The sequence below is a fragment of the Columba livia genome, chromosome Z (genome assembly GCF_036013475.1).
Source record: "Columba livia isolate bColLiv1 breed racing homer chromosome Z, bColLiv1.pat.W.v2, whole genome shotgun sequence".
In the NCBI taxonomy this organism is placed as follows: domain Eukaryota; kingdom Metazoa; phylum Chordata; class Aves; order Columbiformes; family Columbidae; genus Columba; species Columba livia.
Window position 1 is genome coordinate 69,704,827 of NC_088642.1, and position 1,153,433 is coordinate 70,858,259.

At 38.7% G+C, this 1,153,433-nt stretch overlaps 10 protein-coding genes and 2 long non-coding RNA genes across 32 annotated transcripts; 9 read left to right on the forward strand and 3 right to left on the reverse strand.

Moving 5' to 3' along the window:
* Window positions 1-65,767: 65,767 nt before the first annotated feature.
* On the reverse strand, window positions 65,768-67,968 carry LOC135577314 (uncharacterized). Its single transcript, XR_010469020.1, has 2 exons — window positions 67,831-67,968; window positions 65,768-67,059 (listed from the first exon to the last, which is right to left on the reverse strand). It is a non-coding gene; the product is annotated as an uncharacterized LOC135577314 (long non-coding RNA).
* A 138-nt stretch (window positions 67,969-68,106) lies between these two features.
* On the forward strand, window positions 68,107-599,390 carry LINGO2 (leucine rich repeat and Ig domain containing 2). 2 transcript variants are annotated; one of them, XM_065046296.1, is made up of 6 exons: window positions 68,107-68,365; window positions 264,496-264,573; window positions 356,903-356,985; window positions 416,675-416,717; window positions 425,039-425,196; window positions 590,578-599,390. In XM_065046296.1, exons 5-6 carry the CDS (start codon window positions 425,155-425,157, stop codon window positions 592,432-592,434), a joined length of 1,899 nt encoding a protein of 632 aa, XP_064902368.1. In that variant the 5' UTR covers window positions 68,107-68,365; window positions 264,496-264,573; window positions 356,903-356,985; window positions 416,675-416,717; window positions 425,039-425,154; the 3' UTR covers window positions 592,435-599,390. The 2 variants fall into 2 exon arrangements, with proteins under 2 accessions (XP_064902368.1, XP_064902369.1); XM_065046297.1 differs by lacking the exon at window positions 425,039-425,196.
* Window positions 599,391-623,868: 24,478 nt separating this feature from the next.
* On the forward strand, window positions 623,869-639,826 carry LOC135577459 (uncharacterized). The gene is made up of 3 exons (XR_010469264.1): window positions 623,869-624,599; window positions 625,483-625,593; window positions 636,979-639,826. It is a non-coding gene; the product is annotated as an uncharacterized LOC135577459 (long non-coding RNA).
* A 79,437-nt stretch (window positions 639,827-719,263) lies between these two features.
* Window positions 719,264-734,141, forward strand: C9orf72 (C9orf72-SMCR8 complex subunit). 7 transcript variants are annotated; one of them, XM_065046298.1, is made up of 11 exons: window positions 719,264-719,400; window positions 720,768-721,254; window positions 723,822-723,881; window positions 724,781-724,876; window positions 725,536-725,600; window positions 727,676-727,748; window positions 730,157-730,273; window positions 730,590-730,825; window positions 731,345-731,402; window positions 731,926-732,035; window positions 732,118-734,141. In XM_065046298.1, the coding sequence occupies exons 2-11, from the start codon at window positions 720,793-720,795 to the stop codon at window positions 732,302-732,304; spliced, it is 1,464 nt and encodes a 487-aa protein (XP_064902370.1). In that variant the 5' UTR covers window positions 719,264-719,400; window positions 720,768-720,792; the 3' UTR covers window positions 732,305-734,141. The 7 variants fall into 7 exon arrangements, 5 of the variants coding, with proteins under 5 accessions (XP_064902370.1, XP_064902375.1, XP_064902373.1 ...); XM_065046300.1 differs by having other exon boundaries at window positions 719,395-719,531; XR_010469021.1 differs by lacking the exon at window positions 719,264-719,400 and adding an exon at window positions 719,415-719,531 and having other exon boundaries at window positions 730,660-730,825.
* A 17,617-nt stretch (window positions 734,142-751,758) lies between these two features.
* Window positions 751,759-844,054, forward strand: MOB3B (MOB kinase activator 3B). Of its 8 annotated transcripts, none has more exons than XM_065046310.1 (5): window positions 752,188-752,340; window positions 770,903-771,003; window positions 781,866-782,470; window positions 823,829-824,031; window positions 839,002-844,054. In XM_065046310.1, the coding sequence occupies exons 3-4, from the start codon at window positions 782,057-782,059 to the stop codon at window positions 823,988-823,990; spliced, it is 576 nt and encodes a 191-aa protein (XP_064902382.1). In that variant the 5' UTR covers window positions 752,188-752,340; window positions 770,903-771,003; window positions 781,866-782,056; the 3' UTR covers window positions 823,991-824,031; window positions 839,002-844,054. The 8 variants fall into 8 exon arrangements, with proteins under 8 accessions (XP_005499270.1, XP_064902382.1, XP_005499269.1 ...); XM_005499212.3 differs by having other exon boundaries at window positions 752,192-752,340; window positions 781,866-782,474; XM_065046309.1 differs by lacking the exon at window positions 752,188-752,340 and adding an exon at window positions 752,570-752,732.
* A 136-nt stretch (window positions 844,055-844,190) lies between these two features.
* Window positions 844,191-859,815, forward strand: LOC102088598 (histone H3.v1). 3 transcript variants are annotated; one of them, XM_021298908.2, is made up of 8 exons: window positions 844,191-853,423; window positions 853,652-853,729; window positions 854,439-854,519; window positions 855,469-855,552; window positions 856,478-856,585; window positions 857,018-857,086; window positions 858,857-859,013; window positions 859,385-859,815. In XM_021298908.2, the coding sequence occupies exons 1-8, from the start codon at window positions 853,348-853,350 to the stop codon at window positions 859,665-859,667; spliced, it is 936 nt and encodes a 311-aa protein (XP_021154583.1). In that variant the 5' UTR covers window positions 844,191-853,347; the 3' UTR covers window positions 859,668-859,815. The 3 variants fall into 3 exon arrangements, with proteins under 3 accessions (XP_021154583.1, XP_021154588.1, XP_064902376.1); XM_021298913.2 differs by lacking the exon at window positions 853,652-853,729; XM_065046304.1 differs by lacking the exon at window positions 858,857-859,013 and having other exon boundaries at window positions 859,385-859,655.
* Window positions 859,816-863,804: 3,989 nt separating this feature from the next.
* On the forward strand, window positions 863,805-882,135 carry LOC110364989 (RNA exonuclease 1 homolog). Its single transcript, XM_065046312.1, has 15 exons — window positions 863,805-864,024; window positions 866,353-867,338; window positions 868,506-868,704; window positions 870,001-870,143; window positions 871,628-871,762; window positions 873,202-873,298; window positions 873,515-873,589; window positions 874,062-874,208; window positions 874,610-874,723; window positions 875,336-875,409; window positions 875,683-875,793; window positions 876,106-876,221; window positions 877,086-877,224; window positions 878,474-878,594; window positions 881,628-882,135. Exons 1-15 carry the CDS (start codon window positions 863,865-863,867, stop codon window positions 881,717-881,719), a joined length of 2,709 nt encoding a protein of 902 aa, XP_064902384.1. The 5' UTR covers window positions 863,805-863,864; the 3' UTR covers window positions 881,720-882,135.
* A 5,163-nt stretch (window positions 882,136-887,298) lies between these two features.
* On the reverse strand, window positions 887,299-933,428 carry TEK (TEK receptor tyrosine kinase). The gene is made up of 23 exons (XM_065046311.1): window positions 933,024-933,428; window positions 917,819-918,130; window positions 912,487-912,597; window positions 908,668-908,820; window positions 906,297-906,428; window positions 904,347-904,487; window positions 903,485-903,613; window positions 902,291-902,445; window positions 901,869-902,010; window positions 901,294-901,455; window positions 900,333-900,467; window positions 899,275-899,568; window positions 897,879-898,178; window positions 897,235-897,392; window positions 895,771-895,981; window positions 894,667-894,777; window positions 894,128-894,318; window positions 892,884-892,997; window positions 891,996-892,066; window positions 891,352-891,392; window positions 890,168-890,264; window positions 889,592-889,691; window positions 887,299-889,484 (listed from the first exon to the last, which is right to left on the reverse strand). Exons 1-23 carry the CDS (start codon window positions 933,073-933,075, stop codon window positions 889,410-889,412), a joined length of 3,387 nt encoding a protein of 1,128 aa, XP_064902383.1. The 5' UTR covers window positions 933,076-933,428; the 3' UTR covers window positions 887,299-889,409.
* A 10,074-nt stretch (window positions 933,429-943,502) lies between these two features.
* On the reverse strand, window positions 943,503-982,635 carry IFT74 (intraflagellar transport 74). 3 transcript variants are annotated; one of them, XM_065046314.1, is made up of 20 exons: window positions 982,513-982,635; window positions 981,637-981,777; window positions 981,056-981,191; window positions 980,597-980,645; window positions 979,676-979,774; window positions 979,453-979,513; window positions 978,919-978,978; window positions 977,806-977,867; window positions 965,049-965,187; window positions 964,011-964,073; window positions 962,219-962,362; window positions 961,536-961,576; window positions 960,422-960,501; window positions 957,299-957,352; window positions 952,588-952,685; window positions 951,508-951,634; window positions 948,964-949,127; window positions 948,166-948,291; window positions 946,160-946,220; window positions 943,503-944,347 (listed from the first exon to the last, which is right to left on the reverse strand). In XM_065046314.1, the coding sequence occupies exons 2-20, from the start codon at window positions 981,751-981,753 to the stop codon at window positions 944,232-944,234; spliced, it is 1,797 nt and encodes a 598-aa protein (XP_064902386.1). In that variant the 5' UTR covers window positions 981,754-981,777; window positions 982,513-982,635; the 3' UTR covers window positions 943,503-944,231. The 3 variants fall into 3 exon arrangements, with proteins under 3 accessions (XP_064902386.1, XP_064902387.1, XP_064902388.1); XM_065046315.1 differs by having other exon boundaries at window positions 982,436-982,565; XM_065046316.1 differs by lacking the exon at window positions 982,513-982,635 and adding an exon at window positions 982,373-982,441.
* LRRC19 (leucine rich repeat containing 19) lies at window positions 969,616-976,581 on the forward strand. Its single transcript, XM_021298894.2, has 5 exons — window positions 969,616-969,705; window positions 972,237-972,329; window positions 973,899-974,409; window positions 974,610-974,819; window positions 976,106-976,581. Exons 1-5 carry the CDS (start codon window positions 969,679-969,681, stop codon window positions 976,435-976,437), a joined length of 1,173 nt encoding a protein of 390 aa, XP_021154569.2. The 5' UTR covers window positions 969,616-969,678; the 3' UTR covers window positions 976,438-976,581.
* Window positions 982,636-982,704: 69 nt separating the features above from the next.
* PLAA (phospholipase A2 activating protein) lies at window positions 982,705-1,006,203 on the forward strand. Its single transcript, XM_005499209.4, has 14 exons — window positions 982,705-983,000; window positions 989,337-989,530; window positions 991,269-991,369; window positions 991,453-991,573; window positions 991,896-992,063; window positions 993,120-993,255; window positions 993,758-993,927; window positions 994,967-995,124; window positions 996,044-996,263; window positions 997,303-997,371; window positions 998,941-999,012; window positions 999,865-999,966; window positions 1,002,224-1,002,388; window positions 1,003,899-1,006,203. The coding sequence occupies exons 1-14, from the start codon at window positions 982,720-982,722 to the stop codon at window positions 1,004,462-1,004,464; spliced, it is 2,523 nt and encodes an 840-aa protein (XP_005499266.2). The 5' UTR covers window positions 982,705-982,719; the 3' UTR covers window positions 1,004,465-1,006,203.
* Window positions 1,006,204-1,008,896: 2,693 nt separating this feature from the next.
* On the forward strand, window positions 1,008,897-1,027,744 carry CAAP1 (caspase activity and apoptosis inhibitor 1). Of its 3 annotated transcripts, none has more exons than XM_065046317.1 (6): window positions 1,008,897-1,009,223; window positions 1,010,216-1,010,416; window positions 1,011,956-1,012,040; window positions 1,013,014-1,013,089; window positions 1,022,893-1,022,966; window positions 1,025,958-1,027,744. In XM_065046317.1, the coding sequence occupies exons 1-6, from the start codon at window positions 1,008,912-1,008,914 to the stop codon at window positions 1,026,299-1,026,301; spliced, it is 1,092 nt and encodes a 363-aa protein (XP_064902389.1). In that variant the 5' UTR covers window positions 1,008,897-1,008,911; the 3' UTR covers window positions 1,026,302-1,027,744. The 3 variants fall into 3 exon arrangements, with proteins under 3 accessions (XP_064902389.1, XP_064902390.1, XP_064902391.1); XM_065046318.1 differs by having other exon boundaries at window positions 1,009,169-1,009,365; XM_065046319.1 differs by lacking the exon at window positions 1,008,897-1,009,223 and adding an exon at window positions 1,009,387-1,009,561.
* Window positions 1,027,745-1,153,433: the final 125,689 nt, after the last annotated feature.

Genomic DNA, 1,153,433 nt, shown 5'->3' on the forward strand with positions numbered 1-1,153,433 from the left:
GCAAGTCCCTCTCTCTTCTCCTTCTATCACCTTTTCCTTGGTGGGAAGGGCTGCTGGGGGAGAGAGGAAGGGTTGACAGAGAGTATCTGCCACGGTTTATTGTTGCCCTGCATTAAACCTTGACAGATACCATACTTGCTAGAGTTCTATCACTTTTTGCAATTATGTGCCATTTTGCAGGATTACTTGGATAAACAGCAAATAGCAGCAAACAGCCAAGGAGATTTCTAGGTCAGCAGAAGAAAAATTCAGTCTTTTATTCAGCTCTTAAGATCTGACAATTGCAGTCATGGTTTTTTTTGCTGTCATGGAAATGAATCACAAAGTGTGCTTCTTTAAGAAGCTATCCTGTGATGTAGCATCTGCTATGGTAAACGTTTTTTCTTTTCTATAGAAACTAATACAGTTGGTACATAAAATACACATTAAATTACTATGTCTGTACTCCAAATGATGTCAATCGGCTGTAATACCACCTCATACCCTCCTTTTGTGTGGGACTAGATGATCTCCTGAGGTCACTTCCAACCCTTACCATTCTATGATTTTCCAAAGCATTGCCAGGTATTTCTTATTACCAGATGTTTCCTATTTGCACTTTTATATTTAAAGATGTACATATTTACAAACTGGTTTATGCAACATAATATTGATAACTCACAAGCTGATCAGCTCTGAAATTCTACATATCACTTTTCCCAGTGTCTCACAAACTTTAACAGTATCATTCCGGGATGCTCTGAGAGGATATTGTTCTCTTGCCAGGTTTCATTTTAGCCTGTCAACTGAAGACTTACTCCCAAATATTAAAGTACCTTTAGGACTCAAGAAAACTAAATATCTCTGTTTTGTGGAAAAAACAGTAATCTGGAGTTGTGAGTTAGGCCAAAAGTAAAAGTCACACACAAAGAACTGGGAAAACATGTGACACTGTCAAATTTGAAATTACCTAGTAAGAGACTTCCAGAAGAATTGAATATGTGGATTTTCCTCATACCAGATGTGACAGAAGAACTGACTGGTTTAGATTCAGAGGACTTTTTTTTTGTTTCCTTTATGTCTTTTTGCTTTGTTTACTTACCTGCAATAGCTTTACACTAAAAGATTTTTAACCTCTGCGTGTGAAGTAGTTTATTACTTCATCTTCAGCTAGAAAAGATGAGGAGTATAGAAGGTGTAAACAGTATGGGCACGTCAGCTCTTTCCCTCCCTAGGATGATCTTTAGTAATTCATGAATTGCTACAATGAACAGTTGCACTGTTGAAAAAAAAAAAAAAAAAAGAAGGGAAGACTAGACATCAACTAATAGTTTCAATGGAAGTTTCAGACTGAGTTACCTTTTTATGTACTGTGATAATCCGTGTGGAAGTATGACGAGTTGGTGTTCACTAAAAACAACATGAAAAATTAGACAAAAATATAGTGTTACTGTATAACTAGAAGGATATATCAAGGCACAAAACAAGCACCACAAAGTACAATGCAAAAATATTACAACTGGGCACAAAATCAATATTTTAATAAATAACTAGAAAAATGAAGAAGATAATAAGATACAGCTAGAAGACTGGAAAAGAAGAGCTACCAAGAAAGACTGAAAGAATTTGGGCTTCCTTGTTTCCTTGTTTCAACCTATAGAAGAAAAAATTTGCAGGAGTTAAGATGATTTGTTGACCGCGTAAAAAAATCCTTGCAATCAAGAAGCAACTGTACTGTTCCTTATCCACTATATCAGTCTTGAGGACCTACGGGCTCAAGCAGAAACAAAGGTAGCTTAAGAAAAGTACAAGAAAAATGTCATAGGTAAGGATTCTTAGAGGCAATTGTAGATTTTACACAAGCAAGGCCAAAAATCTAAGGAAAATTTCATTCCATCTTTTTTGAGATAGCAAGGTTGACTTACAATGATCTTTCAAACACACCTTTTTTTTTAAGTACTTTTAACTGCTGAACTACAAATTATATTGTTTTAAAAATTTCAGTACACTGTCATTAAATTTAACCTGGACAAGCAACATTTGGTTTTGCTAAGCCTAAAATAAACGAACACTGTAAATCTTTCTAGTACACTTCAGTAGCTCAGGGAAATACATTCTAGATTATGTCTGGTTTAAAAACAAATGTTAACTTTCTGTTCAAGTTGCATCAGGATCACAGTATCTCTGCCGTTTATTTGAGAGATCAAACTGAGATTAACACTCATATTCTTTAAATGACATACTTTATATGATGCACATTGTCATGGAATTTCTCTAAAATGAAAGCTTTTACAATGGAATGCAATCTGGTATTTTGACAGTGTGGATGTAGGGGCTTCTGATAGTCTTACAGCATGTATATAAGGTAATATATATAAAGCATGTATATAAAGGTAAGACAAAAGCATTTATCCTCCGACTCTAACACAGAGCAAACCAAAGACAACAAGCAAGCAAGCTGCTTTGTAGAGCATAGAGGCTATAGGAAAGCTAGGAAGAGTTGGACAGGTTCCAGAAGTAATGCCAAACCATTCTTAGCCAGATGAGGAAAACAAATCTATTGTTTCTTTTCAAAAATATTTGACAGAACTTGATTTTGAAAATTCATTTCGGTATCATCTACTGGACATTTATACACATCCTTGTTTTTATAGAAACAGGATGGAGCTATCCAGAAAGAGTTTGTTTACTGTAAGCATTAGTCATGTTCATTGTTTCAATTATGCAGTATGAGTAGATACAAGAGAAAAAAAAAAAAAGACTGCTAAGATACAGCCCCTTCAGGGATCTGCTTGGTAGACTATCATGGGCTAAAGTCCTGGAGGGAAGAGAAGCCCAAGAAAGCTGGTTAATATCCAAGGATCACCTCCTCCAAGCTCAGGAGTGATTAGCCCCCTAACAAAGAGGAATTCAGTAAAAAATGCCAGGAGGCCTGCATGGATGAACAAGGAGTTCCTGGACAAATTCACACACAACAAGGAAGCCTATAGAGGGTGGAATCAAGGACAGGAGGCTCGGGGTGAACACAGAGAAATTGTCCAAGCAGCCTGGGATCAGGTTAGGGAAGCTAAAGCCTGGACAGAATAAAATCTGGCCATCAAGAGTGACAAGAAAAGCTTCTATAGGTATGTGAGTGATAAGAGGACGACTAAGGAAAATGCGGGCCTTCTCCAAAAGGAAAATGGGGAACCTGGCTACCTAGGATATGGAGAAGGCTGAGGTACTCAATGACTTCTTTTCCTCAGTCTTCACTGGCAAGTGCTCTGGCCACACCACCCAAGTCACAGAAGGCAAAGGCATGGACTTGGAGAATGAAGAACCAGGCACTGTATGAGAAGATCAGGTTTAAGACTATCTAAGGAAGCAGAAGATGCATAAGTCCATGGGACCTGATGAAATGCATCCATGGGTCCTGAGGGAACCGGCACATAAAGCTGCTAAGACACTCTCCATCATATTTGAGAAGTTTTGGCAGTCTGCTGAAGTTCCCACTGATGGGAAAATGGGAAACATAGTCCTTATATCTAAAAAGAGAAAAGAGGAAGGCCCAGGGAACTACAGGCCAGTCAGTGTCACCTCTGTGCCCAGTAAGATCATGGAACAGATCCTCTTGAAAACTGTGCGAAGGTACATGGTAAATAAGGGCATGACTGGTGACAGGCAACATGGCTTCACTATGGGCAAATCATGTCAGACAAATTTGGTGGCCTTCTACAATGGGGTTACAGCATTAGTAGATAAGAGCAACTGACTTCATCTACCTGGACTTGCACAAAGTATTTGACACTGCTCAAGGCAGGATGGCCTTCTCTCTAAGTTGAAGACACCTGGATCTGACAGATGGACCACTCAGTGGATGAGGAATTGGCTGGATATTCTCACTCAAAGAGTTGTGGTCAACAGCTTAATGTCCAAGTGGAAAACAGTGACGAGTGGCATTTCCAAGGGGTTGGTAGTTGTACTGGCACTGTTTAACATCTTTGACAGCAATACCAACACTGGGACTGAGTGCACTCCCAGCAAGTTTACTGATGACACCAAGCAGTGTGGTGTCGTTGAAAAACTGGAAGGAAGGGATACCATCTAGAGGACCCCTGAAAAGCTTGAGAATTGGACCCATATGAAGCTCATGAAGTACAGGAAGGCTAAGTGCGAGGTCCTGCATGCAGGTCAGGGCAATCCCAAGCACAATGAAGTTGATCTGAAGCTCAACATGACACATGAATATGTGCTTGCAGTGTTGAAAGCCAACCATACCAGGGGTTATGTTAAAAGACGTGTGACTAGATGGTCAGAGGAAGTAATTCTGCTCCTGTACTCTGCTCTCGTGAGACCCCACCTGTAGTAATGCATCCAGCTTTGGGGCCTCCAGCATGAAAAAGACATGGACCTATTGGAGTGTGTCCAAAGGAGGTGGCAAAAATTATCAGAGGGCTGGAGAACCTCTCCTGTGAAGACAAGCTGAAAGAGATGGCACTGTTCACCCTGAAGACCAGAAGGTTCCAGGGATACTGTATAGCAGCCTCACAGTAACTAAAGGGGGCCTACAAGAAAGCTGGAGAGGGACTTTTCACAAGGGCATGTCACCACAGGTCAAGGGGTAATGGCTTTAAACTGAAAGAGGGGAGATTCCGATATGATATGAGGAAGAAATTCTTTACCATGAGGCTGGTGAGGCACCGGAACAGGCTGCTCAGAGAAGCTGCGGATGTTCTAACCCTGGAAGTGTTCAATGGCAAGTTGGACAGGGCTTTGAGCCACCTAGTCTAGCGGAAGGTGTCTCTGCCCATGGCAGGGGGATTGGAACTAGCTGATCTTTAAGATCCCTTCTAACCCAAACCATTCTATGATTCTTAGATTCTATGATAAATGCATAATTCATGGAATGTTTAATATGACATAAACATCATAATTGGAGAATCTGGGTGTTGAACTCATTTTAGCTGCCTGAATGAGAATTAAAGTCTTTGGAGGAAAAAAAAAAGCTGATTACATCATACACACAGGTATGTACCCATACCCATAAACACTCACACACACATATACATATAGTTAGATACATACATATGAGTACAGATTATTTTCACAACAAATTTATCATTTACAAGGGAAGATCTTTACTGTTTGCAGTAGATTTATGCAACATCATCTATAGACTGGAGAAGCAACAGAACTGTTTTACATTCTTTCTTTTTTATTTTTTTTTTCTGGAACTGAATCCTGTATTAACTGCTGAATTCTAGAGTTTATATTACTAGAGTTAATTCTCTCAGATTAGTACCTTATTAGCCTAAAAGTTGGCCAAACTTTTTTTTTTTTTTAATTCAGGTTGTTTTTTTCTTGTGAGATTTGTGGTGCCTCTTGATTGTCATATATTTATTTTATGTAAAAAAGAAAAGAAGAATAAATGTTCTTATTCAGCAAAATGAAACCAAATAAAATTTCATTCTGGAATGAGAATTTGTCCCAATAAAACGATGTCAAGATAAGTGTTCTGTTCCTGGTTTTATTAAGGTTTTTAAAAATATATTCTTCTCTGTAAGCTTTTCAAACTAGTTTCTGTAAAATAACTTATCTTTTATCTCCATGTTGTTTGTACCACAGTTAACTTCTCTTTCACTCTGCTGTTTAGGTTACATATTCATGGCAATCCCTGTAATTGCTCTTCTTTTTGCCAAATCACTGACAATAAACACAGAAACTTGAGATTTAGTTGAAGAAAGTTATAGTCAAGTATAGCTGAGAGAGATATTCATGCATTCTTCTTCCTCTGCTAACATGAAGCTCTGGGTAGTCCTAGAGTGCCATATATTGAGAAAAAGGAAGATTTAATTACTTGAAGGCTAGACAGCACTGATATAAACTACTGTAACTTCACCTTTCCAGGTGTCTCTTGACCTGTCCACCCAATCATCAAGGACTGGTATAAGCATGATTACATGTATGCTGAATCTCAGTACATTTTCTCCATGAGTTCTGCACATTTCTCTCTTCCTGCTGCAATTCTTAAAAGGTGAACTGAATGTGAATTGTACCTGAATAGTTGCTCTCTTGGGGACTAGTTTAATTTGAAAAAAATGTACTTCTCCTTTGAGAGTCTCACAGCACAGGAAGCACACTGAAACTTTTTTTTAAAAAGATGTCTACATGAATATAAACTTTAAGTCAAGATTCAGGTATACATATGCCCTTCCCTCCCTTTTTTAATCTTGAAAAGGCCTACATATCTCCATTAAAATTCTGGTGTATGTTGGGTCTTTCTATGTTTTGGTTCCTTTTTTGAAGTTTATAATCTGTTCACTTCTAGAATCCCACGTGTATATTTCGAATATGCCACTGCATTTGTGTGTGCCCTTGAAAAATTTTGGCCTGTCCTCAGTGCCACCAGAAAGAGACAAACCCCTGAATCTGTTGGTTTCAATCAGATTAATGAGTCCTTCAAAAGGCATCATGTTCTGTTAGTTCTGGAGTTCATGGATTTTATTCCTTTCTTGAAATGTAAATATGTTGCTTGTGGAGTGCATGCTTTGTGCCCTTTTTATGTGGATTAAGTCCCATTGATGAGTAGGTAGAAATGTACGTAAAAACTATAGTGATCGAATTGTGATGTAAATGACAAAGGAATGACAATTTTAAATGGAGCAATCTTGCATTTTGACTTCTTAAAATCAGATACAGCAGGTCATCTGAAAATATTACTTTTTTTCCTTTTTGGGTCATGCAAAAACTCTTTTTACTGCCTCAATTGGAATAATATATTTTAACATTTTATGTGGAGAAATTTTGCTTTCTCAGAAGACTAAAAACATTTGGCTTTTGGAGTGTCCAGAGAATATGATAATTTATGTTTTATAAGAAATAGTTTAAAGAATTAGATATTTGTTTATGTCTGGAAGTTCCCAAAACTACATTGTTTCTAGATAATTATTTCCTACTGACTATTCTTATTTTAAGACCCTTCTATTTTAAAGCTATGATTTCATCAAATTGAATTGCTTCCCAAGTGTAAAATGTACTTGCATTACTGTTTGAAGTGCTAGGTACCTAGATCAAAAAAGAATGTTTCATGTGTTTCTCTTAATTTATAACATGTGTACTTTATCATCTTCTCAGGAAAGCCAGGTAATATTTCATTGACACCATATTTGTTCTGCCAGTAAGCTTGCCATCAAACATTCATAAAGAGACACTTGCAAGTAATGAGATTTCATTATTAAAGCTTTATTTTTTGTGCTGAGAGGTATTGTCTCTGATGTGCGGAAACCTGAAAATGCTTATGTATGTATGAGGTAATTATATTCATGTCAGCAGTCCCATTGAGTTAATGAGATTATTAACAAGACAAAAGTTGCTTCTATTTAGATGTTTTCAGAATTAGACCATATTCTCTGTTACTGTGTTTTCACAATCTTAGAAGCTGTTTAAGCAGCTCTTTCCCCATGGATTTGCCCATTCTTTACTGTTAGACCTATATGTTACTGGGAATGGTATCCAAGTCCTTTAAGCAGCTTTAAAGATCTAAGCCTTACATAGTCAGTATATGCCTATGCTAATGTCATAATTTTCCCTGCCTCTGTGATGATTTTCGTAAGCATTGCTAATCAGTACAACAGAACAATGTGATATTTCTTTTTAAATCTCAGTAGTGCTTAGCCTGCCTTATATGTGGTCCTACTTTGTAAAATACATAAAAAGACCCCACCACAATTATGTCCCTTCTTTCACAAAGTATGCTCTTATATATGTATACTATTTTTTGTTAGGCTTTTACTGCTGTCGAAAGTGGGATTGTGCTGCTCCTGCTGTGATCCAATATAGGGTTTTTTCTACCCTTATTATTTAAGGATGTCTCCAATTTCCAAATCATTCTGAATTCTGTGTTCCTTGTGGTGGCTGGATATCCATTGAGCATAGTATACCTTAATTATGAATTCAAGGTGAAATTACTTTTTGGCCAATTTGCAAATTGGAAATAATATCCAGTACACTGCATTTACTGCATTGTGGAAGATCTATGCTTCAAATACTCACAGATATCCTGAAAGTCATACTTTTATTATTGGTGATACAACAGGATTTTTTCCCCATGCAGAAATTGTGTACATTATTGTACCTTGCACAACAGATAAGAGATGATGTCTCACTATGTTACATTAGCTTGCATCCCTCAATGCTCCAAAGGTCAATACTGGCTACTCTCTTATTCACTGCTTAGACATAGACCCCTGAGTACAATTTTATTTTCTTCAGCCTGCAGATAGCACACAACTCCTTCCACCATTTTCCCTTATTCGGCAAGGTCTCCCAGGCCTTTTTTCTAGAGCCAAGGTTCAAGCAGAAGAATTACTGGTAATGGAGAAGATCCTGGTTAGGAATCAGTTGAAAAAACTCAACCGATGCAGTTTCCTGTGATGTGATGGGCTGTATCTGAGGTTGCACTGAGAACTGGCCAATGTCCATGCAAGGGCAAACTCTCATCTATGAAAGGTCATGGAGACCAAGGGCAATCTGCAGCAACTGGAGAAAGGGAAATGTCACAGCCATGTTCAGAAATGTCCAAAACGATGATGTGTGGAAGTGCAGACCAAGTCAGCCTCACTTGGATGCCTGGAAAAATCATGGAGCAAGTCCTTTTAGAGCATATTTTTGGCCACATGAAGTACAAGAAGGTGACGAGAAACAGTCAGTGTGAATTCACCATGGGTGTATCATGCTTGAATCTGTGAAAAAATGGCTAGATTTGTGAATTAAATCAGTGGATATAATCTACTAGTTTGGGATGTTATGTTGTAGGTGTGTGAACAGACAGAAGACTCAAAATTAGCTGGATCATTGTGGCAGTTACTGGTTCATATTCTGCCTGGAGGGTACTTATAGGCAAGCTTGCTCAGGTATCTGTCCTGGAATATATGCTGTTTAAAAACCTTAATCAATGTGAATGAGCTGACAGAGTACACACTCACCAAGTTCATGTATGATCCTAACCTGGGGAAAACAGTCAATAAACTGGAGGACAGGGCTGCCATCCAGAGGGACCTGACAGGCAAGCTAGCAACTAGCCAACAGGAAGGCAATGTAATCCATCAAGGACAAATGTAAAATCATGCACATTACATGGATTAGCCTCCTGTAATAATAACACTTAGGCCTCACCAGCCAGGAACCAGCTTTGCAGCTCCAGTGATGAGAAAATATAAGCCACTAGTGTTCCTGGACAGAAATTTAGACTGTTGTTGTGTTGGACTGTATGAACAGGAGCACAAGGAGGAGACTGAGGTAAGCACACCATTGCTCCGCACTTCCTAGACCTTACCTGGTTACCAATTTTCATTCTCCCAGCATGGGAGAAATGTTTACAGCCTAGAGGAGCTCAGGGACAAGCACTGTGGGTCTGGGGCCCTCACCCTTTGAAGAGAGACTGTGGGGCCAGGACTGTTTCAGCCTGAAGCAGAGACAGCTCCAGAGCACCTAGCAGCAATCCGGTGCCTATGGGGAGGAGATCAAGGCAGCAGGGATGGGTTCTTCACAGAGGTGCCTACTGGGGGAAAGAAAGACAGTGAAAATAAATAAAAAGGGGAAAAATTCCAAGTGGACAAATGGAAAAAATCCACTTTAAATATAATTAAGTTTAAGCAGGTTTCCAAGAGGGGTGGCAGACTCTGTTCTTGAATACTTTCAGGAATGGATGTACATCAGTAAGCTGAATATTTTGGTTTGAATTTTCAGTGCTGCTTTCTTTAAGCAAGAGAGTCTCTTGCTTAAAGAGACACACTGATTCTCAGATTAAATATACTTGTGGGTTGAAGAGAGGAGTGAGTCAGCTGTTCTTAGCAAAAAAAAGTATGACAGAGGATGATGTTCTAGGTTAGTGTTGGCTGATTCATTGAAGTATAATGAGAATATCATAAAATGGAATATTGTGAGTTGTGAGGGACTTCTGGAGTTCACACAGTTCAATCCTCAGCTCAAACCAGCTCCAGCTAGATCAAGTTGTTCAGGACATTTTTGAGTCATAAAATTGATAGAGACAAGACACCAAATATGTAGTTGAAGCTACTAACACTATATGGATATCTGTTTTGAGAATTTGTACCTCTGGTCATAAAGAGTCCGCATGGGACCCCACTGAAATCAGTTAATTAATCAAATCTTTGCAGCAGGTTGGAAATACACATATTAGGAAAGGGCCTTTAGTCACAGATGAAGAAGTCAAATAAACACTAACCCATCTGTGAAACACAAGTGCTCTGTAAGCAAAATGCAGCAGCAATCCTGATGCTTTATAGCTCTCATCTAACTTTGCTTTCAAAATGTATCCTGTTCAAATTCTGGTTATGCTTTCCTTATGTTTTGCTTTCTAAAAGGACGTGGACTAAATTTTTCTTGAGTGAAGAGGTGGCTGGCACAATTTATTCTACAAATAGTAGTAAATATATTCTATACTTCTCTGGGAGGTTTTAGAGTGAACAAAAAAAGGTACAGAAAATATGTTTATTGGCCTTTGCATTATATCAGACATGCCCATTAAAACACTCAAAGAGATACAGGGACTAGAAATCAACTTTGAAGGATACCTTTCCTTTCTGCTCTGGAATGAAATGTGCTTTAGTAGACCACAGGGAAAGATCCAGTCTAGGCCTCCTGGAAGAGTTAGGCAAAGGATTTCCCTCAAACAATTACAGTAAGAAAACAATTAGGTCCAAGAGAAGTGAGAAGAAGTCATGTTGTCAAGGTCATGCAAGAAAATATTTACAAAGAGCGATATTTCTTCTTTAGAGTTCAAGGCACGTTTTCACTTTGTAGTAAGAAATCTGCACTTCTTGGATACAAACTATTATGTTTAGTATGCATTCTGAGCTATCTTGGATACCTTTATCACAGTACTGCATTGCACGTTTTAACCTTAACCTCTGTTATTTAGAGCTGATCTACTGAGATCAGACTAGATTGTCTGACTATCTTTCATCTCTGCCTTTTTGTTTATGCAATTATCTTGAAATATCTGTAAGGAGTTAATCGAGACAACACTGTGCAGCACTACAGGAACTGATTGCTTGGGCTGCTTTAGAAACAATATATGAAAAGATTTTCCAAAAGGTTGTGGTTTTCAGTTTGGAGCCTGGAAGAGTGGAACTGCTGGTGTGAAGTAATGAGGACTGTGTGAAAAGACACTAGAAGTGCCGGTCCCTCTTGAAACAGCTTCTTATTCCTGCTCAACAAAAACTTTTTTCAGCCTGCATATTTCTGGAAATTGCAGCACCATGATACTGATTTGCCAAGTACTTGGGAAACAGAGAAATTAGGACCATTATAAAAATTCTGGGGTTTTTTTTAAGTTGAAGGTCTGAATCTCACTAAATAGCATTTATATCTACCTCTGCCACTATGTTACCATTGCTTTTGGGGAAAACAAAGGAAAAGAAAAAACAACAGAAACAACAGATAAAATACCCAGAAATTACTATTTTGATAATTTACCCTACGCAGTAAAATTACTAAGTACTCTATGCTATTCACTAGCCAAAAATCAAACATTCATCCCATTTATTTCTTTATGTTCATGCCCACTTCAATTCATGGTCTTGTCTAGACATTGCAGACCTCGTATGCATGCCAAGCAGACTTTTCCACATAGTAGTATCTATTCCTAAATGGCTGTTAACATCTGTGTCACAGATTAGTAATTATGTGGTGAAAATAGGTCAGATTTCTTATATCTGGAATTTCCTAGTGAAAGTATTTTTTTATCCTCACCTCTCAGGAAAAAAAAAAAAAATCTGAATTATCTGATCCTAAAGCTGTTCCTGAAACCCAGGTACAATTTGAATCCGTTACCTTGCCTTTCCCCAAACATCTCTCCAAGCTCAGTTCAACAATACAAAAGGTTAAGAAGAACAAACACACCACAGTAAAGGTAAGAAACTTCACCACTTTCATGCATTCAGTAGATGGAACTTGGAAAGAAAAATGTCCTATCTAGAAGAATTTAGAACTGGAATGAAAATAAGTCTGCCATCATTGTATCATCCATCATCTATGTGCCCTTGGCAATTTTGTTTAGTCATATGTCAAAACTAAGTGAACCAGAAGCAAACTGAGCTGAACGAATAATAAACTGGAATGAGAACAACAAAACAAAAGGAAGAAAAAAAAAAAAAAACACACATAAAAAGCTCAGAAATACTTGCATGGGACTTCTTTTTCCAAAGTAAATTGTTCCAGTGTCACTCTACTGTTTCTAATCTGATCTTAAGGATGTCCAAGTTCCTTTAAAGATCATTTACTCCTCCTTGGGCAGTTTCATGCACTCTTCTTACTACCAACTCTTTGCTACTGCCTCCAGCAGCCAATATCAATTCTGTTTTGTGGGAGCAATCCTGGTACTACTCACCACAGTCTCTTCTGGTGCTCAGGTCAGACTCTCACTATTGTGTCCTACACCAGAATGGTTCTTGGTTAAAGAGTGAGAGTCTCCAGACCTTCATAAACTGCAATAGTGACCCCTTCTTGGGAGAAAAAGACACCTGCCTATCCTTTTCTGGAAGTGAATGACATATTTTCCAGAGTATAGCCTAGTCCCCAGCCACTGACCAGCCAGAGCAGGTAAGGCTGCCATCCTGCCTTGTGCTGACCTGAAATGAAGAGCAGCCTTCCTATTCTGGTGTCATCATCACTTTTGGCAAGAGCTGTATGTGGTTTCTGAGCTGACCTCTCCCTGCAGTCCCTTAATAGTAAGGGGGGTATCTTGACAATTAGAGCTTTTCTGAGGTGGTTTAGGTTTGGAAAATGCAGTCATTTCACTCTGGCTTTTCTGTGACAAAGTTGGTGGGTGTTTGTTGCTTCAAGGATGGATTTAATGTGGGGATGCAGATCACTTATACCAAGAGAAGATGGGAAACTGGTAAACAGGCTGAAAGGCAGTCTTATTGAAATCTATCACTAAGTCCTTTAAACTTTCCTTTAAAAATCTTCAGCAAACACATCTAATTTCATGTAACCCTGTATAAGTGTGTGTGCATTGCAGAGATATGTTGCTGGACTGAGGATGTTCAGATGTTTAACTGAAGGTCTTTTTTGTGGGACTGTTGGTGCATCACTGAACCTGATGTAACCTTTCATTAGTGAGCCAATAAAATAAATATCTGGGTAAAGAACAGTGCTTAAAAGCAGTGCTAGCAGTGCAAAATGTGTGAAATGTCTTCCAGTCAAGGCAGTAGAGGACTGGGAATCTAGTTTTAGCCCCTAACTCTGACAAAGAACCCACAGCAAACTGCATACACAATGGATTATGCTAGGTCCAACCTTTGTTATTTCTAACAGGAAAAATAGGTTCTGTATTTTTCCACCCGTATTATTCTCTTCTATATAATTTCAAATTCTTTTGGACAAAGGCTTGCGTTTACCATATGTCTGTACACTGCCTGAAACAATAGGATCCTGGTCTAGATTTACCCTGTAGACATTCCCATCATTTGAACAATTCAAGTATTGTTATTCTTATATGGTCCCTTTAGGGAATATATTCTGTTCTTGTATTTTTCCTTTCTATTGTGGTTCATTCTTAATTCACTTGAGTTTCACTCCCATCAACAGTATCTTCAAAGGCACAAATAATTACACCTAACAACAATGTCCTCTTCCTCCTACTGTTTTCCGCGGGGTTTTTTTTGTTATTTTTTTGAGACCATGTGGTCATGTCACAAAGAAACTAATAGTAGTCCGTGGCTGTAGCAGCAAATATGTACCTCTGCAACAGACGAAAACAATATATGTGTGTTAACTGTTGCTTAGTGACTTTTATGCTTGTAGCAGAGAAAAACACAGCATTCTGGAGCCTGCAGGTAAATAGATTTACATATTGTAGAGTCAGGTTACAGCATTTTCAGTTTTTCTCTCTCTGTAGTTGAATGCAGTTACTAAATAGCAAATAATTATTTGTCCAAGAAGGCCTAAAACATATGTGGTCCTTGCATAGCAAATACCATTTCCTCTGAAGACAGAAAACAGTGTTCTCCATAATGAGTACACATTCTAAACAAAATGCTACATGGTTTGCATGGAGACCTTTAAGAAATAGCAATCTTGCTTTTCTTCTGAAGCACATGAAAAGGTTGAACTCAGTATCAGTATCTGACTTGATGGTCTCTGGTATGGTGCTTTCACCTACTGGGTTAACACAAATCTAGAGGAAACGCATAGTCATTTACTGAGATTAGCACCTTGCAACAGGTCATAGAAAGAAAGTAATCCACACCTGGTCTGGTATGTCTTTAAGGGTCACAGATTTTCCTTGTATTACCCAAAATAGTAAATTCTCAGCACTACTCAGAGAGTGAGTGTGTAGACTTCAGTGCAGAGTAGCAAAAAACTAATAATAATACTTCAAACCCAACAGCATTCCTTAGCTGAAATCACTTTCTGAGGTGTTAGGTGCACTTGTGGCTCCTGTGAACAGATGTTGTTGTTTCAGATGGATTAGCACAAATGGTATCAAGTGGGCCTTAGGGATGGTGCTTACATTTCCAGCTGGTCTGGTTTTAACCAAGTGTCTGACACAATCCAACCTGGTCCATGCAGACAACACAGTATATCATATGGGTCAGATTGCACTGGCAAGGGCTACTTGTTGGTTCCAATGGGATGTACAAGTGGGGTCAGGATCACTATTTCAGACCCTTCCTCAGCTGCCAAACTAAGTCTCAAAGTTCACAAGCAGGACACATTCTGCAAGGTTACCTTCCTTGAACAAATGTAGGAATTTTCTCAAGATTTTGCTAAGGAAGTAGTTGTGATGAAATTGACAGTTCCCTGAATTTCTCTTGTGAAAACAGAAGTTGGCAATGATGATGGGAATCACTTTCCATCATGTTTGATTTTCTTGCTATATTATAGGTTGTAGATGTGTTTGAATTCCTGTGAAAGGAATAAAGCTAGACACTACATAGGTTCCAAATGCAAAAGCAGGCACTAGAAATAACAAAAAGAAAACATTTGTTTTTAGCATATGATGCAATATTTCACCTGATGATTATTCCTGTTATCTTTCTTAGCAATAAAATATGATCCACGTCTCTCTGCTCTATAAAAAAATTATATTGTTTTATTTTTTTCCCCATTTCATAAACTTTTATTTTTCAGTGGTTCAGAACAATCCCTGCATACAATTTTACCTGGTTGCCGCATACAGATAGAAGCTATTGTTTAAAACTATAACGAGAAACAGGTGGTGATTATTTCCCACATTTCTTATCTATAGCTTTCATAGGCTATCGCAAGCCAGCAGATAATTCAAACTCCATGGTACTTATGAGAAGACAAATATCCCACTTTCATGACACACACGCAATTACTGCTTTAGCAGGCTTGTTTATTTTTTTTTCCCGATACTTGCTATTAACATGCTTACTCCAAATGAGAAGCAGTCAGTTACCACAATAATAATGTTGATATTGAAGTATAATTTGTAATACATTGATGACTACTTTGTTTGAGGAGGTAGAACAAATTAGCCAAAGGAGTGAAGGCAATATGCATGTTACAGACTATTAAGGCTCCATAAGGAATCTCTCATTCAGAAGGAAAGCAACCATTACTATAGTGTAATCCCTAAGAGATTTCAGCTCTACTGAACTAAAGCCATGTGACTTCCAAATTAAAGCATCTACACAGGAATGCAATAAATGCCTTACAGTGGGATTAACCTCAGGTGAAATAAAGCATTAATTTCACTCTTTTCTGGAGGATCTCCATGTAGAAAAGCCTTATTCTAATGGCAGACAAAACCAAACACGGCAGCAGAATTAAGCTGCTGACATAAATGTGGTTAGACCCTGTCAGTCAGCAAATTGACAATGAACCCCATTCCTCCATTTCTAATTTCTCTAAATTTAAACTGTCCACAGAAAATAAAATTCAGTAAAGAGGACTTTGCATTACTTAAAAAGATTTAGTTAAAGTAGACTGAAACCAGTCATTTTGAAAATGTTTTTGGCAATTTTGTTTATCCGTATGGAACCAGGCTATGAGCGATGGCAGGGGCCTAGTCTGTTGAACACGCAAGAGGAATAAAATAAAAGTTACAAAGTTAGAGGGATAGGAAAAAAAAGGTACAAACTCTGTAACTGTAAAATCTGTAGAGAACAAGTGTAATATTGTAAGACTTTGCCATAACAATTTAAAATATAAACTAGATAAATGCACGTAGCAAAATCTACTGGATATTATTACTTCCTGACCGAGGTTTGAAGGTACTGAATTTTGTGTCAAGTTGCTATAGCTTCCAATTAATGACAAATCTGCACATTCCAAAGTAATTTTTACTAGAAAAAGTTAAGAGCTGTGAAACCATCGCCAGGAGTTGCTTTTAAAAGTCAAATATCTACATTCCAGGCTACATAAAAAATAAGTACATTTTCTAACAAAATAGATTGTAATTTCTACTCAGACCTATTGCTAATGTGTGGTCCTTTGGCATTTGTTTATAGAAGGTGATTTTTGTGTCATTATGAGTGCAAATGAAAATGTGCCTATGCATATAAATAAATAATTTATCTAAAATTAAATGTATAACTCTTTAAAGCAACAGAAGCTTTCTTATTGCATCCATGTGCATGTTACAGGAAAAATAAAAATACATTTAAAAACCTGTGCAAAGTAACATACTTTATATGTATCTTTTATATCTTCCTCATAACACAGAAAATGAAGTTACAGCGTTCTGAATTTTGACCTAACAAAACAGACTTACTTTTACCTATTGCCTAGCAATATATAGTATCAGGATATCCCAGAGTGAATTCTTTTTCACTGTAAAAACATTGGCAAAAGTTTTGTATGGTTTAGTGCTAATCAAGCTATTAAATGCCACCAGTACAAGTGCCAGCAAGAATAATTTTAGCAACAGTTGGATTTATTGTAGTTGCTAACATGCGATATAAGCAGTACAGTGCCTCAACAGTGTTTAGATAAACTGGGAATATGTTTTGGACAGATCGCCTCCTAAACATGGGAGATAAATGTGTTTTCTCAAGTCATGTGTATTAGAATTGGAGCTGGACTCTCTTGTACAGCTGCAAATTTACTAGTCTTTCTCACACCACTCAGAGTAGCTGAAGCTCAACACGTGGAATTTGTGAGTATTCCAGCAAAAATACTGTTTATTTGTCAACAGTCCTTTACAATGCCACATCAGAAATTACTAATTGTATGTGTCCAAGCAGGGATCTGCAACTATTTGCATACAGCTCTGCTATCCCAGCCAATTGAGAAAGCCAGGGGAAATAATTGTCTCTTGGCAGGCCACAGGACCTGGTGGTCTGTTGCAGAGATGCCAGTCCATCCGTTTCACACACCTGTGTGTTGAAACTGCAGCATGCCAGGAGCAGAGACAGCAACTCCAGATATGAAATCACTCACCATGCATTGCATGTCTTCCTAGAGATGTTACAAGAAGACTGCAGCTCATTTTGTCAGAAAAAAATTTGCACCACCAGCTGACTGTATCAAACTTTGGCACAGTCAGCTAAAGGGATTTTTGAGCTGCCCAGTGCTGCTCTGCAGAGAGATGTTCTGCCCAGCTAGGGCCAAGCTGGTGGCAGGAGCAAGAGGCTATCACCTTGAAGGACCATTCCCATGATAACCAGTGCTCTGGTGTCATATGTGTTTCCTTGTGGCACCTATCAGACACTTGCAGCACCTGTCTTGCTTAGAGTGAGCTGGAGGATTTGTGCATCTCCCAGGTGCCATCTGAGGGTGCTTCTCAGGGACTTATAGCTCATGCAGACATGGATGGCATCAGCCAAGCTGATAGCCAAAGGTCTGCCTCCACCTCTTGCTGAAGTAAGGCTCAGCTAAGGAGCTTATAGCACCAGCAGTACTTTTGACTGACCTGTGCATTGTTGAGAAGTGTATAATGTTCTTCTTGGCACCTCTGTGATGCTCTTTGTCAGATTTTAAGTCTTGAAATAATGTGGTTTAGTAACATTTATTCTGTCACAAAGCAGATTCAATCTAACCTCTCACAGTGACTTTCTCTGGCATTGTTTCCTGCCTGGTTAATAGGAAAAAGTAACATGAATTGGTGAACCACATGCTAAAAATATGCAAAAATTCGAATTGCTATAGTCAAGAGGGAGAGATGAATGTGGTGTGATTCAAATGCATATGTAGGCTTATTCAGCCAAATTACTGGGATGTACAAAAATCAACAAATAGGACATTTGGATGTAACTCGAGATCTTTCATCATATGGCTGGAATTGTTGAGTCTATATTACCAATACTTAAATGCTTACTTTAATCATAAAAATATTTAAATCTCAGAAATACTGAGAATTTTACTGAGTGTTCTGCTGACTGAAGTCTGCATCATGTTTATAATTTATATATCTGAAAGGTGGCTGACTGAAGTACGAAATAATGCACATTCCGGCTAATCTTTCAGGAAAAAGTCTTTGAACTTTAAAAGTACATTGACAGGCCCTATTTATTTTATTTATCCAATGAGAGTACCAAGTAGATAATGTGTGCCCACATAACAAAATAATACCTAGCTACTTTCTGCAAAGTCCCTCTAATGCTGTAAACCTCATAACACTGTAATATTGTTAGAAGTTAGTAATGAAATGTACAGCAGAACATGTTTCCCTAAAAGTTAACAAACAGAGATGTAAGAAAAATGTACATTCTAGCTGATTTTTGCTACTATTGTTGTAACTTCAAAAAGATTATTTAATTTTTCATTGCCTATTTTGGGGATAACTTGTTGAGTCCCTTGAAATTAGGGCATTTATGCTATTGATCCTATTTCTTTTAGTAAGGTTTGGGGTTTCTTTTATGTAAAATACGGTAAATATCTATTCTAAAGCAAAGCTGTAAATTTCTCTCTTTATGTAAAACATTTTAAATTTTTTGTTGCTGTGTGAAAATTATAGATGAAATGACACTAAGTAAGTTATATTTTTTATTTGTATCTCAGTCAGGATCAAGAATCTCCTCACTCCCTTGGAAAATCTTAAAATTGGTAAAAACAAATAAAAAGGTTTTGTGTTTTTTAAACAAATGTCAGAACTAACAGAAGCAAGCTATATGTGTGATTGTATTGCTATGTGTTCATTATTAAAATAAGCTTAAGGATAAGCTGTAATTTCAACAAGGAAATTATGTTCTTCAGAAACTAGGGAATTTGTACTAGCAGATACTGGCATTTTGGCCATTAGCAACTTAAAAGTCACTCTAGTGAAACAGAATCTAAGAAATATAATCTTTTTATGTTCAAAGAGGATCAGACCCAAAACTGACTGAAGTTTGTCTCCTGTACATCCAGTTACCCTCAACAATTGAAGATCTCACCAGGGAGAGTCTTATAATGCAAAAGTGTATTTAACAGCTTCTTCAAAGCCTAGTATCAAAAAATTCACATCAGCACAGTTGATAGTCTGTCCACTTGAGCACAGAATCATGTGGCTTGATATTGCACGGAATAAATATAATGAAATTTTAAATTTGAGGATGGTACCAGAAATAAGCTGCTTTCGACACAGTTTCAGTGATAAATAAAGGCTGAACTGGGTCTGTTGGAGTAGTAACCAAGATAGAAAGAGATTAGTTACCTATTAACACTCTCACAAGAAAAAATTGATCGGGGCAGATGATTAAATACATTGTAATAGATGACATAACAACAATTCATAACACAAACTGAAAGGCTGATAAGTATTGTTGCATTGACAGTTAGGACTTTCCATTAGATAAATACTACTAACTGTTTTGGATATTTTATCATCATTAGTATGTAGACTAATTCTGCTTTTACATCCTTATTCATCAGGATTAAATCTAGTCAAGTCAGCAGCAGTACACCAAATTTCCAGGCCCTCAAATGTCAAATTACAAAAAGCAATTTAAAATGGAAAAGAAAATCACTAATTTTTACTACTGGAGCCTCTACCCTGAAGAACATAAAATGTGTGAAGAACCTCTGGTATACGGGTTCACCAAGAAAAGGGTTAGACATTTGCCATTTAAAATTAAAGAAGTGAAACCTTTTACAAAGTCTGCCATGGACTGGATCTTAGTTCTGCAGCCAAGATTGTGATTCTTCTAGCATATGACTCATGTCACCAGACACTACTGATGGAGAAGTGCAAGAAATTAAGATTATGTGGGTTTAGTGGAAGTTTTCATCAAATTACTACAAAATTATCTTCAAGTTTTTCTCTTTTGGAATGACTCTAATTTTGGTTTTGAAAATAGATAACTGTTTCCCAAAGCTAGAACAGTGGGGAACACATGTGCAAGTGTGACATTTTATTTCCTTGTGAGTAGTGAAGTTGGCAGCTATTGTAAGAAGAAATCAGTTATCCTGATATTAGAGGGGGAAAAAAGGGAAATTAACATAAATATTAGAAATCACTATAATTATGTTTCAAAGTTAACAAATCATTTGAATGGATAAAACAGATTAATTTCTCAAGTCTTGAGGCGTGTACAGGTTCTGGAAGTCTGGTTATATTGGTGTTTATTTCATGAGTTGTGAAGAAACACTTGTAAAACTAGAAACCAGATTTTACTGGAAGATTTTACTACAAATTTTGCCTCCCAAGAAGGGACTGATAGGTGGGTCACTAGAAGTACAGATGTCTGTTTCCCATTGTTTTGGAATAGCTGGTCATTCTGCAGTGTGCTTGCCAAAACATAGATCTGCTGGTAATGACGTAGTTTTTGCCAGAACCTGCCACCACAATTCACCTTGTAGGGCTTTACATGAGGAACACTTCTTCTCATGATCCTCATTTTTGCTGAGGATCGGTAGCAGAACCCGGATGTAATTAACACAAGTCAAAATGCTGGCAAAGGTGGGAAAAGTCAGTAAATCAATGCATAAAGCGTATCAATTTAAACACACATACAATCAGAGGACTATGAGAAATCTTTATTTCACCAGCATGTTTTGTACTAATGAATAGTCCAAATTCACCTGATAAAAAGTGAATAAGTACAAAATAAAAAGAAGTCAAGCTCATTCAATGCAAAGAGACAGTGCAGATTGTTTCATAATCCCAGTTCTCATGTGCTTTCTGTGATAGCCAGAAATAAATATCCCAGAAGACTTTATTAATAATAACGCAAAAGTAAGTTCCTCAAGATAATCTAATGCAACTGTTTTCAAATTTCCACTCCTCTTTTTTTCTTGCACTAAGTTCCAGCCTTTTCAGCACACACAATGAGACATATGTCCACAACGAGACATGTGATTTCAGTGTATTTGTGTTTTCTATACACTGTAATTTCAAAACAAAATATAGCAGTATTTAGAGAAGATGCCTCTGGGCTTTTTTTTCCCTATTTTGTGTCTTCTTCCAAAGAGCTTTTACTGGAGTTGCCGTACTGGGCCAAACAGCATTTTTGTTTTCCTCTCCTAACAGACTAGCTGCTCTCTTTCTCACTTCTAAAAATAATACTTATATTTCAATGGCTGCCTAATAGGAGGGCAGTCAGAGGGATATTTTGGCTCTAGTCCTATAAGAGCCTTTTACTACCTTTCTGTGGACAAGAGTGGATATTTGTAAATTTCCCATGGGGCAGCTTGTTTGTGTAGTCTGAAATTGCATTAACACTCAGCTTGGAGTGGTTGTGAAATGCAGTTTCATGACAACCCACACTACCTTTCTCCTTTACATCTAAAGACACTGTGAAAGTCTCAGCAAGAGACTGGGGAATAGGCAGATACCTATGCTTCAGCTAGTGCTTCCAAGACCCTCCAGTACCTGTGTATGAGTACCCCTGAGCTCCTTACATGGGACAGTGGGACTTTTCCAACACAGTTGCTTTCACACAGAGCCTCCTGTAAGTAGCACTTCTGCCTTGTACTGTTTAGCCCAGCCACCTTTCCCAGGCCTCAGGGGTTAGCGAGTTAACCGGACTCCTGCAGTGGCACAAGGGCAGTTACCAAACAGAAGGGCTCCAATGCTGCAGAGGAATCTTGTGCAGAGGACAATTACGTAGAAGTCCATAATTCATTCTGAGACTGTGCCATCCGTTTAGTCTTTAGCTTGAATGAGCACCTGTTTCCTGGTTTTCTCTCCTACTGGACCCAAACAGCCCACCCCTCCTGCATTGCTACTGACTAGTAAGAATAAATCTGGAAGTGATGAATGGAGGAGCTAGTGATGTATTACAAGTGCCTGGCCAGCCATGGCTCTTCAGGGTGCTGAGATGTCCTAGGTCATATGCAAACATGCTTAATCTTCCCCCTCAGCTGCGGATGGCATCTGATTGTGTGTACTCTGCTTTTCTGCAGCCAGAAGCCTGTCGCCTGTGCAGCCACTGTTTTTCCTAACAAGGAACAGAACCTACAGCCAGAATGTGCAGATACACAGGAGTATGTAGAGAGGAGGAAAGTTAAACAGTATGATTTTTATTTGTGTGCATTTCATAGCCTGCAGTGCAGGGTGGCGTGTGGCCATATACAGTCCATATCTGTCTCTTCAAGCAGTGTGTTTTCGCTGGGACTCAGCAGTGTCTGAATAGTTACAGGGTGACTTGGTTGATTCCAAAAAACAGCCAAAAACACTGGTCAGGTTTTGTTCCATGACAGCAGATGGCCCTTATATTCTTCACCTCTTTCACCGTTTTTTTACCAGTAAAGTGTCATGTTGCCCATATTTGACCCCATTGATGTCTAGTTTGTTTTTTTTATTTTTCAGTACAAAGACAGCTTCTCAGGACAGGGAAGCTGTTCAGGCTGACATTTCAGCGTCCAGCGTGTTTGCACACTCAGCTTTGAAGAGTCTTCTGCAAAGGTGAACTAAAGAAAACTTAGAAAAGAAGACAGGCTTGGTCCTCATGGCACAACTCTAAATGACTTCGCAACTGTCTCCCATGAAGACCAGTGTCAACACCTGGACTGGTAATGCCCTTACTGTTGGATTTTCATAGTATGGTTCTACTGTAAAAGATGTTTTCTTCCATCATGACAGTTTCCTGTTTGAGTCTCAGAGTAACGACAACCTCCTCAGCCCAGCCTTGCCACTCTGGAGGAGCAGCAAGTGTCACAGAGGTACTGCTGCAACAGAGCATTTGCCTGCAATAAATCACCTGCCACCTTGCCACTTGGTTTCTTGGAGACTTTCAAAACATGTGTCTGAAGGGAAGAACAACAGATCTGATCCACTGCTGGCTTTCCGAGCCTTTCTGTCTCAATTAAATGCATTTTTCCAATAAAATAAAAAGCTTTGGTTTGGAGGTTGAAGTGGCAGAACATTGTGGTTATGTGTCTTATCCTCTGTGAGAATGTGATATTAATGACCAAATACAATTGGTATAGACCATTAAGGAGTACCTGTCAAAGATCCTGGGCAGACACTCTTGGCCTTGCTTGTCTTTCAAAGAACCTGTATCTCAGGTTTGGCACATCTGGCTGTTCTCAGGTTCATGGTTTCAGAATGGAGCAGAAGACAACATCCCTTTATCCCAGGGTTTGAATGGCTTTCAGAAAAATTGTGGTTGAGGGAACTGAATTGTCGCTGATGGCATGTGCCAGCATTATTGCTTGGGTAACAATCAGCTCTTACTATGGGTATAATAGTTTTCTTCTCATGATCTACTTTACTTCCTAGACTCGTGTTTGAAGGAAAACCCTCCACTGGCTAGTTTATTCTTTGTCTTTCCATTACATAAATATGTGCTAATATTTGTACAGAACATGCAAGAAAAATCTAGAAACATAGACAGATCACTTGTGTAAGTACCAGAAGAGGATAAACTTACAAACAGTACAAGTTGAATGGAGTATTCTATTACACAATTCTATTTGAAATTGACACAAATTACTTGAAGCTACTGCCATCATACTCTGCTTAAGGAATTTTTACTTGAGAATTCTAAAAAAATATCTAGAGAGTGTTATCTTTTCAATGTTCAGCTCTTTAGATTCCTGGTTGGATTACACAATGCAGTTTGAACTCCATTGAAACTGTTTTGATGCATGAAATTGGAAAATGTAAAAAGAGCTTTATCTTTTGTTTGTCCCTCTGAATAAAGGCAACATGTAATCCTGTATTTGTGCAACTGCGGAGCAAACAATTTGGCATCTGCTAATGCACAAGAGGAGACAAGCCCAGTGTTTCTATTTTATGCTGGCCAGAAACAATCTTGAATTGATAACAGCTACGCTGCCTTTTGAATTGATTAAATGGAAATTGATCTAGGAAATGCTTTTGTGATTATGTCTTCCACAATACCTAAGTAAACTCATAATTTATCACTGCACCTTCTTGCACAGCTTTTACATGTTCTCCTTCTAAAACTTCATCTTTAAATGTAAGAGTACAAGGGTTTAACCAGGTGAAAAGGACCACAGAACTTCTTCTTCCAAGGAACTAGTGCTTATTGCTCCAGACAAGAAAAACATTTCAGAAAAAAAAAAATATGTGCTTTAAAAACAAAATAAACGTCTGTCCTCACAAACAAATAAAGGCTGCTCTCAAGTAAGTGCTGAACGGTTTTGTTGGACTGGGACTCTAAATGTTACTTTCTCTGGATGACACGTTTGAGTTTCAACATGTCGCAAATGTTCTATTTAATTTGTGACTGGATGTGGTGCAATTGACCAACTCAACAATGACAGGCATTTCTGTTAGATTCTATTAGATGTCCCAAGAGAAAATCCGTTTTGGCAAGTGACTAATTGGGTGAGCTTTTTTTTTTTTTTTTAAATCAGAGGCTTTCAAGAGGGTATTGGTCCCATGCAAGCCCTACTGAACAGGCAGGTAGGTATCTTTCTCTTAACTAGAACATCGGACAGAAGATCATGGAAGTAAGTATACAATTTTACCAAAAGCTGTAACTAGTTCTCAGACAGATAGTCAGAAATTAAGACTTTGAAACCTCCTGGGGAAATAATTCCAGTCCTTTAGGCTGATAAAGTTGATACAGGATTCTTTAACTGTATTCACTTATAAATTATTTTTCTTTAATGATCTTACCTTCCCACTTTTTTAAAATGTTGTTTAGAAAAGTATGTAAGGATACTTTCTAATCTTTGTTTGAAAAGAAACACATTGTAATCCATTTTAATGATAAAGATACTTGACTAGCAAAAATACTATTAATCTTATGGATTTATGTTTGTGCAAAAAAATCTAAATTGTTTTACCATGTGCCTATTAAATATTTTATCTTTTGTTACAAATAATTCCTAAGATTTGCTGGAATATTAAAATGGTGTGTCATTCTTGTAAGGCTTCTGCACAGAGCATTCAAGGACTTTCATCCTTCTACAGGATGAAGTAAATTCATCATAACTTAAACTTCTAAATTAATATATACTTATTCAGCTAATTTGAGAGGGGAAATGCAATGTACATTTCTATTAATCATTTAATCTGCCTTCTAAATGAAATGATGAAAAAACATAGTGTGGAACTTTTTTCTTTAATATTCGGACATTAGGGTGAAATATGTGAGTGGAATAAAAAAAACACTGTGCTGCTTCTGAAACTGGTTAACATACAATGCTCATAAAACTGTGAATAACACAAACCATAGCTCTTGCCATTCTCAGAGTTATATATTTGACAGGGAGGAGACTGATGAAAACAGTTTTATTTCAGTAGGTTTCTGATGGCAAATCTATATGCATGATTCTATTTCCATTTAAGGGAAACCACTGACAATCAGTGAGAATATTTCTGGCTGACACCTGGACCTTAGGACCTGATGCAATTTAGAAAAATGAATCCTTGCACATAAAATACCTAAACTTTCTCTGATGAGTGAGGGACTGAGGAACGGTAGAACAAGAATGCAGAAGGATTCCCCTGAGCACAGGCCCCTGTCAGTACTCAGATATTCCAAGAGGACACACTTTCCAGTTATCTCCCTGTCAATCGCTTGGCAGGCAGTGGGAAAAACTGGGTTTGCTGTAAGTAGTGTAGGTAACAGACTAACTTGCATTTATCAGCATAATCAATAAATATAAGCAGTGCCTCACTACCCTCACGGTGAAGAATTTCTTCCTCCTATGTAATCTATACCTACCTTCTTTCAGCTTAAAGCCATTACCCCTTGTCCTATAACTGCATGCCCTTGTAAAATATCCTTCTCCAGCTTTCTTGTAGGGCCGTTTTAAGTACTGAAAGGCTGCTATAAGGTGCCCCCGAGTCTTGTCAACTCCACACTGTACAACCCCAACTCTCTCAGCCTGTCCTCACAGGAGAGGTGCTCCAGCCCTCTGATCATCTTCTCATACCCTGAGCAAGTTTCTTGACTATGAACTACAGGAATAATTTGTCTGTAGATGAATTATTTTTATCCACAGTAATAAGAATAACAATGGAAAAGGAATAGAAGTGTTAAGGTTTGCAGCAGAGTCAAGAGAGTGGCTCACTGAGGTTTTGAAGACATGCCTAACCTAAAATTTCAGGGAAAAAGAAAACAAACAAAGAACAGAGCATCATTCAGTTGCTTCAAGTAAGAGGTTTCCTACAGTAAACAGGGTAAACGTTTGTGACTTAAAAATAAAAATATTTAATTTTACAGATTATTCCTTTCTTAACCAGATGAAGGTAGATAGTTGATCCTCATGAAATAAAATTACTTTTTTGAAACAGGGAGTGAAGCAGTTACATAATCTGTCATTTCCTTGAATTTGTCCTTTTAAACAAAAGTTTCTGCTCTTCATAATGTAGGAAACAGCTTTCTAAAACACAGAAGTACATGTATAGATTTGAATGTCTAAGATGTATGCATTTCAATAATGACGAATCTTGAGTTTGAGCAGCTGTCATGAATTCAAAATGGATGGATGAATCTAGAACTGTTTAACACTGCTGTGCTAATCCATAATTGAGTGTCTAGTACTGCTGTCTACAAACATGCATTTATGAACTGCAAACTGCAAACGTTCCTACAAAATACCGAAAAGTATGCATAGCTAGGTACAGACTGGATAATAGAAGAGCTAAAAAAAAAATCTCTTAGAAAAATGTAAAAGTGTTCTAAACCACAATTTAAATATGCCTACACTAGCTTTCAGGTCTGTATGCATACAAAGGCATTGTGACAGGTGTCTCATCTGTTAAAGCATTGTCTTCAATGCAATGCCATTGATAAGCAATTGTATCTGAGCATTGCTTAGTGATGTCCTTCTTTGCTACTCTTGTACAAACTGAAAATATTTTTCATAGAGTGTTCGCTACAGGACTAACAACTGCGTCCACTTTTAAGATTACCCAGAATTGCACCTGGCAGTTGTGTTGATCTATATATTTGTCTCAAGTGGTAATCAGTAATAAATCTCTGTTAGTCCTAGTAACTAGGGTGAGTCTCAGCAGGAGCAACAGGGCACAACTAATTCTTCTGCCTTAAGTCCCATATCAAGTCACATTCCGCAAGCAGTTCTACCACAACTGCAACCTTCTTCTACATTGCTAAATGGCATTCTGATCTATCATTCTCAATGCTGTTCTGCAGTAACTGGAGACTTGAAAGCATCTGTTTAAAATCTTGTTGTAGTTACAAAATACCTGGTAATGATAAGAGTAGCATGTGTTCAGTGTTGTGCTTGTTTAGGGCTTTTGCCTTGAGAAAACTATAAAAGCTCAGTATCTCTGAAAGTTCTAATTTAATTACGCTTTGCATTAAAAATTATATCTGAAATGTTTATATGCTAATCTCTTCCTCAATGTCAATAGCACTATTATATTTCTAATTAACTACTGTATGTAAAGTTGCTTATTTGCAAGTCTATTTCTTTGTTTTCAGGTTCCTCTGTATTTGATAAGCAGATCATGTTTTGTCACTTGTGGTTTGGTTTTCATTTGTCTTTTTGTTTTGGTTTGTTTTTTTAATGTTTTGTTTTGTTTTGTTTTTCTGTTTGGCTTGGTCTTGGTTTTGTTTGCATTTAAAAAAAAAAAAAAAGGAAAATATGTTCCTTATTGAAAATATACCTCATTTCTTTATATTACCAGCTCAAACCCAGACAATACCTTTAATCAGGCAGCTGAATGCCTGTTATAGTTTAACTGGAGCTGGCAACTAGAACCTCATTCTGCTCACTTACCCCTCCCTGGCCTTTGGTGGGATGGGGAGAACAAATAGGGAAACAAAAGGCAAACTTGCGGGTTGAGATAAAAACATTTTAACAGAACAGTAAAATGAAAAATCTAAACAATAACAATAAAAGTAATGAAGCAATGTATACAAGGGGAGGAATACACAATGCAATTGCTCACCAACGAGGAAAAGATGATGTCCATACTGTTCCTGACTAGCAATCCCCCGAGCCGCAATCCAGAAACTGCGAATGTTGGACTGCAGCTCATGTTCTGATATGCTCATGCTGAACCCCTGTCCTAGAGCAATGGAGGCTTGGATCGCACTTCACACCTGAACACAACTGTGCCACCCTGCAGATCCTGGGGAACAAAGATCATACTATCCCCAAACAGTGAAAGTTCTTCCCCTGGCTAGCTTGACAGCTTTATACTGAGCATGACGGTCATATGGTATTAAATACCCTCTTGGCTAGCTTGGGTCAGTGGTCCTGGCTGTGTCCCCTTCCAGCTTCCTGCAAAACCTAACTCTAGCCAAGCCCCAAGACATCATCAGTTTCATGTGAAAATTAACCCTACCCCACCTCACCTAGCACAACCTCTAGGTGAAGAAACTCACAAAACAAAATCTTGTATGGGTATCCCTGTTAACAGTTGTGAAGCTGTCATCCTTTATCTAAAAATAGCAATCTGATCTGGCTGATAAGAATGTGTGTGAACATAATTATCATTTCACTGAGCCTTTGAATTGAAGGAAAACTGTCAATGGGAAAGCAAAGCAACTCAACAGCTTCACAATTATGCACGTAGTGGAAGGAAAGCTGTATCTACTGGAGCGATCATATGGGAAAACATAATATATTGGATAAGTTTAGATATTTACATAGTTAATTTCATTTTTTTAGACACTTCCTCTCTCAGGTTCTTTTGTTATAGACAAATATTTTTGTTCTTTAAGAGGATTTTGCATTTGTTTATTGCACCATTTGTTCCTGGAAGAAAAGATGTGCAGCTGATGAAGGTAGGTCAGGCCACACAAGTTAACTGGTATTGATCTCGAAATATCCCTCAGGCAATCAGAATGGATCAAAAGTACAATTAGCCCATGGACTCTGATATATGCACTACCATAATTTGCAGCTTGAGGAGAAAAGCAGAAATGAACATCTCCACCTTCTCATCTGCAAAAGAAAGATAGCACTTTTATATGCCTACTCTCTAGGGATATTGCTGAGGGATTATGGTAGTATAATTAATTTGCAGTAGTGTATGTTGAGTGGTATAATTTTTTGCAGGGGTTTCTATAAAATATGCCTACCTCTTCTCCACACAAAAAGATGTATCTAATAAGACAGCATTATGTGACTCTTCATATGAACAGTCAACTGAAGCCGCAGGCTTGAACAAAAACTTATATTGCAAGATTCAGGGCTAGTTCTCATAGTCTTGAGAGTCATGAGTCTTTTCTATGCTTTAAAGTGAAAGAGAGGGGAAAATACTTTTAAACATAATTGAGTATATTCAGTATCACATGATCACCTTAGAAAGTGGCACACAAATGTTCTTCCATTAGAGGATGTTTTTTTCTCTAGAGAATGTCTTGTATTACACTTAATCATTAATTAATTATTCATCGGTGACAAAGCAGAAGTGTCATTTAGTGTATTCAAAAACCTATTAGAGTAAACATTTTCTAGAGGTGTTCTATGCCTATAGTTCTTAATCCATGTTTTACATTAACAGGTGTACTGAAGTGTTAAAACTGGAATCTCTAAAATGAACCACAGTTTTAAGATGTGCTACTGTATTAAGAAATTCTTGTCAGGAGGCAGAAGTAAGAATTAATTATCTGTGCTTGGCAGAGATCCAAAATCACAAATTGCTGCAGCAAGAGCAGGGATTTTAGCACCCTTACATACAGACATTGGTCTTTGAAAATCCATGCTTCAAAAATGAAGACTAATGTGTCTTCATGCATTAAAAGAGATGCACACTGAACCAGTAAGAGTTATGTAGATCCATGGCCTTGATGTCATTGGGGTTGTGGAGTTAATGATGACTGCATTTTTTTCCTAGCATTTTTCAGTAATTTTATGTAGGGTTTCTATCCTTGCTTTGGTTAAGTCTATTATTTCTGGGAAGCTGAAAATGTTTATGGTGATCAGATCCTTTAAGACAGTTTTAATGGGATATAAACATCTGAGAGTGGCAAAACGCCTGGCTCAGACTGCTCTCCTGAGGCTGCTATGAAATGCTTAGAGTCTGAATTAATTTCTACCATACTGTTATTCAGCTGGACCACTACTTAACCTACATCTGACAGTAAAAACTCAACATCTACATAATGTTGATATATCTGTACCATAGGTGCTTCCAAAATAAGAATACTTGATAGTAATTCAACCTTTAATTATTTTAGATAGAGAAGAAGACAAGGAATGTTAGGCAAAGACTGCTAAAAGTTCACCTAAGCAGGTGACAAAAGACGGAGTGAAATAACATGATATACTCATTTTGAAAAAGTGCTTTCATAAACAGTAAGTTGTCTACATTTCCAAGTAAAACCTTAGAGGCGAGCTGCCCTTGTATGAGTTCTTAGTGAAGTCAAAAGTGCTGAACTGCATACATCTACTTTTTACTTTCTTATCTTGATTTCTGCTTTTTCATGTATTTAGGCTCTGGGCTCAAAACTCTACTGAAGTCAGGACTGTGGCGTTGTGCATGTGCATATATGTTACCTATGTTTCAGAAAGTCTTCTTGTATTGACTTGAATATGTCTGTCTGGTTTTATTTGGATATTGATGTCTTGTGAAAACTTAATGTTGTTATCAGTTTGTGGCTATTTATCTGCAGAATACGTAAATGGAGCACTCAGCTGGAAAACTGAACAGTATCAGGGTTCCAAGTCTGAATGTGAGAAAATTTATATAACACTGAAACTCAGTGCACCAATACACAGCTCAGAGACAAGTTGTTTCCTAATTTTGAAACTACTGTGTGTGACTTATCATATATTGCTCTCTGTATTCTACAAATCAGTCTTTCATTCACAAGCATGTTTGTACTGTCAGAGCACAGAAGGAAGTAATGAACTTGTAAATTCAAGTCCTACTTTATGATACTGAAGAGGGGAGAATTTTTTTTAACTAATCCAGGCCTCATGTGCTACCTTGACTGTCATGATTAATTCCTTTGTGTCACAGTACGTACGTGTAAAACAATCCTCCCCCTCTTCAGAGGGATGTTAGACTGAATTCATTACATTACACCTGTGAACATGACCTTTAATGAAATGAAATCAAAACTGGACAATATCTGCTTAAAGTTCTGCAGAGGGTCAGAAAACTCCCTCTGCCACTTAGGCTCCTTATATCAAGCCAAAAGTAGAATGATGTAAAAAATCTTGAGATTCTATCCAAACTCCATCCGTAAGTACCGCAATTTAATTTTTTATCCTCAACTATTAATTAGCATTTTTTCATCATAGTGCTATATGTACTGGATGAAAGCTTTTCTTTTAGAACAATACTGTGCAAAAGTGAGCTTTTCACAGTCAGAGGTTTGAGATTTGAGGTACTGCCCTTTTGAAAACAGAGGTATAGTATTTTACACTGGCATAAGTAGAAATAAAAGATGTAAAGAAATTAAATACCCCTTATGTATTAAATAGCAAGTAAGAGCATTTCTGAAAACGACACGCAAGAGCAGGTATGACTTGGGGTTTGATGGACTCAAAAGCTGTTGTGTCATATAACAATTGCCTATTGTATAACAGCTGAAATTCAGGCTTAGCCAGAGTTCCTCCTCTTTACACGTATATGAAGACAGCTTTTGCACCTTCCTCTAGAAAGGATTAACTCCATCTCTGTTGTGGCCAGTTTTGCAGGTGGAGATGGAGCCATGACCTCACTTTTTCCCTTGATATCCTCAGACTCAGACTAGACCTCAGCACTGTACCACAGTAAAGATACCAATGTCCATTCATATCCTGAAACATTCATGCAGAACCACAAGAAACAGTGAAACTCTATGATTTCTACCTTTTGGGCAGCTTCTTACTGTATTTGCATTTATTCAAGGGATAAGTAAGTGATCTTTTAAGATTGTTAAAACATAGCCTGTAAAATATGATTTACTGAAGACTGTCATGCTGATTCACATCCATTGTGCTTTGGAATACAACAAGCAGACGCATAGAATTTTCAGACTAGTGGTAAAATTATGATTTCTTTAGCAACCAGCATTGCAAAATTGAGAGGATTAATTCTGGTTCAAACATCACCATCTGCAGCAAGCATTTTTGTGGCTGTAACTAACATAATAACATTGATGATGTGTAGACACAACAGAGTCCAATATGTTTCCCAAGCCTCTGCTCTTAAAATCTTGCACAGAAGAATTTTGAATTTGCTTGTGTCAGGGAAATAAGCATGACTAAATGCAAAGTATTGCTGTGTTGCTTTGCTTCTTAACCATCTAGGGCCTCCTGTGTATAATATTGCATATAAAAATTCAAAAGGAAGGTCACATGGAAAACTTTAACAACTTCCAGATTTGCCCCTTTTGCAGGTACCTTCTTTTATAATATGCCATTTCACTCCGACATTCTGACATTCTGCTGACTTATGGCAACGTCACAGTACATAAAGGGGGCCTATAGGAAAGCTGGAGAGGCACTTTTCACAAGGGTATGTAGTGATAGGACAGGGGGCAATGGCTTTAAACTGAAAGAGGGGAGATTTAGATTGGACATATGGAAGAAATTCTTTACCATGAGGGTGGTGAGGCACTGGAACAGGCTGCCCAGAGAAGCTGTGGATGCCCTGTCCCTGGAATTGTTCAAGGCTAGACTGGACAGTGCTCAGAGCAGGCTGGTGTAGAAGAAGGTGTACCTGCCCAGAGTGTGAGGCTTGGAACTATATGATCTTTAAGGTTCCTTCCAACCAAAACCATTCTATGTTTCTATGATTCTTTGACAAAATTTCCATTGCTTTTACTGATTTGACTATTATTAATTCTTATTTCTCTCAGCTTCTACTCTCTTATAATGAAAAGCCATCCTGAAAAAGTTTACAAGAAACTTTTATATTATTTAAAAATGAAGGCAATCGTCCTTTCTATCCTTAGACAGTATTTTTAACATAGTCCTTCTTTTAAAATTATTTTTATAATGCTACAGATTTTTTTATATATTTCATCAACCTGAAAAAAGTAGCAAAGCAAGACAGCAAAATGTACAGGGTTCTCTCCCATGTTGTAAGATAAAAGCTGTACGTGTTCTCTCCTGTATTGTAAGATAAAAGCTGTACAACCTTAGGACTCTTGGAGTCAATATAAACGATTGTTGCTGAGTAATTCCTGTGAACCTTTTGCCAAAGTCACAGAACTGAAGTAAAAGAAGTGTCTGACTGATTTATACATTTTTGCTGTGATAGATCCCTTTTCAAATAGTGGTCAGTCCTGCTAGATATTAGCTTCTCCAGTGCTCATCAGTATAACTTTCTTATATGCCAGAACTTGTGATTTGGGGGTTTTGGGTTGATGGCTTGGGAATTTTTTTTTTTGAATGGATGACATCACAGATACAATCTCATTTTTCAAAACATTTTCAGATGGAGGATTTGGCCCCCCAACGTTTCCTTCTTATCTTGTGCAGTCTCCATCAGCCAGTACAGACTGATATTACTTCATTCAGTTTATCTGTCAGGCACAAAGAACAGAGATTTCTGTCAAAAGCTTTGTTAGAGGTTGGTTTGTCAAGTAGTATTGCTTGCCTTCTTAATTACAATTTCATTGGTATTTTCTTCATGGAAATTCCTCATTCTCGTATTTTAAAAGAAATCCTGTACTCAGATGAGCTCCTGTGAGGCAGGCAGAGGACCCATGGTTTGCAAACTTGTTGGTCAAGTGTTCATCCACGTACCCATGACCTGGTTGTGCTCAGTGTTTCCATTAATGCTATAACTGTGTGTATGTGTGTGTCAGAGTTAAAAGTATATTGCTGTCTGTTTTGAAGGGAAAGCAAACTATAAGGTAGCATGCTAATTCAAACTCATGGTTATAAATTACTGGTTTCTTGGCAAGCAAGCAAGAAGACAAAGGAACTCTGTGATGACAAGTATGCATTAAAAAAATGAATGTGCAGCAATTGAAATTGCTTGGTTATCCCTTGACTGAGCAGAGTCTTTTCAGTTAAAACAAAAAAAAATCAACCAGTAGATGTTTTGTTTTGATCATTACAGAAAAAGCAAAGAGAAATTGTTGAAATTAGATCTAGTGCCATCCAAAACCAGTATCAGTGAACATAAATATCCTTTTCTAAACTTAACAAAAAAATTCTCATATGTGGGGGCAAAAATAGTTTGAATATTTCAGTTTCAAAGTGCAAGTTTTCTCATTTTTAAGGTATGACTTGATCAGAAAATAGCACCAGTTAATCAAAAAGATTTCAGAATTAGAACACTTGGAGAACAGAGATATTTTTTTCCAGGAGAAAAAAATAGCTACTAAGATGTCCCAGAAGTGCTGCATCCTTTCAAATAAAACACAGTAACTTCTTATAGTAACCATTTTTTGCATGTCTCAAGTTAGTGACTTGGGAGTTTTATATTGGCATATGAGTTTGGGTTTACCTTTTCATGATCATTGCAGCAAGCCCCATATTTCCTTGAATACATTTTAAATTCCTAAGGTAACAGTATTGCTGTAATGTAGGTATTTTTCTCAAAAACTCAATGTCCACTTCTACACTAATATCATAACTTTACATAGGTGTTCTCCAAATTAACAAAGAAGCACTTTCTACAATATCAAAATCTCATCCAGCCAGAGAGTATATTGTCTAGCTCCTACATTTTTAGCTCTATTATTTTCTTATTGCTGTGATGAAAATTATGAAAAGTGATGTTTCATCCTGTATTTAAGAATATTACAAGCCTGCAGTTAAATCACTTTTCCCACAGCAAAAGGCTCTAGTATCACTGTCAGTATATCTCTGTGCAGACAGAGGACTGCAAACATCTGGTGGGTATATTTGTCAACGCAGACCTGTTCAGCTATACTGTTTCCAGAATGTCCTGTAGATGTGGTATTGAAGAACAGATGACATTCTGAACTAATGCTGCTTCTTCATTAAACTACATGCAGCTACTAAGAAACAAAGCTCTTGTTCTTTCAACTGCTCAACAAAATAAGAGTACTGGTAAAGTACTGAAGTATGGCACTTGACATGAACCCATCTTAGTTTTCCAAGAACTGAGCATCTACTATGCAATCTCATTAGCATAGTATGAAATAGAATGGGATTTTACCATAAGTATCATATCAAAAGATACACAGTCAGCAGAATGACCTTGTTGCAGATTCTTGTTCTATTTGTACTTATTGAAAGAGGCTAGTACAAGTCCAGTGCACAGACCTTCAATCCAAAAAAGACAGGGCACACACAATTCTTGCTGGCTTCTACGTTGGAAGAAAACAGGAATCAAATAACAAGTGCCATTCAAGTAGAGGACCTTTTTCTAGTGGTCAAACGGATTTACAAGACAGCTATATACTTGCATGCCCGCAACCTCTGACATTGACAGATAAAAATATTTATTAAAAAAAAGTCCTTTTATAATACTTAAAATTATTGTCACATCTCAGAAAAGTTAAAAATAAATTTCTGCTCTCTTCTCTTTGAAGTATTTTTTTCTAATTTTTTTTTTTTTTTAAGCTTTTAAATCCTACTTAAAATATCTGGTGTGATAGACAATTATTTTTACAGAAATCTAAGGGCTTGTCAACATGAAGTCATTGTGTGGTAGTTTGCACTCTGAATTTACAGTCTTGAAACACATGAAAGCACTAAAGACAACCTCACTTTGCAGGAAGAATGTGACTAAGAAAAAGGCACAGGGGATGTGAAGCCTGGAGCCAATAATCTTTTGGAGTACAACATGGAGGAGCTCCTGGAGCTCACTGTAGAACACTGTAAATTCATGTGTAATCAGTCTCACTGGCGAGTAACACTGTGTAGCACAGTTGCTATGTCACATGGTGGCTGCTGATTCTTGGACTCTATACAGCTTACATTCTTCTTTCTTCTCTTTCCAAATGCCGGTGTCTTCTTAAAATTATCCCTTTCTTCCTTTTCATCTACCCAAATTTCAGCGAGTTTAATTTAACAGTGTAAATGATCTTCTGCCTTTTTTTGAGAATGTGAGTAGCTCAGCACGTATTTCCACTTTTGCCTTGGTCCCCTTCTCAATCAATTCTTAAAATTCAAGTCTGTATATGCTGTTTTGAAAAGATCCTCCAGGTGTTTCTACATGGACCAAGAGCAGAGCAGCACTGAGGCAGTATTCTCTGCAAATTAATCAGTTTGGTTAAAAAGTGGATGACTTTTACTCTGCCTGAGCTATTGTGACTGTACTGCTTCTGAGACCTATGGTGATGTTCTCTGCCACAGACGTTCATTGGCTCATTAGGAGCTTGCTCTGAAGCCTCAGCATGTGCTGTGCCACATAGCATAGGCATCTTTTGAGTGTCTGCCACAGAACAGAACAGCTAAAATGCAGTAAGAATATACTGGGGAACCCCACATATTTTTTTTCCTTAGTTTTCCCTTTGATGAATTTATGTTTAACTGTAGCATTTCTTTGTTTTCAAGTTCTTTAGAAAATGCAGTCTTGCTACAGGAACTGTCACCCTGGTTTTACAATTCAACTCAGTAGAGATACAACAAAATCTGCTTTTGTACTAGACTCTCTCTAATGCCACCACTTTCAAGCACTGTCTTTATGCAATGACCTGTTTCCCAGTGAACTGAAGGAAATGTTGAGCTCCCAATGCCTTCTAACAAGGGCCTGCTTGCAAAACTGACAAATATTTGTGAGTATTGCTCCACCACATCTTTGGTCCCTTACAATTTAGCAATTCTTCTACCACATGTAATTAAAAATAATTTTGGTAATATCTACGGAGAAGTCAAGCAAGTAATGGCAAATAAAAATGAACACCATTATCTGATATAAGATACCAGACCATATTTTTCTTTTAGAATGTCTTTACTTGAAGAAATTAATTTCCCCCCTCCCCTCACAGAAAATTTAAGAGAACAGAAAAATAAATGTACAATTAGCAGACGATGCAGCAGACAGAGTTTTCGTGGTTCTTCAGAGACTAAGATAGCAACTGATTTTCTGAAGGCCTCATGCCTTTCAATGTTAAACTTTAAAAAAAGAAAAAAAAAAAATCCTGATTTTTAAAGTCTAACGTCTGTTAAGACACAGAAGCTCACACTCAGGACCAGAAACAGAGTCCCTAACTTCCGCCTGGCTTATAGCTTTAGGTAAAGTATTCAGTGGTTAATACTATCTACAGTTACAAACATCCATATTATGTTTTTCCCTAAATTCTAGATTTTGGTTCCAGCTTCTAAATAATTTATGTCTTTCTTTCCTTTCTATATCTGTATTCTCAAAATCTTTCAGAAATGAGATCTCCAACCACAGAACTAGGAGAAAAGATTCTACCATTCATACTTTTCCAACTCTAACTCCTATCACCACCACCTAAATTCTTCCCAGCAATTCAGGTATTGCTTTTGACAAGAATGTGAAAGTCCAAAAGGTACTAAGAAGAGTCTTGGGTTTCAATAGTCACTATTAGCCCTCAATTTGTATCAGTAAAATACAACTAGAAACTGAATTTAGCTTATTTAAAAATGCTGGGATTTTTTTCAGTCTTCTGTATGATGCTGCTGTAAAACTCCAATATTTCATACAACATATTGGTGTTAGGATACTGATGTGGGAGTTACTGATATTAGAATAAACTCTCTTCAGGAGAAAATATACTGGCAGATATACAGATTTCAAAATATAGAAAAATAATGCTTGTTGATCATATTGAGATAAATAACCTGAAAGGTAAAACATGTTGGACACTGTGTTCTTGAAGGATTATGCCATTTGGAAACCAAAGACCTTATTCAAAATCTCATAAGGCTTCAATCATTCAACTACTACAGTACAGATCAGAAATTTAATTTGCCCAACCAAGGAAAAAAACAGGTTTAACTTTTGCCTAGAACTTCATTCTTTTTGTAGAAGCTTGCCTACCTTTCACAGAAACCGTGAGTCCAACTTCTGCTAGGAGAGCATGCAATTCATAGTGGAGAATTTTTGTTATACTTTGCAAAGAGAATTAAGATAACTACTCTTTTTTATATTAATTGGTCATAAACAGATGTTCCTGCTTTGTATTTTTTAAGATCTAGCCCTTTAGTTGTTTTGGGCTAAATGCACATGAAAACTTAGTTCAAGACCAAGTACAAGTTCTGTAACTTTGAATTTAGAGAATCTTCTTGCTTACAACCACTTACTTCAGTTTTCTGGGTCAGTATATCCACTAGTGTTTGACTTGTCTTGCTGTATATCTCACTGTAAGACAAACATACAAACAAAACAGCAGGAGTGGTAACCTTACATGCAGCACATACAGACACTCCTTACAAAAAAGATGATTTAATATCGCTAGGCCTGAAACTGGGATATGACTAAAATAAGCCCCAAACCAGCAGATTTTCATACCCTTCCATAAATTTGTCTGGTCTCTTGTTCAAACATGTTCTCAGTGGCTCTGTTGAGTGACAATGTAGGTATGTAAGCAACAAAAAAGGCTACAGCCTCATGTCACCATTCACTGCAGGGTGTCAATAAACCATGGCACACCCTCCATTAGCACCCTGTCCTCCCCACTAAGGCAATAGGAGGAAAAGGAAGAAACACTTATTCAAATTGGAAAGTTAAAAATGCTTTACTCATGCTACTAATAAATAGAGAAAATAATACAAAATATACAAAACAAATCTTCAATTTCCTGGTGTAGCACAGTGGCATTGCCCATGGTGGAGCTGGCATCACTCCAGCGGCTACAGGGCAGGTACCCAGAAGTGCCAGGCTGGACTCCACAGCAAACCAGAACTGGATTCAGGGATACAGGGCCTGGAACTCAGCCTAGGGTCACAAGCAGAACTGGCATGGTCCTCTTCAGATGCTGGCCATGGTCAAAGGGAGCAAGACCCTCATGATCTCTCACTTTCATATGGCGTATGACGCATATGGGATAGAATACTTGGTTGGTCAATTTTGGTCACCTGTTCTATTCACCCCTCCTTGCAAATACACCCTTCTCACCTACACAATGTGAAAAATTTGTTAGTAACCTTGGCTTCCATAGCAATAAATCTAAACGTGGGCTTCTTCTGCATACCATTGCTACTGTTATCTGTTCCAGAACAAATAGTGTCTGAAAAAACAAGCAGCCAACTTCAGAAAAGTGCAGTTACTTAGAAGAACTTAGTTTAAAGGAAAATTCACTAAAAGAGAACTGGTCTTGTTTTAAACAAAACCAGGACACTTCATATGATTGGAATGTCTGCATTTTCATTTGTTAGCAAAGCATAATGAATAAACATTTCTTATAAATTAAGGTATTATCATTGAATTCAGTAAAGCTCCAGCACTCTTCTTCAGTTGAAAGTCTTGTCCTTAATCGTAAGAGCAAGAAGACACTGTTCTTCAGGTATTCTTGGAGCAATTTTCTTTGGAAAATCCTGCAAAATTCAATCTTTAACACCAGACGTTGTCTAAATAATAGAAGGTTGTTAAATTTACATTGCTTTGCTTCTTCATTGCTTCTCCATATAAAAAGAGTTTACAGTCATTCCCCAGAATGTAACATACTGGTTTTATCTCCTGCTAAGTACACTGTCTAGAGAATTCCCATTCCAAACGACTATTTGGAATATTCCTACCCTTAATGGCTAGCGAACATACAAAGAAGCTGTATCTCCTTTTCTTGTAATTTTCTAATCTGAAAGCTTATTCTGACATACACTTCTTTTTCTTAGATAGTACAAATACCTTTAAGCCTTTCTTAGGGCAATACCACTTCTGAAATTTTAGTCAAGAAATTGTTATTGAGTTGACCTTACCAAAAGAATAAATATAATAAATATAATCATATAGCTATATTGCACTATTACTTACATAAAACTTCTAATATAAATTAAAAATAATTATTAACATCATCACAATTATTTCCATTATTTCACCAATGCAATTGCTATTTTAATCTAAAGCCCTACTTCAGTGTGTTCTTACCATGAAGTAGAAACGTCTGTAAATCAAGATGGAATCTATTTACTTTTTTATGAAAAGGTGTAGCCATCATGTGTGGTGTTTTAATGGCTAAATATTTCATTTCAGTATTAGAATATTAGAAATGCACTAAAATTATTACTACTTGTTTATTTTACACACTTTTCCAGTGAAATGGAGGCACTTGCATTCATGCTCAGTATGGTCTCATTAATGAGCAGAGAGCACAGGTTGAAGTGGTAACATTTGCAGTTGTCAGTAGCAAATCATGGGATCAGTTTAAGCTATATTGTGTAAGCCATCATACTCCATTCACCTTTAAGTTGCTGTCTGCTCCCTCAGTGATGGAGATGTGAGACCCAGAATGTTCCCAGTGCCAGATGCCCAACATGCAGTCCCACAGGGTGCTGAAATGGAGCACCTGGGCTTTGGACAAGGTCAGTGGGATGTCCCATGAGAAGCTGTTGAGATCCATTAAGGTTTCTGAGTGCTCTCAGGGCTCTGACAATTATGTCTCAAGGATGAATTTGTTCTGATGCCCTTGAAATAATGGGATTATCCTCTCAATGAGGTAATTTTGCTCTTTCTCCTCCAAAGAAATTTTTATGTTAAGCTAACAACAGCAAGATTTTGCCATGCTCATTCTTCTTGTCATGTTGATGGTGAAATAGTTTGGACATGTGTACACACAGTGAAGGGAAAACCGTAGAAAAAAGACAATTGTAGCTGGAAGTAAATTATTTTTTCCCTTCCTGTTGAATTTCTGTTCAGATGGAGATGGCCTGGATTTAGGATGGTGGATTTAGGTTTTGGAGGTATTTCATGGCATTGTTACCAAAAGAAAACTAAATGAAGTCTTTCACCAAGCTAAGAAAGATACACACTTCCAGACAGCTGCTGAGCACTAGTGTGTATGACAAAAGAGGACAGAGGACTTTCAAGAACCTGGGTCCACAAGGCTGGTAACCAGTAATCTGGCAGATCACTGAAAACTTGAGAAAATGGGGCCAGAACACATGGTTCTGCTAATAATTCTAATATTGGATCTTCTGCATATAAAGCTCCTTGACTGAGTCTGAACTAGTTCTAGCTTTTGAATTTCCTGTGATGCTGCCATTGCAGAAAAGATAGTACCCAATTTTGCAGCAACAAAAGTAAAGATGTCCCAGGGCTACTGTGGCACAGAAATAGATTTGTCTGAGTATTTAGGCAGAGCAGTGCATCTGGTGTTTAGCTACTGCACACTCTCTTGAAAAACTTAGTGTCTGGTTTTAAAATAAAATAAATCCCAGCTACCTGTGACACTATTTTCTTCATCTTCTGTCATTTTTTCCTCTACAAGTAGGATACAATATAGTCTTTTTATCCGGAAGATTATTTGCCTCAAACTCTAGGTTGAGTTGTGTACATTTTGTTTAGATTTTGACATTTTTGAGAGAGACTCATCTCCAAAGGCTGCATTCAGGAGACTGCAGAGTCAAGCACTAATAATGGATATGACACAGAAATTATTTAAGATGAAAGGTTCATTTCAATTTGTAGGAAAGTAGCATAACCAAAGAATGAAGATTTTGTTCATGCTCTACTGTTAGACAAGCTCATGGTTCCCACTGAAGACAAGATTTTCCAGAAACTGAAGACTTTTCTTTTTTCACGTGCTCAGTTATATTGTTTTCACTTCTTCATTTCCCCTCCCCCCCAAAAAAAACCCAAACCCAAAACAAAACAAAAGCAAACAAAAGCACTCCACAGACACACACAAATGAACCAACCTTCAATCTCAGTGTATCACTTCAATAAAACACATACAGCTTCATCTTCAAAAGACCTAGACTCTAGCATACTGTACAATTTCACAAATGGGGACATCTTTATTTTGATGTCTAAAATGGGAATTGAACTGCTTTGGAAGTCAGTCTGCCATTGTGGCTGCTGGTCTCTTCAGCAATTCTGACTCTCTAGGAGTTCCAGCTCAAAAGGAGAAAGTATACTTATAGAAAACATTCACAGAATGGTTCTTAATAGCTTTTTTTCTTTTTTTTTTTTTTTTTTTTTTTTTTTTTTAATATGTTCCTGTAGATCTGGGATTTTTTCAAATTCCAGCAAGTAAAATGTTTCCAAGCAGTTACGTTAGCACACTTCAGGGGAAGAAAAGGAACTCTTAATATTTCCTACAGCAAATACACAAATTAATCCAAGGCCAACAGAGGAAAAGCTGAGGTGCAAGGCATCCATTAAAGCCTAGACTGCTTAAGGCATGACAGTACACTCTTGTTGGATCAATTAACTGGACTAGCCATGTGAAAATAGTTTGTAGGATGTACACAGATGAATAAGTTCTGTAATCTTTCATACAGCTACAAGCAGGAAAACAGTCATAAGAGACAGAGCATACAGCCAAGCTTGGCTACATAGCAGGCTTTAAGAACAAAGGTTTCTGCTAACCCAAACAGAGATGCTATGGGAATGAGAGGATCTGGGGAAACTACTCCAGGTTTTGTTCCACTTCACAAGAGAACAATTCATCATCACAATCGCCCATTATTTATTTTTTCTTCTTTCTTTGCACAAACTCCCATAATCAGAAATGAATGGGCTCACCAATCTTGGGCAGGTAAACACTGATTTTCTTCAAATATGGCTGAGGTCCTTTCCCTCATAGTCCGCACTGGCAGACAAACTGGCAGGAGGTATGCTTATTTCATCAGAATTTTACCCAAACAGATAAGGTGGAACAGTAGTTTTGATAAGTTTCTGCTTGTATAGAATGCCATGCATTGTTTATGGTTGTTTATTTTTGCTTGGCAGTGTAAGGAACAATAAACTGTTGTCACCATCTCACATATCGGACCTTTCAAGAGTGGCTACAGATCTGTGGTGCTTTAGATGCTTGCTAAATGATCCACAGAGACCAAGAGCTTGGTTTTAAAGATTTTTTCCTGAAGCATTTTTTTTTTTTTTTGGTAAACTTACCTCAGATTTTGAATGTCTCCATAAAAGCATCTCCATAAGTCAGGCCACAGGTAATTCAATGTAATAACTGAAGTGCCAAGCATTAATTGAAATTCTTAAACTTTATATGTGAGGGCTATGTACAAAAATGTATAGCAAGTTAGGGTCACCAGCTGCTCGAGAAATCAAGAGATCCTGGGTTTTGTTCTTGGTGCCTGACTAAGTACCACACAGTTTTAAGAGTTTTCTGTGGATGAGTTAAGTGATCCTACTGCTCCTCAACCCAAAGGAGAACACATGGATGAAAAGGCATGCTTAATGTCACACACTATAAGTATCTAAGGCCTAAAGCAACAATAGCTTTTCCCCTGCCATTACAGAATAGAAGTTAAAAAAAACCGTATTACTAGTTTTCAATGATTTGCAACACTCATATTTGAAAGACCATGTAACCCACACTTGCCACTCTCATACACCTTCTGAACATGAGGATACGTTAATTAACACTAATCAGCCTAAAGATAAGCTCTGAGCAACAACTGGCTACACAGCTAATGTATGTAAAAACATCATGACAGAGCTATTTTGAGGGCAACTTTTCAGCAGTGTATTAGGAGACTATGCAATTGCATTATCATGAATGATATTTAATTCCGTGATTCTGTGTTGGGCAGTTACAAGAGCACTTTTACACAGAGAAATTCAGAATTTCAAGTGTAGTGTGGCACTGGCATTTGTTCGGTCTGGTATAGTACCACAGTTCTCAAGAAAAGCAAGAGGTTATAGGGTGCTGGATAAATAAAGAAATGGAGCCCTCTCTCCTTTCTGGGCCTTGAAAGAGGTAGAAAGCAATAACAAAGGCAGCTTCACGGGAGTTCGGGGAATTTTGCATTGTTTGATATTGGACTTCAACCACTAATGGCATAGCCAATGAAAAGGCATAAGGCGGCCTTATTTATTTATTTATTTATTTATTTATTTATTTATTTATTTATACATATATTCTTCTATATATTCTACTGCAACAGTCCAAGTGTTAGATTGTGGCTAGACATTTAAGCCATTGTTTGACTGGCTGATGTGGAGCAGTTCTAAGCTTGTGTTACTTGGTTGTAAAGGTGACCTGTTATTAATATTGACCTGTCCCAGGCTGAGTAAAGGCATTTGCAGTTCAGCCACAATCCTGTATCTTGACCTACTTGTTTGGATTTTTATTAAAGCCAATATAAACCTAATATAAGTTCATTGGTTGTCTGAAGAGGTGAACAGAGTAGCCTTAAGATTTTTAGTTTTTAACCTGGATGTTGAATTTTATACAGTTAATCAGCTTTGTTCCACTGCAGTTTAGTTGTATCAATAGGGAAGCACGAAATTTATGTAGCAATTTTGCTGCACATTTGAATACACAACATCTTTATTTGTAAGTTATACGTGTAGATATAAATATTTGAAGAGTAAAAAGATTTTAGCTATTAAACTAAAACCAATACATAAGCTGAATTTAGGTCAAAGAAAAATGAGTCTTAAGTTCAACATGAGTATACGGACTACCTGAAGGCTTACTGTTGTGCAAAAAGAATTATCAGTTTTGCCTATTAAACATTTGGTGGTATACTTGCAGCTGCAATTTCTCAATAAAATGTATCATGCACTCTGCTATTAATAGCAGTGTGACAATCTTGAAGTGCATCCCCCATCCTTAGCAGAACAAAGGGCTATGTTATGCCTTAAACATCTGGTTTTTGTTACTTTGGGAGGAAAAGACAGAGGACACCTCATCTTATCTTTACCCAAGTTTTATGGCCATTGAGGCAGATACTTTGTAAGATAAGGGCAATTAACTGTGTTGCTGCGAAAGGCTTCATGGCCTAATTGGGATGATGGAGATGAACCATCCGTCAGACAACCAACTACCAGAAGAAACCATAAACCAACAGCTACCCCTGACGGGCAAAACAACTCACTTCTGGTCAGTACTGTGAAATTTCCCCCAGCTTGAATACCCCAGACCCATTTCCAGAAGAGTCTTCCTAATTAGCATGAAGAGCGAGCAGAGGGCGGAGAGTGGTCTCTCTCCTATCTTGCATGTAAATGAACTGGGTTATAAAACGACCTTTAAAAAAATCTTCAACGTGCCCCCTCTGCTCCAGAGGTCATTGTGGAACCGATGTACCTGTGTAGGTGTGATATCTTTCTCTCTCTCTCTCTCTCTCTCGTTTGGTATCTCCGTTGATATCTTCATTTTCCTTCTTTCTTTCTCTCTTCCTTTTTATTGAACATATAAAAGTAATATCATTGTAAGTTCTGCTGCTAAAGTCTTGTTCAGTTTTACATTACAGTTACTAATTACTGCCAATTCACCATTTTTAGAGGGACTTCTGCTGTCAATGTATCGATAAGTTTTGTGTTATTACAACATACTTTTGCCAAGTCACTAATTGCTGTAATTTGTATACCACCATGTGCTTTTAATAAATTCATAATTGGACCCCCGGAGTGATTGTCTGTCATTCACTTCGCATTGCTGCGCAGAATTACCCGGAGTTAACTCACACCTGATCTCATCTGTTGAGTCAGGGCACGTATCGCATTCAGAGTTAACTCATCCCTCATCCCATCTGTTAGGACACGACAAGCAGCTTGGAAGGTTGCACTTTCTGCTTGAATGCAGCTTTATGTTATGCCTACGAGAATTTCTGCAAATTACAGTCCTCATTAGGAGAGATCCTTACCTGCTACGAAGAAAAAAAGATTATCTATTTTTATTTATGACAAGCATGAATCAGGCCCCAATCACAGGGCAGTGAAATGAGATGTTTTTTCACCCTCCTGTGTCACCTACTCCAAACTAAAAATGAAGAGGGCACTTTGGTGGGTCCTGATAAAGAAGGAAACAAAGCAGTGAGTCTGTAAGTCCTCCTAGGGAGGACTGTACTGATTTCTGAAAATTAGGCATTTGCCTGGAGACACGTGGCTCAGATGAAAGCCTGACTTGAATGAATGAAAAGGACCTACAGCCTAATGTTGATCTGAAGAAAGAGATAGAGGGGAATGCCACCACAGGCCCAGGATCACTGATGGGACCTGGAGAGATGGTGGGGATAGGATGATCCTGTTGCTGTAAATTTGTTGTAGTAGTGCCAGCTCATGAAGCTATGAGGTCTCATAAGCAGTTGCAAACCAAGACAATGAAAAAGAAAAGGTACTAAGCTTCTTTGAAAGAAGGACATATTCCAGCACCAGCAGAAACACAGGGCTTGAGACAGGGCTCACCACTTGGACCACTATGGTTTTGTCACCTATACTCAGGGACCACCAGAGCTTCTTCTGGTGGCATGATCCAGAAAGGCAAACTGCTCGAGCCTGCAGAGAGATGAGACATGATAGTCCAAGAGTAAGGGCAACACCGTCCTGTTTGCTGTGCTAAGAAAAATTAGTATCTGTTGCAAACAACAGAGAGAACAGGAAGCTCCATTCTTATTCCACTGGCCCTGTAGAAGGAACAGTGAAACTGAAAAGCTCTAAACTAATGCCTACAGTGGTGGAGATACCACCTCTTCACAATGAGTGTTCAGTTGCCATTTCAAGTGCTTTCCAGTGATGTCAGGCATGAACTACATTGCCCTGAGCATTGTAATAAATCAGTAAGATTGTACACAAGTTCTACAGTATTTTTTGTCAGAAATCCTGAAATGTCTATCCATAAAAAAGGTACAAGTATTGTGCTGAGAATTTTTCATTCACTCAGTAATACTATGGCATCAGTATTTGCAGACTCATCATACTTTTGTGAAGACTCTATTATGACAGGTAAGTGGAGGAAGATACTTTGGATTATTAGCCTTTTTAACAGGTATGTGCCCAACCTATACTCCTGAAAACCAGTTGAACTGAGACAAATATTAATTAAGATGTCATATTAATCATTTATTAATCTCCCCGTTAACTTTACACTACTGTGTTATTCCACAAGTGGTATTTACACAAGATATTTGAGGATTTTAAGCCAAGTCTAGATAAGCTTTACTGAATATGACACCCAAAATGAAACAGATTCTCCATTTAGAGTCAGTAAGTAGTTTGGATACATTTGACCAGATGGGGTCTGTTGGAGTGTGGGGTCTGTTGGTTTGGGTAATGGCAGCGCCTCACTTAGCTACCAATTGTTGATTACAAACCACACATGTTCCCTCAGTAGTGATCATACTCAGAATAGCGGTCAGATTGTGTTTCAGATCTTGAAACACAAGATTCTGTACATTACTTTGCTAGTTTTACATTTGATTTTGGTTCTTTTAAAATAAATTTTCAGTTTTATAAAGACTACTTCACATAAAAATCTCTTTCAGTTCTAGAGAAAGAAGTTCTTTACGTTCTTTAATGACCTGTGACTTTTTTTTTTTTTTTTTTTTCAGCCCGTATTTAGTGAAAACTCTGAGTCCTATGGATGGTTAGTCATACAGGTCTACTATTTACTCACAATACTCTTTTATGTGCATTTAGGATGCAATCTACCCGTGCAGAGAAAGTCAGTAAGAGCTTTATACAGTACTTTGATGATGAATGAACCTTATACATTTTTCTGAAAAGTTTCAATTTCAAAGATGCAGAATAGAAAGTGAGATATGTTGAAACTTGGAATTATTTTCTGGAACACAATAAAACCATCTAAAATTTAAAGGTAAAGTAATTGTTTTGCAAACGGTGTTGCTTGTGTAAGTCTATAATTACTCTGTTAACATGATGTGTTTATAAGTCACTTGCAGCATAAGCACATCATTCCTTATGCGTGGAAATCTGCCAACTGAAATACAGACCACTGTTGGCAGTAAAACTACTGCATGCTAAAGACATAAATTCGTCAGCTTTAACAGGTGCTCTAGACTATGACCTTGACATCTAATTTATACTCTTTGTCAGGTGTTTTGGATTTCATAGGCAAAGTGTGTATGCAGATCAGCTGGCTTCAGACACTGTTTTAAGTGAGCTCCATCTCTTAAAAAGCAGGCACTTTGCACTTAAATGCCAACAAGTAAAATTATACCTGTAGCTTGTAATATATACTTGTGTGTTGGGAATTAGGAATCCCCTTTTTTATTTTTGAAGAGACTGAAGGAAGGACATTTTTGAAAAGCATTGACTGTATAGGCACTTTCAAGCATCACATAAGAATATACTACTTTTGCCATAAGAAGAGTGTAACAGAAAGCTTTACTTCCTTCTGAGCCTCATGCTGAAATAATATGTGATTATTGCTATTACTTTTGTATTTCCTGGATTCCTGAGAAAAGATTAAATTAACTCAGTCATGTCCGTTTTTGGGGGGAACTACAGGCTGCTAGTCATACAGACAGAAAAGTCCCGAAACTGGCTGGTTGTTTTCAGGATGCTGGATTCCTAATTTAATCTGTTAAACTTTGGAAATATAGTGAGTCTTTCTCAGCTGACAGTGATATCAGTAACCTTTACGTTAGAAATAAAGCAGATTTGAGTGCTGCCATGACTGGGAATGAAAGGCTGGACAGAACAGCCCTCCCATGCCAGGTACGTGAAAGTGTGTTCTTTCTCCTCTGAGCAGCTCAGTGGTTAAACAAGGGAGATACTGAGATGACAAACACAGTAATCAATCCAGACAATTTTAACCTAAATAGTTAGAATATAGCAAAGGTTCAAGCAAGCAAAATAAGATCTTCAAGCCTCCTCAGAGAAATTAAACCCTAGATCTAAGAGTGGGAATTCTGCAGAGATGTGGAGAAGAAAAGGAAGAGCAGAATTTTCTGCTGGTGAAGATGACGAAGTATCTTACCTGTGAAGACATGGCTTCTTTCCCTCCCTCACAGCTTCCTAATCTTCTAAGAAATCATAAAAAAATAATAAAGGATTTTTTAATTCTAAAGCTATATAATAAGCTAATATCAAATACATATAGGACAGTTATCTGGACATTTCCTATGCTCATGAATGCGTGATTCCAGGAATGCTGAAAAGACAATACACCACCAGTTAACGCATGAGTAACCTCCTTTTCCACTGAAAATAATGTATGGGAAGGTAGTAACAGGAATACTGTAGTTTGTGATAAAAGAAGAAATTCAGCAGTGAGATGCCAATGGTTTGTCATTTGATCTAACCTTCACACTACAGTTACTTTGTTTTTCCTGTCTCAGTTGCTGTTTAAGTCCTAATGGCTGGCTAAAAGCTATTTAAGGGGAAGAGAAGAGACAACCATTAAAATAGCATTCTGAAGAATAAAGGGGGAGAGTGGCTGATGACCTGTGTCAGAAGCTGCTGTGTGGAAGGAATCTTTCATGAGAAAAGAAGTGTGGATATTTACTGAATATTAATTTGCTCTGTGTTTAACCAGCTAAGCAAAGCTAACTGGGACTTTTTATTGTTCCTTTGATAGAAAAAACTGAAGATTAATTATGCCTTTTCCTGAAATGTCCCTCATTCTGTTCATCATGTGACCTACTCACCATAAAAATTTGGGGTTGAGTATTTCAATATTTTAATATCACATGAGGGATAAAGTCTAGGGGCTTGACAGTGTTTACGCTGAGAGTTGGATTTACACAGTAGTTTTTCAGTCCTTTCCTCATTTAGGATCTGTCACTAAGGCAAGGAATTGACAAAACGGTTTCTATGTACACCTTACAGTCCTGTTTGTCAAACTTCATGGTATCTGTGGGCTGGCAGCTGGCTGTTGTCCACGCACATGCTTATCCCATGCCTGCACCTGTTTTTTTTAGAATTAATGATCCATTGTCTTTCTTGAGATCTAAGTAGCTTTTTCCAAGTGCTCTACACTGCTGCAGAGATGTCTAGGAAAAATCCCTCCACATGTGCCTTGAATTGACACAAAGCACACGGTTTGCACCAGTCTAAGTGTGAACAGCAGGGTTTTTTTCTCTCAACATAGCTCAAAAACCTTTCATACACAGACTGGTGCCTCAGGGACATTCTTCTGCCTGGCAGAATGAGTCTTTGGTATAAAATTTCATGAAAGTCAGCTTTCAAGAACAGAAATATTTACTCTAAAATTTAGCACAAGTTTCACAGTGGCTTTATATCTTTTAAATCCTTTGCAGGCCTTACTAGTTAAGAAATACATGTCAGCATGGTATAATGGCATGAACACAAATTAATTAACAAAGCAGCGAATTAGTTGTAAGAAAGACCTACTGCCTAGAGTTTCCTCATCTGACTCTCCAAAGCCTCCCTGTATGAACTAACCCACATTTTACCACTTTTTGTTGCAATGTACTACAGTCCTGCTTATCTGGCAGGGTTTGGTGAAGAACGGGTTGTACACCCTAAAGGTATATAAACCGTGTAACTCTCCTATAGCTATAGGAATAAACTGATCCTGCTCTGATCCCAACTAAATTGAATTCCCTTTACTTCTGTGACCATAGCATGGTAGAAAATGTTTATCTTTAAAACTTAAAATGAGTCCACATTTCAAAAAAGCCAGGTTTTACAGCTTTCCTCAGGCAAAACTCCAGACAAATTTTAATGAACATTTAGCCTGAAGAGTATGGACCATAGGCCTCCAATCAGTTTCTTCTAATGGCTGAATAAAGAATAAATGGCTGTGTAAGAATCTGAATGGAAGCTGTAAAAAAAAAAAGAAAAAAAGAATCAACTAATCTATCTTCAGTTCCCAAAAGTTACACTGTGGTTCAAAACAATTCTAGCTTAAGAAAATCTAAGGTTCTGATAGGAAATAGGGATATAGTTTTACAGATATCTTAAAGGAAATATATGGTGAAAAACTGTGACACCTCTATTCTGTATTATTTTACTTATTGTGCCCAGTTGTCTGCAAGTGGTCACTTACTTAAGAGAAAAGTAAGACATTTTCCACTTCAGTCGCCTCATTAGTCTTCCCTGTTTACTGACAGTTTGGCTTTCAATACTTAAAACAAAGGCTGCAGTTCTGCTGCTTTGCCTTTCCTCTACCTTTTCCTTTTTAGTAAGAGATAAGGAGGCTAAATCTAACCTAGTGTTTGTGAAACACTCATACAACCCAATGGGAATTACATACCTCCAGAAAAGCATCTGTAGCACTGTAATAACCAGGATTGTCTTCTAACATGCAGCATGCTTCCTTCCTGAGTGATCCTTAAGCCAGAGTTGTCAGTTAGAGTATTTCAGCCCCTGTGGGAAAACCTGACTTCCCACCACTAATGCAGTGCTATCCAGCAACCCTGAAAATTTCCATTCACTAAACAGCAGTGAAGCTCCATTATTTTCCTCTTTGTTCTTGTTATAAAAATGTAGCTCACATATGGTGTGGGAGGGAAAAGCTACAGAGTGCATTTAAAGGACATATATTGTTGAATTAGAACTGCAACTAAAAGTACATTTTAAAAGTCACTGAAAACAGAGTAAACCTCCATCAACTAATGCATTAGATACTGATCTGGTCTGATTCAGACACTATTGTAACAGTCACAAGTGCAGATAAAATATTATTTGTTCATCTTGGATTTTTGTCTCCGTAACCACAATTATCAAGCTGTTTTTTCTCATCTTTCTGCCAGCATCTTGCCTCTGCCCTTCACTACCAAGATTTTTCAAATGCTACAAGCAAGCTATAGATTTGTAAGGTTTGTTTTGCCAGCTCCGTCTTTCTGTGTGGGTTGCCATTTGGTGCATATAACCAAGTAGCTATCAACTTAATGTTCAATGAAGCATTGTTCTAGTTCCTGTCCTTACTACAAAGTCTCAAAGTCACAACTGGACCTGCTACTGCTGAAAAAAGACCATCATCTGAACACTTTATTTCTTTGTGCCTTCTTTTTTTTGTTTTAATTCGATGCAAAACGTTCGGAAATGTTTTCAAAAATTAATTCATAGGTAAAATGAACCAGTAATACTTTGTAGGATACTCCATAGGGTTGTTATTTCTGTGGATGAGAAATTCATGGGTTATCCCTCTGAACAGCAAAGTAGAATAATAAAAATGCGCTGCTAAAAATGCAAAGTCCTTTAAATACCCAAACATACCAGCTGTATGTCTAGACACACTGTTCTGAAGATTTTAAATACAAAACAAAGCTTTTCTTGGCTAAGGGGTTGTCCTTGATTATGAAATAGTCATGGTTTTGCTTTTGACATTGACCTGCTGTACCTGAAAAATATGTTGTATTCAACACAAAGAATTGTTTGACTTTGGTCAGAGATGACAGATGGAAAATTCCTCTTTGAACATTTTTATTTCATGTATTGCTCTTTGGTTTTCTTTTTTTAGGCTCTCTTGTTAATGCCTGGAGTGATGGAAGTCTTCCTTTTAATGAGCAAATGCCTAAGTTATCTGCTTTTCTTTTTTCTTCTCATGTAGTTTCTGAGGAATGACAGGTATCTATCAAGTCTCTGTGAAAAGGCCAAACGATTCTCAGTCCCCTAAAGCTCATTTCTCCCTTGCATGGTGTATTGCTCTAGTTATTCTGAAGGCTGAATCCAGACAATATAAAAGGTCACCCTGCCTGACTGAGTGCTGCTTGAAGTGATGCCTTAACTGTAGCCATTCACCCTCAAAATCAACTGAGGAGTCAGAAACAATCATCTCCAGTGACAGGCCCTTCACTCTTCTGACAGGCAAGCTTCATGCATTCAGAAAGGTGCTACAGGAAAAGTATGGTGTGTTCCTCTTTCTAGGTATGCTGCCATGCTTGTTCATGTCACGACCAACTTCTAAAGCTGAGTTCCTCTCTAAAGGGCCTGTTGCAACTACTGAGTTCAGGGAACAGAGAAGGACCACACAGTGGTCCTGTAAAAGGCAGACTCTACCATTGGTGAAATGAACTAACTAAGCAAAACAAGCTACGGCATTCTCGTGCTGCTTCCAAAAGTGTCTGTTATGCACTTACCAGGTTCCAGTATAGGTTGGGAAATTCCATATTAGAGAGCAGTGTACAGGAAAGGGACCTGGGGGTCCTGGTGGACAACAGGATGACCATGAGCCAGCACTGTGCCCTTGCGGCCAGGAAGGCCAATGGCATCCTGGGGTGTATTACAAGAGGGGTGGTTAGTAGGTCAGAGAGGTTCTCCTTCCCCTCTACTCTGCCCTGGTGAGACCACATCTGGAATATTGTGTCCAGTTCTGGGCCTCTCAGTTCAAGAAGGACAGGGAACTGCTGGCAAGGGTCCAGCGTAGGGCAACGAAGATGATTGGAGTGGCGCACCTCCCTTCAGAAGAAAGGCTGAGGGAGCTGGGTCTCTTTAGTTTGGAGAAGAGGAGACTAAGGGGGGACCTTATTAATGTTTATAAATATATAAAGGGTGAGTGCCATGAGGATGGAGCCAGGCTCTTCTCAGTGGCAAACAATGATAGCACAAGGGGTAATGGGATCAAGCTGGAACACAAGAGGTTCCACTTAAATTTGAGAAAAAACTTCTTCTCAGTAAGGGTGACAGACACTGGAACAGGCTGCCCAGGGAGGTTGTGGTGTCTCCTTCTCTGGAGACATTCAAAACCCGCCTGGACATGTTCCTGCGCGACCTCACCTAGGCGTTCCTGCTCCAGCGGGAGGATTGGACTAGATGATCTTTTGAGGTCCCTTCCAGTCCCAAACATACTGTGATACTGTAATTTTAAAAGACTTCTGAAAGCCTTAGAGTTGTTTCATGGGCAGTCTTGAAATATTTTAACTCCCTTTGCAAAACAGAGAAAAAACAGTGACAAATCACCTGATAGGTGCTTGGATCAAGAACAGGCTGAGGAAGGAGAGGTTTTTCTTCCCTTCCCAGACCACTTTGCTCCAGTCAGTATAAAGGAGTAGGAAATTTTAGGATGTTGAGCTTTAACAGAATAACTGTGGTTAACATCATGTTGTCAAATCCACTATAAGAAATACCGGTTTAGAGGAGGGCTGCTGCCTGACAGCAGTAATTGACACCATCTCAGGTGCCTTTATGTGTGTTCTCACTTAGTTTGAGAACTATCCTCTGGATGAAATGGAGGAATTGAGGCATCCAGGTGGATGACTGTCATGGTTTAAGCCCAGCTAGCAACTAGGACCACACAGCCTCTCTCTCACTCCCTGTATCCCCCCAAGTGGGGTGGTGGAGACAATCTAAAAGGAAGAGACAAACTCATGGGCTCAGTAAAGGACAGTTTAATGTAACAGCAAAGAAGAAAGAATACTAATACCTATACCTATACCTATACCTATACCTATACCTATACCTATACCTATACCTATACCTATACCTATAAAATGCACAATGCAATTGCTCACCAGCCAGTGACCAACACCCAGCCCATCCCCAAAGAGTGACTGTGAACACTGGTCCCATGCAGATGATCCCAGAAGAGCAAAGACCCGGACAGCAGTTCATGCTTGAACATGATAGCACGAAACCACCAGTCACAGAGAAGAAAGTGTGCCAGCCTCAACCAGCCAACACCAGAAGAAAAAAACAAGTGAGCTGGAAAAGCCAGCTCTGGCTATATACAAGGCATGACACTAACAATAAGAAATATAGCATTGGCAAGCCAGGATGTCAGTCTAGGTGCTGTTCTGTTATCCTCCCTCCTGTTTGCTATGTGCATCTGCAGCTGGGAAGTTGTAAAACTACTTGGCAACAGCCAAAACATCAGTGAATCCTCACATTTCTTTTCATATCAACACCAAAACATAGCCTCCCTACTGGAAATAAAAAGTTAATCCTGTCCCAGGAAAAGACATGGGAAGTTTAGTATGTTATCACATTATTCTCATACTACATCCAAACCAAAACTGTGCTAGCTACCAAAAAGAAGAAATTCTAACTACAATCGAGAAAATTAACTTAATCCCAGCGAAACCAGCACACTGAGGTCTTAGAAAGGGTATGCCTCAAATATAAAATATAAGTTCACCTCTCTTGATCCCAGCCTTCTTGCTGTAAAGGTAGGAACTCAAAGGACAATGTTGTGCAAAACCTGGTATTTCTGTACAATTCCTGTAGGAATTCCTGGATTATGGTGACTCACAGAACATAAAATTCTTGTTGGAGCATCAGGTGGAAAATATTCCTGGATCCCAAAATGGCACTTTGACCTGTAAGATCTACCAGCAATGACTCTTCTGCTGGGTGAAGGATCAGATCTGTTTTTTGTTTGTTTGTTTTGTTTTGTTTTGTTATTTTTATTCTCACGCTATAGCCAGGGTTGAAGCCACCACTGCTGAACAGGAGACTGACCAGGCATATGTACACACTGGAGGCAATGGTGGCCCCAGTCTATGCCAGGTGTCTAGGTGAGGGCTGAAGGAGCTGTGCGGCACACCTCTTAGCCTTGGTCTTAGCAGACTAGGATTACTTAGGGACAGGATTTTTTAAAGAATTTGGAGTAGAGAAAGCCTCAAAAACTAAGTTGCTGCTTAAAATCTGGTGTGCAAATAAATACCTTGTTGAATGGATGGTAAGAACAGAGTTTACATATTGTGCCATGGGTATAATTGATGGAGGAAACAGGTGTGAGGCTGCCCATGTTGGTTTTGCTCTAGCGTAAAACAAAAACTAGCACACAGTTTGTCCTAAGGCGTAAGAAGAACATGACTCAGTGAATTTGCATAGAATGTCCTGATTTGGAAGGGGCCCACAAGGATCATTGAGTCCAACTCCTGTCCCTGCACATGCCAACTCCACAGTTTTCACCATGTGTCTCATGGTATTGTCCAGTCTCTTCTTGAACACTGTCAGGCTTGAGGCTATAACTACCTCCCTGGGAAGCCTGTTCCAGTGCTCCACCACCCTCTGAGTGAAGAACTTTTTCCTAATGTCTGACCTAAAACACCCCGGCACATCTTCCTGCCATTCCCTTGGGTTCTGTCATTGGTCACTAAAGAGAAGAGTTCGGCACCTGCCCCTCCTCCTCCTCTTGTGAGGAAGCTGTAGTCACCATGAGGTCTCCTCCAGTCTGAACAAACCAAGTGACTTTAGCTGCTCCTCATACAGCTTCCTCCCTAAACCATTCACCAACTTTGTAGCCTTTTCAGCTACCTGCACTGTGTTTGCTGGCTTTAAATCCCTCTTTTACAGTATTTTAAATGACTGAAATATTTTCTTGGTGGGCAAATAACGAATCTTACTGCCAAAGCCCCTGTTCTGCTTAAGCAGTCATGCATTAAACTAAAGACTTCATAAATCTTTTCTAGGTTTAGATCTAAAATGTAAGGAAGGAGTGATGCCTTAGGTCTTAACAGTTAAGATCTATAATTACAACAAATGCATATGGCCAGGTAGAGAAGAACATTTCATGATATATTTGTTTTTGCATGTTGCCCCAATTAATCATCCATGTATGCAGCCCCACCTCTTGCCTACCCAGCCATTTCTCCCAAAATTACTCTCAATTTGCAAATCTCACAGTAGTATCCAACAGCTACTGTTTTGAATACCACACTCAGAATAGATGTGTCTTTTGTGCCCGACATACAATAGGAGCTAGATTAACCCCTGTGAGAAGCCTGGTTCTCTAGCATGTAGCTGTTGCTTTAAAGTCCAACATCTGGAAGGTCAGAAACTAGAAATTCACTTCTCTGTGGAAAAGGAAAGCTTAACTTCTTGCTGGGAACTGTCACTTACTGAAGGCTTTGGAAGAGTCTGTACCATCCCTCCTAATATTATGGCATATTAATGTATAGAAAATAAACTCTATATAATTTTTTGAATAATTTACATGTATTAGTTAAAAATTTATTCTCTGTCTGAGCCCTGCTGAGTGGGGTTTATGATGAGAGCTGTTTTAAGGCAGAATACAAGACATATCTAAAACTTGGTGACAGGCTTGGGAAGACTTTCTTTTTGTACTGTATGTGACCTGTGAAGGATGTTGGTTGTGATGAAGATCAACTTTCTGTCAGCATTTGATAGACGTAACATTAGTAAAGGTAGTTAGAACTTGAGTATCTTACAATCATGAAACTGTGACTATTTTTTTTTTTTTAAATAGGTATTTGGGCAAGGAAAGCTGTGAAGTTTCAAGGGGCTGAGAGCAGAGGAGTGTGTTTCTCCACTCACTAACTACCCAGATAATCTCAAATCACAGAACAGACCTGGGCTTTGCCTCTGGCAGGCTAGATTCCCCCAAAACCTCATGGGCTGCCAGCCCTTATTACCCAGTGTATGGGTTCACCACCCGCACTGCTCTCTCTGGACCTCTCAAAATGCACCAACCACTTCTGGTGTTCTGCTGTTCTGCCTTGCAGCTGGGCTTTTCTGACAAAAGGAAAGGTACCATATAGGCATAAAATGAAGATGCTAGATTATCTGATAAAAAACTTATCTGCACATCCCCAAAAGAGTGCTGAGAGACATTGGTCAGAGGGAAAAAAAAAATAATACCCTGACTTGGCTGCTCCTAAGCTCCTCAGAGGAGTTACCAGGCCATCACAGGCTCTCCTGGAAAAGCATAGAGTCAAGGGCCCACTTGCCAGTGATGTTATAGACTGGAGGAGTGCAGGTGTGCGAGTGAGTGCATGACGACTTGCAAGGATCCAGGTGGACAAGCCAGTGAGTAGGTGAGATGGCCCAGGAGTGATGGGGTGAGTGGGACCCCATGGGCCAGCTATGGGGATGATAGAGTTCATGTGTTCTTAGGGGCAACAGCACAGTGGGGTTGGCTGTGGGACCAGGGGGTTCCTGGTCAGCTCTGGATTTGCATGTGTGCATGTATGCACAAAAGCCTGCAATAGCCACTGGAGTGGGGCTGTGGTCTTGGGGGTCCCTGTGTCCAGATGCCAGCAACTGGAGAGACTGGGATCCAGGGACAGTTACTGGGCAGACTGAGAGCCTGAACCTAGCTGCTAGGGGGTTCTACCTTGTATGTATGTAAAGGTGTGTATATATATGCAGAAATACAGAAATATATTGCCCCTAGTGAGCCTCTATCCTAGTCAGTCAGAGAGGGGAGGTGGAGAGGGAATGTCTGTGATCCATGTGACTGGTAACATATACAGAATAACAGAATGTCCTGCATTGTTGGAAATGACCCACAAGGATCATTAAGTACAGCTCATGTCCCTGCATAAGACAACCCCAAAATTCACACCATGTGTCTGAGGGCATTGTCGAAATAGGTATATATGTGCTCTGCAAGTGCCCTCTGTATGTGCCTACTGTGAATACAACTTTGGCCATGCTGCTGGTTGGAGCTGAAGACAAGGAGCTGCAGCAGCCTCATCTCCTTCAGGCTGTCAAATCTAGCATGACAAATTTTCCTTTAACAGAAGGCACTGTTTTGGGATCCATATCTACCTCTACCTTTTCGGCAGTGTTATCACTCATAACCAGCATGATGAAACATGCTTGCATTCTAGCCTATGGTAGTAGGCTATGTAGTCCTATGTAGTAGGATACCCAGTACGCATGCTTCCATGCACACGTTATCTAACCCTTCAGTTAACAGCTAAAAATGTTGAACATTTCAAGCTTTAAATATTCTAGTTGATGTGATTTTTAAACAGTAAGTGTGTTCTGAAGGACTAGTCCTTATTACATACTGAAAACACTGGAGGACTGCAAGTCAGTAACTTTTCCTGAAAATACAAGACTTTTACAAATACCACACAGTAAGGCAGAAAGAAAGAAAGAAAGAACATGTATAATCAAATTATGTGATTCTCATATGCCTTCAGAAATTTCACGTAGCTACACCACCTCTGTGAACAAAGAAGTTACCTGAATGTAGCTCCAATGTCTTTTCTTTTTCCTGATTACTCTGCCATTTTCCCAATAAATCCAGAATGATGAATGAGCTTGTCAACATAGGTGAAAGATAGTTATTTGCTGAAGAATTTTTAAAGCTATGTTGGTTTAGAAAATATTGTACATAGCTGCAAGGCTCAACTGAAATTGCTTTGACAATTAAGAAACTCTTGTATGAAATGATATGTTGCTATGTCTCACTGTATCCTTTATGCCCTTAATATATGGTGGTGTGGTTTAACCCAATCTAGCAATATAACCATGATAGCCGCTCACTCACTCTCTCCTACCCAATCTCGAATAGGGGAGACAACAGAAAGGGAAGAGAGAAACTTTTTCCTTCCTGCCTTGAGGAGTTTCAAGAAGAATATGATCTAGCTTATATTTAGGCTTTTTCGGCTAAAAATAAAAGAGGTTTTGCCTCACTCAAACTTTTAATAGGAACGGACAGATATTTGAGCACAGTTTCATAAACCAGTCACCACATCTGTATTTCAAGCAGGTAAGCTGCATCTGGAAGACACCAAAGTAATTAGCTAATGAAGGTCAGTCTTTGCAGGGGTATTTATTTCTGCTGACAGTTTAGGCAACCTTGAGTTTTGAACTTGGTCTATTTGCTTCCAAAGTTACTAGAAGTGAATTGGGGAGGAGAGAAGGGGGATTCATACAGACCAGATCTCTCTTTTCTGCAGTTCCTAGCTGAATCACAAGACTTCTGGTATCCCTTGGGAAAGGACTGGAGATGAACACTAAATGCTTCCACTGAATTCAGCTTTGGTCTGTGTGTATAGCTCCTCTTCAGTTGTCTGTGCCAAACATCATCCGTGTCTCCAGGTGAAGGATGCTTCAATACATTCCTAAATTTTGAGCAAGATACCATTCTTCGGCTAAGGGCAATCACACACAATATTCCCTTTCAAACCTGGGCCATAAAACCAAATATCTGAATATTTAAATATTGCACAAACTCTAGTTCCATTTAAAGTAAATGTAATTATACAGCAAAAGCATTCCTTTTCTTTATCAACATCAAGCAGTTTATTATGTAATTGTTCTAAATTGTCTTTGTTAAAAATTCTTTCCAAGGTGGGCACACCTACATGAGCAATCAAACTGCTGAAGGAACACTTTTGAGGTATTAATTTGCTTTGTGTCTTTGCTTAGAGCACCACAAAATGCACTTGAGTGCCACGCTGATACAATTCAAGCACCTTTTCTGCTGGTGGTGCTAAGGTTGAAACAACACAGAGAGACACTGCCCAGGACGCTCCTACTGCAAAGAAGGCACAATGTGATCCAGCAACTAGCTCTTGCCTCACACACGGTTTGGGCCTAAAATATTAAGGCGAGGGTGTATTTCATTGCGGGTTCTGGAATGTACTGGATTACAAGAAGTCAGACACCAGTCCTTCCCTTTTTTGCAGTGCCTAATAAAATGCAAATCACAGAGTGCAGTTCTTAGGGCATCCTTAAAATTTTTTAATAGTTAGATTTGTAGATAAATATATGCAGTGTTGATAAATATATGCAGTGTTGATACTCTTTTTGTGAATAGGAACAACACTCATCAGTTCATTAAAGTAGTTAGTTAATTATTTGTATGTCCTTGAGTTACTAATTTATTTATGGAAATTAACATCATCCTAAATATTAAGCAAAATGTTTTCTGCTAAGAGCACATGTTTTTGTTTCTTCTGTCTCACAGATCCTTCGCCAACTTCAACTTTTGTTAGTTGTCTACAGCCATTGTATTACTTCGGTGATGCAACCACTGATGACTGATGAAAACATTGTCAAGCAAAAGAAACCAGATCAGTATACTCAGCCAAACTTCCTAATAAAGAATCGACAAATTTGAAATAGCACAATAGCTATTTTTCTAGACCTACTTCAAGGTAAAAGTTTAGATTTTGTTACATTAAATGTGAAACTATATGTCTCCTAGGTGACTACTCTCCTATCAGATTAGCTCAATTTTATTCAGTTAATGCTGAGAATTTGTCTCCCTGCATAAAATCGAAGATTGTTAGTAGTTGCAGAGATTCAAATATTTTCATTTTATTTCCTGATAGAAATGGATTCAAAATTGCACTTTAAGTATTGTTCTAATGTACTTTGAAACTTAGAAAAGTTCGCAAGTGCTTGCACCTGTTGAAGTTTCAGAAATTTGCATCCAGAAAAGCTGTGTGATATAGTATGAGTAATGTCTGAACAGATGGATTTTCAGCTCCATAGCAATAGCTGGAAATCTGAGGCAGAGTAGGGCAGGGATATTTGTTGTTTTCCCTTTATCAGCCTTAGTAACACCATCTGGCTTTCAATTACGGAACTGCAACAAAGCCTATTTTCTCTTTATCACCATCTGGTATCTCACAGTCAAGCAAGAAAGTCACACAACAAATTTAACTGAAGGTTTTAAGAATTTAATCCATGCAACTTGTAAGGTAAACAGAAGCTGAAGGGCTGCATATGAACTACTAAAATAAGCAGTCTAAGGATACAGGCACTGGAACTTGATCAGCTGCACCTTCAGGGAGGAAACACTGGAAACTGGCCGGGTTTTGGCCTGTCCTAACCAACACCCTCCTGGGTGATTTGTGGGACCACACAGTGTTTGGATGTGGCCACCCTTGCTTGGAGGCTGTGAGAGTTTGATAGTAGGAGTATGGGCACACCCCATATGGGCACACATTTTACTTGCCATTCAGGCTACAGAATAGCTCCCATGACTATTTAATTCACTAGCATAAGAGTCCTGCTGCTTGGGAAAAGTGATGCTATTGTTTCTACCCATGAAAAATGTGAGAAGACACCAGATTGTGACTTTGTTTACCAAATGACACAAGCCTTTGGCTTTCTGCTGTCTGCAGTTGCTGTAAATGGGATTATTATGTAATGCACGGATGGTTTTTGGAATATTTCCATCCCTGTGTGAAGAATCTTGATGACAGCAGAAATGGTTCTGGGTTAGAGAAACTGTTCTGAATGCATGATACTTTTGTTAAAATTAATAGCTCAAATAATACTCAGTGAAATACTGTCAAAAATGGATGCTCAGTTGAATGCAAGGTAGTTTCAGGTATCACTGAAAATAAATTGTATTTATTCATTACAACATTTGTAAATTCTTCCTATAAGCCCTTGTTTCTACATTATGATAAACTTGGACTCAGGTATTTATTGGCTGCCACCATACTTCAGACTTCCACATAGTGGTAAGGCATGTTCTCTTAATTTATGTTAACAATATTTTCTTGCATGTAGCTCATATTTTTCAAATTGTGTATGTGTACTGTAATTAAAAGTACTGATAGGTTAACTAACAACTGTATCAAGGTTTAAAAAGAACCAACAGAAGATGCTGAATTAAGGCTGTAAGTAACAGTACATCCTATTGGCTTTAAACTGTCCACCTAACTTGTCCTCTCCAAAAAATGACAAATGACGCCACAGATTTTTTTATTCCTTGTCTGTCAATAAGATTATTGGTCTTCTTGTTTTATGTGCATGACAAGTACTAGAACTTTGGTAAATTTAGTTCCAAATGATATTTTATGATTTAGAGAGGCTTTTGAACACAGTGACAGCTACTTCCTGTTCCTCAGAGGAGCATGAATGTTCTCTATCTGACCTTTGAAATCACTGAGAGAAAATCCAGGTTGGGTTCACCTGTGAGATATTCCCATTTTTCAATGGTAAATTACATTCCCTTAAAGCTATTGACATCATGCTTTTCATAGAAAATGAAGTAAAGCAACAGTGAATAAGATCCAGAAAACATCATTTCAAGAAAATTATAAGCTAGTTTTCTTTCTGCTAGATTTCATATGAATGTGATTTAAGAGTAGTTCGGTGCTTTTCTCAAAGTCTTTCTACCTCTAACATTCCTGTAATCCTCAAATGAAATGGAAGTACATAATGGCCCACTATGTCCATCCTCTATGATTTAAGCACATGAACAGGGATACATCACAACTTTGTGGAGAGTTTATATTCGCTATGGTTCTGCTTCTGGACAAATTAAAAGAAGGTGGGTAATTAAGCACAGAAGACAATGTATCATTTCTCTGTAGACAGATATAAATGTAAATCTGGTCCTTCTGACTTTGAAAAAAAAAGAAAAATGCTTATCTTCTAGCTTTTGGGAACTGGATTTCACTAGCTTTCCTTCTAGTATTTAAAAGGAACTGCTTCTCTGGAGTTATTTTGTGTAATTTAAAAAATTAAGCTAAAATTTCTGATTTGTAGTTTCTAAAGACAAGATTCATGCTTGCTGAATATTGTTTACTAAAACTGTGATACATCACAGGTGATTAAAACCATAATACAGTGAAACATTCACCTCTGTGATGTAAAAAGCAAAACAGTATTTATTTGGTCCGAACTTATTAGCAGCAAGTAGTGATATATACACATTTATTTTATGAAATCTCCTTCCCTACTGAGTGATGGCTGGGGCAAGGAGGTTGCCTACCACACTGAAAAGTGGTACGGCTAGGAAGAACTCATGGATTCCCACTGGGGAATTCCTGCAGCATGCACAAAAGTTACATGCAACTACAGAACAGTACCATTTTGGTAAACATAATTATTTGAACAGATAAGTGCCTGTGTTGATTGTCACACAGCATGTCTCACAACACTAAATTCTAAATTGTATCTATCTTGTCACAAAAAATGCAGGTTCCATTCATATAGCAATTGTACCTCCTGCACAGGTCCCTTTCTCATTCAGCAAACTAAGCATGTCACCTCTGGCACGGATGGCAAACATGACACCTCCATCAGCTCTGCCAGGCAATGCACCCTGTTCACAGCTAGGAGAGCCACCCAACACCAACATACCCACACTTCAGTTTTGGGGATTTAACCACTGTTGACAGTTTACATGCAGAGAAACTGCAAGTATGGGCTTTAAATAACTGAAGCAGGGTCTCATTTAACCATTGATGAACAATTAACTCAAGAGAATATTTGTTAACCCCATTCAAACTGATTCTCAATTGGCCAAGGGAGGGGGTGCATATTGTAAAAGCAGCTAATACCTAAGAAGGTATTAGATGCTGACTAAAAAGAGTGGCAATTAAAAAGTATGACATGGACAAAATATTTGATTTTCTATTTATTTTTTGAGTTCTCTTTCAAGGTTAGGAATAATTTTATGTAATAAAAGTAATCTTGATTTTTCAAAACACTGTAATTTTCACAAGAAACAGTAAAATATTATATAAGCAGTGTTTTTAAAAATATATTTTCAAAGTGTTTAAAATTTAAAGTTCTGAGCTCTCTTAGCATTAGAAGTACTTTTTGGAAACTTTAAACTATCTTTTGATGTACTTACGTGGGTGCTAAACTATTTTTTTCTTCTTTTTGTTTGTAGATAGAAGCATACTTAATGGTAAGGTCCAAATTATGATTCTCATTCTCTTTCTACCTACATGCCAAATAATAATGCTAAAAATTAGGGCAAAAAACCATGAGAACACAATGGTTAGCCCAACTCTTCAGAGATTCAAAAGGCTAAGAATTTTTATAAATCTGAAAATACCTACTGCAGATACACAAAACAATAGAAAAAGTACTTCCCAAAGTTTGAATTCTTGCTACAGAAACCTCAGTTTGCTAGAATGGTGATTGGAAGAAGTGTTTACAAGATAATTAAACACCACAGAAGTATTTTTGATACATTTAATATTTCTTGCTAAATGATCAGTGATGCGAAGATTATTTAATTGCATTTGTTTTGAAGAGGCACGGTAACTTCTACTTACAATACAGCTGAAGGTAAATGCACAATCATTTTTGTTTCTATAGGAACTACCTTTTCAGATTTAATTGCAAAGAAAGTATAGTTGTCATCTTTTACCTTCCTTTTCTAGAACTTACGGCAAAAAGGAAGTACAATACCCTTTCAAAGGCCCTTTCCAATTAAAGAGCTAATGGACTCTTTTAAAAATGCTTTTAGATTGCGTTATGCATATAATTCCCCAGAGCAAAAAAAAAAAAAAAAAAGAGTCTCATCAGCTTGTTTTTAAATGGAGATCTGACTAAATGGCCAGCAGTATGGAAACATTTGGCTTCTAGTTGTGCATTGTTGTTCCAGCTCTTTTGAAAGCCAAATACAACTGCAAGGAAATGACAAGCTTTATAAACTGCAGTAAGGTTCGTTATCCTACTGCAGAAGCGTCCTTTGCAATTCACAAAATATGTACCATACATTTAACTAGTCATTACAACTGGAATTTGACAGACAATAAGCAGGAGAGTTTTTAAGGTTTTCTGCTGCTTGACAATTTGATGGAGTTCCCTTTGGTGATCCACCCTCCTTGAGTTTCTTCAGTCTCTAAATTAATGCAAAATTCAAGACACATTTAGTTTTCAAATTTTGCTTGTAGCATCTCCTTACTCCAAAAACAACCCCAACAGGTACAGTGATAGCCTTACTATTTTCCTGTTTCTGCTTTTAGTCTGTAGTAATTCAGTCTCTATATAGCAATCTTGCTTTATCTTCCACTTAGAGAACACTCACGAGGTGGCAGTATCCAGGAGAGAATCCCATTTATCTTGTTGTCAGTACACTTCTTGGAGTAGATGGTGTACTTTATCTTGCTGTTTATAAACTTTCAGAAAAATTACACTTAACTGGCAAATTTTAGATACTTCTATATGCAGTACAAAATTTCTACTGGGTATGAAAACATCAGTGTAATTTCCTCAGAACAGTGATCTCTTTGTATTATTAGCCCTTGACAGAAACTACAGCAATGTTTTCTAAAAAATTTATTTCTAACTAACAACAGCTCAACAACTAGATCCCAGTAGCAACTAGCAGTTTTGGGTACACAATTTGAGACCCCTTGCAGGAACTCTGAACTGTGCAGTCAGCACTTTCTAAAAATGCTTTCACTTGAAAAATTAAATCCATACAACAGGTTCACAACATGCACTTTATTTTATGAAAATAGCTTTACCATGTATTTTTTATTGATGTTTCTTTTTCAGACTCTACAGAAACTCTCAGTCAATTTCATTATGGGTTATTCCTTCCTAATGTTTCTCTTCAACTCTAAAATATTCCATATAACGTAGTATAAGCCACAGTTTTCCTGTGTGAACAAGCTGTATGGCACAGTATTTCAGATTAGCAGCACTTCCTTTCATTGATGAGTACATTGCATGTATTACAGCACTGCCAGACACAGAGTCAAGGTCAAAATACTGCTTTTTAGCTTCACAGTTATTTGTGGCTAAAGGTACCTAGCTGCTTTTCTTTGGTATTAGTATCCTTATTGAGATCGCTTATGCCAGAGGTGGGCACAAAGGAAAACAGGAAGCCTTGATAGCACTGAAATGAATACAGAAACCGACTACACAAGTTGAAGGGAAATGTTCTGATGTAATGAGAGGATTTTCTCATGTTTGAAGCATGCCTACCAGGGCTACTGCTTGCGATGCTTCTTGAGATTAAAAAAAGGACAAAACATTGGTGATAAAAGAACAAAGAATTATGTTTCACTCATGTTAGCTTCCTTCATTCTGTTTTCCATTGTCAACAAAACTTGTGCCTGGGTTTTGAGGAACGTCATTATGTGTATTTTCATTTACCTCCTGTCCTATGTTAGGAAAAAGCTATGCAAACTGCACGCATGCACACACGTCAAATTGAAGGGAGAATGCTAAAAAAAAGACCAACTCACAGACATCAATTATTTGTAACTTTCATATCAGTTCTCCTGCTGGTAAGAGAAATCCCTTGGATGTGCCAAATTTTGATCAGTTTTATAATATGCAGGTTTCTGAGAACTGCAGCCTCCAGCCAGGTTTCTATACACAGGGATGCAATTTGCTGCTGGCAAAAGAAAAAAAAAAAAACCAAAAAAAAACAAACAAACCCAAAAGAAAACATCATTCTTGGAATAATCTTAGGAACTAGCATTGCTGCTCCTAGAATTATTCAATACAAAGCTGACACTTCATGTTCTCTATTAAATTACGTGCTAAACACAACTATTTAAAAGTGTGCAAAGGAGAGAAAGTGAGGTACCGAGCTCCCGAAACCACACAGCACTGACTTCTGCAAATGCAGGGAGGAACCCGCGCTGCAAGAGCCCGTCCTGCAAGCACAGGCCGAGCAGGCGGTGAAGAGGCCGGAGACGCCCTCACACCACCGACGCGGCCGACGTCCTCTCCGCGGCACGGTGTCGGGGAGGCCTGGACGGGACCACCTGCGGAAGAGAAGGCCGAGGGCACGGTCATTTCTCCGCAGCCGCCGCATGCGTCCTGTCGGGCGAGCCGCGCCGGGACCCAGACCCCGCCCGCCGGGGCCTCCCCGAGGAGACGGCGACCCCTCGCTCCGCCGTGTCGCCTGGACGCTGCTTTCCTCTCTCCCACCGCCCTCTCCCCGCGGGCGCGCAGCGCTTCCCCGACAGCTGCCGTCGGGTGGGGAGCAGGACGGTCCCAGCTCGGGCTACTGGGCCCCGCCGGTCGCGAACCGGCGTCCTCCCCGCCGCGCCGCCCTGGAAATGGCCGCCCAGCTGCGCGCGCCCCATGTCCCAGGGGAAACACCCCCCCAAACCGCGGCACCCCAACGAGGCAGCGTGGGCCCAGAGCCGCCCCTATCTCCCCGAGCAGCGGCGGGGCGGGAGCACCGGTGGAAGAAGCGGATCGACCGCGCCGCCGCCCACGCGGGGGAGGCGGGGGCGCCGGTAGGAGCCCCGTGCGCGCCCCCTCCTCACGGCGGGGGAGGGCTGACGGCCGGCCGCCTGCCTGCCCACGGCGCGGCGGCGGTCGGGGAGCTGCTCCCGGGGTTTGGGGCGCCTCGCCGCAGCCCACCAGCTACCGGGTTTGGGGGGGCTAGGGCGCCCGGCCCTCTGCGCACCCTCTCTGCCTCCCCGAGGTACCGCCGCCGCCTCGGCGGGACTCGCCGGTGTGCGAGCCGCCGCGCGGAAGGAGCCGCTCCGCCTCTGACAGAGACGCCCCCCCCCGCCCGCCCTCACCTCGAGCTGGCGCTGCCTCCCCGCGCTGCCGGCGCTCCCGCGTCGCCCGCCGCTCGCCCGACACCGCGCCCCGCAGCTGTCCCCCTGGTGCCGGGCCCTGCCGAGGGGCAGGCGGCCAGCCCTCGCCCCCGCCGGCCGGCTGCAGCTGCCGCGCCCCTCGCCCCCACCGCAGGGAAGGGGTATCGGCGACTGTCAGGCGGGAGGAGAGGAGCCGCCGGCGGCCAGAGCAGCGCGCCGCGGCTGGGTCTCCGGTGATGGACTAGGCTTCGCCCTCCACCTCAGCCTGCTCGCGGAGAGGAGGGCGGTGACCGGCCGCCCAGCCCGCCGGGGAGGAGAAGCACCCCCGCCTCCGCCGCGGGGCCGGCACGACCCTGCTCACGCCCGGTTAAATGTCACGGCTCCCCGGCTGCTTTCCGCCGCCGCCCCGCGCGTCGCTCACCTCGGGAGGTGGCTGTGAAGGTGGCGGCAGAAGCAGCCCCGGCTGCGGCGCGCCCCGCCGCCGCTCGCCGTGAGGGAGCGCCCAGGCAGCCGCCAGGTAAGCGACGGGGGTGGTGGCCGCGGCGAGCCCGCCCGTCAGGGTAGACTAACTTTCGGGGGGTGATGGGGGGGGGGGGAAGTGAGAGGAGACCGCAGGGCGGAGGCTGCACCCCCTCTTCCCATCGTGTGTCCCCCGGGAGGGGGGCTGCGGGGCGCAAGGGGCGGTGGGACGGGGCGCAGCGGCCCCCCCGACCGCCGCCTTCCCGGGACGGCCTCGTCCCCGGCTCCCCCGAGGGCTCTCAGGTGAGCGGAGGACGGCGCTGCCCGCCCGCTCGCTGGCGGCGTGGGCGGTCGGGGTGCCCCAGTCGGGGAGTGGGGGGGCGCCATGCCCAGCATCACACCCCTCCTGGGGAAGACCTTCACCCGCCGGGCTAGGAGCCATGTGTCGGGGGGCAGGAGTCCTCCGGGGACTCCAAGCGACGTGGTACAAACACAATAGTCCTTTGTCCAGCGCAGAGATTCTTCCACACCTGTGTCCGCTGCCATGGTGGATGTGCTCGCTGGAGGAGGTGCATCAGTAAATCGGGGCTTGCGGTGTCGGGGGGGTAAAACAGTTTTACCTTCTACAAAGCAAATTCTGAATACCTCTGGTTTAACGGAGCAGCTCGAAGTGCAGGTGCTCCTGAACATACCTGGAAGAAAAACAGTGGCAAGAAAATCACCTGCTGTTATATCATTTCAACAGTCTCTTGAAAATCTGAATTACAGGGATTTGCAAGACCAGTCACATAGTTGTTGGAGTAAACATCAAATGTTCTTGAAGCATTTTTCCCCTGTAGCTCTCCTTACCAAACAGAGAACTGCAGTGCTTTCTCATTATATGCTGCTTCTTGAAAAAGCTGTTCTTTCAGAAGACCTTCTCATTTAAAAAGGAAAGCGTCTGAGCGTTTCAAAAATAAATCATGTTTGAACTTGCATTGCTTGCCAAGTGCTGGGTGGTGGGGGGAAGTAGCACACAGTTTTTTTGTGTCTTTGTCATGAAAATGAGCCATGAAGTCTTTATTTCAGTAAAAACTACAGCACTAAGGGACTGGAAATGAAAATTAGTTCATGTAATGCTCAGGGAGGTAAGCCATGACCTGTAAATCGTGCACCCAGTAGTTCTGAATCCTTACCCCACTTCCTCCAGTGACGCATCTGAGACTGAGGAGTCTGCAATGTAAAGTGTGCCTAAGAAGATTTCACTTGAAACTGCTGTATAGACCCTAAAAGAATTTTACAGCATTTTATTCATCGTTTGGGAACAATAACAGCTGCGTCCACATGAAAGAAAAAAAAATCTGATAGAAGGTGGAAGACAAGCATATACTTTCCTTGGCGTCTACTTTCCTGTGGAAACCACACAATTAAAAGATGTGGTCAGTCTCTCTGTTGTATGCAATCAAAGCACCAGTAGTTCCATTAGGGGCTACACCCTTTCTGGGAAGTGCTTCCCTGTGAAGGTGAAGCTGTGGTGTGTTCTGCTTTGCTGCATGATGGACCACACAGGAGGGTATACTCATGTTAGTGCACCCTCCCACTCCTACTATGCATGTGTAAATATCCCAGTTAAAATTTGGGTTGGGAATTTTCCTTCAGGTAGGCACTTAAAATGATTGACCCCTCAACCACTGTGCCACCTTCTTATTTTTTATACTTCAAATGTAGTGATTTTGACAGAAGCTAATCTGTGCTCAACAGAACATCGATATTGTTCCTTTTAGGTAAACAGAAGATCCCCCCGAACTGTTTTTACTGCTCTGAATTCTCTCTTGAGAAAGAAGGAATAACACCTATATAGACTGAACAAAGTAAGGTGTGAACGACTTGGTTTGGCAGTATAACAGATATCGGGGATCTTTTGTTATTGTTCTAGAATCCAGGCATTCTGTGAAAGGGCTCTAGGTGGAAATGTTATCCTGTGTAGTAGCAGCAAGAAGTGAAGGAATACAAAGTATTAGAGAAGCTTGTTAGTTTAGACAGCTGTCCACAAGTGCTGTGATTAGTACCATGTTGGTGTGCCACTGCGAACTAATGCGGTGGATTTGGGTATCCTGCAGTTAAGAAAAAAGACTAAAATAACCTGCCTTTTGTAGTTCTGAAGCCGTATCATTTTCCTCCAACACAGAAAGGTAAGGAGGTCTGGAGATCTCAATATTAGTGATGCTGTGCTGAGTTTAAAAACGTAAGTCTATGTTAGTGCCTTTTTCATACCTTGTATCCAGATCATTCGAATAACATAAATGCAAGGTGGGTGTGGTTATCGGTGAGGATATTGATGAGGATTCTAGGAAGATTCCTTTGGTGTTTGTTATAATTCATGCCAGTATTTTTTTTCTTTTTTAAATTTTTGGTTTGTTTGTGTACATTTTCACTGTCTAAACCTCTGGGAATGAAGTGGGGAAAAATGTTAAGGAGTTCTGAAGGCTTGGTATGCAGTTGTTTGTTGGTTCATTGGCTCATCCTTTGTGAGAAGGTAGATTTCCTTCTAGCTGTTGCTGATAATTAAAAATCCAGATGAGGGACAAGTAGAGGGATAAGTGGATCAGTTTCAGTAAATTTATACAATACTAGGTGTGTGTATCGCTGCATTCCCCTTTTGCTAAGGAGTTTGCTTGGCTACTTGTTCTATAACATGTTATTTTAAATAAATTCTAATTTTCTGTACTTTCTCCTCACTTTTTGTACAGCTGTTCAGGACTTTAGAAAAAATTCTATTTCTGATTAGTCACTGGTTGAAATCCCTATGTTGTTTTAGGGCTGGGTTGTCTAAGCTGTGTCTAATAATGAATCTTTACTAATTATTGCTCATTTTTAAGTAGTACAATGACTAGTTTAACAGATTGTTTTCCAAAATCTTTTCAGCTCATGCGTTTTCAGCCAGGAACTTTTGCTTGATATGAAAGCATAAAAAGAAGCTTTTTCATCTTTTCTGCAATGTGTGTCTTCTCTGTTATTTTAGACAAATACTAAAATAGAAGAGATAACTCAGTAAATAATGAAATTTAAGTATTTGAAATGTATAGACATTGCTCCTCAAGACTTATGTTCATGCAGCATACCAATCGATGGCTTCTGTGCTGAGATATCAATATTATTCCCATGAGATATGCTCAGTAGACCTCATGTTTGAGTTGCTTGCCATCTTATAAGCCTTTTGATTCCTGAGGACAATTCCATCTCTTGATGATGAAAATTTGTAGAGGGAGGAAACAGAAGATAAACTGTCTTCAGTGTTGTATAATGACATTTTGGTGACCCATTTTCTGTTGATAAAATGCAAATCCTGTGATTTTTTTTTTTCTTCTTCCTTTTAGCAACTACCCTGTGAAGCAGTAGTTCATGATATTATTTATAATCATACCGATCAGAGTTGTTATTTGATTAAAGTCTAATCTTTCATTCCCTTTGAAACTTGAAGTAGATATCTGTATCAGCATTTTGTAGGCAAGTCTTGTTATATGTTGATATACTGTTTGAGTTTTTGGCTTGAGGATTATTATGAAAGTCATAGTAGGTCAGCGTGGATACTTAGTGAACATTTTTTTTTATGAGATGGAATTACTGAACAGTTTAACCCATCTTCCAGAGATGCTCCTAATTACATACAAATAGAAATAAGTGTGCATTGAAATGAATATTTTATTTAAAATGGAAATATTTTAAACTGCTTCTTACTGTTGTGTACCACTTTGGCTAGTATTTTTCTTAGTCATTTCACAATAGACAAGAAAGTCCCTTTGGGTTTGAGTTGCAAGAAAATGTCAAATTGTGCCATACATAGTGGATTTTAAATGACATTGTCACAGTAGGGAGATATAGAAAAAAAAATCAGCTTGTGTCTGAAGGAAGTGGGCATGTGAGTTTTCATCTGATGGGCCAATTACATTTCTCAAAAAGAAAGAAAATTGAGAAAACTGATTTTTAATTATACAGATAAAACAACATAACTTATTAGCTGTCAATCTCACAATTAAAGTTGCAGGCCACAAAAATGAAAAGTAAAATATTAGCAAAATTTTGTCATCTTTGGTCATAAAGCTCTCATGTATTTGAATAGACTGAACAAAATTAAATTGAGCAGAAAGATTTGTATTCAATCTGACTTTATTGTGGAGTTTGATTAACTGCAAAATATCTGTCGTTTGGTCAGAATGAAGAAGAATAATTATTCTACAGTCCTATTGCTTTTTGTTAGCTATGATTTATACAACAGCGGCTTGTGATTAATACTTTTTACATTTTTGCATAAAAATCGCTTGTATTCTTAAAGCCATTCTTCAGGTAAAAAAATCACATGTATCCTGTAAAACTATAGATAAGATACTTTAACTCTTTCATGCAATAATAATATATTTTTTTTCCTTTTAAACTACCCTTCCAAAAACTGCATTTGTTCTGATATTCACATTTCATACTTAAGAGCAACCAGTGGTTGACAGCCCAGATTACAGGAACTTAATAGGAACCTCCCTGCAAATTATTTTGAGTATACCTACCTTCAGTGTTGAAAACTCTTAAGAGCCATAGGGTGGCATTGACTGAGGCAAGACAAGGCCACCCTCAAGCTGTACAATCACAGAGCCCCATGTATAGGGAAGAGTGGGGTTTCACTCAAGTCTATTTTCTAATAGTTTTGATGTCACTGAGAGATGTGGGGAATCACACCGTTAGAGAAACCAAATAGTCTGGCCTTAGAGCTGGGCAGCTACTTAGACTGTCATCCTCTATCCTCTTTGCAATTGCTGATTAGTCTTTCCTCCTTTTGTTTCTTTCACTTTATCTTCTTTCTGAGAAAAGAGGATACATTTTCCAGCACATGGTATTTATCTCTGAGTTGCTGTCCTTCATAAACTGCATTTCAGCTTGTGATTTGGTGAAATCCTTATGGAACAGCAGTAGATACTGGCCATGAAGGGCTTTGCAAGAAAGGTTGTTTTGAATAAAAGCTCAGTTTAGCTTTTTCAGGATTTTGTTTCCTTTAAAGCAAAAAGGTTTTTGTTCCTCTATGACAAGCCATCAAGTAGACTCCCACTCACAGTGGACATGGTCCTCAGCACTGATATTTTCCCATGGTTGGCCTGTGCCTAGCAGTGTATTGGCGCCGTACTGTTACTGCAACACAGTGTATTCCTCTTGGCAGTAGGAGGCTGCTAAGGATGTGTCATACTGATTAAACTTTCCAGTCTCAGAGTATTTTCCTACAATTTGAGTTGTCCTGGAACATCCAGCTAAAAGTACCTCGTCATAACATACAAATTTACTTGCAGTTAGGACATAAATTATGATGTTTCATCTTACTGTGAATACTGTTTACACCTTAGTGTCCTTTGTTGAATTTTGTCAGCTTGCCCTGTTTTGGGTCCTGTTGCAACTTGTGCTTTCAGTTTGAATTTAGACACAACTCATGAGTTGTATTAGTGGTTCTTCCAGAATATAGCAAAAAAGTAGAAGTTTTTCAGCTACATCAGTTAGTGAATCCATGGGGTTACATTAATTTGGTACAGTAGTGGATAATAAAGTGTGTTAATTTTTGAGTGGTGTTAGTGGGCTGTGTGTTTAAAACACTTTCTTCAGCAATGACTCTTAGTTTTTGTGGATGTTTGCTATTAACGGTTGTCTGATGGGAAATACCAGCAAAGGTGAGTTAATTCCACTGATTCTAGTTTCAGTTTATTAGCACAGTAGTTCATTCTGTTGATAGACCCATGGAAGTACAAATGTCTGCAAACCCATTATTATGTCAGAAACTAATTTATAGCCTGAGTCATTTGTACTGAAGTCATATGGTACAGCTATAGGAGAAATCATATGCGTACAGTTCAGATCTTTGAAAGAGATAAGAACATTAAGAATTTAACAATTATTTTGGAAAAATAATCTCAGGATTATCGAAGTCTTTAGTTAATTCCCAGTCAAAGGTAGATTCAATGAATACCTGTATCTTACAAATGTGTAGGTATCTAAATGTATTACTGAGAGCTTTCTGTAAATACTTTTCTCTCATTATTTACTGTTTAGTTCTTGGTGCTACCAGGCAGGAGGATTCCAGCAGGATTTGTAGTCAGGCTTGGAGGTTGCAGCTGGGAATTCTGGTTGTGCAGGTGGACTGACTGGATTATAAAGACAGCAGCTATCATCAGGAGAGAGACAGGGAGAGAAAGAAGCTCCTTGGGAAGAAGAAATTATTCTTCTCCATAGGCCCTGGAGGAAAAAAATAGGGAGAGATTTGAAGTTTGCGAGACTTTGCTGCTTGGCCATCTGCAGACCCTTAGCTGAGACATACCACAGCTGACAGCCCCAGTAAAGAGGAGGCAGGCTTTGTAGCTTCTTGTGACAAAATCCCACGTTTCTGAAGAGGAAAGGGTTAGGGAAGGCTGAAATGTGCCTGGGACCAAGAGAGGTAGCTAAGCCTGTTGGCCTCTCAGCAGCAGTGTGGCTGGCTGTTCTCAAAAGTAACCAGTTGCACTTAAGCTTAAATATTGTGATGTGCTATTCTAGGCATGGCAATAATTGCCCTGAAAAGAGAGAGTGTGTCACTATTCCTGTTAAGGGTGTGAGAAAGTGTCACGAGATTCAGAAAACACTCATCCTGAAGGGCAGTGTTTGAGTACAAGTTTGAGACTTGCTTTAGGTGTTCCTCTGAATGCCTCCAGTGCTACATGTAGCTGTCCAGACTAGGGCAGTTATATAGAAAAATATATGACATTTGTAATTTTATTGAATAGAAATGATTACATTCACAAGCAGTAACAGGAATAGAGTTTTGATTCTAAATCCATGCACAATTTAAAGTTAATAATGTATATGGAGAGGAACCAATGCAAAATTAATTGTTTAGATCAGTACACAAGATAGTCTTAAAGAATAAGCAGAATTATATATTAGTGTATGGCTTTATAGTCCTTTTCTTTTTTTTTCTTTTTTTGAATACTGAGCATGACCAGCCGAATGTGGTGAGAAAATACCTTTCTTACCAGCTTTTGACTGTTTCCCCACATGAACTGGCACACCTTACAGTGGAAAAGGAGCACTCAGGCTATAGGCAAACATGTGAAGACAGAAGATGATAATTTATTGGAGTTTGGGTAGTGGAATCCTTCAGAGAGTGAGAGGACCAGTTTAATTTGACATAAAAGTTTCTCTTTATTCCTGGTATAAACAGACCTAGTGCAAACAAGAATTCATTCCAATTGAGAGTTGATTGACTTTGCTAGACTACATTATAAAGTAGGCTAATAGATTCAGGAAATCTTAAAAAACAAGACATCCTTGTTTCTGTTGCCTCCGTAGAAGAGGAGGAGGAAGTAGTTACCTTAGAGTTACTACAAAGGTAGTGATGAGAGGTATCAAGATAAAAAGCAGCGGAACAATTGCAGAAATTAAACTGCAGTAAATCATAAGGGTGCAATGATTGCTTCCCAGATTTCCGAAGGGTATATGTAGCTGAGCATCTGAGTGACTTCTGAATCTGTGATTTATTTTTAAATACTATGTCTGACCTGGAAGATAGCCAACTATTAGGAAGAAAAAGGATGTCAGGAATTAATAATATGTAAGTCGGACCCCAAACAAGTCATTGAGAAAAATGAATTGTCAACATCCTGAACAGCTAGATGAACATGTTAGGAGGATATAAGACTGCTACTCACTTCAAGGAGACAAGTATGCAGATCTACTGGTAGAAACAGCCCTGTCCAATCTCCTCACTGTCAGCATGACTTAAAGTGAATGCACAATTGCAGTTTTACTATCAAACACTTCTCTTACCGATAATGTATCTCCTCAAACTGTACATGTTTTTGTGAACAGCTTGATCAAAGGGACAAAGTTACATGTGTGTTCTTTAAAAAAGAGGAAAAAAAGATTGTAAATAATTTGACATTGGAGTTTTTTACAGAAAACACTTCTGTAAGGATTTTTTATTTTGCTCATACGATATTTTCCAAATGGAAGTTGTGTTGAGTCCTTAGGTCTTTCCTCTTCTTTTAGGCAGTTTTCAAGACAGGAGTCATTTGGGATTTAAGAAAAAAACCCACAGTTATTGTTAAGAAATAGCTGTATTTTCTACTTCAACACTGAAGTAATTAAGTACTGGGCAGTGTTATGCACTGGGGACTGTAGAGTAAGTCATCAAATATCTCCTGTCAAGCAATTACGATGAAAAGACAAGTTAAAATGGTTTGTACAATAAAAGAAAAAAAAAAGTGATAAGGTGGTTGCAAAAATTTTACTTAGATCTATTTCAGTAATTATTTTGTTTTTTCTCTATGTGAAGAGTTTTTGTAGTTTTGAAACCAGACAAAAGTAAAAGAGAAAAAATCCTTGTGATGAGTAGCTAATTAGAATCCTACATATGCATTGCGACTAACATGCTAAAGCTTTGAAATGGAAAAGGTAGAGATATGGTGAGGGTATTTAATAATACATATTCTAGTTTCCATGATTTATCTTTTTCCCATTAGACAAAATAAAAGTCATATGATGAGAAAAAAAAATTGAATTACAAAATATTTTAAAATTAATAATACATTAACCAAACACTATTGAAGTAAGAATTCCAGGAGAGTTGCTCCTCAAAACTGCAGAGGTATATCCGGCTGAACCTTTTTTAATTACAATTGAAGAGCAAAACAAGAAAAAAACAAATAAACAAAAAAACAAATAAAAAAGAGTGCATGCTCTGAATACCATAAAAGTTATCTTTTGTGTTACATCACGTTATGCAATTGCATGTCTGTGTTTGGGCAGGTTTAGCTGTTCCTCTGGGGCTTTAGCTGTTCCGATGAAGCAATTTGTACTACTCTAAAGGAGGAATACCAGACAGTGAGGACCATCAATTTAGTTGTTGACCACCACATGGTACCCTTTGTAGTCTTGCTTAAAAACAGTTGAGAGGTTACTTGGCAGTGTTGGTAGGCAGTAGCCTTTGAGTACGTACATTAGCACCTGTTTATGATGATGTAGTATGCTATACCAATACACAATCTTCATGTTAGTTTAAAAAATAACATAATTTAAAATTTTTACTTCTGTTTAGTATTGCTGGGTTTGATTTAAAAGCAATTTGCTGCAAGTATTTCAGATGTTCTGTTTCATTAGAATGTAGGTCAGCTGCAGTTGAAGATAAAAGATTATGGTTAGATTTGACAGCTACCAGCCACTAACAGTTCATTGCTCATTCAGTTTAGGGTAACAGTACTGAATATTTGGTGTGTCTAAAGATAATTACTTTTTTTTCACTGTTGCATCATAAAACAATGAAGCTATTGCTGTAGTTTGCAGTTAAGAGACACCCTTGTTTATTTGGCAAATGGAGCTTTACTGGAAGTAAGGAGATGTTCCATATAGGAGAATTAATTTTCTTCATCATTGTAGGTGTTCTCTAACAGTATGAGAAATCTGTATCATGTCCATGGCTGCTGGATTTTACACTTAAATGTGTCATCAAGATCACAGTTTTATTTTATTTGCATGCTAGCTAGGTATTAACAGTATAGGGAAGGATGCTAAGGAGGCTGTAATATATCAAGAGCAGACATTCCTGCTTTAATTGTATCCATCTTAACTGTACAGTGTTTCTGTTGGTACTAGTAATATTTAATGGGTTTTCAGGCCACAGGAAAAAACACTGTACCAGAACAGTAGAGAGGATGATGTGCAGATAGATTTCATTATTGTTATCTTCAAATACAGTCACCATGGGTATGTGCTTGGATCAGCATGGGGGTAGAAAAGGAGAGCAGTGAGACACTGAAGTACTTCAAAATAACTAGAAATTCGTAAAGCTTCTTCAAAGACAGTGTCAGATATGCACATCCAACTTGTAACAACTGTATCACGGATATGTCTTCTTCAACAACTGTTGAAGTACATGTTCTGCTCTAATATTTTATTGAATGCAATATGATTATATCTCTGATTTGAAATAGATTGTGAATATCTTTAAAAATTACTTAATGTCTTTGGGCCTGTGATGTAACCAGTACATTCCATTACACATAGGCTATGCAACTGACAAAATGCTATAATTTACTGTTTGTTCAGTCTTTCTGAAGCAAATAGAAAACTGCAGAAAGCAATCCTGCAAAATACACATAGTAGTACGGTTCTTTCTGTTGATCTAAATTAGAACATTTAGTTACATTTTTAACTCACCAGGAGGATTTTGAATACTAAGGCTCACTGAAATTTACAGTAAGGAGATAGATGCACAAGTTCAAGCTCTTTTTGAAACTTCTGCTCTATGATTCTGTATCCATGTTTGCAGAAATGACCTGTTTCTCATCTCATAATTCAAGCTGAATTTGTGCATTTGAATTTGTGCATTTGAATTTGTGCATTTGAATTTGTGCATTTGAAAATGCATGCACAATTTTGCATGCATTTTTGCACAATTTTGAAATCTGAGATCCAAAATACTATTTCAGTGATTTGTAGTTGTTACGTAGATACCCTAGAAGAAAGTATATAAAAATATGTTAACAATGGGTGCTGATTATGAAATATTTGATAAATTTTAAAATGAGCAATATTTCTACTTTTTGCATTCTCTTCTGTGCTTTGATAAGAATTTTTATCCAAGCAATCCAATTTTTAATATTTACAATTAGAGTTCCTAACTACCTACTTGTGGTATTTTACTTAGCACACAACAGGGCCATTTTCTGTAGCTGTCAGGAAAATAATTTAGACCTGTGTGTGAAGTACGCACCTTCCTCTTTCTCTTATAATTTAATTCCGATTAATAATTATCAGTACATCCTTCAAAGGTAACATAGGTATTGCTCACTGATACTTCTTCTGTGTTACTCTTAAGAGTACTGCAGATACTAACTCCTTTCCTAACACTTTGTAGTTAGGAATGATGGTAGGTTCTTCCTGTGAATCTGCTACTTGTAGCATTTTTACTTTGAAATACAGACACTGAGCTCTTTTGAAGTGGTAAGCACATGAACTCTGATATAACTCATTATTCCCCTTACAGCTTGTTGCACAAATGTTTTGCCTCAGAAAGTAAACAGAGTGAAGCTCAGTTATCAATAATATTTTTTCTATTTGCAGCATATACTAATGCAAACTTTTATGTTTGTGGTGGCAATCACTAGATGGCACTGCTCTATGGTCTTTGCAAGTTGTTATATTTTAATTTTCTTAAAAAATTAGTTATTTTCTCTGGTACATGCCGTAGTGAATTGTTACTGGTTTTGTGGTATGATTTCTTTGGAACTTGTGGCAAATGGCAAGAAAATTTGACTAAAATAATTTTTGAGGAAGGTTAAATTCCTAAACATGCTGGTGTTTTGATTAAATGTTTGGCAAGAGGAGAAAAATGCTGCTTCATGATTTCTGTTCTAGGACAGGTAAACACAAAATGTCAGTAAAAAAGCCTCAATAAGAATATTCTTCAATTTCTGTGTTGCTGATATCTTCTCCAGTTGTAAATCGGCATGTAAGTATACCTTGTACTTCTTGGCAGCAGGGTGATTATGTATTCCTAAATTTACTAGCCGTCAATTCTAACTTTTCTGATCTTAAACTGCTCAGTTGTCAGTGCAGTCAATAAACCCTTTAGTTAAGTGCATAATGAACAGGAAGGTATAAGATGACTTAATCCCTTGTGTCACTGGAGCAGTAGCAAGGTGTATGGCTGATGCTTTTTATTCAACAAACTCCTGTGAATAGACTGCTGTAACAACTGGTCTCCCAATTCAAAAGTGTTCTAGGGCATCACTGCAACACTGTTAGAGAGCCTAGCAGACCTAAAACCATCCACAGCCATACCCTGCCAAATTAAGGAAGCAGGAGGTGTGTTTTAAATGTGGTGTCTTTTCAAGGTACTATCACTGAGTTTGTCACTAAGGTTAAATATACTTTGGTAATGCAGTTCAGTAGGACTTCTGTTAAAGGTAGTGTCTTGAAAGTCCTTAGGCATTGGTCTGTTTTACTCCCAGATTTTGTTGTTTTGTTATTATGGCACCTAGCACTCTGGGGCTCCAGGCCTGTCTGGTTCCTCATTGATTTCAAGAACAGTATAAATGAATATACTTGTCTAATGGCTGCATATAAATGGAACTGCTTTTTATCTCCAGGAAAGCTGTCTCAGGAGTGTCTTCAATTCTTCTAGCTGCAAGTGCTGTAGGGCGTTTTTTAACCAGAAGTTGATTGAGATTCTCTCAAGAGTAGGTGTCAATACTGTCATTAATGGCAGCCAATAGGCATGAGCTGTTGTCAAATTTTGAATGATTAAAGAGTTAGATACTCATTCAGTCATTTCTGAGCTTGTCATTTACAGAGCATTCTGCCTTTTGGAATGATAACGGTGGTTGGAGCAGTGCCTGTGATTTTGGGGTTTATTCCAGAAAAAAAAAGGATTTACCAGTCTAGTTTTTGGTGAAAATTAAATTTATATTCTCATGTGTTCATACCATGTAGTATTGGAATTGTGAAATTTTAAATTAAAGCCTTTTTTCCAATGTGGCAGTTTTAAATGCTTATTATAATACAGGATGTAGTGACTATTCTTTTAGCGCTCTAAAGGTTTTTGTTATCAGTTTGTTTTTCTTTCTTGTCGATTAAATGCAACCGCATAAAGACAACAGTATTTATCCTGAGACTTTCAGAAACCATTTTTAGAAGACAAAGCTATAAATTTTTTGAAAGAAAATATTGAAGTTATTGCATGAGTTGCTCTTCAACATGGGCTTTTTTATAACAAAAATGGAAGTGAAATGGTTGTTCTTAAATTACTTTCAAAGATTTCATTATTCATTTACTTAATCTGGTTACTCTTGTGAAATTATCATTTTAAATAATCTTCAGATATTGTTTCGGTGATGATAATTTGCCTTAGAGAAAGCTAGATGAAAATTAATTTTGCAGAAGTTATCTATGAATAATTTTGGAGCTTCATGAAGGGTTGCCAAAGAAATCTGTAAAATACAGTTTATTGCATAATCCATCATTTTTGATGTGCAGATTCTGGAGGCCTGAGTGTGGTGTTGGCATGGTAATACCCTGTTCAAGAGGATGTTAGTTTACATATGCTTTTAATTAGCAGTTTCAGATTAAACTAGAATGCAGGATAAGACAATAGTGATGCTAGCTTCAAAGTAGAAGAATCTAGGTTGGATAGTTATTTGCCCTGGGTATTGAGACTGTTGTTTGTGTCTTCATGCAGCAGCCAAGTCTTTGATAGAGGAATACAGTCCAAGAATACTTACTGACTTTTATCACCTGCTGATTTAGATAACAAGAGCTGTTTTGTTTAAGAAGTTACATTTGTGGACTCTGCATGTGTTGCAGGGAGGAAACCATTTGTTCACCATCTCCTGAGTTAGCAGCCCTGTGACAAGTGCATCTCACCAATGATGGGAATCTGAATCTCATTCTATATTAATTTCTGGATATAATTCACTGAATTGGTGAATATCTTAAGAGAGACTGAATGAACTGTGAGCAAATTATGCAAGAAAATGTCATATAGACTGCACTGTAACAACAAAAAAGTCTTAAAATGAGTCATTTTCTTTTAGTGCTAGAAAAGTGATTTTAGTGACACAGGAAAACATTGTTATGCCTAGGGCTGTTCGGTTTTTACCTGACTCAAGAGTCAAATTAAGACTCCTTCCCTGACTTCCCATGTTTCTTTGCTTTGAGTTATAGCTGTAAAAGTACAGGCATACATTTTATACTCTGCTGTGGCAGGAAAATGAGGCTTCCACATTTCTGCCTTCCTTATAGGAAACGTCTTAACGATAGGGACCCCTCTTTAAGTAGAAAAACTGAAAACAAAACCCTGAAACACAGAAGAATTTTTTGGCAAATGACCTCTTGGTTTGTTGTTTGATGGAGTAGTAATCTGATTACTTCAATAACATATTTTATAACATGTCTTATCTACAAGGTCTTAGAATATTGTGGGGATTTCTGGCATTTCCGAATTTGTATTTCAAAATGACTGAATACTGGCCAATTTGTTTCATAATCAGAATTTTAATTTAAACGTGAAAAATAAAAAATGGCCTTCTAAACATATGCACAGGTATGAAACTCTTCGCTGTGTAAATAACATTACAGTAATTTGAGGCTATCCGTTTGTAAGGGTAGAATATATTTCTATTTAAATTACCAGTTTCCTTGATTAATATAGTATGTATAGAGAGCAGCTTCTTTATAAGTACTTAAACTAAAAATATTTTATAGTTTTGTATGTACAGTGTTATGGCTAGATATCTTTACAAATGTACTTTGGAAATCTTTAAGTTTACCATGGGCTGTTAGTGATTTATAGAATGTAGCATATTCCCAAGCTGTAGAAAACCCTGCAGCTTTGTTACATAAGCTAAACAGAAATACTTTTGATGGTGAACTGTATAAAATGGAAAATAGCTTGGTACAACACTAGAACACTTGGGGATGTCTTAGAGACATCTGATGAGCTCTCCAGTACTGTATACTTAGTACATTGCACAGTAACATAGAATTTCAAACGTGATTAATTTATGCTTATTATATTAAAGAAATTAGTCCATCTAATGAAGCTGTACTTTACATAAGTCTCAGGGGCTTAACTGAATTGTCTCAAATGAGTGGGCTAAATTGTACTGAATAAGCATATTGGTTTTGTGTTTTTTTGTGTTTTTTTTTTTTTTCTGTTGTAGCAGTAATTTAGTGAACTCATTGCTGCAAATGCTTTGTCAAGGCTGGATCTTTGACATTCAGTAAGTCTTGGCACTGAACTTGAGAAGGAGGAGTTATTTACAGTACCCGTTTCTGTAAAGGCCTGTGCTAGAGTATGTACATCTGGCTTTTGTTTCTTTTTCTGAGTATTTTTGAAACAGTAAGAGGAAACTGTACAGTTACTTGCCAGGCTCTAACATGCTCATCTCAAGGACCTGCTAAGCCAGTTAGAATTCAAACCAAGGATGTTTCTTTATAGATATTTTAGGAAAAGGAGGCTCTTTTCCAAAGGAACAGGCATATTTCCACAGATCATCAGTCTGTGGACCTTTTTCTCTGAACTAACATGTGCAAGCCAACCATGGAATAGTGGGTGTGTAAACTAAATGCTTACAAGTTGTGTTACAAGGAAAACAATTAAAGAGGGCTCTAATTTTTTTGTTTGTTTGAAGTTGTTTTAAAAATTAAAATAAGGCCACTTTATCTTAATTAAGAGTTAATAACCTGTCCCTTCTTTAAGCACCACTTTCTGGAATAAGGTACAGCAGAAGATAGAGTTTTGAAAAAGCACATCTGTGCATATTTATACAGAATATTCTCTTATTGTTGTTAAGAAATTCAGCATTTCTTGGAGAAATTCGATTTTCATTTTAGGATCATGAAGAAGATTTTTTTTTTTTTTAATTTACTGCTGTCTTAATAAGTTCTTTACATCTTCTGTCACCAAGGAAGAAAAATAGACGTTCCTTATAATGGAAATTGAAAGTTGTATTGAACAACAGCTATAACAATCAATATCTTTCAGTTATTTGCTTTTAGCAACTAACCTTACAGGGGCATCAGAATGAGAACCAATTTTGCAGATTTTCTAAATATGCACAATAAAAATAATTTGACAAACCACTCCTAGCTGGAAGGTACATGTTGTCTAATGACTGCTCAAGGAGGTCCCTGGAAGGAAGTAGACCAATATGTCGGATTGGTAGATACATAATTAAAGAGAATTGTAATTAAACTGTACTGAAGTTTCCAAGGAATTATTGAGTTCATCCCTTTTTTTTTTTTTTAACTATTTAAAAGAAAGAAGATCTAAGAAGGACTTTGTAAATAATGCTGCCATGTTTTTATTTGACTTCAGTTAAACATGCTTAATTACTATATTGAAATGCTGCTATGATTCAGGTGGACTGGAGTGGATACTCAAGTGGTAAAAACTGTTGTATTAAAAGGATCATATAAACCAGGTCCAGATTTACTCAATTATTTTAATAGCACTCTTACTTTGATTTTACATTAGAATTGGTTCATATTGTTATTGGAAAAGACAAGAAGCATTTAACTTTATAAAAAACTTTGAGTCACTGATGGACCTCTGGACTTTTTGTGGTACCTTTTCCATTTCAGGGTACTGCTTTTTGTTCTAATGTTACCCAAATTGTGTAATGATTACAAGCTTTTCTTAAGTGTGTTTTGATAATGCTATGTCATTGTTTAAGAGGAGTGTAGGTCTTCATACAAGAAGCAACATTAACGCAAAATAAAATCAATAAAATGGATCTTATTGCCAGTAAGCATAGTAAAAGTATGTTTGTTCGGCATCTTATTTCAAAGGATTGTTTTCCAAAATGTTGGTTGAAACGCTTCCCATTTGCAGTTTTCAATACCGTTACTGAACATGAGGATTAAATCTTTCTGTTGCCATAACATGCTGATTTCAAAAGACATGTCACTCCGTTCTGTAGATCTCTTCAAGAGGAGCTGGCTTGAAAACTGTTGTGCCAGTGGAATTATATTTTTTCTTCAGCACAGTTTTTGATTCAATATGAAGCATGCCATCTGGTGAAAGTGACTTATTCACTGTTACTTGTGCCCAAGGGAGAAAAATGCATTACAGGTTAAAAGAAAAAAATAGAGTAGGACTGGATCCTTATTTGCTGGGAAATGGTTTATCTTTGTTTAAATCCTTTCCTTTTAGTGATACTGTTGTGATTTCTGGGATTAGGCTCTTCAGGTTGCCAATCAAAGATTATAAGTGACACCGTGTGTTGATCATTTTGTTCCTAAGATCTGTGCATGACAGATACTAATTGCATAATCAAACAAGGTTCATGTCACACTGATGTACGTGTGAAGGTAGATTTCTCTGTGCGGTGTGTGTTTGTTTGTTTGTTTTCTCCACATGGTATAGCCTGAAATAAAAGTTCCAAATAAAAAAACTTACTCCCAGCAGTCTTTGTCTCCCAGTTATCTTTTTTTGCCCTATTGATCTACAGCCTGTTCTCCCATTAGCTTTGCTGTTCCCTTTGCTTCAGATTTCTGCTGCATGTTTAGGTGAGGTACCAGACACAAAGTCTGAGTGTAGAGGTTTCTAAGTCACAAACCAGGAGTCTGAGTTACATGGGAGGCAGATAAAAACCTGGTCTATAGGTATTCAGATCTGAAAGATTGCCATTAAACATCCAAAGAAGAGACTAAGTAATCCCATCCTCAGAGCGGAGATTGACACCAGGACTTTCAGTGTTGGGTGTTGAAGCTAAGAATAGTGTGTTTCATTGGTACAGTGCTACTGTAATAGAATCATACAATCTTTTAGGTTGGAAAAGACCCTTGAGATCATCAAATCCAACTGTAAAACTAACACTGCCAAGTCCACCCTTAACCATGTCCCTAAGTGCCACGTTTACGTGTCTTTTAAACACCTCCAGGGAAGGTGACTCAACCACTTCCCCAGGCAGCCTGTTCCAATGCCTGACAACCCTTTAAATGAAGAAATTTTTTCTAATACCCAGTCTGAACTTCCCCCAGCACAACTTGAGGTCATTTCTTCCTAGAGAAAAATTTGACCAGCAGTTTAGCTTTATTGAACAAAGGGGCCAAAAATGTTTTTCTTCATTTAAGATGACGCTTTTAAAGTGCTGTTCTTTGTCTAACTTTGATTCTTGAAACATCTGACCTGTCACTCAGTGCAGTACCTGCTTCCTTGTCCTTGTTCCTTCAGTTGTGTAATACGCAGTTGCAGAAATAAGATTTGTTCCAGAGACTGGAAAGAAAACTGATAGTAAGATTTTAACATGTCTCTTAGAAGACTTTTTCCTAAGACATTTGGTACCAGTTGTACAACAGTTCAAGGATTTTACCTAGCTGTCAAATACAACAGATTTTAGATGTTCGGATATGTAGTGAGCATCCATTTCCCTAGGGATACCATGCTACTTCCTGCAACTAAAAGAGAAGTATATTTTTCAAAATGGGTAAAAATAGAGGAACTTGAATACTAACGGATAAATGCACTATGATCACATTCACTTTGGGTGAATTGGCCCAGTGTGAATTATTCATTTACATTCACTTTGCTTCTGAATATTCCTCAGGGCACAGTTTCCTGATCAACCCAAGCCGATTAGGTTGATCCAAATGAAAAAGAAAATAGTTTTTGTTTAAATTGATTTGTTTTGCAGGCAGGCCACGTGTTTGGTCTGATTGACTGTGTGGCTGTGTGGACAATACTATAGGTGCAAAGAAGGTGCCGTCTCATTTGATATTACAAAGATGAGTTGACTAAAACTAAACTGGTACAAATGGTCTTGGAGCCATGGAAGCAGTGGGCAAGGGACTTAGCAAATCTCACTTCTGAATCCTAATGGTGTACATGCTTTTTCTTTGTAAAGCTTCAGTGATATTTTTTTTCTTCTTTCATCTGTTTTTACTGCCCGGAATTCAAACCTTCTGTGCCATACTTCTGTGCTGTGGCACTCAGTATATACAGCAGATCTTGAATGGAGCTGGTAGATATGAAGGTAGTACTATATTTTCAGTATGAAAACAGGTCTGAGCTGTCTCTGTCTTATGTAAACTGTTTATTCTGTGTTAGTGACACTTCTTCACGTTGATATGATGATACCAGCCCATTCTACTGCAGTAGGTGATGTCAGGTGTAGTACATGTCTGTGCATTAAATATATTCAGTACTGTGACTTTGTAAGGTCACTTTCTGAGGAGCATTGTCTGAATAAGTTGGTGTACTTGGAATATAATGGAGAATAGGTCCAATCAATTACTCTGTTATGAATATTTTTAGGTAGTTTTTTGAAAGTGAGATTAGAGTGGATTTTTTTTTTTTCTTCCTTTTCAAGGAGTTTTCACTTAGCTGAGTTGAAAAAAACATACATTAACTTTAAAATATTTAAAATATTATTCACTTTCTAGATCTTCAATAACTGCAGGTCAAATTTGCTAGATCTAGATAATCAGCAATAGTCTAGAATAATTTTAAATCTTTTTTATGGTATGTGTTGGAGCAGTCAACCTTGGAAAGCCTAATAGATTTAATGGACAATGTCAGGGTTGGAAAGATAGAAAAGATGACAGACGAGGGATGTAGGAACAGTCTTTGGAGAAAACAAGCTGAAAGGTATTTCTTAGACTTGTGGCAGATGAGGCAACCAGATGTTAGCAAGACAGTACTAATATTTCGTTGCACAACTAAAGATGAACAAATGATATATAATAATGAAACTACAACCTCAAGACTGTTTACACGGGGAGCAAATGAGAATGACGTGATTATTCTACTTTGTGCAAGGTAGATGTGGCTGAAGGAGAGTTAATGGTTGCTGTACATCATTTGCTGAGAGAGGAGAGAATCTCAGATTCTGGGAAGAGAATAAACTGTAAGTACACTGATAAATGGCTGCAAGAAGACATTGTTTCCAAAGGCAGCGTACAGTTTCACAGGGATTAGGTCACCTTTTATTTCTGAAAGTGGTTGAAGCTTCTGTATTCTAAGTGTTCACAGATTCTGAAATTAAATTGCTTTTGCATAGTACCATACATGTAAGCATGTTGGGTTTCAGCTTAAATGTCTTCCAAAAATTTCAACTAGATTATTTAAATGGAAACCCCAAATCCAAGGTGAATGAACATAACATGAATGCTTTTCCCAGATGACTTGAAAACCAAACCAAACCAAACCCACAGCCAAAACGCAGAGGAGCCTAGCTTAGAAAATAAAGTAGAAAATAATTTTTAACTATTTAAAAAACAGATATGTGAGACTTTCTCTTAAGATTTAAGAATAAATGACCATCTTTGCTAGGGCTACATTTTTGTCTATATACACATCAACAAAGGAAATAATAAAGAGAGGAGATACACTGTGCTGTGATGTCCCCTGAAATAAAGTAACACATCTTTGTTTCAGACTATCTATGAGCAGTATCACTGGAAAATATACAGTAATTTATTGTTTGCAACTAAAGTCACTTAGGTAGTCTTGTAATTAATGTAGGGAATATGAAATTAAAGGTCAGATTCTGAAATGTGATAAGGTGGTTGCAGTAGAAGAGGAAGGCATTGGGTTTTGCTCTTAAGACTTCTAGAAAAAATGCTTCATGTCTTCTTTCTGTAAGAAAAGGACATAAAAACAAACTCAAAGCTTTAAATACTCATTTGCATCTAGACTTGGAAAGAGAGATCTGTTACTACTTCTTGCTAGACATGAGTTTCTTTGTACTGAATGAAAGAATATTCTACAGGAGACATAATGCCCACTTCATTGCTTTTGAATTCAGCTGTATCATCCAATAATGCTGTAAAACTATATGTTCTATGACTTTAAATTTAGAGATTTGCTTTCCTTTCATATAAACCTAAATTTCCTCAACTTGTTATGTTCTACTGGAGTACTAAAAATGAACCAATAGCAGTTGATCCAAAATATTTTTAGTTGTGTTTGGTTTGTCTTTCATCTTCATGTTTTCATTTGTGCCATTATAATATAAAATAATATAAATAGAATTTGAAGGAAGAAGTAATTTGGAAGCAGAATAATTTTGACATTGTCAGAACATATTTTCTTTTTTGTCTTCAAAATGAACCTCCCAACTAAAAGCAACTGGATTTTTTTTTTTTAAGAGTTGCATTCTAACAAATGTATCTTGTGATGGAATATAGTTCTAGCAAAGTACGTTTCTCCAGATTGCTGTGCTTTCTATTTCAAGTCTATCATATTTGATGTCAAGAATGGTAAAAATGTCTAGAGTGTAGGCCAAATTAAAATAAGATTGTTGAAATAGAATGTTGGGGGTATTCATGGAAAAATGATCTAATAGTAAATGGAGAGAAAGAAAAAAATCCATCAGATTCACTATGGAACACAAATGTATTGTCACATGCATCATTGCCCACTGCATGAATGAGACTTTGCTGATCAGTTATTCTGAAAGATTAGTGTTCATGTTCAGTAGGTTGTACTGGAAGATTTTTTTATGGTCTTAGCAATGTGCAATGGAAATAATACCACTCGGGAAAGATGCTTCCTGAGCGTGGAAGTGGAGATGTGCAGATTCTCTTCATGAAAAGATAACTTACTGTTCTTGAAGTTTCTATGAGTAAAACATGGTTCATGATACATAGAAAAAACACACAAATTGAGCAGCAGATAAGGGATATTAAAATGGACATTCTTTTTGCTGTCATATTAAATCCACACTTATGAACATGTTACAAATTATGAGTTGAGTATGTTATTTCAGCTACTGTAATAAGTCCTGAAATTATTTAGAAGGCCAAGAAGTATTTATTCCTGTTGGTGTGGGTATACATTTAACAAGAAATAAGGACTTAACTTACTTATATCAGTTAAGCCAATAGAGTGAAAAGGCAGGGCAAATCAAGGTACAAACTCTGAAAGCATTTAGTTCTCCTTTCTGTTTTGCATTAATTTCTCAAAAGTCTGATTCAAAATTTAATTGAGTTGGATAAACATGAAGATGTTATTCAAGAAAGTTTTGTGTTAGCTACTATACTATTTTATTATTGCCTTAAATTATTAGTGAGATTAACCTTTGGATGTGTGCATGTGCTATGCAGCTGTGATTTCTGCTCATTATGTGTTTTTCTGTGGCATATTCTCTCTTCAATATTGTTTTGTTATTAAAAGTAGTTTTAAGAGAATCTTTAAATTAGCTATTTATTTTTTTTAACGACCTCACTTTGTAGTAGTTGTTTTAACTTGCACAGTTTTCATTTCGTTAGCAGAGAAATAGAATGTTTTGGCTTTTCAAGTAGAAGTAGTTGCCTTAGAGGCAGCAAGAGCACAAAATTCTGAAGTTGGTCATCCTCCTTCTTCTTGGCATTAGTATAAAATCAGGACTGATAGTAGGCCATCAACTCCTTTCTTGCCCTTGCCCACTGTTAGAATTATTCATTTATGTCCAGACAGAGCCTTTGCAGAAACATATTAAACAACTTATTCCTCATCCTGACTTCCGTGAAAGCAATATGGTAGGTGACATTTTGAAGTGTTACATATTCATTGTTTGAAGTAGAGTTGTAGCTTGTTGCTGCAGATGTTAGTGGATACAGTTCCAGGAATTTTCTCATCTGACTGTAGATACAGTAGATGAATTATTTTATCCATCTTTTCTTTCATTGCCATTTCTGAATGACAGTGCTTTCATGCAGAGGTCTGCTGTATTACCTGTTCTTAAGCAGTTGTTGTAAGACAATTTCATATCTTAGTTTTGTATGTTGCCATTGATTCATTTTGTACATGATTTCAAAATCTAGGTAGATTTTACTTACATTCTGAATGTGGATTACTAGCCTTTATGTACAGCCAGTTCAAACTGACTCCTCTCCATAGATCTATGATTCAGAAGCATTAATTTCTCCCAGATTAGTGCATCCATCATTTTGTCCTCAGTTTCATTCTTGTAATGTGTAAGTACTTGTTGCTGAAGGTATGAATGGTTGTTTCTATAATGAAATGGCTTACGCTGGAACTTGTCTGTGTTCTTTAACCCTCTGCTTGCCCTTTGTTCCTGGTTTTCCTTATAAAAAAGTAATAGTTACTTGATGTCTGCTGATGAAGTTCCCCTGTATGCTTGAGTCTCTCCAGCCATCCTTACAATGCTCTCACTGTTTTCTAAGGGTAGAAGACTAGAAAATACAGTAGGGGGTTGATTATATATCTTCTCTGTCAGTAATATCACTCCATTTTATATATAGTCGTGTTCCATCAGGATTATTTACCTAATTTTTTATCTTTTAAAAACGTTTATTTCCTTTTGGTCACTAAGTGAACCATCATCCACCTCTGGTCTGTAGTAATCTCTTATTTATGACAGAATAAACTCCCTTTTTGCTGACAATTAAATGTTTTTTATTTTGAACATAAAAGGCTTGCTCTCTGAATCAATTGTGGCATTTCTTTCTAGTTACATCTTTTTATCATGGGTTTCCATAGTTTTATCTGTTAGAAATATCTTCTGTTCTTGTGGGTTAACCCCAGTAAGCAGTAAGCCCCACACAACTGCTTGCTCACTCGCCCCACAGTGGGATGTGCGAGAGACTCAAGAGGGTAGAAGTGTGAAAACTTGCGGATTGAATTAAAGGCAGTTTAATAGGTAAATAAAAGCTTTGCATGTGAGCAAAGCAAAATGAGGAATTCATTCACTGCTTCCCATTGTCAGGCATGTGTTCAGTCATCTCCAGGAACGTGGGGCTCTACCATATATGATGGTTGCTTGAAAAGACAAATGCCGTGAGTCAAAACATTCCCCCTTCCTCCTTTCCCCATCTTTTATTGTTGAGCATGATGTCATATGGTATGGAAAATCCCTTTGGTCAGTTGGCATCAGCTGTCTTGTCTGTGTGCCCTCCTAGCTTCTTGTGCACCCTAAGCCTATTTGCTTGCAGGACAGAGTGAGAAACAAAGAACTTTGACATTGTGCAAACACTGTTCAGCAAGAGCTAAATCATGGGTGTGTTATCAACATTGTTTTGGTCACAAATCCTAAACATAGTGTCATATGAGCTGCTATGGAGTAAGTCAATCCCAGCCGAAATCAGTACACCTTGACAAAGGATATGTGATCATTCCCCGTTTTGTTGTTAAATTTGTCTCCTTTTGCTTTTTCAGTCTATAATTTTCAGTCAGAACAGTGCTTAGTGTCTAATATCTTTCCTCCAAGAAGAGGGTTTCCTTGCGTTTTGGAACACTGCTGTTTCTGAACTTTAGCTATTTTCTGTGAACTGATTAATAGGCTTCTGTGTCATTTGGTCAGCATTAACTCTGGCTCACTGAGCTCATCTACTTTAGACCGTGCAGCTGAGTTTGTCTAAAGGACATGGGGGCATCGCTAAAATAAATGAGGTGAACAAGCAGTTCACTCTTTGCTCCCCCCTCCAAGGACAAAGTAAATCACAAGACTAAAATTAACCTTTTGGAGGAAGGATTTTATTTCACATTATCTACACATTATCTACATTATCTACAACAAAAGAAACCAAGATATTTATTTCTAAAGTTAATCTCTATGCTATGTATTCTGAGCATTGGAATGTTCATGTTATTTAATGAAACAAAAAGACACATTCCAGCCTGAGTAACAACTAGATTATAAAAATCTTGTATCTAATCTTAAAGAATGAATCAACATATGTAGAAACATTTTATGGATCATGCACTTGAAAAGACAAGTATCTATACTTGGCCTACTTAGACGAACAGTCTCAATTTCTACAGCAGCTTGAAAAATTATAGGAAGTTTAGTAGAAGGATAATTGCATTTTTGTTCCAAGATCTGTGAATAACCATGTCTGTTAATGCTGTTAGAGCTCTCAACAGAAGAGTGGCAACTCTGTGTCTCACACAATTAGGTACAGCAGGTGTAGGTCTACTGAAAATTGCTTTGGCATGGCCAGGAAGATGTCAAAAGGAAGATGAACACAGAAGGGAAGAATTGAGCCAGAAGTTCTGGAAAGCCAAGAATGAAACTTGCTAATTTTTGGATTATCTTTTTATATCAGTAGAGCAGATATTAGGTAGTAGAAAACTTTCATATTGGAAGTTGAAGGTTTACAATGTCTATGCATATTAAGCTCTTAGAATAGTTTCTGTATATTCTGACTAAGTGCTCTATTAGTCATTCTAGATTTTTGTGCAAGTGATACCTTGCAGTACCAATGCTCCTTTACACTCCTTCAATCTCTTCTTTATATTCAATGTCTTTGCAGATAAGTTATTTACTAGGGAGAATTCTGGATTCTACTGAGGTGGTTTTTAGATAATCAAGTAAGAACTTTGCAGTGCTTTCCTTAGCTTCTATTTAGTTGTTTCTTAAATTACTTTTTCCTGTCTTATCAGATGAATAAGCAGTGTCCACATCTTGTGTTGCTTTTCATGCTGTTACTGTTTTCTTTCTAGTCTTTCTTCCTCTCTGTGCCATGCTCTGGAGGGCACTGAGAGAAGGTAAAAAATGGCACATAATAAAAAAAAGCAGAGGTTTCAACAGTCATTGTCCCTGTATTTGGATCATTACTTGGCAGAACTCAGAGGTGTTAGTTCACTGCGTTATACTGACTGAAACACCAAGCAACCTGCTTTCCTGAAAGCAGTGCTACCAACAGAAAAATTGAGAAGTCATTTGTCAACATTTATTAGCATGGCTAAAATGATACATGGTGTAGCCTTAGAATTGCTGCACTGCACAGCGGAGTAGTTATCCCTGTGATAATGGGGTACTTAAGGTTGTCCTCTTTCATGAGTGCCCAGTAATGAGTAGCCCGCTGGTTAAGTACATGCCAAGACTTTCATCAAGTACTCAGTCCAGCAGGTCTCTTAATTTCAAAGTGTTTTCTCTAATAATATTAAGAAAAAGAATCATTGATACGTTCGGGCATATGTAGTAGGTAGCTCTGGAAGAAAGAGACCAAGATAAAAGGCAATAATTAAAAATTAAATTATGGCTCAAAATGAAATGTTAAAAGCCATTCACTGGGACGTGATCACAGGTAATCTGTGATTTCTAAAGCATATAACCTCATATGTTTAAGGAGATGTATTTAAATCTATTTGTTCTAATGAATGGTTTACTTGAGGGAAACAGAACTGAACAGCTTTCAAATTATCTAGCATAAATGAAAGTCAGTACTTTACTAGTGCATCAAACTGTGCACTAGTGTTTCATTTATGAGTATTTGTGTTCATTTTTTTCTCCATTTTTTCTTCTGTAGATACCGTGATAGGTAAGGAAAAACTGCTGTTTCTAGCCAAAGAGCTATCATAATTCAGAGAAAAATGTTCTGGAATTTTGTCTGTACTCTGGACTAACAGTAAATTAGCTCAGGAAGTACTGGCTGGGTGAATGTATGGTGGGCTGGATCATGAACTAGCTGGGTAGCAGAGCTCAGAGGGTTGTGATCAAAGGTGCAAAGTGTGGTTGGAGGCCTGTAGTTAGTGGGGTTCCCCGGGGGTCAGTATTAGGCCCAGTCCTGTTCAGCCTGTTCGTCAATGACCTGGATGAACAGACTGAGTGCACCCTCAGAAAGTTTGCTGATGATAGCAAACTAGGAGGAAGGGCTGACACACCAAAAGGCTGTGCTGCCATTCAGTGAGACATGGACAGGCTGGAGGACTGGGCAGAGAAGAATCTGATGAAGTTCAGCAAGGGCAGGTGTAGGGTCCTCCACCTGGGGAGGAACAACCCCACGTTAGGGGTAGACCTGCTGGAAAGCAGGACTGCAGAGAAGGACTTGGGAGCTTTGGTCAACAACAGGTTGACCATGAGTCAACAATGTGCCCTTGTGGCCAAGAACGCCAATGGTACCTGGGGTGCATTAAGAAAAATGTGGTCAGTAGGTTGAGAGAGGTTCTCCTCCCCCTCTACTCTGCCCTGGTCAGGCCACAACTGGAGTACTGTGCCCAGTTCTGGGCTCACCAGTTTAAGAAGGATAAGGAATTACTGCAGAAAGGCCAGTGGCAGGATATGAAGATGATCAGGGGCCTAGAGCACCTTTCTTTTGAGGAGAGAGAGCTGGGTCTGTGCAGCCTGAAGAAGAGAAGGCTGCAAGGGGATCTCATCAATGTTTATAAATATCTCAAGTGTGGGTGTCAGGAGGATGGACCAGACTCCTTTCAGTGTTGCCCAGCAATAGGATGAGGGTCACCAGGCACATGCTGAAGCATTGGGGGTTCCATCTGAATATGAGGAAAAGCTTCTTTACTTTGAGGGTGCCAGAGCACTGGAACAGGCTTCCCAGAGAGGTTGTGGAGTCTCCTTCTCTGGACGTATTGAAGGCCCACCTGGACACATTCCTGTGTGATCTGATCCAGGTGAACCTGCTCTAGCAGATGGGTTGGACTAGATGATCTCCAGAGGTCCCTTCCAACCCCAAGTATTCTGTGATTTTGTGATTGTGACTTTTAGATCGCTCACCTCACACCTTCAGTAGTTGTAGAAGATAATGGGAAAAACAAACAAACCCAACTTGTTGCAAAATGTAGAAGGACAATAAGTAGCTTTTGTTTCCTGATAAGAACAAATTATTTCATCAGAAATTACCTCTTTTTTACCTTTCAAAAAGTTGGACACCGTTGGGGAATACAAAAAGCTGAAAACTCCAGCACTTTGGTTTTGTAAACTAATTTCTGTGCCTCCTATGTCAGATGTGTTCCCATAAAACATACGTAGGCCCAGTCAGATTCTGAGTGTGCAGACTTGATCTAAATGAATACAAAATGTGTATTTGAAAACTGGAATGTACACCTAGGCAGAAATTTACAAGCCTAGAATGTGTACACAAGGATTGATCGTAAAAAAATCAAACGACTGATGTGTTCAGTATAAAGAAAAATTTCTTAGCACAGCATAGTATATTGTTCAGCCTGCAATGGCTGAAGTAAAGCATACTTCTCAATTTTGTGTGTGGATATTTTTGTACAAACCTTCATCACAACAAAGACATCAATAAATCAAGTGTGTACGTGGTGGTGTGACTTCTACTTTTCCCTTTCCATACACACAAGAGGGAGAGAAATTCAGAATATTTATTGCATAATTTGTCAGCTCTTTGGAAACAAGCTATGCAAGTGGACTAGTCAGTGTCCAAATGAGATGACTTAAGAACTGTAGGATTGTGACAACATTATTGGAGTTTGAGATGTGCCACAACAGTCCACAGTCTGTAAACTTGCACAGTTTTCATTCAGATGTGTGATAGTCATCTTAAGTGTTTTTATGATAAGAAAATGTCCAGATTCGGCATACATATTCTGTATGTTTTCCGCTTTTCAGTTTTTACACAGAAATTCAGCAGAAACCAATAAGTAAGCTACTCACCCATAGGGCAAGTTTGAAAGTTTGTTTAACCGTAGCTGTATTTTCAAATACCTGAGTCATTAAAACTTGAATGGTGAAGAAAGCTGATGGACATCTGCATATGCTGATTGCATCATCTGGTTTAAACTTTCTCTGGAATATGCAGCTTCGGTGCAGAAATTACAAAGTGTGTTTTGCATTATTATGAGGACTCTTGTGCCTCATATAGAGTCTTTGAACATGGACTGGCAAGAGATGCTTGTTTTGTTTTTAATAAGCTGAAATTTACCATGATAAACAAATACGATGAAGCAAAGTAGGGTCTTCACCTCATCATGAGTACTTGTATTGTTCTGTTTTTAGTTTCCTATGTGTGGAGTTCCACTGTTTAGGAAAAATGTGTTAGCACCAAGCTAGAATAGTTCGTTCCTGTTAGTCTGAGACTTGGTAAAAGCATGGCTAATATTCTGCGCACAGGAATTATTTTTCTTTAATGTTTTTCTTTTCCACAGCAAAAGTAATACTTTTCCTGATTGCTCTCATGTTGTTCTCTATATAAATGAATAGTATTTTGAAATGTTTTTCAGTAAAATTTGCATGCAATAGCAGAACTTCGAAGAGTATTATGGAAACAATGCCAAACCCTACTGTGCAATTTCTCCTTGATGTAGACAGAAATACTCAGTTTCTCACTGGTTATTTTAGACACACAACATAAAACTGCTAACTTTTCACTCTGTTATTGGAATGACATCCCATTGAAAGGTTTCTGTAACAAAACTTTTAGTGTAATTTCATTAACCAAAACTATATTCAGATAAGTCAAATGGCCATCTTACATGTCAAAAGGATGATGTATGTAACCAACCAAAGTAATACATTTTAGTGATTGACAGTGTAACTTTTAAGAAGAACTTGGTATGATTTTTATATTTTAATTTTATCCTAGGGAAATATGAAATCTAGGGATGATAGAAGCATCACTCAGTGTTAAAAGATTATTTTCGTAGTTTTGACTGAAAACTAACTTAAAACTACTTCAATTTATACACTCACCTGCTGTTTTTCACGTCATTAGTCAGCATCATCATATTTTGAGCTGAATCAGAAATTAGAGGTAAATCAGAACAAAGTAAAATACATGTTTTCTGGTGGTCTTGCTATGATTATTTATCCTTGTTTCCATTTTCTGCAATGAGAAAGTACTTCTTCTATTTCATACTTTGTACAAAATGAAAATTTTAGTTTTGATATGTAAGGTAGACTTATATAGTAATTTTACCTGGAACCCTGAAATACAGCAAGTGAGATTTGGTTCTAGCACACCGTTAGCCTTAGTTAAGGCCCTTCTGTGCCAGTTTTCAGACTTAATAGTCATTTGCTGCTCCTAATTGCAAGTGCTTGGCAGCTTGGAGATCAAGAATATTAGTATACTTTCCTTAGTTTCTTCATCATTAAAATATATGTCATCATTTTACCTCAATGATACAATACTTGCTTAGTTTGATTTATTATTATATCATGTTCTATTTTGTTGTTACCAATTTTTGTGATTTTCTCTGTTTCTGTTAGATTAAAATTACAGATAATGGAAGCAATGTTGATAAAGTTTGAAGTGAAGATAATGCAAATGGCTTGAAAACTATCAGTGCAATATAACTTTCTATTATCAGTAATCATTGGGCTTCTCAGCAGGATCAAGATCAAAAATGCCAAGTGCTGCTCAGGCATACAGGTATATACTTAATAAAAATAAAATTCGAAGTAAGAATATTCTTTTCTTGCTGTCAGGTCCATATGTCTCCTTACGCAGTGCAGACTTGTCATCAATTTAAAGAAGGTTGATATCTTTTTGTTATTTTGAATTTCCAACAAAATAAATATGTTTTTATAAAATAGTAGAATACAGAAATATAATTAAGTAAAATTGAGAAATGCCATTTCATAATTAAGTGCATATTGATCTAACCTGCCTCAGATTAATAATTTTTTAACATACCTAATATGGAATTCTTGTTCAAAATGGTCTCGGTAAACAGGATGTCAGTATGCCTGTTATAAATGGTACTGTATCTATCTCATTTATATTTTGACAATAATGCATTTATGGGAAACTAATTCATTCCATCTTTGTGCTGCATGACAGAAGCCATATAAACACACATTGCCTGTCTGTACTTTATATGGAAACACAGTGCCTGTCTTTTCTTAGAACAGTGAATAATGTTTCTTCTGCAAATCATTCAAAAAGAACTAGAAAGGGAGTCCAAATTTCATGAATGTCATATTTTTACCTGCCATTGATTCTGTGCAAATGGAGCACCCTCACTAATGCAGATGATGCACAGAGACTATATATATTTTTTTGGCAGGCTTTTTCCTCTTCTTGAGTAATTGGATCTATAAACAAGTTCCCCATTTGGGAGAAACTGTAATAGGTAGTTAATACCATGCTTCCATTTTTTTTTATAAGCTCTGGATAAATTTGGCCTATGTAATAGCTTTTCTTGAAGAGCAGAGCATTGTATTTTTCAGGAATGTGTTTACTGCCAGTCTTTTAAAAAGGATTTGACAGTTCATAAATGTGTTGAATACTAGTTTCTGTAGATAGTGTGTCTTCATTATTGCATAATGTCTGACCCTGAAATAATTTAAATGTACTTTATTTATATCAGAGTTTTCCTTTGGATTAGAATCACTAATTAGTTTTTCTTCTGCCATCAAAAGGTGTGTCTTTCCTAATGACATTGTTTGGATTAGGAGTATGATTTTTTCTTTTTGGGAAAAAATCTTACAGCTGTCTCCAGTTGCTGTTCTTTGCTTCGGCCCAGCTGTGCACAGCAGTCTCAGAACAGATGACCTCATTGAGGCTGAAATGAGTTACATCCACTTCAGGACAATCAGAGTTTTGAGCCAGATAAAACCAAGGCTGAAGTGTAGTCCCCTGAAATACAGGTGTGGATTGTTTTGCTGCACAGATTCAGTGCAGTACTTGTTAAAGCAGTATAAACAATGTGTACAATTCAAACCTGATGATGCTGAAATTAGAGGAAGCTTATTAGTGGCCACAACTTTGGTGATCTCAGGAGATTATTTTTTCTATAGAACCATTTCATTCAGAAGATAAACTTAGCAAGATTGGGTCTACCAGGTATCACTGTGTTTTGGTTACATGTACCTAACTAGCATAACTGCTTTTTTGCAGTTCAGTGCTTCTGCCTCCAAAGAATTAATTAATTATTTTTTAACTAGCTCACTCATTTTTAAGATCACCTGAGCATATTTTTTTTTGTAAATTCTTTCAATGTCATGTTTAGTTAGTTGTTTTGTTTTAAGGTATAGCATGTTGAATTTGGTAGCGCTGGTGCCAACAGAAGCTTTTTGTGACTGACAGTCACATCAGCATTACTTCTCTTTGACATCTCTTTATCCTGCAATGACACCTAATCTTAGTGCTTAATAGCTAAAAAGCCTTTATAGTAAGGAAGCAAGAATGGTGTGTGACTGAAATAATCCTTCCTCTTATAGAGGCTGTTACGCTTTTTTAAGTTAAACAGCTGGGCTTTGCACACCTTCAACTGAGAGTCATGATTCATCTATGAACAGCAACGGTCATCCTACACATAAACTCATAAATATATAAAATAACTATTTAAGACTAAATGATTTAGCATCCTGTTAGATGAGAAGTAGTTATGGACAATAATAAGCCTGTGGAAGTCAATGATAACCGTGTTAATTATAGAGGACATAATGAAATCTGTAAATTCAACAAAACTTTCTAGTTCTGCTGTGTGCTTGGTCCATGATAGAAATCATACATTTTAAACTCTTTCCATGTGGCTAAACTGACTTGGATAATCATGCAAGTAAAATAAAGGATGTGTGAAATTACTTTGAGGATTTATACTCACCCCAAGGCCTTGAATGGTGTAACTGGTGACTGGTGAAATGACAACTAGTTCTAGTAAAATAACTATTTAGTTCATATGCTTTTATAACCCAGGACCTGTTGTGTTTTCTCTTTAACAAATGTTATTGACAACTTGCCAACCAGCTGAAGAATTAGGATAGTTCTCAATGAGCTGTCAAATTTCTGTAGATAAATTACTTAAGCAAGGATACAAATGAGTGTAGGAAGACTTCATATTTAAGTGTTATCAAGGAAAGATTCAGTGGAAAGCAATGATACATCAGTTTGCTATTTCATTTAGGGTTCCCAATATACCTGCAGAAATAAGATGTTATCACAGAACAAGCTACATTTTACCTCTTGCTTCAGATGAAGAAAACTGCAAGTTTAATGAAAGACGTTTGCTTTTATTTCTTTTTGTCTAAAGCTCCTTAAGACTGACAGCTGTATAATGAAATAAAAAAATGTAAAAAAAAAAAAAAAAAGAAAAATTCAAATTTCTAGTTTATTCTGTGGACTGCCTGTTGTCACTCACTAAAATGAATCCGAAACACTGTTTTTCAGTTGTTGTATTTTAATGTATAGAAAACCTATTTTCTCTTGCCAGTCCACCAAGGACAACTGGTTAATTCTTAAACCTCTTAGAATGCTTTCATAATCAACCTGTCATGGTGAGGACTAGTATTGTGGAGCTGTATTTCAAGATGGGTCCATGGCATAATATGTCATTACAGTGTGTGTTTACAAAAACAATTTATAGAGATATTAAACTGGTAAAATTGCACTTTAATATTGGGCTGTTTAAAATGGTGTTTTCTACACTGTGACATTGAATCAATTTTTTAAAAAAGAAGGCACTGAGATAAGCACCAGATAAATTGAACCTTAAGATTATGTTTTGTACCTTGCTGCCACTTACTATGTTTTTAGCTAGGCATTGGCTATATACTTTGGTAAGACAGTAATTGAAATAAACAATGCAAATTTATTTATGTTATTTTACATTCTTGAGATGGCACTGCAAGGTATCTGAGATTCCTTCCTGAATGGAATAAGGTTCAACTGTATGAGGAAATTGTGATAATACCAAGAAACTAGGTCCTTTTAGATTTAAGCATTGCATTAAACAATTAGTTTTTAATTGTTTCTTATCATAATGGTAGAGCTGTGTGAATACAGCAATTAAAAGGGAAACCATTATTGCCTTTATTTTTTTGCTTGCATGAAAATGAGAAATTATTATTGCAGTAGAACCTAAAAATATTGCTTTCCATATCCTTTCTGAAATCCTTTCTCTTCAGTTTGGGACAGACTTGTCTATCCTCTTTTTTTTTTTTTTAAATCTTATTAAAGCAAACTGCCACCAAAAAAACCTCAATTTAGAGTACAAAAAAACCCTTAAAATAATGTATTACACTAATTTATTTTGTAAAATTATAGAGCTGTTGTATAGCTTGCATTTGTTTTGAAGTACTTCTAATGCCCATTTGGACAAGAGTTAAAATAAGCATATCTGCTAAGGAGCCAGATGGACATTCTAGTGTTACAGCAGGGTCACAGTGTATGAACGGAACAATTGGAATAAAAGATTGAGATATGGATAATGTTGGAAAATGTTACAATTACACTTTAGAGCTTCTTATAATGATGCACTGCCTTGAGCTATTATGCATCTGCTAGAACTTCAGATTTGCTTCTTGTAATTTATATAAAAGCATAATTGAAAATATGAAACATTTACAAATGAACCAATTTGTCAAGGAAAAAAATAAAGAAATGCAATCCGATGTTGTTTTTTTACCCCTCTGATTCTCTTCTTTTCTCACAACTCACTACGAGTGATCCATTTGGTTAAAACATGATATACTGAAACTGCATTAAACTGTGACTTCTTTCTTTGGATTTATACTGACTACTTGTGCTTTTTGGCCAGATTCTTCATGTGTTTTTGTAGAGATATTTGTTATGGATTTAGTGATGTGTTATCTCTCTTACTCATTGTCATCTTTGGAAGGTTTCTGAGAATTGATGGAATTGAAGAGACACAAATCAAATCTAAATACATAATTTAGTTTATTACTGTGGTGACGGTTGATGGGGAAGGTCATGGAGGACTGAAAGCATGTGTTCTAAATCAGCACTGGATACAGCATTTCCTGATTAAAATCTTGCATTGAGGAATACCTGGGTTAAAATTAAAAGTGATAATGGAAGAGTGATATAAATTATTTGAAGATTAGACTGGTAAGCCTGGATTCTTTTTACACCTCCAATGGTGAAATGAACAAATTCTCAGGAGCTATGGTGGCTTAATGTTAAAAGTAAACCCAAATAGTTTAAAAAAAACCCAAAAAACTTTCAAAGCTGAGCATTCAGTTCCAAGCTGCCTCATAAAACATTATTTGTAATTCAAAGATTAAGGTACATTTAGCAACAGTATTTTTGTGTGTTGTGAATAATTGAATCTTCTTGAGTAGTTTTGGAATGTTACAGGAATATGATCTAATTTAACTAATAAATCTGGTAACTGGAAAACTGGGAAATTGTATTTGGCCTTGTTGAATAAAGGAGCCCAGAATAATCTGTAAGGAATATAGGAATATAGGAATATATATAGGAGCATAAGGAATAATCTGTACAGTGGGAAACCTGTGAGACATAAAATTAAATTTTAATTGTCCTTTACTGTTTTGTACTTTTTATTTCCAAATGAATACTTAGGGAAATAAGAATGCTTCAAACACATTAAAGTGAATAGTCGAAATTGAGTCATAGAATCATGGAATTGTTTGGTTTGAAGGGACTGTCAATGATCATCTAGTCCAATGCCCTTGCCATGGACAGGGACATCTTTCCCTAGACCAGGTTGCTCAAAGCCCCATTCAGACTGGCCTTGAACACTTCCAGGAATGAGGCATCCAGAACTTCTGTAAGCAGCCTGTTGTAGTGCCGCAACATTCTCACAGTGAAGAATTTAATCCTTATATCTGATATAAATTTACCCTCTTTCAATTAAAAGCCATTAACCCTTGTCCAGTCACTACAGGGTCAGGTAAAAAGTCTGTTCCTGTCTTTCTTATAAGTGCTGTTTACATATTTGAAAGGCCGCAGTAAGGTCTTCTCAAAGCCTTCTTCAGGCTGGACAACCCCAACTCTCTCGGCCTGTCCTCACAGCAGAGCTGTTCCAGCCCTCTGATCATTTGTGGCCTCCTCTGGCCCCTCTACTACAGGTCCATGTCTTTCCTGTACTGACGGCTCCAGAGCTGGATGCAGGACTCCAGGTGGGGTTTCGCCAGAGCAGAATCAAGGAGCAGCATCACTTCTCTCAATCTGCTGGCCACACTCCTTTTGATACAGCCCAGGATATGATTTACCTTCTGCACATTTCTGGCTCATGTCCAATTTTTCACTTGCCAGTACCCCCAGGTCCTCCACAGGGCTGCTCTCAATCCCTTCATCCCCCAGCCTGGATTGATACCTTGCATTTGTCCTTGTTGAACTTCATGACGTTAAAAGGAGAAACTGTATTCCAGCATTCAATTTTATTTTAGATGTGAATACCGTTTGCAGTCATTTTAAGGGATCTGTACACAAAGCAAGACATGATTATAATTGAAAACATAAAGGCCAGTTGAAGTTTTGAAAGAAGTGCCTTCTGCAATCTTGTTTGAAGAGAACAGAGTATGGCACATTGGACCAAATGTGACACTGAAGGTAATTTTGCCACCTTTAGAAGTTAATTCAGGAGTAAGGCAGAGGATTACCATGCTCCCATTTTCTAGCACAAGATTTCTGGCTGCTTTTTAGTGGTTCAGTTGAGTTTACGTATTTATTTATGTGTTTATTTATTTATTTGTGCTGGCACTGTAGCTAGTTACGTGATATACCTATCTCTGTAAATTGACAGGTAAAGATAGTCCCTGTCACAAAGAACTTACATTGTCTGCTAGACAGCTCTGATTTGGTACATAATCAGAGACCATTCTTTATTTATCTACTGTCTCATGTAGTGTACATGTTTAATCAAGCTAAACACTTTCAGATGGAGATGGCATCTAAAGAAAGGTTGAAGCGGAACAGAAAAATTTAGTTAGCAAAAATAATAAAAGAACATGGTGATGCAGAGCAATCATATGTATATGGACAGAATAAAATAATCCTACTTCAGTGTTTTACATAAAGGAGTTTCTTAACAGTACAGACATCTTCCAAAATATATTTTTAAATCCTCTGAATGTTAAAAAAAATCCCAAACACATCAGACCTACAATTTTCAGTGAAAATGTTCTTCAGTGTGGAAGGAAATTTGTCTTCTTGGTTTGTTGAGTCTACCTCATTAATTTCAGTGACTTCAGAGGTCTATGAGGATGCCCTTTTGAGCTGTTTAGAGCTTCCACCACAATTTCAGCCCTTAATAAAAGCTTATTTTTCCTAAAAAGCTTTTTTTGTTATTTTTTTTTTTTTTTTAAGCAGCTCAAAGCATAACTTACCTTTCCCCTAATGCACATACAGAAGTCCAAACCTCTTCAAAAAGTAATTCAACTTTTCTTATCCTAACTTGTCTGTTTCATTTTATGGTGAATGATACCCAGGTAATTAATTTTGCAATATAGCTAGTGATGGTTTTTATAGCATCTCTTTAGTATCCCTGGCTTCTGGTACATCTTACTAAAGATTAGGAACAGTTTATTTAAGGCTCAAGATTTCTCATGACCCACAATATAAAACTACTCGTCTTTGATCTTAGCCTGGATTTCTGTTGAACTCTTTCAGAATATTTTTTTTATTTTACCTTTTAAATTTTGGACACTTACACTGCATGCCATGAAATGCTAAAGGAAAAGTTTTAAAATATTTTCTCATTTTTATTTGCTATGTCTCTTACTTATTCCTGTGTAAAGAAGTAGAAGGCAGATGTAATTTTTATGTCTGAAAGCATAGCTTTGAAGCATTGATTTTGTTTCAGAATATCCAAGCCATTCATAAAATCTTGCAGACTTTTTAGCCTTTCATGATGGTTCTTTTTTCCCCTAGAGGTGTAACATTTGAAGTATTGATCCAAATTGTGAGCTGAGAAGAATATAACAGTTTCATACTTCTTTGCAATACCAAGTAGATGCCAAGATTAATATGTACTGGTTTGTCATCTCCGTGAACACTGAGAGTTCAAGAAAAGTTGTCTCATTCCTTTCTGCTTAAATTCCCTATTGAATTGAGTGCAAGTGCCACTAGACTGTGCTGATGAAAATACCAATGGAGTATTAAAAATAAGTCTGAATTTGAAGAAAAATATAGCTTATTTTAACAGCAATCAACATCACGAAAAGCATCAAAGAAATCATTGTGTCCCAGAGAAAAACAGTTGTCTTTAAACATTACTTTTATGAATAAATATTGCAAACATTATTGTATTTATCAATGTACTTTTTATATGGCATCTTCTTTTGAGACCTACTGTTGATATGTATCTTTGTTTTCTAATGATACTCACAATATTGACACGCACAAGCAACTCTTGAAGCTGTCACATTTGTAGTGTTGCATGATATGGAAGTGCAGATTTGAAGATGTGTATTATGCTGTGCACGAATCTTTGAAATTCTATATCAATATTTATACTTAATTCTTATAAGTTCGAGCATAGCTATGAATTTTTAAGAAATCGTTTTAAGAAAATAAGTGAAAGAAAATGTGGATATTCTGAACTCAAAATGTAGTGCTGGCATTGTCTTCTGAGGTATTCAAGAATCCACTTCCACAGATTAGAAGGGAATTTACCTGAGTGTGGTTCTCCACAGGGACATAAAGAAGTGACTCTTTGGGCATCTGCATCATTTGGTCTCTGCATAGTATTAAAGAGACAGAAACAAACTTGTGATTGCAATTGAAAGTCTTTTCAGGGCCAGGACTCAACATGAGGAGTTTTCAAAAGAATTGTGAGTTCTTTGCTTATATATTATGATCAGCATTAACTGTGGAGATTAATGTAGTCAATCTTACATAATTAATTTCTGTAAAAATTAATTTTCTTTCTCCAGTTTTCTACACTACTTACTAATAGAAAAAATGAGGGCTTTTCCCCCAAACTTTATTTTATCTTAATTTTGAGGAAGATGTTTGGATAGGCCAGTGTCATACTTAATATGGCCTGTTCAGCAAAGAGATGAGTTAATCAAACTATGTGAGTTTTAGCTGTGAAAATGCAGTTGATTATAGAGGCTAGAGAAAGAGAAAAGAGTGCAACTGATTGATTTTCCATTTTCTTTTGCTTTCTACCCTTTGTCCCCAGTATCCAAAATAAAAAACAAAACAGAAACCAAACAAAACAAATAAACAAAACCCAAACAAAAACAACAACAAAAACAACCAAAAAAAGCCAATGAAACCAACCAACCAAACCAAACCAAAACAAAAAGCCTGAGTGCTTCAGCTTTCATCTGGCTAGTCTTAATTCCTATAAGGCAAGAGTGACACATTTTTCCTTTCTACTTTTGACTTTATTATTCCTTCAAAATAATTTACTATATTCTCTGGAGTCAGGTGGTCCAGCTTCATGTACAGAGTACACTTTTTCATTTCAGACACAAAGTAGTATACAACATTACTGGAGTCAGTACTGTATTTTCACTAATTTTGCTCAGCTCAGCAGTGAAGGAATTGTGTATGGTAAGGAAGGAGGGACATCTCTAACTGAAAGAATTAGAGGGATTTTATATTTTTTTCAACACACAAGTGATCTCTGGAAAATCATTAAGGCATCATGGCAATCTGAGTCTGTAACCCTAAATATAGGAGTGACCTTGGTACTGTTCTATGTTAAGTATATATAGCTGTTCCAATCTCAGTTTAAGACAACAGTAACCCAGCTTTCCTCTAGTACATTTTTTTTTACATTTTCACAATCTGATATTGGTCAAAAAAAGAGACAGTAAAAGCTGAGAAATGTAAGGGTTTCAGCACACTTTCAAACTCAGCTGCCTTTTCTCCTCCCTTTTGACCACATTTTTTGAGTTGTAAAGTTGGTACTGGAAATATTAGATAATGCTTAAATACTGTGGAGGCTGAATTTACTGCTGCTTCCAATGGAGGGAGCAGTTATTAATCTGAATGGTGATGTAGGATGATTTTGAAAGTGATTTCAGGGACAACACTTGAGGAAAATCATGAAGATTTAGCTAATTGCTCTTTGTTTGCATCCATGTTGGCAAATTCTTAACTTGAACTCTGTCTCTGGTTATCTTGTACTCAATTAATGGGCTTTAATCCATTTGCAGGGATTGTGGACCAGAGGTCTTTAAGGAGTAGGACGTCACATATGAGAATGATATATTGGTAACATTCCTTTGGAAGCACGTAGAATGCGACAGGAGTAGGTAACCAGGTGTTAGTGTCAATTGTGAACATGTAAAAGAGACCTATAAAGAAGTTGCCCATCAGTAGTGAGGGGGTGCTAACTCAAGCTGAGTGCAGGCTTCTTCTGGAAGCAGGTTGTCTCATCTGCTCCATGCTTACATCAATATTAGACATGCTGCCCTACAAGTGAGTGAGGAGAACGTATTACTTGGGCTCTGTTCTCATTCTGATTCTGCTTTGTGCTTTGATTAATACCATAATTCATAGAACAAGAAGGTACACTTTTCAAATCTGTAGATGGCAGGAAGCTTGGAAATATTGCAGGTGTGCTGGGGCTAGATTTCTACCTGTTCTTAAAAAGAAGAAATTACTTGAAAGAAATACAGGGCAATTGAACAGAAACAACTGCAAGGTACACTTACGAGTAGCCAACTATACAAACACAAATAACAGGCAGTTCTTAGAAAATGGCCATAGTGGATCAGAAGCTTGAACAAGATTAATGAATAGAATACCTTTTATTGAGATATGAGTAGAAGAAAAAACAGCTAGTTACGTAAATAATCCTGCTTTTCTCAAGATACATCATGTTTTCGGTTGGGATAGGATGTGCTAGTTTGTGAAAATACACATTAAGGAGAAAAGCATTAAGAAAGCACTCTAAGAGTTTGCCAAGGGAGGTTGTAGTATTCTTGACACCAGATGTGAGAGTAGCAGATCCTGCTTTAAGGGAGGAGAATGGTAAAGATCACCTTGCAAGGTCCTCTCCAGTCTACTATAGCATTTTCAATTGCTGATAATGTCATCCTTAGAAACATGTTTTCTCTGACTTTGAAGCTTGTTCTCATTAGATCCTTTCCCACAGTTCTCTTTTCCTTCCTTCATCTTCTCATAATGTTAAAATAAAAAGTCCTTTTTTCCTAATGTTATGTCTGTACTGAAGTTGTCTTAAAGACTCCATTCTTACTGGAGGTGAGAGGTTCTTAGGTGCATGACTGAGATAGTTTAGCAACTTCCACATGTAATGTAGAAGTTTACTACATGTAATATAGAAGTTCACTACATGTAATGTAGAAGTTTATAAAGGAATATGAAAGTAGCACTTCACAATATTGGAAGTCCTTTTGTTTAACTGTAGTATTAGTAATATTCAGAGAACTTTTGTTTAACTGCAGTATTGATAGCCTTACCCTACTTTTATAGGGAATATCCTGTGACACACTTAGGAAGAATGAGATTAAGAGCCTTTCAGATGGTGGAGGATCTACTCTATGCAATGGCAGTGTAATTCTGTTCTTTTCTGTTGTGGAGACAAAACTAAACCTATTTCTTTAAGTAAAAATGGATTTAAAGATGAGCAAAGAATAAATTTGCAGATTTATTTTTTTTCCTAATGACTTCCTCAACATTTTTTTTTTTAAAAGGCACAATGATGTGGTTTGGTTGGTTGGTTTGTTTTTTGTTTTGTTTTTGGTTTTGGGTTTTTCTTGTTGTTTGTTTTTTTAAGAGGAAGACTCATCAGTAAAAAACGGTGTTGGTTCTCAGAAATGAGAGAACCGAGTGCCTGGAATTCAGACTGCTCTTCACGGTAATCAGGGTGTTCAAGGACCTTGATCCAAGGATGAAAGGGCCTCACAATCTAAAAAGGAGGTTTTTGGTGTCCCTTAAGATCAGGGAAACACTATATATGCATAACAAGGGCAGCTGGTTCCTAACCATTTGACCTTAAAAGTAGGCGTGTTTTTATATGAAGTATACATGCTTTTCTATGAGTGGTAATGGCAATCTGGCATCTTTCTAAAGACTAGGATCGAAAAAGTGCTTAAGCAAAAGTCAGTTTTAGTTGCTGTAATCATGCCTTCCTTGGGACACTTAATTTACAGAACTGATAGGAGCATTTCAAAAACAATTTTATATGTAAAACAGGATTTGCATTGCTGCCAGGTTCTATGCCTGCCTGTTGTCTTTTGGGGCAAATTCATCCGCAGCTTCTGTCATGCTGTCTCATTTGTTTGGAATCACTTGAGTGCACACAGTCAAAAACATACACTATTGTATTCTTTGAAATCCGTGCCTAAACGTCGTCTCCTCTGTGGCACAAGATTGTGTGAAATGTTTATCTGACAGGAGCTGATAATGAGGTAATCTTTACTATCAGTATTTTCCATCATTAGTTGTCCAGATTGGTCTTTGTGAATTATCTTAACCTTTGTGTATTCCTGTAAGTGGGGACCTTTCTCTCTCTTTTGGTGGGGACCTAGAATGTGACTTCATGAGCAAGGAGTGGTTCAAATCTGTAAATATTGTAATCTGCTACATTTTTCTTGGAGAAATGTGTATCCAGAGGATACGGAAAAGAACAGACTTTTTCCAAATCTTCATATCTGAATTTACAGTTCAAGCCTCAGCATTGTCCTGTTGCTTTCTTGGTAATATTGCTTTAATCACACAGGGTCTCATTCTGCTTTACCTCATGGATTGTTATTTAGTTTACCCTAATATTTTTGTTTCTAACTTCTTCTCCCTCTGGCTCTCTGTATTTTGAGTTTCTGCCTCTTTTGTTGCTACCTCTTTCTCTCTTGCCTCTACTATAATGAAGAAAATAATTGCCTAGAGGCTTTCTGTACAATGCTGTTGTACTAGAGAGCTCTTTGTTTTCATTTATTTTGAAAAGTTCTTTATTTTTAAATAAGTTGCTGATTCACTTCAATTGTTGGAGCCTGTTCAATTCAGGCTCAAAATAGTTACAAAAGGAAATCTATAAATAGGATGTAACTGTCATAAAACAATTGGCCAGCTGAAAGTGTTATACTGTATGTTGTTCAGCAAAATGAGTTTCTCTTGGGAATTACATCTACTTTTTATTTAGACATCAAGAATGCCCTGTTATTGTATTACATTTTATAATGAAGCTGAAAGAGCTGCCTGTTGCCAGTTTTTACCTAAAACCAGATAATATGTTTGCTGTTATTATTTAAAAAATAAAAAGAAGACAGGGTTTCTACTGAGAAATGAAAGCATATTTTTACAAAACGTTTATTCATTGACTGGATAACTTTAGATATAAAATGAGTTTTGACATCCTGTTTGAATGCTGGACTCAAATTCTAGACTGTCACTATGAAAGTCTGTTGTGCATCTGTAAGTAGTTCATGCTTTGTAAAGGAACGTAATAGTCAGAAAAGGCTTCTTACTCTCTAATATGTTTTTTGGAAGATCAACAGCCAGTTCCCAGTCTTACTGATTAGTACAAATGAAACTTTGAATTTCAACTATGTAAATTTGTGCTGCTTCTTTGTTATGTGTGTTACAATTCAGCACAAGCAGAGCTTGGTCATAAGAAAACTCATCAAAAAGATCTGCTTTCCAAGGCAGTGCAGTTTTTGTTTTCAAGACTTTAGATCTGCATGGAAGCACTTTGTATTGACTTAATTTCCAGGTAAGGTTAAAAATCTGCCCCTTTCCCCCTGAGGCTGATAGGAATCAACTGTGCAGCCAACAGTGCTATGTTAACACAAAACGCTATGGAGCAAAAGCCAAGTATGCTATAGATTCTTGAGCCTTCTTCTAGCTGGTGAAGAGACACTAGAAAAAACTGATTCATTTCAAACATAGAAATACAATAATTAAAGTCATAGACTAAGATCTTTACAGAATGAATTAAAAATATGGCAAAGGGGACCTAAGCAGGTTATGTTCCTCTCTGCCACCTATGTCTCAGTCATTCTTGGGAAGCATTTAGCCTCCAGTGGTGGGAACAGTAGAACATCCTTAAGCACTCTACTCCAGTACCTATTTGTACTGTGAGAAGTTTCTTATTACCTTGAACATATATCACCACTGCTGTAAAGTGTTATTTGTACTACTTCCTATCTTGCTTCTAGTACGAAAATAAAACAGTTTTTTTTTCTTTATTTTTTAATCCACTGTTTACTTTTTTGAGGATTATTATAATGTATCAGTCCTAGATATTGTATCCTCTGGACTAAACCACCTCTTTATTCTGTTAATTTCCCTCTACAGTGGTTCAGTTTCACAAATCTTTCCTCTTTGGTCTGCATCTTTCACCAGTAGTTATTATATCCTGAGGGAGGTTTTACAACAGTAGAACAAAGTATGTGTTTTAATACCCATGTTCCTGTCCTTTCTTTCATATTTTTGGTTTTTTTTTGAGTACCATGCTAAAGCGTGGAAATGCTGCTTAGATTAGACTCAGTTAAGAGCTTATCTTTTTTTTTTTTTTATAATAAAAAAAAAGGATTCAATTTTTTAAATTAAGGGCACAAAGAGGGGAAAGCTACAACTATACTTGGATAACTTCCTCTCACTTAAAAATTGAAATGGCCGTCCAGTATCTAAGATAATGTAAACCAGCACCTGAACAGTTTAGTTGCCTGTCTAATTCTAAAATCCCCAATTGTTCTAAGCAGCACAGACAGCTAGCAGAAGTTACTTAAACTCATTTATGAGAACTTTGAAAGATTAATATTCAATAACTGGCATTTACCTCTGGAAATGTGGATGAAAACTTTAGAAGAACAGCACATCAAGTTTGCTGAACCTCTGAAAATAAATTTCATGTTAAGACATTTTCAGAGAATACTGAAATTACTAAGATAACAGGGAAAATAGTTTCATTTTGCGTATTAGAGGTACACCAAAAACATACTTGTGGAAAGGTGTAATGAAGTGCAAGTTAGAATTGTAGAGCAGTGTTAGTGGTTGTTTGATAGGCACGAAGTTGTCTTTTTTAAAGACATCAGAAGTCACAGTGCAGTTTCCCTGGGGACTTCAGTGAGTGCATCTTTCATGTGAATAGTGTTAAATGTAAACCTTGAATTCCAGCTGTCCTACTTATTCAGTTCAGGGGCAAATTCTCATCATCATCTTCATGAGAAACTGTATCAAGAAGTATTTTTCTTTTTTGTTTCTTCTGATTACTTGTCCTTCTGCTGCAATGATAACGTGGCATGTAACATGTAAGCATCAGGAAAAGGTCTGTAGTTTCATGACAAATAGTTATGACTTTTCAGCCTCCTCTTAGAGAAACTGATGTGTTATGGTCTGGACAAGTGTTCTGTGTGGTAGGGGGGGAACTGGCTGCCAGGCCATGCCCAGAGGCTGGTGGTAAATGGCTCCTTTTCAGACTGGCAACCTGTCACGAGTTGGGTTCCCCAGCGGTCTATATTGGGCCCAAGCCTGTTTAAAATCTTCATAAGTGATCTGGATGATGAGATCAAGTGTATCCTGTTGAAGTTTGCTGATGACACCAAACTGAGTGGGGAAGTGGACACTGTGGAAGGGAAAGCCACCCTGCAGGATGACCTGGGATAGGCTGGAGGAGTGGGCTAGCAAGAATCTCATGAGTTTTAACAAGGACAAGTGTAAGGTCTTGCTCCTGGGAAAACATAATCCAGGAGTGCAGCTCAGTCTGCGAGCAGCTGAGGAGCAGCTCTGTGGAAAGTGAACTGGGGCTCCTGGTAGACAACAAGATCAGTATGAGTGACCAGTGTGCTGCTGAGGCGAAGAAAGTCAATGGGATGCTGGGCTGCATTAGAAAGGCTGTCACCAGCATAGACAAATAAGTCATTATCTTGGTCTGTTCAGCGCTTGCCAGGCCACACTTGGAACCCTGTGTTCACTTTTGGTCCGTGCTATACAAAAAAAATGTGAACAGGCTGAAGAAGGTCCAGAGGAAGGCTGTGAAGATGATCAAAGGACTGGGAAGCTGCAATATGAGGAAAGTCTGAGAGAACTGGGCTTGTTCAGGCTTGAGAAAAGAAGGCCTAGTGGAGACCTTATCACCATGTTCCAGTATTAAAAGGGTGGCTACAGAGAAGATGGAGACTCCTTTTTTACTAAGAGTCACTTGGAAAAGACGAGGGGTAAGAGGTACAAGTTACTCCTGGGAAGATTCTGATAGAACACGAGGAAAATTTTTCATTATGAGAACAATCAGCCATTGCAATAATCTCCCCAGGGAAGTGGTGGATTCCACAACATGGGACACTTTAAAGTTTTAGCTGGATAGAGTCCTAGGCCTTCTTGTCTAGACTGTGCTTTGGCAAGAAAGGTTGGACCAGATGATCCTTGAGGTCCCTTCCATCCTGGTATTCTATGATTCTTTGATTCAGTCAAACAGTTTGTAATGGTATCGGGGAGGAAAAGTGGCATGATTGAATTTCTACCACCTACTGGGAGAAGGACATATAGATTTAGTGAAAAGTGGTATCCTGGTAAGCCTGGATATGGAAGTCCTTTACTTGTTCACAGTATAGGCAGCGTACTGCTTTGAGTGTGCCTTCAATGAGATCTTGGAGCAGTATGACAGGAAAACTAAAAACTTCACTCATCAGCTGTGGCAATTCTGTCCACAGAATTTCTCCTACCAGTTTACTTTGGATGCGGGCTGATGATGCTCTTGGTTTTCCTTCTGTATGGTTAAAAGTCTGCTCTTCTGTATTTTTTAACTCCTGATATTTTATTCTAATGTCACTTTTTACTTTATTTTAGAAATACATGAAATTTGAAGGCCATTTTATAAAAACCACATTACTTTGTCTTCAGACTGAATGTGTTAAATTTAGTCTTTTAATGTTCATTGATACTAGCATTTTCCTTCTTTTATTCCATTTCTTGTAGACATAATAATCTCTTAATATTTCTTTAACTTTTTGATTGGTAGGCCCATATTCTTTAACATATATACACATACTTCAGTCAAACAGTGATGACTGTATGGTGTGTCTCCTGAACTTAAAAGAGAACCAATTACTTATGTATAGGAAAGTCTCTCGTCTCCTTTTTTCTTTTCTCTGTTTTCTTTTTTTTTTTTTTTTTTAAATGTAGCTGACAAGACCATGTGCTCTAAGAAGCAGTCACATATCAACAAATTGCCTCTGCAGTCTACATCAGAATGCATTAATAACGTAATAATTGCATTGAGTCACTGGAACTAGCTATGACCATACTATCAGATGGTTAAATCCCGTCATTACTATTAAGAGCCTCTTAACCATGCTTCAGGTTTAGAGGCCTTTATACTGAGTGTCTATCCCAGTCACCCTGGGGACCTCTGAATTCAGTTGTGCACCCCCACCTTTATCTTTCAGATGCCAGAGAGCCTTCCTGTTTTATGCACTGGAAGGCACTTAGTCCTGCTCTGACCCTCCTGGTATTGGTTTTCTGGGTCCCAATGCGCCGACGAATGTCTGGGTTTGTTCTGTTGTCTTGTGGATAAAATCCTGGGAGTGAGAGCACTGGTCAAAATGTCCCACAATGTTGAATAATACTTTGTTATTATCTGGCTACCTTGGGATTGCACTTCCTGTCAGCCAGTGTGATTACGTTTTAGGGTTTATTGAAAGCCTTTGAAATAGACAGTATATCTAGAAATACTTCTGAAAAGTTTACTTGAAAAACCAAAAGAAAAGCCACGTTTATTGTGTTTAACATTGCATTTGAATGGGAAAATCTCTTCTGTCTATTCAGCTAATTTGTGTGGTCACTGTTTGGGAGTCTTGCTTTTCCATACTTTCATGCTCCAGGGTATCCGAGGTTACCCATTCTCAGTGAGGCATTTTCAGCTTTGATCTCCAGTCTTCATTTGAGACCTTCTAGATGTTCAGGATAGCATCTTTTTCTCTGAAGCAAGTTTATTTCTCTGGTCGTGGACACAGTTTTGCCATTCACCATAATAAGCATTATTGCCCTTTCTTGGAAGTGCAAAATGCCCTTTATTTTTCCAAGTCTCATTTCCTGTGCTTTTCTTTTCACTCATGTATTAATTTTCCAGCAAGGCATATAGTCCTCCTCCTGCATCTCAGTGATTGTGTATGTGGTTAGATGGCATACCTCACCAACATACAAGGTATGTTCCCCCGGGGTATCTGCCATTGAATGGATTCAAGGCAATGAATTAGAAGGAAATTGACCCTGCTCTGTCTGTGGTCAATATGAGCAGTGTTCTGGCAGGTTAGCTTTGGAAAATTGCTTGCATGGGTACTAATGTTAGAATTGGTGGTAAAGTGGGATGCAGCCAGGGTGTAAAGGGCAGAGAGGAGAAAATCAGAAATATCCCTATAGTACAAGTATACATGATTTCTGTTTATCTGTTATAATTTAAGGCAAATGCTAAGGATTCTTGTTGCAGTGTGTCTCTTAAAAACAACCTCATATTTTGTTTCAAGAGTCACGCTAAAATCTATATGTGACAATCATGTGCAGTGCATTACCTGTTCTGAAGGTGAAACTCTCCATGTGATGGTTTAAGGGATTGTAATAAGGAAGTTTTTAAAGGGTATACTGCTATGCTGCTCTGTGAACAGTTTATGTGGGGAGGTAATTTCACTCCTGATTATCTGTAATTTTGAGAATAACTGATGAATTTTTACAAAGGATTTCCAAGTTAGCAAAACTTTGTTTTTATTTTTGTACTGTAAAGGCCACATTTTACCTGGGGTGTACACTCTTCTTACCTTTCTGTTACTGAGGGAATGGTAAAATGTGCGTAGGTGTTACACATCTTCTGCAGTGAAGCACAATGTTACATTAGTAACTTATATCCTCCCTAGAATTATAATCAATGCCATTATGAGTATAAAAAACCCTGAAATTTATGTATCTATATTGTACATCATGGATGTCAGGGTTGTAGTGATGCCTGTCCTGAGCTTTCTAAGCAGTCATTTAAACTTGAGACAAGTTTAATGTAGTCATTTCAAAACATCACTGCTTCATTGTATTGAGTAGGAGGAATATTATCCGCAGGACTCATGTATCTATTTACAGTGGTTTATCATTTCCCTCACTAATCAGTACATCACACAAGCAAATTATGTATATAATGGACTACTGATTCTCAGATTTTAAAAAGAAAAGATTGTGCTCTCAGGCAGCACAGCTCTGTCCTCTTTCTTCTTCCTTCTCAGAGAGGTCTCCTGCACCTGAAGAATGTACAAAATCAATTTCTGATCACTGCACTACAACAGCTATAAATGTCATTTCCATCATTCACTTGGCTCAACCTGACTCACCTTTTAGCCCATGTTAACACCACTTATAATTACTTGCGTTTTTTAAGCATAAAAAAGCATGTCCCCATGGGGGTGGCAGGGCAGGGCCTGACAGCCAGGACCATCCCACCCCCCCACCAGGGAGCAAAACAGCTGCCAGGCAGCTCCAGCCCTGGGCAGTGAGCACTTCCCTGGGAACAGGGACCAGTGGCCCTTATCCCCAGTTGCCAAATCCTGCCAGCAGGTAATAGTTTCAGAGCCCTTATGCTGCTTTCCATTGCACTCTTGAAAGGGAATAAAGCTATATATCTAAAATGCACAAGAGATTTTGAATCTTACTAAATTGTTTTAGACCATGGATAACAAAGGTAGTGCCTCCTCTGAACTCTCATATTCGTGTTTTGACAGATGATGAATCATTTGAATAAGAAGAGAGTCATGAAATACTAATATCCTCAGATTTTGATATTCTGTTTTACATGCTTGACATGTCAGCGAACCAGTGATTGCTGAATCACATTTCTAAACAGGAGACATGATGACAGGGAACATTACTAACAAGATCCCAAGGTACAAGGTAAAACTATCATCTTTATGGTACGTGTGTATGTGTGAGAAAGAGAGAGGTGATGTTCACACCCACATTGGTGCCTAACCTGGCATACGTTATTCTTTCAGAAGTTGTGATATTCAGTTGACTGTATACAGGTAGACAACACTGTGTCAGAACTTGTCAGTTCTGCTGTATTTTTAATCAAGTTAACCTATTAGCCTTCACCTGAGGTAGCTTATTTTCAGTGACTCTTTTACCCTGTGAAATCTCTAGTGTTTTGAAGAGAGAAAGTTTGGTCTCCAGCTCTTTCTTTAGTGAGGCCACATAGCCAGTGACTATTGATTTTAACAGAACTTTTAGGAACTTTATGTCTTTGAAATCCCCAGAGTGAGCAGTTATTGATTGTGTGGGCTAGTGTAGATACCCATGCTGGATGTGATCACAAGCCCTTTCTTTGGTTTGGGAACTCAGCTATCTGGAATATAGAGTTGTAGTGAAACAGATTTTTTTTTGTGATTATCGGAATCTAGAAAATAACTTTTTAAAAGACAACCCAGCATTAATTGCTGCCTAAATTATGTACACACAAATAAGAACAGGGGTACATTGTCATTATGATGTTTTTTTTTCCCTCATAAGGATACTACTAGTAAAATAGTACTCAAAATGGCAATGTGTATTTGACTATTAGTAAGTAAACTGTATCGTGCAGCAGTGTGAAACAAAGGTCCACAAAGCTTTTACAGTCTGTGCAATGTATTTGTGGGCACCTGAGTTGAGGTCTGTTACTTGAGTACAGCTTCAAGGATAAAAAGTTTCATAAGATACCTTGACGTATGCGAAACCATTATTTGACAAAAATAAAGTAGAGAAGGATCTGCCAACATGTGAATGTCCCTTGCTTCCTAATTCATCAGGCTAATTAAAATCTGATTACCTATCTATATTACAACTTCATAATGAGAGCAATGAAACATTATAAAATGAAATTTTCTTGTGTAAGAGAATCCTTTTTTGGAATTTGCCTGAAGATTGCATATGAAAAAATAAAAATATGACATTTTAATGAAATTTTCTTTGATTGGCCAGTGCCTTGTCTTACAGCTTCGTTTCTCAGAGTTTTCTTGCCATCTGACTGCTGTCAGTATAAAACTCTTTATAGGTATTTGGCTTGATTTCTAATTATCATAATTAGTTTAATTTATTTATTTGCATATCAACATAATCACATCTATAAATTGAGTCCTTTATTTTAGTGGCTCTTGTCTCCCTGACTTAAGTTGACATCAATTTCTATTAAATCTGTATGCAAATATAGAATTTTTTTTTAATCCCGCGAAAACAAGATGAGGGCACTGAAATAACTTCTGTTTTGTGTCAGTGTTATGAAAACATACAAGTACGTACTACTTAATAAGTATATGTTTCATTTTTTCTCCTCTTTTTAAGTCCCAGGCTAGGAAATCCTTACATTTATAATTATGACTTAAAATGCATTTAAAATTGGTGTTCTTACTCTCTTTGTCTCTCTTACTTTCCCCACCCCCACGATTTAGTGAATGAAGACAAATCCCAAGGAACAACAGGATTCTAAAAGTTGAAGAGAGTTCAAATAACCTGACATTTACTATCTTGGCTCTCAGTTATGATCTTTATAGACATAAACTTTCCAGTAATCGTGTCATCTTGATCTGCCATAGGTACAACCTAGTTTCAAAAAGAGCATTAACAAAAAAATTGTACTGTATTACAGTTACAGTATTTGATCAATTAAGTGTATACTACAAGATCTGTGATACTGCAGTCATTTCTCAGTGTGGTTGACTTCTGGCTCTGCTGGTATGAGTATTCATTTATGCCACTGATACTAACTTCATATTGTTTCCCATTGGATAAACTTTCATTAGCAATAATACTAAATAGTGATTTTTTGGCCATATGTCCCCTTGTGATACTTTGGTAAGGAATATTATTCATTTCAGGCTTACACAATACCTTACTGTGCAATCTGTATCTTCATACTAAGCAAGAAATTTGTAGAGGCTGTAAAAGCATGTGAAGGCTCTGGAAATGTAAAACTAAGAGAGAATGCACAATGAGTTGCCAATTTATGTTCCTGCATCTTAATGCTTTTCTGGTAACTTCTGCTTTTCCTCATTACCTGAATCGTCTTTGTACAAGACAGTTCTGCCCTCGTTCCTTGTTTTGATTCGAGGCGGTCTGCTGACCTCAATAGCTTCCACCCATAATGTTTTAAACGTGAATAGTTTGTGATGCTCACTTCTACAAAATTTATAAATACAATTCTGTTCCTTAAAAGTGGAAAGTTGTTTTGTCCTCCTTCTAAATAGATTACGTGAGACTCACTGGCTTGTCCAGTACTGAAGTGAAAATCCTCAGTACAGTCAAATGGTGTTAAATTCATCTGGCATTCTCCTGAGTATGGGTTCCTATGTGTTATGGTGTGGTGAGCTGATCTGGGCTGGCCACCAGACCCCCACCCAGATGCTCTCTTGCTCTTCCTCCTTGTCAATGAAGGAGAAGAAAATAAAATGAAAAGGTTCATGAGTTGAGATAAGGATAAGGAGATTGCTTACCGATTACTGTCAAGGGCAAAAGACACTCAACTTGAGGAAAATTAATTTAGTTTATTGCCAGTTAAAATAGGTTTGGATAGTGAGAAACAAAGACAAAATTTTAAAACCACCTTCCTCCCACCTCTCCACCCCTTTTTCCCAGGATCATGCCTCAAGCCCTTTCCCAAATCTTCCATCTGCTCCCTGCCACATACCCTTAACAGTGCAGGGGCACAGGGAACAGGGGTCGTGGTCAGCCCATAACAGCTCATTTGTGCTGCTCCTTCCTTCTCACCCTGCTCTCCTGCTCCAGTGTGCCTTCCTTTCCATGGGCGAAAGTCCTTCAGAAAATACTCATCTGCTCAACTGTGATCTCTTCCATGGATGTCAGGTGGTATCCACTGTGGTTCCTGAAGCACATCCTCCCCTCCTTCTTCTCTGCCCATGGTGCTCACAGGACTGTTTCTCAGAATTTTTTCTTCACTCCTCTCTACCTGTGCTGTGTTTTGCCCTTTTTTAAATACCTGCTCACAGAGGCACCACCAGCATGGCTGACAGGCGCAACTGTGTCAAGGGGACTGTTGTAGAGCATCTTGCCATTTACACTCACTACAAATGAAAAGACCAGTGCTTGACAGGTTAGTTTGAAGCTAAGTCAGAGGTTGGAATTTGATAACAGTAAGGTTTATAGTAAAATGATTGGCAAGACTGTTCTCCATTTCCATTTAGCTGAATCTATTTGAAATAACTAAGAATTTAGTTTAATTGTTCTTGGCGGTCATCTTGCATTGTTGGCCTTTGTAACTGCTGAGAGACAGTTCTTCACTATGTGTAGTAGTTGAATTTTCTTCTTATACAATCCATTACCCAGACTCAAATATCTTTTTTTTTTTTTTAATTGGGTTTTTTATTTGTTTTGTTTGTTAGTTTGTTTTGGGTTTTGTTACGACTCCAAGTGATGGGGAAAGGCATTAGAGGGGCAGATGAAGAAGGGTAATGGTGAGAGAGACCATACAAGCAGGGAAGAATAGCCGTTTTGTAAACTGTTAGGGATACCAGCAATATTTAGATGTTGAAACCAAATATATTTTAATGAACTGTTTGTCTTTCTTAAAATAACTGGAGATATGGATGTTAACTAAAAATTCCTTTGCCAATCCAGAAAGCTGTTTCAAAACATTTTGCTATTATTATGCAGTACTAGTCAGATAAAAAAAGAGCTAGGACTATTTGCTGTTGAAGAAACTGAATGATTAAATGTTGAGCTTGAAATGTGGACTCACATTCTTAGATGTGGTACAGTCATATTTATCTACTGAGAAGACAGCATGTATAGTTAATTCCTGTTCTTCAACTGATTCTTTTACGTTCAGAGTGACACTATGGAATTAACTGGAGTTGTACTGGTGAAAATGAAAAAACTATTTTCTAAAGATTTACAGAGAATCCCCCTACCTCTCTTCTACTGTGAGATGACAAATTCATCATCATCTGTGATTTCTCACCACTTTAGTCCTTTTCCTCTGTGGTAATTTGGCACTCTCCAAGTCTCTGTTTCAAGAGCCCTGAACATTCCTGCTTGTCCCTCTCGATGAACATATTGAATCATGATCATATTTAACTTTATACTGGTATAAACTGCATAGCCTTTCTTCAACGTGAGTTGTGCTACTCCAGACATTTTTACTTTATTAGCCCCGGCACCTGTGCAGTTGAGAGAATTGATTTTAGAGGAAACAGGTGGAAAAGATAGTGAAATTTACTTTTCAGTCTGCTTTCCTTGGTACTTCCTTGTGTTTTTATTTCTTGTGCAAAAAGCAGGTAAGTTGCACTAATCTGGGAGACAAATCAGTTGATTCCTAGCAAGTGTTACTGACATTATGCTACCCAAAATTACCCAATGGCATGCAAAAATTTTTCTAATGATCATTTGTAATGAGCATAACTTTCGTTCTAAGAATATGCTATCTGCCGGAATGTTCTTGAGATAGATACATCTACATATAAGTTTGTTGGTTTTGTTTTGTTTTTCTTTAATGTTGCTGCAGAAATGTTAATTTATGCTTGAGGATATAATTTTTACTGTTGATCTTGAAGTTGATACTAGTACTGACTCCAACAGCGCTAATAGCCAGGCTTTCCAGGGGAAGAAATTGTGCAGGCTTTTTTAGAACACGTGTTTTATCTTTTTAGAGTCATAGACTTGTCTTCAGATATATCAGATTGGCTTTTATAATAGCTCAAATAGAATGCCACATTAGTCATAACTAGATATGCTTGAAAAGTTCCCATTTAATTTTTTTTATTAGTTTGTTTATGGTGGCAGTCTTAGCTTTTCATTTACTTCCAAAATCATCCTCAAATTTGAGCTAAAGTGACCCTCAGAAACATCATATCCATGAAAAAAGTCAACTTGTGGTGAAAATGGGACATCTGGAAACTGAGAAGTTTAGACATTAAGATTAAAGTGAACAAATACATGAAGAAAAAGTGAAAACTAAAATTTGGAAATACTGTTAGATGCTTTCCTGAGTATTGCAGTTGAGGTATCAATTTCCCTGAATTAATGAGGTTCTGCACACAAATAAATTGAAGACAGTCTGTGCAAGGGTAACAGACATCTAGGATATACATTCTGCTTACAGAATTAATTGAAGAAATGGAATTGCCTAGTATTCAGAAGAAAAGAGGTTGCGTGTTAACTTTTTTCCTTTTTTTTTCCACTTTATTCAAGGAAAAACATAGTTTGTAATTTGTAGTGTCCACATTCATTGGCGGGCTTTTCTTTAACTGCTGCTGGGAGCTTTATGTTATGTGTTAGAAAATACATTCACCTGCTAAGGATGGCTGAACACTGCTTACAGATTGTGGTCGGTTCATTGTCGCAGTTTTTAAAAACAGGCTGAACAAATAACTTTCTGATACTGTGTTACACACATAGCTGATTTTGCCCTGAGGTAGAGGAACAGGTGAGATATTTTTCGGAAGTCCTTTCTAAGCTTCTGTGACTATATATGTCCATGAGGTACTTCAAAATTACAACAACAAAAGAAAATGAGGGCAGGGACGGGAGTAGGGAGAATGAAGTGCTGGAATGATGGTACTGTGTCACAGACAGTGTGGTGTCTCTCTCTTCCTAGTATATTGGATGTTGCACTGTCCTTTCCTCCAAACTTTGCAGCTGATATTGCAAATCACATAGTACATGATCAACTTCAGTTAGAGTGAGATTACTAACATTGTTACAAATCATGGCAAGTATATTCAGACACAAACACAGTACTACCTATTAAGTTTCATATCTTGTCTTTTCATAGATATATGTAGAATATAATCCAGAAAATCTTAGTTTCTTCCTGGCATTAGGATTTGCTATTGTGGTTTGAACATCTCTTATGATTCAGTGAGTAACTGAGATGATCATGCAGTGAAAATTCATTCACTGTAAAAGATCAAGGATGAGTTTCTGTATAATTATAATTTGTACTTAGTAGTGCAAGGACAGAATGTATTTGGCCTTTGGTACACAAACGGGTTGGAGTCCTGTCTCTACCAGCCAGAATTGCACTAGATGGAATACAGAGTAAAGATTCAAGGAAAATACAGTGGTATTTAACATATAAATAGGATAGTTATACTAGTTATCACATCCAAGTGCTTTCTGCAAATGTGTTTATGAATGAAAGGGAAGTTGGAGACACATCAGATAGTTACACAAACTCTCTTCCTTCCTACCATGGCTATTGTTTTCTGTGTTGAGTTCTCCAGCTCTGAATTAGTTAAGCATACTCTGAAGGTTGAACTTAGGAGTAAGCTTTTTTTTTTTAATTGGTCTGCTTCTGGAACAGAAGAACGGAAATAAAATCAGTTTGCAGATCACCTTGTTGATACTCTCACAGTTATGAGAATACTGTAATAAATGGTGCTTAGAATTGGAAGTAGATGCACAAGAAAGGGAAGGAATAACAACTTCTCTGTGGTAAACCCTGATGAGGTACTCTGTAAACCCTTATTGCATGTATATATATGTAGTGCACAGCTGTGGAGCTATGTTGTTACACAGATGCCATTTTTAATTTTGTTGCGTGTAATATTAATAATTGGATAATATTTTTCCTTATTTTTCACTCAGAGTTACCAGGTATCTCTCTACTGAAAGAGGTGCCCTACCATCAAATTGCAAACAAGAAGTCTTTTCAGCAACAAAGGCAGGAAATGCAAATTTATTAATTTTACAGTGTTTAGTTTTACTTTGGTGTTAGAATGTAGATTTTCACAGCTGTATAAAGTTTTTGTTAATAATTGTATGGGTATTGCAATTCAGAATTTTGACAGAGCTCTGAACAACTTAGATGTGCAGTCTGCATCCAGTTAGGAAGGGGAGGAACTGTTTATTGTATGATTTTCTCTTTTTTGGTGACATTTAATTTCTGTTTCTCAAATTGGCTTTATCCATGTTGAATATATATCTTTAACATTGATTAACTACAAAAAGATCAGAAATATTTATTTCATGAAGATATGGACAGAAGATAGTGTTTTTCTTCTTTGTATAGTTTCTACATAAGAATTTCCAGAACTATACTGTTCTTTCAGTATTTTGAATGGATTTGGTACCCAGCACATATATTTAAATAAGGTAACAGGAAATGTTTTTTATGAACTTTGATAATGCTAGCCTAATCTACCTGTAGTGACTAATGTGTCCTGGTGCATCCTTTTTCCCATCTCTAGAGTTTCCTCATTCTCTTGCCAAGCAGCATGAGCTTAGTAACATGCAGAACAAACATCTACTCTTGATGTATGTCATCAGGTGTACTGTTTTCAAATAATGAGGTGTAAATAAACTTAGTAACTTCTTTAATACAGTCTCCTATTATCTAGCAGGTCAAGGACTGCTGTTTAGGATTAAAGTTTCCCTTTTATAGGTATGAAAGAGGCTGTTTTCAAGTGCATGCCTTGTGTTCAGTACATCCTGAATACAATATTGATTTCCTTGGCAAGTGAAGGCATTGGACCTGCTTGCTGAATGCCTTTCTTTCCATTGCGTTTAATGAAAAACATTGTGACCATTTGTGTTTGTTAAAATACCTTTTGTCAATCTGTAGAACTTTACTGGAGACCTGTGATGTAGGTAGAAGCTGATTACATTAATGTCTTTAATATCTTCCAAAACTGTTTTACATGAAACTCCGAAGGTTCACTATACCTTCTAAAGAGAGAGTGATTTTACTGATAGTACTAGTGGCTTTTTATTTTTTTTTTTAACAGTTAATCTCATTTTATAGTACTCCTCTATGAAAGTTGGTTAAAGAAACTTGTTCTTATTCACACAGATACCTATTTGGTTTAAGCCAGGAAGTGTGCATATGCATTTAATGCTTCTGTACGTATGTCATTCCCCTCTGTAATTTGTTAGAGGTAAACAAAGGGTATTTGTCAACCCTCACACCATGGATTGAGGAATCCCAGAATGGCTGAGGTTAGAGCCTCCTCTGTTGGTCAGCTGTTCCAAATGCCAGGATCAGAGCAGGATAAAGCTAGAGCAGGTTGTCCACGGCTGTGTCCAGTTGGATTTTTACTGTCTCCAAGGATGGAGAATCCACGAACTCTCTGGACAACCTGTTTAGTGTTCAACTACCCTCACGTTAAACAAATATTCTTCTTTGATGTGCATAGAATTTTCTGCATTTCAGTTTTTGCCTGTAGCCTTCTGTTCTGTCACGGGGTATGCTGGATATCTGCGGCTCTAGCTCTGTCTTCTTTACTCCCTCCCATCAATTATTTTTCCGTATTGCTAAGATACATGCCTGAGACTTCTCCAGGCTGAACAGTCCCAGATCCTCTCTTCCTAGGTCTGTTCATCATCCTTGTGACACTTCACTGGGCTCATTCCAATATCTGCATGTCTCTCCTGGAGAGACAAAGGACATGCTTGTTCTGGGTAGCCCATGACTGGAGCCATCACTGCAGGTGTGTCTCACCAGAGCTGAGTAGAGCGGAAGGATGACCTCCTTCCACCTGCTAACAGCACTTCTCTTAATGCAGCCCAGGAGGCTCTAAAGCTTCATTACTTTAAGTGCACACTGCTGGTTAGTGTTCAGCTTGCAGTCCACCAGGACCCCAGGTCCTTCTCTTCAGACTTGGTTTCCAAATAGCTACCCATCATCTGCTGCCTGTTGTAATTCCTCCCCAGGTACAGATCTTTGCACTTCCCCCTGTTAACATTGTGACCCATTTCACCCAGCTGTTGAGGCTCATCTGAAGAGTGGCACAATCATTTGGCCTGTCAATCACTTCTGCCTGTTTTCTGTCATCAGCAAACATTGTGGGAGTGTGCTTTACCCATCATCCAGGTTGTTAGTAAAAAGGCTGAACAGTATTGGCTCCAATATGCTCCTGGGGTTCAGCAGTGATGACTGGCCTCCAGCTGGACTACCAGCAACTGATCACGTGTGGTATTTTTTATCATTCTCAGAAAAGCTGCACTATTTCCTCATTTACACCTTGGTTTCACCAAAGAAGTACAACTGTGTTTGGGATTGCTAGGAGTTGGCAAAATTGTTCACACTTGAACTGCATTTGAATAATCCTGTGAAAAATTCTTATTTGGAAGTTTGAATATGATAGAAAATGTATAGTGGCAAAAATAGGTAGAATTTAAACACTACTGTATACAAATAAATAGTTTCTCTGTTGTATCATCATTGGAAGAAATCACCTGAAACAGAAAGGTGCAATAGCAGTTGCATTTTGACAATGAGAAGTGCTTCTCTAGTTCTCTTTAAAATAGCAGGATTGATTTCATTCCCTGGATTGAGTCAAATCAACTTTGACACATAGTTTAAAGAACGTTAAAACATTTTTACATTCCATTAAATTATTCCATAACTGTTCAAGGTGAGCTTTTCATAATGCTCTGTTGCATACTTTAGGGCAGTTCAGCTAGACACACAGAACTGAAGAGTTTAAGAGAATTGTAATTATAATTACTGCATGTTTATAGAGTGCAAAAATTTTACCCATATACTCACTCCAAATTATAAGCCCTACTTTGTTTTGTTTTGTTTTTTTTTTAAAGGAGCACCTTTTATGAATAAATATGCTTCACTTAAGTCTGCTTTGCTTTCTAAATTGCAAGTATACTGAAAAAGAATTCCATTGATGATGTGTTAAAATGTGATTTCATTCTGGTTTACAACTGAAATTTTGTATCAGACAACTGAAACGAACTACAGTCATTACATTGCCATATACCAATCAAGTAATGTAATCAACATCCAAGTTTAATAAATATGTGTATAGAATTCACTGGTTCTTGGAGGAAACAAGTCCGTTGAGTATTTTTGTAAGTACCTTGATCCTTTTCTTATGTCCTCAGTGTACAGGCTGCATTTGAAAAGCAGAAGTGGCTTGCCTGCAGCTCTATTTCTGACCACGGCTATTGGAAATCTGCGCTGCAGAGTTGATTTTGCCTATTTAGTTATATAGAAGGAGAATAATTAGTTTTATTGTTCTGCATCTATAATTCAAAAAGATCATGGTATCTATGATAAATTGTATTTATTATGATAAATTTAAGATTAACAATGTGTGTAGGTCAGGTATAAAACTCATTTTTAACACAGTATTTTATATAGCTGAACAAAATTGTATTGTCTTCTGTGATCTTGGAACAGGAAGTCTTTATGCTTGGAAACAAAAAAGTAAGGTGATCTCTTACAGTATATATGGTCAGAAGCCATCTCTTTGGGAAAGAATAGTAGAGTCAGCAGTTGTGCCGAAATATTTTTGTGTTGCTTGCTCTGTAAGAAACTTATGGGATCTTTTTTTTTTTTCTCTTTTAACAACCTATTTCGGCATACATATTCATTGTCCTTCGCTGACAAATGCTTTCTCTTCTACAAGTAGATGGTGGGAGACAAAAGAAATAAAATGGTAAGATTTCTTTTGCTTACCTGATGTTTTAGTCAATTTAATATGCTTTTAGAAATAATTGTGAGATCTCCCTAGTATGCTTTTAGAAATAATTATCAGACTCACTAACATTACTTTTTCATTCAGATGAATTTTGATGTAAATTTACTCAGAAAAGAAAAATTACATTTTCCTAGACTCTAAAGCTGATGTTCTAAACTGTATGTCAAAAATATACAGAAAATGATTGCCCAGTTCTTCAGAATTAATTGATGCCAAGCTCTTTTTTTTGCTGGATTTTCTGTATTTGTTTATTTTTACAAAGAAAGGCTATAGTTAATCACCAAACAAAAATGGTGGAAAAAACAGGATTTAAATCAAAGCTTAGGAATGTTTTTCATTGACTTTTAAATTTCAATATCAGTTATTCATTGTTTCAGTTTTTGCTGTAGGCTTGTCGCTCTAAGCCTTGAAATATCCACAGGTCTTTTGTGCATATATGTGACTCTCAGTGTGGCTTTTGCTGTATTTTTCTCCTGGACTTAAATATTTATATGGTTTATTTATCACTGAGAGAGCATCAGAGTAGTCTTCTCATCCATATTGACAACATCACACCATAGACTCTCTCGTTCACTCCAGAAACCAGCACTAAGTAATGGTCCCAGTTCTGTAGGGTACTGAATACATGCCAAACTTGCCTTCACTAGTAGTTCCACTTACCTGTTCTCTGCTCCCACTCGCCCCTTCCTCCATCGCCAACATACACTGAAATGAGACTGGTATGAAATTAATCCAGTGAGCATTCTTGGTCTGGTCAATGCTGTGTATGTCTTACGGGATTGGAGCCTCAAGGAGAAGGACGTAACAAAAAGCCACAGTGTGCCACTTCCCGACAGCTGTTCTGCGCAGTCAAATCTGCCAGTATCAGCTGCAGAAAGAACACCAAGAAGGGTGAAAGTGTTACTAACAGGAACTTCCAGAGTCTGGTACAGTTTCGTGCCATGAAGACTACTTGCCACTGCTGAGAAAATCGTGTTAGCATAAGATTAGATTAGGGTCTTGTACGTAATTATTTTTTTTTATGAAGAAACATACCTAGCTTTTAGGAAGATAAAAATTGGTCAAAGAAGGTGGGTTTTGCAAGCAAATATGGGAATAGATTGTTTTAACGAAAATGTTACTTGTGAAGGTTTGAACAGAATTTTTTTTAGTATATGTGTGTGCAGTCCTAGCTGTAATCTTGCAGGGCAGTTTCAGAGTTTGTAAGTAGCCCTAGTTATAATAATGGCAGTGAAAAAACATTAAGAGGATGAAATAACAGGAGGTTTAGAGTGATTCATCATCTTAAATAGTGTAGCCCTAAGGTTAGGACACTAGCTACAACTCAGTGAGGTGTTGGTTCAGTTCAGCTTAGAGGTTCTCAGTCTAACCAAGAAACAACTATGGGATTTGTTGTTTAGGATGACCTTGTAATTTAAATTGCTTTTAGGACATGTTGGAATAAAGGGTCCAGACCAGTATAGCTTGTCTTGCAGTCACTCTTGTTTTGACCAGATAATTGATGATGACTTACAGTTGTTCAAGTCTGATGTTAGGTCAAAACCAAAAAGAGCCTAACATATGGGAAGAAGTGTTTTTTTCCTGGTTTTGTGTAATTGTACATTTGGTGGTTCTCTCAAAAGGAATTCTCTGGCACCTGCAGTAGGTGAGATCCAGCCAACTACCTAGCAGTATTCAAATACCTGTTGCAGCTCTCCTTCCTTATCTGAGCACTGACCTGGGCAGTGTTTTGTGGCTCAAAGGGTGTTACAGTCTTAGAGCATATCTTGGAGATCCATCAGGACATGAGGGTGTTATGTGGAGTATTACATTTGCTTTGTCTCTTTTTAAATTAAGACTTCCACGATGTTAAACATAATCTTTAATTCCTACAAAGCAGTTGGAGTATAGAAAAAGTGAATAACATTTGGAGCACTGGCCACTTGTCTGAGCTTTCATTGTGCAAAGATGATCTATCTTTCTGGAGGTGGAAAAACTGATCCCCTTTAGACTATAGTGTGTCAATAGTGCCTGTATTCACATAGCTGTGCAGTACATAACATGCAACCTAAAAGCTTAAGCATCCTGAAAGAAAGATGCATACAGATTCAAACCAGACAAAAAGGTTTTAAAAGTGACTACAGTATAATTCTTAATTAATATACTTAAAGCCAATTTGAGTTCTATGTACTATTATATATATGTCCATGTACTTGTAGTTACAGACATACATGATGTGTGGGAATAAAAGTCACAGATCATCGCACATACTTATCCTTAAACCCAAGAGGTTGTTTTTGTTGTTGTTGTTGTTTTTTCCTTTCCTCCCAGCTTGACCCAAGAAACTTCTGGAAATAAAGCAAAAAGTTCAGACATCTCAGATTTGTGGCGTGCCAGACATAAAGGTCTTAAGCCACAAAGTGTGTGATTCAGATTTTTTTTTCTGTCCTTTTGATGAAGAGTATGTATTGTGCAGTAAATATGTCTTCTGGTTACTAAACTGAGCCATGAATCTGCAGTTTGTGCACATTTCTGTAGCTTAAGCAACATCTTATTTTATGGCACATTTCTAATGGGCCACGCCTAAGTGATCATCATATCGGATTTTTATTATGTAAGTCAAAGAGGAGGACTTTGTTTTTCTGAAGAAATAATATTTGAAAATCTTAGACAGTACATTCAAAGAACTGTAAGGGAAAGGCACCCTGAGGCTGTATTGTTTCCTGTTGTAATTTTAATCGACTTTGGTAAAGTGCTGGGAGAACCGAATTATAAATTTACTAATACGAGGAAATTCACTTTGTTTTCATGGTGTAGTTTTCAGTGTGAAGGCCAAAATACCTCTGTACGATCCATTTGAGCTCTACAAACACATAAGTCAAACCCATTGAGTCCACTAAGACACACGCAGAGTACTGTTCTTTGTTTTGGGCACAGGTGGGTTCTCGTATTTATTGAATGATGAATCATACTCTTATTCATTTTCATTTCTGACCAAAATAAGGACTCTACATATTGATTATGGGTTGTTCCACACACCTGCTGTTTCTTCTGAAATGAATTTTCATTAAAGTGGATAAGAATTGCTGGCAATTGACATGATTTGTGATAAGGCTTAAAGTTACAAATCAGAAAATTGTTTTCCATTGCTTTCTTTACTCCTTGAAAAAGCAAAAGCTTTTAATATGTGTATTCTATTCATATAAGTGGACTACTTATTGTATTAATGCTTTAAAGGGTAATAATTGTTTCTGTGATGTTACAAGGCATGTTTTTTTAGTAAAAAGAATAGCATTTACGGTATCTTTCAGTCAGAACTGAAATAATGTGAAGTTTCTGCTCAGAACACTCAAATCTTCTCCAACGCAGTCTAGGCCACCAGCAGAGGCAGACGTGTTTATTCCCTCTGCCCAGCCCCCCTCATGCTTTGGTTTTAATTACAAACTGAAAAAGGTACATAAACTCTAGTTCACACCATTTGCTGCACAGCAGAGCACATTCCCATTCTTCTATTCCAAAGACTTGTCTTATGATCATATTTTCTGGAACTTACTAGAACATAGGGGTAAAGTCCAAAAGATGCATAGCATGTAGATGATCATGTAATTAAAAATGATATGCTACTGAAGACAACAGTGTAATGCAAAAGTCCTCTCCTGCTTTGGACAGGGCCTAAGGCTGTTTTTTTCCTCCACTTGTTTTGTTATGAATGTCTTCTGTTTGGATATTAAATGTGACCTTTTGAATGTTGATTCTTAATTTACACTTTGTTCTTTCCAGTGTTGTTTAACTTTGCTTCACTGGCTTGCTCTCATTTTCAAAAAATGGCTTGGTCACTTCTCGGCCTGTATTTTCTTAATACAGGTACCAAATGCTATCAAGTCTTTTATTTGTACTGAATACCTATATGCCTTTAGAAACCTTTTAAATCTGAGTCAGTGCTTAGGGCCTGATCTGGTTACATGTTTCAGGTATTTTGAGGTTTTGTTGAATATGGATGTTTTCTTAAAGTCAATCAGGAGTATAGTAATTATATAGAAGTGAATCATTCTTGGATCGAGCTGAGTAGGTGATGTAAGAATCATGCCTGTAGGTTTAATTTATGTCTTTTTTAAGGTTTCACTTGCATTCTATTGGTTTTAATTTCCTTTATTTGGTGAAAGAGACAATAGAAATTATAATTAATTTGAAGAATTTACCTGTGTATCAAATTGGAGGATTTGATTATAAAAATCTATGAATTTTTTTTTTGTTCTGAATCCATGTTGCATAATGTAAAAAATAAAAAGAAAAAGTATTGCCATTAAAAAATTGTTATTTTTTAAAAATGAGGGGTTTCATTTCATGCATTTTTCCTGTGACAGTCATTTAATCTTACGTATTTTCAATTGCACATTTATTGAATTAGTTAGTTGTAATGAGGTAGGGTTCTGTCTTTCAGTCATAAAGATATTATATTTAGAATTAATTATACACAGTTCATTTCAAGACATTCTTTTTGAAGAAACCCCTTCAGTTTTTATTATATACTGAATATAAATTATGTATTAAATATAAATTATGTAAAATATATACAATAAACCAATTTACTGATTTGTAGTGACATTAATATAAATTTTAGGAATAATGACATAGATGACAATTTTATTTTGCATTTTTTTCTCTTTTAAAGATAAGAATAGATTTTACTGAGACTGGTTACTTTCTACAGTAAAACGAATGTATTTTTTATTTTATTATTTCTCATAAGAACTCCCAATGCATAGGTAGTATCAATTGAATCCTGTGGGTTATAACTGATGGGAGTGCAACTGTGTTTTACTCATTTAGGTTTGAGTTGCAGATGTGATGCACTTTTAGGAAGCCTTCAAAATGCTGGGGCATCTGAATACAGAATTTCTTAGTATTTTGCTGTTGAATGAAATCCCTGCTTCTGTCTTGGCTTGGTCCTAAGAAATCCTTGCTTTGATAGGCAGTTAAAAATCAATGTTTTTTGAAGGTTAAGGTTTATACTTTCTTTGCCATCTGTTAAATGTGATGTATGTATTGTCAGACACACCATCAAGTACATAATGCATTAGCTTTTTACATCCTCAGTCACTTAATTGTCTATTGGCACTTGTTAATTAGTGTCATCAGCAGCTTTTGTTTGCATAATTACAAAGATGATGATTTTCTTTGATTGGCAGTCATCGTATCTGTTGCAGCAGCTTGTTTCTGTTCTAAGAATATTCAGTAACAGAAGGAGCAACTAAATGTAAAATCCTACAGGAGATGTTGGTCTGGGCCACAGAACTCAGATTTACATTCCGGTTCAGTATGTTGGGATTGGATCTGTTTGTATGTGCCGCAACATGAACAGATATGTTCCTTTAGAGAAAGTCTTATTTATTCTGTGTACGTAAGGAAGGCTTAGTGAAAACCAGACTTTCTGCATGTAGGCAGAAGTTCATCCTCTGAGATTGAGGGTGTAACCAAAGGTAGTTCAGCAGCATTCTCATAAACATCTTGAAGACATAGAATTAAATCAGACTGAAGACCTTCCTCATACCCTTCTTTTGTGCATGATTAACATAGCAAAATACACTGAGATTTGGATAGCGCTTTTTAAATTTTACATTTTTCTATTCATTTCCCTGCATGTGTGGAAGTACTGGTTGTGTTTCGGTGAGTCTTTTATCTTTCTTACAGCACATAATTTAAGGGTGCGCTTATGCTTATGGTGTGTGGACCAGAATTCGAGGACTGTTGGTTTAGATCTAAAAGCATGTATCTCCCCATTCTGCAGAGTAAATGGACATAATAAACTGAATTAGATTTGTGCTTAAAATATGTTTGGTACAGTTTAGAAAAACTGTATTTTAACATTCTATTTTTGCTATCTTAAATGCTATCTTAAAAAAGACCCAGAATTTAACAGGTATTTTTATGGCATGAGAGTGTGTAAAAATGGTGTACCACACAGAACTCTTACGCTTCTTTGTCATCTTTTTGTTGATGTCAAGTTTTTTCTGAAGTAGTTAACTAGGAAAAAATGTTGGCTAATAAGTCTTAATCAGCCCTAGTTACTAAACAGAAAGCTCTTGATCATTTTAAATTGAAAAAGTAATCCCGCTAGTAACAGTTAATTTTTAAAGTGTCTTATGCAGAGTGTTCCTCAATTAATAGTAGATTTTGATTAAACGTGTTTTGAGTGGGGTCATAAACATTTTAAATATGCAAGAAACACTTTCTTTGTTTTCCCTATAAATTTACATGTGCTTATCCTTGAATAGTTCATGTATGTTACGTGCACCACATGTAATATGGTGACATAGTACAGTCTTGGCCTGAATCTGATTGAAGCTTAGGAGGCCTTAAGGTAAGAGTGTCAGTTTCATTTTCACTGAGGCCACATCAGTCTCACAGTTGCCTTCAAAGGCAATGTACATTTATCCAGTCCTAAAATTACATTCAGCCCCTTGAAGGCAACCGCGAGGCTGATGTATCCCCTGGTGAAAATGAGTTTGACACCCTTGCCTTTTCAGAGAATGAGAGAGGCAGAGGAAGAAAAAGCTCCTATGCATCATAGTGCACTTTTAAAACTGTCCTAATGAATGTATTTGATACACTTCTCTGAAGATGTTAGAGCTAATGAACTTTCTCCCCATATTTCTTTCTTCCTCCGATTTCAAGCAGGAGGAATGGCATAGACTTTGTAATGGAATTTAAAAAATTGAAGATGTTATTTAAAGCTGTAGCCCTCAAAATGCAGCTGTGATCTTTGGAAAGAAACTTTAAATCTTGTATCGGATCATATGTGGCAAAACCATCTAAAATCCAAATGAGAGCTTAAAGTGACAGTGAAGACTAATATTCTTCACTGCAGTAGTTAGAAGTTGAATGTTGAGCCAGAGGTTTGACAGCATAACCATAACACATATGTATCTGAATGAGCAAAAGATAGGACTCCCAGGTAAAAGCAACTTGCTGTAGTCGCTGCAACAAGCTCATGATTTCAGCTTGCTGCTTTACTTTTCTGAAGTCGAAGTGTGCTATTACTATATGCTAATCAGCATGTAGATGATCTCTTAACCTAATCTTGCAATAATCAAGCTGAGAAAGTATTTGTTCCTCCACCCACTTAGACTTCCAGGGGCAAACTTTGAAGCTTAATTGGGGCAGTTTCAGTGCAAGTACATTTAAAGGTGTCATTAAGGTCAGATGTTTTATTATGTTATTGTTTTTGGTGGGTTTTTTTCCCCCTTCTTTTAAAGAAATGGAAAAGTGTTTATTCTGAAGAAGCCAGTTAGGCATCAAAATAAACACACCTAAATGAACTCAAATTAATACCTAAATGAAAAAAAAACTCTCAAAGTGAAAAACTTTGCATTAAGAGAAAAAAATATTATGAAAATTTGTATCCATTACTCGTAGGTTTTTATGTGTGTATTTGTGAATATCTGTGCTCAGGATATATTTTGTTGGCAATAATGACGGTGATGCTTCTTGAATCACCACGGAGCTTTAGAACTTAATCTCTAGGTGTGAACTCCGGTTCTTCTGGGGAAATTGACTGACCTTACTGAAGCTGCACGTCAAACTGCAGGTTAACCCACACAGATCAGAACAGTCTTTGAGCATTATCCAGTGGCTTCATTTTAGATCAGCTGTTAATCCTTCACCCTTCGATCGAAGAGGATTCACTTAAAGAAGGTTCAGCTCCGGGACAGAAGCTGCTGGAATGTCCTGATGAAAGCAGGTGTATTACTCTTAGCCATTTCATTTAGTTGCTTAAAGAATCTGACTTTGCACATTGAAAACCATGAATATCTCTGGGAGTGGTTGGCACTATAAAACTCTAAACCAGAAAGAGCTATCTGGTAGTTATACTAATGACTCAAATATTGCATTGCCCTTGTCTTTGTTAAAAAAAGCCCCCTTCTTTCACAGGACAGGACCCTTGTAGTAGTCGTAATGAGCATATGAATGTAACCTGTACATACTTTGCTGTTTCTTTAGTTCTGAGATTACATCGCTATCTCAGTTTGACATTGCAGAAGACAGTTTATAATGGCAAAGGTTACATCTAAGTGCCCTGAAGGGAGGGCAGAAAAAAATTGCACCCGGTACTAACAGGTATGAGGATCTTATTTGGAGGTATATATGGCATAAGAGAACGAATTTAAGAGGAAAATGTATTTTCAATGTCCAGTGGTCATCAGAGTGTTTCTGCTATTGGCTGAATAGAATACTTCATAACATGGCATAAAAAAGGCAGTTCTCACTGACTTTTGCTGATACTTGTAGTGGATTTAGAACAAATAAAATTGTTAATAAACTTAATACAAGCAGATACCTTATAGACAGAGGGTGCTAATTTTGTTTTGGAAAGAAGTAAAGTTTCTGACAGCACTGTTCATTTGGGCAGTTCATATCTGGGAACGTTTTTTTGACACTGCAACACTAGTGTTGAAAATTTAAGGTGGGCGTTTACTTGTGTATTATGTAATGTAAATTTGTAGACATAATCAGTGTTTGGAAGCCAGAGAGATTTCAAAGAAAGTTCCATCAATACTACTCTGTTCGCAGTACATATTGTGGTACACATTGCAGTATACAGTAGAAATAAAATGACCCAGTTCAGATGTTGTTTGAGAAATATACTGGCAGTAAAGCACTGTTTTTTAAAAATTGCAATGAATGCAGAAGTATATATGGTTTAATAGATGTTCTGGTCTGATAGTAATGTGTCCAGACAGAGAATCACAAAAATCTAATTTGTGTAATGTAAGTCAATGTTGTCTCTTTTCTTCAGTTTAACTTGTAGTCCTCTGCCATGTTTTATTAAAGTTTATCAGAAACCTAAACTTTGTCAATCTGTTATGAGTGATATAGCATTTTAAGCCAGTTGCTGTGACAGCTAAAATAGCAAATTGGCAACTCTTGTCCAGAGACAAAACTTGGAAATGTGAGGGGTTTAGTTGTTGGTGGTGTTTTTTCCCCAGCAGTGACATCTGGGTTCTCATCTGGCTTTGGCAGATTTCCTCTTACTTGTGCTGGTCTAACTGCACTGTTGGCCCATACCCTCACTGTAAAGCTTCCCTGGAGGCTGGCATACATCCACCCTGTTCCTAGCCATCCTTGCATCCTATTATGCCATTTATCTTTGGCTCCCCCACAGTGGAGAGAAAGTCTGCCAAACTGCAATGCGTACTGTAATGCTAGGAGAGCATTTCAGCCACAGCATTCCAAGCAGAGAGGAAGAATACGGGCTCCTCAATACAGTTTATTTCATTGTCTGTATTGTGGAAAACAATGTCAGATGCTGCTGGCAGCATGGCAGCACCAAGGTTGCTGAGCAGAGAAGCTTCCAGTATAGTAAGAGAAGAATTCCACAGTACAACAAGCGAAGTCAAAGCAACTAAAAATTATTAGGCAAACACTGACAGTGATCCTGGGGCTTAAATGACACTTAGAATGGGTTGAATTTGGAGCTCTTAGCCCACACTCGTCAATATTCCCTTGAAATGTCTTTGAAGCAAACTGTGTTTTATTTCAGTGTGAAGGAAGAGAAAATGTCCTGATAACCATCAAACAAAACAGATTTTGGGTTTGACCTAGGGTGTTTGTTTGTTTGTTCATTTGGTTTTGTGGGTTTGGGTTTTAGGTGTTTTTGGTTTTTACAAGGCCTTTATAAAAAATAATGCATTAGATTAGTATATTAGCTAATGAGGTTGCTTAAATCAGCTGTCAGCCTTCCATTTATCTTATAATACTATGTATACCTGCTCTATTACAGCTTCTAGTAATAAAATGAGCTGTCAGTAGCACACATTCTGTCAAGAAACAATTCATTTTTATGGCAGCATATAAGTATTATACCTTTGTACTTTTCTCAGGTAAAAAGCAATTTAGTTATAAATAAATCTTTGCAAAAATGTTTTTTTCATTTTCTTCTGCTGGTAGCTTCCCACACATCCTGTGAAATATCTCCTCCTCTCACCATATGAGAATTTCACAGAACTTACAAGTATTTCTTATTATACTGGATTTTTTTCAGTTACTAGAAACAAAGTGTTGGAATAAATGATTCACCTAATTTACAATGTAAGTGCCAGCAAAATCCCCAAAGTAACTCATAACTTAATGCAATAAATTATGCGCTAACAAGATCCTGCTAGCCACTGACGATAATACAGGCAAATCAGATTTAGTTCTGGTAATTTTTGGTTTCAGGTGGCACTTTGCCCTCCCTGTGGGTACTGAAAGTGGGTCTTTAGAATAAATATTAGGCATGGGAGGAGCAGTATTCTGGTAGGAATACTGGAAGAATTTTTTCTGCCTGTCTTGAAAAGTTCCTTTTTGGCAGCGCTCTCAATCTTGTGAAGCATATTAGTTCTGAACTAGTCCTCTCATGCTGCCTTAATGTTTACTGTCACAAAGAGCCACACTTGCCTACACAGCAGGTGTCAGTGGAATTGAGGATAGGGAAAAAAAAGTACTTTTTGCTTTGCATTTCAGAACAGTATTAAGAATGTTTATTATTTCTTGTTGCCAATTAAGTGAAATCCTAATTTTAAAATATTTAACACTAAAACTCCTGTTCTCTGTTTTTTGCTGTTGTTGTTGGCTTGGTTTTTTGTTAGTTTGCCAGCTGACACTGGCTAATTCTGTTTTTGCACCATTAAGTCTGGATCTTGAAAGGCCTGACTGTGAGCAGAAGTGAGTTCACCCAAACTTTTCCTTGCTTGGCCATTGTCAGCTTTCATAGAGGATAGGTTTTGCTGCTGATACCAGCTAGGTACATACGGTATAAGTCAGGTAGTGAAAACAGCCTTTTCTGTTCCTTATGACCAGATATCTGCAAGACCTAATGCTATATTTTCTAAATACAATCTGCTCAATAAGAAGATTTTGGAAAAAAATAAAAGGACAGGAGAGGAAAGAAAGAGTCACGCATGTGAATTAAATGTCTGAGTCAGATGAAGGGGTTTAAATTTACTACAAAATAGAACATGAGCACAGGGTGCCCCAGGTGGACAAAATGCATATTCCTTAATACCCAGCAAGCTTACCAGAAAAGATGCTTCTCAGAAAATTTGAGAATTAGTGAGAAAACGACTTGCATACAGTTGAATGAAAAATGTAGTTCAATACATTTCAGTGTATAGTGCAGCCAAATCATACAGTTCAGTCAGCTTATTCAGAAACACCAGAAGAAGGTCCAGTGCAGAGGAATGGAATGTTTTACATATGCCCGAGGCATATGTTACATGAATTCTCATCACCAAAGGTCTTTGGAAAAAGAAAATAAGGGAGACTGTTACCCTTATTCTAACTCAGGTTTGTTAATGCCGTTGTGAGAGTCAGGCCACCCAAAATCAGGTGATGCACAGTTGGTTTGTTTGGAGATGTTGTACCTGTGGTCTTTCTGATCACTTTTAAAGATACAAATAGTGTTCAAAGTATCCAAGGTTTACTAGTCTTCTAAATGTGGTTAAATTAACAACCATATTTGGTGGACTAGATTTTATACACCGTTTCTCTGTGAGGTTTCATCTTATGTCAATATGAAAATTATAATAATACTTTCATTATGTATATAAAATAGTTGCATTAAAAGTCATATTTTGTTATAGTTTTTTGCCATTACTTGCTCTTTTATTTTGTAAAGGCCTATTAATTTGCTAAGACTAGAATTGTAAAGCAGTAACTGGTGTGTTGAACCATTTACTGAAAGTTGAGTGCCTACTTTGTAAAGAAGGAATTGGCCTGAGTTTAGCACTGCCAGGTCACACAGTTTATAAATGAATTATGCTTGTATTTAAATGAATTCTGTGGAAAGATGAGCAATAAGTGCTGCATTTGACACTGTCTGGGGAATCTGTCTTGCCTTATACTCAGGGCTATGTGGATAAGGTGTTTAACCTTGCCAAATAGACTTAATGTTTAGAGGGGAAAATTAAATTGAATAGCAGTACAGTCATGCAGAATGATTAAATGACAAGTCTTCATCCCTGGCAAATTGGGCTAAATTCTGGTCTTCAGTGTAAGAAAAGAACAAAATCATTCCTGTCACAATAATGCTGCTAGGTTTGTGCCTGAACAGTGACAGAGACCAGATGTCATTCTTCTCTACTTACACAGATTTTTTTGCCTGTCATGACACTAGAATACATAGTGTTTACTGTAAGTCCCACAGTTCTGAAATCCCCAGTCAGGGAATTAATGCAGTGAGGAGAAAGAAAAATCAAGACAAAGATCCATAATCAGTTTGGAGAGATCCCTTTTTGTATGTTGTTGAGACCAGTGTGAAAAATTTTTAGTATTTCCTTGAAGAGATACAGATAATCATCCAGAAAAAAAAATAATAGCACCTGTCGTTTGCATGTTCTTTCATTACAACAATTATGTTGGCAGAGGGACAAAGACAAAAAATAAATAATCTCTTGAGAATGGTGTTAGAACCACTTTGTTGAACATAATTTCAAAGTGCCAGAGACTAGTGAAGGGCTGGTGATTTTTTTAATGTTTGAGGTTTTATTTCACTACTTTATTGGCACAAATGTTTGCTTATTGTGATAGTAATAGAATTTCTGGCCTCAGGGCAATAAAAATCTACGAAGTACATTTGTACAAATGTACAAATATACAAAAATCAACAAAAAATACCACTAAGCTATTAAACTTTTTAGAAGTTATGGAGAGATAGGCACCCCACTGTGTTAAAATACTTTCCAAAAGTATGGCCCTCTGTTATTGGCTCCTAAGTTAAATGCTGTAATGTGACAGCATTACTTCTTTTTCAGTCTTTTTGATATGGCAAAGGAAGTAAATTTCGAGACTTAGGATAATCAACAGATCCAAATATTTCAGAGGAAACTATATAGAATATTAGACACACAGAAAATCATTTTGTAATGTTTCTTTTACACTTTTTTGAACTTAAAATGCCAGCTTTTTATTTCCTTTTCTAGGACAACAATTGAGAAATTCAGCTTCTGATTCATTGCCTGAAACATATTCTGGGCATGCATTATACAGCAATAAATTACACCAAATTGCCACAGTCACACCTAGCATGAGCTGTTGCGTTATGTAGGTCTTTGGAGCACCTCTTCAGTTTTCTTGGCGGACAGCTGGTTCAGTCATGCAGCTTGTACACTAGTGTTCTGTTCAGAAGGATAACTGTGTTTTCATCAGTTGGTAGTTGGGGCTCGAATTAAACAAGTTTCAGAAATCCATGTTAAACAAACCAGTTTCTTGAAGTTTTGGTAAGGAAAGCAGTGGCCTTCCAGTGGTGGCACTAAGGACTCTGTGCCAGATGAACTGAAATTTTGATTAAATTCTCACCTTTTGAATTTGAATGGAACTTTGCTGAGCACTTTATACTTCATAAAAGTGTATAGGAATAGCTGTGTCTTTATAAAGCTGGTGGTGTCCTCTTTTCTGACGTAATCTCTCCTTATTTTCCCATTCTTTCTTTAAAACTTTTTGAATTTTGTTTTATCTTGTAGCATCAGATTGAGCAAAGTTTTCTGTATCCACACTGTTTCTCTAGGAAGCATCCCATAATAGTCTGTAATAGATGATGACTTTTCTCTAGAAAATCAGAAAGATGACCTTTCAATACTATTTATTCTCTGGCCACTTGTTATTTCCCATGGCACAATAGCCAAAGGAGTATTACTGCCATCCCATTGTACAAAACACAGCATACATTATGTATGTTCCGTCAAAGATCATTCATAATTACTGATGTTAAATTGTCAGTAGGACTGTGTTGAAGATATGGTATTAATTTCACTGTTACTCCACTGGGAGATTTAAAGCAATACTAATAATGTGGCAGAAACTGATAATTAGTCAAAGTATGACGAAGTTCTTGTACCATCCATTGGGGGAAGAAATAGCGTCTGCAGTAGGTATTTTTGTTTCATAGTTTTGTTTTGCTGTTGCTTACTCTAGATCATGATTTCATTTGAAATTTTTTGTTTAGTGAATTTTTGTTTGGTCAGTTTTTATGGTGGAGTGGTTGTGGCAGCAGCGTGGCAGAGAGAAGGGGGGTAAGGGGGCTCAGAATCTGCTGGAGACTACACCACAGTGGTGGCAAAATGTATTGTAGTGTGGCAGAACCCTCCACCCAGGGGAAGCTCCAGGGCCAGGGCACTGCTGCCCAGTCCTTGGGCTGAAGTGCACAGTGCCAGGACAAGATGCAATGAGCTTAATTTGGAACATGTGAAATTCTGTCTTGATATATGTAAACTTTCACAAAGAGTGGGGCCAAAGAGTGAAACAGGGATCCAGAGAGGTTGAAGGACTTCCATCCCTGGATGTGATCACGACTTCACTAGGTAAGTCCCTGAGTCGTGGGCTTAAACTGGACCTGCTTTGGTGAAGGCTGAACCAAATGAATATTCCTTTCAGCCTACCTGATTATGTAACCCTGTGATGAAAATCTCTGCTGCTTGGTAGGCTGCCTTATAAAAAAATGTACAGAATTACAAGAAAGAGGGTCCATTACTTCAGTAAAGTGTCAAATGAAAAAAAAACAGTTTGTGAAGGAAAATAAATAGATAAGGATTTTGCAGTCCAAAAATTTAAATGTCTGAAGGCAAGCATGAGAGATCTAGATATAAAAATTAATTTTGAAAATATGAACACTGAACTATTTTTATGTGATAAAGTGAATGACATACTTGTAGCGACTTTACGTTAAATGATCGGTATTAAGTTTAAAGCAGACATGAAGAACTGCTTGTTAAAATCACAGCATAAAATGAAATTGTCAAACCAATGCCAAGGGATGTTTCAGAGACCAAACCTGTAAATGTGTTCCAAGAGTGATTAGTTAAGTAAATGAGCTTATAGAGCAGCGACTTGCTGGGTCAGCCATTCTCTCGGAAAGGTGTGCTTGAAAAAGGGGAATTCTCTATTTGCTCGGTTACTAATACATGTCCTCAGAAAACTTCTGACTACTCTGCACTTCTGAATAAATGGGGATGTGTTTTGATTGAGTGGTGATAGCTTTTATGTTCTCTGGTATCACTGGTGAAAATTTTATCAATACATGGGCAGGAGCGATTCCCTCCTCCAGGGAAGTATACTCCTGGAATATTACTAGACCCTTCCTCTCCCAGGATTTTGTCTGTGCATCTGTGTGTGCATGTACATGCAGAGTCCCTGCTGTAAGAAGTCAGATTTTTTATTCCCTCTTCTGATCTGACTGCCTGTTCCGTGGTGCACGGTTCCTTGGGAGTGCATTGTTTGCCTTAGTGATTACACACCAACTGCTTTTCAAGCTATAACACCAACTCGCAGCACATTGTCTCTCAGATGAATGTACAAATCAACTTAAGGTTTTAAATAACTTCATCTGTGGGTTACTTTGCATACATTCTGGTCTTTTACAGTTGTCTCTGTATCTCCACCTGAAATAAATGACTTTGTGTGAAAAAACCCACAGAACAGCAGAAGTCTCTAGTCTGGCTTTTACGCATTATCTAAGACCTCTGGAGTGTGATGGGATTACAAAACCTGCACCAGTAAAAGATTTTAAAGCCTTCATGCGATTTAGTCTTTCTAATAGACGTATATTTGGCCTTTGTTTGTTTCTGAAAACTCCATCACGAAATTCCACAACTGTCTATGCAAGAAAGAGCAGAAAGAGGAGAGGTAACAGTGGGGTATGGCATTTCATGAAGTCGTCAGTAACTGGGAACACTGCGATGTACTTTCTTGCGAAATGCATTGTGTCTTCACAGGAAAAGAAGCAGTGGACCTAATGAGCTTTCTCCCCACCCCCTACCACCATCAGTACTTTCATACAAGCCAATAATATCATACAGTCCATTAATATTTCCAATATTTAATACAGTTGCTCTTTCCTAGCCTTTTTAATATATTTTTTTTTGTTAATTTTAATACATTTTTGTATAATAATTTTGTATAACCATGAACAATTGCCTCAAGCTTTCTGTGATGTAATCCTTATTACATGTAAGACACTTAGATGTAAGTGTCTGCTTATGGTCTGTTAACTGCCAGATGTTGGAACATATGCAAACACCACCAGCTGCTTATAGATGTTGTGTGGTCATTATCAGGGCGAATGCACTGTTTTCCGTAAATTATTTGCGTGTCATAAAACTGGAGTTCTCACACAGTTTATATAGATATATGAATAAAATACATTTCCAAATTTTATACACACTCACACACAGATATATATGTGTGTATGTATGAGAAATAGATATGTTTTTCTGTGGGGAAACCTAGACCTATGAACACTGGACTGCTTCAGTTTTGATCTGACATACTGCTTCTTGGGAGCCACAGTGAAGATATTCTTTCTGCTCTGATCCTTTGGTCTCTGAATCTGGATTACATTGATTGTGATGCACAGCTGTGTAATTACCATGTTTGAAACTAAAATCTTATTTTCTGAGGCTCGATTTTATTTCCCTATAGCCATGAAATCTCAATATTTAATTCACACTCCCAGTCTCCCTTTTTATAAAGTTTGAATGAAATAGAGATGCTTCATAGCACCTCCTGTCCTTTTCTTTTAGTGCTTGTGCTTTTGTCTGTACTGCAGGAACAGTAAATTCTGCTGCTGTCCTCCAGTCTTTCAGATAAGTAAACCAGACATTTTGGGCCACATTTCTCTTCCCATATGCGCCCATTATTTCCTTCTGCTGCAAACCAGAGGTAGGAAGAAAGTGGGTTTATCTTTCAAAAAGGAAGAAGGATGGGAGAGTGTCTCCTCATGACCTGATACTTGGACACGGGCAGGATACCTGCTGAAAGAGCACAGGTGTTGAGTGTGTGTGTGTGTGTCTGCATGTGCTAGCGTGAGTGTATGCCTTAGTCAGTTGGCCATGCTAGAAAATGTGACGTTTAATGAGTGGATCATGTTTCTGGTTCTAAGCTACCTTTCTTTTTTTTAATTGAGGGAAAGCTTTCTAGCATGCCTTCTTCCTAGTTTTTCCATCTGTTGAAACCTGTGATGGTATAGAATATAGAAACCACAGAAATGCTGGGAGAGAGTGGCTGAGAATACCTCATTACTAGATCCATCACACCATCTGGTGGGTAGATATACCTAGGTGAAACTGGGTAAACGTGGGTAGGTGGTTACTAGGTCTACTGGCTGGTAAGAATTAAGCGTCTATTCCCTATGTTCCTTGGAACACAGAGTGGCACTGTTATTTTGGGATAGTTTAATAGTTATATTTAAATGAAACTTCCTGTGCATAATCTGTTTTATCTCATAGCTATCATTAAAAGTTGTCTTTGCTCGCAGAGCTGCTGCTGTTCTGCATTTCAAAAGCACAGTGTCACTTTGTGGATTTGTTGCAGTGGAAACACCACTTCTGCAAAGCTTTTAGCTGGCCTTTCCTTTGCACATACAAGTGGCAGTGTTTCAAAGGCATGTTCCTGCTCCTGTGGTTTTTAGTACTTACCGAATTACAGTGTGTATTGCTAAATAGAGTCACGCTCCTCCACTGCTAGAATAATTTGTCTTTTGTGGGTGTATTGGGTTCATGTGGCAAGCTTTTGTTAGTGAGGAGCTGCAGAGTTGGCTTCTGTGAGAAGACACCAGGAGCTACCCCCATGCTCCAGGATGGACCCTCTGCTGGCTCAAGCTGAGCTCACCAGTGACAGTGGTTGTGCCTCTGTGACAACATATTTAAGAAAGGGTAAAAAACACTGCACAACAGCAGCTGGGAGGGAGGAGTGGCAATATGTGAGAGAAACAACCCTGCAGACATGAAGATCAGTGAAAAGGAGGTACAGTTTTTAGGTTATGATAGAATTTAATCGGTTGGGATTTTTTATTTTTTTTTTCCTTCTGTGATCAGATTGGGATTTTTTTTTTTTTCTGGGCTTTCCTTTGTTGCTTTATCCTCAGTTTGCTTCGTCAGTAAAGATTTGTAAACTGTGTTCATTGCAAACGTACCACTGCCAATACTGGATTTAGTATTGTACTTTTGCATTCAGAACTGAGCTGCATTGATTAACTCTGAATGATCATAGAAATTACTTAATATTGTTTCAGTTCATTGAAAGTCAGACTCTACAGACTCTATCTCATTGTTCTAAATAACAAATTACCTCCAATGTTGCTTTTATACATGATAAATAAAGTAAAATTGTGGCTGCCACTGGTACAATCTAATGTGGTAGGGAACAACACGAGCCACCTGCTGTGTTGTTACCACATGGCCACATGAATTTAGGAAGCCTTTGTCCCATCTGCTAGGGCCTAATGCAAAAACTGTAGCAGCTAGTGGGTGGATACCAATGAAACCAAACGATATTTCAGTTCTGCAGTAATTAAGACACCAAGGAATCCATTGTGACTATGAATCTCTGGGGAGAAATGACGGTTTGGAGGAAGATGGCAGCCCAATATCAGGACTGTGATATTTTAAAACTATTTCCTGCATGTGCTGTGTATCTTATGCTTCAGCCACTTGCCATCCTCCAAGCGTAAGGCTAAGATTTCCAGTGCAATGGAAGTCAAAAGGCTGGCAGCTTTTACAGCTTCAAGGCAAGCTGAGAGCCTGAAATTAACCTATTTATTTATTTTCATGAGCTAGGCAACATCTGTGTGAAATGTTGAAACTAAGAAATCATCCTGTACCAGTTGATACATTTGTTTCATTTGCGTTGAGTTCTCTATGTGCAGTGTCTCTAAGAAGCATCTCATCCATCGCAGTGGATAACATTCTCCATACAATTATAATCGTGCAAGGTACTGCCTAGGTTCAACAGTAAAATTTCTACAGTCGGAAAAGGAATATGAAAGAACTCAGTCTATGTCTCTTATATGGTGATCTTTCATCACGTGATTTCCTAGTGAGTGACAGTATCATCTTCATGCAGATTTGTACTTAACTCCTTCTAAAAAGGGGTAGATGCTCATGGAATAACAAGCAAAATCCAAACAAAAACAAAAGAGCTCAAACCCTCACATATGCTCTTTTGATAGAAAGTAGTGAAACCACATCCCCTGGGGAAAAAAAAAACAACAACAACAAAAAAACCAAAACAAGCACTGGGGGCACCAAGGCAGAATAAACAAACAGGAGTACTGAGTTACAGCACTTGACACACCAGGATTAGTGGAGGACTCCTTTTATAATCTAAATTGTGTGGAAGGGCATTGTTTCAGAGGTCATTCCAGATCAGCCCAGGGTTCGGTTAAGCAGTGTAATTTCCATTGAATTTTTGCAGACAGAAAAGGTATGTTAAGAGAATCTTCTGGAAAATGCAAGAACACTTTAATATATACATATTACAGGGTTTTTTTTAATGTGACATTTTCCATGGAGTGCTAGATTGTGCCAGGCATTGCATCCGCATGCTGAGGCACAATGACCTGCTATTCATGCTGTGTATGAAGCCAAAGTATTGTGTCAACCTGAGTGTCACTGCTTCTGGCATTTTTTGAGGTGTGAGCCACAGAACTCCGCTTGTAAATAAAAAAATAAAAGAATAAGAGAGTCTCAACTGGTCAGTTCATTTTGGGCTTTTTATTTGTCCTGTAGTATTTGAGACTGTGATGTGTGAGGCAAAGACTTTTCAGCTGTCTGGCTTAACTAGCAGGGCTCAAAGTCTGGTGTTTACTAGAGATTATCAAATAGTGTCTGTAGTTTATTGGAGCTGAGACTTGAAAATAAATGTGACTTGCTACAAGGTTATGACGAGAGTAAAATATGGTAATGATGGAAGAAGCGGTTCTGCTGCTTTGTCTTTTCAGGAGAGCTAGAGTCCTTGAGCTGTCAAAACATGTGGTATCCAAATTTGTAGAACCTAGGAGTATTAAACTATGGGAATTACAGCATCGATAGAGATGGTATGGCATTTTTTCAGTTATGCCCTGAGTTTTTAAACAATGTCAGGTAATGCAGCTGTACTGATTAATGCAGTGGTTTGATATATTCATGTAAAGTTCATTACTTTGGTAATATCTGTAAATAGCTTAGACTGATGGGAATAGCTCCACAAATAGTAATTTAATGTAAATGTTTGGGACTGAAAATGTAGCAATCACTCTTTGTTGCACTAAAAAGGTACTGATTTTCACAATATTTATGGGTAGATTCTTTTCTCACTGGGTTTGTTGGTAACTTATTAATAGAACAGACCTTCAGTCTTCCTGAATCATAGTCACTAAGACAAATCATACTATTCATGATCTATCATTTATTTAGTCAATAGGGTCACTGGTTTCAGGAAGCGTCAGGTTGTTTTGGTTAACGAGACATCTTTATTTCTATCATGTAGCCATAAGTATTGAAAAAGAAGGATGCCAATCTAGCCATGCTTAGGTCAATAGTAAGATTCAATATTGTGGGATAAATCCTGGGTTTAGTGTAGTCAGTATGATCATCCATGATGAAAAAAAATACAAGCGTTGTTTGAAGAAGTGTTCTGCGGTAACTGAAGGCTTTATTACTGGAAAAGAACATGAGTTTTGAAATGAACATGGGGTAAATGTATCCAATAGTGATAACTGAAATAAAAAATTCCCTTTGTATTATTAGTACTCTAGGGTAAAATCTTTGACTATACAGTTTGTTGTGCGTGGATATACTTTTATATATATGCGTATGTATATTTTTACCCAGAGTACTAGCAATATGAAGGAAATGTATATACATACATACATATATCCTGTATATATGTATATATGTATATATGTGCATGTGAGTCACAGCAAGTGGCCTGAAAAATATAAAATATATCTGTTAAGAGTAATCATTTTTTTAAAGTCATTCTGTCATAGTTTCCAACTTCTGCCTGATTTTAGTATCCTGACTTTTTTTCTGGTAGTGGTACAAACCCACTTAAAAATTTCACTTGCGTATTGAAATTCCAGTTCCCTGAAAAGTAATGTGTTGTGATTTGGTGCTCTGTATCTTATTATAATCTAGTGTTATAAATCTGTTTTATGTTTGTTACCTAAGCCATAGCCTATGCAAATGTTTTGTATCCATGATGCTATTGATTTGGCTGAACAACATAGAGATGTCTTAAATTCTGCTAGCCTAGCTCTGTAATACATATCCTAAAATGATGCTCTTTCTTTACAAAGTATTTCTGTGTATCCCACTACTTGGTTTCCCACTGTGTCAAAAATTATGAGTATCCTTTCAAAGTGCTGACTTGAAAGCAACTCTACCCATACCATATTAAGCTTTGCTAGTTCCGTTCAATGTTGCAATACGCACATATACGTCTTTCCTCACTTTGTGGAATTATTATTTTATATGTGCATTTAATTTTTAATTGTGCAACCAAGTTGTAAAGGTTTTTAATATGATGAAAAGTTTTAATACTGAAAGTAAGTAAAAAAATTAAAGAGAACTCCTCATTTCTTAGTAGAGATTTTAGCTTACTAAGATTCCGTGAAAATAATTTTTCTCAGTTTTGCCATATTAACCGCCAAGAGGACCTAAACTAAGGCTTACTATGGTGAGATACAGAAAGCAGCAGCAATAGCTTTCTATCCTATATAAACTTTTACTCAAACAGAAGGCCAGTTTCTCCTAGAAAGCCATTTGACTAAAATGAATGCCAAATGTCTCTTTTTGGCCCTATGTTCCATAGCATCTTTTACAAAGTTCTGTAACATTTGTTCAATTTAATGAGAAAACATATTTCAATACATCTGTCAGTTTTGTGTCACATTGTTCTTGAGCCTGATGAAAATCTTCTGTCTGCTTTATAAGAAAAGAGATATCTTATTTTCATAAGTTACAGTGTATCTGTACTTTTGAATGCATCACGAGCACCAACATCTTGCAGATTCTGTACATCTTTGACTCTCTTTTATTACTGTCTATGGTGTAAACAAATATGTGGGAACTAGATGGTGTACCTGAAAGAACAGAACCACACCATTCAGTGACTTGAAGAATTAAATATATTTACCAAGCAGGGAGGGTGTTGTGCATAGGTAGAAGTTCATGTTGTGAAGTTTCTGAGATTCTTATCCAGAAGGCACTCATTGGAGGCAACCACACAAATCAGAGCCCCAGCCTTTTTCACAGAGGAGGATGTCCACTCTGTATTACCACTTGAACACTACCTGTTGGAAAGCAAGTCACACAATTGCAAAAGTGGCAGAAGTGTTAGTGTCTTGCAATAATGTAGTATAAGGCAATCAGCAAGGTTTTAAGAGTAACAATTAGAAATCAGCAAAACCTGCAGTTTCAGCTGTAAAATGTATAAGTTACATTGCAGAGAGCTATTAGCTCTTGTGGTTGTGGGGGAGGGTGTTTGCTTAGGTTTTTAGTCTGTTTCTTTGAACACATGGGGCGGTTCAACCCCCAGTCAACAGCTGGTAATTTTCCATGCAATCTTGTTTGTCATATGGTAAGTTTAAACTAACTGCACTAGCATAACAGACTTTGATTTCATAAGTACTCCATATATCTGCATCTCTTTCAATGTGTTAGCTTGAAAAGACATAAAGACCATGATTATTGTTCACAGTTAAGATGCAGGCCTTGTAAATTTTCCATGAAAAATACATTTTTGGCAAACACGTAGCTTCCATGCCAACCAGTTCTACAAGATGGTGGATGCACACGTGTTTCTGCAAGCTGAGAATGCATTTTTTACCATCCAATTCTGCCATATGGAATTCACACAGTCAAGCCATGCATCTCCATTGCCAAATTTTCTAGCAATCAAAAGTCTAAACAAAGGAAAGGAAAGGAAAGGAAAGGAAAGGAAAGGAAAGGAAAGGAAAGGAAAGGAAAGGAAAGGAAAGGAAAGGAAAGGAAAGGAAAGGAAAGGAAAGGAAAGGAAAGGAAAGGAAAGGAAAGGAAAGGAAAGGAAAGGAAAGGAAAGGAAAGGAAAGGAAAGGAAAGGAAAGGAAAGGAAAGGAAAGGAAAGGAAAGGAAAGGAAAGGAAAGATATTGCTGGAAACAAAGAAGCTAAAAATAAACACATTGCATAATGTTGTAAAAGAGGATTAAAAGAAAACAGCTAATTCATTTTGAATTTTTTAAATATCAGTCTATTGTGATAACCAGAAACCCACATTTCTTCCTGTATATTAGATGTCTAAGTAGTCAATATAATTTTCCTCATGCCGCTACATTGTTTTGTACGGAATATGTAATATTTTCCTTTATTTTCTTTATTCAGAAAGTTTAATTGACTGATTAATTTATCTGATGGAATATGAAAAAATACAGTAATTAAATTTTGAGTTTGTTTTTTTTTTTAATCATGGAATATAGATTAATCGCTTCAAAGCAAAAAAATATTTCAAATATTAAATGTTGTTAATTGTTTTAGCTGTATCTAACATAATGTCTAAAAGCCTAAGTAATGTACATAAGATGCTGTGTAGACACTTCAAAGGCATTTAAATTTAGAAATGTAAGCATGCTCTTTCTTTCTTCATGGTCCTGTGTAACTTGATGGTCTCTTTTTCCAGTAATGTACAGGTCAAAAATTCTGTTAAGTTAGAATAGAGAAATATTAGACTCTATGGAGTCATTCCAGTTGCAGTGAGCATGATGTCCCCAGTTTCCAGGGCACTTAAGCACTTCATTATAGCAAAAATAAATACTTAATACCTTCTTATTTAAGGATGATGTAAAAGAGTTTGATGTATCTGGAGAACTTAAAATCGCACTGAGATATTATTTGCTAATGTCTGTGCTTTCTTATACTGGATAAACTGGTAGAAAATCACATCTGTAAAATGTTGGGTCTTTATGTATGTGATGTCACTGCTTACCTCAAAATGCTGTTTTTTGGTAGCTCACTGTCATTGTTTCTTACTCTCTTTATGCCTTTGCTGTGGATTTTTTCAACACAAAACAGAAGGCAAAGTAAAAACATTGTGTAATAAATATTTTGTTGACATAATGATATTCAGTTTCAGAGTGTTACATAACTACAAAATAATTTCAAATTTACAATCAATAATACATTGCACTAAGAGAAAATAAAAAACCTGTTGTTTACTTATGCCAAGCTATGAACATGTATTCTAACATGCTATCTGAATAATCTGTCTTTAAAATCAAGTCCTTATATATTTTGAGGTTGCTGAAATGCACTTTCGCAGATGCATAGTGGGCTTGTGTTAGAGCTGGGATTGCATATGTACTTTTAAAATGCTCTCTGACATGTGCCTGTTTTGTGCAACACCCATCAGCTGCATCACGTGTCAATAGTGCATCAATAAAACTTCCTTAACTAGGTAGACATTTTGACTATTCAGCCCCAGATTTTCTGCTCTTATTAGACAAAAACTAATGTCCTTTTCATTCCACGTTGCTATTCAGAAAAGACATTTGAATGGCATCTATATGTGCCACTTAAAGACAAGGGGAGTGTAACTTGAAGTTCTTCATCCCAGCTGGTTCAGTGTTGGGGTCCTGGATGAATCTAAATCGGTGGGTTAGTATTTTTGAGGAATGCCCAGCTGAGTAACCTTTTGGGAAGATGTTTCCCATGCATTGGGAAACTAGGTATTTAAGAGTGTTAGGGGACAGTTATCTCACAATTATTTTCTATAATCGTGCTGGAGTATGTAAATAAAGCAATGATGTTTAAAAATGTTTGCTGGAATTCTATAGTTGCATTATCTATTACATGTAACAGTCGAAGTATAATACCTTCCTTTTACAGGCAGGAATATCCAAACAGAATGAAAACACAAAACCTAGAAATGAATTAAGAATATTTTATCTATATGGTGATTAAATAAATGGTGTTCATAACAAATATGAATCTGTGCTCACATGATAACTTAGAAGAGAAAAGAGAAATAGTGGGAGATTTTTTGAATCTTGTTCCTGCATTTTTCTCAACTGTATTTCATTAGATGTAATCGTAGTAGCTCACTTATGTGAGTAACATTTGTAGAGATCAGAGCCAAACTCAGTTAATACCATGGTAAAGGTAGATCACACAAGGGATTGTTTTGCATTGAAGGTTTGTTTGCACAGATTAAAATTGCAATTCCAGTTAATTAGTAACTACATGATGTATACACAATAAAATTCCATGGGAATGCATTTCAGTGCAATTCACCAGAATCACTTATTATTAATTATTGCTTAGCAAACACAAATGCCATGTTTTGTAACGTGTTCTGCTTAAATTGAGCAAAAGTTATACTGCATCAGTATCTTGCAAAGCATAGCAATTTTAAGGCAATGCTTAATGAAGAGTATTTTTTTCTAGGATGATAACCGTGTTTGAAATGAGTTGTGTGTTTCGAGAGGCACATACTATAGAGATAGGATTAGTATATAACCACCAATGCATGCACTTTCTTCTGGGCTTTTGCTGTGAAGAAAGGCGAGGGTGGCTAGAGATGCTTTTTTTTCCTTCCATCTGATAGTCCATGAGCCTGATTATTGCTTCTATTAATATTTAGTGTAGTAGTATAGCTGTAGATTAAATCTCTGTCCCTGCTCTTCCTGCTTCCTCTCAGCCATTACTGCATCTCGAGGCAGACCATTAGCAGGATGTTTTCTTCTTTACTCTGTAGTGTTTGGGCCCCTTAGTTGTGTCGTTGCATTGTGGTCACAACACCACTGCATGTCTGTTTTGTGCTGGGTGACAGCTTTTGCGTTAATATCTTGTAGAAGGGTAATTCTTCTGTACTGCTTTATTAATCCATCTGGAGAAGTCTGTGCTGTTGATCTAACAACCAAATTTAAACTTCCAGAGAAATGGAGGCACCCTAGATGCTGTGGTTTGTGTGGGGGAGAAAGGTAAATGGTTGGAGACATGTTTGCTGCATTTTAGATGCGCTAGAAACAGTTTAAGTATAAAATTATCGAAAAAGAGTACTGCTGTTGAGAACATCAGGAAATAAAAGAATTGTACATTTTAGATGCTCTCTTCCGTATACAAATACTGTTTTAATAAGCTGTAAATACCAGTTGTTTTCCACTTAGCAGTCTGGTTAGAAATGGATTCTGTGTGTCAATGCATTTTTATATAAAAGGCTACAATAATACATCATAATGGTGTTAGTTTGCTTTAGAAGTTCAGTATGATAAAGAGCATCTCAAGCATGAAAGAAAGATCTATTCTAGCCAGTGATTAGGTGAAGAATAGGCAGCAGCTGCTTTTTCGTCGGGGCTGCAGCTATAGTAAGGGGTTGTTAGCTTTCAAAGCAGTAGATATACTACTGACTAGTCCTAAACATTGGCTATCATTTTCTAATGGTTCAAAATAAGAAGGAAATGTTGTCAGATATTTTTTATCTTCTTTTTACAGCTTTGTTGCTCCCAATCATGATATATAGAGAGCTTTTGTGTGTTTCTTTGATCCAAGCATCTGGATCATGTGACGAGACGAGAGGAGGAGAGAAAGAGAAAGAGAGAGAGAAAGAGAAAAAAGAGGATTTCAGTTGAAAGGGACCTACAGTGATCATCTAATCCAACTTCCTGACCACTTCAGGGCTGATCAAAAGTTAAAGTGTGTTAGTAAGGGCATTGTCCAAATACCTGTTAAACACTGACAGGTTCAGGGCATTACCCACCTCTCTAGGAAGCCTGTTCTAGAGTCTGACTGCCATATTGATAAAGAAGTGCTTCCTAATGTCAAGTGTAAACTCCTCTGATGCAGCTTTGACCCACTGTGCCTCACGATTGCCTTGTTCTTTAAATGCCTTTCAATAGTAGTCAGTATGATATTCTCTGTATTTTTTCCAGGAACTGAGGTTAGAATGACAGGTCTGTGGTTCCCTGGGCCTTCTTTCGTGCCCTCTTGTAAACTGGAGTAACACTGGTTTGCTTCCAGTCAGCAGGGACTTCCCCAGACGAATATTCTTAACAAAAAACAACAACAAAGAAAAGGCAAATGAAAAGCATACACACAAAAATAAATTTAAAAAGTTTCCTGTGTGTCTTCTTAAAACTTAAAAGCTAAAATGCAAAGAAGCTTTACTTGTAAATTAGTCTCAGGGGAAAGGCAGCTGAACCATGATTTTTAATTATTAGGAACATAAGATACTGTGTAAATAGCAACAGCAGGAGGAAGGCAGTGGACAACTAAGCTTTTTTTGTTGTTTGCTTCTCTTTTGATTCCCATTTTAACCAATCATGCTAATCCTATGCATAAAAGAAGTTTCGTATTCATTTTAGTTTTTGAAATATATACAAATGGCTACATAAGAAACAGCAAAGTAATGCTTTCAGCATTGTGATGGAGATAAAGAAAGAAAAGGAAACTTTTTGTCAAATCTGAACTAAGAAATGTCTAAAGTAATCAGCAATTTCACATGTTATTTTCACAGTCAGTAAGAGTTTGGTGGGGGAGAGAGAAGAGTAAATTGAAACAGAAAAGTGGAAGGAAAATCAATTTCTGGACATTCTGAAAAATACTTAGCAGTTGCATTAAAATTTCTGCTTGATGCTGTTGATTTTTGGGTCTCTTTTAATTGTGATGGTTCTTATTCTTTGAGTTACTCTCTCCCTTTTTAACACCCTTCCTCAACTCAAAGAGTTTCTGGTCCAATGTTAACTCCTGATTCTCGTGTCATGACATACTCTTGCATGTTCATCTCATACAGAGGCATGCTTATTTTGGTAGTGGTCTCATGATAGAGTGGGGACACGTATAAACATCCTTCAAATAAATAAATTCACAAGGGAACATATCAGGTAGCTTTGCAGACATATGGAATCTCAAAGCAATACGAGAAGTTTCTACTTAGTTTTTACAGATAACAACAAATAGGACACCACAGGTTGGTGTGAGTTGTGGAATTTATACCATGGCCATGGCCATGAATTAATTAGTTCTGGTAGAGGAAAGATCTCAAGGTACAGTAGCATAAGTAAGATCCTAAATCCAGTCTGAACTATCTTAAAAACTGTTACACTATTTTTATTAAGTTAGCTGAGTTATCATCCTTGATTTTATTTTGCAGTTTATTCTGTAAACTTAGGTTATGTGATTAAGTGTGCTTTTGCCTACCCAGAATTAGATTTTGATTTTTCTTAGAAAATAGTTGAAACTTTGTCAAGTAATTGTCAAGTGATTTGGCAGGAGAAGAACACAAAGCTTCAGAAGTTGAATTTGTAGTATCACACATCCATTGGTGGCTTTTCAAGCACAGTGGAGGGAATAGTTAAGAATTAGTGGTTTATTTATTGTTTTTCTGTCTCTTGATGAACCAAAACTGCTTCAGGCTTAACAAGACATCAGTGGATTACAAAAGACTGGACAGCAAGCATGCAAGGGGGGTACGTACAGAGAAGGCCATGTGGTATGATTTAACTACCATTGCATGAGGTAGGCAGTAACTGAGAAGCCCCCTTGCATCTGAAGACCAGCACAAGGTAACACATTTGTTCTCATGTCCATGAAAGACACATGTTGTAGCAGACTCCAGAATCCACATGCCGTGAGTTTCATGACTCTGGCATGTTGTGTATGGCAACTGGATTGTGCAGCACTGTCCCTGTGGTTCTAGTAGTCTTTTGGTTAGGATAAAACCCCTGACTTCCTTTTAAGGAGAAATTTGGTCCTCATGAAAAGAAATACATTGGAGGCAAGTATGCCTCAGCAAAGGGCTACACATTGGGTCAGGTGATCCCCTGGGTCCATTTTCTTAATATAAAATTAAGATGGATTGAGCTTCCTTTCTCTCTTCTGCGCCTGTAGCTGGTACGAGGAGTCCTTTGCACAGGCTATGCCAGAGGCATTGCTTTAGCTGAACTGGTTGTGACTTACTTTCTTAATATGCTTTTGGTCTGCTGCCTCCTCCTGTGAAATTTTACTTTTTATAACATTTTTAATGAAACTTATCTTTTGCCCTTCATTTTATGGAGTCACTGAAATGCCAGAGAAAAAGGTAGTTAAGTAGAGTAATGGCCTTAAATGCAGTTCATAGTTCTTTGTCAACACATTTTAAAGAATGCTTTCTGTAGAGTAAAATTCCACAGGAAAATTAACATGCTCCCAAAGGATATTACCTATTTTTTTAAGATTTTGGAAGAGAAGAGAAAGAAAGGTTTGTTTGTTTGTTTGTTTGTTTGTCATATTCTCCATATAGGTGGAAAGAAAGAAGTATAACCTTTGTCTTTACCATCTTTTTTTTTTTCAGAGTAGTGTTTTCTTAAAAAGCTAACAGATTTGTCTGGGATCTAAAGAAAGGCACATGTGAAGTGAAAATTTGTGTGCAGGTCTGTCAACTCAGTCTAAAATGGCAATTCCCAAACCTCTTGTTCAATGACTGCCTAATTCTGGGCATGCCTTACCTCTATGGGCACCTTATTTTTTCAGGGTGAAGTTCCTTTACGATCTCAGTCTTTATGGATGCCTACAGGTGCCTCTGGCTTGTATTCCATCTCAGAATCTACAAAAAATATAAAACAGCATATACCAATTTTCTAAAGACATTACAGCTGCAACCATCCATCTCCTTTTATTCAGGTCAGGAACCAGGATCTGTGTCCTTCTTCTGCATATTCCTATTTCCCAGGCCAGTTCCTTACCAGTTGTCCTTTATGGTTGTCAAAATGACGGGCCAGAACATTCAAAGGGATTCAAAGGAATGCAAGATGTTTCACAGCCCTGAAGATTACCTGGATGACATTGTTTTATTTCCTTCGGCTGACCGCGGTGCATTCAGTGTCTTAATTTTCTGCAGAATGAAACAGCTCCAGCAGGATACAGCATCTGTTCTGCTAAGAAGCAGGAAGCACGAATGGATACCCATAGGTATCCAAAGGGCTGAGTTAGCCTGAGACAGGGTATATGTTTCCTTTCCATGCATCTGAAAACTGGGAAGATGTTAATGAAGGTTTATGAAAATATGGTGTGGATCTTTGTAATCATACAGGTAGAAGGATTTGCCAGGTATCTGCATCCAAACATAATGATAGATTATCCATCCTTTTTCTGCAATATTGTGGTTCCCAAATGCAAATGAATTTAGTTTTTTTTTTTAAATTGCACTTCTTGCAAGAAGGAATCTATACATAGAAGTCTCCTACAGAAACTTGTATAAAATATACACTTATTCTGTGCTTTTAGATACTTATAAAATATGCAGCTATTCAAAATCCTCTCTTCATCTCATGATTAGATGCTATAAAAAGACTGTGCCTGTTCTTCACAAACACAACAGATTTTTGTAAATTTGTGAGGAAATACGTAAGCAAACACAGAAGGTTGTTCTCTACTGGTAACACTTCTACTCCGTTGTGTTTTCAACTTACAGAATACAGTGATCTGCTACAGTGTCTTTTAACTTAACAACTAGCCAATATCTGACTTGCTGTGGAAGTAGTTATAACAAAGGCAGTGAGTAGTACATGCAAGATGAGTCCTGTGGAAATGTCCAAGAATTTCCAGTGACATTAAATTCTGAAAATACTGACTTACATTACTGGGCCATGATTTTTTCTGAGTTTGTTCATTTGTTGCTCAGGTTAAAAAAAAAGGGGGGGAAGAAAAAAAGGAATATGATAAGAAATGAAAGTGTTGGGAGAAGTGCTTAATTATATCATAAGACATATATCTTGGAAGATATTTATTCAAGAAAATAGAGGTTATCAAGTCAAAAACAGTCTTGTATTTTTTTATTCACATAGATTTAAAAGGTCTTGTGCAGCCTAATTGCTCAAATTCTTGACAATGTTTTAACCGTATTATCTTTTTCAAAAAATGAAAGAAAAATTAATTATTTGCTTTTACTGGTTCATCTCGTTTGATGTTATTTGCTGCTATATCCATTAGCTCCACTTGATGTAAGCAAACATAATGATTTAGTTGCTTACCAAAGATACGTTATTGTAATGGGGAAAGCCTGTGGTACTACAGCTCAGTAATGTGTAATTCTGACAAAGTTAATCCTGGTAATCTGTGGTAAGAGTATATTGGCTCAGCTTTGGCCCATCTCTTTTACGGTAAATGTGCTTTTAAGTTTTCCTTCCTTTCCAGATCCTTCTATTAAAAAGAACTATTAATAAACTATTTCTATTGCTAGACTTGGTAATTGATTAGCAGATGCTCTGGGTTAGAATGTAATGTCTGTTTTTATAAAAGCCACACAGTGGTTGCATTATCTTTCACATGATTGCGTATGAAGCAAATCAACTTCCAGAGTGAGCATTTGTACATTCTCACAAATTAACACATGTATTTGCCAGTTGTGCTGTTTAATTAACTGACATGTCTCCCTTATGACCATCGGGTTGCAAGGTCACTTCCCAGAAGGATGTAGTAAAGTCTTTTTTCTTCTCTAGCTTTTGGGGCTTTTTTGTTTGGTAATGTGGTCAGCTACAGGCTCTATGCTGAATTTTTTGAGATGGCTGAAACCTTCTTTCATTACAAAAAATACATCTACAAAGGGGTTTTTTTTGGCGAACTTTTCTGATGAGCGACAACCTTACTAATCAAGTCTTCTGTTATTTTCAAGTTTCAAAATACAAATCAATTTAATCATTGCACAACTATTTATTTTACCTTCATTTGAGTCGTAGCATGGCATTTTAGCTTCTGAGTGTTTAATTATGTATTAATTTGCAGCCTCATTGCACACTTCTCATCTTGGTTGCTGATGGCAAAGGCGTGCAGTCAGGCATCTTGGCAACATAAACATGAGAAGCCCAGGCCACCCTTCTTGGCCACCTAGTTCACTACATGAAGATGAGAATAGTGTATAGAGTTTTGTGGGTCATTACATACATGAAATAGTATGAAACCCTTAGAACATTCTGTATGAAGTCATTCCAGCACCTAAAGAGAAAGAGTCTGTCCTGCATTGTCCATCCCACTGAGTTCCTGTATGTTTTTCAAATGGAAGAGGTTTGATCAGAAGCTGGTGCTTGACAAGTCTTGAATATCGGCTTAGTGTTGTACCTTGTTTGTTGAAAACTTGGAACTCTTCGGTCCTAAATCACAACTTTTCTGTTATACCTAGTTTACCTTTTTCAATGAGAGATGGGAGCCCAAGCTCCTACCTCCATCAGAGGCAAGATTTATTTCCAAGCAGAGCAGCTGTTTCTGCCCCCAGCTCCCAGTGAGTTGTGAAGTCTCAGGAGGTACTTCTCCTTCACAGTCAGGATCACTTTTTGAATATCACTTGTGCCTGCTGTGCTTGCAAACAAACCACAGAATCATAGAGTGTCCTGAGTTGGAAGGGACCTACAAAGATCACTGAGTCCAACTCCTGTCCCTGCAGATGACAACTCCATACTCCCTGTGTCTGAGGGTGTTTTCCAGTCTCTTCTTGAACACTGTCAGGCTTGGGGCCGTGACACCTCCCTGGGAAGCCTGTTCCAGTGCTCCACCACCCTCTGGGTGAAGAAGCTTTTCCTAATGTCCAGCCTAAACCTCCCCTGGCACATCTTCCTGCCATTCCCTTGGGTTCTGTGTTCAGTGCCTGCCCCTCCTCATCCCCTTGTGAGGAAGCTGTAGACCGTCATGAGGTCTCCTGTTAGTCTCCTCTTCTCCAGGATGAACAAACCAAGTGACTTTAGCCGCTTCTTATACAACTTCCTTTCCAAACCCTTCACTGACTTTGTAGTCCTCTTCTGGATGCTCTCCAGTAGCTTAATATCTTTTTTACCCTGTGGCACCCAGAGCTGCACACAGGGCTCCAGGTGAGGCCGCACCAGTGCAGAGCAGAGCGGGACCATCCCCTCCCTGGCCGTCTGGCAATGCTGTGCTGGATGCACCCCGGGACATGGTTGGCCCTCTTGGCTACCACCTTCACAATCTGTGCCATACAAAGAAATAACTCACTCTTTTTTCAGTGTCATTACTCTGATTTCCTTCGTGTCAAAGATTTAAACAGTTTTAAGCATTGCAGAATATCAGTAAATAGAGAAATTAAAAAAAATGGGTGATATATTGTTGTTGTTTGTTTTGGGTTTTTTGTTTCGTTTTTTCTTCTGTGATTCCTTGCCCTCATAAGAGGGTGTGATGGTGATCACGGTATGCTCATTTTCGTTATATTCAGGGGAAAAAAATCTTGTGAGTATCTTAATATTGATTTGGAAAATTTATTCATGGGAAAACATAAACTGGAGCCACTACACTTGTAATATAAATGGAGAAGAAATAGAGGTTTATTCACCAAATATTTTTCTCTTTTAGTATCCCTCCTTTGGTGTTTGTCCTAGTCCATATGTTAAAGAAACATGTACATTTATTAATACTGAGCAGTGTAATACAGATTACTGGACAAAGTGCTGTGATTTCAATGATACTCTTTATAGTTTGTGTTTTGTTTAGGAGGCAAATTCTTCCTACCCCCGTATAACAGATAACAACAAGCCAATCCAACTGATTAGCTAATTTCTAAAAAATAATGTGACATGCAGATGCCCTCACAGACATAGACGTTTCAAGAGAAGAAGTGTATTTCTGAGTTAACAAGTATCTGAGTTTAGAGGACATAGCAGGAAAACAAAATAAAGATAAAAAATGAGAGATTCCCATCTCAGTCCCAGTAATTGCGGCCTTCCATAGCAAGGAGAACTGGAACTGCTGTGGGCAGGGGCAACAGCACAGGACAGAAGAAGGTGAGGCAATGCTGTAAAGCAACCACTCACCCCTAATTATCTATTCAGTGCAGCAGGCTGTGTCCATATGCATGCCTGCTCATTAGTATTTTGTTTTGGGTTTAAGATGTAGGGTTTGGGAGATTGTTTTTTGTGTTTTGTTGTTTGTTTGTTTTTAATTTAGTTCAAGCTGGCCCTGCAGCCCTTCCTCCACATAAGAAGCTTAAAAACTGTGTAGTATGAGGATTTGGCTTAAATGGTTTAAGCCATTTTTGAGGTTCAGATTGTTGCCTCTTAGCCATGTTTGAAAGATATGCATTTAATTTACTTACTTGTACACGTCTGCTGAGTTTATCAAGTATACACCTCTGGAGCTAAAATAGAATTTACTACCTTGAGTCTGATCATGTTCTCCATTGTGGTGATCATAATGATGAACATTTTTTTCTAAAAACGTTCCTCTAATGGTCAATAGCTTTTCATGAAAAATTATTTTTAATGAAACCTTCCATTCTGAGCAAACTCATGACATGGTTTCTGCTCTATTCTCTTCATTTTCTCAGTGATGTGGAATGGAAAGTGACTGAGATACTCGGGACAATATGTTATAAGAGAGTTATGCATTTTGCTTTTTAAAAAGGTAAATTTATATATAACAGTCTTACGGATAAGAGGTTTAAACTGCTGTAGTTCTTTTGTTGTTCAGGTTTCTCTGCACAGGCAGATTCAAAAAAATTCCACAAAACTGTACAGCCATCAGAACATTGTCCAACTAAAACACGATTATTGTTTGTTTGGTTTGAAACAAAGCTTCAGAGTTATTGTTGAGGCTTGGATGAAGCTGTGGTATAGGGGAGATGACCAATGGTGGCAGGAAAATCTGGGTCTGATCTGTACAGCAGGGCTGACTGAAAGCCATGGCAAGTTTGACAAGTAAAAAACAACCTCAATGTATTGGGGTTCACCTGGAAAAATGATGATTTAAAAAATATTCCTTATATAGTGATGGGTGAAAAAACGGTCATTTGACACTACCATACTGAAAGGCTCTGGGGGACCAGGGGTGGCTGCGCTGCTGACTCGGTGAGGTGGGGAGGGTGTGAGCACCTTCCTTAGCCTGCAGAACCATCCCTCTCCTCTCTTTGGGTATTATCATGAGCAAAAAGGGAGGAGTTTGTTTGTTTGTTTGTTTGTTTGTTTTTTGTTTTCTCATGTAGAATGACCCATCAACATCAATGTTTGATAACAATTAAAGATTTATTGAAATACACTGAAAGTTAAGAATACTCTTATTTATAAGAAGGATTTGATACATTCTTTCTCTGAAAGGAGGTTGCCAAAAAGAAGAAGTGTTCCCCATGGAAAGTCATATGAGTAGACTGAAAGGTGAAATTATAATGGGAGGTACCATGTAGTCACCTCTATGATAAAAAGTTCTGGTGTGTCTGCCAGGAAGCACACTGAGAATTCATCTAGTGCAGTTTTGATTTCTGTAACTTAGTATGCATACTACTGGTTTACTGTTAGTTTGTGATTAAATTTTTTTCCACATCATATTTTATTTCATATGTGAATTTTTAGGATCATTCCTTTGTCTACTGTATAACTGCAGTATGTTTCTCATAACAGTATACTCTTTTCCAGTAATAATACCATATCTTAGAAATGTGGAGAAAAAAAAAGTGTCCATTTCATTCAACAACTTTATTTTTTCACTTTTGCATATCAACAGTCCAGTAAAAGATTACTGTAGTTTACAGTAGATTGCATAACATTGACGGGTTGTTAACGATCAGCATGTTTATTTCCACAGGTTGTGTAGAACTACTGTACAGAAAAGTGGAAATAGATTTGATACTTTTGAAATAGACTCAGCATGAAAAACAGAATATCTAGGAAAACTGTCTTTAAAATTGTTTTACGTTGTATTAGTTCTGTTCATTTAAGAAATACTTAACATACAGGTAATTATTCTCTTTGTAATCTCAAAGAGAAATGTTTAAGGGATGGAGGGAGGGTTTTTATAGAGCTGTGTGAAACTTCAAAGGGACTACTTTCTACATCATATAATTTTGAACAAATGGTTTTAGTATGAATTCCTTTCCTCTTTATTAAAATGAGACTGTTCTACTTGGCTTCCTTTTTCAACAAGCATCTAATCTTGCAATTTTTTTTCTAGAAATGTACTGTGACCTTCTATACATATGCTTGCATTATTTGCATTGCAGTGCTTGATTTGCACTAAATGAAAAGCATATGCAGACTTTCCATGTTGCCAATACCAAAATCAGTCTCTCAACATATGGTTCAAGCTAGCTCTCTGTTTTTCTGAGATGCATATCAAAGCCCTAGACTTCTTACTTCACCTAGGATTTGTCCTCTATCTCCTTAGTGTGGAAGAAAGAAATAGAATATGATTTTTTTTCAGAGTGTTACTGATAAATGATGCTGTAATTTCAATGAGCACTTGATGACACCACAAACCTTCTCAGTATAGCTGTCTTTTAAGTTATTTTTAATTTATCTGTCCAAAGCTGATTACAGGTACAAAAGTTGTTCATCACTTTGTACACATTGGACAACCAAGCCCAGTTTCAGTAAACAATCTCAAAATAACTTTTCAAGCAGGTAGGATTCAGTTTTGTGGTCTTGTTGCTGGGCTCTTGACATATTCATCTTTGTCAGCTCTCAAAACTGTTACCTGTTTGGTAACTTTGGTGAATGTTTTTGTTACTAGGGTGATGTGTCCATTCTCAGAATCCAGTAATGCATATGTCTAAAGTACAAGCACTGTATTACCTGAGCTAGTCTCATGGACAAATGAGTCATTTTATTGGAGATGGAGTGCAAGTGAACAGTGAAATTATTTTTGTGCCACATTTACTTAAACAACTCTGCATAGGGTTCTTAATGGGGATGGATAAATATTTATCCAAATTAAGTTTAGAGCTGGAGTATCACTTGCAGTCTTCCAAGAAAACATTTTTCTGAAGTATAGTTTTCTGCATCTTTCACCTTTCCTACAGATTTTTTGCCCATTATTTGGAGAAGCTGCCAACAAGGATGCCTTCCTGCTAGCCAGCTGCACCAGCATTCCTTAGTCCCCACTCGGGGGCATTAAATGACAGAAAGGGAAAGGGCCATTAACATTAATGTCCATGTAATGATTTAAAGCCGTTCAAGTTGTCTGATTACCTGCGAATTGACTGGACAACAGGTTTCTTTCTTGCTTTCTCCCCACTCTCCCTTTTAGACTTGCTTTTGAACCCTATTGTACGGCTACTCTCTTCTTCATGGCAGCTAGAAGAGACAGCAGACTAGCTTCCTGGATCCCTGGCTCGTATATTTTAGTGAAGCCCCACTTTCACTTTTCTTAATATGTGATCCTAAGGAATCCTTTTGTTTGTGTGCAACCTTGCCTTACTTCCTTTCTTGCCATCTAATCTTTTTCTACTTCTCTCACCAGTCACTCCTGTGACTTACCAATCCCGTCATTTCTGCAGCTTCCCTCCCTTTTGTACATTGATTTACTCTTGAATGCTCCCTGTGATTCTCAGTGTATGCTTTTATCTCCATGCCCACCTCTCTCACCCATTTCAGTGTTGCTTTTGCTCCTTTTGAGTAGCCTTGAGGAGTGTCATTGTTAAAGTCAGACCTTCTCCATTCATCTTCTCACTGACTGAACAGATGATTGTCCTAACTCTTCTAGAAAATTAGACCAGCAACTTCTGCTTAGTATTGCTCACAGCTATTTTAACCAAGCTGTCTCACCCACATGTGTTTGCAATGCCATGTATCTCACAAGAATGTGATGAACTTCTTCCAAATTGAAGTCCCATGACTGCAGTTTTCACATTCATACCAGCCATCATGCCTTTATCTCCTCTTCTTTGGCCATGTTGCCTGCTCTGTCCTAAAGGCTTGCACAGACTCTCTTTACTCATTCCCAAATCTTTAACTCTTTGCATTCTGCCACTAATTTAGCTGGTCTGTACTTATTCTTCTATTCTTCCCATGTGTAGATGTTGCTTCCTTCTCCAAGCATTGTCTCTGGTTGCAGTTTTACTCAGTCTTCCTGCAGTTTCCCTGCACTGCTGCTCTCAAATTCAGACTTCACACTGTCCTATCCATGGAATTTATTGTCATCTGATGCCTCAAGTAGCCCCTTCACAGCCAGTTTGCAGGACATCTGCCCAATCTATTTTCCTTGACTGCTTTCTTCCTTCTCAAAATCTTGTTTCAAGAATGTTCTCTCTTCTTCTCAGTAGTTACTGCTATGGCTCACTTGATTTTTGTTTTGTTTTCTCCGTTTCTGTCCATCTGGGCTGGGGTGTTATTACCAGATCCATTTGTGGAACTGTAAACTGGAATCAGGAAAAAAGCTGTAGGTTGATATCTGAGAACTCTGATTGAAATTCTGGAAAGAAAGTTGTGCTTGTACTTGGGTTGCTAACACTCTAACTCTGCATGTTCATCCTTTGATAAGCAATTTGAGAGTCTGAACTGCAAGGTTGTAACTCATGGACATTCCTATTTGACTGAAAGTGATTACCAAAAATATTTAATCCTTGGTTACCCTGCTGTCTAAGCCATCTGCCAAAAAATCTAGCAGGTGCGTTCATTCTAGCCTAATTAGGATTTACTGCTTTTTACACTCCCTTCGCTAATAACTATGTTTAGAAATAAATATGTTTATCTAGACAATTTTAAAAATATTTATCAATTCTGCACTGCAATTGAAAGTACAAGTGGAAAATATATATAAATTTTGAACTTTTTCAGTTTCAGAAGTGCTTTAGTATCTGTTATATATCATGAGCCATATAATAGTTTGGGTTGGAAGGTACCTTCAAAGGTCATCTAGTCCAACCCCCCTGCCATGAGTAGGGACATCTTCACCCAGATCAGGCTACTCAGAGCCCCACACACCCTGGCCTTGAGTGTCTCCAGGGATGGGGCCTTCTCTTCTTCAGACCAGCTCTCTCAGCCAGTCCTCACAGGAGCACTGTTTCAGCCCTCTGACTATTTCTGTGACCTCCTCTGGACCTGCTGCAATGGGTCCATGTCCTTCCTGTGCTGAGGACTCCAGAACTGGATGCAGTACTCCAGCTGTGGTCTCACTAGGGAAGAATAGAGGGGGAGAATCACCTCCTGCAACCTGATGGCCTCTCTTCTTTGTATGCAGCCCAGGATACTATCAGCTTTCTGGCCTGTGAGCACACATTGCTGGCTCATGTCTAGCTTGTCATCCACCAGTACCCCTAAGTCCTTCTTGGCTGCTCTCAATCACTTCATCTCCCAGCCTGTACTGATACTGAGGTAGGCCCCAACCCAGGTGGAGGACCTCGCACTTGGCCTTGTTGAACTTCACGAGGTTCACATGGACCCACTTCTTGCAGTTGCCCAGGTCCCTCTGAATGGCATCCTGTCCCTCAGGTCTGTCAACTGCACCACTCAGCTTGGTGTCATCTGCAAATTTACTCAGGGTGCACTTGATCCCATTGCCTGTGTCACCGATGAAGATGTTAATTGTATTGGTCCCAATACAGACCCCTTGAGGGATCTGATCTCCATCTGAACATTGAGCTCTACTCTCTGGATGCAACCATCCAGCCAATTTTGCATGCACTGAACAGTCCATCCATTAAATCCATATTTCTGCAATTAAGAGAGAAGGATATTGTGCGGGACTTTGACAAAGGCCTTACAGAAGTCGACATAGATGACATCTGTAGTTTTTCCTTTGTCCACTGATGCAGTCACTCTATCACAGAAGGCTGCTAGGTTGGTCAGGCAGAACTTGCCCTTGCTGAAGCCATGCTGGTTGTCTCAAGTCACCTCCCTGTCCTCCATGTGCCTTGACACAGGTTCTAGGAGGATCTGTTCCAAGATCTTCCCAGGCACAGAGCTCAGGCTGACAGGTTGGTAGTTCCCAGGTTCCTTCTTTCTACCCTGTGTAAAAATAGGTGTGATGTTTCCCTTTTTCCAGTCACCAGGGCATTCACCTGTCTGCCATGACTTTTCAAATACGGTTATTGGTAATGGTTACTCGGGAAGACAAGCATCATTGCTCCTAACATCCCCCCTTCCTTCATCTTCCCTCAGCTTTTATGCTGAGCATGATGTCATAGGGTGTGGAATATCCCTTTGGTCAGTTGGGGTCAGCTGCCCTGGCTGTGTGCCCTCCCAGCTGATGATGCATCTCCATCTTTCTTGCTGAAAAGTCCTTGCATCCTATAGACATTGCTTGGCAACAACCAAAACCTCAGAATATTATCAACATTCTTCTCATACTAAATCCAATACACAGCATTATACTATCTACTGGGAAGAAAACTAACTCTATCCCAGCCGAAATGAGGACATATATCTAGAAAAGGGAAAATGTATCTGCCAGGTTTAGCAGAACTCCAGAATTGTTTTTCCGCATCCTATCCATTTTACACTGAGACGTGGAAGTGCATGATGCTTAAAACAGGTGACCTTTCTTATCGGTCACTTCTTCAGAAAAAAAAATAAATTACAAACTAGTCTGCATTATAATTTTTGTAATGCTTTCCACTTTTAATAAGGCATTCATTTAATATGGTGTTTAGTGTCAATTAGTCAACATCTACCGTTCTTCTCAGGAGCATATGATATTATGATGTACTCCAGGGCAATGATTCATTGATTTACTGGTACTCAGGTTTAGAAATTCTCAGTGTGTTATCTTTAATAAAAGCACAATTTTCAACCACATGTTTTTAATTATCTGTTTGCTGAGTTATATTTGTGCACAACCCACATGACTTGTAGGTTTCAAAGGATAACTTTGGTACCAGGAGGTCCCACATAGTTTTCACATTAAACAAACAAACAACAACAAACTAAACAAACAAACAAAACAAAAAGCTTTAAATATATTTTGACCCATATATGGCTAATTTTTAGCCTACACAATTGTTTCTCTAGGATACCAAGGGCTACTTTGGTCTAGTCATCAACTTTATTGCTTAGGAGAATTTTGGGAACTTGAAAATGTAAGTCAATGAACTAGGTAGGCAGAGTAGACAAATCTAAGTGTAATAGCATGGTTCGCAGTGTGATATTTACTTCCTTTTGTGGAAGGAGAGCTGAAACAAAATGCAATAGAACATTCTGTCAGAGTGTATTTGGTTTCATTGTTTTCACATCTACTCCAGGCGATGAAATGAGCTTGCTTTCTTGCTGCGATTTTCTCAGTCCCTTTAGATGGGAAGAGAGCTGAGCCCCAGTCTGATGTAGTAGTAACTACTGAAGTTGCCCTTCTTCATGAAGCAGGCGTATAGATCTATACGCCTGGAGCTGCATTCTGAACTGCAGCAGTACAGAACCTAGACCAGCCTCTCCCCAACTGCAGAGTTTCTGCTTCAGCAGGCAGTTGTAAAGACAATACATTACCTGAGCTTAGGCATACAGTTCCAACTTGTTTATTTCCTTATGATTCTCTGTTCTGTGGTCAGTGACTCAGAAGAAGGTAATGTGCAGAAAAAGTATCTGGAAGACTACAGTTGCCTAGTTTTATTTAGAAAACGTAGGTCATTTATCTTTGCTTACCTTTTTACCTGTGAGCTAACCCAGCAGAGCTAAACTTGCTCTTTGAACCACAAGTTGTTTCATTCTGTCATGTTTTTCCTGCTGTTGTTTGTAGTTCTCTGTTAGCTCTGAGTTCCCACTGTCTTTAGCTCATAGTCTTGATTAAAGGTAAGTTAGAATGGATTGATTACTCTCTAGCACATGAATGAATTTTTAACCATGTGACTCTGAGGGCTGATTTTAGAAACTTTTTTGTGTAGCATAGCAAGCAAAATGCTTTTTGTTAAAATATTTCATTTCTATAGGTAAAATTTATAGTCACTCGCTCAAGCATACATAGACCAGAAGTATAATCATGTAGCAGACATTGCACAGAAGAATTACTACTTGGTTCTCTTAAGTGTGGAGCTATGCCTTATAGTTATGCAATTCTCTGTGTTCTCACCAAAACTCTAGTTGCCATTCAATGCAAACTAGAGAAAACTTAGCTGTGCCTCTGGAGCGCTCACATGACCAGTTCTCAGACTGTCAATTTTCACAAAGGGCAAAGCGTGCACCCTGGTTCTAGGTGACATCTCAGAGTCATTCGAAATATGTTAATCTGCTTTTTCCTGCCTGCCTGAGAAACACAGTGCCATGTATACATTAGCTAATTAAGAAACTCAGTTTATTACTAGGCTTTGTATAACTTCATCATCCTAGTTTAAAAATGTGCAGTTTCCAATTATAGAGGCAATTCTCGTATTCTTCAATCACCACTTGTGAAAAAAAAAAGTCAGAGCCTGCAAGGTAGAATTAAATACCCAGCTTGCCTATATTCAAATTGGTTATCTAGAATAGCAATCATTATGATCACATTGTGAGGTAAGTACTTTTCTTTTACATTGTATTTTCAACCTCTACTAATATTTTACTATGAAATGTTTTTGTTAATTATTAAAATTTACATTAAGTGCAGGCAAAGTATCAGAATGTTTATCACAGAATCACAGAATGTCAGGGATTGGAAGGGACCTCAAAAGATCATCTAGTCCAATCCCCCTGCTGGAGCAGGAACGCCTAGATGAGGTCGCACAGGAACATGTCCAGGTGGGTTTTGAATGTCTCCAGAGAAGGAGATTCCACAACCTCCCTGGGCAGCCTGTTCAGTGTTCTGTTACCCTTACTGAGAAGAAGTTTCTTCTGAAATTTAAGTGGAACCTCTTGTGTTCCAGTTTATACCCATTGTCCCTTGTTTTATCATTGGCTCTTGGTTTCATTCCTTAGAAATTATACACCTTAGAAACCGAGTTGTTTTCCTACATCTGAATTGTTCAGGTTACAGAAGTAGGTTGCTGAAGAGTCTAAGCCAGAGAAGGAACCGAAGTGTTATCAACCTGAACCAAAACTTCTTGAAGCCTGTTTGATAGCTCCAGCAGACAGAAGTTTAGTCTGAAGTGAATTAATACGTATTTTCACTACTGAAGAGAGTAGTTTCATTAGAGTAATTTCTAAGAATTGCAGGTAAGGCAGCTGATGTTCAAATATCAAAAAAACATTTTCATCAGAATCTTGTAAGCCTATAAAATAATTTGGTTTGGTGAAATGCGTAACATTGTAGAAAATCTTTAGACACCAAAAGATAACAAGGAAAATAAAATTATTTTTACCAAGAAATACTGATGAGCTATACATGAGAGAAACAATTGGCTGATGTTTAATTCAGCCTTGCAGTCAGCATCACTAAAGTGTCACCACTGTATTATGGGCATATATTTTCCTGGCATGGATGGGAAAAAACACCCTTAAATACCCTGTGACAGAAGGTTTTCTGTCTATTCTTTCTGTTTCTCATACTTACAAAGCTGTTTGCACACAACTGACTTCACTGTTTCCCTTCTCCTCTCTTTCCCTTTCCTTCAGTTCACTTGTATGTAGATTGAGGTGAAGTAAAATTCACAAAAGTTTCAGCAAAGAGGCCAAATTGAGCCAGTTGAATGTTTTGTGATTTTAAGCCTACATAGAACTCATTTTCCTTCATAATAAGTGAATATTTTGGATTAAATTTTATGATAAAACTGAAATACATTCACACTAGTATTCACAGCAGTGCACGTTGTGAATCATTGTGCTTGAATGTGCATTAATTATGCATAGTGATTCAGCAGAATTATTTTATACATCACATGATTAGGTGAAAGCTTTTTTTTTTTTTAATTTGGAAGAACAGGCTTATATTTGCTACTGCGATATCATGGCAGACATAAATGATGAATCTATGTGCTGGTATATACCTGTAATTTGCAGACTGATTGATCACTAAGAACTATAGTGTTTTACAGAGAAAGAAAATAAAACAATCAAATTCTTCTTTTTCCCTATCATGACCTGCAATACATCATTCAAATTTTTTCTGTTGCAGGGAAGCAAGAGGGAGATGAGTCTTACAGGCCATAAGGGGGGAAAAATGCCTTCAATATTGGGCAGTGGTGCAGGATGTGATCCTGGTGTGTTATTTTTCCGTATACAACACTGTTGAATGGGTGGTGTAAAAGGTGGGGTATTTTATTTTTGTTTTGAACCATATATCTTCCTAAGTCAGCAAAGGAAAACTGGAAGTGAATCTTTGTACCTAGTGTGAAAAAAAGTAGCTTATTCAATGAAAAGTGCACACTTCACATGCCTACATCTTACGCTGTGCTGGTTTGACTGAAAATGGGTTAATTTTCTTCATGCTGTTAGAAACCCCAGCACTGAGTTAAGTTTTTATTTGCTCTAGTCTGAGAGCCAAGGACATTCTGAGCGCTCTGCCCACAGGTGTGAGGCAGCGAGGAAGGGGGGCATGGATGGGGCAGAGCTTGACTGACATCCAGACTGATCAATAAGAGTATTCCATCCCATTAGCATCATGCTCCAGATTTAAGAGTGTGGCCTCCCGGTTTCTGGCTCTCCTCTTCCTGTCTCTCTCTCTAGGGTGCAGCTGGGGGAATTTTTCGGTGCAGGACATTTAGTCCAGCTTTTGCCATTTTGCTGAGGCCTCTGAACTTTTCTGCCTTTTTCCTCTCTTTTCTATCTCTGGTATCAGCTTTAGGACCAGGTGTGGTTTGCTGAGACTGGCTGCTCAGTTGTGGACAGAGTTCAGGAGGAATTGCCTTGAGCATCTTTTATTTCTATTTAAATATATCTACATATATATATTTACTAGTAGTGTATTAGCATTTTGTTACTTTATTAAGCTGTCTTTATCTCATTCCAGGTTTCTCTCTTCCCTTTTGATTCTCTCCCCTATTGGGGGGGTGGTGGGGGGAGGCGAGGAGGTGAGCAAGCGGCCATTGTGTTTGTATTGCTAGCTCAGGTTAAAACACAACAAACGTACTTTGTAGTTTGCAGTAGCTGTGTAGTCTGGCAAAATAATTTTGTGAAGCCTTAGGTTCTGGAAAAGAGAAGTGGTTGGTTTAGGTACCATATCACAGACAATTATTTGGTACAGGAACTGGAAAAGAAGGAAGGTGTAGGCATGCACTGGCAAATGACATCACAGAAGCTAAACTTCTGCTCCTCAGTGTGCTCGTTCATCAGTGGCAATACAATTTAGTGAATTGTCTAATTAGGTATAATCAGCTGCCAGTTCATGAGCATAGCTCTCAGTTTGCATTTATTGGAGTACTAACGAATAATCCTTCTCATGCTTACAGTGACCATAACTCATAGTAATAGAATCATAAAATCATAGAAGCATTTTTGTTGGAAGAGACCCTTAAGATCATTGAGTCTAGTCATTAACCTAATGCTGTCACTAAACCATGTCCCTAAGAGCTTCATCTATAGCCAGGGATGATGACTCCACCACTTCCCTGGGCAGCCTGTTCCAATGCCTGACAACCCTTTCCGTGAAGAAATTTTTTCATAATATCCAAGCTGAACCCTCCCCAGTGCAACTTGAAGTCATGCCTCTTATTCTGTTTCTTGTTACTTGGGAAAACAGACCAACACCCTCCATGCTACAACCTCCTTTCAGATAGCTGTAGACAGCGATAAGGTCTTCCCTCAGCCTCCTTTTCTCCAGGCTGAACAGCCTCAGTTCCCTCAGCTGCTCCTCATCAGACTTGTGCTCCAGACCCCTCACCAGCTTCATCACCCTTCTCTGAACTTTCTCCAGCACCTCATAATTACAGGTGATTTCACAAGCCACCTTTATTTTATTCATAAGGCCCCAGTATGCCAAGTTAAGTAACTGTAGTCTATACAAGCCTACCTTGGGCTTTGGTCTAACTGGCACCAAATGTCCTGTACTTACTGCTAGTAAAAAAAGTGAACAGACAAAAGGTCAGTGCAGCTAATTATTTTTTTCTTTAAATTTATTCAGAACCTTCAGAAAGTCAACTATCCAAATTCACAGTTTCTGCAAAACACTTTAAACTGACGCTTGAGGGGGCCCACTCTTGCATTTCTAAGTCTCTGCTGCAGCATTCTAGTTACAACCCTGCCATTCCTTTACAATTGACTTCCTAAAAATTGAGGATGGGAAGTGGAAGAAACTGTGTTGTTTTATATGAGCATTTTTATATTACCAGAATACGCATTGGCAGTCTAAGGAAAAGTGATAATAGAAATTCTTTGTAGCACAGTTACATCACCTGCAGTAAAGAGGTAAAGCAAGATGGAAGTGGGGAAGGTTGTAACAGAAAGTGGTAGTGAATAATGGGCAGTGAGTGACAGGTACTGCTTTTGGCCTGTGGGTTCTAGGCTTTTTTTGGCAGTACTCTGCGGTATTGCTGGCATCGGTTAGCATCATTTATCTCTCTGGGAGATGCTTTTGAGGTAAGCCAAAGCTGAGATGCAGTTAGTATGTCAGGACTGGCAGCTGTGCCCTGAGATCATCTCTGTAGCTCAGCTGTCCAGAAAAGTATTTTAATATCCCGGAAGGTTTGAGTAAAACCATTTATACCATGCAAAAATGTTTTACTTGTGAGTGAGGCAAGAATACAGGGCTTCATCTGTGATGCAGTTGCTTCTCTGCACAGCTTGTATTGTATTTTTTTTCCAGTGCCAGCTTTATTTGCAGTGAGATACAAGTGGAAACCCTCCCTCCCACTTTTTTTCTTTTCCCAATCTTGGACAACAGTCTGAAACAGCATCAGAACCCTGATAGTTACTAATCCGAATAAACAGTTTAGTAAAACATCATTTTAGAAGGGCAATGAGTAGTCTTTGAGACTTGTATGTGGCATATTTCAGATTGTCTGAGGAGCCATGCATTTGGCAGCTCTGTTTCCACAAGTCATATTTGGACAATGGCGGTTACACCATATTGCATCACTGAAACACAAAACTACCTTTGATGAAGTGGAATACATATATACTGGGAAGGGTTCACATCTTCGTATCACATCTCACAAGCTATTATATTTTCTATGCTAGGGGCACTCCTAGCATATCAGTACAAAGAGTCACTAGTTTAGCAGTCTGAGTAACATTCTGACATCTTTAGACTCTCCAGGAAATAGACATTCCTAGTACTTTCTGAAAAAAACACCATAAATCTTCTTTCCAAACATTTCTTTATAAGTCCTTTTGAAGAAAGTGGATTTGGATATAAAAATTGCAGGCTAGATCACAGCTGTTGCTGTGACTCAGAAGAGCCTCAGAGTTTTCCATGAACTTTGTTAGGGCTGCTTCTCTCTCTGGAATAGTTCAGAATAGGCTGACACACAAAGATTTTGTCTTTGGCTTACTGTCATGTGAATTTGATACTGCATGTTGAGACTAAATTGCACAGAAGCTCATGCTGTCTTTCATAGGCTAGAGATGCATGTTACCTGATCCTCACGTTCTTCCAGAACGAGACTCAAAATCCATGTGTTGGGCTGTCCTGTGTTACCTTCTGTCATCTCAGGTGCCCCCAAGGAAAAAAGGAAACCTGGTACCCAGTATTTTTCAGCTGTCACAATTAATTGTCTAATGACTAGCAAGGTAGTTTCATCAATTGGTGATGCAAGGTAGCATCCTCATCCTGTTGCTGTATCCTCTTTTAGAGCTTTTGATCTTTAAATGTTTCTCGTGGTCTTCTCCTTTTCCCCTTTATTTTCCAAACAAAATTTGTTAACATGGTGAGAAGAAGAGACTAAAAATTTTTAAAGTCCTAAAATTACATTTGGCCCTTTGAAGGCAACTGTAAGGCTAATGTGGACCCTGGTGAAAATGAGTTTGACACCCCAGTCTAGGGGGAGGATAGCAAGGCAGTTGATAGTTCCAAAATAATTTAAAATAAAAGTTTAAATAATGTGAATGATGTATTTTATTAATTCTTACACAAATTATTTTTTTCTTTAAGTCACTTTATTTTCTGGAAAGCTAATCATTGCAAACTTTCATGCTTCTGTTTAAATAGATCACTTTCCCTGGTGCCTCTTCTGTTTTTTACGGACACAAGCTGGTACAAGGATTATTCCCTAGAGCAGTACAAGAAAACTGAAATTGATTTTCATCACAGCAGTCAATAGTATTCCTCGTAGGATGGTTTTGCAAGATGACTTCCCAAGACTGTAAGCGAACAACAACAATGTCATGTGGCATACTCCTGAGTCCTCAATATTCTTAATTATAGGAGTTCTGTTTTATTTAAATACCAGTAGGACTAAAAGATTTTGCAGGAACATTTTACAACTAAGCTGAACTGCTGCTCCCTGCATAGGCATTGAGCACCTCTAGTTTCCTAGCTGAGTTATACCATTTCTGAAGACTTGCCAGAAATGTTCAATGTACTTTCTTATGGAAATATCAGCAGGATCACAAATCAGATTGCATATTAAAGAGTAAATTAGCACTTTTGCTAGAGAGGATTAAACATTAATAATCCCTTTGAGGAACTATCATTTGGAGATACATACTGTGGAGAAAAATTCAGCTTTGACTTTTGATTTCAGACTTCACATACTTTATCAGACTAAGGGCATAAAGTAGTTCCAACTTTGCCAGTGATTATTTTGGCTTATTTGGAAAGTAAAGTATGTTGTGATTACCATAAACAAATGTCAAATGAAATTTAATTTCTTTTAAAGAAAAGTAATGGCACCTATCTTCTAGTTACATTACTGGGTAATTAGAAGAACATCAAATTAAATTACAGAAGCCAACCTGAGACATACCTAATTTCTGTATTTTAATCTTATTTAGATTATAGCATGTTTGATAAAACTATATGTTAAAATAACATTAGTATATGGAAATATTACCATATGGTAGTTATAGCTCCCCTGTCTTAGGTAGCATTTTGCACATGCTGTTCTGAGAGAGTTGTTTAGAAAAAAACAGAAGAAGTATTTTGTCTTTATCCTGCTTTGTACTGTCTTTTGGCATAATTGTGTACAAGTATAGGCAGAAATTGGAATATGTAAGTTGTGATGTTATGTAATGTTACATGTTAACTTATTATATGTTATTTTTACCATTCTTTCATCCAGGCTCTTAGTGTTTACATACAGATATGAATAGCTATGGTTTTCTTATCATTGTCAAAGTGGGATAGAATTAATGAAATTCAGCTTGGATTGCAACATGGCCAGTACATGGAGACCCAGTGTACCCAGTCAGTGGTTTCTTCCAGTGCAGCAAACCCTGGGGAGCTCTGCTGCGTCTGTCCTCTCCTTAATAGCATCTGATGCCCCCTGCTTCTGGCACAGTCCAGCCCAGGAATCCAAAAAAACATTTTACTGGAACAGACATTGACTAGAAACATGAACATTTCCAGGCAGCTCTCCGTGTGTCATCTCATATGCCTGATACCAAAGATAGCTCTGAGTGCCTGAGCACGCTCAGGTGGCACGTGGTTTCTGCCGCTCCAGGGGCCTCACTCACTGACAGCTGCTGGGTTTTTCATTGCCTGACAAAAACGTGATTAATTCAGGCAGTGCATTTATTACTGGCAAATTGAGGAGGAGTAAAATCCTGCTGTATTCATCAGCATATGTTTTGTTGGAAGTCTGAAAATGACTGCATGTAATTGACAGCGGTTAGAGACAGCGATGGTTTTTAGGTAACTGCCCTGCTGTAGGTGTCATTCTCATGTCATGCAGGATTCAGAATAGTAAACTCAGCTTTTAGGAACTGAAATATGAGGTTCCTGAGGGTGGGTTCGACTGTGTGATGGACTGCTGTGTTGTACAGGACACACTTTGTTTATTTCTTGGACTGCTTTTCAGTAATTGTTATGGTTTTGGAGAAAAAAAAAGAATGAGCATCCAGCAAAACTTTAAATAAGTGCATTGCATTCCCTGTGAAGGCAGTTAACAGTAGCATGCTTATTCCTGTGCTGCCACTGAAATTACTGTCCTCAATCTCTCACTCTTCACTAGAGCATCAATGTATTGGACTTTGTGCTGCCTTGGTGAATGGCAGCTGTTTGAATGAGAGGGTGGTAGACGAAGTGTGCACGGGAGCACTGCTCAGCCATTGCATTGGCAGCATCTTCCACCTCCCAACAGACTGAGTGAGCAGAGTAGAGCAAAGTGTCTGTGGATAAGGTCAGTCCTCTGCAAAAACAGACAGTGTAACAATGGAACGTACAGGCAGTATGAGCAAGGTCCAGCTTGGACCCCAGGGAATGAGCAGGTTTTGGATGATTTTGTTGCGGTTTTGTGTTTTCCCCCCTGAATAAGGTGGTTCCAGTTATCTGGAAAAGGTTACTTGGAAAAGGTTTGTCCCTTTCTGAGTTACCATTATTTCATAATATCTTACACACTGTAAGAGGAATCTTCAGAATAAAAAAGTTTAGGTAAAATAAGTGTCAAAGTAATGTTCTTTTAGAAGTCTTTCAAACATGCAATTTCTCACTCAAAACTCATTATGAAACTTTTCTGTTTGCTCTCTCCCCTTTCCTCACCTTGCATCTCCTCACCTTGCTTTGCCTCCAGCAAAATATGCCCTGAAAAATCCCTCCACTTCATGTTCTTATGTTTTTCATGAAAAATTTCAGGTACTGATAGAAGGAGAAAATCCTTAACAGTATGAGAACTATATTGCCCCATCAGAAGGGAGTGAGGTTTTTAATGAGCTCAGTAGGAAGCAGATGTAGCATGAAGAAGATAAAATACTTTTTTCCTGGGTGTCGTATCTAGTGAGCCAGTTTTACAAAATGGATCTTAATTTATACCACCGGGATAGCAAAAAACTTACATTTTCTCCAGGCTTTAAATATCCTCTGAATTGCTGAAATATTAAACACAAAACAAAAAGAAGAGGGTAAGTTCTTCTACAAATTTATAATGATGATACAAACAACAGTTGAATAAGGTCAATCAAAATCCTTAGATTCATCTTTCACCCTTAATGAGATTTTAAACTGTTTTAAAATATTAACTAAAACGAGCTAATTAATGAGTAAAGAACACATACAAAACACAACTTTTCATCTACAAAGTAGTAAAACAGTTTTCTGCCACTTAGAAAATCTTTCTTCATCCTGCTTCCCCATTCAATCTACCAAAACAACAACAAAAAAACCCCAACCAACATTTCCTGTTAGGCTCATGGTGTCTTTTTAAGGACATGTGTTTATATTACTCACTGTGCATGTTACATAGCCCCAGTAAAGGGCAAAGTCACACGGCAGAGTAGAATGGCACTGGCCACAGGGAAGAAATGGGGAGCAGTCATTTGCTGCGTATGTGTATGCATTCATGCTTCAATGCAGAATAAGAACCAGTGGACCCATACTACAAATCAGTTCATTAGGATTGTTTGGGGGGAGTGTTTGTGTGTGTGTGTGTTTTTTCCTCTTGTAGATTTATTGAGTAGTTGCATGGGGCAAGTTTTAGATGTTCCTAAAGCTAAACTTGATATGAAACTGTACTGTCATGCAGAAAGGAAAAAAAAAAAAAAAAAGCTTTATCTACTGAATTGCTTAATAGTAGCTTAGAGCAGAAGCAACTACTGTGTATGGCTTTATCATGTAAAATAAAGAGGAATATGAAGAAATCTTAAAAATTAGGAAATATGCCAAATTCTGTGGGGAAAAATAAAAAATGCTTTAAGTTCTAGGATCCTTAGCCAGAACAAGAAAACAATAATTCTTTTAATCTTTGTATCTCTGATTTATAAGAGATCTTCCTGTGTGTTTGAGCACACATGTATCAAGATTTTTCTTAGGTATGAAGACAGTTCCTGAAAGTATTCACTAACATAAGCTCTAAAATGATAGCAAGGAAACAATTACTTTAGACTAGGATCTGCTTCCTTAACATATCTTCCACTGTTCGAAATTACACTAAATCATGTCCAAAGCAACAAACTCAATTTCAAACACGCAGTAGGACTACAGTTTGTGTAGCTGGATTCTGACCTGTGTATGGTATGCTGCACAGGAATGGCACGGGTTATGTGATGGTTTTTACACAGGTGCATTGAGGATGCTCCCTTCAGTAAACTTGCAGACCTTCTCTGGCTGTGTTTTTTCTGACATAACTCAGTGTCATGTGCTGTTATGCATATCTCTGAAGTAGTGTGGAAATACCTATTAGGGAGAGAGGTCTGTGCAGTGAGAATCCTCATACAAATGTGCAGAGACAGGGGAGCCTCAGTATGTACACATATTCATGTGCAAGATGAGCAAATTCATTTTGCTCCAGTTGTCAACGCAAGACCTAGACCAAGAGTTTGTGTGACAACCTGTTAAATCCAAGTTGTAAGCAGCTGATAATGAGATAGTTCACTGGAAATATTTATGCAACTTCAATTGAGTAGTTACACCTGCTATTTCATACACTCTATATTGAATTATGTATCAAATATAAATCTGCCAAAGCTAATATAATTGGAATTGCAAAGGCTAGTGAATCATCTGGAACTGTCAATGCATGCATACCCCAGTCTTGGTGGAGAGACAAGGGAGATCCTGGATGGCATTCGTGTAAGAAATTAGAGAGCTGGTACCTAGATTATGTTCTCAAAAAAAAAAAAAAAAAAAAAAAAAAAAAAAATTTTCTTTATTAGGAAACTCTCTGGATATTTTTTTAAAAGATAAACCCTTTAACAGGATAGTATGTGCACATCTACTTGAAGGAGCATAAGAAAAGAAAAAAATACTTTGCATTTTGGTAAGACCAAGAAGATTTTCCTGAATTTCTAAACCAATTACAAATGTCCATTGAATACATAAAAATATTTGCATTTATTTGTGTGTAACATTACTGTTGTATGAGGCTTGTTTAGTCAAGTAGCAGTTGAATTTAAAGCATTTTTGTCTCCGTCAGCTGGTTTCACTTGCAGTCATTTGTTTGTAAATACAATAATTGGCATCTGAATAATGAAAACTGCTCTAACAAGGGTTAAGACTCTTCACACAAGTTCTGAGAAAACGTGTGTCTTTCTGCCAGGGTGGCTTTGAGAAGGATCTAATTCTTTTGAGGATGTAAGCATCTTTTAACTCTTGGAGCATAGTTCCCATTGACATCACTACAAATGATGACTATCTGTCTTTACCATGCAGAAGTGAAAATGAGATACTTCAGTATGGCAAAAAGGTGAAGTTTATGAGTATGTTTTCCTGGGCTGTGCACCAGCTAGGTACAGCACCCTTATACTGCATTCAGAGTACATACCTCCAGTGCTTGAATAAGAAGCCCCTCTGTTCAAGGGGCAGGGAGGGAGAATTTGGATTCTTACTGCATTCCTTACTAATGTTTATGGTGTAAACATGTGTGGGTATGCACAGACACATACATGTAATGTATACATGGCTTGTTCTGTTTCCTTCAACCAATGGCTTAAATGTAGCTGGGCAGAAAGTATCAGTTAAGTGGTTGTTTATTGTGAATGAACAATGTTTTGGTAAAAACACCTGTTGGTTAAAATTTTGCTTGAATCTTCACTTAACGCAGAAAAAGTGTTTGTTGTCATCCAGCTTGCAGTACTACCGACTGAGAGCTCAGCAGTGTTGAATAAGTTTTTCTGTAAGTGTTGTAAGCCCAGTAAATGTTTGAGGGTGAGGAAGCTGAGCTTCTGAACGGTCTTTCTGCACCAAGCTCTGCACATACGTGTGTGTGCACACACGCACAAACAGAGCCAATAGTCTCAGCAGGTGGGTTGCAGGGCCTGCAAATATCCTGTTGTCTATCTTGTAGTGAAAAACATCAATGCCATACAGATACCTACATTAAAACAGAATGTAATAAGGTAAAATAGCTGGAAGAAGCTAATGAACTGGATCTTCTGAAATGTGACCATATGCTGGTCACATGGCCAAGAGACACAGAAGATTATGTTTTCTGTTAGAGAAGATGGCTGGTGTTGTATTTTTATTTGGTTTTGTTTGTTTGTTTGTTGTTTTGTTTTGCTACTGTGGTGTTTTTTTGGTTTTAAAACCTCAGTTCCAGAAGGAATTGGTGCTCACCGTTTTCCTTCTGCAATTGATGGGTTCCCTAAGCACCTTGGAAGATCATGCTGCTGATTTAGAGGCTTACCTTGAAACATTTAGTTTTCAGTGCTTCTGCCCAACATGGTGGTTACTAAACTTGTGATGATGTGCAGTTTGACTTGAAGATAGTAGAAAAATGTGGCATTGTCCCGCCTTTCTCTTCTTTCCCTTGTGGCCCCCAAATATATTAAAAATATGTAAAGAAACAAACTCTCAGAAAAAACTGAATAGCCAAGAGATTTCTTGCATCCTGTAAAAAATATGGGCACTATGCCTGAGTCCTTCATGTACATTTTTTTCTGCAACTTAATGATGATTAGAGTATCTCTAAGCCTAATGTGAAATATTACTGAAGAATAATTACATTTTCTTGCTCAAATGCACAGCTATTTATAATAGTTATTGTAGTTTCTGAATGTGTTTATTACAGAGAATTTGCTCAGGGAAAAAAAATAATTACTTGGCTCCATGGTGTTTCTGTTTCATGAAAAGCAGTAATGACCTACTGTTGGGTTTCTTGTACTTTTCATTAAAGCAGCTGGTATTGGCCATTCTCATAGTAAGAATATGAACCATTGTTCTGATACAATATAATAATTCCTGCTTTCCTGTGAAACCATCTGGTTCTTACCTCCGTTCTCAGTTTTTTTAGTGATGGTAAGAAATGGTGTAATACTCGTGAATATTCACAAAAGCTACGACTTTTTTGCATGAGTTTCAGATAATTAGATTTATTTGTTTTAGTTCAGTTAATTTAATAGAGGAGACTAAATTTAACTTTTATCTTTGTCTCCAATAAAAGCTTAAGAGCTTTTAAGGACTGGCTCTGAACAGGATAGGATTGGATAGTTGGTTGTTGGTTTGTTTTTGTTTGTTTGTTAGCTTGCTTTTCACTTTAAATAGAAACATTATGTAAACATTCAACTTTAGAAGTACACTTGATAGTGTCTCCAGTACTGCATCAAATAGTCATGGAGTGCTTTTTCACAGCTGCAACAGAAATGAGTACAGAATTGATTTAGGTGAATGGGTGCCCACTCTAAGCTGAATTTAAACATATCTCAGATCAGAAGATATAAAAATGTAACTTGTCCATTCACAACTTAATAGAGTGGTAACAAACTTTTGATTTCAAGATACACAGAGCAGTTAGGTTCCTCACTTAGAATGCAAATGCAACCCCTGATCTCACAGGCTTGGAGGAATGTGTCAAGGTATTTGCTTTTTCCAGCACTGGTCACAAACGTCTGAAATTGCTGTAGTTAAAATACTGCTAATGACTAGCTCAATTACCTTTACAAGGATTTTGCTGCTTCACACTTCAACATTTGAAGACAGCCCTGGTTATCAAATGAGCTCCTCTTCCTTGTCTCTCAGTGTTTTTTTTCTTCACAGACACAGTAGGTAACATTTCAGAGTTTCAAGGGCATTTGTGGCAGAAAGTATGCAATAACATTAATTGCAAAACTCTCCAGGTACTTGTCAAAGTCCTGAAGAGATCAGCCTGTGCTGGCATTGTGTATTCAGATACAGCTCTGCAAGCAGCAGGATGCTTGGATTTACTACTGCTGCCAGAAAGCAGGGACAGTCTGCTGCTAATGGGTTGCCTGTCAACAGTGCTGTGCACTTAGAGAAACTGCTGGCAATTTAACTTTATATCTTACCTGTGATTTTGGGGAATGTCCTAGTGGTTTTTGACAAAGTATTATGATAGTTGAAAGAAAGGACAGAAACAGTCCACTGCACATTAAGATGAAAAAAACTATTAAGACCTTAAACGAATCAACATTGATAGACCCTCATATTTGTGAGTGTTACGCTGAAAGTTATATTCTACCATTAAAGTTTTGCATGCATTCAAAATTTATGGATCTGTTTTACAGTCCTTATTATTATTGAGGTAACTGAATAGTCCTCTCTAAATAATAAATTAGACATTCATACAGATGAGAGAGGTTATCAAGTGAATTAATTGACCTAAATTTTTGAAAGAGGAAAGCCGAGTCATGGTGCTGTCTAGATGTTGACTGTTCTAAAAATATTCACTGTGGAAGTTCAAGTTGTCACCTCCTCTTGGTGTGTGAAAGAAGAGTGCAGCTAAAGAAAATCTGGGGCAGAAGGCTTGCAAGGTGCTTCTCCAGAATGATACCTGAAGCTTCATCTCTTGAAGCTTGTTCAGGAGTCTGGACAGGTTTGGCTAGCCAGCTGGAGCTGAATTATACCAGTGGTGTTCAGCTGCTGACTTCCTGGAGGTTGAAAATCCAATAAAGGACCCTTTTGTAGTTAACCTTCCTATTTGGAAATCTGATATGGCATTATTTTCTGCAATCTTAACTTCCTCTGATTATGTTTTCTTTGAAACACTAAACCTGGTATAGGCTGGGGTACCCTAGAGAAAAAGGCAATAAGTTCACAGATACTTTTTTAAGTTGTGCGAGAATTTTCATAGTTCACGGTAAACTTTAGAGATATACTAACGACTCTCAAACCCAAATCATTTGTTACATAAAAGTACTGCTTTCGGATTTTTCTGGATGGCTCCAGATGACTGGGAAATGCTATTTTCTTTACAAATTTGCATCTCCTAAAACTAGTGCTTAAATGTGTTCAGCCTTCTAGTGTCACTTGTCAATTGCATGTTTCTTACAGGAGTTCTAGTCTCTGTGAAAAACAAAACTGTCACCATTTACTGTATGGCAACAATGAACTGTGGCAGACACTCTCTGTTAACCCCCGCCCTCTCCACTAAGGAAAGGTAATAGGAGGGAAAGGGAGAGAGACTTACAGATTGGAAAGTTAAAAATGCTTTACTAATGCTAATAATAAATAGAGAAAATAATGCAAAATATACAAAACCAACCTTGAATTTCCCGTAGTAGTGCAGCGTTGCCAGTGGTGTAGCTGGCATCGCTCCAGCAGCTGCAGGGCAGGTACCCGGAAGTCCTGGGCTGGACTCCACAGTAAACTGGAACTCGATTCAGAGGTGCAGGGCCCAGGGTCACAAGTAGGACTCGCAGAGTCCTCTTCAGACACCAGCCATGGTCAAAGAGAATAAGACCATCATGATCTCCCTCTTTTATAGGGTGCATGACTTGTGTGGGATGGAATACTTAATTGGTCAGTTTTGGTCACCTGTTCTGTTCATCCCTCCTGGCAAGTACACCCCTCTCACTTATGGGACAGGCACAATTTATCAGTGACCTTGGCTACCTTAGCAAGTCAAGGAAGAGAGCCAGAAGACCAGCATGGTTAAACACAGAGCTACTGGGTAAGCTCAAGTGGAAGAGGGGAGTTTATAGATCATGAAAGGAGGGGTTGGCCACCTGAGAAGAGTATAAAGCTGTTGTCAGAGGATGTAGGGAGGCAACTAGGAAAGCTAAGGCCTCCTCAGGATTAAACCTTGCAAGAAGGGTCGAGGACAACAGAAAGAGCTTTTTCAAATACGTGGCAGATAAAACTAACACCAGAGCATTGTAAGCCCACTGTTGAATGTGGTGGGTGCCCTGGTGACAGAAGATACAGAGAAGGCAGAGTTACTGAATGCCTTCTTTGTCTACTCTGCCAGGAGCTGTCCTGAGGAGCCCCGTACTGCTGAGGCCCCAGAGGAAGTCAGGACAATGGAGGAGTTTGCCTCGGTTGATGAGGACTGGGTTAGGGAGCAGTTAGTCAATCTGGAGATCCATAAATCCATGGGTCCAGATGGGATGCACCCATGGGTGCTGAAGGAGCTGGCTGAAGTCATTGCTGAACCACTCTCCATCATCTTTGCCAAGTCATGGGAAACAGGAGAGGTGCCTGAGGACTGGAAGAAAGCAAATGTCACTCCAGTCTTCAAAAAGGGCAAGAAGAAGGACCCAGGTCAACCTCACCTCCATCCCTGGGAAAGTGATGGAACAACTTATCCTTGATGCCATCTCAAAGCATATCAAGGATAAGAGGGTTATTAGGGGCAGTCAGCATGGCTTCACCAAGGGGAAGTCATGCTTAACCAACCTCAAAGCCTTTAATAAAGACATAACGAGGTGGATAGATGATGGCAGAGCGGTGGATGTGGTCTACCTTAACTTCAGTTAAGCATGTGACACAGTCTCCCACAGCATTCTTGCTGCTAAACTGAAGAAATGTGGTTTGGATGATCGGATAGTGAGGTGGACTGCAAACTGGCCGAAGGGAAAAGCCAGAGTTGTGGTCAATGGGACAGAGTCCAGTTGGAGGCTTGTATCGAGTGGAGTGCTCAAGGGTCAGTACTGGGTCCAGTACTATTCAAGGTATTTACCAATGACTTGGATGAACAAAGTGCACTGTCAGCAAGTTTGCTGATGGCACCAAGCTGGGAGGAGTGGCTGACACACCAGAGGGCTGTGCTGCCATCCAGAGACCTGGACAGGCTGGAGAGTTGGGCAGGGAAAAAGTTAATGAAATATAACAAGGGCAAGTGTAGAGTCTTGAATCTGGGCTGGAACAACCCCAGGTTCCAGTATAAGTTGGGGAATGACCTATTAGAAAGCAGTGTAGGGGAAAGGGACCTGGGGGTCCTGGTGGACAGCAGGATGACCATGAGCCAGCGCTGTGCCATTGTGGCCAGGAAGGACAATGGCATCCTGGGGTGTATTAGAAGGGGGGTGGTTAGTAGGTCGAGAGAGGTTCTCCTTCCCCTCTACTCTGCCCTGGTGAGACCACACCTGGAATATTGTGTCCAGTTCTGGGCCCCTCAGTTCAAGAAGGACAGGGAACTGCTGGAGAGAGTCCAGCATAGGGCAACAAAGATGATGAAGGGAGTGGAACATCTCCTTTATGGGGAAAGGCTGAGGGAGCTGGGTCACTTTAGCTTGGAGGAGACTGAGGGGTGAGATTGGACTGGATGATCTTTTGAGGTCCCTTCCAATCCCTAACATTCTGTGATTCTGTGTGATTTTGTGATAAGTCTACACCTGGGCCTCTTCTGCATACCATGCCTAATGTTATCTGCTCCAGAGCAGAGTGTCTGAAAAACATGCAACCAGCACCAGAAAAGTACAGTTACTTAGAAGAACTTAGCTGAAAGAGAACTGATCTTGTTTGAAACAAAATGAGGACAAAACCAGAGCAAAACAAAACAATACAAAACCTCACAAAATTCTTATTTTCTTCTCAAGCCAACCTTTTTCTTTTTTAGTATTGATAATGCAAACTTTCTTTCAGACTGGCTTCTGCAGTCATATTGCATTTTTTTCTCTCTTATATGAAGAGTTCACAAGCTTTCTTCTAATCAGATCATTAGAGGCAGTGAATTCAGAGAATATGAAAAATCAAGTCTACTTCAGTGGATAGAAGGTCACTTAGAAAAGAGCTTGGTTTAAAAACAGGAACATAAAAGAAATCTAGTAGAGAAAAAGAAGCAAAAAAGCATAAAGGATTATTCAAGGAACTATTTTAATCAGTCATGTGCTCTTTTTGATCAATATGCACCACTTAAAATATAGATAAAATAATTAAAATGAAAAGTGCACTAATAGTTCAAAGTAGTGGGAGTTGCATGTATTCTTCAAAGCAATCCTTCATTTTATGTGATGGTGATGTGGTAGGGATGTTTTAGTCCAGTTATTTGGATAGCAGCTATGAGGAAGCACCATATCATTTACTGCATAAATGGTGCAAGTAATCAGTAGTGTCATTTTTATCTCAGATACGTCCATTGCTGCTCTTTTAGAAAATGGAAGTAGTATGATGTGATACTGAAATTTGCTTATAGCATGCATACAGCTTTAATGGTCATATTGAATTGCTATGTGACATGGAGTCCCAAGACATCATTAGGAATCTTTGAGTTTGTTTTATGGAAATACCTGAAAGTCAATCTATCCAAATCCATAAAAATTCAACAATACATAGAAGTAGAAGAAGTTTCACTGAGAAATAATAGTGTTTATCACAGCTTTTCCGTAGTTCAAAGACAGGAACTGGAGCTAGATCTGTTGAGTTCAAGTCTGGTTGTTTATCCTGTGCTTTTTTTTTTTTTTCCAAACCAGTGTCGGTGCATTAGGGTTTGAAAAATATCTATTTTTCAAGGATTTGCTGAAGTCTTTTAAGAGACTCTGTGTAAATCTGCTTATGAAGGTGAAAATTAGAATAGCAACAGGATACAGCAGCAATAGTGAATTCAATATGATCTCTAAAGCACTTAGAGTGTTGTGTATTTTTTTTTAATGAAAACTTGCTGTAAAATGAAACTCTTTACTATAATGTAGATGTATAATGCCTGAATTTAAACTGAAACCTCTTTCATCCAACCACTCCTGGAACTGGAATGGTTTTAGATTAGAGGTACAAACAAAGGACATTGCAAAAAATTTCAATCTTAAGTAAACTGGACATATTTTTACTGTTATTGGTTACTTTCAGTCTTTTTGTATTCCATGGTGTATGTTACTGTGTGATCAGAGTGTATGTAGCCATCATTTTTGAGTCAAGATGGAAAAGCTGAAAGGGAATATTCAGAATTTTTTGTTATTTTTGGAGGCCTTCTCTCTTAACATTTGGGAAAGACCATTAAGGGATCTTTTTAAAAACTATGTTATGACATTTCTTATTATTAAATAAGTAGAATACTTATACAAATCAAGGAAAATTGTGGATGTCATATTCAATGTTGCTTAAGAAATAAAGCTCTTGTGGCTAGAAACTGAAGAGAGTAAGCTTTCTGTGATGGAGCACAGAAAGGAGTAGGTGGAGAGGTAAGGAGACATAAAATAATGAGTTGTCCATCAGGACTTTTTTGAGGACCCTATAAATTGATAGGTGCAGACTCTTCTAATTTAGATAAGTGTTGTTTTTTTTTGTAGATGAGCTAGTAGCCATTTTTCTATAGTCATAATTACAAAATTGCTGTCTTAAACGATTTAGACTTTACAAGATTTCAAATAAAATTATATATTCACTGCTTATTTCTTCTATGTCAAATAAGCATATCAGCAAATACTGGAAAGCTAATGGGAAGGATAAAATGTGTCTTTTGGCCCAGCCAGAGATCATGTGATCAAGTTTTTGCCTTAAACCAGGCACTCAACATAACAGCATATTCTCATCGGACACTCATATATTGTGCATAGCGACAGAGGTTTCTGTCTAGTGATCAGAACATTTGTAGCTTTTTGGAGTACAGAATAATGGGATGTATTGCAGAATGTTTCATAGCAGATATATGCAACCTGAATCAAATACAACTAGTGCTAAGACTTGGTGTAGGTTAGAGAAACATGTGTAGTGCGTTGTACAAAGTACACCTTCTGATACAGTCACTAATCCTGCAGGTATTACTGTAGTGTCAACTATAAAATAAATGCTGCCTCTCACTAGAAAAAAAATATCAAATTGATTCAGTAGCTCTTGTGCAGATACTTGAATTCAGTTAGAGACCTCTGAAATATATTTAGTCTTAGATCCTTTTATACCTGAGACTGAGGAGACAGAATTTCCTTTCCAAGACTCGTAAATTGTTGCAGCAATGCCAATTCTGCCATTTAACCCTAGAGGTGTTTCATCTGTCTCAGGTGTTAGCCATGTACAGTACTGGAGTTTCTTCTTACTGGCATCTCCAGTTAGTACAGAACCCAAGCATTGCAGTTCTCTGCATAAGAAGAAGCAGATTGTAAAATATCAATTGCTAGGCAAAATCCAACACACTCTCAATAGGAAGTAAATTGCATTTCATTGTCATGTAAAGCTGAAAATTGTGTATCCTTCTGTAATAAAATCTATGCTTAATGACCACACTATTTTTTTATTGTTTTTGTGAGTAGGTACATTCAGATTATTTTGGTTTTGCATTACCAGTACAATTCAAAAAAGTTGTAGTGACCTTAATACAAGTAGGTCTATGTAAATGAAATCAAAAGTCAAGTAGGAGTAGCCTAAAATATTATTTAGAGGAACACTGGATGACATAAGTAAATGTTTCAATTTAAAATGCTAGAAAACATAAATGGACACTTTCTTTCAGGCATTATGCTTAGATGCATGCTTGGAACTTTTCAGATAAATCTAAACTGTCATTTGAAGTCACTACAAGAGACTGACATCGCTAAAAACATCTCTGAAGATGGCATTCAAGCAGACGCAGAAGTACCTGGTGATGAATTTTTGAATGGTCATGACCTGTAGACATGACCGAATTACTTTATGTAGCACAGAAGAATGTCCTGAATGTTAGTTAGATGTCAGTAAAATCGATTTCCAAGGCAGAGCAGAATGTGTTTCATTTATCACTGTCTCCTTAAATTAAGAAATTAAAAATGCATAAATACATTCATTGTTCTTTTCAAATCTGGGAAAGTGGGAGTAAAGCCCCATAGTGCTGAATTACAGGACAGAGTAGCCCAGTTGGACACGATTCAAAAGGGATGCACAGGAATGACTCGACGTTGTAGGAGTCCTGTCCCCTTAGATAAAGTGGAATCCTTTAGCCTGACAAAATATAACTGTTGTTAGAGATTACAGCATTGTGTAAAAGCTGCTGAAGGGAATAAAAGAAGCATTTGTTGCCTGGCTCTGCATTAAATAAGACAAGTACAAATGGATTCAAAAGGTACTGAAAAGATCAAAGGGACCAGATATGTTACTCATGACAGATCTTTGCCTGGATAAAATTATTCTTTCTCCACGTTTGTGTTTATACTATTACTAGGAGTGGTAACAAACAGATAACAAAGATAATCTTTTTGTACATTGTCATCACTAGAGATGGTTGTACATACATTTCTCCTTTTCCTACTCTCTTTGGCAAACACCACAGCATTCGTTGTGGTCAGAAGTGCCATGAACTTGGAAAATGGTATTTGGGCTAATATCTGATTTTGAAGAAAGAATGTAGCTTTTATTTGAACTTTGCAATGAGTAATTTTTGGTTAACATTTTTTTTTCTTACTAATGCAAGGAGGGAATTGTTCAACTTGGCCAGTGGTGCTGAAACAGAAAACACTGAGTAAAATAGTATAATCCTTGGTCCTTATAAGATGGTCACTGAAGTTACAATGTGTTCTGTGCCATAGCTATTCTCAAGTAAGTAATTTTGCTCTTCAGACCCTGCGTGTATGCAGGCAATCCACCCAAAGATGAAGAGCACAATTATAATGTTCTTGATGGAAACCATTAAAAAAATCAAAATGTGAGAATGTTATTTGTAGTACTGTTGTCTGCATTATGTAGCTCCGGTAGCTGTTCTTCTTAGTTCTCTGATTAAAGCCTTGGAATTGCCAGTAGAATTCACAAAGATAGAATTGTAACTGTTCTTGTTAGAAGAAAGAGCTTTTTGAGACATTTTTAGATTTTCATACAGAACCAAATATACTTTGTTATAAAACCCCTCATCTTTGGAGACCTTTTGCTAGGATGCTTAGTTTCCAGTAATTACTGAAGACAGTGAGAGGTACTGGTATATGGTATATGAATATGTTTTGAATTTGGACAACATTAGTGTGCTTCTTTTTCTTCTCTGTTTTATGCTTAGGAAGAAGAGCTGATTGAATTGTCTTGCTGTTAGAGGATGTGCCTAAAATTTATTTGATCTAAATTAAATTCTCAGTTTTAATTTCCTCCATAGCTTTTGTCAAGATACATAATCTTTACATTCCACTCCTTTTTTTTCCCTTCCTTTATTTTAACACTGGCAAAATGCCCTTATCTGTCTTGTCTGTTTATATAAGCTTTCTCAAATAATGGTGTTCTGTCAGTGACTTGAACATTTTCAGGGGCCAAATGGAGTCATTAACATTATTTTAAACTATGTGGATGGATGAAAAAGAAAATTGGTGATGTTCACTTTGAAATACTTTTTGCTATTTTGAAAGAGGTCGTATGTGAAGAGAAAATAATTTTAATAAATCCTTTATAATGAAATGTAATAACAGCACAACATATTTTTCAATGAAAATTTATCTTATACTTTACAGAGGAAGAATGGAGAGGAATAAGATTTTTGTAATGGTTTATTCATAGGTAGCATGACGAGACAGATACTTGAATGCAATCTCATTTGTCCATCATAAATGGAACTGTCAAAAATGAAACCTGGAGGTAAACTGTCTCTCTTTCTGAGAGTCAGAAGCCTAAATAAATTATGTACCTGTTTTTACTCAAATACCTGTCTGAGAACCTATGTTTTTGTGGTCTACAACATTTTTATTATATAATTTCTCTGAACTGAGCAGAAAAAGTGTGTAACAGAAAAGTCCATGAGATGGCACACCCTTTCTCAGTTTATGAGAAATACTTGTCTTTTTCTCACCTGCTTTACACAGACCGAAATGTTTTTCTTGTTTGGTCTTTTCACTCACTTAATTATTTTTTTCTTATTTTAATGAATGTGACCTTAAAAAAAAAAAAGAAGCTTAGTATTTTCTAAGTCTTCATCATTGATTACGTCCATTATTTTCTTCATCTTCATCAATGATTATGTGCGTTGACCGTTGGTACTTACGTATACTTCCATTGCAGTATACAGACATTAAAAAAAATACTGGTCTTGAAACTTTAATAAGACATCTGGCTTACTAATGAGACACATTCCTTTTTCAGATATGCTCTCTGCATCATTTTTGTGGTCAGGAGTAGCTCTTTGGTTAGCATAAATCAAAATACGGCTTAGCTATTTTTGCTCCTTTTCTTTCTCTTGCCATTTCTTCAGACGGTGAAGTAACTAAAAGTGAAATGACTAAGCCTGCAGAAAAAGTTTAATAGAATCATAGAATCATTTCAGTTGGAAGAGACCCTCAGAATCATCAAGTCCAGCCATAACCTAGCTCTTACACTAAACCATGTCCTTAAGAACTTTATCTAAATGCCTTTTAAACTCCTCCAGGGATGGTGACACCACCACTTCCCTGAGCAGCCTGTTCCAATGCCTGACAACCCATTCTGTGAAGATTTTTTCCTAATATACCATCTAAATCTCCCCTGGTGCAACTTGAGGCCATGCCCTCTCGTCCTTTCACTTTCTACTTGGGAGAAGAGACCAACCCCCCATGCTACAACCTCCTTTCAGGTAGTTGCAGACAGTGATAAGATCACCCCTCAGCCTCCTTTTCTCCAGGCTGAACAGCCCCAGTTCCCTCAGCTGCTCCTCATCAGACTTGTGCTCCAGACCCCTCACCAGCTTTGTCGCCTCCTCTGCACTCTCTCTAGTACCTCAATGTCCTTCTTATGATGAAGGGCCTAAAACTGAACACAGGATTCAAGGTGGGGCCTCACCAGTGCTGAGTACAGTGGCATGATCACTTCTCTAGTCCTGCTGGCCACACTATTCCTGATACAAGCCAGCATGCTCTTGGCCTTTTTGGCCACCTGGGCACACTCTTGGCTCATGTTCAGCCAGCTGTCAATTCACACCCCCAGGTCCTTTTCTTCCGTGCAACTTTCCAGCCACTCTTCCCCGAGCCTGTCGTGCTGTCTGGGGTTGTTCTGACCCAAGTGCAGGACCTGGCACTTGACCTTGTTAAACCTCTTCCAATTGACCTCAGCCCGATGATCCAGCTAGTCCAGATCCTTCTATATGGCATTTGCACTGAAACCAGTCCTGGGAGATGTCAGTAGCTTTTACAGAAAAGAGAGCAGAAGGCAAGATGTTCACTGTAACTCTTAGGTTGGCATTCTTCTTATCAAGAACTATAGTAATGTCTTGGCTTATGTACTCCATTTTCTCTCATTGAAAATGCAGACTTCAGCCATATCACATACTTAACATTCAGCAACAGTGGAATCACTGCATCTTACAAGAAGTTACCCTGTTTTACAAGAAAATGCCTGTTAATGAAGTGTTAAGCTGAACTCAGGAGGAGAAAAGGACATCTGAATTATGAAAATCTAGTATTTCCATAATGTTACAACAGTAATACTCATAAGCGAGTCAGTAATTTTCTGGCAAGGCCAAGTCCTAGTCTATACGCAAGCCAGTTACTTCCTTATCTGGTTTATATTGGCAGCTATATATATATGTCTAAATATATGTACATATATATATTTAATACACACTCCATTCTCTTCCAGTCCTCTGAAAAGATGGCAGAGGTTTTTATAGAACGAATGAGAGCAGCAGTCCCCATCTCTCTTCACTGTTATGTTTTTCAACTTTGAATTCCTTCTAGATCTATTATCAAAGAAAGCAAGCTCACTAACAAGACCAGTCTGACCCAGTCTGACAACACCAATATTACTGTGATGAAGGAAAACCTTGATTAATAATTAAATGTATATTTTAGGCAGTCTTGTGGCCTAAAATTATTGTAGATTCTGGGGCTTTTTTCTTTTTTTTCCTTAATGCAAAATATTGTGCTATGAGATAAAGCTGATAGTATTGAATTGTGCTGCCTGGAATTAATGAACTGAATTAATAAAATGAACACTGACATTAGTCTTGTCTGTTTGTGTGATGGTCAACAACTGAAACAGAATGTGTTTCTCAGTTACTAAAATACGGTATATAGTGTTTGAAATTTTTCATCTCAGCTTCTCGAAGCCTCCAGATTTATGTTAAATATTGCAGCTGCAGCATTCTTCTAAGTTTTACTACATTTGCAGGAAACCTTGATATTTCATCTTGGATTCCTTTTTTGTTGTTTGTTTTTACTTTTTATCCTATCGTGTAATTGCAATAATGGATTCTTTGTTTCCCAGAGGAAACCTTAAAGTTAGTTTTCCAAAAGTTTCCCTTTTTACAATGAAAAAAAATCATATAGTCAAGTTAAGCCCTGACTTTATGGTACCGTGTAAGCATTTTTTGCAGGAAGGTGATGGCACAAGAGTATACAGAAGAAGCTGCAGATAGTATTTCTTGGATTTTCAATTTTTCTTACATCTACATTACCTTAGATAAGTTAATGTGGTGGAATAAAAGATGCTAAAAAGGAATAATGAATCTGCATGCCATGGGCAGAATAAATTGGATTATTAGGTTCTTAGAAACATGATTTTTTTACATATCTCATGTCATCCATAAAATCCTAAGAAACACTGTTGAGTTTTTTTGCACATGTAATCTAAATACAGTCTCTGAAAAGCTGAAAGTTTCTGAAAAGCTGAAAAGCTTTTTCCCTATAGTATGCAGAAGAATTTAGGAATATGAAGATTTTCCCTTCCAGATCAAACCTCAGTTTTCTCAGGGCACCAGCTTTCAAACAGAGAAAATTAGTATTCCTCACATGCAAGTTGCACTTAGTTTATTAAGAAATCCTGAATTATGAAAAGTAGAAGTAATCTCTTCCATTTATTCTACCTCATAATCGTTTCTGTATTGAAGTGTTCATATTAGCATAAAATGTTGAAAAATTTTTATACTACTACTTTTTCATATTTTCTCTCTCATGCAGGGAAATAGCAATCATTTCAGTAAGCATTTTTGTCGGTTATATAGAGACATTTGAGATCATACTATAATGTGTTCTAGCTTTTCAATGATTTAGAGTAAGCAGAATTTCACTTTCTTCATTTACTGTAATATACAAATGGCATTAGTGATTTAAATAGGTTAGCAGACCATCATTGTAATAGAGAACACCAGGGACTCAAAACACTGCAGGTTACATAATTGGTGAGGAGTGTTTTTTAGTCTTTACCAGCGTGGAAAGTTCCTAACAAAATGAAAATCTGTACCGAATAATGTGTCACAAAGAGAAATTAAATGAAGTAGCATCCATGCATGACAAAAATAACACACTTCTGAAGGTAGCATAAAGGCAATTCTGCTTATTTGTAACACTTATAGGAAAACTTTGTACGAAGTACCAGGGAAGGTAAATGCATTTTCATTTAAGAATCCAGAAATACATAGCTACTACTGCTTAAGAGATGTGCCATGACTGTATTTCTGGGAATAATAAAATATGTATCTGCCATGTATACTTTGTGAAATGCTATTAGATTTTACCGACTGTATGTGTAGTTTCTTTATTACAACATATTAGTGGGAATGTTTTCAACCCTTCTTTAAAACATTTTTCTGTTTACAGAAAAGAATATGTTTTCTTTCAATTTAAGAGAAAATTTCAGATTTCTCTTTGGAAGACAGTATATGGTTAGACATTAAGAAAAATATTTTCTATCATTTGATATTCCAGAGCTAGTTTAGAAAGCTGACACATTGCATGGAATTTTTCTATGCAAGAACATCTAGATTAGAATAAAGTGCAGGATTTCTTGGCAAATTTGAAAATTTGGACTTTATAGAGACACTGGCAGTTTAATTCAATGAGGAACTGGGAGGTAACAGATTCAACACATAAAAACACAATTTTCAGGTTCCTCAACCTATGTCAAGGTTCTTTGGTGCTAAGGGGAAAGTGAATTATTTATTTTAAAATAAATTTTGGTTCTTAAGCAGTTCAGGGCAGGATCCACCAAGCAGTGCATGGACTGGCATCCTGAGATTCAGCAACTACAGTTTAGAATTCTGTGTAACTGCAGCTGGAGTAGAAGACGGGAACAAAATGCTGGTAGCTTCACTTAATCATACAGCAGATGTTCCTTTAATAGTTGATCTAGTGCAAAATTCCTTACCGCACCACTAAAATAAAGTCTTTCTCTATAAATTAAGAAGTATGGAGTCTCTTGACTTGAGCCCATACTCCAGATCAACATGTTGGCTGTCACAATGTAAATTGTTCATTTATATCTCCCTGATAAGATCTGAATTTTATTTCAATGCAGAATTTAATTTTAATCCCTAAACTTTTGAAAATAGCACATCATCTCTAATTAGGTATACTCTAAAAGTCAGCCTAAATATATTGAACATCATTGGTTGCTTGTGTATAGAAAAACTGGAGTATTTTCTAAGCAGACAAAACCTCTGTTACTTGAACAGAGTAATCACCTGTATGTTATATGAGAAGTCATAGTCAAGTGTTTCTCAGTATCATGACATGACATGGGATGCTGTGTCCGTAAAATTGTTGGAAGAGTGCCATAGTGTCTCGCTTTAGATAATTCAGAACAGCAACCTCTCAGACATTTTTTCTTTACTCCTACTGCTTATGTTCTTTCAGGTGCTATGGCTTTCTATTAAAATTGTTGGTTTTACCATCATACTTTCCATAGTTTCCTTAGTGTTTATCCTCATAACAATGATTTTCTTTTTTCAGGACCTTACACATAGTTTGGTTGAACTTCGTGAGGTTTGCCTGGGCCTACTTCTGAAGCCTGTCAAGGTCCATTTTGATAACATTCCTTCCCTCTAAACTATCAACACCACCACTCAGCACTCATTCAGATTTCAGAATTAGTTATGGACTGATTCTGCATTTTGTCACATTTCACGTTCCTGTCTTCCAACCATAAATGATCAAGTAAGGAAGAGTATAAGAAAATGAAAATGTATAGCTTGTAAATGTATATAAGTGTTCTAGGGCCATTCCAGCCTTCAGATTGCCTCAGATCAGCTGTATTTAGATAAGAACAGGTTGTATGAGCTTCACAGTTAATTTTTTTATTCCACAATATCCTGGGACCTTAATCACTTCTCTTCTAGTCCATATCTTATTTCCTGTCTTCTTAAAAAGCAGTTGTTTTGTTCTTCTGTTTAAAATTAAGGTTCTTTGCTGTGTCTTTTCTAGTATTGGTATGTTTTACTATATTCTTCCTCTCTACTTTTTCACTCCATGTTATCGGTTAGGACATGCACCATTTTAGTTAGGAATTTCTGTACACCTTCTTGTGTTTAATGGGTAGACTGAATTATAATAATGAGTATTCATTAGGGCAGTCAGGAACTGTCTTCCAGTCCATTGATGATGCAGCATCTGCTTAGCTGCAGACATTATTAATTTTCCCATTGCATGATAAATTTCCCATTGCTTGATAATTGGAGTATCAAGAAAATGTGCCCAGAAGGGTGGTGGTCACAGTCCTTAGAGAACTGGGGCCTATGACTTACGACTTTTCCTGCCCATGCAGAGCCAAGCTTTTAACATCCAGAATGGATCCTGCCTATATGCATGAAAATCTAAGGGGCAGGACAAGACTTTTTTCACCTAGGTACTTTTGCATTCTAGCTAAAAGCAGGGCAAAGATGTTTTACCTAGCTTTCTAATAAACAGAAAACACTGTAGCGTTTTCCCAAGTCCAGAAATTTAACCAAATTTTCACTGGTTTAAGCAGTTCTTTAAATTAATGGGATGCTCCTGTAAGCAGATCCGTGATCATTGAAAAAAAGAATGTAATGCGTTTTTTTTCCACACTATGAGAGTATAGCTATTTTTATTCAGAAGGAAGGAAAATCAGAAAAAAATATTGAGCTAGTAGTGAATGTGATGGTGACTGTTATTATTTCAAAGGATCTACATTTGATCCAGATTTAACTTGTTTAGCTGCTACCAGTGTGTATTATTTGAAGAAAACCACCTACCAGCAGCGAAGGGAATTATCTCAGAAAATCGTTGTGGAGGCAGGGTGTCAGGAATTGAAATCTGAGGCCAAAACAGAAACAGACAACAGCACTGGTGTTTATAGCATGCTCTGTCTCCTGTATAGCCCTTCCCCAGTATAAATATTTGTGACCTTAATGTTGGCTTAGCTTGGTTTAGTACAGATTTGTGCCAAAACTAAAGCACCACAGTAGTTCTGTTAGGTTTTTGTGTTTTGTTTTGTGTGTGTTTTGTTTTGTTTTGTTTTCTGTTTTTTAGCACTATATCTCAAAGTCTGTCCATCCTTAATTGAGAAGTTTCCATGATGTCACCATTAATCACAATTGCGTTTTCAGCAAGAAAAGCAGTACTGCAAATTAGACATGAAGCATGTATTCTCATTACCTTCTTGATTGTTTTATAGGACTGTCTAAAAATGCTAATGTAGGCATCAAAAGGATACACTGTGAAGACACAAATAATTGGTAACATCTCTGGATTATTCTGCTCTAAGGAGACCTTAACTTAACTGTATGCATCCTTTGTCAGCTCTTTTGTGCTTTACAAATTACACATGTATATCCGACTATTTCATTGATTACTCAGAATCTCAGATCGGGAATGAAGGAATGAAATTCACAATCAGGAAAATAGGGGTTTATTCATTTAATGAAGTACAACAAGAATGGTTTAATTTTTATTCCCTTGTGTTTCTAAGATGTTTCTAACAGACCTGATTAGCAGGTTAAGGCCTCGTGGAGGAGATCTGGAGTTAAGTCCAAAAGGAAGAGAGAGTACTATGGAGAAAGTACCAAATGAGACTTAATCATTGTCTTTCAGAGAAGTCACAATCTGCCTTCAGTGGATTTAAAACATACACCTTAACATACATACTTCAAACAAACTGTTGTGGGTTTTTGTCAAGATACTTGCTCTTGAGCTCAAAGGCAGCTTTGTACTCCCAAGAGTGGCCATTTTTGTACACACAGTGCCAGAGGCATTATCTCATTTTAGGAACCCTGGCTGACCCTTTCTAGGTAAGTTCCACAGTGATACAAATGTCAGGCTCTGACAATCAGTTACAGTGAAAAGGTAGCATGGTTTCACATATACCAATTTGGGAATGTGAACGGTAATCTTATTATCCATCATCCACAATAAATAGCATTGTGCCACATCATATGGTTTGTGTAGGATATGGAACATTTGAGGGTTAAGTTTAAAGAGTTGGGATCCAGAAGTAAAGAACACTGGATTAAGTTTAAATATAAGCTATTTTAGTAATCTCATCTAAAATTTGCAGTTTGCTTAAAATTTTTTCAATTTTTTGGTACTGAACTCTTGGAAGTGACTGTATGTACAGAGAGATTAATTGGAAACACTAGACATATGAGCTGTGACTAAAAGCTGAGGAGAACACGTGACAGATAATTCTTAAAATTTATCCCTAAATCATAAGTGCACAGGATTTGGCTGTTTGTGCAAACATTGCAATCAGAGGGGCGAATTTTTAATATAAAGTTAATGCCTTATAAAATATATTGGTTGGCCTTTTTTTTTTTTTTTCCTTTTTTTTTCCCCCTTAGCAAAGCATTAAGAATAATCCTGGATTACCCAAATGATTTTTTTTTTCCTTGGAGTAGAGACAGTGTTTATTGTGGATGTACTAGTTTTCTTTAATTCTCATGCTAGACAAACAATATATGCTATGAAACACCAAAGACATTCATACTAGAATACAAAAAAAAAATAAAACTTTGGACATTTTGCTGAACTAGAAGAGCAATGCAAATTTTAATCTGGACTAAATATCCAAAACCAGATTTTAGGGAGATTATTTTAGTGACCTCTGTCACAAAACACCGCTGTCTCCCTAGGGAAAGAAAACCAGTATTTCAATCCTTTCTCTCCAGGCGCATGGCCTAGAAAATATCAGAATTAAAAAAAAACTTATGCAAAACCACTATGATTTTAGTAAGGGCCTGACATTTACATTGTATGTCTTTGGATATGATATAGCATTTCACATACAAGATGCTTTAAAACACCACTTGCTAACTGTAATGCTTCAAAATTAGAAGAAGAAAAAGGAGAAGTAGAAGAGAAGACCCATTCTTTTGTCTCCTACAGAAATGAAATATACTGGCCAGGTTAAAAAGAAACTATGTTTAATTTCAGTTGATGATATGGAAATGTTTCTTTATTTGTAGTTAATAACTAACAAACTATAGTTCTAAATATGTAATTTCTCTCTCCATCCATTTTAAGGCTTCCATTTTAAAAAGAATTCTGAACTGTTGAGAGCATACTTTACTTCCATGTTCTTGTTACTTTAAAACTGAAAGAAATAACCTGTAACAAATGCTACTGAGATGAACTAAAGTTTATAATTCATCCAAGTGAATAAATCTGGGTGAAAAATTGTTTGTAGCATTTAGGGAAACAAAATTTTTAGATGAACATTAGTAATATAGATGTTGACTTAGGTGGAAGTGCTTGTTGTGCTGCTGAGCTATAATTATACAGTAATCAACCATGAATTATTTAATTGTAAGTGTTAATATTCTGTAATTTTCAAGAATATTAAATTCACCTGTGTTGATATCAATCTCAGACTCCAATTTAGAATCCTGAAAGAAATTTGAAGCAGTAAAACTAATAGCTGTGGCTTAAGAGGTCATCGGTGGTATAAAATCAGTAATGCAAAGTAAACCAGGATTTCATTTTTGGTTTAGCCCAAAAATGAAAATTCTCCCTGTATGGATATGTCACCTCCAAATATCATCCTCCAAAATGTGTACTTTATGGTACACAAGACTTATTGAATTTGCCAGGTTAATATGCATATTTCTGTACATATACAGAGTCATACGTGTGGTTATCCCCTCATCCAGATCATTGATAAAGAGATTAAACAGAACTGGCCACAATACGGAGCCCTGGGGAACATTACTTGTGATCAGCCGCCAACTGGATTTGACTCCATTCACCACAACACTTCGGGTCTGGCCACCCAGCCAGTTTCTTACCTAGCAAAGAGTGCAGCCATCCAAGCCACAAGCAGGTGCATCTAGGTGTATTTTTCAGCATTGTGCTGGAGTACATGGCAAATCATAATAGGAAATATCTCTGCACATTCTGCCAGCTACATCCTGCTCAGATTGCAAAAGCCCAAAGATAACTCATGAACTTTTATTCATCAGTAAAACCCATCTTATTTTGGAGCAAAGCAACAGGGTGTTTGTATGAGTGATCTAAGTCTTGTCCTCTGTGAATAAGCAGTTAGTATGGAATGTATGGGAGGTGTCAAAAATTGTACTGTAATAAATCTAAATAGTCATTGAAAATATTTAATTAACAGTAGACTAAAGTCACAAACATTTTGACGAGTTATGTTATATTGCTTAATGAAAATAAAACAATATCTGGTTGATATCAACTAGGAAATTGATATAAAATGAGTGTCAGCTTCATATCAAATGTTTTTAATCAGAGCTTTTTTAAACAATGTTGTTTTAGTAGATGTTTGCAGTTGATCTGTAGTTCTGAAATATCAGTGTATTTGAAAAGAGAAAAGCCTTTTTTTAGAGACTCGTTATACTTTCTTTTGAAGGATATGGTTCTATGACTTGATAATGGACTCTAGACTGGGTGAATTATTCACCTACTTCACTTGAAAGTATATCTACAATGGATGCCTCTGCATTAAACAATCTAATGTATCAAATATCTTCCTCTGGGAATAACCTCTCAGATGTACCTGTTTTAGATATCTTACAGGTGGGATTCAGAGCTGTACATAATTAACAAAATGCTTAGGGAGTTGAGCTTCTGAGGCCACAATGGTCATGCTGTCAAATCAGGTTATGTCGTCGCGAGTGAATACAGTGTTGTGTTCAGTTCAAGTAAAATCAAACAACAGAAAAGTGTGAAAATAATCACAGGTTGAAGGACTGGTTTAGTAGGTGCTGTAGTTGCCATCAAAGCTTTTACTGCTGATAGTCTCCTATGTAAAGGATGTAGATTGTTTTCTGTAGCTTTGTAGTTTTGTTTTCTACCGTGAGTAGATTCTAAGCACAACAGAGAGGTATTGACAATGTTGGCATTTTGGAATTAACTCCAAATTCTTCTTTATTTTTGGTGTGATCACAAGTTTAAGTTACTTTTTGAAAGTGACAAAATTTTAAAACATTTATGTTTAAAAGCTATGAAATCTTAATCACTTTTCATAGCTTGAATATATTAGCTTCACAACCAATTTTAATAGATTTAATTAAGCTCAAAGAATAGGGTAGTGAATCTTTAAATGCTCCAGTTAACTAGAAAATGGCATCATCTTCCTTTCACTCCCCCACACTGCTTTTAATTATTCCTCTTGAATTAGAATTATTTGCTGTAATTATTTTTTTTTTTCTTGCAGAGGTGCCACTGTACAAAGGAGGGGGAAATGCATGACTGTTACACATGAAGACAGTTTATCTTATAACTAATTTCTGGAGACATATGGCTGAATGTAATAAAAGGTTTTACTTATAACAGACCTGTTTTAACCCCAGAGGAAGTAAGGAATATGGAAGTTCATGGCATGCTCATTTTAAGAGGCAATTAAGGCCTTAAATCTTCTTTTGTTACCCTCCCATCTCCAAAACCCAAAGTATTCTGTTAAGTGTTTACCTCAAAAAATGTAGGTGTTAAAGTGTACCTCAGTACATCAGGCATTTGTGAACATTAGTATAGTTCTTTGTTTACCGTTTGAATTAAATTATTTTTCACAATATTTATTCTGCACTTAGAGTTTAGCCCCTAAACTACGAGTTTAGACTTTCAGGCACAATGGATAAGGACAAAGGTACCTGAGGAGTACTCTATATGTGGTAGATGAACAAATTCAATACTTTTAATAATTTAATAAAGAGAGACTTGCAGAACAATCCACTCCTTTTGCTTAGTCATTTGTTTTTGGCTACTAATGCACTCCTTATTTACTAGACCTTCAACCTCAATAAATGAAGTTGCAAAATTGTGGTTATGCAAAGAGTTATTAATGGAAACTCATACAAGTTACACTTGCAACTCTTCCTTCTTTTCTCAAAAGAGTCATTTTCCATACTTATTATCATCCTTAACAACAAATGTGTGCAGGAGTGCACATTGCTGTGAAGGAAGTAAACTCTGTACAGAATTAGCAAATTTAGAGAAAAATCCGTTGTTATTTTCCTTTGAGACTGTGAAAAGTTTCAATCGTTCAAAGGAATAGAAGGTATACCAATTCTATATCTAATTACAGAATTGCATATTGGTCCTAAGTAGCCTTTTCAAAATCTAAAATAACAAAATGATAACTTGAAAAATATTCCTTTTACTTTGAAAAAATATTACTTTTTATTAAAGGTTTTTTGTTGTTTTGTTTTGTTCTGTTTTGTTTTGTGGTATTTTTTAGCATTAGGTTGTTAATTTTGTCTGCCAATGAAATATTTTGCTTTTAACAACAGAAATGGAGTTGAAATATTTTCATCAGCTCAACTGTCTAGCTTCCCTGTTACACAAATAATTTAGTCTGGTGTCTTGTAAATTTTGATGTTTTGTGAGTTGATGTGCCTTGGATCAGGCCATAGAAGCTAATCGCAAATAATCCCATGGCCGCAATAGAATTCATGAAAGTATAATGTTGCACTGATTAGTTACATTTTTTGTGTTAATTATTATGGTCTTTCTTTTGAGAGAAGGCAAATGGTAGCCCCAGGTAGGAGAGTAATATATTGAGTAAGAACAGATTATTGATCTCTTCTCCACTGTTAGCTGCCTCAGTGGACATCTAGTATTACATTTTGCAGAAAAAAAAAAAAAAAGAAAAAAAAGAAAAAAAAATGTTCTTTGTTCTAATTCTTATTTTGGACTAAGCTAGAGATCTTTCATGTCTACTTTCCTTTTATTATTTAGATATTGCTACTAGGACTTTGCATTTATTTACAGTTGTATATAAACAGTTTTTCCTCAATCTTTTTAGACTCTATGATATATTCAAAATGTAATCTAAACTTTATTGCCTATTAGTTGCTTTTAGTATTAAAAGTCTACACTAAAGCATGCAAGGGCTTCAGTTATGGATTTTTATTGTAAAATCTATATAACATCATTTCTGCGTCCCTGCTATGACTCATCATGTGATTGTATATGATCTTTTTTTATCCTCAGATGTTCATCTGACATGCCTCTACAGCACTAAACCATAATCACTTTACTTGAATTTAAGAAACAGAGTAGTACCAAATTATCCAGCATTTGACTCCTGCAAATGGCTGTTTCATATCCTAAGAGTAAGTGCAGAAAGAGTAGAAACCGATTTTTTATTTTCTGAGAAGACAAATATGTTTTCCAGAATAAAAAGATTAGTATAAAGAGTAATACAAGCCTACTCTGCTGCCCAATGATATGGGAAGTTTTATAATTACCAATAATGATGATGTATTTGTCCCAAGAATCATGGTGAAATTAAAATAAAGATTTAGTAATTAATGGCTATAAAGAGAAAATTACTGCCTCACAAGATCTATTTGATTGATTGGTGATATCAATGAACAGTCATGATCTTGAAATTGCTTTGTGATTTTATGTGTATGTTGGATCCCAGAGATCTCTAGAAATATCACTAAGTTTAAAAGCAATGTATAGAGTAGATATAACTGTGGAAGCATTACTAGCAAAAGTTACTTCACACATTGGATTTTGTCTTCCTAATGAGATGCCTAAGGATTTATGTTAAAATGAAATTATATGTCAAATACTTCTTGATCATTGTTACTTTTCAGGTGTGTTTGACTGCAAGGGGAGACTTTTTTGCTGGGAAATTATATGATGCAGCTGATTATTTTGGCTGTGGTAACAGAAGAGAAATCAATTATATTTGAAGGCAAAAATTACAGACTAAGCTTTGGAACGGTAGCAGCTGACAAAAAAGACATCTTGGGGATTTAGCAAATGGAGAATTAAAATTATGGGGAGGTGTTGAATGATAACATACAGTTTGTATTTTTTTATTTTAGAAATAAATAAATAAATAAATAAATAAGGGAGAGTTGGTTGCGTTTCATACAATGAACATAATTGAAGCTGTGCAGGGATGTAGCTTGTGGCTGTTCAGTTCTGAGAGGTGACAGAGAAGTACAAGATTCTTGCTGATAACTTTAATTTTAATTTCTGGATAGTGAGAAGTAGTGATGTTACAGAATTCAAGATTAAAATTTTGCATGTTATGACGGCACATCTTTACTTTCTCTTTTTAAATAATATCATTAATGTGTCCATATTTTGGGGGTTCTTATCACAGATTCTAATAATTTTATTGTATTAAAAGTCAAGTTAAAAGTTTAGTATACACTGCATCAGTGTTTTACAAATTTTCATATTTGTGTTTACAGTTTTTGCTGATTTACATCAAGGAATCGTTAACAAATAGGGAGCTAATTTCACCTTGTAAAAAAGCCATTTACAAATGGTTAAAAAGTACTTAGACAAAGTCTTTTAGATGTCTTAGGTATTCACTAAAAGTGTTACTGGTTTTAATGTATATTACTAGACAGCAATGCAGTTTGTTGACGGTTTGGGTAAGATTGCTTCCTTTAAACAATCACAAAAGTAATGCAATCCTAAATTAGTTAATGGTCATGAGCTACTGCAATAACATGTTTCCTAAATATTTAAAAGTTTTTTTGAGCTACTGAAAGAAGCAACTATTTCAGGTGGCTTATTTATGAATACTTGTCATTCACATAGTAATTTGCAACTTTTTATGCAGCTGTACACTTCAATAAGAAGTAGAGTTGGCCTGCTCAATTAGTATTAAAACAAAGATCAAGCAGTTTTGTTGCCTCTTGAACTTAATTTTTTGAGAAGAGTAAAACTGTAAACTCAAATGAAAAACATTATTTGTTTTCAGTATATTCGCTTAATGCAATCTTCTGCACATTAGCAGAGCAACCAAAATGTCTTTACTTCTGACCAACCAGAAGTGAACAGTTTTAAGGGTAAAAATCCTTTCCTTTCTTGGGAAAAAGCTCTGAGTAATTACAACTGCATCTAGGTGCCTGAATTTCACAGAATTACAGAATGTCGGGGACTGGCAGGGACCTCAAAAGATGATCCAGTCCAATCCCCCTGCTGGAGCAGGAACACCTAGATGAGGTTACACAGGAAGTTGTCCAGGCAGGTTTTGAATGTCTGCAGAGTAGAAGAGTCCACAACCTCCCTGGGCAGCCTGTTCCAGTGCTCTGGCACCCTCACTGAGAAGAAGTTTATTCTCAAATTTAAGTGGAACCTCTTGTGTACAAGTTCGCACCCATTACCCCTTGTCCTACTGTGGGTTGTCACCAATAACAGCCTGGCTTCATCCTCGTGACACTCACCCTTTTTGTAAACATTAATGCGGTCACCCCTCAGTCTCCTCATCTCCAGGCTAAAGAGACCCAGCTCCCTCAGCCTTTCCTCATAAAGGAAATGTTCCACTCCCTTCATCATCTTTGTTGCCCTATGCTGGACTCTCTCCAGCAGTTCCCTGTCCTATCTTGAACTGAGGGGCCAAGAACTGGACACAATATTCCACGTGTGGTCTCACCAGGGCGGAGTAGAGGGGAAGGAGAACCTCTCTCGACCTACTAACTACCCCCCTTCTAATACACCTCAGGATGCCATTAGCCTTCCTGGCCACAAGGGCACAGTGCTGGCTCATGGTCATCATGCTGTCGACCAAGACCCACAGGTCCCTTTCCCCTATACTGCTCTCCAACAGGTCATTCCCCAATTTATACTGGAACCTGGGGTTGTTCCAGCCCAGATTCAAGACTCTACACTTGCCCTTGTTATATTTCATTAACTTTTTCCCTGCCCAACTCTCCAGCCTGTCCAGGTCTCTGGATGGCAGCACAGCCTTCTGGCATGTCAGCCACTCCTCCCAGCTTGGTGTCATCAGCAAACTTGCTGACAGTGCACTCTGTTCATCCAAGTCATTGGTAAATACATTGAATAGTACTGGACCCAGTACTGACCCTTGAGGCACTCCACTCGATACAAGCCTCCAACTGGACTCTGTCCCATTGACCACAACTCTCTGTCTTTTCCCTTCGGCAAGTTTGCAGTCCACCTCACTATCCAATCATCCAAACCACATTTCCTCAGTTTAGCAGCGAGAATGCTGTGGGAGACTGTGTCACATGCTTTACTGAAGTTAAGGTAGACCACATCCACCGCTCTGCCTTCATCTATCCACCTCGTTATGTCTTTATTAAAGGCTATGAGTTTGGTTAAGCATGACTTCCCCTTGGTGAAGCCATGCTGACTGCCCCTAGTGACCCTCTTATCCTTGATATGCTTTGAGATGGCACCAAGGATAAGTTGTTCCATCACTTTCCCAGGGATGGAGGTGAGGCTGACCATTCTATAGTTACACGGGTCCTCCTTCTTGCCCTGTTTGAAGACTGGAGTGACGTTTGCTTTCCTCCAGTCCTCAGGCACCTCTTCTGTCTCCCAAGACTTGGCAAAGATGATGGAGAGTGGTCCAGCAATGACCTCAGCCAGCTCCCTCAGCACCCGCGGATGCATCCCATCTGGACCCATGAATTTATGGATGTCGAGATTGCCTCATTGCTCCCTAACCCAGTCCTCATCAACTAAAGCAAACTCCTCCATTGTCCTGCCTTCCTCTGGGGCCTCAGCGGTACGGGGCTCCCCAGGACAGCCTCTGGCAGAGTAGACAGAGACAAAGAAGGCAATCAGTAACTCTGCCTTCTCTGTATCTTCTGTCACCAGGGCACCCACCTCATTCGTCAGTGGGCTTACAATGCTCTGGTGTTAGTTTTATCTGTCACGTATTTGAAAAAGCTCTTTCTGTTGTCCTCGACCCTTCTTGCAAGGTTTAATCCTGAGGAGGCCTTAGCTTTCCTAGTTGCCTCCCTACATCCCCTGACAACAGCCTTATATTCTCCCCAGGTGGCCAGCACCTCCTTCCATGATCTATAAACTCTCCTCTTCCACTTGAGCTTACCCAGCAGTTCCCTGTTCAACCCCACAGGTCTCCTGGCTCCCTTCCTTGACTTTCTATGTGTCGGGATACTCTGATCTTGTGCCCGGTAGAAACAGTACCTGAACACTAACCAACTATCTTGGGTCCCTTTACCTTCAAGCAGCCTTGACCATGGGATTTCCCCTAGCAATTGTTTGAAAAGGCCAAAATTTGCGCTCCTTAAGTCCAGGGTTGCAATTCTACTTGCTATTCTGTTCCTGCCACACGAGATGCTGAACTCCTCCATCTCGTGGTCACTGCAACCCAGGCAGCCCTCAACCTTCACTGCTTCAACCAGACCCTCCTTGTTAGTGAGCATGAGGTCCAGCAGTGCACCTCTCCTAGTCGGCTCCTCCACCATCTGCATGAGGAAGTTATCATCAATGCACTGGAGGAACCTCCTGGACTGTGGCTGGCTGGCTGAATGGTCCTTCCAGCAAACATCAGGGAAGTTAAAATCCCCCACAACAACCAGGGCCTGTGACTGTGAGGCCACTCTCAACTGCCCATAGAAGGCCTCATCAACTTCCTCAGCCTGATCTGGTAGCCTGTAATAGACACCCACAACAGTGTCACCCCTGCCAGCCTGCCCCTTAATTCTCACCCACAGACCCTCAACTTGCTCCTCATCTGTTTCTGGACAATGCTCAATACAGTACAATACTTAATTTCTGCGAAATTAAGCTGCAGTTGTTGGTAGTGCAGGTGACATCAGGAGAAGCAACAAGTATCAGAGTACAGCAATAGGAGTAGGGCTGCTTTTGATTTTGTACATGAGTTCATCATTCCATGTACCAACCATCTGGTCCTGATTTTTAGCTCACCATGAGTTCTATTACTGCTTTCTGTGTCTGCTTTTTGAGCAGCTCCCCTTCGTCAATTACCGATGGTCCTCCACCTAGAATTGGTAAAAGTCTTTATACTGAGAATGATTCTGAGTAATCTACTAAGTAAATAGTAAAACAAAAGTAGTGATCTTGAATTCTGGACTTTGGACAGCATTTTTTCTTTAGTTTTGTTCTTTGTGGCAAGTGCAAGAGAAGTTGCTTCTAAACCTTTTTTTAAAAGACTGATCAGTTCTCAGGTGGTTTGAATTCATGGCGACTAATTTGAAAGCAAAAGAAAAAGTCATAGATCCAGATAGAAGTATTTCAAAATTGCTCCAACTGCAGTTATTTTGAACCTTTTAATTTCTTGCCTGCTCTTTGTTACCTAATTTTATTGCATTACATAATTTGTAATTTCCTTATTTTGCCTAAACACATCAAAAGGTGAATTGCTGGAGAATGTTATCTATGAGTATAATAAGTTCATGAGCACTGTGAGTGGTTGATAGCTTTACAAATCACACTGAGAAAACCCAGAATTTATTTCAACACCTCATTGGTTATCCTTGCTAAGCCAGCAGTTCCCATACTTGTTTTTTCTTCTGTCAGCTAAACTAGTAACAGAAGTACTTGCCTTCTTCATATATTAAAATATGATCTTGCATGGTCTTATTTATTATCAAAATGAAGACAGATACTTGGTGTACACATGGTTTTCACATTTGTGTTTTTGTATTGTAGTATTCTTTCTTGTTTACAGAACTCCTGAGAATCTTACAGAAAGTTAAAAATGCATTTTCAGTGAAATAAGGTACAGAAAAATGAAGATATAATTGCTTTCTGAAAGGGAAGTATTATGATGGATGACACTGTGATTTAATAGATGTTATGAAAAGAAGAAAACAAGCAAATGGACTTTCTGACAAGCATCTGTGCTTATGATTTGTTGGTCTTTGCATATTGCTCCCCATTTTGATCTTTTCATATTACTGCCCAATTGTTGATCTTTGCGTATTACTGCCCATCATCTGGCTGCTGATGGTCAGTAATCCACTCCAACAGCAAGATAAAATAGATTAGTAGAGAAACTGCTGTGTTTTGGTTGTAAAACCAAAACTTGAGTGCTAAAACATTTTTTGTTAACAAAGGGTGCATATAAGCAGAATTCATACCACTGGCCCTGAGCTATAGTTGTCTTGATTATACCCATGTTTTATCATGGTATATTTTACCTATACTGCTGTCACATGAACTTCATGGCCAGTTGCACCAAATAAAAACTAGTGTATAAAACCACGAGTGGATTGCTGTTACAATGTATGGGAGTAGAGAGAGGTTTTTTCTGCCTCATGACAAAACTCCTCCTGGTCTTCACTCATACCAGCTGCAGTGCAGAACTGTAGGAAATCATCACTGCTTCACTCACGTGGAGGACAGTGACTACTACTGTGCCTGTCCGCAGCTCCACTCTGTTCTCATCTGGGCATAGCATGAGGTGTGCTTTGCTGTTGGCAGTTCATGGAAACTTAGCAGAAAGAGGCTTGCAGAAAGTGGTGCTATAGAGAGGAACAGAAGACTTTAAAAGTATTCTCCTGAAACATTTGTTCATGGGATGAAGACCACTTTGAAACACCTCATTTGTCAGTCAGACACTGATTTCTAGTCATTGCTCGTTTCAGAAAAGTATTGTGTATGTTACAAAGCAAAATACTTCCACTAATTGCTATGTCTTCTCTTTTTTTAACTTTCTATATTGATTGAAAATCTTCAGGGGATAGGGATGGACGTTTGGAGAAATATTTTGTGGGTTTGTATTGATGATTCATTCAGTTCAAAAAAATTAGCAAGTTAATAGTCATGTTCTTGATAATATTAAGAAAAAGTTAGAAATATGACTGTTTTAACAAAACAAATGAACAGCAATTTTCTCTGTAAGAAAATAAAGCTTAACACATTGTTCAGTCTTACCATCTTAATAGGTCTTCATAGAAATATCTCTGAATCCAGAAGGTACTGAAGAGTTATGAAGTGGCCATTCTCTATGTATACATTTTCATTAATCAAGAGAGACTTTTTCATTCAGTAAATAATCTGTAAAGATATAATTTTTTACATTTGAGGTACTATAGTTCATAGTTAGCATGTTTTTACAAGGTAAAGCTGATAAGCTGTAATAGTCAGAGGGACAGCCACTCTTCTGGGGATACATTTGGCTTTTGAGGGACAGTGGCCTCTAGGAAACAGCAAATACTCTTAATTCCAGCTTCCCATTCATTTTGATGTATGTTCTTGTGAAACAAATGGGCCAGGTCAAGTCCCAGAGCATAACCATTTTAGATGACTGGAAAATGAATGTCTGTGAATAGACTTAATCATTAAGCAATTGTTGAATCTCCATCATAATCTGTTTTTATCCATGATTTCAAATAGGGTACTTTGCTTACTCTTTTACTGTTTAATTTGTGTTGTTTATTTTCTGAGTTGTTTGACAGCAAAAGTAACTTTCTCCTATGCAAGTACTAAATTAGATTGTATATTCATAGAACCCATAAGCAAATGCTTAATATTGTTTAGGCATATAATTTAAATGCAAATGACTTCTAGTCTTTAAGTAAATCATGTGCTTTACTAAATAAGTACCAAAACAGTGATCGGGTCATGAGAGGTGGGAGGAAGCTGTTCCGTTAGAAGCATTTGTTAGCTCTGTCTTCTTTCCATGGTCTTAGAGCTGGCTAATACAGTGTACTATCTAGTCAAACAATAACTTTTAATTGTTTTGTTTACAGCATGGTGAATGTGTGAATTGAACATAATTTATGTAAAACTCTTGCATGAAGCAAGAGGATGTAGATAGTAGGTAGACTAGATGGATTGTATTACTAAATCTAGAAAACAGCATTCAATTAAATGAAAATTAAATTTTTAAGAAATACGATGATTGTTTATAGAAATGTGATTAACTCATTGCTTGTAATACCTACCATTGGGGAGAAAGAAAAACAAAAAAGACCAAAACAATCAAACAAAAAACCAACTTGTAATACAATTATAGCAAATGAAGCTGAAATATTTTTTATTCAAAGAGTTGGAAGCATTGTGTGGCCTTGTTAATTGGCCATTTTTTTTTAAATAGATTCGTCTCTAATATGTTATAAAAAGATAAAAAGCTGTACTTCTACCACCAAACAAAAAATCCCTTCTGATTTTGAGTATATTTGTAAAATAAAAATATTAGGAAAATACAGGAGAATTTTGGTACATAAAGAGAAGGAAAATGTTTTTCAAAAACTAAGTAATTATTATATATCTTTTACATTTTGATACTAAAAGAAGTGACTGACTCAGCTCAGGATTAAAAATACAACAAATTTAACACACTCAAACAAGTTTTAAAATGGAATTTATTAGTTAACTGTGTGAATGTATTTACACAGGCTTGAAAACTGACTGTACCAGTTTACTTTGCCCCTTGAAGACAGCAATGCATGACTGAAGTCAGTTCAAGTTTACAAAGGAGATCTGCATTCAGGTACTGTAGGTGAACAGTTCTTGTTCATGCTACTGACAGAGGTTACTATAAATATTTTAAAATGTCATCATTCGGTTAGTAGTCTGTTAAAACAATTTCGTACCCAGCCAGTCCAAGAAGTATCCCTTGCTAATTTTCTACCTAAAGAGCATTATGATTTCCTCAGGAAGACAGGAGGTCGTGACGGCCTCTAGCAACTCTGTGGTCCTGTCTGGTAACGACATGGAAAATGAGCTTATGCAGTTCTTAGAGAAGGATGCTGAGTCTTGGACACAAACCAGAAAGTAGTTCAGACAAGTAAGAAATTTAGTCAAATAGAGAGTGATGGTTTAGGATCTGCCATGGCCATCAAGTTTTGGGGACAAATGAAGGCACCAAGGCATGAAGGGAGTATGAGGCTGGTGGGAAGTGAAGGTCCTGTTTGTAAGGGTTATGGAGAACAGATGCCTCAGCATGTAGAATATACGGGAAGGAGGTCATGAATTTGGATCTCTAGTGGTAAGTGTAGGTGATGAAGAATTGGAAGTTATTTTTAGAATTATCTGTCACTAATAGTAAAGCAAGCAAAGAACTAGAAAAGGAAGAATACAAGTGTCTGACTTATTTCCTAGTGAAAAGAATGCCTACAAGAGGATGAAGTAACCTTTCCGGGAACTGTAGGAAGCTCAATTCTTTTACAGCTTCCTCTGAAAACAGAAAAAAAAAAAGCCTTAGAATAGATGATTTGGCAATAGGTAGAGGCAAAATAGTTAAGGCATGCTGCTTAACTGCCAAGCTGAAAAGTAACTCCAGCATTGTGTCAATGGAGGCCTCACCAGAGCCAGCTGCTAATGAGTACTTTTTTTATTTCAAATGAGGTTTCTCTGGATTTGTGTGATTTCCAAGCTACTGAAAGAGTGGGAGCTAATATCCTTACCCATCTTCCCTACTCCTCACCATCCATCTATCACTGTTGTGGGGGAGTAATTTAGGGTTATGCTTGCTGCAGAACAATGTTTAGATTTCTTAAAGAGAAGCGCGACATTAAGGAGTTCGGTGGCGGGTTTGCCCTATTATTTACTGCATGGGGGAGATACACCCAGCCAAATGCTGCTTACCTTCTCTCCAGGTGCCTGTATCCATTCACAAAGCAAACTTTCAGGCATCTTCTTTCCCTGATAACCATTCGCTCTAGGGGTTGTGTTTTGAAGCTCCGTAGGCAAACTTTCAGGCGAGGCTTATGTTCATCGTGATGCAAATGTTCAGGATTCTTATACAGGCTCACTCTGGAGCCTGTACTTAGAGCTACAAAGGCAAATTTTCAGGGGAGACCCGTAACCACATCCAAAGCAGGCTCTCAGGAAACAAAATTCTCAGAAAATAAAAAATTTAATGGAGTAGAATAGCAGAAGGGCTGGCTCAAGCTGGGTATCTGCGCAGAGGTCCACCCAAGCATAAGAAACTACAAACTTTTACATCTTTACAGACCATTCGCATCAAAATCCAGTCCGATAGCAAGATTTCACCACCAGGTCCTTTTGCTCCCCATTGGACACTTTTTCCCTGACTCACGTAGGCCTCTGTTTTGTTCAGTTGTTGACATAGTTTTTGGTCCATATCTTTGAAGGTGCCATTTTGTCTGTATAAATCCTTTCTTCTCAGCAAAGTGCAAAAATAGGCCCTGCTCTGCAGATGTCTATGATGTCTCTGTGTTACCCTTGGATCATTGTTTTCCCAGTAAATTCCATTTTTCTCAGGAAAATGCAAGCTAGACTTTGTCTTACAGGCTTTTAGTGTAGTCTGCAGTTGCTTTTGGTAAATATGAGATTAAAATTTTAGCAAATCTAATCTATTAAGTAACATGAATCAAAGAGTATATAAAAAATCAGACAACCCTGTATCTCTAAATAATCCATTACATTACATTAATATTGAACTTGAATTGGGCTCATCCACTGACCTCTGAGTAGCACCACCACTGCCATACAGCTCACTTATTTAGCAGGGAGAGCTCAAAGTGGGCTCATCCAGGCTGTCATATTTATAGAATGAAGTGGTTGTCTCGTAGTCAAATTGCATACAGTACGAAAAGTACACACGAGGCTCCCTGCACGCACAAGCCACTGGCGTTCAGCGTGCCGTTCTGCTTCCCTGTGCGTCTCCTGGAAGGAGTTCTTGGCCTGGCTGCAGCTCAGGCCCTTCCCTCCTCTGGAGCCTGGACCAAACTGCTGCTGGTTTGGCTGGCAGGGGAGGTCGAGTGCATCTGCCAGAATCACCTTTTCCTGTTCCTGACTCTTAGGCCCACGTCTGATAGCACAGTAAGCAAATTTTAAACATTAACCCAATATAAAATTTCTTCTTCTCTTCTCCCCCACTGTAACAAATTAAAACAGTTATCTTCTGTAGCAGTGAGAGGAATTAGCCTTCTATTTGAGAAAAGTGCTCCAAAACCACCTTTGAAAAGCACGGGCATGAGAGGAAGTAAAAGAGAGTACCTGGACCTTCCCTATTTCAGTGGCAATGAATCATTAATCCTTCTGAAGCTGTCTCATGAAACTGTCCACAGGCAAATGAAAAAGGGTTTATGTGTATTAGAGAGATATCTCTGAATGCTATAAAGACGTGTCCCTGCTTGCTGCTAGCTGCACAGAAGGGTGTGTGTTAGCTGCATGGATTTGTTTTGACCTTGGCAATAGTATTTTTTACCAATTTCCCAGTACGTTTCTAAAACAAATTTGTCTGCTTCATTGCTTCTAACTTTTTTATAATACACACAAATGTCAAAGGTATGATGAATACCTTTAGTTTGTTGTTTTGTTTTTTTTTTTTCCAGCAGTGTCATCTACTTCTTTCTATGTCAATATAATAAACATTTTTATTTGGCAAATTTATCATGTATATGAATTCTGCAAGTGTTTTTCCTGTATGCTTTAATATGTACCTGAATCTGGCTCTTGATGGTCAAAAAGATAGCTTAGCCCATGTAATATGGTCAATTTGCTATTGCTGTGGGCATTCACTCACAGCTTGACGACGGCTGAACTTTTATTTTGAATGGATGTGATTGTATCAACAATTTCACTGCTTACCATTTTTTATGACAAACGGCATGAAGATAATTTGATTTTCAGTAAGGAAGGACACTATCAAGGTTGCATAGCCCTGAAATCATCTCACTTTGAAATCTGTCCTTTATTGAATGCATTAGCATTTTTCCACAAGTGATTTCTGATAGAATATTTCCCTACAGCCCTCATTTCTGCCTTTATTACAGGTACTCCTAAAAGTCTCTAACATTGTTACTATCTTTAATGCATTTTTTTAAATTGTAATGACAGGTCTTCTAAATGTACAAAAACATCTTACATATAGCCACACCAGTATGGCAATACAGATCTTTCTTATGTCTATTTTTTACTTTTTCTCCTTTGTGTGATTTTTTTTCACGCATCTCTTCATAGCTAAAGGGAGTGCTTTCTTATCTGTGCCATTTATTTTTTTCTATTTAAAATTGCCTGAAAGAGAAAAATTTGCAACTGTGTGTTTAGGGCTAGAGACGGATAATAGATCAAAAGTGATTTAGAGAAATCGTGCCTGCTGCTGCAATGCACAGTCCTCAACGGCAGCTTAGCTTCTGAGAATGATGCAGATCTAGGAGATACTGTCATCAGGACAGCATTTGTGAATGCATACCTTCAGTGTAAAAAGCTGAGAGCTGGAAGACTTCAGGCTAAGCTCCCCACAGGTGACAGTGAGAGAAAGTTCCACAGTAGGAGCCTCAACAGTCCTGGAAGTGGGTACAGATGAGCATCACAACCAGCCTTGGGTTCTTGTGGAGCATGTGGCTCACAGCACTTAAACTGCTCTGAAAAGCTCTAGAAGAATACAGCTCCAGGCCAGATGAAAATGGATTGTTTAATGCCATGTTAAGAAACTGTGGTTTCTAAGGAGTTCCTGGGATACTCAGGAAATGATGAGTCTGTACAAGAAAACTCATGCTCCGGAGACAATTCAGAACTTGGGATGCATCTCCTGTGTTGGCTCATGTTTATGCTAAGTGGGAAAAAAACACTGTTTAACTTTCCAGAAGAGAAAGAAGTTAGATGTGCAGTGTCTGGCAGAATACCAGAGGATACTCATGCTAGAAGACAAGCTTTCTGCATTATGCCAAATTCTATTGTTAGAGTGGTTTAAATTCCTTTCTGGCCTAAAATCTTCTGCAGCCTGAGCAGAAGAACAAGCTCACTTTTTATTTCCCTAGCTCTTAGGTTTGGTTTTTTTTTGTGTTTGGTTGTTGTTGTTGGTTGGTTGGTTGGTTGTTTTGTCTTAAAGATTTGGGCTTTGAAGAAAAAGTAAGGTGGAAGAGAAGTTTCAAAAAAAAAAAAATAACATAATAACAAAGGGACAGGAAAAATGTAAAAAGAAATGAATGAGAGGAGCTGCAAGGACATAGAGTCTTGCTAATATGCAATAGAGCCTGGAGTTTGCAGCAAAATTCAGATTGATTTTGTCTCAATTTGTTTCTCTAACTGTAATATTTTACATAGATATTTGTCAATAATTTTAATATCTGTGTTTGTTTAAACCTGTTGAGGGCTTATGCAGATCTTGGAACCTCCTAGAAATAATGAAATCTGAATACCGGGAAATATCTATGGAAATTGGTCTATGTAAATGGAAATTTGGATTATGAAGATTCTGCAATTCCTGTGCAAAATACATGTTTTGTCAGAAATATGACATTCCATTTGCCACATAAAACATGATAATGGAATTCTGGTTCCATGATCTTTCCTGCTCTACTTGATGTGCTAGGAACTAGTCTGACCTACAAAGATGTCATCATTTTAATCTCGGTATTTAGTGCTCATGTACATTGGGACTGTGGTAATTAAAAAAACAGTCATACATCATTCAGATGTAGAGGTAACAAATAAATGGCTTTGTTTCATGAACACCACAAAAAGCAGCTGAAGAAACTGTACAAGTTTCATTGAGAGCAGTATGCTTGCAGGGTCTTAATTTGCTGGAGCTGCTTAGAACTGAGATCAGTAAGGGGGATTTCTCCCTGCCCTTCTACCCACAGCATTTTCCATCACTTCATTCAACCAGGCAGCAGCACACAGGCAAATCTGGGGAGTCAGCAGACAGCAAAACAAGCAAAAGGCAGAGAGGGATGCTAACATTTTTCCAACCATAATTTCAGGGTTTTTGTTTTTCTATTTATGTGTTCCAGATTTTATTGTCACATTGACTGGGGAAATGCCTTTTGGTTTTACATCTAGAAGCAACTTCTAATTGTCTTTGAAGAACTAAACACAGTCAGACACATTTGTCTTGCAGGAAGATGATACTTTCTTTGTCAGAATGACAGATAACCTAAAATTAGAAGATGACCTGTGGAAAGATGAAAGGATACGCCTCTCTATTTCATGCCATTTTTCTTGTCCTAATTAATGGTGAGGCTTCTCGGGATGGCAGAGCTGATCTAACAAATCACAGCTGTCAGAGGTCTCCTGTTTCTCTTTCATGTATGCCATCAGCTGCCTTCTGACACCAAGCTCCATGCTGGTTTTTTCCCCTGCAGTGATTTTGGTGCTCATTTGACTGCTCAGTGCATTGATATGTCTTGCTAAACTGTCAGGATGTAAACCTAACAAGAGAGGCAAATTGCTTTATGTGAGGTTTGTGAGTCCATTTGGCTCACCTGAGAGATGAGACAAGTGCCAGAGCTAGTCCATGTGGTATCATGAGGCTCTAGGATGTCCCTGAGTGTCAGTGAGCAAATAAACCACTACAGTTACCCGGGGAAAACTTCACTTGCATGTTTTCCTTTTTTTCTTTCTGGCCAGTAAATCACATACAATGTTCCTCACTACCTGTTTTGATTGATTTCCACTGAGCAAAGCAAGTAAGAATGTACCATGGAAATAGCAACACATAGTTAATGCTTGGTGAGACACTGGTTTAATCAGTAAAGCAGGTAAATAGTCTGTTTAGTAAGACTAACATCAAATTTAAAAGAATGAGTGTCAGTTTACAGGTAAATAGAAGAAAAGCTACAGATTTTATTTTTCCAACTATTAATATAATACAGCAATGGTAGGTCTGCTTAACATACTGCTGTATTAATTGCTTATCTGTAATATTTTTATGGGATAGCTTTATTGCCAGCATAAAGCAGTTTGGCTACAGTGGCCAATTTCTATTCAGTGCTTGTTCGCTATGAGTCTGTTCTACACTGTGCTGTTGTATTGTCAGATTTCCAGGGCAAGGACTTTTTGTTTTGACACCTTTCTCCTATTACTCAGTGCTGTGTATGCTAAGATTGTTCTGGCTGTATAAATAGCAATTGACTCTGTGTGCATGTGTGCGTGAGGGATGGCACAAGAGGGAGAGATATGGAGAAAGGGGAAAGGAAGAGTGGGAAAGGGAGGAAGGAAGGGAGAGAAGCATTACCCCCAGATGGTAGTTAAAAACTAGCAGGGTTCCCCAAAACGGTGTGCTTAATAGTTCTATTACCTGTCTTGGCAATATGGAAATTAGACATGTTATTTACCATAATCTGCTGGTGGTTAATTTTTCATTTGGAAAGGAGACTGCATGTTTGAGCTACCTAAGAGCTGAATGTTTTGTAATACCATGCGCTGAGAAGGAATGAGAAAAAATTTAAATATCAAAAATGCATAAACAACCCAGCCTTTGCCTGCCAAAAGTGACATATTGTTAGTTCTGTGGAGAAAGTATATTCAAAGCTACCTGCTGCTTTTAGTGGGTCCTGAAGTATTTGCCCCAAACTTCTGAATCAGATCAAGTGCTGACTAAATAAATACTGACTGTCATAAAGCTGCTGATTAAGGATCTTTTTACTCATACCAGATTGGTCTGATTTGGCTCTGTGCATTTTGGAGACATATTGATACCCCTTTTTTCTAGCAGCAGTATATTAGTTGGAAATAGTTCATTCCAGCTTTGTGACTAAACTGTAAAGTAATTGCCCTACTCTGTCAGTCACATAAATAATATATGAATGTTTGCACAGAACCAAGAAAACCATGAGATCTTTCTTCAATTTCAACTGTCAGAGGCAGGATATTCTCACGTGATTTCATTCAGTTATTCAGATTCTAGTTTTGATGGTGGAAATTCTGAATATCAAATAAAGAACTCTTGCCTATCATTGCCTGTGTGTCCAAGGGACAGAGGAATAGAGTATTACAATGCAACAAGACATAGTAAGGGACAAAGGTGACACCTGTTAGGAGGAAGCCAGTATGTGGCAAAAGAGCTCTACTGATTTTTGTGAGTGGTTAGAAAAAGAACATAAAGCAATTGTGGATTTTTTTTTTTATATATTTTTGTATTATTTACGTAGATACTGTGTACACCTTGTATCTCAGACTATTGACATATAAGAATTTCTTCTGTATTGACATAGTGTTGTTTTAATAGTGTAAATGACAGATTTTCTAAGGAAATCAGTGTTGCATCAACTGAAAACTATGCATCAGTATTCCAGTATTAAAGTATCTAGGGACAGCCTTAAGAAAACACTGATAAGAGTGAAGGGCAAAATAAAAATAAATAAATCAATAAAATGTACATGGAAGTTGTTGCCACTAATGGGAATCCTGTAGGATTGCTGGTTTTGTGAAATTTTTTATTTTCTACTTTTATAGCTACATGAGTGAATTCTATCCCCCAAGAGGCAGACTTTGCTTTAAGCTTTTTTCAAGTCCAGTTGTTGTGGTAGAGTTGTGTTGGTTCACTCACATCCATAACAACTTCTTGCAGTGGTCAGTAGACAGGGTGGACGAGTTGGTACATCTCACTGCTTCTCCAGTTGCAGGTCACCTATGAAGGACACAATAGTAAGTGTATACAAGTGAAAAAGAAAAGAGATGAGGGAAACACATGGGAACACGTAGAAGTGTCACTGACTATTCACATCCCAACCTGCAAGGTCAGTGACAAAGTTAACAGGAGGGCTAGGATGTGCAAGATGCCCATTATGCAGCTGACAGAGGTGGTGTTCTTGTCCTTGAAAGAACTGTCAAAAGCACTGGCAGCTGTCTTTCTTCTGCAAATAATTTTCCAAACTCTCCTCTGACTTGCAGCCCCATGGGAATTTATATTGTCTTTCCTTCTTGTTTGGTCACTCGGTTTGATTGTTTGTTTTGTTTGGTTTTGATATTGGTGTTTTTTGGTTTGTTTGGGGTTTTTATTGTATTTGTTTGGTTGTGATTTTTTGTCTTACGTTTTGTACTCCTCCTTGGACTTTTGCGATTTACTACAACTATATCCATGGAAGTCACAGACGATACTTGAACGTGGTGAAGAATGATCACATTAAAGTATCTGTCATGCTCTTACATTGCTGTGAAGAAAATAAAAGATTACGAAAATATTTTCAGTGTTGTTCATTTCCACGAAACTGGTTCTGACTTGGGAACTGTGTATATATTGACAATTTGGCAAAATTTACAGGAATTTTTATGGACAAACAGTTTTACTGGTGATAATAACATGATGGCTTTCATTGCTATTTTAGCAAGCAGTGGCTCACATTAAAGGAAACAAAACTGGTCTGTAGAGCTAGAATAGATCTTAACTGGAAGTTACTGAAGTATAAACAAGAAGAGTAGTAAGTCTTTTTTTAATTGATGCCTCCAGAAGAACCTTGACATTGCAAACAGAGCAGGATGCATCCTTAAGAATTGAATTATACATTGGTACATCATTATTGTATGTCCTGCCTACCTTTCTTCCCATCTCCCTCTCCCTCTCCTTCTCCCTCTCCTGCCTTTTCTTTCTGCCTGTATGAGGCCTAATATGAAACAAAAACCAAAGTGACTTTGCTGTGGTAATACAGGTCTGACAGAGAGACTCCTGATCCTGTACCTTTTAACCTATGAGTGAATGAGTTATTCCCCAGTCTCCTCCTTCTCGAGAGAAGTCCAGCCACAGCTTACGCAGGAACAACTGAAATGCGTGAATTTCTGTTCTAGGTTTCCCAAATGCAAGAGAAGCTATTAAAGGACATTCTTGTTTTACAGCCTTCTACATAAACTCTTCACTAACTCGATTGTTTGTGTGTATATACAGCTATATGCTCTTTTAGGAAGCTCACTGTGAGATCAACATTGATACGAGGAAATGTGCTTCTTAACCATCTGCACTTATTTCACTTTTTAACACTCTATCTGTGTTTATAAGATAAAAAGCTGCTTTTGCCTTGGTGGTTGTGGGGTCCATACCCAGCAGAACTTGATAAAACTTGCTAAAAGCTTTCTTTGTTTTTCTCTCTCACTGTTGATTTTTAGTAACTCTACTGGACTACTGAAGGTTCAATAGAATAAAACCAATACAAAACCAAGAATAATATAGATTATTTATTACTAGAAAAAGAGAAATAAAATGTTTCATTATTACAGATTTAAAAATATTAAAAGTGGCCTTTACCTTTTTATATTTCTCACTTACACTCCATTTTGTTCTACTTAGTGTATCTGTCTGTGAGCTCTGTGATCATCAGGAAAATCTCCATTGAGAATTACTGTGTAGGTATGTGACAGTGTAAGAACTTCATGATGCGTTTAAGCGTTGCTGAAAACTTATGTGTCCATGGAAACTTGTTAAAACAACGTACAAGAGGTTGTTACATAATGGGAGGTGAGATATAGTCCTTTGTGGCAATAGCCTACAGTTGCAATGGTTGGGTGTGGATTAGGCTGCATCAAAAGCAGTACCTTTTTTTCTGGGTAACTACAACATATTTGTCTATGAAGGGAAGAGCTTCGCTTCAATCCTGTGCAACAGGGTAACTAAGATTTCTTGTCTCATTTCGTGTTTCTCTGTTGAATTAGATGGCCTGAGTGCTGTGAAAGCTGTAGAATAACATATCTGGTGCCTGCAAGAATGGAGTTACTTTGAGCAGCACACCCCAGTCTGGGCTTCCAATCTGACTCCCTTTTTTAACTTTTCATAAAACAGCCAGAAAAGAAACTTCGATATAGTGAGCACTAAATCATATTCCCATGTTGCAGCATATACTAAGTTCATTGTTTTATCTGATTATCATCACATGATCTGGTGATGTCACTTTTTTGGCAATTAAATGTTTTATGGATAGATGGTAAGGTGTAAGTAAAATGGCAACAATATTTGCATTATATTATCTCATTAACTTTGTTTTTTATTATTGTTTCATATAATCTCCCATGTTTAGGCTGTGCGTTTCTTCCAACTTTATAGTGGTCAGTATTGGAATCTGTGGAAACAAAATGTCATTAAATTAGAATAACTACTAGAGTAACTACAGTGTAGTACGGATACCACAGTGATAAGTAAGATTCTGCAGTCATGGTCCACTTCCTCTAATTGCCATTTGAGGTCATTTTCATCCAACACTAAAGGCAATCGCTTATCCACAACATCTGTGTATCTAGTTGCGAATACACTATAGCAGCTTTACTGATTCCATAATATCTCTTTGTAGCAAACCTTTGCCTGTGATAATAGATAACATTGTTACAACCTAAGCTAGACTTATGATATTATACTCCAACAATACACACGGCAATGTTAGGGTTATCTTTTTCCAAATGAGGTAATCCTATACCTGACAAGAAGGTCAGAAATGAATTCTGCTGTCTTCAGAACAGGTTCAGATGTACTGCTTCTTTTGTGTGGGTGCTGGAAGATCAGTAAGCAGGGTCTGGCATGAGATAACACCTTTCAGTAAGATTTATTAGTTGTCCATCTGTTTGTACATGTAATATTTGTTTATCCAGGCATTTTAAGGCCATCTGTATTTTAGTGCATTCAATATCCTAGTGCTAGCTTGAATCATGCTGTCAGTAGTCTTGCCTTACATTATTATTTGCAGTTAATTAGAATAAACTTACCAGACTATTCACCAGAATTGAAGAAAGAGAGATTGTCTTACTGTTGGATTATTCTCCTTCATGTGATAAATGTTTACTGTCATGGCTCAATAAGGTATGAGCAGCAGTCTGATAATTTTGGCAGTTTGTGTTTGCTGAGGATTCTTGGCTTATTCTCCCAAATTTCCACTTAATTCCACTTAATTTATTTACTTTGATTAATTTCTTGCATGATTCTGTGATCAACCATGCAGTCGTTATTAACACTGATTGGACAGATAGCTGCATGCAAAAATTTTTATTGACTAGAAGAGAGAAAAAGTCTAATTTATACTTATATTTTCCAATTAACTTAGTGAATAAATAGCACTAGGTGGATAGATTCAATGGAAAAAAAATGCTGGTATAGGCATATTGTCATTATTTTTTTAAGTTTACACCTGATGAGTTTTTTACATATAAACAGATCTAAAACCCCTCAGTTTGATGCAGAGAGATTTACATCCAAGTTTTTAGGCTTAAAAAAGTACACGAAACAAACTGAAAAAAACCTCCAAAGTGACTTGTTAATAGATCTATACAATTTTGGTTAAATCAATTATTAATAACATTTCCCATTAAATGTGGGATTCTGAGGCCTAGCTGTTTTCCTTGTCACTTGTGAATTTAATATAAATATTTATGTAATACTCTGGAGGACTAAGTACATTAGTTTGAAGAGTTGTGCTGCATACTTGTAGGAAAGATTTTCATATGTTGAGATATTCACTCCTTAGCTGTTTTACCCCTGTAATATGAAGAATAATCACAGAATCGACTGGGTTGGAAAAGACCTCAGAGATCATCGAGTCCAACTCTTGGTCCAACTCTAGTCTGTTTACTAGATCATGGCACTAAGTGCCATGTCCAATCTCAGTTTAAAAACCTCCAGGGACGGCGAGTCCACCACCTCCCTGGGCAGGCCATTCCAATGCCTGACCACTCTCTCTGTAAAGAATTTCTTTCTAATATCCAGCCTAAATTTCCCCTGGCAGAGTTTAAGCCCATGCCCCCTTGTCCTATTGCTAACTGCCTGGGAGAAGAGACCAATCCCCACCTGGCTGTAACTTCCCTTCAGGTAGTTATAGAGAGTGATGAGGTCACCTCTAAGCCTCCTCTTCTCTAGACTAAACAACCCCAGCTCCCTCAGCCTCTCCTCATAGGTCTTATGTTCAAGTCCCTTCACCAGTCTTGTTGCTCTTCTCTGGACCCGCTCCAGCACTTCAATGTCTTTCCTGAACTGAGGGGCCCAGAACTGAACACAATACTCCAGGTGTGGCCTCACCAATGCAGAGTACAGGGGAAGGATCACTTCCCTTGTCCTGCTGACCACGCTGTTTTTGATACAGGACAGGATACCGTTGGCCTTCTTGGCCACCTGGGCACACTGTTGGCTCATGTTGAGCTTCCTGTCAATTAGTACCCCCAGGTCCCTTTCTGTCTGACTGCTCTCCAGCCACTCTGCGCCCAGCCTGTAGCGCTGCAGGGGGTTGTTGTGACCAAAGTGCAGCACCCGGCACTTGGCCTTATTGAACTTCATCCCATTGGAATCAGCCCATTTTTCCAGTCTATCCAGATCCCTCTGCAGAGCCCTCCTGCCTTCCAGCAGGTCGACACTCCCTCCCAACTTGGTGTCATCAGCAAATTTGCTGATGATGGTCTCAATCCCCTCATCTAAATCGTCAGTAAAGATGTTAAACAGAACTGGACCCAACACTGACCCCAGGGGAACACCACTAGTGACTGGCCGCCAGCTGGATGCAGCCCCGTTCACCCGCACTCTCTGGGCCCGGCCCTCCAGCCAGTTCTTAACCCAGCGTAGAGTACACTTGTCCAAGCCATGGGCTACCAGCTTTTGCAGGAGTATATTATGGGAGACAGTGTCAAAGGCCTTGCTGAAGTCCAGACAGAGCACATCCACGGCTTTCCCCTCATCCACCAGTTGAGTCACCTGATGATAAAAGGAGACCAGGTTGATCAGACAGGACCTGCCCCTCCTAAACCCATGCTGGCTGGGTCTGATCCCTTGTCCATCCTGAAGGTGCTGTGTGATTCTCTCTGCTTTCCTCAAGCCACTTAGTATGTATTTTCAATTAAAAACAAATCTGAGCCTACTTCACTTTTTCTCTAATGTATGTTTTTTCGGGCCTGGCATAAGCTCCTGTCACTTTGTTCAGAATTCTTATATTAACAACATTTTTTTTTGTGGGACAGGGAAGTTTCTCAGCAACATTTTCACTTCTGTTTTGTATATTCAGTTTCTTTGTTTATGAAAGCCAGTACCTTGCTCTTGTTCTGCAGCTGTGCACTGAAGCATGTCCTTTCAGTGATCTTAGCACAGTAACCAGTAGTATTATATTGTTATTGGTTTGTTAATTGATTGTTTGATTCAACACATCGTTCTTAGGTTGGCTTTTTGCTCGTAGACTCTGAGAAAACCTAAACTGAACATTGATTATGGAAGTTTAGACTTTGTGGTTGATAACTGTAGTTTATTTTCTAAAATAGGTCATATAGCTAAAATCTGGCTTAGACAAAATGGGGTTAGATCCAAAGGTAGATGTGAAAAAAGAGAATTAAAGATCTGAATCCTCTGAAGAAAATCCTGTGGTAAGTTACTAAAGCACCTCGTCATTACCGTTTTATGGTAAGCGTAGTTGTATGGGAAAGACAACAGAAAGTGGTCATCCGGTCAATGTGTTACCCTCAGTGGCCTTACTGAATTTCTCAACCCAGCTATCAATAAACTTCCAGTGTCTGAAACACAGTTTAATAAGTGCAGGGGTTTGCCAAATTTCTGCAACCAGAACAGTGCATCATATGCAGTAAAAGGAACAGAATGTTTCAAAACATCACAAAAACTTCCTCTGCAGCTGTAGGAGAACGATAAGCTTATTCTGTTCTGAAAGGACAGATTCCTTGTTTCAATTTCAATATTCTTTAAGTTCTGGGCAAAAGTGAAAGCAGAGTACCCAAGTGATGAGAGGAGTTCTGTTTGAACAGATATCTAGAAATTATTTTGAAGACTATTTGATTTAACGTACTTAAATCTAATACTGGAAGTGAAGTTCTGCCTTTCTGAAACACTATCACTGATCATAAACTAAACGTATCAGAAACATGTAGGGAGAAAACCACTTAGCCTTGATGAACGTAAAAAAAATTCTAATCCAATGTCTAAATTTTAAGAAAACAAAACCAAAAATTGTTTCTTCTTACCTTGAAAGTTCATCAAGATTCTTTTCTTCAGAATATTCCTAAGATGGTATATTGTATAACTGGGAGATTAGAGGAAAGACAGCAAAACAAGAATCCTCACTATTGATTCTGTCTAGTAAGATGAATTGCGGCTTTCAAAAATTAGCACATTTTGTTGATAAAGACTGATCTGCATCTCACTGGTCTGTATCAAGCTTTTGGTTCATGTAGGAGATTTGCCTTTTACTTTGGATGGTGCTGATCTTATTCTTAGAGGATAACTCATTTAGAAGAAAAACCTGGGCTGTGTGCTTCATCATAGAGATTGCATAGTCCAACTTTTAGTTTACCAGTAACTGAGTTAAAATACGAAGAAAGTAGGATTTGGGTTTTTTTTCAGTCATAGGAAATACTCTGTGTAGCAATCTTTGAGAACAAGAAAAACCTTTTGCACTGAGGTATGCCATGTACCTATAGTCAATCAGAACAAACATAACGAAATCAAACTGCAACACAATTTTTAAAATATATTGAAAAATAAAGTGTAACTGTAAGGATAAGGAAGTACTTGAGTGGATCTCCTGGGTGAATTAGCTTGGTCAACCAAGTAAGCATCCGCTTTAGAAAGCCCTTGTAGTTTTATTGACAAGTTCGGAAAATTTTTGGACGTGAGGATTGAAAGCATAATGGAAATAAATACAAAATAATAATTCTCTGAAACAATACTGATAATAATAGCAAGAGAGAAAGTCACTGCCTTAATTTTTTTAGCACTAAGTTTTTTGTTTGTTTGTTTGTTTGTTTTTTACAATGCACTAAAGAATATTATCTGTAGAGAAGATGTTATGTTAAGGTAGTATTTATGCAGGTTGAGAGGTTTCAATAGAATTAATTATTTTAATGTTTTCTAAAAGTCAATGCAGATTGAATTTTCTTAATAGTTGTTCATTGTATGCAGTACACACCAGTCCAAATCAAGAGCAGATAGCATCTGCCTTTCTGTCAGACACTCTGGTGTTTTCACTGTCTTAATAGGATTAGTATGAATGGTATAAATGTTGGTTTTCTAGGTTTCCTAGTGGCTTCAGAGCTACATGCAACTGTAATACTTTCCCTCTAAAAAAGTACCTCATAAATATAAGGATAAGCCTCTTAATGCTCTGGTGAGGCAAGCTAGAAGTATTTTCTGCATTTTGTGGGAGAACAGAGAAACTGAATACCTGGAGATACAGAAAACAGATTTTCTGGGTTTTTTTTTTGTTTTGTTTTGTTTTGTTTTTGTCATTAGAGATATCCCTGACAATTCAATTGCCTACATTCTACATATTTTTTCTCCTCAAAAGTGAAACCATTACCCCAGCCTCCTAGCATTTAATAAATAGAGTGTGGTTATCTCTGTGTTCAGTGAAGAAATGCCAGAGATCCGAAACTGCCATTGGGTCATGGAGAGGCTTATCTTTTCAGGAATGTATCTTACTATTTCCAGTGACAGCTCAACCCTTTGTGCAACTTTCACTTCAGAAAGAACTCACCCGTTATAATAGTACGTGTGTGCACCCTGTTCCCTTCAGGACTGGGAAGTCAGTGCATAGTAGTTATGCATTAAGTCCATCAGAGCCAGCTGTAGATGTTCTATCTGGCCTTCTACCCAAGTAGTTAATTTTGGACCTATCATCATTTAGCTGTTCCCAAGCATCCCAGATTTCAGGATCATCCTATGGAAACCAACAACATATGAAAACATAATCATAGCTGGGGTTATCTCTGCATTTCACCTAATAAATATTCCCTCTGGATCCCCTAGGAAGCAAGCAGCTGCACCAAGCTGTTCTGCAGGTCAGTCCAGATTCTACATGGTTTGCATGAACTGGAACAACTAACCCAAGCTGTATCTGAGCTTGTCCCAATAATCAAAGTTTAACTGGTTGGACATAAGCTGACTCAGCCTAGGCTGGATTTTTGTGTCCTTGCACCAAAAATACCAGTGTGGTCTGTAGGACCCTGGTTAGCCTGCTTTTTCAACTACCCCCTTGTTATCCTAGTTAACAGGTTAGGCTGTAGTGTACCAGAAGCACTAACACCACAGATTTATAGGATCTTCTGGGAAAGAAAGTGGAACAAACCAGAATATACTTTTGCCCCTCAAGTACTGAACGTCTCCTATTCTTGAGAGGTACACTAGAAAAATTGAAAAAAAAGTACAGAGAAGGGCCAAAAAATTGTTAGGGATATTGGACATCTTTTTTATGAAGAGATTAAATACATAGGTAATTCATTAGCATGGAAAAAAGTAAATTAATGGGATATGATCTAGACATACTGTAAAACTCAGTGTTGTAAAGGCAAGAAGAGGATTATTATTCTCTGTTTCTCATAACACAGGAAAAAAAAAAGCATCAGATGGTATTGTTGGACAGGAGTATTAGCGTGAACAAAAGGTTCTTATTGCTAAGGCATTCTCTGGAAGTTGTGGGAGTCATTGGCATAGGATCTTGAAAAAGCTAAAAAACAGATGCTACCAAAATGTGATTCCATAATTTAGCAAAAAAGCATGACCAGTGAGATCAATTAAACTAAAGGACAAAATTATAACCTTAAATGCAGGGTTTCCCTAAACTACCAATTTCTGGAATCTGAGAAGGAACAAAGAACATAAATGTTACGTACTTGCTCTGTTCTTATTCCCTATGCATAAACTATTGTGCAACGTCAGACATGACAGTGAGGTCAGATAGACTGTCCAATGTACTGAGGTTTGGGGCTTTTTAGTGACTTTGATGATAAATGTGTTGTGACTTATTGTGAATTAGTTTTTCAATTTTGTGCAGTTTTGGGGACTTAAATCTGTAGATTTTTGCAGTTAACACCAATGATCACTTTCAGTGAAGGCTAGCAACTTGAAACCTGTGCGTGATGCCTGTAGGTTATGACACCTATGATGGTTCCCACGGTACATCAGAAGAACTGGTGTGGTCAGATAAACAGAAAATTCTGATACGTAGATATTTCTTTAAACAGAATACTGTTAATATTCCTTCTTGAAGTGTCTGAACTTAGAAGGATTAGGCTTTTTCAACCATCACTAGTCTCTATGGACTTATTTTGCCTCAAATTTTGTTTTTCTAAGACTGCAGACGAAAGATTTGCTGTTACATATCTCTTCAACTAAGATTTCTGAAGCGTTACATCCTCTTTTTGTCTCTAACTTCTGTATGTGTTATTAGTGCTGAATGATCTGTTAATGAAGAAATACTTTGCTAGTACTTTTTGGGTTTTTTTGAAGAAAGGCGTTACCTTTGCTTCTTGTGGAAAATATTCTCTCTGTGTTTGCAACTGTTTCGTTTTTTTTCCACACCAAGTTTGTTATTGTTATATACACTTGCTTTCTACAATTGTACAGTAAACCCGGCAGAGGTACCTAGTAGACAAGTATTGAAGTTGTTACCGAAAATCCATTGAAGACATATCTGTGCCATGAAGTTTTGTGTCTCTTGGTATAAGTTAGTTTATTTTAATTTTAATCTCTTGACAAAGGGAAGACTTACTTTTTTTCCGAAGTGCTTGCCCATATATATGTATTATGCATGACCACTCTGATAGAAGAGAGTTGAAGTAATTTTAGGACACAGGAGTACCAGGTTGTCTAATAAGCTATGTCTGTCTTAAAATTTGTTCACATTGGACCTAAATATGTTGACAGGAATTGTGCTCATCCACAAAAAGAAAATGTCTACAACTGAGTCAGCATTAGGAAGTAAGTATTGTTTACATTCTAACCCTACCCCTGCAAATAGGCCTGTAGCACCAGATGCAGGTATTTACACAAAGGCCCAAGGAATTCACTAAGTCTCTGTGCTGGGTTTCAGTGATGAAGTCCAGGAAAATGGAATAATCTTCAAATGAATGGTATTTTCTGAAGAATGTGTTTCACATCAAGTGAGGCATGGGACAGTGTTTGCTCAAAGAATAGCATGGATTCTTTTAGGTTCCCAGCTATTTCTTACTTGCATTCATTTGTTATAAGCTGAAGTTAATATATATTTTAATGGTTTCAGACAGAAGGTTTTCTCAGTGGTCTGAAGTAGTTAGCTTCATTCCTGTTGATGAAAATAGCCAAGGAATCAAAAGACTTGTCATGGTCCTGTAACACACAAACATCCTCGGTCTAGAAGGTACTGCACATTTGGTTGTACCTCGGAACAGTTCTAACAGTGGCATGTGTAGTCCCATCATTTTCATCCTGGTGTCCTAGTCATGCTGCCTTTGGGCAGGCATAAGAATTTTGTTAGGGTGTTTTTAGGAAAATCCAAAGGAAGAAGAGCACCAGATAGCCGTGGTGCTTCACACTTAATGTACATTAGTAATCTAATGGGACAGTCACACTGAAGCTTCCCGCAGTGTGCAGGAACTACAGAAATTAATCTTCATACAGAGGATGCCTCTGTGATGGTGTCAGTCATGTCAGATCAGACAGAGAGAGCCCTTCTGGTACCTAGCACAACCTGGCGTTTGGCCTAGCATTGCTGAGGTTCCAGCAGCTGCTTGGGGACTTGCTGTCAAATCAGAGTGAAATTTGTGGGGAGAGAGGAGAGATTCGGGATCTTGATTCACATACGTTTTTAAGGACTGACAGATCCTGTCTGTAGAAACTCATCAATGTTAGGTAACGGGAAAATAAACACATAAAGTAATATACTGATTCTTTTTGTTTGCTTTTCCAGTTTCCTTCTGAGCCCCAGCTATGGACACTTGTTTTTGCTAAAACATGAGCACAAGCTTGAAGTTTTTAAAGTGTGTTAATTCTTTGTATTGCAGGGCCCAAGTGTCACCAATCACCAGCTGTTTTGGGGAGTGCCTGTATCAGCATGTAGGGAGTCCTCTCTGATACGAGTCTTTATATCAGGTGTGCACTTTAGCTCACATCATGTAGAAATGTTAGAACACACGAGCTGGATTCATTTCAGCTGAAATTAAGCTAAAACATAAGTTTTAGTGCATGCCTAGCATGCTCTAGACACTAATGGGCCCTGCAGTCAGTCTAGAGCTAGGACATAACCAAGCTGGAGGTCTTCAGATGCAACTATTTTGCCCTCAAAACCTGCTCCAATTGTGCTGCACCACTTATTGATGAAGGTACAGGCTTAATGTTGAAAAAATAATAATTGTCAGCATGCCCAGTGGAGGCTGTCAAAAATTGTGTTTCAGAGTAATTGTTTTATCTTTACCAGTTTTCTCAAAGTCCAAGGATTTTAGTCTTCATGTCAATTTTATCACCTAATTTTAGAAAGGGTAGAATAATTAATATCCTGGGTCTACCACCCTTTTTGCCACAAGTTAAATGTTGGGTTTTGGTTTTTTTTAAAGCTTACAGTTAATATCGAAGAGCAACTCTGAAATACCAACAACACTGGGTTGCAGAGCTCTTAAAGTGATGTTTCACTTATAATTTTGCAGCTGCTGCTGAACTGCTTCAGTGTGGTATGATTGGGTGTGACAAGTGCTGGGTGGTTGACCGTCTTCCCAGAAAACACATCACACTTCAGCCAGGAGCTCTTGGGTGTGTGGTAGAAATTGCTTGGTGAAACTACCTACCTCTGATAGGTAAAAATTAGATTAAATTACATGACATTAATTTAAGTGTTCATAATGGTCAGTATGAATCAGTTTTCTGGCTTGTGTGGTGCCAGAATCTTGTAAGCGCAGCCGGATGTTTCAGAGGTGTCGGGTTTGCACGTGGATTTAACACCTTCCTCAGCCATGAATCTGTCATCAAGCTGCATCTGTCCCTTTGAATGGTTTCCAGATTTTAGATTGAGCTATCCCTTAAATACTTTTCTGCTGTGTCTTATCAAACAGTTTCCGCATTTCAGTATGAGGCAGCTTGTATAAAACCATCAGTAGTTATAAAAAAAAACAACAAAACATTAATTTTCTTGTTCTCTGATACAAGTATACAAAACCTTTTAAATGCACCTAATCCCAAGAACAGCAATTTCCCTACTGTTTTAATCTGGTCTGTCTTTGCCACTTAGCACAGTTCCCTCCTTTTAGTAAATTTGAATCTAGTTTTTTTATAACTATAAAATACATGTTTACAAAGTTCCTAGTTTTTGGATGATATATGCATATTGCTCTTTATAGGTATATTTGCATGTCTACATATATATACACAGATACATGCACGTATATATGTCATGTATGTATTTGTGTGAATATGTATTTATTTCAATACTAGTTTACTCAGCATTATACAAGTTTACACATAGTTTATACTATCTAGAAGAGCAATTGCAAATAGTAACAGTGCAGTGATACCAGTGACACTTTTCCATTTGGCCATTGATTCAAATATGTTGTCATGCAATGGTATTTTATATCTCTATTTTATACATTTTATATCTCTATTTTTGACAAGGCCTGTACAGACCTTTTCTTTAAACTGAGTGTTATTCTTGTTTGAAGTTTTAAAACAAAGAGGCAAATGTGACATTTTCAAAGGAATACCACTCTGGAATTCTTTTTGATCAGCAGCAAGTTTTCTGGATTTTGAATGTGGATTTTGCATGTACTCTACAAGTACAGTACTTGCTGGTGATACATCATATTTTTAGTACTTAACTGTTGGTTAGCCTTCTGTCCATATTAATGGATCTTTTTCAATGTGGGTTTCATAATACAGGTAACTGTTGCTTTAGCATAGAAATCTTGAGAGCTCCACAAGTGCTGATGAGACCTAATTATTTGCAACAGCTTTGCAGATGAGAGAGGTCAAAAAGGAACCAGAAATTTAAGCCCCACGGTTACATAAGAGAGCTGGATTGTAGTACATGTTACTGAAAGGACTAAGGCTTCCAGCAGAAGGTTTGTGAACATGTGTGTGTGTATACATATATATATATATATTTTTTTTTCTAAAACCATAGGTTAATCTTGACTTCATAAACACTGTGATTTGGACCTTTCATCTTCAGTTGGGTCTATTATAAATGAAGGTCAAAGTGCAGTGATGGGTGAAAATATTTATAGAACAGAACATTAAACTTACATCCGTTACCTTCCTACTGTGGAAAGAGAAAGTGTGATCTGAGTGTCATTAAAAAAATTAACTCAGTTTGTACTTTTTTTCCTGGTCTTGTTTGGAGATTCCATGTAATTTTCAGATGTTGATCAGTCTTGACATATATCTGTGAGTTAGACAAATACAGCATTACTGTTTCATTTTAGCAGCTTAGAATGGGAAGCATAAACATATATGTTTAAAGATCTTTTTTCCTGTGCTGAACCAGATACTGGGCCAAAAATAGAATTAGAAGTTTTGATTTCATTTGTATGAGATATTATACTGTTTTTTAGTATTTCAGTGTATTTTCTTGGGTGAGGGCAGTTAGATTTTTTTATTTTCCCTGGTTTTGCAAATATAACTGCAAAACCAGAAAGTCTCTGGAATGTTAGGCATAGTTGTATCTTTGTGCTGGAAAATGTTTATACTTTCTTACAGACCAGCATTAATTTGTTTTTGAGCAGTCTGGTCTTGCCTGACCCTCCACTGAAGGGAGCTCTGTCAGCTGCACTTCTGTCATTCTTTCACATCTGTCCGGTTAACCTCTGAGGCATATTTCAAACTGCAATTCTCTGCCCAGTCTGTCAGCCCAAACCGGTTTGTGTGCAGGGGGATGTATTACTTGGTGGACAAAAAAGGCAGGCAAACTGCTTTGATACTTCTTAGTTACACGAGCACCTTCAACTCATTTGATTACAGAAGCTTAGTCAATATGTCAAAGCATTCGATAGGATGTCAAAGAATCTATTGATCTTAATCATTACATTTAAGATATTTCAATGCAGTAGAGCCAGCTGAAAGAACAAGAAATATATTAGTATTGAATTAGAGAAGGTTGAAGACAAATAAAAATTCTGACTGCTGTGTTGTAACTCGTAAGTGTCCTTAGTTCAGTGTGAAAATATTTCTGAAAGATTATCCTTGAGGTTTTTCTTTGAATTTGGGTTTCAGTTTAAGGTTTTCCTTGTCATGGGCTTCCTTTGATTCTGCATATCATTTCTGCATAATGAGCTTCAAGTGCTCAGAATTCCTGAGCCTGCATAGAATAAGTTCAGTTGTAAGAGACCCTCAGAATCATCAAGTTCAACCATAACCTAACTCTAGCACTTAACTGTGTCGCTAAGAACCTTGTCTGAACACCTTTTAAACACCTCCAGGGATGGTGACTCCACCACTTCCCTGGGCACCCTGTTCCAATGCCTGACAACCCTTTCTGTGAAGAATTTTTTCCGAACATCCCATCTAAACCTCCCTTGGCAAAACTTGAGGCCATTTCTTCCTGTCCTATCACTTGCTACTTGGGAGAAGAGACCAATCCCCTCCATGCTACAGCATCCTTTCAGGCAGTTGTAGACAGTGATAAGGTCTCCTCTCAGCCTCCTTTCCTCCAGACTGAACAGCCTCAGTACCCTCATCCACTCCTCATCAGACTTGTGCTCCAGACCCCTCACCAGCTTCATTGCCCTTCTCTGCACTCGCTCTAGTACCTCCATGTCCTTCTTATGATGAGGGTCCCAAAACTGAACAGAGTATTCAAGGTGGGGCCTCACCATTGCCAAGTACAGTGGCAGGAACACTTTTCTTGTCCTGTTGGTGACACTATTTCTGATACAAGCCAGGATGCCGTTGGCCTTTGTGGCCACTTGGGCACACTGCTGGCTCATATTCAGCCATATTCTCATATCACAGAATCACAGAATGTTAGGGATTGGAAGGGACTTCAGAAGATCATCCAGTCCAGTCCCCCTGCCAGAGCAGGAACACCTAGATAAGGCTACACAGGAATGTGTCCAGGCAGGTTTTGAATGTATGCAAAGAAGGAGACTCCACAACCTCTCTGGGCAGCCTGTTCCAGTGTTCTGTCACCCTCACTGTGAAGAGGTTTCTTCTCATAATTAAGTGGAAACTCCTGTGTTCCAGTTTGTACCCATTGCCCCTTGTCCTATCATTGGTTGTCACAGAGAAGAGCCTGGCTTCATCCTCATGACACTCACCCTTTACATATTTATAAACATTAGTGAGGTCACTCCTCAGTCTCCTCCAAGCTAGAGAGTCCCAGCCTTTCCTCATACGAGAAATGCTCCACTCCCTTCAGCATCTTTGTGACGCTGCACTGGACCCTCTCCAGCAGTTCCCTCTCCTTCTGGAACTAAGGGGCCCAAAACTGGTCACAATATTCCAGATGGGGTCTCACCGGAACAGAATAGAGGGGAAGGAGAACTTCTCTCGAACTACTAACCACCCCCCTTCTAATACACCCTAGGATGCCATTGGCCTTCCTGGCCACAAGGGCACAGTGCTGGCTCATGGTCATCCTGCTGTCCACCAGGACCCCCAGGTCCATTTCCCCTACACTGCTCTCTAAAAGGTCATTCCCCAACTTATACTGGAATCTGGGGTTGTTCCTACCCAGGTGTAAGACTCTACACTTGCCCTTGTTATATTTCATTAACTTTTTCCCCGTCCAACTCTCCAGCCTGTCCAGGTCCCTCTGGATGACAGCACAGCCTTCTGGCGTGTCAGCCACTCCTCCCAGTTTGGTGTCGTCAGCAAACTTGCTGACAGTGCACTCTATTCCCTCATCCAAATCATTGATGAATATATTGAATAATACCGGCCCCAGTACTGACCCTTGAGGCACTCCACTAGATACAGGCCTCCAGCTAGACTCTGTCCCATTGACCACAACTCTCTGGGTTTTTCCCTTCAGCCACTTCACGCTTCACCTCACTACCCGATTGTCCAGACCACACTTCCTCAGTTTAGCTGTAAGGATGCTGTGGGAGATGGTGTCAAATGCTTTACTGAAGTTAAGGTAGACCACATCCACTGCTTTGCCAACATCTGTCCACCTCGTTATGTCATCAGAAAAGGCTATGAGTTTGGTTAAGCATGACTTCCCCTTGGTGAAGCCATGCTGACTGCCCCTAATGACCCTCTTATCCTTGATATACCTTGAGATCCACCAAGGATGAGTTGTTCCATGACCTTCCCAGGGATGGAGGTGAGGCTGACCAGTCTGTAGTTACCTGGGTCCTCCTTCTTGCCATTTTTGAAGACTGGAGTGACATTTGCTTTCCTCCAATCCTCAGGCACCTCTCCCGTTTCCCAAGACTTGGCAAAGATGATCGAGAGTGGTCCAGCAGTGGCCTCAGCCAGGTCCCTCAGCACCCGTGGGTGCATCCCATCTGGACCCATGAATTTATGGATGTCCATATGGCCTAATTGCTCCCTAACCTCATCAACCGAGGCAAACTCCTCCATTGTTGTGACTTCCTCTTGGGCCTCAGGCTACGGGGCTCCCCAGAACAGCCTCCAGCAGAGTAGACATAGACAAAGAAGGCATTCAGTAACTCTGCCTTCTCTGTATCTTCTGTCACCAGGGCATCCACCTTGTTCATCTGTGGGCTCACATTGCCTCTGGTGTTAGTTTTATGTATTTGAAAAAATTCTTTCTGTTGTCCTTGACCCCTCTCACCATGTTTAATTCTGAAGAGGCCTTAGCTTTTCTAGTTGCTTCCCTACATCCTCTGACAGCAGCCTTATATTCTTTCCAAGTGGCCAGCACCTCCTTCCATGATCATGGTCACCTCATATTCTTCCTTTTTTTTCTTCATTTGTTTAGCAATAAGTATATTCTGGCAAAAAATGTTATTGGTTATTGTAGTTGGTTATTGTTATTTCCTTAGTATAGCAACTCAGGCGTTAAAACTCTAGTGTTACCACTGCAATCTTCCTTAGTCTTCAGGTATACACTTTAATTTTCGTTAATGTATCTGCTTTTCAGTTCTGTGTATGAAAGATATGCCCATCCTTTTAATTGTATACTCATTTCTTATGTTTCTATGACACAGAAATACAAATTGCCTTCTTCTGTTTGTCACCATGCCTCAGTTTGCTGATGCCCTAAGTTGCAGGTTCAAGTTCATAATATATATCTATATATATTTTATTATTTTTTTTGCATTGGAATTAAAGTGTTTTAACACTTCAAAATGCCTATACACAATTTTCCTAATGGATTCTTCTCCATTTTTCATTTTTTAGAAGAGCGGGATGTCAGGTTGGTTTCCTGTAAAACTCATGCTGTGGTCCAATAAAAACTGTACTTATAATTTGCTTATAGGTACAAGGACATGCTTATGACTAATCACATATTTGGTCAGCTTGTTGCATTTGGAATAGTAGGATCATTGTTTTGGTTAGCTTCCAAAGTGATCTCTGGTTTTAACATTTAATGCTTGCCATTGTTCTTTGTAGACAGCAAAGTAATTGTAATTTGGTTTGCTTTAAAACATGAAAGGTCAAACCACAAAGGAATAATAGTAAGTGTGATAAGTAATGTGCTGGATTATATTTTTTTATGGAAAATGGAACTAGGGTGTTGTAAATGGTGGGTGGATGCACCCTGTGGGATTATTGAATGTTGCTTTTTCTTTAACTGTGGCTCTTTTTCTTTAGATCTTACTCCTAGTGGTAATTTGGAAACGTTTTCTTTTTAAGAAATTTTTCAGTTAGATGATTCTGAATATTTAAAATATTTAATGATATGTAAGTCAGACTTAGAATTGTACTTCAAATCTTAATCAATGTCATCTTGGCTTTCTAAACTGAACCTGAAAATTGTGGACAAATGCCACATTTACTTTTAATAAAAGGGCCTTGACAATCTGTAGGAGAGTACTTAGTGTTATCAGGCACTTGTGTTTGGCTACAATTCTTTCTCTTCTTTCTACTTGTTAGATTCTCAGTAGAGCTGGATGGAACAGCCTTGGCATTATGAGTCCTATGGGGGCTTTGCTAGCCATTAGTCAGAATAGCACATATCCTAACTGAAGCCTGAAGTTCCAAGGCAACTCACTCTGAACTTTGCAGTTTGTAGAATCAGCTCTGAAGAAGACTTTTCTTGGTGTCAGTCTGTTGAAGTGTTTCCTTTGGACTCCCATTTGTTTTGTTCACAAGTAAGAAATAAAGGCTATGGTTTAAATTCTCCCTTAAAAAGGCTCAACACCTATGACAGTCCTGCTTCACAGGGAAAACCCTGTTACTGCACTTGGTCCTTTTGCTGGCATCAAATATTGCATTATAGTAAGTACTGGAAATGAATATACAAATTTGTGGGGTGGAAATTAAGAGCAAACTTTACATGCAAACAGACAGTGTTTTCCTAATGATTTTATATTGAAAATTTGTTTTCTAATCTCTCACTCTTTGAATAATAATAAGTGGATTACCAATATTATAATTTGTTGTGGCACTTAACTGGGATTCAGTTCACAGCATATGCAATAGACATTAGTGAGTTCATGATCAGTTACAAGGCAAAGCATAAAATAATTCATTATAAAACATCCCTGAAAATTAAAATTGTTTTCCAACTTCACACTAAAACACAAAGTGCAAATTCAAGCTAAATATACAAGGGGTCAAGGACAGCAAAAAGAACTTTTTCAAATACATAGCAGATAAAACTAATACCAGAGGCAATGTAGGCCCGCTGATGAATGGGGTGGGTGTCCTGGTGGCAGAAGATACAGAGAAGGCAGAATTACTGAACGCCTTCTTTGTCTCTGTCTACTCTGCCGGAGGCGGTCCTGGGGAGCCCCGTACCCCTGAGACCCCGGATGAAGCCAGGTCAATGGAGGAGTTTGCTTTAGTCGATGAGGACTGGGTTAGGGAGCAATTAAATAGTCTGGACATCCATAAATCCATTGGTCCAGATGGGATGCATCTGCAGGTGCTGAGGGAGCTGGCTGAAGTCATTGCTGGACCGCTCTCCATCATCTTTGCCAAGTCTTGGGAAACGGGGGAGGTGCCCAAGGATTGGAGGAAAGCAAATGTCACTCCAGTCTTCAAAAAGGGCAAGAAGGAGGACCCAGGTAATTATAGACCAGTCAGCCTCACCTCTGTCCCTGGGAAAGTAATGCAACAGCTTATCCTTGGTGCCATCCCAAGGCATATCAAGGATGAGAGGGTTATTAGGGGCAGTCAGCATGGCTTTACCAAGGGTAAGTCATGCTTGACCAACCTCATAGCCTTTTATGAGAATGTAACAAGGTGGATGGATGATGGCAGAGCGGTGGATGTGGTCTGCCTTGACTTCAGTATAGCCTTTGACACAGTCTCCCACAGCATCCTCACAGCTAAGTTGAGGAGGTGTGGTCTAGACAATAGAGTAGTGAGGTGGGTTGCAAACTGGCTTAAGGAGAGAAGCCAGAGAGTGGTAGTCAATGGTGCGGAGTCTAGTTGGAGGCCAGTATCTAGTGGAGTGCCTCAGAGGTCAGTATTGCTGCCAATATTATTCAATATATTCATTAACGAATTGGACGAGGGAATAGAGTGTACTATCAGCAAGTTTGCTGATGACACTAAGCTGGGAGGGGTGGCTGACACGCCAGAAGACTGTGCTGCCATCCAGTGGGACTTGGACAGGCTGGAGAGTTGGGCGGGGAATAATGTGATGAAATTTAACAAGGGAAAGTGTAGAGTCCTGCATCTGGGCAGGAACAACCCCAGGTTCCAGTATAGGTTGGGAAATTCCATATTAGAGAGCAGTGTAGGGGAAAGGGACCTGGGGGTCCTGGTGGACAACAGGGTGACCATGAGCCAGCACTGTGCCCTTGTGGCCAGGAAGGCCTATGGCATCCTGGGGTGTATTAGAAGGGGGGTGGTTAGCAGGTCGAGAGAGATTCTCCTTCCCCTCTACTCTGCCCTGGTGAGACCACATCTGGAATATTGTGTCCAGTTCTGGGCCCCTCAGTTCCAGGACAGGGAACTGCTGGAGAGGATCCTGCATAGGGCGACGAAGATGATTAAGGGAGTGGAACACCTCCCTTATGAAGAAAGGCTGAGGGAGCTGGGTCTCTTTAGTTTGGAGAAGAGGAGACTAAGGGGGGACCTCATTAATGTTTATGAATATATAAAGGATGAGTGCCATGAGGATGGAGCCAGGCTCTTCTCGGTGGCAAACAATGATAGGACAAGGGGTAATGGGATCAAGCTGGAACACAAGAGGTTCCGCTTAAATTTGAGAAAAAACTTCTCCTCAGTGAAGGTGACAGAGCACAGGAACAGGCTGCCCAGGGGGGTTGTGGAGTCTCCTTCTCTGGAGACATTCGAGACCCGCCTGGACATGTTCCTGTGCGACCTCACCTAGGCGTTCATGCTCCAGCAGGGGGATTGGACTAGATGATATTTTGAGGTCCCTTCCAATCCCAAACATACTGTGATACTGTGATACTGTAAAGTGTAACCAGAGTGCAAAACCAAATACTTCATATTTGTCCCAGTAATTCCTGGCCTGGGGTCAATAGGCAAGTGGTTTAGATTTGGCAAGCGTAATGACAAAATATATTGACAAACTACAACAAGTTGTGCTAAGAAAGTGCGTCAGTGATAGTTTTTTAGTTTTCTTTCCTTAGTACTAAACACATCATTTTGGCTTTGTGTCAGGTATTAGTGTGTACAGTGCTGCAACAATTTGAGGTTTTGCCTGGAGTTGCTGCTGTTCCTGCCAGAAGGTTACTAATCTGCTCTTGAGACGTGATCCTGCTGGGGGTCATGCCAAGGCATAGTTTGACTCATGACCTCTCAAAATCCTCCTAAATGGCAAGTAGCCTTCTCATTCCACTTTACCTGACTCATTGCCTTTGAATAAATGGTGTCCCAATACTGCCAGCTTTATCTTCTGTTTTAATAACAAGCAAGCTGTTAGCTAGAAAAAAATACATTATTGTGAAGAAAAGGTTTAAGTTATTGTGTTGCTAAGATGCAGAAGAGAAGCATAAGGTGAAAACATGAACAGAAGTCCTCTTTCTCAGTTTCTTTGAAATCCTCAAAATGCATTTTGACTAGAATAGTCAAAGGCAACAATCCATCACGCAGCAGCCTACCTTCTAGTTGCTGTCCTTCAGAGCGAAACCAGCCCAAGTTAGTCTAGTGCCAGATTAGGTCCTGGAACATTTCCTGCCATCCACCTCTCATTCTGTCTAGAGCAGCTGCTTATGACACTACAGTGTTGCTCCTCTATTTTCAATTACATTTGAGTTATCTTTTTTAAAAACCTCAGCTTCCTGATTCTTTCATCCTGTTGCTTTGCTATCCTTCATCCTTCGTACCACATTACTAGAAACAGTTTGTTGTTTGGCACAAGACTGTTGCAGGGTAAATCAGCAGGCATGAATAGTGTATATTCAAAACTGCTATTAATACTATATTTTATGAATCATAGCACTGTGAGACAATTCAGAATGACAGAGGCATCAGGAGGTATCTAGTCCAACCCTGTGGCAAAATCAGCCTCAGCTGTGGGTCAGACCATGTTACTGAGGGCTTTATTCCATGACAGCTGGAAACCCTCTGCCTGCTTAGGACAGAATTGCCCTTTGCTCCTGCTCCAATTGCATGAGGGCCCCATTGGCCACTTTTTCCCACCAGCTGGACAGCAGCCCTGCCCTGATGTATACAGACTTGTCCGCTGCCCCATTTTGGTGTCACCTGCAAACCTGACAGGGTGCACTTGGTCACCTTCCCAGATCACAGATAGAGATGTTAAACAGCACATGTACCATGACAGACCCTATGGGACCCTACGGGACAACAGGCTTCAGGCAGATATGACCCAGTGCATCTCTGCACCTAACTGTCCAACCGCACATTTACCCACAGCCTAACATCCAGCTTGGATACAAGGACATTGTGGGAGTGTTCTGGACACCTAGCTGAAGTCCCCTGTTTTTCACTTGTCCACAAATCCTGTCATTTTACCACAGAAGGTAACCAGCTGATTTGAGTATGGTTTACCCTTGGTCAAACCACACCAATAGCTCCCCAGCAGTTCCCCATCACCTTCTTCTCACTTGTGTTCAGAAATATGCTCCAAGAGTACCCATTCCATGATTTTCCATGTAAGGCTTGCGATCACAGGGATGATCCTTTTAACATTTACTGAAGATAGATGTGTCATATTGTCAGAGATCTCCCCTGATCCTGGTGTCTCCCAGTGTTTGTAGGAGAGTGGCCTTGCTGGTACATCGGTCAGCTTTCTCAGCATAGCTAGGTGCAGCCCGTGGGGTTGTTGATAGCTCACAAGTAATCCTTGACTCATCCTTCTCTGGTCATTCTTGTCGTTCTTGAATCCCATCCTTAAGCACAGAGAGAGACATTGTTAATGAACCCCGAGACAAAAGGCATTCCCTGTTTAGCCAGGCTCATCTGCCTCCATAGAGGAGCCGCGGGTGTCTGAGCTGTACCAACACACTGAGGACCACCTCCTCCTCCTCTTCCCTGTCCACCTGTACTGAAGGGTTTTTACCTCTCCACTGCTTACCGCAGCTGTGTGAGCTGCTCCACCACATTTCAGTTACGGTGATTTTGTTTCCCCATCCGTGTGCAGTTGTGTGCCTACCCTGGGGTGGGAGCTCTGCCCCCGGCCATACTGTTTCTGGCGTCTCTTTGCTCCCATTGCCCAGCACCTGTTCTTTTCCACTCCATCCATCACCTCTTTACTAGGCTCTGTGTTGTCATCTGTCTTCCCATTGATTCTGAGTAAGAGGTTTTTCAGTGTGATTTGTTCTTTCTGCTGAAATTATATGCTCCACATTATTTACACCAAGGAGAGATTTTGATTTTATATAGTTTCCTCTGTCCTACTGGTAGACTGCTGTAGATGTTGTTCTCCACCTGCAATCTTGCTTATGGCTTCTGAAGTCATGATGCCACCCTATGTACAGAAGCATTATTTAGATTTTGGAGGACATGTAAACTCAGTAGAGGTTGGAGGATTGTGAGTGGTTGTTTACAGATGATAAAGCCTTATAATTATTTTCTGATAATCTTCTGATTCTGGCATTTTTTTTGTGTGATGATACTCTTGAAGCTCTCAACCTATCATTGCTGTATGAATTTCTAATAGGTTCTGTAGATCTATGTATTTATCATGTCTTGTATGGAAGTTGCTTGCTTGCTTTCTTGCCTGCCTGTCTGCCTGCCTTCTTGCCTGCCTTCTTACTTTCCCAATTTCTTGCCTTCTTTATTTCCTGACTTCTTGCCTTTCTGCCTTTTCTCTGCTGAAATAGAATGTTTATATGTGTAAGTTCTTATTAAGAAGTAACATGAATGAGCTTAACATCATATGCATTGTCTTAAGGGATTTATAGTTTAAACTGTGTTCATTGTCATATTCTCATTTTTTCCATATACCTGTAAAGCCATGCACAGAGCTTCCTTCCCTAAATAGAAATGCACATGAACAGAGTTAATTCTCAATTTACTGACAAGCTGGAGACTAAAGTGTTATTACTAAATCTTTAATCCTGAAGACTTTGACATGTATGAACTTCATGGTTTTAATTTGAAAATACTTTTACTGAAGTCCAGTGCCAAGTATTACCACTAAAAATTTCCATTTTCTTGGGATGTCTGACAATTTGTTAGCTAAATCCTTACTCAAAGAATGTCAATAGAAAGCATTTTAGTGACCTAGCTGTCCCTCCAGAATTGATGGGGTCTTCATGCTTTTGTTTTAGATGACCCATTTAAGAAAATCTTGAACATTTCAGGCTTCATTCAGGTGGCTAGTCTCACTAGACATAGATAACAGCCATATAAAAATGGCTATACTAAAACCTGTGCAGCCTCAGTGTTTTTTGGCACTAACAGAGTGTGAAATATCTTCTGTTTAGAGTGATAGTTTGAGTTGTTTTACAGACAGTCCCAAACTTTAAATTTTCTGTCTGACTTTGACATTACGGTTGCAGTAAAAGGATTGGGAGGAAGGATTTCCAGCTTCCACTTCAGAATTTACCTATAATATTTTCAGTTAAATCAGGAAAGTCCCTTACTGTTTGATCATGAACAGTGCAGGTTATACTAAAAATGCTGGAATGAACGTCCAGCTGAAGAAGTCACTCCAAGATGTAGTTTTTCAACATGCTTTTGTGTGAGTGCGAACTCAGCCTCCACACAGTCTCACTGACTCACAGGAGTGTTCACCAATGTTCATGCACACTGACAGTTACAGACAAGATCTGTTTGTGACCTGAAAAAATTTAACAATCATAATATGAAAGAAGAGTGACAGTGTGTTCCCAGGCATAAGAAGAGAATAAAGGCTCAATGCTGGAAGAACAAGATGATGTCTGAACTTTGTGCAAGATTGTAGATTCTTTTATAAGCTAAATAAGGTCTACAGAATAGTTCAGTTCTGTTATGAACTGAAAAAATAGCTAGAATTATTTCCTCTTCTAAGACTGTGCTGTTTGTTGTCAATTGCTTCATGAATGCGGTAGCTTATTTCAGGCAACAAATTGCTCCTAGACTCTTTGCTATAAATATTCCTCCAGGTATCCAGTAATCAAACATACTTTTATGGCCCCACAGGCAATACGATGTATTTCTGTTACTTGGCTGGATGCATATAGCAGCTCCTTGAATCAAGCTCCCCATGTGAATTATGAATTGAGAACTTCACTTCTGCTGCATTTGCTGAAAAGGGCAGTCATTCCTGTTGGTAATCATTCCCGTGTGCCAAGAGAAATCTACAGAAAATGAATAAAAATAGTATGAAAACAATAGCAGGAGTTGGGTTTTTTTTTGGTCGTTTTGTTTGTTTGTTTGCTTGTTTTTAAGAGACTGAATAATAATAACGATTTGAATAACTGAATATTTTTAACTTTGCTCCCTGTGTCTCCCTGTGGAACAAGAAATTTATTTATTTAATTTCAGAAGAATGATGAGGATTCATTAATTTAATATCCGTTAGCCCTTTAACAGCTAATGCTAATAGTTGTGTTTATTGTATTAGATGAGTTACCCAAGTTCCTCCTTTCTGCAAGCTGTTGTAAATTTTGGAACAGTCATCTTCTTCTACGTCTTCTCTTTTATCCTTTGCCCTCAGTATATCTAGATGCTCTAGAGTGCATATATGAAAAATTACACCCACACTAAGTGTATAGCATGATGGTATGTTGCAACATAATGGTGCAGTTCCATGAAAGGAGCAAGGCAGTTTTGTAACATAGAGTTGTAGAAGGGGGCAATCCCCAAGCTTTCCCTACCCTACTCCTACCTTTCCAAAGCTAACTGCCCCAGGTGCTTACTTTCTGCATCTTTGTATTGCCAACTTTTTTTTCTGGTGCTGCTTCTCATCAAACTCCTATATAAGCTGACACAATTTGCAGATCTGCTAGAAAGCTAACCCTGTTTGACTTCTCAGTTGAGTTTATTCGCCAAATATTTCAAGGCTCTGCATCTGGAGGAGGGTCAGTGGCAGGTGTGCACAGCTGGGAGTACTGTGGAGCGGGAGAGGAAGAAAAAAGGAGGAAGTGTGAATTGAACCTTCGTGGTGAGCTGGTAACTAGGTCCTGATCAGCAATGCAGGTTGGCTGGTACATGCTTGGCGACAACCTGCTGCACCAAAGCCATACGTCTTCCAGTGGAGAGGTCATAGAATGGTAGCGTCATAGAATCATAGGATCATTTGGACTGGAAGGAACCTCAAATATCATCTAGTTCCAAACTCCTGACTGTGAGCAGGGATACCTTCCACTAGACCAGGTTGCTCAAAGCCCCATCCAGCTAGGCCTGCAACACTTCCAGGGATGCAGCATCCATAACTTCTCTGATTGTTACAAAGTGACTTTACATGGCAACAGGCAAATAAATATTTAAATTTATGTGGTGCTGGGACCCAGTACCTTTGTTTTGATCTAATAAGATGTCAGCTGTCTTGAACGGCATGATGTCCTCTTAACAGCTGTATGCATTCTGTACATCAAGTGTTAGACAAGATTTCCAGTGCTCCTCTGCCCTTCGCTCATTTCATCCTGGGGTGAACTGGGGTTATATGTCCTCCTGAAAAATAATCATGGAGTGAGGACTGAAAAAAACCGCTTAAGTTATGTTGTGATTTATATGTGCATCAATCCAGTCTTGTTCTATTAGATGGAGACAGTGCTCACAAAAGGCACATTTTTCAGATGCTGTAATAAATATTTAGGTCTGACAGCTTTTCGGCTTTACTTACTTGTAGGTAATTCTGAGGGGACAACTGAAACCTGAGTACATCTCATTTCTTCTGTGTTGTTGTTGGTTCTTCTGTGCATTTGTTCCTTGTATCTCTCTATGACCCTCTTGTTTATATTGTTCTGAAAAGTGAGGACACCATGGCTCTGCTTTGTATTCTACAGGGCATATAAAGGAGCACTATATTTTATTTTTTCTTGCAAACACCTTTTCTTACTTTAAATAGCCATCTTTCTTCTCATTATTTATAGTCTGTGGTAAATGCATAAAGCACTTCACAAAACATATAAGGCAAAATCTCAGCATTTCATGGATTACTATTCTATCTCCAATGAGTTACAGAAAAGAAACAAAGGTGTTAGGAATCTAAGGCCCTAATCCTACAGGACTAAGGTTAGTGTGAACTTTGTAATGAATTTAAATGAGCCAAAAATTAGCTCCTAAAGGCTTCTTAGGATAAAACTCAGAGGAGAAGATGTAAAGTAAGTTTTGCTTCTTGTAGTTATCTTACAAACTGTGTAACACAATTGCTTGAGAGCTGAATAAAACCATGGATGTTAGAATTCTGGCAGACTAGCCTGGACATCACAAGTCATATTTAGATCCTAGCTTTATCCAAAGTAATCTGTCTGACTTCAAGTGAATTAAAATCTGCGGCCAGACCTTTAAAATAAACTTAATACCCTATTTCTGTTAGGCATAAGTTTTTAACACTTCTGTGAATCCTTCCTAAGAGCTGATTTTTATTCCATTCTATTTTGCCATCTTAATCTTGGTAAAACACTTGTGAAATCAGAATGTGTGTAGCTAGGTAGAGTTCCTGAGGTCTCAAATAGAGATTTAAGATGATTTTGAGTAGTATCATGAATGTGGGATGTACGGCTAGATATTATGGAATCAAAAAATTGAATTTTTTTGCATAGATTTTACACTGGTGTATCTGCATTGAAGATAGTTGAATTAATCTAAGGTACAGCAAGGGAGGTGACTGAAGAGACCTTGAAGGGTTTAAAGTTCTGACTGATTAAAGCGTTGAGCAACCTGCTTTGACCTCACAGCTGAGCCTACTCTGTACAGGGGATTGGGCTGAAGACCTCCTGTGAGCCCTTTCAATGAGAGAAGAAAAAATAAAAATAAAAAACAAACAACCAAAACAAAACAAACACCCCTCCCCCCCAACAAACAAACAAAGAAACAAAACCACATCAAAATAACTAAACCCTGAAACACAGATAGATACAAAGGAAAGAATGTACTGAATTTCCAAGAACAATGGTACAAACAGCAATTTCACAATCACCCAGTCATCCTCAACTCCATGCCAGGTAAGATGATGGAACAGGTGCTTCTGGAAATTATGTTGAAGCATATGGAGGAGTGGGCCGATGTGAACCTCAAAAAGTTCAACAAGGCTAAGCACAATCTTTCGGCACCTATGCTGGGGCAATCTGCAGTATCAATTCAGAATGAGGCACTAATGGATCGAGAGCAGACTTGGAGAGGAGGGATGGTGATGGATGAAGAATTGGACATGAACCAGCAATGTGTGCCTGCAGCCCAGAAAGCCAGTTGTATCCTAATCTGCATGAAAAGAAGCACAGCCAGCAGGTTGAGGGAGGTGATTCTGCCCCTATATTCCATTCTGGTGACAACCCACGTAGAATTCTGCTTCAGCACAAGAAAGACATGGACCTATTGGAGCAAATCCACAGGAAGACCATTAAAATAGTCATTAGAGGGCTGGAGCACCTGTCCTATGAAGAAAGACTGAGTGAGTTGGAGTCTTTAGCCTGGAGAAGAGAAGGCTCCAGGGAGACGTAGTTGCAGTCTTTCAGTGGTTAAGGGGCGCTTATAAGAAAGATGGCAATAGACTTCTTAGTTGGGTGTGTAGTGACAGATCAAAGTTTTAAACTGAAAAAGGGGTGGCTTCAATCTAGGAATGAATTTTTTACAATGAGGCTGGTGAAACACTGGAACAGGTTGCCCGGAGAGGCTGTGCATGCCTTATCATTGGAAGTGTTCAAAGTTAGGTTGGATGGGGCTTTGAACAACCTGCTCTAGTTGATGTCCCTCTTCCTGGCAGGTTGGTTGAACTAGATGATCTTCAGAGGTCCCTTCCAACCCAAAGCATTCTATGATTCAATTATTCTTTCCTTTAGAGACTAAGTTGGTAGTGCAGCTAATTAATTTCCTCTCTTGCAGTAATCTTTGCTTACAGTCTGAGATCATTAAATCTGCCTGGACAATAGGACTTGATTTAAGTGCAGCCAACGTGATAGTATGAACACTATCGCCTGCTCCTTTCACTCACTCTCAAGCTTCTCCCTTACTATTTCTCTTAGCCATGTTTTGCATTTCTCTGGTGCGACAGTCACCAGGGCTTTGAACTCACATCACAATATTAAATAGGTTTTTTGATTTTACATTGGGCAAAAAACCTTAAACATGTTCACCTTCTTCCATTCTAGAGTTTGTACCCCAATGCTAGGGGATGTTGGCAGGCGCACTTAGAGAGTTAATTAACTTCTATACATGCAGTTTCATGCTTTTCACAGGTATTACTCACTATAAATCTCTTTTTAATGGAGATTCCTGTCTAATAGGATAGCATCAGGACTGCTTGTTCGTCTTCTTCATTTTTCTTCCTTTGCTCTATAGGGTGTTAAAAGACTTCCTGTGTTTTTTCAGCTTCTGTCTCCTTGAGGCAAACAGAAAAACTGGTAAGGAAACTGTTGTGTCGGGGAGTTGCTTTCACTTTTGGCCTCAGTAACTACTTAAAGCTTGTTTCACCTCCTGGATTTTATTCTGTAATCTTCAGAAGAAAAAGAGCCCCAGAAGGTGCAAATGTCCCTTATTCCTTGACAGGAACTGTGAATAAAAACTCGATCACTGTGAATGTCACTGTTCTTTATACACAAAGAAATATTGTACAGTCTTTGTGCATTTTTGAATATCCAAAGGCAAGTAAATTCTCTCTATAGATTAACTCCAACATGTTTTCAACTCATTTATTTGTTCACTGGAATAAATATGGCAGTGCTGATACAAAATCTGTTAAGTACATACCTACCATTTTATGTAGACCGGTATGTTTTGTAGAGAATGATAATATACAATAGTCTATAGTGTAATATGATGCCAAAATGGCTCTAAAAAAATGAAGAAAAGAAAAAAAAAAATTGAGTCTCTGAGTTCTTTTTGCAAGCACACAGAATTTGAACTGTTTTGTTGTTTTTTGTTTTTTTTTTTTAATTCACATTTAAATGTTTTCAGCTGGGCTTCTTTATTTTTGCATATGGTGGGTTTTCAAGCGTGGTGGGAATTCTGCACAGCATCATAATTTTAATTTTCATGTCCTGTTAGAGACACTATTCAGCTGTAAATTAATTATGTAAAATAATGGAACTCCATAATTAAGATTTGGCAAAAATCAGTAAGTCTGTGTTTTATTATATTTTAATTTTTTTCTGTATTGAATGAATATGCATTAAAAATAATTCTATATTTTTCTGTGGCTAAAAATTCGAGTCATTCGTGTATTGCTAAATAAGCTGATGAAATGTCTAATTACATTGTGACTCTGAAATTATAACCTTGACAGAAAAGTTAGTCATTGCTCACCTAAGTGTACTGCTTCATATCACAGTTGATACTATTCAGCAACAAAACGGCAATAGCACAGCTTGTTACACTTTATTAGCAATGGGATACCCTTAACTGTAAGTTGTATCAGTCATTGAGTCTCTGTTTCTGAGTCTTCTAGGCAATGTGGGTAAGTCAATCTCAGTTGTAGACTTGGTACTGGTAAAAATACACCACAAAGAGGCTGCCTGTGGATTACGCAAATCATTACACATTGATAAAACAGTATTTATTTGTCACAGGGAAAACAATGCACAATGATATTTTGCAAATTTAATTATTTTGTTTTAAACGCAGATGTATGAAGTATACTGGCAGTAGTATTAGCTTTTCAGTCATAGTGTCAGAAAAAAACAGGAGCAGCATAAAGCCACCTGTACAAATGTTAATCAGATGGCTTAGCTTCTTCTCTGTGATGGTTATGTGTTTCCTGGTTTTGCCATTGTGCAGTGAAGAAGAGAGACTTAAATGATATTAATGAAATATTGTTCTTAGCAAAATGCTTAGTTATGCGTTGGCCTTTAGTCTCAGAATGGCTACAAGTCTCTAGTACTCAGGATTTTTAAGGATACTAAACAAACAAAAATAATGGTTTTATAGAAAAATACTAAACCTACTTATTTTTTTTTTAATTTATTTTTTATAAAAGACTACCAGTTAACAGTTCTTTACTTAAAATTTTCCTTGTAAGTCAGGTTGATTATGGACATTAAATGTGATCAGTCTTCTTTCATGGGTTCAAATTTTGTCCCTAAGGATTCAGACAGGAAAGATGTGGTGGATACAGGCCTTGGGCCTCCCAAAATATTCTAGGTATCCAAGAAACCCTATTGGCTCTTTGCAGGCAAAATAGCACAAAATATGGTAGCTTTGCAAGATTTATTGAACATGAAATAGCTGTAATAGGTAATTTCTTCCAGGGTTACAGCTACATGTTTTGCTACAACAATGCAACTAAAACACTTAATGTTTTTTTAAGGGAATCCCTACTTTTCTGTATCCTGGCAACAGCCACCAAACACTTCCTTCAGTAATGCTTCTTTTTCCCTTTGTCAGTCAATTCTTATAGTGGCTACAATATCCAGATTCTCTTAAAATGAAAAGCTTGTTTACACACCCATTCCTGCCTCCAGTGTTTGTTTTTCTGAGGTATGAGCTCTCTTAAATATCACCTGTCTTAACTACTTCTGTAGGAAAAAAATCAAATGGCTAGATTCAAAGTGTACATTAACTTGGAATACCATATGCTATATCTTACATTAAAATGCATTATTCTGAGCCTAGTGGTGCAAACTCTTACTCTAGACTGCTGACTTCATTCCAGAAAAATACACTGAAGGCTCAAGTCAATGGAAGCAAATGTTCACATGATCTGCAAGTAACCTTAGCAAAGCTAAATGACATGAAGAAAGTGGTATGTACAGATCAAGGAAACCATATCACTTAGGGAGGATCAACCTTATGGCAACAACCAGATCAAAAATGACAGTGGGTATAATATCTACAGTATCACAAGATCTGTAATATGCAATAGGCTCAAATCAATGGAAGCAAATGTTCACATGATATGCAAGTAACCTTAGCAAAGCTAAATGACATAAAGAAAGTGGTATGTACAGATGAAGGAAACCATATCACTTAGGGAGGAATTGTTCTTAATTTAGGTTATGCAGTGGTCCTTTAGAACATTAAAAAGTAATACGTTCTGACTATGGCTGTGGGCAGCGATGAACTTCCATGTAATTTCTTAATGACACTAAGTAATTAATAAATGTTTTATGTTCCTAATTAGAGTTTATTAAATAGATCAAAATAGGGTTTTTTCTACAATTCTACTCAGAGTTTGCTTTTGCCTTGAAAATGAGCCATGATGCCTTTGCAGGCATATTTTGAACTTTTTAAACTTGTGACTCAATGTAGAAGATTATATGAGAAAGAGGTTGATGCTCTCAGCTGAAGATATACCTTTTCCAGGAAACATAGACAAAAATAATTATGGTATATAGATGTCTTCCTTCAAAAATTCTAACCTCAATAGCAGCTACTATTCTTCAGCAACTGCAGTGATGCCACGCATATAGCTGCGGGAACAAAGTGAGGGTGAGCAGGGGAGGGTCCTGTCTCTTTTAGTACATCAAAAGCTTTCTCTCCAAGTTTCTATATTAAATCCTTCCTGATTGAAAGGAAACAGTTAAAACCGTAGAGCACAGATATATAGAAGACACATATTTCTGAGGTTACTGGCCCTGGTTGTCAAGTCTTAAGTTCACAGTTACTGACTTTAATTGTCTCAGGACCTTATTAACTTTTAGCTTTCAATATATGTGGATCTTTAGGCGTTTTTTTTTTTTTTTTTCCTTTATTAAGAAAAAACTGTTGGTTTTGTTATATCTCTTAAATTATGATAATAATAATTAAAACAACAACAATAACAAACAGTGTCTAACTTCACAAAAATCTTCTGGACAATAGTGAGTCCTTTCTGTGTAAAAACAGGAGAAAAGATCAAATGTTTCCTTTGCACATTTAGAGACAAGTCATCTTTATTTATTTCACTGAGGATTTCCTCCCCTTTTCACTAAATCAAATTTTGCAGGAGGTAGAAATGTTTTGTTGATACAAGATATTAGGAAAATGATATATGAATGCAGTATTCCAACTGATAACTTCTTGGTTGCTAATACATCTGAGAAAGTTTTTATAGATTCTATTTTTCCAATGAAATCTATGCAGAGTTTTTTAAACTGTGAAACACTGTAGAGTAGGGGCCCAGCATTCTCACATTCTTCATATACAGAGCTCTTGCTTTGAAATCACAACATGATGAGCACATGAGCAAAAGTAAGATGTTTAGAAGTTCATGTTTATGAAAAGTTTGAAAAGAGAGACATCTTTTTGTACTATTACAATTTTTTTTAATTTAAAAATTTCAATAGTGATTACCAAATCTTTTTTTAGCATACATCATCAAACCTAAATATTCTTTTCAAAACACAATCTTTGCAATTATATACTGTAAAATTGTGTTTCTGTGAAAAACCTTTGGAAATGCTAATCCTTGCTCAAATGCCATGGTTATGATTGTTTTCTTAAAAAGTAAAATGTGTCAGTGCATTATTATCCTAAGGTCTCCATTCTGAAATCTAAATTAAATACTTAATCACCAATTTTAATTGGAATCAAAATGCTTTCATTCACTGAATTAAAAGGAAAGTTTATTTTGTCTTACCTAAGTGTTAGTTTGTATTGGCCACCATGAATGCAATGCCTTATAAGAGATGCAAATCCAGTCTTGATTCAATTATATTCCAAAAATGAACAGGCTACTCTTTGTATTAGACTTGCCTTTGTATAAATGTGTTTCATTCTGGGAGTTAAATAGCTCTGAGTACCTAAGAGATGACAGTAAATGTTTTTGCCAGTTAAATAATGGGAGACTGAATCAGTACAACACTAAGAACACAGTACAGAACTTAAAGAATAAAGATTTAATTTTTATTTAGCACTAACAGAAAATATTGATGACCTGAAAGGAAACATAATACTCTGGTAAATGTTCCATCTTTTTCTTTTTATTAAAAATGCTGAAACAACAAAGGAGTCATCAGGTTTCCTGGTAGACTTCTTGGCACTTTTTTTATATTTTGAGAAGCCATGTTTGAAAAAAAGAAAAGAAAAGAAAAGAAAAGAAAAGAAAAGAAAAGAAAAGAAAAGAAAAGAAAAGAAAAGAAAAGAAAAGAAAAGAAAAGAAAAGAAAAGAAAAGAAAAGAAAAGAAAAGAAAAGAAAAGAAAAGAAAAGAAAAGAAAAGGGAAGGAAAGAAAAGGAAAGAAAAGGAAAGAGAAAAGAGAAGAAAGAAAAAGAGAAAAGAGGAGGAGAAGGGGAGGAGAGGAGAGGAGAGGAGAGGAGAGGAGAGGAGAGGAGAGGAGAGGAGAGGAGAGGAGAGGAGAGGAGAGGAGAGGAGAGGAGAGGAGAGGAGAGGAGAGGAGAGGAGAGGAGAGGAGAGGAGAGGAGAGGAGAGGAGAGGAGAGGAGAGGAGAGGAGAGGAGAGGAGAGGAGAGGAGAGGAGAGGAGAGGAGAGGAGAGGAGAGGAGAGGAGAGGAGAGGAGAGGAGAGGAGAGGAGAGGAGAGGAGAGGAAGAGGGATATTCAGTTCTAGCAAGAATAATAACCTTAATCTAAAACTCTCATTTGCTTCTTGACTGTTTTTCAGTAGATAGTGCTCATCTCCTGCATTTTTCTTGTCTTCTGTAAAGATTGGAAGAAAGAGGCCAGTTTAGCTGTAGAGTTGTAGCCCATCAAACTTCTTATGGCAACAACCAGATGAAAAATGACAGTGGGTATAATATCTATAGTATCACAAGATCCATAATATGCAAGCCTTTTCATACACCAGTCGGTGCCATTAAAAGTCTACAAATCTGTCTCAGAGTGTAAGCTCAGTTTCATAGCCTTGAATACATTTGTCTTTCCAAGGTCAGGGAGAGCAACCGTGGAGTTGAAGTAGTGATTCTGTTTCCTCTGTGCTTTAAAACTGTAGTGTTTTCCAGATCTGTCCTGTGAGTCTAGTTCATTTGTAAGTTCAAAAGTTCTTTGAACAATTACAGCAGACTGTAAGTGCTGAGAACTTGCTGAAAATAAGGGATTAAAAAGTTCTCAAGTAGATAATCCCTAATAGAAATTATGTTAGCATTAAAAAAGACTAAAGCAATAGGTCTCAGATTAGCATAGAATAAAAAATTCAGCATCCCATTTTGGTATTTGAGTCCAGTAAAATTAGCCACGTGTTCATGCTGATTTTCAGTAACGGTTATGGATTTAAGACTGAAGAATCAGCGGTATGCTCTACAGACATGAACAAAATTAACCTGAACCTGTGGCAGTCTCTTGCAGGAATATGAGTAGGATATGAATGAGGTCTCTACATTTGCCAATGGAAAGTGCCACTCCTAACACAGCAAGTGCAGCAGTGGTAAGTAGTAGAGATTCCAGAGGAATTAGCTGAAGCCCAGTCTACCTGCAGTAGTAAGGTCACACAGGAACATGTCCAGGCGGGTTTTGAATGTCTCCAGCGAAGGAAACTCCACAACCTCCTTGGGCAGCCTGTTCCAGTGCTCTGTCACCCTCACTGAGAAGAAGTTTCTTCTCAAATTTAAGCGGAACCTCTTGTGTTCCAGCTTGATCCCATTACCCCTTGTCCTATCATTGTTTGCCACCGAGAAGAGCCTGGTTCCATCCTCATGGCACTCACCCTTTATATATTTATAAACATTAATAAGGTCACCCCTCAGTCTCCTCTTCTCCAAACTAAAGAGACCCAGCTCCCTCAGCCTAACTTTATAAGGGTGGTGCTCCACCCCCTTAATCGTCTTCGTTGCCCTACACTGGACCCTCTCCAGAAGTTCCCTGTCCTTCTTGAACTGAGGGGCCCAGAACTGGACACAATATTCCAGATGTGGTCTCACCAGGGCGGAGTAGAGGGGAAGGAGGACCTCTCTCGATCTACTAACCACTTCTCTTGTAATACACCCCAGGATGCCATTGGCCTTCCTGGCCACAAGGGCACAGTGCTGGCTCATGGTCATCCTGCTGTCCACCAGGACCCCCAGGTCCCTTTCCCCTACGCTGCTCTCTAATAGGTCATTCCCCAATTTACACTGGAAACTGGAGTTGTTCTTGCCCAGATGCAAGACTCTTACCCTTGCCCTTTTTATATTTCATTAAATTTTTCCCCACCCAACTCTCCAGCCTGTCCAGGTCCCGCTGAATGGCAGCACAGCCTTCTGGCATGTCAGCCACTCCTCCCAGCTTAGTGTCATCAGCAAACTTGCTGATAGTACACTCAATTCCCTCATCTAAATCATTAATGAATATATTGAATAATGTTTGTCCTAGTACTGACCCCTGAGGCACTCCGCTAGATACTGGCCTGCAACGAGACTCCGCACCATTGACTACCACTATTGTGACAGGTGTTCATATTGTAACAGGTGTTCAAAACCCTGTGAAAGAACTTCAGGCTTTTAAGAAGGTTGAAGTGTGTATATGTGGAAATCATGGGGGAAGAGTTTATTATCTGCTTTGTATATATTTACAGTGTGAGCTTTTAACCTCTATGGAGATAAGAAAAGGCTTTGTAGAAGCCACTCAGGGAAATTAGTTCAATATCTTTGGGCAGTTACAGTTCATTTTCTGAAATAATATGCTTTTAACAGCCTCAATATGTTTTCTGAATGCTTGAAATGAACAACAAAATTGGAAAAATAAATCAAAAGTCCAGATGTTATCAATGGTGTTGGGTCAAATTTTTTATATTCTTGGAGTATCTATCCACTGAATTAAAGCATATTACATTTCATCCAAAATATCAGCATAGCGTCCCAGTAGTATCTTAAATACTATTCAGGTAGAAAATGTTCCTAATTCATAGTATGTTAGTTTTTAGAACAATGCTATTCCTATACTGATATACTAAACTCAAAATACACACACTGTACTCTCAAACACAGACTACTTTAAGTGTATATTTTATCTTTCTGTTTCATATGCCCAGATGGTAATCTGTTTGCTTTGGGGTGAATTCATGAAATGTAGCATCTGGAGTTTAGAATGTTTTGATTTGCTTCACTAGCTGCACCAAGTTCTGACTATATAACAAAATATTTGCTGCTAGAGCTCTTATGCTGAAAGTTATGTTGCCAAAGGGTAAGGAAAGCATAAATGTATTGATACTCTTTTCCAGACTACAATTCTGCCAAGATTACTACAAACCTTAAGGGCAAGAGCTCAGTTTGCCAATCTGAAGATGAATGTCATGAGTTTTATAAACACAGTCCTCTAAAATGAATGAGGTCTGCACTTTAATCATCCATCAAGTTACAAGTACAAGGTCAAATAACATTTTGCTTTAGTATAAGAACGTTCATATAAAGTTGATTTAGTTACAGAGACAGTTCTATATTCTGTTTTATATTGCTAAAAGATATCAATTACATTACAGGTAAATTACAGCTATAAAATGAAGTACCTCTTATGTATGCATACTAGAGAGCTGCCTTACTTTATAGGTGTAACTTCTTTAATTCAGGCACTTGTTTCTGTATATGACTCTGAATAAAGAGAAATCTTGGGTGTGGAAGAGAAAAAGGAAATATCAGAGGCGTCTGAAATTTGTTTCAGAGTATGTCAGAAGAGCAATAAGCAAAGCAATGCCTTGATTGGTTCTTCCTTCTTTGAAATCCCCATGGATTCTAGCAGCACTTTGTGGTATCGTTAAGCTGTACCACTGGAACCAAAATTGTTCTGTGTATCTGTGGCTAAGCAAATAGCATGCATGGAGGCATGACATGTATCTCTTACCTTTCTCTGACCTAGAAGAGACACAAGGCCACTCTGAGTAACAAAAGATTAAAGATGCTTACCCACAAAAGCCAACAAGCAGTGGCTTAACTGTAGGATTTGCTGTCTCACATTGATTGCTGAAGCTGTGTACTAGGCCTACTTCTAGGTGTTGTTGAAATTACACATACCTTTTTTTTTTTTGTTTTTGTATGAACTTGAACTGAAGTTCTGCTGGTAAGTTATCCTTGGTTTTGAATGTCCTGAAACTAAATATTCATTCTTCCATAAGACATTAGTGTTATGATATAGAAAGCAATGTTATTATTGTAAATAATAGAGACAGATGAACTACAGAGGTGGAAGACACCTGAAAAACAATCATTATGGGCACCTGCAGAAAATACAGAAGTACAGTTTGGCTTATGCTCAAAAAAATGCATGTTTTCCAAATGCCTGTTCTTGTAACTTCTCATCTCATGTCAGCACATATCTGAATGAAACAAGAAACAATCCTGAAGAGAAGTCTTATTCCTTCACTTTCTCTTGTGAAAAATCTTCTTTCCTGAGCTGATGAGGAAAGATTATAAAATAGACTGTTGCAGCAGTTAAATATTATATTGGATAATTTCATTAACATTTTCTGTCAAAGAGTGATTTCTTCAAGCTGTCATGTAGAAAAATAAATCTGTCAGACTTTATATGATTGAAACTTACAATTAATAGTGATGGTTGAATGTCAAATGGTGCAAGTGAGTACTGGGCATTGTAGATGTTCATGTTGTGTTTGTCCAGTTCAGTGTGACATGTTTGAGCCGTGCCCCTAACTCTGTTTTACACTGAATGGCAATCTTGAATTGTTATGTAATATAGTTTTTTCAAGTCTTTGGTTCATAAAAGACTCTGTGTCTTCCTGATATCCATGATAAAATGAGGCGATTTCTCATTAAAATAAGTTGATGTAGTAATTTTAGCTATTGTAACCACTTACTCCTAAATACCTCAAAAATTTTAAAGTGAAATTATGTCAAGAGTGGTTCCCAGAACACTGGTCCACCATGAGGTGATTTAGAACTGTAAGAGAACCTATCTAAGCCATGAGGTGATATGACAGATTATCAAAAGTGAGTTGATTATGCAGTTCATTGCAAGAAATACTCAGGACATTTGTCTGTCATTAGGCAATTCTTAATAGCTGTAATGCTGCTGATGTGTAACACACCAAACAGTATTTCAGCCACCGTGCAAAGAAGTGGGATGAGGTGACTGAGAGATTTGAGTAGGAGGCATTTGTCAGTATTAGTTACTTTTATATATGGAATGCCACAGATTAAATCGAAACCTACAGATCATATGTATATATAGTCAAGGCATAAAGATGACTGCTTTCTGTATTCTGAGAAATTATGTGATTGGATTTTGGTAGACCGCTGTAAACCTGGATAGCACTTGCGTGGTATGTAGCAGAATGAAACTAACAATTGTTTAGCCTTTGTGCAGAAATCCTGTTGGTGGCAAAGAGAATAAACTTGGAAAGGAGAGAGACATGTGGTTAGGCTTTCATCCGTAACACTTTGACATTTATCCTGGATTCCACTATTTTTGCTTTCATTTATTGGTAATTCTAATTTTGTGTTTTGTTTGTGGCATTTTGATGTGATGAATTATTGTGACTGTTGTTGCAAAATGAGTACATTTTTGACAACCATGAGAAATAAATGTTTTGAAGGACTGATTTTACAAACACCGTAAGCTTCTGCACATCACTGTTGCCTATAGTAGTTCTTAAACATTAAACTTAGCATTCATTCTAATTGAAGGTTATATGATGATGAAAAATGAAGAGAATGCCAGAATTCAATTCTCTTATTGCAGAATGCCTCAGTATCCATTCTTTTGACTTTCAACAAAAGCATCAATGAATGTGTATGGGCTTTGTGCAAACCAAATGAGATAATATATGCTTTGGTTTCAGAAATCTGAAACTGATTAGTTTTCAAGAATCTCATGCATAATGATTAAAGTAGGAATTGTAGTAACTGAAGATCATGTAACTCTTGAGGACACTTAAAAAGGGAAATCTGAACATTTTTTTAGCTTTCTCTTTATTTTAAACCTGAAAATACTGCCTCAGTTCACTTTTGATCACTTGCAATAACTGAAATAAAGTGATCAGAGATGTATATTTTAATAAATGATAAAATATGGACCCAAGCCTATATCCAGTTTCCATTGTTAAAATATTAGAAATTATTGAAAGGGTCATGCAAGGTAAGTCTAGTGGGTCCTCACGAGTATATAACCCACTCCTCTCCCACAGTGCTGCTTACAGCTGTATGTATATCATTTCTGACAGATCTTTATCTAAGTGTCATGGTGATGAAAGTATTTGATGTTCCACAACTACCCTAGACATCAGATTTCAGTGCTAAACTATCCTTAGAATTAGAAAGCTACTTATTTATCTGTTTATTTATTTATTTATTAATTTATTCCCCAGAGAAAGTTTATTCTCTTTTTTCTGCAATTTAAACTCAGTACTTTCAGTTGCGTCTACTTTAACATCTGTCCTTTCTGTTTCCAGTATTTTCTTGTGTAGGATCTGAAATGCTAAAATGCAATTACAGGTCTACAGGACATAGTATGCCCTGCAATCTAAATACGAAGTAGTGGACATTTCAGTGCTTCAATGCCTGCTCTCACCAGGCTACATTTCCACTGTAACACTCTGAAACTCCTCTTAGCTTGGGAGAGTGGAATGTAGTCAGGAGAAGAAATAGGTGCCTGTGGGTTACAGTGGTCTGGCACAACTCAGCAGTTCTGCTAAGAACAGTGAAGTTTTGGAAGGTTTTGCTACATATCATAAAGACGACTCACAGACACTGTGTCTGCAGACCTCAGTGTGTAGCAGAGTTTTTTAATTAATTTTTGCAATACCAGGTCTCCGAGATACGCTTTCAGGGAGCGTGTGGTATCTGTGTCCAACAAGGTTTAATTTTTCACTAGGTAGTTAATTCATATTTTTTTTTTTAAATGGCTCTAAGCTTGATATGGATGACAGACAATCTAATACCTTTGTTTAAAAAAAAAAAAAGCCTGCCTATATGGAATTTTTTATTTGTTCAATTCATTAGTACTTGACTAGAAACATATATTTTAAGGTAATGTCTTGAACTATGACAGATTTACATAACAAATTACTGATGTCCTCAGTGCATCTTGGGTAATATTTATTTAGAAATCTGTTAAAAAAAAAAAAGAAGTTTATTTAATTTGAGGTAAAATATGGCCACTAACCCTGCAAAATTCTATTGTCTAAAGGATTTCAATAATTTGTGATGGAAATCCTACTGTAAATTATATATAGAAATAATTAATTATGGTATCAAGATATACATCTGGAGATTTGTCATTATTATTAATAGAATTTTGAAACATTTTTAAAATCTGAAATATTTATTGTTTGACAGTTAAAGTAGTCAGACTTTTGGTTCTTTTGCATCTCAGCATTTTAGCTCTGTGCCCTTTAATGTTTTCAGTATTTTAGAATATGTAGGTCGCCTTACTTATTTTCATGATGCTCATGTTTATTGTGTGCCTTTAGGGCAAAGCTATCTTAATTCATTTCACATGTCTGGCATGTGGCTCAAAAAATCCAAGTGAAATCTCTGTAATGTCTTCAGGCTGTCTCTATGTAGAGTGTTTCAGTGACTTCTGGTTTTGATGACTTCTTTTTGATATTGTGATACTCTCAGAATTATTTTTATGACAGTGTTCCTCTTCCTTAAAGCAACCTCTTGATTGAGATTGCACTTATGCTGTTGCAATAAACAAATTTAGCTAAAGTATTCCAGAGTTACCAAAGGGGGGTTCCCACGGAGTATTTTTCCTCCAAAAATTTGACTGTGATTTTGGACTTTTAATCTGCTGGATAGTGTATGGTTCCAACCGGTTCTTGTAGTGTGCACTATCTGTGCCACCAAAGATTTTGTAGAAAAGTGTGGTAGCCCCTCCTCTCTCATATGTATCTCAGTACTTTCCATTTTTTTCTATCTTCCATTCACAATAATTCTTACCATTCAGGTTATTTTTTTTTGACTTCTAAGCTGATGTCCTCACAAACCTTTTTCTATGATTCCCAAATGTTACTTCTGGGGTGTGATAACAGCTGGACACAGTACTTTTTATCTGAGTGCCTTTTTTTTTTATTTTCCCTGGTGTGTACATGCAGTGTCACTGAATTTCCTTTACCATTTCCACACCTGAGCTTGTGTGGTTTTCCAACATCAGCTTGGTTACCACCTAAAGTGCAGGTTGGGAAGCTTGTTGTAAGACAGACACTAGTGATATCCTGCTACCAGCAAAACTGATTAGTTCCTCTGTTTCTCACCTTTTAGGCAATCACTTATCTCCATAAGGACCTCTTGCTTGTCTCAATGAAACTTAATTTCTCTCTTAGGTTCTGTCATAACAATACGCTTCTATTCCTCCACTACCACTTGGGCTTTGGCCTCAGAAATAATGAAGTAATGAAAAAGAGATGCTATCAACATTTGGGAGTTTGATTCTTGAGCTTCTATGACGGAGGAGATTTAATATTGATACTCCATCGTACTGCTGCATTTTGAGGAAGACAGAAATCTGATTACTTAAATATTCTTTGAAGGTTGGTTAGAATATAAAGCACAGTTCAGAGTTAAATCTCTTGGCAGCCAAAGACTCACACTCATCTTTGTTTTAAGTTTGCTCTGTATGCAACCAAAATGGCTACAGTACTTAAAATACTTCCCTTTTGTTTCAGCATAAAAGAATTAAACAATTTTTTTTAGATATTTAAAAGATTTACTCATTTGTGTTGTTTTTTGTTTTGTTTTGTTTTGTTTTTTAATTCTCATTCTGTATGAAGTCTGAGAAGAAATCAAGGTAACAAAAGGCAAGATTTAAAAATAGTTACAATTCCCCCTGAGAAGTGAAAAACCTGAAAAGAAAATTGTTGCCCGGAGTTCAAATAAAGCTTCTACCCTTCACGATTAAAATTACCAGACATGTTCGCTTTGAACCTATTACTTTAACCTACACAGTAGTGAAAGCAAAGCATGCTCTTTATTTAACTGCACAATTTATGAATTCAATAGAGTGTAGAAACCTTTCTCGTTACAGTAGAGTATGTATTTAGACTGCAAGAGACTCTTCCAGTATGGTATGAAAGAACGGCTGCTTCTGTGGGAAAGCACTGTAGAAAGATTGCCATTCTGAAAATAGCAGTTTTCTTTTGGAGGAAAATACCTTGTTATTGAAAAAATTAAGAAGGTCCAGTAGAAATGAAGTAAAATATTGCAATGGTGGAACAAGTTGCTTACCCTTCACCCTCTTGAGCTAACCTAAGCAGTGTAACAGCACATTTCACTGAATTACCAAATATTTGCTCTTACCAAAGCAGAACTGTCCTGTAGTAACCTTCACCACGGAACAGCACTGAAATACTGTTGTTTTCTTGACTTAACCTCATAATATTGGCTTTAGCCCAATGACAGTATAGCTCATTAGGAGTAGACATTTCTGTCTGTCTTCCTTAATGAAGAATAGCCAGGAGCATGTAGAGACACTGCTGTGGGTTGACCTTGGCATGCTGCCAGACCCGCACCCAGCTGCTCTCTCATTCCCTCTTCTCAACAAGACAGGGGGAGAAAATAAGATGAAGAAACTCATAGGTCAAGGGAAGGACCAGAAGATCATTTACCAGTTATTGTCACTGGCAAAACATACTCAATTTAGAAAAGATTAATTTAATTTATTGACAATTAAATATAGAGTAGGATGATAAAAAAGCAAATACAAAACTAAAACCAACCCCCTTCCATCTTCCCATTCTCAACTTCCCTCATCCATGTCTACATGTCCTACTTTTAGAGTTACATTCAGAAATAAGTTGTTTTACAGTTGCTGTGTGTTTTGAAACTTCTTATTATTTAATGCAGATAAGGTGTTTTTGATCTGGTTAGAAAGCAGGAATAAGGAAAGTAAGCTAGAAGTTAAATAGACCATCTAAAAATGACAGAACATGTTTTTTGTCATTCTAATGCATTCAAGCAATGCTGTATCATTTTATCCTAGTGGCTCATTCTTTCTGCTTTCTTGTATCACTGGTTATTTTAGTTTCTTCAAATAATAATTTGACCTATTTATTTACAGAAGATAGCATCTTTGAAAATATTTCACTCAGTCTCTGTCTCTGATAGATACAAAAATAATAGCTGTACAGCCGTATTTTGGAATGAATGTAAGTTTTTATCAAGAAGAAACTATTTAGGTTTCTGCGTGTCTTGAGAGGTTTTCAAATTTCAGCAAAATTTTGCAGAATTGAAGTTTTATTCTGTGACAGTTGTTCAAAAAATATTCCAAGGCAAACTTTCTGCCCAAACCTGTTAATCTCCTTACCTAAACAACATGGGGGAGTTTTTGTTTGGAACTTTTTATCATGCTAACAGCTCATACGAAGCAACAGAAAGCTAAGAAAAGTGCATAAAGGGACCCCAAAAACCCAAGAGGTGGACTTCTGGAGAATTTGCTGAATGTTTCCAATCCTTCAAATCATAATTTCAAGGAAGACTATTTTCAGCTAGGTCTCCATTGTGACCCAACATCATACACACACTCGCTCAAAAGTATATGAAGTTTGTATTTTCGCAAAGTAAGTTGGCTGAAAATTAGGCGCTAGGGAGATAACAGCAAACTGATGCAAAAGTTACACCATAACTACTGCTTTGGTGAAGGAGCAGCTCAATTTCTTCTCTAGGGAAGCAACTTTGTTTAGTGGAGGCAATCCTGTGTACTTGCAGCTCTTCGCCACCTTCTAAGCCTACTTCAAATTACATAAATTCCTTATGTTACAGATTCCCTCTGCAGTTCAGCCATTGGTGCCTTTACCACAGTCATTACTAGTCTTTGGTATCAGTGTAGTTCTGCCTTACTGTATAATCTATAGTTCTTTTGCTCTGTTAGCGGTTATTCTGGTCCTGACAAACACACAAGACAGAACTTTTCTTTACTCCTCTGACTTCACTGTTGAAGACAGTTGTTTTTTGTTTTGTTTGGTTTTTCTTTTTTTATATGCCCCATTAAAATAAATTAAAAGTTCAGATTTTAATTCAATATGGAAGAGGGTATAGCTCAAAAAACCCTCCTTCTTACTGTAGAGTTGGAGATAGGAATGGAGAAAGCTGTGCAGGTGTCAAATTCCATCACCAGCAGAGACATTGTTAATCCTATTGTTGAAACATTTTATTTCTTTGTTTCCATTCTGGATTTAATGCTTTGTCAGTTTCATCTTCAGATCCTTTAGCAATTGGCTTTCCAAACTACTCCCCTTGAGTGCCAGTGAGAGCACACTATTATTTGTTATTATTAGGAGTTTTCACTTGCCTCTAACCCTATTTGCCTCAGCAGAGGCATTTATGTCTCTGACAATCCTTTCTGTTCCTTTTTGCATAGGAGCTAAATATAATATCATCCTAAAACATGTCAAGGAATTTCACTAAAAACATTGCCATTTCAAAAAGCTCAGTACAACTGACAAGTCTAAATAAATTTTCCTCTTCTTATTTTCCAGTAAGCAAGCAGTGGAGCTAGAAAACCTGACAGCAAACTGTCTTCCCTGCTTGTATCCATGGAGCCTGGATTTTGCAAGGTAAATGGTCTGTTTTAATTGGCTGTTATTTTATACTATTATAGTTGCCAGTGACTAAAATGATGTTATAATACCTCTGGGTTTTGAATAAAATACCCTTATTTAGTGTTTCATCTATGCTTTTAGCAGTAAATTGTATTAGAATACTCTCATAACTTAAAGTAAATGCAGTGAGTTGTTTCAGATTCATTAATGAGCACACCTCCCTCTCAGGAAGAAAAGAATGCCAGCCTCTAGATTATTTGTGCATTTCTGGGTTATTGCTCCTATATTTCCATCAGTCTGAGAGAAAGAACAATTAAGCTGAGCCTGAATATTTAAATCTGAATGTGAATGCATTTATTATGTCAGGATGTAGTCTCTGTATTCTGAGTTTATTGGTGATTTGGGGTTTATTGATGGTTGTCTTAGAAGGGAGACTGAAGGTGTTTCTCAGATACAGTCAGCTGTGTTTGACAATTTCATTGCTGTACAGTTTTTAAAATGAGAGGTTTGTGTTCCTGCTTTTAAACATAATTCTTAATAGTGACATTTGAAATGTAGTCATGTTAAATATTAGGAAATATTCATTTTCTACAGTTTAAAAATACCTCAGGAAACCAGCCTGTTTTGAGAATTCCTTTTATTACTATAGGAGACTAGTGGTTCTACTGAGAAAAGTATGTCCCTGAATACCTTCCCCAGCTTTGGTTAAGGATCTGAGTTTAACATTACTCTTTTTCCTTCAAAAGTTTGTTCCACTCCTGAATTTTATCTTTGAAGTTGTCTGTAGGAAAGAACATTGCTCTCTGAATCTTTCTGCCATTGGAACTAGCTCTTTTATGCATGGTGAAAAACGTTTTCAGATTTTTTTTTATTATTATTTATTATTACATATTATAAAGAATTGAACCAGAAGCTATGCAAAAGCTGCTTGAAATTCATACCTTTAAATGGAGTGTTGAGTGGAAGAATTACCCCCTCTTGACAGAAGTGCCACTATGAGCTGTATATTCAAGCTGGAAAATTGGGCCTTTTGAAAAATAAAATCAGCAGCGTTCCCAGCACCTCAAACAGAGGAGTGAATATTCTACTCTTCAGCATTTATTTAACAACGTGAACCCCAAGGCTGTGCATTTCAATGTATTGTATTTCTTTAGCAGTGAGAGGAAAAAGAAGGTGAATCAGCCTTTTCTGTGAGTGAAGCCCTGCTATGAGATGTGGGTGGTGATTGTAAAAAGAAAAGTAGCAGTATTTCTTTCTAGGCACCTTCTGAGGATGGAAGCCATTTGTAAATACTGAAAAAGCCTGTCCGTTTTTACTAGTGTTTTCACCTGCTAGAAACAGTAGAAAAATTCCAGTTTTGACAAGCCCAAGCACAACGATTTTCCACGCAGATGGCGGGCATTGAACAAACAGACTTGTCAGAAAAGTGTACGTGATGTTTTGTTTCAGAGAGGTGCTGGTGCAGCTCCCCAGAATTCGTGTTGTATTGTATAGTCTTCCTGGCTAAAGTCATAATTTTACAAGAGCTTACACAAAATTTTCATTATTATGTTACTTTGTATTTAATGGAAATGTAAGCATGTACTCAAATACATGCAGAATTTGGATACGTTTGGCTCAATAGCAGCTAATGGAATAACAGTGAAGAAAATGAACAAGATTTCCAGAGAATCTATACATGCCATAGCAGCAGGCAAGAGCTTGTATTTTTTCATCGTGTATGATATAATGGTGACAGAAAAATTACAATGTTTTAAAACACAATTGACAAAGAACATTTAACCTTTTTTTTTCTAAAAAAAACTGGTATTATGACTTTTTATCTAAGATAACTAGTTCTCACTTACTGGTCTGCCTTTGGTTGTAGGTATACTTAAATCTGAAAGTGCTATTGATTCTAGTGAATTATGTGTAACTTTTGGCATTGACATTTCAATAGCAAAACATCAATATTCAATTTGAACTCAGCAATAAGTCACTGCCAGTGAGAATAAACTAATACATCTTTATCATGATGATCCTCTGTGGGGTAATGAGATGTTTTTAATCAGCCAAAAGGGTAGGTTCAGAGTTGCAGTGTGATCATTCTATTTTTAGAAAGGTTTGGGGAATTATCATGAAGTAGATGTCTCTTGGTCTGTTTTCTGTCTTCCTCCTTCTGAAAAGATTTAGGGGAAATTTAGGCTGGATATTAGAAAGAAATTCTTTACAGAGAGAGTGGTCAGGCATTGGAATGGCCTGCCCAGGGAGGCGGTGGACTCGCTGTCCCTGGAGGTTTTTAAACTGAGATTGGACATGGCACTTAGTGCCATGATCTAGTAAACGGACTAAAGTTGGACCAAGGGTTGGACTCGATGATCTCTGAGGTCTTTTCCAACCCAGTCGACTCTGTGATTCTGTGATTCTGTGATTTATTACTACCTGTTTAACTTGTTTTCCTAACATTCTTGTTATGAATATGGAGTGCATAGTGCATCACATTTGTGGATTTGCATAAGCTGATGCTGTGAAGTTTTCTCCATACTTCTTATTTCACATTTGGGTACTAAAACCATCCCAAACTCACAAGTATTTTCAGGCATCTCAAGAATGTTTCATTCTTTACTAATCTAGAAGATACGAAGTAGTAATATAAGGCACTGAGCCACTATAGGTATAATGGCTATTTCTCCTTCAGAAGGTTTTTGTATGTTTGGTTGGTTGGTTGGTTTTGTTGTTTGTTTTGTTGTTGTTTTTTTTTTAATTTGTTTGTTTGCGTTTTTAAAAAAAAAAAAAAATAAATAAAAAGGAAAGGCTTATTTCAGACTGTCACCACATATGTCCATACATATGCACTTCTTTTCTAAAGAGAAAAGATCCCAGTACTCCATAGGCTGAATTTTTCCACATGAGCAAAAATGATATATTTTTGTGCTTGGGACATCCAAAATAAAACAAAATTAGATTAGAGGTGGTGTCCTCTAATCTAATAGCCTGATTTTGTATACCAGGGGCCTGATTTACCATCATTTTTCTTCCTGGGGAAATATGGAATCACGTCTGGCATTGGGGTGTAAGAATTCTTTGTAAGTGCTTCATATAGTCCCTTTACTAATCAGTAAATGGCATCTGTGTGTTTCTTGAGACTCTGTCTAATGAACTGTTCTCCTTTTATCTTCTATAAAGAGCCATCCTGGAGAGAAAAGCACTGTGATGGTGCTGAAGTGCTATGCCTTTATTTTGGGTATATGCAGTCAACAGCCTGTATACATTCAAATGAGTACAAGTAATATGAAGGTTTTCCACACTGTTAATTGGCTGTTGCTGATGGTGTGTTTGTGTAGCCAGATTAGCTCAGTTTCCTTCCCCAGATGGAAAACAGTACTGTAAGAACTGGTTTTTACTAATATAGCTACGCTCAGTTTCAGCCTGCCAGGATGAGAGACATTTTTAATATCATCAGACATAGCCAAACTTCATATGAGTGCAACATTTGTCTAGAAATACTTAACTATTTTTTCCACTGTTTTCTATACTGACTCATATTTCTTGTGATTAGAGATCTGTATTTCTTGAGTAACTTCCCTTGATTTGATGGATTAGCACCTGTATACTGAGGTTTCTCCTAGAGGAGAAAACAAGTTCTGGATGATTGTGGTTTTTTGCCTACCTTTAATCTGTGAACCTATATTAAAACAAAACAAAAAAAAAAAAAACCTAAACAAAATCAAACAAACAAAACACTAATGCAGGGATTGGGTAATATAATTAATTACGATTTCTCAGATCTCTTGGTTTTATCAGATCTGCCTACCTGAAAATAGGTAAAGGCTATTAAAACTGCTGTGCTTTCTAGGCCAGAAGCTACTGTTCTTTAGATTGAAAAGGAAACTTTGATTAGTTGTGTTTAAATGACTCTAAGTATATACAACAGAGTATGTAGAAAAAAGTATAGATCTTCTCAGGTTTTAACAATTTCTTTTCATCCATGTGCTTGACTCCTCTCTGATAATGCAATCTATTACCTTCAAAAGTAACAGGTAGCTTTAGGCACTCAGATTATACAACCTGAAGGAGTCTGATTTTCAGTAAATTCTGACCATTCCTTTGGTGAAATTCAGGATTCTTTTAAGTTCAAAATTCAAACCCATAAAATCACTTAGAGAAATCTTTGCTTACATTGGAGCTGCAAGACCTGCTGTTTATTTAAACCACCAGAATAAATTAACATAATCCATTTCAGTCTTTCAGGTTGTTATGTTGAGCTGTATGTTATATTGAGCTGTATTGTAGGGTATGCAACAATCTGCATACCCTAAGTTATAACTGGAGTTATACCTCATATTATATGTGGAGTTATAACTCATATTCTGAGTTATAATTGGACTTTAAATAAGTGTTAGGAATTATTTGGGAGTTCTTACTCTTACTGAACATCAGAATTTGTTTTCCAGATGAAGTTCAGAAATATATTTTGCAGTAGGGACAGTAGACAATAGACACAGTAGACAGTAGACACACTCCAATATAATGAATAAATGCTTAAAACCGATGTACAGTGAACAAGACCTTCATTTAGAGAGGCATGTGGTACATTCAGTGAAGATACCCCAGTTTCTTCCCTGGCCTCCCCCAAACATCAAGCCATGTTTGGAGATTATAAACATAACCTCCGTATTCTTTGGTTTTGAAAAGTAAGAATGTTGATCAGAGCTGAACACGACCTCAGAGGAACAAACTACTGGAAGAAAATGAAGTTGCAATTCACAAATAAAGGGGAGTTCATTGTTTGTGGGAACGTTACAGTTTCATTATTCAGCTACTCTACAGCCACTTCCTCTGTTTTGCAGAAGATGAAGACACCTTAAGAGAAGCTAGAAGATCTGATTTCTTCTTTTAACAGCAATACTAATATGCTTTCATTCTCTGTTGCAAGCAATGCACCATTTTATATTGTGCATCTTCTTTGAGATAATGGATTCTGTCCTTGCTTGACTTTCCTTCATGCCTCGCTCACAACCCTAGTGTACATCCCTAAATCTTTCCAGTTTGCATTTTCAGCATTGCAGCCCAATCTTTGATAGGGAATTTCACAATGAGAGCTCATCATAGCAAAATACTGTGCTGCATTTCATTAATCAGAAAGTATATGAGCAGGAGAAAACGTGGTATACTATTACTGTCAAAACAAGGGTAACACTCAAGCTGCAGTAAAAATAAAAGGTAAAAGGAGACTTTATCAAGACAGTGTATGTAACTATCTATAACTGAACTGAGTGGGTTGGTTTATTTTGATTTTAGAAGAAGAATTTACATGCCAAAAAATGTTTTTCAGTTCCTGACTGGCAAAAAAAGAAACATAAAAAAATCTGTTGTGTAACAGTAGACAGCTGATATACAGGTTTTTAATAAATATATAGGTGATCATAGTGTAACACCTTGAATTCTTTTACATAATCTCTATTTCTAATACAGCTGTGATTTCTGGTGTATTTTTTCAATACCATTAGAAATTGTATAGAAGCTTTTGATACGAATGTTAACTCACTCTTGAATAACAAGTCTCAGAGCTTTATTCCCTCGTTTACTGCCTCACTGTGAATTAAATCATTCTTAGACTAGAAGATCCTTCTCCTACTTGTTATACGTTTAAGATTAATCATGTAGGCCACGGTATTCTGTGCCCTTTTTCTCATGTGCACAGAAGGACTTTCTGCCAGCTAGGGGATGTCAATGCACGTGAGACTCCAGGCCTGAAAGTCCAGGAGCCACAGGATGGTGAAAAGCTACAGTCAATTGCTTGATGATGAGGAGCCCTGCCAGCTCCCTCGGAGAGCTCTGTCTCAAATCCATTAAAAAGCCCTTGAGTGTACGAGGAAGAACAGGTCACCCAGCCGTGTGAATGTGAGTAACTATAGGTCGATAGAACCTTAAAGTAATATAATTTGACATGTCTTGAGAAGGCACTCAAGTGGAGAGGCTATGTCATGCAGTGTGTGTGCTGTCCTGGAATACAGAAAAGGACCTACCCTAAATGTAGAAAGAGGTTTTTTTTCCCAAATAGTTATTCCAAAGTGGTTTCTGTCACCGTAAATATTATTAACAATATCACAAGAGAAAATTCTACTGTCATCACATTCTTAAAGACAAAAGCATGAAGGATGAATATAGAATAATAAAAAGTATAGCACCTCAGTAGAATATGAATATTTAAATGATAAATCTAGAGGTAAAGAAGCGGGATGTTCCTTCTTTATATATAAATAGCAGGCTAAGACGAAGTATTGTCTTCCAAACTTCCCAGAGGATCATCCAGATTTCATTAAGATTACTCTTGAGTTCTTTAATTTGCTCGGGTAGACCTCCTGTGCTGAGTCTGGTGTTCTGTCTCTGAAAGACACTGATACTGCTCCAAAGACCATTATTTGAACAATCTCACTGCAGTCAGGAAGCAAAATAAATCTGTGCAAAATTCGTTTCTTTTCCTACATGTTTGTTTCTGCCTATGCAGATGCAAATGTGAGCATAGATTTGGAATCTTCCTGGAATCAATCTCCTTCAAAATTTGGCTTTCTAATAGGGAAAATTATTTGGAAACAATTATACAAAATCAGAGTAGCTTTAAATGAAGCTTTCAAGTAGCTGCCTAGTCATCTTCATCTACTACAAGAAAAGGAAAACTCTCTTGTACTATTTATCCAACTGTATTCACTGTAAAAATATTCATATAAATTAAGCAGAAAGCAAACACCATTTTAGTTTCTTGTCAGACAAGAAGATCAGTACCTCAGTCAGACATACAGGTCAATTCAGAAGAGGGAGGGAATGGAGAAAAAGGAATAGAGAACGGTACGAGTTTAGTTTTAGTTTCAGTTCAGACATTAGCAGAACACTGATGTTTTCAGAATCAAAGACCCAACATTATGGGAAAAAATAGGCTATTTCCCCAGTATTCATGCATATATAAAAACGTGCCATTCCTAATGCATTCTCTATGTCTTTGATTTTCATCAAGGTCAAATTAATGTCATTTGGCATGAAAATTAAAGGCAATATCCTAGCCTAAAGTAAAGCATGGTCATCATAGGAGTATTATGATAGTCCTCAGACCTGTTTTGGAAATTTGACATATTCTATAGTTAAGCGCATGTAAGAAATAACTCAGAACATTTTTGATTAAAAGTTTCTTTACAACTCACAGCATAGTTTTCAAATATTTGGTGGTATTTTTTAATTAGTTCTGGTGTTTTCACTGAATGATTTCTTTCAGTATGGTAAATTAAGGCAAGTTATTGTGGATTACTAGATCTTAGCAGCACTAGAGGGCCTGGGTAGTACTAACGTGACTGCAAATATCTGAGCCAGTAAAGCTCCTGGAGTGGTCAAGTATTTCTAAAACCGTGTTTATGCACTGTCTAATTGTTGGGTTTGTGCTGTTCCAAACACATAGAATATGTATAGCAGGATTTTTTTTTTTTTTTTTTTAATTTCCTTTGCCCACTTGTGCTTGGAAACCACTCTCACTTTTAAGGAAGATTTATTATTAATATTATTAGTAGTAGTAATGGGCTTTTCTCATTTCTTCTGAAAATGTCACAATTGGTCACATCCAGATTTATCTGCCTAGCTATAGCATGTGTTATTTACAGAGTGTGCTTTCCCATTTTTCAGGAGCCACTCTTTAGCCTCATGTAGCTCTTCATAATTAGATGGCAGCGTGCCTGGGAAGCAGGGCTACTTCTTACAAAGAAAGAACTGTGGCATTTGTACTTTTATTCAGAATTTTTCAAAGAACCTGTGATGTCTGAAACAACAGTTGGACCCATAGCATACACTATGATCATGCATGTATGCAGTGCAATGGTAGCATGATGCTGAACACCAGAAAAAAAAAAAACAAACAAAAAAACACACAAAAAAAAAAAAAAAAACAAAAACAAACAAAAAAAAAAAAAAACGAACAAAAAAAACCACCAAAAACAACAAAAGAAGCAAAGGTAAGAGGCCAAAAATAGGATAAAGATGAAATGTGGAATTAAGTTGTAGTATAAAAGACATGTCAGTGAGGTTCCAGTAAGAGTCAGTTTTGGCAAAACCAGCCAAAATTACAGAGAGGTGAACCTGAAGAGAAAGCAAGAGTAAGTCTCTCAAGGGAAGATCTTTTGAACTTCAAGTGGAAACAATTCTAATTAATGCACCTGATCCATTTGAATTAAGATTCTGATTTTGACTACTCAAAGTTCATTTTACATTTTTTGGGCTGTACAGCAATGAAAGCTACTTCATATTCCCCATGTGAGGAGCTTACACTTTGTAAGTTGTAAATTATGTCATGTGATAATATTCCAGCTTCATTTAACCATACTGTAGAGATCCCCAGCTCTGCTGCACGTTAATTACAGAAATTCATTTTATGAAAATTATATTCAATATGCAGAAATAAAATAGAGTAAAACAATTCTTGTTACTGTAGTCAGCAAAATGTATGTCTTGTGAGTAGCAGCAGGTAGACAGATAAGGTTTAGCAGAACTGACGCTTGTGGAAAATGACACGTATTCTGGGTCACTAAATAGTCAGCTCACTCAGTTCAAGTACAATAGTAATTGAATATTAGAAGATTCATGGTGACAGTGGATTGGAGACAGTAGTTCACTAAATAAAAAGGACTGACTTCATTCCTCTGAACACAGTTTTTGGTAGTCAGGAAAGCTTTAGTCTTCTGTTATGAACTGAACAGATTCTCGAGTGTTCAAACTGTTTGAATTCCAGCTTTTGCCTGAAGTTCATCTTTCCTTCAGCCAACAGGCTATCTCAGAAAGCAGTCAGTGTTTCTGTCAGGTGGAGGGGTGCTCTGAGGGCTGTCGCCTTGTGTCTTTCATTTCTTCCCCTTCAGTTACATAAGTAATAACAATTTCAGCCGTATTGCTCCAGGATTATGTGAACTCAGGGACATAACTGGGATTTCTTTGAGAGTCACTGAGGGCAACGCTGGGCACTGCAAGCTTTGAGACATTATTTTTCTCCTTCTTCAGCTGTGGATTGGTCCTCTGAGCTTCAAGGCAGTTGTGGGTCAAGCTGAAGTCTGCAGAAGGACTCCAATGTAAGGCTGCCTCTGCCCATTTGGAGTCTGGCTGGAGGGGTGGCTTTGACTATCTGCTTGTGCTCCTGTCCATCTCACCTCAGAGCTAGACATGAAAGATTGGTGCTACATCTGTGAGCAAATGAGTGCCAGCCAAACATAAGTGCCTGTTCCAAAAATAACTACACACACTGAAGAGGAAAATCACTCTAGTTAGAGTGCATTTTCATCTATCAGAGGAAGGATTTTTCCTTTTTAATCAGATGAAGGTTTCATTTTCAAATCGCTGCCCTACTCTGGAGGTTGCTGCATAAAGAGTAGTCTGGGTACTTCAAAGGAAAACCCAGGTACACAGTTATGCTGACATTACTGGATGTTCTCTCTTTAGTACGGATTAGTGTCCTAATTCAAGTACAGTACCATGCTTATCTTACACAGTCTGCTAATGGTACATTTCGGGTTAAAATGCTTGTTTTATCTTCAGTCTCAAATTAGTATTGTGATTTGAAAACAAAACTTCTAATAAACCAAATAATTAAAAAAAAAAAACAAAACCAAACAACACAACCTGGAATCAAAAGGAAACTTCTGTGATTTCTCAAATAAAAGCATTTAGCAGAGCAATGAATTTTGAATGAATACCTGAGGGAAAGTAGTACTTAGATAAATTTACCTTTGAAGATACTGCTTTACTAAGGTCTTTTAAAGTAAGCACATTATGCTTTTGAGTATATTTTATCTTTTCAAATAGTGTATCCTGTTTTTTGAGATAATTCTCAGATCTTAAGTGTATACAGCAATTGTCTTAAAAACAGACACGAAAATACTTGGATAGTTTTCAATTAGTAAAATGCATCTGGGTACATGATTGTATTCCATGTATATCAGCTTTTTTTTCAGTTGAAATTGAGACTGCTGAGAAAGAAAGGCTTTCCACCACAGTAGCCATGCTTTAAAGGACACACAGGACTAGGCAGGTGTGGGGCTTTTATGAGTCTTCTGACTGTGTCCTGTGTGCTGATGGGAAGCATCTCTGTGAGGACATAGTGTCCTTCTGAGTTTTACTCCTTATCATCTTGAATAAACTATGGTTATTACATTTATTAAAAGTTAAACAAATTAAATTTATAAAGCTCTGAAATGCTCATCCTAAGGAAAAAAAAATGGTAACATTTTATATTTGGAAATTATTTTATTGTTTAGTATTTTACTTTCATTAATTCCTTTAAATGAGGAAAGTGTTTTGTTCATTTCCAGCTGTTCCTCCATTCTCTCCATCATTGTCACACACTTTTAAAGAGTTTTTACTGCAATAGCATATTCTGGCATTATTTTTAATCTAAATGGTAAACAAAACCATTTAAAAGACACTTTTCAAAATTCAAGATAATTTGAAAATATTTTGAGGAAAGACTTTAATTAAATATCGTTCATTTCTGCTTAACGAGGGAGCCTTTGTTGAACTGCAGAAGACCGTTCTGCACAGTTCTGTAAGAAGTACAGAGGGCAACCTATTCTCTTTGTAGTGCTTTTGCTTCCTTTCTTCTCCAATGTAATAGGAGGTGTGTATTATTTGTCCTTCATTAATGCATAATTTTACCTAAATCTTCAGGAGCAGTTTTTAGACCCTTTGCTGCTCTGCATCTGACTAGCCATGTTGTATAGTTCCAGTATATTTTAAGCAGAAATACTTTGGAACTAATATGGGGACCAAAAAGAAAATATTTGTTCGTGCCTAATTGGCAAAGGTTTAGTGCTTTATTAACTATTCTGGAAAGCCAGTTGCTCACACTTATCATCTAGGTTTCCTTGCAATTGTTATTAACAGAGGTGGTAACTACTGCCATTAACTTCGTGCAAACCCTGCCAGTGGCTCCCTTTAAAAACAGTTTCTACGTTTACATTGTTCTTTACATTAAAATAATAGAGAGATATGTCTCCCTTTTGCCCATATATGGGCACTTGTTTCTTTCAATCCGTTAAGGCAATCGTTAACAGTGTTGGTAGATGGTAAAGATTTTGTGGTCTATTTCACTGTGCAATCACAAACTACATTTTCCTGTGATTCATTCTCTTTTGGAGCACAGCTAGGACAGATTTAAGCTCAAAAGAGAACTTTAAATGTAGTTGCCCTGCCTTTATTTGTTTCAGTTTGACATCTAATTTCACTGTCTTACAATCAGTGTCAGGGCATAAGGAAAGAACATGGTTTTGGGTGTTTGTATGTTCATTAATTCTTAAACCAGAATCATTCATATTCTTGCAGTTCAAAACAGAAACATAAATCCTGCCTTTATGAAGTGTTGTGCTTCTAATGCTTATTTGAAGAATAACTTGCAAATTGGGAACCAATGCATATGTTTTAGATGTCAGAGACAGATAAGCAGAGCTCAGGCCTTTATGCAAATAATTATATATCTGTCAAGTCATAGTCATAAAATCTATTTTATAATTTTATAAAAATTGAAAGACTTTTTCAATTATTTTGGGGTTTTTTCCTGTTTCTTATTGTACTTCAGAAATATCATAACACAGATGCTACAGCTGTAGTTTAGATTATTTTACTACCATAGGTCATGCAATACCTTTCTTTATGCTTGAGAAATGTTCACAAAATGATAATTTGCAAACAGGACGTTTATTATGTAGATAATCCTTGAGCCTTGTTATTTTTTACTTTTTCTGTTTTTCCTCAAGTGCTGTTCAGACAGGGCATGAGTAAAGACAGAGATCAATGAAGAGGTTAAATTACTCATTTTGGAGAGAAATCCTATAACAACAAACATTCATTCTTTGAGGTGTAATGTTTTTGTTTTTTTTTTTTATGGTGGCGTAAAAATGAAACAAGGTCAGCAATAGAGCTACCCAAATAAAAGCTTTTTGAGTCAGAGGAGAATGGTCCTGTTGGTAATTGGTTTGAGCCAAAATAAGTAGTTCATAGTTAAAAAGTAAATGCTTCAATTCAGTTTTCAGCATTTTTTTCTTCTAAAAATAAAGCTGTGTGAGATTTTAAAAACAAATTGAAATGTACAGTTGAAAACAACCCTCAAATTACAATTCCTTTTGCATTATTTACTTTGTATCCAACAGAGACATCTGACAAAACCAAAAATTAGTTCATAAAAGATCAGTATCATTAAAATGTGTTTTGGCTAAAAGTATTGCAAAAAAAAAAAAAAAAAAAGAGTTATATTCCTTTGCATGATTAAACTTTTGTCACAGTCAAATGAAATCAGCTTTCTCCTGTGTATTTTGTTCTGGGCAATTAACATGTATTAGTTAGCCTAAGGTAAAAATATGTCATACCTCTACGCAGATTCTTGTAAAATGAAAACTGTTATAACTTATCTTTTTCAGGTTTTCATTATTTTTATGAATATTTTTTAAAAATAGTAGAAAAAATGAATAATTATGATGCTTCAAAATTTAAGTATACACAAAGTTCTGATTACTAATCTTAAAAAAGTAAATAGTTGCTGTAGATTAATCGTTGATTGGATATACTGGTCTCCGACATGAAGACTCTCTCTCTTTCACCTGACATTTGAGAGGATGTTGGAGAAGTCAATACATTGTGTAGAGAGTGCCAATAGGAAAAAATGACCACTTCCTCTCAGAAGAACAGGGAGAACCAAAGAAATGTTCAGGGTGAAGGCTGAGATCTCCAAAGGGAACATTTTCACTGAATGGAAAATTTATGGAACTAATTATTCCTAGAATTTGGGAAGGACAGTTTATAACTGGGTTGAAGAACATATCAGGGAAGTGGAATAAAGCAGAAGCTTTTTTTGATGTCATCAGAATGATGTAACATCTGACCTGGAAAACCCATCAACTCCTGTTTGCTGGAAGTGTTTGTAGGGAAACATAGCACGTCTCCTATACTCACATGTGGGCTTTTGCTACTGCTGATATTTAGATCATATACAAGTTTGAAATAAATAATTGGTTTTCATTTTTAAATTTCTTTTTAAATGTAAAATATAGATATATTTGCCATGTAGACAATTCTTTCTCTAACTCCACTAAAATGCACTCAAGGTTGTAATTACAGATGCAGTAAAATATTAAACAAATTAATAACTTGTCACTTCAGAATGAGTGCTGAAATAAGAATATGCAGTAATTTTAGATAAATTTCTTTCATCCAACTTCCCTTTAATATAGTCAAATCAAGTCGTATAATACTTTAAAGTGTTACTTTAAGGATGGCCCGTGCTGCTTCTAGGGACATAATTTCCCAAGTGTCAAAAATTTATGTCAATACTTTTAACTAAATGCCTAAAATGGATTCCCACCTACCTGGTTTACACCCTCACTTTGCAAAATTGTAGTCGAATTTATTTTTGTTTAAAAATGTCACAGATTTTATTTTTAATTACTAGCTTCACAAAATCAGCTTACAGTGGCAGGCTTTTCCACCAGTAAATAAATCTTATTTGAGGTTGCCTAGCAGAACTGGATTTTGTATTTGTATTAATCCAAAGTTGCATGAAAGATAATAAAGTAGTGGTGAATGGTAAATGAATCAACATAGTTTGTCTTCCTCTGGGCACCAAACAAGTGACCACAAACAAAGAATACCTGATTTAAAAGTTGCTAGGGTTCACACAGCCTTACTGAAGATTTATTGCAGCTTAATTCTGTACATAATTTGGGGTCAGGTCTGTGCTTGTCTGCTACATCTTCAAGTTAACCAAACTGAATTCAACTTTGGGATGCCAGACGACAGCTACTCAGGAAGCCTGAGTCCTCTTCTTGCCTGACACAGAGAGCTGGCAGGGTGACCCACTGCAAAAAGGCATTGGGAGAGAAACTGCAGAGCACAGTCCCTGAGAACAGTCTTTCTGGACTCTTTTTGTTTGTTTGTTTACTTGTTTTGTTTTTTTGTTTTTGTTTTCGTTTTTCCTGCATTAGGTCAGAAAAGGATGTGTTCAGTTTTCTCTTGTGGTTAGGGGCTGATCAGGGATGGCAGCCTGAATCTGACACCTCTTTCCCACAGCTGCAGAGTTGGTACATACTGCACATAATTGCACTCTGCACTGCACATTGAGAGCAAACAGTGGACTGAGTCTTTTTTTTCTTAAGTAAATCTTAAGCATGGATTTGGGGGCATCATTTGAAACCGTGACCTATCCTTGAATGGTAGAGCAAAATAAATTTTTCTTCAAAACTGGTAATGCCCAGATGGGAAATCAACACATAGAAGTGAATGTCATAATCTTTTTCAGTAACTTTTTTGTACATCATTGCTTCAACAACCCATGTATGTTCTTCCAGACAGGAAAAACTGAATACGTGGCTTGGAGATGTCTGCATATTTAGCTGTTGCAGCAGACTGATTGGGTTAGCGTTACCTCTGTTCAAAAGCTGAGCAGCTCGATAAGAAGGAGCAGCTTACAGGAGCCATGGCAGAGGTTTAAAAGGGTGTTATTATGGCCTGGGGATTTCGTGTCTGTGCATACAAGAACAAGTGATTGCTTTGCAGCACTGCTGCACAATCTCAGTAACATTGCATGGCAGCCAAGGTGGCTGCTTCCCTAAGGGGCTCAGATGAAGGAGTTTCTCAGCCATTTCTTGTCACCTTGGAAAGCATCATTTTAGACTGTTGTGCTAATAAATAAAAATTGGGTCAAGTGTAGCTTTGGGCAGCTGGACTTACCCTTTAGACATAATTTAAGTCTGGAAACTTTGGGGATCTCCTATTTGGTTTTATTCATGCATGTAGCTTTGTAACATGCTTTTCTGTATTCAGTGGTGTTTGGCCATGAAGTAGTTCTGGTTCTACCAACTAAGAACAGTAGTTCTACCAACCAAGAGGTTGACAATTCAGAATTGACTTTCACATTCAGGACTTTTCTTTCTAGCAAGAAGGAATTTTCTAGATCATAATGGTTAAGATAGAAAGACTTTGAGCACTACTAAAGATGAGGCATCCACAACTTCTCTGGATGACCTGTGTCACTGTCTCGCCACCTTCATTGTAAAAAATGTCTTCCTTATGCCCAATCTATTCTCTTGGTTTAAAACCGTTGCCCCTTTTCCTGTCGCTAGAGGCCTAGGTAAAAAATCTGTCTTTCATACAGGCTTCCTTTAAGTATTGGAAGGCCACAATAAGATCTTCCCAGAGTCTTCTTTTCTCTGCACTAAACAACTCCAACTCTGTCAGTCTGTCCTCGTAGGAGAGGTGCGCCAGCCGTCTGATCATTCATGGATCATGGAGGATTACTTTCACAGTTTCCTTCTGGACCTGTCCATGCCATACTTGTACTGGAGACACCAGAGCTGGACGCAGTTCTCCAGGTGAGGTCTCACAAGAGTGGAGCAGAGAGGCAGAATCACCTCCCTTGACCTGCTGGCCACATTCCTTTTGATGCAGCTCAGGTTACAATTGGCCTTCTGGGCTGCAAGTGCACATTGCTGGCTTATGTCCAATTCTTCATCCACCTGTATCTCTTCTCCACAGGGCTTCTCTCAATCCATTCATATCACAGTTTGAATTGATACTGGAAATTACCCCAACCCAGGTGCAGATCCTTGCACTTGGCTTTGTTGAACTCCATGAGGCTGAGGTTCACATGGGCCCACTCTTCAAGTATCTCAGGGTCCCACTGGATAGCATCCCTTCCCTCAAGTGTATCAACTCAGCTTTGTGTCATCTCCAGACTTGCTGAGGATGCACACAATCCCACTAGGTCATTGATGAAGGTGTTAATAGCATTCGTCCCAATTTGGACCCGTGAGGGACATCACTCAGTACTGGTTTCCACTTGGAGACTGAGCCATTGACTGCAACTCTTTAAACATGACCATCCAGCCAATTCCTTGTTAATCTAACAGTCCATCCATCAAACTCACATATCTCCAATCTAGTGACAAGAAGTTGTGGAGGACCATATCAAAGGCCTGACACAAGTCCAAGTAGATGGCATCCCTAGCTCTTTTCATGTCCACTGATGCATTCATTCCATTGGAGAATGCCTTGGGATCAGCCAAGCATGGTTTTGCCTCAGTGAAGTCATGCTGGCTGTGTTTAATCACCTCCCTGTGTTCCATATGCTTTAACATAATTTCCAAGAGAAACTGTACCTTACCAGGCACCGAGGTGAGGCTGACTGGTCCGTAGTTCCCAGGGTTCTCTTTATTACCTTCTTATTAATTACTTATTATTATGTCAGAACTCATTTTAGTTTTAATTATTTTATGACTTTTCCTTTTCATGCTTTAATCAGATAGACAGTTTTAGAAACATAAATGTGATTTGCATAACCAGGGAATATAGCAAGTCCTGTCTTATTAGGAAGTAACTATGGTCTAAACTAATACCTTGTTTTCCGTAATCTCATGCAACTAGATCTGAGAAAAGCGATGGAAAACCTATGACTGAGGTCAGAATTTTCAGACAAGGATATTTCAGTTACAAAATACAGATCCAGTAAACTTAAATGGAGCAGTAACAACTGCATAACATACCAGTTACTAATAATTTAAGACAATATGTCACTGACACTAATATCATTGTCTCTCATGAAGCTTCTTCATGGATCCTGATTTTGTTGTCAGCATTGTCTCTGTTATCCTGTTCAGTTACAGAAGAAAACTCTTGTAGCTATTAGTTCCACTGTCATAGAGCAGCTCCACAGGTATTATGTCTTCATGTGTGGAGATACAGTTGGCTCAAGTTGCCAGTGGAGCATACCATAATGCTTACTTTAGGCAGGTGAGTATTTCCTTAGAAAATGTGTTGCTGTAGGCACAGAATGGTAATTGCTGGTAGCTACACTGCCATCACGCAAACACAGTGATTTTAGGTTTACCAGTTACTGCTTTATTGACAAGCTGGTGCAAGACCTCTGCTGTTGTGTACAGTAGCAATCATTAGTAATGACAAAATATTGCAACCTTACAAACATTTCCAGCTTTTCTGCTGTTTCGCGGTTTGTTTGTTTTTGTTGGGGTTTTGTTTATTTGTTTGTTTTAAAATAACAAGTTTCCAGATAAATTATATTCTCTCTATATAGCCTGTGCTGCTCTTAATGTGAATCATGGGAGAGGTGAGTCAGGACATATTCTTTTTAATCATCTGTATTCCCTTTCATAACTTCCCCTTCATAACAAATGAAGACAAAATGAATACTCCTACATTACCTTGGTGGGGGGGGGGGTAAAGGAGCGGAAAAATGATGATTTTATATATGTTTTGTTACAGAGGTCTTACTAATGTTTTATGAGAATGTTTTATTCTAACAGAAACAATTAGACATCAGTTCAGGTTGATTTGCTTTTGCCTGTATGATTTTTCTAGACCTGCAATATAACACCTAAACTGATTTACGTCTTTAACACTGTTGTTTCAAGAGTATGTTCTATATCTATAACTTCCATTGGATAAAGATGACCTGAGGATGCGTGGCATCATACTGTGACTTTGTTGCTGAGGGCTTTGCTCTTGGTCTGTTGACAGTAAAATTTTAAAGTAGATATGAAATGCTCTTTACAGTACTATATCATCCTTCATGTAGGAAACAATTCCAAATTCAGTTTATCTAATCCAAGATGTGTGCATTTGATGAAGACATCTCGTAGTATTCCCTATTAGAAGACTTTTATAGGGGGAAAATTCAACCTCAAATGCAGAAGAGAATCTCTTTTCTCACTGCAAAACACTTTCATATTCAGTCAGAATTAGACATGGCAAAGACATAATTCTTGTAAGATATTTTTGTTTGTTTCCTCCAAGGTTGATTCACCAAAATCACGAAGTGCAAATCAAACTCAAAAAGAATAATGATGTAGTAGGTATAGAACAAATCAGCGGTAAATTTAGGAGATTTTAAAATACCAATACAAAAAAAAGAGTATATCAAGATTGCGAACTTCATTGTTTAGGAAGCCCCCTTTCTTCTCCCACACCAGATGTCAAGACATTTGAGAATGTAGACCCAACTCTGCCTTTTCAATGAATGGATATTCTGTCTTGAAAAGATTTGAGTATAGAATGTCTTGCTGGGTGGTTGTTTTGTTGTTGTTGTCTGGTTGTTTTTTTTTTTCTTGCAATTCCTCTCACACAAAACTTACTGTTAGAAATTGTTGAATATTGCTGGCAAATAGTGTATATGAAAACTGAATGCAGATTGTCTACCTAGTTTTAATTGTTGTATACATCTGCTAGTGAACACTGTTTTTATAGAAGCACCATGCAACTTATAAAAAAACAGAAAAGTAAAATTAACCTGGACTATATTCAGAGGTTTTTGATTCTCTTATTTGTAAGCTAGTCTTTTGAGGCCAAGCCTAGCAAAATAGAATCAATCACACACTTCAGCCTTAAGAAAATCTGTGTGGAACATTTTTCTTTAATAAACTAAGTATTTCCCACAAGGCACTAAAATTCACTGATATTTAGATGTAAATGATATAAGATTAGTTCCCTAGCTCTTTTTTTCATACTACTACTGCACAAATATCTCAAATTAGTTTTTGCACACCAGAAATAAATTATATATGCAAATTCATATTAAAGAAAGTCAAATTTGCTGTCACTCTGTAGCCTTCTAAGGGGAAGCAGATATACGGACAATGTAGTCTGTGATTAGTAACAATCGTGTGAATAAATGGTACTATTTACATACAGGTTGAGAAAGGATATGCAGCTTGATAACTTTAGGAAGGCCGTGTAATGCTTTCAGCTAAATATGCTGCCAGTGTAAACTGGGATCACCAGTCAATTTGACACTCTACTGAGCTTAAATAAAAAACTGTGGGAAAGTTGGTTCTTTTGTTTTGTTTTGTTTTGTTTTGTTTTGTTTTTTAACAAAAAACATCTTCCCTAATAACTTTTTTTTCAGGAGTAATTGTGGAAAATCTTGGCTGATAAACTGAGATTTCTCATTTAAAAGTTTTTTTAAGAATTTAGTATGCTTTTTTGCTTCACAATTCATTTACAATGTTTTTGTGTGGAAAACAAAAATGAAGATTTGTATCAGTTTCCTAAAGGGTCATAACAATAAATAAAATAAGCAGATTTTCAGTTGCAACAGACATTCAGAAGAAACTTTGAAAGAAGGATCATTGACTTGTTTTATTTACTTGTTTTCCATTTTCATTTCCACTCTGTTTCCACACTTAAAGCAGACAGCTCCTCCCTAACTCACAGTCCGATTGTTAAATGTTTACGATAGAGCCACAAATGGAAAGCAAAGATTTATGCCAGTTGTTCATATTTGAACAGGATGTTCATTCATTAAAACAGACTCACTAGTTACTGAGTTTACTTTTCAGACAAATTTATAAATTACTACAATAAAATGAAAAATAACCGTATTGGCTATTAGACTTGAAGAAGGTATAAGTCTTTTATTATCATCTGCTCTATACTTGTGTTCTTTAACTGTCACTAAATATGAACCAAATAACTCCTTAGTCTTGTTACAGTTAAAGAAAATCAGCCCTTGATGCTCATAGAGCTTTCTGCTCTGTTCAATAGAACAGAATAAGATGCTAATCTAATGTAATATAAAAGAACACAATGTAATGGAATTACTATTCTGATACTAATATTCATAATCTGAGAACACAACATAATTTTTCAGCTGCTTCTCTAAAAGCATGCTTTTTCCTTTGGGTGGGATATGTTTGGAGGTGGAAGTAGGGGGATAAGTCAGTTAAGATTAAAAGAAAAATCGTTGGATGGAGTAATTGACAGACTGAGCTATATTCAAGGTTCATGTATAACTATTCCTGAACTACTGTGTTTTTCAGTGGAGATTTTATAACGTTATTACTAACTCCCAATGCACTGCGATGTTCCTTATTGGTTTTGTGTGGTTTTAGCTGTACAGGGTTTAGTTCTTAGTAAAGGAATTTTTCTTGGTTTTACTTTACTTTGTTATATGGTTTGGGTTAATACATTGATTAAAATCAAATGAAATGAGAAAGGAAATGAAGCATACTGCTGAGCAAAAATAAAGTTTTGTGTGGCAGCCGCACAAAATGTTGTTAGGCCTCTTGGAACTAAATTCAGTGGACTTAAATCTCTTGATTGGTAGGGATTTCACATAGTTTCTGGGGTTAATTCCCAAACTAGTGGTGTTCCCCAGGGGTCAGTGTTGGGTCCAGTCCTGTTTAACATCTTTATTGACGATTTAGATGAGGGGATTGAGACCATCATCAGCAAATTTGCTGATGACACCAAGTTGGGAGGGAGTGTCGACCTGCTGGAAGGCAGGAGGGCTCTGCAGAGGGATCTGAATAGACTGGAAAAATGGGCTGATTTCAGTGAGATGAAGTTCAATAAGGCCAAGTGCTGGGCGCTGCACTTTGGTCACAACAACCCCCTGCAGCGCTACAGGCTGGGCGCAGAGTGGCTGGAGAGCAGTCAGACAGAAAGGGACCTGGGGGTACTAATTGACAGGAAGCTCAACATGAGCCAACAGTGTGCCCAGGTGGCCAAGAAGGCCAACGGTATCCTGTCCTGTATCAAAAACAGCGTGGTCAGCAGGACAAGGGAAGTGATCCTTCCCCTGTACTCTGCATTGGTGAGGCCACACCTGGAGTATTGTGTTCAGTTCTGGGCCCCTCAGTTCAGGAAAGACATTGAAGTGCTGGAGCGGGTCCAGAGAAGAGCAACACGACTGGTGAAGGGACTTGAACATAAGACCTATGAGGAGAGGCTGAGGGAGCTGGGGTTGTTTAGTCTGGAGAAGAGGAGGCTTAGAGGTGACCTCATCACACTCTATAACTACCTGAAGGGAAGTTATAGCCAGGTGGGGATTGGTCTCTTCTCCCAGGCAGTTAGCAATAGGACAAGGGGGCATGGGCTTAAACTCTACCAGGGGAAATTTAGGCTGGATATTAGAAAGAAATTCTTTACAGAGAGAGTGATCAGGCATTGGAATGGCCTGCCCAGGGAGGTAGTGGACTCGCCGTCCCTGGAGGTTTTTAAACTGAGATTGGACATGGCACTTAGTGCCATGATCTAGTAAACGGACTAGAGTTGGACCAAGGGTTGGACTCGATGATCTCTGAGGTCTCTTCCAACCGAGTCGATTCTGTGATTCTGTGATTCTGTGATTCTAGAAATGTTCAGATAACCAGATTTTACTGGATTTATGCCACACAGTTGAATTAAGTCTTTTAATGTTGTTCAGGTGTCTGGTGTTTTATTCTCTCTCTCAGATAGACATTGGGCCAGACCAAGTGAGGTGCACTCATACTCCCAGTGTTTTGGCTTGCATCCATCTCTAATTCTCACACTTTCCTTTTCTCACTAAGTTTTAGTTTGTATTATTTTGTCTTCCATTCTTTTGTTTATTTTTTTCATACATGATCCAAAACATGTCTGTAATATGACTGTCTTATTTTTGAGATTCAGTTCAGCTCAGAAAGTGATCTTTTCCTTCCACAGAATATTTTAAGGCAAAACAAATTAAAGTTTTCTCTCTTTCTAAACCCACGTCCTGTTTCCACTGAAATCAACAATAATATTTATATATTCATTACAACAGGAACTGGTCTTTGCATACTGAAACTTGAGCAGTTATGTCTGAATTTCATCTGAATAAAACTAAAGTTCCTAAAATGACCATCTCAGATTAGGATAAACTTTCTTAAAGTTTCTTCCTCAGCCACAAATTTAAAGGGAAACTCCTTTGACCATGAACTCATAGAATCATAGGATCATTTTGGGTGGCAGAGACTCTCAAGATCATCAAATCCAACCATGACCTAAATCTAGCACTAAACCATGTCCCTAAGAACCTCATGTGTACACCTTTTAAAGCCCACCAGGGATGGTGATGCCACCAGTTCCCTGGGCAGTCTGTTCCAATGCTTCACAACCCTTTCTGTGAAGAATTTTTTCCTAATCTCTAATCTAAACCTTCGTTGGTACAACTCACCTTAGTTGTGCTGAGGCCAATTTCTAACCTTTCTGTATCAATATGTTTAGGCCTTAGTAATGTTGTAATGGAAGAAACAAAAGAGGTTTTCTTCATTGAAAGATTGTGGATTACTATTCTCACACAGGAGACTACTATTTATGGGGCAGTGCTGTTACTTCTGGAATATGAAAAGCAGGAAATGGGTAATCCTTTAGATTCATGTTAGATTCTGAAATGCATTAGAAAGCACTAGATAGTAAATTCTTGACAAAACTTATTTGAAATATGCCACTGTTATCAAGTTCTGAGTTGGAAAATTTGACTCCCTACCAGAGGTGTTGTAAAACAATAGCATGTAGAGGCCTAGCTGTATTAAAGTAAGAACTGTATAAATAAAGTATACTGTGTTTTGGTGAGCCTGTACTTTATTCAGGGGCTGACAGTTGCCGTTGTGTTGTGTTGAGGCTGTAGTAACATCTGGACAACTCAGCTTTGCTCTTCATGACACAGAAGAAGCACACAGCAGAGAATCTATCCCAGCTAACCCCCTGTGACCGATTTCACTTATGGTTTTACTGATTTAATAAAACATGATCCAGAAATAGAGAGAACTCATTAATTTTTACTTCACAAAATCTCTTTAGTATCCATTTTTACTTATCAAATATGTTTTTTTCTTTTCATGACTGCGAGCAGTGCAGCTGTGTTTTCTGGTATTTCTTTGATTGTTCCAGTGAGAATTATACATTTTAATCAGAAACATGCAAAACAAAACCTGTAAAACCACCCAAAGCTTCATTTTCTAAGAATTATAAATACATCAAAAATTACTCAAGTTATGGAGTCAGGATAAAGAAGTTGAAGTATACTTCTCTTCACAAACAGAACAGTTTTTGACACCTCAGCCCATGTATTTATAACTTACCATCTGGGGTTTTTTTCCCCTTTCTTCTCCTCAGCAGATCCTCACTTTTAACAAAAGAATGCACTGCTATTTTATTGTAACTACTGTCAGTGATTTTCTGAGTTGCATTGTTAGAATGCATTATGGAAACTTTTTATTTTCTTTCTTAATGTAGCATTTAGGAGAACAATTCAAATGGCCCAGAAAGAGAGGAGATAGATACAAATCCAATGGCTTGAGAGTTATGCCTTTGGGAATTACAGTGTGAAGATTGTTAGAATGAAAGAATACCCACTCACATCAAGACCATGCCTTCTTGAATTTACATCTTTTGAGAAACAAGTCTCCAAAGATTCCAAGCCTTTTGAGTTTAACAGGATCTTTTTTCTTGACCAAGGAATCACCTGTTAGCATCCTATGTTGAAGGCAAAAAGGACAAGGCAGGAATCAAATTATAGGACTGCAGGGTTGTCTTTTGCCATGCTATTCCTCTTCATCAATTCACTCTTATTTGGGAATCACTGAGTGAACATTAGTGAGGCAGTTTGAAAAGCAGAAATGTGCTTCACTGTTGAGTTTGCTACTTAATGAACTCCTACTGCTTCTTCCCAGGTATAAATGGAACATCATCTACCGTCACCATCTGGCTCAGTGAAAACAAGTAACTGTGCTGACCCTTCATACCCTCTGTCTTGCCTGTTCTCTGCACCAGAATGCTTGAAGTCCTGTGAAGTCTTCGCACACTTTTTCTGTCTGGACATAGCAGATATAGGGAGCCCCCAGTCTATAGCTGACTTATAATTAAAATTTTCCGTTTTTTTTTGGATTATGCAGGCAGTCCTTGATATCCATAAAATGGTAAAAACTTCACTTAAGAGCTTGATACAGAATAATAAGTGTACTAGATATCGTAACAGTTAATATAGGATTTTATAAATGTAAGTTGGCTTTTTTCATCAAATTGTATCACACAGACACAGGCAACAATAAACTCAATCACATCAGCTGCATACAAAAAGGTTACTTACAGGATGTATAACTACCACTGTCAAAATCAGGTTTGTATATGCAGATATCTGCAGGTTCTCATGCACAATATAAATAGGCTTGAACTACCTAACCTGAATATCCTTGATGAGAATGGGCTATTCACATTGTTTTCTGAGTTTGGACATCCCTTATTCATATTCCATGTTTCTACTTGCAGAGCTGTGTGAAGTTATGCTGCAGTTCCCACAGGGGTTAATTAAAATATTTGGTCTATTTCATGTAAGATTCATCCTCTTGAGCTTTAGGTTTAAATGAACCCAGAAACAGCTCCTTTTTCTCATGACTTTGATCTGAGGACATCAGCGCCTGTATATTTTTCTTAGGATTTGGCTAGAGGTCAGCTCCAGTTTGACTCAGTTGTGCTGAAGATTACTGAACCCAGGTCAAGTTTCAAGACCATGTAGGGCTGTTTGTACACAAGTGGGAATTGCAAGGAGGGAGTTGCCAATGTTGCTGCTGAATGAAGCAAAATTATGTTTCCACCATCCTGACACAGGCATATGTGGTTACAGGACTGTGGGTAGTGCATTATAACTGGTATCTCCTGTTCCTGCTTCTGCAATTTGAACAATTGCTGGACACTGTTACCAGCTGCCTCTAGAGAGCTACTCAACACCACCAAAATACAGGCAGTTACATCTGCTGTTTTTCATGGCTGAGTTGTCTTCAGTTTGAAACTGGAAAAGGAGGAAATAGCTAGCGGGGAACTTTTGATTTCATAACTGTTTGTTATGTAAAGCCTGTTAACAGTATCAAATTCTTCAGCAATATTATCATACTGCCCCATAATCTTTAGGGGACAGGGTTTTCTATGTTTAACTCTCCTCTTGCCACCATATCCTGAAGAGAGTCAGTGCATTATTACTTCTTGAGATCTATTGCAAACAGATTAGCTATAAATATAGAGCAGAAATAAAACTGAAAGGCAAAGGAATAGAAAAGAGAAAAAGAAAGGACTATTTATTTATCTTCTATATCCGAAGAACAAATGTACAGTATATTCCCCATAAAAGTGTCTTTGATGTTTTTCTTCATTTACCTAATAAGTTTATTACACTACTGATTGAAAATTGCTTTAGTTAAAAGGTACACTAAACATAGTGCATAAATCATTAAACATGATGATAAATTCAATTATGAAATATTTTGTCCAAATAACTTCTTAAACTTTATTGCAAATAAGTCAGTTATCATGAAATATGACATCACAGAAAGTAAAAGTAACCATAATCTCAGGGTGTGCATCCTTCCTGTGTCATCTTCCACTAATCTAGAGGAAAACACAGTGTAGAGCAAATATTTGTGAGTTTTGGTTTACAAGAAACTCTCTTGAGATCAGAGGTGTTTTCTCTCAGCTCACTGACACTAAAGGGTATGACTGGGGAGCCCTAACTTGCTGGATTGTTGATATCAGTGGTAGCATGAAGCATTATGTACAGCATGTGGCAAAACCAGAGTTGCTGTTACTTACAACTAGGGTTGGATCAGAGCAAGACTGGTTGTTTCCAATGGACATGTAAACTTAGGTGTCCTGCTTCAGTCATAGGTTGGTCAATACAGAAGACTTGGAACATATAAATTATATGCACACTTAAAAAAAAGACATGTTAAAGCTGTGTGTAGATAGAAAGGTATGTATCTTCTGGCGAGATTCCAACAGGACACAAGAGGAACATTTTTCATGATGAGAACAATCAGCCATTGTAATCGCTCCCCAGGGAAGTGGTGGCTTACCCAACACTGGATACTGTTAAGATTCAGCTGACGGGCTGCTGGGCCATCTTGGCTAGACTCTGCTTTTGCCAAGATACGTTAGACCAGATGATCCTTGTGGTCCCTTCCAATCTGGCATTCTATGATTCTATGATATATTTTATTTTGGTTTTGTTTTGTTTTGGGGTTTGGGTTTTTTGTTTATTTTGTCTTCTTTGGGATTTCAGTCAATGGGATCTTTCTGTGTAATACTGCACCAGTACTGAAACACCATCCAGCCTTTGATCTCCTGTTTCTAGGCCAGTAACAGCAGAGGGAGTCCCTTTGGCTCAGTTTCTGCACCCTGGGATACATGTTACCACATAGAACTGTCTCTGGGGGAAATGTGAAAAAATGAGGCACAGACAATTTGTGTCAACCAGGTTTCCCTGTTTGCACTGGAGTGCCATGAAAGAACAATCTGGTAAAACACTGTAACTGACCTGCTCTGTGCATGTGGTTGGTCCAGAAACCCCTAGAGACACCTTCCAGAGCAGTCCTTTGTTTCCGTGATGCTATTTATAGAAGAGTAGCACAGGAAATTGATTAAGGAGTAAGAATGGAAATATCAACAAGAAATGTCTTACTTTGCCATCAGTATGAAGCAATAGGCAGCATGATTCATCCCTACATTGAAGACTGACTCCAGTACCTCAAGTGTGTAACTAATTAACAACACAACAAACAAACAAATAATGCCCACTGGTTACCAAAACCACTTCAAGAATGGAAAAAAACCCACATCTGCTGTATTTTCTTTCTCAATAAGTTTCTGTGTGACTTTGAAGGAAGTGCATGTTAACTGTATTATGATTATTACCTTCAAAATTAACTCAATGTGAGAGACACCCAAAGGAATATCTTTTCTCTCTGTTCTTGTACCTCCTGCAAAGTGACTGAGTTATAGGAGGGATGACAGACAATGTGGCAGCTGAAGTTAAATGTGCCAGGAGAGATTTGTCCTTTTAGGTGGAAGGTCTCAGAGTCCATGACTGTCACTGGCAGTTAGTCCAGGAAATAAACAGTGTCCTCAGCAAATTGCTTTGCATCTTGCAGGGAGAAGCATGCTGTTTCTGAGTGCACAGTCTGTAGAAGGCAGATGATAATATATATCAGATGGTGCTGCAATAAAATGTGTAAAAATGGCTTAAAGTATTCAAAGGAAGGGGCTCTTGAAATGTTATCTGCTGTTATCTGACACTCGGGATGATATTACTAACCCTGACAATACTGAATCCTTTACACTATTGACTTTGATTATGCCTTACTAAAGGCTGGCTCCTTTTCCATCTTACTGGCAGTAGTTTCATTTTCTTAACTATACTTTTCTATTGAGTCATTCAAAAAAAGTCAAAGTCTTATTCCAGAGCTGAGAAATTGGACTTACTCTCCTTATCTATAGAAGTCGTAAAAATGTAATATCCTCAGAAGAGGTGTTCAGGAAATCAAGAGTGATTTCATCCTTCCGTTGAAATTGCTAAGAGGAGGCTGAGAAATTCTGGTCTCACAGATCACTGGCAGGCACAGCAGCTCCACTGTCTCACACACAGCTCCATCTAGACCAGTATTCCTATGCTGACCAAGTCCGGAAAACATATTCCTGTAAGAATAATTTAAATCAAGGTTAAGGCATGGTAAGCCAGCTGTTGGTAGGAGTTTTTCTTAGTCAGCTGTGGTATGATTTTGTTTTCTTCAGATAGGAAAAAGAAAGGAATGCACCAGGCAGGGACTGAGATCGTAACCGTATGAAGAAGAGTAGACCAAATAAGATTTTAGTGAACTGTAGCTGAAATGGGTAAGAAGCTGCGAACAAAACCACAGCTACTTAGGACTATTTTTCACTATTACTTTTGCTGCAAACAAAAATGAAGTTCCTTCTTTTCTGTGAAAGAGAATTATTGCATCAAATCACTGTAGTGGCTAAATCCTGGACAATATTTATAGCTGTTTTCTTTCTAGGATTCCTTCTGCTGCAGGCCACTGCAAACAATGTGCCCTAAAAGTGAGCATCAAGAAAGTGCTTGATATCACAGAAGTCAAAGAATGTTGAGTATGAGATTATTTATGAAGAAAATCTTATCGGTGCTTTTATGCAGGATAGGAAGAGAGATGTTTTCCGAAATAAGTTTATCGGACACAATGATGACAGTCTTACAGATTGCGTTAATAGCATTGTTAAATGTGACAGCATACTAGAATAGAACAGAATATTTCAGTTGGAAGAACCCATACTGATCATGTAATCCAACTGCCTGACCACTTCAGAGCTGACCAAATGTTAAAGCATGTGGTTAAGTGCATTGTCCATATACTTCTTAAACACTGACTGGCAGTGGACATTGACCTGCTCTCTAGGAAACCTGTTCCAGTGTTTGACCATCCTCTCAGTTAAAAAATGCTTCCTCATATCAAGCCTGAATCTCCTTTGACACAGCTTTGACCCATTCCCACCCATCCTGTCACTGGGTACTTGGGAAGAAATGCTCAGCACCTCACTCTCCACGTCCACTCTTCAAGAAGCTGCAGAGAGCAATGAGGTTGCCTCTCAGCCTCCATTTTCTCCACTAGACAAACCCAGAGCCCTCAGCTGCTCCTTACAGGACATTCCTTCCAGACCTTTCACCGGTTTTGTTGCCTTCCCCTGGATACATTCAGGGACCTTCATGTCCTTCTTAAATTGTGGGGCACAGAACTGCACACAGCACGCAAGGTGAGGCCACACCAATACTATTCACTTAACAGGTAAAAAATTTGCTACACCTGAGATTACTAACCCATGACCTTTTTTGCTGCATAATCCTTCCATCTGTACACTTCAAAATAACTTTTTTTTCACAGTGTTATCCATTTTTAGGAATTTTATGTAGATCAGTTTTGCAAAGAAAAGGACAGTGATTTGTTGTCAAAGACATCTTATATTCCTTAAGAATATGAGTGTGGTTGCAATGAGTCTGAATACAGTTACGTCTAGCCCAATATCCCATCTCTGACAGTTCACAGAAACAAATACTTAAGATATGGCTCTAGCACACACGACTTAAGCTTACTGAAGAAATAGCTAAGAAAAATACCCCACCCCTACAGAAATGCTTCTAGAACAGTGCCAGAAACGAAACAATGGTGTTCACAATTGCAGTTCAGAAAAGAAGTACAGCATCACCACTCTGAGAAACATGGGATGTAAGGCAGAGAAAGATAATTTAAAATGTAAACCTTATTAACGGTTCAAAGTATTCAGCGTGGAAAGAACTTGAAAAGCACAAAGACAATGCCAAGCTTGTTGACAGTGGAGACGAAGGTAAATACACTATTATACTTCAGGAAATGGGTTCCCCTAAGAAGAGCAGTAATATGAGCATGACTGAGGACTAAAGCCTTGTAATGCAAAGAAGACTGTGTAGATTATGGCTTTAACAAATTTTAAGACTCTTGGTGTGCACATAATGCATGAAAAGACTGTCAGCTACACAACAGCCAAATTTGCTACTGTGTTGTTAAATCAACAACAGTTAAATCACAGCAGGATTAGGAAGGCATCCGTAATGCAGCACTGGCACTGCTGAGGGGCAGAATGGACTGGAGCAATCTAATTTTGTGCTAGTTATGACAAGAAATGTTCATAGGGAAAAGTGAGCAAAGTTAAAAAAAAAACCTTGAGTGACAAAACGTGATGTATCTTGGGCTTTATGAGAGATGGCATACAGGTGTACCTATGTAGCGTTGTGAGACAGTAGAGCATTTTGAAGCAGGCCAGTATAATATAACACCTTTAAATGAAAGAATAGTTATTTTGGGCCTTGGCCAGCAATACAGGGAACTGTGTTTGTGAACTAGATATGTAAATAGCGGTTGGAAATTATAAATATAATTATGAATATAATTATATAATAAAACACCCTCCGTACAGTTTTGGCTTGCAGAAATGGGTTCACGTAGGTATATGCCGCAGTTACTGAAGGAAAGTATTAACAAGAATGCAAAGAAAATTCATTACAGCTATTGAAAACAGTCTATAGTGAGAAAACAATTGCAGAAACTGAGTCATAAAGAGTCACACCTTCTTGATAAAAATGCAACTATTAGATAAATATATGTTTATTAGGAAATAAAACAAAAGAGAAAATAAATAGACTTACGTCCAAGAATGTACTGGACTTTGAGTCTCCAGACTCCCCATCCCTTTGTGCTGAAGTTATTTGACTGCAAAATGAATACTTTCCTTTCTTTAAATGGAAGAGCCCTAACAGGAAAAATTGAAAGCTTAGATCAATAATCTGATTGTTAGAATGTATTAGTACCATAGTAGTATGGTACTAATACTAATCTTAGTCATGTTGGTTATTCTGGATTTACATAATATTCCCTTATTTTTTCATGGTGAAAAAAAGAAAAAAAAAGTCCTAAAAGCTTTGTTTTGTTTCAGTGAGTTAATAAAATGCTACAACTTTAGAGCTTTTTATGAAATCACATTCTCAGGAACTATTCTTTCTAAGGATTTGCATTAATCCAAAGCTGCAGAATGGCACCTGGAAAAGAAGTTACTACCTCTTACTAACAATTAGAGAACATACTGCTTGGTTTATCCAGGAAGCTGCAGTAACAGAAAAGCAGCAATCTGGTGCATTCAATTAAAAAGTCCATGAAAGACTCAGTAAGAGTGTGAATGTACTGAAAGGAGTTAGCAGTGATGCCCTTTGGAATGAAATCATTACATCAAGGTAGATGCTTTGTGTCTCCAGTGAGGTTTGATCATGAGTTTCAGAAAGCATCATGAAAAGGCCACCACTGAAAGCATCCAGGTGACTGAAATGCCTGTTGTTCCCCTTTGAGAGCTGTCAGCTGAAGATGAGGCGTTGCCCCTCAGATCACCAGGAAAAGTCACAATATAGTAACCAAGACCATTTCCCAGCTAACAACACAGATGTCACTCCCTATCAAGAATGTGAGATACACTTTCACCATGATACAGTATATGCACTGCTCTTATGCACAATACAAAAAAATCCAGTGATGTGACAGGTAAAGGCAATGTAGATGGAAGAGGTATCCAATATGTCACAAAGTATATTGATACTTCTAATGTGCTGACAGTAGCTTGGAAAGCAGAATAGATCATAAAAACAAGGTTCTGTCTTGTGTATCCACAGAAGAGATAAAATGATAGCTAGAATAATGAGATAATAAAATTAAGAATAGCAAAGCAATGCAGGAACCCAGTACAAAAGAGAAGCAGAAGCTCTGAAACCATGATAACCAATAAATTCTCTTGGCTTGCTATCTGAAAACCACATAATGATGCAGCAAAAAAATGTACACCACACTAAAATGTAGAATACATTCTACAGCCATCTGGATTAAGAACAGACAAATGAAGTTATAAAAGGCAACATATGGTAGTGTAACTAGACAGCTTCAGCCACTCTGAAGATCTTCATCATCTGTTGGACTCTCTTAAAAGAGCTGGAAGAAAACTAAGCAGTACAGAGAACCAGTCCAATAGCACTCAAAAGAACATAGCATAAACAAATTCCAATTTCTTGTCAACAGCATTGACATCGAGTAAGAAATGTAAATATTTTAAAGATCATGCATTGGGGGGTGACCAAACCTCACAGGCTACAGCAAAAAGACAGTAACAATTATGTCTCTGAGATGAGTGTGAAAATATATTTTAAAAATTACAAAATGGCAACACATATGTTGAAATAAAAAATATAACAATGCATCAGAAAATTGAAGTTGACATTAAGCAGTCAAGGATGCAAACTGTAGAATGTGGAAAGCAGTGTTTCTCAGAAGACCCTAGCACTGCATCTGGACAAAGAGCTCCATCATTTCTTTGCACATGGTATGGCAAACAAAGTAATTGCCAACTGTGTAGAGGCCTTGTAATAGACAGATGATTCAAATTGTATGTGTTTATCCTCCAAAATGAATTCCAGTGTAACCATGCCTGAATTTTAACCTACTACGTGGGGCACAGGAAGCAGTTTACTGAAAGATTCCCTAGTGCAGTTTTCTCAAATAGCTCTATTTAAAAATTTTAAATTATTTTATTTTTCAGTAAATTATCCAAATATAAGGGCTGGTTGACAATACTGCATTGCCCAAGTCATAGTTGGAGACCAAATTCTTTAATTTTGTCCACAAAGTAAACAGGGTAAGCTGAAGGTTAACCTAGTCCCAGCAAATTATTTGGGGCTTTAAGATATATAGAACTTCAGTTAAAAGCCTTCCTCCTCCCACTGTATGCTTGAGTTTCTCCAGAGATTACTTCTCATGAATAATCATATTTATAAATACCTAATCTTATATGTAATAGGAGATGGGAATAAATTTGTTCAGAAACATCACAGGCACATGGGAACTGAAGGTAGTCTGCTTGATTAAAAATATATTTTCTATCTATTCAGAATTGCTTAGCATCACTTTGCTGTACAATAAAGAAACTACTTTCCATTGACTCCTGTCATACATCCACATGAAGAGTAAGCTATGTCTTTTTTTTTAGTCCTGGGAGTAACTGAACTGCACCATCCCTAGCAGGGAGCAACAACTGCGAGGCAGCTTTTCAAAGAAGAATTAGATGGGAGCTGAGGAGGCCCGGTTGGGAGAACTGAGGACAAGACTGGAAATGGCCAGTGAGAGCAATACAGATGCCTTCCTATTGTACTTCAACTGTGCAACAGTTCAGGCATCTAGGTGCCCTGTAATTCTTGCTGTTGAGTGCAGAACAGTCATTCACTGTCTTATGTTAACAGCCTGAAAATGGCATCACCAGTCTCCATAGAGAGCTGTGGCAGCTCAAATGTTCTTCTACAGGACTTCTAGTGAATTCCCCAGAATTCTCTAGGACACTGAATTCTAAAAGAAACATCTTGAGATGACTAGTGTGATTACTACAGACATTTCACTTGTTTTTTTGTTGTTGTTGTTTGTTTTTTAATGTGAGTAGAAAGACATTTTTTTTCTAATACTGTTTCTGTAGCTCCTGCTGGAAATGGAAGAATTGTCTCAGATTGTAACTCTTTTACCTAAAGCCTTGTGAAGGTTAGTGAGTGCAGCAAAAATTAGAAAAACTAGATTCTTCATCTCTTCCTTGGTTTTAAAATGTCCCTCTAGAAAGCTACTATGCAAAAATAATCTAAAATGTAAGCACAAGGACTTCCCTACCAGTGAATCAGCTACAGCAATAGCTTCTGAAAGGTTGTCTGTGGGAAAGGAGGAATAAGTCAGACAACGATGGTTGGAGAACTTTCCAGTGCTTCATCTGACAGGAACAGGCAGACCTTTTGATAGCAGAAGAATTTGTGCACAGTGAAATTTAGCTGGCAACTCTGGAGAGTCAGCTGATATTCATTACCACACTAGAACTTTTCTTTGAAAGGCAACTTGAAGATGTCACACTGTGAGTAGCAAACGTTTGAAAAACCTCTAGTTTCTATAACAACTAAAAACATTTTAAATAAATTGCTCTCAGTAACAAAATGGACATGAATATTCTGTGTTACTTTATGGAATGGGTTGCTTTTATCGGCACTTTTTGCAGTCAATAGAAATATTACAAATAGCATTCTCTAACTGAGCTAACCAGATCTGTTTATGAAGACGCAGACATTCACATTCAAAATGGCTTTTATTGAGGAAAGAGAAAATTATTTATAGAAAAATGCTATTATGCATCTACATGCATGTTAGAAGTAGAACAAAAATTACCTACACCTTAGTGTCACTTCACTGTATCATAAAGAAGCTACTTTCCATTAACTCCTGTCACACGTCCACCTGAAGACTAAACCGTGTCTTTTTTTTAGTTTTGGGAGCAACTTGTTGTACGCTCCAAAGCACAGGTAGTAAGAGCCAGCTTGCAAATGATTTTCATGTAGTCATAATTATTTTGATACAGAATTAAGAAGAATAACACAATGAAATTGTAAGATTAGTAAGTTCAAAAGATGTCATGTTTTGAGTAATCAGAGCTAAAATATAAAGGAGGGAATATATAAACTGGAATAAATGAAAAAGGTACTCAGGATGTGTGCACAAATGTAAAAAACCAAAACAAAACAATAAAATACAAATCCTGTAAAGAAAAACGATACCCTTTGTTATTGTTAAATTATTAATTCAAAACTATTGTTAAGTTAAATCCTCAAGGTTTTAATGGATAAAAAATGGGAATACACTCAGTTTGTCTTTATTGGATTATCTGGTAATCTAATGGTTTGATTTTTTTTAAAATAATTTCTTTGTTCCTTTTACGGGAAGAAAATAGTAAACACGTTACTTGAACATGGATTTCCTAATACTCTAAATGTATATTATTCCTCAAATCCTAATTATCCTTCAACTACTTCGGGATAAATTGAAATTTAAGATAGTAACAAAATTATAACTTGTTCAGAACCAATAAAAGCCCAGCATCTTTCTCTTATGTTTTTATATGGCGTTAAGACACAATAATAAACACTGTGAGCCAGCACACAACTACAAAGATGTTGGAAATTCGGAGAAAGGCAGAATAAAAGTAAAGACAGGCAATGGCCAGATGTAGAAATTCTAAGAGTGATGTTACTTCATCTTCGTAAAAGGCCCTATTGTTATGTAGAATATGAAGATATTATGCTGTTTTACCATAACAGATAGTTTAGCAACAGTAAATCACAATGAATAAGACTATTCCCTAATTTTATGGGACTCTACTTGTCATTACTTATTGGATAAACATGAATGAAAAATTAAACACAGATGTTTGTGTACATCTGTGTGTCTCATGACTTGATGGTGAATAGAAAACCAGGATTTTCAGTGTAACTCTAACTTAGAATAAAATAGCATGAACTGTCAATACATGTCCAGTAGTTTCTTAAATGCATAAATTCTTAATTTTCCCTTTTGCAAGCAGCCTGTTTATCTGGGTAAATAGTATTGTGTCCAGTATATGTCATAATATTCATACAGAAGCAAATGTATCTAAATCTTGCTTTACATCAACCAAGTCACTAATATGATAACTACATTTCTTGAAAACAAGTGAAATTGAAGACTACCTTTATCACAGAAACATTGCTTGCAGCTTTCCATCAGTTGTGGGATTTTTTAATTGATTTTTATGGGTTTTATTGAATCTGCTTTCAAAGTCTCTGTATGTCTGAAATGTAAAGAAAATGTTCGTGGTGTTTCTCACACCACAAAACTGTCTTCTATTGCTGTCAAACAAAACTACTCTGATAAAAGATATATAGAGTAATTGTTCACTACCTAAAAAAAAAATAATTTGCAGATTATCTTCTCCCAGTCTCTGCTGCATCACTGCAGGATACCTCAGTCTTAGTTGCTGTGATATAACCATATACAGTATACTTTTTTTTCCCTGCCTAATAGTGTGTGACTTTTTTTTTTTAAATTACATTCTTAAGTTTGTGTCAGTCCTTCTTCTCAACTACCCATGACTGGTCATGTGAGCAGGGAAGGTTTTTGGGTTTTTTTACACAAATTACTGTATTTTCTCCATTGATGTATTTTAAGCCTGTATAGATCAGAGAAGGATGTGACAGTGATGAAAGATGAATAAATGCACTGAAGGTAGTGCTTTTGGAAGTTATTTAGTGTTACCTGCCGCCACATCTGTAAACAGCTGTGGATTATTTCCTATATTTTACTGTGATGTCAGGACAGTGTTCTACACATACTATCTTATCAGATGTGAATGAGCTTGTGTGAGTTGACAAGGCATTGATGTACCCCTTATCTTCTGCATTCCTTGCTTATGTAAAAACTTTGGGGATTCCTCAGCTTCTGAAGGTCCTGGCAATAGGGCATACAGCTGCAGTGGGGGAGACACTAACCCAAATTAACACAGAAGTGAAAAATTGATCTAAAAAAAAGTTTGGAGCCTGACAGTTCATCCAGCTTTGCTGGATAAATCTTTTATTTTCTTGATATATTTGCTTTCCTTTGTTGTTTCTTGAAGTTACAAGATGCCAGGCAAGGTCGTTAAGCAAGAAGAAAATCTCTGGCTTTCTGTTTTCCCGCAGGCTAAGTATAGATCACAGTTCAGAGTGATATTGGTTCAGGGTACTGGGTTTACTGTTTTGTTTTATTGCTCTGTTTTTGTTTTCCTCTTACTTATTGGTACTCCATGCTTAACTCTGGTGTCTTAAGCTCACTGACATTTTTCGAACAATGGACAGGAAAAGAGAACTTAATACTCTATAGGATTTTCCTTTCAGGATAAATGTAAAGAGTCTTCACTTTAAGTCTTCACTGTGTCAGTCTCTCTGGGATCCTCATTCAATGAGAAAGTTGCTGTTATCTGAATGTCCAGTTTCTTTGAAGTTATTCCATAGGTCCGTACAAAGACATGTCCAGCTAAGCACAGTGCTGCTACTAAGAAAAACAAATCTGTATGGGAATTGCAGAAGATTGGGTGAGGAGGAGAAAGGTAAACACCCTCAAGTGACCCACAGCTGGGGTATAAAGAAAGCACACACATCACACTAATTGTTTTACTGACCTTGTGTGCTTGACAAGTAGAACCTCTGTGTGAGATAACATAGGCCTGAGAGAAACCCTACAGTACCTTATCGTGTCTGAGATTCCGGCTTTGTTTTGAGAAAGAGCAGAGCACAGCGAGAAGCTGCATCTGCTCTAAGCTTTTAAATACAGGTGAGCATAGCCAGCGTAACAATCTTCCAGCAGGGTTAAACTTATCAGCGCCTGCGTCCCTGCTTATGCCGCCTCTGCCTGGGAGCTTAGGTGTGGCTACGGAGATCCCCCAGTAGAGAGGTAACTAAAATAAAACTGGCTCTTTGCAATTACATTTGTGGCCTCTGGCTCTTCTTGCGACGTGCCTGTGCTTGTGCACACAAACTCTATATAGCCACTCCTTCCACCTCAGCTTAGCAGCAGACTTCAGATGGCTCTGAGCAACCCTACATAGTGGGAGATGTCCTGGCTCATTGTAGGGGGTTTGAACTAGATGACCTTTGAAGGCCCCTTCCAAGCCAAACCATGCTATGAATCTATGATTCTCTCCTGCATTTGGGCACTGACCAGCATCACCTTTTCTCAAAGAGCATTCACTTCACCTGCAAGATGATGCCTCCTTTTTGGCAGAGGAAGGAGTATGGCAGCAGTGCACTCACACTCAGCTGCAGTAAAGACAGAAAGCAAGGCCTGCTTGGTCACAAACAGCCTACGTCTGGCTACTTCCTTGTGGAAGGGAATTTAAACTCAAGTAGTGGATAAAACAGAATTTGATCAAATAAAAGAGAAGGATGGAAAAAAAGGAATATTTTATCTGCCTATTTTATCTGATTTAAGAGATCCTTTCTCAGCAACCCTTATATAGATAAAAGCCTTAATCCTTTCTGCAGTCCTGAAAGATAAATCTTTTATATTTCTTCAGGTTCCTACTTGTTGTAAACCAAGAAACTGTAGCTGGCCTAGCCTCGACTCACCCATTGATTTTTTGAGAAGTAAAGATTTTATATATTTATACAAACATAGTATAGTATCATGCCAGGGAAGCAATTAGCCTTCGGCAAGAGGGCTGTTTGCTTCAATATTTGAGTGGATAGTCTTCTAATACAACTATACCTATTTGCTTTCAGGCACTCAGCTTCTGTCCCATTAATTTCAGTTTACTGTGACACTTATAATTTATTCTTCCAAAGATTTACATGCATCTGCAGTATGATTAATTGTATTTGTTGTGCTATTAACTTTAAACTTTTATAAATACCATAGAGATGGCAAATAAAGTGTCAAGGAAAGTGGGTGATGTATGAAAGAGTATTAATATCTGCCTGGAATTATGCACCAAATTTCTTCAGGGAATATATCAGCTCCCATAAAATAACTGTTAAGGTTATCTTGAGTTTTGAGGCTGATTCCTGAACTGTACTGATTCTTTATAATATTGATAGTCCTTTAGGCATAAAAATTGTTGTTACCATGAGAGCTATAATTCAGGTACCTCTCTGCTGCTGCTTCCATCCATATTTTGAGTAAATGAAAGGAAAAATGATATAAGACCTAGTTTTCACCCTCAGAGACATTCACTGAGGCTTCTCTATGAGGAAGAAATGTCTTTTCTTCTCTGGGAGTGAAAGCCTCCTTTATGTCATGATGTTCAAAACACAAAACTGATATCAAGGTCGTCATGTATGAAGGTCCTAAATAACATGAAAGGTGATATCTCCTAATTCTACATCAGTTTTGCAAATCTGCTTTGAATTTTGAGAGAAATGCGAGGCAGGTAATACCACAAAGGTGAAAGAAGGTGAGAGTCCCAACTGTGCTAAGTCCCAAAGACATTTCAGAATAGTGGCTTTCTAACGCAAATATACATTATATATACATATGTACATATAAACAACCTCTTACCCTTATAATTTTTTTTTCCTTGTGATTAATACAAAAGAGGATAAAAAAAATCTAAAAAAATATAGCTATCTCGTCAAGAAATTCTTAATATGGATAATAGCATAGTCATGCATGATTAGGAAATCTGCATAGATATTAGCATTTTTTCGTGCAGAAACCGGAAATTTAATTAGAGTCTAGATAGGGTTTCATCTCTTTCCTTTTCTTATTTGGTTGTGTACATCTGACTTTGCTCTTTTGACATTTGGTGGCTCCATATTGCAGAGTTCCTAAAGTGACAATGTGGTATTTGCCAATGAGATAAACAAACCAGGAGAAAGTTAAACACAGGCGATGTAGCATAAACACATTTTCAAATTATTTTGGCAAATGAATAGGCTTCCAAGCTAACTGCTTAGACACACACCTTTCATACAAAAGCCCTCACATTGTTTCAAAGTTCAAGTTCTTTCATGATAGGCTTGCTCACACCCAGTTTTCTTTCCAGGTAAAATTCAAACTGCAACCCTTTCTCCATAATATTAAATCAGTGAAAAATATTAATTTCTTATCATATATTAAAAACCCCCATACACTTACCCTCCCCCGCACAGGGATTTTTTTTAGCATCATAGTGTCAGAGACTGGCACCTGTGACCCAACAGGACAAAGCTAAGTGCATAACAAAGTTTTGAAAAAAAAATATGAGAGACTGCAAATGTAATTTAGGTCATTGCAGTCATACCAAAACACAGTGTAATTAATGGATAGTGATGGGAATTGTTCTTTGGGCTTGATCCTACTTCCTAGCAGGTTCATATCTGTGAGATTATTGCCATCAAGGAGAGCATTATCACGATCTGGGCCTCTTTGTTTTACAGAGCAGCAATAATGAATTTGATTTTGATATTTAGAGAAGGGTAACCTAATGTTTATAGGTTCTCATAACTTTACGATTTACTAACAGTTTAGTCTAACTGATGATCTATTGTGATTACAGTAAATAATTAAGTTGTTAAAAAGGAAGCAAATTCTATTCTGTAAACGGAACTGTGAAACTTTGTCCTACAAATTAATAGTCCAAGAAATTTCTGTTGTGTGCATTGAACCTGCACTTGCAGGAAATTTTAATCATAATTTTGCAGTATAGCAATAGTCTGAAATAAATAAAGGATTATGGACAGTGTGGTAGTGATGATGCAGATAATTGTCACTTTGAGAATTCAGCAAAACAAAGCAGATTTGATCTCAGGTAATCTGGGCATTTGATTTCTTCATGTGATGATGTGAAGACTGCTTGAGAGTAACCTTAATGATAAGAAATTGATAGTTAAAACACCTCTATTTTTTGGTTTATTATGTGTGCAACCTTTATTCTGAGTGCAGACATATTAAACCTTATGTAGCTCACAGTTGTGCTATGAGAGGGTCCCAAAATGAGGGACAGACCCTGTTTTATATCTGAGAGATTGTGATGTGTTTGGGTCTTTTTCTGCCCAGACCTACAGATATTAATACAGGTCTAAGAATCCTATTTTGGGACTGCTGTAAAATGTGATTTTAGTTAATATTTTTTAATCTTCCATTAATTTTCTTAACATTTAGTCATCCTGTTATATAATGAGATAAGAGGACTAGAATAAAAAACAACAAACAAAAACAAAACAAAAATCAATTCTACTTTCACACTTGTCAGATTTCTAACAAATGGCTTGATCCAGCAGCCATTTTCATTACTGTGACTCACAGAACTATCCTGATGCAGATATGTCTCTACAGTGATTCTTCTTAGTGATCACAAATATGATGAACTGAGGCTTTGGGAAAGCAAGAATCTCTGTGAACATATTTAAAGTCTTGGTACAAAGCTGAAGGGGTGGGTCATTTGCCTACATAAAAATAACTGTGGACAAAAGAAGAACATAAGTATCAATGAAAATAGAAGGAAAAAGTGAAGAGATTATTCAAACATTGGTTTTGGTTTTTAATTGCTTCTTGAAGAATTCTATTCAGTGCTGAGAGATGATGGAGGGAAAATTTGCCATACTACTTCCAAAAGTTGCAGTATGAAACATGGCTTATAAAACCTAGAATTTTATCTATTTATTGTCTTTTTAAGAAGAAAAGTGAGAGTGAAGTAAAGAGGGGTTGATTAATACATTGCATTGTTATTTAGTTTTCAAAATGCACTTAAATCTTTGAACTTACAGAGACTTAAAAATTGCCAGGGGTGTGAATTTTTAAGCCTGTTTTGTGAGTTTATTAGCTTTACCTAGAGGTTAAAGAAAACGTATTTTTTTTAGTAGTATTATTATTTCAATATATAATTAACATATTTCATGATAACTTTGCTTTTTAGTACTGGGGAATACCTATGGTGCAGACAGGAGTGCCACTACACAAATAACACTGACATGCATGATGTCTACTAGTTTATATCCTGTTCTCGCTAGTGAGAATGATTCTCTTTAAATAAAATTTGTCTGTCTCTGAAATCATGTGGTTGTAATTAAAGGTTCAACAGCGAGTTCCTTAACAGAGAAAATCAACATTAAGAAAAACTGGGCAAACACATTTGAATTACAGCATCTTTTAGTGTCTTTCTTATTAGTTGTATAACAACGAAAAGAGAAGGACAACTATTTACAGTCAATTCTTCTCTACAGCTATCACTTCTGTTGGCAATGAGGAGGTTTTCAGGCTTCATTTAATGTCCAAAAAATAGCCTTCAATTAAATAGCACCAGGATCACAAAACTGTCAGTTAATACTTTCTCCTTCCTTGGCGTCCTTCCAGGCAAACTCATCTAAAATATCCTGTCTGAAGCCAAAATGCATCATGTACTTTTCTAATATGCTTTTCCTCATGAAAGATGCAGTTGGACATCATCCCTTAGACTACTTGAGTTTGCTTTGATAGATGTTAAACAAGGTTTGTTTTGTTCTGAAATAATGTTGAATTGAAAATAGCAGGATAACGAAATTCTGATGTGCTTTGGGTTAATCCAGATGTACAGAATATGAAACCAAGAAAAGATTAATGTTACTAAAAATAAAAGAGATACCATTCTCTGAAATTTGGAAGTAGTATAGAGCAGACTGTCTTCATCTCAGTACAACTGGTGTGTCCTATAGTGATAACCATGGCCTGTGCATGATTAATGACATTGTTTACCACTTTGCAGTTTGTGAATTCAAGGACATTCAGCTGCACTGGGGAGAACACCCTCAAAAGGCAACACAGTAGTGAAGTTTCCTAGTCTTTCCAACTGAATATTGCTCTCCCTAGAGTAAATGGCTTTTATAGATATCTGGGTGTAAAAGATAAAGGAAATTTTAGTACTTGTCTATATATTTATTGCAATTGCCTCGGCCTCTTTGTTCCATAGTATAGTCTTCTAATAAAAAAAAGGTAAGGTATACTGGCCTAGCCCAGGTAGAAGGGACACTGTCACTGGCTGTCCATTGTTAAATGGGGACAGGTGAGGAAGGGTGTTGCTGACCTTAGAAAAAATAACAATTCTAGTCCAGGCACACTATTACTCCCCTCCTTCAGCTGGAGCAGGAAAGAGTGAGAGGTTTTGCAGGGGCAATGTAGAGTGAGGAGTGGTGACTCCTTCTGGCAATAGCTGCAGATGCAGAATGGCACTGGAAGCATCTCTTCACCAAGGCAAAGTGATGAGCCTGAGGTTGCAGAGCCCAGGAAGTAGTCCTTGCACCCGAAATTCCAGGTTGAGTCTCCTGTTGATGGGGAAATTAAGCTCTCTGTTTTAGCTAGGAGCACAGCTCAGGGGATGGTCTCTTTTGAAAGTGTTCTTGCAACCACAAGTATGGCTGGGGAATTGCAATGTCTTGACCTCTGTCAAAAAGGCTTGAGGCTGAACCTGCTCTTGTGCCTGCAAGCTTTTTGGAAGAATTGAAGGATCTAAGAGGCAGCTGGACTACAGATAGCTGAGTCCTTTGAACATATGAATCCATGCATTCAAGAGATGAAGATATAACCCGTTAAATAAGGCACATTCTATAAATCTTTTTGGATAAAGATATCAGTCCCAGACGCATTTACATATAGAAAAATATCAACTGCCTAAAAAAAAAATAATAATAGTAATAATTCTGTTTTTCATTTTTCTGAGAAAAAGTTAAACAAGGTGACAGTTTGTTGTCTTAATGTCACTAATTTTTCTTTGTTTGATGAAAACAAGGGTAATTTTCATAGCTGAAGAGTGATCATTTTGATACACAAGTTGTTTCAAAGTATAAATTTTGCATTGCTATATTCAATACTCTTTTTTTAATACATGCCAAACGTAAAATAGTCAAGCTTAACAGTATGTCTAGCTATTAGATCCACATGGGTATTCACAAGTAGCAGAAATTTTCTGAAGGCTGCTGGAAGCTTTACTTATTCATTCATTCATTCATTCATTCATTCATTCATTCATTCATTCACATTTCTTTTGCAGTTGGTCTGACCTCTGAGGTTCTTTCCTGTGTGTGACTGATTAGGCATTGTAGTAATTCAGATTTAAAAGGTATCACCACAACATTTATTGCCATGGGGAGCAAGTACAAAAGAGTACTTCTGCCCTTCTTATTGGTCTTAAGAGCTACAAAGCTTTAACTGAGTTAATAAGGATGACTATCAGCCTGTTCAGATCTGAACATTCAAAAACCGTGATATCCTTTAGTAGATAAAATTTTATCAGTCTTCTTTACTGGTGCAATTAGGGCTCATCAGGGTCACACACATGCATACATACTCTGTTGCCAGATGAATAAAATTCTTAGTTATTTTTTACACTGAGGCTGAAATTCTCAAGTGAGAAAAAGTTGCTACAGCTTAGACTTTAAAAATACACTAACCATCTGAATGAAGTTGTGGGAGCTGACGACACTGCAGATATTTTACAGCAGGAAAAAAAGATCCAGTGTTTAAAAGGACTGCAACATTGCACTTTAAAAATGTGGTACAGACATCTCTTCACAAAGCCCCTGAAGGGAGTAAAGAGTTGCCATGTACATTGTTTTAGATTAAATGGGAATGTCTTTGGTCATAGAAGTTCCAGAATCTTTGTCTCATTTCTAATGCATGGAATGTAATTGCAGCAGTACTGCAGCCTCTGTTGCCATGTTGCAATGCAGTTTGTTTCATACCTAAACTACATCTTTGTCTATTTCATATGTGTCTATGCTCTTACTCACAGACCCGCTGTTAATGATATTATAGTCACCTATAATAGTCACCTAGTCACCTAAAAGCCTAGCTGCCGTAATAACTTCATGTTAGCTATCCACCACAGCCAGTCTTCCCTTTCACGTGTGCAAAACAGCTGGCTTTTCAAAGGCAAGAGGAGACTTGTATGTATGTATTATGCAAGGCAACTTGCAGAGGATATATATTATATTTGGTATTGTCTACGAAGTACTATTGGAGAGAGAGTGTTTGGCAGAGACATAGCCAACAGTAAATGATACATAAGTTCTAATGTGTAATATATGTGGCAGCAACCTGGCACCTTGTCATAATATGCATTCTCCTCTTCCAGTTCTGGCCTGGGTGAACACAGTGAAGGGGAGAGAAAGAGTTTGCTTTCTGAGCCTGTTCATGCACTTGTCATCTTGCCAGGAGCAGCCAGCTGTAACAGATGGTTATGAGTTGAATGCTTAATGAGAGATTGCTGGGATTCAACACACAGGAACAGCTAGAATGGGCAACCATTACAACTATCCAACTTTTCTTTGGGAGCAGTGAAGCATTTTACTCTGCCATGGGAAAACTTCCAAGCATGACATACATGGGGGTGATTTACAGGTTGTGAAGGGATAACCACAGGTTTCCTAGGAAAATAATATCTTTGTAATGATTCAGAGGGAGGTTTACAGCAAAGTTTGGGCAACATTTGGCAAAATGTAAATGAACAGGCAAAAGCAGAGACTCCATGCTGTCTCCTTTCACTGTTGCTTCCCTTACTTCCCAATATGAGGATGACAGTAGACAGAAATAGACACCCTAGCTGGAGACAAATATTCCAGCCAGAGCACCCATATGAATCTGGCTTGAAACTGCTGCCTTACCTTCACTACCCTGTACAAGCAGCAGCCAACAGCAGAGATGAGCATCTCAATCAGCACCCTTTGTTCATTCTGCCAGGAGCTGCCAGGTGGACGAATGCCAAGTGGCGAGATGGCAGTCAGCGAGTATGCCAAACATGCTGCTCCCATGGCGCATCCCAGATTGTGTCCTGTCAGTCCTGAGCTCTGGCAAACTGTGCTTTTTTTAAGCAAGACACTGCACTTGAATTAAATATGCAGAGAAGATGTTTTGTTTGCATAAAACACTGATTTTTTTTTGGTTTTTTTTTTTTTTGGCCTGCACAATCACTTTGTTTACTTCCTGTTTTGAACATGTGGAAAGAAAATGGGTATCTCAGATACTTTTCTGGTAATTTGGCAGTTACTGGCTTTTCTATGGTGAACACTATTGTGATACCAGAAGATGCCCTTTATGATCAGTGCTAACTTGCTTTATGTTTGCTGTAAGCCATTCAATGTTCAATTTTGACATTGTTATTTTATAGAAGAATATCAAATGTCTGACTCCTGCAGATAGCTTCAAACACACTATTATTCTCGCACAGCTGATTCAAATAAATTATAAAGGTTATCAAGTTATCCTACTGTAATGGTCTCCAAGATTTTCTGACCTTGCATGAGGCCAGGTTTAATGTATGTATTGGAATGAGTCTGCAAATGCACAAAAAGTTTTTTTCCTAATTCTAATAAGTGTGTTACAAAATCCCATGTCATAGAGCTCAGCAGTGGAGTATCCCAAAAAAGGCTAAGTTTAGGAGAAAGGTCCCAATTTATTTCATTTGTGTCATTCCTTCAGATGAGTTTCAATTGGTTGTGCCATTTAAAAATGTGAGCCACAGTTTTCAGAGGGGAGAGCAAAGGAGTGTCTCAGGAAAGGGTAATTATTTCTCACACAATTCACACTGTTAGTCGCTGACCCCATGATGTGTGTGACGCTGTATGGCTCCCTTTTGTACTCTGTCTAGCCAACACACTTCTCAAATCCTCTGTGCCTGAAAAATGCTCGTGGGTAGCCTTTTGAGTTTTTTCTTTGTTGCTGTCATTCCTTCAGAAGGGCAGTAGATTCACTTATCATTTTGAGACTGGACTGAGAAAGCAATGACCTGCTCAGCCTCCTGACAGTTTCAGTGGAGCATCAGTGTTAAAGGATGAGAACACTTGCAGGAGAGTCTTTCTTGGCTTTTACTGGGGCTGGTGCTACATAACAGAGTCTGTATCTACCCTCTTTGTGACAGTTACTTATTAACTTTCGTTTCCACCTTCAGCTCTCAAGTCTTTGCCATCATTGTAGAAGGCCAGGAAAATATTTGCATAAATTCATTCTGACAGCAGAGAGCAATAAGTAGAGGTTTAAAAGTACCCTTTTATGCATTTTCATTCTAAGCCACAGTTCTTTATTTCAGTTACATTTTTCACATTTATTGCTGGTTCATAACATACAGGTCATTCTACCCTTTCAATAATTTTATCTAGGGAAAGAAAAATATTATTCATAAAAAAGAGTCTTGGGTATGATATTTTTGATAATGGCTGTATTAAAGTGAAATAGCAGAACATAAAAATCTGTATCATATGTAAACAGGAGAAATCACTGGGAAAAACCTACATATTGCTTGTAAATGACCACTGAAGAGAACTGAACTGTAGTCAGTTTTGATTATAACAGGTATGTATATTATGATTCCTGCAGAGTAACCTCCAGATGCTCTTGAAGCAGAATCAACAGGAAGCAACTACAGGATTTAGCAAATCGTTATTTAAGTTCAGTACAGCAGGTGCTAAAAATGGAATATATATTAAAAAGTACCTTGATTTTTCAGATGTAGGGATGATTGTTACTGTTAAAATCATTAATCAGAAGTCATGGGCAGTTTTCAATTTAAAAATTTATTAAATAATGTCTCCTTACAGTATTATTGCTAAGAACACTGTGTCTGTATGGATGCCACTTTTTTTTTTTAATGAGGAGGGTGGAGAGGTGGGATGTTACAATGAGCTTGCATTGAAAGTAAAGTGGCCATTTTGTCTATTTATGATATAGCTGTACAGACAGTAATATAACATTCTCTGCCCATTTACTTTTACAAGCAGAATGTGACATGCTTTCTGGAGTTAATTTTTTGAAAGACAACCCCATTATGTTTTAGTGCTAAGAACTGAAGATTCCCATTACATCTTTTTAAAGAAAATGCTGTTCTAGAGATTATAGTCTGCACAATACCAACATCTGTGTCACAACGAAAGATAGAAAAGCAAAAATGTTTTTGTTGCTGATAGATTGGCAAGAATCTCTGAGTCTCTCCTCTCCCATAGACTTTCCATGAGAGCTTCCCTGGACCTGGCTATCCTGAATACCCAGTGACTGAGTCACTGAAAAAAGTTATTCTGCTTATTTTCCTATTCTGTGCTGTATATCTTAATTATATTAGTGATAGTGAAATAACTCTCTGGCTATGTCTATCATCTTGTGTCTGATCTTTGTTCTGGATGGTTTAACTTCTCCTAATTTGTGTTTCTTGAAACTGTATGGTAAAATGTGCATCAGCAAGAAGTAATTTACAAGCAAAGCTGTAGGTTTTGAAATATCTGAAGTTGTGTGAAAAAAGGGAGGATACAGAGACTAGGTAGCTTGATCCACTTGATAAGCAAGAGAGGGAATCTTGGCCACAGACTTTGTCCCCATAAATTCTAGCTAAGATATCCTCTCAGAATCCCTTTATGCTAGGTTTTCCTAAGAAACATACACACAAGGTGAACATCTTGTCAAAAGTGCGATCTACAGGAAGAGTAATTATTTAAAAAATCATTTTCTGTGAAGCATTTTTTCAAACAGTCTGTGAGAAAACATTGCCAGCTTTACTAAAACTCCTTTCTTTGTTATTTAAAAGAAAAAGCAACAGCAAAAAAAACCCAGTGTAGATAAATGTTCTCCCTTTCATAGGTGAACCTGAACTCCCACAGTATCATGTCTTTTTAACTTATTTTGTAGAGAAAAAGCACTTCAATTATTTTAACAAAGTTTCATTTATAGTACTTCATCCTTAAGAATATTTACATTCACAACAACTGGAAAGTTAAAGACTAAACGCATTGTATCTTTTAAAACTACTGGACAAGGCTTTTGTTTTAGAAGCAGTCATCTTAAATGACAGCCTAAGTTTCTGTAACAGAGGAATAAGATAAATAAGACAGATTCAGAAACAAAATATTGCATTTTCCTCCAAGCTTTTTTTATCATTGTGTCATTCTTAAGAAAATCAAATCTACTGTACTTGGCTATGCTTCCTTTTGCAGTTACACACCCTTCACTTATATGACCAATCACCTAGGATATTTCTTTAGTATGTCTGGTGTAGCAGAGAGAAAGATAGCAAAAACATCAGTATAAAATTAGAAGGTCCTTAGATGGACTGACAGAAGACTAAGGGAGAAGATTTACCTTTACTTAAATGTAGCTGTGTTAAGATTACTATGCTTAATTTGGTACGTTTATACCATTAAATGGAGCAGATATGGAGCTCTCTTAAGTAGGTACAATTGGACTAGTTTTGAAATTTGAAGCAGGTACATAGGTGTCAGAGGTTACACTGGTAACTGCCTCTGAGGAAGTGTTCAATGTTTGTGCTGAACAAAGTCTCAGGGAATTATGTGTCTTGCTGTGTGGGATGATGACAACATGTCCAGTAACTCCTTGAAAGCCTGACATGCATACAAATGCATAAAGAGACTATATACCTGTAAATATATGTGTATACATAAAGGTGTGTGCACGTGAAGTATGCAGTGCAGATATAAACTTTATTTTGCTAAAATACAAGTATCCTAGATGTTCCATGTAGGATTTATCCTAACCACTCTGGCACAGTGTGACAAATTAGCTAGCAAATGCCAGTCAGGTTTGGAGAATCATAGAAGGTTTTTCAGATGTTTTGGCATTTCTCTGAACTGCAGAGCAGAAGCAGCAAAGCTCACTGAAACCCAAGTATCTGATTCCTTCTCATACCACTGTCTCTGCTAGAACTAAGGATATTGCAGAAAAAATGTTTGGTAAACCCAAAAGCTTGATATTCAGCAATGCTTATACAAACATTCAAGCATGTTTGTGTGTATGTATTTCTAAACATATATGTGGAATTTAATTTGAAGGCATTTCTATAAAAATAAATGAGAAAGTGAATATATGTGGCCCAAATAATATTATCAACAGGTACTGATATATGCTTTAAAGCACAAAACATCTGCTGTAACTGGAGTGGTAAAGCCTAGTTGAGAATATGTAACTCCTTTAATACAACCACATAGCTTTGAGCCATATATTCAATGTAAAAATTGTTTATCAGAACAATGATAAAATCCAGCTCAGTCTTACAGTTCACAGATAAGAACAGGCTAAAGTCAATTGACAATTCAATTTGAAGGCCAAATCTATAGACAGCAAAGAAAAGTAAATTCTGCTCACATCTGGGTAATTATAAACTCATTGAGCAAAATGTTTTCACCATGTAATTTGGCACTGTGGGAGAAAAGTGAACCAGAGCACAGAAAAAGCTTCCCACTACTGCACTCGAGTTCCAGAAATGGCTATCACTGCTCAGTTTGTCACAGAGCAGTTTTTATGTCTGATTGCTACTGCCAACAGATATTGTCCAAGTATCTTTAATAACCAGTACAGAAGACTATAAATTACAGAATGTTTGGCCTTTTTTTTTTTTTTCGGTTAACATTTTAAGACTATAACCTGGATATATAGATATATTGATGCATATGTTCAGAAAAGGGGTAAGTTGCAAAAAGGCAACTTTTAATGCTTTTACACTGTGGTTTGTTGCCAGGAAATTTTTTCGTTCTCTGATTTTGTAATTCATGGTAGTTATGAGCAGCCATTGCCTAAAGAATTTATAAATGTTTCATATGTGCCAGCATGCAATTACAGTGATGTAAACAGCTTTAATTATGATCCTAGCGTAACATAAAAATTAAAAATCTTTCCAATTAAACAGGTAGTCAAATACATATTTTGGAACAATATTAGTGGAGATAGAATAAGGAAAAAAGATGAACAAATGGATCATCAACTATAAAGTGTTTCTATTCTGAACTTCAAAGAGTGATATTTCTACAAAAGTCTGAAGGCAGGACAGTATGAAGAATTCTTTAGCGTAGCATTGTGCTAAATACAAATTATTTTAGGTTAATCTTTTTTAGTTTCTGCTTTGTATGTGGAGTACAAGCTGGAATACATGTTTATGACACCTGAAAATAATTATGTATTACATTACTGTGCTCCTTCTGAGTGAGACAAGCTGTGAAAATCCTGCTCAGTTGTGTCCTCTGATCTCTTACTTTTAGCAAGAGTAAGGGTCGCCTAGTCTTTTAGATAATATCACAGCTTCTGAATGATTTCGTTATTAACATTAGTTACAAATGGAAAAATATCTTTTACTTTGCTGTTTCAATGGAAGCCAGTGAACGGTATTGTTGAGTGCTGTGAAAAAAACTGCTGCATTTCTTTCCTGCAGTCAACACATGTTGTCTTCCATGAGACTAACTAGGTCTTTCCTTCAGAAAACATGTTTTTTTTTTTCTTCCAAAATGAAAATTTTGTTAAGTAAAATCTAACAGTTTGCATAAAAATCTGAAATTTTCAGAAATTATTCCTGTGAGATCTACTGAACAGAGACAATGACTATACTCAGTTCCTGTCACTCTTTCTGAAAGTACTGCTGTTCATGTATTTGTGTAATATTTCTGTCACTTTCAAGATGCATTAGACTGACTCACTGTACCTGCATGTATCAGTATTTTATGTATGCAGTGAAAATGATGTCTCAGAAGCACTGACTTTATGGCATATGCCATCTTTAGACAACTGATACCAGAACAGTAAATACAATGCAGTCTTCAGTTTCATACACGTGCAATTCCTGATCTTGATACACTAGACAGTGCATGGCCATTTGTTTCTGGTGCAAATGAAGGCAAGTCTGATCGTCCATAAATCAAAGATGCTCCTTATATGAGACATCCTTCTTTGGGTATTCATCCTGTGTTATGATCTGACTGATGTGAATCTGACAAACCTTTTAAGGTCTCTGAGCTTTGCACAGTCTAGGGATGAAGAAATTATGTCCAGAGTTTGTAAACTGATTTTAGAGTTTGGTGTTTACTGTAAGGAATTTATTATATAAGTGCAAATTACTGTCATTAGAAACCTTTAAAGATTGATAAACCCGAGAAAAAAAATGTTAGAAATGGCTTCATCTGCCTGGGGGTTAAATAGATAGCCTTTATTAATACACCATTACTAGCTCTAATATTCAGAGCTTGAAGGCAGATTATATTAGAATAATGGCTTACTCAGATGAGGTGAGACACGATTGCACACTTAATAGTCGGGGTTTTTTTTGGGAAAGGCTGATGTTGACTGTTGCAAAACAGAACAGGCACAAGTATGTCTTCAAAGAGACTTTTGTTTCACATACATTTAGCTCATTAACTGAAAAGATCTTTGTGAAAAACACACATAAGCAGTTTTCACATATCATTGTGCTATGAATATAAATTGCCATTTCAAATCATTCTGGCAGCCTGCTGATTTTCTTTATGATTTCTCCAGGACTGTTTAATGTTAATCCATCTGGGTACAGGTGGTGAAAAAAAAAAGTTAATAAAGCTGGCACAGAGAGGTGGAAATCACACCTTCCTGTGTTAGCAACAACTTATGCCCTAAGAAGAACTTATTTTCGGCAGCTTTTGCGAAGAGCTTTGACAAGAAGGGGGGGACCCAATTACAATCACCAGAGGACATCTGCTAGATAGTTTGGCAGCAGACAGATGCAGAATTCATCCATGCTTCAGGTGCCTTCAATTGCCGTTTTATGCTTCTTACCCATTTCATAAATCGGATTGCAGCTGTTGAATATGCTCGCTCTCTGGCTGCTGGCCCAGCATGGGTGAGGAGCAGAGAATGAGGAACTCCACCTGGCTTTCTGCTAGTATATGCTGGTGTGGTCTATGGCAAAATCTGTTACATGCTCAGAATGGGGAGCTCACAGAGAAATTCGAAACTAAATAAAGTTTTGTACCACGAATGCTGTATAGGACAAAAAGAGTCATCCACATGTTTTCCAGCAAAAATTAATTAAGACAACAAAAACAACAACAACAACAACAAAGCACATTGAAGAAATAAATGAAAACCTCTGATGATGCTCTGTGATTGTAAACCAGGTGTCCCCCAAAGCCAGGGCTCGTTTCTTTGTGCCTGCTTGTCTCCTAAGGAGCTCAGGTCAGCCACAAGAAATTTTGCACCAAAACTGGCAAATGACAGTGTTAACCAGGTAAGTGGTCCTTGATCTTTGGTGGGACAATAGCTGCAGTCACTGGGAAATTCATGGAATTTTCGGAAGAGAAAATTTGAGCTCTGATGTGAATGGTTGCAAAAGGGAATAGCATCAAGATAGTCTTCAAAGACAGTTTGTTTCCCATACATTTAGCTCCTTAACCAGGAATGGCTTTGTGAAGAGCACAAGTAAGCACTTTTCACAAAGCTGTGTGCTGTGTTTGGGATTTTCAGAAAACTGTAAGACACAGACAATGTCTCTATATGGTAGGAAGGTACAAGCCCTGACATTGGGAAAAATCTCATTCTCTGTCTAAGTAGTTTTCCATTTTACAGGGGTTTCAGAACATGCACATTTATAGCCATCCTCTTCAGCTTTTCTCATATAGGGATGAGATGCCACTCAAATACAGCATGAATACATTTACTCATTCTTCTTAAGCAAGAGGCTGCACTCACTCTAGCAACAAAAAGCACTTTGATATGAAACGACAGCCATTTTTTGAAAAGGATGTTTTATAAACACCTTCTGTATGAAAAAATGTTCCTTTTAATTCCATTATAGAAGATATTGGGGTTTGGTTGGCTTGAGTTGGTTTGTTTGTTTTTTATTCTCAAATGCTAGTTGCTTTTTTCTTTTAGGAGGTTTTAGAATCTTTGCAATACTGAAATTTCTATGTTGCTGTTTTAAGCCCTTAATGGAAAGAGATCATAACAGTGTCAATTTCTACTTGCTATCCAGTCACTGAGCCTATGAAATAATTATTCTTTAAGCAGGAGCACCTTGCTGTCAATTTAGATCCTCTAAACTAAAACTGCATTTTAAGGTTACAGGGGTCACAGTGACTAATGGGGGAGTCCATCTTTTAGATTTATGAGTTACTTTGTGAAGAGGAAAAGCCTTTCCAGGTTTTCAGCTTAAAAACTGGAAAGGCTTAGAAGAGCCTCCAAGGACTGCAGTAAGTTAATCACATACTTAAAAAGGTGGTGAATGTAATGAAGTTTGGGGGAGCTGCTTGGAGGCTCAGGGAGAGACAGAGAGGGAAAGAATTAGCTCAAAATGAAGGCTGTTGGTTCTTACTAGCATAGTAAAAAAACTCAGAAAAAAACAACTGTTTTCATTGTGTATTCATTTAACATTAGATGTCTTCAGGTAATGGTATATTAAAATACTTATAAGAAAAATAATACACATACATACAGTGAACCCTCTCCTCCTCTCCCAAACATAATTTTGGAGAAACAGAGACTCATGACCTGTTGTGGTGGGTCAGCCTTGGCTAAGGGCCAAGCACCCATCCAGCTGCTCACTCAACATCCTCCAGGCCTCTTTCCCCTGCCTGGTTTAACTCCCAGATCTCCCCTTCCCCTTGAGCTGGTGGAGACTGTGTGGTTGCACACAGTCCATGATAGTTTGCCTCTTCCTCTTCTTCCTCTTCGTGCTCCAGTGTGGGTCCTTCCCATGGGCTCCAGTCCTTCAGGAACAACTTGCTCTGCCTTGGGCTCCCCCTGGGCTGCAGGCGAATAGCTTCTGTGGTGCCTGGAGCAACCTCCTATCAACAACCAGTCTGGTACACAGATTCATGAATAGTATAATATGAACTATAGGTCTTGGTGCACTAATGTTGAATTTGCACAATTAGATTCACAAATAGTGCAGGCCAGTTGTGATCCTTGAACCTTCGCACTGCACAGATTCAGAAAGTATAATATACGCACTGCACAGATACACGAACAGCATAATATAAACTACGGGTCTGGGGGCATTCAATGAGAAATTCTCATCACTAGATCCACAAATGATGAAGTTGGTCAAAGCAACAGGTGCAAGTTCTTTTAGATGCTGCTGATAAATACACTGTCTGCAAAAACACACTTTAGTTGCAAAAATACACTTTAGTTGAAATTAGATGTTAGTTGCAATAAATAAATATTGGTACCATATATATATAAATTCTAAAATGACTGTATGGCGCTATTAATGTGATTACAAAATACAAGCTTAAAGTCTAAGTGTCACAGAGAAAATTAAGTGCACAAATCTTACCCAAGAGCATCCTCTTGAGGGTGGGAAAAATAGGCTGAGCCCATCCACTGGGCCCAAAGTCCTTTTTTGTTGTTCCCTTGACTTCTCAGTGATGGTGGCTTCCTCTCACCCTTCCTCTATTGTTAGGGGATTTTATACTATTTTCTACATTTACGTGGAGCTTGAGTGACTGTAGTCACACATACTTTTGTTATTCATTGGTACAGAAATCTTCAGTTTTTAAGGTTAAAAACCTCACTATGCATGCTTGAAGGTAGGCTGGAGGTAGGTATCCTTCAAGATGAAGGTGCGTTTTGGTATTATAATGAGATTATAATGTGCAAAGTTCACCCATTGGACAAATTTCTGGCTCAGTATCTAGCATTTTGGACAAAAATGAACATTTGTCCTTATTAATTGACAGCAGCTCTACTTTATCTTCAAAACTGACAACAGCTATACCATCTAGTTCTTCTACCTGTGCCTTGTTAAGAGGGCACGGCCATGTTACCTTCATATCACTCCACCTCGTGTATCTTTTAACTGACAGTACTCTGAACCTCCTCAGGCACTACCAATTGAGAATGCAAGCCATGTGTTTAGGGGGGATAAAATCATACAGAGCAGACTTCTTCCCCGCTGGGCACTTGCCTTACTTATATGCTGAAGATGTGGATATAGCTTTATTCTCAATAAGTGTATCCTTGATAATTAATTTCAATAATTTGCCCTTTCAGAAATTATTCTACAGGTAGGATTGGTGGGAGTCCAGCAGCAGAACCTAAAAGAAAGCAGGAGCCAGAGTCAACCCATAACATTTACACAGCCCTGGTTACTTTGGTGACCAAGAGACAAAAAGCAGACAAGATTTTAAAAGGAAAAAGAAATAGAAACAAAATGAGGTGAAACAAGCATTACAAAGTTAAATATTGTATTTACTTATTTTTCTGTTTCTATGCAAACTAGCGGAATACAAATTTAGAAAGGGATCTTTCTTAATGCCGGAAGGAAAGATTCCTTCTCTTCATAGATATTGAGTGCAGCTTTTAAAGATGTGCTGTGTTTCACAACAACGTGTTTGTGTGATCTCCTCAAAAGGGGGATTTTCTTTTCCTATCGCAAAGTTGCCTGAGAAATATTTTCCTTTTAAAATAGAATTAGGAGCTCTTTTTGTAAAATGAATCTCTTTAAAATTAAAATACCTATCCTTATAACTCTTTGCAATATGAGGAAGAATGTAATTCCCACTGAGCATGGGTTGCAGGTGAAGATGGGTGAACAGAGTGGTCAGCCTTTATTTCTGTCCTGTACGGATGGGTAGAAAGGGGCAGTGATGGTGCTTTGAACCATTCAGGCTCACCGAGCCAGAAGAGAGGAGACAATAAGAATAAAGAGAAGTCACAAGAGTGAGTTTTACATGTTTGACCTTGAGAGACATGGTTTTAAATCTCCCTCTCAGATGTGGTTCCTTCCCTGAGCAGTTCCCCGTCTAAGGTAGCAGTAAAGCACTCTTATATCTGAGTCTAGATATAAAAGTGCAAAGTAGTATTTAGTTAGCAGTAAATTAGTTTTTAATATAGTGCTTTTTGTGCAGCTTTGCCTTTGGATACTGTAATATTATTGCTGAGCGATTCACTAAAACTGGTGAAAGGGCTGAGGAGTGGCAAGCGCCTCCTGTGTTAATGGTTCCATTTGACCTGAACATGGTACCGTAAATAATAAATTCACATTTAACTTTAAACATAAAAACTCTTTCTTTGCAAGTACCACCAAACATGTTGGAAATAGCACACTCCTTTCCTGGAAAACTTTGGGTAATCTCAGTCCAGTTTTAGGAGATGAAAAATTACTCTTAAATAACTTGAAAGAAGTTCCAATCTTTGTTACGAATGCAGAAGATGCTAATTGTGATATCTCTGTAGCTATATTTTTACCCTGACTGAATTCCTGTGTAGTCTCTCTGTGGCCCTAAGTTTCTCAGGAGCAACTGTTTCATTCATATGTGACATCTATCAAAGGTCAGTTTTGCAGTAGAGGATTTATTATTCTTTGTAGTTTATTCTTCTTATATCCTGAGAGTGGTTTTACTTACCTTCAGAGAGGTTTTACACAGCTAGTTAAGCTGATTAAAACTGTTACGATCAAGGGAGATCTGGCCAAATACTTAACCACTAAGTACTCAAAATTATCATGGGCAGATGTTCCAAGGATTTTGTTTGTTTCTTTGTTTGGGTTTTTTGTTTGATTGTTTTTGTTTGGGGTTTTTTGTGGTTTTGTTTGTTTGTTTGGGGTTTTTGGTGGTGGTGGGGTTTTGTTTGTTTTGGGTTTGGTTTTGTTTTTAATGGCGGTAAAAAAGGGCCCAAAATATACTGTCCTTAGGAGTTAAGAAGAGAATTATATCTAGATCACCGTCAGAGAAGAGAGGGATTTTGCACAGCCTTCTTGATCTTACCTTACCACACAGCAAATAGGTGGTAATCAGTATTTCTTGAAGATTTCTTCTTTTCTTCCTTGCTGCTTTCACTGTATAACCACAGAAGCAGAAGTCACCTGCGTGTAGTCTGCTTGAAATGAATAGCAGTGCCTTAGTATAGTTTATTTCCAAATGCTCCTGTTGTCAATTATATACTATTTTCATCAAGATATACATTTCACTTTTACAGGGCAATACATTATAACACTGGGATTTTGGGTTCTTTTTTTTTTTTTTTTTTTTTTTTCTGAGATCCTTAATTATTTCCCATTATTGAAAGTACCATCTTTGCTAATACATTACATAAGTGTAAACTGGTCCTGATAGACCCAGCATAATTGTATTAGAAATAGTTTGTGTTCAAAATGTGACAAGTTGCAAGTACATAGAACATTTTTGGTTCTGTAGAACAGTTTGAGTTTTTTCAGTTTTTAAGCAACATAAAATTACAAAAAAAAAAGGCAGTTTTAAAATGCCTTTTTAAATGTTAAGCCAAATTTATCCAAGTCTTATGTAACACTGAAACAAGTCTCTGTAGTATCAAAAAAATTTAGAAAAAAAAAAATAATGCGAGTTTTACTGCTCGTATTGGTAAGCCAGGAACTTCTGTGCTGCCTGTGTCCAGTGCTTACATTTCTCCATTCTCCATCCACAAATCTTCTTGGTCCAGTACCTCTTCTGTTTCTGCCCAGTGCTATTCTGAGCTGATTGGATGTGACTGCTGCCAGCACTAACGAAGTTGCTGAGTGTCTTTCAGTAAATGGACTTAGCAACACCTCAGGGTGACCTGTGTGTCATGCATTGCTGTGGATGCTACCAAGCACATAGTATTTGATAACTACTGCATCTGTGGAGGCAGTAGATCTAATACAGAGGACAGTATTTTCTTTTTGCCTTTTTTTTTTTTTTTTTAATTTTTCCCCATGGTATAGTGTATTGCTCAGTTATGTAAGCCATTCACGTGAGGGTGTGTGGAATACAGAGTAGGGTCCTCCATAAAAGAGAATACATAAATTCATGGAGAATAGATGTAAAGTTGACTCTTAAATGCAGTGAAAAATATTAGCATATAAATATTTCTGGTTGTCAGAAACTGGGAGTATAGTAAAGCAAAAGATTAGCTTTAGCCTTTCCCTCATTCAAAACTCCTTCCCTTTACTCACTATAACCTATTACTGCTAGTAGGTAATGGGGCAGGTGACCTGATTTAGGCGAATCTCGTGTTCACCTGGAACTATGGCCTCAGCTCCATGAGTGAGCAGCATCAATAGTCATCTAAAATACTCTTTTCCTTTTTTAAACTAAATCTGATTTCAATTTTAATTTGAAACTAAACTATTTCTCTAGCTTTGTATTTCTTTTGCTGTTGCTTGTTAGGCTGGTGAAAAGTTTGTCAGTTCTTGATTTCGGACAAGTATGTCAGACTTAGCCCTGCGATTGGTAGTAGCAAGCAACACGGGTTTTTTTGAGCCAGGAATATCTTCAAGGTATATTTGGCTGATCAAACTAATCAAATTCATTGTTTTATCAACTGTCTCATGGTCTTTCCAGAACCTGGACTAATTTTAGAACTTAGAGATGAATTAACATTTCTCAGTACATGCTTACCAGATGATGTTGACACATGTAAATAAAACAGCAACACAGTCACACTGAAAACAATTTTTGGAGGTGACATTGTTCCTTCAGTATTAAAGACTAGGCTAAAAAAGAGAACTAATTAGTCGTTCACCCCATACCATTATTAAATTAGCCAATCTATGGGTATAGGCTTAATACTGTAAAAGAGCTTTATTTGTATGAGTCACAGTCCCCATAATTTAGCAATAAAGTTGTGTAATTCTGACAGGTTATTCTGTCTGACTGCTCATTGTAAAAGCTTCCCAATGCTGGACTTGGTTATTTACAAATTGCATTACTTAATTCCATGTATTTTATGAGCCCATCAGATGAGTGTTTTGCAGATGAAGACATTTTTGCATAAAATGATATAAGCCTTTTTGCAAGTCATTTTATCTGTTCTAAAATAAGCTACTGTTCCAGCCACTCCACACTGTTTTTTCATACTTGTTCAATGTAAGACAGGAATGACATAGAGGGCAAGAATGGATAGCACAAGGGATCTGTTCTGCATTGGTAAAGCTCAGATTTTGAGAAGTCATGTTTATTCCTTTTTATTACTTTTTTCCTTCTGCCAGAGATGTGGTGGTTTTTTAAGCTATGCGTAGAAACATCTTAAACAAAAGGGGACTTAGAAAGGCAACTACCCCAGTTTCTGATTCTCAAACTATTTCATATTGTGTCTTATCATTAGGACATTCCCTTCAGGAGGAAAGGAATCTCAGACAAAGGTATGAGACCTGTCAGGATGAAGAGACAAGTGCATTTTTTTTTTTTTCCTAGAACCTATAGAACAACTATTACGAAAATAGTTGCTATGCCTAGAATTTTTTTGAATCAAAGTGCTCATGCTTGTTGATTGTGCAGAATTCATAGTGACTTGTCTTTTATGGGTAGAATCGTGATTGACAGTGAAAACTCAACTGTGATTTAGTAGACTCATATATTATGAAATATATATTACTTGTTTTACTTGGTTTTTTGGTCTTACTTTGCTGCTAGAATGGCCACAGGAGCTGTTGCCAAAAGTAGAGGAGACAGGGATAAAATCCAGTCAGACAGCAAGAGGTTTGTTAAATAGCAAAACTGGAATAAACTACTTTAAAATCTGACTGGAAAAATTGTTCTCAGATGCTATCTGAGATTTCAGTTACTGTTATCATTTTCACTGTTGTTTCAATTAATTTTCCATCATTGTTTTCAGATCTTTCTATCCTGCAAAACTTTTCTTCTTCTGTGTATTTTTATAGGGATGATTTTCCCCAGCATACAATCATGCCTGTTACTAAAATATTTGCCTGGGAGCTTTTGCTTCTCTACTGGGAGTAGACATCAAAGAGTTATCATCTAATTGATTTTGTGTTTTGTCTTCTTCTTCCATGAAAAAATGAGGTCATCACAACACAGGGGAAGAAATAACAAGTTAAAATAAATTAAAATATAGCCTGTAGTTTCACCAAGACCCACTCATATAAATGTCATATCAATTGTGAACAATTTATTAAGGTTTTTTATTAAAATATGTTTACCTAATAGGGATTCTAGGATTTTGCATTTGTGTGTGTTTATTTGTTTTTACCTATAGTGTTGAGAGACAAATTTGAACATTGAAATACAGTGATGTAGATCACTGGAATATAGAGATTGTATAAATTGTCCAACCTCAATGTGAAGCTTTGAAACTCCCTCAAAATTTGTGGTGCAACAGATGCCATTCATTGTGAGTCAGGGTCGAAAAACTAACAATTCAACTGCAAGCATATGGATTCCCTATGCTGCCAACTCAAATGGTTTTTAACAAAATAGTCAGTCTCAGAAAACTGAGATGGACAGATCTTCACCTATCTTAATTTTTTTTTTGCCAAATGTGGGTCTATACAAATTTATATTGCTATCTGAATAAAAGGTCAGAGTTATGATAATTTTATAAATCTGTCAGTTACAATTACCAGTGAAATCAACTAGATTTTCACATGAAAAGGTGAAGAAAAAGTAGATTGATACATTTCATAAATGAGTTCCAAGTCTATAGTTGTATAATGATGTTTTTTGTTAGTTATCAAAATGTGCTTAAGTTTGCAGCAAATCTATTGAGAACAGAAATATGACCAGGTAGTGAAAAGAAAAAGGAAAAAAATGCCTGCCTGCAATGAAAAATGATGCTTGAGTTTCGAGACAGTACCATTAGAATAGCATTTCTAGTGGAAGAATCCCCATGAATTTTAGGATCTTGTGATATTTTTTCTTTGAGAATTGTTTATGTATTTGAAAATTGTTCTAGAAGGTCATTGTGAAATCTTCTGTATGTTTTTGTAGTAAAAAAACAAGCCCTTTTATCCTCAGTTAGAGGGCCTAGTTCATGCTTAAAATGATACCCCTTCCCTCAAACTGCTCAAGGCCAGGTGGGAGGTTTTGAGCAACCTGATCTAGTGGAAGGTGTCCCTGCCATGTCAGGGGTTTTGGAACTAGATGATTTTTAAGGTCCCTTCCAACCCACACTGCTCTATGTAGGAAGAAATCTGGCTAATTGTAGCTAGTTTCACTCATCTACTTGCAAACTGTAATAGATTGAGTTGTGAACTAGTATTTTCAAGATGAGTTAATTATCCTGCTATTTAGTACAGAATTCATAAACCCAAACTACCCAGCCTCTGTTATCATTGCAGCTATGGTGCCAGGTTCATAGCGTACATGAAAATTCATTCCAATCTCTATAACATTTCTCATGCATCTTCCTATTGAGGTACCTCACTTTTTCCAGATTTCAGAGTACAAAATATAGATCTAAGTTTTGCATTGAGCATCACAATGTCTATTACACTGCAGTTTTTAAAATAGATTCATAGAATCTGGCTGTTCCTATAGGTCTGGAGAACTCTACATCGTAGTGCAAAATGGATATGTATGGAATGGATGTAATTCACTACTGGTTTGTGTTTGCTTTTGAGCAGTGCTAACTAATTTCTTCTAGAACATGACAATAAAAAGCCAGTTATGATGACAAGTTGTTCACCGTAATTCATGTAGTAAAATTAACTTTTTATTGAATTTAGGCTGCTGTTATTGTTTATCATTTGGTAGCTGACAGCCCACAAGCTGGATTCAGCTCACAAGGTGTTTCTGTTTGACTTGCTACCTTTTATAGGTGAAAGAAAGCAATCAGTTATGCCATTGTTCAGACTAGCAAAAGTTAAAGGATTAATCTCCTGCCTTCAGAGGTTGGAGAAAAGTAGCAGTACTACTGGTACTTGGGAAGAAGAAAGGCCCACACACACTTCCTCCTTACATTGGCTGTACCATGAACCCAATGCTCTGGGTGAGACCATCAGTCCTCTTCATCCTACCCGCTTCCTTCTCCAACTCATCAGACTTCATCTTTGCAATGGAAGGGCACTTTGAAGTGGCAGGATAGGGATGTCAGTGGATATGTGGCTGTTTGCATGGGAATCATCCAGTGCTGCCACCAGACGAAACATGACAGTTTTCTGGGAAAGCCACTGTTCCTTGGCTATGGAAGAGGAAGGAAAGGCCTGATTTTAGCATCTCCACAAAGAGGAAAAAAGTTCCAGCAAAGCAAGACCTTGTTTCCATACAGCTGAAGGCAAGCCTTGGCTGCCCTTGCATGTAAAGCATCTGTGTGTAGGATCTATGAATGAACCAACTATCTACCGTTGTCAGTGAGATTTAGGTAAAACAATGATGTCTGGAGAAAGACTTACCTCACTGTAGAGCTTAGTCATGTTTGGTCATCTTGTGGTTGCGCTTCATCAGCTTGATAAGTTTTTACAATTAAATTACTTGCGTAGTAGCTTAGTAAGATACTGTCTACCTGGTCTTTAGTAAGGCCTTTGATACTGTCTCCTATAAGACCTTTACAGAGAAGCTGTTGATGTGTAGGCTGAATGAGCAGACAGTGAGGTGGATTGAAAACTGTCTGAATGGCTGGGCCCAGCTGATGTAATCAGCCACACAAAGTCTAATTGGAGGCCAGTAACCAGTGATGTACCCTAGTAGTCAGTACTGGATCTAATCCTGTTTAACATCTTCATTCATGATCTGGATGACAGGATAGAGTGTACCCTCAGCAAGTTTGCTGATGACACGAAACTGGGAGAAGTAGCTGATACACCAGAGGATCATACTGCTATCCAAAGGGACCTAGACAAGTGGGAGAAATGATCTGACAGGAACTTCATGAAGTTCCAGAAGGGGAAGTACAGCATCCCGCACCTGGTGAAGAACAACCCCAAGCACCAGTATATGCTGAAGTCCAGATGGAAAGCAGCCAGAAAAGGACCAAAAAGCCCTGGTGGACGTGAAGTTGAACGCAAGCCAGCGATGTGCCTTTGTGGCAAAGAAGGCTAAGGATATCCTGGCCTGCCTTAGGAAGGGTGTTGCCAGTAGCTCCAAGGGAAGTGATCCTCCCCCTCCACTCAGCATTGGTGAGACCACACCTGGAGTACTGTACTGTGTCCAGTTCAGAGTTCCTCAGTACAAGAGACACATGGACACACAAAATCCTATTAAGGGCCATAGAGATGATGAAAGAAGTGGGGCATTTCTTCTATGAGGAAAGGCTGAGCAAACTGGGACTCTTTAAGCTTGGAGAAGCTCAGACTCAGAGGGATCTTATCAGTATATGTCATGTATATAATGGTGCAAGGTTCCTTCAGGTGGAGCCCAGTGACAGGACAGGGGGCAATGAGCGCAAAATGAAACACAAGATGTTACTTCTGGACATAATGTTGCATGTTAATGGGGTTACCAAGCACTGTCACAGATTGCCCAGGGACATGCTGGAGTTTCCATCCTCTGACATATTTATAAGCCATATGGACATGGTCCTGGGCAGCTGGCTCTAGGTAGCCCCTGCTTGAGCAGAACAGTTGGACAAGATTTTCTCCAGAGGTCCCTTCTATCCTCAACCATTTATTGATTCTGTGAAGTCAGAAATGTTGGTTGCCAGTCTGATTTCTAAGCTCTAATCTCTGTTTTGACATATCTCAATTTTCTATAACAGGAATTTAGACACCTACATGTAGACACCTAAATATAGGTATATTCTTTAACTGTTTGAATCCCAGATTGTCTTTCTTAGCATAAATCATAGCACAAGTATCTAATTTGTTTGTTAAAGCATGTTACTTGAGCCAGTTAGCTTTTCTCTAGCTCTGTAATTTTCACCAATATATTTAAATTGTTCCAGTTGTTTCTGACAAATGAAGTAGAAATTTATGTTCATATTTATAAACTGCATGAAACTTCAGGAAGTTGTTCCTGAGAAGGACTTCCTAACTGATTTTTCTCTATTTCTAAAGCATACAGCTCCTTCTCTAAAATATGTGGTTGTAGTAATAAGTTCTAGCCACTTTCTGTGCCTCACTGCTCAGGCCTATGTAAGGCGAGGCTATATTATTTTTTATACTGTGCATTATTTTGAATATTGCCCATATTTTATTTTTGTGGGCCTTTCTTTGTTTGTTTAAAATTCTCTACCTTTTTTTAAAAAATGTGTTTCAAAATATTTGCTTTCATTAAAAAAAGACATAAGTTAAAAATAAAGTCTTTCAAGAATTAATACGAAGTCATTAATAATAAGAGTAAAAAAATAATTATTGAAAGTGCAGTACTTTTAAAATATTTTCATGATATGACTTCCACTGTAGTTTGATGCCTCTGAGTTCTTGGAATTGACTGTGATAGCTCTGTAGCATTACAGGGGTTTATTCAGAAAAACATGTGCTTAAAATAATGTCTAAGCACAAATAATAAATAGTAGATGGCAAGAGAAGGTGTTACTTCTGAGGCAGTGATACTTTCCAAGGCCCTCCCCAGGTTGTGGTTATGTTAAGTAGAAGATCTGCAGGCAGAGGTTTCCTATGAGAAGCTGGAAATAAATGCGTGTGGTCTTCGTAATTTGTAAGTGTTATACAATCATTCACCACGATCAGAAATACATGAAATATTTTGTGCATTTTTGCATGTACTCCAGAGATACTGGAAAGATAGACTTAACTTTTACTGAAATTTCTTGTTTTCAGTCTAATTTTTTTTTCATAAATAACTAGAATCTTAATGACTTGGAAATGAGTTGTATGGGGGTTTTACATCCTACTTGCCTGGCTATTTGCTATGCATGAGTGTTTAAGATCTCTGTTAAAAAAAAAGAAAAAAAAGAAGCTTGTTATGTTTTTTTTTCTGTTATGATAGCATTCAGATTTGGTAGCTTCTTCATCAGATCATACTGCACACATCTCCTTTATTTTTAATGCAGAGAGTGGAAATTTTGTGGTTTGAAATGTGAGGTAAAATATGACACTACTGGAAATATTTTAATGCAGAAATAAAACTTACAGTACCTTTACGACTGCACATTTGCCTCCTTTCGAACAAGATAGTACTTGTATTGACTGACTTCACAATACTCTGACCCAAAAAGTGTGTCTACCTCTGTTCAGGTCCCGGTTCATTATTCTGCCATAAACCAAATCCAAAAACCACTCAGCTGCAGAATAGAAGTCCAAAATATGGGAGAGTAACAGCTGTAAGAAAGCTTAATGTCACTAGAGCAATCTGTGTGTAAGGAGAGAATTCTTGGTTTGTTTGTATTCCAGCTGTATTAGCTGCTTTAAAACGAGTACCTGTTTCTTGACATGAACTTGCTTCTCTTTTATCTGTGGTCTGTAACAAGCTACGGTATTACAATTTTAAATATGGATTTGGGTTTTGATTTTAACCTGTTAAGAAAATTGTTCAGTGCCCACTTAGGATCTGGCAGGCTTGGCAGGCTTCAGGATGGTTCAAACTGAAATGCTTGTCATATTAAAAATGTTTCAGGTAAGCCTGGCCAAGTCTGAGTGAATGTCAGATTTACAAGCAGTCTTGTCAAAAACATTAAGGTAACAAGCTGGAGAAGAGGAAGAAGAAACCTTCTGAGCTGTATAATCTCAGTTCTTATTTGTATCTGTAATAGATTAGAAAATAATGCTTGAATTAACAGGCAATATTTTAACTGATACTGTCTCTTTAATTATTAACTCTAAGAGAGAGAGAAAGAGATATTCCAAAGCTGGAACCTTTCTTTTTTATAGCGAAGTCTGCTTTCATTACTTTTCCCTTGATGCTGGATTATAAAGCGATATTAAAAAATAAAAGAGAACTTCAAGCCAGATTTTTTACATCCAGAGATAGGCAACAAACTTAAGTTACCTGATTTCTGAAATGCTGAGCCGCTGGCAACTTTTATTTAATTTAAAGGGAGCTGCCAGGGGATCAGCATCTGAAAATAAGGTCAGTTATCGAGATGCTTCACTAAGGATTGTTGATCCAGAGAGAGAAGAAAATAAAGTATTTCTATTTTACATAATGTAAACATTCACTCTTGGTTTAGTTTAAAAACAAGCAAAGAAACCCACACAAAACCAAAATGAAACAAACAAAAAACCAAAACAAATAAACCAACCAATAACAACAGCAAAAAAGATCAAAACACTGACACAAAATGGAAGGAATTTTAGGGAACAGCATGATTGGAAAAGTCAAACTTCAAATCACTGTATCATGTCTTTCCCTTCTGCTGGTTGGTCTGCTCCTGAAAGGTGATAAGAACCCCATTCTTCTTTCTCTTTTTTGCCTCATTTGAGCAGAAATACTGCAGTTAGGTTTGATCCTGACAACAGCATGGATGTGGGATCAGGAAGTTCCGTTAGAGCTAATTTTCTCTCCTTCTTAGCTGTCTCCTCAGGCTGAGCATTGCCGTACCATGACATGTTTTGTTTGGGAAATTAAAAATGATGAAAAGAAGGAAATAAAAAAGAATTTCCAGCAGTTCTGTCAAGTTACATCTCTCTGACCCTTCATTTCCTTTTGAGCTTTAGCATGTATTTTTTATCAGATTTTGCCTTGTAATTTTAAGTTTTCTGCATCTTCTCTGCACAAAGATATCCCATGGTACAAGCTGTGCCAGCACTCACATTAAAAACGCTAATTTTCAAGGATTCTTTACTGAGCTGTGAAAATTTGCTTTAGGCAGACATATGCCTCAGGGCTGAGATGCAGAAGGAGACTTGTGCAGTCTCCAAGGCCATTTTATGACATTGTTTCCTTGACCCTAAAGTGGCAGTTAAAACCTGAAAATTCCAGAAGCTTCATTTTTGTGTTCTGCTCTGCTGAAACTCTTCAGAATTTTTTCCCGTTTCTCCAGGGATTCAAAGGATTTTTATGTCAATGGCCACCAGCCAGCTCAGAGAACCCAAACTGGGCCTTTGTCCCCTGAAGGGCATGATGGTGGGCATTGCAATCACATGGCTAATAGACATACCTCTTCAGCCTCACACTGGTGTGCAGTAGCCCAGGTATCCACTGTGGCCTTCTTTAAAGGCCCTGATTTGCACAAGTAGGCCTGCCAACACACATATTTTCTCCTCAGAAATTGTTTTGTGAACTTGCTGGACTCTTCTCTACAAAAGCGTTGCTGGCAACAGGAGATAAGATTTGGGTATGCATGAAAAGCTATCATTTTGGGAAGCAGAAAGTCTTCGAGACAAATATACAAAACCAAACACTGCTAGAAAAATCAATATAATGAAAATTGGTGACTGAAAAGTTTTTATGTAATATCTAGAAGTTTTTATTTGTTGTCTCTTTGGTTAGTTTTGATAGTCTTCAGTCTGAGGCTGTGTTTTAATAATCTTGGACTGAGTACTCTCAAATGTACTGCAATAATGAGCAAGAGATACTAGATAACCCCAAGGTCGTTTTACAGGAGTCACACAGCAGAAGACTGTAGGAGCCATTCCCTTAGATAAATTAGATTTGCTCCAGGGTTAATCATGGTGGGAACTTTGAGAAAAGGTTATATGGAGGAAAGCAATGCAGGATTAGCACTATGACATTCCTGCTTTTCCCAGTGAACAGTTTATGAAGTCACCTGAAAAAGAGGATGAAAAAGACCTTTTATGTCTTTTTTATAATTATGTATTATCAAATTAGTAGCAATTTGAGAATTGATCACATAAACAATTATAAATTACCAAAATTCTCTTTATTGGTCCTTACACTCACGTAATAGCATGGTGTCTCCTGAGACCACATGTGATGTAATAACTCACAGTTCTATTAGTATTCACTCATGTTAACTGAGATTAGTATGACTAGATTTACGGAAGGAGGGAGGGAGGGAGGGAAGGAAGGAAGGGAGCAAGGCAGGTAGGCAGGCAGGAAGGAAGGAAAGAAGGAACGAATAAATGTTTCTTATGAAAGTGACACAGAGGGCCAAGATGCCTATCTGAAGACAAGTGAGCCAGCACAGAAATCAGGGCAGTGTTTGTGACTGTTCTCTTTTTTTCAGAGCTGGGTAAAATACCTGGGTTATGATTCCAGGAATCTCAAGACTGAGAAAGAACAGGTGAATCTAAGAGTTTAATTTACATCCAAACATAGACAGAAGGTGTTGAGGGTATAGAAAAACTATAGAGAGTTGAAAACTAAAGAAGCTAGTCAAACATGCTTGTTTAGCTGACCTGCCTTAGGACAAACAGTGGCCTCTGAGTGTTCCACAGGTGCTAAATAAGGCAACTTCATCCCTGTTAGTGCTGGTCAATACACCATCCTTGTTGCCTGTAAGGAAAGCGGGCTTTTTCCTCACCAAGTAAATATATGAATCATATGCAAGTAAGTCTTTTCTTATATTTTGTCAGATCACCTGTGCCAAGCACAGCACTGATGCAAAATAGGAGCATTGATAGAAACCACAGAAAGTTGTGTTGTAAAGCATAGCTGCAGGTAGGTAGTCCAGCCTCTTTCACAAAGCAGGGCTAACTTCAATATTAGGCCAGACTACTGACAGCCTTTCTTCAGTGGTTTTGTAAATTTCAAAGGATGATAATTCCACAGCCTTTCTGCACAACCTATTGCAATTGTGAACCACTCCTATTGTGAGATAATAATATTTTTCATTGTGCCCATTTAGAATTCCTTTGTTTCTTCCCAAGCAAAGGACTACCTCAGAAACGGGTTATTCCAAGTCCTCATCAATATATCTGATCTTCACTTCACATATAACAGGAATATACTTTTCTGATATATGATTTGCAGTTAAGGCCATAATTTCTGTAGTTTTCCAAATCTAGCCTGAACACAAATTTTCTATGTAACATAAATTCTAGTAATAATTTTGTAAGCTGGCCATGTAATATTTAATTTTAAAACCTCAATGGTAGCCTCTTGAATCTGAATTTTTGTTTTGTTTTGGTTTTTATTTTTTTTAAACTACTGGTCCTTGTAAATAAGATATGGAAAACATATAAACTACAATCATAATAAAACAGTCTTTTATTTTTTTATTCAAATTACAATGCTTTGTTGGTGTTTTGTATAACTGTTGTGTTTGGAAGGCATGTAAGGAGCACTGGTATTGGTATTCTATGACACTTGCAGACAATCAGCTACTACAACATAGCTATAAATAATTTGTTATATTCAAGTCTGCTTCAACAAATATTAGTTTCTAACTTTGAAGACAAAATATGTAGCTGTATGGATGTTTATGTCAAATATAGCACTTCAAATTTTTCTCTTTTTTTCTACTCTTTGGGAAAAACTGTATTTCAATGAAAGTTTAAGATGGATAAAGATATCCACAAAATATCAGTGATCTGGATGAATGGACAGAGTGTACCCTCAGGAAATTTGCTGATGATATGACCTGGGAGGAGAGGTAGATACAGCAGAAGGCTGTGCTGCCGTTCAGTCAGATCTGGACAGGCTGGAGGACTGGGCAGAGAAGAACTTAATGAAATTCAACAAAGGCAAGTGTGGCCTCCTGCACCTGGGGAGGAACAACCCCAGGCACCAGTACAGGTTAGGGACAGACCTGCTGGAAAGCAGCTCTGCAGAGAAGGACATGGGAGTCCTGATGGTCAGCTGGTTGACCATGAGCCATCCATGCACCCTCATGGCCAAGAAGGCCAATGGTATCCTGGAGTGCATTAGGAAGAGTGGTGCTAATGATAAGATAAGGGGCAATGCGCATGTACTGAAACACAGGATGTTCCATCTGAACATGAGGAGAAACTTCTTTACTTTGATGGTGACAGAGCACTGAAACAGGCTGCCCAGAGAAGTTGTGGAGTCTCCTTCTCTGGAGATGTTTAAAACATGCCTGGATGTATTCCTGTGTGGCCTGCTCTAGTTAGACACGCTTTAGCAGGAGTTTAGACTAGGTGATCTCCAGAGGTCCCTTCCAACCCCACCTGTCCTGTGATTTTGTGATTTACAGTATAAAAACCTTCTTCTTGGGATATTTTGAAACATGTTGTTAACAATCTATCTAAAGGCACATTTGTGTTAATTGTGGCAGTGTGAACTAAAGCACACAGAAAATAGGTACCTATTACATACATGTCACCAAAATAAATATGTGTTATATGCTGCCACCTTATGGCAGCACAAGCAACGTGAGTCTTGATGTAATAGTATATACTGTATAGGAAAAATTATCAGGAAAATGGGCAATATCTTTCCTGTCAATATGCTTGTATAAAGTCAAGTAAATTATATTAGTAGCAAGAGTTTGATTGGGAAAATTTAGTTATAATTTTCAAAAATATCACTGAATATAATTGTAATTTATTTTGAAAACATAGTTATAAATTTCTTTGTCCTAAGGGCTAGGGTGGTATTTAATTGGTGATGTCTGCAAGGACATTCCTGTTGGAGATCTAGATATTGCTGGCAGGTTTGGATAAATAGCTAGGGAAGAATTGTCTTTGGTTTTACATTTCAAACATGTTGTCATTCTGTCAGTTTTTCCAGGCAGAAGCATAATCATATTTACTATAGCCAGCTAACACAAGAATATACCTATTTTTATAAACATTTCCAAGAGTCATTTCATAAGCAGTGAAAGAATAAGTTTCTTTCACAAAACGCCTAAGTGTGCTTAAGTTGTTGAAGATAGTATGACTGTCAAATCTGAATATATTCAGGAAACACTACAAAAAAAGATCCATACAAAACTGTTAAACCTAAAGGAACTAAATTTGCTTAGGATGTCCATGAACAACGCATGCTGGAAACTGGGAGAGAATATAAGACTACTGTGATCACAAAGATATGTTTTCCTCAGTCAGTCTGCAGTGAGCAACTAGTGCAGCTGCAGCTACAGAGTGACCGCGGGAGATAAAATGTGGTGAACTGACATTCACAACAGCGGCTCCACTAAGAGCTGAGGCTGGGCACAGATTGAGGAGATGAGCAGTAGATCCCAGAGACCCAGTCCTGCCGAGAGAATCACCATGAAAGCAGCTGATCTCATGAAAGGAACAGCACAGGTGACCAGGTCCAGTGAACAGGGCCAGCAAACAGGGTTGAAGCAGTTAACGCAGCAGTTTGCACAGGCAATGCAAGCAGGGCAGGACAAACTTGGCAGGCTCAGGTGATTCACCTCACTTGGTTGTTGTCGCCCTTGCAGATGGAGCTGACTATGGTTTCCACTCCGGGCAAAGCTAAATACTCTGCACTCAACAGGAAGGAGGTGGCAACTCAGACCGAGCTGCCCCAGGAACGTTCAACCACCCAGACCTCAGATCTGCAGAGAATGACAGGGTCTCTCATTGGTACAGAGTGGTAATACAGAAAACAGATGTATGAGGCGTGAGCAGGTGGGTTACCTGCTCAGCCTGGTAGTAGAGCTGAGAGACAAGATGGAAAGGTTGAGAAGTGTCAGGGAGCTGGAAAAGGAAATTGACTGGTGGAACCAAGCTCTGGACTTCCAGGGGCAGGTAAGACCACCAACTAGAAATGAAGAGATTCCTGTATTGTTCCTTTGCCTGACTGAGGAAGGCAAGTCAAGAGAAAGGGCCAAATGGAAGAAAGTCCACACTTGGGGTGGCAGGAGAAACACCCACCTACCCACCCCAACTTCACAGGTGCCTCTGTCCAACAGGCATGAGGCTCAGGATGTGGAATGCGGCAGCTTGAGAAATGGGGGGAAATGGCGGCATGTTCCTGCCCAGCGCAGAAGAAGGAGGGTCCCTGCTGTGACACCCCACCCTCCCAAGTTCCCTTGCAAAGCAGGTATGAGACATTGCAAGTGGAACCAAAAAACAACATTTAGGGAGGTTGTTCCACTAAGTTGGAGGTGCTGCAGAGGATAAGTCACCCTGCACCCTCCATCAAAACAGCTCCCACAAAGAAAAAAGGGCGGTTTGTGGGAACAGAAGGCCCTATATGCAGGCCAGAGCCACTCCTTAGGGAAGTCTGCTGCCTCCCGAGGCCAGGGCTAAAGACATAGAAATAAAACTTCCTGCCCTGTTTAGGCCCTCAAACTACTATTCACTAATAATTTTTCAGGTAGGCAGGAATGAAACTGAAAAGGAAAAACTTAAGACAATCAAGAGAGACTTCAGGGCCTTGGGACGAGTGGTCAAGGGTCGAAGAGCACAAGTAGTGTTCTCCTCTGTCCCTACAGCTGCAGCTTACAATGAAGAAAGATGCAGGAAGACCCATCAGATCAATACCTGGCTGGGGGAATACTTGTCAGAATTTTGGGTCTCTAGATCACGAGTCAGCTTACGTGACACCTGGTCTGCTAGGAACAAATACAACACACATGTCTCAAAAGGGGAAAAGGATCCTGGGGCAGGAGTTAGTGGGAATCATTGAGAGGGCTTTAAAATAGATTTGAAGGGGGAAGGGGAGGAAACCAGGTGTGGCAGAGGCACACCCAAGGGCGACATGCCAACATTTGAGGGTAGTGCTAGTGAGGCCCTTCAGTCTGCCATCCCAATGCCTCAGCTGAAGTGCATCCATACAAATCCATGCAGCATGGGCAATAAACAGGAGGAGCTGCAGGCCATTGTGAGGCAGAAAAATAATTGTCATCACAGAAACATGGTGGGATGACTCTCATAACTGGAGTGCTGCAGTGGATGGCTATAAACTATTCAGAAGGGATAGGTGAAGAGGGAGAGGAGGTGGGGTAACCATGTATATCAGGGAGGGTTTTAATTATCTGCAGCTTGTTGAGGTTGATGATAGGGTTGAATGTCTATGGGTGAGAATCAAGGCAAAAGGCAACAAGGTGGACATCCTGGTGGGGCTCTGTTGTAAACCACCCAACCATAATAAAGAGGCAGATGAAATATTTTGCAGGCAGCTGAGAGAAAGCTCCTGATCACTAGCCCTTGTTCTTTTGGGGGACTTCAACCTACCAGATGTCTGCTGGAAGTACAACACAGCAGAGAGGAAGCAACCTAGGAGACTCCTGCGGTGCATGGAAGACAACTTCCTAACACAGCTGGTTAGTGAGACTACCAGGGAAGGAGCCCCCTGGATATGTTGTTTGTATATAGAGAAGGGCTTGTGTGCAACGTGTCAGCTGGAGGCCGCCTTTGCCTTAGTCTTTAATAGTCAGAACAGTTGTGCCCCAGGTACCCAGCCCTCTGAACCAGAAGACGGGGCAGAGTGGGAAGCAGAATGGGAAGCAGAGTGAAGCCCCAATAACACAAGGGGATTAGTAACCAATAATCCAAGGTTAGCGACCTGCTGCACCATTTGGACACCCAAAAGTCTATGGGGCCAGATGGGATACACTCGAGGGTGCTGAGGGAGCTGGCGGAGGTGATCACTAAGCCACTTTCCATTACCTGTCAGCAATCTTGGTTAACCGGGGACGACACAGTTGACTGGAAGTTGGCTAATGTGGTGCCTATCTACAAGAAGGGCCAGAAGAATGATCCGGGGAACTACAGACCTGTCAGTCTAAACTCAGTGCTGGGTAAGGTCATGGAGCAGATGATCTTGAGTAACATCACACGACACATATAAGAAAACCATATAATCGGGCCCAGTCAACATGAGTTAAGGCAGGTCCTGTTCAACCAACCTGATCTATGACAAGGTGACCCATCTAGTAGATGAGGGAAAGGCTGTGGATGTTGTGTACTTAGACTTCAGTAAATCCTTTGACACCATATCCCACAGCAGTCTCCTGGAGAAGCTGGAAGCTCATGGCCTGGATGGGTGTACTATGCGATGGATAAAGAACTGGGCCCAAAGAGTTGTGGTTAACAGATCCAAATCCAGTTGGTGGCTGGTCATGAGTGGTGTTACCCAGGGCTCAGTATTGAGGCCTGTTTTGTTTATCTCTTTATCAATGATCTGGATGAAGTGATTGAGTGCACTCTTAGTAAGTTTGCAGATGACACCAAATTGGGTGGTAGTGTTGATCTGCTGGAGGGAAGAAAGGCCACACAGAGGCTTCTGGACCGGCTGGATTGTTGGGCTGAGGCCAGTTGTATGAGGTTTAACAAGGCCAAGTGCCAGATCCTGCACTTGGGTCGTAACAACCCCAGGCAGCGCCACAGGCTCGGGGAAGAGTGGCTGGATATCTGCCTAGCAGAGAGGGATGTGGGGGTTGTTGATTGACAGCCAGCTGAATGTGAGCCAAGAGTGTGCCCAGGTTGCCAAAAAGGCCATCAGCATCCTGGCTTGTATCAGGAATAGTGTGGCCAGCAGGACTAGAGAATTGATTGTGCCACTGTACTTGGTGCTGGTGAGGGTCCACCTTGAATCCTGTGTTCAGTTTTTGGCGCCTCATCATAAGAAGGACATTGAGGTACTAGAGAGAGTGCAGAGGAGGATAACAAAGCTGGTGAGGGGTCTGGAGCACAAGTCTGATGAGGAGTGGCTGAGGGAGCTGGGACTGTTCAGGCTGGAGAAAAGGAGGCTGAGGGGAGCCCTTATTGCTGTCTACAACTACCTGAAAGGAGGTTGTAGCATGGAGGGTGTTGGTCTCTTCTCCCAAGTAGCAAGTGGTAGGACAAGAGGGAATGGCCTCAAGTTGTGCCAGGGGAGGTTTAGATTGGATATTAGGAAAAAAATCTTCACAGAATGGGTTGTCAGGCATTGGAACAGGCTGCCCAGGGAAGTGGTGGACTCATAATCCATGGAGGTGTTTAAAAGGTGTTTAGGTGAGGTTCTTAGGGACATGGTTTAGTCGTAGAGTTACATTAGGATATGGATGGACTCCATGGCCCTGAGGGTCTCTTCCAACTGAAATGATGCTATTATTCTATGATTCTCATCTTTATAGTCTTCCCTAAGCACCTGCCTTTGGCCCCACTCAGACAGGTCTTTGCACTGATCAGGATCACCCAGTCCTATGTTCACTGACAGAAAAGCAGTTAATGATTATCTCTATTCTTAATACGAACATTACAAATCTTATCCCAGACTGTCGTGAAAGAACAATGGGTTTACACCTTTTTGCTATATATAGTCAAACCTTGGTATTTACTGGAAAGCAATCTCAAGTATTTAGCAACAGCTTCAGTTTTATTTACAGCAGAAGGACAAACAAATATGATCTCTTTTGATCCAAAAATATTCCTTTGCTAAGTAATTTGCTGTTTGTTTATTTTTGTACTTTCAGCTGCACAAAATACAAAGCACAAGTGCTCAGTTGATGAAGATGTCAGACTGAAAACATAAAATTTTATATTTAAATGAATCTGTATCTGTGTTCTAGAGCCCAGCTAGAAATGGATTTCAAATTGACAAGCATAACAACTGAACATATGTGCACTGGTTTGAAATGACAAACTTTAGGTGGTTTCAACAACCTCTAAACTCCTAAAGAAACCAGGCTAGATAAAAACAGAGATTCCAAATTGTGCAGAGCTTTATACCCTATGTTGTCATACAGCTATTTTAAAATCAATTTGGTGTTGAACAGGAAGCTAACGTAATTCTCTCAGAACTCAAGTTTCATACTGAGACCTCCTTGTGCATGTTAAGTCACAACATCTGTATTTTGTATGCTTAAGAAGAAATTGTATTTAGGGGAAATATCCAATAAGTCACGCAGCAATCCAATTCTATATGCTAAGATACTGAGACAACATATGGTAGCATACAGAGTAATGGCATTTTGTAGGCTGTAGTTCAGTAAACTAAATCTGGTTGTGAAGTGTCAAGGTCATATTCTTGACACTGTTGCTTATATAGTATGTCACTTTAAAGTAGTATTTCCTGTTTAAATAGTCCAATTCAGTATAATTGACTTCTTTGTATATTTCTGTCCTTCAGGAGAAACAATAACAACAAAAAAGAGGGCAGTAGAGGAATAAAAACCTACCAATATTTGCTAAACACAGTCAGAAGTCCATGCACTGGGTGACTCCCAGCATCCTTATTTCTGCTGAGTTGTGTCTTATTCTCTAAAAAGTCATCCCAACATTTGATGAACTTCCTTGTGTCTTAGATGTGTGAAGGAAAGGACTGGGGAACTAGATATATGAAATTTCTTTCAAAATAATTTTGTCAGTTTACCTAAAGAAGTGTTTTCTATTTGGAGAGTCCAACTTGTATTTTCATTGTTTTTTTGTATACTTTTACCCTCCAAACATAAGAGATAACTTATTACCATAATAAAAACTTGCATTATCTTAGAATTAAATGCAAAGCTCAAAAAACTATTTATAGATATTGCTAGAGCTGCTGCCGCTTCTGCTTTAATAAAAGCTTTACATTTCAAGCAGTATAGATGTTCAGCTTATAACTTAGATCCAAATTTTAAAGTAGATTAACTTAGAAAAATATTGGCTAGTGCTAGCCTGCTGACCAAAGAAAATGACAAACTAAGAAAAAATATATAAAGTTGCATTATGAAATGTGTTAGTTGACTGAGACAAATTCTTTAATTTACAACCATTTTGGTGCAATTCACTGTAGCTGTATTTGGACATTTTTCTCTGGTTCCATTCAGGGTGCTCAGCTTCAACTAACTGAAGGTGGAATATGCTGTTCCACTGACATGCATCTCAGCCTTGGTTAAATGTGATTTTGTGATAAGAACACATCATACTGGTGTAATCATAAAAACAACAAAAACACCAAACTTCACTCCTTTTGATATTTTGGTTTGGTTATTTTTGCTTCCATTTCCCTCTTGTTATTTACAGATGTAAAAATAACCTATATTCATAATAGATTATACATCCTTTGGCCTGTTCTTAAAAATAGTTCGCAGGTGATTACAGGATTACAGGATTACATTAAGGCAAATTAGGAATTCTTATGATGGCCAGTAAAATAGTTATTTTATCATTCTGTCATCCCTATATTTCAGTCTGTAATTATGCATTTGTGCATTAATCAACATGACAACCTAAGAGTTGAAACTTAAAGAGTATTGAAAAAATACAAGACATTCAACTGACAATTGTTAAAAAATTGGCTGTGTTCTTCCAGCTTTGTTTGCAAAGACAGATGTTAAAATCATGCTCTGGGATTTGTACATATTTTTTAGTCACAGACCAGTCTGTGGTAGGGAGCTATCTGCATAATGGAAGGAGTGAAGTGGTGGGACAACAACAGAGATCCTGTTTCACCACCTAGTGCAAAGACAGTACAAACAAGTGGGATGGAGCCAAGTGAATACCCCAGAGATGTAGACAGAAATTCAAATGCCTTGCAGAGGCTAGCATTATTACTGACATCTTTCACAGCTTCTATGAAATTTGCTGATAAACATCAAGACTAGAAAGTGTTATTTATTTTAAAATTCTAAGACAGATCTTATTGGCACAGTTGCTAAGGACTAAATAATAATAATAATGATTAAAAAATACTGTGATCATTACTATTACTTTAGTATTTTTAAAAGCTGCCTGATACCATTGGCTCCTATGCTTTTTACTTCCTGTCTTCACCTCACAATGGTCATAAATCACAAAACCCTCCCCTTTCAGTACATGAAAAATCTTATTAGTGAGAATAAATAAGAAAGGATTCTGTGAATACTGGAGCTGAATATTCTAATTAAATTTCTACCTTGCTTGCAATGTCCTCTTTTTCCTTCCAACCATTTTCCTTACTACTAATAAAAGTTATGGAGAGTTTTATAATTAAATCTGATTAGTTATAGTAGCTGTAAATTCTTTGCAAATGCACAGGAAAGAACATACTAGATTTAAACTTGATGGCAATTATTTTTTGTTGTGCCTATGATACTTCCATCCCAGGATGCTCTGCAGAATGACTATACTGCTACATTTTATTTGGCACTTCAGAAACATTTTCCAAGGAAATTATTTATGTCCTTTGTTTTTACCACCAGTGTACATGCGTCAAGTTCTGCTGACTCAATCTCTCTCATTCTTTCTCTCTTCCTTTCTCTCTTTCTTTCTGGACCAGTCATGTCCTGCCATAGGAACCGTATTGTTGTCCACTGCATTTCTTTAAGGTCCATCATTTAGGAATGGACAAGCAGAAATATGTAAAATATTGGGAAGAAGTAGGATTTTGTGTATCACTAGCAGATTTTTCATGGAAAATACATCAGATTAATTTGTCTGTCTGGTAGTTCATGAGACACCATCCTTATTTGATTTGAACATTAGATTACAGTAGCCATGAGATGTAATTCCCAAATCTTGCTTCAGCCCACACATTCAGAATTGAGCTACATATTTTCTTTCAGACTAAGTATGCAAGTTCTCCAGCTATGAAACAGAAACATCCATTTCTCTGTGTTGAGGCCCTAACAGTCTAGGATTCTCAAGTTTGATGTAAACTAATGCTCTGTTTTGCTGTAGAAAAAGCTGCAATTCTGAGATAATGTTTAGAAAATAGCTCTGTTTGTAAACCTGTGAGCCACAGCACTGTATTAATGGCAAGTACTATGAGATATTCCACTGGAGGCAATTAAAATATTTCAGTCTATTGAAATTGCAGGAGTTTCAATAAATTAGCATTGAAAAGCTATTTTTGCCTCTCAAATTTTTGTGAATCCCTAAAATTTAGATTAAAATATATGTGGGAACAGCTCCGCCAACAAATAATCCTTGACATGTATTACCACTAGAGTTTTGATGCAACTGGATTCAGTAACTGCAGATTCAAAAAATACTTCAGGTTTTTGTGTCTAGTGTGCCAAAGTGAAACAGTCTAATTCACCTCCCTCCTTTATGTAACTGTAAATCAGGGAATATTTGTTTCTTTGCTCTGGGAGAAAAATTATGAAAACTTCAGCTATAAAGTTTCATCAACAGAATTGTACCAGTCCTAAAATTGTATACATTCCAAGTTCTTATAATCTACTGGTTGTAGTGTTCATTGTTCCCATGTGCACATGCTTGGAGGTGTTAAAGACGGACTCTTTATTCACTTATATGTGTGGTGTACTTGGTGCAACCACTGTGTTCTGGAAGCATGGTTTGCCTTGTGGTGAAGTAGCAGCTTTTCTTTGTTTATTTAACACTGCTCATAAAAAACATTAAGCACAAGTAAAACACAATTTCATTTAATTATTTGCAATACTAATTTCCTACACAAGCTTAGAAAATCACTAGGCTATAATAATATGTATATTACAAATTTATTAGCAGTATGATCTGGCTTTTGTGCAGTAGTGAAAGCCATTGCAAATGACAGGTCAAACCTTATCCTTATGTTTGATTACTGGGGCGTATACACTCAGTGGCTGTTTTCCTTAGGGAGTGATAAAAATAATGGTACTGCCAAGCCATCAAGTTAAAAATATTAATGTAGAGGTTTATTGGATCAGACTTGTTTTCTGGTATCCAGATTTCTGAATATATGGGGAAACTGTGCAGGGAGAAGGCTGTAGAAGTCCAAGCAGTATCTTATTTTTGTTGAATTTTAGAAAAAGCTTTACTTTTTCAGTTAGTCTATTATTATTAGCTAGAGCTTTTATATAGAAGGATTAATAATTTTTTTAATGTTGACCCTATGTCTTGAATATGACAAAAGTGGTCCTCTATGTGTTTTTAAAACAACGCAATGAAATGATGTATTTTTTCCAGCACAGCTTTTTCTTTTTCTTTTCTTTTCTTTTCTTTTCTTTTCTTTTCTTTTCTTTTCTTTTCTTTTCTTTTCTTTTCTTTTCTTTTCTTTTCTTTTCTTTTCTTTTCTTTTCTTTTCTTTTCTTTTCTTTTCTTTTCTTTTCTTTTCTTTTCTTTTCTTTTCTTTTCTTTTCTTTTCTTTTCTTTTCTTTTCTTTTCTTTTCTTTTCTTTTCTTTTCTTTTTCCAAATACGGGTTCTCTCTGCTCTGTTTCTAATACGGCCTAATAGTTTGTTGCATTATTGAAGTTAAGAAATATATCTGATTGAGGTAACAAGGATTTGAAACATGGTGGTATGACTGTCGCACAAAATCATATTTAAACATTTCAAAAATTATTGTTAGAATTTTATGAAAATTACATTGAAAACCATATATTTTTTAGTCTCATTTTTCAATCAGGAGTAGTTGCACAGAGTGTACAGGATTAGTTTGTTTTACTGGGGTATTTAGTGTGATGTTTAAGTTATTGACTTATATCTTATGTGATTCTATAATGTGTTTATGAATCTTTGGATTGATTGTTTGGGTCATTCTGACAAATAACCAAATTAGTAGGCCAGTGTGATTTTTAATTAATCCAGACTAATGGATTAGGTGTTACCTTTCATATTAGTGAACAATAACCACATGCCATTTGAATATAAATGAAATCAAAATATGCAAATCTGTTTTGTCATTACTGATGCAGGTTTGTGAAGCCCAACAGTACAGCAAATACTAACATTTTGTCTTTAAGTGTTCAAAAACATAAAATAAATGAGGCATGCCTATTGATTGTCTTCGGCCTACATTATCTGCACAGGAACTATTAAGAAGGCCTTTCTATCTTCCTTGCATGCCACATTTTCTCATACTATCTAATGAAGAGCTTCACTTAAACTATAATGTGCTGCTGTCTTGAAAGTACATTTTTATGGTACTAAAAAGTGGTAGTTGTGCATTATGGGATTTTTACTGCTGTTTTTATTGCTGTGTTGCATTGTATAGAATAATAAAATTTTGTAGTGCAGGAGTTACTTGTTTAATTAATTTTTACTTTTAAATTATATTTTGTCCACTTTAAAAGTAATGTAGAATCCTGACTTCAAAAAAGCAGATTGTCAGCAATAGCTCTGAATTTCAGCTTGTCACATGTAAGACTGTCTATCAGTAAATTAAAACTGTGAAAGAGTCCACAATTTTTACCTTTTAGGTGTTACTGAAGTTTCAATACATGGCTTTTGGACTACAAATGGAAATGTTCCTCTTGCACCAGTGATTCTTTTTTTCAGTGCTACCTTCTGGAAATCCAAGTATTCTGGTAGCTGAAAACTTATCTGGTGGTGAAAGTCTTGTGGAAAGTAAATTAAAGAAAATAAAATAATTTAATAAAAATTCCAAAAGTTAGTTAGGTTTGCTTAGTAATTATGTGCATGCAAAAAAAAATTTGGTCAAAACGTACATGGTGTAACTTTCTGACTTTACGAGGTGATACCACTTAACCTTTGCAGATTATTTTGAGGTAGTCTACAGAGTAAACTCTTGCAGCAAGCTCTGTAATCTGTATACTCACTAAGTACTTATCTAAAATGCCCTTCAGTGCTGGATCCTGGAGTTTGTTACTGGTCACTTGCATGTTTTTTCTAGAATTTGTAGAATATAATCTGAAAGACTTAATCTTTTGGTGCAACATAAGACCTTCATCTAGAAGAAAATGCTGTAAACTGATCAATGAGAGATGAGAGGTATTTTATATTACAAATGAAATCTCTTTCATCTGTTTTTTTTCAGAGCATAAATTTTGTGTTCTCCTATAATGTATCAGTAGATCTATGTAAGATTAAAACAAACAAACAACAAACAAACAAAAAACCTGGACTCTTTGATTATAAAGGATGATCTCTAGGCAGCTCAGCAAAGCTTGAAATCTGAACCTGAGCCTTGGAATTTCTGGCACTAGCCTCTTGTGGGCCTTATAAGATCCCTGTCTATGCATGTTCCTGAGAGGATAGGAGTAAATATTGGGCATTTCTGAGTCTTACCTGGAGCAATGTCATTTGGCTTGGATAAAGCTAAGTTTTAAGCATGCAGATTTTAGGTTGCTTTACTCAGAGTGTAAATCAGGTCTCAGAAGTTAGAGTTAGCTATTCAGGTTCCTGGATTGAGGAAGTCTCAAGTATCTATGAAATACATATATTAAAAAAAAAAAAAAAGGAGCATGATTCACTAATCCAATAATTACTACAAAATTTTGCTGTGCATGAACTCTAAGTTTATGCACTTAAAGCAGTGTGAGGTTGGCACACATTTGTCTTCCCAAATTTTCTTTCTAATAATTTCATGGTTTACATCCAAGGCCATGACTTTTTTCTTAGTGGATACTTTCACTTTGTAGATAACAAATGCTGAATTTTGCTGGGTTTATGTAAAGTATGTGTGTATGTACCACAGCCATATTTTTGGAAAATGAATTCCAAGTCTTTGTTGCCATGGCAGAGGTTCAAAATTCTGTCTATAACAAGCTTTATGCACGTTCAGGCAAAATATAATTATAAATTTCAATTTTAGTCTTTCAGGTTCTGTTGTTGCTGAAGCTATATTTAATTTCTCTGCTAAATTTTTATTACTAGGAAAACTGAAAGGGGTAGATTCAAGTGTCCAAGATCCTGAGGTAGACTTCATTATCGCCAGATCATTCCAGACAGATTTGTGTCTTAACTTGCTAAATTTATTCAAGATAGAAGTCCTCTACATTTTTAATATAATCTTTACTTAAATAGCCAAAGAGTTTGTTTCTGCAAGTTGTATCAACATTTCCTGTCTGGCTTGCAGTGGAAGTTGAAAACAGTTAACCATTAGCCTCCTAATACCAAGGCATGTTCTACCTCAGTCATCTCTGTTGTTGAACAGACTGATTTACCTGTCACAGCCGTTAGCTGTAGATCACATTTTTTAAACCTTTCATGATTCTTGTTCCTCTCTTAGATTCTCTATATCTTAGATATGTTTTATTAAGAATTTAGCATTTCTTAGTTTATATCAACTCTCAGTATGTAAAAATATTGGTAACGATATTGCAAATATAAATATTACTAATTACATACAACTAGTTGTAGTTAAGATAAAATATAAATATAGGAGAAATGTAATATACAGAACTATTTGTAGCTCTGTTTATTAGACGAAATATAGACAAATGAAGAACACAATGGAACTGATCTCAAAATGAATACTTGCAAATGTATTAATATAAGAAAGACATACTAAGAATATAGCATGTCTGAATAAGTATTTAATGTGTAGTACTTGAAGCTAGAGCTGTAAAACTATGAAGTAACCTATTTGTTGGTGTTTACTAGTTAAATTATTGAATCATTGAAAATAAAGCCTCCTACATAACAGACAAAGGAATAATCACTAGGCTACTGGAAAAGGTGTCTGGACAAAAAGTTCATGTTTGGTAAGAAAGGTATCAAAGATTCATTTATTTTTTTATTAGTGAATTACTTTAAAACAGTTCTAATGATAAGAATGTTTTAAACTGTGGATTGAAATTACTCAAGTTTTTTTCTTAAGATTATCTTAAAAATAAATAATGTTGTAGGTTGAAACCGTAACCTTAAAATGTAACAATAAGGAAGAGTCTAACTGTGTTTCCACTTTGCAAATAAAAACTAGGTATGGAGCAAAAGAAAGAAAATCCTGTGTGCTTTACACAGGCACCCTGTGAACATATTATATGTTTTACAGTAATCAAAGTTTATTCTCTGTCTGATGGTGAGCATGATGGGATCTCCTAGACAAGGCAAATTGTGCTTGCTTCCTTTAGTCAAAGAATTGTAGGAGTTTGATGTGCCATTGGCAAGTTGCCAATAGGCTGGAAACCAACACAACACACCTTGCAGAGGCAAGAGGGGTTGACATTGCCAGGAGAATTAACTTTTCATTCCATGAGTTCAAGCACTAGTATGTGAAGAAGTGTATTTGGTGGTGAATTTCTGCCTTTTGATGCTTGCATTAAAGTTATCTTTCTGTTAATAGGAAATAGTAATCTCACAAATGATCAAGATAACTTTTTATTAGTCAATTACACTTGTGCTTTTGTTTTGACAGTAGAGTGCCCAAACCTCAAAATTCTATATTCACTGTGCATTAGTCACCAACAGTTTAAACAAAATAGTACCCTGATATTTATCTCCAGAATATAGTTCTGTTTTTCCTTCCAGCTATGTTATTGTCATTGAGAAAAAGCCAACACTAGAAGAAGGATGAAAGCCTTTAGTGGAAAGAAGAAAAAATGCTGTGTTCAGGCTAATATCTTTATAGAGTCCTGAAGATGAAACCTGGTGTGTAAGAAGATAAGGGTGATACATACGGGTAAAGAAGCATAATCCTGAGCACTCCAAGTAGACAAAGGCTGGATTTTGAGCTTGGCTAACATGATAGAAGAGTACAAGGTGTTAGAATCAAGAGAGGGTGTGATAAATATGAGCACATGGTTGGACATTAAGGTAGACTTGAGAACAATTCATAATAGTGGAGGGGGCCAAAATAATCCATGCTTGAAAGGCAATTTTTAGTTACTGTAGTACCTGATGTAACCAATCAATGCAGTTTTCTCAGTATAGTAATTATTATAATTAAAATAATTTGAAATCTAAGACAACAGCTCTATCTGAAATCATCTTTAGCTTTTTTTACTTAAATGTGATTCATTTATTGTATTTATATGTACATGAAATATAAGCCGAACTGCTGCCTTGACTGCAGCAACTAATATAATCTAGGGAGTCTGCTCAGAAAATCATCATTGCACAGCTTAAACTGTTTGAAGTCTAAGATATCCCTGAGGAAGGGCTTTTGCAAAACTGCACTGCTATCTTTCAGAGTTGTCATTGTGGGAAATATCAGAGAGAAAATATGAAAAATACAAACCATAAATGTGAGGTAAGCTTATTTTTGTGCACTGAGCTATTTGGCAGGATGAGCTGTAAATACGTAAAAATTCTGCATCTGTCTCATCTACCTTTTCGCCAGGGACAGAACAGTGCCTGCTCATAACTGCCTCTAGTGACCAACCCAGGGATTCAAAGAGAATTTTGCAGTGTTTGCACTTTCCCTTAGCATATTGCTAAGTAAAGATGCTATCTCTTAAGATAAAAATAATGCATTTGTTTAGTAAATGAGGAGTGTAGGTGGGAGGGAGCCCCATCAGCAGCAGGAAGAATAGGGTCTGAAATTTTAAAAGGTCAGAGATAAGCCCTAATTTAGCATTTTGTGAAATCATTTACAAAGGCAGAACACATGTAAAATACAGGTGCATTTTCTTTTCCTCTAACACTAGTCAAACTAGAAATGGCAGATTTACATGGTTGCTTGCAGTCCTGCAATTGCTAAGAACAATGCTAAGTGTGATTCTTTTTCCTTCCTTCAGTCTTCCCAACTAAATGCCAGCCACAGTAAAAGTTTATAGTTTAGCTTTAACACTACTTTTTTGAGTATGCCAGCTCTATATTTTGTTAGATCTTTTACTTACTACAAAACTTCAATTGCACAGATTCACACTGTATCTCGCTGTCTGCCACATCGATATCTTGTTGAGCACCTACTGTAATTTTTCAGGTTCTTCACTTCTTTATTTATATTGGAACTCATTCGGTTTTATCCAAAAGCTTTTTTCAAAATGTGTGTACTACACAAAAAGCACTTTAGCAACAGATATTTTATTGCCTTGAATATGTGAGTTTCAAGAAACATCTTTATGATGTAAGAATGTAATCTATCAGAGTAATAAAAGGTTTTGAGGAGAAACAATACAAATAAATTTTTTTTATTAAATATATCCAGCTCTCTAAAGATCTACTAGCATGTCTCCCTTTCAAACACTATCAATAGGCTCGGTTGTTTCAGAGAACCCTTTGCTACTTTTATTTCCCATTCTCCAGAAACAGAAATCCCAACAAGTGATGCATTAATCCCACAGACAATTTTCTTGAAATTTTCTTGTTTCTAACAAAATTGTCATATCAAATAGGAGCTGGCTTTTTAGAATAAGAAATCACAGGTAAGGAGCCACTGTATTCTGAACTGAGAAACAATAAAAATACAGTTGCTGGTAATGGTAAAACACTGGCTTTATTGTTTGCAGGAGATCTTGCTTGTTTGACTCTTGGTTGGATCTTTCACTTGTACTCAAACGAATCATGTTTTATGATGCTCGGCACCTGCAAGCCATCTGATTCTTCTATTAAAAATTCAGTGGGTGTCTACGTGTGGTCAGATTAACAAAACAGACAATTTTCAAGCCCGCTGACCTTAGGATCTTTATCATATCTTGTTCAAGTCATAACTTGGTTCTGCCTGTCTGTTGTGGGTAGATACAGCACCTTGTCCTTTCGTCTGAAATGTATACATGTACAGAGTGTCCTTTTAGAAAGTGTGCCATCTATATTTAATGTAATCAACGGGATCATTTCTGTTAGGTGAACAACTGCTTCGTTCAGTGTCTGCATTTTGACATATCAATTAAGACATTTATTTTCAGCTGTTGGTCAGACTGGGGATGTCAGGCTGCAGATACATGCAGGTCTGTTAACTGGTTAATAGCTTAATAGTAGGTCTAGTGATCATAGCTCCTGGTTTTGCAGATCCCATCTCATTTTCTCTGTGGCACACAATTGACAACAAGCCTCAGTGTTCTTTGATTACACTGAGAAAGTGCACTCGTCTATAAATAGTTCCTTTAAATGAATAGGTGCTGTTTAATGGGTAAGACAACAGATTGCCTCTCAACATTTCTAGTTATGATAGGATGCACTTGTATCACAACATAAAAATTAAAATTGTCACATTTCACATTTTGCCTTCTGATTCAAATGCTTATCATGTCCTCAGTCATTTTGTCACATTGCTCAATGGTGAGATATTTCTGACTTCTCAACTGGGAAGGCACCTAAATTACTTAGCAAAAAAGTGATTTTCACCATGACAATTTCTTTATTTGCTCAGACCAGATGTTCAGATCAGCAGTAGTCTGTTTCCAGTATTGCTAAGGGAAAGTGGGGCTGCATGTATAAAGTGAGCAACCTCTTGGTAAACCCCCCTAGATTCCAGGACTCTTTTTGCTTTTCTTTTGTTACTATCTAATCATACTGGTGCTTTTCTGTCTGTCTGCTAAATTCCAGTCACAGATTAGGAAAAGATGTGTATCTTTTTCTATCTGCAAGACTTCTAGTAAGTGTATCCAGAAATAAATGAGTATTAATTGGCCTCAGACACATGTAAACTGGAAATTAGATGTCTAATATGATAAAAGCATGGATCTGGAACAGTGTTCCATTAGTCCCATTTATCTGGAGACATCTAAGTTAATATTTAGATAGACCATGTAACATGGTTACCCAGATGTAAGGCCTGGAGGAAATTCTTTCTGGTACTGTGTCTGTTAGTCCACTAGGAAAATACGGTGTCAGATAGTTTGAATGTTTGGATAGGTGTTTACCATGGAAGAGGAACAAGTTTCTACACTTAATCTTTTCATTAGCAGGAACTGATTTTGAGAAAATGTCTCAAATTCCAATGTTTGTGAAAGGAATTGCAGAAAAATGCATACAAATAAACAAATAGAAGAAGTGATATTCACAAAGTGACTGAAGTGGGAAGATGCAGAACTACATACTGCAGTGATAAACCAGTGGTAAAGTGACAAATAAATCATAGTAGGCACTAGAGCATCAGTTCTATTGTTCGTATAGTTGCAAACTATACATAAAATGAAGCTGTCCTTTCACAGTCTGAGTTTGATTATACAAATGGCATAAACTAGGTGAAACAGTGTTGTAATTGTCCAGTAAAGTGTATTTGGAGAAATATCTATCCTTCTATGTAAGCAGTCATGGTTTCTAGATTGGATGCTACTCAAAGCAAAGATCTCTCACACATTAACTCTTAACAATTAGCAATCAATGTTTCTGCTTTGCTTGTTTCATTTTTTTCCATTGTTTCTACTACAATTTGATGGCTTCTTTTCTGAGGCTTCACTCTACATTACGTTTGCATTAGTAAAAGTTTTAGAGGTAAAAGTAAAAGGTTCTGCTTTTAGTAACGATATGCCTTTGTGAAAATACTGTCAGGCTTCAGGGTGGGGTGTGTCAGAGGAGGACAGGGGGAGTGTTTGTTTTCCCTTTAGTGGTAAGTACACGCTGAAAGCGTGAGATACGGGTTATACAAACTTAACTACTGTTTCATGTGTATCCTTCCTATACTATGCTTCCACCATATATATATTTTTTTTGATCTTTTTTTTTGTGACAACAGAACACAGGAGGGCACATCCTCCTACAGTCTTGGCTAGGATTATCCTCAGAAAAAAAATATAACTCAGAGTGTCTATTCTCTGTTTCTTCCCTATTCCCAGTGAGACAATAAGTTATGATTGATCCTATGCCAATGCCAACAAATGTGGAATCAAGCCAGAACTAAGTTTAATTCTTCTTGTCCCTGATTTTTCAGTATGCAAGAATACAGGATGCTAAGCAGATCAAGTTTAATTTTTTAATTGTAAGTAAAACTGTACGCATAGTCCAGAAGTTCAGTTATTGAATCTTTTGAGGTACTTAAATATTTTTGGAAGAAAAATCAAAGCTCTGACTTCCTCACTCTCAAGTGTTTAAAAACAACGACAAGAGTTTAAATGCATCCAGTTTATGTTTATTTGCATTCTGACTTGGGGGTTGTGAAATTCATTTTCTTCCTTCTTCCAAAGTTTAAAAATATAATTCATTAAACTAATAAATAAACAAGATCTTTTTCTTAGCTGAAGATTCCGAGTGACTTTCAGGATTAAAACAAGTTGAAGCCATAAGTTAGTGTATAAGGCCGTAATTGTTTAAGTATGCCAGGAAACTGAAAGTAGCCAAATGTTTAATGAACAGTCAGTTTCAGTCCTGTCAGGAAATGTGATTTCATTACAGAGATTTATACTGAAAAACTAGAATGGCTCAGAAAATATATTGCATATTTCACAAGACAAAACTGAAATATTTAGTATTTCTATTGAGTAGCTTGGATACTTTTTTGACTTCATCCTGAGTTTACAAAGAAAATCTGAAATGTCTTAAATAACAGTAAAGCACATACAAACAAAGTCCTAGGTAGTACTCAACAATTAGTTTAAAAAAAGTCACATAGCATGTCACTTGCCATAAATGGATGCCTTTCTTGCTCCTATCATTTTATTTCATCAAATATTGCCCTAAACTCAAAGAAGAAGTCCATTCCTACTCTCTCAGTGATAATTTAGACCAGAAGCATTCTTGCGTATACTCTTGTTGAACCTCTTTCTTCCCGGCCTCACCTTTGATGTGTCTGAGTTAATAGTGAAGCCTTTGAAGGGGTCTTATTGTAATTTGCACACAACTGAGGTTATATAAAATTAAATTTGTTGGCTACACTCTTCACTGGATAAAAAACTGTCTGGATGGCCAGGCCAGGCCAGGCCCAAAGAGTGGTGGTGAATGGAGTCAAATCCAGTTGGCAGCTGGTCATGAATGGAGTTCCCCAGGGCTCAGTATTGGGGTCAATTCTGTTTAAAATCTCCATCAGTGACCTGGACAAGGGGATCAAGTGCATCTTGGTGAGTTTGCAGGTGACACCAACTGAGTGGGAGTGTTGATCAGCTTGAAGGTAGGAAGGGTCTACAGAGGGATCTGGATCAGCTGGATTGATGTACTGAGGCCAGCTGTATGAGGGTCAGCTAGGCCAAGTGCCAGGAGTGGCTGAAAAGCTGCCCGCAGAAAGGGACTCGGGGTGCTGATTGACAGTAGGCTGAACATGAGCCAGCAGTGTGCCCATGTTGCCAAGAAGGCCAACAGCATCCAGGTTTGTATCAGAACTAGTGCAGCCAATAGGACTAGGGAAGTGATCGTGCCCCTGTATTCAGCACTGGTGAGGCCGCACCTTGAACCCACTGTTAAGTTTTGGGCACCTCACTACAAGAAATACCCCACTTGGATGAGGGAATAGAGTGTTCTATCAGCAAGTTTGCTGATGACACCAAGCTGGGAGGAGTGCCTGACACGCCAGAAGGCTGTGCCGCCATCCAGCAAGACCTGGACAGGCTGTAGAGTTGGGCAGGGAAAAATTTTGTGAAATATAACAAGGGAAAGTGTAGAGTGCATCAGGGTAGAAACAACCCCAAGTTCCAGTATAGGTTGGAGAATGACCTGTTAGAGAGCAGTGTAGGGAAAAGGGACCTGGGGGTCCTGGTGGACAGCAAGATGACCAGCACTGTGCCGTTGTGGCCAGGAAGGCCAATGGCATCCTGGGGTGTATTAGAAGGGGGTTGGTCTGTAGGTCAGAGAGGTTCTCCTGCCCCTCTACTCTGCCCTGGTGAGACCACACCTGGAATATTGTGTCCAGTTCTGGGCCCCTCAGTTCCAGAAGGACAGGGAACTTCTGGAGAGAGTCCAGTGCAGGGCAACAAAGATGATGGAGTGGAGCATCTCCCTTATGAGGAAAGGCTGAGGGAGCTGGGGCTCTTTAGTGTGGAGGAGACTGAGGGGTGACCTCATTAATGTTTACAAGTATGTAAAGGGTGAGTGTCATGAGGATGGAGCCAGTGGTAGGACAAGGGGAAATGGTTTCAAACTGGAACACAAGAGGTTCCGCTTAAATTTGAGAAGAAACTTCTTCTCAATGAGGGTGACAGAGCACCAGAACAGGCTGCCGAGAGGGGTTGTGGAGCCTCCTACTCTGGAGACATTCAAAACCCGCCTGGACACATCCCTTTGTAGCCTCATCTAGGTGTTCCTACTCTGGCAGGGGGATTGGACTAGATGATCTTTCGAGGTCCCTCCCAATCCCTAACATTCTGTGATTCTGTAGTTCTGTGAGGTACTGGAGAGAGTTCAGAGAAGGGCAATGAAGCTGGTGAGGGGTCTGGAGCACAAGTCGGATGAGGAGCGGCTGAGGGAACTGGGCCTGTTTAGCCTGGAGAAAAGGAGGCTGAGGGGAGCCCTTATTGCTGTCTACAACTACCTGAAAGGAGGCTGTAGCGTGGAGGGTGTTGGTATCTTTGCCCAGGCAACAAGTGATAGGACCAGAGGAAATGGCCTCAAGTTGTGCCAGGGGAGGTTTAGATTGGATATTAGGAAAAATTTCTTCATGGAAAGTGTTGAGTCACCGTCCCTGGAGGTGTTTAAAAGACATCTAGATGAGGTTCTTGCAGTGTAGGGCCTGATGATCTTGAAGGTCCTTCCTATCACTCAGTAGCCATAATTTTGCCCAGAAGTTTGCTGGGATATTTAAATAATAAACCAATATTACTCTATCCTACTAATCTGCTTAGTACTAGAATAGATCCAAGACTATGGCTATTGTCTCCAATAGTAGGTAGAAATGCTATCCTTTCACTTACACCAAACGGAGAATATATCTATGCTGAATTCTCAGCTTTTTGTGAAGCATATACATTCTGGGGGATAAATTTTTTAGGCATGTAGGTAATTAATCTATGCCTTTTTGGGTCACCTTGACAGCCTTTTCATCTTCATCAATATCTGAATTTAACCTCTGCCCCTTGGTTTTTGTCAAGAATTCTATAAAATATTTCACAAGTGTGTATTCTTATAGCCTTCCTCGGTAATAGTGGTGTTTTTATAATGCAGGTTAATATTAGAGTACCACTTAGCAGTTCCCATCACACAACATAATTTCCCTTATTACATTAGCAGGAACATTGTTGAAAACAGTGCATTCTGAAAATAAAGTAGTTCATTGAACGTTGTGGAAATTGTCTAGTGTTCCTTATTTATAACAGTAATACAGTAAAACAGTAAAATTTGTCATGAAAAAACACAAAAATCATTATTTCAGCTTTCATACCTTCTAAGTAGATATTATAAATAATTACTGTTAGAAAACATCAGATTGTTGATTGACCTTGCAAATGTCACTCGTTATAATTAAGATGAAGTGGCTGTTTTGCTGGCTTTAAAAATAGTCTAGAGGAAAGGCTTTTCTGTCACATGAATTTGGACTGGGGCAGATTTGAACTGAGTCATTGTATCCAGATATAGAAACATTAATATCTAAAAATGGATGGGTATCCAAAGATGTAATGTACTGAATTGCAAGATTCTGACTGTTGCCTCTTTCCTTCTTCATGTTTGAAATGGCATTAAGTTAGAGATAACAATAAGCTAAGAGAAAAGCCTAAAAGACAGTTAATTCCTGATGAATAATTCAAACCAAATAAATTTGTGTTGTTGCCCTTATAAATTTGTACAAACTATGTGGAATTACTAAAATAGTAGCTCTCAATTTACTTTTGAAATTAAATTTATCATGGAAACATGCTTTTAGATACTTAGCTGAACAAATCTTTGGTCTGAATTCCTGAGCCTGCCCATGAAGTGGGATGTTGGTCAAGAGACCTCCTCAGATACTTTTCAACCAGTTATTCTGTGACTCTCCAGTTTTTCACAGAAAAATTCAAAAAGCCTAATAGCATTGGTCTGGTTCTCAACATGAATCACAATTCTATGGCTTCTAAAAGCTGCAGGGCAACTGAATGTAAGAAGTAGAGGGTCCTCTCATACAAGTAATTGTCTTGACCTCCTATTCTTAAGCTATGAGACAAGACAATTCCTTCTACAATTAATACTAAATATAGCTCTTGACCTCCTATTCTTAAGCTATGAGACAAGAGCTATATTTAGTATTAATTGTAGAAAGAAAATTAGGAAGCATAGAGGTGAGTTTTATGATGCATGAGTCAAACCTGTCTCTTTTTTCAGCAAGTCTGCAATTTAGAAGTGCACAGGTAAAAACACCATTCATGTTACTCCATGTGCAGATCTATGTTTGTACAGTTTTCCTGGGACTGCGCAAAAAGACTTTGCAAAACAAAGAAACCTTTCTCCCTGACTTTTCTAGCATGTGGAAACGAAAGTAATCCTAATTAACGTAAACCTGTCCCTGTAATGTGATAAGCCAATCATGGATTCTTCAAGGAAAAAGAAAAACAACATATCACTTGAGATCTTAAATGACTTGTCGGGATGGTATTAGTTTTCTGTGACCTATTCAAATTTTGTACTTCCTAGTGCATCTCAAAAACAAACTGGTAGAGGTTGTTTCAAGTGAGAAATTCAAAACAGTCATTTTATTATAAAAGAATTATGTTGAAAATAAGTTATTATCTTCTGGCCAAAGCCTGACCTAGGTAGATCCTAAGGAGGCTTATTTTAATTTCCTGAAGATAATATCTGGAGGAACAGTTTATCTCTTCTTACTTTCAACTTTAAGAATGATACTACAACTGATTATATAACCAGAAGAAAGAGGATTTTTAGTGAAAAATCACTATGTGGGGGAATTCAGCTATCCAGTGTTGTCTGTTTTCTTTTAACTGAAAAAAAAAGGGAAAAAAAAAACAAAAAGAAAAGGAAAAAGGAGTCATGTTTTTATTTTTTTATAATCAATTTATGGGTGTTATAGTGCTTTTTAAGCTCTTCCCCAGATAATACAAGCCTTCAATAACAGCAAATAAACTTTGGAAAATAAGCAAGACATAAAAGACTCCATTTATCCTTACAATCTGTAACAATGCATGTCAGAATTTACCTCCTGCTGCCTATGACTACAAGAGTTCATTACTGTTTACTAAAATTCATAAATAGAGGGAAACTGATGAGACATATTATGTAACAGTTTACACTAAGCTATTTTTTCTTGGTGAGTGCTTCAGGTCAGTCTAAAATGTTCTACGTACTCAATCTCAAAAAAATAATGAAAGAAGAACGTGATCTGTCACACAGATCTACTGAAAGATTTCTGACCCAGTTGCTCAAGTTATTTTTTGTTAAGATTGGAATATAACTGCTTTATTTATTTATTTATTTATTTATTTTTTAAATCAGGTTGATATTAAGATAAAGAGTGTGGAGACACAAGTAGTGGAAGACTATCACCACAAGTGTGAGCAATGAGCAGTTTCAAATTGGTAAGTTTCTCTTTTCTATTCACTGGTGACAGATTTGTTTTCCCATCAGTGGTCTCATTTATATTAGTAGTAACATCTCAGCTGCTCTTGTTATTTAGTCCTGATGTGGTATTACTGTGTTTTATGTCATAAACTTTGCCTTCGGTGTTAACAAAACATGAATACTCAATATCTCGTTATTTCTTTGAGATGCAGTTTTGTCATGGATCCAAGTATTTTCAGTCCCCAGCCACTGCAGTTAGCACAGAAAATTATTTTCTAATCCTTTAATTATGTACACAATACTCTCAAATTTTGCCCACTCTTGTCAGGACTGGATTTTGCAACGTCAAAAATTTTATTAGCAATTACCTATTCCAGCCTTATTCTGAGAAATGTTCACTTCAAGTGAGGGTGAGGTGGCCTTTCATGAAGGAGCTATCTGTGATTTTTTTTTTTTTTTTTTTTTTTCCCTCTTTAGAAGAAAGTCTGTGCAATTTTAGCAGTGCTATGCCTTTTGGGAAGAGAAGTTGTTAAAAGCATTTAGGGACAATAGTCTCGAATCTCCAAAGGGAGTGGAACTAGTCCTGCTGTTGTTTATACACTAGCATATTAGCAATACACACAACCTTTGACTAATTAGGTGATGGGAATTTGTAAGAAAGTTTTAGAAATTCAAAAAGAATTCAGATGACCTGCAGCATTTAGTAGAGTAACGTTCATATTTATAACTTAAAAATATAAAACTCCCTTGGTATTTGAGACCTGGCATGGCATAAGACCTTATGGCCTAAGAATGGATTTATATATATGAAATTTATCAACAAAGAAATATGTAATAAGGAGCAGCAGACTTCTGTGAACTGATCTTATCTCCATTTTCATATATATATATGTAAGTATATTCACTTACATATCTATATATATATAGCTTCTCTTGATAAATGGATGATCTATATCATTTATTTAAAGGAAACATAATAGTTTTCTGAGTTTTACTGTTCTATCAGTACTGAAAATTCATTAGTAGTGCTTCACCCTTGCACTGACTTTGAAAGTGTATCAGATAATAGTGAAGAAGAGAGAAACTCCCCTCAAGAAATGAAGTTCATTGACTCTGTCTTGTGATCGTTGAGATGTGTGAGAGTTATCAAAAATGTTGATAGAGAAATACAGGAATATGCTTTATCCCTCAGGAAGGATATTTCTTTTCACATGATATGAACATACATGGACTGTTTGAGCTCTCCAAGCTGAATGGGAGGTCCACTAGTACTGTAACACATATGCTGATCGAAACTCAGTCACTATCACTTTCATTTTTGAAGCACCCTGAATCTTTTTCTAGGTGGGCCCCCAAAATCCCATTTGCACTGCATACAGGTATTTACAATTTTTTTTCTTTCGTATAAATTTCTGAGGAAGATGCTAATTCTGGGAACTGGTAGATATTACATTCTTGCACATAATAGAAGATGAGGTACTGTGGACTCCTGCAAAAGCTATTTTTTACTTGGATGCATTTGCCTTGGTCTTTTTCTGCAGGTTTGGGAGTGCTTTTTGATCTTGAGTTTATACTTGCCCTAAGACTTGGTTTTGTCTTCTTATCATGTTTCCTTGTTCAGAATCACCAAGATTTTAATATTCTAATATGTGCAATAAGAAATAGGAAGAGAGTACACGTTTCATGACAGTTTAGTCAAAACTTCATATTTAATTGCTTGAAGTGGGTAGTGAAATCAAGCAAAATAGTCAATAAGACTAGACAAGTCATGTTTCAGGTAGTATAAAAATAGCATGTTTTCCCTTCAACGTGTTTGAATTGCCAATTGCCCAGTCCTCCTTGAAGTTTCTTGGTCTCCAGAAAGTAAAAATGTATCTATATATCTGTGGAAATGGAGGAAACACTTGTAATTCTGTTATGCAGAAGAGATAATTTTGCATGTACTTACCTGCATGCCTCACTTTTTGGCCCTAGAATGTACACTTCAGACTTAATTTTGAAGATAGTTTAAAATACTGAATTGTATCAGTCTTCTGAAAACAATCTTCTGCAGTTAGACAAAATGAGTGCATTGCTGAATAACAGTAATAGCGTAGTAATCTTGATGTAGTTGGCTTCCTGCTTTTATTCCTGTTAGCCATAAGATTTTTTGGTTGGTTCGTTGGTTGGTTTTTACCCATGAGGGTGAACACATGGTGAACCAGCTTCCCCACAGAGAATACGAGAGCTCTGTCTGTTGAGGTGTTCAACAATAAACTGGGCATGATCCTGAGAATTTGGATCTGATTAGACATGTTTTGAGAGGAAGGTTGGACTGCATGACCTCCAAACACCACTTCTTCTCAAAATTATTCTGTGGATTTGTGATTCTATTGTTAGCATTGTTCTCAGGAAATAGGAGGAAAGTGTTATTGACTATTTTGCTTGATTTCACTACCCACTTCAAGCAATTAATTATGAAGTTTTGACTAAACTGTCATGAAACGTGTACTCTCTTCCTATTTCTTATTGCACACATTAGAATATTAAAATCTTGGTGATTCTGAACAAGGTGCAGATAATGGATAGGTAAATTTGCTTTCAGTAAATCTTTTAGAAATTTTTAAATGCAAATTTTTCCTTTAAACAACTGCATTCCCTTGTTAATAAGAAGAAATTATAACTTGCTTGTTAGCAACAGGTGCTAGTTGGATCTAACTGAGGATTGAAGGTTTTGAGAGTAATTGATTTAAAGTTTCCAATTTGGAGTAGGTTCTCTCATGGCAGGAGTGTCTTGAACTAGAGTAGAGAACAGTAGTGCTAATTCTGTCGTGCATTTATTAATTTTGCTGTGTATGGTCTCTTTCCGGTGAACTAGTTATTGTGGATTTCCTTCAAGTACATGTGAAGTGATGTCATTCTGCCAAGTAAGGAATAAATGTTTCATTCAGACTTAGGAGTGGCAAACCCAACTGCTTAATAGGTTTTGTTTTATTAAAAGGTGATTGGGAGAGACTGAACTGTAAAAACTACTGAAGGGAAGGAAACAGAACTTGTAATAGCTGTATTTGGTAAAGATCTCTTTGTCTTGCCTTTCAAACAAAGATACTGCATTGATAGTGCAAGGTGATAGACCAGATGCAGAGAAGAGCTTTTCAGTTTGAGTCAACAATAGTTTGTGTTCATTACTGATATTTGTAGTGAGGAAAGTGGTTTACAAAACTTGAGCTAACTTTTGAGAGGAAGGCAGGGTAGATTGCTAAATGATCAAGGGGCTAAGTTTCTCACCTTAAAGAAGAAGATTTGAAGTGTTCACATGCACTTGGAGCTGACTACATGAACACATAAAAGAAAATATTGTGGAAAAAGTTATGGCAGGGACTTGAAGGTCAATAAACTTCTCTGTAAAATTTTTGTTTCACCAAGTTGGGAACCCTAATAGCATAGATTTCCCCTACAGGGTAAGAAGATAGCCTCATGTTTTTCAAGTGTCTTTTAGGAAAGAATTTGGTTGCAGTTAACTTCATGAGCATGGAACACGCCCAACCAGATAAAACCAAAACACATACAAAGTGAAATATCCAGTTCATATTATGGAGAGTTGTGCTATAAAACTTTTAAAACTGACAAAATAGTAAAAAAATAAATGAATGAGAAAGAGAAAGGGATAGGTAGAAGAAATATAACAAAAAGACTTGACTCAGTTTTGGTAAAGGACAAAGAATAGCTATGATTCAGTCTTGGGAGTTTATCAAGGGATTTAAACTGTCAGGAAAAGTAGTTCAGCTTTGAGAACACCACATGCTCTTAGGTACTAAGATTTTACACTCCGTAGCTGTTAAAATGGGATCACTTGATCAGCTACTGAAAATCTTAAATTTTGGATGTAGATATTTGAAAATCTGTTTACACACTGGCTATAATCCTTTGGGAAGTCTGAAGTAGAGCGGAAAACTGACCTGTAAGCTTTTGACACTCTCTCTTATTTCTGTTTTAGTCTGGTTCTTACTCACATCTTTTCCAAAGACAACTTATAGCAACTGATGCGTAACTTTAGAAGTTACCAGTATGGTTATTTGAGTTTACAGCTCTACTTGATTGTTGTCTTACCTTAAGGAAAACAAGAACAACTTTATGGATGTAATTGCTTCATTTCCAAGAGCAGAATAGGAGATTACTCTCTTCATGTCATAGGTACAATGATCAAAGCAATAATTCATCTCTGATATAGTTTACCAGAAGTCAAAGAAATTACATCAGAGATAAATCTGGCCAACCACTGTTTGAAGGAAACACAGAGTAATTTGATTAGAGAGCTATCCCAGACCCCAGAAGTGATTAATCTTAAAAGCGCTCCTGCCAATAAGTCACGGAACATGTAGAAAGTATTACTAATGACCATTTAAGCCATTATTTTTATCTACTTCAAAATATCATCTAATTTCTGACATTTATCTTTTTACTTCCTGCCTGTATGAATAAGTGTTAACCTTTTTTCCTGACCTTGATCTTCTTTTGGCATTTGTAAAACACCTGTCACGTAGTAAGGAATTCATTTGCAGCTGTAACAGTGATTTATAGTCATTAGCTTTTTTGCTGTCAGTGTGTTTCTAAGCATGCTAATTGGAATAAGAAAGACAAAGTGATCTGGAGAAACAGTATCAGTAAACACTATAATTAAGTATAGCATGTTGTTTATTTTTGTAGTATAAAAATTACTATCAGTTTAATGACCAACATTTCAAACATACTCTAGCATTAAATATTCCTAGAGGAAACTAGAAAATTTCATCTTAAAATATAACTACGGTCTTTTGACATACCAAAAAGCTATATGACATTAGTCCAGCAAGCAGTATTATCAAGATGAATTCTTGTTTGTTTGTTACACACTTCTACACTAAGAAAACAGAAGTACTGAAGTTAGCTGTCTTTCCACAGGTACAAGCACAGTTCCATAAATAGCTTTTGCACAAAAAGGAACTCATCTTATAAAATGCTGTGCTGAGACAGGCTTTTATTTATACCTTGTCTCCTTCATGTTGTTCTGACTGGGAAAAGTTTCTGTTTAGTGTAAAGAGTTTTCCCAGAACTGAATGTCACTGTGATTCTTGAGTGTAATCTAGACTTATACACTGGCATCAGTTGTGACAAAGTATAAATATGACTGAACAAGAATTAAGGTTACTGGAGCTATCTTGTCTACTTTCCTTAGCTGAAAAGAGCAGATAAGTCTACCTGATTGTTACTGTAGTAACTATATTAATGTATTTCTTCAAAATCAATTTCACAGGGGGCAGTTTTACAGGACTATAAGAAAATCAGATACATATCTTCATGATCAAGATCTGCTTTTATTCACAGATTGGTAAACTGGCATTTGACCTAACCCTGGAGTAAAAGTGCATGTCCTGTTCACAGCACTATATTATTTCAATATAGCAGCTACATACACTTCTGTTACAATATTATATTTCTGCATATTAACTTGCAGAAGGTATGTCTAGGAGTATTCAGTTTCTCAGCTAGTATAGGTTATCAGCTCCAATGTGATCAGAGAAGCTAAAATAATTTAAGTTAGCTGTTCTCTGATCCTTTGATTGAATGTAGATTTCTAGGGCTTTTTTCTTATATTCAGATGCTTTGAAAGTAGAGCTGAAGAATCCCCTGGTTTCTCAGGTTCTTCATTGTTTCAGGTTTGTTTCTTCATATTAGTTTTCTCTAGCTGTCTTTGAGTCATCTCTTTGGCAGAGGATGTGTTTTAAAATCAGTGGGGGACATGTTACTCTCTGATCTGCTAATTTAGTAGAGGGATGAAAAGGTGTTTTTGAGATGCTTTGCAAACAGTAGGTGTGGGTGGGTGGAGAAGTAATGAAAGACAGGGAGAGCACAGGAGCTCAGAAAGTGGGGCAAGGGTTGTAGCAAGAGGAAGTAAAACAGAATACAGATGGAAAGAGAAAGAAAAGTAGACTGGTAAAAATGTTACAAAGCTGGTGAAAAAGGGAGAGAAAAGCCTAACATTAAACAGCATGTAATGTACCTTTGGTATGTGATTACTCCTGCATATTCACAGTGATTTAGCTGTGTATTAGTCCTATCATAAACATCTTAAATCTGAACATCTTAGGAGCAAGCAAACGACACATTATGGTTAAGTTATTTAACAGAATTTATCCATTCTCCTCTGCTTAAAAAATATATGAAGCACCACAATGACCACTGTTCACTGAGCTGGACACATAACTTACAAAAAAGGCATGTCAGCATTCCCTTCCCTGATGTCCTAAGAAATGCATCATTCTCTTCCCACCAAATAAGATTTTTAGTTTTGGGACATCATGCAGATGTGGTGTTACTATGTATTACTCTTGCCAATCCTTGGCCTCTTCAACTGATGTGCCTTTCTGGAAGGGTTTTATTGGGATGTTCACATGATAGGAACATGAACTAGATCTCCTGTGGCTTTCATCAAATCACAGAGCAGTAGAGGAGGTAATTGTTGAGCATTGATAAGGATCATGGCTGAAAACATTGTGACTAGTTCAGCCAGGAGAAGACACATTCAGAGCAGGGGGAACTTCGATCTACGCATCAACGACCAGCTAAAGAGCCACAGATCAGGCTGCTTGACTGACAGGAGATGGAGGATGTGCTGGAGGGTACGTAGCCCCATCTCCTGATATGCCCAGCTCAGCAAACAAAGGGGAAAAGTCGAGACCCTTTTAACATGGCCCGGGGCTTGTCAAAACTTGTTCATCTTTTGCAATCACCACTTCCCCCTGATTTCTGCATGACACAAGGGGCAAAGGGGAGGCCCTCAATGTGGCCCGGGACTTGTCCAGACTTGTCCCTCTTTTGCAATCACCACTTTCCCCCCTCCCCCCCAGACTTCCCTCTACTCTGGGAGCTATAAAAAGCTCACAAAAAACAGCACAGTTTGGGGAATACCAGTCTCATCTAAGGGCCTGTCCAGCCCCACCAAGGGAATACCAGCTCGGCATCACCAGAGAAACCTACCGTTCTCACCGAAGAGAATACCAGCTTGGCCTCACCAAGAAAATGCCAGCACCCTGAGGACACTCACTCTGAAGCAGACATTGGAGGATGCTGCGCTTCTGACCCCAGCATCCTCGCCATGGAACACCAAGGCCATACATCATCATACAAGTCCTGTCATCCACACTGCGGGGCCGTAAGAGGCTGGATCCCTCACTCTTTTCTTTCTTCCTTTCTCTCTGCTCCTTCCTTCTCTCCTTTTTTCTAATCCCCCATTTATTTGCCTCTCCTTCCCTATATATATTACTCTCTTTCTCTCTCCCTTATACCTTAGTTTTCCTTTCTTCTCTACCACTCGCTTTCCCTTTTGAACATATAAGGATAACACCATCTTTAAGCTCCGCTGTTGATTTCTGGTTAAATTTCCTATTATAGCTACTGACGGTTGCCAATATATCGCTCGTAGTAGGATTTTTGCTGTTAATGTGTTGGTAAGTTCTGTTATACTTTTGCCAAGTCACCATTGACTGTAACCAATATTCCAACAAGTACTTTTAGTAAAACTCACAATTGAATTGGACCCCGGAGGTGATTGTCTGTCATTCACTTCACATAACCGCGCAGAATTAACCCAGAGTTAACTCACACCTGGTCTCATCTGTTGAGTTAGGGCGCGTGTTGCATCTAGAGTTAACTCATCCCTCATCCCATCTGTTGGGACGGGACAGTAGTGTCAAGCATTAACAGTCTAGAAATACAGAGGTCACAATCTTTATGTTGAAACCCTGCTGAGCTTTTCAGTTCGTGTACTGTTCTTAATTGTACCATTGTTTCAGTTCTGTCTGTAGGGAGAAGAGGTTAGTACATTGTCTGAGCCCTTCTTCTTGGTCTCATTGTCCAAATACAGTCTTAATAGAAGTTCTGTGAAAAGAAGTCTGATTTGGGGAAACTCTTGTTTCACTTTTAAGAATTTCTCCATGTTTTACAGGGTTGGGTTTAAACCTTCTTATTCATATGCTTTACCATATTGTTGAATTGCACCCTGTCTTTGATAGGTTGAGAGAATTTGTAACCAGTAAGTTCTGATGAGTATTTCCATGCAGCAGATGAAGAGAAGAATGTTCTGTTAAGGGAATAGAGTGTCCCAGGTTTAACTGCTCCTGGTACTGAGAGACCTTTACACTGAAAAGCATTTTTACATTTGAAGCCTTGGATATATGCTGGATGTTCTGTGAACTGAGTTTAAGAATGATTTACTGTTCTTTTAGAGGAGTAGCCTTATCAGTTCATAAATACATGCTACAACAACTTTCCCAACAGATTTCTCCCTACCTAGAGGAAATCCTGAAAAACACTGCTCAAAATCAGTAATTATGGTCCTTTTTGTAATTTGCCTTGTAAAATATTCTTGCTGAAATATCCTTTGTTGTACCCTGCCTAGATAGTTAATTCTTTTAAAAAAGAATGCTTGGCTACATTATTAATAAAAATCTATGCCTCCAGCAACCATTCCTACAAGAAAAAAAAAATAATAAAATGGAGAAATGCTACAAATTAAAATTAAGTTGTAGTACCAAAACGGTATACAATGTTGATTCTTTTGATTATACCTAACACAAAAACATTCTGTTATCAGCAGTAATGCATACAATAGCTCTCTGGATGGCAAGATGGCAATATCGAAGGAAGTTGCTGACAACAGTGAAGATTTAAGTTTGCACTTCATAACTTAACGTGCTTGATTTGTCAATAGGTTGAAATTGTTATTCAATAGTGCTATATATTAACAAATTTTAATTAAAGAAACTTTTCAGTTTGCTGCCTCATGCCTTGGTGCTAGAGCTGATTTATTGTTTCTGGAGGAGTCATGAAGTACTTCTCACCTTGTAATATATTCACAGAGAACAACAGGAATATTTTTCCATCTTGATGATAAGGAATTTTTCTCACCATTACTGGCCAAAGTATTGCCTCCACAAGTCAATGTTTTCCAATGATATTGCGTGAAAAAGCAGCACTGCTGCCACAATAAGATGTGTTTGCCAAAGCTAAATGTAATCGAGAAGAAAATGGAGAAGATTGGCAATACCTACTCCAGCACAGACAAGAGAGGTGGCTTTCATGAAGCGTTTTTCAGTGTTTACCTCGGTGCTGGTTTAATGAGGTAATTCTTGGAGGTTCTTTTTTCTGTTTGTTTTATAAGCTGTCTTGGGTAGCATTTATTTTTTTTTTCTGTTATGATAAAAAATATTCTAACAACCCTGGAAATGTTTTTAATAGCACAAGAATTTTTTATCTTCATCCTTACAGCTTCCCATCTGAAAAAGGCCTAAAGTAGTTTGTTTACATCGAATTGGCCCCATGACATGTTAATGCAAGGACTAAGGAAAAACTAATGTCAAGGCAAGAGCAAGAAGCGTGTTGGCAATCCATATGAATAACCAGCATAAAAATCATTGAAGTTACAGGACTACTGAAGAAGTGGAATCAAGAGTGAAGAAAGGGGAGAGGGGAACATCTCATGAAGGGCAAGAGCCCATCCGTGTGTCCAGGACAATCCTGCAAAAAGGAACAGAGAATACACTCTCAGGTACTCCCTCACCCGTCTGAGCGTAGGACTTAGACCACAGAATACTTCTGCGTAATTAATTAAGCAATGTTGACTATGGGGGAAGTCTGAGAATATGTAGGTAGATGTGAGGACTAGTTTTAACAAGTGCCTGGTTCTTGAAGTCCTTTATGCTGCTATCCATCCCTGTGCTTCTGCAAGGTGACAGAGAAGCATTTAAGAGGTTGCCTGAGCCATTTTAAAGCATTCTTAATTGACTGTATTTAAACTGAAAATTCTTCTCTTTCCTTGTCCCCTAATCATCTTTCTCTACCGTAATGGGTCTTGGCTCAGGACATTGAGCCTTATTTCTGCTGCTTCTTTTAGGGACATTCCAAGTAAACTTGTATTTTTCTTCTATTCCCTTAATTTTTATTTTCTTTTTTAAAATCTAGTGCACTCACTTGCCATCCGCTCTTTACTTTCTAATGGACCATATTATAATCAAAATTACAAATCTGTTACACCTAAGAGCAAAGGAATTCATTTAGTTAATGCAGGACTAGGCAGATAATGTATAATAATTATGGCTAATGTGTCACAAGAGGCAATAAATATGGATAGTAAGACATACAACAGACGTTTCCATTAGTGTGAAAACCACTGAATATATTACTTGTATCTCTTCTAGTTTGTTTCAGTATGTAAATTTATCCTTTTAAGAATATGCAGCTGTTGTCAGATTAAAAATTTATCTGCAGCCTACCAAGATACATCCAGATTTTCCAGCATTAAATATTACAGAGAGTAAACAAATAGAATTGATAAAATCAGAATATTCATTGGAAATACCACTCCATAGGAATCTACAGATGTCTAAAGCATATACAAACATACCTACATTCATGGATGCATGCATATTTGCCTTTGTGAAGAACCAGATTCTCTCTAGGTTGATAACATCTTTAGGACCCTGATCAGAATGCATTTCTGTCAGGGATTGGCTCAAGGAGCATGGACATGAGTCCACCAAGCAACTGTACAAGCAGAGCCCATTTTAGTTGACATAAGCAGGCCTTAGTTAGCTTGTCTATTAGGCCGTGGGAAAGGGGGGAACGGAAAAGTACTAACTAAGGCAGGGTCAGGATATCCTTGAGGAGATAAGAGTCAGAAGAATGCGGGGTGCGCATAGCTAGCTAAACCCAAGTAGGTGGAGTAAGTAAATGTAACCTTTTAGTGCTTAGCCTATCAGATAGAGACAAGTATGCATAATTATGGTATTTGGTATAAATGCACGCTATCTCGGGCAATAAAGTTGAATCATGCTTTATCACTCACGTTGAGTCGGCCTGCATGTTTTCCTCAGCCGCGTACTCGCACATTTCTTCTCTGCTTGTTGATTGTGGGAAAAATATCAAGCAAAACAAAAGGAACTTTGCTTCAATTATGCATTATGAATTTCAAATCCAAATTTAGAATTGTATCTGAAGTAAATTAGTGAAATCTTTTGAGAGTTTTTCACCAGCATGTAATTTCATTACAATTCATTCAGTCACTGTAGAAGAAAATAAAAAAAAAAAAAGGCAAACACAACCCCAGGGACAGTTGTTCTTTTTACCATTTTTTTCTCCTTTAAATTACACACTTGAAATATTTTTCTGTCTCGTATTTCATGGTGGTTTATATTGCTATTGCATAGTAAGGCACCGCAGTTGAATTTAAAATTTTTATCAAAATATTCTCAAGCTCTGAAGAGATAAAAATGTAGCTTTATATCTTATCTCTGCACTCCAGTGAATGTATTGTAGTTCTGTTTAACATAATGTATTTGTATGGCTGTAAATCACTGAGGATTGGCACATATTAAATATTTGCTGCACTATCAAATTTAAATCCTTCTCTGGATCTTGGTGTGTCAAAGCATTAACATTTAACTGCAAAAGTTTGGTAGCTTCATGGAGGGGTTTTTTGTGCATTTTTGTTTTGCTTTGTTTCATTTTGTTTATTTGTTTGTTTGTTTTTTTTCTTATTATTGCACTGCTGGTATATTCAGAGAATGCTAAAATTTGAAGAACATCAGTGTAATCTCACTTTTTATTTTTTTTCTACTGCATTATAATTCCCCTGGAACCCAAGACTCCTGCCTGAGTCATAAGGCTAATAGTAATTAACACTTGGACTGTGTGATGTGAAGGTAAATCAATCTTTCTCTAATACTGCATCTTCTTGAAAGAGAAAATTTTGGAAATAAGTAGCCAGTGAGTCTTTTGACAAAGTCCTCTCTGGCTGCAGACTTAAGGAAGTTCTTTGTTCGATACAGTGGAGAAAAAGTGGCTTACATCTTTGAAATTACTTATTTATTGATACTGAAGAAGAGGCAAGAGACTTGGTCTCACAAGATTGGTGTTGTATTAAATTCTCTTTATTTCTGTTTAGCTTCCTTGAATTTCTTAAGAAAACATGGAAAGTTGTCTGACAGGTTTAAAATGGAGACCAAGGAAAAACTTGTTTATTTCTTTGTTTTAGAGAGTCACTTAAGTTTAGCAAATATTAAACAGCCCTTATACACTTCAGCATACTACTTCCTTAAATCGTATTCAGGTTGTTTTATTGTAGAGCCTTAGAACCCCAAAGAGAGTTACTTGATTTACTAAGTCAAGCAATTAAATTGTGTAAATTTGTGTGATCAGACAGCTTGGGGACAGGCATCAATTTTGTTTCATCATGCTGCACATACTGGGGTACCCATGCTCAGTATGTTTTCTGGTATGAGCTAGGTAATTTGTTTTATGACTAATCAGAGTACACCAGACCAAAAATAAAATTAAAAAAAAAAAAAAAGAGTAAAAAACAAACAACCCCAACAGCTACCCGCTTTTTTGGCACTATGAATGTTCAAGAAACATTTCTTTGGAAATTACGTGACTCTATTGTTCCTTCAGGAAGTATAGAGGCTCTGTTGAACATCTAGGATGAAATATTATGACGTTCTAGCTCTGATTAAAAATTGTTATATTTAGAAGTTACAAGAACATAACAGGCCGACACACGAAAGTCTGTCAGGTAGAAGAGATGACAGCTTTGTCTTTCCCATCCCCTATGAAAAACAGGATGTTTTTTGCAACATTATGTTTAAGGGATATTTTTATCAGAAAACAGTTTCAGCAGTCACTTGCTGATCAGCATTAGTTAGAACATTAGCTTGGATGAGAAGACAGCAGTTACACTCTCTTTTTCTATACGGGTAATATATTAATATATTAACTATAGAGTCTATGCCTTCTTCTGAAACTGCAGGAAGTATTGTGACCTTTATGTCTCACATCCCAAATTACACAAAACTGATAGCTAAACCCAGGCAGAATGTCTCCCTTATCCATGGCAATTTATTACAAAATTTGGGAAAAATAATTTGATAAACCCCTTTACTGACCTGTGATTATTTTCATGCTCTAAGAGTGCTTCACAGAATTTTCTCAAATTCTCATAGTAAAATACAGAAATATTTTGTCATCTCCATATGTAATTTGAAGTGATACATTAGAGAGGTGACATTCGTTATTAATCACAGGTATAGTTCTCCTTTCGTATTCTGGCCAGCCTCTTTTTTAGGCTTTATGAATGGACAGCAAATAGCAATCAACTTTTCAAATAGGGTCACTTAGGAGTATCGAAGCATCTAAAATTAGACCTTTAAGTTAAAAAATCTTGCCTCAAAATTTAAACACTTGGCTTTCTCTTGCTGCTACTAATGTTATTAATAAACCTCAGGACCTTAAGCTCTCTTCTCATTTACATTTTCTCTTCTTCTCCCCTGTGAAAAGTGTGTTCCAGATGAATCCTCTTGCCTTATTAAAGCCACTGCATTCCTTCTTTATTATAACAGACTGCAGTACAACTCCAGTAATTGCTGAAGACAGCTAGACAGAAAAGCTTAAAATGCTATCTGTGGAGGCAAAGCCTCCTGACAGAGTCTTACCTATTGTCTTCTTACAACTTTATGGCTGCAGTTCTTTTAGAATAAGGACTACATTTGTTGGTGAGCTTGTTTCTTAAAGTTTCTTTTTTATTTTCTTGTAGGTTGGTTTGTTTGTTTGGTTGGGTTTTTTTTGTTTGTGTGGGGTTTTTGTTTTGGTTTGGTTTTTTGTATTTAACATTGTTTTCAAATGCTACCCTGATGACATTTCCTGTAGAAGAGGAGTATTTAAGTTGGGTCACAAGTAACAAGATGTTTTGCAAGTTCTTTTGCCTTAGGTTTGTTGTAGTTGTTTTTGTTGGTTTGGTTTGTTGTTGTTTCTGTCATTGTTGTTGGGTTTTTGTTGGTTTGGTTTGTTGGTTTTTGTTTTTTGTTTTTTTTTTTCTGACTAGGAGTCTGGTTTCATATGCTATCTCAGCTTGTCCATGAGTTTTCAGTCTGAGATGTCTCTCATTCTTTAGAGGTATCAATTTAAATAAATAAATAAGTCATGTCAAATGTCAAGCATGTCTCATAGAATCATAGAATCATTTCAGTTGTAAGAGACCCTCAGGATCATCAAGTCCAGCCATAAACTAACTCTAGCATGAAACCATGTCCCTAAGAACCTCGTCTAAACGCCTTTTAAACACCTCCAGGGATGGTGACTCCACCACTTCCCTGGGCAGCCTGTTCCAATTCTTGACAACCCTTTCCATGAAGAATTTTTTCCTAATATCCAAACAGAACCTTCCCTGGCACAACTTGAGGCCATTTCCTCTTGTCCTATCACTTGGTACTTCGGAGAAGAGACCAACACCCTCCACGATAAAACCTCTTTTCACAGAATCACAGAATCAGAGAATGTTAGGGATTGGAAGGGACCTCGAAGGATCAGCTAGTCCAATCCCCCTGCCAGAGCAGGAACACCTAGATGAGGTTACACAGGTAGCTGTAGACAGCGATAAGGTCTCCTCTCAGCTTCCTTTTCTCCAGGCTAAACAGACACAGTTCCCTCAGCCACTCCTCATCAGACTTGTGCTCCAGATCCCTCACCAGCTTTGTTATCCTCCTCTGCACTCTCTCTAGTACCTCAATGTCCTTCTTATGATGAGGCGCCAAAAACTGAACACAGGATTCAAGGTGGGGCCTCACCAGCGCCAAGTACAGTGACACTATCACTTCTCTAGTCCTGCAGGTCACACTATACCTGATACAAGCCAGGATGCTGATGGCCTTTTTGGCCACCTGCTGGCTCACATTCAGCTGGCTGTCAGTCAACACCCCTAGATCGTTTTCTGCCAAGCAGCTTTCCAGCCACTCTTCCCCGAGCCTGTGGCGCTGACTGTGGTTGTTACGACCCAAGTGCAGGATCTGGCACTTGGCCTTGTTAAACCTCATACAGTTGGCCTCAGCCCAACAGTCCAGGCAGTCCAGAAGCCTCTGTGTGGCTTTTCTTCCCTCCAGCAGATCAACACTCCCACCCCATTTGGTGTCCTCTGCAAACTTAATAAGCGTGCACTCAATCACTTCATCCAGATCATTGATAAAGAGATTAAACAGGACAGGCCTCAATGCTGAGCCACTCATGACCAGCCGCCAACTGGATTTGGCTCTGTTCACCACAGCTCTTATTGTAACCGCTGCTGTGCATGTTGGTTCACCGTGTTTAAATCTCCTGTGCTTGCCCTGCTGCTGTACCTGTCACTCATCACTGTCTTTAATCTATGACCCTATGAGCAGCCTTTCTGCCCCTGAACTAATTAGTTCTTTCAAGTTCAAACGGTTCAGGTGTTTTGGTTATGTGGGTTTTTTTGTTTGTTTTGGTTTTGTTTTTTTGTTGGTTAGTTGGTTTTTGATCTTTGGTGGTGGTGGTGTTGTTCTTGGTTGGTTGGTTGGTTTTGGTTTTTTTGTTTGTTTTTGTTTTTTGTTTGATTTTGGTTTTTTGCTTCTTTTTGGTGGTTTTTGTTTGTTTGTTTGTTTGTTTGTTTTTCCTGCACTAATATTTTCTGTATTTCAAACAGAAGAAAACACAGCTTAGAACTTCAGATGTTTTCATCTGTGAAAGTATGATTGATCTTGACATGGTCAAGATAAAGTTAGTTTTGGTTATATGTGGAATTCAGTAGCAGAAATGAAAATAATCAGAATTAAATTCAAACACCAGAATCCCCAGGTCTTAAAAGTGTAATTAATGTCCTTAAAATGTATCTCTTAACAGCATTTTTCTTTTCTACAGCAATGACTTATGTGACTATAAATGTAGTGAAAATAAGGATAAGCCCAAGTTCTGAAAGCACTTAAACTCTGCTTAATTAGTTCTAAAGCTGTAATTACTTTAGTGTATATGAATTCATTTATTGAGTACGGATTTGAGCTGTCATGATCTCAATCACAGTTAACCTGAGCTGGAAAAGATTATAGTTGCCACTTTTGAGCAATGACAGCATAAGCTGCAATACATAGGTTTCTAAATTGACAAGTTCCCTTTTCTAAATGCAAAAAAAATGTGGTATTTAGGTACAGTTATGGTATATGGCAAATATGAGATGCCTCAGAGAATTCTGTATAGTTGACTGAGAATGGTTTTCTTTTTACTTACCTTTTTCTTTGACATAATTTATCATAAGAAAATAGGGTAGTCATCAGAATTACCACGTTAATTTGAATTAGTTGTAAATCTATTTTTCTCTTAGTTTTCAGACAGTATTCTGGAACTACATATTCTCCACCATGGAGTAGTTCTTTGATTCTTCAATACTTAAATAACACCAGTAATGAGAACATGGGTCAACAGAATCACAGAATGTCAGGAATTGGAAGGGACCTTGAAAGGTCATACAGTCCAATCCCTCCACTGAAGCAGGAACACCTAGATGAGGTTACACAGGAATGTGTCCAGGCAGGTTTTGAATGTCTCCTGAGAAGGAGACTCCACAACCTCCCTGGGCAGCCTGTTCCACTGCTCTGTTACCCTTACTGAGAACAAGTTTCTTCTCAAATCCAAGTGGAGCCCTCCTGTGTTCCAGTTTTAACCCGTTTCCCCTTGTCCTACCACTGGTTGTCACCAAGAAGAGCCTGGCTCCATCCTCGTGACACTCACTCTTTATATACTTGTAAACATTAATAAAGTCACCCCTCAGCCTCCTCTCCTCCAAGCTAAAGAGCCCCAGCTCCCTCAGCCTTTCCTCATAAGGGAGATGTTCCACTCCCTTCAGCATCTTTGTTGCCCTGTGCTGGACTCTCTCCAGCAGTTCCCTGTCCTTCTTGAACTGAGGTGCCCAGAACTGGACACAATATTCCAGATGTGGTCTCACCAGGGCAGAGTAGAGGGGAAGGAGGACCTCTCTTGATCTACTGACCACTCCCCTTCTAATACACCCCAGGATGCCATTGGCCTTCCTGGCCACAAGGGCACTGTGCTGACTCATGGTCATCCTGTTGTCCACCAGGACTCCCAGGTCCCTTTCCCCTACGTTGCTCTCTAATAGGTCGTTTCCCAGCTTATACTGGAACCTGGGGTAGTTCCTGCCCAGATTCAAGACTCTACACTTGAGCTTGTTACATTTCATTAATATTTTCCCTGCCTAGCTCTCCAGCCTGTCCAGGTCTCTGGATGGCAGCACAGCCTTCTGGCGTGTCAGCCATTTCTCCCATCTGGGTGTCATCAGCAAACTTGCTGACAGTGCACTCTAGTCCCTCGTCCAAGTCATTGATCAATATATTTATGTTGAAAAGAATTAGTGTTAAAGATTTTTTAACCCGATGGCCTCATTGAAAAGTTGCTGAAGTCAGTTTTGAAAGTACCCACTGACTTTAAAAGGGCTCTTTTTCTTTGTTTCCAGGCTTGAATTAGATATGTTTACCTGAGCCCAGTGCAGAGGTAAGATGGATTGCAAGGCAGCATTTCACAGTCTGGTGACATGCTGCTCCACAGCTCCTCTTTCAGCTGGCTCTGCTTATAGTATCCTGTCATGAAGGTGACAGAAGTTTTCCTCAAAAAAACAAAACAAACAAACAAACAAACAAAAAAAAAATGCAAATAGGCCATAGATTCTCACTCACAGTCAAATTAATTTCTGGAAGAATATATTTCAGTATATCCTCTGCCCTTCTTTGTGAAAGCCTGCATAGAAAATCACTATGCTTCCCTTTGGGTCTTGCATGCTAGTTCCCTGGCATTAGTAACTTTAAACTTGGCAAGCTTTGTTGTTGATTTCTTGAGTGTGGGGCCTGAGGGTAATACATGATCAGTATAATTTTATGGGCAGAAGAGATTCAAGTTTTTCTGAATAGTGTAAATCCAACATTTTGCAAAACTGGGCATCATTTCTTCTTGGAGGAATAGTGCAAACATTTTTTTTTTTATTCCAAAAGTACACGAAAAAAGACTTTGCACCATTTTTCTGTGTTAGCACCAGGTAATTCGTCATGCCCTGCATGAAGAAGGATGTGCCTTTTACAGAACTTGGTTTGGTCAAGGTTTGCACTTTCTGAAGTTGCACATTTATGTTGAAGTTTGTGGTTGTGGTGTATGGGGAAATACGATAAGCAGATTTTTTATTCTGGTGTACTACTTTCTATTTCAGCTTTTCTCTTTCATGCATAATTTTTGTGTAAATTGTTCAATTAGATTATTGTTGGAATGGATGAATGGCCCTAGGAACCATCAAGCAAGAGTTTAATTTAATTCAATTGCATTTATGTAATGCTACCTATCTGATACAAAATTTCAGATACCATTGAGAACAAAGGAATGAGACAATGGTATAAAAAGATACTTACTAAGTGAGGAAAAAGAGAATAGATGAAATTTTTATGGCAAAAATGGTTTCCAATTAGTCTAGAGGGAAAATAAAGAGCCCAGTGTTTTCCCACATGCAAATGACTGGATTTTGATGAAATGGTAAGACTGGCACAGACCTAAGACAGGGAGCAAACACCAAACAAGACAAGAACTATCAGCTGAAATACTAACAAAGAGGTCAGTGCAAAAGATGTTGTTATGAAACAGGCAGATGATAATTATCTGTCTTACTCTGTTTTGATTATGCTTCTGTTGGGTTGCCGTCACCCCATCTTCCTTTGTTGATTGCCTTCTGACTATCATCAGTCAGTTTAAAAAAGTTATAACTGCTTCTTGAATGTCTACTTCCATTTCTGGTGCTTCAGACAGCCCTATTTCTTGGTAATACTCCAAGAAGTAGTGGGACAAGTTCAGTACACAGCCTTGAAAACCATCCAGGGACCAAAGGGGTTTTAGTCCATTAGAAGACAATACAATGAAGTAACTATGTCTAAGCTGGTCACTGAATTGAGGAAGTTAAGATAACACATGAAGTTGAAGGTGGCTTGGTTTTTAAGTGTGATAAGAGTAGATGTCTGAGTTTCATCAGACTTACAGTAGAATCAGAAACTTGTTAGGAAACCTCACCTTCCAATAATTCAAAAATGCATTTAAAAAATTGTTAATAAGTGCATCACTTCAACAAAGTTCAAAAAATAAGTTCCCAGTAAAGTCAGGGTAGATGCAGTAGAATAAAAGAACTTATCTCACTTTTAATCTCTTCTTGATTAGACTTAATGGTAACATTCATTTCATCAATTTGAGAGTTCCACCCCCCTTTTTTTTTTTCTTTTTCCTGTAACATGGTACAAACTTGTTAGATGTGTCATTTACTAAAGGCAAGGTTCATTTCAGGTGTCTCTTATTTTTATGTGAGCTTCTCTCTGAATTCCAACTGTGAAACAGTTAGCATTCAGTTAGTATGCTGATTATACATGTCTTTTCATGTGGAAAATTAAAAATTGTAGTCCCTTGAATTGTAACCTTCTAGAAGAATTTAAACGTGTTCTTCGCTGTTTTAATTACATCAGCATTGCTTCAAGTAGATGGATGAAGCAGTAGTAATGTACACCAGATGAGGTTCATATGCATGCACATCTTTATCTTCTGCTCGCCATCTCTTCATATATATAATTTGTAATTTAGATTTTGATACATAGCCCGTTCATAAATAGGAAAACACATAAAATGTATGTTAGATGGTTTATGAAAAAAGTTCATTGCCATGTTCATTGCACATTTCTACTCTGCTATCCTGTTGTGGTCTGAGTACATTTTAGTTCCAGATTTGACATAATTCTTATTTTCATCATAAGTCTTGTTCCTGCTGCACAACTAGTTGTGCCTGTTTTGGTGGAGCTGAAACACAGAGCCATGTTCTGAGATTTACTGTCCTTCATGAAAACGAACATTTTAATGAAATATAATATTTTAAAAAATATTTAATTTAAAACATGTCATATGAAATATTATTACTATGAAATATCTGCCATTCAACATATAAATATTTAAGGATCTCTTATTTTTTGTTGGCAAACTTCTGATGCTGAAACTAGGAAGATTTAAATTCTCTCTTTTATCACTATTTGTTTCATTCCCTTATGCAGCCTAGGTTTAATTTTTGCGTATAACTTTGCACCGCAGCCTGATGAAACTGCTTGTTTTTTCTCGCATTTATAAATAGTTATTTTTCTTTTGTGTGACCTTACAGAAGTAGCAAGCAGGATTTTATTATACAACATAGTTGTTTCAATTCTCATTACTAATACACTGCTGTAATAAAGCTTGTTTGCTAGAGTTGACTAAATCATTCACAGCATTAATGCCCACAGAGCATCTTCATTTTGATGATCATTCCTGAAGCATTCCTGAAACTACAGAAATAAGATTGAAACAAACAATGGCAATTTTAAAATGAGCACATTTTACTTTTTTTTTCTTTTAATTAATATAAATTGATTACCTGCAATCAAAAGGTTCATTGTCAAACTGTTTCAATTCCAGAACATTGACTGGTTTGTCTCTGTCAAAACATATTTTTTTTTAATGTAATTTTACTGACATTTGTATTGAGTACAAGGATTAGTCTGATCCAGGAATTTGGTCATTGAAAGCAGCCCAGAATTTTGGAAGAAAAGTGTACCAGAATCTCACAAAAGTGAGTAAAACATATGCTAAAATGTGGGAGAAAAGTTTGTGCAAGGTTTCTGAATTTTTCCCCTTTAAATCTGTGAATTTCACACTGGTTGTCTGGTACCTCTAGAGTGTTTTGTTTGGTTTTGAATATGGATTTCTGGGTCTCTGAATTTCAGAGCTTTCCTATTGCATCAGAATTACAGATTCAAAACTGCTTGTGATTCATGCTCGACAACTTTATTGTATTTCTCTTCCCTGAATCACAGAGTGTCATAAACGAAAAGAATAGTTGAAAAAAATGTGCAGTTTCATTCATCATTTAGGAATCATTGCATTAGGAAGATGTCTGGTTAATTTGAAAATAATGTAACTAAATCAATGTAATAATTATAATGAAGAAATATTACTTTATCTGATATGTCCTTGAATAATACTGTCTTCTCAAGTTATATAATAAAATACCTGTTTTATGTAATAAGTATACTATGATATATGATATACAACATGTTATATATGGTTGATATATCATGTGGCATAATATAATATATAGTGTAACATAACATAACAATATATGTCTGTAGTTTGAATGACCTATATTATGTGGCATATGGTCTATAAGCTATGTCAGATAATCCATTCACAGCTACTGAGCAATAACAACTTTCAAGCATTACAGATTGATCACAATTTCAAACTGACATACTTCCCTGTACATTTATGCCATATTCCTCTCAATATAGCTATAGCCTTGGTGTTTGCTACAAAACAAAAAACTAGTAAAAAAGATATGCACGTCTTGAGCTAATTAGGCTAAAAATGGAGATATAATAGACATGCACTTTTCAAACATGAATAAAAGATATATCAACAATTTTAGGGCAACATTATATTATATTAGTATGAGTTAAATGAGTAATTTTATTTCTGTGCCTTTTTTTTTTAATATGCTATTAATTAGAACACTTGAATGCAATAGTTACTTTGAAACTTGCACATCTGGTGTTACTTTTTAAAATTTTCTTAGAACTAGTGAACACCTTGGTAGGTAGAAGGATGTTTTTGAAAACAGAACATAACTGAAAACTTGACTTGTAGTTTTATTTCTTTTGTGTTCTTTTATTTTTCATATTCTGTGATATTTTGCACAGTGAGCAAATTACAGTGAGAACTGAAAATATGATCTTGAAACATCTGTCTATAGGAAAAAAAACCCAACAACCTGGATTTGAGTTTTTGACATTTCCCTTGTTTTACCTCTTCTCAAATCACTTATTGACTCCTAGTTTGGTGTATAGGCAAAACTAATTTCAGATGTTCAAAACAATCTGTGAAACTGGGAATTCATTCCTTGGGAAATTAAAGGTCTTTTGATCAGTTAGATTGAAGAAGGTTATATGATTCTAAATCTTAAACTGAGGAAAAATTAGAATATACTCAGAAATTTCCAGAAACGTCATGTGAAAACTGGGGAGTTAAAGATTATTAGCATCAAAGACACTTAAAACCTTTACCTGGAATAAGAATGAAAGCAATCCTATTTTATCAGAGACACTATTCCATATAAAGTTCATGATAGTCCTTCAGAGGACAGCTTGCAATGCCTTGTTTGATTTTGAGTATCACCCACAAACGTGAGCATCAGTTTCTTCGTTGGAAACAAAAGGCTAAACTGTCATTAACTGAAGTAAGACAAGGATTTTAGACACAATCCTTGACCACATCTTGTAGTTTTGTTGTGGTTTTCATTATTTCTTTATTAATATTTTCATATTTAATACTTGGTCTGTGATTTCCAATGTGCTGCAGGCTGAGATATACCTGAGGAGCTTTGGATACTGCTAGAAGAATCTGTAGAATCGGTAGTCTATTGAATGAAAAATATTCACTTTGGTCTATATTTATATTATTAATGAAGCCATGACATCACCACCCAAAACAGAAGACACACGTATAAATAATCCTCATGTATGAAATCTCACATTCCATATAATATTGTAGATGGAATGTATCCATCAACTGCTATGAAGACTGAGGTAAGATTAGGCATGCTTTTGTAAAGGTTATAAAATCTTAACTTTACTATAATAAAATACAAATTATATTTCAGTTTTTCAGTTTACTGATACTTTTTACACAAAAGCTGAATTGCATTTTTGAAGTAGCAATATATTGTGGCTGAACCTAGGCAGAAAGGTTTTTTGATAAGTTATTTAGAATTTTTAAAAACTTCTAAGACACTGTGCAAGTGATCAGATTTAGCCTAATGTGAGATAATATAGTCATACCACACAAATATTTGACTTTTTGTGTCTGTTTTACTCAAATGTGGTTTTCAGCATTTAACCAATGTTTCCCTCTGTGAAAATGGTTCATTTTGAAACCATTGTGAAATATAGATGCATCTTTCACAATTTTTTTTAATCTATCAGGAAAAATAATAAAAGTTAATCTGAAAATCTTTTGTATGCCAAGCTTAAGCAAGAATTTTATATTGGAATCAATTACTTACAGGACTAAATGTCCGATGTGCTTATGCTCAAGATACAGAAGGGTGAACCACAGAAATATCTGCAAAAGCTTTTTTTTTCCTTTTTCTGAACCTCTGAATGCTACAGAGAAAACCCTTTCTGCTTAAAATTAAAATTTTGCATACATAAAAAATATTGGAGACTAATAGAATAAAACCAGATTTTGGTACACGTGGAGATTAATGAAAATCAGTTATGTTCTTTTATCCTTGAAATTAAGTCTTCCTAAAATAGAAATGTTTCCATACCCTTTATTTCCATCCTTCGCTAGCAACAATTTTATTCTGTGATATCACACTTGATGCTATGGGATGCAAATTAAAAGGCACTTGTCAGTAAATTGGTAGGTGCTGGAAACAGATTACCAATCTCCCACTCATATTAACAGAAGGCAAATTCCCATGAAAAGGCTGATGAAACAATTTCTGCCTTTCTCAACAGACAATGTTGTGATCGAATGCAACAGACAAAGAAAAGATTCTTAATATAATATATGTCATTTCATAAAGCAACACTAAAGTTTACCTCCCATTCATTCCTAGTGGGGCGAGAGAAAGAAAGCACTTTTATTATTCCAAGCAAAAATGATATACTTTTTGAACTTTAAAATATCTTTTAAATTAATGCTGCTAATTTTGATTTTCTTTGTCTCTGATTGGTAGAAATAAGCCTGAGTTCTCCTTGGCTTTGTAAGACAGACTTGCTTGGCAATGCATGTTACTAAGAGGGCAACCAAATGACGTATAGGGATTAATAATGAGACAGAATCTTAAATAATTCAAAAGAGAAGTTCAGATTTCATCTCTATAGGGGGGTAAATGAAAGTCATCAACATTGAGAAGGCATTTGCTATCCCATCCATAAAGTTTGCAAACTAAAGAAAACTGTCATAAAAGTAGTCAGCATCGCTTCCATTTTTCCCTGCTGGCCATCATGGCAGAAAAGCTGAGTAGTTTTAAGTATGCAGGATTTGTATCTCTTAGTCATGTTATAAAAGCTGTGGTAGACCAGCACTGGAAATCTGGCAAGCTCCCTGGTCATACAATACCTGGAAATTATTACATCACAAGAAATAAACCTGATAATATAATGATTTCCTCATGTTTTGGATTCAAAGGCAGCTCAGCTTTGTAGAAAAACAAGACAACCCAAATAGTAGAACAAAAAATAATAAATCATTACCACAGAAAATTTGTCGAGATGAAAGAAAAAGTGAAGGCTTGAGGAAAAGTTCAGTAATAGGGAGTAGATCTCACTGAAGCTTAAAAGGCAAAGTAGCGGGGGGGGGGGGGGGAGAAAAACAAACAAACAAACAAACCCCACAAAACTAAAAAGATTTGCTGGAAAAAAAGATGTTTCTGTGATTAATGCAGCATTAATAATTGTAAAACAGCTAGACAAATTAAAAATTGTATGTGCAGAGTGCCTATACTGTTTCTGAATTTCCCCCTTAAAATAATAGATTTGACCTTTTTAATATTCACTGTTAAATTGTCACCTGAACATAATTTGGAAGACAACATAGCTGCTGCAACATTCTCTGTCTTGATATCTTTATCATTCAAGCAAGTCAAGGCTTGAAAACAGTCAAGCCAGCATGATTCCATGAAGAAAGCTTGCAGCAGCCAGTGTAAACTGTTTTGCTCTTTTAAACCCTGAAACCCTGGTCTTTTAATCCCTGCTTGGGATGGACAGAGACCTTTTTGCACTTCCTTTGTCTAAATGACAGAGGAAAACAAACTCTTAAGTGTTGTGTTTTCACTGTCTAATGGAGCTTTCTGCATGCTTTCCAGAGCATACACAGTGTGTTCTACAGCTAGATTATAATATATTGATTATACACGTTTTCTTGCAGCTGTGAGGTAGGCATGTCATTCCAAGATGCAGATAGATGCTCAGACAACAGATGTTTCTCCACATACCATCTGTTTTGACATCTTTCAGTGACCTTGAATGCTGCTGTTTCTTTAAGTGTCAGTTATACCTACCAGTAGATATAATGCTTGATCCAGCAGTGTTTCTGATCACTTTCTGAAATAACTACATGAAAAAAACATATCTTATCAATGCTGGATATATGCAATAAGCCATATATTATTTGAAGGTTGTGAATCCTAGTGGAATTTCAGTACTGAATGCTGACTCAACTAGCTAATTTAGCAGCAGATTAGCTTTATGGATGCAAATATTCCCATTGACATCTGCAGGCTTGATTGCGGGTTTACATTTAAACAAACAGTGAGCACTTTTATGCATTAGAGACCAATAGACATTATTTATGTCTGAAACTTTGCAATTAGTAGTAGTTATTATTTCAGTATATTCTTGCTGCCCCACAGGTATAGGCTATGAAATCTTCTTTGAAAGCTGATAAATTGCTAAAATATTCCATTAAAAATTGTAGTTATGACACACTGTCCTCCTCTTTGTACACTGAATTTGACAGCCTGCTTGTTTCAAGATGCAACAAAAAATGTGATTCAACTGTGAAATGAATACATTACATTTTCAAAACAAGACAAAGGTGGGGACAGAGTCATGATAATACTTGAAATGTCAAATTTTGTGTTTATCATCTTTGCCAAAATAAGGCACTCATGGCGTGTACTTCTTTGAATACAGCCTCTAGATGTGTAGGATCTGTGAGGAGACAAACATAAGTTTCCCTTATCGTAGATTCCCTCTAGCCAGCTCTGAAATAGACCCAAGAAACCTGGGGATGGTAAAGTAGCTTGGAATTAAGACTTCGCTGCTTTGCTACTGTTGAAAATGTGTATATAGTGTCTTAATGAACTGAAATATCTTGACTATTTAATGTCTTTTGCATACCAGATAATTTCAGTTTCTGTCAACAGTAAACATTGGCATCCTTTGAACCATGTGAACTGTATTTGAAGCATAGCCTGAACTCAGGCTACTTTACCATAATTTGTCCTTCCAGTCTTTTCCATAGAAGAAGCTGAATTACACTTTGAAATCACATACAGAATCAGAGACGGTAACAAAAAAAGCTTAAAAAAAAAAACAACCTATGTCCTGAATTAAGGGGATTAAAACAAGTGGTCTAAGGTTTCAAAATTTTAGGTGCCTTTTGCCAATTCAGGATCAACTTTTCATATTCCAGTGTTTTCTTATCAGTAAAAATAATGCAAAATCCCTTATATGTTAGTTATGTTCATATCTCCCTCATAAGTAACAATGATAGATATATGGCCCATATTTTTTTTCTTTCTTCATTTTCTTCTTTTTCCACATATCATGTTCTGCTGCTTAGATATGTTACTGCTGACTTGCCCATTCTTCCGTTGTTCCCTGCACATTTTATAATATGCATAGGAAACCTCCTCTAATTGGTAACACTGATTAGACCAGGACTTGATCAGCAGTAAACAGGAGGGAGCTGATTTCATGTCACCCAGCAGCCTTCTGCAGTCTGTCGTTTTTGGTCACTCTTCAGCATCCTTTACCCCAAAGAATCTAGAAGCTACGTTTGCTTTTAGTGCAACATGGAGAATTATACATCTACACCGTGATATCTAGTTTAAACACAGTGTACTTATTCTGGGTTAACTTTTTTCCCTGAAATTCATGAAACACATACTTGATACATGCATATTCTGTGATAGAATAAAATATTAGTTCAGTTATGCTTCCTCTCTTAAAAAGAAAGAAAAACAAAAAGCCTTTACTGACAGTTCTGTGAGGCTTATAAAGGCAAGTTCAGATGAGCTGGAATCGATGGTTACTAGAAAGGTAACATCTGACAGCAGAAAGATTAATGTCAAATCTAGAGTCAGATAATGTTGTTTAACATCATTTTACGTAGTAGATTTTCTACTAGATACTCTTCAGATGAGACACAAAACTCATGTTCAAATGTTCCCAGTGCTCTGGGGTGACTCAGAAGGCACTAACTGCATCAAACCTGAGGTCTTGCATGAATCTTGTAAAGATGGTGTACATGTAAAAGACAAGTGGGAAGAAGTTCTTTTAATTAGAAAGAATTGCATGGTTCTTGGAGACTGTTAATTGAGCATAAGGCCTGTTGCATATCTCCTACAGCATTATAAGTGAGCAAGAAGAAGCCTTAAGAAATTATTCTTTTTTGTCAGCAGATTTCAGGAATTAGTTGGAATTTAGTATTTATTATTTCCTTTAAAACAGCAAGGAAAGGTCTATTTCTACTTCTGGTCATACACAAGAGAGCATAGGTATTAGATCTAGTTCATAGCTAAGATTCAGTCCACAGCCTTTTTTTTATTTTAATATTTGTTATTTAACTCCTTGTATCATTGTCACATATAATACAGTATCTTTTACAAAGAATCACAGAGTATTTTCAGTATAAGAGAGGTAAAATATCCATTGGCAAATGATGGCATGATGATACTTTTTAATACTCTATACCTCTGGCATGAGAAGTCTTGCATAGAATAAAAAAGCAGGAAGAAATCTTACAGTTTCTATGTATAGCCAGCATTGATTCTTGAGGAGGAAGTCCTGCTTAGCTAATTTCCTTTTATGACAAGCCCACCCATCAAACTGACCAAGGGAAGCCAGTAGATGTGGTTTTTAGGCATTTTAGCGAAGCTTTTGATAATCTCACAGTATCCTCCTGGATAAGCTGTCCAGCACACAGTCGGGCAAGTCCATAATACATTGGGTGAGCAACTGGCTGATGGGTTGGGCTCAAAGAGTTCTAGTAAATGGGGTTACATCAGCCTGGCAGCCAGTCACCAGTGGGGCTCCCCAGGGCTTGAATTTCCATGATTCAATAATTCTACTGTACAAGCTCAACTATAGAAGAAAGGTAACCTCAGGAACCTGAAAAGTGATGCACAAAGTTGACACTATGTATCCTCAAATCAAATTGGAGAACATGCCTAGTGAGTATGACCAGTTCCATATGTGTTTAGTCCAAACTTGGTGCAAGTCTAAATTGAGTTATCTGTGTTTAAAAGGTCGCACAATGCACTGTTCTGGGCAATCTCCCAGGATGTCATAATTTACACTGAGGAGAATGCCTATGGTAGATATTGAAGTTTAGTCAATGCAATGACACACAATAAGCAAGTGCTGGCTTGTTTTTTTAGATTACTATTAGCATGCAACTGGTGTCTTGTATAGAATGAATACAGCAAAAACTCACCTATACCTTTATACAAATGGTCTCTTTGAATCAAAATATCTTCCCAAGCCAATATGTTTTATTAAAAAAAGTATGAGTCTAGAATGTGTCAAAAATACATTGCAGCACAGCTACCATATCAAAATGTGTCAGCTCTATCAACATTCTATCTCGATTGAAGTCTATATTATTTTATTCAATTCAGATAATAAAGATATAGCATAGAAAACAGTTGTTATTGATACCAACATTACGCCTGCTACCAACACCATTCTTTGCTCTTACCTGGCAGTGTTGCAATGGGCTTTAATGGATTTCCAGCATGAGTGCATGTCTAAGTATAGTGAGCAGTTTGCCACATTACTGCAAACAGTTTACATCACAGAATGTCATGTTTATGCCTAATCATATTTAACTCAAAAAAAAAAGTAAAAAGCCTGAGCTTCTGCAGTATAAAAGCAGTAAAATTATAGAAGTCCAGTATAAATTCTATTTTTCCCCTTTCTGCATAATATTCAACATAAATTTGCATTGGGTTTGGTTTTGATCAGGATTTATTTTCTGGTTTAGGACAAATAAAATTGCTAATGGAGAAACTAAAATTTGTTTTAGGACTTGTGTAACTGTATGCACTTTTGTAACTGTATTATTCAAAAGAAGCATCTCCTTTGGGATAAATTAGGAAAGATGGAGCAAGAAAGTGGGGGCGAGGGGGGAAGGAGAAAAATACCTAGCAAAGCAAAATAGTATCAGGAGAAAAACAAGGGGTTTATTTTTCAGGTAATTCATACGTGTCTCAGTGATTGTCATTCCTGGAGATGAAAAGGATGAGTTGCATAATTTCTAAGCCTTTTCCAATCCAGCTAAAGCCTTAAACTGAATTCTTGCACTGTTCAAGAAACAATCTGTGCTTAAAGCTTTCTGTCAAACATGGTATATAAATATTATTTTTTACATTCTGATAACAAGCACTGATTCTTTTATCAATTTTAGAAAATAGAAATGTATGTTGTAGCTTTTTGAGATGACTTTTGACTGCCAGGGTAAAAAACATTACCAGATTTGAGGTTTGGTCCAGGAAACAGCTCATTGCTAAAATATATGAAATGCATTTTTCTATAAATAGTAGAGATCAAATGACTTTATGTGGTGAAGAGCTAGCATCCACATTCTGACTGTCTAGAGAATTTGATGTAGTTATAAACTTTTCAGCTTTGATCTTGTAGCTGTGCTACAGACATATCTAAAATTCTGAATTAACTAAATATAAATTATATAGTATCTCTAGTTCATTTTCAAGACAGTATTATGTTATCTTTCTATATATATCAAGCCAAGAAACTTCTAAAGTACTTTTATGATATACACAGTAGAGTGTGGGTATATCATGAATAATATATGTATGTGTCATTTTATCATATGATGAGGTAGAAAGTGATATGGTAGAATTTCTCCATGCTGTGAAATGATCTGGTTAAGTATTTTGCATTTATTTTCTGGATGGCATTTATGTGTTTAAGAAAGATAGACTTGCTTAGATGAATATACCTATGGGAGTTCAATGTTTCCACAATTCAATGAAAGACTAATTTGCAGAACCTATAAGAGAGAATTATAAAGTCTGTAGCTAAAAAGAAGAATTACTGCTAATTTTTTTTCCAAATAAAATTCATTATTGAGTTTAGAACTTTGTCATAGAGATAAATGTGATGCTTCTTCCTTTCTTGCCTGGAAAGGTTGTGAAACCTGTATACCTGGGGGTCTTAAAATCCTGTCTGGACAAGGCTTTGAGCAACTTGATCTGATTTGAAATTTTTAAGCAGGAGATTTAATTACATCTAGAGTTCTCCTCAACATACATTTCTCTGTGAAAATATCATTATCTTTTCTCCTCTTCCCTTTCCCCTCCCTGCCAGATATATACACAGCACTGATAACTGCTGCCACACCTGAAACAGTAGGCATAAAAAGGTATTTATTTTTTTTCTTATAATTACATATGTTATCATAATGAAATCGTTATTGACTGGATAACACATAGTGTGATTCTGAAGATGATGGATTGTAGCTCAAAGAATGTAAGAAAATTATTCCAGGAACAGTCTCTACATTTACATGGAGGCAAAAACTTACAGATTATCCAAATTCCAGACTAATATAAATCAATGTCTTTGAACTGAAATATTGAAATCATATTGATTTAAGATTTTAAAGTGGAAAAAGAAAAATATGTTTGAAGTCTATAGATTTGCTATCACCTTCAAAGACATAATGGAAGAAAAATGATGTTATCTACTGTATTGTTACATTTCACACAGAGAGTATGTCCTCACAAATTCACAGAAAGACTGAGTTTGATGACACCTCTTGATGCTGCCTGGTCCAACCCCTTTGATCAAAGCACTTCACCTGGAGCATGTTGTCAAGTAGCATGTCCTGTCAAGTTTTGCATATCTCTAAGGATGCAGACTCCACAACCTCTCTGGGCAATGGATTCATATGTTTAAACATCCTCATAGTAGAAAACAATTTTCTTGTGTAGAGATGAAACTTCATGTGTTTTAATTTCTGCTTATTACCTCTTGTCCCATCAGTGGGCACCACCATGGGAGTCCAGTTCCCTCTTCTATCCCTATTTAATCAAAGGTAAGCTTCCCCTGAACCTTCTTTTCTCCAGGCTTAACAGCTCCAGCTCTCTCAGCTTCTTGTATAACAGATGCTCTGTCCTCTTTGTGGCCTGCCACTGGACTCAGTCCAGTAAATCCACATCTTTCTTATACTGGGGAGCCTAAAGCTGGGCCCAGGACTTAACAGAGGAGAGGAATCACCTTCCTTAAACTGCTGGCAATATTTTTCTTAATGCAGTTCAAGTAGATTCTTTGGTCTTTTTTGCTGCAAGTGGGGCTCACAGTCAACTTGTCTGCCAGGACCCAACCTTAACCGGTGCATGAAGTTATTCCTCCACAGATGCAGGGCTTTGTATTTCCTTTTATTGTACTTTTTTCCATTGTCTGAACTTACAATTTCATCTTACTAAGTAATTTCTTCTTCCTTTGTATCACTACATAGTGTCATCTTTGCCATTTGAAGAATGAATTTGTTTAATTTTGTGAATGCTTGACTTCTAAAAATGTAGTGCTTGGTTATAATCTTCTGTGAAGACTCTTAGAACCATCTCAGGTGTGGGAAATCGTGCATACACAAAATAGTGAGAATTTATAAAGCGTAAACCCTGTAATTTTAAATCTATCATTCAGTCTGAGTGTTTCTCGTCATAATTTCAGTGCTTAATGGCAAGGTTGTTTATTCTTTGAGCGATGTTTAGAAGTGAGTGGGTAGTTGGGAATACCGCCAAAGTTAATGGAAGAGTAGACACTTCAATCTATAGGTGTTATATATTGGCATTAAAGTTAATGAACACATTTCTTGTACCCAAAGAAGGTCTGGGTGATGCTTTTGGTATTTGCTTGTGTTCTTTCTTTTTTTCCCAGTTAAGATGAACAAAAAGAAAATACCCTGTAGGTTACATTTTCAGGATTTTATAAAAGAATATTTAAAAGTTTAGAAGAGAAATTCTGGTGTTTAAGACTTTCCAGAGTAAGCTTTGTGACTGCTTGGTATCATTCTCTTGTTTTGATTTCATAATAAAGTTTTTAACATTTCTCTTTTTTAAAGCCAGTCTAGAGACAATTTTTTGTGGACTTTGTTGCAGTATCAGACCATGAGAAGCATGAAGGGACTTGGCTTTCAAAGGAAAGAAAAAAAGAATGAGAGCTTTCTTGGTGGCTTGCTTAAATTATTTTAAGAAACCAAGTAATATTTTCTATATTTGTGTTTTTTTTCCAGGGGGAGTAGACCGAAGTTCCATTAGTTAGTTATTCTAGATGTGACAAAGTTGGCAATGCCTAGCATGTTAAGAAGTCTAATCTTGGGATGTGGACACACAGTAGTTTACTTCTGCAATTATAAATTCATGAAGGCTTGAAAACATCTGGGTGTGGATGTAGTGACACATAGAGCAGAACAAGTTGCAAAACAGTTACCAAAAAAATGGATGTCCTGTGCTGAATTCTAGGAGTGGCTGTACTGTTACCAGAGATCAGACCACCTTGGATCACTTCTGTGAGTGTGCTTTCTTTCTCATTCCCTATAATTTCTTCACTGCAGTGAAGCAATTACACTAGCATGGCTAGGTTTCTTTGTGTTTCACTGCCCTCTTTTCTCAGGAAGAGTGCAAGAAGAATGTTGATGGATGATTGAGTTGCATTCCTCTCATGAAACCATTAAAAATGTTAATGTAAACCTTTTCAGATGTCTAAGAGACTAAGTCAGGAAAAGTAGGAGGGTGATACAGTAGGGAGAGAGAGGGGAAGGAAAGGTTAAGCTTATTTGTAAAATGCCAAGTTGTGAGCATTATGCTTTTGCTCAACAAATTTAATGAACAATCTGGCATTTGGCTTGTGTGGAATACAGAATAGAAGAACAAAGGGATTGGGGTATATACTTGTAATAATCAACAGGGAGTATCCTTTCTTGCTCTACACAGAGTCTTCAAGCCAACAGACGTAACACAATTAAGTAAATTATAGAATTTTGTTCCTAAAGTGTTCTGTTGGTCATCTTCCTATCTCTCTTTTTTAGAAAAACACAGTTGAGTAATGAAACAGTCTGGTTCTTTCACAGTAGTATAACTTACCTTAGCTGAAACCTTTGGGGGAAAAATAGGGAGGAGGGTCAGAAAATATAAACCCATTACAAATACTATATGATGTTTAAATAAAACTGATGAAGCCAAATATTTAGCTGACGGATGGTCATTTTGTCAATTTACGTTCTGGGACTATTCATTCCATTAATATCAAGTGATTTGCTAGTTTGGAAGTACTAGAATGAGAAAGGGCCAGTCATATGCAGGTCACATTTGTTACTCAGAAGCTTTCTCACAGCAGACTCCTTTCCTCCCTCCAGCCATGTTAAATGTCACATTCTGCTGAAGTACAAAGGAGTTTTTCTGCAGTGCTGTGCACTGTTAGCTGTGAGCCCATAGGAGATATACCTGCTTGTCTTTTCCCTGTCATATTTAAAGGGATATTGGTGAAGGAGATCTGGTAGTGGTACCTTCCAATAACATCTGCTGAAGTAGAACCTAAGGTATGTACTGCTGAAAAAAAGTCAGTATCATCTTTGCAAGCACTTTGTAAGATCTTGGGTCTTTGTTTTGTTTTTCTGTTGTTTGTTTGTTGGTTTTAACTTTGAGAAGACACTCAATACAATACACTAATTCTGCAGAATGGTTTTTGTGAAGCATATTGTGTACTGTGCCTGTCATACAAGCATGCAACATCCAAACTATTCTTTCTTTCAGAAAAGGAACTGAAGAGTTAGAATGAAAACTAGTTCTATTATTGCTGTTGAAGTATTATGTAAAGACAGAAGTAGACAGCTGATAATTTTAATCTATTTTTTTTTTTTTTTTTTAAATGCCTGTCCTGCCCTTGATTCACTGTAGTTCAAATCCATAATACTCTGACAAGGACAACAAACACATTTACTGGCATGAATCATGCAGAGGGCAATTGCAACAGGTATCAAAAATACTACAAAACATTAGACAAAACTAAGTGAGAGGTGAGTAGGGGGGCAAGAGTATTTTATATTTTGACCTTTTCTATGTAGGAAGAGAATACTTGATTAATATAAAAATACTTAGACTAACCTTTGATTTTGCTATTCGTATGGACAGCAGCAAAAATGTGTTGTGGTTTTTACACACTCGCAGGGCTGAGCTGGGCAAGAGGAACTAGCAACTAATTACTGATTTCTTGCAATTGCAGAATAAGGTAGGCTGGACATGACTGCCGGACTTCATCAAGTTCAGTCTCCTGCTTAAGACAGGTTCAGTTAAACTGTGTTGCTCAATGTCTTGTGCTATTAAGTTTTGAACATCTCCAAGTATGGATATGCCACAGCTTCCATGGACATCCTGGTCCAGTGACTGACACCCATATACTGGTCAAAGTAATTTTCCTTTATATTGAGCCCAGACTCCCTATGTTCCATCCTGTGCTTGCTGCCTCTCATCCTATTGCCATGTTCCTCTGAGAAGATGTCTCCATTTTCCTTATACCTCCCCATTCCTCATCTGGTGGTTGTAGCCAACAGCGGAATCTCAGTTTAACCTCTTCTTTAAGACTGAAGAAACCCAGATCCCCTATTCATGTGTTCCAACTCTGGCCATCATGGTGACTCTCCACTGAACTCACTCCTGTACCTCAGAGTCTATCCTGTGTTAGGAGGCCAGACCTGGACCCTGCATCCCTTGTGTGGTCTTACTGGTGCTGAGCAATGGGGAAGGATCCGTGCGTGGCACTGGTGCTGCTGTGCCTGTGCAGGTGCAGCCCCAGGTGTAAGGGTGGCTTCACTCCCCAAGTGCACTGCTGCCTGCTGAGAACTGGCTGCCTCCCAGGGCATTTCTGAAGAGCTGCTTCTGCTCAGTCAGTGCTAGCCTGTCCTGCTGCAGGGTGAGTCCTATCCAGGGATTTGGAGAACTCTATGAGGTTCCCTTCAGCCTATTTCTCCAACCTGTACAAATTCCTCTAAATAACAGCTCTGCTCTCCAGCCTGCTGTCCACACCTCAATCTGGTGCCCCACAATTACTTGCTGAAAGTGCCTTCTGTCCCATCATGCAGGTGATGAGTATACTAAACTGCTTTGGATCCGGTTATCAGTCTCTGAGTGATGCCACTATTAACCAGCCACTATTTCAACGAGCACTGACTTCAGCCCTTTGAACCCATCTTTCCAGAGAGTTTTCTTCTCACCTTGTCATACCCATATCCAGACTAGATCTCCCCATGGCTAAAATAAGTCTATGGTTGATCATATCAAGGATGTTGCTAAAGTCAAACCATGCAACATCCAATGTTGTCCCCTACACACCCCTGCCAGTCACCTTATTACAGAAACTGGTCAATGTTGCACTTGGTAGATTTCCACGAGCACTGGGGCGTTGTGGCTAATATGACTGTCTTCCAGATTTAAGCTCTCATTGCACCATGTGTGAGCAAAGCAATGCGAGGTTAATCTTGATAAAAGAGGTAACAAGCTATTTCATAGGCTGTAGCATACAGTAGCAATCAGAGCAAGAATTTTTCTCTTCCTCAGTTTTGTGCTTAAGTGGGGGTACCTCTTTTATGGTTTGTTTTGCTTTGTGCAACTCAAAATTTATTTTTATAAAACCACAGATACGTTTCTGAGGTATAGCATAATGAAACAAGCAAAACTGGAACAAATTCTGTTCTCTCAGCTTTGTTTTCTGGAAATAAGAGTGTGCACTAGAAAATTTCATATGCCTCACAAGGTGCTGTGAGGTCAGTTGAGACTGACTGGTCTCAATTGCTTTGTCCCAAAGCCTATTAAATTGTCTCCTGCTTGCACTGATTTTAGAAATAATGTCAATTTTATGTCAGCCTGAATGTGGGATTTTCTTTTCTTTCTGTAAATGGGGTATATATGCTGTGAAAGAAATGTGTTTGTTGTGTATTGTGTTTGCTGTTAAAGTACATCATTCTTTTTTATTACTTTGTTTATCCATTAAAGGGCAATAAGCTGCTGCTCACTTTGGATTTGATTATTAGGATTTTATACTTCCCTGTCAATGAACACATCAATACACAGAGATTCAGCAGGATAAGTTTCAGTAGCCATTATCTTTATCTGTGAATTCTGTTTCCAGCATAAGTTGATAGACAATAGAAGGATAAGAAAGATAGACAATATACATGATAACATCTTTGGTGAAGAGTGACTGGTAAGGTGGTCAGTGAAAAATAGGGATGCAATGTCTGTGTTCTCTTCAGTCCTTACTCTGTTACAGCCTAATTCATTTGGCTGGAGGAAAAGATGCTGCAGCCTCTCTAAGGCAATTTGTGTTCTTCTCAAAGGCAATTTACTGCTGTCAGACTTGACTTCCCAGAGCGGCCAGTGCAGTAGTATTTTATTAATGATGCTGTGGAGTAAAATGTGTTACAAATGGTGCTGTTTCATTAAACACAAAATCTTCTTGGTTCCTAAAGGTGTATGTTTCTCTAGCAAGCTGGTACTGAGTGTAAATATTTCAGTGAATGTCCCTTTGGTTTTTGTGTAACAGATGTGAATATATGTAAATATGTATTTATAAATAGACAGACCTAACAGTTTTAAATTGTTCATAAAAGTTGGATTGGTAAAACCAAATTTTGTCATTCATCTTACAGCATAATCAGGAGGGCCACAACACCGAACTTCATGTAAATTATGTGTATTGAACATTTATGTATTGACTTGGTGCGTTTATCCTCTGCTCAATGTTTCCCTCCCAAAGGGAATTCAGGTTCCTCAACACCTTTCATCTCCCTTACTATACCAAACCAGATCATACAAGGCCATTCTTATGCAGACCTCACTATTCTAGAAACAAGTGGTAATTTTTACTTCTCTCCATTACTTGGAACTATCAAATGAACCAGTGGTTCATGCTCTACTGAGAATTCTGAAGGCTAAAGCTACCAGCCAAGTTGCTATTTTCCATTTCAGTACCCAGCTAATATTTATCGAGAGATTAGGTTCAAATACACCAAAAGCATCAAGAAATTTGAAGGAAGGCATTTGAGAAACATGCAGAAGAGTATCTACACAGGCAGATGCAGACAGCTTCAGGTTCACCCAAAAAGTCCGTTCATCTCTAAAACTCATTAGGTGAATTATGATGAAGTCCAGTGTGTGTGTTTTTTATAGGCCATCCTGAAAAATTACATTGCAATACCACAGTAAGAGCATCACCTTGTAGTGTGTGAATTCTGGTTTCTCAGTATGAAAGTGTTTGTTGTCATAAAATTTAGTATTTTACTGGCTGCACGGAGAGCCATGGCTTCTAATGATTTTTCCCTGAGAAACTGAGGTGTTCAATACATTCATTCTGTATATATAAAGTCACCAGATGATAATTATATACTTAGGATTTAAGCTGCTGTTAGTGACGATGTATTTTTTTGGCAACAAAGACACTACTTCTTTTTTTTTTTTTTAATTGCTTTTTCTTCCAGGAAAGTAATTGAGTAGTCCCATTGAACTTATAACATGTTTGTGTACTTACCAGCCTTGTTGGATCAGAATAAGAAAGTTTTAACACTTTGTGGCATCGAGCCTGTCACTTTTAATACATGGCTTCCAGGAACAAACTATGCACCAAAAGCGTTCTGCAGCAAATACTGGATACAGTCACCAGCCAATTAACATGCACATCACACCCTTTCAAAACCATGTAAACAGCAGTGATGTTATGTAGTTGATATTTCCAAGCTTTGTTACAATTATTCAGATATTTTTAGATATTTTCAATCGATATGTCAGTGCCAAATTGGAATTGTTGTGTACGATAAAGCATAGACTGCAGCTCCAGTTTTATAACTGTGTTTTAAAACTTCTTTCTCTAGTGTTTTCTGTTGGAACAGTTTCAAATATTGTCCTATGAATCCAGCAAAATTCATGTAAATGATAAATGTTGCTGAAATGTGTTCATAATTTTAAAAACCTCAGTCTTCTGGTTCTTTCTTCATTATTAATCATCCCCAAGGGCTACATACCCATCTGCGTTTTACACTCAGATGGCAATCATCGGAATTCTTTAGAGATTTTACAGTATGGGTTAAAAATAACTTAGTGCAGAGGGCTAGTGGGATGCACTGTATTAAAGACACTAGAAGCCAAATACAAGAACAATATGAGAAATGCACTGAGGATGCCAGCACATCTGGGAACAATCTAATTATCAAATTGAACATATTGCAATGCTAACTGTATGCTCAGCATGTTCTCTTTACAGTAGGGATATTACATCAGCAGTATAGAGAAATAAAACTGACTGAGAACTGGTTAGGTCATCTGCAAATTTCAGTTTGAACCATTCTTGCTTTTTCTTTTTTTTTTTTTTTTTTTCTGGTGAATTTGGTGCCTCTTTCAGAAGGAACGTAGACTCACAAAGTCAGTCAATAGTGAAGGTGACTTGAGAATTTCGTACTGGTCAGTCATACCCAAAACTACAAAGTCTGAAGAAATTATGGATGGGAAGAACAGTACTTGGCCAGGGATCTATGACTGTGTTCTGTCCAGGCTCATTTCAAAGTACAGGAGAGGGAGCTGATGTCTGAGACTAGCAGTTCAAAGAAAGCTGGTGGAGACAATATAATACCAGTCTTCACAAATAAAAGTAAGTTCACCATAACGGACCAGATGAGACATTATTTTTCTCTCTAGTGAAAACTGGACTGGACACTAACAGTCCAAGTTGCTGAAAGCAAGTTAGTCGATCTAAAAATCGTGGTCATCTGAAAATTCTAATTGTTTGAGCAATCATTATTTTTGGGACTAGTTCTAAAAAGTGGAAGTACCAAGTTTAGTGTAAGGAGAAATAAAGCTCATAGAACAGAGATCGTATCCTGAAAACAGTTAAAAAAAAAAAAAAAATTCATCAGAATACATGGCACCAAAGAATCACTAATTAGTGATTTATCTTATTATTTCAAGTCATTGGAAGAAATTCTTGCTGTGAGGATTGCTGTGGACTTAAATTGATCTAACTTGTTTGAATAGCACCAAACTGCAATACTTATTTGAAGATACATGAAAATGTAAATGAAAATGCAAACAAAAATGCTTAAAACTAAATCACAAACTGATGAATCCATCCTTTTGTGATTTGGGAACTCTTTATGTAGAGCTACACGCATCTACCAACAGTCTTAAGTAGCAAATTTACTAACTTTTTGAACTCTGAATTTTTAGTGTAGTATAACATGATAAATTCTCTATCTTCAATTCTGTTTATATATACCTATTTGAGATACCTTAAATATTTATGTTAAATGGATTTTGAAATATTAAAAATGAACATTTAGCACTTAATAGGTTTTGAATGAATTTTTTCAGAGAAAATGTGCAACTTTTTCTCTCCTTTACAAGGGATTATCTTCTGATAAGAGCATTCTGAAAAAATTTCGAGGAAAATTCTGGAAATATTGAAATACCAAAGGAAGATTTTCATTCTGAAATTAGTTTTCCTGTCGAGTGTTTTACATGTGGCAGTATGTATGTTTCTTGAGTGGATGTCTATGAGTGCAAGTATCTGCTATTAGTATTTTATCTGGTAAAATGCACTTTAAAACATATAGACAGTATTATGTTCTTTAAAACTCTTCATGCAATTTGTGCAACATAGGAAAAACCTAGAAACATAAATTGCATCTCTGCTCAATTTAGTACATTTGGTTCTGCTAGACTGAGGGAAGAAGTGACTTCAAAGTGAATATAAGTTAGTTTAAAAGGTTCAAAAATGCCATACATTCTTACCTGCCACTCTGGGGTGGCCTTCTGTCTTTGTATTTATTATTGTTCATAGTACATTAGCTGTACCCAAGTTACTGTAAAATATACTTGGCTTCCTGTTCATCTTTCAGTAGAATATAAGTGTGTGGTATGTGATGTTTGGTTCTTTAAAAAGTGCACTCTCATAATCTATCATCATACAATATGCTTCCTTCGGCTGTAACAGAGTTAATACTTATTGGACTAGCCAGCCTTAATCCTGTCATTGCACTTCCCCTCACAGCTGGCTGCCCAGGACATTCCCAAGTAGTGCTTTTCATCTACGGCTATCTTGCCATGTGAGAGTATCAATTAACAAGGATGTTGCTATACCATTTTGCAGATCAATGAACTGTGCCATGAAGAATTGACATAGTGTGCTAAATGTCACGTGTGAGTGGCAGTGGAAAAAAATGGGAAAAAAAAAAAAAAATCGAGGTTCCAAGTTACTTTGAGAAAGAACTTCCCAGTAGAGAAGGATGTCATGAACCTATGTGATGTTTATTAGAAAAAAATAGAAAAGATGCTTGATTATCTCAAATTATTCATACTTCGGATCTACCCTGTGAACACACAGTTGAGCTTTTTTTGTGCCATTTTAAACTGCACTGAAATATGTGTGTGTATATATATATATCTCTAATATTTATTCCATATATATGTGTGTGTATTTGTGTATTTCCTTATGGGACAATCATGTGCATTACACTTATCTTTGTCATGGGTGTATGGCTTGGAAATGAGTAAGATTAGAATTAAGAGATGACTGCCATATCATAAATAGCCTACAGAGATGCAATTATTTTCCAAGATGCTGCATTCTCATAGGGATCAGAGGAAACTATTGATTTGGATTAATTCAATACTTGTTGTTTCCTTTTGAGGTGTAACAATTGCAATTAAAATTGCTAGAACTGGGTAAAACTTCAGTTTTGTGTTAATAAAAATTTCACTGGGAACTGGAAATATAAATGGCCCATGAATACATTAGTGCAGCTTGGAACTACTATCTTGTCTGAAGTTCAATTCTTTTAACTTTTTCATCCATTTATTGCACTTTAAGAGATGGATGATACTTATAGAATTCATAATTTTACAGTGATTTTTTTATTGTTCTTTAGGAAATTCCGAAAGGTTTCTGTGTACATTGGATCATGTTTTTTCTGTAGATTTTCAGGTTTAGGGATCCTATATCTATATATTCTTCCAGTACATGCAGAGTTTATGACTTGATTTCACTTGTGAGCAGCAGCATTTTCTGTATGTTATTCTTCTCTTCTCTCACTGTTTTTTAATGTATTTATTTAATTAATACTATTTCTCTGAATTCTTCTCTTTGTTAGCATTTGAGCAGGGAGGATATGTTATTTGCTGTACCTGAATGGCACTGTTTTTCTGAGGAAAGTTTTAACACAAGTACAATGAATTATCTAAGTATTAAGTCTTGATAGAGAAGGTCATGAAAGCACAGAACAGAAATGGTACAGATAATGTCAATATTTATTTTTGCACTCATGGCATTATGAGATGTGAAAGTAGTGGCAGGGACAGCAGCCTCAAGAGAGTTACAGGAAGGCTTGGCCTCCTAATAGATTATTTGCGCACACTCTAAGATACTAATACATATGCATACAGCACTCTATTTTATTTAATCTGTTTCTAGTGCTTGAAGCAGGTAGGTGAGGTTATTTATTTTTCAGACTGTCCTCGTAGTTTATTGGTTCTAATTTTAATATACTTCTAGAAAGTAATACACTATAAATTCTCCACACAGGATAAAAGCCCACTCAGGTGATGTATGTTAGCTTCCTTTTGTTTTTCAATTTTCAGAACAATAGTAGCTTGGTGATGGCCTCAGTCTATTTTAGTAGTGTACTGAGAATCTTGTAGGGTGAATCGTTGTGTGCTTATATACTTCTTCTTGTTACACTTCTCAAAACATCCACAGACTGCATTCCTATTCTTGCGTGGTTTGTGTTACTAGCTGGACAATTGAGTCATTTTGCAGATTTTAAATACCTTTCTAACAGTGCTTGTCTCTTTCCTCTGCACGATGTATCTTAAGAGAGATTACCCACACTCCAAGCTTCCTAATTATGAGTCCATTCATCTTCTGATTGGAATAATCTTATAGTTGGGTATGGAAAAAATATAATGTTAGGTATTAGCAGATTATGTACTTGAGTTAAGCATCTGCAATTGGTTTTCACTTTCTAGGGAATAAAATAATAATAAAGATGCTCACTTATTCATTTTTTTGCTCCCACTTGTTCTGTTTGTTCTCATTGTCCTTTCTAATCTCAGCCTTTGCCAGCCTCCATATGTTTGTGTCTTTGACCCACCTTAGCTTTACTTAATGCTCTTTTGTTTATCCATCATCTTCTTTCTCTGATTTCTTCAGCTCATATGTGAGTGTGTCTCCTTCATTTGTATCTCTTTTCTGCCTAATCTCTGGTCCTTTTTATTCATGGTAGTTTGTGACAAGCTGCTGCCTGGTCCACCATGTGACTGAGTGATAGGGATGATTGTGTTTTGCTTTTTGCAGTCACTTGTTTCTGCTTCCCTAATTTGTCCATCACTAAGTAGCTGTCCTGGAGAAGGTAGCTCAGATAGCTCCATTCGCTCTTTTCATGTATGCTCAACTTCTCCTAGCTATCTGTGAAACCTTTTCACTAGAAAGAAAGTGACCATCTTTCTGTGTGCTGTTCACTATTTAAGAATTGATTCTAAGTTCCTGCAGCATTTCATTATCACTATTTACCTGGAGACTTGAATTAAGTTTTAAACAGGAATGAGAAAGAGCTCCATAGCTTTACATGTAAATATATGCAGTTCCAATACATTACAGTATTTAATAACTATAAATTAATGGATTAATGTTGGTCTACACTAGGCAGGATTCTGACCCTTACAGGTTGGTTTGAAAGCGAGCATGGTTGTAAATGTGTATCTGTGGCTCTAGCAGTGGCATTCTGCTGAGATCACTTCTTAAACCTTATTATCTCTTCTGATTCCAAGTATCAAACATCCAACTGTGAATCAAATTGTCTAGCTGGTCACATCTCCTGAGTGGATTCAGAAAGCAGGACATTTGCCTATAAGAATTTTAGAGCATGGTTGGCCTGTTACATTTTGTGTAGATCCTGCTGCTTTATCAGGGATTCCCTAGCCTGTCGCAGAATCAGTATCTCTTCTCAAGTACCAAAAAATGACTAAGTGCCTATCTAAAGGCTGTAAATGGCATTGAAATTTCTGTGAGCTTTGCTCACTGTTCAAATAGTAATCACCACGTTCCTTTCTATCACTTTCTGCCAACCTTAATTTCCAAGGCTGCATAGATTCATTGTTACTGGTATGTACTATGCACAAGTCCTTGTACGCACTTTAATGAAAAAGAGGATGATGGATTTTCTCCCTCAATACCATGCTCAGCTGATGTGAATAAAATCTCTACGAGTTTATATATCCTTTGCATAGTACCATCTTCAAGTAACCTCTTTCCAAAACTGCTATTTGTGCTATACTTGAGTCTTTAGCTATATGCAATGAAACAGGGGGCATATTTTCTTTTCTGCTGCTCCAGGATAAATTATAGCTTTGTGATAGTCTTCATGGGGACTTCGCTGTTATAGAACTTGGTCAAGTAATGGAATCTGTGGTTAAGCAACTTGTTTCAAGAACTGATCTGTCAAAGCCCTTCTCAGGTCATTGAGAAGTTAATTGTGGAAATTTGCAGCTGAAGTCAGTGTGTGTCTGTGTTCAGCTGGGTGACTACAGGGCTAATGAACTAGCTCAAACAAAATCACCTCGAACACTGCAGTCCTCTCAGTCTGTCCCAGCAAATGCATACTTGATGTCAAGCCTTCCATCTCGACTTCTTCTTGTCAATAAATTGGAGTCTTCAGTGCTTTACATACAGATAAAGTTCTGCATCCCCTTTGCAGCTCAGCTGGATAAGAATATATGAATTACCATATAGCAGTTCAAAGTGTTTTGAATTAGATTTATTTCCAAAAATGACTTTTCAAGCATGTCAGTATACTGAATGCACTCAACTGGCCAGAATAATGGTGTCAATTGGAAACTGAGAGTTTTATGGAGAAAAAATAAGTACAAATTCTCTTTATGTTGATTCTGTTCCCATCTACATTTGCTGGTTTAGATTAATTCTTGTAGCATATACACTGTTACCTCCTATTTCCGTTTTGTTTCTGTCTAGAGAGCTCTTCCAATTTACTATTCTAGGAAACATTTTCTCCAGCTAGTTCAAGATAAGATTTTTTTTTCTTTTCTTCTGTATTGTGTAGCATAGAGTAAAGGATCTCATCTGGCATTTGGAATCTGCCTTGACGGAAAACTTTGGCACTTTTTAAATTTTTTTTCTGTGTAGTTAATGACCCCAGGCCTATAAATCCTTCCTTATGTGTACTGTACTCTATTTAAATTTCCATCAGAAATTATTTATATCTAAATTTGGATTTAAGCATCTTTCCTGAACATAAATGGGATGTTTTCTTCAGGCAGGAAAGCATTGAAAATGAAATACTAATAACATAAATAAAATTCAGACAAAGAAATGTTGATGTGAATAAACAGTTAACATCCATTGTCTTTTCATTCATTCAAATCAAGTTTGAATCAAGCTAACTTACAGCCTTACCATGTGGATAACATCATATATACCCTACTGCACTTTTTCAATGAAGGTCTGTTTTCTGCAGCTCTTTACTAGTGTTGAAGACTTATGTTCAGGAGACACCAGATACATATTCCTTGTAATATGAGTTAATCAGAAGCAGCCTTCTTCGTAGTTTTCCTGATTCTCTTTATCTCTTTGGATGATAATTGTCAAACAGTTTTAACCTTCTCTTGTGCAGTGGTATTAACCTATACTTAGCAACATGTTCCCACAATTCTGCTTAACATTCTATTACTCTTCCTTTCACTAGTTCTTTGAAAATAAGTACAAAAATATCTTATTTCCTGTATCCTTAGGCAGTAGCTCCAAATTTTATGTCTAACTGAAGTTGGCATGTGTCAGTTACTGTTGACCCCAATTACTGTCAAAGACTGTCAGTGAGATAAATGGGAAAATCAATTTTTTTAAATGTGTTATTAATATAATGAAGTTATGTGACCTACTGGAAGCTACTAGAAAGCCAGCAATGTTCATTTGCAGCCCAGAAGGCCAGCTGTATCTTGGGCTGCACAAAAAAGAAGCATGGCAAACAGATCAGGGCAGGTGATTCTTACCATCTACTCTACTCTTGTGAGATCCCACTTGCATGCAGTTCTGGCACTCCAGGACAAAAGAGACACAGAGCTGTTGGAAAGGGTCTAGAGAAGGCCGTCAACATGATCAGATGGCTGGAACACCTTTCCTATGAGGAAAGGCTGAGAGAGGTGGGGTTGTTCAGCCTGGAGCAGAGAAGGCTCTACAGAGACCTTAAAAAAAGGTGGAGATAGACTTTCTACTAAGTCCTCTAGTGACAAGGGGCAATGGTATTAAAATGAAAGAGGGTAGATGTAGATTGGAAATAAAGAAGAAATTTTTTACCACAGAAGTTTTGTATGCACCATTGTTGGAAGTGTTTAAGGTCAGGTTGGATGAGCCACTGAGCAACCTGATCTAGTGAAAGATGTCTCACCCCATGGCAGAGGGGTGGGACTAGATGATCTTCAAAGTTCCCTTTCAACCTAATCAATTTTGTGATTCTATGACAAAATCTGCTAGAGAACTTCTTAAGTAGGGCATTGCTTTCATGAACTGAAAATCACTTAAACGAAGAGAGACTTAGACTAATTCAGACTCTGGTGCACCTCTTTTGCATAGTTGCTTTTAGTAAATAGTTGTCAATTCCTTTTGAAGCATCTCTCAGCTGTGTTAATGGAAATAAAGCTGTCTTTCCATGAACTGCAGTAAAAGCCTGCCTTTATATAATTGAGGACTGTGCACTTCCTTGTCCTTAAAATCCTTGACATTTCATAATCCATGTCTGCAATACTGGGAAGATGCTTAAGGTTTGTCCCTCCAGCTTCAGATCTGATGTCAGTTGATGCACAGATGTGTAGAGCATAAAGACAGACAAATCATATTTGCACTGGTATCATAAGCTAGTTCTCTAGGGACTGCTTTCTACATTCCTCATGCAGCTATGCAAATTAGATGGAAAATAGCCCTCTACTTTAATGCTTTGCAAGCAGAATTAGAATTCCCACCTCAAAATAGTCTTAGGCATGATTCTTCTTACCTTTTTTTCTGCATAGGATATACAATGTCCCAGCTATGTCAAAATGTAGGCAAAGAACCTTCTTCCTTACCAGCCAAGCTTGCAAAAGGTGTTACAGTCCCTTTCAAGGGGCATAGCAACATAAATTATCTTCTGTGTGGGATGGGAAATATAGGACATATACTGATTTATCTTGTTTACAGTGCTGATCACAAGGCATAAGACAGTCCTCTAAAGCAATTTTAGTGCTTACTACGTGGTGTCCATGCTTGCAGTGTGTAAAGCCAGTTCCTATTATGTGCAGAAGCAACTAGATTTATCCACTTTATGTCCTCAGAAAACTTTTTAAAATTGTTTTATCACCATTATCCTTTTGCTCTCGCTAAAAGTGCTAACAATTAACTCCATTTGAGCAAGCTTATTAAATGAAGAAAATGAGAATTTATCTGCAGTCAAAGCACAGCTCCCCATGAACAGAGCAAAGGTAAACTGATCTGCGAGTGTGCTGCAAGTCTCTTCCTCCAATGGTATTGGAAGCTCTAGGGGCCACAGTTTTAAAGGCTGTCTTTCTGAGAGACAGAGGAAAATCTCAGGGGACAGGGAGGAGAAAGAGCGTATTTGTTTTCAAAATCAATTAGATGCTTATTCTCCATTGAAAAAAAAAAGAGAAGGCAGAAACCTAAAGGTTTTTATGGTGTCTGTATAAGTGCCTCTATGAGCCTCTAGGTTTCCAAAGGCTTTAATATATCTGGCTTGTAAGTGCCACTGGCATGTAAATGCCATTGGCTTGTAAATGCCACTAGGTTTTGAACTTGGAGTTTTTATTACTTTTTCTTTCCTTGTGAAATTATCCCTGTTTTAAATGTTCAGAATGCTGTAGGCTCCCTTGCACTTTATTATGCAGATATAATCAAAGCCAAGATTTATAACCATAATCCACCAATTCTAACCAACTGAGAATTGTTAATGCAATCACCACTCCATTCCCCATGTTCAGATATCATAACAACTTTAATCCAAGTTAATAAAACTTCTCATCTGTAGTAATGAGTCTAGTAGATTCTTTCTCCATAATATTAGAGGATTAAAAACAAATGGGAAAATATGCACAACTGAATCCTCCTGGCACGTTAAGCCACCAGAAACCACTTACCTGGGGTGTTTTGATGTTCTTCTCAAAACCTGCATTTAGCTATAAATATCACTTTACACTTCTATAGGACTTCAAAAGCAAATTCTGAGCAATGTAGTCCAAGAAGCGATCCAAGATTCAATTTCCTTGACTTGTTATTTTCTTCTTTTCTGTTTTAAAGAAGTATTATATAAAAGGTTTTTCTAAGTCAAACATGACTTCATTGCCACGTATATGCCATGCTAATATTCAACCAGTTTCTTTTTCTGTGTTGATCTGCATAATTTCTGTGGGCCTTCTGCATTTCTATCAGTCCATGTAGATTTTTTTTTCCTGCAGGAAAACAAAAATACTGCATTTTGAGTGGAAGCACATAGGAAATAAAACAAGGTGAGGTAAAGAAGTGGCTAGTACTGAATACTATTCTTCCACCTGGAGGGTGGGGAAAGATTTTTACTTTTTCAGGAAACTTTAGTGTGACATTTGTGTAATATAACTAATATGTTGGTTGCACATTTGCAAGAAATAACCTCTTTCCCAAAGAGTTTATGGTTCTTGCATGGTAAAATGAAACAGTTAAAATGAGGTTGTAGTATTTCTAAGGAAGGCCTGACACTTGTTCCCCAGTTGTGCTGCTGGCCACAGGTTGAATGCCTTTTATCTCCTTTTCCTTGGTTCCTTCATGGTCATCTGTTGTTGTGTCTGTTCCAAATGTCAGGCTTTGGTTATCCCATGCTTGACACAGTATTTTGATTTTTGTGTCCCTCTGGTACAAATAATGAGTGAGAATGGTAGGCGAGAGTGAGTTTTGGAAATGAACGTAGATGGGAAGGGTAATACTGAGGTGATTACCTAGATAGTGCCCTTGAAGTTTGTTTGGCGCTAGGATATCTTGGGCTGTTTTGTTTTGGTGGGGTTTTTTTTAATCATACTACATTCTATGTTATTGCTGGTTTTATTTCTTCCAGTCAATATCTCTGTACTGTTTTCTCACCTTAGCTGTCTGTTACCATAGCATCCAAGCTCCTCCTCATCTTTAATGTATTTCTCTTCCTAACTTCAGTCGTGTCATGCTATTACCTGTACTATTTTAACTGATACAAAATAAGACAGTAACTTACCTCTCTGTATGGTCACAAAGAGAGTTTGTGTTAGAACTGGGACTGAAGCTTCTGCTTCCACATTCTTTGCTTTGCATTAGCTACTTAATCACTGCTCATTTACCACACTTTGGGCATACCAGTTGCCTGTTGCTTGGTGATGAAAATCCTCTGTTAACAAGTCAATCTGAATAAGGGATGTTTCTTCTTCACCCCAGACTCTCCTTGAGGAGCTGAATATGCTGGTATGTCATAACATGCTTTCTACAAAAAAAGAAAAAAAGACAATGTAAAGAAATTTTCATGTTTGTTTTTCAGTAACAGAAAAATTACGCCAAAATATCTTGCAGAGTAAAAAAAAAATGTATCTAAATTGTGAACTGGAGATCCAAGAAAGTTTGGCTTCAGTTTGCCATCTTTGGTGATCTACAAATACTTTGTCAAAAGTTACCAAGCAGTGTTTATTTGGTTTTGCATTCGTTAGCAATGTCAACACAGTGCTTCTTCTGGGCTCCACTTCAGTGAATCATTCCTGTCAAAGGACATTTGTGAGTGTACTTAATATTAATCAAAGTCAATGAAAGCCAAGCAAGTACTTAACTACTTACTCAAAAATAAGATTTTCAATTATCCTAACAATTGATGTCCTTTTCCCTGGGAGTTGAGGAAAAGGATTATGGTGTCTCAGTTTCAGCCTCTGTGATTATCAGTGTCTCCAGTTCCAGTGTAAGTGCCTCAGCTTTGAGAACATTCAGTAGCCGAGGTATTTCAAACTTAGCATTTGGTAGCAAATTCCAGAGAAGAATTCAAATAGAATATTTGAAGATAAATAAAATCTTCTCTTTGTGCTATCACAGTTCATTTTAAAAATACTTCTGTCCTCACTGAGTGTCTTAGGAGCCTTATCAACATCTAACATTCTTTGTTTTTTTTTCATTTCACTTGTAGTATATCTAAGCCTTCCATGGGTTAGACAGAAGCCAGTATTGCACAAATTCTAAAAAAACATGATAAGGACTCAAGGAGTGAAAGAACAACAATTACCAGAGGAGTGGATGAAAGTCAAGTGAAAAGGGAAAAAAATCAAATTCTGCTTCCTGCACTCTCCGTTTTCTGTAATAAATGGTTACACTTTTTTTCTCAGTTTCCATAGTGGTCATGTATAAGTATCCAGATGTAATAGATGTCATTTAGAAGTCTAGCTGTTAGTAGTCCTTTATGTCTTAACTCAACCAGAATTATTATCCTTGAGAGGTTCCCAGTGTACAGAACTCACCTTAGGATACACAATCACCTTGAGATCTTTTCTTATGCTGTGTAAATTATTACTAAGAGAAATAATGATGATCTGTAAAGTAACCTCACTACATCATTTCAGCATTGAACATTTAAAGCAAATATACATATTGAACAATGTCCCCAATTATGAATTTCTTTTTTTTCTTTAAATAGGAAATAATTAATGTAATCTTAATTTAATTTTCTTCGGCATGATACATGATGGCATATAAACCAAATGTCATTTTGTAATATGATCACTTGATTTGCTCCCTGTATAGTAAATTGTGTCTTCGAAGCTGTTGGAGTACACATCAATCTAGTGAAGTCCATGAACCACCTGGTGTAGACTCATTTACTAGTCTAGTGTGGACTCATTTACTCGTCTACACTAGTGCTGATAGTGCTATAATTTATCTGGGCTAATTCTATTAAAATAAACTAATTACAAATCTGATAAGCCTTCTGTACCACAGATGGCACAGATTTAACTGTGTTGTGATTTTTAATATAATGTTTGTGGTGAGAAATCGTGTGTAATCACAATATATGACAAACTATAAGTGGCTCTTCAATATCTCTAACAAAGGAGGTAGACTGAATGCTTGTAGATTTCAGTGATATTTCTTTGTGTTTATATTCGAAATAAAAGTTAAGCAATATGAGTAAATAAGAAATAAAATAATTCATTGCCGTTCCCCCCTTTATCTGTTATAAAAGCATTTCATAAGCTTATTTTCATTTTAAGAAGAAAGAAAAATTTTCTCTTCACAAAGAACAACAGCTGGTTGACCAAAAAAACCTCTCTGTGATGTTTAACTCCAACATAGAAAAAAATTTTTGTACATTTAAAAAAAATACTCAAAGCGTGGTCTGTGCTTTATTAAGCATTGTGAACCTCTTTTGTAATATCTGAGGAAGGGAAAATGACATATTGTGCACTTTTATTTTTCCATTTTATGTTCATTTTTATGATGCATTATTCTACTTAGCATTATACTCCATCACATATTTCTTTTCTGTTTTCCACTTAAATGAGTTCCTAAAATCTCCATGCTTTCATTAATTTTCCAGAGAGCTGTGTTCTGTCACATAAATGATATGAACCCTTCTTCTGTGCTGCCTTTAAAAGACTGACTTTTCACTGATTTTCTTCCACTTTTGTTGTTACGGGGCTCCCAAATAATTTTCTTTCATATTCCTGTTGTTGCTGTTGGTTATCAGATTGCAGTCATTCCTTTAGTGATTCCAGGTAATTAGTAATAACACAGGTAACTGGCAAACAGTAGTCAGTACCAACCTTTTAAAATGCATAATGGACACAGTATGTAACAGCTCTAAGGTTCTTTCTTGCTAAGCAGGATTGCTGGTTTAAGCTGTTTATTTCAAAGAGATGTCTTAAATTAATTCCATGTCTAATTATAAAAAAAATAGAAAAAAGAGAACCCTCTTTCTCTAACAATGCAGAATGTTTTATTTAAAGTGATGAACTGAATTATTGTTTTATTAGTACTTATAATTATGCATCCACGGGCTTACTTCATTTTATGTATTAGTACGTGAAGGTTTATATTTTAGTTAGGGCTGTACAGACTCCATCTATGAACGTGTTATACAGGATCTAAAAAGAATGGGGAAAACATATTAGGCTATATTATTCTTTTAAAGACTTTTGTCAGTGTAACATTTGAGCATCATTCAGTCACACAGCAAATGTGTCTGGTTGGGGAGCAATCTATATGTTCACTTGTTATGACAAAGATATTATGTCAGGATATTGTGTATACTCCTACTGTGGACTTTTTATTTCAAGTTGATTCATTCTAATCTGTTAAAAAAAAAAAAATATAGCATCTGAGAGAAAATCTTATTTGCTGAAGTGTTTTAAATCAAATCAGAATCAAAGCTGTTTGTTGTTAGCAGAACATAATTAAGTGGTAATCAGTGAATTATACATTTGGGACCAATAGCAACAACAAAAGTATATACCCCACAATACCAAACAGTTACAAAACATTAGTAAACACCTACAAATTTCCAGGGATCCCTCTGTAGCAAATCCAAAGGTGGTGTAATTCACCCCTACACAAACACACATGCAAGTGTATGTGGCTGCATGCACACACAGCTGCATACACATCACCTCCCCTTGCAGCCTCTGGGTGTTGCAAACCTCCTTCCTGGCCACATGGGCCCCTGCCACATGCCTGCTGAGGCATACACCAGTGAGGGAGCTCTGCCTGGGGACCCTTCTCTGTGTTCTCCACCATGATGGCCCATAGTGATGTGCGGGTGCCCAGCAATGCCCCACAGCAAGGCTGCTCTGTCTGTCCCAGCAGCTCTTGGATTTACTCTTCTGCTTCATAGTTAGTCTTCTACTTCACAGAGATTCTGGGGTGGTCTTCTTGACTTTAATGAGCGGCCTGTAGTAACCACAAAATCTCACAAAAAAAAAAAAAAGGGAATTAATTCCTTGTAGATTAAAAAATGTATTTAGTTTGTCTCAGATATTTTTAAGGTAGGAATAAGAATGTGCAACAGGAATTCATCTGCCTTATTTTAGAACATTCTGACAAAATTGTAATGATGGACGAAGCTTATAAAAATTCTGCTAAAAATCAATATATACAAAATAAGAGATTGTCTTATACAATACCAATATTTGGGCAGACATGATCTTGGATTTGGGACATAAATATAGACACAATAATATTCCTTGTTTGGCTTTATAGTAGGAAAGATTACATATATAAGATGGAAGAATGTAGTGTGGGGACAGAATACATTTATCTTCCTCTTAAAAGGCAATGCAACTTAATTATACTTCTATATCTCTGATCTTTGCCTCCTGAAAAATCTGTATGCCTTCCCTGGAAACCCCATTATACCCAGTTACTTTCTAAATAATCTCATTATTTATACAGGAATATGTCCTGTTAAAATGGAGATGAGTATTCCAAGGAGAGAGTGCTCAACAGTAGTTAAGTGTAAGCCTATTTAACAATTTTAATTGGAAGGATATATTTTAATTAATTATTATTGTTTTCTAATAGTGCCAGTTTATAACAGCAACAATTGTTCCCTGATACGATCTTCCCCAGCTTCTCTTGTGAAAGTCTGAGAAGTTATTCACAATGCTTTTAAAGTACAGATAACGATGAACTTTGATTTATTATTACTTTTGGTGCATTACCATCTGCATTGTTCTCTGACAGCTTGTTTGTTTAAAACTGAAATCTTGAGTTTACAATCTGATTGTTTCTGTTTTAATTTTGTTTTATTCACCATTTTATGGTTGTTTTCCTTATTTATGTTATTATATTTTCATCCATTATTTGCTCTCTTCATTAAAGCAAAAGTTGCTTAGCTGGACTGCTTCTAGATATAGCTGTAGTTTTGATGCCATTTCTAATTAATCTCACCATTGTGTTGATTTGGGTTGAGAACTCATTTCTAATAAGCAAGCAGTTCATTTCGCAGGTCCAAATAAAAGTACATTCAGGAGGACTGAAGGTTTTTGCATGTTCAGCTTTTCATTTCAGATCTTATAAAGTCAAAATGTATCTGGGTGGGCAAGTTTGACCATGGTATTCTGTGTTTTGTAGTTGTCCTAAATGTACTGTTCATGTTAAACTGTTACTTTTCTCAAGATATATGCTTACAGAAGCCAGACAACTTCAAACTGATTTGTTAGGCTTATTGTTAATACATTCCTATTAGAGGCATAGGGGTTTTATTGTATTACGTACATTATTTTATTGCAGTGGTTCCTTCTGGGAAGAGGAGATGAAAGGCCGTTTAGTTCTATAAATTCTTCTGAAAGTAGAGACTACTTATAATTCAAAATGGGCAAATTCGCTTTCAATTCAAAATGGGCAAATAGCACTTTTCACTTAGATAACGTAGTATGAATTTGAAGCACTATGAAAATGTGAAGTCTGATTCTGATAACTGCACATTTTACTTGGTTTGGAGTTGGATGGGGAAGGTATGTCAGTCTAGATTTATGTTACCTGGGATTCAAATTAATGGCATGGCTGCATTTTAAGAGCCTACCATGATCTCGTCTAAGAATCAGTGAGTAAGGGGATTATCTGACCAGTGTTCCTTTTTCTAAACCAGACAAAGCACACTTCTATTTATGAAGACCTCTCCTCTGGCTACCTCTCTTTATTTTTAAATGCCCATTGCCAAAGTCTTTCTCAATAGGAGAGCATCTGGGAATTGAATGTGATTTCTTCTCCATATAGGCACCAGCACCTAAAGCTCTATCACAGAACGGGCTCTCAGGAGTTCAGTAAGGCAACCTGTGTTCTTAATATGATGTTACAGGAAGGAAAAATGTATTTCGGTCCAAGTTACGGGAGAAGAAATAGAGCTGAGATTCATATGCAGCAATTCTCAGTTCTTCATTCTGCGTTCAATAAAACACATCGATTATAAAATAGCTTGTTTCCTGCAAGGATACTGTAACATCAAGCACTGAATGAGGACAGTAAGTAAAAGTAAAGGTTACTCTGTTTCATAACTTGTTGCTTGATTTTAGCTCAGTTTGCCTGGTGCAGTCTTCCTTAACATCACATGACTTCATATTCTCTTTCTTCTCCCAGGAAAAAGCTATGTGTATTTTCCATGAGTTAAGGGAGTATAGCAGATATATGAAATATTTAAAAAAAAACAGAGAATAGGTATACATTTATAATTGTGTGTGAAATTGGGAAGATATCAGTTCAGGACATATTTATTCCTTTTACCTCTATGCTCTCAGTACAGTCCACATTAAAAATCTTAGTTACGTTTTCAACTAGTCTAAACTGTCTTCTGTAGAAGTACTCTTATTTATATCCTCTGAGGGATATTAAGATTAAGAATAACAATCTATTAAGATTGTTATTCCTTTTCCTTCATCAGTTATACTAGGATGAATCCAACTGTACTGAGCTGGTCCAAAAAGGAAAAGTAAAATTGCTGATATGTGAGTAATACATATTCACATCCCTCTTCTGGTGATTTGGAGAGATAAGAGATGGAGAGACTGATCTAAATGAGTCAGCAAAACTATTTAGAGTCAGACTGCTTTAAATGATTTACACTGAGGCTGTCGGCCAGCCGTCAGTCTGTTGATTGACACAGACATGCAATTCCAGCTAAGCAAAATTCCAGATCGTACTCAATGCAGACTTCAGCTCTGCTTTGAAAAAAGAATATTCAGACAGATTCAGTTTTCATTCTAAAGTAGGATGTAAAAAACAAACAAACATAGACACACACAAACACACACACAAAACCCCAAAACTAACGAACAAACAACAACAACCTTAAAAATTATTGTCGTATGGTGTCATTATTCCCTGGTAGTCTTTGCTAATGACTTTGCTAATAATACCCGCTTGAACCCACCCTAAAGGAATACAGGAAGGATGCTGATAATCCTTTCATCTGTTAGTTGAACTCTTTACTGTGAAAAGAATTTGAAACTTGGCTCTTTCTAAACTGTTTTTAGTGGCTAAGGTTTCCAGAAAACCTGAGAGTGGCAGAATTATTGTTGGCATAATTGCTGCATGTGTACTTTGGCAGGGAGGACTGGAACATTAGCCCCGCTGCACGCTGATACACACTGCTGAAACAGTTGTTCTCATAAGTGACTGCTGGAGGGCATTGTCTTTATCCTGCTTTAATAACTCTCAAGCTAGGTGCACCTGAATCTATCAAGCTGTTTGTTCTGGGTTTTTTACATAGCATGAGGAGATACATACTATAAGGTCTTATGACAGGAAGATTTAGTAGTTTTTACAACCTCAAAATATGTGTTGGTGCCTGTCAAGCTCAGGTGTAAGTGTACAGGATGTTTCTGACAGCACTTGTAGAGACAGAATTGCAAAGATATCCTAGGAACAACTGTGAGCTTTACTGATAAAAAACTTAACTCTCGAATGATGTAAATCAGTAAGTAATGGTAATATCTCCAATTGCGAGCAGTGGGATGGCTACAGAAGTCTTTTTGCTTGCGGCATAAATAGCAGATATTACTTCTCCTCCTAGTCACACTGACCAGCAAGTAATCCAAATGCGGTGGAGTCTGGAGTGATTGTAAAGGACACAAGAAAGGTGCAGTGGGTTCCTTTTGAACAGTTTAAACTGGTCTATTGTGAGTTGTTAGAAGAAGGTGTAAATTAAAGGTCAGTAGGGAATTGTTCTAACTTGCCATTTCAAATAACCTTTTTTTTTAACATCATTTTTGGCCACACACTTATTTTCTGGCTTCTCATCTTTACTTACCCCAGCTTAGGTTGTGCAGGATGCTGTAGCTTATGGAAATTTATTTGTGTTCCTCCTCAAAAAACCCGGTTCAATAATGTGGTTTTAGTTACAGTTAAGTTACTCTGAAAAAAACATTCTCGAAACTAGGTTAACTGAGGACCAGTACGAAAAAGGCTTTATAGCAGATGTCATTCATGAGGGTCTTTTGATGTCTGCAATACTGTCTGAGGAAAAGGTTCTAGAAATTTGCTTTAATTTTTTTTTATTTGAAAGCCAAAACATAAGAAAACAGATGCCAACAGAAACAGTTTCCACTGCAGACCATCATCCAGGTCTGAACCTAGCAATAAGATCTTCGCTGTGACACTGAGAGCAGAATGGAAGAAAAGTATCTTCTGCCTAGGGCAGCTCCTTCATACACACGCATCCTTTCCGTTTCAAGCTTTACTGCAAGTTCCTGGTGGACTTTTTATGAAAAGCTAAAGGAAGAAGCGTGTGGTCTATAAGGCATGCCTTCATACTGCACATGTGGCCTTTACCCTCACTGAAAGCATTGCTATCAAGTTGCTGAAATGCACTGCTACATGTGCACTGGTGAGCAGGAGAGGTGGCCGACTTCGCTAAAAGTCGCACAAGCACTGTGCAGAGCCTGGGCAGCACAAGAGAAATCACCGTGCTCCCCTTTTGGTACTCTGTTCTTCTGTGGCTCTGACTGGAAAATTTCACTCTCAGAGCAATTAAGTAAAATTTTGATCTCCGTATTCTCAAAAAGTTCCTTTCCTGTAGTTGTTCACAATGACATACCACATTTTTGCTAAAGGAGTGAATTTCAAAATATCTAATGTCATTCTCATGACCTCTACTTTTCTCCATTGTCTGCTAATATTATTGATACTTTGTCAGTGTTACATAACATTCACTGATCTCATTTTCCATTACCTTGATTTAAATACAGATTTGCTTGCATTAGGTCAAACCTGGGCTTTTCTGTATTAATGCATTAATTAACTCAGTAGAAATCCATCTATAGCATACCATGGACTAAGCATAGTTGCTTTTCTTGGTGAAACATAGAACTTTTTAGGTGGACTGGAGGTAGGTGAACATAGCATTTTTCTTATTCCATTTAGTAATGGCATGTCAGTGGCATTGTTCTCAGCCTCATGTCAGGAAATGTCCAAGTGCAGATAACAAATGACAGTATCACTTCACAGATATGAGAAGCAGCTGTCAGTGAAGAATGAGACTAAGCCACTAAAAGTGAAGTGATAGAGGTTGTTGTATGGTTAGATAAAAATAAGGAACTAATGCTATTTAAAGCAGGGCAGTATGAAAAGGGATATGATGTGACCAGATGGGGAACTGCTGGTTGTGTACCTTCCTATAGCACATCCTGCCAGCAATACATTCCTCCTGTGGCTGTGATGAAGTTGATGTCTGATGAAGGGTCCTGGCAATGCGCGCTTTAACTTTCTGCAAAATTTTCCCATGGATGTAGAAGAGCTGACTGGGGCTGAATAACTTTATTCTTCGTATAGCTTAAAGACTGTATCCACCCTTGGATGCTAAAAGTGAATACTTACTGTTATTCCATGAAATAAACATCAAAGATTCTGTTTTTCTTGCTTTTGTAATCAGCATGCTAGACATGATTGTATATAAAATGAGGATAGGAATTCACTCATCTGTAATTATATCATCTCATTTGGCATCTAACTATATGATAAGAAATCAGTGATTAAATTTCCTTTCAAAGTCTTTGTTCATCAGTCACAAAACAAGCTCAGTAATTATCCCTTAGCTATTGTGAGAACTCTGCCTTCATTATTACATTTCTAATTGTTTTCAGTTAAGAAAATTTATTTTTATAGATGGCTCAGCTGACTCTTTCAGACTGTATGATTCTTCATTGTTTTCAGTGTAGAAAGCAGGACCTATAGATTATGCTAAAATAAATTAATATTTTCATTCTGGTATATATAATAGGATACATACCATGCATATATCTGAGTAGACATTATATTTTGTTCTTCTATGAGGCATTTCAATCCAAAATGTTATATAAATATTCACAGTTTGCCTGAAACTGCCAAGAGCTACAGCATCAAAGAAAAAATAGTTTTATTTTGTAACTGTGGGTGACATGAACCCATCCTCTCCGTGGAAATGCCATGTTTATCGTCCAGTCAATTCTGCAGACTTAATCTGTATGTTTTTAACCATTAGCTTGCAAGTCTCTTGTTGGGGAATTTTTATGGTATCCCTTCAGGTGAATTAAGCACCTTGGTACTTCAATATAAACACTTTAATGCACAATGCATTGGACAGAGTCCTACTGCCATAGGCAGTTCTGAGGGGAGTCTGCACATGTGCGGCATGAGCCAATTCCTGAGGTACCCTTGCCCCAGCACCAATCCTTTGAACATCAGTGTAGGACGTGTCAGCCGAGCATTGGGTCCATTTATCAGAAGCTGCAATGTCTTTACAATGAAATAAACGTTGGCATGTCAATCTGTACACAGAAGTATATACTTAAGGAGAAAAATTACACTGAAAAATCACAACTTCTTTCCAATAAGCATTCAAATGAAACACAAATATATGATTTATTTTTGAGTTAGCTACCTAGGGAGCACATTCTCAAGATTAGCTTTGTGAGTTTCAGCAGTTACCTAATAAACTGAAGATTTCGGGAGATTTGGGAATGACATAAGGTAGGATATTAAATTACTCATCATGTAAATCTACAAACCTCCTATATCTGACGAGGTGCAATATGCATGCTTTTCAGGTTGTCTCGTGTCCCCTCACAAGGGAGTCACAAGTCAGGTGACTTTTCTTTGTGCTTGCCAATAAAGCAACATCTGTTCAGACAAGGTTGCTTTGACTCTTACACCATTGTGATGATTCCTACAGAAATCATTTAACAACATGAGTCTAAAGGAAGTATCATGGATGATTGCTGTAACGTGTGTATTTTTCTATAAAGCAGTTAAGCCTGTGAAATTAAGATGGTTAAGATAATTGTACTATTTATTAATATACTGTAATAAGGCAAGCTCTATAATAGAATAGCAACACAGTACTTGGACTATAGTTCACTCATATTTCAAGGGTGACAATTAATTTTACACTTCCAGAAAACTGAATGTAGCAAGTCCAAAGTTTTATGAATTAAAGCATCTCCAAAGGGGCAGAGAATAAACAAATATTTTCAGGTAGTATTTAAAATTATATATATGTCAATGCTATATACAAACATTTATAGGTCTGTGTATATATATAAATATAGCTAAACATCTATAAATATATATGTAGAGGTGAACAAAGGATAGCAAGGATGGGCTACCATAGGAGTAAGCTTCTTCCTAATCTCAGAAAATATGCCAGAATTGTCTGTTTGTCAAGCAGGTGTTGATGTGTTGAACTCAAGTGTTGAGATCCTCAAATACTATAAATTGCTACTACTTTTCTGAAATCATTTGAGATGTAGAGGAGCCAAGGATCTGCTCCAGAGATTCTTCCACAATAGAGTATGAGAGAATATGATGCCATTCACAAAATATGTGCAAATAACAGAAGTTAGAATGGGAAAAGACTTATCAAGGTGTTCTTGTGCAAAATAAAACTGTTCCCAGTGCTCCGTCTATAATGGTTTGTCCAATGTGCTGACACTGGTATTGGTAAACCAGAAGTCCAATCATTATATTCCACTTCATTCCAAAAAAGCTGAGTAAGAGCTTGGTGCTAGGTGTGTTATTTTCTGTCATCTATAACATTGGTATTTATTTTTGAGCAGTGTTTGTTGGTTAACTGCTGCCGCAGTAACCAGTGCTGCAGAGGGAGTACAAAATACTGTTGATTCCCTCTTCATAAAATATTTGCTTTAGAAAGATTTCTTGCTAGGCTTTGTAACACAAAATGAACTGAAATCCAGGTTGGGAGGCTGGAGTGGAGAGGAGTGTAGGTTACAGTGGATCTTCTTCTCAGAAACCTCAAAAGAGGAATTGAGGGACGGAACAAATTACACTCATCTCTTGCAGGTAGCTTTAGGTCTGAAAGCACCATGCTGCTTGGTACTAAAGAAGCTTGCGAGCTGTGCTAAGTAAAACATTTCAGATAATAAGAATTTTTATCCTAAACTAAATTAGTTGGAAAAGTTTTAACAGGTGAATTTTGTTTCCAAAGGTGCAGTGATTGTCTGCAGGACTTGAACCCACTAAGTGTTAAGGTATGTTATTTGTATTTTCCATAATTAGATAACTTTTTCTGATAATGTCTTGTATTACTGTTTTCTTTTATGTTGCAAGAAAGTTAAAAATGGAATGTTTTTACTCTTATGTTTACAAATGTTAGGATTCTTTTTCTACATGGACAAGCTGGGATGTATATTGTGTTATTTTGGTTGACCACCACAGGTTGATCATAGGTCATATATCTCACACTTCTTAAATGGATGGAACAGGTTTAACTGATTCATGAGCTGATAAGTTTCTTTCTGTTTATGTCTTCCACTCTTAAATCAAGAAATCTGAAAAATGAAGGAAAACATAGTGCAACTTCTGAATTATTTTATTAAGCCTTTCTTTATTGAACATTCATTTTAACAGAATGTGTATAAAAGCTCGAGTTCCTGCATCGCATTATTTTAGAACTTCAGCTCTAGATCCAAGACTATGGGAAAATAAATAAATAAATGGAATTTTAAAGATTCGGGAATTAGACAGCAAATAAAAATGCAGCAACTTTTGAAATCAAAAATATCCTCTCCAATGTTAGTGTTTGATTTTATGGCTGTTGGTGTTCTTCATTCATGTTTGTGGTTTCTTGTGCACTGTGAGTAAGAGGCTAGAGATGGTAGAAAGCACACATGCGTGCAACTGAGGAATTAATCAGTGAACTCTTTGGTGTTTCTTATATTGCTGTATTATCCTTCAGGTGTTCTTCCTCACACACTTCTACTCTTCAAGGCCTGAAAAGACTTTTGAAGAGTCCTTGCCCTCCCCATCCCATGCTAGTTTTATTGGCAAAGGTCTCCTCCCTTCCTTATTGGTATGTTCCCAGGTATGTTCTGGTAGAACAGAAATAATAGGTGTCATCACCAGAAATAATAGGTGTCCATGTTCAGAACTTTTATACATGCAGTAGCTCCAATGGGACTGGGATGTGTCACAACTGTTACATGAAGCAAAATATTTGCACACATATGGGCTATATACTTCATTTGTGACCCACTGGAGTTGCTACTCATGTTCAGACCAATTGACAGCTCCTCTGATGCATCTCACATCAACTACTGTAAAAGCGCCTGATTCTTTTTCACCGACAGGCAGTGAACCAACCAGCAATGAAAACAGCCAAGTCAGCCAGTTGTAACACTTCTCATGTTGCAGTGGTAGTCAAAAAAGTTCTTGTACCCAATGGTGCTACTTAATTAATTCCAACTAGTTCACATGCTGCACTTACCTTCACATTAACTTCTGATAACTGCCAGACACATGATTTCAATGGCTTGGGCTCAGTTCTCAGTAGGTGACTATCCAGGTAATTTTGGATTTGATTAGCATGTTTTGTTGACTGGTCAGACAGGACAGAAGTCAAAGAGGTCATGGGGAAGGAACAACCGTATTACTTTCAAGGTTGCATATTCTGCTGTGTAGCAATTTGCTGATACCGGTCCTCCAAACCAATAACCAGGACTGCAAATGGAAATGATACTCCTAAAACCGTTGATACTTGTAGGCTGGAGCCTCTGCATTTGATGTTAGAAACTGATCTGTTAGCACACATATACTGTAATCACCACTAAACAGGTACCAGTAGAAGATTGAATTTTATTTCACCCTACACCATAGCTTCAAAAAGTCTCCCAAAACTATTAGGAGAGATTTAGACAGCACCATCACACCACTTTCTTTTCTGAAAGGTCCCACTCGCTGTTATAGCACCTTTTCACTTCTTTGTTTTGTTGCTACCTCTGAAATCACATCTGTCACAAATGCACTGAACGAACTGAAAATCCAATACCAACATTTAAAACAAGTAATCAGAACTAGCATTATTTTGATTGCATCCATGTCCTCTTCTTTCCACTGACCTTCTCTTCATTCTTTACTTGTGCTCTTGATTTAAGTGGTAAACTCTTAGGTCAGTTAGTGTCTCATACATCTATATGTCATGGTACAGCAAGAAACTCCTCTTATGCTGTCCTTCTTTTCCATTATCACTACTGAAAAAAAATACAATAACACAGAGGGAGCGATTAGTATATCCTCATAGATTATACAGAACCAGCCAAAAAGCAGTTCCCCACATCTCTTATTTCTTTGCTCTTTGAGATCTAGGCATATTCATGATGTTGCAAAACAAGACTAGCAAGAACCTACTACTGCAATGAGCAGCGTAATTCCAAAACATGAGCAGGATTTCAGGCCACCACAGGGTCTGACCTCCCCAGAAGCAGGGAAAAGGCAAACAGCTGTCACCAGTAATATCACAAAGACTCTGGATATGTAGAAATTGGTTTCTGCTTCAGTCACACATACTTGAACAAAGAGAGTGAAAAATGTAACCCCTTCATTTATGAATTTTGCTTTTATAATGGTGGAAATGCAACAGAAGGTGCAGACCTGTTGTGAGCACTTGGCTTGTCTGACTTCACTGGTTCCCATGAAGTAGCACACAGTTAGGTATTTGTTGTATGGGACTGTGCTTTTTAAAAGTATTCTCCAGACTTTGGCTTTACTGTCTCTCCAGTGTTATTACCTCAGTTCACTTTTAAAAATTGGACAGCAATAATGGTAAAAATGAACAAGTAGAGAATGAAATTGATGTTAAATTTTAAACCTGTCTACTTAAATAGGGTTCTGGGGTGTTACAATATAGTGTCATGGTCTTCTTGTGCAGATTCATATTTTAAATGCCAGTTTTACTGAATGTCTGTGACTTCAAAAGTCACAGCCAATATTGCACTTAAAACACTGTCTTAGCAGAATAGAGACAAAATAAGCTTTCTTCTGCTGATATAAAATAATAAAGCAGATTACACTGATTTGTCTCAAGGTAATGTGGAGTAAGAAAAAACTGATCGTTTTTTTAATTCTTTCTACCATTTTATAGGATTTCATAGAATCACAGAGTGGTTGAGGATGGCAGGGCATCTCTGGAGATAGCCTAGTACAGTGCCCCTGTTCAAGGCACGATCATCTAGAGCAGATTGCTCAGTGCCATGTACAGTCAGGTTTTTAATATCTCCAAGGATGAAGAGTCCACGGTCTCCTGGGCAACCTAGTCCAGTGCTCAACCAACGTCACAGTATTTCTTTTCTTAGGTTCAAAGAGAATTTCATGTATTTCAGTTTGTGATTGTTGCCTCTTGCCTTGCCACTTGGCACCACTGGAAAGATTTTAACTCCACCTTATTCAGTCCCTCCTGAAGTGTATTTATACACATTGATAAGATCATCCTGATTCTTTTTTTCTCCAAGCTGAACAGTCCACGCTCTGCTAGCCTCCTTGTGTGAGGGATGGTCCAGCCCTTCATCTTTGTGCCTCTGTGCCGGAGTTGCTCTTTATGTCCATGTCTCTGCTACTGGAGAGGCAGAGCCGAGCTCAGCAGTCCAAGTGTGTCCCATCAGATCTGAGCAGAGGGGAAGGAACAGCTCCCTCAACCTGTAGGCAAAACTCATCTTAATGCAACCCCCTTTCTTTGCTGCAAGGGCAGCATGCTGTCTTACAATCAGATTGTCTCCCAGGAACTTCATCTTTCTTTCTGCAGAGGTAGTTTCCAGCCAGTCAGCCTCAACCATAGCATCATTCCTCCCCAGGTGCAGGGCTTTGTATTTCCCGTTGTTGAACTTCATGAGGTTCCTGTTGGCCCATTACTGCAGCCTGTTGAGGCCCCTTTGAATGGCAGCACATCCATCTGATCTATCTGTCCAATCTAATGTTTGGACTTGATCTGGTGGGTCTCTTCCAACCATAATGATTCTATCATTATATGATTGACCACTCATTTCTGATGTTTTGTATAATCTTCAAATTACTGGAGGTGCACTCTTGCCCATTGTCCAGGTCTTCGCAAATGGCTTAAACAGTGTTGGCCCAAATAGCCAAGCCTGAGGTGAACCACTAGTGAAAGCCCTCTTTCTAGAATTCAGGCCCCTGATCAGAGTACTTTAAGGCCAGCAGTTTAGACAATTTTCAGTCCACCTCACTGTGCACTTACCTACCTCGTACTTCATCCATTTGTATGTAAGAATATAAAGCAAAATAATTTTTAAAACCTTACTAAAGTTGAGGTTAACAGCATGTGCTCTCCATCCACCACATTTGTCATCTCATCATCGAATGCTATCAGGTTGTTAAGCACAGTTTCCCTTTCATAAATCTATGGTGACTACTACCAATAGACTTCTTGTGCTTTATGGGTTTGGAAAGGTGTATGGCTAGATTTTTATATGTTCTCAAACATGATGCTCCTCCATCATGGGTAAGTCTTCATTGCTCCAGACATTCCCTCTGGTCTCAGGGGTTTGGGAGTCCTGAAGGCTCCTCTTGCCAATGAAGAATGAGGTGAAGAAGGCACCAAGTCATGCTTTTCTGTGTCCTTTACTTGGTCTTCCATTTACTGCTGAACTACTTGTAGAAGCCTTTCTTGTTGCTTTTCACATCCATCAACAAATTTAACTCCAGATGGGCTTTGGCTGTCCTAACTGTATTCCTGCTCTCTCTGACAGTGTCCTTGCTTCTGCCTTCTGCACATTTCCTTTTTATGTTTGCTTTTAGTCAGGAGTGCATCTCTTGAGGCCTCCTGCCACCTTTATTTGACTTCTGCATGTGATGATGAAAAACCCTTGAGCTTGGAGGAGGTGATATTTGCAAATCAAACAGCCTTTTCCAAAAAAAAAACAAAGAGCGAAAAACAGGTAGTGGACACTAATTGGTCTGCTACAAGAACTCTTCAGAAGACGACAAGCAAAATAATTTGTAAATAATCAACTAACTGATTTGATTTTATTGTTCACAGTAACCTAAATCTCATCTATGAGCTTTCCTAATCCAAAGCTCTGCCATAGATAATGCAACACAACTTACTGGCAAGCAGTGGGTACTATCAGTGTTGGGCCTTTTCTTTCCTGGAAAATTATAACTTGTTGAGTAGTCATTGTATCGACTTATTTTCAGTGTCTAGGATTTCAGCACCGAATTTGTTTCTCATGGTTGACCAGTTGTTTCTTTAGAAAACCCAGACATTATAGACAAATGACATCACAGAAAATTTGCTCATTTTTTTTCCCATTCCCCAAATTTTTGTTGAGTCTTATATAAATTTATGTTATATAAATCTTGTTAAATTCTTGTCATATTTTTTCTGTTTGTTGCTCAGTATTCTTTCCTCAACGCTTGAGATTTCTCTACAGAGCTCACCTTCTCTTTAATTCTGCTGATTTTTTTCTGTTGATTTTTGTAGTGGATTTGATCTATGAAACAGAATTGACATGCGTCATGGTTTAACCCCAGCCAGCAATTAAGCACCACACAGCTGCTCACATGCTCTCTTCCTGGTGGGATGGGATAGAGAATTAGAAAAGTAAAAGTGAGAAAACTCGTGGGTTGAAATAAAGACAGTTTGATGGGTAAAACAAAAGGTGCATGTGGCAGAAAAGCAAAACAAGGAATTCATTCACTGCTTCCCATTGGCAGACAGGTGTTCAGCCATTTCCAGGAAAGCTGGTCTCCTTCAGATGTAGTGGCTGCTTGGAAGACAAAAGGCCATAACTCCAAATGTCCCCCATTCCTTCTTCTTCACCCAGGTTTTTATTGCTGAATATGATGTGATATGGTGTGGAATATCCCGTTGGTCATTTGGGGTCAGCTGTCCAGGCTGTGTCCCCTCCTGTCTTCTTGTGTACCCTCAGCCTATTTGTTGACAGGGTGGTGTGAGAAGCAGAAAAGGCCTTGACACTGTGTAGGCATTGCTGAGCAATAACTAAACCATCGCAGTATTATCAACTTTGTTTTCAGCACACATCCAAAACATAGCCCCATACTAGCTACCAGGAAGAAAATCAACTCTATCCCAGCTAAAACCAGAAAAACTAGGGAGATTATCAAACACAGCTTTCCTTTCACCATATCTTTTTTATTTTACTCTGCCTTCAGAGCTGTGCTGTTTATAGGAGAACATGCAAAACCACCAGTTGCCATATGTTTGACTTTTCATCCTTCAATTCTTTTGACACCTTTCACCCAATTGCCTTGTACACAGTCTGCTACATATTCTTTGTCTCTTTCTACAGGTGAATGTACACTGTTTCTAAAGCACTGGCCCATGTTTCACCCTGACAATAATTGAATACAACTTTTTCATTGTCCTTCTGGAAAATATTAGTAAAAGCTTTACTTCTTTGTTTAGACCCCTTTATGTGTCTATGATATGACATTTCTAGGGGAAACTTTCAGAGATGTCACTATGGAAATCACAACCAAAGAAAAAACACCCTTCCTGTATATATTGAGTTTGATAGCAGATTTATTCAGAGACATATTAGTGTGTTCTTCCTCTGTTTCACTAAAATTAAGTTCTGCATCTGATCATGGAGAATCATCAATCTCTCAATGACTGAGTCAGATGCACTAGATTAGGTGAACAAGAGCCAATAATATTTCAATACAAGATATTCAGTCAATTTTCATAGTACATTCCACTAACCCTTCACATTTCCTACATTTGTCTGACCTTGTGCATGATGAGAAATCAGTACTATGATTCCTGATCATTCGCTCAGCTACATTCCTAAAACTCTGGACATGTTTGATCTCCCGTTTGAAGTCATGGAAGATATGACAAATTTTGTATATTCGGAAACTTAGTTTTTCATGGTGGTGCATCTTGCCTCAGATGCACTTAACTCTCACTTTAAAACTTGGCTAAGTGAGATCCTGTCCCGTTTTTTAGAAATATCTTCTGTTTGTATAACTTTTCCGCAAACTGCCAGTGACTTGTGGAGGTTGAATAGCAGTCTCTCTTTTGGCCCACTGGTTTTATCTCAATTGTTGCAGTCTAACAAATTTGAATTGTTGAGAAGTCATACTCTGTGTTAACCCAGTAGTGAAATGCTTTGCAAAATTAGACAAGAAATCTACTGTCATTTTACTTAGGACATTTCTGAATTTGGGTAGAACATGTTATTTTTATCTTGTGTACATATGTATGCATTAGCACTCACATCCGTGCATACTTTTTCCTGATATCTATTAAAAACAAACAAACAAACAAAAAACAACAACAATGACATAAACAACACTTGAGAAGACATTCCTATTACGCAGAAGGATAGGGAACATCTAGAATTTTGGAGATGTTTAGGAGTGATGCTCAGTCACGCTTTAAATTTCAATAGGGACTGAAATAAAAAGTTGGGACTCCTTAAAAAAGCCCAAATCTGTGTAACTTCTGGATGAACTGACCATTATCGTAGAATCATAACTAGTTTGGATTGGAAGGGACCTTCAAAGGTCATCTAGTCCAACCCCCCTGCAATGAGCAGAGACATTAACTAGAACAGGTTACTCAGAGCCACATCCAGCCTGGCCTTGAATGTTTTTAGGGGTGGGGCGTCTACCACCTCTCTGGGTAACCTGTGCCAGTGTTTTACTACCCTCATCTGGATGCCATCTGGTATTCCCCATGATATCTGTGCATTGGCCTGAATATGTCAGTGGCAGAGGACAAAGAGGAGGAAAATGTCTTCATTAAGTAAATTCAGTTTACCCAAATTAATCATTTCTTTTACTGAAAGAGGTAGACGCACTGCTTTTGGAAGTCTGGTAAAACCAACAAACAAAAAAAAAAAACCCCACACATTTAAAGATTGTAACAAGAGTATTAACTTGAATTACTAAAAGGTACTTAGAAATGACAAGAAATTTTCCCAAGGAACCATAAAACTATACAGAAGCAGAGTGCTATACAAAACTGCAAATTTCCCTGGCTGCATTAAAACTGTGTTGAAATATGCCACCTGACTACTTTACTTGTCTTCTTGCCTTTTCTTAGTAAAAAGAAGAGCACATGATTGCATTACATCCATTTGCAGGTTGTATTTTCTATTAAAGATACCATAAGAAATGCTACTCAGCAAAGCTCTCATGGAACAACTAACTATAATTTTACTGAATCCTTTCCATGACCTTTCTCAGATAAGATTCTCTTTGGTTCAGAATATGATATTGCATTTGAAATTTATATGAAAAAAAAAGACTTAAAGACCTATGTAGGAAAAGCTGCAATTAAAAAAAAAAATCTGTTTATTAATCCTAACAGTTTCAATGGCTCACTAAGTACAACAGAGCTGCATTGACTCAACAAAAGCAGATTTACTGGAACATGAGCTTCGCACTTTCTGGTCTTGATGTTTAGCAGGTGGTATTTATGTCTTTGTACTTACTCCTTTATAATATATTACCTGATCAAGTGCTCATGTTTCATTGTCCTTGGACATGGGTGATTATGTTTCAATAAAAATGTCAGAATATCTGTGTCTTCCAGGTTCGTTTCATGCATTTTGAGTGCAGTTCCATGAGAGATGCTGTTGCCCATGACAGGTTGGGATTATCATGATCAAGTGCTCCATTTTGACTTCAGCCACTGGCTAAAACCTTTGTATGGTAAAGAGGGAGCGCTGGACTTTTAAAAGCATTGAACAGGTAAGTCTATTGGAATCAGTTTATTTATCGACAGGGTTACTTCAGTTGCAGGTTTTTACAGAATCATATGTCACAGACTCTTTCTAACAGGATTTCTTCTTAATTGTCATCTCAGAGCAGCAGCTGTGGCTTAAAAAAAAAAATTGCTACTAAGTACAATACAACAGAGATCAGATTAAAATAAAATTTCAGTCATGTATCTCCAAACAGAAAGGAAACACAAAAAACATTGCACTGAATTGTGTTAAAGCAAATGCTTCTTTCAGGCGATTTGTCTGGACCATTTGCACAGCCCTATCTAACTGCCACAAAATCTGTATTCCACAAGCACAAATGCAAAGGAACACTGTAATTTCAGTTCTAAGCAGCTCTTATTTTGTGCAGTAAGTCATTTTTCTTCACAAAACATATTTTTTTGGCAAAAGGAGACTGACTTATTTCCCTTCATTGTGTTAGTAAGAAGAATCTCTGCTACACATGATGGTTTTGCACTAGTGTGAAAGCAATAGAAAAAACGTAAATAATTATGCTAGTAGATAAATTTAGTGGCCACTATGTAAGTTAGCATATTAAAACACTGCTATGTTTATGAAGTTTGGACCTGAGTTCTGAGACCTGAGTGTTTATCTCAAGATTATTTTAGCCTAATATTTTATTTTATTATTAAATCCTGATAATTCCCTTTCATCTTCAACTAGGAGTCTTGTTTCAGTGTCTAAATAATCTATCTCACTCCTTAGAGCAATCTGTAGGAACTAGTTAGTCTACCATAAAGCAATGTGGTGTGGACGTTCTTAAACATTATCAAAAATAGATCTATCTTGTCTGATTTTGATGAAAGTTTCATGAGAGAGGAAGAAAAGGGTGAACAGTTATGGTTTATTTTTTTCTATATATTGCTATAGCTTTCCTCTTTTCAAGTCAAAATCAAAGCTGTTTTGGAGTATGGCTAGGCCAGCAATACATACTTGTGCATAAATTCCAAGCTTTTAAAGATGTGAGCTGAACTACACAAATACACAGTTTGGGCCAGGAAACAGGAGGGCAATGTTAAGGTGACATTATACCTTGTGATCTTGACTGTGCAACTTCCAGTATGATCTCATTGCTAGAAGTCAGCTTAGACATAAGTGCACAAAAGCATCCTTTACATTCATTTTCCCAAAGTTCTGATTTTGGAGTACACTCAGATGCAGGTCTGGTGTATCTGTATCTATATCATAGCTGTGCTACCATTGTGCTCTGCCTGTTTCCAATAGCTATTTGCAACAGAATTATTTTTTTAATAGGTGGGAAAAGTACATATAATTTGCTATATAGTGCTGCTACTGGATTGTCCTCTGCATTCAAAACTAGTTAACTAAGGAATAATTTTCTAAAAAATGTTTACCATCATAAAAGACTTAGCTTTTTAACCTTGAGTAACTCAGAAAAGAAAGGAAAAGAGAGTGGATGAACAACTGAAATAAGATGACTACACAGTTTCAAAAACACAATGTTGCCGCTCAACTTTGAGATACAGAATTGGGCATTTTTATTGCTGATGTGTGTATGTGTATACACGTGTGCATGATGTTGTCACCATTTACTGCAGGGCAACAATAAACCATGGCAGACGGTACGGCTGTATTTCCACCCCTAGGGCAAGCAATTCCACGTGTACTGGTTGCCCCTCCAGGTCAAAGCAAACTGTGGCCTGCACTCTGCTGCCAAAGGAATAGAGAAAAACACATTACCAGTGTCAGTTGTGGCATACCACTTGGCTGCCTTTGACTCCAGTTCAAGTTGCAGTTCTAGCATACCAGGCACAGGAGTGCTCAGTGGTGGCATAACTTCATTCAGGCCAAAATAGTCTCCACTCGTCACTAGACTTACACACTGGCCAAACTGGGCTGTTAGAAGGTGAGTGAGCCTTACTGATCACACCCTGGCTCTACAGTTGATGAATCAACTTCTGGGTAAGAATTAAAGAGTCTCAATTTGTGCAACGTTGTTGACAACACACCGTTGTGGTAGCAATTGGCACCTGCTGGTTGTCAACCATCAGCAGTCCTACAACAGAAGGTTCCTTGGACAGACCAGGCAAAGTACACATATGTTCAGTATTCTCAGTGTACACAGCTGCTATACCAAACACCCATCAATACTCTTTTGGGTCCTTAAAATACCCTCTTCTGAGACAGTCTATACCAAGGATGCACGGAGCACCTGGACCAGTCACAATGGGATGCTTGTGCCAGTTTTTCCCAGTTAGGCTTGTTTCAGTCTCTACTACAGTCAGTTCCTGGGATCCCTCAGTCACTCCAAAAATACAGACGGATTGTGTTCCTTTATAGTTTGAGGGGATTATCCTGCCCTGAGCACCAGTGTACACCAAAGCTTTGCGCTCCTGGGGGTGTGTTGTACGAGGCCATCGGATCTGCACAGTCCAGTAAACTCTGTTATCCCTTTCCTCCCCTGGAGGTGGGGCCCCTCTATTTTGTGTTTTACACAGTCTCTGGGTACAAATTAGAGGTTCCTTCAAGAGGATCAGAATCTCTTCTGCCACTTCTGCCATTTTCCTAGGAGTTTTTCCTTTTAACTTACATACTCATTCCTGAAGTTCTGAGGTAGGTCTTCCATCCCACCTCCTCACATTTTTTCCCTGGTCATGTAGGAAAAAACACAGTGTGCCTCTCATTGTGGACGTCTTCTGTCGTCTCTCTTGAGATTGGAAACACCTTCTCCCAATAGCCAAAACATAGGTTTGTACAGGTTGTGAATGGAACCTGTCTTCTCTGAGTGCTTTGTTTTCTCGCAGCAGCTTTTCAAACTAGTCATCAGATTTTTCACATGGTTTCTACACAGTCAAGACACAAGCCCATAGAGACCCAGCAAGGCTGTCCTCCAAGTCACGAAGCTACTTAATCACTTCAGAAATGTTTTGTACACCTGCAGCTGTCCAGGTCATTGATGCCAATGACTTAGCATATGCAGGTGGTGTGCTTCATACAAACCTGTACCATGTAGGTTGTGTACAAAGGATTTTATCTGGGTCTGTCCCCTCTTGGCTGTTTGGCTCAAAAAATATTATCTCCCACAGAGCTAATTCTCTCAGTAACTGTATACCTCTCTCCATAGTATTCCATTTCCCTGGATTACATATAACATCTGCCTTGAAGGGAAACCTTGCCTTCATGGCTACCAGGAGTTGACTCCAGACTCCAGAGGGTGTTTCTCTCCTGAAAGTGCCCTATCAAGGGTGGCATCCCTTGACAGATATCCCAGCTGCTTGGCTTCCCCACCTTCTAGTTCCAGATTATCAACCAGGTTACAACATTCTCGCCTTCATGATGACTGAAGTCTTTTTGTGTATCTCTCAGCTCACTTGTAGAAAAGGATTGAGTGGTCACTTCCTCTCCTCCTTGTGTTGATGAGGATGCGTCTTGTGTTGATGATGATGCCCCTTGGCCATCATCTGCAGCACGAGCAGTCCTCCTTATGACTCTCTTACAACTGGCAACTGATGCTGACATGGGCTCACCATCTCTTGATTTATTTCCACCTCATCTCTCTTATCAGTAGCACAAACCGACACGCATTCAGCAAACCTGACTAATACCAACAAAGTACAGTCAAAGCTCCAAGGATATTCAAATCTCTCAAAAACATCTGTAATCTGTCCTAACGTAAAAGGAAAGGTATCATTAGTCATCTTTTCTATAGATTCGCTCATCCAATTAGAAAACACATAGGTGTATTTATATTCAATCTCTGCTTGAGGTTTCTCTAGATACAACAGTAATGAGTATAAATTCATTATCGGCTGGAGTATAATAAAATAAACCAGTGCCAAACCACACAGTAAAATCATCACCATAGTCCAGTTTCGAGATGTAACAGGCTGCATGAACCTCTTAGTGAAATATGCCCAGCACAAATAAGGTGCTGCAGAACACACTGCAGAGAGTAACTGATAAAACTTATGCCACAGCATCTTTAAACCAATGTAATTCAATCTGCTTTAATACTACTAGATGATGTCTGAAGCACACAGACCTGTGAGTATCTCAACCCTGTGAGCTGGCACCATGACAAGAAAATTGAAAGTGCGTCACAACAGTAAGAACACCAAAATCTACAAATTTTACCCCTTTAGTGCCAAATTGTAGCATTTTTGAGCCCCATGTTGGGCAGCAGTCGATCTGTCACCATTTACTCTAGGGTGACGATAAACCATGGCAGATGCTTTCTGTTAGCCCCCTCCACCCCAACTAAGGCAAGAGAATAGGAGGAAAAGGGAGAGAGACTTGCAAGTTGGAAAAAGTTAAAAATGCTTTACTAATGCTACTAACAAAATAGATAAAATAATACAAAATATACAAAATATACAAAACCCATCTTGAATTTCCCGGGGCAGCGCAGTGCTGCCCGCGGTGGAGCCGGCTGCTCCCGCAGCTGCAAGGCAGGCACCCTCGGCTGCACTTCACAACAAACCGGAGCTGGATTCAGGGATGCAGGCTGTGGAATCAGGCCCGGATCACAGGCATGTCAGGCAGGGTCTTCTTCAAATGCTGGCCATGTTGAAAGAGACTGAGACCTTTGTGATCTCCCACTTTCATAGGATGTATGACATGTATGGGATGGAATACTTAGTTAATCACCTGTTCTGTTCACCCATCCTTGCAAATACGCCCCTCTCACTTATGGGATGTGCAAAATGTTATCAGCGACCTTGGCTGCCATAGGAATAAATCTAAACCTGAGGCTCTTCTGCATACCATTTCTACTGTTATCAGCTCCTGTCTGCAAAAACATGCAGCCAAATTCAGAAAACTGTAATTACTTAGAAGAACTTAACTGAAAGGAAAATTCATTAAAAGAGAAACTGGTTTTGTTTTTCACAAAGCCGGGGCAGATGTACATATATTCATGATGTGTGTGTATATATATATATATATGTATGTATGTATGTATGTATTTTTTAAAAAAATGTGTTTAAAGAAATGTCTGATAAAATGGCATCTTATACTGGATTGTGTTTCTAGCTTCCCGTAACTTTCCTACAGAAACCTACAACCTAATATTATGTTCTTCTCATAGGCCTATATTTCTCATGGTAGCTTTATTCTCTTGATACTCATGTAGAGTTGGAGTCACTGTAGAATCAGGATTGTTTGTGCTTCACAAATCTTTATGTCCTTAAGACCCAGACCTTTATCCATCTTTAAAATAAATTGTTTGTAGTATTTAACTGAAGGCTCAACTATTAAAATGAAGCCAACAGTGTTAACACTGCAAGTACATACTTCTAAGGTTTGGGAGTGGGTAGTAAGCACAAGAGGCAAAAGAAACATGAGACTCTTATTTTGCCTTTCAGAAAGTATTGCTTTTTCTTTCTTATGTCCCTCATTTGTAGAAGTCTTTTGTAGTTTGTCCTGTGAAAACGAAGTGTATTTAGAATATCATTACATTTGTCATCTCAGTAAGGGTTCATATTTTTCAACTTTTGCATCAAAGGATAAATCATGTTTCCAGCTGTGTAGCTTTCTGTGCTATTGTGCTGGCCAAATAAATGGGGAAAAAAAAAAAAAAAAGGAGCTTTACAAACAGCTTGTGGGAGGAATCATTTCTCAAAAGTCTTCAACTACATTACTAGCCAATGAAGGATGTTTGTTAATCAAAGGTCTATCATGACTCCAAATATTTTTCTTTCTGTGGTCTACAAAACCTTGTACTCCAAAATTCATCCTTACATCATTTTGTTTTTGTTGCTATGAACTTGGAAAAATCTACAAGAAGCAGTGGGAAAATATTACCTCCCAAAGCAATATCTATTTCCCCCTCAAATTTTGCATAGCAGTACTATGTACTTGACACCCCAAGAAGGCACAGCACTTTTTTTAGGGGCTAGAGGCAGAGCAGGAGCAAGCCTAGACACCTGATGCACTACTCAAATATTTTTGTAGGAGACTGTTTTCAGTGTGTGGAAGCTTCAAATAATTCCTTAAACTGTAAAAATAAGGCACTACTTATAAGTTTACTGTTTTGTGGGTGCCTTTTAGAGGGAAAAGTTGTTTTCATTAGTTCACTTCGGTTTAATAGCAGTAATTGCTAGTGTATGAGAGATAGGTCTTTGTCAGGAAGTTTCAGTGCTGGATTTAGGCTCTTATGAGGTGGTTATAAAAATATTCCACCAGGCCTAGCTCAGAATATCTTAATCTATTTTCAACGAATAGTGATACTTTTGAAAGTTTCTGCATAACAGAAATTTAAATATAATACAATTATGTATTATGAACTCTGAATATTTCAGTGACTATTAAAGAAAAAATGAAAACTCTTCCAAAAGGTGATGAGTTCATATCGTGAAAGTTTTGCATTCACCATTCACAACAAAGCTAAAAGTGATATGCAGACTAGCATATCACTGCGCTTTCTGGAAAGGCCTGAAGACAAATACATATTTTAGATCTGGAGGCTTTAAGTGACTGATAATTATACCACATTTTTCCTTCAGGGTTATTATGGATATGCAGCAGACTGATAACTCCAAGTCAATCTGAGGCTGTCTGCTTATAATATCAAGTGAAAAGTGGGCATGTCTGGGAGTTAGGGATGAGTTGATCAAGTTTCTGACTACTCATGTGATTTTCTGAGAATATTTTGAACTTAGACAGCAGATTCAATGCTATTACTAATACTTTGTTTCTCTTTGATTTATTCCTCCCCCCAGTTCTTCCTTCTTTTGAAATTGAAGTATTTTTAGTTATTATATGAAATAACTTGTGATTTCTTCATTTCATTTAAGGACTGTATTCCTACAGCATGTAAATACTTAAAAATGTAAGGTTCATTTTTGTCTAAGGGATGCTGTGATCTGAAGTGATAGAAAAAGGTTCTTAAAGGATTGAGCCTTAAGAAATAGAAGGTAAATAAAAACCATTTCAACTTTTATTTTTACTTATCATTATATTGTTAGTCTCATGAACTAGAGGCACTGTAAGCCACATCTTTAGATTCCTGCTGGACGGTTTTTGAAAGAAAACATATTTCTATAAATATTTTTCCCTTTCCGGGTCAGATGCTTAATTTTACTAGTTTGCAGGTTTTTTAATTGTTGTTATTATTATTTTTGTGGGAATAATCTGTTAAGATAGTTAAATCTGAGCAAAAATATTCAATAGACCTCTGAGAAAAACAAAGTGTTTCTTTTCCTGGGGGAACAGGACTCACACTTTACTGATCCTCTTAGTATCCTGGCTCACTGGAAAATGAAAGATGATATCTTCCCTTCTCTTTGTTCTCTTCTCCTTCTCTTCCCCATTTCTGTCATTTAACAGAATTTTCTACTTCTTATAGCTTATGATGTAAGCAAATGGATAGTGGAAAGTGCCCCTTGTGACATCCCTGCCATCTGGGAATAGATGAGTATGCTCACATTGAAGGGTGTGAAAAGGGCCAGGAGAAGGAGGAGCAACAGAAAGAAAAGCTAGCTTAATACTTTCCATTAAGTCATTAAATGAAAATGGAAAATTGGAAGGGTAAAGAAAGACTTAAAAATCTGAGGAAGGAAAGTTTTGACCAAGTAAGAAGACCGTCCCCATCTCCACGCTACTGAATCTGGATAAGAAAGTCGGGAGTCGTCTCTGATCATGGCCCATGGAGATGCCCTCCTCATTCCAGCTGCCCCTAACTGTTGTGCAGTGTGGGCATTGAGGGTGTAAAGTAGGCAGATTAAGTGAGGCTGCTCTAGCCCAGCCTTCCTGAAAGCTAGAAAGACTCCTCAGACCCGTTCTTGTCTGCTCTGTTGCAGGATCAACCCAACTGATAGGCAGACAAGCATAAATTTCATACAGCTTGATCAGCATCATCTGTAATTATGAAAAGAGATGGATAAGGTGGTGCTTGATTTAACTAAAACAGTGCATAATGGAACTGGCCATTCCTCTGCTTTGTAATATAGACTGTCAACACTATTTGGCTTTTATTGCCCTTAAATTACTTAAATACCACTTTATACAATGGGCCATATCAGCCCAGAATGGGTCAATATCCAGTGTTTGTGCCTTTTAAAACACCCCTATACACATTTTTTGAAGTGAAATCTCATAATCCTGTCCTTCAAATTTATGTTTCAATTAAAAATGAAGCAACTTATTTTGAACGTTATTTCTCTTACTCTGCTTTTATCTCTCAGGTTTTATCCTTCTATTTGTCATTTTATCACCTTATCAATCTTTAAATTTCAATTCTCTAGCAAGTTCAGTAGGCCAACAATGGAAGCTAAATGTATCTAACACCAACAAACTCACGAATAAAAATAAATGAGCTCCTAGGGAAAGTTACCAAAATTGTTTCATTACAGAGGATCTTACAAAAGATGGCACAAAGCCATGACAGATATGGAGAAAGGCTTAGGGAGATTCTGAGCATGTCCACACATGTATCCTGTTGCTGATAATGGCAGCTCAAGTCCTGTAACACTGTGACTTCTTTAGTAAAATCTTCCCTGTCACAAAACAAGGTGCAGCTGGAAAGAAGAAAATATCTAATCATGGTCATGTTAATAATCAATGCCCTGAATCTAAACCTCCTTTTAATATTTTTTAAAGAATTGTTGAAATATATAGACTTTTCTGAATATTCATTGCTTCATAGAAATAGATACATTAAAAACAAAAAACAAAAAAACAAAACCAGATCTGTGTGTCAAGAGAAGTGCCAAACTATTCGAGTAATTCCTTCTAGTTTCCAACCTTTCACTGTGCAATGTGTGTAGATACATATAAATTTATATAAAGAACTCTACTTTCTTCTTTATCCCAGAGTATCCTACTTGGATACTCTGGATTTCTACCCTCCTATAGGCATGTTTAAAAGACAAAACAAAACAAAAATAAACATACATGCTTTTTCAAGGACATTTCTGTACATAACAAAGGTTCAGGTTGTAATCTGATTGTCTGTGGATTTTGTCAAAATGAAGTCACACTCTGAACTTTCTGTCTTTACAATTCCATGATTTTATAGTTAGGGTTTTATGAGAGTTTGCTTTTCTCCTCTTATTGGCCAATCTGTTGTGACACTGTAAAGAAACACGTACTTGCACACATCTGAGATTGCACGAGCTTCATCCTGTGATGAGATGGGAATGAACAAGAGACTATCTTAATGTGATGCAACTTGATGGTCCTGCTCTAGTTAGGGACAGTTCTCTACAGATTGGAAAAGAAAACATATTTAGCAGTCAGTGTACATTGAAATATAAAGCTCCTAAACTAGATAAACAAAATACCTCATGGTATTTCAAGTACACAGTAGGTATTTTCAGAAGTCTCTAAATAAGCATTGGAAAATACACATTTTAGCAGCTTCAGATGGGCTGTCCAAGTCAGTTAAATAATATCCATGCTCCAAAAAAAGCAGGAGTTAGAGAGGAAAACTTGTAATGTATGATCATACAATAATATGTCCTTTAAAATGTCCTTTGCAACATTTGTAGTTTAACAAATGAAGTTTCATGTATCTGGGTGTCAAAATCTGTATTCAGGAGGTCTGGCAGTGAAAATAACTTTCTGTAAAGAAGCAGAAACACTGATAATGCAATTATTAATATTGTAATGCAAATTCTTCAGCTGAAACCTATGAATTCAGGGAAATACATGTGTTACAATTGTTACTAAGAATCTTTCTTAATTGTGAATGTTGAGATCAAAGCTATAAGACATTGCAAGACATTATTACATAAGATATTACATGTGATCTACATTGAACAACAATTTTTTTTTCAATTATTTATATTTCAGTAATTCAAATAATATTTCAGTGGTGTTTTCAGAAACTTCAGTCTAGGATATGACAATTAAATTGTAAGGGCTGCTTAGTAGAAGACTATCATAAGATAATGCTAGTCCTCGTATCAAATAGCCATTCATCATGAACTGTGGCATATTTTTAGTATTAATAAAATACAGTATTTTAGGTTCCTCTATTTAGTGTGTTTTGTTCAAAGAGCGAAAGATCAAAGATGTATTCTGCAAATGGTCTACTTATCCATTGCTGTGGAACTAACTTTACATTAAGGCATGACTGGAACCAGATGTATATTTTTATGTAGTATATATGTTGCTTATATGGCATCTTTATACGTTATTCTGGTATGCACAAAACTGCATTCACATGCATGCATGACACTATTATCAATTCTGAGCACAGAATTTGTGAAGATACACTTAGTTATGTTATGATGTGAACTTTAAACTTCATCATCTTTTTTGTGTTGCAACTCTGTGACAGTAAAAACCACATTTGCAGTTTGAAGACAAAGTAATGATTCATTGTAACTGAGTCTGTGAAATTAGAACATTAATCCTACTATTAATTTCCTGTTGTAGTTTTCCTCTAGCAAAGCAGATGAGCATGTTGGATTTCTCTTTGTGTCTCAGAATCTTTTTGCGCTCGCTGATTCTGTTAGTTCCACTGATACTTCATATAGTGGGGAGAAACACCTCTGGAGTTTCTCTAGAGGTGGCAGTTGCTCCAGACCTAGCCTACAATGGTGCCATGGGTTGATCTTGGATGGATGCCAGGTGCCCAGCCAGGCACTCTCTTACTTGCCCTCCTCAACAGGACAGAAGGAGAAAATAAGATTTAAAAACTCATAGGTTGAGATAAACACAGAGAGATCACTTACCAACTGGAGTCATGAGCAAAACAGATTCAATTTGGGAAAGACTGATTTAATTTATTGCCAATTAAGAAGAGACTAGTGAGAAACAAAGACAAAACTAAAACCACCATCCCCTCGCCTCCTCACCTTCCCAGGTCAAATGGGGCATGCAGGTTGCAGTCAGTCACTAACACTTTGTCTTTGCCACTTCTTCACACTGTTCCCCTGCTCCAGCATTGGGTACTCCTCACAGGTTATGTCCTTTAAGAACTGCTCAAACGTGAGTCCCTTCCATGGAATGCAGTCCTTCAGGAACAGGCTTCTCCAGTAGGGCCCCCCAACAGGCCACAGCTTCTGCCAGCAAACCAGCTCCAGCTTGGGCTCCTCTCTCCACAGGACCACAGGTCCTGCTAGGAGCCTGCTCCAGGGCAGATTCTTCACAGGGTCACAGCCTCTTTTGAGCATCCACCTGCTCCGGTGTGTGCTGCAGGTGGTTTTCTGCTCCACTGTGGACCTCCATGGGCCACAGGGGACAGCTGGCCTCACCAAGGGCTGCACAGTGGGCTGCAGCGGAATCTCTGCTCCGGCGCCTGGAGCACCTCCTCCCTTTCCTTCTTCACTGTCCGTGTTGCCTGCAGAGTTGTTTCTCTCACATTTTCTCACTCCTCTCTCACACAGCTGTCACCTAGGGTATTTTATGCTTTCTTAAACATGTTATCACAGAGACACCACCATCAGCATAGTTGATTGGGTCAGCTTTGACAAGAGGTGTGTTTGCTTTGCAGTCTGCTGGAACTTGCAGTGTCCAGCATGGGCAGCCCTGGCTTCTCCTCACAGTGGCTACTCCTGCACCCCCCCTGCTAGCAAAACCTCACAACTTAAACCAAACAAAGATTGCACTGAGTTGTACCATAAGATCTTGATTGTCCTTGAATATTGAAAACTTTAGGGGAAAAGAAGAAAATAATGCAGTTGACAACTTTTTGATTAATTATGAACACTGGAGAGTAAGAAATTGCATTTCTCAAGCATAGGTAATATACACAGAGCTGATTATGCAGATTATGCTGTTAAAACTATCCCAGTTTGGGTAAAAATTGTAATTAAAATTGTTGCCAGTTTAACAATATTTTAAATATTGGACGTGAACAATTGCACTCGTACATTATCATGCATTTAATATGCCTAAAAACAGCCATTGTGCATACACAAATCAGGTATTTATTCATGCATGTGACCTAGCAGAAAACTAGCTGTCCATTTCATGTTGTTTACACATCCCTCAACTGAGAATGTGCAAAAAAGTGGCCATGTGTTACTGTTGAAGCTAATCGTATACACCTAGCTAAGCTTACAACTCTGAAAAATCAGAAGAGAAGACCTTTTCAGAAGGATGCCTCAGATTAGAATGTGTGAACATCAGTGATGTTGTTTTATAGGATTTTTCCAGAAAATTAATTTGTGATACTTCTTGTGAGTTGTCATCTGTTTAGTTTAGGCTAAACTTCCAAGTTCATATCTTGTTCATACAAAACAGAAGATCATATGCGAGCTTTCTTCTGTCTAAAAAGCTGTCAGAACATGGCAAATTAGTTAGAGATCTGTTCAAAAAATGTGTAGATTGTTAACATTTTCTGTAGTCCAATCTCTGGAAATAGCTTTACATGAAAACCCAAAACAAGTAGCTGGAAGGTTTTCGGGTTTTGTTTGTTTGTTTGTTGTTTTGTTTTGTGTTTTGTTTTTTGTAACATAACTAGAGATATTAGGTAAATTTATGACCAATAGTCGTCTAAATCAGTAAGCCGAGCCGAAACGTGATCTGTTGCTATTCTGTGTCATTTTTGTCATAATAACAAGTGTGCTGTATATACTTATGTTTTGTTTGCTAGGTATGCCTTACCCGGGAAATATTATTTCATGATACATTCTGTGTTAAGGCTGGGTCAAGATTTTCAAACTTGCATGACAAAGACTAAGTAGAGGAAGCCTAGTCTATCGTGACTTCTGAAATCTTATCAGAATGGTATTTTATTTTTGCAGCTTATGAAGAGTGTATGGAGCACGAAGATTGCATGGAGTGATTTCTTTCAATTACAGGGACTATTAAATCAATTAAAAGCTTTTTCACAAGACCACAAAAAAGCTGCCGAGGCTAACAATGAGTTACAGCTTGTGCTGTGAACTCCAGGTAGCTCACTGATGCAGTCCTTTGAATTATGAACTTATAAAATTCATAAGATAAATTCTGAACTTGTTCCAATCAGTGGGATGCATTCTGTGATAGATTTCTATCTTGAAACTACATTTGTTGTTTTGAGCCATGTTTCACAATTAATCAGCCGGCAGGTATATACAATACTCTGACTTGTAAGAAACTAATCACAGTACTTATTTATATTGTGCTTCATCTATTCTTCAGCATCTTCAAAGCCATGTTGGAAATGGTCATAGTAATTATTTCTGCAATGTTTTGACTTGATTTCATATTCACTGATAAGCAATTTTTTGCAGTTCTTAATTCACACGAAGATATAAACTGCCATAATGTCAGCATTGGCGTGATCCCCCAGTAAGTTCTTCCTGGAGAAGGAAAATTATAGTTCTAGTTTATTATACAGCGAGACCTGTGCTGATATTTTATTTTTCTTTTTAACCTACATAAGGTAAAATTATAACAGAAATTCTCTTTGCCCTTCTTAATGAAGATTTGACTGGCTCTGTGTTATAATACATTTTTCATTTACAAAATGTCACATTACTTCCTTCCATTTTGCATATATAGCAGGGCAAAAGACAGATTTACTAGATTTATTTTATGTGCGGGTTTTTTATACAGCTCTCTTGTTTCTTAATAACTCTTAGAGCTTCCCTATTTAAAAGATTCACATAATCTAGGGGTAAATGAGATCTTAACATGAAAATTAAAGGATCTTCATTCCTTACAATTCATATAATTTTATGCAGAGTGCCAGTTGACCTACATTTTGAAACAGTAACATAACTTGTTTCAAACTGTAGGTAATAAATTCAGAAGCTTTCAGGTATCTTATTAACACAGTATAATGAAGCCACTAGTTCCTTAAATGAGAATAAATTGTAGAAATATTTACTCTAAGAAGATCTACTCGGAGAAAAGAGAAATGCTGGAGTTATGATTCCTTATTTATAAATTTTCAAAACAATAAGGAACACCCTGGGTTCAAAGTCCATTGTACTCACAGATTTTTTTACTGTTTAGATGTCTGGCCCTGAGTCTGTAAGAATACATTTTTTTGCATATTGATATATGGCAATTATCATCTGAAAGTCATCATATTTTTTCATGTCAAGACTGAGATGTTCCTGCTCCTACTCCATCATTTAACCAGAAGACTAAGCCTTGAGGTTTTTGGCTTGTGATTTTATTAGAATGACACTTGAAAACAGTAAATGAAAGATTTGTTCTTTGCTTTTGGTGTTCATATGGTGTGCTGATACCATTAATCTACTTGGATTTGTGAAAAAAAAAAGCTGGATTTCCCATTTCTCTCTTTTCATGTAAATGATCAATAACCAACACTCCCTCCAGCTAGCGCATAAATTGTAGGAAGAATCACAGAACAGGGATCCTGCACTTGATCCTTTGCTAAAATACTGTGGGGAGTAGCAACAGGAATCGTAGTAAGAAAGGGGTAGAAATGTTTTAATTCTTTCATCATAACAATACCAAAAAGAGATATAGCTGTTTACGTGTCATTCTGTTAGCCTGGCAAGATTTCAAGGGACCTCTAAATTCATTTTGTATTTAATTATATAGTAATACATTTTCTGAAATCATCTATAAATTATGAAGGTGATTTAAGCAAACCTATTATACTTTGCAAATGAAATGGGCTAAGAACATATACATGTCCAGTTTTTACATCTCAGCTGATAAATGGTCACGTCTTAAGATGCACTAAATAAATTGTCTGCAATGTCTAAAAAAAGCATTCACTACTGCGAATGTGGCCCTGGAAGAGACAGTTCCAGCTCATAAGTTATTATATGCTAAGGCACATGGAGGACAGGGAAGTGATTTGAGACAGCCATGATGGCTTCACCAAGGGCAAGTCCTGCCTGACCAACATAGTGGCCTTCTACGAAGGAGTAACTACATTAGTGGACAAAGAAAGGGCTATCAATGTCATCTATCTAGACTTCTGTAAAGCCTTTGATATGGTCCCTCACAACATCCTTCTCTCTAAATTGAAGTGTTATGGGTTTGATGGGTGGACTGTTCGGTGGATAAGGAACTGGCTGGATGGTCTCCCCCAGAGACTCCTGATCTATGTCACAGTGTCAGAATGGACACTGGTAACAAGTGCTGTCCCTCAGGTGTCCATACTGGGACCAGTACTGTTTAATATCTTCATCAATGACATGGGCAGTGCGATAGAGTTCACCCTCAGCATGTTTGTGAATGGCATCAAGCTGAGTGGCACTGCTGACATGCCTGAGGGATGGGATGGCATCCAGAGGGACCTGAACAAGCTTGTGAAGCGGGTCCGTATGAACCTCATGAGGTTCAACAATGCCAACTGCAAGGTCCTGCACCTGAGTTGGGACAACCTCCAGTACGAATATAGCCTGGGGGATGAAGGAATTGAGAGCAGCCCTGTGGAGAAGGACTTGGGGGCACTGCTGGATGAAAGACTTGACATAAGCCAGCAATGTGTGCTTGCAGTCCAGAAGGCCAGTTCCATCTTGGGCTTCATCAAAAGGAGCATGGCCAGCTGGCAGAGGGAGGTGATTCTGCCCTTCTACTCTACTCTGGTGAGACCTCACCTGAGTTCTGCATCCAGCTCTGGAGTCTTCAGTACAGGAAAGTCAAGGACCTATTTGAGTAAGTCCACAGGAGGGCCACCAAGATGATCAGAGGACTGGAAAACCTCTTGTATGAGAACAGGCTGTGAGAGTTGTGATTGTTCAGCCTGGAGAAGGCTCTGGGGAGACCTTGTTACCTTGTTACCTTTCAGTACTTAAAAGAGTCCTATAAGAAAAATGGAGACAGAATTTTAGTAGGATGTGGTATGACAGGACAAAGGCTGATGGTTTTAAACTAAAGGAGGGGCAGTGCAGACTAGACATGAGGAAGAAATTTTTTACAATGAGGGCAGCGAGACCCTGAAATAGGTTGCCCAGAGGTGCCCCATCCCTGGAAACATTCAAGGCCAGGCTGGACAGAGCTCTGAGCAACCTGATCTGGGGGAAGATGTCCCTGCTCATTGCAGGGCGTTGGACTAGATGACCTCTGAAGGTCCCTTCCAAGCCAAACTATCCTATGATTCAACAAAGAATGACTTGTGAAGAACAGTTCAGAAAGGGTAGAAGTCACTGCCATTTGCACAATGGGAAATTGTTAAAGGACGGGCTACAAAGATGATGAGGGGTCTGAAGCATCTTTCTTGTGAATAAAGACGGAGAGAGCTGGGTCTGTTGAGCCTGGAGAAGAGAAGGCTGAGAGGAGATCTTATCAATGCTTATAAATATCTCAAGGGTGGGAGTCAAGAGGATGGGACCAGACTCCTTTCAGTGGTGCCCAACAATAGGATTGAGGGGCAGCGAGCACAGACTGAAGCATAGGAAGCATCTGACTGAAGCATCTCCTCATATTCAGATATGAGGAGAAACTTCTTTACTTTGAGGGTGCCAGAGCCCTGGAACAGGCTGCCCAGAGAGGTTGTGCAGCCCCCTTCTCTGGAGATATTCAAACCCGCCTGGACACATTCCTGTGTGATTTGCTCTGGTGAACCTGCTTTAGAAGGTGGGTTGGACTAGATGATCTCCAGATGTCTCTTCTGACCCCAGCCATTCTGTGATTCTGTGTATACATTGTTTTTATCCTCACAAAATATAAGGAAGACACTTGTTATCTTAAAAGGAAAAGGCAGGTGGATTAAGTAGGTTCCAGCTTGATGTTGCTTATGTTTCATCTGCTCATTAGCATGCTTTCCTTTAGGTTTCTTTGATCTTTCTTTGTTTACCTCAGGTTATTTAAAGACTCATGCTTGAAATGCTTCAGGATAGTCAACTGGAAAAGCAGGGTTGTGGTTTTTTGCTCCTGCATATCTTTTTTTAGGAGTTGAAGCTGTACTGCAGCATCTAGGACAAAGAGTACCACAGCCCATGCTCTATAACTGCAATCAGAAGGGGGTGAGAAAGCTGAATCCTTGGATTTTCAGTCAAGGACAGCTGCCAACACAGAAACCTGCATTTCTACAGACATCGGCTCTGTTATTTCTCAATCCCCAGCACTTCAGAAGGAGCATATTTTAACCATGCATTATGTAGGATCACCCTAACTCCTAACCCCATTTTTTCTTGTTTTGTTTTGTTTTTTTTTTTTTAATAGCATGAATTTTTCAGATCCTAATCAATATATGTGTTTACCACTACTTATATTTTACACAGCCAGTGCAAGCTGACCTTTCTGCTGTGAAACAAACAGTGAGGAACAGGAGATTTGGGGTTTCTTCCTGCATGTGAAATATTTTATAAGATTCAGGAAAGCTGCTTAAATAAAATCCTCTGATCTGAGCATGATATAGGATTTAGTCAGTCACAGGTACCTTAAGTGATGGGCAGGAACTAATTTTTTTTTTACATCCAAATTTAATCTCAGAACTTTCTTCACCTTTATTGTAAATCACTAGTGATAGACTGGTATCAAACACATGGACACTCATGCACAGCTTCGCTGTTGTGGTACCACAATCAAGATGTGTAAAAAAATGTCTGGATGACCCAGAATTATTTGGCTTTAACTCACTTTTATAGCCATGACCCAGTCCTCTGTTCTGTCTCCTTTATCTGTCATGCTTTACCTGTGTGATCTTAGATTTATTACATTGTCTCACTGAGCCTCATGCCCTCTCTGTCAAACACTAATAATGTGGCTTCTTGCCTCCCACATCTCTCCCATTGGTTTGGATGGGGAGCAATTCAGAGACGGGACTGTCGGGCACAGCATCCGCACAGCACTTAGCACAACAGGACTTCACTGGCTGAAATCTTGCATGCTTCTGGAATGCAATCAGTGAAGAGTGATGTGTAATGAGTCTTGCCTAAACCCTCCCAGAGGACTTGTATTTTCTGTTTGATTTTAAGCAGCAGTTTTGAAGCCACTGGAATTTAGTAGGAGATATAAACTCCAGGATGAGTGAAAAGAGGTGCATTTTTCTCAGCCTAATATCTGCCTCACCTCTGGTTTGGAGGATTGACTTTTCTGGGTTGAAGGGCAGTTTATTTTCAAGGCTCGTTCAGCCTTGGCCTCTCAGCCACGGCTGCAATCAAAGATGTCAGTCAGCATTAGCTGTAATTGTTTTATGATAGAGAGCTGGAATGAGGCCACCAATTCATTTCCTATAGGCCACAAAGCAGCCATCTAATTGTTGCAATTTTCAGTCATTGCTGACCTCAGGCAATTTCATGCCACTGTCTACCATGTGTCATTACCTGGCAATAAAGCCATCTGCGCCTTCAAATTATCACTTCTGAAAAGATCTTCAGCCTGCCTATGCTTCCTCATGTCCTTAGGTCAGATGTTTAATACAACAGAGAAGTGTGATCAGTGAGGTTCAGGTTTAGTCAGTCCAGTGCCATCTGCCCCTTGCACAACATTTTTCTGCTGTGTGGCCTTAGGAATCATAATGGTTTAAAGCCACCTGAATCTTAGCCAAATAGAGAGTTGTATTTATGAAAAGATATCAACGAGAAACTGCAGATTTTTGATCACTGTTGGGAGAACTGGTACTCTAGAGGTGTAGAGAGCTTTAGCAGGCTTCTTTCTGTTAATATTAGCTTGATAGTAACTTCATATTGTATTTTAGGGGAAGATCATAGTTTTTGTATTAGTTTTTCTTTTTTAAACAGTTAAATGTTTTCTAAATGGTTGCTTTGCCTTTAGTTTTCCATTTTACTTAGAAAGATGTTTGAAAAACTCAGATAATTTCGCTCTGAGACACTCTTGAATGCAATGCCTGATACTGTCATCTTCTTCCCAGTTGCTCTGTTGCATTTATGTGATGAAACTATCAAGTTTTCCTAAACATAATGTTGTTGTTGTCAAAGGTAGAAATTCTGATACCTCTCCTTACATTTACTAGTGTTTTATTGCAAAAAGATCCAATAAAATGAAAAGGAAAGGTCTGAGAATGAACATACTTTTATTTATTTATTTTTTTCTTCTTTATATTTTTTTTCTTTTTTCTGGAAGTAAACATAGCAGGATCTGAGCTTCAAATTATTTTGCATAAAAAGACAGACTACATTCAACATTATATTTTCATTTTTTTCTGTAACAGAAAAAAAGAAATCCAACTTAATATAAGGCTCAGTACATCTGAGCCTAGCACTATTTTAGGTCAATATTTTCTCTCTTATGAGTAATACAAATAAGAGTAGAATAGCATGTAGAAACTCTTGTGAGAATCTAGAATATCATAACAATTTTCTCTGGTTTGTTAAATTAGCATAAGCTTAATATCAAAAATATCACTGTTGTTCTTCTGTATATTTTCTGTTGTTTTACATGATGTACCAAACAGATGACAGTAAAAAATAATTAACATCAAAGTAAGAACAAACAACTCACCCAAGAAAACTGTTTTATGTCAAAGTCTCTGGCTTGCAACACCAAAAATTACTGAAATATTCTTTGAAATAATTGAGCATTTGTCTCAGAAAATGTTTAAATAACTGGCAGGGAGTAGGCAGGGCTGTACTAATCCACTGTTTGTGGATGCTAGGAAAACACAACTGTATAGTATCTTTCCTTGTTTATTCTCCCTATAGACACTCCCAGAGAGAGAAAAGTGCACTTTGATGTGCTACTGGGCTGATCTAGTAGGATACTTTCAGGGTACAGGAAACAGAATCTTTTTAAGGCTTCTTGCCACTAACTTCTAAAATTAAAGTACATATTTATTTGATTTATTTTCATGCATGTTTTTTAGGGCAATATATTCTACTTCTATATATTACTTTACCTTTTCTCCACTCCACAGAGATGCTGTCTCCTTTTGTTATTTATTGTCTTGAATTTCAGATTTTCTTTGCCCTTAGACATGAGTTACTGTTTTTTGGGTTGTTTTTGGTTTTTGTTTGTTTGTTGGTTGGTTGTGTTTTGTTTTTTTGTTTTTTTTGTTTTTTTTTTTTTTTTAAAAAGGAAAAGACAGCAGGATGAAAACAAGAAACCAACCATAGACCTTATTAGAATATAAATGGGCATAAGCTTTTTGTCTAGTAGCTCTACCCACTGAAACTGAAATATTGCAGCCAGGCAGATATGCGACAATACACCATTTAGAACATTAAAGGCACTTATGATTGGAAAACTAAGTTATATATTTATTTTAAAAATATTTCTTGAATTATCCCACAAAGAACTTTCAGTATATTTTGAGGGTAAAAATAGAAACTTCAACTAATTTCTCTTGAATCTTGTAGAGTGTTGAATGGTTTCTAGTTGACAGGAATGGATGAGGAGTCAGAAATCAGATTAAGCACTGTTTTAGTGATGCCAATCACTCTTTGTCTAGTCCTTTTCTTTCTCTTACTTCCTCTCTACTTTGATCTCTGTCAGATACATGGAAATTGAAGGCTAGATGGCTTTTCTTGAACCAAAAGTTTTAAGAAGAATAAGCAGCTTTAAGTGTCACTGCATTTTGAATGGCTGAAGAATGAGAAAAGGAGAGAGTGTGAATTCAGATTTTCTGTCCTTTTTAAGAGAATAAAAAGAATTCCTATTGATTTCATCAGAAAGATGTTCAGAAGTCGTTGATACAGTAGCACAATACAACCACAGATGGGAATAAGAAATGCTCATTTTCCTCCCGCAAGCCTTATCTTTTGAAAGCTCTTCTTGCTTCCAAGTTGAACAATACTTTTGAGAGCAAGTCTCTGGAATAGAACTGAACTCTGGCTCAGGAAACTCAAACTGGTTTGGATTAAGAATCTGCTAAAGAATATCTTTATCAATGATCGTAAAATGAGAAAGACTAGAAGGAGAGATATGGCTGTCTAAAGGGACTATCTCTACTGTGTCTCCTGGATCTCAGGAATGCATGTGTAATCTTGACAGTGACCTGAGCAAAAATGGCAGTGTGTGTTGTAACGGTGGCCTAAGTCATGCTCACTTAAGCTTTCTATCCTGTGCTTTTTCTGGCCTGTTAGCCTGACTGTTCCATCATTTATTATTAAAGATGCTCTGGGCTGCAAGTGCTGAAGACTTCAAGCCTGACAATCTTAATTAACATTTCTGATTTCCACCCATATAGCCAAGACCAGTTACCCCCAGGTTGAAAGAATCCTTCCATGACCTCACCATTAATATAGCTGAGTTCAGTAGAAACACACTATTGGTATGCAAAAAGGTGTCTGAACCAGGAATCCAGGAATGCTTTCCTTGTCAGGACTGAAAGGAAATGTATTTGTTGCTTCCCTCATCTTTATTTTACCTACTACAAACATAAAAATTCCACCAGCCATAGGTGAAAAAGGGACTCTTCTCCTTGCAGTGCAGTGGCGATTAGACTTCCACTCTGACAGCATGGACTGAGTTTCAGAAAAAGAGATCCTTCTGCTACTCATTTAAGAAAATGGGACTGATGCTTCAAATTTTGCTACTTATGCAGTCCTTTATACTCAGATAAAAGCAGGTATAAAATGCAATCAGTTCAGTCTTGTTCTCTTACATCTGCTTTGTACAGGCATAAATCATGCATGAGTTGCTTAGTAGTGAAGAATCAGGTCTGAAATATCTATGTTTTATGAACTTCAGTAGTTTCCTGTGACTCAAATGTAGGCTGGGAGAAAAAAACCTTTTAGTCCGAACACTGGGGACAAACAGCACTTCAAGGAACTCCAAGCAGGTAATTGTTGCAATCTGTTGTGTAATGTATCTCATGAGCTCTGTCAACAGTGATCTGAAACTTCACCTGCCTGAGTTCTCAATTCTCTCCTATCAATTCTCTCTGTCCTGGGACAACATCAGCCACCACCTTTCTTGGCTTCCCTGTGGACAAAACAGATTAGGAGCGTAAGAATGTGCTGCCAAAAACGCTTCCCTCTGCTCATTCAGATAGCACAAGGCAAACATAGGTGACACAGTACAAGTTATTACCATAAAAGTCACGTATTTTCTGGGGATATGTATGACCACTGTCCGTTCCACATCTCACATGTGCAAAAGTTAATTCTGAAGAATGGGAGGTGAGTCAGAGGAAATGAAAGGGGAGTGCAGATTCTCTGCCTTCCTTTGGTGCCTCTTCCATGTAAGTTACTGAGTTTCATAGCTCGTAAAATATTCATCACACTGTTTGAGGAATAAAACAACATGCATGTGTCTGCTTCCAGCCTTTAGGAAAGAGAGAAATTCCTCTGGATATGTTTTATATTCATAGTATAAGCTTTTGTGTGTTTGGTAAGTCAGTGAGAATAAAGATGGGGCGGAAAAAATGGCTTGAAAAAGATGTTATGTATTGTAGCTTACAGCTCTCATTGTGCTGCAGAAATCTGATTTATTTTCATTATTTTCATACTTCACTAACAAGACTCTCTGGTGAGATGGATGTTCATCTCCACAGACTGCTTTTCCCCTGGAAAAAGAAGTATTCCTAGAAGATATTTTTTAATGAGCTATAGAAGCAGCATATCCTTATCTATGCCTTATGTTAAAATGAAGGCAGCCAACTTCTTAACACTATTTTACTGCAAGTTAAAAAGAAACAAGCGCTCAAAAATAAAGAGTGCTTGTAGGAATATTCTTATAGTTTACTACCTTTTGATTGCAAATTTTTACTTCTGTCTCCCATTCTGCTCCCTCCTGCTAAGGGGAGGTGGAAGAACAAGAAGGTCTCAGAAGCAGTGGTGACTGAAGCACTGGCACCTTCACAGAACTTCCTTTCCTGTTCCTCAGTCCTCATCACACATAGATGTACAAACTGAGCTCTGGTCTTGCAGCAGTGTCACGGAGGTACCCCGAGGTTAGTTTAAGGGACAACAGGGTCCAAAACAACTTTTATTAAACCGGTGAGAAGCAGGGTTTTAATACTCCAAAGTGACTTAAATAAAGGTTCAGATATCAGTTGAGGAAAATTATTAAGGGGCAGCAACTAATACAACAGGCGGTCCACAGTGTGCATGCACATGGCTTCACCAAAACAATGCCAGAGCCGGCCCTGAGTCCCGGAGAAGTACACACTTGCCTAAACACGGTGTGGGATTATTTTTAAAGAGATACACGTACTCGTAGTGAGTACGGGAAGTGTACACTCACAATCCTGCGAGGGTTAATTTACTTACAGTGCAAATGTGCACGGAGTATTACACATGCTTATGTAGAAGCAGAGGAGGAAAATACACTCGCAATTCTGCGAGGAAATAATTTATACACGTGCTCGTATTGAGCACGGAAAGTTACACGTGCAAATGTGCAAGGAAGGAAAATACACCCGCGATTCTGCGAGGATTAGTTTTACACATGCTTGTATTGAGCACGGAAAGTTACACGTGCATATGTGCACGGAAAGTATAAATATACTCGCAATCCTGCAAGAAGTTTTACTCACAGCCGTGGCGGCAAGGCAAGCGGAGTCCCCATCCCGGGGAGGGGGCTCTCGGCGGCAGCATCTTGCTCGTGCTCCGAGAGACCCGCAACAATGGGCGGAGTCTTGATGAGAATCCCGTTTTTCTACTGGCTAATCAGATCTGACTGTAGGCATTCTAGAAGCTTCTCTGCACCCCCACAGTGGCTGTGGGTGCCCCTGAAGCTTCCGGACATCCCCCACACTGGCCGCAGGCACCCAGCGGCTCACTGGTGCCTCGGCACTCCCTTCTCCTAACGGCCCTGGCCAGGGTACTCTGGGGCCAAACAAAAGAAGATGTTAGCCTCAAGTAGCAGAGAGAGAGGGAGATGTGCCTACTCCTTCCATACTGAAGGAGGGAGGGGGAGAGAGGGGGGTTTGCATTCTGCTACAAGCAGCTCCAGATCTTTCATAATTTCTCTAGTTATGTAGTGTTGTTTATTTGTTTGTTTTTCTGTGTTGGTAAGTTAAATTTCCTTCATGTGAAAATAAAGACACACTTGTATTTTTAAACCCACTAACTTTCACAGATAAGGTCCAATATTTTGTAAACTTTGTCTTTATTGATTATCTGCTATACTATGCTCAGTCATCTTTCTTTAGCTCTTTGAAGTCAGTGAAAAAAATCAGGGTGACCCCATACTTTTGATCATGCCCTTAATCGTCTCTTCGAACCAATGTCTTGTGCTGTCCCTAATCCAGGGATAGTTAACATAACATTTTTTGCATCATTTCGCGTCTGTCATCCTTCAAACTTCTTCCACCTATATGAGTTTTACTTTGGAGCCTAACCCTTTTTTTGAGGCTAAACCTAGGTCTTCTGTCCTAGTTAAAAAGTATTTTCAAATGACAAAGATGATGTGAGTCTCCAAAAGATCACCATTGCATCACAGCTGTATATTTGGTGGCTTTCATGCCAGCACCACTCACTCTGATGACACATGACATAAATTGACCTGTGGCACGGTTAATATCAGAGCTGTGGCTTGGAAATGTGATTTCTGATGGTGTCTGTCTTTCTAGCAGTTCCTTAGGGTCACCATGGCTACCTCAGTGTCGTCCGTGGAGATTTTCAGGGTGGTGAGATGGTCCCAAGCTATGGTTATCCTGGAACAGAAGAAGTATGAAATCCTCCTGTGATCATTTTCACTGTCAGACAGCTGAAAGTCTAGTTTAATTCTTCCATTGAAATTGGAATTACAGAGAAGCTTACTTTGGGAAAACTAGTTCTGTGCAGGTGTAAGTACACTGTAATAACTGTTAAGAGATAATAATTGTAACTAAAAATGTGTTTTTGGGGAGAAGGAAGAAGATGTTACTTGGATGATATGAAAGAATCAGAATCTATACAGTTTGGGGGCTTTAAAAATAAGACAAATATAATTGCCTGCTTCAGAAATGTTTCTACTTTGTTCTAGTTTTTATACATTTTTCATGTAATATACCTGTATGTGTTCTACCATCATACCTTGACCATGGACTAGGACTCTCTTATACTAGGTGGTATATAAGCAAAGAATAAGAATTCTCTTTCTTGTGTTGTTTACAATGTATGTTTAAGATGAGACAACAGTTGGAAACAGACATGCTGGGGAAATACAAGACAGTGAGGCAATATTGATCAATATGCTAGTAGGCGATCTCAGCAGTACCTAATTGATGCTAGTATTTTGTGAAAGCAGCACAACAAAGGACAGTTTTAAGGTGGCTTTGAAAGTGTTTATAGGTAGTACTGAAGTTGTAAGAGAAAGCACAGAAACACATGTGCATCTATTATATAAAGTCAAATCCATAAGTAGAGAAATTGTAATTATTTTGCATTAAATTGATTTTCTGTAGCACCAGGGCAATGTAACAGGCAGCCTGAACTGAAATGTTCTCCCACTAGCAGTAACCATACAGGGCCTTGGCATAATAATTTTTTAACCTTTTAGAGTGTTATAGGACATCAAATGTTGCAGAGGAGGTTCATCTCAGCTGGCCCTTTCAGTAGCAAACTGTGTCAGCTGCAGAATACCTGAAAGGCCCTGCAAGTTCTTCTGCCTGAACACAGGCTGAAATTTTGCTCTTTATTCTAGAATACCACTGAAGTGGTATGCCCATGCAATTTTCTTACGCATAACCAAAAAAATGAGAGAAATGTGGTTCCATTTTCAGACAAAGGGCCATATCTCTAGATTCTGAATAATGGGGTTAGCAACAGTAATTGATAACAAAACAAAACCAACCAAACAAAAAGATCTCAACCACTTATATAAAAGGAAAAAATCCAACAGAAAGAACTTGGTGTGCTTTTTCATTTTTTTAGGGAAAGAAAGAAAGAAAGAAAGAAAAACTTCTCAAGTCAAAGTGGTTGATGATACTGTCACCATGTTATATGAAAGGATAATCAAGAAGTTGAGAATCATATGTGAATTTTATGCAGATAAAAAAAAAATGGATCATAGAATCATAGAATGGTTTGGTTTGGAAGAGACTTTCAAAGACCATCTAGTCCAGCCCCGCTGCCATGGAGAGGGACATCTTCAACTAGATCAGGTTGCTCAGAGCCCCATCCAACCTGACCTTGAATACTGCCAGGGATGGCACATCCACAGCTTCTCTGGGTAAACTCCTCCAGTGCCTCCCCACCCTCATAATAAAAAATGTCTTCCTTATACCCAATCTAAATCTCCAGTCTTTCAGTTTAAAACTGTTGCCCATCGTCTTGTCACTACAGGCCCTTGTAAAAAGTTTTTCTCCATCTTTCTCATAAGTCCCCTATATATATTGAAACACCACAAGATTATATCCCTTTTTTGTTGTTGTTGTTTTTTTTTCTCTCAGCATAACACTATGTACTACAGTTTTACAGAAAATGTGAATGCTAATATTTTTTCTTAATGCTTATCTGGTTTGCAGCTGAATCTATATGATGGCCTTTGGGAAGCTTCATTTCTTAGGAGAAAAAAAAAAACAACAAACAAAACACAGATGGTAATATTTCCTGAGCCCTTTGTATAGAAGTTATAGGATAGATATGGTAGAAAAACAAGGCTTCCATCCCTGTGGTGGTAGAAGTGCAATTTTAAAGACATCAAGCTCAACAAAATAAGGCACCTTTGTCACTTAATGTCAGAATTCATATTTCTCCACTAATATTTATTCCACACTTAGATTTCATAACCATCTTATTCAATATCATTGCAGCTTTTTCACCTGAAAAAATATTAAAAACTATACTGAGACTTCTGAACTTCAACACTAAATCCTGGAGTTGCTGGAAATACTACTGTTATCATAGAAAAATTGAAACTATTTTCTAGCAATTCAGTTACACTTCCAGGAGTGGTAGGTTTTTTGTGTTCTGTTTTGGTTTGTTTTTCCGCTGTGCACTAAGGTGAAAATTTTTCTAGCATACCCACTAAACACTTTAAAATATAACTGAAAATTTTATAAATATAAGAGAGGGGAAACATTCGTTTTATTAGAGACAGATATTTACAATTCCTATTTGAAGATCAATTTAAATGTTCTGCTTTATTTGAATAAAAGATTTAAAAAAAAGAAAAAAAACAATTTAATGTTAATGGACAGGGAACAATTTTTCTTTCTGACTGAAAGGATTATGGCTCATCTTTTCTTTAATAGGAGTGGTAAGTAATTATTCATGCACGCTTACCCTCTCATTAGGTGTTTGAGGGGAAAAACTCTCCAATAAAAACTCTTTAAGTAGTTTTGTTGGGTTTTTATTATTATTTTTGCAAGGTTAGACTAAGGTTTATTATTTCCATTAGGCCTTAGAACTTGATTATTCAGTCAACCTACTTCAATCCAGGAAGTCACTTATAGTCCATTAATTTAGAGATACTCCTTAATTTGTGCCATGATTGTTTAAAGAAAAAAAAAGTGTTCTAATAAACATATGTTCTAAAAAATTGTTAGTCCCTTCCAGGTTTGCCACCTTCTCTGACTCGTGTCAGTCTTGCAGCAAACCTCACATTCAGAGGAAGGGGAGAATCCCAAAGAATGGAAGCAAGATAGAGGACCTAGGGCAGACTGGTAGTTTTCCTTGAGGAAATATCAGTCTCATCAAGGGTAAATGAGTAATTTTTTCTTTACATTTAAGAGCACTTTTTTAAACATTTCTGCAGACTTGAAAAGTTATCCTGGAAATTTACTTATTTCTCTGCACCTCATCTAAAGACCTTACAATGGGACTGTAGGAATACAAGGAGAGTTCTTACCTACCAATTCACAAACTCTTTTTGATCAGTTAGTACATATCTAAAATGTTTATAAGGGAATGCATGTAAGTTTTACTATACATAGCTGCGATACAAGGTTCAGCCACTCTGCTGCATGCCTAAGACTTGAGTTTTGAAAGGTCCTTGAAGTGCCTAATTCCTGCTAAAACCAATAAAAGGTTCAGTGCCTAGTCTTCTAGAACAGTTCCAATGAGGCTGTGAAATGTAGAATCATGGGTTATATAACTTGACCTCAGTGGACTGTTGTATATTAATAGCAACACTTGAAATATACATTTTAGGTAGCGTTTATGGTTACTTAACAGAAATTTATTAAAAGGGAAATTAATAGCAGAGTGCTGAGGCCAGCAGAAATTTTGGGAGTCCCTCCTGTGGTTACAACAGGAGATCTGAGAGGGATCTCTGGCTTGCTTTTGTGTCCTGAGACACAGGTGCGCCTGTCTGCCATGGGAAGCTGAAGCTGCCAGTAGCGTTTGCTGATTCTCTGAAGTCGGAGATGGGGATGGGAGGAGGAAGCAGGATAAATGAATTCTCATGGTCACTTTCCACTTGCCTGTTGTACACTTCTGGGGACCCTTCAACACAGTTTATTTCTGCTTGAACTGAAACCAAGAGCTGAATAAGTACTATGATCAAAGTGCTAAAGAGGATGTAAACTCTCATGCAAACCATAAGCACCATGAAAGATGCTTGGTTGGAAAGAGTTCAGCTATGATATTTTGCCATGTTGGATTGCTAAGTAAAACTAACCAGCTGAACAAAACCTGACTGTTAATAATTTACACATTAAATTAAACATCTTCCATTAAATTTGTGGTTTCTTTCCTGATTCTGTGATTACAAACATTGAAATTTACACTCATGGATTTTGGCTTATTCAGGGATCTGTTTGGTCTTGGAGGACAAAGCTGACTGACCATCAAGGGTAGGCTCTTCAGAGTACAAGAATTGTTCATCTCGATTTGTGAAAAGTTGAGAAAGTGTGACAGAAAAAGCTAGCATGGATGAATGTGGAGTTTCTGAGCTCAAACAAATAGAACACACAGTGGGTGGACTTCTCTGTGAAAGGAAGGCTAATTAAAATGTGGGACCATTGCTACATGGGTGAAGGGAAATAGTGAACAAAGACATGGAGATGGCAGAGGTACTGTTTTGCCTCAGTTTTCACTGGTAAGATCTGCTCTCAAACCATTCAGATCTCTGAGCCTCATAGTCATTGAGACCAGACAAAACGAACCAAAGGGAGTCACCGTTCCTTGTAGCTGCAAGTGTGTTCGGGGCGATTCACTCCATCCCCTTCCCAGGAACTGAGATAAAGCTGAGCTACTGCTCTCTAGTTCTCCAAATATTCTTTTACCCTTCCTGAAGATCAGTGTGATCTTTGTTTTCTTTACTTTTTTGTCATTTACAACCTTGTGCTGAACAGGAACCAAACTGGAATATAAGGTGATAATTTTGGAAAGGAGGTTAAATGTACTTCCTTCCTTTTAAGAGGTTGAGGAGAACAAATTTTCCAAGTTTTCTGTAGAGTGTGGCTTGTGGGTTGTTTAATGTATTTCACTAATTTTGTCCCTGCTACAAACCCACTTCATATGTTTAAACATGAGAGAAAACCTGTTGTTTTGAAAACTGGGATTTGATTTGATGCCTTCACAGATGAGGAACACTGCTCCCTCTTCTTTAGAAGGTCTCCATCACTTGGTCCTTATATATTCTGAGTCAGTTTCTTTCCCTGATCTAATTAGTCTGACATCCTTCTGGAGCACCTGCTGGCTTGATGGCAGCATTGCAGCCAAAACAGAGACTCAGTTTTCAGTCCAAGCCTTGATGATCAAGGGACAGAGATTTCAAACAGCATTGACCTCAATCAAATTTCTATTTCCACCCTATCACTGAATGGGTATTAGATTTCATCACTAGACTTTGGATCTGATCGTATGTTAAAGTGTATCTTAAAATCTTCCTGGAACTCTATAAAGGAATATCATGCTGTACTGCTGAATAGTTAAGGATGATCTTTGCTGAAGAAAGTTGTTTTGATTTCTCGGATTTTCTATCGTACCTTACTTCCTTGTTTTATTGATATACAACTACATTAAGAACTAAACTGTAGTGCATGCATTTTAACCATTATTACATGAAATATTGTTTCATTAGTTTCATTGTTTCAAATATCTCCCCATCCGTTCATGAGAATACATTTGTCAAAATTTTAGTTATCAGCAGCCCTGAGAAAACTATATGGGTAGAATGAAACTTGTCACAGACTCACTATAAACAAGGTATTTTTGATCTTTGTGCTTTTGTTGACAATGAGGTCTGCATTTTCTGAGTTACTGAGTTAAAAAAAAAAAAAGCAAAACCAAAAGCTTTTGCTTCCTTAAATTGGTGTCTTCCTGCAGTTACGACTGAAGTGTTTTCTGTGCCAATGAATCAAAATTGACATAAGCAGCAAGACTGCAATGGTCTTCACTTTGCTTACTCCGTGTGTCTCAGCTGTGGTCATAACAAACCACTGTTAGGAATGACAAAGCGTATCTCATGATAGAATCTAAAGTAGCAGCTGGGAGTTTGTCTTTATTCTCTGCACTGAAGAATGGTATTGGTGTAGAGAAGTCAAACATTCTTAATGTCTGGTATATATTATTAAAAAACATTGTAATTCATCAACAATTGTGCTAGCCTTAGTGATTCTTCCTGCATTTGGCTTATGACCAGTGCACAGGCAGTTGCGTAACTCATAACCTGGCCTAGTACAGGCATACAGCAGAAAAATTCTTGCCAGAGCTATGCAAATGGTAGGCACATGTCCAGATCAAATTAGAGTGTATTTTGCAGATTTCACCGTGCTCCTGGATGCCCTGAATCCTCTGTTGCTTTTCAGGAAGCAGCTGCAGGTGGCTTGATGCTGTACTTAGATGTGCAGATTTTATGCAGTGTTTAGGCTTCCTATCAGAGCAAAAGTTGGTGTAGTGCTTCTTACAGGGCATCCTAGTAAAATCATCTGTCTGACTATAAGTAGGCATAATTGAGCATTCATTTGTTCTTCTACTCATTGTCTTTTTTAATAGAAAAATACTGTACCTCACCCACTCCACATTTTGCCTCTAACTGTCTTGACATTACAGTAGTGTCAGTTACCTTATCAGTAACCTGCTAGGCCAGACAAAGAAGTTGCTGTTTAAAGTTACTCCTCCAAGCACAGTTCAGAGCTGCTATTAGAGAACAGAACCAGATTAAACCTGCTTTCATTTCAGCTTCTTTGCAAAACTGTCAAAAAAAAAAAAATAGTAGAATTTGTGAAACCACAGGGATGAGTGGCTGCAAATGTGATTTCTAAGGTGCTGTGGGGAACACGAGTGCACTACTCAAAGGTGGGCGTTTAACAAACTGATGTGATAGAACTGCAAGTGACCACTCCTACTGTGATCAGCTGTGTTCAGAGAGAAAAAAAGGAAGTTATTTTTATTTTCACTATCTGATTAGATGTTCTATTGAGCTAATGATTTGAATTGAGCTAATGATTTGAGCTAAGGATTTGAAAATGCAGGTCAACAGCTTGTCTTCTGTGCCGTAATTGTATTTCTCTTGCATGAACCAGTTTGTTGGTTGTCTTAAATGGCTGGACAGTAAGAATTTTCTTGCTTCTGCATGACCTAGTACCTGTGAGCAGATAGCTACTGCTGAGGAGGATGACTGACGACATATTGTTGTAACAGCAATGACTGTAGATAGATCTGTCTGTGAAGCAGTGCATGAGGACAGTGTAAATCTTTTCAAGCTTTTAAAATTAAACCATATGTAGTGCATGCTTCATGGGAACAGTGCTTATTTAAGAACCACTCACTCCACAGAACAGCATGAGCAGTTCATATAGAGGCTATCAATGTTGTACCTGTTGTTGCTTTTTAGACAGAAGATCAATAAATATGAGTAACTTGAGAAACTAACAACCTTTTGATACCCACTGTTGAGGAGACTCAGAGAATTGACTTTACATTGAGAGAATCACAGGAGAAGTTTGTAGCTTTCTTTATTCATTACTAGTGTCTGTGGACAGCAAGTAGGGTGGACATACTTGAGAAATAATGATGCTTTATATAACCATTCCCACCTGCAGGGAAAAGGCTCTAGACTTCATGTCTCATTTATGTCTGATAAGCTTAAAAAGTTGTCCCAAATTGCTTCTTTGTTACAAGTAAACAGCCAGAACACCTTTTGGCAATCAATACCTTTCTTCAGCACCAGACGAGAGACAAAATAGAACCTAATAGGGATGCATGAAAATAAATTGGTAGCACATCTCAATACTTGTAGAACTGACTTTTCTAATAGCACGTCATTCCAGGGAAGCATCCATTTGTTGCTTGGTACCATAAATTGACCTGCCTCTGGTATTTTTATTTCTTTATGTGGGATTTTGATTTTAAAAATAATTCCTTTGGAATTACTGTTAGTGTTTGCACTGGGAGCTGCTAAACATTTACCATTTTTTTAAAAATTTTCATCTACAAAGGCAGTACAGTGAAAGAGAATCAGAACTCAAGTCTTATGCTAGTGTAGAATATTTCTCACAACTGCTTTTGTAAGAACTGGTGCACCATAATCAATAGATAACTTATTTTAAGAAAAACTCTCTTATATTAGTGACTGATATCCTCTATTCTAATACTCATTAACATATTTTGATAGGGGTTGATTCATATAAAATATAGGCAATTAGTATGTGATATAATGACAAACCCCATTCTTTCCTGTACATTTGGGATATTATACAGAGTTATAATAATTTTCTATATGCTGTGGAGTCATAATTTTTATTTGGAGTGGGGGACACAATGGAGAAAACAACAAAGGTACTGTCATTCTAAACTAAAACTTTTTCAAAAAATAAATATATATATATAAATACATATAAATCTATATATATAAATTGCATTTCAGTCTCACTGAAACTCTCCTAACTCAGCAAGACTTGTAAAAAGAGGCTGAAGTTGCTTATTCAAATGGAAAGGCAGACACTCAGTTGTGATTTTGTGTGCAGTTAATCAGTTCTTTGCTTCATGTTCCCTCAGTTTGCTCCCAGATGAATGGAGAATCCTTGATTTGGTGAATTCAGCTGTAGTTTTGCCGCTGGTTTTAGTGAGGAAGTGTATCTCTGGTTTTACCAAAAAAAAAACCACAACCGTCAAATCTGATTAAGCTTTTACTCTCATTTTTGTTAGGGTGCATACATCCTAGTATGTGTAAGAATTGTGAAAACAGAGCCTGGTTTTTCACCATGAATACAGTAATAATGGTAGTCTACCTAACAGAAATGCATGTGATCGAAGTGATAGTTGTGTTGAAATTACAGTGAAGTGTGACATTGATAAGTCAAATGTATAATCCAATAAAAGCAAGTATGGGCAGAAAGTATTATTGTCTCTGCATATAGCATACATGAGGCTATTATTGATGTTCATGATTTAAAAAAGTTTCTAAAAACAATGGAAAATATTCAGAGAAAGGCTACAGGGATAAGCAAGTTAAGAGCTTACCTTATTTTTCACCTGCAGATGTAATATAAGAAATAAAATTACATATGCCTACATGAATGTATCTAGTAAAATGATTTGTAACACGTAAGACTTTATAGACGAAAAGGTAGAAAATAACATCCGGTACATTTAGAATAAAAACTATTTTTAAAGCTAGTAATAGTTAATAATAGTCAATATCAATGATAATATAATGACTTAATGGGCAATGATGCTGGTAATTCGATTACATTAATTTTTTCTTGGAAGACTGTGCTTTAATAAAAAGTAGGCTGCAGCTTAAAGCAAATAAGGAGTCTAATGTGCAAATTAGTAGACATGTCTTGGTATGCTGGAAGAGAGCAAGATAATAATATGTTCTGTTTAACTACTAGCTGACATGTATAGTGTTTTTTTTCTTTCAGTAACACTTGCTACTTTGAAAATATAGTATTTTGCAAGTGACTTCTCACGCAAAAAAATATAATGTGAACTGTTTCAAAGTTGGTTGTTCTAGCTCCTGAATTCTCTGTGCCTGTTGCATATGGTGTTTTAAGTAATAACTAATAATGAAATAATTATTTTGATAAAAATTGTACATTTATGTTTACCAGTTGTATTCCAAAATTATTATAATATTGCCACATACAGAGGGAAAAAGCTTCAATTTTAAAATTATGTAAAACAATCAAAAAAATCTTCATAGAAAAATATTTGTGAAGAATTATGCCCATCAAACTAGTTTTTGCAAAAAAGTCACCAGCAGAATGCTTGGTAACATTTGGATATTCTTGGCTGCATTTGGGTGAAAAGGAGGCATTATGTCAACTTAAATGACATCCAAGTCTTTATTTGACAGAGGAAAATAATATTGGCAGGTTTTAACACATGGAAATTTGACACATCCTACTTTTAGGGAAAAAAAAAATCCAGTAATCAAATTCAGCCTTCACATTAGAATGGCATCTATTGCTTATCAGCTATTGTTGAAGTTAGTTATATACATTTTTCTAGAGTTGTGCATATCAGAAAGTACAGTTGTGCTTCAGACAGTACAGTCTATCTAAATGTCATGTGAGCACAGAGTTTTTTAATCTTTTAGGAGGAAGTACAACCCCTTTCCTTTTATGAAAAATATGAAAAGAAGATAGCAGCCTAAATCATAAGAAAATGAGAGACCATAAAACTAAGGAGAGTGCTTGTATTTTAGAGTAGTTGCCGTTGTTGTATTGTTGGATTATATTTGTTTGGTATTATTATAGCTATAGCTATACTTATTAAAATATTGCAATCCTTTGGTGGACTTACTTTCAGAGATATCTATGGGAGAAAAAAAGTAGTATTACATATTCCTTTCTACACATAAGCATATTGAAACATAACAAACAGTGAATAAAAATAAAAATACTAAAAAGTCCAACATTTCCTATACTTTGTTTACACTACAGGTGTTCTGGATCAATAGTTAACAAGAAATTTTTGTCTCATATCACATGTATGATACTAGTGAGTTTTGATGAGCCTCTGAGGAGCAACAGCTAAAGAAGGGGCAAGGCATAGTAGAGAATCTAAATAGGTTGGCTGTTGTAACTTTAGTCATGGCAAAAGAGTAGATCTGAAATAAAACAATGTAAATAAGAGCAGTAAATTATCTGGACTACATTATATTCATCTGAGATGTCACAAAAAAATGAGTAAGAAGTTTGATCTCCTAACAGATGTATATGATTTTCTCTTAAAACAATCTCTTCTCTCATAGAACCCTCCCCAGCAATCTTGGAAAAGCATCCTGGCTTTCTAAAAGACCTATCACTTGTTTTCAGATGGTGAAATAATATCCTGTATGTTCTTACAGGACTGAGAAAACTGCCTTTATTTTTCCTGAAAATTTTACACTCTGAAAGAGTAACATGTAAGTGTTTAACCTCCTCAGGGGAAGCCAAATCTGTTTGTTTGTTTGTTCATTTTCCTAGGAGCAAGATATTTCTTCATGCATTTATATTTATACAGCAACTTACAATGGCAGCAGAAAGAACATCTGATGCAAGAGAAAAAGAAAAGATAATCGATAAGGGGGCAGATGAACTAGATAAATTTGATGCTCAGTGAAACATGATTCCAAATAGTCTGCAGAGATCAGCAGAACCATGAAGACCTTGTATTAACCTATTCTTATTAGAAGTGAAATATTATTTGTTGGAGTCACATTCAAACAATGCACTCTACATAAAATCTACTGTGACCTTACTTATTTATTTTGCTTGAGTTTTGTTTGAAGACCAATTTGAGTAGTACTAAAATTTTATGAGCATATTTTTCTTCATTACATTTGAAGGGCCTACTGGATGAGATCCCTACACATACAGGGAAAAGGCAATACCTTATCTGCCCATAGGACCCCATAAAGGGTCTCAGTGAAAGTGAAAGGACCAAAGCTGTGTTGATCTCATCAAGAATTTCTGAAAATAATCACATCCTGATTCAGCTCTGCTCTTTCCAACACTGGCTTTATTTATTTACAAAATTATTTATTTATTTTGTTTGTGTTCTCTCTACCCAAATGAGTTCACTTTTCTCCCCCTAAAAAGTTAATTTTCCCAGTTTATTCTCTGGTGAAAGCTCCCTGTCTCCTTCCTTCATACTAAAAGCTTTTTGATCTGCTTTGGAGAGTTCACTTTCAGAAATGTATTATATAATTCTAAATGACAATTATGTCAAGTATGGACATTACTCCCACTAAAAGTGCAAATACTTGGTCTCTCACTGACCTGCTGAAAATCACTCAGTGTTTTTCAGATTTGGCTGAGCTGTCATGATCTGTGGGAAAAAAAATTGTTCCTCACAGTAATATGCTGTGGGGAATTCTTTTAGCTGCTTTTTTTTTTGGCTGCTTTTTTTTTTTCTTTTTTTTTTTCCTGAAAACTTTTTAAATAAAAGTTCATGCAGATTATGAGAAAACAAACAAACAATCAAAATAACAAACAAACAACTTTAAAAAGTAAGTCTGTATGAAATTTCTGGATTTTTCCTGCTGTTTCGTATTTCTTAGTAGTTGAATTGAACAAATTAGCAGTGTTTCTACAGGTAAAAGCAGAAGGGTAAGGCCTGAAGAAATGAACTCTTGACTCAAAATAAAAGCATAGGCTATTTTCTAGCCTTCACCTTGGAATGAGCAATAGGCTAAAAGGGAAAAATCATGGATAAATATTATTATGTTCAATATTACTTGTGCAGAAAAAAAACTTATGAACTAAAAATTAATCAATTTATTTAGGTGCCTGTTTTGATCAATATTTGAGATAAAACATAGACTTTAAATCTTCCCATTGCGTCATAGCCATGTAGTGTTTATTTTAAATGTGCTGCGATTTATCTATGCCAGTGTGGCAGATACTTCATATGGTGTTATCGCTGAAGTGACTCTTTACAATGTAATAATAAGTTAATATTGATTATTTTCTATTTGCATTTTCAAAGACATACACACATATTAACAACAAGCAATACTTCACAATATCTTTATAGAGTATATCCACAATTTTCTGTTCCTCTCAGCCTACAACCATGTAACTCATAGTTCATAAAAAATATTGTTCATTATTACTCTATTTTATTTACAGGACACTTTTTTTCACTTACATCAGTGCATGCTTAGAAGAAAATACAACACAATGTGGACATCTTAAAAGACACGAAAATAAGGATCCAATATCTCTAGAACGGGATTTCATATTTTGTTTCCACTTAGAGCAGCATGCAAAATCCTATTAGTAGATCAACCTCTCTGATTCTATTTTCTATCTTAAAGTACGGAGAAAAAATAGCATTGGATACATAAACACTACCAGATTGCACAAAAGTTTCATTTTATCAATAAATTAATTCTGATATCCAGGACTTAAAAAAATGAAAACATTAAATGTTTACCTGGAATTATTGCAGGGTAAATTCCTCTGTATAAGTTGAAAGACTTAGGCTGATCACGTACAAACGTAGCATACAAATAAAATGGATTTATGGATTTTTTCTACTCACAGGTATCATGAAATGTCAGCAATTAAAAAAAAAAAGGTTTCTTTGGATAGGTAATGCCTACACAGTGATTGTGCAGGAACTTCTGATATCCAAATTTTGTAGATTTCTTATCTGAAGCAAGTCACATAGTATATTACTCTTCTGTAAAACACAATTATATAGCTTCTATTGCAGATGTATGTTTAAGCATAAACATTTTCAAGAATATCAGGTACTCAAATATCTCACTCATGTAAATGACTAAAATTTAAAGTGTTATAGAGAGGTTCTGTAAAAGTCTGAACTGAAATGTGTAATGCAAGGAAGTCGTCATATACATTGCGTTTTAGTAGGTCTCTGTCAGTTCTGTCTGTTTTCTGCTCTAATCATAAAAACTTTCCTTCCTGCTCTCTGGTAATGTTATGAAGCCTATGCAAATAGTTATTAGATATCCACTAGAAGGAAATGAAGTGCTCTATTGCCATTTACAATGTAGTCCACTTTTTCTGTTGAGAGGCCTGTAACATTGCCACTCACATAGGGTAATGATCCAGTACCTCAGACATAAACTGGACCATTAACTTTCAAAAGATCTATAATAAGAGGGCTAGGCATGGCACATCATTTTCAATTCAGTCTTGCTGGATTTTGTAATGGTACTGTCTGTCTGTAATATTTGTGTTATGTGGAGGATTTTGTGTGTGTGTGTGACTAAGAGCAACAAGTACACTCAGGGAAAGTGAAAAACTGAAAATTATTTGGGGAAAACAGTTCAAATGGTGCCCATACACTTGAGAACTCTGAGGGTAGCAAGCACATATGCTAAAGTTCAAATTCCCAGTGAGACACACACACAAATCATAATATTCGTAAATTCAGAGTCTAATTTGACAGAAAATAAAGTAGGGAACATGAATGTACAAGCATACATGTTTTGTTATAGGGTTCCTTACAGACAGGTATTGGTAAAACATTATTTTTACTATGAATAAAGAACCCTGTCTTTGATCACACCCTTGCTAATTTGGCATCTCTCCGATTCATCAAATTGGGGCTGCACCCTCAGGAATTACTCTGAAAAAGGGGTCCCCCAGAGTCTGGAGGAATATCAGATTTCAATTTAAATAAATTTAAAATGAGGGTGACTGACTAAGCACAGATGTCTCTGACAGCATTAGGAAAAGAGAGTGTAAGATCACATGCATGTGCATGTGAGAGACTGTTTCATTTTCTCATACAAGCAAAATGAAGAGAATTATGTTTTGTGGTGGGTGGAAGCAAGGTCCCTGGTGTTGTGTTTGGATCCATTTGCTTTCCTTCTTTCTTCCTGTCTTCTACTTCTCTCTCTGTTGTTACTATGTGCAGATCTCAAATTAGAAGCTTATGTTGATTCCTATAGAACCTTTTGAGATTTACTTGAGTTAATAAAAAGGAGCTTTTAACCCGGAGGCTCTGTTTGGGGTAGTACCAGCAGACAATGAAAGATCGTTGTTAGTCCTGGGCTGAGTCAGAGAAGCAGTAGATGTCTTCTTCTGCTGGGAACAAAATAGGTTCCAGAGACACGTTATCTGGGAAATCCCACCCAGAGCAGGATCATCTGGTACTGGGAGTTGTCCACAGGAGGAGACTGCATCATTGTGCCTGGAAGGAGAAGTGCGTGGTCAGGCATTGCCACCCCACAGTCATCAAAGTATCATGAACCCTGAGCTGGCACAGGGGTGTTAAATTGACACAGAAGAATTTGAGATTGACAACTAAGTCCATCTGATCTTCAGTGCTAACAGCTCCTGCCCAACTCACCCTTAGGCACGGCTGGGCAAACCTTCCTATTTAGCCCTTGTAGCTTTGGATCTGCCTGCTTCAGCCAGCATGGCTGTGAGTCAGTGAATTGCATGGGCACAAATGGGAAGCTCTGCATTGTGAAAGGCATTATCTTGATTACTTTTTCTTGACAGAAACTTTCAACAAGATAGCTCAATTAATGTCTGTAAAATAATGAACAGTAATGATTACTTGTTTAGGTGTTGCTGTTAGTCTATCTTGCTTTTTGCTAGGACACATAATGATGTATAGTAGGATGCAATATTTAAACACAGCTCAGTTCAACTATTACAAGCTGGTAATTTTGCAGATTCAAAATGTCAGAGTTCAAAACAAATATTGTAGTTTTGCTGTTACATTGCACTTGTATGCTTGTAAGCTATATACTGCAGCATCTTACCAAAAAAAAAAAAAAAAGCAGTAAAGAGCAGTTGTTTAGAGACACTTGAGGGTGAAGAGAGATAACAATAATTAGCAAAAGGATTTCTTCTAACTAGACCTTATTAAAAGCCGACTGAACCTTCTGGACCCTAAAACTCGGTATCCCTCATGGTAAAACTGAAATACAAGTTTGTTTGTATATTCTTGCAATATAGTAATGCTATTGTTTGCATGAATGACTGTAGCATGCTTAGTCTGACTTTTTTGACCTTTTAACTACAGAGAGATGGCTGGGCCACTAATGTTCATTTCATTTTGAAGAGTTGCCTTGTAAAAAAAAGACTGAGATACAGCAGTCCAGAGTAGACCTGAGTGTAGTACAGGAAACCATCGTAAATGTCTCAGAAACATCTCAGTATGTACCATCATAATTCAAAATGGAGTAAAAGTGAGCTCTAACATACATTACATATATTGTTGTGTGCACACTTGTATTTGAGTGTACATGCATCTTTGTATAGATGTAGACAGAATCTTAAAAAAAAACATTAGATGTTGAATGTCTTCTATACAGTAATCACAAGAGGCCAACTCTCTCCTACCAGACAGACAAGTTCGACTATGCCTGCATATTGAGATTCACAGTATATATGTCACTGGAAGGAAACACTGGTTGTAAGCAGAAACAGAAGACAAAAACTATCTTTTACCATCTTCCCTACTTTCAGAATTTATTCAACTAGGCAACTGAACTGTAATTTCCCAAAATGAACTTCCATATTTGCTGTGGGATGTTCACTGGGCATTTTTGCAGTCATGCAGCATCACATCCATACAAGGTTAAATAAGGCTAGAAATAATATTTTATAACCATGAAGTGCTTTTCACTCAGCATCACATGCAACATGAATGTTGCACTAGATGAGTTGAGTGTAGTAAAGCTCAATGAGGTGTTGAATGCCACATGCTTGCAAAAACTTCAGTGTCATCTAGCACTCTGTCACGCATAACTGAAATAAGAAAGGCCAGTTATTTAAACAGCCTCTAATCTTATTTCCATGTTTCACTAAATCTCTGTGTTTCTGATGCACCATACTCACCTCACGTGCAATACACCTCACTTCATGCATTCACTCTCAGAGTGTTTATGTGTTCAGGTGTTTAAGGTTTCATCAACTTATCCTCTCCTCTCTGTTCACTGTGATTTTTCAAATAGGCAGAGTATCTGTCCTTTGTGTGCTTTACCTGTATTTCTTCTTTATGCCAAACACAATGGCCATTTGACTTACTCATATGCCTTTTTTATGCTTCTTATATCTAGATATGATTGCTCCTTGCTCTAAGTTTCTCTCCATTCTTCATGAGCAGAAGCGTTTCTTGAGGTTGAGAAGCATAGAATAAAATACGAGCTGAAAACAGCATGGCGTTTATCATGTGACAGCATAGAATGACACAAAATATTTGGTGTCTGGAAAGGGTAAATGTTTCCTTGTTATTTTTGTCCATCTAATTTTTTAGTGCATCTTAGTTTTCTTTTCTGTTTATTCTCTGTGCTATCATGCTCACTGTGACCTGAATTAAGACTTGTTATGGTGGTATGGTAAAGCAGAGGAGAAAACAAATGAAGATATTGAAATGCAATCTGTATCCAAATGCTTCACATTTTAAACACATTCACAATACTCTTACGAAATTGAGTTTTATTATCCCAATTTCATACATGGGAAGCTGAAAACAAATAACAATTTACACTGATTTTATAGAAAGTTAAAAAGCCTTAGTCTTTGATAGACCAGTGTATGTGATTTACCAGGGGAAAAAAAAAATACCTGTAGCACAACAAACAACTTAACCCTGGTTCTTGTGCCTTAGCCTGTCCACTTAAGAAATAGCTCATACTTGTCTTCTGAAAGTAAACTAGTGGTTTTTTTCTTTTTTTTCATGACTACTCTATGGAATGTAAAGAATATTTTGAAACTAAAAACCAACCAGAAACCTTTATAGGAAGAATTCTAGTTTGAAATTATTTCTAAGTAAGACATATGTGAATATAGGATACTTCATAATTATGGGAAGTAATTAAGTTCAGTAAATTGGAGATATAAACATTTTAGAAGAACAGTTCAATAAGTAAAGGTCAGGAGGAAACATTTATAAGAGAGCTGCATCTGCATTTTAATACAAGACAAAGTGAAATCAAAAAGTTGCTGTGGTATTTAGTGTTCCTGCTGAAGTATATTCTTTCAAATTAGCTTCATCTCGTGTATGGGGTAACAAGTATGCTTTTGTGTCTCTGTGCTGCAATTCAAATGACTGCAGCTTAAATTAGGTAGCCATATATAGCATTTTTGTGAAGGAAAAATAAATAAATAGACTCTTACCAAGCTTTGTATCTGAAATCAATCCTCTCAATTTAACTAACATTGAAAGCAGAATTGATTTTGCTGATTTCTCCCTGAAGCATAATTGTGTCCCTTTCAACATCGGTCTGTGTACTCTACTAGGAGCACTGCAACTAATTCAGAAGCAAAGTATCCTTTTTCAGACACAATACCTCTAATAAAGTGGCTCTGACTGGGCTCAAATTAATGAAAATTCTGGTTGCAAGACTTGGAATTTAAAATTCCAAGAGATAATTGCAGGTTGTTTTGCTGGACTGATGCTGATGCCAACCTGCATTTACTGAGTTTTTGACTTAAAGTATTAATTGAGCCTTCAAATCTAAGCATAGCCAGTGACTTGGCCAAAAAGCGGACTGAGGCAATTTGGTCATAGATACATATTGAGACAGGACTGTGCAGCACACAGCACTCTGAGAAATTTCCCTGCTCCACAGGGAAAGAAGGACAGGTCTGAGGGAAATACATTGATTAACAATGAGCATTGTATTGACAGTAACTCATCAATTCAGATGGCAAATGTAGAAGATAATGACAGAGCTGGGACAGATGTGGGCTGAGCTGGCTTCCTAGCCAACAAGCCAGGGAAACTTGATGCTGGGAGCTGTAGGATCAGAGCACACTGAGTTGATGTTGTGGATGCCCCCAGATGGGGCTGACCAGGTCTTCAAAGCAGATAGCACCTTGCCACTGTGACAGACTGGGCCTTGTTTCTTTGTACACAGAGATGAGGAGCTCTTCTAGCCAGTTGCTGTTGTCACTGCGTGAGCAGCTGGGCTACAAGCTGAGCTGAGCTTTTGTGATAGGTGTTAATAGGAAGCTGAATTAGTTGCAGAAAGCCTAGAGACTGGAAGAGTAGGAAAAAGCCAGAGACATGGTTTGTGCAGGGCACAGGAAGATGGCCTTTTCACATCAAGCATAGGATCTGTGCCAGGCTTCTGATACGGTTTCTTCACCATGGGGCTGGAGGAGGATCCCTGCAACATGACACTGCTTTACTGAGGGAGCTGGGAAGGTGAAGGATGAGTTTGCACCTGAGCTGAACAATGCATGAATGTCAAGGTATGCAGTCTGGGAACACCTGTTTGGTCCTTTGTGCATGAGACCTTTCTGAATGTCTAGGTTTTAGAGAGTGGGAAGTCCTGTGTGCTGTCAGTTTGACTCAGGACGATGAAATCTTGACTCTTTTGTATCTGCCAGTACTTAAGTGTGTGTAGAATATCCACTTTTCTTCCCTGGTTTCCCTGGATAATGCACAGCTGACTGATCAAAGAGGTGTGAGTCCACAGACCTATGCCTTTGCATCTTTTCTCTACATAGTGTCTTCCACAAAAGCTCACTTGGTTTCCATAGCTCTTCTACTGATCTGGTTTTATAATCACTTGGTCTACCTCACTTGACACTCAACCCAGGACTCTTCAAAGAATCAGAGTCCTTGTGACAGTCACCATCAAAATAGGAATTCTTTTAAGTTATAATCAAAGCTGAGACATATTGATTCCTCCTGTTATTGCTCATAAGAAAAGGGGTTAGCAGCATTCTGTCTCCAGGGAGACTGAACCAGCATTTTTCACAAGCAACGAAGTAACTCTGAAAGGAGAAAGAAAAGTAAAATAATTTTGAGTGCATTAAGTAACTTGAGAAACAGATACAAAAAACAGAGTTAAGAGTTTACACTTGTATATTAGAATGTATGAAACACCTGGAATTAAAAAAAAAAAAAAATCAGTGAGAAGACCCAGTCAATTATTTTTAAGTAAGATAACAGTTGTTAGGCACTGACTGTGTAGGGCTTTAAAGTTAATAACTACTGATGTTTTGTACGCTTATGATTGCATTTGTAATTTAAAATAATTTTTTACAATTATAGGAACAATTGATATGATGATTTCTGAACCTGTACAAATGTTACATTATCTGACCTGCTAAATGATTTCTAAATTAATTCAAGATGTTAGCTGTATTGAGTATAGGTGTTTTTAGCTGATTTTACGTGTGTTTTCACCAAACTTCAAGTAGTGCTTTTGAAGTAATTTTCTGAAACAATTTCCATACAGCTGGAGAAAGTAAATATCTGAGGCAAATTCCTGAGTCCAGTTTAGATTTCATTCACATCACTCCCCAGTTATTTCAGAAGTGATTTATATTGATTTAACTACATTTACCGAAGTGCTTAGGGTCACACAGTAACACAGTATGTTTGGGATTGGAAGGGACCTCAGAAGATCATCTAGTCCAATCCCCCTGCCAGAGCAGGAACACCTAGGTGAGGTCGCACAGGAACATGTCCAGGTGGGTTTTGAATGTCTCCAGAGAAGGAGACTCCACAACTCCCCTGGGCAGCCTGTTCCAGTGCTCTGTCACCCTCACTGAGAAGAAGTTTCTTCTCAAATTTAAGTGGAACTTCTTGTATTCCAGCTTGATCCCATCACCCCTTGTCCTATCATTGTTTGCCACCGAGAAGAGCCTGGCTCCATCCTCGTGGCACTCACCTTTTATATACTTATAGACATTAATAAGGTCTCCCATTAGCCTCCAAACTAAAGAGACCCAGCTCCCTCAGCCTTTCTTCATAAGGGAGGTGCTCCACTCCCTTAATCATCTTTGTTGCCCTACGCTGGACCCTCTCCAGCAGTTCCCTGTCCTTCTGGAACTGAGGGGCCCAGAACTGGACACAATACTCCAGATGGGGTCTCACCAGGGTGGAGTAGGGGGGAAGGAGAACCTCTCTCCGTCTACTAACCATCCCCCTTGCAATACACTCCAGGATGCCATTGGCCTTCCTGGCCACAAGGGCACAGTGCTGGCTCATGGTCATCCTGCTGTCCACCAGGACCCCCAGGTCCCTTTCCCCTACACTGCTCTCTAATAGGTCATTCCCCAGCCTATACTGGAACCTGGGGTTGTTCCTGCCCAGATGCAGGACTCTACACTTTCCTTTGTTAAATTTCATCAGGTTATTCCCCGCCCAACTCTCCAGCCTGTCCAGGTCCCACTGGATGGCAGCACAGCCTTCTGGCATGTCAGCCACTCCTCCCAGCTTAGTGTCATCAGCAAACTTGCTGATAGTACACTCAATTCCCTTGTCTAAATTGTTAATGAATATATTGAATAATACTGGCCCCGGTACTGACCCCTGAGGCACTCCACTAGATACTGGCCTCCAACTAGACTCCGCACCATTGACTACCACTCTCTGGCTTCTCTCCTTAAGCCAGTTTGCAATCCACCTCACTACTCTATTGTCTAGACCACACCTCCTCAACTTACCTGTGAGGATGCTATGGGAGACTGTGTCACTTTGCTGAAGTCAAGGTAGACCACATCCACCGCTCTGCCGTCATCCATCCACCTTGTCACATTCTCATAAAAGGCTATGAGGTTGGTCAAGCATGACTTACACTTGGTAAAGCCATGCTGACTGCCCCTAATAACCCTCTTATCCTCGATATGCCTTGAGCTGGCACCAAGGATAAGCTGTTCCATTACTTTCCCAGGGACAGAGGTTAGGCTGACTGGTCTATAATTACCCGGGTCCTCCCTCCTGCCCTTTTTGAAGACTGGAGTGACATTTGCTTTCCTCCAGTCCTTGGGCACCTCTCCCGTTTCCCAAGACTTGGCAAAGATGATGGAGAGCGGTCTAGCAATGACTTCAGACAGCTTCCTCAGCACCCGCAGATGCATCTCATCTGGACCCATGGATTTATGGATGTCCAGACTATTTAATTGCTCCCTAACCCAGTCCTCATCAACTAAAGCAAGCTCCTCCATTGACCTGGCTTCATCCGGGGCCTCAGGGGTACGGGGCTCCCCAGGACAGCCTCCAGCAGAGTAGACAGAGACAAAGAAGGCATTCAGTAATTCTGCCTTCTCTGTATCTACTGCCACCAGGACACCCACCCCGTTCATCAGTGGGCCTACATTGCCTCTGGTGTTAGTTTTATCTGCTATGTATTTGAAGCTCTTTTTGCTGTCCTTGACCCCTCTCGCCAGCTGCAATTCTAAGGAGGCCTTGGCTATCCTAGCTGCCTTCCTACATCCTCTAACAGCAGCCTTATATTCCTCCCAAGTGGCCAGCCCCTGCTTCCATGACCTGTAAACTCTCCTTTTCTGCTTGAGCATACCCAACAGATCCCTATTCAACCACGCAGGCCTCCTGGCTCCCTTCCTTGACTTCCTACGTGTGGGGATGCTCTGATCCTGAGCGTGGAAGAAGCAATCTCTGAATGCAATCCAGCTATCTTGGGCCCCTTTTCCTTCAAGCAGTCTTGCCCATGGGATTTCCCCCAGCAATTACTTGAAAAGGCCAAAGTTAGCCCTGCTGAAGTCCAGGGTTGCAATTCTACTTGCTATTCTGTTCCTGCCACCCAAGATGCTGAACTCCACCATCTCGTGGTCACTGCAACCCAGGCAGCCCTCAACCTTTACTGCTTCAACCATACCCTCCTTGTTAGTGAGGATGAGATCGACCACGCTCCTTTCCTGGTCGGCTCCTCCACCATTTGCATGAGGAAGTTATCACCAATGCACTGGAGGAACCTCCTGGACTGTGCCTGGCTGGCTTAATGGTCCTTCCAGCAAACATCAGGGAAGTTAAAATCACCCACAACAACCAGGGCCTATGACTGTGAGGCCACTCTCAGCTGCCCATAGAAGGCCTCATCAACTTCCTCAGCCCGATCTGGCAGCCTGTAATAGACACCTACAACAGTGTCACCCCTGCCAGCCTGTCCCTTAATTCTCACCCGTACACTCTCAACTCGCTCGTCATCCGCTCCTGGGCAGAATTTAGTACGTTGTAGCTGCTCTCTCACATAGAGAGCAATTCCACCACCACGCCTGGCTGGCCTGTCTTTCCTGAAAAGGACATAGCCATCCATGACCACATTCCAGTAATGTGAACTGTCCCACCATGTCTCTGTAATTGCCACTAGATCGTAACCTTCTGATCAAACACAGGATTCTAACTCCTCCTGCTTATTCCCCATGCTGCATGCATTGGTGTACAGGCATTTCAAGGAGCATGCCGAGCACACTGATTTCACCCTAGGGTGAAAACATGTGATCTTGGACATATAAATTACAAAATATGTCTTTTCATTAGTGCACTGGACTTATTTTTCCAGGGTCCACCTGCACTGCCCTCTTAGACATTGGTAAGTTGCCTAGTTCTAAATTAACACACAAATTGTATGGTAGGATTACAGGAGGCCACCTGGTCCTCATCGGTCCTAGAATGCTGCCCCACTGGGACAAGCCCAGCTTCAACCCCATCCCCACTCTGGGTTTGCACTTATTTCAGAGAGATAAGGATCTGTCCTAAAAAGTGAATTGCAAGTCAATAGAGCTTTCACTTTGCTGCTATATGAAACCTGAGTTCACATAGGAATATATATACTATAATTTAATACATGCATTCCGGTCCCTCCAGTGAGCAAATTCTTTTGCGTATTCCTGGTTTTTGATCATTCTAAGGTGTAAGCTGTACAAGCCAGGTTTTGAATTTAGACAGTAAATAATATCAATTTGCTACATATGGAAGGAAGTATAAACTCTACTGTGATGGGTTGACCTTGGCTGGTTGCCAGGTGCACACCAGGCTGCTCTATCATTCCCCTCCTCAGCAGGACAAGGTGAGAAGAAAATGAGGTAGAAAAAAACCCTCATGGATCAAGATAAAGACAGTTAAATAAAGCAAAAGTGAATGCCATGTGTGGATGCAGAAGAAAACACAAGATTTATTCTCTACTTCCTATCAGCAGGTGATGTTCAGCCACTTGTCTGGAAGCAGGGCTTCAGTACACATGGCAGTTGCTCTGGAAGGCAAATATCATAATAATTAATGCATTCCCACTCCTACTTTCTCTTCACTTTTATTGCTGAACAGACATCATACGGTATGGATTATCTTTTTGTCAGTTTGGGTCACCTGTCCTGGGTGTGTCCCCTTGTAAGATCTTACCCACCCCCAACATTCTAGTGAAGGAATGTTGGGGCGACAGCCTTGCTGCTGTATGAGCACTGCTTAGCAGTGGCCAAAGCACTGATGTGTTGTCAACAGCTTTTGAGGTACCACTGCAAAACACAACACTATGAGGGCAGCTATGGGAAAAAATGAATTCCATCTCAGACAGACCTAATACATGCATACAGGAAAACATGTGATCTTGGACATATAAATTACAAAATATGTCTTTTCATTAGTGCACTGGACTTATTTTTCCAGGGTCCACCTGCACTGCCCTCTTAGAAATTGGTAAGTTGCCTAGTTCTAAATTAACATACAAATTGAAAACAAACAAACAAACAAACAACAACAACAACAAAGCACCAAAATATTCACTTCATCCTGGAGTACACTCCTGTGAACTAGTAAGTGTTGGGCATGTAGGCTAAGATAGTTAGCAAGGAATAGTATGTTTTTTCCCCTTCATATATAGACTCAAAATGAAGAATATAACTTCCTTTCTAAGCTCCTTAATTACTTTTGAAATGCCTAGACTGAAAGCTATAAAAATGTATGGTAGGATTCAGGATTAAAACCTGTTCGTAAACATAGCCTATGGATGAAAAATGTAATCCAGAAAGTGTCAGCCACAAACTGTAGGTTTTATTTTATTTTAACTACCAGGGAGATAATAAATAATTTTCAAATAATGTTGACATTTATGTATGCAGTGTGTATATGACAACTTACTTAACATCCTGCTATATACAACGTCTTCTGAACTGGAGATTTGTTGTTATATGTATAGAACTTCCTGTGATAGTGTGTGCTGAACAGAATACTAGGAGAAAACCAGGAACTTTGCTAGGCACTGTTTTTTGCCTTTCTCTTGCACTCAGGCATTACAAGGATTTCTGAAGAGTGGGTAACCAGACCTACAAAACACACATACAAATTCTCTTTAATTATATAAAACAGCATTTGTGGTAGTAGAGTGTATAATATCAGAAGGGAGACCCACAGATGTCAGTTTTTGTTACTGACATACATACACAATCTAGAGGAGGTGGCAACCTATTGGCATGATGAATTAGATTTCCCACTAATTTTCTGTGTTCTTTACCTTTATCAGTGAATCACTCACCAAGATAACTAATGTTATTCAGGTGCATTTCTTTATTAATGTAATATAAATCAATTTCCTCAGATGAAGATGAACATTCTTTTAAGACATAGGTGGCATCTTTTTCCAAGTGTCATTTGATATACTTCTTGTCATACATACTTCAGTATCCCCAGATTTTTCAGTGTCTCTGAAAACCCTAATTACATATCAAAGGTGAAAATCACAAATACACCCTCTACACTCACTGTCCTTCTAAGTACTTACTACCACAATTATTACCATGTAATACATTTATATGCTTAAATTTCATTGTTTTCAGATTACAAAATTTTGCAGGCTTCATCAAGATATGAGCTATGGTATAATGTTCATTTATTGCACTTAGTTGTCCACAAGGAAGAGAATTACATTATTCCAAAATGGTCTTTTAGCTGCCATTTAGAAAACACAACACAACAGAATCAAACGAACCATCTTATAAAACGCTGTAGCAGGCAGTAATTAAACACACAGCAGCTACCTCTATGCTTAGAAAGCTTTGTCCTTAAGTTTTGTTTCATGCAAATGTCATAACATGGTAAACACAGCACCTTTCAGTTAGGGTCAAAGTCATATCATACAGATGCATAGGACAGCAGTAGCACGTATATTTCTCTCTTAAAAATTCAGAGGAAATTTGTATCAGTATTAGTGAGATTTTTCCCTTTCAGAAAGCCAGAGGACAGGGTTAGCCTTCTTTCTGAGTGAGATGTATGGATCATTAAGTATACTGGTATAACTTGTAGGTGGAAGTTTGGCAGAAAGTTGCAGCATTTGGCTGGAAAGACTGGCAAGGTGCAGTTTGCTGAGCAGAAACCATTGAGAGGCACCTGGAAGCTTTTGCTATCTAAAAAGTGATTCAAGTTCTGTTCAGCTTTCCGTTGCAGTGAGGAACTGAATCAAGCCAAGTGGATACAGTCTGTGTCTGCTTTCCAAACAGAAGCAGAAATTCCAGATATCTGCTGTCAGACATAGAGGTCTTGGTGATATTTACAACATGAAACACAGATTTTCTTCCTTTTTTGCTAAATTTGCACGTATGTTGCATCTGACTCTAGTTTTGTTCCAGTTCTTCTTGGATCTGCAGAGGTATACAGAATTCTAAATTATTAAATATAGTTTTTAAAAGTTGTGGTTGTGAAAAGAACTGAAAGTGTAAGGTGGTATGACACCTGCGTTAGTTACTTTTTCCTGGAAACAAACGAGACATAGCAGTAGAGATCCATGCACAACTTAGGCCATTATTTCACTCTTTCACTTGAATGTTTATATTTAAGGATAGTTTCCTTTATTTGACTGGGTTCCTTAGCACCCTATACTCCTATTTTATGTTGTACTCCCATGTAAATACTTACACTGAAAGCTTGTGTTTTGTCATGGAGCATGCTTGACTGGATGATTTCTAATATCTTGTAGTGTATTTGTTTTAAAGCTAGATTTTAATCCTTAATTACAACATACTTTACCTATATTTGTTCCATGCCCCTATGAACTACATTGTATCTTTTTCCTAATGGTTCTTTGTAAGTACAGTATTTGACATCAAGGTAGAAATGTGGTAACGAAGATGGTCACACATGAGATAGGTACACAAAGTTAGAAGGCTATTTTCAGGGCAATGTACACATCTCTTCCTATTCAACTCCCTGCAAAAGACTCTACCTCTCACCACAGTTAGGTGTGATCCAGTGCCATATATAAAGCTGAATCTGCTGATCAAACTAGTGTGTTCTACCTTGCTTTTTCCTTCCACTAATGGTTTAAAAGCCTGTGTTATTTAAATGGTGCTGCTTGTGAAAGGAAAAGGGACCTTTGTTACCCTCAAAGTGTTGGATAAGCCTCAGACAAGGTTTACATTCAGGTAAAAATTTGGAGATATGGATGTCTTTCGAATTCCCATGTTTATATTATTTTCTAAGTTTATGTCGTAACTTGATTATCTTTGGAATGAAAAGAACTCTTACTCACACTGATATGTGGGGTTTTTCCTCTGGTATTTTGCTGCTATGTACAAGCACCTACTTCGTCTTTTTCCTCTTCCTGCTAAGTTTAGTCACACTAATTTTCTTACGTGAACTTCAGATCCATAGTCTGAAAATTTGATTTAGATTTTGTCTCTTTCCTTTTTTCCAAGCCTTCAAGATATTGCACAGGATGGCATAATCTGAGTAGATGGTCATACTGATCTATTTCCTAATCCCATCTCCTTAGCAGTCCAATTGCATTTGAAAGCATTACAATGTAGTTTTGTTGTCCTATAGCTCATGTTAACCTTTTAAAAGGCACTGTGACAGACCCCATGGGTATGCAAGCATGGGCAACTCTGTCACTTACTGATCTTGTGTTTTGTCATTTAGTCATTCACAAACTACAGCTCCCTGGTTCATATGAAACCCTGTATCTTGTGCATAGACTACTTGACTTTTTGCTGCCAGGTATTGCACAACTAAATACTGATAGAGAGGAAGATGGATGAGTTTGCTGAGAATACTGATGTTCTTTTTCCTTAGGCTTTCTCAGGCAAATCTGCCAGTGATTTCAGTTGCTGGAAAATGGAAAGTTAAATTCCTTATGAAAATCAGATTCTTTATGTAAAATGTTATGGAAGTCGATATTGTGTGGGTTTTTATTGTTCCTTGATGTGCTCTTATTCCGGATTCCAGCTCTGGAAACTCTGCTAGGCTTGATGGTAGAGTCTAGCTGGATAGGCCTTATGATTGACATTTAACTAACAGATCTGTCGATATAGACTTCAAAGTACATTTCTGCATGCTGCTCCCTACACAGAGCTCACTGAATTTACAGGTGGCAAACAAATTAACAGACCCACAAAAGCACTTGATTGTACTGACAGGAATGAGGCCCAGGCAGCAGATTTTAACAGTCTAGCAGCCCAGATTATGTGATTCTTGACTCTCAGATATGATTGTTTCAAAATAGGAGAGTATAATGTGATTCCCTGAAGGGAGAAGGCCAACTCATGCTGCTAGAAAGGAGAGATGTTAGAGGATTTGGGTTTTCAGGACACTTAATTTCTGTTTGTTGTCCTTGTTGCTAAAGTCACACTGTTTTGTTATTTGATAGAAAGCAAAATATGTGTGGAGAGCCTGTAACATTCATTTTCCAGGCTAGCAGGAGGTACAAGCAGCCACAAACACTTCAGTTTTTAGACTAAGTTGATGCACTGTTGGATTATGGAAAATGCAGCTGCATTTGCTAAGTCTTTTGAGTCAACAGGATCTATCTGGGAGCGTGTGGGAAAAATCCATCTTGGGACAAATGTCAACTGAATTTTTCCTCTTTTCCAGAAAGTACATTATGTAATCTAAATGTCTTCACTTTCACTTGGAGCCAAACCTTAACAACTTATATCCACGTGAGAGGATATGTTGGTGAGAGGGCAGGCATTGTTCTTAAGTTAGTTTTATTCAATGTGAGGCAATTTCTTGAAGTGTTGTCTGTCTTGTGTGGTGTTTTTCCAGATTTGGCAAAATTATTATCTGCAATTTGCTAATTCAGGTCAGTCCTCATGCTTTATTTCTATGTTGTCTTGCAACCGACTTTGGAACTGGCATATTTGTCTTTGTATTGATAGCACTTGTCCTGTAATGAGGCACTTTCTTTCAAAGTGAAAGTAAATACGTCGCCTAATTTGAAATGTGAAAGCCATGTTATGCCAGATTTTCACTGACATTATGTAGAGATGGAGCATCTGGGGCATAAGAAAAAGTCAGTAAAGATGCTGTAATAGAAAGTGTCAGAACAACTCAATGCTTGTTCTCTCGCTCTGCCTAGCAAATTTATATGAAGTAGAGGTCTAAATAGGAAAAACTTTAAATTGAGAAACTCTTGGAGTTATACACTATATTTCTCTTGAAAGCTTTTACATGTACAGGCAATTGGAAATGACTCTCTCAAACATGAGGACAACTTTAATAACTGTCAAGTGTCAGTGAAGTAGACACATAAATAGAAGAAATGTCACAGTCCATCAGTTTTTCCTTACTTCTCCAGTTCACTTTCCATTGCTTAGTCACCTACATGTGTATAAAGACTCCGTTCGTCAGTTCTGCACTTTATCTGCTGCAGAAAAATGTTGGTCTATCTGCTTTGCACCTTTGCTGCCTGCATAGCTCCTGCCTAGCATTCAAATTGGATTTTCATTTTAAAACTTAAGAATAATCTACCCTTGAGGTATGATTGTGGTAAAAAAAAAATGTAGCATTGGTATTCCATATTTATCCTTCAGTGATATCTATACTGAATCTGCTCACTGTACATCAAAATCTAAAAGCTTTCTATCTGAAGCAGGGACAAACTCAGTTTGGTACCTGAAAGCAGTGCTGGTGGTTTGATTACCCTTCTTCATCAATTTCATTCAAGGGAAACACTATCTTTAGTGACACTTTTGACTGTGTAAAACTAGAGACAGATCAGAGGCACACTTGCATTTCAAACATCTGAGAGAAGAGGAAAGTAAGTCACATCAGAAACAGGGGCCATAGTCAGTCTAGATTCACAGGGACAATCTACTTATTTGCTTCCTGCAAAAGGAAGGACTGCAGAATTTTACTTTTAGCATAGGGAAATTATTAGAGGGGTTGATTAAAGGATATTTGTCAAGATCAGGGAATAGAAAAAAAGCAATAGAAATACAACTGCATTATTCTAGACAATAAATAAACAGTGAATGTCCATTTGGGGGTATTTAGCTGTCTGCTACAACATTTTGGTTTGGTTTCAACGAATGTTTTACTCGACTCTCTGACAAGCAGTCAACAGTAGGCTTTCCCTAAGAGAGAAAGAGAGATAAAAGAATTAATCCTGTGTTTTCTGAAGATTAGAAGTTCCAGTGTATTTCTACTATACGCTTAGTGCTTATTTCAATCAAAAGGAACGGGATAGTATTTCATCCCTTCTGCAAAAGATGTTCATAGTCTCCTACTGCTATTCCTACTGCTATTCCAGCAGTAGGAACTCCTGGAGATCCCATTTATTTCAACTCCAAATTCTGACAGTCTATTAGAAACAGTGAGGCCATATTTATTCTTCTTCTTCTAAGGGTGAAGAAAACAAAAAGTTTCATCTGTAGATTTAAAAAAATCTAAATTTGCTTAATTTATATGGAACATATATGTTGAATATATGTAAATCCTGCAGCAGCTAGCTTGTTACGGACTAAGTAGGTGATAATCTCCCTTAAAAATAAAGGAGGACAGGCCCCTAAGAGGAATGTAATACTGCTTATTTTTAAAATGTACCAAGGTCTTTTGGTGTGTCAGAGTTGCAGGAAAACCTGAAAATAAGTTGCAAATATTTTCATGTGAAATTCCTATAATAGGGCTGTGAATGCTTTGTATTTTGTCTCTCTGTAAATAGTGTGTGATACCCCGTTATAGCCAAGAGAGACAACAGATTCTCTCAAAATTCAAGGGTTTAATCCTTAGAGTCTAGAACAATCACATTTCGTTTTTTTGCTCTGTTCAGAAATCAGATATTGTGATGTATAATACAAGTGACTTATAACTGTTCAAGAATACCTCATCAATTTAAATAGTCAGGGGCAGCAGAAAAGGGGGAAAGAAGTGGGGAAATTAGAATCCAGTTATAAGGAATCAAATAAATGTGAGGAAAGATGGCATTGTATTATATAAAAACTCGAGTCTGAAGTTATGTAAATCCTTTTCAGAATTCAGAGAATTTCAGCTTTTCTTATTACATGAAAATGGCATACATCTGTATGCTTACATTTCGTTATGGTCTCCTATTTTTGTCTATGCACACAAATGACCTTTAGCTAAAGAAGTCACAGGAGCGGGGTTCAGGTTTGCTTAGAATTTTTTTCTAGCCAAAAATCAGTGTTCTTTGTGTAGGAGTGAATATCCTCAGAAAAATAATTTAAAAATCATTGTTATGGGCAATGCAAGTTGTGTAGAACTTGAGGAGGATGTACTGAAACATCCCGATGCCAAACCCCGTGAAGAAGGAAAGGCCTTTAAATTAAAGAAAGCTCCGTTTTATCAATGAGGTAAGTATTAGATAAGCTTTGACATAAAGAAAGCCTCAAAGTACTAAGTCAGACAGAACAGTTAGAAGAAATTTTTATACAGTAGTTCTTCCTCTACCAAGTGTGTGTTTGCAAAGGTGGATCCTTGTTCTTGGTCAGCTCACAGCTTTCCGAATGGCTGTGTATTTTGCCTCTAGAAACAATTATTTTCACTCTGTTGGAGGCTTACTTTTTTACTCCCTGCTCCTCACGTTAGTTTGCCTGTCACTAAACAAGCTGTAGTTTCCCAGTTTCAGGCTGGTACTCTCCTGTTTGCTGCACTCTGAAGTTTCAACCACTTTTCCACAAAGCATTTTCAGCAAGTATCCCCTCTGCTCTTCTCAAAGGAATATAGCAAAGAGCACATAAATAAAACACACTGTAATGCACAATGCTACCTCTGTTCTTTCAAAGTAGACAATAGAGCTAATATTTTAAACACAGGAGATAACAAGTTACCTTTGTTTTGGAAGCTTAAAAAGCTGAGTAAGTAATACCAAGGATTTTATGTAGTAGCCAGTTATTTTTTGCACAATTTGGAAAGCAACTTGAATTTACTGAGCTCTGACTTGTAACTTCAGGAGGCAAAAAGAAAACCAAAATTACTTCTAAAGGGAAATTTAAAAATGAGGAATGAAATTGATGTCCTTATAAAGGTTTTTCAGCTCTCAACTGAAGAATCCATTCTGTTTCATACCTTAAGGTATATTTAAGAAATCAGGAGACCTGAAAGATGCTCATATATATTATTAACATGTCTGTTTGTTTCCTAGCGATTGTTTGACTGTTATGGCTTATTGATTCAATTTCATTTCATATTAGAAACAGCTCCTGTGGATATGCAGCTGAACATTATGTATCACATCTTATTAATTTCAGCTAGAACAATATGTATAGATTCTAAATTATTTTCTTCCTTCTCTTCCCCACGTTTTGCATTCCCTGGAGGAATTAACTCTACAAGGTATTTTAAGCAATGAGGAAGACTGATAGAGAGGTAGCCCTAGGAGTGTTATGTAGCAGTTTATCTGAGTATGAGTAGACTGAGATGAACTGTAAGCATGAGAGCACTGTGCTGTTATTGTAAGCATGAAAACAAGATGCCTTAAAAGGTGCACAGGCCTCAAGTTACCTTGCTGTTACACAGTTGTCTCTGTGTTGTAAGTGTAGCAGTCTGAGAACAAACTGGGACAGGTTCTGGATTTTGTTTAGTGGGGCTGAAATTTTCTGGCTTCATCTCATACCACTTCAAATCAATATTGAAAAGCAGTGTAGGTTGTTGTTCTTCACAAAAATATCTGCTTCAAGTCAAAAGGACTCTTGAAAAATTGCTCTGGTCCTCCTTGCACTATGGAAACTCCTGACTGCTGAGTCTAGAGGAGAATGCTATGCACTCTGAGCACTCTGAGCCAATGCGTATCTCTGACATGATTTTCCAGGGGAATTTGAGTTCTTTGTTTAAACTCTGGACAAATCCCAGTGTCAAGCTAGTTTGATAGCTATCTTAAAAGCAAAACCTTCGTCCAATGTTCACTGGCCCTGAGGGATATGGACCATATTATGTAGGTGTAGATAGATGTTGTAGATGTTTTAGGTATTGCTAAGTTTAGCTTATAGCCAAGCGGATGTATATCATACGTAAAAAAAAATATTTCATTAAAATATAAGTCAAAGACAAATACTTAGGAAACAGAGTCACAGCACAAGCAGAGGTATCCTCACCTTTTGATAAGCTCTAGTATTGTCAGAAAAGAGGCAAATAGGCACTGCAGTGGAGTACAGAGCTTTCCTTCTAACATGCTTTTAGGTAGTTATTATGTAATGCTGTGTTCTGTGATCTTTAGAGTGTTTTAATTACAAGATTACAAGGGAAAAAGGATGCTGGGACAGGAATTAGCAGGGCTCATTTGGAGAGCTTTAAACTAGACTCGAAGGAGGATGAGGTTGTAGCTGGGCTTGCATCAGTGGGGCAGCACTCTAGAGTTGATGAAGGCTGGGAGGCCTCCCATACCACTGGAGTAAAATTGGTGTACTCAGCTCGCTCTCTGAAGTGCCTGTACACCAATACATGCAGCATGGGGAATAAGCAGGAGGAGTTAGAAACCTGTGTTAGGGCAGGAGATTATGACCTGCTGGCAATAACAGAGACATGGTGGGACAGCACACATGACTGGAACGTGGTCATGGATGGCTATGTCCTTTTCAGGAAAGACAGGCCAGCCAGGGGTGGTGGTGGAATTGCTCTTTACGTGAGAGAGCAACTACAATCTATTGAGTATTGTCCAGGCACGGGTGAGGAGTGAGTTGAGAGTCTATGGGTCAGAATTAAGGGGCAGGCTGGCAGGGGTGATACTGTTGTAGGTGTCTATTACAGGCCACCAGATCAGGGTGCGGAAGTTGATGAGGCCTTCTATGGGCAGTTGAGAGTGGCCTCACAGTCACAGGCCCTTCTTGTTGTGGGGGATTTTAACTTCCCTGATGTTCACTGGAAGGACCATTCAGCCAGCCAGACACAGTCCAGGAGGTTCCTCCGGTGCCTCAACGATAACTTTCTGATGCAAATGGTGGAGGAGCAAAAATTTTATAAAATGTGGCATGTACCACATATAAAATGTGGCAGAGTATCCAAGTGCCAAATTTAGAAGGAAAAAAAAAAAATGCATTTTCACAATTATTTTTGTCCTATGCTGATAAGAGAGAGGGGACATGAGGTTTGATTGTAATAGACCAATCTATTTCCGTTATTGAAGAACCTCTTGCCAAATAGACACTGCATCAGCAGTAACTGTCTACCTAGAATATGTTTCAATAGATGAGTTGAATGAACATGTATCATGAAATCTGCTGTTTCCAGAACAGAACAGGTTCATGCTAGATCTACAAAACAGGCACCTGCCTGTTCTTACACTTAACCTCATATCAACAAGTGTGAATGTAAATCTCAATCTGGGGAACTGAAAAGTCAAATTTTGGTACATTCTTAAATATATGGGTCTCCAATAGAAGTAGTGGAAGGCAGTTCTGAAGGCCAACATTGGAGAAATGAAACAGCAGGTGCCTAGAGTTTTCTATACAATGATCTAGTGTTCATCGTAAAACTGTCATATAATATCACTTTACAGATATTGTTAAGGAAAAATACAGTCAGAATTTCAGCTTCTACATTGCTGGGTCTCTGTATTATACAGTAATAGACATTCAAGAAGTACCTGAACACATTTGAATGGTTCATGAGGTGCTGCCTTACGACCCACTGTGCTGTGTATGCTGTACATCCGTGTCCCTAATGTTGTGTGTGTCTAAGAAAGCAATCAGACAGTTTGTTGCCTTCCTTCCCCTTAGTCCTTAGCAACCTGGAGCTGAACAGTTTGAATCAAATGCAACAGGGCCAACACCTCAAATATTCAGATTTCTGCAGGTTTTGTTGAAGTCAGTGGTGAGTAAAGAGCAGAGTCCCAGACTGATGCTCCATGGAGGAAAAGGAACCTTGTGGACATCTGCTTTGCTTGTTACAGTGCACATGCAGGTATGGTGAGCTACACAGTGGGATATTTTTTCAGTTCTAATTTTCAGACCTATGGGAGCAATTATGAGGCACATGGGGCAGTGAAGAGACAGCAAAAGGTGGACAAATACTGGAAGGGCTGGAGTGGCAGCAGGTTGAAGGTGAGAGCTGGAGTTTCTACAGTAAGGGAAGGGAATAAGGCACCACAGGGAACTGTGTTTCACTAGCATTGCTTCTCAGGAGAATAATAGTTTTTCCTCTTTTTTATCTCTGCCCACTGAATTTTCTTTTTATTGTATACTTGTCAAGATTTGATTGCAGGGTGACAATAAAACCATGGCAGATGTATTGTTAACCCCCTCTCTCCCCCTTCCTCCTTCAGTCCCTTCCTCTCCCCCCTTCCCACTAAGGACAGGCAATTGGGAGGGAAAGAAGGACAGAGAGAAGAGAGTTGAAAAATTTAAAATGTTTTACTAATGCTACCAATAAAATCGAGAAAATAATAGAAAATATACAAAACCAATCTTGAAAGTCTCAGCAACTGCAGAGCCAGCACCTGAAGTCCTGGACTGGACTCTGCAGACAACCGGAGCTGGATTCAGTCTCTCACTAGGCCTCGAGTTTGCATGGACGACGAGCAAGGTCCTCTCCTAATGTCGGCCATAAGCAAAAGGGACAAGATCCTCGTGATCTCCCACTTTCATATGAAGTATTCACATGAATGGGATGTTATATTCAGTTGGTCAGTTTTTGGTCACCTGTTTCTCGTTGCCCCTCTCACGAGATGTACATCCATCCTTATTGGTCCAGCAACCTTGCATACCATTGCTATGTCTACCAAAACATGTATCTGGCTTTCAGGAAAGCAGCTAATATGAAGGCTTTAGAAGACAGGCAAATTCACTAAAAGAGAAACTTGTTTTTAACAAAACCAGGACAGTACTTTAAATTTTTAAGTCTGTGAAAGAGGTGAAAATAAAAATCGTCAACCCTGAAGTTTTTTAAAAGGGTTTGGAAAAATTATTTGCATGGAAGAAAGAAGAATTGCTTTAGCTGTTTTTATAATGGTTTGGTTTTATCTGTGTGTATTCAAGTTTCCCTTCATTCATCTAGCCCCTGAAGTACAGAAAGTAATTTTTGATATTTTGTTTTTAGCCTTGCATCTTCGCTTGTAGTCTCTCTTGTGAGAACTAACTGTGTAGCTTTAAAATGATTGCCGAGCTCCTGAAAACCGTTTCATCTGAAAACCTGAGAACAGAAGATACAGTGTAGCAAATAAATAGTTCGCTTCTGGGATTGGCATGGCATCACATTGAGTATATTGCTTTTGTTGTGGGGGAAAGACTGGTTCTTATGGGAAGAGAAAACCGTTTTGCTTCCTTTCTGCCACAGTAAGAACTCACTGCTGGCAAGTTAGCACTAACTGTGTTTTGAATTACCTTGTGAGGAAAATCCCCACGATTGCGAGCTCTGGACTTACACAGAATGCACTGTAGGGGAAGCAGAAATAATATTTCATGTAGATATTTATTATAACCTCTACATTTGCACCATGCCTTTAAGCATTCTCGGAAATACAAGACAGATTTACATACATCTGTTCTGAAGTTGCTTTTCATCTGGATTTGACTTGCATACCCAGAGTTGGTCTCCTGCAAATTCCAAAAAGCCCCTCATGCAGTATCCCAACCCCCATCCCCAGCGATAGCCAAGAAAAAAAAAATTCTCAAGAATAATATAGACCCAGAACAAGTATACAAAATACTTCCCCTCAGTATTTGCCCAGTCTTCAACCAGCTGCATTTTAGGAAGATCAGAAGTGGACATATTCCTTCTGTGCTTAGCAACCCATAGTGGATTTCTTTTTGATAAATTTCTTAAGTCTTGCTTTGAAACAATGTAAATCAATTATCACCCATAGAATCTGGTGGGAAGGCTTTCATAGCTTAATGACATTCTGAAAACAGCCATTTCATTTGTTTGCTTTGTACCTGTTAAATACAAACTTTGTATGTTGCCTCCTAGCTATGCTTCATGAAGTTGTGCCAGCATCTTTGCTAGATGCTTATACAGAGATTTCAGGAAATTAGGCATTTTTATTATTTATTATGCATTAAAATAATTCAGATAGCGTAAATAATGTACAACATGGAAATCTTTGCCATTATCAGTTATCTTCCAAATCCGTCCTATCTCATATTGTCTGTCCTCTCTTTCTTTCAGAAGTCAGATGAAGGACTTGAGAAAAACTGTTTTGTCTGTAGCACGTAAATAGGTTGGCACTTGGAAGACATGTAATTATCTTGTACGTTACTGAATACTTACAAAAACTGCAAAGGCGGGCTGAAAAGTCTACCTGATCACAGTAATTCCAACCCCAAACAAGTACATAACCTGACAGTTATCTTTGACAATAAGTTAATTCAATTTAATTGGTTTATTTGTTAACTATGACAAATTAAATAACATACTTAAAATCCTAAAACATTGGTCCAGAACTTGCATCTCTTAATGACACAAGTTTGTTATCTTCCTGTAGAGCTATACAGGATAGATGTAGAGAAATTAAATACGTGTAGAGCTAAGCCATCAGTAGGAAGCAATGTGTTACCATTCTCCCACAAGAAACTCTAATTACTTTTCGTCTTTGTACTGTTCTTCCAGTCATTCCTGATAGATCGTGTTTTCTATACTTCTTGATGATTCTTTTTGATTTGTCTTCTTCAGTTGCTTACCTCAGCTTTCTTTTAATCCTGCATCTTCTGTGGATAAGCACTAGCTGCTAAACAGACATGGCCAAGCTATGGCTTAACTGATCATTCAGAAGGGTTAAAGTGTATCTACAGACGAGTAAGTGGCAAGATGAATGACCTCCCATCAGTAGGGTAAAACATATTGTACCATAACTTAACTCAAGCAATCTATAAAATAGTAAACTTCCAGACACTGATTCTGTGCTGTTCTCATCCTTGCCTGAGATTGAACACCCAGCTCCTCGCTATTATCTTTTGGCTTTCACAGCAGGGATATTCAGATGATGAAAAAAAGAAATAGTTGTTTCTTGTTATAGAACTATGCAGCTCTTTCATGATTTCAGTCACGCTATGTAAAATTTACGTGAAGTAACAGGGTATCTTCAAATTATTTATTTAGCAGATTTGATATGTTAATAAAACATATACATGTGGTGATAAATAATACCATAATTTACAAATTCTAGCTCAAGGACATTAAGAAAATGGTTAAAATCTATTGGACCTTACCACACAGTTATATGTCAAAGTCAAAATAGAAGTCATGTTCAGATTTTTCTAAGATGCACTAGAGACCCAGTCAGACAGCTTATTGTAGAAAGAGCCCTTGTCAAAATGCCAGTTCATTCCAGGAACGGCCTGGGTTCTCTGGCCTCTTATTGATCATTCAAAGAAAAAGAGATGAAACCTATGCTGAATTCAGGAGTATATGAAATGCCACTATAAGTTTCCTTTAGAAATATAAGCAGATCTCCAAGGATTAAAAAATGAACTTCAGCAATATTGTCCTTGTCTATAAACCTTAGAGTCTACTTAATTAAAAGCTTCTCATGAATTGCACTGTCTAAAGCTACTTGTCAGTGAACAGCTTTTGCTTGTTTGTCAAAATTCTATTCTCACAAGCCTGTATCATTTTCTGCTAAGTAAGGGCTATTCAGCTTAGTGCTTTTAATGATGGATATTTTGATATAACTTCCTGTGAAGTTCTCCAAATGTCAGAATTAATTTCACTTATCAGTATAAAAAAGAAAAATCCAAAAGAAATTAAGATTTGCTGAAGATTTCTTTTTCACCATTTTAAGCAAGCTCTCGGAGAAATTAACTACATTTGTTGATTTATTGGTTCCTAGGAAAGAATAATGGGATTTATATAGGATAGCCAGCAGTGAGCTTATTTATCAAAGAGAAGTCTTAGTTTAGTTAACACTGCTGAGCTTTGTCTACAATGAAAAGCTTAACCAATGCTGACAATGTTTGTGAGAAGTGTATGTAACAGAAATGATGCTAAAAATAGTTTAACTGCAAGAACAGATGGAGCAAAATGCATTGCACATAGATCTAAAAGTCCTTCTAAATTTCTAAAGCAAATAAATTTGGGTTCACATACTGAAGACATGAAGATGTGGTTTACATCAGGAAGACTTCCTGCCATTTTAGAACTACTGTATAAAAATTTACAATGAAGTCGTTCTTATAGCTTTCTCAGTCACTAAATACTGTGTCATAAAAAATTACATTCTGCCTGCTGATTTATAAAAGAACTGGGGGCAAACCTTTTCTCTGCTTTATTTACCAGTTCGGAGTATATTTTCTTTAAAAATTAAGCTCTTTACAGCAGTTTTCCAAAACAACAAAATTACTCCTAGTTGCAGCCACATTTGCTCTTCTGGTTCTCTTATACAGTTGTAAAGCATCTGAAGGAAGAACTCTGTCCCACATAATTTGTGGCTCTTCCTCTTGTTTCTGAATATGGAAAGTAATTTGAACGTTGCAGAATTAATACTGTAATATTTGTCCTAATACCCACTGAAAATAATATTTTTTTATTCTCTTGCAGGTGTCTATATGCAATAGGTTTGATCCATTTACATCTTACTTGTAGTCACACTTGCAATTAAAAAAAAGAAAAGGTTTGACATACAGACATCTTGATTGCCTTTATCTTTTCTAATGAAATACAGTAGACAAAAATTACAATTAATGCTAAAAATGTAGCCAAGCACATTAAAATCTATGCTTAAATAGGCCAAAGTAAGGCTGAATCTTCCAAAGCTAAAGGCCAGCGTTGTCTATCATATACATTGCTGTCTCTGATGGCCGAGGAACAGCAGGCTCAAGAAAGCAAGTATTGCAGCCTTAACCTCTGATTGTACAGACTGTAAAGCTTAACTTCCCCTCAAATGCTGTTCCTATGTTGTCTTTTGTATGATAAAGGGACAGAGCTGAGACTTCACCACTCCTGATATTAAGAATTAAATCAATTTAACAAGCATTTTTACTCAAATCACTATTTCTAAACAAAATTGTTTGCTGGATTGTTGGAAACATAAGTTTTATTTTACACCAATCCTGCATCTTCATTCTTCATCCCTGAAATACTTGTCCAGCTGTGTATGTGTAATCTCTTTTTTAACTTTGGGTCTCAATTTGCCATTGTTAATTTTGGAGCATCTTCACTAAAATCAGTGTGGAAAACCAATGATTTATGTATTATTTAAAAGTCGAAAAGGTAAAAATATCATCCTGGGGATCCTTAAATGCATGCTACTATTAGAATGCTTCTAAAAAGCTTTTATAATACTCCTCTGATTGGAAGTAAAAATCTGAGTCTGCACAGGTAAATGCCTGCTAGCTTACTTTGCACTTCAGCTTGTTCGTTAGTCTTCCTGTGGGTTCACTTATTTTCAGTAACACTGCTAACATAACATTAACCACTGCTGGAGTTTCATTTTCTGCAATATTCTTGTACCATTGCAGTCTTAAAAAAACAGCTTCTGTGTGGTTATAAATGCTTGGTTTGAAACAAAGATCAAGTACTTTATGCAACAGTACTTCAGAAGACTTTCTTCTAAGCAGGTTTTCCTTTCTCCTCTCCTGGCATTTTGAAGTTGTTAGATTTAGAACTCCTTTGAGAATCAGAAGTGCAGGCTAAAGAGAGAAAAGGAGTTACTGAGTAGTGGGGACAAGACTTTGCTTTTTACAGAAGGGTGAGACCATGGCAATTGGCTAGGCTAGCACTAAGAGCTTTTTGATGTAGGAGTGATGTTGGAGGCGTGAGATGCCAATCACAAAGTGAGTGAACTTCAGAAGAATACGAAACAGATAACAGACAAAAATGGCCTTTCAAGAGGGTGACTGGAGAGTGATCAGAATCTCAGCTGAGAATACAGGGAGATTTTCCCAAATGAGGGATGCTTTTTTGACTGCTTAGCAAAGGCCTGAGGCAGCCAGCCCCAAGTGCCTAATGGAAACATTTTCTCTAAGTACAGTTATGCCTTTCATAAAGTGTCTTTAGCAGAAGTCTGCTCTGCCTTTCAATCGTGAAACAAAAGGTTTTCATTGATTGATGATATTCCTTTACTTTTTGCCCTTGCAGTAGTGCATGTAACAGGAGGAAGTATATGTCTTGATTGTAAGAAAAAATAGTCATATTAGTCTGAGATTCACTGTTCAGTCAATCACTGATTAACTCATTGATCAATATTCTCATCATATAATAGGAAGCTGCACGGTTGAAAGTGTAGTATGTTAGAGGAGGAAACCAGTTAGCAAAATGGAGAAGATGTCTCTTAGTTCTCCAGAGGAAACAAAAGAATTAAATATTTTCAAGTAGGAACAGTGTGATTGCTGAAAGCTGAAATTAGAAGGCTCAGTTTTGTTCCCAGCTGACACTGAAGAGGTAGTTTGTTGCTTTCCATAGCAGAATTTTAAAAATTAAAGATATGGGGATTGTAACAAAGACAGGAAACAAAATATTTAAGAAATTGGGGTAAATCACACCTATTATCTCCATTCATCACCACTGCATTTCTGTAAATAGTGTCTTTTCATTGCTAGGTAATGTTCAGAATTAATTAAGTTTGTATTCTCTAATTACGCTTAGCAGTGAGTAATGAGGTGGGTTTTCCATCATCAAAACGCAGTTGCCTGTTTATGATATACATTTAGGTTTGTTGGAGAGGGATGAGAAGTTAATCTGATAAGAGGAAGTGCATGTTTACCTGGGTTCTTTATGTACTATTTCATCTTATCTGCCTGAAATATTGCAATGGTCTGTAGCAAATAAATACAAATTTCTCTTTTTCACTTCATCTTACCTTTATATAATTGATTTTTAGTACACTATACTTATATTAAGGGAGTGATGAATCACTAAAAAGAACAGGCAAGCATAACATCAAATGGCCTTCATTTTGTGTTGCATTCATAAGCTAAAGTTTTTCTTCAATTTGGTAGTTTGGGGCTTTTCTTTGTTTCTAGTATACTGACTAATCAGTTCATTTTTTTTAGTTTAATTTTATTCTACGTGTATAAAGAACAGCACTGACTTTCTACTTAGACCTGTTGGTCTAAGTGCCTGAATCAATGGGAGTTACTGTTGTGGGAAAGCTTGAGACTGTAGCAGCAGCTATTCAGCTGCTCATGACCAGCCTGCTGTGAGTCTAGAATTATTTTTATCCCTAGCACTCTTAGACATACTGCTTATGCTTAATTTGTTTTGTTGTTTTAATTTTAAGGAGGAAGCGACACAAAGTATTTATGCATTTCTTGTCATATTTCAGGTAGACACATGATGAAAACCTTATAATCAATAAATAATTTTTCACATTCAGAGAGTGCTTGTCCTGCCGCTCAGGACCTATTTTTAATTAAAAATCTCAGCTCTGGTACATATGCAAATATCATTATGTCAACAGTAATAGCCACAAACACATGAAAGACTCATCAAGAGTCTCAATAGAACAGAACAGGAAAGCAGTGGGATATCTTACACCTTCTTTAACTTCATGAGATGAACTTTAATGGACACAGTATAACATGAGCTCTTTGCAATGTTAGCCCTGCCTTCATAATTTGCTGGCTGTACGTGGAGGACATGGTAAAACAGAAGTGGAGAACTTGTACCATGGATAATAAAAGTCAAACATGGCTTTCTATTTAAGAGCAGTTGAGAATTAAAATATTAAGTATTGTTTACTTTGAAAAAAATAAACACAAACTGCAAAATGAGAGTGTAACCAATTCCTCCATAAACTGTGCTCTCATTAATACTGGGATCTCTTGTTCCAATGGTGGAAAGAGGATAAGTTCTTGCTTTTTTACCTTCTGTTTTAAGCAGAGTTAATATAAGAAAGCCAAGCTTATAGTACAAATGTAATGAACTTTTTCTGAAGAATCAAGGAGAAGGTCTCCACAGTGTGAACTTTTCTGATGATCAGATCTCATTGCACCCACACTCTGTTATCTACAGATCCTGTTAAGCCATGTTGTAAAGCAGAAATTCAGCACAGTCTTGACATACCAATAACCATTACGTTAAGTGTGGTTTTGTGTCAGTCCAACACAAGTTTGATGGACATTGTTCCTTTATTTATATCTGTGCTTATTTATTTATATTTCTTTATTTGTAGCTTCTTGTTATTGATTCTTTCTGTAAAATGTGATTTTACAAAATGTGTTGTTAGTGATTAATATCAAGCTGTTCCATATGGGGAAACAGATTGGCTTTGCATGGTGTTGCTGTAGCTGCATGGACACGAGCTATTGGCCTTAAAAGTGAAGCTAAGTAGAGGTGCAATTGTCACAGCTATATTGTACACCAATCCTTCTCACCCCGAATTAAGTGACAGATTGAATCTTTGGAGGGTCTAATCACACTATATAAAGATGCAGAATGTCTGTCTGAAAGCTTTGTCTTTTCCTTTGTCTCTTTGTGGTCTATACTACACTTTGAAATAATGCTGCAGTAATTGTACAATTGAACAAATGAGCAGGTGTTTATATCTGCAAATGGTAGAAGGTATAGGAGGTGAACACAGCATAGGGGAAAATCTATTTGATTTAATTTTTGATTTCTGTGGGTTTGAATAACCTGGTGAATGTATGTACTTATGAATATATGGGTTGGTCTAGCTAACTCAGGAAACATGCAGTTTTCTATATCATTATTTTCTTGCACAAGATCATGTTAGCAGATATTGGTACTTAACAGTTTTATCTCAAGTCCTTCCTCCTTCTATTTTTTTCCATGTACAAAGATAAGCTCTCTTGCTCATTCTCAGTTGAGATATGCTCTCCATTTAGCAAAACAGATGCTCTCTTTAAATAGGCTTCAGGTAATATGGGCATCTCAGCTTTTCCTTAATGAAACCATTGTAACCAAATTACATATGCATAAATGCAGCCTGAGTCCTTCAAGGACATACTCATTAGCTGTGTCATTTTGGATTCACTCTTTGGAATAAATACGTCCCTGCGGCTGTTTGAAGCATTTAGATTCACTGATTCTATTTGAAAATACCCATTTGATATATATTAACTATAGCCCACTTTGTACACAAGAAAAAAAAAAGAAAAAAGAAAAGAAGAGACAGGAAGACAGTATTTCACAAGGGTATAAAATTAATTATCTTCTATTCCACAGCCCTGTATCTTTTTCATATACATAAAATAATAAGATGCAAATCTGATCAATCATCTCTACTATTCCTAATTTATTCACAGTCTTATAGCTTAGCTAACTGGGTTTTCCTTATTTATAATGAAATGACAGGAAATATTTCTAGCTATAGTAGTTGACAAATATGAACATTGTAAGTTATTGGAGATTTTTATTTCTGTCACTGTAGGTAGAGGATATTTTGAATATATGGCATACAGTAACATAACTTGGGATAAAATATGCTCAAGGAAATACCTGGTATTCAGAAAACATATAGTGAGATTCATCAAAACCAGGAAGGCTTTAGGTTACTGAAGCTTTTATGTTAAAAAGCAAATCTTAGAGATCTTAAAACAAGTTTTGTGTAAAATGGCCAAAATGTACAGTATGAGTTTGGATCACTAGATACAGCAGTCTTCAGAAAAGAGATATTAGGTTATGCTCAGCTGTTGTGACACAAGCCTAATTAGTCAGCTGTGCCATTTTAAATTCCACTTTTTACACTATTTTTTGCAATTTACTAATTTGCACTGTTAGAAACCACGAAACACTACTTAAAAACAATTTTGCTAGTTTTCCTATGAATCACGGTACTGTTGAAATCAATGAGAAGCTCTCTCTTGGTGACAGTTCCAAGCAATGAAAATGTTCATGCTTTATTTCATAAACAAAATCCAGTAGTGCTGGTTATTACTGCAGAGGAGTTGCAGTCTCCATTTCTTATCTTTGCCCCTTTATCTGCTGGAAGCATTCAACCTTATTTAATTAGCTGGTGTTTGGTCCTCTTTGTTGCAATGTAAGGATCTTCTTTAAAAACAAACACCCGCACTTCACTTGGGCTTCACTTGGGAAGATGGGACAGCCAACTACATGAACTTCAGCTCTAGGCAATCTCCTCTGAATTCTATCTTTTTTTTTTTTTTTTTTTTTTTTTTGTAATATCAGGGCAATATTTGGCTCCAAGTAAAGGCCTGCTTTCTGCTGTCTTTACTCTGACCTAGCTGTAACACTTATTTCAGTGAGACTGCTCAAAGAGTAACCACAGTAATTCGTGCATTAGTGGTGGCACATCACCCAAACAAGGTGGCAAGACACCTTTTCTGCTACTATTCAAGTGCAATAGATATCTGTGATTTGTAACAGCTGTGTAAGGGAATATCAAAATGAGAGTGAGCCACTAGGGCTTCCACAGATAAGAGAAATTATTTTGACCTGTGTTTTCTTCCAAGTGAAAAGCGCTCTGTGAAGCCTTTGTAGAGTAATAATTATCCAGTAAGCCAGAGTGACTGATCCACCAGAAATAAAGTTGGATTGTATATTCGAAGCTGTTATGTGTGAATGGGGAATGTAGCAAATGCAGATTCATAATATTTGATTATAAATTACATTTGAGTGCTCATTAAGGCACAAGAGTGTTCATTTCATTACAAAAACAGAAGGATTTAATACAGGTAAAAAGTCATTATGACACTCAAAGGCATAATAAACTGCAAGCAATGCAGCATTCCTTCATACCAATAAAATAATATATATTCTGTTTGAAGCTTTGCCCTAATAAATAGGCCCCAATGCCATACAATGCTCTGAACAACTGAGAAATAGAAACACAGTATTTACAGAATGGCATTTCTCTCCTCTGTTCCCTGACCCCTACTCATTTTTTTATTTCAGGCTGTTTTTCTGTTGAAAGGTGGTTTGAGAAGAATTTGACAGTCTTACTGCTATACTGATTTTAAGAAGTTATGTAATGCATTAATATTGTGATAAAAGCATTGCTCTGTTCTAAAAAGTTGGGCTTTTTAAAAAAAAAAAAGGTGGATGTTCTTATTTGTTACAGCAAAATGCCAGTGTTATAAAACAGATTATGCAATCAGATTACAAATAAATACCGAAGGACAACCTTTGTTCCTGTTGTACTGTATATGTGTTAGAAACATCTTTTAAGAACAAATGCATCTTTCCAGTACCGATAAAGTCACTCACCGCATTCCTCTCATGTTATCTGGGAAATCATTTCACGTCTGCACTGCCAAACCCATTGTTCAGAGCATTTCAAGTTAGCCTGAAAACCTACATAGTTGCATCACTGCAGTCCTCTGTGGTACTTCTCAAAAAGCATAATTATCCTGTGTCAAGCACGTTACCAGTGGAGTGGTGCTAATTACCTTTTATTCTCTATTTGTTCAACTAATGAACTTAATTAGGTTCAACTTAGGCCCATTGTTTTTCACCTGTTCTTAGCTTGAAGCTTGCTGCTGCTTTGTCAGTTCTAATGCAGAGACTTAATTATTTTTTTCCAAATATATTAGTTGTATCATTTAAACAATTTAACCCTCTAACAGGTAGGAGGGGTTCCGAAGACCAAGGGAGCACATCTCAGGGCATGTGAGGGAGAAGGATGTGATGTGCAAGTGCCATTATGTCTTGGCCAATGATGAACTATCCTGCTTGGGCCAGAGGGTAGGAGAAATGTCAACAAACTGAAAGGTCTCAGGGGAGGACACTGGGACAGCAGGATTGAAGCGCTTGCCTTCTGAGGAGAAGATGGGGGGCCAGGCCTGATTTAGTGGGAGCAGAGATGGTTTCACAGCACCTAACTGCAGCCTGGTATATACAGAATTGGGTGATAAGGATGGGGAGGGACTCTGCAGTGCTGCCTGTGGGAGAGTGGAAGATACTGGCCAAAACAGGAGACGTTCAGGTTGGGTTTCAGAAAAAGTTTCTTCCCCACAAAGACAACCAGGTAGCAAGGCTGAGGCTCAAGGAGATGGGGCCATCTCCTTCTTGGATGATTTCCAGACCCCATGGGTTATAGCTCTGAGCAACCTAGTCTAACCGCATGGCTGGACCTGCTCTGGGCAGAGGTTTGGACTAGGGACCTCCCAAGGTCCCTGCTGTGCTAAGGTATTGTGTACTGCTTTAGTTCCCCCCAACAGCATTTTGTCACTTTGAGTAGAATTATGGTGCTTATGTTGCAAAGTTGGGCAAACATTGCTCTGCTAGCTTGGGGTCTGAAGAAATACATGTTAGCTGCTGCCAGTGTGCTGAAAACCCCTGTGTAGATAGATTACTCTTCCAGAGAAGAAGATCTCTTGACTGAGTTTTTTTACTGTGGAGAAGTAACATAAAATCATTTAATCTATCCATTTTCCATCTAGGACAGTTAGCTGTGTGACCAGAAAAATGCTCTTTAGTGTAGCCAGTGTATTTTCTACTGTGGTTATAGTACACTGTTGAGAACAAATTCATAAAGATGCACTTGACTATGCCTTCAATTCAAGAACCTTCTCCAGACTTGCCAGTTGTGGAGGAAAAAACCTACCTCCTTTGCACATGGCATACATGTAATGTTCTAACATAAGAGAAAAAAAAATAGAAGGACAAATAGCTCAAATAAATTATCCAAGATCATACAGTCTATATGATAGTTAGAAAATGGAATTTGTTCCTGATCTTATGACCTAGACATAGGACCACTTTTCTTCACTTGCTAGCCACTGAGTATGTAACAAGTTAAAACTTCAGACTGCTGCAATCAAAGTCCTTTATTTTCTGTTGCCAGGGACTTTTAGCAGGAGTAGGAAACAGAATCCCTTCCTTTTCACCACTTACTGTAGGTCAGAAATTTTCATACCATGGTGATTAAAAGATTAAAAATAAAAAAAATGACAGCCTTTTCCAGCTGAATCAAGCTGGAGGTTTGTCTTATTCTTTGTTATACAGTGTGCATTGTCTGGTTTTGACTGCCAAATCCTAAGAAGCACTGCACTTTTTCCAATTTTAGATACACATAGAAAAGTGCTACTGAACTCAGATCATCTCGTGGGACCAGAGTTAGGCTTGGCAAGATCAGATGGGAATGTGAAGCAGTTTTTGTTGCTGCAGCCTGTCTCGTTCTTAGCTAGCTCCAGTCCACTGCCACCAGTGCATTATACTGCCACAGAATGGATGATTTTTGGAGTAAGGGAGCAAAATGATGCCGTGGCATATCATTATTTGAATTCCTCTACAAAATTCATGCTCTGGAAGAAAAGTAATGCTACTTTTTCCTCTTCCACAGTTTCATTGTGCTGTGTTTCTCTGACTTGTTCCTTATTACTCCAAAATCAGCCTTTAACACCATAAATCACATATTATTTGAAGATCTGCCTTCAGCAAAAGAAAATAGTAGATACCAAGATATTAAACTTAGCAGTGGATTCCCCTCCTTTCCATGGACTCTCATTTTAGTTAAAATTGAAATGCTTCAGACAGAGGCAGATGCAAAATAACATTTATTTTTATTAAAATCTACAAAACTTTAGGAAGTGTAGGGGCTGCAAGCTTTGTGCTTTATATTATTTAACCTCCATTTAGCTTCAGTTTTCAACTTTTGTGAACAATTCTTCCAGTATCATGGGATGCCTCTTTCATCACAATATTTTCAGCAACACCATCAAAAACGCAGAAAGTCAAGCCCTCTACAAAGTATTAAGGACTACTCTGCAGGGAAAACATCAGTTCTACTGTGAAATATGATACATGCAAGTAAATGCAATCCTTCAATCTATTGTAATATAAGAACCTGAGTGATTTATCACCTTAGCATGGCAATAGTTCTAGGAATAAAATGACTCCGATCACTTAACTGCTATTAGGAAATGAACATTCCCTCCCACATAGAGTAAGAAAAGGTTACTTTCCTGAGTTAAGGGTATGTGTCCACATCAGCTACTGACAGATAATCTTTTGCCACAGTTGATTTAGTAGGTGAACCTGAGCTAATGTGTACTCACTTTTATTTTTAATGTTTTGCCAGTTTTAATGGTTCTGCATGTTAAGCAGAATTTTCCAAGGTTTGTAACCTTAGAAGTGACTCTGCTTTTAAGATTTTCACCATCTATTTGTGGGAATTTGAAAAGAATGGTAATATTGTTTGGATAAGTAAATGAAATGTGGTGAAAAATACAGCATAGAATTATGCCACGTTGCAGGTATGCCATTCTCAGTGAAGTCTGCATGGTCAACACACACAGTTATTATGCAAGTTGTAGAGTGCATGTGAAAGAGAAAGAATATGGAATTTAATATATTATCTGTAATATTCAATAACCATTTAGGTAGCTGATTAGTACTGTAGATGTTGTACTTGAGATGTTGACCTGAGTTAATAGGTAGATAGAACTGAGCCTTCCTTAACGTTGTTTTATGTCAGTGTTTCCAGAATTTCCTACAGAGTTTCTTTGGCTGCAGGATACAGTTTCAGAAAAGCCAGTCAACCTGTGCTCCTTAGCTGACCTGGAATGTGTAAAATTTTCATATAGTATGTTGTGCATTTAGGCTGACTGGTAATAAAAGACCTGAAGTGGAAAGCATTGGCAACTCCAAACTAAACTTTCTGTATGTTACCATTGTTGTAGGTCACAGTAAATTTTAAATTAGGTTTGGTTCAGATTTTAACTGTATCTGTAATCTCAGCAGCATACACAGAAAATGCCTGAGGATGTTGTTAAAATTTATTTTCTTAAAATAAGATACCGATTCTCTCATTCTTAAACCCACATATCTTTTAATTTCACATCTACTAATAACAAATTAATCTGAATTGTAGATATTTGAAGCCAAATACTTTATGATGCCTTCGTGATAGTTTTCTGGTGTATAAGAGAAATTTAATAATAGCAAAATTACTCAGAACATGGGATGCAACAGGAAGAGCAGAGAAAAGCACTGAGATTATTTTTGAGAAGGAACAGAAAGAGATTATAATAGGCTGAATAGTTAAGGGTATATGAGACCTGTTACTTTGTTTACATCATCCCATTAGTTACCATGTGTGCATTTTCTGCTGAATTGCCCTGCCTGCATTTCCTTCCCCTGGCATACAAATTGTCCTCATTTTTCACACACTAGATGCCTGAGAAGGTCACTTTACATTTTCACACATGCTTCCATTCAGAATTTGAGCAGGATACAGAGACTAGCCCAGGTTATACTATCCCATTGTGCTGTTTGGTTTTTTTTTTCAAGTTTTGTTTCTTTTTGTTGTTTTTTCTGTTGTTGGTTTTGGGGTTTGGTGGGGTTTTTGAGGGTTTGTTGTTTGGGGTTTTTTGTGTATTTTTTTTTGTTGTTGTTTCATTTGGGTTTTTTGGGGAGGGGGTTTTGTTGGGGTTTTTGTGTGTGTGTTTGTTTGTTTATTTGTTTTGGGGGAAGGGTTGGGGTTTTTTGGTTTTGTTTTTTTATTTTTCACTGGTACAGCCCTTTGTGCCCATTTATAACACTCCTTGAGCTGCTGAATTTGTAACAGCTCAGAATGAGGGTCACATATTCATTCTCACTTTTGGCATACTCTGGTTAGGAGTTTTCCTACAGTAAGAATCAATTTCTGTCTAAAAAAGAATTTGTAGAGACCACTTGGAACTCAACTCACTTTTTACATTGTTAACTTATTTTGTGCACATAGTTCTATAGGTGCTGAATACGCTATGGAGGCACTAAAGATTGGCCTCTAAATCACATTGTTCCCAGTTACTTCTTCATAGAGGTTGAATTTTCCTTCTAGCCTAGAAGAATTTCAATACAGTAATTTTCAGTGTACGTGTTTTCTTCAGTTTGTTGATCACTAGCCTAATTCTAATTGAAAGCTGTACTTTGGGCTCCTGAAATACACTACACAGGTCTCTAGGTAAAACAAAGGGATCTAGATATTATTTATATTCCATTTAGAAACAAATTCTTTCACATTTATTCAATGTGAATAGTAACTAAGAGTAGCTTAATAGGTGTCCTTGAAAAGGCTTTGTGCAGTCTATGCAAGGGAAGCTTATTTGTACCATAAATTAGAACTGTCTGGTTGGAAACATGGTTACTGAAGCTGTCACTTCATCACTAGTTGCCCTTATAGTCTTCACATCTGCTCTGTTCTCTGATCCTGCCATTGTCTTGTCTTTTCTTTCTGAGCAGAAATAATTTCGTTTTCTAGAACCGACCTGTAGAAAGCTGACAAAATGCAATTCAGCTGATCACTGACTCAGCAATCTGAATCATGTCAGTAAGTCACTGCCCTGCCAAATCTGATGTAGAAACCCTTGAAGAGTTGAAATAATGAATCATCCCTGCCTGGTGTGGTTTACTATGTTTTGTGTTGTGGTTTGTTGGTTGTTGGTGGTGGCTGGTTGGTTGGTTGGTTGGTTGGTTGGTTGGGGTTTGGGTTTTGGGTTTGGTTTTGTTTTTCTTGGATTTTCATTGGTTGGTTGGTTTGGTTTGGTTTTTTGTTGAGTGGTTTGTTGGTTTGGGGTTTTTTTTTGGTCTAAATGCTAAGCATTTGTCTGTGCTGCTTTCCTCTTTTTGTGTGACAATGTTGTTAAAAATAAATGAGGTATGTGCATCAAGCGTGCATGGCACTGTTAGTTCACTTCAAGAACTCTGAGGTTACCACTTGACCAACTGAAGTGGCAGCATGAGTCAACATAATGTCACACAGCAATTGCAGTTGGCCGCTCAGCACTTACTGTACATTGCCTATTGTTCTGGGGTTTGCCTGCTTGACACAGAAGATTTGCAACAGCTCATCAGAAGTTTCAAATAATTTTATTTGAAAAATCTATGAAAAACTGATACAAGATCTGGCCAGAGAAGATAGAAAAAGAAAAGAAGATCATTCTTTTGTTGTTGATATATCAGTACTACTTTACATTATTACATCTTCAGAGGTGAAGAAGCATTATTAATAATTTCTCATGTCATCAGTTATTATGGTGTCATATATCACCAATATTCTCAACCTCAGTTTCTGCATGCCTTTGCTTTTCCTAAAGTGATCTCACTCAGCAGGGTCAATATGATGACTTGGATGTCAGTGGTCTTCTGCAGAAAATACAGAAAGGATGATTTGCTATGGAAATCTTAAAGAAAAGATTAAGTCTTTCTAATTCTGAAGATAAAAGATACACAGATACAAAGAAAAGTTTTTGATAAAGTTTTCTGTTTAGGAAAATAGCATAGGAAGCTGCAGGAGGAAAAAATCCTACTTAAAATTGTGGTGAAACTCATCTGCCAAGCTTCTCATGAAAAAACGTAAAGGAACTAATCTAGAATAGCCTGTCTTTGTGATTCGGTCTATTTGTTCACAGAAGGGCTCAATTTCAAAGCCTTCCTTGTGATATTTTCACAAACTAGCTAAGTATCATGGTTTTGTAGAAAAGTCTTTCATCCTTTATTGAAACTGTCCACCTCAGTATTAATAATTTAAGAGCTGCTAGACAAGAATTTATAAGGTAAGGTTCCCAAAACACACTTTTAACTTTCTTCATATCTGTTGGACTTCTTGCCTGCTGAATGAGTCCTGTACTTGATAAATAATTTCTTAAAAATTTTTATCTGAAATGACACATTCCCTTCAATAGCTTCTTATTTCAGGAGTGCTTCTGGTTTTGACCAGAAGCTGTTGGGTTAAAAAAAGCTTGGTCGTGTCTATGCAGGAACATCTCTGCATCCCTAAATTCTCTGTGATTAATCTTGATAGATTTACTCTGATGTCAGGAGACATCAGCGTTAGCAGTAATGCTCACTTACATACATAGGCCAAGAAACATGATGGATGCATTTAAAAATATGAATAATACAGCTGAATACATCTGTTACTGGAACATACTTGCTTTGCCTCCCAGCCCCGTTAAACTTGCCTTCAGACTCTAGACTCTAGTAATTTACTGCTTTCTTGCAGTTAGAGGGATGGAGAGAGGAATTAATCTCTAAACTTGTAATTTTAGGGAAAATTAAGTTTTACTGGTACTTCCACCAAAATTATACAGTTTTAGTTGCATTTTGCCATCTGCAGTTGGATTAATCTTCTCCAAGCTAATGAAGTGTAATGTGTAATTGAACTGTTCGTTTCTCTGGGAGGATCACTCCAGTCGTCTAGCTGTCCAGTCTCCTCCAAATGGGTACATTGTTAATCAGGGATGTCAAAGTCTAGCCTTTTTGAATTAGATTGGCTTTCTGGGATCATCACTTGGCTGGGCTCTTTGATGAAGACTAGAGAAGGCAGGGAAAGCTATTGGTTCTGTTTTTCCTTAAAGCCACAGTGAAGCAGAGATGTGTGCTGTTATAGGTCTTCCTTTCATTCAACAGTGTAAAAAGGGTCTTGGTGATCAGATCGTGCACAATATTTTCCTGTTACACATTCATCATGCTGTGGTATGACAGAGGTGACAGTTATGAACAATTGCTTTACAATTATAAAAAAGATCAAATATGAAAATTGCACAGGATACTTTTCATATTAATGATAACATGGTACAGAGTCCTGGGATTGGTTAGCCCTGAAGAGATTTAAATTATCGTTTTCTTAGTCATCTCTTTCTAATGTTTCTCTTGTTAGTGGTTTCTGATTCCAGAAATCTCAATTTGTAGTGCTTCTTTCAGCTTTCATGTAATATATCCGCGTTCTTAGAAAATACAATTCTCGCAGGCTCTGATACGATTATCTCTGTGTGTTTTGGGTTTCGGTTTTGTAAAAGGGAGGGGGCTGGGGTTTTTTACATAGCAGCAGCAGCAGCTAATCTTGTTCTGAACACATATACACTCCTGATAATATAGCTGAGGTGATTTGTGCATTTCCAGTAGCATTTGTCAAAAGGGTTGAGCTGAGCTAACAGTTGTGCTTTTGCGGGGCTCCATGCAGAATGCGCAGTTCAGGATGTCAAAACTAATATTCAGATCACTTTTGTTATATCAGTTCCTTATTTCTTATATTACTCATGCTTCTGAACTTTGAGAACAAATTGCTTTACTGCAAGCTCTGCTTTTTATTCCCAATTTGTGACTGTGTATACGAGCTCCAGAACAGCATTTCAGACTCTTCTGTATGAGAAAGTAAACTCGTTTGTCAAATGAGGTCCAAGATTTGTAATGTTTTTTAAGGCCCAGAAGTATTTTGGGGTTACTTATTATTGCAAATTCCAGTAGTTGGGTATTGCTTACACCTGGTCTTTTTACTCACAAAGAAGGGTGCCTTTGAAGGCAGAAGTGGAAGGTCAATGAGATAAATTAATGCAGCAACAGCTGAGGTGCCAGTATTTGAACTTTTGATCCTGAGTATCTTTAAAATCTAAAAGATGCTGCTAACCAAAAGTCAGAAAAGAGGAAAAAAAGTGAAACATGTCAGAAAACAGAACTCACTGATATATTCTCTCATCTTTTCCTAAATTGAAATGGCACTCGTTTTCCCCTGTCATAACTTGAAAGCAACTAAATTAATTAGTTATTTAACAGTTTTGTCTTTCTGATAGTTTCTGAATAGCCCATAAGTTACGATATTCTCATATCTACCTTCAAAATCTTTATCTTGAAGAGGTGCTAGGGGAGCTGAGGCTGTTTAACCTGGAGAAAAGAAGGCTGAGGGGAGAGCTTCTTGCTCTCTACAACTACGTGAAAGGAGGTTGTAGCACGGAGGGTGTTGGTCTCTTCTCCCGAGTAGTAAGTGATAGGACAAGAGGAAATGGCCTCAAGTTGCATGAGGGAAGGTTCAGATTGGATATTAGGAAAAAATTCTTCATGGAGAGAGTTGTCAGGCAATTGGAACAGGCTACGCCATCCCTGGAGATGTTTAAAAGGCACATAGATGAGGTTCTTAGGGACATGGTTTAGTGCTAGAGTTAGATTATGGTTGAACTCGATCATCTTAAGGGTCTCTTCCAACCAAAATGATTCCATGATTCTATGATTTTGTATGTATTTCCAGAGCATGTTTTTATTTTTGTACAGATAGGTTTAGTGTTATTTTGGCATAGTTAGTTTTTAGCTGCCAAAGTCAGGTCACTGATCTTTTTTCCCCCACTCTGATTAAATTATTTTAGCAATATCTAACAAGGAATGAACAGTATCTCTTAAAATCATGTACGTCTTTCAAATAGGTGAGCAATGAAGCTTATGGCTCACTTGTGTTTGTTCATGCTAAAATGGTTTGACAGCTCAGAAGTCTGCAGAAAGCAAACAAAAGGCACTAAAACATGCCAAACTGAAAATTAGTTTTGCATTTGAACAAGCACTAATGAAGTATGTTCCACTACTATTCACTTTGCTCTGCATTCTGTGACAGTTATACCACATTTTTCTGCAATGCAAATCTAGGCTTGATGTTCCGGTAGAGCAAACCCAACTTTCCAGATGGGCATCTCACTTCAGTGATTGCAGCTGCACTGCCAGATTCATATTTCTACCTGAAGTTCCGCAATAATTCTTAAGAATAGCCTTTGTATTGATGTGTGTACAGTAACTTCTTCAATAGCAAGGATCAGATAAAGGCACTGTTTGAACTGGTAACTATTTTTTTTTCTGCTCTTTACATCAATTAATCTGGTGTCAAGAGGGGTAGAGTAAGTTATGTCCCTTTTCCTTCTTTAACTTACCATGGCACAGCCTATTTCATTCTGTGCTCAAAGACAGCTACTCGTAGAAACAAGGCTCTACCTTCTCCAGTTTCCCAGTTTTTGCTCTCTCCAGTCACGTTCATCTGCCAAAGGACATTAGGCAGGCATTTCTTCTGTTCTCTGCCAAGTCCAAAACTTAAATAGCATTTTTAAACAAAGTTAAATAACTTTTCTAAGATGCGGTGGGCAGAACATATTAAGCAAGAGCTGTGTTGTTAACATGAGTACCTAAGATTTATGAAGACCTAAATCCAGCACAATTTTGCTAGACAGAGATCACATCCAGGAGCCAGCTGATGAGTAGAGGGATTTTCACAAGGGAGCTTTTACTGCAAATGAAGGAATAAGTGTGTTGGCAATTAGTGACTTTGGGGGAATGTAAAAGCTCAGCCCCTGGAATTGTCTATTTTCTGTGACTGATCAAGCTTGTGCAAAGCCTCAGCTTTTCATTAATATCATCAGCCAGATTCATGGGCTCTGCCACTTCAGCAGAGGGAAGGCCACTCGAATTCTTCTTCCATTCTCCTTTCCTTGTTTCCCTGCAGTTCAAGGCTCAGCAATCAAAGTGCACATTAGCCAGCTGGAACTGAAACTTTTCTTACTTATGAGCAGACTCTGAAAAAGCCCTGCTTATGTGGGTCATTTATATTGCTACTTACCATTGCTATATATCTTACAAAGAGAAGAAAAATCCATTACCCACATTAGTCTGGGCATCTTGTGGGGTACTATTTCTCCTGCCTGTGCAGACAGGTATCCCTGTCATATATTTATCCTGAAATCATTCATAATTTTCTTGGTGCATGTGTCTCTTTTAAATACATATAAATGCTCTTTAGATAGATGGAAAAAAACTAGCTTAGGTCAAGGGTGATCTTCAGTTATGGAACAGAGTATGAGTCATTTATTTCCCCATAAGCCAAAGGATTATCATGCTTACTGGACCATTGAAAGCCTTTCAGAATTTACTGCCAGAGCTTCCTTTGGGTCTTATGAAAACTTTAATCATGACAGTATCTTAAAAAGAAAACAAAACCAAGAACCAAGCAAACAAAGAAACAGTAACAAAAACAACAGAGAAGCAGCACTTGACTTATCTTCCTCATAAAGCTCCTGGGAGTCAGCTGGCTAAAACTGGAGGAGAATGTAACTCTGGCTTTTTTTTAACCTGCTCCATGATTTTTGCCTACTATTAGTATGAGTATTTGTAGGCAAATATTTATGTTACCTGTGGCATTTGAAGTGTAAATAATACACCGCTGTCTTTTCCGATACAACATGAAATCATCTTCTAAGGATTTTTTTTCTTTCAGTGTTGCTGTTAAGAAAAGTACAGCTTCTTTAGTCACCACATGATAAATGATTGAGTGAAACTGAACAAAGGAAATGGCATATTATGAGTGCCAGAAAGGGCAGGTAAAGACGTGACACATCCTCTTATTCTTTCTTCTGTTTTTCTTTTGACCATCTATCTCCAGCAGCTGCCCCTCGCTTTGTACTGCTCCAACTGCTAATGAAAGTTGGCAGCTGTCCTGCTAGATGCCTTATTCTTTGGTTAGACAGATGGACACTGTTGACGGAAGCAGCAGATTTGAACACAGAGGCATACATTTTCACCTTCTTGGTGTGATTGGGCTCTGCCCACCAATGATCTTGAAAAAACAATCCCGGATTCGTATTGCCAGCTGAATGTTTTATATTATTTATACGCATACACACACAGACACACATGCTTGACAGACCCTTTATACTCCTTAGTATAATAAATGAGCAGATGGTTCAGTGTGTACTTGTATAGAAATTGCAATTTGTAGAAAAATGGGTTAAAGATGTATTAAAAGGGAGGACGCCCACAAATGCCTGTGCATGAAGCAGTTTGTTTTTGCTCTTACTTCCATATTTGACGTTTTATTTAGATGATGTCCAAAGAACTCTACTGAATTAGCTCAAGGAAACAACACCAAACTTTAACTTAGGTGAGGTAATGAGATCTGCAGTTGCAGTTGGCTTCCCTGGGTGATTTAGCAGAACAGCTTTATGTTTTTTCTTGGCCTTGGAAATCCTCAGGCTTAACTCATAAACTTTCACTTGAGCACTCATAATATCTGCTGTCTAACTGATAAATTAAAAATGACAGAAGATGAGAAGTGGAGAATGAGTTGGCTATTCTGAGGATAGCACTAAAGGACAGTAGCTCGGATGATTCACCTTCGAGGACCAAAGGCAGAAACAGCATCCCTTTAGATGATGAAAGCTGAGTGCTCTCCCCAAAGGGATCTACAACTCAGTATGGATTTAAGGGATATAGCATCCAAGGCTTGACTTCCACTGAACCATGAGGGTCAGTGCTGAGCAGTTGGGAAGAACCTCTTGCCAGCAGGAGTCGAGCAGGCAGCTGGCAGAGGCGGAGGAATGGAGGCAGAAGCACTCTTTGGGTCACCATGGGCACACAGTGCATGCACGCACACCGCTGCTGCCAGTTATACTATATACTGGTGTTACACTGCACCAAAACAGAAGTTAACTGTATTTTCAGCAATAAAGCAACAAACAGTTTCTTTGCTTCTTTTTTGTTAGTGTATGTTATCTAAAAAATGCAAACAGAGGAAGTATGATTAGCCTTTGTTCATACCATTAGCCCAGTTTGTTACAGTGCTTTAAATCCCCAAGGAGCTTTACCCGCTCTCTCCTTTTTTGATCAATAGAATATATCATATCCACTACTGGTGCAGCTGCTTCTGCTACGTTCCTTTTTTTTTGGACTTCAGGGCTTGCTTCTTCTTTCAGATATTGAAAATTACTTAGTGTCTTGGTTTGAATATGCCATTCTTTACCTTCTTCCTAGAGAGTGAAAGGGCAAAACTACTGAAACAAAGCAATGTCTTCAGCAATTTGTCAGGAAAAATGCAGAAGAAAATACTTTATTTTTCCTGTAAGAATTAATTAAGAAAATGTTATGACCAAATAAATAAATTTTTGGAAGCAAAATAAGTTTTGCGTAGTGGAACTTTCAGATTGTTCTCCAGTCAGTATTTACATTATTTATTTAGTTATATGGAATTTGTCTCAGAAAAAAAAAAAAAAAATTAGAAATTGGATTCCCTAGACCACACAATATGTCATTATCCCATCTCACATTTTTTCACTGTTGTCATTCCTTTTTTTTTTTTTTTAATGAAACAGAAGAAAATTTTTTTTCTCTGTGTAAGGATGTGTCACTTCTGCCTATCAGTGCAATATCAGAGGCTATATAAACCCTAAAGAGTGCCAGGCTACTGAGCTCGCTTAAAAACTGTGTTGATCAGATACTAGATGCACAGAAATGGTGCTCAGCATAGATAAATTCTTTCTCAGCTAGATGCATTTCCGGTGTGCAACCCTGCTCTGCCATGCAGTACTATTTTCAGTGCTAATGGTATTTTAATTATGTTAGATTCCTCTGTACAAAAAAAAAAAAAAAGAAGGTGGTACTTCAAATCTCTCATGGATTTCTTAAAATCAGCATCTCTCTGGCCTTTTCCAGTTCAGAGGAAGTGTACTGGGGCGGAGCAGAGGGGGGTGTATGAAAAGTCATAGGTAGGAGTTAGATCAGTGGAGGGTTATTCTAAATATGTCACTTTCTTCCATTTAAAAAAGATATCTTAGCAGCTATGGGCATGAATGTATGTGTGTGTATATATACATTAAAATGTTTAAGGTATGACTATTTATATTCATGGCTACAAATATTGTGTTAGGAACAGCCATTCTGCCATTTTTTATCCAAGTTTTGTATAAACACCCTGCATTGAGGTAATCAGGATGTAGAAGGAAAGGATTGGTTTTGTATTCCCATCTGCCCCAGGTGGCTGTCTAAGCATTAGTTGTAATGTAGCACAAATTGCATTCCATCAAATTTAATTCATAACCAAATATTGCAGGATGCTCAATTTGAGTGATAGGTATTGAAGAAGAAAACAATTTCAGAACATGTATTTAATCTGCCATCCTTGTGGATTAAAAAAAAAAAAAATTACAAATGAGAAGGAAATTATTCAAAGAAATATGACTTCACTCTTTTATAAATAAATCATGGCACTGTCAGTATTTTAAGATGACAAGTGCTATCTAAGCAAGATAAAATGGCCACAAAGTTGAGGTTACTGTATAAGCTCATTCACTTATATAGGCTAAATTTTAGCTGTTGTACATTATAAAGGACAGAGAAACTGTCTTTTACGTTATAAAAGACAGAGAAACTACTGCCTAACAGCACACAGAGCAATCAAAGATGCTTAAGTGTACATGAAATCTCTAGGTAAATGCTTCAGAGCATCAACGGTTGTGCAAATCGGAGTGGTATGGAATATGTCACATCAGAGATTCATCTCTGTATTTTCAGTACCTGAAACCAACTTCAAGAATTGGTCACATGAAGTCTGTTGAAAAAGCCTGCTCTGAAAAATAGTGTGGGCCAAACTCCTCCAAAATAATTTGGTTTTAATCTCAATAGAGCAGTGATATGTCTCTGTAAGACTTTTAAGAAGTGGTTTATAGTTCTGTCAGAGATAATTAACACATTATTTATTTAAAAATACACTGCACAGAAGTAAAGTGGAAGTATTGTTTCCTCAAGGTGTGCTGAGCTGTTTTCTTTAGTGAAACCTGGGAACCATTAGCATTTATTATTCCGAATACAGAAAAAGAGAAAATGCCAAAAATGACTGTGTGGCTACTGCTTCACCCAAGGCATGCTTGTCTCAAAGCATGGGCTCATTTGACTCGTGCGGGGCTCTTCCTTTTACAACCTATGTTTCCATCCTTACTGTTTCAAAGGAAAACAACAGTAATAGTGTCACCTTGAATTTATTTTACCACAGACCTAAAACTGCTTTGTAAGAGTGTTCGGTATCATTATTCTTTGTCATACAGAGTGGAAACAGAGGCCCAGTATAGTAAAAAGTATTTGAGCATGATTAATCAGTGGAGCTGATAATTAAAGGTAGTGCATGTGACCTGCAGACTTAGACTTGGCCATGTTGCATTCCAGCATATTGGCTAAACCTCTCCAGTAATGTTAATTAAAGGTCTAACGTCCTAAGTGTACATTTCTTTACATTTAAGCAGCTTTCCTTCTACCTGCATGTTGGTGAATATGCAAAAAAAAAGTAAGAAGACAGTTGTTTACTCTTTTGGGTAGAAACTGCCTACTTTATTGAATTTTTGCAGAGGAGGAATTAGTGCTGCTAGTTAAAGAGGCTGGATATGTGGCTATATTAATTAGTAATAAGTAATAAATATTTATACCTTTAACTAATTATATGATGCATAATTAATTGTGTACTGTATAATTACACCATGCAAATATATAATGTATTGTATCTATCTATAATATAGAATGCATATTACACAATTACATATAATTATAGTAGTTATTGTAACAGCTCCCCCTCAGCTTATGTGCTTTGGCTACTCTAGGTTATAATTCAGCAGTTTTATCAATGCTGTGTACTCAGTATCGTTTAAATACATTTTAAAGGCAATCAAAAGATGTGATTTTTGCATTTGGGAGTCACTTCTAAGGTACCAAAGGTTACAGCTCTCTAATATTCTGTGGAGCTTTTCTGAATAAGGCTCTATAGACTTCAAGAGACCCTGACAGCCAGTGCTTCAGCTCTCTTTGCTATCACTGTCATGCCAGCTATTCCCTCCTAATACAAATGGCTCAGGAGGCTGTTTGAGAGAGATGTCCAAGGACTTTACAGCCTTTCCAAATTCAGGAAATTCCTAGGAGAGAGAAGGAGGCATTTAGGTTTCCAGACATAAATATTTTTAAACTAATTCCACAAATTTTAACTGAGATTAAAATGCATGCTCCCTGGGAAGCACTGGGATATTTAGCTGTACACAGGTTAGCTAGTTTTTCTGTAAAAGTCCTTAGTGGCCAAAATGTTCTGATTCCAAATCTGAAAAGAATTTTGTAAAAAGGGTAGGTGCAGGTGCCTGTCTTTGAACAGCTGCCAGATAGTGTTATTTGTCTATAAACAGTATCTCAGGATTTGTCAGACTCTTGTGCTTCGTGTGGAGACAACAAAATACTGAAGTAAAACTAGCAAGCTCAGGAAAGAAGTCATGGTAGCCTGAGCACTGCGGTTTGAAGGCTGCATTGGCACCAAGAGAAAACCTGATCAATGCTGAAGTCAAATGGCAATTTTATAAGTCGAATTTCAACTCCCTTGGATCAAGACAGATTACTTTTGGCACTGTTCTCCAATTTTAGCAGATAAGAGCACTTCTGAGTGGCGTGACTTCCGTGACTGGGAGAGCTAATAGGGCTGCTGCTTGGTTCGTGATGTATTAACTGGATATTTAAAAGTTTATTTGTGTTATGTCTCATAGAGTGAAGAAGGAAATCAGCATATGGACACTACTCATCCCCTCCCCTCAATTATATTATTCAATTAGGTTCTACAAAAGAATCTGGACAGGCCAGATCATTGGGCTGAGGCCAACTCTATGAGGTCCAACAAGGCCAAGTGCTGGGTCCTGCACTTGGGTCACAACAACCCCAGGCAGCACCACAGGCTCAGGGAAGAGTGGCTGGAAAGCTGCTTGGTGGAAAAGGACCTGGGGGTGTTAATTGACAGCTGGCTGAACATGAGCCAGCAATGTGCCCAGGTGACCAAAAAGGCTGACACCATCCTGGCTTGTATCAGGAATAGTGTGGCCAGCAGGACTGGAGAAGTGATCATGCCACTGTACTCCGCACTGGTGAGGCCCCTTGAATCCCGATCCTGTGTTCAGTTTTGGGCCCATCAGTACAAGAAATACATCGAGGTGCTGGAGAGAGTTCAGACAAGAACAACGAAGCTGGTGAGGGGTCTGGAGAGCAAATCTGATGAGGAGCAGCTGAGGGAACTGTTCAGTCTGGAGAAAAGGAGGCTGAAGGGAGACCTTATCACTGTCTATGACTACCTGAAAGGAGGTTGTAGCATGGAGGGGGTTGGTCTCTTCCCCCAGGTAACAAGCATAGAATAAGAGGAATGGCTTCAAGTTGTGCCAAGGAAGGTTCAGCTTGGATATTAGGAAAAATGTCTTTACAGTAAGGGTTGTGAAGCAGTCTGCCCAGGAAAGTCATGAAGACACCATACCTGGAGGTGTTTAAAGGATACATAGATGAGGTTCTTAGAAACATTGTTTAGTGCTAGAGTTAGGTCCTGGTTGGACTCAATGATCTTGAGGGTCTCTTCCAACCAAAATGATTCTATGATTCTATATTGCTTTACCCTCAAGATCATTGAGTCCAACCAGGACTTAACAGTTTTGAAATAGTCTTCTCTGATAAACTCACTTCAGTTCTGGCTAAAGATGGAAATATGAAAACAGGGAGGGAAGAACTTCAAACATGAAGGTTTCTCCCTACAGCTTTGGGAGAATGCGTACCCGTGATTCTTTACTAGGGCCTCAACATTTATAAAAAAGTTAATTTTTTTAATGAAATCATTTTAATCCTGAGAAGTGTTGAAATCCCTTCAAATCTTACTCATTTTCTGACATTTTATTTACACTGATATCAATGGGAATTATGGATGTTCAGCACATTTTAGAATCAAGTCCTTCATCCCTGCAATGATAAGATGCTCCACTTCCATCTTTGTGCTGCATGCTGTTTCTGCTTCAAAGCTACTGTTCCAACTGCATTTGTTGTGTGTTTTCCTCACAGCAATCTGAATCTAGTTTTTGTGGGTTTCTTTCTCTCTCTCTCTTCCCTGATTTCTGTGGTACTGTGTCATGACATGGAAATGAAGTATCAGTTTCCCTGGCAACAATAACCATATGAAATGTTTAATATTTCCAGGAGGTGGGTGTGGTAGAAGAGATAGGATCTATCCTTTCTAAATTGCTAAATTAAAGCTAGCTGTGGAGTAACCACGGTAGGTACTAGTACAACTTGAGAACATAAAGGCTGATACAATAGACACTGTGACTTGGTCGTATGAACTACTTCCAGCTAGCTGGACTTCTGGTCTCTTCATCTGCCTGCCAGTGCTTTCATTTCAGTTAACAGAGCAGCGAATGGGAGATCCCTTCGTTTTCCAAGGAAGTATGGGACTGAGAGGATATTCTGGTCAATTTTTATACATACAAAAATGTTTGATTTGACACCCCATTAGGACTGGAATTCCAGTTTTGTCATTTTTTGGATGATTCCTTGTTTCTTCCTTCTCTTCATACCTCTTAGAAATCAAATGTTTCTGCATTTCCACCATGAGAAAGCTCGTAAGCAAATAAAATAAGTCAGTATTTTCCTGAATACAGTATTACAAGGATCTATTTAATGTAGTTGGATAGCACCTGTTATACCAAAACTAAACAGTGGGGAGGAGAGGACTTAACTCCCCTGGTAATCAAACATTCAGAGGCTTTGTGGGTTGCTGTGCAAGCAACCTGCAGCCAGGAAAATGCATTATATTCCATTATCCCAAGGACAGTGAAGACAGTCCATAGCACAGTGGGGATTGTTCTGGTTTTGCACTCATTAAAGCTTTGTGAAGACTGTATCAGGAGTACAGAAGTTCTTTATATTTTTCACAGCATGGAGAAGTGCTGGTTGTCAAAAGGCAGTACTGACAATGATTTTGAAGAAGGCTGCACAACGTGGCTGGAGATGCTCTGTCAGGCACTCTCAACCCCACACTGGATGTACTCCATTCATCTGGAGACAGGGGAGCATTGGCACCAAACCTGCCAAATCAGCTGTCACTTTGAAAACAAACTTTTTTCCACTGTGCTTTCTTAAAGGGGAATAGTATACTAGATTATTAGCTTGCTCCATTTTGGAAACTACACATTGCTATAGCAAATGTATATTGCATGCTTTCTAGGCTCTCTCCAAGTTATTAGATGTCCTTAGCTAACCCGAGAGTAATTTTTACTACCTTACATTTTCTGCCTCCAAATCTATCAGGTCATTACCTAACTCTTGTTTTTGTAACATTGCTGAAGTTGGTTTTACCCTTTTGGACAGCTTTATGTTTCTTTGTATTATGTAAGTAGTCACAACGTTCTTATGATTCAGTGCATACAGAGCAAATTACAATAAGACTCAGATCTGAGTTATCTATCTCAACTAGACTCTGAATGTGCCCCTGGCTCTTCAGTTGTCTCTCCATTACCGATGACAGTGAAATCTTGTCTCCATTAATCTCATATCGGCGTGCCCTGCAGTGAGACTTAAGGGAGAGCTCATCAGAAACAGATCCCTAGTTAAGACTTCATTGCCTGAAATAGTAATTGAGTATCCATAATTGTTTGTTTCTTCTTACATAAGAAAAATATAAAACATCTGTCATTTGTTGATAAAACATGTAAAGATGTGGTGACTGGGAAAACCTAATTGTTCCTATAAAATAAGTTGTATTTGTATCCTGAAGGTTAGAGAGGAATATATATCACTTAGATACAAGTATATACATATATATTTACTATAGAAATATGTGTTCGAATTACTTTGGCATTTTGTCATTATGATTCCTCAGAAAAATAATATGTTATGAAAACGGACTAATACTATCCCAGAATTGCATCATTTCTCTGAGTTGCTGAGTGGAATTTGTAAACAGCACTCAATTTCAGTGATGGCAAACATTTTAATTCTGGCACCCTTCTCCTCACATGTATTGTGTGATGTACCTTTGGCTTAGTTTGTTGTAAAGAGGTCAACAAGAGACTCTCCGCCTCAAAATAAAACACATGAACAAAGGGGAAAGCCAGAGGAACAGAAGGTTAAAATGTCATGAGGGAGATTGAAGTGGGGAGATGAGATGAGATGAGATCAAAAATTTAACAAGACAGATGAGTGGTGAGTTGATTTATTCTGCTAGAAGGTAATCATATTGTACTTCTTTGTTTTGGAAGGATTATACTGCTTTTTCTGTTCTTGATGTCGTGCCTGAGTAGGCAGTAGAGATAAACTCTCACAGATTGTTTCAGCAGTGACACACCGCTTTGCTCTGCAAGTGCAGAAAGTCATCTGTAGCATATTGAAAACATTTAGCTCTGTTTAGGTCAGAGGGTTTGCAGAGTGGCCATAACATGCTTTAGCAACTCATTAACCTTTTCCAGACAGAAGCCAAGGCAGAGACTGCTGGGTTTTTACTGGAACGGTTTAGAAAAATGTAATGTAAAAGTATTGGGCCTTAGCTATATAAAGGTATTCTTGTAAATGTTTTACATGTTTATCCAAAGCTTTTTTTTCAAGTATTTATTTCAAACTAACAAAATACATATTTTTTTAATTTAAAATTTTGATTTTTGCTGATTATACCGAGGGATGGGTGATTTCAATACCATTTTCTGAAGAATGTTTGCCATCACTCTTAACAAATTACTTTTGGGGTTGTCAAGGTTTAAGGCAAGGCGGCAATAAACCGTGGCAGATGCTCCTTGTTACCCTCTCACCTCCTGCCACCCCTTTTCCTTTAGATTGGAAAAAGGATAGGGAAGATAAAAGAGAAGGAAGAGAGACTTAGACTTCAAGTTCGAAGATTTTAAAGAATTTTACTAATGCTACTAATAAATAAAGAATATAAATACAAAATATACAAAACCAATCTCAAGTGCTCATATGGAGCTGGCGTCCCTCCAGCAGCAGAGCTGGGTGTGCGGAGCTGACAGCTCCAGCAGGTGCAGCTCAGGCCCTGGAAGTCATGGGCTGGACTTCACGGCAAACCGAAACCTGGTTGCAGGACCTGAGGCCTGTAGAGCACAGGCAGACAGACAGGGTCCTCTCTACATGCCGGCCATGGTCGAAGAGAGAGTGACCCTCGTGATCACCCTCTTATATAGGGGGTATGACGATTCTGGGATGGAATACTTAATTGGTCAATTTAAGTCACCTGTTCCATCCACACCTCCTCAAACACGCCCCTCTCACAACGGAATGTGGGAAAACCTATCAGTCTTTCTTGGCTACCATAGTAATAAATCTAAACATGAGCTTCTTCAGCATTCTGTTGGTCTCTTATCAGCACCGAGTACAGCATCCTAGGAAAAATACGCAGGCTAAAACTCAGAAAAGTACAGCCACCTAGAAGAACTTAGCTGAATGAAAAATCACTAAAAGAGAACTGGTCTTGTTTTTAACAAAACCAGGACAGGGGTCTTTTTTAACATTTTATTTTCTTGGGTCAAGATTGTTTCCCCTTTCTTTAACAATCATAATAGCTGAATCGGAAGGGCTGTTCATAAAAATCACTTTGGGTCTATAAATACCATTTAGAATGGTGGGATATATGTGCAAATTGTAAGACACTGAATGAAAGTTACAACTTATCTCTTCAAAATCTTTGTGATATTTTGACAGTTAAATTTAAATGAAATGCAGAATGTATACACAGTTGTGTGCTCTCTTGTTATTCTTCCCACTTCACTACAATGGAAGGAATAAAAGAGAGATTTTTTTTTTTCCTTCTACTTTTAATTCTGTTCATTAGGAGTGAAGGGAAGTCATTAATGCCTTTTTCCTCACTAGTTCATGCATTGTCTTGACCTCAAGCCAATCTAGTGACTGACGTGCTGTGCAAGTAGTAGCTTTTAATTCATGGTAAAATGGTACATTCCTGATTCTTTCTGTTTTAAGTTGTGTGCTAGGAGGTTCAGCTACCAAAAAAAAAACACCACCAAAACACAACAACAACTACAACAACAACAACAAAAAGTAATGTCAGACTCACACTTGCATATTTCTTTATTCCTTGTGCCACTCCTTTCTTATACTGCTTAGTGTAGTTGTGTTGCTCAGATAGCTATGCATAGGCTAATCAAATGTGTATCTACTGTTCCGGTTTCTCTTAGTCACCAAGTACATCTGTCTCAAGAGCAGATTAGTTGAAGGAAATAAACAATTTTTTAGGAGTTCAGTTAAAGTCATGTATGTTGTTTGGTTTGTTTTTTCCCCTAACTGATTTTGTAAGTGTAAGAGTGATGGCAAGATTGCTTTTTCCTGCCCACAAAAGTAACGAAGGAAATATATCCACCAGCATTTCCAGCACTGCAGGTTTGCACAGGCAGATTCGGGAAAGTCTTTACATGAAGAAAAAGACACATTCTCTGTTTTCAAGATCATGAGCATTTCAAGAGTGGAGCATATTTTTGGAACTTTTTTTAGCTGATCTCCATAAGTGATGAGAAATGTGTATTTTCCCTGGGAAAAAAAAAAAAAATGAACTATGCTCACGTCTTCCCTGAAAGACCTCAGTCTGATTCCTGCTCACATATCAAAACAAATATTATTTCCTAGCTCCTTCAGATGTCCTACATGAACAGGCATGGAACCTCATCTACACGATAGTTGCTTTCTGAAGGTTGGAGGTTATCATCTCTATTTCTTTTACGTTTAGTGAACAGCCAAAACAGAACTAAAACTTCCCACAATCCCTGGTCTTCTTAAAATGCAGCTTGTGGCACAAAATGGAGATTCCAGTCATCTGCTTCAGGGGAAACACGAGGAGAGAAGCATTGTTAGTTTTCTCTCCATCACATCAGCAGAGATGTTGAGTTCTTCAATGACCACCAGGTGAACACAGCCAAAGCACCTTCATGACTAAGGTCAGTAAATCAGTCAGGGAAATGTATGATTAACTACTTCTTTTGCTCGTGGCAGTTCATACTAAAACTCCTGCTTTTGGCAGTAAATGAATAAAAAAAAAATGTATAGTTTTAACAAAGTTCATGGGGGCTGTGTACACAGAATTACACAAAGACGTGGGTAGTTTTCTGAATCTGGGGTATATGTCTTCCTCTCTCCCATGGGTCAAACTGCAGTGCCTGTCCCAAAGCAGAGTTACCCTCTCTGGGAGGCAGACTACTGAGTGACTCAGTAAGCAATACTGTCTCTTGTGCTTAAAGATTATCTTTACAATGCGTACTGCGTGTCATTCTCTCCAAGAAAGAAAAGCAATCATTTACATTTTTAATCAAATCCCTCCAGGAGCCTTAACTGTGGAATTATCATAGCAATACCCTGGGCAGTATATCAATAATGAGTCTGGCATCTCTTTAGTAATAAAACTGTGTCTGTCTTTAGCTCTGACCTTCATTTCACATATAAAAGTTACACTTTTGTAGCACCAATTATACCTATCTGTCTATCTATCTGTATCTATGCAAATTTGATTCTAATGACTCAGACCTCATTAAATAAGGATTAATTTATATTAAACACATAATTAATTGGTAAGGATAAGGATTCTTTCACTTTTAATCATGACCAATCAATCTTTCACATGTGTCAAAATGGTACTGCGCTTTCATTCTTGGACATTTTAAACACACATCACTGGCAATGGAGAACAGACTATTTCAAAAACACTGAAATGACCTCTTTCAAGAGGTTGACTTGCCTCCACAGCAGACTAACATACCTACAATAAGGATGCCTACATAAGTGAAAGAACCTTTAGCAATTTACCCTGCTTCTTACACAGGGTTAGAGTCAGTATTTCTTTTATGAATTGCAGCCTGTGGTATAGGTTTTTCCAACAAGCCTCTAAAAATTAAAGCAGAAAATCTAGTGGTGTGAGGTGGGTACATGTTTATCGTAACTGGACATTGGGACTTCAGTTCCTAAACCACGTTAGCCATAGGAGACGCTTATGTCCACTTCTGAAACACCTATGAAGTTTTAAGAAGGTAACTCTCTTGAAACTTACTGTCCCTTCAGTTTTGAAACAGCATGAAGTCAGTGAGAAATACAGAGGTTTTTTCCTTTGTTCTTTAATGTCGGTAAAAATCCTTACTCAGCTATGTCCTGAGGAATGATAGGAGCTCTAAAAATGCTTTCTTTTGTCTCTTAAGCACACCATACTCATTAGGAAGTCACAGTTTTGTGTTAAATTTTGGTGTATTAGACCTCACTAGATTTTTCATGCTGCAATGTCTAGTTGCTTTAAAAAATGTTTGTGTCTGCTTTGATGTTCTTTTGAGAGACTTCTACTCTGACACTGGATTGAAGACAGTTTGTTTTGGAAAAGCAAAATCAAAAGAAATACTAGTATATGTTTGACTTTCAAGCTGTAGGATTTGATTTCTGATTTCTATTCATACTCAAATATGTGCTTATATTTTAGTTAAAATAGTTGGGATTTTTCTTGTATCTTACCTGTCATTCTCTGTTTTAAAGCAAGAGAAATGGTCTTGTCTTAAGGTAGCATATTTTTTCTCTAATTCCTACAGAGGAATTATTTTATTATCTCTGGTTCTGAAGTGATGACAAAATATGTATCTATCCTAATTTTTACCTTCCTCCTGGCTGTCAAGTCCTAGTCAATAATTTTCCAGAAATAAGAACTGCAATACTTAGGAACCCAAATAAATTTTTGCTATTATTTGAATACCATGTAATGTAGAGTCCTGCTAGTGACTTATTTTGCCTGGGCTGGATAAATTTTTTTTTTTCTAAATTCAAATGAATCTTTATGTAATTTAAATTAGAATGAATGAACTTGAATTCATTTTAAGGAGAAGGTACTTGTTAACAAATGAGGTAAATACGTTAGAGTAAAGAGGAGGTATCAAATGACCTCCCATGGGGACTAGACAAGACTAAAAGAACGGCACGGCACGGCACGGCACGGCACGGCACGGCACGGCACGGCACGGCATAGAATAGAATAGAATAGAATAGAATAGAATAGAATAGAATAGAATAGAATAGAATAGAATAGAATAGAATAGAATAGAATAGAATAGTTCAGTTGGAAGGGACCTACAACAATCATCTAGTCCAACTGCCTGACCACTTCAGAGCTCACCAAAAGTTAAAGCATGTTGTTAAGGCCGTTGCCCAGATGTGTCATAAACACTGACAGGTTTGGGGCCTTGACCACCTCTCTAGGAAGCCTGTTCCAGTGTTTGACCACCTCTTAGGAAAGAAATGCTTCCTAATGTCAAGTCTGAACCTCCTCTGACACTGCTTTGACCCATTCCCATGCACCCTATCACTGGGTACCAGGGAGAAGAGCTCAGCACCTCCATCTCTACTTTCCCACCTCAGGAAGCTGCAGAGGGCAATGAAGTCACCTCTCAGCCTTCTTTTCTCCAAACTCTAAAAGCGCAAAGTCCTCAGCTGCTCGTCACATGACATGCTTTCCAGACTTTTCACCAGCTTTGTTGCCTTCCTTTGGACGCATTCAAGTATCTTCATGTCCTTAAATTGTGGGGCCCAGAACTGCACGCAGCACTCAAGGTGAGGCCACACCAATGCTGAATACAGTGGGATAATCACTTCTTTTGACCAGCTGGTTGTGCTGTGTATGATACACCCCAGGATGGGGTTTGCCCCTTGGCTGCCAAGGCACACACTGCTGACTCACACTGGGCTGCTGACAACCAGCACCCCCAGATCCCTTTCTGCAGGGCTGCTCTCCAGCAGCCCCTTGCCCAAATCCTGCTTGTGTTCAGAAAAGTCAGACATTAGCCATCCCACCTCCTGTCATTCCAGTCCACTCAGCAATTTACCCATTCCACCCTCTCATTAATTTGTCTCACCTTTCAAGTCTCCAAACAAATTCTCTCTCTTATTTTCTAATTTTCTTTCACTGCAAGGCACACACCCACAGCTCTGATGTTCTGTGCTCCTCCATCTTCATATCAAGTTTTTACTCTCATAACTTTCTTCTTCCGTCTACCACAGTGTCCTTAGCCATTCAGTCAAAAAGCCATTTTTCTACTCTCTAAAATACTTTTGAGAAGTCTATTTTTTTCTTTTTTTTTTTTTTTTTTTTTTTTTTTGTTTATCAGCAACAGCCTACCATGGCTGTTAATTTACACTGCAATCCTTTAATCTACTTCCAACTGGGTAATAATAATATCTTACCAGCTTGGAAAAATCTCTGACCTCTCAAAACTGATTTTGTTTCCTTCAATAAGTCTGTTCCGTTGCTGTGTATCTTCTATCCACTAATAAAATATATGGAACCTGTAAGGTGCCACTTACACAGTGAATGTTTATAAACAGTACCAAAGAACAGTTAAAATCTGGAGTCCAATTAAATTAAATTAAATTTAGTCCATCCCAAGGTTATTTGCTTCAGCTGCCCCCTTTCCTTTCACTGTTTGCCTATCTCCCATTTAATTCTCTTCATCCTGACATTTCTGCCCCACTCTTCTTCTCTCTGATTCTCTTTTCCTTTTCTATTTCTGCAGCATTTTCCTTCATTGTGTTTTCTTCATTTCTTATCCTGCCCCATTTTTTCATTTGCCTGTTTCTTTTCTCTCCTACATATTCTTTCCTACATAAGTCGCTTTTCATTCCAATCTGTCATGTCTCAGCATCAGCCAGTTTTCCTTCTGTCTTAGAATGTCTCTTCCACCACACACAATTTAAAACCTTACAGTGTTTCCTTATTTATTTCTCCTTTTGATTGCAGTCTTCCTTCTGAGCATTTTTGCCATAATTTCTCCTTTCCTGCAAGATACTCCATTCTCTTACCTCCTGCCTTTTTTTTTTTTTTTGCAAAACTCTTCTAGATCTCTTTTTATTTGTACATTGTCTCTGTTCTTTGTACCACCTCTTTTCTCCATCTACTCTTCTAGATCTCTTTTTATTTGTACATTGTCTCTGTTCTTTGTACCACCTCTTTTCTCCATCTCTGCTGTTCCTGTATGCATCAAGAATAGTGTAGCCATCAGTACTAAAGAAATGATCATGCCACTGTACTTGCTGCTGGTGGGGCCACAGTTTTGAGTGACTCACTACAAGAAAGACATTTAGGTACTAGAAAGAGTGTAGAGGAGGGCAGTGGGGCTGATGAGAGGTCTGGAGTGTGAGTCTGATGAGGAGCAGCTGAGGGAACTGGGGCTGTTCAACCTGGAGAAGAGGAGACAGAGGGGAGACTTTGTCACTCTCTACAACTACCTGAAAGGAGGTTGGAGCATGGAGGCTGTTGGTTTCTTCTGCCAAGTAACAAGCAATAGAATAAGAGGAAATGGCCAGGGAAGGTTCAGATTGGATATTAGCAAAAAAATTCTTCATGGAAAGGGTTGTCAGGCATTGAAACAGGCTGCCCAGGGAAGTGGTGGAGTCACCACCCCTGGAGGTGTTTAAAAGGCACATAGATGAGATTCTTAGGGACATGGTTTAGTGCTAGAGCTAGGTTATGGTTGGACTCAATGATCATGAGAGTCTCTTAAAACCAAAATGATTCTGTGATTCTACAGATGTGGGGAGCATGGAAAAGCTTTATGCTGGAGTTTGCAGGACAAGAGGAAGCATGTGGGCACCTTGACAGACCCTGGTAGTGGATGGCATATGAATTGAAGGTGTTTTGCATGAACCCAAGTTGTAACATTCCCTTGCACCTTTGTAGGTAACCCTCTCCAACAGACTTGTCCAGATAATAATAATTCGTCACTGAAAGATTAGTAGACGGCATGGTTTTATCCTGACTCAGGGCTCAAGCATTGTTCACTGTCTGTGAGGGGCAGGAGGGAAGGAAGATGGAGTGTGATTTACTCTAGACACAGTTTACCAGGACCAGGACCTTCTGGAGAGCCCTTTGGAGGTGGGAAGACCCACATATTTTCTGGCTCTTCTGCTCTTTACGTCTCTACATGCAGAGACTGAACCGGAGGATGGCCTGACAGGGTAATTGACAGGGGAAGATGATGGTATGAATTCATACCAGCCTACAGTGACTTGCTCACTAAAGTTTTAATTGCCTGTGAACAGCTCTCAACAGTTCTCATTTAAACCACAAAAATGTCAAAATATTTTATTCGGTGCAAAACATAAGGGACTTATCAAGGCTAACTGTCTCTGAGTTCATCCCTTTTAGCAAACAACTTCTGAAATGAGTTCTTCCTCCTCCCCCCAGCTAGCAGTAAGCACTTCATGTGTTTGGGGTGGTGAAGGCTTTTTAATTATTTTTTTTAAAGCTCTACTTTAAAATAATGTGGTTCTCACATAGAAGGACTGATCATTTTCCTAGTACAGTGAATGATAAAACTACTATGGACTATGAAAGGACAGCATAGTAGTCTGTCTTCAGCTATGTAACATGTCTGGAATCCATCCATTGTACTACTGGGAAATGGAAAATGTGAAAACATTAAATCAGCAAGGAAAAATTGGAAGCAGGAATGAAGAGAAAGTATTTCCATTAGAAAAAATAATCTATTGCCATATGTATTCTGTACAGAGAAAAATATTTAAACACTGATCACATTAAAAAGCCCAGTTGACCCTTTCCCTAGAAATAGTCTTCTACTACTTAGATAGTAGCTAGATAAAAAGATGTCTGTAATTTATCGGCAGTTCTTCAGTGCCTTAATTTCATTTCAATGTTCAAATTCTTTCCAATACCTTAAACAAAAGGTGATTTCTGCTTAATTCTCAGCTACAAAAGATGAAAAATGAAAAAGTTATTGCCTTCTTGCTTGTTCCTACTCTTAATATTTTTTCTTTTTTTTTTTTTTTTGCTTTTTTTTCTCATTCTTATTCGTTACTTCGATTCTGAATTCTGTTTCTCCCTGTCTCTGAGGCTTTGAACATCCACTTCAGACTTCAGGGACTGCTAGGAGCCATAAATGCTGACATTTTTTTCAAAATCATGTCATCTAAGCATCTTGTATCTTAATTTTAGAGGTTGAACAATGCAGAAAATGTTGTCAGTGTTTGAAGTTACTTGTCCTTGTTTTGTAGTATTTTGCAATTTGCATTTTTGTGATGGCTGAAAGTAAAGGATTTATTCACAAAGGCCTCTGTATTTTTATATTTTATATTTCAATAATACAAATGCTTCCTAGTTGATTAGGCTTTTTAAAATATTGATTGATTGATCTAAGGACAGTAGCCATCATCAATTTAAAGACAAAAGCAAATAAATATGTAGCAGCGGTGTGTGTTCTCAGACTATACATGATGTGAATGGAAAAACTCACCAAAAATAGCCCAAATTTAGGGTCTGTCTGCTGATATCTAAGACTACCTTATTTTTGATGATAAATCATCCAAAGTCACCACCCCTATCTGCTTGGTTTTGTTTGCCTCTCTATTCAAACTAGAATGTTCCTACAAACACCTGCAGAACCTCATTATCCTTCTGCCTGTTCCTCCACCATTCTCATGACAGCTTTGCAGAGGAGGTAATGCTCCCATGCTTGTGATAATCCTCTTATTCTCTGGCCGGTTCCTCAGCATTTTCATTTTGAGCACCCTCCCCTTCCAAAGACATTTGCTATCTTCTTCCATTTTTTTCAACTTATACATTCCTTGGAACAAGTAGCTGTGATAGCCTCATTTCCTAAAAAAAAGAGGCTATGCTCTCTACCTATGGATTGGTCTCTTACCAGCAAAGTCTGAATAGGCTCCTCAGTTTCAGCCAAATTTCACAGAGGCTTCTATTTCAAAAGCTAGTAATTTCCTATTAATTTTGCACAAATAAACCTACAAGAAGAGAAGGATCCTAATAAAGCTTTCAGGAAAGTAGTCATCGAAGAATGCACATGGGAACTCAAACATGAAAGAGAACACTGTTTATTAGACAGAAGACCATTAATTCTGAAGGTCAAGAAATTGCTTGTTCTGTGTTTCAAAAGATCGTAACACAGTATGATCCTGGTTCAACTGTGTAATACATAGGTAGTATTATGCTACCAAAAAATAGTAACATGTAGGAGAATATTTCAGAATCTGCTGTGAGACACTTAAGGAAAGTATAATTCACTGAAGATGAAGACAGCATGAACTAAAAAAGAACTACTTTGATTTTTTTCTAGTCCCAACACAATATACAGGCAAACCGTGATAGCATGATAAAGTATAGAGAGGGACATTGATCCCATCTAATATTCTGTGGCAGATAAAGCTGAATCAGATAATAGAGGACATTATAGGTTGATATGGAAGCTTCTAAGATCATTAAACTGTGGAACAGCTGTGCCTATTCGGGGCCGTGTTCTATAAGCTTCTGCACCAGGTATCTTTACTTTCATACTGTCAGCATCTGTAAGTTCCTTAGACACAGGAATCCATTGCTTTGAAAGACCTTGTAAAGTATCCCCACCAAGTCTGGATACTGTCAAAATTTCCTGGTACCCTTTTTTCCCTTATATTTAGCCAAAATGAAGATTCTGATTTTTCATCACACTTTAGTTGCAATAAACTTCTGTTCTTTACCACAGTAGAACTGAGCTGTAAGTCTACCAGAAATAATTTGCAGCATAGAAAGAGAGCAGAGTTCAAAAATGTTCACAATCCCATTAAACCTAAGCAATTCAGATTGACCAAGAACAAATCTCTTTTCTTTTTTTATTTCCTTAGGATGCCTGTCAATTATGTTAAACTGAATTCATTCTCATCCTGTGACTTGAATAAAGATACAACCTTTCCAAATTGTATTACTGAACTGAAAGGGAGAAAAGACACCCTTATTTTTCCAGAAACAATGATTACCCTACCAGTTGTAACTCATTGAATCTGAAAAGAGCTTTTATTATTATAATTATCTTCTGACTGAATTTTTTAGACATCTATCATTACAGCGATGCAGCTTTTGTTTTCTTTTAAATCATAAATTTCATAAAGACAAACACAATGGCTGACACAAAACAACAACAAAAAAATGTAGGGGGTTTTGCCAGAATAAAAACAAAAAGAAAACATTTTTGTTAATCAGAAAACAGCAAAGCATAGTACATCATCTTGAAATCTTGCATTGTGCTTTAAAACCGCCAGCCAATTGGGAAAATTCATTTCCTAATGGAAATATAACTGTACCTTGGATTATTTTTTCTTCCTCTCTTCCTAGCCAATATCAAAAGTCTTATAGTTTATGTTTTATGCTTTGGGCTGTTGTGCAATTGGTTAATGGTGTCCCTTTCCAGATAAAAAATCACTGTGATCTAGTTTTGAGTAACTATGATTCCCAGCAGATCGAGTTACTTAGTAAAATCTTTTTAGATGGAAACTCATGTGTCATATGCAGCAGAGAAGCAAACAGTGGGGCCTCTGGTAGTGGATGCAAGGGTAGAGGAAATGGTGACACCAAGGCAGTTGCAACACTTACAGGCAAAATACGATCTCGTGCATCTGCATCTCATGCACCTGCATTTCATGGACAGCTGGTTGACCAGTTTGTCCACAACACAAGAGTTCAATCTGCTTAGAAACTCCAACAAAGTCAAACTGCCAGTCTCCATGCAAGGGTTATACTTAATTCTGCACTGTCTGGAACACCTAGTTTTATTTCAGTGTATATTATAAGTGAAAAACAATACTATACACCACTGTTTATCCTGTGGTTTTAAATGTCTGTTTCCTTTTCTATGACCAGTTAGCATCACAGGTCATATGTGTCATTTTTTTTATCTTTGTGAGGAATCAAAGTGGTAGTCAAAATTAACTGAAATAAAAATATTTCAAAGGAGAAATATGTAATTGACAATTAAAATATAAAATTGAAGGCAATAAAAAAACATACATAGACTAGACTAGACTAGGCTAGGCTAGGCTAGACTAGAATAGAATAGAATTCTTTGCTTGGAAGGGACCTATGGTGCTTGTCTAGTCCAACTGACCAGCCACTTCAGGGCTGACCAAAAATTACAGCATGTTGTTAAGGTCATTGTCCAAATGCCTCTTAAACACTGACAGGCACTCTTTCTATAAAGAAATGCTTCCTAACATCAAAGTCTGAACCTCCTATGACACAGCTTTGAGTCATTCTCATACATCCTGTCACTGGGTACCAGGGAAAAGAGCTCAGCACCTCCATCTGCACGTCCCCACCTCAGGAAGCTGCAGAGAGCGATGATGTCACCTCTCAGCCTCCTTTTCTCCAAACTACACAAATTCAGAGTCCCCAGCTGACTCTCGTAGGACATGCTTTCCAGACCTTTCATGAGCTTTGTTGCCTCTCCTCATGCCACAATAAATGTGATCTAATATTTTTGCTGAAACTCATATCAATTCCTTTCTTCAACATGTGATTCTATCTGCACTTCATCAAAAAAATGGGAAAATTACCTTAATGATAATTTTTTCTTTCTTTTTTTAATGACCCTTCAAAATCTAAATATATACTTCTGCAAGAAGACAGTTTTGCTGGATTTTACTTTGTCCACAGGAGCAGATTTGTTTCGTTGCTATGAAATCTTGCATATGCTGACACAAGAATACAAGGAGATAGAAAAAGTATCCTGTGGTAGGTCCTGATCCAAATTCGTCAAGGTTTTGAGAAAATATCGGAATAGTGAACTGCTGAATTTCATATGTGGATGCTTTTTTACATCCACAGTCTTGCACAAAAATCTGTATTTAAATCTCTGTCTATCAAATCTTACAAGTTTGCCTTCTTTTTGTGCTGAGTATTGAAATACTGATGGTCTTCTTTCTCGGAGTAGCTTCTGGAGGAATAGTCTATAGGGCCATCACAACAACTTCACCATGCTATTTATATTGTCATTCCTACAGTATTTGAAGAGTCACAGACGTCTTTCCAGGTGTCAGGTTTCAGAATAAAAAAACTCCTGTGCTCTTGTGCTAGATATGTTCTGATGGACCTGGAGTATGTCCTTCAGAAATTCTCTGCCGCTTGTGGTGTAAACCTGGCCTAATGTCAAAGTCTGAACCTCCTATGACACAGCTTCTGTACAGAGGTTCATAATGGAATTACACACAGACCTATGCTGTCAGCCCCTGAAAACCAGAGGGAACAGTGGGAACAGAGAAGCAGCTCTGCATGTAACAGATCTTGGCCATGTGATGCGAAGAAACAGTAGCTGCAAAGTTGATGCAGGTCCTGTGTACTGTATACAATTCCTCTCTGCTGCTATCCTGTGCACAACATGGAAATTTGAGGGAAATTAACACACAAGTCCATTGCACTCTTTACACTAAAGCAATGCATACAGAGAATAGATTGCGTTAACTGTGTGATAAAACAAGCATAGTGTGGTTTTAGTCATTTAGTTAATCAGATATTTTCTTAAATTCTTAAGTGGAAATGTTAACTTAAACAAAATTAAATCCATTTTGGTGTCTAAGTTCTCCAATTAAGATGAAAAGAATTTATATCGTATTTTCAGAGGTTGTAGCTAGAAGAATCTGGAAGATCTATGTGTAATAGATAATGCAAGGAGAGGTCTGTCAATTATTTTGTTTTAAATATTTGTTCATTCCCTGTTATTTATATCTCTAAATAATATAGTTTGATGCACATTTTTTGGCACTTGAGATGCTACCTAGCAAAAGATGAAGGCTGAAGAGCTTACAATATCTAATTTGTTATTCTGTTCATGCCTCATGATACTTGATCTCATGCATGCATGACAGGATGAATGCAGGTCTGCACACTGCACTGAACAGACAATATAGCAGGAGAAAATTCTGTTCCTTCTGTGCACTGAAATCTGACAAAACTGAAGTGTTTGATTTGGGTTGTGCTGGGGCAGCCTGCCCTAGAAAATATTAATACTTCATTATAATCCTATAATACTTTAAATAGTAAATTTATAGTGTAGATTATATTGGCACAGAAATTTCCCCTCTTGTGTGTGAAAATCCAATCTGGTGCAAAGCTATGTCAGCATAAAAACAGGCATCGCTATGATATTAGCAAACTGTAGATAAAAGCAACTTTGCATATTACACAATACTAAGGGCTTAACTCTCACTCTTCTTTCTTACCCCATTGTGACTGTGCTGACATTGGAGACATTGCTCCTTATTTACACTGATGAGACATTATCACAAGTGAGTCTCCACCAGGAGCTAAAGCCAAAGGGAGGAGAGAAAAATGCTCCTTTGAAGGGAGCATCTGAGCAATTCTACAGTAGAAAGTATTGTTTTAAAAACGGTTGAGTACAGTTAGAAAGAATGTTATTGCACTTTAAATCTCTGGAGGAAAGGTGATTAGATGTAGTTGCTATTTTTTCTGAAATATTTTTGAATAGAAAATGTTAGTTGCACACACTGCAGAAACTGAGCACAAATTGCCTCACTAAGCTCTATTATTCTGGGGAACTGTGAGAATAACAAGCTGAGACACTGATGAACTCAGAGAAATATGAATAACACATTAACACTCAGGATGTATCAATAGCATGCTGCCTGACACTGGGGATACTGGAGGATGCAAGGAATGCAAGAATGGGTTACCAAAAGCAGGTCTGGAGATGGGAGATTTTCAAGACCACTTCTGATGACTCTAGGTAAGACAGATGCAGCTGCAGGGGTAAGAAATCTTGCCAATAAAAAACAAAGGGGTTTTGTCTCTTAGATATCATTAGACTCCATGCAAAAACTGTGGGGAGGCTAAGCAGGAGGAATGCTTTTTATTTTCACACACAGAGAACGCAGTTTGGGGATGTTTATCATACTCAAATGATTATATCTCAGGCTTACTGCTCCTCCAACCGGATTTCCAGCTTAAAACTCAGGAGAGTATGGTGCATGAGAAATCTTCAGGGGAGGGAGGGTGAAATGCTGCTGAAAAACATTTCCCGGTTGGCCTTATTATATCACAGCACAATATAGCCAATGCTGTTGCACAGAATTCCAGGCACAAAAAGAAAAAGGAAAAAGCAAACAAACAAACAAACAAAAATAAAACACCAAACAAACAAAAAACCCATTCTTTATTGAGAAATGTAAGAGTACGTTAAGAGGATTTTTTTTTCTCTTTCAAGAGATTATTCTTTTGTCTGCATTTGGTACAGTCTGCTGGATTAACAGCCCTTACACCAGAAGTCCTCTTACCAGAGAACAAGCAGCCTGTTCCTTTTCTTGAGTGATAGGCCCTTGAGCCATCAGGGCTTAGCTCTATCTGTCAAGTTACAGTCCTTTCTTCTGAAATTGCCCACCAGGATTCAGCAGTAGCTGGACTGAACACACCAACTTAAATCATGTAGCTTACATAATAGCTACAGTAATGCCTGGTTTGTCACTTTCAGCCCAGCATCCATATCTCACTCTGATTAAGGAGGAACTTGAAAATTAAAGAACTGAATATGTATGTCAATGGGAATTTAAGATTCTGTATGCTATAATTTGCCATTGATTATAGTCAATCAGAAAAAAAATCAGTTTCCACACTTGATCACTGTTGAAAGCTACACTGTACATGGCAATCTAATTTGCTACTGAAGGACAGGAGCAGGAAATTATACTGTACTTCACTGACACAGACAAATGATGTAAGGAATCCAGTAGAAGCTCATAAATTCATAGCTCTGATGTTGTTATTAACCTGGGGGCATTCTGAGAGTTTCTAGTACTATAAAAGCCTATTTAACTGAATGTTAGTGCACTGTCATAGTGAAAAAAGTGCTACTACAGTTTGCAGATCTATTTAGTTAGAAAAGAATTGCCTCTATATCCAAAATTATTATTTCTGAGGCACAAAGAGGAGCAGTACTTTTGTAGCTTCAGAAACTAAAAACATTGTGTCTGTACAATCAGGAGTATGTGAGATATTGGGGCATCCTGTGAACAGGGTCCAGACTTGACAAGAGAGAAATGCAGGTTCTATGGGTTGTGCCATTGAAGTAACACTCGGTAAGTGCAACATAAGTTTCATGCCCTCATTTCAGTGTTTTGATGCTTTCCACAAAGACTGTGCTGGCCAAAGAAGGGAGAGTTGTCTCAGTATCTTCACCTTTACCAACCCAGAATTATGCTTTTGTGTGAAAGAGGGCTCTGCAGTGTCTTGAGGAAATCTTGGCCTGTTGGGCTCTCACCTTGAAAGAAAGCAAGTAACATCTAGAAGATCTTCATTCCATGGCAGATGAGACAGCCACCACATCCCAGGCTAGCCTTGGATCACTGCTGATGCTGGTAAAGCTGGGAAATGTTTAACAGGGGTGTAAAATATCAAGCCACAACAAAACAAAAAAACCCACCAAAATATAACCCTAGTAACAGTGATTGAAAATGTGACAATGAAATAATGACCTGATTTGCTTTGGTTTAGCTTAAGAATGTTGCGTGCACTATGGAACTTAAGTTATAAGTAAATTAGGAGTATGAAAATCAAGTTTGTCTGTTAGTTCTAACTGGGTTTTCAGAGAGGTGTCTATACACACACACATGGGACTAGAGTCATTAATGTGGAGGGTCCAAGCCAGTTGTCAGCACATATGAGACAATGGTCTGGTTAGAGACAACGGACACACTTGGAACTGGGTGACTGACTGAACCTTCACAGTGGAGTCTTTGATTGGTACAGGGGCCGTGCAGGTGGGAATTTCAGGCAGGTCTTGAGATTTTCCCCAAGGAAGCTGCTGCTGTGTCGCTCTTATTTGTACACTTTAAAATATTGACAACTTCCTAGACATTGCAAACCAAAACTTCCCTAGGCCATTCCTACTGCAGAAGTAATCAAATAATAAATTTGTAAAAAGACAATAGAAACTTTTCCTTCGGAAGCAGTCATGTAGAATGGTCTTTCATACGTAGCTGAGAAAATCTATAACAGCAGATACTATTAGAGGCGGAAAACACTTCTGCTGGGGTGGTTTTGTAAGACCACAGCCAGATGCGTTATAAGAACTGTGCAGAATGAAAGTATGGGCAGCACATCCTCATCCAGCTGAAAACATCTCTGTGAGTATACTTATCATGGAGACTCCCATCACCACCAGACAGAAAGCAACCATCTTGCTCAGCAGATTACATTTCCATGCAAGCATTATTGCATGTCAGGATCTTAATACATTAGAGTGGGGTTTTGTTTCATTTTGTTTTGTTTTCCTCTTTAGAAATACTCTGACTTGAATGTACAGCAACACATTCCCTTGTCGTATTCAACTGGCAGACTATGAGGTTGGGCAAACCACAAGGATAAGTCACACAGCTATTATAGCTGTGGTCTGGGTCTCAGATGAGATGCTTCCTACATACAGTGCCTTCTTTGAATGGAGAACTCAGTAAGTTTTTGAGATATTCTCTTACCTACGACAACTGAGTCAAGTGGCTCTTCATGTCAAGAATGTAATTCTTTGGAATGGATCTTGACCTGAGGTAAAACCTTCCTTTACTTTTCCCTCACAGTGTCAACCTATTCATACAAATTCCTTATAACTCTCAGTATCTCAGGTGTGTGATGGTTCTTTCAGAAGGCAATACATCTGTCAGATGAGCAGATTTAATGCTAGCTGTACATTTTGGTGCTGGAGTGATTTCAAAGAAGGGCAATGAAACTGATGAAGGGTCTGGAGCACAAGTCTGATGAGAAGCAGTTAAGGGAACTGGAGCTGTTCAGCCTGGAGAAAAGGAGGCTGAGGAGAGACCTTCTCGCTCTCTACAACTACCTGAAAGGAGGCTGTAGCATGGAGAGTGTTGATCTCTTTTCCCATGTAACAAGCATTAGGAAGAAATGGCCTCAAGTTGTGCAGGGGAGGTTTAGATTGAATGCTAGGAAAAACTTCCGCACAGAAAGGGTTGTCAGGCATCGGAACAGGCTGCCCAGGGAAGTAGTTTGAGTCACCATCCCTGGAGGTCTTCAAAAGACACACAGATGAGTTTCTTAGGGACATGGTTTAGTGGTAGACTTGACAGTGTTAGGTTAATAGTTGGACTTGATGATCTTAAAGGTCTTTTCCAACCAAAACAATACAGTGATTTTATGAAGCAGTTAAGTAACGTTGCATGGATGAACTTCTTCCCACCAGCCTGTGATAGGTCTCAAGTTCTTCTGAATTACCCCAGAAGTTTAACTTCAGTACAAGAAGACATTGTTAGAGAAACATGCATGATGTTACACCATTTTTGTACTCTAGCAAAAGCAACAAAAACTTCTCCTTCCAGTTAGGCTGATCTGGTCATATGTTATATATGTTTTTTCTGCCACATATTCTGTAGGGCTATATTCAAGTGGGCTCCTCTCCCACTGAGTTAAATGCAATTAATAGAACTAGTTAGTCCTCTTTTATATTCAGAAGTTGAGGTCAGACATCTGCTTATATTAGATTGAAGGTAGTTATACATCTATTAGCAATGCTTAGTTTCCAAGCAAATAGACATTCTTCTCTTTTTAGGTCCTTGGTAGTACCTAAAATTCACAGAACTGGAACATAACTTGCAGTCACCAAACCTCCCCCATTCAACTGAGTGACTGATTAGCCTTTTCTGTAAATTCTCTTGTCATTAAAGACGTGCTTTCTGGAACATTATGTTACTGTGAGCACTGCTTTCTCCCTGATGCTATTACATCATGTCACATGCAATGTACCTTTGGGAATGATGTAATAGCACAACAGTTTGGGATGCCACAAGGAGACACATTTCTAAAAGGGTGCTCTGGTGACGGAATGGATACCTATATGAAAATGTGCCTTTAATTACCAGCAAGACTTGAAGCATGAGGAAAACACTATCGCATATTAGGAAATGCTTTGTTGAGGAAAAGCTAATATTTCGGTTCTCTATGGATTAATCAGAAAAGAAGCCTCATCCAGGACCCACGATTGTTTACTTGAATAGTTTTCAAGCAAGCTACAGTGTTTCAGCTGGGCTCTAATTGTGCCTGATGGACCCATTACTTTATATTTGGAGTAGCATTGTACAGTTTTCCCCGATGATTAATTAAACTGATGAGGCAGTGCCCAAATCTTGCTAGCAAGCATGACCACTTGAATTTTTCACAATCTCTGCCAGAGGTGTTGCATGGAGATTGTTCAAAGCCAGTGAGGTCTTCTACCCCTCGCTTACTAGGTTTACGATACCAAGACAAGGCAGACTTGGTGTGCACCTTCGCTTGCCATCATGACTCGACCCTGCAGTTGCCCACAGGGGATCTCATAAGGCTCTGGAAAACCACAACTGCTTTTCAGTTAGGCTTATTTCCTACAAAGGTGGTTTTCTGAACACGGTTAAATGTACAGCACTTGTGAAAATGCCTGTGCCTGCAGCCAAAGGCACTTAAAAGACAGGAAAACTGTCACTTAACTGCTGTCCACTTCAGAAAGCACTAAGGGCAGCAGGAAGCCAAAATGAATGGTAAGGTGATTGCATCTTTTACAATTTCTTTTCATTGCTGCTACTGCTACTGCCCTCTCAGTGATCTGACCTTTTATTATTTGATCTTTTTTTTCCTTCCTTTAATGCTGAGTGTTTCTGCAACAGGATCACCCCAGCGAATTTGGTTGTGTAAGTGCAGCAAATGCAGGGGAAGAAGGGAGGGATGGGGAAAGAGAGCTTCCTGAAACTTTACATGGAGACTCACAGATGGCTCAAGAACATAAAGAAGAAAAGAGTAACAATTTAAAGGCTGCTCTGTGGCTCTTAATGCATTTCTGAAAAGGGTGAATACTTGCACCATGTGGGTTCTGAGTGAGAAGATAATGTACCTGCAGTCTTTAATTGAAATTGTTACAACATTTGAGCTAAATTGATGTATTTTCATTTTTAGTGTTAATAGAACTAAGATACTTCTGTTCATACTTGAAGTAGCCTGAGTTACAAATGTATTTAGTTTTGAGGGGTGCTAGATCTATTTTTCTACAGACACATTAAGAGCTTTATGAGAGGTCAGATATGCTTAGTCACATTATGTTTGTAAACACAGCCACCTCTGATCAGCGAAGCATTCAATGAAGTCTTCATTCACAGTAAGTGGATGAAGACAAAAATTCTGTTTTGACAACTGATCCATGCTGTGTGCAGCTCGATTTGCTGAGTCAAAGGCCGGTGATGTTATCATTTGTGTGTTATCAAAGTCTTGTCAAACTGGTGTTCTTGGCCCCAACCCATTTGTCTTTCTGTGTGATTTTTGTACCAAACCCCAAAAGACGATGCAGAATCAGAGATCACACACACACTGTGTCCTGCGTGGTGCATTATAGCCAAGCCCAAAGTTCTTTAGTCTGTACAGAGCTGTGTGCTCATGTGATTGCACTGCTTACAGTATTGAAACTACGTACAGACCTGTTATCACCCAGCTTCACAAGATCCTGTCTGAAAGTGTTCCATGTTTTAAAATACATGTAAATGAACCCACAAAGAAGAGTTTAAAAGAGAAGCTGTAAGGGAAAGCTGCCAGTGATGGTATACACACACACCAAAAAAAAGTGATTTTACAGCCTCCTGTTTTATTCTTCCAAAGCACTGGTTTTGTTCAGTGCTTCATTATAGCATTCATATAAATAATTATTTATTCATAACAGTATCCTTAGGAGTAATACCCATAGATGAGTTCTCATTTACAGTGTTAAATTTATGGAGAATAGGACTTCTGTAAAAACCCAAATTTCCTTAGGAAACTCAAGGAGTTTGCAATTTTAGTGGCACTCTTTACCTAACAAAGCTTTCGTGATCTGCAACAAAGCCTCAGAGCAAGAAAACAAGAAAAGTGTAAACTAAATTCAGAATCTGCAGTTTGATTTGGCTCATTCAAGCTTTCCAACTTCTGAAATTAAAATCAATATAGATATTCTTTCTTTCTGACTAGAGAAGACTGCAAGATGAGTACGAAAGCCTGGTCATTCTTGAAAATGTTAAATGCAGTAAGAAGAAGGATAGGGGAAACCATTCAATAAGACATACGTGAAATATTTTATATTTTATAAACAGCACAATCAACTTGTGTCAGACTGAACTTTTTGGGCATTGAGTTCATGTCTGGTAAGTTTTTATATTTTGTCTATTAAAAAAATTTGCAGACTCAAAAAAGACCACACTTTTCAAATATTACCCCACAGCTGAATTACAGGAAAAAAAAAACATGTTCCTGGAAATTGCTAATATTTTTGAAACCTCAAAAACCATGAAACTACAATAATAAGCTAATCAGCGAGAAATTCTGATACTCCACAGGACATTTCTCCACATGGAAGACAGTGTTAATCTTTCAATAACTGAAAATAATTTATTCATTAAAATATTATTTGTAACCTGTCAGCAGGTGTAGTTCCCAAACCAAAGTAATTACTACCAGTACCACTTATTGTCATACACATAACAACAGGGAAACCCTTCAAAGAACTCAAAACATGTAGTGTACACATAAAGGTTTATAGGTAAAAATTGCTGGAGTGTTGAAGAATATAGATAGGAGAGTGATCTCCTTTGCAGCCTAGTAGAAAGTGATGAATCTGTCCATGTCTTGAACCACAAGCCTATCTCACTTCAATATTTGCAGTACCATAAAAAATGTTGCCATTTATACAATTTCTGTATTGCAGAACTAGCAGATTTTTCTTTGCTCAGTTGCTATTCACAAAGCTGGTCAACTATATCAGGAATGGGAATGGGAATAGGAATGGGAATGGGAACAGAAACAGGAATGGGAACGGGAACGGAAGCAGGAACAGGAAGTGAACACAAGCAAGGACACCAGTGATTTTCTTTGAAACTGTCTTACCATGTGTTTTGTTTAAGTTTTCTTTTGTTTTGTTTTGTTTCATATTTGTGAATAGATGCTTCTTCCATCTGTAAGTCAAACATGGCATTATTGTCTAGGTGGTCAGTAGGACAGACTAAGACCTGCCAGTGAATACACTTGTCTTATTTCAAGGCCAGATTAGTGCATTTTCTCATTGTCAACGATACCCCATTTTATTACCTCAAGGATGCAGATTCATCTAACAACCATACATGTTTGCAGTCATCTTGATGTAGCCTTTCCATTTCATAGCCAAGTTGTATGCACTTCCTTCTTGTAAGAGTTTCATGTGCATTACAATGATAGTTTGTGTCCTTGGAGAGCATGAATGGGAGGAATGATGGCCAGCATCACCCTTGAAGCCTTTTATGAAAACCAAAATGTTGTGCAAGATGTGCCTTCGCCCACAGTGTGGTTCAAATTGGGTCTGTTGTGTGAGAACATTCTAATGAGGAGGGAAGCAGATGCTGCATCCTAGTTGTGTGTTTGGGGAAGGGATTTCCCAGGCTTGAGGAACTGAGCCTCACAAATGGTGCCAGAAAGCGGCGCTTAGCTTCCTGAACTTAGCAGGGGAGCAGTGGTTTGAGTGATCTCATACAATCGATTTGCTGCTGTTTCCTGACAAATGAGCCTGCCCTTTATTAGCCCTGCTCATAGTCTCAAAAGGCAAAGCACTGCTCATGTAATTCCTCCCAGCACTTACAAAGTGCACTTGTTATCTTTCAAAGTGCTCTGTTCTTTTACAGCTTTTAAAAATTAATGATTAAATTTGTTCTTTTCCCCCTCACCTTTTTTTTTTTTAAAAAAAAAAAAAAGTTAATTTGCCTTTTACAGTTGAAATGTCCATTAATACAATTGAAATGTGCATGGACCTGCAAAAATTTCAGAGTCTCTTTTTGTTTATTGGGATTTTGCTGCAGTCTAGGGAGTATGTTCTACATGCTATAGAAAACTGGAGGAGCAGTCTGCCAGCTGAGCTTGAGGAGTCTGAAGTCTGTTGGTGGAGTCCCATTTTACCCCTGGTGTCACTGCACTTCTCATACAACTGCCAGGCAGATGAAGAAGCAAGATTATAGAAAGGAGACTCTCCCATTTTCCCATTTTTGTGGCTACTTTTGATCTCCTCCTCTGATTTTAGTTCACCTCCTCTGGGAAGACTGTAATACTATGAAAGGACTTGACATAAACCTCCTATTTTATACTACCCTTGCTCAGTCCCTTCAGCAGGCCCACCTGCCTCCCTGCAAAATTTCCCAATATTTACTGTCTTGGGTACGCACTATGTCAATAAATAGGTCATCTGTGATTCTCCAAAATTACCTGAATTTCAACTGCTGAGAAATATGCATCTCATTGAAAGCTGTGGCAACTATCTGCGTTTCTCAAAAAACATAATTGCAAAAAGACCATTTTTTGAGAACAGAGAGTCTGGACCACATACTGTCCTTGGTTGTACTGATGGAACCCTTTTTCTCCCTAGAATGATTCCCAAAGCATAAATAAAGTTTTAAATCTTTATGTTATTACTGTTACAGCAGGTTTTGATGTTAAAAAAAAAAAAAGGCAAGTCTTTTCAGAATCAATTATTGCAACTCAAGAGAACAAAGAGCTGTAGAAAGATTACAATCCGGAGTAAGAACCAGAGTCCAATAACCAGGTGTCCCTGAGAAAAGGAAGCACTTCTTTTGTTTCTGAGCTCTCTCACAGAAGAGGTAATGGCAAGTCACTTCAAATTTGTGATAGGGAGACACAGACTGACTGAACAGGAACAACACTTTATAAATTATTCATTTAAAATTTGGTCCCTGTGTTAGTGAGACCCATTAAAAAGATTTATTGGGAAAAAAAATGCTTGTGTTGTAAGCAAAACTTGGGTATGTTGGTAAAAACGGACTATAGAGATTCATATTCCCTAAGGAGTTAAATTTTAAATAAAACATAGAACAGATGCTCTTAAAGGAAGCAATTTCTGCTCATTTACTGAGTGCTAAATATTCTTTGTGGGAAAAAGTATTCTGTCATAACACAAATACCAAAAAGGGAGGTACTCTGGAAACTTTGCATCTACTATTTCCCAGCTTTTTGGTGTTTTTCTTTGCAATGTTGAATTCTTCCTTAAATGAGATGAGGTTTTGAAATGAGTGTAACTCTTTCTCCTTCAAAATGTTTTGTGCTGAGTTTGATTGTTACACAAAATTGAATGCAAAGTAGACTTGCATAAGTCTATATTTTTATTGGGGGTCTTATATATTAGCTTAGGAATCAAATTAACTTTAAAGAATTATAGAGGAAGCAATTTGCCCTACCAAGAAATGTCTCTTATTTATAGTAACAGTATTGTGGAGTTTGAAACAAATTATTTCTGAAGCAACCTGACATCACAAAACCATGAATGGGAAAACTGTTATTAGATGGAACATGACAGGAGGCTCAGAACAGGAGTGTTTGTTTCTGTCCTGATGTTTTTAAGGAATAATGTATTCATGGCATGGTGAATTTTTCTGAACTTTTAGCGCATCAGACCTAAGGGACTACGTGTCAGAGAGGTTGAACTAACAAAAGATTAGTGCTTGATGTTAATGACCATAATCTTGAAATTTTAAAATGGGTAAAAGACTCTTCACTGTTTCTAGAATGTAAGCCAAAATGCCTTGGAGAGAAGGATAACACAAGTAGTTGCAGCTTAAGAACCCAGCTGATTTTTCATGAGAGGCATAAAGGATCAGCAGTAAATCTAAATTACCTATAAGTTTGAACAGCTACACAGGTTTCTGAAAATAGTTTGATGGTTTAATTATTCACAACATGTACTTTCAATATTAAGTTGGAGATTACCTCCTACCATCTCAGCTCAGCCAGGGTGGGGTTGAAGGGTCAAGGTTATGGCTTGGTCTGTTTCTGTCCAAATAGAAGGAACTATTTAAAACAGTATGTGAAGCTTTGTTGCTGGATGTATTCTCTGTTATGCTGAAAAGTCTGTGCTGTTTGAATTTAGAATATTAGTTTCCTATATATATTGATATAAGTGGAAGACTTCCTACTTGAGGCAAAAGGATGTCTATGCGTCCAATACTCAGACCTGCAAATATCAGAGAATTGATAGGGTTGCTATTGCTCACATCTTACAAAAGATGTCAGGCTGCCCAGAACAAACATTCAAAAATCAGGTTGGGACTGCAGCTAAGATGAGCTCCTCCCACTTTCGAAGACTTGAAGACTTTAAACCTGTTAAAACTGCAGTCCCCAACTGATCCTGTAACTTGGGAGGGTCCTATATGAAAACAGACTTCCATGACAGCTGTGATAAAGTCTCCCCTGGAGGAGCCTTACAGAGCACCTATATAAGGACTAAAAAAGAAAGAAAACAGTGAACGGGAGACAAAGATAGAGGTATAAAGTAGAAAACAAGTTTTGGCTGTCTGCTAGCCATCTGCATCTAGTGGGTAGAGCTGCATCTGTGGTATAATTATGGGATATTCAGCCCCTTCCACAGGGTTCTTCTCCAAGTGGCCTCAGTGGCCTCTGCTCCTTTCAACTGTATTCAGTTCAGTCACAGAGAATTTAGTCCTGACACGCCAAAGAACTGAGACCAAAAACACCTTTAACTGAGTCACCGGCACCTGCTGTTTTCCATGCATATGATGTGCAAGGGTGCTTTGTGAACAGCTGCATAGCATGACTGAGAAGAGGTGGGTATGATCTGAATTGTCCTCAGGTTACTACATAACCAGTAACATCTGTTAGCATTGCAGTACCCAGCCTCATCAGTGAGGATGTTTCTTCACATTTCATTTCATTCTGGACTCACATTAATCAAAAGTGAGTCCTGCTTGTAGTCGCCCTGGACCTAATTGGCCACAATTATCCGTCATAGTTGATTGATACTGAATTTCACTCAGTTGTAACAGTAATCTTGTCTCGGTATTGATTCGCAGAAAAAGAGAACATTGATGGCAAATAACAAAAGAAGTGGCATAATAAGGTCGATAAGCAGACAGTAATAATAAAAACAATCTTGATGGGCATGTAATTTTACCTTTAATAAAGAGTCGAATAATAGTTAAAGAGAGGTCAGGTTATGAACTCCATTCTGTCTTGGGAGCAGCTATGTGAATGGAGTCTGACCCAGAGCTGCTTTCAGCCACTGGAAATCACCACCTGGAAGAGCAGCAGCAGCATATGGCTCCTCAAAGGGATTTTGCAGACTGCAAAGAGGGAGGGTGGATTGGTTTTGATGAGATTAGATCCCATCTGCTGGAACTATGTTAGTTCAGTAAAGCTGACTCTTAAGCTCAAAATTCGACACTGATATACCATGCTGCCCTTTGGATTTCCAGTGTTATTATTTGATTTTTGTGGAGATCTTGCCTGATGAGCAGCAAATTGCTCCTGGACTCCTCCAGCATCATATCAACTCGTTTCATCTCTTTGATCTGTTTTTTTCTTTCCACAATTTTTAGGTAAATTAAAAATGATCAAGAGGTGGAAAAACATGAAGACAAACAAAAAATGCTGCCTCCTTCCTGTTCTTCTTGGTAGAGATGTCCATGAAAAATAAGTTCTAAAAACTGCAGCCCCCAAAGTTGAGTGTCATTAGAAATTAAAACTTCTCTATTTTCTTATATAAAAAGTAGATTTTTAAAGGCAGGTTTTACTAGTCATGCAAGTCTCTGAAGCTCAGAAGAATAAGATGACTTCAAAAGGAAATGAAACAATAACCAGCACTGATTTCCCAGTGCATTTTTTCTAGCACATCTTTTTGGTTTTCTTTCCTTTTTTTTTTCTTTTTTTTTTCTTCCCTCCTCCAGTGGACACTATTGAGTAAAAACCTAATCATATTCCACTCTTCCTTTTGTGTTCTCTGGTATATTTCACAAGCTCCCCTTAGAGTATACTCTTAATACTATGATTCTTACCACAAATTGGGAAGCAATGACTTTGCCTGTGTTATTCTATTGAATTCAGGAAATGTTTCTATTAAACACAGAAGTCTTTATGCATGTGCATACTGCTGCAGTACATATCTTTGCCAGTCAGTACTTGGTTTCACTCATGGGCATTGCTAGCTGTGGTTGGAAAATTAATTAGAGCCATCGTCACAATTTTATTCAAAGTAGTTCACCATATGATTACTGATACTTCTTAGGAGAATGAGAGAGAGAAAGGGTAAGATATATTCTTTCCTGCAGAAATGATAAATGTGAAGACTATGTTGTGGTGTCACAGGACACTGTCACTGTGGCAGTGGAGACTGAGAGTTGCAGGTAGAGCACGGGAGGAGAATAATACAAATATAGTAATAATTCCTGATAAATACCTGCATTCTAGTAAGTATAATAGTAAAAGCAAGAACAAGATGGTAGAAAGCAGCAATACATATGTTTCTTCTCCAGGCCTCAACTTCCAAGTGTCCCTTTCTTAGCAGAGGCAGGTCAAGGGACAGAGCCATCCATTCATTCTCAAACAAATGTATTTTTGCCCATCTCAGAAACAACCTTTCTATCTGCCTGAATAGCTCATCTTTTCTGTTTATCAAACACTGCAAGTGTAACTGACTAGTTTTTCCTGGAGATGAAAATGCAGTGTAAGCACGCTATATGAGAGAAAGAAGCACAGTAAGAGAACATAAAGAGTAGCTTTGTGGTAAATCTTATTTAATTTTATGCAAGTAAATGCTGATATTGTCTTCAATCTGGCACCTTCTGAGCACATGCATGCAAACTAGTATTCTTATGACAATGTCAAACAGTCATATTAGACATTATCCAAATTTTGATACATTCCACAGCAATAAGAAGTCATAGCTCTGCTTGGTCAGAGAAGACATATGTATAGCCCTAGCATTCTGACATCCTACAATTCTTTCTAACAAGCTGCACTTTTAATAATGCAATTCAGTGAAGTGCTGTAAAATGGCCAGTGAAATTGAGAAATGAAGGAAAAAAAATAGCAATAATCTATGATTCACAGAATTTGGAAAACTTTTTCTACTTCTAATTTGTCATTGTCTGTCTTATCCATTATCCTTATGTCTTCACTGTGAAATGTATCCTCACACACCCTCAATAACTTTTTTCTGCAGTTCTGCAGTTATCAGGTAGAAATGCTTTTGTCATATATTAAGTTTAAGGCTGAATTTTAAACCACATAACTGCAAAAAAAATAAATATAAAGGCTATACCTTTAATACTTCAAGTATGTCATTTGCATATTTTAAGGAAATGCTGATCTCTCCCCTTATGGCAAGACATCAGACACATTATGCTTTTCTTTTAGGGCAAGAGTAAATAAGAAACAGCTAACATACACATGCAAGTTCAACATGTATAAAACCCAATACAACTTGTGCCTATTAAAGTAGGAGGTTAGTTAGAAGACATTGTAATAGAAAAGGAAAGAAGTGCCTTTTACTGTATAGATATAGATATAGATAGATAGATATAGATAGTTATAGCTATAGCTATAGCTATGGAGATATAGCTATAGCTATAGCTAAAGATGATATAGATGATGATATAGATGATGATATAGATGATGATATAGATGATGATATAGATGATAATATAGATGATATAGATATAGATATAGATGTAGATATAGATATAGATATAGATATAGATATAGATATAGATATAGATATAGATATAGATATAGATATAGATATAGATATAGATATAGATATATAAAAATTACCGCAATTTCTTAATATCCCCTATGACATCATGAAATCTTGCCTATGCCCTTTCATAAAAGCACACACATATCTTCCCTGGATGTGTCCTTTGCCTTTTTGTAGCTGCTTGGCAATTTCCAGAGAACCACTTCAATCTCTCAGATAGTACCAAAAAGCAAAAATTGGCCAATTACTTAAGAAGTAACTTGATAAATTTCTTGAGATATTTTTAAACTATCAGTTGTTACCTGATAGATTTTTCTACATTCTGCTTTTTTGAGCACTTTAGCCCTTGCTTGTGGGACATCCAACTGCAACCCAAAACCTGGAAGCGGCTACCTTTTAGCTAAGAGATGCATGGAATGGCAGTGGCATGCTTAGATTGCTATAGCAAAATTGCTGTTGTGATTCTTCTTAGGCTCTGAAGGTAGTGTGTATGTCATAGAATCATAGAATGTCCTGAGCTGGAAGGGACCAACAATGCTCATTGAGTCTGACTCTTGTCCCTGCATATATGCATATGTGTTATTGAATGTATCCTCAGTATCAGACTTCAGAAGGAACTTTTTTTTTTCCCAAATATATGATCAGACCAGATGACAGAGCTCATCTGAATTTTCTCTATACTTTTCAGACTAACATAGAAAGAGGGAATTGGTAAAAGTGCAGAAATAACCACTATGTGGGTTAGAATTTTGTTTGGTCTTGGCCTCTGTGAAAATGAAGCTATACTGCTTAATGAAACACTGTCCTCTGAAAATAAGGATTATTTGAATACATATGTAGGTGCTTATTTGGTTATAGAATACTGCTGGGCTTTATTTTTCTCAGGAATTGATGGGGAAAGGAGAACATAAGGAAGCATGTTTCCACAAGACTGGGAGAACCTCACCTTTCTCAAATAATTTTGCTCTAAGCAGAATGTGAATCTTACCAAATCAGTTGCCTAAAAATTTGCTATAGAAATTTAAAATGTCCATCGTAGAATCATTTTGGTTGGAAGATGCCCTCAAGTCATTGAATCCAGCTGTTAACCTAACTCTGGCACTAAACCATGTCTCTGAGAACCTCATCCATATGTCTTTTAAACACCTCCAGGCATGGTGATTGAACCACTTCCCTGGGCAGCCTGTACTAACGCTTCGCAACCCTTCCTATGAATAAATTTTTCTTAATATCCAATCTGAACCTCCCCTGGCACAAGTTGAGGTCCTTTCCTGTTGTCCTATCACTTGTTACTTGGGAAAAGAAATCAACACCCTCCTCATTACAACCACCTTTCAGGTAGTTGCATGGCAGTTTTTTTCATGAATGAACACTCTAAGTCTCAAAACTGAGCCACTCAAAGTGGCTTAAAAATTTTGCAAGTACTGCCCAAGCAAATAGATAAATAAATAAATAAGTAAAGGGGAAAGCACTTTGCACTTTCCCAGTTGGCTTGCTTAGGAGCTAAGAAAACACTTACCTTATGACTAATTGAATTTATGTCCTTTTGGAATATTTCTTGTATCAAATTCTAAGAATCACTTCGATTTTTGCAGTAAAATTTACCAGTTCAAAGCTCACATTATAAAGAAGTCCTTGCAGCTCATGTAAAGCTCCAGATGAAATTAAAAAATATTGATTTTTTGACTCAAAGGCAGGCTTCCTTCGGGACCTTGAAAGAAACATTTATCTTACCTTGGTGTCAGTTCTGGAAAGGAGAGTGCATAACCTTAGCAGTATAAAACATGAACAATGATGCAGCCACAAGAATTTTAATGGAAGGGTCCAAGCTGAAAACACGGGGCAGAATCTCCCAAGAGCTGCTTGTTTTCAACTGTAAGTGAAATAGTTAATTACTCGAATATGTAATGAAACTAAAACTTGGCAGGATTTTAAAATTACCTGTACTGAAGTTTAAAGATACTGGGATTTGACAGTTGTCTGAGACAAACTGAACCTGGAAAGAGGTTCAACTAATTCACTAAATGCTGTGCTGCTAATTCCTTGCCAGCTCGAATAATAACTGTGCTTTGAGCTATATCAACTAAGCTGGCATGGTATAGGTATGAGCAAAGTGTGAGTTCCTCTCTTGGGATCTGAAACAAGTTAAGAAATTTGTTTTGCTGGAACTTGGAGGATAGAACAGAAGTCGGATTAAAAGGTCATAATGGTCCCTACCATCTTTAAAATTTAAACTCAATTTTATAGATTAAAAAGAAATTAACATGGGCTTTGCATTCCAGTATTTAACTAAAAAAAGATCCAAATATTAATTCAAAGACTTCAAACAAGACAGGGTTTCCTGTACACTGATAAATGAAGGTAAAGGTTGATCCTCCCTGTTGTCCCAATAAATGGCTTATTATGGTAATATTAAGCTTCCTATTTCAAGGCTTGGTGGCTTTTAAACAAGTTATCTGCATCACAATACATAAGTTATCAAAAACTTACACTGACATGGTTATGCTTTGAAATTTCAGAGATAAATGATATCAATTGTCTGTTTTCAGGAGTGCTTTTGTTCTGGATTTTGGGGTTTTTTGTCACTCATCAAAAGACACAAATTCCTTATAACATGATTTGAAGTTCCACAGAGTTTTCAGAAGGGTTTGCTTTGAGGTTTTTTTGCTATATCTGACTAAGATGTTGAATAACTAGCCACTTACACTACTTGTATGTTTTAGTGAAAACACAGTTTAAATATTCTTCCATCTTTGCAACATCTCTGTGCTTTCTTCTTTCTAAAGTTACCTGTTAGATTTAGCATTTGCTCTTCCCAGAAGCAGTATGTGGCTGCTCTCTGGCCCTTGGTCACCAGTAGAGCATCTGTAGATTCTCTTTTCCCTGTCTGTGATCAACTGCCATTTTAGGAATGTGAGGCTGCTGCAAGCAGGCGGATTACATTAAGATAGAACTTTAGAGTCATAGAATCATTTCGATTGGAAGAGACCCTCAGGATCATCGAGTCCAACCATAACCTAACTCTAGTATTAACCATGTCCCTAAGAACCTCTTCTATACACCTTTCAAACCCCTCCAGCGATGGTGACTCCACCACTCCCCTGGGCAGCCTGTTCCAATACCTGACAACCCTCTCCATGAGGAATTTTTTTCCTGATATCCAATCTAAACCTCCCCTGGTGCAACTAGAGGCCATTTCCTCTTGTCCTATCACTTGCTACTTGGGAGGAGAGATCAACACCCTCGATGCCACAACCTCCTTTCAGGTAGTTGTAGACAGCAGTAAGATCTCCCCTCAGCCTCCTTTTCTCCAGCCTGAACAGCCCCAGTTCCCTCAGCCACTCCCCATCAGACTTGTGCTCCAGACCCTTCACCAGCTTTGTCACCCTCCTCTGCAGTTTCTCTAGTACCTCTTATGATGAGGGGCCCACAACAGTACACAGGATTCAAGTATAAATCACAAGTATCAATCACAAGTATCAACACAAGGATTCAACACAAGCTTCGCCAGAGTGGAGTACAGTGGCACAATCTTCTCTAGTCCTGCTGGTCACAGTATTCCTGATACAAACCAGGATGCTGTTGGCCATTTTGGCCACCTAGGCACACTGCTGGCTCATGTTCAGCCAGCTGTCAATCAACACCCCCAGATCCCTCTCTGCCAGACAAGCTTTCCAGCCACTCTTCCCCGAGTCTGTGGTGCTGCCTGGGGTTGTTGTGACCCAAGTGCAAGACCTGGCACTTGGCCTTGTTAAACCTCATACAGTTGGCCTCAGCCCAACAGTCCAGCTGGTCCAGATCCCACTGTGTGGCCTTGCTACCCTCCAGCAAATCAACACTGCCACCCAATTTGGTGTCATCTGCAAACTTGATAAAGAGATTAAGCAGAACTGTCTCCAATACTGAGCTCTGGGGAACACCACTTGTGACTGGCCGCCAGCTGGTTTTGGCTCCATTCACCACAACTATTTGGGCCCAGCTCTCCAGGCAGTTCTTTATCCATCGCAGAGTACACCCATCCAGGCCATGAGCTGCCAGCTTCTCCAGCAGAATGCTGTGGGATATGGTGTCAAAGGCTTTACTGAAGTCTAAGTACACAACATCCACAGCCTTTCCCTTATCTACTAGGTCGGTCACCTTGTTGTAGAAGCACATCAGGCTGGTCAAACAGGACCTGCCTTTCATAATCCCAAATTGACTGGGCCTGATCACATGGTTTTCTTGTATGTGCCATGTGATGTCTCTCAGGATGATCTGCTCCATGACTGAGGTTAGACTGACAGGTCTGTAGTTCCCTAGATCATCCTCCCAGCCCTTCTTGTAGATGGGCATCTCATTAGCCACCTTCCAGTCAACTGTGTCCTCCCTGCTTAGCCATGATTGCTGACAGATAACGGGAAGTGGCTTAGTGATCACCTCTACCAGCTCCCTCAGCACCCTTGGGTGTATTCCATCTGGCCCCATAGACTTTTGGGTGTCCAAATAGTGTAGCAGGTCGCTAACCATTTCCCCTTTGATTATTGGGGCTTCTTTCTGCTCCCCAGACCTGTTTCCTGGCTCAGGGGGCTGGGTACGTGGAACACAACTGTTCTGACTAATAAAGACGGAGGCAAATAAGGCATTTAGTACCTCAGCCTTTCCATCATCACACAGTATCACAGTATGTTTGGGACTGGAAGGGACCTCAGAAGATCATCTAGTCCAATCCCCCTACCAGAGCAGGAACGCTTAGGTGAGGTCACAGGAACGCCTAGGTGAGGTCACAGGAACATGTCCAGATGGGTTTTGAATGTCTCCAGAGAAGGAAACTCCACAACCCACCTGGGCAGCCTGTTCCAGTGCTCCATCACCCTCACTGAGAAGAAGTTTCTTCACAAATTTAAGTGGAACCTCTTGTATTCCAACTTGATTCCATTACCCCTTGTCCTATCATTGTTTGCCACCAACAAGAGCCTGGCTCCATCCTCGTGGCACTCACCTTTTATATACTTATAGACATTAATAAGGTCCCCCCTTAGCCTCCTCTTCTCCAAACTAAAGAGACCCAGCTCCCTCAGCCTTTCTTCATAAGGGAGATGCTCCACTCCCTTAATCATCCTTGTTGCCCTACACTGGCCCCTCTCCAGCAGTTCCCTGTCCTTCTTGAACGGAGGGGCCCAGAACTGGACTCAATACTCCAGATGGGGTCTCACCAGGGTGGAGTAGAGGGGAAAGAGAACCTCTCTCGATCTACTAACTACCCCCCTTCTAATACACCCCAGGATGCCATTGTCCTTCCTGGCCACAAGGGCACAGTGCTGGCTCATGGTCGTCCTGTTGTCCACCAGGACCCCCAGGTCCCTTTCCCCTACACTGCTTTCTAATAGGTCATTCCCCAGCCTATACTGGAACCTGGGGTTGTTCCTGCCCAGATGCAGGACTCTACATTTTCCCTTTCTTCTGTCACTATGTTTCCCCCTGCATCTATCAAGGAATGGAGATTCTCGTTAGCCCTCCTCTTGTTGCTGGTGTATTTGTGTAAAGATTTTTTTTTGGGTTTAACAGTGGTAGCCAGTCTTAGCTCCAGTTGGGCTTTGGCCCTTCAGATTTTCTCCCTGCATAACTTCACAGAATTCTTGTATTCTTCTTGAATAACCTGCCTCTCCTTCAAAGGTTATAAATTACCTTTTTATTTCTAAGTGTCAGCCTCAGCTCTATATTCAGCCAGGCTGGCCTTCTTCCCCACCAGCTCACCCTCCAGCGCACTGTGACAGCCTGCTCCTGCATTTCTAAGATTACTTTGTTGAAGAGAGACCAGCCTTCCTGGACTGCTTTGTCCTTCAGGACTGTCTCCAAGGTACTCTGACAACCAGCCTTCTAAACAGGTCGAACTCTGCCCTTTGGAAGTCCGAAGTGCAGTTCTGCTGACCACCTTTCTAACTTCTCCAAGAATAGAAAACAGTCCTTCACAATCACTATGCCCAAGGCAACCTCCAGCTGACACATTGCCCATGAGTCCTTCTCTATTTACAGACAGCAGATCCAGTGGGGATCCTTCACTAGTAGGCTCACTAACCAGCTGCGTTAGGAAGTTGTCTTCCATGCACTGCAAGAGCCTCCTAGGCTGCTTCCTCTCTGCTGTGTTTTATTTCCAGCAGACAACTGGTAGGTTGAAGTCCCCCATAAGAACATGGGGCCAGTGATCTCTATGTGCTTCCATGATGTCCCCTTGACTAGAACTCTTGATGTCTGAATCTCTTTGCCTTGCAATCATATGTGCTTTGCCAAATTTTCTACTGATGGCAACCATTCTTCTTTCTTTGCATCTATGAGATGGAAAGTAGGAAAAGGAGCAAAACAAGCAAAATATTCTTAAAACTATGATGTATCTTTGAGTACTCCATGAAATCCTTTGCTACTTTCTCACAGACATCTGCCTTCATGCTTCTCACCTATCTTATAATTTTGAGTTCTTGGAGTGAATTGACTCAATGGATTTGTGTAGAAGACACCCAAAATGCTCTTCTCCAGAACAGAAGTCTTTTTGTCTGAATTTTCCTCTTTCTTAAGATATTTTATGCTGAAGTCCAGCATTTGACCCTCATACTCTCAAATCACCATGATTTCAGTTAAGTACTTTTCAACCTCATACATGCGTTGCCTCCTTTGGTCAAGCAAAAAAAATTTCTTGTGGTATCAATTACAAGGTCATTTAGCATTATTTTTCATGCTGAACTGGACATCAGGTGCAAACCTTTTAGGATGAGATCTGTATTTATGGTTATCTACTACTACCAGATCAAAAGATGTGTGCATTGAACTTTACACTGCTTATTATAGCTATTTGCTTTTACAAAAGATTGTTGCAGTATTTTCAGCTGCCAATAGTTGAAATAGATACAGCTTGAACTATTCTTAAGTAAACCCTCGAATCAAATCAGTACCCAATGGATTTAACTCTTTCATTTGTATTCATGTTGGTAGGTCACAGTTGTTTACCTAATCCTTCATCTACATCTTTAGCTTCTGAATTATTTTGTATGATAAGCAAAAAGTGACCTGCTACTGGATACTGTTAGTCTTTTGATTTTAATAAGGGTTCTCAGCACAGGGGAAAAGAAGGCAATGATCCAGATTTTTATTCTTATCCCTTAAAAGGTATAAAAGCAAAAAGTGTATCCCCACAAAAATTTATATACAATGTATTCAATGACCTGAATTACTGAGCATCACTTGAAGAGGTGCAAGTAATTGTTGCATGATCATGATTCTCATCAGCCTAAAGCATGAAAGCAATTGAGTGAAAAAAATCCTCGTGTTATGTAAAATGATTACTGCCTGTGAGCCATAATAAACAATGATGTTCTCACAGTGGTGATGTTAAGCAGCAGAACAAATGAGAGCAGCCTGCTGATTGTGCAATGTCTTGATCATTACAAGTTGCTGTAACCCCCAGTAAGAAAATGATTTAATTATTGGGGTGTCTGCGTGATCCATTTCTAAAAAGAACAAAGAAGAATGCTGAGAATGCACCACAGTTGCCTGTGGCACCAAGTGGCTCAGACATCTACAGCCCTAGGTGTTTATCCTTGTTGTGTTTAACTTCTGCTCTGCGGGATGTCCAGGGGGGGTATTAAAATGCAACCACAAAGGAATGCAATGCCAATTTATATTAAAGAGGTTAGAAATCATGATCCAAGGTATAACTGATTAAAAAATCTTCAGGAGAGTAGGAGGGAGGAGATAGGAGGAAAGGCTAGGTTTTATGCATACAGTGCACAACAGTAGCATCACCAGGACTTCACAAGGTTTGTTTATTTATCATTCCTAGAGACTGAGCTTCATCCAAAGATTCATAGGTTTAATGGTGTGATTACTATATTTAGAAATTCAACTAAATTCTAATCATAGAGCAAAACTGCTGTAAGATGTCATTGAGTCCATGCAGAAACAAGATTTCCAAATATTCCATTAAAATCTTCATTTTGCAAAGTCAGTGGGCAACCATGATTTACAAGCTGAATAGCAAGACATCATTTTACACCTAGGGTGATCCAGTTTGTAGCTGTATTAAATAATGAGTACTGAAAATCAATGAAAATCTCTTTCTGACTAAGGTAAATTTGCACTGGGCACTGAAATATATTATAGCACTGAGAAGTCTCCCTTTAGTTTTAACTTTGCTTTTACCCTTCCAAGAGACAGAGTAAGTAACTCAGTACTGCATTGTAGCTGGCAGTGTGCAAGTATACCAGATAGCTTATGAACTGTAATGCCATTTTCAAAAGGACATTCAGCACTTAGGAGCTGGGCAGACAACCCTCCTTGTTTCACTTTTCCCTTTGTGATCAAAGTGACATCATTTCTTCAGTGCTGAATGCTTCCTTGCAAATAGAAGTCCTGAAATCACAAGGTTTCCTAAATGCTTTTGAAAATCTTATTACTCTGCCTACGTTGTGGATTTAAATAGTTTAAAAGGGGGAGATGGAAAAAAAAACAAAACAAACAAAACAAAACAAAAAACCACACACAAAAAAAAAAAAAAAAAAAAAAACCAAAACCAACCAAACAAACATAAAAACACCACAACCCAGACATTTCTTACCTGTATCATAGATTCTTTGCACCAGCCTTTCAGTTTTTAAGGACAGACACCTCAGGCAGGAACTATCTGTCTCCCTGTGTATGGAAGATGTTTAGCACAGGCTGGTTGTTTTAGCTGCCAAACATTGGATTTCTTGTTGTCTTTATAGAATAGTAACAAGCATATAAGGTGACATTATCAGTCCCAGGGAATACTACTTTCTCTCTCTTACTCATTCTGAGTAGATGGCACCATTCTTCCTCATTAGACTGTAATTGCTCTGCAATTATTTTAACTACACCTGGGACAATAAGTCTTGATGGAATAGTACCTTAAAAGGAGCACTGAGGATTCAAATATCATCCCCTCACTTGTTTTTTATTACTTTTCACCTCCTCCTGCTGGAAGAATCACAAAAGGTCACAACAGCAGAAAGAAATAGGATAGATTAAAGAATTTGAGTCAGGATGATCATCCACATACTGTTTCAACAATGTATCATCTCCAGAAAATCTATATGAAAAGCCACATTTTTCTGGATACGTTCTCAAACAAACAAACAAAGAGTAGATTTTGTGCTTTACAATGAAATTCTTCCTCCAAATGTGTATGTGTCTACTGGCACCTCACTCACTAAAGCAGTTATCTGAGGACTAAGAACAGAAAATAAGAAAAAAAAAAAAAAAACTATTACAAGACCTTCACAAGGGTAGTTCCAGCTTTTCCTACTGGTATTTTCTGCTTTCTTCTGTAAGCTTTCACACATTTCCTGACTGCATCACAAAGTCTACTTCTTAGGAGGGCATAAATCCCTTTCAACTTTACTCTTTTTTACGCATGTCGTATAGTGTTTCAGGACCTGTCCCAGACTGACCCAGTCACACTGCATATTATATTTGTTTTCACTGAGAACTAAGGTTTGTTTTTCCTGTGACTTAGTCCATAAGCCTTCGTCCCCTTCTCCTCAGCAGTGCTCAGAGAACCAGTTAACTACAACCATCCACTTTTCAAGTGACACATTCCTGCAGCAGAAGTCAGGCAGATAAAATTTGCAAGATTTTTTTAAACTATTCACATTTTAAAAAAACAAGTACATTACCTTTGGAATTATTTACTTTTGAAAAGTTTAGTTCTACATGTGTTTGGATGGAAATTATAGGTTATTCTATTTTTGTCTAAATTGATGTTAACTAATCTTGCACTCTTCACTTTGCCATTTGTTATCTTTTGTTCCCTGTTGTATTCTGTCCTGTCCACATACACTGCGCTCTTCCATTTTGTATATATGATTTGAAAAAAAGTCACGTTGCAAAAAAAAAGGTGTTAGAAATCAGCAATGTGTCTTCCAAAACCTGCAAGCTAATATCAGTACAACAAATCTGACCATCTGAAGTCTTATTTCTTTCTGTCTGTTTTCCACATTTGAGTAAAATTCAAAGACCTAGGAATTTCTTATCACAGTTTTTCTTTTATCTATACTTTTTTATCTTATATCAGCTTTTCTTGGAAAACCAGCTGTTTTGGGTTTGAGTGGCAAGTTTGTGGTAGCAGCAGGATTATTAAGGGTGGCTTTTGTGAGAAGCTGCTAGAAGCTGGCCCCATGTCTGATAGAGCCAATGTCAACCATCTCCAAGGTGGACCCATCACTGGTCAAGGCTGAGCCCATCAGCAACAGTGGTAGAGGCTCTGGGCTAACATAGTCAAGAAAAAACAGTGCACGATGGCAGCTGGATGAGAGGAGTGAGAATGTGCGAGGAACAGCTCTGTGGAAACACAGGCCAGTGAGGAAGGAAGGGGAGGAGAGGCTCCAGTTGCCAGAGCAGAGATTTCCCTGCAGCCCATGGAGGTCCACAGTGGAGCAGAGATTCACCTGCATCTGTGTAGGACCCCACACTGGAGCAGGTGGCTGCCCAGAGGAGGCTGATGACCCTGTGGGAAGACCACACTGGAGCAGATTTGCTGGCAGGACTTGTGACCTGTGAGGGACCCCGGCTGGAGCAGTCTTTTCCTGAAGGACTGCACCCCATGGAAGGGACACATGAAAAGCACACATGCTGGAGCAGTTTGTGAAGAACTGCAGCCCACAGGAAGGACCCACATTGGTGAAGTTCATAGAGAAGTGTTTCCCATGGGAGGGACCCCACACTGGAGCAAGGGAAGAGCGTGAGAAGGAAGAAGCAGTAGACAACACATGATGAACTGATCACAACCCCCCTTCCCCATTCCACTATGCTGCTCAAGAGGAGGGAGGGGTGGATAGAAAGAAGTTGAGCCTGGGAAAAAAGGAAGGGTGGAGGAGGGTATATTCAGAGTTGGTTTTATTTCTCATTATCTTACTTTTATTTGATTAGTAATAAATTACATTAAATTAAATTCACCTAGATGAGTCTGTTTGCATACAATCATAGAATAGTTTGGGTTGGAAAGGACCTTCAAGGTTCATCTAGTTCAATCCCCCTGCAATAAGCAGGGACATCTTCAACCAGATCAGGTTGCTCAGAGCCCCATCCAGCCTGGCCTGGAACGTCTCCAGGGATGTGGCATCTCCCACCTCTCTGGGCAACCTGGGCCAGTGTTTCACCACTCTCATTGTAGAAAATATCTTCCTCATGTCTAGCCTGCATCTCCCCTCCTTTAGTTTAAAACCATCACCCCTCATCTTATCGTAATAGGCCCTGCTAAAAAGTCTGTCCCCATCTCTATTATAGGTCCCTTTTAAGTACTGAAAGGCTGCTACAAGGTCTCTCCAGACCCTGTTCTTCTCCATGCTGAACAATGCCAACTCTCTCAACCTGTCCTCCTAGGAGAGGTGTTCCATTCCTCTGAGCATTTTTGTTTTGCCCATGGCATTAATGGCTGAGTGATCTCCCTGTTCTTATCTCAACCTACAAGCCTTTTGTCATGTTTTTCTCCCCGCTGTCCGGCTGAAGAGGGGAGTGATAAAGCAGCTTGGTGAGCACCTGGCAACTTGCCAGGGTCAACCCACCACATGGGCCTTCCAGGCACTGGAGCCAGACATTCATAAGCTTTTTATCAGTGTACAACAGTTAACAGAAGCTCATACTTGTCCTCCTTTGTTTCTTCCATAAAGTAATAACTTGCATTCATATAGTGTAGATTTATTTTCTTTAGAACAAGGACAAGTCCTCTAATGTGAATTGCTTGGTGATTCCTGTCTCCTCTCCGCATCTCTCATGATTCAAAATTCTGTTTGTGCAGAATTGCTGTCTTATGGGCACCCCAATTTCTCCCCTTTTGTTCCTATCCCGTTCATTAAATGTAGTCCAATACATGTGCTTGAACTGAATTCTTAATTTAATGAGTCTTCTTTTAAATACCAGAAAATCAGGAACACATATTTGTATGAAGTTGTCAGGTAACCTTGCAATCTGAATCTCTTAATAGCAGTTTTCTTGTAAGTAATTTGCTTTTGAAAGTGGTGTGTTTACAACATATTATTTAATAGCTTGAATAAATCTTTCATTTATTACTAAATTCAGGCACCAGATTAATTTTTGTAGTAACTCCACAGTTTTCAGTGATGGATTTGCCTAGAGAGCCTATAAGAATCCTGTTCAGCTTTATTGCTTTAGTATGCCTTCCAGAATGGAAGATCATGTTCAGAAAGCTGTGCTGAAATGAGTTTTAACATGATAATGCAATTGCAATTATGTCAGACATCTTGTTTTTCTTCTGTGCTACTATCACAAAAAGAACAACTATGTAAGAGCAACAGGGATATCAGTGGAAAAAGGTCCTTGTTGCTGTTGCTTTGCTGTGATACAGACACACCTGTAAATGGCTACTGAGCTGAGCCTGCTGTGGAATTCCACTGCTAATTCATCTGATCTTATGCCTTGCAAAGCAATTACAGGATATGGCAGCTTTCTGCTTACACAGCACAACTGCCTGAGAAGTCACAACCAGCATGCTTCATGTTGGCTTTATTTGAAGTCTAATAAGTATGTCTGAGATTGTTATAATATAATTTGAAATATTAATGTTGGTGGCAAAGGGCTGCTTTCTTTTCTGAGTCACATTAGGGGCATTTTGAGCACTTATTTTAGCAGTGCTGAGTACTCTTTTTTTTTAAATTAATCAATTCCCTCAATCTAATTTTTCAGTTTCTTCTTTCCTCCAGTTGATTCCTTATTCTTTGTGTGTGCTGTGCAGTTGGTGGATGCTCACCAGTCTATGCTGTGTTAAGTTGCACACAGGTAGTGTCTTTCCTTTCCCGTTGCTCCAAAAGATCATTTCGGCTTTTCCTTACATACTGCATTATAAAGAAAATGCCCATGTTTCACTGAAACTTGGTATACTCAAGCAATCTGAGCAGACAGGGTCCCAGAAGCTGTCTGTAATCTACCTAACTGAAAAATAGAAATGATTATCCCTCTGCTGCAGGCAAAAGGGAGTAAATTTGAGAAGTATTTTGACTAGCGTCTACATGCTTAGCACAAGAAAACTCACGATGGAAGGAATGACGTTTGTGAGGAGCATGTATGTACCACAGCTGACATGTGAGGGTAGTCACTGTATCAGGTACCAGGAAAGGAAGCCAACCTTTAGCTGTGCCATAGTAAATATGGACATTGAGTGGAGCTCTTTGTAATGTGGCAAGAAAGATGCCTTGAAGCAACATACAAAGCTCAATTAAATACTATGGGGAAAAGACTTGCTTGCTTGCTTCCACATATTGTTTTCTTGAAGTTACTGCAAAAATGTACAGTCTAAGAAGCCAGCAGTGAGATTCTCATGCAAGTCAGCTCTAGGCCAGATGCTGGACACAATCCAGAATGATACAGCCACAGCTGACGTGAAAGCTGTTTGTGCTGGATGCGCTAATCCCCTGTACACACCACATTGCGGTTGGTCAGTAAACATGTAGTGTTGCCTTTTTAATAAGAATGACAGTGATAAAATCTCACCTTTTTCTGTATGTGCCACGTGTCACAGGGAACTTTTACAGACTGATAAATGTTTTCCCCATAATGGAGGCACTGCCAACCCGGAAAAAGATGTATCCATAGAGACACTTCTTCCTTGCTGAAGATTTGCAAATAAGATACAGAGCAGTTCTTTGGAAGTGCCAGATAATAGCAAGAGTTTACTGCTGTTTTTTTCCTTATGAGTATTAACCAAAGATAAAAAGTTGCCCCTTACCTGCAGTTAACACTAGGTAGGGTTCTCAGCCACAACAAATCACTCTCCCTTTAAGTGTATATGATTAGGCGTCACAGACAGAATGTGATCTACAAACCTGATTGTAAAAAGGCTTAATGTAGTCCTTGATCCAAAGCCAATTAAAGTCAATGTAGATCTTGAGTAAAATCAAAGTACTGAATCTTTCTTCCAGTTTATGACTGAACCGAAGCTCTACAAAGACTGAATTATTCCTACCCATTTTTCTTTGTGATGAAGTACTGGTAAGCTCTGAGAGCATTAATGAACTAATTCCCTTCCAAATTATTCAGTCCTCTAGAGCCAGTGTAGGACCTGAGCATTTTCTCCCAATCAATCACTCTGCATTAAATTGGGCAGAGCTGGGGAGGAAATGTCTGTATTAGCCAAATTGTTTAATGTTTCTCAGGCTTAGAAAAAGCTTTTTTTTCCAGATGTCTTAAGTTTCAGCTTTGTTAAAACGGTTGACTTTTTTTTTTTTTTTTTTTTTTCAATAATGCTTACCAAGGAAAAAAAAGGAAACAAAAATCCAGTGTGGCCTCCTAGAGCTGTATTACAGATTGCTGTGAAAATTCTAATTGGGAGAAAACCCCTGGCTTTGTAGAGTAAAGAAACAGGCTGTTTTGTGCTGATGAAATCCCTCCAGGATTCTGAAGGGCACCACCTCATTTTTTTTGCATACACATTATGTACTCCTACTGGTTCCATTAGTGATTCATGGAAATTATAGCTATTAAATGCAAAAATATTCATGGATCTGATTGCTGACATGGACGTGTTGGTTGCAAAGACACTAAGATACCAGCTGTAAATTGAATGAGACCTTGTTGTATGAAATTAAAACATGGCAATAGGATGGTTATTTTCATTGGACATTTAAATCCCTGCAAGGTAAAATTATTTCTTTTCGAAAACAGGACATACTAGTTTAATATGTTTTGTTGTGATAGTAAATGACATAGGAGCAGATTTCCTAGCTAGCATAAACAACACAGATCTGTAGAGTGCAATACTTTTCCATTATTTCACATGAGCTGGGGATACATTCCTTTGTATCCACAATCAGTGTCTGCAGATACTTGCAGCCTGGCATCTGCAGGCTGGGCTCTAAGCAGAATACCGGCAGCATCTCTTATTTACAGAGATGCACAAAGGACATGTGAGAGTATAAAAGAAGGGACTAGAAGAAAGAATTGAATTATTAATACGGTAAGCTCTCGTCAGGCCTAGTAAAAATTGATAAAAAAGATAAGTGAGATCATAACAGAAAGTTGAATAAGCATCATGGTACATTGAATCTGCTAAGAGACATCTGCATGGTAGGGAACCATGACTGATACCTTCTTCTCCCATCTTCTGGGAAGATCTGTTTGAGTCTGACACTCTTGTCTCGGTTCTGTATGGTGATGCTAACTGGGCTCGCAAGATAACATTGGTACCCAGATTGACTGGGTCTCTACTCCTGAGATTTCAAACATCGCAGAAAAGCACGTTCCTTATATTTCATTTTGAGGTCTTGAGTCCATTGCAAAAGCAGAGGTCCACAGAAAAAGCCGTCTTCATATTATGGCAATTACATGCTAGGTAGTTACATATTCATGATCTTCTCTAACATGGAGATGACAAGGAAAGATTCTGCTAGCAGAAAAGACTGGTCTTGTGGTCACCTAAAATTAGACTCCAGACACTTAACCACACTGAAGATGCTGAATTTTGCAAAGCTCAAGACAAAAATTTGGATGATTATTAAACAGATGAGAGCCTCCAGCTGCTAAATTGGGTATTGCTTTATATAGCATATGTAACACCTTCTCTGGACTTATTTCTGTGATTCTTGGCAGTGCAAAACTAGATAAACTGAAATCATGAAAGTGACACAGAAAGAGATTTATATTAAGTGGCATAAGAGCAAAGCTAAGCCTATCTATCATATGTGACAGCCATGGCAAGATTGGATGCTGGGATACTGGCTGTCTTGTTCATATATCCATACACATGCCTGTGGTTGTTCAGTTCTGCTGACCTTGCTTATAAGAAACTGCTGTCTAAGATGCAGATTGTCTGGCAGAACATCTCAAGAAAAAGTGTTTAGCTAGATTATTCCAAATCATTAACTGCAATCAAAGGTACAATCAGTTTTTTGAACTAAATATAATATTTTTACTGAAAGGGTTCTCTCAAGGAAAAAGATGGCTAGAGCAAAGTCCTACACATGTCTATACCACAGCTGTAAATGTGAACCAGCAGATGTGGATTTTGCATTTCTTGACTACACCTTTTAGCAGGGCATTGGATCCACCTGTCACACCAGACAGCTAGATGTGATTGTTGGTGCCTAAATTGTGATTACGTTTTATGTTTTCACTCAGAAGGAGTGTGATATTGTAGCAGAACAACTTTCTAAAACTTCCCCATCCCTGAAGTTACTTATAGGAAAATGGTGTCTGTTTGGGGTTTGTTTGGTTTGAGTTTTTTACCCCACTTATTTGGTGGCAAAGTCTGCTGTTTATAATCAGGGTTAAGTATTTTCATCCTGAAGAGACCAAAGGTTTGAGATACAATGTGGTCATATATCATATGTAGAGATACTATGATCTCTCAATGAAGGAATTATTGAGATACACACAGGAAAGCGAAGTATTTTAAACAAGAAGAAAGTGAATATACAGTAATATCTGTGCAACAACTTCCTCTGTATTAACTACACATTAAACCTTCATATTGAAAATCTCGCTGAGTTTTCCAAGTTGAGTTGTTTGACATGGCGCCATATAGTCCAAATCTCTGAATGCAACTCTATAAACTTCCTATATTGCTATTCTTTTCTAAATATTAGCTGTATAAAATATTTCAGTGGTTGTGAGTACTTTTTTCATGCACATGGATTATTTTTCACCTTTTTTCTCTCTCCATCCTTTTTATTAGCCTTCTGTTTCTTGTGCTCAGAATATTTCTGTGCTAGCTCCATTTTAAAATCAAGAGCTTGGCTGCTTTCAAAAATTCCAGAGGAATTTTGTTATTAAAGCTCATGAAAATGTGATAATGGATTCCTTTCTTGTGGCTGTATTTAATTTGCATTCAGACTCCTTATTATGCTAGATAAATATGTTCAAGCACTCTAACTTCCCATGTGTTTGCTCCTCAGAAGTAACTACTCTGAAATACTGATAACACTGAGGTGAATGATACTGTCTTTCTGTCTTATAGACCAAGACTTTATCTTCTGTCCTTTCATCCCAGTGATAATTGCTTATCAACAGAAGCAGGCTTCTTTGTGTGACTCTGAAGCCACCAAGTTTGTGGTCCACAGTAAAGATATATTAGGAGCTGGATCCAGTGTATCAGTCATAGTGGTTTTAATAGAAAGTGGATGATGAGGAAATGTTGTATGTGGTTGACTGTGGTGTTTGAGGTTGATAAATCCCTTCCATGGACTTGTTTCTTACTCCTTTGAACCCTTTCCCATTCTGACTCTGGTATGCTGATGACAACATGGGAAAAAACAATATGAAATATTTTCATTGGAAACAAAAAAATAAGTATTGCATTCCTCGTTTTTCCTGTAAGAATGTGTCTGACTGCAGTGCAGCTTTCACCTCCTCACAGGATCAAAGGCACAAAGATAAGAAACATCCAAGTACATGTGGTTTATGTTAATAAAGTTGCTATTGTAGCATTGTGTGCAGAAAAAGCAAGAGCAGCACTGACTTCAGTGGAACAAAACAAGCTTCCAGTACAGAAACAATCATAAGATTTAGTTTGTGGCTTGTAAATGGCAGCAACACTTGCATTTCACCATTACTAATATGAAAGAAATTTTTGTTATGTAAGTACAGGAGGTTGAAGGTTTATTGGAAATTAAAGTGGCTGGGGATGAGAAGGGGATCTTTCTTTCCCTATTCTTTAGTTAACTCCTACTTAAAGTCAACCAGCCCTAACCAGCAGCCATGGCCCCGCACATGGGAGCTCAGCAACAGGGAAACTTGCAGCGCAAGAGGGAACTGTGTCTCCTTTTTGTCCCATAGACCTCTGCAGTCAAGCATCCCTTCCCTAACACTCAGCTGGCTCCAGCAGCTCTGGCTCACTCACTAGATTAAGTTGGTCCTCACACAGAGCGTAGGCTGACTGCATAATACCGTGTGCATACATGTGGTGGGTGATACCAGTGCAGACTGTACTGCACACATGCTGAACCAGTCCACAGTCCATCATCAGCTGCATGGCACAACGTGCTGAGCAGAGTAAAAGACAAGAGTAACTTTTATGTGAGTTATGGGATTGTGAAAAGGCAGCAGCTAACACTTAACTGAGAGGTAGAAGGCTCTCACAGCAAGAAGCTGTCAGTTCCCAAAGGGCTTAGAGTTCAATTACACAAGTGAGGAAAGTGGTGAGAGGAAGGCAGTGTTGAAGAACTGAGAATGACCCAAGACCAAGAACTGAGACGGATACTGACCGAGGTAGAGAATCAGTGACAAAGGCAACGTACATATCTCTATTTCCTGAATCTCAGTCTGAGCCTTGAGACTTTTTTGCACGTGCCAGTAGCCTTGCTATGAGACTACATCTCTTTCCCAATCTGCAAAATTTGCTGTTAATGAAAAGGATGAACATATTTTTCCTTCTCTTTGAATCACAGATTTTGCCATAAATACTCTGCTGTTAAGCAATACTTTTCTTCCTTTTTCTGTTTAATTTAGCTAGGGTGGTAAGTCCTATTTTCTGGATGGAGTGTTATTGGGTTGTATAGAATAGGAATAGTTTGCCCAACAGAGCAATAAATAAAGTGTCGAACCTGGAAAAATGCAGTATCTTTCATCTTTCATCTTTCATCTCTTCTGATCTTTTTACATTTTAGAAGAACAGACATTCTTTTTTCTCTAGCTGTCTTTTTCCCCAGCTCCCCTATTTTTTAGTCATAGCCTCTCCTGTGCTACTATTTTTTTGCTTTCATTTTATTCCCCCTCCCTCTTTTTTCTTCCCTTTGCTATTTTGTTCTTCTGTTGCATCCTGTTGCTTCTTAGCATACAGATTCATTCTTGCAGGAGGATTGCCTCCTGCAAACAGTGATCTGTCTTCCCTGTAGCTTGGTCCCTCCCCACAGCTCTGCTCCTCTGAAGGCCATGGAAATCTGCCTGACCTTTAAAAAAGCACCACTGAGAGGTTGTCAATCATGTCTTACCGTGTGCATGTGGACTGGAGCAGCAAATCAAAAGAAAGGAAAAGGAAAAGGGGAAAAATGGCTCTAAGAACTATGCTTCTGAGCCTGATGTTTGTAAACATCAGTTTACAAACCTCTGCAGTTCCTCTGCAAGGAGGTTAACTGTTTTCTTAGCAGTGTTAAAGTTGACTCCCAGCGAGATTGCTTTTTAGTGTGTTGATTTTAGGCTGCATGGTACTCTGATAGCACGGGATGCCTTGTGCTATCCCTTGATCTCACACAGCTGCTGAGTTTCCATCTGTTTTTTATTGTCTTATGTTATTATTTTTAAATGTTATGACCTGAATTTTACTTGCATTTGATAGTAATGCAGTTAGAATATTCTTCCTAATTGTCTCAGGTGTAGCAATGTGTGAATGATGACAATAAACTGAGAGGAAAGCTGTGGCCTGAGTAGGGAAGGTCGTGCCAGGTTGTTTGTATCATACTGCATTTGTTGTAGTGATTTAAACAAAGGATGGTGTCACAACAGCATACTGTTTTATAAATATCCATCAGGAGCAGAACAATCCAACTGGTCATAGCTCTCAATTAACCACCATCAACCAAAGCAGGCAATACAGTTTTGCATAATGTTAATTTCTGGTCCACCCCAAAGAGAAAAAGGCATTAAAAGCAAGAAAGGCTTTGCAGGAATGAAGGAAGATATGTGACATGTGGACTTTTTTAGTCTATTGATGTGGGAATGGTAGAAGTCTTTAGGTAATGGTTTACATTTTTTAAATTATGGTGACAATTATAAGTCTTTTTTGGTCGGGGTTGATAAGTAGCATCTCTCTACATTATAGAAAGAAGATAGTTCCTTTGTATGAGTAATGCATCCTCTCTGCTTCCTTGCTTTGGCAACATAAAGAAATCAAGGTCAAGATGAGCCTGAACTAAAGTGATCTGCATTGTTCCTTTATTTTCTCTGACAATGGTTGAAAATTTTATTAAATAATAGTGATTTCTTAAATGTTTCAGTATTCCTGTTTAGCCTGAGAATGATCTGTTGTGTAAAGTCAGTATTGAAAACCTGACAGCATTCATTAAGCACTTATCTCCATTGTGCTTTTACTATTGTGCGTGCATTAAAGAGCACCAAGAGGGCAACCAAGAGTATGGAGTAAAAATCTATTGTGTTTTTTGCTTTTACAGCCATGGAATTAAACTCTACTGCCTTCCAGATTTAAAGGGCTCTAGTGTTTTACACGAGTAGGACATAGACTCTTGAAAAATTCATGTTGAATTTCTTCGGAATTTCCACAGCAAACTAAATGAGAAAAAATTGGAGTACAGTAGTGAAAATGGGAAGATTTTCCCAGGGGTAAAGTACAGTCTATAAGTAAAAATCATCACTCATGAGGAAAAATTAACAGAATATGTTCTTAGGCCTGGTATCAATGACCCAGAACTCTAAAACCAAACAGCCATATAAAAGTGAGGGGGTGGGAAAGAAAACCCATCCCATTGAACTATTTTTGAAACAAACAATCTCATGAACATAATTTGTTTTGTAAATAACATACATATACTTTCAAATGCCCTGTTGGAAGAAAGCTTTGAGCAAAACTTGCCATTTTTCTTTCTTTTGTGTGTGGGGGGATCTTCAGTTCTGTTGCGCTGTATTACGATGCTTTTCTGTAGCTTCATCTTTCTGGCGGAACTATTTCTATCACAATGTAATGTAATTTATTATTCTTATAAAAGAAACCCTCTCTTTTCAGGAACATATAGTGATGCCTCACAGAGGGAAACAATCCAGCTCGTAGAAATCCGAGCTCACAGAAGTAGGATATAGCAAGATTGTAATTCCAGTGAGGGACCGTCATGCCTATGCATTTTGGCCATCAGTAAAAATGCCAAAGTTTTGGTGAGAAAGAAGAGGTGTTCTTTGCTGTTTGGGGTGGGGTTTTTTGGTTTTGGTGTTTTTTTCTCTAGTGAAAAAAAAAAAAAATTCACACCTAGGGCAAAAATAGACCCAAAGGAGAGTTATCTGCTATTGTTTGAAACTGGCAACACTACATTCAGAAAGCAAAGATCATTATTTATCTTTCAGTATCAGAAGAAAGATAGACCGCTCAATGGTTGCATAGCGAAGCCTCTAGAATGAGGAAAAAGCACAACACTGGATGAGGACTGCTCCCAGTAATGCCAATAATAAAAATCTTATTTAACTGAATGTGAATATGAGCTCTTTAAAAGTAATATGCTGCGATCTTTCACAGCTGCTTAAAGGATCCCTAAATATGCATCTGAAATACTACAAAATGTGACCCTTCCCAAAACCAAGCTTTCAAATCAAATCATACTTGACTCAATTGCTTTAAAAGGAGAGAATGGAAAGAATGGAGAAGCAAAAAAATGGTCCCTTGATATATTTGTCTTAGTCAGTGAGCACTAAAAGATTAGCATCTGTGCCCTTTTCAATAAATGCTACATTATTCAGTTTGATGCACCCGATGTGATGGACACAACAGAAGACTTCCTGCCTTTTGATTGAGAACCGTGTGGTCTCAGAAAGCCTGCAGTCTCAAAAAATATTTGCCAAGGACATACGTGGTTTATTTAATGGACAGGAAACCGTTCAGTAGACAAGTACTGACCTTGCCTGCAGGAATCACATTCCTGAACAACTGCAAGGCAAAAGTTACGGACAGTACAATGAAGTGATGCACAGCTGGGCACATGATGCTGGGAAGAACAGTTGCCAGATTTGGTAGTGCTGTATTGTCTTCAGACAGGTTTATGAAGTGTGTTTGTGTCTTGCAGCATGACCTGGGATTGCTGCCGCTGCCGTAAGTTGGCAGGGACACCTAGTGGCTTTGTTTTTAGGCTGGGATTGCTTCTGTCACTTGCTAATAAACTCACAAGGTTTCTGAGGAAAGGCTCTTGGTGCTTCTCTGCTTCAGTCTTATGTCTCAAAGTATTTTGCACTCCAAACCTCCTCTGCATTTTTTTCTGTGAAGCAGGGAAAGAAGAAAGAGGGTTGTTGATAATAGTATGACTGCTGTATCAGGGTTTCCAGAAACAAACAAGCAGGAGGTCACTTAAAATCGTGAATTCCACATGTCCATTTCATTATTTTATTAGTATTAATGCAGAGAAATGCTGTTTATGCCTGTGGTTCTGGTTGTTTAAAGTTAATATTAAATGTACTGCAAATAGTTATTTTCTTTTGTCATATAGGTATCATGCAGGTCCACATTTTTCTGTCTCCTGGGACTAAATATTTCTCACTAAATCAATAATACATACGAATGTGAGACACTTAAATGACGCTTGAGAAATCTTTACATGTAAAATGCTTTTCCTGTAAAGCCACAGGTCAACTTCCAGGTGAAATTTAAACCAGTACATGACCAGTGTACAAGGTCACCTTCTACTGCAGCTGATAAAATCAGCCATACCACATCAGGCAAGGATCCAGCTGGCCCAATATTGTGTCTCATTTTTGGTGGCCGCAACACCAGAACTGTCATAGTGATAAATGTGAGTGAGCTGCAGTTAGCCAGGGTCCTGGCTGCATCCTGAAGAAACCAGAGAAAAAAGATGTCAGAAGGTTAGCACGGTTCACTAATCACAAAACATGGTTTGCTGTGCTGAGGTGCTGCCCCGGGCTGGAGCTGCACCCCACGCTTATCACCTCTGCATGAACCAGGAGCCTCTGTGTCCCCCAGCACAGAACAGTGTCACAAAGCCAATTTGGTGAAGGCAACTCAAGAGTTGCCAAAACGACGCCAAGATAATAAAGAAAAAATAGGATAGATGGCCCAAACCTGGTGGTGGAGAGTTTAGGGTCCAATTGCAGGGAGGTTGGTTCCTTCAGTCAAGAGCTTTCAAGTGAATGCCATTACCTAGCAGAGAAAACCAGCTCATAAGCTTTTAAATCAAAAAGCAGAAACAGGGGCTGATCCCATATGTCTGGAACTGGACTTATCAAAGACCTGTGTGGGTTATTTTCAAACAAATAATCTTTCACAGCAGATACCATTGTGTAGGCTGTTGTTCTAGGGGTTTGTTGCTGTGTCACATTCAATAATGATACACAGTAATTCACATGTGATTAAAGTCTGAGGCCACCCCTTTACCACACAAAGTGCCTTTCCTGAAATGAAGTAGTCAACAGAAGGTCCCATAATTTCATTGGTTATCAAAGCTAGAGATGACATAGACAATAGTTGATGGCAAGCCTTGTAACAAAATCTGTTTCCACAGATGGTAACAGACTGGTTAGCTATGACTTTCCCTCCTCTGGCTTCATCATATGGCATAACACAGACCCTCTGAATTCTCTTCTTTCAGCGTAGGTATATTAATGTTAGATAGAATAAATTATAAGCATCCTCTGCTTTCAAACAGCTGAACACTGAACAGACCTGTCCTGGACAGGTTTCAAGATTGCTGACTTTGCTGGTCCTCAAAACCACATAAATTTCTTTTACACTTTTCCAGTGCCACAGTATTTTATTATACAGCTTCTTAAACATCTGTCCACTGTTCCACATGAGGAAGAGAGGTTTTTCTCCCAGGTTTGATCCAAAACTTCCCCAAGTCGGTTGAAAATTTGCCATTGACATTTATGATCACAGAATCACAGAATCGACTGGGTTGGAAAAGACCTCAGAGATCATCGAGTCCAACCCTTGGTCCAACTCTAGTCTGTTTACTAAATCATGGCACTAAGTGCCATGTCCAATCTCAGTTTAAAAACCTCCAGGGACGGCGAGTCCACCACCTCTCTGGGCAGGCCATTCCAATGCCTGACCACTCTCTCTGTAAAGAATTTCTTTCTAATATCCAGCCTAAATTTCCCCTGGCAGAGTTTAAGCCCATGTGCCCTTGTCCTATTGCTAACTGCCTGGGAGAAGAGACCAATCCCCACCTGGCTATAACTTCCCTTCAGGTGATGAGAGTGATGAGGTCACCTCTAAGCCTCCTCTTCTCTAGACTAAACAACCCCAGCTCCCTCAGCCTCTCCCCATAGGTCTTATGTTCAAGTCCCTTCACCAGTGTCACAGACCCGCTCCAGCACTTCAATGTCTTTCCTGAACTGAGGGGCCCAGAACTGAACACAATACTCCAGGTGTGGCCTCACCAATGCAAAGTACAGGGGAAGGATCACTTCCCTTGTCCTGCTGACCACGCTATTTTTGATACAGGACAGGATACCGTTGGCCTTCTTGGCCACCTGGGCACACTGTTGGCTCATGTTGAGCTTCCTGTCAATTAGTACCCCCAGGTCCCTTTCTGTCTGACTGCTCTCCAGCCACTCTGCGCCCAGCCTGTAGCGCTGCAGGGGGTTGTTGTGACCAAAGTGCAGCACCCGGCATTTGGCCTTATTGAACTTCATCCCATTGGAATCAGCCCATTTTTCCAGTCTATCCAGATCCCTCTGCAGAGCCCTCCTGCCTTCCAGCAGGTCGACGCTCCCTCCCAACTTGGTGTCATGAGCAAATTTGCTGATGATGGTCTCAATCCCCTCATCTAAATCATCAATAAAGATGTTAAACAGGACTGGACCCAACACTGACCCCTGGGGAACACTACTAGTGACTGGCCGCCAGCTGGATGCAGCCCCATTCACCAGCACTCTCTGGGCCTGGCCCTCCAGCCAGTTCTTAACCCAGTGTCGAGGTTTAATCTTCTGATTAAACCTCAGCCTTTATTACCTTTTGTGGTTGTATTGTCAACTCAGTTTTACTGTGTGTAGGATGATGAACGGCTCCACATATCAGGTAACCAATGACTGGAGTTCAAAAAATACTACTCCAAAGTGCTAGTATTGTAATATTGTACAAAGATGGTCTCCTGACACCTGAATAATGGCTTTTTGTTCTTTGTCTCTGCCACAAGGGGCTCTGAAAGGAGGCCTGAAAGAAAGCACTTGGGAAAGAGGTTGTTAGAAGTTTTATATGCTCATTTCTTGCTCTGACTACATCCAGAAAAATTTTAAAAGTCTGCATTTTCCAAATTACAACAAATATGCTTCTTTCATTACGTATTCTGTTAGCAGCACTTTGCTTCTATCTTTATTTTAAATGTGAAGAAAGTTCAGTGTGGTCCTGAACCACTACCATACAGTAATACACAGTTCATTAAATTCTCAAATTTTTGGTCTGAATTTTGGTTTAGGGCTTTATGTATTTATTAAGATAATAAAAAGTTTTAGAAAAAGGAATGTATTCAATTCTTCTTTGCAGTATTCCTAGTTCTTACACAAGTATTACCTACCTTTTGCTGAAATTGTCATTGCTAATGTGGCTTCACTCTGTTCTTACTGTGCTCTATGAGAATCAAAAGTTGTTCTAGATATCATTGCCAAATAATGAATGGCTTCTTTGCATTAAAAATTTCATTTGCTACACTTGAATTGGAGAAAACAAAGTAGAATATCATAGTTGTTCTGAGATTTCTTTATTCTCCTCAGCCTGAAGGATTCACTTACTTGCTTGCTTTATGTTCATTTGTTTCCATTTGCCTTAAAAATTTTCAGTGTCTCCAGTGGTGAAAAGAGACTTTGAAGTCACATGAGAACCAGGCTGCATAGATGTATGCAAATACTTATTCATCAGTGTCTTGCTAAGTCAATGATAAAGATATTTCAAGTAGTATAGCAGCTGTTTTGAGAAATACAGTCTAAATCAGAACTGAGAATGATGTATTCAGCATTTCCTCAAATGGCACATGTAATTTCATGCAAATATAGGTATATATTTCCAAATAATTTGTCATGTAACAGAGTTACTTAAATATATTTGAGTTTTTTGCATTGCTTCTGGAATTTATGGCAGGGAATGGATATTCCTGTTGGTACATTAACAGTATATTTCAAGTAGAATATGACAGAAGAAAAAGTTTATAAATTATATACCAACATTAGCTAGCAGGGGAGTGGAGTGCTGAGAAGGCCAATGAAATGGCAGTGTGAAGTGCTGACCTCTAGTGCTATCTTAATTAAAATTGCCTCTGTTAAAGTCCTTGTACTTCCAGAAGGTGAATGCTACAGACACTTCACACATCACATTGTGCAAGTGTAATTTAAAATCTGAGACAAGAGAGCAAAGCTATAATTTCCACTGGAAAAGCTATGGATCATACGTAAGTAAAAAAAGCAGTGTATCACCTTGGCAAATTAAAGTAGCAGCATGCTAGAGCAGCTTTTAGGGTCTCTGTTACAGATATTTAGTCAATTTTATTGACCATACCTCAGACCAGCAAGTGTGATACATACTTTTACCCATTTAAAACCAGTTCCTGAACACATGAGAAATACTTTGCCTTGACAACCAGCTAACATGAAATGGCATGGCAGGACACTGTCTAAAACATTTATGAACTAAAACTGCAAAGATATTATTTTCTGCAAGGAAGGACATATCTAAAACTCCTCATGTAAATTCAGATAAACGCCTGATTTGTAAGGTGTTACAATAGAAGTTCTTAGCAATAGAAGCCTTGTTTGAATTATAACTTGCTTGGGTTTTGCCCCTTGCTGGCTCGGTCTGTGCATTATTGAAATTACAACCTCAGCATTAACCCACTTACCCAGATTTGAGACTCTCTGAATTTGAAATGTAAATCTCATAAGAGATTGGTTGGTGGGTTTTTTTCCCATTTCTAGAGCAATTATATACATTTCAATTGTTTGTATTATATGGTTTGTGTGAGGCTTGTTATTTCTTCAGAAACTTCACTTTTCATATTAATATTAGTCACAATAATTTAATTTTCAGATGGCTTTACTAGAAAGAAAGGCTATAATAAAAATAACTTTTTTTTCCTCAAGACATTAGTAAAATTTCAAGGCTCTCTTTGGGTTATCTTTTTGAGAGATGATAGAGGCGATTTTTACCAATCAGATGCTGTTGTGTTTATGCTGTCATGTCATGCCAGGCTTGTTCCATAAATATTATCAGGTCTTTTATCAGTGTTGTGAGTGCTAAAGCCATCCAATCAGATAGAGTTTGACCATGTCTGAAACGTAACTAAGCATAAATTTACTGTCTAGGCTCCTTTGGTCAGATGGTATCATGGTTGATTTCCATAGTTAAATAAAACATTTGTGTTGTTTAAAAGTTAATAATACAGGTAGAGTCATTAAAAGGGGGGAAGAGCACTGAGCTCTTGCTTGAAATGGTGATTCAGTATAGGAGGCAGGTTTGGGGAAGCTGTTCCATATGGTAGAAGCTCTCAACCAGAATGTGCTCCCACCAGCACCGCCAGATTGTGCGAGGGGATGCAGAGGACATGCATGCTAGCCAAGCAGTGGGAAGTGGATCAGAGACTGATACACTTAATCTACTCTCCACCCACCTCCCATGTGCTTTTTTAAGGATGCACAGCCATTCCAAATTACAGCCACTAGCCAAATTGCTGTTTGGAACTGCTTGGGGGCATTTGGGGTCTACGTTCAGACTGCCATTTCTATCTCTTCTTTACCTTTTCCCCCTTCATCCTACTCCATGTGAAGTCAATGATTCATTCTCTTTTCTTTCCTCCGTATGGCAGGATGTTTTAGAAAAGAGGGAAAAATGCTCAACCAGAACATATTCTTTCAGTTCCAGAGAAGGCAGAGGGGAATAAACAGTATTTGGAGCTTGTTTTCTCATCTCTATATTTGTGCATAAGCCAGAAGGCTTGGGCTGTTTCTTTTCCCTTCCAGTGACAAGAGCTGGTCACTGAGTCCCCACAGTACACTTTTCTGAGTGACAAGCAGATAGCAGCACTCTTTGCAACTACCTGAAATCCTCTTCTGTGCAGCTGATGGTGCAGAATTTAGTAAAATGTTGATCAAACTCCAAATTGCACTCTCTAAACATCTGCCTGATGCTAACTTCTTCTTATAAATTCTTGTTCATGAGATCTTTACAATCAGTGCTTACACTTTGGTATTTGAATGTAGTTGCCATGCAGAAAATAAATTAGCCAGACCAAACATTTCTTAAAGAAAAACATCAATAAAAATCAGTGTTTAAAAAGAAAAAAAAATAAACCAAACAAAACACAAAAACAAAGAAAACACAAGAACAAAACCAAAGCCAAACAACAAACAAAACAAAAAAACCCCCACCAACCTCTTTATTGACAGTTAATATATATCAACTAGTAAAACCCGTCTTTGTAGACAGATATAGTTCATTTTCATAATCAATAAGAAGTTTTAAGCCGCAAGAATTTGAGTCAAAACTTCACAGAAGAAACTAACGTACTCATTTGTACGTGGTGTTCTCATGGTTCTGTCTCAAATGCCACGGTAGTCATCTAAAAATCCTCATTTCATTAAGTATTGAAGTGACCTTCCCACTCTGGCTGATTTTACGCATGACAACTTTGAAATAAAAAGGGTCCCAGAATCTTGTAGGCTTTGTAAGTTTATACGTTGCATTTCAGAGGTGATGCAAAGTGAAAGCCTACACGTGATCTGTTGCAAAGGCTCAGACTTCAAGCTGTCACCTTTTCAGCCACAAAACTTAACTTCACTTGATAATGCACCTATAAGTGTATATTCTCCCACATCTATGTTGCTTTTGGGAAGACTAGTCTTCAAAGTCACTTAAGCACGGTGGTCTCTGATTGTAAATGCTTAATCTGCCCATCTGCCCCTCCCTAGATGTAAATTAGAAGGATGTTTAACAAATGAGTTATTTTAGTTTCCAGATGCAAACATATATGCATTAAAATAATGTATATGAAAATTATTCAGTTTCCTTTCAAATGGCTTGGGCTTTAATTAAGGCTTAGTAAGAATTATTCACCTAATGGACTCCAAAAGGAAAAAATGCAATCCACCCAGCTGTGGTAGCTGGTATTTTGTGCTATCAGCCATTTGACATCATGCTCCTCTCCCTTGTCCATAGAGTAGGACATAACTAAAGGACAGTCTAGAGACCAGGTCCTGTAGTTGGTCCTACTGCAAATCCTGTGTCACTGCAGAGATCTGCCTGGATAATATCAAGGGATGTTAATGATCCAAATCCTTATTCTGGGAATCAGAAACATGGACAGCAGCAGCTGCCATTCTGAACACCCTCTTGTGTCAAGGATTTTTCAATAATGTTGTTGTCCTTACAAATGTAAAAATAAATTACTAGTTTTTATGAATTTTCTCTCACTTCTACCAGCTGAGCTGCCCATAAAATGGGACACTTATCTTCACTGTGAAGGATCTTAGCTGGGACCCCGTTGAAAAAAAATGGTTGAAAATTTCTTCCCATAGTAATAGCTAAGAATCCTTTTTCCTAAAATGTGTGACTGCTGTTAACAAAATAAACATGGAGCTTCTGTTCCCCAAATTCAAGCAATACCAAAACTGAAAAGGATCTTCAGCATTACTAGTCAAAATTCCAGTTTATGGCTTTGATCCAGAAGTTATTACAGAACGTGTCCATTCAGCTATGAATTTCCCAGAAATCAAGAGGAAAGCATGGCTGGAGCACAACAGGTGGCTATTTGCTCAGCTACGCTAACCAAAGTCTTCATAGCTGACACAGCTTTTTTTTTTTTTCTGTAATTTTCAATGCTATATAATCTGTGTAACCTAAACTTGGAGTTAATTTACCATTTTCTAATCAGAGTATTATATGATTTTTTATTTCATTTTATTTTTAATTAAACATCCCACAGAGTGGCCAACTGCCTACCAATTCCTGGTTCTATACAGTAGTTTTCTTAAGTCTTTTTGGGAACAATCAATTCATCAAGACCTGCAAGCAGAATGCAGAATAAGGCATTCTGAATCACTGATTCAAAAAATAGATATAATGCCCGTTATTAACTCTGTGTTCTTCTCTGTCAGACTTTGGAAGATAATTGAAGTGTGCAGCTTTCCTTACCAAAGTGGTTGTCAGAGCTCCCAAACACTGAAAATGAAGCTTGGGCAGGAGAGTTCTAAATCACAGTACTGAGATTTAGCCTGTGCCATTCTCATATATCAGTTTTCTACAGAAGAAGCCTTTATTTTGTACAAGCACAGATAGCACCCTCGTTCTCTGGTGTTTACTCTCCACCATTACCACGTTGTCCCACAGTGTCACTGCATAAGCAATGCCAGACATTAAGCCATCAATAGTCAGATCATCCTTGTAAATCACAAATTTAGCATGAAGTAATCCTAAAATTTTATAAAAATAATATTGTATTGTTTCCCTTTTTTTGTTTGATTTTTTAAACTTCTTTGGTGTGTCATTGCTGCTATATTTTAGAGGTCACAGTTCCTAAAACTCAACATACTGAAATTACATCTGTAAAAGTGGGCTTCATTTCTCTAACTGGGATCCAGCAGCTTAGCTTAAAATCTAGAGGCTCAAAGTTTATGAGAACTGGCATTATTATTGGACTAAGTCTATCTATGCACTTAGAGAAATGCATTGTTTTTTCTGTTTCTACCTCCTAAGTGTATGCTTTGTTTTATACTGATTGATTGAAGAAGGAATGGCACAACATTTTTTGGTTTGTTGTTTTGTTTTTTGGTTTGATTTGTGTTTGGTTTGGTTTGGTTTGGTTTGGTTTGGTTTGGTTTGGTTTGGTTTGGTTTGGTTTGGTTTGGTTTGGTTTGGTTTGGAGCAGAAAGGATTAGTTTTAAGTGACTCTATTAAAAAATAAACATTTTCTATCATGGAGGGGAAAATCAAAACCCCAGACAGTTATAGAAAGGTTAGAGAGACAGAAATTGAAAAAGAAGCATAATTTGTTGAGCGAACAGTTATCCTAACCTGACTGACTTCATGTATATGAGTCATCCTGTCAGATTCAGTAGTTCATCTGCTTTTAAGTGTCGTGTGATACCTTTGAGTGTAGAGGAACCTGTGTGGAAGTGAAAGAGCTTTTTATTTGAACTCAGTTTATATAATAAAGAAGGAAGGAAGGAAGGAAAATCCAGTGTTCTGATCTGAGATATCCACTGCTGGTAATATTAAAGAAGAGAGTATTTCTCTGTCTTCCTTAATTACCTGAGGAAGTCCCATGCAACTACAGGAGACTGTTCCAGATGCATCAATGCTGCAGAAAAGCTTCCAGGCTTAGGGAAAGCCTGATAATGGGTAAAATCTTATTATTAATTAGTATGTGTCTGACCCTATACTTTGTACAGAAGTGCACAGCCATTGGCAAAATTACTTGCTTGAGGAAATTAATTGGAATTTGGTTCACAGTATTTCTGATTACAGTGATACCATTGGCCAACTGCTTTGCCTGCAGTGGGAACAAGATCCTTTTCATCCTCTTAACCTAAAAGAAGAGGTAGCTGGAAGTGAAGCTGCTCTGTGAGACCAAACACTCAACTGTCTTCAAAAGCTGCAACATCATTTTAGCAAGCTGTGGCTGTATTCAATGGTGGGATTACCATCTGACAACATGCCCACACAGATATGAACACAACAGACGGGGTTCTTACATCCATGATTGCATGAGAACTGCACCCAGGTTTTAGGTGTCCACCTGCAAGAGGCACAGGGGTCTCAAGGGCTTTCAGTGCAAGCCACAACTTCACCTTTTGCAGTGCTGAAGTGATCCACAACTTCACGTTCCAGCCCAAACTCCCACAATCGGAGCCCTCCCCAACAAAGGGGAGGCACAAAAGGGCACACATGTGCACCAGAGGAGAGGACAGTTCCCAGCACTCTGCTGAAAGTCTTTTGAAGCCATCTTTGACCAGCTCTTTTTCATGTAGCACAAAATACTAGAGATATGTTTTCATGTGCTGACAGAGGGTCATTTAGTAAATAGACATTTACTGTTGTTACCCATGGAAGCTTGATTTGACAGTGCTGTAAACCTGGGTTCAACATTCAAAGCAATTATAGTAAAACCATAATTTTATGATTACTATGAGGTCAGATACTAAAATCTTAAAAAGTAAAAGAGGTGTTTTCCAAGAAACAGCAGGTCTTATCACAGGTGTGCATAGAAGGTGGGGGATGTCCTTTCAGCAAATCCTCCATATGCTGAGCTTCAAGCTGAAGTATCCAGTTCTTCTGTTATGGGATGTAAGGCATAATGGCACAAAAAAAAAGAATCGTCTGAATGTAATGTCTCATGTCATTGGTTGGTGAAATACCTGGATAGGTTGATACAGTGCTTATTTATATCCCAGATACATTAAATATAGAAGAAAAAGAATAACCTATGAGAATTTCTGTATTTTTCACATCAACTGCTTTCCGAAAGTGTTGTACAGAGTTAAAGAAGTTGTAGACGGGTAGAGGAGTACCTAGACTTTATTCTGATGGAACTGAATTGGTTATCCTTTTAATTTTTGGTAATGAAGTGTTATTTTACCAACCACAGCGATTCAACAGTTTGTGTTCTGTCTGTTTTGAAAGAGACTAAAAGTGGAGTTTTGGATAATTGCTATATTATTCGTGCCCTCATTCAGTTATGATATATACATGCTTATAAGCAAGAAACCTTAGGAAAGGAGAAAAACAGCAAATAATTTCTATTTTTAATTAGCCAGTAAAAACAATATTGTTGAAACACTGAACACCTTTTACAGTTTTGTGTACTCTGCCAGGGTGTGGTATTGATTTCCTTTACAATTTATAACTCAGTTTTGTGCACCTATAATTATATGCAATAAGGCAACATATAGTCATTGCTCCTTTCCCTTTCCAAAGGAAAAAAAAATACGCACCAAACAAACAAACAAAAAGAAAACCCAAAGTGTGAATCCTCTGAATTTTGCACAGCACATGGTCTTTTCATTTCCCAGAGCAGAGTATTCAGGGAGAGAGACCATCTTAAGAGTCTATCAGGTGTTTATTTGTGACTCTTCTTATTCCTATAGCAGCTGTGTCAGTAACAAGCACAGAAATGGTCATTGCTATATTTTTTTCCTCCTCTGCTTTCAGTTAGTGAAGTCACTGAGCCATATCATTGGAATGTTTTTGATACACTTGGATGCAGAATCAGGGCATCAGATGGAAAGCTTTGAAAAAAAAATTATCATGTGGAAGAAAGAGAGCTGGTCTTGTATTTCTGGCATATGGAAGAAAAAGGACTATTGCTTCAGAGATGATTGCTGGGCTGTGAATTGTGTAAAAGATGTTGAATTCAAATCTGGCCACCCCCCAAAAAAAATTATGTAATGGAGGAATCTGTGCATCCCAGTTGTTCCTTTTGGAGTACCATTCTTCTGCATTCTTAAATACAAAAGCTGAGTTTGGCTGAGGTGCAACTGTGAGAAACATACCGAGCATAATATCTTGAATGACATTGTTGTGTGAGGCCCTAAACACCAATAGCAAGTCATAAATGTACGAAATTTTTTGAGGACTCTGAGTTTGGACACAGTCAAAATATTATTCTGAGGCTTATGGCTTCTCCTTACAAAGTACATGTGAACAGTTAGAGGTCATAAATACTAGTATGGCATATGCAAAAAATACTGGCACACATAACCATTTTTCAGTAGTTCTGCACAAGTGAAAATAGTTGTTTTTACAGGTTTTATTGTCTTATTTTTTCAGTCATCCCACTTACCAGCTCCTGGCCATGAATAGTTGCACAACTGGCAACTTCATACCATATGGAAAGTCAAACAATGGTAATTCCAGTGAGATTTATGGCAACGTGCAGAAAAGTTTCTCTGCGCTACTGATCAATGAAATTCAGTTTGTTTGAGCAGTGGAAATCTCTATCTGAGTTTGTGCATTTCAAGGATAAAATCTTGTCTGAGCACCTTTGCAAGCTCATTGAGATTAATAATGTATTTTTTTCTATCTAGACCTCTCAGTTGAAACAGACAGTTGCTTACTGCATGTGAGCCAACCTGATGGGTTGGCTGATGGGTTGGGCTCAAAGAGTTCTAGTAAATGGGATATATCAGGCTGGCAGCCAGTCATCAGTGGGGCTCCCCAGGGCTCAGTTTTAGGGCTAGTGCCTTTTAATGTTTCTATAAATGGTCTGGATTAAGGAATCAAATGTACATTGCTGATGATACTAAATTAGGAGGAGCTATGGGTTTTCTCTAGGGCAGACAGACCATACAGAGAGATCTTGATAGATTAAAGAGCTGGTCAGTCATCAAGTATATGAAATTTAACAAAAGCAAGTGCCAGATTCTGCACCTGGGATGGAATAATCCTGGTTAAATATACAAATAGGGTGGCAAGAGACTGGACAGCAGCCCCATGGAAAGAGATCTGGGGGTTTGGGTTGATGTCATATTGAATACGAGTCAACACTATGCCCTGGCAACCCAAAGGGCCAAGCATGTCCTGCAGTACATCAGGCACAGCATCACCAGGCAGGTGAGGGAGGTGACTGTCCCACTCTACACTACACTGGTGCAGCCCCACCTCAAGTCCCGTGTGCAGTTTTAGGCACCTCAGTGTAAGAAGGGCTTTAAACTACTAGAGTGTGACCAGAGGATGGTGACCAAGATGGTGAAAGTCTTCAAGGGTAAAACTTGTGAGGAGCAGCTGAGGTCACTTGCTCTGTTCAGCTTGGAGAAGGCTGAGGGGTGAACTTATCACAGTCTACAACTTCTTCAGGTGGGGCAGTTGGTGGGGGAGGTGCTGATCTCCTCTCTCTGGTGAACAGCAACAGAACACAAATAATGGAATTAAGCTGTTTCAGAGGAAGTTCACATTGGACATTAGGAAAAGGTTCTTCACCAAGAGGGCGGTCAGTCACTGGAACAGGCTGCCAGGGAAATCATCATGGCACCTACCCTGTCAGAGTTCAAGGACTATTTGGACAACACTTTTAGTCATATGGTTTAGTTTTAGGTTGTTCTGTGAGGACCAGGGAGTGGACTCAGAGATCCTTGTGAGTTTAATCCAACCGAAAGCATAATCACAGTAATTAGCCCTATTTGGGGAACTGCTTGAAAAGAAAATTTTAATTGCCAGATAACTGATATCATCCTTATACATACATGTACAAATAAAGATGGTTCTTATGATCATTCTTGAATTATAGATCATTCTAACAATGTTTGTCATTGGGATGAGTATCCAAGCTTAAAACTGCAGAGAATTTTCCACATCAAATAAATTATCACTAACTGTCAAGGAGCTTGGAGAAAGTCATGTCCCATATTTCAGAAGAGAGGGAAGTTGCCAGCATCCTTTGCTTTGTGGATATCCTTTCACCTCCAGATTCAGAGGGCATATTTTTCTCTTAGGATACAAGCCAAATGAATGCATCTTTTCTTTTTCCTCAGTCATGACACAGATTTTGCATTTATGGAGTTGTCTGCTCAGAAATGCACAAATGTGCAAAATATCTTCCACTGGAGGAGATGCAAGGAATATCTCCTGTACACAGGTCTGACGATATCCCTCCTGTTCATACACCCTCTTTGTTTGCATCCCCCTCCCTGCTCCCATGTCCAGTGGTACTTATAATATGCAGTGCTTTGAGACTGAACCCATTACCCTCCTTCAGTTATCCTCTTCATTTTTTACAGCTACTGTTTGGCCCAAGTGGCATTTCAGAGCTAGAAACTAACTGAAAGAGTGAAATATTACATACAGCCTTCATCAAGAGGTACATCAGTTCTTCCTGTAGTATAACATTTTATTTCACACAGCATCTACAGTAGCTTTTGAATAAGTGAATCTCAGTTGACTGCATGGGCGCCTTCAGTCTTAAGATCCCAAATGACATGGTCTCATCTGGATTTCTTACAATTGTCTTTGATATTAATGAGCTTTTAATTAGGAATAAAAATGAGACATCATTATGAATAGATGTATTAATGCAGACTGAAGCATTTGGTTTTTATTTTGTTGCTTGTTTGTTTTTGTTTTTTTTTTTTAATTAGGCCATCTGAAAGTGCTCTGGCAACAGAAAGATATTTTAGCATTAATTTTATTTAGGACAAGGACAAGTATGCTATTCTCAAAAAGCATTATTACAGTTGGCATAAACAGTGCTCTCCTTTAAAGACTTCTAAGCATATGTCCATTTTTTTGCATGCTAGTATGCATGAACATAGAGCTAGTTGAAAATTACCCATTGAAACTGTTTCTTGATAGAATATTGTGTTTTTAATTAAGTACAACTGTTGTAGAAAATGTCTTAAGGTGGAAAAAAATAATTATTGGAAAATAATTTTTCAGCATAAGTTATTTTTCAAGAGAAAAAAACTTTTTATTTTTGCAGAGTTTTACTGTACAGTTATGGAGTGAGATAGAAACGTAAGATAAATCTCTGTCTTTGAGATAAGCCTGTAGATCTAAACCAGGAAGAAAACTACTGCAGGTGTGATGTGAATGTAATTTAGGTTTATGACTCAACTTGCAGAGGGAAGTGTAGCAGTGCTATGAAGAACTGTTGCGGGTCTCTCAAGAGACAGAAAGTCAGTAGATGAGCCTGTAATAGGTGCAAAAGAAAATGGACAATGCAGCAATACAGTAATTGTAGCTCTGCACCAGTTCATTGCTGTCAGGATCCAAGTGTCTTCTTGCCAGCTGTCAGTCACTGGAAAACACTTGTAGATCAGGAAAAACTGCAGGACGAAGGAAAGGGAAGGGAAGGGAAGGGAAGGGAAGGGAAGGGAAGGGAAGGGAAGGGAAGGGAAGGGAAGGGAAGGGAAGGGAAGGGAAGGGAAGGGAAGGGAAGGGAAGGGAAGGGAAGGGAAGGGAAGGGAAGGGAAGGGAAGGGAAGGGAAGGGAAGGGAAGGGAAGGGAAGGGAAGGGAAGGGAAGGGAAGGGAAGGGAAGGGAAGGGAAGGGAAGGGAAGGGAAGGGAAGAGGGGAGGAAGGGAAGGGAAGAGGGGAGGAAGGAAGGAAGGAAAAGAGAAAGAAGCTGTGCTTTTTATTTTTTTTTTTTTAATTTTTATGTAATTAATCAAGAAAACAAGTGTTCCTGGGATATTGTGGAATATTTTCTTTTACTAATAATTAAAGCAATAATTAATTACTTTTACTAATAATTAAAGGAAATATTTACCCAATATAGGCTCAGATTAAAAGCTTTATTATGACTCTGACACAGCTGAAAAATTCTGTCTACAATATTTCAACTATTCTGTTTATTCCACATCCTGTCTCTTTCTCTCTGTCTTTCTCTCAAAATAGTGGCTTAGTTCAGCTCATGCTGACACCAGTAGCTATCTGGAGTAACATTTATGAAGTATGGGTATGACTAAAGGAAAGATTAATGATTGTGTCTTGTTCACCTGTCAACATGTCAGGGCTTATTTCTGAATGAACTACCTTGACCCTTCTGCAGGCTGATTTTGAATCTAAATATATTTTAAGAGTGTCTTTAGCAAACAGGAAATCCCCAAGGCAGTTCACTGTTTTCTTTTTTTTCTCAAGTGCATACATTATCATCAACTCTATTTTAATTCAAATTAAACTATTGTTGACCAATGTACTGAAATATAACCCTTCTTTCCTTTGTGCCACCCCCAAGTGCTGACCACAATTTTCTGCTAGGATAGGCACTCTGAATTTGACAGTGTTGTATCAACAAAGGACCTCTAACCAGGACTAAGAAACTTGTTTACTCTCTTGTGCTTATTTTTAATGGACCAAATGTAATGCTGTAGCTCCTGTACTGCCTTTACAGACTCTGATTACTCCTGCAGTCTACAAAGAGCAGCATCAGATAGCTCAGCAGCTTGCTTCCATGCCATGCTCTGAAGGCCTTGCACATGATGGTATGAAGACTGTTCCCAGCGAAGATGCTCCTTGTTTTGACTGATAGGGTTTCAGTGCAAGATACAAGTAGAACAGCTGCAAACATGCTTATCAAGGTGGGGAAAAAAAAGACAGAGCTGTTGGGTTTCATTTTTCCTTGTATGAGCCAGATAAATTCTACTTAAATTATGTTACAGCTTCACTAAGTGTACTTTGTCTCCCCACCACCATGTTCACATAGTTTTGAGATTCTTGTCTTAGCACAAAAGAAAATGTGTGGATTTAAATTTCTTCAGATTTTGCATTTAATTCCATTTTTAGCTAATTTCAAACAGCTGGAGCTATAACCTTTAAACTGTATCTGGCTCCAGTCAAGATGGATTGCTACCCTTTTAAAATATATTTGGCTTTCCAGATGTACTTAGCTAATAAGATTTCTTAAAAATACAGGCTCTTGAGTATTCAGAGGCTTTTGGCTAAACAGGCTTTGAGTTGTGTTGTGAAGCAACACCAACACTTGTAGTACTAGCTGATTGATATCTTACCTTTCCTGGACACTTTCTGTGTGCACTTGCTTTATCCTCTACATTGCATGATCAGTCATCAGGTTCTGTGCTGCTGCCATAATAAAAATTTGCAGGGACCCAAGCCAGGAGAAACCCTCCGTGGTGACTGGATTCATAGGTTTGTGGTTGACAATAAAACTAGCTCTATGAGACCCATACCCTATGGAGTACCATGGAGTTTTGGTCTGCCCTTTGTTCTGTTCTGTATTTACCTAGAGCTGCTAGGGAAAAAAAGTTCTTACCTACCTTCATTATACAGATGGCACATTAATCTGTGTCTCTCCTAACAGCCAATAAGGTCACTGTCACCTAGCTTTAGCATTGTGTTTGTGGATAAGATAACAAAGAAGATCTTTCGGTGTTAGACCTGACAAAAATGCGATTTTGCAAATGAGGACAATCTTGCAAAATATATTGTTACGTTTACCACTAAGTGTCTCTGTTTACAAAAGGTGGAAGCCAGCACATTACAAGAACAGTTGATTTTTACTGACAGCCATAGACATCTCTAGACTTTATCATGCAGGTATTATAACAGGTTATATGTCCTAGATCCAGTGTAGGCTGCTTTTGGCTTCTTAAGTGGACTATTGAAGTGAAATTCAATTATGTTTGAATGTACTAGCCCTCAAGAGTCTGCTACTGGCCCAGATTTAAAACAGCTTCCCTATTTCTTTTTCCCCCGGTAGCTTTCCATCACTGAGATCCTCACTCACTGAAGCTGAAGAACAACTGCATGTTACATTTAAAATTTCAGAGGGAATTCTATCCCTGTTTTTCAGTATAGGAGATACTGTCCAGGCAACAGGGGTGACATTTTTACTACCACGCCTAGACAGTTTTAAAAGAAAGTCTGTTTCTTTCAAGATGAAGAAATATAATCTTTTAATGTAGAACTTCTGTTGACAAAAGCTTCCCTTCCTTCTCTTTCATCAACATAGTTTGCCTTCCTGCTGTTGTAGTTTTGAGACCATTTATTCAGACAGTACAGATATGACAAGCAAGTATAGTAGCTAAGACTTTCACATCCTCTTATTCAGTGTCCTTTTCATAACAGCAGAGCCTTCTAAGGTTCACCTACCCAGACATACTATGAAACGCAAGGTCCTCTTTGAGACAATGAATCCTAACTTGCCAGAGATTTTAACTTTTATGATTGCTTCATTCCCCAAGAATAACAACTTTAGCTCTTTCCTTGTTGTCATATGGTTCTCCATCCTGTATTACAATAACTTTGATTTTCTTCACCTGTGATAAGTTGTTCTCAATATCTAGAACATTCAAATCTTGCAACAATCATCACTGAAACAGAGTTTGATAGACTTATACTTAGTATCAGTTAGGGTTAAAGCAACTTAACAATAATGTGGGCTCTTATAACACAATATGCATAATTTTTCAATTGACACATGACTCAGTGCACTACCGTGCAGAGATACTTAACACCAAGTCCAGATATGGAGTTTAGCTATAGTAGCTGGATGCTCTTCCAGTACTAAGCAGCCCCCAAAAAATGTAGTACAAAATACCAAGAAGCTGCACTGTTTTCGAGACATAAGTGTGCATCTTTCTCTATTATTGCATTGTCACATCTAGGTGCATCAGCGCACCTAGAGTCATACTAATTGTGCTATTCTTGTCTTTGCCACTGAATATTTACCTGTTAGTAACATAACTTTTCACCAGTGAAATAGGGATACTATTTGCTAGAGATGAGTAAACAACATGGCAGAAGCAGTTTTTCAGAATTTCACATTTTAAAAAATTGCTTCTGCATTCAGAAGGAATAGATGGCAGACAAGATATGCTATTCACAATAGTTCACTAATTTATTCAATTTAGAATTCTATGCAAATATTTGCAATTTTTATGAGGTAGCTGATTATGCAGGTATGATGGCAGTGTTACTTTCCCTGAATGCCTGACTTGTATCATTAACTTCTGCAAAAAATTCTGAATTGTACTTTACTTTCAAGTCTCTTTTACAGTCTTCCACATAATTGTTCATACAAGCTTTTTGTAAATCTCTTCCCCTTCAACTTACTGATGTCAGTAGAAGTATCATTTTGTCTACAATTATTGCAAATGTCTCCACTTTCTTTTCCTGTTAGTTATGTGTGGATTGTCTTCTGTGAGATAGTCCTTAAGATTTATTATCTTTTCCTTCAGATTTCATCCCAAGATTCACTTTCTCTGTGACAACTGCAAGAAATTGATAAATCAATCTTAAAAACATTGGGTTAGAAACAGAAGGTGTACTGGTGATTTCATTTATTTGCTTAATTTCAGATGATCTGGATTTCTAAGACTTCTATAGGTAATTTGTATAATCATATGAATTCATCGTTGTGATTTTCTTACCTTCTGTTGTTTGGCACACTTGCTTCTTTCACTTTGATTCAAACAATAATCTAAGCATTTGAGGTAAAAACTATACCTACTTGTCTAATTCTATGACAGGTACTAAGATTTTAACTAGTCTCACAGTAATACTGGTGGGTAAGCCATTCAAAATGTTCCTCTGGTTGTTATTTTTGGTTTTTTTTCTATTTCTGCATCATGTCTGTTATAATGGTATGCTGGTTCAGCCTTAGAAATATAACTAGGGTGCTGTTAGAAACAAGTATTATTTATTCTGAAAACAAACTCAACTTGACTGTAGTTTCTGAGTTGGTGTTAGCCCATTAAACTTTTCCTGATGACTTATTAGTAGAGAATGATCACAGGACTTTGCTTCAAAACTTTGTTTCTGATTCAATGAATTGGCGGACTGGTGGCTGTTGTTGCTGCTGCTGCTGCTACTCAAGGTTTCTTTCAGTCTGTTAAATTTTGGATTGCATATAGACAGCTATTTAATGTTTTGCAGTTTATTTAACTGCTGAGATGTTTAAGAGATCAAGGAAGGGAGGGAGAACAAAATCTGTCCATAAGCAAAGAAGTCTTGATTAAAGAGGCAGGAAAGTTAGTACACCATAGTTCAATGGAATAATTTCTGAGATGTGCTAATTTAAAGAAAAATCCTCCTTAGGAGAGTGTATAGGAAGGCTTCACTTGGCCAGTGATAGAGCTTGGGATCAAGCTTAGATAATTTGCCAGTGCAAGATCTGGTAAGGTAAAGCCTTTGCTACACATTGGCTCTTATATTGAAAGTCCATATGGTGGGAATGTCAAGATTGCACAGTCTAGTCAGAAAATGCCACAGTTGAGATTTTATTCATCTTCCTTATGCCATTGTGTCTGCTTGTAAGAACACTCGTAAATGTCTAATATATTCATGCTTCTTTTTGACTGGCCCTAAAACCACCTCTGTTTGCCTCTGTCTTCTTTCCAGCCTGTTCATGTCTATCCCTTGGACAAAACTGCCCTTAGCTGGTCTGGTCCAGCATCACAAGAGAGTGCTGGAAAGCCAGAACAGCTGGTGTTCTAAAATAATTGCAATAGGTAGTTGAGAGATAAGGTTGTGAATGAAAATCTTCCCAAAACACATTGAGCTGGATAAATTTGCACCACACAGGTAAAATTTGCAATAGTTTTAGCTGTTCATATTCATTAACTGTCAGCTGAGTGCACAAGCAAAGGTGTTTTCTTACAAAGGTATGAGCAATGATTTTTCCTTACTGCTTGCTGAAGTGTGACACATGCATACAGGATCGAAAAGACAGGACTCTTCATACTCCTCAGTATCTGTTCCCTGCTCCAAAACATAGGAAAGCTAAAACTCAGCAAGCTAGAGGAGAAGGAAACAATCTTCTACAGGAAGAAAAATTTACTTTCCCTGAGCACAGTCTCACAAAAAGTCCATCTTGATGCCTTGTGCCTTGAACAATGCAAAGGACAGATATGGTTTAAAACATCTGTATTGGGTTTGTATGTCAAGGTTTTGGTAGTGGTGAGGAGGCAGGGGCGGCTTCTGTGAGAAGCTCATAGAGGCTGTCCCTGTGTCTGACAGAGTCAATGCCAGACAACTGGTGGTAGCATCTCTGGGATAACATAGTTAAGAAGGGGAAAAAAAAACCCACAGCTGTGCAGCAGCAACTGCAGCAGTCAGGAAAGAGGAGTGAGAATATGTGAGAGCAACAGCTGTGCAGACACCAAGGTCACCTCAGGACAACTCATCTCTGGAGGTGGTTGACAGAGATAGGAAGCCAAATAGGCCCCTTGTATTCCAGGAGGAAATAGTTGGTGATTTACTGAGCCATCTGGATCCTCACAAGTCTGTGGGACCAGATGAGATCCATCCTAGGGTGATGAGGGAGCTAGCAGAAGAACTTGCCAAGCCGCTCTCCATCATCTTCCAACAGTCCTGGCTCACTGGGGAGGTCCCATATGACTGGAAATTGGCCAATGTTACCCCAGTCCACAAAAAGGGCTGCAGAGCTGACCCTGGCAACTACAGGCCTGTCAGCCTGACCTTGGTGCCTGGCAGGGTTATGGAGCAGATCATCCTGAATGGAATCACACAGCACCTTCAGGATGGACAAGGGATCAGACCCAGCCAGCATGGGTTTAGGAGGGGCAGGTCCTGTCTGACCAACCTGATCTCCTTTTATCATCAGGTGACTCACCTGGTGGATGAGGAGAAAGCTGTGGATGTGGTCTATCTGGACTTCAGCAAGGCCTTTGACACTGTCTCCCATAATATACTCCTGCAAAAGCTGGTAGCCCATGGCTTGGACAAGTGTACTCTACGCTGGGTTAAGAACTGGCTGGAGGGCCGGGCCCAGAGAGTGCTGGTGAATGGGGCTGCATCCAGCTGGCGGCCAGTCACTAGTGGTGTTCCCCTGGGGTCAGTGTTGGGTCCAGTCCTGTTTAACATCTTTATTGACGATTTAGATGAGGGGATTGAGACCATCATCAGCAAATTTGCTGATGACACCAAGTTGGGAGGGAGTGTCGACCTGCTAGAGGGCAGGAGGGCTCTGCAGAGGGATCTGGATAGACTGGAAAAATGGGCTGATTCCAATGGGATGAAGTTCAATAAGGCAAACAGGTGCTGCACTTTGGTCACAACAACCCCCTGCAGCGCTCATTGCCCCTCACAAGAGGGGCAATGAGAAACAGGTGACCGAGAAACTGACCAACAGCATGTAACATCCCATTCACGTGAATACTTCATATAAAAGTGGGAGATCATGAGGATCTCGCCACCTTTTCCCTTTTGCTTATGGCCAACATTAGGAGAGGATCTTGCCAGTCATCCCTGTGCACTGAGGCCTAGTGACAGACTGAATCCAGCTCCGGTTGGCTGCAGAGTCCAGTCCAGGACTTTGGGTGCCGGCTCTGCAGTTGCTGAGACTTTCAAGATTGGTTTCATATATTTTGTATTATTTTCTCTATTCTTATTAGTAGCATTAATAAAACATTTTTAATTTTTCCAACTTTCTTCTCTCTGTCCTTTTCCTTCCGATCACCTGTCCTCGGCGGGAAGCGGGGAGAGGGAGGGACTAAAAAGGGGGAAGCGGGGAGAGAGGGGGTTAACAATACATCTGCCGTGGTTTTATTGTCGCCCCGCAATCTAAACTCACGACAGATAATTGGCACCCAAACAGGGACAAAAAAGGGGATGAGATCCTCTTGATCATCCACTTTAATATGAAGTATTCACTTGAATGGGATGTTATACACCATTGGTCAGTTTCTCAGTCACCTGTTTCTTGTTGCCTCTCTTGCGAGATGTGAATCTGTCCTTATCAATAACTTCGCATTCCATTGCTAGGTTTACCAAAACATGTATCTGGTTCTTCAGGAAAATGCAGCTAATATGAAGGCTTTAGCTGACAGGCAAATTCACTGAAAGAGAAACTTGTTTTTTAACAAAACCAGGACAGACAGAAACAGACCTTCTGACTCTCGTCTCTTCTGGCTAAAGCCTGGTCCCACACAGCTCTGGAGCATCAGATTGGACAAGGAAAGGAGCCTGGTCAAAGGCACTCTGACTTTCATCTACAAAAGCTTCACAATTAGTCTAGGGGAGTGGGAGCAGTGATACAATATATAGCACATTTGCATGGCTTGACACATTCCTATCTATGATATTCAGAATTGCACAGCATTTTGAGGGGCCATTGAGTTCCTTTCTATTTTTTTCTTTATTACAGTTCTTCAATGTAAAAGCTACAGGGTACTGATACGTACACATCTTTGTAAAGTATTTACGAGTAGATTAAAAGCTGCAGAATTTTTTGAAAAATTATTTGCATTTCAAAGCAGTAGAGAAGGCTGTTCTGGGTGAGATCACACAGAACTATTAACTAATAACTTTAATGAGCTTTCTTAATTGCATAGGTGAACTTTGACTCAGGTCCTGTGTTGAAAAATAATATCAGCCAGCAGTAACTTGACTCTTGGCTTTGGGCTTAAACAGAGCCAGAGAAAGACAAAAAAGAAGTAGCTAGTTTATTTTTTAACCAGGAATTCTGTGATATATTTCATTTTTCAGAATGTATAAAAATGTGATAAATACCCCCAAAAGGTCAGGAAAACATTTTTACATGTTCTCATTCACACTCAAACATTTAAATACTGCTGGTTCGTAATTGTTCATTACTTCATTAGAATTTTTGTGCTAACAAGCTATAATTTTAGACAAGAACTTCACAGTGCATGCATAGTGCAATCATAGATGCTTTTTGCTTATGTGTATGTATATATGTATACTTGTATGCATGGATGTTGCTTTGTTGTATGTATCACAGTGAAGAAAAGTTGCACAGGGAGATGAAAAGAAGGATAGTGAGGTAATCCTGCAGATGTTTAGAGGAAATTCCTGCACTGGCAGAAAATAAAAGTATGCAGTGCTGGTTGTTTAAGCAGGAATGAAAGGTGTCATTTTGAATAGCGACAGTTCATCATGGCACCAGTGAGGTTGCCAATAACTTAACATCCCACAAGTCTAAAGAACTGTGGGAAATCATTTTTCACTGCAGGAAATCATCTTGCAGTGAAAAATATTTTTAATGGTGTAATTTCTTTCATGTTTTTAAAGAGTAACATTTTTTAATGGATGTATAATAACCAATGGTAAACATATTGACACAAAATATACTTTAGAGATGAAGATGTAGCCTTTCAAAATCTTCTCAGACTGAAGGCCCAAGGGAGTTGTTGCTAAAGGTGTGTACTAAAAACACTGCTTCATATTCATTAAATTCAAATTGGACCATATGCAATAACTGGTCAAAGTTTACTGCAGGCTTCTCCTAACATTCACTTTGTCCTAAAAACAGTCAAAAATCTTTAAGTTGCTTGTATTTCCTTTGCTAGACCTTTTTACCTTTTTTCATTATTTATACAAGAGGTAAGGTTACATTTTTTTCATATTGAAAAGAAAGTAATTTTTTCACAAAGCCGTTCAAAGCTAAGGTTGTAGTCACAGATGTGGTTAGCAGGAAGCATAGTAGTATCATCTGGGTCAATGTAAAATGAAATAACGAATTGCATTTATGTTTACTTCTAGCCTGGATTATTGAACCAAGCAATCTTTGTTTTTCTGACTTGTGATTTAATATAATTTATTATTTTTCCTTATTAGTGTGTAAAGCACTCCAGCTATGTCTCAGTTCTGAATCTTGCTTGCCTGCAAGTGCACACAGGTGCCTGTATGCAGCCTTATGGATAAATGCATATCCATCTTCATCTATGTGCACAGGCTCTTGCAGAAGGCAACTGTTAAAAGTTTGAAGGGCTTTACTAACACTATATTTCTTTATTCCAACCACAAGTCAAAAGTTAAAAAAATTGTTTTGTCATATTTTGTACTGACCATCTTCTATTTTGTACTCCTCAGAAGTCTTAGTTACCAGGTGGATTGGATAGCTGCAAAAAGCATTTCATATTTTTGCTATCTAAAATGAACACTCCAGGGATGATAGTCTTCCACTGAACCTGTTTATTTTGTGCTTCATACATTGGGTGAATAAGATAGGAAATGAATTGCCTGCATGCTAGAAGTATCAGTATGAAAGCACTAGCCTCACAGACTGAGCTTTGAAAGCAATGATCAGAGAACCTGAAAGCCCGTTTGATCTGAATTCATTGCAAATACCTAACTCACAGACCCCTATAGATTTCCAGTTTTAACTTAGTGCCTAATGAAGTGAAGTTTGTATCTAAAAACTTTTGTCACAGCTGGACATAACTAGTAATAGTTACTTGCAAGACTACAACTTAAGGGGGAAACTAAATGAATCTCAGCAGGTTGTCCTTCTAGGACGAAGTTGAAATGTGCTTTTATAGGTAGTATAACAAAGAAAAGTCTTCATCCAGATCTCCAGAGTACATCGCAAAACCAGCAAGCAATTTGTCTCATATTATTAGTCTCTGCATAGAAGTGTCAGAGTGGAAAGAAGCAACGATACTCAAGAGTGAGATTCTTCCACAGCTTTCCAAGAGGAACAGAACAAAATTTATATGCAGCTCCAAGAGAATTCATTGCTCACCAAATTATTATTTTAACAATCAAAGTACAACGGCTGTTTATTACTGAGGCTGGTTACAATAAGGGTAACGCTTACAATCCAAACCAGTTTCTGTTGAAAATTGCTCATGATACAACAAAATCAGTAGATCCAAGTATCTGTTCTTTGTCTCACAAGTTGAATCCTCACCCTTCTGATCACTCATAGTCTGAGAGGGCAGCCCTCCTCTCTCAGGCAGGATGATTAGGTGAGTTATATCTGAAGTCATTTGCCAGGGGAGTAGGAAGTTGTTGCACCAGAGTTACTGATGGGAGTTTCTTCTTCGTCAGGCTGGGGTTTACTCAATATTATTTTTATGTGTTTCAGACATCTTATTTGCTAGAACAACTATCTGCATCATAAATTTAGTTATGCTATATTTGTTTAAATCTATGACTCCTTCTCTTCCTCCTTTCTTTTATAATACAATTCACATGACTGCACACACATGAACAAAACTTGACTCAAATTCGAGTTAAAAACTTCGTAAGCACTAGCCATATGGTTCTCAAAGTCCAAAGAAGGTCAGGCAGTGAATGGATGCTCATTGGGTAATTTTGTCACTATAGGTAGGAGCAGCTGGGCAATAGTCATCTGTCCACACCTGAGAGGAAGTTACAGGCAGGACTTATGTAAATAATTTTACAAGTACGGCTAAAATGAAGCTCAAATTAACCAATCTGGAAAAGGCCTCAATGTGCTGGAGGCACCTTGTTTTATTAATGAGGTCACTTCCAACCTTAACCATTCTGTCATTCTGTTATGAAGCCTGACTGCCAGTACTGCCACTTGGTCTCACCAAGTTGACTGTACTGCAGGAGTTAAGGCATTTCCATCGTCCTTGCTTGCAGTGTGCCTTACTCTGCAAGTGTCTCAGGCACACCTTCCTTTGAAGAGAGCCTACATTATTCTTTTTATAATTCTTCTTTTGAAATGGGTTATTGAGTGTCTTCATTTAGTAGCTAACCTTGAAAAGCTCTCTTGCCTTTGATGACTAAACCTGTAAAGTACAGCCTTTGGAGAAGGGTAGTTAATTTAGCAAAGGTTATCTTGTCTTCTACTATCCTCAGTTTTAAGCTGAAGACAGAAATTAATAAACCTTTTACTAACTGTGATTTCCATGGAATCTGTTGTGCTTCTTTGGACATTGTGCTGCTTAAACACAGGCAGCTCATATTATCTTGTTTTTCTCAGAAACACCTCAGAGCTCCTTTACATGTCCTGGAAGTATAAAGATATATTCTGTAAACCCTTCTCAGGTCATTCATTCTAAAAATCTCATAAAATCTCTCTGTGTAGTATAACAAAAGAATCATTTTTCCTTAATACAAATTCTAATCAGAGATGCACCAGTTCTTCATTCCTCATCTGAGCCATTAGGTATGTGTATGTGCAAAAAAATTACACCTATTTATAGCTGTAATGTATACAATAAATATTAAAGGAATGTTTTTATTGTCAAGGAGCTCCTTTTCTTGAAGATAATGCATCATTAAGGTTTGCCTTAAAACATTGATGTGAATAGGAAAGGCAAAAACCTAGTTTCATAACACCTCACAGAGGCCCAATGCTGTAAACTTATCATAAACATAATTAGCCCTATTTGCAGAGTGTATGGTATTTATCTCTGCACACCACTGTCTTGAGGAGACCTACTGAGAGCAGGAGAAGAATAATACCTAACCTCCTTTACTGTTCATGGCGGGAAAAGCTGTTTCTTCTCTGATGTCTAGAGGCGAAATACTGGATAAACAGATCCTTTTACAAGCCACATAATAGTGAAGGAAAATCTGAATTTGTTGCTGTTGCCATTCACAATAGGTTTTATTGTTTTATTTCAAACGACAGCACACGTCTGCTTTGCAATGGTACTGTAAAATTCACAGAATTCTCCATTTGTGGCAGTTTTAACTGTTTTCCTATCTTCACCCCCACAGGCCTGTGACGGAGGGATAGAACGGATCAGTGGAGTCATGCATCACACAGCTGTATCATGCTGGCAGCCATTCCTGGGTCTGGCTGTACTGCTGGTCTTCACAGGCCCCACCATAGGCTGCCCAGCCCGCTGTGAATGCTCGGCACAGAACAAGTCTGTCAGCTGTCACCGAAGACGTCTGATGTCCATCCCAGAGGGCATTCCCATTGAGACCAAAATCTTGGACCTCAGCAAGAACCGACTGAAGAGCGTCAACCCTGAGGAATTCACGTCATATCCTTTGCTGGAGGAGATTGACCTCAGTGACAATATAGTTGCCAATGTGGAGCCTGGAGCCTTTAACAATCTCTTCAACTTGCGCTCCCTGAGGCTGAAAGGAAACCGTCTGAAGTTGGTCCCCCTTGGGGTGTTCACCGGGTTGTCAAACTTAACAAAGCTTGATATAAGTGAAAACAAGATTGTCATTTTACTGGACTACATGTTCCAAGATCTGCATAACCTAAAATCCCTGGAGGTTGGGGACAATGATTTGGTTTATATATCACACAGGGCCTTTAGTGGACTGCTTAGCCTGGAGCACCTTACCCTGGAGAGATGCAACCTCACAGCTGTACCAACAGAAGCTCTTTCTCACCTCCACAACCTCATCAGTCTGCATCTGAAACAGCTCAACATTAATGTTTTGCCTGCTTATGCCTTTAAAAGACTGTTTCGCCTGAAAGACCTAGAGATAGACGCCTGGCCCCTTCTGGACATGCTACCTGCCAACAGTCTGTATGGTCTCAACCTTACTTCTCTCTCCATCACCAACACCAACCTCTCTGCAGTACCTTACTCTGCTTTTAAACATCTGGTTTACCTGACACATCTAAACCTCTCGTACAACCCTATCAGCACCATTGAAGCAGGCATGCTTTCAGATTTAGTGCGCCTGCAGGAACTCCACATGGTGGGGGCCCAGCTACGTACCATTGAATCACATGCTTTCCAAGGGCTCCGATTCTTACGTGTGCTTAATGTGTCCCAAAACCTGCTAGAAACCCTAGAAGAGAATGTATTTCATTCCCCCAAAAGCCTTGAGGTCCTCTGCATTAACAACAATCCTCTGGCCTGTGACTGTCGTCTCCTTTGGATTTTACAGAGACAACCCACTTTGCAGTTTGGAGGCCAGCCACCAATGTGTGCTGGCCCAGACAGTGTCAAAGAGAGGTCATTCAAAGACTTTCACAGCACAGCTCTTTCCTTTTACTTCACCTGTAAGAAACCCAAGATACAAGACAAGAAGTTGCAATACCTGGTAGTGGAGGAAGGTCAGACGGTGCAGCTGATTTGCAATGCTGATGGCGATCCACAGCCCACCATATCCTGGGTTACCCCACGTCGGAGGCTGATCACAACTAAATCAAATGGAAGAGCCACCGTGCTGGGAGATGGAACCCTGGAGATCCGATTTGCTCAAGACCAGGACACTGGGATCTATGTTTGTATTGCGAGTAACGCAGCTGGGAATGACACCTATTCGGCCTCCCTTACGGTAAAGGGATTTACTTCAGACCGTTTCCTTTATGCCAACAGGACCCCTATGTATATGACAGACTCCAACGACACCAGTTCCAATGGAACTAATGCGAACACCTTCTCTCTGGACCTTAAGACAATATTGGTGTCCACAGCTATGGGCTGTTTCACATTCCTTGGAGTGGTTTTATTTTGTTTCCTTCTTCTTTTTGTGTGGAGCCGAGGGAAAGGCAAACACAAAACCAGCATTGACCTTGAATATGTCCCTCGCAAAAACAATGGTGCTGTGGTTGAAGGGGAGGTTGCTGGACCACGAAGGTTCAATATGAAAATGATTTGATGGTATTCTGCTAGCAGTGCTTTTTCTGTGGCATTAAAACCAATTAAACAAGCCTGGCATGTGGACTTGCTAGGCAGAAGCAGCTTAATGCAGCTGTCACTGTATCAAAAGGTTACATGAAAACGGAAAGACTATTTGTGGTTATACAGCAGAGCCTCCAGACCTTGAGGCAGATATGTCAGGGCCTTTCATAGAACTGGTAAATTGTACTAACTGTTTGCATTGCAAATATTGGCATTCTGGGGATATCAGCAATGAACCGCTGGCTCATGCTCATGGACAATTGTTCAACATTTTCTACCACTACAAAAAGAAAAGGAAAAAAAAAAAAAAACAACACCTACAGTGTAGGATTTACATACTTAAAGAAAAAGACACATTTGTCTAAAACATACTCTACAGTGAAATTTGTATCTATAGATCTCATTTGGTAAAACCTTGCATCATCCCTTCTAGTTGGTTCAACACCACAAAAAATTGGTAGTTTTTTTTAATCTACATCTATACTGTGTACATTTTAAAGCAATACAAATGAGAGGTTGTGCTTTTAGATATCCACCAATACTGACCCAAGTGTGATGTCACCGTCCTTTTAACCACCTTCCTACTCAAATTAGAGTTCTGTAGTTACCAATTAGAAATAACTTATTTTTCTCCACACGTGGAAGACCAGAGATGAGTAATTGAGAGCAAAAATGCTCAGCTCTGTTCATCTTCTCTTCGTATAAATATAAGGCATGTGCCTAGTTTTGATACAGAATGGAATATTTTTTATATCTGTGATATCACACTGGACCAGTTTACTGTAACATAGCCCTGGATCTCACCCAGGGAAGGCAACCCACTAGACATTGCTGGCACAGGGGACTTGAGTTCTGCCTTGAATAGAGAGAGCTGGTTTTGTTAGCCCTGATTTTAATTTCAAAGCTACTGTTGAAATGTTAATGTGTCCTGGGCAAAAAAGAAGAACATAATACATTCTGCATGCTCCTTGGTAAATATGGTCATATTACTATTTATATGAATGAATTAAAACACACAAAAGCTCTGCTACGAGGAATGAACTCTTCTCCAATGCCAAGTAAACGACGGTTGTCCATGCGTATTATGGGGATTATAAAACTAAAATAATGTTTAAATCATGATAGCCTCAAAAAGGCTAACAAACTGCCAGATATAATGAACCTCTAGCCACAATCACTCTCATCTTGTATATTTGTAGATAACACACAAACAAAGCTAATTTCCAATAACAGATTACTTAGCTATTATTGATGCCATTTTAATAACAATGTGGTTATGTTTCTTTCAGGGGCATTATCTTAAACCAAGAGGGGCAAGTTATTCCAGTTTTTAGGAAGTTTTTTTATTGGAAAGAAAACAGAAGTGGAATGTTAGTTCAGTACAAGTAACTGTTTTATGCCCCTAAACGAATTGTCAAAAGGCTCAGAAATGAAACTTTATTCTTTATTGTTGATACCACTATTCTTATTTTGAAATTCTCAGCAATGGGAAGATACGGAGTTGTGCAACCAATTCGCAATTTTCCAGCAATTATGAGCCATGGGTTTGTTCCTAAGTGATTGATAGCAAATACAATTTATAAATGATTGGCATAACTGGACTAAGGATAATACTGACTCTGTACATATTTAGCCAAAATGAATATGAACATACTTTAAGAGAGAATATTCAGATTAAAGCAATTTAAGAGCCTGTGTCCAATCTTAAAATGAGATTTCAGCACTTTGAAACCAAAGTCAGGCTGACCTCTAATGGGATGCAGGGGCCTCTAAAATTAGTATCCACATTCTTTGACAGAGGTTTACTAAGCAAGTTAAAAATCTCTTGCTCCTGTCAAGGGAAATGTGCCAAAAGTAAAATACAGCTGCGCTGGAGTATCACTAACATTGCTATAAGACCCAAGGCTAAGCAGTTTTGAGAATCTCTTTTCTTTCTGGTTGATCTTTAGTTGCATCATTGCTCCATTTTAAGTTATGAAACTGAGGAGAATGCAAAGGTTGTTAGAATTTTCTTCACTTCAGTTGGTTTTAAGTTTAGATTTGGGTTTTCTTGCTTCCTTTTTTTATGCACTGAGCTAGAGAGCTGGAGATTTATGGAGGTGCTTGAGACTGATCCTCTTTGTTTTACGACAGTTTGTAGAATATTAATGAAACAGGATAACCCCTGAATAAATTCTAACACCAGGGAAATTATTTTTGCTGATATAATAACCACAGCACTGAAGTCCAAAACTCTACTGTACCTTAATGAGGGCAGTTACAGAAACAAATGGGGATAAAACAAAGTGTTTCTGAACTGCCCATTGAAGACATTTGCATGTGCCTTTCCCTTGTAATTGTCATTTTTTCAATGAGTAATCTATTGCCCCTGCAGTCATTTCATGTTTAATGTTAAAATCAATGTTAAAAGCAAAAATTATCCTAAATTCTAGACCATTGCAGCTGACCGCTTCATATTAAAAAAAAAAAAAAAAAAAAAAAAAAAAGTGCTTTTAGAATTAATAATGAGTTGCTGAATTCCCATATTCCCTTAGAATGACTCCAAAAAGTGATTGCATTGTTAGTGCACTGCAAGGATTTCTGAGCAGTAATGTGCTTAGTTACCCATGTGAAATGTGTGCTGGTGATGAAAATCACTGCTTGCTCTTGCTGAGCACCACCTTGCAGAACTGTCAGTGTTGTGTGTATTGCCTTCAGTTCAGTCAGTATTCAGTTTTTAAGAATCAGTGTTTGCTGCCTGCCTCTAGCAATGTTCTACTTTTTTGCAGCCTATTTATTTCACCATGGACTTGGCAAGGCATATGGCATCTCTTGTGAGGAGTGAGGACAGCATGACTCAGAGACATAGTCTTCATATATATTCATGGGACACACGCTCACTGTGGCTGTTTAGAGTATATAAGGAACACAGTGTCAGGCTTAGACAAGCACCTTTTTGTCAATTCTTTTAAGAAAAGATTGGCTGAATGCCTACCTTGTCTTTTAAAATAATCACTACTTCTTCTCTGCTAGAGGTCAAGGAGATACCACAGTTTATCCTACTGCAAGGGAGAAAAAGGGCTGGGCTGTGAGGAGGCATCTGACCCACATGGCACTCTTACTGTATATTCAGAAACCAGTGGACAATGCACACCTGCCACCAAAAGAGAGAATGATGGTTTTCCCCTACCTCCAACTTGTGTACTAGTTGCCCCCTTCACTGGCTCAAGGCCAAACCTGAACTCACCTGGTAGTCAGTGCAGCAAAACTCTGAGGAGCAGCAATAGTCCTGCAGAAAAGGAGAAAACTGAAAATGTTGAAACCAGCAGAGCCACTTGAGAAAGCAGGTACCACAGTATCCTTGTCAATAATTCCTATAAGAGCAGTGCTGAGCGTCCCACAAATACATTTTGAAGTCCACTTGCATAGAGCAGTACTCCTCTTCCATAATGGATGGATATAGAAGTGCTTAGATTTCCCATGACTGAGTTAAAGAGAATACTGCAGCAATGTTTTAAGAAAAGAGTTTACAATGATTTAAGAATCAACGACAGCTAAGCAGCATCCTACCTCAGCTTTGTTTTCAGGTTTTGAGCTGGTTCTCTTTTTGTTTCTTTGAGGGTTTTTTTGTTGTTTTGTTTTTGTTTTTCTCTGATTTGCATTTTGGTTGGTTGGTTGTTTTTGTTTGTTTGTTTGTTTGTTTTGTTTTCCCCTTCTTCCTTCCTTATTAACTTGGAAGTGTTCTTTTCAGAAAGGTTTAATTCTAACCATCAGCTCAGTTAGATTCGGACTGGGAGAATACTTTTGCCCTCCCCCCCTTCCTCACCATTCACATGGGTTCCCAGTGCCAACAGGGTCAAGAACTCCAGATACAATCAAAATCAGCCAAGAGACTCTGAGCCCCTAGAGAACTGTTGACACAAGCTAGTGTCACTAGTTTTTGTTTTATTTTTTTAACTAAACTTTGTTGTTTTTTTTAATTATGTTTATGCTATTCTCATACTGCCATTAAAGGTTTCCTTTATTTATTTGAATGGTAGGTATATCCTTTTCCTTATTTCTTGTGTCATGGCGTTGCATTACCTGTGATGGTAACAATAAAACTGCCATAAAGAAAATTAAGAAAGAAAGCCACATTACACCCTCAACACCACAAATTTTACTGAGACACAGTAAGAAGTCAGTGTTAATATTTTATAGAAAGTCTTATCTTAACCTTGTGATACAGGAAGACACTGGTGTGGAGGAACTTTGAAATGTAGGACATTTTGCAACTGAATCACATCTGAGATACATAGAAATAGATTTTCCCACACCATGCATAGAAGTCTGCTTTAGATATTGGAATTTTCCCAAAAATCTTTCAGGATGTGTGGATGCCAGAAGCCCACGTTTAACCCATAAAAAGACAAAGTATTGGCTGAAAATCCAGTAGCGCAAGCAGCTTCTGGCTGCCCAAGGACAACAGTAGCTTCTAGAAAAGACAACCAAAAAAGCTGCAGTTATATAGTTATTTTGCCTCTTCTGCTACTGCATCCTGTTAAAAAAGGGTCCATTAGCCAGTAACAACATGGACAACCCTTACTAATTTTTCTTCAAAGAGGGCAACATTTGTATAAATAAACTAGAGTCTCTTCTACCTCCTTCCCCAGCAGTGAAACATCCAGCAAGAAACAAGGAAAGGGAAAACATTCTGCCCAGCTTGCTGATTATCATTTTCCCCTGAATGATTCTAGTCTGCCTGGGGTTAGCATGATGACAGCTCTGTCCCTTCCCATCCTCTTAGCTCACAATGTGGCTTGACATGCAGCAGCAGGGAAAGGAGAACACGGTCAAGCTGTGCCTCCTCCCTGAACTGTAGCTCTGGTTTTCTCAAATAACAGGAGTGTAGCAGCAGTGTCTTAGAAACTGAAGTCTGTTGCAACTTATCTGTAGTTTTGCCATTGGACAACATATGGGAAAACACTGGATACAGGCTTTTTGACCTAATTTCAGTACCTTAGGGGATTTCTCTTTGTGCTAAATGAACTAAGAAAGAAAGCCTAAAAAAACTTTCATACAATAATTTAAAAGTTAATAGTGCCTGAAGGAAATAAAGGAACATCTTTGGAAAGGGAAAGGGGCCTGATTGCTGGAGAATGACTGAAAAAAAGAATGAGATTTTTCAAATTAGCTAAGCAATTTGGATGCCCTGTTCCTATACCTGTAATAAGAATTACTAACTCAGTTTCCCCTGGCAGCTTATACAAATGAGAGCCAGTTGGTTCAGTGACACATGCTCCCTTTGTCTACCGGCTCTGCCCTCTTCCCTTCTCAGTTTCAAATTACGGTGATGCCAAATGAAGATCTCTGGATTTGGTTTCGTTTCACTGCATTTTCACATGGCTTTTGGAATCTAAATCTCAAAGCAGGATCTTAAACTGTCTTCAAGCCAAAAATAAAAAAGCATGATGAAGCTTGAATTAACTTCCTCCTGCAAATTAAATAAACCAACTTCTGTAAGGTTCTTGCTACTGAATGCCAAAAGCAATCTGCAGGTTGAATGTCTGAGTCTTTTTCTTTTTTTTTTTTTTTTTTTTTTACTAAATGCAGGTGGTTTGATTTAAGGCCAGCTGGAAATAAAGATCTGTATTTATAGCCTCAGCAGAATAAGGAAAGAGCTGGCACATTCAAGAAAATGTTCCATGTTATTTCAACCTAAATTTAAGGGTACTTAATCCTTCATATTCAAATAACTCATAAAAGAGTACAAAAGAGCAGACTTTCACCTCATAATCTGATTATTTGTATTTATTCAAACTGGTACCAAAATTGTCATGAAGCAGAAGTTTTGAAGCAAGAGACTGAAAACAGTTTTTCTGCTCTAGTCAGGCAATGTAAATCAGGATAAATCCTCTTGATACCATTCTGTTACTCCTTAGCTACACTAGAAATTCGATAAAGTAATCTAGGTTTTTTGCTTTCTACTAAGTGGGCTACAGTGGAAAATAAGCAGAACTTATGTTGTAATTATTTTCTCACCTTGTGGCATACCTTCTGTTCTGGATTCTTTTAATACTTACCACTGCTAACTGAGTTGGAGAATGTGAAATGTAGATTCTGGGAAGAAAAGGAAAAAAATGGAAAAGAAAATCTGTAACCTTAAAGAAGTCTGTCTATTTCTATGTGTGGTATTTGCAAGTCATTATCTCCTCACACATAAGTCAAGAGCAATGGCTTGAAATTTCAAGGCAGCTATGAAGATGGTTGTCAGCTTGTACACACGTTAATAATTTTGATCTTTCAGAAGACAAAATATTATTACTTCTTAACTAATTAATTTTCGTCATTTTGATACATAAAGCAAATGACACTTTGGCTTCATTACAGTGAGCACTGTGTAAGTAGGAAGTAAATGACCATGATCTGGTGAGCTTACAGCCATATAGTAGGAAGTTGGCTTCTGGGCAAGTATATATGATAGAAAGTCTCTCATTGTTTAGGGAAGGAATGCCATAATGCATATATATTAAATTATCATCACACTTACTGAAATCTGTTTGCAAGCACATGTAGTTCATATGTATATGTTTGTGTGTGCAAAAAAAGACTTATATTTGTTTTGACCTTTTCTTACTTCGAGTATTAAATGTATATTGTTTTTAAAAGGTGACAAGGTTAACCAGAAAAAATGTGTTGTAGCTTATTTTAATATATATGATCATGAATATGGATGGGAAATGAAACAGCCTTGCTGTTATGATCCATGAACAAGTCGGGTTTATCCATAAGTTCACTTCATTCATGTTTGAGCAAAGTATGCTGATATAATGAAAAAAAAAAAAAAAAAAAGCTTTGTTTGTCGAGACAGTTGTCCTGAATGTCATTTTAAAGTTACTTTAGGGCTTATGTCATGATATGTATCATACTTATCCAAAATGAAACCCAAATAAATCATTCCATGGAGTGGTAAAATTTACTGGGAAAAGTGAAGAAAATTTACATTGCTTCCCCTGTTGTAGCTAATCACTTTTTTTTCAAGGTTTAGTGGATGAAACTAAGATGAGCAAAATCAAAATACTGTTTTCTCAGCGCCAGATCTGAGGTCCTTAGTGCCAAGTCTTCACAACAGGTAATCTGCTCATACCCACCTCTCTTGAACTGAGAATATAAACATTACAGTCAGAAAGAGAAGAGTCTCACAGGTATTTTTCATCTGTTCACTTTCACTCCTCCTTCATTGTATGGAGCCCTCAGACACAGATGAGTTTTGAGATTTGTTCTCCATGAAAAGTGTCAGTCAGCCTGTTCCCTCACTTTCACTTGCACAGTGTGTATAGGTAATCGATGGGGATACCAATCAGACTAATGGTGGAAGGAAAAAGCTTGCCACTTACCAGTACTGTGGAGAGCACAGCAGAAAATTAGGTTTCACCAGCTGTGTGTCACTTGGAAGGCAACCAACACTGAGAATCTGCATCTGAAACATGATTTCAAAGGAAATCGCCAGTGTTCAGACTCCACTGTAACTGCACCAAAAAAAAAAAAAAAAAAAGTGGTGGAAAGTAGATTCTGTTGAGCTTGAAAGGTGCTCCAAGCCCCTCAGGCTTGCCCTGACCCACCAAATCAGCTTTGAAGGAGGACACTGGCCATAACCTAGAGTATTGCTACTCCCATTCTTCCACAGCTGGTTACTTTCATCAACAGAGAATTTCACTTATGCTTACTGGCATCATCTGAAAAAAGATGTATCAACCATGAACCCATTATCCTCTAAACCAGGGTTCTATTTGCTAGAAGGGGAAACAAAGTTGTTATTGCTACCTCAGGAAAGGCAGAAGCAGGTTGAAATCCTGCTGGATTGCTGGGAGAAGAGACACACAGGGGCTGAATCTGAGCTCTCTTGTGCCTCCTGAAATCTGTTTTATCTCTCTGCATTTGCATTTGACACCTCCAAAAGTTTTTGGCTGATGTGCACCACTGTACCTTTCTCTGTAGAAAACATCAAATGCAATGAAACTGTGGGCTAAACTTAACTATAGATTGGGTTGAGAATTTTCTTTATTTTCATGTTCCTTTGTTTTTTTAATCTGTTAATCTGAGAGACAGTCTGTAGTTTACTGCAGTACTACCTTCAGTATGACATGAAAAAAGAGCCATTGCTTCTACCACTGCATTGAGTTTACAAAAAATACATTGAGTATGCTTTTTCAAAAGGTTCCTCTACCCTAAACTTTAGATTTATTTTATGCAATTTAGCTTACTTTTCTGAACCACCTGGCATGATTTCAAGAGGTGGAACCTGTTCCTATAACACAGGATCTAATGTGTAATTTCCATTTCTTACAGTAGAAGTACTAGTTTTCTCCATGATAACAGAGTAGTAAAAAACACTATCACATCAGGTAGTCACTGACAAATTCATTAAAATAATCCACTTAAGGCCAGAGTCTAAACAGAAAAGAAGTTGTATGCTCCAGAGATACTCTTTTCATAAAATTTTGTAATATCTATAGATAACTCTTGAAAAACACCACCTCAGCTTTAAAAAACATCCACAATTTTCCAGAGCATAGTCGCAATTGTAAATTTATAAGAATATTTATACTTCTACACATCCACTATAGAAGATTTGTCTCACAGTTAGTAGCCCTATGTTGGATACCATGGTAACCTTTAAATAAGCAAATCTTGCCATCCAAAGTTTATTTTAAGAAATGCCCAGGTTTAGTATTTTTGTGTTTGACAAAGGTAATGGGAAATAGGAGTTCACACTATTTACCAATTAATAAAATCAATTCACAGAGACTGAGTTATCCTCACATGGGGAAATGCTCACGGTGAATTTTCTGCATCATAAAACCTTCCCACACACAGCTGTAGATGACAAACTATAAAAAGGGCTTTATTCATCTCCTGTACTACATGGACTGGGGGAGAGGCTGGTAATTCATGCTGCAAAAGCATGATTAACTCTGAAACTACTGGATTATGAAACAGAGTTATTGCAAAGGACCTAACCTTGCTGTCTACAGACTCTGCAGCAATCTGAGATATCCAGTCTAAATTCCTTCTTTCCTAGATAAAGGAGATTCCCCATGGAAAGCCTTATTTTGCCTCCATTCTTGGAAGGGTAATTTTCAACCTTAGTAATTGAGGGAAAATGTAATACAATAAGTTAGTAAAATACAGGATTGGATACTAGAGCAGAAAATAAATTAAAACTTGCATAAAAGATTACATGACACTGGACCGTAGCACCTTGTCTAAGTAACTTTGAAATTATTTGGGTTTGCAGGAGCTGGTTTATTAATTAATTGCTAGGGAATACATTCAGCTAGTTAAAGCTGTAATCACCAGCTGGAAGATCTTATTTACCTCATCAGTCCCTAAGTGGAAGTTATATTTTTCTGAGCTATTTTCCAATAACTTTGCTATTTATATTACTCAAAAGCACAAGTGATGGAGAGCACACTTATTTTATTATAGGAAGACAATGATAATAAATTTAATCTATTACTTTTACTATGAGAGCTCTTTGCTGTATGTACAAAGACTAATAGATTACATCCATTATGTAAAGTATACTTATCACTGAAACCAAACAATATCTTGTCTTAAAAAACTATGAGCCTTCGGTGTGTCTGTGCAGTGCATCGGTTCTAATGCACTGCAGATAATACTTTGTTTTTACATAGAACAGGCATGCCATGCAATGGGCTTAGAGAAAATATAGCACTCTGACTTATACAAAAGCTTGCATTTTAATGGACCTTATGGAATTTTGTGTTGGCTTTTGTGAGTTTGGCGGGCTGTCACATTGTGCTAAAGGATATCAATCAGCATTTCCTGACTATGAAGGCATAGCTGTTGGCTAGTAACACAAGCAGAGGGCTGGAACTCAGGATTCCTGAGCTGTAATCAAAACCCCTGGGCCTCTAACTCTCTGGAGAATACAATAACGATATTTACCTTTCAAAAGGAAGATTCTGCCATTTTTCTAATGATTATAAAGCCAAGGAGTTATGGTTCAGCCATCCCTGCATGAGGAATGATAACTTTGTGTGTAGGTTGGTGTGCAGTAATAGGTATTTTTATTAGATAAAGAAAACCCTTTTTTTTAAGAAATGTAACCTCTACTGCTCAAAGTGTTCCAAAAGATGATGGCAATGTGGTGACAGCAGTGGTCTACCTTGTAGTCGGCATTTCCAACAGCTGTAGAAGAGTTGCTCTTGCAGAGCAGTGGCAGTATGTGAAAGAACACTGTCATGAAAGATGCACACCAACTAGACTGTCTTTTTTGCAGTTCAGTGGTATATTGCATGAAAGGATCTCTTAATGCCTCGTTTAATTAGTGATTTTGCAATGCTTGAAAAACATGATTCATCTCCTAAAGAATCTATGAAGATTTGTCTCTTTGGCTTTGATCATAGATGAGAGATGCTGAAATGAATGCAAACCACACATCAGTTATCAGGTTGTCAAGTGTCACCCCAAGCACTCAAACTACTACTACAAAAAACATTTCCATTTTGTCCTTCTACAAGACAGCCAAAAATAGATCCCATAGTCTTTCTACTCTCTAATCAAAGTTTATTGAAAGAAAGCTAGCATTCCCACAGTTTCTGCACTCTTTAACGGATAAAACAAGTATCCACTTCTCAAATTTCTGCTGCCAATGTTTATCATAGGGAATTTGTTCTGACACTCTGTTTACTCTAATTGCTGCAATACTAAATCATGGCCAAACTCATCTTCATCTTCTAATCAAGACTGTTTTGTTTATACTTGAGCCAAACACTTGGAACTTCCCCATTCTCAGCTTCTGCTTTAGCACTGCAGCCAGAAGAATTTGCTGTGAATGTCAGTGAAGCACATTTGATAGTAAACGGCCAGTTATCACCTCACATCCAGCAGTCATTGGGAACTATTTCAGAGGTCCAGGCCTATCTGGCATGATTAAAAATAGCAACTGGTCCTTGGGAACAAGATTAACCAGCATACATCCATTTTGCCATTCAAGACTACCGTCAGCTCCAGATACTGGAAGGTGTGTGTTCCAGTCAACGAGGACTGAGGGGAGTACTTGCTGAATGTGCATGCCATCTTAGACAACTGCACACAAAAAGACAAGTGAGAGATCAATTTGTCCTTTAAGGCTTAACATACTGAAGGAGAAACCCAAACCACTGCATTCAAAAAAAAAGAAACAAAACACAACAACAACACACATTTTGCTCTGGTGGGCTTTACGGTGTAAGAAGGAAAAGTCAGAAATATGGATAAGAGTTGTATTTGTTGATGGGAAAATTGTTTTCTCAGTGTGATAAAATGCTTCCTCCAGATCCTGTCTTAACACAAGGATTTTTATCTCTCCTTGTTCAAAAGGGAAAGTTATAAACCACCTCATTTCATTGCAAATACTTTTTTAAAATCCAGTCTGTTCTGATAAAAATACCAACCCTTCCTGGATTTTCAACAGCTATTGTAATTGTTTTTCATAGAAATTGATTTTAATTGTAACATTGTTCTGCTACAGCCCTATTGTCTGTGTCCTTCCAAACTGTCAGTTACTTAAACAAAGAAATAAAAGCTTGAAAGCACATTGTTGTAATTGACTTCTATGTTTCAACTGTCTTATCAGAAACAAGTTTATGAAATTCATCTGTTGAGGCATAAAAATAAAATAGTTTCCTTAAAAAAATAAATAAATAAAGATAAAAACCCATTACCGTTTCACTTGCGTTTTTTAAAGCAAAAGTTTGAAGCTCTGTGTGGCAGATACACTCTCTGCCCCTTCCCAGACCAAAAGAAACTTCTAGGCTGGTGAACAGCTACGGTCATGCATATGATCATCTGTTGACAGACAAGGCCTTTGACCAATGAGACACCTTGGCTGGGAGAAGTTTGTGGACAACTATGGTAAGTGACCACATCTCAGATTCAACAAGGGTATAAACTGAGCCCACGGGAAACCCCATTTGAATTGGTCTTCCTTGGAGCAGTGAGTCTGAAGTTGAAGACTCTTCTCCTTATACTGGCCATCTAAGGAATATTCCCCAGTAACTGGGACACCCTACCAAACTGGTTAAGTGATCTGGGTACCCTTTAGAGTCCTTGCTTTGACACAGAGTGGGAAAATGCGCATTTTGAGTCATCACTCTAGAGTCTAGGTTAGAGTCACTCTAATCCCCTTTGAGATTTAAGTCATTTGTGTAGTCATTGAACTCATAACTGGTATCCAGACCTTTGTAATATGATGTTATTGGAGTGCTGAATAAGTGTGGATAAACCCCATCTGTAGATGGTTTCTGTTCAACAGATCAGGTTATAATCAAGTCTGTTCAGAGCTTGTTATCTGCCTGACTTTTGGAGTACCTCTATAAGACTGTCATTCCAGTCCTCTGTTTCAGAAATATGCATAGCATTCCAGTGAGTATATCTATTATTAAAAAAAAAAAAAATTCTAATGATGTCACATTTCCTGCATATATAAGGCTAGTGTCCCCCAACTAGGACAGCATTTATCAACTCAGTGTCTTCCATCCTGCCGTTTCCCCACACTTTCCAAACAGTATTTCACTGGTAAGTTCAGCCTATGGTGTCCCCACCCAGTTCCAGAACCACCGAGTCCTGGATTTGTTCCACTACCTTGTCCCCACATTTACCTGGAGAGATAGGACCTAGGTCCTAAGTAGCTGCTGCTGAACCTTTAGCTGGTCCCTGCCATGCTGCCAGCCCTTTCCCTATTGTCCACCCCTTCCTTTCCTGGTTACCATTGCCATAGAGGAGACACAATCCACCCCCACAGAGGGAAACAACTTTTCTCTGCTTTGGAAATGGACATGCTCTCAGGCGGCAGCCAATAGCTTTCTGTCCAGGTACCGACACTTCTGCTCAGCTCTGTTTTATCTCTGATGTGTGGCTTTGACCATAAGCAGGGCCGCTAGGGGTGCGAGGATAGCAGGCAGAAGCACCTAAACCATAGAGAAGCTATGTATTTAGCAGCTACAAAGTGATTTCTAGCAGCAAAATCCCTTACCAAGAGGAAGAAGATGCCAGACGGACCTAATGGGGCTCTGGGACAACACAACCAAATCCTTGGTGACTAGAATAAAACACCAATACTGAGCAGAAGACAAAAAATTAGGGAAGAGAGTGGAAAAGGACATTGCGAGAGGCCCCAGAGGAGTGTGCAGAGGCACAAGTGCTGGTGCAGCCAGAGCGCTGCAAGGGCAAGCACCGCTGTCATGGCCCATCACAACCCAAGCAATGAACTGTGACCAGACCACACTCAATACTCATCCACAGGCAGCAGCAGAGTCTGGCCCAGGCTGGTTCACGCCTGGACTCCTACTGAGTGTGTGCATAAGGCCTGAAGACTCAAGTGAGGCTTTGGGTGGTACTGGGTCCTGCTTTGGGGGCTGCTGGTGGCAGTTCTTAGTGCCCATCCCTGGAGCTGTCACCTCTGTTCCCTGGCCCTGCCTGGTTCAGGCATCTGGACACCTCAGGTCATGCGTGATATGGTGGGCCAGTAGGAAACTAAACTGCTGCCTCTGCAGGTTCCTTATCCAGCCCATCAAATTCTCAGCACAAGCAGAAGATGACTTCAGAGTAAAACAGAATGCCTGCCACAGAGCGTCAGAGCTTCCAAATACCCAGGCACGTGCAGCCCTCATCACCCCATGGCATCTCTGCCATCCTCTCCACAGCACATATCATTGTCAGCTGAGGAGGGGACTGCACGGATGGTGCCCAGGGTTCCAGTGGTAACCTCCAATGCAACATCTGGGCAGCCCTTTCCAAGGCCACCCTCATATCCACAAGCTGGTGATGCAACAGAAGCTCCATGAGGTCTACAAAGCCAAGTAAGCGTCCGCCTTTTGTATCTGGGATCTGTATATTTCTTATGCCAGACAGTTAAGGGCAATGCTTTCTAAAGAGCTCCTGTAAAATTTCTGCAGGCACTGAAGAGAGAATTACTGGCTCAATAATCCCTGTAGGGATGGACTTCTGAGAAGTGATACTTTTGGGCCAGGAGAAAGGAATTGTGGCTCTGCATTTCCATGAAGGTAAAGAACAAAGATGTTATTCTCAAAAATGTGCCACACAAGCCTGCGAAAGAAAAAAAATTACAGCACAGAGGCCGAGACCAGCTTGGAACACAAAGGCCAGCTGGAGTGAGAACAACAAAAGCAATGTATTCTGTGTTCCAGAACAAGGCCTTGACTTTTCAGGGACTGTGAAGAATATATCCTGTGAGTGTCCTCGAGGTTGCCAAGTAACTGCATTCGTCTTTGGTCTATGTGCATCACAAAGCTCTTGGAAGCTGGGTGGAGTTTCATGCCAGCTAAATTAAATAAGTGCTACAACAAACAGTTACCTGTTTCAGCTTAAATCCATGTTAAAGAAGCAGTATATTGGATTTCATACCTGCCACTTTTATTATCATCTTACATCCTGGTGGGGACCTCTCAAAACTCAGCCAGGTCTTATACAGAACTGAAATAGAATTATACAGGAAGTTCTTTGTTGGTGCTTTGTTTCATAATTCACATCTTTTTCTGTGTTTGATATGTTTAATTGTTGCTGTGTTCTCCTCAAATGAACTTTACAGGAAAATTTTGAGGCAATACTCCTCTTGTTTGTACATTTTTAGGTATAAGCATACTGTGCATCAAATGAGGGCACTAACAATTTTTATCTCTATAGTACCTTTGACCTCTCAACAGAATTGTTGTTTCTCCTAGATGATTGGCTGTCTTTCCTCATTACAGGCCATGTGAAACTCCTCTTCCAGAAAGACCCTACTGAAACCGATCAAGCCCACTGATGTTGCTTTTATACAGAACTCATTTGTCTTAAATTTTTGTACTTCTTTGGCTTCAGGGAAATGCTTGTAATTTGCCAGCTCAGAAAATCAGCCTCCCTTTTGAAAGATCACTAGTCTTTTTCTTGTGTGTTGTTTGGTTGGTTGGTTGGTTTTTTTAATAAGGTACTCACTTTTGATGAGAAGAGCATTACATTGCACCATGAATCCACCATCTTAGCTGGTGCATACAGAAAAGAATACTTTAGCTCTTCTGAGGATACTGTAACATGTGGCATAGCAATTCACAATGACTGTACCTCACTCACCCTCTCTATACGGTTTAAGGGAGAAGCAGCTATGCACCACTACTCAGTATTACATTAATTTCATTTGCAGTGTTAATCTATGTCATTGCCATGGCTCCCATCACTATCCCTCCTCCACCACAAACACTCCCTCCTATAGAGTTCATTTGTCCAAGCCAAACTCTTGCTTTCTGTTTCCTGCTGGTACTTTGGTACACTCCCATCATCAAAAGCAAATCACTCTTTGCCAGTACCAGCCTCACCTCCTGTCATGCTGATCCCTTCTGCAACTTTTTGCAGTTTTATCCTTGGCATTATTGTATCTATGTCGAGTTTCAAGCAAATGTGATTTTATATTTAGAAATTCATTAATATTCAGATTCTGTGTACTGCACAACCTTCTTATTAAATAATGAGCACATAGCACACAGAACTCCCACTCGCTCTCTTGCATTAGTAAGAACTGGTTGTGGCAAGCATTAGTAAATTTAATAAAATTGTTATTATGTATTCACCACATATGCCTTTGAAGCCTGTTCATGTTGTGCCGTGAATGCATAATTAGCATAGGGAACACAGACCAGAACTCCACAAGCCTCTCTTTGGGACTTTATGACACCGTTGACTATAAGAAAAAGTTCACTCATCTCCAGTCAGCAAGAAATTCAATTGAATGAATGTCAAATGTAAGTACACATAGTGTACAAGGCTCGAGTATAATTGTAACTGTGAGATTTAGTTACTGGCTAGAACTCAAGTTTGTGCACAGAAATTTAAATGTTGAGAGACAATACCAAATTTTGAAATTAAATTCAACTACTTATGAAAACTGTGAGTGCTATAAATTTGATCTCAGGACATAATTTGCATTTACGGGTCCCATAGAAAGGGTTGGACAGAATTTCATTTGAAAATGTTGCTAAAGCTTTAACTGTGCATAGCACCCAGTCTAAAAATCCTGATCCCATTCTTACTACTGGGATGATTTGGTTCCTATACACTTGAGTCATTTGGAATAAATTCCAGGCAGATTTTAGAAAGGATTGGATAAGGGGAAAAAAAAGCCCTCAAATCATCCTGTCATTTTTCCACACATCCAGATAGTAACAGGAAAAAAAAAAAATTCCAAGACAGATTGTTTTTTACAGTATTATGATTGAATCAATGTAAGACCATCTGTATTACCTGAACAGCCCTTATGAGGTTTTATGAGGTTCACTCAGTAGTTTCTCCTCTCAGCACTATCCTATTGCAGTTCACAGATCTATAGCCAGAAGTGGCACTTCACATCTTTATCAGTTTAGAATAGTACCTTGGTCTTTAATATTATGCATGTGCATACCTTAAGGTTCAGTGCTTATAGTTTTGTGGCTGAAAAGGGCACCACTTTCTTAGCTTTCTCCACCAGGCAGTTACCTGTTTCTCATACATAAAAACTGTACTTCCTGGTTGGATACATATTGTTTAACCTGATTATATATTAGGATAGTTTTAAACAAGCAAATAGAGAGCATTTGCACTGATCAGCTACTGAAATATCTACTGCGGTTTGATTGTTTCACCTGAAAACAATGAGAAGATGGTCACTGAACTGTGGGCAGGTTGTCATGTGCATTTCCTTGTCCAATGTGTCTGGCTTCTTAAGAGGAAATTGCAGGGCACTTTTTGTTTCACTGGGTGGTGCAAGAACCAACATCTTCAAAGCAATGACACAGGCCTCAAGGACAGCAGGTCTTCATCAGTCTGCACATCTGTACCAGCACCCAGTGCTCTGCTTGTGTAAGTATGTGAAACATGGCATTCTTCCAAACATCTCCTGGTGTCACTGCTTTGCCAGAAGCCTGTCATGTCCTTGTGGGTACTAAGACCATAAATGTATCTAAATATCAAATGAATCACAGTGTTGGTAATATAATTGTACCTCTGATTTTTTAGACTATTGATGGCTATTTTTGGTTTGCTTGGTTTGACCTCTGGAGATTGCTTTGATGGCAAAAGAAATTAAGAAATGCTGCTTTTGACAGCATCTCCTTCAGAATAAATTTGTAGTGGAGGTTAGGGAAGGGTGAGGCAATGTACCTTGCTAAGGAATTTATACATCAAGCCATACCACTGAAAATAAGAAAATGTCAGCTTGATTGTCATGCCCTCTTTCCTTCACTGCTATATGTAGTGAGTGTGGGGCTCTATTAACATGCAGTTGAGATGCTACATCATGCTGTCTTGGCTCAAGCTTTTGGGTATGGAAGTAACTAATTGAGCTGTTTCTATCTTCTCTGTGCAAGGACTTTGAGACTGCTTGCTGCTTTTCTTTCCTTTGAGCCTTCTATTTTCCTGTAAACAAGCAAACAGAAGACAGAGAAGCAGAAAACAGTAGAGTCAGATCCTGCATAAGCATGGTAATTTATGAAATATACAATCAGATTTTGCCACAGCAGCCTAAGAAATAAAAGGAGTTCCAGAAGGGAAATAAAATAATAGCAACAAAATCCTCTCACACACTCCCATACCCCTAGCAGATCACACTGTAGGGCAGCGTGTTATCTGTTTATTACAGCACTCAGAGTAGCAGAGCAAGTGAGTTAGCTACAAGATAGTAAAAAATTACTTGAGAAGACTCTTGAGTTTATCTCAGAGGCTTAAATCTAATCATATATCTCTCTTCAGCTATGTAATGCCTAAGAAGAATTCAGCTGCTCAGGCAGGTTTTTAATTGTAATACCCACAGGAAAGAGTCCCAGAAGTCTGAACATGTACCTGAACAATTTATTCTACCATAGGCAGCTTTATTTCCGTAATAGGTACCATTATTATGACTATCTTGCAGTTTACTGTGTGCTTTACCAGCTAAGGTGATGTGACAACCTTGAAGCACTCCCCCCATCACAATTAAAACAAAGAATGGTGTTATGCCTTAAACATTTAGTTTTTGATACTTTGGGCAGAAAAGACAGATGGTTGTGGAGGCAGACACCTTGTCTTTTCTTTCCCAAGGTTTTGTGGAATTAACAGTGTTGCTGTGAAGGCCTTATGGCCTAATTGGGATCGTAGAATGGCCTAATCAGGATCATAGAGATGAACCATCTGGTGGACAACCAGTTACCAGAAGAAACCAAGAACCAACAGCTACCCCTGATGGGCAAAACAACTCACTTCTGGGCAGTATTGTGAACTTTCCCCCAGTTTGAAGACCCTAGACCCATTTCCAGAAGAGTCTTCCTAACTAGCATGAAGAGTGAACAGAGAGAGGAGACAAACCGTCCCCTCCGATCTTGCATGTAAATGAACTGGGTTATAAAACGACCTCATGCATGACATAAGGTATGTACCAAAATCTTCAACACATCCAGAGGATGTCATGGGACTGATTGACCTGCAGAGCGGTGCAGTGGTATATCTCTCTCTCTCTCTCTGAAATCTTAGTTTTCCTTCTCTAGCTCTGTCTTTTCCTTCTTGAACATATAAAGGTAATATCATTTTAAGTTCTGCTGCTAAAGTCTTGTTAAGTTCTGTAATATAATAACATAGTTTTGCCAAGTCACTAATAGCCGTAATTTGTATTCCACTTCAATTTGTATTGAAGTATTGAATTAGACCTCTGGAGTGATTGTCTGTCATTCACTTCACATTACCGCGCAGAGATACCCAGAGTTAACTCACACCTGATCTCAACTGGTGAGACAGGGTGTGTGTCATGTACAGCATCAATTCATCCCTAAACCCGCCTGGTGGGACGGGACAGGTGATTCATCTTATTTTCAAAATTTACTGGTGTTAGCATTGGAAGCACCCACTCGAACTCTGACAGGGCAACTATCCCACTCATTCCCATGACCTGCGGCAGCTGACAGATGCAGACATGAGCTAGGACCTGCAGTTCCCCAGTGTCCACGCATCTGCTCTTGCCTCATCACTGCAAGTCCAAAGTTTCAAGGCTGGTGTTGAGTCACTTCCAACCAAGCAGTGAAGGTCCAGATCACATGTGAGCCCTCAGAGGGCTCTTGCTAAAAGACTTAAAGTACTCTTTTGAGAAAGGGCATTTCTAAGGGCTGAAGAAATGCTACTGTGGTGTAACTTTACAGTAAGTAGATTGATTCATCTTCCTTTCATTTCTTGACTAGTGAATTTTATAAATACCTATCACTGTGTTGTCTGTCTCAGATGTCATGAAGCAATACTTGCATTTTTATCTTTACCTTAATCTATCTATATGTGATCTAAGGTTTGTAGATATCTGCCCATCTTCCTGTCAATACTGAGAAGCTGCACACTCTGACCCTGGTGTTCCCCAGCACACCTGTCAATGATCACCAGGGAGCAAGAGAGGTGAGGTGTATGGCAGGTAAAGAGCTGCACCCAGGAGAGGCAGTTGCGACTACCGTAACTACTGGTGATGCTGAAAGGCCACTAGCATGCAGTAAGATACCAGGGTGCTATGCTGTTATGGAGGAATTACAGCAAGTTTATCAAAATCCTCTCCTTGCCATGTGTTGTTCTTGTATCTCATCACAGCTGCCTAGGCCCAAGGAGACAAGAAAGACAAGGATTTGCTGTAGAAACTTCATTGAAGTAAGTTATTGCTGCCACAGGTCACTTTGTGAAGATGTGAGGTATTATTGGAATACAGGGCTATGATAGGGGGGAAGTGAAGAGTGGTAGGATGCCTCTGCCTACAGAGTGCTGTTCCAGCATATTGTGAGATAGTATCTCCTGTCTACAGTCTCTCTGATGCCTATAATTTTCTTTCAGCAAACTAAGGCTGCAAGGTGGGATTAGGTTGGCTGAGACAGATTTTACACAGATTGTAAACCACAAGGAGCACTTTCCATTTGTTACAGTTTCTTCAGCTGATGGCCATTTTCACCTTGAAAGTGCAGCAGTAGGAAATTCAAGTCCTGTCTGACTGATCGGGCTGAAAAACAGCATAGCTTCTGTCAAAAAACATTTTGCTGCTCGCTGTTGTTGCTGTTCTCTCACATGAAAGAGTACAGCATTTAATACATGCAAGCATGCTATTTTTTTTCCTCTTGACTTTACATTAATACATAGTCTATATGTTGGAGAACCTTGAAAACAACTGTACAGTTGTAGAAGTGAGAGTATCCAGAGATTCCCCTTTATTTCTAATCAAATTTTTAAAGTTATAGTGACACAAATCAAAACTAAACAAACCTATGCGCTCTATCTCTGAGTCCTATTTTCTAGTCTCAGCCAAGAAATCCACTTCAAGTTTTGGTTAGTTTGTATAACAGTATTGTTAGGCTTGTTATTCTTCTAAATAGTGTCCAAGTCTCTATAATAGCATTTCATAATGTACAATCACATCAATACATTTGACATAATGTTTAGTCTGATGTGCTTTCTGAAGAACAAGATTTGTTTTTGTCAGTCTGCTTTGGACACTTTGTGGGTGAAGATTTCACTGGCTGAGCAACTGATTTTACCCCTTAACCTCAAATTCAATACTGTCAGCAGCAGTACAGGTAGAATATAATGCAAAGATTTTGTAAATGCAGCCATTAATAGTATCACAGTAACATCATAGTGATATACCAAAGGCTATACCTAATAATGGGCAGAGGGGAGAAATCTTAGGAAAAAGACTTATTTACATAATTGAGTAAAAAAATTGGGATTTTTAGCAGTCCTTCCTCAGTTTAGTAACTATGAATGCAGCAATCTTAATGTTACATTTAATTCCTAGAATAGTTCTCCTTTGGGCAATGGAAAATAGGACAAATGTGTTTCTAAAAAAAAAAAAAAAAAGGCTGTTTGTAAGCCAGAGCATTTATTTCATGGTTCAAAGCTGCTTTAGAACAGCCAGAAATATCTTTTGCAGTATGCCAAACAACTTTTTCACTGATATAAAATACATCCTAAAGTGCATGTATGATCACTTGAATTCTGGATAACCTACATGGAAAATTACATCAGTCTCCTTAAATTTCAATCCTGACTTGCTTTGCCACAAGCCACATTTCTAGTGTCTGTCACTTATCAATTATACAAGGTTAATATTTTCAAATGTGACCTATGGGAAAAGTGGATTATTTTCCTGCTTCAATAGATCAAAAATGGCTGAAATACTTTTGTTAAGGCCTAAAACAAACAAACAAACAAACAACAAAACAAAATCAAATACAAACAAACAAACAAACAAAAACACAACAAAAAACCCACGAAAATATAATCCCTTATGGCTAAGATGAATGATGAAATTATGAAGCTGAAAGTAATGTTAAAAGAAGTTTGCACTTGTACCTGAAACTTTAGCTCCACTGTGGTGTATGCAAGCCCTGGCTGCTAAGTAGATACACAAAGGTGCAGTCAGTATATTTGTGTACAAAATCATTTGAATGTTACCAATATATCTTACTTATTTTAAATGGTGTGTAGCACTTGTTCCTCTCCAGCGGTCTGATGATACCTTATGTATCTTTTAATTTTATTTTTCAGGAATATAAACAAAAAATAAGACATTCTTAGTTAAGTAGCTCTTGTTAAACTTCCAGAAGGTGACTTTAATTTTTACTCAACAAATAGCCAGTACTTTAGAACAGAAATCTATCAATCTGGGACCAAAGTCCAGCTCTGTGGATTTCTGTGTAAACCATGCTTCTGCCCCACTCCCATGTGAATCATGTCACCAAGAAAGAGTGAGAAATTCAATACAGGTTTACACCTCCCTGAAATGTTAAAATATTTAATTTTTTAACATTGTAGAGATAGAAATAAAATGCAAACATTAATTCCTTCAGACCCCACCCTGAAGATTTTCTATTAAAATTAATAGGTGTTAACATCCTGACGATGACCTATGTCAGCAGTGTAGGCAGGATGATGCCCACCCTCTATGTAAGGTACAGTTCTCCCAAATCACACGACCATCCATGGAGCCAAGGAGTGCCCTGACTCTTACATTCAAAAGGTATTTGTACAACTGGTCACTGCTGCCAGATGACCTCGACACCAAATGTTCCTGGCAGTCTGATGGAGCCATGACATCACTTATTATCCTGTGTTTGCTGTTGGTGATTGGGTGAGTTGACATGTGAGCACATTGTTGTTCCTCTTTCCTACTGTGTCATTAAAGCTTTGTCTTACAGCATGTTCTCAGACTCTGTTACTGTCAGAACATGGATGTGTAACAAATAAACTGGCTATAACACAGGCTTGGATCTGTTAGATCAGTGTTTCACTGCAGAACTGTTTGTCATAAGTTAGTTCGATGATTATTGGGATATACAGATGTGGGAAGTTACACTGGGAACAACCTTCCCAAACTCTGTATAATCCAATGGCTCCCTCTATGGTCATTTCTCTCCGGATCCTCCATCATGAGCACCATCACCCTCCCTAAGGACCCAAGCCAAGCTCTCCCTTGACTTCTGCTCAAAATCAGATTATCTGGAGTCTAAAGGAGAAGTGAGCAGAGTTGTTCATAAATACTAGCCTGAATTGCAAACTGTAAGATCAGTTAGATGACTAGCAACAAAATTCAGAGCCAAGTAGTTGAAATATCCAAAGCAAGAACAAGAGAGGGAGAGAAGGGCAATGTGTATCACCAAGTGTTTTCCAGAAAATTGCCTAAGAAAGGCTGACAAAAAGTCTTGTTTCAAGATTTCCATTATTTCAGCTGGGGCTGACTCACCACACTTTCTGGGTCAGCTATTGTGTTCCCTGCTGCCTAACAGGCACACAAGGTATAAAGAAAGGTCTCTGTGATCCCATCAAGCCTGTTGCTGTCTATGCTGCACCTTCAGGCTGATTTTCAAGTTTAACTGAAAACCATTGCTTTCTGAGTGATCTCTGACTCTATAGTCTGTTTAGGCACCAGTGGAGCACAGGGAAAAACAGAAAACTCGGTCACAATAGGGCAGAATACCCAATCCAAGACTTCAGGGGAAAGCACCCCCAAGAGCTCATATGGGCTACCACAGAGATGCAGAAAAGATTGCCAAATGTGTGGAAGGAAATAGTCATAGTGGCTTCTCTCTGGAAGAAATAGTCTAGACTCTCTTAAGTGTGGCAAATTCTGGAGGGCACCTGGCTTTGATATAATTTCTATCTCTAAATGTACCACTGATTTTCTCTCTGACCCTTTCCCTTAAAGTGCAGAATTCAAAATTATCCAGAAATATGCAGCGTATGCACAGTACGGTTATTTTTCTTCTCTAGCTAGTAATTTACATTTGAAGTTGATCCGGATACACATCAGCTGCTTTCATCCTGAATGGGGCAGATTGTGTTCACCTGTCTAGCCCACAACACAGCCATGCCTCACAGCAACTGATAACTTCGTCTCCTTTTTCTCATCTGTGGTGCCTGGAGTGGTAAGCAAGGAGCACATGGTGACCTGAAAATGTCTTCCAGGGACATGCTGGATTTATGCTTCTCATGCAACTGTTTGAATGGTGTTCAGAGGACCCAATCTAAGAGCCAGATGTTGGAGGCTAGTCATTGCAAATTAACATCTTTTTAAAACCTCAGAGTTAATATATTTTAGCAGAAACTGAAGGTTTTGGTGTGGTTGCAAGTAAGAAGGTTTGCTTGGTGGGTCTTCTTCCAGTCTAACAGAGAGAAGGCCTGAGAAAGAGTCAGGGGGCATGTTAAAGCAACCCTGCTCAGAAAAGGGCTGAGATTTAATGAAGTATCTGAGCAGACACTTCTCTATATGGCTTTGGAGTTAAAAAAAAAAAATAGAAGTGGAATGTTAATTTATCCCCAAATGCAATTGTAAGTCAAAAAGGGATTTCAGTAACAAAATAAGCACAACCTATTCTATGAAGTCCAGAACGCTGTTAGGCTTTCTCACAGCATGTTTTAGAGGAGGTGCAGATTTGAGGCTGATGTAAATCCACAGAACTTCATCTAAATCAGTAGGGTTCCTCTAATTTAAACCAGCCGAGGATCATGTCTCAAATCTCTTAGTCATAACAGCATGCTGTAAGCCAAGAGAAAATTAGTAGAGGAAATTACACACAAATTGTTGCTGTGCTGATTTTCTGAGATAAACAACTTATCATAAATATTTAAAATCCATTATAACTTTTTATTTATTCTCAAATACAGTATGCTAATTTTGCAATGCTAAAATCATTCAGTCCACTTATTTGCATAATTGCCACATGGCAGTTTGGTAGAAGTTTTGATTCAAGATACTTATAAGTGATAGCATGATTGTGTGTTCAGTTGAATCAAGAAAAAAATAAAAGAAACCTTTCAATGCAAAATACATTATAATAACTAACATAGATAAGAGGAGAGAAAAATTGCGATTTGGTTGAGGGCAGAGAAAAGCTTTCCATAAATTAAAAATGTCTGTTGGGTGCTAAAACTTCATAATAGTCTGAGCAAATGTTGAATGTGATGCTCTGGGTAGAATGAATAGTGTTGCAGTGATTAAAATATTAACTGGTGGTTAACTGTAATTGGCAGCGATTCAGTAACAATTATTTTTCCTAGAGGTAGGAATAATGACATCAGCTAGGAAAAGAAAGTATATATGTGTACATATATATACATAATCTGGGAAAATAAATGAGTGATGCACATTTTCTGTCTAATTTACCTGTTAAATGTGTTCTACAAAATAGTTAATCCCTGTGTTAGATCTGTGTACATGGCACCTCCAAACTTTTGGGCTCTTAGAGCAAGCAAGCTGCAAACACAAGCATCTAACAACCAGTTGGGCAGAATCAGATGAAGCAGTGGTTCATAGCCTTCTATGTAACAGGCTTTACCACAGTTTCATCATTCCATGTTCTCACACACACAAATGAATTGTAAACTCCTAGGGGAGAACTGAGTCCACAAATGGGTCTAACTCAGGCCACAGAGTCCCTAGCCCCACTTTTCCAAGGCTCAGAGGCACCTCAGCCCTGGAGAAGCTCAGGCACCAGCCCTCCTCTGCAGGCTTTACAGACCTGCCCATGGAAACACACCGTGTCCAAGACTACCAGGAGCCAAAATTTCAGGGTGTCCATTACAGCCCTGCTTAGAACCTTTTACTGTATAATACTTCAGAAGAGCAGAGAACACCAATGAGGAGAATCAATTCTTTCAAACACTTATTCAGAAAAGTTTATTTTAAAAATCTCCCTGAACACCTTTCCATATATCAGATAACAGCAAAGTGACCCATGAACAAAGAGATCTGAGTAGAAGTTCTGCTACTCAAAAATCACGCTAAAAGGGGAGTACAAAAATGGGACCTTACAAAATGTCCTTGGAAGAAAGTACAAGGAAAAGTTTCATTGTGAAAAAGGAGAAGACTGCTAGACTGGAGGACCCCAGATGAGACTTTGGTGAATACATATCTACAAAATCTAAAATGCTATTACCAGGCAGTAAACATGTCACTGGAAACTGCAATATCTGATGCACAAGAAGCAGGTTATGAGATGACCTGAAATATTCTGGGCAGCCATGGTGGCGTTGAAGACGTGCACACAGGTCTGCTCAGTCTGTAGACCAGCAGTCAAGTCCATGTTATGTTCAGCACCAGCAGGGATGACAATAGTTGTAAATACTTGTAGCACAGAGGTAGTTGTGTAACTTCAAGAGATACAGGTCTCTAGTATATAGTATAATGTTCAAGAGCATGCCTGATCCTAAAGACAAATTAAATCTATACCTCTTCACAAGGCTGTCAAGAGGGTGTTGCTTAGGCTTCGGTTTGCAACATGATCAAAAAAACAAAAGTGTAGGTCTGCTGGGCTGCACCTCACCCTTGAGGGGTAAAAAGGACTTTCTGTTGTATCTCCCATTTAGCTAGAATATTACCTTTGAGTTCACTCTTACATGTTTGTACAGCACGTACTGCAGATAAACCTTGGACCTTGACAAATCTGGCACAGGTAAACAGATATTATGACAAATCTGGTTATAACCTGCAAAGACCGTGTTTACAGGTTGTGTAAGGGCAACAACACAAAACAACCAGTGGTTCTGTTGATTATAATGCTATTATTCATTTCATAATCAAGCAAAGAAGGTGGCATTTCAAAGTAATATTTAAACATACTAAAATCAAAATTTTGAAAGGAAGAGGATGATGACAGCTGTGTAATCTGAGCTTTCTCTTCCTCACAGATACCAGAAACAGCACTGATCTGCTGTGAGGAGCAGAGAAAATTCTCCTTTTCAGAAACTCTCATTAGTATTTGTCTGACCCACTTCTAGTGCTGAAAATAAATTCCTTTTTAAATATGTTTATTGTTAAACTACAACTCATAGCAGTTGTCATTCAATACCTACTAGAGGTACTAAAATCATATACCTAGAATGTCGTGCATGAAAGCTGCCTTCCTGGTGTAAGAATAGCCATATAGCCTCACTCCAATTCTATTGCTTTTCAAACTATGGGAAAAGGAAAGCTTTAAAACAGATGTGCAGTACTTGGATACCCTGTCAACTGATGCAGTGAAGCAATGACAGGTCTGAACTGGTTGGACCCTTTCAGTTTTAGGCTGGACTTCATATTACATGAGAATTTTTGGCAGCTACAAGCCCAGCAGCTATCAATGTTCTCTTTGCTTGTGACAGAATCAAGAAAGCCTCCCATATCAAAGTCTGTCAGCTGAGTGCTTTTCCTCAGCCTTACTCACTCTCTCCCTTTTTTTTAAAGGATACTCAGAAATATAGAGGGTTTACAGAGAAACTGGCAGAAACAAGGGAGCTAGAAAGCCAGCCAGATGTTCTGGGGCTTTGCTTGTTTTACAAGCACTGGATTCTTGTGTGCCTAAACTACTAATTCTGATTTTAATATTGTTTTTCTATTAGCAGACACATTGCTTCTGGCATAAGACTTACAGTGCTCACCTGAAGCAGTTTTTATCAGACGTTGTCTGGTACAGTCACTGGAAGCTGCTGTCACCTCACTTTGCTCAGTGGCACCTGGCAGTTGTCTCCATTTCTCAGTGAAAGAAAAACTCCTGGCTCTTCACAGGCATCTTCTCACTGAACTTAACTCAATTATCCTCATTTGTTTTGAACAGGAGTGGCACCTTGCCTTGTCAAAATGCATGCATTACTCCTGAATTTCACTCTGAATTTATTTCTTTGAATGGTTAAATGCTGTATGAAACATCAATTGGGGTCTGTAGTCAGTTCTTGTTAGAGGCAAGCAAAAACAACTTATTCCAAATTTGTAAGTATTTTAGCTGAGCAAAGAACCATAATCCTACATCAAGGAAAATATATTCTAGATTAAAAAATGAAGAAGCCTGGTGCTTTGAGGGTGTCTCACACAGCAGTTGTGGTGTAGAGTCTCAGAGCTGAGACTACTTCCTTCTTCTCTGGAGAAACAATGACTCTCTAAAACAAGTAGCATCCATTGCACTAGTTAATAATTCAGTTTAACAGTGATGTGAACTTTATGATTAGACAGAGGAGAACATAGTGTGGCAGATGTAAAAATCAGCTGAAATGTCAGCAGCATGACAATGTAGAGACTTTCCTTTACTGCCTGTGAATTCTGTTTGACAGAGGGAGTGGTTAAGAGAACACAGTACTTTTTAATGCCTAAATAAAAGTATTTATCTAACTTGGCAAATGAAGTCAGGAACAATTTTTCTTGCCTGCCAACCAGGAAAGTGCATTGTTAAAACTTATGGGCCACCTAAAGAAACACTCTAGGACAAGGGATTAAGTGGCGTGAGGAGAGTTGATTTCCCTTTTTCCATCCTAAGAGAGAGGGTTGGAGAACAAAGTCTGGTTTTAAAAGGAAAACGGCTAAATAAATAAAGTTACATCTGAATTTCAACAGTGAATAAGGGTACAACATGAAGGATGTGGCGTTTGGTTGTGTTATTGTTAAGTTCTTGGCTCTCCTACATTGCTTTCAGATAATGTAAGAGTATTCTGGAGCAGAAAAAAACCTACTTGTTGGAAAGAGCCATGGAGCAGGATAAATCAGGGAAGAGAGCTACTGTGTGTTGTTGAGGGGTTGTGGATGCAAGCAGAGAAGCTGCTGATAGCAGGAGGAAGTAGGTAGGTCCCACAGGGGAAGGAAAAGGCATTTTCTAGGCTGTGGAGGAGGGTGGGCAGATTGCTGTAAGCCAGAAAGTGTTTCAGCTGGCTGGAACCAAGTCTGACAGCAAGACATTTCTTCTGAAGGGACACAGTGAGTTCTAAAAGAGGTGCACGTGGACTATGAGGAGAGGCTGAGAGATTTGGGGTTGTTCAGACTGGAGAAGAGAAGGGTCTGCAAAGACGTTACTGTGGCCATTTAATACTTAAAGGGGGCCAATAAGAAAGATAGGGACAGAATTTTTAGTAGGATCTTTAGCAACAGGACAAGGGGTAGTAGTTTTAAACTGAAAGAGGGGAGATTCAGACTAGACATAAAGAAGAAATTTTTTACAGTGAGGGTGGTGAAACAGTGGAATGAGTTGCCCAGAAAGGAGATAGATGACCCATCCCTGGAAACATTCAAGGTCAGGTTAGAGTGGTCTCTGAGCAACCTGATCTATCCGAAGATGTCCCTGCTCTTTGCAGGGGGGTTGGACTGGGTGACATTTCAAGGTCCCATCTAACCCAAACTGTTCAATGATTAAATTCATCAATGGTCAAAGGGTTCAATTGCCCTGCAGAGCTGGCCTTTGAGTATTGTGAGGCTCATACCACAGTGTTTCCACTATTACAAGAAACCTCTGTAATAATTGCTTAGTCTGTTATCTCAGAACATGTATTTGTTTCCTAATCTGAGGAACCTGAGGTTATGAGAACTTCAAAACTGTGCTTTAATCTCTCTTGGATCCTTCTTTCCCTTTCAAAAGGTCATTCATCAATATTTGCATAATGAAAGGCATAACAATGATTCAGTGAAGCCACACCATAAATCCGTGGGACTATTTCAAGCAGATATTCTGCACAGCAGACTGCCCCACAATTTTCAGGTCTTTGGGGGGTTGTTTGTTTGTTTGTTTGTTTTGCTTTTTACTGAAAATAACTTTAAATTTCTTCCTATGCCGAACAAGAAACTTCTACTAATGAAAAAGAAGGAGTGGTTCCTGAAGCTTCTCATGCATTCACTAAGCTCTATGCCTTGTTTTGAAGACACAAAGCATGTTACTTGTGGAACAAGTTGCCCAAATTAGGTCCACTGGGTAGATAAGGATATTGTTTATTCTCTGTTGATTTCTGCAAGAGTTCTGTGTTCTTAAAGCAGATCCAGGGCAAACTGTGGCTATATGAAGCAAGAAATCCTCAGCAGCCTTTCCCAGTAGTCACCAACATAATGAATGAGCATGTGAACAGGGCCCTTCAACTGATTGCTTTGTAAAAGAGGTTAAACAGTCTTTCTCTGTAACCACTCTAAAATCAGTAACTGCAGCTTTATCTTGCCAAAGTAGATCTATGAAAAATAACTTGGTCTTCTGATTTGCCACGGTCCCCCTGTGCACCCTGCTGAGCTAGACTGACATGCAGGCAGGTACATGGGCACTGCCATGTAACGTGGCAGCCAAATGTCTTTGAAAGCAAGACCCAGAGAGTGAAGAGACTAACTCCCCAAGGAAAAGTTTAAAGTTTTCTTTTAAAACATTTATGCTACAATCTTATAAGGGGACCTCAGAAGGCATGAGATATTTCCTTTACACCCTTAGCAATTCTTTGTGAAATGAGTCTGAAAATCTGTTTACTAAATAAAGTTATAAACCCTCTTCACATCATAAACAGCACTCCACACTCCCATGCAGGACTGAGCTTGTTCATGACACGTTTCTCAAAGTTGGAAGAATCACTGAGTTGAAAAATAACATTCAGGTCGTAAAAATCTAAACCATTTCTGCAAAGCTTTCAGAGAGAAGACTTTCTAGGCTGATTTATTCTCTACGGTTGCCATGATCATTGACCTTGCAGGCATTTCTGGGATGCTGAAATGCACCACAGACATTTAAGTGCTAATTCATTACAGTAATTTCAATCCTCTGAGTTATATGAATTTGTTTTTCTTGAAAATGGCTGTGCATTCTGCTTTTGTAGAATGACATGCCCTAGGAATGCCATCCAGTTGTGTTCCACTTAAGGTAGTCAATAATTACTTCTTCTCAGATCTTCTTCCCTAAAGGTTTATTCATATATTAAAAACATGTATTATCCTCTGAATCTATATACTTACATGGTGAGATCATCATCTGGTGTATGTTAGGACCACAGTTTCTTTATACGGTATCTGATGAGCTGATGTATGGATTTGAAGGGCCAAAGAACCTTCTTTGACCAGTTTCTCTGGCCTTATGATTAACACAGGCCATAAGATTTTCAAATGCTTGTGAATTCCAAGAGAAAAAAAGTATGTCAAGTAGCTGGCTCAGTTTCTAATGACTTTACTTAAAAAATAATTTTTTTTTTTTTTTTTAAGAGTAAGGTTTTGCTGGATTTAGTGGCCATATAAATAAGTCAATATAGAGCAATGCATCCCCCTCTAAGAAAAATAATTATTTTCTAAACTGTCACATGTGCCCAAGCCCATGATAAGGTTGCTACTTATAAACCAGAAACATCTGCATGCCAAAACTATTTTAGTCATGGCCCAAACTAAACATGACATTTTAATACTGTGTCACTGCATTCCCACAAAACACACTTCGTTTTCTACTCCAGATAATCCATTTCTGCCTTCTGCTGGAAGCACATCACTTCAGTCACACGGCAATTTGTCATAGAGAAGATAAAACTGAACATAAATTAAATATTTATCTTTCTAGGGACATTCTCCTTGGGTATGTGTAACTTTGATATGTTTATTCAAGTGGCAAAAAATTAAAATTTGAAAAGAGCTCTCTGTGACATGCTTTTCCTCCAGTGAATTCTGATTTACAGAGAAGTCAATGAACTGATGCTAATGTAGCAGGAACATCAGATTTACGCTCGTGGCCCTCTTTTTAAAAATACTGTTTCCTTTTCTGACATGAATGCAGCTGAGGAAACTATAAGATGGATTCTGGGTGTACTAAGTGCCAACTGCTACACACTAGTCTTTAAATGATGCAGATGGCAAAGCAGTGCCAACATCCAAGGGGTTCTGTCTCAAAATACAACTTTATAAAAACAGCTCAAAGGAACCAAACAAATTTTATTTTTCCCAGCGCTGTTTCTGCTTGCTGCAGGTTTGGTACAGGTCCAAGCTGTACATCTTCCCAAGAATAAAAGCTTGCCTGTGTATTGGAGAAAAAATGAATAAGGCAGGTAGAGTTACTGTAACAGTAATATCTGCAGGATGACTCCTGATTTACACCTGTATGAGCATTAGACACACCGTCTATAATCTACTGAAGGCAAAAGTGAAATTATGGCTTAGCAACTCCTGAAAATATTCAGCTTCGAAGATACAGTAAATCATATAAAATATTAATCAGACTCCCTCAAAAAGTATCCTTATAGGTAGGGTTGAATGCTCTCTAAAATTATGTCTTTTGAATTGCGCTTTTTATTGGCAATTTAAATTCCAACAAATACAATGTTTAAGTATCTCAGTAAATTTCACTCCGAAGCAATCAAAGTGGTATGCTGCTACTGGTGATGAGAATCACTGTGAAGAGAACCTAAGACTCAACATGTTTTTGCAAGTTAGTCAAAGCTCTGTGTGGGAAGAAGCCACAGAAATTTATTCAAGCTCCTACTTTAGTTTAGAGCACAAGTGTGAGTTACACCAGGAAGTGAAATTCGGTCTGGATAGAGAATATTGGCATCTATCTCACAGAATAATAGAGAGGAGATTTAAGAATTTTGAAAATATGCTTCTGGAAGACAGATATACAGGTGTTTCCAAGCAAAGATGTGCTTTTCTTACAATAATCTCTTTCAGAAGTGTGCTGAGGAAGATGGTAACATGATGACATATCCTAGACAAATCTTCAACTTCTTTGCCTTTTGCTTCTCCCTTAGTGACTGGACATTTCATCTAGAGTTCTCTTGGTTCCAAAGACACTGAATCATCTTGCTGAGTGGAAACTGAGAACATTGAGTTTCAAAGGACTGGAAAAATTAAAAAAAAAACAAAACCAAAACCAAAACCAAAACCAAAAACAAAAACAAAAACTGGAACCACTTAAAGATGAGGTAAGTTTACAGAGGGAAGAGGCAAGGAAGTCAAGGTCATAAAGTGAGTTTCCAAATCAACCATATTTGCTGCAAAATTATATTCTAGATGCCACTTTGCACAGTGGTGAGTGCTCATGTTGCAGTAATATACTTGCACGGGGCCTGATGCATTGTGCTTTGCCTTTTCTCTCTATAATAATATATCAGTAATGAAGACAATAGAACTCCCCAAATAAGTGTAGGGTCCTATATAGTAAATTTATAGTCAAGTCAACATCAATATCAGCAAATAAACTATATTCCACTGAACTAGTGTAAGGCTTGAAGATGAGGGCATGATGAGGATACAACTGTCAAAATATTTAATGTATTATTTCACCTGTAAACTGGAAAATTTTTATTTGACAGGTGTTTTATACAAATCTTTGAGGAAAAAAAAAGAAAAAGTATTGCATATTTTTCTAGAACTTCATAAGATAAATATAAACAATGGGTATAACTTCAAAGAGGTACTTTTAGAAATAATATAACATTATCTTATAACTATTCATAGCAATATATAAGCCCTGCTGCAAAACTAATCCTCTCCCTCACTAGCACTTAAACCCTATTTACTACCCTAGTTAACCTGGCTATGGAAGTACTTAAGTACGTAAAGAGGGCATATTTCATAAATTCTTAAGTCCTAGATAGCATGCAGTTAAAATGGATGCCAATCCCAAAACTCTGAATGCATGCTTCAATTATTGGAGAAACAGAGTATTCAAATCAATAGAAAGTAGTAATACCTACAACTATCAATATACATGCAAATAGCTGGCACTTCACTAGTGTCTTTCTAATGCTCAGTTTATTTTAAAATTTCAAGGCATAACTTAAGCATGTTGTTTCATTCTTGCAGGATAGAAGAGCACTAATTCAAACATCTAAAGGGAAAATGAGAGAGACTGTTTATGGAGAAATCACATGGCAGAATTTCTGTCTTGCACTTCCCTTAACATTTGGAGTCCAGGTAATACAATATAAAGGAAAGCGGCCACAGCACAGTACAAAGAGTTTATACAAGAAATGCTACTTTTTCCAATGCATGAGACAGTTCGTATAACCTAAAGTATATCACTGCTAGAGAATCAGCTCAACTATATCATTGACTGAGCATCAAATGAACCCTGATACATATGCATAATTTTCATTTATTTGCCTTGAATTTTAACCCAAGTTAACCCATTCTTGTAAGCTTGATGACTTCCAAGTTGAAGTTTACAGGAAGAATAAAATGCACCAGCAATTCTTTGACTAACCTTGCCTGCCGCTACAGTTCAGAGCTGCATTATCAACACTTAAACATTCAGATAATGATACAACATGTTGTTCTGTGGTATAGTAAGAGGCTGATCAGGATCTCATGACCTACTTTACCTCTGAGAGAGGAAGAATGGACGTGGTTTACAAAGTACAAAGCAGGTAAGAATCAGGGCACATGGCAAACTCAAATTGAGGTAACTCAAAGGGTTTCTAACACATCTGTAGAGAACATACCACCTTACTGACTATCATTGCAAACAAAGGAGTCATATAAATGCAACATTTCAGGAGAAGAATGAAAATATTGTTGGTCTTTAAATATACAGTAATACATAACAGAGATTTGGGAAAGGATCCCAAGTCTGATTCGTCTTCTCCAGCACTCTCTGACTTAAAGTGCTAAAGTTGTGGTCCTCAGCTTCAGTAGCAGAATGCTATTAGTTTCTTTGTGGAAAAAAAAAATCCTCACAATATAGTCTGTGGTAATGGCAAACTTGCATTCAGCAAAGTTTGAAAATATCAGACAAACTACATAGCATTTGCTGTTTCATTCTCTTTTGTTAATGAACTCCATTCAAATTTTGGTTAAATACATGCATGTCTGCTCTAAAAATGGCAGAAGCCATTCTAGAACACCCCTCCCAAAACTGCAGATTACTTTGATGTGGCCAAGATTATTTCTTTAGAGTGCATTGCTGTGTTTCAGTTTACTATAATTACAGGAATAATTTGTGATTCTCTTACAAGGAGGTTTCCCATGGAAGAGAAAATGTTTTATTTGACCAACTTATGTCACAGGGAAAAAAAGAGACACTTTCAGACATGCAAGTTTGTTAAGTTTCCATGTATATATTAGTCTAGTAAAAACAATGAGAGTTCAGTTCTACTGGTACTCTTCTCAAAGAACATTCATTTGGATTTGGAATGCTGTTCACAGCTGATTTTGATGTGTACATTACCTAAAGTGGTACAAATAATGAACTTGTCATTTTCTGAGGCAGTGTAATTAATATCTCCCAGAGCCCGCAAAAAAGACTACAGATAACAATAGCCCACTTGTTTAACCTCATCCTGCAAACATCAACAATTATGGTACATTAAGTCCGGAGGTTTGAGACCTGTTTCATCACATGGTCCCTTCCTTTCCTATTCTGCAACCAGCAGGCCTGTTTACAAGTAACTAATGACTGGTGGTGAGCGATGGCAAGAGCTGTGTGTCCAACACAGTGCCCCAACACAAATCCAGGTTTAGTTCAAACTCTTTGTTTTGGAGAGCACAGACTTCAGGAAATCAGGGCAAAAACTTACTTATTTGTGTGAATAGTCTCTCTGAAGTCAGGGGATTCACTTGTGTAGCTGAAATTGTTGATCTGAATGACATCAGCTCAGCCTACAGAAACAGCATTGACGAAGATCAAGCTGAATTCATGTCCCTCTTGCACACCACACTGGAACATAAATTATATGAACCATTAATGCCCATAGCTTTATCTATTAGAATAACTGATGTTCCAGAGATATAATAATTAATTCAACCATAAGATGATTGTGTGAAACTTTTGACAGTATCAACATGAAAAACATCACATCTATTAAACCATTACTTTGTTAATTTCACTGCTTATATAAGCACTTGGGATTCTGTTTTACTAGATTGCTAGCAGATGCTGCAAAGCAGATGACTTACATAGTCAGACCACCTGGAGAAATTCAAGTGTGGCATTCTTTTAATCATCTTTCTATATTATAGGTCTGTTTGAGAGTAACCAAACAGTTCAGTATCTGAAGTACAAACTAAATTTCTGCTATGAATTATTTTCATCCAACTCCCCTTTTCCCCCAGTGTTATTATTACTAGTTTGTTTGTTTGTTTTCTCCATATTACAAGGTACTGAGCTCATTTTGGAAGAGACAGTGCCAGCAAGGACTCTGCTGGCCTGTAAACTGGAGAATTTGGCCCAGCAGTGCTTGTTTGTGGTGGTTCCCATTGAGCAGAACAGTCCTGAGCAGAAACAATAGCAATAAGACCTTGCAGATGAAGACTTGGCTTTGTATTGGAAATATATAAGTAACGTGCAGCTAGATGTGCCCTTCTTACCTGGTTTGATTCACTTTTTTTGGTACAAGTGTATAAAAAACACCCTTGTGCCAGCAGTCTGGATTAAGAATGAATACCAGTCAGATAGTCCTAAAGATGTTGCTGTTTCTACAGGCACTAGTGCTGTAGCTGGTGGAAGCAATTTTTCACAGATCAGGCCAAGACAATGATCTCAGTGTTGTCAAATCAGCACACAGCACTAATGGTAGTTTTAACTATAGGGGATTGTAGAATGAGAATACACAATTAGAATCTTGAATGCCTGATATGGAGTTGGCGTCACTCCAGCAGCAGAGATGGGAGCTGCTGTGGCTCCAGCAGCTGCAGGGCAGGCACCCTGAAGTCATGGGAGGGACTTCACAGCAAACCTGAAACTGGATTTCAGAGATGCAGGACCTGAGGCCTGTAGATTGCAGACACACAGACAGGGTCCTCTCTAAATGCCAGCCATGGTCGAAGAGAGCTAGATCCTCATGATCTCCATCTTATATAGTTGGTATGACGATTATGGGATGGAATACTCAGTTGGTCAGTTTTAGTCACCTGTTCTGTCTGCCCCCTTGGCAAACATGTCCCTCTCAATTATGGGATGTTATCAGAATTCTTAGCTGTCATAGCAACAAATCTAAACATGAACTTTTTCAGCATTCCATTGGTGACTCTTATCAGTTTCAAGCACAGTGTCCGAAAAACATGCAGGCAAAAATTCAGAAAAGTACAGTTACTTAAAAGAACTTAGTTGAAAGGAAAAATTCACTAAATGGGAACCGGTCTTGCTTTTAACAAAACCAGGACACCAGATTAAAAGGCTTTCACAATTGGGAGTATAGCATCATCCTCTTAATTCCTCAAAAACAGAATGAAGTATTGGCTACCAAAAAATTTCAAGTAGTGTATGCAACAGTAGCAGCACCGCCTGCAAAGGACACCCTTTTTTGTCAGTTTAGAAAGAGTGTTACTGGCCTATGAAAAATGATGAAAGCAAAGCCAAGAGAAAATCCAACAGGATAAATACAAACCAGAGCAAGGGAAATTTAACACAGAGCCTTAAAGTTGAGCAGTAGAGGTAAGAATTAGGCAAGTGGGAGTCAAGGCAATGAGTGATGGGATTTTTCACTGTTTTAATCATTCTGTAATTTCTCAAGTATTTGAGATAATGATCAGGGCTAGACTATGAATGATTGCCTATTAACTGCAAGGCACTTATAAGCTGTCCAGGGAGAGCTGCCTGACAGATATGAAGGTCTTCTTTTTGTGTAGCTGTGCTGATTAATAATATTCTGAGGATACATGGGCATAGATTATCTGCGATCAAGTGCTGATAACATTCTCTCACCTGTTTATACCATTTACAATTTGATTAGTTGCTCTCTTTTTTCTGTGAGCTATATCTGACATTATCCTTTAGAATGAACACCAGCAGTACTTCTGAAGCCATATCTCTGCCCTAGACATTGTCCTTTTCTCTGATATGATGAAGTAGGAAAACCTGTAACTTGCAAAATAAATTCTTGATTTGCCCTTGGTAGTCTGTAGAATGTCTTTACCAGGAAGTTTGAACAGGGACTGATACCTCAAATTTTTTTATCTTCAGAAATGTTAAAGTGAGGATAACAAACTATGTTTACACAGTGCAGCAAATATTATTTACACTCTGTGAATTTGTCTTTGGGCAAGCTTACCTGAGCTCCAGGGATGCAATGATGAGAAGCATTATGCAGGAGACTACAGAAGGTAATATGTGCATCTTTGCATGGGTCATGACTTGGGGTGCTTCACTAGGCTACACTTCTCTGATTTGGTCCCTGCTAACTTGGAAAAAGTATCCTTTCCATCTAGATACAGAAGAGAAATTGTAGGAGGGAGTCAGAACTACCTTCGGCATCAGGGTGGCTTTGTCTGTGTTCACACCACAAAATGGGTGATTCATCAGATGAATTTAGGTGAAATCCATGAAGCATAAACTGTGTCCCTAGGCCAGACACTCTGACTGAAATTGCCCCATAAATTTGAAAGATTTTCTGTGTGTAACAGAGAAGAAGAAAGGTTGCAATGCAGTAAGAACATTGAATAAGGGAGCCATTTTCCTTTTAAGGTATCTGAAATCTTTTGAGAATAATGGTTAAAATAGTAGTATAATTTTATTTTCTCAAATAAGAGGAATGTAGATGTTTCTGGGGTATTAATCCGGTGTATTAAGAACTTTTTGCATCCCAACAAATGAGGAATAGCAAAGATTCACAGTGATAGTAAATGTAATGAATATTTAGCTGGGCTGCTCAATTCTGGAAAAAAAGAGTATATTAAAGCCCCAGACATTCACTAATGTACTAAAACTGAATACTGAGCACTAAATGGAGTAAAAAGTCCTCAGGAAGTTTCTAAAAAAGAAAGGACTCATGATATGTCCTTCTTCAATAATATGAAGACAGGCTTCTTATGCTCTGAGTTACCTTTTAAAACTATCTAGAAAAGAGCATCAGAGTACTAAAGTATATTTTATGCACGCTTGCCCTGATTCTCAACTGGCCAGCTAGGAGTGTTACTAGCCCAAGTTTTGCCTATGTAAACTTTCTTGACTGCTTAAGCCATGATACTTATGGGGACGTTATCCCCTGACTAAAGATAGGTGTCTTTGATAGCATCAGGAAAATAGAAAGAGTATGAGAGAGCATGCACATGCATGTGAGAGGCTGTTGCACTTTCTCATGTGAGTAAAGTGAGGAGAATTAGGCCTGTCCTTAAGTTTTGTGGTGAGTGGAGACAAGGTTTGTCATGTTGGATTTGGACCTGTTTGCTTTCCTTCCTTTTCTTCTACTTCTCTCTCTCTCTGTTGTTGTTATGTGCAGACCTCACACTTACATTAGAAGCTTAAATTGATACCCATAGAGCCTTTTATGTGTTAATAAAAACAAGCTTTTAACCCAGAGGCTCTGTTTGGGGTAGTACCAGCAGACAATGAAAGATCGTTGTTAGTCCTGGGCTGAGTCAGAGAAGCAGTAGATGTCTTCTTCTGCTGGGAACAAAATAGGTTCCAGAGGAAATCCCACCCAGAGCAGGATCATCTGGTACTGGGAGTTGTCCACAGGAGGAGACTGCATCTTTGTGCCTGGAAGAAGTGCATGGTCAGGCATTGCCACCCCACAGTCATCAAAGTATCAAGAACCCTGAGCTGGCACAGGGGTGTTAAATTGACATAGAAGAGTTTGAGATTGACAACTAAGTCCATCTGATCTTCAGTGCTAACAGCTCCTGCCCAACTCACCCTTAGGCACGGCTGGGCAAACCTTCCTATTTAGCCCTTGTAGCTTTGGATCTGCTTCAACCAGCGTGGCTGTGAGTCAGTGAACTGCATGGGCACAAGTGGGAAGTGCTGCGTTTAAGCATGGGAATTCAAGCAAGTTCTCATCAAGGCAAACTGACATCCTTTACAAGGCTTTTGTTATCCCTGCATCCTTTTGGTTGCAAGTTCAGGCACAGATATGTAAAAGGAACTTCTTGTTCATGCTTCCGTGACTGACCATTGATTTAAGTCCTATTAAAAATAGCTACAGGAAGAAAATAAAATCCTTTAAGAAAACTGTTTTATTTCTGCTTTGGTTTATTCCCATACAGTGTTGGACTGAGGGAAGATGATGAATTTAAGGGCGAAAAAAACATAGCTGGCAAAAAATTAAGATATTATTCTTTGATTTTCACTAGATGCAGAAATAACATCAATTGGGGGCTGCTTCTGTATTGTTAGCAGCTGGTTCGCTGTAGTCCTACTCTAATCTTTGTTTCACTCACCACTGTGTCCCAATGAAAATAATGACTGCTACATGCTCGGTAGTTCTGAACAATGAAACCCATGCTTGCAAATTAATGTTGTTTTGAGTTCAGCAGTTCCAGCCTTGATGGATTTTTCTTATTATTTTTTCAGTTTTGAGCACTGTGGTAAACACTTGAGTCAAAATTTACTAGCGTAGTCTTCAGTGATTCTCAAAGAAATTCAGACTCTGTCATCGGTAGCAGTAAGCAGGTCAAACCAAGTATATTTAAAACTCTAGTCTCTGTTCATTTATTTTAATGAGAGTGTGATCTAGTGGCTCTGTAAGCAGTTGAAAAAAGTTGGATTTTATATCATTAATATTTTATGTTACAAATGTCTATCTATTCTGGCATTGTACCTTACCTTTTCTTCCCTTTCACAAATGGAATCTGTCTGAATACAGTGGGTATTGGCAAATCACTCTCTGCTCTAAAGGAAATCACAGCAGGATCAGCCAGCCTTGGGTGGAGAAAAAAAAAAAAATAAATTGAAATTAAATTGATTTATATCAATTTAAGGGGCCCAAGATGGCTGGGGTGCATTCAGAGATTGTTTCTTCCACTCTCAGGATCAGAGCACCCCCACACGCAGGAAGTCAAGGAAGGCCTCTGTGCTTAAATAGGGATCTGTTGGGTATGCTCAAGCAGAAGAGGAGAGTTTACAGGTCATGGAAGCAGGGGCTGGCCACTTGGGAAGAATATAAGGCTGCTGTTAGAGGATGTAGGAAGGCAGCTAGGATAGCCAAGGCCTCCTTAGAATTACAGCTGGCGAGAGGGGTCAAGGACTGCAAAAAGAGCTTTTTCAAATACATAGCAGATAAAACTAACACCAGAGGCAATGTAGGCCCACTGATGAATGGGGTGGGTGCCCTGGTGGCAGAAGATACAGAGAAGGCAGAATTACTGAATGCCTTCTTTGTCTCTGTCTACTCTGCTGGAGGCGGTCCTGGGGAGCCCTGTACCCCTGAGACCCCGGATGAAACCAGGTCAGTGGAGGAGTTTGCTTTAGTTGATGAGGACTGGGTTAGGGAGCAATTAAATAGTCTGGACATCCATAAATCCATGGGTCCAGATGGGATGCATCCACGGGTGCTGAGGGAGCTGGCTGAAGTCATTGCTGGACCGCTCTCCATCAAAGTCTTGGGAAACGGGAGAGGTGCCCGAGGATTGGAGGAAAGCAAATGTCACTCCAGTCTTCAAAAAGAGCAAGAAGGAGGACCCGGGTAATTCTAGACCGGTCAGCCTCACATCCGTCCCTGGGAAAGTTATGGAACAGCTTATCCTTGGTGCCATCTCAAGGCATATCAAGGACAAGAGGGTTATTAGGGGCAGTCAGCATGGCTTTACTAAAGGTAAGTCATGCTTGACCAACCTCATAGCCTTTTATGAGAATGTAACAAGGTGGATGGATGACGGCAGAGCGGTGGATGTGGTCTACCTTGACTTCAGCAAAGCGTTTGACACAGTCTCCCATAGCATCCTCACAGCTAAGTTGAAGAGGTGTGGTCTGGACAATAGACTAGTGAGGTGGGTTGCAAACTGGCTTAAGGAGAGAAGCCAGAGAGTGGTAGTCAATGGTGCGGAGTCTAGTTGGAGGCCAGTATCTAGCGGAGTGCCTCAGGGGTCAGTATTGGAGCCAATATTATGCAATATATTCATTAACAATTTAGACGAGGGAATAGAGTGTACTACCAGCAAGTTTGCTGATGACGCTAAGCTGGGAGGAGTGGCTGACACGCCAGAAGGCTGTGCTGCCATCCAGCGGGACCTGGACAGGCTGGAGAGTTGTGCGGGGAATAACCTGATGAAATTTAAAGAGGGAAAGTGTAGAGTTCTGCATCTGGGCAGGAACAACCCCAGGTTCCAGTATAGGTTGGTAAATTACATATTAGAGAGCAGTGTAGGGGAAAGGGTCCTGGGGGTCCTGGTGGACAGCAGGATGACCATGAGCCAGCACTGTGCCCTTGTGGCCAGGAAGGTCAATGGCATCCTGGGGTGTATTAGAAGGGGGGTGGTTAGTAGATCAAGAGAGGTTCTCCTTCCCCTCTACTCCACCCTGGTGAGACCCCATCTGGAGTATTGTGTCCAGTTCTGGGCCCCTCAGTTCCAGAAGGACAGGGAACTGCTGAGAGAGTCCAGCATAGGGCAACAAAGATGATCAAGGGAGTGGAGCATCTCTCTTATGAAGAAAGGTTAAGGGAGCTGGGTCTCTTTAGTTTGGAGAAGAGGAGGCTAAGGGGTGACCTTATTAATGTCTATAAGTATATAAAAGGTGAGTGCCATGAGGATGGAGCCAGGCTCTTCCCGGTGGCAAACAATGATAGGACAAGGGGTAATGGGATCAAGCTGGAACACAAGAGTTTCCACTTAAATTTGAGAAAAAACTTCTTCTCAGTGAGGGTGACAGAGCACAGGAACAGGCTGCCCAGGGGGGTTGTGGAGTCTCCTTCTCTGAAGGCATTCAAAACCCGCCTGGACATGTTCCTGTGTGACCTCACCTAGGTGTTCCTGCTCTGGCAGGGGGACTGGACTAAATGATCTTTTGAGGTCCCTTCCAATCCCAAACATACTGTGATACTGTGTTATATGCAGGAGAAGATGCTTTTTCAAAAGCATTCATATGGAAATATTAATTAAGATATATTGACTGATAAACAGATCTCTTTAAAATGGTGTTTCCCACAGCACTTATTCTTAACATGTGTTTTTGTTGAAGAAATAGATAGTTGCAAATATCATTTTTTTCACAAAGACAAGAACATTAGAAAAATACTGTGCTGTCCTGCTTCATCAGTGGTCAAGATTTTTGCAAGTGTAGTCTCCATTTTGGATTTGTGTGAACAATGAAGGGTAACAGAAGCCCAATGTGACTATGCAACTACCTGAAGCAGAACAGCTTCCTCCTGCACAGATGGACTCGAAGACTGTCAGTGCTTTTATGTCTCTAAGCATCTTTCTCTTACCTAAAAATGAGATAGAAACTTTCCCTCACCTTGCATACAACAGGTACATTGTAAGCTAGCAAATGCTCTTGAGATCCATTTAGATTTGCAGTTTCGGTGGTAGTTGATATACTGTGTGAGATTACTATTGTCACTGTCTTTGCATAATTTAAGCAGAGGCTGGTTTGTTCTACATACATAGAATAACGTCGACATTAATGTACCGTAGGCTATACCACTGATGGCTCTCTCCTCAAGACAAAGGATCACTACATTATAAAGCATATATGCTTTATAATCTTTTCCTGCAATCTCATTCACAGCCAGTGGCGAATATGCTTCTAAGCAGTAATGAAAGAGAGGGTAATTCGAGCAGATGGAGTGCAATATTCAAGCCATTATACCAAATCACACCTAGAATATGGTATGCAATTCAGATTATTTGCATTCAAAAAAGACCTGATAGAATCAGAAAAGTTTCAGAAAATTATGATTAAACTAATCAGCGGTTTGAGAGAAAAATTGCAGAAAGTTAAAGGAACAATTATGTAATAAATAGCATAAGGACACTGAGAATTAAGGACCCAAAAATTCCTTGTAATTCAATCCTGATAATTTCCAGTCCTTCAATTCTTCCTTTCATGTTCCTGCCTACTTTGCTGTATAGACAAAACCTATTAGATTGGTCTGCCAGTTCCCTAAAAACTTAGAAACTGTTGGCATGCAGATTTCAGTTGGCCAAGGCATGGAAAGATACCAGAGAAGGAGCTCCAACAGATCTTGAGAAAATGGGTGGCTATGTGGAAAAGAAAAATTCACGTGGGTTATCTGCAGCAAAAGCTGCAAGGTAAGGTTATCACACTGATCATCCAGCACATGTACAGCTTGACACCAGCATTGACACATGCCTCATGCATCACAGCTGACAGTTAAAGGGTGTAACTGCTGAGCAGGAGTGGGACGTGAAGGCCCTGGGATATCTGCCTGGACATCAGAGAATACAGGGTGGAGATGGAGGGCAATGGAAGGTGCATAGTGACAGTGGGACCAAACTCAGGGGGAAAGAGAACACATGTATTGTGCTGCTCTAAAAAAGCCATCTCTCTCTGTTGAAATTGCTGTGAAAGAAGGCTGTATATCCACCAATCTTTCAAATTCTTGGTTTCCAAATATTTGGTGAAGAAACCAACCTTCAATTATACTTTGCCTTTAAGATTTCTTTTTTGTATGTTTGTCCTCAGCTTTACACAATTCTGCCAGGGAATCCTCACATAAATCATTTATTCTCTACCTGCAACTTTTATTTGAAGTCTCTTTAGGAACACAGTAAAATTCTGAACTGAATTTAAGATTCTGTTACTGCATTACTGCCTCTCTGCTCATAGCTGGCCTGTATGGTAAGATTAAAATCCTATTTAATCCATTTTCCAAAGAAGGCTTATTTTCAGCCTGTGACAGAGGAACGAAACGTTTTGTCAGTGAGTTCAAAATGAAGCATTATTTAAATATGCATATCCTTCTGCAACAAATACTGTGTAAATGGAAGGCACCACAATATATTAAGACCCGCACAAGACATGCAAGGTTTTACAAATTCTGCAATATGATTTTCTGCAAGTAGAAGCTAACTCTACCCTGTTACAAAGAAATTCTGTCTCCAGAAGCAAAGTTCATGAAGATATCATGAGATACAACAACATCTGGTACCAAATGCCCATTTGAACACCCTTTTCCTGGTCCTCTTAGGGCAACCCAAGTGAGTGACCGAGAGAAGCATTATATGGGGTATATAGTACATGAGATTTGCAACAAAAGATCAAAGATAACGTTTTAGAATTTTTTAATCTTGTTATGCTCTGATCTTTGATAACTTCTTGGACAGCAAGTTCCAAAATCTGATGACATAGTAAATGAAACAGAACTCTTTTGATGTAAATTTTCAGTTTGCTACAGCTAAACAGTTTCAAATGTTCTCTTGCATTATAAAGAGAGGGGACTAGCAACTCAAAATTAAACCATACATGGTTTAATTAAACCATTAAACCATACATTTTTTTTAATGCCTTGCTTTCATCAAGTGCTTTTGTTCCACTCTATTCCTAGAGCAAAGACCCATTTATCCTCCTAGTAGAGTTTTTACGAGCTCTGGGAACTGCTGTAGAGATCCAAATGCAAGTGTTAAGGCTGCAAATGGCTTCTGCAGGATGGGCTAATGTGAGCCTTTTTCTCTCTGTTTGTTTAGGCAATCAGACAGCACTGAAGATAAGATGCTCCTCAGTTTTTCCAAAATGAAAGAAGAAACAGAGAGACTGATTGTGTGAAACAGAAGTCCGTACCAGTCCCTTTGGCAATCTTGATGGATTTTTTAGCTTGTTCCTCTGGCTATGTAGAACGCGTATGAAGTATATATTAAAATATTCATACACTGGGCAATAACCACCTTTCAAGACTGATGTGAGATTGACTCAGAAACACACAGCTCTTGGGGCTTGATTCATGTTTCCTTAATGTTTGCTGTTGGCAAGACTGCTCCCATTGATAAATTCTCAAAACAAACTTGTGAGCCAAGATTGCTTTTCCCTCTATGACTGATATTTTCCTACCCACAAACTTTGGTAATTTTACTTAATAGGTAAATTTTATTCATCCCTTCTAGCACTAATTCTCTTTGAAAGAAAGGGAATGCATAATTTACTCTGATATATTTGTCTTGCTAAATTCCATCTTGTATAAAATGCATGTCAAAGAATGTTTCTCAGATATCAGTATCACTTCATATACTACTATAAATGCTATCTGTTTTGCATAAAAGTAATAATAAATGACGATGCAATCAGCACGTAAGCTCCTAAAAATCTGTTGATTACTTGAAAAAAATTCTCAATCTCTGAAACATAGATCAGATTAATTTTTTACTTCAAGTTTAGGAATCTGTGACATGAACATTAACATGGAGGTGTTAGCAAGGATAAAAGAGGAGCTGAATATTTATGGCAATATTTACACTACGATAACAGAGATGAGAAATAACTTTCAGAAGGAACACAAAGCCAAAATTACAGGGTTTAATTTTGGTGTTACGCTACGTATCTTCAGTTCTCCTACGTGTGACAACACCAGGGCTTTCTGTGAGGTAAGCCCTTGCGGGAGTCCCACTGAATGTACCCCATTACAACAACTAGCTATGACTTACAGCTGGAATTTCGGATTTGCACCTGAGAAAGTCTGTAGCAAAACAAACTACTTTAACAATACTTACTACCACACAGCATGACTCTTTTCGTGTGTTTTCAAATTGCCAAGTAAATAAATATATCCTGAAACATGTAAATATGAAAGGAGCTGTATATATATATGTTATATTAAGTTGTAAGTTATAGACAGAATGAAATTAGATGAAATTTTCATGTTTGCTTCCTCCTTGCACCCCTAACTATGTTGAGGTTTGTAGAAGCATCAGAGAGTCCAGAGGAGGACTCTGCTTCAGGTTCTGAAAATCAAGGGGGAAAAGTAAACAGAGAAAGCAAAAGTACAGAACAATCAAACTGGTCTGCAAGCTGAAACCATCTCCCAGGCCCGCACTGAACCCTTCACCAGCTCAGTTGTGGTGAACTATGGTGAATGTTTTGCTCTATGCACGGATTATTTCCTCATATCTTCTGGGTTTTTTTTCTCAGTGCTCTGTGCGGAAGCCTTGACACACATTCCATAGCTAATTTCATTGCAAAATAAAGAAATTTTGAGTTTATCAAAAGGGTGTGAAACACAAGGCACAGAATATTTTAAATATTCTGTATTAAAAATCCTCATAATTTGTCATGTATTGAATTTTTTAAGCCTTCATCCTTTGTTCAGTAGTCTCAAACTAAAGGTATTGAAGGCCTGGGACTATGACTCTGCTACCTGGCCATTCTGCCTGTAACTTTCGTGTCATTTTGTATCCCTGTCTCCATCTAGGGCTTAGGAATTTATAGAAATGCCTCTTCAAGGAATTCCTGTTAAAAGAGCCTTATTGCTATTTAAAAAACATCTTGTTGCAGACTTGTCCCTTTTTCAATTCGATCTCTAGTTTCCCCTAAAAACAAAACATATTGCAAAATGTAACCGCAAAGAAAAATCAGCATGTAATTTCTAATAGTAGGTATTCCCTGAACGTCTACATAACTCATAAATCAATAAGAATATCAGATTTGCTGCACTGTTTACTTCCTTCATTCTTTTAACAGTTTTTGGTATTTTTTAGTGTTTCTTCAGAAGTAATAGTTCTTAATTATTCTATGTTACTAAAGTGACTGAAGCAAAGAATTACAGATTTCCAAATCAGACATTCCAGATTTACAGTGTGTTTTGGACATAAAATAAACCCCATATTGCATGGGTCTTTCATTTAATCTCCTGGATGCCATTTTAACGCTGTTCAGTGGTACACTGTCCTGTACACTTTTCCTCCTAAGACCACTTGATTTTCTGATTCTGGAACAGCCAAACACATAGCTCTTACATGTTTCATTAGCATGGGAAAATTCACTAGTCAGTGGCTACTGAAAGAGAACTCCTCAAATTCAGTCCTCATCCATTGATTTGCACAGCTATTAGGTCTTGGTTTTGATTTGCACTCCTTCTTGTGGGAAGATGTCTGATGTGTGTGTAGGCCCTGGATTGAATTAGAGATTAAAAAAACCTATGCAAATTGTAAAAAAAAAAAAACTACTTTAACAAATGCTAATCTTAATTATGTTTACTTAAAATCTCTTCTTCAATCTTGCCTTGCAGTTTAACTTGACCATTTCACTGTCATTTGTTTACTCCTCTGGAATATTTTTTTTATCATAACTAGTATATTTTAACAGCATAGGGGGACAAAGGAAGAGACAACTGAGTACATCTCAAGACTGGAATGAGAACTAATTTGTCTTAGAAATGGTACTCTAGTTCTGCTGCATTTGTTCTTAAAGAATTTTTAGATGATTTCTCTAAATAGTTCTAGTCAGAGAAAAACTTCCTTACTCAACAACATGTTTAAGAGAATGTTTGCTAACAAGTCTTCCAGAAGACTCTTACTGTGTAGAAGCACAGATGATATAAGAGCACATAGCCACTTTCAAATAAAAAAAATATAAAATAAAATAAGGCCTGGGTTTGTTTTGTTTTGCTTTGTTTTGTTTTGTTTTGTTTTGTTTTGTTTTGTTTTGTTTTGTTTTGTTTTGTTTGGCAGGGGCGGGGGTGGTGGTAATGGTGGTTTGGTTTGGTTTGGTTTGGGTTTTTTGTCTGTTTTTGTTTTTCTAGATATGAAGTCGTTCCAGCTATGATATTGGATTATAACTGCCATGGTGAGGTGCCGCAAAGTCCATCAGTGCTCTGGAAAGGGTGCTCTGGGCACTTGCACTATGTTGTAGTTTGCAGATAATCCTACCAGGTAAGCACCATTTCTATTATCTTTTTTTGATCCCACAACTGTGTCTTTTCAATATAGTCATGTTAGTTTGTTTTTACACTCAATTATAACAGGCACAATACAAAAGAAATCTATGGTTGGTCTCTTGTCTAATGGAAATCACTGAGATTAAATTATGTGAAAAACCCCCATTGGGATCTATAAACAGCAGATCAAAATGGACTATGTTGCATTTAAACCCTAGTACTATAGATAGCATGCATGCAGATGGAGTCCATGCACACATCAGAATTATTTTGTTTTATTTTGCAACGTCACTTGTATTTTTGTATCATGGAAAAAAACATAGTACTATAGCAAATGGTACATTCACAGAGAATTTGCAACATCAGTATAAAAATCCCAGAGTTATTTGGAAAATATTCATTAAGAACCTTCTCTACTTCACTTCTGTTGCTCCTTAAATATTCTTTTTCTTTTTAATTCCATTATAGATGTTTTCCAAATTCACAAGGCTGGCTATGGGACTTTTATATAATTCTCCTAATCTGAACAGCAGTCCACACCACTTTTGCTGCTTAGAGACAGTAAAGAGGGAAAGGCTAAAAATTAATGATAATAATTATTATTAATTATTTTGATAATAATTAATAATTTAATCTATGGTGATTATGATGGCAACGATGATGATTATTATTGTTATTGTTATTGTTATTGTTAATTATTTCTAAAGGGCAACACAGCTCTGGCGATTACATCTTGAGGTCTTAAACTACCCAGGAGTCTTGCCTAGTCTTAGTCCCTAGGGCTAAGTGTCACAGCCAACAGGCTTTTCCTTTCAGAATCAGTAATCCCATAGCTTCTTTCCCATCCTTCACTAGTCCTTTTCTGGACAGTTGGTATCACACTCGTGCACTGGGAAGAGATGTGAGGTGCAAGTTCCAAGTTCTTCAAACATAACCCCATGGCTTCATGCCCCATGGCCAGAAATGACACTGGTTTTGCTGGATGTACAGTTTTCATAGCAACAACTTCCCCAACACAGCAGCAGCACCAGGGTACTTCTCTGGCTCACCTTTTCTAGGTCAATGCAGACAGGGTTTTCACTTCACTAAAAAATACTTTTAAAATGTTTTCCCAAACCTGTCCTCACTGGCTTTACTGTCCCTGTGCTGCAGGGAACATGAGTAGTCTCACACTGATCTCTGGGTTGCTGTACATACACTTTTACACCTCTTGCACAACACCTACAGAGACAACATCCAAGACTTACAACATCGGATCAGTGAGGGTGTAGAAGAAACTGCAGAAGGGTCATTCATATCTGGTTTTCAGAAGTTTTTTCACAAAGTGCTACGTTGACTGTAAGAACAACAGATAGATTAATCTTCATGGCAAAAACACAACCCATCAGTAAACCCTTCACTCTGTGGCAAATAATGCCAACTGTTTTTCTGTTGTTTTTTGACATTAATTCTTAGATTACATGCAGTAAAAAGGAAGTTTAGTTTATGCTAAGCTTTACTCACTCTCGCTCTCTGTGAAGTTGGATAATCTGCTGCACTATGTAGTGTAGCACAAGGTCACATTTCTCCTCTTTAGAATTCAGTCCAGTCCCTTACTTCCACCAATCCAACCTGAGCACTAAAGAATAGGCAGCTGTCTACCACCTGAAATACAAGTATTATGTATTATAGCTTCATTTACATTTATTTTTAGAGTTTTATCAGCAAGCCTAAATTCTCTCTACAGTAGTGCCCATGTCTGTATTGGTGTCTTTCCTGCAAAGAGATTTTTCAGTTGGATCAGTTAAATTATTGCTCATTTACACCTCTTTGTTTGCTCACCATGTACGACAGATTTGTTGGTGCAAATGCTACATATATGTATATAGTACTCATTTAAAAACTTGGATATGAACTCATGGATTATTTGCATTTTCATGGCGTAGAATGGCCTGGCAAGTTTTCAGTTATGGAATAAGCTATTGAAGTGTTTATCATCATTGCATGACTTCTGCCTGGCCTTTCTTTTTGTCATTAGGACATTGGTACACATAATGTTATTGGCTGGTGTTTGAAATTAAAGGATTAGTATATCCAGTGGCCATTGTCACTTGTGCTGACTGTGATGCCTGTGAACATCAGCCTTTCCTTACGGCCACTGACGTGTGGTGAGAAATGGAGGACCACATGGGAAAGTCATTTAATCCAAGAGAATACAAAGTATCTGGGAAAAAAAGCCTGTCCATACTGTTTTGTAAGGTACCATATTCCTGTAAGAGGTGGCAGATAAGATTTTTTATCTGTTCAGTCACAACTGACTGACTGTATTCCTCTGAGGGGCTGGGCGAGGGAGGAAGGCTGCCAGTTTCTCGCCTGGCTGCAGCACATTGGGGGCTGGAAGCTTTGGCAGGGGAATATTGTACATTCCCTGAGTGGAATCACACATCCCCAGGAGAAGATCAGCGAGAGCCACTCCTCCCCAGAGTTTGTTTGGCATAAGTTCAGCCACAGTTGCACATGCCATGTCTTCTTCCTTGGTAAACCAGATGAGAGCTTACTATCCTTTACGAAGTACATCAAACAGTATAAAACTACCAAAAAAACCTGTCATTTAACGGTCAATGCCTTTTCCTTCTTCTAGTCATGGACTTCACCTACAGATTAGTCAAATGTTTCCTAATCTATTTGCTCCCAAGTCACTTCACAGGGTTGTAACACAGACATACTGCTCTCCATGCACAGGCTTTGCCAGGGCAGCCATCTGCGTGCATGAGAAATTGTGGTCGGCTATGTCACAGCTCTCTTTTTCTCCTTTTCCTGTTCAGAGAGGGTCTTTTAGTGCTCAGTCTTTCCTTGCCTGGAAAGGACACTCCAGTCCTGGATGAAGCTGGCTTATTCCTCATTATCACTATTCTAATACACGCACATTTCACAAGAGAACTGTAAACCTAATTGTGTGGATGGAATCCAATAAATCTAGTGTCTCTACAGCTTCAAATAAATGCCACATTCTTCTGAGCGCTTTGGCCCACCCTGAACTTCAGCATTTTGACAGCTTTCTACTCCCTCGTCTGACCTAAACCAGCTGCAGTTTACATGATGCTATTCCATTGCTGCCTAATGAAAAAGAGCATCAAGATGAGAAATGGTATTCAAACTTCTCATATTAATGTCATCACTGATGCTGCTGTAAAGTGTTGTTAGCAGCTATATAGATTTGCTTTCACAGAAACAGATGCTTTCGTTTCTCTCCTCCTTGCATGAGCATGGAGGTCTGTTCTCTTTCTGATGTGATCAAGGGCTCTTAATGGGTCTACATTGAGCTGTTATAACGCACTGAGAGAGTTATTAGGCTGATAGCCTTGACTGGCTGGCAAACATGGAACAAAAATCCATCCCTCTGTATGGTAGTCAGCTGCCAGTCTTCAAGGGGCTTTCATGGTATTCTTTCAACTATGTGAAAATTATCTGTTCTGCAAAATGGACTGTTCTCCTGAAGGATTAGGCAGCTTATCATTACCATATAATTTTCTCAAAGAAGGGCTGGCTCGCTGTTCTTTTTCATGCCATTAATGCATTTCTCGAGCCAAAAAGCACAGCTTGTAACTATGATTACATTAAAAACATGTTGTGAAGATTCCTCTAATTTTCTCTAATAACAAAATAGACAAACTTTGACCTGAAAGGATGCCTTCAACAGTTATCTAGTAAGTCTGTCTAATCCAATATGAACTTGCCACAGCCAGACTTCAGACAGATTCTGTGGCATGCCGTTAAGTTAGGCATGAGGTGTGTGATCATGTCTTCCTGGTGTCCACAAAAGCCTCAATACTGACTTGTGCTGAATGGTGAACTGTGCCTATTGCTTGTTTATTAGCCTGTTCTCATTTACCTTTCTGAGGGAGACTATACCACCTGTTCTGATTGCCAGAGTTTAATTTGGAAAAACAAAAATACACTGGAGCCACACAAGGATTATCCCAGGTAAATACTAGCAAAAAAATATATTAGAACTTGTTAACCCTTGTGAATTAATTATTTATACTTAATAATTATTATTAATTATTTATACTCTTTTTTCCAGAAACACAGTTGTGTAGCCCTATTTAGTTGTTTTGAAGACTTGGACAAAGTTTTAGGTATGACAAAAGAAAAATTTGGAAGGTGGTCTCAGACAATCACCTTCTTGTTAACACTTCAGTGAAAACTGAAGCATGGAATTATGAATAACAGAACTTTGAATCAATTTAAAAGCAAACTATAACAGTATTTTAACCACAGAGTTACAGAAACATGGCTTTTGAGAACTTGCAACATCACTTATAATTTTCTAGATGTTGGATGAAGTTTAGTCCTGGTGGCAGTCTAAGTTTGAGGCATTGATGGCCTAAACTGTTCAGAATCCCTAAACATCTGTGAATGTCTTAATCTTAACATCCTAGAAGAAACAACTTTGATGATATGTTCATTACTCTGATCTGCATCCATAACCTGTTCCTGCAGCTTTAGTACAGTAGCCACTTCTCTGACTGGCAGACTATTTTAAGCCTTCATCATCTATTTAACCAGAGATGGAGTGCATAATAATTCTGTTCTTTCCTTCTTCATCAAACCACAAGAATCCAAAGCAAAACCAGGTGCAGTTTTGCTGGCATCAGGCTGCATTGAGCTATTTTTTTTCACTAAGCTTCTGATTTTGAAAGGACAGATCATGAAAAATTAGTACAAATGAATAACTATTCCATTGCATGCATGAGAAAATCCTTCCAAATTTAGGTACCCTTCAGCTCCTGAAAGATCAAAATAGAGTGGCAATGAGAAGTGGTCATGGAGATCAATTGAATCAAAGCTACATGAACAAGCATTTGGGAGATGAGATGCAGACACAGTAAGAACAACAGAAATCCTTTGCTGTTTAAGACATGAACAAAGCTCTTTAAGTACTTCTTGTCAAAATATAATACAGATGGATTTATCTGTTACTACTGAAAAGTTCTCTCTAAGCTATGTTGCCATTTGTCTCTCAAGAATATTCACAAGACAGTGAGTGTTACTACTATTTTTGCCTTCTTTCTGAATGCATCTTCATTAAAACAATTAAATTTTTGTCCCAGAAACTCGTCTGCTCCTGCCACTTGATGCCCTTTCTAAATCCAGAATCTCATAACAACACAGGTTCTTTGAGTGGATAAGTATACATCAGATATCAGGAGCTGAGGAATGAAAGGTGTTCACAGCAACAATCTTAAGCTTGTACAGCTGTGCTGTACTTAGAAATGGTTTCATCTGGTTCAGCCACCAAAGGTTGATCTGGAGCCTGGAGGAGTGGTAGAGGTGATGGCTTCTGTTAGACTCATTCATATTTTCAGTTAATTTATCCAGTGAGATGGCACTACTTTATCCTTCTTTACATATAACCTCTCTATATTTCCCTTTTCTTTCCCCTTCTATGCCCCCAGACACCAAGGAGTAGGAGAAGCCCGACTCCTTTGAACAAGATTTAGGCAGGAGCAACCCCCTCCAGGTGAGGAAAGAGTCTCACCCCGGCAGTTTTGTTCAGTTGCATAGAAAACAACACATAAACCACAAACCTTGGCATTTGGACAAAATCTGACATTCCTGCCTTTGGCACAGAGCAGCCTGTTGAATTTCTAAATTCTTCCATATTATATCTATGGAAGCTTTAGGAAGAAAAAAGAAGAGGGCAAATTAAGTTCCAAAAAACCTTCTATTGCTGCATTCACTAAACTTTCCAAGGCTCAAAGATCACCTCTCATGACCAGCCCTCCATTATAGACAAAAAGCAGCTGCAACACATTTATATTCTTTGATGCTAGGCTCATAGTCTTGCTGCAGGTGCATGAAGACAGAATGTGTCTGAGAGGCTTACCACCAATGGCCTATTAAAGATCAATTTGTATTCAAAAAAACAACACAGAATGAAAACACTTGTTTGGTAAGCATTGACAATGTCACAAAAGGACTTTTTCAATATTGTCAGCCGAAAAAGATTTCTACAAGGTCACAATGTCCAGACTCTTACAATTCCTTGTTTCCTTATTTTTACAACTCTTTGGTGGACTTGGCATTGCAGGAGGAGTTCTGCTTTTGTGATTTTCAAGTTTTTCAGCTGTCTTGGCTCAGAAGTAAAATTTGAAAAAAATGCACAGACTTCTGCAGAATCCTGCAGGCGCAAAACTCTCTCAAGTCAAAGACAAGGTATCCCAGCTGAAGTTTCAGAAGAATTTCAGAGCCATCTTTCAATAGTTTACATATTAATTCTTGATTTTGAACACTCGAGATGCTATTTTTACACAGATGTTAGAGCTATCTAACCATTCCAAACAGGAAGTTAAATAGTATTATTTCTACCTAATTAATTGCTAAAGTTCTACCCAGAAAGTGTCAGCACGATGCTGGAAGGCCGTGAAATTCAGGTCCGTTCCAGGGAACTGATGGGAGGTCATTTATTGCCCACTAAAGCCACTTGGATTGTACAGAACTAGGTCTCCTTTGTAGCCATCTCAGCAGTCCTTCCTACACTGAGAGTAGTTTTTTGGTTGCGTCTTGAGCACTTTAATATGCCCGTGCTAATGCCATTGAACTTGATAGAAATCTTAGCTACTGTTTCAGACAACCAGAACTAAAATAGTTTAGACAACATTTAAAAACAGCCTCCTCATCCTTCTTCAAAGCGAGAATTTTTGCAAGACTTTGGTGAAATGGAAGTATCTTACATTTCCACATAATTGATTTAAATGGATGCCTGTTGTATGAATTATGTTCTTTACACTATGATGCTGTGCATCTCTGACATACCTTCACTTTGTCTGGCATTCCTGTACATTCTGAATAGTCATTTACACTTGTAGAACAAAGATGTAAAGCACACTGTCTGATATTTTGGGTGGGTTAACTGGCTACATAAGATGATAACCTAGGCTAAAGTGGAATTTATTATGTTGCATCAGTAACAAAGATTGATACCAGATAAACTGAACGACAGAAAGTGCTGGCCAGCCTGGCTGGAGTGAAAAGCAGAGTCCTAATTTTATCATCAGCAATTTTCTCTGTAAGCAAGGGAAATGATGAAGCATGATCCTTGTCATGTTACCCCAAATTGTTCTATTCTCTATAGAATATATATTTTATATAGTTATCAAGGTGGATCATCAATATATATTCTCTATAGTCATCAAGGTTACCTGAAATTGGACAGTAGATTAAAAGCTTTGGGTGCAGGGAGGGGAGGATACTTAGCAGTAGGTGAACATGGTAAGAACATACAAGTAACCGTCTACTTAGGAACTTTGGCTAAGAACATCTTGGTATGACAGCATGAGCTGTTCAAGCACAAAAACCACTTCTTTTAACTCAGGGTCTCACCAAGAACTTCTTGATTTACTATTTTGGTCAGTATTGACAACTCTCACTGTTCATTAGATCACAAAACAGAATATCAACCAATCTCCTCATGCACAAGAGCTTCTAAAAGCAGATCTGTCCTAGTATAAGTTTGATTTTTTTTTCCCACAAATGTCTTATATTCTCTGTCACATGTTATGTTTTCTGTAAGAACAGTTTTGGGTTTTTTTAATAATATTGCAGATCTGCTTGCTTTTGCTTTTTTTGTGAATAAAATAATAATTTAAACAAAAAAAAAAAAGAGCAGTTAATTTCTGTATTTGCATTACTAGGGAAACACGACTTGCTAAACTGTGTGAAAATACCAAACACTAAAATTTACCTGTGAAATTTTCATTCAACCATCACAACTTTCCTTTGAATCTTTGAGATATCCAAAGACTATATTTTATGCTTACTGGGGGAAGAAGTCAAAGAAAGAGGAGTGGAACAACGCTTTGAAGAATGTTATTGGTCCAAATACGTACACTTTATCCTACTATTAACCAACAGAAGTATAAAAAGAGCAGTAAAAGAATTGCATTTTAGTATAGAAACAAGAAGGAAATAGGCCTGTTTGATTAGTCTTACAATATTTTTGTAGTCCTGTCAAAAATGAAGTTGTTATTGTCACAGAGGAAAGAAGAATGCTAAAAAACTTTGAGAGATGAAATTCACAGAATTGGAAAAATTAACTCGTATACTTACAAAATACATTGTATGTCACAGAAGAAAGTGTCTTCTAGCTAACTCTGCAAAATGTTGTCCCATGGAGACTTTCTCCAGGCTTGCAGCACCTGTTTCTGTGCAGAAAAACTGAAATTACAGACCTGCTATCTTTTTCCATATCTCAGTTGAACAAATACTGTGTGTACTTCCAGTCCCATTTCCGACTTTCCAGAGGTGACTGTGCCTCTGCTCTGGGACAGGCACGATCCAGCTTGGCCCTTAGTTGGGTAAAGGGCTCCAGTTTGAGTTTTAGCAAGGTTTTACTATATCAGTCACAGAGAAGTTGCTTAAGTGGCTGCTCAACCTTTTGCTTTCATCTAGTGCTCTTTCAGTGATCTAAGAGCATGTTTTCAAAGCTACTGAGGTACCACCAATTGCATCGCAAGTAACAGCTCACTGAAGTGCCTGTTTCTTAGCTGAGCTGAGATACTCTCTGCAAAATCTTTGTTCACTGATTCAGCAAGACGCTGCTTTTTATCTGCATTAAAATGATAGATGGGCACATGAGAAAGTGCCTGCTGATGTAGAAGTGCAGCAAGAAAGAAAACTCTTCTATAAATCATAGTAATGAATACACACAAAAATTACTCATAAAGAAGACAAGTTTTGATCAGGAAAACAATGCCTATTAAATGAGCCATTTGCTTATGTTTACTTTGAAAGCAGGTTGCCATATAAATCATTTTATCCTGCAGTGGTCTTCCTCAGACAATCTTCTTCCTCTGTCCCCATTCTTCACCAAAAGTAACATCAATTTTATTGTTATATTTCAGGTCCTTTAATTGTGTCCAAGCAACTGACTGGCCAGATGATGAACTGAGGGCCCATCCTGATAAAATTCAAAAAATCACAAGTTCTGTAACACACCTACACATTCAGACATATCTACACATGTATAGGTATCTGTACTTTAACATATGGAAGCCATGGCCACTCAGTGCTGCTTTCTGAATTAAACTCAGCAACTGTATATGCAAAATGTAAGTACTGTGTAATGTAAGCACATAACACCCAAATAACATTTATAATTACTCTAATCAGAAAAGTTGTTTGTTTGACAAATATACAAAAATTGAAATCATATAAAGTCTAAGCTGCTGTTCTAAATGTAATGGTTTTGTGTCATTTTAAACAGTCTCGTGGGTTCTACATAGTTTCCAATATGAACTAAGGCAACCAGCTTACCAGAGAAGTGGCAAAGTTTTCCAAGATGACACTCGAGTGACTGGGTGAGGTAGTAATGGCTGGATACAAGAATCAGTAGTTTCCACTGGCAGACTTCATGGTAAGCAAGGTACCTCAGCAAACTGTAAGAGCCACCCCAAAATGATTCCAAGTAAACAACAAGCTTAAGACAACTTCAATTTGGAATCAAAACTGAAACCAAATGACAGACCAAAACCAAACAACAGAGACCAGTACAAAGCTGGAGGGGTAATCCAAAATCAGTCACATTCTGACAATATTTAATAAACTGCTGGTTCAAAATAACAGTTTGGGATATTATTTCCATGCAATCAGACAAGGGTGATGATCCACAGCATGCACACAGTCACTCAAAAAAGAGGACTCTCTCACTCAAGGATACTCAGAAGAAATAATCACTTGCCCAGGGGAGAGCAAGGGCAGTGTTCAGCCATGGATATATCCAGAAGGAAAATCACTCACCAAGGAGATGGTGAGGACTCTCAGTGTTGGGAAATCTCCTTAAACAGTGTCTCTGTCTAAGGAGCGGGCTCTGTTTACAGTTTTGGTGCCCCAAGAAGACCACTCCAAGGGGGGCTTTGGCAAGTGTCTCATTCTATAACCAGGTCAGATCTGGTTGTGGTCATTACAAGCATGGTCTAGAAGCTTCTCTGGACTTGGGCACCTTGTTGGCTGAGGACTTCATATGTAGAGGTGGAGTCTTCCCCATCCTCCTGCCCCAGGGAAGAGGAGGTGAATATGAGGAGTCATGGTGCCCTGGGAGGTGGGGGGTGTGACTGTTGGCATTGACCAAGGTGGGTACATGGGGACAGCCACAGTAGGGCACAAAAGGTGCTAAAGAGCCATCAGCCATCGTATTAAAAGCTCCGGACCTCATTGGGGTGTGTGTACCTGTCACACATAAATTTATACCCTGTATCTCCCATGAGTTTCATGCCTTTATATTTATACCACGTTTACCTCTTTCCCTCTGTTTTTAAAAAGGATTAATTATTTTTCTATCCAGAAGATGCAATGGCACAAATGGACAGTTTTTCAAGGCATAGAAATGCCTTGATTTCTTGGCAGCTGTATTTCTAGATATACTCAAAAATTTGGGCTTTGCTGACCTGGGTACAATCCTGCAGCAGACAGAACAAGCAACCTGAAATAATTTTATTAGCCGTGATATCATCCTTCTTCCTTCCGGCATTTCTAATAAGGTGTCCTGCCTTTTTCATTTATGTACTAAGTCAATGGATTTCAACCAGCATATCTCTGGTGTATGGAGGAAACGGATACAGGGATTCTTAGAAAGCAGTTAAAGAAATCCAGCCTGCTACCTAGTCCGGCTGTGCAGTATACATCGATGCACATCCCCACTGAAAAGCTGAAAAAGACTTTGAAAACTACTAATCTAAGTTAATAAAATTCCATTATTGCAAATAAAGTGGCACTGATTTCCTTTAAGCATGAGAAATGCTCCACAAAATGAACCATTCCATTCTTCACTTAGTTACTCTTTAATTGGTGCATCTCAGTGAGTTCAATACTGAAATCCTGGAAAAGGCAAACACATTTAACTGGAGATTGTACAGTGCTGGTCTTACCAGCAAGAGGTTGCTGAACTCTGAACAGATGGGATTTTTGAGGAAATGCAATTAAGAAACCAATTACGTGCAATGAATGATAGCCCAGGATTAACAACTTAAATGTAAAACGTGTCTTTTTATCACTGGCGAAGTTCCTATCCTCCTTTATTTCAGAAAGATGGACTTGGCTTAGACATAATATGGATAAAAGTATTCATTATGATTTTTGATGAATTTGAAAAGCATCAGCTGAAGGTCCTCCACTCTCGCCCAGCAATATTAATTGGATTCAACTGAAAGCTTTGGAATAGATAATTTTAAACTATTTGACAAGTGTTCATTCTAGGGGACTTACTATTGCATTTGTCTTAACTATTAATGTAAAAACCCTACAGAAGTAAAATACATCTTTTATTAAATCTAACTATAAGGAATCTAGGAATTCTCAGCAGTTTCATGTTAACTTCAGAAGGAAATAACGAACGAAAAATAATTTTAAAGAAAAATCTACATTTCCTCTATCACCAGAACTGATCACATATTTTCTCTGTAGTGCAGAGGAATTTCTGTCTGTAATAAAAAACCAGATGTAGATTGGTTGTGGATGAAAAAATCGCTGTATACAACCCATCACTAACTAAAAATATAGACTGTATTGTCAATAATAGTTCAGTGTATTTCATTAACAGTAAACTGCATTTTCTTGTTATATATTTGGGGAGAGAAAATAGTTTTAGAGTGGAAAGGAATATGCACAGTAAATGTAAAATATCTTCCAGCAGCACTGTTCACAAGACTCCATTATGCCTCCTGTGTTTTTCATATTTTTATCTTTTAGAGCATCGATGCTACAGAACAGATCTTCACAGCTATTTTAACCCATCAGTATCCTCAGTGTCAACAAAAGCACCTTGGATTTCTACAGTGCAGGTAGAAAATCAGATACTTAAGAAATCAGCTGTTAGAAAGAGTGCTGAGGCAAGAGAAAAAGCCCATGAAGACCAACCATGAGATGAGACAGGATTCATCCCTGCATACTGGAACATTTTGAATTTCTTACAGCAACTGGCTCCTCAGAATGTGGATTCACATGTTGAAGATTTTTGTAAGTCATAGACATGAAAGAACCATGGAACAGCTGAAAGTTATCCAATTCACAGCATAATACAAGTTTAAGCTAACTGGAAAGTGTTAACTGCTATGTTTAGAAGACTATCCCTAAGAGACTGAATTAGGAAAAAAATATGGTAATAGCTGGCTTTCCCTGAAAAAAAAAAAGAAGTTTGTTAGCAGCTATTTGGACTAGTGCTTGTTTCAGCTTGTTAGTGAGAGGCTAAGGAGCCTAAGATAGTTTGTAATTCTGCAGGAAAAACTTCTGGTTAGTGTCTTTCTAGATTACCTAAATAGTTTTCTTGGATAAGATACATTTACTGCAAAATTGATTCTAGTGAATGACTGCCATATGCCAGTTCGTGTATCTGTTACCATAACAATAAGAGGGTTTGAGATGCTAAAGAAAAGAGAAAAAAAGCAAAGTTAATGCAGACCATTGGATTTTGTAATGATGTATTTTCAGCTTTCCAAGGAGAAACTGGTCTCCTTGTGCTGTTGTAGCCTAAGGCCACAATTCACAAACCCAGATGCGTAAGGTTAAGCTGCTAAATCTCTATTTATTACACAAAAGCAGTTTCATTTTCACCCTCACCTTCCAGCTTTAAAAGGTCTTTTACTGCTCCATTTAGCTCAAACTTTTTCAGGGTGGATTCACAACTTATGGTATTTTTCATATCTTCATTAATTGTAAGTGAAGCTATGCTAAATTTCAGTGCTTAGAACAGGTTGTTGAATATACATTTAAGGTTAGATTCAGCTAATAATGACATATCTTAAATTTAAGAAAAACTGGTATTTTCTTTTTCAGGCTTTTTGTATTGTATTGTATTTTTTTGTATTACTTGTATTTTGCATTTGCATAGTGGAATGCATCTTTGGGTCAGGTGCAGCCTCTCTTTCAGCAAATATACATTAGCTCAAATGAACAGCTGGCTAGTTTGCAAACTGTATAAGTGTACATGAAGCTCGGTTTGTACAAAACCAGTCACTTCATGACTATGTGAGTGGCAAGCACATCAGGAAAGAAGAATAAAGATGTACCTTGATGCCACAGTTCTGCCACATATGTTACATTAGTATTAATAAAAATAACAAAAATTTTCTTCCTTTGTCACAAAAAAAAAAAAAATAAAAAAAAATCTGGAGTCAAGAACCACAATGGCAAAACTTTCTGCCACCAGAGACGTGAAGTATGGACATGCTTTCAGGTTTGGTACAAAATGACAAAGAAGTCCCAGGGAGAAGTTGAAATTGGATTTTCATTAGTCTAGTGTTTTTTATAGATGAACACAGGGGAATATATCCCCCTAATCTTGTGTACTTGTAGGAGTGTTGCACCTGATGACTATTCTCTGATTATTTTTCCACTACAGTTACCAGTTTTGGAATTAGAGTGATCTGTTCTTGATGAGCTGGAGAATCTGGAATTCACATCTGAACTTAATCTTGGTTACACAAAATGTAGAGAAGCCTAACACAGTGTTACCTGTCAAAAGGAATTGCTCATTGGTATTGAATTAACTTAGCCTCATCGCACTAAAAACTCTTTCTCTTTGATACATATGTGTTATCTCCTTGAGCTGCTTTTTAACTACAAATATGTTGCACATGGTGGTGACACAAGTCAGAAATAGATATTTTCTGATATAAACAGATTTCAGGTAAAACCTCATTTTGTATCTTGACCTTTCTGCATTCAAGCTACTCAAAGCACCTTTGAAAGCCTTTGCGAACAGGTGCTACACACCAGCAATACACAGGGGTGTTTGGCCTGTGCTTCACTCCTAGAATAGCCATGGTTAGGGGATGAGTTACTAATTTCCTAAGATCTCTGAAAGTGGAAGTGCTTATTTACTTGGATGATATCTTGATTGCTTCAGAGTCATAAGTGCACCCAAAACTGTCTATTTCTGCCACAGTCCATCTGTTTAGGACTCTAAGGACTTTATCAAGGATAGAAAAATCTATATGACCCCTTCTTATAGCTCTGGTCTGCTGGGATTCACAGCGGATGCATGAATGTGCACTTCTCAAAGAGGGAAGCCATTAGCGCACATGTTGTTCCGCTGCTTCTCCCACCAAGGTTGTTTCCACATTTAGGAAAGTTTGTGAGGTTGCCAGAAGCCCTGATTCCTTCTGATGTTATGACCTTACTTTTTTTTAACTGTTGAAAGGCAAGAGAAGAGTGAGAAAGCAACTTTGCTCTCCTGTCACAGAGATCTTCAGCAGAAGAGAGGGAAATCCATCCTTGCACTGCATGCCCCAGAGATCCCGAGTCAAAAGTGGCAAAATTTACCTTTCTTACCAAGCAGATTTTGCAGCTTTCTGAGACTACTTTGCCCCAACTCATGTGAAAGGTGGTGGTTTCCCAGGACTGACCAACCTACATTGCCACATAAATATATCTGAAGTAGTAGGTGTGCTTAGTTGTACTACCCGGAGGTTTAGCTAGCCACTATTTAAGCACTGCTCCTTTCTCCTGTTCCTGTAACACATGAGCTGAGATATGCTGAACTGAGGGAGGTACCTGCAGCTACTGCTGAGCGATAACGTGTCTGAACACCAAGAAACCAAGTACCTCAAATAGCAGGGCTGGTACCATATCTTTGTCTTTGGGGATTAAAGGCTAATCCCTTCCTGAAGGTCAGGCACTGTGTGCTCATTTCTCCCTCTATCTTAAATTCATTGGGAAAACTATTAAGCTAAGACTGGCCACATTCTAGTGTACAAACAAGTTAATAGGGAGCATACCCTTTGTAATTACATTTTCCTTATTTCCAAGTATTATTAAAGTACAAGCATGTATTAGCTTCTAAATAACAAAAGCTATGCATTTGCAATAAGAAATGAAATTGTGACTCTTGCATAATGGACAAAGGCAATGTTGTGTGTGAGTAACACAGACAGTGTTCATTTAAATCCATAATAACTGTGATATTAAACCTGAATGGAATTCTTATCTGAAATCCTTAAGGAAAAAAGAAGGAAATAAAAACAAACAAATAAAAACAATGACAAAACCCACCACGCTCTGTTTCATAGTGTTATTAGAGGCAGGAGTCACTTTAAAGTTAGACAAACCACAAAGGTTATTAGGGATGATTGCACTGAACGGAACTGGATAAATTAAAGTCGTTGAAAGCGCAATGTGTCTCTGTGATTCACAGTTCTGGCAGGCTTATTTCTGTGCTGAAGGTGAAAGCATGTGAGAACAGGGAAGGCATGGTGATGCAGATAGCCACCTAACAATGCTGGGTCACTGGATGATTTGTTAGCCAGCATCTGTCTCATGCCAAAGTGCTTCCTAGTGTGCCATTGCCACTACTGTCAGTTTTCTGGCCAGGTTAACTCTAGCTCTAACATGCCCACATGCTTATGTCACTTTATTTCCCAGATCTAGTCGGTTTAATGAGGCTAATGGCACACCACACAGCCACTTATCAAACTGTGTGAAATACCACGCATCAGACGAAGCAAAGTACCTGATAACCTCCTCATTTTCAGTCCATGGCAAACCTGAGACCAAAATGTGCAAACTGAACCCCACATGGTCTTTGTTACAGAATACCTTTATTTCTTGGCACTTTAACAGGTGTGGTAAATGACTCAGGGGATGTCGGACTCAATGGATGCCTAGGTATGTATAGAGTCTCTGACATTGCCACAGTTTCCTGTGAATGCAGAAAGCTTTTCCATGTTTCTGTACTACTGTATTTCAGTACTGTTTTTGAAGTATTGCTGTACTATAAGTGTCCAGTTGTTGCTGGCATTTTCTTAAGACTGGAAAGGTTTACAGTGTGTGAAATGCTGGTCATCAGCATGCTTGCTATGGGAAAAACAGGCTGTAATTTTCTGGTGATGGTCAACTGTTCCAAAATGGTAGAAACATATTGTACGAGATTATAAAGCAGTTTAAGAACTTAAATAGATGGGACTTGATTCTAGAACAAAGAATTCTATACAGAGCTCCACCTGAACAGATGATTTTAGATCATTAACTTAAATGTCACCATGACAGTAAGCTTCATAAACTGGTACGATAACAATCCTCGGCAAGCCATGTTCCCCATTCACAAGTAAGAGTATGTCACATATAAAGAGGGGATCCTGTCCTGTGAACAGAAGCTGGCAACCAAGCGGCTAATCTGGAGAGGGCTCTGTGGACCACAGTGACTTTTCTTTGGTTTCCATAAATCTATAGAGCCATAACAATGACAGATCTGTGCAGAGAATTGGGATAGGCCTCCAGAGCTTTTCTAGGCAACACAATAGATTGTTACTCTTTTCAAATAAATGGAGTTTTTCACTGGGGATGGCACTTTGCCCTCTCTTTTCTATCAGGAGAGGTGGTAATAGCTTTTTATCATCCGATGTAATAACAATATGAGGACAACTGAAACTCATCAATATTTGCCAATGCCTTTTCCTCCTGCATCACCTCTTCACCTTTCTTATCAGTATGCAGGGCCTGGGTTGGAGAATTGCTTTCTTTAGTTTACTACAGAGTTACAGAATTTTTTTGAAGATGTTGTCTTATGCAAGACTTTTTGATACTCAGCTGAACTCTAAGAGAGAGAGATCAGAGAGCAGGTCTAGTTGCCCAGCTTCCAAACTTGAATTTCATGTCCCATAAATTGCCATGGACTTCAGCAAGAACAGTTTCACACATCTGTCACAATACAAACACGTTGGTTCTTTCAAAAGACATCAGTGCCAGGAAGTAATGTTTCCTTTTCTGTCTTTCCTAAGTGTCCCAATTGAAAAGGAACACATTAACAATTAAGTGCCAGTGTATTAAGGTGATTTATGAGATCTGTTTATCATACAGCAAACCACATTAAGTGTACCCTCAGGACTAGGATATAGGTTGTTTGTATTTGGTGTGTACCCAGCAAACCGTCTGTCAGTGCCTATTCATAGTAAAATGCCTTGATCCTAACAAATCTTGAAAATGTGTATTCTTAGCTACAACAGTGGTCATATGCCAATTTCAGTGAAGGATGTGGAACTACTCTCCCGTGCTGGTTGGTGTACAACCTAAATAATCTTCAGATACATATATCCTTAATTTTAAGCAGTGGGGTGCCTATGCATATACCTCTTTGTCGAAATCAGGACAAGAAATAGATACATATAGTATTTCTTGGAGGCTTGATTCCATGGATTGATAAAATAGTAATCTCCCTCTTTATGGCCTGCTGGTTTGGTGTTGGGCAACCATATGAAATTAATTGCTCCACCTGCAACCTGCCCAGACATTCCTCCTGAAAGAAGCTACAAAGATGGTTCCTGACAAGACAGACTCCTGCAGCAGATCCTGAAGCAAGGGGTGGGTGACCAGCCCCTGCACCTCTTTGGATGTTGCCCCCAAACAGCTGGTGAAGGAGCTGTTTGGCCTGGGGCTATGGCTTGGTTTTGTTATGGCGAAGAAATAGTCCTATAAAGGACTTGAATTTGGTAGAAAAAAAAATCAATGGAGAAAATGTGCCAGACACTTTCTGTGCAGGCAGAGGCAGAGGCATCTGAGTCCATGTAGGTTTGTAAAACATCACACCTGCACAGAGAACCCAGCTATCAACAGTCCACCAAGGTGGATCAGTACTTCAGCAAAACTGTGCCAGCTGATAGCAGATGTGAATCCAACCTGCGGCCTTTACCTGAGGATTTTCCTGGGATTTGACCTGTCAAATGTCACGATCCACCCTCGGGACTCCCTGTTTCTCCGCTGCTACCATACAAGCAAATCATGCACTGTCAGCATAGTGTCTGTTTCTCTCTCTCTCCATTATCCTAGGATGAAGATCTTCTTTCCCCCCGATCTGTTTTTGGGAAACTTCAGAAGGTCACATATTGTTGACAACTCTGCCATTGCACAATCAGTTGAATGGAGATATGGAGAAGAGGTAAAATGCTTCTCTGTCCCATAGCCAACCAAATGCAGATCGTTAAAGAGGGCTTAACAAGTCTTTGCTGACAGTGCTTTCTACCCTGAAGCTTTCTTTTAGTCCATGAAACATACACCCAGGTCTCAATAAAAGCTACCTGTGTACTCTATTAAGCAAATCACCATGTAGAATTGTTAAGCCAAGGCACTCCAAAGCTTTATGACCTTTTAATTTTGAATGAGTTACTGCTTATTTCATGAATCTTTTAAAACTTTAGTATCTCTGTCATTTTTCTCCAAAATGGAGACATGTGAGGTACATTTTTTTCTTTCTGTAGCTTTTATAAAAATGGACCAAAAAAGTTTTCGGTAATAACTGAAAGGAGACAATGAAGAAAAGTGACCTCTTGATCTCAGGGCACAGTACTGCAGGTGAGGTAACAGTGAATTTTTATGGCTGTGTCAGCCTCATAAACCCTATAAAAATAGAAGTTTAGTAAAGGAATGCTGACATCACCTTAACTGCAATGGTAGTAACATAATTTTCTTTTGCTAGTTAATCTCTTGGTAAAGTAACCTGTGCTGCCCTGGGAAATTTTTAATCTCTTGGAGAAAGGGGATTAAGGGGGAGGGGGAGATGTTTTCTCTCATAGATATCAAAAGAGCACAGTAAACTGAATTAATGTTGGGAGTGATTTCACAAACTCTTTAGAACAAATTAAACAAATTGTTTTCATGTGCTAAGATAATGTGGCTGTACTATGCCTTATTCTGTGCCTTCTACCCCTGTATTTGTCAGGTTTTTTCACTACACAGAGAGCTGCAGACACTCGCCTTTTGCCCTCCTCCTTCTAATTTTTGTTCTTCTTATGTATCTCTTGCATGCCAGGGTCACACAAGCTAAGCTTTTGGCTTATAGTGTGAATTTCTGACTGACATGGTGCCTTGTTCTTTCTTGCAAGTCCACAACAAGCATCCATAATCCTCTTTATTTTGTGTTTGAAATGCAGGTTTTTAATCTCTGTGCTGCACCAAGAGTTGATGGCTCAGTAAACTGGTACCACCACTGGCCAAGATGCTCTGGGGCAGTCCCTCCTACAGTTGCCATTCATTGGCCTGGGAGTAGCACCTCTTTGACCCATAAAATGAGATTCTCTGCCTAGCCTTTGCCCCTCCTACCACCCTCGGATTTTTGGGCGTGCTCTTCCCACCTATATGCATACATACTGTGTCCATTGTGCAGCAGGTGGAGATTTGGACAGCTGAAGGAAGAGCTAAGCATTTAGGAAAAGGCATAACCTAGTTTCTCGCATAAGAGGATTAGTAGGATTTTGGGAGAAGGCATGAACACTTGTCTCCTCCCCTTTTTCATATAATTGCCTACTGACAGCATCTCTTCAGAAGAGCTAGGTCTCTTTCTTTTCCTGTTTCCTCTCTTTGCATGCTTTTCTTCTCCGATTTTTTGTTTTCGCACTCCTAGGCTGGTTTTGGTTGTTTTTGTTTTGTTTTGCTTTGGTTTTTTATGTTATACACCCATTTATTTCCTGCTTCCCCCGGTGAATGTCTTTTGCCACACTGTGTTCATTTTTCCTCTTCCACCCTTGATAGCTCTCCTATTGAGACCTTGAAAGACATAGTGTAGGGTCAGATCTGCATCTTCATTCTGTCTTGGTTTCTGCTGGGATAGAGTTAATTTTCTTCCTAGCAGCTCTTTTACTGCTGTGTTTTGGATTTAGTATAAGAAGAATGTCGATCATACACTGATGTTTTAGTTGTTACTAAGCAATGTTTATACCAAGCCAAGGACTTTTTAGCAAAAAGGCCACAGGTACACAAGAATCTGGGAGAAGGCACAGACAGGACAACTGACTCAAATTCACCAGAGTGATATTCCATACCATATGACATCATGCTTAGTATATATTTGGGGGGAAGAAGAAAGAAGTTGGGTACATTCAGAGTCACCATGTTTGTCTTCCCAAGTAACTGTTACCCATGATGGAGCCCTGCTCTCCTGGAGATGGCTGAACACCTGTCTGATTATGGGAAGTACTGAATTAATTCCTTGTTTTGTTTTGCTTGCACACACAGATTTTGCTTTATTTATTAAACCGTCTTTATCTCAACCCACGAGTTTTCTCACTTTTCTGATTCTCTCCCCCATCCCACCAGGGGGATGAGCGAGCAGCTGCACAGTGCTTAGTTGCCAGCTGGGGTTAAACCATGACATCCTCCCAACATAAACTATTACAAACTGATGCAAACTGGCAGAATCACAGTCAGTCTATTAGTAATTCTGTCTCCTTCACCTCAGACAGATTAAGGATGAGGGGGAGGAAGGTTTGCATTCACCTTGAAATTCTGCACTTGCAGCATTTACATGGATGACAACCAAGGCAAACTGAGTACTCCCCCTCCATGCTGCATTCATAACAACTCTACAGCATGAAGTGCCTGACCCCAAAGCACCACCTAAAATGATACTGTACCCTACAACTCCATTCTGGGTGCTCCCATTAGTATACTCTACTCAATCAGGAGACTCATCTTGATCCTACCACTGCTCTTGAGCACTCCCCAAATTTTGCTATCTAGCTGCTAAAAGCATGGCTTTGAGATGAAGAAAGGTATACCAACCAGCAGACAAATTATTGAAAACTCTTTTCAGCTAGAAGAACTAGATGGGGAATAAAGTGTACTCCCACACTATAAAAACAAATTATCCTTTTTCATCCCTTAAATGAATCCTGGTGTTATTTACTCATTTAAAAAGAGCAGCCCAAGACTGCAAATATTGTTTACCCTCATGAAAATCTTGCACAAAATCCTTGATCCTGAAGACTCAAGTGTCAATGTATTTTATTGTTGATGAGTATAACCTCTCCTCATCAAAATGCATTAACCATGCAACAATAGAGATCTTTGTGTAACTGGACTTTGCTATGTTTTAACAGTCTAGGATGTCAGTTTTGAGCTCCAGTTGGTGCTTGTAAACTTTTGGAAGGAAGATAAGATACTTCCATTTATCATTATAAATAATCTAAGCCAGTGGTCTCCCGCACTAGCTGCCTGTCTTCCCTGTCCCTAGCTGCCATGCCTAAGGTACAAAGCAAGCTAGTCTCCTTTCTCAAATGTGTATTTCTGGCTGTTGGCTTCCCAAGTGAGAAAGATAAATGAGATTTATTTATAGTACTGAAAGTCAGAGGCTCGACCACTTCTACAAAAAGGATAAACAGCTAAGACAACATTGGAAGAGAAAGGGAAGAAGGGAACCTAGCACTTTCATGTCATATTGCAAATGAGCTTGGGAATGACTCCAAAACGAAAGGAGAAATGTTGCTTACTTGTCTGCAGTCTGAAAAATGCCCTGCCTGCTCACATGTGTCCAAGACTAAATGCTGGCATGCTAAACTTGTGCAACTCCTCTGGTGACTTTAAAAGTTAAAAATTTTTACTTTTATTTATTTGCCTGAAATGAATATCTGTTATGAAATTATTATTTTGTACTTGACATTTTAAATGTATTATCTGATTTAAAAATCAGCAACATCTGCTACCCTGCACTAAACTTCCTGTAACTAAAGATGCGCAAGCCCTGGAGATTCAGTATTATGTGAAATAGATTTGTTTAATATAATTGAACATAATTGTGCATGTAATGTTTTAACGTAATATTGCTCAACAGATGTGCAAATAATAGCTAGGTTATTTGCCACCAGCCATATGCTGGTGATGGGATGGCAGAAGCATCGTAATACTTGGCAAAACAAGTTCATTAGTCTGAGTGACTGGACCAATGCACTGAAACAGATTTGGTGGTGACCTGGGGACACTAATGTGTGCCTTGAGGACATGCCAATGTCTTACTCTGGCAGATAGCATATAATAAACTTTCTTGCCCCCTGTTGGTAAAAGATCCTGAGCACTGCTTTCAAATAGGAAGCTAGTAATCTCACTGAAACAGATGTTTAAGATAAGACTGTTTTGAAATTCAGGACAAGTTTATTGCATAGAACAGGAACTATGAAGTGAATACATGATTGTCTGATGACTTTGTATTATCTCATGAAACTCATTAGTAAAGAGACACAAAATTCAGTTTTCATTTATCAAAATTCTGGTCTGAAACATATTTCAGACATGCTTCTGTTGTAAAGAAATTTCCTATATTTGGGAATCTGAGGAAAACATCATTCCTAGTTCCTATTTCCTATTGCTGTGATGCTGGGAGAAAATACTGATAAAGAAAGAGATGGCAAAACACTAATATATCTTCCTTAGTCATCCACAGAAGGAAAAAAAAAACAAAACAAAACAGCTACATTGCCAACCTTTGATGAACATTCTTCTAGTCCTCTTTAGCCAAACATAAAGAATTAGAGTATTCCTACATATTCAGGGACTAACAAAATCAGTCTTATGGACTCTCATTAGAAATTGGGTGTTTCTCTGCATTTCTTATGTATTAAATAACTTAAATCTGACCTCCTAATGGAGTTTTAAACACAGTTTAAACTCTGATCTTCCAATACTGAGTTCAATAAATATTTGCTCTGATAGGGCATGCCTTCCTAAGGAACAGGCTTCCTTCTTTTGTCCTGTTTTGAGAACACCTTGGACTTAATAGTAACTGACACAAGACCATGAAATAAAGATGTGCATTTATCTGGTGGACTGTCTCAAGAATATAATACCATCAAAGAGAATACTCTCTGCTGTTAGGCTGGGGTTACCCATGGTGTGTGTTTGATCTGATATGCCAGGGGCAGCAGCTCCTGTGGTCATGTATCCATGGATGCTAAGCCTCTCATCTGTGGGTTTAAAAGTGATATTTGAAAACAGGCAGGGGGGGTAACAGTAATAAGGGATAACTGGGATAATAGATAATGGGGATGACAATTGTTCCTTACAGAGATTTAATGAAGTTGTGCTGTCTAATTGCTTGGACTTTTCTAAAGGTCTGGAGAATTAGCAAAGACGTAAGAACCACTGGCTGTTCATAACATCTCCTACAGTAAAATGCCATCCTCAGCATGACTGCAATATTCACTGTTATAGTAAGTGCTCTGACTATGGCTTAAAAAAATTTCAAGACTAGAAAATGTCTGTTGAGGCAGAGACACTGAACATAACTAGACAGCTGTAGAAGAGTATTTCTTTAGCAAATATTATTTTCATCATTTGGTTAAAGATTTTAACTTTTTTCACTCCTCCTGAAACTGTATAAAGATGTTAACTTTTTTTAAGTTGTCACGTGTTCAGAAAGATCTATCAAGTCAGTATCAGTAAGTATGATATGGGAATGTGGCAGCTGCACTATCAAATGCCTTTGCTTCCCTTCTTTGATCTTATTATTCTGCTAAGAATGATTTAGATTTTAATTTGAAACCACACAACCTTTTGGAACAGGGAGTGATTTGAACATTATGTTAACGATGGGTTCAAATGCTGACTAGATTGCAGCAAAGAGTTTGACATGTGCAGCAAATGCTTCACCGCTGAGTGCTGTACTCAGAGGAATTCTATATGCTTTTAAAATAAAATAATACAGCTCAAGACCAGAAAGATTCACTATGGTTATCTCATTTGCCCAAGCAAAAAGAATCAAGGAATCAAGTTAGACTATAGATGGATATCAATTTCATCTCCTAAATCTTCTCTCATTATTTTAATAGTGAAAAAGAAGATATTAGGCCAGTAAACTTCTTTTAGGGATAAATCTAAAATTGTTCTATCATTCAGTTGCCTTTTCCATAATGGATATTATTTGAGATTAATCTGAACATTTTAAATCTATATCTGTATATTTCTCAGCAGAGATATTCCAGAACAAGATATCTGCCTCAAAGATAGATGGGATGCCTGTCTTGGATGCCAAAGGAGTACTGTTTGGATGAAGTGCTCCCTATGGCAACTTGGGGAAAGTCTGCCACTCCAGTGGAAAAAGGTTCACGCAGTTCCTAAGTTCCCAGAGAAAATGTTCATGGATATTCTATGGTATTATGAGGTTATGTATTCATCATAGGCTGAGATTCAATGCATTGGAGCTCCAGTGACAGTGTGTTTCCAAAGTCATTCTGCTTTCTTTGGACACTTTAAAAACAGGATGCTATTTTTCTTCTCTGTTAAAAAAGTATGACCTTTGCTTCTCACATTTTATTCACTAATAGACTGAAGTGAACCTTTCCTGACTGCAACAATGTTTAGTAGGCTCACATTTGCAAAAACTGGCATTATAGTAGGTCCATGCAGACCAGCACATAGTGTGACCCTGCATTGCTAGAGTTCTGCTTCCTGGGCAGGAGAGGAGGGCTTTAACCTGTTGCTCCTTGCTCCAGCTCCACAGTCTTGTCAGGAGAACGAATCACTGTGGTCATTCTGTTGACTTTGCCCTGTTGCAGATTCCAGGCAGGCTGTCATGCCTGGAGAAGATGGAATCTATCTCATTCTGGGAAAAGTCCTGCAATAACATGCAGCAACAATCTTCCCTGCCAGAATCTTCTCCACTGCCATCTTGTCTTACCTCTTAGTTTACTGGTTATGGATGCCAAACATTCTCCCTTGCATTTAAGGGATCACAGATTTTCCAAGCAGCCAGTTTTTATTGTTAGACTTTCAATCCTTTGGGCTTTTGTAGAAACAACTTAATTTATCTTCATGGTGTAAGTCCAATAGTGTATTGTGATTTAATCCAAGCTAGCAATACAGCCGTGATAGCTGCTCACTCACTCCCCTCCACCCCCCAAGTAGGGAAGAGAATCAAAAGGGAAGATAGAACCTTGGACTGAGATACAGTTTAATAAAATAACAAAACAATAACATTCTACTAGTAGATATATAAAAATAAGATAGAAAATAAAATAAAGTTGCTCAATGCAATTCCTCACAAACTCCATCCACACCAAGCAGCCAGTCTCAGGAAGCAGCACCTGGTCCGAACAGCTGATCCCAGAGAGAGAGAAACCAGAAGATCTCGACTCTCCTTAAATATGAAGCATGATGCTAATGGGTTGGAATACTCTTTGTCGAGGGTTAAGATTGCGGGGTGACAATAAAACCCTGGCAGATGTATTGTTAACCCCCTCTCCCCCCCACACACTTCCCCCTCCCTCTCCCCCCTTTTCACTAAGGAGAGGCAATTGGGAGGAAAAGAAGCACAGAGTGAAGAGAGTTGGAAAAAATTAAAGATGTTTTACTAATGCTACTAATAAGAATAGAGAAAATAATACAAAATATACAAAACCAATCTTGAAAGTCTCAGCAACTGCAGAGCCGGCACCCAAAGTCCTGGATTAGACTCCGCAGCCAATTGGAGCTGGATTCAGTCTCTCACTAGGCCTCAGTTTGCAGGGACGACTAGCAAGGTCCTCTCCTAAGGTCGGCCATAAGCAGAAGGGAAAAGGGAAAAGCACACGAGATCCTCATGATCTCCCACTTTTATATGAAGTATTCACGTGAATGGAATGTTATACACAGTTGGTCAGTTTCTTGCTCACTTGCTTCTCGTCGCCTCTCTCGCGAGATGTCCATCTGTGCTTATCAATAAGTTTGCATTCCATTGCTAGGTTTACCAAAACATGTGTCTGGTTCTCCAGGAAAATGCAGCTAATATGAAGGCTTTAGCTGACAGACAAAATTCACTGAAAAAGAAACTTGTTTTTAACAAAACCAGGACACTCTTATTGATTAGTCTGGATGTCAGTCAAGCTCTGCCCCATCCATGCCCCCCTTCCTCAATGCCTCACACCTGTGAGCAAAGCGCTTAGAATGTCCTTGTCTCTCAGACCAGAGCAATTGAAAACATTAACTCTGTGCTGGGGTGTTATTTTCCTGTTCTCAAACTAAGTCCAAATAATGACTGTGCTAGCTACACACACAAATTTCTAACTGCATGAAGAAAATTAACTCATTTTCAGTCAAATCAGTACATGTATAGTGAAAGTGGTTTATGTGTTGGGGCTACCTGACTTGGGTCCTTAAAGAGAATTCACAGTAGAATAGATGCTTCTTTGATCCTCAAATCTTCCGCTTCCTTAGACAGACTGCTTTAAGCCAACTTCACAAATGCCCTATATATCCACTCAGTTTCAACCTGATTATCCACTTCAGCAGGCAAATTAGTATTTCTTGTTTAATTTCCAAGGAATTTTATTTTCATCTATCCATAAAATAGTAATTGTTGGGAATACAGGTTTTGTTAAGCAGATAAACCTTAATTCATCACATGCTATAGAATTATTTTACTTTAGCATAAAAGCTGAAATTAAGTAGCACTCATTATTAGGCATTGATTGTATGCAATCTTGGTCTCACTACATATTTAGGAGGGATGGGCATACAGATAAATGCACTTGCATTCTTGTTCATAAGAAAGTGCTAAATATGTTTCCTTCTCTGCGGATAATTTCTGGGTTTAGTTCAGAGTGACTGTTTTGTTTTATCCTGAAAAGTACCTGTGCTGAGGGACTGGTAAAGTTATGATATTCTCTGTGAATCCACTGAAGTGCCTGGGGATTCTTGTGATTGAAAAGAACAATATAAATTTAAGATATTATTAGTATTACTTTTACTAATAATAATAATTCAACCTTAGAATAAAGTTTACACCTGAGTTATTATAATGCCCTTAACAAATGGGTTTATGCAGCAGCAGAACTGCTGACACAAGTCTCCTGTAACAAGACAATGCCAGCAGGTATTACTATAACTCAAGCAGGGGCCAGTCAAAATGACACAGCCATTGTGTTGATGTGTTGTATATGGTTGTGAGTATTGGTGCCAGCTGTGTCATAAACCACTCCCTGGAAATAATAACCCTGACAGATAATGGAAATGAATTAGCATTTTCTCCTTAATCAGAATGTTTTGTAAGCCCGACCATACAGTCTCAATATTCAGTAAGAAATATTTTCAGCTCCCTCCACCTCAAAAAAAAAAGAAAAGTTTCAGTGAGGTTATGTCCCCTGTTTAATAAAGTTGGCAAGTTTTATTTTCTTGGTCCTTATGAAGCTCTGCATGAGATGTTGCTTCGGTGGAGAGTGACAGTCATACAGGGAATAGCAGGCTATTTACTCTTAGTAGCCCTGATTGCTGCATGACAGCAATGCTGGAAAGCTATTCTGGAGTTGAAGTCACAAGCTGTAAGTTGCAGCAGGGACTCAAAGCAGACTCACTTCATTTGGTCACTTGTGGGGAGGTGTGGTAGCAGGGGATGATTCTGTATCCATATATGTTAGGCACTTCCTTTGGCTTGTGGCAGAAGAAAGGTTTTGGGTTTGACTGATCAATGCCTTGAGATCTTTTAAGCTATCTCAGGTAATTGCAATACATCTAAACAGACAATAGATATCCTCAGTTAAAGTTCAACAATCAGAATGTGGAGCATTTTATTATCTGACAGTTAAACTCAGTTGCTGGAAGTTTTGGAAATTGTTGTCTTAAGTGAAAGCCCACGTTTGGTCAAAACACATCCCAGCCTGCAAGGAGAAACCAAGAAACATTACACTTCCCAGCTTCCTCACAGTCCTAGTTTTGCTAAGACTGCTATTTTTTTAGTTTATGAAAGTTCATGTTTCATAAATAAGGCTATTCTGGAAAATAATTGGTTTTAATGACACCATAGAAACATAGAAACATAGAATTGTTTGGGTTGGAAAGGATCATAAAGATCATGTAGTATCAACCCCCCTGCCATGGGCAGGGACATCTTTCACTAGATCAGATTGCTCAAAGCCCCATTCAACCTGGCCTCAAAGAAATCCAGGGATTGGGCATCCACAACTTCTCTGGGCAACCTGTTCCAGTGCATCACCACCCTCATGGTGAAGAATTTCTTCCTTATCTAAATCTACCCTCTTTCAGTTTAAAGCCATTACCCCTTGTCGTGTCACTACATGTTCTTGTACAAAGTCCTTCCCCAGCTTTCTTGTGGGTCCCCTTTAGATACTGGAAGGTTGCTATAAGGTATCACTGGAGCCCTCTCTTCTCCAGGTTGAACAACCCAAATTCAGCCTGTCTCCATAAGAGAGGTGCTCCACCCCACTGATCATTTTCTTGGCCTTCCTTTGGAGTCATTCCAACAGATCTATGTCCTTCTCATACTGGGGACACAGAGCTGAATGCAGTACTCCAGGTTGAGGTGTTCATAGAGCAGAGTAGAGCAGGACAATAACCTCTCTTGACCTGCTGGTCACACCTCTTTTCATGCAGCCCAGGATATGGTTAACTTTCTGGGCTGCATGCACACATTGATGGGTCATATGGACTTTCTCACCAATGAACACCCCCAAGTCCTTGTCCTTCAGGCAGCTACCAATCCATTCTCTCCCCAGCCTGTATTTGTCCTTGGGACTGCCCTGACATATGTGCAGGACCTTGCACTTGGCCTTGTTGAACTTCTTAAGGTTTGCACAGATCCATCTCTCAAGTGTCTCAAGGTCCCTGTGGATGGCATCCTGTCTCTCCAGCATGTCAATTGTACAGCATAGCTTGGTGTCATTGGCAAACGTGCTGAGGGTACACTCAGTCCCACTGTCCATGTTGCCAACAAAGATGTTAAACAGTACTGGTCCCAATACCAACCCCCGAGGAATGCTACTCATCACTCGTCTCCTCTTTGACATTGAGCTGTTGACAACAACTCTTTCAGTGCAACCATTCAGCCAATTTCTTATCCAGAGGGAGGTCCATCCATCAAATTCATGTCTCTCCAACTCAGAGAGAAGAATGTCAAGCAGGACAGAGTCAAACACTTTGCACTACTCCAGGTCCATCTCTCCATAAGATTTAGATTTTTGCTTTGTCTGGAAAAGTTCATTTGGCTCTTTTCAAAACCCAGATTTCCTTGCAATGTTAAAAGTACACATCAATACATTCACCAAGACTTTGGAAGTAAACGGAAGTTCCTTTTCTATCATGCTTATTAACAATGTGAACTTCCTTGACAGTTTATGCAAAAGTCTTTTATTAAAAAGACAAATAATTTTTACTTTAATCATATATTTCTTCCTCTTTTCCCAAAGCCTCCCTAGTGTTCTGAAATTATATTGAGTTTGGTACACACGTTAAAAAAATGAAATGTTTTAACTACAGATGAATTACATGAAATTAATTTAGACTCCAACATGTATTATCATGTGCCAGAAAAACTAAGTTTTCAAAATGTAAGCTCTATCTCAGACATAGTACTTGTTTGTTTCCAACATATGCAGTTAGAATAAACACTAAACTTTGAGACTCAGAAATCATTCTTGATCTTAGTACAAGGGCATGACACTGGTCAAGTAACAAGACAGGTATTTCTTAGATCATGTCTTTGTCTTCAGCAATCGTAATTAAGCCAGCTACAGCTGTATTTATCAATCAGCAGCATGCAGATAAATACAGATTTGTCATCAAGCGTGTGCCTCTTAAAGAGCTGTGCTGTGAGTTACTGGTATAGAGAAGACAGCTGTACCAATAAGGCTGCAAAGTTATTACTTGTTTACTAGGATGTCCCTTCTAAAAGGAAGTGTGATATGAGATTTTCCCTGTGGAATTTATTAGTAGGCTTTTCATCAAAATTTGGAAGTCTGAAGTTAGAAAAGTCTTACCTAGCGGGTAGATGACAAAAAATGCTTCAGAAATGCGCATATAAGAGAGCCTCAGATTTAAATCCTATCAGGCCAGTTAGAAATAAATACAACCCCCCCAAAATAACACTTCACAGTATCACAGTATGTTTAGGATTGGAAGGGACCTCAGAAGATCATCTAGTCCAATCCCCATGCCAGAGCAGGAACGCCTAGATGAGGTCACACAGGAACATGTCCAGGCGGGTTTTGAATGTCTCCAGAGAAGAAGACTCCACAATCCCCCTGGGCAGCCTGTTCCAAGCTCTGTCACCCTCACTGAGAAGTTTCTTCTCAAATTTAAGTGGAACCTCCTGTGTTCCAGCTTGATTCCATTACCCCTTGTCCTGTCATTGTTTGCCACTGAGAAGAGCCTGGCTCCATCCTCATGGCACTCACCTTTTATATACTTATAGACATTAATAAGGTCACCCCTCAGTCTCCCCTTCTCCAAACTAAAGAGACCCAGCTCCCTTAGCCTTTCTTCATAAGGGAGGTGCTCCACTCCCTTCATCATCTTCATTGCTCTGCACTGGACTCTCTCCAGCAGTTCCCTGTCCTTCTGGAACTGAGGAGCCCAGAACTGGACACAATATTCCAGATGTGGTCTCACCAGGGCAGAGTAGACGGGAAGGAGAACCTCTCTGACCTACTAACCACCCCTCTTCTAATACACCCCAGAATGCCACTGGCCTTCCTGGCCACAAGGGCACAGTGCTGGCTCATGGTCATCCTGTTGTCCACCAGGACCCACAGGTCCCTTTCCCTACACTGCTCTCTAATAGGTCATTCCCCAGCTGGATGCTAGGAAGCAACAAAATATAATTGAATACATTCTTATTCTTATCCGTAGTGTCCATGTGAGCAAGAGGTAACTGGTACTATTGTGCACACCAAATACAAAAAGAAGAGTGATGGTAAAACCCATTTGGGCACAGAACATGAGAAAGATTGGCAAGTTCTGTAAAGTCTCACAAACTTAGGGTGTTCAGATGCATGTGTAAAACTAGTTTACAGCACTGACTTTCAGCTGGAAGTAAGGAAGCTAGATTAAAAGTCCAACTGAGAAAATGGTGTGATCACAGATTGTCTTGTCTTTGCTTTTTCCGCAAGCATCCTTCTGACTTTGCTATCTAATGTACCAAAGTAAAGAGGCTGCTTGTTAGAACAACATGAGATGCAGTTTCTCCTCTTTTAAATCTCACACACACACATAAAAAAAAATACTTTTCATACAGAATATGGATTGGTTATTTGTGCCTACACTTCAAATTTCTCCTCCTACAATCTTTTTTTTAATGAAAGTGAAGGTAGAAAAACTGTCAAATCAGCTGTGTTGTTCTTCCCTTAGTTTGCTGTAAGAGCAAAGCAATTACAGTTTTCCTGTTATCTCAGCAATACGTTACCTTTCTATTCCTTGTAAAAGCTTTGTATTTGACTTACACTGACGGAGAGAAGGGGATATTTTCTGTATGGGCAGGCCAAACTGCTGTGATAGTAGATGGGCTAGTCAACTGTTGCCTTGGATCCTGCCCATTGCGAAGTGAAAAACTAAATTGATGTTCTTTCCTGATACCCCATGGAAGATTTGGCTTCAGACAGCATGAGAGTTCATGAAGTTCATATTAAATAAAGATCTGACTTGCTGTTCAAATTGACTTGTTAGTATGACCTACTAAATTTTCAGCTTGAGTTTTTGCTTCAGTGATGCTAATTTTTTTCAGAATAATTTCTGATAGCATCTAATACTTCTACAGGTAGCTCTTTAAACTTTGTTCATCCTTTACTGCTACTGCATTTTAATTTGCAGTCCTGAAAAATAGTAAGTAATGGTTAGCATGATCTACTCAAAGATGTATAGGGATAATTCAGGCTGTTTGTGTTACAACTTATTTTCTAAAATTAGAATAACTTTAGCTCCAGTGGTCACCCCAAGAGTCCAATGACAAATTTTTGGTTAGCCTTGTAGTTAATGCCCGTTATCCACAGCATGGCCATGGAACTGTAATGTCAGTGCAGCCTTTGATGACAGATATACCTGTCTATAAAATCTCCTGGTGTAGACAGCAGTGACATTTAGCGCTGAGAAATTGAGGTATGTAGATAAAGACCAAGTGACCCACTCCAAGTCATAAACAGGGGAAATGTCTTGGCCACAGAGCAGCTTAATAGGGACAGTTTCATAACCACAAGATCCTTTGCCTTTCTCTGACACTCAAGAACACAGAAGAAACTCTCCCTTGTCATTAGATGTGGGAGCTGCTACTAGTGTTGGCCATGCCCTTCCAGCACCATGATACCACAAATTCAGTCCTGTTGAAGCCACGTGCATAGAGGAGCTGGAAAATACTAATTTCCTGTGGTTTACCCTGCATTAAGTCATGTATCATACCTACTTAGAAACCGCTGCATACTTCTTCAAGAGATTATATTTGCCCTGCCAGTTGAGTGGATTTACTGATCTGATCTTTCTGCTCTCTAATGTGACCCACCATGTGCTAAGGACTTGATGGTTAATGCTCTCAGATATCACATGTTTTCATTAAATCCAAAACTAAAGTCTCATAAATTCCTTTCTGTATATTAAACACAAGAGCAACTTTCAAGAGACATCATCTTGGAGGAGGAGAAGGGATAAAACGGGGGAATTCAGATGACTGTGGTCTATTAAACTGATTTGTAGCAGAGTGACAGCGAATCTCCTTCTGCACTTTCTGTGCGTTTTGGGGAGTGTCATTCTGTGGTTGAAGCAGGACAGACACAGGTCAGTAATTTTTAGGAACAAAATCTCTGCCTTTATAAATGATCATCCCTATACCAATCTCCTGTGCTTAAATAGAACCACTTGTAGCCAGTGGGAGATTTATAACCTACTCTAGGCCAAACAGTGACCCATGAAGGATGTTCTGTCTTGCTTTAATTTGGCATCCAGCCAAGCTGTGTCTCCGCTGTTACAGTGTCTCCAGTTACAGAGAAACCTGCAACTCAGCCTTTGTGTGGTCGCTTGAAGGTGTGTGAGCACATGCTGAGCTAATTGCTAGTGCTGAGCATCACTTCAGACTGAAATATCTGTGTCTGTATGATGATACATGAGTGTCTGAAAGATGTCAGATCTCTAATCAAATGTCTTTTGCCTTGGGGGTTGCCAGTAACCTCTCTGCAGTATTACTCATTCTGGCAGGTAGTTTTCCAGAAGCTCACAAATGCAGGAGGCTCTGAAAAATAAGCAGATGAAGAAACAGCTCTTTTATCCAAACAAGCAGTATCAGAATCGCCATTGTTCTGGCATGCTTTGGACCGTCTTTCTGCAAACACCCCCACCAGAAAGCTATATTGTCCGCTGTTGAAAATCAGTAAGGATCGTCTTCTTTCCACTCAGGCATGATGTTTTGCTTGCTGTAATGAAAAACAATGGTTCTTTATGTATAGGGAGGTCTTTTTATGTTGTGAAAAGTCAAATGTGCCTTAACACTGCAGGCAGTGTTTAGGAGGAGAAAGAAACTGAAGTAAAAACACAGGTTTTATATATATGCCCTTAAGGAATTTTTTTTTTTAGCCTGTGTTATCACACCATGCTTTTATACTGCAGCTTAATATACACATGAGAAATTTCAGGGCTGTTGAGCATGCAGATTTTGCTAGCGGATGAGCACAAGGTTATTGAGCACAGGTGTTTCTGTAATTGTACAACACTCCCTATTCACATGCCCATGAGCTCTTATTCCCTTGTGAATTGTGCTGTTCTCTAGCATTAGAGTACCGGGTTCTAATAAAAAAACACAAATAATATTGCTTCACAGTGACCCCTTCTGTGACTCATCTTTCATTTCATGAATGCATGCACCTCAGGGAGTAGATGCTTTTGTGCTAAATATTATTCATCTAAGCAAGTGTGTGTGCACACTTTCCCCTCAGATGTTTTAGACAATAACATAGTTCACACGCCAGGTTGGATGTACTGTGCAGAACACAACAAAAGCGAGAGAATCCTCTCAATTCATACACTGCAGATTATTACTGAAATGGTCAGTCTGGCCCCCATATTTGGCTACCATAACCTACATTGATCATGTCTCCACTGAAAAGAATAACATTGTGCTGAAGATACTTACAGAAGCAGGATACCACATCTGTGTGATTATCTCTATTGTTGCCATGCAGGTTCCATTCCAGAAAACCTGTATGCTCTGTTACCCACTGCATTCAGCACATACATCTACCATGTCTGCAAATCTGATACTTGTGTGTGTAAATGAGCAGTCAGGGGATAGCCTACCTGATTCCTACCCACACCACAAAACTCTACTGTACCTTTCTACTTTTTCACTCATTCATCTGCTAAATCTCTTGACTACTCTAGCCCACAGACTGTAGCAAAAGGGACACAGAAATTACTGGTGTATGTTAGTCTGGCTTTTATTTTATTTTACAAAATCACATGTTTGTAGCTATCATTGTTTTAGGAGCCATGATTAAACAACAAAATATGAATTATTCTGATTTTTTTCCTCTTTGACTTATGCCGAGCACAGGGAAATTCGTGAGCCGTCAGCAGGAGGTGGCTGTGCTCAGCATCTCTGATAATCAGCCCAAAAGCTGGAGCTACAGTTACTGAGCTGGTCAGTGTCCTGGCACTTGCTGCTGCTTGGTTTATATTTTTATATTATGGTATCACTTATTATTCATTTCAAATTTAAAAATACACAGAAATGCAGCAGACAGCTGCTTTTCTTTGCTCTTCGATTCTTTTATATTGTTCCTATGCAGACTGGATTCAATTGCCTGAGTAAACATCAGGTTCTGTAATAAAGAGATTAGTTCTCCCCTGCTCTGCTACAGAGTCTTCCCTGATTTTGGATCCCAGCAGCCCTGCTTAATTACTAATTAGTGTTTTTTCTATTTCTTCCCATGTCATTTGTGTCTGATAGTGAAGATTGTTTAGCAAGTTGACTTAGCACCTTCGCTAATTGCTTTACAGCTTTGATTTCTTTTTTTTTTTTTTTTTTAATGGGGGGAGCGTTGAATGAAAACACATTAGCTTCAGTAACCCTTTCAGATGCACTGCTTCTATCACTGATAGTATTCTTGGTTACAAGAGAAAAAAGTCTGAAGCCTTTGTTTTGTGATAGAAACAAAATGTATATTTTTTTGCTGTGCAGTGAAGGAGGGTGAGATACTGATGGAGGCTGGAAGCTGTAAAGGTGAAGTTGAAGGTGCAAAGCTACACAAGATGGCAGAGGTTGGCAGTGGAGGGTTAAAAGTAGTCTGGAGTGTGAGTTGGGAAAACAAAATAGAAGGTGACCTTCCTTTAAGAAAGAATTTGCAATTTGGCTCTCTAGCTGTACTGGGAAGTTTACTAATCCAGCTGCAGTTGTATGGGAGCAGCATTTTAAAAACATATGGTCTGGGTCACAATTCCCCGAGGCCCTCCTGATGCATGCCTAAGATCTTGCACATAAAGAGAAAAGTCAGGTTAATGCAGCCTGGTTTACTAATTGTGACATTTACATGCATGTATTCCTCTTGGTATTACCCATCCAACTGCAAATGTCAATGAAAAAAAAATACACCTATTACTGTGCTAGTAAATATTGGAAAGAATAAAAATCTGAAAGCAAACTTAAAAATCTAGATCTGAAAGACTACAGAAAGGGATGGACAGGCATGATAAAACAATAGAAATTGTTCACCTTGCTATGAGGCTCTTGATGTTATTACATTAACTCATATTCATATGCCTTTCAAGATGCTAGCTGCTGCTCTTCCGGGATCCACAAACTTCCAAATGCTGTCACAGCTGTAAGGCCTCACTTGCATCCTACACTATTTTTTTTTTTGATTTAGCAAGAAGAGTTAAGAGGAGCAGGAAATCTGTAACCGTGAATTTCACTAATGGAGGCGGAATGATAAAAGAAGGAAAATTTCACACAATTTTTCATGAAAAAATAAAATCCTGGTTTTCAGTTCTTTTCCCCTGCACAAGAAGCAGTCGCTGCTTTGCCACTTCACTTCTCAGCCCTGAATGCATAGCTGGCCTGCAGTGCCTGTCTCTTCGAGGACAAAGAGCAGCAGGCTCAGATGGCCCCTCTGGGCAGCAGCCTGTTGGCTGCCCTGCCTGCAGGGACAGCACTCACTGCCTGCTCTGCCCAGACAGGCAGGAGGAGCCACACACACATCAAACAGGGCAGAGCCCCTGGGCTAAGAGCTCTGGCTAGAGACCCCTGCCCATCCTGGGATGGTGGGCGGCCAGCAGCCAAGGGTGACCGAGCCACCACACAACTGCAGTCTCAGAGCTGGATTCCATTCCTCTGAGCTACCACTGCACTCTGCTCAGGCTTTGCAACGTGCAGGGCTGATCTCCTTGCATTTTCTTATGGCTGATTTTTGCCATAGTTTTGGGTGAAAGGTAGAGCTTTCCTCTGTGCAAAGCCCCACTGGATGGAGGGGTGAGGGCGTTTCATTCCAATCAATGCTGCTCTGGGTTAGAAAAGAGGCTGGCTCCATCAGGAATGCGGCATTGAATCTCGCCAGGTAATGCTGGCAGCTGTGGAAGAGGAATTACAAAAGGCAATACCACTGCGCAGGGTTGAGCTGGGGAGGAAGGCAGAAAAGTGTGCTTATAATGGTCTGAAATTTAGTGGAGCAGTTTGCAAGATAAGGTAAGGTGGGGAAAAAAATAGGAAGTTGAAAATTGTCACTGGAACACAAAGAAAAGAAATCTATGTTCAGAAACAAAATGATAGTCTGGAAAATGGAAAAAGTTTTAACAGAAGTTTTTATAATGTCAGGGGAAGTTACATTTGAAAGCAATTTTTCTGAAATGATCAGAACTCTTTGAATTTGCAGAGCTGTCACCTTCAGAAGAGCACAATTTGCTGCAATTAAATGACCTGAAGAATAAAGTAGTACTTAAAGTCAATTGCATTTCTGAAGAGCGATGCAGAAATGTGGAGCTCAGACTCTGTCAGCAAGTATAGAATAAAATGAATGGGACCTGAAGATGTTGTATGATAAGAAGGTGAATTTGTGAAAGTAACTAAAACAGAAAGCATCAGCTGAAAAAGCCTGTGTAAGACAATATTCTGCCTCTTAATCAGAAGAAGAGTCTTTGATATGATTATTCAAATCAAAGAGCTCTTCTGTTAAGTATGCCTTTATCAAAATATCCATCAGAAATATTGTCCTGTAATGTTTAAACTCTGGGCAAGTGCTGAAATGGTAAGCTTGGAAGTACTTCAAGGGAACAAAGCAGAGTGGTTCTAGATGCAGGATGACAGCCAGGCATTTCACACACAGTGGAAAGCACTCCTGCAGTCTGTAGCACTGTCTTTTGCAGCCTCCACGTACCATCAGTATAGACAGATATCACATATGGCTGGCTTCCCTGCCTATATGAATATGGGACCATTCAACACGCTGGCAGCTTCCTCATCTGTTGCTTCCTTCTTCAGCCTATGCTTAGGACTCTGTAGTGCTAGAGAGTGTTACACATCAGACATTCAAAGCAAATAAATTTTAAAAGTGCACAGTGGTCTCACAAGATCAGAAGAGGCCATTTATCTGTCACTGTGAATATCCAAGGGTGTCCCTTTTTAAAACTCCCATTTCAGCAGGATCACAAAAGAGAGAAAGCAAGGAGACCAAACAGATCGACATTTCTCTTTGCAATGGTGCTTCACATCCGTGGGTTTCAGGTGCATGCATGGTGGGCTGGCTCATGACTCCTGCCTTATGGATGCTTTTATTTTCTTTTCTGATGACGGACAGAGATTACAGTTTATTAAGCCAGAAAGTGAGTGGGCAGGAGAAGTATCAAACCATCTCCTAACTACTCCTTGTGCTGCAAAAGTATCATAGTACTCAGCTCTGCTTACCATGCTGTCCCAGGACTGGCCACAGGTTGATCTCTAAGGAGCAGGGGCTGGCGCATCCTTGAGCAGGGTCTCAGGCAGATACTCCCATGGCAAGAGCCCGTGTCACCCTGCAGAGTATGAAGGCGGACACAGAACCACAGCACTACAGTCTCATTTTTCTAATCCAAAATCCTCCCATGTTTCCACCACAAGAATCTCACTTCAAAGCTGAGACTCTGCAGGGGAATGAACTTTACTAATCCATCAGCATATTGTTTTGTTGTTGTGAGCGTGAACATAAGGAATTATGGAATTGCTGGCTGGATGCTGTGTGACTGAGAGTTAGCAGAGAGTGCTGCTTGGAGAAGGCTTTTGGTCTGGGTTGTGAAAATGTTATGCAAACCAATACAAACAGTACAAGTAAAACCAGAGGTGCTCTTTTGAAACTGTAGCCCCTATCATGGCTATGATATCCCTTACACTCGATAATACTGAGGGTTTTTTTTAACTTTTCCATCTTTACAATAGATTTGTCAGACTTTTTTATTTATTTTTTTTTTTACAGTGATCATGCCACATGCAAAGTCTTTATCTTAATTTGCCCAAACATCAGCCATTTGTTTCCAATTACTTGGGTAATAAGCAGAATGGTGTTTTCTGGGAATGTGTAATAACTTTTTACCCCTCTGAAACCAATGGGGTTTGACCAGGGACTGTTCAAACAATATTTTATTTCAGTGGATTGGCACTGACTTAACTTTTCTAATAGCCTGCATCAGTCACGCTTACAAGCAACACTTCTGCAACCACTTCCCAAATTCATTGCTCAGGAACAAGATGTTCAAGTGGTAGTGCTGCTTTCAGGTCTGTTTCATGTTGTCTCTCAGGTTTGGCGTAGCTAAATTCAGTTATGCACTTAGGAGAACAGCAAAGCAAATAAGAAGTGGCACAGTGGATTCCTAATCCTTAGCATGCTCCAAAAACACAATCCATCTCTTTTAGGCTTTTTTGCAGGTTTTGTTATGTTTGACCACGAAGTTTAGAGTTGAAGAAGGGATCTGGAGGGGACACTAGCTTGAGGTCATCCAGTGCAACAACAAATTTTATGTGTGTTTGTTGCTATTTTTTTAACAGTCTTCAAGGGATGCTATGATTCTACAAATCTTGTACCTGTTATAAATGAGCTCTCTTCACTGTCTTCCAGCATCAGCATCAATACCTTCAGTACCATCAGCTTCCACAACTGCTTCAGTAAAACACCACCTAACTTAATGCTTGTCTCATCACTTTAATCATTAGTCTGCTTTCTGACATGTTATTAGCCTTATTACATCTCTGGCTTCTAAAGGTGATAATCTGAGACTTGTTCTTTCAACTAGTATAAAACCACTTTGAACAGAATCTCTGGGTGCAAGGCATTAGGTAAATAAGTTTCATGTAACTGTTTCATTTTAGAGGTTAAATATATATGCTTGTGTGTTGGAAAGCTTTTGTGATTATTTTTGAGTAGAATGGAAGTAGAATGGAGCACACTGCAAGCCAAGAATAACGTTTTATGGGATACTTGTACTCCACCCTCTCCTTTCCATTGTTCCTACATACCAGTGGGTCTCAGACCATCTGAAAAGTCAAATGCCATTTCACACATACAGCCATGTAATAGCAAGATTTGATGTACACATACAGGTACACTTACTCCACTTACTCTGACTTAGAAACTAAAATCAAAACATCCTCATGGTGCAGGCAGCATTTCCATTATATTATGCTAAAGAATCTTCTGGTCCTGACCACAGATATGCAAAGGTCTCACCCTGCTGGAAGTAATTTGAGTTTGTGTTTTACATCATATTTCCTTATTTTATCATCCTTTTTCGTTTTGCATTACTAACATGAATACGTGGAAGGTAACAAACAGAACTGTCTTCATCTAACTCAGTGTCCCCAAGATTTTCTTATACCATATGATGCTTTGCCACTGTTACAACAACAAAAACAACAACAACCACAAAAAAAAAAAACCCACACAAAAAAAAAGAAAAACAAAACAAAACAAAACCTTCAGCACTTTAGCACCCTATTGTTTTTCCCTCATACTGCTGCTGTCAACATCTGCATGGCAAGAACACCAGTAACCAAGATACTGGCAGTCAATCTCTCCCCATAGTTGGGTTTCAGTTCCAGATTGCCATTGTCATGAGACCAGCCCTCTCTTTCTAGAGTACAGCCCTACAATTACCCTGGCTTTAGTAGCCATTGCTTCTTGATAATATTTTGCCTATTTATTTCTCTTAAAATTTCACCTCGTTTCATATAGTCATATCTCATCTTAAATTCCCATTCCACTTTGTCATAACATGTATTTGCATCCTTGCAATTTTTTAAAATTATATCCAGAATTTTTGTCTTCTTTTTCATAAGTCAGATATTTGATTTCCTTTATTATATCTGAGAACTCACTCCTAGCTTATCCAGGCTTTGGACATGAGGCCACTTTCAGGAAAATTCTGGGACACCCTCGTTTAATTCCTATACCAGGGCACTACATTGACTCAAATCTAACTTGCTATCCCTGTCATTCTGGAAGCATGCTATTCTAAAAAGCTGCAAAAATATTCCTGAGCAATCTGACGTAACTCTGAATCTAGCCTTGCTTTGAGTAAGAGGCTGAACTATAGAGATCTATATAGGTCACTTCCAAACTAAGTATCTGTCATAGAATCATAGAATCAGTTAAGCTGGATCAAGTCCAACCACTAACCTAACACTGCCAAGTCCACCCTTAAACCATGTCCCAAGCACCACATCTACATGTCTGTTAATTACCTCCAGGGATGGTGACTCCATCACCTCCCTGGGCTGCCTGTTCCAATGCCTGACAACCCTTTCACTGAAGAAATTTTTCCTAATATACAATCTAAACCTTCCTTAGTGCAACTTGAGGCCATTTTCTCTTGTCCTCTTGTCATGTTACAGTGTGGACAGTCAGAGAAAAGGCCACCTAACTGAACGGAACATGTGTCTAAACCTTAAAGCCAGTTTGAGACAACTCAAATAATATATTTATGCATTGTTTTCAGAATTTCTTGAGGGAAAAAAATGCATTTGGGATATGAAGGATATGGGGCTATTTACAGCATAACAAGCATAGACCATTTACAAAATAAAGAAACAATCATCATGCTTTTTTCAGTTCTGAAGAAATGCTGTGACCATGAGAGAGATGAAATATAATGTTGGGAACTGCTGAAACCAATTATGGTAGATGATTGTAACACTGCATCCTCAGTTATGCCTAATTTGCTCTTACAGCTGTAACTAATGAGGTAGATAGGAAAATAATGTCCATATGCACATGTGAACATATGTTTTTATTTAGTAGCAATAGCAGAAATCATTACGTTGGCTAATAAAATGAAAGACCTGATAACAATGATGCCATGAAGAACACAAAAGTGTGAAACACCTCTGCAAGGCAGTAGGAAGAGTCCAGGAAAAGGAAATGCAAAACTTTAAGCAACAAGAGGGTTTCTTGTAAATGCTGCTGCTTCTTTGTGTGTAACTGATTGTGGCAGCCCATCATTGACCTATCTTTGGTTTTATTTTAAATACAATTCATGACAACTTTAAGTGATTGCTGAAGTATGATTCAGTCCAGCTCCTCTAGCTACATGTTTTCCCTCCCTCCCTTGCATTGTGTCTCCATGCAATTGCAAAGTGAGCTGTTTCCGTGAGATGGCCCACTGGAAAATGTTTCGTGTTATATATATAAAAGATAGTTATTTTGAGTGGATTTATTTTCCACCATGTCAGGTCTGTTGGAGTTGAACATACAGCAATGCGTTTTTTGGACCGAGCACAACAGCAGTGGTATGAGTATGTGGAGAGCAAGACCTGCCCTTTTGACAAGACACAGTCCCCCCAGGACTGTTGGTGCAAAATGGGTTAGCACGCCACTGTGAGTTAAAACCATAAATACTTCATGTTGATAGCAATGACTGTTTGGACTCTATTGCATGATTTCTCTGACTCTCACATAGAATTTTTTCTCTTTTTCTGTCATCTAGCCCTTTCCAGTACTTCCTGTACTACTGTCTGAGGGTCTTCTCCACCGAGGTGTTGGGATGCTCGTATTACTCAAAGCATAACAACTCCCTAAACACCTTGTAGAATTGGCAAGAGCACTGAATACATGCCAGGCAACTCTAGGCCACTGGCCTTTCCTTGGAAACTTTCTTATGTCTTGTTTTTCCACACATATCTTGTCAGGCCTACAACCAGTTAGGATTTGTCCTTCCAAATAGATAGTGTTTTCTTACCTTTTTTTTAAAAAAAGGCAGAGGTAGATGGTATCTACAAATGAAGGAATTGCATAACCTAACATGTGACATAATCTAACACCTCTGCTTTCCTGCCTTTTATCAACCAGCAGGTGAGGCATGTAAAACCACTGTTGTAGAATGAGAGACTGGTACCTTCAGTTATCTGCTCCAATCCATTGTTTTACCTTTGTGGGAAGGAGATCATAGGGAATTTAATTCCATTATTACTTGCTCCCACTGTTTTTCCTCTGTTCTTCCTGCCCACTTTTGCAAGACCACTGTGCACCATACGGATGTCAGCGGAGTTGTTGCTGAACATAGCACATCACAGGTTTTATGGGCTGTGCTCCATTTCACAGTATTGAAGAACATGGAAAACCAAGGCTATTTATGCTTCCCTGTGCTCAGCCAAGAGACTTACTTTACAAGCGTGTGGGTTTGCTGGGAGGAATAAACTAGTTTTCAGTAGCTCTTTACATGGTGAAATCTCTTTTCTACTGCAAGCTCCATCCCCTTTGTATGCATAGGTCCAGGTCAGGAGTGTGGATGTTCACTGAAGTGCCTCATAAACCTGCCCAGAATTTTTCATCTTGAGTTCTATAGAGGATGCATTAAGAAGAGCTTTGCCTCAGTAAGGCTCATTAATACAAGTCTTTGATACTTAATTAAAGTGCTTCTTTGTTAAAATAATAGAGCACTGTGGAAGATTAAAAAAAAAAAAAAAAAAAAAAGAAAAAACAAAACCCAAAAATTACAGCCTTGATTTGACCATAAAGACCACAGATACTAGGCATTGCTTAAAGCTACCCATGTACCTATGATGGCTTACATAGATAATTACAAGGTATTCTGGCAGACCAAGTGCCAATTCTTTACCAATTAATTCCTCAGCTAGGAATTACCCAGAACTGAAATGAGCTCTCTGTATACCTTAGGTGGGCAGATGTTTGGCTATTCTTTGACAAGGAGATCTTGATTGTTTTAAGTACAGGTCTAGTTCACACTTAGCTCTCTAATTACCTCTTAAATGAGCTTGATCCTCTCTGAATTTCACATAGCGTAAACTACAGAAATGACAGGACTACGAGGAAAAAAAAGGTGTGTTTCTTTGTTTTTTATCTTGGGAACTTCTTACATTGACATTTTTATAATAAGCCTGAAGATCCAGCTATAGAACCCTTAACTAACTGGGAGAAAAGACATTTTTAGTACTTAAGTTTTCATCCATTTTGAGAGTTCCTATTTGCAGTTGTCTTCAGAAAGCTCAAAAAGAGTGTTAAATTTGCACTGAAGGACACAACTATACCACATTGCCATTGAAATCTGTGACTCCTGGTATTCTTTTATTCAGTAATATGCACAGAATATGAATTAAATTTGTTAAAACTGTGACTCACTTTTGAGAGGGATAGAAACCATAAAGTGACACAAGAGTGATTTCATAGAGCAAATCTGTTTGTTTCCTCTAAAGGTATCATTTTTTGGTGGTGGAGGAAAAAGTTATTGCTTGCCTTTACTCACATAAAATCTGCTGTGAAAATGAGAAGTAAATCTTTTTCTGCCCACAGGCAGGAATAGTTACCCAATCCACGGATGTTTCTTCCAGTGATGTTGAGTAGTTTCTGATGGGGTGAATTTTTTTATACAACAAAGAAAACATTAAAGTTTCAGCTTAAATATAGGTGAAAGTCTATCTCTGAGAGAAAATACAGGGCATACTAATGTAAAGTGTCCATAATGCATCTCAGTTCCATGCAAGGACATATGATGCTATATTTGCATCTGTGTCTAAGTGTTGCTTGTATCATTGGCTATGGAAAAAAGGGATAGACTAATTGTTTAGGAACTAGAGTGGATCTGCACCTAATTCTACAGTTTTGCTGGCTGAGCTACAGCAGCTCATTTAATATCTGTGTCTCTTGAATCCTAGCTATGAAATGTGGTGACACTTCACACACAATGCCATTGGTGAAGTAGACATAAATGCACTTGCAATTTAGAGATTCTTAAATATTCTGCTCATTAGACTACTCAAATGACAGAAAACCAGTGTGGGGAAGAAGGTCTGCTTTGAAAGAAATCTAAAAAATTTTGGGATCTAACAAAAAAATTGGTAACATTTTATTTTAAGCTGCCAGGAGAGTATGACAGTATGACATATCACAGTGATTAATTTACCCATATCACCTATGATGCAATGTAGATGTATTCATAGCCTGGTGCAATCCACATGGGTTTGATTAGATTGGATGGCCATTTGAATAACACAACCCAAAATTATGTTTTGGAGTGACCCTGTTTGAATGGATAAGTCTGTCCTATAAGCTTAAGTGAGTATAATGTCCTTACACTGGCTAGAGGAAGAACTTTTTTGAGCAAAGCTCTGAGGTATAAGCATTTAAATTGGTAAATCTACTTTCACTGAGTACAGTTGATTGGACCTGAAGAAATGGCAGGAATGCTTTCCAGCACAGACCTGCTAACAGCTTTTCCCATTGGAGGCTTGCCCAAGGAGGCAGAAATACTGATTGCCATATTTCTGCACCAGGAGAGAGCTGCAGCTTTATTTTGGGTTGGAGTAGGAAGACGTGCTGAGCTGTCACCCTCTAGCTCTGTTCAAACATGTGATATCGACACAGGATGAATGCATAGAAAGAAACTTTCCCTATGCCATAATCATGGCAATGTCTTTGCAGCAAAGTAAAATATTCCTCCAGAGCAGTCCTGCAAAGGGAAGGAATCCTAATACATATCTTATCCCTGTAAGAGTTTTATCTTTTATGGTCATCTATCTCTCTGTGACATCAACTAAGCACATAGCATGTCACCGTCGCAGCAAATTCTTCATTTGCATATGCGAGAATAGGGGACACAGTGTGTTCTTGTGGGTACCTGTTTGATGCCATCACAGAGATGAGCAATATGCTGCTGGCCAAGCTGACCTGAGGACAGATCAGCTTAACACACTGTGAGGGTTTGACTGAAATCACGTTAATTTTCCATGTGGCTAAAAAGATTTTCTTCTTAGCTAGCATGGTCTTTTGTTGTAGATTTATTTTAAGAATAGTGAGATAATACTGCTTTTCCCTGGGATAGAGTTAATGTTTTCCTTTCAGTGGCTAGCTGCAGTTTTGAGTCAGTGCAAAAAGAATTTAAGAACTCACTGATACCTTCCAGTTGTCAGAGAGACCAAGGACGACTTTGGCCATCCAGCTACAGGTACAAATTAGTAAGGGGAGGGCACAGGCCAGGCAGCACATAGACCAACATCCAGATTGACCAATGAAATATTCTCTAACATAAAAGTCATGCACCATATATAGCTGCAGTCAGCTTGTGTGGCTCATTATATCCACTCCAGTTCAGCTCCATTCCATTCAGGAGCTGCATTTGGATTTGGGTCATAGTTTGGCCTTTTGTCATTCTACCATTTTGTAGCTGACTATTGATCCTTTCTCCTTTTGCATTTTTCGCTCTCTCTCCCCAGGACTGGTGGTCCAGGACCAGGGTGCTCATCTCTCCAGGACGAGTGTGTACACATACACAGGCACATCACAAGAAGAGCCAGAGGCCACGAATGCATTTGCAAAGAGCCAGTTTTATTTTAGTTACCTCTCTACTGGGGGATCTCCGAAGCCACACCTGAGCTCCCAGGCAGAGGTGACACAAGCAGGGATGCAGGCTCTGGTCAGTTCAGCCCTGCTGGAAGATCCCTGGGCCTGCTGAGCTCACCTGTATTTCAAGGCTTCAGGCAGGCGCAGCCTCCCGCTCTTTCTCACAACAAAGCAGGAATCTCAGCCATAGTGATAAGGTGCCTGGAGTTTCTCACAGGGCTGTGTTATCTAACACAGAGGTTCTACTCATCAAGCACACAAGGTCAGTAAAACAATTAGTGTGATGTATGTGCTTTTTCTACAGACAGGTGCAAGTCACTTGAGCGTATTTACGTTTAACTAGCCTCCTTGTCAAATCTTCCACTATATCCTCATACAACTAGCTGTTTGGCACGAACAGAGGTTGTGAGAATTTACATTGAGTATCACTGATTTTATGTTTAATTTTTATTTTATATATACTAGTAGTATATTATTATAATTATTTTGTCGTCTTATTAAACTGATTTTATCTCAACCTATAAGTTTCTCCCTTTGCATTCAGTTATCTCCCCTATTTGGGGGGATGCAGAGGGAGTGAGTAAGCAGCATTTGTTTTCTTGATTTCTAGCTGGGGTTAAACCACAACCCACGCTGACATGGGCATCAACAAGAATGTTTCTTGTGCTCCTAATCACTCTCAGGAAGAAAGCAGAAGCTAATACCCAGAACTTCATCGGAGTATTTCAATTATTGGAAAACCAGTGGCAAAAATTGCCAAAGAAGAACTGAAGGAATTGGTAAAGAAATATGCCATTATCATTCAAATAATAAGGCATTTGTTCTATGTTAATATTACCTATATATATGCACACAAGCACATGCAAATCTATATACATAAGTATGATGTGTACAAAAATACACACTAAATTATAGGTAATAGTGCAAAAGAGTTCAGAATGTGTCATAATGAAAGTAAGTTTCTTGTAATCCAGATGTTTGGTTGCATTTAACGTTATGTCAACTGCACATATAAAATCTGAGAGAAGACAGAAATGTAATGACAGGTTCAGTTTACAAACTGGCCAGCTTTGCAAAAGACAGCATGCAAGCACAAATGAATTTTTTAAAATCATATACAGAGTAGTTATGCAGCAGCTATGCTATAGCAGCTGTAGCAGCTATAGCTATGCGATAGTTAGTATTTTGAAATAAGTAGGGTGGGGTTTTTTACCAAGGCACATAGAGTATTAAGTTCAATGCATGTTTCCTAAACACATTCAAGAATATTTACTTCTGCTTCTGTATGTTCATCTTAGAAGCATGGTCTCAGTCTCAGGTTGCAGTCAGGTCATGGTGGTCTGAAGAAGGAAACCAGTTTGTACTCCACAACTGCAACAGCTACAAGGGAATCAGAGATCTTTTAGTGCTCCACAGGTGGAGGTATGGTTTCCTGTGAGTTTCCCTCTAAAATTCCATCAGGTTCTCCTTTGCTATACTTTTAGGGCCTTTTGAAGATATTTTTTACTTAAATGTTAAGGCAAGCAAAGGCCCATGTAGTGTGCTTTTATGCCTAACACAGATCAGAGCTCTTTACCTAATAATTTCTGTACCAGACTCATAACCTTTGTTTGTGTTGCAGCATCTCTCTGGGAGATAGGATCTTGGTTTCAAAATGTCAAATGATACCCAATTATTTGCTGAGCAATATCATGAGTATGATATGAATTGGGAAATGAAGCCTGCTCTTTTAAGTAGGAAACTTGGCATATCTTGGCATCAGCTGAACATATTGTAATGATCTATTTCTGTATCTGAAAAGTCTAAAGTAAACAACTGGATTGATCAAGCTATCACATGAGAATTGGAGAAACAGACTGTGCACAAGATGCTATTTTTTGCTGCCAGTTCCAAGGTCCTAGAAATGGTTGCATGTATAAACACGTCTGCTTGTCATAGATCACTCCTGTGTAATGAGGCAAGCAGCACATGGTGCTGTAGAAATTTAAAATGTGCCAAGATGAAGGAACTGGCACCAACGCACAAGCACAAAACTAGTCATGCAGATTACCAAGCAATACTAACTGAAAGCTTAAATATGAACCCCTTTTATTTAAAAAAAAATGTTTTCTATTTACTTCATTGCAGCCATTTGCTACTTTATGAACAGAAATTTATTTCAATTACAGGGAATGCTGATGACAGGAATAATTCCTAAGAGCAGGCTCTTCATACAGGGACAACACTTACATGCTGTCTCAACAAAACAAGGCAATTCCTATCACAGAGAGAATTAGCAAAACTGGCAATAATGGTGCAATCGAAACAGGCAAGTTTGGTAAACTTTTTTTGCCTGTATTTGAGATAAACCCCAGGTGACATCTCCATGTCAGAAGATTCCTATTCCACAAAGAGTTCATGAGTTTGCTATAAAAGACATCAACACAGCTGTACTTTTTTTAAAATTTATTTTGGGGAACAGACTGCTTGCATAATAAAATTTGGGCCTGCGTTCTCAAAAAGAGAAATGAAATGAGGAAAACCTCACTACCACCCTTCCTCCCTTCCAGCACTCACACCAATGTTCCTCTTTCCCTCCACCTGTCCTTCTAAAACCTCTGTTTCCCTATTTCTGCAACTCTATATTTCAAACTGGAACTCTTTCTATCTAAACATCCTATTTCCCCACCTCTAGCCAAAAAAATAGTTGCTACGGAGTGTGCTTGTCCTCCAGCCAGAGCTCACCACAGAGTTTCCTTGCCCTGTTCCTATGCAGGTGGGACAAGGCCACAGCAAAGGCATCACATTGCCCTGGGCCTCCATTGGCCTGAGAGGATTTGCTGCTCACTCTGTAAGATCAAAATGTCACAAAACTGCCCATGTTTTCTTATGCATTCCTAGAGGAATGACATGCTTGACTGTGGTGGGTTTTCAGTCACTGAAACTTAAATTATGTCTTAAAGGATTTTTTCCCCTTGTGATATGCTGTGTTCAGAGAAAAGATAATTCAGGGGTCTGAATATATGACCTATATAACCTATATATGTGGCAAAATTCTTAAATGTCTTTATACCATTTTATTTCACCACTGATTTTTGAAGAGCTGGTCATCCTCAACAGATTGTTGCCAAAGTCAATGATGTGAAGTATCTATGGCAACTTAAAGGAAGCTAAAATACGCAGAGCACAATGTTTCCAAAGAAATGCCATTTGATAAGGTAAATCACTGCAAGGATCTTTTGTCTTCACTCTCTTCCAAACTCTTGCAGAAGTGTATGTCATGTAGATTCAAAAGGTGTTTCCCATAGTGAAAATTTCACATTTGTCTCTGTTCTGGGATAGGTGAACGATCTCCCAAAATAGTCTGACTACTTTGCAGCTGAGAATTGTGTATATATGCATGTACAAAAGGTTGCAAGATTGCTGCATATTTGGTGTCTCAGCACTTTGCAGTTCTATAGCTTCATCATTTTAAATTTCTCTACAAATATTTTCTAGCCATTAAACAATCATTCCAGACCTGAGCAAAGCTGGGGTGTTTTTTCATCTAGAGTCTTGAAACATGGACTTGGTCCTCTTAAGATCAGTAGCATAAGTTTTAGTTAAGACTGGACATTTTAGAGCTATTTCATGACATGGCATTATACATTAGGAAGATGGAGAAAAGCAATTACATGGATTCTTACTGCTCTGTAGGTACAGGCTCAGGGAGCTGTATTTTCCTGATGCAGATTTGGTGAAGATGATTTTGCTTTCAACAGTGACCCCTTCTGGTGTGCAAGGAAACTACATACTGCATATACCCTTCTGAAACTGTCACTTCTAATATGAAATACATTGCTTATAAAAATTATTACTTTTCAGTCATGATCTGAGGAGCATAAGTAAAAAAAAAAGGAGTCTGCTGTAAAGGCCTAGCTTCCTTCCTGACCTTGCTTTATTAAAACATCTCTGAGTACTCTTGAGTTTTTAACACTAAATGCTATTTAACCGAGATCAATGCCTCTTAGTAGAGTTGCATTATTTAGAGAATACAAATCGATGTTCAGTCCTGTGCTAAACATAGAAAAGACTATAAGTAGGGGTCTTGGGTAATTATATCTGCCGAATAACTCATTATTTTTTTCTGAAGGTGAAATACTGAAATTTCCATTCTTGCGAATCTGTTCCTCCCATCCTTACTTCTACTTTTTTCTTTGTGAGCCCTAACGCCATTTAAAAGTTTAATGGCTTCTTTCAAGACCATTTGATTGTAATGATCTGTGTTGCAGAGCTTTCATTCTCTATTCGTGCTCTGAGATACTCTTCATTAATTTGACAGGCAGAGGCCTGCACTTTTTAAGCAGAGGCAATAGAGTTCCAAATAAATATAACACACAACATAGCCAGAAATTAAAATCCTGAGTAGACTCATTGATGCTGTTGTCTTCATTTCTGCAGACTGCTAGCTTGTCTTCTAGGCATGCTACCATTTCATTTCGCTTGATGAGCCTTTAAAATTTGTGTCTTTCTGGATGAAAAATTTGTTGTTTCTTCTGGAGTAGCATGAGACGTTGTTGCATTCCTCTGCAAAGTGACAACATTTCTTCATCAGTACAGCTTTGCTTCCTCAGTGCTGTTCCAGCATTTGGTTCCAGTTATTGCTAGTTTGAGAGGTTTTTTCAGCAGGGGGTGGAGGGGCTGATCTAATTAGATGTGGTTCCAGTGGGAACACTTCATGGTTTGTGATATTGTGGAGCCTCTTTTTCCTCTACACACTGCAGTACAGTTGTAAAATCATAAAGCCTAGCAGAAGCTGCAATCAATTTACTTGTTCCTTTGCTCTGAAGCTGAAGCAGCACCACCGTGGACACTCCAACCAGGTGCTTTTGCAGATCCCCAGGGCAGAATTCATACCCTCTCCCGGTGGTTTCTTCCAGGGCTTGCATGACAGCAGAAACTACTCCTGATATTCATGCAGATTCTCCCTTACCACTGTACAATGCTGCCACCCTGCTGGTCTGCCCTTCATGAATGCAGAGGTATTTCCATGGTGATACCTGCCTTTAAGTGACTTGGGTTCGCTCACCACAGCTGACTGTAGTCTTCTCATAGTGATCACTGCATCTCAGGCTTGATCTCTGGGGGTGACTGTTACAACATCTCTGGTTGGAGATGTGAAGTCAGGCAACAGAGCACACCATGGACACAGTAAACACCCCATCGGAGACATAGCTGGAGCTGCTCCCTTTTGCTACCTAAGGTAGGTTAGTCACTACAGAGCTGCTACAGTCCTTCCCACAGGAAGGATGAACATTTGTCACTGCCTTTGAACTTTGCTCCTTTCATCTTTCTGTCTCTGCCTCCTACTGATTTGCTGTGGCAAGCCAGGGAAACAGTGCAAGTTTTCCTGCTTGCTTTTTTTCCTGTTCCTGCTGTGGACATCAGACCCTGTCTCTGAGGTCCAGAGGGTTGTCCTTCTGTGACAGATACAAGTAAAGGCTACAAGTGCAGCCAAACACTTTCAGCAGAAGCTTAAAGGTGTTACAGCTTTGTGGGAGGCCAGGACAGTCAGGGAAGCAGTGAGCACATCCCAGATGGATGGATCTTTTAACTGAGGCTAGGAAGGAAGATGCTAATGGGGAACACAGTGTAAGACCCGCAAGAGAAGGTGCTGCCATGGCTGAGCCTAAGATGGGGCAAGAGGACTGGGGAAGCTATGATTGGGACAGAATAGCCTGAAATTATGCTCCTTCAAACTGGGACTGGATGTGACAGATGAGAAAAGAAGATCTCTTGATACTCCTCATCCAAAGCCCCCAGACAAGCTATGTAAACTGACTGTTTAGGACCCCATTAAGAGCAACTGGTCTGAAGCCAGAAGGAAACAAACTTCCATTTTCTTCTTGCAGTTTTACCAGTATTGGAATCATTGCTCATTGATTACGCTTACTGTGAAAAAGAGGGTATGAATACGGAAATTATTTGTTCCCTGTTTCTCACCTACTGCAGGATTAGCTTTTCTCCAGACTCTGTCAGGACCTAATTCCTCTGCTGGAAAAGAGGAAGAGCAGCATCTTCTGAGTATCCTGTTAAGATCATCAAGCTGCTGCTTGAAACATTATTGACAATGCTTATAGTACCTCCAGAGTACCAAGAGATCTGTTATGAAGTATGCTTCCTTTTCTTTACAGTCCACTGGCTTCTAAGGTTAGCACTTCATTCTTTTTCTCTGTTTTCCTTCAAAAGAGCAGTGGAATATTTTATTTTAAAAAATAAAATTAAAAAAAAAAAAGGTTCGAATACAGTCAAAAGTTTGAAACAGTCAAAAATTACAAACTGGATATGACTTATGGTGTATTTTCCTGGGTTTTATTGCTAACTATACGAAAATTTCCTTGTTCTGTTTGTTTCTCAAGGTCATTGCACTAGACTGTGTAAAAACTTTTAATGGAAAACCTCTAGAGAACAACCATTGCCAGAGAATTTTGTATTGTGGCATCCTCACAAGCGAAATACAAAAAGGGAAGAACACAACCATGCCAATTTGCCTCCAGAGTTAACTTTCAAAATTTTTTCTTTAGATTCTTTAACTCTAACAGTGAATAGTTTTTATCAAAAAATAAAATAAAACTATACATAAATTAAAAACCAAATAGTATTAATACTGTACAGATTTTTTTTCCCTCTGTTACATTTCAGTGTCCTGATCTTGCAGCGTGACACAGGTACTTGGATGCCTACAACAACATATGGCAGAGTAAAGTGAACAGTAAACATGAAAAAACACTTCTTAAAAGGACAGACCCCAAAAATTCCAGTGCCCAATTCCACAAACAGTCAGCCAAATGAGAGGGAAAACACACGTGACATAATTAAAATGTATTTTTCAAGCAGTCTGTCACTCTTCTCTGTACAAAATAAGCACTGAAATTTTTATGCAGTGAACAGATTCATAGGTGTTTCCACTTAAAAGAACCCCTTCGAGGAAGACTCAGGTTTAAGACACTATAAGTTGAGATCTTTTCTTCCTTTTTTGAGTTTTTCCTCTGATTGTTATCAGATGCATCCTACTTCTTGCTCTTCAATTCCTTTTCCTGCATCAGTCTGCAGCAGAACATAGTGAACCTGTAAAGAATCCTTCTAGCTGACTGATCAAAGGCAACTAGAAATTTCTCAAATGAATCTATTTAATCAAGGTATCTGAGATACAGAAGATACTTAGGGAGCTTTTCAGGAAAGGGACCCTGACTTGTCATAGCTTCTATGCCATTCTGAAGTTCACAAGAGCAGAGTGACTCCTGTCAAGGAGGGAATTCATTGAACAAGCAGTAAGTCACTGATGTGCTTTGCTGAATCAGGTTTTAAGACTGTACTCAGGGGCAGTGGGAATTGTGCATCAGCTGAAGTTTCGGCAGAATGGAAATATTTTCAAAATCTATCACATTCTCAACGCATATCTTGAAGAAGGACCACTTAGTGCTTAAGGCCCTGGTCTGCAAGCTGCCATGTTCCCTACACTCCCACATAAATATCCTTCATCATAGCTTAAAGGGTTTGGGGTGAGTTTTTCCCTAACAAAAGTTATCGAGCAAAGTTACTGATTTCTTTACCCTTCCTTAACAATACAGTTGCCAGTCCTGCTGCAAGACTGCATGTTTCTTTCCTATAACCCTTACGCAGGCAGTCTTCTGAATGTTCATCAGCCAGAAAATACCCCAACTCCACACACCTGACCAATATTCGCACTGCGGAGTGCACCGAAGCAGGGGTCCCTGCAGCACTGATTCTGGCCCCTGGCTCTGCTCTACTGAACCTCGTCAGTTCCACTCCCATCACCTTGTGCAGCTTGGCAGGTGTCACAGTATGAACCAACAGTATAATAACCATACCTTGGAGATGACTTCGGATTTAATCGGATGCATAGATAAGACTGAATACACTTGCCTGCCTGTATAAAGTGAAAAATTTTCAGATAGGACTGTGCCAGGACTTGTAAAGGTACACCATGCTGCTCTTTGACAAGCAGTGTCTGCCAGATGGAGCCCTTTGGAGAAGAAATCTGTTCCTTTCAAAAAGTCTGAAAGACTGTTATCAAATCCAGCACTTCAGAAGCCATTGTTTTCTTGCACTATTTAACAATGCGTTTTCATCTGCACAGCCCTCTGTTGCATTTCTGCAATTTGTATTAACCCCTTCTGAGCTCAGTGATGGAGAACTAATTTTATGCAAGAGAACTGAAGAAGCTCAGCTTGTTGCCACCAGCGAAAAAGCCTTCAAGCAAGGATGTGATTCTCTCTGAATACAGCAGAGTAAACACTGGGGAAGAATAAGGACTATTTAAGCTAATGGATGATGTTGTGAGCTACTACAGCAGTCTGTTTGCAGACTTCTGGAAAAACGTCCCTATAGATCTTCATACTCCCTTCACTTCTGGAAAGATTTGTCAGCATGGGGTTAGAAATCATCCTCTCTCCTTTCATTTTTCTCTCTCAAATGGAAGACTTCAGTCCTCTATGTAGTTTTGCAGCAGGTTGCCAATGCTGTAAACAAAATAACTGGAATTAAGAGAATGATCAAACCAAATTATCCTGCTACTAAGTCATTCTGTGAATCAGATGCGAAGAACCTTTTAACCCATGAAATTTTGTAACAAACTTATGTCATCAGTGCGTACAATCCTGCTGCTGTCGTGCCTCTGGGAAGCCGTATTGATCTTGTGCTCCATGCTGAAATCTTTATATGACAGAGAGCTACAGGTCATGCAGCCCAGAGTAAAGCGAACTCCAGAATAACTCATAGGCAGGAGACCACACCTGCTTGCAATGGCTCCCATTGCTTTGAGGCAGTACAGGATGGAGCTGAGCATGCAGAGAGCCTCTGAAGTGAGCTGGGTGCTGGCTGTAGTGGCCCCAATTGTCCATATATCCTGGTGGTCCAGAATGAAGGTTGCTCAGCTGCCCTTCTGCCACCACAGTTCCCCCTCTGCATGTGACGTTCCAGGGTGGGCACCACATTCATATAACTTTCCATTACCACTATTGTACAAGACAATCAAAGATCTCCAAGTACTTTTTAAAGTACTAGATCACCGTAGGATGGCAAGATAGATAGTGCCTCTTTTATAGCTGAACCCTTATAGCAGCAACCCTTACAGAAATGGTGGCGTACATAGTAACTCCAGTTCTAGCTGACTTCTGGTGCCATCGAGAGGTCCTTCAGTTAACAGGGTAGCTTGGCAAGGACCACACTTAAGTAAAGCCATGGGACGAGCAGTTCATAGCTCCCTGCAGGGCTGCTGGCATTGTGCCACACTGACTGCTTTCTGTGGCGATGGTAAGGGTGGCTCCTGGGTTTTCCTAGTTAATGATATTACGCATAACAGACAATATTAAGAACACAAGTATAGATTTACCCGCAGGTATATAATATGTGTCTCAGAGGAGAGAAATGTCATCCTCTTGCTAAGGAAGAACAGTAAGTGAAACAGTAAGTGGAACACTTAAGTGCTGATGAAGTTGCTGGAACGGTCCTGAAAACAAAACAAATCTCCCATCTCCATCAATGTCTGACTAATTGTTCAACAAGAACTTGTCTTCTTTTTGTATTGTTTCTCTGCAAATGTCACCATCCTTACTTGTTTGTCCATTCTTGCTACAGGTAATACAATGATGTTTAATTTACATATAGACTAAAAATTACCTTGAAGCTTATTTATTCTTTGATGAGGAAAGGCAGTGGAACACCATGCAGATATATAGGATCCATTAAGCCCAAGTTATACTAAATACTAGAACTAAAAACTCTGGAGTCCAGATTTGCTGGGTCAATATGACAAACCAGACTTTGGGAAACTGCTGTTTTCACAGCACTACAGGTACAAAGTACTATTCCAGATACCAAGAGCCACTGCTCAACTGTTGCTATTTCTTTAGAGTTTAAAAAATTATTACACTTGCTCTGTTTATCAAAAATTACTCTGTTTGGTTTTGTGTCTCACAGCATTAGCTTCAGCACATTACAAAACTTTACTCTTCCTCTCTCAATCTCAGACATTGTCAGCCCAATGTGCTTTCAGATCTGGCACCACGAAAATATCCATCCCTACTCCTGCCTCTCCCTCAACTCTGTCTCTCCACACCAGTTTCTGTATCAGGACTCTTTGTCTTGATCCCCACAGGATGCTGGTCACCAAAGAGAGCTGCACAAGCCTGCCACTTCCAGTCTCCTATGGTAATTCAGCAATGACAGTGAATGCTTTTTTTCAAAGTCAATCATACGGTTGATGTCAACAAGCTGAGGCAGTCTATTGCCTAGCAGTTGAACACCCAGTTATCACCACGTCTTCAGTAATGCATTCCCTGCATAGAAAACATGAACTAGAGATGTAAAAGTTGCATGCAGTGATGTAAATGAATAAAATCTTCCATTTTTCCTTAGTTTCCTAAGGATATTATTAAACTTTTCTGTATTAATTTACTGAGGTCTTCATATCTTCTACCATGCATTAAGCTTCATTATTACTAAACATTACAGATCTTTTATCATCTCTGACTGCTTGTTTTCTGTTTAATGAGAATAATCAACAGAGCAATTGCTGAGAATAAGACAGGCATACATAGTTTTCCTAAGCTTACTAATTTTCTCTATGCTCTACGTATTACTGAAACTTCGTAGTCAGCTGAAATATGTCTTCACTGGTCTTTTCTCTGTCCTTTATCAGAAGAGGATGATGCATACTTTCCCTTTCTGAATAATCTTGCAAGCAGAGCATGAACTTAAGACTTTGTAAACGCATTTCAGGTATCAAAGACTGTCAGGATGCTGCCGGGCAGCAGTTCTGTCAGAAAGGGGAGCACAAGGACCTGACTGGGGCATGTGGCAGCAACCTCCTCCTCCCCAGGGCCAGCTCTGCTGTCCCCAGGCACAGGCATCTGCACCACTTGCTGGTTATGCTCTGCACCACACGCGTTATGCTCAGTTTTAGTATGCAGGTGAAGTGCATGTCAGTGGACTTCTAGCCATATTCAGTTGTCTGTAACTTTATGTCTAGGCTGTGATGGCTAGTGAAAGAAGGGTACTCATAACCTTCACAAAAACAAAAACTCAGGTTGAAGACATTTGTCTGTCTGATTGTGCAGCCCTACAGCCATAGCTGAGCACCCACTTAATCCAGTCTCCTTCACAGCAAGATCAAGTGCGGGACATTTGGTTAAAAACAACTGGGTAAGACAAACTGCCAACCTAACTGCTCATTATTGTGCTACAAATGAGACCTAACTTAAAACTTCAGGAAAAAAACAGATTTATCGATTGGTACGTGTTCCTTGACAATAATTCCTCTCAATAGTGGCATATAATGGGTCCTCTAGCATCCTTAAACTGCAAGGCATTGACTGAGCCTGTAAGCTTGAAGTTCTTGTGCTGATTCTCACTTGGAGCAGTTCACCTCCAATGGCATCATTTGAAACCGCTGGACTAAATCAAATAAGGAGAAAGAGGAAGTGAAAAGGCACATCAGTATTGAGAAATGACTCTGTAGAGGACTCTCTAAGCTCACAGAGTGGCTGCAGTTAACGCTCACTCAGTGCTAATGGGGTGTCTGAAGGAGGATCACTTTTCTGGGAAGCAGGAGTAATAGCAGGGTAACCCCATCCCTTCCTGCCTCTGAAGACACACGCAGGTGGCACCGCTCTCACCTTCGGTGCCTCCCTCACTTCTCAATCAGCAATAACCTCTTTTCCTGCCTTGTTTTCTCCCATCACAGCCTACCCTGGCCTCTGAGACACAGCATCAGGCTTGCCACCACAGAACGAGAGGCACCACAGCAGAGAGGAGAAGAGAGGTATTAACAGCTTTCGTTAAATAAATAAATAAATAAATAAATAAATAAATAAATAAATAAATAAATAAATAATTGCCGCTATTTGTTGTTGTGGTTCACAAACGTTGCTGAAAAAAGGGGTAAGTATCTAACACAGAAGACAGAGTGCACAAGAGGGCAGGGTCAGCTATACAGTGTAAATTTTTCCTCCTTCTCTGTAAAATGGAGAGTATAACAAAAGAATTGCACTTTGGCGCTTCAATAATATTGAAACCTGAAGTTGTGTCAAAAAGATATGGGCAAGGCAAAATTACTAGTTTCATTAAAATCCTTCCACAGAATAGCCTTTTTTAAAAAAATGAATACAGCCTCTTCACTGTTACCCCCTCACTCCTGTGTTCATTTTGACATACGAGATTTAATTTTTTAAGACACTCCCCATGGGTCCATTCTGAGAGATAAGGGACAGATTCCCCATAGAAATCACCAATTTTTGCTGCAGTAATTTCTTTCAGTCCTCTGATCACTTTGATATCAAAGGAAAGGCCACCAGCTTTATTTTTTTCTAAGCTTCTCTTTTCAGAGATTGAAGTTTCATTACGTCCTCTTACTGTATCTTGCACATTCTGATGGATGTGTTGCAAGTATAGAAAGGCCATATATGAGTAAAGAAACCAAAAAGAACATGCAGAAGTAGGAATAAATTAAATCTTGAGTTAAACATTTTTCTTAAGCCTACCAATGCTTAAGTTGCAACATGATTCCTTGTAGTTATTCCAAAATCCTCACTTTCGTAAGGTAACTATTTTCAAGAATTTATGATGACCTTACATACCTATTCGATGGCTGTATTTTTTTTTCCCATCTTGATAACATCAGTATAATTGTGAATATTGCAATCTTTAACCAGACAAAATGTCTCTTTTCAGTGGGGGTGAAATTCTAGCCTCTTTTTTTTGTTGTTGTTGTATCAGGTACTTTTTTTCCCCAAATGATATAACTACACCTATACCTACCCTACAACCACACAGGAAAAAAACTTTAATTGAAGGTAAGTGTGCATCCTATGAAAACTATGCGTTCCACTCTGTGTGTGTGTGTATGCCTGCATCTTGGTACATCCCCACTGCACTCATAACACGGTGTCATTCTGCTCTCCATAGAGAATTACATGCACTGCTCTGGCAGCACTCTGACAAGTCTACTTGGAGTCACCTGTGATCTGGCACACATATTGTCTAACCATTAGATAATCAATACAAATAATGGTCTTAACCAGAAAAAATCTGATATTTAAAAAAGCTTGAGGAAAAAGTGGATATTGTGGGCCTGGTAAGATGAAAAATACCAAAATGAATATTGGGTTGTTGTTTTCCATTTCTATTTCATTACTGGGTTGATGGCATTTACATCTAAGCACATACCAAATTCAAGAAAAAGGTCAAATGGATCAGTGAGCAAATAACTGAAGGCACTCCTAACTCACAGCCTGTGTGTGCACATAGTTAGGGACAAGGATTATAAATAAGGAAGAACAAACTTTGAATTCACCTGAACTGCTGCTAGATGGAATTAAAAGCAGCAGCTGATCACTTAGAGACAGACTGACTGGCTGATTTGGGTGTCTATAGACTGAGTGGGGTAACCCCCTGGGCAGTGCCAATGGGGCTCTCCAGACACCCCTTTGCTCCCCAAAACCCTCTGTTTTCCTGAGGTTATTATTGTTTGCTCCACCCTAAAGTCCCCAGCTGACAGTTTGATGAGGATCGTACACATTTTACTACTGGTGGACCATATTTTTTAGATCAGACAATACTGTGATTTTTTATGTTAGTGTCCCTACAGCTTTTCCTTAAATGGGTAAGATTTTTTTTTTTTTTTCCCTGAGTAAATTAGGTACTAGTTTACACAAAATCTAGGCTTTTTAAAAGCTATGGCTTAGAATTGTTCTGGTTTTTTCTCACCTTTTTATCTGTGCAACTACTAAGGGACTTGTCCTACACACCATTTTCTCCCCTTTGGGTGAGGCGATGATGAGGGTTATTGCAACAGCTGCAAGAGCCTTTGAAAGGGAGACTTTTGGTGTAACTTGGGCACCGAACTACTGTTGTCTTGGAAAATGTCTCCCTTAATGACATGCTTTGGCATCTGTTTTAATTTTGGTTGCTGACATAGCAGGGAGGATTTTGTTTCCCTTCATTATTGTGTTCTCTAGAGAGTTTCCACAGAATATATATAACACTCATATCTTTCTCTTACAATACCTGTGAGATGGATAATACTAGCAGCTTGTGTATTATTTCTACACCTTTAGTCAGATCTATTAAGAATACCTTTGTTTAGTCTTTGAGAAAACAAAATATATTTTTTTTACTGCCATCCTGAGGAACTGGTTATTTCTCTGCATCATGCTGTGATACTGCCTTCAGTCACGTCACTCTGGAAAGTGCCCATGTGGTTTTTTTTCTCTATTATATTAAGACATAAGAAGATTAAAGTTATATATTTCATTTAGGTGATGTTTAGCTTCAGATGTTCCCAATCCAGAGTGTTTATGCCCACTTAGATACTCAGGAGGGTAATAATTTAAAGTTCTTTCAACTGGCATCAGAAGAGTAACATTCATTTTCTAGAACTAGCTAAAATTAAAGCCTAAGTCATTGCAAGTCATTTGAACTGTGAATCACAGCCTCCATGACTGGAAGTTTCCAGATGTGCAAGTACTCAGTTCTCCTTTGGAGCTTGCTGAAAAGAAAGGATGTGAGTTTCATAGCTATATACAAGTCTGCATCAAAAATAGCCTGCAGTATAGGAATGGTACTGAATGGTGCCTGCATTCAGTGCCATGTCTTTGGTCTAAATATTTACAAATAAATAAGCCATGCATCCAAATTTTGCCTAAATTAAGTACACACTGATGCAACTGCATAATAACAGCATGATCTCAGTTGGCCTTTTGTCCACATAAAATAGGATTTTAAGACAATATCAAGGAGGACTGAGTTGCAATAAATCCTAATCTCTTTTTAAAAATACAACATTTCCTCCACATTTCCTACTTTTTTTTTTCCTTTAATTCTCTTAACTGTTTTGGAAATTGTTGATCTGAACTTGGAAGAGACATACCTGACACTCTTTTGCATGAGTGCATAGTTTTTGTGTCCTCTTTCAGATGTCTGTCTTCATTACATACTTCAGTCATACCAAGGGTTGAACATAGGAGAATCATGCTGTATTTTTAGCCACTCCCCACATTGCTTCCTCCAGACTCCTTTTCAACATGAACAAAATTCAGGTCTGGCCCCAAGGCAGGCAAGAAGAACCCCTGGATTCCAGAATACCATTTCAAGAGAATGGCCTTTAATCTCTGCTACCTCCTGTAGAGACTGGTGTGAGCATGAGGTCAAATTAGATTTCGTCATGCCAAAATGCATACGCATGTTGCATTACTCCTGTCTTAGAGAAAGATTAAGCTTGTTGTAGCCAAAGCAGAGATCCGTGACACGAAGAAACTGAGAGTGCACTGCTTAGGGTATAACAATATTAGCTTGCCTTGAACCAAATATAATATAAGCATACTAAAGAGTCTAACCAATAGCAGCTTGTAAGCACTCTGTGCCATTGTAATAGCATAGACACACACAATGCATGAGCATTTTACATACGTGTCTGAGCAACGTGGCCACCAGCAGGGGAAGCAAGTGTACATACAGCTGCACACAGGAAGCATCCAACCAAGAAAAAGCTGTCAAAGAAGAAGATAAATAAAAAAGGCTGCACTAGGCAGGACATCCTGCTGCATACAAATGAAGGATGAATGACAAAGTCAGAACTGAGGAAGAAGTAAGAGAAGCAGATGAGATCCCTCTTTCAGGAGGCGGGGAAAGGGCACGCAAACATCAGGCAGGGAGACAAAGACAGAGAACGAAGAGGACAGACTCACGTATGATCAGACTTCTCTTGTCAAGGTGCTCTCAAGCTTGATCCCCTCTACGTCCAGGACCAAGGCCACCAAGGACTCACTCATCACTTCATGACATCAGCTTTGTGGCACCACATACACAGAGATGATTTAGGATATCAGTGTTAAGAACAGTTTTATGTATGTAATGAAGATGATAAATATTGTGCAAAAGGCTTTGTTAATGAATGAATTTAATAAAGGCTTTTGAGTTTAAAATTGGTCTGCTTTATCACTCTGCTACGAACTCCAATCACAATGATCTCTGACTACCTACATGTAAACATATATTTAGTTGCAAGATTACCCTCCGTCTAGCTTTAATGATCACAAAGTAAAAATGTAGACAATTATCTTTTATGAGTGGCACGGTCCTGGATTATAAAGTTTAACTCATCATCGCTGTGAGCAGACTATGTCTGAATCCTACTAGGACAAGTGCCTCTTACTCCTGCTCACTCCCCACCCCCAGTGAGATGAGGGAGAGAATCTGAAAAAGTAAAAGTCAACAGTTTAATAGGACAGCAAGAGAAATACTAATACTAATGCTAATACTACTAATAATAGAATCTACAAAACGAGTGATGCACAGTGCAGTTGGTCACCACCTATTAACCCAGCCCATCCACAAACAGTGGTTCCTGGGCTAACTTCCCCACATTTATATACTGAGCATGATGTCATATGGTATGGAATATCCCTTTGGTCAGTTTGGATCTGCTGTGATGGCTATGCCCCATCCCAGCTTCTTGTGCATCTCCAGCCTCCTTGCTGAAGAGTCCTTGACTTGATATAAACATTGTTTAGCAATGACCAAAACATCAGTGTATTATCAACATTCTCCTCATACTAAATTCGAACTACAGCACTACACCTGCTACTAGAAAGAAAATTAACTCTATCCCAGCAGAAACCAGGACAATGCCACCTTTTCTTTAATTTGATATCAGAAGGATATAACCTTGCTAGCCTTCATCAGATGCCATTGTTATAACATTTCTGCAGCTGATACTATAACTGAAAGCCTTCTCTGCCTGTATGGTGGGCTTAATATTTTTTGTGTTTATCTGAAACATTGAAGGAATTTGTCATCTTCACTTTTAAAAATATAAAAATTAAAATCATACTCCACTAGGTATTAGGAAATTGGTAATACCTTAAAATATTTAATAATGTACTCAAAGTTCAATTAAAAGTATCCCTGTGACTTTGCAGGCTGAAAGAAGACAATGTGATGAAAGATCCCCAAATTAGGATTCTGTGAAGTACAGATTAGAACCACTTATGCAACACTATGCAAAATAGAGTTTGTTTGAGTTTATAAGCTGATTACACTGCTCCCTTGCTCTGACTAAAGTGCCTTGGCTGTCCCACTTCAGACTGCACTGATAGTGCAGCCAATTTTCAATTCCTAAAATATATATTAGTATATGTAATGCCATCAGGAACACACACAACTTCTCTGAGTATGCATTAATGATGATTTCTGTGAACTTAGCAGGTGTTTGTGGATCTAAAGCTTATGACCTTGTGAGACACATGACATTTTGTCTGGTCCTCAGTACCAGTGGGCTGACTATGATTCCTCCCTACTGGCTTGTTAAAACTTCCTCTGCTCTTTCCTGCAATCCTGTGCAATGTAATGTAACAGAGAAAGCCTTGGCAATAACAGTAACTCATTTAAATCCCCAAGGATTCACATATGCTCTTCTATATCTCCTCGTACGCCAGGGTAGTCAACTGAGTCCTTGAAAGGTATTTCTTTCCCTGATCCCAGGGATATCAGGTCTCAGACCAGCCTGCTCTCTTACCTACTGTATCTTCTGCGGCTTATATACATTGCTAAGATGGTTCATTTTTTTCAGTTTACATATTTACCACACCAATCCTCCATATAAGAAACGAGTCACTTGTTATGTAGCTCATTTAATATCACCCTTCAAGTGAAAGACAAAGTAGCATCATAACTTCTAACATAGCATCATCATTAATGTTCTTAATAAAGCAAGCAAGTGGAGTTGGGGCAGGGGGTGTTAGAGTGGATATTGAATGTGTTTGCATCATGATCATATATTCCTTATGTTTCAGGCCTCATGCATTAGAGAAAACCCCCTGATGGAAGAGCTTCTTGCTCACAGACAGCTCTATTAGGTTTTTTGGGCATAGAAATGTACTGTGATTGGACCACAAGACCTCTATTCTGTCTGTTTACTCAGCTCTTTGACTTCTTTATGCCATATTAAACTTCTTCCTCCCACCTGGGTGGCTGAGGGTGCTGCTTTTGCAGAGTGAAGTGTCTTAATCTGTTTAGCATAATATTTAACATCATTTGCACACTGACAAAATGCTCAACAGAAATATTTGAATGGGAAAATGCAAGTGGCTCATTACCGGCTCTTAACTGAGATTAGACATGACCGTAATTAATCACTGCAGGATGACATTAAGTTCCATGAGGCTGACCTCCTTCACAATCTTTGAGAGAGCACAATAATTACAAAAGGTAGATAACGACATGGTGTGGCTTCCTGTCTTACTCACTTGTGTTCTGTAACTTTAGGATGGTTTACAATTTCATATTGTTTCTTCTAGCAATAGAATCACTTAATTGGCTTTTACATGTGTCCTGTTTGTACAAGATATAGTTTTCTCACATATGCATATCAAGATTGGATTTGTGCTTTACATGAAAATACCTGAAAAACCTCTCATTAATATGGCTGTAGAACTTATGGGCAAGGGTCATCAGAATCAGGATGGTCAAGGATACTAATTATCAGATATACCACTCCTCACCATGAGAGATCAAATACAGTAATCTTCAGATCCATAGCACACAAAACTCAAATTACATCTGAAATCTTAAGTGGCAATCAAAGAACTGGTGAGATCGTACCATCCCCAAAGACACTGTTAACAGATTGTAGCAGTAACAAGCTGGAAAACAAGCCAAGAGGGACCTATGTGACTGTATTCAACAACTTTCTAACTGTTATTATGTTGAAGAAATCCTTGGATTCTGAATGAACAAAAATAACTGTCTGTCTGTTCCCTGTCAGACATGCAGAAGTCAGGTAACATAGTGGGGGGTGGGGTTTGGTCTTTATTTTGAATATACATTCTGAAAGACGCACTGGAGGCTGAACTTTTATCTTCAGAAGAGGTTTAGCAATAAGCCTGTCTCAACATTCTTTCAAGTGTCATCTCGGAGGGAAAGCACATAACCTGGTCACAGCCATGCATCTTTAGGCTGTCAGCTGTGTTCCTCCAGTGGCTGTGGACACTGGTGTTTGACACCGAGACATTGGAAAATCATGTCAGGTAGTATGACAGGCCACCCAAAATCACTTCACAAACACCACCAAGGGACTAGATGAGAGAAAATTGAACACTCCTAGCCTTTTCGCTGAGAGCCCTGAAGGTCAGTAGGACTCCACCTACTCCAGCAGAGACGGAAAATCTTTGCACACCAAATTACAGTGACCCTTGACCCTGGCACTGGCCTCACACACATAATAGGGGAAATCAAATGAAATCACTGTGTTTCTTCTAAGTAGCCCTCTTGCCATAGACATTTCAAGCATACAAGAGCTGCAAAAGTGCAAGTGCACTTTATATAATGACATCATTGCGTGCCAAGCATTTGGCTCATACAGGAACTTCTGTGGCAGGTATACTATTAGACTTCTCTGCTGTCGCTTCTTTTGCTGCATATCAGCTCCCATGGCATTTGCACATTAATTACAAACACAGATTCAAACAAGCGACAGACAGAGGCAATGGTACCGAACATACCTTTGACCAGATAAGTATCTTGACTTCTGTGTATTCAAAAAGGGCACTACAGTTAAAAAGTGTCTGCTTATTGTAAGAGAATTCAAGCAGCTAGGAAAGATATGACTCCTGGAAGTGCTCTGGGGCTTGCTAGCAAAAACAAATCCAAAACAACGCTTTTTTTCTTCGTCCCCAGGGGGAAAGCATGGTACAACCAACAGGTCAAAACACGATGCTCCCTGGTTCTTTATCTGCACTGTAGCACAAGAGAGAGTGCACTCAAATTCCGCAAGCCTTGAAAGAAGCCCTCAAGTGTCAGGTGCCAGCTGTCACAAAGAGCTATCACTTACCCATCTCCCCTTCACAGCAGAGCTGCTTGGAACTCATTAGTGACAGGTATGTTATGTGCACGACTGTTAAGTCCTGCTACAGATTCTGATCTCAAATATTTATTTTAATAAGAGATAAGCTTGTTCCTTACCACTTTCATTACATTTCCTGATAGAACACAGTAAACATAAGAAAAGGTGTCTTTCACAAGTATTAGACTAGCATGAGTACTGCATATTTAGCCTCGCAGCGTGCTACGTTTCTTGTAAAGTGCAGTATTAGAATAGGGTAAAAAACACAGGGCAATTCTCCTGTTTTGCTTCAGTAGCCATAATGACTGATAGATTACTTACACCTGTCTGTGAACAGGAAAATAACTTTCAAGGTCTCTAATTTTTTTTCTTTTTAAAAAAAGCAGAATTTCTGGTCTTACATGCTGACAGATTTTGAATAACAAATGGAAATTTTGGCCTTCTAAACCCTGCTTCACACATCAGTTTACTGCCTCTGTCATTAATAAATCTTGGAAAAAATGTGAACCAGTAGTGCGGAAAAATGTGTTGCCTTTTCCTTATCAAATTCAATACTTCTTTTAGTGGTTTTAGGTGTTGTTATGACAATTAAAGTAACTTCATATTGACTCACTACTTCTCCAGAAAGAGTTTATTCATCACTACCTGAACTTCAATGTCTCATCCTCTAATATCTCATATTTCTATTACTCATTTCTGCCCAGGATACCAGCTAATTTGCCCTGCATTTTGGAAAGAAAACAATTATTAATGTCATCGATGAGGGTGAACAGGACTTACACTTTGCTTGAAAATTTCAGAGATGTATTAGACAAGTTCCTTTGAAGTGTTGCATAAATGATAAATTCTTGTCACAGAGTGGCAAAGAAGACTGCTCTTAGATCCATATTTCTAAGCCACCAATTTTATTACTCCCTGGTTACATTACTATTTTTAGATATTAATCCACACTACTTACTCAGGCAAAACTCCTTCTTGAAGTTCCAGTGTTCTGCCAAAGCAGAAAAAATGATGAGAACCTGGTTTTGAGTCGAGTTTCTCTTTGCTTGTGAAGAGGAAACATAATACTGTATGCTCTTTGCTGTTCTTATCTATCTGAATATTTTATTTTATTTTCTAAAGAGAAGCGTTTGTTATACTGTGTGTGGTACTTCACTGCTACAACCATTCCTTAGAAATTCAGAACTTTGTCTGAAACTGCTGAGTATTTTCAGCATCCTCTAAAAGTACGACTGCTTTTTTCCATGAGGCAATGACACATGAGGTCATGTTATGCTGTCCCCTCTACATCAATTCTCACAGCAGAGTGGCTTTAAAATGCCTGATAGGACTGTGATCCCAAGTTGAAAATTAATAGCATGTTGCAAGAAAAATGGCTAAGAAAGTAAGGATAAGATTCTTCAGTGACAAGAGAAGAAAAAATGAAAGCAGACCATAGAATAGTTTGTGTTCCTTAGAACTTTAAAATGCTGACTCGAGTAAATATGCTGGCCAAGAAATGCCTAGGTTGTTAACATCGACAGGCAGGAGATAACTGTAGACATGAGGTGGTGAATGTCCAAAACTAAGCTTCTGAATTCTCAAGCACAGCTCTGCTATTTGGTAGCTACAACCTGTATGGGCTGCCTGTAAAATGTAGTAACACCTGGATTAAACAGAAGTGACATACACTAAATCCTCCAATGAATAAAAGGACACATGCCGTAACATGAGGCAAAACCCTCAGTTAAGAGGCAGATCACATGTGTTTCTACAGACATACTATTTACATGGAGAAACTGTGTTTGCAAAACTGGATAAGACCCTGGAAATAGAAGAAGTTCCTTTGAAATGCACTTAATTTTAAGCCCAGGGATGCCTGGGTACTTGGCCACCAACACCAAAAATCAGTAACTTCAAGCACCAGAAAAGCACAAATACAACACTCTCCTCAGCTCTCCAGGACCAACTGCAATCTCCTCAATGAGAAGAAAGTCAAGACTGAGTGAATGTGACTTTGAGAATGAGTGTGAAAGTGTGTGTGTGAAATTATCAAGGATAAGAGGGCCAGCACCACCAGCTCATAAAACTCCAGTATCCAAACACACTTTCTCTGTCATGTTCATGACAGTAAGATGTGAAAATAAAGTACAAATGAAACACCTAATAAAAACACATTACTAGGTTATGTAGACAGAAGCTTCTGTAAGACATAACACTAAAACAAATATTTGATGAATCACAACACATTTTTTTCAGTAACACTCAGAAAGATTCTCTAATATTTGTACATACCAAACAAGATAATCAACCCTGAAAGATAAGGACAGAGGAAATAAATATTGAAGCCAATACAGAACATCAGAGAGGTAAAGCACGAGTCTGTTACCAAGCTTTGTATGTAACATTACAGAGCAGGAACAAATGAAGGAGTGCAGAAAGCTACCAAACCTTTTTTTCCAGTGAAAATAATCATACATGTTATGAGGCAGTGTTGAATTATACCCACATTCTTATTCTAAGATAAAGCTATCATTGACAGCTGCAGTAAATAACATCCTGCATTGCCTTGAGGCTAGGATCTCTTCTTTTCAAAATCTAAAGGAAACTTTTGCCACTGATCCCAGTGGAAGTAAAACCAAACGTAGAGAAAGCAAAAAGACAGAGCAAAATAAAATCAACATCTTTAACACAGATTTATTCCTGCAGACCTTACTGACACTCAAGGTTTGCCTGTGTAACATGCCAGTATTTGACTTGGCTGTAAGAGATGAGTATCTGTAATCATTTTAAGTATCACGAAAACCTGTTTGTTTTTCTATACTGACATCATATACTAATCAGAATTCTTTACAGAACTCTTTAGCTCAGGGGGCTTGTTAAATGCATGTGATGTGACTGCTAGCCAGCTGTGTGGTTGCTTGAAGAAACCTAGTCACCTTCAATATTTGTAAAATCTATGCAGCCGGCAACTACTTCATCGTGTGTTTACACACCTGACTTGCACCTACCCATACTGAAAGACACATGTGGTTCCTTCCAGCTGATAAAGTGCTGAGCTGTATAAGGATTTTAACTACTTTCCCCTAAGGAAAGGCTATGAGACTTAGCACCTCCCACGATCCTACAAAACCATCATTTTTCTTCGTTGCCCAGTCCATTTGTCTGTAGGACTGGCTTCTGGGTCACATACAGCTCTGGGAAGTTCAAGCACAGGATTTGAGCTGGAGCTACAGCCAGTGACGGCAGCACAGCAACAGGAAGACAGGGTTGCTGGATAATCCAGTAACTAACTATGAGAGCAAGAAAGCCGGCAGGGAATGCCAAAGATGCCAGTTCTTCATTGCCTTGCTGAATATCCAGATATCCCTCAATAAATAACTCCTGCCATTTTCTGTTGCATATTACTCCCAGGGCATCTGCTTGAAGGTAGGTGTTATGTGTCTTGAGGCTCCGGAAAGACCTACATATGACCTTTCAGTCTGGCTAAGTGGGGTGGAATATATTTCTCTGGCTTTGGAGCTGTAGGAAAATAGCTGTAGTAATTTTGTTTAGCTCAAGAGGAGGAACAAAGTTCACACACCTAATGCTCTCTGCCTAAAATCCAGCTGAGGTGTCTTCTGTCACACATGGATGGAAAAAGCAGCAGAAAAATAATCATTCTGCTCTAACACGTCAATTTTGGGTACTACGATATTTTTGTCAGAAGAAAAAGATTTTTCAACAGCTGTAAATGCCTTAATAAAGCCAAACAATTGTGATGTGGAGATTAAAATGAGCTGGCAGTGAGACAATGAAGTGAATAAAACAGCTTGGTAGGCTAGCTCAACATTCATAGCTCCATAAATTTGTGATCACCATTCAGCTGGAGCCATTCCAAGCACAGAATGCACCAATTTCACTAAGACTCTTCAAGTATTTTAACAGAAGAACTATGTGTTCAAAACACTATCAGAAAACCAAAAGACATTATGTAGCTTGTGGCAATTGCCCCTAACCCTGTCCAAAAGAACAGGAAGTTCTGGTTACATTTTGATTTCCTCTAAAATTTGAAGCCCTTAAATCTGTGAGAAAGACAGACCTGACCTGGTCACACAGTACGGTAGCAATAAAGCTATCCCCAATTAGTTGTTGTATGTTTAAAACAGAATGCTATGTCACACACCTATAACAGAGGAGTGACCAGCTCTGTAAGTATGAGTGAAGTGTTTTCCATCTGAAAATCAAAGTGACAGTGCGTCTTACCCAAAGCGTATGCCTGTCTGGATTCTAAGGTTCCATATTTTGTTTTTTATTCTTAAAATGTCTTGTGCACTTACATTTAAATGTATGGCAAGTTATAAATATGCAAGCAGACAGGAAATAATTTGGCTCTGCGAGTTCCTCATCCTTTCAGCCACAAAATCATCTTTTTATGATTAATACCCTGCTCAGATTACTGATAGCTAGACTATGAGAGTGATTGTTGGGGTGCCTGCAAGGCCCTTCTTCTTGTTCAAACAGCCAGATAACAAAAGCAGAGCAGATACAGACATCAGCATAATGGTGAATGTGAATGGGACACCCAAAACTGTCTCAGGGGATGTTTGTCCAACATGGATAATGCTAAAGATGAAGATAACTATCAGATGGATTAAACAGTAATCAGGCAATTAAGAGAGACTTTGGAAAAAAGAGTCAGCCTGAAAAGCAGTACAAAAGCAAGAGAAACATCTGCCGCAGTGGGGAAGCCAGCACAGTGCAGCAGAGCCAGGCCAGCCCCAGGACACCCGAGAGCTGCTGGTGCTGGGGCGGACAGAGCAGCCTTGCTGCAGAGCACCACTGGGCACCTGCACCGCCCCCCGTGGGGAAACAAGTGGGGGCAATCCCTATTGGCATGTGCCCACAGGACCTTGCATGGGGCTTCCTCAGTGGAACGTGGGTCTGGGTCACAGGGGTGGCACAGGTGCAGTTATGGCTGGAGCACCCTGTCACACACATCAGTACTCAGGAGAGAGGACATGAGCTTGTGACCTACATTCTCCATCATCCATCTAACCAGGGGGGCAGTATACACTGATGCCATTATAACTTTTGGGAATTATAGATGGGCATATAAAAATTTGTTGTGAGTATTAGTGTTTTGCAAGCATTTAGTGTCAGTTTATCTACTACATGGCTGACGCTGATCCTGAATACATAGTTCATTGATTGCCAGTAAATACAATAGAACACCTAGGTCCTGATTTGGCAATGGGGATTTGAACATTTCTACAGTTCTAGAGAAGTGGACGATTTCAAGTCCAGCAACTTATGCCTAAAAGAGCATTGTGAAAAACCTGAAACAACAAAAACAATCTTTCAGTGAGGATGAGACTCATCTGTGCTAGCAGGCTTTCACAACTTTTATGTAGACATCTGCCTTGCACCATGTTCCCAAGCCCTCCAAACACCCTATAGTTCCTCATTGTAACCCTTCTTTGTAGTGATGAACAAGGAACCCATACCACATTTTCACAGCTGATCAGGTTCGTGAAAACTTTGTCAAAAGCAGTTCTGATATATCTGATCAAGTCTCTTACCTGCAGCTGTATTTGCTATGATTCAAGAGACGCCACTCCCTAGAGTTTATTATTTCAGGAACAGTCATCTTGTGTGAGGCATGTACCATGCTACCAAAGGTTAGTGCACCAGCTTTGTACGTTGCTTTAACATGTTGTGGTACTAAGAATATATAAATGTAGCCAAGATAAAAGTGAAAAGCAAGTGGTTTCTTATTGAAAAAACATTAAAAAGCAGATGCATGACAGCTAGTGATTCAAACTGACTGACTACAGAACATTTTATAGAGAGAGAATTCAGCAGGAAGACTTAGGATGTCTGCTTGTGGTGGCAGTTGTGACCTTGGCTAACCTCTGAGCAAATTTTAGCACTGGGTCTCAAATTGGGCAACAATAGGAAGAACCCACTGGTTGCTTCTGAATTTGGATCTGACCTTTCCTGAGGAAACTTGCTTGTTCCCAGTGACTTTAAGTTTACGTTAAGTCTTACATAAACAGCTTCTGCTAATAGAGCAACATCCTTTGGTGACACTAAGCAGACCTGGTAAGGCTGGGCCAAAACAGAGGTGGTATCACAATAACCCTGCTGCTTTCCCAAGACACAGACATTGGCTTAAGAAAGCATTTACCTTTTTCCCAAGAAAAGCTTGTGCCAAACCTACAAGCATTGACCTCAAACACATGAGAAAGCTTTTTATCCATCTTGGGCATGTCACCTACCTCCTGTGCAGCTTCTGCTGACTCTGCAGCATGTTTCAAAAGCTTTTATGTAAGGGTTCATGAAAATGCCGTGTATCCAGGAAAACGGCTGGGCAAGGTACTGCAAGATATGTGATGGTTTAGATTCAAAACTTGAACAAACCCAAGTCTCCCTTCAGAGTTTTAGTATGAAAATGTTTGGAATTTAAAAGAAAAGGCAAAAGGATTACAAACTGTCTTTACTGGCTTTCATGATGTCTGTTCTCCAATGCATACAAGTACTAGTTTGTGAACAAACAGTAGGGTACAGAAGTGTCCATCAAACATCACAACTCCTAACTGATTCCATTCAGGCACACCTGCCTGTGAGAGGAATACACGGTCTGTGTACATTTTGATATCCAAAGTTCAAGAGTGCCTTTCATGGCAGCTAACAGGTCTATGAGATGACTTTATACCCTCCTGCCTGTTGGTAGATAAAGTCTAATGAACTCATAGAGAAGACTTAAAAACATTTCCTAAAACTGCCTTTCTTAATAGAGTAGTACTGGTTCATCTTCATAAGCCTTGAAGGAAAGTACAAGGTTTCCCCTGCTTGAAACTCCCTTAAGGTGTTTTGACTGCCAGCAGCATGTACAGCCACGACAAACACAGGGACTACCTACAGCTGTTAAAAACAGCATGCTGCAACAGACTTTCATCAATACGTCTCTGAGATTTCCCCATTAAGAGAAGTAAAACTCAACAGCAGAAGTGAAACTGAGGAAGAAGTGGTTTATGTAACAGTCCTAACAAGAAGTGCTGCTCTCGTTTCTCCTGCCTTTTTCATTTGTAACACATATCGAAGAAAGCTTTTCGGTGAAGTTATTTTTCCAGCATCTTTCAGACTTGAAAATTTCAACATGTACATCTCTTATTTTAATATATGGCCTTGGGTATGATCAATTTTATTGTTATAAAGCTTAATACAACATAATGATATATGCTTGCTTCTGCACAGCGTTATTCTCAAAGTTAGATTTGCCTGCCCACCTACCCAAACAAAAATAAATTTGTTTTCAGTAAGATGAGCCTGATCTTTTGTATAGCTAGGTTGTACAATCACACAAATGTTAATAGAAGCATAAAAAGGCAGGTAGGAACACATACCTGTGGCTGGTAAATGAGGAGAGAATAGACCAGACCAGCTGTTTTCAACAGCTGTGTGAATTTAGATTTGACTTAAGTCAGCTGCACCTGAACAATGCCTTTGAGTCTTAGACAGACATCAGAAAAATATGTCTAGCATAGTAACCTGGATCATGGAAACTGGCTTCAGCTAGGCTCTTACTGCTGTGAAAAATTGGTTTTAAAAACCACACCTGAGAGATAGACAAATCATGAGCAATTACCTGTTATTTATTGAAAATGACATGTCTATCTCCACATTCCAGCTAAACTCTACACGGAGTATTGTATGTTTGTTTTAACTTCAATTATTGTCTTATTGAGCCAGTATACTTCCTCAGTGGTGTTGGAATAAAACAACAGAGCTGGGTATACCTCAGTGGTAGATTCTCCTTTTCTTGCGTTTCGTACTTTATTTATTTCTAATTGATGCTGCAGCAATATGGTGTAGACTCTGCCATTTCTATCATTTTGCCAGGTCAAAACTACTCTGGTGCTTACTATAGCGGTTCCTGTCTGTCTGTGCTTGGAAAACTACCCTAGAATCAACAAAATACTCACAGCTCACATGACCACTGCTCCATCATACATAAAACAGTAGCACGTTTGGAAATTTTCATAATAAGTTTTCTAATCAATGCTAGGCATCTGTAAAAACACTGAATTTGGTTTTCCATTTTTTGTATTTCTGGCAGCTTAAGAGGAACTGACAGTGTGATTTCAGCAGACAAATAAGAGTTAATTATCTTTACTGCCTAAATCCACAGCTTGTCTATCCAACCTGTACAAAGCTGAACTGCTGCTGTGCAAAACCTAGGGGCATGTGTCCGGACAGAGGAAGCCAAATGTTCCCCAAGCTCCAAAGCAGCTACTGTCTGAAAGCTCTTTCCCCATGTATATTCTGCCTCCAACCATCCATTTACATAGATCTTTAGCTGTAATTTTACCATTGTCATGTGGGCTTGAAGAGATATAATACTTTTCATTAAGAGGTCAAATCACCCTTTCCATATATAAAATGGTCATGAAAAAAAGAATAGTCATGGGAGTCCCCTTAGGATAAAACACCTCAGCACTCCAAAATTCTGGATCCTTAACTTCCATTTGAAAATTGTTAACTTCCACAGAGAGGCTCTAGAACTGCAGGCTGCTTTCTATCACAGTAATTAATGGTTCCCTACACTGCCATGTCTGTTCATATGGCAATCTGTAAAGTATCAACACGATAATGACAGCAGTCTGGGATAGCACCACTCAGATACAAACACCTGGAAGGATGCAGCTAGAATCAATATTAGAAGTTGTGTGAAATTAATTTATATTCATAGGTCAATCTCAAATTTGTATGGGCCCCAGCACTTACTAAAGCCAGAACTTCTAAGAATAAGTTAAAACTAGTAACGAGAGACTCCATAAACATGACAGTGCCAGTACAAGCATAGTTCACTGTTTTTAACGCAGATGTGAAACTACAGCCTTAAACCATCAACCAGCCATATTGCGGAAAGTCCCACCTTTGCCCTGTTGTTGGAATGAATAGCTGGGCATAGGGGAGTGCAAGCTTTATGTTTTTTTTCTAGAGCTTTATCTGGCTTTCAGTTGCTTATATGTGCATAAAGCATAATCTCAGCACCAACTGTTCCTGTTTCTTGCACCCTAAACAAACCCTTCCCATTTGCTTTGTTTTACCTTGTGTATTAATTTTGTGGCAATCTGATCTGACTGGAAAATATTAATTTTATTACTGCAAAATTAGCTTTCTTCCAGATGAGTGTTTTGTAGTGGTGTAAACATGCATTGACCTAAGTGCAACGACAAGCAACAAGCCCAGCAGTGGCTACAGAGCAACCACAGGAGATTCAAACATGGTAAATGAGAAGCACAGCAGCAGCTACGGTAAGAGCTGAGGCTGGGCACAGATTGAGAAGACGAGGAGATCCCGGAGCTGCAGTGCTGCCAAGAGAATCATCATGAAGCAGCTGATCTCATGACAGGGGCTGATGCAGAGGGGATATTGCCAGGAGAAACTGAGGGAGATTTAAACACCCTCTGAGGGAGCACAGGAAACCAGAAGCACAGTGAACAGGGCCAGCAAACAGGGTTGGAACAGTTAGCGTGGCAGTTTGAGCAGGCAGGGCAAGAAGGCAGGGCAAGGAAGCTTGGCAAGTGTCAAGTGATTCACCTCACTTGGTTGTTGTCACCCTCTCAGAAGGAGCTGACTATGTTTCCACACGGGGTAAAGCTAAATACTCTGCACTCAACAGGAAGGAGGCAGCAACTCAGACAGAGCTGCCACGGGAACATGCAGCCACCCACAAATAAAAAAAGGCAGGTTGTGGTTATTAGGAGACTTCCTTCTAAAGGGAACAGAAGGCCCTATATGCGAGCCTGACCCGCTTCTTAGGGAAGTCTGCTGCTTCCCTGGGGCCAGGCAGTGATGAAACTGAAAAGGAAAAACTTAAAGCAACTGAGAGAGACTTCAGGGCCTTGGGATGCACAGTCAAGCAATCAAGAGCACAAGCAGTGTTCTCCTCTGTCCCCACAGCTGCAGGGTACAATGAGAAAAGATTCAGGAGACCCAACAGATCAATACCTGGCTGCGGGACTGGTGTCACTGGCAGAATTTTGGTCAGAGTTTGACCTGTTAAGGAGGCTAGTTGGCAGGGTCCCTTGCAGGCAGTCCTGAAAGACAAAGGAGTCCAGGAAGGCTCATCTCTCTTCAAGAAGATAACCTTGGAAGCACAGGAGCACGCTGTCCCCAAGTACCAGAACGTGAGACAGTGGGGAAGAAGGCTGGCCTGGAACTTAGCAATAAAAAGATAATTTATAACCTTTGGAAGGAGGGGCAGGCTACTCAAGAGGAACACAAGAACACCATGAGGTTATGCAGGGAGAAAATTAGAAGGGCCAAAGCCCAACTAGAGATGAACCTGACCACCACTGTGAAAGGCAACAAGAACTGTTTCTATAAATGTATCAGCAACAGGAGGAGGGCTAAGGAGAATCTCCATCCTGTGACAGATGTTGGGGGAAACCTAGTGACAGAAGATGAAGGAAAAGCTGAGGTACTAAAAGCCTACTTTGCCTCAGTCTTTAATAGCCAGAACAGTTGTGCTCCAGGTACCCAGCCCCTGAGCCAGAAGACAGGGCTGGGAAGCAGAATGAAGCCCCAATAACCCAAGGGGAAATGGTTAGAGACCTGCTACACCAGTTGGACTCTCACAAGTCTATGGGGCCAGGTGGGATACACCAAAGGATGCTGAGGGAGATGTTGGATGATCACTAAGCCATTCTCTATCAGCAATCCTGGCAGAGGAGGTCCCAGTTGACTGGAAGTTGGCTAATGTGACGCCCACCTACAAGAAGGGCTGGAAGGAGGATCCAGGGAACCATGGACCTGTCAGTCTAAACTCAGTGTGGGGGAAGGTCAAGGAGCAGTTCATCTTGAGAGACATCACATAGCACATACAAGAAAACCAAATTATAAGGCCCAGTCAACTTAAGTTTATGAAAGGCAGGTCCTCTTTGACCAACCTGATGTCCTTCTACAAGGTGACCGCATCTAGTAGATGAGGGAAAGGCTGTGGATGTTGTGTACTTAGACTTCAGTAAAGCCTTTGACACCGTATCCCACAACAGTCTCCTGGAGAAGCTGGCAGCTTATGACCTGGATGGGTGTACTCTGCGATGGATAAAGAAGTGGCTGGAGGGCAGGGCCCAAAGAGTTGCAGTGAATGGAGCCAAATCCAGTGGGCGACTGGTCATGAGTGGTGTTCCCCAGGGCTCAGTATTGGGGCCAGTTCTGTTTAATCTCTTTATCAACGATCTGAACAAGGGGATTGAGTGCACTCTCAGTAAATTTGCAGATGACACTAAATTGGGTGGGAATATTGATTTGCTGGATGGTAGGAAGGCCATACAGAGTGATCTGGACCAGCTAGATCATTGGGTTGAGGCCAACTGTATGAGGTTTAACAAGGCCAAGTGCCAGGTCCTGCACGTGGGTCACAACAACCCACAACACATGTTTGGGGAAGAGTGGGAAGAAAGCTGCCTGGAAGAGGGGGATCTGGGGGTGTTGATTGACAGCTGGCTGAACATAAGCCAGCAGTGTGCCCAGGTGGCCAAAAAGGCCAACAGCATCCTGGCTTGCATCAGGAACAGTGTGGCCAGCAGGACTAGAGAAGTGATTGTGCCACTGTACTTGGTACTGGTGAGGTTGCACCTTGAATCCTGTGTTCAGTTTTGGGTCCCTCATCATAAGAAGGACATTGAGGTACTAGAGAGAGTGCAGAGAAGGCAACAAAGCTGGTGAGGGGTCTGGAGCACAAGTCTGATGAGGAGTGGCTGAGGGAACTGGGGTTGTTCAGCCTAGAGAAAAGGAGGCTGAGGGGAGACCTTATTGCTGTCTGCAACTACGTGAAAGGAGGCTGTAGCATGGAGGGGGTTGGTTTCTTCTCCCAAGTAGCAAGTGATAGGACAAGAGGAAATGGCCACAGGTTGCACCAAGGGAGGTTTAGATTGGATATTAGGAAAAAAGTCTTCACAGAAAGGGTTGTCAGGCATTGGAACAGGCTGCCCAGGGAAGTCGTGGAGTCACTATCCCTGGAGGTGTTTAAAAGGCATTTAGACAAGGTTCTTAGAGACATGGTTTAGTGCTAGAGTTAGGTTATGGTTGGACTCAAGGATCCTGAGGGTCTCCTCCAGCCTAAATGATTCTATGGTTTCAGTGCAGCTGGGTAGCTAGGCAATGTCTGGTGTTTCTGTGGTCTTACTCCAGCAGGATGAACAGCTGAATTCCACTATATTCTGTTTTATCCCTTTCCCTTTTTGCCTACATACTCCCTTATTTCAAAGCATGACATCAGTCATAATGATGATTCAAGATGCCAAACTAAAAACATAAATAAATAAATAAAATTGAAATGTGTTTGTGTGTCAGCTCAGAGCCTGAGCTCATTTTCATCTTCACTGTGTTCCACACTCTCTATTAATTTATTTGCAGATTTACAGCATCAGGCTTTATAGCCAGATGTATTCTCTGTCAGGGGAAAAAAATCTGCTTACACTGCAGCCTGTCACCACTTCTCTGATGCATTCACAAAAGACACCTGCAGAAATGTTGTTAGTCTCGTCAACTCATATGAAATGGGATTGTTACTCTCTCCTCTGTCTGAAGAAAATATGAAAAACTGAAAGGAAAAAAAATGAAGACAATGATCAATATCGCTACAACTGGTAGAAATATCTCTCTGCCAATAATACCACTGCAGCAATTACAAAGACTGATCTACTATTTCAAGAAAAAAGGATTTGTAATTCCTGCTAATATTTCTTTGCACATAACGTGGTCATTTAAACACAGAATTCCCAAAGCAGCATCTAATGGGAAAATTGTTGCAGCCACACCAAGTGCCTTATGCAAGGCCACGTGACAATTCAGTGACAAAATAAAGATAAACCTACCTCCCCTACCCCCGCACCCCTGAAGCCCACTTTTCCAACACCATTATCTGATATCAATGCACTTTTCTTACCATAGACCTTAGTATCTACGACTACATGAGTAGTTTGCATTCATATTCACTGTTCAAATGTAAGCGAAATGCATAAGAAGTGTTTACAAACTGTATAAATCTACATTTAGACAAGCAGTTAATAGTGAAATTACACTGACTTCAACATCTAGTCTTTGAATTCAGCAAATTATAAGTATCAGCAACCTTTAAAACTAGAGTTTAATTCTGCTGTTCCTCCAACCTCTTGCGTTATAATTACATAACTTCTGTGCGGTCATCTACTTTATTTGAGCTCTGCTTCTCAGAATTTGTTTCAAAAATCATTAACAAAACTAATCTAAAATGCAAATAACCCACACTTCAGTTGTTGTGCCCTGTTACAGACTTCTTTATGGGTCCCTTCAAGCTGCAGAAGACACAGCTTCTCATGGTACAGCTGAAGGAAGAGAGACCGCAGGAACAGAGCTGTGTCCTTACATCAGAGGGGTCTTTTCCTTTTTAGGTTGTAAATAAATAAATGCCTCTTCCATGTAACTGACTACAGCGATTCTCATCCAAACTGGACTGAAGTAATCGGATGTGAAGGTGCTTACTGTACATCTGTAAAACTAAATGAAGCTCAAACAAGAGCATCTTTGCTGTTTTGCATACAATATGTTCGGATGGTAACCTAATTCTGTCAACTTCCTGTTTTAAGCTTAAAAGGCCCTGCATGAAACGATGCACCTCCCACCACGCACATTGCCCAGGTCCCTGCAGCTGGGGCTTCTCCCGGCTTTCTTCACAAGCTGCGCCTGGTTTTGCTGCCAGCCCTGGGGCTGGTTTGTGTTGTCCACACCCGGTCTGCGCGCCCCGCTCCTCCCCGGTCACACCAGCACCGGCCCGCTCCCCGGCAGGACGCGCTGCCGACCGCCATTTTTCCTCCGCCCCCGCCCATGAGGTAACACCGCCTCCCCGCTGCCGTTACCATCAGCCAGCACCGCCCTCGCCGGCAGCCCACCCTCTCATCTCCCCGCCCGCCGACCTCCCGGGAAAGCGCCGGCCGCCCGCACCGCCCGCCCCCGCCTGAGGGGTGGGGGGAGAGGCCGCGCCTGCGCGGCAGCGCTGCTGAGGCCCGCGCTGTGTGGGCAGGCGGGAGGCCGGTGGCGCATGCGCGCGGCCGTGGCTGGTGCGCAGGTGAGGCGGGCGCGGTGCCGGGGCGGTGGGGCCGAGGGGGATGTTGAGTTTTGGGCCTCGGGGCTGGCCTCGCCGGGGAGGGAGGGAGCCGACCCTGCTCCTGGCAGGGCTCCCAACTGCCTTCCCGGGAGGTGGGTCCTTCCCGAAGTTCGGAGCAGACCTGGAGGGTGCTAGACGGGCCTGATCCCGGCTGGGAGCGCGGCGGTTTAGCCTCCAGGCTGTCGTGGCGTGTCCCAGTGCCTGGGATGGCGGCGGCTGGCTCTCCTGGGAAGGCTGTGGTGGGATCAAATCTCTCGTCAGCCCGGGGGTGTAAGGAGGCAGAGGTGACCCACGCTTACTGTTGTCTTCCTTGGAAACAGTGTGGTCACACTGAGAGCCTCGAGCGGCCTCGGCTTCCCCGCTGCCATCCGGGCCGGTCCCCGCTGGCAGGCAGCGGCCTAGTGTTGTGTAGTCAGGCCTGAGAAAATAGGTGGAGAGAAAGGTGCTCTGTGCTCCTGCTGTGAGGAAATGCACCTGGACTGTCTCACCAGGCACACTCCTAAGGAAAAAAAAAGAAGTTATGATGCGTGAAACGAAGCAGTGCCATAGGTGAAGCAGTGCCATAGGTGAAGCAGTGCCATAGGTGAAGCAGTGCCATAGGTGAAGCAGTGCCATAGGTGAAGCAGTGGCCGAGGTCCGGCAGGTTACAGCTGTGTCAGTGAGATGAGAGTTATCACTCCACTGATGGGGGGTTATCCCCTGCTGTTGTGTGGGGTGCTGCAGGCAGAGAGGAGAACAAAGCTGACTTCTGGTCATGTGAGGTTTTGCCAAGATAAAAGCATTTTTGGCTTTATAGTTTTCCATCTTTGGCTGAATTTTTTTTTTTCTTTTAATGTGTTCATGTGACTCTAGCATAACTTAGGGAAGGTGAAACTTCTTGTTATCTTCTGCAGCTCCATTAAAATGGGGAAGTTGTAGAGTTGTTGGAAACTAGCTAGGCAAAAAAGTTAAAGGAGTTGTGTCTACACAATATGAATAATTTTCCATCAATACACTCTATAAAGTGTTGAGCATTTGTCCTGTATCACAACACACTACATGTCACCATGATGTAAAGAATACATTTTTCGTAGGTCAGTTTTCTTACAGAAGTTGAATATTATGCAGGCTTGTCATATAGTGAGTAGAGGGTATTTGAGGTCTGACTGACTAATGTTTGTAAAGCATACCATTCATTATGTGGTGAGTATGCTTAGTTCCTTCTTGAATTAAGTCTACAGTGAAATCTGAGGTGTAAAAGTCAGTTTGTCTCTTGAACTGTTATTTAGTAACAAGATACTAATGAGGGCTGCTCTAATTTTCTTCTTTTCTATGAAAACTTTTTGTAGGTAATGTAAGCATTTTGGTATATACATGAAAGAGGAAGCAGGCATGTCAGCTCTTTGCCCACCACCATCTCCTGCAGTTGCAAAAACAGAGATCAGTTTGAATGGCGAATCACCTTTGTTAGCTGCCACTTTTGCTTACTGGGACAATATTCTTGGCCCCCGAGTGCGGCATATCTGGGCCCCAAAGACAGAACAGGTACTTCTCAGTGATGGTGAAATAACTTTTCTTGCCAACCACACCCTGAATGGAGAAATACTTCGGAATGCAGAAAGCGGTGCAATAGATGTGAAGTTCTTCGTCTTGGCAGAAAAAAGGGTAATAATTGTGTCATTAATCTTTGATGGAAACTGGAATGGAGACAGAAGCACATATGGACTATCCATTATACTTCCACAAAGTGAACTTGGCTTCTACCTGCCACTTCACAGAGTGTGCGTGGATAGGTTAACACATATTATAAGGAAAGGAAGAATATGGATGCATAAGGTAGGTTTATTGTTTATCACTAAAAACAGTTGTCCAGGTTGTCTTTAGCAAAAGCAAGAATTAAGATTCTTTGACACCTATTGTGTAGCAATCCAGCCATGAAAAATCAAAGGAAGCTGACCTCTCTTACAAGTACACAATTTTAAAAGTTGAAAGTGGTCAATATGTTAGAAAATTCAAGGCTGGCATTTTAGCTACATAATTTATCCTGGTAATAGTATATAACCTTTAACAGGCTACCTCAGTGAAATATATATCCTGTACAGTTTTTCATTTATCTTTTATAAATTGTTGCTTTTAATTGTGTTAATTAGTGTATTTAAACTAGGCAGACCTGTAAATTTACTCTCTGTTTCAAATCATTGTTCTCGCTGTTGAGGTCCAGAAGGGAGAACTGATGCAATTAATGTTGTCATCACAGTTTTACATTTAAAAAAAAAAAAAAAAAAAAAAGTAAACGAACAGTTTGGCGCATGTTAAATTGTGTAAAAGTAATGGGAGAACCATGAAAATACATCTGCTTTAGTCCAAATAGTTCTGCTTTCAAAATTCGAAAAGGAAAACACGCTAAATTCTTCTGAAGAATTTTAACTCTTGCCTTTTGGTACGTTATGGATATTTCCTTATTAAGTGAAAATTGTTATGTATTTTTGTTTAAAATAAATATTCTAATAATAAAAGTTAAAATCTCCGTTGTCTTCATGGAGTACAAGTTGTCTTAGAGTAGTAGATTGCATGTCAGCTGTAATGTGTATGGTGACTCATGTTTGTCTGAAAGTTTTTGTTCCTCTTCTGTTTTGAGACCTCTAGTCAACATACTTTAAACTTCCTTTTTGAGAGCTCTTATCTGAACTAATTAAGATTCTAGAATTAATCAGCTGATGTTAGTTTGTGTGGTGTTTTTTCCTTTTTGCTACATGAACAAATGCCATTGATTTTTGTTGTATTGCCTGGCCATGGCTGGCAGTGTATTCCATCACGTTGGCTCTTGACACACGGTTTATCTTGAATCAGATAGGTCAACTGGGTTAGCTGAGACAGTGATACATTGTGAAAAGACATCTATCGTCCTTCTCTTCTTGGTTTTGTTGTGGTTTTTTTTGTTTGAGTTTTTGGTTTTTTTGAGGAAGTTCAAAGATCCTCACATATATCCACAGCTGTACAGACTTTACCTTAGACGAGAGAAAGCTGCTTTGAAAATGTAGAATAAAATTTAGGCGTGAGTTGTATAATGATGATGCTGAATTAAAAGAGGCTCATTTGGTAGTTTGCATTTTGGGGCAGTTCAACACCTGTGCCTACAACAGGGGAAAAAAGTTAAAGTCATATGTGAAAAGAACTATCAGTTCTGGAATTTCTCATGGATGACATTATCAGCTCTTATGAGTTCTGTGTAGAGCCAGACAATTCCAGGTAGGCTTTAGAAGAGAAGAAACCTGAACTGAAGGACTAGGAGAAACATGGAACGGTATTCAGCTTGGCAAGGAAAGACAAGAAACTCTAAGCAAGTTGTCTACATGGGATTAGAAACCCCTTTTATCTATTTCAATTTTGTGTTCCAGAGGTTTGTCTAAGACTTTTGAGCAGTTGTATTTCTAAAAAGAAGTGGCTTATACCATTTATTGAGCTTTATCTTCATGAAGACTGACTTCTTTTAAAGCAAAGGATATTAATTGTCAAGGATGTCTTACTTCACTGACACTGAACTCAAGGATGGAGGTGCCCCAAAGGAATCTGCCTCATTCCAGGATTGTTTTTCAGAGATGCTTCTTTTAGATGGTTAGCCAAGATTTATTACTGTTTTGGGACAAGTTATTGTGGCTTGTTCCCTATTCATCTGCTCAAAAAAAATTATGCAAACTCTTATTCCACTTGATCAGCTTTATAGGTCGGTCACAGGAAATTAATGAGTAATCAATAAAAATGCAATAACCTGTCAGCATCTAGCAAAATTTGCTACTCAGCTATTGCTGAGTCTGTTTTGAGAATTTTGTCCAGTCTCTTGTACAGTGTGTGTACAGTTTTGTGTGTTTTGAAGTCTCATGTCTCCTGCACAATGTTTTGAAGACTTGTCAGTGTCTCAAGATGTGGAAAAAAAATAATCTTGTTTTTCCTGCTCTCCCCAAACAAATTATTTTTTTCTCATTCTGAAGATCTCATTTTTCTCTTGCTGCATCAGGAACCATCAATCTGTATCTTATCCATTTGAAAATAAACATCCATACATAGAGTGGAATGCTGCACCATAATCTGATCATTTGGCATTTTCTTGATCTGTAATGAAGCAACATAACGTTTTGTCGTTGTCATCACACCCTCCCTTTCCTGCTGCTCCTGCCCAAGCATGTGAGAGATTTGGTGGGGCGCAGAGCAGGGAGCACTGATTTGTTTAAAATGGCATAAATTCCTGCTAATGTCAACTCTGTAAAAGAAAAAAGACTTGAACATCGAAATTTGAATCTCAGAAGCATGACTCCACAGGGAAGAAACTGTACCATTTGACTGTTGTGTGCATACATATATAAACAAATACCAGAGCATTTACATTAACTGCTTCTCTTGCTCAGGAGAGGCAAGAACATTTCCAGAAGATTGTCTTGGAAGGCACGGAGAGAATGGAGGATCAGGTAAGGGCTGTCCGGTGGATGTGTCTGATACACCATCACAAAACTATTTGACTGCATCTGGTGACTGTAGAAGTTGGTGCTGCTTCTTATTTTTGGGATCCAGGAAGATACTTTGGACTGACTGATGACCTGCCATGCACAGGAGGCAAAATTTCTGAAGATAGGATGATCGAAGCTGCGGACAAGTTGAAGGAAAATATGTTTCATCACTTTATGGGTAAAGTGGAAATCTATGAAGAGTATTACCTTTCAGAAAAGGAAAGTCGTTTACGTGAACTTGAAGCTCTGTAAACATAGTAGCTTCCATAGATTCATGCTTGCCTCCTGTCAAGGATGGGTTTTCACTAGGTCATTACCTTTTTGAGTTACAGAGACATATGGAGTCTGTCATGTTGGAATGTGGTTGGAGACATAATGGATAAGACTGTGAAAAGAATTTGATTTCTGAAACTGTAAATGTGAAATTGTAGCTTCAGTTTCTTGTGATAGATAAATAATTTTGTATGTTAATAACTAATATGCCTGTGTTTGTTTTCCTATCATTGTTAAAACTTTGGACTTGGATCTAAAATGCTTAATAGTAATTGCACCTAATAAGGTATGGTGAAATCACCTCACTCCAAATACATTATGTGGAGGCCAATTAAACTGATTGTGAAAATTAGCATAGGACCCTGGAAATACATTTTAGACATGATGTTGAGAAACAAAATGTATGTATACACGTCATAATTATCAGCAAAGCCCAAGAACCCTTTGTGTCAATTTCGGCTCATATCACACTTCCAAACAATCAGAAGGTAAAGATGTTGTGCATCCCATATTGCAAGTTCATGTTAGTAGTAACTTCTAATATTGCACAATGTGCTTTTACTTCAAGCCTTTTATTTATTGTGCAGGGCCAGAGCATCATTCCAATGCTGACAGGAGAAGTTATTCCTGTAATGGAACTCCTTTCATCTATGAAATCACACAGTGTTCCAGAAGAAATAGATGTAAGTCCTTGTGTTCTTTGCATTCTGAATAAAAAAGCGGCTTTGGCACTCTGGTTTGGCACTCTCTTCTTGGCAAACAAAACCCCACAGTTGTCATAATTCTTGTACACTCCAGTTGTTTCACATGAAGTTCTGCTAAATGGTGTAGGGAAAACACAACTGTTTTGCTTTGGTAAATATAACGGTACTAACAGTGGGTGTTATGGTCAGCACTTAACAAAATTGACCACGTAGGATGATACTGTTTTTTAAGAGTGGAGTGGAAAGGCTGATGCACAACAAAATGAAGGGAGAGGTAAATGGTTTTAATATTGATAGCTGTTTCAGCTTGGTTTAGTGCTCCCATGGAAGAAATAGAAGTGATTTCACATGCACTAATTTAAAGTATTCTGTACAAGGTTGTAGGAAAAAAAAGCACTGGGAGGAGTCTGACTTGTGACTGATGAAGAATATTTAATAATCAAGTGACTTTCTTATTTTCAAAATGCTTTGATTGCAATCAGAATGTCATTTTAAGGTTGTACTTTTTTGGACAGTCTTGCAACTTGGCTTAAATAGTTCCCAAACATTTTCCACCTAACATTAAAACCAAAAATCAGTTAATTTGAAGGTGCTGCACATCCTTGTCTAACCTTTGTTTTTATTTACTTGCATTTCAGATAAGTGACACGGTGCTAAATGATGATGACATTGGAGATAGTTGCCATGAAGGCTTTCTCCTCAAGTATGAATTTCAGTTTTGATTTATGCTGTAGTAAAATGGTTTAAACTTGTGTGTGCATATATATGTATATCTGTGTATTTGTGCATGTGAACATATATTAGATTAGTTTTCTTTATAGGAGGGAGGAGAATTATGTATAATTTGACTTTTTGAGATTGTTGTCTATAATGTGCTGTGGAAGGCACTATCTTTAGAAGAATGGCTCTGGACAAATAGCTGCATCTGTATAGACTGTGTTGTCACAGAGTCATTTGCTTGATAAGAATTCCTATAAAATATAATTTTTTTTATATTGATGTTTAATTTTATGAGAACATAAGTCAAAGTTTTACTTTTTATGAAATGGGTTGTGTTTACTCCATGAACTATGAATAACAGTCATTAAAGCTATGGCATCTAGAAAGCTTATAATTAAATTGTGTATTTATCTTTTTTTCCTGTTTTTAATGTGTAAGTGGAAGTAGTTGAACTTGAATACAACTTGATCTCTTCCTGTGGGAAGGCGTATTTCATAGATTTTAATTTATGTTCTGTTACTTTCCAGAACTTCTCTGGTATAACTGCATTTATTTACATAGTGCTTAGTGCCATTTATTTGTATAGTGTCACATACATTTTCAGTACTAGAGGATCCATGTGTTAAATTAACTAATTCTTCACAGTATTGTAGTATTTAGATCCATAGAGAATTTGAGAAATAATGAAGTGAATATCATGGAATGCATTATTGTAAACAACTAGACCACTGATGATGAGCTATTCTCATGCCAGATGGAGATTTATTGGGCAGGTAGTATACTGTAGGGTCGCAGTTATCTCTTCTCGGTACTTCTCCCTGGAAATTTTGTCCTGAAAAGTATATAAAGGGTCCAAATATCTGCTTTCTAGCTTACCACCAAAGCTTATCAGCTCATCTAGGTTCAGATTTCAAGTATTAGATATAATCTTGTATGGATTTACATGTCATTGAATCAACATTGGATAAACTAAAAAACCCGCTGTATCAACAATACCAACCCCCAAAATAAGCAGTCATATTTTCTTAGTAAGTTCTAAATGAAACTGACCATCTTATTTCTGCCCCAAAGGAAGAATTTGTAAGTGTACAGATAACCTTAAATTTAGGTCTTAGAATATAATTGATAAGATAAATCGTAGCACGTCCATATAAAGTCCACCTGTAAGATTTTGCAGTCCGAGCATAGCTATTAGTCTTTATTAATTAGAGGTGTTTATTAGAACTGGTTAATCACATACAATACCTCCTTCTGTAAGACAGCGTAAATGTACTTTTGTATATTCACAGATATTGAAGAATAATTTTTAACAGTGTCTAGACATTCTAGAGTATCTAGACTCTCTGAAGCTGTGGGCCAGATGCTGGTTTGAGAAAGTGCAGAGAGAAAGGAAGGATGAGGATATGAAACCTCAACAGGATTCTTAAGGACAAGTTATCAAGAGTTGTCAAGGTTAGTGTAGGTGTATTTACTGCAGCCTCTAAACTTAACATAAACTAAATCAGATCTGTGCTGCTGGCAACTCACAGGACAAGATCACTCAGCTTCCAGCATGCCTGTGTGTATTGTGAGGGACTCAAGCTTGTGATGTGCTCTTGCCCACTGAGTTATCAAGAGCAGAACAGTTTTCCTGCCAAGTCTCCCAAAACTGATCCACAGTTTCAGAAAATGAGGACAACCATAGAACTGATCTTCTTTCAAGATGCTTTCAAATCCTTCATTTTTTAATATGTCTTCTGTTACTTTAGATGAATCGTTTTGTACAGATTCTGTAATACAGTTAGAGAGTAGCAGTAGACAGTTTTTATTTGCTCTGTAACTGCTTTGTGGAGGTTCTGAGTGACAGCCTTTTTATTCACCAAAATGAAAATGTAGATACTGCTGAACTTCTGGATTTCAGTAGTAACCTACACAACTGTATGAGGTCCTATGGGTACAGGCCTTAAAGATATGGGCATGTATTTATACTAGGAGCACTTCATTCTTGTGAAGATGATAATTGTGTTATCTGAAAAGATTGATTAAATGCATTAACCTATGTTTGCTTTTCATTTACAGTGCAATTAGTTCACATCTGCAGACCTGTGGTTGTTCTGTAGTTGTAGGAAGCAGTGCAGAAAAAGTTAATAAGGTAATGCACTTTCTAGTAAACCGAACTTAAATACTGATTATTAGGAGTGTTATTGTGTTATTTGGAACAAGGTTTCTCTGTAAACATACTTGAGGTTGAAAAAGGATGGAATATTGATGTCTGGTTATCTTACCTCAGCTGATTGATCTAGCCGTTGATAATTCTGCCTGAAAATTGTCTTATCAGTTGTATTCTGGCAATTATAAGAAAACTACTGTATTTAATTTAATTGATACAGTATATAAATGAGTAGTAAATGCATCTGAACTTTTAAAATTGGGTTTGTTAGCTAAAATGTACAAATTGAAAAAATCTGACCTGTCTTGCCAGTTCAAGCTCTCTCTGTCAATGGGTATTTTCATGTACTCTTAAGAAATCTGTGTCTGCGCAGTTTCTCTTACACTGGGGAATAAATGTACTTCTGTATCATGAACTGTTTGTGTTTTGTGGAACCTCAAAGCTGTTGAGTCTCTAGTCACACATGTCGAAACAGGTGATCTTACTAGAACCTTGGACAATTCCATCACTTTTTTTCTTCATAGCTGTGTTTGTGTTGACTTCAGTTGGTTTAAAACTTAAGTAGTGTACAGTTTAACTGGTAGATCTTAAATTAGGTTTGTCTCAGCTTTCCAAAAGAACCAGAAAGAGGCAAAATACAGATATAAACCCCTAAAACTGAGTCGTAAAACAATAGAACACTCATACTTGCCGGAGCACAACAGTAGGGGTGATGTTTAGGAGCTTTCAGGTCTAGAAACAATAAGCAGTAGTAGCTGTACCTCTTAATGGGGGAGAGTACATAGTGTACATCATTATGGTGTATTTGGGAGGAAAAAAGTCACTCTTAGAAGCTATCATTTCAGAACAAGAAAACAATTATATTTTTGTGGTAGACATTTTTTCCTCCTGCTGTTATTATTTTTAACTTTCTTGTAACTTATGAAATACTTAATTTGAACCACTATCACCTGCACTGCTTTTCCTCTGATATTTTGCTGTAATTGGAGAGTTTGTTGATGCTTATTTTAAGCTTACTAATATATGAAAGGAAAACCAAAAGGTGAATAAAAAAATCAATTTCCTTATTCAGCATTCTCTAAGTATTTTTTGTATACAGCTTTTTTATTATATCAGAGTGTTAGTTTCAGATGAAGTGAAAGCAATTTCTGCAAGAGATACACTTGTGTTTACTGTCCATTGAAATATTTCTTAAAGGATATTTTTTTTAGTGTGGTGCAATGTATCAGTGTTTTTGATTCAGAGACATTTCCCTTTGACTTGCATTTAATTAGGGTGTCCCTCCATCCCTTCTAATAAAAACACCGATGTTAATTTTCAGTTAGAATATTCAGAGACAATTAAGTAAATGTTGTTTTCTTTGTGAGAAAATGTATTTCACTAAATCAATTGCCTCTCTACTCTCACAGCTGAGTCCTTTAAGAAACCTCTTCGACTCAGACACTATAGGGAAAGAACAGTCTAGAAGAAGTCATCTCGAGATACATCCAGGGTAGATTTCATAAATTCTATACAGATTCCTATGAGCAGTGTGCGCTCTGTGTCATGGTAAATTGTTCTGAAGTAATTGCTTTCTTTATGGCATACTCTAGCTTTCCTTAAAGTGGAAAAACAAAACAAAACAAAAAACACCAAAACCAACAACAATGACAAAACCCCAACTATTGTATCTTGCTGAAGTGGTGAAAAGCATTAGTCAGAATCTAGGTTGTCATTGTTTTAGGTACTGTGTAAATGCATTTTGCAAGGATAGAGCCTTCTCAAATACTTTACAGACACAGGGCACCAGAGATAAAGACTGAAAGATGAGCAGAATGGAATAACGTGCTTGTATTTAGAGATGATTACACATAGCTGCTGCAGCACAGGAGTTTGAAAATGGATAATGAAGTACCTTTGTTGCTTTTAATGGAGAGTTTGAGCAAATTACTGAGGAAATAAGCATGGATACTCTTAGGAAATTGACTGTGCCTGATTGGAGACAATAGGTGCTGTTTCAATATGGAATGAATAAAATAAGAGGCTTAAAACGCTGGGAAAGTAATCACAGTAACTCATGTTTATGAGTTTATTCTATGTTTATGTAATAGGAAGAGAGCAGAAGGCAAAAGTGATTCGTTCTGTAGAGTTGGCCAAAAAGCAAGCTTTGCCAAAAAGCATTGGATTTTTTTCTTCACTTGTCAAACAGTTGGAGTAATATGTTTACAGCTTAATAATTGAAGCATGTCCCTATTCTGTGACCTTGGTAAAGTTTTGGCTTTTCTAATAAGCATGATGAACCTTTTCGTTCATAATTTGAAATTCCTAATATATTCTAGTCGGAAATTGCATTTGAAGATCAGTTCATTCCTTACACTTTCATGTTTTTCAAAACTGTTCTTTTAATGCAGATTGTGAGAACATTGTGCCTGTTCCTTACGCCATCAGAGCGGAAGTGTTCCAGGCTCTGTAGAAATGAGTCGTCTTTCAAATATGAGTCAGGACTTTTTGTTCAAGGCTTACTCAAAGTAAGTACGCTTAGGAAAGTTCTGTTCTTCTCTAGTTTAAGAACATCCTTTAATGCATGTGTATGTGTGTGTAGATGATGCAATACTGTAATTAATACACAGGTTATCTCAGTACCTGTTTTCACTGTTATACTAAGGGAATCATCCAGTATGAAGGACTTTTTACTGGGCTACAACCACCAGTTCTCTCAAACAAAACACGTCTAAATAAATGGGTTTTAAAATTTAGCCATAGTGCTTTAATATTGTTTTGTTCCAGTACAAATTTGTTTTTTTAAAAAAAGTAACTAGAAGAATAATTTTTTCACTAAAACAGGATGCAACAGGAAGCTTTGTGTTGCCCTTCCGTCAAGTAATGTATGCCCCGTATCCTACTACACATATAGATGTAGATGTCAATACAGTGAAGCAGATGCCCCCTTGTCATGAACACATCTATAACCAACGACGATACATGAGATCCGAGCTGACAGCGTTTTGGAGAGCTAATTCAGATGAAGAAATGTCTCAAGATCATATTATACACACAGATGAGAGTTTCACACCTGATTTGTATGTACTCCTCTCTCACATCTCTCAAAGTTATTTGATTTGGGACAACTGAGCAAAGTAGATTATACTAAAAGGGTATTTTATAATAAAGTACATGAGGGTTTTTTTGCATTTGAAGAAGCTCCTTTGGCTCTGGTAGTAGCATTTCTTTTGGAGGAATTTACCGCTTCCATCAGTAGTTTTTGTTGCATTAAACATTCCTGAAATTCATTTACAGTGAAACTTCTGACCATGTTATGTTAAAGACTGTTGCCTGTTTAATTAGGGGTATAACAGAGCTAAATGTATTTGACACAGCCCAATGGCTTTCCTGGGTTTAGTTCATTTCATCTGAAAGTTTTGCTTTAAAATTCTGCATTGGCTTTAAAAATAGCAAGATTATAAATCACTAAAATTTTGAATTAACTTTTAATTTCTGCCAGATTGTAAACAGTAATGCTATTGCTGTGCACAACTGCTGGACAGTTAGTGCTCCTTGATGGCATTACCTCACATGTTTGTTTGCTTTCTTTTCTATAGAAATGTCTTTCAAGATATCCTGCATCGAGACACATTAGTAAAAGCCTTCCTGGATCAGGTAATCATTGCTTTTTCAGAAAAAACAAGAGCCAAAGTTCAGTACTTTGAACCCTAATAACAGATAATTTAATATGAATAGCTAGTTGGTTGGCTTAGTAGCTCTTTTTCATGCTAGTGCTATGATTCTACTCTGCATAACTAAAAAAAAAAATACTTGTGTTGTTTGCAGTATTAGTATAATACTGAAACTCCTATTTATGGAAAACAATCCACATTTTCTGTTGCTTTGCAACAGAGTCTACAGTTACAGCACTGAGAAAGCTACCTGACTGGTTTTAATTTCACATCATTTAAAATGGGAAAATAATACTTCGTCCAAACAGAATTCTAAGCCAGCTTAATGTATTGCATCTGAGCAAGTAGGAAAGGTTGAGTATATCTACAAATCTGCTGTTAACATGCCTGCTTTGTTGTAATTAAGGATATGTTATGTGTGTATGCACTGTTTCTTTATATTCCACATTCTTAAAATTATTATTGAATTTCCATGTCTGCTTAGTTTTCTGGTATATTTTTAACAGATCTTTCATCTGAAGCCTGGCTTGTCTCTAAGGAGTACTTTCCTTGCACAATTTCTTCTAGTCCTTCACAGAAAAGCCTTAACTTTAATAAAATACATAGAGGATGACACGTAAGTGAACAGATAATAGAAAGCAGCCTTTGAGAAACTTCCTTTGTTCTTTTTTACAATGCCCTTTTTTATTTTCTTGCAGGCAAAAAGGAAAAAAACCTTTTAAGTCTCTTCGTAGCTTGAAGACAGATCTTGACTTAACAGCAGAGGGCGATCTTAACATAATAATGGCTTTGGCTGAGAAGATTAAACCAGGTCTACATTCCTTTATCTTTGGGAGGCCGTTCTACACTAGTGTACAAGAACGAGATATGCTCATGACATTTTAAAGTTCTCCACCGCTAACATATAATATTGCTGTCTTGCGTGGCACGTGTCCGCGTGACCACCACACGTGTGGCGATCATTGACTTGATTTGAAGATGGAGCATTAGGAACATGGTAACACTACAGTCTGTCCACAGCAGGAAGGGGTATTGTTAGAGGGCAGCATATCAACTTAGCTAGACAAGCATGATTTTAATGAATCCATTTCTTTGTGTGTGGGGGGAATTTGTTTGTTTTTATCTTTTAACGGTAAATGTTACCAGAGTTTCTTTTGCCATATGGGCTGTAAATTTGAACATGTTGTGGTGTACGATAAAGGGAAGTGTTTTAATTTTCTTTACCCAGAGACTTCCTTCAGGTGTGTGTCGGTTTTCCCCTGTTCTCTGCTTTGTCAGTATTTTTAGTGTTTCCACAGAAAACAATACATACGTCCTCTCTAATCATGGAGGTTGTGGAATGGGAGCCTTCCAAGAGTTTCAAAGAGTTTTTTAACGTGTTTGTTCTTATGTATGTGGTACAAATCTGAAATAATCTTCCCTCATCTCCCTTTTTAACACTACAGGCTCCTTCATTTAGAGCATTTAAAGGTTTTTGGAATTTTTAATATACTACAAAGTGCTATTCTTGTGTGCAAACTGTTGACTATTAGCAGCTTAAATAACAGCACTCTGCACGTGGGAACTGGGTCATTATTTAAGCAGCTTTGTGTCTGTAAGTGCCAACCAGGATACTCTGTCACAGATTGCTGAGCCATCCTGCCGTGAAGTGTTCAGTGATCCAGCATAACCAAGCTCTTTTCGAAACACAAACCAGAAAACTTGTGTCATTCAGCAGCAGTTGTCAGCCTTTCTGTCTACTGTAAACTGCTGCTAATTCTTCCATTGTCAGATAGAATAATGTTCAGATTAAAGTATTAGACCTTCTCAAAAAAACACCAAGGTAATAGCCAAACTAAAAGACAAAACAGTATTATTTTTTTTTACATTGCCATTATTACTTATGGTAATCCTTAATTCAGAGATGAGCATGCCTATGAACTAATATGATTAGCATTTTACTAAGTGAATTCTAGTCAATAATCTTGTTAATCTTCTTAGTTCATTTTAGCACGTCTCCCGCTTTGCTTTGCTTTGCTTGAAAAGAAATACACACCTTTTATTTGTATGCCTCAGCCCTTCTTTCTCAGTAGCATGTAGAGTGATGTGGTGTCAGGTTAATCCAGACCCATTTTTTTGAAGTTTGACACATTTCTGTGAATGAACATCATCAGCGTTACCTACTTGAATAAGTAATGACATTTTGTGGAGCCATTTTTTGATGTACCTGTATGTAGGAGGCTTACAATGAGCCCAGCTCTTCATCAAAAGATGTCAGAATTAGGCTGAGTTACTTGTGCTGAGTTGCTGTTTGTCTTCTTACCATTATTATTTCTTTCTGTGTTTTTAAAAAAGAGCCTGATTCTGCTAAGTTTTAACTTTCCTGTCTAAGATTGTGAAAAAAATGTAATGAACACTGCTGGAACTTCTAATGTAGAAGTTATGTTGATGTCTAAAGAGCTTTAAATGTGCTGCTGAAATTAATTACTTCAGCTTGATAGGCATTGGAAACTTAACATTGACACTAGTAACAGTAAAGCTCTGATTGTTTACTGAAGATACTGTCACTTTTTGAAATTACTAAAACCTGGAAACTTTCTCAATTGCTACTTTTATTGCACAATTGTCACAAGTGCAGAACGTATTGTGAAGTAAATTATTAAATGCATCTGCATGTTGTGTTGTAAACCTTGCTCAGGAATCAAAGTATTCTAATAAAATTCATGCACACTTTTGACTTTAATTACTGCTGATTTTTTTCATAGCATTTATGTTCTGTATCTGACATAATAATTGTTTATCCTTTGAAATAAAAAGAATCCTTTTTCCTTCTTATTAAATTAGAAATTATGCTGAGATGATAAATCACAGACTGTCATTGATAGAAAGTCATATGTTATTTAATTCTTCTGTTTCTGTTAAGGACTTATGCATTTCTAGCTGAGACAGATGTGACTTGCTGTGCTTCTGATTTGCTCAAATAAGAATTTAGCCTTAACTTTTGGAAAGTTTTAACTCCATATGTGAGAATTCAGAAATGTTTTAAGGAGTTCACTTCTATCTAACCGTCAGTGAATACATTTCTTCAGGAATTTAATTCCCTGCAGTTAAAAGAATAGGGCCAGTTCACGTCTTCCAGTGGAATGTGAAAGGGAAGTAGTGGTTTACAGCATTTTTCCTGAACATGATTCCCAGTCTTTACACACCTATGAAGGCAGCATAGAAAGACATCTACTAGAATGTCTTGTTTGTTAAGACTGCAGAGGATATTCCCAGTCTATATATCAATATGTGGTAATGTCAGTTTTATTCCAGAGCAAACTGGATATTTTGATAACATACTTACCCCTAAGCCATCAGTACGATACACCAGTACAGAGAGCCAGGACATCTACACTCCATTGGCTACTGGGAAAAGGTGTTAGAAAGATTTTGTATTCTCAGATCTATGAAGACAAAGCAAAGTGGTCCAAAATGTGAGGGCTACCTCATACAGGCATGTTCCTCACCTCTATTGTCTAATCACAGCCTACAAAGAACATACTTAGTCCTCTCTTCAACAGTAAAGAAGTTTGTGCATTGCTATGCAGGGTAGGTTTTGCACATGAATAGAACACGGTTCTGTTTTCCTCTGTCCTGACTTGAAGTGACACATTGTCATGCCTCCTGCTTGGGCAAGGCACCAAGGAAACACCATAGTAACATGTCCATATTTACAAGGTTCTTCATGTGACAATTATCTCACTTGTCGAAGCCATGCTGTTCATATGTGTGTCCAGAGGTTTCAAACATAAAAGACTTCAGTTAAAGTTCAGAAGTAAGAAAAAGGACACCATCCTGACAAAGACCATTGAGTAAGTCTGAATTCAGTTCTAACTAAAATCATAGAGCTACCCCGCAAGAACTTTCAATCTTCAATTAGCACAGGGCAGCTTTTCATAGCAAAAGATCAGTGGAAAGAGAAATTTCTGCTTAGACAGCATGGAATGGCAAATGGTAATTCTTTTTTCGTTCCTGTATTTATTGTTGTGTAGGTGCAGGAAGGTACCTGACAACTGGAAAAGGGCCAAATGACAATCTGGGGAACTTCAGGCTGACCAGTTTCACTCAGGTGCCTGGGAAGATCATGGCATGTGTCCTCTTGGAGCATGTTTCTCTTCACGTGAGGGAGAAGAATGTCATGGGGAACTGTCAGTATGGCTTAATTTAGAGTGAATAACATTTCACCCACCTCATTGCTTTCAGTGATAAAACGACTGGCTTTTAACACAAGTGGAGAACAGGGGATATAATTTATGTTGATGGCCACCTTCCATCAACGTTGCTCATGGCATCGTCTGGTCAGTTCTGGGTATCACCAATGGCACAGATAAAAGCAAGGGCTGATTAAAGCCTACTGCAAGAGCACAGGTGTGCAACAGCCTAAAACTGGCTCTGGATTCACTGGTGAAAGTGTGGGTGTACTAATATATGAATCCCAGAAAGAGAAGTTTAGATATCAGGAATATGGTATCTATAAGGTCTAGCACACGTGTTAAAATATATGGCAGCGTATCCTTTACTTGAAATGTGAGGGTTAAGCAGGACTTTTTGTAGAAACTTCTATCTGTAGCAAGGAAGCAAAGACACTTAAAAAAGAGGAATATAGACATATAAGCAAGGGTAATTAGATAAAATAACTTATGATATTTTTGGCTGAGTGTCAAAGTAATAGCTTGATGCTGTGAAGCAGTGATATATCAAAGGCAAACATGTGAAGCTTCATCCCCAACCTGTATCTAACAATATGCAAAAATGTTTGAAAATGTGCAACAGCCAAAAGCTAATTTGTGAAACTTTAAGTTCAATGCCAGATTCTCTTCCATTTAGAAAATTGTGCCATTATAGTACAACAGAGTGTCTTTCCAGCTTCAGTTAAATATGACTAATGGTTGCCAGGCTTTTGGTTTTCAGTAGAAGCAGCAATATAAGAAATTACAGGCCAGGGAATATTGAAATTTAGTACTGCAGCCTCTACACACAGTAATTCAATATTTCTGCCAAAATAGTAGTGCAGCTGACTGATGAAACTGCAGTTTTAGCCTTCCATACTCAACCATAGTGATGCAAAGCAGTTTGTCCTTGATGAGATTTCTGTCTGTCTCAGGCTGCTATTTGCCGGAGATTAGTCCTGCATCACTTTGTCTCCTGCTGGTATTCCCTGCCCTGTCTCTGTGTCAGCAGAATTTGGAAATAATTTCTGATAAGTTAGATTCTGGAGGAAGGACCTTCTGGCATTTGGGGTTGTTTTCAGCAGCCAAGGGCAGCTGCACAGACAAACACAGAGTACAAAGGACCTGGACAGTAAGTAATGACTAATTAATTTCATACCAGTTTTTGGCAGATAACTGGGCACTGGCAGGCTGAGGAACGTTTTAGGTTCAGTCTGCTTTTAGCATTGTTACTGCCAAGGTCTGACACTTCTGCTTCAGGCTGCAGACTCAAGAGACAGTTGATGCAAACTGATTAACATGTTTGTTGATTAATGATCACACTAGAAGGAAATGGGCAGAACAGCAAAATTACCAGTGATCTAGGCAATCAGATATACAAGCTTGTAATTAAATAACAATGCAGAGTATTAAGCTTGACTATGAAACTTAATTATAGGTTTGAAGTCCAGTGAAAGATAAACACATAATCGCAATCAAATGAGAATTACGTTAATGTGGAGCTGCAAATCTATTTCCTCCCACACCACATCTGACAGACACACATCTTCCTTCCCCCTCCAAACTCCTCTCAGCACCCCACACCTGATTGCTTTTCCCCATTGGCCATAATTTTGCTATATCTGTATCACTTAGGCAATATTTGGCATATGTGGCTTTACCAACAATAAAGTTTGGTGTGAGTGCATTTGAAACCCAAAGTTCCCCTTCTGTTGTTCAGTTCAGCCTGGTTGGACTTACTTTACCTTATTCGGTTCCTAGACACAATTACTTTACTGCAGCCTCCATCTCTGGCTGGCTCCTATTAAGCATGAGCAGGTTCTTACCATATGCACTGACTGCTTACATACCAGGGCAGCAGAATAACTTGTTTTTCACACATCTGCTGTGGGTTGCCAGAGGTTCTCCGTAGGACCTTGGCTACTATGGGGCTGCCTGCCCCACTGGACGTCTGGTATGCCAAAGCTAAGGGGGTTGTGAGCTCTAAAACGTGCAGGAAGCCAACTGAATTAAGCCACAGGGCACCTTTCAATGCTGAGACCTCCAGGACAGGGAAACAGGCACTAAAAATGTTCCTTGCAGGGTACGGGAGCATGGCGTAGCAGCACAGTGCCTCACCACACAAGCTTGTGGTTATGGTTCAGGGATCCACGATGTTAGCGTGTCGTGACTGCAGTGCACTCATGGATGTTTGATTTCCTGTGAGTACATCAAATAAAGTTACTCTTTGATGCAAGCTGGTAGTTGCCTTGGTGGCTCTCTAAAATGTGAATTGTACTTCAGACCCTTTCACTGTCCTTCAAGTTGCACACAAAAAGGCAGCTACATTTCTAAATGTTTTTTAGGATAGTTGCAGCCCCAATGTACAAATAAAATGTAAACTATGAAGATGTGACAAAAATATAATTAAACATTCCAGTCACCTTTGTGATGATACATTTAAGGAAAAAAAATGAAACAAAATAGACAAACAAAAACAACAACAACAAAAACCACAACAACAATAAAAAATATAACATCTGTGCCCCTGACACCCCTTTTGGCTCTGTGGGTTGGTGAAAGATGGACCGTTTTTCCTATGGAGGGGGAAAATCTTCCCATGGCCTTGCAACAGTCTAAATGGGAAAGAACTAAGTATTTTTCACTCGAGGCCATTTGTCTGAACTCCAAAGAGCCTGATTGTGCGGAGACTGAAAACATTTTTGCTTTTAGCCAAACAGGGCTATTTCTTTCCTGAAACACAAGACAGTGTTATTCTGCTGTGCAATAAAAGATCGATTCTTTGGGCTGTGAAAAGGAGGTTTTTAGATAACTTGGGTGCCGGTGGTCACAAAGCCATCCTCTGCCACCATCCGTGCACAAAGACCTCCTGTCTATCTGCAGGCAGCTGCTGGAAACAGCTTTGCTGCAGGCGGTGGAGCCTGTGACCGAACCAATTGAGGAGCTGCTGTTGGGATTTCAAACACGCTCTGTTTGCAAAGAGAATTCACAGAATATTTTGAGGAAGAATCCGGGAGGAGCAACACAATGACACAGCAAAAGCAAACTGCGTGGCTACAGCTGTGCTGAAGAGGCAGCATTTACTCCAGGGCAAACAAAGGATTTGGGTGGAAGGAGGAGGACTTGGAGTGGTTAGGCATTAAATTCTTCCCAAGAGTGAAGGTAAAAAAAAAGGTAAAAAGAACAAAAAAAAGGATTCATCCATGTCAGAGAAACTGAGTCAAAGCCTACTTGGAAGGGGAGGATGAAGAACAAAAGGATGCTGGGGAGGACTGAGCAGTGAGAGCCTATGAGTGGTGTGCTGGGAGCCCACTGGTCCAGAGGTGCGAAAGGAGGCTGAGGATGTCAAACCTGTGTGTGACGACCATGCTATTGAGGTGAAAACCAGTGGATGCATTCACAGAACAGCCTCAGTGGGTGTGTGGTTACCCAAATGCAAGGCTGTTGTTTTGTTAAACCATGTTAGCACTTGGTGCAATGCTGTGGGAGTAGTTTCATAGAGCAGTGTAACTGGTGCTGGGGACCTGAAGTTCACACTGTATGTATTACAGCAGTCTCACTTCAGATGATCTTTAGTTCTATCCCATGCACTGACTTCTCACTGGCTGCTGGAGTGCCTCTTCCTATTCAGTTTAAAGTGATGCAGTCTTTTTTATGTAGTCCATTCAGTGAGCCAAACCTCAGTGAGGAGGGATGGATGACCAGGTGAACGATTTTCCTGGTGTGAACAGAAACACTGCTGCAGATATACCGCCTGACCAGGCAGCTGATCACAAGCAATGGGTACAAGTATTCAAATTAAACAAGAGAAAGGCAACAGAAAGCAGAAAATGAGAAAATGGGGAAAAGGAAAGGGTAAATTATCCAGGAAGCTCTGAAAGAAGAGGAGAAAGGAATACCAACAGGACTTTGTTTTCAAAGGTAGCATGGCATGGGGCAGAAATTAATCTGGTTTGAGATCTGTGCTTCTGGTTAAAAAAATGTTCTGTTTTATCATAAATGCATTTGGATATTCAGCCTTTAAAAAATCTGAGTGGCAGGAATCAAACAGATATTAGAGTGGCCATATTTATGTGCCTCTGTTTTTTCCTTGCATCTGGTTTGGATTACTATACTTGTCTTTCTCATGGTAGAAGATTGTTGAAATGCATTTATCCAATTCCTTTCTTCTCCTTTCCAGCTTATCACTGAATGCAGGCAACATTTTTAATTCTAGCAGAAAACTGATGCATCAAAAAAATCAGGCAGAAACATGCCTCAGCAAATATTTCTGTTCCTACTTCATTATGGGAAGAATTTTTAAAACTATTGTAATATATCTAAATGCTTGCAAAGACAAACGGCTTGACCAGAGGCTATTGAAGTGGACTGAAAAACATCCACTGATATCAGCTGCAGGATGAGGCAATGGAAAAAATTTGTGTGTTTAAGTTCTTCACAATTTGTTTGAAACAATCTACAGAACAAGACTCATTACTGTGTTCATGATGTAGGTTTCTGCCTTTCCAATGCAGCCTGATTTAATTCCACTTCCACTTAGTTTGACAGTTCCTCTCTATTGGCTGTGTATGCTGCAGCATCTCCAGTTTTTGGAAGTTTGTCTTCTCTTTAGAAAATTCCTGCAGTACAGAGAATCAAGGCATCTTGGAGCCATCTCACGCTTGCTTGTGGGCAGAAATTATGGAATGCTGACTATTTGGTATGTCAAATCTCACCAGTGGCTGGAGAGAAAGTAAGCCATTATTAAAACCAGCATTGTGATTTTTCTCCAACAAAAGAAAGATCCATCTGGTTCTTATGCTGTTTGAGACCATGTCTATAAGGTGAAGCAGTGCAGACTTTGCTGACTTAAAGACCGACATCAGAACCAGGTCTCTTTTAGTGTTTCATGTTTGTAATCTGCTTAACTCAGAGTAAGGAGTGGAGACTGTAGGTGAGAAGATGAAAGAGAAACAAGGACAAGATCTGTGTGTTGCCATGATTCCTGCAGTGAGAGAGAGCTAAATGCTGTCCATCACAACCTCACATCGTGGCAGCGTCTCAGGGTTCCAACTCAGTATGCTGAGCACATCTGAAAGAACAGCTCTGTTGACTGTACAGTCACGTGAATAGTGTGGGTTTTTGACGCCTTGTGTTGTTAGCCTTACATTTCTTGTTAAGAGATTGCTCTGATGACTACAAATGACTCTATAGGCAAGCGGCTGCAGAGATGAAAGACTATGAGGGTTATACCACATTAATTAGTGTTACGCGATGGTGGTGAGTCCCTGGAAGCCAGCTAAAGACGGTCCAGAACAGGAATTATTCACAGTGTGCTTTGTTTTAATACTGGCTTGCTTAATAAGTGACTTCTCTGAAGGAAACATTTTGCTCGCTGTTTTCTTGATACTGTTTGAAAACTATTCTTAATAATGTTCTGTGTTAAAGGGTGTAAAAAAAAAAGCTCTTGAAAGGAGAAAATCTTAGTTAACAAAATAGCTGGTTTTTGTCCCAAGTGAAGACATGTCCCAAAGTCAGTCTGAGCCAAGTCATGGTTTGTCAGTAAGAAAGCTGGGCTTTGCTCTACGAGGTGTATTTACAGCACAGTATTTCATAGCCTTGATGACGCAAATATGTCATTAGTGATCAGATAATGACAGGACTGCTCATTTGGACATCCAAAACCGGCAATGAAACCCTGTGGTCTTTCCATAATGCTGATCTTTATTCAGTCGGTGGGTGCAAAACGACCACCTTAAGCTCTTCCCTGTCCTTCTCCCTTGCAGGTAAGCCCCTCTGTTAAGCACAGAGCCTTGCTGGCTGTGTAGCAGAGCTGCTCACAGTCACTCTTGAATCTTTCTGACGTGAGGTGACATGTATATTTCTGATATCCAGAGTGCTCCCTTTTCTGGCCACAGTGGTTTTCAGGAGGTAGGGAAGGGGAAGCAGAAGCAGAAGGTAAAGGAGAAATTAAGCAAGGCTCTTACAAATTATGTTCCTGAAAAACTGCAATATGACTAGCTTTCATTAAGGCATCTAGAAACAGTGAGATGAGAACTGTAAATCATTGTAACATTTTTTGTAAAACAGTTACTAGCCAAAATAAATAAATAAATAAATAAAATCAGCACGTGAACAAGAAGAAAACAAATACAAATGAATTCTGACTTTTTGAGTGATTCAGTTGCCTGTATAGGCAATCAAACAAAACCAAAAAAAACAGTTACTTCTAAAAGCTCTTTCAATTGAGATTACTTAGCCTTTCGTTTTCTATACAACAAGTGCTGAACTGTGGAAGCTGTAATGGAAGTAACTTCTTTTAAGCATTTTACTCTTTCATTTCAAAGCTTGCAAGAACATTTTTGACACTCCGTGTTATTTTTTTTAAGAAGTATTATGGCCCATAGAAGTGGCATCCTCACTTGCTGAAAAGCCAAATGGACAGACTTAAATTCCTTTGTTCTTTAGTCTTAGGCATTCTGAATCCTTGTGTGTTTCTGCATGCAGTTTACTATACCCTTGGACCTCATTCAGATACAATGATCACAGAACTAGTTAGACTGGAGCAGTCCTGGTGGAACCATCTCCCACTTCAAGTAATTCATTAGTTATTTAGTGAATATAAAATCAGAAACACCCCAGAATGACATGCACCTGGAAAAACATACCAAGGAAACTGTCTCTGATGAAATACAAGAGTGATTTCCAATATTTTCAGACTAGGATTCAGTTCTTCCTTAGGTTCCTTCTTCTTCACAGGGGGTGAAGTTGGGATTTCACATTTGGGACCCTGGTTTGAGAATGGATATCACTTCCAGGGTGTTTCAGATACCTTTTCTGTCTCTTTACTTTGGAGTTGCCTGTAAATAATGTTTTGTCATGAGCTAGCTCACTTCAAGATCTTTGTTAAATACTGAAGACCTCACTGAATTAATAGTTCAATTTTATTAGATTTGATTTAAAAGACTCATTTCTTTGGACCCAGCAGATTCAGATAGGCTCAGGGAACTATGCATGGACCTGAAAATCATTATGGAACTCGGTGAGCAAGATACATAAGGAGACTTAGGGGCTGACATCGATGTTTGTTCTCTTCAGTTCCAAACCTTTTTTTTACAGTATAAAGTCTACGACTCAGATGACACTGGGGGTTTCCAGTACCAGAAAGAGCTATCCTTTTTGTATCATGTGCCTATGGATGGAACCAATTAAAGCATTACCACATTCTCTACCTTGCTGTGTATGTACTATATGGTCAGCAAGGCCAGAGTAGTGTGGATGGAGCTTTCTCAGTCAAGGTGCAAAAAGGCACTGTGAACTGCAACTTGAGTTTTGTTCCTCACTTTCCTTTTATGTTTAGTGTGATTTGAAGTCCTTTCCATTAGACTAATGTAAAAAGTTGTTTGGCCATCTGGATATTGATAACCAGTGATTAGTTAATGTAGTTTGGGAATGCATAAACTTCGGTAATTTAGTCAACCTGAAACTAATTTAAAGTGCCTGGACAGGACTTGATGCTCAGGTCTGTAGAATCTCACCAGAGTTAAACCTAGAAGATTACTGCATGCAGGCAGGGCCCACCTATGCACATTTTTTTTTTTTCATTTATCCAAACCCCTCTGCTTTTCTATAGGTAATTATTTTCTCTAGGCAAATTGTACCACTGCAGATAATCCAGAGGGATGTCTAGACTAACTCTGTATTTTGAGATGCATTCTCCTCTTCCTTCCATTAAGACTTTTTACTAGCTTGAATGCAGTCTTCTCCTGTAATGGATTAGCTCACATTTCATATGGATCGTGGGAGGTGAAGGGTGTGCTGCACTCAGGGAGATGAAGATGTGTGCTGCTACCTGCTCTTTAATGAATCAGTACATCGTATTTTACCTATGGTCAGAAAATTGGTGCTCTGAGAGATAGGACTATTGTTAAAGCTAGTAACTTAATTAAAAATTGAAGCTGTGTGCTTTAAGATGAGATTTTAGTCTATGAATACTACCTTCATTATCAAGTGAGTCCTTGATGTTGTCTGAAGGTGACAGTCACCTCAAAAAATATAAGCCTTGTGGTTTAGTTATGTTTTGAAGCTGTATTTACCTGATTCATTTTGTTTAAAAAGGAGTCTCTTATGTACTTTTGAAGGCAGTACCGGGCCATTGCCTTTCCTTCAACTGCTGTCGTATGAATAACTTTGCAAAACTTGTAGGACGCAGGTGATACTGTTGCAGGTGCAATGAAGAGTTATTGTGTTCTCCTGGATATTACTATAGATCCAGTCAGTGAAATGGAGCACAGACAGAAAAAAAAATACTCAGCCCTGCTAGCCAGTGCATGTAAGATTAGTCAACACATCCCTGAGGAAAGCTGAAATGTACTGAGGCTGCAGCCCTCAGGGTGAGAGAGAACCGGGTGACAGGTGAAGAATGACCCTTAAGATTCTTTGCCCCACTGCAGTTTGCATGGGTCTGAACCCTTCTTGGGGGCATCAGCCCACTTGTCTTGTTCAAGCAAGTGCACACTTTTCACTGAGCCTGCACTCTGTCCATGCTTTGGCCTGTAAGGCAACCTTCCTTGTACAGAAGATAGTAGTGTTATCATTAGATAAGAGAGTGAATTAACGGTATAGTAACCTACTTTTTTCCTAAAGAGAAACACATGACAGCGTACTCTATGGTCTGTCTTGCCATAAAAGCCTGAATTCAAATTTAAACTATTTAGTGTTCTGAATTTGTTGAGCCCTCAGAGAACAACTTCCGAAAGAATATTTTACTTAGGAATGTTTTACAACATAAACAACAGAAATGTATTTCCAAGGATTGAATAGTCCTCTTAATTTATAATAATGTTCAAAATAACAGGATTTCATCATCTAGATATTCTACCAGCTGATGCTACTGCACTCACCACCTAAACTAATTATATGCTGCAAAGAGCTTCTCCTAATCTTCCCACTCCCCGTTGTCAGACTGGAAAACAGGCTTTAATAACACATCTGGGAGTTCAATCTAGGGAGAAACAGACCTGAATATCCAAGTGCCCTTGCCACTGACTTCTCTTGTATATCAAGGCTTCTCAAAGATGAGTACCTCTTCTGTTGATGAAATAACCCAGGTCCAAACCAATTAGAGCCTTGAAAGCTTTGAATTTTCCACAGAGACTTCCAGGCAGCCAATGCAGCTGTCTGAGCATCAGTGTAATGCTCCCCTGTCATAAAACTGCACTTAATAAGTGGGCTGCCAGGTTCCAAATTAGCTTTGGAGTCCAAATGGTGTCATTAGATAGAAGGAGAGATTAGGAGTAGACAGGGAATAGACTAGCCTGAATCTGAAACAACATTAATCCATAGTTTTTCCAGTTGCATATACATCTTTCTGAAAAGTGCTAAAGTGCTATGTCAACACTCAACAGGTAAGATGAAGCACCAAGGAAAACTATTTATCATCGTGGGTATGTGGGTCTTTTCAAGTGTATGATCATACCCAAACTGTTCTGATGTGTCACCTATAGCACATAGTGTCCAAGGAAACCACGAACTTTTCTGTAGCCCATAAATGTTTTCAAGTGTTTAGTGACAAAGCATGGCAGACATTGGTTCACAGTGGGTCTCCCTTCAAAATGTGCTTGAAAGACTTAAAGAGTAGAGAAAATCTACACAGTTTCCTTTTTTTTCTCCCCCTTTCCTAAGGTATTTGCTCCATAATGCCAGGCCAAGCTGATACAGCATGGACTTAGAGGGTTTCGCATGAAATGTAATTCAAAGTGTGTTCAAAAGGGGGTATGACTTCTCTTTTAAATACTGAGATCAATTGGAACTTGGCCAAAGAGGGCAGTTTTCGAGACTCTCTGTATGGTCCTTTGATGCTCTAAGCACAGGTGAAGGATGAATCAGGGTAGATTTAAGCAGGAGCTGAGAAGTTTCATAGGGAACCTGTAAGAGTGGAGGGAAATAGATCAGGAGAAAACCTGGAAACAGATCCAGTAGCAGCTATGCTTAGGAGAATATTTTAAGGAGCTCTTGTACACTAGGGAGGAGCCAGGCTGGATTCAGAGTAAGAGTGATGCTCATCTTGCCTCTTTTCATAAACTATTGCTATCTTTCTTTCAACTCTGTGTGTCCCATGGTAATCAGAACATTTATCTTTCCCACTTCTTGCTGTAGCAAATGCTGATGAGTAGGTTGGGCCTAGGTGGGAACATAAGTTTGTCTGAGGCTTGATATTACCTGGACATCTCCCTGCATCCCTTCCTGAAAAGGTTGTTGTGCATTGCATCCTCTCACAATGACTGTCAGCAAGGGCTGAAAGAGAGGGCTCCACTTCACAGGGCTTGGGTCATTGGTTCAGCTGATGTCCTCAGGTTAACCAGCATCCAGCCAGTCATTCAGGTATAAGGGATCATTAGGGAAGGCTGCTTTTGCTCATGCCTTTCTGTAATGTGACTTGAGTAGCTGAAAACAAAATCCTCAACAAGCAGCTCCTTATGGAGCTGGAAACTGAAGCAACGTGTACTTTGTGGACCAGACTGAGTGCCTTGTTGTTAAACTAATGTTACAGAAATCCCACGAGGAGATACAATTTTGGCACTAGTTCCAGGAAACCATTGTTTCTGCGATTTATTCTCAAGCAATCTTAACCATTTAGGTCAGGCGTGTTAAACTCCTTCATCAGAACATGTTACATTTGGCCCTTTGAAGACAACTGGGAGGCTGATGTGGCCCCCCGTTAAAAGGAGTTTGACACGCCTGATTTAGATGATCACGTTGGCTGAAAGGCTTGGCATTTGAAGGCAAATAAATCCTAAAGAGATGTCGCAATTATAAGAGCAGAATTAAGTTCAGAGAGCAGCTTGAATACAACCATTGTCTTCAGAGAAGCCCTGAGCAGTGTCTGAGTTAGTGGAAACTAATTGGATTTTGGTGTTTACTTTTTGTTGGGTAGGGATGGCAAACAATACTCTAATCTCAAAGGGACAAAGGGCACCGAGCTCCACTCTTGGTCACCTTCATATAAAAGTATAATCTCTTCATTACTAGGAGTGGAAGATTTTCTTGGTTCATGCTGCTAAGATTGGACAAAACTTGTTTCCATGTACTTCAATATAAAATCTGGAGGGCATTACCCAATGTCAGAAGAGGGGTTATATTTTGCACTGGAGAGCTCTAGGAAAGGTTTCTTCATGAAGAGGCAAGTCAAATAATTTGGTTACATGCTGCCTTTTCCCTCTAGCTACTGTGTTCCCCCCTTAATTTTTGTATCACCCACGCTGCTTAGCAAACACTAAAGAGATTCCATAGAAATACACAAGTCCCTGCCTTTCCCATCAGCTGTCAGCCACAGAAACCTGTGAGAATATCCCACAGGTGAGCAGAAACAGGCAGGCAGCAGAGGTAAACAAGATGATTCACGTAGGTCTCTTGATCTCAGCGTTGTTGGTTTTTTTTTCACTCCAGAAACCACCAGTAAATTTAGTCTGCTGTGTTCAGCTGCTCTGCAAACAAAACAAGATCCCTTCTGCGAGCCCATGCCCTGGGTTTGACAGCAATAACTGTATCTGGGTACCCTACCCACAGGTTATCACCAGTGTCAGACCTCAGTTAAATATTGGTTATTTTCTTCTCCCCCATCAGCAGATTTACAGCCCAGACACCATGGTCTTGAGGTAGTTATGACAGACCTGGAGCAAAGGCAGGCAATATGCACCAAAATTTGCTCAGGCCTCTGGCACCGCAATGAGGCCACCAAATGTTCTTGCTGATGCCATTCAGCTGCTGGAAATGAATTGTTCTATGGGCAACAACAATTATCAGGACAATCGGCAGAGGGAATAGTTGTCTTTCTGAATCACTGAACCAGAAAACAGGCTTTTGACAGGATCATCATAATCTCTGGCCAACATCAACAGAAAAGCATTCCAGCCCTAATGAAGCTGTCATGGAGCCATCCAATGGCTTTATTCAGAGTTCTTGTACCTTTCCTTCTTATATCCCAGGTCTGGGAACTGGGAGTTCTGGTTGCAAGTAGTAGCCACTATGGAGGAGCTGGTTGTGGATGCTCTGTGAACCACCCATAAGAATGGCAAAGCTATTTTTACAGTGCTTTTTGTACCACTGTATTCTCTACTGCTGCTTGACAGCATACTGCATATAGTGGAACATCTCCAAATTGCAGAAATCCATCTTAAGATTAAAAAAATAATAATAATATTGAGAGTAAGTCAATATATTAAAAAAAACTAATTCTGAAAAAAAAACCTGATTCTGAGTCCACTCATGATAATAAGGACACTGTCTGAAACTCCTCCCTGCCAAAACATGATATTTTACCAGGTACAGCAGTGTGAGATTTCCAGAATGTGATGCTTTGGAATAAGTGAAAAATCAATCCTGTTGGCACAGTTCCTAAATATAACAGAGAGAAGAATTACTGCTGTAATATTTCTGCTTAATGCAGACAACTTCAATATATGTTCACCATATTTTAAAAAACCCACAGTAACATGTGAGTCTAGGGATTTCAGAGTAGAGTAGTTAGACTTTCTATTAAGAAAAATTGCAGCATCAGATGTATGTCCATATAAAAAGAAAAAAAACCCAAAACTCTATGGCTTTTTTTAATGGGAAAGAGACAGTCTCTTTCTATTTGCAATCATAGATGCACTTCTGTATGGTGGGGAGTGTAAATTATCTAGCGGTCTCACATGGGAGGGGAATGGAGACCACACTTCTGGGTCTGAATTTTTCTGGCCATGTCAAGCAGGTGGCTAGGGAGTAGAAATAAAGCTAGGAATGAGTGTGTGGAAGACACACATTCATTTGCAGCAGCAGGTGCAAGCCATACAGTGGGGTACCTGCTCCTGAGAGAGCAGGTTCTGGCCTTGCTGCACATCAGACTCCCTCAGCAACACCAGCATCACCTTGTCTTCAGCCCAGGTGCAGACACCTCTGCCATGTAGCCCCAGCTGTTTGCAGTCCAAGCGGCCGTGGGCCAACCTGCTGCCTGTTGTGGCCTTGCCTAGCCTGGTGAAAACTCTTTATGTTGCCAGAACTATTTGAGAAGAAACTGTGCCAGATCTGTGCAGTGCACAGGAATTTCAAGGCGGCAGTACAGCATGAAAGAGTTGTAGTGTTGAATTTGTCTATATGGCAGCAGGTTTCTACTACTCAGTAATTTGGGGTTCAGTCAGAACTTAGTGCTTTGTACTGTGTAGAGCATGGCTATGCTCTGAAAAATGAAGAGCTGTTAAAATCATGAGCCACCCATGATGGATGCTTACATGAAGTACCTTATGGTCTACCAACTGAAAAGACTGCAGTAGAGATACAATCTTATAAGAAACTATATTTAATTTTGCATGCATTGTGGTTTTCAGCCTTTCGGAATGTCATTGATTGACTCCCTACACGTGTTAATTTTTTTGTTTGCCTGTTTTCATCTTTTTTGCTTTATTATTGTTCTATAGATCATACAGGGGAGCTAAGTCATGCTGGTGATTAAAAAGAGAAAAACTCTTTTAAAGCTGACCATAGAGGAAGATTTCCCCTACAGATATGAGGAATATGCAGTGTTTTCTTCCTTCTTTCAAGATATTCTGCTGACATCCAAGTCAGTGTGCTAAAAACATTAAAAAGGTAGATATATTTTACTATGGTACTTTACTGTAATGTCTCCTCCTTCCTTCCTCACATCACAATGCACCCTCTGTACTCTGGGTATTAGTTAAAATAGCAGGAAAAAATACCTAAAACAAAAGTTATTTTTATTAAACTTGGAAGAGAACTTTCAAATACAATACTTCTGATAGCAGATTAGCTACACGTCACTGGCTGTATGCTCAGCGAGTATAGCACGGCATAGTTTTGTGGTTTCAAAAAAAGCTCTGTAATTTATAGTCCGTAGTAAGGTGAGTCCTAACATACACAGAATTGGGTGTTGGTAGTCACAAAGATACATTTACTTCAAAATCAGATTGAGTTGCTTAAGTTACATTTTTAAGTTCCCTTTAATCACAGTATTTTGAAGATTCATGTGCCTACAGCCCATGATATAAGAGCTTGCTATAACCTACCTCAATGCAAAATCAGGTGGTCTGAACTGCCATTGACAGGGCCTGAGTTAAAGGAAGATGCTTTTTCTTTTAGTAAAGTGCACTCAGCTTTGGGGATGTTAATCATCACCAAATGGGAGGCAATAAGCTGCTGTGGACAACAACTTCTTAAATGCCCCAGTTGACTCCACTAGCCAGTACTTTGCAATGGTCTCCTCTGGTTTGTTTTAAGCTGATTCAGGGCCTTGACATAAAACTAAATCAGTAAGTCTGGTGAAGAATGAAGTATAAATTATCTCTAAGTTTAAATTTGGTTTAACAAAGCCACAGCAATTTCTTGTAGACTCAAATCAAAACCATAAGCTGGCCACTTGAAAAAGGAAAGAGGATGAGGCATGCTTTAATTTTATCCTGTCTTCCCAAGAAAACCAAGTTTATGGTAGTATCTTTGTTACATGCATGTTTCTATTCTTCTTACTGTCCCCAGATCAATTTTGATTTTGCTAGCCAGTTTTGTAAATTCGATTAAGGGATACAAATCTCAAAGATGGTAGGTTCCAGCAACGCCTATGCAAATTTATGTCAGGGTAGGCACATGGATGTACACAAATACTGTGATCTACCAAGGGGTTAGCAAGAATTTAGTCTTATCAGGCACAAAACCCCAAAACAAAAAACAGACAGGAAAGGGCCATAGGAAAATAATCCTTGTAAACTCCACTTGCAGGATCTTAGTTCTTTTAGAGCATCCAAGCATGTCTAGCATCAAACAGAGCAACAAAACAACAAGTTGTTCCTGCTAGTTTAAATTGTTTGTACCGCTGTGATCTGCTCCATCTGTATCCTCCTCTATTCTGGATTCCCAACAGTGGAAGATACCCATTATTTTTCAACCATTTGATGCTGAATTAAATTGCATTTCAGTTCACTGGTACTGACAAAAATTAATCAGAAGATCTACTATTTTGTTTTTCTCTTGAGCTGCGTATTTTATGTGGTAGAAAGAGGAAAGACCCTTGACTTCAGCATCTTTGCTATAAGTGCTTAGAATAATGACGTATACATGGTTGAATGAATTCATGGTCAGATTCTGCTAAGTAAATGGACTGACTGGGTCCACAGTCCTGGTCTCTGGCTTCTCTCCCTGTAGTGACGGATTAATTTCTACCAAGTGCGCTAGAGAATGTGGCCATGGTAATGATGTTGTGTACAACGTGACTACAGAGAAGGGAGGTTCAGGCACTTTCCTGCTGGGAAAGCTGGCTATCCCTGATGTACAGTTAAGTACTTTGTCCCTCTTGCTGGAGTACCTATAGCAATTTGTGAGGGTTAGAAGAGTGGAAAAGGGTTGTGGAGTGGAGTTCACGAAAATAATGATTTCTGTAGTTTGTCCTTTCTGGGTTCTAGTTTGTGACCAAAAATAAGTTCTTCCTAGGTAACACTGGCAGGTTCTTGACATGCTTTGATGATTATGAATCACAGAAAAGGGAATGCTGTCCTCAAAGACACTGTCTATCCTTGTTTGAGTATATATAATAAAATGTATCTTGTCAACCTCACCCACTGCATTTTAAAAACATTTTTCCATGCAGTGTTTAGAGGGATGCAAATTTAAAATGTTGGGGGATACTGGGACAAGGAAAAACTACAGCTTGTGTACATCATTCAGTTGTTTTCAACAGGGAAATTGTCTAAACATTGTTATTAGGTTTTGACCTGGTGTTGTCCTAAGAGGCCACTTTCCTTTGCCTTTCACAGTGGGAAAGGAAGCAATGTCAGTCTTGCCTTGTCATTTTTTTGTAATTGTCTGCAAACCTGTGAAGTGGGCAGGCCTCTTCCACATGCCTTCTGAGACAGGATTTCTCCAGAGGACAGACTGATCGGTCCCCAGGGACATTTATCAATGCTTGCCATGCTGTTCTTGTTCTCAGAATGCCTTCAACTTTGCATGGTTCTTTGTCTTGCATCTTTGTTAGGCTGCATGGCTCGTCATGGGTTTCTGCTGCTTGAAAAGAGGGGGATTTGGTTTTTGTTCACTCAGTCTTCACAAAAACAGGATTTCCCAAACTCAGCATTTCTGTTGGGTCTGAAATTTTTCCACTTAATAAAGAGTTTGGCACACAGACATTTTATTTTGACTTGGGTGGCAGTGAAATGGGTCTCTACTGGTCTCACCTCTTCCTCTCCTGCCACCCCCCCCCCCCTTTTTTTTTGCCAGTGGAACAGATGGGAAGGTGCAATACCCTGAAGTCTTAGTTGGCATAAAAAAGAAATAGTTTTTGTCCAAGCTGTGTGTGTATATATATATATATGCACATATATATGTACTCAGCTGATTTTTCCCCCTGCTACTGAGACAATCAAATTAATGCAACTGCAGAGGTGGATTTATGGATTTAGCTATATAAATGGTTGTGTATCAGCCTATTGCCATAAACGCCAAGGATTAGATAATCCAAAAATCCCTTTAGCTGACATAACAGCGACACTAATACAATTAATTACCTTACCCTTCTACCCTAAGGGAAAGGCCCACGGTCTTTGGTCTGTGCTGATGTGGAAGAGCGATACCTTTGTGAGGGCAAAGTCCTCCAGAGCATTGCGCCTGCGAGGAGCACCGCGAACCAAGGTCGTGGGGGTTGAGACTTTCCTGCTGCTTGTTACATGCTCCACGGCAAGTCGAAATTCCGCACTCGTTGCCTAAACTCAGGTAAGTTTTCCATTAAGCTCTGCCCAGTGCAATGCAGGGTCAGGCCCCTTCGCGGCAGCGGCGGGGAAGGTGCCGCACGGGAGGGGGATGCCGCGGCCTGGGCTGAGGAGACCGAGGGGCTGGCCGCGCTGCCGGCAGCCGGGACGGCAGGGCCGCCATTTCGGCCGCTGCCGCCGCTGCCCGGTCCGCGCCCGCCAGGGGGCGGCCTCCGCCGAGGGCCACGGCGAGCGCGTGGAGCCGCGCGGCGGGAGCGTGGGCCGGGGCGGGTGGCGGCGCTTGGCGGCTGCCGGGGCTCCGGTGCGCGGGGGCGGCGCGCCGCGCTGCCGCGTCCTTTCGCTGGCTGTCCGGCGGGGAAGGCACCTGGGTGTGCGGCGGCACGCGGAGGGGTGGAGGTAAGGCACGGGCGGCAGGTCGGGTCGGTCCGTGTGAGGGGAGAGGTCGGTTGTGCCGCCCTGCAAACTTCCCGCCCGTCCCTCGTCCCGCTCAGCCCAAACGGAGGTGCCCCCCCACCCCCAGCTCCTCCCAGCCCCACGAGGGGCCGCCCGCACCTGCCAAACGCGGGGGCTCGGCCGGTGCCCCCCACCCGGGGAGGGTCTCCTGCTCCCCTGCGGCCGCCGTGCCCCGCCGGCCTGGGGCCTCCTCCTCTGGGAGGTGGGGGTGGGGGGAACGCACCCCTTGTTCCGGCCCAAACGACAGGTGAGCGCCGTGTGCGAGGACGGGGCGCTCCCGTCCCTGCGAGGGGCTCTTGGCTCCGCGGTCACTGGTACCGCTGTGGGTGCAGCAGCCGCCTGGCCCGGAGCCCGGAGCAAGAAGGGTGCATTTCCCTGCGAGCTTTTATCCGCCCCGCTACGCTTTCTCCCAGAGGTAGGTCGCTGCGTGCTTTCCTCCAGAGGTGCAGGGCTTTGCTCGGGCTTCCTCGGGGAGCTGCTGGCTCTGAAGATCTGTTGCCGCGCGGCGGGTGCCTGGAACCCGAGCTGGGGGATCAACCCGCACCTGGGCAGGCCCGGGGGCTCCTGCCACCCGCTGTGTCAGGCACCGGGCGGGCGAGGGGCCGACGATCCAAGCAAGCAGTCGTCAGACTGGGGTTTGGATTGGCTTTACCCCCTCCACTCTATGTATTTTAAACCCAGTATGGTGGCTCCTTCCCAGCCCACTTGTCCTGCTGCCCATCTGCACTGAATTATGAGGTGGGGAGCTGCAATCCAAAGTCCTGCCTGCTTGTCCTGTTGTACCCGTGTTGAGCAACGGGATGGGAGCCTCAGCACCACAGCCTGGGAAGTTTGTCTTCTGGCATGGCAAACACTTGAGGCCCAGCCCATTAAAAATGGCAACTTTGCTGCAGTTCTTTTAATGCTGGGTATAAAGTTAGTGTCTCAAGAAACTTGCCGTACAGCTGATCTGCCAGGTCTTTTAGTTATGGAGAGACAAGCTCAGGTTGTCGTATTTTGCTTTAGTTTGCAAGGTAGCTCAATGAAAAATGTTCTGTGTTTAACTCCTTGTTCAGGAGTGGAACACAGGTCTGAAATCTCTGTAAGTAATTGCTGCATCATGACACGACAACCTGACAGCTGGTCTCTCAGAGTCTGACCTAGGGCGTGTTGTGGAGAAAACCCTAGAGGTACCCACTGTTGGTTTAAAAGAGAACAGCTGCAGTGCAAGGACAGAGCAGTCATGCTTGCAGCTGATCAACCCTGCAAATCATCTGTCTGTCTTCTAGGAAGATTGCTGCCAGCTGGCACTTGGAGATGTGCAGGCCTTCCTGCTCCACTAGATGGTCAGATCAACCTGTTCTGGGGCTGGTTGTGGGCAGGTCTCATCAACAAAATGTTCTAATTGATGATGGGGTGTCTCCTAAACCAAGTTAGAGTAAGAATGTGTTACCTGTATGATTATGTGATGTATAAGGGGTGGTTGAGGATGGTTCCCACCCCTGCTTAGATTGCAGTGGTTTCCTATATAGACAAGAGGATTGTTTCTGTTCTCCAAGCCATTTCATTGTGTTTTTACATGCATATGTTATTTATCTATAATGAGGAATACTCATGAGACAAACTTCCAGACATTCTTCTCAAACTGGAGAGTTTATGGGCTGGATGCTCTGCAGTAGGTAGACAGAGAGCCTTTTTCACCATAGCAAAGCATGTTATTCTAAGATTTGCAGACTCTTGAGTGGACCAACGTTTGTGAGAGTTTTGCTTCTCTGCTCTGTAGAGTAGAGAAAAGAGCATTCCTGGCACACACACACAAAAAAAAATAAAAAAAGGAGGAAACCGTTGTTTTGTAACAGAGTATGGACATCTTGAAGAGGGGGATAAGGTAGAAAGAAGAATGCAAGGTAGACAGGGTAAAGTTAAGCAATACTGAGTTCCAGAAAGCACTAAAGAACAAAAGGAGATGGATGCAGAATAGTGTGATGATGTTTGGCCTCGAGCAGCTTGGAATGGTGATTTAATGCTGTTTGCCACAGTATTGGTGTAGTTAGCTGATGCTGCGTAGAGTGCATTAGTGAGTGATGTGAAACTTGGGACGGGACCAAATCACTTCAACTCATTTGCTGGTATTTTTCTCATGATAAGTGTTTCTTTATCAACTGCCAGAAAAGTACTCTGCATCATTTGAGATCCCTGAGGAAGGTACTCATGTTCTGGAACAGAAACTGAGAGAAGCAGAGAGGGCCAAGTGCACTGGGAACATGGGTCATAGAATCATTTGGAATAGCAACTGTTTAAAAATGTTATGGGAAGACTGTGGTACTCCTCTTTGTTTAATATTCAGTTTTTATCATGAGTCAGGTAAGCTGAGATACTGGATAGAATAGTTTACAGACAAAACATTTCTTTTTTTTTTTGTTTGTTTTGGGATAATATTATTGCGGGATTAGAAGACTTAGTAGTACCTTTGACAGATATGAATCTTGTGAGCGTCTTTTAGCAAGACACTTAGGCCTGTGCAGGTGAGACGGAAACAGGGAGCATAAATGATGAAGATATAACTGGACTTTTAATGCTAATTACTATATAATTACATTTACTTCCAGAGATATTACCAGCTTACTACTGCAGTAAAATTCTTTAGTTACGAGTATTTGGTACATTAAAGGAAAAAGCGTACAAATGAACTGTGAGTATGGCTGAAGATTTAGTAGTTAGTTGTACACAGAGTAACTGAGAGGCTCTTTTAAAGGATTTTGGATGAGACAACAACAGAAGAGGAGGCTTTCCTCACTGTTCCTTTGTGGTTGATATGCAGTATTGCTGCCACACTCTCCTTTCTCTTCTGTGCTGGTTCTCATATGCAGTGGCTGTTCTTCCCTACTTTACTTTAAATCTTTACCTTGGAACAAAAGTGTGGGTTCTGTGGGTTTTTTTTTGATGATTTCCTGTTGCTTTGGTGAGTTCGGGAAAAGATTCAACAAGTGGTAGATCATGACAAGAGCATGCAGTATATCCAGGTACTTGTTGATAGAGGACCTCTCCCATCTTAAAAACAAGTCTTTCTCCACTGCAGTGAGCATTGGTTTTGGATTTTTTTTTTTTTTGTACTTTTACACTTATTACCATTTGGGGGTACAAAAAATGAAAATATATCTATTAAAATTATGCAGCTCTGAAGTTTTAAAATAAATGCTAGCAGTTAGATGAGTGCAGTCTCTAAATCAGGGTCTGGAGGGAGTCCTGAACAGACATATCATAGAAAGTCCTGAGTTAGAAGGGACCCACAAAGATCATAATGTCCAATTCCTGTCCCTGTGTAGGACAAACCCTTGAACACTGTCAGGCTTGGGGCTGTGACTATTTCCCTGGGAAACCTGTTCTAGTGCTCTACCACTCTCTGGGTGAAGAACCTTTTCCCAACTGATTTAAAACAGCCTGTGGAGTCTTGACACCAGCCCTTATCTGGGTGGTACTCTCAGTGTGCTGCTGAGTGCTGTAAGAAATGAAGTCCCATTTTATTTCTCACCCTTTGGTGAGATCCCATGAAGAACTGACAGAATCTCATAGGATGTGTAAGGTTGTGTCCAGTCATATCTGCTGAACTCTGTGCCGACTCCTGGCTTTTCAAAGACTGAAATCCAAGTGCAGATTTGAGCAAAGAGAAGTACGTCCAGCATAGATATAGGTACATAGATGCAATTTGACATCTTCTTGCATGATACATTATGCATAGGGAAACCTCGAGTTCGTGGGCTTCAGGTCAGCATCTTTAAATTGGTCTATATTAATTCCCCACAGTAACCGTACATTAAAAGCAGGAAAAAACAAACCAAACCAAACAAACCAACCAAACCAGCCAAACAGAACTAAACATGCTTCAACACATATTGCTACTGTCAAGTGTCACTATGGTGTCAATGTAGTTGCTAATTGACAAAAAAGATATTCCAGACATTGATTAATGAGGTCGTTGGGAATTTAACATTAACCATATACCAAATTGGTCATGTGCTCCCCACCCAGCCAGTTAAAGAAATAAGCTCTTATGTTGGTGATTGAGTATAAGGAGCCTGAAACACACTTACTCCTCCCCATTTCTGTAAAATAGGAGCACGTGAGAGTAAGGTGGGCCTGCCTGATCTCCTTAGCTCCATGTCTAATTTAGATGTCTAAAACTAGGCAATAGTAAGCATCCTGTTGTTGTGCTCCTGGGGTCAGGAGTAACAGTACCATTTCATAAAGATTGATACAATCAGAATTATGGGATTTTTTTCTCAGGCTTCTCTGGCAAAATATTGAGACTCTGGACTCAGGTAGTTGTACCAGCCCATTGAATTTTTCCTCTTCAGAATATTGCATTTTTCTTCCGTAGTTCCATTTGGTCACAGAAGTATTTAAAGTCTTTTCCTCTTACATTCCAGTTCAATGTGTTCCATTTATGATAAACATATTTTAGGAATTAGATATGCTGAAAAATCTGTAGTGGGAAAAATACCCTGTCAGAACTCCTCCAGTCTTCTAATATACAAGGAGTGGTACTGAGACCTGAGGTTTTCAGGGTTTCCTGAATAGCAGTTAAACTGGTGAAGTTGATGACCTCAAGTCCTGTTTGGCTGTGCCTGTATGAGGGAAAGAAAGGTGGGAAAAGAGTGGAAGAAATTTGTTTGCACTTGTGTCTATAGAGTAAATATTTTCAGACTAATCTTGTCTGCTTATGAACTCAATGCAGCTAGAACAGATACATATTTTATATATTGTTGTGAAAAAAACATATCCTAAAAATCCATGCTGTAGTTATTGAATATGCTGTATAGCAAGATGGGTGTTATATCCCCATAGGATATAAAGATGAGTCTACTTGCAAAACGAGGATCAAAGGTGGGAGCTGATTTTTCTAGCTGAGAAGGTCTACCCATCATTGTTTTTGTATTTAAAGAGGTCCAAGTAATTTTAAATTCTCATCTGTTTTTTAAATTAAGATATTTTTAGCATGCAGGGCTCTAGGAAGGCCTTTCTTCCTTACGCATGTCTGCATCTTGTATTTTTTTCTTCGTTAGTGAAGTAATGCAAAATAAAATCTATTTGGTGTCCAAATGCAAGAGTTTCAGGTTGTGAAACAATTGCCATATTCTGTGGAAAGATTACAAAACTTTTTAACGTGTGAAGAGACAATACAGAGGAGTGATATCCACATATTTTTTAAAGAGTTTATCTTCTACAGAAGCAGTGGTACCAAGTGCCCCTTCACTTGAGAGTACTCTACATGTTTAACTTAAAGCACTGAAAGCTTTTTGAAAACAAGTGCCAATTATCAATTTGAAAATAATTACAATGTGGAAATTAAAAACCTATTAGATAGGGGGAAATTATCAGATTCTTACTAAGAATCAAAAAGAGAAGATGTTACCTCTTTATGTTGCTTGTTTTTTCAAGAGGCTGTCAAAAATTATAAGGCATGTTCTCAGTTCCATTTGGACTGCTTCCCAGGAACAGTGACTATATTGCTTATCTTTTAGGAAACTGGTGATCCTTTGGAAGTATTTTTTCACACTGAAAGTAGTGCTCTTTAGGATCCATGTTTGAAAGATGTTTCTTGCTTTTGGTTGCTCTTCTGACAAACATATCTCTAATTCTTCAATTTGCTGATGAAGTCCATTTTGGAATTTCTCAATCTTGCTTGTATTCCAAGCACCAACAGGAAGATTTTTGCTGAAAAGTTGAAAGATCTGTTGGAGGAACTCATAGATGATCATTGTGACATCCTTCTGTGTGACCTTGGTAATCTCCATGGGGAATCTGAAATCAGTTGTTTCACTGAGACATTGCTGTGAAAAATAGCCACCTATTGTGCACAGAATGTTCATGTTATGGTAGTTCATTTTGATTCCTTGGAAAAGGCAAACTGGATGCGAGATTTTGATGTACAATGCCACTGTAATGCAAACTTGCAGTAAACTTCTCTGAATCAAGATGGTCATCCTGATGAAAAAGTCAGTACTATTTTCCTTGACTTTTTGCAGATCTGTAAACTTGCCGTTTCTTGGTTGTGTTGTCTGTGCTCACATGCTTCTCTTTCATGTCTCTGAATTTATTTCCTTTGTATGAGATGCCGGGTATTACTCATTTTGTAGGAATTGCATTTCTATGAACTGTGATCCTGCCAATGTTTACTGTTGATTTCAGTTTCAAACAGTTGCAAAGGTTTGTTCATTTCTGCTTTGACTGTATTTAGATCAAAAAAGAGCAAGCGAGTCAGACTGTTCAATCAAGAGGACATGGACAGATTAGCAGGTTAGAATCTGATAAGAGCATTTCATCTTCTCGTATTCTTACTAGAACAGGCAGTTCTGCTTTATACTGAGAAATTTTACTTTTATGCTTAAGTTGGCAAAGACTGTGAAAAAGAATCACATCCACAGCCAACAGATATGCAGATATGTGCTCTAAGCAAAACATAATTTTATTGATTTAAATACAAATGTCTTTTATTTGTAGGTCAAGTTGTTCTGTTTGGGGAGTGGCTTAAATTTTATTAGCAAAAGAGCACTATTGTTGACACAAACATTGACTCACTGGGGGCTTATGTTGCTATCACCATGCTGGTTTTAAGAAAAAAAAAATTACATGCAAGTATGTATCTTAAGGCAGATTATTTTTTTCTCTGATAGTTTGCTGCTCAGAGGAGCTTTCTTCTACTTCATCACTTGAGAGATCAGCCTAAATTTTCAGACCTGTAAAGGAATCATGCTTTTCTACAAAGAAAAGCAATTCCTACATTGCAGCATAAGAAAACTTCTGAAGCCTCCTCTTGTGAACACAAGGTTTCAAAGAGATTGAGTTTACTGTGTTGGTAGCGAATGTCATCTATTCAGGACCACTCAGCCAGCGTAATGCTGAAACCGATCTCCCAGTGTCTGGCCAGTGTATTTCTCTGAATATCAGGTCTTTGGGCTATCTTGTAGTAAGACTGCAAGTAGCCACCAGAGTGTTAATTTTAAGTGGCCAGAACAGTCTCAGTCTTTTGTGATGACAGTTCTGAGACAGTGCTGGAAGACACACTGTGGCTTGAAATGAAAGTGCCTGGGTGGTTCCCAAGTGTTGCACTAGCAAGATGTCATGTTTCTGGTGCGGTACCAGCTCTCTTCACTGGTTCTTGTAATTACAGTATGAGAACTCCCTGGTAGTTGGAAAGGAAGACTGGGCTGAATGATAAAATAGGCAAAATTACATGCTTTTGCTTCTCTTCTCGTGGAAACCTTTAAGGATTGTTAAATCACCCAAAGTGATTTGGTCACTGAAGTGTACAGACTTTAGAAAGCCAGGGAACATGTGCTTATGTAACTGCATAATTACAGGGGTATTTGAAAAAAGAACTCAGGAATGGTTTTGAGATTATAAAGCGTTTTGTTAAAAACAAAACCAAACCAAAACAAACAGAAAACAACCCCAACAAACAACCTGTAAATTTTCGTGAGGACCTGTTATAGTGTGGTAGACTGAAAGATTGTTTTGGATAGGCAGTTTTTTTAGCAAGGCACAGGGTGACTTCAGCAGCTTCACAGTAGAACCGTAGTATTGCATTAATGCTTCTGTGGTTATTCTTGTTTTATTACTGCTGATGCTAATACTGTAGTAATATTGTGGTATTATTGTAAATCATCGACACCCACAGATCTTCACAGAAGTTAACTTATGAATGAAATTGTGGGGAGGATGGTTTTGTGTTTGGAAGACTGGACAGGAATTAAGAAGTTTATGGTAGATTTAATGCATGGATTTGCCACAGATGTCTTTTGGTGAGAGATTGAATTACTTTCTCTTTCAATTTCCTTTTTAAAGACAGGATTATCAAATTTCCCTTGCTTTTTGTTTGCTGTATCTTCTGTATTTGTTTGTACTCCTTAGCACATTTAAGAAATGACTTCTATATTTAAGGCATGTAAACTTATTTGGAGATGTTGCCTTAGTTATATATTTTTAATTTTTTTAAAGTCTCTGCACATATCAAAGTGATTTAAGCTGTCATTAGCATGTAGCATTAACATGTAGTGTTAAGAAGATCAGAGTATCTAATTGAAGTTTAGTGTAAAGGTTACTGAAGCTCATACTAGAGCAGGGGTGTCAAACTCATTTTTACTGGGGGCCACATCAGCCTCACAGTTGCTTTCAAAGGGCCAAGTGTAGGAGTAGTTACATTTATCCGGTCCTAAAATTACATTCGAGGCTGATGTGCCCCCTGGTGAAAATGAGTTTGACATCCCTGTACTAGATGGACAGTTATGAGTTCTCTTGAAATCATATCTGTCACAACAGATGCCAGGACACAGAATGCATTTACTAATCATTAAACACTGCCTAAAGCATCAGCAAATATAATATCTTTCTCTGACTTTTTTTATGTTAATATAAAGTTAGTGTTAAAAAAGGCCGTAGAGCATTTCTTTTTTAGCTGAGTCAAAAAATTCTGGCTTTAATAGACATGACTGAGCAGAATAAAATTAAGTAGCGGACTGAATCAGGTCTTGATGCATGGCTGGAAGTGTTTGTGAGCAATTAGTTATGTATACTGAGCTGAAATGGGTTAATTCAAGGCATCATATGAAAATAAATCACTTGAGATTCATGTCTGGGTTACAGCTAGACTAATCACATTAAGATTAGTGTCTATACAGTTATGCCAGAGAGATCTGAGTCTGATCCAAAAGCTTTACCATTGGGAACACAGTTTTAATGTCTGGCCACAGTTTTGATAGTTTAGTTCAGAATTAAATGCTAATTCATCTCACTTTTAAGTTGGCTCACTCTTTGCAGTTAAAATCTCGGGACAAACTTTCAATTTGGTCTACATGCGCAGGGCTCTGTTGTGTTAAATTGAACACCATCAATTTAAATCGGGTGAGGACCAGTCCTTTCATGTACTAAAGCAACATTAAAAACAGCTTAGTGTTGCATGGCAAAGCTGGCTCTGATTCACTGTTAAACAGTTTTATTCTTTTTACACATTGGAGAGCAGAGTCACATCCCCAGCTTGTTTTCCTTCCATTGTGATTTCACAGATAATCTGTGAGCTGTTTGGATGTTGTGAAAAAATACTAAAATATGGATTCAAGGGGAGATTAATTAATAACTAAGAGTCTTTTAGCTGTTATTGAAGAAACTGAAGAAATTTTATTTTATCAAAAAAAGGCAACAAGGGAAGACCCATTCACAGCCACTTTTACATGAGGTGATTGTAGGTGATGGAGAGCATATATTAATTGTGGAAGAACCTTTTGGCCATGATTAGGGATCGAGAGACCTGTTGACTTTGTGCTGCTTGTCCAAGGACAAATAAGAACCATTTGTTCCGAGGGAAGCTGAGTTGTGTCTACACAATGCTGTGTGTAACTCCCCTACTTTGTGGGGACTTTAACCACATGAAGATTACCCTCTTACAAATTTAAACTCTCCTTCCCTGAAAACACAGAAAGGAAAAAAATACATACACATTCTACCTTGTACTGCGAACCATCCACCCTGCTACCAATCTCCTCACACTGGCACTTTCTTAAACCATCGCTGGCTGTTACTGCAAACGTGGAAATACTTTCCCTGTGGGAATGAGAAGAATGGCCTGAGTAAGCAAATCAGAAGGTATGAATCTATGCTGCTGTTTCAATGCTTTGGGTTTTTCTAAGCTTGGCATTACATTTTTTTTTTCTCTTCTCTTGAACACCTCACTGGTGTTTGGTCGAGGGACTCAGAAGAGCTATTTTGTTGCTAGTGAGGTGAAATGTGTTTGTTTGTTGTTGCTGGGGTTTTTTTTTGTTGGTTTGGGGTTTGTGTTTGGTAGGTTTGTTTGTTTATTTTTTAAGAATAATTTTTAAAATGACTCCATTACAAAATTTCTGTGCCTGTAACAAATGTAAGCATCAAAATTTGTTGTTGTAATCACATAGGCTGTCATGCTTCAGTGAAGGCTAAAGAGCTTTTCTTGGGCTGTGGATCCCATTTTGTGCCAAAGCTGCTGAGGACATGAAGATTTTGTGCCTCGGGTGGGAGCTGAAACAATTCGGGCGTTAATGCCGATCAAAAGGACTAGGAGTCAACTGAATGGAACTGATATCCCAGATCTGAATTCACCTAGGTGATGCCTGGGTTCAAAGTGTTTTAGTTTCCCTGTGTTTTAACTGTATCTTCACACAGTAGATACACCTGGTTGGTACTTGCCTTGGTAGTGTTACACAGCTTTACCCAGGCTCTATGTCAAGGTTGTCTACTGGAAGCGTTGTGAGAAATGCTGAAAAGAGAGGAAAAAAAGGCAGAGGCCCGATAAATGGAAATCAGTATTGAATCTGGATGACCCTAGTTTCTGAGAGAGAGGTCACTTTAATTTTTGGATTGGTTTTGTTTCACTCAATATTGCCCTGTTTGCTTGTTTAAAAAGTAACGGTGATATACTCTGTTAGTTTTTCATATGACACAAACTTGCCTGCACCCCACAGTGTAGCACAGAGACATTAGCAGGTGGGGGAGCCTGAATACGACTTTCCCAGCTGCTCCTAACCCCATCACATGAGGCATCAGCCCAACAAATGCCTATCTGCACAAACCCAGGGGATCACAGGGGCACAGTGGCAAACAGGAACCCAAATTAAGGACTTGGAGGAAGGGCCCCTTTGGGTATTGTCCTGGGGGAGCCATGCATCAAAGTGAGTCAGTGCTGGAGCAACTTGCAGACTTCCTGTGGGTTGCTGCCCAGAGGTAGGCACATATTATGAGATGCAGAGGAAGAGCATTTCAGGATTGCACAGGACCTGTTACGAGACGTTTAGAGAAGAAACCAAAGGTTTCAGGAAAGGGCTGGATATGGGTGTTTGGAAAAGGAACAAATGTGGCAAAATAGAGGGATGAAGGGATAAGAAGGATTGGGCATGTGTAAACAGAAGCTGGTTAATACGCTTCTCTGGTTGTGCTGTGCCCCTGAACAACAGTATGTCCTCTCTTAATGAACTCCATTTCTAAGTATTTTCCTGGGTGCAGGTCTGTATTCTATAGCGGGGTGTGTGTGTGGGATCTAAGTGCCAGCACCCAGAGTCAGACCACACGTCACAGGGCCCACACGTCATTGGTGCCAGCAACTGGAGAGTCCAGAATGAGTGGACTTCAGGTCCTAGAAGCTGGACTGGGTGTCAGAAATTGGTATGTCTGTGGTGTCAGTGCCTGCAGTGAGAGTGTGCGATAGAGCCTGTGAGTTCTGGAGAGTATCAAGCTAGGCTATCCAGAGAGTGGATTGTGTGGTCTGAGAGCCATGTGCGTGTCTGTCTCTCAGGTGACACCACAGGAGGGGCTGTTGAGGGGATCATGGGAGTCCCAGTCATCTGCTGTGGAACTCTGCTCGCACGTGTGTGAGGGGGTCCGTATCAGCAAGTGGAGTGGGGCTGAAGACTTGGTGGCCCATATTTCCGGGTGTCAGCATCCAGAGACAGCTACAGGGCAGATTATGTGTCTGAGCCCAGCTGCTGGAGGGGTTCACTTTGTACATATGTGTATACGTAAATATCCCCACTAGCAGACCTCCATCCCGCTCAGAACGAGAGGGAAACAGGAAGAAGCTGTTGGTATTCATGTGACTGCTCTGTGTTTCTCCCTTGTGTTGGTCTGGTCATGTCTATGTGTATATGTGTCTTGTACATGTTTGCGTGTGTGTGCATACTGGGAATGCATGCTCAGCCTCACTACTGTGTGGAGCTGTGGCAGCCTCACCTCTGTTGGGCTCCTGAATTCTGCCCAGCCTGACAAATTATGGTCGTTTTCTCTCAGCCAGCAACCAGCAATTCTAATAAGAAATCCAGTCTCATCTAAGTGCTTACAAAGTACCCATCTCACCTCATTCATGTTGTTGAGAGCTGTACAAGTGAATGAACGCTTGCAGGGATAAGAAGAAAAGATTTCTCTTTACTGGAGTATCTGCCAAGGGGAAAACATAGAATTCATAGCCTACTGGAAAAGTTGTGGTGGAATACCTTACAAAAGCTGTTTGGCTTTCCGAGGAAGTTTCCATCTGGCTGCACTGTCAATCTCTCTATATTAGATTTTAAATTCATTCCTAATGTTTTCTCACTTGCACTAGTCAGTGCTGGTCCTGTTAAGATTGGGTGTTTTTGTGGTAAAGTAAGAAACAAAAATGCTAAACTCTGTTCCAAGAGAGAGATTAACTTGGTTTTCCTGATAAGCTGCACTTCTTTCCTTTTGGGAGGAGTGCAAACATCACTATATGTCTTCTTTCAGATGTGAAAAACCCTTAGGCCTGAATCGCAGATTCCAATAAACATGATAGGGAAAGCTCCACCCAGCCAACTTGTTTACCCCTAACCACAGAGGAAATGTTTCATGTGTTTTTTAGAGATCTTTGTCACTCAAATTACTCTTGGGAGGAAGCCTCTAATAAGGCACAGATTATGTCAAGCTTAGGGTGCAGTTTTACCACACACAGCCACATTGATCAAATATGAATATTTAGCTCCCACCCAAAAACTTGATTCTCTCCTGTTTGGTGTTAGGACTCTTTCAGCTTAGGAAACTAATGTGACTGAAAAGCCAATCCCCTTCCCTTTCTCAGGGGGAAGGGGGGGAAAAGAGAGGAGAGGGTGGAGAGGGACAATTTTTTGCCTGCTTTTCTACCTTGAACTGGCTCATTGGAGTAGAGCTGGTGCTGGCCCGTAGGGATGACAAGAAGAACATGACTATTAGCACAGGAGCAGGACCTGCTTTCATCAGCTGGCAGCTTTCAGATCAGCTGAGGCAATATGTTTAGGCTTGGGTGATCTGATCTTGCTGATTTCCCATGGTAAGGCATCTGAAGAAAAATAATTGTTTTCTTAGCTTTTAGAGCGATGCCAACAATTTGCATTGTGTCTCTTTGCCTTTGGACCTTTTTAAAAGGAGATGTGACGCTAAGAGGCTGGAAACTTGGTAGTCTGAATTTAGGAGACTCTGCTCTGTGGAAGGCAACCTGGAGTAGCCATGTGATCTTGCATCATCATTGTGGCATTCAGAAGTCCCATTTTGCAGGAGAGGGAAGCATTAGCTATATTGGAAAATGTCTCAGCTCCTCATTTCTAGTACTTGATCCTGAGACTGCCTGCAGCATGTAGAGCAGAACAAAACCATGGAAAACTGAACTAATAAAAAGCTAAGAATCGTACCAATTTAACGTGAGATTTTTGACCACTGTATGTGTGCTGCAAACCTCTCTCTTACAGAGCTGATACCAGATACAGATCAGTCTATGTTGTATGTTAGCCTGAGTATTAGAGGCTACAAATGTGCAGTAATACTATTCCACTTTACAATATATGCATACAGTGATTCTGTAGGCTATCCTGTATCATCCTCATAATAACAAATAACAGAGTATTTCTGATCACTTACACCAGGTGGAAGGCAACTACTGTTCTGATGTAATGAAAAGTTATTTGTGTTGCTGACAAATCCTTTTTATTTCAGCATGGCAGTTTGCTTGTGAGAAGTGTCTTGAACAATGAGGCATGACTGTAGGAAGACTGCTGAGTAGTGATGCAAAATTGCCCAGACATGGTGAGGTGAAGATTTAACTGTATCATAGAATCATAGAATAGTTTGTGTTGGAAGGCACCTTTAAAGGTCATCTAGTCCAACCCCTCTGCAGTGAGCACGGATGTCTTCAACTATATTAGTTTGCTCAAAGGCCTGTCCAGGTGTGTTCATAATTTTAAAAATCTTATTTAATGAAGTAATGAGTCCTGGTTTCTGACCTCCTTTAACTTGTTTCTCCAACTCCTCCTACTTGTGTTCTGTCAAAGCTTTCAAAAGGTTAGACAGAGGACATACTGCAACTAATTTTCAACTCCACATGTGCTGAGCCATTAGGTTTTTCCTTAGTGAGGTCAGTAGGCTTGTTTTCATCCCTCTCCAGCTACTAATTTTGTAAACTATGGAGGACGGTATTTATTTTGAAGTTTGAACTACTCTCTCAAAAATAATTGAAGCTGGATGATGGCTTGGAAAGTTACTGTGGGAAGCGAGACAGTTGGACTGTGTAGTGTCTTGTTTCCAGGAAATTGATTGAGAAGTGTAATAGAGTTATAGTTATATATTTTCCCTTAAAAATCTGTTAAAAGTTATAACATGTATAGGTAGTATGTCTTTGGAATTTAGCTTTGTTATCAACTGTAGTTGCAGTGGACTTTTTGTGAACACATGTGAAATGAGGTGAGGACAGAGTATTGATACCAACTTGGTTTGACAACAGCAGTAGTAGCCGTGCCTGCTTCTACTTTTCTCTTGTATTTATAATTTTATTTTATAGTGATCATGTTCTCTAAATTTACATATTACTTAGACCACACTTTTCATGCCAGCTTAAGCAGGTGCATTAAAGAGTGAATCACATAATAGTGGATTTTATCTTGAATTCATAGGTGTGCCACATCAGTCTGACTCTGACTTAAATGGAGCGAGCTAATCTTGTTTTATTTTAGAGCAGGCAGGTGAAGAATTGAGTGATGGGCTGTGGTCTTACAGGCTGTGTAACTTGCAGTATGTTGGTCTGTTCTTAAAACAGGAAGTGCACAAGGAGAATACTTCTCTAATTGCACAGACTCCCACACACATGCGATTGCTTAATAATTGAACCTGTCTGCCCATGATGTTATAAAAAACAGCAAACACAGGTGGTTTACACTGTATTTGTATATTTACCGGATTTTTTTTCATAGTTGAACCCAGGGTTAGAAACTCAATAGAGACAAAATGGGATGTAGCCAGCAGCCTTTGCTTTGGTGTCAGCTGTCAGCCTTATAACTTGCTATTTAGCTGGCACTTAAACCAAAGTCTGTTGCAGTTCCTGGATGTTTTTGTGAGAAACACGAAGTGAAAGAATGAAGAAAGGGAGAAAGACAAAAAGCACAAGGAACATGAAGAGGATATTTTGGAACAGAGAGAGGACTCGGAGGGAGAGAAACTCCTTATAGAGAAGAAAGGGAAAGCATTTCTGAATCTTTCTATGATCTTACAGCAGTGCCGAGATCTGTGTTTTCAGCCTGTGAAGCAGGATGGGAGAAGCTGCCTATTAATTACCATTCAATTTGCTGCAATCATGATGTCTTTTGTACACCTTCAGTATTATTGGTAGTTCATAAAGAATATCTATAGTCTTAAGTTTCAAGTCTTGCCACAACCAGACTAGTGGTCTGCAAGACAGTGACTCTCTCAAAAAACTGTTTGCTTAGAAGCTTGGTTGTGTGGCTTGCCATCTTAGGTCCTCATTCATTTTTCTAAAGAAAACTTGTACTTCTGTCCCTGGCGTGTTAGGAGTGGGATTCAGTCTTCTCAGTTAGTCAGCTGGGTGGCATGCTTTTCAGAGAGCAGATGTATTATTATTTGGGAGTACTCTTCGGATCTATGGTGATTGCTGGCTCAAAAATTATGATGGCATCTGCCTCTCTAATAGCAGATATTGTGTGTGATACAGCTAGGTTTACTCAAATAATTTGGGACTGCATCAAAACCATAATGTACGGATGTGTGGGTGGCAAAAGATGTGATTGAAATGGGATAAAGAACAGCAAGGTAGCAATGCAATTTCCTAACCATTCATTCATGTAGCAACCAGAATGATGAAAGCATCCTAAAGGGCAGTAGGTCTAAGACTGTTTTGGCCTAAAGCCAGTTTTAAAAAAATTGCAGGTGCTAAAATTTGTTGTGAACATAATCAACATTTTCAGTATTGTTCAAGATTCAGTAAAACTGTAATGGATTCATTAAAATGTTAATAAAATGAAGCCATGTACTAGAAGTGCTAAATATATAGTGAAAAAAAATTCAACACCATTATCTTCTGGGTGTTGTGGAAGGATGTGTTTTTCTGGTAGGAAGTAGGAGAGGGAAAGAGCTATAGAACCTGGGCAGAGAGGTATTCAACGATGTAACAGATACTCTTGTTTCAGTTATGATGTGCGGCGGGGTACAGCATCTGGGCCACAATCTGAATGAACGGAGGAGAGTGTGTTGCTGATCCAAGTGCTTCTGTTTGGAAGACTGCACAAAAGTGAGGGGAAGGCTGGGGTAGGATAGACACGTCAGATGTTAATCACCTTCTAAGACCAGGCAGTAAGTGATGTTTTGAGGGGATATTATCTGGTGTTGTTTTTCTTCAGTTAAATACAGTTATCTTGAGTGTACAAATTATGATTTATGTAAGGTTCTACAAATTATCTGCAAAAATTGTATCTTGCAGCCCTCCTGGGAATACTTTTAAGTCAGTTTTCCAGCAGCAGAATATTAGTGCCATATATTCAGATTCTGAAACTTGGAGTGAGCTGTTAAGAGAGTCAGAAGACTCAGTCTGAGTGCAAGTAGCACAGGGCTGTTCACCCCATTGATTTCTCAGCACATTTGGGTGACTTTCCTTCTCGCAAAGCCTGTTTATCTCTTCAGTGATGTTCTGTGATTTTTTGGTTTGGTGTTTGTGGGGTTTTTTTGTTTGTTTGGGGGTTTGTTTGGGGTTTTTTGTGTGTTTTTGTTTGGGGTTTTCTTGCTATAATTATTCTGAACCAACCTCTGCTGATGTCTTAAGGGTTACATGTGTGAGTTTTCTGAAGTGTTGTTTTGAGGGACTATGAATCTTACTAGTGGATGGGTTATATGCATGTGTTCAGTGATATACTGGATGTGCTGGAATTTGTTCACTGCTGTAGCCACTGCAGCCGCCTGTTGGTTTGGATGTCTTTGATAAGACAGCCTCTCCTGTAACATGTGTTCCCCAGTATCTACTCTCTCTTGGCAAAAAGTGCCAGGATTTAGGTGCCTTTTAGCAGTTCCACCTAAAGTTCTTCTGTCCAGCTTTGCTTTAGGAGATGTGAGGCCATGGGATGAGGTGTGGTGGAAATACCAGCAAATAAATGTTTGTAATGGTGTTGCTCTGGTCGGGGTCTAAGACAGAAAGTCACAGCGTGTGCTGCACCCAGGTGTGCAAGTAGCAACTGGAAGCTATCAGGTTTTCATTTCTTCCTGGTCAGAAATTGTTGGGGAGTTACTGAAATTATGGTGTGGGAAACATGCTGCATAAACTAGTTATGTAGGAGGAAGTTTAGCCACCTTGACAACTCCCACCTTCAAACTGTAGTGGTTATACAGTCAATTTTTAATTAAAATCAGCAACTGGCTTTCAGCTAGAGCTAAACTGAGAAATGCCAGGCTGTGGTGAACTGCTCTAGTTCACAGCAGAGTCCTTCAAATGGCACCTTCCAGAGATTTTCAGCTCTGCATTCCATGTTTGCTGGTGGCTAGGGCCACACAGACCACAGGGAGTACTCAGTTTCCTTCAGAGTAAATGGCTTGTTCTAATGGTTGGGAAAGAACCCATCTTAACCCTTCCTGCTGGTCATTTTTGCATGTTGTATCAATAATGATTTTTGTTCCCTTCTTTCTGTAGCATAGGGTATTTACTGGCGACAGCTGTGGGCAACTTGGTTTGAAAAGCCAGATACTTAGCTGGTGCTGGATGCAGGTTGTTCTGACCACAAACTGTAAAGAGCAATCGAATACTGTACTTCAGCCTATACTGTGTTTACTGCATGAACTAATTAAAAAAAAAGAAACACAACACCCAAACCTTCATTCCAGATCAGTTTGTGAATAGAAGGGTTTTTTTTCTGTGTTAAATGCCTTCTGAAGCACAGTGTGGGTTAAGCAGTATGTAGAAAAGGCTTTGAAAGGATTTTAGTTCACTAGAAAGTTAAAGTGGAATTGTAAACTGGGAAGTTATTTTTCTGTGTTTAGGAGGAGGAAGGCAGTTCCGCAGTTGTTCCCTACAGCATATTGTTCATCAAGGGCTCATGCATGACGGTCTGTGCACAGCTATCCAGTCAATATGGTCCTGGCTGCTTACTGTCTGCTAAACTGCATTAAAGGACAGCACATTTTTTTTCTGTCCTGTGTTCTCCCTAGGTGAACAATCCTTGTTACAGCAACGGTTGTTTCATGAATTTGAGGGGAGGCTGACTGTCCTCAGAGGAGGTAGTTACTGGCCTCAGTGTTCTTTCCAAGGTTACATGTTTGATATATAATTTCTCTGATGTCATTTACTTGCTTTCATTATATTTCAGGTATCACAGATGGCAAAGAAAACATTGTTTTTCTTCTCCAAGTGAGTCCTGCAGGATCGCTGATTCAGAGCTCTGCAGTGTGGATTATAAGCTCACCCCAGGTATTCTGTTTCTAGCCTGGTTTACGGGGTGGTGCATGTATTTAGCAGAATCTCTGGTTTCTTCCCTGTGTGTGACAGTAGGTCATTTTGACCAAATGAAAAGGCTGAGCATGATAAAATTGCAGGGTGTTGATCAGAATGGTTCTCTGCAGAAAAATCTCTTCATCTATCAAGTCAGTTTAGTCCTGCAAGCTAAGACCAACATATAAATCAACATAGTGGATGATTTATTTCTCTGAATTTTGAAAACACAGATCACACAACTAGACGCTTATGACCCTATGACCAACTGTAGAGGCTATACCTTGTGCCTGCATGCTGCTGAAGCACAGTATGACATGCCAAGTTCCAGGCTACCAGTACGCCAGAGCCTTGCATACAAAATCATAATCTCTCTCAGATCTGTGAAATCTTTTGTATTCTTCAAAAGACACACGTACAAATACCTTGCCTTTATATCTCCTTGGTAGGAGTTTGCACATATGCATAATCAAATGTATTGCTGCCACTCTCACTACCTGACATATTGATCACTTTGATCAAAACCATCAGAAACAAATATTTGTTCTGTTGTTTCATACACTTAGCTTTTCTGATAACCATGCAGAGCTGTGTTTTAAAGTCAATGGATTGGGTCCTACACCTGCTGGAGCTCCATTTCTGGACAAGGTTTTAGATTTATGCTCTAAGTAATTGAAAGATATTTGCAGTTAAATTATTGGGGTTTTTTAAATATTCCTCCATTTTTAAAGAACTATGCATTTTGCCTTATCTTGATCCATTCCGCTTTATAAAGCCAAATAAATGTCTCCCCTTTGTTAATAATGAAGCTACCTTCACTGTCCTGCTACTGAACTGTTTCATGCCCATAGCAATCATACTCAGTTTTCAGTTATTGTCAGTCATTTCAAGGGGCTGCATAGGCTTGACCTCAGTTTCTGACTCCCACATGATTTTAGGCAACTGTTGTCTCTCAGCAACACAGAGTTAAGGGTAGTGTTTTGTAACTGAAAATCACCATGCCCATGTTGATAATTACCAGTGTTTGTTGGAAGTGGTGCAGTGCACCAGCTGAATACGCCATAGCCCGCTTGCAGATATTTGATTTGTAAAACATCTCTGAAATCCTGAGGTAATTAGGACAATTGCTGAGGCCCTGTGTCACCAACCTCTCTCTCCCGTGTTCACCCACGCCACATTAACTTGAGCTTTGGTGGGAGAAGCCAGATTCAGGCTAAAGGGTCTAAAGAGATGTGAGCTGATGTTCTTACATCTGGTTTTCAGCATACTTGCAGGAAGTCCTATTTTTCTCCATGGAGTGTTAGTTATTTGTCTCTGCCAGCATAGTGTATGTAACATAACTCTACCTTTTTATCTGTTTCTTTGCATACTTTCCGTGGACAAGAAAATGAGTGGTTTTAATTGAAATGTCACTGAGATGGAACATATGATTTAGATTTTTTTTTCTTAAAGCAGAACACATACATGGTTTCTTAAAGCTAAGATTTAGACAAAAAATAAAACCGAGTTTGGCTACTGTTTGGAGAATAGGGCTCTTGAAGTTCTAGAACAGGGGTGCCAAACTCATTTTCACTGAGGGCCACATCAGCCTCGTGGTTGCCTTCAAAGGGCCGACTGTAATTTTAGGACTGTATAAATATAACTACTCCTGCAACCCTAAAATTACAGTCGGCCCTTTGAAGGCAACCACGAGGCTGATGTAACCCCCAGTGAAAATGAGTTTAAGACCCCTGGTCTAGGGGATAAAGTGCTGGCTTCTAGCAGATAAGCCATTGTATTGCCTCGTACAGAAAGACCTGCCCTCTCCTTGGCCTCTACACAAAGGAGTAGAGAAAGGTCCCGATAGGAGGTCTGACACCAGATTTGTGTTTGTGTGTGTTTTGCTGCTCCCTATCACTCACATAACCTGAGTAGCATTTTTTCAGATTTTGGCAGAAGCAGGGTTAGGGAACTCATTCTATTGCTATTCCTACTGCAGTAAGCTGAACCTCCCAATCCACCAGCATGGTAACTGCTTACAAGAGCAATGATTGTAACAGCAGCTGACCCTCATAAAGGGTCACTATATTAGTGGTAGAAGGACATAGCACATTACAAAGGCTTGGTAACTGAAAGCAGAGGCTGTGTACTTACAGAGAATGTGGTTTGGTGACTGTGCTTGCACATGTGCTAGCCACAGCGCAGACCACTAAAAGCCTGTGAACCAGAGAGACAACTGGAAGAACCTGGGTGCATAATAGAAAGACAGCATTCAAAGGTACTGTCATAAATGCATGCTTCACTGTGATCTGTCAAACTTGAGCCTCAGTAGGTGCCTGAACTAAAGAGAGTTCTCCACCTGCTTTAAAGGTTTAAGAAGTCTGTAATGATCATGGCAAGCACTAATTCACTAAACCATCCATGGCTGAAAAACCACTCCCATGGGTTTCCTGTTCCACCTGTATCATCCTCTGCCTCCCACTCAGACCTTTCTTTATGCTGTTCTGTGCTGTGTGGCCAAGCAAGAAATCAAGGAAATTGACTGGGATGAAAAATCACTGGTTTGTTTAGTTATTCCAGTTTATATCTTAGTCTTATACAGCTCCCTGCAAGAGGATATATAAACAGCTGGGCCAGCTATCACAGGGAAGATGAACATGAAAGGTTGGGCAGGACTGACTTTTCAGGAAAAAAATGTAGCCATGCATACCCCTGCATGGGTATCAGTCTGTAAAGGGTTAAGACCTTAAATTCCTGGATGACACAGGAACAGAGGCTGGACTTATGTGTACTCTAAACCATGTATTTTTTGCAATTTCTTTACTGTGGTTCTGAGAGATAACCTACTTCAGTCCATCTTAAAGTGTATGCTACAATTAGGCCATGTTCCTGACTGGACTGCTGCAGATGCTGTTACAATATAAACTTGCAGTGAATAAATAAGTGCCACATTATGCTCAGAATCTTCACAGCGATCAGTGTACCTTTCCAGAACTTCAGATGAGGTTTAACTACATTAATACTGTAAATGGCAGTAGAATGATACTGCTTGAGAGGCGAGTCCTCTGTTAAAACACAAACATTAATCCCCATGTTGAAAAGCATGCTTCATTTGAATTAATTAACAGCTTTTAAAATCAGTCATATCTGATTCTGCTGCTGTCAAACAGCTGATGTATGTAATCATAGAAAAGACTGCTGTTTAGGTCAACTTCTAGTTGTTTTGTACAAACAGTTTTCCTAAAACTGTAGACTGTATAGAGGAATATTTGTTGAAAGAAGTGGAATTAAATGGCTGTAAATAAAGCACGGGGATATTAAAATGTAATAGTTTTATCTAACATAACTTCTGAAATATGAAACATGAAGATAATATGATTAATGGCATTTATCTATAAAGGACTGCAAACGTACATTATCCCTTGATGCCTGCTCAATCCATTGCTACTTGGTCACAATAGAAGGACTGTCCCGTCCCACCAGTTGACATTAGGGATGAGTTAACTCTGAATACTTTGTACGGTAACACAAAGTGACGACAGTCACCCAAGAGGTTCATTGAAATCACGAATTACTCAAAACACTCAGTGGAATTACCGTGATTAATGACTTGGCAAAAGTTTGTAACTATTATCATAAAACTGAGGAAGACTTCAACAGCAGAACTCACAAGGTATTACTCTTATGTATCCAGAATAAAGTTAGAAAAAGATAAAGAGAGAGGAAAAGGAGATAGATTAAGATATCAGAAGAAAGGGAAGATCTCACCACACTGAAGGTCATTGTTCCAGTGACCTTCTCTGTAGCTGTCTTGGTGGTGGGTGCAATGAAACTTTGTTAATATCGCACAACACATACACAAAGCACAGACTAAAAAGTGTCCCAAGTGAGGAAGTTTTATAACCCAGTCCATTTACATGCAAGACAGGAGAGGGGCGACTCATCTCCTCCCTCTCCTCACTCTACATGCTAATTAGGAAGACTGTTCCAGAAATGAGTCAGTGGTCAAAAAATTAGAGGGCTGGTTGCGGTGCTGACCTGAAGTGAGTTGTTTTGTCTGACGGGGTAGCTGGTAGTTTGTGATTTCTCCTAGCAGTTGATTGTCCACTAGATGACCCATCTTGGTAATCGCAGTTAACAGGAATGTGAACCGAGGCCTTGATAGACTTCAGAAGGCAACACCGTTAATTGTCTTTATCTCAAAAATGTATGCCTTGGTTTCGGAGAGACCTTGAAAGAGAAGACATAGAGTGTCTGCCTTCACAGACACCTATCTTTTCCTGTCCAAAGTTGCAAAAACCAGCTGTTTAAGGCATAATATATGCCGTTAATGAGTCCTTTGTTTTGCAAAGGATGGGCGAGATGCTTCAAAGCTGTCACAGGGACCAACCCTGTTCCTTAGCCATTTATTGTTTTTCAATTTTATCCCTATGAAAATTTTTGGCAGAATCATAAAGCATCATTTTATTCCCTTTGTCAAATGTTGCTATAGTATTAGCATAGCTTAGAGATTTTCAGGCAGAAGCATCTGATAATAATTTAGTTATTGTTTTCACATGTTACTTAACTACATTCATTTTTAAAGCACAGTTTTATAGACAGTTATCCATTGTATTTTGCTTTCCCTTTCCAATGTTTACCTTAGAAGTGGGGTGTAGTGGTTATTAGTCTAAACAAGAAAAGAATCAAAGATAATTTCTATTTACTTAAGTGAACCTTGACACTTTGATTATGAAAATATTATTTATGCAGTTTTCTGTGATCTTTTATGTTTGTGGCTTTTATTAGTCTCATGAAATAAGCCGTTCCTTATTTTTCCCATTCTCAGACAAAACAAAGGCTAGTTACTGTATGCCAAATGAATGGATTCTGCTGTGTGTGGGAAATGTCACTGGCTATGGGAAGGCTTATCTCCACCTGAGTACCTTGAGGCTGCAGTGTTGTTATTGTGGTTATCACATATGCATTAGTGTAAGGTGATCCTAGTAGCTTTAGAGAAAAGGAAAGAACTTGGAGAAATACAGGACCAAATTCTCATTTTTTTTCCCCTAAAGTTCCTGGGACTTCTACTGCAATAAACCAAAGCAAATTCTTGTGGTGAAGCATCAATAAGCTTGCTTTCGCTGGATGCTACCATTTACTTTAGTTATTTTGTGTATTAATTGATATGCTATAGGTTTCACATAAATAACATAGAAACAATGGACAAAGGCTGCAGTAGTACATTGGTTCCACCTGAAACCTTTCACCGTTGAAGCCAAGGAGAAGGTATCCAAGCCAGCACCTCGGAAATGGAGACATTGTTTACATATTTCTGTGTATACTTCTTTTAAGTCTTACAGTAATAATCAGACACCCTTAATTCTAGGAGCTTAGTCTTTGTGGAACTTGCAAGATTGTTGAAGATAGGAAGGAATGTAAGAAAAGATACACTGCCCCTCAGAACCTGGTTCCTGTGTTTGTGTAAATTGCTTTTAAGAGGCATTTTCTCAGTAACCTAAACTTGCTTTGATCCCTTTTCCTTTCCCTTTCAACTCTGGCACAATCATAAGGCAAACCTTAATCTCCCTGTGTACCTTACATGTTAGTAAGGGGAGGGATTTTTTTGTCCATGAAGAATGTCTTATATCAAGGAATTTTTGCTGTGAACACAAATGTTGTGTAATTATTTATTTTCCATGTGATTTCAGGAAGAACTTTTCTGCACTGCACAAATTGAAGTATGTAAATAAGATACATTGAATGTTATTGTTCCTACTCACTTGGCTGATTTTTACTTAGTAAATAGGAAAGGTGATTTCAGGACAGGCTTTTCCATACTGAATAATTGTTTGTACTTCAGTGTGTTAAACAGAACCTGTTAATTGTATAGTATAATACTGGCTCTCTAAGAAGAGCCTAGAAGTAGAAAAGGTGTACATTTGCTCAATCAGAAAAGAGCATGGTATGTGTATGTGGCTCCATAGAATGTATTTGCTGCCCCTTGTACAGACAGTGAAATATGAAGCCAAACATGAGAAGTCTACAAAATGATGGACCTTAACAGGATTTGGATCAAATATGTGCTTTCCTACAGGTTTTAGCTGGCTTTAGATCAGACTGTGAAAGTACTAAAAATGGAGACGTATTTTGGAAGGGAAAATGTAAAAATCAGCTGATATGGAATTGATTTTCAGACAGTGTCTTGCTTGATAGGCAGCTTACTGTGTGTCTGGTGCTGGAGAAGTCATGTGTCCTCACTTTCTTGACTAATAAAATGGAAATTATACCAGCTATCTTCCCAGCCACCCTCTAAAAGTTGAGTAATGCTCACTAGAGTTCTGTGATGAAAGGTGTGTGTTTGTAACAGTGGTCATTTAACATTCTTATTACCTGTGATTTAATTAAAAGTATATGAGTAAATTACGTAGTACGTTTTTTAACTCAACAGTGACTCAGACACGATGGCGATCATGATGTGTGGTTTGTTGTGGGTTGTTTTTTTAGTGGTATCTGCATGGGTAGGACTGGTTTACTGTTTCCATGCTGACTTGGTATACCTGATATTTAGATGGAGTTGCTGTCTTTATATATGTGTGTTTCTGCACAAGACTGGGGACAGCATTGATTACTGTTACGCTGACACTATGGATGAAGCTTATGAGGGCCTGATTCTCTGTTCTGAGATCATCTCCAAATCTGTAGTTACCATCCTCAGTCATGGTTCTGCTAGCAAAGGGAATTCATCCAGCTTCATTATTCATGCCATGGAATAGTTGCTCAGGAAAAGCTATTGGTGACTGTGACATGTCTTCAGAAATCCATTGGTCAGGAAAGAAAGAAGAGAAGCTGAAGTGCTGGAAGAAGTTACCTGATCTGTCCATACCAGCACAGACAATATCAAGCATCTAGTTCAGAAGGGCATCGAGAATACGGGCTCTCTGTACTTTCACACCAAACACCATGAGCCACAATGCCATTCTTTATGCCTTGTTGTATAATTAAGACGTGTCATAAAAGATCAGAAGCCAGTTTCTATCACCTTTGACACAGGTATAAAGCAGGAGTAGTTCTGCTGGCATTACTATGAAATGAGAGGAGACTGCAAAATACCTGTTAGCAATAGTCAAATTTAATTTACTTGGAAGAAATGTGGGTGCCACTGTGTACTACAAATTTCAAGGAGTTATGATCCACTCTAATACCACAACATTGTTCAGTGTTTTTACCTGTGAAGTAACTCTCTACAAGACCAATTGAGATTATGAATCTGACAGCATTCCTCATTCTTGTCAGGTGAAAATTGTCATGGAAGTGACAGTGATAGCTGGCCAGCCAAGTTACATTCTCAGTGCTTTAAAAATATAGGGATTTTGCTCACCATTTGTTGTTCAGATTATCTGATGTGGTTTTGCTAATGCTATGTGATTTTGAAGCAATTGACAGTAGGTGATCTGAGATGGGATGACAAACCCGTCATCACTGACTGTTGATTCAAACACAATGCAGCAACACATTGGAAGTCTGATGATGAATGAGTTCCTGCGATGCCTTAGTGATTCAGTCCAAAGCAGAGGAGTGGCCACCTTACCATTAACTACCACCACTTTGTTGCCAAGCTGTAAATATGCTTTTGGAACCCACAGACTCTGGCTAGAGCTTTCCCATTAGCTTCAGCCTCTGAAGGATCTAAAGCTAAAGTGTCTATATTTAATCTCTGCTGAAAATCAGGTGAGCCTGCTCTTTTGTGAGTAATATGAAAGCTTCTTTATTCCAGGGAAGCAATGGTTATGCTGTTGGTAAGTGTTTAGGAAAACCTAACTGAGCTGGTTGCTTGAGTAGGGGGCATAAGGGTAGCTGCGTAACCTGCAGGAAAGGAGTTTGTTTCTGTGAGGGAGTGAGTCTCAAAATTCTTGTTTATTTCTTCATTCATTAGCTTTTGAGTGAAGGCAAGGGTTAATTAGCAAGTAGGATGCAAAAAAGTATTTCAGAGAGCCGATTCATTGTAATATTTCTGTGAAATTCAGGTCATATATTCTATTTTTGTATTCTTACACATGAAAATGCATGAGAAAGCAAGTTTATCCACCCCCTGGCTTTGCACAGCCTTCGGTCACATTTTGAGAGAGAAAAAAAATTGGCTCTTAGCAGAGCTAAGTCTCAAAGAGAAGTTAAAAAGTGAGTTTGACCTCTACAGCCCAGCTTTGCAAAGACAGTATGTGGTTCTGTATTGTGTAGAGTGGTAGGAGGATGAAAGAGTAAGAGCCCTAGCTTTTATTGCAAGACGCAGAACAGAAGACCCTCCAAACAGCAAATGTATAGAAAATTCTATTCTGCCTTGATGCATTAAAGACTATTTTCATCTGGCTGCATAGTAATCTTTTGGCTTAGTCCTTGGCTTGAATTTGACCATAACGTATGTGTATTTCCACAGACAATTTCAACTTGTGACTCCTTGTACACAGAAGATTTGAGATAATGGATTGTTTGCTGAATGTTTTGGTTGCTTCTTCTCTGCATTAATTGGTTTTATGCAGACTTACTGAGTATATGGAGAGGAGTAGGAAAGAGTACATATTCAATATGATTAATTATGTTTGCAGATTCCTTAGAAAATAGCCTATAAAATATGGTGTCTTCTGTTTTTCTTGGAAGAGGTTTAACAGCAGTGAGTACTGTGCTTCAAAATGTGTCCTTTGAAGATGAGTTTTATTTGTTGCTTAGCTTGGTGTTTTAAATAAAAACTCCTTGCATATTCTGGTGAATATTTACAGGTGAAGGAGGGAGTCAAAGCAGCCACATAAGAGCGCCAGGTATATTAAAGTGGGGAAAAAAGTAGTTACCTGAACTGTGAAACCCTGGAGCTAACATCCATATTATTGCTAACTGGTACATTGGCTCTGTGTCATCTTGAAGTGGGTCAGTCACAAGCTCAGTCTGAGCAGTACTCAGCTATTCTTTGAAAGGCTTTTAAATCAAAAGCTGACTGCCACAGAGCATTTGAGAGATGGAGGTTATAGGTCTTAGTAACAAACAACAAACTGTAGGGCAAAAGTTGTCTCTTTCAAGTGCCTTCATTTCCTGACAATGTCACTTAACTAAATTGTTCCAAGACTAGTTTTGTTTAAAGTCTTCTTTCCCTGACCTTTATCAGGTTTCAGGATCTCTGGAGCTGAACATTCAGGATATCTGTGTTTGAACATTACTCAAAGGGTCATGTCCGATATGACAATAATCTCCCTGGGGTTCAGCCCTGAGCTTCTCATATTTTGCTGCCACAGAAAGAATGACTGCTTATAAAATCATTGTTGGAGTATCCCTCCATCATGCCATTAGCAAAAGGAAAAAGAGGCACTTCTCTGCTGGTTTTGTGTGGCTGCTGCTTGCTTGCTAATTGGCTGGATGATAATCTTTCATCTCTTTGGGAGAGGATCTCTTTTTGGCACTTATGTTCTATTGTGTGTGTGCAGGGTCTAGTGCACCAGATTCCTCTTTGCTTACAGATGTGTTACTTGTGGTGCTTTAAAAACAAACCAAAACCAAACAGTTAAAAACAAACAAAAAACCACAACCAACCAACCAAACCCCCCTCCCTACCCACCCTCACCCACCCCCAGCTTTTTTCTCTTCTTTTCTGCCCCTTAGCAAACCTTTGGGCAACTGTCTTCAGAGGAATTTAATGCTTTCCACACAAAGCCTTGTAAAATTTTCAGGGGCATTATTTGTGCTAAGGAAAACAGTGGAGCATATGTAATCCTATTATGAGAGAGGCACTGATAAGGTAGGATTTTTGTAACACTGCGCAAATTTAAAACGTATTATGTTACTTAATTTAAGTAATGCACAGCATGAAATGTTTACTCCCTGTCTTTAAATCATAAAACCTTTAAATCATAAAACCTTCAGTACTAAACCAAAAGCCTAATTGAGATAGCCCTTGTTTATCTACTAATCACCTACATTAAGTGATTATAATGATCTTCTGCACATATATATAAGAACAAATTGGAACTAATGCAGTAATTCATCTTTTTTCCGTCAAACTGTCAAAAACATTCTTTGTTGCCAGAGTAGGTTAGATGGAACAACACAAGATCTATGCTCTTCCTTTGCAGGAATGAAAATGCCAAGTATTCCCTTGTAGAGAAGATTAATAGAGCTATACAATAAGTGGCAGCTTCACCATTGCTTTTTAATCTTTCTGCATAATCCAACAGAAAATTAAGACCACTACTGAATTTCTGAAGATAGGTCAAGAAAAATAACGATATCCGTACAGTTCTGTGGGAAACAGGAATTATTTTTGTGCGATACTGTAGCTTTCACTTTAACTAGGTTCTGTGACGTTTGAAAACAACAAAGAGCTCATTAAAAATAGAGAACAAATATGGAAAAATCTTGCTCAGGTATTTTTTTCTTGCATGGAAGAGCACTAAAATTATGGTGGATGCTTCAAGGCACAATCGGTTGCTTTAGGAGCAGTTAGATAAGACTTCTAAGTTGTCACATAGTACTTTGTCTACTAAATTTGTATATACATAATGCATGGTATGCATTCACTGTAAAAATGCAAAAAAAATATGTAAAGGTTTATTTAAAAATTATCTAAAGATGAGAAAATTATAAAAGATTTGTTGATTTCCCAAATTTTTGATAAGAACCTCTGTTTGGGTAGATATTTAAAATGGGCAGAGTAATTAATTCCTTTATACTTTAACAAAAATAGGATTTTTTTTTTTTTAAATGTTCATCACATTAGAGTTAGACAGTTTTTAAGGCTAGCTTGTTACATATTAGCTTTTCAGCTCATAATCACTAGAAAATAAAACTGACAGGCCCAGATTTGAGCTTACCACTAATGTATATTGTTTCCATATCTATAGGGACATGAAGCCTTTCGGGAAGGCTTTCGAGAGGAAGAGCTAGTAGACTTCCCTGAAGTTGATAAGAGCTTCTCTGAGAAGACAAGAAGGGCCTGGAGGACCTGTGATAGCAAGCAACTGTTCTCAGATACCTGCATTAAATTTCAGCTCTGCTTTTCTGCCAGCTGCTGCAGAGCAGAGGATTAGCAGACATGTCCATAGCACTGAAGCAAGTCTTTAATAAAGATAAGACTTTCCGCCCAAAACGCAAGTTTGAACCTGGAACCCAGAGGTTTGAACTTCACAAACGAGCGCAGGCCTCTCTGAACTCAGGCGTGGACTTGAAAGCGGCTGTGCAGTTGCCCAGTGGAGAAGACCAAAATGACTGGGTGGCTGTCCATGTTGTTGACTTCTTCAACAGGATCAACCTCATTTATGGAACTATTTGTGAGTTCTGCACAGAGAGGACCTGCCCAGTGATGTCTGGAGGCCCCAGGTATGAGTACCGGTGGCAGGATGATACGAAGTACAAGAAGCCCACGGCATTGCCAGCACCCCAGTATATGAATCTTCTCATGGACTGGATCGAGGTGCAGATCAACAATGAGGATATATTTCCTACAAATGTAGGTAAGTGTGAGGGAGAAGCCCTAAAGCATGAACCGCCTTTCATTCTGTGTACTAAGCACGTTTGTGGCGCGGAATGACCTTACAACCCTTGAAGTTATTAGGAAGGTATGCATTTATTTATGACGCCGGACACACAGGGAATCATTTCACCTAATGCGTGTGTAAAATTACAGTAGCTGTGAGTTTGGTTAAATGCAGTAAAGTGTTACATATTCATGAAAGTTTTAGGAACGCCTGTACATATTCATAACCTGTCCCCGAGAAGGCGGTTCATATTACACTGAGTTCCGGGAGACCATTTCCACAGTCTCCACCTCTGGCTCCTCCTGGTTGCAGCTGCGCAGTGATCGTGAACCCGGGTCCTCTTCTCTGTACACGGTCACCTTTGGTCCAGTGTGATGAGTTGGTTAGGTCTCAGACTGCTGAGCTGGTTAAAACTGGCATATCTCCTGTCCTGTGCCCGAGTTTCTGTAATCTAGTTCACCCAAGGATGCACCCAAGGATTATTATTTTTGCAAGGCATCAGTGAAGTCCTGTTTTTCGTACAGTGAGTTACACAGAGCTAAGCAAGGGTAGGCAATAGTGATGTGTGTTAAAGGGTTAGCTCTCTAAGTGTCTTTAGTGATGCGGGGTAGGGTTAGTTCTTTAAGTGTTAGTTATTAAGTGTTAATAAATTAGTTGTCAATTCCCTGTATCATTTCCCCCTTTTCTAAGAAGTTAGTAAATTCTTTTACTAATATGATTCTTTACCTAATGTCTTTACAAAGTACCTGTTAGATTCTAGCTCCTGTCTTAGTTGATGTTTCTTCCAGTTGCTATAAGTATTCCTGGTACTCTGGCAACACCACAAGAAGCACCTCATCATCATACAGACCAGTATCCCTAAAGCTAATATTCCCACTAAAGCTAGAAACAAGGATCGTAACCAGGCCAAATTGGGAAGTCAGGAAGTAAGGCCTTTCCATAAATTAGAGAATTCCCATGATGGAATGTCTTTAGTAACTAGATGGAGGATTTGAGATTGTTCCCTTATCTTTTGAATACCTGTTTCTACCCATTTCTCCTGATTAATATATGAGCAACAGCTTTGGTTTATCACCACACAAACCTCTCCTTCTTTTGCAGTCAGGAGGTCTAAAACCGTGCGATTTTGTAGGACTATCTTGCTCAGTGATGATATCTCTTCCTGGAGCCCCTGAAGAGCATCCACAGTGGTATTTTCGATTTTGTCTATTGTGGCTGATATATTTACTGTGGCTTTTTCTATTTCACTAACTCCTAGTTGGGGAATAAACCATCTAGTAAAACTATGAAATCGCGAGGGCCTCTTTACAAGAGGGTTACTCGGCACTGAATGCGTTTTTCTCCATAAAGTTCTGACAATACCTGGGGGTGGGTATGAATGGTTAAACACCTTTTCTTGAGGTACTGTGTATCCACCTGTACAATGGCCTTGCCAATTTTCGGGTAGGCTTTTCCTGGCTCGTCTATCTCCGCAAAGCCATCACCACCCAGGAGCTAGATTGCAATTTGTTGCTATGTTGGAAGAGAAACTAGAGTTCTCAATGTTTTGTATGCTGTAATTAAATCCCAGTTCTTTCAGCTTAGTTATATCAAAGATTCCAATACCTTGTGACTGACTACATTCACTGTCATTTGGAAGTTTTTCCCAACTGGTGGTTTTACCTATGGAGTTCATACATCTAGAATAAATTATAATTTCAGTCTGATTCCAAGGTACCAATTTGAAATGTCTTCCTGTTGTTTTACTCAGGTCCTGCCCATAAAGGCAGGCTTGCTTCTGATTTGCATCCAACTTTCCCCCTCCACCCTCTTCCCTACTCCAGTGTGGATGGGGTACTCCGAATACTGGAAATTCCATTCCTCTTGGGAGGGCCGTGCATATCCAACAGTCTGAAATGTTCAAATTGTTCCCAATCATCTGGATGAGCTTTACATACCAATTTTTTTGTATGCCAACTGTGTCCTAAAGCTATAATCGTGAAAAATACGACTTTCCAGGCTGCACCTGAGTTACCCTCCATGGTGTTTTCCAGGCCTTCTTCACTCTAGAATGATGGATCCAGGCGTTCTGTTCTTTAATCTTGATAGCAGTGAAGGACGTCAGGAGGACTTGAAATGGACCTTCCCATTGTGATTCCAAAGTCTTTTCTGCAAGAGACTTCACATACACATAATCTCCTGGGTGGATGTTATGTACTGGTCCATCCAAACCCCTACTCCGAGTTCCAAACACGTTTCCCAGTTTTGTTAAGTTGTTTACCCAATGCCACCATGTAAGAAGGCATAATCTCATCCTCCACTTGTGCAGATATCCCTTTCTGTACACTATAGGGTCTCCCCTATAGGATTTCAAAAGGACTCAACCCTTCCTTTGCCCTTGGCCTTTTTCATATGCAAGAGGGCCAAAGGTAAAGATTGAGACCAAGCCAAATTCGCCTCCTGCCCCAATTTTACAATTTGTTGTTTAATTAGATGATTCTTTTTTTTTTTTTTTTTTTCCTACCTGGCCACTGGATTAAGAATTATAAGGTGTATGTAGTTGTCAGTCTATTCTCAAGTACTGACTGATTTGCTGTACAATTTTTGAAATACAATGTGGCCCTTTATCAGAGGATATATCAGCTGGAACACCAAACCTTGGTATTATTTCTTGTACAAGTATTTTAGTTACCTCCCAAGCTTTTGCTGTTCTGGTAGGAAGTGCTTCTGGCCAACCTGAAAAGGTATCAGTTAGTACCAACCAATATCAGCACCCGCCTTTTCTTGGGAGTTCCGAAAAATCAATTTGCCATTATTGCCCAGGTCCATTTCCTTTCCCAATTTGACCCATTTCTGGCTTAGGTGTATTATTAGGATTAGTCTGGAGGCAAAGATCGCATTGCTGTGTCACCTGTCTTACAGTAGTATACAAATTTGTAGTTACTATTTTTGATCAAATGTTTATATAATGCTTCTGCTACTAAAGGCCAAACTAAATAGAGGGTAACAATAAGTTTTCCCTTGTGGGGTGTGAGCCCACCCTTCCTCATTACATGATTCATCTAAATCTGTAATACATTTCTGGTCTTCCTTAGTATATTCTGGCTCACCTTCTAAAAGCCATCTAAAAGTCGGGGACTAGGGCACTTTCCACTTTTACCTTTTGCTTAGGCACCAGTTTTGCCTCTCTGTCCACCAGCTCGTTTCCTTTTTTCCAATTCCGAGCTCACTTTCTGGTGCGCCTTGATATGCATGATTGCCACCTTAGGAAGTTGAGCTGCCAATATTTCTTTTGCATGTTTGACATGTTTGCCTTGGGAGTTCAAGAGTCCTTCTTCTTTCCAAATTGTTCCGTGCGCATGCACGACCCTGTAGGCACACTTAGAGTCCATATAAAGGTTCACAGTTTTACCTTCAGCTATTTCCAGAGCACAGGTAAGGGTGATTATTTCTGCCTTTTGTGCTGAAGTACTTTTAGACAGAGGTCCAGATTCCATCACTTCATGGCTAGTACTTATAGCATAACCAGCATGCCTTTCACCATTCAGGATATTGCTGCTTTTGTCCGTAAAACAGTTCTCAGTGTTCTCCATAGGATTGTCCTTTAGATCTGGTTGGCTGGAGTATGTTGCTTTGATGGTTTCCAGGGAATTACGATGAACTGGTTTTCCAATGTTATCACTGAGGAAAGAAGCTGTATTGACAATGTTAGTGATGATGATTTAGCTTGATATTTGAGAAATCTTTGTGGGGAAAGCCAGTGTCTCCCTTTTTGTTTTAGAACTGTAGACACCATGTGGGATACTAGCACAGTCATTTTCTGACCCGTGGTAAATTTCTGGGCCTCCTGTATGTTCACAGTACCACTGTTGCAACTGCCCGCAGGCATCCAGGCCACCCTTTTGCACTTGCATCTAATTGTTTGGAGAAATAGGCCGCTGCTCGTCGGTACGGGCCAATGTCCTGTGCACAGGAAGAGTTGCTAAAAGCAAGCCCATTATTTTCATGTATTGCTGATCATTTACCTCCAGAGTAATTTCTCCTTTTTTTATTGAATCTGATTACTGCACCCATTTGTTCCAACAAATTTCTCCCAAAAAGGTTTCAAGGAATTGGACGTATATAGAAATTTATCAATACCTACTTGTTCACCCAAATTGTATTTCAAAGGTTCACAAAAATATGCCCTTTCACTTTGGCCAGTGACTCCCTTTACCTACTATGTAATTGTTACTTATTGTCCATCCATCAAAAATTTCACTTGTTTCTGTTCATTCCAGGTTCACATCAGTCTTTTTCAAAACTTGCTACTGCCCGTTTCTCTCTGCCTACTTCCTCTGTACCTTCCCCAACATGCATTTTTCCAATATATATACTGACCTCTCTCTGAAGGCTTCCAAAGCCTTCCAACTTCTTCAGTTCCATACTTTCTTATCCTTTCATCAATGTTCCTTTTCCCTGTTCCTGAATACTCTCCAAGCTTCATCTAACAACATTTCCAAATTTCTACTTTCTGCTGCCCTCAGTTTCTATAACTTCCCTAGGGGAGCTCGCACCATTTCAGGTGTCAGGCTACCCCGAGAGGCATACGGCTTGTCCTCCCCCCGCCTCCTTCCCCCTCCGCCGCTTCTAGCAGTGTTTTATTTCTTTTCTTTTTTTTTTTTCTCTGTATTTTTCTTTCTCTCCTTGCTGCAGTTTGGACACAGGCAAGGCCACACGGACGGGGGACGTTAAGTTTATCTTACAGTTTAGCACAGGCTTGTGATTTATGTTACAACACAGGCCTGGGATATTTTGCTTTCTTGTTTTTCCATTTAATTCCAGTCATAATACACTTCATATGCAATTCTAATTAGCTCAGCGATAGTGACGTTCCTCAGTCCCATTTACCTTTGCAGACGTCACAAAAACAACATATTAAACATAAGTCTATTATTTCTATTTTCCTAGATCAGTTCAATTCAGTTCATATTCTAGCCACTTACAAACCACTTTTAAATACAATCTCCCAGGCTCCCATCCATCATAACATTTAGTTTGTTCTTTTTCCATATCTCCGACTAGCACATAAATTCAATACGGATCAGAGTCTAACAACTTAAATCCTTTCCTGGTCCCAAAATTATTAGATAACAATAAAAGCAAATTATCTTAAAGTACTGTATCTCATCCTATTTTCCAAGTTCTGCACAACAACATTTAGTTGCGACTAATTGATATAACCCCATATTCAAACCACAAGTGAATACAATATTGTTTCAAACTTTCTTTTATCAGGTTTCCCCACTAAGTTACTCTAATGTGTAAGGATGCATCCTAAGAAGATCAAGATGGTATTTTAGTATTTTAACGGAACCGGTTCCCATTTTGTTATTACATCCCTGATTTCAGAGGGTGAAAAACATATCTGCATATGCTTTCTTACATAGTACGCATTGTAATTTTAACTCATATGTCACGTGACTTAAATCAAGGTGTTTTAAGCTCATATTCTGCTTTATACAGATCACATGCCAAAGCGTACCGCCAGAAACAGCAATTACTGTAAGTAATTGTAACCAGCTGCTGAGTTGGTTAAAACTGGCGTATCTTCTGTCCTGTGCCCAAGTTTCTGTAATCTAGTTCACCCAAGGATGCACCAAGGATGCACTCAGGGATTATTATTTTTGCAAGGCGTCAGTGAAGTCCTGTTTTTTGTACAACAAGTTACACAGAGCTAAGCAAGGCTAGGCAATAGTGATGTGTGTTAAAGGGTTAGCTCTCTAAGTGTCTTTAGTGATGCGGGGTAGGGTTAGTTCTTTAAGTGTTAGTTATTAAGTGTTAATAAATTAGTTGTCAATTCCCTGTATCATGTTCTCTTCCCAAACTAATTTTTAGGGACTGTGAAATTCAAGCCTTTAATCAACAGGTGGAGAGGAAGAGGGTATCTTGCAGGAATAATGTGAAATGTTAACTGTGGATGCTAGATATGGTGGGGTTTGTTAGCCTAAAATGTGTTCATTCTAGCCATTTGTTCCTGGTAGGCCTCCCTGGTTAATCATTAAGGTTGGTCAGCCTTGCATTGTTAGCTTGTTGAAAGCTGATCAAATTTGCTTTGCTGTGCATTTTGCCTGGCAGACACAGAATGGAAAGAAAGCAAAGCCTAATTAGAGTGGTATCCTCCCTTCAGAGTGTGTACAGCTATGGGCATTGCAAAGCAGTGTAGAAGTCAGGAATGCAGTGGACTCTGCCTTCCCACCCTCTCTCGACTTTCCATCCAAAACTGACAAATTGGGAAGTGAATTACTCTCCAGATACTGTTTCTAATATTATATATAGCTAACAAGCTTTGCTGTGATTTAAACAGATAGCTCAGATGAGAGACCTGTTAAGGGCAGCACAATTTTCCTTTTATAATACTAGTTTTCCTGAAGAGCTGGTCAAGTAGGTGAAATTATCTTCGCTGGAATAATTCCCTCTGGATGAGGAGGACTTTGCAGAAGAGCACATTGTGGAGGCTAGGCAACCTAAATCTTTAGTTGTGACTGCAGGTAATAAGAACAGACAGGATGTTATGCCTTAGAGATGTCACTTCTTGCAAGCAGAAAATGAGGAGCTTGCTGTAAGAAATGTGAGATGTTTTATATGTAAGTACTTGGCCCGGATAAGTAACAAACAAGAAGAATGCAAGTACTTTAAAATTAGTTCAGCTGAATATTTTGCAGGTTACATGCAGCTGGGGCCTGTGGCTAATTGATAGATGATACATCAAGAGGCTGCATCTATTAGCATTTCCTGACCTTTGAAATACCTTGTTCTTGGCCATGATAGCTAATTGTCTGGACAAACTTGGGGTTTGTTTCCCAGTTCTTATCACTTTTCTACACTAACAGATAGAAAGAAGGCAGTAAATATATCTTTTAATCTGTACTTTGCCAGCACAGTGACAAGAAGGAAGATTTCAAAGAAAGCAGTACTACATATTTTGTGCAGTGAAAAAATCGGTTTGATTTCTCAAGCATTTGTTGTTTTATGTTTCTTCAGGGTGAGTGATTTTTGGAGTTGAAGGTGCAGTGAAAGATGCGATTTTGCTTCCATTGGCATTTCTGCAGGATTTTGTTATACCAAGTTTCCATCTTGGAGTATTTCAGTATTACTGTGTGGTCTTGCAGTTTGCGCATGCAGAAAATGTGGTCTGCCTGCAAGCACGAGGTAATCATGCACTGGCATGCTGATGGGCTACATTGAACCAACAAATAAATCTACAACACACAAGCTCTAGATGCTCCCCCCTTATGTTTATAGTAAAATACATCCGGAATAAATTTTATCCTTAAAGGGTTACCTGTTGTAAGCCTAAGAATGGAATAAGTAAATAGCCTTAATCTACTAATTTTCTTCTGCGAACAGCTCCTGCTGTTGTAGATTAAATTAAATCTGAAGAAACTGAGGAAGGGGAAGGAGTAGTGGTCTCTAAAATGGGACTTGACTCTGATACAACTCAAAACAGGAATGCTTGATATCTTTGAAAAATCTTCATCTCACTCTGAATTGACCTAAAGGAAGGGGAAAAGTCTGCCTGAGGCTTCCTGGGGCCATGGACTGCACCATGGTTGAATTACAGACCAAAACGACTGGACAGTCCCATAAAGAGATTTTATAGATACCCTTTAGAGCACTGTTCATGGAGCAGGACATTCATATGTATTCTACCATCCCCTCCTCTTGAGTCTCTGTTGCAGATACCTTAGCGGCCACCTGCACACTTCTCATTATCTTCTTCAGTCACCAATTTGCAGTATGAAACTGTTGGTACAATTGCTCGGGAGGCCTTAGATCTTACAGTTCAGAAATAGATGCTGTGCTGAAGTTGTCTTTCTGGGTATTTCTTCTCTTAGCAAGTCCCGCAGGCACCCAGAATGCCTAAAGGGAAGTTTGAGTCTGTTCCTGGATAAGTTATTTTTCTTTCAAGGAAATCTTCCTGTTTTATTTGCACATCAAGTCTGTGTCTGTAAATGGAGATGATACTGCCTGCCATCCTGTCTAAGTACTACTAATAAAACTGTTGAATGAAGTGCAGTCACTCAGCATGTGTATGGTTACATGTCTTGCTTTTTACAACTGATCAAAGAGAGAAGCTTTGTTATTGTGTTGGGTACTGTTATTGTTTCTACCTGTTCTGCATCAGCCTTTGGTTAGATGCACCATAGACTTAGTATTAATGCAAACCTCCGTTTTCATTTGGAGAAATGAAAGAAAGTGAAAATTACGATTGTTCATTTTTCAAAGCAGTTGAAATAGATCTTGAAATATGATATACTCAGATGTGAAAACGAAACAGACTTGATTATGCCTTTAGTAACAGTAGAACAGTTTTAAAGTATTGAGTGGCTCTAACTTAAAAAGATTAATTTATTGTTTTGTCTCTTTCTAGCATATGGTCTACACAGAATTGTTCTGGAAAAACTGTATGTCCGGTGGATGGGATTTGGGCTGACCTTTCCATTAGCAAATGAATTTGGTGAAGACATCCAGTCTGGGGTTCATAGGAGCTGTCCACAGAACCTTGAACACATTTTCTCAGCTTAATCCTATTAAACTTGTCCTCTTTCATTTGACATATGTCATGAAACTATCTAAAAAAGGGAGTTCAAGAATTATGATTAAAAGTACAGCTTTCATTGAGGAGTTACTTTAAAGGAAAATCATTTCAGGACAGGGATAGCCAGGCTAGGTAGCCTTTTTTTGTGTGGTGTTGTTCCTCTGTGGTTTAAAAAAAAACATGAATGCAGCTGAGTTATAAATTGTTCTGAATATTATTTTTAACCATCTCGGTGTTTATGTTGGCTCAAGGACCTCTGGCCACTTACCAGTCTATGTACTTCCTGTTAGCTGGTGCTATTTCCTCTGCTTTCTCAAGTCATTCTGGTCTATTCATTCACTGGTAAATACCCTCTTCCTCTAGCCACTTTCCTACTAACACTGAACTGGCTGGCAGGAGGAGAGAGAGCTGGTATGAGAACAGAAGAGCTGTCAAGAATTGTATGCAGGTGACAAAACCAAATGCTCAATATTAGGAACACTTCTTTGTATTGCAAAGCTTTAAGGACTGTCTTTATAAAATGGCCTCACAGCCTGTAGAGGATTTTAGACATCATTATGTCCTTGTTCTTATTTCCATTATTCTTGGTCTCCTTTATCCATTTTAAGTGGGTTTAAGGCATGTAAGAGACTGACATCTCTGGAAGTAAGCTCTGTATGTAACCACAGATATACCCAGACCTGTCTCAGCCCTCGCTGAATGGGAATGCAGGAACAGAACAGAGTTCACTGTGTACTCCTGCTTCACTCTGTTGAAGCTATCCATATTGGTCCCCAGCATGAGTTTTTCGTAGTGTCCTGGAGTTTTATTTAGCTTTAGGGTAAACTCTTTTTCTTCAGTAAGTACTGGTTGCTCCAGGAACTTAGTAGTCTCACTCTTTAAACACATTTCAAGGGATGTATTTCCCAAGCTAATATGGACATCTTAAGCACTCCATAGCCTCAGAAGTCCCCCCTAACCCCCCGCCTTTTTTGCTCTCTGTGCTCTTTGGTAAACAGGCTGAAGATATCAGTGGGAGTGGGATGCAGCAGATCATTGGGACAATTGCAGGTTTTGGTGAACTGCAGTTGTCAGCTTTCATCATACGTGTTTGTGCAGTGTCAAAAAAGTAGCTAGGAAGGCAAGTTACTCTGTACTGCTGTGCTCCCTTCAGGCCCTGATTCCCTTAGATTTTTTTTCTCCTCCTTAAATTGGGAGTAATTCTGCCTTGTTTGGATTTTCAGTGAATGGAATGCTGTTTGGGTTTTTTGTTGTTTTGTTGTTTGTTTTTTGTTTTGTTTTGTTCTTTCCTGTTGTAAGGGTTGCTAGGAAAGATATCCAGATACTTAAGGCCATGGGGGATTATTTCATTTATTATAATCTTACCTCAAGCATAACACAGGCCAGAGAACATCACCACTTGATTTCTTCATCAGATCCATGGTTTGAAATGAGAAGACAGTCAGAAGTCAGACTACTGCTGAAATAAAGAAGAACATGAACTTCTTTTCTGACTTGACATAATGAAAAACATTTCCCAATTAGGACAACAAAGCAGTTGAGAGGGGCCCCAGAGAGGTTGTGCTGTCTCCTTCCTTGGGGGTTTTCAAGACCAGGCTAGATAAAGCCCTGAGCAACCTGATCTGATCTAATGGCTATATAAAGCAGAAAGCTGGGGTGTAGACCTCCCAAAATCTGTGCCAGATTCAATTATTTCATGATTCTTAATTCTAATTTCAGCACTGACAGACTGCTGCAGGAACAAGAGCTAAGTTGATCAGAAACTGATTAAGCAGTTTAAGAAGCTGCAATTTGGCATTTAATGGAAGTAAAAAAATTGCTTGTAAGCAATGAGAGTTTTTGTAGATTATGATTTCAAAATGTATTAAGTTACTGTCATCAAATAGCCTAGTTATGGCTGATCATAATGAAAACATACTTTTAAAGCGTTTAAAGCCTAGGAATTCGGCTGAAAAGCTAAGGCATCTTTAGAAATACACTGCCTGGTCCCTGCTTAACTAGTAGGTTTTGGTAGCTGACAGCTTCTGAGTTTTTGCACAGAGCATGTGCGTAACGGTGCTTCCAAAAGAGGAGCCCAATATGTCACCCCAATGAACCTACAAAAGGAGATTGAGACTCTGGAGGGCCCTTGTGGATGGGATTCGAAACAGCTATTAGATCATGAACTACAATTTTTCAGTTGTTTCTTGCTAATATTGTGGTAGAGTTTTTCTGGTTCTCTAGCCAGTTATAATAGTTAACACTTAGGGAAGTTTCCTGTAGGAGCAGGGGAGCAGCTGACTGGGAGCAGCAGGTGTCAATAGAGGCTCCTCAAGTACTTTAACGCAGCAAAGACCTCTTCACAATACAGCCTGTAGAATTGTGGGGAGAGTGACTGACATCATTGACTTTGTCTTACAACTGTCCCTGTTTTATTGTTCTTTTGAAGTATGAAGAGGTGGTTATGGTGTGAGCAAAGTGGCATTTGCTGCATATACTTTTTCTTCATTCTTTGAAGCCATTGCAGTTGCACCATCCAGGAACCATCATTGCTTCATACATACCTGCCCTGCAATAAAAAATCTAAAATCTCTACAGCTGGTTTGTTTCTTTCGTTAAGACAAAGCTTTGCCAGGGGCTGAAGGGAAGGGTTAGATTACTGGCTGTTAACTGGTCATTCAGTCACCCAGTGATGAATTCACATAGCTGTAGGCTACCAGCTGAACACCACTGTAAATTCCAGCCAATCCTTTCTGCTTGATGTTTACACTTCACACCAATGCTGGGTTTGGGCTAAAGAAGAAGTTCATTTTGTAAAGCTTATCTTCTTTTCACTGTTGCTGCCTTTCCTTAGTCTCTCCTTTGGCATGGATGTGCTTGCCAAGAGCTTTTAATTAATCTCTTGTGCAAATTAAATAAAGAAAATTCTGCAAGACATGGACTATTGTATAACTGTAGCTTTCCTCTAGTCATTAAACTTTGTGAATTCTGTGCATATACATATGCTACAGCAAAGTTATAGCAGCATCACAGCGATTCTCTTAGGAAGTTTGGTGTCTTAAAATACATGTGCCTGGAAAATGTTAGGTAGATATTTTACAAGTAGATTATGTGTCAGAGCTTCCTCTTTTCTCTCCCTGTCTTCCTGTTGCTGTGGTTCAGGATCTAACAGATGATTCTATGTAAACTAAGCTGGCAGATGAATCAACCCACAAGCCTAGTACACTTCAAGATTACCATCAAAGAAGATTGATAAAAATTGTGTTGGCACCATCTCTATAGTAAGTGATGCAATTTACTAGATAGCTATCCATCTGGTTGTCTTAGCATTGCATTACTTTCTCGACGACTGATTATACTTTGGAGCAATTTGATTTCCTGTTTTTGTCTGCTGTCTGAAATGCCTTGATGAGTATTCTGCTTGTACAATAATAGGGACTGAAGCTTAGCAATATTCTAGACAATCCTCAACTCTAGTCATTGTCAACTGACAGGTGACTGCTCCCAAAGCTACCTTCCCCAGTGTGCCTCTTGTTCTGATGCTAGATGTGCCATTTGAGGAACATACAGTTCTGCTTCCAGCTCAGACATATAAATTAATCTATTCTTTAGCCTAGTTCTGATAATAATAGAAAATATGTGCAATAGAAGAATGTGCAAATTCTTTAGTACATTCTTTGCTTTTCCATGAGAAGGATTTGGCACTGCTATTATTATTTGGCACTGCTGCCTCACCTGGAGAATGCATGTTAGGAGGTTGATGCTTCATATGCCAGGTTTTCTGTATTATGGCAATCATTAAGAGCTAAAAAGCACTTTTACTTACATGTAGAAAGGCAGGTCTCAGCAGATCTCTTCTTCCATTCTCTGCCCTACAGAAACTTGAAAACAACCAACCACACACCACCACCACAAAAAGAATAAAAAGTGGTAGCATGGATGGTGGAGGGAAGGCTCATGTGGAGGAGGATGTGTTAGCTGGCTCTGCTGAAAGGTTTCAGGATCTCTGCTCACTCTGATACTGCTTTAGGAGGAAGAGAGAAGTGTGGAACACCTGCAAAAAGCAGGTCCTAGGTGGGAACTAGAGTAGCCTGTCCTATAGCTGCCAGGTCCCTTGTTCTTAAGGTATTTAGGTCTCCAGAACACTATGTTTGCATGCACTGTGAGGCATTACTTAAATTAGTCTCTCGGAGGATCTGAAACTCCACAACAAGACCTTGTACCCTAACAGAACTTGTAATCCCTTCCCTTCAGCTGCCGTCACAGCATGTCTGGTGTCCACAGATTGTGAAGTCTGTGGCATACTGTGGTTCAGCCTGTGCCCAGCTCAAGTGTGGGAAATTTGATACCTTGAACATGGCTTTGTGGGTTTGTGTGAACTGAGTGGTCTGCATTCCTTGGTGTTGTGTGCATTCCTTTCCTTGATGAACGAGGATAATAGCTCCTTATTTGAAAACTTATAAAACAGACTTTGTCTGATATGCTGCAAAGCAGAATATGTGTAGGAGTAGCATTTACATATCATAATGACTTTGGTTCATTTTTTGGAACCCAAACAAAATAAGATTGACAAGTATCAGCATTCTTAGGGGCTACTTTTTGCCTATGTTTATTTTGCTAAATTTCAGTTGTTATTTAAACTCAGAAATATTGTAGAAAATTCATGGTAGTCCCTACTCCCATAAATTATTTTCATCCTTAAGGTCAATGGTTTGAAGACAACGCTGGTACTTCGGGGCATGTTTTATGCAGAATCTAGCCAAGGGAAGAGGCATATGTCAGTGGGGTCTTCAGCTGCCCCAGACATATGGTAATAGTCATCAGAATAAAATGCGGTCATAGGGGAATGAAAATAAAATAATTTACTCTTGTTTAACATACAGGCTCAGTTTAACTTCACTGTGGAATGGCTGCAGTGCTGCAGTAGTGTGGTTCTAAGGGAACATCTGAAAAGCCTAAAGCCAAGGATAAGGCCTTTGCTTCAGACAGAGGTGTATGCACAAATACTGCCTTTAATTTTGGCCTTCTAGATTCACATAGAGTACATAAATTGAGCAAAAATAGAAACCCTAACAGGGACAACCTAATTAGTATCTTTTAAATGAGGTTCTCGTGTCCTTTGTAGATATTTTTTGGAGAAAAGTCAAATATGTACTTAAAAACATGTGGTTCTAAAGCCCTTCAGCTGCTAAAAGCCATATGTAAGCCTTTTTATCAAAATAGTGTGGCCAGCAGGAGCAGGGCAGTGATCATCCCCCTGTACTCAGCACTGGTGAGGCTGCACTTCCAACTACTGTGACCTATTTTTGGGCCCCTCACTATAAGAAAGACATTCAGGTGCTGGAGAGAGTTCAGAGAGGGCGATGAAGCTGGTGAGGGGTCTGGAGCACAAGTGTGATGAGGAGCAGCTGAGGGAACTGGGGCTGTTCAGCCTGGAGAAAAGGAGGCTGAGGGGAGACCTTATCACTGTCTGCAACTACCTGAAAGAAGGTTGGAGCGTGGAGGGTGTTGGTCTCTTATTCCAAGTAGCAACTAATAATACGAGAGGAAATGGCCTCAAGTTGTGCCAGGGAAGGTTCAGATTGGATATTAGGAAAAAATTCTTCACAGAAAGGGTTGTCAGGCATTGGAACAGGCTGCCCAGGGAAGTGGTGGAGTCACCATCCCTGGAGGTGTTTAAAAGACATATAGATGAGGTTCTTAGGGACATGGTTTAGCATGTTAGGTTTACAGTTGGACTCAATGATCTTAAAGTTCTTTTCCAACCTGAATTATTCTGTGATTCTTTAATCTTTAGACACAAAAGCAAGCATGACATATTCAGATAATCTGAAGCATTTGGAAGCACAGTGCTCACCCTGATAATGCTGCAGAGAAAACCATCAAGCTTTCTTATCAGTATTATAAGTATGATTAATGTTTGTGCTTATAATTAAAGACAACTGTAGTAGTAGATTTCTGCCTAGTTAATGCAGAAGTTTTCTGCCTTCAGGACCTTACATGCTTAGAGAAACAAAAGTCAGCAAGATATTATGGAATGAAAAATTATTTCCAGAGCAAAGCTGTTTAGCATGGCTCCTGCTAGAAATGATTTTTCTGCACCAGATTAGTTTGACCTCTGCCTTCAGCTGAATGCTCACTGGTAGTGCTGCACGTGACATGAATAGCCCTTGTCTGCATGGCTGCATCTTACAGTTTATCTTTTCTTTGCATACCATTCCTAGAGAAGAGCAGAAGAAAAAAGCAGAGGTCAGTCTTTGCACCATTAAGGACAACGTTCATTTTGTTAGAACAGCTTTTCTACAGCATACTCAAACCTCCTGCTTATTCACTGTCCTTCTGTCCTCAGTAGAGGGGACCAAGGCTTGTAGCTTTTCTTCCACAAGACTGCATTAGAGTCATTCAGACGTTAGTTAAAATAGAAGACATTTAAGCTTGATTATCTTCTACATTCAGGAAATGCTGAATTATTATTGAAAGCAGGTTCAAATTGTCATAGGCTCAGTAATGGGGAATAGTTTGCTAGTGTGATTTGCAATAGGTAGTGAGCTACCATTGCCACACAGGATTCACAGTTGGTAGTCTCTGATCAGCTGAGGCAAGCATAGCATTGGCCTAGCAGAAGGAAGTGGAGATCAATAAGGTAAGGCTTGGGACTAAATTTGACCCTTAAATTATATGATCTTAACTTTTTTTTTTTTCAACACCGGAGAGTACCTGCAAAAACTTTGGCTTTATGTGCAACTCACTGATCATTAATTAGGCATCATAATTCAACTAGTTCACATTCAGTGACCTTAAAATGAATTAATCAAACCCAGTTTTATTAATCTTACACAAGTGTGAATCTAGTACGATATGAATATGTATGAATGCCAGTTGTCAGAATTCCTCCGTGCTCAAGCTGATACAGTTATTTTGCTTAGTAGTCATACTTAGTGGTAACGTAAAGCATCCATCTTGTTTTCACTTATACTTGTGTACTGAGGGTCTTTGATCAGAATATGTATAACAAGAGTGGACCTTACTTTACTGTATCTAACTATCATGTAATATATCTTACAGCTTTTTAATCTAGTTAAACCAGGCATGTGGTACTGATGCTAGCTAGCATCCAACAGTGGTAAAGCACGAAATACCGCATTAAATGGTTTGGGAGAGTACACAAATATTAGTTAGTGATAGTGCTGTAAAACATGTATCTTTGTTTTATATTTCTTTATTGAGCAAGTCATTTTTAAATAGGTAATTGTTTTCCTGTCAAAAATGGGGTTTGAGCATACAATTGCACATATTAGCCAGTTGTGCTATAATACTCCAAAAATATGTTTTCTTCAATATCCTTGCTAGTGTAAAACTTAACAAAGCAAGGAGCACAGAAGAAGCTTTTGAAGTATATTTGTGTGTGTATAGATCCACACTGAAAGGAAGAAAATCAAATCACTGAAAAGACTTGAACAACAGATCAAAAATGGATACTTACCAGCTTATGCCCCATGCTTCAATGGGAGTGTATGTGTGCTGTGATGCTAACACTACCAATGGCTCCATGCTGGACCACTACCTGACTTCCGGAGAACTGAAACAAAAATTAAAAGCTTTGGTAGGTTGTTCCTCTCTGTGTTTCTATGACTCTATCCAATCAGGGATAAAATGCTTTCATACACCTTTGTTAACATCCTAGAGAAATCCAAGCAGAAGTACTGGCTGCTGGCCTTCCACAGCTTCTAATCCAACATTTCTGTGGATATGACCAACACAGGGCATGTCTGTACGTGATGAGTGAAAGGGTTTTTTTTATTCCTTAATAATTGTGAGCTGTGTTTTTTGGTGCACTGGTGCATGAAAGCTTGTGTTGCTGTGTGACTTGCTCTTAAAATAACTGTCCTGTGGCTGTACATGTGACATACAGCTTCATGTGTTCATGGTTTTTCAGCACTGTGGAATTCCATCGAGTCTCCCATCTGCCCTCAAGGTACATCTAAACAGTGCTTTTAGCCCTGTGAAAATCTACTTGCTATTTGACTGTTGGAATTGCACAGGTGTACAACAGAAACTGGAATTTCATTTATGTTCTCTTTCATTCTCCCCTTAACATACATAGCTGCTGACATAATTGTTGAGGTTTTTTCGCCTGTAAGCTGGACTGTTTTGCCTGGAACCCTCAGCCAACGTAGTCCAGGAACTGCCTGCAGTGGAACAGGAAACAAAATGTGCATCCTGCATATGCCTTTTGGTATTTGAAGCCAAAAGATGAAGGCTTATCTTATCAATGTAGCTGTGACAGAACAAGCACTTGTCCTGTGACTAGATCTGAAGAGTCACAAGAGTGATGTGGAATAGTTATCTTCACTTTTGTCTCCTACCAGCCATGTGAACAGAACTGGGTAAGCTGTCTTAATTAAAGCAACAAACTTCCCTTCTCCTCCACTGATGATTAATGCAGCTTCCATGTGCCTAGGCACTGCACTGTGAGATTGCCAGACAACTGTTGTTACACTATAGCTCACATTAATGACAGGATCCCCAGAGAAAGGCTCTGCAGCCTTACATCGATTCTCAGGCCGACTCACACTGATGTGTCACAGGGATGAACAACTCTTACAGTAAAAATTCTTTGGTTATAGTAGGCCATGTGCTACAAAGCTTACATGTGCACCATATGGGCTGTAGAAATATAAAATAATTTTCAGTGTCTTGTTACACATTTAACCTCAAATAATTGTTTTCAGATTGAGAAAACCACAAAGCCAAGATGTAAATTGTTCCATTTTCCCTGAAGACTGACACAAGATGTTGTCCAGCAGATGATGCACCACAGCAGTTGGTGACTTCTTGTTTAAGTGGGTATAGGAATGTCTTAAAACACAGATTTCTAGTGTTTCATTAGTCTCCCTTTTCAAAAGTTTTGCTTTACTTGGAACATCCCTTGAGCCATGCATAGAATCCTTGGAATAGGGGTAAATGCAGGCTGTGGTACCTGGTGGATGACTCTTTAGTATGACTGAGCAGAAAAACCCACTTACAGTGAAGGCAAAGATTAGAAAAGACCTGACAAATACTCAGAGCATCTCAGCAACACAGTACAGAGTGAAATAGGCTTTACCGACAGTGCTGACACAGAGGATTCTTCTGTTGTTTCCATCTCACAGTTAGTCATGTGTCTGAGGAACACCAGGGGGGCTGTGCCCTTTCATATGCTTGAAAATATTATATACAGTGGAAACTTGTATGTTCTTCTCATAACATGAATCAGTGGCACTTTGACTCATGAGAAACAAAAGGAAGGTTGCTGAGACATCTGGAATTGGAGATGATCAAGAAAGGAATAATCAAAATCTGGTTATAGTTAGAAAGGGAGGACAACTAACAGCTTATCTTTGAAAGACAAAATTCTCATCTAGATTTGAAAAGTAGTACCTTTTAAGAAGCAGATGTTCATCTGAAATGAGAAACATTATTGTTTACAAATAAATGTATACTGGCAACATTAGCATGGTGAAATAACAGTAATTGTTCATACGGTATTGGCTCAAATGAGCCTTAGTAGAAAGAAGTCAGCCCTGTAATAGACAAATACCTAAAGCTTGAAGCTATAGTACTCAGCAACAGAGACATTTCCAAACCACATACTGGATGACATCAGACCTTTTAGAAAAGTGCCAGTGGATATTTTGGCATTAAAACAATACATCTGCTTAGAATTTATGTGCTTTAAAATTAGATGCATGCCATGTCTGCCTTTCTCTTGGAGTTTTAGGGCTTGGTTTTGGTACTTTTTTTTAAAGATCTAGTTGCTGAAGAGCCTTACAAAGCATGGTTAATGTTACTATTTCATTTGTCAAGTAAAAGACCAAAGCTCAGGTAATCAAAGTAGTCTACATGATGTATGAGCAGCTATTCAGATAAGGAATTCTAAGTAGAAGTGATTTTTCTTGGATTACGCAGTGTTTTGTTGGTGGATTCAGAAACTGGTAATGTCAGTGGTTCCAAAAATACTCTTGATCTATTCCTAAACCCCTAACTCTGTGTATGCATTCAGAGTAAAGGAAGTTAAAGCTGAAAGGCTTTAGAAAGACTCTAGTCCCATGCTTTTCTAGCCCTTCAGGAGAATGCTTGACAGAGTTTCTGGAAGAATCAAAACTGCAGCTCAAACAAAAGAAGTTTTTGCCTGGGTGTTTGTTTACCCAGGACCCACAAGATTACAGTCTTTTGAATATTTGGTTCCCGATCTATGACTTTTGAGCACATGGTTTGCATAAGAAAGGATGTAAGGTTCAAAGCAAGTGTCCATCCAGCCCAACAGAGAATGACTATTGGAGAAGAAGATTGTAGGAAAAGGCAAAGGTGCTATTTCCAAGCTTCCAGCAATCCACATGGTAGAGGTACTCTCGGAGGTGTCAGAACATCCTTTGATGTGAGGGATTCTGGCAAGAATGATGATCTCACAAACAACAGTCCCACTGCTTTGTCTACATGATAACTCCCTATTCTGCTCATTTCAGTTTTCTACTGGTTTCTACTGGGCTGCATTGAGAGTTTTTGCTCATAACTTTTCCTGAAGAAAAGAGCAGTTGGAAGGTTTGTGCAAAAGATACATCCTTCTGTTCTCCTTTAAAGTGAAAATAAGGCATCTGAACCTTTATGCCCATTTTGTCTTGCATTTACACTTGCAGATCCTTTAAATAATCTTTAAATTGTCTTTGGACTGGTGTATTTTCAAAACTCTTTACATCACAGTAGCCATCACACCCAGACCCAAAATCAGTGTTAATTTTAGTATTCAGGCTGGGTTTTAACATGAGCTAGTTGATTACCAGTTAACCAGTTTTTGCTAAGGAGAACACAAAAATTTGTAACTATCCCAAGGCGCAGCAGACAGATGTCATGGAAATGGAAAAAAAAAAAAAAAAATGGTGCAGTAATTTAATTGCCTTCTGACAAACCAACAGCAGCAAAAGAGAGGAAAAGAAAACACGGCTGAAGCTTGTTGGTGCAAAGAAATCAGGTTTTAGTTGGGCATAATCTATGCCTCCTGCAGACAACTGGGTTGCAGGACACCGAGGACTTAATTGTGAAGCTGCAGCTGCTTGCATGTGAGCTAAGAAGCTTTACATTAAAGCAAGCAATGATGTAAATATTCAAGATGAAAAAATTGTCACATGGAATGTAACCTTCAACTAAAATGAAGGATTTCCTTGTTATCTCTCCTGTCATCTGCCCAAGCTTATCCTAGCATGTCTCCTATTATGAGGGCTCAGCTGTTAACACACATAAAACTTCTTTTAATTCCATTTAAAATATGTCTTAACAGTTCCTTTTTAAATAAAATTTTAAAATCTTTCCATTCTCTGAGTAAATGCTGGTGACAAGGACAGGCTTTTCTTTATTTGGGTTTTTATAGGGCTAATTTACAACAGTTACGTTTGTTGTTTCAGGATCTTGTTTTGTTGGTTCTGCGTTTTCCCCTGACAATTTTTATCATCAGGTTGTTTTTTGTAACTATTTTGATTTTCATAATATTTTCTTCTTGACTAAAAGGGCAATGAACAATATCTTTCTCTTTTTTGTATTTTGGCTCTGGTTGGCTGCTACGTGTCCCCAGGATATTCCTCTATAATGTCTACATTCATCTGGTCTAGATTTAATCACCCAGATAGGAATTCAAAGCTGTGAGCTTCCACCACCAACCCTGTTCTGCTGGGACTGAAGTTTTGATTTATAATCTGTTAATCAGAATACGATCCCAAAAAGGCAAGTAGTTTGTGACTTCCAATACTTTCTACTGAGCAAAATGGACACCACTTTCTTGTTTAAGCTTTCTGTTGTTATTTCCTGGTGACTGAGACAAAGAAATGAGCCTGAGGACACTCAGCTGTGGACTCCAGCCCCTAATGCAACCAGCCAGCCTCTTCTGGCTTTGGCAGATGGTTCTTTCTTAGCTACATCCTTAATGGCCTAATTCCCCATGTTAGCCAGGGACAAGCTGTAAAATTATCTAATGGTACTTAAAGATACCTATTAAACTTTCCATTTGCGTACCACATTTGAACTCCACACACTGTCACGTTGCTAACGTGGTTTTCCCAAGAGATGCAGCCACAAAGCTTCCAGTTTCTGTTTCATTTGTTTCCAAACATCGTCTGCATTTTGAAATATTTTTTTTCATTTAAAGATTTCTTAAGCAGAAGTGCAAAACTCTCTGAATGTTTACTTTTAGCTTTCATTTCCCAAAGGAAAAAGAAGAGATTGGATTAGCTTTTAAAATCTCAGAAATTATTGATTACTTGAGCATGTCAGGGTGTGAATGCCAGAAATGAGAGATTCCTTGAAGAACCCTTGCTTTCCTTTCCAGGTGCTTGGAATGTATAAGAGGCAGCTCATGGTTCGGTGCAATGGACAATATCTGAATCTAAGGCGATACTCAGCATTAGCTTCCAGCAGTGTGGTAAAGCTCTACCACCTGAGAGAATAACGAGTAGTAGGAAAGTTGTAAGAGTTTTGTGTGATCTGGAAAGTGAGAGGAGCTGTTTACAAAAGTCCTGTACTCGGAGGGTACCAGATTAGTTCTCATTGGTGCCATACACCTGTGTTCTTAAATTGATATAGCAGAAAATGGTTAAAGTGCCATGGTTGACTGTGAACAACTGCCAAAGAAAATCAAGCAGGGCAAGGGATTATTAGTGGGTGAGCTAACAGAGTAAGGAACAAAAGCCAGAGGCAGCTGAAGTAGATTGTAGTCCAGCTTCAGTGGCAACTGAAATTGGTCTTCTCAGAAAGGTTTAACCATTCCTGTTAATGAGGTGTTACTGCAGGGAATGGGCCAATTACCTTTTCTACTGTTGCTTTACTTTAGGAATTAGGTATTCAGTGTTACTCTGTATCTGCCTTGCTGGTGTTTTGTTTTGTCTACTGAATTAATTGACCCAAACATTACTTTTATTAGGGAAATCCATCTCCTTGATTATCTTTTGTGTCTATATTAATTTCCTTCTCCTCACACCCTCTATTTTTTTCTGGTGAGAATTCCCCAGCTTTATGACTGCGTTTTGACAACGTTCTGGGTAACTGGTCATGATAACATGTGTGGCTGTGGTCAGCAGAAAGGGTTTCAAAAATCTATGTCTTTTTTCAATAGACCTGTCATCACAGAATCACTTTCCTGTGTAACTTAGTTTATCTTTATCTCTGGAAAATTTGTTTCAGGGTGACTTGATTTGCTTTGACTCACTGTCAGGGCCTGGTCACATAAACTGTCTCAATTTACGTCCTAATATGTAGAGGGATCTTCTGTTATCTTTTAAGAACAAAAACAATGGAAGAGCACTGTATGTGAATGTGTTTTCCCATATAGTCCTTGTTCTTCATCCATCTGTGATAAATCCACTTGAAAAAAATGGTGTCTTGATCATGATACAATTTTTTCTGCGTAAAATTACCATCTCAGAGGTGACTTACAATGCAGATTAAGAAAGGCAGTTCAGTACCAATGAAATGTCAAGAATTACAAGGAAATAGATTGGGAGCAAAACAAAAAGTATAATTATGCTATTGTGTAAGTATCTGTTTCTCCCACACAGTTTTGCAGTTCTCTCATTGCAGAGAAGGTGATGTTAAAGCTGGAAAAGTTTCAGAGAGAGGGCATCAAGGATGAGCAAAGGTACACCAATGCCTCCGAATTAGGAACAGAGGAGTTGACTTAGACATGTCTCCACAGAAAAGAGGTGAACTGATGAGCCAGGTATGGTGCTAGCACTGCAGGTTTGCCTGTGTACTGCCTCTTCCAACCCAAGAACTCACCAGAGAGAGTGGAGCACACAAGAAACACAGTGCCCGGCAGACTGTGGAGCACCTTGCCAAAGGAAGCTGTAAGTGGAAGAATTACCGGTGGATTTAAGGGGTCACTGGAGAGGCAGTTTTAAGAGATATCCATTGCAGGGTACAGAATAGACACCCTGCATTAGGCTCAGCAAATCACTTGAGCAGAAAATGATCAAAGGTAAGGAGGGCATTAGGAGAAATAAAGGATCATATACGGAATACTGCCCTGAACCAGAATAGTTGTTTTCATATTACTTATGAAGTAAATCGCTTATACTCCGTGAAGTCTTGTGGAAGTAATGTAGGACCTGAGAAAATGGCAGGAAGATGTGCCAGGGGAGATTTAGGACGTTAGGAAAAGGTTCTCCACCCAGAGGGAGCTGTAGCTCTAGAACAGTAAACTGGCTAGCAATTTAACTTTTGTAAGTAGATCAGTCCTACCTATCATAATAATAGCAAAGTACGTGAAGGAAGTGGGATGACAGGTTGAAAGCAGTAAGAGCGAATTGATTTGCTGTGACCCATGGTCTGTCCGCCTGAGCTGTAAGTTTCATAGAAGACAGACAGATTTGTGGCTGGCAAGCTGAAAATATCCATTATGTTTGGCAGCATAGTACATCTTTTATGTTATTGATGTAGTGCTACATTGAGCACTGAGTGCAACAGGCTTTTTCCCTCCGTCTCCTTAGCTTTATTACTAATACTTCTCTTAGATTTTCAAGTGGAGGGTAATAGAAATTTTGAAACATTGCATTGAGAAATCTTTGTTACATTTGGGCTTCCCGTGTAGCTTGTCACCTCATATTGTGTACTGAATTATTTTAAGAAGCTTTACCACTTTACAAATGTAGGAGTTTAGCAGCTGTCACATAGTGCAAGTGCAGCAGCTCCTCTAGTTTTGCAGGAACAAAGCAACCAACTTAAGAATTTTTTTTTATTTCTTCTTGACTATGAAGGACCAATGACAATAACCACAGGTTTTTGGGTTTGTTTTGTTTTGTTTTGTTTTTGGTGCTTAGACAATTCCCAGGAATCACAGGGAATTCTGGCCATAATTTTCCTGGACTTCCATGCATACTAATTTTGTCATTGCAGGAGAAGGAACTGTCCTTAGGCATTTTGTGCAGCATCCAAAGGAAGAGTCTTTGTAAAGCTTTATGCAGAAAGTGTCAATGCAGAATAATTTTCTGTGTCTTCTTAAGACTTGAATATTTGTGAGGAACTACAGTTGTCCTTTTTGCAAATACCGTGATGGAGCAACCTCATTGTTTTCCTTTCCAGTTCTGAGCAGTGTGCATTTAGGTACATGGATCACCCAGAAATCAGAAACCATTAATTTTCGGTATATTGTAGTAGAATTTAGGCTTCATGACAGTTTCAATATGCATTGCTTATTTCCATCTCATTGCAAGGGTTAGAAGGGTAAGAACAACCTCATGAAATGAGTTACAGTTTTGCCAGTCCTCATATTCAAAGTATGTAAATTAGACCCAAAAGTGTCTAAGAAAAAAATATTGTTTGCTATTTTTTTCTGCGTTTTGTCAGAGTAAGATGTTCAGAGTTTTCTCATTACATAAGAGAATAATACGAGTTTTGGACAAACAAAAATGCTGAATACATTTACAGACATAAGAAAATTCACAAAAAAATAATCAAGCTAATGGAGAAATTTGGGCATCAAAACCAAATGAGACTGGTAGACAAATAATTTTACTCTAGAAAGTTTTCTTTTATGCAGCATATCAGTAGGAGGAGAACAGCCAGCCTTAGAGGCTGGCAGAGCTAAAGAGAGCTTTGCAATCCACCTATTCCATGGAGCAATATTTTGGTGTTAACATGAGAAAAATATAAAGGAAGTAGAGGCAAAGACAGAATGAAAAAGGAAAGAAGGTACAAACTAGACACATAATTCTGTGATTCCACGAGGCTCTAGTTGCTATATTTGATATTAAGGCTGTGCACATCCACCCCTCTTCAGGTAAAAACCCAAGAGCAAAGACATAAAATGGGCTATGGTAGTATTAGAGCATCTTACCATCAACTGTCTTTATGTATTTTTCATTTTTACTATGCCCCCAAGCTTTCTGACAACAGAAATGTGATGCTTTAATGGAGTTACATACTCAAAGAATAGTTTGGGGAGGTTACATTTGGAGATCATGTTATCTCCTCTTTCTCCCCAAACTGTGGGGTTTCTAAAGCAATTACAAATCAGAATGGCAGAAATTGTCCTTCTTTGTCGCACAGAGGTTTTGTCAGAAAAAAAGAAAAACAAAGTTTTAATTTTATGTTCTCAGTTGGAACAACTTAAATTTAACTGAAAACAGTGAATTAAAGGTAAGTCTACCTGGAAGGTTGATCTGGATTCTGACTACAAGGCTACATATTTTACACTTGGGCTACTCTCTGTACTATTTCTAGAGCTGCTGCGTGTTCTTCTTTTAATACCAGAAAGTTCAGCAGAGATACTTCAGCTGCTCTTAGTGCTTAGTATTGCATCCTGAAAACATCTGTGCTGTAAACATATTTTTTTCAAATTGACAGAGTGCCACACACATCTCAGATTCAGGGGTTGATGCAGCCTTTATTCTAACCTGAAGTTTACTGCTGGGAAGGAAGTGAAAGTATTATGGACTGTACATACTCTTCATGATATATACTCAGGGAGAGCTTTTGTTACACATCTATCTCTATCTCTTATATCTATCTCTATCTCTCTCTCTGTCTCTGTCTCTATCTCTATCTCTCTCTCTCTCTCTATCTGTATCTTCTCTTCCTTTTGTGTGATTGTTAAGCAATACTCTCCACAGCAGCAAGCAGCAACACTTCTCAGTGGTCTGGAGGAGATCTAAAACTGTAGCAAAGTTTTTTGTAAAGGACCACCCATAGCAAATTTTTAATGAGTGAACACGCAATGAGGACATTGAGGTCAGTGTCCTGTCTGAGTGTGCTCCTCAGCCATGTTGTATGCAAATGTAAACACAAAAAAGCACCTTTTGACTGAACCTTCAGTCTGTCTTAATAACTTTAAAAGAGCAGATTTTTAAATGAATTTACTTTGTTTAGTCTTCTGGATTCTGTGTTTAGTGTTTGTATTTCAAACTTTTTTTTTTCTGCTGAATCAAGAATTTTGGACATATATTAAAAGATTTTGTATATACTTGTGTATAAAACCAGTCCAGTTTTTCGCACAGCCAAATGATTCCAGGAGCTTAAGTGCTGCAAGAAAAAATGTGCACGTAGGAACACTTGTGATAGTGCCATAAGAGTTCCCCATCATCCCTAAGGCAGCTTGACCTCCTTTAAGCCCTTGGAGAAGCCTGGGCACAAAGTCATTTTTTAATGTCTTGCAGCTTTCACAGTGTTTGGAATACGCTGACCACACCTCAAGACTGGTAAGCGCCTTGTCCTGGGAATCCTCCCACTGAAAAACTGCCCTGAATCAGGAGCAGGAGGGGAAGGCTTTAATCACAGTGATGCTTTCAGGGAAAAAATAAACAGACTAACCATGACCTCAAGTGTGTGGAGAACAACGCAGTTGTATCCATTAAGGTCGGGGTAAACTTAACTCAGTTCCTGTAAGCAGAAATTTAGAAACTCTTCTAGAATGTGTAATAATGGACCGTCCATACTGATGCAGTGCTGCTCTTGAACATTTTTTCATATTTAGTCACAAAATGCGACATTTCTGGGAAACAATGAGTGGATTCCTATCTATGTTACAGGCAGAAAGTATAACTTGATGTAGAAATGAGTATGTGAAGTTTTGTGCCCTGTATATTGAACAACACTACACTGTAGTATCAGTCTGTTATGGCCAAATGGAGTGTAACAGCCATCTCTTTCTTCTTATCAGTTCTGTCTAGTTTTTTGCCCTCAGCACAGCGTGTTTGTTGCAGGAGGTTTTTGAACACAGTCTGTAATCATTTTTCTTTGAATGTCATTGTATTTTCCAGCACAGACCCATGCTGAATCTGAGTGGTTGGCTGCAGAGCCTCCTCAATACTGACTTTTTTTCTGCAGTCGTGTTGATTCTTAAATGTAATAAATGAACCTGCTGGATCTCAGGGCATGCACGAATAACCTCTTTTTTAAATAATATATTATCTAAGTTCTCAATTGTTCAGTTACTGTTTGCAGAAATCTACTTTTGAGGTTCGCAAGCCTATGTGTATTTGCAGATGAAGGCACTGTATTGAAACTGTAGACATGTAACATGTCACTAGATCCCTTCCCAGGTGTCCACTTCTCATATGGTAGCCTCTTACGGTGCACCATCAGTGCAAACCATGCTATTGTTAAAAATTAATTGTTTTGCTCAGTGTTTTGCTGTTGTCCTGACAGAACTATGTGATCCAAGCAGAGAAAATCAATTGTTTGATCTTTGCAGACCATCCGTTTTATCTCATCACAGTTACTAGCAATGAACTCCTTGCTGTGGAAATGTGAGAGTTTATTGCCATTGTTCTTTGATCAGTCTCACTTCCAAGGCCTTGTTTAACTGTTGCTCTCAGTACAATCACAACTGCTGCTGTTTTTGTCTCTGAGAGAGGAGCAATTAAAAAGGCACAATGCCTTGAGCATGTGAACTCTAGAGTCTCTTCTGTCACAGGTGGAAGTCTCCAGGGTACTTATAACAAAGTGCACCCCATTAAACATTATTTCCATAACATTCAGCATCCTGGAACATCACTAACGGGTAAGTTGGCAGGCTGGCCTGTTCACTCTCATGACGATCTAATCTTTTAAGACACACTGAACTGCAAATCCTGAGGGTGAGAGGAGGATTTAAGAGACTAGTATGGATGCTGTCCTCAAGATTTTAGAAATCAAAAATATAAACAGGTCTCTTGTGAGTAAACTTAAGACTGCCTCTGATAAGAAAGAAAGAAGGGTGATTGTAATAGGAAATTCCCTTCTGAAAGGAACAGAGGGCCCAATATGCAGAGTTGACCCTCATCTTAGGGAAGTTTGTAGTCTACCTGGAGCCCGGATCAAGGATATTGCTAGAGAGCTCCCCAAACTGGTGCACCCGACAGACTACTACCCGCTGCTGGTCTTCCAGACAGATGGGGAGGAAGCTGCTTCCCGTAGTCTGAGGGGAATGAAGAATGATTTCAAGGTCTTGGGAAGGATGGTGAAAGACTCAGGGGCTCAAGTGATCTTCTCTTCACTCCTTCCATCTTCAAGTGACTATGTGGGATGGAATAGGAAAATTCAGTCTCTTAATGGTTGGCTCCAAGACTGGTGCTACAGGCAGGGCTTTGGATTTTTTGATAATGGTTGGTTTTATAAGACACCAGTCCAGACAGTGTCACGCGGGAAAGGTTTATCTCGCAGGGGCAAAAGGATGCTGGGGCAGGAATTAGCTGAGCTCATTTGGAGAGCTTTAAACTAGGCTCGAAGGGGGATGGGGTTGTAGCTGGGCTTGTCCCATTGGGGCAGCATTCTAAAACTGATGAGGACCGGGTGGCCTCCTATGCCCCTAGGGAGAAATTGGTGTGCTCTGCTCGCTCCCTGAAATGCCTGTACACCAATGCGCGCAGCATGGGGAATAAGCAGGAGGAGTTAGAATCCTGTGTTCGGTCGGGAGATTATGATCTGGTGGCAATTACAGAAACATGGTGGGACAGTTCACATGACTGGAATGTGGTCATGGATGGCTATGCCCTTTTCAGGAAAGACAGGCCAGCCAGGCGTGGTGGTGGAGTTGCTCTCTATGTGAGAGAGCAACTACAATGTAATAAATTCTGCCCAGGAGTGGATGACGAGCGAGTTGAGAGTGTATGGGTCAGGATCAAGGGGCAGACTGGCAGGGGTGACACTGTTGTGGATGTCTGTTACAGGCTACCAGATCAGGCTGAGGAAGTTGATGAGGCCTTCTATGGGCAGTTGAGAGTGGCCTCACAGTCACAGGCCCTGGTTGTTGTGGGTGATTTTAACTTCCCTGATGTTTGCTGGAAGGACCATTCAGCCAGCCAGGCACAGTCCAGGAGATTCCTCCAGTGCATTGATGATAACTTCCTCATGCAGATGGTGGAGGAGCCAACTAGGAGAGGTGCACTGCTGGATCTCATCCTCACTAACAAGGAGGGTCTGGTCGAAGCAGTAAAGGTTGAGGGCTGCCTGGGTTGCAGTGACCACGAGATGGTGGAGTTCAGCATCTTGGGTGACAGGAACAGAATAGCAAGTAGAATTGCAACCCTGGACTTGAGCAGGGCTAACTTTGGCCTTTTCAAGCAATTGCTGGGGGAAATCCCATGGGCAAGACTGCTTGAAGGAAAAGGGGCCCAAGATAGCTGGATTGCATTCAGAGATTGCTTCTTCCACGCTCAGGATCAGAGCATCCCCACACGTAGGAAGTCAAGGAAGGGAGCCAGGAGGCCTGCGTGGTTGAATAGGGATCTGTTGGGTATGCTCAAGCAGAAAAGGAGAGTTTACAGGTCATGGAAGCAGGGGCTGGCCACTTGGGAGGAATATAAGGCTGCTGTTAGAGGATGTAGGAAGGCAGCTAGGATAGCCAAGGCCTCCTTAGAATTGCAGCTGGCGGGAGGGGTCAAGGACTGCAAAAAGAATTTTTTCAACTACATAGCAGATAAAACTAATACCAGAGGCAATGTAGGCCCACTGATGAATGGGGTGGGTGCCCTGGTGGCAGAAGATACAGAGAAGGCAGAATTACTGAATGCCTTCTTTGTCTCTGTCTACTCTGCTGGAGGCTGTCCTGGGGAGCCCTGTACCCCTGAGACCCCGGATGAAGCCAGGTCAATGGAGGAGTTTGCGTTAGTTGATGAGGACTGGGTTAGGGAGCAATTAAATAGTCTGGACGTCCATAAATTCATGGGTCCAGATGGGATGCATCCGCGGGTGCTGATGGAGCTGGCTGAAGTCATTGCTGGACCGCTCTCCATCATCTTTGCCAAGTCTTGGGAAACGGGAGAGGTGCCCAAGGATTGGAGGAAAGCAAATGTCACTCCAGTCTTCAAAAAGGGAAAGAAGGAGGACCCGGGTAATTATAGACCAGTCAGCCTCACATCTGTCCCTGGGAAAGTTATGGAACAGCTTATCCTTGGTGCCATCTCAAGGCATATCAAGGATAAGAGGGTTATTAGGGGCAGTCAGCATGGCTTTACCAAGGGTAAGTCATGCTTGACCAACCTCGTAGCCTTTTATGAGAATGTAACAAGGTGCATGGATGATGGCATAGCGGTGGATGTGGTCTACCTTGACTTCAGTAAAGCCTTTGACATAGTCTCCCACAGCATCCTCACAGCTAAGTTGAGGAGGTGTGGTCTAGACAATAGAGTAGTGAGGTGGGTTGCAAACCGGCTTAAGGAGAGAAGCCAGAGAGTGGTAGTCAATGGTGCGGAGTCTAGTTGGAGGCCAGTATCTAGCGGAGTGCCTAAGGGGTCAGTACTGGGGCCAGTATTGTTCAATGTATTCATTAACGATTTAGACGAGGGAATAGAGTGTACTATCAGCAAGTTTGCTGGTGACACTAAGCTGGGAGGGGTGGCTGACACGCCAGAAGGCTGTGCTGCCATCCAGAGACCTGGACAGGATGGAGAGTTGGGTGGGGAAAAATTTAATGAAATATAGTAAGGGCACGGGTAAGAGTCTTGCATCTGGGCAAGAACAACCCCAGTTTCCAGTGTAAGTTGGGGAATGACCTATTAGGGAGCAGTGTAGGGGAAAGGGACCTGGGGGTCCTGGTGGACAGCAGGATGACCATGAGCCAGCACTGTGCCCTTGTGGCCAGGAAGGCCAATGGCATCCTGGGGTGTATTAGAAGGGGGATGGTTAATAGGTCAGAGAGGTTCTCCTTCCCCTCTACTCCACCCTGGTGAGACCCCATCTGGAGTATTGTGTCCAGTTCTGGGCCCCTCAGTTCCAGAAGGACAGGGAACTGCTGGAGAGAGTCCAGTGCAGGGCAACAAAGATGATGAAGGGAGTGGAACATTTCTCTTATGAAGAAAGGCTGAGGGAGCTGGGTCTCTTTAGTTTGGAGAAGAGGACACTGAGGGGTGACCTTATTAATGTTTATAAATATATAAAGGGTGAGTGCCATGGGGATGGAGCCAGGCTCTTCTCGGTGGCAAACAATGATAGGACAAGGGGTAATGGGATCAAGCTGGAACACAAGAGGTTCCACTTAAATTTGAGAAGAAACTTCTTCTCAGTGAGGGTGACAGACACTGGAACAGGCTGCCCAGGGAGGTTGTGGAGTCTTCTTCTCTGGAGACATTCAAAACCCACCTGGACATGTTCCTGTGTGACCTCACCTAGGTGTTCCTGCTCTGGCAGGGGGATTGGACTAGATGATCTTTTGAGGTCCCTTCCATTCCCAAACATACTGTGATACTGTTAAATTAGATACCCATTTTCTTTATGACTTATTCATGTTTTTTTGTTCCACGGAACAGCAAGATTGAGCCCTGCACCTACAGATAGATACTCATAAAAAGGCAAAAGCAAAGCCTTTTTCAAAGTCTGTCTTTGCCTGCCAACACACTGACCTGTCAGAATGCTGCTAGTAACCATTTATCAGAGACTGGTCTGCACTAGTTGGAAGCCCTCATCCCATTTTCTTGGTAGTCCTTTTCTCAGCAGTGCATAGCTGACTTCCCTTCCCTTGCTGGAAGTTAATTTGTCTTCAGCAGCACTGTCTGAGAGGCAGGTGCTTTGCTTCTTACACAGTCCATTGGTGCTCAGGGCCTGAAGATACAAACTCAAAGCCTGCAAGCACAAAAGAGGTGGCAGCCGGCACCTGTGCTGCCCTGTGCCTCCTCTTTAACGATGCTTAAGGATAGCTGCTGAGCCAAGACCACATTCACCCTTCCTGATTTACAGACAGGAAATTTTAAGTATCCAGATACATGCATCTCCCAGCTCTCTGTCAGGTTTTACACACAAATTTTATGCATCCTTCAGTGTCTTAGCTCCCTGACTATGTCAGTTACAGTGTGACCATTCTGTGCCCACGGGCTTAAAAGGTGATTGATGTTGTACACCATATGTGCAGTGGCAGAGATCATGTAAGCTTAAGTTAAACCTATAGATAAAAAGTATAGACATTAAAGCATTAAACACGAAGATAAATTAATGTTTACTCTTTAGATGAGTAATGTTAAACATATAGATAAATCAGTCTCTTCAGCAAGAAACTTAAATGTTTTGCTCTGTTACTGAAGTGGAGTAATCACCCTTGCTAGTTAGTATAAGTGCACTTAGTCTTACTGTAGGTTTCTAAAGCTGTGCTAGCAACAACAAAATATCCCTGTAAATCTCACCTTCAGTTAAATTCTTCTTGCATAATAAAAACAATTTGGTAATCTGACCAATATTTCGATTTCAGATATAAAGTGAAAGGTGGAAGCATAGATGGTAGCTTTTGTGTATCTGAGGACTGGAGTGGGGGTATACACTGTTTTGTCACACATTAAAAAATATTTTATTAATTTGTATGGAAGGCAGGCATTTTATTTTTCTGTCTTTGAATTTCTTTAACCTTTTCATTTATGAAAAATAAGGCATGATCACTATTTTCTTGTTCTTGCAATCACAGAAAATGGTGACAGGCACTTTTTAAGACCTAAAGAACAGTTCTTGCAGCTGAAGCTGTTGCAATGTATAAGTGTTCTTTATGTAACAGTTAAAAGATCTGTTGATAAGATAGTGTCAGCCATGACTAGTGGGGCCTGAGATGATTCTTCTAAAGGTAGTGTTTGAGGCTGTGAAAAATCTTTGATATTCCAGGCTTCGGTGACTCGGAATTGAATGGTGGATGCTGAGCTTGGGAAGGATTCAGAGTGTATTAACCCTGTAAAAGATATGATAAAGAGAAAATTTTACTCTAGTGAGATGAGTGTACTTCCCTTTCTCAGCTGAATTTGATAATAGAGCAGAACAACTTATTTTTGACTAGTTATATTTTTAAATATTCCTTTCATTTGTTATATTTGAAAACTTTTGGTCCTGTAGTACATTTGATTTTTACTGACTTATTTTCGTTTCAGATTTCTATTAGCACATGAATCTTGCAGAAGTAGTTGGTTCAGGTCAAGTTAATGCAACTTTTGAAGTTGTTTTCATAATTGTCCTTTGCTAGTGACATTAAAATAATATTATGCTGCTTAGCTTCATGATACTTTAAAAGAAACAGGATATTCTTGCTCATTGATTTTCCACATGCATTTTCAATGAAATTAGTGGTAAAGCATCTTCTGAGTTCCAGATACCAGATGGAGCCCTAGGCATCAGATCTTATCTATTCATGACATATTGGAAGAATCTGTTTAAATGATAGTTACTCCTTTTCATGGGCCTTTTAAATCCGAAGGTCACTGGCCTATACTTTAACAGTAAAGATAATCTTATAGGAGTGGATCCAATCAAAATATTCAAGTCATCCTGGATCCAAAACCTGTCAGTCAATTACAGCTTTTACGCAGGCTTCACAGTATGATTGTGTGTGGGTGTGTTTGCATCTGTGAATTTGTGTATGTGTGCATGTGCCTGCTGGCATAACTTAAAGTCTCTTGGAAGGTGCTGTCATCTGTGAGCGTAAAGTCCTGTGTATTCAGGTTCCTATTCCAGAGTGATTTGAAATGAGTTTCCTTTTATGAGATGAACACATTACTGTAAAATGCAGGAGCACTTCCAGGAGCAGGACCTTACCCACTGGGCTGCAGTGTCTTGCTCTGCCTTCTGCTACCTTCTGACATGGCAAGTCCTCTCTTTCTTTCAGCACAGTGGCTTCAAGATGGCATGAGGAGTGCAGCTGCCGGGATTCACCAGTTTTGTATTGATAAACATACTTCCCTGCAAAACAGTATAAAGAGATTTGAGTGTCTTTAGCTCTGGAAATACCACCAAAAAGCCCCAAGTGATATGTAAAAAACAGACAACATTACCTTCACTGGCTTTGCTCTGAAATGAGGACACTGGCCCCTGCCTTTAGTACTGAACCTGAAGCAACCAGTGCATATCAGGCATGTGCTGAGCATTCCTCAGAGGAAAGCTGGATATCTTGTTTAGTGTTTGAACACCAGTTAGTGTTTACATGGGAGGGAAGGACTGACCTCTTCCAGTAAGGCAATTCTGAGAAAACAAGGGGAGCAAAATTTTGGGTGCCTGAGGAGGTCCAGGGTTGAGCAAGGGCATGGATTGGCAGCAACTGAAGACGGACTAGCTCAGGTTGCAGTTACAGACTTCTGAAGAATGAATCTAGCTTAGCTCTCTGATGTTTGAGAGTGCTTAAGTGTGCTGGGAGGGGGTTGCTCAGCGCTTTTTTCTTCAGCTAATGGATTCCTTCAGTTTCACATCCCTCTTAACAGTTGTAAAAACAAAGCAGTGAAAAGCATCTGTTGTGTTACCCCCAGATTCCATGTTATAAAAGCAAAAATAGTTAAACATGAAAAAGCAGATTTAAAAGCCCAGATTGGTTCTTGTTTGTCAGCCTACAGACTTCTCCCCCAGGATGCCAGACTTAATTCCAGGCTGTGCTGCTATGAATCAGGATTAACTCAAGCAAAGTCAGGGACCAGGGTTCTTTTTCTTTGTGTTTGGTGTGGTTTGTTTTTGTTTGTTCTTGGTTTTCTGGATCCGAACTTCCACTCTTCCCCTAAACTTCCCTTACATGCTGCTGTATAATTGTCTTTCCCTGTCTCGTGAAAGAGCTTATTTAAAACTAACTTATTTAAAACTTCTGAGTCACCTCTCCAAGGAACTGTCAATATGCACTGATGATATTCTCATAAACATATAAGATTTCTACCTTGTTTCCCTGAAAGTAAGACAGGGTCTTATATTAATTTTTGCTCCAAAACTTATTTCTTTTTCACATGTATAGCTGCCTGGACAGTATTTAAATTGACTTTTTTATAAACTGTAACTGGGACTTATTTTCGGAGTAGGACTAGTGTTTCAAGCAGCCTCAAAAATCCTGAAAAATCATGCTAGGGCTTATTTTCAGGATAGGGATTATTTTCAGAGAAACAGGCTCTGTCAGCATAGATATGAAAGGGCCAGAAAACAGCTTTCATTACAAGGCACAAGGGCTGTGATCTGAGGTCTTAGAACTGCCTGAATGTTTCTTCTGATGGCCCACTGAAAAGGAAGGTAGCACAGTAATCATTGGAAGAACAGATGTTTCTTTTGTATTACTAACTTTTCAGCTACAGTTACTTGTTAATGTCGTGCCATGAGTTTTGACAAATGGAGGCCTCTGCTTTTAGATTAACTGCAGGAACATCTCTGTCCTGGGGACAGGAAGCTGTTTTGTCTGATCGTGAGTGCATCTCCAAGACCATGCTGCTTGCTGCATCTGACAGTCATGCAATCACAGAGCCATTTTGGTTGGAATAGACTCTCTTGTAGTGAGAGGCCCAAAACTGAACACAATATTCAAGGATGCTGTTGGCCTTCTTGGCCACCAGGGCACACTGCTGGCTCATGTTCAGCCAGCTGTCAGTCAATACCAACAGATCCCTCTCTGCCGGGCAGCTTTCCAGCCACTCTTCCCCAAGCCTGTAGCACTGCCTGGGGTTGTTCTGACCCAAGTACAGGACCCAGCACTTGGCCTTGTTAAACCTCGTATAATTAGCCTCAGCCCAACGATCCAGCCGGTCCAGATACCTCTGCATGGCCTTCCTACCATCCAGCAGATCAACATTCTCACCCAACTTGGTGTCATCTGCAGACTTAGGAGGGTGTAATTGATCCCCTCGTCTAGATCATTGATAAAGAGATTAAACAGAACTGGCCCCAATATTGAGCCCTGGGAAACACCATTCGTGTTTTGTCTTGCTACATCAGTGAACCTGAGAGGGGCCCTCAGAACAGGACATTTCTTCCATTGTCCCTGTGAAATTAATGAGGAACCAAAATGTTTGCTTCCCCAAGGTATCAGAAGTTAATAACAAATAAAAAAGCCATGCTGGACAGTGGTGCATTCAGCATGGAAAGCCAAAACCGTATCATTGCCCTGAAACTGTCAGGCCATTGTAAGTATCTTAAGAACAAAGCTATTAACAAACCTCTGCCAGGTGGGGAGGGAAGTTTTTCCATTGGTATCTTGGCCAGGCTCCAGTATTCGTACATACTTTTTCCGTAAGTTCACTCATCAGGTTAATAAATTACCTTTTGCTATCCTAAGCTGTTATACTGTACAATGGCTACTATGTTTTCTGTCCCAGAATAGGCTCCATTTTGTTCATCTGTACTATAGTTTCTGCTAAGGTGGGGAGAGCTCTAAATTAATCTAATGGAGCTCCAAGCCTATTTTAGACTATGTTTATATTAATGCCATATAAAGCTGTTCAAATGCAATGCTCCAACAAATCTCATTTTGTTAATATTATGAAGATTAATCTTACAGGGCAGGTGAGTTACACTGTCACACAGCCATGACTCTGCAGCTTTTAATGGCATTCAGTGTTCTCATTACCTTGAAGACCTACAGATCTGTTCTAATGGGTTTATCAGCCTTATTATTGTCTGGAATAAAATTAATATTGCTTGGTACAGGCAGCAAGAGTGTTCTACTGTATGGCATTGCAGTGTTTCTCTTCTGTTCCTCTGCAGCAGCAGAAGCAGAATTAACTAGTAACAGTGAGGAGCTCAAATTATAGTCAGGAACAGCCATTGTAAATTTGCTTTAAATCTAAGGGATGTGGCTTGTGCAGTGCGAGGATTTAGGTCATTCTGTCCGCTGCTTTCAGCGAGAGTTAATTCAGATGCTTTGCATACTTAGGTGTTTTGCAGTATTTGCATTATAAAACACCATTTCTGGTGAAATTTTTATTTAATTGACAAAATATAGTGCCATCACCCATTTCTTGGTATACAGCAGTAGGGAGAGCTGTTGTGGATGTTCAAATAGTAAAAAACCTCAGGCAATTTTCTGATCTCTGTTACCTTTAGACTTCTTTCCAGGACAGCACATGAGTATCTTTGTTGAAGATCTGACAGAGGGCCTGCCTGCTGATTCCTTAATTCACGAGTAACGCCGTTAGAGGCAGTCCCACTGGAAAAAAGGGACACCATTTTGCTTAGAAAGCCAGATAATCTCCAGAGTGTTTCCTTCCTTCTGCTCTCTCTTTAATCAGGGCATAAGGGAGGGCAGTATCAGGAGCAAGTAGGTACATGGTAGGCTAGTTTATCCCAAATATTTTGCAGCTCTCTGCTTATTTACATGAGGAACAAAGTCCAGCAAAACTGTCATTGTTTTCAGTGGCCTTTGAGATGGACTCTTCATGGACTAATATACTGAGATAACATTAAACATCCGTTTGAATCAGGATAGGTGTTGTTTCCAGCAAAGCTTCTAGCAATAGCTGAAGGCATCTTTTGCAAGTTTGTGTGCTTGGGGCAGGGATAAGGGAAGGAAAACACGGAGGGAGGAGTGGAAGACAGGTTCGTTTGAGGTACCTTCTCCTAATTGTTAGTTTCTGGTAGCGCTGTTTTCTTGCTCCGTAATATAAAACTGGAAAAAACATCTTCTTTTACCACATTCATGGTGTTTTTAAGCTGTGTTTGCAATAGCATAGTGTCAAGCCTTTTTACCGATGGAAAAGGGAGTCTCTATTTTTGAGCCCACCTGTGTTTATTTAAAAAAGAATGAATTATGACTGTGGCCTGCAAAAAAACATTTTCAAATGTGCAGCAAAATTTCAGTGTACAATTGCTAAAAGGTTTACCAGCATCCCTTGAGCAAAACAAGACTGCACACAAATACAGAACGTCACAAATGCTCCTGTGCCTGTCATCACAGAAGATTTAACTGGGCAGTTATTTTCATTCCACGTTACAGTCTGGAACGTGAGCCAGTCAAGAACCACATGTAACATTACAGGTAAAAAATCTGGATTTCTCTCTGGTTCCTCAGCATTGACTTTCTGGGATGATGCACTTTCTGACTCTTGCCTAGAGGTAATGCGTCAGGCAACAAAGACAAACTGCATCACAACTTTTCTTGTTTCCTCTCTGACTTGTGCAACTGTGATAACATATTGAAGATTAAAAGTTTTCATATATCAAAAGAGAAAGAATTTTCTCCCATTCCATTCGAGACATTTAGTTACCTTCCTTTATCTCCACCTAATTTAGTTTCTTTAACTTTTAGTCTCTCTGTCTTATCTCACAATTTTTTACATTATACAAAGAATAGGTTTGGATCAGCAGGGTTTAAATGAGGACCTTCACCATGGCATTAAAACATCTGTGCTTTAAACCAACAGACTTACTGGTAATCACCATGCAAGGTGGCCAGCATGTCATTGTGACCAGCGTTTTGAGCAGATAGCAGTTGTAATACTGCTTTTGGGGAGTGTGTTGTGAGAGGAGGTCCATGACACTGTCTGCAGTTGTCATGTATGTGGAATACTCAAATAAGACAACCGATCAGTGGCATGATCACTTTGTTAGCACTGTGCTGTATGTCCATCTGGGGATGGATGGATTAGATCTGGGTGCTCGCTCTGGCACAGGAGAAAATCATGTGGTAGCAAATTGAGACCTCTGAGTATAAGGCTGTTTTCAAAGCAAAAAGGAAAATTGTCCCATTTTCTGATGGAAAAGAACTTGGTGAATGGATTGGGGAGCGTGAGTTTTGGAAACTGTAGGGAGTCCTACTCATATTAGAAGTAACCTTTTCTAGCAAGGCAACAGAAGCAAAAATGTCAGTGAAGCATGGGGAGGCCAGAACATGGGAGAAATGACGTGATTGTTTCCCTGTCCTGCTGCGGTGCATCTGTCACCAGGATACATGGGTGCAGCTATTCTTCTTTTTCTTCCTCTCCTTTTTTAACTACAGATTCCCAGGAAAGGAAGTGTTAAACCTGGATTCCATGTTAAATGAAGGCTTGGAGGAAAAAAAGGCAAAGGCCACCGTGACTGATGAGGGACAGTGAACAGACTGCTTAACAAGTCAAGAACCTACATCTAAGATAGTCCACTCACAAGAGCCATTCAAAATGATTATATTCTGTGGTTGATTTATTTCTAACTATAGCAGTTGCAGTGGGAACAAAGCATTAGGCCAAATTCTGACCTTAGAATATAAGTCTAGAATAATTTCACTCTGTTTTTTCAAATTTTTATGCCATTGCTTTGTATTCATTCTGTTGTAACTGAGATCAGAATCTGTGCTGTTGTATGAGACTTTTTTCCTTCTAGACTGCATTTCTACCATACTTTTGTCTAATTTTGAACACAAAGCAGCAGAGTGTATATTTAAACTAGTGATGCAGCCATTTCCATATGTTCATCTGCACCTTGAGGCTGCCCAGACTTGAAGCCTCCTCTGTGCTCTGGGGCAGACTGGCTGGCAGGCTCTCCAAGGCCGAGGATCCTGGCTTACTGCACAGATACCACTTGCTCTTAGCGTACAAGGAGGCACTTTTTAACCATTTAGATCTCCGTGTCAGTTTATAAACCAGTTTTGCAGGAAGGACAGATAAGTCAGAGAGCCACTATGGATTCTACCATACCCAAGTGACATGTCTGTGATAGCGGCAATGTTTCACTGTTTACTTAAGAGTAAATGAAACAGCTCTGCAAAATTGGAGAAGTTCCGCAGTGGCTAATGAAACTACACAGCCTGTCTGAAAACTTAATGCGTGTGAAGAGCAATGGGAGCACTGTGAGCTTATTACACACCCTAGGCTGATCTGCACCAGCTATTTTTTTTCTGTCATTTTTTTGTCCTCAAATTGACTGCCTAACACATCTAAAACGAGACAGATGAAGATCCTTGTTTGTGGCAGAAACAGTGCTCTACAGCCTTTGCACTTACTGCATGTAGGGACTCGTCAGCTTTCTTTATTAAGCTTGTTTTATTCAATTAATACAGAAGTAGGAGTTTCTTCATTACAGTAACATTCTTCAATAACAATCACATGTCAGCCTGTGGAAGATTAAACTAATTATTCTCCATTTGGGGATATGCCTGTTCTGGAACAGAAGAGGTAAGGCCTTCAAGAATTCTTTTCTCACTTCAGTGAACCAGCCTGCAGTAACAAGTGCCAGCTATTCATATTCCCCCTTTTTTAAGACTTAACATTTTCTTGGGTATATTTTTAAAATTCTGGTTTGGGTAGCTTTTACAAAAATGCGAAGTATGCTGCTGCTGTAATCATTCCTGAATTTAGCCATGCTCTGATGGCTGCAATGTGATCATCCTGGTTAATAAGCAACTGACTGGGGTTTCTGTTATGTTTTTTGATAGATTGTATTTATTTTGCCCTTGAAAGTAACAACTGTTTGTTATAAACCAGGTGTTCGGCTAATTGTGTGGAGTTTTGATTCAAATATTGCCAAGACATCTGTATGTATTATCAGTTCTGTAGTTTAGCGATGTCTCAGTTCATGGCTTGAGCATTTAAACCTCCTTCTCTGTGACCTTCAGTATGAGCTTCAGCACTGAGGTGGATGGATGTGACAGCCAAAAGCTGGCATTTCTTATAAAGTAGTTGTGCTTGGATATATACAGCTATTTCTCCAGTTCCCAGTTTGTACATCAGAAAAGAAGAAGGGCTGTACTGCATCTCTAAATCTACTTGAAATTATTTCAAAAGTATTTGCCTCCAATTAACCCAGTACAGGCGAAAAAAACCAGCACACTTTCTCACATCATCTGCACATCTGCAATGGCAAATGTAGAGGCTGTTCAGGGATACGCTGAGCAGGACACTTCTGCATGCTGACAGACACAGCGGTGTTCACATCACAGCAGACGTACCCTGGTACCTCCTTGGCCAGGGAGCCCAAAATAAGGCACACGTTTCTGTTGTAACCTCTACTGAAAAATGTGTTTTCAGTATGGAAATTCTTGCTGTATGTCCTCACATCCCCCTCAGTGAAAATGAGCCATTTGTCCATTAGTTCATTACTTTTATGAGTGCTGAGCAGTATTTAACAGGAGACTTAAGATTTGAAAACTAGAAAATTTTCAAGACTGTTAATTTCATATCTCCATCTTCTTTGTGCAAATAATAAACTTTTTTCTTGTTGGGAGTGTGACCTGGGCTTTTAGGGAGTATGGGACTGGTTAGCTGTGAAGCTTTTGGGTTTTTTTTAAAGAAGCAATAGGTACAGTTGTGTAGTTCAAATCTGACTAAAACACGAACTATAACTAAAAAGGAGAATGTGCAGCAAAGCAAAGTAGCAGTAGCGTTTCGAGCATAGCACTGCAGTCGTCATCTTAATCTCCACAGAAGGAGATGAAACCTGCAACTTTTTGGTGCAGCTCAATGGTACACAAAGCCATGCAAGATCAGACTTTAATGAAGGATGGCTCTGAAGGAATTATCGTTACCACACTGGGATGCTTGTCTGTCTACTTCCAAATGGTGCTTTTGCTGCTGCTTTGGAGTCTGCAGCTGCAAAGTGGTGTAAATCCTAAGGTGTTTTGGAAGAGCTGTTCTTGTGTCTTTTGAAGAGTTTTTTTATTAGAAGAGCAATCAGATTGACACACATAACTGAGAGGAGGGTGAAAGCAAAGTCATATGTCCTTCACTCAGTTATTTCAAATTAATTGTTAAATTTGATGCTGTGAAATGCCAGTGTTGAATAAAATGAGGAGGAGAGTGTCTGTCACTTCTAGGATGAGCTCTGTATGTATCAGTACGGGGAACAGCCATCTCAAGATGTGAAGCCATTAATGCTAATGGGACAGTGTGCACTGCACTGAAAATCTGAGCGTTACAATACTGGATGTTCCTCCATTATATTATTCAGGGAAAAACGACCATTATCTGTCATTCTTGATCCATTAGAGCTGCTTAAGTATTTGGTTATCTTTGGTGCTAGCAAACAGATAAATGTATGCATTAAGTGATCTTCTGGATTGGAAAAGAGACCTAGGAAGCCATAACCTAGTTTGCAGTTACAAACTCATGGTTTGCTCTAAAGCTGTTGTCTTGGGAGGATGACAGGATGGTAGTGACAACCCTGCCTTCTCTATTCACAGGTGTTCCTTTCCCAAAGAACTTCCTTCAGATCTGCAAGAAGATACTCTGCCGGCTTTTTCGGGTGTTCGTTCACGTCTACATCCATCACTTTGACCGTATCATCCTTATGGGGGCTGAGGCGCACGTCAATACTTGTTACAAGCATTTTTATTACTTTGTGACAGAGCTGAACCTCATAGACCGCAAAGAACTAGAGCCTTTGGTAAGTGTGGGGCCTGGGAGAAAGCTCTAGGAAATTTTCCTCCTCCCTTCACTGAGCCTTTCCCAGACTTTGCAGCGAGTTTCCTCTTGGAATAAGGTTCATGGTTGAACACAGCCAATTCAAAGGAATAACTCTTGCCTTTATCCATAGACCCATTCCATCTGCCACTGTATCTGCAAGATGCTTAGTAAAAAGAAAAAAGTGCAAAGTATTTTGTATGGAAAAATACAAGGTGGGAAATACTGCCATTTGAAAGTAGAAGCTCTTTTGTCTTCTGTTTCTTCCTGTACTATATATTTTATATATAATTTCATTCTCTCTTTTTTCATTGGTCAGTAACAGCGCAGTAGTCATAGCAGTCACTTAAATGCATGTGAAGGGACAAGTGATCTATATAAAGGTGATGTTTAAAAAAAAAAATCTTTAAATAGTTGTTTGTGAAGGTACTGAGTGTGCTACATTCAGAGCACACTCTGTGGATCTAAGTGAGACAGATGAGGTGAGACAGAGGTTCAGACAATTAGCAGCGTTACAAAACCAGACACTTCCTTTTGGACTGAAATAGACCAAAATTAAATTAATTGTTTCCAAAATTAAGGCTCCAGAAATAGAAGCACATTTGCTGTTGCTTGCAAATGCAAATAAAAGTATAAGCAGAGAAGGAAAAGTAAGGCACAATTCAGAAAGCAGTTTATGCACAAATCTTCACTGTGAGCATTTAGCCAACTTTAAAAGGAATCAGGACAGTATTTCTCCATGGGTTAGAGTTTGGAAAATATTGTGTTGTACAGCTTCTTGATGAAGTGCTAGAACCGCTGGGATTTATTTTTTTTTTCTGCAGAATCACAGAACAGCTGAGGTTGCCTGGCACCTATAGATATCACGTAGTCCAAATCCCTGCTCAAAGCAATGTCACCTAAAGAGGGCTGCCCAGGACCATGTCAGGTTTTCACTTGTTCCACAAAAAGGCACATTGCATTGTGTCTGCCTACGTTTCTTCAGGAATTGGAGCCATTGCAGGTGTCATACATGTATATGCTTACGCTGATTGAAAGCAAGCCTCTAAAGTGAGGCAAAATGGATAGTCTTGTTTTCAGCAGTTCACAAGGCCTGCTGAAACACACTGCATATGGCAATGTATTGATAACTTGCAGTGTATCCATGGTTTCTTTCTAGATAGGATAAATCAATATGCCACCTGAATGTGTCCTAAGGGATAGAAGGAGGCCCTGCAAAAGAGAACTTCACTTCCAGACTAGTGATGCTAGGTTAGCTGCAGCTGTTAAATGCTGAGGATGTGTCACAAGCAAGATGCAAGGCAGGATATCTCAGAGGTAGGAAAAGGGGCAGTCTGAAGGCCCTTAAAAGATCCTTCTTCCTTTGGAACACAGAGAGCACAAAAGTGATTTAACGCTGCAGTTGGTGGTTAGCAATATTCCTGCACTAAGCAGACAGAGGAGGGATTGGGGCCAGAGTGGTGTGGAAGGTGATCCAAGTCCAGCAGCAGGGCAAGTCAGGAACGTGCTCCTACTGGTGTGTGCTTTCCCCTTGTGTTGCAGCATTCTCTCCCTTCACAAAATTATCTTTAGGATCATCATATGCTGCAGTATTATTAACTTTGCTGGGATGCAAGGTCTCCCAGAAGAATGTTTCACCTGCACTTGGAAGGCACCATGTCAGCAAACTGACAAAGCTCCAGCTGCTTCCATCTTCCTGTCCTTGAGTTGGGCGGGTGTCAGCAGTGTGGAAATGCAGAAAAACACGTATGTCTGTATTTTTTGTTCTCCAGCTGGGCAGAGAGAAGGGAAGGAGTTGCCAAACAAAAGCAGACATTACAAATAATCTTGAATTTTAATGCGGTAGTTGAGGACAACCTGTGCCGTGCTAGGTTCACCATGGCAGGAAATGAGCCCACATTATCTCCCTTAATTAGAAAATGGGCCAAGAGCTGATTAAATAAACAGACTGCAACATGCTTTGATAAACAGGAAAGCAACTGATTTATCAACCTAACTTCAAGAAGGGAGAATAATTGGGGAAGCAGGCAGTGGATTAATAGTAATATTAGCCTGCAGGACTTATGCTCTTTGTTTAAAATAGATTTTTATCACCCTTTTGCAGCTCAGTGCAGCAGTTATAAAATCAAATGAAGCAAATAAGCCAAGTAGGGTCACCCCTCCCATTTGGGAGTTGCATAACTTGTCCTTTCTGCAGTCAGAGGGAGCTATAAATGCTGCATCTTTTTCCCATCCCCATCACTACGCTAATTTGACAGATCCCTGAGCCTTTCATAGAGTTGCTTTATATGGGGACTATAAAGGAAGCTGGCACAGTCACTGACCCTGAAGGTGGTCCTGAAGAAAAAAAAAATGCATGTCTAATTGGTTAATTTGGGGTAAACAAAGAAGTCAGAAAACGTATCTGCCCTTTTCTACAGCTAACGGGCAGACAAGGCGGTCTACACTGTGAGAGCTCTCAGATGACCTCTACTGCACTCCTCCATGGGGAGGCAATCTGGAAATAAACTAGGGTTTGAATTTTAAGATGTGGCATCTGCTTTGTGCTGGCTCCATGTGTGGCTGGCTTTATTTTTCACTGGCAGTAGTTAACCTTAATTCACTTCTGAGCCTCTTCCCATGGCCAAAACTCTCTCGTGAAGTGCTGCTTATTACCTCCATCCCACCCTCACCCCATGCAGGGTGCTTTAAACACTGCATCTATCTAAATGTGCTTTTTAGTGGGAAGCTTAACATAGTTGCCTCAGCACAGCAACTTACTGTTCAAACACCAGCCCAGCTACAGCAAATAATGCCCTTTATTTCCTTCCTGTGATATCTTTGTCTAATAACAGATTTCATAGTACATAGGGCTTAAGAAATGTGCCAGAGTATTTTATAAGCACATTATGAACGAAAGAGTCTTGATTTGTTGCCCATTAGCAAAACTGTTGTGTACAAATCTGGGTATTGAGGGAAAAAAGGCAATTAAACAAAACACTTTGTTAAGAAACATTTTTCTCCCCCAGGCTCAAATTCAGTAAAAATCTTAATCTTCCTTCCTTCTGGGTCTCAGCTCACCTTGGATTTGCTACACATTACACTCAGCTACTCCTTGTCCCTTCAGTGAGGTGAGGGACAATGCAGGAGACCAGTGATATGTGTACTGCTTCTTGCTTTTAACTTGTTTCTCTCCACTCCGGCATGGATTTACAGTGGCACACAGTCCCTCCGTGGTGTCCCAGCGCTGCTGTGGGTTGCCCGTGACCCACAGCCCCTTTCAGAGCACTTCAAGAGTGTGTCTCCAACCACATCCCCAACCGTGCTATCAGCCATGTGGCCTCTCCTCTTAGTGGCTGCTGCTTTCTGAAATATCTGTGAGCAGAGATGTTGCAAGTTGTCTCTGCTGCTTTACCACCCATTTTAAACTTGAATAAGAAAATCATTCAAATTTGCTTTTTGTCTAATGTCATTTTCATAGTTTAAAATAAATACAAGCAGCAAGTAGTAAGTCAGTAGCAAAAAAAAAAAATATGATAAAAGCACATTAAAATTATGTATAACGTAACCACATTTATTTAATAATGTATTCCACCATCAAACAGCAAATTTTAACAATGCAAAAACTGCAATTACTTTTGCACTAACCTGCTTATAGCCAGGATGTCAGAAGTGCTGCCATATGTGTGGCACTGTTTGTGAAAAGGTAGTGTTTGCATCTCCAGGCCTTTCAGCCAGCATCTTCCATGACCACTTAAGGTATAGTTTTAGAATTGTATTGAGCCAAGCTCAATGTAGTCTGAAACTGGAAATGCTGATCCTGCCCTTCCTATCACCGCTTAGTGGGTAGTCCTCTTTCCTTGTGTCAGCGCTAGCCTTTGTGTTACTATAGTCAGATCCAGGGATGGATCAGCTGAGCACGAGCTCAGCCAAAACTGTTGTTTTTCATAAGATCACAGAATAGTTTGGGTTAGAAGGGACCTTTAAAGTTCATCTAGTCCAACCCCCCTGCCATGAACATGGACAGCTTCACCCAGATCAGGTTGCTCAGAGCCCCATCCAGCCAGGACTTGGATGTCTCCAGGGATGGGGCATCCACCACCTCTCTGGGCAACCTGGGCCAGGGTTTCACCACCCTCAGCGTAAACAATTTCTTCCTCATGTCTAGCCTGCATCTCCTCTCTTTTACTTTAAAACCATTATCCTTTGTTCTGTTGCAACAGGCCCTGCTAAAAAGTCTGTCCCCATCTTTCTTATAGGCCCCTTTTAAGTACTGAAAGGCCACAATAAGGTCTCCCTGGAGCCTTCTCTTCTTCAGGCTGAACAACCCCAACTCCCTCAGCCTGTCCTCATAGCAGAGCTGTTCCAGCCCTCTGATCATTTTTGTGATGTCTTTCCTGTACTGAGGGCTCCATAGCTGGATGCAGCACTCCAGGTGCTGTGTCACCAGAGCAGAGGGGCAGAATCACCTCCCCCAACCTGCTGGCCACTCTTCTTTTGATGCAGTCCAAGATACGATTGGCCTTCTGGGCTGCAAGTGGACATTGCCAGCTCATTTCCAATCTCTCATCCACCAGTACCCCCAAGTCCTTCTCAGCAGGGCTGCTCTCAGTCCCTTTATCCCCCAGCCTTAACTGATACTGTGGGTTGCCCTGAGTCAGGAGCAGGACCTTACACATGGCCTTCTCAAACCTCATAAGGTTCACATATTCCTCCTTCTCAAGCTTGTCCAGGTCCCTCTGGATGGCATCTTGTCCCTGAGGCATGTCACCTACACCACTGAGCTTGGTGTCATCTGCAAACTTGCTGAGGGTGCATTCAATCGCACTGTCTGTGTCATTGATGAAGGTATTAAACACTACTGGTCACAATAGAAACCTCTGAGGGACACCACTCATCACTGATCTCTATCTGGACATTGTGCCGTTGACTACTAGTTTCTGGCTGAGACCATCAAGCCATTTCCTTACCCACTGAACAGTCCACCCATCAAATCCATACTTCTCCAATTTAGAGAGAAGGATGTTGTGGGCAGCCATGTCAAAGACTTTACAGAAGTCCAGCTAGATGACATCCTTAGCTCTTCCCTTGTCCACTGACACAGTCACTCAATCATAGAAGGCACTAGGTTGGTCAGGACTTGTCGCTGGTGAGGCCATGCTGGCTGTCCCAAATCCCTGTCTTCCATGTGCCTTAGCACAGCTTCTAGGAGGATCTACTCCATGATCTTCCCAGGCAGAGGTGAGGCTGACAGGTTGGTAGTTCCCGGGCTCCTCTCCCCATTTTTAAAAATAGATGCAGTGTTGCCCAGTGTCCAGTCACCAGGACTTCACCTGACTGCCATTCCTTCTCAAATATCATGGAGAGTGGCTTGGCAACCACGTCAGCCAATTCCCTTGGGACAATGGGATGCATCTCATCAGGTCCCACAGACTTATGTATGTTCAGGTCCTTCAGGTAGTCATGAACCTGATCTTCACTTACAATGGGAGGGACTTTGCTCCCCCAGTCTCTGTCTTGCAGATCATTTTTGACTTGAGAGATGTGGGAAGAGAGCTTGTCAGTGAAAACTGAGGCAAAGAAATTGTTGATTATCTCAGCCTTCTCCTTGTCCGTTGATACCAGTTTGCTAGTCTTGCTTATTTGAGGGGGTGCGCTTTCTTTGACCTTCCTTTTCTGGTTTATGTTATCTGTGGAAGCCCTTCTCGTTGTTCTTTGGACCTCTTGCCAAGTTCAGCTCCAGCTGCACCTTGGTCTTCCTGACCCATCTCTGCACAACCAGGCAGTGTCCCTGTACTCTTCCCAGGACACCTGTCCTTGCTTCCATTACCATTTTCTTCTTGCCCTTCAGTTTGACCAGCAGGTCTCAACACAGCCCTATCAGCCTCTTGCCCTCCTTACCAGATTTCTTACACCTGAGGATTATGATCTCTTGTGCTCTGTGGAAAGCCTCCTTACAGGTCTGCCAGATCTGCTCTGCTCCCTTGTCCCTGAGGGCAGTTTCCCAGCGGATCCTGTTGACTAACTCCTTGAAGAGCTGGAAGTTTTGCCAGGACACTTTCCTGAGCAGTTGCACACAGGCTGATATTGGCACAAGGCAGGTGGTAGAAACAAGGAGCCAGGGGAAAGGTGATGGTGCAACTGCCACTTTTGTGGCAGCCTGCACTTGTGGTGACACACACACAGCCAGAAGTGTGTCCCTGCCTTCATGTAGGAGTCTGCGCTTGCAGCAGTTGCTGGGGCTGGTCCTGCCAGGTGTTTAGGGGATCACACAGCAGTCAGGTTACCAAATCAAGAGTCTCCATTTTTACAGGAGTTTCTACAGGCACACTGTCTGTTTCAGAATGAACTAAATAAAAGCACTGTAAATAGATGGTGCTCAGGTGAACACTTGAGAGTTTCTCTTTTATGCTTTTTTGTTTTGTCAGGACTAGAGCAAGATATAAATACCAGTCCCCCAGATCTGTCACTGCTGTGCATGAGGCCCAAGTAGCTTTGTTACACATCCAATTTACAACAAAGAGTACATCTTCCAGAAAATAATTGGCAGCTTTGCTGCATCTCTGTCTATACTACAAAAAATGTTTACTCCAGTCAATTCTTTGCGAGAAATGCCATAGACATAGCAATTGGGCAAGGCTTTTCACTGCTGCCAACTTGCCAGCAGTAGTCTTTTCTTAAAAAAAAAAAGAAGAAACCAAGCATTTCCAGACCCTTTTTTTTCCACTTCAAAAGATACAGTGACAATATCCAACAAAATTTCTTTCACATTGTAGAAATGATGAGAATTTATCAACAAATGGATTTGATCACTAACAGAACAAGGAGCCAGTGGTAGCTGGATCAGCTCCATCTTTTCCATCTCCTCTGTTTCCTGTAAGAAAATAGGGCAGAAGTGGGAACTCTGGGATTTAACTTCGCTGAAAAATAGGATTCTCAGCTTGATGCTCCAAGAAAGCAGAGTCATAAGGTGCACTGCAGTGCCAGAGTTTGTCAGTAAATAATTTCTAAGCATGCATGTTTTTAATGACTATTTTTATCACATCAGCTGCTTTGCTTGCACTGAACCCAAGCACACACTGCTGTGAGAACAGGAGGACAGAAAGGCTTTCCTACTGACGGTTTTCTGTGTGTCATAGACTCATCAGAGGATTTGAAGTGGTTCTTCTTGGTGCTCTGGATTAGCTGCTCTGCCCTCTCATGCTTTGACACAATTATCTCTTTTGTGGTTACATAAGTACAGGTGTCTGTTGCTGGTGAAGAGTACAACATGTAAGTCCTCTTTTAAAGTTTAGCTAATGAATGTAGATTATAGCCTGTTGGATAAAAAGGCCTTCTCCAAATTATTTCACCATTTGCAATAAACAGCATCACATTTGTACTTTGAAGAAATTATTAATGCAAAATAAAAAGAGCTATAGTTAACAGTCCAGAATAACGTGAGGACAAGAAGCTTTTCAAGAAGCTTATTCCTTGAAATGTCTTCAATTTTGCAAAACATTAAAAGAGCAAAAACTAACTGCAAAATAGCATCTGATACTTTTGCACTTCTTTATTTTTTACACTGAACTTCTGTAAGATTGCTATAATACAAAAGATGCATCACACATTAAAAAGTCTTTTCCATAAGTATTTCATTCATTTTGAGCTTCTGATGAGTTAATGTGATTTTTTTGCTTAGTCAATAGGTTGTTACTCTGTGCTAGCTCAGTGTGATGGGGAATAGCTGCCTTGGTTACAGCAACAAAGGAAAAACAGAGTGGAAAAGGGCAATTGTGGTTGCAAAACCACAAAAAAAAAATGACAAGGGCATTCCAGATCAAGTGTGTTATAAAAAGGGAATTTGAAACTGTTTGCTTTATAATGGGTACATAACTGTTTCTTCTGCTCACGTGAGCTTCCTGCACATGGACTTCCACTGTGCTCAAGTTCTGAGCTGAATCAGAGCCAAAATTGCCCTTTAGTAACCACAGTGTGATACCTGACGCTGCCTGTTCTAGTGACGTGTAGCTGATGTGAATCAGAGCTGCAGTTCATACACCGTCAAGGAAAAACCCTCGGTAGAATCAGAAAGTGACAAGAACATTAACAGTTTAATCAAATTGGCTTTTCCATTTGTAAGTGTCCGTTTACGCTAGTTCTTACACCGGTTAGCAAAAGAGGTCCTTGCTGGTGTCCGTGCACCATGTGGAACTCACAGTAACAGCAAACGGAGACTGGAAAAAGCTTTTTTGCCAGCATTGCAAAACATATCATGGGGACTCCTCCACTGTGGTTCCTGCCATGGTTTTGGAAATGCGTTTGTCCTGTCTACATTAGCTTCTCAACTGTTCTGATCGCTATGGAGAGAACTACTGCTGTGCGTCCTCTTGGACACAAATACCTTCTCTCCAGTTTAGATATATCCTCTGCTTTTCTGAATAACACAGATCAGCTGCCCCTACTGGACTGAAACAAGGAGGCAATCCACTGATTTGGTGTTGTCAATCTTCACAAATAAAAGACTGTGTGAAAAAAACAACAGCAGCAAAACTTGAGATTTCCTAGAATTCAAAACAACTTGAAATTTTGGATAACTATTAAAAATAATAGTTGTTATTTCTGTTTCCCTTCTGTGACATTTAATGGCTTGACCCAGAAGTCTAACTGGCATCAGAAGGCAGTTGTGAAGACATTAATAACAAGTTTCAGGAAAGCTGTTGTACCTAACTAAAAATAAGTGTTTTCATAATTTGAACAGTACCTATTGAGTGACTCCATTACTTTTATTGAGTGTTAGATCGGGCTGTTATTATTCTTTCTAAGCTGACACAAAACAGAAAACTTAGAAACAGCAAGTCCAATTTTTCTGATTGTCAGAAACCCAGTGCCACGTGAACTTGGCAGTTTTATAAAAAAGAAAAAGAAAAAAAATATGTATTTATTGTTCCATTTAAATAGATCTGTTAGTGGATAAAATTATTTATGTAAAATACATATGATATACAACAAAATTGTAGTTCATAGTAGAGAACTAACATGTCTCCTGATAAATTTTCTGCAAAATTTTGTACTAGAAGCAGTGTCGCTCTTTGCTTATTGACTCTGCATGACATCAGTGCCCAAAATAGCACATTTAAAGTCCATTTAATAGGGTGAAATTATACACTAAAGCCAACACAGAGTACTTTTATTGTTACAGAAGACAAAAACATGCAGAATGTGGAAGTACCTCCTTGGAATATGAATCCTTTAAGCAATTGGTCATCCAAATGCATGTTCTTTGTGTCAGCGTGGATCTAACCCTACTGACAGCAGCATTTGGCAGTGTAATTTCCTGGTCCTGTTCCAGCTTGCAGTCAGTTGATAAAATGCCTTTGTCATCAGTGATAAGGCATTACATATGCAGACAGGAATATTATCTCTGTCCTCAAACATCATTATACAAATTCAGGAGTAATCAACTGGGATTATTACCAGGCCAACCTTAGCTTCAGAATAACTACCCTGAAGCCAAACAGATTGTAGGAGAGATTAATTTAGTCCTGTACATCATGATTATTGAGACTCATTCAAGTGGAATACATCCTGAAACCAAACAAAGGCAATACCCAAATGATCAATATTGATCAATATAACCATTGGATAGCAATTACTAGTCTGCCATTTTTTCTGTCAGTATACAGAGACAGGGGCAACTACAGAAGTAGGGGAAGTATGTTTTTAGTAACTTTGGAGAAAACAATTTCTAAATGAAGGTTCAACACATGGCTCTAACTAAAAATGCCAGAAAAAAAAAAAATAAAAAAAGTTTTTCAAATTACTCGAAGTGTTACAACTCGGGCTTTGGCATTCCTATCCTGGTCAATTAGCTATCTGAGCATAGAATAGTTGTGCAGCACAAGATTTTACACCGTGTGATCTGTGCTATTCCATAGTAAAGAGCCTTTTTTTTGACCAGGATACAAAGAGCTTTGTGCACAGGATAATTATTTGTCAACTGTTGAAATCTTTGTGAAGAAAACAACAAAAAAAGTTGCAGAAATCATAGCTACTTGGGCTTTGAAGAACAGTATGTAAAATGTTATTTAAAGCCTTTTGCTTCTGCATCTGCTTATTCTGTGGTTCTGATTTGAACAAAAAGACTGAACTGGCTCCATTGGTACATCACTGAGTTTCTATGCACGTATATGGGATTCCTTTTGGGTGTGACTCAGTTTTTGGTCTGTGGGAGCAGGGAGGAGAAAGGTATGTCCCAGTGATGCTTGTGCTGCCCCAGCAGAGCTTTCTAACAATGAACCACAGATCAGAGGGGTTGTTTGCGTATTGCCTTCCTGGCCAACATCGTAAATTTACTCACAGGATTGTTACACAAGAATTAAGTTCCTTACCATAAGTATGTGGTTAAGGCTGGGCAATGCTTTTCTTTGGGTTGCAGTGTTTGAAGATGAGTACATGACAGGCTACATGTGAAAACTTGTTTTCTGTAGTGAATTGGGCATGGTGTCCATTGCTGGCATCTCCTTGCTGTTGGCTACTTGGTCAGGTCTTCCAAGCTGCAGGTACCTCTGGGCAGGGAGGTTACAAAGCTGATGTCTGGGATTTTTATGCTTTATGTTTTGCCAACTCCATATTTGACTCACTCAAGCATAGAAACACCATTCTTTATTGTGGAACTAATTGTTCCTGTAAGCTATTCAGATTTGATCAGCGTCTCCCCATAGGTAAGTTTGTCCTGTTAAAAAAAGATTTCTTCAGCTATTCATGCATGCTGTAAGATGTTGGATTTTTTTCCATCCTTTGCCTGCCTTGTTTAAATGTGAACTCAGGAGAGGAAATTAAAATAGTTAGGTATAGATTTATGTGCTGAATGTATCTGACATGCATGTTAGAGCAGCAGGGAAGGAAGAGGACCAGGCATCCATCAGAGATAAAGATTGATTACCCTTTTAAGACTGTCTGTTGCTTTTTTTCTTCTTCTGGGAAATCATGTTGGAACTCCCTGAAAAATACTGAAGAATGCATCCTTTCATGAAATCACAAATACTAACAATACAGACAGATTCCTGGTGTTTACAAAGGAGCTCGCTAGCATTGACTCCAGCAAGTGAGGAAGTAGTTTAAGGACTTGATAAAGAATAGCAAGTGTTTCTCTTTAAGTGACTTAGAAGTTAGTTCTGAGTTAAATTCTCCTCAGTGGTTGGCCTGTGGGCATATTGCACACACAGATAGGGTCCAGATTTAATTTTCTGTTTTGTATTTTGGCTTTGAAAAACAGCACTTACTTCTGACTTCATTCTTTTAGTGAGTTGCGCAATCTAAAATTGAGAGCAGGAATAAGTCTGAATGCAGTGGTACAGAATAAAGCTCTGGAATTTCTTGTAAATCGTTTGCAACAGGAAGCGCATCTGGTATGAAAAGCTCTGGTATGGAGTTCCTGTTAACAATGTTTTGGATGTTTAGTCAGCACAGAAAGACTTTGGAAGTTTTAAATGTATTTTTAAAAGTTTGTCTGTGCCTGTGTGTGTCTGTGTCTGATTCACCAACTTGTCTGTCTAGCCTGTGTATTGCATTTAATATCCAGCTGCGGCTGGGTAATCTGGTACCTTAAGCCACAGCATTTCCAGTCTTCCTGCCTTCTCAGAAGAGTCAGTCAACAGATAGTTGTCATTTCCCATGTTTGGGAAGTACCCTTATGTGCTTTTAATTGATGATTATTAGGCAAGAACATACCCTACTCCTTTCAGAAATTAATTAGCAGTAAAGTTTCAGAGAAGCACGAAATGAGGAAGAATCAGGAAGAACCAAAGAAGACTCAGCTTTGAGTTTGTGTTGGAGGCAATGCCCACCTAATGACTGTGCACCACCAGGATAACTAAGGAGCCAGACCTCTGGTAAGGTTTACAGGGGACTTCTCTGAGTTTACTGGAGTGGGACTGTGTCCTGAGTTCCCTGGTGCCTGTTAGAACCTGTGAGAGTTTTTCCAGCAGGCTTGTTGCAGAGCAAGCGCTGAGTTTTTAAAGATAAGTATCCCAGAGGCAGCGCTTGGTGATGAGGAGCGGTTTGCTCCCTAAAGGGCTCAGCAGAAGGCTCTGCCGTGCACAGCACCCCCTCTGCTGCCCTGGCTGGACTCTGGGTATCACCCTTCCTCTCATTCTCACCAGCATTTTCAGTGAAGCTAACTTTGCCAGCTTCATAATTATATCGACCCCTTTGAGAAACCGTTTCCTGTTTTTCTTCCCTATTATAAATTCCTCTAAGAAAAAAAAACCTAAAAGTAGGCCACTCACAAACCATGTACCAATTCAATAAGGATAATGTTGCTTTTTTCTTTTCTTAAAAAAGCACATCTAGTTCATTGTCACTGGCTGGAATCGGTAAAAGCTTAAGCACATATATACAGAAACACAATGTGACCATATGTCTGTGCTTTTGTATCCTTCATTTACCTATAACAATATAGATCAATACAGAAAAAGTTTCTGTGCATCGGAGATGATGATGTTTTGAAGTTTTAGCATTTTTCTGACTTTACAACTTTAGTGAGCATTTCCAAAACCAAAGCCAAGCAGGTGTTGGAACAGGAGGCCTGCTAAATAGAAACAGGGAGAAAGAAAACTGCAGAACCATTTGCAGCAACATTCTCCTGACAGGGTGGGGGGACAGGATTTAGGGAGAAGGCAGTGGATGTAGGGGATCATGAATATAACTGTATAACCAGACAAAAATCCAGAAACGGAGGGAGAGGCTTGAGGAGAATTTGTATTACAATAACAAATAAATTATGCCTTGATGGAAAAGTTAGGAATGGCATGGTGGGTTCACTCTTCATGACTCTTGAGCAGTGAAATACTCATAGCTGCAGAAACTCACATGGCAAACTGGTTTAAAGCCCTCTAGTTCGCATCTTCTGCATAGGTCATCAAGGCCCCTACTCCTCTGTTTGTCTGGACACATGTATCCATGTCTAAACTCCTGTCTTTGATAGTATTTTTTTCTTTGAGGTGAGAATGGAGATACATTTTACATGTTGAATGTGTTCCTTGTGAGGTTTTATTGTTCTGTCTGGAGGCAGTTTGCCTTCCACTGCTCCTGAAGGAGGGTGGCCAAGTTTACAAAGACTCTGATGCTGTCCATTTATACTGCCTTTCTAGAAGGGCAAGGTGCCACTGTCTGACTGCAAACAGCTGTTCAGCAGTAGCTGCAGGAAGAAGTGGTGCTGCTTTACCTCACAGACCTACCAGTTATTGGTAGCACAGTATGCATGTGCAGACACTGAGTACCTGCAAATTTAGGGGTCTGCAAAGATTGACGCTGCCTCAAGGAGCATTAGCACCTAATTGATCTTCAAATAAGGGAAATAAAATAATTATTTAAATGGGGTCAGGGCCTGTCAGTAAAACCACCGCGTGGTGTCAAACCACATCAGGGCTTGTGGCCCCTGCCTTGCCCTGCCTTCCCCAAGAAGGGCTTCATGAGAGCTTCGTATTAAACCAAGTACTGCTGGACTCTACCAGCTTCTGGAACGCCTGCGGTGGTCAGAGCTCATTAATGTGGTGTTGATGTAGTAGAGAATTATCTGCCGCGCTTCAGTGTTTCCTAGCATAGTTGCTTTTTCTGATGTCTCGAAAGAAGAGGGAGAGGCATTTTGAATCTGCTTATGTATAAAACAGAAGGAAACTGAATTATATTAAGTCCTGCATTTGGCGTTTGTTGCTCTGAAGGAATAAACCTAATTACAGCTATTTAAAAGAAAAACGAAACAGCTCCCCCAAGCCCCACAAGACATTTAAGAAGAAAAAGGTACAGATTCTTCTGTGAACATCCACCCTTATCACCTTTAACAAATTAAAGAAGCAACTACTAGTTCAGATTATTCTATGGATCACTGTGCAGATCACGCGTTACTGTATAAATTACTGTATAAATTACCATTGTAACAGCTGCAAATCTCAATATTCCATTCTATTACACACATGATGGCGAAATAACAAGTAATGCAAAATATTTTATGAATGTACAAGAAACAAAAACTAATTAAAACTCTGGAAGAGGAAAAGATGTCCTATGATTCTGCATGGGATTGTAGGTGGAGAAATTGTCTGTTAAGCACAGAATAAGATCCAGTTGCAAGACTGCCAGGAAGCCCTTTACATTAGATATTAATCGTCTTATAAATTACAACAAACTATTCAAGCAAGCTAAGGAGATTTTCAGAAACTTCTGATAACTTGGTAAATGTAAATAGATTTCCAAAGAGAAATGCTGTACAGACTGGAGACACATGAAAGAGGAGCTAAAGAGACCACCTGCGTAACTGCGGTGACCCTTAGATGCAGCAGCCTTTCAGCCTTAACAGCAAGGGGCTGTTGGACACATCACCTGATACATCCTTCCAGAAAACCTGACAAATGTGAAGCATTTTATAGAAAAGGGCAGCCAGTTACCACAGAGTTTGTGTCAAAGTACCTGCAAATCAGATCAAAGAAAACCTTATATGGATCCCAAACCCCAGGTCCTATTGGAGTCTGTGAATGCTCCAAGGCTCCATCGTAGAGACAAAGTCATAGTGATTTGTGTTCGTGTGCTTGATGCGTCCATGTGTCGGCAGAAATAAGTAGGCAAAAACTGTATCTCTGTGTTTCCTGTTGGCCGCAGGTTTAATGACAACAATTGCAATCCTTGTTCTTAGGTTAAGTGAAAAGGTCTCCTGCTCTTGCAGGTGATTTATTTCTTTCTTGAGGGATGCAGTACCTTTTATGAGACACAGCTAGGGAATTAGTAGGGTATTAAAGCCGTCAAAAATGACAAAATGTTGCACGCTAATTGCCAGTTATGTTCATTGTCCTTGAAAGTGACAAAGAGGAGCACAGCCATGGTGGCACACAAAACCACATCCATTTGCAGAGATGCAGAAACGTTAACTGGGAAAAGGTATGTGTTCACTTTTCAACAAATGCCATTTGCTTTTTAATCTCCCCTTCTTGTTTTACAGAAAGAGATGACAAGCAAGATGTGTCACTAAAAAGTTACCAACCGAAGAAAAGGAAAGTCCGGTTTCCTTCTTACTGCAGAGTTCAAGAACGTGACAGCCCTCATGCACTGAGCTTGCATATTAACCCATGAAAACAGGGAACCACAGTTACTTTCACAAATGCTTCCCACCACTGTCAGTGCTCTTAATCCTGGATATGCTGCGAGGAACTTCATCTGATTTACACGGATTATTGAGAAAAAGAAGAACCAGCTTCAGATTAGTTCTAGCTCTAGGGGATAAGAACCTCTTCAGCCATGAATGACAGACTGTACTTCTGCTGCTAGAGCTTTACTGAAATTCAGATCCCTGGGCTGACCTCCAGATTAGTTGTTCTGAAACAGAATCGTATTGTTAGCCGCAGTGGTTTTTTTTTTTCCTTTTGTTTCTTGGTATGTGCTTTGTTTCCTAAGTGCAGCAGAATATTAAGATGCTCTGGAATCACAAAAGACTTTTAGCCTTTTAATGCTCCCTACCCCTCACCAGGCCCTCCAAGGCTTGGCCATCTTTCCCAAATGCCAGCAAGCCTTGTATTTCCAGGATCACAGCTGTGTCCTTCAGCTGATCAGGCAGTTTGTTCTTCATTGTGACTCAGAATTGTGTGACAATGGGACCGCTTCTGATCTCAGTTACATGAGTAGGCATCCAGATATAGCATTGCGGTGTTGAAGTCTTTTCTTTGAATTCATACTGACTGAAAGCAAATCTGCTCGATATCTCCAAATTACATAAAAAAACAGCTATAGTCGGCATTTTCCTAAGTACCCTATGAAGTACACCAATCTGTCATGTAATATGATATCCTCACATCCTCTTAGAATCCCTCTCATTCATCTTAAAATTTAATCTTTCCAGGGAAAAAGAAATTTAATTTTAATAACTAGGAGAAAGCTACAGTAAAGATGAGCAATATATTATAAAGATAGAGCAGGAGGGAACGAGTGAAGGTCTCTGTTGCATCTAAACAGTGTCCAGCAGTGTGGTTTGCTTCCCACACTGGACTGACACAACGGGTTTTTTTCCAGTACTCAGTCCAACTTAAATAACACATGTATGGACAGCCTGGATGGATCCATCACAGTGAATCAAGTGTTCTATGCCAAATATGCCCCGATAAGCGGCTTTCTTCTGAAAAAAAGAAAAAAAAAAGAAAAAAAAAAAAGAGAAAAAAAAGCCCACGCCTTACTTAACAGAGAGATCACAAGAAAGATACAGCTGGATAAATGGGAATCAAGTGGAACACACCTATCTATTCTGTGCCTTGTGATGAATTTTGCACATTTGTGTTATTCTGAAAGATTACTCCTTCCTGAGTTAAGTGCTGAACCCTGTTGCTGCCTTCCCCTCAAGTGAGTTAGGTATGTTTACATCTTCTGAGACAGTATCAGAAGCAAATCTTGTAGAGTATCCAGTGATTTGAATATTTAGAATAGAGGGGTAGAAGACACTAGGGAATAACAGCTAACTTTTTCTAGCTTGTATTGTGGTACCTTCTGATTTGCTTGCCTCCTTGCTTAAAATAGGGCTTGTAAATGTTAGTGATCATGTCCTTGCTGGGACAAAGGGCTTTCGTCTATGAACAAAACAGTGTAGCTACGGTGAAGGTCTTTCTGCGTCTTTAGAATTATGCAAGCAGCATTATCCTTTTCATTCAAGGGGATGGACTGAAGTGTGCCTACCTCCTTCGGTAGTCTTTGCAATCAGGTTAATTCTTTGAAGATTAGAATGCACACACAGATAATTTCTGGCCTTCTGGCACTTCTGCAGGATGTAACTAGCTTGTGGAATTAATTGCCAGAGCTACTGCTGAGCTTCGTTGCCTCATTTTCAAGAAAGTGAGAAATGTTTCATCTTTGGAAGAAAGTACATGGTACCTGTGGGTGACAAGTGCCTGGAATTACAGCATCGGTTGTGTATGAAAGGGTTTCTTGTAGTCATTCAAAGTGCCTGGGCTGTTGCACTGTTGGAGATGGAGCTGTATCTGATACAGTGCTCTTGAATTTCACTGTGGTCAGTTGACATGTGGTGTTCTTACGGCCGAGCAGTCCTGCAGTGCTATATTTTAAAGAGCAACATGAAGATGCAAATGTGTAGAATTTTGTACATAAAGATCTGAGTCACTACATAAATTGAAAATGTGGTGTTTAATGCACAAAATAATTTATTCATTTTATTATGCAGCTTACACTATACTATTTTGAGTCTATTCACTGTAGTTCAGTCTAATGGTACAGCAGAATTTGTTCCAAGTTACTTTCAGTTATTTTTTATTAACCTTTTTTGTGAATGCAGAACTTATCTGTTGGATTATTTTCCTTTTTCTAAAACTGTTTTTCATAAACTCATGTGTTTCCTTTTCTAGTGCAGCACACTGTATGGGGCAAAGGAGGGAAATGCAGAGTTGAACCCTAGAGGATTTGTGTTTGACTTGACCAAAATTCCTGTAATGGGTGGGAATGCCCATCGCAACCTCAGAGCTGAACCAGCCACAGAGAAATGCAAAATGTACCTGTTTTCATTTCCCATTCTGCTGGGAAGATCATGGACTTCAGTAGGTGATGAAATAAACTTCCTCAAGTGGCAGGGTTTGGCCTTCAGCCAAATATCTCCCAACAGGTCCTCTTGCTTCCACTGCAGAGATATTCAGACATGGCCTGGACATCTCATGCCAATGGGCCATTTCTCCTTTTCCTGTGCCTGGTATTTGAGATCTCAATACAAATACTGTCTGGGATGTGACATCACTACGTGAAAGTACCACATTACCCCTTCCTGTAGAGGGGAGAGGGCAGCATCCTGTTGGATCTTGTGTTCAAGGATTCCAGCTTCATCAGTAATTTGCTGAGGACCTCACTGGGGCAGAGCTGTGTTTCGGTTGTTAATTTCAGGTCCTGATTTATGTGATTCCTCAGGATGTGCAATGAGAACTGAGTTTAAAAGTGATTGTATACAGAGGCATCCATTTCACCTACTGAGAAAATCTTTCTACCTGATCTTAAATATGTATGTTCTCCATCATCCCAGAATTTCCTGTTGTTCCGGGATTGGGGTGGGGAGGTGTTGCTGTTTGTGTTTGTTTTCTCTTTCTTTTGTTTAAATAACCATTCTAATCTTTCAGTTGGGTCTTGTTTTTCTTGCTTAAAACCAATATTTTTTTAGTCTGGTACTTAAGCTTGAAGGCACTGCTAGAGGGATCATTTCAGCTGACTGAGACCACAGTCAGCTTAACTTTCAGAGTGTGAAAGGTTCCTGTGATACCAGAATTGCCTTCAGTGATTAAAGACTTAATAGCTTTCATTGATTGTCTCTGTAATAAGGGATTTTGTAATGAACTTCTGCTTTGTGTGAATGTAGACTAGTGCCATTGTAGTGACAAATGTATTATAACATGAAACAAATATTAGCGTAGCCTCCCTCAGGTTTTATGATGGATGGAGTCCCAGGGTTTATCAAAGGAGGGTTTTTTTTACTGATACACAGCATTGAAACTGATGATTTCCATCAGATTTGAGAAACGTGGGGTACTTAGGAAAACTTGAGTTTTCTCCAAGAACTGAAGCTCTAAGCAGCAAAACTGACACCAGACAAGGTATTTCATTCTCCTGACCACTGGATTCATTAAGAACAAGGCAGGGAGAGAAGAGGAAGGTAAAGCGTAACTTGATGGAGACCTGCAAACAACTACTCAAGACCTGAGGAGTAAACATTGTCCCAGTGATCATGTGCAAGAAAACTCCTGGGGCTCAGTGTAAAGGGCACAGAAAACGGTACCCTTTGTAACTGGGGAGCCACTGTTACCCAGTCTGTATTAACAATAGACTAAAAGGGTCTTTTTAGCACCTTCGTGCTTCGGGTTGAACCAATTATGCATTCTGGAGGCGTCTCACAAAAAGCCATTCCTCCCTTTTGCGTTTTACCTTTTTGGTGTGTTCTTCAGGTTTCTCACGTTTTCCGGGAGCGAGGTCTCGGAGCTGGCTTTCCGCCTTCTGAGCCCTTTGCTACCCCGAGGGCAATGTCATTACGAGAAGTAGCTCTCTCACCTCTCTCTCTGCCTCCAGAAAGGATACCTCTCACCTGCGCCCTCTGAGGAGAGGCCACCAAGGGTTGGGTTTGAGTTACCTCTTCAGAAGAGCAGGAGTAGAGAGCAGGAGGTACCTGCAAGCACTGTGAAACAGGATGCACTATCTGTAAACTATGTGTAAAACAGGAACGTTCTTTCAGTGCTTTAAAAAGGGGATAACACTGGGGGACCCAGTATAGACAAGTGGTCAGTGTTTAGACATTTTTTCCTACATATTGGAAGAAATTGAGAACTTTTTTAATAATTGTGGACACTGGTCCAAGAGTAAAGCAAGCCAAATGAGTAGTAAGAGCTTGGTAGTGCTATACACCTAAATCTAAACTTATCAAACTTGATTTTTCATGTATTTTATGCTAAATAGAGAGGCAATGTTTTTCAAGGTTTAGCTAAATAAGTTGGAGCTATTAAAGTAATTGTTTCTTTCCTGCTTTAAAGACAGATATAATATAATAAAGAGTTATAATAATATTCTTCCAGAGAAAACAATAATTACTTTTCCAGTCTAATACATGCATGTGCGTGTATGTGTGTGCACGTATATACATGTGTATATATAGATGTTTGGATGGGGATATTGATGTGTAAGTATCGGTGTGTGCATATGTACACTCCCTGTGTTTTCTCACAAAGTACTTTGTAGTTTGTTAATTTTTAAGGGGGATGCATCTTTCTAAGAAGTAAGTGTTTGATTCATTTTCCTCCATGCATCAGCACTGTTTGGTATGTTAATTTTATTTTAATTATGTCAGATGTGTCTTAGGCTCTTTTAATTCTGTTTATTATTAAATGTTTGTTCAATTGTATGGGAAGAGAGACCAACACTAACTGTTCTAGTCATTAAAAGAGAACAAAAGATGATTACCTTTCAAATCAATCCTAGTGGATGAAGCAATGAAATCCAAATATGAATAAAAGACACATAACCTTTCAGAAGTCTTGTGAAGTTGTTTGGGATCTAATTCTTCAGCAGGAAAAATGCATGTGGTTTTCATACTGCAGGGCAGAATTTCCTGGCAAGCTCACAGGAATTAGAGGTGGGTGGGATCCATCACTGCCAATGCACCGGCTTCCTCACAGCTCTCCTGACACCCGTGCGACACCAAGAGAAATGGACCAAATGTCATGCTGATGGAAACTGGCCAGCCTGTCTCCAACACCAGTGGGACGGGACTAGCCATGCCAGTAGCCTTTCTTTAGCTAAGCTGTCTTGCGAGTTCTTGCCTGTCAGGTCTTCAAGCTTGGGTAACTCAGGGGTTTCATCATGTTCTTCAGCTGGTTCTTCGTGGGACACTCCAAGACATGTAGGTAGCACCAAACTAGTTCAAGGCAAAGTTTCATCACCTAACAACAGAACTAAAGACCCTTGGTTAGAATTTGGCTGCCACAGAAGGAAGTGGAGATCTAATAGGACAACAGAAACCATCTCCAGCATATGGACTAACAGTTCATTGGACTGTTGTCTTTAGTCTGATTCCTAAAACATCTATAACAATATATATATACGGGCACTATTATATGTAAAGCTATTGTATACTGAATGCAAGTCAGTTCCAGAGCTTGAGGGAAGCAGGAGCGTAGGAGACAAGAATGGTTGCAGGACCTAAGAGAAGAAGAGCTGATGCTGGACGTTGGGTGTCTCTCTCTGATGGTGGTGAGCAGCTGAAGGTTAGAGATGCTGGAACTAATGAAGTAACTGGACAACAGCTAGTGAGGGAAGCTGAGGAGTTTGTTGGAGCTGAAAAAAGCTCAGTGGCAAAGGTAGCAGAAAGTTTTTCAGCGTGGCATGTGTATGTCTATACACCAGAGGGCTGTGCCACCATTCAGAGGGCCTTCCAGAGGTTGGAGAAGAAGGCCAGCAGGAACCTCATGAATTTTAATAATGGGAAATGCAAAGTCCTGCACTTGAGGAAGAACAGCCCCAGGCATCAGTATATGCAGGGAGACACCCAGCTGGAAGGCAGCTTGGCCAGGGAAGGTTCTGAGGGTTCTGCTAGATACCAAGCTGACCATGACCCAGCAATCTGCCCTCACAGTAAACAAGGCAAACAGCCTCCTGGGCTGCATTAGGAGGAGTGTTACCAGCAGGTCAGGGGCTGATCCTTCCCCCATGCTCAGCCCTGGCGAGACAAGCCTGGAGTGCTGGGTCCAGTGCTGGGCTCACCAGTACAAAGGACAGTACAGACTGGAGCAAGGGCAACAAAGAGCTGTGGGGATGATGAATTGCCAGGAGCATCTCTCACACAAGGAGAGGCTGAAAGAGGTGACATTGTTTAGCCTGGAGAAAGTCCATGGAAGATGCTACCCATATATATAAATACTTGATGTGGTGAGTGAAGAAGACAGATTACTCAGTGGTATCAAATGACAGAAGCAATGGACACAAACTGAAGCAAACATAAGGAAAACCTTTTTCTCTGAGGGTGGTCAAACACTGGAGCAGGTTGCCGTGAGAGGCTGTGGGATCTTCAGCCTTGGAGATATTAAAAGACCCAACTGCACACAACCCTGAGCAACCTGTTCAAAGTGACCCTGCTCTGATTATGGGCTTGGACCAGCAACTTCTAGCAGTGCTTCCAGTCCCAGTGATGTGGCGAGCCAGCCATGAGAGCAGTGGCAAGGCTCTTTGGTCTGCCATTGTCAATTTCCCTGTCTTGTACAGAAGAGACCTGTGCTGTCAGGGGAAAGACCTGCAGTAACCTCTTCCCTCTCCACCTTTTCTGCATTTCTCACCCTTTTTCCCCAGCCTAATGCCACAAAGCAATGAAAGCTGAAGAGCACATGGAAGGCACCTCCTGTGCCAGCTGAGGAGCAAAGCAGCAAGGGAGAATGGGACTGGCTGTTACATCCCATGCACCCTGCTGCACTGCAGAAGTTCTCTCACTGGTGTCCCTGCCACAAACTGGGATGAGGATTGCCTGCTGCTGCACGATATTATGGCAAAGCAAGATTCAGCCTCTCTTCTCTATTCCATACTGCTCTTCACTGTCCTCAGACCTGGCAATCGCAGCAGGTGGCATGGTGAAAACCCAACGGATCTGCCTGATTAAAAAAGTAGTTCTGGTGTATAACAGATGGACTTCATGATCTGAGCCCTTAGATTGTATTTCCTATGTCACAGCAATTAGAGCAATTCAAGTAAATTGACTCGTCATCTGAGGGTGTCACCCACTTGGTGCATGTGCTTTGGTAAGCGGAACCATTCTGGCACCATTAGTAGCAGAGTAAAAGCCACACATGACTCATTCCCCTAAAAGCCATACTGTAGGTAATTACTAGCCATTCACTAATAGCATGGCACATAAGGTAGCAGTACTTAGGAGGGGAGGTGGCATCTCATTACATGAACAGTAAATCAAGCCCCTCTCATGCTATAAGCCAAATTATATCATATTCTAGGAGTCGAACAGGAAAGAAAAAAAAGAAACCAAAATGAAACAAAACCAACAAAACTACACACACACACAAAGCAACCAACCAACAAAACGCAGAATCGAAAACAAAGCGGTGTAAAATTTGACATTTTTATTGTATCACCAGGAGTTGCGTCATGGAATCCTTCCAGAGCACCGCAAAATCACTTCAGGCCACTCAGCTCTGCAAATCAGGATGCTTTTTTTTAGTTCCGTGTTAAGCACTTGTCTTAAAATGTCCAGTTTCTGTCAGCTGGCAGTACTCGTAGCTGTCGTTGGTGTTCATAGCAAGAGGCTGACTTCTAAGAAGTGGTATAGCTCTCACCAAGCAAGTGAAGGAAGCAGCTTGATAAACACCCACCTTCATGGGGATGGAGCAACAAACAGAAAGTGCCTGGGGACACACTGAACTCCGCTGGGTCCTTTATCGGCAGTAGCCTCTGGCTTAAAGGTGCTGTCTTTTCAGATAAGTCATCAAACAATTTGTTTTCTACCCAGTGGCATCCATATTCATGAGAGAAAAGAGAGTTGGTGGATGCAGTGATAGCAGCAGAGTTCAGGCCCAGGTTCGGAAGACTTTCTCTACCTGCAAAAAGGTCTAAATTCAGGTGTGAGAGGTTATCCAGGCTTTGTGCTGGCACGCTGCGCTGAGCAGCATCTCACTCACAGTCCTTGAGCCTTTCAGGCTCACCTGGGTTCAAGCTGTAAAAATCATCACATGCTTCCACAAATTTTGCCCTGTTCTGCTCCCAACAGACACGACTGTTTTGACTTCCAGAGAATTTATCTGATCAGAGAAATATGCTAACAGTAGTTTCAGTGACACATGTAAGACCTTCACAATTAAGCCCAAGAATTAAGTCACCTGCCCTCCCAGTTGCCACCATAATAACCACATTGATACTATGCCTGATTAATCAGCCTACTTGCTTGCTTAGTTTTTAGGTAGGTATGACATGATAAAGCATGAGGAGAGATATGGTATATACTGGCTGAGAAGCTCTTCAGAGATTAAAAAAGAATCATAATCCTCTAATACATTGCATTTATCCTTCTCAATGTGAGTGGTATACAATAATTTTCTGAGCTGGTGCATGTAGCGTGAGCAGCAGAGCTGGTTTCCCTAGTAGGCAGGTTTCACTGACAGGACATCCTTCGTGAGGCATTCCTGTACTACATTTTCAGCAGAAAAAAAGAAATCAGTATAAGAAAAGAAAATTGCACAAACACTCTGTTGTTTTGTTTTAGTGGTGGTTGGCCCCTTCGATCGGCCAGTTTGCTGGTAATGCACTCCTAAGCTGATCATCCATGGCAGTGAAATCAGACCCACCCAGACAACGTTTCTAGCTCTGAGGATGTGACATACAGTTAGGAAAACAGGAGGAAGATTAGGATAAAGGAAGGGGCTGAGCTGACTCAAAAGGCTCAGCTTATCAGTGGCATTTATGTGTCACTGGTGCATTATCCTGAGCCTTGTGCTTTGTGGCTGACCCTCAAAGTGTCTGTTCCAAATGGGAAATTGAATTTTAGTGATAGATGAGTGCCTGAATGCCTGTCACGGTTACCTTCCCAATCAACCTGAATTCTTCTGCAGGTGAGCAGGAACTGTGGTAAAGCTGCTGCCTTAGTCTGACACAGCATTTTGTTGCTATTAACTAATATTTCACAAGATTATTTCATTGGATGGACCCACATGAGTTACTCTTTATGCCAGCCCATTGAAAAAAAACAATTCCAAAATACGAAGTTTTGACACTTCAGGTACTGGGAAACACGTCTTCAGTTTGTTAATGATTTGTGGGCTCTTGCATTTGCACAATGATGCACGTCATGATGCAACCTGGTCTCTGAAAAATTATAAAACTACTGGAAACAGAACTTAACAAAACTCAAAACTGACACCTGAATCCAAAGGTCTGAAAGTTCGCCCTCTCTAAAGCAAGTGGTGTAAAAGCCTCATTGCACCAGCTCACTCATTAACAAACTGCAATAACAAATGGGACTAAACTTTGTTGCCATTTCCTGTTCTTAGTTTGGAGTTAGTTTTGCAAAATTCAGAGTGGACCTGATGCCTTCATTTAAAACACTTACTTGTTTTAACAGGCTGGCTGTTCCCTGAAGGTCTGTGGCCCAGCCAGAAGCTTACTAGAGAGATCCAGCTTAGGATTTGGTATGTGCCACCTTCAGAAGGATGAAAAAAGTTTCTGCTTTGCTCAAAAGGAATGAGAGGAACACAGCAGATCAACCAGCAGCAGAACTGAGTCAAGGAGAAAGCTTTTTGTTTGAACCAGTAGAAGAATAAAAGACCGTAAAAAGAACTAAGTGTGGTATTTAACTTTTCCTACTGAAACAGATGGAAACCGTTACCAATTACTTTTATTTAAACTCTGAAATATTATTTTTTCTATTCTTCCAGTTCCTACGTGAATACACACGTTTCAGCTATTGCACATGTACATTTATATTTAAATAAAATTAAATCAGAATGTCTATTCCATAGCTGTTTTGACTGCCCAGACATCAAGCACTTCAGGTTGGGTTTTCTTATTTGTGGTAGTGTTGGTTTTTTTAGTGTTAGTTTGTGTGTTTTGTGCTGCTCCGCCTCTGGCCTTCTGGTCTGAGCACAGGGTGATGTGAAAAAAATGAGGTAATGTCCAGGTCCTTTTATCTTGTTCTTTTTGTAGGCTGAAGTCATTGAGCCTTTTTCTTCATCTTCAAACCCAAGGTCGTACAAGCAAATTCCTAAAACCCTGCTCAGAGTAGAGCCATGGCGAGGAATCAGCACGCTGCGAATGGCACTGGAGGTACCAGTGCTTAAGGCTGCTGTGTAATCACTCTGTAGCTTTTCAGTTTTGAGATGGAAAAAGCTGTATTTTCTTTCAAAGTGAAATGCAAACTGCTGTGTTTGCAGATTTTTACTACAAATCTAATTTTGTGATTAATGGGAAGAATGAAATAGACCTAAGAGTTTTCGCAGTAGAAATTACTTAATAAGTTAGTATGGAGTTCCTCACATTATGTTCTGTTCTCAGGTTTTGATTCCTTCTTTGTTTTTTGGCTTTCTGCTGTTTTTCTTTTCTGTGTATGTTTGTGCATTTTTTTTTCTCTTTTTTTTTGGGAAAAATCACGTAAGAAAATGATAGAAAATGACATCATTTGGCCCAAGAACATCCTCCACAGGCAGAAGGTACTATCAGCTCTGGTGAACACTCAACTGGTGCCCTTCTGGAGCACTCAACGAGGGTAAAGACAGGAAGAGATAGTTCCAAATACAATATATATTTATGTGGGGAAAGTAATGCATTTTCAAAAGCTGTCACAGGAAATTAACAAGATGGATCTCATTCATTTTGATGCTGTAGCGATGCTTATCCGTTAAGATGTCAGGCAGTATAATAATTTCTTGAAAAATGAAAATGGACGAGAATCTGTGATCTATGGTACACGCAGAAAATCAAGTAATAAGACAATTAGGTTGTTGTAGATCAATTGCAAGACAACTAAGAATTAGTATCCCGAAATTAAACCTGTTATAGATGATCTGTATAATACAGATGTGCACAACTCTTGATTCACTCTGTATGGAAGAAAAATAGCTGTATAACCAATCTGGATAATTCTAGTGTCCTGTTGTTAAAGCTGAATGGTGGTTTAGGCCACATAGACAAAAAAGTGTCAGTTTTGAAAATAATTTTGGCCATCCCTAATTAAGGGATCATTTAAATCTGTTGTTGTGCTACCTCAAGCAGAGACCTAAATCATGTTTCTTCTACTTTTGAAATCAGTACCTTCTGCAAGAAAATAAAAGGTACCTCAGAATCCACTTTGTGACTGCTGTGCTGTCATTTATTGTTTGTCAGATACTCTGACTTGGCTGACCTCAATACTCCAACAGCACTACTGTAATAATTAGCACACACTACACTAAGTAGTACACTTGTGTTACTGTAGCTTCAGTTAAGGCAGATAAGATGCACGGCAATATTGCTCATGTGTGTTCTCCAGCAGGTCAGGAGTTCAAGGAGCAGTGAAGATGCTTACACAGATATTTTACCACGCATTTGCAGGAGATGGCACACTCCAGACCTCCCTGGCAGCAGGAAGAGTACGAGCCCAGGGGCTGGACAGGCACCGGCAGTCTCTCCACAATGTCCAAGCCCTGTCAAGGAGCAGCTCCCCCAACGGCAGGTCAGGTTGGCAGATGGGGCACCCATCCCCATGGCAGAGTCTCACGCTTCCTCCTGGTGCTGCTGCAGGCTCTGCCGACCTGCTGGTTCCACTGGACACAGCTCCCAGCCCCTCCACTCTTGCTTGAACACTCCACCTGCTCTGTAGCTGAAAATCTATGGTTGGACCATGAGTGGTCATCCTGGTGCAAGAAGTCACCAACTCCCAGCCTTCACCAGCGAGGGAGTCTCCATTTTCCAACTTGGTAAGCACAAACTCTGCCTGTGTTTCCTTTGAAACAACTGAATGTTCAGGCTCTATTTGGACTTGACCCAGTTAAGCTCTTCCTTGATGTGTCCGGTCTGTTGAACTTTTCTTGGTGCTCCTTTACTTAGCAACAGAGATCCTCCAACAGCACAGGCCCTCTGTGAGCCAGGGCACCATCACCCCACACCTGGAGACTTGCATCCTCCCATGGCAGTTCCATCCACGTCAGGATCAGTTGCTCCGGTGGGTGCTTGGGACTGTGACCACTGGTGCATCACCACCATGAGTGAGCACATGCGCAGGCTCTCAGCAGAGGTCCTGCTTCCTTCTGCACAAACTGTTGTGCAAATACCCGGATCTCTGGGCTCCCTCCCTGAGCCGCACTCATTGAATTGTTGAAAGAGCATCACACTGACTTCAAGGCAACATGCAATGTAATGGGGGAGAATAATTTGAAGCCAGTGGCTTTGGTTTAAACACTGGCAAGGGTTTTTTTCCTTCTCTTTTTTCCCCTCCTCCTCTCTGTTCATCATCACCTTCTTTTTTTTCCATTCAAGATTCATCTTCCCCACAACAGCAACACAAGGAAAATAAGGAGTACTCCTTCAGTTTGGTGATACATCATCGGACCCTGGTGTAAAAGACTGTTGGTGACCATCCAGAGTCCCTTGTTACTTCTTCACCTCAGTCTGTTCACTCCAATATCTTCCAGAGTGTTGGTTTAGGCATTTGTTTGTTTGTTTTCCATTACCTCCATTTTACCATGTGTCCAGTTCTGCTAACTCAACCTCTCAGCTCAAAATCACATTTGCTGATGTCTTGCAGCACAAACTTCCTGGTACCTCTTAATGTTGCTTTATGTCCCATTAACCATGGCCATTAACTATTCAATCACTTCTAGGCTGCTTTGAATAAGAACCCTAAGCAACCATGCTATGTTTAATCATAAGGCTCCTGTTCTGTTTAACTTGAATTACTGCGAACTAACCACAATGACTATGAAGGGAATTACCGCATGCAAGTCACCTCTGTGTTGTTCCTCTCACCTGTAGTGAGGGATTTATCACTTGGATACAGTCTAGCTCAGAGTTTGAACCTGTGTCTGTCTCCAGAGAAAGATGAACTTGTCTCTGATGTTGAAAAATATGTCATGTTTTACACCAAAAAGGTCTTGAGTGCTTGTTTCTGAATGAAAGCTTGAAAAAGTAGTGACTGTTACATCTGAAGCTGGATGCCTCTAGGAAGGGCAATGGCTCAAGATCACAGTTCATACTACGGAGAACACTCATTTTACTGAACTGCCCACAGCTGCGGACTGGATCTGTATGTGACACACCAGAAACGCTTTTCCTTATCACCTTTGAATTATTCTATCAACTTTAAAATTCTTGCTTATGTGAGTAATGTGGATCAACAGTAAGTCAGCTCATGTTAGTGTTGATTAAATAAGTATTTACAAACTCGGGACTTCTCCTAGTATATTATTCTCACATCCCAGTTTTTCCTCATATTTTTGTTCTGCAACTATCTTTCAGTGCATGGGGTTTTTTACCTTTTAAAAACCTGACTTTTCTTTCTATAGTCAGCAGAGGGAGCTAGTCACTTATTTAAGTAAGATCATAGCGGTTTGTGGGTCCAATCTTTCGCCTTTTTTGCCCTTTTTTCAGTTCACATCAGCTAGAATGGTTCTCACGCCTTAAAATTTCTTTAAAAGGCTTTGGCACAGCGGCAGTCGTAACTGGTTTGACAAACTGTTACAGATCAGGAATAGGATACCTTTCCTACCTCTCTCATTTAAAGTAAACCATCCCAAATATTACTGGAAGTCCATTGTGGAAATAACGTATTTTGAAGCAGCAAGGTCGTTAAACAAAAACTTTGTACCTGGAAACATGCGTTTGAGACAGGTGTGCCTTGCAGTAAGGCAAAAAATGACAGGTGAGAACGGAAAGGTGTGTCGACTCTCCTGCTTCCAGTTCGAGTCACACAGCATGTGTGTTGCAGTAACACTTCAGCAGGAGGCGTTTTATTTAGATTTTGAACGGGGTCTATTACAAATGGCGGTGTCAGATGCACGTCCCCCGCTCTGCGCACCCACGCCGCGGTTGAGCCGTGTGGAGTCCCACGGGAGAGGACGCTCCGGTCCCCCCGCGTCCGCGCAGCGCCCTGCAGCTCCGCGCGTGAGACCAACTTAAGTACGTGTCCGCTCTATTCCGGCACAATCAGAGGTCAAGCCCCTCCTCCTCCTGCCTCGTGACAGCCCCACCCGGCTGGAGATAACGTCACAGTGCCCCGCCTTTGGGGACCCGTTCCATTTCGGGGACCCAGCACCGCGAGCACAGGCGCCAGAGGCCCCTCTGGAGCAGGAGCGGCGTGTCCACGATGAATCTCATTTTGCTTGTCCTTTTATCCCTTCTAACTTCTGCAGAGGCTACCAGAAAATTTATTTCACCTTACGGTATGTTCTAATCAAAAATTTATGGTGGTAAAAATTATTACAGAGCTTGTGTTCTGCTAGATTTAAAAACAACAACAAAAAAGGCAGAACATATTTCTTAATTTAATTTTTTTTTATTAGTTGAATGAAGCTTTTTGTCAGAGAGCTTAATTAGACTGTTCCCTTCCACTGTGGTAGCACTGTTTTGAAAACGGATTCTACAGTTTGACTTTTTGTGCCTGTGTGCAGGTGCAAAATTCCATAGGAGACAAAAGTCCATACAGCTTGTCCCGCGCTTCCAGCAGCCACACAGCATCCAGGCAGAAGGTAACCCTTAGGGCGTGCAGCACCAGGCAGAAGAGCATCTGCTCGCAGCCCTGTGAAACAGGATACGAGCTGAATTGAGGATTGCCCCCGTGCTCTCTAAAGGTGCAGGGACAGTCAGTCTTGCACATACATGGCAGTTCTGTCACCAGGAACTGCAAACCAGTAGCACTTAAACACTCCCGACTGTTTATCAGTCTCAGGCTCCTGCTCAGATTCGCTGTTTCACAGTGGGAAAAGCCACATTATTTCACAAGGTAAAAAAAAGGGCTGTTGGTTTCCTGACCATTGCAGTCACTCTCTTACACTCCAGACCTGAGGCTGAAATACTGTTTTCTTAGCGTGTATAATTATTTGCTCTGAGAAATACTCTGATTGGCATGCTGTACTGGGAAGGCTGCAGACCAAAGTGAGAGTGGGAGCCTGATGCAGGAGACAGCTCCTGAATGTCAGTGTATGTACACAGCCTTTGGAAATGGGCCATATTTAGAAATACAGTATCATATGACTATTGAGATCTTAATTAAATAAGAACAGCATTTTTTTTAAGGTGAATAGCATTGCTTGTAATTTATTAAACTGGTTTTAGTCACTTGTTAGAGCAGACATATTTTGCAGCCTGTCAAATCACCAGCAAATACATTTTTAAACAAACAAACATATTTGACTAAGAAGTTATTGACTAAGCATTTCCTGGATTATTCCAAATTAGCACTACCTGGAGATTATTTGGAAAAAGAGGACGAAGATGATGACGATGATGAAAAAAACACAAATGTTGAACAAAGTCCTGGTAAGAACATAAGAGAAAATAGTAAAATGAAATTAAGTTGCACAAAGTATAGGTATTGTCACTTCAGCATCAGGTGTTCAGAATTTTATGTGAAGAGGAATTCTCCCTTTTATACAATGTGAACTTAATGTTTGCAATCCCCGCTCACTACACTGCTTCACAGAGTCGCTGTCTCCACACAAACCAGCTGAATGGCTTATGCACTTACACAAATTCAGTGGGGGTTTCTAGTAACACGGTCAGATAAATGCATCTGGGACCCTGTTTGCTTTGTCCTTGAACGAGAACCCCAATTTCTGGTCACACCTGGTGCTCATAGTTGGGACAGAAATGAAAAGCCTCTCTGCGGTGGGACAGAGGAAAGAGCAGACTATAGAACACTTGAAGGACGAAGTCAGCTTAGCTCTTTTTCTGGCAGCATTTGAAATCCACGGATTTGTAATACCAGAGCATTTTAAATAATGGAATTATAACATACCCCTGTAAGGAAGAGATTTTAGTTAACTGTTTCTTCCTCTAATGCATCAGGAAAGGGAAGATGGAAGAGAGAGGAACTGTGCGGTACTACTTAGTGCTTGAACTAAGCACATTCAAAATCTGTACTGTTCATTTATAAGCATGTTGCAGACTAAAAGTGAAAAAGGGCTATGAATAAAAAAATAGAGGAAGAAACATGTTATATGTGACCTTCAGAGCCCTCATGTCAATTCAACTTTAGGTAATTGCAGAATAGTGCAATCCAAATTTTCGAATAAGAGAGTGGTTAATTTGTCTGTAAAAATTACTGCATTTAATAAGCCACAAATCAGCTAAAGTGCAACTGGGTAGTTTGAAATTATCTCCTTCACTTGGATGTGTCTGTTTTTGAGAATACTTCCATTGTGCTCTTTGGAAAATGCCAGACTTATATGGCAAAGATAGGTATTTAACTTAATATGTATTCATTTAGAAAATTCTGCAAGGACATCTGTGTCCCACCATGATGATGGAGAGGATCTGTTAAAGAAGAGTATTCAGAATTTGCAGGAGAGAAGTAAGTAGCAGAAGATACTATTCAGGCGGTTTGAAACCCTATACATCTGCTTAAGCGGTAGTAGGGTCTGGAAAGAAGAGCCTAGCACACACATCAGGCAGATGTGCATCTCAAATTATATCTTGTATTGCATTCGTTACTGATACAACTGTTCAAAGAACAAGACAAATTAATGAGAGGTTAGGTCAAGAAATCTTAAATTAGCCCCAAACTACTAACGAAAATTACAGAATGAGAGGTGAGAGAGGAGAACAAATACTGTGCTGCCCTCCCACCTTTGAACAAAACACTTTCACGGATATAATTTGACTTGTGAGTAAACAGATCCCACAGTTTCCCACTTCATTTCACAATGTTTCAAGAATCCTGGTATCCTATCTGCTGCTCACGGGTGACGTTTGCGATCACCAACAAAGATCATGTTCAAAGAGAGCCCACATCAGAATTAATTGCAGAAAATAAGTAAAGCAAGAGTGTCTGTCAATACACATAGGCCTGTACACAGATCGACATAGTCTCTTTCCAGTTCTGCCTGAATTTTTCCTTTAGGATATTTCCATTACAATTTAGACTTAACAATTGAGGATTATGAAAATTTACTATAATAGTAATGTATTTTTTTCGGCATCACTAATTGCATATAGAAAGGACATACTAGTGCTGGTTATCACATTCATTAACTCTGTCAAGAAGCGTGAAAGGTGGTCTCATGTAAAAACTGTTCATCCATCCAGAACACTAGAGACAAATGACATGCTGCCCTCCATACGTGGCCATCAATGATCAAATATGAATCTGGAAAATGCTTCTGCAAAAATAACTCTGCCTTAAAATTTATATGTAGATTGGGATTTTTGTAAGTAGTTAGTTTCCCTTCCTAAGAGATGGACCCTGCCTAACTTCAGCTTATTGTTACTGCCTGTAGCAATGTTCGCCACCACGAGAGGAGCGGAAGAGGAAGAGGAGAGTTCTCAGGAAGAAGAGGAGGATTCTCAGGAAGAAGCGCAGATTTATCAGGAAGATAAGAAGCTGGGTAACAGCTAATCTGTGTTTTCATTGGGCTTTCCAGTATTATACTTTCATACTAAAAAAATCTGTTTTGACATGCTGATCTGACATGATTTTCCCAGTTTCACTGAGCTCACGTGTTATTTTGCTGTTTGTAAGTTCATAACATAGCTATTTCAAGTTCTGCAGTTTTTTAACCAAAGTACTACAGAGTAAAACATAATAGTTGTTTGTTTGTTTGTTTTTTTTCCTAAAGAAAGCAGTTCTTACCACTTTTCCAACCATATTTGCTAGTGAACTACATTTATTTCTGACTTTTCTATCTTTTAGACTTTAGACAATAATGTAGCAGGTTTCCTAGGCACGCTTTCTTTCTTTCCCTTTCATCTCAGATGTTAAACTTTCAAATTTATCTTTTTCTGCTTTAGCTTAGGATTTTTTTTGTTCTCCCCCTCAGAATCCAAATTGGGACCCCATTACCATAACACTCTTCCTTGGAGCAACAGTGACGAACTGCCTTTGGATGGTATGGTAGAGGCCTCAGCAAAAGACTAAGTATAAGTTTAATTATCCTAACTAGACAGAATAAGAACAACATCAGTTCTAAATTTGCTGGGCTAAAATGAAGAAGAAACTTGAAATCAAGAGACTTTATCACATCTTCATCTGCGAATCACATAAGTAAAAATCATTAGGCAAGCCATGTCTTTGAGACATACACTTATTAGCAGGTAAACAAATGAAGTCCCAAGATGAGGAAACTTAGCATGGGCCATATTAGCAAGGTATAGAGAAAGTAATGCAAATAAGTACTTTGAATCTGTAAAAATGCTTCTGTCCAAAAACCTTGAAAAATGCTTTGATTTATCTCTTGTTTTCCTACCTCCAGTTATATTTTATTACTACTTTGGAGCTGAGGGAAAATGTTAAACATATGCACAAATACACAGATGAAGCTAAGTTTCTTCTCACCTGAATGGGACATACAAAATTTCCGTGCAATATTTGGCTTCTGACATTCTATGTTTTTTATCCATATTGATTCCTGAATGAAACAGCAAGCATAGCTTTCTGTATCTCTGGCAAAATGAATTAACTTGCTTCTATTTCTGAATAGCTAGAAAAATATACCAACCTCATTTCATTTTCTAACAAAGGGCTAATAAGTAAAATCTTTTCTATAAACCAAACTGTAAGGAAAAAAAAAATCCTAAAAGATGTGTCTGTTTGTTGTGAATTGTATATAGGATCACAAAAGGTGCAATAAAATGTTACTGCTTAAATGTAAGGTTATCCTTATAAAATACTGCGTTATTACTGTGTCTTGCATTTTTCAGAGCCAAATTTATGAATGTTTATGAGGATGTCTCTGAAAGTAATAGAAGTCCACAAACAGGGAGTTCCACCTTGGTAGAACAATGTATTGCTATGACTGGTTTGGCACCCTTTTTTGATTGAGGATTGGTTACCATTTAAAAACTGAATAGAACTAAAAGCAAAAGATCTGATTAGTACTGCCTACTACTACAAGTTGCACTTGGGAAAATTAACCAGATCTAGCAGAAACGGAGGGAGTTCAGATCTTAACAAACTATAGCAAAACTAAGATATGTAGATAGCTGCAAAAAAGCACTAAAAAACCTTAACATAATAAAAGACCAAGTGATGAGCTCCCTGAAGACAGCTCTGAGTTTCATTCCTTTTCACAGGTTAGAGAAGTAACAGTTGCAATCAAGTGTGTTGCAGCAGTCACACACAAATTGTTTTAAAACTTTCTAGAAGAGTGAACTGCTTGTAAATTACTCATAATTGCATTTTTTTCTCTTGAAACAAAATAATTGGCTATGTATTTAAATAACGGATGGAAATGCGGAAAAGAGTTGGATTTCCTTAATTGCATCAAAGATATTTTTATAATGAAAGAGCACATAGTCAAGTTCCTGATCTCAATGACATCAGATACCAGCCAACCAATGTATTTTTCCAAGAACTGCCTGTAAGAATATAGTGTAGCTGTCTCAATGAGTTTTGCACACAGTAAATTAGGAATATATAGAATGGATGGTTTGATAGATGTTTTAAGATCACCCCATCTCCTCTTAGGTGAAAAGACTTTAAGATGTGCTTTGGGCCAATTCATCAACAACTAGATGGATTTGGGTTTTCACAGTACTTGGTCCTTTTGTTAAGTGATTATTTTTATTTGCGCACAGATATAATCAGTTTCTGTGTAGGTTGATTTGTGTGGGACGTTACATGTGTGCAAACTGTGGTCTGATGTTCTTCACTGTTGCAGTGACAGACACCGGTACCTGGCCGACAGTTAAAGAAACCAAAGAAGACAATTTTAAAATACACCTATTGTTTGCTGTGTCATGTGCAACTCTTGTGTGGTCCTTAGTATTTATGTTATGCTGTTTTACGGCTATCTTCAAGTACAACATTGAAAAACGGTGAGAGAAAATTTCCAATCATGTGCTGTGCTTTATTATTTTGATATTAAAGTAAGGTGGTACTCCAAACACAGGATGAAAGACTATGCAAAAATGTGATAAAAGCTCAGAAAGGCTGTACGCACACATAATTTGCTTACTTTTTCCACTGTAAATTAAAAGTGAAGGTAAAAATAATTTTAAAATAATTATATTATTACCAATAGTGTATGTTTAAAACACCGCCTTGTAAGCTGAGATGCTTCCTTTGACAATTCAAATCTTTAAAAGAAACAAAGTTCAGTAATTTGGCATCCATTTTCAGTGGTATCTGTTAAGTTTCTGTTGAATTCCTGTCATTAGAATAATGTAATTTTTGTTCTGTGTTTTAGGAATTTTTATAAGAATCTCAGATGCTCAGGTGAAAAACTGAAACCGTTTTCTGCATCTTATTCTGACCTTCCGAAGATCGTTCATGATTCTCCAGTTTCCAGATCTGCAGAAAGCAGTCTATGGCATGAGAAAATGGCATCAGACATACTGAGTAATGAGAAAAGCACAAAATCAGAAACAGTACCTTTGCTAGACTCTGTACTTGTTATGCCACCGATTTCTCATGCATCAAGTATTGCCAGTTTTATTTCAAATGAAGACTCAAATGAAGATGACAACTAAATAGAATCTCATTGACAGTGAGTGACAAGCTCTCTAACTCAGATGTTGGTAGATATGCAATGAAGTTTATATAGATAGTACTTGTGATTTGTTAAATTTGTAACTTGAAATTTCGCTACAGAACAAAATAAAATGTACATTCTGATAAGACAGTGATGTCTAATTGAAATTTAATCACAAATGTTTGCAGGCAAACATTGACTGCTTCAGAATCAAGCACCGGGACATACAGCCATGGCCAGAAGACAGTTCCACATTATTCCTCAAGTTAAAAAGCAACAGCTGAAACACAATGACTTCTTGAAATTAATTCAACCAATCCAACATTATCAGCACACACTAGATAGGAAAGTAGTGATGGATCTCTGAAAAATAATTACTTTTTAAATTAGGACTTTTCTGGGCAATAATTAACTTTTTTTTTTTTTTTTTTTTTTTTTTTTTAATATCCTTTGTTTGGGAAAGTTACATAAGCATATGTGCATATCGGAATGTTTGTGTACATGACAGTGCTGTATGCTGTTTGTATGTATACAATAACCTGCAAGTCCAAGTAACAGCAAGGCAGGTATTTTTAACGGAAAATATATAACTTGGTAAATTTTTTTAAGAGAATGCAAGTTTTATCTTTCCTCTATTCTTTTTTCGCACCACACCAAACGCAGAACATCACACCTGTCTTTGCCAACCCCTGACAGTAGCAGCAATACTCAGATGGCACTACTCCAACATGGGAAAGGAAGGTGCAATCCTGACGCACAGGATCAGAAGTATAGACTGGTCTACAAGGAAATTTTAAGCAGGGGGGCTAAAAGCCCCAGGTTTTCCATTGTCGTGGTTGAGACAGACAAATGACATGGACCAAGTTCTTTCAAGATGAAAGTAGTAGATGCCATTTGTTGTCACAAGTGCATTTTTATACAGTTTTACCAATTCATGTGTCTTTTCACTATTGGTTACAAGTTACAGCAGTAACATCTCATTGGTTAATTTTGCTGTCATCAATGTTACTCTTCTACTCCCTTCTCTCTCACGGGTACATCCTTAACAACTCCGGATACTCCTTTACTCCCATCTTTCTCACGGGTAGGCCTTCATATCTTCAGGGCTAATTTCTGTTCCCATGCCCTCCGTCAGGGAATCCACAGACCCACCGTAGTCCCCCACATTCCATACTACACCCAAAATGTATCACCTTCAAGGCAATGCAACCGATTTAGAAAAATTGCCTGGCTGTGGTCTTCTGAGGCCAGCTCAAAATGCAGGAATCCTTTCACTACCTTTCATGATCCTATGCACGGAAGTAGCTGTAAATTCTGAAAATAATTTTCCTGTAATGCAGAAATATTAGATAGCATTGTCAGATTTTCCTTCAATATTTCTTATATATTGCTACCTGGTTATTTTCTTCTTTGGCACCCAACAGACTTCTTTTTTCCAGCCACATTACTGGCTAGCTGGGAACAGTTACATTAGCAGCCCATTTTCATCTAGTTTTGCACTATTTATCTTGCTATTATTTTCATGTATTCTGTGTTTTGAAATTGCCCTTGACTATCTGAAATTACAGTTTTGCCTTAGGGGTGGTACTCAAGCTCAACCCACCTGTACAAGTTGACAGGGTAGATGACTCAACCTACTAGAAATAACAGGAACAGCATATAAAACATGATGATCCTGTCCCACAAATTCCCAGTTAATTCACATTGTAAATATTGAGTGCAATTCTGGTCCTTTACACTTAAAAAGCAAGAGACAAAATCAGAAAAATTTAATGGTAGGTTGACAAGGATCATCAATCAAGGATTCATCAATGGAATCACTTCCACAACAGGAATCGTAAAAGTAGACTGGAAAAAAATGTTTGTGGAAGGGGAGAGGCTATTATAAATATTGAATGCCATGGGTAAAACAGATAGAAATTGACTATCCATTCCAGTAAGAAAAGCAAGGAGCATCAAATGAAACCTGTAGGAGCGAGGTTCAAAGTGTGCAGCAGATGCTGTCTGTGGGCAGTGAATAGACTAGACCAGGGGCATCAAACTCATTTTCACCAGAGGCGACATCAGCCTCATGGTTGCCTTCAAAAGGCCAAATGTAATCTTAGGACTGTAGGACTGTTGGAGTAGTTACATTTATACAGTCGTAAAATAACACTCGGCCCTTTGAAGGCAACTGTGAGGGTGATGTGGCCCCAGTGAAATGAGTTTGACACCCCTGGACTAGACAAACCATTGCGTGCTACTCAACAGACAAGCTCACCAAACCCCCTAAGCAGAGGCCTAGAGGGTGCTCTGTTCTTATAGCTCACTGGGTCTGTCCCCTGGCCGCTGCTGACGCCACCATGGAGAGAACTCACCCCGACATTCACTCTTGGTGGGGGGCGGGAACTGCGTTGCTGGTTCCCAGTGAGGCGGATCTGGTCATGACAGCATCTGGGCAGCCCCTCAGCAGGCAGGTGGGTGGTTTTTCAGCTGGGGTAGAACAGTGGCCCAGACCCTAGTGCTCCTATCAGCTCCTGACACCCCCAGCGCAGATACAAAGCTGGGCACCCCACTGCAGCATGGCACTTCCCCATAAAGCGCGGGTACCCCCCTGGTTCTTCTCACCGTCCGGGGCAGCAGACCCCCGCGGCAGCTCCACTCACTGCACCACGGACAAGACCCGGAGCGGCTCCCGGGTGTGAAGCGGCTGACACTCACAGGTCACCTGGCACCTCCTCCCTGGCCCTCAGCGGGTGGCTGGTGCAGGCAGGACACTCACTCCTCACACGCCGCCACTGCAAACACCGTCTGACGTCTTTATCCCCTCTGCCAAGGTGCCTCCTCGCGAGCTGGGCCCCGCCGTGAGGGCTGCAGCAGGGCCTCGTGCCCCTCCGCCTTCACAGAACCACACAGAATCACAGAATGTCAGGGATTGGAAGGAACCTTGAAAGCTCATCCAGTCCAATTCCCCCGCCAGAGCAGGAACACCTAGATGAGGCTACACAGGAACGTGTCCAGGAGGGTTTTGAATGTCTCCAGAGAAGGAGACAACCCCCCTGGGCAGCCTGTTCCAGTGTTTTGTCACCCTCACTGAGAAGAAGTTTCTTCTCATATTTAAGTTGAGCCTCCTATGTTCCAATTTGCACCCATTGCCCCTTGTCCTATCATATCACAGAGAACAGCCTGGCTCCATCCTTGTGACACTCATCCTTTACATATTTATAAACATTAATGAGGTCAGCCTCAGTCTCCTCTTCTCCAAGCTAAAGAGCCCCAGCTCCCTCAGCCTTTCCTCACACAGGAGATGCTCCACTCCCTTCATCATCTTTGTTGCCCTGCACTGGACTCTCTCCAGCAGTTCCCTGTCCTTCTGGAACTGAAGGACCCAGAACTGGACACAATATTCCAGGTGTGGTCTCACCAGGGCGGAGTAGAGGGGAAGGAGAACCTCTCTGACCTACAACTAACCCCCTTCTAATACACCCCAGGATGCCATTGGCCTTCCTAGCCACAAGGGCACAGTGCTGGCTCATGGTCATCCTGTTGTCCACCAGGACCCCCAGGTCCCTTTCCCCTACACTGCTCTCTAATAGGTCATTCCCCAACTTATATTGGAAACTGACGTTGCTCTTGCCCAGGTTTAAGACTCTACACTTGCCCTTTTTATATTTCATTAATTTTTTCCCTGCCCAACTCTCCATCCTGTCCAGGTCTCTGGATGGCAGCACAACTTTCTGGTGTGTCAGCCACTCCTCCCAGCTTGGTGTCATCAGCAAATTTGCTGACAGTGCACTCTATTCCCTCATCCAAGTCATTGATGAATATGTTGAATAGCACTGGCTCCAGTACTGACCCCTGAGGCACTCCACTAGATACAGGCCTCCAGCTAGACTCTGTCCCATTGGCCACGACTCTCTGGCTTCTTTCCTTCAGCCTTCGCCGGCTCCTACCGCGGACCCCGTTCCCATCAGACGGGGCAGCAGCAACCCCGCTTACCTTGGCGCCCCAACCGCCACCCCCGCTCCCCCACAGTGACCGGCGAGACGGGGCTGGCGGGCTGGAGGCCCCGCCCCCTAGCCCTCTAGCCTTCCTCTCCTATTGGCCGGCTAGGCGCGCACGCGGCCGACCCCGGGATAAAGCGAGCGGCCGGTAAGGGAGATGGGACACGCGTTTTCCCGCGCTCTCCGCTCAGTCCGGCGGGTGTGGGGGGACTATGCGTCCCGCCAGCTGCTTCGGGACGCTCCTCTGCCCCTTCGCCGACGCCGCGGGGGGCCGCTGCTCCCGGCCTCGCTGCCGGTACTGGCACGCGGTGCCATGCCGCCGGGAGCCGCGCTCGGCCCCGCCGCGGCCGGAGGCAGCTGCCCGTTCCCGGGGTGAGGACGGCGGGAAGGACGGTCCGGCCGGGCCCGTCCCGCCGCGCCTCTGCAGGGGGAGTGGGCTGGGCGTTCCCGGGGGCCGGGGAGTTGCGTTGCAGGCGGCGATGCCGCCGATAGAGGCGGCGGGGGCAGGTGCTCGGAGGCGCTGAGGTGCGGGCGTGGCCGCGTTCCCGCCGCGGGGTCGCGGTGGTACCGTGTGTGGGAGCTGAAGAGTGAAGTGGCACAACAGAAGGTCTTTGCGATCTTGATCTGGTTTTGCTCTTGGGAGAAGAAAATAAAAAATCATGCCCCCACCTTGGCAAACAGCAGTGACCATACTGGGGCTAGAATATAATCTGGATTTTGTGGCCGGGGTTATTCTTCAGCAAACTGGCAGATTGCTTAAACCTCTGTATGACAGTGTGATAAGAGTTGATGACTTCTTGGTAGGAGGGTATCACCTTCCCCTTTTGGTGTAATGAAGAGCAGAAGTTGCAATATGAGTTGTTTTTCATCTTTGCGAGGTGCTTGCTGACGTTCCGGGATCAGCAGTCTACAAAGAGCCTGCCTGCACATCAGTGGCATTTTATACTGAAACTTTAGTTCCCCTCCCATGGTGTTCCACTTTCAAGTGTAATGAGTAATGTCATTTGTAGTTAGTTTTTTTGATGTTTGACATGTTCCTCTCATGACTGAGTGTTTTTCAGGTGAAAATCTAAACTAGATTTCACTGGCAAAATTAGTAGTGTGTTCAGACTGCTGGCAATATAGTCAATGGGTGCAAGAAGTGAGGGTTGGAGTACTAAAATTACTTTACATGAGAGCCACAAAACTTATGCTGACAGGCTATGTTAATGGAAAAAGCAACCTGCTTCCAAACTGGACTTGTTTTCTGATTACCTTCAGCTTGGGTTCATCTTTTCCACAGCATTTGCTGTGGGTTACACTGATAGTTTTAAGAGTTGGTTGGTAAGTATGTAATCCAGGGAACCATTGTGTCTGTTTCTTAAGGAGATGCTACTGATTTGCTGCCTCCACAGCTCAGGAGTGCTGAAACTTCAGTTGCAGTGCAGGTTCTCACTCTGAATGTAGTATTAGTTCAGCAGGAACTTTCTTTCCCGCAATAAGTACCTGCTTTTCACAGTTACCTGTAACTGCTAACCTTCTGTTTCTTTCTTGAAGTTTTCTGTGCTCAAGCATAAAGAGCTGCAGCCTGGAAAAGATACTGAGCTAATTTCATTGTTGCTAAGGTCTGTGGCAGTCAGGGAAAGAAAGAAAGCAAACAGCATGGAGTAATTCCTTTCCTGACTCCCACTTGCTGGTTTGGCAGGCAGCTGACTGTGCAGCGAGATGTGGCTTGAAGGCTGAGTCCATAAGTATTTCAGGTGACCAGCATCCATCATTAAGTGGCTTCTGCAATTTCTAGCCAGCCAGGTTCACTCAGGCTCCAGTTAGCAGTCAATGTTATAGGGTTATTCTTTGACTATGTGGGCTAAATGGTATCTCACCTGCATAAAAGGTGAGAAAAACCTCTCTCAGATTATGTATATTTCCGATAAGAACCGTTACCAGTTCATGGTGGCTTGGAGTATTTCTTTGAGGTAAAGAGGTGTACTGGTTTTGTCTGGGATGAAGTAAATTTTCTTTGTAGCTCTGTATGGTGTCAAGTTTTTGGCTTATAACCAAAAGAGGGTTGATAACACTTCTGTGTTTTAGTTATTGCTGAAGAGTGTTTGCACAACATCAGGAACTCCATCAGGAGTGGGGCTTAATGATCCTTGTGGGTCCCTTCCAACTCAGAGCATTCTATGATTCTGGCTTCTCTTTATCACACTGCCCTGCCAGAAAGTAGGTGGGCAGGAATTTGGGAAGGGACACAGCTAGTACAGTTGACCCAGGTTACTCAAAGGAATAATCTAAACCGTATGATGTTATGTTTGGCAATAAAACCTGGAGGAAGAAGGGGAGACATTTGAGCTAATAAATAGATTATTTCTTTTTCCTCAGCTGAAATCTATAGATAGAATTTAGGGTTACCTCATTTGAGCTCTTAGCTGTCTTCCTTCAAAGAGAGGCAGGTGATATGCAAAAACCCAAGAGGACTAAAATAGTAATATGTTCAGTTGAGAATGAAATCGAGGAAAAGAAGGAACCATCACAGTACAGTCTCCCCATTTAAAAGATTATAAACACTTTAACCCTTCAAAATTATCTTAAAGTAAGATACTGTGGTTTCAGTTTCCATGTAAATAAATAATGGCTGGGTTTTTTAATTTGAAAAATACATTGTTGATTATAGTTGTCTAGCAGCTTTTCTTGAATATATTTTTTAAAATTATTTTGCAGGGGTCTCTTCTGTAACAAATGAGGATGAAAGTGCTAAGCAGCACCATAAGCCAGCAAAAGTATTTCCATGTGAAAATCAGGTTGAGAATTCAAAGACGTATTCATTTAAGAGCAGACGTGTTTCTACAAAGAGGTTGAAAAGTTCTTCCCTGGTGAAACTTCAAATAAAACTTCAAGAACCTGATGATGAATGTGATCTTGTCATTGATGAGACACCACAACCTGTTAATAAAAAGCCAAGAATAAGTAGGAACTACACAGATGTGAACAGGAACAAAGAACTGGCTGCTGTAGTATGTGCAGAAAAACTACATGATAATGCTATAGCAGATGTTCTTGGGAGGGGTGAAGAAAAATCTAAGAAAATTATTACTTTGCCTAAGAATGGAAAATGTTTAAAAAAATCTGAAAAAACAGGCAGTGTTTCTCAAAAAGCAAAGGAGATCTATTTGCCTGATATAAACACTGGTATGTGGACGGTTCTGGAGGAAGGAGATGCCCTTGCCTATACTGAGGAGAAATGTCTGTCTTCAGCTGGTTCTGTTGGGGCGGATGTGCAGAAGGGAATTCTGAAGCAGGGGAATACTTCAACCACTCTATTCCTTGAAGCATTTGTTCAGGAACATACTGTTGATGAAGGCTGTGTGAGCGGTGGAAGAGTAGCACAGCCTGCCTTGTGCATGGGTCACTCATCTAAAGATGAAACCACAACAGAAAGACCTTATAAAGAAATAATAAAAAATACGGAGAAAAGCCAGAGCATAGAAGAAAACAGGCCTAATGCTAGTGCAGAAGATACATACTCATATCCAACTTATTACTTAAATAAGAAAGAAAGTGAGATAACTCTGAATCCATCTGCTGAGGAAACAGAAGCCAGTGGGGAGGACACAGAGCGCTCTGAATCAGATGATCCTCTGGAGGAGTGTCGAAGAATTTTTTATGAGTTTGAAAGAGAAGCACAAAAGAAGGGTGTTGATGAGAAGGTATTTTGTTTCCTTTTCAGTGCTGGGGGATTTTTCTGAGCGTATGAGGATGTGATGTATAGATAAGCTGTAATACTTTTTTCAAAATATGTCTTAGTGAAGGCTGTATGTTTGAGCCTCCACTGCTAATAGACAAAGTTATACCCTTAGAATTCTTTAGTCTAGTTTGACAATGGGGGATTTGTATGTTTGCTGCAGTAGAAAGTTGTTCTGAATAGCTCCCTGCCTTGAAGTAGACACTTTTTACTTTTACTGTAGTAAGCAAAGTTTTAGAGGCATTTGTATTTCGAGTAGTCTGTACTTATAAATGAATGTAGGAACTTTGAGTACCAGTGCCTCAGCCTCATAGCACTGTGGCTTAACTGTCCTGAATGCAAAATAACTGTCTAATACTGATGAAATCGTAATTTTCCTGATGAGGTTGTTGACTAAGTACCCTGAAACAGTGGATTCAGTGGGTCCTGAGTATATTACTAAAGTCTAGAGCTTTGTAGCAGTTGGTCTAAATAGTCTGTTCTTGTCCTTAATAGGCCCATGGAGAAAATGTAGATCTCAGTTTATTAGAAGGCAAAGTAAATGGTCCTGGACAAAAGAAAATAACTGTACACACAGGAAAATTTTATGCAAGTTATAATCTTGTAATAAACCGGAAGATCATTGTAACTTATCTGTAGATGCCTGTTGAACTTCAGGTTGGCTGAGTCTTGTAATCTAGTTGTAAAAATAATTTGAAATTAATTAGAATGCATTTGTCATCAACTCTTCTGTTTGAGGTTGTAGCAAATATTGTAGTGCTTAGAGTTGGTTCCTGAGACAGGTGAAGTCAGCTGCTGCCTGGAGCAGCTGAGGCTAATGAGTACGGAAAAGTCAGTTTGGAGTGGAGGCTCGTGCCATGAGATAACAGGGCACCTGGAAACCCAGAGTGGCTGTTGCTTTCTCTGCTTTTATGGTGCTTTAGGAAGCAACGCTAATAAGCAGGGTCTTTAAGACCCCTCCACCACCCCTGAGTTCTTTCAGCTTGGTGTTTTCCTTCAATACACAGCATGCTGAGCTCTGAATCTGATAGAAGCATTCAGTGTAAGAAGCACAGTGTTAAATTTAAGATGTTCCGATGCACAGCAAGACCTACTTGAAGGTTAACTCTGCTTTTGTGTACGTGCATATCAGGTACATAAAGAAGTGGTGCCTTTCAAAGCATCTCCTTGGCAGCAAGGTCATGATGCCAAAATTCAGCAAGGGTACTGGGAGACAGTGAAGTCTGCAGCTGCGGCGGAAAGAGGACAAGCTTTTATTGCTACGACTTCTGAAGAGAAGAAATCCACATCTGGATTCTCATCTACTCAATTTGGAAGTGTTACACCAATGGGTATGACTGTTTGATCTGTAGGTTTGACAAACTAAATTTTGTTTTGCTTCAGTTAAGCATCACTTGAATGTGTTTTGTTGTGTTGAATGTTAGCTGTGAGTTCAGGGATGGTGAGTGCTTCGCTTGTGCAGGTAGATGCCCTGTCCAGCTACAAGGTTATATTTGAAGTCTTCGTAGCTCTAGTGGAAAGGGGACAAGTGTTTTTTACTAAGTTCTTTGAACGTGTACATTTTTGACCAAATCCTTGAAAAACACTTGTTTTGTTGAAAGTATTTTGATATACAAGTTGAAAGCATAAAAAAAAAAACTGAGTTCCCTTTAAGTACTGATATCAACTGTTAAGTGTCTAGTTTGAAGCATTCAGACCTTCTGAAACAATTTGTTAAATATTGTAATTTGTAAATCATATGTTCTTCTCCCTTTCAATTGTCCTTCATATGTGAAAAATTCTGGAGTATAAGTTATTTTCAGCATTTAATGCTAGTTAAATGGTGTTTCCCCTCCAGTTCTTCTGCTGTCACTTAAAATATATGCTTACAAAGTAACCAGCCTAGCAATTAAATTAAATACTACTTCATCATTTCATTTGTGTATTTATTACATATGCTGTAAAAAAAAATCTTCACATAAAGTTGAGACATTCTGAAAGTGTATGCATTCTTTCTGAACAACAATAAAATGCATTAGTGTATCTCATAGCATACAAATGTGTCTTGCTGTATAACAGGTGCTGATGTAACTAAATTTAAGCAGGATGACTGCAAGTCAAATGCTGATACCTTGGCTCCAGAATCTCATCACAATTATTTTTTGTTTCTGAGGTCTGTAGCTTTGCTAACTTTAAAAAGACAAAGCAGTACTTTAAGGCACTGACTCCATTACTATATGAGGTTAGAATGGTGGTTTTCCTGTTTTATTTTGTTTTTCCTTGCTATCATGCTTTTCTGCAGGGAAGGGCAAAGGGACAGGGAAGGCAGGTGAGTAGCTGTTTAAAAAGCATAGTCAATACAACTTGAAAATAGGTTTTAACTTGACTTGCGTGGTTGCTTTATTCTGGTGTCTTCAAACTGAGATATGATATCAAAAACACAGGAGAACACTTGCATAAATTCTGTTGACAGAAGTGAAGTCTTAATGTGTTTCCTGTCATTCCAGGTCTGGTTCTGTGCATTAGTTTGCTTTTACCCTGCTTCAGCAGAGGACCTGTGAAATACCGATGTTCCAGACTAATGTAATTTAAATAACAAAGCTTACCACTAGAGTTTAGATTCATTCTTCATCTTCTGTGTGTTTCAGCCTCTTCAAATTTACTTGAAGTTAAGCCCCTTGAAACCTGCAGTGGTCAGCTGTGTGTACTACTGGGAGGAAATGTTGCAACAGCAACGCCTCATGGACTTCATATTAATTCATTCAAAAGCACCATCCTTGTGCCATGCAAGGTACTGTAGAGTTTCTGCTGCAGAACTTGGATATATGAATGGGAACAGAAGTGGAAAAACTGTAATTAATTTCCAACAGTATTTTATAAGGTAGAGCCAATAATGTGATATGCCAGTATAGCTTTTTTAAAAAAAATTACTTGGTTCCCTGTGTGCCTAATTGAAGTTGTGATGCAAATTGCATTTTCATTTTCCTTGGTTCTATTAGCCAGCACTACAAAACTATAAGCAATTAAATATTCAAATTGTTAATCAATGGGAGAATTAAGTACTAATTTGTTTTCAGTCCAGTCATGATTGCATGTTGATGATTTTTCCCTTAAAACTTCCTTCCAGGTACAGTAGCAGATGATATCTCATGTAAGGCTTTATTTGGCTTCAAGAGAGGTACCCTTATAAAATAAAGGGATTTCAAGGAACTTGTCAGAAAGTTAATGCAGGTGTATTTTTGTTTTTTTTTTTTTATTGCCAACTTTGCTTCGTAATTTAGAGTGACAGAGTATTGTGAGGGTCTTGTTTCATAAAAATTACTCTAACCTAGCATTTTTTTTTTTCTTTTAAAGCAGAGGTTACTGAAGATAAATTACACAGTGCTTTGGTTTCTAATTAAAAATCCCAAATGTTATGGCTATCAGTTTGGTAATTGTCATTTTTCTAGGATGTTAGGTATTAATTACTTTGTGCTTCATATCTCCAGTATGTACCTTTTTGTTTCCTAAATAGGGTACTGCTTGCCCCAATAATGGTGAGACTGGGTTGTGACAATGATACACATTGTCTTCGTTTGCTTTATCTAAAAATAACTTTCTCCTTGGTAGTTGCACACACATTTAAATGCTGCTCTTAAAGGATCTTCCTTAGGAAACACATGTGGCGTAGACAAGTTGCTCCTTGTTTGATACACACAGTACAGTAATTGTTTGGACCTCTTTGGGTGTGAAGGTACCATGGCTAACCTGACGAGCTGCCAGATTTTTGAATGTGATTTTAACTTCTGTGCTTTTTGTTAAAATAAGCGTATTGTGATAAGCAAAACCTCTATATTGCATTGTCTAACAAAGGCTGTAGGTTCCTAAAATGAAACTGTTTTTTTAGTCTAGTTCATTTGGTCCTCGGCTTTTGCTCTCAATGAAGCACTGTCTGAAATAAAGACCAGCTTGAAAGTATGACTTAGATGAGCTTCCTCTAAGAAAAAAGGAGTTAAAAATATAGTCTTGAAACATCACGTAACTGTGAGCAGAAGCATACTTTTAGTTCAAGCAGGGAAAACCTCTATATCTACTATTTCTGATGGTTGTTTCTGGCTCCCAGTCATGTGCAGCTCCAGTTTTCTGAATAACTATTCAGCGATGTTTAATTTTTTTTTCCTCTGAGGCTGTGGAAAAGAACTGGTTTTAGTTCTTTGGGCTATTTTTTTATATATTGACCACATTAGTAATTGTTGTTGCTGTGGTTTTATTTGTGTGTGTGTGTTTGTTTTACAGACTTCTACACAGAGAGGGCCTTCTATTTCACAATCAAGATCCAAAGTGCCACTCGAAACAAGACATCGATATATCAACATATTTTTTGCAGAATGCTTCAAATCTTGTAGCACAGTGAATGAAGCTATCAACAAAGTTTGTAATGTTTTGTAGATCTTTATGATTCTGCTTCTGAATTAAATCAGTAGGTCTTAGCTTCAACAGTGTGTTGGTGGGGTTCTTTTATTTGATTTTTTTTTTTTTTTTTTTTTTGTAAAAGCAAGTATTTCAGACTTTTTGGAAATCAGAAGTTAAATGTGCTCAGTCTTATACTTCATAGTGTTGTCAATCAATTTCAGTTTTCTCTGAATAAAAACATTTCTTTAGCACTGCTAATTAGCTTCCAAATAGGTATGTTATTTTAGTATAAAGTTGTTGTTTGGTTTTTTTTGGTTTTTGTTTTTGTGGGTTTTTTTTATTGCAAATTCAAAACAAAGATCTTGTGAGTACTGGGGCCTTCTTGGAACGTAATAATGACTTTGAGATCTAGTCAGGACAGAAGGAAAACATGTTTGAAAAACAATCATAAATATCTCAATCATTCTGAGCCCCTTGCATCTTGTATTTACTGTTCACACCACTCCAAGTGCTGCTCAGGCTTACAGCCAACACATACAGCCTGACAGCCACAAATACCCCAAACTTAACCTTTAAGTGATAAAAATTTCTTGCCTGCTGGAAGTCAAAAGACTTTATGGAGTTGTCATGATAATACTGTGTGTGTATTTAATTCTCCATTGAATGAAAGCTTGTAAAACGTCAGATGTTACTACTCTGCCTTTTACAGTGTGTTCTCTTTGTTACGCAGCATGTCTTGCTATACCTGACTTTTCTCTCACTAAGAATGTTTCTTTTACCTTCCCTTTAACTTCCTCCTGTGTTGTTTCTCAGCTTCACCAGTTTTTCATTTTCTCTTTCACTCTGTTCATAGAGGCTGTAGCTTCTGAACTGTGCTGTAGTGATTGTTAGAAGGTGCTGTTTATGCCAGAAATTAGCTTCTCTTTCACTGTTTACATTATCTGCATAGACAATAAAATAAAAACAGGGATGAAGCTTTTCCCCCCCAGTCCCCAGGAGATTAATTAACATGCTCCTTGACTGTGCACCTTCATAGTTAAAAGGTGCTGGACATTCCTGTCACTTCTGTTTCTCACAACTTTACAGAAAGAAAATTAAGGAAACATTTCTTGACCTAATAAAGTAATAATGCCTCCTTTGGAGCAGTATTGGAAAAAGCTGTCTGTAGCCACAGGAATTGTTACCCTAAGAGTGTTCAAATTTCCACAAGAGTTAGATTTAAATTCTGAGTCAGAGCACTGATTTCCTTCACAGATCTTTGCTTCATAAGTACTGAACTTGTGTTTCTAGGTGTCTCATCCATCTGACTTTGTACCTTCTGTTGCACTTCAGATTTGGGACATTACTTGCACGTGTATTTGCCTTTAGGTTCAGAATCTCAGATTCCAAGTAGTGCTTTTTGTAGAATGTACAGTGCTCCAATAACTCAGTCTTTTTTCTTTTTTTTTTTAATATAGGCCCTGATGGAAGAGCAATCTATTTATGACCGTTGTGGCAGTAAAAAAATGTACCTCAATTTTGCTGCGAGGACTCTCAAAAAGCTGAGAGATCATGGTAGTTTTGCCTTCATATAAAATGTTTTTAAATGGGTTGTAAATGTAGAAATTAGAACAGCAGAGAAATGTCCTTAAAGGATTTTTTTAGTTTAACTTAACTAAAAATATTTTTTCGTATTTAAATCATTTTGTGGAAATTGCTGAAATAAATTTGATTTATAACTGTTTGCTTAGGATATTAACAGGAAATATAAAAATGTTTTCTTGCATTCAGGGCAACTCAGTAACAGCATATCTTCCAGTGGTGCTGGATCAAGTCAAATGATGAGGAAGTCAAATGATGAGGAAGGTAAAGAAAGGGGAAGGGAGACGTCAGTTTTCCACTTTAGCTTACAAATTAGCTTGTTTCACCATGAAAGTGTTGCTCTGTTTTTGATCAAGCTTTTTCTACTAGTTGCTGTGAGGGCTTTCAACACAATTCACTGTTTATATCTGAAGGCACATTCTTAGGGGAAAAAATGTTGAACTTGTGTTTGAAAAGAGCATGTTCTTCAGTATTGCATACATGGCCTTTCTGGGATAGCTACTGAATTAACATCTCAATTTTTTTAGTGTCTTTGTTTTGAATACTGTAACGTTTTACGTCTAATTGCTCTGAGGTACAAGCATATGGTTCTTGCTTGTAAATGATAGTGCCCATCTTGTAATTGCAGGGGTTTTTAATTTTTGGAGCTACTAGGATATTAAAGTGCTACTCATTTTCTTCAATATTACTTAAGCTTTGGGTTTAGTTACTTGTTGGTTTGTTTGTTTGTTTTTAGCATTTACAGGTAGTGCTCTATATAAACTTTTAAAAGATTATCTTCTGACTGAGGAACAATTGAAGGAAAATAATTTCCCGCGACCAAATCCTAAAAAAAATGGCAGTGCCATCCTTACTGGGGTTGTAAAAAATGCTGGATGTGATGGTGAGTGCCTACTAGATTGCAAGAAAATAGAATTTCAGTCAGTGGTTTACAGGACCGTAAAATACACAGGTATAAAATTATACGTTATGGCAATGTTCTGTATTTAGTACCTGGATTATAACTGAATTCACAAGTTTTTATAAGTAAGCCATGAAGCTTTATAGGTCTCTCTTAATTTTAGTTTCAACATAGTAATTGAAAAAGTTTCAGATAAACTTCAATTTCTTATTGTGCTATAGAGGAATTTTTTTATACATGGCTAATCTTGGGAGTCTGCTTATGCATTGATATTCTGCTCTTGCAATTACTCTTCATGTAACTTTTTCCATACTTCAGCATTTTTTAACTTTATGGCAAGCCAGCTAGGAGATATGATTTTTTTTTTATCATTTTGTTTTTAGATTTCAAAAGAGTGTGCTGCAGGTGTGGCAAAGTATATGCTGTTACTTCTACAGGAGAACATAGACGTAAAGAAGAATGCAGCTATCACTCTGGTAGTGTGTTGGAACAAAAAGGTAGATATTCTTGGCATTCAGTCTTACTAAGCTGTTAAAAGTTAACAACTCATATCCAAACTGAACAACGTCAGACTATAAAACTCTTTTTGCAGAAGGTTCAGCTGAGATGTTCTGCCGTGCTTTCAGGAATGTGGCTACTTGGTAAAGCTGTTTTCTCTGATTAGGCCATAACTTTAGGAAAGCTGATGTTAATAGAACTGTGTGAGGACGAAAGTAGAAAAATGCTCATTGTGTGGCCTTGCACTGACTTCTGAGTGAACCTTGTCATCTTATCTGGGAGACACCTGGAATACTCAGAAGCTACATTAGGTTTCTCCTTGAGGGAAATATTTATTGAGCATACTGCAACTTTGTCTTCTATTCATTGGTATTTTGTTGGTTTGGTTTATTTTTTTTTGTTATGAAAACCATACTTCACAAGGGAACAATTTTTCAGTTTGTCATCTTGGCACAGGTGGGACCTGTAGGTGAGACTTTTCTGCTTTCCATGGTGCACTCTCAGGAGAAAATGGAAAATAAATTTGAGAGGAGGAGTGAGAGAACTGATTTGTTTTTGCCGTTGTTTGTTGCTGCAAAAAACGCTCAATTTTCAGTTTTTCTTTTTGGCAGTTCCTGGTGGCGTGGAAAAATGCTATAGTTGCTGTGAGAGAATAGTTGGATCTGCTGGATGTCAGATTGCAAAGGTAGGCATGATGTTCTCTGGAAGTTTATATAATGCAGTATCTTAGTTTTGCTTTCTGTGTCCTTTTGGGTTAAAGCTGGGTCATAGCTTTCTGTGAATGGTTTGGTATTAGCCTTTGAGGTTTACTTACTAGTGTTTAGTAAATTATGTGGCAAATGTTGACAAGAAGCATTATATATATGCTCCTGAGTCTGTTAAAGAAACAAATTATCTGGCAATTTGGGTAAGATATATCTAGAAAACTTGCACTTAAATACTAATTGTAATTTTGCAGCTGCATGTTCATGATGGAAGAGGGAAGAAGCTGGAAGGCTTCATGAAGACATTAATTAAATCACCACCTTTTGATAGAAACTATGGTGTATATGCTCTGGACTGTGAGACGGTATGAGCAACCTAAAATTTGGATCAGTTAATAGAAAACTCTATTGCTGCTTATGAGGCAATTTCTTTGCTGTAGTAGTTTGGAACTCATGTCTCCAAGGTCTGCAGAACTCTGTGTAGTCATTCTACATGACTAGACCTTCAATCTGACTAGTCACTTGACGTGACTAGACCTTTAGTGTTGAATATGCAGTGAGCAAACTCATGTGGATCTGTTGAGTTGGTTGCCAATTGTGATTTCTTGTGCAGTTTACATAATGTAAGGAAACATCACTGCTGTGTAAATGCTTGTTAAATTTACTTTTTTCTTCAGTGTTACACAACCCGTGGCGTGGAACTAACTAGAGTGACAGTGGTGGATGCTAAGCTACAGGTTGTCTATGATACATTTGTTAAACCAGATGGTAAAATTATAGACTACGATATAAGGTATGCTAACTAGTCTATAGTACATCAGGATTAGACTTAATAAGTTGGCAGATAACTATATAAGAAGAAATATGTGTCTCAAATTGCTATTTCTGCTTACATAAGTCAAAGACCTTAAATCAGGAATGAGGCTTTTGTTCTTGCACGCTCAATTAAGAACTTTTTTTCACTTTGCCTAGTTCAATTTATTACTTCCACATTTGAAGACTTTTTCTCCCCCATTCTTAAAAAAAGTTAAACCTCCCAGAACTTGCCAAATTTCCTAATGCAATAGAAGCAAATGCAAATTTTATCTGTAAATGTTGTCTCACAGGAAAACAGCAGTCTCATAAACCATGTATTGAGGCCATCAGACTGTACAGCTTAACAAGATTTGGCTGTATTTAGTGCATATCACTTGTATTTTGTCTTCCTATTGGTTTTTGCCTTTGAGATCTGGAAGATGTGTTTTTGATTCCTAATTAGTTCCTTGAAGTCCTGCAGCTGCTCTGAGGTGAAACATGGGGTTTGAGCCTCACTGTAAAAAAAAAAAAAGCCAAACTAGAGGAGAGTCAACCTACTGTATTCTTACTTCTTCAACAGCAATATTTGTTTGCTTGGAGCCCTGTCTTTAGGCTGTGCTTAAAAAAACATCCTCAGTCACTGATGATGGTAGAGCTAAGTTAACAACACCTAGCTTAGTTTATCTTATGCTACCTAGGTAAAAAGGAGCATGAAAAAATGCCTTATGTTGACTTCAGCCTCCTGTGATTTTTGAAGGTGGCTAGTGTTAACTTGAGGTGCTGGGGGAATATCTACTGTAAACCTTGTTCTTCTAAATATTTCTTAGTGTCTCTGATGAAGCTCTTCTAAATATGTATTCAGACTCTCTGGAGCAATGGAGGATGATCTGAAGAATACCACAACATCTCTTCGGGATGTACAAGCAATACTGCTGAACTTGTTCAGTGCAGAGACCATTTTAATTGGCCATAGCTTAGAAAATAACTTATATGCTCTCAAGGTAAAATAACCTGTTTGAAGCTAATTTTAAGAGATGACTACTTGTCTTTACTGTGTTCTAATTAATTTCAAAAAGGAAAAGAATGTTGCATTTTGACAGATCAGCATGTATACAATGAACTGTACATGATTATGAAATGATAGCTGTATTATACTACATTCAGAGAAGGAAGAGAGGTATATACAAACAGTATGGTAAAGATTCTGACATTTCGGTTTCCCACTTTGCTGTTTTGTGCTTCTAGCTATGCAGCCATATATCACCACTGAATAATATTGTCTTTATTTCTGGGTTCACAGAAAACTAGTATTGTATGTTTTCTGATCTTGCTAAACTCACGCTGGCAACTGCATAAAAGACAGTGACAATTCAAGAGATTGTAATGCTCATAGAATCTCTGTAAACAATTATGCTACTTGTCAGGTACCTTAGGTAACAGAAATGTATGGATTGTGCTATTAAATACTGAAGGCAGCAATATTCCATAAGAAACATAACCATCTGCTCAGGAAGTCTTGGGAGGATCTTATCAGTATATATAAATACTCGAAGGGAGGGTATGAACAAGACTGAGCCAGGCTCTTTCCAGTGGTGCCCAGTACCAGGACAAGAGGCTGCCAGGATGTGGGAGGTTCTCTCTGAACATCAGGAAAGTTTTTCGCTGTGAGGATGACCAAGCAGTGGCACAGGTTGTCCAGAGAGGTGGTGGTGTCTTCTGCCTTGGAGATTCTAAAAGCTGTTTGGACATGCTTTTGGGCAGCTGGCTCTAGGTGGTCCTGCTTGAGCATGGAGTTTGGGCAAGATGACTTCCAGAAGTCCCTTCCACCCTCAGCCTTTCTATGATTATTCCTTAATGAAGGAATTAGAATTTAGCCTTGATTGACTTCCCTGCTAGTGATATCAAGAAGCCAATGCAAATTAGACTTTGCAGTATAGTATTGACTACCTAAAACCAGAATTAATCATGTTTACTCTGATGTTTGTTCACTAGTTTTATATACAATACAGTGTGCAGAAATCAAAGTGAAGGACAATTTTTCCACAGTTCTTGCCTCACAGTTTGCTGTTCCGTAATGAATAGAAGAACACAGGACAGATGGTGTAGAATTTGGTGCTCAAGGGTTTGTTTGGGCATATTATTGAGAAAGGAAATGGTTTAGATGCTAGATGGGATTTCTTTAATAAATAAAGGAGGTGCAAGACTGTAACTGGATGTGTAATCATTACTGTGGCCTCTGCTCTGTTCCAGCTGATTCATGGCACAGTAGTGGACACGTCAATAGTGTTTCCTCATCGGCTAGGTTTGCCTCACAAAAGAGCACTTGGAAGTCTGATGGCTGACTACCTCAGGAGAATTCATCAAGATGATGGTACGAGCACAGGTTCCTACTAAGCAAATAATACATTGCATCATGAAATGGGAGACAGGAATAACCCAGAAAACTGGAAAGCTGGTGTTACACTCACTTTCATTTAAATCTTTGTCTTGGATACCTTTACTTCAGTAGTACAGTAAACGCAGAGGATATACCTGAAGGGTAAGATGGTTGGTGTGGTTTTACCCTGAATGGCAGCTAAGCACCACACAGCTGCTTACTTATTCACCTTCAATACTGTTGGCTTGTCTGTGTTCACCAGACAAAAGTGTTCCAGTTTTTTTCCCTTGCACCAAAATTCTGAAGGTAGTGTGACGGCACTATCTATTTGAAGATTCACTTGCTTATCCAAGCTGTGACAGGAGCTCTACAGCTGGGGGTTTCAATAGTAAAATTATGGTTCATTTCTTGGCTGGCTGTCAAAGATAAATCAATAAATCTGTTCTACAGTGTGCATAAAATACTTATGAGATATTGCATTTGACAGATGTATTTCGCATTGACAGTGCCATTCTAAGTAGTTTTTAATCTGATCTTGGAACAAATTAAATTGAGTATCTAATAGACTGACAGAATTGTATTTGCTTTTATCAGTGAAGCCTCCTGAACAACAAATAATATTCTATTCTGCTAACATATCTTAATTGCCCAGGGAATATATAAATGGTCATAGCAAAACTTGATGGCCTTTGATACCCAGTGGAGTAGCTGGATGCTGCATCTAAAAGCTTATAAATATCTTATGACTTCCATTGCACTGACAGTGTGATCCACAGCACTGTGGTGGGGGTAAGGGAAATGTCAAAAGTTATTTATACAGGCTTTAGGATAGCCATATGAAATAGCCAGAACTCTGCCACTCTGCGTTCAGCAGACTCCTCTGCTTAAGTTTGGATTTAATCATTTTTTGTTGATCACCACTGAGCTAAAATCCAGTTTTAACCTGTAGAGCTAGGTCACTGCCATGTCACTTTCAAAAAATGAAAAATCCTGAACCGTGACTTCCACACCCTCTGTTTATACTGGTTTGTGCTGCTGCTTTGTACTAGTTTGTGTTAGTTTTTTCCTTTCTCATCTACGAGAGAAGATAAAAGAAATAAACTTCAAGTCTGGATTTGCTTTTCCTCTTTCTGTAAACCTAAGGATTAGTAGAATGAAGCACCCTTTGCTATCAGAAAGCTTTAGGTCTGTGTTGATTTAACTTGCTCTGAATTTAATTGACTGCCTTTTTCTTGACTGTCACAAACTGGCATTTGACTAGGAGGGCATTTTAAAGGGTTTCAACTCCAGGTTTTTTGGTGTCCAAGGTACCTCAGCAGCTGCAGCTTTTGTAGCTTGACTTACAGTGTATCATATACTTGATTTCACTGAAAAATGAAACAATACCCAGCAGTGCTATGGTTTCTATAATTGAGCTTGAAAAACATGTCTTATACAGGGTGTTCTTTATCAAGCAGTTTGAAATAGCAGCAGCTAAAGGGTGGAGTGGCAAGGCAGAGCTCTAGTTCACAGTTTGGAAAGCAAATGAGAACTGGAACTTTCTCTGAGAAAAGATAGTGAAGACAGTGGGCAGAAGCTCACTGGATCACTTCTGTTTTCTTATCCAAATGGCAAGTAGTTTCTGTTTGATTATTGTCAACTGTTCTCTTAATTCTTGAGGTACACTGAGGGGAGAAATCTAGAACCTGCAAGGTTATTACTAGCTGTCTTCTGATTCTGTGATTAGTAGAGGTTACTGAATGGTATGAAGTTCTCTGCTACAGATAAAAGCTATGACTCTCCTCCATTAGCTTCCACAGCTCTTTATATGTCCAATCTAAATAGATATTGTAGGGACAGTTCTTACCTGAATGCTTTCAGCAGCATATTTTTTAATGCACATGACTATTGTAACACCATAAATTATGTGTTCATTGGGAGGAAAGTATAACCACTTCCACACTCAAGGAGATGCTGCACTGCTTTAAGCTGGTAGATATCTAAATTGCAACTACATGTCTTCAAATGTGAAAAGATATTTGCTTCTGAGTCTAGGCTGATACATATGAAAAATTATCTGAAATCACTGGCATTTAAGTTTTTCAAGAGAAAGCTAGAAGCTTGTACTTTCAACTATTCAGTAATTTTTTTTTTGTTGTGATGGCATTTGAGTCCTCTTCTTCTTTGGGGAGTAAAATATCTCAAATTAAATTAATATAGTGGATCTTTTCTCCACCTATCCTGAAGTTGCTAAGGAGAGCCCCAATATACATCTTCGGCTTTCAGTAGAAAGTGCTCAGAACTGTCACCACTTAACTACCATTATCCTGGCAGCCAGCAATTTCTTGTATTGATTTAACATTAGGGAGGGTATTCTGGTGCCTCCAGTAAGTGCCCACTAAAGAGAAGATTGCATGCATTTCTTGTTTGGATGGCTACCTCTGTTTTTCAGCCAGAATACATTAAAACCTTTCTACTGTACTTTTTGGTAGGTATGGGAATTGTGTAAAACATAAACCTGTAAGTTATTGACTTTTAAAGCTCTGACTAAGCATGTAATAAAAATATATAACCGTATATAATTTAAGTCCTTTAGCTCTTTTCAGATTTTGTGTAGAATTTCAGTAGCTCAGGACAAGTAGAATGTCCTTCATTAACCAAGGCAGATATTTATCTAGTTGCAAACTCAACTTGCCAGCTGTTAATTTTTCAACTTCTGATTTGAAAGTACATGACTTGGAGAGGCTGGTTTTCCAGAGACAGTTATCTTGGATACTCCAGGTTACTAATCCAGGCTCCATTGAATATTGAAGCTGGAGGATGCAGTGGGAAACTGAATATTGCCAGACAATACGGGACTGCTAGAAGCATGTGATTTTTACTTTGAGTTCTGGTAGCAAGAAGTAGCACTGAAAACTGTCTGAATACCAAGTATTGTCAGCAGTTGTCTCAGCAATTATTCAGCTTAATAAACACAGCTACCATTTTTTGATAAAGAAATACATGATCTAACACTTCTGATTTTTTGTTGTTGTTGTTCTTCTCTAGTTGGTGGTCATAATTCCAGGAACAATGCAGTTGCTTGTATGGAACTAATCCTTTGGAAGGTCAAGGAGGATAAGAAAAGGAGAAAACGATGACGATTATAGCTTTGGAGGAACAAGGTGTGGGGGCAAAATCTACTTCAGTTTGGCTTGCTGCTCTGTAATGCTTCAGTATTATTGTTCTGATGTAAAAAAGAGGAAAATGGAAAAAATCTAATGGGAAAACCTGACTGTATCTGCTTCTGAGGCTTAAGATGTACAGGAAGGAGAAAACACAAATGCACAAAATACGAGTAAGATGTTCAAAGTAAGTTCTTGTGTTAAACAGCAAACCTGTGCATTTTTTTTTCCTGTTCTGTTAAGATTATTATTTCTATAGTTACCATTACTACTGTGGCTGAAAACTAGCATTTGCAGTAAGTGAAAATACTTATTTTTTTAAAATTCTGGATATAATTTTGGATTTTGCCTTGTTCAGCCTGTGAAATAAAACTTAATTCACACAGCAGAAACTTAAGATTGTTTGTTTTATTTTTCTTTCCATTCCTGCCTCTCTCTACCTCTCCATCTGCTTTGAGAGGGAAAACAAACTTGGTCATTTTTAATGTGCTAATTGACATATAAAGGCATAATGGTAGAAAAGTGACCTCTTTTTGGAGCAGTATAAACTGGTCTTTTTTAAATAAGTTTAGCCTGCAGGAAGCTTTTCAACTGTAAAATCAATAAGCTTTGACTTGAAAGGGTTCCCAAAAAGTAGAGTATTTCAAGAAGTAAATATATATTCACTGCTTCAGCTAAAATTGGACTATGGTCCAATACATAATTCCATGTCTCCCACTTAAGATAGCATTCAGAATCTGCTACCTTCAGAGGAGGATTTTAAAGTCTGTTGCCCCTTATTGTTGTGTTAAGGAAACATAAGGAAATTTTGTACAACACTATCCCTTGAGATGAAGTTCTGTTTTTCACTGATTTGTGAAAGAAAGCAGAGGCTGGTGAGGAAAAATGGTCTTGACTGAGGACTCTGTAAGAGAAGATTTGTAGTCTAAAGGAAAATCTCACAGTTCTCACAGATGTGCCATGAAGAACGAGTACACTACATGATTAATCTATAATGAAGGTTAAAAATCACTGCAGCTGTTTCTTGCTCATCAAAGTGTTGGGGAATGTGTCCTGTGAGATACCAACAGGAGACAGCTGTAGTTAGAAATGGCATTGCCTATTTATTGTTGTGTGTCTGCTGCTCAGAATGTCAAAAATAAAAAAGCTGCTGATTTTTTCACCCAAGAATAGGTAATACTACTTTCAACATTAATGTCTTGTATACAGGCTCCACTACAGCTTAGAGAATGGGATTTGGCATGTCCTTTACAGAAAGGTAGACTCGCTCATGGACCGTCCCAGCTTTGAAAGTAGGTCTTTTTACTGAAGATTGCTTTTATTATTTCACTTTGAGTAAACATAAGGAAAGAGATGAATGTCTGCTCTGTTCAACCTGTTCTACTTAGCAGAGAAATCTGTGTTAGTCATCCAACAAGTTGTTGGCAGTAACCAAGCTGGTAACTCTTGAGGCTCTGTAGGCCATCTAAGGAACTTTCATCATCTGATTTGTCCTTGTCATTACTACTTCTTGTAGTTGACTATTGAATTTTTAAAACTAAATGGATAACATACTGTGCACAATAAGTAAAATAATTTTATATACTCAGTTCTTGTAAAAATAGCGAAATACTTTCAGCATCAGGAGATGTTTTTAATGAGATTTCACTAAAATGGAAAAGTGGTATATATATAAAAATACATTTATGTATAAACTGTGAAGTTAATAATTGGAACAGTGACTTAACTGACTCATTTCTGTCACCTCTCTCTTGCTGGGTGCCATAAGCATACATTTCTCTTTCCCACATATATTTATGATATAGACTTAGCTACTGCAAAACCTGACCCAGCATCTTCAGGAGCTGGAAGCTTAGTTTCTGTTTTGGAGATGTGAGAGACTGGTGTGGTCTGGTTGGACCTCCACAGTTTACAGAGGGACTTGCTGAAACTATCACCTCCTACTGTGGGAATAAGGACAGGGGACTCCTGGAGAGGGCCCAGTGTAGGGCAACAAAGTTGATGGAGTGGAGCACCTCCCTTATGAGGAAAGGCTGAGGAAGCTGGGTCTCTTTAGTTTGGAGAAGAGGAGACTGAGGGGTGACCTTATTAATGTTTATAAATATATAAAGGGTGCATGCCATGAGTATGGAGCCAGGCTCATTTTTCAGTGGCAAACGATAGCACAAGGGGTAATGGGATCAAGCTGGAACACAAGAGGTTCTGCTTAAATTTGAGAAAAAACTTCTCCTCAGTGAGGGTGACAGAGCACTGGAACAGGCTGCCCAGGGGGGTTGTGGAGTCTCCTTTTCTGGAGACATTCAAAACCTGCCTGGACATGTTCCTGTGCGACCTCACTTGGGCGTTCCTGCTCCAGCAGGGGGATTGGACTAGATGATCTTTTGAGGTCCCTTCCAATCCCAAACATACTGTGATACTGTGTGATACTGTGAATATGACTGCCTGTGTGATATATTGTGCTACTAAGCGAGTATGTGGGAGAGCTCTGAAGTATTGTAAGAAAACATTACACTAGGTTTGCTTGATTGAGGATTTTAACTTATAGCCTGGAACAGTTTGGCTTGCATTGTTCCAGCTGTTTAATCAGTGTTCCCCTGTGTCCAACCCATCACTGTGCACATGGGAATGGCAGATCAGTGTTTGACTTGGGGGAAAGCAAAACGGTGTGTTGGGAGCTGGGAATGTCATGTAACAGCCCAGGGAGGAAATTAGCAGCAAGAATTCAAACTTGGGTTTCACCACAGCTGAACTATACCCTTGCAATTTAGTTGCTCATGCTCTGTAGCTGGTCCTCTGCTTGTTTTCTGGATTCCCCTTCCTCTACCTTATAGAGTTCACAGAATCACAGTATGGGTGGGATTGGAAGGTGTCACCCAGTCTAGTCCTCTGCACTGTCCAGTCAGGCTTTGAATATCTCTAAGGCTGGACACTTTACAGCCTCTCTGGGCAACCTGTTTCATGGCTTGACCACCCTCAGTGGAATTTCCTTAGATTTCTGTTTATGCCGATTGCCTCTTATCCTGTCGCTTGATACTGCTGAGACAAGGCTGCTTCATCTGCTTTTGCTTCTCCATCAGGTATTTATATGTTTTGATGAAATGTATGTAATAGTCAATATTTTATATTTCAGTTTCAGCATATGTCTGATCATTATATTTTGGGTAGCGGAGAGGGGCTGTGTTTGGCTTTGAAGTTGTGTCAGGTGCAGTCTGTCCACAGGGAAGTAAGAATTAAATATCCCCATCATTTTTAAGACCAGATGTGTACCTTTTTTCTGTAACTGAGGAGCAGGAGAAGTGCAGCCATTGAGTGGATTAGCTGAATTCAGACATCCCCAAAGGGTAGTTATACCATACTGTTCAGACAATATAATCAGAGTTAAGGTGATTCTTTGGAGTTTTTGTTATCCCTCCCCTCATGATGGTATCTAGTGAACCTTGCATTACACTAGCTGGTGATGTCTGTTCTTAGATTGTTTCTTAGCTTACCTGCTGAGTACACTGTGTTCTTCTGTAGGTCTTGAGTTTCTCTTGGACACGTTGAGGACTTTTTTTGTCTACACTGAGACCGCTGAACAATCAGAGCTGTTGCACTAAATGAAGTTGAGAGTGGTGAGTGGGAGAGGGCTTGGTGAAGAAGTTGTATGGAGGAGTTGCTCCTGCCTTTTTGTTCTTAAAGGCTGCACTTTCTGTGCTCAGGTGTCTGATAATTTCTTTTTAAACTACAGATAACAGTTGATTGTAAGCAGTTACCTGCCATTCTGCATCACGTACTCCTCAAGGCATGGCCAGCTCCACTTGTTTGAAACACTTGTTTTCTTTCCTAGCCAAAAACTTGTACAGAGTATGAGCTTGATAACTCTGTGTGAGAGAATATGGGAAAACTAATGGTGTGGTATTACAAAAAACAACATAAGGAATAGCCAGTGATACGCTAAGCTTGTGCATAGATGTTGACAGGTGTAAACAGATGGAGTTGTACAAAGAATGTTAGGACATAGGGTATTTGAAATAATGCAAAACTGTTGGCACTGGTAGCATTATGTTCTTGACAGCAAGGAAACAAATGGAGGTCACTTGGGGAGGAGGGGACATGGAATGTGATGTATTGTGCTGTGGAAGGCAGAACACACAACCTGCTAATGGTTAAGCTGAAAACAATATGCCACCTACTACGATAAATCAGGCTTTCCAGCACTCGATGCAGACAGTAAAATCTAGGTATTGAACTTGAGATACCCAGTACATGTCATAAGCATAGAAGCAATTTGTCTGTCTGAGACTGACAGAACTGGAGGGTGTTTTTAACAGCTGTAGTTCTGTGATGTATAGACTGAACAGAGACATCTCAAGCTGTGTATTTGGGTTATTGTTTTCTTTTGTGTATTTTTTGAAATGTCAATTTAAAAACAAATATATATTTCATTACAGCAGATTAGAATCTTAGTGCATGCCAGAGTGTTAAATGAAGGTATGGCGAACATTTATCAGGACACTTAAATGACCTTCAGCTAAATTTACAGTGAGACTTGTGCACTTAAAATGCAGAGAGTGTTCAGACCTATTGGGTTGATGAATTACACTGATTCTTTCCTTATGTGGCACATGGGTCCAAGTAAAAGTTTGTCACAGAAGAAGGAGTTCATATCAAGTAGCAGAATAGAGGGTCGCGTCTGCTTGTTAGAGAGCTGTGAGACAATGAGCTGTTTTGGGCCCATGAAAATTTCTGTACGGAAAACAGAACAGTTCCAGCAGAAGTTGTTAGCTAGCTTTACTTAGCAGCCTAGAAAAACAAAACGTGGAAATCCATTACCGTTCACCTTACCGGACTGCTAATGCAATACTGATGCTTCAAAACTGCCCTGCAAAGTGGTCCTTTATGAAAAAATACAGTGGAATTTTTTTTTTTTCTTTTTGTATTTTGGAGTTGTTCCTTGGACCAGTGAGTCTGTGCACTCTTTGAAAACTTGGATTGTGGCACCTGTACTCAAAGTGCAAGCTCTGCTTATCTCAAGGCCACACAAGTGCTTTCATCATCCTTGTTTGTTGACTTATTCCCTTTTAGTGAGGCTCTCGGTGTTCTTCCTATTTCAGTCAGCCTGGCATATGCCAGTAATGTTACTCTGCTGTGATATCCTTGCCTTGTAACCAACCGAATTCCCACCCACAAGCTAAGTATAATAAGGGGAAACCTTTTTCTCTTTCTCTCTCTAGCATCTTCCTCCAAGTCTTGGAGGGTGACCCGATCTACCCAGCTAGAAAGTTACTGGTCTGATAGTCATTTATTAGCTGGTGAGCCACAGGGGGCTGGGGGGAACGTATGTGCAAAGCATGATGTGAGCTGAGATGTGAAGTTTGAACAGGGTAAGTCCACAGGATCCCACGTGATTGACTTGATACCATAAGCTCAGGCCAGTTCTGCCTCTATTTGTCTGATCTTCTAAGGACTAGAAGATCTTTCTGGCAGGCCAAATATTTTTGAAGCATTTCAGTACATTATTTTTAAGAGGCCATACCACACTACAGGCTGCATAAGGGATAAAATAAGCAAAAGTAAGTAAGCCCTTCTTTTATATAATAGGTAGTAATCTATAATTATGCAGTGAAATTATTAAATGAAATACAAATTGAGTAATCCCCTTGTATATCCCCATTAATTGTAAACATGTGTTTTACAATATGTGTTAGGTTGGTGCAAAAGGAATTGCGGTTTTTGCATTGTTGAAAATTGCTGTTTGATATTTCAATACATTCTTAAATAAACGTGGCTATGTTATACATCATTTTAATGTGCTTTTCTTGCTTTATTTTTTGCTAATGACTTATTACTTGCTGTTTATTTTATATTTATCTTAGTTTATGGAAATGATGTTAGACAAAAGCACATTTGAGCAATTTTCTTATTAGAGTTCAAAATGGGTATTAAAGCAGCAGAGACAAACTGGCAACATCCAAAACACACTTGGCCCAGGAATTGCTAATGGACATACAGTGAAGTGGTGGGTCAAGAAGTTTCACAAAGGAGATGAGGAGTGTAGTGTCCGGCCATCGGAGGTTGACAATGAACAACTGAGAGCAATCGTCAAAGCTGATCCTCTTACAGATACACAAGAAGTTGTTGAAGAACTCAACGTCAACCATTCTGCGGTCATTCAGCATTTGAAGCAAATTGGAAAGGTGAAAAAAAGCTCAATAAGCGGATGCCTCATGAGCTGATTGAAAATAAAGAAAAATGTGACTTTTAAGTGTCATCTTTTCTTATTCTACGCAACAACAGTGTACCACTTCTTAACTAGATTGTGACGTGCAACGAAAAATGGATTTTATACAACAAATGGCGATCACCAGCTCAATGGTTGGACCAATAGAACCTCCAAAGCACTTCCCAAAGCCAAACTTGTGCCAATAAAAGGTCGTGGTCACTGTTTGGTGGTCTGGTGCCAGTCTGATCCACTACAGCTTTCTGAATCCCAGTGAAACCATTCCATCTGAGAAGGATGCTTAGCAAATCAATGAGATGCACTGAAAACTGCAAAGCCTGCAGCCTGCGTTGGTCAACAGACCAATGGGCCCAGCTCTTCTCTATTTTAATGCCAGACTGCACGTTGCACAGCCAATGCTTCCAAAGTTAAACAAATTGGGCTACAAAGTTTTACCTCATCGACCTTAATCACCCGACATCTCACCAACCGACTACCACTTCTTCAAGTATCTGAACAACTTTTTGCAGGGAAAATGCTTCTACAACCAGCAGGATGCACAAAATGCTTTCCAAGAGCCCACTGAATCCCAAAGATCTTTATGCTATAGGAAGAAACAAACTTACTTCTCATTGGCAAAATGTGTTGAATGTAATGGTTCCTGCTTTGATTAATAAAGGTACGTTTGAGCCTAGTTATAAGGATTTAAAATTTGGAGTACAAAACCGCGATTACTTTTGCACCAGCCTAATAGTATGTTCCTTGATCCTAGGCTTCGTGATAATTGCTGTACGGCTGCCTTCGATAGCACGAAACACTTCAAAACATAGGCGTAGTTTGCATATAGGCAAACATTGACTGTTAAACTGGACAATTAAAGAGAAATAGCATGCCTTATATTTTACAAGTGTCAATAGAATTTTTGAACAGATTATTTCTACTAGCTCACTTTAACATTCACATAGAACTCTTACTTAATATTTACTTATCCTTGCAGAGCATACTGGATTGACATCTGCTTCCAACTCCCATTGTTGCATTAGGATTAGCATTTTTCTTTGAACCACAATGAAACCTCTATGAAATACTGCTATAATATACCAATTCTGCTATCAGTAGCTCTTGTTAAGTGTCAAAAATACCTTAAGATGGCAATACCTAATGCATTACAACAATTGCATGTATACACTGTATCTACATGACTGGGAAAAAAGAAAACCCTGCATATGAAACAGCATATTTCATGACTTTGGTCTGTTTCTACTCTGAATAGTATATACACTTTGACAGCCTGTGGAGGCAGAGGTTACTGTGTGATATACACATATCTGTAGTAAAACAGTATGACTGTGCTATGTACAGTTAGAGCTATACACAGTTCCACACAGCACATCACATTTTGGGCTCCAGCAGATTGAGTTTTGCTTCTCTTCAATGCATCGTTGGTTACTGAAGGTTTCGCCTGTTTTAAGCAGCTTCTTCAGCAGAGCAATCAATGCCTGCATAAGTAAACTTCTCGTACAGGGTAGTATTCACATAGGTCTGGGAAGGAAATAAACAGAGTGTGATGGAGGGTGCATTACCTTGAGAATCCTAAACGGTACTGATATTACTCATGGCCTAATTCTTTTAGAGGGATTTGTTCTTACCTTTCTTTCTTCTAGCATCCTGTTCAGTGACACCAGTATCTGAGCAAACGATGGTCTTTCGTATGGTTTCTCTCTCCAGCACTGTCTCATTAGGTCATACCTTTAAAAATCAAGCATTTGATAGTTTAGATACATAAGTTAAAGCTACACATTCATGTTTATTGGAAGACTGTGCACACCCCATTTTTCAAAGGAAAATGGATTTACACGTAGCTGGAGTTACATTTTTCACAGCTGATTGCTGTCTGAGTAGATTTTTTTTCTCTGGAATAATCAAAAAGGTCTCCTTGAGCTAAAGCCCAGCCATGGTGTATAAAGAACAGGATATGCAGCAGGAGCAGAGAGCTGGGAAAAGGTTCATGGCATATAATGTGCATTTGGTACGAAAGGACTTAAGTAATTATTTCCACTTGTACATCCTTTAAAAAAAATATATATATATTTTAATGTAGTTTCTCTGTTTCCCTGAAAGAAAAAAACAAAAGGCCTGGATTATTGGTTTCTTGTAGACATGATATATTTCCTATAGCAGATGTGTTATTTTGTTTTGTTCTTTTTACCAAGGCAGTTACTTACACTTCATCATCACAGTTGAGAGGCTTTTCCAGTCTGTACCCTTGAGGCAGTTTTTCATAGAGTTCTGCACAGGTCATTCCACAATATGGTGTTCCACCTAAAGCAGCATTTAAGCATTGACATCAACACAATGTTTTTTTAATTAAGTTTCATTTCATAGTAGAAGAGAAAAAGACGACTATCTTAGTAACAGGTAAGTTAGGCCAATGTTAGGGAATATTTTGCAGCTACATTTTTGTTGGTAATGTTCCCCATACTGCTTAATGCATAGTATCGAAGAGAAAAATAAAAGCTAGTATAAACTTTTATAATCTGTGGTGCTGGCCTAAATTTCTCTACAACTCTAAGGACCTGCAACTCATTGAGTTTGAGCTGGTTTTGCAATACCCTTGATGGCAATAGGCAAGACATTCCTTCATTAGCATGGTATTAAGAAGATCATGGACCTATTACTGTTAAGCTGGTTTTGCCCCTTTTTGCACATGTTTGGTTGCTTAGACTCTTGGTTTTTCATATTGTGGTGTGTTAGTTCCCACCTGTACCTAGCACAAAACCATTTAGTAAGGAAATCTGGTAACAAATTAGAGAGCAGTCATTCATGGTGAGTCACACAATGTGCACCTCCATGAGCGTGCGTCTCTTGGCCAGCAGGCCATGGGGCACACTCCAAGGCAAATCATACAGGCCATGTAACATGGTCATTTTGAATGTTTTGAGGACATATCACATACATCATGAATGGACTTGTGTGCAGAAATCAACTCTATATTTTATTATTAATATTCAAAACTTTTGAGAATACTTGGAGTATATGTTTGCCCCTCCCCCCATGGCCATTAAAATATGTCTTGATTTAAAACTCAGGAAGGCTAAGGAAAAGCCATCCGTCAAACTCAAAACATTGAATTAGAGCTATAAATCATGTGATATACTGGATTTTATATTTACATAGGGTATAGGTTTTATAGTGCAATGAAAACATGGTCGTTATGTTTTTCTCATTTAGAATGATACCTGAAATAAGAATGTGACAATTACGTTTCCAAGCATACTGAAGAAAAATAAAATTTAGTAGAATGAAACAGGAAAAATAGAAATGTGTTGGAATGGAATAAATTTTTAACAGACGGAGCTGGCTTGGCTCAGATTGGTTTATTTGTGCAGTACAAAATTCAGATACTTACCTAAACTAACGATTTCCCATAATAGGACACCATAGGACCATCTGCAACAGAGGGATATTATGGAATGCAACAAGAATGCAGCAAGATTTCATATTTTAAAATGGTAGATAGTTTTGCTAGTATTCAGAAAACACAGAGAAGTGTGACTAATTATTTTATATTTTTAAATTCTTTTTTGTGTATCAATAGAGAATGTAGAATCAGAAAGCAGGAGTGAGATCTTTAGCAAAATTTATTCACTCTGAGTCCATCAACCGGAGTCTTCTCCTAGACTGTGAGATCTCAGAAAATAGCACTACTGCAGAATTGCTTTTCCAAATATCACTTCCAGTTTCCTGACTAAAATACTGAGCTCCTCAGGGTCTCCCAAGTATGCGTTAGATTTATGATTTCAAATGAGGAAAATTGTTAAAGTAGTGGACTAAATCCAATTAGCTTGTGAATGCAGAGCTGGTTCAGACACTGATGATTCAATAAAGTAACTTTTTTGTTGTGTTTCTTATTTTTGCTTCCATTGCTCACTCATGTAGACATGACTACTGATTTTTTTGAGCTGAGTGGATGTCCCACCCTAGCTGTCAAATTTTCCTTGATATTGAAAAATATTTCTTTATTACAGAAGGACCACTTGAAAACATACTTACACATCACTGTTTGTGGTGTATACACTGTAATTCAAAGACTCTATTGCCATCCATCGCACTGGAAGCCGACCCTGGAAATTATTTCATGAAAGTTTATTTGCTGGTGGTTGGAATAGCAGTATTGCAATTTACACCCCAACAATTTTTCTGTGTGTTACCTTTAATGAAAACTGACTTTAAGCAAGTAAGCTTAATCAAGTCAATAAACTTATTTATTTAACTTGTGCATTTACTTCTCAAAGGGACAGTTTACACATCAACCAACGTGAAGAGATAATGGAAACAATTCCTGAGTAATATCTTATGATGCCTCTAACCAATGCTGTTCCCTTGACCGCCCAGTGTTAGTCCTGGTCTGTGACTACATGATGCTTATTACACATCTTCCAGATCTTCCAGAGCATCAGCCCTGACATGCCTCTGGTTTCTAACTTGCTAGCTTTGGCCTCATTCAATAGAATCAGACCAGCTTGCCTCAGCTGGACAAGTTTTGGCATGAAAATAGTATTTTCATAGCTGCACAGATCCAGCCACATGCACATATCCACTTCATACTTCAAAAGTATATTATATGGTTTATATAAGATGTTTTTACTAATCTTATAACTGGCTGCAAAATTGATTATTTTACTGCCATCTATATTTATAGAAATAATTTTCAATCACACTGTATATTACATTATAAACATGGTATACAACTGATTAACATGTAATATATGTATATTAATAAACACAATATAGATATTTATACATGTTAATACATAACATTTAAATAATCGCTCCTGCAGTACCTGAGTCTGCATTTTTGTTCATATGAAAACACAAAGTAAGAAACAAGGAAACTAAAAATGAGGAAAATAGACTCTATCAGTTTCTTTTGATCCTTACCATGGTCTTCTTAACATAAACTTCTTGACCTCTTGATAAGCCAAAGTCAGCTATTTTTGCAACATAGTTTTCTCCTACCAAGATGTTTCTTGCTGCTAAATCTCGATGAATAAACTAAAATTAAAAAAAAATAAATAAATAAAAAGAAAAAGGAAGTCACCACAGTATCTGTGAGCTTTCCATGTATTATCTTAGTACTATATTGAAAATTGCGAACATTCAGAATAAGAACAAAACTCAAAACAAGTGGCTTGGTATGCCACTACCAAGCATTATCTGAAGATGAAAGCAGTTAGTTACAGTGTTCTTTGTAAGTGGTAATGCCTTTTCCTTGATTGGCCATGACCATAGCATTTGATAGCATGGTCAAGCTAGCAATACAAGCAAGAAAGCCACTCAGTCACTCCTCCCCCACCCCCAAAATAGGGGAGAGAATTGAAAGGGAAGGGAGAAACTTTGATTGAGATAAACACAGTTTAATAAAATCACAAAATACTAATACACTACTAGTAAATATATATATATATATATATATATATGTAAAACAGAATATAAAAGTTACTCAATGCAGTTCCTCACAAATTCCATCCACAACGAGCAGCCAGTCGCAGGAAATAGCACCTGGTCCCAACAGCTGATTGCAGAGATAGAAAAGAGGAAAAAGGCAGAAAGGCCCAGAGGCCTCTGCAAAACAGCAGGATGGCAAAAGGCCAAACTAACAGAAGTCCCAAACAGAACTCCCCTGATCAGGTCTCTTAGAGTGAAGGGCCAGAGAATGCACGACAGAGAAAACACTGGAAGATCACAACTCTCCTTAAATCTGAAGCATGACACTAATGGGGTGGAATACTCTTATTGATCAGTCCGGATGTCAGTCAAGCTCTGCCCCATCCATGCCCCCCTTCCTCGCTGCCTCACACCTGTGGGCAGAGCGCTCAGAATGTCCTTGGCTCTCAGACCAGAAAAAATGAAGACATTAACTCTGTTATTTTCTTGTTCTCAAACTAAATACAAATAATGACCATGCTAGCTATGAAAAAGAAAGGTTTCTAACTGCATGAAGAAAATTAACTTGTTTTTAGTCAAACCAGCACGGATAGGGCTAAGTGAACACAACAAAATAAAACTCATCCAGTAGGTACTATAGAAACTAAAATCAAAACCTTAATTTGATTTCATTAAAAGACACTGTCCCTGAAAATTGAATTGCTGTGCTTTCAGTGGGTAGATAGTTGAAGACTGACCTGTTTCTGGCTCAGGTAGTCCATCCCTCTAGCAACGTCTGCTGCAAAATGCAGAAGCTGCTGAGAGGAAAGTGTAGATGCAGTACTGTTGGCAATAGCAAATGCTGGGTCTGTCTCTAGCACTCTGCTTTTCCGAAGGAAGTCCAGTAAATTTCCATGGGGGGCATATTCAATCGCAAGGTAAAGATATCCTAAGGGAACATCACATAGTAAGCATTTCACAAGGTAGAAGATAGTAAGAGTATTCAGACAGTTGCACTGCTTTGGCTAAAAAAGAAATAAACGTAAACCAGACTGCAGGGGAAGAGTCATACACCATGATTCCTAGGTGCAGAGGAGAATTTAGAGCCACTGATGAACATAATTTCTGAAGTATTAATGTGGGCTTGTAGATCTGAAACAAAGTTTATTTGTCTTTTTAACAAATGTTACAGAAAGACCAGATTGTAAGATGGCATTTCTGTGGGTTCAACGGGCTGTACAGTGTTTAAAAAAAACCCCAAAAAAACTATAGCATATGTATTCAAGAGTTATCTTACCCCGATGTTCGCATGCTCCCAAAAGATTTATGATGTTGGGATGATGACCAAGTTTACAAAGAACTTCAAGTTCTCCAGCAAAGTCTCTGTGATCATCTTTGGAGGCATACTCTGAAAATCAAATGTGCATGCATTTATGTTTCCCTTCGAACTGAATTTATGACCATGTTGTTGTTAATTACAAGGACTCTGGGCTGCGTGGGGCACTGCTGCTTCAGTCCCAATAGAAAGAGGAAAAACACTGAGATACATTAGTGTTTACTGAAAGAAAAGTAGGACTTTTCAATTTAAGGAAAAAAAAATAGAGAATCTAATGTCTGCAGCAGCCATTTGCAGAGAAGGAAAGCATCTTAATATAATAAGTCACTTCCCTTATTTTTTGAGAATGTAAAATGCCATACCAGATCATACAAAAACTGTCTGCTTAAAAATATTTCCACGTGTGTACTGTGCATTATTTCCGCCTGCGTGCAGACCTGGGCTCTTTTTAAATGAACAGCACACTTAGGGGTGTTTCCCAATTTGTCCAGATAGTGATCTAGTGAATTGCAGGAAAATATGTACATTATTGCGGTATTCTATGTATTATGGTCCTCTCTGGAACATGACAGTCGTGCCCAAAGAGTACAAAGAAAATGAGTGATCCTCACAGTATGTATATATATATATATATATGCTTATGTATATATATATATATATATATATGCATAGATACAGTTGTCTCTGAATGGCTAAGGTAAAGCAAGATGAGTGAATGCTGTTCCCCGAGGTATGTCTGTGCACCTCTCTCTATTAAATGCATCTTTTAACAGCTCCTACTTTGCAGGTGAACTTACACATGAAGTTCGTACTGACTTAAAAATTGAAAATCACATAGTAGTTAATGAAGTTAACAATTAGAGAGAAATATAAATCAATTTAACCATGCAGAAATACAGTCTTTGCCAGGGCACAGATCTTGGCATGGTGACGGCTGATACAATTTCACTAGCAACTTTGAATATTTTTAGCTTTAGGAGAGGGCTACTAAGCATTTCTTATGACAGAGAAACCATTGCAATAAACAACCATGAAAAGTATTTAGTGTCAGTGTCTCTTTACTACCTTTCATCCTTTTAATTGCAGCGTCCATGCGTAAGCCATCTTTCTTAATGCGTGCTTTCAGGACTTGCCCGAAGTTACCTTCGCCAATGACATCTTGAAATTTTATGTCATTCCACTCAAGAACTGGATAAATAGTGGGATCTGGGCTGTTTTTTGCCTTCCTGCTCAGGGTGAGAGTACCTGAGTTAAACTGTACAGCTGGCTCTTCCCTCTGTAAGAGTTAAGCAAACGTCATTAACTGTGATTTCCACTTTGCTGAGCAATGCTCCGATGACACTCCCCAAACATGTGTGTGCTCACTCATGTACACATACACACAGAGCCTGATCCATCTCTTGCTTATGCAAGAGTGAGTGCAGGAGACAATTACACCTACTTTAAACACTAGCTTCATCAGGCATTTCTGCCCAGATTCACAAAGTTAATCAGGCTCCTAATATATGCATAAGTACCTTTGTAGACCTAGGCCTCCAGAATAGTTTTATAACCATCCTGAATATGAAACAGATGATGGGCAAAAATAATTTGGTAAAACGGATCTCAAAAACAGTTTTAAGTCTCAGGTTTGGGATTTATCTCACATTAGGCTTAACTAAATTCTGTGTTGATCAGGCTCAGTAGGAAGACTGTGGAAAGAAGCAGCAAGGAAACAAAGGTGAGAGGAATGATCTTCCTCCATACTTGAGGAGACATCTCTATTTCAGTTACATGTTCCCATGAAATACTTCTGTGGAAGAAGTTTTGGGACAAGGAGCAGGAGCTATTCTGTGTGTCCTGGGGACTGATCATCTTTTTGTATCAGGCTCCTGTTTATGAAACAAACTGCTCAGATCCATAAGGAGTAGCTCTTTAGCCCAGCTTCATTCTACTTCACTGGTTCCCCTCTGAAGTTAGAGAACAGCACTGGCAAGCAGAGTGAAAAAGAGACTGCAGCAGGTTGCAAATATATTAATGTATAGAGAGAGACAGACATCTCTGTGATGTTACAACCTTCAGCAATTTCCTCACAGCCAGAACTGTGATGCTGCCATTGACTGATCCCTGATGTACTGTCCACAAGTGCAGTCACTGATGCTCAAAAGCGATGTAAAAAAAATATCACAGTTTTCAAAATTGGGTACAACTTCATAGGGGTTGAACAAGCTCCTCCATTCTGTCTGGCTCTGTACTCATATACAGGTGTGAAGAGGCAGAAAAGTGAGAAGGATAAATGGTGTGCAACTTTGCTTGAGTCAGATTTTCTACCTCATAGCCTATAACTGTGATTACTTTAGCTCTGGGGTGACTAGGAGAGAAGATTTACAATAACAGTACTAATTGCACGCATGAAGAGATGACAGCATTTGGGAAGGACAAGGAAAAGTACTTGGGGGAAAAAAAAAAACAAAACCAAAACCAACCAACCAACCAAACACAGGAAAAATGGGGCCAAAATTAATAACAACACTGATACGGGAAACCCACCACAACATTTTGGAAAGCCTGAGCCATTCGGCGCTGGAAGTTGGCTCGCTTTAACTGCAGCATGATGAGAAAGGCTAGGAGAATTGTTATACAGGTCATCCCTGCAGAGCCAAGGATGGCAATAAGCAGCATTTTGCCTCCTTTTGATTCATATGGAGCTGTTGAGGAAGCACACAAAGCACATTGTTATTTCCAGCTAATTCTGAAAAAGCCATTAACAATGTATAGCTAAATATTCCCGCCTTGTAAAATGCATAAAGACATGGTGATACAACCCTTTGTTTTCCAAAAATGTCACAGACACTGGATGTTCTGACTTTCAGATGTATGAGCACCTGCAGGTCCCACTGAATTCAGGCAAAGCAGAGCTGAGATCACATTCAGTGGTTTAATTAATTATTATACACAGCTACTTTAATTTATGAGATGTTAGGCAGTGGATACATACAAATGCTGTATCTTGCCACTTCACCAATGCCACTCAGTGAACTGCGAATCAAATTTTGGTGATGCTGTGTTGTGTGTTAAAATGAAGAGGAAATTTAAACTAGTATTAAAAAAATAATATTATTACTTTGTCTTAGCTATCTAGTTTATACCACTGGCCCTGGTTTGTGCAAGTCCAGCATGCTGGAATAACCAACCTTTAGTTTCTGGAAGAGTCTTCAGTTCAAATGATGTGTTTGGGTTGCTCAAGCCAATGTTGTTCTGAGCATTAATCTGAACCTGGTACACAGTGTTTGGCTCGAGGCCCTTGAGATGGTATTGAGTAATACTGGTGTTCTTTATGATAATATCGATGTGGTTGTACTCAGCCTTGCCATAAATTTTGTAGCTGATGATGATGGAGGAGATGGAATGACCCTCAGCAGTTGTCCAGGAGATGACTGAGGATGTGTCTGTGGTGTTAGAAAACCTGATGTTGTACGGTGCAGGAGGGATTCCTGAGGACAAACACAAACACACACAAAGCATTGGAGTGTACATCCACCTCTTTCTCCTTCCTGCAGCGAGACAAGCACCTTTCTTTATGCTTTTGCTGTGCTAAACAGAAGCAGAATTTTGTTGATGAGCTATGGTAACTGAATGCAATAGTTTAATGAACTTGGTGTGCTTTCACCCATGTAGCAGTACTCCATACTTCCAGCAGAGGATGGTGTGGCATTCACTACAATGCTGTCCTTGTCTAAAGATAGGAATATTCTGAGCTGTATGCAAGAATAACATAATTGTTTTCAAATTAATGCAGATAGGGTTAACTTCCTTCTATACTGAATCACCATTTCCATGCGATTCCCAGGTCCTGTACTTTCATTGCTGCAGGGAGCAATGCCCTGTCAGCATACAGGCTGTTCAGAAGAAGGGAAATTGATAACAACATGTCCACAAATTTCAACAGAAAACCACCATCAGAGGTGAGTGCTAGACTTGTGGACACACCCATGACTACTAAGCTAAGTACTTTTTCCTGGAAAACAGTACCCTTCTGTTTTCCTTAGTGCAGTTTGGCGTCAGAGTTCAGTGGAGTGTCCCATGACAGCCATTGAAACTTCTGTTAATACATGTAGAATCTCAGTGAGTGTATCCTCACACCACCTGTAAGGAGGAATTAGCCCACCTTTCCACTTTCCTCTTCCTTCTTTAACTACTATTTCTATATCAACATAGCTGAATTGCAGGGTCTGAATGGTTTTTGCAGTAGGGAATACTGTGGATCACCATTATGAGAAGAGGAAAAATGCTACATGTGTCAAAAGCATGGATCACACTGAAATAAAGATGTGGATTCCCAAGCTTTTAGTTTTTTTCCTCCATTTCTTTTTAAACTCATTATTAGTTCCTGATAATTTCCAGCACACAAATTTCTTTAGACACTGAGCTATCTTCATAATAATAGAAATAACAACCACAAGTGATCATAAGGAACTGAGTGTTACCAAAACAAAGGATTACATTTAACGTAGTAATTAGGTGACAGTCAGTCCAGTCACTGGGGGAAAGAGGAAGAACTAAACAGAAGGATGTGAATCAGCTACTTACTGTCACTGAAAGTCCATGCATACAGATAGTTGCTCCATTCTCCTTGGGACCTGGTGTTCACCCGTACCCTGCACATATATTGCTGTCTAGGCTCAAGATCTTTAATGATCAGGGTGGACATATTTCCTGGCACTTGAGTAATAACACTGCTCTCGTCACCATTGTCATTCACGCTCTTCCTTTCCACTTCAACACGAATGTCATCCTCTGTCCTCAGTGTTAAAGGATGCCATGACAAATTCAGTGATGTCATACTTTTTGGAAAGAGAGTGAGACCTTCTGGTGGAGGAAGACCTTGGAAAAGCCACAGTGAGACAGAGAACAACATTTCATGTCTGATATGCAAGCCAAAATAAGGGTACCAGTTATTCCTAATCACTTGCCCTAGCTTCGGGTAACAAAGGGTAATCCTCCCTGATATACCACCCAGTTTGGCAGAAATTACATCTAAGAGGTGTTGATACTCCCAAAGTATCTTATCAACAGCAGTTGTGTCAACAAAAAGGTCTCTTCCGTGAGCTGGTATTGCAGGTGCACTTTTTAGACACGAAGAGACAGCTTTTTTGCGCTCTTGTTAGATAGCTCCTGGTGCAATCCTCCTTTATTTTGTATATCTCTATTCAGTGTGATCTGTATCATCAGTGGCTTAAAAGATTTTCTGCTTGTTCAGACATCTTCATTTTTAAACTAAACTGACCTAATACTAAGAGGACGGGCTGATGTGGTATTACAAGGAAAGACTGGCAGGAAAAAGAAGTGATTCTAATTCTGCTGCAGAGCCAGCCAAAATATGTAAATTTTCCTTTCCCAGATTCTCCTTCTGTAAATTGGGGAAAATAAAAGCTCTGTCTTTTTCTGGTTTTCTTCACCTCTGTGTTCCTCCCCACCCCCATTTGCCTTCTTTTTCTTTTTCTGAGATTATTTTGAAAGACTCTACACAGTTTTCAGGTCCAGCCACATTTGCTCAAATGAAAGTGCTTTGGCAGAGATCAGAGAACAGACCACAGAGTAAAACAGCTGAAACAGCCCTTCCGTGAAAAGCTGAGACGACAGCTTACCAAGCGCAGCTGTTGTGAAGCTAGCCTGTGGTCCAGGGTGGCCTTCCCCGCCTTCCCCTCGCCGGCTCAGCTGAACACAGAACTGATATTCTGTTTTTGGTTCCAGGTTGTCCAGTCGTTTGGTTGTGCCTTTTACTGACAACAAAAGGAGAAAGTAAAGCTATAGCCCATACTGAAAAATGTCAAGGAACAAAGCTTTGGAAAATATTTCTGAAAGGTGAGATACTCAGGCTCTTCTTTTGTTCCTGACTCATTAAGATAACACATTTAGAAGTACAAAATACCTTTTTTTTTTTAGTTGAGATCCAACCCAGACCAAAGATTGTTTCAATCTGTCCTTCCTTCAGGACAGAACAAGACTGGTTGTTTAGGCAATGCAATTTGCATATGCAGGTCTTGGGTTATCTTGAATTAGGAACAACAGATGTTTGTTACTTGTTAAGGTTCCTTTAATGTTTCATAGAATATTGTAGTCTTTGCATAAAATGTTTTAAAAGGCTGGAAGAGGTAATCAGCTCACAAGCAGGCTTCATTTTGCCCATACCATTCCTGATAAATATTTAGGTAAGAAATTTATCTAACCGGAGGGCACAATAGACACAAAAGAACATTTTAGATGCTCTAGAACATCTCCATACCACTCACTGCTTTCAAACACCTGCTATTTACACGTGAGTTTTCAACAGCTGGGCCCAACACTGAGTACTCTTTACTTTAAGGAAGGAGAGGTAACTCTTTGGTTACTGAAAACTGGATATACAGTTTTGACAACTGTTGGTGTACCACATCGACATTAACATTATACATAGCAATATACAAAGAGTCACATACCCCATAATAAATTATTTAGGCTCTATGCACTGTAGAGAGTCTTTGGAGCCTAGTCAAGAACAGACACCACATTATGTTTCAGCATGTAGCTGAAGTTTGCGTTTAAGGGAATTAAAGAACATACACCTACCTTCCACAGACATCCAGGACTGATAACGTTTTGCTGGCTTGTACAGGAGTTTTGTTGACACAACGGGTCCATCTCCAAGATGTAATTCAGCATTGATATCAATTATGAGAAAATTATGTCCACTGTCTGTCAGCCTTGGGGCATATTGTGGCACGGGAGGAACTGAGCAAGAATGCAAGTATTAAACCAGCCTTTTAATTCCCTGTGTCAGTAAAACTCTGGTGTCTTACTAGATCTACAGGCAAATGGGAAATGTTCTTCAAATCTTTTACGGATTAGACATGGGTTTCTACCCTAAAGCTGACAGTTTAGATCTTGAAAACAAAAGCAAAACCAAATAAGTCAAAACCAAACAAAAAAAGTAGGTTTTCTTCTAATCATTACCATCACACTATTTTTTTCAACGGATATAAGTAGTATGTTGTCTATAAAGGGATCTGTTAATATCCTGCCTGAAGATACTTATTCAGACACTTTCCTGCAGTGCAGAGAACAGAAAACTCTGCCATGTTAGATTATAAAGCTGCCCTTAAAAGTACAGAGGCAAAGACATTTGAAGAGATTCACACTTTTACCTTTGACTGTAACTTGAAATGGTTTTTCCGCCATTCCTGCTACTGTCTGCACACTGCAGACCCAGGTTCCTGTGTCACGGGGCTGGACTCGATTAATTGTAAACATGGCTTCCGAGCGATTACTGGTAACAGCTAGGGCAGGCTGAAATGACAAAAGACATACAGGGCCTGAAAAATGTGGGCATTTAGGAACATTCCCATTATACTTTCTCACAGTTTAGCAACGCATTTAGAGTTTAGCGATATCAATAGAAAGGATCTACAGTGGTCGGTTCCATAGTTTCATATGTGTTCACGAGTTCAGGAGGTATCTCAGCATATCAAAATTTCACATTATGCTTGTAAACCACAGTGTGCATTAACTACAGATAAAGTCAATATAAACATCAGAAATAATAGGGAGCAATTAATCAGGACTCAACCTTTAGGACAGTTCCATCTTGCTTCAAAAGTTTAAATTCTTCAGATTTAGGAAGTGGCATCCCAGTTGCTATACAGAAGGGCTTGAACTCGACGCCAGAATTGAGTTCTACAGGATCTAGTAAGTTTTCTATCTGAGGTGAAAGATCTGCTGAACCTACAGAAGATATATAGGACTTTAATTTCAGCCTTCAAACAGCACTTTGAAAAGGCAGCACCAAAACAGGTTTAGGTGCACAATGAGCACAAACAGCACAGGTGCCTGGTTCTCCCTTCATTCATGTGGCCATATGCAAGGATCATGCTTACCAAAGTCAGCACTGTTACATCAGTGGAAATATGTCAGAAGGAACAAGCCCTGTTACCACTCTTCTTTCTTTCCTTCTCCCTTCTCTTCCCTTTCTCATTGACATTCTATGCGCAGACAGTCTAGCTATGGTAAAATCCTGCACGCATTTCTTACTGTCTGTGAGTACCTATTTGACCATTTTGACTGTTTATAAGACCAGTCAGATTACAACAGCATAGTTTGGCTGATTGGATCACAGTCTTATTTCTCTGCTTCTTTTTGTGCTTGTCAAGCTTTCAAGCTTTTACAAGTTAACAGTGGATTTGGCAGTTTATTTATCAAGCAGAAATAATAGAAGGTGTGTGCATCTTATAAAATACTGTGTGTGAACCTTGCCTGAATCCAAAGAGATTCTTCAGCTTTGCAAGCTTAACTTTCTCTCAGAGAGACAGAGCTGTCTTAAACTCTGGGGTGGTCTTTGTGTCTCAGTCATCAATTTCAGATCATGAGGCAGATGCTACAGGAGTGTATACAAATGAATAAGAGGAAGATAGAGGTAAAGTACCATGAGCCTACCCAAAACTGATTATGCAGGTAGGATGTGCAGCTTCTGTCATTAATTGATACTAAAGTCGTTGCCAAATCCTGTGGAGTAAGCTTTGAAAATCTACCTCTAATGAAAACAAAAGCAAATAAAATGGTAGCATACCAGCCTGCTAAATGCAGCACATTGGGCAGAGGCTTAAAAACACTGTATTGCAATAAGGATGTACAGAAATGTGTGGACCCCTGCAATGTAATTGACAGAGGAAGGATACCAACCCGGGGTGGTATTGGTGTACCAGCATGAAGATCTGTTTCAGTTACACTGGGAAAAGCCATTTACTACCGTGTTACCTTGCTTTACCTTCTTTTTCACATTGCAGACCATGCCATCCAAGGGAGCAGATGCAGCCTTTAAATCTGTCGCATATCCCTCGATTGTGACAATTACATTTGAGTTTGCAATCTGACCCATAAAAACCAGGTTTGCATTCTGCAAGTACATACATTTCCTGTTAGTGTAAAGGTACTAGAAAATGTCTTGCATTAGTTTTCAATCTCATGCATCAATTCTCCGGTTGGGTTTACTTGCCTCAGTTGTGTTGAGATTGATACATTATGTATTAGCACTAAATCATCCACAGAGCATCCTGAGAACACACTAATGTCGAACACATGGGGTGCATTTATATCTGTGGCTGTGGTTTGTAGGCTAGATATCAATGTGGAAGCTTCTTCACCCTCCAGTGTTTTTTTCACTTACACTGTGGTAGTGTCTGAAAACTTCATCAGAGTTATGTCACCACTGAACAGGATGGCACATATTCATAGAGGAAGATGTGCTTCATGTCCCAAAGAGGTTACAGTCTGATTGAAATTAATAAGGCTGATTATGCTCAGTATTGCTCAACAATGTATATATGTTTGGCACCAAATTGCTCAGTGTGACTTGTAGAAATACAGCAGTACTGTATCTGTTAGAGAATTTTTAAAGTCTCAGTAGAATGTCAATTAATTTTGCAGAATAATTTGAATAGTTTTCAATTTTAATATCTCCTTCTTCTGAAAAGCCAACATGGTCCACTGAGATGGTTAAATATTATTATCTTTCTTTCACAGAATGTAAAAAAATCCTGTCTTTTACTGTTCTTTGTTAGTTTCTTTCTATGTTTCCTATGTGCAGCACACCAAGGACTCTCCACCACTCCTCATATTTTTTACTGTACCTTTATCACACTCCAGTCCCATCCATCCTGTGGCACAAGAACAACCATATGGATCTGGCAGACAGAACATATAGTTTCTGCAGCCATAGTTTTCCTTACAGCTCTCTTCACATGTTTTGCCAAATGTATTGGCTCCACAAGCTATTGAATGGAGAGAGGGAAAGAAGACCCAACAGCATTAAGTCTACAAAAGAACTGATGCTTCTAATGATACAACGTTAGTCAACAGAAAACATGAATTAAAATTAAAAATAGCATTTTTATAATTCAGATATTAGGTCTATTAACACCCGAAGCAACTTAAGCCATGGCTGCACTAATGGTTGAGTTCAGGCAGCAGAAACAAACTTAACTTTCTCCTGTGTGAGGATTCATCAGCAAAGCAATAGCATCAGTTCAGGCTGGGGGATGAAGGGGTTGAGAGCAGCCCTGCAGAAAAGGACTTGAGGGTACTGGTGGATGAAGGATTGGACATGAGTCGGCAATGTGAGCTTGCAGCCCAGAAGGCCGATTGTATCTTGGGCTGCATCAAAAGCAGCATGGCCAGCAGGTCAAGGGAGGTGATTCTGTCCCTCTGCTCCACTTTGGTGAGACCCCACCTGGAGTCCTGTGTCCAGCTCTGGAGCCCTCAGTACAGAACAGACACGGACCTGTTGCAGAGGGGCCAGAGGAGGCCACAAAATTGATCAGAGGGATGGAAGAGCTCCCCTTTGAGAACAAACTGAGAGAGATGGACCTTACTGTGGCCTTTCAAGGGCCTATAAGGAAGATGCGGACAGACATTTTCGCAGGGCCTGTTGCAATAGGACACGGGGTGATGCTTTTAAACTAAAGGAGGGGAGATTCAGGAAGAAATTTTTTTACAATGAGGGTAATTAAACACTGGCCCAGGTTGCCCAGAGAGGGGTGTTAGATGCCCCAACCCTGGAGACATTCAAGACCAGGCTGGATGGAGCTCTGAGCAATCTGATCTAGTTGAAGATCAGATTCTGCTCATTGCACAGGACTGGACTAGATGACTTTTTAAGGTCCCTTCCAACCCAAAACATTCCACATTCTGTGATTGTTTTGGATATGTGGGGACAAAGCTTCAGCAACAAATGCTCTTTATAAGCCTTTGTAAAATAAGATGTGCAAACAGTGCCATGAAAAGCAAATATTCTTAGAGGTCATTGCAAATGAAACTGCCAAGTGCAAAGTTTTGTTTTTCTGATACAATCAGTGATACATCAGAGTGGTTCAGATATCAACTGTTACAATAGCTTAGCTCTAGTATTTGCAGCACAGCAATTCAGTCAAAATATGAAGATACATATTTAGCACTGGACCCAAAAGTTGCCTGGAAAGATCAGAACAGTGTAATAACTGCTTTAATCCAGAATTCAAACTACTTGTCAGACACAGATATGTACAAACAGACATACAGAGGGAAACCACCCTGTGAGCACATTAGTTCCGAGGTAGGCAGGGAATTTCTAACACATGGCTTCGTTTCCCAGTTCCAGTGTATCCTTAAGGTCTCATATTCCGTCATGTCTTTAAAAGTCATAATCTTCAGGCACACTGAACTTCAGGGACAACCCAGGCTGCAAGGGACCACAAAACATCATCTGGTCCAGCCTTTCATGGGAAAGGGAGCGAAGATGAGATTATCTAGCAAACTGTCCAAGTGCATATTGATCAAGAAGAGTTGGAAACATTCATCTTCCCTGCAAATATGATCTCTACTAGGAGAAGAGAGGGAGAAGTTAAATCACAACTGCAAGAACAGCCTTACTAATTCAGGGTTCATGTCACCCAACATTGTCCTGTCTGCAACACCAGCTGTAAATGCTATAGCTATGAAGAGTAAAACAAGGTTACTCCATTTGATGCTTCCCTCAATAATCTGCCAACTTCTGCTACTGGGAACAAATTAATAAGCAACCTGTGAAAATAGTATTTGCTTACCTTTCTCACATGTTTTTCCCATAAAACCTGGAGGGCAGATGCATTCCCCAGTATCTTCATGACAAATGCCATTGTTCATGCAGGAAGGGCAGTGGGAACTACAGGAAGGGCCCCATTTCTGAGCTTCACATCCTTTCGTACAATAATATTATTACATATTTTTTTGTCTTCTTATTCAGTAACCGGTCAAGTAGTAAAATTATTCTTAATTAAGACAAACAGTAAAAAACATACAAATACAATCCATAGGGAGCCCCCAAAACCACAGCTGACTGACCTGATGTAAGGAATCACTTTTTATTGTGGAAGTGCCCCTATTTCTGGAGCAGAGCTGTTGCATTCTATGCAGTAATACTGTGTAACATTTTGAAGGAAGGAACTGAAAAAGTCTTGCTTTTTTGAAACTAGACATAGGTGGTTTTGTTGTTGTTGTTTTGGTTTTTTTGTATTTATTGTTGTTTGTTTGTTTTGTTTTGTTTGTTTGTTTCATTTGTTTGTTTGGAAGAGTAAATTTGGAAGTTGACAAAGATGTTCTATTTGATATTTCTGTTCTCGCTGCAGGGATCCTAGACTTACAAAAGGTCCAGGCTTCACATGGACGTGACTGTACTGGTAGTAAGCCAGCAGGACCAAGCCTGGCATCACTGGTGTTGTACCAGCATTTGTCAAGTCATGATCTTTTTCTGTAAAAATCTTTTTCTTGAAAGTTCACTAGATGGAGTTAACATCTGTTGTATGTTTATCGTCTTTACTCGGACTTTCTAACATGTATTAATCAACTGGTGATCTGTTTCTGGAATAAATGGACTAAGAGTAATTGGTTGGTTTAATGCCTGTTGTGATTTCCTTTCCCGCTTTGTAATTTAAAAAGGTACTACTACCATTAATCCTGCCAGTGAGAGTTTTGATTCTGATTTAAAAGAAGCAGACCTGAAGCTCTAAACAAGTATATATGACTTCATAATGCAAACGCCTAATCTGTCCATACAAGATACAAAATTCTCTGAGCTGCTTTTGACATCAGTGTGAGCTAAGAAGACTCAATAATTTTCAGTATTTGATTTATGACAATGATGTCTCTTACATCACAGAAACTGACTTTTGCTATTTTCTCTAGTGTAAAGCTAGGACTGAGTAGATAAGAAACTGTAAAGTCCTGAGGCAGGCTCACTAAAACTGGGTAATCCATGTTTGAATGGGCTTTTTCAGATTTCAGCAAGCATTTAATGAATTAACATGGTACTTGGAGCTCTATCTCTTCCTTATTCAGGAATGAAATCCTTATACATGGATACTTTAAAAAAAGCTTTGCTAAAGATCATCAGTCTGCGTCTATAATGCTAACTGAAAGAAAGACAGGACATGTATTTGAGCAGAGGTATGTAATCATCCATTCTCTCTCCTGTTAGTGTGCTCCCCAACACTCTCCATGACTGTGCCCCAGGAGTTTTCCCACTATGCAGGGTTGGAAAGAGAAATGCCTATTTCAAGGCAAGGGGCAGAATTTACAGGTAAGTCTTCTGCTGTGCAGCTTGGCACCAGAGCAGAGAACAGATCTTGGACCATTTCATTTAGTAAGGTGGCAATAGATTCAAAATCCAAATTTGGGGCATTATATTTATTCATTTGCAACTCCTGGGCGTATCCTGTGGATGTTAGTGAGTAAAACGTATTACCATCAAAAATATTTTCTCCATAATGTAGGATATTTGAACAACTGTTTACTTTTACATATCAGTTTTATGTTTCTATACAATTTAACAGAATATAATTTTCTTTATATCTGATGAAAATGGACATAGCAGCATGAGCTACAAGATGTGTAGAACACCCAGTGGAAAATATCCACCTGCTTTGTAAACTGGCCCTGTCATCCACTGGGAGCTGAACTTTAACAAACAAAGGCTAGGGTAGCTTGTGAAATTACAATAATGTATACTAAAGATGAGAAGACTTAGGATAAACGAGGTCGGGATATAGCCCACTATAAAAAACAAAGGCATTTGAAAATTCCTATTTTGTGCTCAGGCTCACATCTCATAATCACAGGAGACACAGTGCCACCTTCTTCATTCATATTTACTTGGTGTTTGAAAAGCTGAGATGCTGAGAAAAAAGCCAGCTCTCCTACCAATAGCTAAGATGAACTGAACCTAAATCTGCTGGTTTGTGCCTTTTTTTTCTTCCCTCTCAGCTGCTTAAATCTGTATCAGCTGGTACCAAAAAATGGGAAAAAATGTCTTCAGACGTAATCTGATGGCAGCTTATGCCAAGAAAGACTTTGGCCCTTATTTGGGCACAGTATAAGTTTCATTTCAGATTCACTATGACTTTAAACAATTAATCATTGGCACATATTAATGGAACTTACGTCTTACAATAAGCCTTGTGTAAGCAGAAGTAAAGAGGTTTCCTCCTATATATCTGGCAGAGTAAACCCCTGCGTCCTGTGGTTGAACTTGAGGATAGGAGACTTGCAGCTCCCCTGGCACTTCATGCCTGGGCACGGAGTGGATGAAGGAACCTGAGGAAGGAGCACAGGGATACAAGAGAGAGAACTCATTCAGCCTCTACAGACAGAAGTGTTTCCATTGGTTACTGAGGAAGGACAGCTGGGATGCAGCAGAGTCTCTTCATTAGTTATGAACTCACGGACAGCTCTGTAGCTATACTAGTTTTTGATAATTGGAGAGGTACAAGTGAAAAAGAAAGCTAGATCTTGAGGAGATTTAGTAGATGAATGGGACAAATAACTTTGAGTTCAACATTGTTTTACAGAAATGTTGCTAAGAGTCCAGTGGTTAAAAGTGTGCATTTTGTTTCTTGGCCTGTCCTGAAGTGAGGGGTAACCATCTGTGAGGAGTCTAGTGTGACTGGAAGGAGTCAAATATCAAATACCAGACAGGTCCTATTTAATCTGAGTAGCACAAAGATCTACTGAGCAGACCAAAGCAGGAAGAACACAGCACAGCTTTATCTTTTCTTCTCACACTTAACATGTTTCAGTCTCTTCTATTTTTTTAACCAAGGGAGCTTATCTATGTTATTCTAGGTTTGCTGTAGTTGGTCATACACACTTGCTAAGTAAAGCAATAGCATTTAGTCTTCTTCCATTCCTCTGGATCACCAAGTTACAGCATTTGAACATTGGCTTTTGCCAAAGAGAAGCTACATCCAGTGGACTTCAAGATCCCTGGGATTTCTCCCACTCCAGGCTGCTAGAGCAAGGCTGCTGCAGTAAGATAATGCCAGGTGCAGCCAGCTGTCACTGGAACATACATGCACGTGCTCTCACACATCGTGCCAACAGCGCCAGTCACCGACAGACACACAGACCAGACCTGTGCCTTTACAGGTGCTGCATGTGCACACAGGACTCATGTACACATGAACAAGTCAGGCTCGCGGCCAGATCTAATACACTCACACAGCTAAAACTAGGTCTTAGCTGGCCTGAACCTACAGTCTCTCTGATATCTGAGTCTCAGACCTCTTATCCTACTCGCTGGTTAGACTGGCTTGAAGTTCACTAGTGTCACACAGGCGAACCCACATGTACATGCACACACAAATGCATCCCTGCCTTAATTGGCCTTAGACACTTAGACACGTAGTCTCGCCAGCTGCTGGCCCCAGACATACAAGCCCCCTCGAACACTGACATGTGTTTCCAGTTACTAGGAGTCAGACCTGTTGGGCCTTCTAGTCTTGCCTGGAGGTCACTAGTAGATTTTACATATGCATACCAGGTAGAGAGAATACCTCATACCAGGCACAGAGCACACTTATGTTGAAGAATAATTAGCAGTAGAGTTTAATAAGATCAAACCAACTGCAGTGCAGAGCTTGGCCAGACCAGTGGCACCTCTCACCTGCTTCCCACCCCATTTTCCTGTGCTTGTTCCTTTCCCATTCACTTTGAGCCCTCTCTATCTCCCGTTTGGGTCTTTCTCTAGATATCCCATTATTTCACACATGCTCACAGCTCCCCTCAATCATGCCATAATGTGTGTGCTTTCCCCGGGAGATAATCCTGCTCCCCACCTCTTATACCTACAAATCTCTGTTTGAAACTGCTCAGAGCTTTGTGTTGTTCCCTCAGTGACCCTCAGAAGCTGGAGACTGCTGCCCTTTGTTGTTTTCCCTGTCAGCTGCTGCTCCTGAGGTCTTGTGTGTCTGTTTATTTATTGCTTTTCCTGTTTCTAGTATTAGTCTTTTATGCTGAATGACCATTAACCAGATGACACTCTGACAAATAAAATGCCCTTGCCTTCCACCTCCCCTTACAGTTACACAGACAATGAAACAACTTTTTTCACTTTGCAGAAATTATTTAGAGGGTAAACAGCATTACGCAGGACCCTTCCTATCTGTGATCACACATATTATCATACCATCTATTTGATTACAGGCAAATTTAGGCAGCCTAGAAACATAAAACTTTGCTGAGGATCATAAACAAAACATCAAAAATATCTTGGGTCAGTTTAGTCCACGACAATGCACAACTGTTCTTTAAGAAAACAGGGCCAAAGAAAAGACCAAAGGCCTAAAAGAAGAATTTGAATTAGTTCTGCAACTGTGAGGTTTTTTTATGTGTCTTTTGAGTTACTAGCTACAAAACAAACTTGACAGCAAAGTATTAAGAAAGCCTTATGCTCACAGTCTGTTTAGCAAGGTCAGTTTTTGTGTCTTGTTTTCCAAGACGGCACGTGTTATGCCAATGTCTTAAAGCAATCTTGTTTAGCAGAACAGTTTCATTCTCTAGACAGCCTTTGTGAGGAACTGCAAGGAGGAGGGAGTGGTATTTTAAATGACTAAAGTCAAAGGCTGCAACAGTTAAATACAACAGGACAAGTATTTTCTCTTCTTTGCCAGCTGCTGTATCAGGAATACTCAGGGATGCTATTTCAGCTGTGATCTCAGGTGGAGAACTTGACCTGCTGTACAGAGTCATGGTTAATTTGAGGCTTTTTGCCAAATTTCCAGTTGGAATCCCAGTTAGGGCAGCACCATGATGTAAGCACTCCTGCTCCTACATATCAGCTGGTTCTTGTATGAGAAAATGCTAACAGGAGATCACAAAATTTCCTGGGGACCTTAGAAGGGCAAGTTATGGCAAACTTTCTTCCTGTGTGCTGCCAGAGATTAATCTCTGAAGAGGGAAGAAATAGGTCTTTGAGAAATTCTGCTTTGCATATTAACTTCTTAAAAAGACTCCTTTTGGTTATTTTTCTCTTCCAGCCCATAGAGAAGTGCTCTGAGTATTCAGTAATGGGCTGAGGCTGCCCCACTGCACGAGTTCTTCTGCAGTGTGCTGGAACTTCCTTACTGCATCCTGCTCTATTTACTGCCTGTTTCCTGGTAGCTCACTGTAAGCTGTGTTACCAGTAGACAAAGATGGACCAGTACATTACCTGTGCTTTCCACAACTATAATTTGTCGGTCTGTAACACTCTGATCAAGCATGCAGGCACTGTGAGTTTTAGTGACCAGTATTTTACTACATTTCTACAGGAGGCAGATAGCAAACCGCTCATATTTCCAAGTGTCAAGCAGCAGCAGCACACAGCTGAGCAGTGAGTTACATGTCATTCAGGTGTCATGTTAGATAGAGAAGCTGGTGTCATAAATTTTGCAACATGACTAATTTTTGTAGTTGAGTGAAATAGGCGTTAGATTTTGTTGATAGTTTCTATTTTCTGATGGTAGATTGCTTGTGCTTAACTTCTTATCATAAAGAGCATCATAGAAGCTAAAAGTGGCCTCTAAAAGCCATTTGAACAAGGAAAGGTAAGCACTTGAAGAGTGAGAAATGCGAAGAAAGTTGCAGTAACTAAACTTTCACAGTGGCTCAGTAAAAAAAAATAAAAATAAATAAATTTTAAAAAAAGTTAAAATGAGCCAAGCAAATATATGAGGGGTTATAGAAGGAAATACAAAAGGAAAATAAGAAACAAAGCAAAGGTATAAACAAAGGATTTGGCATTCTGGTGGAAGAGAAACAAGTCAGCTCAATATACTGGATATGGCAAATGGCTCCTTAGGGAAGTCTAAATGCATGAAGAATTATGTCTGCTCCAGTTGCACAGCATGGGCTTCATCAGCAATAACTTTAAAACAGTTACGTGGCACTTGGCTAAGACAATGACAGCAAGAAGAAAAAAGACAAGAGAGAAAGTTTAATCACCATTTTTGTAGATCACTGCATCTTCTTCTTTTGCTGCCATTCTGATAAAAGAAATATTCACATGCTCTCCCCTGTTCGCTGTAACGGTTAATGCCACTGGGTGGAATGAGGCTGAAAACAGAACAAGACAGAAGTAAGGGATAATTAGCAGCACTTATTGTCTCTACCTGCCTTCTGGGCCAAAAGCTGAGAATGGTTTACAGCATGACCTTGACTCAGATTTTGACATTCAAGTATCTTTAGAGCACACATTCTTTAGAGCGCACAGACTCTTTATCATCAGCAACCTCAAATTTATGTTTTGGCAGAGACAGAGGAGTCACCTATGCCCTGAAACAACAGACTGCCGTGAGAACCTGTGGCATGAAATGATAATAATAAAATATATAAATAATGGAGTTTGGCTGAGTAACTGGAAACACTTCCTAACTAGGAGCTCCATCTGGCTGCAAAACACTTTCACAAGTTTCTTCATCCCTTGAGACATTTTGAAAGCAGACTGGACAAAGTACTGGAAAATGTGTTGTAAGGAACAAATTGTCATTGGCAAACAAATACCCTGAGTGACTCAGTTCTTTTCTGTTCAAGCTTTTTGATGCAGAACAGTCAGGATCATTCAGGGGACCAGAGTAATGCAGGGTTCTGTGCGAGATGCAGTAAGATAGAGTAGGTCTGTGCTTGGTTACTTTGCCATGTTCTCTATAAATACTGAGTGTTGGCTTGCACTAAGAACAAAAGAAAAAAACATATTCACAGCCAGTGGTACTTACAGCAAACTATTCTTACCTGAAAATGTGGCTCAATTAAAATTAAAATTCTGTGGGAGGAACTGTCTAGATGGGTGATATTTTTTCAGTCTCCCAGTTGGGAAATGGAAAATAATTTTCTTGTTTAAACAGGAAGTACTTTTATACATTTTTTATAGTTCTTGATTTTAGAAAAAAGAGTAAAGTAGTAGGTAGAGGGATTTTCACAAGATATTTGCCTTTTCCTTATCATTAGTGGTAGAAAACATATCAGAAGATAATTGGGGAAGGGACAGAAAAATCTCAATTAATAGTACTTTTCCAAACCAGTGAAACAATGATTTTAATTGCAATATTACTTTCAAACAAGTTAGAAGTTAAAAGCACTTCCTATCATTCAGTTGGAAAATTCCAAGGTGAAGCTATGAAGTTTTTTGAGAACAAATTCCATTTTTCTGACCATTTCTAGCTCTCAGCTTTTATGCTATACTGTCATTGATATGTCATATGGCAAAAAAAAACCCGACAGAAACTCTCCTACAATCAGGCAGAGTCAACTTCCAAACTATTCAGTTCTTCACCTGATTAAGAATGTTACACATTTGTACTTCCCATTTTAGAGCACCTGGGGAATGAGACATTGGTTTTCAGCAGCCTCTTTTCCCTCTCTGTTTTTGAGGCTGTTTAGCCCTGGAGTTCCTCCTGTGCAAGCTCCTCCTGGGCAATTCCATCCTGCATCTTGTTTCTGTTCAGCTTCTGGGAGCCTGGTTCTGCTGCCACCTTCCTCTCCAGTGAGTGGGTGGGACAGAAAGACCCAACTGGAGCTGAGCTGGGAGGAACCATTGAAGAGCCGTTCATGCTTCTAGTGAGCTCCACAGCTGCACAGGTTTCATTTCTGTTGAAGTCACATTTACTTCACAGGGAATATTTTGTTTAAGGAACACATATAGAAGTTGGTACAAACTGTTAGACAACTTATTCTTTAAAAAATTATATTTTTCCATAGTCATGCCCCCCCCTTTTTTAATTCACTTTTAGAAAACTGCCAATGAAATATACTTTGGTTCATATCAATGGTTGCAGAAAACAAATTTGGACTCTGTGGCTGAAATTTGGTGGCAAATAAATACACAGGGATAGGATAATAAAGCAGAGAAAAAAATTATAAACAAATTTTATTTTATATATGTAATAGACTTGTAAAAAATGAGCAGGTATATGCTACATCAAAGCTTGTATGAGACTGAAACTGTATCTCCACAATATTATGTTGTAAAATATGAGGGGGAAAAAAGAGCAGTAATCCTGCAATATTTGGGCAAAGAACGTTTTAATACTTCAATTTCAGAATGGCATTTCAATTAAAAATCAAAACGTTCATGTTATATGATAGAAAATTAAAGAAAATGTGAGTAAAAATGAAGACCTTTCTATCAAGTCAAGCCAACCTCTCTTCCAGACTTTGATGTCCTTGAGAATTTTGACATTTTGATGTTTTATTTCTGATTGGCAGTAAGAAAACTATTGAAAACTCACATTTCTTTGTAGAATGGAATTTCCTTCCCCTGTGCCATTCTAGTGTTTATGCTCTCTGAGCCTCTGCCATGTATTTTTGTTCCTTTGTAAGTGCTATCCAATTGATTTCAGCTGGACTCTTCCTGCATGATAATAAGCACGTGCATGGGAACCTGCCGAGCATTTGCCATGTTACTTAGGCACTGGTATCTGAATTTAGAGAAACAGAGAATTCTACTACAGAATAATGAAACATGATCTCGTTAGAAACAGACAAACAAAAACTGAGGGCAGTCCTGACTTGCTGTCAGCTCCCAAGTTAGAAGTTATTTATGAACAACAAATGGATGGTGAAAATCATGATCTATTTACAAAAAGAAAATTCAACAGCTTTCCCAAAAATGAATTGCTAGTTACAAACGATCCAAAGTGGTTCAGTTGCAGTGTTTTTTGGACCACATTTAGTGAGGCATTAATAATTGTTTTAACAAAATATTAAACTTTTTGTTTTCCCATTTTCTTTGTATGTCATTTAGCTTAACCACAATACTTTTTATTCAGAGTATTGTTGCAATGGAAAGGAATGCATACGCCTTGGTGGGCTCAGTTCTGATGTATTTTTAGATCGTGACTTGTATTTTATGATTTCATATCTTCAGTGTGCCAATTCCTTATAGAGACATAATGAACTGAGTTGCCATCACACTCTGTTGCTAGCATTTCCATTATTGTCCCGTTGCCTGCTCTAGAGGGTTTCTGTGGGGGAAAACTCAACTGTATATATGGAAATACACAATTATTGTGTAGAGAAATTGCAGAGATTATATTTAGATAGATGCAGAACAGGCTATGTAGTGTTTTGTTCTAGATACGTGTGCTGCATACACTATAACCATTATTCCCCATACATATATGAAGTATAACCTGTTTCCTCTTGTCACATGTGTGAATATTACATGTGTAACCATAATGCTAAAATATAAATAATTCAGGAGGACGGCATATCTGTAGAGTGAAACAGAAAAATGAACCTGTAATTATTACCTACTATACAGCAGAAATCTTCACTGTATCTGCATATCTGATGATAGGTACATAATCAGGCAGTGGGGCTACCCAAGAGATTAATGCTTACTGAGAGTTTCAGCAACTTTTTACCCTGAGGCTGCAAAACAGTGGCTGGATTTTCTCAAGTGCTGCTCCTTCCTGTGCCTTTTTTGTCGTCAGTAAGAAGCTGCACATTTCACCTCTTGCTCAAATTTTGGTGTTGAAAAACACATTCTGCCTCTAAAAATTATTCAGACAATGACAGTAAAGGGGAAAAAGGCCTGTTTTCCAGCTGCAGATACTTTGCCAAACCTCACAGTCCTTCACTGACCTCTCCCTCCCCTTTCTGTGCACTTCCACAGCTTTGAGAATTTTTGCTGTGCCTCTTTCTCACCCATCTAGCCTGCTTAGATTATACGGTTTCACTGGCACGTTGCTAGCTCAAATTTTGTCAGTGAAAGATTTTACAAAGACAATCTGAAAAATGGATTCAAACCCAGAAATTATTCAAAGAAATCTACCTATCTTTGGCATGAATGCTGTGTAATTTCTGGTTAGAACAATTTCTGTCACATAGGAAGCTCTCAAAGTTTGATTATTTTACATTTCCTGCTCCTAGATCCACAGATACCAATTGCAAAAACCTGGCTGATTCACAAGACACTCTTCCACTCATGGATGTTGTTCTACATGATGGCCAGACGTGTGCTCAGCTCACTGGCATTCTGCCACAGGCAGGGTCACATCCACTTTCCATGGACTGTTATCTTATCTCCTCCTCACTGCAGCCTCCTTTGAAACAATGGAACTGTCAGCCTGCATCTGCAGAGCTTTCTTGGTGACCAGTCCAACCCTTCAAAGACTACATTTGGTCAGAGAAAACATAAGCCAAACAAAAGCACACTTGTCCTGCCTACCTTGCTTCCAACGTTTGCATACTAAAAGCAATAAATAGACACTAGCTGTAACTTTAGGAGATAAGAACACTTCCATTTGCTCTTACTAAAACCTTATAAAGAAAGATTTACAGTGTCAAGTCTCTTCAGAGACCAGCTACTGTAGCATAAAACATTAGCAATACAGTGAAGTCTACTAAAAATCTGCTGAAGTTTTGAATGCTTGATTTGTTGCAGAAAATTAGCCAAAATTTCTTGCACTTCCCTGCAGTTTATGGTGATCTCTGGTTTGCAACTTGTCCAAGAAGTTTAATGAGGTCCACAAACAAGTAAAATTTTGCATAAAAGAAAATCTAATTTAATGGCTGGAGTGCTGGACCTTGGAAATCCCACCATCTCATCCCACCCTCTCTCTGCTGTATTTGCTTTTTCTACTTTTTCTACTGTGCATAGGCTTAAAACAAAAAGCAGTTAACAGTAAAATCCATAATGGATTTTCGTGAATAGCGTTCTTAGATTTTGGGAAACTTTCCTGGAGTTTCTTTCCAGTGTTGGGCTGATTTTTTTTTCATACTGACACAGACTGTGCAGATCCAGTGTTGCTCATCTGTAGTTTTACTTAACCTTAGGCAAGGCACTTATTTTCTAGGCTCCAGTTACACAATTTTTAATTTTTATTTTTTTTAAAGATAGTGATGTCTAGTTATCTACATCTCAGACCTGTCAAGACTTTAAAATGGAAGCATGTTTAGAGATTAAGGGTCTGGGATGTGAAAAAAACAGTGCAGGAGTTACTGGATATATTATTTCATGGGGTCAGTGAGGACGGTACTTACTGTATTTGCCACCTGACTTTGTGCTCCTGGCAGTAGCCAGATACAGGCAGAATACCTACAGATGCCTGACTAACTTCCACAAGGAAATGACTAGCATCTAGCATCAACCAGTTGCCTCTGCACTTTAGTAAAAACCTCAACAAACATGGGCTTAAACTGAGTCTATTTTTGTTTACTCCAGACTGCTTTGCCTGCTCTGGAGCCACGTTTGCGCCCACCTGTGTCAGCCAGGGATAACTGTCAGTCTGCAAGCAGTGACATGCAAAATTCAGATCTGACCACCATACAGTACCTTGCAGTGGCATCTTCATGGTGTGTATCCTTGTCACCTCGTCCTTGAGTTTCCCTTCACAGTAATATGCTCCAATAGTTTCACTGGCCTGTTCCCTCTTCCACACCACTGTTTTGGCTGTTGCTCTCTTCGAATCTTCATTAACCTCCAGTGGTTCCCGGTGCTGGTTTGTCACATCGTCCTGGTCTCGGTCTATCGTGATGGACTCACGGGAACGCCATTTGGAAGTGATACAGATAAGTGATGTCTCGGAGTTGCCCACCAGAGGGAATGAATTGATCAGTATGAGGTCCAGTGCTGCTTCCACTTTACCTATGGAAAAAAAGCAGCAAGTGAAAAAAATTTACTGCAGAGTTGGAGTATGTGGCCGATCAAATCTCCCGACAAGCTGTTTCACCCAGTACTCTGGGCTTCTCTGGCTTGGGTCTTGCACAGCTTTTGTGCAAAATATGAAGACTGTAGATTAACTATTCTGCTATACTGACTTCAGGTTTCGCTTTTTATGTCATAAACAGCTGGACCTTGTTTTTCTCAGAAGAGGAAATAAACCTTGCAAACTTGTGGGATTTCTTTAAGGAGCTGATGCAGAAGCCCAGAGAAAACCTGAGTTGCAGAAGCACAGATCCTTCAATAGTTAGATGTGTACATAAATGCAAGTAGGATGCTTTGCGGGTGATAGAGTCAGTAGATCATAAGATTGTCAGTTTAATGTCTCTTTTATGTCCTTTACATGGATTTACTGCATATGAATTGATGTAAAGTTGGTATGTCTTTCAGTTATAAGAACTGGTAGCACTTTGAGCACTTGGAGTATTTTTCGGCTGTTTTATGAATTTAGATTAATGATTTCATAACAATTCACATGTTAACCATTCGAAGCCCTAACAGACACTGGCAAGAACTGTGGCCCAAAGAAGCTTTCTCAGAGCAAAGAGCTGGTTGGCAGCACCAGTAAAGACATTTTTTATGAGGTTAGGTTTGAAGCAGTCGAAGTGGCTGCCTTTGATCAACAGAACATCCAGAAGTACACAAAGATGGGAGTTCTTTGAAAATGTTAGATACAACCCTAATTAAAGCAGTCTCTGGCAGACTGCTACAGATTTAGTTGTTCAAATGCGCATAGCAGGAGGGAAATACAGCTATAATCAACAATTTGCAAATAGCAGGCGTTTCCCTTTACTTTTGAAATTCAGGGTAAGGAGAAGGGAAACAGTAACATTTTTTCCAGCTGAAACAGGAAGAATCATTGATTTCTTTTATTCATCACATCTATTTTCCTGCTTTGGATACAAGTATATTTTGTATTTACGCAGAGAGGCCCAATGTTTAGTGCCGCTCAGCTTCCAAATGTTTCTCTGATTGGAAGGAAGGGGTATAGTCTTAGATAAGGGAGGTTGAAAGGTCTCAGTGCTGGCTGCAGCCTTTGCGTGTGTCTGTGCAGAGGTGGGGCCAAGGGAGGAGGTCCTCTGCTTTCAATGCCAGCAACCACTCTAGGGACTGAAGTATCTTGGCAGCACGCTGACACCACACCCAGCCACGGGTACCACCCTTTAATGTGCCAGCCCAGATAACTTGTAGTTACATAAAGAAGAAATGAAACCTTCTGGAAAGGATGCAACAGCTGTTGAACTATTGCATAAAGCTTCAGGTCAGCGAAGTCAGTGCATCCTGCTGCATGTTACAAAAATAAATCTTTTCAACAAAGTCAAATAAATACGTGGTAGAAGTGAGGCCATGCATTCATTTTATAGGGCATTTATCTCAATGTTTTTACTTATATATGAGGAACATTTGTGCTCTCGCTATGGGTCTGATGCATCAGCTGAAGGCAGATGTAATACAGCAAATGTAATACAGCAGTTACCAACACTGAAAGCAGAGGGCTTCATGTCATATCAGCAAGGATCATGTGCCACGTAGAGATATTCTTAAATCATAAACTGCAAGATCCTGATTTTTGCAAGCTTTTGTGAAACTCAGGATCAAATCTGGATCCAAACTCCGCGACTGGACATGATTATCTGTGTTGAGGTCAGACAGGGTGCTACAGATCAGAACCGAAACATTTTGGTGTTTCTGCCCAGCATCTACAGGGCACAGAGCTGCCACTATCTTTCTAAAACAGAGGTTTTGGCCCGTGTTCCTGTTCAAGGGATGGCTGCTCATCCAGGGCTCCAGTTCCACTTCTCTAGCACTTATCTGTTCCTCTGACTTCCCACACAGATTGAAAGGTGAAAATAACAACTCTTTCCCCACCTGCATCTCAACCTTTTAATAAGCTGAGAAAAAGCAATAGGTTAAGTCTGAGTTTTGAGGACTAGGTTTCATGTCGCCTTTGATCCCTATGCAAGACATAGCAAAGCAATATCACATCAGATTCAGGGCATTTGCCGCATGCTTTTCTGTTTCTTGCTAGCAATACAAATCACATAAACAAGTTGTAGAACAACCATAGCTCACGGGTATTACTTATTTATGGTTGTGATTATTCCAGATGAATCGAAATTTAGCCAGTGGTGGATGGATAGTGTTCTGATTGATTGTCTAAACATAGGTGGGTTTTTTTTTCCATATTAAACACTGTAGAGTGACTCAGACACGTGTGTGAGGCAGATGGAGCACAAATGGAGTTTCATGTCTTCCAGGAGAAACAATAGAAGGCTTTTCTTTATCTAAAAAGGAGTAATGTCTATGTATAAGTATAAAATCATATGTCAAGCATGATTTGGCAGCTGAAGTTTAACAGCTGAAATATATTGCAAGCAGAAATTAAAATATATCCAAATTACATTTTTGCACTGAGAAAAGCTATACTTTAGGTGTATTTTGGAAACAAACAAACAAAAAACCACCACCACCAACAACAACAAAACAAACAAAAACAACAAACAAACAAACAAACAAAAACAAACAAAAAAGCAAGCACCCTAGCAGCACATTGGCTTGAAGTCAACTCACTCATTCAACTCAGAATGTAACAGGACTGGCATTTTAAAGTCAGCCTAAGGCCTCTGAGGTGATAGCAAGGCTTTCTTTAACTCCACTGGGAGATGCTTCCCTCAATCAGTGAAAAAAAGAATCAAAACAAACCAAATCAACTAGACAGAATCAACAGAAAGCTTTAAAATGCACATATGCTTTCTGCTTAGGGATTCCTACAGTATCTCTTCCTGGTAATGCAACTTAAACTACCACAACTGTGCTTGCTAAAAATTAATTTACCTGGTCTTGCAAAACTTAGGCAAATCAAACCCTTGATGTTAATGAGACTTTGAGTATATAAGGACCAAGTAAGGACAACAGGATTTAGCTCTCTTAGAAAAGCACAAAAAATACAGACAGGAAACAGCCTGTCTCTGTACCAGCGACAATCCTCTGTGCTTCCTTAAAAAATCCTTTGACTCCTGCCCTGGTCCTTGAAGACCTGACCTTATCAGGAAGGCAATTTGCTGTGTGTGCAACTAGGCTTTGAGAGCACTTGCAGAAGGCTAATGCTGGAGACAGGAGATACCATGCAAATAGGATTTATCGCCCTGTGTTTATGAGACACGCTCATTGTGGTTCTGTGCTTTGAGCCTTTCCAGCACAGGGAAAATGGCATCCTCTAAACCAATAAGTTTACATAATAGCCCACGCACTATAACTCAGACAACAAAAGGAACGCAAGGAGACCTTTGCAGTTGCTCTTGGCCCACTCTTAACTACAGGATTGTGGTCACTCTTGCCAGGTAATAACTGGCTGTATCATTCACAGTTCTCTAGTACAGATTTACCTGGGGAAATTGTCCTGAACAGAGAATAAGTGATTATCACACTGCCTCTGCAGCCCCTGTGTGTTCTCATTCGCTGCCAAAATGCCACTTATACGGGCACGGAGACATCATGGTTTTTGTGCTGCATTGCACCAAGAAAACAAAGTCAGATCCAGCTGGAAGAAACAGCTCTCAGAAATTCCCTGGAACACGTCCCAAACACAGGTCTGCTCTAAGAGCAAGAAAGTCTCTGATAAGCTTTAAAACATCATTTACCTAGATCAGAGTTGGTGCTAGACACTAGTTTGTGAATAAAACAATGCCATGGTCTCTTAGCTGAGGTATTTTAATGCCACAGATGAGTGCACAAAGCAAGTCTTACAAGAACAGAAAAGTGTTATGATTTGTCCTTTGTCTCAGAAAGTTCCTGCTCTCAGAAAGTTCCTGCTTAAATGCTTCCGGATTAACATTGTTAACCCTTGTCTAGACCCCAGGAAATCATGGAAATATTATATTCAAGATGACTTCTACTTAATGTGAGGCCTTTGCAAAGTTGACTGTTAATTGGAAAAGTGTTCAGTACTGTGGAGTGGCCAAGACTCCCCTACCACAACAAACAGCTCCACCAAGGTAAAGGACAACTGTACCCCATTGCCCCCTAAGCACGTATTTAATCATTAGGCCGTATTCACAAGGTGTATTGAGAATATAAAGTTCTGAGTAAATGTTTCAGCTATTAATTAATACTGAGTAGCAGTGGAAGGAAATAAATTGTTTAGACATCTAATGATGTATTAATTTTCCTCATACTTGTACAGCTTTATTGTTAACTGCTTGAAGTGACTACAAGCTGAAAGTCCTTCCCTTGGCTTTTGGAGCATAACAGAGGAAAAAGAGCTGTGGTAAGACGTAAGAGGAAAGAGTAATACTTTTAAAGTACTAAATATTTAAGAGAAAAGGGGAGAGCAGAAAATTCCAGTAAATTCCACCCTTTTTTAATCAGGTAAAGCAAGGAGAATAAAAGGTGCTGTAATTTGAAATGCTTAAGAAATTCTTATTTTTTGTTGTTATTGCTTGGAAAACAAATTATTTCTGCTATTGACCATCTGTGAATGTGAATATAAAACACATAGGTACTATACTAACAGGGAATAAATACAGAATCTGTACTTAGTTTAGGTTTGTTGTTATGCTGAAAGTAAAACAGTCAGTTACATATAACACTCGCTACAGGATTCAAAAATAATTTTGAAACTGATGGAAATGTGTGTCCCAGTCTGTGTCAACTCATCAACCCCTCCTCCTTCAAGTATCTTAAAAAACAAGCACTCCCTCTGCTTCAAAGAATAAGGTTTTTGTTCAGAACAAACCTCAATTGCTATATAGCCTTTCTCGTAGTATTTCTCTTTGTGTCTTGTTCCATAGTTACAAGCTCAGCTGCACCCTCCTTGATTGTGTTCTTTATGTATAAAACCACATAGTTAAAATTATTGTTTAGGAATACAAATGGCAATCACATAAAGAATTTTGTTGAAAAAGTATAGAATTTGCTTAATTATTAGTAAGGTACTGAATAAATTACATTGCTTTTTTCTTTCAATTAACTAATTAGCCTATTTGAAAGATAATCAGGATGGAAATAATGCAAGTGAAATATGAAGAAGTCAATGTATTGGGTACTGTCCAGGGGCAGATAAGGAGCGAGTTGAGTCTGTGGGTGAGAATTAAGGGGCAGGCTGGCAGGGGTGACACTGTTGTGGGTGTCTATTACAGGCCACCAGATTGGGCTGAGGAAGTTGATGAGGCCTTCTACAGGCAGCTGAGAGTGGCCTCACAGTCACAGGCCCTGGTTGTTGTGGGTGATTTTAACTTCCCTGATGTTTGCTGAAAGGACCATTCAGCCAGCCAGCCACAGTCCAGGAGGTTCCTCCAGTGCCTTGATGATAACTTCCTCATGCAGATGGTGGAGGAGCTGACTAGGAGAGGTGCACTGCTGGACCTCATGCTCACTAACAAGGAGGGTCTGGTTGAAGCGGTAAAGGCCGAGGGCTGCCTTAGTTGCAGAGACCATGAAATGGTGGAGTTCAGGATCTCATATGGCAGGAACAGAATGCCAAGCAGAATCACAACCCTGGACTTCAGTAGGGCCAACTTCGGCCTTTTCAAGCAATTGCTAGGGGAAATCCTGTGGGAAAGGGTACTTGAAGGTAAAGGGGCCCAAGATAGTTGGTTGGCATTCAGGGACTGCTGCTTCCAAGCTCAAGATCAGAGCATCCCGACATGTAGGAAGTCAAGGAAGGGAGCCAGGAGACCTGTGTGGCTAAACAGGGAACTGCTGGGTAAGCTCAAGTGGAAGAGGAGAGTTTACGGATCATGGAAGGAGGTGCTGGCCATTTGAGAAGAATATAAGGCTGTTGTCAGAGAATGTAGGGAGGCAACTAGGAAAGCTAAACACTCCTTAGAATTAAACCTTGCGAGAGCAGTCAAGGACAACAGAAAGAGCTTTTTCAAATACATGACAGATAAAATTAACACTAGAGGCAATGTAGGCCCACTGATGAATAGGGTGGGTGCCCTGGTGACAGAAGATACAGAGAAGGCAGAATTACTGAATGCCTTCTTTGTCTCTGTCTACTCTGCTGGAGGCTGTCCTGGGGAGCCCTGTACCCCTGAGGCCCCAGAGGAAGTCAGGACACTGGAGGAGTTTGCCTCGGTTGATGAGGACTGGTTTAGGGACCAATTAAGCAATCTGGACATCCATAAATCTACTGGTCCAGATGGGATGCACCCGCAGGTGCTGAGAGAGCTGGCTGAGGTCATTGCTGGACCACTCTCCATCATCTTTGCTAAGTCATGGAAAACAGGAGAGGTGCCCGAGGATTGGAGGAAACCAAATGTCACTCCAGTCTTCAAAAAGGGCAAGAAAGAGGAACCGAGTAACTATAGATGGGTCAGCCTCACCTCCATCCATGCAAAGGTGATGGAATAACTTATTCTTGGTGCCATCTCAAGGCATATCAAGGATAAAAGGGTCATTAGGGGCAGTCAACACGGCTTCACCAAGGGGAAGCCGTGCTTGACCAAACTCATTGCCTTTTATGAGGACATAACCAAGTGGATAGATGATGGCAAAGCAATCAATGTGGTTTATCTTGATTTCAGTAAAGCATTTGACACCATCTCCCACAGCATCCTCACAGCTAAACTGAGGGAGTGTGGTCTGGATGATCGGGTAGTGAGGTGAACTGCAAACTGGCTGAAGGAAAGAAGCCAGAGAGTCGTGGCCAATGGGACAGAGTCTAGCTGGAGGCCTGTATCTAGTGGAGTGCCTCAAGGGTCAGTACTGGGACCAGTGCTATTCAATATATTCATCAGTTATTTGGATGAGGGAATAGAGTGCACTGTCAGCAAGTTTGCTGATGACACTAAGCTGGGAGGAGTGGCTGACACACCAGAAGGCTGTGCTGCCATCCAGCGGGACCTGGACAGGCTGGAGAGTTGGGTGGGGAAAAATTTAATGAAATATAATAAGGGCAAGGGTAAGAGTCTTGCATCTGGGCAAGAACAACTCCAGTTTCCAGTGCAAGTTGGTGAATGACCTATTAAAGAGCAGTGTAGGGGAAAGGGACCTGTGGGTCCTGGTGGACAGCAGGATGACCATCAGCCAGCACTGTGCCCTTGTGGCCAGGAAGGCCAATGGCATCCTGGGGTGTATTAGAAGGGGCGTAGTTAGCAGGTCAGAGAGGTTCTCCTTCCCGTCTACTCTGCCCTGGTGAGACCACATCTGGAATATTGTGTCCAGTTCTGGGCCCCTCAGTTCCAGAAGGACAGGGAACTGCTGGAGAGAGTCCAGTGCAGAGCAATGAAGATGCTGAAGGGAGTGGAGCATTTCTCTTATGAGGAAAGGCTGAGGGAGCTGGGGCTTTTTAGCTTGGAGAAGAGGAGACTGAGGGGTGACCTCAATAATATGTAAAGGGTGAGTGTTGTGAGGATGGAGCCAGGCTCTTCTCGGTGACAGCCAATGGTAGGACAAGGGGCAATGGGCAAACTGGAACACAGGAGGTTCCACTTAAATTTGAGAAGAAACTTCTTCTCAGTGAGGGTGACAGACACTGGAACAGGCTGCCCAGGGGTGTTGTGGAGTCTCCTTCTCCGGAGACATTCAAAACCCACCTGGACACATCCCTGTGTAACCTCATCTGGGTGTTCCTGTTCTGGCAGGGGGATTGGACTGGATGATCTTTTCAGGTCCCTTCCAATCCCTGACATTCTGTGATTCTGTGACTTATGAACAGGTTGAACAGGACTGGAGCCAGTTTTGACCTGTGGGGAACCCCACTAACTACAGGCCTCCAACCAGACACTGTACTGTTGATCACAACCCTCTGAGCTCTGCTGTCCAGCCAGTTTTCATTCCATCTCACCATGTGCTCACCCAGCTCACAATTCCTAGGCTTTTCTATGAGAATGTTTCTGTTTCTCTCATCAATCTTTGCTACTTTTTGTTCATTCTCTGCAAAAATAAATAATTTGGGGTGGCCTTGAAATCACATATTAATTTTATAGGTCTGTAGCCTCTTTGTGGCCTGGAAACTTCATCTGGGATGCAAAGACAGCAGCAGCTCATGTAATTTCTCCCAGTGAGTCAAGTTCTCCCCTGGCAGCTCAGTCCTCCACAGGAAAACAAAGCTGGAGTTATTATTACCCCAAGAGATTAAGGTTCTCTGCCACACAACAGCAGCAGGGAAAACGAAATGGAAAAAAAAAAAACACAACCAAACCAGAAAAAGCAGCTACTGAAAACCAGCTCGTAAATGACTGAAAATTCAAGTTTCCTAATGAAACATTTCTTGTTGTCCATAGAAAGAATCTTGCTGCTTGTATCTTGTAATATAATCATAGAATAATTTGGATTGGAAAGGACCTTCAAAGCTCATCTAGTCCAACCCCTGCCATGAGCAGGGACATCTTCACCCAGCTCAGGTTGCTCAGAGCCCCGTCCAGCCTGGCCTGGGATGTCTCCAGGGATGGGGCATCTACCACCTCTCTGGGCAACCTGGGCCAGGGTTTCACCACCCTCATTGTGAAAAAATTTCTTCCTCATGTCCAGCCTGAATCTCCCCTCATTTAGTTTAAAATCATCACCTCGTGTCCTGTCACAATAGGCCTTGTCCCCAGTCTGTGATGCTACTGGGCAGCTGTGGGATGGCTCACAGCTCAAATACTGATACCTTCTGCCTTTAGAAATAGGGTGCTATTTGTGGACAGAAGGCATTGTGACACTAATAACAGACTAAAAATTAGTGACAGAACATAATTTTGCTACGTAGTTGTAAAACCAGAGCACAAATGGGAAAAATAAAATAATCTGTCAAATCTACTAGGGCTGATGGTTTCTTACTGGCCCTTGGGTACATCTGGAGAAGCTGAAGGAAATGCAACAACTGCCCTCTTGAAAAATACAATGTAATTATTTTTACCGCATTTCAGTTGTTTCACAACCCATCAAAGCAACCTTTTAAAGATGAAAAAGCTAGAAAAGAAGCACTGATGCATCTTTGTTGGGGGTTCCCCAGTGAGTGTGCCTAAATGTGTGTGTGTGTGAGTAACCAAAATGTAGAAAGACACTTTTTCATGACTTCTGCTTAGGCCTGGTTGACCATTAGCAAGTAAAGCATAAAACAATAGCAGAAATTTCTTGTTGAACAACCAGCTGACAATATGCTATGTAATCCTGAAAAAGGATGAGGATTGTGGGAAAGCTCGAGTGGGACAGGCTTGGAGTTCAGCTAGGCAAAACTTCTGTCAAGAAAGTACTTGCAAGCAAGAATAAATATGTCCATAACGAGGGTGGTCCTTGTAAGTTGCATTAAGAAGCTACTATGTATACTGCATATGTATACTGTACGTTGTTTGTTTGCACATGCCAGGCTGAAGCATGCAAATTAATGTAGGTAATTTGTCTTCACAGGATACATGCATAAGTTTAATTTTCTGGAAGTGTCTGTGAGCACTAGCTGCTGAATGGACACCCTCTAATATGCTATTGCCTGTACAGCAATATACCCTTACTTTGCCACTCAGTGACTTTTCTGAGTAGTGGGAGATGTTTCTGGTGACGAGCACAGTTTGTGACTAACGAGGCTAAGGTGCCTGGCCAGCAGCCGCCCTGGGATGAACAGCCAGAAGATAACACAAGAGAAAATCACCAGCACAATCAGAAATGCAGATGGAACTGCATTGTCAAAAGAGACTTGTTACACTCCAGAGGGGAAGTTAACCAAGCCACTTCATTAGACAATCTGAGACAACACAAATAGTAAATAAATACCAGGCAAGCAAAACATCAACCTTGAAACAAAAAGTTTACATATATTACTATTGAATAAAAAAAATGTCATTTGTGAACCTGTCTTTCAAAAACCCTCTCAGGACTTAGTAAATGCCATAGATCTTCACACCCTAAAAGTGTTTGCATTTCCTAGGGAGGAATTTCAAAAAGGGAATTTTGATGGTTTTTTTTTTTCTTTTTTATGATATGACCCTTGTTTAACATTAATAGTGTATGTTCTTAGTTTGGGTGTTAGTTGTAGAACATTTATTAAACCTGCACCCTAAAAGCAATTGGCATTTAAAATTCTTTCCACAAAAGTCTCCAGTTCAGACACAGGCTGGTTCTTTGCTATGTGTCTCCACTGAAACCGCAGTGGAACAACATCCTAAATATGATCTGGTCACTAGTGCAGGGTAGACACTGTCTTTTGAGGACAGTTCTTCGTTGCACTTTCCCTAAGATTTTCATCCCCCCAGTCCCAGATAGGTCTTGCATCACAGCGGGAGCTGACCATGGAGCTATGCATCTGTCTCACACAAGTGGCAGGCACATCCATTTTCGGTTCACTCCTTCTGTGCCTGGCCAACACCCTCCACACCACGATGACTTCTTGGTCTTCCATGGGAAGCTGAACTGGGTTTTTGCATGTTAAAGAGATGGGTCTGGGCCAAGCAGGCTAAGTCCATGTGATCAATACAAAGCAGCTTTCCAACCCAAGTAATTCTCATTGTGGGCACTTGAAGGACCAACTCCACGTCTCCCTTGCCCTAAAGCCAGTTGCTCAGCTGCAGTCAGTCTCTCTGACTTCTACGCTCCTTCTTGACTATCTAAAGCTATCCAGATGAAATTCTTGTGGGCATCAGACCATCTCTGCAAAATGTTGCAACTTTTTTTCCTGAAATTAAATTTCAGCAAAAATGTAATCCATCCAACCCACTTAATTATGACTAAATACTCCAACAATACAATATATATGTATAAATTTATATATGAAATCTGTATCTGAAACAATACCATATGTTAACAGTTGTGAATGCAGTGTGACTTCATTTCACGCTTTCAGATTTGATTCCTCTGGGTGTGATGCAACAACTTTTCACTTCTGACTATTTCCAGCTGCTGAAATGGTCTTTGGGAGCACAGGCTTCCTGAGCACTACTCTGCCTCTCACTAGGTCTGAACCAGGCACCACATCAAAAGCAAGCTCTAAAGCAAAAAAACACCCCAGAAGAACAGGAGAGAATCACCCCACTTCTGTAAATCTACTTAGAGTAGGTGCACGGAGCTGCCTGCACCAGCTGAAGCTCTTTGGTTTGGCTTCCAGCTGCAGAGTCAGGGAGTGGTGAATTAGATCACAGCTAGAACACTTTATTTTTCACCCCCCAAACATATAACCAACAATGTAACTAAAACAGATCAGCTCTCTTTCTCCCATAAAACAGATCCATCAATTCTGTGGTCATGACTATCCTAACAGAACTGTGCAGAAATATCTACATTCAGCAGATCAGCAACTCAACCTGTGGCAGGTCCATCATTTCTGGAATAGATGAAGGCTGTATCTCAAGAAGAGTTTAAATTCCATGTAAATTTCAGACTCATGAGAAAGGCAGGAGGACATTGTTTCCTCTGGATGAATAAGCTAAGTGTGGCGGGCAGACGCCATTGCTGTGTCTCACAAATCAAATACACCTCAGGAACAAGGAATGAAAACTGTTTTAAAATTCCTCTTGCAATTCACATTAGTAGCTTGATAACTTAGGTGTCTGAAAGGTTGTGTATCAGTGTAATGTCTGGTCAGCATAGTTTTGAGATAACTGAGATTAAAAGCTCAAATGTGGTTTGTATCCACTGCTTTTGCTGTGAGTGGCTCAAAACCCCAGAACTGCGGCTTCAAACATTCAAACAGACTGTTTGAATTTCAGGTGCCATTCTTGTCTGACAGCAGCAAATTTCAAGATACTCACAGAGGCCTCGTCCCTTTCACTAGAGGAAGAATGACATTCGTGCTCACTGTCATAGATATGCAGTAACCAGAGGTTAGTGCAGGTTTTCCTTATGTTAATTTAATCCTCACAAGAGAAAAACAAGTCTTGAAACAGAATTATTAGAACTTTCCAGTCTAACAAAAAATTATGACTTCTTGTAATTTTGAAGACCCTAGTAATGGTGCTTGTGTGTCTGGCAATGTATGTCAAAAGCTGCTTAACTTTCTAGATATTTAAACGAGCCACATAATAATACTAATATATACAATTTATTTATTTTTTTTTCAGAACACCTTCTGTTCCCAAAGAAAACACAGCCATCAACAGGGATGATAGAGAGCTACCACTGAATGCCACTGCACTGTTGGCTCCACTGCTACCCTTTCTTAAAAGGCTAATATAACCTTTTGAGACTTTTACCATATATAGATCCAACAGCTTAATCATAAAAAAAAAAGTGCAGTATTTTTAGAAACCGCTGAATCTAAGATTATTGTTAGAGCAAAGCTATAGCACAGAAGATTCTGTCTGTCTTGGACAGCAGAGGCATCTGACAATGCATTTGTTTCCTGCCAGAAACAGTCAAAGAAATGTGCTTGAAACTGGTTTTAATTGTTTCTAGTTTCCACAAATCTCCTACTGATGGTGGCCCTCTTGCTAAAATAAGGCTCATATATCAACATTTTACAGCCCACTGTAAGAAGCTGCAAGCGAATTTCCAGACCACCTGAGGATCTTGCTGAAAAGCAAAAGGCAAGTTATGAAACTAATTTCTTGGTTTTGCTCAGCCTTCCAAGGGAATAGGTGAGTCTGTGATTCTCCGTTAGTCAGGACTTAGCAGATTGTACCTCGCCAAAACCTTGGTGTTTTACTCCATGCTTCAGGATGGATGCCAGGATAATTTTGATTCCACAAAATGTTCACTGGAGTAGAATCAACCAAAGAAAAACAAATGGTGATGCTCAGTATGGCTTCAAGAATCCCAAGAGGATTAAATTCAACCCCATGTCAGTTTAATTAAGCATTTGCTATGGCAAACAGTGACTCTATATACCGTGCAAAAGTGAGCATTTGTGTGTATTTTGAATGTTACCTACCAAATAACATCTTTAGCTTTAGTTATGAATAGAGTACTGGTATTAAAAAAAAAAAAAGAAAAAAAGAAAAAAAGAAAAAAAAGAAGACATTAAATCTAAGGCCATTTCTCGTAATGGGAGCCAAGCCAACAGTCTTCACGTTGGAAAAGGGTGGGGTGGATTTTGTGCCTACCCAGCAACACACCCAGAGAAGCTGACGATCATCGGGACAAGGTTAAGCCAGTTCACTGTCTGTAAATCCTCCCCTGCTCGGGGAATGTCATTCCTGCTTTCCTCAGCTCCGCCTGCAGTATCTAGAGGAAAGCGGGGCTTGCATTGTCTTCCCCCGCTCGCCCCAGGAAACATGATATCATTCTCAAACAAAAGCGGGAAAGCTGACAGATCTATTGAGATGGGTGTGACTGCAGCACACACCTCGCCGGGCAGCCCCTGTGGAAAAGGCAGGGGCCAGCAGCTCTTAAGAACCAGGCTGTCTGCACTGTCCCTGTTTACACCTAATCTCTGCACCCCACTTCTGTTGCTCCGGTATATGTGACTTCATGAATGCTGATTGCTTTCTGTGCCGTTTAGGTGTATGTTACCATGTAGAGAATCAGGAGAGACAAGGAAAAAGAGTTGGGGTAACTGAACTTTCTTTTCTTCTCCATCCATAATGCTCACAGCATGAGATACCTCCTTGAAGTGAAAAGCTGGAAGTGATTCGAGGGCTGAATACGTTGAATCAATGTGCAGCTAAACAATCAAGAAACTTAAGCCACAAAAGAGGAATTGGTAAACAATATGCAGCCTATTACAGCAATGGCTAAATGAGAATACTTCCAAACATGCATTCAACAGATTTTAAACAGATTTTTTGCCCGTGTTAATCTCTAGCCTTTTATAGATGCCACAGTTACATCTCAGACTCATTTGTTCATAATTTCATTTAGCTATTAACATGCTGCTAATCAAGAAGATCTGGAAATTGTAAAGCAAGTTACACAGCAATGAGGACTTCTGCCTTTTCTTTCTACTTTCTTGTTTCCATTGTAGGACAATCTGTAGTTTTACAGCACTTTACCTTTTTACTGTGAGATGGACTGCAAAGACCAATGCATATCTCAATGAAAGGGTTAGCAGTGAGTTAAGAGTCTAAGGTTATCCTGTGACTTGTATTTCTCTTTTACAGATTTTGCTTGGTATGTTACCCAGAATAAACTGTTTAGAAAACAAAATAGGGATGGTGAAAGCAATACTCAAATACTGAGCAGTTAAGAACCTGATGGAAAGACCACGGGTTTTCTCAGGGCTCTGCTTGCGACAGCTTCAGCAAAGCATCTCCAACAGTAATGCTCCAAATAGTATAAACTTAATTTATGTTAATAAAATCTTACTGTCTATGTTTCTGGCAATGTCTCTTATGACAAACTTTTGACTTACTGAACTACTGACATTTGGTGACAATACTGATTCATTATTTATCTGTCTTTGAAGTGTTATTAATTGATCTTATATAAGGTGCATTTTTCTGCCCTTTTTGTCCACTGAATTTCATCTCGAGTCCAGTGTAGAATCTTACCTAAAAACTTGTCTAAAATCAGATACTGAAATACCTAGAAACATCAACATTTCCTACTGCACACCCAGTTCATAAAGTCAGTCACAGAAAACGTCAATATTTCGTTTGTATTTAAAGCAGATATTATTGGGGAAAGACATTATCAATTTATGAAAATGTTAATACCCTTATGCAGAAAAGAAACCCTGTTGCAATGTCTGTATGTGTCAACAAATGACTTCAACAATTATAAAGAGGTAGCAGCAGATTCTACACGTATCTAAATCCTCCCCACAGCTTGGCCACAGTCCTTCCCGCACTTTCTTTGAGAGTGCTGCACAGAGACAAATGGACTCACTGAAACAAACACAAATACTTAGATCAATACAAGTAAGTGCTGGAGTAAGGAGTAGGGAGTCCTGAGTTTTGTCTGCACGTTGCATGAGAAACAAGAGAGGCATGGCAGGTCGACAACAGATACTAAAGCAAAGGCTTACCTGAAATCATCAGGCTGAATCCATAAAGAACTAGATGTGCTAAAGGGTCCATGCTTTCCAAAATATATCCATCCAGTTCTTACAGTCACTCATGGAGTATCGTTTTCTCGGGTCGATGTTTACTGTTGACTCCTCTCCTGCATGGTACGCTGTTTACAAGTCACAGGCAAGAAATTGTAGCACTGGCGCAGGCTGCAACAGTCTCATTGCTGTCTGAGTACAGGGAGTTTAAGTTCCTTTTTCCTGTTTCCTTTGTAGATTAGGATGGGAAAGGCAGGATCTTAAAGGCATTTTTGTATCAGCGGGACTGCAGGGCACTGCAAATCCCGTCCATCCAGCAATACATCAAAAGGGTTATCTGGAGCTGCTGGAGAAGCTGGGACTGCTCGTGGTCACAGTCAGCAAAATGGGAACAATGGTGGCATCCTCCAGCAGGCGGGAGAGTGCAAGGGAAAAGTCCTCCACCTAGGTACACCAGGTGGAAACTGTCATCCCCATCTGCTAAATTCTCAGGGTGCTATCATCTTTTCCCTTATTTATTCAGTCAGCCCATGTGTAAGCTGCTGGCTGCAATGCATCTCAGCGCACAGTAATAAAAATACAAGACAAACGGTAACAAAACAACCAGCTGAATCCAGTATAGACCAAAGCCAGTCACAATCCAGCAAACTGCTCCATAAGTTCATGTGCTTTACTGGAAATCATTTTTCTCTACGTTTGACAATTGGAAACAGACCGAAAACTTGTTTCAATAATATATTGCACGAGAGTTATTATGACTTCACTGGGATCAAAATGCCACATCACTTAGGGGAGGCTCAAATCTCAGAAGCTAAGACAAAACATAAGGAAAAAAATACAAGGACCACCCCTCGTCAAAAATTTAAAAAAAAGAAGAAAAAAATTTGAAAGGCAGCTCTCAGCTGTATAAGATAATTGCAAATAAAGGGCAATCTTATTTACCACATGACTAAATATAACCCATGACAATGTACCATTTGACAATCCTGTAGTTCTGCCAAGATGCTAACACCCACAATGACTTTTACAGAAGTATAGAAAAGTGAATGTTCAGCATCATTTTGGAAATGGGGTATGGGCTGATCCTATCTTGAATTAATTTCCTTAAGAAGACCTTTAGTCTTTGTTTAGTGTAGATTTCACAAAAAGAGTCCTTTACACCCAGTATCTATTGCCATGTGGACAGAACTGTGTCACCTACAGCAGATTTCAGTGCATTAACCCAGACCTGTTCTTTACATGTCACCTGAATCCCTAAGAAATATAGCTGAAAGCCAGACCAACTCAAACTGCAGTACCCTCTGGGTGCAAAAACACAGTGAGGTCAAAACACTACTAACATTCAATTTTGATGTTTAAAGGCAGAATATAAGTTATTTACCTGGTCTTGTTCTGGATTAAAATACACACATGTACTTTGTCCATCTTAGATTTTAAAGAACATTTTCTTGTATTCTTAAACATAAAGAGGCAGTGATTATCCTCACTCCAGTTGCACATAAGCCTTTATAGATCTGCTGGTTTGTACTCCTCCAATATCGGAATACTTACTAGATACTAGATACTAGAATACTTACTAGATACTAAGTATTATCATTATTCCTGTCTAGTTGATAAGTCCGTTCTGTTGCTCATTTAACCTACTTCTAACATGGCTCATCCTCAATTTTTTTCAGTATCTTTTGATTTGCTCTAGGGTGGGAGGGTTAAATAACTTCACTCAAGGCTCTGGTTCTCCAAACTGTTATTGTCAGCTTAGAGGGGGGGTTAAACTTTTCACTTAAATCTTACTGCCGAGGGCATAAACAGATCACTGAGGAGAAATGCATCGTGTCTCCATTGTAAATGCACCTAAATGGAAAGCAATGCTTATGAACTGCTGCTTATACTGATTTTGCAAAATGCGATATTGTCTAGGTCAGCTATTCACCATTTTTTGGAGAATCAGCTTGTGCCTGCTGATCATTTGATCTACCATGACAAGGTAGCTATCTCCAGGTTGAGACTGGACAGCCTAAATATGCAATGCTGCATACAAGGAGGTTGTAAAGACTTGCTATTTCCAGAAGAGAGGAAATATTTACTTACCCAAGTCAGAAAGTGGTTGTGATACCAGCCTCAGCAGGATTATGTATTTGTTTTGTGTTTCATTATATAACTTCATTTTTGGGGAAAAAAAAAAAAAAAAAAAGTAGCATCTCCAATCCAGCAAGCATGCAAATATTTGTTTGTGTGTAATAAGTGTTTAAGCAAATATCTGTTTCTATTTGGAAGGCTTTTAGGTAAGTGTGACAGTTTGATTATTGCTCCCACGGTTGTCAAAATTAATCACACGATAAGCTTTTGCTAGACTGGGAGATTTAAAAGATTTCACTATTCTGGCTTATTCTTGCTCATGTTGAAGGGTCTGTCACCCCTACTTTCCATATTTTCATCCATATATTTCATGTTATTAGAATATTAGTCTTCCTAAAAGTAGACCATATCAATTTTTTGTCCTGTGATCTAAAAACTGTACGATCTGATCACCCCTCTGATCACTGAACACCACAGAAGTGCAGCAGAATTTTCTATCCCCTCCTCAAGCAAAAACAATGTCATAGCAGGATCCTATGCACAAGCCCATCTATTGCTATCTAGTCGTCATCTTACGTTGATGGATCTACAAAGAAAAGAATCCTAAATCTCAGCCTGTATTCACTGTCAAAGAGCACAAAAATTAGAAATAGCATTCCGGCAAAGCCAGGTTTCCAGTGAAAGAAACTGGGCTACAAGTGAGGATGTCAGGGAGAGTAAAATACGATACTGAGTTTCTCTAGCTTTTGTTGTGTGTAGGGCTAATAGAGGCTGTTGACTAATGGGCAGCCCAAAGAGCGTGCCCGTGGCACATTCTCAGGTAGGTATGTAGCTGTATTTAGGGTCCATAGACTACAACCTTTATATTTTTTAAAGGTAACTGGAAAGACTCAGAAAGGCTGTCCAACCCCATGCAATTTCTAGTCCTCTCCACACGAACATCAGTTTTGTTGGTGGTTAGCTGCTGATTAATATGTATCAGCATTCGCATCTAACTCAACACTCATGCCAATGGCATGCAAGAATTTTTTAATTTGTTACAGCAGGGAAACAAAATGTTTTTCAACATGTAAATATAACCCTGGCATTAAACATGACTTTTCACAACTCTGTTTGCTGAAGGCTAATTTTATGATATGTCAAGTGCCCTGAACTCCTGACACCAGCTTTTCCTCTTTAGATAAGCAGCACGCTTGTCTCAAGGACAATCCATTTGTACATGCTGTAGCACATGGAAATATGTGAGGAGGAAAAAGAAACAATGCCACTCTACGCTTCTTTAATCAGGTAGATGTGTTAGCAGAAAACACATATCCTCTTTCAGTGTCTGGCTGTATTATGCTTTTTGGAAACAAGCCATTACTTTGGCCTTGACAAGATGTTAATATGGGTTAATAGGAGGCAGTAAAGGAACTTTCAGAATTATTACTCCCTGCAGTCAGCTAATGTGGAGCAGAGGATCATAGAGTTTAAGCTTCTTTTCTTAAACAGATCCTGTTCTCCCCTACAGAAACAACCTACACCACTGTGGCCGAGCACATCCATTAAGCTGTCTATTTTGGATCACCTGGATGCAATAGGTAGCAGCTGGGTGGCCGGTCAGAGGAGATCTGCTGTTGCTGGTCTAAGTGGTCAGGATGAGGACTAACCCTGTGCAATGCAGTGGCGGTGTGGAAACGGGAGGCAGATAAAGGCTTCTGCGGTACATAGTTGAAGATAAGTCATGCTAACGTGGAAGGGACAGTGTGGATGAGTGGTGATGTTGTAACAGGTGGTTGTGAGAAACTCTGAGGTTGGGCAGAAAAGGTAACGGTTTGTTTCCTGTTGCAGCTCATTCTCTTGGCTTGGCAGCCAATGCTGAAGGGGTGCAGTTACTACTGCCTCTCCTGCATATGCGTGCTCAAAAGGTTACCCAGGATGGCAAAAATAGCTACCAGCAGGTTTTTTTGCTCAGCGTTTTTGTTTTCTTCTCAAAAAGAGCTTTTCTTGGATTTTCAGCAGTCCATAGTCCAGAAAATGGCTGAGTATTGAGTAGTCTACAGAACAACCTCAGCCAATGGGAGGACCTCTCCTGTCTTCCTTGCTGGTGAAATGAAAAGGAATTTACTACAATGGAATTAAACACAGCATCTCATGGGAATCTCAAGTTTCTCTCAAGGGGAATGTTCAGCTGATGAAACAACACGGAAGTGCTTCAGGGCCTCTGTATCAATAATTGTGAAAGACATCAGGATGTTTGACTAAGGGCTATACCCTGGAAACTTTGACTTTGTAAGTCACTTGTATTTTGCTGAAATAGGCTTTATGTAGGTTTTGGAACGGCCTGTTGACAGCAGAAGGACAAAAAATCATTTCTGTTTCCCAATTGTCTGCTGACTAGAGGGACCAAGACTATTTTAAAAATTACGTGCAGAAAGCAAGCGTGAGAAGTGAAGCATCAGCAACGGTGATGGCCATTCATGATATCAAACACATATATGAACTCACACGGGTGAGAAGTAAGCAAGCTAGTTATATCCCACTTCAGTTTTTATGAAAAGGACAAAACTGTGTGCTTGTCATTGCTTTGTGATCCCATTTTTTTATTATTGTGAAGCAAGTCTGCTTTATTTTTAAAATATCTGCTAACATGGGTGATTTTGAATATGTGCTGAATTAACCTAAAATCAAGCTTTTGTTTCTCTGCCAAGATTGGATCGGATTCTGGGAGCAGAGATGTAAGTGGTGTTAATACTCTTGCTGCCCCAAAGTCAAAAGAAGTCTGGAGATGAATGAGATTCTCCATCATGCAGCAGGAGGTAAGCGGAGCTCATTCAGAAGCTACAGAGTTGTGCTGGTTTGACTGAAAATGAAAGTTTTCTTCATACACTTAGAAACCTTTCTTTTCCATAGCTAGTACAGTCATTATTAGACTTAGTTTGAGAACAAGAAGATAACACCCCAGCACAGAGTTAATGTTTTCAATTGCTCTGGTCTGAGAGCCAAGGACATTCTGAGCGCTCTGCCCACAGGTGTGAGGCAGCGAGGAAGAGGGCAGAGATGGGGCAGAGATGGGGCAGAGCTTGACTGACATCCAGATTGATCAATGAGTATTCCATCCCATCATTAACATGATGCTAATGAGATGGAATCCTCTTATTGGGGGAGGTTTAGATTGGATATTAAGAAAAATGTCTTCACAGAAAGGGTTATGAAGCATTGGAACAGGCTGCCCTGGGCAGGGGTGGAGTCACCATCCCTGGAGGTGTTTAAAAGATGTAGAGATTAGGTTCTTAGGGACATGGTTGATAGGTGTACTTGGCAGTGTTAGGTTAATGGTTGGACCTGGTGATCTCAAAGGTCTTTTCCAACTTAAATGATCCTTTGATTCCTCTCTGTTCTGTTACTGCTTTTCTTAATTTTTCTGTATTTTGAAAGACAAATGATTCTGTGTATTTATGTTTAATGCTAACAACTGTATATCCAAATGTCTTTAAGATGTTATCTCTGATGCTCAGCAATAAAAACACGACTGTTTGAAGTAGCCCAGCATTAACAAGGTATATTTCATATATGTGCAGTTTGGAGAGATAACGACTAATTGTGTACACCACTTAATGCATATGGAGTTTGCAGATCTGACTATTGGTTGCAAGGACCAGGAAATGGTTCATGCTTATTAGATCTCAGGGTTAGTGTTTTCAGCCAAAAGTTCATTCCTGAAATCCCGCTTGCAGGCCCCACTCTCTTCTACCGAATTTATCTCACACTGTTAAGGTGATTCCTATGGTAATTTTTATCTGACGACTGCATCATTTAACTTTATTTTGTTTTAACCAGCATTCAACAAGTGTAGCTTAGTGATATATTTGCGATGTACCTTGCTCTGCTTCCAAATCTGTGCCACAGTGGGATTGGCTAGCACATGGAAACAGGAGAGCCACACACGCTCAGTTGGTGAGCTGCAGTGTAAGTTCTTTCTCTTGAATTCTCCAGCTTTAACTTCAGTTTTCTCTGTGTGAAAAAGAGTTCTAAATGGCAATTTTTTTTTGAGATTTTGAACAAAGTAAGTTTAGCAATTATTTAAATATGGAACTGTGAAAGATACACACATCTTATCTTAAGGCGAGACATTAAAATGTAGGTTTGCACATAGGTAAAGATCCTCAGTGACTTTCAGCTCAATAATCCTAAAAAATTATTAAATGCGGCAAACTTGAACACAAGTCCAAGCCATTAAACACCTTCTCTTCATTTAATTTGGAAGAAAAAGAACAGGACGGATGATACTGAAAATGTGAAGACTTTTATTTGGAATTCCATCTTTCATGCATAATGGTGGGATAGACTGATACTACTCATAATTTCTGCTATAGTCTTTATTTTATTTTTCTTTCTGATTTTTGGAAGTGCTGAGTTCCCCTTACCCTACTTGAAGCAATATGTGTGGGTGAAACTGTGTTGTATGTTGGCGACAGAGGTCTTGCACCTTACTCATCCTTTGCTGCACAGCAAGAATCCTGGGTCTGATCCAAAGATACCAGCACTCAGTGAATCAAGTTCAGTTATTTTAAATGAATGTAGCTTTCAAGGAATTAGCTTTACAAGAGGAAACAAGAGCAGATCATTTTACATTTCTGGCTTTTTTTTGTTTTTAATGTGGGAGGTTTCCTCCATTTCACACATTTGGCACACTGTCCAGTTAGTCCTCCTTCCTGAAAGAACCTGCAAGTGCAGGCCACAAGCCCTGGAAAGGAACATTTCTTCCTTTGCTAAAAACTGCTGCCAATCCCAATGAATGATTGATCAAAACTGGGACTTGGATTCAGATCATCCTTGCAGTTACAAAATGCTTAAAGGCTTCCTTCCTTTTTACCAAAGAAGATGACAACTGTTTGGTTTGGGAATAATTCAGTTCCCCTTCCCAGTGAACAACATCCACTTTGCAGCATTGCTCTGGCTGGAGTTGTCACCTACAATGCATAAAGCATTCAGCTGGTAGTCACCATTGTGTATGTGTATGTATGTGTGTGTGTGTGTGTGTTCAAGTAAAGTCTGATGTTATGACCCCTTTCAGAATCTGAGAGTTTTTTCCTTACTCCAGACAATTGCCACATCAGCCTCGCCCAGATGCCTTATCACTATCAGACCTGTTTCCAAGGAGTTCAGTCAAAGCAGATACTTTGCAGAAGAGTTTGAGAGTAAGAATTTTAATATCTTTCTCCTCAAAATAAGATGTTTCTATATGGCCAGTGCCTCATCATAAGGTCTACCTTATGCCTTGTATTTTTGTTTTACACTTTCAGCAGAAAAACAAAAGTGTACTGAAAGAGTTTACATGCACTACACTGTGGAAACTTATCCCTCTGGCTGTGAAAAAGCACCTCAGCAGCACTAGGAAGCATTAACTAATGTTAGGCAGAAAGAACTAAAAAAGAAATTCAATGTTCTGCTTGTCTGGAACTGCTCACAGGAATACTGCATGTTGTCTTCTAAGCTTACTAGAGCAAAGAAAAAACTAATTTCGAAAGTAAAATAAGATTTTTTGATGACAATGAAAAACAGTCAAGGTAAGATGAAGAAGTGAGACCAACAGGTGGATTAAGTCTCACCTGCAGTAAAAAAACAGTTTGCCTAGAAATATAATGGTATCTCTGAATAAAGGAACAAGGTTGATGGAGTGTCACCCCATCATCAGCTGGGAATAATGAGTCATTCCTATGGTCACTGTCATGCAAAGCACAAACACAACATAGAAATAACAGAGCCTTTGTTGGAAGATTTTGAAATTGAAATGCTTATTTCCAGTGAAGTGGGATCTGGAGTGACAAACACTGTGAAACCTCGTATCCTAATGCCTCATGGCATCTTTCTGGAGGAGGACCAGGCTAGGGAACTAAGTCCGTAGGTCTTGTTGGCATGCACCTGCATGTGCAGAAGGAGCTGGCTGATGGCACTGAGAGGCCATTCCTGATTATCTTTTTTTCATGGTGATAGGGAGAGGCTTCTGAAGACTCAAAGAAAGCAAATGTCACTCCTATCTTTAGGAAGAGCAAGAAGAGTGAGCCACAAACTACAGGCCAGCCAGACTCACCTCAGTCCCTGAGGAAGTGCTGGAGCAACTTACACTGGAAACCATTTCCAGACACATGGAGGATGGGAAGGTGACTGTGAGTACATTCATGAAGGGGAAATTACACTTAACCAAACTGACAGCCTTCCACAATGAGAAAACTACCTCAGTGGGTAAGGACAGAGGTGCAGATGTCATTTACCTCAAGATTAGCAAGGCATTTAACAGTTACCCCTAAAATCCTCATAGATAAGCTGAAAAAGTACAAGTGAGGGAAGCAGAGAGTGAGGTGGACTGAAAGCTGTTTTGGGGTTCACTGTGTGATCAGTGGCCCAAAGTCCAGCTGGAGACCAGTCAGCAGTGGTGTACCCCGGGGTGGATACTTGTGCCAATAGTGTTTAATCTTTTCAGTAATGACCTGGATGATGGGTTGGAGCACACCTTCAACAAACTTGCAGGTTATACAAAGCTAGGAGGAGTGGCTCGTGCAGCAAATGGGTGTGCATCACAGAAAACCCCAGAAGCTGGAAAAATAGGCAAAGAGGAATCTCATTAAGTTCAACAAGGGGAAATGCACAGCCCTGTCCCTTGAGAGGAACAACCCAGGCACCAGCACACTCTGTGGGCTGAATGGCTGTAAAGCAGCTTTGCTGAGGAGGTCCTTGGGGTCCTTCCTGGTGGACACCAATCTGACCATAAGCCAACAATGCACAGCAAAAAAGGACAGCAGTTTCCTGGGCTGTGTTAGGAAGAACATTGCCAGCAGGCTCAGGGAGGTGATTCTTACCTCTGCTGGTGAGACAGGTGAGCAGAAAAGGTTTTAAATTTCTCTACCCTACAGATACTGCGACTTAATTCATGTCCTGTTTGAAGTTATAGCATAAAAGGCATGAAAGAGTACCTGGGTAGAGAGACCTGCATTACTGAATTATTGTCTTGATACACACACAGGAGCTTTGGTGAAAAAAATACTGTGTCTGGTACTTAAACGTGTAAAAAATACATATATGTGTGTATATATACATATATATATAATGAATTAAAGACAAGGTATTTTCACTGAGGATTTAGGAGCTTGATATGGTTACAATTTACTCAGCTTGTGACTGGGCATGAGTTATTAATATCCTAGGAAAAGACTAAATGTCTGCTGTGTAGCTTACCTTTTAGAATTCACACAGTTCTTTTTAGCCACTGTGAACATGATCCAGGACTATAAGGATGAACTGTTAGAAGAAGGAATGACTGATGAGATTCTCAGACAGAAACAAGTAATCTGGAGATCCTTCAATAGAACAAGGAAACGAACAGCATGCTGGGGAGAGGGCTTTCGTGATAGGCATCTCCTGGGGAACACAACAAAAACTTGTAACCTTTAACATGCTATCTTACAGAATCACTACCAAGGAATAAAACCACCCCCTGAACTGAGTGAAAGCAAACTTAAAGCAGTCTGTTTTTCAATCTGCAGCTTTTTTCCATTGTTCATTAAAATATGTTATTGTAGCACAAGTGGAATTCAGGAGGCCAACTCTCTGGCTGATGGTTTGATGGGTGAGAATATTAGACTTCAACTTTATCTCAGCAAATAAAGGTCTCTCTCTGGAATAGCTGAAACTTTGACAGGAAGGAAGAGACATTAGTAGGAATTTCCCCTAGATAACAGCCCTTGGTTTATAGAAATCTTGTTCCATTATCTCTAAATATTATACAGACATAAATATACAGAGCAACAGCATTTACTGTGCTGAATTTGGAAACAGTGCTCTCTACAAGAATCTTCCATATTTTTGTATTATATACATCTTTATACTCAATATGACACTCAATGATTTGGAGAAATTTAGTGACAAAAGTACATAACTTCTGTTTTAATGGACTCAGTATTTTCTAATTCTTTGTCTACTCCAGTTCTATAAATGAAGCATGTAGTCTACTTACTTTTCAGAAAACTTTTCTAAAAGAGCAGAACAACTACAAATTCAGATCCCACTCTTTTTTATTCTCTTTTTGTAAAAGGCTAGGTTACTGACTGGCTAAGATTCCCATCTATAGTCAACTGCACATTTCTCTCTTTGATTGGGACTAGCTTTCAACATATCATGGTGAGGAAATTATCAATAAGTAGATTAGATTACATGTAGATTGTGAGGGAAATAGAAATTTTGTTTTATGTAAATGTTTTCTGAAATTTCTGTATTATAAAGCACATTGTTGATTCTGTATCAGTCCTGGTTTTGTTCAATGATGAATCTCAATAAATGTTTTTGTAGAGGTTGCATATGACACTGCAGCTTGAAGGCTGAGGAAAGAAAAAAGATTGTGGAAAATACAAATAATTTCCCTTTTTATTTTTTTTTTTATTGATGAACACTAGAAAATAAAAATGCTCTGCATAAGGTCAGTACTAGCCATGTTTCACTAGTTTTATCACTGTTCTTTCCTTATAATTACATAAAAATATAAAATAAGGACATTAATCAGTTGGGAAAATGAAAATTTGCTGACAGATATAAAGTACATTTGCTTTTATTATAAGACTTCATATTCTGAAGCAGTTCTGATTTAAAAGGATGCTTTTCATCCTCAGATGTTTTCCTTACTTTTATAAATTGCTATTTAAACAGGTATGGTATGCTGATAGTACTATTCATCTTCTTATCCACTTCATTTAAGATAATGTGTATGAGAGCCTATCCTGTTTGGCAGGGGTAGGAATACAAGATACTTAGAGGTTCACTGTATAAAGTTTCACATTTGAGATGCAATCCAGCAATGGGCCTCAGTAAAATGTTCTGATCATTTTACACTCACTGTACAGGTACAGTATTTCCTTTTTATTTCTACAAGCTTCTAAAGTTCAGAAGTTCTAAAAATTTTAAATGTTGCAAAAGGACGGAAACTGTTAAAACCTGTGACTTCTGAAAGCCTAGAAATATACTTTTACAAATATCTGTTGCTCCAGTGGTGAGCAAATGAGCCCAGTAGTCCAGCTTTCCATACTGCGTGTGCACATCTCTCATTGTTGCTCCACTGGGGCAGGAAGGAAGTGCCTGGGTTCAGTTCTTGGTGTTCTGTAAAGCTTCTATGAGAGCTTTGTTGTATTCTGTGACCAGCTTTCTCACGTTCTTCATTATTGGCTGGTAGTCACTCTCTTGACTTTTTGTTGCTATGACTGATTAAAAGAATTTAAGGAAACAAAGTGCTAGTATAAATATTAGTGTAATTAGAGATCATAAGAGATCGACAATACAGTTAAGTTTCCTTCTGTGAAAACTGTCAGGGGTTGCAAATTATGGAAAAACTCAAATTTGGTGTAGAAGATTTAACACCCATTTACTATCTGCCATCTCATGCCAAGCATGGTGAAAAAGAAGAGATCACATGCCTGAGTCAGTTTTGGTTTTATACATATAGGCAAGAGGTCCCTTGTGGAAGACTCTGCCCATTGTCACATTGCAAACAAAACCATTTCGAGGAATTCAGCTATTCACAGCCATACAGCCTGGCACTTTGGAACTCCAGCTACAGAAGTCCCAGTCCAAGAAAACAGGACCTTTCTTTCCACTAGCCCAAGCAGTCATGAAACTCTGTATAAGGGTCTGCGCATTGATAGATAATACATCATAGCAAGTTAGGAGGCACTTTTAATATCTTGATCAACTTTTTCTCTTAGTTTGTTTTGGAGGTGTTTTTTTTTGTGTGCTTTTTTTTGTTGTTGTTTGGGTTTTTTTGGTGCTTTTTTTGTTTTGTTTGTGTGTTTGGGTTTTATTGTGTGTTTTTTTTTTTTTTTCTGTTAGAAGAAATAACATCTAAGATTCTTGCCTTAATAAAATATTCCTGTAGAGCCTTCTTCTTAGTGGAGGTGACTCCAATTACGTTCTGTTGTCCAAGACTTTTTTCATATTTTTTCTAAGAATTAGAGCACTAATCAGATCTGAGAAATGGGATATTTGGTATACTAAAAATATAATGCTATATGCAGATCTTATATTATTTTTTCCCCAATGCTACGCTATTACAGAATTGCCTGAAGTATATTCTTGTGCCATTTTCGGAGCCATGACGCAATGTCCCTTGTCCAAAACACAACACTGGACAATATGGTCTCATTTTACTGTTACTTTTACCAATTATGCTTTTAGTGTAATTGTATAATAGTGGTTCTATGCAGCTTTGAAATTTCTTTTTTTTTTTTGTTTTGTTTCCTATATCATTTTAAAGGAGTGATTTTATCGCAGTGAATTCAAAGTCCCTAGAATACAGAAATGCAAATATGCCCTACTCAGCTCTCGACAATAACTATGGAGAATTGTACAAGATAAGAACCGCCAATTCTAATTAAAAAAAACACTTCAGTCCTTTAGCTAATTTCCAAAACTACCTTATGAAAGTCACTTGCAGCAAATAAGATTTTGCTGATATTTTGGAAGGTCTTACATGATTAGTGCAATGTAACTCTTTAATTAATATCACATAATGAGAGAGCTACAATGCATTTCCCCCAGGTCAACCTATGTTGCAGGTAAAGTATCTCTTTGTTGTATCTTACCACATTTATCTGTTTTTTTTTCCTCTAATATGCAATTTCTCTTTCATTTGATAGGAAAATACTATGCAGTCACCATGCTATACAGATTATCAAACAGTGCTACATTTGATGAATAATTTCAGATAGGACCGGACAGATGTGAAGATGATCTTCATTTGAAACCTTGTGGCAAAACAGATCCAACACGAAAAACTCTGGATTGCAAGGCAAATCTTATGGCTCTAGGACGCCACAAAATTGTTTCAGTCAACACATGCAAGTTCGCTATATATAATATCTATCAGCTAACCAGACATTTGCAAAGCATCACCTTTACCCTTCTCCCTTGTCTCCTGCTCCTCATTCTGTCCTGTCTTATTTTGCTGGAGGAAACAGACTTCTTCCTCAATTAATACAGTGTGTGAATTTAACTCTATTTCTTAAAGAAAAGGATACATTCCTTCATCATAAAGTTATTTTGCTCATGGTGCTGCCACTTCCTCTCCAAATTCGTAAGCTGAAAACACAAAAAGAGCCAAAAATAAAAATTTTAATTATTACACACATACTGTATACAGAGAATCTCCCAAAGATGTTGTATTAATACCGTGTACTCTACCACCCGATAACATAAAGTTATTTCACACACAAAAAAAGAGAAACAATGGCAAAATTATTTTTAAAGCTGTAAAAGAATAACCTGTATATAATTTAGCATTTCATACATATATTTATAAAAAAGCACTGAATGCAACTGCATCAGTAGATAGAAAAAATCAAAAGAGAATTCAAGACTTATTGTATAGCGAAATGTGTAAGCAAGTCAGAAGTAAAATGCGAACACTGCAGAGAGATACTAATTCTCATTCTACTTCATATCACTTAAACGATCTCTTCTTAAAATCAGTAAGATCTAAAATCACCAAAGATACAATATTTCCTGACACTGTCTTGGAGTTTGAGCTATACAGAAGAAACTTCCTTACTTCCATAGTTTAGTTTCCTGTCTGATGCCAGAAGCTGTGATAAGAACAGAGCTGCAGCGAGAAGATTGTAGGAGTGTGGATTAAGTGCTGGCACTTCTTCAATACTTTCAGCATCAACAGGAAACTAATGTGGACATTATATCGATGGCTGCTTCCTTGCAATACCATTTTATAATATTTGTTTTTCTGATGCTACTGTTCAAGGTTCTGCATTTCAGGATATGCAGATGTTATTTTTAAATGTAAAAACTAAAAATCACTCTGAGACAACTTTCAGTGGAAAATATGTTAATAAATTAGGAAAATATTGCAACATTCTACTTAAAATCTTTTTATTAAGCTAAAAGAAATGCTGTACAACTACTATTTTATATAAATATTTTAGCATGTTTATGCAAGTATTTTAACTGGCTGGGTTTCCATTTCTCATTTACATGATCTCTAGGAATGAGAATCTGATCGTGGTATAAAAAAAAATCTGAAGTCTTGCAGACTCTGGCATAGAGCTGTGGGGATTTACATCATCACCCTTGAGTCAGCCCACAATAATCATATGCTACGAATGTATACATATAGCTCTTCATTTCAAACTATGCCCTCTCATTCATTCCATAAAGTTCACTCCAGAAGGAAGTTAAACATGTACAAATATCACCTTCAGCTTTCAACTGAATTAGAAAAAAGTAATAGTTTCAAAGGACAAAGACATCAACAACCTGAAACAATAAAAATCAGCGAAATGCAGATAAAACAGTTTATTTCTATTTTTCAGCTTCTTTTGAGGTTATCCAACATCTTCCTTCTGTGCATTCAAATATACATGCCAGTAAAGTTCTGTTGCCAAAATGACAGCAAATTATGGGTGTTTCTAACGGAAGAATCAAAGCTGCAATGGGTTTATAAACAGCTTCTTTCCTGATTCACTTTTGGAATATTAATGTAAGTATACTCATATACCAAAGTTCCTTGGGTTTCAAGAAGTCTGAGCAAAATTAAAACTTCAGTGGTTTGCAAGGAACACAAAGACTTGGAAAAGGGAAAGGAATTGAACAGTACAGCTCGCAGGATAAAACTGTAAAAGCAAAAGTGATGTTACCTAATTAGCAATGACATTTTTTTTCCCTCAAGTTTCATTCTAAATTGGTCCTCAAAACTCCTCAAGCAAAGGAAGGGTAAAAGGGGGAGAGTTCTGAGCAAGATTAATACAAACACTTTAACAAAGGATTCATGCAACTTTTGAGCTCAGAAAGAACTCTGCCTAGTAACTTTGAAATCCAAAGCTTACCTGAAATTTATTGATACAATATTAACTTCTGTTTGAAAACAGAAAATATGGCTATTCATTTACAATACATAACTTCAAACACTCCCTGAGAAGAAATAAACTGATTCCTTCTATGAAATACTTCATGTGCATGAAAACACCAAAACTTCTATAGAAACAGCTGAAGACATAATCCGTAGCTTGAGCTATACCTGAGAATGTGTCTCGTTCTCTTGCAGCTCTCTCTTTAGTGTCTCATATTCTGTATTCAAGTGCTCCATTATTTTCTTGAAAGCATGGCTACGTTTTGTTAGTTTTTCTTTGTCATCCTGGAGTCTCTAGTTGGAAAAAAAACAACACAAACCAATTAATGGATGACTTCATTTGCTGTGGGCTACAGATAAACTATTTTAATTCAGCTTTCATGATGCTACTTCTTCCTTTCCGAACAAGATCAAATGCATAAAGAACTCATAAGGCTTTTCTCTAGCAAAGCATACTCTATCCTAAAGATAATATTCAACAGTTATAACCAGGTTGTAGGCTTAGACCATAATGTATCAGCACAAGTAGGAACATGGGTGTTAAGAATTTGTAAGAAATTTATCACGTGAAATGGGAAGTGCTCCAGATGGAGTTCATCTTAGAGCAAACACACACAGGACAGATTTTTCTTTTTTGTTTGGGTTCTGTCTTTAGATTGCTAAATTCAAACTTGTGGGTAGTCATTACTTACAGCAAAAAAGTTCAGATGCATCACGAAAATAAAAAGGAAATTTTGAGAAAGGAAAGTATCAAAAGGTACCCAGGTGCTAGCCTGCTACATGTACCCAGTTAAGAAGTCATATATATATATAAGCAGACAAGCATTTTGTTTCATTTGCACTGGTGTGCAAACCCAGTTTTCAGCTACCAGTCAGGATTCTCACTCACAGACCTGGATTCCCCTCCACTAGGTGCTCAAAAACACACAAATTCTGTATAATCCAAGGTTTTATTCCTTTCATTACCTTCTTCTTCTCTTCTCCTGATGCTTTCAGAGCTGGCAAATTATTATAGACCTCCAGCTCCGTTTTTGTTTGTTCAATTTTGTCTTTAAGAGAAGCTAGTTCATCAACCATCTTGCCCTCCAAGAGTTCCATCTTCTGTAGGTCCATTTGCAGTTTCTCACTCTCTAGATCACCAGATACACAAACTCTAATTACTTTTTATTTCATAGTACATTGTCCAATATATAATGGTTTATTCCATACTTAAGCAATACAAACATACCTTTCTCATTTTGAATTTCATGAGAATGTTAATGAAAGAAAATATTTGATCTTCACAATCATCTCATCAGCCAAAACTCCTATATTACAATTACTGTATTATGCTCTGTAAGTGAAAAGTAATGAAAACGTGGTGGTTTTCTGTATCACAGTGTGGTATTTCTCCTGCTAAAGTTGTTTATAGCATCAGTCAATTTCAAGTCTTAAAGCAGTGGTGATACCCTACAAAAAGTTGACTGCAATAATGCAAACAACTTTTTAAATGATTTTTGTTAGTTTTCAGCATCATGTTGTTTTTATGTATGTTGCTTCTATATGACAAGACTTAGTTTTAGAGTAAATAGCCAAATTTGCTTCAAACATAATTCAAATTGGAAATAGCAGAAGACAACTTCAGATTTTCTTAAGGCTTTATTTAGGACTAACCACAGTGCTTTCACTTTTTATATAGTTGTTTTAATACCTTTTAAAGTAATACATAGTTGATTAATTGGGTTTTATTTTACCTGTAAAGAGTAATAAAAATGTAAATAAGCCAGAAAGGATTCTTAGACTGTTCTACCTATATACTGATAAAAACTGTGGTGAGACAGCAATGGATTATTCCTACGCATTCACACTCTGGAGAAAAGGGAAACTGGAACGGGTGAATTTCATCCTTATGCAGCAAGAGCCTCAATGAAAAAAACTCAGAGCTAAAAAGCTTAAAACTTCTCTGGGGGAAGAGGCAGGAAGAGGATGCAGCCCAGTTCCTTCTGATAGGCCATCAAGTTCAGAGTCTAGCAGGCAGTGTGTACACAGTAGCAAACTCTCAGACCAAACTGCAGTGACCCAGGGAAATGTTTTTGGGAAACTATGCCATCAGCACTTTTGTTTACTCTTCATGGTTTCCTTTTTTTTTTCTCCTTTCCCCCCCCCTTTTTTTTTTCCTGGTGGAGTTTTTATATCTTTGTTACAGCAAGAAAATGTGGAAATCCAGGTTTTAACCACAGCAACACAACTCTGAAGACAACTGTGGTGTAATTCAAGGGTTAGGAAGAACTTCAACTGTGCAAACTGAACATTTTTGAAAGAATCTTAAATTGTTCATTACACTTTCTGTGTCTCTGTGCTTTCAGAAGTTTACTTATGGATCATCTAAATGATCTGCTAAAAATTTTGTACTATAACTTCCTTCTCTCGCAAAGAAAGAAATATGGTTTTCAATAATGTCTCTGTAGTGTTGTGTGCTTCTGGAACATCCTTAGACTGTAAAGTAATAAGAATTGATGCTTACATGAAAGAACAAAAAATCATACTTGAACTTCTAATATATGGCCCAGCTTTTTAAATTACGCTAGAACTGCAAAATTAGCATTTGCAGACAAGTGAACGAACACTAAATGATCAAACACATAACCGAACAACCCTCTTCTGTAACACTTTGTGTTTTACTTCTTACGTGCATGTAACTACTCTGAAGTTACAACACAGGCTCCTATTTTGAAAATTACGACCAAGCATAGCATGTAATAGCCTTCTAACAAAATGATTTATGGTTCTTAATTCCTGCCCCTTCCTTTCAACCAAACAAACAAGGAAAGGCTTGCTGAACCAATAATGATATTGGCAAAGCTTAGAATTATGAGAACAATTGCACTATAAACAGTGCAAATAAAGAACTAAATAGATATTTGTTATGGAAATAAAAATACTGTCTGCTTTTTGAAATTACAGGCAAGATCCTGTGCATTCTTACACTTAATTATATGAGTATTTCGAAAATGAAGTCAAAATGCATATTCACTTCTCGGAATCAAAGCCTGAGAATTTGAAAGCTATTCACTGTTGTTCCAAGTTACTCTCCCATGGTACACACCCTTCCAGAAAAGCACAAATCATAAGTAAGTGACACAGAGAACTACATTTACAAATAATACACAGGTAACTGTGGAAGTCTCTACTTCAATTTATTAAACACTATTTTAAGATTGTGAAAAGCATTTATTTTGAGGTGAATATTAGTAAAGTCAAACTGCTAGGTCACAGAACTTTGTACCCCTGTATTAAAATACCTACGTTTAACGTATATCTGTGCCAGGAAGCTGATCATCTAGTGATAACAGTAAGTGAAATACTCCTGAGGAATATAAATAACTTGTTATCCACAACAGTTTCAATTTGTCAACTTGCCACTGTAGTTTAATACTTGGAGATCACTGACCTTGCACTTTTATTAGTGTAACAACTCAGGTAATTTTTATTGTTTAAGGAATGAATTTGGAAATTCATTGCTGATCTTACCTGTAATCAGATTCTTAGCAGTGCTCTGTGATTTCTGCATTTCACTTGATTTGAAAGTGAGGTCTTCCTGCATAATCTTCAGCTCTTGATTGGTAACAGATGAAATTTGTTTCATACGGTTCACATTCTGTGTGTTACCAATAACAATAATGAGAATACACCATATCTTTGAAACAACAAATGGTAACTGGATAAGTAAAAAACTCTCCTGTCCTAGTACACTGTCTGTTATTCAGCTTTTGTACTACAGAGACTGAAAATACTGGAAGTAGTCTGAAGTGATTTAAATGTAAATGATTTTCATTCTGTCGACTTTTGGTAAAAGACCAGTGAAGATGAAACAAAAATGCAGCAAATTTAAACTGTGTTGCCATATCTATATCTTTTAAAGTGTCATTGACTAAATATACTTTATGGTATACCATACTAAAAGAGTTAGAAGATAATTAAAGTGATGATATAACCAAAATATTACTTACCCGAGGGATTTCTATAAGGTAAAAAAAACCCTATGTGAGCCAAAAATGTTAAAACTCTTTTGAAAGTGCAAAAAAAGAACAGAATGCAAACAGGAACAATTTCTAAAGTGTTTACATTAAGTATTGCATAGCAAGGTATTCCAGACATAATTTTAGCAGATCACAGGAACAAGTGGAATGTTGTCAATAACTTAATAGTAGTGATAGAATATCCATTAACTGAGATTTCCAGACAAAATATTGCAGTGATTTTATTTGCATTGTTCCAAAATGTTTATACTTAATGCAATAATGTTAATTGTAGCAATGATTATGAGTTATAGAAAAGATGCAAAGATTTCTTTTATTCTGGTCACAAGTATTGTCCAATATTCAAAACTCTTTCCCCAGAAATGAACAGAAATTAAACAAATCTTTCATTTTTTATCTTTTTTTTTTTTTTTCCTACAGCTGTAGATGATTTAAGTTTAGTTCTCCTAAGAAATTATTATGCAGATACTGACTGGATAATAGATAAAAACCATCATCCTTCTTTATCCATTAATTCTGTTCTGTGCTTCTAAATTTGTAGCTTGCCACAGAAGGAGGGAAATGTACTTACCCTGCTTGAGTGCTCCAGGAGTGCAACAATGCTGGCTTCTATTTGGGCCTTTCGTTCCAATTCCTGGTTCTTCACCTCTTCAAATGTTTCAAGAAAATCTAGGGATGAACAAACATAATAAAGAAGGCTGGTACTTCCATGGGTACAGCAAAAGCACTTGTTTCCAGTCAAAACTTTGGATTAAATTGATAAACTGTACAATTTCAGACAGGTTACTTGAAGATTAATAGTTTATTTGAGAGACAGGTGGTAGAGTCCTTGAAACTTGCCAGCTTATAGGCTGGAATGAAAAATACCGCAATTTTTCCAGAGATGCATATCTGGCTGATTATTGACATGAGCTAAGCGCCTTCTTAGACACTGTTTAGGTGAGGGTTGCCACCCAATGGGAAAGGAGTTTCATCACCATCATTTCTGACACCTTTCTGAATGCTTGTCCCAGCAGCTGTTGGTCTTCATATTTCTGAAAGCTATCAACATGGGCTACTAAATAAATGAAACAAGTTGCTTCACAAACTCGAATGGCCTGGACTAAATGCCAAACACTGCTAAAGACCTGAGACTAATCATCACCTGGTATCATCTGTTTCTTTATGTATAATGTCCCTTTGCTACATCTCTAATTTATGCTCATTCTGATAAGTGTCCAACTGAATCTGACAAGACAGTTGTAGTGGTGGTATGTGCTCTGTGTTTGTGTCCTAGACATACTACATTGTATTCCTGGTGACAGACAGGCATATTGAAAAGAAGGTGCTGGAGCCACCACATGAAAGTCAGAGGTCCATCAAGATGCCACCTTGGGCTATAAGATATAATCATCCCTCTCCTGTTGGGTCCCCTCCCGAAACACAGCTTATGTACACAGGAGCACTCAGGAAACAGAGAGTTTGCAGACTTTCTTGATGGATGAAAAAGGGCAGAAGTGGTTGTTTTAGCAAGAAGGATTAGATAACAGTAAATTCAAGATGGGTTATTTGGGAAGAGAGAAGAAAACAGGAGGAAACACTTAATGGAAATACTGACAAATCCTGAAGGGATGAGGACTGACTAGAGAATTGTGGATCCCAGAGCATCCAGGATTTTTACCTAATTTTAAAATTTGTTACTAATAAAACATTTATGCATAAGAAAACTATTGTAATATCTGACATCATCTGCGATGCTGTCCATGAAAAAGGTAACAGAGATACTTCACAGAGTACAGCTTCTAAAGCTTTCTAGAGTGGAAAAAGTGCATTATTGGAGTCAGGGGACAATACTAAGATACTAAAAAGGCTACCTCTCAGGGAGAGATGTCAGAATGAAAGACACTTGGAATTCTTAGAGGTCAATAAATGGCATTAGACAACACATCTGTAATGTGCACAGCTGACTGCTAAAAATAATAGCTAGTCCTGATACAGACTCAGTTGGTTCGAAAAGCTGAAATAAAGTTTCGGTCCACCTGACACTGATAGGGAACTGTAGAGAACAGTACTTGCCAAGAATGTAAGAAAGTTTGCCTTTTGCCAAAACTACTGTGAACTAGGAACCAGAAATATAGTTAAAACCAAAGCTTAAAAAGCCTACAATTAAAAATACTAGTCAAGTCCCAAGTGCTGAATAAGACTATTGCTAGGTCTGCTTTTCTCCAGTACCCAGGCTGCAAATGAAGCTATCCTTAGAAAGGGAAGTTTTATTTTCTCTCTGTGATGTTCTTGGCCTTAAGAATGAACTTTTTTTGTCTTATCTTAAAGATGGCACAATCATACTCTAACATGAGGAGTCACAATGACAGCTCCAAAAAGAGTTCCTTACTCAAAGGGCATTTAACTGCACATTTCATACCATCTGCTGCTGTGAAATACAGACAAGTATTTTCTACACTAAGAAAATATTTGAGCACAACAGAACTAAGGGAAAGGCAGTAAGGAAAGTAACAGTATTGAAATTCTTGCTTAATGTTTTGTGTTTAAAACGTTTGAGCTATTTTTTCCTTTAAAAAATAATCAAGTGGGTAATTTTTACAAATAGAATCACTCTGATAACATAACACAAATCTTTCAATCACATTTAACTGCTTAGTGCTCTAGTGGTGGGCAAAGGCTTCACTAACATCTTTCTCTTGTGGAGGTCTGAGACACTTCAACTTAATGCATGGTGCCATGGACTTTGATTTATCTTAGGAAGAGGTCTTAAATATTGCAATATCTTGATGAACCTATTTATTTGCTTCCAAGGAAGGTATAGGCAATGAGGATATTGAATCTTCCAAAGCATACATGTAGGGAAGCCAAAGGAGTGAAATAAAAGCAACTTCATGAAAAAAAAAAGCATTCTCACACATTCATAAACATGAAATGAGAACAAAACTAAAGTACTATACATCCACAAATACATAATTTTATAAAACTGAGCCTGAAAAAGTAGAATTAGGTCCTAAGAATTATACCTATATGATCTGACTAGTGTTTTTCTCCTTTGGCATTCTGGACCTTTTTAGGTTTATTTTTTTTCAAACCTCATTTATTTAGAAACACTAAGCAAGGTCTGTATTTTCATCTAATTTCATTGTCTTTCTGTGTGGGACATTCGAGTGATTTTCTTGAAGTTAATGGACATTGTATGGAATTGAACTGAACAGGCCTCTGAGGCCTATGTATTCAACAAGAGAGCAAGAGAGCAAGAGTCGAGCAGCCTACGTGTCTTGTGTGACTTTATACAACCTTGGGTAAAACAAAAGGAAGACTGTCTAGTGAAGAAAAGAATCAGCAAGTCAGCTAAAATATAGATACATTTTGTATAATATTAGAGCTTATGTAAGAATTGTGTAATCCAATCACCTATTAGTTTGCGGCGCGTGAACAGCAGCTATTGACCAATTACAAGTAGCCTTCTGATGCATGGACAGCACGTGGGCAGGTCAAAAAGATATTTAAGGAGAGTTATAACAAGTAATAAACGGCTTCACTTGAATTCATATTGGATTGTGTGGGGTCCATGATTCGTCGCCCTCGCATTTCTGCAAGCAACTCTCCTTCTCATAACATCTGTCTGAATAACCTTGTTTCATTTGAGCACTATGTGTTTCACGGATTCATAAAAAATTGAATAGAAGAGACTGTAAGAAGTCATCTAATTAATTAACTTCCTTCACGACAAAAAAAAAACCTTTATGTCAGTATTCAGATGTTTGTCTATACTCTTCTTACAGACAGTTCATGATAGATACTTTACAATGCTCCTGAAAAATCTATTTCAACACTTTGTGAGTTTTAATGTTAGGAAGTTTTTTCTAATATCCAACCTGAAATCTTGTTGAAACTATTGGTGTACTACTCCTTTTCTATCCTCCATGTGTATGCAGACAGATTAGTCACTTATGATTTCAGACAGACTTTCTACACACTTGATGACTATCATAACTTCTTTAAAATAAAAGATTGATTCTTCAATATTTCCTTGCACATCATGCTTTCCATGTCCCTCATCGGTCTCTCTTCAGGACTGCCAACCTCTTTATGTGCAGAACCAGAGACAATGCTCCAACTGAAGCCTTCCTCAGTGCATAGGGAACATGATTACTTAATGTGTCTGACAAATTACACTCTTACGTGTATCAACTGCTGTGGTATTTTCTCTTCCCTGTTAGTGTGATACTTCTGCAGCATGTTCACTTTCTCTTCCAGTGTAACTCTGAACCATACCACAGAGCTGTGCCTAATGAACTGCTGCCTGTTCTGTATTTTTGCTGTTCATTATTCTGCCCAAATGTATAAACTTAGACTTAATCCTTTTTGAGCGTTTTTGTATTTCATTTCTAATATGCCATAAGTATTTTAAATTCCAACCCTGTCCTCTAGCATGATTTCAGCTTTTTGGATGCAGCATGTTCTGCGAAACTATGTATTTACTCTCTCTGCTGGTCATCCAACTGATTAATAAAAATATTGTCTAGCCTGAACATCCGACACTCCGCAAAACTCTACTCAATGCAGCCTTCCATCTTCGCAGTGAATCCTTCATAATTAATACTTTTGTATCAAATGCACAGTATAGGTTAATAACTGACAATATTTCCCTAGTTTGCTTCCTAGAACACGAGACAGCGGTAGATGTACTGAAGTGAAAATACACATTGTCTGCTCCTCCTCCCTTTTTCTGCAATATTTTCCTGTCAAAGAAGGAAATTAGTTTGTTGTTCTTGACAAATCAATACTAGTGTTATTAATATTCCTGTTTCTGTAATATTTACAAATTGTTTGCTTGCTCATTTTTTCCACAATATTTCTGGAAATTGATACTAAGATGACTGGTCTACACTTTCCTAGCTCCTCATCTTCAAGACGGGTACCATATTTGCTCTTTTCCCATCTTCAAGATTCCTGCATGTTCCTCCAAAACTCTCAAACAGCTCTGGAACAACATCAATATCCTGTGAGGAAGTGTAGAAGCAGAACTAAAAGCAAAACAGTCAGAAGGATGGTGAGGCCACACTCTCATGGTCTGTACTCATATGAAAATCAAGATCAAGCAAGCTTTTGCCGTTCTGCTTCTCAGGAATCAGGTAATTTGAAAATGCAGAAACTCTACAAGTACATTCTTACCCGTATTTCCCTATTGTCAGCTGAGATCTTTCTTTCAGTGTCACAGTAGCTTAAGTCATATTACAACATTTTGGAGAACAGTGTTATAAAAAGGCCTAATTAAAGTATATTAGACAACTTACTGTCCATGCTTTCTTCCCTCTTCTTCAGCTCCTTGTATTTCCAATTTTCCTCTCCTGCAAGAGATATTAATTTAAACTTATATTGCCTCAGTCCTGGATTCCTTTAGGTAGGCAAAATGTCACTTTTAAAAATAAAAAATGTACATGCCTAGAAGCTACAGGACTCATCCCATGTCATTTAATGTAGTCACTTCAACTGACTATGTAATACATTTATATTTTTTTAAAAAAGGTAATTATCTTAATAAATCAGCCTCAATGCAATTTATAGAACCTTTTAGAGTAGAATAAATATTTGGTTTACACAAAGGAAGTTCACAGAACAAATGCTTTGTGTATTTGGGTGCCATGGTTAAAACTTTCTGCAACTGTTGAACATATGGGCCATATCAATGACACTTTCACATATTCGAATGGACTTCCATATGGACATGCAGCTTATAAGCAACAGTGTGACATTCTCAGGGAAATAAACAGGAAAACTGTACCAGCAATGGTATAGGAAAATAAAATGCACAGAAAGCTTTCTACAATTGATTTTAAAAGAACATTTCCATACACATTCTTTATAGTGGTATTAGGAATAATGAACAATATACAATGCATAATTCACTCCATCTTTAAATCCAACTCCTGACTATAAACTAATTAAAATGCAATAGTAAAGTGGGATAACTCATGTATTTGTCACAAGTTTCAAAAAGATGACACAATTCAGCTAGCTCATAATAATTTTAAGTTACAAACATCTAAATTTTTAATTATTTGAGTCTTGGTCACAGATTAATTTTCAGAACAAACTTGTAACTTTAAAGAATACAAAGAAAAAGAATGAACTAGATATAGATATAACTGAGCAAGCAAATTTCTCCAGGTCTTTTTACTTGTACACCCCCATGCTTTCCTTTTTATCTAGTATATGCAAACAATAAGAACAGCCATGGGTCCCTGAGGGACTGTGATTCTGCTCCAGCTTCCTTGCAGCTGTGTCTTTGTTCCTTGCTGGACTCTCTCTTTCATTTTGCAAGGCAAGTCTCCAATACTTAATAATTCAGCCTGTTCTAGTCTTGAAAAGTCAGTTACAGTGAGCCATGAAACAGAAAGCTAAATGATCCACCAAGCGCTTAAAGAAAAAAACACTGAAATAAAGACCACAACCTTTAAAATGTTTTTAAAGATAAGCTTTCTTTAAAACATAATTTTGACATGAATATCTTAGCCTCTCATGCAATTTATGAAGTGTTGAATCTATTCCGTTATAAGTAAATGTTGATTTTGACTAATCAGTTTAACGTAACTGCTAATATACGGAACATTTAATAAGTAGGTGACTTTTACTTATTTAGATTTTCTTAAGTGAAAACTAAAAATAGCTATTTCTATTTATGTTCTGTTTCTTTTGTTTTTCCTGTTCAAAAATGTTCCTAGCACTGAAATATTTATTCTGAAACATTAAGAAAATCCTTAGGTTTTTTTTGTTGTTGTTGTTGTTATTTTTTACCTTAGATTTAACCAAAAAAGTTTAGGAGCTGAAGTTTTGGGAATGCTTTGTAATAGACAGTTTAAATACTGAGCCAGAAGTAAGTTGACTGGGGAGGGACAGAGGACAGGAATCTTAAGGACACACCAAGAAGCTGTTTTAGAGCAGAAGTATGAATGGTTCCGTGGGATTGCCTCTCCACTTGCTAGAGAAGAGCACTCTGGAAGTTCAGATTTCTGTGTCTTAAAATAACTCCTTATTATCATCTTTTTTATTTCCTTTATGCTTTACCACAGGTATAATTCTATCTATATTATACCAGAAGGTAACTTTATCCTGAATATCCTGACTGTTCCTGATATATTGACAGAGAGCAGGTACTTCTCCCTACATATGTTTTAAACCCTCTTCTTCAACAGAGGTCTTTTTCTGAAACAGTGAAAGACATACAGTCCAGCAACAAATGTTTGTGTGTTTAAACCTAACCATAAAATGCAAAAAGCTACTCACTTCTTACCTTCTGCATTTCTCCAAAGATACAAAAAAAAAAGAGTTGCAAGCCAAACAAAAAGGAAAAATTAAAGCAGAAATGTAAATGTGGCAATGATATTATCTGGAAACAAGAAAGCTAATAAAGCAGTCTTAATATTAATAATTATTTGCAGAAAAATAATTAAATACCTGGAGAAAAATATAATAGTTTGTAATGCAAACGATGAGAAACAAGTGTATGAAACATTTGTTATAGGGTAAATTTTAGAATTATTTGTTCACCTTGAAGAGGTTTAGAGATAAATTTTACATTGATCACCTGAGAAAAACTAGAATAGAAAGTAAAGTGTATACAGTAACATTAATTCATCGGTCTTGCAGAGTTTACATAACTTCTTACAAAGTTTTCCAGAATGTATGCACATATTTATGTAACTTCTACCTAAAGAAGATTCTTTATAATTAATAGAAGTTTTTCTATGGGAGAAATTTCTATTTTAGGGAGAATCTTCGAGAGTTGTTGAGGGCCTATGCTCAAACAGGAACATGACTTCCATTGCTAGGGCAAATCCCAGCCTAACCTAGACTAACATACTGCAGCAGATGTTTACTGAAGTTTCTAAGATAAGGCCATTTCTAGGCAGCTCGCAAACTCTTCTTGCAAAAATCAACCCAAGAAGTTTAAAAGACAGATAAAAATAGTGCTAAATTCTGTCTGCTTTACATATAATTATTAAACATTCTCAGCTCCTCATTCACTGACAGTGTATAGGATCATGTAACAGGTAAAATAAATAAAAGCTATTCTAAAGCTGAGCTGGTTCTGCAATGCTGCCAGCAAGATAAACTTCTATTCCTCAAGTAGTCCTAAAAATAAAATTGGGACAGAAAACCAGACAGCTGTACTGTTATGTTATATGGTAGTTTTACTACTCAACATCAACTTGACAAATGTGCCCATAAAGTGGGTACTTCTCATTCCTCACATCAGAAAGCGAAGCCTGCACGCCTAGACACAAAACTTTTTTTGATGGTAAATAATGGACATCTGCATAAGCCTAAGAGTTTCAAGCAACTAATGTCCGCAACAATGTGTTATAATATGAAGAGATGCAGTTCTGCATAGTCTGCTATGGGTCTAGTCACACTACCTTGATGATTCTCCAGATCCATATCAAGTTGTTGAATGACCTTTTTAAAATGGTTTATTTTTTCTTTCACTTCTGTCAGCCTGACAAATAGATAATGAAACCCAAGATTAAAAATGTGTTGTAAAACATTTACTCTTGTAGACAAAAATTGAGAGAAAAATCATGGATAAAAAATAGCAAAACTAATTTTATCAAACCCAAAAGACTATCAGGACAATTTCTGTTATTATAAAAGGTATTTGTAAAGGACCTGTCACATTAGTGCCTATATCTATTAAATATAAGTACTGCTGGTCTGTTCTGTTAAGAACAGTTCTTGCTGTATCATCAGTAGTTTTTAACTTACTCAACTGGTCCCTCTGCTGGTTGCTATACAGCTTTGCAGAGGCACAACATAATGATGAACTGCATCAAGGAACTGTATTCCTTAGAAATTACCAACGTGTTCACCAAAATTAATAAATAAATTGTCAACTAAAACATTGTACTACATTCAGACGAAGTGAGAAAGGAAATTTCTGTAAAAAGAGATAAATCAAAAGGCTCAAAATCACAAAAAATACTGTACTGCTTTACCTCCCCCCACCCAATACATTACTATGTATCATAACATTTACCAGAGTTTCTGGCAAATCTTCTGAAAAGGTTTGATATGCAAGAATCAAGAAGCAATGCCATGTTCCTCTTTAGAACTGAACTTTCTGCAAGCAACTTTGTAACTCTTAGGTTTTCAGAACACATAACAGAAAAACACTTCAAAGTGTGACTGCAGCGTACTATAGGCTCGACTTCATAGATGTCCCAGATGAGCAGTTCTTGAAAATTAATGTCTTCAGCCTTAAAGAAGTTTATATCAGTGCCATGTCCAATTTATATTATCAAGGAATGTTCATAAGGAAAGGAAGTATCTTATTTTGCAGATCTAAATGGCCTATTCCCTATAGAAGTTGTTTAGCTCAAACAGAAGGATATTCCGTTCTCTGTGGAAGGTTAACTCTAGCAGAGACTCAAAAACGTGGTTATGTTCAAAAAGTTCATAGAAATATGTGACGGAATTCAGCTGTCTTTAGGGTCTAAATGTAGTCTGTAACAACAGCATAATGGGATTACTCACTGTCTTTCCATGCTTGCTATTTCTTGACTATCATCCTTAACCTATAAAAAAGCGTAACAACTTTAATGTATGAAATAAAGTCTACAAATTTAAAAAAGGAAAATAAAAAAAATTCTTAATTCAGCAGACAGGGAACAGAAACTCAGAATATGAAATCACAAACTTGTCACATTGTCCAACAATGCCTCTTCATTGAAAAGAAGCTATATGATTTAAATGTTATGTCTTCCAAATCTCCTGCTTTTTCAATACACGTTAAAAAAATCAGACATACTTATCAGTGTCCTTCAGTCCAATAATCCGTATAGTATATATGGACAATTACATAACACAGCATAGACCCTTGTAAACTAAACTGTTCCTGTATTGGTACACTAGGTACCTCTCAAGGATACTGTCTGGAGTTATGTTACAGAACTGTTCAATACGGTAAGTTTTCCCATACCAACGTGTCTGCTGAATTGGAACAAGTCAACCATCTGAAAATCTGACTGTACTCATTTTGTTTTGGCTGAACCTTAAACACCCCATCCAGCCAGTTCTTCAGCTGTTCTTCATTTCAGATGATCTGTGCTGCTTAAAGAGCAAATAAAGGCAAGATTCAAATTCAAGTATTTTCAAATATTATCATCCTTTAAAATACTGACTCAGAACATCTTTTGCATAACAATTTATGTTCTTGCCTGCTTTAGTAATCTCTCTCTTTCCTCCTGTGGAGATTCCATGTTCTTATCCTCCACAATCATTTGATCTCGACGCTCCTCGAGGTCATGGAGCTTTTCATACAGCTGCACAGCCTCCTGTTTCACCTGAGAGTGTGCTATTTCCTGGAGGGAAAACCAAACACCTACTAGCTGTTTTCAGATGGTAAGAGAATGTTGCAGAAACTATGCTTCAGCTCAGAAACACTTAGCTATACCTTGAAAGTGAAGCTTATCTGTTACAAACAGTACAGAGACAGTATAAACTTTATGACACATATTCTCAATATTGTGTTTTCTAGAGTGGAATATCTCAGTCAGCTACTTCTTGCTTTATGAGTTCATCCTCAGGTCAATTTCCTGAGTAGATTTATTACTTCATCATTTCTAGGGGATCATAAACCATATACAGTATTCAAAATAACCAGAAAAATGTCTAGTAGTATTTGAAAATTATACTTGCTGAATAGATACATGACTGTACATTTCAGCCCATAGATCCTTTTATCCATGAAGGACTCAATACAAGAAAATTTACCTCAATCTAGCAATATGACAGTGTATTAGAAGTCTGTGTTTATATATGTATGTGGGATAAAAAATATCCTAGCAGGTACCAGTTATGCTTCAAGTGTTGCTTATGAAATGGAATGTGGAACACAAAAATAATTCTCACACATCCTGAAGGCTGAAAATATACTGAAAAACTAGGTCTCACAAATCCCTAAGAAGGATGAGAATGATAATTTCATGTTTATCTGCATAGAGTTATTCCAAATCAAATGTCACACAAGACATTTGAAACCACGTGATTAACTAAAGCAAGGAAACGTCACTATTGCTACCAAAATTTTGTACTTGACATCTAGTAAAAACAGTTTTTAGCAACCCCAGGTTCCAGTATAAGTTGGGGTATGATCCATTAGAGAGCAGTGTAGGGGAGAGGGACCTGGGGGTCCTGGTGGACAGCAGGATGACCATGAGCCAGCACTGTGCCCTTGTGGCCAAGAGGGCCAATGGCATCCTGGGGTGTATTAGAAGGGGGTTGGTTAGTAGGTCAGAGAGGTTCTCATTCCCCTCTACTCTGCCCTGGTGAGACCACATCTGGAATGCTGTGTCCAGTTCTGGGCCCCTCAGTTCCAGAAGGACAGGGAACTGCTGGAGAGAGTCCAGCGTAGGGCAACCAAGATGATTAAAGGAGTGGAGCATCTCCCTTATGAGGAAAGACTGAGGGAGCTGGGGCTCTTTAGTTTGGAGAACAGAAGACTGAGGGGCGACCTTATTAATGTTTATAAATATACAAAGGGTGAGTGTCACGAGGATGGAGCCAGGCTCTTCTTGGTGACAAACAACGGTAGGACAAGGGGTAATGGGTTTAAACTGGAAGATAAGAGGTTCCACTTATACTTGAGAAGAAACTTCTCAGTGAGGGTAACAGAGCACTGGAACAGGCTGCCCAGGGAGGTTGTGGAGTCTCCTACTCTGGAGACATTCAAAACCTGCCTGGACACCTTCCTGTGTAACTTCATCTGGATGCTCCTGCTCCAGTAGGGGGATTGGACTGGATGATCTTTTGAGGTCCCTTCCAATCCCTAGCATTCTATGATTCTATGATTCTATGAAATTATTGGTAGAAAAGAGAGAGGCAGCTTTGCCTTCCCATTCTAGAGCATGATCCTACAGTGTCTGAAAATTTAGGAAGAAAGATTCTACCGTATTTTTACATTAGAGTTCACCAAAGATTGGTAGAGAGACCACCTGTTATCATACATACAGCTCTTAGAGCCTCCTCCTTTACATTTAGTGCATGCAACTCTTGCTGTTGAACAACCATTTCCTAAAGAGGAAAAAAATGCAAAATTGAGATAAGAATTACTACTTGATGAGAGTGCTTTACATTCTGCAACATTACTTTACATCCTGCAACTTAGTATTTATAAAATGCTGTAAAACATCTCATCAGTGCTCTTAAAAATTTAAAAGACAATAATATTGTGTCCATCTTCTCCAAGTAACTCAGATATAACATTCAATTACTTTCACAATCCAACTTTACTGATAAACTCTTATCATTGTTATTTGCAGTTGGGCTGTAACAAAAAAATTGTTTGCCCCTTTTCCATTATTTTTCTTAAAATCGGTACCGACGGTGGAATTTATCACTTCTACTTCAGAAATTTCAAGTCAGATTTTACAATCTGACCTAGCCACCACAGTTCCTTCATAGTCCAGAAAGAGACAGGTAGGCCCTGATTAGTGACTCAGCCCATCCTAAGACAGCTGGGAAGATGCCTGTCTCTCTGTACAGACTATACAGTGAAGCTTTCTAAGACTGTATGCCTGAATCTGGGTGATCCCAGAGAACCTAGAAATCTTACTGCTTTTGTTAATATTAGAATTAGTGAAGTCACAAAAATTTTACAAAGCCCAGTTCATTTTTCTGATACATTCAGATGGAAAAGAACAACAACAAAAACCAGTAAGATTCACTTTTGCAAACAGGAAGAAAACTTTCTACTTAAGCGAACCAAGAAAATTGCTAGGGTGGTTTTTCCCTTTTGTTTGCTTTTTACACATGATGAAACATCTAAGCACTACTATGGCTTTTCAAATCTGCATGTCAGTCCCCAAATTCAAAAGGAAAATTATGAACATCAAAAAGTATTTGGTTTTAGTCAATTGCTCTATATATTTTTTGGCACTTCTACAATTGATTAAGGTACCAGCAAGCTCTTTAATACTTGAATTGCATCTGGAACCAATGGAGCCAGACTGGGAAGCATTTTAGGTAAATACAATGAAACAAACCAACCTGTGAGAGTTTTTCATTTGCAGCCTTCATCTCTATGTATTTAGTTTGATCTTCCTGTGACATGTCTTTTATTATGTCTTCTGCTACAACCTTTTCACGCTCAATATCTTCTTCTACAGCCTGAATTAACTTTTCTATGCTGTAAAAACAGAACATTTTTGTAACTTTTACTAGTTGATGTTTATTTTAAGCATCTGTTTCAAACTCCAGTATTCCTTTCTCCAGGTTTTGTTAAAGACAAGATCAGTTTCTCTTTTAGTGAATTTTCCTTTCAGCTAGGTTCTTCTAAGTAACTGCACTTTTCTGAATTTGGCTGCATGTTTTTCAGATGCTGTTTGCTCCGGAGCTGATATCAGTAGCAATGTTAGGCAGAAGAGCCCAAGGTTTAGACTTATTGCTATGGCAGCCAAGGTTACTGATTAATTTTGCACATCCCATAAGTGAGAGGGGCGTGTTTCCAAGGAGGGATGGACAAAACAGGTTACTAAAATCAACCAACTAAGCATTCCATCCCATACATGTCATACACCGTATAAAAGTGAGAGATCATGAGGGTCTCATTCTCTTCGACCACGGCCAGAATCTGAAGAGTACTCTGCCTGACACCCTTCAGCCTCACTGAAATGATTCTTTAGCACAGAACTACACAGACTTCAAAAAAAAAAAAAAAAGAGGAGTTATCTACTTGTATCTAATCCTCTTGGAGCTGGATTAGCTACAAAAACATTCACACCACAGAACGCAGAAGATGAAGAACTCTTTGCCCTTACAGTACCCGCAGTACTTTCCAACACTCCCACCTGTCTACCTGCATAGTCCCCAACACTGGCAAAAGTATAGTACACCCTCTTGGTTGCTCTCAGTCAGTGAATTCCTGGAATAAGAACAGTCAGTTTGAAATAAAGAAGCTGGTGTGTGATTTGTGAATGCACATAAAGAAAACTTATTATATGGATACAATTATTTGACTGTGCTGGATAAGAATCAGGTTATTTTATTCTAGCAATGAATCACTGTATTCCTCAAGAATGGAGAGAGGCTTCAGAGTTTAGGAGGTGTGGAGCTTCATAACCATGCAAGAATTAAGAAATTAGGCATTCCTGACATTCTTGATTTGTGACTTTAATCTGGTTAGGAAATCAATGGGCTGCAACCATAAATACTTCTCTGTCACTGCAGCTATAGTGAGCTACAAGTAAATGTATTAGCAGATTTACGTAAGGCATGAAGAGTTGTTCTGTTTCATGTATTGCCTGGTAATTTCTATGAAACTTCTAAAAGCTAGAAAATCAAATAATTTGAGAACATAGCTAAAAATAAAGCAAATTAACAGAAACTTATGAGATCCTGAAGAGTATACCTTCCTTTCCTTCACAGTTCATGAGATTGTTTTAACTGTTTCCTTGTTTCCAGAGTGACTTTCGCTGTTAACAATGACAAAATCAGCTGGACACCTTCCTTCAGGATTTATTTTTCTTCTATTTTTCAGTAACTCTTCCTGAGTTGCAAGATGCCAACCATTTTAATTGTGTAACTGACACTATTGGAACAATGATTGCTGCCAAGAACATCCTCAGGCTTAAAAGACGATGCAAAATAGTGGAACTGCACAAGAATAAGCTCAGGGTAAGGGAATAAGGAAAACTTCATAGAAGCAGAGTAGAGATGATGTTGGAATGGACTTCTGAAGGTCATCTGGTCCAGCTCCACTACTCAAAGCACAGTCAGGCAGAGCAGGTTGTCAGGGTCTTGTTCAGGCAGGTTTTGAGTATCTTGAAGGATGGCGACCCCACTTGTCCGACTTGTCCATGCAATGTTTTGATGTTTGGACACTCTTACAGTAAAAAAAGTGTTTTTTCTAACATTTAAATGGAATTTCCTGTTCTTAAATTTGTGGCGTTTGTCTCTTGTTCTGCCTTTCAGCCTCACTGAGAAGACGCCAGCTCCATTTTTTTTTTACTTCTGCCTGTCATGTTTTTACTTTGATAAGATATCCACTAAGCCTACTCTTCTAGACCTTAAAAAATCCCATCTCCCTCAGCCTTTCCTCATAGTTTTCACCACCTCCAAGGAATTTTCAAAAAAGATTCAAAAATGTAACCAGTTTTCCAGCTGGCTTCAAGAAAGATCCATGATCTCCAGGAATGTGAAGATGTTAAGCAGAAATTCTGTCAGGTTAGCAACCCATGCTGCGAAGATGCTTTCGAACCTGATGATGAAGAAACAAAATGAAGCGAATTGCCACTTTCTGTGGTGAATTTGGAATCCACTGGGACTGCCGAAGAAATACTGGGTGGTTGTAACATGGTTGAGACCCCACCTAGAGTTTGGTGTCCAGATCTGGAGTTCTCAATACAAGAAAGACATGACCTGTTGGAGAGGGGCCAGAGGAGGCCACAAAAATGATCAGAGGGCTGGAACAGCTCTGCTGTGAGGACAGGCTGAGAGAGTTGGGGTTGTTCAGCCTGGAGAAGAGAAGGCTTCAGGCAGACCTTATTGTGGCCTTTCAGTACTTAAAGGGGCCTATAAGAAAGATGGGGACAGACTTTTTTAGCAGGGCCTGTTGTGACAGGAAAAGGCTGATGGTTTTAAACTAAAGGATGGGAGATTCAGACTAAATACGAGGAAGAAATTTTTTACAATGAGGGTAGTAAAACACTGGTCCAGGTTGCCTAGAGAGGTGGTAGATGCCCCAACCCTGGAGATATTCCAAGACCAGGCTGGACGGGGCTCTGAGCAACCTGATCTGGGTGAAGATGTCCCTGCTCATGGCGGGGAGTTGGACTGGGTGATCTTTGAAGGTCCCTTCCAACCCAAACTATTCTATGATGACATCAAATGGAATACCCTCATGAGAGTAAAAGAGGTTTGTTCAGACCCAGTCCAAATAAGAGACCCTCACTGTAAGTCCACCAGTTGTGAATGGACAATTACATTATGCTTGGTAGTGGAAAGGAGTAATTTTTTAAGTGAAGCATGTTCTTAAGCTGTGACAGTGGTTTCATTCAAGACCCTCTGGAAGGCATGAACTTGGTAGTTGGCAGGGAGCTTTCATATCACTTCTTTATTGGAGGCTCCTCATTCCTCAATCTGGGCCTACAAAAGCTGTTGCAAGGTCTCAGCAGCAACAGTTTCTCTCAATCAAGCCCAACTGAAGGCATGACAGAATAAAAAGAAACTGCAATGATGAATTCAAGAAAATGTTAAATTTGCTGATTTCCAAAATATGTATCAATACTAGATGTAATTCACCTGGAGGGACTGTCAGTAACAATCACAGGGAACTTGTCTTTCAGTACAAACATGGTGCCTTTTCCTGGAGATCACTGGGGCATCTAGGGAGGGAGAAAAGAACACTGCTTGCTACGTTTCTCCTGTGTTCCAAAACACCATGTGGAAGCAGCTGCCACCACTGAGGGCAGTGATGTCTCCAGGGTCTACTGGATTTTTCTCATCTGTGCCTGAGACTGCAAGTATGAATGGCAGAGCAAGGAAAAAAACATCGCCCCATAGACGTAAAATATGTGTGGACACTTTCACTGAGGCAAGTCTCCCTTGTAATGTGAGATGGACTCCTGGCTAAATCCTTCATGTGATCCAGTATGTCCTTGAGACTAGAAGTGTTTAACTTAGCTGTGATTCATCTTCTCTGGTAGAAACCTTTTGACAGGTCAAAACTCAGTGATTTTCCACGGGGCAATAAAAGCATCAGCAATGGCTGTCACAGGAAGACAATTAATTACCACAAGTAATTTGAAGACTACTGATGAAACCAAATTGGGGCTGAGGCTTGGAAAAGTTGCAGAATGTGCAGAGATACTAAGCAAAAAATCAAAGTGGCAACAACATCAAAGAGGAATAATAAAGTAAAATGGTTTCTACAGCCACATATTTGAAAGGAATGGAGAATGAGAGAAAACTGAACCGTCTTGTAGTTTGATGATGTGCAAAATGGGCACCAATGCATGAAAAAATTTATTGAACATAGTGCTTGTCTATCAATATAATCCCCTTTTCACCCTGAATATAGACATGAACTCAAATCGAAGCAAGTACCATTTGTTTTTAGAATTTCTTCCTGAATTATAGCCCATATAGCAGATGTCCTTAAGCGGTTGTAATTCTTTGTAATAATGAGCTTTATGTATCACATCGCACAACTCCTCTGATGCTGATGTTTCTACAACACAAGAATGTAACACAGACTTAGCTAACTACTACAGACCTTTACTTCAGTATGCAAATATCTTGACATTCTCTTCATTTGATGACTGCTAACTTAAAAAAATGCAAGTTTTCTTCTGTCTCCAGCATTTCTTTAATTGACTATGACCCAACTTACTTGTAAATTCCCTGTGGCATTTTAACTCAGTTCTTCCTATATGATCTGGAACTTGACACTTGAGCATACTACTGTTAGACTTCCCTATTGGCTGCAGAACCAATTAAATTCAAGATGATTATAAGAAGTTGCTCAACCTGGTCAATCTTTTGCTAAGGATCTTCTAGGTTTATTATTTTTTTTACACTGCCTGCTTATTCATCAGGTGCAAAGGTTGAACAAAAACAAAGTGCTGTTGCACCGTATTATTTCTTGTCAGTGCACTGCAAAATCTACACATATGTACATATGCTGCCTCTAAGAAGCAACAGAAAGGTAAGACCCTTGGCAGATCTTTTTCAAAATGTAGGCAAAGATTTGTTAGTATAATTTTGTTGCTAGACTCAAAACAAGTACATCTGGAGATCTACATTAAAAGTGCAGGAATTACTATGAACCTTGAACATGCCAAGTTGTTAAGTAAATTCTGCTTCAGCAGGGAACAGTCAGTTTCCTCTCTGAAAAGCAGACTACCAGACTATCTAAAGTCCATTACTTCCCCAAATCTGCCTTTTTCTTTACAAATATAAGAAAAACAATATGATTTACATTCCTATTAAATGATAACATTTTTTAAAGTTTTCAGAGGAAAACTTTTTAAGAAAATGCTTTTAATTACAAGGAAATGTCAAGGTATTACCAATGTTCTGCCAGGCTCAGTTTCTTTCTAAAGCAATTACTTTAAACAGCAATCCTTAAAGTCTTGTTCTAGTAAACAGCTAAACTGTCACTAAATTACAGGTGCTTTTCTGTTCTTCTACTGATTATAAGGGTTCCCACACACGTAATGTAGAAAATCAAATTTCTAAGAACCTCCCTAACTTTTCAGTAGAAACTAAAGTAAAAAACAGGAACAATGTTTTTGACATAGACATATGTAGAGCGAATTTTTAGACAGGAAAGGATTTTTCAAGTCAATGGCATCCACTTCATTGAGACATATTAACTTTTTGCTTGAAGTTTTCAAAAACTTTTAAATTAACTTTCATTTTCTATTTGATTGTTATTAACTTACAGGCTGATTTTTAAAACAATATTTTAATATGTTTTCCCCACTCAATTAAAGACAGTCTTTTTAATCTGCAAATTGCAATAGTACTATTATTCCGTGTTTCTAGATTGCTTGGTTAAGGCCCACTTGTTTCTGAACATCTTGAAAGTGATGTCTTTGAAGTCCAAGTAAGCCCCGAAATCCAACTGTTAACGTAGTCTATACCTGGAGTCCTCAAACTGCATCATGTTTTCCACTAGGAAAATACAAACTGGCCCCAAAAATTATGAAGGCCACCAGTATTGTCATGGACAAGAGCAACACCTAATGCAGAATATAACACCACACTGGCTGTTGCTGCTAGTACCCCTTGTCCCTGCCACTGATAATGTCTAACAAAAAGGTTTATGAACTCTTTTTGTATTTAATGTAAATTTCCAACAGCAGTAGAAAAGCACAATAGATTGGAACAGTGTTAAGTGGCATTTACCACCTTCTTTCTAAGAAGCTAGTAAGCTTCCAGGATGATTCAGCTGGGTGAATAAGGTCAGTACTCAGACATACAAAGGTATAGAAGCAATCAATTAGACTTGAGCAATTTGTTCTGTGACCTCATTTACTCCGTACTGATCAAAGGCCTCCTGGCACTCTGTTTAAGGATTGGTGGAATTTAAGGAATCTGGCTGTCTGCCTATATTTAGCATTTTTCGTGCAATTGAGCTTCCTTATGTAATCTCCCCCCTTTTCTACGTTAAATTCAGCGAATAATCTCCACAGCTCAAGTTATAATACAATAAACACTTGTAAACAAGTATCTTACACCTTATCTTTTGAGTCTTTTTTAACCTGGAAGATAGGAATCTGGGAAGGACATACTGAGGCTCACTTAGCCCACGGTCTTTCCTCTTCAGATGCTTAAGAAAAAGTGTAAAAACAAAGGGACAATCTACCTTTTACAAAACACTTTAATTTAAGTCTGAAATAAACAAGGACTGATTTAAAATCCTATAGAGATGGTTTAACATTCACGTTCAAAATCAGTAGATCTTGCAAATAATGCCCAATTCAAAGGGGACACATAAGTGACACTTTCTCTGAGAGAAGTTAATGTCATACCATTTGTCAGAAAAACTTTCCTGACTCCCAAAAAATAAGGTTCAAATCTGTACAAAACCTCCAGAATAAGACTGAACCATGTTTACTTAGTTCCAAAGATCAGAGCAAAAACTACACCTTTAGTATACGTAAGTCCAGGTTTATGTCATATGATCTCTGTTATATGATGTATAAGAAAGAGATTACAAGATCAATCTACTAACTAAAAATGCAAAAACCCCCTGCTTAATAACTTCTGTAAGAACATAAATCTGACTGGATAAACCAACAATTAATCTAGTGCAACAACAGAAATTATTTAGAAAGCACACAAGTCTGAATATTTTCTGCAGTTTACTCCTATCATAGTCTTCCAGTACATATAACTGCTTTAACAGGAATATTAATGACTACATCCTGGCCTATTAATTTTATCTATTTATGAAACTGTTGTCTACTAATTTGTCCAATCAATCCCTTTAGTATTTGCTAATACAGTCTGCTCACTGCATTTTAGGTTTGGGTCGATTAAGTGAAAGCTGCATGCATTAATTCTGATAACCTATGTTTTGCCTCTTAATTTTGCATTTAGTAATACCTATGTAGAACAAAATTCATTAAATTGTCATGGAAAGAACAGTATCTATTAATTTGGTGAACTACCACTAGGGAAGACACTGGTATTCTGGTCTTGGTATACAAAAGTGTCGTTTTTTGCTAGGCTCTAAACATGAAACTCTCTTGGCTTGTGATCTGGGCTGGAACACTGTTTCTAAATTCAGTCACTGCTGACTGCAATAGTACTTCTCAAATGGTAAGTTTTATGTGTATGTAAATTATCCTTATTTTTGAAAGATACACTAGAAGCTAAATGCATTTAAAAAACTACCTTGTAAACATAGAATTCCCAAAGGAAGAAGCACCTAGAGACAAACAAGAAGACATGGTTTTCCACACAGTGGACAACAGGCTGCTAACAGTCATTTTAAGTGGGTGAATAACACTGAAACATATTAGAGATGGTTTTATATTTCAGTTAAATCTCTTTGTAGACAACAGTAGTGCCTCCTTTATCCTTTTGGAAATGAACTGAAAAGCAACAGTTATGTAGACACAGAGAACTACCGCTCCACTTAGAAAGATTCATTGAATTAGTACTTGCCCAACGCAAGTTTGTAAAACATTTTGAAACATTTTGAAAGTTATTTTTCAGTGATTAATTTAGTGGATTTTGTATGCATTGGAGAATGGAGGAGAAGGAAGAAGTCTTGATTAACAGCTAAGCGATAAAACTATTTGCTCTGACTCACTGCCTACAGGTCCAGTACTGCATCTACTGCTTGTTTATCTTTGGGACAAACATGAAAAACAACAAAAAACCCCCACACAATTGGTGTATACCATGTAGAAAAAGCACTTCAACGACATGTGTTTTAAAATAAGCTATCTAGACTCAATCTGGTCACAGCATTAACAAGCTGAACAGAGTCTACTTATTTAGGAAGAGGTATAATACAAACAATCTGTTTCCAGTACTTCCAGTACTTTCCTTTAAGGACAGTTCAAGTATGTTGAAACTGAACGGTAGTCTGCAATGATGTATAGATACACATATACAGAAATCTACTATTTTTGGAAAAAAAAATGTTTCAACGTATTGAGAGTAAACACTCTCAAGCCTGAAAAGACTGCAGCTATGCTAAACTTCAACCCAGAAAAACAAAATGAAGTGCAATATATATATATACATATATAAAAATAAGCATATACATAGAGTACATATATAAGCGTATCTGTATATAGTGTATATAAAAATACTAAATATATAAAAATATATACTTAATGTTTTGTTATAGGTCTGTTTTAAAGATGTTTTTAAAGAGTAAACATAGTTGGTTTTAAAACAAAACAGTATATTTGAAAAAGCATACTTGTATTGATTTTCAGCCTTGAATTGACTTCCTCTAAGATACCTTCTTTCCAGATTATGTGGGAAAGGAATAATTTTCTACCCAGCCAACCTGCTCACAGAATTCTAAAACAGATAGCCCTACTGATTCCAAAATAGCATGCCAAACTGGTTATATTTTGGATGATCATCACATAAAGAGCCTTGCATCTCAAACAGTTTAAGCAGTAAATGATCTGAAACTTCAGGTCTCAATACACTAGGAGGATTCATTCCCCTGTATCACCAGACTATGAGCATATTAAGGAACACAAATAAAATGTCATGAAGAACAGTAGAACTCGTCTTTTAAAATGCTGGCATTAAAAAATACAAGAAAGATTTTTCATGCCCTTAATAGTCATTGCTGAGACACTTTAATCACTAGAACTTTCCTATAGTATTTAATTGTTGTCATTGTCTTTTTTTCAACAGGTCACTTGTGAGGAGTCTGGAAAGAACCTCTCTAATATCCCCACTAACCTTTTCCAAAATGTTACTAACTTAAGCCTGAAAAATAACAAAATCACTTTAAAAGATAGTGACAAAGATATTCTTCAAAGTTTTATTAACCTCACTGAACTCTATCTAAATGAAAACATGATTACCCTACTGTATAATAACAGCTTCTGCAATCTGACAAAACTCATAATTCTGGATATCAGCAACAATCAGATTAGCACAGTTCATAAAGCAGCATTTGCAGGTTTAAATCAACTGTTAGTGTTGAATCTATCCTATAACATGATTACTCAACTAGACTCAGGTGTATTTACCTCCCTAAACAGTCTGACAGTTCTAAACCTACACTATAATTTGCTGAAATCTTTTGATATAAAATCAGCTTTGAAAGTGATTAAAATTGTTTTATCTGGAAACCCATGGACTTGCTCCTGTGACCTCCTTGATTTACAGATCAGGTTAACTGCCTCTGGAGTGGCAATTGGTAAGTGTTGCAGCAGTTGATGCTCATTTACATCAAGTAGCCTTATCTTGTTTGTTTTTTTTTTTTTTTTCCCTGATCTGGATAATATTCACCATCAACTTTTTTTGCAGTAATACCTTAGTTATCCATGAGGTTTTTTTGGACTAGAGTGCCATTTAATTACCAGTATCTCACAGCCTTTCCGCTGGTCACATTCACAGAAAATGAAAACAACACTACATGTACTTTTCCAAACACCGAGGAAAGATTCTCCATCCAGACAGCAGCCATCCTACTAGCTGACTGCAAAACTCAAAAAGCTTCCTTAGAAAACACTACCACTTCCACTTCTGCTATTAAGCTTAGAAGGAGTGCCTTACTAACAACTCTGACTCCAAAAAACATCACTGGAAACAATGGAACACATGCAGGTAATATATCAATGTTTTGCTTTGCTGCTTACAAGCTGTTTGATTTGCTGGTCCATGATTCCATACTGTTTTATATTCCTAGTACACTGTAATTCTTCCATAAAAGCCTGGGCTATGGAGCAAGAATACTTCCAGGTTTTGGTAGACTAGACACATTATGGTGAATTTTAAGCTCTGCTGAATAAATGTTAAAAACAGATAAACCACACCTGAGTTCTCAAATGGTTGTACAAACTGATGACACAGTTTCAAAGGGCTGAAATTTAGATAATTGTCCAGATCTCTTCCTAACAGAAACAGACAAGTAACTTTAAAAAAAAATCAATTACTTCTTCCAAACTAACTGCTTTCTAGATATAGTTGTCTTCTTAAAATGTGAGTAAGCTTATTAATTTTATTCCTGCCCTCAACTCTGTTCAGTGGAAAGGACGTGGATGTGCCTATCCCATATTCTTGGAAAATTTCAATGATAGTCTGCTTAATTTTCTTCATCTTTTGACATTAAATCCAGCATCGCTCTGTAATACTGTAGCTCTTCTTTTGGTAAAGATTTTTTTCTTTCTTTCTTTTTACATGCAATTTTATGTTGTACTCCACTCTTCCATAATGAAAAGATTTACTTCTAGCTTCTGGCTAATGCAGAAGAAATATCAGTCTCCAGACACATACACAAATTGTAAGCCATCTCACTGCCACACACTTCTTCTGCTGTAGCAGCTGTAATGATTTTAGGACAGTGGCCACCACACAAAACCAGCTTATAAATAAAGACTACTGGCAACTACAGTCTGTTGAAACTTTTATTATAAAAGAAATACAATTGAAAGGATACATCAAAGAAAAGATGTAATATTTTAGGGTGTGGACATTACCACCATGCAGAAATTTAAGCCTGGAAAATAGAATTTGAAGTCAATTACTGATTTTTTTTTTCCAAAGCCCCATCTTGGACTTTCAATTTTGAAAAAAAAAGACTATTTGATCTTTTACATGACCTCAGAACTTTATCTGGGTTCTAAACTATTTTTTTTTTATAAATATGCATGGTGGATTTATATCGCTAGGAAATATAGGATGTATATGCAGTGTTGGTCTATATGATGTTACTGGCTCCCCAATAGCACAGCAATAACACTCTACTAAAGCTTCTGAGACACTGTATAACTGCCTGTCATTATTTATTTTACGAGTTCTCAATTTAACTACAAAAAAAAATAAAAATCAAAGAGTTCCTGCTGGTATTTCTCACAAAAATTACTCTTTTTTTTCCCCCGTCTGTTTTAAAGAGTTACCACGTCTTGGCAAAAGCTGGACCTTCCTAGCAGGTGTCCTAGGGTTTGTCCTAAGCACTACGCTTCTGATTTTTACTGCTATAAAGTGCCCAACATGGTATCAACATCTGATCAGCTACCGTCACCGTCGTCTGGAAGAACGTGACTCAGAGATGTTTGAACAGGAGTTCTCAGCTGACATGAGTTCTTCCCCTACAGTATCGGGTACAGACAATGAAGATGCCACAGTAATATTTGAGAAAATTCATGCATTTGTGCCTGGGGAAGATGGATTTATTGAGGATAAATATATAGATATAGACTCTTATGTAACTGAGGAGAGTTAATGTCATAAACAATGGATGATGAACTGACTTATGAAAACTGTGGTGGACTTGTACATCTGCATTACACTACTGAAGTACAATACAAAATGAAGCTAAGCAGTCCCGTCTCCTTTCATCTTGTCAAATCCATAACAAGGTATTACTGCATGAATTATGAAGCTAGAGAATGTGGTGATGTGCATGCATTAGTGTCACAACAAATATTTCAAAACATGCAAAAAATAGTCGTAATCCACCTTTTATAAAACCTATTTGGTTATTTATGGTGGGGGGCAGAGCTTACTGTATACTGCTTATCATGAGACAGTCTTTACCAAGTACCTTGTGAAGCTGGCACTGTCATTGATGCTTTAATTGGGAAAAAGTCCAGAAAGCACAAGCAAGTTCTCTAAAATGCTGAAGCAGACCAGACCAGAGTGGGGACTAAATCCAAATCAATGGTGTCACAGCTCAGTAGTCTAGTAGGCAAAACTAACACAATCAGAGCAGAGCATTTGGGGTTTTTTTCACCTGAATTAGCAGAGCAAGAAACACCGACCGCTCCATTCTCTTAAACGTGTCCACATACAGTCCAGACATAAATTATCACTACTGCATATCTAATGTCTTTATGTCTTAGTTTGCTACTGAGCCAAGTTTTTTCTCTTAATATTTCCTTAACATTTAAAAATGCATTCAGAAATAGACACATTTGCGATGTTGAAAACTGCAGTATTAGTGAAAAGCGACTTATTATTAAATTTGGGTTGGACTAGATGACCTTTGAAGGTCCCTTCCAACCCAAACTATTCTATGATAAATGGTAAACCGTTTTAAAAATTGCTTACTTTACATAAAATCTCATAATTGACACTGCTCTTTCTGGCAACAAGCAGGACCCTCTTTCTCCTGTACCTAAATTAAACATATCAGAAACTCACCCTCTCAGCCTATCACTACACAAGCTGACACATTCTTACTGCAAACATCTCGCTGTCCTCTTCTTCCCCTCCACACACCCATACTTTACCAGACAGAATTCTCTGTTCCAGTGCCCACTTCTGCTGTCTTTCCCCACTCTGCTACTCTGTAGCACAACCTCCAAAACTCAGACCCTTGACAGCAAGTTATCAAGAGACTGGAGTCTCCACAGACACGTAACTCCTCCTGGATGACACGGTTAAGTATCACCACAGCATTTACTCAGAGTTTAAAACCGGAAACTCCAGCTGCAGCCTGGCAGTGATGTATCACCTTGAAATTGCCCAGGTAACACTTGTGGCATGCATTGCACTGTTAAGGAACTTCTGAATTTCACAATACCTTGATTTTGCCAAGCTCAGTTATGATTTTAAAACCTTTGGAAAAGCATATACTTCATGTACTTACGCCTGTCTTTCTGTGAAAATTTTATCCACACTCTGAGCGTCTCGGTCATTCTGAACCTTCAACTTAAAAAAAAAAGTAAATCTTTTGATATAATATATGATACAGATTTTAAACACAGCTTAGAAGTTTGCTTTAAATGAACAAGAGGATGCTCAGGATGCAGTAGAGGAAGGAGCAGCAAAAGTCTCCTGCTCCAGAGGTATTTTGCAGTTGATACTCAGGAAAGACCTTCAGAAATTGCGGTCTTCCACTGGAAACCAAAGGAAGTAAGACAGCATCTTTTGTTTGAAAAAGAAATATAATCAAGTTTGTAACAAATCACTTTAACTAACTATTACTGTAGGATCTATTCCTGGAATACTTAGTAAAATACTCTTTAAGACTACAAACGAAATTAAAATCTAACACTCGCAAAGCATTCTTCTCTTTATGACACAGACATTGTGACTTTATTTTTCAATCAAATGTAGGGGAAAAAATGGTTTGACTGAGAAATACTCAGGTGGTATTTCAAGATACCAAAATAACCTTTCCTAACACTAGTTTATGTTGCTTATGGACAAAGTGATCATAAGAAATGGAACATGCTTAATACAATTCACAGCTTAATATTTAGAGGAATACTCTTTGTTATGAAATAAAGAAAGGAAGAACAAAGCCCATAGATTTTATGGCTGGCCATGTCAAAGACCTGTTTAATATTTATTACAATGGAGTAATTTAAAAGGCAGATGACAAAAGAGAACTAAATTTCCAGACCAGGCAGCTCTACAACGCCATGCAGTCTAGTGAATTTGCTTTTCATAGGACTACTGTTTTATGCTTCCCAGTCAAATAAAGGATATATTTTAACACTCATCATTTGAGTTGGGACGGCGGCCTTCTCTAATCTAAAACACAGAAAACTATCACGAGGCTGTTAATGCAACAGTTCAGACAATTGTCTCACTACAAACATGCTGCCAATATTATGGTCAGTATTATTTACCCAGAAAAAATGTGTAAGTTTTAAGTTAGTGCTATGCTTTTTTATATATGTCATATGTTGGAAGCACCAAGTACACAACACACATCACTTCACTGTTCGAATATAGCAAATATCTTAATTCTTACCATATTGTAATCTCGAATCACCTCTGCCGTATCTGTATTGGTGTTAAGTATATCCACAACCTGAAATGAGACAGAATTCCAACCTGTTACTGCTCTCCTTTTTTAAAATACATACAACAACAAAGAAGTCATCACACAAATAGGTAGCAACTCACAAAGAGCTCATGAAAACACAGAAATTTTCTGTTATTGCAAACTGAAAAAACATTATTTGGGAATCTTAATAGATTACATGTAGTTTTCAGAAGTAATCATCATTATATATAGTTGTACAAAACCCACAAATATTATGCAGCAGTGATTTCTTAAATCTATGTAAAACCACTTCTCCTAATGTATAGTATACTTCCTTTTTTCTTTTACGTTTCCCTTAGTTTCCGTCTTTTCCTATTCCAATAACTGAGTAAAAAGCACTGTTAACCTGCACATTTTAAAGAGAAAAGGCAATAAAAAAGATGCTGAAGTAAAGCAAAAGCAGTACAAAGTAAATGTGAGAAAGAAGAGCATTCAGTATCAAAAGTGATAGCAGCATACCATATTGTAGTCTGCTAGCTGACCTTGAAATTCTTTGATTTCACCAGCTAAAGCCTCTGCCCTAAATACAAAACAAAAAACCAAACTTAAGATGGGAAGATTCATATATGTAAAAATAAAATAATGAAAGAATTATTTAATGGTTCCTTGAAGCCTGCACAATACCAGAGAATAGTCTTGTGACTGATAAAGTTAGCACTGCATTAGCTGCAGTACATCTCACCTTTTTTCATAGGTCAAATAGGCAGAGTTCTCTTGCTTGTACATTTCTACTTCTTCCTGCAGCTTGTTAATTTCTGTTGTGAGCTCATTTGTTTTGCTTCTGAAAAAAAAATAAACAAAAAGAATCATTAATATTTGAATTTACAACTAAAACACACATAGAAAATAAATTATATTTTACTACAAGAGATGTGCAATCAGAATGCCTTTCTTACACTGCACTGTTTCAAATCAGTATTTCAAGTAAGTGGTGGATAGCTGAGGAAAATAGCAGAGTAGTTGTATCAGATAAAGTCCTAAGTAGTTCTTGGAAAACCTGGATATGAAATGTTTTAATTAGCTTTTTATCCCTGAGGGTGAAACAGATTAGCATTATTCTCAAATAGGAAAAAAAAATCATGGTAACACTTCACAGAAAGTGGATATCATCCATAGTTAAAATGACATCTTTTAGGAGGTTTTATTCAATACTGCAGTATGATCAACTGACAAAGCAGCACATGAAATACAGTTTCTGCAAGGCTTTGCCTTCATCAGCATTAGCTCAATGTATAATCCAAGCAAACCACCTGAAGTTTACAATAAAAAGGGCTTAGTTTGTGATGGAGCTATCAAACCTATCCAGCGTTAGGGTGGAAACTCATAATCAGTGACCCTCCTGTCAGTAACACTGTGGGATTGCATTTAAGTCAGCAAGCTTAATATTAAAATTTCAAAGGAATCTACTTGTACTCGGACATAAGCATATGATTCCTTTTCTCCTACAAACCCTATGAAAAATGACCTTAACTCTTATAAGAGAACAGATTTCATTATAACTGAACACCACTTATCCTACGCTACTGTTAAGCACAACAAACAATGTCAGAAAGGGAACAGAGCATTAAACCTTTTGCAGTTTGAATGTGTTGTTAAGACATACCTCAGCAGTCCAAGGTAATACGTTTTATCCATTATCTGCCTCTGAGGACCTGGCAAAGGAGAATAAGATGAAATTTTACTAGAAAACCCCCTTATTTTAAATGAACTGTAAATTATGAAAACAATCTGTAGAATGTGCAGGCAGAGAGCTGCCATCTTCTCAGCGTTCTTAAATCAGATTTTGGCTTATTTAAAGAAACAAAGGCAGAAATTAATTTCAAACTGTTGTGAATATAAACATTACTTTTTCAGCTATACAGCTACTATATAACATAGTATTTTAATTATTCTGCAGTGACAAGACACCATTTGATGCTGTAAAGTTCCTTTTTCCTACTCTTATTAATCATCGATATTAATTCTGCAGTTTATTCACCTATGAAAAGTCTTCCTTTAAAAACCCAAAGAATTATTTAAAACGTTTACAGACACCTTGATAGCTATTTCCAGTAAAAAGTACCTTTCACTGCAGTTTTCATTCCACTTAATCCCTGTTGAGTCACTGGACGGTCTGCAACTTTAATCTGAGATGATAAGACTCCTACAGTAGTCGAAGAACCACCACGAGAAACAGGCCTCGATGTACTAGGAGGCATCTATAAAAACAAACAAATAAACACCCCCACAAACCTCCCAACTCTGAATTATGAATTTATTATCCTTATGCAATTACCAAAGCCATTAAAAACTTAAGTTAGTCTCTATACTGTTCCTATAAGAATCTTTTAGCATTTACATCTCTTCAGGTAAACAAAGCTCCATTCAAATGCCCACTGCAGAAAGGTAAGGGATTACTTTCAAGCAGCTGCTCACTATTCCCTCTGTCCACAACATCAATGGTATTAAGGTCTCCCAGGTGAACCCTTGATACAAGACCTCCTTGACCCCTTTTGGTCAAAATTAGAAAATAAAAATCTCTCCAAAATGAAAATCTTAAAATTCTTCCTGAGAAACCATCACTCCAGTCACGTTACCAAAACAAACTAACAAAAAGATAAAAATCTATATATACTGAAGTTAATATCAACTTCTTTGACCTACCCCTGTTCCTATTCTGGCTGCTGATGGAGCCCTTGATGAAGAGGTAGGCCTTGTGGTCAGACTTATTCCTGCTCTTGAAGAAGGACGAGTTATTGGAGGTCTGTGACTGCTGGCCATATTGTTTCCCTTTTGAACTTCTCCCTGGAAAGAAGGATAGAAATACTCCTTTAATTTGCACAAACTACAAGAGATCAACTCTTTAAAGCTTAATTCTTCCCCCTGTTAAAAGTTCAGTTTTCTTAAGAAATTGGTGAAGCAGTTCCTTGCTGGAAAAGCATGGTAGGAGACACAGTGCTCAGAAAGGACCAGAGAAGGTCCTTCAGTAAGGGGAGACAGCAGTCCCTCTTCAGTGATCCCAGTTCATATTGTTAAACAGGTAATCCCTGCTAACTCTTGTGGCTTTTAGTGTTTCAGCATCTGCCCACGAATTCAAGTCTGTCATGAAACACCGCGGCAGCGAAGAGCTGTTACAGATATCCACTTAGGTTTTCTGGAGACAGTCCTGCAGGCGTCACCAGACACCAGTGTAAACCCAGACTGTGCCAGCCCTGGCAGGCGCCGGCAGCCCCCATCAGCTCCTCAGCAGCTCCTCCCCGGACACAGCCTGGGGGCCGCTGAAACTGCCAGGCAGTTGCTCGGAGGGGCCTGTGAGGTGGTGGAACTGTTGGCCATGACACCAACAGGCGGGAAGTTCCCCTGTTCCCTGAAGCGACACAAACCCCCGCGCCGCCCGCACCAGATCGGCTGAGGGCGCCTGCAGCCGAGGAGGCGCGGAGGTCGCAGCGCCCACGGCCCCTACCCCAGAAGCGGGAAGCCCCGCAGAGCCGCAGCCAGGCGCGGGCTCCGCTTCCCGGGGCAGCAGCCCCGTCCCCTCACCGGAGGCCTCGGGGGCCGGGAAGCCGCCGCAGGCGCCTGAGCCCGTATCGCAGCAACCGCACCGCGCCGCGCCCGCTCTCGCGAGATTTGGGAAGCTCCTTCCGGCCGGCCGGGGCCCGCAGCCCGCAGAAACTACATCTCCCAGAGTACCCTGTAACGGAAGTGCGCCGCTCTGCCCGCGCTCTGCCGCGCGGTGCCTGCCGGGAGATGGAGTCTCACCGCCTCACGCCGGCGCGCGCAGTGACACCTGTTCCGGCGCGGCCCTGGGCGGTTTCCGGTGGCGGCGGCCGCGGCGGCGGGGAGAGTTGCTGTGTCAGGACGCCTGGGCGGCCTCCCGCCATGGCGGGCAACGGCAGTGCGTACCGGCTGAGCTGCTCCCTGCTGGGGCACGAGCAGGACGTGCGGGGCCTGACCTGCAGCCTCTTCCCCCCGGGCGGTTTCGTGTCCGTTTCCCGGGACCGAACGGCGCGGCTCTGGGCTCCTGACGGGTGAGTGCTGGGCCGCTGCGCTTGTCGGCAGCGCCGCCGGCGCTAGGCGGGCCTGTGCGGGAGGAGAGGCGCCTCCGCTGGGGCCCCGCCAGGACGCTCCTCAGGGCCGTGTCTTCCCTTGGACTGTCGCTGTGGATCGGGTGGGTCGGCAGGGACCGGCGAACGGCGGCCTGTGCGCGGCAGCGGAGGCGTCTGAGTTTGTGAGCGCCTGAAGCGTGGCCACTTGCACACCTGCTTTTGGGGAGGGTTGTATTTGCTCAACCCCTTACCTATATGGCGATATTTTAGCGTGCTTTGCAGGTACTAATCATATCTATAAATCTGGGCATCTTTTTTGCCGGTTCTGTTAAATTTAGTTTCCACCTTTTAGTATTCAGTACCAAAGTAATCCTGCAAAGTAACAATGTTGCATTTTTGACAGGCAGTATGCTTTAAATATTTTTAAAAACTCTCTTCTTGCTCTTGCTGCACAGACTTCTTTCTACATAAAATGGATTATGAACCAAAAACTACACAGAAAATTTATGTACACAAAGACACTGGAATGAGAAAAAAATAAAACCAACAGTATTTTCTTTGATATTCATGTTGTGTTGGGTTGTCTCCTACTGGGTTTGTCTTGTTGAATTAACACAGTGAGTTTTTCAGGGTATAGTTACAACCAGAAGAGTTACTGCTAAGCCATGAGAATAGGAGACAGTGGAGATATAGGGTATTGCAGGAAGCAACAGGATATACCTATCATATCATATGTGTGTAGTTTCAAAGTGTGAACTGCATTCTGAAGTTCCTAGCCATGGCTCTTCTTTCCATTGCCTTCCAGGGAAACAGAGATAAATGGCAAATTTGCCTGAATGCTCAAATGTGTGTTTAAATTGATGTCTGTAGCTCTGTAGTTCAAGGGAAGGAAGACTAATCTCATTAATTGTATCTTGTTAAATCTCTCATCACATGGGGAAGAACTGGTTAAATTGCATAGAAATTTATTGCGGGAAAGGGAGTCTAATTCTAATCCACAATTTCTGAGTGCTATGTCAGGAAGACAGGAGTAACCCATGCAGAGTCATAGCATTGGTAGTGATTCTCTCTGCTTTGAACACTCTGAGATTACAGCAGGCAGGGCTCAGTGGGTAGGCAAACTGCTATCTGTTATTTTTGTTATTTAGATTTTACAGGGAGGTATGTTACCTTAATTTGTCTCCTGTATCTTCAACAGAAAAGACATTTTAGAATTGGGAAGAGTATCACGATTTTCCTATGTATTCCAAGCTTTCCAAGTGTCACCGTTTTTTGCAGGGCAACAGCAAAACGTGACGGATGCTCTCTGTTAATGCTCTGCCCTCTCCACTAAGGAAAGGGAATAGGTACTTTCGTATGTAAGTTCTTTAGCTGGGCAACAATAGGGCAGCCCAAACGGGCTCAGGGCATTTGCCACCGTCCGTAAGTCAATATAGAAATAAAGTACCGGCCGCTTTTCCTGTTCAGCTGTGTCTAAGGCCAGCTGTATGGCTTTTACCCTGCAAACTGACTTCATTCACCTTGTACCTCATCAGCTTCTGTGACTTGTCATGTAGGACTCCACACAGCAACTTTCCACTTTTCGTGCTTTCCCACAGAATGGCTGTTTCGATCAGTGAACAGGGCATACCCCCTTTCTTTTTCTGGTAATTCTTAATGCAGTGGAGCTTCTTCAGCCTGCATCGCTTGCTCTCTTCCTGATGACATTCTGAAATCTTTGCCTTCCAGCCAGTCTGTGATCACTTCCAAGATTTCTGGACAATTAGGATTTTGTGTTCAAGCCCGCTGTGTGATTAATGTAGTCCACTTCATGTGGCATTGGTTGCATGATGAGTAGAAGAAACTTTTTCCTTGAACATCCAGCCCAGTACTGGTAGTCAGGGCTCCAGAAGGAGCTGTGCTTTGGTACCAACCACTTCCAAAGCAGCTCAAGCTCTGTCATATGCTGCGAATATTTCTTTTTTGGTTGGAGTATAGTTGTCCTTGGGGCCCTCATGTCCTTGACTCCAAAACCCTAAGGGATGACCTTGAGTCTCACCTGGTGCCTTTTGCTGGAGGCTCCAGGTAGCACCATTATCCCTGGCTACAGTGTAGAGCACATTCTTAATATCTTGTCCTGCCTGGACTGATCCAAGGGTTGCTGCATGTACAATTTCTTGTTTAATTTGTTCAAAGACCTATTGTTTTTCAGGACCTCATTGAAAATCATGCTTCTTTTGGTTCACTTGATAGAAAAGGCACACAGTCTGGCTGTAATCTGGAATATGCATTTTCCAGAAACCCACAGCACCTAAGAAGGCTTGTGTTTTCCTTATTGTTAGCTGGGAGAGACATAGGTGTTGTTTATTCATCATCTGTACTGGGATCTGGCAATGCCCATCTTGCCATTTAATTCCTAAAAGGTGGATCTCTCATGCAAATCCCTTGACTTTACCTCTCTTTATAGGAAATCCAGCTTTCAAAAGAATTTGAATTATTCTCTCACCTGTTGTTCTTTGACCTTAAGCAATCCTACAACAGAGACAGGCAAAGCAGACAGCTGTTTAATGTTCTCAGTCTCTACAGATGCTGTGCCAAAGGCCCACCAATGCCCTTTTCGGTCCTTAAAATACCCTTTTCTGAGGTAGTCTATGCCAGGGATGCACAGAGCATCTGGGCCAGTCACAGTAGGGTGTCTTTCCCACTTATTTCCAGTTAGGCTCACTTCAGTTGCTAATTCAGTCAGCTCCTAGGAACCCCCATCACTCTAGAAATACTGACGAACTCTGTCCCTTTATGATACATTGGTATCAGGTACACTATGTGCTGGTGTCTACCAGGGTTTTATACTGTCATGGTTCTGACATACCAGGCCATCAAACAAATCCATGTAGTCCAATAAACTTGGTTATCCCTCCATTCCACCTGGCTGGAGTCAGGGCCCCTCTGTTAACTCATCCCTGGTAGAGAGAGACAGGAATCCCACTGACCCTGGCTGGAGAGCCACGCACTGGAAATTGGAGCAGCTTCTCTCTTGGGAGTTTTGTTTCTTAGCTCACGTGCTTCTGCCTCTGGGTCAGCCTCTGGTCCCAGTTGCTCATATCTTCTCCTGGTCATGCAGGAAAAAAGTTATGTCACCTTGTGGTGTGTTGCATTTGTTTCAAGCTGGTCCTGCAGAAGGGCATCTTCTCCTAATGGCTGCAACTCGGGCCTGTGCAGGTGGAGAGTATTCTTCATCTTGTACAGTTTGTCACACAGTTTTCAGATAAGTTCTGGCATTTCTCAGCTTTTCCACAGCTGAGGCACAGGCCTGTAGGGAGGAAGGGAGACTGTCTTCATACTGCCTTAGTTAACCGTATCAGCCACGGTGAGTGGTTCTTCTTCTCCCAAGGCTAATATTGCCAATATGTGGGCATATGCCAATGGTCTAGTCTGCACAAACATCCACAGTATAGGTTGAGTATGTGCCATTTGATCAGGATCTACAACTGTATGTGGGTTGCTATGGATTATCTCTCATATAGCTAATTCTCTCAGACACTTAATACCTTTTTCCATGGTGGTCCGTTCGCCTGGGCAGCATCCTTCAAGGGATACCCGTTCTTTACTGCTGGCAAGTTTCACCTCCAGAGGCTTTCAGTTTTTGTTTTCTTTTCTAAGCGCCCTATCAGTGCCACCATCTCCAGCCAGCTATCCCAATTGCATGGCTTCTCTGCCCTCTTAAGTCCAAGCTATCGGGCTTGCTATCCCTGCATCAAAGCAACCAGGTCGTAAGTGCTTCACCTTATGATGACTAAAATCTTTTTTCATACCTTGCAGCTCTTCTAGAGATAAGAAGTGGACAGTTACCTCTGGTTCTGACTCTTCCAGCTCTGATGGCTCTGCTTTAGAAGGACTCTCTCCTCGTTCTTCATCTTCACCTTCCTATACTAGGCGAACTGGTTTTCTTGTGTCTTTCTTCAAGGTTACTGGGGCAACTGATACTGTTGAAGTCTGAATAGCCACAGGACGTGCTGTGGGGGTTTAGGTGACTGCAGTAGCTATCTCTGAGGTTGGTGTAGCTGCAGTATCTGTCACAGAGGTTGCAGTGTCTGCAGTGCTTGTCATGCAGGTCATGGTGGCTGCAGCACTTGTAGAGGCTTCAGTAGTGGTGTTGAGGGCTGAGATTGCATCATCATACATCGTGAAAGTTGAGATGGCTTCACAGCACCTACACCTGCACCAATACTTAATCTTACACCACACCTGAAAAACATTCAGCAGAGCTGATAACAGAAGTATGCTAATTTGATAGACTCAAGAATATCTGAAATTCCCCCAATCTAGTGAAGTCAGATTAGCATAATTAGTCTCTAAATTAAAAATGTAATTATTAACAAGGTCTGCTAGATGGCAGCTGAAGTACTCAGATGAAGTTACTGCCACAGTTCACCTTCTATGCTGCTTCTTATCATCACTTGATAAAAATAAGAGATCAGAGTGGTAACGGCCCATTTTATCATGGCATAGATCAGTACTAAACACCACAGCAAAGCGATGCCTTTCACCCAACACCCAGAATTCATAAACTCCACATAAACACCAGCAAAAAACGCATATAGCAGGTAAAGTAGGATTAAAACTTTTGGCTCTGAACAAAGCTCTGAAAAGACATGATATAAAACTGAGCTTAATGACAAGAAAATCAGCATGATGAAAGCTGTCTGCTTTGATTTCCAGACTCCTTGAAACTCTCGAAGAAAAAAACTGATACTTGCTCAGCTGAGCTTTCCCCAATGTCCTCCCTCCAGAGCCGAGATCTGAACTCAGACCCCTGAGGCTGAGAGTCCAGTACTCTCTCAGTTATGCTACCCAGGAAGCTGCTTTGGTGCTTTGTCAGAGTCCCTCTCAACCCCTCACTCACCCCACACTGGGTGCCATTAAATCTGTCATTGTTTATTGCCGGGCAACAAGAAAGTGTGGCATATGCTCTCTATCAATCCCCACCCTGCCTACTAGGGAAAGAGGAAAAGGAAGGAGAAAAAGGGAGAAAGACTTACAAGTTGCAAAGTTAAAACAGGTTTACTAATAATAAGAGAAGTAATGCAAGATATACAAAACCCATATTGAATCTCCAAGTACCTGTGGTACCTTGCCAGTGGCCGCTGGGCAAACACCAAGAAGGCCTGGACTGGATGCCACAATAGACAGAAACTGGTTTCAGGAATGCCGGAACTCGAATATGGATCAGGATTGTGGACACGACAACAGATGGGGTCCTCTTCAGATGCTGGTCATGGATAAAGAGAGCAAGACCCTTGTGACACCCAGCTTTAAACTATGTATGACACATATGGCGTGGAGTACCTTGTTGGTCAGTTTGGGTCACCGATTCTGTCCACCCTCCCTGCAAGTGCAACCTTTTTACGACACATCACTTGTGGAATATCGGAGTTCTGTCAGTGACCTTGACTGCTATTGCGATAAAATATAAACACGGGCCTTTTCTGCATACCATTCCTACCTTTGGCAGAGTAGAACAGCAGTTGTTATCAGCTCTGAAGTGTCTGAAAAATACACTGTCTGAAAAATACGCAGCTGACTTCAGAAAACATGTAGTTCGTTAGAACTTAAATGGAAAGAAAATTCATTAAAAGTGAATTGGTCTTGTTTTAACCAAAACAAGGACACCAACTATTAGAGTATGAAGGATGACAGTGTCAAATGTTTTTTGGGGTAAAAAAAAAAAGAGAAAAAACAAACAAAAACCAACCACCACAACCCACACATTTTTTTTGTGTGGGGATAGGTAGCTCTTTTCCAGTTAGTGCTATAGCTACTGAGGCTGGATAATGATGAAGAGATAAGGCTGCTGCTTGAATCAGTTATGATCTATTTAACTATTAGGTCTCTACAGTGCTTATAATTAAGAGCTAATAAATAAATTTGGCAGGTAGAAAACTTTCTTCATGTACATGCTCTGTTTTAGGGTGGATTTGGTACATATTTGAGTCATGGGACAGCAAAATATTTCATAAAGGTAAACTGCAACTACTTCTGATAAAGTTGGGCACAGTGTTTGCCGAGAAGCAGGGAAAAACAAAACTATGTCCTTCCAGGCCTATCATTACTGAAAAATAAGTAGAAAACTTTAAATATTGCTTATTGGCTTAGAATGCTGGGATATAATTTTTCTTTTGAAGTTTTCATTCTTTCTAGGTCATCCATAGTATTTATTCATCACAATGCAAGCATAGATATTAATTCAAGTGATGGAGTATAAAACACCTGCTGTATTTCAGTGCCTCAAATAAGTACTGTTTCTGTCATGACTCTGAACTGATTATCGTATATGTTTAGTCCTAACAGGGGATTTGCTGAAATGCACTGTATGAGTGGCCACTCAAATTTTGTATCTTGTGTATGCATCATACCTCCAAGTGACCTCTATCCTCGTGGGCTGATTGCAACTGGTGGCAATGATCATAACATTTGCATTTTCACTGCTGACAACCCAGCTCCTCTTTACATCCTTAAGGGTCATAAGAATACAGGTATGTAGTCATTTTATTTTAGAGTTTGTTGCATAAAAGTGAGCATGATTTCTTAGAGAGGAAATTAAGTTGAAGTTGTAAAACTCAATTTTGATTTATTTGGTATTTAACGTAGCAGACTATGGTTTTTATAATATCAATTCATGCAGTGACAGTTCCTTGCAAGGACTTTAAGTTTGCACTGGCTGCTGGAGCTTTTACTGTGTATGAGAACACATGGCAATGTATAGAATGATTACCCTTTTGCCAAGAGTAGCAGTTTTAAGAAAAAGTTAATTTAAATTTCTACATATTAAGCTTCATTTTTATGTCCAAGTTGAGTCAAGTAGAAAAAGTAAGCTTCCTAGATAAAAAAACTTTAACTGCACATTTTGTTACCCACATGGGGGTCTAATATTAATTGATGCTTTAAGTATAGCAAAGACTAAAAGCTCACTGCAAAAATTTTATCTCTCTTTGGTCAGGTGAGTGTAACGTGTGACATTATATCAACTTTATGTACCTTTTCTTGAGCTATATAATGAAAGATTCAGCAATTTTCATATTAGCATACTAAGTTTGTCTTTTCCTGAGCTGATCTTGTATTTACTAGACCTTTGAACAGTCTAATAATGTAATTAAGTGTTATCAAAAATAAGTATTTCAGGACTTGGCCATTTTGGGCCTTTTTTTTTAACAGTGTTAAAGGACGGCTGTGGAGACTAGTTTGAAAATACCCTGGACTGCTAAGCAGCACCAAAAATTTAATTTTTTATTTTAAACCTCTTGTCTTTTCCTGAGAAAGAAAATAATATCACTGTGTAAGGAGGCATGGAATACCTTATGTACTTTGTCACAAACGTGGGATGAATGTGTAGATAAAATAACATGTGACATGCTTCCTCCAGAGGTGTAAGAAGAGATGAGGTATTCTAGGCAAGTTATAGATTTCCCTACAAAAAATATTTGTAGCAGCTCTTACAATAATGCAAAACATTTAAAAATGTAAAATTACATTAATTGTAATATCTATTTTGAAGTGTGGAAAAAGAAGGACATGACAAGCGACAGGGGTCAGTTCCCACTGTGGAATGACAGAACCAAGAAACATAAAGCCATACTTTCCTTTTATGAACAATTAGATGGACACAGCACTCTCTGTTTATGACTTAGATATTTTGGTAAATTTAGTAGTGTGACCTTATTAGCACCATATGTCTTCAGTTTTATACCTGTGTATCACTGGAACATTTGCAGATTATCTTTTTGCTAAATCTTTAAATGTTACCACAATTTCTTGGTAGTAGTATTTTGCCTTCCAAGAAGATGAGCTAAATATTTTTTATGAGAGATGTTTCTTCTTGAGGACATAAATTAATACATGCTGATGAAATCCAGGCTTTTTCTATAATCTTAAAACTAAACATTTGCATTAATTCTGTGTCTTGACTAGTTATCTAACCCATTTGTCAACATATTCTAGTCTGAGGAGGAGAGATCTGGTATGAAGAGAAATTTAAAATACGAATGGCAAAAAAAGATGTGAAAATTTGTAGTCTAAGGTGAAGAGATTTTAAGACAGCTCCTTTCTAGGTTGCAGTGCAACTGCAGTTTCACTTAATCCTTTCCTGAACTCCTCAACACCAAATGTGCCACTAAACCCTAATAAATCTCCTTAAAGAAATATCTTTAAATTGCCAGTATGAGATTGGTGGCAATGCAGGAAACTTGCCAGTGCTGATTTGATCGTTCATTCCAGTTTGCAGCCTTTCATCTGGGAAATTCGGCACATTATTAAGTGGATCATGGGATACAACAGCCAAAGTCTGGTTGAATGACCGATGTATGATGACATTACAGGTATGAAGTTCCTCTCCATGGATATAAAATAGGTGCTCTGATTTTGATTCTCACAAGTTTCATGATGTTGGGTTTTTTTGCAGGGTCATACAGCTGCAATATGGGCAGTGAAAATACTGCCTGAACAGGGATTGATGTTGACTGGTTCAGCTGACAAAACTATTAAACTGTGGAAGGCAGGCAGATGTGAAAGGACATTCACTGGTACGTATTGCTGCAGTTGGTAATTTAATCAGGTTTGTGTGCTCTTTTAAAAATAGAAAAAATTTAAAACCCCACAAAACCATAGGTAAACTGAACAAGTTTTCAGATGTATTTTTAAAGTGTCTCAAGTTGTATGCCCAGAAATCACATCACCTTAAAAAAATAGTTTTTTTTCAGGGAATAGGGAGCAACAAATTGTTTTTTTAAAAAAACCTTCTACCATAATGAAGATTGGTTGTCAGGATGTGATTTAAATAAAAATAGTATGCTGCTGATAATGGAAGGAAAAACTGCATTAAAATTTTGCCTTTCTTTTGTAAAGGACATGAAGATTGTGTGAGAGGCTTAGCTATTCTCAGTGAAATGGAATTCCTTTCCTGTGCTAATGATGCAAGTGTTCGAAGATGGCAGATCTCTGGCGAGTGCTTGCAGGTGTATTATGGGCATACAAATTATATATACAGCATCTCTGTTTTCCCTCAAAGTAAAGGTAAGATTGTTTTAATGAATATTATGCAGCCTTATTCCAAAATGAAACAACAAGGTAGGCATTCTCTACTTCTATGGAGATGCCACAACTAGAGATCTCAGGTAGCATTTAATTGCTGTCTTTGCTTTAGCATAAATAATTTTTAAAAATACTGAGTTTCACTCCAAATCACACCTCAGCAGAATTGCTCTGGCAGCAGGTAAGATGAAAGGGCCTGCGTTATGCCTGGAAGGCTTAAGCAAAATTTTGGTGAAGTGACAGGCGAAACTGTTGTCTAGGTTGCCACCTGTATTTCAGCACTGTTACAGAGTGCTGAAATGGTAATGTATAGCATACCAGTTTGCGATAATGTAGATTTAAGACTTCCACAGGAAGTTTTCGAAGTGCATTGTGCATAGTGTAGGTTAAGAATTTTGTTTATGGGGCTTAATTGCGTTTGTCTTTGGAGTTAGAGGTTTAGAGGTTCAGAAGTAGCTGTTGCAGACAGTTGCAGAAGAAATTCCAGGTCAGTGACCTTTGTTTGGCTTATGGGACACTTGCGTGTTTGTTCAACAGGTAAAGTGCGTGTAGTTTAGTGGATGTGTGTGTCATAAATCTCTCATGCCTTAAAATTCCTCATTGAGAAGTTTGTAGACTTTTGAGAGTCTTTATGCATGTTTCCTGAAAAAGCAGGCCTACCTTGCAAAAATCTAAATTTAAAACAAATGTCAAACTATGCAAGTACAGTGTAAGATGGTTACAAAATAGTTCAAATTTCTTTAAGCTCTTAAAAGAAGGAAAGAATCTTTTGTTTGTCTTAAACATAATTTCATTTCCTATCTGACTGCTTAGTGTGCAATTTATGCACTTTATTTTTTTTTCTTAAAGACAGTTATGCAGTGTCTTTCTTTTAGCTCTCCTTTGAAATGGAGAGAAGTATTAAATTGTAAAAATATTCTTTTACTGTCCTAGTTTTTAGACATGCAGTTGCAGAATGGCATCTACTATTATAGTACATTAAAAATATACTTTAAAATTTTGCTCTTTTGTTTTGTTTTGTTTTGTTTTGTTTTCCAGATTTTGTAACTACTGGAGAGGATAGGTCTCTTAGAATCTGGAAACATGGGGAATGTGCTCAAACAATCAGACTCCCAGCTCAGTCTGTGTGGTGCTGCTGCGTGTTAGACAATGGTGACATCGTCGTTGGTGCAAGGTACCCAGGTTTTACTCTCCAGTGTATTTTATATGTAAATCTGCAGACCCTTGATGAAATGGCAAGCGTCACTTTGGGTATCAGTTTCATCTAGATTTAAAAATACACTCATCAAAGTGTGTGTGGGGATTAAATTTAAACATGTGCTATATTTCATCCAGAAAGTCATTCTTGTGTTACGTGAATTGCAGAGGTAGAGTTCTTTGGGAATGTGGTAAACCATGAATAGACTGAGAAGGCACTTAGAAATACTGTATAAAGAACCATTTTGATAGGTTTGTCCTGTCTTGATTTTTAAATTACACTACAGATAGCATTACTTGGTTAAGTTCTTCTCTGGATGCTTGTAGTGTGAGAGAAAATTCCTTTCCTAAAAATAATTGGGAGGGATTGTTAGAAATAATGATGTTTTCTCATGAGATAGAACTCACCATTAGAATGTATGTAATAATGTAGACATTTAAAATAGTATTCTTGTTTGAATGTTTTTCTCTCTATTCAGTGATGGAATTATAAGGGTGTTTACACAGTCTTTGGAACGTACAGCAAGTGCTGAGGAGATTCAAGCTTTCGAAAATGAGCTTTCCCAAGCATCCATTGACCCTAAAACTGGTGATTTAGGGGATATTAATGCTGATGACCTTCCTGGAAGAGAACATCTTAAGGATCCTGGTAAGTTATTGTACTTTTGTCATGTTAGAGATGCCTTCAAATCTTGGTTCTGAAGTATTGAAACTTTCCATAGTTTCCAAAATTAAGGCTTTGCTCACTTTCAATAGACTTGCTGAAGAAAACAGCTTAATTTTGCCCTGCTATCCTTTCATTGATTCTTTTGGAGGCAAGACTCTTGTTTAAGTGTGGTGTTTGTGTTTTGGTTTTGTTTTGTTTGTTTGTTTGTTTGTTTTGTTTGTTTGTTTGGGTTTTTTTTTGTGGTTTTTTTTGGGGGGGGGGTTGGTGTGGGTTTTTTTTTTTTTTTTTTTAGACTAAAATAATAAAAATATTTCTCTTATGAGATAATTTAGAAACAGGTGTAAGTCAGGAATCTGTGCTGTATTCAAGATGTTTGGATCCGTTATGCCAGCTGTGCCAGTAGTATATGAGACAGTTATGTGATTTGCAAAAGGACGGATGAATGTGGATTTTTTTACAAAAAAGAAAAGCAGATGTACATTTTCTGCTTGAGCTTTTGGCTTGAAAATATAGTTTGTCTTGATTGACTCAGTTTACAGTTTCCAGGTAGTTGGGAGATCCCTGAGAATACAGTGGAAGTAGTGGTAGTTACAATTACTCTTAAATACACAAATACCTTTTCCCAAGGCGAAGTAACCAGTGAGTTATTTATGGCACTTGCTCATATCAGCAAGTGGCATAAATTTAAAATTGTATGAAGCTTCCCATCTTATTACACTGTGGGAGAATATCACCCTTCTTGATTGTCATCTCCCTGGGAAAATGGTAAATTTTTGAAAGGCTTGACTTAAGGATTGCTTTTGCAACTTAGTCTGATGGCAGATACCATTACTGTGATTGTAAAATACTGTTGTCAGGATTTCTGCTGTTCTTGTTGCAACACGTCGTATCTGGTCACTTCCTGTGCTGTGGCTGCCTTTTCATCTTTAAATTTGGGTGCTATTTGAAGCCTTTTTTTTCCTCTCCTAAAATAAATCATAGTATTGAATTTCTTTAAACTCTTAAATATTTCTGTCTACAGGAACTAGAGATGGACAGACACGGCTTATTAAAGATAATGGGAAAGTAGAAGCATATCAATGGAGTGTTAGTGAAGGAAGATGGATAAAGATTGGTGATGTTGTTGGTTCTTCTGGAGCCACACAACAAACATCTGGAAAGGTTTTATTTGAAGGAAAGGTATACACATACTTTAAATGGTTTTATTCCTTCCTAAGTAAAATGTTTAATTTTCCATTAAAAATTCCAGTCTTTGTTTAGATAAAATGTAATTTAGAGAGTAGATATTTGTTGGTACTTTTTTTGTCTTCTTTGATCTATGAAAACTCAGATGTCAAAGTATAAATAAGTACTACTTGCTTTATTACTTTTGAGACATGTTTTGTAAAATGAGCAAGCCAATGAAGACAAATTATTTTGTAGAAAGATAAACTATTAGTGGAGAAATTATCAAGTTCTCTAGTATTTGTCGCTGATACTTTGGAAAATTAAAATTAACTTCCTTTCTGAAGGGAGTGAAGCATACAATTTATAATGTGAGGTATACCTAAAATATTAGATACTAGGCTTTCTGTAGTAACTTGAATCTAAAGACACATAAGCTGAAAAATGTTTACTTTTCTGAAATAAACACAGAAAAGTCTCTGTCTAGTGCCAGCACAGAAGGAATGACTTTGTGACACTTATATTATCTCTTACATGGTTTAAAGAAACCTTAGGAATTTGTGCTTTTCTAGGATTAGAAGTGTGCTTTTAAGACTGAAGTTTTTTGAGGCATCTGACTGCCCTGTAGCTTTGCAGGCAGCCAGGCCTGTTCACCTGTCCATGAGAGTTACCTGATGCATCTCTTTTGTAATATATCTGCACACATATTATCATGGTATGTTGTTCTAGCCTAGTGTTGAAACAGAATTCTGGAAAACAATGGGGTGTGTTTTTTTTTTTTACTTGCAGCCTGTGTAGGAGAGTAGTATTGCTAAAATCAGTATGAAAGTTTTTAGGCTTAGCCTTGGGCCATTATTAGTCAGCAGTTGATACATTTTAATGTAAAAACTGCTGACAAACTTATAATTTGTTTTTATTTTTACTCTGCATAAAGGAGTATGACTATGTTTTCACTATTGATGTAAATGAAAATGGGCCTTCCTACAAACTGCCATATAATATCACTGATGATCCTTGGCTGACTGCATACAACTTCCTGCAGAAGAATGATCTGAATCCTATGTTTCTGGATCAGGTGGCCAAGTTTATTATGGACAACACTAAGGGGCAAACACTGTTGAGTACAAGTGCTCAATTTTCAGATCCGTTTACAGGTAAAAAAAATTACACTTAAGTTATGACATCAGCTACTGCTCACAGTTTTGTTTCATAAGCAACTTGTTCAGGATGCACTCCAACCCATCTTCCAGATCATTAACGAAGATATTGAACAGGACTGGATGTCCCAGTAACTGCCTTCCAGCTGAATGTCGTGTCATTGATACCACCCTCTGGGCTTGGCTGTGCAGCCAGTTTTCAGTCCACCTCGCTGCCTGCTCAGGCAGACTTTAATATATATAGCTCTTGCACTTCTTGTACTTCATGTCCTCAAACGATTGAGGGAAAGGCACAGATAGATCTGACAAGAAAAATATGAGAACTTGACAAACTTCTGAAGTATTTGCCAGAACAAATTTTCAACAAAATTCTGGTTAAGCCACTTGTATTTTTCAATGTAGTCTTGTTTTTTTCCAGTGGAAGAAAACTCCACTTTTTATATTATTCTAAGAGGTGGCCAGGTCTTGTCAGGGCATTTAATAAAATACAAAAAATTAGCTCGAGAATGGACTGAAACTGTGAAATACATAAATGACCCTTTATCAGGCAGGACATGGAATGACAACAAATCAGTTACTCATAAGATTAATGACGTTAATTACAAAATGAACCCCTCTTTATTTCAACTAGTTCCACAAAGATGAAGTTAGGAATAAAATCTCATTAAAAAAATAGAGCTAAATCTTTTTCTTGCAATGAACTCGAAATCAGAATACAGACTGCTTATCAGGTTCAGAGTTATCTCATGGAGCTGCAGTCATCTGAACTTACATACTTTTGATTTGGCTGTGTCCAAATGTGTAATGCATTTGCCCCAGAAAACAAATTGGTGACCCTGAAATAGGTAGGAAAATTTGTTCAGCATTAAGAGACTTCTTCATAGATAGGATCAGATCTATTTTAATGCCACAATAAACAATAAGATATATTTGATGTTTGGCTTTGTTTTTGAGCTGCTTGTGTCTGAAATGTATTGACATTTTAATAGCATCAAGCTGTGTATAGTAGTCATTGCTTTTCTTACTGTTTTACTAGGTGCTGGACGTTATGTTCCAGGCTCTTCATCTGGATCAAGTACAATACCTGCGACAGATCCATTTACAGGTGATGTAAAATTCATAACCTGTCTTGCTAGCATTTAAAATGTGTATTTTGTCATGTTCAGTTGCATTCAGTGTTTGGCTCCAAACCACTATTTCTTGCAGTTCTCCATTTGGGGAAGTAGAGTGGGACAGACTGATAAGGTGGAGTCTGCTACTGTCAGAGCATGTCCAGATCTTTTTTAGCAGAGGAGAGCTTTCTCTGTCTCCTCTGCCTCATGTCACTCTGTCCTCTACAGCAGAGAAGTAACGTCATAAACCTTAGGTTTTGTCAGACTCTCATATGCGTGGCAACACAGGAATGGGTATATTCATAGAACTAGTTTCCTTTTTTTCCTTATTATTGCTTTCTTTTCTTATCACATGACTTTTATTGGTACCTCCAACACTAAATTTTGGATTCTAACCCTCCCTGGCATAGCTAGTTTAAAGTCCTCCTCACAAGTTCAGCAAACCTGTTTGCAAAGACATTCCATCCTCCTATTCCTGATCAGTATCTCTTGCTCTTCAAAGAGGGTCCTGTTGTTGTTGATGTCAAACTCCTGCCTGCAAAACCAGCCATGCAGCAAGTTGGTGACCCACTTGATGAGTCAGTTTCTACTCAAGTATTTTTGCATTGCTGGCAGCCATCAAAGAAACACCACCTGGGCTCTTTGCCCTTGCCCACAGAGCTCTCTAATCACTCTTTATACTCTCCAGGACTTCCTTGACAGTATCACTGATGCCCATGTGGAAGAGCAGCAGGGTAATAGTCTGAAGGCAGTGCAGGGCTTGTCAGTCTCTCTGCAGCATCCTAGCCCCCTGCAGGCACAAACCTCCCAAGATATTGGGTCATGTCAGTAGATGGGTGCCTGCACAATCTGCAGGAGGAAGCCCCCAACACTGCTCCTTGTCTTTCCCCTTTTTGCAGACACAAGGTGCAGTCTTAGCTGCCTCTGATGCATCCCCTGTTGGGTGTTTGTCCTCACCAGTGCCAGGGCCCTGTGCCTGTTCTGCATTTGCCGATCTACAGGTGGACGAGAAGCCTTTGTGCTCTTGCCAAAAGCCACAACCATCAGTCTTCCTCATCTTGACAGTCTTTCTCTGTTCCTGTTCTACTGTGGTCCCCAGCTGTATCTCCTCCCTTGCCTTGTGTGGCTCAGGCTGTGGTCTCTGCAGATGCAAAGACCCTGTGGGTCCTTCAGCTGAGGCCTCAGTGCCAGAGTCTGCTTCCCACAGGAGAGGCTACTACTGACCACAGGCACAGAGAGAAGCCAGGCCTGGGCAGCGGTGCCCTCCCTCTGGCATTTGTCACAGATAAGGTATCTGCTGTGCTGAGGGTCTTGGCCATGCCAGAATGTCTCCCAGCTGTGGGTCACTGAGCTTGCAAATGCGATCATCACCACGAGTACCACCTTCACACATACACGTAGATTTAATCCTTAAATTTCAGGAAATGTTGAATGAAGACTTCTTTTTAATTCCCTTAGTGCAAAATAGCACCTTTAATAGTGATATTTCAAAAGTAGTAACTGATTCAGGTATACCTCTGGTATTTAAAGTGGTGTTTAAAGAGCATAATATCTCTGTTCAGGTGCTGGTCGCTATGTTCCTGGTTCAGCATCAAATGCAGTAGCTCCAGTGGGTGGGGTTGATCCATATACAGGTAAGAGATGATACCTGCTGATGAAAAGCATTCCGGATCTTTTGTTTAATTTTTTCCTTTGACACAGATTCTATATTGAAGCAAATTTAAACACAACGAAAAATAATGAGCCAGTTGAAGCTGCTTATACTCTGGAAATTATTCAGAAAAAAAAGGATAACAGAGACTTCCTTTACACATAGGAATCCTGCACAGAACCTTTAAAATATAGGAAAGTAATCTGATTTTTAGAGAATTTTTGGTTTCCTACTAGTTATGTTGTTGATCAAATAAATTAATATAGGTACTTAAGGAAAATAACACAGTATCAGCCACAATTCACCTGTGATTCTAGGAAATCATTGTAAGTCATAGATTAAAGCTTTTTATAGCGCTTTTTCTAAAGAGATTTCAGGCTGCTATTTTATGTGTTGTAACTTGGTCATATCTGCAAATCCTCCAATATATAAATGCTTTGCCTATTCATTATGAAAGTAATCAAAAGATGAGATTTCAGGGGAAGCAGGGATCTTTATGCTAAAATGACCCTTCCCATTTCATGTCTTAACTACAGTATCCTTTCCTATGAATAGCTGTGTATTCAGTTCAGGTAATTCAGAAATCACTTTTAATAATTTACACATGCATAGTAAATTTTTACATTGAGAGAGAACTGTTTTTGAAGGTATTGCTTTAAGCTTTAACCTTTGAATGTGAAAATAATGCAAGGAATGATAGCTATTTGCTAAGCATTCAGTTATTTTAAAGATATTTTTCTGAATAATGTCCAGCTGGAGAGACTTACTGGTAGTCTATTGTTTGATGTCAAACAATTTGGTACACTGTTGAACTTCTAATATTTCCTTTATGCAGGAATGGGCGCCTACCAATCAGCTGCAGCGAAAGTTGAAAATATTTATTTTCCAAAGAAGGATGCTGTCACCTTTGACCAGGCCAATCCTACACAGATACTGGGTCTGTGTTTTAATTTCAAGAATGGTTTTATTTTTCATCTATCTGAAGTAACTTCATTTTTGATCTTTTCAAAAAGCTAAGTGATTTCACATAGCTTTCGTAATGTTTCTTGGTTTTGACATTTTGAAACTGCATTCAGCACTTTAATGGTGCGTGTATTTGAAGGCTTAGGAGCATGAGTAGATTTTAAAAGCACTGTCAAATATAGGTCATCCAGTTTTTTCCTATTGGATTATGTCTGCTGTTATTTAGTGTCTTTTTTGGTTACGCTGGTGTATTTGAATACTGTACTTTTTTCTTCCTAGCTCCTGGAAATGTGAAATCCCTTTCTGATTTTGCTCATGAAAGTTGTAGTTCACCAGGCAGCCATATAGTATAATCTATGAAGTTTTAAAGTAGGGCATTTTGCAGTTTCACAGGTTGTAACAGTCACTTCTGTATTTAAGCAGAACACTCTGGATAACAGAAAAAGAAAACCATTTACAGTATTTAGTAATTATGCACATTTTTGGTAAATTATATTATTGTCTTCTTTTTCCTTCTTTTTTGCCATGTTTCATTCCTAGTGTCTCTTTTCTGTATCTTCTGTAAGTGTTCCACAGAATCTCTACCCTATTTGTCACTGGTTTATTTCAGTATGTTTCCGTGGAGTGCTGTAGTACATTTATGGGGTTTGTAAAACTAGTTTGTATTCACAGTGTACCTGCCTTGAAGATCTCCAAATTAAAAGTCTCTTGCTTCCTTTCCTCCCCTTCATATACACAGCTTGAAAATATTGTAATTGTGTAGATAGCCTGACAAGGAAACTTAAAAAATAAGATTCTGCTTTTTACAAAAAGTAAACCTTAACCTTTATCCAGCTTCTTGAAGAGGGCAGGCTCCTGGCCTTACAGTCATGGAATCATAGGATGGTTTTGAACATCATCTAGCCCAACCCTCCTGCCATGGGCAGGGACACCTTCAGCTAAATCAGGTTGCTCAGAGCCCCATCCAGCCAGGCCTTGAACACTTCTAGGGATGAGGCATCCACAACTTCTCTGGATAACCTGCTCCAGTGTCTCTCTGGGTTTAAAACCATTAACCCTTCCCCAATGACTACAGGCCCTGGTAAAAAGTCTCCCTCCATCTTTCTTAAAAGCCCCCTTTATAAATCGAAAGGATGCAATAAGATCTGCCTGGAGCCTTCACTTCTCTGTGCTGAACAACCCCAACTCTCTCAACCTGTCCTGGTAGGAGAGCTGTTTCATTCCTCTGATCATTTTTGTGGCCCTTCTCCGGACCCTGTCTAACAAGTCCATGTTCTTCTTGTGCTGGGGACTCCAGAGCTGGACGCTTAAGGGAGCGGACAATGACATCCCTTGACCTGCTGGCCACACTTCTTTTTCTGCACCCCAGGATACAATCAGCTTTCTGGGCTGCAAGTGAACATTTACTCCACTCTGGTGGAGTAATACACTGCATCAGTTTATTTTTGTTGAGTGTTATTAAAGGATAACCATATTAGGTTTCTGAAGCTTAGAATCTGAATATTAGATTTACTGAGTTCGCTGCAGACTGGAAACAGTGCACGGTTAAATACACTTGTAAATCTTATGGTTGGGCTGGGATGGATTTAATACTTGTATTTTTTTTCATAGAGGCCCACAGTTGATTTTTTGTGCATACTATAAAGCTCAAAAGGGTGTACTAATATAATGCTGCCTGCTTGTGTCTTTATTGACATGACTGGCAGGTGCTTAATGCTAGATCCATTTTAAGGAAAATGCTGTACATTAAAATAATTTTTCCAATACTTTGATTTTTAAATTACATTCGAATTTGAATATAGGACATAGTGCAATCTTATTTTGCTTATGGCAAATAATAAAAATACAAAAACTGTGATCACACTAAGAACATATAGTTTCTTTATTGTTTTTACTACCTAGTAATAGAAAAGAGCAAAAAACAAATCATATTTCAGTCATGAAAGCTAGTGGTCTTGTGATTCTTTTTTGCATTTTTGCCTGCATGTAGGCTAAGATGTGAACTCTAAATCTCTGTGTTGCAGCATTAGAGGAGGCTTAATAGTAGCAATCATTGAGATGATGACCCTAGGAAAAGTAATGTTTAAAATTCTAGCACCCCCCAAAAAAAGGGGAAAAAAACCCAGTTGCAGTAGTTGTAACTTGTTTGTAAAGTGCTATTCTTTCATTCATGATCTAGATTTGTGAAGTTCTAATATCAGAAAGCCATGCCTCTTCTCTTGGTCTTACAGGGAAGTTAAAGGAACTCAATGGCAGTGCAACTGAAGAACATAAGCTTACAGAAGATGACTTGATAAACCTAGAAAAATTACTGTCTGCAACATGCAACACCTCTGCAGAAACACCCACAGCACAGCAACTTCAGACTTTAAGGAGAGCAGTTAACTGGCCTGAAGGTAGACACTTGCAATTATTTTTTGTACCGCCATCTCATTGAGACTTCAGTGTGAACTGAAAGTCTTGTTATGCTGTCTGTTATTCAGTCTGTCCCAAAGAGTTTGTAACCCAAGTAGATGATAAACAGGTGTTAATAGCACTGATCAGTAGAAGGGGCAGTGGCATGAATTGCAAAATTGGGAACTGGGTGTCAGGTTTTGTTGTTGGCATAACAGTGAATAGAAAGGAGAAGGGTGATATAAACATCAGTTCTGGTTATTTCATTAGCAGGAGCATCCTCAAGAGAGGTGTGAGGCTTGTTTTGCAATAGAGCAAACAAGTGTCAGGTTGGCGTCCTAAGTAATCATTGAATGAGAGATGAAATTATGGAGATAAATTGTTTTAGAAATCTCAAAAGTAGCTCCTGTTTAATATGGTAGAAAAGAATTTACTGAAGCTAAGTTATGTGGTCAGAGCTGTATTAGTGAAGTGACATTCTGAATGAATGCAAGTAGAGGCGAAATAATTTCATTTGATAATGTATTGTTGTCAGCACTGATGGATTAAAAAGACTATTTTGGTTGTTACATTCTGGAAAAAATGGATGCATTGCATATGCAAATACCTGAGTATGCAGTTAAAATGAACTGCTTTCTTGCAATTGCAGTTAAAGATTTATTAACAGGAAGAATATTTTGGTATTAAAAATCCATATTCCTTATATAACATCACTTAATCAAACTATATTCTGCACAGATGTGAGCTGGTGATTACTGTTGTCTTCATACCTTTCAGACTGTATATTGTACAAAGTGTTAACTCTCAATATTCTGCATATCTGCAGTAAAAACTGCTCAATAATTAGCTAGGCAGGTTCAGCTTTGATTTGGTTATAAGCATGGGATACCAGTAGTAGACCCAACGATATGTTCCAAATTTGGTAAAGTAGGGGGAAACTACTGAACAAACTCTTTAAGTTCAGCTTCCTTACAATGATTACCAGCTGATCAGTTGAGGACCTTTTTTTTTCCTTTGCAATTATGTCTGAGAGTTGAAGGTAGTCTAATTTTTTTTTTTTCTCATTTCTCTTTCTGTAAGCACTTTTGTTGCTGTACCTAAACTGAAAGATATGGAATGAGAACAAGATGCTGCTTGTGTAGAGGTGTTCAGTCACTGAGAATCTTTCAAAGACCTTTCTGGATTAGTTATATTTTGTGCTTGCCTTCAGTGTTATCAATTGCAGCTTTGAGGAAAGATTTTAAGATTCTTTGCAAAGCACTGTGTTTATCCTAAATTAAGGAGCATCTTTTTTTTGTGATTAATGGTAGTGTCACTACAATGGGTTTGTCAGTACTTGTCTCTATGAATTTCAAGCAACTTGTATTTTACCTGAATCTCTTCTTGCATTAAACCGTTACTGTCTCTTCCCAAAAATAGGGGTTTAAGAATGCCTATATCCGAAAGAAACTCAACAGCACATTTCCACATAATACAATATTAACACTAAAATATTTTTGTTTTGTTTCTTAGATATTGTATTTCCAGCCCTAGACATTCTTAGATTGTCTGTCAGGCATCCCACTGCGAATGAGAACTTCTTCAGTGAAAAGGATCACGTACAATTTATCGTCCTTCTCCTTAAATTTCTGAACCCTAAAGGAAAGCAAGCAAACCAGCTGTTGGCACTTAGAACTTTTTGCAATTGTTTTGTCAGCCAGGCAGGCCAGAAGCTCATGATGGAACAGAGAGATGAAATAATGACACAAGCAATAGAAATGAAATCAGCCAATAATAAGAATATCCACATTGCGCTTGCAACACTGACATTGAACTATGCCGTATGTTTACATAAAGTCAACAACATTGAGGGCAAAGCTCAATGTTTATCAGTAATTGGCACAGTTATGGAAGTAGTTCAAGACCTTGAAGCTGTTTTTAGACTGCTCGTGGCTCTTGGGACGCTAATCAGTGATGATACAAATGCTGTGCAGTTAGCTAAGTCTCTTGGAGTTGACTCTCAAATAAAAAAGTATGCCTCTGTATCAGAACCGGCTAAAGTAAAGGAATGCTGTAGGTTTGTTCTTAATCTGCTATAATTATCTGTTTTACTTAGCAGTTGAGAGACACAGCGTATGCAGAAAAGAGTATGATTTTATTCATATTTTGTGACAGACTATAATTGAGAAAATACTGCTGCAAGATACACATCAAATAAAAATTTTTACACCGTTTGTCATTTGATTGCTTTTCTGAAGTCTGCAGTGCACAGGATCTTTGCAGAAGTCCTGACGTAGCTCAGATTAAAACAGAATAGTTTGGGTTGGAAAGGACCTTCAAAGCTCATCTAGTCCAAGCCCCCTGCCATGAGCAGGGACATGTTCACCCAGATCAGGTTGCTCAGAGCCCCGTCCAGCCTGGCCTGGGATGTCTCCAGGGATGGGGCATCTACCACACTGGAAACAGATCACCAAGAAGTTAAACCATCTCAGCACTTACAGGTCATCTTCCTTTTTGAAACATTGTTTTATGGCTTTTACTGACTTTAATCTAGAACTAGGTGACTTTTTGAGGGTTAGGATCTACGTTATGCTTCACTGATAAGTGAATATCTTGTAAAATTGCTTGAACTTCTATGAAAGTTTTTACATTACTTTTAATGACAGGAATACTCCACTAGCTGATAGCAAGTGTTTAAAGTATGTTGTAAAATATTAGATTATTTTTTTCATTAAAGTCATCATGAAGAGTGGGAGAGAAATTTAGATCCAGAGAACAGACTAAGCAGCAGAAACTGGTTTCCTAGAGATATGGTTGATACCCCATTCCTGATGGTGTTTAAGAACCATTTGGACAATGCCTTTAATAACATGCTTTAACTTTCGGTCAGCTCTTGGGTGGTCAGACAGTTGACTAGATCATCATTGTACGTCCCTTCCAACCGAAATATTCTATTCTAAACTGTACAAATGTAAAGTCAAGTAGCTTTAACATAATAACTGTGGTGACTCTGAAAGGGGATAATAATATTTTACAGCTATTCCAGTAGATTCAAGATGTTCGGCACAAAAGGGGGATGTTCTTTCCTACCACTCCAGCAAATGTTGCACTTTGGTTTAGAATTAAGATGAAGTCAAGATGGTCAGTGTTCAAGTTACATTTTTTCATTAGACTAAGAGAATGGAAAACATGAAAAAAAAAATGAGATCTTCTGGCACATGGGTTCTTCATCACGATACTTACCAGTCTGCCTCATCTGTGCCAGATTTTGTGACTGAGAGCTCTAGCTTCTTCTGCTCCATCTAACCAAACTGTCTGAATTACTACATACCTACTTTCAGCAAACCTTGTTTCTTAGATCCTTAATTGCACACTTGTACTGTTATACTTCTGGTGAATTTCCAGATATGTATTCTCACAGTTTTGGTCACGGCCTTAGTCACAGATTCTCTCATTCGGTCCATTGCAGGTTCATGTATATGGCAGTCGATGAGATTATTTGGGATTTATAGTGCTTAACAATAGATCAACCCCTTCCTGGGAAAACATTTAAGAGGGTACCTTTAGGAAACCTGTCTGTTAAATAATGTGCCTGTCTGTTGAATTTTGGTTGCCTACTATACAATTGTTCTTGGAACTCTAGCTTTTTAATGTTGTGCTTTTTAACTGTCTTTGTACCTGTGCTATTTTAAGAAATCTATACTCATCTATCATTTTTGTTTTGTTATTGTGGGATTGCTCTGTTACAGATTACCTCTTTACGTGAAAATTGTCATGAATTTTCCAGACCAAAAATTAATGTTTATATGAATAAATATACTCTTGCAACTTCAAGAAATTGTATGTTGAGAGATACTACAAAATCAACTTAAATTTGCAGGGAAATGATGTGGCACACAAAAAAATCCTTCATCTGGGGACCGCAGCACTACACGTTAGGCAAGATAGACAAAGCAGGCCAGAAATATTTGAAGGACAGCTGCTGCTGCTGCAGGGTACTGCGATACTAGGCTGTTCCACAATTTAGCATTGTTTGAGGGAACAGAGGGATGGGGGGACATCGGATTCCACCCCCAGAGGAATTGTCCTTGGAGTGTCTGTCTACATGTAGAGGGGCAGGCAGTGGGGGTAATGTGTAAAGGAGGCAATGGGGAAAAAAAAAAGGTACAGTATGTTGTGAGATCTCACAACACAGGTGTTGTTTTCCAGTTGACACAGAAGCATGTTGGTGTTCTTATGCCTTCATGCATATGTGCAGTAGCTTTCAGCAAGGATTTTGCCAAGCTAGCAAAACTAGGTACGTGCTAACACAGGTTGAGTGCAAAAAGGAGAGAAACTCATATCTCTTACAAAGCAGTGGACATTTTTTTCTGTCTTCTGACATATGACTACTAAATACGCTCTTTTTGTCAGTATTATCTTGAAAATGAGTAGTCACTGTTGCTCTTATTTTAAATGGCACTTTCTAAAACTCCATTGTGGTACACATAAGCATGTATGTACTTAAACAAAGTAATATACCTAAGCGTACTACAAAAATCTGCTGCAGAGATCACCAACAACTAGAAAACCTAAGGAATGTCAACAAGATGAAGTTTCCATTTCAGTGAAAGGATGTTAAATCTGTTCCTGGGAAATGTGCCAGACAGGAGGGCCATGGTATAGAAACTTTTGAGACCAGTGGACATTGAAAACAAGTATGTGCTTAGCACAGAACTCGGATGTCTTGCTGTCTACAGAAATAAACCTCAAATGAGTTGGTCTGTATGCTAAGTGCTCCTGATTTGATTCACTGTAGGAACAGTAAAAGTACGTTTGAGAGATTTCAAGAGCCCTTTGAAGATAAATTGTGTCTTCTGCTAAGAATGTAAAGCTTCTCAGTAGATTATACAATTCTTCTGTTGGCATCTTCTAAGCTAGAATGGAAGCCCTTAGAAAGAACAGGGATAAGTGGACAGAATAGGTGACCCAAACTGACTGAGGTGTTCCATGCCATGCTCATCATAGTCTCGCTCTCTTTGTCCATGGCTGGCTACTTAAGAGGACCCAAGTGTTCTCCTGCCGGCCATCCTGATCCAGGTGCCAATCTGGGCATCCCTGAATCCAGTTCCTGTCTACTGCGGAATCCAGTCCAGGACTCCTGGTGTCTGCCTGGCACCTGCAACCTGCTGCAGGCACCACAGCTCCTCTGGAGATTAAATGTGGGGTTTTAATATTTTGTATTATTTCTCTAATAGTGTTATTTGCCTTTTTTTTTAATTTTACAACTTGTCTCTCTCACTTTTCCTCCTTTTCCCTTTCCTTAGGAGGGGGAGGGAAGAGGGCATTAATAAAGAGCATCTGCCACACTTTATTGTTGCCCTGCAATACATGTTGACAGTTTATTACTTTTTATCATCTGGCCACAGCGCTTTTGATCACCGTTAGCTTTGTACAACTTGCATTATGTGGATATCTACCTAAATGGGACAATATCACCAATGTCTTCTGAAGGTCCAACATGAAGTGGAGTATATCAGACTGGAAGGCAACATGTTTGGGAAAAAAACAGACCCGGAAAAAAGACAAATGGACACTCTGGTGCAGTAAATAAAGAAGAAAACTGTTCCATGTCTCAGCATAGAACAGGAGGTTCTTAATATAAATTCTTTATGTTAAATGATGGACATTTGTCTACCCAGGTCGTTATTTTCACCTAATTATCCCCTTTAATTGGCATTTCCTGCTATAGATAATCTTGGCATTGGTAGCTGATGTCTGATCAGTGACTTCCTGAACTGCACAGAGTGGTCATCTGCCTTCACTGGGCTTCTCTACTATGATTCCTACTTGGTTTCATCGTGTGAGGAATAGTTTGTGTCACAGTTCTGCAATACGCATGAAATATCACGGAAAAAAATAAATTTATTGTTGACATCACCATTCAGTGGGATATTTTTCATTATGGATATTTCCATGCTCGAATCATTTTTAACAGAGCATGTTTCAGTATAAGTACATTAACAAATCATTAAGAACAAGATCCTGGGTACAAAACACTACCTGGGAACCAAGTTAAGGTGTTTACTGTGATGTGTAACCTGTTGCTTAAAGCTTCACACCAGGGGCTCAGAACAGCAGCTCTAACCATTTGTAAGCCAATCTGAGAGGTTCTTACTGGAACAGAGAAATAAGTCAGATGTCTCTCTGTGGGGCAGATTGTATGGACTGTAGCAAAGACAAGTCAGCATTGAAGTTAGTAGTTTGTTTTGTTTTGTTGTTTGTTGTTGTTGCTAGTTTTTTTTTCTTCCCCTCCCCCCAGGCAGAACATCCTGCAAATCTAATCAGATGTTTTGCAGCTGTCCCTGAGCATGAAGACAGTGCTACCTGGATAACATAGTTTTCTTACATTTTTTGTCATTTACGTGGGTTTCCAAAAGGCTTCGGACAGGATCTCTGGTTCTAAGGAGCTGCCGCAGAAAGAGAACGAAGCTCTTCAGATGATTGGGAAGAGCGGCCAGGATTAAATAGTGGTTACAGTGGTTACGGAGGATCACGGATATTTCTATGAGGCAGCGGCTTCCTGCGCCCGGGAGCAGCGTCACCCTCACCGTACACCACCGCCGGCCGGAAGGGGCGGGACGCTCTGTCAGCCGGACCTATCAGGGCCCTGCCGGAAGCACGCCTCACTTTGGGCAGTTCGCTGGGCGCGCGGATGTGAGGGTCCCGGCGCTGTCCGGCGGGGCGATGCCGGGCAGGCGGTCTTCCAAGGAGAAGAAGCGGCGCCGCTCTCGTTCTTGCTGTCCGGAGGGAGCGTCGGGGCCGGGTGGCAGCGAGAGGAAGCGTCGGAGCACTGAGTCCAGTCACGGTGCTGCGGAGGTAGCGCGGGAAGGAGGGGCGGGCGGCTGGCGGCTCTGTCCGCTGCTCTGCCTGCTCCGCCTGGCAGCGACGGGGTCGGACCCGCCTGTGCGTCCTGAGGCGCGACTCGCCTCCTGCCGGGCCCGCCCTCTGGGCCGCCGCGGTGAGCGAGGCCTGGTTGTCGCAGCGGGCGGGCTCGGGGAGCAGGCGGCCGTGTTCTCCACAGCCGCAACGCAGGCTCCGCCGGAGCCCGTCAGCGTGTGGCTGCACAGCGGGGGAAACGCCGCTGGACGGCGCGGACGGGAGCGCGGCGCAGCGGGGCGGTGCCGGGGCTCCCGTGCCTCTCCCTCAGCACACCGGTCTGTGCTTCTCGGGTGTCAGACACGCGGGGCGCAAGCTCAGAGGTGGCTGCAGTTGTGCTTGTGCATTCATGGTTGTGAGCTTTTTCTAGGAAGGGTGTTGGAACAAAAATCTGTGTGGCACACACTCCTGAGTGAATCAAAACGTATTTCTAGCTTGTTTTGTTTTGTTTTGTTTTTCCTTAACTGGGCAGGTCTTCCACAGATAGATGGAAGATATATTTTCTGATACAAAGATGGCTTTTATTTTCAGAAGTCTGTGCCACACAGGAATTTTATGCCAAGTTTCTTCTTTTCAGGATAACTGTAAATTATGAGATTAGTGGCTTAATTGCACAGTGAATCAGAGAGGTGGATTTCTTCAGCCTGATAGCATGCTTTTTTTTATAAGCGGCAGCTAGGTATTTGCAGGTAGTATTTTCCAGTTATATTTAAAAACTACTTCTTGCCATTTGAAGCTTTTGGATAATTGATTTCAGTAACCAAAAATGCAGTTACCTTGTAAACTAAAACACTATTGGAATCTCAGAAGTCCACCTTAAGATGTCAGTTATGAAGGGAAAACTTTTGTAAGCACAAATGAAGCTGCAAGTTTCCTTATTCTCTATTTTACTAGAAAATTTGAAAATTGTACTTTTCTTGCCATGATTTTAGGAAGCCAAATGCAATGCACCGTCTGGAGAAAAAGTGGAAGAAGCTGAGCAACCCAGTGATATCGAAGAAGGAGGATTAGATCTCAGTGTGTCACTCAAGCCTGTCAGTTTCTACATCACAGATAAAAAAGAAATGCTTCAACAGTGTTTCTGTGTCATAGGGGAGAAAAAACTACAGAAGATGCTGCCTGATATTTTAAAGGTACTGAAATACACTTACCTTTTATATACCTTTTAAAAACTTGAATGCTTGTGCAACAAAACACATTTATCTCTTAGGTTTAGTGGACTTACAGCTTAAAAGCTGCCTGCCTATTTCTTAAAGATTACGTGAAATCTCTGAAAGTGAGCCTTTTAAAAGATCTGATATAATTATTCCAGCTCACTTTATTTCCACTGCTCAGACATGGCTGAGTTGCATACTGCTGATTTTTATACTGTCTGTACTGGTTAGTTATATGCCAAAAGAATTTCACCATTGCATGAAGTCAATTCAGTAGTGTTGTTCACTAATAAGTATGCTTATTTGTTAATAAATTTTTCCTTCTGTTTGTGTCAGCTGAATCATTTTATATGGTGTTAAAGCAGTGTCTGAGATAATAAAACCCTTTCATGAAGCTTCTGAAGCTGTAGTTTCTGTGGACTTCAGTGTTAGTATTGCTAGAGTTTTACTGGCCTAGAACATACGCTTTTCTTTTTTAAGGTTTGTGAACTGCAGGGTTTGGTAAAAAATAAATTAAGCTAGCAGCCTGTACGGAAGAAGAGGCTGCATGTAAAATGTCATTTCTGTGATGTTTGCTTACAGTTTAAAATTTGTCTGCAATATTTTTCTTTGTGAGTCGTATTACTAGTACAAGGGAGGCAGGACTACTTTGTTTTAAACACATAGTGAATTGCATGCAGTCTCATCCATTTCTCATCTCTGGGAGAAGAGAAAAAAAGAGGTCTGGAGCAGTTGGAGGCAGAGGCGTTACTGAATTTGAAAGGAAGTTGCCTGTTGGTGTAGAACCAAAACTGCAGTAAGGTTGTGAATGTTAAAATATCCTTAATATTTTCTAATTTTGGTGCTTATACGTGGTCTCATAGTTCATTTGAACGTGTCAAGTTATCACTCTAGTTCACCAAGAGGACACCAAATAGTACAAAAAAATGTAAGGGTAACTGGAATTCCCATAGAATGTGTGGCAGCATGTAGTATGTTTCAAGCATGACAAATGGATCATGATTTGCATATTTCTTAGGTTTTCTTTATTATGTTATACAGCTGTTGGTATGTTACCAATAGCAGTGTTTGCTTCAGTTCCTGAACTTGGATTCAACAGTTGTCTCTGGGCTTTGTAAGCTTAATTATGCAATCCATCTGCTCCTGAATGATGGAGAATTAGGAGTAATCAGGACTACAGTTGTTTGCTGTTCTGTGCTTCACATGAATGTCTCATTATTTCTGCTGAGTGATACAGCTGCAGTGGAAACTCCAAGCTGTAGGTTGAGTAACTCATAGTGTGCATTGCTTATTTTTTCAGAAAAAAAATACAGACACAATTTTTGGTAGCTGTCAAAGCTGAAAAAACGCCTGCCTAGTGTTCTTCAATAGTTGCATCAGTGCAGGTCAGAATCGGGAAGGGACTTTCAATCTAGGTTAGCTCTTCATTCAGAACAGTTGGAACACTACTTACATTCATAGTTAATCTGTCCTGAGAAATTTTTAGTAGCTTGTGGTCTGTCTTACCTGTCTTCTTAGAGCTGTTCCATGGATGAAATCAAAAGGCTTTGTTTGGAGCAGTTGGAGCTGTTATCTGAAAAAAAACTGTTGAAGATACTTGAAGGTATGAACAAAACTTTTAGGTACCACTGCACACCAGAGAACAGTCTGCCTCTAAACAGAATTTTCACTGAATGTCTAGCTACTAATATATAAACACACATACATATGAATAAGTATATATTGGTGTGTTTATGTATTAGTATACATATTTATTAGTGTTTCATATAGGCACATGCTTATAGCATATACATAGTGTCTATGTATGTATCTATGTATGTATGTATGCTGGTTTTGATCTTTTAAGCTTGAATGAAGTAATGCATTTATTTAGAATCTATTAGGGATAGATTCAGGAACACAATAATATAAACTTCTTTTCCTTAGTACCGAAAATAAGAACAAAGCTTTTGACTTGGTGGAAAAAAGCAAAGCTAGAAGTCTAGAAATATTGTTTGAAATCCGTTATTTATGTAAACTGACATTAAGTTGCCTCCTGGTTCTCTGCAGGGGAAATCTGACACACTGAAAACCATTTTAATTGTACTAGCAATTGCACTACAGTATTCAGTGTGGTTAAAGGATTCGTGGTGGATCCCTGTGCTTTGCTGAGACACACAGTCCGTGTACTTTGATTAAGGATATGACATTTCAGCTTTCAGTATCTAATTGAACTTCCAGTTGATATTTAAGGACTGTACAATTTATTTGTAAACACATTGCTCTCTTCTCAGTTGAATGGAATTCTTCAAATCTTGAATGCTGCAGAATACCTTCTATTAGTTCTATTCTCCTGCGCTTGCTTTTTAGTGCCTATAGTATTGTACTAGCACTAGCTATTCTGGTTTTTTTTGGTAATGCAGTGTCACTGAACAGTGTCAGCCATGTAGCTAGCAGAAAACTCACAAATAAGATTTTTGATTTTGAGTAAGTCTGATTTAGAACATCTGCTGATTGCAATTCAGAGTAAGCCTAACTATATAGCATCAATTGTATTACCTGCCTAAGTGTTCATGTTTGAAATTGTGTGTATTTAGGCAAGGTTGGAGCTGATTCTGATACTGAGGAGGAGACAGATGGAAGAGACAAGACTGGAGGTGAATCAGTCCGTCAGTGAGTAAAAGATAAAACATTTAAAAGCTTAATTTAAAGATGCTAAACAATACAGGGGTTTTTCATGAGGAATGATCAAATGTAATGTTGAAAGACACCTTCACTAAACCCTTAATTATGTGATTACCTGAGTTGAATGCCAATGAGTTGTGACTGCTAGCATGCACTAAACTTAAAAACATGACTTTGTCACTTTATAATATTTAATGTCTCGGGCACATAGCTGAGTTTCATAGTGCTGTTACTGCCTGTCACTTGAGTTGTGCTAATTGAGCATGTGCGCACTCCTAACCTGCAGCAGAATTGAAGTAATATGGTTTACATTAACCCTCTTTGAGTGAGCTAAAGCAGGTTGAGTAACCTCTTCCTGCTTAGGGTAGTGTTAAGTGTATTTTCAATTCAGCTGAGATGTCTCCCTTCTCTTCCACCCTTTTCTGGTCCTTATTCCTGCCCCAGTTGAAGCAGCACTGATACTCATCTGTTCCTATGTTCTCTGTTAGGGATGTTGTAGAATGTCTAAGAGTTTCAAGAACAGTGGCTTCTGGTTTCTTTTCTTAGGTTGGCATCTGTCAGTTTTGTAAAGGCTAACACTTTTTAACCTTTTATTAAAATGCTTGTCTGTTTTTTAAAGACAAATCTTGTGTAGTGTTTTACTAGGTCACTTCTTGAACTGGTGAACTCTTTCTGACAGTTTCTGTGGAAATAGTGTAGGGGAAGAGAAAGTTACTGGTTATTACACACAATGTATCAAATTTTATATGTAGAATGTGCTTGTAGAAGACAAAATAAAAAGCTTTTCTGTTTTCATTGCTGACGTGATTACAGCTGGTCTCCAGATTCAATGCACAAACTTAATAAACTTCTGAGACAATATACCAGTGTTTGGGCAGATTGAAGTACCTCTTGGTTGCTGGTGTGGTTAGTTATCTAAACTTACTAAATAGGAACAAATGGATGGGAAAGGTAGTGATCATAATCCAAATTTGATTTTTCTTATTAGTATTTTAATTTTACAGGGATCTGCTTTCTGATCCTGTCTTTGATTCAGAACAAGTTAGGAAGTTACTGAATGAAGTAAATTTTTTTGTTCACGTTATGCATCATACAAATATATTACAAAATGAAGTGATACCAAGTTAAGTGATGTTTCAGTTTCTCTCATGTGATACAGTTTCAATACCCTCTGACACTATTTCTTCTAGGATTTCATTTGGAGCTGATTGTGCCTGTATCCCCAACTTTGTAATTTTTTCCTTCCATGATCTGGGAATGGTGTCAGTACATGTTTATGGACCTATTTTTTCTTGATTTGGTCATTGCCTTTTGCTGGCTATTTAAAAAAGCAAAATAAAGAATTAAAAAAAACTACAAAATATTCTAAATATCATGTCTCTTTACGTAAAAGAGTATCTGTTAATGAAATGAAGCGGGATTTACCATTTTTTAGATAGTTGGTATATGAAGACACTTAACCTGTTTGCCCATGACAAGTAGGAAAGTTTCAGGAAAATGACATCTATAGAATCTAAATTGCGGTTTGGAAGTCTAGTGTCTTTACACTATGCGGATAATATTCCAGGCATTAACAGCAAGTAGACCAAAATTAGTTTGTGTTGTCTGCCTTTGCTTGTAGCTGTGTTGAGGTACAGCAGAATTAAAACTGACCAAGTTCTTTAACAGTTGATGCAGTGATGAAAACTGACAAAGCTGCATCACCTTACATCACTGTTAAGAAAGATGTAAGCAGTTAACTGACAGCAAAATCAAGAAGAATTGTGTTTAAGATATTGTGTTTAAAAAAAGTAACAGAAACTGAGAGGTGTTGATCAAAGTTATAGAGCAGATTACTTCCTTTGACCAATAGGATGGTTTAAGCGCCCCTGGTTTTTGTGTCTCTGTCCCCATCCTGGTAATTTAATGTTTTAGACCTGTCCAAAATGGCCAGAGAAGATATGCTGGTGTAGGAATTGTGGCTTTTCTAATTTTTTAATGCAGTGGGTTAAAAAGTAGTATGCTACACACATTCTATCTGAGAACCTTGGCTTATAGCTTCAGCTGTGTGCAAGCTTTAACAAAAAAACAAAAAGGGAAAGCTGTTTGAATAATAGAGGAAAAAAAAGGAGTAGGACAAAATAGGTGAAATGAGGAAAATTAAGGTTTTATATTAATCATTAAGCACAGTGCTCAGTAAGTAGAACAATATTATGCTTTTACAACTGTCAAGAGCCCTGTTTATTAAATAGGTCTAATCTGTGGGTGTTGAGGTTACTTTTTTCACAAACTGTGTAAGTAAATATAAATGCAAGTTTGCAGAACTTGTGCTTCAGCTGGAAGATCAAGAAATCAGTGTGCTGGTGTGACTGAAAGTGAGTTTATTTTCTTCATGCAGTTTGAAATTTTTCTTTTTTTGTAGCTAGCATGGTCATTGTTTGGATTTAGTTTGAAGTGAAGATAACTCCCTGGGACAGAATGTTTTTCCCCCAAGTAATTTTCCATTGTTTTTGAGTTGGAACAAAGAGAATGTAAGAATTTACTGATAGCTTAGTTGTTGTCTTGGAGCCAAGGGTCAGGTTTTCTGGCTGGGGAGATCCATTCTGGTTCTGCTCCATTTCAGTGGAGTTCTGTTCGGTAGTTTCTTTATTTTGGCCCTTTGTCATCCTGCTGTTTGCAGAGGCCTCTGGGCCTTTCTGCCTTTTTCTTTCTTCTGTCTCTGGGATCAGCTGTTGGGACCAGGTGCTGCTCCCTAGGACTGGCTACTTGGTGTGGACAGGGTTTGTGAGGAATTGCATTGAGTATCACTAATTTTATATTTTATTTTAATTTTATATAAATATTATTAGTATTAGAAGTATATTTGTATTATTTTGTTATTTTATTAAACTTTTCTCTGTCAATGTGTTTCTCCCTTCTCATTGTATCCCCTGTTTGAGGGGTGTATGTGTGCGGAGTGAACGAGTGGCTGTCGTGGTTTTGATTGCTAGCTGGGGTTAAAACGCAACAGTCAGTAGGCAGGGAGACTAGAGATGCAACAGTGAAGAAAAAGTGAAAACTGCATTGCTAAGCTAAATTTTGGTTGTTTGAAATAATTAATGCATTTTTAATTATAATCTGAGTTTAAATGGGTGAGTTTGTTTGCCATGGGAAAAAGACTTTTCAGAACGAAAAAGGCAGTTTCTTTTTTTATGTTCTCGCTTTTGGTTCTTCCCATTTGTCTTCATTACTTGTGGTTTTGTTGTAAATGACCACTTTTTTCTGCATTCTGTTAATGACACAACATTAAAACTTCTTTATTTTAAATCCAACATCTCTTAATTGTTTTTGTGGAGGTGTATATGTGGGAAGGGAAAGTGTGAATAGCAAGTCTTAAAAAATTAGTTAAGAAGTTAAATTAGTTAATTAGTCTTAAAGATTAGTTAATCTAGTAAAAAATTTAACTGATGGGAAATATACTGCTTTGTGTCTTTTATCCTTGTCCTCGAAGGAAAAAAAAATTAGAGAAACTTATACGTTTAGCAATATTCTTATATCAATAGATAGCTTAAATCAGTACATCTGAAGAAATTGCAAGTGTATCAAAATATAGAGACTTTCTTAGAAGGCTACAGTTCACACTGCATATTTTTTTCCCAAAATAGGCAAATTTTTATCTGTCTCTGAAGACCCGCTTCCTGTCTGTACAGTCTAAAAGTAGCAGGGATTTGAAGAAATTTCTCCAGGTACAGGGAAGACTGCACAATTCAGATCTTTATCTGAAGCTTTTTGATTGTATTACGTCTGTAATTGTCAATTGAACCTTCCTTTTCTTGATGTACATATTCTCATTTTGCCACCAGAACCAGAAGTCCTGACATTTTTCCTAAAATTCAGTTTTGTAAAAGCTTCACATACTTCCATTAGCATATAAAACACTTAGAAGCAGTTGGTGACAAAATAACAGACCAAGTTAAACACTAGAAATCCTGGAAGAAGTGTAGAAAAAGCTGAAGAAGTAGGGTCTGTGTTTGCCAGCAGCTGGAAGTTGCTGTTAACAATAGATTTGCTTCATTACTTGCAAGCTCTGTGTAGGTGTAGTTCTCAGATTTTTGTTATTGTTTCCATGTTACTGTCTGCAGTGTAATACTGTTAAACCAAAAGATTGCTGTGTACCAAATTGTCAACTAAATGACAGATATTTAATTGAAAGGAGTCACCCAATTAATGTCCTGCAAAACTAAGCAGATATTTTTCCAATCTCATTCAAAAGGTATTAGCATGTTCTTGAGCTATTTCTTTGCTGTTCCCTGAATTGGCTCTTTAAATACCCTCCAACAGAAGGACTAAAAGTAAATTGTTTGTTGTAGTAATAAAATAAGTATTGAAAGAACAAGCATGGTAATATTATAGTGATCATATAGTCATTGGTATAATGTGAGCAAATGATCTTTCACTTTGAAACTCTAATGTGCTTATTTTTTTCCTTGTGTGAATCTGCAGTTTAATATCCACTCTTTTAAGAGTTTATAGCCTTTTTACTGCTTTGCAGTCATGAGTGCAGTTTTTGCTTGCCTTGTTTTACAAAGGGTAGCAGATTTAAAGGCTTGCCTTATTTTAACCTATTTTGCTGCTGAGTACTGGGTTGTTCACAGACATGCAATTGCCATCTGATATTTACCCCTCTAGGATTACTTGCTTATCTTCACCATTTGGCATCACTGAAAGAGCAGGCTACTTGAGTCACTGAACAGATACATTAGGATTTGACATCTGTTCACTTTCTTGTGATCTCATGGTGTCCTCAAACTTCACCTGTGATTAGACTGCATGTTTTGAAACTCATTAAACTATTTGATTAGCATCTGTCACTTACAATGCATTTACTGAGAAGCACTGCTTCATGAGGACTTTTTTCCTTTTTTTTTTTTAATTGCTTATTTTAGTTCACATTTATTGTGGAAATACACCATTTAAACAAAAGTTTACAGGAAGATTTTGAGGGCTCAGGACTTCTAGAAATATTTTTTACACTTGGAACTGCAAAGGCACGTTTTAGTTTAGGAAGGTACATCATCTCTATGTCAGAGTAGCAGTGATACTGATCTCATACCTCACTCTGGATATTTAGGTGAATGCTTCTTAAAGACAATTAAAAGCCCTGTAAGAGAAGCATCAACACAACTGTATCATGTTGTTAGACTGTCTTCTAGTCCAGTGCATTAAGATATTTTTTTCTGTCACAAAACTTTTCCTGCTGTTCTCCAACTGCAGCCACCAGTATTACAGTGTTATTTTCTTAATCTTTGGCTGTCAACTCCTCTGACCAGTACCCCTTTTCCTAACCTGTGCTGCTGTCTTACCTTGCTCTGTAAGATGTGGTACCAAATCAGGCTCAAACCCAGATTTCTTTGACAGCTATGCAGATTCAGGAAAGTAATATATTCTGTAGAGCATCTGTGTGCCTGAGCCCAGGTAAGCATTGCACTAGCGTGGAGCATGCTGACGTGAAAAGCTAGCATCGGGAAAATTTAAATTTACAGCATTTATCACCAACAAACTGTAGCAGCTGTCTATCTTCTTTCTTTTGAAGGAACATAGTGTGAAAATGTTGTTCTATTTAAAAAAGCTGAGTTTGTCTCTTGGAAGAGTGACTTTGAACATAACTGTCATCCTGAGGGAGTAGTATTTTTGAGGAATGACAAACAAAGGGAGATCAAAGTTATTTGGGTCGCATACTAGTATTGCATGAAATAAGAGGGTATTAAATTTGTATACTGTACCTTAATTTTAGATTAGCATATCTTCTCATGGTTTGGAAACATGATGTTGTGCTACCCTTTCTCAAATATATACTACAGTACAGGTAATTAGGAAAAAATATTTTTATTAACAAACAAGATTAACAAGTTGGGAGCAAAAGTGAGCTGTGAACTGAAATGCTTCTGCTTGGCCACAAGATGGTGCAAAATGCCCACCTGTTAAATGAAGTATTGCAGGTTAGCCAGCAGTACAGTCCAATCAATTCTGAAAGAGTAAAGCTTGCTGTAAAAGGGCTTCTGGGTTCTAAACATTATTTTTCTGACATGACATAGGTTTAAAGAATTGTGATTTTACTGCAGTCATTAATAGTGTCAAGGCAACAGGGTGAAACTTTACAAGAAGTTTTGATGTGTGTTTTTTTTTTCTTTTTTTTTTTTTATGTAGCTGTTGAGATGGGTGTAGGTAATTTCACAACTAGTGTTTGAACCATAGAGGTTGCTCTGAGTTTTCTGCCAGAGGGTCGATTATAATTTCTTCAGTGACATTTGGTGTTGGAGCTTAGAGTGATATCAGAGATGTGAAGGTTTTTGGCTGAATACTATCTGTTGAAGTCTTTCACTTTCAAAAGTGACACGTTGCTCTCCAGTGCAGAGATGACTAATCAGCTCAAAATGACGAAGTGTGTGTGCATGAGGGAAGATGGGGTAGGGGCAGCCTAAGCAGCTTTTGCTCTTAGTGATGAGCAGGGTGTATCACAACCTTATTTTTGTGAAGCGTTTAGTGACTAAGTAAAAAAAAATCGTTAGGAGTTGCTGAAGGGGAAAAAAAAAAGGAAATAGATCCTTCCTGATCTGTTGATCGGTAGCTGGTCCTAGATCCACCTGCTCTCCCCAGCTATTGGCACTTGGACACACAAGCCCACAAGGGTTGCATCTCCACTCCAGTTGTAGCTTAGACCTCCTTGCACGTGAATGCCTCTCTGATAGCTGGTGCAGACCTAGGGTTGTTCCTAGTAGCTGACACTGAGACTCTTGTGTGTCTAGCAGAGCTGTGGTCCCTCAGTTTGCAGACCCTGCTCTCTTTGAGGAATTTTGCCTCTGATCTTACAGCCTGTTTGGGACCTGACTCCCATACTTGCTGGCTAGACTAGCCTGAGGTTTGCTGGTGAATTACATGTATTTGCATACACACTGGTGCATGACATTGGAGTTCCCTGAGGAAATGTGCATTTTTCGTTCTGTTTTCTGGCAGTACAGTCCTGCAGGCACCTATGACCTGCAGGTTCCCTTTGCAGTTGCTGGCACTTAGAGACATGCACATCCATATATATGCAGAGCTTAGTATCTTCTAATTTGGATAAATCATATAGGAATAGAATTCAATAAGAAGGCAGGGCAGACTGTGGTGATCAGGTCCAGGGTTTGGCCAGAGAAGTATACTGACCAGCAACTTATTTATGCTCTGCTGGCCCTTTATCTTCTTTTTTTCCTCCTTTTCCACTCCCCCCCCCCCGCCCCCCATGCTTGTTCTTTCTCAAACTGCCTCAGTCTATCCCTTTTCCCACCTTTGGTTCCTCCTCTGAACATCTCAGACTGCCCTATACGTTTCTACACTCCCATTAAAAACATCTGCCAGTACGTTTTATGCAATGCTGAAATGTTCTTCCTCAGCATCCTATATGGACCCCCCTGCTTCTGTAGACGGTAACATCTTTCAGCCTATCAGGTGATTTCTGTAGCTGACTTTTACTAGATTTCATTCCCAGAAAATGGACTGGTTGATGTCCTTTCACAGCTCTAGGAGCAACTTGGGCAGGGTGATCCCTCTGTGTTGATCAAGTTACCAGGGTTCCTCTGCTCACCGTTTGTGTCTGCAGCTTTGTGCTGATGATGACTCACCATTAAGCACTTAACCTATTAGACAGGAAGAACGTGACAGAGAACTGAGTGTGATAAGCCGTGGCAAGTGACAGGAGAGCAAAACCTGAAATTTCTGGGAAGGTGTGCTGTGACAGCATCATGGACAGATTTAGATGGTGATCCGTGCTGGCTTTGGGCTTAACCCCACCCAGTAATGGAGGTGGGTGGGTAAATGTTGCTACCTTGGAGTCTGACACTGTCTCAAAGCAGAGGACCAGTTAGACTTTGGTCTTTGGCTGTGGTCTGGAGCCTGACAGCAACAGTGCAGAGTGGGTGTTCCCTGTGGGCCAGGCCAGGCAGGCTCACTGAAGTGATAATTGGGGTGGGTCTCAGTTGACTTTGGCCGCGTGGGTGCGTGTATGAGGGTAAAACTTTTCCTCACAGCCTGTTGTCTGTTTGATCCACTTAAGAAACTGAACATGCTAATGCCGTGTTGTCCAGTTCTTTTTCTGCTCCAGCAGCAGGAAGACTGAGACTCCGGTTAACATGTCTAAACCATCTCATACAGCAGATCTAATTTTATTTGTTGTATTTCTAGGCTTTATTTTACATCTAACAGGTGAGGACTGTAATCCATCTTGCCGTACCTCTGGCCTTTGTAGTACCAGGCTGATGAGTGGAATAGAAAATAAATGATAAAACTCTGTTTGTGAAGAGGCAAAGTTTAAATAATTTTCTGAAGGAGTTAGCTGTATATACAGAACTTGCCACTCAACATAGCTATTTGAACATGTGGTTTGTATCTGTTCTGTCTCTTCCCGCCCTCCTTGGGAATGGAAAATCCAACAGAAGTTAAAAGGTTGAGAGAATAGTTCTTGACCAAGCAGGAAAGCAAACTGAAAGGATACGTATCACTGAGTTCTGGGAAAAATGCATAACAGTAAATGGTCTACTCCTAGTTTGGTATAATGGCATTGGACAATACATTTATATTTCCTCACTTAAGGTGCAGAGCATATAAATATATTTTTTAGGTGCTGTGTGCATATGAAAACAGTTACACATTCTTCTTAATCAATTATTGCATGCTACTATACACATTTATTACAATGGCTATAAAAAGTGAAAGAAAAGAGCCTATTGATTTGTAATCTTTGCTATTACAGAAAAGGAAATAGCAATCAAAATAACTACCTCTCAGACCAGGATGGCTGGAAGTATTGCGGAGTTCTCCCTCCTGATGTAGCCATTGGACAGCTGAAAAAGAAAAAAAAATCTTTGACAGCACAGTTTTACTAAAAGCTTTCAGGCCATTCCCAAAAAGGTTTCCTTGAGTCATTATATTTGAATTTGTGATACCAGAATGCTGCTGCCCTTTTTATAGTGCTGTTTAGCTCCCACAGGCAGGATAGTTGCATTGAATCCATATTAATAGGTATGAAACAAATGCCACGCCTACATTCAGGGTAGGAAACTTCTACTGTCAAAATGCTCACTAAAGATGGCAGTTGTACTCTTCTGGATTCTGGGTCCTTCTGCCTTCCTTCTTCCTGTATATTTCACAGTATTTTCACAGTTTGTATAACTAGTACATGCAAAATGTGTGAAGAATATGAACATTTCACAGAAGTATCTCTTAATTATCCCTTGTATAAAGCAGTTGAAACGTAGCGAGTAAAGGGTAGAAATTTTTAAATAAAAGAAATAGAGAAATGCCTGAGTTGCATTTAATTTTAAAAAGTGTCCTTGTGTGAAACTATGAGATTGTGATGTAGCGGAGGTGGGTGGTGGTGGCATGATGGTAACTTCATGGAAACAACTTATTAATTTCAAAAGAAAACAGTAAATAGTGTTTGAATACAACTGAAATGATAGCTTTTTCAAGTCATTTGCCTGTGTGACAATTTATTTTGAGTTTTAGAGAAAAGCTCCTAATATTATGGAGAGGCTCCCAGTGAAGGTTGCTATTCTAAAACGTTAGGGTGTAGTAGAAATAGTTGCTTTATCCTTGTGTATGGCTAGCAAAAGGAAAGCAAAAAAGGCTTGTTCTCAAGTGCTTAGATTAGCACTCTGTATGTTCCATTTACCTTTATTCATACTGTAGCTGGTCTATAGGCTTACCAGCACATGATTTCTTAAGTTAATGGTTTTTAAAAAGTTCTCTTAAATTGTAAATGATGTAGATTAAAATGTCGTCTTACTTCTTTCCAGACAGGACAACAGTATAGACTCTACTTCTTCTCTCAGAGAGGACAACAAGCTGGAAAGTCAGGAATCAAAACAAGGTATGTAGTGGAGAAAGCCGAAATTTTGTTCTCTTGGTGTTGAGCAGTGACTAATTCCAGATAATTGATAGCTTTCTTTTGAACAGTAGCTGCAATCGCAAAGAAGCATCATCTTACAAATCAGCTGATATGGGTTTACAACCTTTCAATTGCTCCCAATTCCAGAAAAGGAGAGGGGAATACTGAAGATGACATTGTGTAGGAACTTTGGCTTCTTAATTCTGCGAGACTGGAGGTTTTTTGTGAGTAGAAGCAAATTGTAGCTCTTCAGAGTTTGCTAGTTTAGCTTGTGGAACATGACTGAAGCTCTTGCAAGGCTCATTTGGCTCTTCAGATCTAGTTTTTCAGCTGAAGAGGATCTTTGGTCATTTCAATTTCTTGGTATGTAGGTGATTGCTAATACTACTATTACCATTTGCTGAATTCTTCGAGAATCAGTTTTATTTTCTGTTGAGATGATCATAAGAGCCTGCAGTACCCTGTTTTGACATTCATAGAAATCCATTATAATAATGGTTTGCCAAAGGACTGCTTGTAATTTAATCATTTTGTTCAATCTTGATATATGATACCTTACTTTGATTGTGCAGAGCTGAGGTCCAATGAAATGGTGATAGCTCCTGATAACTGGTGTAGTGTTCTTGAAGTCAAAGCCAGTAGAAGTACACACTCAAGTCTTTGAATCTCTGAGGATGAACATTTTGTGTTGTATGGTTTCTTCTTTTAAATGCAAAAATGTAGTGGATAAGACATTCAGGTACTACAGTGATAGGCAGAATAGAAAGTGCAAAAGCAGGGAAGTTAGTTGTATAGAGTACCTGCTGTGTAAGGAAACAGTTCTCTTAACCTGCAGCAGTGTTTGTTTCATTTCAATCATTAAGTCAGCACCATATAACAACTGCCAGTATTATTCTGGGTGTGAAGCACTAGAATTGTAGATGTTTCTGTCTGTTTGTTTTCATTTGGACTAGCTGTATGCAGTAACTGTTAGAAATAGCTTTTCTGATCAAAGAATGTTGCAAATTCTTAAAAGCCATATTTATCTTCTGCAAAAGTCAAACATTACTTGCTTCCTGCAACTCCTATTTCACAATTCAGAATGTTGTCTAAAAGATGTGTCTTGGAATGACTTTCTGAAACATGTTTATTTCTGAAGTAATTACTGAGGGGAATTAAATGGAGAAGGAAGGAGTCGTAATAAAAGCATCAAAACTTTAGGACCAGGTTGCTATGGCTTTGTGAGCCCTGCTTTACATGTTGCTCGTTGTACTATCTATATGGAGTGACCTTAGAACTGACATATTCCCTGTAGATCTCTTCCACTTTTTTATTATCAAGGGGACCTGATGAGTGTTGCAGGTGGTTGCTTCGTAGTTGCTTTTTATGACTTAATCAACCAGAGTATCATGTTCTCTTTGAGTAAGAGGATGATTAGTTAAAGGTATTAAAATCATAGGTCCTTGCTGTGTTAGACTGCATTATCAATTTTTTTTTTAATAGCTTGAATGATATTAAAAAAGAGCACCACACAGAGGAAGCATTTGCTTGGATTTCCAGTGTATTGTTTATTTTATTGTTGATCAGCCATCCTTGAAAATCTGTGCTCCTAGCCCTGCAGATCTGAAGATCAGGAACCAATGAGATGGATGGATGAAACTAACAATTCCAAAAAAAGAAAAGCCTAACAGTTCAGTGAAAGAGAACCTTTTAAAGTCAGATATCAGCATACTAACTTTAAGGATCAGAGAGTCACAGAAACATTTAGGTTAGAAGGGCTGTTTTGAGCTCGTTGACCCCAATCCCCCTGGTCAAGCAGGTCAGCTAGAGCAGGCTGCCCAGAAGCACCTGCTGTTGAGGTTTGAGTATGTGCAAGGATGGAGACGCCACAACTTCTCTGGGAGACCTGCTCCAGTGTTTGATGACCCTCACAGTAAAAGTGTCTTTACAGGTGTTCAGATGGAACTTCATGTGTTTTAATTTTTGTCCATTGCCACTAGTCCTGTCAGTGTGCAGTACTGAGAAGATTTGGCTTTCATGTCTTCATGCTCTGCCATATTTTTAAAAGAGAATGAACCATAGATCTTTAGCTCTAAAATCTCATTATTAATTAACAGGGTCACCGCCATACCTTTGGATAGTGGTACTACCAAAAACAATGATAAAACCTTTAGAATCAGTAACTTTACTGTCATCTGGCTATAAATGGTACATTTTAAGCAAGAGCCAGTCCTACAATAAGTTACCACAGATACAAAGGTTGGTGAAGGACTAATAATTTCTGAATCCAATATTTCAAAAGCAATAGTCTCTCTGTAGCCAAATAGTGAGAACTGTTACTCAGGTTCTGTTAAGAGTTTTGCTTTTATTTTATTTCACTGCCTCTTCTAACTTTTTTTTTTGTGAACATAAACTTTGAGCCAGCACTAAATGTCAATGCCATGAGTTTCGCATGTTTTTACTGAGTTAAATACATCTGAAATATCTGTGTAGATTCTGAGTAGTTGCACTATGAATGGAGTTCCTATTAATTTTAGTACAGTGCCTCACTATAGTGTCTGACACCTTTTAAAATACAAAAGTACTTTTAAAGTCTCATTTTCAAAATTGCATTTTGAAAACTAAGTTTGCTTTAAAGATAATAAACAGTAATCAGTTTTGCACTGCAGAGGCTTCCTTTGATATGAAGCCTTATGACATTTTAATTAGGAAAATAGATCATGTAACTCCATAGGCTGGAATAGATTTTCCTGGTATTGCCGCTTTGCTGTACTGCAAAATTGGCATAAAAATGCATTAACACTTGTCTAAATTAAATCGACCTTAAAAGTTGGCAGAGAAAAAGAAGAGGAATTATTTTTTTTTAAATTCATAGATCTTTTTGCCACTCTTTTAATCTGCAGAGAAACACTTTAAGCAGAAGCTTAAAGAAAAATGGTTGGAAGAAAAATGATTCTGTCAGGCGGCTCTGTGATTGTTACATTTGTGTTGCAGGCAAGGGAGAAGATAGTGATGTCCTCAGCATAAATGCAGATGCATATGATAGTGACATAGAAGGCCCGTGTAATGAAGAAGATGGTCCAGATGTGCAAGAAAACACTGCCAGAAGTGGAGCTGGCCAAATAGATGACCTTGAAAAGGACATTGAGAAAAGTGTGAATGAGATACTGGGGTTGGAAGAGTCTAGCCCAAAGGAGCTGAAAGCTGCAGCCTTAGCCGTTCCTCCGCCAGAAGATGTTCAGCCATCAGCACAGCAGCTGGAGCTTCTGGAACTTGAGATGAGGGCCAGAGCTATTAAGGCTCTGATGAAAGCTGGTGATGTAAAAAACCAGCCCTGAGATTTAGGTTTAATCTCCAGTACTTGTTCTGGAGGATGTGATGTCTGTTCTCTTCACTGACATTTGGGTTGGGTATGACATTCCTCATTCAAACCATCTTGTGTATTCTGTCCTGTGGCTTAAACCACTGACAGCTGGTTTTATTGACTTTCATATGCTGTGTCCGTCACATGCAGAGTGGTTTAATGCTTCGCTGAGATCAGGTCTCTTTGTGCTGGGTTATCTTCTCAGGGAGTCGCACCACGTATATGAAATATGCCAGGAACCTGCTTCCTTCCAGAAAGATGAGGAGAATCAAGTTCTTTGTAACCCTGTGGTTAGATATGGGGAAGAAATTTTTTATAATGAGGGTGTTGGAACCTGGGAACAGGTTGCCCAGAGGTGGTAGATGCCCCATCCCTGGAGATATTCGAGGCCAGTCTGGATGGGGCTCTGAGCAATCTGGTTTCAGCGAAGGACATCCCTTCTCATTGCAGAGGGGTAGGACTGGATGACCTTTCAAGGTTCCTTCTAACCTAAACCATTCTATGATAAATTACTATCTATTTTATTTATTGTTAACTTGTTAAACTACTTGAGAAACTTGATGTATATGTACTTTATTAAAAATATCATTATTAAGAGGTCTCTTGTCATGTGACTGCCTTCAGCGTTCTGTGATGGGATTTGAGATTGCTTATTTCTCCTTGGGGCCCAGCTCATCATAATTTAGCTATTCTAGTCAAAATGAATGATGATTCACTTAAAAGCATACTTAATTTTTAGAAAGTGCAGTTCCTAAAGGGACGAATTTTTTCATTTCAAATAAACAGTTGAACCATATTATTTTCAGAGTTACAAAAGTGCCTGAAACAGACAAATAGCAGGATTCTTGTAATGTTGGTAATTTAATTTTGTCACTCTCCACTGCTCTTCTATCTCCTGTGTCATAAATGAAATTAAAAAAACCACGTTTTTTTTCTTGACTATAAAGCTTTTTTTGTGAATACTTGGTATAATATTTAGGGCAATTCAGCAAGTCAGACTATTTAGAAGACCTTGTGTTTTTAACATTTAATGAACACAGTCCTGTAAATAGAAAAATCCACCTAATTTCAGTGTATATATATATATATATATGTATGCTTTTTTTTAGAAAGGACATTTATTTATATCTCTTACGAAGGTTTTAAAATAGTAATTCTGCTTTTATTCTTGTCAAGGGTATTTCTCTGTATGTAAATTGTATTATAGGATTAATTTTTCTGCTATGACTTCTTACAACAATAAAAATAATTCTGATTATCTTCAGAGTTATTGCTGGTTTTATACTTAACTGCTAATCAAATGCCTATTAAAATATGTGTGTATTTGTTTACATTCACACACAGAAATTGATTTTTTTTAAAAAATGTATGAAGTTTACAAATGCAGTCCTTGTTAAGTAAAATTATGTATTATTGCTCCTGTCTTTCTCCTGGTTTTTATTTAGAAACCAGATTAAATACTTTGCAACAGTAGCAAAGATAATTTCCACATGCAGTTTTATATTATGCAGACATTTTTGTATTCAAGTATTATGTCTTGAATTTTATTGCAAGGTTTATAATTTTATTTTTTCACTCTCCTTTTTTAAGCCATTTGTCTTCCCCCCCCTTTTTTTTTCAATTCCCTCCCCCTGCCCCTCTCTTTTTAGCCCCTTTTCCACCCTTTTCTCTTCTCTTTTATTTGTTGGTAGTCATGTACATTGTCTTTTGAAACAAACTTCTTAAATATTTCTTAAACTATGATTGATTTCCTCTGAAATGAACAGTATTGTGAGTAAAACCGTTGCAAAACAGTGCAGTGTAAATTTCGCTATAAACTAAAGCCTTCATTAAATACAGATGAGAAAAATTACAGTGTGCGTTCACTAAATGATGGCAGTGACCTGGGTAAATTTCGCCTGACTGTAATCAGCTATCTGTGGCAACAACATTTTTCTATTATTTTTTAGGAAATGGAGGAAGTGAGTTAGAATATATATATACAATTCGAAAGGTAACTTAACTATCTCAGAATATGTGTGTGTTGTCGTCAGTTAATTTAATTTGTCTGTTTGGTGAACTTGTGATTTGTTTGAGTACAGAGGAACAAAAGCAGGTAATGACTGATAGTTGGCAAAACCTAGATGTGCTGTCTTGTAAGTTCATGGGCTAATGGAACTATGTGAGACTGTGAAAATTAGTTTTACTTCTGCTTTGGTTAGATCGTGGAATCAAACAATCGTTTTGGTTGGAAAAGATTATTGACTCGAACATAACACTGCCAAGTACTATAAATGATGTCCCTGAGAACCTCATGGATGCGTCTTTTAATCCCTTCCAGGGATGGTGACTCAACCACTTCCTGGGCAGCCTGTTCCAATGCTTGACAACCATTTATGTGAAGTTCTTCCTAATATCCAATCTAAACCTCCCTGGTGCAACTTGAGGCTGTTCCTTTTTGTCCTATCACTTGCTACTTGGGAGAACAGACCAACCCCCTCCATGCTCCAACCTTCTTTCAGGTAGTTGCAGACAGTGATAAAGTCTCCCCTCAGCCTCCTTTTCTCCAGCCTGAACAGCCCCAGATCCCTCAGCTGCTCCTCATCAGACTTGTGCTCCAGACCCCTCACCAGCTTCATTGCCCTTCTTTGAGCTCTCTCCAGCACCTCAGTGTCCTTACGATAAGGGGCCCAAAACTGAACACAGGACTCAAGGTGTGACCTCACCAGTGCTGAGTACAGTGCACAATCACTTCTCTAGTCCTGCAGGTCACACTATTCCTGATACAAGCCAGGATGCTGTTGGCCTGCTTGGCCACCTGGGCATACACTGTTAATCAACACCCCCAGATCCCTCTCTGCCAGGCAGTTTTCCAGCCACTCTTCCCCAAGCCTGTAGCACTACCTGGGGTTGTTGTGACCCAAGTTCATGACCTGGCATTTGGCCTTGTTAAACCTCTTACAACTGGCCTCAACCCAAAAATCCAGCTGGTCCAGATCCCTCTGTATGGCCATCCTACCTTCCAGCAGATCAACACTGTTGCTGAATACCTCACTTTGCCTGCTGTGGAAACAAAAAACATCACCTGCAATGACATTTGCTTCCAACTCCTATTGTGCAACCCTGTGTACCTCAACCAACAGAAAATTTTTTTCTGTATTGTTTGCAGCTCTTCTGTATGTAAAGGTTCATCTGCCAGTTCTACAATCTGCCGTATCATTGATGAGGCTTGCAAAATCCCAAGCAATATGAATAAACAAAAATGAGTCGTTAATATTGAAGGAAAATGTACAATACAGTAATAGTTGATCGAAAGGACAAATGTTTCTAGACCCATGTCTTTCCTTTTGTACTCTCGACACTGGTGGTTTTACCACCCGCAGAGGTGATTCCCTGCGGACTGACCACTCCTTTGTGGGTCCCGTATGTTTCCACCAGTCACTGAACAGCAGAAAATTACTTCATGCAGAAGCCATGCCACGGTAAAGCATGAATTAGGGTGTCTTAGGAAAGCTGAATGTAAATCAGGTTTAATTAGAAATGTGTTTCCTACATCAGCAGAAGAACTGATACAGTCAAGTGTAGGAAGTCTGTTCAGTGGTGTCATGGAACGATACATTTGCAGTTGTTGGCAGCAAGGAAATACCGCTAGATGTCACGATAAACTAAAACATAGTTCTGCTGCCTGCTTGCTGGAGGTATAGGTGATTCATTTCTGAACTAAGCTTCATTTTCCTATTGGTTTCCCAGGTCACCTTTAGACGTTCATTTTGTAGTGTGTTGAGCTGCCAAAGGTTATTATTTCAAGGTCTGTATCAAGAAGTGGCATATGTTAATTTTAATATGTAGTGTGCCAAAGATGAAGCAGGTTTACTGTGCATATCACAGAGAAGACTTGTAATTACAGCCCAATTAAATTTTTAATTAAAAGGGGAGAAAGACTCCAAGAAAATTAAATTAAGCTGTTTACCAAAATAAAATGAAATAGACATATATCATAAGAGAGACCATGTTATTGATTACATAAGTGCTAATTCATTTTTAGAATATTGTGGTATTGCTGTTCAGGCTAAAACCAGATCAGCTAAGTTATTAATATATGGGTTCCTACACTGATTTGCATCACTGCACAGTTGAAAAAGTCCAGTATATTTAAAATATTTATTATACAGCTGTTTTGTTGTTCACTTTTAAATATCTCTTTGATTTTTTTTTCCTTGAAAAAGGAATTTAATATTTCACTTGGAGGAAGAGACAATTTGTATGTAAAATGCATTCATGAATTATTTATGAAACCTTAAAATAATTTTATTGTTTTTTGATCAACCATTTCGTTGGGAAAAAATATGCAATGGATGTCGGTCAGCATGAGGAATAAGATCCTGTTTATATCCTGAAATGCAACAGAAATATTTTCTAACGAATTTTTCTGTCCTTATAGATGATGCACAGTGTTTTTTTGAGGAGGAGGAGGGTTCATTGTGTTTTTATTAGGTAAATAAAAAGATGTGACTCCTCAGAGATCCAAAAGTTTGTATTATTATATTTCTGTTTAGAGACTGTTATGTTATTTTTATGATGATTTCACAGAGAATAATAATTAGACTTCAAGATATCACTTTTGAGAGACAAATCACAGGCACTTCCTTAGAAATAATTAGTTCTGTTTGTAACACTTTTCATTACAGTATTTGCTCTCAGAAACATATTTTGCCTAAGAGAGTGCCTTGTCTAACTTTTTATTATTATTATTTTTTTTAAGCTATATTGTAAATTATGTTCTTGGCTGTTTAAAGTTATTGTAATTATTAATCACAGTGAATGGTAGTTTTGATTACTGACTTCAGGTTGCTTCCAAATAGGTACAAAGGTAGCACATAGGGAAGCAGATCACCTCTGCAGGTGGTTTAAGATACCGATGTTCTAGCCGGATGCTGCTGAAATGCTGCGTTAAACACGACTGCACTGTGGGTCTCTCTGAGTGAGGCAGCTGGTGGCACAGGTGGCACTGGTAGCACTGGTGGCACTGGTAGCACTGGTATCACTCCTCTGCAGCACCGTCTGGAGATGGGGGACCACAGTTTCACAAACAGCAGCAACTGTGGGGGAACCCTGTAGTGGGATGAAATGTCTCTTCACCAGCTGATTCCTTACATGCTTTAAAGATTGTAGACTAGTTCCTTGGTTATTACTATCCTTTTTTTAAATATTAGTCTACAAGAGCACTCGTCAAAGTTACTTCATTTTCATCTGTGGATAAAGCATGTCAAGGTTTTTCTGAAAAACAGTGACTGGTTTGTGCATGTATGTGCGTGGTGAGTTGTTACATGGCATTTTGCATGCCCATCTCAAAATTGTAAGCGTTGATTTAGCTTTATGAGATTACTGATGCTGATAAACATGCCCTTTTCACAGATGATAATTGAAGATTAATTGTGAAATAGGTCCTTTAGTCAGAAAGAGAGAGGAGGTGGTTAATTGATGCACAAACAGAGAGAAGAACAGCATAACTTTCGGAGCATAGACACACAATTAAAAACTGATTACGTAGTCCTGCAATTTAGCCGCAGTAATATAAACCTTCATGTTTATTGCTAAGTCAATCTGCAATATATGGAGGGAAAAATTGTTTGTTTACCTTATTTACAGCCAAATTTAATTTTTTTTTTGGTCAAGTCTCATGTTTCATGGGCCTTTCTTGGCATTTATATTTGAATAAGTAAAAAGAATACATAAAAGCTGAAGAAAAATCTGAAGCTTGTAAAAATGCTTAGCCACATACCAGTTAATCAAACTGACTCTGTATGCAGACAGGGAAAGACCCCAAAAGCATAAATGTAAATACAGTGTGGTTGTTAAACTGTAGAGCACAAGTAATCACCTCAGTTTAAAAAAAAAAAGAGAACACACGCATGCTCATTCATTGCATCATCACTTTCTTAAGCACATGAGAAAATGTCATCTTTTTTCATTAGGTTCTTCTTGATTATTTTCAGACTCCAAACTGAGTTTTTGTCTTTTATATATAATGGTTCTGCGGTGTTGTTCTAGATCAATATCTTACACCGTGAATTGTCAAATCTGTGGACTTGCATGACATCTTCCATTTTCTGACTCCAGTGAGTCTTACTTACTTACAAAATCTTGACTTTACTACTCTAGAAGACCGTGTAGTTCTGCATGTCTGTATCAAAGCCACATGTATTGGGAGTGGAACAAATGCAGACAAAGACTTCTGAGGTCCCTAGAGGAACAGAGACATGAAGCACGACTAGAAAAGCTTGTTTAGTGTAAACATGTTGAAGCTTGTCTGTAAAGAGAGGCAGAAACAGAGTACTGGGAAAGAAATTTAAGCTGAATATGAATACTGCTGAGGACCTATGAATGCATTTTGGTTAGCTTGCTTATTCCCAGGTCACCTACTTGTTTCCTCCCAGCTCTGGCACTGATGTTGTGATGGGCTTGACACCAAGTGCCCATCAAACCTATTCTGTCATTCACCCTCCTCAGCTGAACATGGGCAAGGAAATATATAAAAAGAACCTCATGGGTTGAGAGTATCTCTTAGCAATTACCATCACAGGCAAAACAGACTTGACTTGGAGAAATTAATTCAATTTATTGCAAATCAAATCAGAGTAGGATAACGAGAAAATAAAAACTAAATCTTAAAGCACCTTCCCCACATCCCTCCCTTCTTTCTAGGCTCAACTTTACTCCTGACTTCTCTACATCTTCTTCCCGTGCAGTGCAGGTGGATGGGGGACACAGGTTGTGGTCAGTTCGTCACACGTTGTCTCTGCTGCTCCTTCCTCCTCAGGGGTGGACTCCTCACACTCTTCCCCTGCTCCAGCATGAGGGTGCTCCCATGAAATACAGGTCTCCATGAACTTCTCCAGCTTGAGTCCTTCCCACAGGCTGCAGTTCTTCCCAAACTGCTCCAGCGCATGTCCCTTCCATTTGGTGCAGTCCTTCAGGAACAGACTACTGCAGACTGGGTATCCTGTGGGGTCACAAGTCCTGCCAGATAACCTGCTCCAGCAAGGACTCCTCTCCATGATACCACAGGTCCTGCCAGGAGCCTGCTCCAGCACAAGGTCTCCACAGAGTCACAGCCTCCTTTGGGAACATCCACCTGCTCTGGCATGGAGTCCTCCACAAGTGCAGGTGGATCTCTGCTCCATTGTGGACCTCCATGGGCTGCAGGGGGACAGCTGGCCTCACCATGGGCTGCACCATGGGCTGCAGGGGAACCCCTGTTCCGGTGCCTGGAACACCTCCTGCCCCTCCTTCACTGGCCTTGGAGTCTGCAGAGCTGTTGCTCTCGCATATTCTTGCTCCTGTCGCCAGCTGCTGTTGCTGCCGTGCACTTTCCGTCCCCCCCTTTCTTAAATTTGTTATCCCAGAGGTGCTACTGCTGTCACTGTGGGCTCAGCCCTGGCCAGCAGTGAGTTTGTCTTGGAGCTGGCTGGCATTGGCTCCATCAGACACGGGGGCAGCTTCTATGAGCTTCTGACAGAAGCCAGCCCTGCAACCCTACCACTACCAAAACCTTGACACACAACCCAAAACCTCCTAGTGTTTCTATGGGGATGCAGAGAACCACATCAGAAAGCTCATTCAAGCAGGAAATTCTGTTCATTTGCTCCTCCCCACCTGGATGAGCATCCTGATACAATTTGCTGTGTCAGCACAACAGAATAAGCAGTGAAAAATCTAACTGCTGAAAATGGTACTTACACAAGAGATGTCCCATGTTCTTCCAGTCTACGAGACATGAGGCATCAGAATTAAGGTCCATGATTTAATTACCTTGCTGAAGTGATGCGAAACTTCACTCAAAAAGTGGCAGCTGATCTGCTCCAAATTTAAACTACTTTAACTATTAAATTTGCCAATCTACACACTTCTGATTATTGTCTTTTGTTTTGTTTTGTTTTGTTTTGTTTTTAAAAATCACTGTGATTGTTACTACGTGTATTCTGGTTAGTGTCTCATAACTGCATGGAAATTAAGCTTTTGAATTGCATCCACGCTAGGGGGCTGTGTTGGTTTAACAATGTCCCTTTCAAAGAGCGACATACAAAGAGCAGAAGCCAAACTGCATAAACAAGTTGTAAGCACTTCTTTTCCCTACATAAAAAGGGGATGGGAACAGAATAGTAAAAGGGAATGACTTGCATTTTAGCCAAATGTTAAGACAGGAGCAAGGAAATTTTGTTGTATGTACACTTAGATGAAATGTTGAAGTGTAAGGATGAAGCTGTGCTCTCATTGAGATGAATGGAAAGGCTGACACCAGCACCCTGGTTCCTTCAGTTCCTGTGTGGCACTTCAGACCTAGGGTGCATAACCCACTTCACTGGAATTTGGGACATGTAGTTTGCTCTTCATCAAGATTTAGCAACCACAGCATTTTCTCTTCCATAAAGGGGAATTTCTGTATACTGCATAGCCCAATGCTTCTGCTTTTGTGCCCTGTCTCTTTGGGTGCGCCAGTTCCTGTAACGCTACAGGTTGCAGAATTGCTTTGTCACAAATACAGGCACTTCCTAAACTATCTTTTTAGGAAGACACCTGCTCTACATCCCGAGCAAAATTAAGATTGTTTGATATCTCTTCCAACTTGCTTTCAGGCCTCATCAGGACTCTGACATAGAGGTATACTGAAACTTGAGTGGATAAGTATTGGAAAATCAACTGAAGGGGCCTCCTGTCATTGTAAAGGCAGGTAATGTCTTTTCTATCTTCAGTTTCTATGAACCCTTTTAAATACTCAGTGGATGTAAGCAGCTCTATTAATGGGTTGCCTTCTTTTTAAACTATGTAAAAAAGGGTGTTTTAAAGAAACAGATTTCTTTATGGAATTTATTTTTGTACTAAAATGCCATAGAGCTATTAATATTATTTCCAGGAAGTTAAAATAGGTAGCAGCTAACATAGTAGGGCCCTATTTAGGCAATCTAAGTTCCCTTTAAATTTCTGAGCCTCTTCTTTCACATTGTGTGGGTACCTCTAAAGAGCTAAAACCCACTAATAGACAGAGTTAGGTATTGGAAATTAGGTAGAATTTAGGCCATTCCAATATGTCTCTTCTTGCCAAATACTGATGTCAGGTCACATTATACTAGAGCTTTGTCAGTTGTTTTACTGCATATTCTCTTCAAAAATGCGATAGTTACATCTGCTTTGCAGGAGAGCCCATTGCCCAATTTCTGTGCTTTCAGTGTTTTAAGAGTATACTTCTACACGTCTTGGCATGGTGACCTTTATCATCAGTAAATTACTCGTTTTGTGAAATAAACTGATACAGAAATTGATAGCTCATGATGGTACTAAATCTCCAGTTGGTAAATCTTGGTCCTGTAGCAACAATAATGAGGCTCTGCAGGGGTCTATGTCTGTTTGCAGGCTTGGATCACTCCAGTCTGCTGAATCCTGTTCCTTGTACTTCTGCTACTTTGGATTGGGCTCGTTTTTGAAAATACATTACTCCACTGCCACAGCCCTAAACTGAAATTAACACTGAAATAAGCCCAGCCATAAACAACAGAGGTGGAGAACAGGGAGACACTGAACCCCTCATTATACCTCCACTTGCTGCAGGAAAAGGCAACTATGTCCATATTGTTCACAGAATATCAACAAGCCAAAAGGAATTAACTTAACAGAAGTGAGAGCTGTGGTCAGTGAAGAAGGCTGTTGGGGTATAAGATGTGCTTATCGTTGAAAACTGGAATCAGAGTCAAGAATCAATGGGCAGTGTTTAGCACAATTGACATGTAAACCTGGTAGGAATTGCAATTCGGACTGTTTAATGTTGGAAAAGGGTCTTGGGTAGAGCAACTTTAATTTATTTTTACTTTAGCAATGATATGTAATAAGCAAATCTCCAAATGCTAGATATCCTATGGGCTAGTAGATGTTATATTTATATTATTTATTTTATGTTTATATTTATAAGGAGGCTTTCCATGTTAATTATACTGTTAAACAAAGAACAGTGAATCCTCTCATGAGGAACAAAGATTCTGCCATCTACCCTCATCAAGTCTGAAACAAAGGACATGGATGTAGGTGGAAAGGCAGCACTGATATGTATGTGACATTTTTGTACATTTGTGACTATATTGTGAGATGTCATGTACATTTATTCTTAATGTTATAAATGACATACACGCCCATATATAAGAATTAGGACTTTTCATTCCTTATTCCTTTGTATGCAAAAGGGAGAAAATATTTACTGTTTGCAGCTCTCTGTATTTTTATTGAGAAGATGTTGTAATCAACACTTGTCTCACTAATTCATTTCATTTTTTTATGTGTATCTCAGTGGGGAACTCTAAACTGTACTTTTATAATGTCTTCTCTCTCTGCTAATTTTATCTTTAGCTACTGAAGATTAATAATCCCCATACCTTAGCTCCAGAAGTTTAATAAACAAAGCTTAATTAAAACAAGAGAAGCCCAATAAACCCAAAGGGTTCTGCTTTAGCACTGCAGATTCATGTCATTTTTCTTGTTTGTTGTGTGTTTTTAAAAATGAGGGGAGGGAGAGGGCTGGCAGAGAACTTCAGGTTTTTACATTTAATTGGACTAACAGCATGTGCTGACAAGTAATAAATAACAGCGACACAGACTGACTAAATAAATTGGTTTCCTCAAGCAATGATTCATTCGCTGTCTTTCACTGCTATCAGGTTAAGAGACAGCTTCTTTTTGTCAGCCTACAGGAGAAATATTTGATAGTGTAACAACCTCCTTTCCATTCTGGCCACAGCAGCCTTTTAAATCCATTGAATTAATATAAATAAAAATGTAGCAATTAAAACAAACTTGGGCTGCTCATTGACTTACAAAATAATAATAATAAAAAATCCCTGCAGAATCAGTTACTGAGAAATCGTCTTGCAGTGGTTCAGTGTCCTTTGCAGAAAGGAAACACTGCTGATAGGCAAGGTTCTTGTGCTTTTGCAGAAAAAGGATTGTTGGTATTGGATCATGGATAAAGTGCCTAATCATAGTAGGCTTCTGTTAAGCCCTAATCACTCAAGAACAGGAGAAATACAGACCATGATCTTAAAAAAATTCTTTGCTGTCAGAGCTATACCCACATATGAAACAGACTGGTCAGTTCTTCAATTGTGCATCATCTGGAATATTTTGTAGCAGCTTAATGTGTCCGTGGTTTTACTAACCTTACACAGGTCATTGCTACAGAGACTGGAAAACAAGAAACTAAACAGAAAGTAAAAATCAGCTTCTCTGACCTTCCTATCACATAGTCCAACAGCTTCAGAGGGATGCTGCCAGAGTGAAATTCAAGGGGCTATTGCAACTTGCACATACAATTCAGAATAAACAAGTCACTGCATTCATACTACTGATACTCCGCTGATTTCTTTAGCTGGAACTCTTTCATTTTGGGGTCTGAAAAGCCTGGCTTGATGGAATATCGTTATCTAGCAAATATAACTGGGGCTGCGAGAAGGATGAGCTTACAGAGGATATGGTGGCAGCTCAAGAGCTGCCCGTATGGCAGGCTCCTTGTTGCATGACTCTTTATTAGGAAACTTACCCTGACCAGCTGCACATCACGGCTGATGTGGTACTGCATGGCAGCCACGGCAGATCAGCTGCTGGCTCACTAGGTATCCATGCAGCACTTAGCAAATAGGAAATGTTAATGAAAAGGAGGGAAATAAAATATGCTTTTTTTAAAAAAAATAATTATTTATTTTATTTATTTATTTTTTAATGTACTAAGTATTCTCAAACTTTTTCACACCAGAAACCTCACTTACTAGGAAGTAATTCTTTCCATCAGCTCTACAGTTTCCCTTGTTAGAGCTCTTTTCTTGACTCACCAAACTAACACCCTCTAATGTGGCTAAAGCAGCATTCAACATACTCTATAATACAAATGAAATGTTTGCTAGTTATTTTCTATGTCTTTTGAAAGAGTGAACCTGATTTGACCAGGAAATACACTCCTGATCACACTGAAAACTCACTGCTCGCAATATATTCTGAATGCCACTATGGTGTTGGGACTGGTGCTGACTGTAGCTTCTGCTTCCAGCTCAGACCTGCATGCAGTATTGAAATTCCTCATTAATCCTCCCAAATGCCTGTGCTTTACACGAGTACTGTACATTTTCAGCTAATTATTGCTGTCTTCTGTTGTATTTCTGCTACTTAGAAATAAATATTAACCGTGTACAGGCTGCTTTCTTTTTCTGTCATTTATCTAACCTTCTGATTCACCTTTCCACCTAGTTTTCATGTGACTGTAAAGCGCAGTTCTGCCCTGCACATCATTGGTTTAAGCTCAGGACAAAATAAAGGACTTCTCTGCGTGTGCATACAGATTTGGGTATGCTGTTGTTATGCCTTGACAACAACCATAAATTGTACTCCTCTAGTGGTACTGGCCAGTGACCATACCAGTGGTGTAACACCTTCTCAGTACAGAAACATGGTTCCTGCCACACATAAATTTCCTTGTTGTTATGTGCTGCAAAGTTATAGACCTAAGGCCTGATTTGCTGATGGTCTGTGTTTTTGTTGACCCTACAGAGCTACCACAAGAAAGTCAGAATGAAGTGAATTAGTGCAAGTCTCTCTTTTATCAGTCTTCCATGTGTCAGGTTTTAGCTGTCACCTCTGCAACTCTATACTTTTCTTTCCTCTGGACTTAGATTTCTCTCCCTTCATAGGCTTTCTTCCTATGCCTTTTTTTTTTTTTTTTTTTGCATCTTTTCAGTCAATTGCAGATACACATCTTTTTTTTTTTTTTTTTTTCTGTCAGAAAAACTCTATCCTGCATTGATTGTTTTTGAAACAGAACTGTTATTCAATGCTTAAGGTTCCCAGAATAAGAGGCTCAAATGCCAACTATAATTGAGCCTACTTATGTTCTGTCAAGACTAGAAGATTTCCACAGATTAAGTACTTAATTATGTTAATTTTTAAAAATGTCCATGTTTTTTTCTTTCCGAGAGTTTCTTTGTTTCAGTCATTGGATCCTGTTACACCTTCTCCTGCCAGACTGAAGAGCCCTCAGTTATCAGGTTTGTGCTTCCTAAGTGGTACTTAAGGAGAGTGACCAATGCATTGACTAACCTGCTTCTAATGAGAGAAAAAGATTGAGATCCTTAAAATCCTCCTCTGCACTGCACCATTTCCAATTATTTAATTCATCGTTCCAGGAATCCTCTCCAGTATTCTGGTGTCCTCCTTGAACTGAGAACATTGGATCATCACAAGACATAACAGTTCAGCAGGGACCTTGGGAGGTCTTTGCTCCACCCCCCTGCCCAGAGCAGGCTCAGCCACTGAGTCACACCAGGGATCACGGCGTTATCCTCTTGAGGCTGGAAACCCTGCAAGGAGGGAGATGCCACCACCAAGCCCCACTGCCCAGATGTCCTTGTGAGGAACCTCTCTAGTCCTGCTCAGCTGGCTGCCCACCAGGACCCAGGAACTTCTCCTCGGAGCTGACTTTCACCCCACCAGCTCAGCTGCTGGGAGCTCTGTCTGCCTGGGGCATGGCTGCACAGCGCTCCTGCTGCAAGGACATGGGGCTCCTGGTGGACCCTTCCTCCCACTGATCCCAGTCCCTCTGGGAGGGACATCAGGACTAGAAAAATCATTTTACGGTCATTAATACTCATGCCAACTAGAGAGTACCTATCTTTTCTCCACTCCTTGATAATTTCCTGTCTATACCACCAGGCACCTCCTCCTGCACCACTGTTCCACATTCCAAATTACAACTGCCCTGGATGTGGGATACTCAGCATTTTTTTTCAGCATCTGTGATCTTACTTTTGGGTGCCCATGGTAAAAGAACTCACTCTACCTAATTCCAGCCTCTTCATGTAGAATGAATGAGAATCTTAAGCAACTGTCCTGTGGAGCAAGGCAATCCTCTGATACTGTTTGCTGAGGTGGCCACCAGAGGCATGGACATTTGAAGTTCAGTCCACAAAGCTACTTGGGAATTGTCAAGCTCACTATTTCAGTGACTATTTTTAGTTGCTGCACTGACTTAAGCTTAAGGTTGCCATCCTAGTTTTTATTTTTCCAGCAAAATGAACTTCAGGCATCCTTTTTACTGTTCCTTGCATGATCTCTTGCTCTTCTCTTAGTTTAGTGCTTGGTAGTGGTAGAGATATTTGTGGGAGAAAATTGATGCTATCTTATGGGCAAACTCTGATAATTTATAAAACTTTTGATTTCAACACATTAATTTTGGTTCTGCAGACCTACCTTCAAGGTTAGAGCTGTTTTGCTCTTACAGTAAATACTAATGAGATTTTCATAAAAACAGAACTTGTGCACCTTCACAGGGCAGATGTCTCTGCACTGGTGTTCAAATTAGTGTTTATTTTCCTACTTTTCCTGTGGCTCTTTATCATACCTCCTTGCTACTGTCTCTCTGGTTTTAGGTGTGGGCTCAGTCTCCCTGTGAAGGTTTCTTTTAGCAGTGTTTTGCTCTCGTGGACCACCCTATATGCCTTGCCAGATAACTAGAAATTTCTCTTTTGTCTTTAAAACTACAGCCAGTTCTTGGGGTAATCCTTAGGTTTACAGGGAGGAAAACAACTATAAATAGCATCTTTACCTAACAGACACTTTTACTGACCCTGTCTCTTTCATATCTTTTCTCTTGTCCTTCTCTGCTTGTGAAGCACAGCCTGGTTTTAATGAGCCCAATCTTTCCCTCACTTAATGAGAACAGAAAGGATTTGTGTTGTTCACAGCCAACAAGTGTTGTATTGGAAGAAAAGCTGTTAACATACTTTTTGGTCTGTGGGGAAAAATAGTATTGAACAGGTGCTTTATATATATTACAAAAAACACAGGGAGGATATATTATTTTATATAAAGAATTGTGACCTAAGTCATTAAATCCAATTAAGTTGGTAACCCAGTTTCTTGGTGTTTTGATATGAAGTTTTCCCTAAAACAAAACCGACAAAATCCAATATGCATTTATGTTTGGAAAAATATACTTTCATAATTTCTTCCGTCAATAGAGCTTTTCTCAAAATCTAGTATAGAAAGTTTTTCTACAGTAGATATCTGACTTGACAGTGTTCGAAACATGTTTCAGTATCCCAAAAGGTTTCAAGCTAAGAGAAAAGCTGATCATGAAGTGCATAAGTAATGTGTAACACTAAAAATCTCTTAATTATTGAAGCACTATTGCTCAGAAAGAATAGAATGATAAGGGGAAGTATTTACAGCAGCTTGGCAACCTTCTTTGTGAAGAACTGCGTACCATACATTAGAATCTTTGTATTCTGTCAGCCCACTGTAACATGTCCTCTTATTCCACATCAGACCAAATATTTCCAAGTGACTAGCCCATTGTTCTCTGTCTTATGTGTATAACACCCATTCCTAGATTATTAAATAAATTTTAAATAATTTCCTGAACAGTGTTGTGTTGCTTTATACCTTATGATGGTCTGACTCAATATTTCCTTTTCATTTGATTTATTTCTGTTATTGAAAATATTTATTTTGCTAACACTGCTAATGTACACACTGCTGTCATATCTGGATATGATTTTCAGGGGCCATCTGCAAAGAATGAGGAAAAGCTCTCTAAATAGTTTACTAGACTGCCTAAACTTGTATACTGCAAAATTTAATTGAGAGGTGATTTCTTTTGTCAAGTTTTACATATGCTGTTATTGCAGTGCTGCAAGTTTTTCTGACTCAGAAATGCATCAAAACTGCTGGCTTGTGAAGGTTTTATCATGTGTAATAGGGTATTTCCATGTGTGGCAGAATGCAACCCCCCCCCCACTCTCTCCCCCTCCCTCCTTCAGTATGGAAGGAGTGGGCACATCTCCCTCTTTCTCTGCTACTTGAGGCTAACAGCTTCTTTTGTTTGGCCCCAGAGCACCCTGGCCAGGGCCATTAGGAGAAGGGAGTGCCGAGGCGCCAGTGAGCCGCTGGGCACCTGCGGCCAGTGTGGGGGATGTTTGGAGGCTTCAGGGGCACCCACAGACAGTGTAGGGGTGCAGAGAAGCTTCTAGAGTGCCTACAGTCAGATCTGATCAGCCACTATAAAAACGGGATTCTCGTCGAGACTCCGCCCATTGTCGCGGGTCTCTCGGAGCACGAGCAAGATGCTGCCGCCGAGAGCCCCGCTCCCCGGGATGGGGACTCCACTTGCCTCGCCGCCACGGGTGTGAGTAAAACTTCTCGCAGGATTGCGAGTATATTTATACTTCTCATGCACATATGCACGTATAACTTTCTGTGCTCCATATGAGTGCGTGTAAAATTAATCCTCGCACAATCGCGAGTGTATTTTCCTCCCGTGCACATATGCACGTGTAACTTTCCGTGCACATTTGCACGAGTACTTTAAATTATTTCCTCGCACAATTGCGAGTGTATTTTCCTTCTGTGCACACTTGCACGCGTAACTTTCTGTGCCCAATACGAGCATGTGTATAAATTATTTCCTCGCACAATCGCGAGTGGCCGCCAAGAGCCCCTCACACAATCGCGTGTGTATTTTCCTCCCGTGCTTCCACATAAGCACGTGTAGGATTCCGTGCACACTTGCATGTGTAAGTAAATTAACTCTCGCAGGATTGTGGGTGTATTATAAATTTACCCTCACGGAATCGTGAGTGTACACTTCCCGTACTGACTACGAGTGCGTGTATCTCTTAAAAAATAATCCTGCACCGTGTTTAGGCAAGCGTGTATTTCTCTGGGACTCAGGGACGGCTCCGGCATTGTTTTGAGTGAAGCCACGTGCATGCACACTGTGGACCGCCTGTTGTATTAGTTGCTGCGTCTCAATAATTTTCCTCAACTGATATCTAAAACTGTATTTAAATCACTTTTGGAGTGCTAAAACCCTGTTTCTCCCCGGTTTAATAAAAGTTGGTTTTGGACCTTGTTGTCCCTTAAATTAACCTACGGGGTGCCTCCGTGACACCATGTGAACAGAGAAAATGAAAAGCACCCTCCTGCTGTTTCTTGTGAGTGTACATATGCACAGCAAGTATGTATGTACGCACATATATAAGAAGCCTCTCTTTCTTTTTTTTTACCAGTAGATGGAGGTAACAAAGACCATCCTTGGGAAGGGAATAACTGGAAAGTGATATGGGACACTTAATGGATGAGGTCTCTGCATAGAATTTCTTGCAAGAAAAATCACAGTTAAGTAATGGCAAGTATTGATGAAATCACTGGCTGTCAACATTTTCCTCACTTAAATGTTTTCATTCCATGAAAAACCACTTCCAGTGCACATGAAGGCTGAATGGACTCATTCAGTAAGTCTGCCTGAACAAAAGGCTTTTTAGGCAATAGAGTTCTCTTCTAAATCCCTGCCTTTTGGTCAGGGACCTGGGGGGCATTGTAGATTCCAAATTCTTTTTTTCTAGCTGCTTAATATGATTCTCTCTATAGCTGTAGTAGTGGGGTGAGAAGGAAGAATAGACAGTGCATCACAAGGGACTGGGTGGACTTTTTAACATCTCCATTTTAAGTGAGAGCAGGAATCAAGTTTGCTTATGTATTTTTGATGGGAGGACATCAGCAAAGCGGGATGTATTTCTCTAGTAATACAGTGATTTTATGCCACACAAATTCATGCTTAACTTTTTAAGAGCTAGTGAAAGATTAAAACAATGCTGAAGCCTTTCTGAGAAGATGAATTTCTCCACTGGAGTAAAGACCTCTGTCAGTTATAGTAGACTCTCCCTGGACACAGTGGAGGCTGAAGCATCACCCACCCAAAAAACCAGGCTCAGCACATTACAGTGGGCATGTTAAATTGGTCAATGAGCTAAGTGGGTTTTGAGGTACACAACATTTTCCCTTTTGACAGAGTTGCTTTAACTCAGGTGCTGCTCACTGTGCAGCCTTACTGAACAGTTGTGTCAGTGTAACTGAGGAGCAGACCAGGGGGAAGAATAAGACCCTGCATCTGGGACGGGAACTCCTTAAACTGACATTTACTCTGAGACAAAAGCCCGTGAGACTGTGTCCTAGCATGTGTAAAACTGTTAATGCACATGTCGTTTAAGGAACATGTATATGCATCTGGGTTGGAACAGATGATCTCCAGAGGTCCCTTCAAACCCCAGCCATTCTGTGATCTGCCTTACCTGATGACAGCTTTTAATGGAGGAATTGTTAGGCCATTTCTTCAATGTATTGTTTCTGTAATACCATGTTGCTATATTATGGGTAAAGATCTTGAAGTAATTATTTGCTAGGTTGGCCTGAGTGACAAAAGCCACAAAGTCACTTTTGTGAAGCCTCTGAGGTAATTGAAGTCCTTGGAAATTGATACTTCTGGCCATGCATTAACCAGGTCAAGTCTTAGTAAAATTTGCATAGCAGTCTGAAGGTGTCTCTTGAAGAAACTGACTGACTTTTCTCATTAAACAAAAAATGGCAGCAGTGGAAATGCAAGTAACACTGGGAAGAGAAAAATGAGGAGAAGAGCAGGTGAGGGGGGTCAGGACCCAGAGATGTTGACTGCACACAGGGGTGTTATAACCATGCCGGCAGCCCCACTGCAGGGATGGGGAGCTTCCATCCCCAGCAGCAGCAGATGCCCGGTGCACACCAGCTGTGAGTGCAGGATGGGCAGCTCCAAGTCACTCGTAAGGAGGGCAGAGGGCAGTGGAACACGGGATTTAGGCAATTCACAGTGTGTAGCTGGAAAACGTGACTGGAAGCCTGGCCTGGCTTTGCAATCCTGTGCCTCAGGGCTTCATTGTGCCATCGCAGGATGCACTGAACGACTTCACATGCTCTATTCGTAGTGATGTTCCTTAGTGCGTTAACAATCAAAATAAAGGTGTATTTTTAGAAAGAAGTATTACAGGAATTAGCGTCTAAAAAAATGCAGGGGAAAGACAAAAACTATGCAAGATGTTCTGCTTCTGATAGCATTTTCTCAAACAAATTGCTTTCAAACTCCAATGCTGCGGCTGCCTGGCCCTGCGTCTCGTCAACAGCCTGATTCTGACCCCTACCCACAGGCCAGCGTCCCAGCCCAGCCTCTCCCAGCCCTGTTCCCAGGGAGGTGTCTGCTGCCTGGGGCTGCCCCCAGCTACCCTGGCCCATGGTGGTGTGATGGTCTGGTCCTGGCTGCTACATCCTGCCCTGCCAGCCCCAGGGGAGCCTGCAGTGCTCCTGGCCCCTGTGACACCCTGGTAAAGGTGATTTTTTGGCTTTTGCTTCATTTTCCTTCTTCAGTGAGTTCTCTCTGGACTATATGATCACGTGGCATTTATTAATGCTCATCCTTTAGAAGTGTACTGGCTGTAGGGAAAAGCAAATAATTTCACATTAACATGAATAAGCATCAACAAACTGTTCTCTGCCTGTCACAGTCATTTGAGAAACGTATAACTTCTTCTTCCCATCTCCTTATAGGCCAAGAGAAATAATTGTTGAGAGTGGGATCCAAAACTCACAGAAACCAAATGTCTTCTTCCCACCAATATGTCTGTTATCAGTCCACCCATGACTGGATTAACCGAGATGGTTTCTCAGATCTTTGTGATGGCACATGTGCAGTCCACGAAAGCCTGTGACCCTGGGTGCACTGCCCTGGGGAAACATGGCATATAAGAAGCTTTGTACTAAATGGGTCTCTTAGGAAAAATGGCCTAATTCTGTTGTTTTTATAAATCTGTCTTTCTGTTGTTGTAAAGAGACTTGACTTTAGTCTGCTTTAACTGGTATTTGCAGTTCCTCTATATTCAGTATAATTTGCAGCTTTTAAAAATGTAGTATTTATTCCCTCTAAAAAACTTGTATAGGGAAGCTTTACATAAAACCAAGGCTGAAACAGTTCCTTTTCCCTGAAGTGTGCCTTTGAAAATTTACACCACTGTCTTTCGCCTTTGACTCTCTCATTCAGTCTCTGTAAAAGTTTTCCTTTTATTCAAATAAATTTGACTGAGTTTTGAGGTAAGTTCTGATGAAAATGCTGAAAGCTGTACCAGCATCCAAATAAAGTTAATCTAGTCCCTTTATCCTCTAATCTTAGAAGCTGAATAACAGGAAATAAACAGCTCATTTTTTAAATAATATTTGATCTTTAAGTCCTTTGTCTGGTGCTGTGACCAGGGAGACATAGATCTGAAGCTCTGTGCCAGTGCAACCAGTTGTTTTATGAAAGCAGAGTAAAAGGAGTAGTGTCTCTTTGCTGAAGAACTGCTCATACAATGAAATAAAATTTCTAAGAACCCCCTAGTTCAGCACTCGCAACAAGTATTTTGCACACGGAAGTCGCTGCACTGTGAACCAAGACCTTGCTTTTTAACCATCAGTTCTTGAAGTTTTAGAACTTCATGCACATTTTTTTTCTCATTTTCTTTTTCCATTAATAAGATTTACGAGGTGGTGATTGGCAAGACAGCTTTTTATGCTGGTAAAGCAGTATGTGACTTGTTAATTTTTCTGTCTAGGAGATCTGAAAAAGGAGTGAAACAGAGCTTGAGCATGATGAATCAACATTTCAAAAATCTTGAAAGTGGCATACTTTAAAATGTTTTAAAATATGTTTTCTAAATATGAAGCTCTTTTTATTTCCTTTCTGTTCTTTTAACAGATGCCTTATATCTTCTCTCCAGGGATGGGAAGGTGAAAAAATTTCTTTTGAAATATGAACACAAACCAAGAATTTCCCTTTGTCACATTGCGCTGGGTGCAAAGACTTTATGAACAAGATATTTTGTGATATTCATGATAAAATCACATATATTCCAGTAAGTATAGGTGTTAATTCCCTTAGTGCCTGGACTTGTGTATCAATATCATTAGGCTGTCTCCCTGTGCTGAAAATCATCTGCACAGATAAAACTGGTGAAGATTCAGGAGAGAAACATTTAAGGCGGTGGTTTGTCCATACGGCTCTTACCATTACTTCGGCAGCTATGTCTAGCCTTATTTTTTTTTTTTTCCTTCACAGTTTTCTTTGTTTCTGGTTGCTGAAGGTGCATTTTACAGAAAGGAGAGCATTTCTGCTACTTTTACCTCTGGATTATTTGGACTGCCTGCACACTTGTACAAAAGACACACCTGAGAGCTTGACACAGGTTGTGGTCCCAGGACAATAAGGCACCCTTTCCTCAGTTCAGGTTTCAAGCCACCTTTACTCTTAATTCTGTCACGTTACACTAAACCTTGCTCTTGTTTCGTTGCCCTTATGCTTTCCCCTGAAAGCTTAAACTAACTTTCAATAGTTTTGACTTATTTTCTCTTTTCTTTTTCTTTCTTTTCTTTTCTTTTCTTTTCTTTTCTTTTCTTTTCTTTTCTTTTCTTTTCTTTTCTTTTCTTTTCTTTTCTTTTCTTTTCTTTTCTTTTCTTTTCTTTTCTTTTCTTTTCTTTTCTTTTCTTTTCTTTTCTTTTCTTTTCTTTTCTTTTCTTTTCTTTTCTTTTCTTTTCTTTTCTTTTCTTTCCTTCCCTTCCCTTCCCTTCCCTTCCCTTCCCTTCCCTTCCCTTCCCTTCCCTTCCCTTCCCTTCCCTTCCCTTCCCTTCCCTTCCCCTTCCCCTTCCCCTTCCCCTTCCCCTTCCCCTTCCCCTTCCCCTTCCCCTTCCCCTTCCCCTTCCCCTTCCCCTTCCCCTTCCCCTTCCCCTTCCCAACTGCTGTAAGCAAAACCGACGTGAGCAGGGTTGGGGAGCTGATAGCTATTTTGTGGTTTTACTTGTTTGCTGAGCATTTACCTGCTTCTGTCAGGTCAGGGCTGTTGGAGGTTGAGCAGGATCACAAGAAGTTACCCTAAAACATCCAGAGGAGTGGAATAATATCTCAAGATGACCACACCTGGAGTGTTGTGCCCAGTCCTGGGCTTTCCAGTAAAAGAAAGGCATGGACATGCTGAGGTGAGTCCAGAGCAGAGCCACAAAGATGATGAAAGGACTGGAGCATCACCTGAGAGAGCTGAGGCTCCAAGGTGATGTTATTGATGTGTATAAATAACTCATAGGGGAAATAAAGATGATGGAGCCAGACTCACCTCAGAGACGTCCAACGACAGGACAAGAGGCAATGAGCACAAACTGAAAGACAGGAAGTTCCATTTAAACATAAGAAAACACTTTTTAACTATGTGGATTTTTGAGCACAAAGGAGGTTTCCCATAGAGCTTGTGGACTCTCCGTTCCTGGACATATCCAAAACCCAACTGCACACTGCCCTGAGCAACCTGCCCCAGCTCAGCAAGGGGGCTGGGCTAGGCCATGTCCAGAGATGCCTGCAGTCTCAGGCTTTCTGTGATTTGGTAATGCTTCTAAACATTCTCACAGTGGGATTTATCATGCTTTCAGTTTATTGCAGCAAAATCATCAAGGAATTTTGCTTGCAAGTATAAGAGGGTCTCAGGTTAATTTGACTCTATCTGCATATTGATCTCAGATGAAGACCCTTTGCCCTGATCTGCTGTTCAAACATGCTGCAAGTGATCCCTGCATGTTTTTTTCAGGGTGAGGACAGGAGGGGTCCACAGAGCTTTTGCAGAAATGCGTGGTTCACTTTTGCATCCTTTTGAAAGCAGCTAAAATGTTTGGTTGGCTGGTGATCTTGTTTTTTATTCAGTCCCATTATTGATAATGTTCCATGTGGCAATAGCTTCACCAAGAGATACTTAATGAACTTAAAAAAAGTTTTGAATATAAAGGTTATATTATCAACAAACGGTGACTTGAAAGAACTAAATAGGATTATGAAGATTATCTTTCTTTAACAATGCCTTAAATTTTTATCTCCTTATCCCTTCCTCATTGCTTTCTCTCTCAAGACATTATGGTTTATTGTGTCTCCACTAGGTAGCTTGCATATGATTTACACACTGAACGGCTCTGCTTTCAGAGCAAGGTAATGATATAATATCCCCATTTATATTCAGAGCAGTCAACACTTTCTAGCTCTCTGAATAATAAAACCACCTGCATTTAATATACATGGAAAAATGGGAAGGCAAATAGCAGGTATGGCACAATCAGATAAATGTAATCAGATAAAATATCACAATATTATAGCAGATCAGCATCTGGTAATGACTTGAATTTTAAAAGACTGACAAACAGCATGGTCTAGAGCAATCAGGCATACCTCATTCGGAGCTACTTATCCCAGATTTGATTGCTCTTCTCGTATGTTTCTGGCAGATTAAACATTCAGGTTTTCTTATTTTAACTCTTCCTGTGCTGTGTCTCTTTAAGTGGAAAATCACTAGCTTTTTACCTTTTTCTCCCAGACAGATAAAGCAACAACAAATTACAGAGTGGAGGAAGGAGCCAGCTCCCCTCAATGGCTGCAGTGAATGGAGCCAAGCAGCCCTTCTGCAGTGTGCACACATTGGTGTATCAGCCTGTGTCCTCTGTCTCTGCAGCTGTTGCCAGGGCTTTGCATCTGTGCTGGCTACCGGAGAACTAATGGCAACTGAAACGTGGCTTTTTTTTTTTTTTGCATCTGTCAACCCCTGCATGTGTGGCCCATGGCAGACTTTTTTTGTGCATCCCACTGCACTCAGTGGGACCCCAGCTCCCTTTGGGGCATCCTGCAGTTTCCGTAACGCAAACATTACAAATCAAGCAATGTCAACGGGAGTGCCGGTGCTCTATGGGGGTAGGACATGGCCAGTCCTGTCCTCTAGTTGTATCTATGTCTCTGTCAACAGCAAATCTTAACTGTTAATGCAAGTGCTGGAATAGCAAACAAAAACGATGTTAATATCACATTCCTCTCTCCTTCCCTCTCCCTTGCATCCTCCCTGGATTTCTTATGGTATATTCTCCTCTCATTTGAACAAACACTTTGGGTCCTCTCAGAGCTGCTGATTATGTGCAACAAAATACAGCTGCAAGCTCGCTCTTGTACAGCTTGGTTTAATGCAGCCTTGGTAGTGAGGAGCTGCTTTAATTTCTTCTTTCTAATTTGATGTCCCAGGTGATGCTACTGGAAAACATATCCTTTGCCTCACATCTTGGGTATGGGGAGTTCATTTGCTCCTGATTACTGAGCTTGTGATTGGACTTTGCATACCGCAAATTGAAACACTGCGTCTCCAGAGTATACTGGGAACTACATGCTTGCACTTGAACTAAATGTTATGCAAGTCTTTTTTGTTTGTTTGTTTGTTTGTTTGTTTGTTTTGGTCACTAGACTCTGTGCCTACTGTGGTTCCAGAAAACTTTTACTATAGCTAAAAACATGCAACAATAGAGCAAATAGAGCATCTGAGGAAGAAATGGAATATCCTGTAGCCATGTTGTAAAAAATGTGATTGCACATGAGATTAAATAATATCTCATGTATTTTGCATGCAAATATGAGATTCTATGATGGTGGAATATCAGCACGCTTTATAAATATAAAATCTGAAAGCTAAATTATATTATTGAGCCCCATGTACTTGGTTAATATTAAGCTGCATCAGTGCTAGAAGAAATCATGCCCACAGAGGGATGTGGACATTGGAGAGGGACCTATGGAAGACATGGCACTTTTAATATCGGCACAGGTTAAATACTCATTTTAACTCACCTGTAGTCGATAAATAGTAACAAGTGTTACTGTTACATTGAGCCTCCTTTTCACGAGGAACTCTCTGGGTGTCACTTTGGCTCCCATGAAGTGGAGCATGTGAAGTAAGAACACATGTTCCTCACCAGTAACTGTGGAAATAGAGAATGACGCTTTCCTGCCTTTGTTTCTTCTTCTGCTTGCTGGGTGTCATAGGTGGGAAAAGCAGATTTTAGAATGGCACATACAGTTTAGACCCAACATAGCTTTTAATGTAAAATCCTGCCCCACTGTTCCCTCGCCTCTTTGAGAGGCTGCATTTTGTTCTCTGCTGCCTCCTGGAGAACGAACAAATGGTTAGCAGGGATGAGGCTCTACCCTCTCCCTTGACTGCTGGTGTACCCATATGGTATCAGCTTGAGAGAAAGGAATAACAGAACTAGACATGATCCATACAGTTCAAGAAACCAGTACTCACAAAGTTTGGTGTATCCCACACAAGCTCACTTCATCTGTGGGAAGAAAATGCCCAGAAGGCATGACCAAAATGTCACAGCAAATCAGGAGCAGAGCAAGGAAAAAAACTCCATGAAAATGTAAGTACATGTTGCTTCCTGACATATGTTTAAAGTTTATGAAACACAAATATATGTGTTCTTTTTCTTTCTTTTTCAAATAACACAGATTTTTTCAGTTTGGAGGAGGCTCAAAGTGCTCCTGCCATTATATTCACTCTTATGAGCATGTATATACCGGCTGTTAAGAGCATGTATTCTTATACTGCTTCGTCACTGCAGGGGATCAGTGACCAAATATATTAGACATCCATTGTGTACAAGGAAAATAAATGAGGAATGATTTGTCGTGAGTTCTTTCTTTGTATTAATATGGTGTGTGGCACAGAGATGAGATATGATCTATGTTTTCTATTGTCTTCCATCCCTTTATGCTTCTAATTCCTTTTTCAGTGTCCTCACATCTTTACTAGGCTTCTTTGGTTTGCAGTGTTCTGTTATAAAGACTTTGTCTTTCACAGGTCAGTGCTGCTGATTGCCTTACAGCTGTCCTGGACTGCAGCTGAATCAGTTTTGGGGGACCTGCTATAAAGTCACTGCGGTTACTGGCTGCAGCTTGTTCTTTGGCACAAATGTATGCTCTTGCTGCTTAAAAATCGACTAAAGCACATACCAACCAGAACACTAAATGTGCTTGCCAGGGGCTACTAAAATTAAGAGTGTGAAGCCCTGGATGCAGTGAAATAAGAGAAAAATCTTTCACTTTTTAGCTGGAGACAATACTTAATGTAAAATATTTGTCTGTTGGTGTAATGTGGCTTTGTAAAGGTGGTCCAATGAGTATTCCAGGGACTTTGCCTTGAGAGTTATTTCATGCCTGCGTTGTGGGGATGAGGAGAGAAACATTTTGATGTATAACAAGTGAGAAGTTCTGATTTTTGTTTTATTTTTTTTTCCTAAAGGATGGAAAGGGAAACAAACTCAAGCCACAGCCATTTTTTTTCTGTTTGTAAGGCACACATAGGGAATTTCTCCTCTTCCACAACATTTTCTCTTTTGCCTCCTCTTTATAGATTGAGAAAATGAAGGATGTGTTTAGTTTCATACAGCTCAGGGCTAGCTTTAGGTCTTGAATTGGGGTTGATTTAGAGGTCGAGCAGGACCACTCATAGAGGAAATCCCTCAGTGGGGCAAGAATCTGTCTGTAGGCTTTCCAAAGCCATGGGACATGAGAGGCCATCTTGCAGCATCTGATACAAGCCTTATCCTTTGCCGGTGCTTGATGCTCGCTGTCACTGCACAGTCAGGCAGAAATTCCCTTTGAACTCCACATGGAGTAGGAATGGTTCAACCCCTCTCACCAGGATCCAACAAGCAATTTAAAATCAGTTTCAGATCAGCTTTATAAGAACCTCTAACACACTTCATTTCCCAAGCTGAGGCATAACTACTCGTAATCAACAGAAGGATGCTACAGCTTTTCAGATACAAGTCACCAGCACTGTCTGGTTGGGCTTAGGGGTGCCCCTGAATGCACTGCTCTCCAGCAGCTGTAAATTCATCAGCTCTAACTGTCATGGCCTCAGATTGAGCTGTCTCAGTCTGTCAGGATTGCTGCTAGCCTAAGACCACAGGTAAAATGGCCAATTGCTTCATTTTCTCCTGATTTTTAGGAATTTCTTCTTCCTTTAGAACAGTAACATACAATGCTGTGAAGGTGCATACCTCTATATAGACTGTAGTATTTGTACACATGGATTTTCTGCATGTTTTCTGCTAAAAACAATGTTGAACACTAGGTTTACTATTGCAGACATGCAGAGCCTCCCTTGTCTCTCACAGCACATGGAGTTGTTGAGAACCTATTGAATACCTTGCATACAACCTGTTTGCATTTGAGTGCCAGATCACCCAAAGGTTTCTTTGAAAATCTGAGCCTAAATGCTTAAGTTGCAGAGAGTTTCTGTGTTACAGATACTGATTTCCTTTGAGAACAACTTGCAGGAGCAAAATTCCCTCAACTTGAAATTCTAAATCTACATCCTTGTCTTCCAGCTCTTCCTCAGATGACATTTTTTAAAATTCCTCTTTGTCTTGTGGTCTGCAGTATTTTGTACATGAATATGTGCAAAATGAGTATGATTTGTTGTGCTAAGAAGTGGGATTTATCTGTGTCTCTTGGATAAATAATTTCCTCTGCTGTCAGAGAAGGTTGAGGTAGAGAAACTTGGTGAGGAGTAGAGACAAAGGAGTTATATCCCATAAAATGATTGTCATTCATTTTAAAGAGAATACAAGTGGTCAAAATGATTCACTTTTGGACGTCCATGCACACACACACACACACATACACAAACCAACCTTTTCCTCTCTCTTGCTTGCATTCGCTATTAGGGAGATATTTCCCAATTTAATCCATGAAAGACTGTCACATCTCTCCATCAGTTGAAAAAGAACTTTTAAAAATAATAATAATAATAATAATAATAATAATAATAATAATAATAATAATAATAATAATAATAATAATAATAATAATAATAATAATAATAATAATTATTATTATTATTATTATTATTATTATTATTATTATTATTATTATTATATGTGTGTATGTAAGATCTCAGGCAGTGCAAAGGATATTGCAGCCCATAAAAGAAATGACAGAATGGAGAACTTGACATATAAATGTCAAAAAAGCTATTACTCCATGCACATCCATGAAACCCCCATTCACTGTTCTTCCAAAAGCTAAAATGAAGTAGGACCTTCCAGTATTCCACGGTTCCACAGAGAAACTGGAAAATGATGCATTAAATCAGAGTAAATATTCATTATGCTTCCTTATATACACTGATACTCTGTAAGGCTGTCAATTCGCAGTCTGAGGGGAATACAGAGTCATTATTGCACAGGCACGCCTATGTTAGCAGTAGTAGGAATCACTCAGGCTTGCTGGGGAGAAAAATATTCTCCCTTGCTTACTTCCCGTACTGCAAATACAACAGATATTTTGCAAGAAAAGTGTGACTGAACAGTTTGCAGCTGTTCTGAACCAAGGTTGAGAACTGCTGGTACTGAAAGATAGTTAACACTTCTGCTGAGTTGAGATAGCTAATTTTCATTAGTAACTGAGGCTGAAAAGCAGTTGATATTGTGTACCAAATGCACATTAATTTCTGATTGGTGATTTCTTTACAAAAATCCTCATGAAACCTATTTTTCAATTAGTAGGAAGACTCTGGCATTTCAAATGAACGCAGATATGGTTTTAAAAATGTTAAAATATCTCTCATGACTTGTATTTAGGAAAGTAGCATTTGAAAAGTAGCTAAGTAGGCTGAATAATGAGAAAGACAATTAACATATTTTCAAATGCATCAGTGTTATGGCTTGGCATGTCCTTGTTCCTGTTTAAAATTAGCAATGACAGATACTGAGACCCTATTAATTTCTTAATAGGCTGATAGGCACAGCTGAGCATGCAGCGAAGAATAATATAAATTAGTACTTGAGTTTATAAACCTATTGGAGATGATGTAGCATAGAGCAAGATGAAGAAAGAGAGAAGACATAGGTCAAAGTCAAAGCTCTATATGTCAGCTCTCCTCTTTCTTGTAAACCCTAGGCACACTGGAATACAATTTCAAAATAATTCCCCATTTTTTCTCTAAAAAAGAATGTTGAGCCAAATCCAAAGTCCATGTTGCAGGACTGTAAACATAAGTTTCCTTAATTTTCTGTTGACAACTAAACCTCTGGAGATGTTAAAAGTTTAGAAGTTCTTTAGTATTTTTGTATCCCTAAATCAAGATGTGTATTATGATGTCACAATAGGAAAGCATGTGCTTATGAGAATGAAAAAACCCCAACATACACATACTTTATAGAAACTGTGAACATATTTATTCTGGTTTTCATAGTGCCCATCTGTATTTGCTTTCACCAGGCTGTTCCTCTCAACACATAGCAAGAATGTTTGGAGAGGTGAAAGTGTTTTAGTTAATCTTGGACACCTGCAGTAACAGGTGGAGAAAATGAAGTCTAAAGTCCTGTCCGTGGAGACAGTGAAGGGGTTAATTGCATCAGCCTACATTAATAAAAACATACACATACACAAATAAATAGCTTTAATGAATGGATTAAAAATAGTATCTAGTTTTAACTAGATGCAAGAAGCTTTTATTTATTTAAACTGGAGATTTCAGGGAGAGCTTGACCTTAGAAGTGATTTTACCTTTCACTCTGAGTGGTGTTAGCAAACATGATTGACATGAGGTAGCCATCATTTCATTCAGTTATTTAAAAAGAAAACTTAAATGTTCACTATTAAGCACTGATGTTCTGGTTTTTGGACATATTATTTTGAAAGCTAGTTCAAGTGAATTCAAACCTGAGAGTGGCTTTCAACATATTTTGATTGTGGGGACACAATGACCACTTTATAATTTTCTTATACTTCGATTTAATTTATTCCAATATTCTATAGTATCAGACTTAAAATCAGAACAGCTAGATACTATGTGTATTTGAAAAATTATTTGGAGTGTTTATCTTCTTGCTTCTGAATCTATCAGAAGATGCTTCTAGTGGGCAAAACACACCCTCCATTCTTCATGCACAGGGGAGTTGCCCCTTTTCAAACAATCAGTGAAACACCTTTTTCTCTACAGCAAGATCTTCCTTTTGTTTTTAACAGCATGCAGCACAACAGTAGCCATGCCCACTATGCAGAATGCGAAATACAGCCACTGAACAGCAATAAATTAACTTTACTATCGCTGTGAATTAACTGGTAGGCAAGGGAATTCTGCTTATTTCTGATTTGGGTACCTCTGCAAAAGCTGCAAAAGCTTCTCCCTTCTCTCAGTGCTACCTCATGGGAAAAAAAAAAATCTGATCCTGGATTTTTTTGTTTGTTTGTTTTGTTTCATTTTTTTGTTTGTTTTGGTGGAAGTTTAAGAGCCAAATAAGCTCGAGGCCACATTCCTACTCCTCATATTGACAAGTGACTAATCCTAAGGAGAGGACCATTGCTGGTCCAAAGAGCCACAGAAGAAGATGTGGCCCAAGAACAATCTCCATAATAGACTTCGATTTCTCTCAAGAGCTGTGCCCTGTAATACAGCAAGGTTCAGACCCCTTGTTTCACAAAGCTTTTCTGATTCAAAGGTGTTACTAACTAAGGTGAGGATGAGCAGTCACATGCGAGTCAATGTGTTATTTCAGCTGTGGTGGACATGAGGGTGTTTGTGATGTCCGCCATAAACTCTCACTTATTGGGAGTGTAGTCATTAAATGCAGTCACTCTGATCCTGTTTCGCCCATTATTTGTATCCTCTCATTACAGGGGACAGAATCATTTTTTAAAAGTACATGCCATGTGAGCTGGTTGAGTGGAGAACTGTAAAATACTTTAATAAATAATAGGTGGATTTATTAAATCTGTTCAGGGCCATGATAACAGGGCTGAATTGAAGGGAAATTAAACTTGTCCTTTTAGACAGGAGAGCACCACCGGCGAAAAAAAAAATAATAGAGAACGTAAAAGTCAAGTCCATTTCAGCTGCATCTCAATTTCAAGGTTAGAAAACTTCATTTTCTCATCTAGGGAACAACTATAGTTACCTTCCCCCTCAGTAGTGTCAGCATTTCAACAAACTAAAAGAAGAGAGAAAGGAAAGATGTGATGGGCCTGGCTGAAAGCTCATAGAAAACCATGTCATGAATATTGCAAAGTAGTATGCATTTTCTTAAAATACTTTTTTCTGGAAACTCTCTAAGGTAATGATGTTCTACTCAAAAAATATTCAGAGGACACCAGTTGTGAGGGTCCAAAGTGAGAAACTCATATTCCCTCACCAAAGTGTCTGTCAGATTTCAACACTAATATTGTACTTTCCTTGAAGTAGTAAATTAGATTATATATATATATATATATATATATATATATATACAGAGGTTCTTCTTTTGCTTAGCATAAAGAGCAATTTATTTTCATTTACAATAATTTCTCTACATGAGTAACTACAAGATGCCCTAAAGAGTTAAAAAACATAATTACCACCTGATTTGTTGCAAATTAGAAATGCTGTATCAATATATATAGATATATATTTATCTACCTATCAATCTATCTATATACCTACCTATCTACCTGCCTTCTTATCTATGTGCATATATATAAAATAGTACACTTAACATGTTGGAATTATGTCAATGGGCACTGCTATTGGACTTTTTGTGGTGGTCTGCAAATGTTTGAAGGTTTTTTGTGTTTGTTTGTTCTTAAAACTGATGATGTGTTAGTGACACGAACTCTGGAGTATTAGGAAATCCCACTGCTGTATTGGGAAGGCAGTCGGAAAAGTCCCTCCTGTTTGGTTCTGAAACACGTTTTACTAAAGCCAGCAAAAGGCAATGTTCCATTTAATTTATGCATCTCATTGCAATATCAATTATACTTGTTTATATTTAAATTGACTATTACTAGAGGAGGCAGCTAGGGAGCAGTGTGCTGTTGTAAAATAAGTATAGTAGCTGGTGAGCAGATTTAGTAATGAGCCCATTGTCCATGGAAAAATGAGACTGTTACAAAGTCTGTTTTTAAAATGACAGATAAGATTAAGCCACAGAGATAAAACTAAAATTACAAAACTTCTCTAGGATATGGGGTGGAGGATATGTGTTGTGGAGGTCAGCTTTCCTCTAATAAGACTCTTAGCTTATTTATTTGGGTTAGAATATACAGTCAATGAGATTTTTGATCTGGTTTTATATTTATACTTAGTCTTGCCTAAAGAGTAGCAGTAAAATCTTTGAGTCACACGTTTATTGCATGGGTGCTGCTATAAATTTAAAAAATTGCCATTGGTTTCATTGTATTACTCTGAATTAACATCAACAAGAATGGAATCTGACTTGCCAGTTCTACCAAATACACTGCTTTCCTTCAGAGAATTTAACTAAACATGAAATTGGCTCTGAGTCTGTCTATGAGTATTATTTCTCTACAGAAGAAATGGAGAATTTTCAGTCAAGATCTCAGTGGGACAAAATGTGTGCTGATATAGTTCCAAATGAGTCTGAAAACATGTTTAAGTTTCTAATATTTATTGAAGGAAACTAGGTGCAAAATACCTTATTTCTCACAGAACTGGAACTCTAAATTCTTGTGCAAATCCATCCCCGACTTCAAAAAATAGTCTAGAGGAAGTGTTTTCCAACACCACAAGTTGAAAATTAGTGATGTTTTACACAGAAAAGCATACTTTTTTTTCTGTAGCAAGTAGAAACTCTATGTTCATACAAGGCTGTCCTATGTTTTGGTGCATATTATTCTTAGTTAGAAACAGTTATACTCTATTGGATACCCGTGGAGGTATTCTGATTTATACCTATATAAGAGTATGGCATGTATATTTTTTCTTCTTTTACTAGAAGAGGTAAGAAATACCTTTTTTCTAGTTAAAGAAATGCCATGTGTTATTCAACTAACACCAGAAGTGAATAAAACCAGACCACATATTTAATTAGTAAGTTCTGCCTTAATGTCATCATTACAGGTGGATGTCATTCACCTAGAAGCTATCTCCTAGCCTTATCACATCAGGGAGAATGAGTTGGCATTACATTCTTCTTTGGAGACTAGGGTATGCCTGTAGGGTAATCTCTTACCTTTTTTTTTTTCTCTTCAAAGTGTAATAGAATGTAACAATTTGGAATAAGAAAAGCACACACCACTTTTTTAATAAAATTGTTACCCTCAATAAGTAGAAAGTATTAGTTTCTGAAACAACACATAACTATTTAAAAAATTATATTCATACTTATTTTCATACCCACTCGAATATCAGTAACTCTTTACCTCCAAAAGGCAAACATTTTGTTGAAATCCTCTGAACGGTGTGGAAACAAGCTGTGCTATCTGGGTTGTGCTTCCACCCAATTTATCCCCATATGTTTCCATTCTTACAGTCCTTTGATTTAAATTCAGTTACGTAGTGTTCTTTTCACTGGGTTGCAAACTTATTTTTTTGAAGTTGATTCAAGGTGGTGTAATGGAGGAGTTTGGTTTGGCCTCCATTGTGTTTAAAGACACAAAATCTTCTTGACTCCTGCAGTAGGATGAAGCCTGTAGCGTCCAGTCCTTCCACCTACCAAGTACTTTGAATTAGTACTAAGTGGTCTTCCCCTCTGTTGAGGTCTAACAGAGTTAAAGATGAGTGTTTGCTCAATATAATAGTGACCTAATTAAGACCTATTTTGGCAACTTAACAGTTACATGGATTTTTCCAGGTTCCTTGCATTGTAGTGAATTTCCTCTCAGTTCCATTGTAGCAGGAGACACAGAACAGACAAACAAAATGAAGGGAAAAAAAAACAACTTTCAAATGGAGCCACAACAGAGGTATGGGGATAAAAATCTTACACATCATGCTGAACTTCCAAGCCAGACAACACTAGGAGAGGTATGAAGCATTGTCTTAAGCCTCGTTTCCTGTGAGTGATATAAATGAGTACAGTGTTTTCAAGCTGACTGTAGCTTTATGCTACCCTAAATCAGTGGAGAACTGGAGTAACAGATAGGTACACACTTTGTTTTGAGGCTCAGTGTGTATTAGACCTAGCAACAAATTGTCATTTAGTGTTACAACAGTGTTTTGCCAGCTTGGTAAACATTTGTACTCATTGTGTTAGGTGTTATGATGACTCAGAACAAAAAAAAAAAAATCTGTTGTAAAGGGTTTGCAAGTCAAGCATAAGATAAGACAGCAGCAGAAAGGACTGTAGTACAAAAGTGCTCACCAGGTTATAAAACAGGTGTTGGCAAAACTTGCAAAGTGTTATACTACACGCTTTCTCAAGCAGTTACTCCCATGAACAGTTGTCCCAAGAACTCGTTTTTTTACTGTTGTGACAGACTTTGTATACCACTTTTGCAGCTTTTGCGTTTTCAGATTTTGGGTGCATTGCAGTTTGGTACACAAAGTGTGAAGACCAGTCCAAGCTATTTCATTTGAAAGTAATAGGCTCCATATATTTCCATCACTGGACCTACTAAATATCTACATACATGACAGATAGACTAGTATCAGTGCACATGTGTGAATCCCTTCAAGAGTCACAGAATCACAGGATGGTTAGTGTTGGAAGGGACCTCCGGAGATCATCTAGTTCAACCCACCTGCTAAAGCAGATTCATCTGGAGCAGATTGTACAGGAATGTGTCCAGGCGGGTCTTGAATGTCTCCAGAGAAGGAGACTCCACAACCTCTCTGGGCAGCCTGTTCCAGTGCTCTGGCACCCTCAAACTGAAGAAGTTTCTCCTCATATTCAGATGGAACCTCCTGTGCTTCAGTCTGTGCCCATTTCCCCTCATCCTATCACTGGGCACCACTGAAAGGAGTCTGGTCCCATCCTCTTGACATCCATCCTTGAGATATTTATAACCATTGATGAGATCCCCTCACAGCCTTATCTTCTCCAGGATGAACAGACCCAGCTCTCTCAGTCTCTTCTCATAAGAGAGCTGCTCTAGGCCCCTAGTCATCTTTGTAGCCCACCACTGGTCTCCCTCCAGTAATTTCTTGTCCTTCTTAAACTGGGGAGCCCAGAATTAGACACAGTACTCGAGATGGGGCCTCACCAGGGCAGAGTAGAGAGGGAGGAGAACCTCCCTCGACCTGCTGGTCACACTCGTCTTAATGCACCCCAGGATACTGTTGACCTTCTTGGCCACATGGGCACATTGTTGACTCATGGTCAACATGTTGTCAACCAGAACTCCCAAGTCCTTCTTTGCAATGCTGCTTTCCAGCAGGTCTATCCCTAACCTGTACAGGTGCCTGGGGTTATTCCTCCCCAGCTGTAGAACCCTACACTTGCCTTTGTTGAACTTCATTAGGTTCTTCTCTGCCCAGTCCTCCAGCCTGTCCAGGTCTCACTGAATGGCAGCCTTCTGGTGTGTCAGCCCTTCCTTACAGTGTGGCATCATCAGTAAACTTGCTGAGGGTGCACTCAGTCTCTTCATCCAGGTCACTGATGAACAGGTTGAACGGGACTGGACCTAATACTGCCCCTGGGGAACCCCGCTAACTACAGGCCTCCAATCAGGCTCTGCACACAACCCTCTGAGCTCTGCCATCCAGACAGTTCGTGTTCCATCTCACCATGCATTCATCCTGCATTTCCTGAGCTTGCCTATGAGGATGTTGCCAGAGACTGTGTCAAAAGCCTTGCTGAAGTCAAGGCAGACAACATCCTCTGCTCTTCCCTCATCTGCCCAGCCAGTCACACCATCATAGAAGGCTATCAGGTTGGTCAAACATTATTTCCCTTTGATGAACCCATGTTGACTTCTCCTGATAACCTTCTTTTCCTCCACATGCTTGGAGATGATGTCCAGAATGAGATGTTCCATCACCTTTTCAGGGATGGAGGTGAGGCTGACTGGTCTGTAGTTTCCTGGGTCGTTCTTTTGCCCATTTTGAAGCCTGCAGTGACATCGGCTTTCTACCAGTCCTCAGGCACCTCTCCTGTTCTCCAAGACCTTTCAGAGATGATGGAGAGTGACTTGGCGATAGCATCTGCCAACTCTCTCAGCACTTGTGGTGTATCACCTCAGGGCCCATGGATTTGTGGATGTCCGGTTTCTCTAAACAATCTCTAACCTGATCTTTCTCAACCAAGGGAAAATCTTCCTTTGCCAGATTTTCTCTTCTGTTTCTCGGGTCTGGGATTCCTGAGGACTGGGCTTAGCAGTAAAGATGGAAGCAAAGAAGGCAGTCAGTAACGGTGCCTTCTCTATACCACCTGTCACCAGGGCACCATCCTCATTCAACAGTGGATCTACATTTTCCCTAACTTTCCTTTTGCTGCTGATATACTTGAAGAAGCCCTTTTGTTGTCCTTGACATCCCTTGCCAGATTTGCTTCCATGTGGAGCTTGGCCTTCCTTACCGCATCCCTGCATACTCTAACAGCTGCCTTATACCTGCCTCCCAGGTGGGAGGCATTACATAAACATTATGTAATGCCACATTACATAAACCTCCTTTTTCTACCTGAGTTTTGACTGGAGTTCCTTACTCACCCATGCTGGCCTCTTACTACCTTTACTTGATTTCTTCCTCATAGGGGTGCATCGGTCTTGGGCTTGAAGAAACTGCTGTTTGAATATCGACCCAGCTCTCTTGGACCTCCCTGCCCTCTAGAGCCCTATCCCATGGGATTCTTCCAATTAGGACCTTGAAGAGGCTAAAGTTCACCATATTGATGTCCATAGTTTTAGTCCTACTTATTGTCTGGCTTCCTCTATGCAAGATCCTGAACTCTACCATCTCATGGTCGCTGCAGCTGAGCCTGCCCCCGATCATGACATCTCCAACCAGTTTTTCTTGTTTTGTTATGGCAAGGTCTAGCAGCACGCCTCTCTTTGTTGGCTCCTCCATCAGCTGTGTCGAAAAGTTGTCATCAGTGATCTGTAGGAACCTGCTGTACCGTGCATGCTTAGCTGTGTTGCCCACCCAGCAGATGTCAGGGTGATTGAAGTCTTCCATGAGAACCAGGGCATGTGATCATGAGGCTACTTCCAGCTGTCTGTAGAAAGCCTCATCAACTTCCTCTTCCTGATCAAGTGGCCTGCAGTAAACACCCACAAGAGTATCTCCCTTGTTAGCTTGTCTCTTAATTTTTACCCATAAGGACTCAACTCATTTGTCATCCCCCCTTAGGAAGAGTTCAAGACATTTGAGTTGCTCTCTCACACAAAGTGCAACTCCTTCACCTCCCATTGCTGGCCTGTCTTTCCTAAAAAGTACATAGCCTTCCATGACAACATCCCAGTCATGTGAGCTGTCCACCATGTCTCTGTAATAGCAGTGTAATGATGGCCTTTTGAGTGCACATAGATCTCTAATTCTTCCTGTTTATTCCCCATGCTACACATGTTGATGTATAGACACTTCAGTGAAGCACTCAAGCATGTGGATTTCTCATGAGAGGTGCAGAAGGATCCACCACAGCCATGTGTACCTTTGATACGGTTGACCTTCTTGTCCTTGTCTTGGGAGGCAGCTAAGGAATATTTGTCGCTGCTCTGTTTGGTCTGGCATGTTCCCCAGGTGGACGTGATGGTGTGAGCATCACCACTTTGGACCCCGTCCCCCAAGGTCACCTTGCCCCTCTATGCTTGCTGTCTCGTTCCACAGCATGTCACAGGTGAGCCCTATTACATCCCTCTCCCCCATCATATCTATTTTAAAGCCCTGTCAATGAGCCCTGCTAGCTTGTGTGCAAACTCTCTTCCCCTTATGTGTAAGGTGAATTCCAACAGACACCAGCAAACTTGGTGCCGTGTAGGCCATCCCATTATCAATAAAGCCAAAATAGTGGTGGTGACACCAAGCATGGAGTCATGTGTTAATCGAGTGCACCTGTTTGTTTCTTCTAATGCCCATGACTGGAAGAAGGGAGCAGATAATAACCTGTGCATCTGATTCTCCCACCAACAGTCCCAAGGCCCTGAAAGTATCTTTTAATTGCCTTTGGATTATGGGTCGCAACTTCACTGCCACCCACATGAAAGACCAGTAATGGGTAGTAGCCTGAGGGCTGTACCAGGCTAGGAAGTTTCCTGGTGATGTCCTTGAACTGGACCCCAGGTAGGCAGCAGACCTTCCTAAGAGAAGGGTCCTTACAGTGTATTGGAGCCTCTGTACCCCCTAGAAGGGAGTCACCTACAACTATAACCCTTTATTTCTTTCTTGTGGAGGTGGTTGTGATATGTGGGGTAAGCCTTTCAGATCGTATGAGCACCTGTGGTGTAGATGGTCCTTTGTTTTCATCGGGCATTGACTGCCTTGTACCTGTTGTACAGAGGCAACTGGGAGGGTGAGGTGGGCAAGCGGACGTTTTGCCTGCTACCACAAATGTGGACTTGTTTCCATTCACCCCTTTTCCTTTACCTACTGTCTTCAGTCAGGAGCGGGGAGGATAATGGACTGTCTCGGTCTTATTTGCTTGGTGGTGGCCTGTCGTGTCTCAGGGAGGCCAGAGTTTGTTTCCACCAGTCTATTTCCTTCTCTGCCTCTCTGATGCTTCTCAACCAGGTTTGATCTGATGAATCCAGAGCATCCTGGACCTTTTGTGGGTATATCTTACTGCATATAGAGCAACAGTAGACTAGGGCAGAATATCACATGTACAGAAGAGTTCTTGTGTGCAGTGGCATTTTCTTGGGTACTTTGCCTGGCATACAGAAACCTGGTAGGGTCCCTCCCCCACCCTATAAGTGGCAACATAACAATGAACAAATAGTAAAAGGTTTTATTCTGCTGCCAATGCTGTTGAGGTTGTTAAGTCTAGAGAATTACCCCTTCAGACAAAGCTGATAAACAGGGACTTGACAGAGAAGTGAGCAAAGGACAAACCTCTCATTCCTTTCTTTTTGAAGGGAACACAACCTATTTAGAGCCAACTCTCCTGCTCCACATGGGTATGATGATGCTGGAATAGCTGAAAGTTGTATTTGCACTGGAAGATTAGGATGAAGAACCTGATGATATAGGAATAGTGCTCTACAGGTGGAGGAATCACATTCTATTCTTGCATGTCTGGGATATGTGAGTGCACAGGTGTGTGTATCTCAGTCTGAGTGCATGTGAATTTTGAATCCTTGAGCCCTTCCTCTGGATCTTGAGAGGCTGTGAAGTACTTCTCAAATATTCAGAGAAATTTACTCACATGTAAATGCAGTGGAGTGAATTGCAATGAAAAAAGTACCAATAGCAGGACCAGAAATTTTAACATCTCTCATCTTTACATTACTGTCTGAGCCACACCCTACAGAAAATCTACATTGAAAGCACAAAAGAAAAGACAGGCAGCATAATATTGCACAGAGCATAGGTAGCTAATTATCTACCATTAATCTCCTAAATCCTGTTTCCTGAGATTCATTCATTTGTTTTGTCCCTTCTTCACAATATAATTGCCTTAAGAGAAGTGTAGAGTGCATATTGTCCTTGTCACTATCTGCTTGCAGTCACTTTGAACTGGGGGTAGAGGAACGTAAGGCTGTTCAGAAAAGAGGATGTTTAGCCAAATTTTCAGGTTATCTTTAACACTCTGGAAGCTCAAAAGCTTTTAGCTGTGAAGGGAGGCTCTGAATGTGATGAAGAGACTCTCACTCTTAATCATGAGAGTGTACATGGTCTGGAAGGCCAGTGCCTGCTCCATTGGCTTGTTGAAGGTCTGTTTCAGAAATGAGTATACCTGTTAAGTCGTGCTTGCTGTGAGCTGGTGGCAATCTCCCTCCCTGGAATTTGCAGTCTGTCTTGCTCTCTCTGTGGTTAAATTCAAAGCCAACTAATAGGAACAAACACCATTTTGAAAGCCATGCCACTTAATTAGGCTGACGTGGTGTTCTTGGCAGGGTTTTCTGTATTATCTTAAGCATAGTGATTTCTGAGCCTAACAAAACTGAAACATAATGATTACATATTTGTCTGAAAAAAAAATTGAATGTAGGTTTGTCTGCAAAGGCTGTGCAAATATATCAGATGTGCAACATCAATGGGGAAGCCTGGCTGCTCCAATATGCACTGATATTTTCAATTTTTCTACTTGAAATGGAGGGCAAATTCAGGGCTGTAGCCTGTATGTGCAGGCAGCTATATCTGGATCAAACACAATGTTTACAGCTTTCTATATTACTAGTTGTTTTACAGTACTGTCAGCCTGATCAGAGTGACTGACTGTCCAAAGGCCTTCACTGTCACACTACCACTGAAAAAAACTGTTTCATCAACCAGGGAGGAAAAGATCGTCTCTGAAAACTGATGTCTACCGTGCTCAGTTGCACCTGAATGGCTATGAATATGCAAAGTTCTATACTTAAACATAATTTTAAAATACCTGAACTCAGTTGAGAAATACAGTGCTCGATTAAATGATCACAGCATCGTATGGTTTTAGTAGGGCCAGGATTCAGTGCGTCTGGCCATGGTGTACTTACTCTATTGCAGAGGCTTGAAGCTGGCTAGTTTGGGTCCAAAACCCTTGACTAGCAGAACTCGGAATGTTGTCTGTAATATCTTAATTAATGTTGATGCTATACTTGATTTTAATACCGAAAATTGGACAAGAGTGCTCTCTAAACAAACCTTGCCCACTTTTTCTCCATGTGTGTTAGGTGTTCTGGAGCCTGCTCAGCTAAATGGAAAAGAAGGGACAATGGTTTGATTTGGTTAGTATGTATAGACAGTTTGGAATAGGAGCCTGTATTCAACTTGGTCTTCCTGACAGAAGCTGGATAAACTTTTCCTCAAATGAGCATGAAAAAGTTTATTTTTTAAGACTATGCATCCCAGATTAGATACTTGTGGGGAGGCAATCTTTTAATTAGGGCTTATCAGGGCGTTCAGCTGTGAATTTTACTCTTGTTCTTGGCTACCCACACTTACAGGCATCTGTTTGAATGGCACTTTGCCCACTTTCAAGTAGGTCAAGTTCATGCCATCACCTTTGTTGCCTTTGGTATTAATTTTACTACCTGCATGAGAATAAAATTCATTTTATTTCTTATTATGATTTCCTCTGTAATGATGTATGTACTCTCTTTCCTGTGGGGACAAGCCTGTTACCTCTTTCATAATTAAGTTCAAGTGCTGCTATGAAAGCTACACTATAAAGTCCTAATTAACTGTTAATAATTACAGTATTCTACTGAAACTACTTTGTAATTAGCAGGCTACCAGCAGAGAACTGGTTGCCTGCCAGTGTGTTGTCTGTATTTTCACATGTACTGGAGCCCCTCTATGTTGTTTGGATCGCAAAAATTTCAGCTGCAATTTGGCCTGAAAAAAATCTGGTTATGTGAGTTGTTTTTCCTACATATTGCAACTGCCTGGTACCAATTTTTCAGAAAGATTGACCTAGGATCTTTTTGCATAGTAATTTGCATAGTGTGGAAATTTGGGGAAGTTTGTCATTAAAAACTGCCCACGAATGTATTAGACTGGCTTTGTTTTTTAAAAATACATATTAAGGTACTTGGATGTCTTTAAGGCACACATTTAAAGGATATCTTCAGAAAGTGTACACCGTTATCTGAGCTGATAAAATGTTGTTTACCAGGTGCAAGGAGAACCTGAAATTAGAACATTTTTTCAGATATATGAACCCTGTCCTCTTTTCTTGGACTGAATGCTGACCCTTAAATCTAAATATTATATTTTGAATGTTAAGATTGTTAAGTCATTCTTGGAGATGGTCTTTTAGAAGATGCATCTAGCTGATATATTTCTGCCATAACATCACACAATTTCTGCCAGCTTTTGTGCACCTGCCATCTAGTCTGCAGCTGCCAAAACCTTTGGCTGGTATCCAGTATCTTCTAAAATGTGTGCAATGAAAGCTTTTCCAGGCTTATGTTGTTGCTGCTGTTAAATGTAGGGGCAGTGTAACACCTTTGCTTGCTCTGGCTTGTTGCTTCCCCTTGCTTCTTACTGCATTGTCAACTACTAAACGAATGGCATGTTTCTCTTCGATTACTCCCCGATCAGGGCAATTTTTGACTTTCAGAGAGGGCAGCTGGGCTGATACTTTTTTAATATTCTCAACAGTCAGCACAACATGGGAGCCATCTTTCACCAGTTCCTTGGAAGCACAGTGACTTCAGCTTTCCAAACTTTAAACCAGTAAGGACATTGACACAACACAAAATAAATCCATAAGAATAAGGCATTTGCAATAGGAACATCTAATTTGGGGGACGGAAGAAAGCAGATCATGCAGTGCATAGGTCTAGGAGTGGGACATTTCCCCGCTCCAAGCTCTCCCATTGTATCTCTATGCCTTGTTTTCCACTCCTGTGAAACAGGCCGAGTTTCAAGGAATTTCTGCAGAAATCTCAAGTCACACATAACATTTTCATTGCATGGAATAAGGCAGTAGTGAAATGCTTACTTTCTAGAACAAAATGGCTATATGACTGGTTTCTATTTTCCTATGCAGTAGAGTTTTAAGGAAATAAAAAGTCCATCCATACAAGTGTGTGACAGAGTATCAGCTTTCAGTCCAGAGGCCATGTAAAGAATATGGTTATTTAGGGGAATGAGCTCACTCTTTAATGGAAAGTAATCCATTTCAGAGAAACTATCACATATAATTTGGTGTAATTGAACTTTGTCTTTAACCTTTTACTATGATTTATATGATTAGGTCACCAGAGGAAGTGGTTTTGGAAAGCATGATTAAATACTTTGAGGAAGTAATTTCTATCTTCAAGTACCTTGTGTAGCTGCACTTTTCAAGTGTTTGTCCTTCCTCATCAGTCTGGCTACATGGAAATGTAGAAACATGTCCTTCAAAATGCTATTTATTTTATTTTATTTTATTTTATTTTATTTTATTTTATTTTTTTAAAATATAAACCCAGGTGAGAACAACTGAAGCTGCAAATGAATTGTTATTATTCTAGTACTGAATTTCTTCCATTTTTACTACATAATTTGAGTTGCAATATCTGTTTATTACATTGCTATTCATTGTAAGAATAGCATAATAAATACAATTTCTGTAAAGTTTATCTGCTGCAATTTACCATTTCAAAACTAATATCTGAAATTAAAGTATATAATGCCTCAAGAAACACAGACACCAAGGAACAGTTCAGAAATAAGTCATTTTTGATTCAGCTCAAATTATCTGCTTAATACCTTTACCTCTGTAATGAACCTACATTTCTGAAGAGGATGCCACACTGTCCAAATGTGTCCTACCCTGTTTGGCCTCTGGCATGAATTCCAGCAGGCAGTGAGGGCTACAAAGTATTCTGATAGAGAGAAGGTTGTGACCCAACAAAGTTCACCAGCTCGCTGAACAGTGATTAACATTTAAAATGTATGCAAAGTAGGCTCCTAATTAAAGTTCAATAATGTAAGGCTTTGAAACTGTTCATTGGTTTTGGAAATAGCACGAGGAGAGGAGAGGAGAGGAGAGGAGAGGAGAGGAGAGGAGAGGAGAGGAGAGGAGAGGAGAGGAGAGGAGAGGAGAGGAGAGGAGAGGAGAGGAGAGGAGAGGAGAGGAGAGGAGAGGAGAGGAGGGATGGGATGGGAAGGGAAGGGAAGGGAAGGGAAGGGAAGGGAAGGGAAGGGAAGGGAAGGGAAGGGAAGGGAAGGGAAGGGAAGGGAAGGGAAGGGAAGGGAAGGGAAGGGAAGGGAAGGGAAGGGAAGGGAAGGGAAGGGAAGGGAAGGGAAGGGAAGGGAAGGAGACAGGGTGCTCATCAGGAGAAATCGTTTTCATAAAAGGCCAAATTCAGCAATTCTCCATTCCACAGCTTCACCATGTTGGCCAGGTATCAACAAAGACAGACCCAGGTCACAAAATGTGGTTGTGAACTGGGAATATACAAATTTCTCTGTATTGCTGAAGCTTGCTGCTATCTGGTATTTGCAATTTGTTCCTTACAACTGAGGAATTTGGTTGCAGCTCTGCTGTAAGGTTCATGTTTAAACATCAAAGCAAAGTTAATTTTCCTATACAATTTGCATAGCCTGTCACTGTTGAACTTCAGTGAGTTTAGCTCATAATTTTAGTATTAGATCTGTAAAGGTAATTTAGCAACTCAAGTCGAATCTCTGAGAACTCAACGCTAATCGAGGATATCATGCTTGCTTATCTGTATTTCTTTATATGACTCCTATCCAGCTGTACTCTTTCTCTCTTTCAATATCTCTCTGTGTGCAGCCAGTACCACATAAACTTTCTTCTGCTGTTAATGCTGGGAAAGGAGAGTTAGGCTGGTGAAGATTAGTTGCAGGAAATAGAGGAAAGTGGGTAGAGCTATTTTTAGAGTGCCTGTTCTGTAGTGCAATATTTATATGATTAGTGCTTCTCAATTTTCTTTATCTCAGGGAATTTGCCAAGAACCTTATTTTCTTTTGTGTGTGTGCATGTATATCAAGTTAAAGACTAGCTGCAAAATCACAATTAGATGTGAAATTCTTCAGATCACCATCCAACATAGCAGAAATTGAGGTGTAATGTTCCATAAAGGATCGTGCTTTGTCTGATTCATCATTTGCATTGAAAAATTTTTAATCTTGTTTCTGGGTCACATTGCTTGTCTGTAAAACTAAAGAAGAAATCATATCTGTGTGGCACTGAGGCTAATTGCTACCCAATTAACTCAACAATATCTGAGGATATTCAACAGTGAAAGAATTTTTTTTTTTTTTTTTCCCCTCATGATATTTGAATTTCCCTACCTTACTATTCCTTTGTAAGACACCTACTGTATGGGACTTTAACTCTCATGTTCTCTGGAAACAACTGGATATCTGAGAGGTAGAAGTGTAAAGACATATTTAATCTCCTTGCTTCTTTCTTACTGATATGTTCAAGTAAAGGATTTGAAAGGTCCCATGAGACAACTCAACAAAGAAAGGAGCATGGGCTCAGTGCCCTGACTAATATGCCTACACTCAGTAAATCACTGCAGTTTAAATGCCAATAGCACAAGGATTCATGATAGCCTTATTCTTTTGGCAATAGGGCTGGCATGTATACTTGCAAGTCAGTGCACTTTGAGAACATAATGCATTACTCCATAAACTGCTTTGTGATCATGTTTGTGGGATATTAAATGTTATATATCAGGAACTCTCATAAAATGTTCTCTGTGTTTATTATGATTGTTGCATTAAAAGGAAAGTGATGGAAAGGGCAAGGAGCAAAATATTATTCTGCAATCCTCACAACACTATACAGAACATAAGGACAATGAATGTCTTCTCAGACATCCTTTTGTAAGACCAGTGTTTAAAAGCCTAATTTTCCTCACTATGATTATGAGATCAAATTTACTCCCTATCTTTGTTTTTGGAGTGCTCAGTTTGAGAAAGATGGAAAGGTTGGAAGCAGGAAATAAGTCTCTTACATAGGACTCCTTAAAAATGTCACCAGTTCAGGAATCCAGAAATTACAGATCCTGTTTTCAAAAAGATCTATTAAATCAGCTTCCTGAAAACTAAGTACACTAAACTTTAAATTTTCCACTTGAAAAATCACTGTTTAAAGCAGCGTCTGGCTTCATCACCCATTCATTCTTTGCAAGCAAGATTATCCATTAAAAATTCCTTCTGAGTGCATGATCCTCAAGCTTAATAATTAATTAGCTGTAGTGTGGGAGTGTCAGTCAGTCAACGAAGTATAAGACTCCAGAAATGATCATCAGCAGGGTGGTGTTTTGACTTGTTTGAGAACAACAAATCTGAAAGTTTACCTTAATTTCTGTTTGTGCATGTCTCTGGGGTTCTGATGTGGTCTATGTGTTCTGTCACCAAGAGGGGCAGGATGAAGACTGTTCCTTTCTTAGCTATTGCTTGGGATCTTGCCCATTGGACTTTGCTGATTTTAACAGATGGCAGGCTTTCAACATCTTGAAATCAAGCATATTAAAGCTTCTCTGCCCAGCACATGCATACTGTTGCTATTAGGGACACAGACATCAGCTTGTTCAGTGATATTGACAGCAAGTGCCAAATACAGGACATCTTGCTAATGAGACTGGCCACCAACTCATTTTTACAAGCCATTTCTTTTCTATAGAACCTGTCCCCATGACAACTGACTATTGTGCCAGGGATCACATGTATCTGCAGTTAGCTAAATTTTTATTGTCCCTTAACCAAGCTTGATATGAAAAGAAGATGATCTTCTATTTGGTGCTTGTTTACAACAAATAGTGCAGTAATTCTTCCTTCCTAATGCACAAAATAGACATAGGATCTGCTGAGCTGTGTCAGGTTGTTGCTGCGGTACAGATTTTCTGTGGCTCTAACTTTGTATCTAAATTACAACCTCTGCAAAAAATTTCTAATTATGGCGTGTTTCCCTATTAACAGTTATTTTTCTCTTATTTTCAGCAAATGTTAATTTTTACTGAGGGAATAAGCCAAATCTCTCACTAAGTGTGATGCTGTAATAATCTCTTAAAGAATGAAGCCACTTAATTACAGAGTACCAAGTGCTTGGTCTTCCATTTTCTTTCGTCAAACTCTTTACCATTGTGGATGAGTTGGCTCCTTCAACCTCAGCAATGACTGCATTTGTCTGTGTGGCAGCTGATCTGAATAGAACTGCTGCTCAACAAGGCACACATGCTTTCCTTACCCAGACTTCAGACTGTGGTGTTTGGTAGTTGTTAGATGGTTGTAGTTGTGGAAGATGTGGGATCCAATTACTCACTGTTACCACAGACTCTTACTGGATGCATACTGAGATAATTCAGAAGTGTGTCGAAGAGGGGATCTAATTCCTTTGGCATTGCTTTGTCAGGCTTGGAAGAAAATTCAGTATTTTAGAATTCATAAATTAATGGACTCAATTTAGATATCACAACCTTGCAACGTTTTATAATTCAGTTTGGTAACTAATGGTTATGTGGTCACCCACATTAAGTTTCATCACCAGATCCCTTGTTTTTCTTGCATGAGGAGGTTTCATACAGTACACGTTTATTGCTCAGAAAGGATATAAATAGCTATAGAAGGGCCAAAAGCTGTGGTGTGATGTAACCTCTTCATATCCCTGTAACAATGCTCTAGAGTCTACCTATCTATCCTGGTTGCCCAAAAGTCAATTTTAGGCAGACAAGAAGTTCCAAAACAGACTTTATTCTAGCCAGAAAAGTGTAGCCAATAAACTAACTAGAAACAGGGTTTACACAATTGTTTAGCTCTCCAATAACATAGAATACAGGTTCAGATATCAGTTGAGGAGATTATTGGGGTACAAGAACATAAGAATAATGGGGACCCACAGTGTGCATGCATACACTCACAAGAAACAAAACCAGAGCCCTCTGACTCCAGGGTACCCACAAGAAATAATCACTCTCCTGGATTAGGTGAGGGCTCACACTTGCCTGGGTTGGCCAAGGACTCATTCAAGGGTATATCCAGTAAATAGACACTCACCCAAATGAGGAGGTGAAGTGCTCTCAGTCCTGGAAAGTCTCCTTAGATGGTGTTCCAGTCTAAGGGGAGGGCTCCAGTTCACAGACCTGCTGCTCTGAGAAGACCACTCAAATGGGGTTTTCAGTGGGGACCCCGTTTTACAGCTAGGTCAAATCTGGCTGTGGGCATTACAGCATAGTCCAGAAGCTTTGCAGCTACCCTGGGCACCTCCTTTGTCAACAACCCTGTCAACTGACTGAGGGTCCCACCCATCCTGCCACCCCCCCCCGGCAGGTGGACGTGAGGTCACCCTGCCCAAGGGTAGGGGAGGATGTGACTGTCAGCACCGTGGTACCACCCTGGCTGCGTACGTGGGGACAGGCACAGTGGGGCACAGAAGGTGCTAAAGAGCCATCAGCTGCCCTGTTGAAGGCCACCCAATCTCAGGGGGATGTGCAAGTGTCACACAGAGAAACTGACAAGGAGGCTTCTTATGTTATGAAGCCAGCAAGGTCCTTCAAGTCAACAGCAACAGGTGAAAATGACTGCCCATGTCCAGAATAAACAACAGCTTTCAAATGAATCACAGTCCTCCAAATTACCTGCTGCTCCTGCTGGCCCCAGGAGCATCTGAGTTGTCTCATTAACCTGCCCAGGCTGCTGCTGCCAGAGGGTTAAAAACTAATTCACTCAGACAGTCACATAACAAGAAAGTGGTGCAGAGATTAGAGAAAACTTTGTAGCTCTCTGATTTGAGACTCTAGTTTTAGGAAACAGTGCCACATGTAATGTTTGCATCATTAAAAATTAAATTTCATGAGTACGATTACTTGAACATAGACCGTGACAGTATCTGCCTGATGATGAATTACTATATGTCAGAGAACAATTCAATAAGCAATGATGCAATATTTTTAGTTTTTACACCAAATTTAATGGGAGAAAGAGACTACCTTTCTTCAAACATTTTCAGTTAGTTGCTGGCCTAGGGAAAAAGAAACAGATAATTTAATAAATACTTGCAAACTTTTCAAAGGTGTCACAGTCCTTAGATACTCAAAGGATGCAAATATGCTTAGTTTGAAAAAGTGTCTGTAGTATTGTCATTAAGCTTGGATGATGTTTTCAGCACAGCATAGGAACCAAATGCAGAAACCATTGCTATTCAGAGTTGTCAAGGTTGGTGCATGTTTTTTTTTCTTTTTTTTTCCCCAGGAGACCATGTGTATCACAGCCCAGATCTTAGATTCACAAAATACCTAAATTCACAGTATGCCAACAGTTCCCATTCCCTGTCATCAGTTATTTACATCAAAATAAATCAAGATATATTGCTTTTCACTCATGCATATATTTAAAAAGTTCCCTGTAGATCCAGTTTAGTACCAGCTGCCTCCCTCATACCTGAGCCCTTGAACTTGGAATATCTTTCCCAAGAGGAAATCAGGTGGATTCCTGTAGTGGGTCCCTGTTTAGATGATGTGTTGACCGTTTCTACTGAAGTATGCGTTTTCAAAGAGAGAAATACAAATCAGCAGGAAAGAGAAAGAAAGCTCCTGAAATGACAATTACTTGTTAACTATAAAAAATAGAGAAAATAATTGAGATGGATGACCAAGTTTAGTGCAAAAGTTTGGGGAACAGCAGGTTGACAGTGAAGATTATCGACTGTAATTTGCTAAAGTTTTCTAAGTAAGTTATGTGCAATATATTTAGGATTTACTCAGCTCTGCATAGCTGTTTTATTATTCTTTTAGAGTGAATAATTTATAACTGTTCTCAAAGATCTTTTATCAGCCACTTATCTCCTTCAGCTGGACTTGTGATGTGGAGGGATAAAATGAATTGCTGTTTAATATTATAAGAATTAATCAGACCAAACCAACAGGAGAATAATGACTGCCTTAATGGTTAGATATCTCACATTTAACAACAAAGCTGCAACTCAAAATATAAGGAATTTAACCTTTAGCCCTTATCTGAACACTGAAAAATGTTGGTGACACTGAAATACAATATATTTGCTGTGTATGGTAATTTTAGTTGTTGGTAACAAAACAGAACTATTTATTTTAGTGGAAAGATTTCCTTGCTGTCTAACTGGTCTCCCTCCTAGATGTCCTGTGGTATTGTCAGAACTTTCATTCATCAGATGGGTTGTATTCTTTACAGATTTGGTCTACTATTACAACCTTCAGACCAGTTAAAATGTCCTTTTATAGGTTTTATCTGATAAATGATAACTGTGTGTTTGCCATTACTACTTTAGCTACAGAAACAACAGAAAAACTGTGAAAATACTACTTGTGTGGTGTTGTAATTAATTTTGGTAATGCACCCATTCTCCATATCTTTCTGCAACATAGTCAGTCTTTTCCATATCTCCATAATCCTTTAAAGTTAAAGAAGTTGAACAAAAGAATGCTGGAAGGAGAAAAAAAAAATTGTGGACATCAAAACATAATGCACAAATGTACTGCACATTCATTACTAATTTTCCATAAGCATTGTACATTCTTCTGGGTGAGAAATCATATCTGAGAAACATCATAGACAGAGCAGTAAGGATGTATTCCTGCAAGAAAAACTTTGTGAAGATTTTGAAGCTTTTTTCATCCTTAAATGATTGCAGTGGTTAAACATGTGTTATGCATATGAGTAACAGCAGGCATAGCACACTTTTTCTGTATTTGCAATATTCACACAACTGACAAGAAAGTATTTCCTACAGATTTTATTATTCTCCTATACTACAAAAGTACATGGTCTTGTGACTCTGATTCATGATACACTTGGATTCTGCTTAGAGAAATTTACCTGTGAGTTTTGTTCTGGACCAGGAGTCTCCTTTTGCTTCTAAATTTTGAATCTCTTCATTAGCTGGCATTCTGTACCTTCCAGGAGCCTGTATCGTAGAGTGATTTTTACTGCAAAGCGCAATTTAAGTCCGGCCTGCTCTCAGGCATTCAGCTCCGCTGGACAGTGAGAGTGGCTTTTCTACTGTAGATCACTTGCCACCACGTTGTGTGCACTGTCTTTTAGTGCATCCCTGTACTTGCTGTGTTTTTAGGTGCAACATGGTACTCCACTCAATTCTGTATTACAGAATTTGCAGATCTAGTGTTTTCTACCCAAACTAACTCAAAACTCACAAGCATATCAAGAGCTTCAGAGACTTCAGTTCTGTTGAGTTGTATTGTGTTGCATTCCAGTTTGCCTGAATAGTGCTAGTTCATTGACTTGTGAAAATGCTGCTTACCTTATCCATTTAGTTTCCTGCATTCCCCAGGAGTTTCAGCTCTGGAGGCCTTTTAGGGTTCTTCTGTTGCACTCTTTTAAACTTACCTTCTGACTGCTACCGTATGCTGCTCAGTGATCACTCAGAGCAAAGGAGTCCAGCATAAGATGGCACCATAATTTTTGTGATTGCTAGTGAGTCTTGTGAGCTTGTTAATAAGACAAATTGCTTATTCCAGAACCTTACTGAAGGTGTGGATCCCCAGGATGGAGACAGAGGTCTTTCTGTCTGAATCTGGGAAAGGATGCTGCAAAATATCTGGTTTCTACTGTTTATCCCAGGTGATTGTGGTCATGACTGCTTTTGAGCTCCTTGAACAGTTTCTTGAACTGTTTGAAGCTGTAATTTGAGCCCAGGGGGAGATTCTTTAAAATGTAGTGAAAAGTAAATCCCCATGAAGATGTTTGAAAATTCCAAGTCCTATTTCCTCAGTTTACCTGTTGAGAGGCAGGAAAGATGCACATAAGGCATTAAGCAGATGTTCAGTCATCACATCAGAATAAACTACTTCTTAGTCTCTCCTAGGTGAAAGGTGAATATTTTCTGTAGTCATAGATCTTCTCAGCTGCTTGAAATGTCCTGACTGGGACTCTTGCTCCTTCAATCTTGACAGAGGCCAAAACTTAATCAATTTTAATAGAGGTCTTGTACTTGTTAATTATACAGGATCAGACTTTATTTTATTTTATTTTATTTTATTTTATTTTATTTTATTTTATTTTATTTTATTTTATAATTTCATTTATTTTTTGTTCTCTCTTGTATACTACTTTTCCTTTTAACTTCTTTTTTTAGTTTCAGGGAAGCTTCTGTCTATTTTTTTGACTCTCCCAAACCAGAACATGTTTACACATTCTCTTATTTCCGTAGATAAATGTTGCAGCAACAGAGGAAGAAACATTCTGATGAGAAAGCTTTCTTTTATCATCCGCAGCAAGAAATATAATGGTCAAGAGAAAGTTCTCCCTACCGGGTTACAGTCGATAGATTTTACTATGCAATTTTGTAGGTGCAGATGGGATGGTTTTTATTGTACAGCAATACCCACAGATAATTTGCCTTTGCTGGATAGTTTTGTAGATGCTGGATGGCTCAGGAGACACATAGCAAGATAACTTTCCAGTAATGGGATGAAGAAATTTTCACTTATGGGTCAGCAATTTGAATCTAATAATTCTAAAGATCATTCAAAAATCATTAAAATTCAGTGGCTGGGTGATAATTCAGGACTTAGAAAATAAAAATTCAGTTCTTTCTCTATCACAAACTTCCTGTATTACCTTGGGAAAGTCAAGAAGAGTGAGCACTATGAATCTCCATGGATCTAATCCTTCTTTTCCTGTTAACCTCCATCTGTTGTATGTGCACAAGTGCTATGCTTTCTTTCAAATGGCTCTTTATTCTTTAGAAATGGAGACTGGCAGGTATTCACAGACATCATGCTTTAACACACACTGTTGTTGGACACAGTAGCAAGGAGCTAAGGAACTGAACCTCTCTTTCAGAAAAGGTATGACGCCAGGTAGGATGAAATGACAGATGCTTTTATCACCCCTCCTAGGCTAAGTTGCCTTGCCTGTGGACTTGATATTTATCAAGGGCAATTCCAGCTCCATGACAGGATAAAACTGCTGGTGGGTGTCTCACATTGCACAGCATATGAACATATGGTCTATCACAGGCTTAGGGGAGACTCAGAGCATCTGAGGTGAGAAGCCAGATTTCCTTGTATATTTTTAATGAGGACAGGTAAGGACTAGGGAATTGTTTTCTGGACATGCCGTGGTTGAATGTCACAAATATATCTTGCATCACTTCTTGTGAGAAGCATGGTCCTTTTGCCTCTTTATGAACTTTTAATGGTATTTATCTAAAAATAGATTCATTAAGGTGTATCATTGTCAGGAATCTTCACAGCAAACACCTGCCTAAGTTCGCACACAGTGCCATGCTCTGCAATTAAAAATGACCTGGGATCCCAGCTGGGAGCAGCTCCCAGTTACTGCTGAAACTTCTGGTGGTGTTGGGACAGAAGAAAATTGAGACATGGTCCATGCATTCAGTCCCCACAATCCTGTGAAGAAGTGAAGACAAACAGAGGTTTTTTATTTACATACTTTTGCTGCTGCTTCATGTTAACAATATGTGCAATTTCTCAAACTCCATTGAAGTTAAAGAGAGGGAAATGCACTCCATAACCTTTGAAACAGTGCAATAGGTGAATAAATACATAATAAGGAGTAAATAATCAAGCCATACCATCTACTTTTGTAAGAATGGTCAGACTAAATACTTTACAAATGCTTGTTAAGCTTTTCTTAATTACAGATATTAGCCTCACACTGTGCCAAACACCACTGCCACTTCCATTTTCAACTTAGGGCAAAAAGTTATCAAATAAATACTATTTGATGATAATCACCAGAAATCTGAGTTTTTGTATAAACCTGACTGTTCCCACATAACACAACCTATATGAGAGCTGATTTTCATCTTGAAAGCATAGTTATTTACAAAAATATTATCTTCTTTAAGTGCAGAGCAGCTAGGTGGGTATGCATTGAAGTCTGGCACTTGTCTTAAGACTCAACGCTAAACAAAGCCGTGTCTCTAATCAGCAGCAGGGACAGACAAGTAAATAAGCATTTTACATGTTCTGTCACTCACCTTTCAAATACAGAATTATAGCTTCAGTTTTCCCCTTTTACCTGTGTATAATATGTGACTGCTTGCTTAACGCTAGAAGCTAGTTCTCTTCCAAGTGTCAAGGTGAGTTCAATGCCTGATACTTAGATTGTATTATGGACATTTCAGGTAGTTGTACACAAAGGGAGGAAAAACTTACTCACAGCATGATTCTGGTAAGCACAATATGCCCTGAATCATAGAATCAGAGAATCACGGAATCATAGAATACCAGGTTGGAAGGGAGCACAGGGATCATCTGGTCCAACCTTTCTTGGCAAAACAAAGCGATTGTTACCTGTTTGGACTGGAATTTTAGAGTCATCCACACTTAGCAGCCTAAGAGCTGGTGATTATGGGTGTTAGTTTAGAAAAAGAAAAGGTGATATAGCCTCATATTACCTGAGAATGTCCAATGAACTAAACATTTTCTGCCATTTCCAAGGGGAAACAATGCACTATGCACTCAATTGGCAGCAACACTGTTGTAATTTATGTTTGTTATTACATGTGTAGTCATGTAGTCATGTATCCATTTTGCCCAAACTGCTTTCACATTGAAAGGATGGCCCTTATCCTAGGGAACTTTTGGACTAGGTAGATAGTCAAGAGCAAGAGGCATGTACTCCCTGACTGCTAGTTTCCAAGGAAACGATGCTATATCAGTTAACACAACAGACAGTTGCCACTTTAAGGACCTCTCTTGCCTAATGGTTGTCAGCTTTTGTTCTATTGAGTTCATTATTAAAATCAGGTTTCATCCCCATTTCTTGAAGAATACATGAGAAATCATCTATTTCCTATCTTAGAAGAGGGAAAAATGGCCTTTGTAATGTATTAATAAATCAAATGCAGTGATCTCACTGATATATTTCAAGGTTTTTTGATTATCAGGTCCGTACTCACAGACAATGTCCAAAAGTATTGCTGAGTAATTACTGCTTGCCTACATATGCTGCATTGAACTATGTCCCAAGGTCTCAGCCTTCAAGTTCATGCCAATATATTAAATTGTCCATAAATAAAACACATTATAAACTGGCAATCTTCTTGTGTTAATTGTTTTTAAAACATCAGTGTGATCTATTTCCCCTTACACTACAACTTTTGAAGTACATTTTTGTGGAGGTTCAAATCCAGCACTAGAGAGTCCTCTGTGTGTGGATCAGGCTTGAAACAGAAAGAAATGAGTAAAGGTCTTGCAAGGTCCAAGAATTTGAAGTTAAAGAACATTTGTTTTGAACAAACATGACTTAGCTTCCAGAGTACTTGGGTGCATTTAGAGCTTCTTTAGTACAGGTACAACAATGCTTTAACAAAAGTAGCTAGTGAATTACAAATTATATTCTAAACATTGGTCATATTTGGTATGGGAATTGAATACTGGAGGAAAAAAAAAAAGCTTTACTCAATGCAAGGACTCCAAGATGGGAAGCTGTACCCAACTGTTGCCATTCTGCAAGGCACTGGAGAAAGAGAATTTTCTGTTGCAGTCTCTTCGGAGTGAGATTTCCAAATATCTCCCAGTTGTTAATTCTGGATGAGCTGATTCTGGAGACCATACATTTCTTGCCCTTCAGCTGGAAGGGAAAGCTTCCAAATAAAGGGAGCAACTAGGAAAGAAGCTGGGCAACACATAACAAATAGCAGAAGTGGAATTAGAAGGGTTCATACATGAGATGGTAAATGTTGTCAATAGTGTGAGGCAAAGTATTCTAGAATGGGTCTGTTCATAAGAGCGATTTATGTAATCATGAAGGGTGAATAAAATACAATTAACTTAATCCTTATTATCAATGAGAACAGACCTGTCAATAGATATGGCATCCAGGCTGAAGAGTGTTCATAAAGTTAGTAAGGAAGTGCCTTCAGAGATATCATCATTGTTGTAAATCTGGCAAAAGGTATCATTGCAATGAATGCCCAAAACATTATAATGTCTTTGATAGTGTCACCAGGGTACAATTTTACCATTGAAATCTCAGGTAAAACCCCAGCAAAGAACATCTAAAAACATTAAGTGGGAGAAGTTTTATTTAAATGACAAAATGGTATTAGAGCCAGCGCTAAACCCACTTTGATCCTATTACAGCTCTGCATCAGTATCAGTGTTACTGGTGATGTGAATTGCTTTCCCTCTCTGCATTGAACATAGAAGTGAACTCCAGCTAGGTCTGGTTAGATAAAGATTTCAGATTCTATGCACTTCTGTGTAGCCATATACAGTTTTATGTATAAGGCCTATTAAAGTGTTTAGCTTTTAGGGAGGATTTTCACATATTTTTTTTTACTATGAGTTTTGTTCCTTTGGCCCTGTCTTAAATTTAAATGTCTTGCTTGAGATGTCAGGTTCACCAGTGTAATGACAATACAAATTCTCCTACTTTCTACCTTAAACCTGACCTGGCAATCTTTTGTAGAAATGAGCAGGTGTATCACCTTGGTTTTCCCCACTTGCTGAGAAATAATGGCAAAGATATTCTTCAAGCACAGACAAAGCTAGTCTAATAAAGAACATAGCAGAATCTTAACATAAGCATAGGGAGTCCCAGAAATGGAAGTCCAAATGTTCAGCTAGATGTAGAGCACCCTGAAGGGATAGTTGAAAAGATCACATCTGACACCTACTGAACATGTGCAGACTGATTGTACTTTACATGTGCAGTAGAAGTGTGTTCAGCTGCCTACTGTGTAGTTACAGCCACTGCTGGATGTCCTTCTGCCAATAAAATATTTCTGAAACTGGTAAAGCAGTATATTACCTGGCTGGCAGGTCTACAGTTGTGAGTTTGTTTCATTTCACATGAACTACAATGAATGAAAAACATGGGACAAACATGCTGATGACCTTCCTAAATGCCCACTGGTAACCTAGAAGTGTAAGGATCTGTAGGGCATTATTATTCTGCTAAGTCAGCTGGGGTTTTGTCTATTGATTAATGTCTCTCCTTTGTGAAATGAGAAGACAACAAGTTATTGCTCTTTTATCTCCTTTGGTAGAATCCTATCCCAAACATACATATGTTATAAAAATAATGGGGTGTGTTTATTCTCTTTTAGGTGCAGTTGTAAGAGAGACTTTATGAAAAGTTGAAACAAAACTTTACACTGGGCCACTTCCACATTGTGGATCATCTAAAAAAGACTTTAGGTCCTTCAGCATAATTGTCCATCTAACCAGTACAAGATTAGCCATGTAGTAGTTCACACCCTGAAGAGCAAGAAAAGCCTGAAATTCACATCAGATTGTTATGCTGAGCCTTTTTTGTTGTTTTTGTTGTTGTTGGGGACGTACTGAATGCTCTTCTGAAGTTAGGAAGCTATATTAAAAAAAAAGGTTATTAGTTGGTTCTTCTTTCTTTTGGAGTTTTGGCTAAATTGTGAAGGAGGTATCACCGTCTTGTGCTGATGTCAGCTGTGATGGGAAGACCAGGACAGCTTGGACTGAATTCCCACAGTCTGAAGGCTCAGAAGAAATCATTGCTATTCTGTCATTCCAGGCTGAAGGCACTGCATTTTTTTTCTATGATGTATATGTCACTTCTCATTAATTCTGAGAGACCAGCTACTTTAGAAACCGGTGTAAACAGAGTCATGTATTGGATTAAACCTCTGCCATGAATAAATTCATTTCCCAACAAGTGTAAAAAATGAGCAAGGCCAAAACCCCTCGGAGCAGAAAGTGTCACAGTGATTGCTAATACATTACCACACAGAGAAATGCCTAATAAAAACCCTATTAGGATGTCATACCTGCTTACTACTGAATTCTCCAGAAAGTTTATTTGATATGTCTAAGCTAATTATCAAAGTCTTGGTGATAAGAAGCAGCTCACTGGCCCTGAATATGTCAGAACAGAATGACTAAATTGTGAAAATTCATGGGCCTCTGCTTTGAATAATTAACTTGACTCTTTGTAGAAAGCACACACCTTGGAAACTAATTTTCTCTTTGCACAAAGTAATTTGTCCTTGTGTTGCCATTGAAAAGTAAACTGTTTAACTTTGAGGCTATTCTCATCTCCATTTTCTTCATCTTTCTTCCTTATTTTCCTTTCAGTACTTCGTGCATTTCTGCTCTTTCACTGACAAAACCCTGTTTCTGCTAAAAACTGAAATGTGAAATTGTGTCATTTCCACCCAATGGAACAGGTGTATCCTTGCAGCACTAGCTTTGTGGCTTTGAGGGCCTTTTTCCCCTCCATGAAGCTGATTATATTAAAAGAAGAACAGCTTTACACTGGACTGGAAACAGAAATAAATGGTCTTTGGTATGCACAGGGAGAAGTGACTTGGCAGGAGGGAACTGTGATACAGACTCCTTTGTCCCCTGGGAGAAATTCTGACTACACTGAAGTTAACACCAAACCACTGCTGACTGCTGTGAGACTGGGATTGCATCCTTTGGATCACAGCATTTTTTCTGTCCCTGGTGGGTCACTGTTGCCAAGAATAATACTCTGTTTGCTGTGTGATTGCTTGGATGAAGGGAATGGTTCCCAGTCTGGTCCCTAGTGAGCTCCTATAGACAAATTTCAGACGCCACCATTTTATTTTATTTTATTTTATTTTATTTTATTTTATTTTATTTTATTTTATTTTATTTTATTTTATTTTATTTTATTTTTTGTTTTGTTTTGTTTTGTTTTGTTTTGTTTTTTGTTTTGCTTTGCTTTGCTAGGGAAAATCCCGTGGGCAAGGGTACTAGAAGATAAAGGGGCCCAAGATAGTTGGTTAGTATTCAGGGACTGCTTCTTCCAAGCTCAAGATCAGAGCATCCTGACATGTAGGAAGTCAAGGAAGGGAGCCAGGAGACCTGTGTGGTTAAATAGGGAACTGCTGGGTAAGCTCAAGTGGAGGAGGAGAGTTTATAGATCATGGAAGGAGGGACTGGCCACTTGGGAAGAATATAAGGCTGTTGTCAGAGGGTGTAGAGAGGCAACTAGGAAAGCTAAGGCCTCCTTAGAATTAAACTTGGTGAGAGCGGTCGAGGACAACAGAAAGAGCTTTTTCAAATACATGGCAAATAAAACTAACACCAGAGGCAATGTAGGCCCACTGATTAATGAGGTGGGTGCCCTGGTGACAGAAGATACAGAGAAGGCAGAGTTACTGGATGACTTCTTTGATGAGGACTGGGTTAGGCAGAAATTAAGCAATATGGACATCCATAAATCCATGGGTCTGGATGGGATGCACCCACGGGTGCTGAGGGAGCTGGCTGAAGTCATTGCTAGACCACTCTCCATCGTCTTTGCCAAGTCGTGGCAAATTGGTGAGGTTCCTGGAGACTGGAGGAAAGCAAATGTCATTCCAGTCTTCAAACAGGGCAAGGAGGAGGACCCGGTCATCCTCACCTCCATCCTGTAAAGGCGATGGAACAACTCACCCTTGGCACCATCTCAAGGCATATCAAGGTTAAGGGGGACATTAGGGGCAGTCAGCATGGCTTCACCAAGCGGAAGTCCTGTTTTAACCAAACTCATAGCCTTTTATGAGGACATAACGAGGTGGATAGATGATGGCAAAGCAGTGGATGTGATCTATCTTGATTTCAGTAAAGCATTTGACACAGTCTCCCACAGCATCCTCACAGCTAAACTGAGGGAGTGTGGTCTGGATGATTGGGTAGTGAGGCAGACTGCAAACTGGCTGAAAGAAAGAAGCCAGAGAGTTGTGGTCAATGGGACAGAGTCTAGTTGTAGGCCTGTATCTAGTGGAGTGCCTCAGGGGTCAGTACTGTGACCAGTACTATCCAATATATTCATCAATTACTTGGATGAGGGAATAGAATGCACTGTCAGCAAGTTTGCTGGTGATACCAAACTGGGAGGTGTGGCTGACACGCCAGAAGGCTGTGCTGCCATCCAGAGACCTGGACAGGCTGGAGAGTTGGGCAGGGATAAATTTAATGAAATATAACAAGGGAAAGTGTAGAGTCTTACATCTGGGCAGGAACAACCCCAGGTTCCAGTATAAGTTGGGGAATGACCTATTAGAGAGCAGTGTAGGGGAAAGGGACCTGGGGGTCCTGGTGGACAGCAGGATGACCATGAGCCAGCACTGTGCCCTTGTGGCCAGGAAGGCCAATGGCATCGCGTGGTGGATTAGAAGGGGGGTGGTTAGTAGGTCAAGAGAGGTTCTCCTTCCCCTCTAGTCTGCCCTGGTGAGACCACACCTGGAATATTGTGTCCAGTTCTGGGCTCCTCGGTTCAAGAAGGACAGGGAACTGCTGGAGAGAGTCCAGCGTAGGGCAGCAAAGACGATGAAGGGAGTGGAGCATCTCCCATGTGAGGAAAGACTGAGGAAGCTGGGGCTCTTTAGCTTGGAGAAGAGGAGACCGAGGGATGACCTCATTAAAAATTATAAATACATAAAGGGTGAGTGTCGTGAGTATGGAGCCAGGCTCTTCTCGGTGACAACCAATGGTAGGACAAGGGGAAGTGGGTACAAACTATAACACAGGAGGTTCCACTTAAGTATGAGAAGAAACTTCTCAGTGAGGGTGACAGAACACTGGAACAGGCTGCCCAGGGTTGTTGTGGAGTCTCCTTCTCTGAAGACATTCAAAACCTGCCTGGACACATTTCTCTGTAACCTCATCCAGGTATTCCTGCTCTGGCAGACTGGACTAGATGACTTTTCGAGGTCCCTTCCAAGCCCTGACATTCTGTGATTCTGTGATTTGGCAGTTTCAGCATAAGAATTAAAGTATATAGGCCAGGTAATTTTTTCAGCTTTGGCCTTTTCTTCTTAGAATTGAAGAATAATAAGCCTGCTGATGACAAACTGTGGTACCCAGCCTGTGTGTTAACCGGTCACTAAGATCATGCTTTGGAGAAAAGAGAACTGCACAATGTCTTGGCCTGCTGCAATCTCATCTCCTGTGACTGTATGACATGACCTGTAGCTCCAGCTACAGAGCACAGGACATGGCCTGTGGGCACTTTGATCTCTTTGTGACTTTCGACGAGAGAGAGACTCTGTTTTGAATAGAGCTGACTGTCTCAAGAGCAAGTAAACAACGTTAGCAGGTGCAGACTTACCTCTTCCAGTCAAAACAGTCATGCACCCCTCTAGAAAGAAATGTTAGTGTGTTACAGCCTTTTGCTCAGATTGTTTTCTGAAATGGTGGAGTACCTCAGTGTATTTTGATCTGTCTCTAGCTGCAGATTACTATTCCTCTGTTGTATTATTTTGGAAAACACACTTTCCCTTAAGTCCTGGTGGAATACATAATAAATGGGAGCTAGTCAGTCTCTTATGTCACTTTGCCTCTAGAAAACACTGGATGTGCTTGTCATTCCAAACACTTCGTCTCCCTGGTTCCCTTGTACTCTGCGAAATTTAACAGGCATCCTTCTTTACCACCCTAGAAATATTTTCAAGATAAGGAACATGGACCTCCACAGCATTTTTACACCAAGCAATACAGATTTTCTGCTCTAGCTTTGATTAAAAGAGACAAGGGATACGTAAATCTATCTTTAAGCAGCCTTTACATCGCCTGGTCTGGACCTCACCATTAATTATAATGGTTTAAAATTTGCTCAAAGTACACTAAACTATGTGAAACCCAGGGCTTACTATAGCTAAGGATGAGCTAGAGTCTGGATTGTCTGGCTGAGACTCCTATAGTAGATACAGCTATAACATTATGTCCTGCAATGCGTCCCTCAATTTTTCAAGCAACCAAGAAAGAATTCAAAGTGTAGTTTAGCTCAGAAAACAAGCTGCTTTGTCAGACGAGGCATTCTTGTAATGAGGTGCAGCTAAAGGAGCCTGTCAATGCAACACAAGCATCAGTCACCACAGTCAGTGTGAGCAGGGAATTTGTACACTGCTCAAATTCTCCTTCTCAAAACTATTATTTCCATACTGTTACAGGCTATGAGGAGTGAAGCCCAACTCCTTTTTCTATGCTGCATTTCAAAGTTCTGTTAACAGTTGCTGCAGATAATTAAACTTACTGTATTATGTTCTTTTCATATGTTGAGGTTGCTTCTCTAAATCTGTACTGGGCTGGGTTTGGTCTGATAGTTTATCTTGTTAATTCTGGGTTAGCATTTAGTAAAGTTTACAAAAAAGTAACAAATATTACTTCTATGTGTGAAAGTAGTGAAATTTGCAAGGTATTCAGTGCTGCAAGCTATCTGTGAAAACGTTGCGTGACCTCCAGGGGCCACTATTAAAATAAGCAGGACCAGTATCTTTTGACTTATTTGTGTTGCTTTGGATGTGAAATGAAACTCAGTGGTTCAAAACATACGAGATTTATCTGTGTATCTGACCCTAGTTATGGAAGTCTCTTTTCTTACACCATGCTCTAGAAAAGGAATCTATTCAGAAAAATAAATATGAGGAAAAAGATCTAACCTTGGCATAGCACAATTGTGATATTTTATAGGTTGTCATAAAAGAAATAACCTGAGTGCCTAAAGGTTGGTATCAGATTACATTGCATAGGACACTTATTTAAACTTATTTTTTCTTTTTAAATTTCTGGCTATAAATGCTTATAAAGAAGCCTATATTTTTCTGTCAAATAATATTGGTCTGAGTCAAAAAACAGGTAGAATAGAAGCAATGAATGATAGAATTCTACAATAAGTTATGTTGGAAAACACCCTTAACATCATCATTTCCAACCACAAATCTAAGACTGGCATGTCCAGCACTAAACCGCGTCTCTAAATGCCATGTCTCCATGTCTTTTAAACACCTCCAGGGATGGTGACTCAACCACTTCCTTGGGCATCCTGCTCCAGTGCTGTATAACCCTTCAATTTTTTTTCCTAATATCCTAATACAGCACAGCTTGAGGCCATTTCCTCTTGTCCTATCACTTGCTACTTGGGAGAAGAGACGGGTCCCTACCTTGCTATAGCTTCCTTTCATGTAGTTGTAGAGAGTGATAAGGTCTCAAGAAGTTAGAAAAGAACGAAATTTGGTGTAGTGGTATAACTTCTATGAACTTGAAGTTTGTTAGGCATGAAATAAAAGCTAGTTTCCAAGAAGAGGGTAATTTGAGAAGGAACTCAGTCTAATCCTTGTGAAAAGTGAAATACAAATATTCAGTGGTGCATGCTGCTTTCTGACAGTACTTTGGCAACCTTTCTCCATTGGGGACTGTAACAGTCAGTTTACAATCCAAAAAGATATGAAAACTCAGCTAACTATAACACCCTTTTAATCACACGTCATGACACATGTGCACCTGTCATCCAGGTTTGGATTTAATGGGAAGTTTATGCATCCTGTGGCCTTCTCACTGTCTTTCTGCCCCAAATTTGGACTGTTTTATTAGAACACATCCTCTGGCAGCAATTCAAATCCCATCACTCAGACTACATCTGGCTTCAGTGTAACTTGTACTTGCTTTTTATCAGGGCCAAATTTGTCCTGGACATTTCGTTGCAGTTTCCACAGTAAACTTCTTGAAGGAATTTGGGGAAAAACTTTTTATGCAGCCTGGCATTTTTTCTTAAGATGAATCCTACTTTCAAAGCAGCACAGAAGTTGTCATGAATATGGAAATGCTGATATGTTTTACATTTGTTTGCATTAATATAATACTGTAATCTTTGAAACTATTTTGGGTGTCTCTGAATATGAACGTTGCATTGTTAGCCCAGCTACTATCCTTTATTTTTATTTTTTAATATTTCTTCCTACCAAACAGTTAAATTCTCACTTCTTTCTCTGACCCTTTGTTACTGAAGTATCTTAAACCATTTGCAGTCTAGTGACGAAAGATGCAATAAATTTCAAGATTACAGCTCACCTAAGATCAGATCCTCCCTCCTGCCCTGTTTCTTGTTTATGAGAAGTTTTATCTTCAATGACCTGAATGAATTTCTCCCTTAGAAGCAAAGTTAATTTTATATTCTGTAGGTAGTTTTTCTGTGTGCATGACAATGTTTGTGCATTCACATGCATGCTGAATTCAAAAGTCATCTTTCCTTTTCTTATGAGTATTTTGCAATCAAACTTGGGAAGCATAGGAAAGATTTCTTGATTAAAGTACAGTTATTACCTTTGGATGTAATGGCACAGATTAAACCCACTTGAATATAGCTGAGTTGCAATAGACACAAATGGAACAACTTCATCCCTCTTGTGCTGTCTTTAAAGATAATGATTAATGTACCATTGCAGGATGATATATATGCCCACAGATTACTATTTGAATTACTGTGCCTGCTTTATGACTTATTGTTTGCCAGAGACCTCTGAACATTTCATTTAAAGATCAGAGAAGAATTAAAGCATTTTCTTTTTCTTCCCAGCAAGGCTTAAAAAACAAAAAATAAAAGGAGTAGGCTGGGGGGAGACAGATAACTCATTCTGGCCTGAAATTAAGCACCTTAAATCAAATCAATCACTTGTCAGTGAATCTTACAAAGACTTGAACACATATTTACTGGAAAATAGATTCAACAAAGAGATACAAGATGGAAGGTTTCTTACATTTACTGGATGTAATGCCATGTCTGGACATAGGCCTGTATGTTGCTAGGTTCGCTGGCATGATTTCAAACATATCTTCTCATACAACAGAGGTCTATAGGGACACAAAGCAGAAGAAACAAAATGCGTATGCTGTGACTTTTTTTTAACACTAATTTTCTGACTTTTATTACTGTGGCAGTGAAGTAGAGAAATACAGATACAGTCTATGATGATTGGAGCCTGCGCAGTTGGGGGATGCAGGTTTCTCTCTTTCCAGGAGCTGCTGTAGAACAAATCAGCTGGGGTAATGTAGTTTGTCTAGGGAGAATTTTGGGAATTTTGAACATTGGGATTTGTAGTCTGCTTTGGTGAAACTGGATAGTAATCCTGTCCTGCCAGCAACAGGAAGATTTGGAAATTTTGTGTGTTCTTAATCAGTTCCTAGTGTTTTGATTTGGTTGAGTTTGCCTCTTTTATTGCAGCGCATGGAATGGACGAAAAGGGACAACCTTGCAAATCCTGTAAAGACAGTGGCTTGTAAACTATGTCTCTTTTAAAATGGGTATTATACTGGATGTATTTCTAATGTTTCTGGGAGAACAGAACAATAATTCACTGGCACTACATGTTCCATACAAATAAGTTTTTGCATCTTCAGAATGTTTAATTTACTGTGTACCTGCCCATTAATGCTCAAATTCTAGCAAGTATTATTGCCGCATTTACTACAGGGTGACATGTTCCAAACTGACCAGGGCAAATATTCACGTTCTCTCGATTATCTTTCCTGAGGTCACTGTGCTAAAATTTAGTCTGTTCCCTGAATCATGTCAGGAAAGTGAAGGTTCAGAGTGCAGAAACTTGTTTGAGTTCTGTGTCGGACTGCCTTGGACCAGATGACCCAACATAGTTGGATGTAATTTATATTCAACTCACAAGGCGGGTTACTGATTGGAATATATCACCATGGCTGCACTGATTACAAATGGGCTGTCACCAGAGCTGTCACTGGTGGCTTCCATTCTTAGTGGATGAAGAAGCCACATGAAGAATCACCATTCCCATCTCTCCCACCTTTCCCAAGATTATTTAAATTTTTTGGGGAGAAGAATAGCAGAAAATATAGGAGACATTTATACTTATTTTTTAAAAGTTACTTCTCATGAAGGAGAATATATTTTAAATTTTATGTTCTAATTAATAATTTTTATTAAGAAACTAAATTAAAAAACTAATTTAAGTAATTATAACACAGCATTGACACAAATATGAGGAAAATCTGGGAAATATTCTGTAAGATTTCTAAAAAATTCTTTTTTATTAGAGGAATAATAATTTTGACATAGATGTTCATTTTAAAAAAACAAATGGTAGAATTTACAATAAAAATAATGAGATTTTAAGAAGTATTTACAAGGTTGTGGTTTTATATCTCTGAATAAAATTGTAAGATATGTATCCTTTATAATCAAGGAGCAAAAAGTCCACTATGTAATACTTCTGGCCGATGAAAATGAACTCACCTTGACTTCTGAATTCAGAGCAGTTAGAGACCCTTGTGGACAATATTAATTATTAAAGATTAAGTATAGAAGTATAGAGTGAATCCATTTTCAAAAATCTCTCCTCAATATACCTGATATTGAGATGGAGTTTCATCCCTGCAGTAAATTCTAGCATTTAAAAAATATTTAGCATTACCAATTGTATCTAAAAGCCATGAAGAATGAGGGAACAGAAAATACAAAAAGAGTGGAATAGGTGTGTTTTCAACAAAATATATAATTTGATGTATTTTGATTTCTCTATATTAAGTCACTTTAATATGAAACAATAGTGATGCTGTTTAATACGATAAATTGAAATAGAACACTGGAGTAAAACAGAAAATGTAAATTTCAAAAAAAGTAAGCAGCAGTATGCTCTGTCTTGAATTAATTTGAACATTTTGCTTTGATCTTGATGCAATCAACATATTTCAATGACAAAATAATAGCTACATAATGCACTGTTTTCTGTTGGGAAAATGTTACTTTGAAAATTCTTCAGTGAATTTAACCTTTTTCCCTGACAAAGTAGGTAATCAGGTAACAGATTCAGTGTTTTGTCTTGTTCGCAGTTGCTCAGCATTACGTGCAGCTCTACTGCAGTGTCTCTTACCTGATGTTCATCAGTCAGTGTTTTCTCAGGTCCAGTCATTTGTAGGATGGTTGTGTGTGACTCAATTGGTTGTGTGATGTGACAGCAGCCATCAAGAAGTTACCAAGAACCATTCCAAAAGAGTTTCCTCAGTTACCTATTTAGTGGACTAAAAACCTCTGCAAGACTGTTACGGTGAGAACGAAAATTGCCCAGACTGAACTTCTCAGCTTTTCTTCTGTCTGCAACAGTTGTTATCGATCTTTCTTTCTCTCCTTGCAAGGCAGCAGCAGCAGCCTCAGTATTCTTTTGCTGAAACCTGTCAATTGGAAAGTTTCTGAAGCAAATTCTCTCAGTTAACACTAGTCATCGTGCCATCCATTCTAAGGACTCTCCTTTTGCTTTTCTCCTTCCTCCCTTCCAGATCCTTGTAGTTCTCTGCCACAGGTTATAATGTACTATCGCACGTATGATTTGCAGAACAATTTTTATCAGTTAAGACTGTTGTGAAATTCACAATTTAGGAGCCAAAATCCTCCACCTTTCTCTTTTTACCTGTGGAAAAGCTCTGGGGTTGCTTCTTATCAGATCAGATGACTCTCCACTGCTGATTTTATTTACTCTGGTATGTTAATGGTACCTGATAGATGAAAAAGTATATTGTCATGCAACAGGCTTTGCCTTGTGCAGGGGAGGTGAAGCTACATAACCACAATATTTTGTTTCCTGTAGTTCATCAGTGTTAAGGTATAACATCTTATGTATGACTCTTGTGATAACTATGTCATGTCCTGAAAAGGGACATCCTACTTCTGTTATATGCTTATGCTGAAACCCTACTGGATGGGAAATTTTTCACTGAGAAGAAGTAGTAGCTTTCATTTCCAAACCTGTTCTAATTAGAGTTTGAAAGCTGTGTGAGAGATCTGTGAAGAACATAATGAGTAACTGTCAATTTTGGTTTTTGACTAAAAGCTTTTGTTTTGATGTCCCTTTACTTTTACTTTGTTTCACGTCACTTGTTAGTTTTCAGTGTGACTGATACAGAAAAAATAAGTGAATGAACCAATATAAATTTCTTGTGCTTTCTCTTTCCTATTATACCTTAATTTTCAGCTTTTCCTGAAATTCCAAGTGGCTGTTCAAGCATGAGAGTGGACACATGTGTGTGCACATGCAACCATAGATGTGCGTGCACATAAAAATATGCTCTCCAAAATGGTAGGGGAATAGTGACTTAACCTGGAACAGGCTGCACAGGGAGGTTGTGGAGTCTTCTAGTCTGGAGGCACTCAAGACCTGCCTGGACACCTTCCTGTGTAACCTCATCTGGGTGCTCCTGCTCCAGCAGGGTGATTGGACTGGATGATCTTTCGAGGTCTCTTCCAATCCCTGACATTCTGTGATTCTGTGATATAAAGGTGTAGATCACTGGATGTGCAGATCACAGAAAAAAAGCCATTCTGCTTATCTCTAATTCCATCAGGATCATTTATGTTTTGAAGGATAAGAAAGAATGTGTTGAAGATCAAAATTGTCAACCTTATTTGGCTTCATCAAAGATTTATGGTGGCTGCTTTCAAGGGCAATGAAAACCTTCCACAGAATTCATATCCGTATCACATTCTTTCTTCTCTTTCAATATTTTATAAATGTTACAGGCAAAGTCAACCTTTGGAGGCATTAAAACTAAACATTCTCTTCCTTCCAGTATCCCTGAAACTTCAGTGAGATATTCTGTGTTTAGAAGCTTCACTGACATAATCTCTCTATACTTCTTTTTTTCTGTAGTCTTAAAGTTTCACATATATTTTATTGTCTGTTTACCAAATATGGTCATGGTTCTTGGGTTTTTCCAATGTTATAGATTGGAAAATATTGTCTTTTGGTTTAGATTGTTAATTACACAGTATCCATTCCTATTGGCTTTTGACTCATTAATTTTTTAAACAAACGTTTCAGTCAGATCTGTTAGATGGATGAAAAAATGTAATCAGTTTAAACACAGATACGCAACACTGAAATATCTCAGTTATTCAATTACTGTTACTCAATATGTATGTATAGGAAAGAAAATGCTTCTCCTGTGCTGTCTCTCTAAATAAATACGTTTCTTTGCCCTATTTAGATTCTTTGTTTATATTGGACAGCAAGAAATATGTCTCCCGTTCATATGATAAAAAAGCACAATATATATGAGGCTGATACAGTGACTCCCAAATTATCCTGAAGATCAGGAGCTGATAAAGCAAATCGGTTTTCTTCTTGTAAGTTTCTCCAAGCTTTTTTGTTTATTTGTAGCAGTTTATCTGAAATTCCTAGGTTAGGCAACTTTGAGAAATAAGGTTTGTTACACTATGATTTGCTACTGTACTCAGAATGGCAAGAGGTTTATGTAGTTAGTAATACTTGAGAGACTTTGGAATCAAGTGAAAAAATGCATGATCAGAACCCCTGATCACTCCATCAACATCCTTGATTCTGCACAAGTGGAATATATTATGTACAATCAAAGCAGAATTAAAGTTTGGGGTAACTCAGCCTTCAGTCTCACATTAATTGCCTTAGATCCTGATGCGCATCTGTTATAATCCAAGTTTAGCAATGTTTTTCACTGCTTAGATCAACGCCAGAAAACTTTCCCAATTACATAAGCGAATAGGAGAGATAACTTTCTCTTGGGTCTTTGTGTCCCAGAGTTTCAGGGAGCCCATATGGCTTACAGTGATAAAAAAACAGTTTATTTTGAATCCCTTGAAGGGTTTGAAACTGTTGCTATGTTCAGTGTTTCATCTATTGTACCAGTACAGTCATTACCATTCTTGTAAGAATGAAAAGTTTTGTTTCTGAGTCAGCTGTGACTTCAGACAAGATATTAATACAAAAGGTAATTAAGTTCACAATAAAACAAAAAGATAAAATAAAAATGCAATATGTAGCTCATATTTAACTAAGGAAAACCCATATTAGGAAGATGTTAGGGCAGCCAATTAAATAAATGACTAAATAATATCTGCAATTTATTCCTAACAGTATTACAATAACCATAATTTTAACATTGCCAGTTATACTTTTTACCTTACTGGGAATAAGCATTCTTCAAGATGCATATTTTGCCAATCCTGTTGAGGTAGGTCCTTCCAGAACTGTTAGGGCTTGGTGTGCTCCCCACAGATTTGCTAGATCTCAGAACACTAATGGGTGGCCATATGGAAACTCTTTTTTTCTCATTCTCCTGCACAGAATCATCTTGTAACCCTTAGAGACACACATTAAAACAACTTTTCTACATTAACTAAATCGATTTGACATAGAGTTTTAACTCTCAGTTCATATGATATAACCTGTGGGATGTGCATGAAAGGGTCAGTCCTTTTATGAGAATTTGTTAGACTTATTTTTAGGTTTGCCACCTCAAAAGAACCTTTAAGCAGGACAGATTAAGCAGGAAGAAAACACAATTTTGTAGTTTTAAATAGGTTTTCTAGCTTGAATTTTGTGCAGTCCACAAAAATAGATGAATGGAAGAGAACAGAAAAATTCTAACCATGGTCATATCTAGTTCACTAATTAAAACGCTCTGTCACTATTTGTTCCATTAGGAAGCTAGCAGAAGCTTAACAACGTTCATGGATGATTATTTTGTTTCTTCTGTCTTCAGAAGCAGTACCTGCGAGATCTGCACTGTGCAAACCCATTTAACATCTACTCAGATTATTTTCTTCTCTTTTCCCCTGTGTTAATGAATACTGAGTGGTTTTGGGTATTGGAGATTTACAGGGAGACCAGAGATTCACAAGGCTCAGTCAGACAAGGCTCTGAGCAGCTGATCTCACTTCAGACTCGCTCCTGATTGAAGTCCAGAGCTGAACTATGTCGCTTGCAGGGGCCCCTCCTAAATTATTCTGTGATCCTTGGAGCACAGCTCTAATGACTCATAGCTGCCCACATACAAAACTAATGACCTCTTGTGTTCTTTGTTAAGCTCTTAAGATTGCTGGCATATTATGAAACACAAGAGTTCCTTGTAATTTAAGCTATGACTTTGCCCCAAATCCCAGGCTGGATGTTTTAACTTAGGACACAGACCGCTTATTCCAAGTGTACATGTATCATACTGGCCAGTCAGTTGGACAACTGAGATGATTGCCATGCAACAATGGAAGACTCTCACGTAAAAGCTGATTTTCTTCTCAGGACTGTACCTTTTAATGTAAACGGCCACAAAGTTTGACACATGTGGAAACTGGAACTGACAAGCACTTGATAGCAGAGTGCATTTTACGAGGACTTCAGATATTAGTTGGGTGAGTGTTCTTTATTTGATCTTCTTGGTTTAAGGTGCAGAATGGACTTAAAACCATGTGTACTGGTTATCAGCCACTCTCTGAATTTGTAAAGTTTTGCAGGAAAATGCAGAAATGAGGTGCATTTAAATGTCTCAGGCATTTCAGCTATCACAATTAAGTCTCATTTGGACAAGTGGTCCAGAGTAGAACCTTTTAAAATTCTAGCAAATCCAGTGAAGGTGGAGCAAATTTGCCTTGACAACACATGTGCAGATATGTTATAGAAAGGTTTTGGAAGACTATATTAATGAGTGACATGAGAATTAATGTTGGGAGACATTTGGAGGCAGAAGGAGAACTGGGTTCTTGTTTGGACCAGAAGTACATTTTCATGTTTTTATTCAATGTTTGTGTGAAAAACTAAGAGGCTAGTGAGAACTTAAAATATGTTGTAGGTCAATTTGGGTATGGCAAAGGCACATTTATGCTGAAGCTGAAATGGACTCTTGCCTTTTTAGGAAAGGCAACAAAGGGGAAAGCTGTGTCTTCTATATTTTTCTCAGTTCTTGTGCCAAGTCAATAAGCTTTCTGATAACAGCTGACACAGAGATTTCTGTGTTACAGTCAGATTATCAGATGCACATAAATCTGCAACATAAGCAGAACCATCTTAGAAACATCTTTGGTAAAAGCCACAGGGAATGACAGAATGAGATCAAGTGACCTTGGGAGCTGAGTAATAAGGACACCAGAAGTGTATTTGGTGTGTGGGTGAACACAGACACCAGAAGGAAAGATATGGAAAAACTGGAGATAGTGGCTTAGTGTTGTGGTCCAGCTGGAAAAAAGAAGACCATATTTAGAAAAAAAAAATAGCAGATAGCGGAAGGCACTGAATATCCAAGGCTTTCAGATACTAAAGCTGTAGGAAACATTTGCTCAGGTTTTCTTGTCTTTAACTGATATGGTTTTGCAAATTACTCTGCACATTTTGGAGCTTTATAACAATTGGTAAGAATCTATAATTGATCTCAGATACATTGTCCAGTCTTACAGTACAGAGAACATTGTTCCTGTCAATTTTCTTTACTAAACCACTGATACGCACCAGGTTTGGATAATAAACACAGGAAATTGTGATATAAATGGAGAGATGAGTAGCTGATATTATGAGGAGAGTACACAGTCAGAGTAGAATAATAGAAAAGAGGTGGGAAAAACTATAAGAAGAAAAATGGAAGTAGGGGTAAAAAAGTTAATTCACAGATATTGTACCAGAACCAGATCTCAGCAGAACCATTAACAATGTGTCATTAGAAAGATCCCACAGTTCCCTCTCAAACTTGCCTTTGGTAAGAAAGATCCATCTGACAAAACATACTTAAGCTTTTGTTTCCATTAACAAGGTGTGCTAACAGAGACCTTGTTTTGTACTTCTTGAAGAGTGAATCTTTCATTCTTGGTAGCCACAGAATGAAATGCTCAAAGAATAGATAGGTCTCCAAAATAGTAAGCAGGAGAAATGGCAATGTACAAATGATAAAGTAAAACAACTATGTCTTATTAAAATTGTTCCTCTTTTGAATCTGCAGATTGTGATGACGGAACTTGTTTATAAGCTCTTGCTTCTGAAGAAAGAGGTGAGATGGCTAAAATTCATCTTTGACCTCCATATAGTAGTGGTTGAAGAAGAAGGTCCACTGCTACATGCGAATTGGAGAGCTATCTGGAAACATACGTAATTCCTGCTGACTGCCTGTTGTGCAAGAAAAATAGCCTAATATGCAAAAGTCAATCAGTGCAGTAAGATAATCTCAGCATGGTCAAATGTTGTTTAATTCTTGCTACACTGGGATCTTCAGACACCGAATGGGCCATTCTACTCTATGATTTGCAAGATGGGTATAGGGCAGGATTAATTCCTCTCAATTTTCATATGTAACAGGTAAATTGAAAGTTTTAAAAATCTTTGGATACCTAATCTGACACACCCAGAAAAGGCTTATTTTTTGGGGAGTGCTGAACATCTGCATTTAGGCATTTTCTGCTGTTATTCAAATTTCTGTAAAGAATCTTGTAGTTATTAATGTGTAAAATAATCTCCTTACAGTATTGCCTGGCACACTGTGTAAAATGTATAAATGAAGTGTTTTAGAAAAGGGGTTAAATGGTCAGGATGATCAACACAGGAACAATCTGCTGAATGGAAAAGAGAGAACTAGTAAAAATGAAATGAGCAAGAAAAGAGGATTTTATATAAAAGTCCCTGCCTCAGGTCTCTAAGGCAACTCTAAAGGCTATACTAAGCAATTCTTCATTAGAGAGACTCCACAGAGGATGGTGGGACATATCTTTCCGTAACCTGTTTGGATACGAAATGCTCAACACGGCGGTGCAGTCACTGGTTCCTTGGTTTCAATGAGTCACATTCCAAGAATTAATTGCAGGATTTTTTCACAACGTATCTTGAGATAACAAATACAGGTAGAAATAAAAAATCATGAGCCATTTGTAGAGATCTTCACTGAGAAAAGAGAGTTCAGGTTTATTGAACAACAACAAAAAAATCAATACATATCATCTGCTTTGCCTTAGAAGCCAGTCTTGTATTGTCCATCCTTCTAGTAGCATAGCAGATTAAGAGAATCGAAATTAAAAACGAGAAAGCAACTATACATTATCATTCGAACAGATAAAAATTCCATTAAGAACTAAAACTTGGAAATATTTTTATGTTCAACTGTACAGGATTATTAAAACATAAACATGTTTCCCCCACATAAATAATTCCTTACCAGTTTCAACCTGTTGTATTTGCAAATTCCACTTTTGCTGTTATGTAACTCAGCTGATGATTCATAGTATGCTGTTGTAAACATAAATAGTAATAAAAGAAGTCTGGTCATTTGTTAGAGAAGCATATTTTATGAATGATGATTATATCTCACTTCTTCAAGTAAAGAATGGATTATGTCTTTTAGCTTTGATAAACTCAAAAGAATATCACACAAAGAACTAAATTCTCTATGATCATTAATCTTCTTTTATCACATAAACCCTCAAAAAATCTGGTTTTAGAATCTTAGGTGAAGCTCAAAAAATTTATTGTTTTTGATAGGAAACCATTCATTTAGTACAGTTGTATTCGATGTATGGCATTGCGGTAAACTCACTTTTCATATATATACACTTTCCAGCTGAACAGAATCCCATTACAGGTCTCCCCTTACCCATTTAGAAATGCAGTTCATTACATGAAGTACACAGTTTCCTTCAGTCTAAGAAAAAGTATTTTATACAGAAGGTGTGGATGTCAAGCGAGGACAAAAAGTTTACTTCATTAGACATTTTCTCCCTGCTCTTTCACAACATGCTGTCCATGTTCTCTGAAAGTCCTTCCAGGCCCCTTAGGAAAATGTCTCAAGTATGTTTGTTATACTCTCTTGATCACGTTAGGTGCTCAGAAACCATCATGATGAGTACAGTGTGAGATACGCAGACAACATAATGAACGAGATTGCCTGACAGTGGCATCTGCTATATTTAAGAGTCTGCCAGTGTTCCCACGGGCGCTCTGTGGTGTATCCACTGACACACCGAAGTGTCACTGAAGAACACATCACTTCAGGGCATCGAAGTTGCCCTGGCATATGCAATGAGTACAGTGTGCAGCCTAAGAAACTGAGACAAAATGTTCCCTCAGCAACACACAGTTGTGTTGTAAACTCTCAGAGATCATGGTGGAATTTATTTAGCAGGGACTTGATCTGTGATCATACATTGAAAATGTAAAAGTGATATACACTCACGATGCCAAACTGGGATATGTTGTAGAAAGGTATGACTTTTTAAACATAGATTTCTTTGGTCTCACCTAGCAATGATTTTATTAAGTTAATTTAAATGCAGAATTTCTAACTTTTTTTTCTTTTTCTTTTTCCCCTGCCCCATAGAACTAATCCAAAAGAAGTCAATGCAAGCAACTTCATTAATTCTTGGCTATAGTGTGGCATTTAAATTCACTTCAGTCTAGAAGAAAGAGATTAGACATCCCATGTCGGGTGGTGTATTTTAAGGAGTAATCAAAATCTAGAAAAACTGAACTACACCACAAATAAGCATAATTAGCTGATTTCAATGAAAGGTTTACCTAAGTAAATATTTGAATGCCAGATTTCTCTGCCATAAATAGGAAGCAGTTTGATACTTATCTATGGTACCCAAGAGAAATATAAGGTGGTCGTTGTATAAAATACTTCAAAATAATATTTCTTTACATATTTCTTAAATAGTTATTTTTATAGATGTATCTTTACAATTCTATATAAAAATATTATTTCCTCCTTGATATAAATGTGAAAACAAACGTAATCAGAGTTGCTTAGCACTGGTAGCAGAACCTGAAGTGAAATCAGGGTGTCCTGCTGGCCAGTCCAGTGCTCTAACCAAAAAGCTCAGCAGAGTAGACCTCACATTACAATTTGTATTTCTTCTACCATTTCTCATCTTCTTCATTGCTTAACTGTTATTATGACAACAGTGATTTGGCAGGACAGTGTCAGCAAAGAAAAAATGGTTGTCTTTTTTTTTTCTTTCTTTCTTTTTAACCAGAATCTCTGTGATTTTGACATGACTGCAAATAAACTAGTAAGACTTTGTTTTTTTGTCTTTGCCTGTGTTCAACAGTGGCAATATGTCTTTTTTAAATGACCTGTTGAAGTCTGTCACCAAATCACATTTTCAATCTAGAAGCACTGAAGGGCACACAGATAATGAATAGTGATTTCACTTGGCTGTGATTCAGGAAAACATGCAAATCTCAAGTTCCTTCTCCTAAAAGCTTGTGAATGCAGGTCACAGTTCTATTGATCTAGGGCAAGTTGTAAGATAAGGAGCATTTTGATAACATTTTAACGTAAAAAGTTGCCAAGGTTGTAATATTTTCTAAGCATGGGGCTTCATAGTTCTTGTGTCTTCTGTGACATGTACCTGTATTATTGCAAAACCATAATGGCCTACAAAATAAAAAAACAATAAAATTTTCAGTATTTTGTAAATAATACTTTAAAAATAAATATGTCATCTGGACTGTGCTTGCTTAATATTTTGACTTTCTGGTGTACTTTGAATATCATAAAACTGAATAGGTGAGATTTGAATCAAAATTAGTGAGTACCCAAGTGAATGCCAATAAGATGGTGCTTTACCAGAGTCATTTAAACAAGGTACTTCACAATCACAGAACTTCACTACATACATATAGGTTAGAAAACAACTGTTAAGTCCATTTTACATTTTGGGGAGTTCAGGTGAGGTTTAAAGGTTTCTTTGTTCTCATATAAGAGTTTATTCAAGGACCCACTCCTACTCTCCTAACTCCTTGTCTTAATGTCTGACACTTCCATCATCTTCGCTTATACCTGGTGAGCACATATTGGGCAATTACCATTTTTTCCCCTTTTCACTTTCTCAGACTTTCCAAAGTGCTGATCTGAGAAGAGCTGTATCCATCCATGTACCTGTAACTTAAACAGGAACCAAAGCTTTCTGACAAAACGGTATGCTGTCCCCAATTCAACATAGCACTTAAGCAAACACTTAAATTTAATCAAGTGCTTGGACATACTTTGAGAATTTAGGGTGTCAATTGCTAAGCATACAGAATTCCTAATTACGTAGCTAAGTACCACTTTTCCAGTGAGCAATTTCTTTTTGAAGACATTAATCTGAGGCTGACAAGGACATCTGAATATCCGGAGACTGGGCTGAAGTCTTGTTTATATATTGGCTTGCAAGGTAATGAAAATATGCAGTTTGTGAGATTATAGCTTTAAAATACTCCTATTATTGCACATTTTTTCTAACGTTATAATTGCTCTGGGAGCTTCAAAGCATTATGTAATGATGCGGTGGGTTAACCTTGCTGACAGCCGGGTGCCTGACCACCCAGCTGCTCTCTCACTCCCACTCCTCAGCAGAACAAGGGGAGAAAATACGATGAAAAAACTCATGGTTAGAGGTAAATACAGGGAGATCACTTACCAGTTGTCTTCATGGGGAACATAGACTCATCTTGGGGAAACTCATTTATTGCAAATTAAATGAAGTAGGATAAAATGGAAGTATGAACAATCTTGCAACACTTCTCCCCAGCCTTCTTCTTTCTTCCCAGGCTCAACTTCAGCCTCAGCTTCTCTAAATCCTCCTCACAAGTGGTCCAGGGGTATGGGGAATACGGATTGTGGTCAGCTCATCATGCATTGTCTCTGAAACTCCTTCCTCCTCATGTTCACCCTCTGCTCTGGCTTGGGGTCCCCCCGCCAGGAGAAAATCCCTCAAGAAATTCTCCATTGTGAGTCCTTCCCACAGGTTTCAGTTCTTCACAAACTCCTCCAGCATGGGTCTTTTCCATGGGTTGCAATATTTCAAGAACAGACTGCTCCAGCGTGGGTGCTCTGTTGGGCCGCTGGTCCTGCCAGAAGACTTGCGTCTGCATGGGCTTCTCTCCACAGGGCTACAGATCCTGCCAGGTAACTGCTCTGGTGTGGGCTTCTCTCCACGGGCTGCAGTTTCCTTCAGGATATGTCTGCCTGATGTAGCATGGGATCTTCCATAGGCTACAGGTGGATATTTGTTCCACTATTATCCTCCATGGACAGCAGGGAGACAATCTGTATCACTATGGTCTTCTGTGGGGACTGAATCTCTGCTGCAGCACCTGGAGCATCTCATCCTCCTTCTTCACTGACCTCGGTGTGTGCAGAGCTCTTTCACATGCCATCAATTCTCTCTCCCAGCTGCTGCTGTGCAGCAGTTTTTGCCCTTTCTTAAATATGTTATTATGGAAACACTACCAGTCTTGCTGATAGGCTCAAATTTGGCCAGCAGCGAGTCCATCTTGAAGCCAGCTGGCATTGGCTTTATCTGACATGAGGGCAGCTCCTCATCTCTTCTCATATAGGACATCCCTGCAGTCCCACCACCACTACTAAAACCTTGCCACATGAGTCTAGAATGAATAACAAAAGTCAGAACTGGACCAAAAAGCATAAAATCACAAAGGATTTAAAAAAAAAAAAAAAAAAAGAGGGAAAAGAGGTAGAATTCTGTAATTTTATCCATGTTGGTGAGTAGTACATGAAGACTGTAACTTATCCAAAAGTGCAAGGCAACTGCTGAAACATCCAACTGAAGATACGTTATCTGAGGTCCAGTGTAAAGCTTTAGTTGTCCATCTTCTCAGACGAAATTAATGCAGTAAAAGAATAATTTCTTTATGGGAAATTTGAGCTATTGAGAAAGGAGCATAGCACAGGTAATCTTTGAAAGGGGTGTGCATACTCATGTGCATAAAGTGTACGTATGTGAACAAAATATTAATATAGGCCACATAAAACAAATAAAACAGATTCACTCTAAATCTTGTAGCTGTTGCAAAGCTTCTTAAAAGGCTTTGTGTCTGCAATCCTATAACATAATCCGAAATGTCGGTATATTCTCCTAAGAAGATTTAGCTAGTATGTCTAAATTGCTTATCCTAGAAAAAAAAAAAAAAGCTTTTCACAGTGTGTTCTGCCAATAGAACTATTGTTCAGTTATAAAAATGAAACTTTTCAAAACTGTTAATGGATCGGTAAGAGATGAAAGACAAAAGAGTACTTTACTTAAGTGTTTTGACAAAAAATGGAGTTTTATCCAGTTTAAACATACTTTATAACTGAGTCTGGGAATAAAGTGTATTGAAACACAAGTGGATGCCCAGTGAGAAGATAGTCATATTTCAGATGAGAAATGTCTGAGAAGAAAACAAGCAGATATCCACATATCAGTGTAATTCAGATCTCTGTTGTCTCAAGGCTCAGTATGGATGAAAGTTATTTGGATGGGTGTTAGATGTGCTGTATGGCTCCCTCTCCTAAAATCTGAATACTTTATACTCAATTCTAGTGCTTTGGGTAAGAATTTGTTTCCTCATAGCAAGGAAAGATGTGTTTACCTGGACATACTGTTGAGCTCAATAGTGTATTATGACTGGGCTCTTGGTCACACGCCCCTTTATGTTGCCCTGTCGTGTCCCATTGAGCAATGCAGTATTTGAGAGGCTTTTCTTTGCAGTGGAAGGTGCACTGCACGTTGCGAAACTCTGGTGTTCCTTCTTTGTATAGATAACTTGTACTTGGCTTCATTTCTTTGTACACTGTTTCTTGAAACAGTTACATTAATCATACAAAATCTCTACCTTATATTAGGAGCGGGAATAAATTATGCTTGGTTTGCTTCTCAATATTCTCTTTATCTAGCCTTAATTTTCCCAGTCAGGGCTGCAGGGAAATTTTCAGTGTACAAGGACTTCATGTTGTGTCAAGTCTTCTCCCATCCCATGTTAAAAGATGCAATTTTTAAGGGGCAATTTATTTAACAGAAATTTTGACCCAAGTGTTGATGGAAACCCTTCCAAAAGCGGGCACAAGCCTGGCTGAGCACATATATTGCTGAAATGTTTTTGCTGTGTGTGTCAGATAATGCAGTTGACATATATGCAATATATATGCATATATATGTGTGTATATGTACATACAAACATATATATATGCATATATATGTTGACAGTAGTAACAATTTGAAAACAGCCTAAGTTTTGCTTTTCTTTAGTAAAAATACAGTCTTTGAACTCAAGAATATTTAATATTTTCTGATTTGGAAGAATAAGATTTGACTGGTTTTGCCCTCTTTAATTGTAAACATTCTTTTGCTTTTAAGTAATATGAAAATTCAGCTAATTTTAAGGGAAGGGGACAGTACAGATGAATACTTTGTTCTACCTGGCCACATGGGGAAGTTTGTGTGGTTATCAGTTACAGCCTGTAAGGGAATTTTGTAGATCTATCAGAAGGTGGGAACTAAATTATATAAGCTGTACGCTGTCTTGATTGAGCTTTATGAAGTCTCTCTTGTATAACACAGGCTACGACTACTGAAAGTAGATTTTTTAAATTCAGTACTGTGTCCTGTATTTCCTGCAGTGAGCTGGAGCAACCTGTTATAGCAAATAAACCCTAATCACCCCTGCCTCATTATTTATTAATTCTAACACACTTTCCTGTTTGTGAATTGTCTAGATATAGTCATGATTTTATTTAATTTGCTTGCTGTTCATAAAATTATGCCTGCAAGTACTTCATCTACTATAGCATTTTTTTTTCTGATAAGCCCAGAGGGAACATCTGATAGTCCATATTTATGCTGATTTTTGTGTAAATACTCCAGACACTGCCTTAAAAATTATTTTTCCCACATACCTGTGGAGAACAAGATTTTTCTCAACTGAAACACATTTGATATATTCAGGACACCCCTGATCTGGTCATAGATTTTTTTTTTAGTGTTTGGTAGGGGGTGGTAGCTGATATTAACCTTTTCTCAGCAATCTTTTTTTGAAACATAGCGTTTCAGCAAATAATCCAGCCAGAACACTTTTCTGCTAGGAAAATTGCATAGAGGCGATGTGCTATGCTGTACTTTGTGGTTTTTTGCTTGTTTGCTTTGGTTTGCTTTGTTTGTTTGTTTTTTCCAGGATAAGGCAAGTCACATTTGGTCTGGCTCTGCAAGCATAAGGTACACCAAAACACTAGGCAATGTTATGACTAACGTGGAAGTTCAGCTTTGCTTTTAAGTGTATTTTTATGCATGGAGAGAATATCCAAAGTTCAGAAGAAAGGTGTTTCAAAATGATGGTATTGCTGACACTGGGCTTGAGGAGGTAATCGTAATATTTACACACACAGGAGAAAAAATTGGAGTGACTTTTCAGCAGGTGGACAAGGTTTAGTTTGATGTAGACATCTCTCAAGTCTGATCCAAAAATTTCCCCAGATGCCCAGATCCTGTGTGGACAGCAGTACTTGGAATAAAGAGGGGAAAAATCTGGTCCATTAAGTGCCCTATGTATTAGAGCAGCTGCATTAATCAGAGCACATAAGCAATACCCCTGGCATGTAGCGATGTACTAATTGACCATTAATACACTTGATCTGACAGTCTGGATCCAGAAAGACTGGCAAGAGCCTGTGGACTCCTGGCATGGTACCATAGGTATGGCACCGTTTCATGGATAAGAAAAGACAAAAGTCATAGAAATTAGATAGAGAAGAGCAACAGTCTTGCTTTTAAGTCATGATTGTGACAATTGTCTTTTTTTTTTGCGTATCCTTGCAGAAGCTGGCTGTCAGTCCTGCAGTAGCCAATTTGATCATATCTGCAGCTCATGCAAATTAGTACAAAGTTCTGAATGTACATGCAGGATTGAGTCTATAATGAACTAATTATCTGGCTCAAATTATTTATTTTAGTGACATTAATTTGAAGCCAAGATGAAATATAAATATAAATACAATATAAATTTACTGTGTCTTCATTAGTGAATTTGTGTGAGAAAAAGAAACAGGACTGGGCTTTTTGTAATGTGTAAGCAATTTCCTTCCCATACACACATGCATGGAGGTACAAACACACACACATACACACATTTGTATATCACCTTCTTCACTTTGAGGATGAATGTTATCTTTGTTCTTCTGTTACTTTAGATAAGCTTGACAAGAATGAGCAAAAAGAACCTTATTTTCTCCTCAGAAGGCAAACTCATTCAGCAATCTTCTCTTTAATCATTAGCAGTACTAGGTCACTAGTGGGTCACTGTCGCTAAGTACATTTTATAAATGACTATATCCTATCTACAGGGAGACCTAAAGGTTTTATGACAGCAGCCTCTCTTCTTTCTGGAACATAAATATTCACCCTAAATTTATAAAACCAGAATCATAAAAGAACGGAGGGTTGAATTTACTTATTATTTACCTGATAACATTTTTATGGGGTAATAAACTCCTTTTCAGCCAAAGGCGTATTGTATAGACAAACCCTATTGATGACAAATACTAAAATAAGAAATACCTTAAACCCATTAAACCAAGATAATTATCAACTGTAAATCAATGCCATAATATCAAAAGACACCATTTAATGGATAAGGGACATAGAGGACAAAAATGTTGCAAGGGGCAGAGCATAAAATTTGAAAAACTCAGTATAGTTCATTTAGAAACTAAAAAGCTCTATCTAGCTGTAATTTTGTTGTGTCTCTCCTTTCACTCTAGATACTGCTGTATTTTAAAAATTTGACCATTCCCTCGCTCTAGAATGTGCAATTGTTCTAAGCAGCTGCATGCATGTCTGTAGTTAGATTGCTTTGTGGGTCCATTACATCCTGCACTGGGCCCTAAAAGCTCAGACTCAAGATCTGTCCAGGTCAGTGGAGAGATTATCCTCGACTCTAGTGAGCTTTATAGAAGCAGTTTTTCATCAAGGTTAGTGCTTATTTTGTTACCTTGGGAAGCAAGACTAAAATGGTCAGTGTCTCCCATGTGTCTGAGCTGTATAGCTGTTCCCTTTTGTTTCAGTCAAAAGCAGCAAAGGCAGTGGAGAGAAAACAAAAGGATGCTGCATATGCAAGAACCAAATTGGCTTTTCTCTACAGGGCTACCGCTCCTCTGTGCAGCATGGCCACGTCTGTGTTTGGCCTTTGGTCTCTGAGATGCAGGCATCAGAGTCCCCAAGGAAAAGGCAACACAGCACCCTGTTGCTTCATCTGAATGAAAAGTGATGAGAAAACAAAGCTTGGAGTCATGAAACTGGGCACTAGATGAGACAGAGTGTCCTAAAACAAAGAGAGAAGGTTGATAGTCTGGATAACAATAAGATTGCTAGCAAAAGGCCTTTTGGCTTTCTCTAGAGCTACCCATGTGACATGTGTGACTGGGGTCCCATCACAAATCCCTCAAAGAACCGGTGCATAGAGAATTACAATTATAATGATTTAAGGGTGTATTTGGTGAATGTCTGTACAAAATGTCAGGTAGGGGTTGTGACCGAGGCTGGTGTGTTCTTACTGAAAACCTGGCTGGATGCATCTTGCTTCCCTATGATCTAGAGCTGTCTCTGAGCTCTCCAGAAGCAGTGTGTTTCAGCCCAAGTATTTCTGCTCTGAGAGCATACACCTGTTAACATGTTAATGTGTTCCCACTCAGGATGAGCTTTCACCATCTGAAAAAAAAAAGATACAAAGCTCTGTTGCTCTTGGGTTCAGCGTGTGCTGCCTTTGAAAGGGTATTGAGACCTGATGTCACTTCTGTTGTGTCAGGATGCAGGCTATAAACATTGCAGAAAGCAATGTGGATAGAGAAAGAAATGACAGCTTTTTAGTGGCTTCTCTTTGTCATTGGCTTCTAGCCCTCCAGCAGAGGCACCCACAGCAAAAGACTGTGAGAACTTAGCTCTTGAGTCAGGCTGGACTACTGTTCCTATAGGAGCCCAAAATCAGAAGAAACAGTGACAGAAGAAACTCTGTGACTCTGATGTGTGAAATGAACATAGTCTGGGGGCTATCACACTGCGTAGTTCATATGGCAAATGCTAGCCTAATTGTGGAGGAGGAAAAATCTGCCCATCTCAAAATCCAGATTACTGCAGCTTGGGTGCTTCCTATAGCTGAGGTACTTCAAAGACAGCTCTGATATTTTAACATGATTTCTTGACGTGTGTAAACACACAGGTACCTACTTATGGTTGCACCCTGTTTCTTGGTCTGCTTTGGTGGCAATGTGAGGAGCTTATGGTAAAGTGAGGAACTAGGGCTATTGTTCTTCTGTTTTATTGGGGAAAAAAAGCTAATAACAATGGATTAACTGAAGAAACAGAATTTGCTGTTGTTACAGTTTCAATACGTCATGCAGAAGAAGAGGGTGTGGATTTAGGAATAAAATCACTATGAAAATAACTTAAACTACAATCATTGAAGTTAGAAGAGGAAAGAATAAAGGAAAATGTGTAAAATTCTTCAAATAAAAAGTGAACTTTGATTAAGTTAGCCAGTTACTCTAATGTTATTTAAGCATCAGTTGCTGAAAGGCTTAACAAACAAGTAATAATTATGTATCTATCATGTTTAGAATTCTGTTCATCCAGCTGTATATTGTAAACCTATAATTCAGTTGGGATATTTTAGTGACATGAGATAGAGGCACACAGCGGCAGTAATTTGAAAATGTCACCAATACCCAGGGGTGGAACTGAAAGTGAACATGACTCCTGACAAACTGGATGTCTTCATTTTCCCATGAGGTTGGTGTCCTGTCTCCAAGAATGGATGACACCTGAGGCTTAAAGATCGATAAAATAATATGTAGGATGAACCCTACCTGTTTTATAGTGCTAACCCATGGGTTTTTTTCACAGTATCACAGTATGTTTGGGGTTGGAAGGGACCTCAAAAGATCATCTAGTCCGATCCCCCTGCTGGAGCAGGAACGCCTAGGTGAGGTCGCACAGGAACATGTCCAGGCGGGTTTTGAATGTCTCCAGAGAAGGAGACTCCACAACCCCCCTGGGCAGCCTGTTCCTGTGCTTTGTCACCCTCACTGAGAAGAAGTTTCTTCTCAAATTTAAGTGGAACCTCTTGTGTTCCAGCTTGATCCCATTACCCCTTGTCCTGTCATTGTTTGCCACCAAGAAGAGCCTGGCTCCATCTTCATGGCACTCACCCTTTATATATTTATAAACATTAATAAGGTCACCCCTCAGTCTCCTCTTCTCCAAACTAAAGAGACCCAGATTCCATGCCCCGCCTCCCCTGCTCCCCTTTTTAACATTGAGAACTACATATATTTTGTCAAGCCGGACCTATTCCTAGAAAACCTGGTGAGGGGTTTTCTAACGTCTTATGCCTGCAAGAAGTTTGGTTCAAGCATGTGGCCAGCAAATGTGATAGCAGTTCTTAATGCACAGCGCTTGAGAAGCCAGAAAAAGATGCTGAAATAAGGGTAACAAAAGGGATGTTGTTCTTTTGAATTTAGTTGCTTCTTAACAGTGTTGATGGCAGTCCTACATAGCTGTGGTTTCAGAAGGTTTCTGTAGCTCTGTGACTGCCTGTTTTTCCATGGCTTACTGTGTAGAGGCATCAGCTTGTTCTGATAAAGGTAGAAAGCACATTTTGTAGCCTCTGGATCTTTGTTCTTATGCTGTACTGAGAAGTAGCTTAAGCTAAGCAATGTTACCTGTTCTTACTGTTTTAATATTGCACCCCTGAAATCATAGAATATTTTTATTTTCCTGCTAATGTAATTATGATATTTTTTATTCTACTGCATAGTAAAACATAAAGCTGTATAGTATTATGAACCTCTAATTCTGTTAATCACTTTTCTCTGTTGTCTATACCTCACTCTCTTCTCAAATTTTCTGCTTATTTATTTTTAGTAATTTAGATGAGTCTTGGAAACAGATATAGTTAGAAAATCCTGATGGAAATACTGATAATGACCTTATCAAGGAACATAATGTGGCTAAATGCCATACTAGAGCATCTTTAAATCATAATTTCAGAAACTGTGTTAATTTAGCAGTACTGATGGTTCAGTCGTGCAGAGGAGGGTGATTGTGCTTTCAGGGGATACAAGAAAATGAGCTGAAGATACTTGTGTGGTGGGAGGAGGAAGGGAACATTGCAGTTGCCTGAAAACAAATCAGATACCCATATAGTATCAGAAGTAACTTCATCATATTCTATTTCTGTAAAAAAAAAAAAAAAAAAAAAAGGCAATCCAAATAATTAATCCTAGCCTACTTTTCTGTTAATACTGGCCAGCGATTTCCCATGGATTACTTTTTTTTTCTTTTCTGTGTAAAGTGTGATTTTGGAAGAAAAGTTTGATGTTTTCAAGACTCAACATTTTTTGAACAATCAGGATGAAAGTTGTTAAGTTTGTGTTAACTTTGAATTTCCAACTGGCTAAATAAGGAGCTACAGTTGTCTGAGGTTCTGCAGTGTCTGGCAAGAGTCAAAACTTGGTTATACTATGTTCCAGTGCTTTCCTAAAAACTGACCGGTTTGACTAGGCTACACTTTCTGTGGTGTACAGTCACCTGTCCTCTGACAAAACTAACCTTTATCCATTAAATCTACAGTTAACTATCTGAGAGTTTAGTTTATGTTGGCAATGTTGATTAACAAAACAATCTGGCTGAACTGCAGCAAGGAAATTATGAAACAAATGTACCTATTATAAAAGTAGCTCTTGCTATGTTTAGAGTTTTACTGAAATCCACGGATTCCCAATTCATGCACTTGCACGGACAAATTAGTCATAGCTTTATAAAGCAAGTGTCTATTCATAATGGCAGCAAAGAAGAAAAGTAGAAAGATATGATCTAGGGGTGTCTTAACAGCTTCATATAAAGAAAAGAAACTTGGATATAATGAAATTATTCTTAATAATATGATTGTTTCTCATTCCTCAGTTATCGTGTATGGTGGATTCTAGCTTAGATGTGAAATTTTGATAGTCAAAAGGGGTATTGTTTACAACTTCCAAATAGAAGGAAGTTCACCAAACACCTGTATCCAATTTGGATAATACTCCAGCTAATTTATATGTGACACATCTGTGCAACTTGGAATCAGCTTATCAGGGAAACAAGGAAACAAACCCCTGACCCTGGAACACGGGAAAAAGGTTCTGTCCACTACCTCCTGGGAAGTATGAAAGTATAATTTTTATTTTGCGCCATATAAACAGGTTGTGATGTCTAATATGCACTATATCTTTATGGAAAAAACAAATGGATATTTTGTATATCACAGGGATCTTTGTCTCCTACAGCCTGAAGAAAGTGATGCCTATATTACGTTTTCAATTGATCCATCTTTCTCATGTAATAAAGCATTTCTTTTCCTCATCTAAATAACATGGCAAGTTCCCAGTGAAGCAATCATACTGCAAAAAGAGGTTGCAGTGGAAATGATACCAATCACAGTTAGATAGGACTATTTAGAGAGAAAAATGAACTGGAAAGCATACTTTATGCTAATTCTTGGCAGCAGAAACCCTTGTTGTGGCCCTATTTTGGTTCATACACTGTGCACCTCTGATGAAAATGTATATTAAGCAGATGCTAAAATCATACTGTCTCCAACATGTAAATCTATCTCAGACCCTACTAGGAAGAATCTGCTTATGTTGACCTTTTACATCAGAAGAAATAGTTCTGGACCCATTGGAGTGTTTTTATAGTCCGCACACACTGCTATGTGCTATGTGAAGTTTCAACCTAATATGCATAGGTAAAGAACTGACATTTTTCTAATATATGAGTTTATTAGTGATCTCAGATATGTTTAGGTGTGCGACACATAGTTACTAATAAGCATGACATTGAAAGAGAGGAGTACATAACTGTGTCCAGAATAGCTGAAGAGAAAGAAGCGGGCAAGTTAAATGATTTACTAAGGCTGATGCAAGGATTTGCGTTTGTGGGTCACTGGCTCACAGTCTGATGTACCTGACCCTAGGTGATGCTTAGTGCTTCATTTTCTCTTAACTAAAACCAAACCCAAATATTGCTCAATTAGTTATATATTAGTTGCATATTCAGTTATACATTCAGACTTTAAATTACTTGACAGACCAGAAAAGCCATCACCAGCATTACAATTTGAAATCTTACCATGTTCCTTTCAACACTGGTATGGACTTTGAAAAGTGTTTGGTAGCCGAGTCTGTTCTACCATAACTTCTCCTTTATGTTAGACAGCAAGTGGGGTGTCCATAACCATAGGCTGAACATGGCTTTCCATAACTTGTATCTTGTGGTCTCCTTCACTGAATCACTCTGTTACAGACACACCCTCAGTCAACACAGTAGATAATAAGGTCTTTGTCATCAGGCTTTCCAAACACAGTAGATAATAAGGTCTTTGTCATCAGGCTTTCCATTCACACAAAGACTTGTTTTCTAATTTATCCAAAAGAGCTGCTTCTCTTTTCCCCCTTCCAAAATAAGATTCTCCCTGCATCTTCTAACACCATACAGGGGGTCCTCCCAAGCATTGTTTTGAGAGTTGGTGTTAAACAGCTGCTGGCAAGCAGCTTGACCACTTCTTTTTTTTTTTTTTTTTTTGGTATGAATGGGTCTTCTATGGCTCATGGCCTAACTTGTGAGGTTTGGTGAACAGAAAGAAAATGGCTTCTTCAAATTATAGGTTCATGTTTTCATCATCTTAAAGAAATTAGGCTCTTTGTACTTGGCAGACCAGAAATCTGTATAAACATTACTACACTGAAAGAAGTCTGTTGGCCGGTGGTCCCACCGTGTTCATATAGAGGTCGATCATTTGCAGGTATTAGTGTCAACATAGTTCTTTGCTACTCAGTTTCCTTGCCAACCTATAGCTTTGACAAAACACACCTTGGGGCTTGTGCCACTTGACCCTGTGACTGTTATGTGATGTAACTTGTCTGTGCTGTGGAAGAGCTGCTATTCCTTCCAGTATTGTGGCTACTGATGTTTAGCACTGGAACAGCAGACATCATGATAACATATCCCCCTTTCCCTGTGCAATGACGATTTTTCCTGCATAGCAAAACTTGAAATACGGCCACATGTTGTAGAAACAATGCCAAAAATGATCTTTTGTGGTGGGGTGAGCTCTCAGATCTGTGAAAGAACTGCTGCTAGTAAAGGCAACAAAACTTCTCTATGTGTGACATTGAATTGGATGGTGAACAGATGTCCTCCTTCTATGGCTGAAATGTGTTTGCATTGTATGGGGATACAGTGGAAGATTTGGCGAGGAGATTAGTTAAATGTAAATACGCTTGAGTGACTTGCACCTGTGTGTAGAGAAAGCACACACATCACACTAATTGTTTTACTGACCTTGCGTGCTTCATGAGTAGAACCTCTGTGTCAGATAACACAGGCCTGTGAGAAACTCCAGGCACCTTATCACTATGGCTGAGATTCCTGCTTTGTTGTGAGAAAGAGCGGGAGGCTGCGCCTGCCTGAAGCCTTGAAATACAGGTGAGGTCAGCAGGCCCAGGGATCTTCCAGCAGGGCTGAACTGACCAGAGCCTGCATCCCTGCTTGTGCCACCTCTGCCTGGGAGCTCAGGTGTGGCTTTGGAGATCCCCCAGTAGAGAGGTAACTAAAATAAAACTGGCTCTTTGCAAATGCATTTGTGGCCTCTGGCTCTTCTTGCGACGTGCCTGTGTATGTGTACACAGGATTTACTTGCTGTTCCCTGTTTTATCTATTCTTCGTCTTAAATATGAGTCATTTTCTTGGATATCTCTGGGTAACAGTTGTGTTGGAGTTGGTAATAATTCAATTTATAGTGGTTATCTTTATTGTTACATTATGGACAGGGAGCCATCCAAGAACAGTTATCAAGGTGTGGAATGCTGGGTAAACTGAGAGCAAATGTCCCTGTCCTTGAAGGACAATTGTGCCTGGGTCCTAGTACTGACCTCTGGTTTGAATGACTCTCACCTGAACAGGACGGCGGCTGAAGCAAACCAAAGTACGTAGCAAGAGTCCCGTGCAGTTTAGAGAACTCGCCAGTGGAGAGAAAAATCTCAGCAGCTCTGGAGAATTTATTAGCTTGAAGAAACACCTCCAGGAGAGGCCTAGTAATTTCTGCATAAGTGAGGTCATTAAGGAAACCCAGAGACTGCCAGAGTTAGACTGTTAGCATGAAGCCAGAATATTTTTTAAAAAATAGAGGATCTGGAGTGCTTAAAGTACCATAAAAGTACTGCAGCATGTTGCTCAGAGATTGAATCAAGCTAGTGACATTTGTTGTAGACTATGGTCAGTATCAAATTTGACAGCACATACTTTTCTCATCTCATATTTCTTTTAACTTCTCTAGTATTGGTCTGATAAAACTAGCCAGCCATCAGCCTTTACCTCTTGTAATGGAACACATAATTTTGGGGGATTTTTAGCTTTCACAGAAATTGTGTCAATTTTGTGATGTGTAGCTGGGGGAAAAAGAGAGGAAGAAACAAATATGAACTGCCAAAGTATTCTGTTTGTATGTCTGCCTGAATTTAAGTCTGTCTGCTATAAACAAATGTTATTTATCCATCAGTAGACAAGAGATCGCTACTTTACATATTTATACAGTGCACTTCAGTCACTCCACAAGAGTCCAGAAAACTTCTGATTATGAAACACTTATTTTCCTACAGTATCTAGGTAACAAGCCACTGGCAAGTGGGTAGACTAGTGAATGCAGATTAAGGTACAGTATGGGGATACATGCTCTGAGCAGAACATCGTTGTTGTTGGCTCTTTATACAATGAGGGTGAGATATTTGTTTTCATTTAAATTCTGCTTTTGGTCTGTGTAACTTGGATGGATTTTTAGTTAACAATGGACTTTAGACCTCCACTGCTGGGGGTTTCACAAACTCTTGTAATAACCTGCAATGCTCTCCTCTACCACATTGGCATTCTTCCATCCCACCTGTGTTTATTTTTTTCCTAGACCAGCCACTGCTCAGGAACTGCTTCACTACGTCCTTGAAGTGTCCACCACGTATCTTTCTGTGCTGTCATGAAGACTCACAGAAAGACATCGTATGCTATTTATCAAAAGAGCAACGCTTGTTCTAACAGCAGTATGTCACAGGAAGCAGGATGCAATGGCTGGACTTTTCTTCAAGTATAAGCACACAGAAAATGCTGGGCTGTGCCCTGGAAAACTTACAGTCTTAGACAGCAGACGAATAGTGGCAATGTCATGGTTTAACCCAAGCTAGCAATACAACCACAATAGCCGCTGACTCATCCCCTTTCCTTCCCCCCACCAAACAGGGGAGAGAATCAAAAGGGAAGGGAGAAACTTGGATTGAGATAAACAGAGTTTAATAAAATAACAAAATACTAGTATACTACTAGCAAATACATATGCAAAATAAGAATAGAATATAAAATAAAAGATACTCAATGCAATTCCTCATGAACTCCCTCCACACTGAGCAGCCAGTCCCAGGAAGCAGCACCTGGTCCCAAACAGCCAATCCCAGAGAGAGAAAAGAGGAAAAAATGAAGAAAGGCCTGGAGGCCTCTGCAAAATGGGAAAAAGCTGAATTAAATGTCCCGAACTGAACTCCCCCCACTACAAGAAAAAGAGTGAAGAAGAACGTGAGAGAGCAAGAGAGACTGGAAGATCCCGACCCTCCTTAAATATGAAGCATGATGCTAATGGGACGGAATACTCTTATTGATCAGTCTGGATGTCAGTCAAGATATGTCCCATCTCTGCTCACCTTCCTTGATGCCTCATGCCTGTGGACAGAGTGCTCAGAATGTCCTTGGCTCTCAGACCAGAGCAATTAATAACACTAACTCTGTGCTGGGGTGTTATCTTCTTGTTCTCAAACTAAGTCCAAATAATGACTGTGCTAGCTATGAAAAAGAAAGGTTTCTAACAGCAAGATGAAAATCAATTCATATTCAGTCAAACCAGCACAGGTAGCAAGGAAGACTTACTCATTTCACAGATGCAGAAAAAGTGCTCAGAGCAAGATGATAATTTCTCCAAGGAAGTCTTAAGGAAGCTGGAAAACTGACTTATGTACAAGACTTTTCTTCTAGTGTGGGTTTCATTTCCACTTAAAGCAGCTGAGGGCCGAGCTCTTCATAAGTGCAAATGTGGTTTCCTGAGTTTTTGTGCATGTGTTCTAGTCCTCGAATCATCTGAAATGTTATTTCCTCATCTTGAATATTAATTAATAGACTATGAGAGCTTGTGATGTGCCTGAAACCTTATTCTGTGCTTCAGTTGCAACAGTTTCAGCAGATACACTGAGACCTGCCATTGGTCACAACTTTCTTGAGCAGCTTTGTTACAGTTCGGGCCTTTTTCAGAAGTGTTAAAAATATGTAACTTCAGCTGAAGACCACGGAGGTGAAATGTCTCTAAAGCCCAATTTCTCTGAAGTGGACTGCTGGCCATCATATTAGAATATGCCTTTATGCAGCTTTGACTCCCAATGCTCTGCTGTCAGAAAGTGACAGACTTCAAAATATACATTGGAAAGACAGTTGTCTTTTAAAGACTGTGGGAAGATGGGGTTCTCCTGCAAAGAATGAAAGGTTTATAGGTTAATTTCTAGCTATTTCTTGATGGTTTATGATACTAGACCATGGGTCAGAAGGACAGCTCTGCAGCTGTGTCATGCTATGTGTCATGAGCTTTTGGCATAATAGCTGTTCTAAGTATTTTTACCTTATTTGAATTGGCAAAAATTGCACCATGTATCAATATCTTCATAATAAATGATTATGTGCCCTGAAAAGGAGTAGAAAAGCTGAATCTATGGAACAATGCTTTCTTTTCTAAATGTACCAGGTTTGATTTCTTCCGGGTTTAATGGAAATTACGTCCATTGCCTTCCGCAGGATGTGATCTTGTGCCTTCCTGTATGTCAATGCATTAAACACATCTCTGCGTTGCCTCAGTAAGTGTAGTTCATTCTGAAAACAACTTGCAGGTCTTTGCTTTTGCTGTCAGTTATGAAAAAGGGAGCATGCAGCTCCCATAACTGTATTACAGTGCTGTTGAAAAGACCATTGTTTATAAGGAAAATCCCACGAGAAAGGGAGAACCTTTCTTTCCCTGGACTTGGAAAAGATGAAACAGCATCTGAAGCAGTTTCATCTGACCATTGTTTTTGTTTTATTTCTTTCATGACAGAACAGTAACAGCTCCCTAAGGTACATCACAGCTTTAAGATTTACAATACAGTCTCTGCAAGGCAGGGCTGTGACATCCATACCAGACGGTGCCTGCTAAATTACTGTCAACACTGGCACATTTGTGAATTATCTGTTGCATTTGGAGGCAGACAGCAGAAGCTTTGCTATGTTCTGAGGTCTAGTTACTACACCAGCAAAGATTTTTTTTTGGTTTATTTGTTTATGAGTGAAAGCTCACCACCTGATAGCTCAATTCATAATGCAGTCAGGAAATAGTTTACTCTTTTTTTTTTTTTTTCTTCTTTGTCCTTCTCTTTCACTCTATCTCACTCTTTTAAATGTAAGTCTCACCTGGCTCGTGATGCTACTCACATGTTGAAAAAAGTCTTGTTCCGAGCCTAGCTGAAGGGGTAAAGCAAATCAATCCTTATGACTGAAAAGTATTTTCTGTGTGTTTCAAAGCAGGTAAGAAAAGTAGGCATGTATGTTTAAGAACCGGTAACATCCATTTTACTGTGCTCAGCCTAAACCCTGTTCACCAGGCTTCTTAGCCCGTACGTATGGTAGTTGACAGAGTCAACTTGTTTGTACTGTGGCTACACCAGGCAAAGTGATAGCCCTGCACAGATTCAAATTTCTTCATGATATCTAAACAACGTAGACAATGGAAGCACTAATCACGCTACTAATTAAAGAATAAGCTGTGAAGACATTTAATGGCTTAAAGTTCACTCAGAAAGCCTGTCATGAAACTAAGACGTAATGTCAAATTTCCTTAACCCTGTGGTATACTTTTGGAGAGAAACCATGCTCTTCTAAGTCACCATGGGTAGAAATAAAGTGAGAAATTAAGTTGTACTGAGTCACAGTTTCATCCTGTTGCCCTTTCTTGACAGCTTTTTAAAAACATCATGAAAATCCATGAATCGTCAAGTTTTTGTTGCCATGCCTACCTTCTTTGGAGCTGTTACTGAGTGAAGGTCATTTCTTAATAATTTTTGCTTGTTTGGGTGCAGACTGACATTTTCTTATGTGCAAAATATTGGGGCTGTTTAAAAAGACTTTGCCCACAGTGTTAAAATTTAGAAAAAAACCACTGTGCTCTAGTGTGCTGCACAGAGCTGTCACATCATTCATCTTCTTGGTACTTCTCTCCCTTCTGTCTGTCCATCTCATTTACCTTCATCATGGCTTACAGGATCATGTATACTTATTATACTATAAGATGATAACTAACAGGGTTCAGCAAGTAAACAGATCTTTTCCAGTGAGTTTATTAAATGGAAAAAAAAGTTGTTTTTTTTTTTCAGATTCCAAATATACTGCAAGAAATAGTTATTTTTTATATTTGAAGAACATTCAGATCAAGACAAACAGCTTTGATTATTTTCCTTTCCTTTGCAGCCACAACCTTTTTCTACAGGCTGACTCAGAAGCTGAGGGTCTGATCCTGTGGTGTGCTACATTTATACATCAATCCCTGGCAGCAGAATACACTGCATGAATTAATTCCTAAGTGTTTCAAGAATTCCCTAAGCAGGCTTCCCTCTCAGGTAAATTAGTATAATTTTGATAGCTGAATTGCTAAGAACTTAGTCTCTGATGTACACATCAGCCCAATTTACCTTTTTCCTCAGCATTTACATGCATGTGGCTGACCATGACTTTGGTGATTTTTATTTTATTTTTTCTTAGGTAGTAAACAAGAATTATGGTTATCTTCAGTGTTTGGCTTGGCAGAAATGTTTTCTTTTATAGCAAAGTAGATATACATAACATATTTCTAAATGTGCAAAATGTACCTAATACATGGAGGAAGTTGTGCAGAAGGGGAATCTGAAAGTCTGCTTCAGGAACTCGAGTAAGCATTATGGAAACCACAATCACATTGCAATTTTTTCTGCATGTCAAAATGTAACTACGAATACTTTATCTTCTTGATGAAATCACCATTTATAAGTCATTTTTCATGAAAACCATATGAATGGTAGTTGATCACCGCAAATGACTTTGCCATTAGGACCATAGCTTCAGTATTTTTCTTTCCTTTTCAGTATTAAAACTGCTTTGGAAGGAAGTGTAGAGGAACCTGGATGAATCAATAAGTGATTAAACCCAGCTTTACATAGATACATGCATTTGCAAAAGCTCCATAGGTCGGCTTCTTTGTTAAGTTGAATTACTTTCGACAACAAAGGAAACATTTGTCAGAGTCAGAAAGAAACATCATAATGTATTCTAAAACATGAGCTAAAATGCCTTTGTAAATAAAAGCAAAATAACCTTGGTTTCCAAGAAAAAATCTCCCAGAGCATTTTTACATTGGGTTTGAGGTGAGAACTTGGCATTAAGGGGTAACACACACACAAATTATGCATAAGTATATTTTATCCCATTTTTATTGGCATTGTAGAAGTATCTAGATGCCTACAAAACTGAAATTGTGCCATACCAAACACCAAAACTACCTGACAACTGTCCTTTTGTCTGGCCCAAAATTTTGCAAAATAATGAGGCTAGTCTTTCTCTTCACACTATGCTGTAAGAACGGCAACACTTAGAATATCGGTGGCATGACTGTTCCAAGAATTGTGTAATCAACTGGAGTAGTCCACAGCCAGCTGTTCTGATTTGAAACTAAAATAAGTAGATCCTTGCTGTCTGAAAGACAGAAGGACAGAAATCAAAACCTGATAAGCCCATTTTTAATTTCTGCATATTGAGTGTCTATCAGCCTTTCTTAATAGGGACAATACTGCCTTGGTACTGTAAACACGGGACAAGAGGGTGTGGAAAAAGTTCTATTTAGCTATCATTGCAGCCTGAAGATAGGAATTTCTTTTCCTTCCTGTTATGTTCAGTGTTCGTGTACTACCAGAGGTCTTAAATTGCCTGCAAACGTGATAATTCTTGCTCTAAAAAGGAAAGCAATAGCTAGTATCGAGTATGTGGATTCAGTCTTAATTAGGTTTGCATAGGTACTGTAGGATTGTTGTGTTTTCCCCTGACAAGATTCAGTAACATCTAATATGTGCTTTGTGCTTGTTTTGGCTTATTTGTCAGTGGTCTGGTATCAGTTGAATCTTTCTCATGTAAAACTAGCACTGTAGTTCCAGTAGAAAATTGGAGCAGATCCTCAGTTTATGTAAATTTCTCTATGAAATGTCCATGCAGATTTGTAGAAGTCTTTTAAGGTACAGGTAACCTTTTTTAGGAGCTAAAGCTGATCTCCTCCTTCTCACCTCTTTTTATAAAGCTGTAGTTGTATACCTTGCACTACCAAAATCCCAATCAGCTTAAGGTCATTCTTAGAGTAAGACTTCACAAGTCCATTTGAGTCTTTGCTGGCTCCTGAGAACATGATAATATAAAAGAATATGACTTCACTTGTCTTTTTCTTCACTGTAAGCAGAATTTTTTTAAAAGACTAAGAGACTCAACTCCTGTCTGACCATCTGACTGCACATGTAGACAGAACTGAGAGTTGTCAGAAGACCTTGAACTTTGCAGCATTTGGGTATTTGCTGTGGTGGATTTCAAAGGTACAGTTGTGAGTCTTGTTATATCTGGTAATATTTTTCTAGTCACATCACTCTGCTTGTGAATTTATGTTAAAGAGAAAGCACCTGGGTTACCTTCTGCACATTAATAGAAATGAATGCTAAATGGATCACTTTACACTAAATGCCTGGATGGACTTTTTTCGATTTCACATTAAAATTTTAATTTAATTTTTAAACTGTTTCATGAATTTTCCAGTACACTGTGATGAGACAAGCAATTGTGGTGGGCAAAAGATTTAGGTAAGTTTTTAAATGGAGTTTTTGAAACTTGACTGATTTCCACATATGAAAGCATTAAAGTTAGGAAATGCAAAATGTTGTATCTCTATTCAAACATGACCACATACTTACTCTGTATATTTTATGATTTCTTTTTTTTTTTTCACTGAGACACTGTAAAGGTCAAGCATTGTGTCTTGGTATGTGTTGACTGGTTATGAAGATCAATGGGATTATTTATGGAAATGAATGTTACTGAACTGGAATCTGGAGGTTTAGGTGGTCCATTATTAACAGGAGAAATTTAATTAAATAGGGAAAATGTGTCCTTGTTACTCTTGCTAAAATTTAGGCAGAATGCCATCATTGAGAAAAGTTAATGTGGCTATGGAACAGTTAAAAGAGCTGTCCTTTCTTATTTGTGACCCACAAGCCCATTAACTCAGTCAGTTTCAGTAGGAACAGTAATTATCCTGATCAACGCAACCTCTATTTTGTAAAAAACAATAAAAATATGGTGAGATTGTAACTAAAAAGCAGCAGTTTGTGAGGGTGTTTTGACTCTTAATTAAAAGGTATGAAATAAATTACACCTGTTTTGGTAGTATATTTTCTGCTTTCTTAGGCATTTTGTAGTTATAATTATACAGTTCATGTTTCTAACCTTCCCGGTGATCTCCACTGAAAAAGGGAATGGAGAAAGATTATTTTTTGCTGATTGTGTTTTGTGTCATAAGATGTTCCACAGCATCTCACTGTGTGTATTGATTGGCACTGTCATTGTTGTCATTCCAGTGATGGCACAACACATACAGTTCTGCTCCATGACATAATCTCATCATATGTAATGACGAAATCTCATGACCTCTGTAGATCTTGGGCGGTGGGCATGATGATTTCTATAGTTTTCAAAGTGGTGAGACTTCATGTTAGTGACTCAAGTGAGGGTCTCCTAATACTTTGAGGCATTTCAGTGCTATGGCTATACTATATTTCAGTATATGGCTATACTATTCCCAATTCCACAGTCCTCTTAACTTACATAAATAATTCATATAATATATATCACAGATTGGGCTGTATTAGATAAAGTAAGGTCCACTTGTAGAAGTAAGGTTACTCACAGCTATCTTTTTTTCTATCACTTTAGAACAAAAGGCCTCAGTAGTGATTTGTTGTTTACTAATACGTAGGTTTCCAAGGATTGCATTTTTTGCCATTACTTGTGTTTTGCCTCCTCTTCCCCCATGATACTGAATCTAAAAGAAACAATAATAATAAAAAATGCCTGATGAGTCATGCAATATCACCTATTGTATTGACTGTGCAAGGAAATTTTCAGTGGTGCTAACAATGCTATGGGAACACAGTATCTGGAAATGGATTTGACTCTACAGACACAGAGAGAATACAATTGCTCCATTCAGAGACAGACAGTTGATATGACACGTTAATTGGAATTTACACTAGTTTATTAAAAGTACCGATGGAAGTGATATAAGTGAAGCTGCATAAAGCATTGCCTCTCACACCACTCCACTGCTGTTGTTCTTACATGAATTCAGTGTTGGAATTGACCCTATCAATCACTCAGTTCTTCTTGTGACCCCAGAGCAAGAAACAAGTATTTCCAGCTCTTTGTTTGCCTGCTTGAAGCTTGCAATTCATCTCATTTGATCTCAGTGTTAGTCCTGATGCAATCAATCATTCTCCGCTTTCTGAGTGCCTACAACAAGGAGCTATGATCTTCCTTGCTGCTGTCTCCAGGTTTTACATTCTCCTTCTCTCATGGCTTGTTTTTCGTGACTAATAAAATTAATGCTGTTTTCTAACTCACCCTTCTCTAGTGGAGTCCTGCAAGTCACCAGCCTTCAACTGCTTCTCCATTTCCTTGCTGCCTCTCCTGTGACCTGTTACCTGCTGCAGCTTTGATTATACCTCCTGTGGTGGATAAGGTGGGTTTAAATCTTCTGGTTCACACTCTGATGCCTCCACTGCCCTTGTACTGTGCTGCTGTGCATCTCTACCCTATCTTGCCACTTGCCTGTGTGCTGGGTGAAAACAGATGTTCTTTTATACTTCACCTCCTTTCCCACTGACTGCCACTAAAGTCTTCTGTGATAATGAAGCTTTATTTCCCCCAGTTTGTTCTCTACTTCTGACTCTTAGAATTTACGTGAACTCCTTTTTTAGAGCTTTATCAGCTCTCCAAATGCGTCCTCCTTGTGTGTATGCCTATTCAGCAGCTCCTGAATAGAATCAGTGGAGATGCTTATGATGTCCTTCCCTCCACTACTGGCTTTATCCTCATGCCAGTGTTCTCCCTTAGCAGTTGTCCCCTGTCATAAATGCATGGTCAGGGGGCCTCAGGCAGCTGAGTTAAATGTTATATATAGACTTTTCTAGAGAAATGGCACCAAAGCACCTGCAGCACTTTCTCTTCCAGAGCAGTGTTACCACAGTTGTGCTCCTCCTGTCAATGAGGTCCAATGCCTCCTAGGTCCATGGAAGGGCAGTGACCCCAGAAATTGCAATGAATCAGGGGCTGACTCTGGAACTCCACTGGAAATTATTTTTGAGTATTAAAACATGAAGAAGAAAATGTTAATGATGGTCTGACTTACGATGATTGAAAAGTTTCCTACTAAAGAAAACTCTCACTAACTTAGTCAAGCTTATAGCTGTCTTTAAGGTTAGGTTCATCTATTGTGCCCCTCATAATAGGCATTCAGAGTAAATTCATAGTGGTATTCAGGCACAGGTTTGCAAAAGCATCTGGATGTCTCCTCTCCAATACAGTTAAAATCCTGCCTTGTGCCATTTTGCATCTTTTGAAGTGTCTGGATACCTTGGAAACCTGCTCTCCAGATATTAAAAATGAATGAATAGTAGTTTCTCCTTCTTTTATTTTTTTTTTTTTTCTTTTCCTTTTGCATGGAGCAGTTTGCTATAAATACAAGTAACACCTCAATTACTATTTCAGTAACATTGGTTCACATACTTCCTTGCAAAATATGTCTAGACAGCTGGGGTGAAAGTATTGCACATCTATATTTACTTCCTTGCAGTTTATTTGTTTTTTTTATATTTAGCTTGTGAACTTACATGGTCATAAAAAAGATACAAATAAATCACAATACAATTTGAGTGTAGGATATTATTTGAAAACAGATTCAGTATTAAAACTTGCATTTTGGCTCTTGCTTTGCTAGACCTAGGAAAGTAGCACAAGGAGAACTAACAGAACTAACCAGCTAACTAGCAGAACTAAAGTGATTTGTTCCTCTAAAAAGTGTAGCTTGTTACCGTAAAAAAATCTGGAAATGAGCTTATGGCAATAGAACCATTAAATTTCAGAAAACAATTCTTACTTTTGCACATATGTTTAATACCTTGGTATGTGGAATCACAGCCACTGCTGAATTTAGCTAGATTTTGCTGATTTGCCATCATGACAAAATACCCAGAAATTTAGTAAATTTGTGGCAAGTTGGCCCAATCTGTTATATCACTTGATTGATAAATGGGGTTCTTTCTCCATTTGGTATTTGTTCAATTGTAGAAATAGGAGAAGAAGTAGGTCTAAATAAAACAAGTGAGTGTTTCAATTTACTTTGAATAATGACATAACTAACATTTTTGGCTTTCCCATTAGATAGTTAAGAGAATTTGTTGATAAATTATCTGAGATGTCATGTTACCTTAGCTAGGTTATAGTCCTGTTCAGATATGGTAATTTCTTTGTTTTCTCATAGAATTAGATATTAGTCCAGAGAGAAAATTAAATTCCTAATGAATAGTTAGATTACTTTTTGAAGACATCCTACCTAAAATATTCACCTGTCTCTTCATACAACAAATTAAAACCCAGCAGCACTAACTTTTACTCAGCTTGTCTTTCTTCTGAAGTTGTTCAGATCAGTTTGAGGGAGGAGGGGAAGGGAATGGGTAACAGCGGGAAAATCACATCTTTGCCTGATGGGATTTGACTTCTGAGCCCCCAGCAATCATAAAAAAATATGTTATTGTTTGATATTTAATAGGATTTATGCTGTACTTCTAAACCCTTCTTTACACTGTTAAGCCTTTCTGGACAGAAGACAAAATAAAGGTGTGACTTGATCTGTCACTGTAGATAACTTCAGTAAGAGTAAGGTAGACCTATTTAGAAAATTAAAACAAGTTTAAAGTCAAAACAATATGGATTTTAGGGCAAGATGGCTGCTTACTGCTGTTTTAAATTACATAATGACAAATCTGTTTAGACAAACGATTTTCTTTATGGAGGATTTTTTTTCCCACTTCAGTTTAAATAAATATCCAGAAAATTACCAGAATATGAATATTTCTTCTGTGTTCTATGCTGGCAAAATATTCTTAATTTAGTGGTCAAGCTACAATACTTGGCTAAAATGCTGTCTGTAGAAGACAGGTGTAAGGACCTGATAGGTTAAAGAAGACTATATTTCAGGCTGGTAATTTTCCTTCACTCTATGAGGACAATTTGGAAAGGTGACATGGTTGATTTCATTTGTCCCTGCCCTATGTGTTTTCAGAAGCCAATTCTGTAATCGAAGAATCACCACATTCTTTGACATATGAAAGTATCTCACCATAAAATTGGAAATTCCCCTAATTAACCAGGTATCTGATCAGAAATGTTGGGTTATTCCTTTGTGAGGCTAGAGTTGGGGACATGACAAGACAAACATATCCCACTTTATTTTTGCAAGTTAATTTGTGAAACGATAAAGTATATGTGTAACATTAAATTATTTTTGTGAACCAGTATGCTCTACACTCTGCTTGATAAGCAGCTTTGAGTGAGACTGTGAGTGATTGGTAGCAAAAAGCCAGGACAACAATAAACAGGGATGAAGAAAACACCAATAGAAATGTGCTTCAAAAAGAGTTATCCACATTACTTCCTGGAGCTTCATGATTGTTTGCTTTTCTCCAAAAACAGATTTTGAAAAATATGCAATATTTCAGATGTAACTGTCTGGATATCTGCAGTTGTCTGTCCTTTTCCAGTGGTAATTATTGACATCTAACTAAACATAAAATGAAACCCTTCCATTGGATAAATGGCTGGATGCATGGCAATCTATGTTTTATGCTGACCCAAACCAAACTGATACATACTTAGTAAGCAAATAATAAATACAAGTACAAATCAGTTGCAGGGACCTAAGGCAATATTATTTTGTAAGACAGTGTTATGTCTTGCAAACCTTTGTGTTTGTTGTTGTTGTTGTTGTTGTTGTTTTTTTAATTTTTATTTTATTTTTTAAAAAGTCAGTTAAAAAGTAAATTGAGAAACTATAAAATGCCTAGCTAGAATACAAAGGTTAGTTTTATGGATGCTATAAATATTTAACAGTTTCCTTATTTTTTCTTTGTCTCACCTGATTCTCAGTTTTTAAATGAACTGAAATGTATTCCAAGAGGTCTATTAGTTTTAATAGAATTATTCTATAAGCTGAATATAAAATTATAGAATCATACAATCATAGAATGGTTTGGGTTGGAAGGGACCTTGAAGACCATCTATTCCAACCTCCCTGCCATGGGTAGGGACAGCTTCCATCAGACCAGATTGCACAAAGCCTCACCTGATCTGCATGCAGCTATACCAGTAGCAGTTTGTTTTAAATAGAAAAATGTTTTAAATGGGAAAAGAGTTATTTGATGTGTGTGGAAAAAGTATTTCCTCCCACAGTGCTGGTAACACACTGATATTTTAGTTGCTGTTAAGCAGTTCTTACACAAAGTGCTCCTCACACCACCCTGACTAGGAGTGCACAAGAAGCTGGGAGGTGACACAGCTGAGACAGCTGATGCCAAACGACCAAAGGGTTATTCCCTACCATATGATGTCACGCTTAGCCATAAAAAGCTGAGTGAACAGGAAGGAAGGGGATGTGTTTGGAGTGATGGTGCTTGTGTTCCCAAGTCACTGTTACATGTGACAGAGCACTGCTCTCCTGCAGATGGCTCAACACCTGCTTGCCTGTGAGAAGTAGTGAATGAATTCCTTATTATTTTTTGCTGGTATATGTGGCTTTCACTTTGCTTATTAAACTGCCTTTACCTCAACCCATGAGTTTTCTCACTTATACCCTTCCTGTTCTCTCTCCCAACCCACTGATGGGGACAGTGAGCAGCTGTGTAGTGCTTATTTGCCATCTGGGGTTAAACAATGACACTCCCACTGCATCCTTAACTCTGAAAACCTCATGCACAAATGGAAGTGTGACAGCTGGATGTGCTGCTAACAGAGACTGGCAGGACCAGTTATATCACATCAATTTGAGGTTTACTTTTCTCTGATTTGAGTGTGAAATACAGCCCCTGGAGACAAACTGCATCTCTCACTGTGGTGTGACTCCAGCTGTCACTGCGACAGCTGCTTTTTTGTGTCAGACTGACTTCCCGGCAGGTGACCAAATAACCTGACAAATAATTATGCTGTGTGAATTCTTGTATTTTCATTAACTGTAGATGAGCTTGAACACTTCTTCATACCGGACCCATATGATTCAGTGCATAGGTTGTTGCTCCAGACATACTGCAGTTACTTTTATTTTTTTTCTCATAGGTAAATTGGAAAAACAAGAACATCTAGGCTCAGATATTCTGGTTGTTTTACTTGGTCATAAGTTTATTGATGCTAATGGGATTTTACTTTGAGTGAATTTTACTCAGTATGTGTTATAATTTGTATTCCAGAGCTGGCACAGTGTTCGATTTCATACCAACATATATGGCAAGCTTTCCACTTCACTCTAATGCTATTCAGCACACAACAATAAAATAATGTTGCTGGTTTAGCTTGTCCTTAAAGAGTTTATAGCACAACAATGTCATTAAAGAATGTCAAAAATTTCTGTCTGGTTATTCAATACAGATAATGACCAGATTTGGAGTAGGAAGCTCAGAGATGAATTGTTTAAGATTAGTAAGACTGGGAAAGTCAGTGGCAAATCTGGAGATGGATCCACAAAGAAGAAATGATAGACAGTGTGATGCTACACAACTGATTTGAATGTCTTTGTAATGTTTTCAAGTATTTCCCCTCCAAAATTCCCGATGGAAGAGGAATTCTCAAATTCTACTCATTCTTTCTCTAGAAAAATCAATGGATGAGTAAAGTTATATTCATGCAATCATGCATTCAGGCTGCCCAGGGAAGTGGTTGAGTCACCATCTCTGGAGGTGTTTAAAAGACGTGTAGATGAGGTTCTCAGGTACATGGTTTAAGGGTAGATTTGACAGTGTTAGGTTAACCATTGGACTCTATGAACTTAAAGGTCTTTTACAACCAAAACAATTCTGTGATTCTATGATTCTGTGCTTCAAGCTAAAGATCTCCATCCATTCTGCCCCCAGGTGTACATATTTCAGGTGGATTATGTTATCGTTCTGTGGGCTTATTTCAGCTTTGTAAATGATCTTGGAATACCTCTGTGAAATGCTAGGCTGACAATTTTTGAGGTGAAAGCCTTAAAGCTTGCAAACGAATTACGTCATATGTAACTAAGCATCTTGCTGTGTTGTGAGATTACTGGATGTTTTACATAAAAGTTTGAAGGCTATTAAAACTGTCTTTGTCCCCAGCTGAACAAAGCTGTAAGACATTTGAGTTAATTAAGCAGAAACTCATTCTGTGTTTAAACACTGTATGAAATAGTGATGTCTTTCTCGTCAGTAGAGTCGGCATTCAGAAAGCCAAAGCTGATCCTTAATGCATGAGCATTTTATAGAACAACATTTTAAGCGTAGGTGAGGGCTGAATGACATTCAGAGTGGCTTGGGAATGCTTTAGCTTTTCCTCAGTGAAACCACAGTACTGACACTGAAATGCAAGTTAGGTTATCTGTTCTCCTGAATATGCATAGTTTGCATACACTGGTAGGGTGTCAACTGCTGCTGAGAAAGACTCTTTCCAAGAAAATGAAGTGACTTTTTGCACAGACCTTCCAATATATCAGTTCTTGACCAGTATCAGCCTGACTGGATTTGTTTGTAGCCTTAGCATAAGAGGTTGTATGTTTCATTACTGCTTGACAGACTTTTTGTGGCATTTTTTGATGATAGTCCAGTCTCATCCTTGTCATTCAAGAGCAGCATATCCAGGGGCAGAAATCAGACTGGATGGATTGCCTTGTTGAGGAAATAGAACTGGTTTTTTACCTCCTTTTGCATTCCTGCACATGAAATGTAAGGGTTGCTGAGATGAAGGGTGTCTCATGAAAGGGTGAGGTCTTGTCCCGAGGAAATTACATGAAGAATGAAAGGAAGGCTTACTTTACAAAACAGAATAAGAATGCTCGCAATTATGTCTCAGATGATAGAATAAATAATATATTTAACTTTCTAAAGCTCTGACAAGCTGTGATGGGAAAAAAAATAAAGCTTCAACTTTTGTTTCAGGAGAGCAAAACTCATAATAGAAATGAAGTGAGCGTATGTTACATAAGTAATTTATTTGTGCATCTTTGCCATTGCAGCCCTAATAGGCTTGCTACTAGGTATTCCTGGCTGCAGTTCATCGTGTCTGACTCCTTAGTCTTTTCAAGCAGTTGAAGTAATGGTCTCCTGCAGGCTGTCAGTGTCAGACACCAGCTCACTCACATAGATGCAGCTTATCTAGCTCCTGGAGAAACAACTTTTAAACATCCAATGAGTTGCATCATGAAAGGTGAGTAGACAAGTGTTGCACAACACCAAAATATTAAAGTGGACAAGCAAGAATATCACAGTAGTTGTGATAGATTCTTTCTTTATTCTGTGCTTTCTAATTATTTAGTGCTATTGTGATAGAAGGATCATTTATTAATCTGTTGAAAAATATATTTTTTTTAATTGGCCAGAATTAACTGTTCTGATAGCTGCTGTCTCACCATCTCATAAGCAGCTACCTTGTGTTTTAAGTTATCAGCATATACATTTGCAAGTATATCCTGGGTCAAACCTAGGACTGGATCTCATTATGGAAAGCATATGCAGATTTTTTCCATGGGACCCATGGCTTTTGAAATACCTAATACACATTTACTGAAAGGGCCATTATCAGTGATCATTTAAGAATCTGTGTTTACAATTTGATTATGGGGACTCAGGAATAACTAAGACGACAGAATCTTACAACAGAGGCACTTTAAGTGTGGTGGAAAGTAAAGAGAAATACAGGAATAAGAAATGTAGCGTGGAAGTGCTTGCGAATAGAGAGGAAGAGCTTCCACAAAGGAGCATGGGGACCTTGCTCTCATTGATTTTTAAGACTTTAAATGGAGATGACTTCCAGCAAAGTTTAGAACTGAAATGCCTTTAAAAATATGTCTCTCTAGTCGTTAGTGTTGCTATAATTAGCAAGCTACAAGTCTGCTTTCTGAAATGTAGTTTATTTTGCATACTTTATCAATTTTCTCTCCCTCAAAAGAAGCTCAAAAAGAGCAACCCTCGAAAGCCAGAAAATGGTAGGCCTGGCAAAAGTCTGGGATTGCCACATGAGTATCAAATTTAGCTGGTCAGAGTTTCCAAGCCCTGTCATTTTTTTTTTCCACATCATCCTCCTCCAGACTTTGCAGTTGATTGCATCTTATTTCATATTCGGTGTGATCTGTTCTTGTGTGGCTGTGATATACTGATAAAACCCTCATTTTTTCCTGTTAATGCTTGTGTTTGGAAGCAGACAGCTTGTTACTATGAAATTATGTGAAAATAAGCATGTCATTAATATGTTGATGAAGATTACAAAAAATAACTAGTGACAAATTATTTACCTTTTTCATCTTCAAATTACCTGCCAGTATAATTTGGCAGGGCTTTGATACTTCAGGAATCAAATAAACCTTGATTTTTCAAAGAGAATAGTCACTCCTGCAAGGCCAATAAATGAATTCTGTAAGTTCTAGTCTCACTTTGTTAATGTGATTTAGTTCCATTTGTTTGAACAGGTGACATTCCTAAAATTATTTTCAAAGCATGTATCTTTTTTTTTTTTTTTTTAAATGTAAATTTATAGTTCTAAAGTCATATATGGTTTGTCTTCCCATTATCTCTAATTAATCTACACTTTTTCCATGACCTGGCACTATCCCCTTACAAATTAAATAAGAGCTATAAACAGTTTAAGAACTTAATCCCACTGATGAGCAGGTCCCAAGACTGATTTCAGGGTGAGTTGCATGCTTAAGTAGCTTTAAGGATCTGTACCTCTGGAACTTGCTCAAGGCACATCGAACATCTATGGCAGGGCTGTCAAACTGACTTTTACTGGGACCACATCAGCCTCGTGGTTGACTTGAAAGGGCCGAGTGTAATTTTAGAACTGCATAAATGTAACTACTCCTACATTTATATGGTCCTAAAGTGACATTTGTCACTTTGAAGGCAACTGTGAGGCTGATGTGGCCCCTGGTGAAATGAGTTTGACACCTTGGGTCTACAGAAAAGCATAAGGTGTGGCAGTCCCCTGAATCAGCCTTTAAAGTAATTTGAATTTTTTGCTTATTGAAGCAAATGATAAAATTTGCACCAGCTTCCATTGAAGAAGTTCAGACTCAGAAGGAAATGCATTCTTAGCATCCTGAAGTGCATGGAGGTTTAGGAAAGAAACATGATGGTTCAAATGAGTCTCATAGACGGGGAAGATATGCATTTGTGGTATAGTAAGATTATTAAAAAAAATGTGCTTTTATAACACTGAATTCTAACTTCTGTAAATCTGATGTAGATTGCAAGAACAACAAATCTCCTAGTTGAACTTAGCTGCCTAAAATAATATGCAAAATCCACAAAAAGTATTAATAATAGAATCACAGAATGTCCTGGGTTGGAAGAGACCCACAAGGATCATTGATTTGAACTCCTGTCCCTGCACAGGACAACCCCAAAATTCACCCCATGTGTAATGCCATGCCTAATGCAGAATTACCTGTGGATATTCTATTTTCTGAGTTTTTTGGGAGACTTCACTTTTTTTTTTAATCGCGTATTTTCTCTGTTAACATTGATCTTCTCACTCATTTCTTGCCCATGCAGCAGCCTAAGGTAAAGGTAGGGCAAATATTGTGCAGAAGCGGGTCTAACAGGCAAGGCTAACGAGACCAACCAGCAGAGCTAAACTTCAGTGGTATTTCTGTTTGTAGAGCTGAGTTAAGATTTAATCTCACAAGTCTCTTTTGTTTCCCCTTGCAAACTAGACTTTCTACTTTCCATGTCCCCTTACCTCTCACTCATCTTCCAATCCCACACTGGGACAAAAGCTTGTATGTGATGGGTGTCAGCAGAGCAATCCTGAAAGAGAAGTCTTTAGATGTGAACATGAAGGTCTTCAGGCAATGACACGTGATATTGTGATTGTAACTGCTCATCAGTTACAATCTGAAGATCTGCAGGTTATTTAATGACAGGATAACTCTTCTTTTGGCAAAAAGATTGCAGCATCTTTTCTAAATAAACGCATACTGTGCAAAGCAGAAAAAATATTGCTTGTTTAGGGTAACCTTTATGATTCCTCCCAGGAAGACTGCATTATCTGTCCATCTTAAATTTAATTTTTTAGCCCATTTTTTCCCTGAAAATGTGTTAGACGACAACACAGCCTCTACTTTCTGCCAGTCTTCATAATGTCTGTCTTAGATTATGTTTAGATTTCCAGGAAATATAATCTTAAATGTAAGTTCTTTCATTCTGTTTTCTTACATGAAGCAAATTCTTTGAATACCTCTCTTCGGTTTTCAGACTGATCTTTTGTGTTCAGAGTTTTTCAGATACTATTTATTGTTCATAATTCTGGATAACAATGCAGAGTGACTTCTATTTTTTTGCCTTTCATTGTTTGATGAAGTGGTGTTGGATTCCTCAGGCTGAGAAGTAGCAGAAAAGATTTGATGGCTTCTTGTACTCCATAGATTTTGGAAGATGTTGTTCTTTTTAATTTGTTGGCTTCCCTAGGTAAACCTATAAGGGTTTTATGTCATTACCAAAGTCCATTTATAGTGCAAAACGAGTTACCGTCTAATGAATTCATAAAGCTCAGAGAGAGGCTGTTTCCACACCAACCTTCATGAAATATTTTCATTCAGTCCAAGCTGAAAGTGTTTCAATCTGCCTTTTGTGAGATGAGAAATGTTGTAACATATTCAACATGTATTCAGATAAATTGAACACCTTCAATTAATTTTCATTTTTGTTCTAGAAATAAGCCTGCACACTTGCTGAAATTATATTTGTTGATTTACTTGAATAGTTTTAAAATCTAAAAAAAAATAAAATCTGAAAATACATTATTTGATATCTCATATTTCCCATTGAAAACTTGGCAGCTTTGGGTGAAACCCAGAACTTTGCCATTGGTTTCAGCCAATCCGGGCCTCAAATAGGTTTATTTATCTGACATCTGGGACAGAGACAAAATGAGTTCAAAGCATATTTTTTTAGAGAAAAAAACAATACAGGCATTAGAGAAGTTCTTTAATATTCTGTGCTAAAGCCTGTGACAGCCTGAGATGTTTATAAATAAAAATAATAAACATAAATTATAGGATCAAATTATAATTTTGTGTAGTTAATGGAACTGGTGTTTTCCTGTGTTGTTAGCTTGGGGCTTTAGTGTTGCAGTCTGATAATGCAAATGAAAATATGTTTTTGTAGACCTTAAAAGTAGGAAAGTACACAGAGGGTCAAAACACGATTCTGATATTTGATTTACCATATAATATTTGATCATAATTTAAGAATGCTTTTTGAAACTGTAATATTCATCAGCTTCAAGATATAACATGTTTGATATGGGTGGCACAATCATTCTAGCTGTGTAAGGATGGTTTCTTTACCATTTGTTTATGTGTGTTTAATAATCTGCATACACGTACATTTATGCACATGTGTGCACACACATTATTTTTACCTTGTTGCTTTTCAATAAAAAGTTAATCATGGCTGTCCAAACATGCCTTTTTATTATGTTAATAAAGGAGAAATAAAGCCCCTTTAAGGAGCAAACTGGAATTAGAATTGAATCCAAATGAATACAGTTTAGAAAAAGTACTTATCATAGAGTTGTTTTAAGTTAATATAATGCACTAATAAGGACTAGACAGTATGACTCTGTCTCTTCCCTATGTCTTCCAATTTCCTGAACAGTTTAAGCTCCCTCTTTTTCTTGTCCCATTGAAATAAAGTACAATAATGAATATAAAACACTGCATCTACAAACCATTCATGACTCCGCAGTTTACACCGCGAACAGTACAAAGCAGCACAACATGGTTTCTTCTTTCTTTGGGAAAAAAAATGCAGAAAAAACTCTCTCTATTGAAGTGTTGCTCTACTTTAAGGTTTCAAATCTGCTACTGGGAATTTGGTCCTGGATAGAAATATATCTAGCATACCAATAAAGCAAAGTATTCTTGAATATCAGCTAGATTGGACTTTTCATGACGAGCTAGCGTAACCATATAGTCTCACATGCAAAAGTGTTGAGAGCTGTGTTCTTAACAAGTATGTTTTTGGGTTGGACTTCAGTCCAGTTTGAATATTAACACCAGAGTTACAAGTCCCTTAACTGGAAATATGGGCTTCACCTAGAAAGGCTGATTCAAGTCAACAACAGCAATGCAAATGTTACTATTCTAATAAAAGAAACAAAGGAGATTTCAGTGTGTTGTCTGGGAGGCCTGTGCATGTACATGGTGATTTATGGTCAAGCAGACTACCAAAATAAATGCCTTTTGTAGAAAAGGCACATTTTTCAAAACAATGGTTGCCCCCATAAACGATTCTGCATTCTGCCACTGTACCTGATGGGAAAATATAAGCCTTTTCTGATAGAGTAATGCTGCAATCCAAGATTAAAAACTAGGAAACTTGTCAACAAAAAAGAATGATAAGGTGATGGAAAATACAGCCATCAAATGAAAATGCCTTGAAAGTAATTTTTGTAACAGTCAATTCCACGTAATTTGCAGTTTCCTTTTTCCCTCTTAAGTGAACAGGGTAGTATGGAGGTCATTTTAATATTTTGGGTAAGTATAGCAGGGAAACAGATATTTGAAAGTAAAAGCAAAAGTAAGTCCCTTAGCACAACTGTGACCAGGCTTTGACCTCACACTTTTTCACCCCTGCAAGGCACTGGGCACTGTGAACATTTTTAATTCAATGTGTGAGAACAAGCTGCTTGCATTAAAATGGGAATATTCTCTCCTACATTGTATCAAACTTTTAAAACTATAAGACCCCAGTAAAAATATACAGATGCTTTTCTCCAGCTAATAGGAGTATTCAGGTCAGGGTATTACTGAGCCAGAAGTGGTTGTGGCAGAATGCAAACCCCCCTCCCTCCTTCAGTATGTCACATCTCCCTCTTTCTCTGCTACTTGAGGCTAACAGCTTATTTTGTTTGGCCCAGAGCACCCTGGCTCCTGGGCCATTAGGAGAAGGGAGTGCAGAGCCGCTGGGCACCTGCAGCCAGTGTAAGGCTTCAGGGGCACCCACAGACAGTGTGGGGGTGCAGAGAAGCTTCTAGAGTGCCTACAGTCAGATCTGATCAGATAAAAACGGGACTCTTGTCGAGACTCCGCCCATTGTCGCGGGTCTCTCGGAACACGAGCAAGATGCTGCCGCCGAGAGCCCCCCTACCCGGGATGGGGACTCCGCTTGCCTTGCCGCCACCTGTGTAAGTAAAACTTCTCGCAGGATTGTGAGTATATTTATACTTTTCGTGCACATATGCACGTATAACTTTCCGCGCTCCATATGAGCGCGTGTAAAATTAATCCTGGCAGAATCGCGGGTGTATTTTCCTCCCGTGCACATATGCACGTGTAACTTTCCGTGCACATTTGCACGTGTACCTTAAATTATTTCCTCGCACAATCGCGAGTGTATTTTCCTTCTGTGCACACTTGCATGCGTAACTTTCTGTGCCCAATACGAGCATGTGTATAAATTATTTCCTCGCACAATCGTAAGTGGCCGCCGAGAGCCCCTAGCACAATCACGAGTGTATTTTCCTCCCGTGCTTCCACGTAAGCACGTGTAATATTCCGTGCACACTTGTACGTATAAGTAAATTAACTCTCACAGGTTTGCGAGTGTATTATAAATTTACCCTCGCGGAATCGTGAGTGTACACTTCCCGTACTCACTACGAGTACGTGTATCTCTTTAAAAATAATCCTGCACCGTGTTTAGGCAAGTGTGTACTTCTCCGGGACTCGGAGACGGCTCTGGCATTGTTTTGAGTGAAGCCACGTGCATGCACATTGTGAACCGCCTGTTGTATTAGTTGCTGCCCCTTAAATAATTTTCCTCAGCTGATATTCGAACCTTTATTTAAGTCACTTTTGGAGTGCTAAAACCCTGTTCCTCACTGCGTCTAATAAAAGTTGTTTTGGACCCTGTTGTCCCTTAAATTAACCTACAAGGTTCCTCCGTGACAGTGGTGAATTATGCTGAGGAGCGTTCTGGGAAATTCTTTACATTAATTTACCCAGTTATTTTTAACCAACGTAAGCTTTAGTCTTCAAAACATCTTGCAGTGAGGGAATCCATTGCATGTCAGCTGCAGGGACATCTCCTTTTCCCTGTTTTAAATCTACTATTGGAATAACTTGAGTTAAAGTTACCTGTTTAGGACAGAATATCAATGCCCTTAACAGGAGGTATATAGTATGCTGATCAAGGTGCTTTGTTCAAGTACTGTTCAAGTAAGTATTTCTTAAGTTATATAATCCTCAGATGATCCATAGCATTTTAATGCCATTTAGAAAAAAAAGCTGGGAAAAGAGTCACTTCCTTTGTGAAAATTAAATTTAAAAGCTTAGCCTCAAGCCCTGTCTTCAGCAGTGGGTTCTCTTCTTTTCTTCCTTTTTTTTTTTGTTTGTTTGATTGGTTGGTTGGTTTTGTTTGCCTTGGTAATTTTTTGTGAATTTAGAATTAAAACGTTTTTTCTTTTCAAATGGACATTTTACCTCAAGCAGATACTATATTTCAATAATTTTTCTCCTGTTGTTCTTTTCTGTTTTGAAATAAAATACAATGATTACAGTTTACTTGCTTGTTTCCTTTTCTTATTTTTGTATTTTCCATCTCCAGCTGTTTTTCCCACTGGTAACAGAAAAAAAGAGTGTGTGAGTTTTGTCAGCTCTGACTTCTCAAAACTTCTGTAGCCAAAGATAATTATAACCATAGCAAGTATTGTTTCTCTGCTGATATTTTTAGCTAGTTCTGCATGACAGTCCACTATATTAGCTTGAGTGGACCTAGAACTGTTTTGAAGGAGAGAAAAATATATCATTACTTCCTTACAGTACATAACCACCTACTGCATTTGACCCAGAGGGATAATGGTTTTGCTCTCTTGTCCTCTTTTGTAATAACTTTTCTAGACATAAGCGTTTTAAAGTAGGGAGAAAAATAAATTATTAACTCAGTATCAAACGAATTTCCAGGGAAGCAGAGATGTTCACTTTGAAGTTTGATTTTCATGATTCAGTGTGTCTCTCTTGGGAGCAAGCTACTAGCTGACAAACCATTTGTTCACTGGTGTGATTTGTATACATTTCTTCATTATATACATTTCTTTTTCATCCCCAGCATTATCCTCTTCATGTTGGATGAAATCACACTTAAAAAGTAACTGGTGGGCTTTTGTTAGCCATTTGCCCTTGTCATGGTGGGTTTAAGAGAACTTCCAGCACCATAACCTAGCTGAATTGCAAGATCATTTGAATGGTGGAGAAATCCATATTACAATCAGGCAGGGCCCAATGGTTAAGGTGTTTGACAAGCTTATTCTTTAAGACCTTGAGGCAACTGGAAGCCACAGCAGTTTCTACCTGAAACTCCAGTACAGCATTTAAACTGCAAAGTGTTAACATGGTCCATATGTGACCATGTCTAGGTATGCATATGCATATAATTCTGCCTGTGCTGTCAGAGGCAGTTTTTAATTGTGCATTATGAGATCTAGATTAATGTAGAAGTACTAGGCACACAATAATCAGACATAAAATTTAAAGAAAAAAAAGAACAGGCCTTTTTATGTTGGTTTTGTTTTGTTTTGTTTCATTTTGTTGTTCTGTTTTGTTGTGTTTTTTAAGGATCAGGAATGGCGGAGAGAAAACATGAGGAAGTGATACTTCTTCACTCTCTGTATTGTATTATGTTCATATACTATTTTTGGTGTTGTATGTTTTATGGAATCCCCCGAGATATCTTGCAAGTTGAAGACTGTGACACCAGTGTATAAACCTCATGCCTTTTGGTGGTATTATTAATAATATATTAATGTGCTTTACTTAGACCAGTATGCTAGGAGACTGATATTCTCAGTTACTCAGAGTTAACTGTTGACTTTTAATGCCTTCACTTCCAATTGTGCTGTGCTGTAGTAAATTAAGGGGAATTCAAACTGAAACAAAAGTGTTTGGTTTAGTGATGGTCCAGTGCTGGATTTATCTATGCATTTATATATGAATCATCTTTTACAAAAATCTGGAGGGTCAGGCACTAGGTTTGGGGTTGATATTCTTGCAGTTATCTGCCGGGTAATTAAAGCTGACACATACATAGGGTATTATGGGTAAGTCCATAGATATGTTATCATCCAAAGGTTTTGGAAGAGTTTATAGCATAAACATTCTGGTGTCCTTACAGGATCAATAAAGTTTCACTGATAAGGGACAGTTGTTTTAGAGAAAATTAGATTGTTTCTCTAAGGCAGTACTGGAAATCAGTAGCAACAGGCCTACTGATGAAATTCTAGCTTTGTTGAATCCATCATGATACTCTTTATTGCTGTCAACAAGGCTACGGTAACACTGCGTGTCTTTGGGCCGGCTGTCTTCTTTGCAAACTGTTAAAAACTGTCATTAAAAATTTGCTCATTTCCTCAGAGCTAGACTTTAAGGACTTATTAATATGTTTACAAAAAGACAACATGTATTGTAAAATGTTAACTCATAATTTTTCGACAATATTTGAGAAAATCAGACACTGCTGCAAGTATATTGATTTTTTGAAGGTTAAGGTTTTCATTATTAATGTTTTCCAAACGTATCTCTGCTATATACAGTTAAACATGCTGCTTTCAAAATAGAATATGATACATTTACAGAGGTGGTGTTGCCTCTTAACTGCTCTGTGCTCTAAATACATTGTAAATTATATAGCTCCAGCATGTTTATAAATACATTTATTACTCCCAGTAAGACATTGATAGGTAGTCCTTGTAAAAGATGGAAACATCTTGGTCTTCGTCTCCTTTTATGTCACCTTCTAACACAGCAACATGCTGAGAAATACAAGGCAATAAAGCTTGTTATTTACAAGGCTGTCTCGAGCCTTGCCTCTGATAAATACTTTTATAAAGTTTGTGGGATATCATTTATTCATTCTATTGTTAAAGCAGTGTCCTTTTCCTGACAGATGAATCAGCTTATTATTTCTGGCTGTCTTTGGTGTGTTCATTTGATTTGCAGCATCACCTAAAAAGCAAATCAGCAAGTCAGACCTATAACAAACATAATTTTGGAAGGTGTAACCAAGAGACAGTGAAAGTCGTAGTCCTCAATCAATGATACATTTCAACAGTTAACCTGATATAAAATTATTCATTATGTTTAATTATCTAGGAAATGTTAAATCAGTGGAGCAAGCCTGTTTCCTGACTCTCTTTGTTTCAGGTTGGCCAGAATTTTAACCTTTTACTGTAAAATGCTGTAAAATCAAACAAATGGATTGTCTTAAATGAATCCAGTAAATATTAAATTGTTGATATAAAATGGGATTTGAACAATTCATGTGCTTTTTATCAGTAAAGGATATCCTCAATTTGCATATTCAGTTGCCAAATAGAACCTTCAATGATACATTTTTCCTTAAAATTTTCAAATTGACTTAACTGGAACTTGTACTTGTCTTTTTATGTTCAGCATCCATTGCATAAAATATTTAAACTTAAGCTGATGAGGCCTGGTATGAGACATTTTTTATGTAGCTCCATGAGGATTGCATGGCCACAATAAAACTTAATTTCAGCTGGTTTAGCATCACACTGCATCCCACATATTTTTTTGAAAAAATTGTCAGAAGCTGATTTATAGGGCATGTATACTTTAATAAACATAAAGAGTAAAAGAAATGTGTGTAACTTACCAAGAGGTTTAGAGCCACAATGGGGCACATCCAGAACAGACTTCTTCACATTAAGAGGGAGCTGCGGGACATGAGGAAAATTTAATTTGTAACGAGACCTGTGGTATCTCCTGCTCATGTAGTTAAGCAAGAGGTGATTGACCTTAAGACTGGAAGACAAGGCCCAAACTGAATCTGAACTCAGATCCTTAAAACTTCATTTTTAAATCTTAATTTTTCTGAAGAAGACTTTAGGATTTTCCCTGATGAGTTCTCCATTAGTTGTTGGATTCACTGAGTATTATATTGTGGCTGTTTTCTCATCAGAAAATAATATCTTTGTTTTGGGAATCTGGATGTCAGTCACTCAGTACAAGAGCCTTGTCTTCAGTCAGTTTCACTTTGTGACTCCCACCTTGTCACGGAGGCACCCCGTAGGTTAATTTAAGGGACAACAAGGTCCAAAACCAACTTTTATTAAACCGGTGAGAAACAGGGTTTTAGCACTCCAAAAGTGACTTAAATAAAGGTTCAGATATCAGCTGAGGAAAATTATTTAAGGGGCAGCAACTAATACAACAGGCATGCACTGTGTGCATGCACGTGGCTTCACTCAAAACAATGTCGGAGCCGTCCCCGAGTCCCGGAGGAGTACACACTTGCCAAAACACGGTGCGGGATTATTTTTAAAGAGATACACGTACTCGTAGTGAGTATGGGAAGTGTACACTCACGATTCCGCGAGGGTAAATTTATAATACACTCACAATACTGCGAGGGTTAATTTACTTACACGTGCAAGTGTGCACGGAATCCTACACGTGCTTATGTGGAAGCACGGGAGGAAAATACACTCGTGATTGTGCGAGGAAATAATTTATACACGTGCTCGTATTGGGCACGGAAAGTTATGCGTGCAAGTGTGCACGGGAAGAAAATACACCCGCGATTCTGCAAAGATTAATTTTATACGCACTCATATGGAGCACAGAAAGTTATACATGCATATGTGCACGAAAAGTATAAATATACTCGCAATCCTGCGAGAAGTTTTACTTACACCCGTGGCGGCAAGGCAAGCGGAGTCCCCATCCCGGGGAGGGGGGCTCTCAGCGGCAGCATCTTGCTCGTGCTCTGAGAGACCCGCGACAATGGGCGGAGTCCCATAAACGAGAGTCCCGTTTTTTATAGGCTGATCAGATCTGACTGTAGGCACTCTAGAAGCTTCTCTGCACCCCCACACTGTCTGTGGGTGCCCCTGAAGCCTCCAAACATCCCCCACCCTGGGCGCGGCTCAGTGTGCCTTGGCACTCCCTTCTCCTACTGGCCCTGGCCAGGGTGCTCTGGGGCCAAACAAAAGAAGCTGTTAGCCTCAAGTAGCAGAGAAAGAGGGAGATGTGCCCACTCCTTCCATACTGAAGGAGGGAGGGGGTTGCATTCTGCCACACACCTTAATGACGTCAACATTTTAGACTTGAAAAGAAATATTTCTTGTATTTCTTGTATTGTTGAACTACAAAACCAAAAAACTAGTTTGAGCGCTAGGATAATTTCTTCATTGCAATATACTCCTTTATGCTGGAGATACTTAAAATTTTCATTTGGTGCTTTATTTTAATATAAGTCCTGGTTTTGATAGAGAAAGGTTGACAGATAATATTTTAAAAAAATGTGTTTATCTATTAAAGTCAGCTATTCTATTTGTATCTCTTCAGGTTATCTTGCTAGCAAGAAAGAAATCACTGTAGATTACAAAATGGTGGAAATTCTGTACCTTTAAGATCAGACATGACTGACATACTATTCTGAATTTATTCTTGCTGTACATTAAAAACTCATGGGGATATCACATATTGCTGTGTTTCTGTAACTTTTTTCCTCTAAAAGCAAAACACAGTAGAGATGTAGTTTACTTGTGTCTTTGCATTTGTTCTCCAGTTGGGATTTCAAAAGTTCATAGAAGGTTTAGATATGGGAACATAACTTAAGCTTCCCTGAAAATCTCAGTCTGCATCAAAAAGTTGTACACCTATATTTTAAATCTTCTGCACCTGTAAGTAAAGCTCAGCTATGCTCAGGATTCAAAGACTAATTTTTTTCAAGTTTTCATTAAAAATGTATCACATCAATTCCTTACCTAACTGGAAGCTGAAGTCCTGCAACAATTTGTCCTGTAATATATTTCTGACTCTAACTGCTGCATTCAGTGTACGTGTATATATCCCAAAGGATTTTATCTGCTCCCAACCATGAGTAAAGCTGTATTTATGTTTAAATAAAACTTCAGACTGTTTTTCACCCCACCACTTTAATATCATTCTGTTCCATAGCATGTTTGAAGCCTTGCCTTGCCTCTTATATCTAACTCTTTGTAAATAAAATTGGATCAGTAACAAACAGCAGCTTAATGGTATTTGTACTTGTTGCTCAGAAGCAGGTTGAGTCAAATTGCTTTTTGCCTGACCTCTCTGGATTGCAGAAATAATATTCCCAGCTTCATATTCCTTATCACCTTATCAGGTCCATACTATAAGTATTTTTGATTCACATCCATGTTATTGGCTGGTAAATGAAAGTAGCTGTATCTTATCCCCCTATATTCCCCCCAGTATATAGATGAAAGATAAATAGTGAAAAATTCAAACTTCTAGGAAAAGATACAGTGAAAGGCATTACTCAAGGACACAATTTATACTGTTCTCTTTTTTGTTTGTTTGTTCGTTTGCTTTTGTGTTCTTTTGTTTGTTTGGTTGTTTTTTTTTTTCGTTTGTTTGTTTGTTTTGTTTTTTTTTTGTTTTGTTTTTAGACCTTTTGAAACAGAAAAGATAACAAAACAGAAGAGATCTTTTTTTCAATGAGGGTGGTGAAACCCTGGCCCAGGTTGCCCAGAGAGATGGTAGGTGCCCCATCCCTGGAGACATCCCAGGCCAGTCTGGACAGGGCTCTGAGCAACCTGATCTGGGTGAAGATGTCCCTGCAAGGGGTTGGACTAGACGAGCTTTGAAGGTCTCTTCCAACCCAAACTATTCTATGGTTCTATGATCCTATGAATGGCTGGAGGAGAAAATATGAGACCCAGTCCATTAGATATTTCTCTATACATGTTAAGCTTGCTTTGAAGAAACTAATGTGGCTGCTGTCAAAGCAGGACACTGAACTGGACAGGTGCACGCTATTTGTGCAGCACGGTAATTCTTATATCCTAGAAAATTTCCTGGCATGAAAAACCCAAACATTTCAAAATGTATTTTGATTTTTATGTAGATTTAGTAATTTTTTAAATTAATTGTGGTGCACAAAATCCACATTTGGTCTTAGAAATGTCACATTATTTTGCTTTGGTATTTCCAAAAATGTTTCATTTTGGCAGACACATTATTTTAATAGGTGTGATAGAGGAAACAAAACTTAATCATCGTCAACCAAACGAAATATCTCATTTTTTGAATTGAAATTAAGATTTTCAATGACAATAATATTTTTCTATCAAAAATAACAACCATACTCTGCATGAAAACTGTTACTTGTTTAATTTTACTTTTTCACAAGCTAATCCTCTCCTTCTCCTTTTTTTTTTTTTTTTTTTATTTATTTTCAGAGAGATGAGATCACCATCACCTGGGATATTTAGGTAACATGAGGAGCATCCTAGTTTCTTCACATGTAAGAGGTAGAGTGACTTGGCCTGTATGACAGTTCACCACAAAGTTCTGCTGATACGTAGAAAAAACACTGCTCAGTCCTCAACTTGTTTGTTTCCTGTTCAATGTTGCCTCTTGAAATATTGTTTTATTATGCCATTAAAATGAGACTTTGGTTCTACCCACAGCCTATATTTTGTTCTCAAATCTGGCCTAAAACTGGTTCTATGAGCTTTCACAAGAGATCTACCAAGGCAGAACTCAGGCTTACTGTTACTTTAGATAAAATATTTATATAATATATAATTTTTTAAAAGAGGGAGTAGTTATGTGGTATGTCCCATATAAAAACTATTTTTGTATCCTTATGGCTGTAAACCTGTAGTTGTATAACTGATAAGACTTACAGTTTCTTATTTGTTTATGTATTTTCCCTCTAACTCTGGGACAGAAAGATTCTCTGTCTGTCTTTTCCTGTTCTTACCTGCAGTTGTGATCAACCTGTTCTTGGACATAGCATGGCCTATTTAACCCAGCTTGCCCAGCTAATATGTGGGAAAGGGAATATGTCACTAATTATTCCCACCTAATGAATATTGACATGAATTTTATGCAAAAATAAAGAGAGTTCAGATAATAACCAGTCTCTAATAAAACCATGCAAAGTTTAGCATATCTTTTGAATGATGTGATCAGGTTAGAGAGAGCCAGTAATTCCCCTGGAGATGTTTAGATTCTTTTTAAGGAAGATAAAAAGTGCTTGCAGTGTCTTGATGTGACAAAAATTGAGGGGAAAAGTGACTGAATGTGATCCTTGACTGTATACTGAAGTTTTATAAGGAAAAGTAGGAAACTTTGTGACCCTGTGTACAAACTTACTCCTTCTGCTTGTACAACCTGAAGTAAAGCACCTATACTATTTGTGTCCTGCCTCCTTTTCTTCTACTCCCTTTTCTTCTCCTGCACATCGCAAATATACAATGAAATATTTGCAATGCAATTCAACCTGTCAAGATTTGTTTCCTGGAAATGTACTACCTGGTCGAGGTGAATTTCAAATTTTAGCTGCTCAACATTGGTCGTTTGTGACCAAGGAATGACCTGGCATGGAGGGCAAGAAGGGTTTGACCTGGCTGGGCACAGGAATGTCAGAAACAGAAGGACTCTCTAAGGGAGGGAAGTTTCCCTCAGTGATGAGAGAAGAAATGCCGCAGTGTTGTCTTGTAGCAACCCACTGATCATGGACAGTGACTGGGCTGGGGGATGGACCCAGTGCTGGGCTGGCATGTCCTACACTGATGTTCAAAGGATTGGTGCTGGGGCAAGGGTACCTCAGGAATCGGCTCATGTCACACCTGCGCAGACTCCCCCTAGAACTGCCTGTGGCAGTAGGACTCTGTCCAATGCACTGTGCGTTGAAGCGTTTATATTGAAGCACAAACTTGTGCTAATTCCCCAAGACTGGCATTGAAGTTCTGTCTTTTCTCCTTTTTCTATGCTTTCCCATCTACAATTTTGTTAAAATGTAACCTTAAAGCCTGCAGAAAGTAAACAGGTGGGATTTAAGGTAGCTACAAGCATGCCTGAGAAGATACAGAAAATACAGAGAAGATGTTAAGAGACAGTCTGAATATTAATCTTCCAAGCTTAGCCCATAAAGAGTTGCAATATTGGTTCATTCTTTTTATTTGCTTTTTCCCATTTACTGATGAGAGATCATGGTTTTTAGATCTTGTAGGCAACTGGCAGAGATTTAAAAGCTGAATATCTGTAGGCATCCTTTTGGAAGCTGTAGTTTCTTGTTATTTGTCATAGGTACTGCATTTTTCTGAGAGGCAGTTGTGAAAGGTAGAATTGGCAAGCTGGGTTAATATAGTTTCAGCTAACGACTTCCCAAGACCAAGAAGCTGTCAGAAGAGACTGGTGTAGGTTTAGGGATTGTGTTTTGTGTCTTTGTGAAATAACAAATAATTACTTAAAAAAACCAAACCAAACCAAACCAAAAACGCAAAAAAACAAACCAAAACCAACCAACCAACCAAATAACAAAAGACCAAAACCAAACTAATGAAGACATTTTAATATGATGATGGGCCCAAGCATGTTTTCTTTACTAGTTTCTGAGTATACAAATTGACTTCACATGGGAACATGATAAGTAAATGTTAGTGACAGCTTATTGTTCCTTTTTTTTTTTTTTTTTAAATGCTCGATATTGTCTTCTCTTGATGATTTTGTTACCATCTTTGCATTCTACATGGCGTGACATAGGAAGATAATTAGGATTTTGGAGGTAATTAAAAGGTTTATACTGAAGTTGTTCTGCCTATTAAAAAGATCTGTTGTGAAGAGAAAGTAATTAACATTCTCATAGTGTGAAGACTTTGGAAATAGGTTACTCATGGTGCTGGCTCATTTTGCAGGAGCTGCATGTCTGGGAAGAGCAGAAAGATGTATTCCCTAGATTTTGTAAGAGTAGAAGTAAGTTATTCTGTCCACAGAAATTAAAACTATTAATTACTATTAACATAAAACATTATATCTTACATTTAGTGGCAGCTAATCCACTACAAAAAATCAGAATGTAATCAAGGAAACAAAGGTTTAGCTGGGAAAGAGGTGTGCTCATGGTTGTAACAGCTTAATCAATAATGATAAATGCATTGCAGTTTTGCAGCATCTGTCATTTCAACATTTTGCTCTGTCTTTTTCTAGGGCAGTAATGTATGACTATGTCTGTTCTGCATTTGGGAAACTGATCTCTGGAGAAATTGCTTTGTGAAACTTCCTGTTTATGTGAGATCTTCTGCACAGCTGGAGAGCATCTGACTTGTCATGCAGTAGAGAAAGCATCATCATCATGGGTGCTACTAAAGGAAGGACAGTGCCACATCCCTTCTCTGTTCCTTTCTAAAACACCTTTTGTTGAGTAATCACAGTTTGACAATGGCCTTGACAGAGTGAGAAACCAAGTTTCCCAGGTTCTGAGAACCTTACCTTCATGCTTTGCAGCTCCATCAGCATAACCATTAAGGTAGATCATATAAAGAAAAGAAGTGCAAATGTCCTTTTTGAGGGGAAGCTTAATTTCATGCAGTGTTCCTTCATGTCATTAGTCTTTATTTCTCAAGTTTTTAATTTGGATGTAAATTATTGATTACTAAAAAAGCTTAAAAGACACCATATGATAGAAATAATAATAATAACAAAATATAGCTGAAATGAATGAGAAAAGGGAAAGAAGTAATGAAGACAATTGGTGTAAATCATATTTCTGTTCTAGAGAATAAGCAATACATCACAGACGATCTTTCACTTCTTCATTATTGTTTCAAACACAAAGTTAATGAATTGCTCCTATTTAGTTTCTACTGGGCAAAGTGTCAGTTTCAGAAAGGCAACTTCTCTAATTGTGTCAGCTTTTTTCTTAAGCAGATGTCTTAGCTATAATGATTCCCAAAATTATCAGTAGACATACAGTTTAGTAAGTACCCTCCAAATATTTCATCATTTCTCATTTTGTGGATCAATGAAAGGAAACCCTGTTGTGAACAGGGACCTGCCCTCTATAAAGTACAGTAGGTTAAAAAGAAGAAATCAGGTACCTGGCAATGTGTATGTATTAGTCTCCCATACTGACTCATTAAGTCATTGTTAAGTTTAGATTGAGATTCATGTGCATGTGCAGAAAAATATGGAAATTGTGTGGGAAGTTGATCAATTGGCTCAGACACCAGTCTGGAAGTTTAAAAAAAAAAAAGGTAACTGCGGAGATTTGCCACAAATTTTTGATATGAGTTGGCACTTGCTTTGTACTCTGTTTCTCTGAAATTTTCAGTTATAAGTTGGTTTAATTTAGGTACCTTCAGTAACAAAGCTCTACTGACTCATCACTGTATTCCAGAATAATATTATTGCACAAATGTCAGATGTGCTGTATCAGAACAAAATTTTGCTTTTCACACAGGAATGCAAGCATAGGAGTCCTTATCTTCCTCAGGTATCAAAGAAGGTTGGGCTAACTCCTTTTGAAATAGAACAACTTCACTGATCTGGGTACTGGTGGCCATTTGGGGAAAGGTATTTTTGCATCAGTTTACTGGAGAAAAGAACTTTTTGGTGCAAGCTGAGATGTCAGAATGATTTTAGTGAAGAAAAAAAGTTGAAGCTCCTTCAAGAACTCAGATACTAGTATATAGAAAGAAAAGAAGTAAAAATAATGAGGAAATAAAACATTTTTTCCCACCATTTTTTTAATCTGACTTTAGATTGTCTTCAATGAGTTTATTAGTTTTAATTTTATGAACGCTACTCTAAAGGTGTCTGTATATCTGAAACGCACATATTCCTCCCCTAACATATTTACATTTCTTCTATATTCCACCCTAATACCTGTGCCTAATGCTTATTCAAATGTGATTAAAGCATCTCTATAATTGTTTTTACTCTTTTTTTTTTCCTTCCTTATTAGTACTTACATTTAATTTCTTCTTAATCTACTCTTTATTCAACAATAATGTGTCACTTTCATGTTTTTGTTGTTTTTTTTTGTAAGAAAATTCCCCATTTTTATTTATTCAAGTGAAAGTGTATTACTGAAGCTATTTAGCCTTCACCAAGAATAGTCACCAGTTACCTACCACAGCTCTAAGAATAGTTTAAATTTCACTAAAACAAACCATTTTTTTTTTAATCATAAATAAACTTTGTGCTTCATTGTGTTCCCATTCAAAAATGAGTAAAGCTGAGCAATAACGTTGGAAGGAGAAAATACCTCACTCAACCATATTAGTATTAATGCACTGATGTTAGCAGGGCATTTAACACTTCTAAACAGTCAAAGAACAAAAGCTGCCTTAAAATCAACAACTGCAGCTGATGAGCAGAAGCATTTTTTACAGACAGAATTAATGGTCACAGCATGAAAGTCATGCAGGTAGTTGGTAGTAAAGTAGTTGGTAGAAAGTCATGCAGGTAGATGGTGGTAAATGCTCAAGCGACTTCAAGGGAACCACATGTGACAGTAACAGCAACAGCATCTGCAATTCTTTGCAATTCAGTACTGAACTTTTACTTGAAAAGACTCATCTATACCTCTCTTGTTAAAAGAATAGGTCTACCTTACATATACACAGGACCTATGGAGAAAAATCAGTTTATTTCTTTTGCTGACTGCGTAACAGTAGAGAATTACTAAATACTGAAGGAAGCTAAAAATGTTAATTTCAATTATGATTAGGAATAGAGACAAAGAAATGTTATGTTTGCCAAATGAAAATCAATTAGGTTTTTCAGTTAAGAATTCATATTTCCCAGCTTCTAAGGTAACATTACCAACAAAGCAAATAACAAAAATTAAATGGTTTTAAAAATACCTGCAACTGTGCCTTCAAAAGGAATTACATTACATTGCCATTAAACTTTAAGGTCTCTTCCCAAAAGGACAAGATCTGTAGTTCTCTTAACCGGAGTTTTGTCAAGCCTTCATGTGATTACAGTATTAAATTCTGGGAAAAAAGTAAATTTGGGAGAAACACAATACGTTAAAATGAATTTATAGGAAATACTAGAAGGATTAAAGAAGGTATTAAAAATACTATTTATGATTTGCATACATGTATCTGAAATTAATAGTTATAAACAGAAGTCTTCATTTGGAACTAAACAAAAGTTTAAAAAATGTGCATATTGGTATTTTTGAAGATGCATTCATGCAGCAAACCTGTATAAATTGATAAAATAAGTCTTGGTGGTTTGTGCACTCTGAAAAAAAGGGAACAACAAGTGTTTCTTCAATTAACTGCTGAAGCCTGGTGCAGCACTGATTATTTTTGTCAAACAGTGGGAAATCATGAAAACTGAAGAAGTGTTGGTTACAAATGTACTAGAAAAGGAAAATGAAAAGAAGCATAAAATTTAAAGAATTGTTGTTTACTTTTGAAGCAAACTTCAGAAATGTCTTACAGAAATGCGGTTTCCTTTTTAAGCTTTCACTTCAGGCTTTTATATGAAAAGAATATAAGAAACTTCAAAGGAAATATATCTTCACAAATTTGCACAGTGATTTAAACACTTAAACACATTCACATTTAAATTAATATTTTCTGTAAGCAGAGCTAGGAAAGTTATACAAGCATGTATATACAAGAAACAAATGGTGCAAAATGAAGTTGTTGAATTGAAATTTTGCATTGTTGAAATTTGCCTTTTGATATTGGAATATTGGAATACATTCTTAAATAGATGTGGTTATTGTGGTTATGTTATAATTTTAGTGCACTTTTCTTGCCTTTTTTTTTTTTTTCCTCCTGACTTATTACTTGCTGTTTATTTTATGTTTATTTTAGACTATGAAAATGATGTTAGACGTAAAGCAACATCAAGCACTTTTTTTTTAATTTGGGTTTAAAATGGGTCATAAAGCAGTGGAGACAACTGGCAACATCAACAATGCATTTGGTCCAGGAGTTGCTAATGGACAACAGTGCAATGGTGGTTCCAGAAGTTTGAAAAAGGAGATGGGAGCCTTGAAGGTGAGTAGCATAGTGTCTGGCCCTTGGAAGTTGACAACAATCATTGATGCTGATCACCTTACAACTACATGCTAAGTTAACAAAGAACTCAATGTCTGCTATTCTACAGTCATTCAGCATTTGAAGCAAATTTGAAAGATGATAAAGCTCAGTAAGTGGATGCCTCATGATCTGACTGAAAGTCAAAATAATCGTTGTTTTGTAGTGTCATCTTCTCTTGTTCTATGCAACAACAATGCACCGTTTCTTGGTCGGACTGTGATGTGTGATGAAAAGTGGATTTTATACAACAACCAGCTCAGTGGTCAGGCCAAGAAGAACCTCCAAAGCAATTTCCAAAGCCAAACTTCAATCAGGATAAGGTCATGGTCACTGTTTGGTGTTCTGATCCACTACAGCTTTCTGAATCCCAGCAAAACCATTCCATCTGAGAAGGATGCTCAGCAAACCAATGAGATGCACTGAAAACTGCAATTCCTGCAGCCAGCATTGGTCAACAGAAAGGGCCCAGTTCTTCTCCACAATGCCAGACTGCACGTTGCACAACCAATGCTTCAAAAGTTGAATGAATTGGGTTACAAAGTTTTGCCTCATCTACCTTGTTCACCTGACCTCTTGCCAACTGACTACCACTTCTTCAAGCATCTCAATAACTTTTTGCAGGAAAAATACTTCTACGACCAGCAGGATGCAGAAAATGCTTTCCAAGACTTCGTTGGAGCCCAAAGCACGGATTTTTATCCTACAGGAATAAACAATCTTATTTTTCATTGGCAAAAATGTGTTGATTGTGATGGTTACTATTCTGATGAATAAAGATATTTTTGACCCTAATTATAATGATTTAAAATTCATTGTCCAAACCAGCAATTACTTTTGCACCAACCTTTGCACAACCAACTCATGCTTGTATAGTGCACAATTATCCCGGAACCACTGAAACCATAGAAAAAGGGCTCAAATGACAAGAAGAAGCCCTGCTGTTCATATCTTGTAAATATACAGAAGTGGTTGCTGCTTAAAAAACAGGTGGGGAGCAGGGGGAAGGCATGAGAACAGAGGGAGGAAAACTAGACTTCAGAATGAGGTTGAGGTGAAAAACCTGTAAATAGTCTAAAGATCATGGAGAATTCAGGAAAACTAACAGAGAATCAAGGCTGCAGGATGGAAGAAGTACAGCAAACATTTTCATGTCCTTTAGAGTAGAATCAGTGTAATTTAATAAAGATGAACACATGAAGGTTCAATATAAATTGAATATAGTTCTGCAAAAATGACCCATAAAACCTCTGTAACGTAATAAAGAATTAATGTAGAATCTAGTTGCTATTTAAAAAAAATATATCCAATACTACAGACATGCTATCTACAGAGTTACTTAATTCATAACATAACACCTATATAATCTGACATATTCCTTTTCAGTGTTTTCATCATAGATCATTAACTCCATTCTACAGATGAGATGTCAAGGTACAGAGACATTAAAGATAAAAAATAACATCAGTAGCAATCAAGAAACTTCTGGAATTAGTACAGTGTAACAACTTTGATCAAGTATGTAATTTAGCAACAGAGAACCTGTGTAACTTGACCTCAACATAGAGTAATAAAGTACATGTATGAATAAATAGCTGAAATTTCCAATTAATTGTGTGAGAAAGAGGGTATCTCGGAGAAACAGCTGACTACAATACCCATGTTGGAACCCCAGGTATGCCATGCTCTGGCCTTTGACTTTTGAATAAGTTTCTATTGTGGATTTGGCATTATTTTACCAAACCCCAACATTTCTGGAAAGCAGAGTGTTATATGGTGATTGGAAATAAGCTGATATCTGAGAAAAGGATACTAGTCTTCTATGTCAGCATCCTCCTGCTGGGCATCACCTTCTCAAAGAGAGTTAGATCTATACCAGGAAGATTTTTGCCTAAGAAATATTAATTCTGTGGAGATTAGGCCAAATTAAAAAAAAAAATAACTAAACATCAAACTCTAGCCATTCCACTCTTTCTAGAAGAAAACAAGAAACTGAGTAACACAGATCGTGGAATGCTTTAAAGAATGACAAATGTTTTTCGAAATTCCAGCTCACTGAAGGAATGGTCTGTTCCTAGCTTCAGAACACAGAGTTCAGCCAGTACAAGCAGCATAGAAAAACTGCTAAGTATATAATTTTGCTGGTTTTGATATGCTTTGTTTGTATTTGAGAGGCAAACAGTTAACATGTGGACTTTCAAACAAGTGCCTTCCTTATATTAACAGTGGAATTCACATCCAAATAGTGGTTGTTAAATTAGCAGAGAGGAAAAAACCACACAAATGGTTCATGTTTCTAGAGGTAAAAAGTTCCCATGTAAATTCCTGTTTTGCCAAGAAAGCTAATTCACAATCTCAGTCTTTATTACTAAATCACTCTAACATGTTCACACCCCAATAAAATGTAGTTGTTAGAGTACGTGTTTGGGGACAACATGATCATAGCCAATGATGACGGGCTACGGTTCTACTTAGTTTTGGAGAAATGAGTGAGGAAAT

What these genes read in the sequence shown, in the direction of transcription:
- LINGO2 (XM_065046296.1), top strand. Translation starts at nt 425,155, where the DNA reads ATGGTAAAGAGGGAGCGCTGGACTTTTAAAAGCATTGAACAG. An exon ending in CTTTTAAAAGCATTGAACAG is followed by an intron (nt 425,197 to 590,577) that starts GTAAGTCTATTG and finishes TCACCCCCACAG; the next exon opens with GCCTGTGACGGAGGGATAGA.
- C9orf72 (XM_065046298.1), top strand. Translation starts at nt 720,793, where the DNA reads ATGAAAGAGGAAGCAGGCATGTCAGCTCTTTGCCCACCACCATCTCCT. An exon ending in GAAGAATATGGATGCATAAG is followed by an intron (nt 721,255 to 723,821) that starts GTAGGTTTATTG and finishes TCTCTTGCTCAG; the next exon opens with GAGAGGCAAGAACATTTCCA. An exon ending in TTGTTCAAGGCTTACTCAAA is followed by an intron (nt 730,274 to 730,589) that starts GTAAGTACGCTT and finishes TCACTAAAACAG; the next exon opens with GATGCAACAGGAAGCTTTGT.
- MOB3B (XM_005499213.3), top strand. Translation starts at nt 782,057, where the DNA reads ATGTCCATAGCACTGAAGCAAGTCTTTAATAAAGATAAGACTTTCCGC. An exon ending in TATATTTCCTACAAATGTAG is followed by an intron (nt 782,475 to 823,828) that starts GTAAGTGTGAGG and finishes CTCTATTCACAG; the next exon opens with GTGTTCCTTTCCCAAAGAAC. An exon ending in GCAAAGAACTAGAGCCTTTG is followed by an intron (nt 824,032 to 839,001) that starts GTAAGTGTGGGG and finishes CTTGTTTTACAG; the next exon opens with AAAGAGATGACAAGCAAGAT.
- LOC102088598 (XM_021298908.2), top strand. Translation starts at nt 853,348, where the DNA reads ATGAATCTCATTTTGCTTGTCCTTTTATCCCTTCTAACTTCTGCAGAG. An exon ending in AAATGTTGAACAAAGTCCTG is followed by an intron (nt 854,520 to 855,468) that starts GTAAGAACATAA and finishes GTATTCATTTAG; the next exon opens with AAAATTCTGCAAGGACATCT. An exon ending in AAGTACAACATTGAAAAACG is followed by an intron (nt 859,014 to 859,384) that starts GTGAGAGAAAAT and finishes TCTGTGTTTTAG; the next exon opens with GAATTTTTATAAGAATCTCA.
- LOC110364989 (XM_065046312.1), top strand. Translation starts at nt 863,865, where the DNA reads ATGCGTCCCGCCAGCTGCTTCGGGACGCTCCTCTGCCCCTTCGCCGAC. An exon ending in CCATCCTTGTGCCATGCAAG is followed by an intron (nt 870,144 to 871,627) that starts GTACTGTAGAGT and finishes TTTGTTTTACAG; the next exon opens with ACTTCTACACAGAGAGGGCC. An exon ending in AAAAAATGCTGGATGTGATG is followed by an intron (nt 874,209 to 874,609) that starts GTGAGTGCCTAC and finishes TTTTGTTTTTAG; the next exon opens with ATTTCAAAAGAGTGTGCTGC.
- TEK (XM_065046311.1), bottom strand. Translation starts at nt 933,075, where the DNA reads ATGGACCCTTTAGCACATCTAGTTCTTTATGGATTCAGCCTGATGATT. An exon ending in GGGAAAAACATGTGAGAAAG is followed by an intron (nt 904,488 to 906,296) that starts GTAAGCAAATAC and finishes TCCATTCAATAG; the next exon opens with CTTGTGGAGCCAATACATTT. An exon ending in AAGATGGAACTGTCCTAAAG is followed by an intron (nt 902,011 to 902,290) that starts GTTGAGTCCTGA and finishes TTGTCATTTCAG; the next exon opens with CCTGCCCTAGCTGTTACCAG.
- LRRC19 (XM_021298894.2), top strand. Translation starts at nt 969,679, where the DNA reads ATGCTGCCTCTAAGAAGCAACAGAAAG. An exon ending in GCAATAGTACTTCTCAAATG is followed by an intron (nt 972,330 to 973,898) that starts GTAAGTTTTATG and finishes TTTTTTCAACAG; the next exon opens with GTCACTTGTGAGGAGTCTGG. An exon ending in TGCCTCTGGAGTGGCAATTG is followed by an intron (nt 974,410 to 974,609) that starts GTAAGTGTTGCA and finishes TCACATTCACAG; the next exon opens with AAAATGAAAACAACACTACA.
- IFT74 (XM_065046314.1), bottom strand. Translation starts at nt 981,753, where the DNA reads ATGGCCAGCAGTCACAGACCTCCAATAACTCGTCCTTCTTCAAGAGCA. An exon ending in AGCTAGCAGACTACAATATG is followed by an intron (nt 978,979 to 979,452) that starts GTATGCTGCTAT and finishes GTCTCATTTCAG; the next exon opens with GTTGTGGATATACTTAACAC. An exon ending in AGGAGGAGGCTCTAAGAGCT is followed by an intron (nt 962,363 to 964,010) that starts GTATGTATGATA and finishes TTTTCCCTCCAG; the next exon opens with GAAATAGCACACTCTCAGGT.
- PLAA (XM_005499209.4), top strand. Translation starts at nt 982,720, where the DNA reads ATGGAGTCTCACCGCCTCACGCCGGCGCGCGCAGTGACACCTGTTCCG. An exon ending in TAAGGGTCATAAGAATACAG is followed by an intron (nt 989,531 to 991,268) that starts GTATGTAGTCAT and finishes CGTTCATTCCAG; the next exon opens with TTTGCAGCCTTTCATCTGGG. An exon ending in CAATCCTACACAGATACTGG is followed by an intron (nt 999,967 to 1,002,223) that starts GTCTGTGTTTTA and finishes TTGGTCTTACAG; the next exon opens with GGAAGTTAAAGGAACTCAAT.
- CAAP1 (XM_065046317.1), top strand. Translation starts at nt 1,008,912, where the DNA reads ATGAGGCAGCGGCTTCCTGCGCCCGGGAGCAGCGTCACCCTCACCGTA. An exon ending in TGCTGCCTGATATTTTAAAG is followed by an intron (nt 1,010,417 to 1,011,955) that starts GTACTGAAATAC and finishes CTGTCTTCTTAG; the next exon opens with AGCTGTTCCATGGATGAAAT. An exon ending in GGAGGTGAATCAGTCCGTCA is followed by an intron (nt 1,013,090 to 1,022,892) that starts GTGAGTAAAAGA and finishes ACTTCTTTCCAG; the next exon opens with ACAGGACAACAGTATAGACT.